This window comes from Lissotriton helveticus, chromosome 7, assembly GCF_964261635.1.
Source record: "Lissotriton helveticus chromosome 7, aLisHel1.1, whole genome shotgun sequence".
Lineage (NCBI taxonomy): Eukaryota > Metazoa > Chordata > Amphibia > Caudata > Salamandridae > Lissotriton > Lissotriton helveticus.
The window spans coordinates 1,073,872,182-1,074,794,609 of record NC_136068.1 but is presented as its reverse complement, the minus strand read 5'-3'; the positions used below and the strand labels follow the sequence as shown (position 1 = coordinate 1,074,794,609).

The following is a 922,428-nucleotide window of genomic DNA, read 5'->3' as shown; positions in this document are numbered from 1 at the left end:
GGTCTCCCGCTAACTAAGTCCTCTCTGGAGTAGCTGATGTGCACGGGGCTTTGTGGGGCAGGGGTTCTGGCCCTCGGCCCGGGCCAGGCGAGGACGGGTGCAGACGGGCTTGCCTTTAGAGCGCTGACCGCACCAGAAGTAATGTTTTCCACTCCAGGGGGCCCTCCGAACAAACGGCACACACCGCGTCGGACCGGGGTGGGGAGTACAACGGAATTGAGAACAGGTACAGTTATGTTTTGAGAAACAGCGAAAATAAAGCAAACTGTGAGGCACAAACATAAATGTAAACGTTTTAAAAATGACCGCACCGCAGCTAGCAGCGTCCCTGCTGTGACCGCTGCACGTGCGCATCTGAAAAGGGGGGGCCCTCGGCCCCCCCGCACGCATGGCGGCGCGGCGACCGTCGCCCCCCCCTTCCCCTTGTTGTCATTCGGCGGTGGGGGCGTGCCCTGGGGGCGCGGCCCACCGCCGATTTGCCGGCGGCCTTCTTGACCCGGATCCAAGGTAGTGGGTCCGGGTCAGGGGGGGCGGGCGATAGGAGGGGCCGCCCGGCCCCTCGGGAATAAGAGGTGGGGAGCGCCCAGGAGACCCCCTTGTCCCTGGACGCTCCCTCGCTGAACGTTGTGCCCCGCGCTCGGGGCCTCTTAGTTTTATTAATTTTCCCCTTTGTTTTGCAGGCGGGAAAACGGACCCCGAGATCAGCTGCGCGGAGCACCGTGGACGCGAGGCGACAGTGTGGCGATTTTAATTTGTTTTTTAGGGAGCCCGCGTGGAGGTACGAGCAGCCGCGTGGAGCTACGAGCAGCCGCGAGACTATCGGCCAAGCAGCGTCGCCGGGAAGACCAGCGTCGTTGGGCAGCCGCCGGGAAGATCAGCGTCTTAAAGGGACGCGAGCCGGCAGCAAAGGCGGCGGGAGTGGAGGCGTCTTTTTCCCAGGCTTGAGTTGTGGTGCGAGAGTGGCGCGCACGGCGACCGCTTAAGGTATTTGGGGGAACGAGGTTAGGGGAAAGACTGTCGCCCGACTGGGGCCCGTGTGCTCCCTGTATAATTAGCTCACGCGAAGGCTGCTGGAGCATTGTTGGTGTGTTTTCCTTTGTCAGCGAGCTAAGCAGGGTCGACCAGGGCAGCACCTGGATGGGAGACCCCATTTATGGAGTAATTTTTTCACGAATGTGGATGCATTTATAATAAGGCTCTGTTTTCTTTACAATCAGCACAAAAGTGTACGAATTTACAAGAAATAAGGGCGGGGGCGCACATAATTGTTTAACAATTATAAATGAAGGTGAATTAAGGTTTATATATCTTTTGACTGCTGCTTGATGTGTATTATTGGCACTGCTGTTAATTACAAGCCCCCAGGGCGCCTGGATGTGAGACCATTGCACAATCATTGAAAAGAGTACAATTTTCCACGGCTGCATTGTGTTTATTGAGTGATCTATTGTTTATATTGTTTATATCATTAAGCGAAATGTACAGTACAGGGCAGTTACAGGTGCAGTATTGGTGGGGTCTTTTTTAGGAGGGATATTGTGAATTGTGCTGATATTACTTGTTTTGTGGAGCACAGCAACAGGGAGGCTAACAGGGGTGTTCAATTGCATCTTTGTATTCAAACTTGGTTGCTCAAAATCTGCCCCTGTTTCAATCACGGCGAATTTCTAACAGAGGTGACCTAAGTGCATCCTGCACGCAAAGTGGTGGGGATCTGAGCCGCAGTCGGTTTTCTCAAAGACGTTTTCCTGCTTTATTACATGGTATTAATACCTGTTTTCAATTCCAGGCAACCTTAACTACATTATTGGCACGTTTTACTCGCAGACAGGGCACACGACGTGTTGAGGGCTGTGACCACGGATCATCACCGCCGGCGAGTGCACGGGACTGGTCGGTAAGAGGGGTACGGGGGGCTAGCACTCATAGCTCCAGGTGGCCGCCGGGTGGGTCTACATTAGGTTTACTCACCCCCTTACATAAGCGGACAAGCCGCTAGTGTTGCGGTCGCCTGTTGCATGGTGCTGAAAGCCCCCTGGTGACCCTCCAACAAAAAGGTACACATAGTTGACCGGTTGTGATATTAAGAGAGTAGGCTGCGGTTGTTTGGGGCGGTATCATGCCAGGTCCGCGGGGTGGAAAAAGGGGGTCTAACATGGAGGCTATGATGCGGGCCATGATGCGGGAGATGAGTGAAATTAAGCAACAGCTAGGGAAAGTTAATGAGCTCGAAGCACGGTTGAATGAGAGGGATGGCGATACCCCGGGCCCATCCGGTAGGCCGATCCGCAAGAGGGTGGCACCAGTGCCAAGGGGGGATTTTGTCACCCCACCCGGGAAATCTAGGTCCAAGAGACCCAGGGACGCTCCCCCCATCCCGGGGCCAGTAGAACCGGTACCTGCCGCGCCGCCGGCGGACGTCCCACCCCCGCATATACCTATGCCTACACCCCTTGCCCCCGTGGTGCCGGTGCCGACAGGGCAACCAGTAGACGCTGGGCCTGCTCCCATACCGGTGCCCACAATCCCGGGCACAGGCGTGCCACACCCGGCACCCGCCCTGCCAGCTGCGCCAGTACCACCGGGCATAACCCCAGTGGTACCTGTTGTCCCGGGGGTAATGTAGAGTCAATGCCCCCTGAATTGTTATCCCAGATAACGGCCTTGATGCCATGGCTCCAAAAAGGGGGAGCTTTCCCGAATTCTGCAGACCATGCAGCAGAGGCGGCGAAGTTTGTGGAAAAACTCAGATCGGCAGCGGTCGCCGACAGTGTTGCCTTGCCAATATCTTCTCCCCTTGCAGGTCCAAATGTTCCCCAGCTGGACGGAGTTAAAGGGCTGCCGCCCCCGGTGCCCGCACTTGGTAAGGAAGTGGCATTGCCGCTCTTGGGGGATGGTGTTCTACCTTCTAGGAGCGAGAACTTGGCTCAGCATGTGTCATTAGCTGTGAAAGAGATGATTTGGGCGGATAAATACGTGTACATTTATTCTTTGTTGTTAGATAATAGGGAAATGGAGCAGGCAAAAGCACTAAAAGAATGGATGCTTCCAAGCGAATGGAGGGCGCAGTGTACTAGATTTAGGGTTGAGGAAACTCTCAACAACTGGATGAAAGCATGGGCTGTATTCACTGCAATTAAAGCTGAGCGTCCTCCAGATTTACAGGCAGCATTGGCATGCTACTCGAGCAGGATTGTGGGGTGGAGTGAACAGTACTCTGGGGAAGCATGGAAGGGTTATGATGTCAATTTCAGGAAGGCATTGGAATTCAATAGATCATTGCCATGGGACACGGTAGATTCCATGGCTTGGCACAAACAGTTCTCTGATACTGCACCTCCCCCTCAGTTCGGTGCGGTCAAGGTGTTCACTAGACCGCAACAGCCCTTTCGGCCCCCCCAAACGAGTGAGGTACCTGGGAAGTTTAGGGCAGGTGGGCCAGAGAAAAAAGGGGTGTGCTGGGATTTTAATAGGCACACCTGCACAAGGGCCGCGTGTAAGTTTAGACATGCATGTTCCTCCTGTGGGCACCCCTCTCATCCAGAAACTACCTGTAGGTCCAAGCAAGGTAACACAGGTCAGAGGGGTAGGGGAAAGCCACTATAAGACAAACAGGTTAGGCCCCCCCACTCCAGTGGATGTGGTGGCAATGATTCCATGGTTGAACAGATACCCAGACCACACATCGGCCACCCTACTCCAAGAAGGTTTTTCTAAGGGCTTTAGGATCCCGGCCGGGGGATACACAGGCAGTGCGCACTGTAGAAATCAATTGTCAGTCAAGCACAATCCGGCTGTTGTGGCCGCCAAAATTGACAAGGAGCTATCATTAGGCAGGATAGCTGGCCCTTTTACTGAAGTGCCAGTACCCAATTTTGTGTGTTCCCCACTGGGAGTTGTCCCCAAAAAAGAGAAAGGGCAATTCAGATTGATCCATAACCTATCAGCACCTAGGGGGACGTCACTGAATGATGCCATTGACGAGGGTATCTGTAGTGTTAAGTACGCCTCTTTTGATCAGGCTGTTAACTTATTACAGGCCACGGGACCCGGGGCGCTGATGGCGAAATCAGACATAGAATCAGCCTTTCGCCTCCTCCCAGTCCACCCAGCGGATCAACATCTTTTAGGTTTCACCTTTGGGGATATGTTCTACATGGACAAATGCATGCCTATGGGTTGTTCTATATCTTGCGCTTACTTTGAGATGTTTAGCTCCTTTCTTGAATGGGCCATGAGACAAGTGACGGGCCATCAGCGGGTCATGCATTATTTAGATGATTTCCTCTTCCTGGGTACAGCGGGATCTCAGGAGTGTGCACTGGCATTGCAGGAATTTTGCGTGCTCATGCGGGCTTTTGGAGTCCCTCTTGCGCCCGGGAAGACTGTTGGCCCGACCACCTGCTTAGAATTCCTTGGCATTGAGATTGACTCAATGGAGGGATGTTTTAGATTACCGAGGGACAAGGTGGACAAATTCAAGACAGCGCTACAGTTATGCCTCCGGAAGGAGAAGGTCACTTTGCAGCAATTACAGGAGGTGGTAGGGCAATTGAACTTTGCACTGAGGATCATCCCCATGGCTCGCCCATTCTCTCGCTCTATTGCGCAGGCAATGAAGGGGCTGAGGGAGAAGCACCACCGCACTCGACTGTCGGTTGAAATTCGCCAGGATATGCTTATATGGATGGCATTCCTGGAGGATTTTAACGGCAGGGTAGTCTGGCCCGGCCCGCTGACAACATCAGCAGAGTTGGGCCTGTGGACGGATGCTGCCGGGAGTGTGGGCTTCGGCGCCATTCTAGGGAACAGATGGGTCGCTCAACAGTGGCCGGGAGTATGGGGGACATGGGGCCTGACCAGCAACATTGGATTCCTGGAACTCTTCCCAATATGGGTGGCACTGATGGTCTGGCCCGAACACCTATGTAATCAATCAGTGGTGTTTTGGTCAGACAACATGACGGTGGTGGAATGTATCAACCAGCAGGGGGCACGGTGTCCTTTCATACTTCGTCTGATCAAGGAAATTGTGTTGCAGTGCCTTAAATTGAATGTCAACTTTAAGGCCAAGCATGTCCCAGGTGTTCTGAACAATGCAGCTGACTCCCTCTCTCGCTTCAAAATGCAGGTTTTCAGGGAGCATCTTCCTACAGCAGACCCCTCGCCAGCGCACTTCCCAGCAGTACTTTGGCAGATTGGTGCCCCAGATTACAGGACCTCGTGGTCGCTAGCCTAGCCCCCAGGACCAAGACGGCTTACGAAGGGGCGTTTTTGTCTTATCGTTCTTTTTTGGGACAACAATGGGAAGTACTTTGGGCACAGGAGGATGGCTTTGCAGCCTATTTAGAATGGATGCATAAGGAAGGACGCTCGGTGGCAGCGGCAAACAGACATAGGGCAGCGGTGTCATTCTTCGCTCAGGCTAGGGGCTTCCGGGATCCCACTAACACCTTTATGATACGTAAGGCTTTGAGGGGATGGCGCCGTATACAGGGCCATCATAAGGATAAGAGAAAGCCCATAGGATTAGCCCGGCTGACAGCTCTACTGGCCACGCTGGACACTGTTTGTAGCTCGGAGTGGGAGGTGTTTCTTTTTAGGGCAGCATTCTCTTTGGCATTCTATGGGGCGCTGAGAATTAGCGAACTTGTGGCAGGCTCTAAGTCAGACCTACTGGGCGGCTTGCAAAGGGCTAGTGTGACGATAAGGGAGGACACCATGTGGGTAACTATTCCAAAGTCAAAGACCGACCAGGAGTCTAGGGGCCACACCATAGTTCTCCAACGGGCCCCCGCCAACCCTTGCTGCCCAGTAAGACACGTGGAATTATTGCACGGACTGCTGGTGGGCTCAGCGGGCAGGGCATTGCTCTGTCACGCCGATGGGAGCCCCCTGACCAGATATCAATTCAGGAAGGTATTAGAGATGGGGGTTAGGAAAGCAGGTCTTGACCCTAAAGAGTTTGGCTCTCATTCCTTTAGGATTGGGGCAGCAACTGAGGCGGTGGCGGGGGGCCTCCCAGTGGAGAGAGTGAAGACAATTGGGAGATGGTCCTCAGAATGCTACAAACGTTATGTACGGATTGACATGCTATGATTACATGTCGCTCACGCTTGGTTTGTTTCCGCTCTCTTACAGTTTCTCAGACCTGTTACGCAGGGGAGGAATTTGTCGCCGGGCACCAGCAACATACATCAGCACGGAGCGGCACCCAGGAAACGATGAAGACCAGTGTTTGGATTGTGGGTCACTCATATGTAAAACGAGCAGAATGTGTCTTTATGTCAGGTGACAGGAGGAAAAGGGCGGCACAACTAGGGTTGGACATCATGTTCTTTGGCAGAGGGGGGTTGTGTCTGCACGAGTTTAAGGGATTCTTCCAGGGGCTTTTAGCACGCCGGCAATCTCCACCGTCAGTGGTGATACTTCACCTTGGGGAGAATGATTTGGCAACACTGGGTAGGCGCATTCTGATTGAGGAGATTATTTCAACAGCGGGTTGGATGGCTAGGACCTGCCCCGGTTGCACACTAGTATGGTCACAACTCATACCTCGACTACAGTGGCGGGGGGGACATTCGGTCAGGGCGTTGAATCACTCGGTAAAGAGGATCAACACACGGTTGGATAGGTTGTTTCGAGCCCCCTTGTTACAGTCAATACCTCATGGGTGCATCTGGGGCGACAAGTATTACTTGAAGGACGGAGTTCATTTAACAGAGGAGGGTAATGTCCTATGGTCTGACAATATCTGGGCCTGGCTAGAGGGTTTTGAAAGTAGGAGGGTGTCCTTAGGTAGGGGCTAGAGGGGGGAGGCCAGATCGTCGGTTAACAATGCTGGCCTGTGGCGGTAAGGTCATTATCGGTGAGCACATATTTGAGGTCTGAGGGGGCGGGCATCATCCTATGGAGGTTCCCGCCCAGGGGGAGGGGCCTGCGGGCCACTCCCAGAACTCCAGGGGCAAGGTAATAGGCAAAGGAGCGCGGGTAGGAGTAGTTCACGCTTTCCTTAGGCTGGTAGCCACCCCGCGCGCGTGGACTCATGACGCCACCGGCGCAGAGTAAGGGCCCTCCTTTAGTGGGTAAATGGAGTTTAGGGCGTAGACCGGGCAATTCCCGGGGTAACACTGCGCATGCGCACATCTATGGGGGAGGCGCAGCTTGTAGGACCTGACACCGGTAGTGACCCTGCCATATGGCCAGAAATGTACAAAAATCAAGATTAGGATGTTTAGTCTAAGTTAGGAAACAACATGTATTAGAGTTTTGTTAAGGTCAGGCTCTCAAACTTGTTGATAAGAATTGTGTAACTACATGTCCTGCTGATTTTTGTATTCATTGTTGATTATGCAATTAAAACCTTTTTTAATTTCATACTTTAATAAATACGGCCGGGCGACTAGCGCCCGCCTTCCAAAAAGTAAAGACGTCTCGTGTCCACGTTCCTGGGTGTTGGGTGCCGGATTGGGGGGGAGGCGGCAGCTAGTCGCTGACCATGTGAAAAGGGGGGCCCTCGGCCCCCCCGCACGCATGGCGGCGCGGCGACCGTCGCCCCCCCCTTCCCCTTGTTGTCATTCGGCGGTGGGGGCGTGCCCTGGGGGCGCGGTCCACCGCCGATTGGCCGGCGGCCTTCTTGACCCGGATCCAAGGTAGTGGGTCCGGGTCAGGGGGGGCGGGCGATAGGAGGGGCCGCCCGGCCCCTCGGGAATAAGAGGTGGGGAGCGCCCAGGAGACCCCCTTGTCCCTGGACGCTCCCTCGCTGAACGTTGTGCCCCGCGCTCGGGGCCTCTTAGTTTTCCCACCCACCATCCCTTGGAACAAAAGTCTTGAAACAGTTTTTATGTCTGGTTGAATGGTAAGTTTTGAAGGTACGGTCCACAGGTCTCACAGGGTAGTAGAGATGGATCTGTGGGTATATTTTGTGATGCGTTTGTTTAGGAATTTGTTCCCCTTTTTAGCAAAACATGTGTGAAGTGAATTGTATTTGATGCCATGTGTCTTTAGGCCTTTTTTCCCTTTGTAGCTATACGTTGATACTGTTATTTATTAGCCAGTGTAGCTGTCCTTTAGAATTTTTTCCCATAGGTCGTCGTATTTATTAGGTATGGGGCATGCGGTAAGGTCATTATCGGTGAGCACATATTTGAGGTCTGAGGGGGCGGGCATCATCCTATGGAGGTTCCCGCCCAGGGGGAGGGGCCTGCGGGCCACTCCCAGAACTCCAGGGGCAAGGTAATAGGCAAAGGAGCGCGGGTAGGAGTAGTTCACGCTTTCCTTAGGCTGGTAGCCACCCCGCGCGCGTGGACTCATGACGCCACCGGCGCAGAGTAAGGGCCCTCCTTTAGTGGGTAAATGGAGTTTAGGGCGTAGACCGGGCAATTCCCGGGGTAACACTGCGCATGCGCACATCTATGGGGGAGGCGCAGCTTGTAGGACCTGACACCGGTAGTGACCCTGCCATATGGCCAGAAATGTACAAAAATCAAGATTAGGATGTTTAGTCTAAGTTAGGAAACAACATGTATTAGAGTTTTGTTAAGGTCAGGCTCTCAAACTTGTTGATAAGAATTGTGTAACTACATGTCCTGCTGATTTTTGTATTCATTGTTGATTATGCAATTAAAACCTTTTTTAATTTCATACTTTAATAAATACGGCCGGGCGACTAGCGCCCGCCTTCCAAAAAGTAAAGACGTCTCGTGTCCACGTTCCTGGGTGTTGGGTGCCGGATTGGGGGGGAGGCGGCAGCTAGTCGCTGACCATGCGATTGTGCCTAAATACTGGTGGGTGCGCCAAAGCTAGAGCGCTGACCACACCGGAAGTAGTGTTTTCCACTCTAGGGGGCCCTTCAAACAAACAGCACACGCCGCGTCGGACCGGGCCGGGAAGTACACCGGAATTGAGTGTCCGCTGCGCGTGCGCATCCGATTGTGCCTAAATACTGGATGACATGATATATGTAGACGGGGGTTTTCTGAAAGATGGGAGGAAAAAACCCAGCATCTGTGACTTATCGAGTGAAAATATACACATTAAAGTGGTGTGAAATAAAAAACAGGAGGGATTGCGACACTCTGAAGACCGATACCCCTTCCACAGTCTTAGTAGTTTTCAATTCACAGTTTAACATACCGTGAATTTCAATATTTTTAGTTCTATTTATACACAACACAATCTTTGTTGCTACTTGTGAATCTGATACTTCTAACAAGCATTAGCAAAGTCAATAGGAGACTGGCTTGTTTTAGGCATATGTTTATTGCTCTGCAATGTCTGGATATAGGAGCAGAACATTCAGTCACTGAAATACTGGTTATTACTTTGATTTACTACAGAGGAAGTGTTGCTCGAAGTGTCATACATTTGGCATTAGAGTGTCACTCATATCCACATTGAAACTATGGAAATGTCACACATCAGGAATCTGACAGCTTAGCCACAGAGTGTTAGAAAGAGGCCCAAAGGATGATGTTGGGCCTCAGACAGACTCTTCCCTTGCTACTAATGCTCCGAATCCTACAATCCCCGCAGCATCTCACATCCCAACTGCCATCAGACCCTGTAACAAACTCAGATAAATACCAAACTGTCAGTATTCACACCTACATAAAAACGCTAAGGGGAACTACACGATTTCTTTAAAAATCTGGGGGCAGATTTATGAAGGCCTTAGGCGCCGGTGCGTCACTTTTTCCCATGTTAAAAATGACGCACCGGCGGCGCAAGGCCTTCATAAATCTGCCCCCTGTAATTTACTCTAGATCGGATTCTGTAACAGCTCCTGCTAATTTCTTTTATTAGGGGCTCAAACTAGATACCATGTATGCGTGCCTCTTCTTATTTTAGTCTGGATTCGCTGCTGAGGAGCACTGCTGCTTTCTTTCTCAGCCACATGTTCATTTTTAATCACGAGTGTTAGCAAAATAGAAATCCAGGACTATTGAAATCGAGGGAACCTATGGCTTGGCCGGGGGCAAACATGGATGACGTGCCCCTGGAGAGTGACCACTAATGGAAGCAGCTCAGTCTGGCGCATTGACTCTCATGAGGCACTGGCAGGCGTGATTGCCCGATGTGACTTTAACAAAGGCAACCAGCTTTGGAGAAATGGTCTTGGAGCTTTACTGCCGCTCGAATTTTTGGCGAAAATGCTGTATGATTGGTATCAGGCAAGGCAACATGGGAAGTGAGACACACTGGTAAGGCCGAGGGGGCTTCTGTAGGATGAACAGATTTCCAAATCTGAAAACCACGGACAGGCAGCAACATAGAAAAGGAACTTCAGTTCTGTCACACTGCAGCGGCAGTCCTGACAGTAGGACTGCAGTTTGACAGCAAAAGAGAATACAACAACGTGCCAGCAGTCAGGACTGTAATTTGGCTGTCAACATGGAAGTACATTTTGTGGCAATTCAATCATTAGCATGTTAGTTTTATTTGAAAGCCCTTTAAATTTAATGGTTAAATACAGACCTGCAAAATTACGGTTACTTTGTGAAAAGGGGGCAGAGCCTCAAAGGGGTGGGGTCTGGTATGGAGAGAAGGGTTTGAGCCCATTGTAAAGGGCTGTGATGGGCCCTAGGCCCTCATGCTGGCAAGCACTCACACACTGACGCAGGACACACTGGAAGTATGGTGCAACTGGCCCAGAGCACGTGGGCTCGGCCTCTTTTATTACTGCTGTGTCACCTGACCAGTGACATCAGTGGTGGGTGGGTGTTCAGTGTAGTTACAGGCTCAGCACTAGAATGCTGACTTGTGCTGGGCATTACACCCATCATCACTGGCCAACAATGGAGCAGGGCCAGAGAGAGGGGAGGGAGCAGGGCGTGAATCCCTGCACTGTCCAAGGAGACACCTTACCTCCCTCACCCCCCTCACCCCCCAAAAATAATAATTACAGAGACTTACAAGTCTGTCCAATGCCCTGGGGAGATTGAAAAACCAGTGATGGATGCGGACTGTGCAAGCCTCCACACAATGACTGTTATACAGGCTCTAGTCACGTCGCGTCTAGACTATTGTAACATCTTGTACCTAGGGGTGACCCAAAAAAAATCTGTACATACTGCAGAATGTGCAGAATGGTGCGGCCCGCCTAATTTTGAACATTCCTAGACGGGCCTCGGTAGGAGAGGCTCTGAGGAAATTACACTGGCTCCCCATACAAGCCAGAGTTATCTTTAAGGCCTTATGTTTCACTCACCAGATTTTCAATAGGAAAGGTCCTGGCTTTTTGCTCCCCCTTCTTCTTTTTTTTTTTTGTGTGCAGAGTTTTATATAGCGCGAACTAGACCCGAACCAAATCAGGTATCAGAGCGCTTTACATATCACCAGTTACGTTACATGAGGACACAGACCGGCATGCTGCCTAAGGTCCTTGGGCATGGCTAAGTTGATTGTGCCTAAGGTGCGGAAGGCAAGGGCGGGTGGGAGTTCCTTCGGCTTCCTTGCAGCGAAAGCCTGGAATTACCTCCCTGCTGACCTAAGGATGTGCCAGTCGGAGACTGTGTTTCGGAAAAAACTTAAGACATGGCTATTCCGTTTTCCCCTGGATGGCGGGAAATAGGCCCTATGTAGCTGTTCTTTAGTGGGTTCTGGTTCCAGGGCGCGGGGGGGGGCATGGCTCAGGTGCTGGGTTTTAATCTGGTGTTCTAGCGCGGGGACACTCCGTTGGAGTAACCAGGTTCTCTATAAGCTGTATAATAATAATAAACCTGCTGTCAGCAGGGGTTTCCAGCTCAGTATGTGCACGCTGTTAACTCGATTCTTCATCTTCACAGGGAGATCAGCAGAAGTGACACACTGTGCCGCAGGTCTGTATAAATACCAAACAGTGCATAAAGTGGATGTCAACATGGTACCGTTTATAGGTTTTGAGGAACACTCATGCAGCCAGTAAGCTGCTTCAGAGCATCAATAAACATTTGCGATAAAAAGGACGAGTCATGTATACCGTGCACTGCGGTGGGCAGGTAGCACACTCTAAGACCCCGGAAAGGCAGGACTGTCATACTCGCAGCTCTTAACTTGTCTGCCTTTAGAAGTGGACACACACCCGTGGGTTGATGGAGGTGTGTCTCACAGCGGTCCACCTGCTTTGTTGGTTTCCAGGATAGCTCACTTCAGGACGCATATTATCAGCAAGTTTCCTGTGGTAAAGTTACCCCTTCCCTGCCCCCTTTCTAGAGCACATTCTTTCCGTCAGCAGGTTTCCTGTAGTGAAATTCTTTCTGTCAGCAAGCTTGCTCCAGTGCTGAAGATGCCACTTTCCTAGTCCCATTTCCCTCTCTACTTGCCATATTCTGTTTTTCTTTGAGCCAGCCTTCCTCAGAAACTTTTTGCCTGTTCCTGGAAGGCCAGCTGCTTCTCTGACATTTTCAACAGCTGAGCATAATGTGGAAATGGATCCTTCTGGACAGCACAGCGCTTTTTTTTGTTTTTCTTGGTTTCTGGGGGATTTCCTGGTGCCCCTTTTTTTTAATTTTGGTGGCGGGGGCCTTCCCCCACCAATTCCACCCCACCAATTTGTCTTATTTAATTCCCCAATCGCGTCACCTGTGTTCATTCATGCTGCATGGACGTACTGCCCTATACTATCACACTTCAATCTACTATAGCACACATATTTCAAACTATTGTAATGATAAATTAGACAAACCACTTATGCTAAATAAGAAGTACCTTTCCAGCCCATAGTAAGTGTGAAATGTATGCTTTACATATTTTATAAATGCCTCTAAACATAGGGACAGCCCCTAAACAAAAATGCCTATTTATATTCTAAGTATATGTACTTTTACTATTTTTTTACAATGACTTTACCATGCTCCTCGTTACACAAGATACATGTGTCCTTCTTCTTTCCAACTCCTAAGATTAGGATGTATTTGTGACTTCTTGCTCACAGCTTCTTCTTTAGAATTACATCTTAACCCCATAGAACCTACATGTATACAATTCTGATTTTGATTGTTATATCTTCTTTACAAAACAATGCTAAACAATGCTACACTTTAGTTTACACTCACCTATCTGTAGAAAAAAATATTCTTCATGCTAGTATCTTTTATATTGACACTGTGAAAATTTAGAGTAGCTGACAACCCCAATTCCTCCAAGGTTTGCCATGGCAAATAACTCATTTATTGGAACATAAGCATCTGTACAAACATCCTCTGAAATATCTTTATTTTATTTATTTATATTCTTTTGTTTTATGCAAAAAACAGTAAAACAAGAAAGTAAATGGCAACGTATGCCAATGACAGCAAAATACAAATTGCAGGGGCACAGATTAATTTCCTCTAAAATATTCTTATTTGTTGTTTTTTAGTAATATATACTGAGACCAAGACCGAGTAAAGGACAAATGTAATTGTATGTAAGTTATGCCTTGAAACAGTGGTGGCTGGCGAATTTAGAAAGTGGTAGGTGTAATCAAACGTTTTGATTTTGACTGAGCAAGACAGCAAAGAGAATTAGATAAATTGCTAGGCCATATATAGGGTGGGCATTACAACAGACTCCCCTTTAAGTTCACTAATTGCATTGACGTCTGATGTGGAGGGTGAATGTTGAAGGCGATGTTGCTGGCTTTAAGTTTGAAAGCTTTATTGGCATATAAGGTGAACAAATGACAGAACTTGAAAGCAAAAGTAGGGAAATATGCACAAATAGATCAACCAGTAACATTCACGATCTCTCTATAGTTCTTTACAGTACTATATAAGAATTTTCTAAATAATCATTCTCATGTTTATTTCTAGTATATAAGCCATCATGTTTAGAAATATTCTCATTAGTAGTGTTTGAGAACTATCCTACATCAAGAAATGCGTATACTAGTAGCCCAGTAGGAACAGCCAAAAGTAAAATTACTAAACTAATTAGGAAGCCTATGGATTTTTTCTCTTTCAATTTAACTTTCAAAAACAAAGGGGCATATTTCTAAGGGCATTGTGCCACCGGAAGTCACTTTTTTGGGCCTTCTGGTGGCACAATGCACTGCTCCATTATTACAAAGCAGCATTAATCCAATTTGCGTGGCTTAGTGCTACTGTATAAATATCGTCCCCTTCCACACAGGTATTTGCATGAAAGGGGTGTGCATTGGGTGTTACTGTGGGCGTTTCACTACAACCCCCATTGCTTTTTTATGTGCCCCAGATTTACAAGCATCTGCAAATCTGAGGCAGCACCAAAAACTATTGTCACTAAGTAGCAGGTGTTAGATTGTCCGCAACGAGGGTAAATACATTTATTTCTCCTTGTTTGTGCTCTTTCTATGTGTGGTGCATTTTACAGCACACATCGAAAGAGCAAATCGCCTTTAAAGATTGTTAATGTGCAGGAAGGTGTCCCTTCCTGGATGTAAACAATCATCCCTGCAACAGGGGCGGCTCCTCCACTAGGGGGGAGGAGCATCCCCCCACTGCTTTCTCGCAGTGCAAGAAGCAGAAACATAAAATGGTAATAACTTACCGTTATTACCATTTTATGTTTGGTTGCAGGCGGGCGGGTGGGCGGGGCTGCTCTGCGAGCAGGCCAGGGGCGGAGTGGTGTGCTTGCCCACTCCAGAGTGCGCAAAGACTGTTTGGTCCGCCCCCTGGGGCCGCCCAAACCAGTCATGAGCACTCTGCCCTTCTCCATGCAGGCTGCAATACAGCCTGCATGGAGAACATGACCTCCTCATAAACCTCTGGCTGGGCGGCGTGCCGACCAATTATTGGCTTAGGGGAGGGAGCCTGGCTGCCTACTTCTGCTTCCTGTTCCTGCCGGAGGCAGGAGAGCAGGAGCAGAGAGGACACGGGACCCGGTCGGCAGAAAGGTAAGTTTAAATAATTTTTTATTATTATTTAATTAACACCCCCCCCACACACGACCCCCCCACACCCAGGAGCCTTGATGGCCGCGACTGCACTGCAACACAGACACCCTTGCACCATGGCACAAGGGTGTCTGTGTTGGGGCTAAGCAGCATATTTTAGTGCCAGCGCAAGGGAAAACACAAGGGTGCACCATAATCTTGTAAATACGGCACATCCCTGCAATTTGTAAATGAAACACCATAGTGCTGCTAAAAATAGCGTGCAGTGCTGTGCTGTGCCATTTACTTGTAATTATACCCCCAAGTGTTTTTGAAATGTTTAAACAACAAATGTCTTCAAAAATCTGTGTACGGTAGGTGAAGGCACAATACAGAGACAATTCTGGTGCCCTATATACTGAAGTGATGTTTTATTCAGACAGGATTACAACATGCTGTCACTCAGATCCATTCTAGCATTCAACTGACCAACTTCTACACATAAACATAATTTTTCGAGCTACAGTCTGTATTCTATATTCCAAGTCTTAACCCCTTCCATGCTCATGACGGAACGGTTCCGTCATCAGCGTCGGTGCTCCGGTGCTGATGACGGAACATTTCCATCATGAGCCAATATGATTTATTACCCTTCTGCACTGCAGCGAAATTCGCGCAGCACTGAAGAGGTTAAAGAGAACATACATTATAAACTAACCATTTACATAACATCACATCTTTCCTCTTTTGTTTTTAAAGAAAATAAATAAATAAATAAAATCGAATAATAATGCACAGAACAGTTCAGTTAGCACTGCTCAATTAGTCTTTGAGACTTCTTGATGTATCTTGTTGACATTCTGATAATATCATTAACAATATTGTTATTTTGTACATTAAAGTGTGAAGATGACTCAAAATTGGTATCTGCATTTAGATCATTTAAATCAGAATTAACCTCACAAGTTCTCCTTCTATTATCTTCAGAATCCATACAGTATTCCCAACACACAGCCACCGACAGGAACACTGAATACCTCCGCCCTTAATGGAACATCCTTACCACACAAGAAACCATCTCCTTCATGAACTCCGCACACTTGGGAGCACCAACAAACCGCTGCCCCACCACGGCTTCAACCTGGGAGGCAAGACAATCAGTGACAAACTCAGGAAAGTCCTGAACACCTCCATCACATTGGCCTCCTTCCTCAAGGACTGGTAGCATGTAGAGGTTATGAACCTCCTGAAAAAATCATCCCTCGACCCAGACAAACTGAAGAACTACCGGCCCATCTCTCTGCTCCCCTTTCCAGCAAAAGTCCATGAGAAAGCGATCAACCGGCAGCTCACCTACCACCTGGAGCACCACAACCTCCCAGACCCCTCCCAATCTGAATTTCGAACCAACCACAGCCCTGAGATAGCCGACATTGCAGCAACCGACGACATCAGGGCCCTCCTGGACCACGGAGACCCGGTAATCCTCATCCTCCTTGACCTGCCTCACCGTTTGACACATCTCACATCACATCCTGATCAACAAACTCCACCACATCAGAATCCAGGAACACGCCCTCAAATGGACCACAACATTCCTCTCCGGAAGAATCCTGAGGATCAGTCTCCCACCATTCACATCAAGCCCAAGAATAACATCTGTGGAGTTCCCCAGAGATCATCCCTCAACCCACCCCTTCAACACCTACATGACTCCCCTAGCACAAATGGTCAGATCATATGGACTCAACATCATCTCCTACGACAACCACACCCAGGTCCTCATCTTGTTGACCAAATATCCCACCACGACCAGAGCCAACTTCCACACTTGCATGCTGAACATCGCAGAATGCATGAAAGACAACTGCCTCAAACTTAACACAGACAAGATAGAAGTCCTCATCTTCTGGAGCAACACCTCGCCCTGGAACTACCATGGTGGTCTGTGGAATTCGACCCACCCCTGACAGACCATGCCGCCAACCTCGGCATCATCCAGGACAGCAAGCTTCCAATGAAAAATCAGGTCAACGTCGCCTCACCCGCCTGCTACCACACCCTTTGCATTCTCTGCACTATCTTCAGATGACTCCCAGTCAACACCAGAAGGTACATCATGCAGGCCCTCATCACAAGCAGACTGGATTACGGAAACACATCCTACGTAGGAATCACTGCACGCTTCTTGAAGAGACTTCAGACAATACAAAACACAGCAGCAACATTCATCCTCAACCTCTACAGAAGGATCCACATCAAACCCCATCTCAGGAAACTACGCTGGCTCCCGATACAGAAGAGATGCCAGTTCAAGATGCTGACGCACGCTTACAAAGCCTTACACAATGAAGGACCAGCATACCTCACCAACCAGACACCGCCGATCTGCATCCCTCTTCATCACAGACGCCCCCAGGATACTCCAAACCAATGGTGGAGGATGCTCTTTTTTGCACCTGGCAGCCAGGACATTGAAAAATCTTCACCTGCACCTCAGGACCGCCACATCACTCCAGCAATTCAGGAAAGAACTCAGGACCTGGATTTTCGATTGAAGACAACCATGCAGCAGCCAACTACCCCAGCGCTTAGAGACACTCACGGGTGATTTGCTGTGCTGTTTAAATATTTCATTTCTTAATTGAGTTTTCATCCGCTATTGGTTGTTTGAAACACTTAAAGTGGAAGTCATTTCTGTTTGTACTTCTTTCTTTACTTTGCACACAAATCATTGACCTTTTCATCTTGGTCCCAATTGTATTGTATTGTATTGTAATTGCATTTATATAGCACTTACTACCCCTGATGAGTCGTCGAAGCGCTTTTTCGGCGAGTAGCACGCTACTCCGGGACCCATAGAGGATTAGTGTTGAATTAGTATAGTGAAACATGCAAGTACATTTTAAGTGGTGGATAGGTTAGTCAGTTATTTGGATTTGGAATGATAGCAAAAAGATAGAGGAGGACAAAGGTTTGTATTTATATAGCGCTTGTTGACGCACGCTATTCAGGAAGCCTATAAAGGATTAATGGTGAATTAATATGGTGAAATATGAAGTAATTTCAGTGGTGGATATTAGTCTGTTACTTGGAGTGAGAAGGATAGCAGAGGGATAAAAGGGAAAGAAAGATTTGCATTTTTATAGCACTTGTTACCCCTGATGGGTGTTGAAGCGCTTTTCTGGCGAGTAGCACGCCACTCCGGAACCCATAAAGGATTAGTATTGAAAAATATTATAGTATAAATATGAAGTAATTTGAGTAGTAGATATGTTATTCAGTTATTTGGGTAGTATATTAGTATAACATGTTAATAGTCACAAAAGAGCAACAGAGGGCAGAATGAAGACCTAGTCGCCCTCCACTCATCAAACATCAATATCAAAAAGACTAGGGGGCAGATTTATGAGTTCTGGCGCATCTCTGCAAATCAGCAGGGATGCGCCAGAACTGATGCGTCACGCAATTCCCTCCTTGCGGCACCATGGTGCAAGGAAGGGCAGATGCGTGACGCATCTTGTGGTGTACGGGCGGCGCATTGCTGGAGTAGCGTCGCAAGTGCGACGCAACTCCTGCAATGTACAGAGGCCACCCATACATAACGTGGTGCGTCACTCCTTACGCCTGCTTCAAGCAGGCGTAAGGATTTGACCCAGCAGCGTCGTAAAACTGACTCAGTGAAATCTTGTAGATTTCACTGCGTCAGTTTTACGGGGCTTTCCTACAAGGGAACGCCCACCCTGCGACAGAACGCCCACATGAAACCTGACGCAGGTTTCATGTAGCGCAGGGCTTTACAACGTGACACATCTGCCTAGATGTTGTTGTAAATAGGTCGCAGGGATGCGCCACATTTCCGTGCCGTTGCGTGATGCAACGGCAGCGTAAACATGGCGCAAGTCCGACATAAATCTGCCCCCAGGTATCCAAGGCTAATTTCAATTTTTAGTTCACGTGTGTGAATATCGGCCTTTAGCTGAGTTATACTACCCTTATTCGTTATTATTCTTAAAGGGAGTCACATCACGTACCCTTGCATTTCTTTATTTACAAAACCTTTTTGCAGCAAACGATCTTCCACACATAACAACAGTAGTGTTTCTCCAAATGACTTAGTGTAAAGCCCACAGTGACAACTAATGTGAAAAAATGTGAAAAAGACAAAATGACCCCTCACGTGTGCACCACCAATGGAACAGCTGGTTGGTACTCACCAGTTGTGCCCACTTTTATCATCATTGGTGATCATTTTGTCAAAAGAAAAAATGTGTCCAAACAAAAATTATTATGTACTGTGGGGTTTACACTAAGTCATTTAGAGAAACCCTTCTGTTGTTATATGTGGAGGATTGTTTGTTGCAAAAAGGTTTTGTAAATAAAGAAAGGCAAGGGTACGTGATGTGACTCCCTTTAATAATAATAAAGAATAAGGGCCAGATGTAGGTAGCCAAATACCGGTCGGTAACGGACGAATTCGGCCGTTACCGACCGGTATTTGGCTTTTGAGATGTAGGTGCCTGAAAACAGGCCATTTCGGTAATTTTACCGAATCTGTAAATATACCGGTCGGTAAATTTACCGACCGGTATTTTTACAGAATCGGTAAAATCGAGATGTAGGTGGGACTCTTCTGAGTCCCACAAGCCCTACAAAATCGGTATTTTACCATCAAATACAAGTTGATGGTAAAATACCGATTCAGGTGTGCATGCACATGTGTGCATGCACACCTGTGCCATATGACAGGCAGACCTGCCCTTAGGGCAGGTATGCCTGCCACATGGCACCTGAACCCGTTTTGGGGGTGCTAGAGGGTGTCAAAGTGACACCCCCTGCACCCTTGTGAAATTCGGTATTATACCGACCGGTAAATGCCCAATCATTCCTATGGGCTTCAAAGCCCATAGGAATGAATGGGCATTTACCGGTCGGTATTTACCGAATCGGTAAATACCGAATTTTACCGATTCGGTAAATGCACACCTGTATTTACCTACATCTCGGTACTTATATTTTACCACTTCTTAAATACCGAATCGGTATGATTCGGTATTTAAGAGGTGGTAAAATAATTTTACCTACATCTGGCCCTAAGGGTAGTATAACTCAGCTAAAGGCCGATATTCACACACGTTAACTAAAAATTGAAATTAGCCTTGGATATCTAGTCTTTTTGATATTGATAAGTGAACATGTTAGGCTGTTAATTTTGATTGAAAAGGATAGTGGAGGGATAAAAGAGTGAAGGACTTTTTAATTTTTTTAAATTCTTTTTAGGTCTTAGCAGTAGAGGAGGCTTTTGGATGAGTAAAAAGGAGTTTTGGAGGGGAAGAGTCAGAGGGAAGAGTTTAGAAAAGTTTGTTTTAGGGGATAGGTATAGTAAAACGAGGTGTCAGATGATGCAAGGAGGGGTAGAGTAGGAGAGAGTCTAGAAAGGGTTATTTTGGCGATCATTGTAGTGGTATGGGGTTTGGGATAAATGAGAGAGTGGATGTAGAGGATATATCGATAGATCTATAGGATGAGGGATAGGGCAGTGCATTGGAAGGAGTAGTAGAAAGAAGTTTGAGATGAGTCAGAAGGTTGGGCTAGAAGATATATTGAGCGAAGTATAGGCTGAGAAATAGGATAGTGCATTGGAAATGCTAAATTAGAAGAAAGTGATAAATATATAGACCCATAAGTACATTGAAAGTATATAGATACATAAAGGAAGTAAGTATATGTGATTAAAGATATTGATAGAGGCACAGGATGAGAAATAGGGTAGTGCTTTGGATATGCTTTTTCAGGAGAAAAGTAACAGACACACAGATCCAAGTACATGGAAGGTACATAGATGCACAATGGAAGTATGCACATGTACACCAAAGATGATTTTGATTTATTTATTATTATTATTTTTTTCTCTTAACAACATAATTATTTTACACGTTTATACAAAGTAATACTCAAAAAGATAGGTACATATCTATAGTGAAAACAAATGCTGATATACAGAGGGATATGCTTTAAATTTCTGTTTGCATATGGTGCTTATGTGGGGAAGGGCAAAATCTTGAGTAGTTTTCTGAAGATAAGGTGGTTGTCGGTGGACCTTATGTTGGGGGGTAAAGAGTTCCATAGTTTGGCTGCTTGAACAGAGAAGGATATGCCACCCATGGTTTTTTTCTTGTATGGTGGGATTTTGAGGCAAGATGCTCCTTTAGAGCGGAGGTTCCTTTGTTGAATGTGTTTGGTGAATTTTTCCTGATGAAGAGTGGTCCTATTCCATGTTTTGCTTTGTGGGTGATACAAAGCAGCTTGAACAAGGCAACCGGTAACCAATGCATGGCTTTCAAGGCAGGTGAGATGTGGTCTCGCGGTAGAAGTTTGAAGTAATCACATTTTTTTTTTTTGCAGTTTTTATATAGCGCGAACTAGAACCGAACCGAATCAGTTATCAGAGCGCTTTACATAGCACCAGTTACGTTACATGAGGACACACTTTCATTTTTTTTAGGCACGGGGAGATTAAGTGATTTGCCCAGAAACAAGGGGGTTTTTGGCGTCGTTACCGAGACTCAAACCCAGATCCCCAGGTCCGAGGTCGAGCGCCTTAGCCGTTAGGCCAACCCCTCTCCCCTATTGCACCAGAGATAGGAGGAAACTCTAGGTTTATTGACTGTATGTCTTCACAGCTTCCAGGAACTGTCTTGGTTTCACAGAGATTCAAACAGTACCATTCTATCACTATGACAATGACATCATAAGGAGGAATAGCTCAAAGTAAGACTGCAGAGTTAACACATAGAGTACTACAACATCTCCTATCCTTAAAAGAAAACTTCAACAACTAAAGAAAGAAACAAATGAACCAGAAATGGAAACAAAAAGAACTGAAAAGAACCTAAAGACACAGAGAAGCAGGAACGAAAAATAGAGCTACAAGAACAAGTGAGAAGAAAACACAGAAGAAAACAATGCGGAAGATTACTGAAATTACAAATTTAAACGATTAGGCGGAGCACAATTCCTTGCAGATCTATGTGGAAGAACATATTTCATGGGATTCTTAATATGTTCAGTACTTGAAGACTGTGGACTCTTTAGAATACCCTCTGAATTGAGTCCTAATTGCAACACGACTTTAGGAGGAATCTTGTACACTCTAGAAAGATTCCACCAATTCTTGCCATTGATTCTAATAGCAAAACGTGATGAGGCATCAACCTTTACAGGCGGGCCATATTTTGAAAGACCTTTGGGGACATTAAGAGGAGACTTAATCATGACCCAGTCCCCCACTTTCATTTTATGATCAGAACAATCTAACTCCTTGTTCTTTACCTGAGAAAAATCAGAAAAGAAACGGGAGTTCGCAGTCTCCTTGATCTCACATAAACCCGAAACCATCCCCCACTTCTTCATCCATGCTGGACACATGTGGAAAGACGCTTCCCTTCCTCTTAGTAACACAAAAGGACTAGAACCAGTGACAGAACTGGGCGTGGTGCGATGGGCCCACAGCATACTTTGTACAGCCTCCTTAATGTCAACATTAGCTGACACTGCCCATTGAATACACTCAACTAAAATGCGGTTATTGCGTTCAATAAAACCATTTGCCTGTGGGTGATACAACGCTACACGCCGGTGTAAAATTCCAGATTGACACAAAAACTCATTCATTTACTTTGATGTGAACTGCACACCATTGTCAGACACAATTTCTTTAGGAAAACCTTCCCTTCCAAATAAACTTTGCAAAAACTTGATGACTTCCAGCAAATTTGGATCTGACATAAAGTGAACCTCCCACCATTTTGAGAAATAATCCGCCACCACCAAAGCAAATTTGAATTTTCTGGGCAACACGTTGAAGGGTCCCACTAAATCAATGGCTAACTTTAACCACGGACCTTGAGGAGGATCAATGCACTGAACAGGAGGTGAAGTTACTTTTATCACTTTATCACTGGTGCAACACGTGACACACCCCTCAACAACATCATTAATCTGACAGTCCATTGCAGGCCACCAATAAACTCCACGTATCTTTTTTTTGTATTGGTTTGTCTAAGGTGCCCTTCATGACCAAAACGAATGATTTGATATCTAAGAGATGCAGGAGGAATAAAGCGATCTCCACGCATGATCATACCAACACCCTCCAGGGTAAGTTCCTCAGCAACTTTAGCAAAAGGATGAAGATCAGCATCCAAATGTTTCTCCTTAGGCCACCCTGACACTATGAACTCTTTGACTTTCTTGAGCAAACTATCAGATTCCATACCACTTAACCAATCAGACTCAGAAAAACACCCACAATGACACGCATCAACAGCTGCAATCAAACACTCATCTTCAACTTCATTAAGACAATCGCCCTTTTCAGTAGGTAAAGGCAATCTAGACAAATAATCAGCCCTTGTATTTTTCCCTCCAGGAATATGAGCAACTTGAAAATTGTATTGTAGCAGTTTTGAGCTAAATCTCGCAATCCTGGGAGTGTGATCTTTAACAATTTTGCCTTCCAAAATAGGAATTAAAGGCTTATGGTCAGTGAAAATCTTAAAAAACTTACCCCACAAAAAACATTTAAAACGTTCAAGGCCCATGGCTGTTGAATGCGCTTCCGTTAGGCTGCTTCCTCCTCCGATGGCACGCAGAGCCCTGAGAGCTCACACGAACGTCGCGTGAAGCTGCGCGGTGACGCTGACTCCTCTCCACTGAATCCTATTGAGGATTCCAAGACGTCATCAGATGGGAACGGAGAGCGCAGAGGAAACATCCATCCCACCAACAGAATTAACTGCCACTGTACCAAACGACAGAACGTACTCGGCAAAAAGACAATAAAAATGTGCAGAAAGAAAAGGTAAACACCAAACGGTTCCACAACCTCTCAAACGGCATCAACTCAAGAAGAGAGGTAAACTTTCCCACGTTTTAATTTTAAATGCGAGTCTTTAACTTGAGTGCGATTAAAATGTCACTGTGCCAAATAAAAAAGACTGAATGTACTTATTAATTAACAAGCACAAGACAATCCAGCACATACAACTCCGGGTAGGATGCACCACGAACAGTCTGCACAAGTAATTCTCCACTGTGCACCCGTTTCTTCAGGGTTTCCTTTACACGACACTTTGTCACACTCCTGATTAAAAAGACTCTTCCACCACGCAAGATAGAGATGGCTCACCTAGATCCATACTTGAACGCGACAAACAAGCTTTATCTTGAATATCTTCAAAGATTGTAGATGAACTCTTGTCTCAATCTTCATTCAGCTTGTTGACACGTGGGGAACACACCATATATGTACGCATGGGTGGAGACAGGGACAGTCCTCGTCGCCAATTTGAAGTAATCACATTACACCAGAGATAGGAGGAAACTCTAGGTTTATTGACTGTATGTCTCCACAGCTTCCAGGAACTGCCTTGGTTTCACAGAGATTCAAACAGTACCATTCTATCACTATGACAATGACATCATAAGGAGGAATAGCTCCAAGTAAGACTGCAGAGTTAACACATAGAGTACTACAAAGACTTTGTCTCATTTGCCCAAACATTAGTTCTGAAGGGTACTTTCCAGTAGACCCACTAGTAGTGTTTCTGTAATCTCTCAGCACTTGGCACAGTACTTTACTTAATGTCACATGCATTAATTTAACTCTCTGAACTGTCCTCTTTGTAGCACTTGCAAATTGCTCTATCATTCCATTGGCATGTGGCCAATATGGAGCTATTTTTCGATGACTCTCAATTTTCTTAAGCCTTTTGCCATTGTCAGTTTTTAATACACTCGGGGGATATGTACAAGGACTTAAAGCCGCTGTAGTGCACATTTTTTTATGTTAAGGTGGCTATTTTTTATTGCCTTATTTACAAGTTGCCGCTAACTGGAGTTAGCAGCCCTTTTCCGGCGAAAACGTGAATTTTAAAGATCGCTACTTCTGTTAGCGAGAATTAACGAAAATGAGATGCAAGGTGGGCATTCACATGCAAAACCTGCTGCTAACCCCACTTCACGATAATTACAAGAAATTCCTTGTAAGGTGAAAAAACCCCCAAAAATGCCTCTAAGTTCAAGAAGAGGCAGTTTTTAAGACCAGAAAATATCTGATCTTAAAATTAGTGCAAACACTTGGGGCCTCATTTCAGAGGATTTGGTGCTGGTCTGCGCAGAACAGAATATTGCTGCGCTGCCCTGCACCAAAACAAAAGCTCAGGAATGTGCTCCACAATAAGATAGGGTGCAGTCCTGGGCCTCTTTCATGAAAAGTGTTGCATCTCTGCGACAAAACAGCGTTGCAACACTTTTTACTGCGCCCTCCTTGCAACACCATGGATGCTCCATTTTGCAAGGATTTCAAGATATGTCAGTATTCCTGACGTATCTGTTGGTGCTAAAGTCATGCATTTCTGCAATTTTGTCGCAAGCATAATGCAACTCCAGCATTGCATGGGGCAGGCCTATCCCTATGGCACTGCGTTACCCTTATGCCCGCCATGAGGCAGGTGTAAGGTTTTGACACAGTGGCGGCCTAGAATTTTTGCTGTGAAATCTCATAGATTTCACTGCGCCACTCCTATGAGGCTTTGTTGCATGGGAACACTCACCCTGCATACATCTTACCTGATGCAGGTATAATGTGGCATACGGGTTCACAAGGTCACGCTTATGCATAAATGAGTCCCTTTGTACTGAGTGTAGTTTGTCATCCAGGGTGTCTGTTGTCACCTTTCCCGGTGGCCTGCAACCCGCAGATGCTCGGTCCACTGACACTGAGGAGCTGCCAGGGTGTCGGTGCAGTTGGAGCTCCATCGGTGGAGTAAGCGTTGGCACAGCGGTGGTGCTAAGGGAGTTGCAGAAAATGTCTTTGATGGCATTGATCCAGCTCCGGCTGGGGGGAGGGGGCATACTAGTGGTACCCCTGCTGCACATGGCCGCACATGGGCCGCCATTAAGTAGTGCTGCAGAGGGGACTGGACTGCTGGGAGGCGGGAAACACGGGAAAGGACACTGGAGGGGGCAGGATGCAGGGGGAACGGGGGTTGAAATATATTTATTAAAAATTCTTACCTCGAAGTCGGGTCCTGTGTCTTCTGTGCTCCTGCTCTCCTGAGTCTACTTCCAGGAACAGGATGCAGGCATCCAGGCTCCCTCCCCTAAACCAATCATGATGCTGCAATGCAGTGTAGTGATTGTTCTTGAGCACCGTGACAAGGCGCTCAGCCAGGGGCTGTAGGGGTGGGCATGTTCTCCATGCAGGCTGTAATGCAGCCTTCATTGCGAAAAGGGAAGTGCGCATGACTACTTTGGGCAGCCTGAGAGGGCCGACCAAACAGTTACTGCACACTTGAGTGGGCATACCACTCCGTCCCTGCCCTGCTCCGTGAGTAGAGCAGCCCGATCCACCCTCCCACCCGTAAAGGAAACAAAGCATGAGAATATCAGAGTTATCATCATGTTATGTTTCCTCTTCTTGCACTGCTGGAAAGTAGTGGGGCGACGTTGTCCTCCGTAGCAGAGGAGTCGCCACTGGGGTTGAGTCACCCACAGGCGCTAGGCCTGGGCCCGACTGGACTCCTCCGCTATGCATCCCACCTTCTTCTCACCTGGACATTGATACTGTGGCGCAATCCGCTGCACTCTCTCCAAATCTGTGACTCAGCCAAGTGGGATTTCACAAGCCTGGGTACTGCAGTCGCCACCAAGTCCGCTGGGGAACCTCGTGATGCAGGTGATGCAGCAGGGCCCGCTTATGCATGAAGCTGCAGCGCTCCCGCCACACAAGGTCAGCTCAGCTCAGGTGTCTCACCCTCCACAGCATCCGACCAGCTCAACATCCTCCGGCCTGTGATGCAGAGATGCACGGCCCACCATTGGTAAATCTCCTCCCTGCACCCGGTGTAGTGGTTGCACGTGGTATGCAATGCAGACCTTCCTACGTTGGTGCCCAGAAGTGCCTCTACTATTCACAGCTCCAAGGGGCACCAGGCAGTCTTCTCACACAGGTCAGCAATATGTCTTCATGTGACCTGGCAGACTTCACCACTAGGTAAGGTAAATTGCCGACAACTTAATGTCTACCACCACGGCCCAGCAACTCCATAGCACCGCTCCATCCCACTCCGGGTCCCAGACGCAGACACAGCGAGGCCTACGGGCCCCAGGGACTTTCCGAGCTTTCAAGGTTTTGGCTGCCATGATGTTGCAAGGATAAAGCTATGAAAAGTGATGCATCACAGGTTTTCCCCAGCGATGCGCCTCTTTTCATATATGTAGCCCTGTTTCTGCATTTCCTCTTCCCCTGGGACTCTGGCTGGTCATCCTGGCTGTTGGGGGGCTTTGCGGAGGTTGTTAATCCGCACTGTACTTGTCCCTGCCTGCTCCATTCTGCATTCAATTGTTTTTCTTTTCTTTTTTTAATTGGAGGTGAACTTATTGGCTATTTTTGCCTCTAGAGGCAAAAAAGGTGAAATTCAGCTGACTAACGTGAGTTTTTTTGCCTGCAAATTGGCCTTTCGTCAGTTTTCGCTCGCTAACATCAGAATTTGTATCGCCTTTGCGCTAGTGTTAGCGGCAGTTTTCACCGTGGCTACCTGAAACTATCGCTATGTAGCGACATATTATAAATACATCGCTAACAGGGCAATAGTTTTTATGATAGACCGATTTAAGGAACCTGCCGCTAACTAACGCTAACTCTAGTTAGCAGCAGTTCTTGTACATATACCCCTTGCTATTCCCCAGGAGGAAAATATGCCATCGAGAATTGAAAGTACAGATGATGCCAAAGTCAATGTTATGTGTGTTACCAAGGGAAATCTCAAATACCTATCTATGACAACAGATAGGTATTCTTCTGAATTCATGGACCCATAGAAGTCTGCTGCAAATGTTCTCCAAACTGCATCTGATAATCCAGACATTTTGAGATCTTCTTGAAATGTTTTCTTTGCAGTGCACTGGCACCGGTGACGAATTTGAACAATTTCTTCGACAAGGCTTTCTAGCCCAGGAAACCATACTTTGCATGAAAACATTTATTTGTTGCAGTTATCCCTCTATGGCTTTCAAGCGAGTTTTCAATTACACTCCTTTTGCAGCTCACGTGGCATTACTATTTTTGTTTCTCATAAAAGGAAGCCAGCCAAAGCAACTGCGAGTTCATTGTGTACATTTTAAAAAGCAACAATACTTTTCTTGTCAACTCCTGAAGGGCATTTGTAATGATATGTACATGTCTCCATCTATTCTTATTTTAGCTTTATTAACTTCCTGAATTCTCCGATCCGCTGTTGAAGATTCTATTAGTTACTTCTCAGAAATTCTGTCTGGGGTCGCAGTTTTAATTAAGAAACAACTGTATGATTATGCTAAGAATATTCATTTTGATAATCTGAAACAGGATGCCTAGACTAGTAGTCTGCCTGATTTATGTGGAGAGTGGAGAAGTGGAGAAGTGTGGCTCACTGGTTAGAGGAGGCAGACCTGGAAGCAGAGGTCAGCCCGGGACCAGGGTTCAATTCCCGGCTCGGCGGGGTCTTGAGTCCTAAAAATGTCCATGGACTCGACAATTCTCGCTCCGGTGCCTACTCGATTCACGGGTTCACACTCTGCGACTCTGGGCAATAGCTTGCTTAATCTCCACAATGGCCCCTCGCGGTGGGATGCCTGGCTTTCACCTTGCGGGCAGGGTTATCTCACAGGGGAATACCAGGACGGGTTCCCTAAGCAAGCGCTTAGAAACCGCTTGGTGATTTGCGCTATATAAATTCCTGTACATTTACATTTACATTTATGTTTTTTCCTGCTACATGCACAATTTTAAAATTGTAGTCCATGATCCTTATACCTCATCTTTCAGTTTGAGGTGGCCTTTCTGCCTTTGTGTTTCCAATTAAGGTGAACGAAGCTTGGTGAATAGTAATTATTACAAATGGTTTTCCATATAGAGAGGTTTGGTAAAGTTCATATGGCTGTGAAATTTCCCTCTTCTGGTTGAGAATATTTTTTTTCAATTCCAGACAAACTTCCATTAGCACGAGGTATGTTGGACATTATGGGCCAGATGTAGGAAAAGCGTATTTACCGATTCATAAATACCGAATTTTACAGATTCGGTATTTATGAATCGGTAAATATGAAGGAGGGAGATTTAGGAAGATTCGGTAATTGAATTACCGAATCTGTAAAAATCGGTATTTACCGAATCGGTAAATACCGATTCGGTATTGCCCATTAATTCCTATGGGCCTTGAAGCCCATAGGAATCAATGAGCAATACCGAATCGGTTTGTTAAATTCCGATTTTTGCAAGGGTGCCGGGGGTTGTCACTTTGATACCCTCTAGCACCCCGAATACAGGCATGTGTGCCATGTGGCACACAGACATGCCCTAAGGGCATGTCTGTCTGTCACATGGCATAGGTGTGCATGAACACATGTGCATGCACACCTGGATTCGGTATTTTACCACCCAATTGGATTGGGTGGTAAAATACCGAATCTGTAAGGCCTGTGGGACTCAGAAGAGTCCATCCTACATCTTGCAGTTACCGAATCGGTAAAAATACCGATTCGGTATTTTACCGATTCGGTAAATTTACCGATTCGGTAAATTTACCGAATGGTTAAAATAGGGCCCCTACATGCCAATTCTTAAATTCTTAAATACCGGTCGGTAACGGCCGAAATCGGACGTTACCGACAGGTATTTTGGCTCCTACATCTGGGCCTATATTACTTTACTCTAACAGGTGTGTGCTGTACACGCATGGCATCTGGTCCTACTGGATTTGCATTCGCTAGAAATTATGTGTAAATTGTGGGGTCAAAATATGCCCAATGCCCTGCAGAAGAAATGTCATTTTTAATTGCCATAAATTATATTTCAGTTTCATTCCAATCAAACTTCTTTCCTTTCTTTGTTAGTTTGTGCAGTGGTGCACTTATAGTAGTGACGTATTTAATATATTGTCAACAGTAGCGAGCCATACTTAGAAATAAATGGAGTTCTGATAATTCTTGTGGATAAGGCGCGCTTACAAAAGATGAGCTTTTAATTGAATCTGGACGTATTCCTTCGTTTGAAAAGATATGACCATAGAATGTTAATTCTGGTTTAGCTACCTGACGAACAAGTTACTTACCTTCGGTAAAGCTTTTTCTGGTAGATACAATATCTGCCTGTGGATTCCTCACCTTGTGATTCCTCACCTTGCGGATATCCCCCGAGTCAGCAGCATTCGGAAATTCTTTTTGTAGCTTCGCGCCGATGTGGAATGACGTCACAAAGGCACGGCATCGCGCGCGACTCCGCTGACGTCACCGACACCATATTAGGCCCACGCCGGCGTGATGACATCAGTTCCGCCCTTTTTTCCCTGCCTTCGAGGCACACGGACGGACCGATGACAGCAGATATATACACAGTATACACAGTACACAAATGTCAAGATGACACACACAGTGTGAAGCAAATGCAGTAATGCGATTGAAATATAACATCTCTTTGACAATAAAAACATTAACAGTACAATAAACTCAGGTATAAAAGAGTGGACAACGGGGAGGCGTGTGGGTCAGTGAGGAATCCACAGGCAGATATTGTATCTACCAGAAAAAGCGTTACGGAAGGTAAGTAACTTGTTCTTCTGATAGATACATCTGCCAGTGGATTCCTCACCTTGTGAATAGAGTCCCACAGCAGTCCCCACTCCCGGAGGAGGGTGTCAACTCTCCTATACCAGAAAATCCTGGAGGACAGCGAGCGTAAAGTGGTCCTCCCTCCTCACTTCGGTATCCAAGCAGTAATGCTTCGTGAAAGTGTGGAGGGAGGCCCAAGTCGCCGCCCTACAAATATCCTCAACAGGAACACCCCTAGACAAAGCAGAAGTTGATGACTTTGCTCTAGTAGAGTGAGCTCTTATACCCTCTGGAGGGTCCTTACCCGCCAGGGCGTAGCAAATCTTAATGCAGAGGATAATCCACCTCGAGAGCGTGCGCTTGTGCACCGCCTTCCCCTTCTTGCAGCCAGCAAAACCAACAAACAGCTGGTCATCCAATCTGAACTCTCGTGTCCTGTCCAGGTAAAAGCTCACCGCCCTCTTAGGGTCCAAGCGGTGAAGTCTCTCCTCCTCCTTGGAAGGGTGAGGGGGAGGATAAAAGGTAGGGAGGGTAACGGACTGCCCCAGATGGAAAGGAGTTACCACTTTAGGCAGAAAAGAAGCCCTGGTCCTGAGAACCATTCTTTCAGCATGAATGGATAAAAATGGGGGCTTGGAACTAAGAGCTTGAAGCTCACTTACCCTCCTTGCCGAGGTAATTGCCACCAGAAAAATAATCTTGAAAGACAAAAGTCTCAAGGGACAAGTGTGTAAAGGTTCAAAAGGAGAACCCATCAAGAACGTAAGAACAAGGTTCAAGTCCCATTGAGGTACAATAAAAGGTGTAGGAGGGAATTTATTGGTAAGGCCCTTAATGAAACGTAAAACAATAGGAGACTTAAAAAAACAGGGCTGGTCTGGCAAACAAAGGAAAGCCGACAAGGCCGACAAATAACCTTTGATAGTTGCCACAGCAAAACCCTGCTGGGCCAAGGAAAGAGAAAATTGCAATATATTGGACAAACGAGCCCTTAAAGGGTCAACGGACTTCTCCCCGCACCAAGCAACAAACTTAGACCATCTATCTCAATCTCCAGGCATGAAGGTGTAAGGTCTGGAGGTGGGGGTGTAGAACCTGCCCCTCCATCTGGGAGAGGAGATCTGCCCTGTGAGGGAGACGGAGCGGAGGGCACGAGGAGAGGTGGAGAAGATCCGTATACCACACCCTTCTTGGCCAATCCGGGGCGATCAATATGACTTGGGCCCGGTCTTGGCGAACCTTCCTCAGAACCCGAGGAATCAAGGGTATGGGAGGAAAAGCGTAAAGGAGTTGCGTGTCCCAACTCAACTGAAACGCGTCCCCCAAGGCTCCCTGCATCGGAAACTGGAGGCTGCAGAATGACGGGCAGTGAGCATTCTCGCGAGTGGCGAACAGGTCCACCTGAGGAGTCCCCCACGTCCGAAAGACGTGACGAACTACCTCTGGATGAAGCCTCCACTCGTGGTCGGCTGAGAACTGCCGACTGAGACTGTCTGCACGCACGTTCAGAACTCCGGCCAGATGATTTGCCATCAGACAAATCTGGTGATCCTGAACCCAGGACCAGAGACGCAGAGCCTCTCTGCAGAGACACTGCGACCCTACTCCTCCCTGCTTGTTGACATACCACATCGCGGTGGTGTTGTCCATCAGGACCTGAACCGACCGACCGCGAAGGGAAGGGAGGAAGGCCTTGAGCGCCAGCCGTATCGCCCGCAATTCCAGAAGGTTGATGTGAAGCAACCTTTCCTCTGGAGACCAAAGACCCTTGACCTCCAGATCCCCCAGATGAGCACCCCACCCTAGAGCAGATGCATCCGCTATCGCTGTGGCCACCGATGGAGGTAGCTGGAAAGGCTCTCCTTGAGACAGATTGCCTTCCACGCTCCACCAAGACAGATCCTCTGCAGTTTCTCTCGAGATCCTCACTGACTCCCTGAGATCTCCGTTGTGCAGATACCACTGCCTGCGGAGGCACCACTGGAGTGCCCTCATGTGCCAGCGTGCATGGTTGACCAACAGAATGCAAGAAGCCATCAGACCGAGCAGGCGATGGACCTTCAGGACTGGAACGACCGCTCCATTGTAAAATAAAGGAATCATTTCCTGTATGACGCGAATCCTTTGAGGAGGAGGGAATGCGCGACACACAGTAGTGCCCAGTACCGCACCTATGAACAGGTTGCGCTGGGAGGGCACCAGGTGAGATTTGGGTACATTCATCGAAAAACCCAACCTGTGCAACAACTGAGTTGTCTCTTGCAAATGATGGAGCACTATCCCTGGAGATTCCGCTTTGATCAGCCAATCGTCCAGATACGGGAATACAAGTATCCCCGATCTTCTGAGATGTGCTGCCACCAGAGCCATCACCTTGGTGAAGACTCGAGGCGCAGTAGTAAGTCCAAGCGGAAGGACCGCAAACTGGTAGTGCTGCGATCCAACCGTGAAACGGAGATACTTTCTGTGCACCTTCAGGATTGGGATATGAAAATACGCATCCTGCAAGTCGATCGACACCATCCAGTCTTCTTCCAGCAGCGCTTGAAGAACCTGCGCAAGAGTGAGCATCTTGAACTTCTCCTGCTTCAGATAAAAGTTCAAGATCCTGAGATCCAGGATTGGACGGAGCCTGCCATCTTTCTTCGGGATCAGAAAATACCGGGAGTAGCATCCCTTACCCCTTTCCTGCTCTGGAACCACCTCTATCGCACCCTTTCTGAACAGAGCCAGGACTTCTTCCTGCAGGAGCAACAGATGGTCCTCCGAACAATAACCCTGGCACGGAGACTTCTTAGAACAGGCAGCCTGCACAACCAGACTTTCAGGCAGAGGGTGAGTTGATAAAAAGTCCGGGTCATCAGGTGCAACCCTGTACCTCCTCGCAACAGCCCCTGAAACCGCAGGAGCTGTCAAAGGCTTCTTCCAAACTTCATAGATGAGTTCAGCTAATGCATCATTAAATGGCAGCATCGGCTCAATAACTGAAGAAGGCGAGTGAAGGACTTCAGTAAGAATATTAGATTTGTACTCAGCAGTGGGCAGAGTAATGTTCAACAAGCCCGCCGCCTTGTTAATCACAACGTGATATGGCACCACATCTTTGGAAGGCACATCTGACACAGAAGCCAAATCCCACTCAGGAGAAAGTTCAAGTCCACTGGCCTCTCGTAGGTCATCAAAAAGATCATCAGATTCCTGTAACTCTCCTTCCTCCACGTCAGCATACTGATACTGTTCTTCCTCCAGAAGTCTCTGGGCTTCACGCCGTGACCTCACTTTCAGAAACGAAGTCGACGGATACGGATACGGAACCGACTCCACCAGGGTCGGAGCCGGCGTCGAACCCAAAGTCGGGCGAGGAATTTTCACCCGAGGTCGAACAGGATCCTGCATCGAAGACGTGGGCACCGGCGTCGATGGAATCGGCGTCGATGGAGTCGGTGTCGAAGGCTTCGGCGTCAAATGCCACTGCGGTGCTAAAGCCGGCATGAAAGGCATGAAGGGCGCAGGAGCATAAGCCTGGGGAACACCCAAGTTATATGCCATAGGACCCGTGGGACCAACAGGTGCACCAGAGGTGTACATTGCCCTGGAGTAAACCCCAAACATAGCATTCAGGAACTGGGATGGATCCTGACCTGGAGCCGGAAAGGCTTGATACGGGCCCCCAGGTTGCTCTCAAGGAGGCGGAGTCGTCACGACGTCGATCTCCTCCTCGTGCTGCGGTACCGGGGTCCACGAACCCGCAGGCACCGGAACCTCGACTTCACCAACCTCCTCCACCTCACCTTCATCCTCCTGACCAGAAGGATTAAATGGATCCAGAGAAGGGTTCGCCTGCTGCTTCGGAGATCCTGGCGAATTCGCACGCGAAGCCTCACCATCAGAGTCCTGCACCTCCGACACCAAAGCCTCCACTTCCTTATGAAGAAGCCTCACTCAACCGTTAGCGTCGACGACGCGGAAAAAAGGGAACTGATGTCATCACGCCGGCGTGGGCCTAATATGGTGTCGGTGAAATCAGCAGTCGCGCACGATGCCGTGCCTTTGTGACGTCGTTCCACGTCGGCGCGAAGCTACAAAAAGAATTTCTGAATGCTACTGACGCAGGGGGATATTCACAAGGTGAGGAATCACAAGGTGAGGAATCCACTGGCAGATGTATCTATCAGAAATTTCTTAGAATCTAATGTGAGACCAGCTTCACTTGAATATTGACACATTTTAATCAACGAATATTCAGATTATGCATGACTTTTTAACAAATCAAAATATCTTCATTGTTGTTCATGAACTTTTTTGAAGGTCTGATAATATTCTTTATCGTTTCTTTAAATATTTCCGCAGCTGAACAAATTCCAAAATGTAACCTTTTATATCTGAACAAATCTAGATGATTAGAAAATGTTGTTATGAATCTCAACTGTTCATCAAATTCCAATTGATGATAGCCCTTACATAGATGTAATTGTGAAAATACTTCAGCGAGATAACTTTTTATTCCTAAAGTTATCTTTATTGTGTTGTAACAGTTTTCTCATACAGGATATTATCACTCCAACATTTCGACATATGCTGTACCCAATAACGCATGGAATAATTTGCAAACCTTACAATGATAAATGAACACCCTTGACTCACCCGGGCCTCCCTGTACAGCTTAGCTTCCATGTAGTGAAAAAACCCCATTCCTTATACAATATAGGAATGTCACAGATTAAGAGAATGAGGATGATGGTCAATCAGCATTATTATTAGACTGGGGCACTCTGTGATCTATCTACCTCCTTCCGCATACTTTCACTTTGTGTGTTATGTACTTGTTCTGTCTCAGGCTGTGAGTGTGCAGCAGGGTCCATCAGGTCATTCAGCATTTCTCCCCAAGAGATCAACACTTCAGGCAATTTGTCATTCTTCCTTGTCCTTTTCATATGTTCCTCTACTACACTTGCCCATTCCTTCAAGTCCCCTTGCCACATCTTTCTAGTCGGGGATTTACAGCTCGTCCAATGAATCGATATATGTCATTTTTGCCACTGTAAGTCCCAGCACTGTAAATATTCTGCTGAGCTTTAGTTTAGAATCCCTAGGCAATTCCTAGAAAAAATCTGAACTGTAGAACAAGAAAAGATATTAAATTCACATGAGGATGCACTCACTCTTCTTTCACAATTACTAAAACATTGAGGCATGGAAGGTCCAAACCTCGAGTAGCGTTCCTCCTACACAAAAAAACAGAAGGGGAATTGCTTGCGAGGGGGAGATGTTTGGACTGTATATTTGAAAACTACATCTAGCCGCCAATGAATGACTAGGGAGTTTCAAGTCTACGTTCAGTATGGAGAGGGGTCTATAAGAACCTGTCTCGTTCAGATCTCTATCAGGTTTGGGAACAACAACTATTAGTGCCTTCCACATTGACTGCAGAATTCCTGCTTTTTCAAGGCTTCCGTAAAAACCAATATCAGCCTCTCTGACAGGATGTTTCGGAACTGTGGATAAAATTCAGTCAGAAAGCCATCTGCTCCAGACAATCTGGCAGATTATAAAGCCGTTATCGCACCAAACAATTCCTGCTTACTCATCAGGGTGCCCAGAACCTCAGGGTCTTCCAAGGTAAGACATGGGAGAGAAAGGCCCTACAGATAGTTTGTTATTTACTGGACTTTCACTTCACTCCGCGGTTCAGTATAAACTCCCCTCAAATGATCCATAAATGCGGGGTTAATAGCCTGTTGTGTGTGCATCATATTACCTCCTCTGTCCCACACCACCAAGACAGTTTGAATTCAGAGTCTCAAACCTCATCAGGTGTGCCAGTAGGGACCCTGATTTATCTCCTTCCAAGTACCAGCACTTCTGGCCAGTGTTCCTGGCATACTTACGAGTCTGTCCCACAACTCCCCAAACATTTGCAGCTGAGCGCTCCAGTCCTTTATGACTCCCTGATCTATGGGAAGTGTCTTTTCCAGTGTTGATAATTCACGCTCCTGCCTTGACAAATCATCTTCCAATGTAGGCCGTATACTAACTGCAGTTGACGAGTATACTCCCCTAAGGCGCACCTTCATGGCATCCCTATCTGCAGCCCTACTGTCTGTGGATTCCTAGTTTAGTTCAAAATATTGTGTCAACTCTAGTGGGGAATGATCTGATAGATAAAGGGCCATGTACTGGGCATCTGTGACTCTGTGTATCACTATCATGTGTATAAAAAATCATCTAATCAGCTGCATGTATCGGTCACCGGAGTATGGCAGGAATATGTATGTGTGGTCGGAATTCGCTGAAACCAAATATCTATCAGCCCAAGACTACTCTGCGCCTGATGTATTGTAGCTACAGCTTTCGGTTTGATATCTGTGTGAGGTGGAGGTGTATCCATATTACCATTTAAAGCACAATTAGTCCACTGAGCCCAAGATGCAGGGCCGCCATCCTGCCCGTGGGGCCGCGGAGGGCAGTCAGCACACTGGGAGTCTCCTGCCAGCCCTCGACAATAGTTCAAGACTCCCGGCGACCCCCCTACTCACAGGCCTGCTCCCCCTCTCTTCGCTGGCCCGTGCAGGGCAGGCCCCCCAGCTTGAGTTTCCTTTTTCCCCTCAGTCTGTCACCGCTGGAGGCAGGCCGATTCTTCTGTCTCCCCTTCTGTGGACGGATCGTCTTACAGGGGATCAACAAACTATCACACCGTGTGTAGCAAGCACCCCCATTGCATTCACAACCAAGTGAGCCACTGGTCTCGTCAGGATACTGTAGGATTCATTCATTGGGGCAGGAGCTCAGCCGGAGCACCTCTACGCAGCCATTTTGCCAGGCTACCCCCCCCCCCATCTCCACTGAGATTACTTATCATATTTTCCAGGTGTGATCCCAGGTGTTTGTCTCTTTCAATTGCTGTATTGGGAGTTTTCATGTCAGCACATATTCTGATTTTATCTGTGTTCTTCTTTTGCACCACAACTGTTTCTCCAACAGTTGTGGTGCAAAAGAAGAACACAGATAAAAAGTGGTGGGCCAGTCTCTGGATTAATGATGTCTTTTACCAAAAAGTTTATTTTCTCCTTCACTTTGCTTGGCAAATGTACTGGAACCCATCTTTGTACTTGTGCAACCACGTTAATTGATTCGTTTATATGTAATCAATTTTCCTTTCAATTTACCTGGATTTTGGACCAGCTTTGGTAACTTTCCTAGAATTGGATGTTGCATTGTAATATGGAAAGTCATTGCTTTCAAATCCATCAGTTGTGCAGTTGCATTGCTTCTTAAACAAGGACCGAGAACTTCTCCTTGCATGACATGAATTTCTTCTTTACTCAACATGTTTCCATAGGTAGGCGTTTCTTAATTATTTTTTAACCATTTACTACACACTCCACAACATGCTTCCTAGTTTCATCACAGGATATAGCAGTTTCTCATTCATACCTGTTAAGAGCAGGTTCTTTAACTCATAGCACCGGTGCATCTACCTCAGGAGGCATCACCAAATCTTTATCTAGTGGCATCCTGTACAGGTAATCAATAGGAACATTACATTTCCCAGGTAGATATTCTACTATAAAGTTATTTTACTACAAAGTTGTACTACATCAACCATTCCACCCACCGCTTGATCCTGGGAGTAGTGTTCTCTGAGTGCCTACAAGCAAACATGTGGACCAATGGCCGGTGATCTGATTTCACAGTAAAAGGCAAACCCCACAGGAAAAAAGTAAAATGACTAATGGCTCACATGAAAGCTAATACCTCACGTTCAATTACAGAGCTTCTCCCCGCTCTTGAGTGAACATGAGGCAAAGGCTATAACTTTCTCTTCACCATCAACCAACTAGGAAAGAACCGCTCCCAGGCCATTGATACTGGCATCTGTGGTAAGTATAGTATTTTTTGTACTATCAAAATGTCCTAACATCGGCATACAGGCTATTTCCTCCTTTACTCTGTTGACAGCCTCATCACATTCAACAGACCAACAAAATTCAGTACCCTTTTTGAGTAAAAGTCTCAATGGTTGTACCACAATTTAGAGCAGTACTCTGACAATCCTAAAAATGATCTGACCTGGTCTTTATCACATGTGCAGGTGCCTGAGATATGCTTCAGCCAGCTCTACTTTGGGGCTGATACCATCCCCAGAAATCGTGTGTGCTAAGTAAGACAACGTGTCCACTCTAAATCTCTAGTTTACCCTTTGAAGAGTTAATCTCCTTTCTTTCAGCCTGGTAAGGACTGAGTACCACATCATGACTAGATTTGTCCTTTTCATATACCAGGAGATCATCTTGGAAGCATAAAACTGAATCAATTCCCCCTAAAACCTCTTTCATCGACCTCTGGAAGCATGCAGCTGCAGAGGCTTAACCAAAAGGCATTCTTAAGAACCTGAATGCCACAAGAGGAGTGATGAAAGAGGTTAAAGCCCTAGAGTCTTCATGCAATATTATCTGGTGGTAAGCAACCAAAAAGGTCCATCACACTGAAAACCTTCGCACCTCCAACGTTGCTAAAGCCTCACCAGTGTTAGGTAGGGGATGACGATCTACACAAATACATTGATTTAGACCCCACAAGTCAACACACATTCAGATTTTACGACCTTTGGGAGTTAAAACAGCTGAGGAGAGCCCTTTAAACGATTTGATCTCCTCTATTACTCTCAGATGTAATAAACTACCCAGCTCCTTACGAAGTGGTATAAGCATGAGGTTGGAAACTCTTCTCACTTTGTGAACTACAGGCTTAGAGCTAGACACGAGAATAATTTTTTGTTTGAAACCAGTCAATAAGCCCAACCCCTCTCTAAACAGGGAATTCTTGCACAATGCCAGCGTCCTCATGTTGTTTCAGGTCGCGTGAGGAGCAATAGAGCAGGATTCACTCAGTAAGCGTGCTTGCTATGGTACCTGAATAAGGGATGCAAATTTGGAGATATATTGCAGCTACCGCGACCTCCCACATATTGGAATTTTGTTACAGGAATTTTCCGAGTTACTAAAGATAATAAGGAATCTCGTTACACAGTAGAACAGGAATTTTGTTTGATGATAGTAGACGCAACAATTTAAAGTCAGCTGGGAGGGAAGTAGAACCAGCAGAGAGAAATCTGACATTGAACTTGCTATCCTGACAGCCCTGAAGAAGTCGAAGGGTACTTCCCTACGCCGAAACACGTGTTGGCTGGGCATTTTCAGATTTAAGAACAGTAGAACACTAAGGACTTGGATTACTCAATTTTTTTTAATATATTTTGTCCATTGAATGTGTACTAAATCTTCTGAATGTTTACTGTAATTGGAAATGAAAGGAGCGTGTGCATAGGCTTGCTGTACATATTATCAGCATCCTCACTGACATGAGTCACCAACATGACTTGTTCCCTTGCATTTGGATTGAGTGTGATGCCTAGGTCCCTTTGATGTCACCATCCTAGTAAATTGTCACCCCGCTTAGCCACATTTACTTTGCCAATAGTTTCCCTGTCTTTCAATTTAATGGTCATCACTGCATAGCCCAAAGGGTCTATCTTTTGACCACCATAGCCTATGGGGCTTATGTAGGGGTTGGTTCAACACAATGGCCTTCCCACCAGACATTCTCTCCCAATTCTCGTCGCTAATCAGGGTAAACGGTGACCCCAAACGTGCTAAAACCGGTACACTCTTGCCCCCAATGGTGACATCACATTTCGGAATTGCCACTTCATCATTGTCTACAAGCTCCTAATTATGAGTTACACTGATATTCACAGATACCTGTAAAATGGCATGTTGGGTAAAATCAGAGTCCACAGAAATACAATTTTTTTTTATATTTACACACCCGTGCATAACGCCCCTTTTCCCACAGTTTCGACATGTGATTTTTCTGGCATAGCAATTATCATAATTTGATGTATGATTTGGACTTCCATACTTGAAACATTTGAATGTATTATTAACTCTGGGAGGTGAACTGGGCTCTCTTTGCAGAGTTTCTGGAGTTTTCTGGACTCTGTGCTTCGCGGAGCACACAGAGTTTCCCAAAACTCCGCTGCGAAGAGCAGAATTGTTTTCCTTGCTCGCACTCGTCAATGTCAAGTTGGCGAGCGCAAGCAAGGAAAATCCATCTCCCGATGAGATTTTTCCTTGTTCGCGCTCACCAAGGTCTAGTTGGCGAGCGAGGAAAATCAGCCTCCTGGCGAGATTTCTCAACGCGGGTGGTCAGATTTCTCAATGCGAGTGGTCGTGGTAGGTTGTGACCATTCACGTTGAGAAACCTTCCATTCGCGTTGAGAAAGCTGCCGCTCGAGTAGAAAATCTACTTGAGCAGCAGAACGGAAGCTTCGCCCTCTTGCATTGAGCATGGTGCCGTTTGCGATGATTTTACAGCGCAGGGAAAACACCTCGCACTCAAAATCATTGCAAACCGCATGACCCTTATCTTATCTTATCCAGAATTTGTACAGCGCACGTACACCCGAGGGTTTCATGGCGCTAACCAACAGTGCTAGGGAACTAGACCCATGGGGAAGAGAGGGGGGTTACGCCAGCGTCTGCACAAAGAGCCATGTCTTAAGTTGCTGCCTAAACTGGAGAAGAGTGGTACCTAATGCACTCTTCCGCTCGAGGAACTCTGCGTAGCACGGCTGAGTTTTTGTGTCACTTCGAGGAGTTCCTCGTAGCAGAACTCCGCGAACTCTGGCCAGGCTTATTTATTATCTTTTGTTCCTCCATGGCTAATCTTCAGTTTGTCCATCTTGGTAGCTAATTTTTGTACTGTCCCCAAGTATGTTTCAGAGTTACCATGTTCCACACAGCCTCAATTTACCTCTGCCACTTTAGATGATGACATCTCAGCAGTACCAGTTGTGTTTTGCATTTCCTTCACCCAGCAAGAAGTGTGCTTCATGCTTTCCACAATGTCAATCGCCTCCTTAAGGGAAGGATTTTTTGCCAACAGCTTCTCCTGTACTTTAGGCTGATTCATGCAACGCGCTTGTTGATCACGAATAAGGGAATCAGTGAGTTCAGCAAATTCGCACGGTTGGGCTAAGGTTTTCAAAGCCCCCACATAATTGTCAACTTTATCTCCTGTGGCCTGAAGCCTCATAAAAAGTTCAGACAGAGTGTACCTTCATTCTTGGTGCTCCCTCCATTTTCTTCAAGTTTTGATGTCTGGATTCCAGTGAAGCCCAATTGCGGCAGGTCTCGGAGGTTGATTGCACAGGACTTTTACTTAGTGTATATTGGGATTGAGGTGCTGAACCTTAGGTCAGCCGCAGTTAGGAGTAATTTTGTGCAAATAAAACAATGAGTTAACACAACAAGCTAACACCAACTAAAATAATGAGCCAATATAATAAACTAAAATAATTAAAGGGGTCTCTTTATGGTCATGGCTGTGTAACCAAGTTCTCGAGAAAGAACAAAAGGTTGCTGAAAATGCCATTGCTAAGAATTAGCAAACAATTGCAGAAAGGAAGAAAACTTCCTCAAAAATTAAAAAACATTTAATTTGTGCATCACCAATGCAATTTATTTCTCTCAGGCTTCCAGTTGGCAATCTCTAAATCTTCTGTTACCGCTGATAGCACCAGCTGGCTATTGTCACACTGAGGGCTTTCTTTAATTTTTTATTTTTTTTATACAGATTTATATAGCGTGAACTCAACCCAAAGGTATTGGAGCGCTTTACATGAGCACCGGTTACGTTACACAAGGACACATTCAGGCACGGGGATGTGGACACGACCCCGAGGCTCAAACCTTGGTTTCCAGCACCAAAGTCAGCAGTCTAGCCGACGGACCACATCTTCTCCCCAAGAGAAGATTAATGGTCCGGGCGCACATGTACACTTCCTGTCGCAGTTAGCAGAGCACGGGACGTGCACCAGCTTCTCACAGTGATATAAGACGCTGTGTGTACACCTCATCTTCACAAATAGCAGAGGACGGGACGCGCACCAGCCTCTCACTATGATGTAAGACACAGTGTCAAGCTCCCATTGTGCCCCACTAAAGCCCACAAAATGGCGGGTGGACGTTATGTACAGCGATGCACCACAGGAGCTCTAGATTCTATGGCAGGACCGGAGGCTTCAGATTATGCTTTCTCAATTTCTTTACTGACTCACAGCAGCCAATAAGAATACAATAACTTTTGTAAAAAACTTCGTTTCCCAAATGGCTTTGAACCATGCCTCCTCAAACAACCAATAGTAACACAATACAGTATACAAAACAGTGAGGCACCAACTTAGCTTCCGCTTTCTTTGCTGCTCCGCAGTCAAGATAAGTGCCTCACTATTTTGTGCTTTATATCCCGTGTACTTCTTATAATGCTTTATGAATATTTAATGCCTCGTGATGCCATAAATGCATGCTTTATGTTTTAAAGGAGTTAGCGATTTCCGCTGCACGCAAACTCACCCCTTTGTGCAGTTTATTCTCAGCGCTTGTTGTGCTGTATCAGCCCGTCTTTTTAGTATTTTCCCTTTAGTGTTCCCGACCGCTAGTCTGTCTGTACCTTATTAGCCTTCGGCGTGCAGCCGGGGTATTGCCCCCCCCTTGGGAGCGAGACGTACGCCGGATCCCGATTGGGAATCCTGCGTGCGTCTCGGGAGCCTGCACACGTTAGTGCACGCGTGCGGCCCTGATCATGTGAGCTGGGTCTGACGCCTCTCCCGGGCTGAACCAGGGAACACCACGCAGCAGGCAGAAGGTGGAGCCGTTGCCGGGCCCTGTTAAAGGCAGCGTTTTGGTGATTACACTCGTATGCTTGAGTATTAACCATGCAAGCCCAGATTTGGCTATTTCTAATTTTTGGAAACCCTGAGACCGATTAGGCAGTCAGGGTTTTACACCCTCCATTAGTCCTATGGGCCAGAGGTATAATTGGCACCTGTGTGGCCCACTCTGCCCCAGCTTTGCTCCCGACCGACGCCCGAGTGCTTGAGAGCTTCTGGGCTGTATAATTGAGCTTCTCTCTAGAGATGTACAACTTTATATATTTATATATATAAATTTGCTGATATGTCGGACTGCGAAGTCTAAGAGGAAGAGGTGGTTGTGATGTCTCTGATGAAGAGGGGTATTATTATGAGGAATCTATGGAGGACATTATTGACAAGAAGTTAGATGCCAAACTTGACAACGTTCTCTCATCTGCCCTTTTACCTATTTCTCAACGCTTAGAACAATTAGTGGCAGGTTATCCTACTCCTTCTGGTATTCCTACTCCTGCCCCCCTCCCTACCCCTGAACCAGCTGGACTTCCTTGGCCTCATGTTAAAGTTTACTCCTCTTTGTGCAAGGCTGAAGACCAAGCTCACAATGACTTCTCTGCCCCTTCTCCTGCCCATACAAGCCCTATCCCGGTCACTACCACTGACGCAGACACCGACTCTTCCCAAGAGTCCAGGCCACGGAAACGCACCAAGAAGCGCAAACACTCTGCCTCCCCGTACAACCTTCCCTATTTTCTTTTGACCCTTCAGACAAAGTTCATCCTTCCTCCCTCGATTGGGCCCCCTCCCCGGCAGTAGCAGAGTATATGCAGAATCATCTTAGGAAGTTAGGCCCCGACTGAAATCGGAATATCCCCGCCCGGACTTGGCACATAAAGTGGATGTTACCCCGGATATTGATTCCTAGATAAACACCTTTTTGAAAAAAATACAACAAAGACTCGAAAAAGGGCATAGATCGTGCCCCTAGGGCGTGTCAAGATAAGGTGTTGGATGTTGCAGGCCCTCTAGCCAAAATCCTTGAATTAGCTCTGCAGGCACAAGAGACTGGAGCTGCTATTCATCCAGAGGTCCTAGCTGGGTGGACCCAGAGAGCCATTTGCCTCCTTGGCAATGCCAACTGTGCCCTTTCTTCACAGCGATGCAAATCCGTCCTTTTGAGAATCGACCCCCAACTTGTGGAATTGGCAGCAGCCGAACCAGGCCCTCTGACACAGGGGCAATTATTTGGCGAACACTTCGTCAAGGACATTGCTAAATTTGTCAGCACCTTTGCTTCTCTAGACAAGTCCCAATCTTCGCTAAAGAGAGTCTTCCACCAGGTCTCTGGTAGGGCAGTCATGGCAGGGGATGATCGAACGGCTGCTACGTCAACACCAGTCCTCAACTAGGTTTCGCCCCTCGGCGCAGGGGGTATACCCAAGAGCCAGATCAAGGTCCCGCGGCTTCCGTGGCCGATTCAACAGAGGCATCAACAGGGGTTACAAAAACTTCGATGTCCAGTCATCTGGTAAGTCCCCTTCTGTTTCCAATGATCCCCCTCGGGGCAGATTGTTACATTTTGTAGTGAACTGGACACGTCTAACTACGGAAGCGTGGATTTTTCACACGGTCAAGGGGTATCAACTAGAGCTCTTAGACTCCCCATGTCAGATGGCCCCTCCTTGCCCTCTCCTTTTTTCCCTACAAGAGCGAACTTTATAGATTTAGAGTTGAAAGAGCTTTTGACCAAGCAAGCTATTGCCGTAGGGCCAGTCATTCCCGAATGGTTTTGCAGCAACGTTTTCCTGGTACAAAAGAAAGGAGGAGGCCAGAGATTAGTTCTAAATCTCAGGGAATTCAATCCTTTTGTAATGTACAGGTATTTCAAGATGGAGGGGATCCATCTATTGAGAGATCTTGTGTTAGAACAAGACTGGATGGTCCGCCTGGACCTAAGGGATGCCTATCTCACGGTCCCCATCTGCCCTTCTCATCAGAAATTCCTTCAGTTCTACTGGGAAGGGCAATGGTACCGATACAGCTCACTACCATTCGGCCTGTCCTCAGCGCCCTTGGTGTTCACCAAACAGTTAAAACCAGTGGTAACTCGCTTGCGAGAAATCGGAGTGTGCCCGATTGTCTATCTTGACGACATGCTGCTTCTGGCACAAGATCGGCACCTTCTCCTCACTCAATTGGAGTGGACGATGTCACTGTTACAGGAGTTAGGCTTTGTGATAAATATAAAAAACATCTATGATCATCCCAAATCAGCAGATAGAGTTCCTGGGGTTTCAGATAAATTCAATCTCCGCCCAGTTACTTCTGCCCATGACCAAAATCAGATCCATCAAGAGAGAGATCAAATCCACCCTGTCCAAACAGATGATCTCGTTGAGAGTCTGAGCGAGGATTGTGGGCCTTCTGGCGTCCTCCATCCAGGCCATCTTTCCAGGCCCACTCCACTACAGGGCCTTACAACGCCTTAAGATTTATTATCTACAAAAAAGATTTTCCTACGACCATCTGATTCCTCTGTCCCCAGATGCTCGAGAAGAGCTTCTGTGGTGGTTGGAGCACATGGCGGCTTGGAACGGAAAAGCTATTTTTGGCGCCTCCCCGGACATCATAATAGAGTCCGATGCCAGCCTATGGGGTTGGGGCGCTCGATGAGGAGACTTTGCCACCAGTGGACGTTGGTCCACCAACAAGTTAAAGTTGCACATCAATTGCCTGGAACTGCTAGCAGGCTCTTTTGCCATTAAGTCGATATCTCTGCTGAAGAGCAATTTTTGCATCCTCCTCAGGATGGACAATGTGTCTGCAGTCAGGTACATCTATCGTCTAGGGGGGACGAGATCTCGGATGCTGGCCAACATTGTGAAGGAATTGGACCACAAGATCAGTGTGGCAGCGGAATACCTGCCGGGCAAACTCAATCAAGTAACAGATTGGAACTCCAGGTTCCTGAGGGACTATAGCGACTGGAAGCTTCATCCTTCCTTGTTTGTAGAGATCATGAATATGCGAGGTCCCTGCCTGATAGACCTCTTCGCCTCTCGCTTCAATGCACATCTCCCTCTTTTCTTCAGTTGGGGGACGCAGAGGAACTATGCTTTTCCTCCCTTTGCTCTGATCCCGAGGGTGGCAGCCCAGATCCGTCAACAGGTGGCATCAGTAGTGTTGGTCCCACCCTTGTGGAAGACTCAGTCTTGGTTTCCGACACTATTGGAGTTATCAGTGGACTTACTCTTTCAGCTTCTGGTTTTCCCATTCTTCTCCAGCACCCGGTGGGGGGTCCACACCCGCTGGTCCTGCAGAACCAGTAGACCCTCATGGTCTGGAAGGTCTCAGGAGACATGAGCAAATTGAGGGCCTTTTAACGGCGGCTGCCAAATTTATACATTAAGCTTGGGCTCCATTCACCCGCACACGGTATTCAGCTTCATGGAAACGATGAATGAGTTGGTGCCTTCAACGGCAAGTGGATCCCGTGGGATCAGATGTAAAGGAAGTATTACATTTCTTGTCAGAATGTGCTGAATCTGGTCTTTCATATAGACCTGTTAATAATTTTAGGTCGGCGCTTTTGGCTGGACACAATATCATTGATGGTAAGCCAGTGGGTATGCATACCCTGGTGTGTATATTGCTCAAAGGCATTAGAGTGGCTAAGCCGCCACGACCCAGGTATACTACGTTGTGGGACAGGATCACGGACAGAATATCGAGGAGCAAAATATCGACCTGCCAAAATATTGTGGAGAAAATATAGAATGCCAGAATATCGACTTCCTATCTACAAACAGGTAAGTACAAAAATATCGACTCCAAAATATCGATTGTAAAAAATATACAGTCAAAATATCGAATTTTTTAAATGTCTTAAAAGTAATTTAAAATTAATATAATAATAAATATAATTAATTTAAACATAAAAAAATACTTAAATAAACTTAAAATTAATAAATAATTAATGTAACTTAAAAAATAAAAATTATAATTTTAATACATATATATATAGTTATATATATATATATATACATATTATTAACAAAACATATCCAATATTTTTACTGTAGGATAGCGAGAGGGTTAAATTTACTATTACCACTCCAGTGAGTGCAACAGTAGGGAAAGCGTTGGATAGCGTAGGGGTAAAAATTACTATTCCCACTCCAGAGAGTGCAACAGTAGGGAAAGCGTTGGATAGCTTAGGGGTAAAAATTACTATTCCCACTCCAGAGAGTGCAACAGTAGGGAAAGCATTGGATAGCGTAGAGGTAAAAATTACTATTTCCACTCTAGTGAGTGCAACAGTAGGGAAAACGTTGGATAGCGTAGGGGTTTAAATTACTATTCCCACTCCAGTGAGTGCAACAGTAGGGAAAGCGTTGGATAGCGTAGGGGTAAAAATTACTATTCCCACTCCAGAGAGTGCAACAGTAGGGAAAGCGTTGGATAGTGGGAGGGTAAAAATTACTATTCCCACTCCAGTGAGTGCAACACTAGGGAAAGCGTTGGATAGCGTAGGGGTAAAAATTACTATTCCCACTCCAGAGAGTGCAACAGTAGGGAAAGCGTTGGATAGCGTAGGGGTAAAAATTACTATTCCCACTCCAGTGAGTGCAACAGTAGTGAAAGCGTTGGATAGCGTAGGGTTAAAAATTACTATTCCCACTCCAGAGAGTGCAACAGTAGGGAAAGCGTTGGATAGCGTAGGGGTAAAAATTACTATTCCCACTCCAGTGAGTGCAACAGTAGGGAAAGCGTTTGATAGCGTAGGGGTAAGAATTACTATTCCCACTCCAGAGAGTGCAACAGTAGGGAAAGCTTTGGATAGCGTAGGGGTAAAAATTACTATTCCCACTCCAGAGAGTGCAACAGTAGGGAAAGCGTAGGATAGCGTAGGGGTAGAAATTACTATTTCCACTCCAGTGAGTGCCATAGTAGGGAAAGCGTTGGATAGCATAGGGGTTTAAATTACTATTCCCACTCCAGTGAGTGCAACAGTAGGGAAAGCGTTGGATAGCGTAGGGGTAAAAATTACTATTCCCACTCCAGAGAGTGCAACAGTAGGGAATGCGTTGGATAGAGGGAGGGTAAAAATTACTATTCCCACTCCAGTGAGTGCGACAGTAGGGAAAGTAAATACTTCATATATAAATAAAAATAACATAAATATTAATACCAACTACAAATGAATTTAAAAACTTAACATTTTTATATATTATATTAATTAATCAATTATAAATACAAATACAAATTAATTTTTATTAATAATTACCTACTAATACAAATTATTTACCAATTAACAATAAATTATTTAACAAATTAAAAATAATTAAAAATTAGATCAAAAAATAAAAATGTAAAAAATGTAATTACTTACAATTAAATTACTTCCCACCCTATTCCCCTATAAACCCACAACCCACTACAGAAAATAAATAAATTAAATTAACATAATTATCAATTAATAATTAATTAACAATTAATTCAAAATAAATACCAATAAATAAATTACCATATTTAACTAATTACAATTAAATTGCTTCCCACCCTATGCCCCTATAAACCCACAACAGAAAATAAATTCATTAAATTAACATAATTATCAATTAATCAATTATTTAAAATTAATTAACAATGATATTTTAATTAATTACCAATTAATAATTAACAATTAATTATAATTAAATTACTTCCCACCCTATTCCCTTCTAAACCCACAACCTGCTGCAGAAAATAAATTACAAAAAATAACATTTATCAATTAATCAATTAAAATTAATTACCAATTATATTTTAATTAATTAACAATTAATTAACAATAATTCAAAATATATACCAATAAATAAATTAACATATTTAATTAATTATATTTAAATTACTTCCCACCCTATTCCCCTATAGACCCACAACCAGCTACAGAATTATATTACACAAAAATTAAAAATAATATTAACTTACTTACCTAAAATTCGATATTTTTGTTGTCTATATTCTGTTCATTCGATATTTTGTCCATTCTATATTTTTGAACCGATATTAATGCTATTCTATTCGATATTAATGCTATTCTATTCGATATTTTGGTAGTCTATATTCTGTCTAGTCGATATTATGTCTATTCTATATTTTTTACTCGATATTATTGCTACTCGATATTAAAAATTCGATATTTTGACTGTACACCGTGGGACATTTATTTATTTTTTATTTTTTTATTAAACCTTTTTTATTAACATAGTGCATCACATAGTCATGACAGTAACAGCATCAATTATCCTGTACAGTATCGATCATGGTACATTCAGCGGACAACCATCATCTACAACGGGCAAGGGACAACATAGATGAATTCCAACAATGTTCCGGAGTCAGAAGCCACTGTGCCTGTAACCCTCCCCCCGCCATCTTAGCTGTGCAAATAGCAAAGGGGGGGACCCCCCCCCACCCTCGTAGTCAGGCATCCCCCCGACAAGGAAAAACAGGAGTTCGTAATGTCATCAGTCCGCAGTCTCCCTGTCGTCGCCCAGTGAGACAACCCCGGCGCCCGGTGTATCAATATGTTATGTGTGTGCCCAGTGGATAGGGAGCCGCTTCGCGCCCCAGGGAGCCAACCATGGGAGGAATATGAGAGGTGGAGCCCTGCTGGTCAAGGGCCAATCTATCGGGCGGTATGCATTGCGGTGAGTGCAGTGTAATGTGCATTTTTACGTTCATGGGCCAGGTATCGGCTCGTCTTCACCAGAGGAGTCGCTGCCGGCAGCTTGGGACAGCCAGTAAACCTGCAAGGGGGACCAAAAGTCACTGGGTCTACAGCGGGCAGGCATCAGGTCCGCATAAACGCCATGTTGGTCCTGGCAGTACCTGAGGTCGTCTAGCCACTCCTTAAACTTAGGTGCCCTCCCTCTTCCCCATCTGCATGCAATCCTCCGTTTAGCAAGAAGGAGCGCGAGATCGACAAACTTGCGATCCGATTTGGGAACGTGTTTGGTATAACCCAGCAGCATCACCACTGGCTCAAGGTCAAGAGGGCCATCGATCATCACCTGCAACGCAGCATGAACCTGCTCCCAGTATTCCCGAATTACTCCACATTCCCAGGCCAGATGGAGGAAACCTGCGCCCTCTGCACGGCACCGCGCACATCTGTCGTCATCCGACAGTCGAAATCGCAGTTTCCGAACTGGGGTATAGTAATACCGTTGCACAAATTTATAGTGGATAATTTTCAGTCTACAACTAGAGGAGACTCTTGCGGTAACCGAGCAGCAGTATCTCCACTGTTCATCAGTGAGTGCAGCGGGTAGGTCAGCGTCCCAGGCAGTACGTGCCTTGGACGGAACAGGGGGCCGTTGCTCTCGAATGGCCGAATATAGCTTCGACACCAAATGTCTGCCGTCCGAAACAAGCATGACGTGCAGCGGCAGGACCAAGCCCGGTTCCTCCGGGTAGCCAGGAATTATCTCCTTCATACCCTGACGGAGCCTGATGTAATAAAAGACCTCCAATGGCGTCGGGGGAGTAGCACAAAAGAACTGCTCCTTAGTGCGGAACTGCTTCTCATGAAATAAGTCCCCCCAGGTATGAAGTTGGATGCGGTTGCACATGGAATGAAATCCATTTTCCGTCAGGAGCGATAACTGCGGATGATATGAAAGGGGCAGCGCCGGTGAGTAGAGCATGGGGGCTTCCAGTAATCTAGTCACCCTTCGCCAAGCGTCCATGGTACAAGTTACAGTGGTGGCAGGCGTCTCAACGTCCCCGATCAGGCCCAGCAGCATGCCCTTAAGCGGCAGCGGGTGAACTATCCAGTCCTCAGCTGCCACCTGAGGCATAAAGGGGGTGGGGTTAATCCAATAATAAGCATGCTGAGCCTGCGCACTGAGGTAATATACCTCCAAGTCAGGCACGTCGAATCCACCCCTGTCATACGGTTGTGTCAATACTTTCCAGCTGAGGCGCGGCTGTTTCCCGCCCCAAAATAGGCAAAGCAGTTCAGACCGAAGCCTTTTGAAGAAGTAGGCTCCCGGGTAATAGGGTATATTTTGAAAGAGGTATAGGAAGCGTGGGAGGATGACCATTTTTATCAGGGAGGCTCTTCCCGCCATCGACAGTGGGAGGGCCAACCAGCGAGACACAGTATCGGCTAATTTGGAGATGGCCACCCCGTAGTTCAGTCGGACCGTGTCCTCCTTAGCGAGTGACACAACAATTCCCAGGTATTTCAAATCCGTATTACACCACTCCAGCGGGTAATCAAGCGGGAAAGGGGCCACCGAAGGCGTGAGGGGGAAGAACTGCGACTTCTTCCAATTGATGTGTACGCCGGAGACGCCACCAAATAACACGAATTCTCTCAATAGGGGGTTGAGGTGTTCTTGCGGGCGCCGCACATACAAGGTAACGTCATCCGCATAGAGGGATATGCCTATCTGTCTCTGGTTGCAATTAAAGGCGCTGTCCTTATGCAACTGCCGGATCTTGCAAGCCAGGGGTTCGATAGCTAGGGCAAAGAGCAGGGGCGACAATGGGCAGCCCTGTCGAGTCCCTCTCGTGATTGGCATCTGCGTCGACAACACTCCGTTGATGATGACCCTAGCAACTGGAGAGGTGTAAAGCAATGACACCCAGGCAATGAAGATCCGGGGGAAGCCCATCCTGCCTAATATGGCCAGGAGATAGCCCCATTCCACCGAGTCAAACGCCTTGGTGGCGTCCAGAAATACAGCAGCGACCGGCAGGTCCGGCGAGATGGTAGGTATGAGGGAGAACAGGGTGCGGAGGTTATGGGACGTAGCTCTACCCGGGACAAATCCAGATTGATCCGGCAGCACCAGGGTAGTCATAAGTAGGGATAATCTAGTCGCGAGCACTTTCGCTAGAATCTTTGCGTCGCAATTTAGCAGCGATAAGGGCCTATAGGCATCGGTATCCTTCGGGTCTTTCCCCGGCTTAAGCAGCGAAGTGATTGCCACCTCCCTCATAGAGCCCGGTAGTATCCCCTCCTCCAGCGACTCCTCAAACACCTCCTTCAGCACTGGTGCCATTATGTCTATGTAACATTTATAAAATTCGGCTGGTAGGCCGTCCAGTCCCGCGGCTTTACCGTTACTTAAGGACATGATCGCTTCTCGGATTTCATCAATCTCGAAAGGACACCCCAGGAAAGCCCTATCACTATCACTCAGCCAACACAGTGCAATGTCATCGAGGAACCCACTGAGGTCAACCTCTCCAGTCTGCTGCGTGGTATACAGCTGTTTATAATGCTGCAGGAAGGTGTCCTGTATCCCCCTAGTGTCCTGACAAGTTCTGCCTTCGCCATCAGTGATTTCCAGTATGTGCGTGGCAAATCGCTGGTGTCTAGTGAGCGCTGCTAAAACTTTTCCCGGCCTATCTCCTTCGCAATAGCGTCGAGCCGTCCAGTACTTACCACGGAATTTGGCTTCCCTGGCTGCCTCCTCCTCAAATTCGGATAACTTGGCTCTGAATGCTATCGCTAGGTCAGGGCAAGGGTTTCCAACCATCTCCGCCTCTAACGCTTTAAGTTCCGATTCAATACCCGTCAACGTGCGCACTATGTCCCTCAACACGCCACAGCTTTTAGAGATTGTGACTCCGCGCACTGTGACCTTAAAAGCCTCCCAAATCGTCTCAACCCTAGCAACAGACCCCTTGTTCCTAGGGAAGAAGGCCTCGATTTCCTCTCCGAGTTCTTGTTTGAATACCGGGTCAAGGAGGGCCGAGGGGAATAGCCGCCACGGTGGGCGTATTCTCGCATAACCAGGCAATTCCAGGACGGTCAGCACAGGGCAGTGATCCGAATATGTTCGAGGTAGGTGCCGCACCTTGGCGACGCCACCAGCCAGACCACGTGAGATGAAGCAGTAATCAATCCTGGCCCACGAGCGTGCATGCGTGGTGAAGTGGGTGCCCTCCCTAGCCCCCGGATGTAAGTGCCTCCAGCTGTCCAACAATCCCGCTTCCGCCAGTATGCCCCGCAACGCCTCCCCGGCTTTCGTATTGTACTGTCCGCTACCGTCTGACCTGTCCGCCCCCGGGTACAAGGAGAGATTAAAGTCCCCCCCCCAGATTACATGTGTGGCCTCGACCTCAAGTGCATGTCCCCATAGTGACAAGAAGAACCCAGGCGTGTCAATGTTGGGTGCGTAACAGTTTATGAGCATAACAACATCAGTGCCCAGTCTCCCCCAGAGGATCACGTATCTCCCCTCACTATCCGTTCGAACACCCAGTTTTTGGAACGCTAGTCGTTTATTGATCAGAATGGCAGTGCCCCTGGAATAGGTGGAATAGGAGGAGAACTCCCGCACGGTCGCCCATCTGTCTGCAAAGCGGGGGATGCAACGTGGATTAAGGTGAGTCTCCTGGAGTAGAGCTATTTGCACCTGGTGTCTATCTAAGTATCCCAGCACATTCCTACATTTCCGCGGATTATTAAGGCCTCTGACATTCCAGGATATTACAGACACAGTATTCAAAGTATGATCACCCGTGCTCATCATCACATCCCTGTACCCAATGAGTGCAAAGAGTCCCAGCACCCTGTGGTGCCGCATCCTGTACCAAAAACCACAGCGCACAGTATCGTCGGGTGTCCTGGTCAGACACACTGCCACAACCCGCACGTCCAGTCCCAACACACATGCCATGACTACCATCCGCACAGTCATTCATTCTCCCAACATTCCCCCCCCAACAAGTGAACATTCCTCCTCACTCCGTTCACAGTAACAGAAACCCCACTCCCCAAGCCCTCCCCCAACCCACTGAAGCAACCCAAACTTGCCAGTATTACGATCCCTCCCCCCCTCCCAAACCCCGTACTCAATAACCATAGTAAAACCATGTGGGGAATCCCCTCCTGGGGGCATCAGAGGTACACGTCTACTCACCCCAACACTCCCCTCCCCTCCCGCATATACCATATGGGGAAGACAGAGAAGAAGGGGTGGTGCCTGGCCTAAAGTAGTCCTGTAGATGTAAGTCTCAACGAAAAACCATCAGTATCGGACCCACAGCCCTCCAATTGTAGAAAACAACAATAACTTCATTGACCCCGTCTCATTCCCAACTGCCACCCGCACAGTCACCTGTGTCTGTATCAGTGCGTGCGATCCAGGTGCTAGTCAAGCAAAGGAGTAGTGCGCACCAGCTGGGCCAGTAGTCTGCTGGGGGTCCATGGCGCAGTAAGGTAGGTACCAAAAGCAAACGATGAAGGAGCATGCCTCCTCGGAGCAACCAGGGCGGGGACACCAATGTCACCGCCAGCAGCTCCCAGCCCCTACTCCAGCAGTGCGACAGGGTGCGAGTGGCAGAAACTTCATGAGGGCGCCGTTATGAGTCATTCATCTTGTGCAGCAGGATTCCCTCCCGCTTCATCCTCACCCTCGTTACGTCTGTCTCTCCTTTTAGTGCGAAGCCGTTTAACATAATCCTCAGCGTGCTGCGGGTTCGTGAAGAAGTGCTGTTTGCCCTGATGGGTCATCCGGAGCCGGGCCGGGTACAGAAGGGCGTAGTCGATCTGCATATCCCTCAATTTCTTTTTCACTTCCAGGAACTTTTTCCGTTGGTCCTGTACCATGGGCGTGAAGTCCGGGTAGAGTGAAAACTGTACACCATCACAGGACAAATTCCGATGCGTGCGGGCAGCTCGAAGGGCAACGTCCCTGTCACGGTAGTTAAGTAACCGGGCGATGATAGGCCGCGGTGGTGTTCCCGGCTTGGGGACCGGGCCCAGGGAGCGGTGCGCTCTCTCAACTATGAATTGGCTCGAGAAGGCCTCCTTGCCCACAGCCGTTTGCAGTATGCGTTCAACATAGTCCTCCATGCGTCCAGTGTTGGTGGACTCCGGAACCCCCGTGACGCGGATGTTATTGCGTCTACTTCTCGCCTCCAATTCCTCATTCTTCGCCGCTATCACTCTGAGGATGTTGTCCATGCGGGTAAGGCGTGTGTCGTGCGTCGCGGCAGTGTCTTCGGCCGTGGAAATGCGTCGCTCCGCCTCAGAGAGCCGTTCCTCATGCACCTCCACTTTTTGTACCACGCCGTCCATCCTGGAAGATAGTCGATCCACCTTGTCCACAACCGTGGCGAAGCCCTGGCGCATCTCCTCTATGATCAGGCGCAATTCAGGTGTTATGACCGCAGGAGGGGTCCCGGCGCTTGGCTGTCCCGTGGAGCTCCCTGCGCCACGTGTTGGTTTCTTCGAAGCTGCAGGTTCGAAGGACAGTTTGGGTTGCTTGGCATCGTTCTTGCCCATGGTGACCAAACTGTTGGCACCCAGTGGTTGGAATGAGTGGTTGGCCCGCCAGGCCCCACAAGCAGAGCCCACGCGCAGGTCGTTCCAAATATAGTACCCCAGAGGCAACCGTGGCAGCGGCTTGTCAATGGAGTATATGCAGCCCCCACCAGACCTGGGAGCCGGCTCAGCCCCCAGCACAGCAGCCCCCGACAGCAGTAGGAGCGCCTCGGGCAGAAAAGAGCAGTGGAAGGTGAGTTCAGAGTGCCTACGCCCCAGCCGTAGCTGCCGGCGGGACCCCGCACTTAGTGGCTCGAAATCGCCGGCGGCACCCGCTGCCGCCTTGCGTGAGCGCAGTGATAGTCCCTACTGGGCCCGGAGGGAGTCCTCAATGATGAAGGTTTGCGCCCTCGGGGGTGTCCGCCGCAGCCTCCGCCGGGATCAGGGGTGCAGCCAACCGCCGTGTGTAGGTGCAGCGATATTCCCTACTGGGTCCGGGTGAAGTCCTCCAGGCGGAGGGTTGCGCCCTCGGGGATGGCCGCTGCGGCCTCCGCCGGGTTCAGGGTGCAGACACCCGTCCGTCCGCCGCCGCTGCAGGGGAGGTGGCGCGGTGATCAGCCCTACCCCCCAGTGCAGCGTTCTCAGGGGGGGGGGGGGGCGAGACTCACCTCCGCCAGTCCACGGCACTCGTCCAGCAGGCTCCCCGCAGGTCCGGCCGGGTTACGCGATGTCAAGGCCTAGCCGCCTCGTGTGAAGCCACGGCCTCAAGTGGCCCAGCTCCCGGTTCCGGCCAGCGGTCCTCCGCAGCAGCGCACCTCGGGGCACTTTCAAGGCGCCATAACTCAGGCTCTGGGCTTCGGATCTCCTCCAGATTTGGACCGGCGCCGCAGATCGGGTGTAGCCAGCAGCGGTGCAATCTTCAGGCATCCATCTGCAGGGGAAGCGGATGAAAGCAGGATAATGCTGGCCAGGCAGCCAGAGCCTCACAGAGGTGCGGCCATTAGCTAGTGCGCCCTCTAGCGCCCCCCCACCGTGGGACATTTCTAAAGTGTTTTCTTAACGATGGATTAGGGCCAGATCTCTGTACTGGGGTGAATGTATGACATTGCTCTGCATTCTGTCCATCAACTTGTTTTTGCATTTGACACCCAGAGTGGGAAGGTTATGCCCAGACGTGGATCCCGTGCTCTCCATGCCACTGGAATCAAGCTATCCTGGCTGAAGAGGGGTGAAACCCCGAAACCGGTCTGAGGATGCTTGTTTCCAGGCCAGGGAGGACCTGGCTTGGCAGTTTGGGCTGGACTGTTCCCAAGAGGCACAGAGTTAAGACTGATTTGCATATGGCTGGGTTCAAACTGGAACGGCATGGTGAGCAAAAAAACTATGGATTTAGGCCCAGATCTCTGTACTGCGGTGAATGTATGAAATTGTTCTGCATTATGACCATCAACTGTTGTTTTTGCATTTGTCACCCCGAGTGGGAAGGGTATGCCCAGACGTGGGTCCCTTGCTCTCCATGCCACTGGAATCAAGCTATCCCGGCTGAAGAGGGGTGGCACCCCGAAACAGGTCCTAAGATGCTTGTTTCCAGTCCAGGGAGGACCTGGCTTGGCAGTTTGGGCTGGACTGTTCCCATGAGGCACAGGGTCAAGACTGATTTGCATATGGCTGGGTTCAAATTGGAACAGTATGGTGAGCAAAAAAACGATGAATTTAGACCCAGATCTCTGTACTGGGCTGAATGTATGACATTGTTCTGCATTCAACTGTTGTTTTTGCATTTGTCACCCTGAGTGGGAAGGGTATGCCCAGACGTGGGTTCCGTGCTCTCCGTGCCACTGGAATCAAGCTATCCTGGCTGAAGAGGGGTGAAACGCCAAAACCAGTCCTAGGATGCTTGTTTCCAGTCCAGGGAGGACTTGGCTTGGCAGTTCGGGCTGGACTGTTCCCATGAGGCACAGGGTCAAGACTGATTTGCATATGGCTGGGTTCAAACTGGAAAGGCATGGTGAGCAAAAAAACGATGGATTTAGGCCCAGATCTCTGTACTGGGGTAAATGTATGACATTGTTATGCATTCTGTCCATCAACTGTTGTTTTTGCATTTATTGGAATCTTGGCCAGATAACACAGATTTATCATTAAAACAATTACCGGCCAAACTTACAATGCTATTGTGCTTGATCTCCTGTCGCAGAGTTTCTGATGTGCGCGCTTTAGACTTAGCAGGAAGGATGTTCTCTCCATAGGGCGTCTCTTTCATCATCTCCAGACGGACCAAAACTATGTCACGTTCAGTTGAGTATCCTGCGTTTCCACACAATGATAAGTTATGTGTTTTGCAATGTTTGAAAGTTTATGAAGAACGTACATAAGCGCATAGAACTGAACCCTTGGGTCAACTGTTGTTAGCAATCCAAAAACCCTTCCGACCAGTTTCAGCAGCCACTTTGGTGCGTTGGGTCAGATAGATTATGTCGAAATCTGGGATTGACATTTCTGTATAAGGTGCTCATTCTGCCAGAGGTGCTATGGCCTCTATAGCATATATGTTGGATTCTAGATTAGAGGACATCTTGAAAGCTGCAGATTGGACTTCAGATTCAATGTTTAAAATGTTTTATTATAAACTTATTACGCATGTTCCATCTGTTGTTGTTAGTGAGCTTTGAACCAGCATAATCTGAAGCCTCCGGTCCTGCCATAGAATACAAAATGTTCCAGCTGGCGCAAAATGAATTTTAGATTCTCTTAAGGACACGAAGACGAGGATTATCCCAACCGTTGGGACAGGTATGAAGTCAACTGTCATGTTGTAAGATATGTATTTAAGCACTGTAATTCCCACCCTGAGATATAGAACCTTCTAGGTTTCCCTATTTTCAAACTTGTTTCTATTTTCAGAAACCGATTCTAAATAGAATTAGTGCTCTGCTGTTCCCTGGCACGGATCGCCTCGTTGTTGGAGCATGAATCTTATACCCAGGATTCTTGGATCGTGTTCTCCGTTGAGAACTGGACCTGCTGTTATTACTCTCAATTGAGAGTCGGAACTGTTACTTGTTTTTTGTACACTTACGGACTGGTTTACAAAGAAAGAGGAAGCCAAGATGGTGTCTCATTGTTTTGTATCCTGTATTACGTTACTATTGGTTGTTTGAGGAGGCTCCGTGTCCTTAATAGAATCTAAAATTCTTGTCGCCATAGCTGGAAAATGTTGTATTATGCCCGCAATTTCAATCTGCCGCATCAACGTCACAGGCAGCTCGTCACATGAATTCTCCGGTACAGGCAACTCGTTACTCATGGAATCTCCAGCACGCACCAGCACTCGTGCCTGCCAGCATCATTCAAAACAGGCAAAAGATTAACATCTAAAGGTTAGCATCATTCAAAACAGGCAAAAGGTTAACATCACGTTAGCTTTCGTGCTTCAAACTAAACTGCAATGTCAGGTCTGTCTATTCTGGATCACACTCAATTATCAGAGCGCTGCACTGCACATGTCAGTGTATGACAATTTAGTTGGCAAGATTTTAGGGTGAAGGCTCTGCGCAAAGACAACTCTGGAGCTCTTTGCAATATATCTTGAAGTGACACTTTATTCAGACAGCATTACAACACTTTGTTACTCAGCTGCATCCCAAGAAATGCGTTACTTACCTGTAACTGCAGTTATCCAGTATTGGTGTCTTTCATAGATTCACATGCCTGAATCATTCCCAGTCGTCGAGATCGGAGTCCCCGGTAAATAAATAAAGTAATGTCCTATTAGACATATAGAGAAATAGGCCTAAGGGCCTCACATTAGTAACATATCCATGTCCTTTTGTAGAAAGGACCACACTCTAGAGAAGAGCCAATCAGCTATCACCTCCCTCTAGAACCCTCCTGGAAGGAGCTCCTAAGTGAGTGCACTACTGAGAGAATTAGATGAGTCCTTCCAGGGGAGGCGGGAGGGTTGCATGTGAATCCATGAAAGACACCAATACTGGATAACTGCAGTTACAGGTAAGTAACGCATTTCTTATCCAGTATTAGGGGTGTCTTTCATAGATTCACATGCCTGAATCAGAATAGCAAGCAATGATAAGCACATTTCAGATGGTATAGAATATACACGTCATTAGGTAATAACATATCAAGTGACAAATAGAAACGTTCAGTTGTAAGCAAAAATACCATCAAACAATACAATAGAGAAATGTGCGTTCATGAGAAGGATGGTGGGATGAAAAGAAGGCTCACCTCTACCGAAACAGATGACGAAGTACTGCTTGTCCCACCGCAGCATCTTTCATGAGTTCTGTATCCAGGCAGTAATGCCTGGTGAAGGTATGTGGCGACTTCCATGTTGCCGCTCTGCAAATGTCTATGATAGGCACACCAGCGAAAAGCGCCATGGATGTAGACATGCACTAGTAGAGGGGGCTCATATTTTAGATTGCAGGGGTTGTCCTGCCTGTTCATGACAGAATGAAATAGATGCAGGAATCCAGCGAGAAATACTTTGTTTGGTGAGTGAAAGGCCCTTCCTGGGTCTACTGTAAGCCACAAAGAGCTGGTTTGATTTACGGAAGGATTTTGTTTTCTCAATGTAAAATTTCAGGCAGCGTTTGAGATCCAGAGAATGTAATGTTCTTTCCGCTGTAGCATGGGGATCTGGAAAGAAAGAGCGCAAGACCACAGGCTCGTTGAGATGGAAGTCCGACGGGACCTTTGGCTACAAATTTTGGATTTGTTAGTAATATTACCCTGTCCTGTTTGAATTGCAGAAAGGGCTCCTGAATGGAGAAGGCTTGGAGTTCACCCACACGCCTTACAGAAGTAAGTGTGAGAAGGAGCGCAGTCTTCCAAGAGAGGTATTTGAGATCAGCCCTGTGTACCGGCTCAAAGGGACGCTTCATTAGCTGATTAAGGGCTGTGTTAAGTTGCCAGGAAGGCGGTAGAGTTTTCACAGGTGGAAAAGTCATGAAAAGGCCTTTTAGAAACTGTATGATCAATCTGTGAGACCAGAGAGAAGGACCAGTAGGAGATCTTCTGTAATAGGAGATCGCCGCCAAGTGGACTCTGACGGAAGCATGAGCAAGGCCTGAGTTTGCCAAATGTAGAAGGTAAGGCAATATTTGCTCTGGAGAAGAAGAAAAAGGATGTATCTTCTGAGTCTTACACCAAATGCGAAACCTCTTCCATTTTAAAGAGTAAGTTTTGTTGGTACTTTCTGCTCGTGCTCGAGCCAGGATGGCCCTACAATCTGGTGGAATATTTAAATTCTGAAATTCTTTGAACTCAGGAGCCAAGCGGCTAATTTGAGGGATGCCAGATTCGGATGCTGGACTTGCTGGTTGTTCATCGTGATAAGGGATGGAAACTGTTTCAGCCGTATTGGCGGTTCCAGAGAAAGAAGGTGGAGTTCTGTGAACCAATGCCAGCGAGGCCAAGTTGGGGCTATGAGAATGAGCATACAAGGCTCCGCTTTCAATTTCCTGAGGACTCTGGGAATCATTGGAAATGGTGGAAAGGCGTACGCAAAGACGTTGCACCATGTGATCGAAAATGCATTCCCTAGAGACCTTTTCTGGGGATGCCAACTTGCGAAGTAGCAGCATTTGGCGATTAATCTTGTGGCGAACAGATCGATAAGAGGAGTGCCTCATTGTGAGAAGATTTGTTTGAGGATCCCCTGATCTAGTTCCCACTCGTGAGGCGTTGTCTTCTGTCTGCTTAGTGAGTCGGCTAGTACATTGTCCATGCTCGGAGCGTACTTTGCCCGAAGGGATATATTGTGTCGGATCAACCAGTTCCTGATTTTCTGCGACTCGTGAGAGAGTGAAAGAGAACGAGTCCCTCCCTGTTTGTTGAGATAGTGCATCTTCGTGGTATTGTCTGTACGAACGAGCACTAGGGAATTCTTGATTCTTGGGAGAAAAGCTTGAAGGGCGAGGAAGACCGTCCGCAGCTCGAGATTTATATGAAGCCCTTTTTTGAAGGGGGACCACTTTCCGCTTATCTGTAGTTCTTGGAGGAAAGTTCCCCAGCCTTCTAATGAGGCGTCTGTTGTGATGATATGCGGTGAAGCTGGCCGCAAGAAGGGAGAGCCTTGAGAAAGTTTCCGAAGATACATCCACCATTGTAGAGTTTTGACTATCTAAGGAGTCATTTTTATGAGATAGTCGAATGACCCTGTGCACTGGACCCATTGTGCTGAGAGCGCCTCCTGGGGAGGGCGCATCCGCAGAAGGCAGTGAGGAACTAGTAGGATACATGATGACATCATTCCAAGTAGGGTCTTGAAGAGGCGAACCTTCAAGGTCCTCTTTGAAGCCACGAGAACAGCCAGTGACAAAAGCTTGTTCTTTCTCTCCTGAGATGGAAAAGCCTTCTTCAGTTTTGTGTCGAGAGTAGCGGCTAGGAAGTTTATACGCTGAGAAGGTAGAAGGACTGATTTCTCCCGATTGAGAGTGAGTCCTAAGCGATTGAAAAGTTGCAGACAAAGGTTGGAAGACCTGGACGCGTCTTCTAAGGATGGAGCCTTGATCAGCCAGTCGTCCAGATATGGAAAGACTTGATGGTGCTGTTGTCTGAGATATGCAGCCACTAGAGAGGGGGCGTGGCTTAACCAAAATGGCCGGCTAGACGTATTTCAGCCCAGCTCCTGCCCTAACGAAATAAATCCTTTACTATCCTGGAACATTTAGCGAAAAACACGGTGCTCCCGAGGTAAGGAGCCCCCCCGGACCTGAAACAATGCAATTTGAGACTCGCCGTTTCACCGGAGGAGGCAGGAGACCCGATGGCCTGCCGCGGACCTGCTTGCGCTGACGGCAAATGGCGGCCGTCACGTCCTGAGGTCATCGGAGCCGGGAGTTCCACTGACGCGGCTCGACATCCCCCGTGAAGGGTGGAGGTGCAGTGGGGGTGCCCAAACGAAACCTGAAGTAGCCAGGGCGTCACGGTGCTCCTGAGGTGAGGAGCCCCCCGGGCCCGGGCCGCCACAACCAGTCCCGGGATCCAAGAAACCTGCCGGTGCGGCTGGGCGTCCCTCGCTGGGGCTTGTGGTGGGGCGCGTGGCCCAAGCAGACAGCACAATCGCCGGAGCACCCCAGAGGCCTGCGGCGCGGCAGTGTGTGGTGCCGCCGCGGACCCAGCAGCGTAATCCCCCACATGCGGAGCACTCCTCGGCCCCAGGTACCATCGGAATGGCTGGGGAGGGACCTACAGACCCTTGGGGGTGTTTCTCTTCCCCCCCCAGGTCCGGCGGCGAATCTGAACGGGGGGCACTGGTGAGGCGAACGGGCCTACCAGGAACGGCCTGGGCCTCCTGGAGGTTCTGTGTGGACTGCCGCGATCTTCCTGATCCCAGGGGGAAACAAAAAGAGCAAAAAACAATAATAAAAAAGAAAAACAACAAAAGCGGAGCGAAACGGGCGGCGGAGGCCGCGCAGTGACCCCGGCGAGGGACCTACAAGTAAGAGCGGCCGAGGCCCCCATACCAGCCGGAAGGCCCTGCGGTCTGTCGTCTTGGGGTGCTTGTGGAGTCTGGGCTCCCTGGGGGTGTTTTCTCCCCCTCTCTCCCACATCCTGATTGAGGCCCATGAACTTGGTTGGTGCACCTACAGTGAAAATGGACCGGGCGGAGGGTGGATTCCGTACAGTGACGCCGGCGAGGGAACGCGAGGAGAGGGTGGCCGCGGCGGTGAGGCCCCCATAACGATCGCCGGGCCCTGCACCACTGAGGAGACGGCCGCCGGAGGGGGTGATTGCAGAGATCGAGAGGCCACCTCGGGGCAAACCTGATTTTTCCTCCCCCGCCCCTGTCCTGATCGGGTCCGAGAGTGCTGCTGATGCTCCAGCGGTGGAGAGGACCGGGCGGCACCCCCCAGGGAGAAGCCCGACGGACTACCCTCGGAGTACACAGTATTATGGGGAAGGACCGACCGACAACGAGGGGTGCGCAGGCTAACAAGATCGTCCAGTATACAGTCCCGGGGCCCACTGCGGCGGAACGCCCTGGAATAGATCGGGGGATGGAGGCCCACACAGCGGCGGCGGCAAGAGACAAGGCAGATATCCTGGCGGCGATCCGCGACTCCAGGGTAGTACTAGAGACCAAGATGGACGGAATGGCTATGGACATCAAACACCTGTGCCTGGACCTTGGAAAGGTGGCGGACAGGGTCACCACAACAGAGGGAGACCTAACGGTACTCCAAACAGAGGTCCAACAGATGAAGGTCACGATCGCAGCCCTCCAGGACCATACGGCCCGGTTAGAGGAACGGGCGGAGGATGCAGAAGGGCGGTCCCGAAGGAACAATCTCAGTTTTTTGGGTTTCCCGGAGCGGGCAGAACACCCGGCGGCAGACCTGTTTCTTGAGGACTGGATAGGCAAAGTCTTCCCGAACCTGCGCTTATCCAAGCTATTTGCAATTGAGAGGGCCCATAGAACCCTGGGACCGCCCCCGAAACCGGGCTCTCCACCTAGGGCCCTAATAGCCCGGTTCTTTAATTTCAGGGACCGTGATCTGATTCTTCAACACATCCGCAGGACTGGCCCACCCAGGTTCGAAAACCATGACATTCACATCTTCCCAGACTATACTAGAAAGGTACAGGACCTCCGAAATGACTTCTTGCAGGTCAAAAGGCGAATGCAAGCCCACAACGTCAAATACAGTCTGCTTTTCCCAGCCCGAGTGCAACACGACGATAGGACACACTTCTTCGACCACCCTTCGGACGCGGAGGGGTGGATGGACGCACTGGGACTGGCGGGCCACAACCACACACAGGGGTGGCAGGAAACAGCGGCGACGGGGTGCACGACGGCGGAGCCGGCGACGCGGTGAGAGCAATCAGCCCCCGAGGGAGCAAGCCATCGAGGAAAGTGGACGCATCACAGTGGGACCGGATGGCACCCTTCAGACGGAACTACCGGCGGTCCCGACCCAGAACCAATTTTCCCCATTATGCCAGGTACAGGAAACCCAGTCCGACTCAGGGGGAGCAACGAGTCCAGCAGTTGCACATGCGCAGAACGATTGACTGATACATCAGGTGATCCAACTGTAAGACGGGGGGTCTTGGACACTGTAAGTACTTTCCTATCTTACTCTGGAGGGGACGCTGCAGTCTGACAGAGCGGCGCGGAGGCGCTTTTAAGAAGTGATGGGAGAGGAAGGCTGGGGGGACGAGGGCGATTAACCTGTTCCTATACAACGACTTTACTATTGTGCCAACTTCCACTTACGTGGCCGATTGTAGTGTGCCACAATGACCAGCTAGGCCTCGGCGGGCAGGGCTGCGTGGTACCAGGCAGTCGGCTGAAGATCCAACTACAAGGGGAAGGGACACTTCAGGATTACTAAGTACTTAATTGTTGTGATAACCTTGTTTAATTCAATCATTTCAAATTGAAGGGGGGGTTCTGAGGGGGGTATTTCTTTGGGGCGGGATTCGAGGTCTCCCGACCAGTTCCGGATTGGGAGATGCGATGCTACCGCCTGAGAGTGGGTAAAACTTGCAGCCTTCTTTATCACCACATGATAAGGTGTCACATCCTTTGAGGGTTCATTAGAAACTGAAACAATGTCCCATTCAGGTGACAGTTCTAGGCCACTAGCTACAGACAGGTCCTCAAAAGGGTCCTCAGAATCCTGTAGCTCGCCCTCCTCCAGATTCTCCCCTCTATATCTTTCTTCCTCCATCAATCTTTGGGCTTCACGCCTAGATCTTAGCTTCACATTCGAAGCCGTCGGATCCGCAATCGACTCCGACTGAGTCGGAGCCGGCGTCGAACTCGACGTCGGACGAGGGAGAGATTCACGACGTTGCTCAGGGTTCGGCATCAAAGTTGATGGAACTGGTGTAGAAGGAATCGGAGTCATCGATCTCGGCGTCGATGGCTTCGGAGTCGAAGGCCTCGCCGGAGTCGGATAATGCCAATGCGGCGTCGGAGCCGGCATAGAGGGCATAAAGGGCGCAGGTGCATAGGATTGAGGAACACCCAGACCATATGCCATCGGACCCATGGGACCAGTAGGAGCCCCAGAGGGATACATAGCCCTTGAATAGATTCCGAACATCGCATTCAGGAAATGCGTAGGGTCCTGACCTGGAGCCGGGAAGGCTGGGTATGAACCCCCAGGTTGCTCTTGAGGGCGTGGAGTCGAAACGACGTTGATCTCTTCTTCGGGCTGGTGCACCGGAGTCGTACGACCTTCGGGCAGCTGAGCCCCTCCCTCACCAACCTCCTCCTCCTCACCTTCATCCTCCCGACCTGAAGGATGGGATGGGTCCGGAGATGGAACAGCCTTCTGTTTCGGTGAACTCGGCGAGTTCGCATGCGACACCTCAACCTCGGCATCCTGTTCATCCGAAGCCGAAGAAATTACCTTCTCGACCAGTTTCACCTGCGACTTCGGCTTGGAACCCGACTCCTTCCTCGATCGATGTCGGGATTCATGGGTTCTCTTTTTATGCTTCTTTCTAGAAGATCTTGAAGCATGGGCTGAGGACGAATCCGATCGCGACCTCGATCGAGACCTTGACTTCGAGCGTCGAGTTTGCAATTTTGATTTCTTCTTCTCTTTTCCTTCTTTAAACTTGGCAACAAGAAGTTTTGCTTCTCTTTCCCGGAGGGCCTTTGGTGTCATCTTCCTGCAGGATTGGCAGTCCTCGACGTCGTGGTCGGAGCTCAGACACCACAAACAGCATTCATGTGGGTCTGTAATGGACATTATTTTGTTACATTCTCCGCAGGCTTTAAACCCGGTCTTCTTCGAGGTCATGTTGAAATAGAGAAGACAAAGAGACTAGAAAAATAGCAAGTAACAAAGTTACAGTAAAGGCTATCAGAAGAAGGGTCGACTGCTCTGGAATGCCTAAAAGGTCCAACTATTATGGGGTCATGTCGTACTGTGGTAGGGGCCAAGAGGACCTCCCGCTGGGGGTCGTTCTGTCAAATACGCATGTAAATATAAGCTCATCACGTGGAATGTCAGAGAGCTCAATAACACGATCAAGCGAATTAGGGTGGCCACCTATCTTCGCCGTTATAGTGTCAGTATTGCTTTCCTTCAGGAAACGCACCTCTGGGGGGACTGCCTTAAATATGTCCAGCGTAGGTGGAGGGGCCAGTTCTTTGCTACTTCTTACTCAGGGTTCGCCAGGGGGGCCCTTATTTGGGTAGCTCCAGGGGTCCCTTTTAAAGCTGTTCGCTCAAAGATGGATCCAGAGGGCAGATTTGTTATAGTGATGGGCACTCTGGATGGCCGTGATGTATGCCTGGTGAATGTGTACGCCCCGAATGTGGATGATGGTGAGTTCTTAGGTCGAGTGTTGGGACAGCTGGATATCGACCCTGACATGGAGCTCCTTATAGCTGGGGATTTTAATTGTGCACTGGATGGTGATTTAGATAGGTGCCCCCCCAAATTAGACGCAAAGCCTAAAATGAGAGAAGCACTGACCCAGATGCTCCGTAGCTATGACCTGTTAGATGTTTGGAGGCATCGTAACCCGGTTAGTCGGGTATACTCGTGCTACACGCCTGCTGCCAACACCCACAGTAGACTGGACTATTTCTTCCTCCAGGGCACGGTCACCGGTCGGGTGGAGGACATTCACTATTTGGCACGCTACCTATCGGACCACTCTCCGCTTTTGCTTACATACCTGGTGGGTGGACCCCGGCCCAAGGTCCCGCTCTGGAGTCTTAATATTGAGGCTTTAGCTGATCCTGTATACAGGGAGGCTATCTCGCAAGGACTCGAGCCGTATTTAGATGTGAACTGGGGGTCGGCCAGTACCAGGGCGATTGAATGGGACGCCATGAAGGTGGTTGTCCGGGGTATTTGCCTCTCCACAGAAGTAGGGGTCAAGCGGGTATTAGAAAGGGAGCTTAGGCGAGATGAGGACTGTCTGGCAGAACTAGAGAGAAACTTCCCCACTGATAAGGAGCAAAGGCCGGAATGGACTGCCGCGTGACAGCACCTAGGAGACACTTGGGCCTCCCTTGGCAAATTTAAAAAGACTGCCAGTAGGAAACGTTGGTACACAGAGGGCGACAAGGCTGGGAGATTATTGGCACGTTTGATTCGAGCAGAAACTCAACCTCACCTGATTTTGGCATTGAGAGATGACCTGGGCCAGCTGGTATACACTCAGCAGGCGATCAATGAGGTGTTCCGATCCCATCTATCTAGAACCTACTCGGAATCACAACCCCTGGCGGGCATAGAGGACATGGAACTGTATCTGGAGGGGATACAACTACCAGGTATCGATGCTGAGAGTCAAGAGGACTTAGGTGGGCCACTCAGAGTGGAGGAAATACATGCAGTGATAGCCCATCTACAGACGGCTAAATCCCCAGGGTTGGACGGCCTCGCGGCTGAACTCTATAAACATTTCAATAACGTTTTGGTCCCGAAGCTCCTGGAAGTGGCATCGGAGGCATACAATCGGGGCTTGCTCCCGGACTCCATTCGAGCAGCAACGATAGTTATGATACCCAAACCGGGGAAGGATCCCCTCCTCCCAGGATCCTATAGACTCATATCCATGTTAAATGTGGATTTAAAAATAATCAGTCAGGTCCTCGCCTCTAGACTCCTTCCATATCTTCGACGCCTGGTCAATGATGACCAATCTGGGTTTATTCCGGGCCGAAACACCTTGCGGAATATGCGCCGCTTGGCCCATGTTATGCAGACCTTGGAGGGTCAGGCTGGGCAGAATACACTGGTTTTCCTGGACATCGAACAAGCCTTCGATTCGGTTCGTTGGCCCTATTTATGGAAGGTGCTTTTAAAACTGGGTTTGGGAGAAGGATTCGTAAGATGGGTTCAACTGCTATATACCAGACCGGTGGCCAGAGTCCGCACGGGCAGATGTGTCTCAGATGAGATACCCATTTTGAGGGGTACTCGCCAGGGGTGCCCTCTCTCCCCCCTACTCTTTGCCCTGGCAATGGAGCCGCTGGCATGTCACCTCCGCTCGGTACTTAGAGACCAGGGCATACGAATAGGGGCGACGGAACACGTGTTGTCCCTATATGCGGATGACGCATTGATCTACCTACGTCAGCCGACGCACTCACTGCCGATCCTGATGGCCTCACTAACACAGTTTGCAGCCGCCTCCGGCTTAGCAGTCAACAAAGCAAAATCCCAGTTGTATGCGATTGAGGAGCAGGCAGAATGGGAGGGGGTTCAGCGCCCAGAAATGGGACTCCCGTGGGTGGATGGCACACTTCGCTACCTGGGGGTATGGATAAGCCGAAATCCAGCCACTTTTTTCCAACATAACATGGGACGGATAATCCGAGGTCTAAAGGTAAGCAACGCCTTCTGGAACACCCTTAAGCTCTCCCTGATGGGAAAGATAGCCCTAATTAAAATGGTGATCCTCCGACGATATCTATACACTATGCAGGGGTCCTTTTATGAGATACCACATCGGGTTTTTCGAGAGCTGGACTCTCTCCTCGTCCTACTATTATGGAATGGGAAGAGATGCAGGGTGAGTTTGGAGGTCCTAAAACGCAGATGGGGAGCTGGTGGTTTAGAATTTCCCGACCTGGAGATGTATTATTTTGACTCACAAATACAACACGCGATCGCATGGCTGGATACGGACACCTCGTGGGAACGTTCCTAACTGGAGGGGACGTATGGGAATGAGCAACTGGGGATGATGCTTTGGCGGTTGGGGGGACAGCGGGATCATGCCCCCCCACTGGCGCGGTTGATGGCTGCAGTCTGGGATCGGGTGACTCGACGCCTCCTTCACAGCAAACCCTTCACCCCAGACTTAGATCTGTGGTTATTGCCACCCTTTGCCCGGATTGCGCGGGTCATGTCCATAGATAAATGGACAGGGGGAGGGTGCCTGATGCTAGCGGACCTGTATCCGAATGACTAATTTATAACCTATCAGGAGGCGGTCACCTCCTTTGAACTTGGCCCGGGACAATTCCTCCAATACACAAAAATAGCAGCGACCGCGCGGCACCTCTGGCCAACATTCCCGGAGGCCCCGGCGCACACTCGTATACTGGTCACAATGTTGGCGATGGCAGGGGGTCGGAAGTTGGTAACTCACCTTTATAGGGCCTTAAGGGAGGATAAAACATTGCGGCCCTTGACAATAGAGGATAGGTGGCAGCAGGCGTGTTCACAAGAGATCACTTCCCGTGATTGGGAAAAAATTCATGAAAGTGTGAGGAAGGTGTCAGTTAGCAACTGATTCAAATTAATCCAGTACAATATTATACACATGACCTACCTTTCTCCTAGGCGCCTCCAGACCATAGACAACACCAGGGATGCGCACTGCCCGAGATGCCGCAGCCCAATGGCAGACTTTGTGCATATGGTATGGGTGTGTCCGGTTCTCCAAACATACTGGGTGTCAGTCCTGGAGGTTTTGGTGAAGGTGTCGGGATGGGTAGTAGAGTTCGACCCCCGCCCCTGCCTCCTGGGCTTAATCCCTCGGGACCCCAAACAAAAGGTGAGCAGACGTTTTTTTGTTTTGGGCCTGGTTACGGCTCGACGCCGCATTGCAATACACTGGTTGTCCCCACAGGGTCCGATGCTGCAGAAATGGAAGACTGACTTGAGGGAATGGGCGCTAGCAGAAGAAGACCATATAAGACGCACAAGGAGGGATGGGAAGCTGCCTGAGGTTCTCCAGGCTTGGGTGGTCATGATCCAAGAGCTGGTGGGATTGGATACCCCTCTGACGCAAAATAGCCCGGAACTGGTAGATTTGAGCTGCGAAGAGATTCGACCTCAAGACATCACGACACCAGGTGACCCACTATGAAGAACTAGTTGCAGTGACCCGATGTTAAAGTTTTAAAAAGTTTTTAAGTATTCCTGTTGAATCAAAAGTAAGGAACACAGACCACACAGGGGAGGGTTTAAATCTCGGCAGGGGGGGATAGGGACAGGGTGAAGTTGAGGGTTTGGGTGGGGGGATAGGAGGGGGGGTTCAGGGAGTTTAATGGAGTTCAATACAGCCTATGCGGCAGGCAACGACACAGTGACCACACCAGGGACCACTGGAGACTACATTACCCTCATAACTATTATGCAACTGACTGCTTGATAATATTGCAGTGATGTTTTTTTTCTTTCTTTTTTTCTCTTTATGACGAGAGCACTTACAATGCAAGATTGTACCTGGTTGGATTTACTGTGCTGGAGATGTAACCTGTAAAACTTGATAAATAAAGTTTAAAAAAAAAAAAAAAAAAAAAAATCCAGCCACTAGAGAGAGGCACTTTGTAAAGATGCGAGGTGCAGACTTGAGCCCGAAGGGCAGGACGCGAAATTGAAGGTGCCTGCCCGCTACTGCAAACCTTAAGAATTTTTTGTGATTTCTGTGAATCAGGATGTGAAAGAAGGCGTCCTAAGGTCCAGAGACACCATGTAATCCTCTCCATCTAGGAGTTGCAAGACCTCCTGGATTGTTACCATACGAAACGACTGCTTCTTTAGGAATTTGTTGAGGGCTCTGAGGTCTAAAATTGGCCTCCACTTCTTCTCTTTTTTCTGAATTAGAAAGAAGCAGGAAAAAAATCCCCTCCCTCGTTGAGACAGAGGGACTTTCTCTATCGCCCCCTTCTGGAGCATAAGAGAAACCTCCCGGAGAAGCAGGCGTAGATTTTTGTGAAGCATGGGTCGGGGAGGGGTTTGGGGAGGTATGTGCACAAATTCCAGTGAATGGCCGAATTGAACCAACGGTCCGTGGTAATTTGCTTCCAATTTTTTAGGAATTGGGAAATCTTTCCTCCAATTTTTGAGGATGGAGATGAATTGGAGACTGGCTGAAGTGAAAGGTCATTGTCTACGAGCGTTGCCTTTTAGCTGGCCTTCACCACGAAAGGAGGATTTACCATAAGAGGATTGTTGGATCTGCTGCTGTTGATACTGGGGCCGATGCTGACCAGAAGAGTATGATGACTGGTATTGATAATCTCCTTTAAAAGAGGACTGACCTCTCCCTCTTGATCCACGAAAGGAGGGACTTTTGTATTGGAGAGTACCCAATGCTCTGGCAGTGTCCGTGTCCTTTTTTATACTCTGTAGCGCCTCATCAATCTGCGGGCCGAAGAGAAATTGGCCATCATAAGGCATAGCCAAGATTTTTGTCTGTTTCTCAAGACGAAAGTAAGTTGCCTTTAACCAACCTTGTCGTCCCAATACTGCTGCCCTGGCAAGCTGTCGAAAACCTGTTGTTGCGATATCCATCACACAGTCTATTATCTGACGCTGAGGGTTCATCTTCTAGTAATATTTTCTTTGCCTCTTCCTTAGATTCTTCAGGTAAGGCCGCTAGATATGGGGCTTTGCCCGCCCATAATTGTCTATTGTAACGCCCCAAAAGCCCTAAGGCATTGGCCTCTTTCACTGTCAATGCAGACATCGATGAAAAACGTTTTCCGATGTTGTCTAATCTTCGGCCTTCTTTATCCAGCGGAGCTGACAACGGGGCAGAAGGATTTTTGGACGTTTTCTGAGCCACCTATGTAATTACCGAGTCTGGCTTGGGATGTCCTATTAAACAAGCCGGCACAGAATCAGGTGCTCTATACTTCTTGTCCAAGCGAGGTAACACCGGAGGTACTGATGAGGGGTTTCGCATAATTTTAACCCCTTGTCCCCACAAGTATTCTATTATGGGTATCGATTTCACTGATTTTTTAAAAGGTTCTTTAAAATCATATAAGAAGCAGTCCTGCTGGAGAGAAACCATGGGAATTTGAAAACGTTGAGCTGCCCTCTCAATGACATGATGGAACTCTCCGATGTTTCCGGGTGGCGAGTCTGCTTGAGCAGGGACTGGAGAAGCAAGGCAAGGAATAAGATAGTCATCCCATTCATCGTGGTTAGATTGAGTGTCCTGAAGCTCTCCCTCTTCATGTTGGTCTTCTTCCTCGTCCTCATCAGGAGACGGAGGGTGTGACTCATCGACCGGATCCGGCTGCACATTCAAAGGTGGAGGCCGTGGTCTTGGCGAGAGAGATACTGCCTAGGGTTGAGGTGTAGGTGACTTTGGAAACCTCTGCTTGTAATGGGTTATGAGGTACTGCAAGTCCGAGACTAAAGAGGCTGGAAGGCAAACCATTGGAGGAGGAGGTGGATGATATTCCTCATGTTCTTCCTCTTCATCCGAACTCTCCTGATATTTTTCATTAAGCTCAGCGGGGCTTGTGGCAGTTTGGAACATATCCCCTTCATCTGAGTCCTCCTCTTCAAAAAAACATGCTGGAGGCAGTGGTTGGACTCTGCTTGGCGATGTTAAGGCCGGCGTCAGTGTCTGTAATTTTCAGATGTACATATGTGCTTTTTAGATCTGAATCCATCGTCGTCGACGAGCTCGTCGACGGAATGGTCGTCGACGGTGGAACGCCGACGGGTGTCGTAGCCGGTGGAGTTATCGTCGATAGTGGTGTCATCACTTGAGATCTTGTCGACGGCATCTTCGTTGACGTCGTCTTCGTCGACGGTGGTGTCGACGTCGATGATGTTGTCTTCGTCATCGACGACTCAGTCTTCGATGAGCGCAGCGTCGACGATGTCTTTGACGTCAACGGTGTCTTCTTGATGTGTATCGTCGACGACACAGTCTTACCTGCCGTCGACGATGGGGTCGTAGTCGTGGACGAGGTCAATGACGACACTGCCATCGACGTGGAAACAGTAGTCGTCGACGTAGTTATATGCAATGCCGTAGACACAGCTCTCCTCGACGATGAAGTCGAAGGTGGGGACTTCCTGAGAGGACACCTTCGATGAAAGAGCCTTGGAGTGCACCTCTGAAGACTTTTTTAGCGTCTTCTTTTGAGGAGGCAGTACCGAAGGGCCAGGAGACGCCACCCTTGGTCTTTTCTGTGAAGACTTGGAAGAGACTGAAGAGCCTTCACTTTCCTCAGAAGATTCCAGCTGGTCCCTGTCTTTCAGCCTCTGAAGCCAAATTAAGAGGCGTCCCTCATGATCTCTGAGGGTTTTAGCGGAGAAGGTACGACATACCTTACAATCCTTGGAAGAATGGTCTGGATACAGGCAATATAGACAGTTTTGATGTTGGTCATCTATATGTAGCCTTTTCTTCCCACAGGAACCACAGGGCCTAAAAAGACCCTTTTTTGGTGTCTCAGCCATGAAGATATCAGGAACTTCAGTCTAGAATGAAATAATATCACCAGAGAACACTGGAAACCCAGTTGACAAGAAATCTGAGCAGAGCTCAGAAAAGACTCCCTTAGCACAACGTGCGGTTGAAAATCTGAGGGACAGGAGCTCCTTCCAGGAGGGTTCTAGAGGGAGGTGAAGGCTGATTGGCTCTTCTCTAGAGTTTGGTCCTTTCTACAAAAGGACATGGATATGTTACTAATGTGAGGGCATTGGGCCTATTTCTCTATATGTCTAATAGGACATTACTTTTTTTATGTACCGGGACTCCCATCTCAACGACGGGGAATGATTCAGGCATGTGAATCTATGAAAGACACCCCTAATACTGGATAACTTTCAACTTATCAACTCACAAACATAAAAATTCTTATTGTAGTCACAGTCTGTATTCTATATTCCTAAGACGAGCCAAAGACCAGCCCGTCTGCGCCCGTCCGCGACAGGACGGGGCTAGGGGCAGGAGGATATGGCGCCCCTCCCTGGCGGCGGGATGGAGGCGCTTAGTATTAAGCGGATAACATATACATCTCAGGCTTTATCAGCTGTACGTAAGCATCTACCAGCTGTCTGTGCCGGTAAGATAAAGCATCATCTAGAAGGACCTTTTGCTTGTCTTACGTGTAGAACGCAGTTCTGCCACAATACAGAGGGAACTGCTCAACAGCAAAACATCGACGCTAGGTTCACCACAGCGTCTAATACTGTTCACCGAACTCATAGGAAGCACAATTCCCTCTTGGGGAGTAAAAATCTGTTATGTAACGCACGATCATTAGTAAAACATGTCATACAGATTTGGGACATGATAGCCACTGAGCTACCAGACATCTGTTTCATAACAGAAACCTGGCTCAAGCCCCACCTAGTCCCCGCTATTACGCTGAGCATCCCATTAGGATACAAAATAATCAGAATGGATCGTCTCAGCAAAGTAGGAGGGGGTGTAGCAATAGTGCACAAGGAGGAACTAAAAATTACCATTCTGGAGGAAATCAGTACCCCACAGATGGAACTTTTAATTTTTAAACTCAGTTCCACTCCTAGGGAACAGAGAAAGGGCGCTCTGGTATATCGCCCCCCCAGGCCCGAGCGGCAATTTCTCTATCTCCCTTATAGAAGCCCTAGTACCTTTCGTAGAGGAAAACCAGAACTTCCTGCTTATAGGGGACTTTAATATGCATGGAGAGTTGGAAGACTGCTTGGAAGTTAGAACTCTTCTAACGGACCTTGAGACCTTAGGTCTCAAAAAGATTAACTATGGACCTACACATGAGGCAGGCCATACTCTGGACCTAGTGTTTTCCAACTCACCTCGAACAACATGTGCAGTACCCACCCAGGTAGAATGGACTGACCATTTTATTTTGAAATTCTACACTGACGCCATGAATAAACCATGCATACAGACCGCCCTTGCCACTAAAAGAAGACCCTGGCATAAACTAACTGTGGATACCTTTAGAGAGGTGTACAAAGCCCCTTTGCCTACGGACTACTCAGCGAAAATGACCACTGAGCTCCAGCGGTTCGAGCAGTCTGTTAGTGAAGCTATAAACTCCACCATCCCATTGAAAATATATAAAGCTCGCAAGGCAAAAAGACAAGAAATCTGGTTTTCCGAAGACCTGAGACTGCTCAAACAAAAAAACAGGAAGCTGGAAAAGGCATGGAGACAGTCTCGTAGGTTGGAGGATAAGGAACTCCATAAAACCTCGCTAAGGACATATCACAAGGCTATTAGGACAGCCCGGAAAAGCTATATAGCAACTCAACTAGCAGAGGCTGGGAAAGACTCCGGGTGTTGTATAAAATTTTACAAACATTTACCAAACCGGCAGCATGTGAGACCACAGAGAGTGCCTCTCAGGCACTATGTGGTGAGATTGCACTACTTTTCACGAAGAAAATTGATGCAATATACGAAAAGATAGTAGCCTCCAAGTTAAGTGAGACAGCTGTCACAAATCTCCCTCACAATAATGCACATCTGAAATCAATTCCAGACAGTCTTAAAAGCTTTCCTCCTATCTCACTAGAAGAGGTCACGGCACTAACCACTCAGATCAAGAGTGGTAGTCCCCTTGATATCATTCCAGCCCGCATTATGCCCATGCTGTCTGAAGTCCTTGGCCCAGAAATTCAAAAATTAATTAACATATCTCTGAGTACTGGAGAAGTTCCGAGAGACTGGAAATGGGCCTTAGTGAGACCTCTGAGGAAAAACTCCGCCATTCCCTGGACCGACTTTGCCAATCTACGACCTATTTCTCTTCTCCCCTTTATGGGAAAGATTGTGAAGAAATACGTCAACCGAGATTTGTCTAAATTCATCGAAGAGACAAATGGATTGGACCCCTCCCAGTCGGGTTTTAGGCCAGGACACAGCACCGAGACCACCTTGCTGTCAGTCGCAGACGACCTACACAGGTTCCAGGATAAGGGTTACTCTGTTATCCTGGTCCTGTTGGATTTGTCTGCGGCGTTTGACACTGTGCCATATGACATCATGACCACCAGGCTTGTTAACATCGGCCTGGAAGACAAGGCTCTGTTATGGCTGAGGAGTTTCTTGACAGATCGCACCCAAACAGTCACCTTAGGTGCCTATCGGTCAGAGGAGTTGGGAATCTCGAAGGGGGTGCCACAGGGCTCCTGTCTGAGCCCTACCCTTTTTAATATCTATGTGGCCCCCCTGGCTAACATCATGAGATCCCATGGGTTTATCCCTGTGTCATACGCGGATGATACCCAACTCCTCTTCCCCTTTAAATCCCTTACGGATGAGATCAAGAACTCCTTTTCCCAGGGGATGAAGGCAGTGGCCCACTGGATGGCATCTAACCTCCTGCAATGTAATGTTGCAAAGACGGAGGTGATGCTGTTCGGGGAGGCCAAAATCCTTTGGTCCCCTGACTGGTGGCCGCAGGACCTTGGCCCAGTTCCTGAGCCTAAACAGGCGGTTAAGGATCTCGGTGTTCGCTTAGACCAGGACCTCTCCTTCAAACTACATACCGCCCAAGTGGTGGGGTCCTGCTTCCACATTATCGGGATGTTGCGGAAAGTATTCCCGCTGCTTCCAGATTCAACCAGGAAGACCTTGGTACAGGCCCTAGTATTGAGTCGTTTGGACTACTGCAATGGGTTGCTTCTCTCAGCAAATGAGGGGGTAATCTCTAGATTGCAGGTAGTCCAAAATACGGCTGCTCGTCTTGTTCTTAATCAGCCCCCCCGAACACCCTCCAAACCCCTTTTGACCACTTTGCACTGGCTCTCTGTGAAACAGAGGGTGAAGTTTAAGGTTTGCTGTATTATGCACAAGTGTCTCCTGAGGAAAGGCCCTTTGTACCTCCTTAATAAATTCTCCCTTTATGTACCCTCACGATCCTTGAGATCTAGCGAACAGGCTTTGCTGCAGGTACCTAGAGCAAAAAAGGTGAGACAAGGGGACAGAGCTCTTCCATTGCTGGCCCTATGCTGTGGAACACCCTCCCACTCTCCTTGAGACTCTGCAAGGAGCATCTCCCCTTTAGGAGACAGCTAAAAACCTTTCTATTCTAAAACCATCAAGTTACAGTGACAGGATTGTTTATTTGCAATAAGGCTGCCAAAGGCGCGGAGATACTCCTTCGGGAGGTGATCCTAGCGCGTTACAAACTCGCAAATAAATAAATAAATAAATAAATCTTAAAGAGAATGCACTCTATAAACTATGCTTTTACACAATATCACATCCAACTCAAGGAATCAAAGGTTTTCAACAGTAATTAATTTTTTCGGGAAAAACATCTTCCAACAAAAATTGAAGACCTTTCAGGGTATTGTCTTCTCTTTCAGTTCTCCCAAGTGCATCCATTTAGAAGATGTGTATTTCCATTTGGCTTTCTCGGTCTCCTTGAGTTATGTGTTTCACATCCCTATGAAAATTCTTTAACGCTCAATTTAGACTGTACAGTAGCACCAGAGGGATTTCATTCAGCTCTAAACAGTCTCGGGAGATGGGAAAGGGCTTCCCCAGCTCCTGAGGCTGAGGGAAATGACGAGCAGCGAGCATGTCGCGCTGACATCATTTCTCTGAACCATAAACTGAAACGAGCCAGTAGGCTCATTTCAGTTTCCCTTTCCACGTGCTCGTGAGGCTATATCAGCCCCCGAGCACGTAGAAAGACAGGAGAGGAATGATTAGAAAGGGGAGAATCACCCCTTTTCAATGGTTACCCCTCCTTGGTGGATCCCTGCTTGGCGATTGCCTCAGGAGGGCGATGTCCAACCAGGGATTCACCCACTGGACATCAGGGAGGGTGCAGCGGTCCCTTCAACACAGGCTTATCGAATGATGTTAAAGGGCTATTGGCAGCAGCGTGGGCAGATGGCACCAGCAAATAATATAGATCGGGATGGTCCAGATGGGTTAGTTGGTGTGTATGGAACAACCAGGATCCCAAGGGTTGTGAAGTGGTTGCCATAATTAACTTCTTGGCCTCTCTGGCATCTTAGGGCCTCGCATATCATACCATCAATTCCTATAGGTCAGCTATTTCGGGTGGGCATGTGCCGATTCAAGAGGCCCTTGTGGGTGAGCATCAGTTGGTCTGTAAGTTAATGAGGGGGATTCATATGAAGCTTCCTCTGGAGCCTAGATTCACTTCCTTATGGGACGTGAATAAGGGCCTGCTTTTATTCCACTTTTAGCAGCCTAACATGTATTTGTCTTAAAAGGAGTTGTCTGTGAAACTAGCCATGTTGCTGTGCCTAGTGTCATGTCGAAGGGTGCCTGACTTATGAGCACTGGATATTTCGGGAAGAATCTTTACTCTGCAAGGAGTAACCTTCCATATTGTTCATAGGACCAAATCCAGAGTGGTGTCCTATCTGGCCTTTAAAAGTTTCCTAAGTTGTGTGTGGTTCGTTGTCTTAAAGAATACCAGATCATGACAGAGGAGTTCCGCCCTTTAGGAGAACGTCAGTTGTTGATCTTTTTTCAGAAAACTCTCAAAGCGGTTTCTCCTTCTACCATTGCCTGCTAGATAAGGTGGGTCATGCAGGATGCGGACATTGATGTCTCGCAATTCGGTGTCCATTCGGTTAGGGAAGCGATGGCTTTTAAAGCTTTGATCCTTGGTGCTTCTCTGGAGGACATTATAAACGCAGCAGACTGGTCCTCAGACTCAATGTTCAAAAGGTTTTATTTAAAACATATTGAATATATAGCATATTTGGTGGCGGACAAGCTTTAAACAAGCATAATCCTCGCCTCCGGTCCTGACATAGAAAGAAAACTTTCCTAGTAATGATAAAGGAAAGTATCAATTCTATTAAGGACACGTAGGCGAGGTTTAGCCCAAGGTTCCGAAGATCCTTGTAGATTGAAAGCTCTACTTTGCTTCAGTCAGTCATATGGTATAAGTATTTTCTTGCTTTTTAGAGTAAGATCTGTGATGACAGCTATGCATGTTCGTTTGTAGCTGCAGAGGCGGATCCTCCATGGGGGCGTTTGGGCGCCGCCTCACTGCTTTCTCGCCGTGCAAGAAGGCAGAAACAAATTGTAGAGAACTACCATTTGTTTCTGCCTTCTCGCACAGCGAGAAAGATGAAGTTCCTTCTGGTTGCGAGAGTGGGAGGGGTTACTCGAGGGCAGGGGGGAGTGGCTTTCCCACTGTTGTAAATACTGTCTGTTTGGGCAGCCTCACAGAGGCTGTCCAAACAGACAGTATTAACTGTATTAAGAAAGCCGCTCCCCCCTGCCCTCGAGTAACCCCTCCCACTCTTCCTGCTCTCTGTATGCTGCAGCATACAGAGAAATCACGTAGTGTTGGGGCAGCCGGCCGAACCAATCACAGCGTTGTGCTGTGGTGGAGGCAGGCTGCCTGCAGCCTTCCTGCGTGACGACGAGGAATTCGAAAGTAAGAACTGGACGGCGTCGGCGGGAATCTGGTGGAGTCTCGGAGTCGGTGAAGGCGGGAAGAAGGTAAGTTTGACTTTTAAATTGTATTTATTTTATTTATCCCGCTTCCCCACCACCCGTAATGCCGGCCGTGCCCTCATGTCTTGTGTAATGTTTTGGTGATGTTTGGGGGCTGCAGGGCAGTCTCCTCGAGGGAGTAAATAGATTGATATATTCGCTAGGTATTTAAATGACATGCAATAAGCACATTATGAATTGCAGCTCTGTTGCCAAAAGATATGTAATCAGTCCGTTTTATCTTCTCGCCTTATCTATTTCTGCCTTATTTATGTTGTATGATTAAGAACGTATGCGAGTGAATCTCTAACCAGCTGCTGTGCTCTATTGCACCCTATTCCTTTTGATCACATCCTTCCTCTCCCTTCTAGTTCCCCCTTTTTTGTGCTGTGAAGCTAGACTTTTCTAGTATTTGTTACATAATAAATAAATCCATTCAAATACAAACACAAATTGTGGAAATATAGGTAATGTTGCAAGGGCATGACAGTGGGTATCTGTTAGAGTTGGCAAGTGAAAGTGTGTTTGCTGGTCTCGGAAGGATGAATGAAGTATTATCTTTCTGCTTGGAAGAGCAGGTGACGGTGTTCATTGCCCTGATAGACTACACTCAATCATGCTTGAGGCTGTTGGATAAAGCAGTCTGGCAGCACCAAATGTATACGCTGTATTTCTGATTGTAAATATATTCTATCAGCCTCATTGCCTTTGTCTTAATATTACTACTTTTCGCATGGTTTAGAATTCTGAGGCTGTGCTTTAAATAAACGCAAGGAGAGACCTCCGTTTGTTTAATATTATTAACTTGTCTGCGCTTTCCTTTATGATGGTGGTTTAACAGCAGCACTGACCATATGTCCACTCGATTTTCATTTTTTCAGGGGGGGGGGGGTTCGGGCACGTGCGCTACGCCCTGCCACTTTCAAATGTCACCAGCCGCCACTGTGTAGCTGTACTGGCTTAGGAGGTTAAAGAGTCATGGACACATTAATAATTGTCTACTTATGCATTTCTAGTTGCATTGAGTTGGTGAGTACAGATTCATTCGCTCTTCTTCTGGCTTCTTTCAGGTTCCAATTCTTCCGAATCAGAGTAATGGAAAGTAGTGGATTGTCTGGTCGCAGTCAAGAAAGAGGAAGTCAGGAGCTTCGCGCGATTCCAATATGGACGCGTGAGCTAAGGGCTCCCGAGACCCCTTCCACCTCCCGCGACTATCCTGTGAATGATCCTGATTATGACGACGGGTACTTTTTATTGATGCCCTGCTGATGCCAGCGTTCCTTTCAATAATCGATTTGGCCGTTGGATACTGGACTTACTGCACCCTGAACTTTGAGGCCTACATCGTATGCCAGCAGGGGGCTTGAGTCCCCGAGGTACCCAGGTGGCAATCGAACAACAACGGCTGATAAGCCACACCCTCTGCCCCTGGTGTACTTTCGGTTTCGTTTCAGTTCCTTGGTGTAAACGCCCAATTCCAGATCGGAGTTCCGATTCTGCTCTCGCTGCCAGCCTGTTGCTAGCGCTGTGTCCCTATCCACTCGCAGTTCCGAGCCTGCCACGACGAAGATCGCTTTGCCTGGATTCTACTATTCCCGTTGGGGCTCCTTCCACGTCATGACGGGCAGAACAGTCGTTGAGAGAGGCGGCGCTAGAGGTTCGTCCCGAGGGGGGGGTCGCCCAATCTCAGACCATTGATCGATTTACTCGACCAAGGGGCTACCCGGGCGGATCGAGTGGTGCCCTGGAGGAAGCTGGGGACGGTGCTCCTGATGACGAGGAGCCAACATTGAAAGACGTTATGGGCGCTATTGCGAGTGTTCAATCTGCCATGGGCCAGCAATATGAAACTCTGGCGGCTAAGATAGACACGGTGGCGATTGATGTCACCCTCATCAGAGCAGACCGTGGGAAAACAAACGAGCGTGTCAAATCTCTCGACCTCAAGAGTGCTAGCTTGACCACGGATGTCTCGGAACTCCAGACCACGGTCCGCCATCTTCGGACTACTTGTGACCTGTTTGCCAATCGGTTGGAAGATTTTGAGGGCCGGGCCAGACGCAATAACGTCCGCATTGTTGGTGTCCCGGAGAATTCTGCCGACACGCCTGTTGATATCCTGGTGGAGGACCTCGTGCTGAAGCATTTGGTACCGAAAGGCCTAAGTAAATTCTTCGCTGTGGAACGGGCTCACCGTGTCCCGGGTGGCAAGCCAAAGTCGGGGGCCGCTCCGCGGCCCATAATTGCTAGACTCTTCAATTTTCGTGATAGAGACGCTATCCTGCAAGCTTCGCGAACCAACGGGCCCACTAAATTTGAGAACGTCTCAATTAGTTTTTACCCGGACTTCGCTCAGGCAGTACAGAAACAAAGGATGGGTTTTACGGGTGTGAAAAGGCGCCTCAGAGACCTGGGACTGAAATATGCTATGCTTTTCCCGGCCCGCCTGAGAGTCGAGCATGCCGATCGTGTGTTCTTCTTTGACCGCCCTGAGGTGGTTAGTGACTGGTTGGACACTTTGCCGATGCGTCATGAGGGCCCGGAGGACTCGAGAGGCGCTGAGGGAGGCGTGGAGGGCCAGGAGCAGTGAGTCTACATCGGCGAGCCAGAATCCGTTGCAGTGGCTTAGAGACTATGTTTTATGCATGGTGTGAATGCCCGGGGGTGGGGGGGGTTCAGGGGATCTTCCTCCTCTGGGGACTTTTCTCTCTTTCTGTAGGTTAGTTCAATGGGGCGACAGGCACACTGCAAGTTGGGGTGGCTCTTAGGTCTACCGCAGGGGTGCATGGAGGGGGGTTTGCATTTGATGGGTTCACTGGGGGTGGTGGGGGGGTTCTTTTCTTTTTGTTTGTTCCGAGGCTGTGCTTTGCTTTACATTTGCTTTCATGTGACTGTTTCGAGATGGGGAGGGCGGTCAGTCTCTTTCCGGGATGGGGGGTAGGGGACTTAGGGTGTTGAGCTGGAATGTTAACGGTCTTGGGGACAGGATAAAACGTGGTATTGTGCTACAATACTTGAAGAGATGTTCCCCGGATGTGGTCTTGCTCCAGGAGACCCACTTGGTGGGCAATACATGTCATGCATTGAACAGAAGAGGTTATCGTTTGGTGGCACACTCCGGCTTTACCTCGGGATCGAGAGGGGCTGGTATCCTGGTCAGGAATTCCCTTCCTCTGGAGTTAGATAACACAGTGTTGGATGACAGAGGCCGCTATGCTGGCATTACGGGGAGATGGGAGGGGAAATTGATTTCCATACTGTCTATTTATGTTCTGCCTGGGCTGCAATCTACCACATTTGCTGACTTGGGTGAGGTCCTTTTGGGTTTGCCTGAAGGCTTGCTGGTGTTGGGTGGAGACTTTAACTCTGTGGTGAATGGAGAGAGTGATTGTAGCCCCCCCAGGCTCCTCCCTACATCGCAGTTATGGTTGGGGAAATTCTTGGACGCCTTTGGGTTGGCCGACTGTTGGAGACAACTGCACCCTGGCCGGCTTCAGTACACTTTCCACTCGGGAGCCCATGGAAGTCTCTCGAGACTTGACTATATCCTCGTGCCGATGGTGCAGTTGATCTCCGTACGTTTTTTTTTTTTTTTTTTTTAAAGAAAGAGGAAGTCTTCCAGGGGGCCCCGCCTTTTGTGGATGTCCCGGACTGTTTTTGGGGGACCGTGTTTAACCCTTTTAATTTGCATCATGGGAAAGATAATTTGTTTTATTGTTTGTTGAAACTGCTGAAGAGGAAATAAAAGAAAGATAAAGCGTAATCCTAGCTTCCGTGTCCTTAATAGAATTGAAACTTTCCTTCACGATTGCTTGGAAATTTTTCATTACTCGTATTCCTATTTGCGCTCGTTCCATTATTTATGATTCATCATCCTGCCATGTTTAAAGGCCTTTGTTTTGGCTTAGTATATTCAATCAATCATTAAGGAAATCATTCATGAAACAGAGTTTAGAAGGTGGCTGGCTCCACTTGTCTCCGAGGTCTGCACTTACCTTTAACCTCAATACAATGTATTATTTTAATATGTGAGCAACTACAACTGCCAAGCCTGCTGCTGAAAGCATACACCTTTGGGATTAAGACCCTTCTCTAACATGGAAACATGATGAAAATTAGTATTTAATTGTAGGTCACAAAAAGTATTCTGTGAAATGAAAAGCTGCTATTTAAGGACAAAAAGTGTTGTTTTTTTCATGAGGATGATAAACATTTGTTTGGCGTATTTGAGGTCGTTTCCAAAATGAAAAGAGTGAATTTCATAACAAAATGTGCCACGTTGATGTTTGGGGACAAAATGACTGCATTTCCAAATACATCTTCAAAGCAGATATTTGACTGATGAATTCTACCACCGTCTAAAGATCTAATATTTAGGATTTAGATTAATGTGAACTGCCTGTTGGCCAAACGTATAAGCTCTCCATAAACTGAGAGACAGCACTGCTTTATGTGCTTGTAAAATCTATCTGGCTCTTCTGTACTGCCTGCGACTGTGAGGTTTGTGTAATGTGTTATAATTTTTCCACACTATCCTTTCCAAAGAGAGTCTTAGGCAACATATGATTCAGAATCTACTTGGAAAGGACAGGAAGAAAAAATTAAAGGAAGAGAAGTCAGTAGTGCAGTTCAATGCTATGACGCATTAAATTCCTTGCAAATTACAATTTTCTAAACTGTGTCACCAACGGTATTTAGATTAATTTTTTTAGGGAAATTATGTGGAAAAATGAACCATTTTACACAACTTTCTCACAATTATTTTATACAGGTGTACTGTCAACATTTCAAGCAAGGTTTGCTTTGGTTTGCACAATGTTAAAAGAACTGAAACATTTTACAAATACCCTTTCACCATCCTTGCTTTTTATCAAATTTACATGAATGCTGTACTGTATTTTTCAAAATGTTCTCAAGTAGAGAACTTTTTGAGAATGTTGGGCTAACCCACTTGACTTGCTCGCTCCAATTTAAACCACAAATGGTACTAGGCTTTGGATGCTTATCTTGAAGTTTGCAGGTGACGCCAGTAGTAAAAGTGGGCGGCACCAGTGGTGTAAATGGGAGGAAGCCTCTTAATTAAAAGTTTGAGCACCTGCATTTTTTTTTATAACAAATAAACCACTGAATGGAAGGCATTTTGATAAACCAAATCACCCGGGGTGTTTGGAATTCAGGTATAAAGTGACCTTATTGCTAGAACACCTAACTTTGGAAATAAAGAAGCTGGTTCGAATCCTGGCATTCGTTCAACACCCTGTGAATCTGGACAATTCACTTGGGGCCTTATTACGAGTTTGGCAGTCCGACCGCCGTAGGAGAGTCCCTCCCCACTAGCAGTCCACGTCACTGGCGGTCCAAAGACTACTGTATTACGAGTTGACCACGGGGCCGGCGGTTTGAAGGCAGGGATCTTGCGGCAGTGGTGAGTAGTTTTCACAAATATATCAATGCCTGTATGTGCATTTCGGCTGCAGATGTGTCGGATTTACACATAAGCATGATATATGTGGAAAAATACCATATACCCATTACCGGAGTTCAGCCCATATATGGGAAGTCCTGGCCATGGGTATATGGTTTGAAAAGGACTCACTTGAAGAATGCCGCAAACAAGGTCGTAATCCTCCAGATGAAGACCCAGCTGTGAAGAAGGTACCTCAAGAACGGTTTCCATGTCAGAATCTGCATTGAAGAAGAAGAAAGGGGTGAGGACGCACCACAAATCCTTTATCACCACCACCTTGAAGCAGGAGGTCAGACCGCTGTGGTCCGCTGGTGGAATAGGCAACTTGTAATAAGGACGGCAGTGCAGCTCCACTGTACCGCCCTATGGCGGCCGCCTGTTCCCAACCGCAAACCCATCGGTCTGTAGTCTGCTGGAGGTCCCAGTAGTCCAGTGGTGGTCTTCGTAAAGCTGATCTATCCAACCTGTAATACAGCAGTCGGACCTACGAGCTCACCATGCTCACACCGCCACCGCCGATACGGTGGTTGACTGGACCGCCAAACTCATAACAAGTCCCTTTAGCTCCCTGTGCCTGAAAAATGCGAAATATATTCTGGTGCTGATTTAAAGAGCTCTAATGCCCTCTGGCCAGCTTCACATACGTGCCAACACACGAGACCCAATTCATGCGGAAGACTCTCCATTTTTAAAGACAAAGATGGCTTTATTTTCACAGACTCCCACTTAATATTGCCTTTGGCTTAATGTTTGCCCCTCTTTCCTGTTTCGAAATGTTGGCGTGTATGGGTTCACACCGTAAAAGACTGGAAACACTAAAATACTTTTTGGAAAGATTAAACGTGTTTCAAATGCTTTCCGTTTGTAGGCTGATGAAGGCTGATAGCCAGAAACCGGTCCTTGGATGCTTGATTCCGGTCTGGGAAAGACAAGGCTTGGTAGTTCGGACTGGACTGTTCCCATGAGGCACAGGGTCAGAGCTGATTTGCATATAGCCAGTGTCTAACCCAGGGTGGTGTGGAGTGCAAAAAAACGATAGTTTTAGGCCCAGATCCTTGTACTGGGGTGAATGTATGACATTGTTCTACATTCTGTCCATCAACTGTGTTTTTTGCAATTTCACCCCGAGTGGGATGGGGATGCTCAGACGTGAGTCCCAGGCTCTCCACACCACTGGAGTCATGCTATCCAGGCTGATGAAGGCTGATAGCCAGAAACCGGTCCTTGGATGCTTGATTCCCGTCTGGGAAAGACATGGCTTGGTAGTTCGGACTGGACTGTTCCCATGAGGCACAGGGTCAGAGCTGATTTGCATATAGCCAGTGTCTAACCCAGGGTGGTGTGGAGTGAAAAAAAACGATGGATTTAGGCCCAGATCCTTGTACTGGGGTGAATGTATGACATTGTTCTACATTCTGTCCATCAACTGTGTTTTTTGCAATTTCACCCCGAGTGGGCTGGGGATGCTCAGACGTGAGTCCCAGGCTCTCCACACCACTGGAGTCATGCTATCCAGGCTGATGAAGGCTGATAGCCAGAAACCGGTCCTTGGATGCTTGATTCCGGTCTGGGAAAGACATGGCTTGGTAGTTCGGACTGGACTGTTCCCATGAGGCACAGGGTCAGAGCTGATTTGCATATAGCCAGTGTCTAACCCAGGGTGGTGTGGAGTGCAAAAAAACGATGGATTTAGGCCCAGATCCTTGTACTGGGGTGAATGTATGACATTGTTCTACATTCTGTCCATCAACTGTGTTTTTTGCAATTTCACCCTGAGTGGGCTGGGGATGCTCAGACGTGAGTCCCAGGCTCTCCACACCACTGGAGTCATGCTATCCAGGCTGATGAAGGCTGATAGCCAGAAACCGGTCCTTGGATGCTTGATTCCGGTCTGGGAAAGACATGGCTTGGTAGTTCGGACTGGACTGTTCCCATGAGGCACAGGGTCAGAGCTGATTTGCATATAGCCAGTGTCTAACCCAGGGTGGTGTGGAGTGCAAAAAAACGATGGATTTAGGCCCAGATCCTTGTACTGGGGTGAATGTATGACATTGTTCTACATTCTGTCCATCAACTGTGTTTTTTGCAATTCCGTTTGTAGAAGGCATCTAGGTTTATCATAAAATATGTTTGCTTCTGGGGCATGCAGTCTCCTCCATTTTCTTTCCACGTGACGGTCTCTAACTCAGTGAGTTTGTTGAGAACCATAGATTGCTCTTGCTCTTAGATCTTAGAGATAGTTCTCGGTTTGGTGATGGAAATCCCTGATCCAAAACTTCAATCAGGTGTGCATTAAAAATATCCAGAATTCTCTCAGGATTTCTGTGCTCTTAAATTGAAATACACGTCCTCGATTGTCGGAAGGGGCCAGAAGGGTTACTGCCACAAAATTAAACGGTCTTCAAATTAACTCTGACCTTTTATACCGCGAGGTTGACTATTGGGGACTACCAAAGGGAAGGGTTCCTGGATGGTAATCTATAGATTTAAAGCATGTGGAATGTGCCAGCAGTTTTAAATCGTACACTGCAAAGTTACCCACAACTTTCTGAGCTGCCTCACAGCCTTCTAGCCACAAATTCATAGTGCCCCAGAGGGTAAGTGAGTTCTTCTCCAGCATATGTTGGGAGAAAATCTGCATTTAAATATATTGCCTGAACTAACATTTTTGCATAATTTTAGACCACCCTTTTAGGTTGCTGGAGAGGTGAAATGAGCAAGACTTGATTCAATCAGTGACAGTCTGAGGTTAAACTAGTGGCGTCGCTTGATGGGGGTCTTGGTAGGGCCGGTGAACCATCTATAAATGTCCTGGTCCCACTTTGTACCCGACCACTGGCAACAGCTGCAGCCAGCAAAAACAGGTACTGCCCTCTCAGCCAGTTAATAGCAGTGTTGTTCTGTCTTTAAATTTAATTTTTAGGTCACGCCTAGGCAGCGCATGCGCCGTCTGTAAGACCTGAAGTAAGCAGTATAGCGAGTGTAACCTCATCTGCTGCTTGCCATTGGTTAACTCCTGAGCTACTCTTAGTGCCTGGCTCCTTATTGGTTGGTGCTCCAGATACATCACTTCCATTTTATCGGAAGCACCACTGACCAACTACAGTTTTATAATGCTCTAAGCTTTCATTTGTTATGTTTAGGGACTACTTGGTGCCACCATGGAGCCTAGCACGAGACCCGGTTTCATATTTATTTTTAACTATAATTATGGCGTTCGCTTCAAGGGCCGCCTTACACATAAGTTAAATTGCACGGGCACCACGCTTTATACTCTAGAACGGCACCCCCTTTCATAATTTTTTTTTAATTAATGAGCTTGAGTGCCACGCTGCTTAGCACGGCGCCCGGTTTTATGTTTTTTTTAATGTTTCCGTATCCTCGGACCCTTCCGCACCCTTAGATCTCCCGGGAAACCACATGACACACGTTGTTCTTCTGCAAACCCCCTCTCCGGACAGCTAGCTGCAGATGAGCAGGCGGGTCTTTTTTTCCCCTCGGAGTAAGTTTGTCCCCTCCTGCGCACGTTTTTTAATTTATATATGCAGTGGTCGAGTGGGACATGCTTTTGTTTGCCTCACTCCCTTCTCGAACACACTTCCCGAAGCTCTTCTTATCGGCTTCCCTCCTTTGATGTGACACTAGTCGGTATCATTTATAGGAGTAGGAAATAATTGTAAACCCAGCAGTCACACTCCTGTCCTGCAGGACGCTGCAGCATAACTGAACAAACTATCAAGGGAAAAATTGACTGTAAACAGAAACAGCACGGTTGTTCGTCTGCAGTTCTTGATAATTTTAGTGTAAGAAGTTTCTGAGCAAAGTTTTGTTATTCATCACCAATGGCGTTGCCACGTGACAATACCCCGTTATACAATAAATGTGAAGTCTCTGTTCTGAATCGCCATTATAAAAGGCCTCCAGGAATTAGTTGCTAGAGCAGTTACTATACCATAGTTCATAGTACCTTGAGGCAAACGTGTATATATCATGATTACCTAAAATAAATGACTCCACACTGATTTTCTTTCTATACTCCATTCATGTTTTTTACTTCGTTATTAAAGTGCTGGGTTCATTTACGGTATTTCCAGGAAGACCAAGATGACCTAAAATGATTTGCCCATCTTATTTGATACTATCTCCAGATATTGTTTAGAATCTGGTGTTGTCTTTTGAAGGTTCACTTTGCACCCTAATGCCATGGTCCAGGAAAAACTTGCTTCCATACAGAAAGGTGTACTGTGCAGTTGAGGATTTTCCATAGGACAGCGGTGCACCCCTTTCATCTTGAGGCCAGAAAGCACAAAGAAGTTGTCCTCTACGATACTGCTGCCTGTTAATGACAGTAAGCCAAGCACCCCACCCTTGCTGTCACAGGAAGTGATGCTGCTACGGGGATGCCAATGCCCAGGCTCCCCCTGCATTCTAATCTAATATCCCCCATGATATGAGCAGTGTAATATAGGCATGAGGCTGCCTACTGTGGCATAAGACGCAACATTAACTTACTGTCCCCTTTAATGCCGTCCCTACTTATCACATGGACAGCTTATTTATTTATTTATTTATTTATTTATTTATTTTTAACATTTATTAAGCGCGAACAAATGCCCGCAGGCGTCTTGGCGCTGTACTTTTAATACTCTCCTATGTGATCTTTAGTTTTGTGATCTGACAATTTTCAGAGGTCGAATAACCATGTCTTCAGTTTCTTCCTGAAGAGCATGAGATTTGGGCTAGATCTTATGGTTTGCGGGAGTGTATTCCATAGCTTTGGGGCGGCAACTAGGAAACGTCTGTCTCCCCAGTTGACCAGCCTAGTCCGTGGCACTACCAGATCATTCTGTCTTGCTGATCGTAGCGTCCGAGTAGGAATGTATGGGGTAAGATGGTCACACAAAAATTGAGGGGCTTGCTGATGTAATGACTTATAGACGAGGCACAGTGTTTTAAATTTGATTCTATTCCTTACCGGAAGCCAATGAAGATTTCTCAATGTCTCAGCTATTGGTTTGAATTTAGGGATGTTAAGGAGAAGTCTGGCTGCCGCATTCTGGATTGTCTGCATTTTCTTGATAATCCGGACTTGAGCGTTGGCAAGCAAGCCGTTGCAGTAATCCAATGCTGATAGGACAAGGGCGCTGACCAATGTTTTGCCAACATTTTTAGGGAGAAAAGGAAGAATCTTCCTAACCAGTCGTAATTTATAGAAGGCTGTGGAGGCCATTTGATTGGCATGTGCCATGAAATTTAAATTGTCATCGAAGATGACACCCAAATTTCTCACCTTCGTGGTTGGTTTGGGGACAGCTCCAAAAGAAGATGGCCACCAGATTGAAGACCAGCTGGGACTGAGGTGGCCAAAAGTGACCACCTCAGTTTTCTCGGAATTTAATTTCAAACAGTTTGCAGACATCCATTGTCCAATGGCCAGCATACCTGTTTTGAAATTCTCCGCCACTGTTTCCCCATCATTTCTGACAGCCAGTATCAGCTGTGTATCATCTGCATATGAGGTAAGGTTCATCCCGTGCGCTTTGATGGTTTTTGCGAGGTCCGACACATATATATTAAATAGTGTCGGACTAAGGGATGAACCTTGAGGTACCCCACATGGCAGTGATAACTCAGCAGATGTGAACTGGCCCATTGTAACGGCCTGAGATCTCCCTGTCAGAAAGGATGCCAATAGTTTTTTTGCTAGACCTTGCACGCCTATTTTTTCGACACGGTTGACTAAGATCTTATGGTCAACCGTGTCGAAGGCGGCCGACAGATCTAAGAGAACCAGTAGTGCGGTGCCACCCTGGTCTCTGATTAGTCGAATATCATCCGCCGCCTTAATGAGCGCAGTCTCCGTTCCATGAGACTTGCGGAATCCAAATTGTGTTTCATCGAGCAGATGATATTGCTCGATGTATTCCGCAAGTTGGACATTCATGGCTTTCTCAACTATCTTAGCAACGAATGGAAGGTTTGCTATAGGCCTATAATTTTTCAATTCAGTTTTATCTAAACCAGGCTTCTTCAAGAGCGGTTTTAATAAGGTCTTTTTTAGATAGTTAGGGAAGACACCTGTACGGAACATTAGGTTACATATCTGGGTAATGACTGGGATCATAGTGTCCATTAGCAGACGAAGGGTGTTCAAAGGACAGGGGTCCAGGGCCGATCCAGATTTGATTGTTTTAACAATGTTCTGGATTTGATCCTCCGTTACCTCTGCAAAACAAGAGAGGTTATTGCTTAATGAAGGTGTATTTACTTTTTCATTGCCATGGTTAACTCCAAGATTGAATACTGAAAAGATGTCATTCACCTTGGTAAAAAAGAAAGCTGCCAAAGAGTCACAGAAAGTTTGTGAACAAGGGGGATTAAGGTCTGGGGCACATCCCGCCAGATGTTTAGTTATTTCAAAGAGCTTTTTATTTGAATTTTTTGCATTTTCAATTTGCTCTGTGTAATACCTTTTTTTTGTTTCTGTGATCAGAAGTTTATATTGGGATAAAGATTCCCAAGCTTCTGTGGTACTTGGTGTGTACTTGTTTAGTAATAGCTACAATCCTTCAAAAACATCTGAGAAGAAGCATTAGGTCATGTGTTCACTTTTTAAGACTGGTAAAGCTGTGCCACTAGCAGGCGGTGGTGTTTTGCATGACTATGTAAGCTTATGTGCAATCATTTTGTGTGTCTGGTATTCTTGGCATTACACACCGTGAGTGTTCAAACATTCGTCATGACTTGGGGGCCGATTCTCAGAACTAATCTGAGACACAATCCTAAACTTACTACTTTTGGTATTCACAGAAGGCATTTAGTAGTAGTAAAGTTAGGATTTTGTCTTAAATTAGGATTTTGTTTTAAGACCAAAACTTAAGACAAACTTAAGTTTAACTTAGGACAAGATCCTAACTTAAGACAAAATCCTTACTTTACTACTACTAAATGCCTTCTGTGAATACCAAAAGTAGTAAATTTAGAATTTTGTCTCAGATTAGTTCTGTGAATCGGCCCCTCAGTGACTAATGTATCTCATTTATTTTCTGATATCGGTCACTATTATTAGAAGTAGTTTAGTAAAAAAAGCAAGTAATTTATTTAAAACAAATCCTGCTTCTGTACGAAGTGTCACTTACATTTTAGAAAATGAATACGAGGGAAACTTTTAGAAGGCTAATAGGTATTTATTTATTTATGAAACTTTTATAGCGCACAACTACCCGGAGGTGTCTCGGCGCTGTAAGACAAAGGAACGCAAGATTGTAGAGCGTACTCACTGATTGAACAGCCAGGTTTTTGCCGACTTCCTGAATGTCATGAGGGATGGGCTGGCCTTAATGTGAACAGGGAGGGTATTTCACAGTCTGGTGGTAGCGACTATGAATGCTCTGTCTCCCCATGATGATTTATTTGTGCGTGGGATGGCCAGGCAGCATGCTGAGGATGAACGAAGAGTTCTAGCGGGAGTGTATAGACAAAGAGCCTTTTTCAGAAACTCTGGTCCAAAGTTGTTAATAGCTTTGTATGTTATACATAGAGCCTTAAATTATGTTCAGCTTCTGATTGGTAGCCAATGTAATTGGCGGATAACTGGGGATATGGATTTACATTTTGGCGTACCAGAGAGCAGTCTTGCTGCTGCGTTTTGCACTAATTGTAATTTGTTTACGACTCTCTCCTGAGCATTCAGAAAGAGGCCATTACAATAGTCGATCTTTGCCAAGACCAGCGGCACATGAGGGTTTTTCCCGCACTAGGGGGAAGGAAGGGGAGCAGCTTCTTTACCATTCTAAGAATGTTAAAGGATGCGGATACAACTGCATTCGCATGATGAATGAATGAAAGTTTGTCATCGAACAACACCCCGAGGTTTCTAACTTTTTTTACCGGTTGCGGCAGTGATCCCAAATCGGTTGGCCACCACGTGGGGGACCAGCTAGGTGATAAACTACCAAATGTCATTGCCTCCGTTTTGTCGGAGTTTAGCTTTAGACTATTTCGTGCCATCCAGGAACTGATGGTTAACATTCCCTCCTGGAAGCTGGCTGACACTTGCATTCCATCGTTGTGTACTGCCAGCACCAGTTGGGTGTCGTCGGCATATGACGTAATTCTCATCCCTAGTTTTTTAATGGTCATGGCCAAGTCCGATACATAAATATTGAATAAGGTCGGACTAATGGAGGATCCTTGTGGTACTCCACATGGAAGGGAAAACATTGGTGAATAGAATTCTCACAATTTCACCGATTGAGTGCGGTTGGCGAGAGAAGAGGTGAGTAGCATTTTAGCTTTAAGTCCTATGCCCATGGCTGAGACACGGTCGATAAGAATGAATTGATCGACCGTGTCAAAAGCCGCGGACAAATCCAATAGGACAAGAATCGCCGCTCCACCTTGATCTAGGATCATCCTAATTTCATCCGCCGCCTTGATCAGGGCTCCGTCCCATGGCTCTTCCTGAACCCAAATTGAGTCGAGTCCAAGAGATTATTATGATCAATATATTGAGATAATTGAATATTCATTATCTTTTCAACAATCTTTGAGGGGAAAGGGAGGCATGCTATAGGCCTATAGTTTTTGGGTTCTGTGGGATCCAAGGTGTTTTTTTTAGAAGAGGTTTAATGATGGTCTTCTTCCAAATCAAAGGATATAATCCAGTATTAAACATTGAGTTAAAAATGTTAGTAAGTGTAGGGGCTATGTGTTCCGAAATAAGTTTTACCATTGGGGGGGGGGGGGGGGCAGGAGTCTTTGTGAAGAGAATAAGCTCTTTTACTTGTTGAGATGAGATTTGGTTAAATTCTGAAAAACCCGTAATAAGGTTATCAGGCAAACTGTCGCTAACTACGGGGTCTGTCTTAACTTGCGTAGCAAAATTTGAATGAATCTGCAGCACGTTGTCTTCAAAGAAATCTGCAAGGGAGTTGCAGAGATCAGGTGACGCCTCTGTGACTGTGCTTGTGGGAGGATTGGATAATTTGGTTACCACCTGAAATAGCTGCTTAGTGGAGTTTTGGGCCAGATCTATTTGTGTTTGATAGTATTTGCTTTTTTCGGCTAGGATAAGGTGTTTGTATTTAGTAAGTGAGTCCTTGTATAGATCTTTTGCATTGTTGTCATAATTTTTGCGCCATTGTTTTTCCAATCTTAAAGCCTCTGAGAACCAGGGGGCTGACGGGGCATTCCGGTTAGTAGAGACATTCTTAACCAGGACTGTTATGCTAAAAGCCTTATCTAGCCAGGAAGAGTAGTCACTGGCCGCTGTATCGGGATCTGCTGTAATTTCCTGTTGGGTAGAGGACAGCCTTTTATGCAGGAGACTAATATCAGTATTTTTCCATGCTCGGACTTGTTTAGGGGTATGCGATATAGTATGTTTTGCCTTAGCTTTTGTGGCTTGTAGAGTACAAATTATTGCAGAGTGGTCGGACCACGTGAGAGGTAGGACCGAGGATATTGAGATATTAGCATTATTCGTAAATAGTCCATCCAGGATGTGACCTGCCGTATGAGTAGGTGTAATGACCAATTGTTGTAGGCCTGCTGACAACAGGTCTGTTATAAGGGAGGAGGATTCCTTATCCTGTACGGATTCAGGATGGAAGTTGAAATCCCCCAATATAGTGTAATCGGGAGTTCCTGCCATTGACTCCATAAGATTGTGTACATTTTTTAGAAAGCCCGCTCGAGGACCTGGAGGACGATAGATCAAAATTCCTCTGGACGATTGTGTGTTAGGAAAGGTGATAGAAAAATGAATTGCTTCACAAACCAATAACATAATAGGTTCTATTTTTATAGCAAATGTGTTTCGGTGAATAATCGCCAACGCCCCGCCCTTCTTTAAAGGTCTATCGTGTCTAGAAACACAATAGCCTTCTGGGGTAGCCGCACAGAAGACAGGGCCTGGCGAAGGGTCACCCCACGTTTCCATTATAAAAGCAAGATCTAACTTATAACTAGTTAGTAAATCCTGTATTTCTATCTTATGTTTGGGGAGAGAGCGCACATTAATAAGTACAAAATTAATGGGATTAGAATTAGCATGAATAGAGTGATCACTAGGAGGTGGTGCGAGTGCTGTTGGGGTCACCTTAAGCGAGCAGTTAGGGCATCTTGAAGGTGTTTTGTTAATAAAGCTGTCTAGGCTGTAGCGGATACAAGCATGACTATTGATGGAGATACTCAAGTCCATAAGTTGTGATTTAGTATAGGTAATGGTCCTCGTATTCGATGTTGGTATATGGGGTTCAAATAGTCTAGGGGGACCGGCCCTGTGCCCGGTCGAGGCGCGGACGGGCGCAGACGGGCTTACCTTTGGCGCGCCTAGAGTTATAGTGCCTGGATCTGGTTGGGAGCGGAGCTGCTAGACCGCTAACCCAACCAAGATGGCGCTTCTTACTGGCCCAACCTGGAAGTGAGTCACTTTGCAATAAGGCTGTCCCCCGGAGTCTCCCTCCACAACAAACAGTCCGCTAATGACTGGCGGTGGACCGAGGAGACTGCAGGGTGCCAAGTGCACTCGTGGATTTCAGCACTAGGTATGTTTAAAAAATGCGCAAAATAAATTGGAATCGTCGCTTTAAAATTTGTTTTTTCGGCGCAAATAAATGTCTTAAAAAGTTGATGGTTTTTACCGCTGAGGCTGCGCTGATATCGGAGATACAGAGAGCGTGCAACCTGCACTCTCGTCCTTGTCCTAATCAATTAGGACAATATCTGTAACGCCTGGATAAAAAACTCATTTAATGCAGCAAGAGATTATTTTCAAAGCTATGTTCAACTTTATTCCTACCTTTAAAAATGTAGCTTAGCCAGCAGCCCTAATAGCCCGTTGGGAATCTGAGAATACCACTTGGTTCCATTTCATTCACTTCAAATACTTAATTTACATTTGCTTTACTGTGCAACAATTGTGGCAAATAAACAGAGAGTCGATTCCTGCACGTCTCCGATGCAATGATACAGTGGGTGATTTCCTCCACGCTCTTTCATTTCGGTATGCGTGGCTCAACAGACTCTTTTTTTTTTACATTTATATTTAATTTTTAAACAGTGTGGCATACCATTTTTATCTTGCGTGGCGGCAGTTTGGGTGGTGCTACACGGAGAGGGCGGGAAGAGGGAGCACAGCAAGGAACAGCAATGTGGGCAGGTTCTTCAGGACAACGCAGCTGCCAGCAGACACTCTGCACCAGGTGAGTGCGTGCTTCTGGCCACCATGATGCATCCACAGCATTTTGTTTTGCATTCCAATATTATATTTTTAAAGTATAACAACACAGGGTGATGACAAAATATATTCAGTAGCTTTGGCAGCAGCTTCACCCTGACTATGCATTTTACAAGTATCCCCTGCCACCAGCATGTAACTCTACCTTTCTCTAACTCACTTTCAGTCTATCTCATTCTCTCTGTCTTCACTCTACGTTACCATTATACACACACGTAACTCTAACTATCTCTATATACCATCTTGCTCTACCTTGCTATCATTTTCGCACTTGCACTGTCTCTCACATTGGTAAAACACATTTCCATTACAACGCCAATAGCTCTAACTCGGAAAAAATGCAAAACCTATTGCATTGCAAATGCTTGTTTACTTACTCTTGCATTCCCGAAGAATATTTGATTTTTCTGGGACGGTGTGTTTCTGTAGTTTTTTCATGCAACTCATTATTCATGTACAGTGTGTAGTGTGAAAACAGCTGTGGAGTTCAGGCCAAACACAGCACAAATTTCTTGCAGTGCCTGTCAGAGATTCACACAAGCATTGGAAATACAATAGGTCTCGGATTTATTTGAGTTAGAGCTAATGGCATTGTAAATGGCAATGTCTTTTAGCCATGTGTTATGGAGTGTATGCATGTGGTGTCTGGTGGAATTATGTGGGTTGGATTGGAATTGTAGCAATGGTGGCATGTTGCGCTTTAGATGAATATGTTTAAAAGTAAAGTGCACCATACAGCGATTGCTACAATACTTAATTGTGGATGTGTTAACAATTTATGTGTGCACTAATGGCTGGTAGTGTGTGGGCCTGTAGAAATTGTGCAATGATGGCTGGTGGTGTGTGTGCCTGGTGGAAGCGTGCACTGCCGGCTGGAGGTGTGTGTGCCTGGTGGAAGCGTGCACTGACGGCCAGTGGTGTGTGTGCCTGGTAAAAGCGTGCACAGACGGCTCGTGGTGTGTGTGCCTGGTGAAAGCGTGCACTGACGACTGGTGGTGTGTGTGCCTGGTGAAAGCATGCACTGACGGCTGGTGTTGTGTGTGCCTGGTGAAAGTGTGCACTGATGGCTGGTGGTGTGTGTGTGTTTGGTGAAAGCGTGCACTGATGTCTGGTGGTGTGTGCCTGGTGGAAGCCTGCACTGATGGCTGGTGGTGTTTGTGCCAGGTGAAAGCGTGCACTGATGGCTGGTGGTGTTTGTGCCAGGTGAAAGCGTGCACTGATGGCTGGTGGTGTTTATGCCCGGTGAAAGCGTGCACTGACGGCTGGTGGTGTTTGTGCCCGGTGAAAGCATGCACGGACGGCTGGTTGTGTGTGTGTGGTTGTGTGTGTGGCTGCGTGTGTGGTGGTGAGTGTGTGGTGGTGAGTGTGGTGGTGAGTGTGTGTGTGTGTGTGGTGTGTGGTCTTATGTGTGTGTGTGTGGTGGACTTAGTTCGAGTTTTCGTACCCTGCACACTCACACACTGCCCCTACACACTCACACACTGCTCACCCTACACACTCACACAATGTTCACCCTGCACACACACACACACACTGCTCACCTTGCACACTCACACACTGTTCACCCTGCACACTCACACTGTTCGCCCTGCACACTCACACACTGTTCACCCTGCACACTCACACACTGCTCACCGTGCACACTCACACACTGCTCACCCTACACACACACACACACACACTGCTCACCCTCCTCACTCACACACTGTTCACCCTGCACACTCACACACTGCTCACCCTGCACGCTCACACATTGTTAACCCTGCATGCTCACACACTGCTCACCCTGCACATTTACAAACTGCTCACCCTGCACGCTCACACACTGCTCACCCTGCACACGCACACACTGCTCACCTTAAACACTCACACACTGCTCACCCTACGTAATGCGAAAAGACCTAGCTCTGCCCTTTGGCCTATGTTGTAATCGTACAGTAGGTTGTGAGTAGTTGCGCTTGCTTGGTTGGGGCATCCCCTCCTTGCTGCTCCCCTCACAGAGGGCCGGCTGCCTCCATGAAGCTCCCAAGACACGTGTTCAGCTGTTCTTTGTTTTAGCTCCTGTGTGTGTCAGTGCACAAGCATACCCTGCTCTCTCTGGAACACTCACACCGATGAGTCTCTCTCACTCTGCAGTCACTCTCACTCTGCAGTCACTCATGCTGTCACTATCACTCTGCAGTCACTCTCACTCTGCAGTTACTCTCACTCTGCAGTCACTCTCACTCTGCAGTCACTCTCACTCTGCAGTCACTCTCACTCTACAGTCACTCTCACTCTACAGTCACTCTGCAGTCACTCTCACTCTGCAGTCACTCTAACTCTGCAGTCACTCACTGCATTCACTCACTCTGCAGTCACTCTCACTCTGCAGTCACTCTTACTGTCACTCTCACTCTGCAGTCACTCATGCTGTCGCTCTCACTCTGCAGTCACTCATGCTGTCACTCTCACTCTGCAGTCACTCCCACTCTGCCCTCACTCTGCAGTCACTCTCATGGAGTCACTCTCACTCTGCAGTCACTCTCATGCGGTCAATCTCACTCTGCAGTCACTCTCTCTCTGCAGTCACTCTCACTCTACTCTCACTCTGCAGTCACTCACTCTACTCTCACTCTGCAGTCACTCTCACTCTGCAGTCACTCTCATGCGGTCACTCTCACTCTGCAGTCACTCTCATGCGGTCACTCTCACTCTGCAGTCCCTCTCATGCAGTCACTCTCACTCTGCAGTCACTCTCGTGCGGTCACTCTCACTCTGCAGTCACTCTCATGCGGTCACTCTCACTCTGCAGTCACTCTCACTCTGCAGTCACTCTCACTCTGCAGTCACTCTCACTCTGCAGTCACTCATGCTGTCACTCTCACTCTGCAGTCACTCTCACTCTGCAGCCAGTCTCACTCTGCAGCCAGTCTCACTCTGCAGCCAGTCTCACTCTGCAGCCACTCTCACTCTGCAGCCACTCTCACTCTGCAGCCACTCTCACTCTGCAGACACTCTCACTCTGCAGCCACTCTCACTCTGCAGTCACTCTCACTCTGCAGTCACTCTCACTCTGTAGTCACTCACTCTGCAGTCACTCATGCTGTCACTCTCACTCTGCAGACACTCTCTCTGCAGTCACTCTCACTCTGCAGTCACTCATGCTGTCACTCTCACTCTGCAGTCACACTCACTCTGCTGTCACTCATGCTGTCACTCTCACTCTGCTGTCACTCATGCTCACTCTCACTCTGCAGTCACTCACTCTGCACTCACTCACTCTGCAGCCACTCTCACTCTGCAGTCACTCTCATGCGGTCACTCTCACTCTACAGTCACTCTCATGCGGTCACTCTAACTCTGCAGAAACTCTCATGCGGTCACTCTCACTCTGCAGTCACTCTCATGTGGTCACTCTCACTCTGCAGGGACTCTCACTCTGCAGTCACTCTCACTCTGCAGCCACTCTCACTCTGCAGTCACTCTCACTCTGCAGTCACTCTCACTCTGCAGTCACTCTCTCCGCAGTCACTCTCTCCGCAGTCACTCTCTCCGCAGTCACTCTCTCTGCAGTCACTCTCACTCTGCAGTAACTCTCACTCTGCAGTCACTCATGCAGACACTCTCACTCTGCAGTCACTCTCACTCTGCAGTCACTCTCACTCTGCAGTCACTCATGCTGTCACTCTCACTCTGCTGTCACTCATGCTGTCACTCTCACTCTGCTCTCTCTCATGCTGTCACTCATGCAGTCACTCTCACTCTGCAGTCACTCATGCTGTCACTCTCACTCTGCAATCACTCTCACTCTGCAGTCACTCTCACTCTGCAGTCACTCTCACTCTGCAGTCACTCTCACCCTGTTTGGAGCCCGGGACGCCTGTTTTTTTGGCCGCCATCATTAGAGGAGATTGTGAATCCTTAATCGCTCTCTGGATACCTGGACACGCTGTGTATGACAATTTTGTTTTTTATGATTTGTCGCATTCTCCCTCGATTCTAACCTAGTTTGGTTTCTGTTATCATCTTGGAGACGTGGTTACGCTCCATTATTATCATTTGGCAGGAGACACCTGTGTCCCTTGCTAGCGAGGGTGGTGCTTCTTTTCTGTTTATCCCGATAGTCCCTACCTATATCTGTGTCTCGGGGTCCCTTTTTCTCTGGCATTGTTTGTTGAATCTTTTTCAGTAATGTGGCACAAGGACCCAAACTAGCATACCAGTGCAAACGGGGAACTAACCCCTCGCTGGTAATCTGGGGCCCAGTCCTGCACTTGTAGGCGTTTTATCTGTTACAAAAGATGTATTCGCAATAATGCTAACATTTAACACAGTGCTGTTGGGTCGTCTTTAAGTTCTGGTGTCGCCAGAAATCACTCCACGTTCCCTGTCCCAATTCCTTGACGGTCTATTATAATAGCACGGTTATTCACGTCTGTCAATCTATAACGCTAAACTCTGATCCCCACCGTAGCAAAGGCAGCAAAATCATAGGTGTGCGCCCCCTGCCCCCACCCACCCCCGCATAAGCTGCACTCCGCTCCGAGACATAACAGCACATAATTGTCGTGTCCTGCTTACATATTTGGAGAAGGGCTATCTGACAACAAGGTTCTCCAGTTGGGAGGGGTGAAAGATCACACCTGCTATCATTAAATATTGTGCTTAAAAAAGCATGCACATAAATGCGGGCCTACCAAAGGAATGCCGGCGCGGTAACCAACACCGCGCAGCTGGTAGAACGAGGGCTTCATTATTCTGCCTAATGGGCAACGCTATCCCCCTGAAAACGGCTCCCAAAAATCCGTTTGTTCTGCCCCTTGTGAAGCGCATCGAAGCCCGCCGGCTCTTCCCAGGCTCCCTCGCCTGCCTTCAGTGCGGGATTCTTTACTGCAAACAGTATTTACCTGCTATGCCACTTAACTTTCAAGGAGCGGTTACAAGGAAAATACTCATCAATTCCCCCTTCGCGGGGCTGTAATTTCAGCATTGCCCCTTCCCTCGGCTCGAGTGCACATATATTAGTCACACCAGCCCACTCGACGGTGGGCGCGCAGGGGCATTCCATGTCTGCGGCTGCTAAAACATTCAGCACTTCAAAGACTAAAGGTGGGGGTGATTTATTGGAGCAGTGATGGTAAAACATTTACCGGCTTACACCCCGTGGACAGTAAGATTTATTCTGCTATAATGAAATTGAAAACATTAAGACCGACGCTCGTGGCGGTGTGTTCTACGGACTACAGCGCCTCGTTTTTTGCCTCTTAAGCCTGACGTGAACGTAGTCACTGCCCAGCAAAACTAGAAACAGGGTGGAAAAAAACGTCGAGGGGTGCACGTACGCGCGCCACTGCCAGCATATGCCTTCAATTACCGCGGTCCTGACGGCCGTGATAATTGAAGATATATGGCCTTTGGTGTGCGTAACAGACACCAATAGGCCATGGGCGGAGCTATGCGATCGCCCATGGCCTAGTGCGTGTTCTGTTTCAAAAGCACACGCACGCAAAGGCCTATGAAAATGGACCTTGGAAATCAACACGCACAGCTATGTGGAATTTCAAGGTCCATTTTCAAAACGCCCGGAATAGGACTCTAGTAGCTGCGCGACACTGCTGCGCAGTGTACGCAGAGCCCGAAGCCCGAGCCCTCAAAAGGGTTCAAAATACATTTTCATCAGTCCTTGGCCTCTCTGCAAAGTGCACAAAGCAGTGGCCAGATGGGTGAATTGCAATTGTGATTGTATGCAAAAGTGTGTGAAGGAGGTACCCAGCTATCAAAATATTGAAAGGACAAAACATTAGGAGAATGCAGTGCGTAAAGGTGAAAGGGTGCATAGTGTGTGTGTGTGTATGTGTGTGCGCGCGTGCTTGCGTGTATGTGTGTGCGTGTCGGGGAGATTGGTGAAGTGAAGGAGATGAAAGTGAGTATGTGCAGGAGAGAGTGAAAAGAGGGTACTAAAGGGGAAAGAGGTGAGGTGTGAGATATGCAGATTGAGAGTTTCAAAAAGACATGTGGAGAAAAAGAGTTAAAATGTCTAAGATCCACAGTGGGGATTAGCATCAGGGAGGCTAACATTCAAATCCTGTACAAAGGCCAGTCAGGTTGAGTCGATTTAACAAGTATTCGAGTAATGCTGGTGGGAAAGGGGCGGGGAGTAAACATTGATTCATCTCCGGTGGTTATGTCCACAATGTGGAAAATTTTGGAAGGAGGTTTGGAGGATCCACAATCACGGGAACTATGTTTAAGCCCCCTGCCCCTTAGCTCTTTGGGGTTATGCACTGGTGGATAAATGAGGGAAGGGAACTAAAAGTATGGTGTTAATACTTATGTCATCAACGAGGCAGACGCTCTTAGGTATATGGGGTCGTACAGCACCTCCATGGACTGCAGAGTGTGTGCCACAGGATATGGTGTAAGTTATGCATGGAGAAGACTGAGCAGAAACTGATTGGTGAGGGCTTCACCTTTGCTGGTAATCGAGTGTGGGGATAGAGGGGACGGTGCTGTCATTCTTAGCGTAGGAGGCCATATCATTGACCTGTCCCACGATTCTGAAAACCATTGCAGCGGGCTACTTACATGCTGCTCATGTAATAACGGAGACCTCCGGCAGTAAAAGAACAAAGAATATTTCACAGAACATGAACTCTAAGCGCCATATTTACTAATCATTCAGACAATGCAGGGCAGCAAGCAGATTTGTTGCACTGTAGTGCGTGAAAGGGAGAGAGCCGAAATGCTCCATATTTACAAAGATATAGAACATGAATATGACTTTCTTGGTTTTACCCATAAAACCGAATAAAGTTTGTTGATGATGATGATGATATAGAACATTTCTCTTCTCTCTTTGCGCTGGTGCACTGTGTGCAGCCTAGCGCCAATATAGGCAGCCTTGTTTTTGTGCAAGAGGAGATACCTTCTTGCACAAAAACCATCCTTAGAGGCATTTTCCTTTTCTATGTGTGCTGCAGAGGAATTATGAGGAGAAATAAAGATATTTCTCCTCCTTATGCCTCACTTGGGATGGCGCAGCATTTTGACATATTCCCAGATTTAAAATCTATGGGTGGATGCATGGGAAAGCCCATGCTGCACCCATGTATGCCTCCCAAATTGAAATGTAAAGTATTGCAGCAAAAGCAGCTGCCTTACTTTACATGTATTTACAAAGCCAGGCAAAGCCATGCAAATCAGGCCTTGCGTGGCTTCGAAAATATTATTGAAGCCTCTTAGTTGTCCTTACTTTACCTTGCATGACGCAATGACAACGCAAATGCTTCATAAATTTGGGTCTAAGTGAATTAGCTAGGGCCCATAAGAAGGGCAGGGGCAAGGAAAGGATTCTAGGGGACTAAGGGAATATATGGAATGAATTAATTTTTGTATTGTATTCCAAAATGATAAAAAATTGATGAAAAACTAATGTCTAAAAATTCATGAGTTAAGGCAGTGGTACCCAATAAAAGGCCCGCGGACCACTGGCAGACCTTTCCTTGCAGCCTGCAGATTTCCCTCTGGGACCCCTGGTTGCAGCAGCAAAAGCTGCTCAAGCTCCATTTTTTGGTTAATTCTGCTATCAAAGCAGCATAATTTTGTGATTTTTGGCCTTTGTTTCTAAAGTTAGCTCACCTTGTTTTAGAAGCAAGGCTACCCTGATCATAGAAGAAGCTGAAATGACTCTAGAAACAAAGCCTAGAAATGGAGAAGCTATAAAAGCAATGTTGTGAAGGAATGTTGTTCATGTTTTTCTGGTTTGGGGCTTTGTTTCAACAGCAAGTTCAATTTGTACTTTCAGCAAGGCATCCCTGGCTTAGCTGAGAGGACAGCGGAGGTGCATAATAAAAGGTAAGGAAACTGTGATCACGAGTACAGTGGGCCAGGGTCAGTGAGTGTGGGTAGGGGGGCAGGCAATTAACAAAATATTCTGTACCTATTTCTGGTCTTGTAACCTGCAGGTAACAGAATGTAGAATGTACAAAAAAGATTTGAAAATAATCATTTTCTAGAAATCTTTGGAAAAGTGTGTTTTTTCCCATCCCCATAGTCCCCCAACCTACTCTGTCTCCTTGGAACGGCATGACTTCGTTGTGGCTCTCGGGCACATACCAGACTGTACGGTGTGGCCTTCAAGTAAATATTTGTGAGTTCCCATGAGTTAAGGTGTTGCCCTTCTTGCCACTATGCTAACTCGGCCTTAACTCACACCCGAGAACTCTACAATACAAAATACACAACATCATCAATCACATCATATGCTAACAAACCCACCATCATAGGTTCATACAGCCAACATTAAAAATAAAAAACACCATAATATAACACACTGCCATTATGTAGCACTTTCAGCAAGCATCATACGGCCATTTTTTTCACAACAGCATATATGTCCACATAAAACCAGTTTACGTCCACACACCTCTGATCAAACAACCACACAGCCACATTAATATGTGCACACCCATCAAGATACATTCATAAATGCATGATTAAATACCCACACCCCCACCCTCATAAATCTACACAACTGCCATCTTACTTCAACAGACAGTCATTTTCCTTACACCCACCATTTACTTATGCTCTACACTGTTTGTACCAAAATAATAACGATAATACGTCAATCTAGACAACATCATACATTAGTACACACCGACCAATATGTGAGCATAGAATTACCAGGATATGCACACAGAACCCCCAATGACACAACCACATAGCCTAATTCATACACACAATTATACCCAACATAAATTCAGGCACATCAAATGCTTATACACCCACCAAGATAAATCCACACAGCCATGACCAAACATGCACCCACACACCCACCATTTAGAAAGTTTAGCCAGTATCTACGAAACACCAAGCTTCATGCGGGTGTTAGGTAATTGTATATCACCACTCACCAACCATAATACATCCAAATATTCAGCATTTACCGGTGATCAACATTGTTAATCAAAAAACTCAGTGGCACTATCATAGGTCCTAAAGCTCATGTACATAATCAATGACTCTCTCAAATACATTTCATTTGTAACTCTATCAAGCACTAACATGGGTGGGAGTTAGTCAACCTTAACCAAAACAAACAAGGTTATAGGTTACATGGGTGTTATATTTAGGCTCAGATTTCACTCATTCAAAACCATCGAAATTCAGCAGTTATAGTTATGTGAGCTAACTATACCTTACCCCCCCGCAATGCACTGCTTATGACCTCACATATGACATGGTCAGTGACATCACTTATAACATATCAAATTAAATCACTGATGACATCATCCACAGAAGCACTCACACTTATACTCCCATACAACCTCTCATATAGCCACTCACACATTGCGTAACAAAGGCTCCCACAGCACCCGTGATGAGGGATGTGAGGGGCCCTCAGCACAGTACCCTATCCTGAGAGCTCCTGACTGAGTCTGGAGGTGGGCCCCTCCATGTAGTCTGCAAGGTGGCCCCCTCAAGTTTTGTAACACTAATGCACTCACACATCCATGCAACCACTCATCTACACATTCACAAGCCCATACAACTACTCACAAACCCAATCTCTCATCCATAGAGCCACTCACACAGCCACCACTCTCCCATACTGCTACTCACACAACCATTCACTCACTCATAGAGCCACTCACACAGCCACGCATACACTGATACAGTCACACAGCCACTAACTCACCCATGCAACTACTCACACACCCACTCACTCGCTCATAAAGTCACTATTTCACCAATATAGCCACTGACACAGCCGCTCTCCCTTACAGCTACTCACACAATAACTCACTCACCCAAACAGCCAGTCACACACCCACTCACACACTCATACTGCCACTTACACACCCACTCACTCACTGATAGAGCCAATCGCACACCTACTTACTCTCCTAAACAGTTACTCACGCATTCTCTCACCCATCCATACAGCCACTCACTCACTCATAGAGCCATTCACACACACACTCACTCACCAATACAGCCACCTACAAAGTAAGTCACTCACCCATACAGCTACTCACGCACCCGCTCACTCACCCATACAGTCACTCACACACCCACTTACACACCTATACACCCACTCAGACACACACTCACACACAGATACAGTCACACAGCTACTCACATAATATATGTTAGAAATAGTATCACTCATTAGTAGTACACAAAGTATGCTAATTTAACTTTTGGAGTAACTTAGTATATATGTTTAACACTCAAACTATTCGTAAGACTCAAAATCACTGGATGATATCATAAGTGATGTCACTGACCATGTCATGAGTGATGTAATATGTGAGGTCATGAGCAGTGCATTGCGGGGGCATAAGTTATCGTTAGCTCAGGTAACTATAACTGCTGAATTTCGATGGTTTTGTACGAATGAAATCTGAGCCTAACTATAACGTCCATATAACCTTTGGTTTTTTTCAGTGAATATATATATATATATATATATGAATCCGACTGTGATCCAAAGTTCAAGCATCCGGGTGCTCTTCAGCGGTGCACGCAAGGCGCGGCAGGACCCAGCCGCGTACGTATTTCTTTTGCGGTTTCTCCCGAAGGGGAGTGTGGTTCCTTGTGCACTCCCAAGCTTAACAATAACTTTCTTTACCACGTCTTGGTTCATGAATTCTTTAATTATCACAGCAAGCCAGCAACACCTTACGCGTTTCGGTCTCTACGGAGACCTTGCTCACAGGAAATCATCACCATGTTTTTTTGTGTTTAAATAAAGTATTAAAAAAACAATTCAATTCATTGCATCACTTCCTGTTAAGTTCACAGGGATTTCTGGGTTACGTAGTTTTTCATTCAATTATACACAATTGTATTTTTATATTACTATCTTGGGCCGAGATAGGGCATATATTTTTTGATTTCATACGCGCATAGTCTTTGTCACTTTTCAATCTAACATTTGGCAAACAAAATACATTTTTTATAACAACCAAAGAATTAATCAGCCCTCTAGTGGGCAGCGCGTTTATCAATCATGACATTCTCTGTAATGTTTTACAATCTATTGCAATATTACCCTCCGGTGGGTATAATCCCTGTTTTCACTATTATGCCCATGAGGCGACCCTGAGGTGAACCTCCTCAATTTATATCACATACACTAAATTTGTTGTATGAAATTATAACTGATATACCTGATGCACTAAAAGGCTAGTACAAAAAATTAAATTTAACTGAAAATGATTAAAAGTTAGTTTCAGGGAAATATTGTTCGTGCATGCATATTTTTCATATGTATATAGTTCCAGGCAGTTTACAGGTGGCAATGTAATTCTTCATCCTGATTTAACCCATACGGGCTCATTGTCCTGAAGTTAATAATATGTTTTGACTCTCTTTGTCTCATCCTTAGTTCACGATCTCCTCCTCTACAGTGTAGATCAATGCTCTCAATACCATAGAATTTCAACTCTTTCCAATTGCTACAATGTTCCTTTTCCATGTGTTTTGCCACCGCGTTGCTTCTGTCTTTGTTAGTTGTTATATATATATATATATATATATATATATATATAATATCATAAATTATAAATATAGATAATATATAGATAAGTATAGGTCTGGTGCTGTTTGACAAATCTTCACAAAACATTTGTAAAATAAATTTAGCCCCATATGCTACTTCTTGGAAGGTTTTTGGGAAGTCCATCAAACGGGTGCGGAAAAAAGGTGGGGGACTCAAAACATCCCTTTCTGATGTTAATTCCTGTAGAACATTTTGGGAACTAATACAGAAAAAACGGCTGAATGGAATTGCACCAAATTTGGCGGAAAGCTAGAAATTTACTCAGCAAGTGTGCTTTTTGATCAACTCCCTGACATGAAATGATAAAGGCTGAGCGATGGCGGGTTGGCCACAAATTAGGGGTTGGCTCTGTGTGGGGTGTAGGGCATTGGTTCCAGCCACTAGCCATGCCCTGCAACCAAACAAATACTATAACCCTAGCTTACTATAGTAGTGTGTAAGATTTCATGTAACAAAATACCCGTCTACAGCCAGTGACACAGAGTGACAATAATCCACCATTAAAGGCATATTGTCTTTTACAAATGTTTTTCATAATAAATAAGCCAAGCTGTCTCCATTTGTCATAATGTTTTAGCAAAAAAAAAGAGGGAACGGACCTATGGCTTTAGGCATATTATTTACCAGTGACCCAAATAGGCCTAAAGCTTATCACCATGACCAACTCAGGCCTACTGTATTGAGCATAAGCTTTCCGACACTACAATGATCAGATATACAGACACAAATTTAGAAATGTACACACATTCAAGCTCGCAAAGCAAAATACTGGCTCTTCTGAGATGTCCTAACAAGGATTAGCACTGTGCAAATTTACTAGCTCCATGGTTTGTCAGAAGGGGTAACCAACAATCAACCCTTGCTTACTATGGTAAATTGTGAGATTCAAAAACACAAGAGGGTGCTATTGGTCTACATGGACTGGAAAGTGTCTAGTTTCCTCTAAACTGTGTGTGTATATATAGAAAGACTAACAAGTAGTGAGAGAAGAAAACCCATCAGCCCACCCATTGGCGGAACTTCATCATCTGGGATGTAGAAATTGCAGACTGGTATCCACTGGTAAACTCACTTTCAGTATTGTGAGTGTTTACTAGTACTGGATCCACCAGTGATGAAAAGAAGTCAAAAGAATAGAAGCTGTGGGCAGGGTTGTTGCAGTGCTCAAAAAGTGTGTGCTGGTGAAAAGGTAGGTGTGTTGTTAAAATTGGCTACCATGGTGCCCTAAGTGTAACTTTTATTCTGGCGGTCACCATGATGACAAAGGTTAAAAAGCAGAGTGTGGATAGAATTCCAGCAAATACTGCTATCCTGATGGTAAGTTAACTGATCTTAACTGGTCGACATGTTTCAGCCGTGAATGGCTTTCTTCAGGACCTATGGTAACAACACTACTGCAACTATTACTCAAAAAATGTAAAGTGAAAGTTACATACCATGCAAGGATGACCTACCGACTCAGGTGTTGTTGAGTGGTGGCTCCACGTGTCATGGATATCAAAGCACCTCTCCCAAAATCTGCTTGGGTGTGGCCTCACCTCGCCTGGCACTCGCTCAGGTAGTGAGGCCCCGCTCTGTCCGTCGGTACCTCTAAGCTCAGTTGAGCTTAGAGGTACCGACGGACAGAGTCGGTACCGACGGACAGAGTCGGTAGGTCAGCTTCTATTCTTTTGACTTCTTTTCATCACTGGTGGATCCAGTACTAGTAAACACTCACAATACTGAAAGTGAGTTTACCAGTGGATACCAGTCCGCAATTTCTACATCCCAGATGATGAAGTTCCGCCAATGGGTGGGCTGATGGGTTTTCTTCTCTCACTACTTGTTAGTCTTTCTATATATACACACACAGTTTAGAGGAAACTAGACACTTTCCAGTCCATGTAGACCAATAGCACCCTCTTGTGTTTTTGTACTAGTTAGATTTGGGGATATGGTGTGTTTTGGTCGATAATCCTGTTTCCCCTACAGACCCCCCTCCATTTTTGTGTTTTTGTTAAATTGTGAGATTCCACATAACAAAATATCTCTCTACAGATGTTAAAAACGCAATAACAATCCAGACTCAAATATCTATTGACATTAATATATCCTTTCCCAATAAATAAGTCAGGCCTACTGGATTTATTGTAACTTTTCATAATAAATAGACCGATCTAGCTTACAGCCTTGGTCATTGTTTTGCCACCATAAACAACAAAGCTGTGCTGTATTTAGCCTAAGCTTTCACACAAGGCAACCAGAGAAGAAGAAACATCATGCTTATTTAATTATCTAGGAGAAGATGTTTATTAGGGCATTTGTGTGTCCTTAAGGGGCAGGCTTCGTACATTAGTGGCATGTGTGTGACTGAAAGGTCAAACAAAGCAGCTTTGCTTGATAAGGAGCCTGGCTCAAGCAGCTAGACAAACAAATGATCACAACTGCTTGGATGATAAGCACTATTTCTGTGAAAGCACACAGCTTTTGACAGATCAAAAGTTGAACGCAGATGAACCAACATCTGGGCGGAGCGACAGTCCCTCTCTGTAGCGTTCCTGAATGCTCTTGGGGAGTTTGTTTTGGCACAATGGTAAAGGTACCACCCGTCAAACCTTTTTCTACATTGACAGGAACTACCATGACAGTGTTTCCTGTCAATGTCAAGAAATGTCCATGGGGCCAGCGGACATCTCTAAAATTGGCGGGGGGGAGGTCTCTTGCGACTGTGAAGGCAATGTCCTCCACGATCCCGAGTGAATATACTCTGTCTGCCAAACTCTAAATCAGGCCCTAAGATTCCTTTGCTTTTAGAAAATGAACAGTTGGAAACAGGTCTGCCTCACAACTTCTACTATCCTTATCTGGCAGATGCTGGTGCAGAGGGATAACAATTAACATGGTGAACATTTATCTCTGAGTGGCTGAGTTTCCACATACCTAGAGTCAGAAAATGTCTTTGCACATTCTGTTGATTAATACATTAGGCATTTATTTCGTCCTTGTATTTTATATAACATTCGTGTTTTTGTAACCAGAACTCTGTGAAATAAAAGATGAAACTACATTTTCATCGAAGGTTCCCTGGGCCTCTTCTCCAAGGACCATCTCTCAGCAAACGTCATCTGCATAACGCCTACTGTGTTCTCTCAGTGTCCAGTGGGGCCCCAAGTCTGGCCTCCAGAGCCAGGCTCACCTTCCGCAGGGCTCCTTGAAACTGTGGGTACTCCTGCTGGATTTGGTGCACAATGGTGCTGATGTTGTGCATACGGCTCTCCTGCTTCTGCTGCTCACAGTCCAGGCTTTGCTCGCTGCGGCACAGAGGTGTGTATTTACCATCCTTCACCGCCTGCAGGTGCTTCTGGCGGGTCTGGTGCGCGATTATCTCCAGGAGGTTCTGATGGGTGATAGACAAAGGGGAGCAGTTACCAGGTAAGCCAGCAGCATAACAAAACCAGCAAAAAAGAGACCCAAGTTGGAGCGTCTTTTAACATCTACTCTGATTTTGTCCATTTTTTTTGCATTAAATCACATTACTAAGTTACAATTTAAATCAGGCAGGTATCTGTCTAAGGTGTGAAAGGAGGGCAATAATAAGCAGAAGAACTATAGAAACATAATTCTTTATTTACATGCACATGATAATTAGGCTGCTATATAACAAAGGGCCAGATGTACGTCGGTAGTCGTTTGCGATGACAAAATAGCGAATATTTACGACTTGCTATTTGTTAATTGCAAACACCAATGTACAAAAGTGTCTGACACATTCTGCGATTCCCAGTGGGTAGCAAATATACCTCCTTCATCAATATTAATGAGGTAGGTTTCAGGTTGCAACCCATTGGGAATCGCAAAAATCACAGGGATGGTGGCCTGCTGGTGCTACCAGATCACCATCTCTGTGATTGCTTCTAAATAAAGCAATCTTTTTTTTTTTTTTAAAGCAGCCCGTTTTCCTTAAAGGAAAATGGGAAGCTTTTTTATTTTTTTAAATGAAAAGTTTTCTTTTCATTTTTTTAAGAGTAGGCAGTAAGTTTTCTTTTCTTTTTTTTACAGTAGGGAGAGGTCCATGGGACCACTGCCTGCTCTTAAATGTTTTTTTACAAACATTCACAAAGGTGAAGGGATCCCCTGTGAACCTATTTCCGTTTGTGAATAGGTTACCACCAAGTTGATGATAAAAGAAGACAGCACAACTTGTCATGGAGAGTACACAAAAAGAGACAGTACAATTTGTCATATACAAACGCACATCAGTGTTAAAGACAAGTAAAGACTGGAACTCGATAAGCTGTGCCTAATTTAGTATCTGTAGTTCCAGCCACTTTACGGATTGTGTAACCAAGCGTCGCCGCGTTTTGATGGTAAATTTCAATTAGACCATCTTTTTCAAGACCCAAATATGACTCCCACAACACCTGTATGTTGCCAGTATTAGGTCAAATACCTCTTATTCTGTGCTAAGATGTTGAACTGCTACCTGTGGCCGTTAGACTAATAAGGGTTGTCTTCTTTTTTTGTGTATTTTCCTTGTTTTTATTATCTGTTATCTTGATGAGTTGCCCATAGATGTATTGATTTTGCTTTTTCAGTCACGATTTAGGAAAGTTTTGTCAAATCCTCTATGAACTTGAAATTCACGTAATTTTTATGTGCAATTCTTTTAATCTTGTTTTTAATGAGTAATTGACTTTGAGATGTTTTGCATGTTTTTAATAATAAAAAATAGATATATTTTCTATTTCTTGTGTTTTGGTCTTGGGTCTGCAACTAGACTCCCCTGTGTGAGTTGATGTGAGTATAAGTGGATGAGCATCTGTTTGCGAGTGGTATATGCAATTTAGCAATCCAAGGGAAGCCTTGTTTTTCAATAGTTTTTAACACGTCACCTGGATTATAGTATTATCTAGAGAAGATAAGTAATATCTAAGAACTCCCTCAGGTTAGCCCCAGCCTGAGGTCAAGTCTGCCCTGGTAGTACCACCTAACCAGGGTGGGGAGAGGTGGAAAATGATGAAGAATGTCACATTACGTGAGTGAGCCATCCTCATCCAATTCTTGGAATTGCCAATAAACGGGGAGTGAAGTAGGTAGTGGAAGCAGGGATGTCAACACATCCCGTCCTCAGGTTTTGCTAAATAGCGAACTGGGGTTAAACATTGGGGTGTCACGCCACTCTTTGTGTTTTGATGAGTGACTAAGGGCAGGCGTGGGCCCTCTAATGCCTTGTACCTCTCCTCTTGTGTGATATAAAAGTTTAATCTGTTAAGACATGTATACCAACAACAGACGTATATAGTTTTAGGTGAGGATGCCAAGATGACATCAACAACCTCCGGAGAATGTCAATGGTGTTCAGTTGTCATTGCTCAATCTCTAGAGATGAAGGAGGAGATTATGAATCTCTGGGTCTATAACCCTGATCTGCTGCAGTGACAGTAGGCCCTTACCAAAAGGGCACCTGATCGGAGGACAGATGCTCAAGCTCAGGAGTTCTGGATACTATACTCTCGTCCAGAATGGCTCTGATGAAGAGAGCATCTGAGAAGAGGACAGGAGTGACTTGGGCATGTTGATAGTGAACCATAGAGATGACAATAAGTTCGCCACTGTCTGAAGGTGGTTGATGACTGCCTGGGATGAGCCTGTCTTCAACAGTCAGCCGTTGAGGTAGGGGTAGACGGACATCCCTGAGCTCCGAAAATGTGCTGCCACCACCGCCATCACTCTTGCAAACACTTGAGGGACACTAGTGAGACCAAAGGGGAGCACATCAAACTGAAAATGCTCCTGTCCCACCATAAACTGTAGGTAACGCCAGTGGGCTGGCAACATGGGTATATGGAAATAAGCATCCTGTGGGCCAAGGCTACCACCCAATCTCTAGAGTCAAGAGTAGGCAAGACCTGTGCCTGTGTGAGCATTTTTAATTTTTCCTTCCGGAAGAAGGCATTGAGACGGTGCATGTCTAAAATAGGCCTTCGTCATTTTTCAGCACCAGGTTGTAGTGGGAGTAACAACCATGTCCTACTTCTGGCACAGGCACCCACTCAATAGGGCTTGCACTTCCTGACGCAAAACGGAAAGATGGTCCTTTGTCAGTCGTTGGGGGGTTGGTGGAAGGTGCGGCAGTTCAGAAAGAGGTAGGGGAGGGCATAGCCTTTCAGAACAATTTGCAGGACCCACCTGTCTGATGTTATGATGTTATGGCCTGCGAACTCAGCAAGAACCACTGGCTCTTCCCTCAATGATAATTGTCGGATTCACCTTAGTGCTACCTCAAGCCGCGCCGGGAGACCCCATGTGGGTAGCTGAGCACCTTATAAATGTAATTACAAATACAAATTACAAATACAAATAATTACAAACCAATCGGATCCTGCCTCCCATTGGGTGGCCGTGCTCCACTAAAGGCAAGCTAAAGGGGTTTTGCAGGAAGGGAGGTAGAGGACTGGGCGGCTCGTTGACCTTGGCTGCATGGGCAGTGGGCATGACAGCCGCAACCACAAAACTGTTGGGTGCCATGCTGGGGTTGGCTGGCAGTATGGGGTATCTCGGCCAAAACCATAAAAGGAGCGGTAGGGCTGATGTGGCTGACAAGGTGGAATAGATAAGCACAAAAAGGCATGCCAAGCCCCTGCTCTCCTTGAACTACTCAATAGCAGAGTCTGCTTTGCCCACCAAGCAGGCGAGTCCTGCCAAACGTTATGTCCATGAGAGACAGCTGGACATTGCCTGCAAAAACCAGTAAACCGCAGCCAGGCATGCGGTGAATGGCAACACTGGTTCCGATGACCTGCCCGATGGAATCAGTGGTGTCCAAGCCACAATGAATCATGAACTTAGCAGCATCTTGCCCATCATGAAAGGTCTGGGCAAGGGCAGATCGAAGATCTGTCAGGAATTGAGCCACTAAGTCTCAAAGGGCATGGCAATAGTGCCCCTGCATGTAGCTGGAATTCAGTGACTTTAGCGCATAGCTGGTGGACGAAAATACTTATTTGCCAAAGGTTTCAACATGCTTGACACTCTATTAGAGGAGTAGTTGGGAACAACTGGGGTTAGTTTTGCTTGACGACTATTGCACTACCAAGCATTCGGGGAACAGGTGCCAAGATAAAAATGCGGGATCACCTGGAGAAGGGCAATGGTGCACCGCAATATGTCGGTTGACTGGTGGACCAGAGCAAGGTTTGGACCATGCCCCCAATAAGGAGTCTTTAAGGGCCTCATTAAATGGCAGAAGGGGCTCAGAAGATATTTGCAGTGGCTGGATAACTTCTGTCAATACATTAGTCTTTTCCTCCCAGGTGGGGAGCTGGAGGTCTAGGACTTTAGCCTATGTACGCATTACCATGGTGTCGGAAGCGGATTTCTCTGTCGATGGCCCAGAGGGTGACATCATCTGTTTCAGGGGAGGTAACAAGACCACTAGCCTCCTGAAAGTCACCATATCAATTGTTGTCTTGATTGGGCTGAGCGAACTCATCACCTGCGTCATAATCATTATATAAGTCAATACCAAAAAGTGAATGTAGGGTGTGTTGTCTTCCCTGCGGAGGCGGCACAACAAGCGGAGGAAAAGGTGCCTCAACTGTCATCAAGTGCAGTTATGTGAAGTCAGACTGATGCAGAGTCAGACAGTACTATGGGAAGTTCGTCATCCGGTGTGGATTTGGTGCCAGGGTCGAAGTCCCAGGTACTGGCTTGGATCATGGTGCCAGAGGTGTCAGTACAGGCTTGGATGGTCTAACTGGCACCGAGGGCAAACTTGCCTGTGGTACTCCAGGTGAAGGCCTCTCAGCTTCTTGGGGCATGAAGGGGCGCCAGAGGGAGTCAGCAGGAATCCAAATAGCTGGAGCTCCTTGATCTGTTGTGGAGAGCCAGACGACCTCGTAAACTAGGGCTGTGCGGGAAGAGGTTGCAGGATCAGCTCTGAAGTCAGCTGACTCGGGGAGGGAGAACAAGATCTATGGCGTGCCTGCTCAGGTGAATACAAGTGGCGAGAAGGTGCAGAGTCACGCTTTGATTTCTTATACTTATTTTTAGTTTTACATGAAAATGTGGATTGAGACGAAAACAGGCCTCAGGAATGGCTTGACAACTCCTGGAGCACGAACTGGAACGTGACTTAGAGCGGTCTCGGCGATAAGTCATTTTCTGCTTGCCATGTAAATTTTCGCCTTATGGTCCTTTGGATTGATTGGCCCACAGAGGATGTGGGCCCTGAAGTCATGACCCGACCCCACATCAGAGACACACCTGATGGAGATCAGTCACAGACATATGCTTGCAAGTGTCCGTATGCGGCTTAAAACCTGTTGTTTTAGGGATTGATATCCATTGCACCCTGCGAAAATTTGCTGCAATACTGAAGTAAAGTGTCTTAGGGAAGAGAGAGAGCTCCGGATCTGCAGCTGGTGGTGTGAAAAGAATTCAACTGACCAACGCGCGGGAGTGGTGCCTATATAAGCTCTGCATATCATTACAGAGCGGAACAAAGTCGGTGCAGAGCTGCACAATGCCAACTACCTGTGCATAGTTTCTGAATCAAGTCTAACGCCTGCGGAATATTCAAAAAGTGAGGAATCTGCAGCTATAGCCTCTATCAGAAATAGTTAACTATCACATACTTAAACCACTAAATATTACCACATTTATATCAGTCTTTTTCATAGTGTTCAAGATAAGTGATATTTAATGTGACCTGCAATGTCACTTATGATATTTCTAAGTGCATCTGCAACCTTAAGGATGAGGTCATGAGCATTGAATGTGGTGTGCAAGTTATTGTTTGCATAGCTGTTGTGCGAGGTATGGCTTCACCGGTTCCATTAGGGTACACAGACTGTTTACAAAAAGATTCCCGTTTGGGAATGCAAACGCAGGAATGGCCGTCTGATGTTCTCTACAAGCCACCATCTAAGGATTTGTAGCCTATCACCGGGCCAGAAACAGCGAGTTGCCTAATTAATTTCCATTAGGCAGGTAGTCCTCCCCTTCGCGTACACCGAATACCAGCTACAAAAAGTTGGTGCGCAATTTGCAACCACTTTTTGCAACCAGTCTTTTAGTACATCTGCCCCAAATTCCTTGCAAACGTTTTGCATTTGCTTAATGCTATTATGAGCCTTTGTTCTTTAAAACCATTTCCATTTTAGCTAATGTTGTCAGCTTTGTTAGCCCCTTTCGTCTTAGATTTTATCAGTACCGAGTTGATGATTTGGCCAGTGCACCACGTAGAAAGGTGAACTAGGAATTCAGGCAGAGTGTGAACATGACTTTCAAGTTAGTTATTTGCATACTTTATTACAAAGGCAATGATGCATGCTGGTCTTAGTAGTTCACAACTTTCTTTGTGTTGTACGTTGATTTTCTCTTTGGGTTCATGCTACCATCGCAATTTTATGCAACTTCAAGACACATAACAGCAAATGCACAATTTAGCCCTAAATGAACACCTAGGCGCTGATTACGAGCCAAGTCGCGTGGAATTACCGTATGTAGTTCTCTGCCTCATCACTGGACTTGATTTTACCAGGCAAAAATTCTGGCCAGAAAATGTGAATAAGGCATTGGCTGCAAGAGCAGCAGCAGCAACACCCTATCTCCCGGTCCCTGACAAACGATTTATTTGCCAAATGTACTCATCCCTTTCCTTCTCCTATCCTCTCATCCCTATCTTCCTCCACTCCCACATTTTATTTTGAAGGCGTTTACAGGAGCAGATTGGAATAAAGTTGCCTTACTATTTATACTAAGGTGATATATGGAATCCTTTTTGAAATCTTGTTCTTTTCCTACATATTAAAAAGAAAATTAGAAGTAGAACCGCTAAAAAGGATATTACAGGAACTATCTCGCCCTGAAGAAGTCCGTAAGGATGAAACACGTTGGCTACTCAATGTCGTAAATTTTAAAGAAAAGAATACAGAATAAAGAAGTTACATCACCACCTGCTTATTTCTTTTTCTAAACATGTATTTGTCATAAGAATTGATACCACTTGTTGGAGTGCTGGATTATTTTGTGTATCTAATTGTGTTTTATGGAATCTTCCATAGGGGATGTAAGGGTATTGCATCTCTGATCCTTGGCACCCAAACTCATAACTATAACCTGATTAGGGGATAGTTGAAGTCATCTATTACCCCATACCCTTTGTGCTCGTATTAATATTTCACCATATTACTTCACCACTAATCCTTTATAGGCTTCCTGAATAGCGTGTGTCAACAAACGCTATATAAATACAAACCTTTGTTCTCCTCTATCCTTCTGCTATCATTCCAAATCTAAATAACTAACTAACCTATCCACCACTTAAAATGTACTTGCATGTTTCACTATACTAATTCAACACTAATCCTCTATGGGTCCCGGAGTAGTGTGCTACTAGCCGAAAAAGCGCTTTGACGCCTCGTCCGGGGTAGTAAGCGCTGTATAAATGCAATTACAATACAATACAATACAATAAGCATTATCTCTAGAAAGCGGTCTCAGAGGAATCCTGGGACAGCGGTACCCAGGTGCGCATGCGTACACAGCGGTACACCCCAGGTGCGCCTGCGTACACGAAGGGCTCACCCTCTCACCTCACCCACCCACCCTTCACAGCAGGCTGTGACGCTGTACCTGTCGCTTCTTCTCCTGCAGCCTCTCGCACTCTGCGTCCAGAGCATCGCTGTTGGACTGAAGGCTGGCACTGCGGAGCTGCTTCTCCTGGAGGGCGTCGCTGAGGGATTTCTGGCAGTCCTGCAGCTCATGGATGGTCCCGTCACAATCTTCGGCATTCTAAGACCAGCAGAGGGAGACAGTGTGAACCTTTCATGGCTTGAGAAGCGAACAACCCTCGTGGTTCTCGGACCTTTCATTCTATCCCAAGCGATAGTGTACTGGGGGGTCACAGGCCTCACACCCAGTGTCATCTTAAGGATTTTGGGATCTCTTTGCATTTTCTAACACATTTTAACTAATTCAAGCCCTATGCTGCCTACAAATATTGAATTATAAGTTAAAGTTGAGATGGACAAATGTACACTACAGCTACAAAGAAAGTTCACTTTACCAGGGGTCACCTTCCCTGGGCAATTGCTCACCTTGGCCATGCCTTAAAACGTCTCTGCTCACACATTTTAGGATGCTACTTTACAATTAGTTAAGTCTATTTCAAAGTAGGAAATCCTGACTGACCTGGAAGGCTGGGGGATGGGGAGAGATAGGCATGATTATATATACTCTACGGGTGGTCGGCTAAATTCGTTTGATTTCAGTTTATAACATGTTGCTCCATTAACCTTGGTTATTTATTTTTTTACATTTTGGAGTACTGACGCATGTGTCACTAGGGAAACTGTTTTATAATTGTGGATTTTCTGGGAACTCCTTAAAGCTCAGGGTTCTTTCGCACCACCCACTGTAAGGATTCCTCATTAAGTCTAGTCCTTTCACCCCTTTAACCTTTAACAACAGACTGTATATCTCTGGATCTTTCAGCATCCGCCCTATGCCCGGAAGCCTATGCTGTGTCTATAAACAGGACGGGCCGCCATTATATTTTCAGGTAAACCTGCAGTTACGTCACCTGCATATTAGCACCTGTCAGGGTGACAACCCTGCACAATCGAATATGTCACAGTAGGCAGCAAAAGGCAGCTGGTTCTAAGTACCACGCAGGGTGCAGGCATGCGAAATCTCTGTAGAATAAAATTCCGTCCAAGCGGGAAGCAATGCTCAAAGGGTTCAGCACCTGCTGCATAGATCGGTTGTACACTGCGGTTTACGGATCGAAATCAGTCTATGGGGTAGGGTTATGTTGTACTGAACAGGTCGGTTTCATACAGAGCAGCTCTGTGTTATGCTGGGCAGGCAGTACCGTGGCATTTAGCACACCGCTGTGTATTAATACAATATAGTGCTGCTGTGTTGTACAGGGAAACACCGTAATTCCGGTCAACACCATCATGCCTGGAAGGGGAAACGGCCATTACAACGAAGCCGTTTCCACGAAATCGTTAACCACGCATGCAGTACAACGCATGCGTGGTTACCACGAAAGCCTTTACCACGCATACCTTTACTACGAGGTTTGTAGTAAAGGTATATGTGGTAAAGGTAAAAAGTAAAAAAAGGGGGGTTTGGGGGGTCTCCCCCCCCCAAAAAAACTCACCTGAAGTCACGTCGGGTTATGTATTTAATCAGCGGCGTTTAAGAGAAAACGGAAAATAAACTTCCGCTTTCTCTTAACGACGTATGACGTCACCACGCAAGCCATCGAGGTAAATGTTATGCGTGGTAAACGAATTCCGTTGTAACGCATGCATGGTAAAGGCATGCGTTGCAACGGAATTCGTTGTAACGTCATACATTCGCCTGGAAGTGCCCTGTCACACTTTACAAAACAGCGTAATAATAGATTGCATCGCGTTGAGCAGCACTTACGTTACATACGGTATAACGTAAGCCAGCGCTGTTATGTTGGTGGAAGCTGTCACCCTCCGCAGCGCTGTGTCATGTTCTACTGGACTCCATCATATCTGACAACGGCCCTCAGTACGAGTGAGACTTGATAATACCAGTTATCAGCCCCACTGACATTAACCAGCACAGCATTGAGCCTTACTGTGCTGTGACATATTGGGCAGCACTGTGTACTATAAATCAGCAGCACTGTTAGGTTGCACAGCACTGAGCCCGACTGTGCAATGCTGTGACATACTGGGCAGCACTGTGTACTATAAATCAGCAGCACTGTTAAGTTGCACAGCAATAAGCCATACTGTGCAATACTGTGACATACTGAGCAGCACTGTGTACTATAGACCAACAGCACTGTTAGTATACACAGTGCTGAGCCCTACTGTGCAATGCTGTGACATACTGGACAGCACTGTGTACTATAGATCAGCAGCACAGTTAGGGTGCACAGCACTGAGTCATAATGTGCAATTCTGTGACATACTGTGTACCATAGACCAGCAGCACTGTTAGGTTACACAGTGCTGAGTCATATTGTGACATACTGGGTAGCACTGTGTACTATAGACCAGCAGCACTGTTAGGTTACAGAGTGCTGAGTCATACTGTGACATACTGTGTACTATAGACCTGCAGCACTGTTAGGTTACACAGTGCTGAGTCATACTGTGACATACTGGGTAGCACTGTGTACTATAGACCAGCAGCACTGTTAGGTTACAGAGTGCTGAGTCATACTGTCACATACTGGGTAGCACTGAGTACTATATGCCAGCAGTACTGTTAGGTTACAGAGTGCTGAGTCATACTGGGTAGCACTGTGTACTATAGGCCAGCAGCACTGTTAGGTTACAGAGTGCTGAGTCATACTGTGACATATTGGGTAGCACTGTGTACTATAGGCCAGCAGTACTGTTAGGTTACAGAGTGCTGAGTCATACTGGGTAGCTCTGTGTACTGTAGGCCAGCAGCACTGTTAGGTTACAGAGTGCTGAGTCATACTGTGACATACTGGGTAGCACTGTGTACTATAGACCAGTAGCACTGTTAGGTTACAGAGTGCTGAGTCATACTGTGACATACTGGGAAGTACTGTGTATTATAGACCAGCAGCACTGTTAGGTTACAGAGTGCCGAGTCATACTGTGACATAATGGGTAGCACTGTGTACTATAGACCAGCAGCACTGTTAGGTTACAGAGTGCTGAGTCATACTGTGACATACTGGGCAGCACTGCGTATTGCAGATCAGCAGCACTGTTAGGTTACAGAGTGCTGAGTCATACTGTGACATAATGGGTAGCACTGTGTACTATAGACCAGCAGCACTGTTAGGTTACAGAGTGCTGAGTCATACTGTGACATACTGGGCAGCACTGCGTATTGCAGATCAGCAGCACTGTGCTATGTTATATTCCGACCTAGCATTTGATGCAGCGATTCTATTACCATATTATTTACAGAATGCTGATGGCCTGTTCACTGACACAGGTACTGTGAGGAGAACGAGGTGCATACTAATGGGCACATTCGTTACTAATGGGTGCCTACATTTCTAATGGATGCCTACATTTATAATATGTGCCTACATTTCTAATGGGTGCAAACACTCCTAATGGGTGATACATTTCTAATGGGCGCCTACATTACTAATGGGCGCATACATTTCTAATGGGCACCTACATTTCTAATGGGCACCTACATTTCTAAAGGGCGCATACATTTCTAATGGGCACCTACATTTCTAATGGGCGCCTACATTCCCAATGGGCGCCTACATTTCTAATGGGCGCAGACATTTCTAATGGGCGCATATATTTTTAATGGGCGCATACCTCCAATAAAAAATTATGACACAAATGGGCGCATACATTTCTAATGGGCGCATACATTTCTAATGGGTGCATATATTTTTAATGGGTGCATACATTTCTAATGGGCGCATATATTTCAAATGGGCTCATACATTGCTAATGGGCTCATACATTGCTAATGGGCACAAACATTTCTAATGGCCGCCTACATTTCTAAGGGACGCATACATTTCTAATTGGCCCATACATTTCTAATGGGCGCCTGCATTTCTAATGGGCGCATGCATTTCTAATGTGGGCATACATTTCTAATGAGCGCATACATTTTTAATGGCCGCATACATTGCTAATGGGCGCATGCATTTCTAATGGGCGCATACATTTCGAACAGGCGCATACATTTCTAACAGGCGCATACATTGCTAACGGCCGCATACATTTCTAAATGGCGCAAACATTTCTAATGGGCACAAACATTTCTAATGGGTGCATACTTTTCTTGATCAATGCAACACTGCTTCTGGATATAGAGGAGCACCTTAAGGTATTGGATTATTTAATGATTTATCCCCTGAAGATGTCTCTGGAGCCCTTCAATTTCAGACATTGTATTTAAAGAACTAGTTTGAAATATGCCATTGATTCTTAATGGCTGCATTCAAAAGTAGATGTTTGTGAAAAATATATTGTGTGCCTAAAGTTCTGCAAAGTTAACAAACTTTGCTAAGGCTTCAAAGTTGGTTGTCTTTGCCTTTAGGTGAAAATTAAGTCTGGTCATTTTTTAAAGATGTATTCTCCAGCAGAACATTTCTGCTAGGAGTGGGGTCCCTCAAATGTATTTTTATTCTTTTTACATTTTTGTATTGAAGTGAAAGACCTATACTCAGAAAACTGGTCTAAAATGTATATATATAGATATACTTATGATATGCGGAACACTGACTGAATAGAACTGATATATAAATATGTTCATTATTAAGTTCTACATTTGAGATATAGGAGTTCAATAAAGAAAAATACAGTTAATTAACAACATACCAACTTAAATAATTAGATATTCTCATTTTCTAAATATTTATATATTTTTAAATATTAGCAGGGTTGATAAAGTTTCAAAGCTTTGATAAAAAAAAAATCAAGTTTGTGGTTTGAAAGCTTTGCAACATTGCACACCCCTCCTTAAAACATCCCTAGGTTGACAGTATTTTTTGCTATACCTGTTTGCTTTATGAGTTAGGCATAGATTCATCAAGCGAAATTGCGATCGCAATAGCTGCGAAACTGCGATTGCGAGTGCAATTTCCGCTCCCGCAATTCATCAAGTACAAAAGCAGCAAATAGCAAATTCGCAAACAAAGAATCGCAAAACCATTTGGTAACCCCCATTGCGATTCCTTAACTGCGATTACCCACATTTTCTGCGAAATAATTTGCGAATTCGCAAATTTATTGCGAAATCGCGAATTAATCGCTATTCGTATTCATCATAAATCGCAAATAGCGAAAATACCACAAATCCCTAAAAATGAGTCGCAATTTAAGGAGAAGCAAAACCAGGTGGTAACCATGAAGTCCAATTGGTGAAATTTTTTTGGGGGGTAAACAGGAAACCGGTGTTGGGGAAATCAAACTCACTTAAGGAGACTCAGTAGGAGCATGAGGAAAGTCACAATGCCAGGACTCTACATCGTGGCAAGGCGGCTGAGGCTCCAGGCTGCAGCCCAGAACCGATGCCGGATCCAGGAGCGCATCTTCTGGCTGCGGGTTACACTCCTGGGCCACACTGAAGAGGAGATATACTCCAAATACAGGCTAAATGGGGCTATGATAAAGAAGCTCATCAGAGACCTTGACCCCCTGATGTAGCACCCAACACGGAGGACCAATGCCGTGCCCACCCATGTCCAGGTCCTGTGCTGCCTGCACCTCCTGGCCTCTGGCAGCTTCCAGGGGATGGTCGCAGTTGCAGGGGGAATATCACAGAGCACAATGTCACGCTGCCTACAGACTTTCCTGGACGCCATGCTGAGCCGGATACACCACTATATCACCTTCCCAACAACCCAACAGGACTTAATGCAAACAAAACTGGACTTTTATCACTCTGCCCATTTCCCCCATGTAATTGGCTGCAACGACTGCACCCACAATCACATCTGTCCACCTGCAGAGACCGAATACATGTACCGGAACCGCAAGTCATACCACTCCCTCAACATCCAGATGGTCTGCAATGCGAAGTCCATCATCACAGACATTGTGGCACAATACCCGGGGAGCACGCATGATTCGTTCATCTTCCGGCACAGCGGCATACACAACCGCTTGGCTAGGGGTGAATTTGGCGAAGGACATCTCCTAGGTAAGTACACATGCCCACATACAGTTTGTCAAGACCATGTTGCTGCGCATAACAGGCACTGACCCTCTGCTCCTACCTTCAGGTGACAGCGCCTCCGGCCTCCGTGAATACCTCCTCACCCCATACCTCAAGCCTGCTACACCACAGGAACGGCGGTACAATGCTGCGCACATACACACCAGAAATGTGATAAAGCGGACATTTGGCATGTTAAAGAGTCGATTCCGCATCCTCCACAAGACTGGCGGGGCCCTCAAATACCGGCCTGAGGTCTGCTGCCGCATCGTGGCCGTGTGTGCCATACTCCACAATATTGCCACCAAGCGGGGGATACCTGTGGAGGTGTCTGGTAGTGAGTCGGAGGGGGAAAACCTGCCACCTGCACATGTGCATCATGCACGCGGGGAGAATCCTGCTGAAGGACACAGGCGCCGCAACAACATCACACTGAACTATTTCTAGTGCACCCATACCCCTCACACAACACTGCACTCATGCATGCCACATGAATTAATGACATGAGAAAGATTTGTGTTCAAAATAAATTCTTATTTTTGTGGTTAAATATCTCTCGATGTGCTTTAAATCAGCAAATATTTGGCCTAGTGTATTGAGTCATACAGGCTCTTGCATCCAGAGCAGGCGTGCGTGGTTACCTCACCATGGCACTGCCGTTAATGTACATTCAGTCACTCGCGCCTCCTGCAGGACGCACCCTGACGCCTCTCCACCTCGATGTTGGGAGTGTCCTGCCGTGATGCAGCATTGGGCTGGGAACTGCTGCCCCTCTCAGGTAGCACTGGCACATACAGGCTGCTCAGGCTAGCTGTACCCTCGCTGGCATCATCACCTCCCCCCTTGCATGGCCATGGCCGAACGCCTGTTGGTTCTCCACAGTGGTGGTGACTTGCCCCAGGGAACTTGCAGCATCTTGGCAGCATTGTACCATCTGTATCTGCATGGCCAGTGACCTGCGCGACAACTGGGAAGTGGCGCTCCCGATGAGGTGGTTTGAGCGGGTATAGGCAGAAAGCTGTGTCAGCAGCTGGCGATGGCGTCGGCGTGTGATGTCCTGCTGCACCACCATCAGTTGGTTGCTCTCTTTGACAGCTGCGGTTAGCTCCTGCACACTCTCAGTTAGTTGGTTTATGTTGCGTGCAGTTTTGTACAGCTGCAGCTGCATAGCTGCCATGTGTTGTGCCTGCTTGCGGTGCACAGCAAGCATCCGAGTTTCTATTCCAAGGCCTAGATTATGTGCATGTTGCTCCATGTCTGCTGGTGTGGCCACAGAGTGCTGCTGCCTCAACCTGTCGCTTGCCTGGGACCGCACAGTGGCTGTGCGGCGTGTCTGCCTCCTGGGTGGTGGTGGGGTCTGCTCCACTGCCATACGTGGCGACTGGTGAGGTTGAGATCCTCTTATGGCTGCAGGGGTGGCCTTGTCCGTTTGGGAAGGTGCTTGTCCAGGTGCTGGTGCAGGTGCAGGTGATGGTGATGGTGCAGGTGCAGGTGCATGTGATGGTCCAGGTGCTGGTGCTGGTTGGCTCTCTCCCTCCGTCTCATCAGGAGTCTCCACAATGTGGAGTGTCTCGCTATCAGACGTCTCAGCATCTGCAGCACCTGTGATGTGAATGAGTGCATGATTAATGATATGATTCATGCACCTGGGATGTTGCAACATGCATGCAGGCTAGCATTCCCTGACTGGCTTTAGGGGTATGTTTCACTTGACTATTCTGGCTGTGTGTGGCTATCAGGGCACATTATCACACTACAGGTCTCACAATGCAATTGGGCGTTTGGGATGGGCAGGGGCTGCATTACTGGGGTTACCAATATGGCTTGCTCTGGGGGCATGGGCATTGTTACGGGACGGGGTCGCAGTTGCATGGCTCTTACCTTGTGATTGGTGTGTGTCACGGGAGGTGTCCAGCTGAGTGACCCCCATGCAGGCTGCAGGGTTGATGGTGTCCTCCACCAAGTCCTCCAGTGGTGTGTTCGCAGGAACTGTGGAGTCTCCTCCTCCTGTGGCCAGTCTCTCCCCCAGTCTCTCCGCAATGCGCTTCTTGGCACGGCCTCTGAGGTCGTACCACCTCTTTTTGAGGTCATCGATTGACCGGTGTGTCACTCCAACGGCGTTGACCTTGGCCCTGATGCGCAGCCAGATGCGCCTTTTGGTAGCCTCGGGGACCTTCCGGGACAGCTTCTCAAATAGCTGGTCCCTGCTGAATCCCTCTATCAAGTACTCCAGCTCTTGTTCAGAGAACTTGATTTTGCGCTTTATGGCTGTTTCACTGGATCCTGCTGCTTCCTGGGACATTCTGGATTCAATGTGTGTCCTGTCTTGGCACTGCAGGGTGTGTCTCTTGGAGCTCAGTGCTGTGCCTCATCCTCTATCCAGCTCTGTGATCCAAATGATGCATGGAGCAGCCTACTTCCTGGTTGTGATGTCATCATTGTGCTCAAAATGCGACTTCCTGTTTTTGCGATCTCGCAATCTGCAAAATCGCTATTCGCGATTTCGGTATTTGCGAATTCGCAATTTGGGGTTGGGAAACAGCAGATTCTGCGATTTTATAGCGATTTTGGGAAATTCGCATATGGCGATTGCTGCCGGTTGCGAATCGCAGTTATTTAGCGATTTTGATGATGCATCCCATTCTGCGAATTCTGGATAGCGATTCGGTATTTTTTGCTATTTAGTATTCTCAGAGTTGGTGCTTGATGCATCTGGGGGCTAGTCTGTTTAAAACACTTAGGGCCAGATGTATGACCCGTATTTGCATGCGTGTACGGGTTTGCGAATCCGTTTGCGCATGCAAAAACATCATGGGCCATGTACAAAGCCTACTTAGCGAGCCACAATTTATTTGCTACTCGCTAAATAGGTTTTGCGACTCGCTATTTGGAAGGGGCGTTCCCTTCCAAATAGCGAGTCTCAAAACCATGTACTAATATTTTGTGACGGCAATTGCGGTTGCAAAACACTCGCAATTACCACCTACTTTAATTTAAGTAGGTAGTAATCCATTCGCAAATGGGAAGGGGTCCCCAGGGGACCTATTTCCCTTTGCAAATGCATGCAAAAATATTTTTTAAGGGCAGGCAGTCGTCCCAGGGGCCACTGCCTGCCCTCAAAAAATGAAACGAAAACGTTTCATTATGATTTTTTTTTTTTTTTAAATGCATCCGTTTTCCTTTAAGGAAAACTGGCTGCATTAACAAAAAAAAAAACAGCTTTATTTCAAAGCAGTCCCAGATATGGTGGTCTGCTGAACCCAGCAGACCACCATCCCTTGGGGCCTGTCATTCCCAATGGGCTCGCAAATTGTGAGAGGCTCATTAATATTATTGAGCCTTGCAATTTGCGACCCCATTGGGAATCGCAAATAGTGTTAAACACACTGTTGTACATTTTATTTTGCGCCTCGCAATTTGTGACTTGCAATTAGTCGCAAATTGTGAGACGCAAAATAAAATGGTTGTACATCTGGCCCAAAATTCCCTTCTTTACAGGTTTAAAACGTTAGATTCATGGAGTTAACGTGTTTTGATCTTCCTTTCCCGAGTTTAATACGATTTGTTGTACTCTTGGACTGAGGTCAAACACTGACATTTTGGGCCTGATGTAAAAGGCCTGGTCTTGTAAAACAGTCGCTCTGTCTGCATAGCGACTGACTTGCAAACTGAAGCTTACTTTGTGCTGCGAAGGATGCACTGACCTTTTGTAGCGCAAAGTGGTCTTTCTGTAGGATTCACAGGCTTGTGGCATTAATATTAAGGAGGCGCCTCTTAACAACAGGGCTGAGGACATGGATGGAGACCTGCGAGATCCTGCATTCCAAATCGCCATCTTACTCGAGTCTCGAATCCCTAACGGATTACAATCAGAAACAAACTGACACGATGCAAAGGACAGTAGGCAGGGTTGGATTGAGATGCAAAATAGGCCTGGGCACCCTAAAAAAAGTGAACCATATTTGCGGATTGCAATTTTTCGCAGAACACTGCTTCATGTTCTAAGTATTATAAAAATAAGATTGGGAGGGGCGTTGTCTAAAAAGAGATTAACTTCACTGGGGAAAAAAATGCAAATGCTGCCAGCACTCTTTGTGCACAGTTTAGTTCACACTGGCGAACCACACCTGAATATAAGTGAGGCTACTTATGCTCAGGCTCAATCTCCATACATTAGTGGGCCGGCCCAGCAAGAGTCTGGGAATGACACCTCCGCCCCCTTGGTAAAAGGGAGGTAACAGAGGCCCATCTGCACATGAAAGGCTGCTCAGGCAACCACTGGCCGCTGGCGGCATCTGAACAGAACAGCCACAACCCAAATCGACCTCTATGACAGCAGCGGCTCCTCCGCTAGCACTCTCAAAAATATGAAAAATTAAATTATATAATAAAACAGGTTAAAAAGTTGTTTTTTTACCGTATTATATTTCTTGTGACAAGTCTTGGGGACGGGGCCAAGTTGATGACAAGCTGGAGGGGGAGTGGTGAGCTCTGCCTTCACTGTGCATGTGGGTTTGGCCGGCTGTCTTAAACCGGCCAATCTCATATGCACAGTGAAGCTCTCTCCAACCGCAGCTGCATTGCCGGGTTGGAGAGAGCAGTCACAGGCTTCCAGTCTGGGAGCGTAAATCAACGGCGCTCAGGTAAATCCTGAAGCTGCTCTCACCCATGAGAGCAGCTTCAGGATTGGCCCCAGAGCAATCTGGGATCCGAGCAGAAGAGCACGCCCCCTGGAGGGCGTTAGGTAAGTTGTTTTTTTTATTTATTTTTTGTATCCGTCCTCCCCCAAACCCCTTCCAGGCAACACCTCTTTTCCCTGATATAAGCCGCTCCTGCTCCACACTGCCCTGAAAAGCAGCCCACAGTTGCAACTCAGATACCGGCCCATTGTCTGAGTGCCCTCCTTACCAATCCAACCCTGACAGTAGGGGGTCATGCAGCTATGTGTTCTGCCCAACACCCACAACTCATATTGATCTCACTCCCTTTCGATTGTCTGCGTCCAATCAGTGGTGTGCAAGCAGTTGCAAACCATTGTTACACGCCACATAGACACAGATCGACTGGAAGGAAGGACGCTCACTTCTCAAAGAATCACAGGTTTGCAAAGTGTACAACGTGACTCATACAAACAGCTGCAAATCTCGATCTGCCTTGGATATACTGACTTTGAACCTTACAGTTTAAAGTCTGTAATTCTGCAAATTGCAGGATATACTGCCACAAAACCCTGTAGCAACTGACCCCCTTGTGTAGAATTTCGATACGAAAAAAAACCTTTGTGTTTCTGCAGTCGCTGTCCATATTTAGACTGACACGTGACCATTCGAGTACTTCAAAAAGGGTGTGTTGCCCTTTTGAACCTCTAAGGGTGGGTATCAGTGGTCGAAAGTGGGGTTTTCAATTTAATAGAATCCGTTTCCCTACTTTTTTATTAAAAAAATGTGTCCCAGGACGACAGAAATAACCAAGGCTATAGAGATGTCTCAGCCCTTCCTGGCATTTCTGGGACGGGTGGGGTGGGCAGAGAAGGAAAAGGATTTGGGGCCAGATGTAGGTAGCCCAATACCGGTCGGTAACGGACGAAATTACCTAATTTCGGCTGTTACCGACCGGTATTAGGCTATTGAGATGTAGGTGGCTACATTTCAGATTCAGTAATTTACCGAATCGGTAATTTAAGGAATCTGTAAATTACTGATTCCTTAAAATACCGAATCGGTAAATTACCGAATCTGAAATGTAGGGAGCACTCAAATGAGTGCATTGCATGGTTAAGGATTCGGTATTTACCACCAAATAGAAGTTGGTGGTAAATATCGAAAACCTTTGAAAAAGCAAATTTGTGCTTTTTCAAAAGTGCCAGGTGGCAGACATACATGCCCTAAGGGCCTGTATGTGTGCCACATGTGCACCTATGCACTATTCAGGGGTGCAACAGGGTGTCAATGTGACACCCTGCAACCCTTGAATGTGTTCCCCCCATTACCAAATCGGTAATTACCGATTCGGTAATTCCCATTCATTCCTATGGACCTCCAGGCCCATAGGAATGAATGGGAATTACGATTTGGTATTTACAGAATCGGTAATTACCGAATATTACAGATTCGGTAAACTTTACCGAATACTTACCTACATACCATTTACAGATTCTGAAATGCCGAATCGGTAAAATTCTGTATTTTAGAATCGGTAAATGGAACTTACCTACATCTGGCCCTAAGTCTCTTTCCTCTTACCCAGAGAAGACAAGGACCGTGTCCACTTCTCCTGCTCTGCTGCTGTCAGCTGTCCCCCGTCTTTCTTCCTCTTCTTCCCTCTCTTTCTGTCTCTGTCTCGCCCCTCCTCACTTGGCTGAATGAAAACATTGACTTCAAGAAACTGCTCTTAACCTCTCTTTCCTCTCCTTTCCTTCATTCCTTTCTGCTGTGAAATGGATCCAAAAAAGAAAGACACACTTTTGTTTCCTCTTTTTCTAACATTTTTCTATTTCAAAGTGTAGCTTTGGGACAGGAAGAAAAAAAGTTCAAAATACAAAAAATAATTTTAATAAAGTATGACAGAGTGGTCGCAAAGTGGCCAGATTCTTTTTATAAAACCCAAACACTTTACAGAGTTTGCCAGTAATGCGCTACTTTCATTTTCTCATCTTTCTTTGAACAGCATTGTTTTCCCCGGGTGGGGAAGTGCACCATTCCTGGAAGTACTGCAATACCTGGTTTAGGCACGGAGTGGAAAACGTTTAATGTCATCCTAATCAGCTTTTTCCTCTTATTTCAGTTTATAAAATGTGTACCTTGGCTCTGTGTTCAGGAATGTGGTCTTTTGAAACCATACTGCTTACATTTAGTAAGGATATAAGCAATGGAAATTGAAATGGGTCCCTTCCGGGCCATGCAGTCGTGTACTTAACTTTTCAAGCAAAAACACTAATTAATTTCTGAATAATGAGTGTAAAAGTGTTAAGGTAACCATGTTGTTCGTTCTTACATTTCACATGCTTTACTTTGTCTTCTAGTCCCTATAGGTGTTTGCATTTTATAGTGTGTTGTTACTTTTTTTTTTCAGGCAGCATATTATTCTTGTCTAGTGCATAATTTGAATTGCGTCGCATCCAGGTGTTTATAGCGGGCACAATTGGGCTGTAGCTGAAGGCAGTGCAAGTTTCTATCAGTGGGGCAGTATGGTGTTCAGTGGGGAGAGGATGCGGCACTATGGCCAGAACTGCCAAATTTGGAACTGGGGAGCCAGGTTCAGCCTTCATGACTAGTCCACCAGGCTACACTCCTGAGGGAGCACGTTCACATGCTTGTCCTTAGAAGGCCCTGCTAGACCTTAGAAGCCCTGGTATCTACACCAGCAGGTGGACCCTAGCACTAGCAACCTTGAAGGCCTGTCCACCACATTCGATACTGAAGTTCACCTCCGGTCTTGCAGGCAGGCCTATGGAGCAGCACACCCTAGAGCAAGAGTGACTTTGTCACTGAGGTCACAGGGCCCTTAAGGCCAGTCCGCCTCACCCATTGGTACCTCCCTCCATTGGCCTTGTTTCAGCAGTAGTAGTGCAAGTCACCATGGATCAGCAATGTAAGATTTGCACACACACCAAACTAAGTTCACAAACTTCACAGTCTCTCAAATTCACGTACAAGCACTATTAACATGTGCTGCCTGCTACGGGGCCACTTGAATTATGCAGCAATTGAGGACAAAATTATGTCGCAGTGTTGACTAAATTATGCAGCAAAAAAAGGCGGCAGCGTAATGCAGTACATTTTCTGATACTTTATTATTTTTACATTTTTACACATACTAACAGTCTCTGCAAAGATTGTGCAAATGCAGCAGTAAGAAAGGTGACCGGTCGACCTTTGCAAAGGACCCTCCACTTTGCAGCAACACAAGTCAAATTTATTAGTAACTTTTAATCCATTTAAGCTACAAACATTTTTCTGTTAAAATCATCTGGTATGCAGCAGATGATTATGTGACAAATACTGCAGAGCCATAATTATGTGGAAACATTTGCAAACTAGGATATTTTGCCATTCATGTTTGAACTGCTCTTGTGGAAAAAGGGAGAAGTGCTAATGACAGAAACTGCATGGTTCAGAGGCAAATGGATTGTGATTAAACTTTTAAGCATATATGGGACATTCTGTGATTGGAAACATGCCGCTTTGTGAATGTATTTTAATGTCAAAACCCATATTATCCCTTATATAAACATGTATCCATTGGTTGAATTAAATAATGCAATAAGCTGTAACTGGTCAGTGAGATGCCAGATACTAAAAACTGGGATGTTGTGCTCTTTCTGGTCACACCTGGCTCCATCCAGGGACCCAATCCTCAGGCTATTCCTGCCCTCTGATTCTCCGTCCACAGTTCCCTACTTTTTCCCCCCACTTCGACCACTGGTGGGTATGTATCTGTTATAGCACTGTAGAGGGGTGGGCTGTTAAGTCTTAACATTCATTTAGCTCTCTATATCCCCAAAGCATTTTAGCTACACACAGCATTATCAGTAAAACTTATTTTCATATTTTGAAAGAACAACAAAGGTTAACAAGGGAAAATAACTCATAATGCAGTATATTTCCACTTTGCCTGAGGGTTAGTGTGGCTGTTCTGATGTGCATTCCCTTTAGGGCTGAGATGACTATGGTAAAGGTTGGGCCCGCAGGAGCAAGTTAAGAATTGTGGGTTTGGCTGAAAACCTGGTTTAAGAGCTTTATGCCGCCTCACAAACTGACACCATTTTCTTTATTGAATGTGCCCACAGAGTACCTACACGGTGACCTCTCCAGAATGCAGTCCCTCTTCCGATGGTGGCCAAGATGCTCCATTTCAAAGAATGAGATGAAATACAAGAATCCCGCTGACTCGACTGACTGGCAATAGGCAATAACCGCATCACGTTATTTCCAGATTATATTATCATGGTGCAGGGCCGTTGTAAAGAGTAAACTGTGAGAGATGGGTTGAAATACTCACTCTTTTTCCCTGGAAAAACGACAGCCCCCCTGCCTCCGCCCCCCAGCCCCTCCAACAACAGGGATTTTTCTACATGAGAGGGTGCTTCTGTGAGCTGTTTAAACTGTGTTTTACTAGGGCCTGTGCACTTCGTTTTTTGGCCAGCAGGGGGAGTAAAGTTTTATTCAAACAGTATTGTTAGATTTCAAGCTAGTGAGGCCCTTACCTGCTAAAGTCCAAATTGTGGATTGAGCCCGTCTGTCTCCTAGGAGATTCTGAACAGGAGAAGCAGCTGCCCAGCCCCCACCCCCAGGCCAGCATACCATTGGCTATTCAGCTACCAGGCACGTCTGAGCCCTCCTCTCACACCTGCCCAGGCCCCTTATGGCCTTGCAAATCATTCTCCTCCATCTTGTGAGTTGCAGCCTACCTGTGCCCCAGATTGCAGTGAGCAGAGTCCAGGAAGTGGTAAGGAGACTGACTAGTGTTGTCTCTTCCCAAGACAAACAGTTGTTTAAAAAACGATTTTCACTTTCTGTATTTACTGTCTATGCCTGTGGTTGTTACAGTTAAACATTGTCGTTTTAGCCTGCCTGTAATTGCATATTTTATCACCTGTGTTGTGTTTTAAATTTGTAGTTTTCCCTACCCATGATTGCCTCCATTTAGTGTGTTGAATTGTGGGATTTGCAGTCCAACCTCTGTAGTTTGTCCCTCTCATTCCTTGGTGACAATTCTGTTTTCCCTCCAAATTTCTCCTTTGCTCTGTGCTAAGACCTGTATGTTAAAACAGTGCACTCCCAGCCACCATTCTGTGTTCACAAGCCAGTGAAACCAGCCCCCCTGCCTCCCCCACCCCAGCAAAAAGGATTTTTCTACATCAGAGGGTGCTTCTGTGAGCTGTTTAAACTGTGTTTTACTAGGGCCTGTGCACTTCGTTTTTTGGCCAGCAGGGGGAGTACAGTTTTATTCAAACAGTATTGTTAGATTTCAAGCTAGTGAGGCCCTTACCTGCTGAAGTCCAAAGTGTGGATTGAGCCTGTCTGTCTCCTAGGAGACTCTGAACAGGAGAAGCAGCTTCCAACTCCCTGGCCAGCAAACCTTGTCTGAGGTCGCTGGGACCTTATATGGTCTGCTAGTGGTTGGTACATGTCTACAGTGGTTGGTGGTTGTATCTGGTGTTTCTATTGGATTAGGGTTAATGTCCTCATTGGTTGGGTATTTGAGGGTTCAATCATTGTAGGGTTGGGACTAGGGCTAGGGTTAGGATTTCTATTGGAAGTAGGGACTAGGGCTTCCTATGTTATTGGTTGTTGGGAGTAGGGTGGGACTAGGGCTAGGGTTAGACCTTTAATTGGAAGTAGCGATTAGGGCTTCTGGTGTGATTGGTTGCTGGACTAGGTGTGGGACTTAGAGTAGGGTTAGGCTTTCTATTGGAAGCAGGGACTTGGGCTACCTGTGCCATTGGCTGCGTGGACTTTATTGGACATTGAGATCAGGGTTTTTGAACTGATAGGGTGCTTAGACTAGGGCTAAGATTGGCTGTAAGGTCCTAGTCTCCTATTGGTTCTATATTTTAGGACTAGTGTTGTGATTGGATAGTGTTAGGGCTGGGGTTCCCATTGGCTGAAGGGGTCACCTGATTACTAGGGCTATACAAAAAGGCCAGGCTTAGGGCGTCTCAGCCCGGGCGTCGAGGCTAAGGGCAAAGAGGATAAGGGCAGTTTCCTGTTTGAGCCTGTAGGGCAAAGAGGACAAGGGCAGTTTCCTGTTTGAGCCTGTAGGGCACATAGGACAAGGGTAGTTTCCTGTTTGAGCCTGGTTGGGACTAGGGCAAGAAATGCTGCCCTTTTTCTCATTTAGCAATCCCCAGCCCACACCATCCACATTCACCAACAGAGCAACACACTCACACCAAATGTACACCACGCACAACACTATGCACAGATTAATGTACCAGCCTGCACTACAAACCCAACCAAACCACATCTACACACCCTACTATCCCAACTACCACAAATATCCACCATCACCTACAAACAGTACACAACTCGACTCTATACCACTAACCAATACACTCATCACTAACACACTGCCAGCCAATCAACACCATACATAACTACATCCCATTCAGACACACACTGCCTGCTGTAATTACACCTAACAGACCACCTTTTATCACTAACAAATGTATAATCATCCTTCCATCAGTTGTCCAACAAACACACTCCTCTCCCTTCGACCATAATAACACTAACGCACAACACACACACTGCACACCACCACACTTTGTAATTCTTGCAACAAACCAGTCTAAGATAAACACTCTCACTTCTACTTCATTCCCTCCTACACACAGCATACACTCTACTCATAAACACATTACCACCCCCTCTACGCCACTTCCTCCTCACAAAAAATACTACACAACCAAATCCATTGCATAAAACATATACATCAGCACCCTTTTTCACTACTCCTCAAAAGCAAAACATATCACACACACCAGCACAACAAGATCTTCAAAGCGCAACACCTCATAATACTTACCATCACAAAATACAAACATATACCCACCTTTCAAACCACACAAAGGAACAAACTTCAATGCCAAGCTTTCACTCTTCCACCACACATAACACAGATCCAGCAATACAGCACCCCTCTTCTAACTGCCTCTCATCCATTGGACAATTTAGAACATTACTACATGACCCACATGCAGCACCACCTCCCCTGACTCATACGCCTTCCGCCTTAAACACACACAAAAATTATAAGCAACATGCCACACATCACAACTTTGCTTCTCCATGTCTACTTCACAACAATGTTACACCACAAAAGCAACACAGCACTCCAACTCACTCTCAAACACCATCTCCAAAACATACACATGCAGACCCATCAAAATGCCTTCTTAGCATGCTGGATGAGGAACACAATACAGAACAGCTACACGATTGCAGCTAATATCAGCACTAAAAACACACCTGCTACAAACCCACACAATACTGATCACTCTTCTACCAAACAAAGTCCCACTATCACCAAAGGCCACTCACTAAACTGTCTACTAATAAATGCTCGACCCCTCTCTAAAAACAAGCATCACAACTACGACCTTCTCACCGATGCAAAACCAGACATACTATTCATAACCGAATCATGGTTGGGAGAAGATATGGCTCCAGTCCTGCATGAAGCCATTCCTCTAGGCTATCAAATAATCACCCAAAATCATATAGCCAAAAAAGGAGGTGGTCTAGCTGTTGTATTCAGGCAAACAATACATATCACTAAAATTGACAACATCTCAATAAAGAATTGTGAGGCTCTTCTAACAAGATGCAATCCTACACTGGCTTCCTCCTGTAACTTCCTGCTCCTTTACAGACCTCCACCTAGCAAGGCAACATTCCCAGACGCACTTCTAGACACAGTTTCAAACCTGATAACAATACACTCCAACCTATGCGTTCTGGGTGACCTTAACATTTGGTTTGAGAAACACAATATGACCTATCCAAAAACTATAATCACCGGCCTAGACGCATTGAACCTGCATCAGATTGCCCACAATCCGACACACACCGCTGGACATATCCTAGATGTCATTTTTGCTAATATTGAACTAGTTACCTTTCAAACTATAACTCCAGTCACATGGTCAGACCACCACTTGCTTGCCTTCCAACATAAAACAACGCTAAGCGACTCACCTAAAACTACCTTACATCCATCCACCTATCGGCTGTGGAACAAACTCAATTTGGAACACTTGGAAACACAACTATCATCCAGTACAAATCTGGAAAACATAAATTCTGTTCAAAATCTATATGAGCTTTTTACATCCGGATACCACTCAAAACCACACAACAGAACAAAAGAAAAAAAGCGCCTTGAAGAAACATAGAAATAAAAGACATAAAACAACAAATTAGAAAGCTGCAACATACCTGGCTCAAAACAAACGCCAAACAAGACAAACTTCACCTATAGAAAATTAACAGATTATACAAGTCGGCTATCAAAAAAGCTAAGAAAAGGTACTATTCAGACAGAATTCAAAACGCTAAATGTGCAAATAAAGAATTCTATAAAATACTCAATGAATTTCGCAAACCAAATTGCCTAGAAGGAACTCATACTGTTTCTCAAGATTTCACAGACAAACTGGCAAATCATTACACGGACAAAGCAGACACATTGGAATCATACTTGAAACAGAAACAAAGCAATAGCACTAACCCTTGTACAAAACAACAATCCAAGAATGCTCTAATCAAGCCTCTCCGTTCCTTCCAACACATCTCACACGATGAATTGATGGACCTGGTCAAAGCAAGCAGGCCTGCCGGCAGCCCTTCTGACCCCTGGCCGCCACAAACCTTCAAGACAATTCTTTTAACAACCTCTGCTGCCACTCCAGTAAGAAGAATCATCAACGATTCCTTAACTACTGGAATATTTCCAGAAGAACTCAAAAAGTCATACATTCGCCCTTTACTTAAGAAAACGAACTTGGACCCGTTGAACCCTGAAAACTAAAGACCCATTACAAATGGACTGTTCCTGGGCAAACTGATAGAAAGAACAGCGTTAGCTCAGATGTCACAATTCATTGAAGAGAATGACATACTTTTAGACTTCCAAACAGGTTTGCGTCCGGGAAGAGACACTGAAGAACAAGTTACTTACCTTCGGTAACGCTTTTTCTGGTAGATACTATATCTGCCTGTGGATTCCTCACCTTGTGAATATCCCCTTGCGTCAGCAACATTCGGAAATTCTTTTTGTAGCTTCGCGCCGACGTGGATCCGGACGTCACAGAGGCACGGCATCGCACGCGACCTCGCTGACGTCACCGGCGCCTATAACAGGCCCACGCCGGCGTGATGACATCAGTTCCGCCCTTTTTTCCGTGCCATCGAGGCACACGGACGGACCGATGATAGTAGAAATATACACAGTATACGTAGTATAGAAACAAGGTAACACACACAGTGTGAAGCAAATGCAATAACAACATTTGAAATAAACATTTCCATGACAATAAAATAACACATCATAGAAACTCTGGCATAGAAGAGTGGACAACGGGGAGGCGGGTGGGTCAGTGAGGAATCCACAGGCAGATATAGTATCTACCAGAAAAAGCGTTACAGAAGGTAAGTAACTTGTTCTTCTGATAGATACATCTGCCGTGTGGATTCCTCACCTTGTGAATAGAGTCCCACAGCAGTCCCCACTCCCGGAGGAGGGTGTCCACTCTGCTATACCAAGAAATCTTGGAGGACAGAGCGAGCGAAATGGCCGTCCCTCCTCACCTCGGTATCCAAGCAGTAGTGCTTCGCGAAAGTGTGGAGGGAGGCCCAAGTCGCGGCTCTGCAAATGTCCTCAACAGGTACACCTCTAGACAAAGCAGATGATGCAGACTTTGCTCTAGTCGAATGTGCTCTAATACCCTCTGGAGGGTCCTTACCAGCCAAAGAGTAGCAGATCTTAATGCAGAGCACGATCCACCTCGACAGAGTCCTCTTATGGACCGCTCTTCCTTTCTTGCAGCCAGCAAAGCCAACGAAGAGCTGGTCGTCCACTCGACAGTCTTTTGTCCTGTCCAAGTAAAAAGACACCGCCCTCTTGGGGTCAAGACGGTGTAATCTCTCCTCCTCCTTGGAAGGGTGAGGGGGAGGATAAAAGGTAGGAAGGGTAATGGATTGACCAAGGTGAAAAGGAGTCACCACCTTAGGCAGAAAAGCAGCCCTGGTCCTAAGAACCATTTGTTCAGCATGAATGGTCAGGAATGGGGGCTTGGAACTAAGAGCTTGAAGCTCACTTACCCTCCTTGCTGAGGTTATTGCAACGAGAAAAACCGTTTTCAAAGTCAGAAGCCTCATGGGACACTTGTGAAGAGGCTCAAAGGGAGCACCCATCAAAAATGTCAAAACTAGGTTCAAATCCCACTGAGGCACAACAAAGGGTGTAGGAGGGAACCTATTAGTAAGGCCCTTCAGAAACCTTAAAACAATGGGAGACCTAAAAAGAGAAGGCTGGTCAGGCATACAGATAAATGCAGACAGCGCAGACAGATATGTTATGTTATGTTATGTTATTTGTACACTTCTATAGCGCACGGCCACTCCACTGGAGTATCCCGGCGCTTTGACGAAGACTCCCAACCGAAGATGGGGAGAAAAAAAAAAAACATAACACCAAAAGAGCATACAGACATAAAAACAGCCTCAAAGATTACGGGAAGAGCCAAGTCTTAAGGGCCTTGCGGAAAGACAGAAGACTGGAAGTCTGTCTTAAAGAGATTGGAAGATCATTCCATGCATGAGGGGCTAAGTGCCGAAAAGACCGTCCTCCTACTCTTGCCCGTTTGATAGTGGGAACACTCATTTTTGATAAGGACGAGGATCTAAGAGATCTGAGAGGGGTATACCAAGACAGTCGCTTGGAGATATATTTGGGGCCTATGCCATGCAGGGCCTTGAAAGTCGTGGTCAGTGTTTTAAATAAAATCCTTTTTGCAACTGGTAGCCAATGCAATGTGGCAAGAAGATCCGTAGCTCTGGCTTTCCTTGGAAGGCCAAAAATGGCTCGGGCTGCAGAATTCTGGGCGATTTGCAAACGCCTGACCAGATATTTGGGAAGTCCCAAAAACAGAATGTTTGCATAGTCCAGCCTGGAACAAATCAGTGCCTGGACAATAATTTGTCTGTGCTGGATAGAGACTAGGGGGAGAAATTTGCGAAGCATCCGCAGGATGCCGAAACATTTCCCAGTGAGAGATGAGATATGTGGTCCGAAAGATAGCTTGTTGTCAATCACCACTCCCAGATTTTTGGCTTTCGCAGACGAGCTAGTGGGAGGAGACATGTCTTTCGGCCACCAAGTTTTCCAGTCGGGTTCAGATGTACAGCCAAAGAAGAGCAACTCCGACTTGTCGGCGTTGCACTTCAGCCCATGGCATCCAAACCACTCAAAAATAGCACTCAAACATCCGTTGACCTGGACACCATCAAACTGACCATCCCTGTTACTTACAAAGAGGAGCTGGGTGTCATCAGCATAGCTGACAATCCGGGCGCCAAAAGACTCCGCCGTCACCGCCAGGGGGGCCATAAAGATGTTCACCGTGGCAACAGCAAGCCCCTGCTGGGCCAGGGAAAGGGCAAACTGGAGCACATCAGATAAATAGGACCTCAAAGGGTCTATAGACTTCTCCCTGCACCAAACAACAAATTTAGACCACCTATAAGAATAGATGGACTTAGTGGAGTCACGCCTGGCCGACAAAATGACATCCACCACATCGTGAGGGAGAGAAAAAGAAATCAGGTTGCCCCGCTCATTCTCCAGGCATGAAGGTGTAAGGTCTGGAGGTGGGGGTGTAGAACCTGCCCCTCCATCTGAGAGAGGAGATCTGCCCTGTAAGGGAGACGGAGCGGCGGGTGAGAGGAGAGGTGGAGAAGGTCTGAATACCACACCCTTCTTGGCCAATCCGGGGCGATCAATATGACTTGGGCCCGGTCTTGGCGAATCTTCCTCAGAACCCGAGGAATCAAGGGTATGGGAGGAAACGCGTAAAGGAGCTGCGAGTCCCAACTCAACTGAAACGCGTCCCCCAAGGCTCCTTGCATCGGATACTGGAGACTGCAGAATGACAGGCAGTGAGCATTCTCGTGAGTGGCGAACAGGTCCACCCGAGGTGTCCCCCACATCTGAAAGATGTCGTGAACCACCTCCGGGTGAAGCCTCCACTCGTGATCGGCAGAGAACTGCCGACTGAGACTGTCTGCACGAACGTTCAGAACCCCGGCCAGATGATTTGCCATCAGACAAATCTGATGGTCCTGAACCCAGGACCAGAGACGCAGAGCCTCTCTGCAGAGACACTGCGACCCCACTCCTCCCTGCTTGTTGATGTACCACATCGCGGTCGTGTTGTCCGTCAGGACCTGGACTGACTGACCGCGAAGGGAAGGGAGGAAGGCCTTGAGCGCCAAACGTATCGCCCGCAATTCTAGAAGGTTGATGTGAAGCAACCTTTCCTCTGGAGACCAAAGACCCTTGACCTCCAGGTCTCCCAGATGAGCACCCCACCCGAGAGTGGATGCATCCGTTATCACTGTGGCCACCGCTGGAGGAAGTAGGAAAGGCTTTCCTTGTGACAGATTGCCTTCCACGCTCCACCAAGACAGATCCGCTGCAGCTTCCCTGGAGATCCTCACTGACTCCCCGAGATCTCCGTTGTGCTGATACCACTGCCTGCGGAGGCACCACTGGAGTGCCCTCATGTGCCAGCGTGCATGGTTGACCAACAGAATGCATGAAGCCATCAGACCGAGTAGGCGAAGGACCTTCAGGACTGGAACGACCGCTCCATTGTAAAATAAAGGAATCATCTCCCGTATGTCGCGAATTCTTTGAGGGGGAGGGAATGCACGACATACGGTTGTGTCCAGTACCGCACCTATGAACAGGTTGCGCTGTGAGGGCACCAGGTGAGACTTGGGTACATTTATCGAAAAACCCAACCTGTGCAACAACTGAGTTGTCTCTTGCAGATGATGGAGCACCTTCTCTGGCGACTCCGCTTTGATCAGCCAGTCGTCTAGATACGGAAATACATGAATCCCCGTTCTCCTGAGATGAGCTGCCACCACTGCCATCACCTTGGTGAAGACTCGAGGTGCAGTAGTAAGGCCAAACGGAAGGACCACAAACTGGTAATGCTGTGACCCAACCGTGAAACGGAGATACTTTCTGTGAGACTTCAAGATGGGAATATGAAAATACGCATCTTGCAAGTCGATCGACACCATCCAGTCCTCTTCCAACAGCGCCTGAAGAACCTGTGCAAGAGTGAGCATTTTGAACTTTTCCTGCTTCAGGTAAAGGTTCAAAATCCTGAGGTCCAGGATTGGCCGAAGTCTGCCATCTTTCTTGGGGATCAGGAAATACCGGGAGTAGCACCCCTGACCCCTTTCCTGCTCTGGAACCACCTCTATTGCACCCTTTCGAAATAATGCCAGGACTTCTTCCTGCAAGAGAAGCAGGTGGTCTTCTGAACAATAACCCTGGCAAGGAGGGTAATTGGGAGGGAATTCCTGGAAAGGAAGAGCATACCCATTCTCTACAAGATTGAGAACCCAAAGATCCGATGTTATAAATTCCCAATCTTGTAGAAAATGAGTAAGCCGACCCCCTACTGGGCCCACATGATCCGGAATGGCGGATCTAGGGCTGCTTTGCTGCGTTGGCCGGGGGTTGGGAAGGAGGAGGAGGAGGAGGAGGAAGCTTGACGACCTCTAGGACGGGGTCTTTGTCTGCCTCTGTACGACTTGTACAGCGTGTTCTGCTGCTGCTGCTGAGGCTGCTGCTGCTGGAATGATCTGTAAGATCGAAAGGAAGATCGGCCAAATCCTCTGAAGCGTCTTCCGGTAGTACCTCTGGATTGAAGGCCTAAAGATTTTGCAGTGGCCCTACTGTCCTTAAAACGTTCCAAGGCAGTATCAGCTTTCTTTCCAAACAGACCTGAACCGTCAAAGGGTAAGTCCATTAAAGCAGACTGGACATCAGCAGAAAACTCTGAAGATTTGAGCCAAGCAGCTCTCCTAGTAGCCACAGAGGAACCCATGACTCTTGCCACCGAGTCTGCAGTGTCCAAACCACTCTGGATGACCTGTCTCGCAGCTGCTTGGGTGTCCGAGATTACTTCTTGAAAATCCTTCCTGTCATCCTCAGGAACCTTTGGAATGAGTTGTTTGACAGAGTCCATCAAAGCATGGATATATCTCCCCATCAAACACGTAGCATTGGTTGATTTCAATGCCATGCTGGCTGATGAAAAAACCTTTTTAGCATTTTGGTCCTGTTTCCTGGATTCCTTGTCTCCAGGAACCTGTGGAAATGCCCCAGCAGATTTTTTAGAACAGGCAGCCTGCACTACCAAACTCTCAGGAAGAGGATGCGTTGTTAAAAATGCAGGATCATCCGGTGCAGCTCTATACCTTCTCGCCACCGTTCTAGAAACCGCTGGAGCAGACAAGGGTTTCTTCCAGACCTCATAGACAGGTTCAAACAACGCCTCATTGAATGGTAACATAGGCTCGATCACAGATGAGGGTGAATGAAGTACCTCAGTTAAAATATTGGGTTTATAATCAGCTGTAGGCAGAGTTATGTTTAGTAAACTCGCTGCCTTCTTAATCACAGTGTGGTAAGGCACCACATCCTTAGATGGAGCATTCGATACAGAAGCCAACTCCCATTCAGGTGACAGTTCAAGACCACTGGCTTCACATAAGTCATCAAAAGGATCTTCAGAATCCTGTAATTCTCCTTCCTCAGTGTCAGAATACCCATATTTTTCCTCTTCTAAAAGTCTCTGGGCCTTTCTCCGAGACCTTTCTTTCACAATCGAAGTTAAAGGATTCGGAATCGACTCCGACGGGGTCGCTGCCGGCGTCGAACCCGACGTCGGACGAGGCTTCTCGACACGAGGTCGGACAGAATCCTGCCTCGGAGTCACGGGTATCGGCGTCGATGGGATCGGCGTCGATGGAGCCGGCGTCGTGCGCTTAGGCGTCGACGACACCGGTGGTGTCGGAAAATGCCAATGCGGCGGTAGAGCCGGCATAAAGGGCATGAAGGGTGCAGGGGCTGCGGAACCCCTAGGTTAAAGGCCATGGGACCCGTGGGACCAACAGGTGCACCAGACGGGAACATTGCCCTTGAATATACACCATACATGGCGTTCAGGAACTGGGAAGGATCCTGACCTGGAGTCGGAAACTCAGGATACGGACCTCTCGGATGTTCCCGGGGAGGCGGAGTCGATACGACGTCGACCTCTTCTTCAGGCGCCGGAACCGGAGTCGATGAACCATCGGGTGCCGGAACTTCGGCTCCACCAGCCCCCTGCTCCTCACCTTCATCCTCCTGACCAGAAGGATTCGATAGAATCGGAGATTGGACCTGTTCCTGAGGTTCGGGTGAAACCGGATGCACAGCCTCTTCATGTTCCGACTCCGAAACCTCCACTTCTTTACACACGAGCTTGATCTGGGACTTCGGTTTCGAGCTAGAGTCCTTCCCAGAGTGATGACGTGACTCATGGGACTTCCTTCTGTGTTTCTTCCTCGATGACTTCGAAGCGTGTGCTGACGATGACTCCGAGTGTGACCTCGAACGAGACCTCGACCTCGACCGACGAGATCGAGATTTTGACGACTTCTTAGCTTTTTTGCTCTTGAGTTTCGCCATAAGGAGCTTTGTCTCCCTCTCTCTTAAGGCTTTTGGAGTCATCTTCTTGCAGCAGGAACAGTCCTCGACATCATGGTCTGAGCTCAAACACCATACACAGCATTCGTGGGGGTCGGTGATTGACATGGTCTTGCCACATTCACCGCAGGCTTTAAATCCCGTCTTCTTCGACGACATCTCGAAGAGAATGTAAGAAAGACACAAATACGAAGAAATAGTAACAAAGTTACTGTAAGCTACTACACGATCCCTGAAAACCGTTAGCGTCGACGACGCGGAAAAAAGGGAACTGATGTCATCACGCCGGCGTGGGCCTGTTATAGGCGCCGGTGACGTCAGCGAGGTCGCGTGCGATGCCGTGCCTCTGTGACGTCCGGATCCACGTCGGCGCGAAGCTACAAAAAGAATTTCCGAATGTTGCTGACGCAAGGGGATATTCACAAGGTGAGGAATCCACACGGCAGATGTATCTATCAGAATCTGCCCTCCTTGCCATCGTGGATGACCTGAAGAATACAGTTGACCGCAACGGGGTTGCTGCGCTACTCCTCTTGGACCTCTCAGCTGCCTTTGACACAGTTGACCATGACACTCTGAAACAAAGACTCTATGAAGCCGGCATAGAGGGAACTGCTTTGGACTGGATAGCGTCCTACCTGCGAAACAGAACTAATGTCATCCATACCCCACCTTTCTCGTCCAAAACATACTCCAAAAAGGCAGGGGTCCCTCAAGGTTCTATCATCTCGCCCGTGGTTTTCAACATCTACATGAAGTCATTACCAGTACTGATCAATAAATTTCACCGCACGTGCTATAACTATGCAGATGACACGCACATACTCCTTCAACTGGAATGCCCCAAAGACATTGGAAAATCACCAATTTTCAGCTGTCTCAGAGCCGAGGTCAGTGGATGACCTGGAGCCATCTCAAATTGAATGCTTCAAAAACTGAAATACTCACGTGTCGCGATTGGAAACATTGCAACCCGCTTGCCGCATGGCCTGATGAACTGGGATCGCTGCCTAAAGTATCGAAGGAGTAAGAAACCTCGAATGACCATGGACTCCAAGCTATCGATGACTGCCCAAGTGGATAAACTAGCAAGATCAAGCTTTGCTACTATAAAAACACTGCGACAAATTTTCCCTCATTTGAGATTTCCACACAAGGTCCAAGCTACCATCTCCCTTGTTCTGTCCAAACTCTTTTATGCCAATAGCCTCCACCACGGATCACCTTTAACGACCATGAAAAGACTACAACGAATTCAGAACTCGCCTGCCAGACTACTCTTGCATATCAAACCGCGAGACCACATCTCCCCTGCCTTGAAAGCCCTGCATTGGTTACCGGTTGTCAGAAGAGCCACGTTCAAGCTGCTTTGTATCACCCACAAAGCAATACATGGAATGGGATCGCTCTTCATCAGGAATAAAATCACCAAACACATTCAACAAAGGAACCTCCGCTCTAAAGGAGCATCTCGCCTCAAAATCCCACCATATAAGAAAAAACCATGAGTGGCACATCCTTCTCTGTCCAAGCAGCCAAACTATGGAACTCTTTACCCTCCCAACATAAGGTCCACCGACAACCACCTTATCTTCAGAAAACTACTCAAGATTTGGCTCTTCCTCACATAAGCACCATACGCAAACAGAAATTTACAGCATATCCCTTTGTATACAAGCATTTTTTATCCACTATAGATATGTACCTATCTTTGTGTATTACTTTGTATAAACATGTAAAATAATTATGCTGTTGAGAGAAAAATAATAATAATAAATAAATAAAAATCATCTTTGGTCTACATGTACTTACTTCCATTGTGCATCTATGTACCTTCCATGTACTTGGAACTGTGTGTCTGTTTACTTTTCTCCTGAAAAAGCATATCCAATGCACTACCCTATTTCTCATCCTGTGCCTCTATCAATATCTTTAATCTACATAAACTTACCTCCTTTATGAATCTATATACTTGCAATGTAATTATGGATCTATATATTTATCACTTTCTTCTAATTTAGCATTTCCAATGCACTACCCTATTTCTCAGCCTCTACTTCGCTCAATATATCTTCTCGCCCAACCTTCTGACTCATCTCAAACTTCTTCTACTACTCCTTCCAATGCACTACCCTATCTCCCATCCTATACATCTATCAATATATCCTCAACATCCACTCTCTCATTTATCCCAAACCCCATACCACTACTATTTTATTTTATTTATTTATTTGCAAAGTTTTATATAGCGCTGGCTAGACCGGGAGGTATCAGAGCGCTTTACATGAGGATCAGCGAGTTACAGGATACATAGTTATATCATTTGATCGGCGAGTAACAGGTTACATAGTTACATCAATTTGAATCAAAGAATCACAGGGGGAGGAGGGAGGGAGACACTAACGGGGAGACGAGGAAAAACAATGTCAGATGACTGGCTGAGTAGGTGACGGCCAAGGGACCAGACTCCTCTATAGCTGTATAGGACAGCTCCACCGGGCATCGGCCAAGGTTGCTCGGGCTCCGCGGTAGGTAAAAACAGTTTTGGGATCCGCCCAGGGGGCGTTGTCATAGTTCCATCAAAGGGGGAGGGAAAGAGACACAGACGGGGAGACAAGGAAAAACAATGTCAGATGACCGGCTTGGTAGGCGACGGCCAAGGGGCAAGACTCCTCTACAACTGCATAGGACAGCTCCACCGGGCATCGGCCAAGCTAAACCAGGTTGCTCCATCGGGCATCAGACAAAATAGTTCAGTCTCAATACATTGAGAGAGGAGAGAAGGAGAGACATAAATAGAGGGAGGATGCGGGAAGAGACTCTAACCCTCCTTGCATCATCTGACACCTCTTTTACTATATCGATCCACTAAAACAAACCTTTCTAAACTCTTTCCTCTGAGTCCTCCCCTCCAAAACTCCTTTTTACTATCCAAAAGCCTCCTCCTATTGCTAAGACCTAAAAAAAAAGAAAATAAATATATTTTACTCTTTTATCCCTCCACTATCCTTTTCAATCGAAATTAACAGACTAACATGTTCACTTCTCAAATTCCATATTAAACTATACTAATATACTACCCAAATAACTGAATAACATCTCCACTACTCAAATTACTTCATATATTTTTTACTATACTAATTTTCAACCGTAATCCTTCATGGGTTACGGAGTGGCGTGCTACTCGCCAAAAAAGCGATTCAACACCCCTCAGGGGTAACAAGTGCTATATGAATGCAAATCTTTCTTCCCCTTTCATCCCTCCGCTATTCTTCTCACTCCAAGTAACAGACTAATATCCACCACTGAAATTACTTCATATTTCACTATATCAATTCACCACTAATCCTTTGTAGGCTTCCTGAATAGCGTGCGTCAACAAGCGCTATATAAATACAAACCTTTGTCCTCCTCTATCCTTCTGCTATCTTTCCAAATCCAAATAACTGACTAACCTATCCACCACATAAAATGTACTTGCATGTTTCACTATACTAATTCAACACTAATCCTCTATGGGTCCCGGAGTAGCGTGCTACTCGCCGAAAAAGCGCTTCAACGCCTCGTCAGGGGTAGTAAGCGCTATATAAATGCAATTACAATACAATACAATATCAAAATGATATGGATATGCAGGTAAGTAAATTATTTACGTTATTGAGCTTTTGGGTGAAGAATCTGTACCAGGTAAGGTTCAGGTTGGTGACTAAACTGCACCACAAGCGGCAGTAGGTCAGGCGGGTGCAGAGGTAAAATTCGGGACCTGGTGCCAATGTTATCCAATGGAGAAAGGGGGCAATCGAAATGGTACTACTTGCAGGTGAGTAGCACGGTTTTAGAACCCAGTCTCTGGGGGTTAGAGTAAGCATGCAGAGGCAAAAGGCAGCACCAAACTTACACCCTCAGCAGCACAGGAGCAGCCGGGTGCAGCGTGCCAACACAGCGTTGGGCACCCAATGCAAACAAAAGGGGAATTTCAAACTTGTAAAAAAAAAGCTGCAGGCTCAGGCAAAGAGGCTAATCGATGGAAACCTATAGCTGCACAGGTAAGTTGAGATGTGCAGGGGCATTGGACACTGTCGTTAGATCTCCCCAAGGCCCCGGGGCTCCAGGTACGGGGTGTCCTTTAGCGTCGGAAGTCAGCTTACCGGTGCAGGTTGCGTTTGGGGTTAGTCGTGCAGATGCTGCAGGCATCTACTTGGAGTCCGGCAGGGGTCAACCTACGAGGGACTTTTGCTCAGGATCACTGGGGAACCTTTTCTGGACTGGTGTGCCACTTGGACTCGGGCCGTGGGCGTCGGGTGCAGAGGTGGTTGGTTTTGCAGTTCCACAGGCAGAGCTTTGGTCTATAAACTTGGTTTTCTTTTGGACAGATGCGCTGTCCACAGGAGATCAGGAGTCTTTTCAGAAGGCAGGCAGTCCTCCAAGTGTTCTGGAGGACGCTGTGCTGCGGTATGAGTTGCTATTCTTCAGCAGGGTCTTTGAGGACTTCAGACAGGCTGGTAGGGCTGGGGCCAAGTCAGTTGGTGTCTTCCGTCTTCGCTGCTGCACAACTCTTCTTTGTCTTCTTCTTTGTAGGTCATCTGTAATCTGAGGGTTTAGGTGGTCAGGGGTGCCCCTAAATACTTATTTTAGGGGCATTACAGGGGTCAGAAGGTAGTAGCCAATGGGCATCTTACCTTCAGGGTGCCTACACCCTTTGTATGTCTACTTCCTCTGGGGAGGGAGCATAAGAAAACAAGTTACTTACCTGCAACTTCAGTGATCCAGTATTGGTATCTTTCATAGATTCACATGCCTGAATCATTCCCCGTCGCCGAGGCGGGAGTCCCATGGTATGTAAAAAAAGCAGTGCCAAAAGTAAATTACAGTAGTAGGCCCTATGAGAAGGCCTGAGGCCTAGATTGTAGTAGCCTATCTACCTTATTATGCTAAAAAGACCAAAGTCTTTGCTCCAACCAATCAGCTCAAAGCACCCTCTAGAACCCTCTCTGCAGAGCCAGTTCTCCTCAGATTTTCGTTAGCACAAGTGGGAATGAGTATCCCAAAATTAGAGAACTGACTCTCCGGGGAGGAGGGCGGGTGCATGTGAATCTATGAAAGATACCAATACTGGATAACTGAAGTTACAGGTAAGTAACTTGTTTTCTTATCCAGTATTGGGGTATCTTTCATAGATTCACATGCCTGAATCAGAATAGCAAGCAGTAAGCCAGGCAAAAGTCGGTTGCGGATGGTGGGAGACTTATCGTGGTACACCCCCACAAACTTATGTTTAACAACCAACAATTGCAAAGTAAATGATCTACTAATAAACAAACATGACTAAATTCCAAAGAGTAGTCATATAGTATTCCACAGGAAAGAAATATTTGCATAACATAAACAAGTAAACTGTAATACATGTATTTCTTTTATCTTTACAAAAATATTGAATAGTAAACACTCATTATAAAATGACCCAAACATTTTTACCTGAATATGTTCTTATGGAAACAGGTGAAGTAAAACCGCTTGACCAACTGCCGCATCCTCTTGATTTGCTGATTGCAGCCAGTAATGTCCTGTAAACGTGTGGACATTCTTCCATGTCGCAGCACGGCAAATGTTCTCTAGCGTCACTCCTGCAAACAATGCTGTAGACGCTGCCACAGCCCTTCTAGAGTGAGACCTTACAGGCCTTTGTAGTGGTCGGTTAGCCTTAACATGGCAGAAATGGATCGCAGAGGCTATCCATCTGGAAATTGTGGCTTTAGTGACCGCTTTTCCCAGTGTAGTTTGGCCATAAGCCACGATTAGCTGATCTGACTTCCTGAAGTTCTTTGTTCTTTGAAGATAAAACTTTAAACATCGTTTAATATCCAAAGAATGTAGTGTTCTTTTCCCCGGGGTTGTAGGATTTGGTAAGAAAACCCGCAATTTCCCTGGTTCATTCAGATGGAACTGAGAAGGCACTTTGGGTATGAAAGTTGGATTCGTTCGAAGAGTGACATACTCTTGAGAAAAATGTAAGAAAGGTTCTTTGATAGTGAAAGCCTGAATTTCTCCTATTCTCCTGGCAGAAGTTAGGGCTAAAAGTAGGGCGACCATCCATGTCAAGAATTTGAGGTCTGCTTTGTGGATCGGTTCAAACGGGTGCTTCATCAGCTGTGAGAGGACCGTGTTGAGTTCCCATTCCGGTGGTGAAGGTTTCTGGAGGATAAGTCCGGAAAAGACCCCTCATGAATTGTTTTATTAGCGATGAAGAGCATAGTGATGGAGTGTCAGCCACTTTCCTGATCCTGGATAAAGCCGCTAAATGGACCTTTATGGACGAGAAAGAAAGACCAGAGTGAGCCAAATGTAAAAGATAAGGCAGAATTATTTCCGTTTGAGCTTCGATAGGGTGTAAAGAGTTTGAAGTACACCAGGAGCAGAAACGCTTCCATTTGAGATGATAAGTCTTCAACGTGCTCTGGGCTCGTGCTTTCTTCAAGATGTCCCGGCAGTCTTGAGGAATTTGGAGGTGTTGAAATTCTAAGAAGTTAGGAGCCATGCGTGCAATTTCAGAGATTGAGGGTCTGGGTGAAGTATCTGACCCCCGTTACGTGACAGTAGTGTTGGAGCCGGTAGAAGTTTGATCGGAGGCTCCTGTGTCAGCAACATGAGCTCCTGAAACCAATATTGACGAGGCCATCTGGGAGCAATTAGAAGGAGTCGGCAGCTCTTCAATTTCATCTTGCGTAACACTCACGGATTCAGTGGGATCGGAGGAAAGGCATAAGCATAAATCCCTGACCATCGCATCCCTGACCTCTTTATCCCTGTTGAGGGTATCTGCTGGCGTAATACCGGCATTTCTTGTTCTGCTGGGTCGCAAATAAGTCCAACGTTGGTTTGCCCCAAGTCTGAAACACCTTGATCAATTGCGTGTTGTCCAGCTCCCACTCGTGGCAATCCGACAAGGATCTGCTTAGTTTGTCTGCCAGGGTATTGTGCAGACCCCAGACATGTCCCGCCTTGAGAGTTATGTTGTGAAGCGTCAGCCATTCCCATAACTCTTGAGCCTCTTTTGATAGTGTAGCTGACCTTGTCCCTCCCTGTTTGTTTACATAAAACATGCTGGTGGTATTGTCCGTTCGGACCAGGACTGAAGAACCCCGCGATTCTGGGGATGAACGCTTGTAGAGATAAAAAGATGGCTCTCAACTCTAGACTGTTGATGTGGCATTTCTTGTGTTTCTGAGACCATTTGCCTTGCACCTGCAAGTCTTGGAGATGGCCTCCCCAGCCCTCCATGGACGCATCCGTCGTCAGGACGAAGTCTGGAGGAGTTTGCAAAAATGTGAGTCCTTGTCTTAGATTGTGTAGTTGTGTCCATCATTGAAGAGCATCCACCATGCTCTTCGATAATGTCCTCGAAGGAGCCTGTCGCTTGTTGCCATTGAAGATGTAGCTTCTCCTGTAGAGGCCGCATTTTGAGACGTGCCAGCAGAATGAGATTTATGGCTGAAGAACACATTCCCAGAAGTGCAGCGAAGAGGCGAACAGAAAGTTACTTTCTTTTTGATAGCTTTATGGCCAATGCCTGTAGACGGAGCTGCCTTTCTTGAGACAAGAATGCCTTGCATTGTATCGTGTCCAGACAAGCTCCTAGGAAAAGCAGGATTCTTCTCAGGATCAATTGAGACTTGTTTTCGTTGACAGTGAGACCTAGGGATGCAAAGAGATTGCGGCACACTGTTATGTCGTTCTGCACCCTGCATTTTGATGGACCTTTGACTAGCCAGTCGTCCAAGTACGGGAAAACCTGGATCCCTGATGAGCGTAATGCTGCCGCTACCGGGGCCAGGCACTTTGTAAAAATCCTTGGAGCCGACTTGAGGCCAAATGGGAGTACTTTGAACTGATAATGGGCGCCAGCCACAGTGAAACGGAGATACTTTCGATGTTTTGGGTGAATTGGGATGTGGAAGTATGCGTCTTCCATGTCCAATGAAGCCATAAAATCTCCCTCGTTGAGGCAATTAAACATTTCCGAGATATTTGTTGAGATTACGCAGGTCTAGGATCGGTCGCCATTCCCCAGATTTCTTGTTTATGAGGAAAAAACGGGAATAGAAGCCTGTCCACCTCTGATGTACTGGAACTTTTTCTATAGCGTTCTTGAGGAGCATTGAATGAACTTCATTGAACAATAAGTGAAGACGAGGGGGAGGGGGACCCCTGGGCAGAGTTATTCGTGGTTTGGTGACAACCTCCAGGGTGTGACCATGTTGAACTAAGTCCAGTACCCACTGATCGGATGTAATCCGCTGCCACTGTTTTTGAAAGGCAGATATCTTCGCGCCCACAGGGAGGGAAGGAAATAAGGTTGGCGCCCGGCTGATCTCACTGTTTTCTGTGAGTGTCTTGCCCTTGATTGTTTGTGTGCTTTCGTCTGCCTTGGCGAGAGAAACTAGCTGTTCTGGACTGGCGATAAGAAGACTGATAATTTTGCCGGTACTGAGGCTGATATTGTCTACCTTGTTGGCAGTAGCTTCCTCTAGAGGAGTATCCACGTCCTCTAGCACCTCTAAAAGATCCTCTCTTATACTGTAATGAACCTAGGGATCTTGTGGTGTCAGTATCCGTCTTGATTGCCTGGAGAGCCTTGTCGATGTGTTTCCCTAATAGAGACTCTCCGTCATAAGCCATGTCCAGGATCTTTAGTTGGACTTCGGTCCTTAAGGTGGTAGCCGTTAGCCAGCCCTGTCGCCTGAGAACTGCAGCTCCTGCCAGCTGTCTAAAGTTTGTATTTGCAATATCCAAAGCGCAGTCAATGGTTTCTATAGCTGCACGTTCTCCCTCCATTAAGATCTTGCGTCCCTCCTGCCTTTTATCCTCTGGGATTAGATTAATCATACCAGCCATCTCGGACCACATTTGGCGATCATAGCGCCCTATAATCGCCAAAGAATTTGCAGCTCTGATCGAGGCAGCAGCCATGGTGGAATTTTTTTTACTGATAAGGTCCAAACGACGCCCCTCCTTGTCCGGTGGTGTAGTGATGGGGGTGGCTGGCTTTTTCGATCTTTGTTGCGCGGCCTGCGAGATGACCAAATCCGGCCACGGGTGTCCAATGAGGCATGCAGGACTATTGAGAGGAGCGCGATATTTTTTATCAGTTTTTGGTAACACGGCCGGCACAGAAGCAGGGTTTTCATCACTTTGATGCCTTCTTTCCAGATATAATCTATAATAGGAATGGCTCTTGACACCTTCCTAGTTTCTTCTTTAAAATCATGAAGAAAACATTCTGTCTGCTCCACTGTTACCGGCAACTGAAATCTAGTTGCAGCTCGCTGCATGAGATTATGGAATCCACCTATGTCTTCAGGCGGTGAGTCTGAAGGTTGTGGGGTTGGTGGAGACGGCATGGGAATAACATAGTCATCCCACAGATCCAACGGAGGATTATTAGGTAACTCTCCTTCCTCTACTTCTTCATCCAAAGAAGTGTCTGGGGTCTGTGTAGGCAAAGCAGGTTGTGGAGTTTCCGTGGCCGGAGACCTGGGCGGTGGAACCTCAGGTTGAGGAACAGGGACAGATGGTTGGGCTGGAAGAACGACCTGTTGAGGTGGAAAACGTTGTTTATAGTCTGCCAGCATAGCCTGTAAATCTTGGATGAGGCTTGGTGGTAAATGACTGGCCTCTGAAACCTGAGACCGCCTCTCGTATTCTGTATGATGAAGTACTACAATGTCCTCCTGATAATAATGCCCGGAATAAGTATCCTCTTCTTCATCATCCTCCTGGCATTTAATATTCAATTCTGAGGGATGGTGAGATATTCCGAAAGCTTCCTCATTGTCATCATCCTCAAAAACCTCCTCTTCGTCATCAGCATAAGTCTCTAGGAGATGAGAGGGCATAAGTGGCGAGATGTAAGATCCTTGCTGTAGCTGGTATGATACTAATTAAAAGGTCTTTGAAGAAAGTGGTGTAGAGAAAGCCTGTTTCGCAGTTAAAGGCTTAACTGAAGCAGTATCTATTGGTCTTGATGACACCGGTGATAATGGTGACTTTGATAGCTGTACTGTCACACTCGTCGACGACAGGTTTGTCGTCGACGACGAAGGATTCGCGAAGGATTCGCCGTCGATGGAATCGTCGTCGACGGACCGCCGTCGATGGTCTCGCTGTCGATGGACTCGACGTCGACGGGACAATCGTCGACGGGCTCGCCGTCGACGGACTCGTCGTCGATGGGCTCTTCGTCGATGGACCTTGCTTCTTCGTCAATGAGACAGTCGTCGACGGTACCGTAGATGATTTCGTCGACGGGGGCTTCTTTGTCGACGAGTGCTTCTTCGTCGACTAGAGTTCTTTTAGCCACAATGCAGATTCTAGTAGACAGGATAGGAGAGGTGATGGTTGTAGTAGAGATCATAGCCGTCGAAAAGAAGTAGAAGTTGAGATAGTAGTCACAGGTGAGGAGACAGAAGAGCTCTTACTTACGGTTTTCCTTGAAGATTCCTTGAGAGCTGAGGCTCCAGAGATAGAAGATGGAGATCTCTGTGAAGAGCCTGAAGTGAAGTGGGAGGTTTTAACATGTTTTCTCCCCTCACTTGGATAATCCTCTTGAGATTTCGCTTTCTTACTGGAGGTAGAGGCTCTGTCTTCATCGTCAGTAGAAGCGGATTTTAGCCATAAAAGGACTCTGGCCTCCCTATCCCTTAGAGTCTTAGAAGGGAAGGTGCGGCAGATCTTACAATTTTTTGCCTCATGTTTAGGATGAAGGCAATAAATGCAGTCCTTATGTTGGTCATCAACATGGACCCTTTTCTTCTCGCATGTTCTGGAAAGTCTAAACAAGCCTTCTTGTCAGACATCCTGAAGCTTAGAGAAAACTGAGTCAAGACTCAGGGAGACTCCCTTCCACACGACGTGCGGTGAAAATCTGAGGAGAACTGACTCTGCAGAGAGGGTTCTAGAGGGTGCTGTGAGCTGATTGGTTGGAGCAAAGACTTTGGTCTTTTTAGCATGATGAGGTAGATAGGCTACTACAATCTAGGCCACAGACCTTCTCATAGGGCCTACTACTGTAATTTACTTTTGGCACTGCTTTTTTATATACCGTGGGACTCACGCCTCGGCGACGGGGAATGATTCAGGCATGTGAATCTATGGAAGATACCCCAATACTGGATAACCCTAACACTATTGGCTAGAGTCCTCCAAAGAATATGTAGGATTTAGAAAGCAGGTGGTCATTTCAGCTTAGGGCACCTTAGGGGAGGCCCTGGCAGAGAGGGGACACCCCTCTCTTCCTTACTAAGTTTCCTGCTCACCTTGCCGCCAAAAATGGGGCTAGGTCAAGTGGGTGGACATCTCCACTAGCTGGAGAGACCCTGGTCAGTATAACCAAGGACGGGAAGCCTTTGAGGCTCACTGCCATTCTATGCTGTTCTTGCTTGGGGGTAGGTGTGAAGCACCTACACCCAGAGCAGGCTTTGTTTCTGACCCACAAGAGCAAAAGGCTCCCACCTCAGGGGGTCAGAAACATTTCTAGAGGTTGCGGGCTGGTGGGGACTAGTCAGGCACACACTAGCGAGTTAGTAGGATTTCAGGGGGCACCTCTGAGATGTCCTATGGGTGCATTTCTGAATAAATCCAACCCTGGCATCAGTGTGGGCTCATTAAAGTGAGATGTTTGGTACCAAACATCTTAGAATTCAGGGAAGCCATCATGAAGCTGCGGAACTCGTAGCAACAAGCTCCTAGCCCACTGTACTCAGAATGGCTTCACTGTGCACTTATAATGTCTAAAAATGGACTTTGGATTTAAAGGGGCATATCTGCTCAGGCAGTTGTGTCCTCAAATGAGGTATAGTGCACCCTGTCGTAGGGCTATAAGGCCTGCTGTATGGTGACTTCCCTATGCCTCTTGCAGTGCTGGTAGGCCTGGCACACAGGGATGTGTGCCAGGTCGACTCTTCACTTTTATCTGCACCAAAACATGCAGGCTGCAGTGGCAGTATGCTTGTGTTTGGTGAGGAGTCTCTTAGGGTGGCACAATACATGCTCCAGCCCTTAAAGACCCTCTCTGGTCACAAGGCAAAAAGTGGAGGGGTACTGCAATAGAAACCACTTTCCTACACTGAGTGCAAATCATATTTCTTCATGTACCCTACTGAAGCCTTGGACTGGGCCAAGCAGCAGTCATTTACTTGCCCATCGGTGATCGTTCATGACTGCTTGAAGGCGACATGGAAAAGAAGGCACAGATGGAGCATACATTCTCAACATCAGTGCCCAGAGGAATATCCCCATCAGGGTGCGAGGATGAGGGACACACATTTCATTACTGCAAGAATCTCACATTACAAACATAGAAGTAAAGTGTCTACAAAGAACTCCAGAGTGGGCAAGTATTTGCGACAGACTTTTCAATTTTACGCAAGGAGCAATTATTTTGATCAAAGCAGTTGTGCTGTAAACCACACAGATTGCGCTTCAAAACCAGCTGACACGTTTATAGGCACACAATTTATCTAATGATTTACTGATCAATATAAGCAAAACAAAAATTGTGGCTTTCGGATGCAAAGACCCTTAGTACCTGGTTTATCGGGCCCGATGGAATCCAGCAGGTGCCCAATTATTTATATCTGGGGATCAAAATTGATAGCAAGCCAAACTGGAAAGCCCATATGAAATACATATATCAGGAATTGGCGGTAGGATCCGGTTCTTAAAAAGGTTTGACGTAAAATTTGGCGGAAACGCCATCGGGTCTACTGTGACTGTTGCTAATGCCAAACTGGCTCCGGTCTGTACTTATGGAACAGTATGCTGATCTGCTGAAATTATAAAGAGACAAAATCAGCATTTATGGGTGAGAAAAGGAAAATCCGTAATCTATAGAAAGCGTCCTCCCCCAAATGTTAAATCACGATGGAATTGGGCCTGCTATCAACCACGGCTCAAATTAATATCAACTGCATTAATTACTGCATTGACTCATTGACTGTAAAGGGGCGTCCAAAAACACAATAAGATACATTATAAACAAATAGCTTACCAACCTAAAAAGTGATTTTCCACTGGCAGATTCCCGTGTTAAAGCTCTTCTGGTTAACTATAATATGTCTACTCCAAGTGAAATTGCCAAAATGATAAAAACTGTTCGGAAGCTACTGATAAAGCAAGAAATTAAAATGGCCAGCTGCCTTCTCGATGTAGAAAGAGCGTACCAATACAAAAATAGCATGTATACTATGAAATCATACACAATCGAAAGGCAATCATATTTAGACTTCAACCTGAATTACAAGCTTCTCTCCTCCTTTTACGTTTTAGACTTTCTACCTGCCATTTCTTCAGATCGATGGAAACAACCCCTACGCACTAACAGCATGTGCGGCCTTTGCAATGCAGAGCACCAGACGCTGGGCAATATCATATATTTAACTCCTAAATGAATGGATATTAGGAAGTAGCTGTTGGAGAATTCCTTCAGCACAGAACGGATAAGAACGATACATGACGCTATTCTTGTCTGTTTTCAGGGGTCAACATCCAAATTGGTTGGACAAGTAACGCCATTTTTATCTAAAGCAATTAAAAAATCGGAAGGAAAAATGCGAATCATTTAATTGCATAGAATGTTATAAGGGTTGCTGACAACTCTTATTGCAAGACTGTTAGGTTTTATATACTGCCTATGGTTTTATATAACTGAGTCAAATGAGAACATATTTATCACTATTACCAAGAAGAGGGTAAGGATAGCTGCAGCCTACTTCATTTTTTTTTCATTTGTAGAATAATATACGGTCTTCCTCTTTGTTCTTAACGTAAGATTGTATTGTTTTAATCTTTTTCTTTTTCATGCATATTTTGTATGGTCTTAAATAACTTGAACAATAAACATCTTACTTACTTATAGAGCAGGTGTGCTGTTTCAGGCTCATACTACTATCCTTGTTGCCGAAGGAAAGCATGTCCTCATAGAGGGCTGCCTAGATGGCAGCCAGTTAGCAATAGACGGCATTTACTCTCAAGACCGATCACGCTGCTTTTCTCAATAGACATTCAGGTACATGGGCACCATGGGCCGGCATCCCTTGGCTGCTTGGCGGAGACCTTAATTGCAGCTTAATGTGTCCCTAGATAGATAGTTTCAATCTAGTCCACTAGCACCCACATCACACAACGCCAGGCATATTGCACACTGGCTAAATCAATAGTCCTGAAGTCAATGCAATGCTAGAATAAGGATCTATTCCTTCTACTCTTCCCCACATGACCTCCATGTTAAGCTCGACAAGATAGTGCGCTTGTCTTTCTTATGCTCGGCAAACACCTGCACTGATTATTAGGTAGGGCCGTATCCAATCACAATTTACTATGGGCTGGCTTTAGCTGGGGAACTGTACACCCCCTCATACCAATATGGGGCTTACAACCTTCACTTCTCTAAGACCTGGTGTTCTAAATCACTGAGCGATAATATTGCTGCATATTTTGACTTCATTCAAAATATTGCATCTTGTGCTGAAGAATGGGAGGCCTTTAAAATCATGGTAGAGATCATTGCATGAACACAGTAGTGTGAGTGCCAGATGGACTTTAGACCTAGAAATCAAACCGTTGAGGAATCACTATTTCGTTTAGAAAATCAAGCTTTAAATTCCATGTTTTGCGCACTTTAGAGCCAGGTACCAAGTATACCTCATTGCTCAAACGGATCTGCGGTGTTAATTGTGCTGAATATGCGGTGAGACCCACACAGAGGCCAATGCATCTGGTGCTATGCTCGCCTGGCTAACTAAACAGGAAAATATACGCCACCTCCAACCTGCTTGCCTCAGATACCGTCGCATACACACAGATTGACATAAAGAAAGCTTTCTCCCAATATTATAAAACATTCTTCACCACTACCCATGACTGATCTCACACTCACTTTGTGGAATTTCGGGAAAACATCCAATTATCCAAGTTTACTTGAGAGCAGCACCTGGAGCTGGAAGCTCTTATAAGTGCTACTGAAATAAAGGAAGAAATAGGCTCCCTAGCCACAGGCATGACTCCTGGTGGGCTACCAATTGAAATTTTACCAAGCATACTCTTGTTGGTCCCACAAGTGGAAAAACTGTAGGTGTCAGCAGTGATCTGAACGTTCTGCCCTCTCTCAGAGAGGCCCTCTTCATTTCTATTTCTAAGCAGTGGTAGCCCCTGCACTAAGGCGAAGGAGCGTCACCACACTGCTATTCAGCAGTGCAAAAAAGAAAAAGAAAATGATAATAACAGGGCGTTATTAACATTGCACTTTTTTATGCGGGAGTCGGGAGGGGCGGGCTCTGCGCTAGAGCAGGAGAGGAGTGGTTGGCATGCATGTGATGGTTTGGCAAACCCTCCAGGGCCGGTCAAACCGTCATGCGCTCTTGGCATGTTCTCCATTGGGCTGTGTTGCACAACCCCATGGAGAACATGCGCAGTCTCCCAGGCACTGCCTGAGTGTCCAAACAGGATGCTCAAACCAGTCAAGGCGATGCTTCTTCAGCGTTGTGATTGGCTGGGAGAGTCCGGAAGCCTTGCTGCTTCTGGTGCGGCGGCGGGAGAGGCGACGCGGCGGAGAAGATACGTTTAAAAAAAAACATTTTATCCATCCACCTGACCCACCACCGTTCACAGGCAGCCACCAATGTTTCTATGCAAGGAAGGGATGCAAGTGACAGCACTTCCAATAGATCCTTAGCCATTTTTAATACTTATTATAAAATTATCAGCAAAATACTGGCTGCATGTTTGCTACAGTTGCTACCCACTCTGGTACACCTGGATCAGAGTGGTTAAATTCTAGGAAGGAGCACTTCGCTCAATATATATATATATATATATATATATATATATATATATATATATAAAGAATATTTAAGATGATGGTGTTCGCTCCCAGATCCTATCCCTGTTCAGCATGATCCTAGACCCTGAAAAAGCATTTGACCCTCTAGACTGGGACTATCTATTTACAATAATAGAGAGATTTGGCTTGGTAAATACATGAGACACATGATAAAGCTACTTTACACAGCTCCTAAGGCATGGGTCGGAACTGGGAGATATGTCTCTGACCCCAAAGTGCTTCTGAGAAGCACCAGAGAGAGCTGTGACTGGGGGTGAGTGTCTGAAAAGTTGCAGCACTCCATCCATCATCTCCTTCTGTTTGCTTTTTTACGCTAAGTTGCCAGGGTATGCCCGGACGGGGGTCCCTTGCTCACTTTGCCACTGGATTCAAGCTAGCCTGGTTGATGAGGGGTGTTACCCCGAAACCGGTCCCAGGATGCTTGTTTGCGGTCCAGGGAAGACCAGACTTGGCAGTTCGGGTTGGACGTTCCCTTGAGGCACAGGGTCAAGACTGATTTTCATATGGCTGGGTCTGAACTGGGGTGGGGAAGTGAGCTAAATAATGATGATAGATTGAACCCAGATCTGTGACTGGGGGCGAGTGTCTGAAAAGTTTAGGCACTCCATCCATAATCTCCTTGTGTTTGCTGCATTCCTATGGTGGACGGTAAACGACCTTTAGTGCGCGGCTGCTAGTGCGCATACCATTGCTTCGCAAGCGTTACTATGCTTGCGATGTTACAACCCGTACCATTAGTACGCAAGTTGTTACATCGCAAGCGTTGTTACAACGCATGCGTTGTAATGGTGTGCGCTATTCACATCGTTGTTTGGAAGGCGCTTCCGTTTCCAAACAACGACGTGCATATCTGACGTCGCTGGAAGCCGCTGAAAGCCGGAGAAGAGAGGAACAACGGAGGAGAGAGAGGTAAGTGTAGTTTTTTTGGGTCGTGCAAGGGTAGTCTTTTAGGTTGTAGGGTTGTGTTTGAGTAGTGTAGAGTAGTGTATTTGAGTTTAGGGTAGTGTTGGGGGTCGTGAAGGGCAGTGTTGAGGAGTAGTGATGTGGTGTTTGTCTAGTGTAGGGTAGTGTATTAGGGATTAGGGTAGAGTCGGGGTCGTGCAGGGTAGTGTTTCAGTGTAGGGACCAGACTGGGGGCAGGGTCCTGCTGGGGGTAGTGTTTTAGGGTTCAGGGTAGTGTTGTGGTGTTAGTGTAGTCTACGGTAGTGTTTTAGGGTAGTGTTGAGGTGTTGTGCAGGGTAGTGTTTGGGTGTAGGGACAGGACTGGGGGTCGGGGGAGGGTTGTGCAGGGGGCAGTGTTTTAGGGTTTAGGGTAGTGTTGTGGTGTGTGTGTAGTGTAGGGTAGTGTTTTAGGGTAGTGTTGGGGTGTCGTGCAGGGTAGTGCTGTAGTGTAGGGAGCGGACTGGGGGAAGGGTGAGGGTTATGCAGGGGGTAGTGTTTTAGGGTTGAGGATAGTGGTGTTTGTGTAGTGTAGGGTAGTGTTTTAAAGTTTAGGGTAGTGTTGGGGGGGGGGTCGGCAAGTGTAGTGTTAGAGTGTAGGGTCCAGGAAGGGGGAAGGTCGTCTAGGGGTAGTGTATTAGGGTTTAGGGTAGTGTAGTGGTGTTTAAGTAGTGTAAGGTAGTGTAGTGTAAGCATGATTTTAGTGCGATGTTTTAATTAGCATAAACCATAGCACATTAATAACCATTTGTGTTATACATGCATGCGCAGTTAAAACTTGCGAAGTAATGGTTTATGCTTAGTAAAAACTTTGCACTAAAATCATGCGTAGTAATGGTATGCGAAGTATCGACATACATTCATGGTGGACAGGATTGACCCTGTTCCCTGGGGCATTCCTGTGGTGTAGAGGATTCATATTGTCCCTCTATGCTGATTACTTCCTGTTTTACCGAAGGGATGGTACTGTGGTCCCAGACGACAGAGTTAAAACTATGCACCTTTCCTAGGGAGTCCAGTTTAAGGGTCAACTTGCAACAAACGTGCCTGCTCTCCCTTCTCGTAATGCTCCTGGATAAACGTGGGGAGCGCTCCACCGGCAAAATAGAAATTCACCACTGTGAACAAGACTTACTAGATGGCAATATCACCAAGGCAGTGACAGTGGTTTTCAGGCAAATCACCTTCTGGGAAGTTCTACAGCTTTCTTTGATGGTTCGTATTGCCCTTGCAAAAATGGGCATGCTTCCCAGGTTGTTATATTATTTCGCAAACCTCCACCTATTTTTATGGAAAACATTTTTCTTACCCTGGATGTCTACTGGGGGACCTTATCTGGCAAACTGAGCACCGTAGGGTAGCACTGGCCAAGCTGAGACTCCCTATAGAAATGAGTGGGCTGGGATTCCCGAATTGTGAACACTCTTGTAAAGGGTGTGTCGTTGGATGGCCGAGTGCCATCTTGATGACAAAAAAATCAATGGCAACTGGAGAAACTACTGCAGCTTTTTTGTCCATTACCACATGCATTCCCCCTAAACTCAGCTTACTACTTTCAGCATACCACTGCACCATATGTGCCAGTTATCCCTCTAATAGGTCCTCCAAGGAACAAAGATGCATTGATGCCTTTTGATCTAAAACATTGGCACTCTGTAGGCACATGACAATGGAACGATCTCGTTCTCAATGGGCTACTCTTCTCCTTTGATGAACTGGTGGAATAATTCAAAATTCTCAATGGACAATTCTTAATGTTTACGGCCCTAACACACTCCTTTTGCACTTACTGATACATCATGTTGACTGAACCACAAACCCGCTCAGTGATGCAATGCATTCACACTATGGGTATCAGTCATCATCTGATTAGCTGGTTGACTAAGGCTTTGGGTGAGCTTACACAGATATCTTTGACAGACTTTTGTGATAACTGGGGAACAGAGATAGAGAAAATGTTCCACAAAAAAAGGAATCAGAGAGAATACTGGCCTACCATCAGCAGTTTCTAGAAACACTAGATATAAAAATATACAGTTTAGCATAACTCACAGAGCTCACCTCGTCCCTACTAAAATTAATGAAAACTTTCTAGGGGCTAATGCTTGCTGTCTCAGCTAGCACCAATCTGCTCCATATTATATGGTCATACCCGTCCGTTTCCCACTTTTGGTCCGTAGTCACCTCACAGCTTGCACAGGGTAAGTGGTGTACCACCTTAAATAACTAGGAGACAGCTGGACTTGGGACATTTCAACACATTTAACCCCTTCGCAACGGCGGCAATTCCGCAGCAGCGCTAGGGGGGCCGCACGGCGCTCCCATGCTCGTGACGGAACCGCTCCGTCACGGGCGCGCTGTGCTTGTGACGGAGCGGTTCCGTCACGCCCCACCCGCTTAATAGAATGCGCAGGCGCGAAATCAGCGGCGCGCCGAGCGGGCCGTGACGGAACCGCTCCGTCACCAGCACAGCGCGACCGAGGCTGGTGACGGGGCGGTTCCGTCACCAGCATGGGAGGGGTTAAACAAGCATTTGCAATGCAATAGGTCTCTTATTTACGAGAGTTGGAGTTATTGGCATTGTAAATGACAATGCCTTTTATTTATGTGTTATTTTTAAAACAGATAAATAAAAGGTATTGTGTCATTTACAATACCATTAGCTTAAACTCTTGTAAATGTGAGACCTATTGCATTGCAAATGTGTTTGGCGCCCATGCAATAAACATTTTTAAAAAGCGTTAGGAGAGAGCGTGTCCTGCCTGCAACATCAAGCAGGACAAAGCTATTTGAGAAAATAGTGCTCAGAAGCTCTAATTAAAGCCTACCAAATAACAACACACGTAACAGGAGGTGTCGCCATGGGAAGTTACAAAATGAGAAAAGGTGGTACTAAGGAGGGACTACTAAACCTATTGACCAATGAACAGCCACAGTTTACAGTGGACAATGACACGAGCCAATGGAAAATATGGGCAAAGAGTGGGCGGAGCTTCAAGTCCCTCCTGAAAACAGCATGCCTCGCAGCGCATGTGCTGCCCAGGCTCGAGCTATAAACAATACGGCTAAGTTCCTTGACGTCACCTCACTACTTGCAAAGAGCTTCTATCATATGGAAATGGAAGGCTAACTCACCTTCATGAATATTGGCGAGGAGCCAGTCCGTGATAACTTGGGGTGAAGCAGAGAGCAAGGCTTTCAGAAGAGAAGAAGCTAGATGGCTTTGTAAGCGTCTACTGTCATACGGATGGGACACTTTAGTTTAATTTCCACTCCATAGGTAAAGAAGATATCCTTCTGCCTTAGACATGCTACTACCAATAGCTGGCATATCTTCACCATTGTTAGCTTTGCTATCTTCTAGGTCAAATCACCCATAAGTCTCCTCTCGGTTATACAACACAGCAGTACCATTGTTGCCACCGGTGGAAACTACCCCTTACCCTCATCTAATAGGGAAACCCTACCAATATATGGATACAAGGTGGAAATCAAAATCAGCGCCAAACAACTGAACAAGGAACGCAAACTTTTCCGCAAAAATGGCACAAGCCCAATGAAGAAACAATTACAACAGGCCAGAAAAAGTCACTCCAAGAAGGTTTGGATAGCAAAACGAGATTACTGCGAAGCACAATGGCTGAAAATCTTTGAATTGCTGAGCCCAGGAAAATCGCAGGAGTTTTGGCACTACTTAAGCACCCTGGGACGAGGCACAAACCACAGAGAAAACTCCCTCGAGGCTCCCATCCGGGCCGCTCACGTAAAAGCACTGTACATTGAAAACGGCCCCGTCATTAAGCAAAACGAAACATCTATCGCTGGAGCTGACTTAGACCCAACCACCGAGATGACAGCCCCGCCGGGAAAATTGTTAGTGTCCAAAATTCTAAAAAACATCAGACAAAACGGCGCCCCGGGTCCCAACGGCCTCCCTGGACACTTATCCAAGGTAAACATCGACTTCTGGTCCAAAAACCTGACCCACCTGTACACTGAATGCTGGCTCCTGGGGAATGTCCCAGATTCATGGAGAGGTTCGCTCCTACAGCCAATACACAAAAAGGGCCCTAAATCTGAACCATCAAATTACCGCCTGATCGCCCTTTTGGACATGGAGGGAAAAGCCTACGCTAGTGCCATCTTGAGGGTCCTTACAGACTGGACGAGCGCAGAAGGTCTCCTCCCATTCTGCCAAACCGGATTTAGACCTGGTTCCGCCACAGTCGATAACATCACTGCACTTTCTTATCTGGTCCACCATGCGCAGACACGCAAAAGCCCTCCCTTATTCGCCTGCTTTATTGACTATTCGGCGGCGTTCGACGGGGTAGATCGTGCAATCCTGTGGAGAAAGCTTGTCCAATGGAACATTAATCCATCCCTGTTAAGGGCGATCCAATCCCTGTACCACAAAACGTGGGTGAGAATCAAACTCTCGAGGGACCATGCATCGGCAAAGATCAACACAGACCGAGGTCTAAAACAAGGGTGCGTGTTAGCGCCATTGTTATTTAACCTATATACAGCGGACATGGAGAGAGCCTTGACTGGGGCAGCATTGGCCACGCCAAAGATCGGCGGGACAAAAATTAATTTCATGCAATACGCCGACGATCTGGTACTCTTGGACCACACGAGAATTGGGCTACAAAGGGCGCTGACGGCACTTGCCGTATATAACGACAAAAACAAGTTCGTAGCAAATCCATCCAAGTCCAAAGTTATCATCTTCGGACAGTATCCAAAGAAAAAATCATTAAAATGGAAGCTCGGCCACCTTTTGCTGGAAAGTACTCAGCGGTACACCTACTTGGCATTTGCTTCCAGGAGTCGGGGCTCTCAAGTGCGCACCTAAAGATCATCCAAGGCAAAGGCAAAACCATAACCTATGCCATTTGCAAGCTGCATGCCTCCTTATATAGCCCGTCCACAACGGCCATCCAAAGAGTACTCAAAGCCAAGCTAATGCCGGCCCTCAACTATGCTCTACAGGCATTTCCGGGCAAACTGAATATTGAACTAGAAAAAATCCATTGTAGAGCCTACAAGAGACTATTCCACCTACCGAGGTGCACCAGAAACACCCTTGTCCGCCTGGAGTTCTCACTCAACCTGCAATACTTGGAAGAGATGGCCGCCCTAAGTAAATACTACTTCCTAACAACGACGGCTCAGGAGAATACACTTAAGGCAGCCCTGAATTGCATCTTCAGAGAACCAGGGAACCCCTGGTCGGCCACTCTTAAGGCGGCTAAGGACCACCTCAACCTTGCCATCGAGTCTTGGAATCCCGAATATCTCAGCTACACCGCTATTAAACACTCCATCAAAAAACAAGTGCGCGCGCGGTCACGGGAACTGGACCTGGAGTCGCTGGCAAGAAAAGACCTTCACGAGTCCTTGTGCTTACCGCACATCCTGCACAATCCCAAACACCACCTTAAGCAGGCCGCGGGCCGCGCAGCCCTTCATAAGATCCTAGCCTACAGACTGCATCCGTTGCCCCTCAAAGAACTATACGTCTTCGGCACGGTTGGCTCAGGAGTCCGGGAATGTAGGCTTTGTAGGTACAAACGTGAGTCACTGGCCCATCTTCTATTTTGCTGCCCGGCCTTGCGCATGGTCCGCAGTCTTTATCTCAGGCCAATCCTAAGACAATCAGGATCCCGCAACGCAAAGGAGGCGATCATCCATCTTTACACTCTGACAACGGTAAAGCACATGGCCTCCTTCAGAAAGTTTATTCACCAGACACGATGATTGCTGATGGCCCCCGAGGGTCTGTTCATATAGAGACTTTGCTGACCCATGCCTCAACAAGAAACTCTACTCACTGTATCCCGAGCGCTCAGGGCGGCACAAACTCCCCTGGTTTTAATTTTTGTAATTTTCTAATTTTGTATTCTGTTTTTAATGTAATGGTTTTGAGTAACCAAACAATAAAGTATTCATTCATTCATTCATACATTCATTCATTCATTACCCCTTACCCTCCTGAAGCTGTATGCTGGGTCAACTGTCTTCTAACAACATTATGCTTCACTGTTCATTAAGCTGCACTGTGTACAAAATCTTTTTTTTAATGTAATTTACATTTTAGTCAAAAACAAAATCTTCAGAAAGGGTTGCCTACTTCTTTTCAGTGTCGTATTACCTAATGCCTGCAAAGTTCACTGTTTAATATTTCTGATTTGTTCGCATGGCACTTTTCCAAATGCAAGGAACTTCTTATAATGGCCTCTAATTATATTATGTAAACAAGCTACAAGAATATGCAGATGTAGGCCTCTGGCGGGCCATTACAGTAATTTTCTAGATTTTATGTTGCAATCCCTATTATGTTAAGTAATACACATGGTTAATTATAAAAACTAATAAAAAAGATGAGGAAAAAAGTGCAGCTGTTCTGACAAAATGAGGCAGGCTCCAAACACCATATAAAACAGTCCCACACATAACCTGTGCACAGTTGTGACAACAGGGGAATATATATAGCAAGGTACAATACTGGGTGCTGCCCGTAGACAGTTCAAGTTCGAGGAGGTGACTGGTTGCCACAGATACCATCTCAGCCTGGTCCCGACGTGTTTACTTTAATGAGTGTGGTGCACGCCTGCTCTAAGTACTACTAGATAGTAAAAGAGGAGAGCCAGGCCTTCCCCGGCCTAATGTCCTCATGCAGCACCCCGATCTGACCCTCCAGTGCTATGAGATTGGGCAGTACAGCATCTTTAGGGAAGCCTGTAACCCGGCACTATCTCTTCCTCCCGCCCAGACAGAGTGGTGCCACATGGCCCCCAGGTTCAAAACATGTGGCAATAAGTAGTACCCTGTTGTTGCTTCTCACTGCTACAGAAACCACATTTATTTAATTTGATTTACCCATGGGTGATGGTAGTGTATGGGTGTGTATTCAATGTTTTAGTCATCTGTAGTGCAGAAAAGGAAAATGTGGGCCATGGATGTGCTGTTTTGTAGGTCGAGCCTGGGCAGCGCATGCGCTGCTGCGAGGCATGCTGTACTGGAGTATGGCTGTGAAGCTCTGCCCATATTTTTAATTGGCTTGTGTCATTGTCCTTCGTAAACGCTGGCTTTCGATTCGTTATTAGGCTTGTTAGTCCCTCCTTGGTACAGCTTTGTCTGCATTTGATGCCTCCCATAACGACTGGACCTTTTACTTGTCTTATTACATGGTCTGCTTAATCTTGACTGGGAGCAGTATTTTGTTTAATGATTTGCCCCTATTCCACCCACTACGTCGCAGCACGCCGGCTGCTTTTATTGTATTTACTGATGGCGGTCTGCTTTAAGTACAGCAGCTGGGCCTACTTATTTTTTTTGTTTTGTTTGTGTAAGTGCCTCATGCAGTGCTTTTTTTTTTTTTACAATCATGGAGACTGCACCCCTTTTGTTTTAGACAAATCGCGTCTACAGAAAGGTGCGTGGCCACTATTAAAGTGAAAGCGCAGCATGTGTGCTTTTACAAAAAAAAAATCTCTTTGTCAACTTGACAAACAAATGCTTTTTTTTGTCAAAGCTCCCCATGCTGCGGTTTCACATTAATGCCGGCCATGCCCCTTTCTTCTTTAGACGCTGCTTCTCCAAAGAACGGGGCACAGCCTTCATGAATGTGAAAGCAAACAAATATTTGCAATGCAATAGGTTTCCTATTTGCAAGAGTTTAAGCTATTGCATTGCCATTAGTTCAAACCATTGTAATTGCGAACCCTATTGCATTGCAAATGCCGGTTATACCCTATGTTGTTGGCCAGTTCAGTTGGTGTCACAAAGCACTAGTTGACATCCTAGGAGATATGTGATGCCCCCTGGCACTGTGACAACGCTACTACAGTTTTTGTGGCCCACCCTCTCAGGCAAACTGTTACAAATCATACAATATTCTGCTGAGGCAATATTATACATTAGAAATAGATGCCCTAGAAGATTATGGAGCGCAGAATGTATCTTGTTCCAAAGGAAAAGCAGTTTAAGAGTAACAGTTTTAAACCTCCACCTTTTTGTAACTGGTACACTAGAAGCAGTTGTGGACTTGGAGTTAATAGCAGCCCTGGAAAATCTGTTCATACCAACTCTATAATGTAACATGGAAGTGTAACGAGTGAGGCCAACCATCTCCAGGAGGGTTTATGGAGGCCACCAGTTCCACAGGGATACTTTGTTGTGTAGGATACTCATAACATTTCTTACTGCTGAGTTATCTATTATTATCGTGATTATTCTAATATACATGTGAATAACACACAATAAGCACTACAACTTCTTATAAAAAATACAAAGGTGATTATGTACTGCTACAGGGGGCTTTGGGTAAGAAAACTCATTCATACCATGCAAGTGCTTATTTGGCAGGTCTGTACAAGGAAGGGGTTTGGCCCAGCAAAGTTAAGGAGGGAAGGTAGGGCCGATTAACAAGAGCAAACGAAGAAAATGTACCTCCACCACCAATATTTTGAAAAATTATTTAAACAGAATAAACGGAAATCAATACGTGTATCCTAGCCGTCTATTTAGGCTAATTAATTTTAATTATTCAACATATTTAAAAACAAGAGGGACATGTAGTCAACTCGACAGAGAATCCATTTTAGTGAAGTTACACTAGCAATACATACAGACAAAAATGATAATTACCACAAATTAATTGCACAAATACATGCAACTAATATTACAAAAAGTCACAAATCATTTTCAAAAAAATTGATCAAACATAAAATCACGATAATGTTGAAAATACAGTACACAGTGAGACAATTAGAATATGAAAAAATAGAATCAGTTTTGCATAATAATAAACAATTCGTCATTTAGCAAAAAAAGCAGCTATATACAATAGCAATTGCGAATCCTATATGTCAAGATTCAGGCTATACTCAATATTAATGGCCGACGCGTTTCAAGTCCCGGTTTTTTCAATTGCCGGACTCTCATCAGGGCGGGATAAGTCTTTACGTGATAAACCAACTGTTTAAGATAGAAAAACAAAAACTGATTCGAACTGGACTTCCTCAAAACGTCTTCATACAATAAAACGCATGCATTTAGGCAAAAGATGCTTTTTCCTACCTGGCCATTGACCAGCGGTAAACTGAGGGCCTTCTAATGTGCGTTCATGCGGTACTCGCCTAAAAATGACAAGGCAACAAGAGGCTAAGTCAGGTTGTTTTTAGCCTGGGGAATTCAGTCGGCCTTAGTGAAAGAAAAATGGTTTTTACCTACAAAGGGCTCCAATCGGGCGTGTGCTCTCAACTCTTATGATGCATGCAGATGAAGTCGTGGCATATTTAAAATCTAGCAAAGGGCAAAAAGGTAGCAATGAGGCATTTAATCGTCGAGTGTTAAATGAACACAAGTCGCGCTCACCAGAAATAAACTTACTTGAAAATATTGCTGGTTTATGCAGGGGTGCCACAGTTTGAAAATGCGCGGTTAAGCGCCGGTAGAAAAATCTGAAAAACGGAAGGTACGAACATGTTAACAGTCGGGACCCTGAGTGGTGCGGAATGAAAGGCTTCAACGCGCCGGCCTCTCGACCGGGATACAGGGACCCGCTTACCTTCTACTTCAGTTCCCAGAAAGAAATAATACACACACGGACAGCGTGAGGACGAGCCTGCAGGTTGTCGTCTCCATTGCCACATATAAACAAAATCACATGACCGTGGCAAAGGCGGAGCTCACCCCGCTATTCAGCAAAATGCATTCTGGGATTTGTATTTTTGTCCCATTACATGTTTATTAACCACTGTTTGTCAAGGCTTAGAAGAGCGAAAATTGACAGGTTAAGCTCTGGTGAGCTCACTCATGCAATTTAATCCTTTGTTTATGGTATCAAATTTCATAATCAAATATGATTCCTTGCGCAATAAGGCACTATCAACGCAAAGAGCACCATTTTTTGTATCAATTACTGCCAAAACAGTCCATTTGAATTGATTTTCACTGTGGCCCGAGGCCAAAAAATGTTCGACCATAGGTGCCGATTGAACCCTTTTCTTAATTCGAGATCTGTGCTGGGTTATTCTTATGTTTATTTGTTGACTCGTTTTACCGATGTAAACCTTGTCACATGGGCAGAGCACCGCATAAACAACATTTTTCGTTTTACAATTAGTAAACTTTGTATGTTTCCATGCAATTCCGTTATGGTCAAACACATCCCCCTCCAGAGTTGTGGGGCAGGCAACGCAATTCCCACATCTGTGGTGTCCAACAATCTGCGGCAAATTCCATTGCGTTAGTAGATCGCTTCTGGGTTTCGGAATTGTGAGAAGTTGGCCTGATGTGCAGTGCTCACTATTCTAGTGATCACTATATATCAGTCCAAACAACCCTTATTGATGATTGGTTGTAAGTCAACCTTATAGACCAGCTATCCTAGTAGCATGGATACGAGCAGTCTAAGGCTAAGACTCTAGAGGGCGTGTTAAGCCAGCTGTTTTACCATCACATTACCCCTTGAACACCCAGTGAAAGGACACCACACAAGTTGTTATGAAAATAAACAGTGTATTTATTTATAACAAGACTACCCTGGCTCTTTATGAGACAGGGAGCTAAGCACACAACAAAACTCTTACGAAAATACTTTTAAGTTAGCACGTTACACAAATGCCCGAGGGGCACGAAAAACCATATACGCTAAAAGTGGAATGCGAATTACTAGCAGGTAAGTAACAGTTCTAATAGGCTTTGGAATCGCTAGGACTGGACTAGGGAATCGTTAGATTACTACTAGGAGGCCTAGGGGACTCGGGTGCAGAGTGTGCACTCTCACGCGGGATGCGGGACAAAGTCTATGGAAGCTAGAATTCACAAAGTTAGTGTTCACGGGCGAACCCGACCTGGTAGGGAGAAAACGACAGTGGATCCTGACCCTTGGATAGTGAGGCTATGCTGGGACACCGGAGTGCCGAAGTTACCTAGCCCAGGGGCTGCAGCTGCATAGGTCTGAAAAGACGTCGGGGATCTCGTTGCCGGACCAGGAGCCTGGAAGGAAGAAGTTGCTGGCAGGCGACCAGTGAAGGAAAGTTCGATGGATCCAAGCCTGGATCAAGGAAGAAGAAAACCTGAAAGCAGAGGGGACCAAGTTCTTGAATCACTAGCCAGTGATTAAGTGGGCACCAGGATGGCACCGGGCGAAGTCACCGCAGTCAGGTGAGTGGGCACTGCTGGGCTCTGCAGTCTCTCGGACCAGGAGGCGTTGTCGGCGACCAGGATGGAGGTGCGAGCTGTCCCACGAAGGATGAAGTCGTTGGCGTCGAAGTTACCCAGGATTGGGCAACAAGCCTTGGCTAATTCAAGCCCACGCGGTGGACTCAAAATGGCGTCTTGAGTGGACCAGGAGGGTCCAGGGTGCTCCTCTTCTGGAAGGGAGCAAGGGCCAGTCTGGAGCAACCAGACCAGCAGCAGAAATGTCGTCGGGCGTCGTCAGGAAGGCCACAAGCCAACGGGCTAGTAGCCAAACAACGCGGTGAGCAGCGGAAAGCAGAAGGGCCCCACGCAGATCGTGGAGATGCTGGGGGGCTGCACTTCGGAGCTGGAGCTGCTCAGAGTCGGGGCTTCTCGGACCCCAAAGCACTCACCAGTAGATTACTCGGCGGGCTTGCTGAAAAGAAGTCGTGCAGTCTTGAAGATGGCCGGTCCCTCGAGGTCTCGTCACACCCACGAATCTCAGCGTGACTGATGATGCAGGTAGAGGTCAGAGGTGCCAGGGAAGCCGGTTCTCGTCGAGCTGGGCAGTCTTGATCCGGAGGAGAGACTTGCAGCAGACCGCAGTGTCCTTAGATGGTGCCTGCGGATGCAGGGTGACTACTCCTTAGTCACAAGGGAGAAATCTTAGGAAGAAGTCTTGAGTTCCTTTCGTGGAAAGTAGTTTCAGGATTCAAAGATGATCTGATTTGGAAGGGGGCCAGTCTCTACCTTTATCCTGTAAAAAGGGGCTGGCACGCGACTAAGTCCTGCCCTATGGGTGGGACTAGGAGGGGGGTGGTTACACCCACTTCCTTGGCGGGCTTTTCCCCAGCACAGGGTCTGGAGTGACCCTGGAACTGGTTCCAGCCAGCCTATGCACAGTGAGCACCGGGGTGCCACGTGCAGTCACCTTCCTCTAAAGCCCTGCCTACTTACAATACACAAAACCCTGTCTGGGACGGTGCTGGCACCGCCCCTGGCAGGAAACCCTTTGTCCTTATCTCCTGCTCTGGGAGGACTCCCAGCAGCAGGAGGGCAGACTTGTGTCTCGGTGGCAGCATCCATTTTGTGGATGCTAAGGCTCTGTCTGACTTTTAACCGGGTTATAGGTTACAGGCATGTCGTGTCCCTCTAGAAGGGTGGAATGCTAACCCCGTCGCCAGAATTGGCGAGGGGTTAGTATTCCAATTCGTATGACACCTTACTCGACATGTTTTGATAAAGCGATACCAGAGTTGGCACATAACCGCGAGGATTATAATGCACTTAAGAGTATATGGTATGCGATATCATGGAAACGGCTAAGGGATGGATCCCGAAAGCCGCAGACAGGCTCAGCTCATGCTAGAGCACCATCTCACACGATTCCAAGCACTCTGCCTTCAGGATGGTTAAGGCCTGCTATAGGAGTGACTGATAGGAGATCTGTGTGTCCATTTTTAGGGTTAGATATAGGTATACTATATCTAAAGCAAAGGGTGAGTACACCACCTTGCCCCAGCTGTCGTGCAGCCAGTTGTGTCAGTTTTAGTTAGTCAATCCAGGGGTGGCACAATACATGCTTCAGCCCCTGGGAGACTTCTGGGTGCACCTCAGCCCTGGGTACAGGGACTTGGAGAGGGCCCAGGGCCAATTCAGTACCTGAGTACAATTTGGATAGAGAGAACAGCTAGGCTGTGGGTCTGATTAGCAGGCCCACAGCCAGGGAAAGTCGTAAACCAGTGCAGCAAAAAGCAAAAATCTGGGTGATCATAGGATTGCAGACCCTACTCTCCTACATGACCCCCCCCCAAACTTTGGGACAATAAGCTAACCTTGACCAGGTGAGTCTTCTTGCTCTAAGTGGAAATACCTGGAGAGCCCATCAGCATTGCTGTGATCAGTCCCAGGTCTATGCTCCACTGTAAAATCCATCCCCTGTAGGGAAATGGACCACCTAAGCAGTTTGGGGTTTTCACCCTTCATCTTATTTAGCCACAAGAGGGGCTTATGGTCTGTCTGAATGGTGAAGTGAGTGCCAAACAAGTAGGCCCTCAGCTTCTTCAGGGCCCAGACCACAGCAAAGGCCTCCCTCTCAATAGCTGACCAATTTTTCTCTCTGGGTGTCAACCTCCTACTAATGAAAGCAATAGGCTGATCATTACCATCAAAATTCAGTTGAGACAGAACAGCTCCCACACCCAACTCAGAAGCATCTGTTTGGACAATGAATGGCTTGGAGTAATCTGGACTCTTGAGGATAGGTGCTGTGCACATGGCCTGCTTTAGGTCATTGAATGCTTTCTGACAGCTTGCTGTCCACTGAACTTTCTTTGGCATCTTTTTGCTTGTCAGGTCATTAAGGGGGGTCACTATGGACCCATAATTTCTGACAAACTTCCTATAGTACCCAGTCAGGCCCAAGAAAGCTCGAACCTGAGTCTGGGTGATTGGAGGAGTCCAGTCCTTGATGGCCTGTATCTTACTCTCCAGTGGCTGAACCTGGCCTCCACCTACAAGGTGGCCCAGGTATACAACCTGTGACTGCCCTATCTGGCACTTGGTGGCCTTGATAGTGAGGCCTGCCTTTTGCAGGGCCTCTAACACTTTCCTCAGGTGGACCAGGTGATCCTCCCAGGTGGAGCTAAAGACAGCAATATCGTCAAGATAAGCTGCACAGAAGTCATCCAGCCCAGTGAGGACTTGATTCACCAACCTTTGGAAGGTGGCAGGTGCATTTTTCAGTCCAAAGGGCATTACCACAAATTGATAATGCCCTCCAGGGGTAGAAAATGCTGTCTTGGGTTTGGCTTCCTCAGCTAACCTGATTTGCCAATACCCAGCTGTCAAATCAAATGTGCTTAAGAAGTTGGCAGAAGCCAATCTATCTATAAGCTCATCTGCTCTTGGTATTGGGTGGGCATCAGTCTTAGTGACTGCATTGAGGCCTCTGTAGTCTACGCAAAACCTCATCTCTCTCTTACCACCCTGGGTGTGAGGCTTTGGCACTAGAACTACTGGGCTAGCCCAAGGGCTATCTGAGGGCTCAATGACTCCCAGTTCCAACATTTTCTGCACTTCAGTTTTGATGCAGTCTCTAACATGATCAGGCTGCCTGTAGATTTTACTCTTGACAGGCAGACTGTCTCCAGTGTCAACATCATGGGTACACCAATCAGTTTGGCTGGGTGTCAGAGAGAACATATGTCGAAAGGATTGCAGAACTTGCCTGCAATCCTGTTGCTGATGTTCAGTGAGGCTGCCACAAAAGACAACACCATCAACTGACCCATCATCAGGATTCTGAGTGAGCAGGTCTGGGAGAGGGTCACTCTCTTCCTCCTGTCCCTCATCTGTGGCCATGAGCAAGCTCATGTCCTTCCTGTCAACATATGCCTTGAGCCTGTTAACATGGAGCACTCTGAGAGGGCTCCTGGGAGTTCCAAGGTCCACCAAGTAGGTAACCTCTCCCTTTTGCTCAATGATGGTGTGGGGCCCAGACCATTTGTCTTTCAGAGCTGCTGGGGCCACTGGCTCCAGCACCCACACCTTCTGTCCTGGCTGGTACACAGTCAGTACAGCCTTTTGGTCATGCCAAGCTTTTTGAAGTTCCTGGCTGGCCTCAAGGTTTTTAGATGCCTTCTCCATATACTCAGCCATCCTGGAGCGGAGACCAAGTACATAGTCCACTATGTTGGTTGCAGGCTTTTTGAGAGGTCTCTCCCATCCTTCCTTCACCAAACACAGGGGTCCTCTTACAGGATGCCCATACAGAAGCTCAAAAGGGCTGTAGCCAACCCCCTTCTGTGGGACCTCTCTGTAAGCAAACAAGAGGCAGGGGATCAGGACATCCCATCTTCTCCTAAGAGGTTCAGGTAGTCCATGAATCATCCCTTTCAGGGTCCTGTTGAATCTCTCAACCAGCCCATTGCATTGTGGATGATAGGGTGTGGTGAACTTGTAGTTCACACCACACTCTTTCCACATGGCAGTCAGATATCCTGACATGAAGTTTGTACCTCTGTCAGAAACGACCTCCTTAGGGAAACCCACTCTGGAGAACACTCCAACTAGGGCTCTTGCCACTACAGGGGCTGTAGTGGTCCTAAGGGGAATAGCCTCAGGATACCTGGTGGCATGGTCCACCACCACCAGTATAAACTTGTGTCCTGATGCTGTCTGGGGTTCCATTGGACCAACAATGTCAATCCCCACTCTTTCAAAGGGAACCCCCACCACAGGTAGTGGTATGAGGGGGGCCTTTGTTGTGCCACCTGACTTACCACTGGCTTGGCAAGTGACACATGAGCGACAAAACTCCTTGGTATTCTCATTCATATGGGGCCAGTGAAAGTGTGAGACAAGCCTGTCCCAAGTCTTTGTCTGACCTAAATGACCTGCAAGGGGAATCTCATGGGCCAAGGTGAGAAGGAAACCTCTCAGAGACAAGGGGATGACCAGCCTCCTGGTTGCACCAGGCTTGGGGTCTCTTGACTCAGAGTACAGGAGTCCATCTTCCCAGTATACCCTGTGGGCACCTGTGGCATTCCCTGCAGCCTCAGCAGCAGCCTGCTGTCTGAGGGGTTCAAGGGAAGGGCAGCTCAACTGTTCCTTCCCCAGGTCTGCTCTGGAGGGTCCCCCTGAGCCCAGAAACTCAACTTGATCAAGTTCAAGCTCTTTAGGCTCAGTTTCCCTCAGCTCTTCTAGATCAGCCTCCTCAGAGACTTGATCCTCAACCTGAGGCAAGGGGGAAGGCAAAGCCTTACCCTTACTGCTCTTCTTCTTGGAAGGTGTCTGGTCCATAATTTCAGGATCCAGCACCTGTTCAGTGGGGCATCTTCTGGCCTGTGACCTAGTCACAGCAAGCACATGTGCTGGCAAGCCTAACATCTCCATGTGAGTCCTCTGCTCCACTTCTGACCATTGTGATGACTCCAAATCATTGCCCAACAAACAATCAACTGGGAGGTCTGAACTGACTACAACTTTCTTTTGTCCCTTCACTCCACCCCAGGAGAAAGCTACAATTGCCACACTATGACTAGTAGTGACATTGCTGGCATTGGTCACCAGGAAATCAGTACCTGGCATGATCTGTCCAGGGTCCACAAAGTTAGGTGTCACCATGGTGACACTGGCACAAGTGTCCCTATAGGCCTGAGCCATCTTGCCATTAATCAAAGGTGTCTGCCTGTATTTGCCCAAAGCATTGGGACTTATTTCAGGGGACATATCCATATCCCCTGTACAGACAAGGACAGCCTGAGTGAGTGTGCCAACTAAGTTGTCAGACCCCTCAGTACCCAAGGTTAACCCAACTAATGCCTTGGGAGTGACACTACCACTACTGACTGTACTAGGGGGTGCAGTTGCTTTAGGAGCTGTAGTGGCAGGAGTTTGTCCTCCTCCTCTTTTGGTGCACTCACTAAACCAGTGAGATTTACTTTTGCAGTACTGGCACCACCTTTTTGACTGGCCTTCTTGAGTCTTCTTCTTCTGGGAAGCCTGACCCCCACCCTCTTTGGTTTGTTGGGGACCTGGTGAAGACTTCTGGTCATTTTGCTCATTCTTAACATTACCCTTCTGGTCTGCTTTCTTCTGACCACCCTGGTTCTGGTTCTGGTTCTGCTTGATCCTTGTCCTGACCCATTTGTCTGCCTTCTTTCCCAATTCTTGGGGAGAGGTCAGATCTGAATCAACAAGGTGCTGGTGCAGCAACTGGTTCTGACAATTGTTCAAAATTTGTTCTCTCATCATTAGATTATACAATCCTGTGTAATCTGTAACCTTGCTACCCAGCAACCAGCCCTCCAAAGCCTTAGTGGCACAATCCACAAAATCAGACCAGTCCTGAGACTGAGTTTTCTGGGTGTCTCTGAACAGCAACCTGTACTGCTCAGTGGTTAAACCAAACCCATCAACCAGTGTATTCTTCAGGACCTGGTAATTGTTAGCATCCTCCACTCTTGTAGTGAGGAGCTTATCTCTACCTTTACCATCAAAGGAGAGCCACAGTATAGCTGCCCACTGACTCTGGGGAATGTTCTGCACAGTGCAGGCCCTCTCCAGAGCAGCCATCCATTTCTGGATGTCATCCCCTTGCTTAAAGGGGGGCACTATTTTAGTCAGGTGTTTAGTATCTAAACCCTTCTCTCTATCTCTTGGGAGATTGCTGCCACCAGTGGGAGCTAGCCCACTCATCTGCTGCTCTCTTGCCAGGGCAAGCTTCTCTTTGGCCAGGGCAATTTCTTCCCTTTCAATCCTTAGTTCAGCTTGTCTCATCCTAGCCTCATGCTCCTTTCTCTGAGGGGAAGTAAATCTCCTCTGTGGAGGATTCCTTCTCCCCTGAGAAGAGGCATTAGAGTGCAGAGATCTATTGGAGTCCCTAGAAAGAGATCTATCTCTCCTAACTCCAAGGTTAGGCCCACTTCGGGTTAGTACTGGGGGGCCCCCAGATCCTAGCCCAAGTAAGTCTAAGTTGGTCCTAGTTAGCCTTCTGACTACCTCAAGACCCTTGTCTACCTCATCCCCAGAGAGTACCTCCTGATCCTCCTCCTCAACTGCTGAATCAGTGTTGTGGAGATCTGGATCCCCAGAGGTTCCCTCTAAGGCTGGCATGTTCTCATGTAACTGAGAAAGCTTTCTGGCATCATATGTCTCTAAGAGACCTATCAGAAAGGAAGTGGTGGGGTTAGACCCCTGCTTCAGTTTTCTAGAGACACAGATCTGTCTCATCTCATGAAAGCTGAGAGCTGCATATCTTGAAGTGACCTGTGGAGGGTCAACACTGACCAGGGGAGTCTCAGTAGAGTCCTCCTGCGTCGACATGCTTTTCTAGTGAGGTGTAAGTGGTGCACTTACCTACACTATATGTTTGCCTACTGATCCCTTGCTAGAGTTGTAGTTTAGGGTGTGCTAGGCCCTAGGAGCTACAACAGCTGGTTCAGTAGAACTCAGAGTATTCTAAGCTAAGTTATATGTACCTTTAGTACTTATGTGATCTTTCACAAGATATTCTTAGGATATGTGTGGTAAAACAACAGCAAGCTCAATCCCAACCGCTGCTCACCAATGTGAGAAGTTGGCCTGATGTGCAGTGCTCACTATTCTAGTGATCACTATATATCAGTCCAAACAACCCTTATTGATGATTGGTTGTAAGTCAACCTTATAGACCAGCTATCCTAGTAGCATGGATACGAGCAGTCTAAGGCTAAGACTCTAGAGGGCGTGTTAAGCCAGCTGTTTTACCATCACATTACCCCTTGAACACCCAGTGAAAGGACACCACACAAGTTGTTATGAAAATAAACAGTGTATTTATTTATAACAAGACTACCCTGGCTCTTTATGAGACAGGGAGCTAAGCACACAACAAAACTCTTACGAAAATACTTTTAAGTTAGCACGTTACACAAATGCCCGAGGGGCACGAAAAACCATATACGCTAAAAGTGGAATGCGAATTACTAGCAGGTAAGTAACAGTTCTAATAGGCTTTGGAATCGCTAGGACTGGACTAGGGAATCGTTAGATTACTACTAGGAGGCCTAGGGGACTCGGGTGCAGAGTGTGCACTCTCACGCGGGATGCGGGACAAAGTCTATGGAAGCTAGAATTCACAAAGTTAGTGTTCACGGGCGAACCCGACCTGGTAGGGAGAAAACGACAGTGGATCCTGACCCTTGGATAGTGAGGCTATGCTGGGACACCGGAGTGCCGAAGTTACCTAGCCCAGGGGCTGCAGCTGCATAGGTCTGAAAAGACGTCGGGGATCTCGTTGCCGGACCAGGAGCCTGGAAGGAAGAAGTTGCTGGCAGGCGACCAGTGAAGGAAAGTTCGATGGATCCAAGCCTGGATCAAGGAAGAAGAAAACCTGAAAGCAGAGGGGACCAAGTTCTTGAATCACTAGCCAGTGATTAAGTGGGCACCAGGATGGCACCGGGCGAAGTCACCGCAGTCAGGTGAGTGGGCACTGCTGGGCTCTGCAGTCTCTCGGACCAGGAGGCGTTGTCGGCGACCAGGATGGAGGTGCGAGCTGTCCCACGAAGGATGAAGTCGTTGGCGTCGAAGTTACCCAGGATTGGGCAACAAGCCTTGGCTAATTCAAGCCCACGCGGTGGACTCAAAATGGCGTCTTGAGTGGACCAGGAGGGTCCAGGGTGCTCCTCTTCTGGAAGGGAGCAAGGGCCAGTCTGGAGCAACCAGACCAGCAGCAGAAATGTCGTCGGGCGTCGTCAGGAAGGCCACAAGCCAACGGGCTAGTAGCCAAACAACGCGGTGAGCAGCGGAAAGCAGAAGGGCCCCACGCAGATCGTGGAGATGCTGGGGGGCTGCACTTCGGAGCTGGAGCTGCTCAGAGTCGGGGCTTCTCGGACCCCAAAGCACTCACCAGTAGATTACTCGGCGGGCTTGCTGAAAAGAAGTCGTGCAGTCTTGAAGATGGCCGGTCCCTCGAGGTCTCGTCACACCCACGAATCTCAGCGTGACTGATGATGCAGGTAGAGGTCAGAGGTGCCAGGGAAGCCGGTTCTCGTCGAGCTGGGCAGTCTTGATCCGGAGGAGAGACTTGCAGCAGACCGCAGTGTCCTTAGATGGTGCCTGCGGATGCAGGGTGACTACTCCTTAGTCACAAGGGAGAAATCTTAGGAAGAAGTCTTGAGTTCCTTTCGTGGAAAGTAGTTTCAGGATTCAAAGATGATCTGATTTGGAAGGGGGCCAGTCTCTACCTTTATCCTGTAAAAAGGGGCTGGCACGCGACTAAGTCCTGCCCTATGGGTGGGACTAGGAGGGGGGTGGTTACACCCACTTCCTTGGCGGGCTTTTCCCCAGCACAGGGTCTGGAGTGACCCTGGAACTGGTTCCAGCCAGCCTATGCACAGTGAGCACCGGGGTGCCACGTGCAGTCACCTTCCTCTAAAGCCCTGCCTACTTACAATACACAAAACCCTGTCTGGGACGGTGCTGGCACCGCCCCTGGCAGGAAACCCTTTGTCCTTATCTCCTGCTCTGGGAGGACTCCCAGCAGCAGGAGGGCAGACTTGTGTCTCGGTGGCAGCATCCATTTTGTGGATGCTAAGGCTCTGTCTGACTTTTAACCGGGTTATAGGTTACAGGCATGTCGTGTCCCTCTAGAAGGGTGGAATGCTAACCCCGTCGCCAGAATTGGCGAGGGGTTAGTATTCCAATTCGTATGACACCTTACTCGACATGTTTTGATAAAGCGATACCAGAGTTGGCACATAACCGCGAGGATTATAATGCACTTAAGAGTATATGGTATGCGATATCATGGAAACGGCTAAGGGATGGATCCCGAAAGCCGCAGACAGGCTCAGCTCATGCTAGAGCACCATCTCACACGATTCCAAGCACTCTGCCTTCAGGATGGTTAAGGCCTGCTATAGGAGTGACTGATAGGAGATCTGTGTGTCCATTTTTAGGGTTAGATATAGGTATACTATATCTAAAGCAAAGGGTGAGTACACCACCTTGCCCCAGCTGTCGTGCAGCCAGTTGTGTCAGTTTTAGTTAGTCAATCCAGGGGTGGCACAATACATGCTTCAGCCCCTGGGAGACTTCTGGGTGCACCTCAGCCCTGGGTACAGGGACTTGGAGAGGGCCCAGGGCCAATTCAGTACCTGAGTACAATTTGGATAGAGAGAACAGCTAGGCTGTGGGTCTGATTAGCAGGCCCACAGCCAGGGAAAGTCGTAAACCAGTGCAGCAAAAAGCAAAAATCTGGGTGATCATAGGATTGCAGACCCTACTCTCCTACAGGAATGTAACTGTCAGCACGTATCAACTGCTGACCGATACTCAAGTTTTTCTTCATAGCGAAGATAGGTTTGGACATAGGGCAGGTAAGATTCTCTAACAAATGCCAATTTTTTAGGACAATTTGTCGAAACTTATTGGTGTGGGCGCCAAAAGTAGTGACACAGACAAGTTTGTCCAAATCTGACTTGATCTTTTTCTCTAATAGAGTCTCTCTGGGCGTAAACCTTGCTCTTTATTTAGAGTGCTTCAATAATTTTTTGGGGTATCCCCTCCCTTCCATTTCTCTACAAAAAGACTCAGCATGCATATCAAAGTCCCTGAGCTCAGTGCAGTTCCTTCTGATTCTTAATAATTGCCCATAAGGCAGATTTTGTTTTAAACACTGGGGGTGTGAACTTTTGTAGTGCAAAATCGTGTTTCTATCTGTATCTTTTTTGTACAGGGATGTGGTAAGCTGTTCATCTTGGCAACTGACTAAGACATCTAAAAATGTCATTTCGCTGTTACTTGATTGTATTGAAAATTTGATGTCAGAATGCCGTGAGTTAACCCAATTGTGGAATAGGTCTAACTCGGTCTGGCTCCCCTGCCACAGGAGCCAGACGTCGTCTATGTATCTCCACCACTGCACAATTTTTTCGAGGAACGGATTATTATTGAAAATGAATTTCTCCTCGTATTGGGCCATATAAAGTACGGCCATTTCCGGCGCATAAGGACAGCCCATGGCTGTCCCTTTGACCTGTACAAAGAACTCATTTTCAAACTTAAAGTAATTCATACGGAGGGAAATTTCAGCCAATGAGATTATGAAAGATGTGGGCACCCTATGTGGTCTTTCTCTAGATTCAAGATATACTTCAATCACCTCAAGCGCCTCGCCCTGAGGGATCTGGGTATATAACGATGTTACGTCCATTGTGGCCATGATTTGGGTCTCTTTATTAAACTGTATGCCCTCTACCTTCGTGATAAATTCAGTTGTATCTCTGAGATAAGATGTTACATGGCATAGAAACGGTTTCAGGAAAAAATCGATATATTTAGACACTGGTTCCAATACTGAGTCACAGCCTGAGACTATAGGTCTTCCAGGGGGGTCTACGCTGTTCTTATGTATTTTAGGCAAAAAATACAAGACCGGTGTTCGCGGATGTTTATTATTAAGGAACTCAAATTCTTTGGGACCAAGATAGCCTTGTGCAAGAGCATCTTTAGTCAGTGTGTCTATTTTACTCCGAATCTCATGGACAGGATCTTCTTTGACTGGTCGGTACCATTCACGGTTCTTAACATGTGAATCACCAACAGTCAGGTACATAGGGCGGGGCCAGATGACTACTGCACCGCCCTTGTCAGCTTGTTTGATGACAATTGAATTATCTGCTTTGAGATTTTGAATAGCAGCTGATTGTCCCTTCGTAATGTTATTTTTAACATAACATTTAGCTTTTTCCAATTTCGTTATGGACGAAAGAACTGCCTGCTCAAAGGCGTAGATCTGTTTGGGTATATTCATAGTGGGAGTGAATTTCGACTTAACTCTTAAACCAGTTATTTCTAGGTTTTTAACCACTTCAGTGCCCAAAAAGTACGACTTAAGTCTAATCTTGCGGCAAAATTCAAGTGCCTCTAGCTTCATTTTAGTAAAATCTGTACGTCTATTAGGGACGAATTTAAGACCCAAAGTAAGGACGCTTCTTTCGTCCACAGACAGTTGCCTGTCCGAGAGATTGACTATTGTGGATTGCTCTAGTTGTTGTACTGCCTGTTTCTTGTTCGCATTTCCCAGGGTTGTTTGAAACGAACCCGGTTTTGTTGTCCCCTGCCTAAAAAAGGCTGATTGGAATTGCCTTGTTTGTTTTGTTGCCCAGGTCGCGAGTCTGGGGAAGAGTCAGAAGATGACGCATCAGAGAAACCAATAAATCGATTTCTTGAGCGTCCTTGAAAGGAAGTCAATGCTCTTCTAGAGTCAGTTGTTGTATAAAAGTCCTCTTTAAGGAATGGATATACCTGCTCTATTTTGAAAGCTTTAGAGTCTCTCTCAAACTGTGTGGTTTTTACATTAATTGTGTGATCTTTAAAGGTTGTGATCTCTTTTTCCACCTTCTCAATTAATGCTTTGGCGTCAGATATTGTGGGATTTTCAGAAATTGCTTTCAACAAATCCTCAATCTCCTTTTCCTCTTCACTACATAATCTTTGTGCCGTTTCTATGGTATGCACCATCAAATCTCTGCTACATTTCGTATTAATGTAGCTGAAACCTTTTTTATAAGCTGAATCTTCCGTGAAGGTCACAGGGATATTCTTTATCTGTAATCCCCAAGGGATAGTACCTGCCTGTAAATGCTGGAGGAGAAAGTACCCATGGAGTTCAGTCCTAATATGTTTTTTACGTAACCTTGTTAGTTTGTCTACCTCATTCTGTTGTTTAGCTGAGGTGCTTAGAGATAAAGACGAGAAAGGGGAAGATGCAATTAAATTCCGAATGTGATCCTCTGTAAAGGATAACGTGTCCTTCTCTGCCATATTACGCAGTGGACAAGTCCACTGCTGTCGATGTAATCGTGGAAAAGACACCTAGGTGTCCCGCTCCCACTCGAGTGAAAACTCGCTCTACAATTTGTACAAGGAAGGGGTTTGGCCCAGCAAAGTTAAGGAGGGAAGGTAGGGCCGATTAACAAGAGCAAACGAAGAAAATGTACCTCCACCACCAATATTTTGAAAAATTATTTTAACAGAATAAACGGAAATCAATACGTGTATCCTAGCCGTCTATTTAGGCTAATTAATTTTAATTATTCAACATATTTAAAAACAAGAGGGACATGTAGTCAACTCGACAGAGAATCCATTTTAGTGAAGTTACACTAGCAATACATACAGACAAAAATGATAATTACCACAAATTAATTGCACAAATACATCCAACTAATATTACAAAAAGTCACAAATCATTTTCAAAAAAATTGATCAAACATAAAATCACGATAATGTTGAAAATACAGTACACAGTGAGACAATTAGAATATGAAAAAATAGAATCAGTTTTGCATAATAATAAACAATTCGTCATTTAGCAAAAAAAGCAGCTATATACAATAGCAATTGCGAATCCTATATGTCAAGATTCAGGCTATACTCAATATTAATGGCCGACGCGTTTCAAGTCCCGGTTTTTTCAATTGCCGGACTCTCATCAGGGCGGGATAAGTCTTTACGTGATAAACCAACTGTTTAAGATAGAAAAACAAAAACTGATTCGAACTGGACTTCCTCAAAACGTCTTCATACAATAAAACGCATGCATTTAGGCAAAAGATGCTTTTTCCTACCTGGCCATTGACCAGCGGTAAACTGAGGGCCTTCTAATGTGCGTTCATGCGGTACTCGCCTAAAAATGACAAGGCAACAAGAGGCTAAGTCAGGTTGTTTTTAGCCTGGGGAATTCAGTCGGCCTTAGTGAAAGAAAAATGGTTTTTACCTATAAAGGGCTCCAATCGGGCGTGTGCTCTCAACTCTTATGATGCATGCAGATGCAGTCGTGGCATATTTAAAATCTAGCAAAGGGCAAAAAGGTAGCAATGAGGCATTTAATCGTCGAGTGTTAAATGAACACAAGTCGCGCTCACCAGAAATAAACTTACTTGAAAATATTGCTGGTTTATGCAGGGGTGCCACAGTTTGAAAATGCGCGGTTAAGCGCCGGTAGAAAAATCTGAAAAACGGAAGGTACGAACATGTTAACAGTCGGGACCCTGAGTGGTGCGGAATGAAAGGCTTCAACGCGCCGGCCTCTCGACCGGGATACAGGGACCCGCTTACCTTCTACTTCAGTTCCCAGAAAGAAATAATACACACACGGACAGCGTGAGGACGAGCCTGCAGGTTGTCGTCTCCATTGCCACATATAAATAAAATCACATGACCGTGGCAAAGGCGGAGCTCACCCCGCTATTCAGCAAAATGCATTCTGGGATTTGTATTTTTGTCCCATTACATGTTTATTAACCACTGTTTGTCAAGGCTTAGAAGAGCGAAAATTGACAGGTTAAGCTCTGGTGAGCTCACTCATGCAATTTAATCCTTTGTTTATGGTATCAAATTTCATAATCAAATATGATTCCTTGCGCAATAAGGCACTATCAACGCAAAGAGCACCATTTTTTGTATCAATTACTGCCAAAACAGTCCATTTGAATTGATTTTCACTGTGGCCCGAGGCCAAAAAATGTTCGACCATAGGTGCCGATTGAACCCTTTTCTTAATTCGAGATCTGTGCTGGGTTATTCTTATGTTTATTTGTTGACTCGTTTTACCGATGTAAACCTTGTCACATGGGCAGAGCACCGCATAAACAACATTTTTCGTTTTACAATTAGTAAACTTTGTATGTTTCCATGCAATTCCGTTATGGTCAAACACATCCCCCTCCAGAGTTGTGGGGCAGGCAACGCAATTCCCACATCTGTGGTGTCCAACAATCTGCGGCAAATTCCATTGCGTTAGTAGATCGCTTCTGGGTTTCGGAATGTAACTGTCAGCACGTATCAACTGCTGACCGATACTCAAGTTTTTCTTCATAGCGAAGATAGGTTTGGACATAGGGCAGGTAAGATTCTCTAACAAATGCCAATTTTTTAGGACAATTTGTCGAAACTTATTGGTGTGGGCGCCAAAAGTAGTGACACAGACAAGTTTGTCCAAATCTGACTTGATCTTTTTCTCTAATAGAGTCTCTCTGGGCGTAAACCTTGCTCTTTTTTTAGAGTGCTTCAATAATTTTTTGGGGTATCCTCTCCCTTCCATTTCTCTACAAAAAGACTCAGCATGCATATCAAAGTCCCTGAGCTCAGTGCAGTTCCTTCTGATTCTTAAAATTGGCATTTGTTAGAGAATCTTACCTGCCCTATGTCCAAACCTATCTTCGCTATGAAGAAAAACTTGAGTATCGGTCAGCAATTGATACGTGCTGACAGTTACATTCCGAAACCCAGAAGCGATCTACTAACGCAATGGAATTTGCCGCAGATTGTTGGACACCACAGATGTGGGAATTGCGTTGCCTGCCCCACAACTCTGGAGGGGGATGTGTTTGACCATAACGGAATTGCATGGAAACATACAAAGTTTACTAATTGTAAAACGAAAAATGTTGTTTATGCGGTGCTCTGCCCATGTGACAAGGTTTACATCGGTAAAACGAGTCAACAAATAAACATAAGAATAACCCAGCACAGATCTCGAATTAAGAAAAGGGTTCAATCGGCACATATGGTCGAAAATTTTTTGGCCTCGGGCCACAGTGAAAATCAATTCAAATGGACTGTTTTGGCAGTAATTGATACAAAAAATGGTGCTCTTTGCGTTGATAGTGCCTTATTGCGCAAGGAATCATATTTGATTATGAAATTTGATACCATAAACAAAGGATTAAATTGCATGAGTGAGCTCACCAGAGCTTAACCTGTCAATTTTCGCTCTTCTAAGCCTTGACAAACAGTGGTTAATAAACATGTAATGGGACAAAAATACAAATCCCAGAATGCATTTTGCTGAATAGCGGGGTGAGCTCCGCCTTTGCCACGGTCATGTGATTTTGTTTATATGTGGCAATGGAGACGACAACCTGCAGGCTCGTCCTCACGCTGTCCGTGTGTGTATTATTTCTTTCTGGGAACTGAAGTAGAAGGTAAGCGGGTCCCTGTATCCCGGTCGAGAGGCCGGCGCGTTGAAGCCTTTCATTCCGCACCACTCAGGGTCCCGACTGTTAACATGTTCGTACCTTCCGTTTTTCAGATTTTTCTACCGGCGCTTAACCGCGCATTTTCAAACTGTGGCACCCCTGCATAAACCAGCAATATTTTCAAGTAAGTTTATTTCTGGTGAGCGCGACTTGTGTTCATTTAACACTCGACGATTAAATGCCTCATTGCTACCTTTTTGCCCTTTGCTAGATTTTAAATATGCCACGACTGCATCTGCATGCATCATAAGAGTTGAGAGCACACGCCCGATTGGAGCCCTTTGTAGGTAAAAACCATTTTTCTTTCACTAAGGCCGACTGAATTCCCCAGGCTAAAAACAACCTGACTTAGCCTCTTGTTGCCTTGTCATTTTTAGGCGAGTACCGCATGAACGCACATTAGAAGGCCCTCAGTTTACCGCTGGTCAATGGCCAGGTAGGAAAAAGCATCTTTTGCCTAAATGCATGCGTTTTATTGTATGAAGACGTTTTGAGGAAGTCCAGTTCGAATCAGTTTTTGTTTTTCTATCTTAAACAGTTGGTTTATCACGTAAAGACTTATCCCGCCCTGATGAGAGTCCGGCAATTGAAAAAACCGGGACTTGAAACGCGTCGGCCATTAATATTGAGTATAGCCTGAATCTTGACATATAGGATTCGCAATTGCTATTGTATATAGCTGCTTTTTTTGCTAAATGACGAATTGTTTATTATTATGCAAAACTGATTCTATTTTTTCATATTCTAATTGTCTCACTGTGTACTGTATTTTCAACATTATCGTGATTTTATGTTTGATCAATTTTTTTGAAAATGATTTGTGACTTTTTGTAATATTAGTTGCATGTATTTGTGCAATTAATTTGTGGTAATTATCATTTTTGTCTGTATGTATTGCTAGTGTAACTTCACTAAAATGGATTCTCTGTCGAGTTGACTACATGTCCCTCTTGTTTTTAAATATGTTGAATAATTAAAATTAATTAGCCTAAATAGACGGCTAGGATACACGTATTGATTTCCGTTTATTCTGTTTAAATAATTTTTCAAAATATTGGTGGTGGAGGTACATTTTCTTCGTTTGCTCTTATTTGGCAGGTCTGTCATTTTCCCAACATCACCAAAATACCTAGTGGTATAGCCCATAGCAGTCCTTTTTTCTACTAAGAGACCAAGGTTATATATACATATGTCTCCTTTTCCACGCATGTCAATACCACGCCTGAGCCCTAAAAACTAGCCGCGCCCCTAAAACTACACCCCCACTCCCCCAAAACCCGGCCTCAGCCACATTTACCAGTCCACACCCTCTCCCAATACTTCCTCTTCCTGTGCCCGCACATCCGCGCATCTAGAATGTGCATTGCCTTAACTACGCATAAGCGTGGTTAAGGCATATGCATGGTTAAGGCATATTCATGGTTAAGGCAAGCGTGGCTGCGCTAGCGGGGAAACGGCACGTGTGGCTCTGCCCAAGTTGTAAAGGCAGTTTCCCAAAATGGTTGTGTGTTAAGGTTTATATGAGATGGGTTTCAAGCAAAGAATGCTCAGGTTATGCTACATCAATATGAGCTGGCTTCTTTTGGGGAACCACAATTGTACAAAGGGACACATTTGTGTGGAAGATTTTAGACACAGGGTTAGCTTACTGTCAAAGTTTCCCATCTAAACATATTGAGATCTATATTCTTCTAAAACGTGTAAAATATGTTACTGGACTGGTAGTTCATTTGAAGAGAGAGATGACAGGACAGCCTGAGTAAGGCGAAGCATCCAGGTAAGGATCCTAATATGAATAAAACACTGAAGTGGCAAAATATGGAAAGGTAGACTGCCACAACAAATCAAATACATTGGCAGTAAAAATTGACTAAAACATGGAATGCCTAAAGGCTCTTACTGACCCTATTATTTAGTGTAAGTAATAGGGTCTTTGGGTATTCCATATAGGACATGTACAGATAGAGACTTTGCATACCCCTTGTTCACTCCTGGTAATTGGCCATCTAGAAAAGAAATAAATCATCTTACTGACCATTCTGATACCCCTGTCATTTCTCTTAGTAGCTTGAACATGAGGTTATGAAGCCAGATCGCCCCATCTAAAAGGATGAATGATGGGCGATTAGTCCATCAGCCGGACCCCTGTAGGCCTACTGCATCTGCTGGACATCACGTCGCGATACTCGTAAACCAACATACTTAGTATAAATCAAGAAAAAAACAAAGTTATGTGCGTTAACACCCACAAAATAAAAATAACTGGTACTTGACATTGCGCAAGCTGGAGGCCGTACTAGAATACAAATATTTGGGGGTTATCATCGATAACAATCAAGGCAACTACAAGCCTCAATGCGAGACCTTAAAAAATAAGGAATAATTACAGCAGTGGCATTAAGGAATCTAAAAACAAGATCGCTGGCCCGAACTTCCTCCCTCTAACAAGGGTGATCAAGGCAAAATGAATACCATCTATCACCTATGGTAGTGAAGTTATGAGAGGGAGGGATGCCGGCACACTAGACAGCACTATAGAGAAAGCACTGCGAATGATCTTTGGCTTGCCGGGATCTACATCCCCTGCATAAATGAGGCCAGAATTCAGGCTACAAAGAGAGCTGGCACGCAATGGCACATTCATCAAAAGCTGGCACAAAATCAGAAGAGGAGAACCGGAAACGTTAAACGCCCTTCTGTGGAAAGGACTACAAGCCAATGAGGCTTACCCTGCCAGACTTTACTTGGAGGTCGCTCTTAACCAGCTGGGGCTATGGTAACTATGGCAACAACCAGGGACTCACGCAAGTTTTAAAAAAGCAATAAACAACATAGTCAAGAAAGAATCCCTCTTGCAAGACAAAGCCTCCTTGGCAGAACACGCACACGCCTGGCTCACCATACAATCCTACACCAAACCCTCGCACCAAGCATATCTTCACACCAGCTTCTCCCAAAAAAGAAAAGAGAAGTTCTTGAGATTTCGTCTAGCGCTGCTGTCCTCTGCAAACCACCTGCCGCCATGGCTACACCCCCCGATGCCAGCAATTTGTCGACTCTGTGGGGATGGAGAAGAGAATATAGTGCACCTTATCACCATATACCGGGAGCTATCATAGGAGCGCCGGACCTTCTTGATACCGCTATACAATAAGAAACATATACGGTCCTGCAGGCAAGCGGTGCTGGCAAGCTTAATCTGCGACGACGTCCAACTGAGCTGTCGTCTGGTAAAATGTTTAGCAGCCACGGAAGCCCACATCAATAAACGGAAAAAGGTCTAATTAGATAACTTTGTTCCAGATACAGTGTAGAACCTACCACCGTGCTCCTCACCGAGAAGGACTATGCCTGCACCCTCACCGTATCAAGAACTCCAGCACCGGCATCTTGCACACAACTTGCACCTTGAAAGGACTAAATAACCAGGAGGGGCTAGGGACCTGCTTGCAAGTCTGCCCCTACTGCTGAACTCAGATCAGGGACTTAAAGCCGCATCAGGAATGAACCTGCAAAAAAGCTAGTAGGGTTCAGCTGCCTCCCGGGCACCCTCGCCTTCGGTACAATCAGTTTGTGGTATCCTTCTAATGGTCTCTTGGAATGTATCTGTTCTACTGCTTTATCGTCTTACTGGTTTTAAACTACTTGCTGAATTGAAATGATGAAGAAGATAGTTCAAGAAAAATATCAATGAGGAATGGATCACTTGTACCTGTGTAACCAGGGTTAGTGGTTCTGTTTCGTCTTATTGTTTTATATAACAAACCCTCATTCACGTACCTAGGTCGATAGGCAGTATATCTTGGTTCTCCGCCTTACTTAAAAACGTGACAGCATCATCATCGGGTTCTCTTTGTATGCTTCCTCCACCTGGAGGGAACCACTGGTTGTTTCAGGTGTGATCCGTGACGAAAATGTGAAAGTGCTCAAGTGAGGTGAGTTTAAAATGAAGAAGACATCTTGCTACCAAAACTGTAATTTTATTCCGTTTGGAGCAGAGGAAATAATATAAAAACATTGTTGTGCATGTGTGGACAGGTTACTAGTCCTTCACACTCATTTGGTCAACATGTTTCAGCCCCTTCAAGTGCCCTAAAGGTCGGGGGGCCTTCTTCAGGACCTTGAACGGGTAAAAATGGGTGTTGTCCCAGTTGTAATTGGTCGTAGGTCAATAAGTACCTAGAGCTACATACAAAAAGAAATACCAAGAAAGAGATCACTGTGTTCATAGTGTTATAAGGCACTCATAGTGATGCAAGCTGATCCTACAATAAAATACCTATATGCTGTAAAATAATAGGAAAGCCATGCTGATTGCCTCACTTACTTGACCAAGCATTAAAAAACATACAGCGGCCTAAATGTTTGGATATTTATTCCCGCTGACTACACGCATCAGCTTTGTTCACACTTATTAAGGTCCCAACTGTGGCCAAATTTGTAACTTTATAAAAGCGAAAATAAGAACTACTGGGCACAAGAGAGAAAAAAGACCAGGCTGTCGTTAAGACTTTTACAACTTTGACTATGAATAGCCATTTTCAAGCAAAGTCGCATGATAATTGGTAAGAAGTATTGTCATTTTCTCATTTGCTTATTCCTGTTGATATGTTCAAGTTGAACCCAACATATTTCTTTTGAAAACAAAAGTTTTTAACAGAAGGTTTATTGTAGGATCAGCCTGCATCACCATGAGTGTCTTATAACACTATGAACACAGTGATATCTCTCTTTCTTGTTGTTTCTTCTTTTTGTATGTAGCTCCTTCTACCTCCCCCTCCATTGATTTTTTGAAGATAGTTCAAGGCCACTTGGCGGGCCAATCCCAGATGCCTCGTACCAATTAATTAAGCCGCTCTTGCACTCAGCACTTTTTCCGGTACACCCGCACATTGCTGCCGGCTGCTCGACCCAGACTGCTGCTAAGCACCAGATTAAGTGGCTGAATGGCCAGGCCATGCTGCTTATCATAGGCCTGCAAGAGCTGCCAGCCATTATCTTTAATTTAATCTTCGCTTAATCTACCGTGAACCTAGTATTGACAAAATATTTTGCACGCTAAGCACATCATGCACTTTACTGTATCAATTAAGTACGAATTTTAACCAGCGCCTGGACTCTATTGATGATAAATCTCAATGCATTTTTGCGCACACAGACCCCGCTACCTGCTCTTAAGGAGTGCACAGCAATGTATGCGCCTTACCGAGTACACAGGCTTTGATTAACAAAACAGCCGGCATAATGTTTTCCTGTCCTGCCCCTGGCCTCAAGTCATCCGCGCACATGGCACTTTTCTTGACACATGCCTGTATCCACTTTTCGTAGGTTAATGACGCCCTGCTGCGAATTTTGCACACTCAGACGTGAACCAGGTCTGTACTTACGGCTAATTTCACGCCCATAATTCATTAGCCGTATGTTTAAAGCTTTTTATCTTTTTTATCTAATAGGATTTCTTTTTTTTATTCCAGAACTGCCTCAAAGGTAGGGTGTCACATTATGTACTTTTATTATGAAAATGTGTAATTTGATGGACGTTTGTAATGGTTTTAATTAACTGTACAATAAACGTATTACTTACTTACTTACTTACTTACTGACCCTATTATTTAGTGTATGCCTTCAGCAAATTCCTGCACCTACTCCTTAGGATGGGTGTTGCATTTCATAACTACGCCAGTCATGTGCAAGTCATATTTCATCTGTCACGAGAACTGAGAAAATTGATAGTTAGTTCAGGAGAATCTCCAAAATATACAGGAATGTATGGACTACAATTGCCTCAGCCTCACACTACTACATTGAGTTCTTCTTAATGGGTTTGATGCAGCTCTGGAAGGAAAGAGTCAGATATTCAGGATTAAAGTAGTGGTTTTGAAATAACTCTCAAAGAACAAGTGAAAACATTGGGTGTCTAGTTCTATTCCCAGACGTCGATGGCCAGCCAACTTCCATCTTTAATTGCTTAAAAGAGCTTTCCCACTTTTAAATGAACAGGGCCAGGACTGCCAGAGCAATTGTAGATGCAAAAACATTTGTAATAGCCACTACATTCTGGCTCAAACAGGACTTTACTCAAGCCACAGGAGATCATATATTGCGCAGATAATGAGATTGCATAGTGCAAAGGATCAGCAAAATGCACACTGGGTGCCATTGCTAAAAATGTACACACCTACGTCAGTGAATGTGTCAGTCCCAGTATATCTTAAAAACAGAGAACAAATCTGGTGCCTAGAGAGCGCGCCTAGATCTACTGGAAAGAACTTTCCAACACACTAATAGGCTCAGAGCAGGTGGGCATGCTTCTTCAATCGTACTAGAAAATCTGACACCCATTTCAGAAGACTCATCTTCTCTAGATAGACCGGCAGTATATATTCTACTATAATGCTTGGTTGCTGTTTTTACAATTTTTAGTGCTCTCGAAATAATCAAATAGAAACAGACAAGTGTCTTTAATATTAGTCGATTTTTAACTCTTTCCTTGAGTGACTGCTGTTTTCCTTTTCCATTTCACTTATTGTTTCCCTTTCCTTGATTTTGCCTATTATCTAATTAAATGCGTGTTACTTATTTCTGCCTCTCAACACCCAGCAAAAAGAAACTATTTTATTTCAAGCTTTTTTTTAAATGTTCTATGCACATACCATTTACAAGCCAAATGCAATCTGACGGACATCTAGGACACCTAGTACATGTAACTTGTCTTGCTGTGCAACCTTTTGGAACACGCCAGCATGCGCCACTGTGTCATCATTATGTTATCAGAGGTGACTGCTTGGATGAAAAGACCTCATCCTCTATGGAACATAAAAAATGGCATTCATTCCATTATCGTTGTCACAAATCACTGCCTCATTCCCCATATGAATATGGATATCATGGATATCATAACTATTAGGCCTTGGTGCACACCTTTCAGCATTGCTTCTGATGCAACAGATGGAGACACTCACTCCAATTCGCCACAAAACGTCTCGACCACTGAGCTTGACAATGATAAAGAGGAGATGATGTCAACTACTCAGTGTTTAGGAGACCTGAAAGGCAGCCCATGTGGTATACTGGCTAAAAGGAGCAGCCCAGGACGTGTCGCAGTAACCAATATACTCAGTTAGTTAATAACTGTAAGTCAATTTTGGTCTTTTCTGTTTATAAATTAGGACCCTTTCATTGATGATATCAGGGAGCATGACCATCTACTTGCTTACCCTAACAGAGTTAAAAGGACTCTAATAATGGATCCAAGCAGCGAAAAAACAAACTAGCATTGGCATAGCTAATAGGTCTCGCCTTTGGGACCTTATAAGTGTTTAGCCATGTAACAGTTGATGTTGTTGCACCAAGGACATTGTGCTGCATAACTAAATACTTATACGGTCCCAAAAGCGAGACCTATTGGCTATGCCAATGCTTTGTGTAAAGTTGGAATTACAGGCATTTCAGGCTGCTTGCCATCTGGCCTCTGACCTTTCTCCTGGTACTGCCAGCAGGAGCAGGGCTAGGTTTCCACAGAGCCACCACAAATCCCTCAGGAGGATTTTAAAAAGGCTCCGTAGCCAGTACCTTTGGAATATAAAAGCATGTCCCTGGGCAATGCCTGTGAGCTCGCGAAGCTAGTCCTTCGGTGCCAAGCTTCTTTTGCCACATCTGCTAGGAAAGCTTCCTTACTCGATAACAGTAATAAGCCACCCTCATGCTTTGCCCATGGCTTCTCTGCCACCGGACGCTGGCTTGTCTGCAAGCGCACAGCTTGAGTTGCAACGGATCGATTTATTATGTTTGAGATAAATAAGTGAATAAGTGATTACTGAGCATATTTGTTTGCAATAGAAGGCGTAAAGACATGCAAACCGACAATAGCAAGAGAATGATCAAAATACTACTTTGGAGTGATGTCAGATCCCACAATTTCTATTCATAAACTTATTGGTCATAATAGGTCGGTTTGACAGAGAAAGAGATCTAGAGCCAGACCTTAAAAAAGTGTTGTGTATTCCATCAGTACTGCCATCCACGGCTGATACTTATTTAAGTCGCCAAGAGAAGCTGGGGCTTCCGAATGCATGCTAGCGAAACTGAGCTTTGCACTAAAGCTGCTGACAAGTAGCTAGGGGTTTCGAAATTCTGAAAAGTAGACACGGGCAACATACACTTTTTTTTTACCATAATTGTGTCGCCGACATGTTTAGAGGTAACAACACGATTGGATAATACAGAAAGAAGCAACCCTTGAAATGCTAACCAGTGTGTCTGACACTTTTATTGGTGACAAAATCTGCTGTGGCTACCAAATGCTTACGCGAGTAACTGACTTCGGATTTCGAGAAGTGAGGCGACACGGAGGAACAGGGAGGCCGACTTGAAGCAAAAAGACTCTGAATTCCATGGTTGCATATAAAGGCCCGGACAGGTGCGGAGAGTACCAATAGCCACAATCTGAACATCTACCCACATTCAATGGGACAAGAATAATGGGAAAAATTTCTTCAACAAATTATCGAACCAGTCCCTAAAGGGAGCCCCCTCTATCAACAACGGTGGTTCCTCCGTGTAAACTGACGATTGCCAGTCCTAATTATAAGACTTTTCACATGTACATGAAACCCTGTGAAGAAAACCTGGTGAGAACTAAGCACCAACAGAGATAGCAATTGACAAGCTTCTCCAATATAAGATAAAGATAAGAAGTCAAATGTATATGTCCTGAAGAAGGTGTCAAGATTGAGTAACACCGAAACGCCGCGTCGACTTGCTTACAACACTTTGACTGTGTATAATTTTAATATTGTCACCATCTTAGATGGTTATTTTATATTTTACATATTGTTTATATTTTAGACTGTAACCCAGTTGGGAGGCTCCAAATAAATTTTTGTACATCTTTATAATTATTCAGTAGCGTTTTTACTTTTACATGTTGTGTGAGTTCGCTTAGACTTAGTCCTGCATTTATGTCTGATGTGTCCATTTGACAATCCACTGAGTATTTGACTACCTTAATCTTCCCCATGCAGCTTTTTTCTCAGCGATCCTAGTCTGCCACTACTCTAACAGGGATTTGTTGATTGTGCATGACTGAATATTCCCCATCCCTGAAAAACTATACAGGGGATCCTCCACTCTTTTTTAACGTCAATTACAGCAGCCACGACTTCCAGGCACTTATGAGAGTTGCTGAGAGTTCTCCATGCTAAAGAGCGTAACTGTGGCTTCCAAGCATTACCAAGGGGCGACAGTGTTTCCGGCTGAATTGGGAGAAGCGGGCACTTCCAGAATTGCTAACAAAGGTGGCCCTGCTTTGCCAGTGCAGTGGATGTGCGGAGGGCTTCCAGCAGATATCGAAAGTCGTCTGGGCCCAGATGATTCTCGGTTTATTCGAGGCTGACGGCTTTCTTTTTATTCTTTTCTGATGAGGTTTTTGTTGCTGATGATTGCGATTGGGCTTTAGGCAGCATTTTTTTTTTTTGTAAGACATTTAATATGTGAACAGAGATAGAAGATTACACTGCGTCACGCCAACAACCCGGAGGTAGGCCGCTATGAAGTGTACACAACATCAAATTAAGTAAAGCAGTCAGTTATAGCATAACATTACGGAACTCCGAGCTCCCAGCAAGGTGTACAACATAGCAATGAACGGTACGTTAGCGATGTAACCTTAGCACGGTTAATGGCCTTACTTTTGTCAGTGCAGTAGACAGATGACCATAGCATGAGATGTGGAAGCTGTCCCGGGGCAATCAGCAGGCCCCAGCTCATGAAACATGGCTTTAGGCAGCATTTAAGTGTTTATAAAAAACATCCATTCAGCACTATTGTTTAGCAGCGGTATGGGAGTGATGAGACTCACGCCCCCAGCCCGTGCTGATACTGGGACTTTTTTTCGTTGTGCGTCAGCGCCAGCCTCAGCGAGTTACTGACGGATCTGATGCAACAACATTGGGAAACATTTAGGTGATGCGGCCCTGAATGTTCGCTTGACAGTAATGTATCTTCACGTATGACAAACAGAAATGCATACCTGCCAACCTCTTGACTCAACAAGCGCTGAAAGACAAGCACGGTCCCGCGGCCGCGAAAGTTAAAGCGGCGCGCAGCTTTTACCTTATGGGAGCGAGCAGCTGCGGGCACGATAATTGCAAAAAGATGGCGCCGCTGCTCGCTCCCGCAAGGTAAATGGCGTACATGCACGAGGGCTCATTGGAAACAGTGCAGTACATGCACAAGTTTCCAAAAAAAGTACGGAGTGATTCCAAAAGGTCACTCCAAAGCAGCGCTTGAGCGCTGCATAGGCAAGACCTAAAAACTGGTTTCTGTGTAGAAAATCACACACCATTTTGGGGCTTTATAACTGCTGTGATAATGACACCGTTAAAAATAGTGCTGTGCCCTGGCAGTAAACAGGGGTTCTCATAATAACTGAACTTGGGGAGCATACCCGTGATGAAGAACCAATCATCCTCTGTGCTACTTATTCAGTGTCCTGGACGCTAAGGACAGATGCACCCTCCCTGTTTCCACCCTCATGGCTGCCTAGGTGCTGGTGATAGGGATAGCCCTAGTTTCTTACCTAAAGTGTACCCCCATAGAGGGAACCAAACCTTCCTCTATTCCTCCAACAGTCAGTGTCTACCAGGAATGTTACGGGAGGTGCTCCTCTACTCTACTTATTATCGGAGGGTAGGTGCCATCACCAAGAAGATGTCAGCCCTTGACATCAGTAACCTTGTGGGATACAAAGGCACCAGCAGGGCCAGAGAAGGAAAAGCCCTTAGCATCACAATTCCCAGTCTAACGGAAGGCCCAATACGTGGTTCTGCTAGTCATGGGAAAGGAATGCCCTCACTGCCTTAACTTTACCCTCTATTAAGATAAATACATCCTCTGCTCCTTACCTTGTGAATTTCCTTGATCTTTTTTCGCAGCTCCTGCATCTTAAGGTGGAAGTTGCTGGCTGTGAGTTGCTTTTTATCCTTTTTGCCTTGGTTCTGGGCTCGGACTACAATGGTCTCTCTACGAGCAACGACAGCCTCCATGTCCCGGATCATCTTCTCCTGCTGCTTCAAAAGCTGACCATACCTGACCTGCAACACAGGGCAGGAATCAATGACAAAGGAGGCGAGGATCCAGATGAGAACGTGGATGTGGGAGAGACAGCACATGAGGGAGAAAAAATAAGTAGATCCATTTAGTTTGTAGTACTGTTTATCTATTGAGATATTTGGTTATTCTGTATCATGAATGTGGCTACTTTGAGTTGTGATACATAAGATATACTTCTTCAGGGTGGAAAGCCTCCATTTGTTTACAAGCTTTGAATATTCCATCTTTATCAAGAGAAGGGTTGACAATTACTTTATAAAGCTAGGTTTGGCTGATAGGCATGAATGGTAGGATCTATGACAGTGAGAGGTACATATCATAACAGAACGCCAGTTCTTACTACACAGGTTCTTACATCGGGAGTCATTACATCGTGGTCATTACATCAAGAGTGTCTTTATATCACATGGTTTTACATCTAAATGCCTGTATTCACATGCTTAGGAGGCATTATTTTTAACCCATTATGAATCTATCCATCTACCTATCTATCTATCTATTTAATAAATACATATATGTATGCATGTATATATGCCTATCTATATATGGGTATATATAAAAACGGTATTAACACAAGTATTATTGCAAAAATTAATACTTTCTAAATATTTCTTTATTTTCAAAAACTATTTCTAATAATGTAATTAATGTAATTAATTTAAATGTACTAATTTTAATTAATATTTATTAATTTTACATCACCCATCCCTATACATTCAAATTCCCTCATTACTCCTTTACAATAACCAACAGTGAATGCTAAAAATTGGTTACTACCCCTCCTTACTACCACAATACATGAACCTACCTTGAACCCTAAATACCTTTTCCTATCCCTTTCGCCCCAAAAACTCACCCCTAAAAACCAGTAGTACCCTTATAGTCTACACAACCGTCCTTACTACCCTATGCATTAATCACACAAAAAGGTAGCCTGCAGGCTACATTTCTTTTTTACTCTTTCCCGAGTTGAACCATCAGGTTCCATTGAGCTTTTCTAAGAGTACCTGATACATTACCCATTCATGTACCCCCAAAAACTCATTACTCCCCACGCACACTACCCATGCCGGAACCTTAAAAACTCCATAGTTCAACATAACAAAAAACTCAAAAGTATCCATATACACAACACATCTCTGAACCCTAAAATCTCCATACCACTCCTATATACTCCTACAGATTTAAAATAATAATATTAATTCCTACTTAATGAGATTTAATATTCCCTTTTTACTGAATATATTTATTGTGACACATTAGTTTGAATTAAAATATTACTTTTTTAACTAAAATGCATATATTACAGTATTTATTAAATAAAGAATTCATTTGAATGTAATTTTAAATGTAATCCTGGCCCCAAGGGGTACATGATGAGGGACATGAGGAGAGAGGTAATGGAGAGAGTTTGGAATTTTTCCATCCCATTTCCCAAACTCCTATAGAGTCTAATTCCAAGATAAGGTATCTGCGGCTAGATGTCTCTTTCAGATAGAGGACTATAGTGTGGTATAGTGGAGGGACGTAGACTGTTGTTGAGTGATGTATAGTGTTGTTGAGTGGAGCATAGTGGAGTGCCGTGGATTGGATTGGAGTTGGGTAGAGTAGAGTGGCATAGAATTGAGTAGCATAGAGTGGAGTGGCATAGAGTCAAACAGTGTACAGTGGAGTTTCGAATAGTCGAGTGGCATAGAGTGAAAGAGAATAGAGTGAAGTGGGGTAGAGTGGAGTTAAGAATAGTCGAATAACAGATTACAATGTCAGAGTGCTGTGGCGTACAGTAGAGAGCTGTTGACTGCAGTAGCGTAGAGTGTAGTGGCATGAAGTGAAGCATAGTAGAGTGCCGTGGATTGGATTGGAGTTGGGTAGAGTGGAGTGGCATAGAATTGAGTAGCATAGAGTGGAGTGGCATAGAGTCAAACAAAAAAGTTACTTCCCTTCGGTAACGCTTTTTCTGGTGGATACAGTATCTGCCTGTGGATTCCTCACCTTGTGAATATCCCCTTGCGTCAGCAACATTCGGAAATTCTTTTGTAGCTTAGTGCCGACGTGAACGACGTCACAGAGGCACGGCATCGCGTGTGACTCAGCTGACGTCACCGACTCCATAATAGGCCCACGCCGGCGTGATGACATCAGTTCCGCCCTTTTTTCCATGCCTTCGAGGCACACGGACGGACCGACAACAGTAGATATATACACAGTATACACAGTACACAAATGTCAAGATAACACACATAGTGTGAAACCAATGCAGAAAAGCAATTGAAATAAAACTTTTCCTTCAACAATAAAAATATTAACATTACAGTAACTCAGGTATAGAAGAGTGGACAACGTGGAGGCGGGTGGGTCAGTGAGGAATCCACAGGCAGATACTGTATCCACCAGAAAAAGTGTTACCGAAGGTAAGTAACTTGTTCTTCTGATGGATACATCTGCCAGTGGATTCCTCACCTTGTGAATAGAGTCCCACATCAGTCCCCACTCCCGGAGGAGGGTGTCCACTCTCCTATACCAGAAAATCTTGGAGGACAGAGCGCGCAAAATGGCTGTCCCTCCTCACCTCGGAATCCAAGCAGTAATGCTTCGCGAAAGTGTGGAGGGAGGCCCAAGTCGCCGCTCTACAAATGTCCTCTACAGGTAAGACCCTGGATAAAGCAGATGTAGAAGACTTTGCCCTAGTAGAGTGAGCTCTTATACCCTCTGGAGATTCATTACCCGCCAGGGCGTAGCAGATCTTAATCCACAGTATAATCCATCTCAATAGCGTGCGCTTGTGCACCGCCTTCCCCTTCTTGCAGCCAGCAAAACCAACAAAGAGCTGGTCATGCACACAATAGTCTTTAGTCCTATCGAGGTAGAAGCTCACCACCCTCTTCGGGTCCAAGCGGTGAAGTCTCTCCTCCTCCTTGGAAAGGTGAGGGGGAAGATAGAAGGTAGGGAGGGTAATGGACTGCTCTAGATGGAAAGGAGTTACCACCTTCGGTAGAAAAGCAGCCCTGGTCCTGAGTACCATTCGTTCAGCATGAATGGACAAGAATGGGGGCTTTGAACTAAGAGCTTGAAGCTCACTTACCCTCCTTGCCGAGGTAATTGCAACAAGAAAGACCGTTTTAAAAGACAACAGCCTCAAAGGACACTTGTGCAATGGTTTAAAAGGCGAACCCATTAAAAAAGTGAGCACAAGATTCAAATCCCATTGAGGAAAAAAAAAGGGAGTAGGAGGGAATTTATTCAAAAGGCCTTTTAGAAACCTCAAAACAATAGGAGATTTAAACAAATTCGGCAAACAGAGAAATGCCGATAATGCCGATAAATAACCCTTGATAGTAGCAACCGCAAACCCTTGCTGAGCCAAGGAAAGCGCAAACTTAAGTATATCAGATAAACGAGCCCTCAAAGGATCGATGAACTTCTCCCCACACCAAACAACAAATTTAGACCATCTATAAGAGTAAATCGACTTGGTGGAGTCACGCCTGGCCGATAAAATGACATCCACCACATCGTGCGGGAGAGAAAATGAATTCAGGTTGCCCCGTTCAATCTCCAGGCATGAAGGTGTAAGGTCTGTAGGTGGGCGTGTAGAACCTGCCCCTCCATCTGAGAGAGGAGGTCTGCCCTGAGAAGGAGACGGAGCGGCGGGCACGAGGAGAGGTGGAGAAGATCTGTATACCTCACCCTTCTTGGCCAATCCGGGGCGATCAATATGACTTGGGCCTGGTCTTGGCGAATCTTCCTCAGAACCTGAGAAATCAAGGGTATGGGAGGAAACGAGTAAAGGAGTTGTGAGTCCCAACTCAACTGAAACGCGTCTCCCAGTGCTCCCTGCATTGGAAACTGGAGACTGCAGAATAACGGGCAGTGCGCGTTTTCGTGAGTGGCGAACAGGTCCACCTGAGGAGTTCCCCACGTCCGAAAGACGTGACGAACCACCTCCGGATAGAGCCTCCACTCGTGATCGGCTGAAAATTGCAGACTGAGACTGTCCACAAGCACGTTCAGAACTCCGGCCAGATGATTTGCCATCAAACAAATCTGATGGTCCTGAACCCAGGACCAGAGACGCAGAGCCTCTCTGCAGAGACACCGCGACCGCACTCCTCCCTGCTTGTTGACATACCACATCGCGGTCGTGTTGTCCGTCAGGACCTGAACCGACCGACCGCGAAGGGAAGGGAGGAAGACCTTGAGCGCCAGACGAATCGCCCACAATTCCAGAAGGTTGATATGAAGCAACCTTTCCTCTGGAGACCAAAGACCCTTGATCTCCAGATCCCCCAGATGAGCACCCCACCCTAGAGTGGATGCATCCGTTATTACCGTGGCCACCGATGGAGGCAGTTGGAAAGGCTTTCCTTGAGACAGATTGCCCTCCACGCTCCACCATGACAGATCCGCTGCGGTTTCTCTGGAGATCCTGATAGACTCCCTGAGATCTCCGTTGTGTTGAAACTACTGCCTGCGGAGGCACCACTGGAGTGCCCTTATGTGCCAGCGTGCATGGTTGACCAGCAGAATGCAGGAAGCAATCAGACCAAGCAGACGGAGGACCTTCAGGACTAGAACGACCGCTCCATTGTGAAATAAAGCAATCATCTCCTGTATGTTGCGAATCCGCTGTGGAGGAGGGAATGCCCGACATACAGTTGTATCCAGTACCGCACCAATGAACAGGTTGCGCTGATAGGGCACCAGGTGAGATTTGGGTACATTTATCGAAAACCCCAACCTGTACAACAACTGAGTTGTGACTTGCAAATGATGGAGCACTTTCTCTAGAGATTCCGCCTTGTTTAGCCAATCGTCCAGATAAGGGAATACTGGAATCCCTGACCTTCGGAGATGTGCAGCCACCACAGCCATCACCTTGGTGAAGACTCGAGGCGCAGTAGTAAGACCAAACGGAAGGACCGCAAACTGGTAGTGTTGCGACCCCACCGGAAAACGGAGATACTTCCTGTGTGACTTCAGGATCGGGATATGAAAATACGCATCCTGCAAGTCGATAGACACCATCCAGTCTTCTTCCAGCAGCGCCTGAAGAACCTGTGCAAGGGTGAGCATCTTGAACTTTTCCTACTTCAGGTAAAGGTTCAAGACCCTGAGATCCAGGATTGGACGAACTCTGCCATCCTCCTTGGGAATCAGGAAATACCGGGAGTAGCATTCCCGACCCCTTTCCTGCTCCGGAACCACCTCTATTGCACCTTTTCTTAGCAACGCCAGGACTTCCTCCTGCAGGAGCAGCAGATGGTCCTCCGAGCAAAAACCTTGGCAAGGAGGGTAGTTGGGAGGGGATTCCTGAAAGGGAAGAGCATACCCATTCTCCACGAGATTGAGAACCCATAGGTCCGAAGTGGCCGATTCCCAATCCCGTAGAAAATAGGTAAGCCGGCCCCAACTGGACCTGCATGATCGTGAATGGCGGATCTAGGGCTGCTTTGCTGTGTTGGGAGGGGGTGGGTAGAGGGAGAGGAAGAAGAGGAGGAAGCTTGACGACCTCTAGGACGAGCTCTTTGCCTGCCCCTGTATGACTTGTACAGCAAAATTTGCTGCTGCTGCGGCTGCTGTTGCGATTGTTTGTAGGTCCGAAAGGAAGACCTGCCAAATCCTCTGAATCTTTTTCCCACAGTACCCCTGGACTGTAGGCCCAAAGATCTTGTCGTCGCTCTGCTGTCCTTAAACCTCTCTAAAGCGGCATCAGCCTTTTTCCCAAATAAACCGGACCCATCAAAGGGCAAATCCATCATGGCAGCCTGAACATCCGCAGAGAATTTGGAGGACTTCAGCCAAGCAGCTCTCCTGGTGGCCACTGAAGATCCCATCACTCTTGCCACTGAGTCAGCAGTGTCCAGCCCACTCTGAATGACCTGCCTAGCAGCAGCCTGAGTGTCAGCAATCACCTCTTGAAAATCCTTCCTATCCTCCTCAGGAAGCTTTGGAACCAGCTGTTTGACTGAATCCATCAATGCATGGATATAGCGTCCCATAAGACAAGTAGCATTAGTTGATTTGAGCGCCATACTTGCCGAGGAAAATACTTTTTTCGCAGCCTGGTCCTGCTTCTTCGATTCCTTATCCTCAGGAACCTGTGGAAAAGCACCCGCAGATTTTTTCGAGCAGGCAGCCTGCACAACCAAGCTCTCTAAGGGGTGCTTGAATAAAAAGTCTGGGTCACCAGGCGCCGCCCTGTACCTTCTCACAACAGCCCTCGAAACAGCAGGGGCTGTAAGCGGTCTTTTCCAAACTTCAGGTATAGGCTCCGCCAAAGCATCATTGAAAGGGATCATAGGCTCGACAACAGAGGTAGGTGAATGAAGGACCCCTGTTAGTATATTGGACTTATACTCTGCAGTAGGTAGTGTTATATTCAACAAATCTGCAGCCTTCCTTATAACTATGTGATAAGGTGTCACATCTTTAGAAGGGCGTCAGAAACAGAGGCCAATCCCCAATCAGGAGACAGCTCAAGGCCACTAGCCTCTCTTAGATCGTCAAAAAGATCCTCCGAATCCTGCAGCTCACCCTCTTCTATGTCTGCATCACGGAACCTCTACTCTTCCAGAAGCCTCTGGGCCTCACGCCTCGACCTCTCCTTCAGGAATGACGTCGACGGATCCGGAATCGACTCCGAAGCGGCAGGGCCAGACCGCTGAACACGAGGTCAGATTCGGCATCGGCGTCGAGGGTATCGGCGTCGAAGGTCTTGGCGTCGAAGGCTTCGGAGGCGCCGAGAAATGCCAAGGCGGCTTCGGAGCCGGCAAGAATGGCATGAAAGGCGCAGTAGCGTAAGTCTGGGGAATACCCAGATTGTATGCTAATGGACCCGTGGGACCAACCGGTGCACCAGAGGGGTACATAGCTCTGGAATACACTCCATACATAGCATTCAGGAACTGAGTAGGATCCTGACCTGGAGCCGGAAAAGCTGGATAAGAGCCCACAGGTTGCTCTCGAGGGAGCGGAGTCTTCTCGACTTCGACCCCTACCTCAGGTTGGTGCACCGGGGTCGACGAACCCGCAGGCAACGGAACCTCCTCTTCTCCTTCTTCTTCTTCTTCTTCCTCGCCCTCCTGGACAGGTGAATGAGATGGAGCCGGAGAAGGATTCGACAACGACTTAGGCAAATGAACAGGCGAATCCGCAGGCGAAGCCTCACCCTCGGAGTCTTGAACCTCTGGAGTCGGAGTCACCACATCCTTGCGAAGCAACTTCACCTGCGACTTCAGTCTCGAGCTCGAGTCCTTCCCAGAGTGATGAAGAGACTCATGACATCTCTACTTGTGCTTCTTCTTTGATGACCTTGAAGCATGCGCCGAAGACGACCTCAAGTGCGACTGCGAACGAGACCTCGAATGGCGAGTCCGTGACCTCGATCTCTTCTTGTCCTTCTTGCTCTTCAACTTGGCAACAAGGAGCTTTGCCTCCCTCTCACAAAGTGCCTTGGGATTCATCTTCCTACAAGAAGAGCATTCTTCGACGTCATGGTCCGAACTCAAACACCAAACGCAGCACTCATGTGGATCCGTAATCAACATCATCTTGCCGCATTCTCCGCACGGCTCGAATCCAGTCTTCTTCGTAGACATCTCGACTGGAGACAAAGAAGCAAGAAGACACCGAAAAGAACAAACAGTAACAAAGTTACTAAACAGCTACAGAGGATCCCTCGAAAACCATTAGCGTCGATGACGCGGAAAAAAGGGAACTGATGTCATCACGCCGGCGTGGGCCTATTATGGAGTCGGTGACGTCAGCGGAGTCGCGTGCGATGCCGTGCCTCTGTGACGTCGTCCACGTCGGCGCGAAGCTGCTAAAGAATTTGCAAATGTTGCTGACGCAAGGGGATATTCACAAGGTGAGGGATCCACTGGCAGATGTATCCATCAGAAAGTGTACAGTGGAGTTTCGAATAGTGGAGTGGCATAGAGTGAAAGAGAATAAAGTGATGTGGGGTAGAGTGGAGTTAAGTACAGTAGAATAACAGAGTACAGGGTCAGAGTGCTGTGGCGTACAATAGAGTGCTGTTGACTGCAGTAGCGTAGAATGTAGTGGCATGAAGTGAAATAGCGAACAGAATGCAGAACAGTTGGTAGCATCTAGGGGCATAGAATGTCATAGAGCAGAGTAGAGCGGAGTGGCATAGAGTAGAGTGGTGTAGAGTGGAGTGTCAGAGCGGAGTAGAGTATTGTGGAGTGGCATAGGGTACAGTGTGGCAGAGTGGAGTGACGCAGAGTGTCGTAGAGTTGAGTGGAGTGGTGCAGAGTGGAGTAGGGTATCAGAGTAGAGGACAGTAAAGTGCTGTGGAGTGGTATAGAGGGAGTTACATAGAGTGTCGTGCAGTGGAGAAGACTGTTGTAAAGTACTGTAGTGGTGGAGTAGCATAGAGCGGAGTAGAGTGTTGTGGAGTGGCATAGGATACAGTGTGGCAGAGTGGAGTGGCACAGAGTGTCGTAGAGTCGAGTGGAGTGGTGCAGAGTGGAGTAGGGTATCAAAGTAGAGTACAGTAAAGTGCTGTGTAGTGGCATAGAGGGAGTTGCATAGAGTGTCGTGCAGTGGAGAAGACTTGTAAAGTGGCATGAAGTACAGTAGAGTATCGCACAGCGGCATAAAGTAGAGTCTTGTAGACTGGAGTGCAGGGGCATTGAGTGGAGTAGTGTTGTAAAATGGAGTTCCATAGAGTGAAGTAGAATGTTGTAGAGTGGAGCGTTGTAGAGTGGCATGTCATATAGTGACGTGGAGTGGAATGAAGTGCCATACAGTGAAGTAGAGTCAAGCGAGTGGAGTGGTGTAGCACAGAGTGGAGTAAAGGGTCATATAGTGGACTGGCGAGTCGCAGAGTGGCGTGTTGTAGAATTGAGTAGAGTGGAGTAGAGTAGAGTGGTACAGTGAAGTGGCATAGAGAGTCGTAGAGTCTAGTAGCATAGAGCAGCATGAAGTAGAATAGAGTGAAATGAAGTGGAGTAGAGTAGTGTGTCAGAGTAGAATGGAGCAAAGTGGGGTGGAGTAGAGTGTCGTAGAGTAGAGTTGAGTGTCGTACAGTGGCACAAACTGAATTAGAGTGTTGTAGAGTAGAGTGGAGGGGCATAGAGAGTTGTAGAGTGGAGTAGAGTGTAATGTTGTAGAGTGTCATATCCTTAAGTATCATGGCATTCAGTGTCATGGCTAAGTGTCATGGCATACAGTGTAGCTACATAGAGTGTTGTGGCATGGAGTATAGTGGCGTAATGTGGAAAAGCGAAGAGCAAAGTGGCGTACAGTGGAGTGGTTTAGAGTGGAATATTGTAGAGTACAGTGGAGTGGAATAGAGTGCTGTGTTGTACAGTGGAATAGTGTGTCGTAAAATAGAGTGGAGTAGTGTATTGTGGAGTGGCATAGACTGGGGTCACATAGAGTAGTGTGTGGCAGAGTGGCATAGAGTGGAGTAGAGTATTCTCGAGTGTAGGAGTGCAGAGTACCATAGAATGGAGTGGCATAGAGTAGAGTGGCATAGAGCAGAGTGGACAGGTTTCTCGTAGAGTGTGGTCCAAAAAATATTGCTGTCTTTTAATTTTGCATGGGCTTTCATTACCCAATCATATAATGTTTTGTCTTCGACATTTACTGGGTTATACCGCGGCCCAAAATATCACTACGTTTGTGTGCCTTATAACTTAACACCTATTTTAACCAATATATGTCTACTACATAAAAGGATCCCTTTCCACTCCATAATCAATATTCCTGCCAATTTTCAGGAAAATCTGTCTGGCCATTTTGGCACTGCGTCTGTCTAAAACATTAATTGGTGGGACAACGTGTTTTGGGACCCTCCCTGGTTTCTGTGCACCCCCTTAAATAATTGCCATGAAACTTTGCATCATCAGCCAATGTACAAAAGGCAATAGGTCTGCAAAGTTTTGTGGAGATTCATCAAATGGTGACAAAGATATTCCCTTTCATAGGCAAAAATCAGAGGAATTCTTATCTCTTAGATTCCTACTTTAAAAAATAAAAAATATATATATCTATTACCTACTGGCTGTCGCCAGTAGGTAGATATAGATACAAGCTAGTTTCCATAGGAAGAGAGTCTTTTGTTTTGCCAATAACTTTGGCGTCGTTTGAAGAATCCTAACAAAATTTTCAAAACTAGTTTGACACTCACTTCAGATGCTGTCTTGAAAGTTTCGGGAATATCCATCAATCAGGGGCAAGGAGTTGGCCTAACGGCTAGGGTGGTTAAACTCGAATCTGGGGAACTGGGTTCGAGTCTCGGCAATGACGTTGAACATCCTGTGATTCTGGGCAAATCACTTAATCTCCCAGTGCCTAAAAAAATGAATATGTCCTCACGTAACGCAACTGGTGCTATGTAAAGCGCTCTGATACCCGATTCGGGCCAAGTTCGCGCTATACGAAACACTAAAAAAAAAAAAAAAAAAACTAAAAAAAAGCAGGTGCCAAGAAAAAGGGGGGCTCCCAAATCGCATTTTCCCAATGTTTATTTATTTATTTATTTATTTACTGACATTTATAAAGCGCTAACGAATACCCGTAGGCGTCTCGGCGCTAGACTACAGTAGTGTCCCTCCTCAAGGTGAAGTTCATGCTGGCTGATGTGCTATGTTATTGGTTGAATAGCCACGTCTTCAACTTTTTCCGAAATTGTAAAAGAGAGGGGCTAGTTTTTATGTGGTGTGGCAGAGTATTCCAGATTTTGGGGGCCGCAACTAGGAAGCGACGATCACCCCAGGAGACTGTTTTGCTACGTGGGACCACCAATTGGTTGAGTGATGTGGATCGGAGCTTTCTGATCGGGTTATAAGGTATTAATTGGTTTTTTAGAAAGCGAGGCCCTTGACCCTGCATCACTTTATAGACTATACACAGTGATTTAAATTTTATCCTGTTTGGGATAGTCAGCCAATGGTAGGTCTTCAAGGTATCTGAAATGGGTGCAAATTTAGGTTTTTTAGATAGCAGACGTGCGGCCGCATTTTGTACTGTCTGCAGCTTTTTGGTAACTCTAGTTTGTGCATTGAGGAAGAGTCCGTTGCAATAATCTAGAGATGTTAAAACCAATGAGGTGACCAGGGTTTTGGCGGCCGTATCCGGCAGAAAAGGAATGATTTTTCTTATCATCCTGAGTTTAAAATGGGCCGTAGACGCCACCTTATTGGCATGTGCCATGAAGTTGAGCTTATCGTCGAAGATAACTCCCAAATTTCTAACCTTGACGGTGGGGCAAGGTGGGGTGCCAAAGGCCGATGGCCACCAGGTTGCAGACCAGGTTGGCGAAAGAGTACCAAAGATGACCACCTCTGTTTTATTGGAATTGAGCTTCAGGCAGTTTCCCGCCATCCACTCACCAATAGCAGTCATTCCCTTTTGGAACCGTTCTGCCACCTCCTGCCCATCATCCCTAATGGCCAGCACCAATTGCGTGTCGTCTGCGTATGAGGTTAGGCTCATCCCGTGTGCTTTGATGACACTAGCAAGGTCCGACACATATATATTAAATAGTGTCGGAACTTAGGGATGAGCCTTGAGGAACCCCACACGGTAGCGACACATTGGCTGATTGAAATGGTTCTAATGTAACCGCCTGAGTTCTGTTGGCCAAGAAGGAAGCCAGCAGGTCTCTCGCAGAAGACTGAATGCCCATCTTTCCGACACGGTCGACTAGAGTCTTATGGTCGACCGTGTCGAAGGCGGCCGAGAGATCCAAGAGTACCAGCAGTGCTGTTCCTCCTTGGTCACGGATGAGTCTGATATCATCCGCTGCTTTGATTAGCGCGGTTTCTGTACCATGGTTTTTACGGAAACCAAACTGAGTATCATCAAGCAGGTTATTTCTTTCAATGTGCTCCGCTAGCTGCTGGTTCATGGCCTTTTCTATCAATTTAGCCAGAAATGGAAGATTTGCTATAGGCCTGTAGTTTTTCAGATCCTGTTTATCGAGATTTGGTTTTTTGAGCAGGGGTTTGATCAGTGTGTTTTTCAATGGGTCCGGATAAACCCCTGAACTCAGTATCGTGTTGCAGACCTGGGTGATAACTGGGATAATGGTGTCTGATAGCATGCCTAGCACCGAAGTAGGACAGGGGTCCAGGGCCGATCCTGATTTAATAGATCTCACTATGATCTTGGTTTGATCAGTCGTTAGGGGTTTAAAACTTGTCATGATGTCTTCCGATATGGTCGGGGGTGTAAAAATACTGCTAGTATTAGATTCTGAAGAAAAAGCTTGGTATATGTTGTTGACCTTCGAGAAGAAGAACTCAGACAAGGCATCGCAAAATAATTGCGATGGAGGTGGATTTAGGTCCGGTGCATTGCCAGATAGTGTTTTTGCAATATTGTACAATTGCTTGCTAGAGTTTTTTGCATTTTCTATGTGTAGCGAGAAAAAATTCTTTTTTGCTGCAATTATCATGGTTTTGTAGGTGGCGAGAGCTTCTTTGTATTTAATCTTGTTTTCGCTATCATAAGTTCGACGCCAGTGCCTTTCCCTATTCCTAGTTAATTGTTTTTGAGTTTTTAGTTCTTCTGTATACCATTTAGCTGTAGGCGTGCTCCTATTTTTTGAGTGAGATTTAGTAGGTACCAACTGGGTCATAGCATTGTCCAACCATTCATGGTATTGATGAGTTGCAATACTAGAATTATTAGAAAGGTCAGGACTGGTGTTGATCAGAAGTGTGTTAAGCTCTTTATAGTTTATATCCTTCCACGCTTTAAACGTGCCTGGTTTCGGGAAGGAGGACGTCATTCTTGATGATCCTTTGATAGTAAGGCTACAAAGTATAGCCGCATGATCTGTCCAGGTCATGGGGAGAATTTCGATTATATTTAAATCTTTAGCGTTGGTAAATATACCATCCAGCGTATGTCCTGCCTGGTGGGTGGGAGCTTTAACCAATTGCCTAAGGCCAACCATTTCTAGGTCTGATATAAGGGCGATGGTGTCTTTGTCATTAGTCTGTTCCAAATGAAAATTAAAATCGCCCATGATTGTAGTGGACTCTTCAGTGGCTATAGATTCTATTATGGTACTTAGGTTGGCGAGGAACGCTGCTCTAGTCCCAGGAGGTCGATAAAGCAGCACTCCCTTAAACCTGGAGAGAGGTGTAAGTTTTATGTTAAAAAGGGTTGCTTCGCATGATGTATCAGGGATAGGTGATATGCGGACCTCGAATTGGTCTCTGGCTATGATGGCCAATCCTCCGCCTCTCTTCCTGGCCCTGTCCTGCCGATAGGCGTTGTAGCCCGGTGGGAGTGCCGTAACAAAGTCAGGGGCGGATGCCTCATCCGTCCATGTTTCAGTGATGTATAGGACATCCAAATTATGATCGGTGATAAGGTCTGCTATCTCTTGGCAATGTTTGCCAAGGGATCGTGCGTTGATAAGGGCCATGGCGATTTGCTTTATACAGATGTCTTTTGGTTTTTTGGTAAGACTAGTCTCATTATACAAGGGAATTAAAACATCACAATGGGGACATTTTAAATTAGCGTCCAGGGTAGTGCACCACAAATCATGTTTTGTACAACGGGAATTGTGGGTTGGACGAAGCTCCAATAGAGTACTACGGTTGTATGGGAGAGTACAAACAGGGGTTGTGGCCCTGGGCCCGGTCCCGGCACGGACGGGCGCAGACGGGCTTGCCTTTGCGCGGGCGGTAATGCATCTCCTTATATCCGGAGTGAGGAGGGTGGGAAGCGTCCAGCATCTGCAGCGCTACCCCTCCCTCACCCAAGATGGCCGACCCCTTCTCTCCCGGCGCCACAGGTGAAAAATGCGCTTTGGGAGTGGTTCGAGGGGTCAGGGACCCGTGCAGTGGTTATTAATTCAACTATACTGCCAAGCGAGGTAATTTAAAATGATTTAGGAACAAGTGCGGCAAATTTTAAAATCATTAAACCAACACAGTAAAATATGACATTCAAAGTGCAGAGTGCAATAACAAATTAGCAGCACACAGCGCCCCCGGCTTCCGCCTCAGGGGAAAGACATCGGTTGAGTCAGCGAGGCAGCGCTGCTTACCGGTTTATGTACTATGGGAGGGCGGGAAGCGTCCAGCATCTGCAGCGCTACCCCTCCCTCACCCAAGATGGCCGACCTCTTCTCTCCCGGCGCCACAGGTTTATGTACTATGGGAGGGCGGGAAGCGTCCAGCATCTGCAGTGCTACCCCTCCCTCACCCAAGATGGCCGACCCCTTCTCTCCCGGCGCCACAGGTGAAAAATGCGCTTTGGGAGTGGTTCGAGGGGTCAGGGACCCGTGCAGTGGTTATTAATTCAACTATACTGCCAAGCGAGGTAATTTAAAATGATTTAGGAACAAGTGCAGCAAATTTTAAAATCATTAAACCAACACAGTAAAATATGACATTCAAAGTGCAGAGTGCAATAACAAATTAGCAGCACACAGCGCCCCCGGCTTCCGCCTCAGGGGAAAGACATCGGTTGAGTCAGCGAGGCAGCGCTGCTTACCGGTTTATGTACTATGGGAGGGCGGGAAGCGTCCAGCATCTGCAGCGCTACCCCTCCCTCACCCAAGATGGCCGACCCCTTCTCTCCCGGCGCCACAGGTGAAAAATGCGCTTTGGGAGTGGTTCGAGGGGTCAGGGACCCGTGCAGTGGTTATTAATTCAACTATACTGCCAAGCGAGGTAATTTAAAATGATTTAGGAACAAGTGCGGCAAATTTTAAAATCATTAAACCAACACAGTAAAATATGACATTCAAAGTGCAGAGTGCAATAACAAATTAGCAGCACACAGCGCCCCCGGCTTCCGCCTCAGGGGAAAGACATCGGTTGAGTCAGCGAGGCAGCGCTGCTTACCGGTTTATGTACTATGGGAGGGCGGGAAGCGTCCAGCATCTGCAGCGCTACCCCTCCCTCACCCAAGATGGCCGACCCCTTCTCTCCCGGCGCCACAGGTGAAAAATGCGCTTTGGGAGTGGTTCGAGGGGTCAGGGACCCGTGCAGTGGTTATTAATTCAACTATACTGCCAAGCGAGGTAATTTAAAATGATTTAGGAACAAGTGCGGCAAATTTTAAAATCATTAAACCAACACAGTAAAATATGACATTCAAAGTGCAGAGTGCAATAACAAATTAGCAGCACACAGCGCCCCCGGCTTCCGCCTCAGGGGAAAGACATCGGTTGAGTCAGCGAGGCAGCGCTGCTTACCGGTTTATGTACTATGGGAGGGCGGGAAGCGTCCAGCATCTGCAGCGCTACCCCTCCCTCACCCAAGATGGCCGACCCCTTCTCTCCCGGCGCCACAGGTGAAAAATGCGCTTTGGGAGTGGTTCGAGGGGTCAGGGACCCGTGCAGTGGTTATTAATTCAACTATACTGCCAAGCGAGGTAATTTAAAATGATTTAGGAACAAGTGCGGCAAATTTTAAAATCATTAAACCAACACAGTAAAATATGACATTCAAAGTGCAGAGTGCAATAACAAATTAGCAGCACACAGCGCCCCCGGCTTCCGCCTCAGGGGAAAGACATCGGTTGAGTCAGCGAGGCAGCGCTGCTTACCGGTTTATGTACTATGGGAGGGCGGGAAGCGTCCAGCATCTGCAGCGCTACCCCTCCCTCACCCAAGATGGCCGACCCCTTCTCTCCCGGCGCCACAGGTGAAAAATGCGCTTTGGGAGTGGTTCGAGGGGTCAGGGACCCGTGCAGTGGTTATTAATTCAACTATACTGCCAAGCGAGGTAATTTAAAATGATTTAGGAACAAGTGCGGCAAATTTTTAAATCATTAAACCAACACAGTAAAATATGACATTCAAAGTGCAGAGTGCAATAACAAATTAGCAGCACACAGCGCCCCCGGCTTCCGCCTCAGGGGAAAGACATCGGTTGAGTCAGCGAGGCAGTGCTGCTTACCGGTTTATGTACTATGGGAGGGCGGGAAGCGTCCAGCATCTGCAGCGCTACCCCTCCCTCACCCAAGATGGCCAACCCCTTCTCTCCCGGCGCCACAGGTGAAAAATGCACTTTGGGAGTGGTTCGAGGGGTCAGGGACCCGTGCAGTGGTTATTAATTCAACTATACTGCCAAGCGAGGTAATTTAAAATGATTTAGGAACAAGTGCGGCAAATTTTAAAATCATTAAACCAACACAGTAAAATATGACATTCAAAGTGCAGAGTGCAATAACAAATTAGCAGCACACAGCGCCCCCGGCTTCCGCCTCAGGGGAAAGACATCGGTTGAGTTTCCCACAGTAACTTTAGATACAGCTACATCCCTAACTGCCGAACGGAATTACACCTAATTTAGCAGAAAGGTAGATATTGGTCCAGGAAGTGCCTTTTTGTTATTTGGTGCAACTCAGTTCGGAAGATGCGGAGTAATTAAAAGAAATTAAAATCTGCAGATATAGGGACGGGGATCATCAGAGGATCGGAAGTCCCCGATCTCAAATCTGATTGGCTGCCAACACTTCAAACTGGGAAGTGTTAGGAGCCATCAAGGGGCTCCAGGTGCACTACTGGTTGGGGGATGACGTCCCCTTGGCTGCGGAGGGTCCTTAGAGGCCAAAAGCCCATCCTGTTAGCTCCAGTAAGTCCCACACAGCATGACTGCTGAGTGGTTATCCGAGGACAGACCCCTTTTTCCACCACTCTGCAAACGCGCCTCCTGGCGCACTACTAGTTGGGGATGAAGTCCCCTTAAATGCTGAGGGTCCTTGGGGACCAAGAATCCCTCCTGTTACCTCCAGTAACTCCCACATAGTGGAATTGCTGAGAGCTCGTGGGAGGCCCACCCCCGTTCTCCACCACTCTCCAAAGGGGCCTCCTGGCGCACAACTGGTTGACGGATGAAGTCCCCTTGGATGCTCTGTGTTCTTGGGGGCCAACAACCCCTCCTGTTACAGCCAGTAAGTCCCACACAGTTTGGTTAACTTAGTGGCTGAGGGAGTGGCTGTACTGGAGAGTGAGTGTATGTGTGAGTAGCTGTATGGGTGAGTGAGTGGTCCTCTGAATGCTTGTAAGGATGAGTGAATTGGTATGTAAGTGATTGTGAGAGTGTGTGAGTAGTTGTATGGATGTGAAAATGGGTCAGTTGAGATGCTGTATGGGTGAGTGACTGGCTGTCTGAGTTATTGTATGATTGAATAAGTAGGTTTGCAAGTAGATATATGGGTGATTGTAAGGCTGTGTAAATTGTTGTATGGGTAAGTGTTTGAATGAGTAGTTGTGTGAGTAAGTGAGTGGATGGGTGAACGAGTGGGTATGTGAGTGTTTGTATGGATGAGAATTGGTGTGTGACAAGTTGTATGTGAATAGTTATGTGAATGGTTCTGTGGTTGTGTGAGTGAGTATATGAGAGACTGTGTGGGGGTGAGTGGGTGTGCGAGTTATTCTGTGGATGATGTCATCAGTGAAATCATCAGTGATGTCAATAGTGATGTCACAGTCCATGTCATGAGTGATACATGTGAGGTCAAAAGCAGTGCATTGCCTGGGCGTAAGTTATAGCTAGCTCAGGTAACTATAACTGCTGAATTTACATGGTTTTACACAAGTGAAATCTGAGCCAAACTATTAAGTCCCAGTAAACTTTGTTTTATTCAGTGAAATAATATATATGGAGCCCTCACATGCTTTATTTTTTAATATAGCTGTGCGGCTCCCCTCCAACAAAAATTAAGGTGAGGGTCCTTGGGGCTGCAGGGGGCCAAGTGTTGGGCCCCCCATGCATTATTTTTTAAAATAGCCCTGTGGAAGTGACTTCCCCGGGGCAGCAGAGGGGCCAAATGCGCCCCCCGCGTTTCAGTGAATCAGCCCTGGGGTGGTGGCAATCCCTGGGGATGCAGATGCCCGCGCGTGACCCCCAAGCATTATTTTTAATTGCCCCAGGCCCTGGTCCACCTGAGGGCCTAAATTAAACGAAACACTAAAGCCTGTGCTTCATTTTGTAAAAACTTTTCAGCGGGATTCGCAGATCAACGGCGACTCCCATTGATTTTTTTTGTAGGGCTTTTTTGGGCCATGTGGTCCCCATGGGACCCATAAACAGGCCTAGGGGGTCAGGGTGTTACTACCCTGCACCATTTTCTTTTTTTAAAATATTTATTCTTGTGACTCGGGTCAACCAAGTCACAAGATGGCTGCCAACACTTCCTGGTTTGAAGTGTTGGGGGAGTGTCTGATAAGTCTCAGTGCTCCGTCCATCATCACCTTGTGTATGCTTTGAAGTGTTGGCAGCCAATCAGATCTTAGACACGAGATCAGGAGGGGTAACGAATCCACCGTGGCCTCAGTTGTGTATCTGAGAAATCTTTACATTTCTCCGAAACTACCTAACGGATGTACACCAATTAGCACAATTAGTGCTATCTGGACCAACAGCTACCTTTCTGCCAAATTCGGTGTAATTCCGTTCAGCAACTCAGGCTGTAGCTGTGTCTGAAGCCTCGTATGGAAATTAACATGGAGAAAAAGCATTTTGGGACCCCCCCGTTTTCTCAGTCCCTGCTTGACGAATCACCCTGAAAGTTTCAAGACAGCAGCTGAAGCCTGCACAGATAGTTTTGAAATGTTTGTGAAGATTCAGCAAATTATGCTAAAGTTATTGGCAAATCAAAAAACGGTTTTCCTATGGAAACTAGCTTCTAAATACAACTATCTACTGCCAGTATGTAATTGTAGAGGCAGAGGCACTCCCACATACTGGGACCACAAGACAACCTTTGACTACCATTGTTTTACTTGACTTTAGGTGTTTTCTTTAATGTACGACATCATGTTTCCTGCATGTGCACTTTAATCCTTTTGTGTCTCCTTGTAGCTGCAGAGGGGGAGTGTTTGCTTTTTACAGCCTTTCCAGGAACAAAATGTGTGGGATGAGCATTTGAAAGCATGAGAGAGAGGTGAAATGTACTCCTCTGTCTTGGATTGTAGTATTATAAACAGTGGTGCACAAATGTACATTATGTTGTAGATTGGGAGATGAACTGTGTAGTGCTATAGGCAGTGGTGCACAAATGTGCATTGTGTTGTACATTGGGAAGTGTTATGAAGTTCTTATTATTGACTTTGACATGCCCTTATGCCATCTTGAATTCAGACTCTGTCTAGCTTGAGCTTTGTGCACACAGGCAGGCCCCCAGATCACTCAATTTTCTTAGGCTATTCACGTTCAAGGTTGTTTTCTGTACTTGTGGAGAGTTCTTTAAGCTTCACTAAGATGATGTGTGGGATGCATGCGTGGTACCTTTCAGAGCAGAGGTTGTTGTTGCTAGAGAAATTTATGAGATGTACAGCTCTGTCTCAAGTCAAAATACAGTGGCCCAGCCAGCATCTGCCTTTACCCTGACACAGACTAGTATTGTCAGCTCAATATTTGTAACAGAAGAAAGGGTAAAGTGAGGTTTCTAGATATTTCCCCTCCGGTTGAGTAAAAGGTATTAAAGGCGAAAAATCTGGTGCCCAGACGGGAGCTCGCTGTGGAACAGGCGTGTTGCCACAGAGAACTTTTCAGGGTCCTGATCGAAGCTTCAGCCTGGCTGTCAACAGCTCCTCCAGCCGAGTTGGCAAGAATGCAGAGAGAAAGCGATCAGTGAGGTGTTTTCCCTCTGATTATTGACATTGTGATGTGTGAGTGTGTCTGTGTGCACATTCAAGTCTCCAGTGGTTATAATCATCTGAGGTGCTTTCTTTTGATTATTGGCATTGTGATAATTATCTGATGTATTTAGTGATCAATCAATCAATCAATCATAGCATTTATATAGCGCACTACTCACCCGGAGGGTCTCAAGGCGCTGGGGGGAGGGGGTCCGCTACTGCTCGAACAGCCAGGTCTTGAGCTGCTTCCTGAAGGCGAGGTGGTCTTGGGTCAGGCGGAGGTGGGTCGGAAGGGAGTTCCAAGTCTTGGCGGCCAGGTAGGAGAAGGACCTTCCTCCTGTGGTGGCTCTTCGGATGCGGGGGACGGCGGCGAGGGCGTGGCTGGTCGATCGAAGCTGGCGTTTGGGGGCGTAGAAGTTGAGGCGGCTGTTGAGGTATCCTGGGCCTTGGTTGTGTAGGGCTTTGTGTGCGTGGGTGAGGAGCCGGCAGGTGATTCTCTTGTTGACCGGGAGCCAGTGCAGGTCTCTCAGGTGTCCGGAGATGTGGCTGCGGCGGGGGATGTCCAGGATGAGTCGTGCTGAGGTGTTCTGGATCCGCTGGAGTCTCTTCTGGAGTTTGGCGGTGGTTCCGGCGTAGAGGGAGTTGCCGTAGACCAGACGGCTGGTGACGAGGGCCTGGTTCACCGTCTTCCTGGTCTCGGAGGGGATCCATCGGAAGATCTTGCGTAGCATGCGCAGGATGTTGAAGCATGACGAGGAGACGGCGTTGACTTGTCTGGTCATGGAGAGGGAGGAGTCCAGGATGAAGCCCAGGTTGCGTGCGTGGTCTGTTGGTTTGGGTGCGCTGCCCAGGGCGGGGGGCCACCAGGAATCGTCCCAGGCGGAGGGTGAGGATCCTAGGATGAGGACTTCCGTCTTGTCCGAGTTCAGTTTCAGGCGGCTGTTCCACATCCATTTGGCTACGTCTGTCATCCCTTCGTGCAGGTTGGCTCTGGCGGTGGTGGGGTCGTTGGTGAGGGAGAGGATCAGCTGGGTGTCGTCGGCGTAGGAGATGATGTTGAGGTTGTGCTGGCGTGCGATGGCTGCGAGGGGGCTCATGTAGACGTTGAAGAGTGTTGGGCTGAGCGAGGAGCCTTGAGGAACGCCGCAGATGACTTCGGTGGCCTCCGATCTGAACGGGGGGAGGCGGACTCTCTGTGTCCTTCCGGCGAGGAAGGAGATGATCCACTCCAGTGCCTTCTCCTGGATTCCGACGTTGCTGAGGCGCTGTACTAGGGTACGGTGGCAGACAGTGTCGAAGGCCGCGGAGAGGTCCAGGAGGATGAGGGCCGCTGTTTCTCCGTTGTCGAGCAGGGCTCGGATGTCATCGGTAGCTGCGATCAGGGCGGTCTCGGTGCTGTGGTTGGGCCGGAAGCCAGACTGCGAGAGGTCGAGGGAACCGTTCGTCTCGAGGAAGGCGGCCAGTTGCTTGTTGACGGTCTTCTCGATGACTTTTGCCGGAAACGGGAGCAGCGAGATGGGGCGGTAGTTCTTGAGGTCGGTGGGGTCGGCTGATGGTTTCTTGAGTAGAGCGCTGAGTTCGGCGTGCTTCCAGCTCTCCGGGAAGGTGGCGATGTCGAAGGAGGTGTTGATGATGTCCCGCAGGTGGGGTGCGATGACAGTGTCGGCCTTGTTGAAGACGTGGTGAGGGCAGGGGTCTGTCGGAGACCCGGAGTGGATGGAGTTCATCGTGCGGATGGTGTCTTCGGTGCTGATCGGGGTCCAGGCGCGGAGGGTGGTGGTGGGGGGCGGTGGTTCGGTCGTGGCGTGCGTCGGTTGAGTGCTGAAGCTGTTGTGGATGTCCGCGATCTTGTTGTGGAAGTAGGAGGCGAGGTAGTTGCAGAGGTCTTGCGAAGGGGTGATGTCGTTGTTTACGGCGTTGGGGTTGGAGAGCTCTTTCACGATGTTGAAGAGTTCCTTGCTGTTGTGTGCGTTGTTGTCCAGTCGTTCCTTGAATGCGGTTTTCTTGGTGGCGTGGATCAGTTGGTGGTGTTTTCGGGTGGCGAGCTTGAGGGCAGTCATGTTGTCCGGTGTTGGGTCTCTGCGCCAGGTTTTCTCGAGTGCTCTGCAGTTCTTCTTGGAGCTCTTGAGTTCGTCGTTAAACCATGGGGCTTTCTTGCTGCCGGGTCTGCTCGGCGGGGTATTCAGAGGGGCGAGGTCGTCTGCGCAGTCGCTGATCCATTTCGTGAGGTTGGTGGCCGCTTGGCTGGGGTTCGTTGTGCTGGTGGGAGGGTTCTTGCTCAGGGAAGTAGCGAGCTGGTCTGCAGTGATCTTGTTCCAGCTTCTGCGGGGAACCTGTTGCTGGTGATGGTGGAGCGTGGTCCTTCTGAAGCTGAAGTGGACGCAGCTGTGGTCCGTCCAGTGGAGTCCCGTGGCGTGGCTGAAGGCGATGTCCTTGCTGGAAGAGAAGACCGGGTCGAGTGTGTGTCCGGCGTAGTGTGGTGATGTATTTAGTGTACATATATCTTTATGATTTCTTGCAGTGGACGTCCAGTATTATTATCTGCTTGTATTTTATATCATGTATTTAACAGTTGCATTTGCTGAGTGTGTTATTATTGCTTGCACATATATATATGGATGAAATGCCACCTTCAAGAATGAAATAAAGTATGTTTACATACCTGCTGCTGTCGAGTGCTTCTTTGCTGCAGAGCACTTTGGAATACAAAATTTATGCGACTGTATTGGTCACGGAAGGAGCACCACCTAGTCAATGAGGAGGAAGCTGCTGAAGAATGAGGCCGTCACAACAGGAACTTTCCAAATTGCAAAGATGGCACAGCAGTGCTTAAAATATGAAGGGAAGCAGATCATACCGGGGCCCACTGGAGTGCCTTTTGCGTCACAGGGAATTCACTGATCACTGTGATCCCTTTTAAAATAATGGCAAGTTTGCGGAACCCACTGTGGGTTAAAATTGGCAGTTTAATAGCCACAAGTCCCATAATGCACAGTAATGAAATCGCGCTACCAAGCAGGCCGTGACTACTAAAGATACGATCATATGAGACTGTGAGGAAGCTGGAAATTAACTGCAAACAGCCATCACACCCAAGAGGAAGGAACTGACAGCTCTGAAATGCGTCGGTGAAAGGCTGTTAATTACGGATTAAATGCCACTTTCAAGAATGAAATAAAGTATGTTTACATACCTGCTGCTGTCGAATGTTTCTTTGCTGCAGAGCACTTTGGAATACAAAATTTACGCGACGGTATCGGTCGCGGAAGGAGCACCATCTGGTCAATGAGGATGGAGCCGCTGAAGAATGGGACCATCACAGCAGGAACTGTCCAAGTTGCAAAGACGGCACAGCAGTGCTTAAAATATGAAGGGAAGCAGATCATACCGGGGCATACTGGGGTGCCTTTTATGTCGCAGGGAATTCACTAATCACTGTGACCCCTTTTAAATAATGGCAAGTTTGCGGAACCCACTGTTTGGCAGTTTAATAACCTCAATACCCATAATGCACAGTAATGAAATTGCGCTACCAAGCGGGCCATGACTACTAAAGACACTTTCATATGAGACAATGAGGAAGCCGGAAATTTACTGCAAACAGTCATCACACCCAAGAGGAAGGAGCGGACAGCTCTGAAACGCGTCGGTGAAAGGCTGTTAATTACGGATGAAATGCCACCTTCAAGAATGAAATAAAGTATGTTTACATACCTGCTGCTGTCAAGTGCTTCTTTGCTGCAGAGCACTTTGGAATATTATATATATATTACCTACTGGCGGTCGTCTGTAGGTAGATATAGTTAGGACCTATTATGCATAGGAAATCCGCAACATTATATTTGGAATAACTTTGGCGCCGGTTGATGGATGTGCGTGAAATTTTCCAAACTTTTGGCCAGCTCAGTTCCGCTCCTTCTCTGAAAGTTTGGGGGTGATTCGTGAAGCGGGGATCGAGAAAAAAGGGGGTCCCAAAACATGTTTTCCCCTTGCAATTTCCCATAGGACCTTTAGCCATGGCTACAGCCCAAACAGCTCAACGGAATTACACCAAATTTGGCAAAGATGTAGTCCTTGGTTCAGACTCGTGCCTTTTGCTTATTTGGTGTAAATCCGTTCAGTAGTTCCTGAGAAAATTACAGTTAAAGTCATTTATATATCAATGGGCGTGGTGGATCCGCGTACCTTAAGCGCAGCCTACAAGCACCCTGCCGTGCACGAGCTGAATGCTAATTGGCTGACAACTGTCAAAATCAGGACGTGTTGGCAGCCATCTTCTGCCTGGGTAGAACCGAGGCACAGGAAACCAAAAACAAACGCCGCAAAACGCAAAAAGGGGGCAGGGTAGACACACCCTGACATTTTTTAATCGCCGAGATTCGCGGACCCATCATGAATTTTGGCAGAATTTTTTTTTTAAACGAAGCGCAGAAGTCCGCGCTTCGTTGCTATTTAGTCCCCGGGTGGGCCAAATCCTGGGGGCAATGTTTTAATTGTTATGGGGGACCCAAAGGGGCCCGAGCCCCGGGGCTTATTCAATGTGGGTGGGAGGGCTCTCAGGCCCCCCCAGCCCCGGGGACTGCCACCCCCTGGGGCTTATTCAATTTAGGTGGGGGGCTCTCAAGCCCCCCCTGCCCCGGGGACGCCACCCCCGGGGCTTATTCAATGTGGGTGGGGGGCTCTCAGGCCCCCCAGCCCCGGGGATAGCCACCCCCGGGGCTACAAAAAATTGGGTGTGGGAGTCTCTGAGGGCCCCCAGCCCCGAGGACCGCCACCCTCGGGGCTTCAAACAAATGTGGGAGGGGGGCCGCACGGCCCCCCTCCTGGAGCCTTGTACAGGCCCTGGGGACCGCCACCCCCTAGGGCTGGCTCCTGTAGTGTCCCGGGGTGCCCACCCCCGGAACACTGCTGTTTTAAATGGCAAGGCGGGAGCCTTGCGGCTCCCACCCTGCCACTGCAAACTGCTTTGCTCCATTGTATTTTACAGTGAGTGATGACAGGATATACTAGTGTATGATGAGGTGTATGTGATTGTCACGTGGATGATGTAATCAGTGATGTCATTTGAGATGTCACTGACCATGTCATGAATGATGTAATATGTGACATTATCAGCAGTGGATTGCGGGCGCGCGAGATATAGTGAGTACAACTAACTATATTGGAGGAATTTCAATGGTTTTGTACGAGTGAAATGTCCAGCTAACTATAACACCCCTAAAATCAAATTTTTTTTAATGAATTTCTAAGGTTTTATAAATGCTAATTCCTAACTATATCAGGCCTGAAACCTATTTTTTTTAGTGAATATATATATAGATAGATAGATATATACATAGATTGAGATATATATATTTAGCGCCGAGACGCCTGCGGGTATTCGTTCTCGCTTAATAAATGGCAAAAAGAAATAAATTTATATATATATATATATATATATATATATATATATATATATATATATATATATATATATATATATATATATATATATATATATATATATATATCCAAATCACCAACGCGAGCAACGCTCGCAGCGCCCCTTCCCAGCCGCTTTCACGAAAGCGGTCCGTTACGAGGCAGGCAGCCTCTCCATAACGCTCCAAAGCCGTGATTTTCCAACTTACACGGCAGAAACGGACACAGACCCGACTTGTTGCTGCAGCAGACAAAGATTTATTAGATCATGGTCTTACAAGCAAACATTCACCCGACGCGTTTCAGTGCCAAGGCACCTTAGTCATGAGTGTTGAATTCAATGCTGCATAGGCTTTTTAAATGACACGTGACAGAAAGTGAAAGTGAAAAAAGACTCAGCAACTTGCTGATACAAACTATCTACGTGAAACTGAAATGATAGAACACGCAAAAAATAAAAATGTGTGAACATACAAGAACCATATTGTCATTATGCTTACTGTTATTTACAATTATGTCGAACAGATCATAAGTCAAATTAACATATGAATGGAAACCAAAAGACCTTCGTGCTAAATTGTCAAAGGTTAGACTGTGGTTTGAACTTGGAATACCAATACATCAAAAAATGCCCAGTTGCTTCATGTCACTTGTGTGAGAGAATCACGAAAACATAGATCATAGCCCAAGTGGGCAAATAGCACAGTCCAATGCCTCTCTCAATACATAAATTGAACGGCAGTTCATAAATATTGCCCAAGTGGGCTTATGCACGAAAGTTCCTCTAAGGCCACAGTGGGACTAAAGTAGGTGCAGATTATGATACGTTCTGTACATGTCTTCAGCATAGAGCGGTTCACATCTAAAACAAAAATAATAACAACGTGTCATCTCTCAATACAAGATTCATCAAAAATAAATACAGCTAAATACATAAATATAAAAACATTTGCTCTGCGGTTCTAATTGCTGTTCTGGTATAACTACGGAAGGGAAGTAAATTTCGAACGCAGAATATAAGGATGCTACCCCAGATGAACTGCTAGTTCCTCATCATGGTTATGACCAAGCGGGGTAAGCGTCCTATACTGTATAATCAGCTTGGACTCCAGCCTACGTAATTCTCTCAATCTGTTTCCTCCTCTCACATCTGCCTTGACTGTATCTAAGACAGCAAAACTAAGAAGGTTGGTGTTCTGTTCATGGTGACTATGAAAATGGCGGGCTATGGGGTATGCTTTGTCTAAGTTCTTGATTGCACGTAAGTGCTCGAGGATCCGTATTTTGGCCTTGTGAATTGTACTGCCTATGTAGGCTAACCCACAGGGACAAAACAATGCGTATACCGCATACTCTGTGTTGCATGTGGTGTATTTCTTGATAATGTAAGGACTACTCACTGATGAGAGGACACATTCTTTCTTGTTCTTACTGTTTTTGCAGGCTTTGCAATTTCTGCAAATATAAAAACCTTGGACTCCTATCCCTGGTTTTCTGGTGGTTTCTACTGCTCTGCAGAGAGAGTCTCTTAAAGATTTAGCTCTCTTGTACGTCATCTGTGGGTTCTGACCTATACAATCAATCAGATCTTTGTCAGTTTTTAGCACTGGCCAAAATTTGATAAGGCATTTACGTACCTCATGAGTTTGTTTGCTGAATGTGGTTATAAAGCGTAAGCATTGATTGTCACTGTTTATGTTTTCATCACTTGCTGAGACCTTCTCTATCAGCAATGATTCTCTAGGACGTGATGCTACTTCTTGTAAGGCTTTATTGATGATTTTACTGTTATAACCGCGTTGTTTAAAACGCTCAGTCATAACTACACATTCCTGTTCAAATTTAACCATTGTGCTGCAGTTGCGCTTTGCTCTAAGGAGCTCACCCAGTGGAATACTCTGGATGAGTGCACTGGAGTGGCAACTGTCAGCACTCAGCAGACTGTTGCCTGCAGTGCTCTTCCTGAAAAGACTGCTCTCAATGCTGCCATTTTCAATAGATAGTTTGAGGTCCAAAAATTCAATAGTGGTTTTGGACCAATTATGGGTCAAGTGAAGATTGAAATCGTTCGTGTTCAATGTCTGCACAAACTCATTTGCTTCCTCTTCTGTCCCACTCCATAAACAGAAGATGTCATCAATATACCTGATGTACATCTGAACTTTTTCTTTAAAGGGTGTGAGATGGCTGACCACTTCCTCTTCCCAAAACCCCATATAGAGACCCGCAAACGATGGAGCAAAGCAGGTCCCCATAGAGGTCCCGAGGATTTGATGATAGATCTTATTATCGAAGAGGAAGTAGTTCTGTTTGAGACAGATAGCTATCATTTCAAGCAGCATTTCAGTGTGGGCGGTGTAGGTAGTTGACCTATTCTCCAAAAAATGTCTGCAAGCTCCTATTCCTTTGTCATGAGGTATACAAGTGTACAGGCTAGACACGTCCATAGTTAACAGGGAATATTCATCATTCCATACCATTTTCTCCAGTTTACGTAGAAAGTCCCCAGTGTCTTTCACATAAGAGGGGAGTTTTTGGACCCAGCCTTGAAGGAAAAAATCTACATATCTAGACATGTTTTCCAAAAAACTCCCTCTTGATGACACAATGGGTCTCCCTGGTGGTTTAAGTGGCTCTTTATGTATTTTGGGTAGTAGGTATAGTGCTGGGTTTCCATTCATATGTTAATTTGACTTATGATCTGTTCGACATAATTGTAAATAACAGTAAGCATAATGACAATATGGTTCTTGTATGTTCACACATTTTTATTTTTTGCGTGTTCTATCATTTCAGTTTCACGTAGATAGTTTGTATCAGCAAGTTGCTGAGTCTTTTTTCACTTTCACTTTCTGTCACGTGTCATTTAAAAAGCCTATGCAGCATTGAATTCAACACTCATGACTAAGGTGCCTTGGCACTGAAACGCGTCGGGTGAATGTTTGCTTGTAAGACCATGATCCAATAAATCTTTGTCTGCTGCAGCAACAAGTCGGGTCTGTGTCCGTTTCTGCCGTGTAAGTTGGAAAATCACGGCTTTGGAGCGATATATATATATATATATATATTTTTTTTTTTAGTTAGATATACATTTATATGTTGTTTTCATTTGACATCTGGGAAAGCCTTTTTGTTAGAGAGAGTTGCACAAATAAAACCCCATGCTTTATTCTGAAATCTGTCTTTTGATGTTTCCAGGTGTTTGTATTGCTTTGCTGTGTGCGTGCCTCCGTGCGGTACATTCTATTATTTAGAAGGGCGAAGCAATAGATATATATATATATATACATATATACATATATATCTATATACATATATACATCGCCAAAACAGTGACAAGACCTGAAAATGACTCAATGTATATCCAACTTAGGAAATATGAGAGGCTGGTAAAACAAGAAATCTCTCGCTGGTGGGAGGCGACATCTTTGCAGGACTATGTAGATAAGGCAATGGTGCCACGTGGTCTACGCATTTACATAACGCCTTCTCGGGAGTCATCTAACCCTCAAATGTTGGAAGACTGGGCAAACAACTCGGCTATGAGTAGCAAAAATATGCTATGTATTCTTATTAAAGATGCATGGGAGGAACATGAGACAATTTTGAAAGAACTTAAAGAACTAGATAAGGAGTTTCAAGGAAGCCCGGAACAAGAGACCATAACGAAATTTAAGGATGAACTAAAGGGGCGTTTGAAAAAATATGAGGATGATATCAAATATAGAAAACAGCGCAAACTCCACAGAGACTGTGGAGATTACGAAAGTGGACGCATTTTAACTTACAGTCCAAAATATGATCATCTTTACAATCAAACTGGTACAGCCAAACAACCAGGCACATCCAACATCCCCTATGTAGCAACTCCAACAGTAGAAGTAACTACAGATTCAGATACGGATGCATCAAGACAGACTACAAGCACATCATCAGAATTTGAAATAACCACAAGACCGGCTAATTTTTTAGACGAGTTCAGAGTACTACGAACAAGGCGAAAAGTGGTACCTGTGCAAACGCAAGTTCCCAAGAAGAACCCAACACGGGGCAGACCAAGGGGCAGAGGAAAAGGCAGGGGAGATCAGCAAAGAGACGACTCAAGCTCCAGCAGAGGAGAAGAAAAGAGCAACAAACCCGTGGGAAAAAAAGGAAAGGGTTACAAAAACAGAAAATAACCATGGATGCAGAAACGGTAAACAAAACTGTTATAAACTTATCGTCACGTACTCTAACTTTTAAAGAGCAAGAAACTCTTTGCTTTGGCCTTAGCTTCTGCCCTACTGAATTTTTCAACTATGCAAATACCAGGGTGGATATTTTCAAATTTGTTAGAAAGAACAAATTGAAAAAATGGCATTTCTTTAAGCAAGCAAGAAATAATTATATTGTCGATGATGTAGAGGAACTCTTTGATATGTACAATAATGAGAACTTGAACTTATCCAATACAGAAACATTTCCCATTAACCTGAACATAGAAGAGGATATCAATAATGAGGAAATGAGAACTGATAGGGCAGCGTGCACTCCCTTCAAACCTAAATCTGTGTTCTGTCCCATCATGCCCCACGACACCATAGATACATTTCATGAGGTTGTCACTAAAGAGCTTGCGAAATTAAAACACAGTAAAGAACTATGGTGTACAACAAACAGAAACCTCTCGGGTGAGCAAAGAAAATTTCTAACCGAACTTGCAGAAGATAATAACATTATACTCAGACCATCGGATAAGGGTAGTAATATTGTTCTGTGGGGCAAAGATCTATATGTGACTGAAGCTCTAAGACAGCCCAATACCTCTAATTTCTACTCTAAATGTACTATGATGAACTATAATGATAGCATACTAGAAACCTGGGAAAAATTACAGGATTGGCAAAATGAGGGTCTTTTGTCCTGGCAAGAGTTTTGCTTTCTCAAAAAAGATTATCGGAAGTTACCCATTTTTTACCTGTTGCCTAAAGTACACAAAGATGCTAGGGTCCCTCCAGGTAGGCCCACTGTATCATCGATAGGCAGTGTCAATGAATGTCTATCACAGTATGTTGATCACTTTTTAAGAGAATACGTATGTAGGTTACCCTCGTACATCAGGGATACCACCGATTTTCTGACTAGGGTCACCAACTTAGTGTGGGTGGAGGGGTCCTTTCTGATCACCATGGATGTCAGTGCCCTGTACACGATCATTGATCATGTGCAGGGCATGGAAGCCAGTCTCCACTATCTCAAGAACCGAGACAGCTGCTTTATGGAACATACCTGCATGCTCATCGAAATGATGAAGATATGCTTACGTAACAATATCTTTATGTTTGATGGTGTCATGTATAGGCAGATACGTGGAGTGGCTATGGGTTCGGCCTTTGCTCCTAGTTTTGCGAACCTCTTCCTGGGTAAGTGGGAGGAGGAAATAGGTAGCAACCCCAACTTTTCCGAAGATTTGACAAAGGTAACCACATGGATCAGATATATTGATGATCTTTTTCTTATTTGGATAGGGACAGAGGAAGAGGCAGTTCGATGTATAGAGAAACTCAACATCATTGAATATAATATCAAGTTGACATATAACATCAGCTCTAAGATAGTTGAGTTTCTTGACACAGAAATCAGTGTGAATGAAGGTAAACTGATCTCCAGACTCCACAGAAAAGACACGGCTGGCAACAGTTTACTTCACGCCCTCAGTGCTCACCTATATTCCCTTAAATGGAATATTCCCTACGGTGAGCTTCTGAGGGCGAGGAGAAACTGCAGCAGCGATGAGGGCTTTGCAAAGGAACAAGAGACCATGCTGGATAGATTCAGGAATAGGGGCTATCCAGAAGAGGTCCTAGAAAAAGCGGTTCAAAAAATCGCCCTGGTAAATAGAACAGAAACCCTAAAACCCAGAGACAAGAGTGATGACAGCAACAACAAGACTCGTGTCATAACTACCTTTAACAGTAAATCTAAAAAGGTACAGAAAATATTGGTTGATAACTGGAATATTTTGAAAGTGGATAATATTGTTGGTCCTCTTCTAGATGATAGACCCCAAATTACATATAGAAGAGGGAGAAATCTACGGGATATTCTGGTTAAAGCTGATATCACAGAAAAGAGAACTCAGGTGCAAGGCCTCAAGGGCTTTTACCCATGTGGCCATTGCAAAGCCTGTAGGGCTAGTACCATGGTCAAGACTGTTGATGTACCTGGGAGATAGGAACCTAGGGTAATTAAACAGTTCTTGACCTGTAACACTAATTTTGTAGTGTACGTTCTCGAGTGTCCATGCAAACTTCGGTATGTAGGGAGCACTACTTGTCTGGCTAAGAAACGGGTGCAAGAACATCTCAGAGCTATCACTCATGAAGATGTCAAATACCCCATTGCACAACACTTTCAAAAGTTCCATAAATCCAACAATTCCTTGTTACGTTACTTTGTGGTGGAACAAGTTAACATGGGAAAAAGGGGTGGGAATCGTGAGCTGGCCCTGAGAAAGAAGGAGTTAAAATGGATCATGGAACTCGAGACAAAGTTCCCCGGGGGACACAACCTCGATGAGGAACTTAGTACACACCTGTATGATGACTAAAGGTGGTAATTATGACAGAGTTTGCCCCAGTATAGAATATGCTCTCATGTGTTATGAAACTTTACATTGTAACCTCTTTTATAAGCAAGATTTTATGAAGAGATTTTAATTGTATGTTTATTTGTTTTTGTAGGATAGAATTGAGGCGAGAAGTTGGTTCCGTCACCTTCACTTCACGGTCCCTAGACCTCAATATTTCTTCACTGGAATGAAAGACACTTTCACTTGTATGCAAGATATGAATTAGTAGATGTGCACTCTAATCCTGGGACAAAATGGCTGGCTACAGCATATGTTTAGAATACGAGGAGAAGAATGAACTTACTGAGGGCCAGGTTGTACAAGTGTGTGGTTAAATTTGGGCACTAGACCGAATGAAAGTGATTCCACTGATATACTGCAGGTATGATTTTTATGTATATCTACATGTAGTATTAATAAGGCACCAATGCCTATGATGCATATAAAAAACTCTCACAGAATTCGTTTCCTACTTAGGAAGATGGACATATGTATAATTATGTATATAACCGCGCGAATATTCCATGGCCTTTGAATTAATCGGCTTTGGGGGAGAAGTGTTTGGTTTCCTGTCTTAGTAGTACACCACTACAAAATGGCACCCATGTTTACGCACCACTATGGTGAATTTACTTTGTTACCTCCTCTATGTTTACTTTACATTTTGTATGCTTATATCTGTCATCACTTCCGGGATAATTCACGTGTGATCAAGACACTCTTAGTGTCGAAACGCGTAGCGTGTGAAACTGTAAACAATACAAGCATTTACAATGCAATAGGTCTCGCAGCATTAAAGTTTGAGTTATTGGCATTGTGTATGACAATGCCAATAGTCATAACTTTCGCAAATGTGACACCTATTGCATTTGTACTGCAATATGTGTTGAGAGTGAGTGAGTCAGTGAGTGAGAATGAGTGGGCGAGTCAGTCAGTGGGCGAGTCAGTCAGTGAGTGAGTCAGTTAGTTAGTGAGTGAGAGAGAGTGGGTGAGTCGGTCAGTGAGAGTCTGGACAGTGAATGAGTGAGTTAGTGAGTGGGAGAGTCAGTCAGTGAGAGTCTGGTAGTGACAGTGAGTGAGTGAGAGAATGGGAGAGTCTGTCATGATAGTGAGAGAATCAGTGGGAGTGAGAGTCAGTGTGAGTGAGAGTCAGTGTGAGTGAGAGTCAGTGTGAGAGAGAGTTAGTGTGAGTGAGTCAGTGAGAGTGAGAGTTTGTGAGAGTGTGAGAGAGGGAGAGTCTGTGAGAGTGTGATAGTTAGTGCGAGTAGTGTGCTGGGTGCAGGAAGGCTGACACATCCCACTCCTTCCCCCAGTAGGCCCCCAGAAAACACTTCAACAGAAAAGCAACAGGGTCACAGGAAAGGGCAGGAAACACACACACACCAAGGGTGTCCACGAGAGCCATGAAAACTTCTGCGAAGGCAGAGCCCTACGTAGAAATGCAGCGGCACAGAGTGCTTTTAACACTCCTCACCTCTCCTTCTTTCACATCTACCCTTCTACTGGTTTACTGTTTTCTTTATTTTTTAAACATCCCAAAGCACCAACAAAATTGACCCTCGCCCCGTTCTGCTCTAGGAGTGCCGTCTGCCCTTTGTGTCTGGAGTTCGGAGGGAGCCATCTGTGCCCCAGAGGACGGTCTCGTGAAGGAACAGTGACTGGGGACTTCCACGCAAACAGTGACCATGGGGAGCAGCAAATTAAGACGAGCAGAAAGGCAAAATCTTATATCCCTTAAATACAGAAATAAATGTTTATAGAGACGCTTTATTGTGATCATATCTATGAGAGAAAAATATGGACACAGTCGGAGTGCAAGCCTAAAATTAGCAGTCTGTCCTTCGTTGCAATCGAACCCTTTTTGCTGCGACGGGGAAATGCGCTTGTTTATTATGGACACAAGACGGCACACGGGTTTTTGCTCAGTGAGTATAAAGCCACAGAATTTAAATTTTACAACAGGGCAGTGGATGAGCTGAGACTTTTTTTCAATTGGAAGTGTGTTTATCATTAGTCTGAAGAGCAATAACCCCAACCCCCACTGCCAGGCATAGTGGGTGGGTCTCCGCGTTGCCATGTGAGTTCTTAGGAAAGTATGCCGATGTTCGGAAACATCAAAACGTTACAAGAAAAAAGCACACGTTTTTGAAGGAGCAGTAGTAGGGCTGAGAGAAGAGGAGGGTTGGGAAGACTCATTTTTATTAGTCATATCGTGCTTTGGGGAAGGAGTGCAAGGGTGGGGGTGAGGGGGCCTGCCGGAGACCGAAAGAGCAAAGGACATAAAACAAGTAACAACAGACAGAGATACACACAGGTAAGAGCGGCACACAAGCGGGTAAACAGAGACGCACAGACAACAAGAGGAGGGAGAGAGAAGAGAAACGAAGATAAGTGAGAGGGAGAGCAGCAAAGAGGTAGTGGAGAAACGGGGAGTAAACTGGTTGTAAAAAGAATAGAGTGAGGAGACGGGCGTTGAAGTTGGGCGGTTGTGAAGAGAAGTGTCTGGAAAGAATGTTAGTGGAATGGAGAAATGGATTTAACAAGACGGAGGGAAGGGAGGGGAGGGGGGAGGGGGGAGGAGAAATGCGACACGCAGGCAGGATGACTCAGGGGAGGGGGCGGAGCAGGGCAGAGCGGCATGTGGGTGTGAAGAACCGGGCCTTTGAAGTGAAGCTAAGCTTCACTTCAAAGGTGTCGGAGGAATGCGGGCGGCTGTGCACGCGCTTTTAAGCTCAATGCACATGCGCATTGAGCTTAAAAGTCACGGGCACTGCAAGGAATCGCCACGATTCCTTGCAAGTTAGATAAAGTGTAGATGAGCCCCTATAGTCTCGCTTGCTCGATGCGCATGCGCATCGACAGGCGAGACCTAAAAAGAATGGAGTGCTATGCAACATGTATGTGAGGCCAACACTGTGGGCAGTCAATGAGCTAATCCATACAAGTCTCGTCTATCTAATCCACAAACCCATCCATCTGTCCTTGCTGCAATGTTCCCAGTTAGTAAATAGAATGTACTGAATAAAGTGCTGTGTTGCATAATGGAACCGGAAATTGAGCAGCATCATGGCAACCAGACTATTTAATGAGGGGCTGTTTCCCGGCTTTCATGCATCCACCCGTACCTCCATCTTTTCATCTATGCTACCATTTTCAAATAAAATGAGCAATAGAGTACTGAGCAGTATATTATTGTTACTGTTACTACTGCTAGTAGACTGTATAGCTTCCACTAGTTTATACATGTATCAATGCCTCAGCCCAGTCATAGCAAAGGAAAGCCCAATTTGTAAAATAAATAAGGGGGCAGTAGCATGGAATAAACATATCTCTCATCCATGCTCCTATGCCCAGGTTTCAAAATAAATAAGGTACAGAGTAACATGAATAACACAAGCTAGAGAAAGCAGATTGAATAATGAAACGCCCCCAAAAAAGACTAGGAAAAACTCCAACACAATTGTTCCTTATGATCTTTATTTTTCTCAAATTTGTGCATTTGGTATAATTCTTATACAACTTCGGGATGTGAATTCTTTACATCATTACATCAAATGCACCTATTTGAGAAAAATAAAGAATAAAAAACTCACAGCAAACAGCAAAATTATTCTAATTTATATCAACAATAACCAGCGGGGTAGAAAAAGTGGTGCTACGCCTTGGAGGAAAAGGTGTTTTGAAGTATTCACTTCGCATTCTAGACAGTGGCAACTCCTGCCTACTTATGCTGCTAGGTCTTTTGGGTGCTGCTGATACTCTCAACCACATCCCTTTGATTAACGTCATGAATGAAAGGATGGGCATCAATGGAGGAGTCCTAAACTGGTTCACCTCCTGTTTGTCTAATCGTTCTCAAATAGTTGAAATTGTGACCTCCTAATCCATCAAAGTCCAGTTTACGCACAACAAGGGATTCAGAAAGGCCCTATCCATAAATCTGTCCAATCTATACTTAAAATCACTCGAAGAGATTCTCAGTAACTCTGGGAATCTTTATCAACGGGAAACATCCTTTACAATGCAACTTTTACCACGCAGTGCCTTTACGACACAACTTTTACAACGCAAACCATTACAACGCATTGCGCTGGGGGGCGCTCTAGGATAGGGAATGTGTTTAATGTACTATCCAACACCTTCCCTACTATCCACGGGGACTGGAGTTGGAATAGTAAATTAAACAATTCACTATCCAGCGCCTAAAAGCACTATGCGTTGTAATGGTATGCGTTGTAAAAACAGCGTTGTAAAAGCATGCGATGTAAAAGCATGCGTTGTAATGTCATACATCCTTATCAACAGTATGTAAAAGAAACCCAAATCTATCCGAAGATTTCATCCTCAATGACATCCCCTTAAGCTCCAACGCCTTGGCCCAGCTCACCACCAACTCTGGCTTTTCTGGGGCTTCAGGCATTTATTTACAAAATAGGACTTAAAGTCTGTACTCCAGGCACTAGATGTCTGCGAGCAGGGCTATGGGAACTTCTCGGAACTCTTATTTGAAAGACAATTTGGCTAAGGTGGCGATCACTTTATCTAATTCCCATCCTTAAGATCTACTGCCTAATATCACATTGATTTGACCAGAGTGCCCTGCTTTGTGGCTTAACTGGTTGTTTATGATGGCCGTTTTTATTGTATTCCTGTTCTCTTGTATAGCGCCCAAATGCTCTTGCTCATTTGTTATTCTATATAAAACCGCAACTATAAATAAATGAATTAATCCCAACACCACACCTCGTGCATGCCTTGCTGCTTTGTCTCTCTTATGTTCGAGATCAGACTTCCATACACACCATGTACCCTGCAACTTAGCAGAACCGGCAGAGAAGGAGACCTTCCTGATGAATTTCTGATTACAAATCCAATAAATTCTTTTAAAGAATGAGAGAGGGAATGTGTGTACAAATTGTAGAGCAAAGTCTTAGGCAGAGGGTCATTCTTCGCTAGAGTAAGACTGCAATGTGTTAAAAAGAGCATACATACCATACTGAGGAGACCAGAAACGGGAATCAAGATGTTACTCATCGAGGACCCCCACATCCTGGATTCCAACGGGAGGACACCTGGCGATATAGTGAAAGCTTATTGCTAAATGTTTGCACTGCAAAACCGGTCTCTCCTGTTTTAATAAGCACTAGCAGTTCTGTGTTTTTTTTAAATAATTGTCACAAGTGACCAAAAAGGCCTGCTAAAATCAAATCAGCTAGGGAACACTGGGTAACGAAGTTGTACAGGTCCCGAGATGTAGTATATAGGCAGAGATTAAGTACTGAAAACTAATTTCAGTGTCTTGACCTCGGATGTAGGTAAGTTTGTTACAGTAAAACAGCTGTGTTTTACAATCTTTTTGAGCCAAGCGGGTTTTCCAATGTTTCTTTCACTTACTAACATTTGCTTGATGGCCTATAGAAGAAACCGTTTGCTTTATATAGATGGAGGCTTTTTCTCGTTCTGTTCCTCATCTGTTTTCTTGACTTAATGTAAAGGTAAACAAAGAGGCAAACTAATAACTGTTTAAAAATATATCCACGGCGCAGATCAACCCATGGGTCACATTTTTTCATCAAAAAATACAAGCCTTGATATCGTAGGATGTAAAGCTTTGAAAAGATATGGGTCATGGTTGAGTGGACATGGAATTTAATGGATCGCATAAGTCCGTTGAGTGGAAAAAATAAAAGGCCATTAAAATATTTATATGAAAACCAATACTTATGTTTACATTCAAATCATGAGTAGATCGCGTTTTACAACAGGCAAAAATAACCAGAAAAAAATATTGTGACACGATTTATGCCAGGCACTCTGGTGAACGATCAGTCCCAATCAATGACTCACAGCTGTAGTTACCATTGGACTTCAAAATTCTACAAGAAATGCAAAGCACGCTGTCATATCGAAGGATGTACTATTTAGTCGCACATCTAACAAACTTTTTTACGACAGTAATTATTCCATATGTCTTTCTAAAAGCCAGTAAAGAAAGGAAAAACGCTCGTAACAATCGCAACCTAATTTTCGAATCATGATGGTGCTGCGTTTACAACCGCAGTGAAAACCAAAAAGACAAAGAATTTTTAGGTGTGTCCAACACCTCCCAGAATGTACACCGGAGCACTAAGCTCCCTTCAGTGCAAGCCTTGACAGGTACCGAGTGCCTCAGGCATCTCAGAAATAACGCTCGTATCGGTGAAACTTAATCCCATAAAGTACGTTAACATGCTACAGACGCAACATAAACAAGCACGAGCACGGAATCGAAACCGGCCGACGCGGGAATAGAAACCAGTGGTGCGCGCGCACCAGAGGAGCGGGGGCAAGGCAGCGCGATGACAAGCCGAGACGAGGTAGGAGATTTGTGTGTGTAAGGGGGGGTTCTGTGTGTGTATGCGCACTGGCGGCGGCGAGGGGGGCTGTATGTGTGTGTGCGCGGCGGGGGGGGGGCTGTATGTGTGTGTGTGTGTGCGTGCGTGTCTGTGTGCTTCCAAGGAGCCATGGGAGACAGGAGGCGCGCGCGACCTGATCCCAGTTCCAAGGTTGCGCGTGCACCTCACTTGTCTGTCTCCCTTGACTCCTTGAAACCGAGAATGATCACAATAGAGTCTCGGAACGACAGATTGCTTCGCAATCTGTTCGCAGTTCCGAGACCTAAAAAACCATCTGGTAATACGGAATCCTGAGTGCGCAACTCTTTGCTTTGAAGCAACCTTGCAATTGAATATTGAATCGGCTTTTGTGGTCCGCCGATATTTTTGCGCCACCTGGCTTGGGAGAAAGGATCTCAGCAGGACCCTGTTTTGTTTCTTGGGATATATATATATATATATATATATATATATACATATATCCTAACACGCCTTTTCACCATCCGTCGCTCCTCTTAGCCTTGGGTGCCTCCTTCACGCACGGTGAGATGCGTGATATATGCCAACACACACGGTCCACATTCGCAGGTCCGTTCCACAATGAAGGGCACACTCAGCAATTACTCCGTCGTTTTAATGCCAAAGTTTATTATTTTTGGCGCTGCATAAACAAATCAACAAACGCGTTTCGGCGATCCCGCCTTCGTCAGTGTCGATCAGTGAGCGTTTTGAAACAGTTTAAATAAAGTTACATTGTAACACAATCACGTGATAAAAATAAACATAAAAGAAGGCACAGTGATTATTATCCATTACTGTGGGGGCCATCTTGGAGTGTCCAAGAAATGCTTGCTACGATCACAAACATCTATTCAAAAACATAAAGGAACAGATTATAGTTCCTATACTTTATAGGTATTATATATATATATATGAATTGCAATTACAAATCTATTGCATCAGTTATAGATTACGTGATATGGTGGCTTTACTTGTTAAATCACAAGATTGTTTTGAAAGCGCTATTTTTCACTTCAAGTGGCCCATATTTGTGCCAGCTAATCTCATATTTCTTAATCATATTAAGCCCTGAATGGGCGAAATTTTGAGATCTAAGTTGTTCTTTTAGCGAGAGAGGTGTCAAAACAGGTTCAGTCATATAGCATTGTCTCTCAGCCTATGTGAATCCACATTTCCTCCTCATTATTCAGACCTACCGGGGCCTTGGTCTGTAGCATGATAATGTATTTGGATTCTAGGATCCTGAGTTTCCTCACCCAGTCCCCCCCACGCTCTGACTTGGTTAGTTGGTCAAGGATGAAATAGGAGAGCAGATTACTATTACTGTGATGCATCTGCTCATAGTGGCGAGCTACTGGATAGCTCTGATCCTTGGTGGTGATCGCCCTCATGTGTTCCAGCACTCTTAACTTCGTCTGTTTAATTGTGCTGCCCACATATTTCCTGCCACATGGGCACACAAGGCAGTAAACTGTGAACTCTGAATGACAGTTCAAGAGTTTGGGGATGATCTTATTTGGTTTCCCTGGTACCTCGTATTCCTTCACCTTCCTTGAGTTTTTACAGGCCTTGCACTTCATGCAGGGGTAGAACCCCATAATCGGGGTCTTCCTTTTCTGTTTGGGGTCATGGTGGCTGCTCACTAATAGATCTTTCAGGGAATGTCCTTTCCTATATGTAACTAGAGGGTAGCTTGATATTAATTTACCCACTGTGATATCGGACTGTAATATATTCCAGTTCCGTTTTAGGATCTGAAATACTTCTGGTGACTTTTCAGTAAAGTTGGTTATCAGTCTCACCTTTGTATCTTTCGATTTCGCCCTGTCTATTAGTAGTTCATTCCTGGTTACAGTATTACTTCTCAGTTCTGCTTCTTTCAGCACACCTTTACAATAGCCCCTTTTAAGGAACCTCTGCCCTGATTCTGTTCTGGCTCTGGCAAATTCCTCCTCAGTGGAGCAGTTTCGCTTTATACGCAAAAATTCTCCCAGGGGAATATTATTGACTACACTTCTTGGGTGGTAGCTTCCGGCATGCAGGATGGAATTCCCTGCTGTCGGTTTTCTATACAGGGATGTCTCAATCTTATCTCCCTGGACATACACTTTTAAATCTAAATAATGCACCTCTTGCTTGCTTATATTGCTGGTGAATTTCAGATTAAGTTCATTGTCATTGAGAGTCTCGATGTACCGTTCTGCCTCAGTTTCAGTTCCACGCCATACTATGAACAAGTCATCAATGTAACGTGTCCATAAAACTATTTTTTCCACCCATTCTTTGTTGTCATCCGCCCAGGCCACGTGCTCCTCCCACCAGCCCACGAAAAGATTCGCGTAGCTGGGGGCGAAGCACGTTCCCATCGCGGTCCCCTGTTGTTGCAGGTATAGCTGTCCTAGAAACAGGAAAATGTTATTTTTCAAACAATATTCTGCAAGTTCAATTAGCATACAGTTATGTGACCTGTACTTCAGTGCCCTCCTATCAAGGAAGTATTTCATCGCTTTCAATCCATCCTCATGCTTAATTGAGGTATATAGGCTTGTTATGTCCAATGTTATTAGTACAAAGTCTGCTTCCCAGGCTATGTCCTGAATAAGTCTCAAAAAATCTTTTGTGTCTCTAAGATACGAACTCAAGTCTCGTACCAATGGGGCCAGGAAATTGTCGATGTACGTCGAGGTCTTTTCCAGAAGGCTTTCCTTAGCCGATACAATCGGGCGGCCAGGTGGCCAGATTCTGCTCTTGTGAACCTTAGGCAGGTGGTAAAAGGTTGCCAATTGCGGATATTCACATTTCAAATTTGTCCAGTCTTTGCTGTCCATTATCCCTTTCTCTTTCCATTTAGTAATCAGAGTATGAAAGTTTAAGATGCTTTCATTGAATCTTTCTCTTTTCACTGGGGAATAGTGTTCTAAATTCTTTAATTGCAATAGTGCCTCATCCTCATATTGTTGTTTATTGAGGATGACCACGTTACCACCCTTGTCACTTGGCTTTATCACAATATTTTGATCATCTTTCAGACCCTTGATTAGAGTCCAATCCGTTTTACTTAGGTTCCGCCGCATTCCATTGAATTTCTTTTTTTGTAGGTCCTTGATTTCCTCTATCACCACTTCTTGGAACGTATCAATGGCATCATGCGTGGCTTTGGGAATAAACTTTGATTTGATGTTCATCTTACTTTTGCATCCGAATTGTCTGATGCCCTCTTCTTCCAGCAATTGTGTCAATTCTGGTGTAGGTTCCTCTTGGGAGCTTGCCTTCAGCAGTCGGTGAATCTGCAGCTCTAGATGCACTGACAGGCAGGGATACTGCTGTCTTGCGCGTAGCACGAGAATTATCAGATGAGGCAAGCTCCCAAGAGGAACCTACACCAGAATTGACACAATTGCTGGAAGAAGAGGGCATCAGACAATTCGGATGCAAAAGTAAGATGAACATCAATTCAAAGTTTATTCCCAAAGCCACGCATGATGCCATTGATACGTTCCAAGAAGTGGTGATAGAGGAAATCAAGGACCTACAAAAAAAGAAATTCAATGGAATGCGGCGGAACCTAAGTAAAACGGATTGGACACTAATCAAGGGTCTGAAAGATGATCAAAATATTGTGATAAAGCCAAGTGACAAGGGTGGTAACGTGGTCATCCTCAATAAACAACAATATGAGGATGAGGCACTATTGCAATTAAAGAATTTAGAACACTATTCCCCAGTGAAAAGAGAAAGATTCAATGAAAGCATCTTAAACTTTCATACTCTGATTACTAAATGGAAAGAGAAAGGGATAATGGACAGCAAAGACTGGACAAATTTGAAATGTGAATATCCGCAATTGGCAACCTTTTACCACCTGCCTAAGGTTCACAAGAGCAGAATCTGGCCACCTGGCCGCCCGATTGTATCGGCTAAGGAAAGCCTTCTGGAAAAGACCTCGACGTACATTGACAATTTCCTGGCCCCATTGGTACGAGACTTGAGTTCGTATCTTAGAGACACAAAAGATTTTTTGAGACTTATTCAGGACATAGCCTGGGAAGCAGACTTTGTACTAATAACATTGGACATAACAAGCCTATATACCTCAATTAAGCATGAGGATGGATTGAAAGCGATGAAATACTTCCTTGATAGGAGGGCACTGAAGTACAGGTCACATAACTGTATGCTAATTGAACTTGCAGAATATTGTTTGAAAAATAACATTTTCCTGTTTCTAGGACAGCTATACCTGCAACAACAGGGGACCGCGATGGGAACGTGCTTCGCCCCCAGCTACGCGAATCTTTTCGTGGGCTGGTGGGAGGAGCACGTGGCCTGGGCGGATGACAACAAAGAATGGGTGGAAAAAATAGTTTTATGGACACCTTACATTGATGACTTGTTCATAGTATGGCGTGGAACTGAAACTGAGGCAGAACGGTACATCGAGACTCTCAATGACAATGAACTTAATCTGAAATTCACCAGCAATATAAGCAAGCAAGAGGTGCATTATTTAGATTTAAAAGTGTATGTCCAGGGAGATAAGATTGAGACATCCCTGTATAGAAAACCGACAGCAGGGAATTCCATCCTGCATGCCGGAAGCTACCACCCAAGAAGTGTAGTCAATAATATTCCCCTGGGAGAATTTTTGCGTATAAAGCGAAACTGCTCCACTGAGGAGGAATTTGCCAGAGCCAGAACAGAATCAGGGCAGAGGTTCCTTAAAAGGGGCTATTGTAAAGGTGTGCTGAAAGAAGCAGAACTGAGAAGTAATACTGTAACCAGGAATGAACTACTAATAGACAGGGCGAAATCGAAAGATACAAAGGTGAGACTGATAACCAACTTTACTGAAAAGTCACCAGAAGTATTTCAGATCCTAAAACGGAACTGGAATATATTACAGTCCGATATCACAGTGGGTAAATTAATATCAAGCTACCCTCTAGTTACATATAGGAAAGGACATTCCCTGAAAGATCTATTAGTGAGCAGCCACCATGACCCCAAACAGAAAAGGAAGACCCCGATTATGGGGTTCTACCCCTGCATGAAGTGCAAGGCCTGTAAAAACTCAAGGAAGGTGAAGGAATACGAGGTACCAGGGAAACCAAATAAGATCATCCCCAAACTCTTGAACTGTCATTCAGAGTTCACAGTTTACTGCCTTGTGTGCCCATGTGGCAGGAAATATGTGGGCAGCACAATTAAACAGACGAAGTTAAGAGTGCTGGAACACATGAGGGCGATCACCACCAAGGATCAGAGCTATCCAGTAGCTCGCCACTATGAGCAGATGCATCACAGTAATAGTAATCTGCTCTCCTATTTCATCCTTGACCAACTAACCAAGTCAGAGCGTGGGGGGGACTGGGTGAGGAAACTCAGGATCCTAGAATCCAAATACATTATCATGCTACAGACCAAGGCCCCGGTAGGTCTGAATAATGAGGAGGAAATGTGGATTCACATAGGCTGAGAGACAATGCTATATGACTGAACCTGTTTTGACACCTCTCTCGCTAAAAGAACAACTTAGATCTCAAAATTTCGCCCATTCAGGGCTTAATATGATTAAGAAATATGAGATTAGCTGGCACAAATATGGGCCACTTGAAGTGAAAAATAGCGCTTTCAAAACAATCTTGTGATTTAACAAGTAAAGCCACCATATCACGTAATCTATAACTGATGCAATAGATTTGTAATTGCAATTCATATATATATATAATACCTATAAAGTATAGGAACTATAATCTGTTCCTTTATGTTTTTGAATAGATGTTTGTGATCGTAGCAAGCATTTCTTGGACACTCCAAGATGGCCCCCACAGTAATGGATAATAATCACTGTGCCTTCTTTTATGTTTATTTTTATCACGTGATTGTGTTACAATGTAACTTTATTTAAACTGTTTCAAAACGCTCACTGATCGACACTGACGAAGGCGGGATCGCCGAAACGCGTTTGTTGATTTGTTTATGCAGCGCCAAAAATAATAAACTTTGGCATTAAAACGACGGAGTAATTGCTGAGTGTGCCCTTCATTGTGGAACGGACCTGCGAATGTGGACCGTGTGTGTTGGCATATATACATATATATATATATATATATATATATATATATTATATATATACACACACACGAAATCCCAGAAATGTCCCAGCAGCTACAGCAGCGGCGCAACACACGGGCACAGACTCCAAAGGCAAGGATGTAGGTTTGATGGTTTTATTCACACATCAACGTCCAAATGACGCGTTTCGGCAGTCAGACATTCGGCCTTGATCACACAACGTGTTGCTTGTGAATGGGTGCATTATATACAAGTGATAGAAGTAGTCGAGCTCTGCTTTACTGCTGGAAGTAAGCAAGTGCTTTACATAGTACTAGCCAAATGTCACAGACATAATGAACAGACTTCCAGTATGAAGACAGACAGCGCTAAGGCTTCATGTGCCAACATCGTGTGGATCCTGGACACAAAGTTAAACTCAAAAAACGGTATACAGACGTATCAGCGAAATACTTCCATATTGAAGTAGTGGTAAATTGCATGCAATTGCAGACAGGGACAGTGTTACATAACACCCGCACCAATAAGGGTTAGATTGACTGTGAAATTGACTGCTATTCGAGTTATCATTAATCGTGACCATTCAGACTCGGCACGTCTGTGCGTGAGTGTGTCTATGCGAAACGCCAATGTTTATAAAATGTAACCAATGTTAAAATTAGGAGGTACTTGTGTAAATGCGCGGACATCCGTCATGCGGTCTATGGAATTCACCATCAACTGTGGTTAAAAAATAGTGAGAGCTACTACTATGATAAATATATACTACGATAAATATATAATATATATATAAATTCCTACATGAATCACAAGTTACTTACCTTCGGTAAAGTATTTCCTAGTGGAGGCAATATCTAGCCGCAGATTCCTTACCTTTAAATTTCCCAGGCCTCAGACAGGTATTTTTATTGTTTTATTTTATTTATTATTTACTGTGTGAGTGCCTCTTTGTGGGGGTGCTGTATTTCCTATTATTTGGTAAGGCAAAGCAATACAGTAATATATATATCTATATATGCTGGTAAGACCTAAGGAGAACATGATGGAACATGAGGGGAACATGATGAATTGAAAGTGCTTATGGCCTACCATAAACTGCAGGTAGCACCAATGGTAGCAGGGCGGAATAGGAAAACAGGCGTCCTGCAAGTCCAATGTTATCATTCAGTCTCCTGGGTCCAGGGCAGACAATACCGAAGCCAAACTGAGCATCTTGAACATCTCCTTCTTGAGAGGGTTCTCATATCTGAAATAGGACGAAGCCCCTTGTTCTTTTTGGGAATCAGAAAATAGCGGGAATAGCAACCACTGCCTACTTTTGACCCCGAAACCCTCTCTATGGCTCCCTTGGCCAAGAAAGCCATGACTTCCTCGCAGGGCAAGGACTAATGATCCTCCATCAGCTGATCATGAGATGGAGGGAAAGGGGGAGGGGAGGATTCGATTGGAAGGGAGTAGCCCCTGTGAATAATCTGTAAAACCCACCTATCCAATGTCATGGACTGTCAGTGGTGGAGATGATAGCTAATTCTGCCACAAACTGGCCGCCCATGATCTTGTAGGACAAGATTAGGAGAGCTTAGATGCTGCGCTGCAGGGGGATTGGTGGTTGTGGCGGACCTCTGATTACCCGACCCACGGGATCGGTATGAACTGCATCCTCTTTCCCGCACAGACTGGGATGCTTGCATGGGGCGGTGGCTGGAGTAGGGTTGGCGCAGTTGAAAACCCTGTCCATAGCCATGAAAGGGGTGATTGGCAGACTGGGGTTGACGCAGGGAAACTGAGAGGCCCAAGGACTTGGCCGTAGTCCATGAGTCCTTGAAGCGCTCCAGTGCTGTGTCTGCCTTGTCTCCGAGATGGTTGCCATCAAAGGGCATGTCCATGAGAGAAGCTTGAACATCCCCTGGGAAGTCAGATGTTCTCAGCCAGGCGTGGCGACTAAACGCCAATGTCGTCAAAACCGTTCTGCCCAGCGAGTTAGTCGTATACAAACCACACCAAGTGATAAACTTTGCTGAATCTCTCCCATCCTTGATCACTTGGGAGAGCATGGCCAGGGCCTCCTCCGGCACTGTGGCAGCACTTGCGCAACCGTGTAACACAGAGTGTGGGAGGAGCAGCCCAATAAGCATGCGGTGTTGACTGACTGCAAGGCCAGTAAGAAAGCATCTACTTCCCCCAAGCTGTCCAGCCTCTTAGATTCCCTGTCTCTGTCTACAGCAGAGAATGTGTCATGAAACGTAGAGGCTTGAGCTACCAAACTCTCAGGAGTTGGGTTTTGACGAAGGAAGCTTGAGTCCCCAGCTGCTGGGCAGTGGCAGCAGGCAACTGTCCTGTTCATAGATGCCCCTGTGCTGGGTTCGGACCAGGTTGCCAGTAGAACATCCATACATAAGTGCTTTATTAAAAAGAGAGCAAGGGTTCAGAAGACGAAGCTCACGGCTGAAGCACTTCTGTGAAGATGTTAGTCTTGACTGCCACCGAGGGCAACTCGAAATCCAAGACCTCAGCTGCCCTCTTCACCACCATGGAATAAGATGCTCCTCCTTAGCCATGGTAGAGGAGATAGCATACCAGTATCTGGGGCTGTGTTTAGACCACTGGCATCCCTGAGACCTTCACACCAGTCCATTTCCTAGCCATCGAACTGGTATTCCAAAGGGTCCGGTGACCCCTCCCATTCTTCCCTAAAGCCTGGCCCTTCAAAATAGGGCTCAGGCACCGACCCATGGGCCCTGTCGGAACCGGTGTTGTTCAACGGCGTTCTGGCTCTGAAATCGGATTTGTGTATGTAAATGGAGCTGGCACCAGCGGTGTCGGCATCATTAGCATAGGGGCCGATGTTGGGTGACGTTGCTGTGGCATGACTGACCCCGGTTCGGATCCAGATCCACTGGGGTCCATCAGAGCTGAGGCCGGAGCCACTGGAGCAGAACGCGATGGGGCCCCCCTCTGAATCCTAAGGGCCCAAAGGTGCACTGAAGGGGTCGGTCTGCTCAAATACATGGCACATGACCTTGTAAAATTCTTTTATCTCAGCAGGGGTTGGGTCCAGTTCCCGGAAAAGGTGGGAGTCTCAGAGTCAACCCTGGCAACAATTCCTAGGAAAGCAAACACAAGAAGATGATGGACAGAACACTGAAACTTTTCATACACTCACTCCCAGCCACAGATCTGGGTTCAATCCATCATCATTCTTTAGCTCACTTTGCCACCTCAGTTCAGACCCAGCCATATGCAAATCTGTCTTGACACTGTGCCTCATGAGAACAGTCGTGCCCGAACTGCCAAGCAAGGTCTTCTCTGAACCGAAACAAGGATCCTGGGACCGGTTTCGGGGTAACACCCCTCATCAGCCAGGCTAGCTTGAATATAGTGGCAAAGTGAGCAAGGAACCCATGTCTGGGCACACACTGCCAACTTTAAGTTTCATCAGGATGGAACAGCCAAGTTCATATTCCTTCAGGCCCTTTATAAGGCATGCTGTGGTGTGTAGGATGCCCTTAAAGGGGACCAATACATAGTCTGTGAGGATGTGAAATGGGGTGCTGCCACCATCCAGATGCGAGAGTATGATTACTTCAATGGCTTTTTTTAAGTTACTTTCTGGAAGGAATGGTTCCAGGACATCTTTGTTCGGTTATGTGTTGCTTGCAGGTGCGCCTGCCCTCCTAGGGAACTGGAGCGTCGACCCCCTACATTTTTTATAGCCGCCATAAAGCTCTATAAAAACGAAATAAAAGCTACACAATCTCACTTCTACGAGTCAAAAATTAACCTGGCCGCTAACGCCCCGAAGGAAATATTTAAAATAGCGAAGTCTTTAATCTCTCCCTCCTCTGAGCGTCCATCACCAGACGGCGCACAAACCCGTTGTGACGATCTTGCCACTTTCTTCTCCCAGAAAATCCAGGCCATTTACTCTTCATTTACCATTGGTAATGATGCCACAGAACCCATCTTCACCACTGTTGCCAACCATCCCTGTCTGCTCAACAAATTTCCACTCCTCGACCTCTCCACATTAGACAGGTTGATCCCTAAGATCACCTCGGGATCCCCGAACGACCAAGCACCCCCTCTGACTCCTATTAGGGTCATGGACGTCATCCGTCCGGTCATTCTGGATGTCCATAATGCTTCCATCACCTCCAAATCCGTTCCACCTCCTTGGAAGTGCGCGATGGTTAGAGCTTTATTGAAAAAGCCTACACTGGACCAGAACAACTTGGCCAACTATCGCCCCATCTCCTTACTTCCTTGGATGAGCAAACTGCTTGAGAGGCACATTAACAACATCTTAGTGGACTATTTAGAATCCAATAGTCTGCTTCGTGCCTCTCAGACAGGGTTCCGTCCTCGGCACGGAACTGAAACTGCTCTTTTGGCAGTGACGGAAGAAGCCAGAGCCGTGCTAGACCAGGGAGGAAAGGCCGCCATCATACTACTTGACCTCAGCGGCGCATTCGACACGGTCAACCATGCCATACTATTACTACGATTGAGTGGTTTGGGCGTGTCGGGTGCGGCCCTGGAATGGCTTACCTCCTTCCTGGATGACAGATTCTTCCAGGTGTTTGAGGGCGAGACAGTTTCCCCTAAGCATCCACTTAGGTGTGGGGTTCCCCAGGGCTCCTCCCTGAGCCCCACTCTTTTTAATGCCTACATGGAACCTCTGGAAAGGATAGTCCATCCCTTTGGTGTGCGTATTGTTACCTACGCAGACGACACCCAACTGGTGGTCTCTCTTGACCACTCCGAGGGATCGTCTTCCACCTTAGGTCCCTGTCTAGAGGCTGTTGCCAGATGGATGCAATCTTCCTGTCTTAAGCTCAACGGGGAAAAATCAGATATTATGCTGTTGGGCAACCCCCCTCCATCTGCCCTTGCATCCATCTGGCCCCCATGTCTCGGCCTGCCCCCCCCCCCCAAAGTCTCAGATTAAGAGCCTTGGAATTTGGTTAGACAAGGCGCTTGATTTCTCAGCCCAAGCTACCAAAACTGCCTCCACCTGCATTGGGCTGATGAAAATGCTCCGCAAGGTGCTCCCTCTGCTCCCATTCCAGACTAGGAGAGTCATGGTCCAGGCCCTGATTCTCTCTCGCCTGGATTATGGGAACGCCCTTTATATAGGAGCCCCGGTAGCAGTTATCCACAGGCTTCAAGTTACACAAAACTGTGCCGCCCGGCTACTGTATAACATCCCCCGCTGGCAGTCAGCCAAGAAAGCTCTGAAAGAGCTTCACTGGCTCCCAGTGGCGGCCAGAGTACAGTTTAAGGCCATGTGCATAGTGCACAAATCATTCCATCGCACTGGCCCGGAAATTCTGCACCCTGTGATTACGCCTTACGCACCGTCCAGAGCCTTGCGCTCTAGTTCTCTTCAGCTTGTAACCACAACCAAAATTAACAAGGCCCGTTAGGGTGGTCGCTCCTTTTCCCATACCGCGGCCAAACTTTGGAATTCCCTCCCCCTCTCTCTTCGAGAGAACAATAATCAGATGTCCTTCAGAAAGGTTTTAAAAACGCACCTGTACGCAAAAACGTGCTGATCTACCCTGAGCCCGCCACAAACAATCAGTCTAAAGCGCTGCGAGGCCTCCGTGTAGTTACGCGCTATATAAGTGCAATTTTTCATTTCATTTCATTTCAATATCCCCTCGGTTCCAGTAGTAGTAAATCATTAACTTTATGGGTTTTTTTTTTACCTCCGGACGCCCGTGATATTTTCATTTCAAGGGGGGTGCCAATCCGAATGAGTGACAGCACAGGGCATGCAGGCTTGGGTGGGACTTCACAGCAGGCTTGGTTTGTAGTAAAGTGCGCATGTCTGGTTGGCTGGGTGCCTTTCTGCCTCCAACCCAACATGCACACTTGAGACTTCTCCTATGTCCAACAGTAGTAAGGGGTAAGGGCTGCAGCTGCAACCCCTCAGTCTCTTAAGGAGTGCTGCTTTTGCCCAATCGAGCCAATCCCAGGCACTGTTTCCATGCTGTTTGATAAAATGATTCCTGAAGAAGAATTCATTCACCGATGTTGTTACTGATGAAGCCCGTTTTGAGAGCACCCTTAGGAGTTTTAAAATTGAAGACAAAGATTGAATCAGTTGTTTGTTATCGTCTATTTCCGCCTTTCAACCCGGTTTCATGACGGAGGTCATAGTAAAGAAAACCACTCGCCACCTAATAGGAATATGAAGGCACACCGCAAGAGTATGAGTAATCGATCTGCAATGCAGGTTGTGCAGTGTCCAAGAAATCACCTTGAAAATGAACAACAGCCCTCCATTTATATAAAGAGCCTCAAACTCAAAGAATTCCAGTCATGGCCCTGAGGAGAAGTCCCTGACTTAAAGGGCTTCGAAACACGTTGGCACCTTGTTCACCAACAGGGGACTATGTGTTTGAATTAATACAGCAACTGAAGAAATTATTTTTAAAAAGGTAGCTTATAAAATATATCCCTGTTGGGTGGTTGCCCTGAACCATAGGCTTTGGGCAGCTGTTGTTGATCTCTGCATATGACTGGCAGCAGAGTATATTTGTATATATTTGTGATTACATGTCAATGTTGAAAGTCATTGTATGTTTTTTTCTGTGCAATGTGGATTTTTGTCTAAATTCATTTATGTCTAATTGTAGATGAAATATAATGTGCGGTTCGTATATGTTTTGTAAATAACGAGAAGTGTGCATTGTTGTTCCTTATCCAACACCAAAAAATCTTTTTGTGGACATAACAAAAATATTTAAATATTGATATGATTAAATCATTGGATCATTAATTTAATAGTTTGGTCTTGCTGTGTTTGATAGTGGTTGAATGTCCAGCTAGTTCTTTTCTCTTTTGTGAAGTTTGATGAAAGAAAGCAGCGTTAGGTTTGGCTCAGGTGGGCCGGCTCTAGGGCGGAGTGATCGGTGCCACCGCACCGGGCACTGACTTGGGGCGCCATGTTCATCGTTTTAAAAGCATCTGATGCCGCATACATTGTCCCAGCAATTTTCAAGCATCAAAAGAAATGACAACTCCGGTGATTAATGTTCTTCTTGGAGAGAGACCAGAGCTTTTTCTAGTGAAAGTTTTGACTCATTATAGCTCAGAGTGTTAATATGCCTGCTGCAAAGATCGTGTCCCATTCACATCACAGACTGCATATAATATAAATAGATCAATGGGTTAAAGCTTTTGTCAGAGATACTTTTGTTACATGCAGTTTATAAGTTAAAATCCTAATATAGAGCAGTGAGCTATTAACTGCCGTCCATTTGGGTAGAAATCAATTCTTATTATTAAAGAGAACCCCTAACAATGGTGTTACATTTTAAATTCTGAATTTGTTCTTTTTCAGTCCAAGGACTCTTAAACTATACTGCCTACCAGTATGGATGAAATGTGACACCTGCTCCTTGTAGGCCTCTGTCTTATGTAACATTTCCTATATACTGATTTACACACCAATGATTGACTCTGTGCAATGCGTGTGTGATGTAAAGTGTTCTGTGGCGCTATCAAACTAAATGAATCTAAGAGACAGTGGTTATGGAGACTTGTGGGGCACTGTCAAATGGTGGTAGAGAGTGAATCCGTGGCGGAGGTGGTCATTGGGAGCGCCAACAAACATTGTCGCACAGGGCGCCACCAGTGCTACAGCTGGCCCTGGGCTCAGGAGACATAAATTGGCCTCTCTGCTATCACAACCCGCCCCGCTTGACTTCAGCGGTGCCCGCTATTTTTTCCATCGTAATTGCAGAGGCTTGGATCCAGTAAGTAAATAAGTCATTTCTAGACCAATTATCAGCAAATTTTGCTAAGAGTAGAATGTTCAGTATTAAACTTCAGAAACAATGTTTTAGCAGACTGAGGCTCCATGTTATGCAAGGAGGTTTCAAACTGGGGAATATGTATTCCTGTATGTAAAGCTGCCAAGGATGATTTAGTGCTGGTCGAATATGGCTCACTTTGTTAGATTATGTTTTTGTAAGCGGTCGGGCCGTAGAAAATATTATTATACGATCTGAGGTGTTTCAATAATGCGTGAGGCCTAATTTCTTAAAAGACAGAACAACCAGGCCAACTCCATCGTCTACCTGGATACATCAGTGGCATACGGTCCACCCAGTGCTCTGTCGGTGCCCTCTGTCGGACTGTCTGCAACAGGCACCTCAGTTAGAATTGTCCAAGGGTGGCTGCTTGTTACCATGTCATTTTGGTGTCCTCCCTTCCTAATTCAATGATTTCGGTTGCTAACAGCAAGTGAGATGGATTGCTACTGCAGAAAGCATACTTTCAAGGTACATTAATGAATGTGCTCTTGCCTGCAGCCAGGTCAAGCTTGTGTTCGATCGGATTTTGATCAATACTTTTTCAGATAGAGGGCTATCAGCAGTCGCAAGAAATACAATTTTATAAAAAGAAACTATCAGTGCGATGGAGGTCATTGTGTTTTTGGAAAACTCTAATGGCCGGGATATTTAAAGTCCTTCGAAAAGCTTTCTGCTTCCCCCATGGCTTCTTCACCTACAGGCATCATAAAAGTCTCACTTTTAAGTAGTACTGCAGGTCCACAGATCTTTTTTTCTTTATTGAAGAGCTGCAGAACTCTAACCACTGGGTCAATACATTGTCTTATACCCCCTTTGTACTGAACCCCCTACAAGCTTGTGCTTTCCATGTGCAATGGCAAGCTGCCATTAGCCCAGAGGCCTGTCCGCTGCTGTGCCATATTATTGCTGAGCGCTCCATTTCCCCGCTGCCATTTAATTCTCACATATAATGCTGGCCACGTGGGTCAGAGGCAGAGCTGGGTTTATAGCGCTGCACAACATACATTTTTTTTCTTCCCCACCTCCCTCCTCACTGACACCCTGCCTGACCTGTATGGCTTCATCCTGCTTGTTCCCCCTGCCCGCTCTCCTCATTCACCGTTATGTCACTTAGCAACCATTTGTTCACATTGTAAGTTTCTGCAAAATCGTCTGTTTTCATTTTTACCATTGCCTTTTCATCTTTATCTGCTTTAATTATCAGTCCTTGGTCGTTAAGAGTGCTCCAGAACATATTTTAATGTGCTTTCCTCTTATAATTACTATCATTTGTTCTTGGCACTCAATATTTTCCACTCCATTCGTAAGCACATGCAGTTGAATTTCGATGATGGCATTACTTAAAACCCTGGACTGCTAATGTGTTGCATTGCCTTTTGCGAAGCCACTGCTGTATAGTCACATGCAGGGCCGCCTTTAGCTCTGGTGGCGCCTGGTGCGACAAGCATTATTTAGCGCCCCCACACACCATGACTGTCTCCTCAGATTCTCTCGCTACCACCGGGCTCAAGTGTCACTCATCTTTCCAATCATAAGTTATTACTAAACACAGCGCTCCCCCTGAATTCAGCACCCCCGCCACAGGTCAGCGCCCAGTGCTGCCGCACCAGTCGCACTGCCCTAATGCCGGCCCTGGTCACATGCTGTCATCTCATCAATTTAATACATTGTTTAGACCAGGACCTGACAAGTGACAATTGTAAGAAAGACGCTTTATCTCTTTAGTACCTGATCCTTTTTTCCCCTCTAATAAATAGAAGTTTTACCGAAGCAGTGCAATCCCAAAATGAAAGTGAACCCACCGTTATTATGAGCTGAAACAACTCTCACAGAACACAAGGCTCACGCTTGACATCTGTAAGAGTGTAGTATGCAACAGGTGGTCGTGCAGTTTGGAGCACACTGTCACAAATTATTACTAAAGGATGGTGGAGTAGCTCACGTCATTCACAGATTGCGCTTTTCCAATGAAATGAGCATTACATTTTCACAATCATGCAATTCTACTGATAATATTATGAAGTGATATTTTGCCCACTCTTTTTTTTCTTCTTTTAAAAGAAATCTCCCGAACCACCCCTTATGATAGTCGGGCTTCCTAGCTTCGCTCGCCATGTAACACTCATTCACGACTTTTACGCTCACCACTTTCAAATGTCACCAGTCGCCACTAGTTCATTGACAATAATGTCTGTGTCTAAGATGAATGCTTGTGAAAATGTCATTGGGTGAAAGTTGTGATTTGAATCAGTTCAACATCCTGTTGTTGCTTGTTGTTCTTGGCGAATAGTAGAAATTCTGTCTTGGTGAGATTGATATGGTAAGTAGGTGCTGGGTATTCTGGTATGAATGAGGTGATGGCAGTATTTGAGGTATGGGATGTCTGGAGCAGAAGAGGCCTTAAAGCACAGTTGGGTCATATCAATATACTGCTGACTTATACAGCTAGATTCATCAAGCTCAATTGCGCTAGCAAAGGGCCAGATTCTGAGAATCTGGCCCTTTGCGAGTGCAATTTTTGCATTTGGGATTCATCATCGCAAATGCAAAATTCGCTAATAAAGAATTCGCACATTTGCGAGGAAATGCATTTAAGGAATCTCTATTTGAGATTCCTTAAATGCAATTCATTAACCATTTCTACATTGCGAATTCGCAATTTTTGGTCGCTATTTACCACGAAGTCTGACTTTGTGGTAAATAGCGAAAAAATAAAAAAAAGCACTTTAGTGCATTTTTCTCAATTGCATGTTACACACACACATGTCCTTTGGACATGTGTGTGCGCAACACCTGTGTAAATTTACATTTCAGGGGTGCTACAGGGTGTCCTTTGGACACCCTGGCACCCTTGAAATCGCAATCTTATTTGCGATTAGCTAATTGCTAATCGCAAATAAGGAATTTAGGCCCATAGGAATGCATGGGGAGTTATTCCTTATTTGCAATTAGCAATTAGCTAATCTCAAATAAGGAATCAGTGGGAATCGCAATAAATATTGCGATTCCTACATGAATCCCGTTTTGCGAGTCTGTAATAGCGATTCCTTATGAATCGTATAGACTCGCAAAACAGGTCTTTCATGAATCTAGCTGATAATGCTGTGATTGGTTAATAGGTTACCATGGCGGTCCGTGTAACTAACGATGATTGTGGACAAAATTGGGCCCTACAGGGCTTTGAATGTGATAGGGATCTTCTGGGAATTGGATGAGCTCTTGTGAACAAACTTGAAAGGCAGGATTAGAACCAGGTGCCCAGGTGTCAATTGGATAGGTAGGAGAAGAATCAGATAAGGACTTCAATCAATCAATCAATCAGGGCATTTGTATAGCGCGCTACTCACCCGGAAGGGTCTCAAGGCGCTGGGGGGGAGGGGTACGTCACTGCTCGAACAGCCAGGTCTTGAGCTGCTTCCTGAAGGAATTCCCATTTGATACTTTGAAGGTGTAGATCAGGGAGGGATGATCTAATGTGTTGGAGGCAGCTGAGAGATCCAACAATTTAAGGAGAAAGCAGTCACCATTTCTGGCAACATAACTGACACAAAGGAAGAGCTTGTATAATAACGAATGAACTGAAGAGAGGAGCATGCACCCTACCAGGGCAACTTTTCTCCCGTCCATCCTGTTTCATCCTAACCACCACTTCCTTCAGTCTAGTCCGGCACCTGCCCTTCAGCTCTCATTTACCTCCTTCTCAGACAAGTGGTAAATGTAAGCAGCAATCCACTGTAACAGGGAAAATAATGTTGAATTCCTACCCACTAAAAATGGGTCTGGTCAGTTATTCCCCATTTGGATAAGAGGGTTAACTCTTAAATGCACCGTACTGGCGGGATGTTACTGCACAATAATGTTAATTGATGTGTGCAGTTTGGATTCTGTGCATGGCAACTCGTAATGAAAGCCTATATGAGTTGATATACATTCAAAATTGGAAATGAATGAAGAAACATATATAGACATAAGGTCTGGTAGTGATACCACAAACCATTCTTTGTGAGGAAATCCACTGGTGTTTGTAAGACAGTACAACTGAGTGGTGGAGTAAATGGTGGTCTGTGTTTTGGATATCGGGACGTTTGGTGCCATTATGAAAGGAGTCACACAGCAAACCTCTTACCTGCATGCGGTGGACCTCTCCCCTCATAGCCCGAATCTCCCCCTGGCCAGCTTCTGAGTCCACGGCGTACCGCATCTCCTTAGCCAGCTGGATCTTCTTCTCCCAAAGCATGATCTGATGTCTAGGAAGATTGGAACAAAAGACAGAGAGTAAAGCAGAGGTGGAGAGCAAGAGGAAAAGGGTGATAGAAAGGAGGAGGAATAGAGTGGAAAAGAGCGATGTACAGGGGGAGAGTTTGGGAATGTAGAGCATCGGCAGAGAAAGAGACAAGCAGGTGTAGAAAGTGAACAAAGGTTTTCTTGTTTAAATGAGGTCAACATTTCTTTGCAAAAAGGCCCCGGCCAACCAGCAAGTGAGTGTGCAGTGTGTGCTTGGGGACACTGTTCTCAAACCAATGTACTGAGAAAACGTTGCATGGGAATTCTGTACTCAAGGCATCGGTCTAGGGAGTAAGTGACAAGAGATCATGAGTTTTATCTTCAATACTGCCTGGTTTCGGCTACACACCATAAGCGTGTTCCTTTACCCCCTATGTATTGCAGTGGGGAGCAGAGGGGGGCTAATTTAAAAAAGTAACTTTGGAGCCTATGTTTGAGTGTAGACTTCACACGTTTCCAGGAGTACCCCTGGAAAACTGTGACAGTCAGTTTTCCAGGAATATGCCTGGAAAACGTTTAGTATATGTCATTTATGTTCATGGAAAGCTGTTTTCTCACAACTAAGTATATATAATATACAACTGCACATGCAACTTTGTTTGCATTAACACAATTTCACTAGGTAGTTTCATTTCTTTTCATTAGGGCCTTGTACCGTGAAGCAGGAGCCAGAGTGAGATACGGACTGAGGGGAGAGTGCTCGCCACGATTTAACATCAATAGAGGGGTTAGACAGGGGTGCATTCTGGCTCCCCTGCTTTTCTCCCTTTATATAAACGCGATCGGCGAGCATCTGAAAACCATCGAGTGCGACTTCCCTAAAATAGGAGGTCAACCGATTCCAATCCTGCTTTATGCAGATGACGCTGCGATTCTATCCCAGACCAGAATGGGCCTACAAAAGGCAGTATCAGCTTTCACGACTTTCATGAATGACAGGGGCCTCAAAGTGAACATAGCAAAATCGTACACCATGCTATGTAACAAAAGATTAAAAAAAAAACCATGCCCCATCTTTATTGAGGACCAAAGATTGGAGACAGTGGAGGCCTTTACATATTTGGGAATCTGTCTACACAGAAAGTTATCCTGGAAAGCGGCAATAGAGAAGAGGAAACTTGCTTTTAGGAGAGCGATTGGAGGTCTCCGGGATTTTGCAGGAAAGATAGGGGGCAGACCGGTTAAACAACTACTAACTATATATAAAGCTAAATGTGCATCTACCGCTATCTATGGGGCTGGCCTCTGGGGCGTAGACAAAAATATCTCACAGATACAAACTCTGGAAAATCAATTTTTAAGGTATCTTCTCGCCGCCTCAAAGGCAACCTCTGTATATAAAATGCACATCGAACTGGATCTCCCGTACATAACAGATACTATAAAAACTGAACCCCTCCTTCTCTGGCATAAAATTTGGACTACCCCTGAGACTGCTTTTAATAGAGAGGTGCTACAAGACATTTTTAATTTGGAAGGGGCTAAACATTTCAATCAATCTAACTGGCTGAATTATGTGAGAAATTTCTTTTTTGAGATTGGGCACAAAGAGTGGTTCATAGATCCCTCGTCACTAGAAAATATCTCGCGAAAACACCTGAGAAAGAATTTAATGGCCCATCTGGAAACAGTCAGATGGAACAAACAAAAACTTTCTGACACCATCCTGGCATATCAAAGGGTGACACCTCACAAGGGGCTCCAACCATATCTATCATCAGATTTTCCGTGCTACTCAAGGATGTTACTCACCAGATTTAGAATGGGCTCTTTTTATCGATACGTAACATTCCCAAAATGCAATGACTGGTCACGGATCACCTCTTTCTGTCCCTGTGACACTACCTCACAACAATCTAATATTCATACCATCCTCTTCTGTAAGTTTTACCGGATTTTGAGAAAAGCCCTATTATTACCCTTACTAAAGAGATGGAATATCAGGACATGTAAAACTGCTTTCGAGCGTCTACAGGAACTTGAAGATAAGGAGGTGACAACCAAAATGGAACAGTTCTTAAAATTAGTGATAAAATTTAGGAAAACTTTAGATTGAAATTGGAGATAGTGATTACTCCTATTTGTTTCTTATCTGTTTTTTACGTACACTTTTTAACTTTCTCTGAATCTTTGTATGAAATTTTTAATTGAAATATACTTGATCATTTGTTATATAAATGCATTTTTTTTAACTATATATATTAAGGTATGCTTATATGATATTTGTCTAAATATCGAATAAAGCTTATTTTGAACCTTTGAACCACTAGGTAGTTTGTTTTGCCCCTGCACCAAGATCAAGTGTATTGCTCTCCAGTTCCTATCATAGAAAGTGATTTACTGCTGTCCTACACAGAACTAACTGCCTTATTTAGAGTCTTGCAGAGAGAGTACTCGTTCACAAATGTGACGGAGTACCATGTCTGCCAAACTCTTGGTCGGCCTGCCCTATTTAGAGTTGGGCGGACAGTCAGCTTTCCATCGGCAATGCCCCCATTCTGTAAACTTCAGTTGACGGAAAGCTTATTCCGGCGGCCTGATTGCGTGTGCCGTTCTTGTAAGGGCATCACACTACCACCCTCTTTAGAGCTGATATCTGATGTGGTTTTTAGGTCTCGCTGAGCCAGCGCATGCGCTGCTCTGCGAGACATTTAGTAAGCAGCTTTTGAAAGTGCCACCACAGGCTTTTGGTGGCTTCAAGCTTGCATGGGCACGCGAGCGTGCACGTGCGCAATCAGCGTGCGATCGCGATCACTTTCACTGTGGCGACCTTTCACGGCCGCGCTGCTCTGCGAGACATTTAGTAAGCGGCTTTTGAAAGTGCCACCACACGCTTTTGATGGCCTCAAGCTTGCATGTATACGCGCAGCCGCCATACGATCGCGATCACTTTCACAGCCGTGTCACTTTCACGGCCGCGCGGCCAATGCTTGTTTCTCTTTCACTCATGCCTTTTCCTTCACCGGCTCGCTGCAGCAGTTTCCTCTCCGTGTGTACATTTCATCTCTTTTGCCTGTCTCTCTCCCCGCATAGTGCTCTCCTCGCTGGCTCTGTCCCCTAATAAGCTTAATAGCCCGGCTTTATTTAATTATCAGTGATCGCGCTCTTTTCAGGCTCATAAAACACCTTGCGTGTTGGCGAAACCCTAATCATATTGATCTGGCACCACAGGGAAATGTATCTCTCCTGCCCCACGGCCATAAATCCGCATGCCTGGCCTCTTGTGTCAGGGCAGGTGGAAGGGGCAAGGGGAGGGGTGCAGCCGGTGCTGTATATTGAGCCCTCACTGCGGATTTGCCGGGACAGCGCTCCATGTCCTCTCCACAGGACCCTCAATGGTCATGGAGCAGTACCTCTCAAGACATCGCTTCCGTTCCCATCCCCAGCAACCGCCCCCTCCGCAGGACCGATCTCCCCCTTGCCAACGCAGCCTCGGAGCGAAGGCATGCATGGCAGGAGTCAGTCAAGTGCTCAGCACTTCCTCTTTAATAGAGCCGGCCGTGCTCCTGGGGTGAGAGGAAGCCCCCCTGTGTCCCCATCATATTGTTACCAGCACCTCAGTTGTTGTGCCCCTCCCACTTCCTGCTCGGCTGGAGAACGGGAGGCCGCGTGGGACATTCCTTGCTGCTAGACCCCTTAATTGCCCCCTTGGACCATGGACATGCTTCCTCCCCACTTAAAGAAATGCTTACTTTGCGCCGTTCTCCTGATCGGTACCCACCCCTGGGAGTGCATAAAACCTTTCCCCTACATTTCTGGCTTCTTGTCTCTAAGAGCGTGCAGGAGGAACAGCTCTGAGTGACTTCAGTGAAGTCTGGAGGGAGCTCCTCGCCAGGGGGAAGGTGTGCATCCATAGTGGCCTGTCAGGACTTATTTATAAACTTGTGCAGGATATACAAATGCAGACCGATAGACAGACAAGCCTAAACCCCAACCCCCAATGCTGTTAAAGATCAGAACATTCCGAGTAGGGTTCGGTGTAGAGGCACAGGATGCATTTAAAGTCAATTTGCGAGAGAGTGAAATCCCAGTATGCTCTCTTCGTATGGACAGCAGATAATACAGGGCATGGGTGGTGGGGCTGCTTGCAGCTGGGGGGAATCTAGCTTAGGTCCAGGAGGGCTGCATCCATAGAAGCTTGTCTGGATTACTGCTTAAATATGTGCATACAACTAATCTCAGTTAACTCATTTGTATACTGATGGTTATAATGAAAAAATTAAATAGACCCGACCCAGAAAGGCATAGGTTGTGCCTTATTGTCTTATATCTTTGAAGGTATACACAGACCCATATTGAACAAATGCTCATTGAATGATCCAATCAGAAGATAGAAAACACACATGAGCTGCCGCTGCTCTCATCTGGAATGTCACGAGCCACAATAGGTAATGCAAGCATGCACACTACTTACTAGGTGGGGCACTTCTTAAACAACTATCAAAATAGCTTCTCATGATTAGGTGAGGAGGAATGGGGATTCCTCAGGGAAGCAGTCACGGATCCGGTTTACGTACATACCATCTCCCCCCGTTCTGAAGGAAGTCTACCTCTCCCTATTGTCTTATGCAGGGCCGGACTGGCTACCGGGCGGTTGTGTGTGCTGCCGAGCTTGGGGGCTGATTTCGTTGATTGGGACCTGCGTGTGCTGAACAAAATTTGTTTTGCTTTTTTTATTTCAAAACGCACGCAGGTCTCCATCAACGAAATTAGCCCCCAGCTCGGCACCAGACGCAAACGCCCGGTAGCCCTGGTCTTATGAAATACAACTTCTGACCGGGCCCACCTCCCTTGCTTTTTTCCTCCCCTACACAAACTATTTTCTTTCTCTAAATGAGTTAACATCTCCTACTATGCCACAGCTCCTTCCCTAACAACTTTACCTTCAGTTTCTTACCGTTTTTGTAATATTTGGTTGCTTAATTTGATGCCACCTGCATGCCATGTCATTGCTCTCCAATTCATGGATGGAGTTAGTAGCTTTCGTAGTTTTAAATTTAATACTGTGATAAAGTTATAATATATATCTTTTTCTGTGCTACAACTCTGCTGCCTTCTACTTTACATTCAATACACTAGAATTTAATTACCCATATTAAACCCTTATTTATGTCTTTGTTGTGCCAGCATCAGTTTTAGCTGTTTGTCTGATGCTTTGCATGGCGGATTAGCGTTTTTTCCACTTATCGTCCAGTCATACAGCTATTAGGCTCACTACATCAAGGGACTGTTGAGTATCATGTAACCTCGTTGCCCTTTCAGCTATTTATGACTAATTTGATTTTATGATGCCAATGTTGCAACCTATACCTATTTATTTTCACTTTACTCCTAAATGTATAGTGCTCGAATGCCCTTTCCTCTCATTGGCAATTAGACTCATTGTGACTGTGTGTTTCATGTTGCTCTTATGTTATGTATTTGCTGTTTAGTCCTACCCATTGGAAGCTTGTAGTTCTACAGTACTCTGAAACCCGTTTGAGAATAGTTTGCCTTAATGTTAAAAACCAGGTTACCAACAGATTATACCAAGACGTATCATAACGGAAGAAATATTTTGGTAGTGTAGAAGGCAGTTGTTGATTAGTGTTGCAGAAGGGAAACGTAAAGTTTCATTTATTAGAAATCACCAGTCATTCGTGGACAAAACATTCTTCAACTGGCCAGTTTATACAGTCCTATGGTCTTGGGGCTCCCAGGACAAAACAACTTTGAATTATCCAGTGGTAAAATACATCTCATGTTTGGAGTTTAACGTGGTCATCGGTGTTCGACCTTTAACCTGTCACTGAAGAGAAGCAGATGTCTCTGAGCACATTCGCTGCCCACATAGAGGGATCTCTCCATCAGAGCCAACCTCCAACCAAAACAGCGGTATATAGTGGGAACTGCCAAAGGATTTTCAGGCATATGCATCAATATTGCATTTTGCGATTCCTTAATTGTGAAAAATAAGGAATCGCAATTAAGGAATTGCAAAATGCAATGCATCAAGAAATCGCTAAATAAATTGCGATTTCTTAATATTCCTTAATTGCGACTCGCAAATTGCGAGTCGCAATTAAGGAATACCTCTCCATTCATTCCTATGGGCCTAGAGGCCCATAGGAATGAATGGGAAGACATTCTCAATTTGCGATAAGCAATTAGCGAATCGCAAATTGAGAATGCGAATTCAAGGGTGCAGGGGTGTCCAAAGGACACCCTGCTGCACCCCTGAAATCAATCTGTGCACATTTGTTGTACACACACATGCCCTTAGGGCATGTGTGTGCACAACATGAAACTTTGAAAAATGCACAAAAGTGCATTTTTCAAAGTTTTCGCAAATTACCATGAGGTTCAACCTCATGGTAATTTGCTCCCCTTAATTGCGAAATCGCAATTTTTTCAAGTTTCATGCCTTGCATTTAAGGAATTGCGAAATGCGATTCCTTAAATGCAATCGCAATTTGAGAATTCGCAAATATTTGCGAATTCTTAAATTGCGAGGGCCTTGACCCTTCATGCATTCCAAAAGCAGATTTTGCGATCGCAAACGGCCAATTTTGGCGATTCGCACCGTTTGCGATCGCAAAATCCTTTGATGCATGTGCCTGATAGTTCCTTGGAAAGTCTGCAAAGGGTTCTTCAAGCTTCTACAGCAACTAGACAGTCATCCAGGATCTCAAGACGAATTGTTCTCAGCTACAGGACCAAATACATTCTCACTTTAAAAGGTGAATAAGTTCTGCAAGTAAAGCCTGAAGTCAAAAGCTTTGTGTTGTATTGGGCCATGGGTTCAGTGCATACTCAGTGTTGATGGATCTAAACTAGGGTTCAGCTCCAGTCACGTGCTGTACTGTATCCAAAAGCTGGGTGACAAGCTGTTCAGAGGGACGGGTTACTTTGCGGGCTTTTTTTCTATGAAGACAGTGCAAACTGTTCTGAACAGGAAATGTACGACGATTCCAGCTTTCAAATCAGGCAGTAGGTAAGAGTGTTTCTTTTTTGAGGGGTGTGGGGGGAGGGATGTGTTCTTTATTGGGTTTTCCCAACATCCAAGGATAGTTCCATTGCAAATTGTTGCTGATTAACAGATATACATAAAGGTAACGTCATGCAACCAGCACTTAGGTGCTGGGCAAGATTCTGCGATAAGTGCCATAGCACTATATAACAACATAACAAGATATGAGGGTGACTATAACATCAGTTATCACTGCTTCAGGTGTTTCTTCATGATGCAGGATGTGTAAAGAGGACAGGTACACCAGTACCCCTCCCCTCAAACTCATGGCTACTCTGGTGAAACTTCAGGAGAGACACTGCGGGTGCGGACGGCCCTGCATTACAGAACACATTCACTGGCATCTACCACTGCCAGGCAGTGAATCTCAAACATGAGGAACTCCATTTGCCGGGTACATACCCACATGTTCTCTCTCTCTCCTCCCACAACTTTGGTCCCACTCTGGATTTTAAAGTTATGGGCAGGGGTGGAGGGGAAGGTGTCAGTAGCCTTTACCTCCGAATGTGAAGGGTTTTGTGCATTTTTAAAACTCAAATGAAGCCGAACAAATTATGATCATTCTCACCTTTAAGTACCCTTTAAAGGAAAACATCGGCATAATGATCCAATCTGTGCATTTTAAGATAATACATCTTCAGCTGTTGTTTTTTTACCGGCGCCAGATTTAATTTTTAGGTAAATTGACATAAAGAAAAGGAATGTAACGCCCATATCCTGTTGAAATTAGCTCAACACATTAAGGAACCGGTTGCTACCGATGCACAAGTTACTTACCTTCGGTAACGATATATCTGTAAGAAACATTAGTTAGTGTTAGATTCCTTACCTTAGAATATCCCCAGGCGTCAGACTGGATCTGGAAAGTTTTCGTCAGCAGTACCCCTGCGCGTCGCTAGGCGTCGTCTGCGGCTTCGTGTCCGTCGTCGGAGTACTTAGACGCCGCCCTGGCGCGCTGACGTCAGTTCTGTACATAGCTTTCCGTCTCAGGAACGCAGAGCTATGATAGAAACCGACACTGGTGCCATGAAACCAGAGCCCTGAAAGGGATGTCCTTAACCCTAGATATCGGTTCGCAGAACGGGGAGGATGGGTGAGGCGATAAGGAATCTAACACTAATTAATGTTACTTACAGATATATCGTTCCCGAAGGTAAGTAACTTGTGCATCTGAAAGAAACACGTTAGTGTTAGATTCCTTACCTTAGAATAGATACCCCAGCAATAACAACCCTGGTGGTGGGTCTGCGAACCAAGATCACACCAGAAAGTCCTGGAGAACTGAACGGCCGAAAAAGCCATCTCTCCGGACTTGGCAGTCCAGGCAGTAGTGCCTAGCAAATGTGTGCAGCGAGGTCCACGTAGCTGCCTGACAGATGTCCTGCAAGGGTACTCCCCGACCCAGGGCAGTAGTAGCCGCCGTGGCCCAGTGGAATGGGGGGCGCAGCCCAACAGGAGGCTCCTTTTTTGCCAAGGAGTAGCAAACCTTGATGCACAAGACGACCCACCGAGAGATGGTCCGCTTGTGCACCGCCCGTCCCTTCTTAGCGCCCACGTAACCCGGTCGACTTGAAAAGAGAAGGCTGATCAGGAAGCCTTAAGAAGGCTGTAATGGCCGAGAGGTAGCACTTGAGAGTGTCCAGAGCAGAGCCCTGCTGGGCAAGAGACAGAAGGAAGAGGAGAACCTCTGAAAGGGGGGGCAGAGAGTGGGTCCACAGCCTTTGCTGTGCACCATGCCACAAATTTGTTCCACCTGCAGGCGTATACCGTTTTTGTGGAGGGACGCCTGGCTGCCAGAATCACATCACAGACTTCAGGAGACAAGTCAAATGGCCTCAACTATCGCCGCTCAATCTCCACGCATGGAGGTGGAGACTGGACAGGTTTGGGTGGAGGACCGTCCCAAGCTGCTGCAACAGAAGGTCCTCCTGAAGAGGCAGACAAATCGGGGGATCGACTGACATGCTGAGTAGCTCGGGAAACCAGTATCTTCGTGCCCAGTCCGGATCCACAAGGATGACTTGGGCCCGGTCTCGCCTGATCTTCTTCAGCACTCTGGGAAGAAGTGGTATAGGCGGAAAGGCGTACAATAGACCGCAGCTCCACTCGCGACGAAAAGCGTCTCCGAGCGAGTGCCACCTTGGAAATTCCAATGCGCAGAACCTGCCGGGTGTTGAACCACCAGGGTGACGCCCTGTTGTTCCAGCCACGTCCAGAGGTGCAGAGCCTCCTGACAGAGGGTCCACGACCCCACCCTGCCCTGTTTGTTGCAGTACCATATGGCAGTGGTGTTGTCTGTGAACACCTGCACTACACTTCCCCGGACAGAGGGAAGGAATGCCTTCAGTGCAAGACGGAACAGCCGCAGCTCCAGGAGGTTGATATGGAGCCGGGACTCCGCCTGAGACCAGAGGCCTCTGATCTCCCTCTCTCACATGTGGCCCCCCATCCCAGGAGGGACGCATCTTTCCCCACTACGTGCAGCGGTTGGGGAAGGGAGAGAGATCTGCATCTGACCCAATCGCGATTCGGGAGCCACCACTGCAACTGGCTCGCAGTGCCCTCCGAGATCAGGACGTGGTCAGACAGGTTGCCCTGATGCTGTGCCCACTGAAACTTCAGGTCCCACTGCAGAGCCCGCATCCGCCACCTGGCGTGATGCACCAGAAGGGTGCAGGAGGCCATCAGCCCCAGGAGCCGCAGCATCAACCTGACCGAGACTCGGGATAAAGGCTGAAAGATCGGAATCAGAGCTTGAATATCCCGAACCTGCTGTTCGGGGGGATAAACCCGAAACTGCGCTGAGTCCAGAACCGCTCCGATGAAAAGGAGCTTCTGAGAGGGGCACAGGTGTGACTTCGGCACGTTGATGGAGAACCCCAGCGAGTGCAGGAGGTCGGCCCTAGTCTGGAGGTGGGAGACGACTGTTTGGGGCAAGACCGGCTTCAACAACCAATTGTCGAGATAGAGGAAGAGTGAAACCCCTAATCTGCGCAGATGAGCTGCGACCACCGCCATCACTTTCGTGAACACCCATGGAGCACTGGTAAGGCCGAAGGGGAGAACGGTAAACTGAAAGTGCTCGTGGCCTACAGTGAACCGGAGGTAACGCGGTGGGCCGGCAGGACGGGGATGTGGAAATACACGTCCTGCAAGTCCAACGCTACCATCCAGTCTTCTGGGTCGAGGGCAGCTAGGACCTGAGCCAAAGTCAGCATCTTGAACTTCTCCTTCCGGAGGAAGACGTTGACCCTCCGGAGGAAGCCGTTGATGCTCCGTAGGACCAAGATAGGGCGTAGGCCTCATTTGCCCTTCTTGGGTACCAGAAAGTAGCGGGGATAGCAACCACGCCCTACTTCTGGCCCAGGAACGCGCTCGATGACCCCCTTGGCCAAGAGAGTCGTAACTTCCTCCTGCAGAAGTTGCAAGTGATCCCCCGACATGTGGTGGTACTGCGGTGGAATGGCTGGAGGGGTCGCTTCGAAGGGGTGGGAGTAAGCCCTTCGGACGATTTGCAGCACCCACCTGTCCGACGTGATGCTACGCCAGTGGGGGAGGTGATAGCAGACCCTGCCTTCAACTGGCGACGAATGGGCCTGAAATGCCGGACTAGGAAGGTTTAGAGGCAGATTCTGCAGGGGCGGGTGTGGACTGACCCTGCCCGTGGCCCCGGTACCACCACGGCGGTAACTACGTCCGCGACCACGTTGAGCCTGGGTCTGCGGTCTGTGGCTAAATGGACGTGTGGGGGCGCCCCTTCCTTGGCCAAAAAAAGGAGCGAAAAGCGGATGTTTGCTGGCGTTGGCCTAGGCCCAAGGACTTGGCCGTAGTCCTGGAGTCCTTGAAACGCTCCAGCGCACTATCCGCCTTGTCGCCAAAGAGGCGATAGCCATCAAATGGCATGTCCATTAGGGTGGCCTGGACATCCCCCGAAAAGTTGGCGGACCCCAGCCAGGCGTGGCAGTGAACCGCCACCGTCGTTGGAATCGCCCTAACCAGCGAGTCCGTTGTGTCGAGTCCACACTGTATTGAGTAGTGTGCTGCATCCCGCCCTTCCGCCAGGGCTTGGGCGAGCTTTGCCCTGGCCTCCTCCGGGCACTGTGGCAGCACCTCCGCAACTGTATCCCACAGAGAGTGGGTGTAATGGCCCAAAAGGCAGGCAGTGTTGACAGACCACAGCCCCAAACTCAAGGAGGAGAACAGTTTCTTCCCAACTGATCGTACCTATTGCATTCCCGATCCAGAGGAGCGGTCGGGAATGCGGTCTGGGAGGTAGAGGCCTGGATCACCAGGCTCTCTGGGGTGGGGTGAACGGACAGGAAGCTAGGGTCGCCCGGAGCCGGGCGGTGGCGTCGGGCCACGTTCCGATCCACAGGGAGGCCTGTGGAGGGCTTGGACCAGGTGCCCAACAGAACGTCGGTGAGTGCTTGGTTGAACGGCAGCAGAGGCTCCGAGGAGTTTACCTGCGGTTTGAGCACCTCAGTGAGATTAGTCCTCACGGCCGCGACAGGGAGCTCAAGAGCCAAGGCCTTGGCCGCCCTGTTCAACACCACGCTGTAAGCAGCCCCCTTCTCCATTGCCACGGAGGGAGGAGAGATGAATCAAGTGTCGGGCGAAGTACCCAGACTACTGGCCTCCCCTAGCTCATCTGCCCAGTCCTGGCTCAACTGGCACTGCAGTGCCAGAGGGTCCTCCGACCCCTCCCAGTCCCCCTCGTCATCCATCTCCTGATAGTCAGGGAAAAATGATGGAGCCGGGTCGTAGGTGAAGTGCTCACCCATCGGCGTCGGAGACGGAGCCGGGCGGCGCCGGTCTGACGCCGGACCCGGGCTGGGATTAGGGACGACATCATCCAGGGACGGCATCGTGGACAACACCCTCCGGGTCAGCGCCAGCGGAGGAGTCGTAAGGTCGACTGGCGACGACCCAGATCCAGGCCTGGATCCTGCGGGGCCCTGTGGCTTCGGGACTGGCACTGGGGCCGAAGCTGCCGACCCGCTAGGTCTCCCAGATGGACCCGCGGGGCCCAAAGGCGCCTCGACAGGGTCCGTCGGAGGGAAGTGAGTCCTCATGGCCACGAGGAAGTCACGTATCTCCTCCGGGGTCGCGTGAAGCCCAGGGACCGGCGGGTGTGGAGCTGGCTGCGTCACTTGCGGCTCCGGCGGAGCCGTGTGGGCGGTGTCGCCCAAACCCCCGGCCATGTCGCGCGTGCGTCGGGGGGAGTCAGAAGAGCGATGACGCCTCTTCGACTTCTTTTTCGAGTGCCTCGACTTACCTGAGGACTTGGAGCCCGACGAGTGGTGGTGACTCGTCGAGCGGCAATGACTGCGGCTCCGCGACCGGTCCCTCGACTTCCTCCTAGATCGGGACCTCGAGCGGCGCGGTGCCGACTGCCGGAGCTCGAGCCGCTTACGGGACCGCTCCCGTCTAGCCTTCGAGGTCAAGGCCCATCAGTCGGGGCACGACTTGTCATCGTGGTCGGGTGGGGGTCGGTAACCAACATCAAGCGGTGACAGTCCTCGCAAGGTTTAAACCCAGGCATCCCTACCGGCACCGCGAGTCGAAGGTCGACTCGAGAAGTGATCAAAAATTATCAAAAAAGTTAGTAGAAAAATGACTAAGAGTACTGCTCTTCCCGGATCTGCGCTTGCTGGCGCGGAAAAAAGAAGAACTGACGGCAGCACGTGAGAGCGGCATCTAAGTACTCGGACGACGTCATCCCGGCGACTACGACGACAGACGCGGAGTCGCAGACGATGCCTAGCGACGAGCAGGGGTATTGCTGACGAAAACTTTTCGGATCCTGTCTGACGCCTGGGGATATTCTAAGGTAAGGAATCTAACACTAACGTCTTTCTTTCAGATTTTCCATTCATCATGCATCCTGCAGTATGTGAATATAAATTAATCTCACCTTTGTATTTGTGCCCCCTCCTTTCATTTGAAGTTTCTTACATTTGAAAAGCAGTGGGTGCGCCCTCGACCAACTAGGGTATTTTCTTATTCAAGAAGTTGCTGTGGTGTTCTTATCCTCTCTGCTCCTATGTGCAGCAGCATGTTACTCGGCAGCAGATTCTGGATTGTAAGGCGCCATCAATGAAGGCTGCCTAGCTATGTTTTGCATGTTTGACAGTTGCCTTGTGATTGCTGCTGGATGGGGTCTCAACTAATGTCTGTTCTTGAATAAACCACGACTGAAGAGTTCTTTGTGTCAACGACGCATTATTGAAGAGCATACACTTCTACATTTTGGCGACGATCGACCTACGTGTCAAGAGACATAAGAGACCTCAACAGCGAAATATTTGAACACCAGATTATGTCTCACTCACCGGAACGGATGCTCCGTGAGAGATCAAAGCATGTTCGTACTCTTCATCAAAACAGGTGCTCTATGCACAGGTGAACATCTTTGACATAAATAATCATCGGAAGACGGTAGGAAGATTTTTACCTTGCTCCTCCACAGTTTCCGAATTATTAATCACGGACATCCGGGGGTGGGTTTCCTTAGCTTCCGCAAAAAGTTTCTTCTAGGATTTATTTTTATTTTTATTGAACTTACTTCGGAAACAATCCCTAATTCTGCGCAAGCTTGAAGGCCGGTTTAGTGTCTGGAAAGCAATGCTGGAACACAGCAGACATTTTATGGCATCGCTGTGTCGGCCATCGTGAGAGAATACGTTCCATCTGCGCATGCTCAACTACAACGTTACACTGATGTACTCTATTTGTATTTAACATTTACGGAAGGTATTCATGCTTTCACTACAGTGGATTGCAAAAGGGTTATGCGCCACGCATACTTTGTTGGCTGTTCACATTCATTAAATAACTTCAGATTCCCAGTTATTTCTGATGTGCTCATCTTCAGACCGAGTCTCACAGCGCAGATGCGCATTGCTGACTTGCTCATCTTCACGCTGATTCTCACAGCGCTGATGCGCACAGCTTCTTCATCGAAGTGTTCACACATACATCCTCTAACTGACAGTGCACTGCTTCCATTCAGACACCTACTCAGTCAGATTATGGAACGCTAATGCACACCGCTTGTCTAAATGTACACGGTTAATTTAGAAGTCTATAGTAATTATTTTACGCTGATGCGCACAGCTGATGTGCACAGTTTTCAGTTTCGGAATGCTGATGCACACAGCTTGTCAAGATTCACAGTATTCTTGTAGAAGTGTACAGTGACTTTTTTAACGCTGATGCACACAGCACTAGTGCACAGTCTTCTGTCTCTTCACTCACTGATTCACACAGCTTACTGTGTTTGAATATTGCTCAAATAGATTTTTTTCTTTTTTGTTGAACTTGCATATATATTATACTGCTGTTTTATTCCTAGTGTTACTTATTTTGCTGTTCTCTTTCTTTACACTCACTTTCATTTCTGGATGCAGAATGTCACGGCACCACCATTGTTTCTAACTAGTCTAGGTGATCCCCCACTTTCTTGGCAGAAATGGAAAAAAAGTTTTTGTTCATTATGCCCAAGTCTGTGGTATGTCATTGAGTGCAGAGACAAAACCATCTCTACTCATGCACTGTTTAGGCTCCGAAGGGCAAGAGGTGTTCGAACATCTTCCAGATTTAACTGATAGTGACGCAGCTTCGCTTAATGAGTATGAGTTATGTATAAAAAAGCTTGATCTACATTTTCTTCCAAAAATAAGTACTGTTCTTGAACGGTACCACTTCGGGAGGAGAATGCAGAGAGAAGATGAGTCCGTCCAACAATACATAACAATGCTACGGAAATTAGCATCAACTTGCAATTTTGGTGCCACCTCGGAAGAACGTTTGAGGGATCAGTTTATGTTGGGCTGTGCTCAGGACAAAACCAGAGATGCTTTGTGGCAAAAAGTCAATCCTACTCTATCAGAGGTCATAACAATAGCAAAGAGCCATGAGCACTCGAAAGCTTGTGTTGATGTTATAAAAAAAAAAAAGACTCAGTTGACAAGAAAGAAGCTTCTGAGGTAAAGGTGGTTGTGGATAAGTCAGAAGACAAAACTGTTAAACCAAAACTCAAAAACAGTTTTTTGCAGAAAACTATATCTCAAAAAGTTTTTCAGGTAAAGTGTTTTAGGTGTGGCGATTCTGGCCATTTAGCTCATTTCAAAGACTGCCCTGGATGGAAAACTATTTGTAAGGTTTGTAAAAAGAGGGGTCATGTGTCGAAATGCTGTAGATCAGAGTAAGGTCAAAAGAAAGTTAGTGAAGTGGATCTCTTGAAAGAAGATGATGATGAAGAAGAGATTGTGGTTTCCCAAATCATAGGAGAGTCTTCAGATGGCCCGTATGAGGTTGTACTAGTCAATGATGCACCTGTTAAAATGCTTTTTGATTTGGGCGCAAAAATAAATTTAATACCGAAAACATTTTATGACAAAAGTCTATTGGGCAAGGTGTCTCTTGGGAAACCTGATATGAGACCTATAGGGTATGGTGATGTTGCAATAGATTTACTAGGTTATTTTTGGGGAACCATTGATTTCTAAGGAAGAATCATTCCTGGGAAAAGGTATGTTTCCATGAAGGGTGATTCACTGATTAGTTGGTTTCACCAGAGAGACCTACAAATCTATCTTGATCCAAATGTAAAACCATCTGTTTCTCTGAAAGAATTACCTCCTGTGAGTGTAGTTGATGTTTCCAATCATGATTGGATCAAATCCTTTCCCGCTGCTTTTAAAAGTGAGTTAGGATGTCTAAAAAAATATGTGCATCATATTTTAATGAAGAAATGTGTTCAACCAAAAGTTGCAAAAGTAAGAAATGTGCCTCTTCTAGTCAGGGACAGTATGAAATGTGAGTTGGACAAACTTTCAAAGAAGGGTATAATTCAAGAAGTTGAGGCAACAGAGTGGGTTTTTCCTGTGATGATGGCTCGAAAGTCCAATGGAGAGGCTCGGCTATGTTTTGACTTGAAGGAGCTCAATACGGCAGTGATTGTAGATCACTATCCTTAACCAAATATTGCTGAAATGTTGTGCTCTCTCGAAGGAACAAGATACTTTTCTTCATTGGACCTAACCTCGGCTTATCACCAGGTTAAACTCCACTCTTCTTACAAGACCTTACTACCTTTGTAACTCCCTTTGGAACTTTAAAATACTTAAGAATGCCTTTCAGACTAGTCTCTGCAGCCTCTGTCTTTCAGAGAGTCATGGAGGGCATATTGGGAGGTCTCGAAGGGGTTAAGGTGTATCAGGATGACGTACTCGTTTTTGGGTCAGATCAGAGTCAACATTATATGAGATTGAGGTCTGTGCTAAGCTTATTGCAAGATGCTGGTTTAACTCTTCATGCTGAAAAGTGTAAATTTAATGTTTCAGAATTAGAATACCATGGTCATGTTGTCTCTGCGGAATGCATCAGACCAAAAAGTGCCTTAGTTGATTCCATTCTTAATTTGCGTTCACCATCAACCAAAGAGGAGTTAGTGAAATTGTTGGGGATGGCTGAATTTTACCACAAATGTATTCAGAATTTTGCTGCAAAGACTGAATCCTTGAGGTGTCTTTTGAAGAAAGGTTGTGAATTTGTCTGGTCACAAAGTTGTGAGGAAGAATTTGTTGGCATAAAAAGGGATCTTAGTGACGCCCCGTCTCTTTGTTGCTTTAATCTCACAATAATTTCGTACCTCATGACTGTTGAAATTTCAACTGGTCTAGGAGCTGTCTTATTACAAAAAAGTTGATGGGGAAGAAAGAACAATTTTGTTTATCTCCAGACCTTTAATGGGTGCTGAATGTCATTATTCCGTTGTTGAGAAAGAGGCTCTTGGTGTGTTTTGGGCCATTCGTAAGTTGAGAACGTTTTTGTGGGGCAAGGAATTTAAAGTTTTGTCTGATCATAAACCTCTGAAAGAAGTTTTTACTAAGAAAAGCATTGACTTTGTCTCTCATCGGATTCGCAAGTGGGTGGTAGCACTTCAGGAATTTGTGTTTGATGTGTCCTACTTACCTGGTGCAAACAATGTCATCGCTGACTGTCTTTCAAGACTTGGGTCTGCAAGCAGTGATGATGTTGATGATGTAGAATGGTTTGGTGGTGAGTGTTTTGTGGAAGAATTTTACAGAAAGTTATCACCATGGTAAAAAATGGTTGATGTGAAACAAGGGATTGTTGTGAAGACTTAAAAGGTTTTTGGAATGTGAAAGAAGAATTGGCTTTAGTGGATGATCTTCTTTTACAAGGGAGCAAGCTTGTTCCTCCTACTTTACTGAAAAGTAAGCTTGTCAATAACGCTCATGCTTCTCATATGGGCATTGCCAAAACAAAGGAAAGAATTAGAGAAACGTACTGGTGGCCAGCCATGGATGTTTTTGGGGAAAGGATTGTTCGGGATTGTGTGGAATGTATGAATTGTGACAAACTACTCAAATGCAGAACTCAACCCATGGTCGTTAGGGAGCAAGTGGTCAGTTCTTGGTCAGACATCTCAATAGATATCTTGGGACCTGTGAAGTTTAGTTCTCAGGAAAAGTATGTCATTGTCTGCATGGACCTTTTTATCGGCCAACGATAAAAGTGGTGAACTCAGTTGAGGCAAATGATGTAATTGAATTCCTAGACGAGATTTTTGAAAGTGAGGGTTTCCACGAACGCTTTTGTCAGATAATGGAGTACAATTTACTTAAAAAAAGATGCAAGAATTTTTATCTTTGAGAGGAATTAAGCACAAAAAGTCCCCTCCTTGTATCACCCACAATGCAATGGTGTTGTAGAAAGGTTTATTAAGGTTCTAAAAGAGTCCATGCACAAGCAAGATCTTGCGGTGAAGATTGGGAGATGGCATTAAAAAAAAAAGGTCAGGGAATATAGGTTCACTCCTCATTCATCCACAGGTGTAGCTACTTTCCGCTTATTTAGAGGAAGGATTGCCAATACTGAAGCTGTCCCATTGTGGGTGTGTGACAAGAGATCTTTGGTTTGTGATGATGTGGGTAGCACGGATGGTTGGAGAAAAAAGGAAAAAAAATGAATGAATAAACGTAAAGTTCGGTATGATAAGAGGAAAGCTATGAAGAGTACAATTGTTAGTCTTGGAGATTGGGTCAAAATCAAGTCTCCTAGGAAAACTGGTGGTGTCTCCAAGTTTAGTGAGCCTTTTCAGGTTATCAAAGTATTTAAAAATGCTATAAAGACAAGTGATCACAAGATTTGGAACCTAAGCAGGGTCGTGAAGTTAAACCCTGCCAGATCCTTCAATGGAACTGTGGTATCCCCTACAAATGATGTTATCCCAGAGTCTGATACTAGTGAAAGAAGATCCAGACCTCTTCGTGTGAAGCGTGTTCCTCTGAGGTTACAAGATTGTCTTACTTGATTGCTTTTTATTCTTTTATTGTTATATATATAATTTTGTTTATAGGTTATTGTTTAATGAAAGAGGGGAGGTGATGTGGTGTTCTTAACCTCTCTGCTCCTATGTGCAGCAGCATGTTACTCGGCAGCAGGTTCTGGAATGTGAGGCGTCATCAATGAAAGCTGCCTAGCTATGTTTTGAATGTTTGACAGTTGCCTTGTGATTGCTGCTGGATGGGGTCTCAACTAATGTCCGTTCTTGAATAAACCATAACTGAACAGTTCTTCGTGTTAATGACGCATTATTGAAGAGCATACACTTATACAGTTGCCTCTTTCCTTTATGCCGAAATGGGTGTGTTTGGAGGTCAATTAGCTGGGAAAACAGGAGAGAGCTCTGGCGCCGGTTAGCACTTAGCCTTATCTCTAGGGCAAGCATGATTGCATCATAGTCGGGGCTGGAATCCAAAGTAGGTTAGAACAAGCATTGGCATAGCCAATAGGTCTCGCCTTTGGGACCTCATAAGTATTTAGTTATGCAGCACAATATCCTTGGTGCAACAACATCAACTGTTGCATGGGTAAACACTTATAAGGTCCCAAAGGCGAGACCTATTGGCTATGCCAATGCTTGTATTGTATGTCTCCGCCAGGGAAGGCCTGGCAGTGATGAACAGAAAAATACAAATAATGATCCACATACCCAGGGAAATAATTCCTTCGGGATTGGGGTCAAAAGCAAACTCCCACTCTAGAAGTTTAATATCGAAAAACAAAATGTTTGATGGACATGTTCAGAGGAATTGTTGTAGCAGTGGTTTCTCTGAAGGTACAGAGACCACCAATCGCTAGGCTGTGATCTCTTAATTTTGGCAAGTGGTAGTCCATCTGGGTGGCGGACAAATTGCAAACGTTTCCTAGTGAGCTGCTTCAACCCCTGCAAGCATGCTGGTAGGCTCTTGGTTGTGTCTGTGTGACCCATGGGGGCATCACAGACCACACACACCAATATTCAATGTTTTAGCACGGCGTAAGGGCGTATGGGGCAATCCCCTGCCACATAGATGTATATCTACTGAGCAGCTTTGCCGCCATAGGTGGTTCCGTTTCTGTTGATGCACAAGTGTCCTGTTGCTGCCTTTTGCAATTTTTTATGGATGTCCCACTTCCATCCTGGGCACTCGCTTTCCACTGTGGTGGGGGCAACACAGGGAACCCACTATCAATGCTGCCCATATCGCACCCTGCCGGGTCAACACCACCTTGGGTGCTGTCACACAAATTTTCCTACCTGCACCCTTGCAGGTGGGAAGCAGGTAGAAAAGTGTGTAGCCTGCTCCCTCTCCCGTCACATGAACAGGTAACATGGGCCGCATGCCACCATGCAAGGAGGGAGTTTGGAGAGTGTGCAGTGAGGCGCCCCTCTCTTCCTCGTCTTCTGTCCTGGGGATATGGGGTTCCCTGGGACTCTTTGCTTGAATAGGGCCCGGAGGGGGTGGGGGTGGGATGAGGTCTCTGAGGCCAAAATAGCCTCAACATAAAGGGCCCCACGCATGCCTCCTCCACATTAAAAAAGCATGGGTGGGTTTTCAGAAACTCCCAGGGACTTTGCCCTCCATGGGAGAATTTCCAAAGGTTGCCACAAAGTGCCACTAGGTGTGCTCTCTGCTTCGACCCCGCCCCCTCCCTATAGGACCAAGTTTTTAAATATGTTATCTTGGACCCCATAGACCCAATTTCAAAGAAGGAGTTGCTCGTTTGGTTCTGATGGTGAGCTCTAGCCACCAGGATCATCCTCTTCAGGCCTTCTCGCCTCAAAAGGATTTCTTTTTGTGGCTATTAGATTTTCTGTGCTCCAATCTTCCTTCTGCCAGTCTCCTAGTGCTCTCTCCTGCTGGAGGGTGCCCCCTGTGCAGCCCCAAGCCAGCAAAATACCTTCCTTGCCGCACCCCTAGGTCCAAGTGGCTCCTGACATCTTGAAGGGCATTGGGTGGCAATGGAGTCCAAGTCCTTCCCCCCCAACTGGTACTCAGGAGACATAAGGGGGACAGTGTCACCGGCCCTGGAGAGACTCATCCTAGTCCTGGGGGGTCAGCCAAAGTCAAAGTCCTTAGTTCATCCATGCAAGGCATCAGTGAGTTCCTCTTCTAGCTAGGTAGCCTTTAAATGTTTATCCAGGGTCTTCTCAACTGGCTCACCTTTGTGGCAGGGTTTTTAAGCAGGGGTGGAAAGTTCTAGAAGCCAGGCACCCGTGGCCACTCCTAGGATTCCACATCATCCCTCCACTCCTGTCCCAACCCTCCTGCAGAGCATTCTGGGACAATACAAAAGTTCATTCTGTGACAGGCTACCTGTACGCAAATACTGGGCTGTGCATGACAGTAGTCTCACACATGGAGCTTGCACGTGCATGCTCACGTGTAACCAGCCCAATGCCTCTTAAACGAGCTGTGCAGCAGTGGACCAATCTTAAATAGGTTACACTGGCGGTTAACATGCTCAGTCCAAAACCTATGAATTTACTGAGAGTGGGACGCAGGTAGTGAGACTAACTCATGGTAAAAGTCCACAGGCCGTGTAGTAGCAATTTGGAAAAAATGCTAGCGGACTAAATGGGCAGAATGTATTTGCTATATTGGTCCTTAACCCCTTAACCGCGTGGGGTAATTCCCCTCCTGTGCGGGGGTAGGGGGGGAGCGCGCGGCGCTGCGGTGCTCATGACGAGCCCAGCTCGTCATGAGCACCTTTACTAACGCATTATATGGTAGACACTCTATCTAGCTGCAGATTCTTCACTTTGAATTTCCCAGGAGTCAGGCTGAATCAGGAAACTTTTTGCTGAGCACTACCCCTTGCGCGCGCCCTCGGGTGGCTCCATTCGGCTCCGCGTGACATCACCGGCATCAGCAGCGTCAGTTATGACATCGTGGTACCAATATAGGAGCCACCCAGGCGTGCGGATGTCAGTACTTTTGTGTTTTTTCACGCCAGAAGCACAGAGACACGAAGTAACAGACATAGTTGTGTGCAAAACTAGGACCCTGAAAGGGGGAGTAACCCTAGCTCTACAATATAAGTCCACAAAGCGAGGAGGCATGTGTGGGGCTGTAAGGAATCTTCAGCTAGATGGAGTCTCTACCAGATAATGTGTTACCAAAGGTAAGTAACTTGTTCATCTGATAGACACTTCTAGATGCAGATTCCTTACCTTTGAATTAGATATCCAAGCCATACCATCCGGCGGTGGGCTGCAGACCAATACCTTAAACTAGAAAGTCCTGCAGGATCTACAGGGCAAAAGGCTCGTCTTTGCAGACCTGACCGTCCAGGCAGTAGTATTTTGCAATTGTGTGCAAAGATTCCCACATTGCTGCCTGACAGATGCCCAGGACTTGGACACCCCAACCCAACGCCATAGTCACAGCCTTTCCCCTGGTGGAATGGGCCCTTAATCCCTCAGGGGCTGCTTCTTTGCATTACAGATTACAGATCTAAATGCAGCCAATGACCAGTGAGAGATGGTCCTTTTCTGCACTTTCCTTCCCTTCTTCGTTCCCACGTACCTCACAAAGAGTTGGTCGTCCACCTGGAACTCTTTTATGCGGTCAAGGTAGGACGTCAATGCTCTTTTTGGGTCCAGTCGGTGGAGGTACTCCTCCTTCTGAGAGGGATGCAGGGGAACAAAGAAGGTGGGCAATGTGGGCAATGTGACCCAGATGAAATGGGGTCCCGACATTTGGTAAAAAGGAAGCCCGGGTGCAAAGCTCCACTTTGTCTGGAAAAGACATTAGATAGGGAGGCAAGCAAGATACCGCCTGCAACTCACTCACCCTCCGGGTAGATGTAATCGTCACTAAGAAGGCTGTTTGATGGTAAACAGCCAGAGGGGACAGTTATGTAAAGACTTGAAGGGAGCACACATTAAGAAGGTGAGGACCAAACTAAGGTCCCACTGTAACAAAGGGCGTGGGTGAAAATAAGGGAACCCGCCCTTTTAGAAATCTATGTACAATAGGAGACTTAAAGAGAGAAGGCTGGTGTGCCAGCTGCAAAAAAGCAGACAGGGTAGAAAGATAACCCTTGAGAGTTCCTAAGGCAGAGCCCTGCTGGGCAAGGATCAGAATGAATAAAAGAACAGTGGAAAGAGAAGCAGAAAGAGGGTAGAACTCTCTGTACAGTCAGACCCACCCAGGATATTGCGGCATGGATTAGCAAATTTAGTGGCACAAATATGGAAATTTAGCGCCACTAATATGGAAATTTAGCGACATTTTTGCGGCACTTTATTTTACTCATAATCATTCATTTTCTGTCTGAAATCAATGGAAACAGTTTCAGCAGAATATTCCACTTTGCCATAGGCATGCTTTAAGGGTCTGCAGCTCTACGAAGCACAGCTCCAATCCTAACCTCGCGGGAAGGAGCTGGATTTCTCCCTGGGATGTTCTAGTACCCAGGGAGAGAGCGGTGCCCTGCCGGGGCACCGCTGCCTCACGGATCTGTGAGGCAGGACACCTCTTCCTCAGGCACCCTAGGGCACAGGATCATAGTGGCTGATCTAAATAAGTGAGACAGACTGCATAGGGTGGTCACCTCCTGCTTACTAGTTATTTCACCAATTTGTGTAAATGTACATTATCAGGTGCAATCTTCACCTTTAAAAAATGGTAGAGCATATTAATACCTTCTTCACAGGCTCCATCAATTGCTTAATGTCCATGGAAACCACCACTCCACTCATGGACTCAACTGCACTTTAATCTACAAATCTCCTAAAATGTAACCCTAAATTGAACACTTGTCTACCGACCACCCGGACCTCGAGCTACCTTCACCAGCCTTATCACAGACTTCATTGCTCCCGCTTACAATCGACTCCAGAGCCTTCACACTCCTCAGCGACCTCAACTTTCACCTAGAAGATAGAACCGACCCCTGTTTCACAACACTCCTTGAAAGCCTCAACAACATTGGACTAGCCCAACTAGTAACCAAACCAATACACATTGCAGGACACATACTGGACCCCATCTTCACCACAAATGACAGCATCAAGTATTACTCCACATCACCATTCATATGGTATGATCACTGCATCATCCACTTCCAAATCAACACCCCAAAAGTCAACATGACCACCAATGCCAGCCTTAGAAGCAGATTGGCTAATATCCTCAGCTCAGGTCAACCAAAACCCCACAGATTACCTCAAAGATATCACCAACTTCAATAACTGGGTCAAACACAGTGGAGACTTCCATTGCACCCATCAAACACAACAGAAGAACTAAAAAGCACGCCAGCTTTTACACAGCGGACCTTTGAGACTCCAAAAGACCCTGCAAACAGCTAGTAAGGTAATGGAGAGCCACCCACAAAACGACCGACACAACCACCTACAAAGCTGCACTACAACACTACTACCATCAATTGAGAGATACCAAAAAAAGAGTACGCATCGAAAGGAGCACCAACAGCTGCAAGGAGATCTTCTCCATCATCAAGGACTTCCCCACACAATCGGCCTGCGTCAACAACATCACACCCTCCCAAGAACTCTGCAACAACCTATCAAACTTGTTCAACCACAAAATCACAACATACAGCAAATTCACACACCAACTAAGCTCTAGCAATCTCATCACCAGCCTGCCCATCACCAACCAAGACAACCACATGGGGAAACTCTCACCAGAGAAGACACCGTGACAATCATGAAATCCATCCATTCAGGAGCAACACTCAATCAGGATTCAGGAAAAACCACAGCACCAAAACAGCCCTCATCACAGCCACTGACATCCGGAGCATCCTGGGCCAATGGGAGCCAGCAGCTCTCATCATACTCAACCTCTCAGTGGTATTTGATACAGTCTTCTAGAACATACTCATCAGAAGACTTCATGAGATCCGTATCCAAGGACCTACACTCAAATGGATTTGCTCCTTCCTCACAGAAAGAACCCAAAGAGTGAAACCAGTGTGGTACTAAAGGTCAAGGTACTCTTTTAATTCTAACTATTTGGTAGAACGCACATATCCATCCTTGCTTGCATACACTTGTGTAGCATGGAAGCCATAAGACCTGGTGCAAGCAAAGGCAACAGCTCCTTTAACTGTTGTTGGAATAGTAAAATGCAGCATTGTCAAGACTCAGTGGGCCCTCAGAGCTTTGGGGCCCAGTGCGACAGCACCTTTAGCCCTAATGCTAGCCACGCTCATGTTGGCACACATAAAAGAAACTTGGAACAGAAACCACGCTCTGAGCCTACAATACATGGATTTATTGTCTCAAAAATTAACAGAAAAATGCAGAGAAATATTAAAATATGCAGATATCGGTGAACCTCAGTTTGCTTTTTCCATGAGCTGGGTAAATTATGAACAGAGTGGCTGTCAGAATATATATTTTTTACTCGAGCCTACTCTTTTTTATTGTTTTATTTTTCTCTGTTAATTTGAAGTGCATAGATTTATTACAGCCATTCCAATAAACACATGGTTAGACATAAAAGGCTATTTTGTTTTTATCTCTCCCTGTTTAAATTATTCCTGTGCATTTATTAGGAGATAAACAGAGCTGCTGCCAACCTGCTGGCACCAGTTTCACGTTTAGCAAGCCCTGTGTTTTTTGTTATTAACCTACACCCCTCTGCGCGCTGGAACACCTACCCCCATACTCAAAACGGAAGTAGAATTTCAGATTTGGGGAGGATTCTAAAACAGTCTTTGGTAGTCTCAGTCTTGACACAACAGGTAAGTGGGTAGAGCCAAAAAGGCAAAGCGATATAAACTTGTGGGGGGAGGGGGCCGTGCCGCAGTTTCTCATTCATCTCCTACAGTGCTCACCATGCCGCACCACCTCCTAATTTCCCTCACCACTATCTAAAGGAATCGTCCGGTACCACTTGTATTGTGCTGAGACCAACACTTTCAGAGTGTTGGCACTGAGAGGAGGGGTGGACGCACTGTGGCACCCTCAGAGGTGATCAGCTGAGAGCACTCAATTGCCATCAACATCAGTTGCATTGGATGAGATGCATGAAGTCAGACATAACAAGTCACTGTCCAAATGAGGTTAAGCAATGAACATCTTGTTACTGCAAGGCCAGAATCAATGCCCCATATGGAAAAACTATTGTTGCCACAGCTGTGTATCGTGGTATCATCCAGTTATTGCCTTGGGGTAAAGTGGAAATAAATGGCCTTCAGGTATTCGTAATAGAGTGGCCAACATCTTCGTGGCCAAGCTGTGCCTCAAAACAGGTGGTAGGTATCTGATGGCAGAACCTCAGCTTGCTTTGCTGTTAGAAAGCTTTGGCTGGTGGCAAATTCACTATGGAGTGGCTTTCTAAGAATATTTGAAAGCCTTTTCTATTTAAGTAGAACCTTCTGACATTTTAGGCGTGGGAATGGCGAGCAAAGCTGGGCGGCCACAGGGTGAAAAGTAATCAATAGGTTCCACTTGCCGGGAGGAAACACTCTGATTTTGTTGTTCTCTGGACCCCCCACTTGCAGGTTTTGTTTTGCTGAACCAAAAATAAGCTGCGTGTGACACAACAACAAGTCAGTCAGCCTAGTATTAGATTTTTGATGAAAGTGCTCCCATCGAGTCAGCAGATGCACGTTCATTACACATTTCCTTTAAAAGAAAAGTGCTGATACAGGAGGTTGGCTGCTGGAGGGTGGAGTGGAGGTGGGGCCGTCACCACCCTAGTTGAAGACCGAGAAGATTTGTAAAAGTTAGCAATTGAATTCAGCCCGTTAGGAAGCAGCTATTTTACAGCTGCACGGCGAGACCTAGTGACGTGTGCACCACGCGCAACCAGTAAGAAGCCATCATTAGTACCTTTCTTCAGGAGACCCTTTTTAGCAGCCAAATCAGCAAATATCGCAGTCATTGCGCTAATCTGCCGATTTCGTGATTTTTTGGTGAATCGTGAAATGCTGGAGGGTCTGTACAGCATAATACAAATTTCTGCCAACGGCAGGTGTATACCGTCTTAGTGGAGGGCCGTCTGGCCACCAAAATATCATTAAAAACTTTGGGAGGAAGGTCAGAAGCTTTCAACTGCTGCCGCTCAATCTCCACGCATAGAGGCGCAGAGTGGCAGGTTTGGGTGGAGGACCGTCCCTTGCTGCTGCAACAGAAGATCCTCTTGAAGGGGCAGCTTCATCAGAGGATCGATGCTCATTTTCAGAAGCTCTGGATACCAGACTCTCCTCGCCCAGTCAATAGCCGCAAGAATGACTTGGGCCTGGTCGCTCCTGATCTTCTTCAGACCTCTGGGCAGGAGTGGTATGGGCATAAAGGCATACAGCAGACCTGAGCTCCACTCGCGATGAAAGGCGGTGCGGTGTAATAGCGCCTTGGAAACTCCAGGGCGCAGTATGGCTGACACTGCACATTTTCTTCGTAGGTGAACACATCTAACCATGGTTCTCTCCACTGATGAAAGAGACCTTGCACCTTCCCCGACTGGTGACGCCATTCATGATCCGCTAGGCATAGACAGCTGAGTGTGTCCGCCCTGGCGGTCAGAGAACCTGCCAATTGCTGAATCACCAGGGTTTTGCCCTGCTGTTCCAGCCATGTCCAGAGACGTAGGGCCTCTCGACAAAGGAACATGACCGCATCCCACCCTGCTTGTTGTAGTACCACATGGCGGTGGTGTTGTCCATGAACACCTGCACCAGCTTCCCCTTGACAGAGGGAAGGAATGCTTTCAATGCCAATCGAATTGCTCAGAGCTCCAACAGATTTATGTGGAGCCTCGACTCTTACTATGCCAGCCAACTCCAGTGGCTAGCACATTGGGTAGCAGGCAAGAACCTACACGAGAATGACTTCACGGCAGACCGGCTGGCACGGGGAGAACTACATTCCCAGTTGTTACCCAGAAGCAAGCTCACTTCGGATTGCCACCCTCTTCTGCGCACGGCCCTACTATGCTGGAAGAAGGCACTAGCATATACCTCAGAGACAGTACCCTACGCAGAGAAAATTCCCCTGCTTGGTATCCCGACACCGCAGGGTAGACTCACACAGCATAAACTGCGTCCCTGGGCGGAAGCTGGGGTAGACGAGGTGGGCGCCTTTTTCGGGGACGATACCTTGATGGATCATGATTCATTTTTACAGGTCACGGGTGCCCCCCAGAGGTTATACTTGTTGCACGCCACAGTGTCCCATTATATAAGACATACCGGGGCTTCACAATGACTTAGACCCATGCAACACAAATTGGTTCACTTGCTCTATTATATGGGAGCGGGAGGCCATTTGGTGCGATGGCTATACACGGGGATCAGGGAACATGCAGCCCTTCCACTCACGGGCGAGGTACTGTCTGATAAGGCATGGCAGATCGTCCTTGAGCATCCCAAGAGGGTGTTGAGGAATGTTAAATTTAAATTCATACAGGTAATGGTACTTCACAGGGCGTACTTAACTCCCCAGAGGTTACACAGAATGTTCCCGGACTCCCCCCACTGTTGCCCACGCTGTAGGGAGGATGAGGCTGGATTTCTCCACATGTTATGGGCCTGTCCACACTTGCTGAGTTATTGGGCGGAGATCTGTCAGGTACTGCGTAACGTTACTAACCTGCCGGTGCCGGAGGAAGCTTTGTACTGCCTAGTGGGGTCCCGTAAACGCTCTAAAACACTAAAAGCTAAACTGAAGTTTCTGGATTTGGCCCTGTTATTAGCAGTCAGGGCTTTGACGATGAGATGGAAGTCCCCCAGGCCACCCAGAACATCTTTGTGGCAGGCTGACCTAGTGAGGTGGGGCAGAGCAGAGGGTGCAGCGCTTCGACGGGAGGTGGAGAGAGGCCAGCGGAAGTATCCCATAGCACAGGACTGGGAGATCATGCTGATGGAATTGGAAGAGATGGCATTGGTACTATCACAGGCGGATAGGCCGTAAAAAAGAATACATTGTGTGCCTGGATGTGTAGTTGGGAGGAGCAGGAGCCCACAAGTGCGCAGGCTATTCATAACCCTTGCATTGTAATGTGATAGTTCGACATCACTGTTGAGGAGTGACACATACTGGGCTTTTATCACGACCAGGAGACGGGTAGGGCAGGGGTGGGAGCTGTGGGGAGGGAGGGAGTGAGGGAAGGTGGTTACTGTTTTTGCTTTGGCTCTTAAATGACATAATGTAATAGATGAAGATGCTCCTGCATGTGGTATCACGGTGTAGCATATTAGAGAAATGTCTTGGGTATTGTGAGAAGTTGGCCTGATATATGATGCTCACTAGTTCTAGTGATCACCTTGTATCACAGTCCAAACAACTCTTATGGTGATTGGTTGTAAGTCAACCTTATAGACCAGCTATCCTAATGGTAGCATGGACAAAGCAGTCTTAGGCTAAACTCTTTTGGCATGTGAAGCCAGCTGTTTTACCACAATATAACCCCTTGAATACCAGATGAAAGGACACCACACAGGTTGTTATGAAAATAAACAGTATATTTATTAATAACAACACCTCTGAACTCTTTATGAGGTCAGAGGGCTAAGCACATGACAATCTCTTACGAAAAATACAACAAGTTGCACAGAATTACAATGGTGCCCTAGGGGCACGACAAACCATATACTAAGTAAGTGGAATGTGAAAGTCGATAAAAGGAATGGAGCTGTCCAGAGGCTGTAGGATCGATGGAACCACGCTACACTAACTCTAGGTAAGTAATAGGAGTCCCACGGAACGCGTGTGCAGAGTGTGAACTCACACGCGAGATGCGTAACACGTCTATGGACAGTACAGTTCAAGTTAAAGGTAAGTACGGACAATCCTGACTAGTTAGGACCACAGCGACTGTGGAATTGGACACTAGGACAGTTAGACAACCCTTGAGAACCGAAATGCTCTCGTTACCTCACCCACGGGCTGCGGTTGCATAGGTGCCAAAGTGTGTCGGGTTCTCGCGTTGAAGTCAATGGAGCCTGAAAGAAAAGATGCTGCAGGCGACCAGGAGGAAGATGTCCGGTGCGATCCAAGGGTGGATCGGTGAAGAAGAGGACCTGAAAGCAGAGGGAACAGTGTTCAAAGTCACTAGCCAGTGACCGGTGTGGAACCAGGAAGGAACCAGATGCTGTCGTCGCGATCAGGTGAAGAGTGGACGCTTGACTCTGCAGCCACGTGGACCAGGAGGTGTCTTCGACAACCAGGATGGAGGCACGAGCTGTCCCACGCAGGCTCTCGCTGTCGGCGGTGTTGGATCCGGAGTTGGAGTCAACAGGCCTTGGCAAAGGCAACCCACGCGGTGAAGGGAAAAGACGTCTGGTGCGGACTAGGAGAGTCCGGGGTGCCCCTCTTTTGGAAGGGAGCAAGGGCCAGTCTGGAGCAACCAGACCAGCAGCAAAGTTTCAAAGGTTCGTCGTCTAGGAGGTCACTAGCCAGCCAGCAAGTGACCAGACAACGCGTCGAGCAGCAAACAAGCAGAAGGGCCCCACGCAGATCTCGTGGATACTGGAGGGCTGATCATCGGTGCAGGGGCTGCTCGGGGCTGGGGCTTCTCCATCCCCAAAGCACTTGGCCGAGTTTACCCCGGGAGTCGTGCTGGAAGCGAATTGCAGGTTCGTTCAAGATGGCCGGTCCCACATGTCTCGTCGCACCCACGGGTCTCAGCTGTGCTGTAGATGTGAGTTGAGGTCGGAGAGGTTTGGGAATCCGGGTCTCGTCGGGCTCTGAAGTCTGGATCCTCGAGGGAAGACGACAAAGTGAAGCCACTGGACGCTTGATGGTGCCTGCAGTTGCAGGGTGGACACTCCTTGTCCACAAGGGAGATTCTTCAGTCTTCTGTGGAGCAGAACGTCGAAGTCCGGAGTTTCTTCTTGTAGAATTGTTCAGGATAATCTAATTTGGAATGGGACCAGCTCCTACATTTATTCTCCTAAAGGGGGCTGCACTACTGACTAGGTCCCTCCCCTGGGTGGGACCAGGAAGGGGGTTGGCTACACCCCCTATCCTTTGTCCGGTTTCCCGCCAGAGCTGGGGCAGGGATTCCCCAGCAACTGGTTTGAACCGGTGTATGCACAGGGCACCTTGTGTGCCCCAGGCATGTCTCATTCCTTTCAGGCCTGTCCTACCCAATACACAAAATCCTGTCTGGGGTGGTGCTAGCACCTCCCAAGGCAGGAAACCCTTTGTCCAAGCCACCCTCGCTGGAAGGACTCCCAGCAGCAGGAGGTCAGACTTGTGTCTGTGGTGGCAGCATCCATTTTGTGATGCCAAGGCTCGAGTTAACTTTAACCGGGGTTTACAGCTACATACATGTCGTGCCCCTCTAGAGGGGTGGAATGCTACCCCCGTCACCAGAATTGGCGAGGGGGTAGTATTCCAATTCGTATGACACCTTACTCGACATGTTTTGATAATGTTATACCAAAGTTAGCATTTAACTGCGAGGTTGATAATGCACTTAAGAGTATATGGTATAGCGTTATCATGGAACAGCTATTAGGACTTGGTTCCGCAAGCTGCAAACGGGCTCAGCTCATGCCAGAGCACCATCTCACATAATTCCAAGCACTCTGCCTTCAGGATTGATAAGGCCTTCCATAGGAGTGACTGATAGGAATATATGTGTCCATTTTAAGGTTAGATATAGGTATACTATATCTATAGCAAAGGGTGATTACACCACCTTGCCCCAGCTGTCATGCAGCCAGTTGTGTCAGTTTTAGATGGCCAGCCAGGGGTGGCATAATACATGCTTCAGCCCCTGGTAGGCCCTGGGTACACCTATGCCCTGGATACCTAAGGTACACTGTACAGGGACTGATAAGGTGGCCCAGTACCAATTGGTAAATGCACCTAAAGTACATGGTTTTCAATTTAGAGAGAGAACAGCTAGGCTGTGGGTCTGATTAGCAGGCCCACAGCCAGGGAAAGTCGTAAACCAGTGAAGCAAAAAAGCAAAAATCTGGGGTGATCATAGGATTGCAGACCCCTCTCCTACACAACCCCCTCAAACTTAGGGACATTAAACTAACCTTGACCAGGTGAGTTTTCCTGTTCTAAGTGGAAATACCTGGAGAGACCATCTGCATTGCCATGGGCAGTCCCTGGTCTGTGATCCACTGTAAAGTCCATCCCCTGTAGGGAAATGGACCACCTAAGAAGTTTGGGGTTTTCACCCTTCATCTGATTTAGCCATAAGAGGGACTTATGGTCGGTCTGAATCTTGAAGTGAGTTCCAAACAAGTATGATCTCAACTTCTTCAGGGCCCAAACCACAGCAAAGGCCTCCCTCTCAATAGCTGACCAACGTTTCTCTCTAGGGGTCAGTCTTCTGCTTATAAAAGCAATGGGCTGGTCATGACCATCAATATTCAGTTGAGATAGAACAGCTCCCACACCCAAGTCAGATGCATCTGTTTGGACAATGAAGGTTTTGGAGTAGTCAGGACTCTTGAGAATAGGTGCAGTACACATGGCCTGCTTTAGGTCATTAAATGCCTTCTGACAGCTAACTGTCCACTGAACGTTCTTTGGCATTTTCTTGCTTGTCAAGTCATTAAGTGGTGTCACAATGGACCCATAATTTTTGACAAACTTCCTATAGTAACCAGACAGGCCCAAGAAAGCTCTGACCTGTGTCTGGGTGGTTGGAGGAGCCCAGTCCTTTATGGCCTGTATCTTGCTCTCCAATGGGTGAACCTGGCCTCCACCCACAAGGTGGCCCATGTACACAACCTGACTCTGCCCTATCTGGCACTTGGTGGCCTTGATAGTGAGGCCTGCCTTTTGCAGGGCCTCCAAAACTTTCCTCAGGTGGATCAGGTGATCCTCCCAGGTGGAGCTAAAGACAGCAATATCATATAGATATGCTGCACAGAAGTCATCCAACCCAGTGAGAACTTGGTTCACCAACCTTTGAAAAGTGGCAGGTGCATTTTTCAAACCAAAGGGCATCACTACAAATTGGTAATGACCTCCTGGGGTAGAAAATGCTGTTTTGGCCTTGGCATCCTCAGCTAACCTGATCTGCCAATAACCAGCTGTTAGGTCAAATGTACTTAAGAAAGTTGCAGAAGCCAACTTGTCTATCAGTTCATCTGCTCTAGGTATTGGATGGGCATCTGTCTTAGTGACAGCATTGAGACCCCTGTAGTCTACACAAAACCTCATCTCTCTCTTACCATCCTGGGTGTGAGGTTTTGGCACTAGAACTACAGGACTAGCCCAAGGGCTCTCTGAGGGTTCAATGACTCCCAATTCCAACATCTTTTGGACTTCTTTCTTTATGCAGTCCCTGACGTGGTCAGGTTGCCTGTAGATTTTACTCTTGACAGGCAGACTGTCACCAGTGTCCACCTCATGGGTGCACCAGTTTGTCTGACTGGGGTCAGTGAGAACATTTGCCTGAAGGATTGAAGAACCTGTTTACAATCCTCTTGTTGATGTTCAGAGAGGCTGTCTGAAAAGACTACACCATCTACTGACCCATCATCAGGGTTCTGAGTGAGCAGGTCTGGGAGAGTGTCACTCTCTTCTTCCTGTCCCTCATATGTGGCCATGAGCAAGCCCATGTCCTCCCTGTTGACATATGCCTTGAGCCTATTCACATGAAGCACCCTGTGGGGGCTCCTGGGAGTTCCCATGTCCACCAAGTAGGTGACGTCTCCCTTTTGCTCAATGATGGTATGAGGTCCAGACCATTTGTCTTGGAGAGCTGCTGGGGCCACTGGCTCCAACACCCACACCTTCTGTCCTGCATGATACACAGTTAGGACAGCCTTTTGGTCATGCCAAGCTTTTTGGAGTTCTTGGCTGGCCTCAAGGTTTTTGGATGCCTTCTCCATGTACTCTGCCATCCTGGAGCGGAGACCAAGTACATAGTCCACTATGTCAAGCTTAGGCTTTTTGAGAGGTAACTCCCATCCTTCCTTCACAAGACATAGGGGTCCTCTTACAGGATGCCCAAACAGAAACTCAAAAGGGCTGTAACCAACCCCCTTCTGTGGGACCTCTCTGTAAGCAAACAGGAGGCAGGGTAAAAGGATGTCCCATCTTCGCCTGATCTTTTCAGGTAACCCTTTTATCATCCCTTTGAGGGTCTTGTTGAATCTCTCAACAAGCCCATTGCACTGTGGGTGATAGGGTGTGGTAAATTTGTAATTTACTCCACACTCCTTCCACATAGCAGTCAAGTATCCTGACATGAAGTTTGCACCTCTGTCAGAGACAACCTCCTTAGGAAACCCCACTCTGGAGAAAACTCCAAGTAGGGCCCTGGCCACAACAGGAGCTGTAGTGGTCCTATGGGGAATAGCTTCTGGATACCTGGTGGCATGATCCACTACCACCAGTATAAATCTGTGCCCAGATGCTGTTGGGGGGTCCATTGGTCCAACAATGTCTATCCCCACTCTTTCAAAGGGTACCCCCACCACAGGTAGTGGTATAAGGGGGGCCTTTGTTGTGCCACCTGATTTGCCACTGGCTTGACAGGTGACACATGAGCGACACAACTCTTTAGTGTCTTCAGACATATGAGGCCAGTGAAAGTGTGGGGCAAGCCTGTGTCAAGTCTTGTTCTGGCCTAAGTGACCTGCAAGGGGAATCTCATGGGCTAAGGTGAGAAGGAACCCTCTAAGAGACAAGGGGATGACCAGCCTCCTGGTAGCACCAGGCTTGGGGTCTCTTGCCTCAGAGTATAGGAGTCCATCTTCCCAATATACCTTATGGGCACCTGTAGCATTCCCTGCAGCCTCAGCAGCAGCCTGCTGTCTGAGGGGTTCAAGAGAGGAACAGTCTAATTGGGCCTGCCTCACAAGTCTGCCCTGGAAGGTCCCCCTGTCCCAAGAAACTCAACCTGATCAGGCTCAAGCTCTTCTAGGACAGTTCCTTCTGGGGTCTCTGGGCCAGCCTCCTGAGAGGGCTGATCCTCAACCTGAGGCAGAGGGGAAGGCTCTGCCTTAACCCTACCATTCCTTCTCTTGGGTAGTGTCTGGTCCATTCTTCCAGGATCCAGCACTTGTTCAGCTGGGCATTTCTTGGCCTGTGACCTAGTCACAGCAAGGACATGTGAGGAGAGACCTAGCATTTCTACATGAGTCCTGTACTCCACATCTGACCACAGTGAGGATTCCAAATCATTGCCCAAAAGACAATCTACTGGGAGGTCTGAACTAACTACAACCCTTTTGAGGCCAGTTACCCCTCCCCAGGAGAAATTAACAACTGCCATACTGTGATTGGTAGTGACATTGCTAGCATTGATCACTAGGTAGTCTGAACCTAGTATGATCTGGTCAGGGTCCACAAATGTTGGTGTCACCATGGTGACACTGGAACATGTGTCCCTATAGGCCTGAGCCATCTTTCCATTAATTAAAGGCGTTTGTCTGTATTTGCCCAGAGTACTAGGACTTACAGTAGGGGTCATATCCATGTCCCCAGTACAAACAAGAACTGCCTGAGTAGGAATTCTGACTAAGTCAGAACCCACCTCAGTTCCCAGGGTTAACCCAACTATAGCCTTGGGAGGTACACTACCACTACTAACTGTACTAGGGGGTGCAGGTGTCTTAGGGACAGTAGTGGTAGGAGTTTGGCCTTTCTTGGTGCATTCACTAAACCAGTGAGTCTTACTTTTACAGTATTGGCACCATGGTTTCTTAGGACCATCATTCTTCTTCTTTTGGGAAGTTTGGGACCCACCCTCCTTAGGTTGGTGGGGCCCTGTTGAAACCTTCTGGTCATGTTGCTTATTCTCATTACCCTTCTGGTCTGCTTTCTTCTGGCCACCACCCTGGTTCTGGTTCTGCTGCTTGACCCTTGTCCTGACCCATCTGTCTGCCTTCTTTCCCAATTCTTGGGGAGAGGTCAGATCTGAGTCAATCAAGTACTGATGCAACAACTGGTTCTGACAATTATTTAAGATTTGCTCTCTCATAATTATATTATACAATCCTGTGTAATCAGTAACTTTACTTCCCAGTAACCAGCCTTCCAAAGCCTTAGTGGCACAATCCACAAAGTCAGTCCAATCTTGAGCCTGAGTTTTCTGGGTATCCCTGAACATCAACCTGTACTGTTCAGTGGTTAAGCCAAACCCATCAATCAGTGCAGTTTTCAAGACTTGGTTATCATTAGCATCCTCATCTCTAACAGTGAGGAGCTTGTCTCTACCTTTACCTTCAAAGGAGAGCCACAATATAGCTTCCCACTGACTCTGGGGTACCTGCTGTACTTTGCAGGCTCTCTCCAAAGCAGTTATCCACTTGTGGATATCATCTCCTGTCTTATAGGAGGGCACTATTTTACTCAGGTGTCTATTATCAAAACTCCTGTCTCTATCCCTAGGGATATTGCTGCCACCAGTGGGGACCACCCCACTCAACTGTTGCTCTCTAGCAAAGGCAAGCTTCTCTTTGGCAAGGGCAAGTTCTTCCCTTTGGATCCTCAGATTAGCTTCCTTTATCTTTGCCTCATGCTCTCTCCTCTGAGGGGAAGCCATCCTCCTCTGAGCAGATGCATGAGAGGCACGAGAGTGCACAGATCTAATGGAGTCCCTAGAATGAGACCTATCTCTTCTAACTCCATGGTTAGGCCTGCTTAGGTTCAGCACTGGGGGTCCCCCAGTTCCTTCCCTATGTAGGTCTAAGTTGGCCCTTGTGAGTCTGCTGACTATCACAGAACCTTTGTCTGCCTCATCCTCAGATGGTTCTTCTTCTTCCTCCTCCTCCTCTACATTCTCTGTTTCAGGGAGGTCTGGATCTCCAGGAGTACCTTCTAAGGGGGGCATGCTCCTATCTGGATTAGAGGGGTCTGTGTTGGCAGCCCTTCTGGCATCATATGTCTCTAAGAGACCTAACAGAAAAGGAGTGGTAGGGTTAGAACCCTGTTTCAATTTCCTGGAGGTACACAATTGTCTCATCTCCTGGAAACTGAGAGCTGCATATCTGGAAAGGACCTGTGGAGGGTCACTAACCACTAGGGGAGTCTCTGAAGTCTCTCCATGGGTAGACATGCTTTCTAGTGAGGTGTAAGTGATGCACCTACCTACACTATGGGTTTTCCTACTGATCCCTTACTAAGAGTTGTAGTCAGGGTGTGCTAGGCCCTTTCTACTACAACAGCTGGTTCAGTAGAACTCAGAGTATTTCTAAGCTTGTTATATGCACCTAGGTACCTTATGTGATCTTTCAAATGATATTTCAAGATTATATGTGGTAAAAACAACAGCAAGCTCAAATCCCAACCGCTGCACACCAATGTGAGAAGTTGGCCTGATATATGATGCTCACTAGTTCTAGTGATCACCTTGTATTTATTTATTTATTTTCAAAGTTTTATATAGCGCGAACAAGATCTTTGCAGATATCAGAGCGCTTTACAGAAACATGGGTAAGGGAAACAAGGGAATGAATAAACAGACTTTTGGGTACAAAATAGTAGTAGGTAGTATGTGAGTTGCAAAGTAGGATAGCAGTCAGATAAAACAAAAAGTACAGTTAGACAATCAGATAAACAAAAAAAACAAGGTTGGTGCAATGTACTCAATATATCCAAAAAAAGAGTTCAAGTGAATTTAGCCATAAGGATGGCTTTCACTTCTTCCTTAACAAATGCAGAGGAGGAGATAAGTCTTGTTTCGGGAGGGAGTGCATTCCAGATCCTGGGTGCCATTCCAGAGAAGGATCATTTATATGTTTTTTCCTTCCGGAATCTTCGCGGTTTCAGGAGGAGATTTTTTGTGCTTCTGGTGGATCTCGAGCCCCCTGATATAGTCAGCTTTTGTGTGAGGTAGTTGGGTGACTTGTGGTGTACAGCCATATGAGTCATACAGGCGATTTTTAGCTGTATCCTGGCTTCAAAAGGCAGCCAGTTCAGGGATTTTAAATCAGGGGAAATATGCGAATGTTTTTTTGATCCAGTGATAAGTCTCGCTGCAGCGTTCAAGGAGGCTCTTGGGGGTGCAGTTGTTGATAGAAGGAGTCCGCTGAGAGCGACGATTCCGTAGTCTATGCGTGGGATGACTAAGGCTTGTACTGCAGTTTGGAAGTCCTTAGCTGGGAGGAAGGGTGTATCAGTCCAAACAACTCTTATGGTGATTGGTTGTAAGTCAACCTTATAGACCAGCTATCCTAATGGTAGCATGGACAAAGCAGTCTTAGGCTAAATTCTTTTGGCATGTGAAGCCAGCTGTTTTACCACAATATAACCCCTTGAATACCAGATGAAAGGACACCACACAGGTTGTTATGAAAATAAACAGTATATTTATTAATAACAACACCTCTGAACTCTTTATGAGGTCAGAGGGCTAAGCACATGACAATCTCTTACGAAAAATACGACAAGTTGCACAGAATTACAATGGTGCCCTAGGGGCACGACAAACCATATACGTGGAATGTGAAAATCGATAAAAGGAATGGAGCTGTCCAGAGGCTGTAGGATCGATGGGACCACGCTACACTAACTCTAGGTAAGTAATAGGAGGCCCATGGAACGCGTGTGCAGAGTGTGAACTCACACGCGAGATGCCTAACAATGTCTATGGACAGTACAGTTCAAGTTAAAGGTAAGTACGGACAATCCTGACTAGTTAGGACAACAACGACTGTGGAATGTGACACTAGGACAGTTAGACTACCCTTGAGCACCGAAATGCTCTCGTTACCTCACCCACGGGCTGCGGGTGCATAGGTGCCAAAGTGTGTCGGGTTCTCGCATTGAAGTCAATGGAGCCTGAAAGAAAAGGTGCTGCAGGCGACCAGGAGGAAGATGTCCGGTGCGATCCAAGGGTGGATCGGTGAAGAAGAGGACCTGAAAGCAGAGGGGACAGTGTTCAAAGTCACTAGCCAGTGACCGGTGTGGAACCAGGAAGGAACCAGAAGCTGTCATCGCGATCAGGTGAAGAGTGGACGCTTGACTCTGCAGCCACGTGGACCAGGAGGTGTCTTTGACGACCAGGATGGAGGCACGAGCTGTCCCACGCAGGCTCTCGCTGTCGGCGGTGTTGGATCCGGAGTTGGAGTCAACAGGCCTTGGCCAAGGCAACCCACGCGGTGAAGGGAAAAGACGTCTGGTGCGGACTAGGAGAGTCCGGGGTGCCCCTCTTTTGGAAGGGAGCAAGGGCCAGTCTGGAGCAACCAGACCAGCAGCAAAGTTTCAAAGGTTCATCGTCTAGGAGGTCACTAGCCAGCCGGCAAGTGACCAGACAACGCGTCGAGCAGCAAACAAGCAGAAGGGCCCCACGCAGATCTCGTGGATGCTGGAGGGCTGATCTTCGGTGCAGGGGCTGCTTGGGGCTGGGGCTTCTCAATCCCCGAAGCACTTGGTCGAGTTTACCTCGGGAGTCGTGCTGGAAGCGAAGTGCAGGTTCGTTCAAGATGGCCGGTCCCACGTGTCTCGTCGCACCCACGGGTCTCAGCTTTGCTGTAGATGTGAGTTGAGGTCGGAGAGGTCTGGGAATCCGGGTCTCGTCGGGCTCTGAAGTCTGGATCCTCGAGGGAAGACGACAAAGTGAAGCCGCTGGACGCTTGATGGTGCCTGCAGTTGCAGGGTGGACACTCCTTGTCCACAAGGGAGATTCTTCAGTCTTCTGTGGAGCAGAACATCAAAGTCCGGAGTTTCTTCTTGTAGAATTGTTCAGGATAATCTCATTTGGAATGAGACCAGCTCCTACCTTTATTCTCCTAAAGGGGGCTGCACTACTGACTAGGTCCCTCCCCTGGGTGGGACCAGGAAGGGGGGTGGCTACACCCCCTATCCTTTGTCCGGTTTCCCGCAAGAGCTGGGGTAGGGATGCCCCAGCAACTGGTTTGAACCGGTGTATGCACAGGGCACCTTGTGTGCCCCAGGCATGTCTCATTCCTTTCAGGCCTGTCCTACCCAATACACAAAATCCTGTCTGGGGTGGTGCTAGCACCTCCCAAGGCAGGAAACCCTTTGTCCAAGCCACCCTCGCTGGAAGGACTCCCAGCAGCAGGAGGTCAGACTTGTGTCTGTGGTGGCAGCATCCATTTTGTGATGCCAAGGCTCGAGTTAACTTTAACCGGGGTTTACAGCTACATACATGTCGTGCCCCTCTAGAAGGGTGGAATGCTACCCCCGTCGCCAGAATTGGCGAGGGGGTAGTATTCCAATTCGTATGACACCTTACTCGACATGTTTTGATAATGTTATACCAAAGTTAGCATTTAACCGCGAGGTTGATAATGCACTTAAGAGTATATGGTATAGCGTTATCATGGAACAGCTATTAGGACTTAGTTCCGCAAGCTGCAAACGGGCTCAGCTCATGCCAGAGCACCATCTCACATAATTCCAAGCACTCTGCCTTCAGGATTGATAAGGCCTTCCATAGGAGTGACAGATAGGAATATGTGTGTCCATTTTAGGGTTAGATATAGGTATACTATATCTATAGCAAAGGGTGATTACACCACCTTGCCCCAGCTGTCATGCAGCCAGTTGTGTCAGTTTTAGATGGCCAGCCAGGGGTGGCATATACATGCATCAGCACCTGGTAGGCCCTGGGTACACCTATGCCCTGGATACCTAAGGTACACTGTACAGGGACTGATAAGGTGGTCCAGTACCAATTGGTAAATGCACCTAAAGTACATGGTTATCAATTTTGAGAGAGAAGAGCTAGGCTGTGGGTCTGATTAGCAGGCCCACAGCCAGGGAAAGTCGTAAACCAGTGAAGCAAAAAAGCAAAAATCTGGGGTGATCATAGGATTGCAGACCCCACTCTCCTACAGGTATTATAGCACTTTTTGGCTACATGACGTGCCATGATGTTTATGCAAATGGTCAATATGTTCAGTTGGGGAGAAAAGGAGAAAATGACTGATGTATAGAAAGTAAGTCTGACTTGATGTAATTATCACTGTGCAGTCGAGAATAAAGAGTTAAAAAAAAATTTACAAATAAAAATGTGGAGCCTCGACTCCACCGGAGACCAGTGTCCCCTGATATCCGCCTCTCCCAGATGGCTGCCACACCCCAGAAGTGACGCATCTGTCACAACTGAGTCCTGGTTGGGGAAGGGAGAGGGGTCTGCTGTTGACCCAATTGCAGTTTGTCAACCACCACTGCAGATCTCTTGCAGTTACTTCCGAGATCTGGACCATGTCGATGAGATTTCCTTGATGATGTGCCCACTGAAACTTCAGGTCCCACTGCACAGCCCAAATATGCCACCTGGCATGCTTTACCAACAGGATGCAGGAGGACATGAGGCCCAACAGCTTCATAGTCAGTCTCACCGAAACCCAGGATAGAGGCTGAAACATCGGAATCATAACCTGAATATCTTGGACTTGCAACTCAGGAGGATAGGCCCGAAACTGCACTGTGTCCAGAACAGCTCCGATGAAAGGGAGCGTCTGAGAAAGAGTCAGGTGTGACTTTGGTATGTTTACACAGAACCCCAGCGAATGCAGGAGGTCCACCATAGTCTGAAGGTGGGAGACGACAGGCTGCGCCTTCAACATCCAGCCGTTGAGGTAGGGGACGACTGAGACCCATAACCTGCGCAGATAAGCTGCGACCACCGCCATCACCTTGGTAAACAACCGTGGGGCACTGGTAAGACCAATGGGGAGCACGGTAAACTGAATGTGCTTGTGGCCCTACCTTGAACCGCAGGTAACGCCTGTGGCCTGGCAGGATGCGGATGTGAAAATATGCATCCTGCAGTTCCTACGCTACCATCCAGTCTTCTAGGTACAGGGCAGACAAGATCTGAACTAGAGTGAGCATCTTGAATCTCTCCTTCATAAGGAAGAGATTGAAGGTCTGAAGATCTAAAATGGGCCACAACCCTTTTTTCTTCTTCATAATCAGAAAGTAGCGGGAATAACAACCACTGCCTACTTCTAAAACCCGGGACCCTTTCTATATTTCCCTCCACCAAGAGAGCTGTAAATTCCTCCTGGAGCAATTTCAGATGATCTTCCGTCAGTCTTTCCTGACTTGGCAGAATTGGAGGAGGAACAGAAAGGTGAGGCAAAGAATAACCCTCCTGAATGATCTGCAAGATCCACTTGTCCGATGTTATGGATATCCAGTGGGGGAGATGATGACGGATTCTCCCTGCAACTAGAGTAGTGTGGTCTTGCAGATTCAGACTAGGAGTACTTGGAGGCTGCCGCTGCTGGAGGCAGGATGGTCAACAACGTCTGACCTCCATTCCTGGGTCGGAATGTACCACTTCCATGTCCCCGCATGGCTTGGGAAGACTGCACAGGACGGTGGCTGGGATAGGGCTCACACAGCTGGAAACCCCTTCTGTTTCCATGAAAGGGATGAAAGGTAGACTAGCCACGAGGAGTATAGGAGAGGCCCAAGGATCTGGCCGTAGTGTGGTAAATAAAATATTACCCTGGCAGAATTTCTAGGCATTAACAAAGTATCATGCATCAAATGAGAGACAGGATCCGTGGTGTCCAAGTTAAAATGGGCTTTATTCCAATAACTCGAGTCAAAGGGAGAATATGTTCCATCACCACTGAGGTTCAGGAAGAGTAATCTAACATTTAATAACAATGAACAGAATATATACATTTTACTCCTTGTACATAGGGAGGAGCGCTCCAGGCAGAGCAAGAAAGAAAGAGATAAGAGCATGTGGGCGTGTATGAGGGTGTACACTTGATGAGTCATAGGTAGGTGATAGGTAGGTGTCATAGGTGGGTGGGTACTTAGAGGAGGAGTATGCATGACCAGCTGGAACTCTGCCCTAATTGTGCAACTTGAGTATGACGTGTAATTGACGTGTATTGGGAGGAGAGCTGACTTTCGGCCTAGCAGAGAAATCTCTTGTGTCAGGGCGACTTGAGCACGTCTGGTACAGCTGATATCTAGAGTCAGGGGATGTTTTATCTGAAACAAAGGTTGTTCATCACTAGAAATAAAGAAAAAGCATATATTTCTCCGTTCATTGCATGGGGGCTGAGACAGAGAGTTAGGCCCTATCTGTCGCGGACGGGTTCTGTTTACTTTTCCTCACCGGGCAGGGATGCCACTCTGTACTGAAAACAGATAACTGTTATTCATAACACTGTCTTGGCAGGCTTCTTGCTGACGTGACTGCAGTTTTCAGTGTGCCAGGAGTCATGAAAACAATATTTCAGAAAGTGGTTTCAGGCTCAACCACAAAAAAAAGGTTCAGTACGATATTTATTTAAAAGTGCACAATGCAAAATGCAAAAACATGGGCCTTCATGTTAGCTTAATGTTTGGGAGACTTGATGACTTGCAGGACATGTTTGCAGAGGCCTAGTGATTCAGGCCACTACGAGAAATATGCATGGGTGACATGCACATGTATGTAACATAGGGTGTATGTAGTGGACATTTTGGTCAGGCAAAATATCATTTTCCTCATTCCCCCCTTGTCTCCTACATAACCCTTTAGGATACATCTATATTCATGAGACCGTATAGTTGATCATACAGAATCATTTCTTCATCTTTATCCTTTGTACGTGTGGATGGGGAACGCAAGCAGTTGCACACAGGCCGCAAATCGCCAGGCCACACTGCAGACAGAGATAGTATCATGGCAGACTGCTCCTGGGTCAAGTTCGCCAGGGCAGATGCAGTCACATTCACTACTGCTTCAAGGGTTCTTGCTAACTTGCGTATTAGTTTACTGTTTTGGACGGGGCCAACAAAGAAAAAGAAACCTTTGTTGAAATCTGTATATTGCTCCCACGCTGTTTCAGTCTGCTATATAACAAGTCCCACCCCAGTCTAAGGGTAGATGTACATAGGCTGTCTGACCGCAAATGAAATAGGTATGGCGTGATGTTTTGAAGAGGAAAGTCCGTCTGAGAGTGAAGTTCCTTGTAAATAGCTCCTCGTACATATGGTTTATGAAGAGCATGTCATTATTATAACTTGTTGAGTTTCTTGTAAATATGGCTTGTGAATAGCGCCATGTGGATATGGTTTGTGCAGAGTATGTTGACATTACGTTAGGCAGGGGAGAGCTGGATCTCTTTCAAGTGTTTGGAGAAAACGTTTTGAAGATGTGCGTACGTGTTATGTGATAACGTAGAGAGACGAGTTCATGACTTTCCCATGTACTGCAGTCATTGGGGAAAGATTGTGCTTCAGCTGCCTAAGAGTTAATATCTTGTATTGAGAAGGCAGTATTTGTTTTAACATGCTGTTTAACAAGGTGTTGAGGGATTTTGGCGTTGTTTGGTGTTTGCGGGGGGGCGTGTTTTTGAGCGGAAATTCGTACCCGTTCCAGTGGAGGGATTTGGTTGCTTTTTGGTGAGGATGTAGGGCATCGCTTGGACTACTGTGATGCCAAATTTGAAAAGGATCTGAGCTGTGGAAGTGGTGGAATAAGCATGTTTTGTGCGGAGGTGCGATTTGCCATGTTATCCAATGGGCGTTTTTTTCCGAAAATTTGAGAAAGTATTTCGGCAGAACTCCCTTTGTTTTCTGATAAGGGGGTAGTTGGCCACATACCCAGCAATCAGTTGCATTGCTGGTCTGGTGAGAATGGTGTAACATTTGAATAAAAGTATTGTTACGCAAGGCAAGTCGATATGACAATTCATGAGGTGGCAATACACTAAATGTATGCTCTATGGTACTGTTACTGGAAGAGTATATATGTGAGGAAATGGGAAAGAAAACATGTAGCAATAAACTGACACAGATTATAACAATGCACAGAATAAAAAGAATGATCAAGGTAACAATACATCTACTGCGTAATGTCTTGCAGTATTTTTCCTTTTTATCTCTCTTCTTGCTATTCTCATATGTGATCTTATACATGTCAGAAATCTTAGTCTAACCGATTCACCACCGGGTGGGCTTAAACAATCAAACTACGTCTGACTTACTAGATCTTAGCTTGGACCTATACTCTTGCTGAGGGGTCTTTTCAAGCAAAGGCGGCACAAAGTCTGTATTGTCATTAAAGTCAATGTTCTTTGCAAATGTTCCACATTGTCCGAAATACCGCTTAACGTGATGGGCATGGATCCAGCCCTTGCGTCCCTCCACTTTCAGCGCGGTCCTCGTGGTAAGAAGCACCAATTTCGGGGTCTTCCAGCGCGGCTCGAGGGGGCTGGAACGATCAAAATTCCGGATGCACACAAAGTCCCCTGGGACTATGGCGTGTTCCTTGACCTGTGTGTTGTCAGGGAAGGCGGCAGCAACCTGTGAACGACAAGAGAGTAGTGCAGACATCAAGGAAGCCAGGTAATCTGTCAGCATGTTACTGTCAACATCAGTTATCTTTCTGGGCATAGGCGTACCCCACATATTTGGCGGTCTACCGAAGACCACTTCATACGGAGATAGGCCTGTTCTGGAATGAGCTACCATACGCATGTAAAAGAGAGCAACCGGCAAGGCTACCATCCAATCCACGCCTTTTTCTGCACAGATCTTGGCAATTTTTGTCTTGAGGGTCTGATTATGTCTTTCTACAAGGCCTGCTGCTTCTGGGTGTCTGACACAATGGAACTTCCATGTATAACCTAACAGAAGGGACACTTGTTTCATTAATTCAGAGGAGAATGGCTGGCCGTTATCTGAAGAGATCACCCGAGGTAATCCATACCTGGGGAAGTACTCGCGCACTAATTGTCTGGCTGTTGTCACAGCAGTATAATCTGGAACTGGATATGCTTCTGTCCATCTAGACAGTGCACATACAACTACCAAGACGTACTTGTAACCTCTACATCTGTCCATTTGGATATAATCCATCTGGAGAACCTCAAAAGGGTGGTCAGGAGGATGAAATCCGCCTTGTTCCACCGGGATGCCTTTACCTGGATTGAACTGACAACAGATCATACATGTTCGTACTTTCTGCTTCGCTGCTGCACGCATGTGCTTGTTAAACCAGATGTTCTGTAAGCTGTCTAACATTGCTTTTTCTCCTAAGTGTGCTGGACTATGGGCTGTATTTATGATTACTTGTACCATAGAATCTGGGAGAAACCATGAGCTTTTTCCCTTAGTCATCCAGCCTTGGTCAGTCTGGACCCCTCCTTGTTCAGTCCATTTCTTTATCTCATCTGTGGTGGCATGTGTCTGTATGTCAAGTACATCTTGTGTGGGATCCCTGACTGTCATACTTGTTGTCAGTAATGGTACCTCTGTCCTTGTCGTGTCTGTTGGTGTCTGGGCTGTCTGGGCTGTATGTTTAGCTGTCCGGTCTGCCAGGTCATTACCCTGGGAAATGGTGTCTGTAACTTTGGTGTGAGCTTTGCACTTCAGGATAGAAATGGCTGTAGGCAAATGTATGGCTTCTAACAGGGCCTGAATAAGCTGGCCATGCTGAATCTTGGTTCCATGAGAGGTCAGGAAACCTCTCTCCCTCCATAAGACCCCGAAATCATGAACAACGCCAAAGGCATATTGTGAATCAGTATAAATGTTTACTTTCAAGTGCTTAGCTCTTATGCAGGCTTGTGTCAGAGCGATGAGCTCTGCTGCTTGTGCTGACAGTGTGTCTATTTTCTGTGTCTCTATGACTTCTGTAGCAGTGGTCACAGCATAGGCTGCTACTAACTCTCCTGCACTCGTTCTCATGCATGATCCATCTACATAGAACATTAAGTCTGGTTCTGAAAGTGCAATATCTGTCAGGTCTTGTCTTGGTTTCGTCACTATATTCATTAGTTCCACACAGTCATGTGGTGGTGCATTTACTGTACTTGAGGGCAAAAGTGTTGCAGGATTCAGAATGTTACAACGTCTGATCTCTATGTGTGGCTGGAATAATGTCAGTTCATATCCTGTCGGTCTTGCTACAGTCAAGTGTTGTGTCTGTGTCCTGTTTAAGAGAACCTCCACTGCATGTAGAAGCTGTACTGTCAGAGGGTGACCCAGCACTATGGAGTCACTTTGTCTTATGGCTAGGGCTGTTGCTGCAACTGATTTCAGGCATGCAGGCAGAGCCTGGGCCACTGGATCTAGGGTACTAGAAAAATAAGCGCAAGGCTTGTGTTTTCCTGCTTGATCTTGTGTGAGAACAGATAACGCTGTTCCTTCTCTTTCAGTTACAAAAAGCATAAAAGGTTTGCTGTAACATGGAGTCGCTAAAACTGGCGCTTGACATAAAGCTCTTTTTAATTCCTCAAATGCCAAGGTGTGTTCTTGTGTCCAAGGGAGGACAGTCCCCCCTGCCTCCTGTGTAGTTAACTGTATGAGTGGTTTGGCTAGAAAGGCATACTGGGGAATCCATTGCCTACAGTATGAAGTGAGGCCAATAAAGGCACGTACTTCCTTTTGTGTCTTGGGCTGTGAAAGGTTAGCAATGAGCTGTATACGTGCTTGTGTTAGCTGTCTCCCCTCTTTGGAAAGCAAGTGTCCAAGATACACCACTTGCTTCTCACAGAATTTCAACTTCGAAGGCGACACCTTGTGCCCCTTGTCTGCCAGAAAATGTAAAACTGTCAATGAAGCATTTTCGCATTCTTTTCCTGAACGTGCTGTAATTAGGATGTCATCTACGTACTGGAGTAGGGCAGTGTTAGTAGGCATGTGAACACTGTCTAGCCGTCTTTTTAATGCCCGACTGTAAATACTAGGGCTTTCTGTAAAACCTTGAGGAGCTCTTGTAAAGACAAAGCTACGACCTTTTAATGAAAATCCGAACAGGTACTGGCTGTCGGGATGAATGGGAACACTAAAGAAAGCGTTCTTTAAGTCTATGACAGTGAAGAACGTGGCCTCAGAATCAATGGCAGTCAGTAATGAAGAAATGTCTGGAACCACTGGATATTGTGGTACTACACATTTGTTAAATTCTCGTAGGTCAATAATTAGTCGGTACACCGGCAGTACACTAGGGTCAGATCGTTTAAGGATAGGAATGACAGGCGAGTTACATACATTCGAGTCTGTCTCTACCACTACTCCTCGTGCAATAAGTTTGTCAACTAATTTCAATAAGGCTGTTTCGGCGTCAGGTGTAAACTTGTATTGTCTAATACGTGGAAGTACCACTCCTGCTTTGAGTGTGACATGGTGCGGCGTTATGTCCATGTAACCTACGTCAGTCGGTCCTTGTGCCCATAGTGTCTGTGGCACATTCTTGAGTCTGTGGTCAAAATCAGTCAGTACATAATGTCCCTTAAAATCACGTAAGAACAGGCGTACTCCCTCTGGAGAGCAGCAGATAACTGCCCCTAGGTCTTTTAATGTCTTCATACCAAGTAAGTTTTCTGGACATGACTTAGTAAGTAGCAAGTCAGTGGTACGTGACAGTGGACCAACCCCTAGGGAAACTGGTTTTGATACTTCATTAACAATAGGCTTTCCTGAAAATCCCAGGGAAACATTCTGTGAGCCTGAGAGAGGTGCCCCTGGAACCTCGTCATGACTGATGGTAGTCCTGCTCGCCCCTGTGTCAATCAGAAACTTTCGATCCTGACCTAGAACACGACTATGTACATACGGACCCTCTTGATCTACAGGAACCTCAATAAGGGGCAAGCCTACTTCCCTCTCGAGGCTGTTTCATGAGAACTGTTGATATTCTGGATAGTCAGACTGTGTGTAATGATACATTTGTGGTGTGGCATGAACAGGCGGTGGTGGAGGAAAATTCGCTACTGTCTGTTGTGTGTTCTGTTGCGTGTTATTCTGTCTAGGAGTGTACTGTCGCTCTTTTGTCTTGCCTGTAGCAATGTTGTGTTTCAGAACAGTGCAGTCCTTTACAAAGTGACCTGGCTGTTTGCAATAATTACAGTTCCCTTTGACAGGTGTCGTGTTATGTTTGTTTGAAGTCGCCGGTACCGTCTGGGCAACCAGCACCTTCATTTTTGTCTCTTTCATGCGTCTCTTTTCATGATCCTGCTCTTCTCTAATCCTATTCTGATGATACTGTAGCATCTGTAACATTTGTGAAGGGCTGTTTGCTTGCCAAGTACTCTCAACCTTCAGTACTCTATTCTTGATCTGGGGTAAGGAATTCTCTACTAATTTGCTCACAAAAAGATGTGGAAATGACTCGCTACCAGGCTTAAGGCCACTATTAATAGTAAAACATTTCTCAAATCTAGAATAGAAATCACTTGTGTCCTCGTCTTGCTTTTGTTTACATGCTGAAATAGCATCCCAATCTTCCTTTTTAGTAATCAATAATCTTGGCAAAACTTGTATCAGGAATTCAGGTAGTTCTCTAGCTCTATCTCCAAGACCAACTCCTGGGAGCCTGCCCTTCTCTTCTGTTTCCAATGCATCCCAACTTAACTTTTTCTCACCCACTTCCCAGTCTTTTTCCTTAAGCTTTTCATAAATCCCTGCAGGTAACAGTACTTTTAATAGCTTCAGAATGTCAGCGTATGTATAATCTCCTATGCGGAGGATGTCTTTTAATTCACGGTGAAATCCCCCTGGGTCTTTATCATGACAAGGCAACATCTTTTTCATTTCAAGAATCTCTAATTTCGTTAAGGGGGTGTAAACATACACCCGTTGTAACTCATTGGCCGCATTCTTGACGGGATGAACCTCTCGTAGGGGGTTCTGTCTGTCTATGTGTACGTTATGTCTACCGTGGTGTGAGATTGGAGGCATGCATGTAGTCAGAGAATCTATGTACTTATGTCGTTGATCCAGGATAACATTAATTAATTCAGTACCTAAACCTGTCCATCTATCTAGTAAAATGTCGTCTAGTAATTTATGCAAGTGACCAGGATCAGAATGCTGACTTTCATACAACGTTATCAAGTGTTGGACCATGTAAATACCAGCCAAACGCTGTTCGTTCGGTGGAAGGCTTAAGAAGGTCTGAGCCACTATATCACTACTATATATATTGGCATTGGACACCCACTGGGTGGCTGACCGGGCCAACTCTATTTCGTGTTGTGTGGGAGGTCGCTCACTCCCTATCCATTGTTTCAGTGCTTTTTCAGTAGCCTGGAATAATGCTTCAAGGGAATACCTTTCTTTTATAGCTGGCCCTTGTTTACGGTAATCAAGGCACTTGGGTCTGTCAAACTGTCGCGCTTTTCCTACATAATTAATCTTGCCTTTCGGATCCTGACGATCCTCTACCTCTTCGGATGATGACTCGCCCTTCTCGTCAGACTCTTTTCTGTGCCTTTCTATTATTTCCTTTCGTATTTTCTTGTACATGGCATCTATCTGTCCCTGTTTCTCATGTCTACCGGCATCTATGTGATCACTCCATTCTATCAAACCTGGCTTTACATCTCCGTCTCCTTCGTCTTGTTCCCTGATCAGGCAGTTAATAATAAAACGTAAGATATGATTCTTAACCCCTACCTTTCTTTGTGCCATGGCTTGTGCTATACTATCTGGTCCCTCCCCCGTTCTAATAAAACGATACATGCTATCTAGGTGATCTTTCATGTCTGGTAATGTCTCTAGATATGCAACAGCTTGTCTTAGTCTACGTGAAATCACGACCATTGAACCCTTTCCTGGTTCTGGATCATATACACAAAATGGAATGGCTGCATCTACAGTAGGCGCCCCTCCCACTGCCCCCGGACCTACGTCATCTTTTACGGGCTGCTGCTGAAGTTGCTGGAGCTGATCTGCTGGTGGGGGCGGAGGAAAACCTGCATTAACGTAGTCTGGAAGGGAATCGTCTAGATACGAGGAAATGAACGCATCTGATGCTGTCGGCTTTATTCTATGTACTCTATATGGTACAGGTGGTGGCGTTCGCGGCCTACTGGATCTTTCTGAGGTGGTCACTTTAGCTAGTTCTTCTGACAGAACGGGATAAATACCATTAACAACGGCATTTCTTTCCCTATCAGTCTGTTCTGTTTTGACACGTTCCCCCTCCTCCCGCAGTTCTTTTTCTCTGGCTTTTTCCCCAGCTTGTCTAGTTCTATCTGCTTTATTCAATTCTTTCTCTGTTCTCCTATGTGACTCTTTGCGCCACAATTCGATGGCATCTTTCTGAGAGGGTCTTGACTTCCTTTTCCATAGCGCTTCCTCCACCCTCATAATACATTCAGGATCCCATGTTCCCGAGATTGGCCATCTATACTTTTCCTCCAGGTCCTTTGTATAGTTTACCCATAAATCTAAAAACAAAATGGCGTCTAATCCATGCTTATTATACATATAATGACCAGGTGTGTCTCTAGGCGGGATGTTAACTGATTCTTCTAGTATACCTTTTCTGGTCCCTATCTGACGTAACTTTGAAAACAGTGGCATGTTTGAAACCAATATTCACAAAAATAGACTGAAACAATCAACAATCATTCACACACAAACAAAAATTAAACACTAAAACAGTTACAACCTAAACTGATACAGAGAGCTAAACATGTACTTGAAAAACTTTATGCACTGAAATACAGTACAACCATACCGGTCTCAAAAATGAGACACGTCTTTACCGTTCCCACGTTTACCATGGGCCCGTCTTGACCGTTCCCACCTTTTACAGTGGACCCGTCTTGAAACTTGATGCATTCCCCATAGTGGTACTCACCGGGAAGCAGAATCTTGAAACTTGAAGGCCTCGGACTTCTACGCATGCGCCTTGGAACAGGTGGACCTCTGGAGACCTCGGACCTTGCTCTCTCACGGGCTGGGCTCTGGTTTGAGACGATCCGCGTTCCTCACCGCCTCACATGGATGCCTGGTCGCAGTCCGTCCTCCTCCTGGGCCTGAGGGAGTAGCGGGAAATCACAATGGCGTGTACACTTTAAAGTCCGTCACGGCTGTGGAAGGGGGCAAAGACTAGACCAACAACTCCGGCGAGTGGGGAAAGGGACATGTTCCTATTCGGGCGCCAATTAATGTGGTAAATAAAATATTACCCTGGCAGAATTTCTAGGCATTAACAAAGTATCATGCATCAAATGAGAGACAGGATCCGTGGTGTCCAAGTTAAAATGGGCTTTATTCCAATAACTCGAGTCAAAGGGAGAATATGTTCCATCACCACTGAGGTTCAGGAAGAGTAATCTAACATTTAATAACAATGAACAGAATATATACATTTTACTCCTTGTACATAGGGAGGAGCGCTCCAGGCAGGGCAAGAAAGAAAGAGATAAGAGCATGTGGGCGTGTATGAGGGTGTACACTTGATGAGTCATAGGTAGGTGATAGGTAGGTGTCATAGGTGGGTGGGTACTTAGAGGAGGAGTATGCATGACCAGCTGGAACTCTGCCCTAATTGTGCAACTTGAGTATGACGTGTAATTGACGTGTATTGGGAGGAGAGCTGACTTTCGGCCTAGCAGAGAAATCTCTTGTGTCAGGGCGACTTGAGCACGTCTGGTACAGCTGATATCTAGAGTCAGGGGATGTTTTATCTGAAACAAAGGTTGCTCATCACTAGAAATAAAGAAAAAGCATATATTTCTCCGTTCATTGCATGGGGGCTGAGACAGAGAGTTAGGCCCTATCTGTCGCGGACGGGTTCTGTTTACTTTTCCTCACCGGGCAGGGATGCCACTCTGTACTGAAAACAGATAACTGTTATTCATAACACTGTCTTGGCAGGCTTCTTGCTGACGTGACTGCAGTTTTCAGTGTGCCAGGAGTCATGAAAACAATATTTCAGAAAGTGGTTTCAGGCTCAACCACAAAAAAAAGGTTCAGTACGATATTTATTTAAAAGTGCACAATGCAAAATGCAAAAACATGGGCCTTCATGTTAGCTTAATGTTTGGGAGACTTGATGACTTGCAGGACATGTTTGCAGAGGCCTAGTGATTCAGGCCACTACGAGAAATATGCATGGGTGACATGCACATGTATGTAACATAGGGTGTATTTAGTGGACATTTTGGTCAGGCAAAATATCATTTTCCTCAGTAGCTCGAGAGTCCTTGAACCTGACCACAGCTGAATCTGTCTTTTCCCCAAAAAGACGGGTTCCATCAAAGTGCATGTCCATCAGATTGGCCTGGACATCGCTGAGAAGCCAGTTGTCCTAAGCAAGGCATGGCACCTTAAGGCCACTGTCGTTGAAATCGACCTGCCCAGTGAATCTGTCGGATCTAGGCCACACCTTATGGTGGATTTTGCTGCATTTCTCCCGTCCTTGACTACCTGGGAGAACACAGCCCGGGCCTCTTCCGGGACCTGTGGCAACACTTACGCAACTGTATCCCAAAGTTAGTAGGAGCACGGCCCAATAAGCATGTAGTATTCACCGACCACAATGCCAGGCTGGAGGAAGAAAATAACTTCTTCCCAAATGAATCCAACCTCTTGGATTCCCTATCCGGAAGGGCGGAAGAGAATATGCCCTGGGAAGTAGAGGCCTGCACCACCAAACTTTCAGGGGGGGGGGGCAATGTTAGCTGAGGAACTAAGGGTCACCTGGTGCTGGGGGATGGTGGAGTGCAATCGTCCTATCCACAAGAGCCTCTGTGCTAGGTTTGGACAACTTGCCTAGAAGGACGTCAGTAAGTGCTTCATTAATGGGCAAAAGGGGTTCAGAATGGGGGCCCCAGGTTGAAGCACTTCAGTCAGGAGATTAGTCCTGACCTGCATGGAGGGCAGTTGTTTTGTAGTTCTCTTAAATTTGCTCTGTCGTCCTTGCAGTCTGCAATGGATCTGAAACATATAATACAGTACTAAGATCTGGCATCTGTCACAGTTATTATTAATAAAGTGCTACCAATATTACCCTGACTAAAGCATTTTCTCTACTTGTTTCGTTAATTCTAGTCCTAGGACCTCAGCTGCCCTTTTTACCACCATAGGATGCCTCTCCTCCGTAGTCACTGTTACCGGATAGAGCATGCCAGGATCTGGAGAAGTGTCCAGCCCACTGGGTTAAGCAAGTTCCCCATACCAGTCCAAATGCTCTGCAGAATCATCCTGGTGTTCCAGAGGGTCCAAAGACCTCTCCCATTCCTCTCCCGAGCCAAGTACATCCTCAAAGTGCTCAGGCGACAGCATAGAAACCCTGGGTTCAATCGGCGTTGAGCAATGTTGTTCCAACTCCATGTCGTCGGGGATTAGGATGGGGCCCACCGGCGGCACCGACTTTGGGTCTGATGCCGGAGGAGGTCGCATTGGCACGACCGGCCTCGACCCGGATCCGGGATCGGATCCATGAGGCCCCACCAGTGCCGTGGCCAGAGCTATTGGCCTTGAACCTGATGGGGCCCCTTCCGACCCCACGGGGCCCGAGGGCTCACCAGCAGGGTCAGCCCTAAAATTATTTTATTTGAGCGGGGGTCGCTCTGGCTCCTGGAAAAGTAGGGTGGCACAAAGTCGACCTTGGCTCTGGCTCCATAGAACCGTGCCTAGAGCGTCGGTGCTTCTTACCTCTCTCAATGACGGATGACAGCCGAGGTGAAGATGTAGCCTGCTTGGACTTCTTCTCCTTGGGCCTCTTCCCTGAGTGTCCCAAAGACGTCGAGTGGGATAAAGAGGACTTTGGGCTACAGGAGTGGTCCCCCAACCTCCTCTTCTTTAATCGGGACTGGGATCTCCACGGAGTCTCGCTGGACTGTGTCGACTGCCGGGTTCAAGGAGCTTCATCTCCCGCTCCAGCAATACCTTCGGAGCTATGGCCCAATAGTCCGAGCAGGACTTTGAATCGTGGTCGCGGTCAAGACACCAAAGTCAGAAGAGGAGGGGGGTCGGTAACCAACATCATGCGGTGGCAGGCAATGCATGGCTGGAGTCAAAAAGAAATCCCCCTCTGGCAACTTAATTCACCAAAACATATACATTCATACACATAACTCTATCACCAGAACATAACACACCACCATCAAAGGCCAAGTATTTTATTAAAATTTCATTAGACATGTGGTCACACATAAAGAAAAGTTAAAAAGCTTAAAAAACACTATTTGGCAATTGTTGCAAGCAAGAATTAAAAAACAAACATATTAATACAACACTGGGAGAACCTGCAAGAAACATTGTTTCTAATCATCTATACAGGCAAATACATCAGGCCAAATTCATTCTTATGACATTTGATTTTCATGCAATAAATTTAACAATAATAACAAATGTCTTCACAGTCTATAGCACGGGTACTCATAGTAAGGCCCGCGGGCCACCAGCGGCCAGGCAAGCCTTCCTTGGCGGCCCGCAGACCTTGCAGACATCGTATGAGTGTTCTTTTTTTTATTTTTTAAAGAGTGTAAGCAAACACAGACCCTGCTCTGTGGGGGCCGGGCAATTCTAGCCATAGTCACAGTGGAGCTGCAGGGGCGCTGAGAAGAGGTGAAATACAACAACACAGCCTTGTTAACAAGTACATGGTCTTTTAAAGACCCGTGAAGTACTGGGATGCAGCTGTGTGTGTGCCTGGAAAGTTGCCTGAGCCTCGGCTGCCCACACAGCAGGGTAAGGTGATGGAGGGTGACCGAGGACAGCAGGGTGTGAGAGCTGGGACGGGGCAGACAGACAGAGAGGGAGACAGAGGGAGGGTGACAGGGACAGACACAGACAGATAGAGACAGAGACAGAGAGGCAGAGAGATGGAGAGGGAGACGGAGACGGAGGGAGACAAAGGGAGAGAGAGGTAGGCAAACGGAGGAAGAGGGAGGGAGACAGAGAGAGAGGGAGACAGAGGGAGACCGAGGGAGGGAGTCAGGGGGAGGGAGACATATATAGGGAGACAAACAGAGGGAGAGAGAGGGAGGGAGATAGAGAGAGGAAGACAGAGGGAGGGAGACAAAGGGAGGGAGACAGACGGAGGGAGAGAGAGGAAGGGAGAGAGAGGGAGGGAGACAGAGAGAGGGAGGGAGACAGAGAGAGGGAGGGAGACAGAGAGAGAGAGAGAGACAGAGGGAGGGAGAAAGAGGGTGGCAGAGGGAGACCGAGGGAGGCAGTCAGGGGGAGACAGAAAGAGGGAGAGGCTGAGGGAGACATACATAGAGAGACAGACAGAGGGAGAGAAAGGGAGGGAGAGAGAGGGAGGGAGAGAGAGGGAGGGAGATAAAGAGAGGGAGACAGAGGGAGGGAGACAGAGGGAGGGAGACAGAGGGAGGGAGACAGAGGGAGACAAAGGGAGGGAGTCAGGGGAGACAGAGGGAGGGAGACAGAGGGAGTCAGGGGGAGACAGAGGGAGGGAGAGGGAGACAGACAGAGGGAGACAGACAGAGAGAGGGAGGGAGAGAGAGGGAGAGAGGGAGACAGACAGAGAGAGGGAGGGAGACAGAGAGAGAGAGAGAGACAGAGACAGAGGGAGGGAGACAGAGGGTGGCAGAGGGAGACCGAGGGAGGGAGTCAGGGGGAGACAGAGAGAGGGAGAGGGTGAGGGAGACATACATAGAGAGAGAGACAGGCAGAGGGAGAAAGAGGGAGGGAGAGGGAGAGGGAGAGAGAGAGAGGGAGAGAGAGGGAGGGAGAGGGAGGGAGACAGAGGGAGGGAGACAGAGGGAGGGAGACAGAGGGAGGGAGACAGAGGGAGGGAGACAGAGAGAGGGAGACAGAGAGAGGGAAACAGAGAGAGGGAAACAGAGAGAGGAAGGGAGACAGAGAGAGAGAGAGACAGAGGGAGAGAGACAGCGGGAGGGAGACAGAGGGAGACAAAGGGAGGGAGTCAGGGGAGACTGAAGGAGGGAGACAGAGGGAGTCAGGGGAGACAGAGGGAGGGAGAGGGAGACAGACAGAGGGAGACAGACAGAGGGAGAGAGAGGGAGACAGAGAGAGAGGGAGACAGAGAGAGAGGGAGGGAGACAGAGAGAGAGGGACAGAGAGAGGGAGGAGAGAGAGAGAGAGAGAGAGAGAGAGAGAGAGAGAGAGAGAGAGAGAGAGAGAGAGAGAGAGACAAACAGACAGAGGGAGGGATATATATTTGTGTGCATGCATGCATGCCAGGTCTGGTGGCTCAGTGGACGAAGGTGTCTGCTGCAGGTGCCTGTGTTCAAACTCATGGTCACAGTTTTCTTTTTTTGCAATAGCCCCGCCCCCTCCCCCACTGACTCCGCCCCCACCGGTGCGGCCCTCGGCCACAAACCACACTGTAAATTTGGCCCCCGAGAGAAATTTTGTGAGTACCCATGGTCTATAGTATGCCTGTTAATAGTAAGCATTGACGTGTTTTGGTGGGTATTACTGGTTAAACACCACTTTAGGGAAACATTACCTCCAACCCTTGTGTTTCTTGCACCTAATGGTTACAGGATGATAGGGTCGATAAATACCATTGAGTGAGGGTGTAAACCAGGTAGCCGTAATGGGCTTAAGCTGTTTAGATTTCTTGATGGCACTCGTACTTGTTTCTAGATAGGGTGGTGTAAACCAGGTAGGCGTAATTGGATTTTGATCATAATGCTGGTTTCTCTACCGAGCACACTATGAGCAGTAATAATTAGTATTATAGCGTACTGGTCGATAATATTTGTGGTGAAAAATTAACGAAACTAGTAGAGAACATGCTTTAGTTAGGGTAATATAGGTAGCACTTTATTAATAATAACTGTGACAGATGCCAGATCTTCGTACTGTATTATATGTTTCCGATCCATTGCGGACTGCAAGGACGACAGAGTAAATTTAAGGGAACTACAAAACAGTTTGATAACCCACATATAGTAATACAGGAAGGGGTCTGAGAATTGAGTCCTTCAATTCATCTAAAAGGTAAATAGAACCTCATAAGGAATAACAGCATTTTGCTGTCTACATAAGCTATAAGTACATTATATATTTCTTTATTTATTATTACAGAGGTATATATCAACCCTATCATCTTCTAACCATTAGGTGCAAGAAACACAGGGTTGGAGGTAAAGTTTCCCTAAGCCATCGTAAAGTAGATAGTATCCTGGTTTGGAGTTATGGTTGGGTATTTATATAAAAAGGTTATTTTTATTTACCTTACAGAAAATTCCACCAAAATAGTAGGGGTGACCAATTGAGTGTGAGGTTTATCAACCCTCATATAAGCGAAAGCAAGGGTATACCTGCAGTTGATATTGGACAGATACCTTGGATTCAGAACAGGTATTTACGAGTAACTCTTGTATGCATGATTGACAAGGCAGTGACTCCTTTAGTAGTTACGGGGTGTGACTGGTACATTTTAAGGGTAAGTAGGGAGGTGCCCCCCACCTTTTAAACTTTTTTGTGTTGTTTGGATGAAAGGGATGTTTGGTGTTAATGTATCACCAGGATATAAACACTGCTTAAATGTACGCTTAACAATGGTTAACTCTTTTTTATGTTTTTGTTTGGATAATTATGTACAGATCCGTATTGTGCTTTGAGAGATATTGTCTTTTGCCCTGAAGAAGGTGGAGTTTAAGCAGTAATACCCACGAAACGCTTTGATGCTTACTACTAACAGGCATACTATAGACTGTGAAGGCATTTGTTTATTGCACGAAAATCAAATGTCATAAGAATGAATTTGGTCTGATGTATTTGCCTGTATAGACGATTAGAAACCATTTTTCTTGCAGGTTCTCCCAGAGTTGTATTAATATGTTTGGTTTTTAATTCTTGCTTGGAACAATTGCTAAATAGTGTTTTTTAAGCTTTTTAACTTTTCTTAGAAAATATTTTCTTTATGTGTGACCACATATCTAAATAAATTTGAATAAAATACTTATATTTTTTACAACACTTGACCTTTGATGGTGGTGGTGGTATGTTATGGTGATATTGTTATGTGTATGAATGTATATGTTTTGGTGAATTAAGTTGCCCAAGGGATATTTTTTTTACTGAGGTCTATTGGGTTCCCTACTCCTTTGGCGGTAAAGGGGCCCCTCTAATTTTTTTTGAGAAATGCATGGCTTGAAACCGGTCTTTCTCGAAGACATCCCTCGCACATAAAGTAGGAAAAAATTTAGAATTCAACAAAAAATCGTAAAAAAGTGACAGAGAGATCTGCACTTAACTGGCACGGAAAGAAAAGAAACAGACTTCGGCGCGCATGGGTGGCACCTATACAGGTACCACAACGTCATAACCAACGCCAACAATGTCACGCGGAGCCGAACTGAGCCACCCGATGGGGCACAAGGGGTATTGCTCAGCAAAATGTTTCTGGATCCAGTGTGATGCCTGGGAAATTCAAAGGTAAGCACTCTGCAGCTAAAAGTCTCTATCAGATTATAATAAATTATAGAAATGGGTCCCGCTCATTTTGAAGGCACATGCTGGAAGTCACCCTTGGCACTCCCTCTCAGTAGTGTAATTGAGTCTCTTCACCTAGAACTGGGCTTTCAGCCTCAAAACATTTATGTTTAAGCTGCATTTGAGAGATGTGTATTAAAGATAGAGAAATCCCCAGAATGAAACCGCAGAATTATGTTGGTTGAATTCATGAACGACAGCCCTGGATTGGGGTGAGGAGATTCACTGTTCTATTAGAAATGTATGGAACACACTGTGACTAGACAACAACAATTGCACTGCCATGCAGATGGAAACTAAACATTAACATTTCAAAAATTAAATAAAACTATTTTTTTAAAGGGATTTGACGAAAAATAGAGATAACTAAGGATATCTTCAAATAGCAAGAAATTGCCTAGTCAGTGCTTATACAATGCGAATTATTAACTACACGTGCGATATTTTTAAAAAAATATTAGGAAAGTTACCTCAGACGATACATCGACAATATTCTGCTACCATACCGGAATACTTCTGAAACCAACGCAAGTTGTATTGTCCCCTAAAACCTGTTCCCACCGTGGCAGTATACAACCTGTAGATGGTTTTTCAATTTGTTTAAGGCATTTTTTTTTATAATGTCCTGTATAATGGTTGTTTTATGTTTGATGAACAGATGTTTGTATATATATATATATATATATATCAGTAAATGTAGAGGTCCGTGAGGTTGGGAGCGGCCAAATCAACACACTTATGATTAAATACGCCTCATACAATGGCACCTCCTCCTAAAACCGACCACTAAATTAAGACATTTGTTCAAAGGAGCAATCATTATTACATCAGTAGAGCCTGCACGAAGAGCCAAGTTTGTTCATGGGACGTTAGTTAAATGAACGTTGAGTAGTGAGACATCTTTTCAGTACACAATCAAAGAGGCAGCGCCATCTACTGTTACCACGCCAAATTACAGACAAGAAGAACACCCCAACCTTGAGCACATGAGACATTTGTTTACCATTGCTTTGATTGCATGACTTCCTCTGCTCAGATTAGGGGACTACTTTTTCTTTTACTTTTAGCACTCCGTCTGAATGCATGCATTTCAATGCTTTCTTCGTCGTGCACTGGCTCTCCCTAAAATCCTCATTCTACTACCACGCTCTAAAAGTGAGCTCACTTACTCCACCTTCTTAATTTTTTTCCAGGCTGAAGTTCCTCCTTTGGTCTCTTGCCACCTCCCTATCTCCCGTTGCTCCCGAACACATCCTGCTCCAGCTGCAACCGCCCACTCCCCATATGCTTCTAAGTTGCTCTTACGCATCGCGCTGTTTAGTACCTTTTTATGAGGATCGTCGGAGGACTGACAGTGGGGGCAGACTGCATTGTGCATTTTGTGACTATGTGACGGCGAGAGCACAGCCCCACGCAGGCCCGGGTTCAGCAAAATTGTTATGAACTCGTGAATTGGTTCCCTCACAAAAATTCTGGAGAGGTCCAAGGGTAGGACACATTACCCACATTCAAATAAACAGAGGTAATAAACACCCAACACGGGAAAGAATTAAAAAGTGGGGACCAACACCCTGGTGAACGTTAGTGCTACCCATGTGGGGGTCTAATATTGGCAGAAACATGTTGGTAATAGCAGTGGGGCTATAGAAACCGTTACCTTCCCTCTATACACCGATATATATATTTTAATCCTTCCAGGGGTCCACAGTCAGAATAAAATTAATTTTGTTGACCCCTAGGTTGTTTTAATATTCTAATGCTGCACAGTTTTGGTCCCGGTGTAGAAGGGATTAGACTCCCCTTCTCTTTTGCTTTCTTTTTTTGTTACGTCACGTTGTCTAGGTGTTATATGTGTATTATCACATTCTTTCTTTCTCTCGACCCTTACCACTGTTCTTCGTCTTTTAAAAAACACTGCGCTCCATCCAGTGTGTTGGTCTGCACGTGGATGTATGATGCGGCCCAATGATGAATTATGACACTGCAAAGTGTGTGAGGGCAGTATTAAGACATGTGTTGTCTTCCCATTCTTTGTCCTAGGTCCGGGTAGATAATGTATGTTACTGTTCCTGTACAGATCATTCTATGATCTTGGGATGAGAGCGTACCCTACAGCACTTCTCTGTTGTGTGAGTTTAACCTTTTTATGAGGGCCTAAAATCTACAATGGACAGCAAGAGCAGTCGTGCATGCAGACCAAGGCTTAGGCGATGCACAGCTGCCACAGCAACACACAGAATGACACAGGGCCTGCAGAGCATGGTTACGGCATTCACGGCTGACACAGGAATGCAGAGCGTGATTAAGGACGTGCTGAGCATGGCAGAGCATGGCACAGGACCTGCAGACCATGGTTGAGGCTGTCTGGAGCATGACACAGGGCTTGTAGACGAAGGTTTAGGCGGTGCACAACCATGACGTATTAGCATCCTCCCGACCCACACAAAGCTCAGATTGAACTAGACTTTAATCAAACATAAAAGAAGGACTTCTGCTGTATTCCACAGTAATAACAAGATAATTGCAAAATACGTACATATACCATTGCGTATTGTTAAAAGAGGAGGTGGACGCCCTGTAGGACACGAGAGATATGTTTTTCAGTTTAGATACAAAGCATATGTCAGAGGTATTTACACTTCCCAAAAAGCCTTGACCCTCTGTAAAACAAGTGATCTGAAAATTAGCCACTTTCTGTTATGTTGCGTAAGAGCTGGGAACTCACAACTGTGGTGTCCGTAGAAGTGACCAATCCTGTAAAACACGTTTCCTGTTTCAATATGTTGAAGCTGGAAAAAAACTGGGGGTGCAGGCACACACCTTCACCCTATTTTTCACACAGCACTGTTGGAAAATTATGCTAGAACAGAAGGCAGCGAGGCTGGCTCCTCCTCCGCAAAGTTGCAAGAAAGGTGTTTCTTTTACACGTGCAAGGAAGGAAACAGGAAGGGCCAGGCTATCAAGCTCTCCGCCACCTGTTTCGGCCTGATGAGGTTGTTGAGAAAAATGTTGCCGCTCCTCCTTTTTTAGGCCCGAAGGATTATGGTGCAGGCTCTGATCTTGTCCCGCCTGGACTACGGGAACGCCCTGTACTTGGGTGCCCCGTTGACCACCACTAAAAAACTTCAGGTAACCCAGAACTGCGCAGCATGGTTACTTCTGAAGCTGTCTCGGAGTCACTCAGGGTCAGCTGATCTGAAAAACTCCACTGGCTGCCTATTCAGGCCAGGATTCGATTTAAGGCCATGTGTATAGCCCACAAAGCTATGTGTCTTGCTGGCCCTGCTATGATTTGCTCATTAGTAACCCCCTACCACCCATCGAGAAATCTGCGTTCCAACACATCCTTTTTTGCAGTCTCACGGAAAGTGCAACGAGCTAGATGGGGAGGTCGCTCCTTCTCCTGGAATGCTGCCTCCTCTTGGAACTCCCTGCCCCCCACCATACGCAGCGAACCTGATCTACAAAAGTTCCGTAAACTTTTGAAAACATTTCTTTTCTACTAATCTGCGTAGCCTGACTGCTGTCTTTGCCCACCTGTCCGAAGCACTACGAGGCCTCAGGGTACAAGCGCGCTTTATAAAACTGATTTTCATTTCATTCAGGTGACTGCTGGTGAAAGATAGTGCACGGCAGCACCACACCTAGTTCAGTCGGCACAGCCCAAGCCTGCAGCTGGGTAGGGAGAGCAGGGTGTGAAGAGCTCCAGGGGAGTTTGAGGCACAGGATTAAGCATCTTTTCGGGCTATTTTCAGAAGTCTGACCCTGCTCGCCCTCCTGGTTTGATTTGGTTCCTGGGGCAGCGAGAGTCCGCTAGGTAGGATGAACTCGACGGGGATGTGGGCGATCCTCCTGCTGCTGGAGGCTTGCCCCTTGCTGGGCTCCTGACGGACGCCTCCAATGAAATGCAAATGAATTCATTCTTGCCCAATACGTGCGTTAAGAGTGTTTCAGTGCTACGCCGCTACTCAAGACTATTGGGTTTTAGGAGAGGGCCATTACGTCTCCATCTAGGTGTATGTGCATCGGACGGGCGGAAGCAGCAGTGGTTAAAAAAAAAAGTTCTGTAAAGCAGTAAAGCAAGCGATGAGGAAACTAAGCGTAAGGAGACCGTGCTTGGTTGGTGCTCCTTAGCTTTGACCGGAAGTCTTGTATCGCTGTGATAATGACTTAGGACGCAGGAAAGAAGAGCGACTGAGGAGGGAGCCAATGGTAAGTAGCAGGCAGGAAGAACGTGTTTTTTTTTTACTACCACAGGTCTTGCAGACAGCGCATGCGCGCTGATGCTCGACCTAAAAATGGCAGGCGCGTAATGACATATTGATGCTTATATCACGCTAGGCTGCTATAGCGTCATTATACATACTTGTGCACATGTGATGACTTGTGCACACAGATATATCATCACACTTTTAACATTTCTTGTGTTTTTTGCCAATGCGGAACAGCACTGTGAACTGTCCCAAAGTTTACAGTTCCAACCTGAAATGCCACACTCTTTGAATTGACCACAGTTATTTAGCTTGTGGTGAGTTGGCTCACTTCCACTGGCTAGGGCAAGGGCTGTGGAGCTCCTGTGGGTGTATGACCTTATAAGTGCCACAAAGACTGGTCGTATTGACGTGGCACCAGTATGGCCAATACAGCTGCTGTCTCAGGTACCTCATCTTTGTGTAGAGGTGGGACACTGCCCACACAGGTAAGAAGTAAACCTAGCTACACTGGTGCTGCTCGGGAGCAAGGCAACCTTCGCTTAAAATGCAGCTTCAATGCATACCTCTAGAATTATGGTCCCTAGTTGCTGGGATGTGCTGAGGTGCCCCCCATGAATGGCTTTGAATTTGACTGATTAGCTAAGGACTAGTAATTATGACCTGTATGCTGCCACTTTGGGATTTGACATTTCTAGTAAGCCCATTGATATGGTGCAGATAGCTCACCTTAAAGAGATAGAGAATTCTAAATCTCCAGTCGTTATTGGGTTCCATTATTATGCTCTATTTTTATGTGCTTACTAGGAATTAATTAACGATCTCCCTAATAAATATGAGGGCTAAAATATTAGTGAAAATAAGTCTATTGTGCTGTCAGGAAATACTAGATGAAAAAAGATAATTACCCCTTTACATACAGGATTTCAGGAATTGGTTGGCAATCTCAACTAAAACCTTTAGGTAGATACCTATGTTAAATATGTCACGGATAAGAAAGCACACATATTTTTAGGCTCTGCACATTTGAAAGCCGCCTTTGACTCTGTCAACTGATTTCTCCTTCCGGTGCAACCCAGTAAGACTGGAATGGGAATGGGTTAGAACCCTGCACGCAGGCAATTACTCTAGAGTCAAATTTGGTCAGAATGGTAATCAATTCAAGCCATTCAACACTGAAGCAAGAGTGCCCCAAGGGAAATCCCCTGTCCCAGATTCCCATTCAATATATTTTTTAAGTATCTCCTTGATATGCTGGGTGTGATATTCCCACATGTTCCAACAGTTGGAATGTTGCCTAGGAGAAGTGTGGCTCAATGGGTAGAGCGGCAGACCCGATGCAGAGGTCTAGCCCGGGACCAGGGTTCAATTCCCCGCCTCGGCGGGTCTTGGGCTAAAAAATTCCACGGACCTGATAATTCTCGCCTCGGTGCCTATTCCAATCATGGAGTGCAACTCTGGGCAATAGCTTGCTTAATCTCCACAACGGCCCCCACAACGCTAAGGATGCCTGGCCTCCACCTTGGGGGTGCCCAGGAGTGGACACCTCACAGGGAAAGCCAGGATGGGTTCCACAGCGGTATTCGTACAAGCGCCTTGAGACCCTTGCGGGTGAGTAGTGCGCTATACAAGTATCAATTTACAATTTATTTTACTTTCCAGTCAAAGCAATGATTTTGGCACACACAAAGTGAGTTCCATTCCTTAGAAGCATTTTCACATTGCTGTAATGAGAAAATACTTGTCATCAATTAATCAAAAAGAAACTCATGATTATGAGCTCAACATATATTCCTTGAAATCCTTTTAGAATAGAAAGTCAGAAAGTATTACCTCCTTTGACTTTAGATTTTAGAGTCTTCTACCGCGGGCTCGTGGAATCCCCAGATGGTAAAATGTGAGCTGTCTCTCACACGGACCAGCTTGGGGCAATCTGAAGTACAATTTATGATTTGGGAAGTATTATGATTTTATTGAGGGTAGTTTATCAAGCTAAAGCGTCAGCTTTCACTAATCTAGTTTGAATACGGCATCCCATCTGTCCTGATAAAAAACAAAATTTGCCTTCTGTGAGATTAAATGGGGAGGGTGGGTCTGTCAAGCCCCCTTTGTTTTGGGCCCAGCTATGGTCTAACCCTCAAGACCTAAGCCTAATTGTTTCATCTGACGTTCCTTGGATGAGAAATACTGATTCTAACTGGAGACCTCAGTATACGCCATTCGTGGCAGCAAAGAGTATTATCAAGAGAGACCTTCAAGTATTTGACCTACTGGGAAAGGCTTCATCTCAACTGTTTTGAGAGAGCACCCTACACTAATGTGGGGTGTAATAATTTATTGGATTACAAGGTGGGAACGTTAAATGCAATCCATCCTTTGTCCTTAAGGAGGCTGTTTTAATGCTTAGGCTGGAGGGATCTCTCACTTGATCCTTAACAGCATGTTGGAATGCCAAAGGGCAGTTACAATTACCTGTAACCTGCAGGTGCGATGGTCCATCTCCTGAAGCAACTTTACATTTTTATCTATTTTGTCTGTAATACACCAAGTTGAGACGACAATGGCTGAGACCAGTCGAAGTGAAGTATGAAATAAGGACGGCCAGGGAAGTTCTGGTCTTGCTCTATAGCACACAAAGAGAAGACTGTACTCACTGTCACAAAGTTTACATGGAAGACATGGAAAGTTAGGATCAAGCAAGCATGATGCACCTCAAAATTTGTCATTTTTAGAGCTGGAAGAGGCTGTTAAAATACTATGGGACCATGTTAATTTTTTCCTATTAGTAGGCCTAATTAATTGTGTGGTGTTGGTTTGTAAAACTATGCATTTTATTCATGATGATTTTCTGTTGTCAGTATTTTAATATAAATAACCCAGTACAGCACTCTGCAGCCATCCACTACCCAGGAAACCGTCATGTCTGGAAATTCGTCTGAGTATCTAAACCTGAACTATTAGGTCATGTGCTTGCATATGGTCCACTGTCACCAAATCCTTGAGTCCCACACAGTCAGAACTCCGTTCAGCAGCTTCCACGTCCAACTTAGAGGGAAACCAGATGACATAGTGATTACCAGACGGCCACTACCCGTTCGTCTAAATAACACCGCAATGTGGACCCTCCATCTGCGTGTCCTGCCAGTCTGAATACATGACCTGATAGTTTCGGGTTTAGGTACTCAGACGAATTCCCAGACATGACTGTTTCCTGAGTAGTGGATGGATATCCCCTGCCCTGGTAATAAGTCGGACGACTATTGTCCTGAAGAGACCCCGAGATTTGATAGGGATCGAAACGTCGATATAAGTTTTCATCTGGTCATTTTGACCAATGATTGCAGCACATGCTGTATTAGGATATTCACATGTAGTCTCTTTGTAAAATACACAAACCAGTAAATCTGTATATATTGTTTCTTATGTGTATAGTTTTTGATCTATGTTTGTCACACTTGAGCAACGCGTCGTCTGCACTTATGTGATCTATTTTATTTATTACTTGTATATAAAAAAAATCTATGGGTGAATGAAAGTATATAAGAAAATAGATATATTACTACAGAAACCTTGTGTCAGTCTGTATATAGATTGATCTAATATTGGTTGTATCCATGTTCATATAATACAACAACAGAGTGTGTAGGTACCATCTGTTTGGGTTTGAGTAGGAATATTGAATGGTGGGCTTCCCCGGATTGATACTATAGGGTTGCCAGCACGTCTTTTGAAAAAGAGTCCCACAGTGGACACTGTCTTGAATATAAAGTACATTGACCCCAGTCCACATGGGCGGAGAAGGGGTTGTCCTTGTGAGAATATGTATATTGAAAAAGTCTGGAGCGAGCAGTTATCCTTCCTTCTGTTCCCTAGCTACCATCTCAGCCCTCAACTCTCCCTCTGGAGGAGTAGAACATGGACTCACTCTGCCTCCACAAGGCTGTTCAATATTCTCTCCTTTTCCTCCCGCAGGCTGTCCAGCTTCTCCTGCATCTGGATGGATTCCTTTTCGGCATCCTGTGCATAAGAAACAAGGAATACAGTGAGTTCCAGCTAACCTGACTGATGGAGTCAAGACTGGGAAAGTGCACAATCAGGTCTGGTACACAGCCAAAGTATATAATCCGCAATGAACAAAACATAAGAGCTAATCAACAGAATTCTTTCCACTCCTGGAGATAGGGCTGGGAGATAACAGGGGAAGGAGACTATGTGTACCAAAACTGCATGTAATAGCACTAAGATGTAAATGGAATAAGTGACTCCCTTTTTGAGATATCTTTTATGGTATTTGTCTCAAAACCCCTCAGTTCACAATACTTGGGAAAATACCAAACTACTTGGTAAAACCAGAACTTTTTATGAAGGAACTTAACAGTAAGATGGCAATGGCCGCACTCAACAAGGATCAACAAACACACCTTGATGGGGTGTTGAACAAAAAAGAGTGTCTGCTTCGATACTGGTTCATGCAACTGTCATGTGAGATACCAAATATTGCAAACTTCAGATTACTCTCAATACAAAAGAATATCCACGGGTCTAATGAGTCTAAAAAAGACCCTAGCATCAGCAAAGACCTAAGAACCTATGATCTATTTAGAAAAGAAAATCCTTAAAAAAGGACGGATTCCCATCACTCACCGAAGTGACATGCTTCATCATCTGGGAGCTCCTCCTGGTTGCAACTCTGTTATTACATCTTTGCAGTTATTATATCAAAACTGCACTTGCACTGTTTTTAATTTGGATATCAAGAGATAATGAATAAATCTTTTTCTCTTGCTACCCAATTTTATTTTCACTTTACACACTTACGCACTGCGCCCATCACTCACATTCATAATATTTCATCACATTTGTCGGATCTTAGGAAATCCTGGTAATACTAAAATTTTTTTGAAAACATCCGTGAGCTCCCCTCCTTTAATGAGAGTGTTGTAGCCCTTGGTTACACCTGGTTGCAACCAGGAGGAGATCCTAGATGATGAAGCATTTCACTTCGGTGAGTGATGGGAATCCATACTTTTTTAAGGATTTTCTTTTCTAAATAGATCATAGGTTCTTAGGTCTTTGCTCATGCTCGGGTCTGTTCAGACTCATTAGACCCGTGGATATTCTTTTGTATTGAGAGTTACTATTGGGGAATATATCCATGCTTGGTCTCTAAACGTTCCCTTAGACCCCCTATTACTTGTTGGTTGTTTTTGCCCTTCAGATTACATCACAGCGTACAGTTAAAGGGACTTGTATGACTTCCAGAATGGAGGCAAGCAGATTTAAAAGCACTTTGAACTGCCTGAAAATACAGTATGGGTAACAAGTGCCTTGATGATCTTCCTGAAGCATTCTTTGGATGACAAATATCCTGGGCAAATCCCAAGTATTCCTTGCATATATTAAACATAGAAACCCACTAACATCCAAGTCACGTAAGTGTATATTTTTGGACCATTAGGGATAGGACCTAGAAGGAGTGGAGCTTTAATGGCTAACATGGAAGTGAGACCATACTTGGGAAATATACAATGAATGACTTGTCAAGGCTCCAGTTCTGCACAAATTAAATCCCGTTTCTCGGATGCTGAGTGAATGCATGCACCTCACTCTCTAGTGGAGCCAAAGTTATAGAAACTATTAAAAAAAATCTTCCAGATCACTGTTTATTAATGCTGGTTTCATGTGATTCAATTTGGTGGGTCATGATTAAATCAAGATGGCAATGCCAACTAGAACAATCAAATCTTGCATCAGGCCCAGAAACTGGAAGGTTTGAGAGAGCAACTAGGTTGGAAAAAAATGAGTTCCATTACTCTGTGGCAACATTCAAGGATAAGTAGCTTTCAAATATGGGGTGTAGAATTATTTTGTCTAATTCGCGACACAGATGTTTGAAGCTTTGAAGCTGTAGGATCCCTGGTGCCATAAAGTACTGAAGCACAAATCATTACAAAGTATGAGGATATTACAGTCCCCGGAATTCACAGGCAACCAGCGCACATAACGCCCTTCCAGCAAGAAATACTAGTGAGTATCTGAATAGCAGTGTATTGCACTAAAAATAGGGCCCGCAATAGATTCAGGTGGGGGGGCCACCGGCCATCAGGGTGGCAGAGATCATCTCATCCACAACTCCATTCAAACTGCTGCCCACAAATTACAAGATTGCTGCCGGCCCAGCAGTGATCCCTGTCTTCTAAGGAGCCACCAACATGGTAGCTCTTGTGAATGTACTGTTTTGTTTTTCAGAAACATACTACCAAAGCAGAAGTCTGTTTCTGAAAAACAAAAAACAAAAAATTCTCTGTTCATGACAAGGTAAAGCCTGGCAGTAGCATTAAGAAAAGAAATGATAACTGACAGTCCACTCTAAATAAGGTCGCACTCTGATATCCTTCCTCTGACGGCATACGTTTTCCTACAGTGGAGGCAGCAGTGGGGCCACTGTCGTAAAATTGATTATCTGCTTGACTCAAAATAGAAAGGGTGGACTGAGGACTTTGCGGACAGGGTACTCCATCACTTCTTTGATGATGTACCATGTCTTCCAAACTAAATATGGCTCTTGGACTCCTTATAGTTGAAAAATGGGCATAAAGATGTGGATATCCAACAAGAGAAGAGCTATCCACTTTAGCAGTATGTTCAGACATCAAGAGTGAAAGAAAATACCAAGGTTTTTGCACCCAGGTCACGAGGAATGGACACACACAGCTGTTTAGTAGCAGCTCTCAGATAACATCAGAATTAGGAAACCCCCAATAATCAGTTTTTCTTGTATGAATTTGACTTCACCTCATTTTTCTCTATACAAGATGCCACGACAGCCAAGAAACCTGTTAGGGACTAGAAAACGTTTTCTTGGATTCTTCTGAACTAGACATGGATCTGGGTTTCACCAGTTTGCTAATACTATTGAAGGTAATGTCTCTGGATCAATATCTCCACACCGCCTAGCAAAAGTATTCTGAAAAAGGAGCAACAGTAATGACCTTGCTTGACTCCACGCATGACAGGACCCGCACCAGGCAGTATTTTCGATGCCATTGTTTCTGTTGTGTGCTGGATCAGCTTGAACAGCAATAATTAACAAGTATGAACAGAGCAGTCAAAAGGGCTTAATCTTGAGAAGTTAACAAATCTGCCCAGGAAAGCATGCTACTACATTGAACACTGTTGATTTGGCATGTTGTGAATGGCCAGGAATAGTGCCTGTCAACGCTGAAAAGAGGAGACATAAGAACTCCAAGAACGCAACACAAGTCATCTGTAAAGCCATGACTGCTGGAATGACCCCTGTGCAATCTGAGTTGTAATGGCAGCGGAGGAAAAGAGAGCCATAACTGACACCAGAGAAACCCTGGAGCACACAATTAACACACAGGCCATTCACCTGTACCCCTTAAGGGATCATGGCAATCTAAGAAACTCACAGAAGGGCCCCATTTGGTGATAATACCAGCTTAGGTAGCCACGGGAAGAGAAGGGTTGTTAGCCAGGGGAAGGGAAAGGTCATTAGCCAGTGGAAGGTAGGGGTCCGGGATACCAATGTAGAGACCCCCTAAATTTCAGTCATAATGTTATAATATTTTCTACCTATTGACAAATATCCTGAAAAGCTAGAAACTATCTCGCCTGTTTTTAATATTAACTGCTATTCTTATTTTGTGCACAACAATATGTTTTTGATTTTAATAAAACCTAAAAATGCATTCCTTGTGTGAATTCTTGAGTGTGCCTATTCATATGGAAAGAGGGTTTCAGGTCCATTAATTATTTCTGTGAGTCACACAGGACTGATCACTAACTACAGAGAGTCTAGAGAACCCTCTTTCAGGCCGTGTTCTGGAGAGAATCCCAGAAAACGTATCAGAGGTGAGAACCCACTACATTTCGGTACTTAGGGGTGTGGATCTATCACTCTGAGTTTGACATGCTAGAAGGGAAAATAATGATTGTGTCAATTGCAATGAGGGGTAATGTGTATTTTTGGAGGAAACTGTTGTTGCCCGTGATGGAAAAGATAGCCATGTTGAAAATGGTAGCCACTCTGAGATACTGTATTATTTCACATCCCTCAATCAAAAGGGGATGGAAGGGGAAGAAAGGCTATCTAGGGCAGCCCCCCACTCAACAATTCTGAAACAAAAAGCCCTATTCAGCCTGCATGCTATAAATCTCAGACTACGTAACTCAAGGGGCCATACCTCATATTGGCTCACCCAGCGGCTAGATTAAGCCAGTGCTTTGTTACAGGTCCGGGCACGCCTTAAGATAAACAAAAAGAGATGTGCACAGGATACATCACATAAAGAAAATATGTGTGAGAGCAAGGAAAGTACCTCACGGACGTGACACCCGAGGGGGTTCCCGGTATACAAATGACCGGTCTACCCACTTCTCATCATCGGTTACTTTCCTTGCTGGGAGGATGAAAAAAGTGCAAAAAGAATGTGCACAAAACAGAATAGAGAGACAGAGAGGTAGTGTACAAATACACTACCTGGTAGGACAGAGAAAAGTGTTCAAGAAAAAGTTAACAAGTACCTACACCCAACACCGACAAACATAAAATATATAATGGTGAGGTTTGGCTGGCTGAATCGATTTTTATTCTGATGCTGCCAAACTTCACCTTCTAAAAAATGGTTAAATTGATACCATTCATCGTTATCACTGGACCGACATGTTTCATTGCCTTGTCATTGGCAATTTCATCAGGGCAAATGGTTGGGTCTCTATTCTTAATCCTCCATTTTTCATATGGGAACCTTATGCTCGCAATTGCTGGATGTACCGTTGAGCATCAGAAGGACGGTGTGTCAAAAGATCACGAATCCGTCTTGGGGACTCCTAGATGTGAGTCACCGCTGCCGAGTCCCTCCGGCGCTTCCGACGTCTCACTGTTTTGTGCACATTCTTTTTGCACTTTTTTCATCCTCCCAGCAAGGAAAGTAACCGATGATGAGAAGTGGGTAGACCGGTCATTTGTATACCGGGAACCCCCTCGGGTGTCACGTCCGTGAGGTACTTTCCTTGCTCTCAAACATATTTTCTTTATGTGATGTATCCTGTGCACATCTCTTTTTGTATATCTTAAGGCGTGCCCGGACCTGTAACACAGCACTGGCTTAATCTAGCCGCTTGGTGAGCCAATATGAGGTATGGCCCCTTGAGTTACGTAGTCTGAGATTTATAGCATGCAGGCTGAATAGGGCTTTTTATTTCACATCCCTGCCAATTAATATCCCGCAGGGGTTCTTTTGAAAACCGAATGTCATGTTACTAGAATTGATATGGGCTTCAGAACAGGGCTGAATAAACACTAATTGCCATCTGGACAAGTTGGCCGCCAGGTGAGGAACTTCGGTCGGGAGCTCCCTGGCCAGGGATTTCCTTTTTAGCCCTGGTCCTCTGGAATCTACTCCCTTTGGACCTTTTTTTGCTGACTTGAGGTTCTTATGGACTGCAGCCATTCAGCTATCCAGTTCCCGCGACCCAGTTTGAGATCTTCCGATGAACCTTAAGTAGTGTGCTGACCGGGGAGCCTCGATCAACATGGCTGATGCCCAGTGGAGCTCTTTAGGCAGCTATTGAGGAGATTGGCTCTGGCTCTCCCCCCAGCCGTCACCTACCCAGCCAGACATTGGACATGGTTTGTCCTCATCTCTCTGCTGTGTTTTCCTCTCCTCCCCCACCTTCCGACGAGTTGCGAGGATCTGCGGGTGGCGGTGCCATTTCAGCGGCCGATAACCAGTGGGGTATGCCTGAGTGCCTCAGGAAGGGATCGGCTGGGGATCTCCTGTCCCGGCCGTCCCCCACCCTCCAGGTTTTGCTGCAGTTGCCTGTCCTCTTGCATGGCCTACCTAGCGACGACGGAGATGCATGAGTCTTGCTACTCCCGGCAGGGGTTCAGTGGCAGTGAGTACTGCGGCACTGCTGACCAGTGCCCCCGAGCTCGTTATGCTTCTTGAGTTTTGGAGAGACACGCCCTCCTGGTCCCCGCTGCTGCCTCCACCTCTCTGGGGCTGTTGCCTGGAGCCCGAATCTGACTTTCCCCTGTCTATGCGGCATTCTGAATGGTGATGCTGCTGCCCCTGGATCCCCGGGTGTGTGTACATCGACGATCCTTTTGTGATCGGCGGTGTCCTGTCCTCCTCCCTCATGTGGCTGCCTCCCCCATCCGACCCTGTGTGAAGCCTTTGAGTCTGCTGCGTTGTGGTTTTCGTGTTGGATTTTTGTGTGATCCGCCATTTTAGGTTGATGCTGTCAGTTCCCATGGCCTGGGTCCTCCATCTTGGCGGTTTACACCTATCCTCATTGTTGCTGGACTGCTCCTTGTTCGCCTGTCTTTTCTTTTCCTCAAGTCCCCCCCCCCCCCTTTGGTCTGCTACTCTCCTCCTATCTTATACTATCACCGATTCACTGGATGTTTATGATTGTTGGTCCCCAGCCGGTTTGTATGTCTTTTACTGTGACTATTTTGTAAGTACTTTCCCTCTTGCCAGTCTGCCTGACCCGATTATGCATTTCTTACCCCTTTTTACCATTCATAACTAACTTCCATGCCCCATTTGACGTGTGTCTTGGCTATGATATACGCTAATAACCCATGTTATTGTCTATTCACTGTTTCTCTCCTATGTTATACTTGGCTCCTGTAACTGATGTAATTTTTTAACTTGTAGCTCGCTGCTCCTCATGTAAAGCACTCTGATACCTCCGGGTCTAGCCAGCGCTATATAAAACGATGCAAATAAATAAATAAATAAAGTAAATAAAAATCAATGAGGGGGGCGTGGCCAGCAGCCGATGGAGAAGGACGCAGCCTAGCGAGGCTCCCGTCCCTCCGCCCGGCTATCCGTAAAATAATCCTGCCCAAGACTTGGGATCCCCGCTCCACCTGGGTGGATCCCGAGTACCACGTCTACACCTGCTCCGCTGGGACGGTCAGGCCGGTGGAACTGCTGCGGAGGCTGCCGCGGGCTGCGGGAGGACCGAGCCGCCGACGGCCAAGATGGCGGCTCCTGAGTAGCCGAGCGCCTCGGGACCTTGGAGGCCTCCTCGCTGGCGACCACCAGCACTGTGAGCGGCCGGCAGGCCCCGGCTAGACGGACCGGCGCGTCCTAGGGGTCGGCCGACCCCCGCCTGCGGAGCGGACTGGGGCGAGTGACGGGCCACGATGAAATCCGGCGAAACCCCCGCCCCCCCGCCCGGTGACGCCGAAATCCAAGCCTCGGCTTTGGGGCCTGTGGATCCACCGGAGGTAACCCCTCCGGGCGGGTGAGGAGACCCTGCAGTGCCTGTGACGGCGGGCGACGGAGGGACGAGGGGGACGCGTCGGCTCGGCTGCAGAGCCTGAGGGCGGGCGACGGAGCTCCGCCCCGGCGGGGAGCAAAACTCGAGGACCCGGCTGCGGGGCCTTTTCTGCAGATCTTGGCGGCGCCGCCCCCATTGCGGACCGTACCCTTGGGCTGAGTTACTGGGACCCGGCATGGAGTGAGGAGCCTGGCCGGAGCTCTGTCCGACCGCCGCGCCTACTGTGGTGCCCTAGGGGACGGCAGCCCAGCGGCGACCTCACCCTGCTGACCAGCTGCGACCGGGCTCCCCTGCCTACTCCGGGGAGCGGCGGGGACCTTGGCTACCTTACTGGGAGGTCGTTCTCCCCATCACCTGACCCTAGCTGGGAGGCACAACTCCCCCGAGTGCTGCGCCGAACACTGGGAGTCAGCCAACGACTACCTCCTACACTGGATCCTGGGCTTCCCCAGGGGTGGTCGCCGAGGCATTGCTTTTGGTGGGGGCCTACGACGATCGTCTCTGCAGGGCCCAGGGGCCCGCCTGACCTGCTGCCTGGACTACCGCGGCCACCCCGGAAAGAGTAAGTTTATCCTGGGAGAGCCCTGTTTCCTGCCCACCAGGGACCGGCCTTCTGTGGGGAACTTGATCGTGCCCTCTGCTGGGGCACTGACGTCGCAGTTGGAGGCCCGAGGGGACCACTTTCTCGACCCCAGACTGGGACGCGGGGGCCAATCCGAGATGGCAGAACCTCGCCCTCGCTGCCTGCCCCCTGGGATTTGGCTCAGCGACGCGGGTGCGACATGGGCAAGCCCAGAGGCCCTAAGGGGGATGGACCCCCGACTACGGACACGCCCGAGGACCCCGTGCAACCTGCGACGGACCTACAGCAAATGCAGGACAGGATCCTGGAGGCCATAGCCGCCACGAAAGACGCCCTGCACCACGATATAGCGCAAGTGTCGGAGGACTGGGACTCCTGCGAGCTGACCACGCGAAGCTGTCGGACAGGGTCAAGGAGGCAGAGACCACCCTGAAGGACCTGGTGCCGGCGCAGAAGTCGATGGATGGGAAACTCGCGGACGCGCTCGACCGGATTCAAGCACTGGAGAGGAGGGCTGAGGATGCTGAGAATCGCAGCCGGCGGAACAACGTGCGCCTCGTGGGCCTTCCGAAAAAAACAGAAGGGACGGACATGGTGAGCTACCTACAGGAATGGCTGCAATCCGTGGTGGCCCCGGAGGGACTATCCCCTTTCTTCACACTAGAGAGGGCGCACCGGGTGCTGTCGAGACCCCCGAAGCCGGGACTCCCAGCGCGCCAAGTGGTCATAAAACTGCTCCACTACAAAGACAGGGACTTGCTGTTGCAGCGGGCGAGGGAGATGGGCCCATTCCAGGTCGACAACAGCAAGGTGACACTGTTCCCGGACTACACATTCGAAACCCAAAGACAGCGCGCCTCTTTCCTTTCTCTGAAAAAGGAGCTCAGAGCGGAAGGTATACAGTACTCGCTGCTATTCCCGGCCAGACTCCGAGTAGTGGTGGACGAGAACACCCTGTTCTTCCCGACGTCTTCGGAGGCTTGGGCCTGGTGGGACACCTACAAAGCTGGCACGGATGGGGCCCGGTTTCGGGCCGAGGAGGAGCGCCAAGGACAATCACTTCGACGTTCTAGACGCCACAGAGGGCGCGGACGGGGCTTGAAGGGGCCGATGAATTTTCAAACGGCGGATGAACGTAAAGCGGCGCTGCAAGCGGTGAAAGAAGTATCGGGAACGGCGATGACCCACTCGGAGAAAGGAACGGGCTCGGAGGACCAGGGCACGGGCTCGGACTCTGATCTGTCTGAACTGGGAGGAGCCAGAGGCCCGAAGGTCACGCCACAGACATCGGGGGAAATCGTAGAGGGCTGAACCCCTTGACAAGGTACCGTGGGGCAGAGGGGGCTTGCTGCGATTTCTAACGCCCTTGGAGCAGAAGTTTATGGGACTGAAATGATATGGGACTTGCTGTGTGTGAATGGGCGGGGGGTCAGGAAACAGCACTTGGGCGACCCGGAAGCTTGTTTGCGCACCCCGAGGCCCATAAGGCCAACGTAGTGTTGACTGCGTATTAGCTGCTAAGTGAGCACGTTGCTCAACTGTTTGGATGGGAACGACTCTTTTGAAGTTAGATCCTATTCTGGGGGAGGGTGGGCCTGGAGAGGTTGGGGTGACTCTGGGGACGCTTTGGGGATGGGAAGTTAGGGGCTTCTTGGGGAGGGGTGGGGGCGGGGTCGAGTCAGTGATCAGGATGCTACACACCAGAGATTTTCTTTTTCTCCAACGGGACAATGGCTAATGTGGGGATGTTGAAATGTGTGTCCTGGAATGTGCGGGGATTACACACAATGGCGAAGAGACACAAGGTCCATTCATACCTGGTTCGTAGAGGGGTGCACATAGCGTTCCTACAGGAGACCCATTTAACCAAAAAAGAGGGTGTTGCGCTCCAGCGCAGGTGGAGAGGTCATTTGTTCTACACTGTGTATTCTGCGTTTGCTAGGGGAGTGCTCATTTGGGTTAGGGCGGGAATCCCCCTTCAGGTGACTAGGCATACGGTGGACCCAAATGGGAGATATGTGGCTGTTGAAGGGCTACTGAGAGGCCGACACATAGTGCTCTGTAGCATTTACGCACCGAACACGGAACAAGTGACATTCTTTACAGGTCTCTCCAGGGGGCTTGCCAGCTATTTTACAGGTCCGGTGCTGATGGGAGGGGACTACAATACTGTAGAGGATGTTACACTAGATAGATCGCACCCGCCACTCCACACCTCCCCTGAACACCGCCTGGCGAGATGCAGAACTGACTGGCAGAGCACATGGGCCCTGACTGACTGTTGGCGCTCACAGCACCCCACTGAGCGAGATTACTCATTCTAGTATACACGACCTCCACGTGCGCCTCGATTCCTTCCTATGCTCCCCCCCGGTGCTCGCCGCAGTGGCCCGAATGGAATATCTGGCACGTACATTATCCGACCACAACCCACTCCTCCTGACGCTGGACTGGGTGACTGAACCTCCTAAAGTCCCGACATGGCAGTTGCGGCCCGACACGCTGGATGATCCGCCATTCCGAGCTAAACTAGAGGAGCGGATTGCCCAGTATTTTGCGGAGAACGAGGGCACGGCTTCCTCCAGGGCTGTAGAGTGGGATGCATTTAAGATAGTGGTGAGGGGACACTGCATCGGGAAATATGCGAGAGTGCGCAAAACGCTGGTAGATGACTTAAACACGACTGAGCGCACTCTTCGAGAAGTAGAACTAAATTGACCGAATCATCCTGATTTGCAGGAGAAAATGAGTGGAGCGCGGGAAGCGGCAGCAGTGGAGATGGAACGCCTCCGTAGTTTCGATTATAAGGCATACCTGACGAGGACCCTAGCTGACGGGGACAAAACAGGGACACTCCTGGCCTGCTTGGCGAACCCCAATAGGAGCAACCAGCCGGTCTTGGCCTTGCGGGGCAGTGGGGCTCGCACCCTTACGGCACAATCAGAAATACTGGACTGTTTCAGGTCATACTATGAGAATTTATATAGAGCGGGGCTGAGTGATCATACTGAAGCATTGGACGCTTTTCTGAGCGACCTGCAGCTACCGCGCCTAGAGCAGGAACAAGCAGATGCTCTAGGGGGCCCAATCGCCCTGACTGAAATAAGGGGGGCAGTGAAACGAATGGCGCGTAATAAAACACCGGGGATTGACGGGTTGCCCATCGAGTTCTACGGGAGATACTTAGATCACCTAGCCCCGAGACTCCAAACGATATATAACGAGGCCAAGGAAGTAGGCAGACTCCCCCGATCGATGAGCGAAGCCATAATGGTCCCCTTGTTAAAGCCTCGTAGGGAGAGCACAGACCCGGCGTCCTACAGACCACTGTCTATGCTTACTACTGACTACAAAATACTGAGCACAGTGCTGGCCACCAGGCTACTCACTCATATGCAAGATCTGATCCACAAAGACCAATCTGGTTTTATTCCCACGAGGAACACTACACACAACATTCGCAGGCTGCTTAGATTGGTGGACGCTCCGCCATCTGAGGCGCGATCCCCCCTGGTATTGGCGATCGACATTGAAAAGGCCTTTGACAGCCTTGAATGGCGCTATCTGTACACGGTAATGCACAACTTCGGTCTAGGGGAGGGATACATACAATGGACGAAGGTGCTCTACTCCTCGGCGAGAGCGAGAGTAAGAGTAGGATCATTGGTGTCAGACCAATACGAGATACATCGAGGTACCAGACAGGGGTGTGCATTGTCCCCACTGCTGTTTGCGCTCGCGATGGAACCGCTTGCGGCTCAGGCTCGGAAGGGGACATGTTACGCCGGGCTGGCTCACGGGGGTGAACTCCATTTTATCTCCTTATACGCAGACGACCTCCTCCTCTTTCTGGACAACGCCGAAGAGGCGGTAGAGGGCACTGAGAGTCTACTGGAGCATTTCGGCAATATGTCGGGTCTGCGGGTGAACTGGTCGAAAACCTGTCTCTTCCCACTACGGAGGGGGGAGGAATGCCCTCCACTCCGCCAGAATCTGCGTGGGGAACCCCAATGCCTGAGCTACCTCGGAGTGCACATCTACCATGACCCGAAGGACCTCCTCGACGGTAACATAGGCCGCTGTATCCGCTCCCTGAGGAGTTGTATGTCCTTCTGGGCCACTCTGCCGCTCTCAACAGCAGGCCGAGTTGCTCTTTTGAAAATGGTCGCTCTGCCGCGTCTCCTATATTTCTTCCGATCCCTCCCGGTATGGATACCCGGCGCGGTTTTCAAACAGTTGAGGTCAGCGGGGTGTCCTTCTTATGGGGAGCGGGCAGGCGCAGAGTGGCTTTAACGACGTTGACCCGTCCTAAGGACGAGGGGGGCCTCGCGGTTCCGGACTTTGAGCTCTATTATTTAGCAGCTCAGTTACAATTCTTCACGCAGGAAGTAGCGAGAGTGTACCGCGGCCCGGAGCAGGGGAGGGAGTTCGGCACACCCCGTCATGTCCTAGCATATATCACTCTCCAGCAGAAACTGCTTCTGCGAGAGCTCTCCCTGGAGGAGCGGACCCTTCGCCAGTGCTGGAACAGATCGCAGAGGCGAATCGGAACTGGGCACCCGTATGCTCCGGAAATTCCACTGGGCATGGTGACGGCAATCCCGCATGGCGGCGATTGGTCGAGACTGCACCTTTGGGAAGAGGCGGGATTACAGATGGTAGGTGACCTCTACGAGGATGGGGAGCTGTCCCCATACCAGACTCTGCAAGAACGGTACGATCTCCCGAGGGGGGACTACTTACTGCATGCAGCGGTGGTGAGAGCCATACAGGCGCACTGGGGTGGGGGCCTGATAGAACCTGCTACATCACTAGCGTGCCAGTACACAATGATGGCGGCGGGAACGTATAAAGCTGTTACGTGCCTTTATCGCAGAATGCACACGGACGCCCTACTACCGCTCACGTCACTTAAAAACAAATGGGAAGGGGGGCGTGGCCAAGATGGCGTCGGAGTAAGACGCTTTTTCAGGTCCCTCCGGCGCCGATCCTAACATAGCGGCTTACTGCAGGGTCTCACTGGCGCAGATTGGCCCCAGACCAAGAGCGGAGGTCAGCGAAGTGACGCGGTGTGGTCCGGTTCCATCGGCGGAGCGCTGAGCCGCTCGTGGCTGTTGCTGGCACGGGGTGTCTGAGAGGCCTGGGGATCCCCGGGCTCGGGTGATCGGAGGGCCGGCCGGAAGCTCGGTGAGGAGCGGTGGAGGAGAGTGGCTCGTCCGGACCCACCCGAGGTCCGTTCCATACGCCGACTGCCTGAGACGGGGTCTGTGATCAGCGGAGGGCGGCGCAGCCTGTCGGGCTCCGGTGAGATTGGCTCTCCCTGCAGGAGGTGTGGAGAGGCCTGCGAGCAGCGGAGACGTGGATCCCGTAGTACCAGCCCGGAGGGGTGTTGACAGATCCGGACGCTGCAAGCTTCTGCGACGCGCTGTGTGGCCCGGACGCGATTGATGGTGATGCACCCTGCATTGGAGGGGGGAGTGGGAGTTAGCAGTGCCTACAGCCCGAGCTTGGTGCTGCACCCTGCATTGAGGAAGGAGTGAGGGTGAGAGGCGCCCGCAGCCCGGCTGGGTGGTCGCGGTTGGAACAGTCCTGGCCCCCTGCGGAGCCTGGAGTGCAGCGGTCCGCGCGGGCCCGGGGAGACTGAGCGACAGATTACTGTGCGTGGGCATCTGGAGGGCCTTGTGGGCCACGCGCCCCTACCGTGAGCCTAGATAGTGCGGGCCCCGACCACTGGTGGAGATCTGGAGCGGGGCTAGAGGAGAGGCTGGGAGTGCACGCCTGGTGGTTTGGAGGTGATCGGGACGAGGGCGGGACGACGCCATTTTGTCTGGCTTTCTTGGCCGTTTTGAACGCTTCGCGCCAGCACCTGGATAGCTGGTATCAGTGTTGCCCCACTGCACCCTTCCCTCTGGGACTTGCCATTGGAGGCTGGGGGACCCAACTTGCCTTTGAGTGTGGCTTGTGAGTGCTGCCCGGCATCATGTCTAACCAAGCTCGCAAGGGACGTGTGGTGAAGGACGGAGCGTCTAAATCTTCGCAGCAGCCGGCCTCCCCGGGTCCCAGTGGCTCGCCAAGAGTGTCTGATGATGAAGCCCCGGCTACCAAGGCTTTTATGTCCGAACTTTTTGCTTCTATCAAAGAAGATATCTCTGAGCTGCGGGCGCAGCTAGCATCTGACCTCCGGGAAGTACGGCGGGATGTCGACGGGATTGGCGAGAGAGTCGCGACTCTGGAGGACCATGACTTAAGCACGGCCAATGATGTCCATTTGCTCCAACAGGATGTTCTCCGCCTCACGGAACAAAATTTGGACTTGCAGGCGCACGCGGAAGACCTTGAAAACCGTTCCCGCCGGAACAACATCCGCATTAAGGCGGTGCCGTGGGATGGCGAGGCGGGAGACCTGCGAGGCTACGTACAGGGACTGTTCCTGCAGGTCCTGGACGAAGAGGAAGTGAAGGACGTCCAAATGGATAGAGTCCATCGTGTTGGTTTGCCCAGGAGAGGGGGGGGGGGCGCCCCCGGACATCCTTGTCTGTGTCCATGATTTCCAGGTAAAGGAGCGCATCCTTCGTAAAGCCAGAGCTATCACATCCTTGCAGTTTAGGGGCCATCACCCTCAGCTCTTCCAGGACTTGGCGGCCTCTACGCTTCAGAAAAGGCGGGATTTTCGCCCGGTGACTGCCTTTCTGAGGGAAAGTAACATTGCATATTCTTGGGGTCACCCCTTCAGGATCATCTTCCGGTGGCAGAATCGACTGGTGCAGCTGCGCTCCCTTCAGGAGGCGAAGGATCTCTTGGGTCTGCCTGACACTACACCGTCCCAGGGGGCGGCTGCATCCACATCTCGGCGGCGCCGCCGCTCATCATCCTGGCACAGAGTGGGGTCCTCCCCAGATCGGGGACGTCCGGACCGCAATTCCAGTCTGCTAGAAAGGGGGAATGCAGTGGCCTCGGTTGCCTCAGCGACGCAGCCGGACTCGCAGGCCAGCTCGGGTGCGGCGTGACAGTGCATTGTGTGAGGAGGATCGGCGCTGGAGGGGGCGTTGGCCCCCTGGTCTGGGAGAATGGAGGTACTTTTGGTGGAGACTCCCCGGATCGTGACCTTGGGAGAAACCGAGTTGGTCTCCCTATTCTGTCCCTGGAGCGGTCGGATCTCCGTGAACTTTGGACTGATGAGTATTATCATTCTTCTTGTTCTGGGTTTTTGGTATTCTTGTATGTTGTTATTCCCTTGTGTGGGGGGGAGTTGGGGTGGGGTGGATTGGTGGTGGGGTATGCCTGATGGGTGCGTGACATGTTACCTCCTCTTGCAGAGTTACTCCTTGGCTTCTGAGCTGTTGCCTCCTCTTGGGCTCGGCGGAGGTTCTGGTTCTGTATTTACTGTGGGGTTCCTTGGCGTGGATCCCTTGGAGCTGAAGGGGGGGTTGAGGGATGGTTTGCAGGGGGGGTTGTCGATTTGGCCCTTGAAGATGCTGTTTCTGCTCAATTGCCTCTGTCATGATGTGTTTGTTCGCTGGTGGAGGGTGGGCCCAGGTTCGTCAGTCGCCTTCCAATGGGATTTCATGGGCGGACCCTCGGCTGGGCCTCTATCCTGGGGGGGTTCTGGGTGTGGGTGGAGCTCCGGGCACGATGGTTTCAGAGGGCTTGGGGGTTCCTTTTTACAATGCCTGTTAGTATAGGAACTTGGAACGTTAAGGGTCTCAACTCGCCCCAGAAGCGGCAGAAAGTGTGGAAGTATGTGCTGGATCACCAGCTGGATGTTGTGGGGCTTCAGGAGACGCATTTGGCACGCAGGGACGAGCTGCGCCTCAAGCATAAGGCGTATCCCCTTATATATAGGTCCTCTGCATCAACGAAACATAGGGGGGTGGCCCTTCTCTTTCGAGCTGCATTGCACTTCCAGCCCATGGAGGTGCGTACTGATAGGGATGGCCGGTGGCTGATGGTGAAAGGGCTTGTTCAAGGGCAGCTATGTTCATTTGTAGTGGTGTACCTTCCAAATGCCGGTCAGAATAAGTTTCTCCAAGAATTGTTGCAGAAGGTGGGGGACTTCGCTGATGGCCACTTGTTCCTCCTGGGGGACTTCAACTTGGTGTGGGACAAGACGGTGGATAGCTCGGGCCTCATAGGACTGGAGCGGGGGTCTTCTCAGACTCTTCGCGGCAGACGGTGGGGGAGCTGGGACTGATTGATGGCTGGCGCTTTTATCACCCCTCTGCCAGGGATTACACTTACTTCTCTCACGTACATCACTCCTACTCACGCCTGGACCACATTTTTCTTAGTCAGGCCCTTAGGGGAGATGTCCTAGACTCCGCCATCCTTCCGCTTTCGGTGTCGGACCACAGCTTGTTGGTGCTTAGCCTCCGTTGGTCATCGGCTGGGGGTGGGCAGAGAAAATGGTACTTCCCGGCTTCGGTGATCCGGGATGATGCTTCCAACAAAGCCCTGCGGATAGCCATTAGGGAATTTTTTGAGCTTAATCCTGCATCTGACACATCGGTCGCTAACACTTGGGATGCCTTTAAGGCCTCCATTCGGGGCACGTGCTTGGGCCTCAATGCACGTCTAAATAAGGAGCGGCGTAAGGACCGGGAGGCTCTGGAAGAGGAGGTGTCCCGCCTCGAACGGGCTCACAAGCTTAATCCCTCGAGGATAACCCTCCGACCGTTGACTGCGGTGCGAGGGAAGCTGCGAGCTCATTATAATAACAGGGCTGAGCTGACAATGCTGAGACTGGGGCGGCAATCTTACTCCGGTGGGAATAAGGTTGGGCGGCACTTGGCACGTCAACTTCGAGATAAGAGGGAGCGCGAGTATATTGGGGGAATACGGGATGAGGCGGGGGTGGTGCAACACAAGGACGAGGTGAAGGCGTCTATCTTTGGACGCTTCTATGCGGGCCTGTATAAGGGAGACAGCCTAGCCGTGGAAGAACAGAGGGAGTACCTGGGGCGATTGCCCCTTCCGCGAGTCTCCACCGAGTGGAATGAGCTGCTGGACGCACCGATTGCCAGGGAGGAGGTCCTCGAGGCCATCAAGGGCCTGAAGTTGCACAAAGCGCCGGGGCCGGATGGCTACACGGCGGTCTTCTATAAGTCTTACGCCTCGGAATTGTGCGACTTCCTCACTTCTCTTTTTAATGATATGGTCGTATCCGGCTCCTCGGTCGGCTCCTTGGCGGAGGCGGTTATCACGGTCTTGCCGAAACCCGGGAAAGATCTTGCCCAGTGTGCGTCGTTCCGCCCCATAGCGCTGCTTAATGTTGACGCTAAATTGTATTCCGCGATCCTGGCGCATAGACTGCAGGATCTGTTACCGGCACTCATACATCCGGATCAATCCGGTTTCATTAAGGGGCGTCAGACCCACGATAATACTCGCAGAGTGGTTCACTTGATAGAAAAGGCCGACAGGTTCCGCATTCCAGCGGTGCTAGTGGGGTTGGACGCCGAAAAGGCTTTCGACAGAGTTGATTGGGGTTTCCTCTTTAACACACTGACTGCCTTTGGGTTTTCTGACAAATTCCTCACTATGGTCCAGGCCAACTTTAGCGGCCCGAGGTCTAGAGTAACAGTGAACGGGCATGTGTCGGAGTTTTTCCCGCACTCCAGGGGCACCAGACAAGGGTGCCCCCTTTCCCCGCTCCTGTTCGCGCTCAGTATTGAACCTCTGGCGTTGGCGGTGCGAGAGCATGAGGGGATTCGGGGTATTCCTTTCACAGGAGAGCAACACAAAATCACGCTCTTCGCGGATGATATTTTATTATCAATAACGGAGCCGGAGCGCTCCCTGCCGTGCCTTCGGGAGGCCCTGCTGGCCTATGAGGCGGTAGCGGTTTTCAAAGTTAATTATGGCAAGTCCCATGTCCTGAATCTAACTCTTTCTCAGGAGGAGGTGGAACGAGTGAAGCTCTTGACCCCTTTGGCTTGGGCGGATGGCTCACTGGTCTACTTGGGGGTTCACCTAACCCCGACGATCGGGGGGCTGTTTTCGGCTAATTTTCCGCCGCTGTTTGCAAAGACTCGGATTGAGTTGGAGAAGTGGAAACCCAAATTTATATCTTGGCTGGGCAGAATACATGCTGTTAAGATGGTTCTCCTCCCCAAATACTTATATTTATTTCAAGCTCTACCCATCCCTCTTCATACCGACTTTTTTCGGCGTCTTCGGACCCAGATACTGCGCTTTGTGTGGCAGGGAGGCCGGGCGCGCTTTGCATTTACGGTGCTGCGGCAGCCCAAATCCGAGGGGGGACTGGGACTTCCTGATTTGCAGCTTTACTATAAAGCGGCGCAATTGAGAGTGCTGGTGGAGTGGTCGCAGCAATCGTCCGAGAAACATTGGCTGCATATGGACCGGAGTGTGGCAGGCAGATCGGTCTGGGACCTGGCGTGGAAGCCCCGGAAGGACCGTCCGCTGAACGCCTACATTAGTACTCCTACGGGTACCACATTGAAGGTCTGGGACTCCTTGGCTGCAGATGAGAGATGGACTACCTTCCCATCGCCATTTACGCCCATACACTTCAATCCAGCTTTCCCGACGGCACTTCGGGAAGGGGTCTTTGATGCTTGGAGGGAGGGAGGTTGCCGGGCGCTGACCCATCTGTTTCATGGGCGGGTTCCCCTTACCTTTGCTAACTGTATGAGGGATTACGGGCTTACCAACGCTGAACGGTTCCATCACTTACAATTGCATCACTGGGCCACCACGCCTGGGGTGATGGAGGCGGCGACGCGGCCTCCGTCTCCTTTCGAGGCGTTCCTATTGCGATCGACTGTCATGAGGGGTGCCATCTCCTTCCTATACCAGCTCCTACTTAAATCGGCGGTGACGCCTAGGCATCGCTACATGGGCCTATGGGAGGATTTGTTGGGGAGAGACGTCTCAGATACGGAATGGTCGGCCTTGTGGCGGGACGTGTCGAAGTTTAATCATTCGCTCCACTTGCGGGAGGCTCATCTTAAGACACTTACCCAATGGTATATGTGCCCGGCCCGGCTTCACCGCATTTATCCGTCAACGTCTGACCTGTGCTGGAGGGGATGCGGGCTACTTGGGGACTTCCGCCACATCTGGTGGGACTGCCCGGTGATCAGGCCGTTTTGGGAGGAGATTCTTTCGCATATCAGGGACATCCTTCATTATCCTGTAGAGGATGATATTGCCTTTGTTCTGCTGGGACTGCGTGAACCTGGCCTGGAGCATCAGACCCGGGCCGACAAGAAGATTCTGTGGCTATGCCTGGGCGCTGCCAAGCTTATGCTGGCGGCTGCCTGGAAGCGGAGGGAGGCACCGGCAATATCTCTGTGGCATGCCCGACTATGGAAGCTTCTAAGTATGGAAAGGATGGCGGACATCTTCCTAGGTAAATTCGAGAATTTCCAGTTCCAATGGGGCCCGTTGGTTGACTTCCTATCCAAAGGTCTGCCCTCAGCTGTGTGTCCGGCTTCCTTGAGGTCGCTGCATCTCTTTCAGGTATAGGTTGGGGGAGGAGAGTGTCTGTATGTCTGTTTGGGCCACCACCATGGGGGGGGTGGGGGGAAGGGGGGGGGACTTGTTATTTTCTTGTTCTGGTCATTCTGGGAGTTTACTGCTTATTGCTGGGTCCATAGCTGTATGGATGTGCTGTACAGAGCATTGGATTGGGGATTTCTCCCCTTGGCACCCGCCTCGAACGATGTTGCTGCTGGCTTCGCTGGACTGTTGGTGCTGTGGCTATGTTCACGAGGCACGGACTTATTATGCCATCAGTGGAGGTCCTGCTCATGATTTAGTGCCCTTGCAAGGCGGACTATGTAATGCAGAGGTGACCTTTATTTGTGTTCTTGGTTGTACTTAAACTGCAAAATAAAAACTTTTACAAAAAAAAAACAAATGGGAAGCTGACCTGCTATTAGATATCCCAGACACTACATGGACACAATTAGTACGGAGAGTCAAGAAAGGCACTAGGAATGCACGCTTCCAATTGATACACCTATATGTTCTCCATCGCGCGTACCTCACACCATGCAAAATCGCAGAGTACTTTCATGTAGCAGATGCAGCATGCCCCAGATGTAATCTTGTGGGGGCTGACCTGGTCCACATGTTACGGGGTTGCCCGGGGTTGCAGGTTTATTGGACGGAAATTGAAGAGACCCTGAACACAGTCACTGACAGAAACTTACGATATGATAGTGCAGTGTCCATCTTACATTGGTTCCCCCACACGAAGAAGAACAAGCTGACGAGTAAATTTATAGATATGGGACTACTCATAGCGAAGAGGGAGCTGACAAGGGGGTGGAAATCGAAAGTAGCGCCGACACATAGAAGATGGATAAATGAATTCCTGAAGTGGGCGACTGCGGAGAGCACGATACGTTACCAGATGGCCCGCCCCAGTTCAAATGACAAGGCGCAGGAGGCTGCAATGTTGTGGGAAACGCTGGTGCAGGCACTGAGAGACAGTTTGGTAGAGGGGGATGAGGAAGAAGAGACACTAGGCGAGACACCTCGAACAGGGTCGATCACGCCCACGGCAATTTCACCAGATGCACACAGACAATGAGAAGCATTGACTCCGTTTTTCCCACGATTTGGGCCTTATGATTGCACCGATCACTGACGCAGACACAGGGAGGGGTGGATAGGGGGAGGGGGCGGGGGGTCTTTGTTCAGGGTTCCCGGGGTGGGTTACGCACATCACGATCAAACCAGTAGTGCGATAACACTTTACACGCATAAAAGCAGAGTAAGGAGTTCCTGCAGAGCTAACAGTAAGATCGGGCTCGGCCCGCAGAGTGTACAATACAGCGAATTGACGCCGCCCTGCCTCCGGGATGTGGGCTAAATGGCTGTGTCTAATATAACTGGGAAAAGAATGTTGAACTGTAACACCGCACTGTATGATGCTCACTATGTCATGGTATGTTTTATCTATCCCTGCAATAAAAATTGTTTTACAAAAAAAAAAAATCAATGAGGTGGGACTTAGTGTCCAGTCTATGAGTTATATTACCTGGCTGCTCAGGTGAAATGGCCATCCAGAAGACTGGGTGCATCTGAGAAAAGAGATTTAAGGGAAGGCGCCTACACCCCTACAGTGAGGGACCATAACACAACAGATGAATGTCCTTAAATACTGTTGGTCTTGGTGCCTTCGATACACACGTACATTGATATTTTATGCATGTGGGATACCATTTTGGGGCATACCCGCAACTTATGCTAAGGGTAGTGTGAGGTGCCTCCAAATGTACAGTGTTAGATGACTAACTCTAGTTGAACATCTATATAAAGGCGAACCCTAAGACGCTTACAAGAATAAGCACAGGACCATGATCTTCCTGTGTGCCAGTCTCTAACTGTAACAGTAAAACATATACAGGGAAAGAGAAGCTGAACCACCCACTCACAAGGCACTATAACTGACCCATGCACTCCTTGAAGTGGACAAAGGCTGTGTCACTGCTGTATAGAGTGCTTCTCGACCACTCTAAGAGCACTGTACACAACCTAAGGAGCAAGTGGGCAATTGACATTGGTAACCTGACAAAGGAAGATTACTGGGGAAGGATACTCTGTGTCATCCCTAAAGCTTCCATGAATGCTTGTTGTACACTAATACAATTAATAGTGTGCAGATCATGCCCCATAAAATGAACAAGTTCTGCATGGGTGCAGAAGCACTGTGCACTAGGTGTGGCCGGCAAAATCACACTAGAGATAACGCAGAGTGCATATGTATTATGTCCCAGTAGGCAAACAGCATTCAGAGACCTCAGGGCTAAGCTAGCGGAAGACAAGACCTCTTTCTGAATGCAATCATACATATCTGATGGTGTAGCAGGGAATGCGTTATGCTTCACCTTGCTAGGTTGGGTGCTAAGTCAAAAAGCCTGGATCTCTAGCGACAAGCCTATTACGCCTTGCCACTGGGTGACTGACTAGGGGAGCTGAACACGGCTCAGACCAGGGTGCCATTAAGGTTTCCATCAGTCTAGTAGAAAGTTAATGTCAACATCAGCATTCAGGCCTATCATGTCATTAGCAGCAGAAGAGCCCCAACTACCATAGCTGGCAGCACCAACGCCAGCCATTTTCAGAACCAGCAGATCGTACCCGCTTATCTTGCAGTTTTTGACTGCAATGTAAGTTTTCTCCTCATAGTAATAGTTGAATCCATTTTTATATTTGAGTCATCTCCAGATGTTTCAATTGTACCCGCTGATGCACTCTTGTCTCACAGACCTGCAGCAGCTGCTACCTCTTCTTCTCTTTCGCATTATGCCTGCTGTCCCAATGCCCTCCTAAAACTTATACTTCCTGTCCTGGGTCTCTTCTTTTACAGTTATTAAAGCTGATTGAGGGTTTGCTGGTCTCCAGCATCTGCTGCATATGTCTCTGCCCAGTCTCTGAGAGGTTGATGAAAAATCATGTTGTTGTCGGCGACCATCACCTTCAATATAGTGCATATTTTACATTCAGCTCCCTGAGCTGCCGCTTCATTTCAAGAAGCAACGTTATTTGCTGTACATAATGGTACGCTGGGAAAATCTAAACTTTGTGGTTTTTCAGCTCCTATTTGTGATTGCAGGTTCGTTCTCTTCTTAGTATACCATCACAGATATTTTCAGTTTCAGGCACATGCCCTGCTGAACTGGCCACAATGAATTTCATGGTCCACTGCCACAAGTGCTGAGCCTCCATTGAAAAAAGAAAACATGGTTCCTTTCTGTCTGAGGATGCAATAAATGCCTGTGGCATTGTCTGTGTGGACCAGAGACCAGAGACCTGAGGGCTAGTCTGACAGTCTTAATGTCCAACAGACTGATGGACAAGTTACTTACCTTTGATAACGCTGTATCTGGTAGAGATATGATCTAGCTGCAAATTCCTTACCTGTGAACGTCTAGGCGTCTGGCTAGATCCAGAAGATTTTTCTTAGCAGTATCCCTGTGTGCCAGTAGGTGGCATCGGTCGACTCCACGTGAAGTCGTATGGCATCAAGTTCATCGTCATTACATCCGCATCGTCTATATAGACGCCACGGCGGGGCACTGACATAAATAGTTGGATGGTTTTCAACGCCAGAAGTGAGGAGCCATGAAGGTGACTGACAGTGGTGTTTTTAAACAACTAGGGCCCTGACATGAAGAACTGATCTGCTGTGTGGGGAGGATGGGAGTGTCAGTAGGGCATCTGCGGCTAGATCATGTCTCTACAAAATAAGGAGTTACCAAAGGTAAGCAACTTGTCAATGTGATAGAGACATCTAGCCGCAGATTCCTTACCTGTGAACAGATACCCAAGCAATACCATCCCTGGAGGAGGGGTTTTGGAAAGGTTTAAACTAGAAAGTCCTATAGGACCAAAAGGCAAAAGAGGCCCTCCCTACGGACCCGATAGTTCAGGCAATAATGCTTAGCAAACCTGTGCTAGGACGCCCATGTAGCCGCTTGGCAAATGTCAAGAACCAGAACACCACGCTGGAGAGCCGTGGTGGCTGCCCTAGCCCTGGTGGAATGAGCTCTGAGGCCTTCAGGAGGCTATTTCTTTGCCAAAGCATAACAGATCTTAATGTAGAGGATAGCTCATCATGAGATGGTCCTCTTCTATGCAGCACCCTCCTTCTTTGCTCCAACGTACCCCACAAAAAGTTGGTCGTCCACCCGGAACTCTTTAGTACGGTCAAGGTAGAACGATAATGCTATTTTGTGGTCCAGACGGTGGGAATGTTCCTCTTCCTTAGAAGGATACGGAAGAGCATAGAAGTTGGGCAAGGTGACATATTGACCTAGGTGGAAAGGTGTCACTAATTTAGGCAAAAAAGAAGCACTAGTGCGGAGCACTACCTTATTTTGGAAAGACGTCAGGTAAAGAGGCTGGTAGGAGAGCGCCTGCAGCATGGGCACCCTCCTGGCAGAAGTTATTACCACTAAAAAGGCTGTCTTGATGGTGAGCAGTCGGAAGAACACTTGTGCAGTGGCTCGAATGGTGAACACATTAGATAAGCGAGGACCAAGTTAAGGTCCCAATGGGGCATGATGAAAGGAGAACAATTTTGTAAGCTCCTTCAGAAATCTATGTATAATAGGGGACTTTAATAGTGACGGTTATGTCTGGCAACCATAAAAAAGCAGAAAGGGCCGAAAGGTAGCCCTTCAGAGTGCACTTGCAGAGCCCTGCTGGGCAAGAGACAGGATGAAAAAAGGAGAATGTCAGCAAGGGAGGTAAACAAAGGGTCAATAGACCGTTATGTACAATATTTACAACACTTTTGCCATTGGCAGGCATATATCGACTTAGTGGATGGACACCTGGCTGCCAGGCTAACATCGCAAACTTCAGGAGGAAGGTCGAATGACAGAAGGTCAACAACCCCACCCGCCCTATTTATTGCAGTACCACATAGCGGTGGTGTTATCCATGAACACCTGAACGCACCTTCCCTTGAGGGATGGTAAGAAGGCTTTCAGTGCCAATCAGATCGCACGGAGCTCCAACAGGTTGATGTGGAGCCCGGCTTCTGCTGCAGATCAGAGTTCTCCGATATCCACCTCCCCCATATGGCCGCCCCATCCCAGAAGCTGTGCCTCTCTCACCACTGTGAGTTCTGGTTGAGGAAGGGACAGGGGTATGCCTCTGACCCAATCATGGTTCATCAACCACCACTACAGATCTTTCGCAGTTCCCTCTGAAATCTGGACCAGGTCGGTGAGATTTTGCTGAAGCTGCGCACACTGGAACTTCAGGTCCCATTGCAGAGCCCGCATGTGCCATCTGGCATGATTCACCAACAGGCTGCAGGAGCCATGAGGCCCAGCAGCCTCAGAGTCAGTTTCATCCGAAATCCAGGATAGAGGCTGAAACATCGGTATCATAGTCTGAATATCCTGGACTCGCTGCTCTGGAGAATAGGCCCGAAACTGCACCATTTTGAGAAAGGCTCAGATGAAAGGGAGCATCTGAGAGGGAGTCAGGTGTGACTTTGGCACGCTGATAGTGAACCCCAGTGAAAGCAGGAGTTTCGCCTTAGCCTGGAGGTGGGAGATGACTGCCTTCAACAACCAGTCGTCGAGATAAGGGAAGACTGGAACCCCCGATTTGCACAGGTGAGCTGCGACCACCACTATCACCCTGGTGAACACTCAAGGGGCACTGGTGAGGCCAAAGGGGAGCCCAGTAAACTGAAAGTGCTCTTGGCCCACCATAAATCGCAGTTAGTGGTGATGGGCAGGCAGAATAGGGATATGGAAATACGCATCCTGAAAGTCCAATGCTACCATCCAGTCTCCCGGTTCCAGGGTAAACAGTACCTGAGCAAGAGTGAGCATCTTGAACTTTTCTTTTCTGAGGAAGTATTTGAGGGCTATGAGGTTGTGAATAGGACGAAGGCCTCTGTCCATTTTGGGGACTAGAAATAGCGGGAATAGCAACCACAATCTATTTCTGACCTGAGAACCCTCTCTATAGCTCCCTTGGCTGGTAGAGTCATGATATCCTCTCAAAGCAAAGTAAGGTGATCCCCCATCAGCCGATCATGTGTTGGAGGCACACAGGTAGGGGCAGTCACGTAGGGGAGGGAGTAACCCCTTCTGAGTATTTGCAAACCCCATTTATACAAGGCCATGACCTGTCAGTGGTGGAGGTGATGGTGTATTCTGCCACCAACTGGACACTCATGATCTTGGTGGATCTGACAAGGTAGATTTGGAGGCGGAGGAGGAAGAGGAGATGTGGCCTGACCTGACTTCTGGCCACCAGACCCACGGGGTCAGGGCGAAGTGCCCCAACAGCAACCGAGAGGTTGTGGAACTTTCACAGCCTTCTGGCTAGGGTAGGGCTGGCACAGTTGGAAACCCCTTCCGAAGCCACGAAAGGTGAACACATGACAGGATGATACAGAGAGGCCCAACGACTTGGCCATAGCGTGCAACTCCTTGAAGCACTCTAGCTCTGTGTCCGCCCTGTCTCTGAAGAGACAAGAGCCATCATAGAGCATGTCCTCCAGGTTTGCTTGGACATCCCCCGATGAAGCCAGACGTTCTCAGCCAGGTGTGGTGCCTATCTGCCACTGTTGAGGAAATCGCTCTACCCAGTGAGTCTGTCATGTAAAAGCCACAGAATATAGTAAACTTTGCTGCATCTCTCCTGTCTACAACAGCTTGGGAGAGGACAGTCCAGGCCTTCTGCAGGACTTTTGGCAGCTCTGGCGCAACCATCTCCCAAAACGAATGGGACTAATGGCCCAAAAGTCATGCAATATTTACTGACCGCAATGCTAGAGGAGCCCCTGTGCTGGGTTTGGACGAGGTCCCCAGAAGAACATTGGTCAAGGCCTCATTAAATGGCAGCAAGTGTTCCGTGGTGGAGACACCAGGCTGCAGAACCTCTGTCAAGACATTGGTCTGGACTGCCACAGTAGGAAGCTGCAGGTCCAAGACCTCTGCAACCCCACGAACCACCATGGAGAAGGAAGCTCCCTCCTCTGTAGCCAGGTTAGGAAGGGAAAGCATGCCAGGCTCTGGAGAGGTATCCAAAACCACTGCATCACCCAGTTCCTCATACCAGTCCATTTCTTTTGTGTAAAGGGGGACTTCTAAGGGGTCCTGCGTCCCCTCCCAATCCTCCTCCAATTCTAGTCCTTCCAAATAAGGCTCAGGATACGACATAGAGCCCAAAGGCTCTATCGGCACCGGTCTCAACATCGGTGGATGCCTGATAGGCTCTGTGCAGTCGGGGATAAGAATGGGGCTGGCACTGCTGGTGGGCGACATCGAGGGTCTCGGTGTCCGACGCGGCAGTGGGGAAGGTCAAATCGGTGTCCCTAGCACCAGTCCAGATACGGCAACTGATCCACGAAGAGCCTTGGGCACGGGGGCCGGGGTTGTCAGCAAGGAACACAGAGGAGCTCCTTCAGCTGAGCCTGTAGGGCCCAAAGGCACGCTTGCCGGGTCAGGCCACCCAAATATGGCGTACATGGCATCATAGAACTCTTTTAACTGCACGAGGGTTGCTCCCGGCCCCGGAAAGGGAAGGAAACATTGGGCTGACCGTGGAGCGGTGCCTCGAACGTCGAGACTCCTCTGTCTCGTCAGGTGACGATGGGGTAAAGTCGAAGCATGCTTCGACTTCCTGAGTTTCTTAGGGTGCTTCTTACCTCACCCCTTCAAAGATATACAATGTAAGGAAGAAGACTTGGATCCCCCAGGGTGGTGCTCGGACCTTCCTCTGGACCGAGACCGGGAGCAGGAACAATATCCCCGAGGAGATCTCCGAGGGGCAGGGCGTGGGGCCGCAAGCAGCTTTCGGGGACCGCTCCCTCAGAGCGTTTGGTGCCATGGCAGTCGGAGCACGACTTCGGGTCATGGTCGCGCTCCAGGCACAAAAGGCACACGAGGTGGGGGTCTGTAACTGACATGGCACGGTGTCAGAAACCACACAGTTTGAACCCTGAGGTCTTTTTGGACATCCTACACACCCAAAAAAAAGTTGACAAAAAGTTGAAAAAGTCTGTCATAAAATGGGAGGGGGTAGCTCTCTTCGACAAATCTGCGGTGACTGGCACAGAAAGAAAAGAACTGATGTCAGAGCGCCTAGGTGGCACCTATATAGACGCCATGGACGGCATGATGGCAAACTCAATGCCATACAATGTCACGCAGTGTTGACCAATAGCACCTACCAGCGCACAGGAGTACTGATAAGAACATCTATCAGATCCAGCCTGACGCCTGGAAGTTCACAGGTATGGAATCTGTGGCTAGATATCTCTATCAGATACTCAGCCTGGCCTCTGCCTGAACCACAGACCCCTGACATGAAAGTCCTGCAAGTGATCCCTCATTGTACTACGGAGGAATCCATTGTAAGCATGACTTGAGGACTGGAAGGTCATATATCTTGCCTGAATTTTATTTGCCATTGTTAATCATTGCAGCAGTTTATTTTGTTAATGGATCACAACAACGCTGTCCCAGTCCCCATCAACTTGTTGTAACTCCAAGTTCAGTTGTTCTTGCAATGGCCTCATGCTGAAGTGGCGCTGTGGCAGAAGAAGGATGCAGGAAGACTGACAGCCCTGGATTCCCTGAGCTATTTGAGTTCTGTTTTCAGAGAGTGAATATGAAATGAGAAGCCCAGGAACAATATCTTCTGTCCTCACTCTGCCCAAGAAAAAAACTTTCCACCTTAAGTAGTAACCCTGGCCTCCAAAGTGGAACGTCTAGAAGGATAGAGGTCAGACTTTATGGTGTTGAGAGGGAGACTCAAGATTGATAGAATACAAAAGGTGGATTGAACAAGTGGGCATGCTAGACTGAGAGATGAACATTGTGTGCCAATCAATGATGTCGGATTAGCACTTCAGACCTCCCCGCCACAGGAAAGCTGCAATCGTACCCATGCACTTGCTGAAAAGATGAAGAGTGGGTTTGAACACCAATGAACTGGCATTGCTGTCTATGTAAAAAGGAACACAAGTACATTTTCTGATGCAGATGAATTATGATACTGAATTATGCATCCTCTATATAAAGTCACTTTGTAGATGAAGGGGAGCATTTCTAGAAGAATGACCATGCAAAAACTCTGGTTCGTGAAATATTTGTTGAGCTTTCATACATCAATATCCAGCACCATTCTCCAGAATCTTTGAGCACAAGGAAGAATCTGGAGCCCTCTGAGATTTGAGTACAACTTCAATGGTACTTGCCAAGAGAAACTTGAGGATGTCAGGTTTTAATTCACACAAGTTCTTGCTACTCTCTTTTCTTTACCGGCACAGAAGAGGCCGCTATATGAATTGCACAGTAAGCCTCTGCTAAATTATATCTTACACTGTCTTTTACCATGTTATATCCTGCCAAGATTGTAAGAAAAGTTGTATCCTGCCACTCCCCCAACGGGTCAAGCAGGAAGCAGAGACACCAACGGAGTCAGACTCATTTGTTCTGATCATGGAAACAAGAGAAAATCTCCCTCTGCAGTCTCCCCAGATTGGTTCAACAGGCCTCTCTGCTGTTTTGTACCTAATTGTAGGGTGGCTGAAATCTGTAACTTTCATACAGGCTGTATGAATTAATATTTTGGCGCAGATACTACCCTTTCCTAGTTTTGTTACCTGTAACTGAAGTATAGCTGGCACCTCAGATGGGTACAGCAGTCTATCTTTGTTGATGGCTTATAAGGTGTAATCAACATTGTTCCTAAATATATTTTCACCCTCAAAAGGTTTGGCCATGGTTTAAAGCAGGTGATCTTCAGCTATTAGTAACATTGTAGTAGTAGCCTTACCCATCTGTCATAAATGGACTTTGGAGAAGTTCAGTGAAGTGTCAATGAGCGTTGTTGACATCATGTTATCTTTCTTTAAAATGACCTCTGCTTGAACTTTACCATCCCACACCAGTTTTCTAATAAACTGGGAGATGTCAGGCCACATGCCCCTATGGTAACTTGATTTAATGACCGAGGAAATCGCAATCTTGATCAAAGTAGCAGCCAATGTGTGACCTTCTTTACATGGTGGGAGAATACTTGAGGACATGGGTTTTCTTGGCTGAAGCTGAAATTGCTTATTTTAATCTGATTCAAAAGATAGGCAGATATATGAAGCTCTGTATTTCCTATCCAAACTAGAGAGATGCACTGAGGTGGAGGCTGGAGTTCTCATCTGCTTCAGACCTTTTTTCCCTAAATGGTACACAATCGAGATTGCTTTAATGCCCCTTAATAATTCTTCTAAAAAATGAAACAGCAAGCATGATTTTTGAGTAGATGAGAACGAAACACTACATTTCTGCGATGCTCTCTCAAGAAGAATATGAAGCTGACAAAGGTAATGTGGGGAAAACTCCTTAAGTGCCAGTCTTATACTGGCATAATTCAGAGTGATTATTAGAAAGAAGGGGACCCCTATATACTTTTCTTTCACTTGCTATACATAGGGAAAAGGTATGTTAGGAACAGTCTATAGCTAAGTGACAAAAACAAGCAACAGTTATGTGGTTACATATAATTAATAGTAACCCTCTATCTAATATCATCCATCTGTATAAACTTCAAACACCAATAGATACTTCAAATATAATTTTATTTGTCTTAAATGTACGTATCCATTATATTTTTATATAAACCAATGCAAATATATCCTTTTTTTTTTTTTTTTTTTGCTTTCAAATATTTTGATAATTTTTTTATAGGAATATTTTTATTTTATTTCCAACCATATAAAAAAATCGTACTAAAAAAACAGACAATAAACAGGTATCACAATGTACAAATGTTGAAGGCAAAGCGGTAGATAACACTACGCGCGTTTCGGCTCTTAAGCCTTCTTCAGGTGACCGTCTATCGCTCTATAGTAGTAAAAAAGAGAAAGTACAGATATAAAACAAATACAAGACAAACTTTATATATACAGTGGACTAGGACAAACATTATAAATATATACAGTTTTTTTAACTATAAATTTCATTTGAGCAACATACTTCATTCAGAGCAACACAATTGACGTATTGTATTCTGTCTTATAACTTTAGTATATTAAGGTATCATCTGAAGAATGAATTAATTTATCTATGTTTCAAAATGACATTTGTTCAAAAATAGTTTTCACAGTTTCAAAGTATAATGAGCATCGATCAACCAGACTATAGTCAAAATAGGCTATTCTGGCAGGTAGAGGAACTTTTCAACATATTGCACAAAAACACGTTTGCAAATAATAGGAACATCGCAGGATGTACTTTGTAGTTGGCATTTTAATTAGACCTGTTAGCAATAAATTAATTACTGAAATAGGGGGGGTCAAAATTATTAGACCGAAAACCAAAAAAGTAATAACAACGATAAACGTTCTGGGGTGAACCGCAATAAGTGCAGAATCCACTTTGTGTGGAAATGAAAACAGGATATACTTACAGAATAGTGTATGTATCCAAGTCGTAAATAAATAATGTAAGTATGAAGGGGCAGTCATAAAAATGAACGGATAGTGGTATCTGTAGATGATGGAGAATAAAAAGAAAGAAAAATATATGCACATATATATATATATATATACTCATCTATATTTCGAAATTGGCAATGCAATATATCCTGGCGATGGTAGCTCTAATAGGGGGGTGTGTTACTACTAAGTAGATTAGGAGTCTATATTAGTTCCATCCATACTGGCATGGATATATAGATCTAGGTCTCAAAAATGATGCCTTTCAGTCGCAAGATGGTGGAAAAGTATGGAAGAAATAACACTGCCAGCCGTATATAAAATGAGATCCTATCTGTATCAGTACCATCCATATTGGCATAGATATATACATGTATGTCTAAATATAATACCTTTCAGTTGCAAGATGGTAAAGAGGTATTGCAGAAATAGCACTTCCAGCCGTATATGCAGTGGGAGCCTGTCAGATGTTAAACCAAATATTACCAATCAAATATATAAATAAGATCTAAGATTTTAATTTATAACAACCACAAAAAGTTACCTAAAGATAAATCATCAGGGTCCCGTCAGAGTTGTTACAAGTGATTGGCAATAGAAATGACGCGGATCTCTGGTGATCTTAATTTGAAATATATAATGATTCCTATCAAGCAAAAAGAGAAGAAAATAATAATAAACTTCCATTTTTGATATACATGAACGTCATTGGTTAATTCATATATATTTTATTACCTAGGAGGAACAAATCCTACTTCACAGAAATGTGAGGAAGATGAAAAGGGCGATCAAAGTAGAAAGGCCTTCTGAAATCTGAAAACACAATGTATGTATATGTATATAATCAATATTTGAAGTTATAAATACAGATATCTATGTAATAGTAGTGGTAAATGGAATTTACCTAAAATAAAGCTGAATAGATCTTTCCGAGAGTGAGGGTCTAGGCTGCAACTGATGATTGCATATCCATGTCTGCAAATAAGACAGACATATGCTCATTAATGATAATATTAAATGTAAAAAAGTTACATGTGCATACTAGCAGTATATGCAGATGCCGATTAGAGTATTACTAAGTAGGTGCCTTTTAAGTTGCCTTAAAAGATGGAGAAACCAGCAGCATACCGATAGTTTAAAAAGATTTAAAAGAAAAGACCAGGCATGTTTGTATAGACAGTTACAGGAAAAAACAGAAAACAATGCCTGTATTGGTGCAGTGCCCTGCCTATGGGTATCGGTAATTAGTCTAAAAAAATTCTACAAAACCAGTATAGATAATATATAATGTATCTAGGTGTTCAATCTGCATCTAGCATAATATTTACACATCTCGATGTAATTGTATGGTAGAGATTAGATTGCCGATACAATCTATCAGTGTCTAAAACCAGACTCGAGCATGAGCAGACTGCTCATAGAGAGAATGGAAAACGGGTCGTGTTAGGCATCTTACCTGCCGTGTCGATAGCGTGCATATTCCTCCCGGTATCTTTATTTTATAACAAACGGCTGCGTGCGATAACGTGGAGCCCTGATATAAACAGCCGCATAGTGGTACTAACCCGCTATATATAGTCAAAAAAACACAAGCCATTTGGATGGAAGGTCACAATAGAAAGCGGACTAACATCAGAATTTCTGGGATGTAGATAGTGTGAAACAGAAGAAAGACTTATGATCGGAATGCAATTGCTGCCGAGCCGGATAGAGAGAACGGACCAGGGGAATATAGTGCATATGAAAGGAGTAATGGAAGTAGAAAATGGTTCAATACCGAGCAAATTAGATATGCTAGTTAACAATTAAGAAGGACACATTGTGCATTAAAGGGTCAAAAAATAATAAAAAAATAAAAATAAAATAAATATAATATGCAGCAAGTCGGTCTGCTACATGTATCCTACGATGTTCCTGTACAATAGATACCCTTTATTTAGCAGGATATGTTTTTTTCCGAACTTACTTACATTTTGCTACATTGATCTATATCTTGTTATTCTATTGAGGGTTAATGTCTTTAGGTTCATAATTGTACAACATAGCCTATTAGTTGTAATAATTTGCAGCAAGGTTATCAGAAAGTATCCAGCATATCTCTACATTAATCACAGTTGTCTGGACCAATGTTAGATTACAGGTTTTCAAAATAATACAAAGATATGTCTATAGTATATACTACATGATAGCTTGGTCCCAGGGGAGTTCAGAATGTAGTCCATTATTAACAGTATCCAACATAAAAATGTGGTATACTTCTCGTTTTTTTCTTACTTTATCACAGCAGAGCCCTGCTGTAGGTAGGATTTTTTCTAATATGTACCACCGTATGTCATCTGGTGAGTGTTGTTGCTCTATGAAGTGAGATACCAGTGGAGCTGCCATTTTTTGTGTGCGAATTGCTGATCTATGCTCAGTCAGTCTCGTGAAGAAAAGGATATATTTGCATTGGTTTATATAAAAATATAATGGATACGTACATTTAAGACAAATAAAATTATATTTGAAGTATCTATTGGTGTTTGAAGTTTATACAGATGGATGATATTAGATAGAGGGTTACTATTAATTATATGTAACCACATAACTGTTGCTTGTTTTTGTCACTTAGCTATAGACTGTTCCTAACGTACCTTTTCCCTATGTATAGCAAGTGAAAGAAAAGTATACAGGGGTCCCCTTCTTTCTAATAATTGTTAAACTCATAGCCTGTTCTATGAGGGGATGTGCTAGTCTGTTCATCATTTTAGTTTTAAACTTTCCTATCTTTTCCCTCTCTTGTGTTTATATTTGTGTATTGGTGTTTTAGTAATGTAAGACAAAAAGCCTGGGCAGCACACGTATGTATTGTATTCACTAAACCTGGAAGTCATATATTGAAACTTTATTGTGTATTGTCAATTCAGTTTCACAGTATCTTCGAATTGTTAGGCTATTGCAGGTTATTGAGAGCTTTGAAAACGTATTGTGCCTCTGAGTATTTAATACTATTTTCAGTCATTGCATTGGCTTTTTGCTTACACTACTCTAGCTATGGCAACCCTTAAAACGTTTGGGTTTAGTGAAGCTGACTTTATGTCAATGGTAGGTTCATCTGCCTCCTTTGATAATAGAACTACAAATGACATGGGAGAAAATGCTGAACTAATAAAGCTTTTAGCTTTAAAGAAAAAAACGAAACGTATAGAACTTCATGGGGAATACATGTTGAACTATCTCAAAGCCGGCATCATCCCGCAAGGTCTCCAAGTTAAAAACATACCTGGGCTCTTTGCCCATGTTAAAGAGTTTCTGGAGAAATGGTCTCTTATTGCGAACCGTTGCTCAAGGGATCTTATGATGCTGATTGTTGAAACAGCAAAACAACTCATATTAGAGCTATTTAGAGAAATAGAAGAGCTGGAATCAAAAATTAAATCATCCCCATCTTTAACTGATGCCAAGAAAGCCCTAGACGATATTGAAAAAGAGCTTAGTTCATATAGTGACTACTTAATCAAACGCAAAGCTGACAAATTACAAAAGGACATTCGCTATTTTAGCAGAGAACGGGTGTATCCCTACCTTGCTGATGGCTTTTACACACAAATAGATGAGAACAATGATGCTATTCCAAACCAAACTAATCCACCACATAATAGGAAATTTACAACTTTTTCAAACTCATCAGACTCTGGTAGTGATGGTGGATCATTTACCTCAGATCTCAGAGGTTATGGATACACACCAAGACAAAATAGACTACCTTTTTTAGGGAGGCGCAACAATTACAGAAACAATTGGAGGCCCAGATATCAGGGATACAATCAACAACAGCACCAACAGCAACAGTTTCAACAACCTATGCAATATCAGCCACAAGTCCCATATCCCCAGCAATACCAGGGACCTCAAGGGAACTCCAACCAATACCTGGAAACGAGGAATGCCAGATATTGGAGGCAGTAGACACCATTCCAATATTTAATTTGAGTAAAACCAGTCTGGACCAATCAACTATGTCCTTACTGTCGAAAGGATTGTCATTTGTCCCCCATGCAGGCATCAATAAATTTGAACTATTTTTTGATCTTATGACATTTTTGCGAAAGGTCAGACTAAAGTTCTTTTTTCAAGATAATCAAATAAGTGGCGATGAAACCAATAAATCAGGATTAGCTCCCAAATCGATGTTCACACCTACTCTTGATCAGGTACCACCAGAGGTTGGCATATTTGAAAAGGTAGTATATAACAATCTTTTACAGGCCACCAAATATGTCCCAAGAACACCATTTAACATCTCTCATGATGAATATCAAGCTATAGACTCTTTGAAAAACAACACTAAAGTTACTGTGAAGTGTTGTGACAAAGGTGGAGGGATAGCTATCCTTGACACTGATAATTACATTGAAAAAATTGAAGGCATGCTTAATGACACTAGATTTTATTCTAAAATCACTAGAAATACTACTGGCATAATCAAATCAAAAATTGGACGTCTAACCGCTCAAGCATATAATGATGACATTATCTGTCGTAAAGAATTTGAATACCTGAATGTGGAATCACCTAAATTAGCATGCATCTATGGTACTCCAAAAGTCCACAAAGATGCTTGTAATCCACCCTTAAGACCTATTGTCAACACCATTGGCTCTATTACAGAGCCCATATCGAAATATTTGGACGCTATACTTCGTCCTTATATACAATTAATACCAGGCTACATAAAAGACACTAGCCAAGTGATTAACCTTTTTGAAGGTATTCCTTACAATGCAGAGACACAGTTGCTAGTCACTCTCGACGTGGAGAGCCTTTACTCCAATATACCATACGAAAGAGCTCTCCAGGCGGTTGCCTGGTTTATTGATACTTACCAAGTCGACTGTGACAGCAAATTTATCACTGACTGTTTATCTATTGTCCTAAAGGAAAACATCTTCGAATTTCAGGGGACACTGTATAAACAAACTAAAGGTGTCAGCATGGGAGCATCATGTGCTCCCACTATTGCGAATATTTATGTTGCTTTTTTTGAACATCAGCACATATTCCAAGAAGAGGCCCCCTTTTTTGAAACAGTCCAATACTGGTCACGGTACATAGATGATATCATCTTTATATGGAACGATGACCTACAAGTACTGTCAGAATTCACTCAGTGGTTAAATCTCTGTGATGTCAATCTCCGCTTTACATTCCATCAAAGTAATGTTGAGATTGAGTTCTTAGATATTATGGTTAAACATGAAGACAAGCAGCTATACATAGATCTATACGTAAAACCTACCGCACGCAACACCATCCTTCACCACACTAGTTTCCATCCACTAATCCAAAAAAATGCAATTCCATTTGGTCAATTTCTGCGACTACGTCGTAATTGTACAAAGCTTACAGATTATGATCGCAGAGCAGAAGAGATGAAGGCCAAATTCAAAAATCGTGGCTATCCCCATCGAATCATTCGCCATGCATGTAAGCGAGCTCGATTCTACGATAGGCAACATCTGTTATCTAATAACTCCAAATCAACAGACCCAAATTTGGTATTTGTCACAAGACACTCCATCCTCAACGAAAGGATTAGGCAGATAATATGCTCTAACTGGCACTTACTAAACATAAACAAGTCATCCACAGAGACCATACAGAAACCTATGTTTGCCTACCGAAAGAACAGAAATCTTAAGGACTTAATAGTCAGGTCACGTATGCCGCAAATTAAACAACCTGTACAACTCAGCATTACTGACCTGCAACCGGTTCATGGAAACTATAGATGTGGAATGTGTAAATCTTGTCCACTGGCTATAGAAGGCACGTCGTTCTGCTATAATGGAATAATTAATTAAAAGAAGGGCATGACTAATTGTAAAACCAAAAACTTGATATATGTACTTCTATGCCCTTGTCAAAAAGCGTATGTCGGGGAAACTTCACGATCAATGAACACGAGACTGACTGAGCATAGATCAGCAATTCGCACACAAAAAATGGCAGCTCCACTGGTATCTCACTTCATAGAGCAACAACACTCACCAGATGACATACGGTGGTACATATTAGAAAAAATCCTACCTACAGCAGGGCTCTGCTGTGATAAAGTAAGAAAAAAACGAGAAGTATACCACATTTTTATGTTGGATACTGTTAATAATGGACTAAATTCTGAACTCCCCTGGGACCAAGCTATCATGTAGTATATACTATAGACATATCTTTGTATTATTTTGAAAACCTGTAATCTAACATTGGTCCAGACAACTGTGATTAATGTAGAGATATGCTGGATACTTTCTGATAACCTTGCTGCAAATTATTACAACTAATAGGCTATGTTGTACAATTATGAACCTAAAGACATTAACCCTCAATAGAATAACAAGATATAGATCAATGTAGCAAAATGTAAGTAAGTTCGGAAAAAATCATATCCTGCTAAATAAAGGGTATCTATTGTACAGGAACATCGTAGGATACATGTAGCAGACCGACTTGCTGTATATTATATTTATTTTTATTTTTTTATTATTTTTTGACCCTTTAATGCACAATGTGTCCTTCTTAATTGTTAACTAGCATATCTAATTTGCTCGGTATTGAACCATTTTCTACTTCCATTACTCCTTTCATATGCACTATATTCCCCTGGTCCGTTCTCTCTATCCGGCTCGGCAGCAATTGCATTCCGATCATGATAAGTCTTTCTTCTGTTTCACACTATCTACATCCCGGAAATTCTGATGTTAGTCCGTTTTCTATTGTGACCTTCCATCCAAATGGCTTGTGTTTTTTTGACTATATATAGCGGGTTAGTACCACTATGCGGCTGTTTATATCAGGGCTCCACGTTATCGCACGCAGCCGTTTGTTATAAAATAAAGATACCGGGAGGAATATGCACGCTATCGACACGGCAGGTAAGATGCCTAACACGACCCGTTTTCCATTCTCTCTATGAGCAGTCTGCTCATGCTCGAGTCTGTTTTTAGACACTGATAGATTGTATCGGCAATCTAATCTCTACCATACAATTACATCGAGATGTGTAAATATTATGCTAGATGCAGATTGAACACCTAGATACATTATATATTATCTATACTGGTTTTGTAGAATTTTTTGAGACTAATTACCGATACTCATAGGCAGGGCACTGCACCAATACAGGCATTGTTTTCTGTTTTTTCCTGTAACTGTCTATACAAACATGCCTGGTCTTTTCTTTTAAATCTTTTTAAACTATCGGTATGCTGCTGGTTTCACCATCTTTTAAGGCAACTTAAAAGGCACCTACTTAGTAATACTCTAATCGGCATCTGCATATACTGCTAGTATGCACATGTAACTTTTTTACATTTAATATTATCATTAATGAGCATATGTCTGTCTTATTTGCAGACATGGATATGCAATCAGCAGTTGCAGCCTAGACCCTCACTCTCGGAAAGATCTATTCAGCTTTATTTTAGGTAAATTCCATTTACCACTACTATTACATAGATATCTGTATTTATAACTTCAAATATTGATTATATACATATGCATACATTGTGTTTTCAGATTTCAGAAGGCCTTTCTACTTTGATCGCCCTTTTCATCTTCCTCACATTTCTGTGAAGTAGGATTTGTTCCTCCTAGGTAATAAAATATATATGAATTAACCAATGACGTTCATGTATATCAAAAATGGAAGTTTATTATTAATTTCTTCTCTTTTTGCTTGATAGGAATCATTATATATTTCAAATTAAGATCACCAGAGATCCGCGTCATTTCTATTGCCAATCACTTGTAACAACTCTGACGGGACCCTGATGATTTATCTTTAGGTAACTTTTTGTGGTTGTTATAAATTAAAATCTTAGATCTTATTTATATATTTGATTGGTAATATTTGGTTTAACATCTGACAGGCTCCCACTGCATATACGGCTGGAAGTGCTATTTCTGCAATACCTCTTTACCATCTTGCAACTGAAAGGTATTATATTTAGACATACATGTATATATCTATGCCAATATGGATGGTACTGATACAGATAGGATCTCATTTTATATACGGCTGGCAGTGTTATTTCTTCCATACTTTTCCACCATCTTGCGACTGAAAGGCATCATTTTTGAGACATAGATCTATATATCCATGCCAGTATGGATGGAACTAATATAGACTCCTAATCTACTTAGTAGTAACACACCCCCCTATTAGAGCTACCATCGCCAGGATATATTGCATTGCCAATTTCGAAATATAGATGAGTATATATATATATATATATATATATATATATATATATATATATATATATATATATATATATATATATATATATATATATATATATATATATATATATATATATATATATATATATATATATATATATATATATATATATATATATATATATGTGCATATATTTTTCTTTCTTTTTATTCTCCATCATCTACAGATACCACTATCCGTTCGTTTTTATGACCGCCCCTTCATACCTACATTATTTATTTACGACTTGGATACATACACTATTCTGTAAGTATATCCTGTTTTCATTTCCACACAAAGTGGATTCTGCACTTATTGCGGTTCACCCCAGAACGTTTATCGTTGTTATTACTTTTTTGGTTTTCTGTCTAATAATTTTGACCCCCCCCTATTTCAGTAATTAATTTATTGCTAACAGGTCTAACTAAAATGCCAACTACAAAGTACATCCTGCGATGTTCCTAATATTTGCAAACGTGTTTTTGTGCAATATGTTGAAAAGTTCCTCTACCTGCCAGAATAGCCTATTTTGACTATAGTCTGGTTGATCGATGCTGATTATACTTTGAAACTGTGAAAACTATTTTTGAACAAATGTCATTTTGAAACATAGATAAATTAATTCATTCTTCAGATGATACCTTAATATACTAAAGTTATAAGACAGAATACAATACGTCAATTGTGTTGCTCTGAATGAAGTATGTTGCTCAAATGAAATTTATAGTTAAAAAAACTGTATATATTTATAATGTTTGTCCTAGTCCACTGTATATATAAAGTTTGTCTTGTATTTGTTTTATATCTGTACTTTCTCTTTTTTACTACTATAGAGCGATAGACGGTCACCTGAAGAAGGCTTAAGAGCCAAAACGCGCGTAGTGTTATCTACCGCTTTGCCTTCAACATTTGTACATTGTGATACCTGTTTATTGTCTGTTTTTTTAGTACGATTTTTTTATATGGTTGGAAAGAAAATAAAAATTATCCTATAAAAAAATTATCAAAATATTTGAAAGCAAAAAAAAAAAAAAGAAAAGGATATATTTGCATTGGTTTATATAAAAATATAATGGATACGTATATTTAAGACAAATAAAATTATATTTGAAGTATCTATTGGTGTTTGAAGTTTATACAGATGGATGATATTAGATAGAGGGTTACTATTAATTATATGTAACCACATAACGGTTGCTTGTTTTTGTCACTTAGCTATAGACTGTTCCTAACGTATAATTCAGAGTGACACATTCTCACTCAGCGTTCTTGCAGATAGAGGTTTCTGCATGATCATCAAGCCAATCCTAAGCATCCTTCCATGTGTTTTCAGCTTTATCGTCAGAACCATCATCATATTCATTATTCTTCTCTCTGTCCTCATTTGTGTTGTCCAGCTTTTGGTGTGGAGCTGAAGAGGTGGAGGTAGAGGCAGGCCTGGAGGAAGTACAGAGTGAGGCTCTGACTGCACAACTGAAGGTAGTGACATGCTGCAGAATAGAATCTTATGGTGTTGGTGCTTGTGATGTGTCTTGAGAGAAAGGCGAAGACAGATATTTCTTGTAACCATCCTGAATCACAGCCTGAGGAGACGTCAGATGTACAATTGCAACCCCTCCCCATATTCAACCAGGTAAACTATTAAGGAACTGAGATCTTGAGCCGACAAAGGCGCAGTCAGCTTTGCTGAAGGTAGCTGACAGGAACAAGCAGCTGGTGAAACCACGATTGATGGCTTTGCAGTTAGTTTTGCAGCTAACTAAGCGGCTGGCACAGTTTATATATGTTTTCTGACAGGAATTTCAAAAGAGGTTGATGCCACTGACTTTTTTAAGGTAGATTTATAAGTGTGTTTCGGTAGCACAGAGATGTCACAGCAATGGATGGGAAAATAGGCACCTTCATAGATTTAGTGTCCGAAATGAGTAGCTGACATCAAGTCTGAGCCTTCAGGGCAGACACAGGGGGTTCTTTGGCAGCCATGGTAGTCCAAATGCTAAACATTGTTTAAGTGCTTTCCACAATCAGACTTTTCCTTCGAAACGCATAGTGGAAAACATATTGCAGAGTACTTCAAAGTCTTGGCTGAAAAGGTGACACATATGTAAAATTATGTGACCATGTTGAAGGTGACAAATGCACAATGAATGCAGTGCGTCAACAAAAATGTTATGCTTTTTTCACAGGGGTCACATGCTTTAAAAATAAAACGATTTGAAGAAGAGTCAGTCATGGATAAAAAATATCCTTTAATCAGTTGCTCTTCAACAGAAAGGAAAACAAGTTCTACTAGAATGCCCCCTTCGTGCCTGTGAGGTTGAAAAAATCCAAGAAAAAATGTAAACCCACAGCTTTTGGTTGCAGAGGTCCAAAGGATTCCCTCACTCATGAAGTAAAAAAGTGGACAGCTGGAGCCTCTGAAAGAGTTGAGCCCTGTATAACTCTTCTTCCTGGGCCAGAGTTCAGTCATACAAGGAGGTGGAAATACTATAAGTAGTGACAATGTCTGTTTTCTTTTTTAACTGAGTATACATGACAAGGCTATAAAGAAAAATGACTACAGAGCATTCTTTGCCTGACCTTGTGCAAAAATCCATGCATGTGAATCCATAAAAGATTAAAATGCTGGGCAAGAAATGTTTCTTTTATGCACAGACTAAGGTCTGATCCTGAGGTAGAGCAATAACAAGTTTACCATGAACAGTTTATTTTCTTCAGAGTAAAGTTCCTATGAATAGGATAAGACTATGCTATTTACCTAAAACGACAATTCTTTAACATTGATATCTTTCATAAATTCCCATGCTTTGGTTTATTCCCCAATGTCAGCCTGGGAACCTTTGGTAATCCACCTAACTCAGCAATACCCTGATGTAACAATAACACGGAAGACGAACATAGATAACTTGTAGCCAATCCAACTAATTAAGTGATTGAACTCTAGCCAGTAAGGTTAAGGTTCAACCCTCCTCAAAATAACCAACTATCACATATCCGTAGCTCTTCTAAAGTAACTACTGGTAGGCTTATGAATGGGGGAGAAGGCGGACACATTAGAATCTATGAAAGATGCCAATGCTGAAGAACAGAACTGTAGCTACAGGTAAGTAACCTTTTCTTTTCCAACATTGTATGTTTCATAGAGTCATAGGCTTGGATTACGATTTCCAAAGCAGCAAGAAATTAGGTACTTACTTGTAACTCCAATATTGGTATCTTTCAGATATTCACATGCTTGAATCATTCCCCGTCGTCAGGCTGGATATCCCTGGTAACCCTGAACACTAGTAAACAGTGTTAAAATGGCCATAGGCCTCAACAACAGTGTTTCTTTAGGAACACACCCACATCATTCAAATTAATCAGAAATTCAGCCAATGAGGTGGCAGTGCAGGCTCTCCGACCAGAGGCAAATATAGCTCAAATTTCATTGCACAAGTGAGAGAACAGTATTTAAAAAAGGAGTCTCAGATCGGGGAAGAGGGAAGCATGCCTGTGAATGTATGAAATATACACTGGAAAGTTGAAGGTATATGGAAGCACCACATTTTTCTCAAACAATGGATTGTTTATATACTCACATGCTTGAAGCAGATTAGCAAACAGTATATAACAATCATAATAAATGCAATCAATCAATCAGGGATTTGTGAAGCGCCCTACTCAATCGTGAGGGTCTCAAAGCGTGGGGGGAGGTCGTGCAACTCATATTCAGCTGAAGAGCCAAGTCTTGAGGCTCTTTCCAAAGGTATGCAGAGTGGAGGAATGTCTGATGTTGAGCGGGAGCTCGTTCCAGGTCTTTGCCGCGATGTAGGAATATGCTCTTCCACCCACTCTGCGGATGCGCGGGGTTCCGGTAGGTGCGAGGTCGGGGGAGAGGAGGTTTCTCTTGGGTGCCTGTATGGAGATTCTTTCGTTGAGGTATTGGGTTCCGGTGTTGTGGAGGGATTTGTAGGCGTGAGTGAGTAGCTTGAAGGTTCCTCTGTTCTCAACGGGGAGCCAGTGGAAGTCTTGTAGCTGCTGGGTGATGTGGTCATGTCGTGGGATGCAGAGGATGAGTCTGGCAGCAGTGTTTTGAATGGTCGGGAGTTTTTGGAGCAGGGATTTGTTGATTACGGCCTAGAGGGCGTTTCCGTAGTCCAGTCTCCTTGTTATGAGTGCGTGGGTGACGGTTTTTCTGGATTCAGGGGGACACGTTTGAAGGTCTTGCGGAGGAGAAGACAGCATTGATTTGTTGGGTCATGGTTAGGGAGGAGTCGAGTACGATGCCGAGGTTACGGGCGTGGTCCGTAGGTGTGGGGGGATTGCTGAGCGAGGTGGGCCACCAGGTGTTCTTCCATGCGGAGGGGTGAGTCCAAGGACTAGGACTTCTGTATTCTATTAGTTGAGCTTAAGACAGCTGCTGCTCATCCAGGATGCGACGTCTTTCATTCATTCCTGGAAGCTGAGGCTGGTGGTGTCGGGTTCCTTTGTGAGGGAAAGGATCATCTGGGTGTCGTCTGCGTAGGATACTATGCTGAGTCTATGCTATCTGACGATGGCGGCAAGGGGGGGCCATGTAGATGTTGGAGAGTGTGGAGCTGAGCGATGATCCTTGGGGTACTCTGCAGCTGATCAAAGTGGGTTCGGAGAGGAAAGGCAGGAGTCTGATTCTTTGGGTTCGGCCAGTGAGGAAAGAGCGGATCCAGTCGAGGGCGGTTCCCTGTATGCCAGCGTTGTGGACTCTGGCGGTGAGTGTGCGGTGGAAGACAGTGTCGAAGGCTGGAGAGAGGTCTGTGGGGTGAGGAGGGCGGCCACAATAAGAAAGGCAAACAGGCTCACCTTTACTGAAACAGGTTACGAAAAAAAAGCGGGTCCCACTCCCGAGTCGGCTTCTCCGTTGATATCAAGGCAGTGGTGCTTTGTGAACATGTGTTTGCTCTTCCAGGTGGCTGCAGGCATATGTATCCAAAAGGCACACAAGCTTAGAGCGCTGAAGTCCAAGCCATGCTCCTTGTGGAATGTGCTCTCACTCATGGTGTGGACGCTTGGCTTTGTTGTGGCAGAAGTTTATGCAGGCTGCCAACCAACGTGCTACTTCCTGCTTGCCTATTCTTGGAAAGCCAAAGGACACAAACAGTCGGTCATTAGAGAGAATGTCTTTCATTCTGTCAATGTAAAACTTAATGTTCTTGCGTACATCAAGTTAGTGCAAAAACCTCTCCACTGATGTTGTGGGATTTGGCAAAAAGTATCGCAAAATACTGTGCTTTTTGAGATGAAGTCAGTAGGGACTTTGGCAACAAACTTGGGATTGGTCTATAAGATAACTTTGTGATTAGTAAAAAAAGAAGGTAGGGTTCTTTCACTGTAAATTCATGTATTTATCCTACTCTTCTCCAACAGGCAGCATGATCCTGCCGCATGATCCCACAATGCCTCGAGACCCTCACGGGTGAAGCAGTATCGCTCTACAACTCCTGATTAATTGATTGATTCTCTTCGCGCTGATGTAAGCACCAAGAGAAGCAATATTTTCCGGGAAAGGGACTTCAAATGTCTTTTATGAATAGGTTCGAACAGAGGAAACAGGAGTTGGCTCAGGGCAGTATTTAGTTCCTAGGTACTGGTGGGAATCTTATCAGGGGTAAGTTTCTGAAAAGTCCCCTTATATAAATTGCTTTATGATTCTTAGTGAGAATTACGTGGTCATGTTGTCGCCTGTTTTCTGGAACCAAGAGATTGGTTGCCAAATGAACTATTATTGAGGACTATCTTAGCCCATCTTTTGCCAGGTTCAGCAAATAAGTAAGTATTTGAGGAGGAATCCTTTGGCCTTGCACCAGACACAATTATTTTCCCATTTTGTATTGTTGGTTCTTGTGGTTCAGGCTTGCGCAAGGTTGTTTAAACATTCTGCCAAGTGATCAAGATGACCATACTCTAATAGTCAGGTACCATGCTGTCAGGCTCAATGACTGAATGTTATGGTGCAGACTGTCTATGTTGTACCTGGAAAGTAGCTTGCGGTTCTTTGTCAATGGTTTTGAAGGGTGTGCGGAGAGATTCAAGAGTTCCATGAAATAGTACTGGTGAGGCCAGGATGGGGCCATGAGATTCAAGGTACAATGGCCAGTCTTCATTTTCCTCAGGACCCTGAGGATCAAAGGGAACTGTGGAATGGCAGGAGCAAAGCTGCTGGACCATCTGATCAAAAACGGTACAAAAGGGGGTGGGGATGGACGGAGTATCTGAATCAATCAAACACTCACACCCAGTCAAAAGATCTGGGTTTAATCCATCACTGTTCTTTAGCCCACTCTGCCACCCCAGTTCAGACATGGCTATATGCAAATCAGTCTGACCCTGTGCCTCATGGGAACAGTCCAGCCCGAACTGCCAAGCCATGTCTTCCCTGGACCGGAAACAAGCTTCCGAGGACCGGTTTCTGGCATTCCAGCCATCTTCAGCCCTGCTTGCTTGAATCCAGTGGCAAAGTGAGCAAGGAACTCACGTCTGAGCATACCCTGCCACACTTATGGCGGCCAAAAGCGGTACAAAAGGGGGTGGTGATGGACGGAGCATCTGAATCAATCAAACACTCACACCCAGTCAAAAGATCTGGGTTTAATCCATCACCCTTCTTTAGCCCACTCTGCCACCCCAGTTCAGACATGGCTATATGCAAATCAGTCTGACCCTGTGCCTCATGGGAACAGTCCAGCTCGAACTGACAAGCCACGTCTTCCCTGGACCGGAAACAAGCTTCCGAGGACCGGTTTCTGGCATTCCAGTCGTCTTCAGCCCGGCTTGCTTGAATCCAGTGGCAAAGTGAGCAAGGGACTCACGTCTGAGCATACCCTGCCACACTTATGGCGGACAAAAGCGGTACAAAAGGGGGTGGTGATGGACGGAGCATCTGAATCAATCAAACACTCACACCCAGTCAAAAGATCTGGGTTTAATCCATCACCGTTCTTTAGTCCACTCTGCCACCCCAGTTCAGACATGGCTATATGCAAATCAGTCTGACCCTGTGCCTCATGGGAACAGTCCAGCCCGAACTGCCAAGCAATGTCTTCCCTGGACCGGAAACAAGCTTCCGAGGACCGGTTTCTGGCATTCCAGCCGTCTTCAGCCCGGCTTTCTTGAATCCAGTGGCAAAGTGAGCAAGGGACTCACGTCTGAGCATACCCTGCCACACTTATGGCGGCCAAAAGCGGTACAAAAGGGGGTGGTGATGGACGGAGCATCTGAATCAATCAAACATTCACACCCAGTCAAAAGATCTGGGTTTAATCCATCACCGTTCTTTAGCCCACTCTGCCACCCCAGTTCAGACATGGCTATATGCAAATCAGTCTGACCCTGTGCCTCATGGTAACAGTCCAGCCCGAACTGCCAAGCCATGTCTTCCCTGGACCGGAAACAAGCTTCCGAGGACCGGTTTCTGGCATTCCAGCCGTCTTCAGCCCGGCTTGCTTGAATCCAGTGGCAAAGTGAGCAAGGGACTCACGTCTGAGCATACCCTGCCACACTTATGACATTGTTCTACATTCTGTCCATCAACTGTGTTGTTTGCAATTTTCACCCCGAGTGGGCTGGGTATGCTCAGACGTGAGCCCCAGGCTCTCCACACCACTGGAGTCAAGCTATCCAGGCTGATGAAGGCTGATAGGCAGAAACTGGTCCTTGGATGCTTGATTCCGGTCTGGGAAATACATGGCTTGGTAGTTCGGACTGGACTGTTCCCATGAGGCACAGGGTCAGAGCTGATTTGCATATAGCCAGTGTCTAACCCAGGGTGGTGTGGAGTGCAAAAAAACGATGGATTTAGGCCCAGATCCTTGTACTGGGGCGAATGTATGACATTGTTCTACATTCTGTCCATCAACTGTGTTTTTTGCAATTTTCACCCCGAGTGGGCTGGGTATGCTCAGACGTGAGTCCCAGGCTCTCCACACCACTGGAGTCAAGCTATCCAGGCTGATGAAGGCTGATAGCCAGAAACCGGTCCTTGGATGCTTGATTCCGGTCTGGGAAATACATGGCTTGGTAGTTCGGACTGGACTGTTCCCATGAGGCACAGGGTCAGAGCTGATTTGCATATAGCCAGTGTCTAACCCAGGGTGGTGTGGAGTGCAAAAAAACGATGGATTTAGGCCCAGATCCTTGTACTGGGGCGAATGTATGACATTGTTCTACATTCTGTCCATCAACTGTGTTTTTTGCAATTTTCACCCCGAGTGGGCTGGGTATGCTCAGACGTGAGTCCCAGGCTCTCCACACCACTGGAGTCAAGCTATCCAGGCTGATGAAGGCTGATAGCCAGAAACCGGTCCTTGGATGCTTGATTCCGGTCTGGGAAATACATGGCTTGGTAGTTCGGACTGGACTGTTCCCATGAGGCACAGGGTCAGAGCTGATTTGCATATAGCCAGTGTCTAACCCAGGGTGGTGTGGAGTGCAAAAAAATGATGGATTTAGGCCCAGATCCTTGTACTGGGGTGAATGTATGACATTGTTCTACATTCTGTCCATCAACTGTGTTTTTTGCATCTGATCTAAAAGGCATTGCCCTTGGATTCTGGTTGCAAAAACCTGCTGGCATAAAACTGCAATGTTTTTGTTGTTTCTGGTGGCAAACAAATCCAGCGTGGGCTGTCCCCATTGGTGGAAGGTGTAATCCACTTAGTCTTGGTGGAGCTCCCATTTGTGACAATACGATAATGTTTGACTGAGTGTGTCAGCCTGATCATTCTGGCATCCAGTAATATGTTCCATGGAAATATCCAGGTGATGGAAGATGGCCCGGTCCCACAGTGACTGTGCCTCTTCTGTCAAAGTCCAGGATCTTGTCCTACCTTGTTTCGTGATGTACAACATCAATGTTGTTTTGTCTTTTCTTATAAGAACGGCTTGACCTGCCAGCCTTGTAAGAAATGCCTGGAGACCTGGGGCCATATGTATCATCATCACCATTTGCGATTTCTAAATAGCGATTTTTAAGGAATCGCTATTTAGAAATCGCAAAATGGTATGTATGTAGAAAATCGCTACATTTTAGCGATTTCCAATTATTCCTTATTTGCGAATTCGCAATTTGCGAATTTGCAAATAAGGAATAATTACCCATTCCTTCCTATGGGCCAGGAGGCCCATAGGAATGCATGTGAAATGCATTTCATTTTGCGAATCGCAATTTGTGAATTCGCAGAATGAGATTGATTTCAATGGTGATTTCAATGGTGCAGGGGTGTCTCAATGACACCCTGCTGCACCCCTGAAATCAGCATGTGTGTGCATATGGCACACATACATGCCCTATGGGCATGTATGTGTGTCACAAGCCACATTTAAAAATGTCAATTTGTGCATTTTTATGAGAAATCGCTATTTACCACCAATTGAAAGTTGGTGGTAAATTGCGATTTCTTAAGCTAAAATCGCTATTGAAAATTGCATCATACATAGCATTTAAGGAATCGCAAATTTGCGATTCCTTAAATGCTATAGCAAAATAAGGAATCGTACATTTTTGCGATTCCTTATGATGCGATTTTTACATACATAGCAAAAAATGCTAAACAGCCTTTTGCGATTCGCAAAGGCCGGAATTCGGTGAATTCCGGCCTTTGCGAATCCAAAAAGGCTTGATACATATGGCCCCTAGTCAATTGGCCTAGAGCTCCAGGATGTATTTTTTATTTGGGGGGGGGGGGGGGGTTATATAGCTCAAATTTGACATGAAGGTATCCGGTATCAGAGCGCTTTACATGAGCACCAGTTACGTTACACGAGGAGACATTCATTTTTGTTAGGCACAGGGAGATTAAGTGATTTGCCCAGAATCACAGGATGTTGAGCATCATTGCCGAGACTCAATCCAGGTTCCCCAGATTTGAGATCGACCGCCCAATCCCGTTGGGCCACATCCTCTCCCCAATATTGATGTGGAGCTTCTGTCCCTCTTCTGACCACAATCCTCTGGTCTATAATTCCTGTATGTGAGCTCCCCAGCCTTCTATGGAGGCATCTGCTGCAAGGGTTATTATGTCCAGTGTAGGATGGAAGAAATCCCTGCACTGAGATTCGTAAGGATCTGCCACCATACCAGTGCTTGCTTCAGATGCTTAATGACTGGGATTACTTCCTTTGAGCCATTAATTTGTTTTCACTGGCTCTCCAGTTTTTGTTGAATGGGTCTCATCCAGAACCTGCAATAGGGTATAATACCTTTGCATGAAGACACCAGACCCAGTGGAGATTTGAATTGCTTTACTGTGACAGAGTATTGGGCAGAGATTGTCCTTGCCACAGAATGGGGCTTTCTTGATATTTCTGCAGAGGGCAAAGCTTTTCATAACTGTGTGTCCAGTATTGTGCCTAAGAACTGTAGTTTTGTTGGAAGTTCTGTAGATGACTTGTCGATGTTCAGTGTCAATCCCAGTTAGAGATTGATGTAGGCAATCATCAAATTCTTTGCTGACTTTGATCAGCCAGTTGTCCAAGTAGGGATATGTAGCATCCGTCCCAGCTCTGGAGCACGCAAATTACTATGCCACATACGGAGCTCTATAATACATGTCTTTATTCTTCGACATGCAAAAGTTATCTGAACGTACTGCGTCACAGACTTTATTGGCCACACCCAGACACATCCAAATACCTCCCAACTGATTACGTAACTCTGTAAGGAATCTGCTTGGGACCACAAGGGTCCTACTGAACAAGTTACTTATCTTCAGTAATGTATTATCAGGTAGAGACACAGTCTAGCTGCAGATTCCTTAACTTGTGAATTCTCCCCAGGAGTCAGACTGGATCTGGAAAGTTTTTAGCAGTACCTCTGGGCGCTGGAGGATGGCACCATATACCCTACAACTCTGTGATGACCACGACTCCGGTTGTGACATCAGTGGAGTCATGTAACTCCCCTCTGGCACACGAAATAAGCTTCTTAACACATTCTACTTAATAGTCAATACTTAATTTCTTTTCAACTGGTCAATCCAAGCCAAAAAGCCAAAAAATTAATTAAACGAATAAACAAATCCAAACCATGTCGGGTATCTCAGGTTATTTTATATGAATTACTTGCATTCACAAATACCCTTCTTTGCATTGAAAAAAACAGTTCCAATACTTTGAACGGCGCATCAGTTGTGAGAACAGTGAAGTTCAAGTGCTCAGTGATATATCATGCAGTGATAGAATCGTGACTTATATACAGTGTGAAAGGGAGGGGATGTTTTGGTCAGACAAATCTTCATTCATTAATATGGACTGTGGGCCACATCCGTTAGCTGTTCCACAGAGTCTCTATGGTTGATCCAAATATTTTTCGTCGACGTTTCAACCCAGTTATGGCCCTATTTGTGGCTCACGGCGGATCTTCATCAGGACTGTGGGGCAGGGAATTTGGGGTCTGCTGGGCTGCTTCTGGGTGACCCTAGTGGGTCTTCTCAGGGCGTAGACCAGTTCCCTCATCTTGTAAGGAGGTCAGGGGTATGATTTCCTCAAGATTGTGGTTCTGCTGTCGCAATGTTGGTACAGCAAGCTTCAAATTCAAAATGATTTGGTTGATTCAATCTATGTTGATTGAGTTGGAAGGGAGAGGGGCGTCGGGTATTCCTTAACTGTACGTCTCTGCCAGGTCTCCTTGTGAAAGTGAGACCTGGCAGAGACGTACGGTTAAGGAATACCCAACGCCCCTCTCCCTTCCAACTCGATCAACATAGATACCCCTGACCTCCTTACAAGACGAGGGAACTGGTCTACGCCCTGAGAGGACGTCGACGAAAAATATTTGGATTAGCCATAGAGCCTCTGTGGCTTGGATTGACCCGTTGAAAAGATATGAAGTATTAACTATTGAGTAGAATGTGTTAAGAAGCTTATTTCAAACCCGACAGGACCATTGTTGTTATACCTTAACATTGCCCAGGTTCTGAGGGATACTGGGTTACCCCATTGTAACTTACTACCCTCTGACACACGGGCATTGATTTCTTCCGTAAAAACATCTGCGTCAGAACGCATCGCCACTATAGAAACTGGCTGTGGAAACAGTGTGCCAAAAAAGATCACAATATCTTTAAAAACATGAAGAGAAAATGGAAATAAATGGTATGACAATACAAAGACCAGGTCCATAAGGAAAGACCAAAAGGAATGACAAAGCAACCATCAACAAAAGGTATGGCAATACCAAGACAAGATAAAGGAGAAAGATCCAATGGTCCGTTGAATCACATAATTATGTGAAACAGTGATCACTGGTATATAAAACCAGTATTGAAAAGTGATGTAACTATTTTACTACAGATCGCTCAGAGAGTGGGGAGGATGGGCGGGGTGTTAAGGAATCTGCGGCTAGACTGTGTCTCTACCAGATAATACGTTACCGAAGGTAAGTAACTTGTTCATCTGATAGAGACACCTAGCAGCAAATTCCTTAACTTGTGAATTAAATAACATAGCTATACCCACCGGGAGGAGGGCCTGCAAACTAATCCTACAAAAGTTCTCAGAAAGAATTAGCCGGTTCAAATCAAACATAGACCAGACATAGGTAGAAATTAGGTGAAAAAGAGCATGAACTCCTTATAAAAACTGCAGCAAGAACCAGAGGCAATGTAAATAAAAAACAACTCTACAGGCACCGAAAACCATGCCCCAAGGACAGTCAGAAGAAAACAGTCAACAGTAGTACAGAACCCCAAAAGGGTGAAATGAGCCTATGGACTAGAAGGCAAAAGGCAATAACGAATATTCTGTAAATTACAGGTCCCTACACCAGTAAGGAAGTCTTCTAAAGAACCTGTCCTAAGAAATCCAGAAAAGTGAGCTTTCAGGACAATAGCTTTTAAGCCCCAAAAGGTAAGTCAGTCCTTGAACTAGAATGGCCAGGGCCAAGCGAGTGCCATGTAACCCGCATTCTCTACATAAGGAAAGAAATAGGGGAAGGAAACCTAACCTAATAACTCTAGAAAGGAAGGCTTCTAGACCATTTCCAGTATTAAGGTAGATGAATATCATAGTCCATCCTTGAAACAGGAACGTGCTTTAGCCAAATTGAACACCCGAAGGTTCACATAATGTATAGTACCCGTAGAAACAGAAAGAGGGCAATTAACAAATATGACTCTGTCATAAAAATTGAACAATTACGTCCAGATCTATATCACTGCGTTCCACAGATAAGAGAGATGCAAATCACATAGAATGGATATACTTTTTATTAATTATAGCAGAATCATAACTCAGCATGTGTAAACTCATATGCCACACCCATATATATATATATATACTCTGTATACACACTTGGATAAAAGGAACTGAAAAACCAGCCCTCCAGGGTACCATACAGTATAGTTTCAAGAGAGATATTGCAACCTCAATGAAACACCTTGGGTAACTTAGCATCAAGATAATGTTGCCTGCCAAAATTCTCCTAACAGGCTGGTATTACGTAATGAAAACCTACAAGTAAATGACACCTTGCTATTAGCAAGCGCTTATGACAGCACTTGGCCTAGAAGGTCAAGATGAATAAAATAAGCCAAGTCCCTGAACATTACAAAAAAAAGGGAACGTAGTTGAAATAATTGTCCACAAGACATATGAGCCAAAATCTAATCTGACCGTAAGGCAGACAAGGGCCCATATAGACATATTTAGTTCTCAAAGACCAATGAAGCACCACATCCTAATCCACACTATGATCCCTGAAAATGCTGTACGGTACATAAATTAACAACAGCCCAGCAGAGAAAGCGAATTGTCCCCAAGGGGACAGAGAACATCCAACGTCCAGACATGAAATGTTTGATTAGAAAAGATATGAAAAAATCCAGAGGGTCCTTAAAGCGAAGAAGGATCAAAAACAAACCTTGCCCTTTGAAAAAACAGAAATGTTTCCAACCATGTAAGGCATGGCTGTAAACAACCGTAAGGTAACTATTCAGACACTGCATCTCAGATAATCCCAGAAGTAGAGCGTATGTGACAACCCTGATGCAAAAGTGAACATAAGAATGAATATCACCTCAAAAATGGAGAAAACAAAGACTATAAGTATTCAGAAGAATACATATGAGACACCATGAGCCTGCCAGATGTAAGTCCTCTAGAAAAAGGAGCACTTACATAGAACAAATTCCCTTGTGCACATAAAGAACTCAACACCTATCATAACTTGCATGCTCCCTTCGCCAGGAATAATAACCTCAAAATTATCCAATGCAAAAGCAATGTGTGCACCACCTGAAATCTATGAAAAGTGCACTCCGCTAAAGTAGCAATAAGGTCTGTGTTGGCCAAATCAGAGGCCAAAATTACACTGAAGTGGAAATTCAGAATATTCTCAAACAACTTCATATACAAGGTCTTACATTTGGCATAAGTAATATGTCTCTATATGAAATAAAAGTCACTCACCAACCTAGTTGGTGACATGCTTCATCATTGGGTTCCTACCAGAGAGGCCAAGTGCCTCCCTGATGTGCTACAACGCCTGTTTACAGCGGAGCATTTTTTTTTTTTGTAAAATTTGTATTTTTCGGTTTTCAGAATACAAAGTGGGAAAAAAAGGAAGAAAAACAATACAACGAGCGACACCCCTGCAATACAGACTACATATGGGCAGAGCACTTTAGAAGGAATAGTCTCGATGGCAGTGTAGCATAAACAACCCAAAGTCTAAGTCTTAATTTCTGCCACGGAGGGCAGCCGGAGCAGAAGCAAGCAATCTCTTGTATAATTCGCTGAACCCTTCTAAAGGTGCTAGGGGTGTCGCATATCAGGACCAACCAACAAGACCCCCCCCCTCCCTCCCATCCCACCCCCCCGTGGTGATGACAGCCATTCATACATACATACATACTTCCTCACAAATAAAGTTGAACCAAGTGGAGCGCGCGCACTGAGGAAGGGCAGACTGCTGAAGGCAATCCACGTGAAAGGAATCGGACTAGAGGGCCCCAGCGGAAGATGAAGTTCTTAAAGTTGCCCAGAAAGATGTCCGCCACTCGTTCCACACTCAGGAGTCTCCAGAGTCGCGTGTGCCAGAGGGAGATCGCTGGAGCAGCTGGCGTCTTCCACGCTGCCGCAAGGGTGAGTTTAGCCGCTCCCAGGCAGAGCCAAAGAATCTGCTTGTCGGCTCTCGTCTGATGTTCGAGATCCGGGTCCCGAAGCCCAAGTAGGACATGTTCCAGCGAGTCAGATATTGGATAGCCAAGTATGTCCTTGAGGTGGGACAAAATCTCCTCCCAGTAAGGGCGAATGATCGGGCAGTCCCACCAGATGTGGCGGAAATCCTCCAGGAAACCACAACCTCTCCAGCAGCGGTCCGACGAGGACGGAAAGATGCGGTGCAGTTTGGATGGGTATAAGTACCAGTCCATCAGTGTTTTGATATGGGCTTCTCGCAGCGCCACAGAACGGTTGTGCGCCGTGATATCCCGCCAGAGGCCCGCCCATTCTGCATCTGCGATGTCTCTTCCGAGCAGTTCCTCCCAGTGTCCCATATAGCGTGGGCGGGGCGACGCCGCCGTAGTGAGAAGCAACTTATAAAGAAAGGAGATGGCTCCCTTCATGGTGGAAGTGCGCAGGAGGAAGGCCTCGAAGGCGGACGGCGGTCTCGTAGCCGCATCGCCCACCCCGGCGGAGGTAGCCCAGTGGAGGAGCTGGAGATGGTGGTACCTTTCAGACGGGGGAACCCCATAGTCTCTCATGCAATTAGCGAAGGTAAGCGGGACGGTACCGTGGAAAAGACGAGTAAGTGCTCTACAGCCTCCCTCGCGCCACAATCGGAAGGGAACTTCCTGCAACGCTGGAGGGAAGGCCGGGTTGAAATGAATGGGGGTGAAGGGCGACGGGAACGTCGTCCAACGATCATCGCCCGAGACTGTGTCCCATACTTTCAGCACCGTGCTGGTGGGGGTACTGATGTAGGCATTCCTGGGCCTATCCCCCCTGGGCTTTCAAGCCAGATCCCATATGGACCGACCTGCGACACTCCTGTCCATATGCAGCCAGTGTGAGGTATACCGAGACGGGGGAGGAAGATGGCGGCCGGCTGAGACGCTCGGTCGTGAGCTCCGGATGAACCAGAAACTGTATTGCTGATAAGCACTTCCCAAGGCAGAAATGGGATAATCTCAACTGGCTAAAGACGCTGCAAAAAGAAAGAGCCCCCAAAGAAAATCTCTTATAACTCCCACAGAAAAGCTTAACTGGGCAAGTTGAAAGGATCGCTTACCTTTGTGGTGAGGCCGGCAGCAGTAGCAGCGGCATTCTGTATTTGCATTGATCGCTCTGCCTTTTTCACCTTCTTTTCGCCCTCTAACGCGACCCAGCCGGCATACCAGCCGGCATACCGGATTCAAGCCGCTTGCGAAAACAGCGAAATTGGGAAACTTGTATGACGGGGTGGAGCAGAGACGTGACGCGGCAGAATTGTGAGGCCGCGGTCCACCTCACGCCCGTTACCGGGTTATGGGCGAGAGCGCGAGACGCTGCCCAGAGCTGCCGAAAGACGCTTGGCGGGGTCACCTTCCTCTTCCGGGGAAGGAGCGGCAGAGTCAGCAGTGCAACTGAGCATACGGCAAGCTTGAATCACCGACGGTGCAGCGCCGAGACGTCCAAACCGGGCTTCTCAGGAGTGGCTGCGAACTCAAACCCCCACGTTCGTCAAGTGAAACCTCTAGATGAGCAAAACAATAACTCACTAATTTTGGCAGATTCATGCTGGATGAGTGAAAAAGGTAGCCAACCCCCTAACTCAGTGGGAGCGCCTGGAGGAGAAGAGTTGCCACACAACAAATTGCCATACAGTACAGAAGGGGAGGAAAATCAAATAAAAAAACAAAGTAAGAAAGACCTCTCAACACATACTTTTGTTGAAACTGGCTACAACTATACAGCCCCACCTTTGGAACAGGACAGTAACTGCAGAAACAGAAGGGTAGAGGGCCCCCCCCAATTTGTCTATGCAACAAGATCAAGATCAAGGAAACCACTAGTAGAAACGGCCCCTCTGTCAGTGCTAGGGAGAGCTGAACAGGGGGCTGGAAGGTCTTCATACTGCCTCAGGAATCAAAACCCGTCTAACCAAAACTTACTGCCAACGCTAAGAAAGTGCATGACCCCGAGGAGCACAAAGAAAAATCTAAAGCACCCTTCACGATTAGAGGAACTATCTGAAAGTATAAAAATCAGATCTTCTAAAGCGAAAATTAAGGGACAAAAAATTAAGATAACACCGTCTTTAAGATCATACTTTAAGGTGCAACAAGTAGTGCAAATAAGAGGAGGAGGTCAATCCCCAGCGGCTAATACGGCAGATACTGTTCCCTCATCCGTTTTAGACCCTGATAGGCGGTATCTTAGCCCTACTTCTGAAGAAGAAGAAGAGGAAATCGCAGAAGAGGGGGCAGAAGAAGGAGTAACTATGCAGTCAACTTTGACACAACCAATACAGTCAACACAACCATTTCAACCCTCACAAGCAGATAAGAGTACCCCGGTGGTGCAGCAAGCTGAAACAGAGGCAGACACAGAGCCACAAGAGGATGTATCGGGGCAGCATGACACGGACCAGACGGGTGCAAGTAAGACAGGAAGAATGATGGAGATGTGTATGGACAAAATGATGGACAAAATACTGGGGGAAATGAGAGAAAAATTTTCAATATCAGAAGGAAATCAAAACAAAATCCAAGAGGTGGTTGAAAACTTAGATCAGAAATTAAATGAATTAGGGGTGAGAGTTACAGCTGTTGAGAACAAACTTGGATCTTTAAGTAAAAAGGTAGATGTAAATCAAAGCGAAATACGACATTTAAAAGATAGCGAGAGAGCTATCAAGAGAAACTTGAATCTTTGGAGAACCAGGGAAGAAGAAATAATCTTAGAGTGTTGAATGTTCCCGAAAATTTGGAAGGGTCAGATATTAAGGCGTATGTCGTATCTCTCTTAGAGGAGTTTTTCCCTTGGACAAAAGACTGTGATTTGACGGTAGACATTCAACGAGTCCATAGGGATCCATTTAGGAAAAGCAAGGAGAGAAAAGCCCCGAGGAAAATCTTAGTAAACTTCAGAACTTACTCCTTGAAAGAAAAAATCCTAAGTGAGGGACTGAAAAGTGGAACCCTTAACAAAGACAACTGGTCTTTTCGAGTCCGATCAAACATATGCAAAGCCACACAGGACAGACAATGGGAACTGGGGCAATTCATGCAGGAGCTAAAAGCACTGGGAGCGAACGTGCAATTGAAATTCCCAGGGGCTTTGAGAATAATGTGGCGAAATAAAATGCACAACATAAGGGAGCCAAAAGAGGTAGAAAACCTCATTCAACATATAAAAGACCAAATCGAAATTGAAAAAGCCAGTAAGGAGTAATGCAGGTAGGAACTCTTACCTATGTAAAGACTATAAGAAGGACCTGGAAAACCATATGAAAAAAACAGTTGTAGCGGGAAATGAAACACAATATAAACATCTATCTATTAAATATAAAGTAAATACTGGGAAAAAAAAAATGGGAAGTGCTTGCATAACAAAGAATAAAACAACTGGTGAAACGGAGCACGAAAACGGGTGGAAATACCACCTGAAAGAAGAAAAAGGGAGGCTTCCTCAGGGTGGGGATCCCGAATTACACTGTATTATAAATATGCAAACTTTAATTACACAGGGGTGGGGAGAAAATAGGGAAAAAAATGAAAAAATATCCTCAAAATTGGTAAATAAAAGGATTAGTACGGGAGTCAGACGGTTGTCTCAATCCCAACCCCAAAGCAAGACAATAACAAATACGAAATGGCAAGAGAAAAAATTGTAAAGATTCTTTCATGGAATGTTAATGGGCTTAGAACTCCCAAAAGAAGAAGAAGAATTTTGGAATACTTAAAAGAGATAGAAAGTGAGATCATTATTCTCCAAGAAACCCATCTTGTAAGGCCCGAATGGACTCAAATGGTAAAAAATCTCCACTGGATCGGTACAAGCATACACACCTCACAAGACTGCAATATAAAAGGGGGGGCAATCATTATAAAAAAATCCTTCAATGCTAAATTGGAATCTGAAGTAGTTGACAGCAAAGGAAGATGGGCGGTGGCTAAAATCAGGATTGAGGGCTGTATATTCACGATTGCGGGATACTACGGTCCGAATATGGACGATCCAGCGCCTCTTCAAAAATTATATTCAGAACTTTTGACATCCTCAGCTCCGATTATTGTAGGAGGAGATTATAATATTATAGCCGATCCTAAAATAGATAGATTGCCCCCAACAAAACAAATTAATTTACCAAAAATGAGGGAATGGCTAGGGATCTATAAAAAAGATTTAAACCTGGAAGACATGTGGAAGTTAAAAGGAGAAAAAAATTACCTGTATACCTTTCACAATAAGAAATTAGGCCATAAATCCAGAATAGATTTCTTCCTATTGAACAATTCTCTCCGGGACAATGTTAAATGTATCGAACATTTACCAGCACATTTATCAGACCACTCGGCAGTACAGTTAACTCTCTTATTACCACAAACACTCATGCCTCCCAGGTGGACTGTTGATCGATCGATTCTTAAGGATGAACAAAGTGTGGACCAGCTTAAAACAACCTCCCTTCACTATTTTGCAGATAATGCTGTTGGAACGCCCAAAGCAATAACGTGGGATGCCTATAAAGCGGTAATAAGAGGTAAATTACTTAGCTTGGGAGCATACAAAAATAAGTTAAAAAAATTGGATATCAAAAAGATGGAAACAGAAATTAAAGAAGTTGAAGTACAACTAGGGAGTGGCACATCTCTAGAATTAAGAGAAAGATTAGAAGAGAAGAGTCGCAAACTGAAAGAGAATTTGGCGGACTATCTGGAGAATATAGTTCAAGAGAAATGGGAGAATAGCAAATTAGCAAACTATGAGTACGGGGAAGGTTGCGGAAAGATGTTAGCCTGGAAAATGAAAACGGACCAAACTAGAAATACTATATTAAGTATCCACACTCAGGATCAATCATCAACTTGTTCAGACGATGTCTCAATAAGGCAAGAATTCTCAAACTTTTTTACCACGATATATAGAGAAGATATAAATCCATCAGATGAGGATATCAAGAAATACCTTGAGAGTGTACCCCTTCCAAGCTTGACGGAAAAAGAAGTGGATTCCCTGAATAGTGAAATCACACCAGAGGAAGTAAGAACTGCTATAAGTAATCTAAAGAAAGGAAAAGCCGCGGGACCTGATGCGCTTCCTAATGAATTTTACATAGCATTAAAAGAACAGCTAATCGAGTATCTAACAGAAGTAATGAATAAGACCTATATGGATCACGATAAGATACCCGATTCATGGAATGACGCAACGATTAGTATTATATTAAAACCAGGGAAAAACCCAAAACTATGCGAGTCTTATAGGCCAATATCACTACTCAATTGTGATTACAAGTTGTTCATGAATGTAATAGCTAAAAGATTATCGAAAGTAATGCCGAAATTGATTAACCTGGATCAGAAGGGGTTCATAAAGGGCAGACAAATTCAGGAAATTACACACGAGCTAATGGCAGCAATCGATGTTGCTATCTGTGAAAAACTACCCCTTACGGTCATTACGTTCGATGCAGCTAAAGCTTTTGATCGCGTTAATTGGGCTTTTCTAAATAATATCATAGGAAAAAACAACTTAGGGAGAAATTTTGGCCATATGGTGAAGGAAATTTACACGAACCCAAGAGCGAGAATAGCAGTGAATGGGAATCTCACCAGTAACATCGAGATTCAGAGGGGTACTAGGCAAGGTTGCCCCTTGTCTCCGCTGCTTTTTAACCTATATATCGAACCCCTGGCCTGCTCTATCAGAAATCACCCACTTATAACACCCTATAAATATCAAAACTGGTCAAAGAAAGTGGCATTATACGCAGACGACCTGATGGTGTTCACTGATAATTACAACCTCTCAAAATCAGCAATTGAAGATACAATGAACAGCTTTGGCAAGGTTTCAGGATACTCGATTAACAACAGTAAGACAGAGGCAATGAGCTGGAACCCTAACCTAAATTCATCTTTCACAAAGGACAAAATAAAATATTTAGGAATCACTGTAACAAAAGAGTTGGAAAGAATTCCACAACTAAACCTAAATATAGTGGCTAAAGAAATGAGAAGACTTCTCAAAACCTGGTCAGGTCTACCGTTAAGCTTTCTGGGCAAATCCAATGCAATAAAAATGACAATCATTTCCAAATTCACATATCTCTTCAACACCATTCCGTTAGAGTTTAAAAAAGAAGCCTTTAAAAAAATACAATGAGAAATATCTAGTTTTATCTGGTCAGCAAAAAGCACAAGAATATCATGGACAAACTTAGGAGAAGAAAGGAACAAGGTGGAATAGCAAGCCCTGATGTACATGAGTATTACAGATCTTTTCAATTTAAAAACTATAGAGTCATGCTAAGGGAACATCACGCTTACCCAAATTTTCTACAACATTTAACGAAAGGAGAAGACCATTGCCTCTTCAAATTTGGTCATCCAAAATTTTTCAAAAAAGTAAAACTGAAGATCTTAAACAACGCTGTTAAACTTTGGAGCCAGATAAGAAATGTAGTAAAGATACCATATTATAGCAATATGGCCCCAATATGGGACTCTCCTGGCACACCGGAATGTTTAAAAGACTCATTATCTAGGCCACTTAGACAATCGGGAATTGAAAAATGGGGACAACTTCTGGTTGAAAATGCCTTAATATCTTGGGAACACCTGCATACAATCACAGAAGGAAAAGTATCAAAGTTCAAATATTATCAATTGAGTAGTTGGGCCAACACCATCCCAAAAGGGGCAATAGACATGGACAATTTCGAAGAAGAAATGATAAAAGAAACCCCAATAAAAAAAGGAAGTATCGAAGTGGTACTGGGCTCTAATTGAATCTGGAGAAGAGGATTTAATAATACCGGAAAAATTATGGAGAAAAGACCTACCAAACGAAGTCATGGATCTAAAGCTATTTTGGAAAAAATCAGTAGAAAAATGCTGGTCATGTGTAAAGCCGGCAGCTCTAAAAAGAAATCATCTTTTTTCTATTCATAGAGCATACTGGACCCCAAAAAGATTGTCAAAATTTAAAGGCGCGCCGGTAAAATCATGCTGTAAGTGCGGAGAAGAGAAGGTGAATGATATTCACATGTTCTACTGCTGTCCAGCACTCGCGCCTTATTGGCAAGAGATTGGTAAGACACTAACAGCGGTAATGGCAACACCTATAACTGTAAGTACGCTTTTAATTATTTTTGGGATCCACTCTACTATCCAACCGGGCACGATAAGGCTAAGTAAACACCAAGAAAGTTTAATATTTGTTCTGATTTTGTTAGCACGAAGAGAAATTTGTATTAATTGGCTAAAACCGGCACCACCAACCCATGAAAACTGGCTAAATTCTTTAATAAAAACCTGCAGACTAGATAGAATATGGAAACACTCTAAAAGATCGTTATATTGGGAGATTTGGGAAAACTATATCACTTCTAGATGACAACCTAAAACTTTTCCTTTTTTTTTTCTTTTTGGATATATTCCAATGATTAAAGCGGAGACAATAATTCCAGGCAGGATTTGAACTCTGCCGAGTAGCCTTATAGGCTAGCTCTTCCGAGGAACAACGGAATTATTGTGTATGATAAAGGTAAACAGGAGTAAATTGACTGGTCATAATTAATATTTCAGGAAACTCCCCTTGGACCTTCGATAGACACTTTGGGGCAGTGAAGGCACAGCTTTCGCAAAAAAAACGTCAAACTCCCAAACACCTTCCTATCTACATATTCGCAATATGAGGAAAAAGAAAAAAACATATGCAGCCAGTGTTTTTCTGAGAGTCGCTGGGACCACTCCACAAGGACTCGTAGTTGTGCCGCCTTATAGTACAGGTGCATATCAGGAAGACCCACTCCCCCCTCTGATCGTAATCGGCGCAGTGTAAAAAAGGAGAAACGGGCTCGCCCGTCTTGCCAGATGAAGCGGAGCATCAAGGTTTTAAGGCGCCTAAAAAAGTCTAGATCCAGCGGAATCAGAAGGGCCTGAAAAAGGTAAAGGAACTTGGGGAGGAGAACCATCTTAACGGTGTGTATTCTGCCGAGCCACGAGATGTATTTGGGCCTCCAGTGGGCTAAGTCAGCCCCTATGGACGTCAGCAGCGGAGGGAAATTTGCAGAGAATAGGCCACCTATGGTAGGTGTCAAATGGACCCCCAAATACAAGAGGGAGCCGGTCGCCCAGGACAGGGGGGTCAAAAGCCGTACACGCTCTATTTCAGTCGGCGATAATGTGAGGTTAAGGATATACGACTTCCCAAAGTTAACCTTAAATCCGGCTACCTCCTCAAACTCGGACAGGACCCTCTGGATGTGTGGGAGTGAGCGAGCTGGCTCCCCAACGGACAGTAGAACGTCATCCACGAAGAGTGAAATCTTGTGTTGTTCCTCAGTGAAGGGGAGGTCTCGAATCCCCTCATGCTCCCTCACCACCAACGCCAGTGGCTCTATGCTCAGCGCAAAGAGCAGAGGGGAAAGGGGACAGCCCTGTCTGGTTCCGCGGGAGTGGGAGAAAGAAGGGGACAAGTGGCCATTAACTGACACCCTGGAACGGGGAGTACTGTAGTTTGCTCGGATCATTGTGATAAATTTATCTGAGAATCCAAAGGCCGCTAGAGTACGGAACAAAAACCCCTAGTCCACCCGATCGAAAGCCTTCTCCGCATCCAATCCCACTAGTACCGCAGGGATGCGGAATCTATTGGCTTTTTCAATCAAATGAATCACCCGACGCAAGTTATCGTGAGTCTGTCGTCCCGCGATAAACCCCGACTGATCCGGGTGGATGAGGATCGGCATTAGATCCTGGAGGCGTCGTGCAATAATAGTTGAATACAGTTTTGCATCGATATTTAAAAGGGCAATCAGTCGATAGGAGGAGCAAAGAGAGGGGTCCTTCCCGGGTTTAGGAATGACAGAGATCACCGCCTCGGCCATAGAGCCAGAGATGCCTCCAGTCTCGGCCATCGCGTTGAAGAGGTCAACCAGGTAATCACAGATCTCGGTGGAGAAGGTCTGATAAAAAAGGGCGGTGTACCCATCCGGCCCCGGCGCCTTGTGAGGTTTCAGGGCTTTGATGGCGTCTAGAATTTCCTCTCGGGAGAAGGGGGCCGTTAAGAGTTTGTTTCGGTCAGCCGAGACTTGAGGCAGTGATAAGTCTGCCAGATATCGCCCTTGTGCTTCAGGATCGAGGTCGTCGCTTCTATAGAGGTCAGCATAAAAACGGCCAAACAAGGCCGCCTTTTCCTCGTCTCGGTGGAGTGGGTCCCCCGCTCCGTCCCGCATGCTCCCAATATATTCTCTTTCTCTTTTGTCTCGAAGCTGACGGGCCAAATGTCTCCCTGCCTTGTCTCCCTGCGCGTATGAAGTGTGTCGCAGCCGTAGTAGAGTAAATTTCGCCCTGTTGTTGTAGTGGGCCCTCAGTTTCCCCCGTACCGCCGTAAGGGGGTGAAGGGTGAGTCGGGAGGGGTTCAATTTATGCGCTGATTCCAGGGAGGCAAGCTCCGCCTCTAGCTTCTCCTGTTCCGCCCTTCGCAATTTGTTAAGATTAGCGTTTAAAGCGAGGCATGTGCCCCTCAAGGAAGCCTTGCAGGCATCCCAAGTATTGAAGACAGAGGTGTCCGAGACAGGGTTTAGAGCCCGGAAATCCCGGATGGCCGCCCGCAATGCCTTACAAGAAGAGTCATCTCGGATTAAGGCAGCCGGGAAATACCATTTGCGCAACCCGTCTCCCTTCGCCGACCAGCGCAACCCAAGGACCAGCAGGCTGTGATCTGAGACAGAGTGGAAATATGATAGAATCGCGGACATCGCCCCGAAGGGCCTGGCTTAGAAAGATATGGTCTAGACGGGAATAGGAGCGATGGACAGCAGAGAAGAAGGTCTAGTCTCGGGATTGGGGGTGCAGCGCGCGCCAGCTATCAATCAGGCCCATTTCACCCATCCTACGGTGCGTGGCTGTAGAGAACGAGCCAGCATCGGCTCTAAGAGTGCCCGAACTATCCAGGGTTTTGTACCACACTAAGTTAAAATCTCCGAGGAAAATTAAATGACCCTCAACAAAGTTTTCAATTCTACGCAGCAGATCCTGGAGAAAACTATTTTGCCCTGAATTAGGAGCATACACCACCACAAACGTACAGAGCCTTTCGTGCAGTAACCCGTTGACCATCAGCCAGCGTCCCTCCCTGTCACCCTGCATCCCCATCGGTTGAAAATGAAGGGCCGCACGAAACAGAAGGGCCACCCCTCTATGTTTGGTGGAGGCCGAGGACCTATAAATAAGGGGAAAGTGCCTATGCCTAAGACGAAGCTCATCTTTACGCGCCAAATGGGTTTCCTGGAGGCCCACCACATCCAGCTGATGATCAGTCAGGTATTTCCAAATTTTCTGGCGCATTTGTGGAGAATTCAGGCCCTTCACATTCCAAGTAGCAATATTAAGTGGCATTGAAATAGAGCAGATTCACCCGCAGTGCATTCATCCCGTCTACTCGCCTCCCTGCACCAGCCAGCACACCCGCCCAAGTCCCCCAGCCTCTCCAAGTCTCAGCGTCCCTCTCATCGACATTCCCCACCACCTCTTCCCGCAGCCTCCAGCTCCTCCCCTCCACGCCCCCGGGGCTCCCCGAAAGCCTCCCACAATCAGGGCCAGCAGAATCAAGAGATGATCTATAACCTCCGCAGACCCCCAATTTCTCGGGACTAGGGAAGAGCTCCCCAGCAGATTCAGCACGCACAACCATCCAAGCATTCCTGTCATCACCACCCCCTCGAACAACCCACCCGACCATCCCCACCCCCAACCCCACCTTCCCCCCAGCCACCCCTCCCGCATTCAACTCTCCCCAACCCCCAAAAATCCTCAAAAGTGGAGAAACAATCCCGGTTCCCAACAGCCCCCCTCCCCAGTTGCCCTCCAAGTCTCTCCCATCCCCCCCCTCCCCAACCCCAAACCAAAACCAAAACAGTGTACTTAGCAGTCCCATCGGAGAACAGTTCGTAGCGGTCCTCCTGGGTCGGGGATGTGGCATCCAAGGTGGGACCCCACAGGCCATGGTACAGGGTGTCTTCTCCAAAAGTACAATGAAACCCACGGTACCTGTCAGCACGTGCCCCTCCGGCACCAACCAGCTGGCGGCTCAAAGATCAAGCGGCACCGGAGCTCTGCTGGGACGATGCCAATGTCGCCGAGGCCACCGAAGCCACTGCATTCCCTCTCTCTTGTAGGCTAGCCGCACGATCAGGCCGCCCACGATCCGTGACCGGGCCCACTCTCTGCCAGGAGGAAGAACGCCTGCGTCTTCGCGGCGGCGATCTGCCAGACGCCTGTGAGGAAGTCTCATCATCCAGCCCCAACAGCTCCTTTGCCACTTGGAGAGATCGAATCTGCGCAAGTCTGTTCTCCCACCGAAAGATGATGCGGAAGGGATGACCCCACGAGTAGGAGATGTTGCGTTCCCGAAGGAAAGTGGTCACTGGGCGGAACTCCCGCCGCTTCTGGAGGGTCGATGCCGCTAAGTCCTGATACAGCTGTGGATGATGCTCTCTGAATTGCAAGGAAGGGATGGACCGTGCCTTCCGTAAGATCCGCTCCTTCAGCTGGAAATCGTGTACACAGGCTAGGATGTCCGGGGGTGGGCCCACGCCCCTTCTAGGGAGACCGACCCTGTGCACTCTGTCCATCCTGATTTCCTGAACATCAGCGTCGTCCAGAACCTGTAAGAAAAGAGCTTGGACATAATCCCGCAGGTCACCTGCTTCTCCGTCCCACGGCACCGCCCGAATGCGGATGTTGTTCCGGCGGGAACGGTTCTTCAGATCCTCCGTATGGGACTGGAGATCCAAGTTCTGCTCTGTGAGCCTGATTATGTCTTGCTGCAGCTGATGGACATTGTTTGCCACGTTTAAGTCGTGGTCCTCTAACGTGGCCACTCTCTCCCGAGGCCGTCCACGTCTCTCCGCACCTCACGGAGGTCCGACGCTAATTGGGCGCGGAGTTCAGAGATGTCCTCCTTAATGGAGGCAAAGAGTTCCGTCATAAAGGCCTTGGTTGCTGGGGCCGCATCGTCCGAATTCTTGGGCGATCCGCTGGGTCCGGGGGACGGCGGTTGTTGAGAATTCTTCGCTGCGCCATCTTTCCCAGGCTTCCCCTTGCGCAGCGTGGAAGACATCGCGGCACCTCCGGGTAGGGCAGAAGACTCCTCTTCGGTATTCACAAGGTCTCCTCGGTACCAGTGCCGGTAAAGCAGATCTTGCACCGGTCCTCTCGCGGCCGGTTTTCTCCAAAAGGCAGGTCCCAGCACGTATTTCAGGCGTCCACCGCTGGCCCTCCGCTTCGGGGGGTTGCGCCGCGGATGCCACTGCTACTGTCCCAAGGTCGTGGAACCCCCCGGACTCACGGCCCAGGCATACGTCCGGCCCTGCCGCTGCTAGTCGTCGCTGCACAGCGCACGCTTCTCACTACACCGAACTGCCGCGCTCTCCAGCCAGGCTCCCAAGGAAGGTCACGTCCGCGACGGACTAGCACCGCAGGTGCACAGGTGTTGCACAGGCAGGGGGGCGTCGGGTCCCCTCCGGGGGTCCCCCCCCAGGCGCTCGAGTCTCAGGGGGCTACTCCCCAGCAGGGCCTTCCCAACTTCCTGGTCACCTCAGGGACGTAGTGGGGGAGAGACAGCGCTGTTGCTGGGGCCCCGATTGGCTGCTAATCGTCCCCTGCGGCCTCCACGCTTCAGCCACGGTGCGCTGCCACCCTCTTCTGGCACACGGAGCAACTCTCCAGGTCGTCGGGGGGTAGGCGCTAGCCCAAGGATCAGGAGTCCCCTCCGTCGCTGTCCCACCTCAGTGTTTCCTACCCCCTCTTGCTGTGCCTGGAGCCCGAGGCCGCCAAGCTCCCAGGGCCGTGGATCATGAGACCCGAGCTGCGAGGGCTCTGGAGCCCTCCTCCAGGCCGCCTCTAGACTAGAGCGGTCCTCCGGCATCCACCACTCCGCTGCAGGGCTCACCCCAGGGGCAGACGCAGGCGGGGAGATCGCGGCCGGGCCGCACTGCCAGGTCCGCCAGAGCGGGGCCGGGGGGCGGGGAAGCAGCGAGGCCACCGCACTCACTGGGTCCCGCCAATCCTCCTCTCCAACGCTCTCCCGCCGGTCGCCGCTCCGGGTGGGCCGCAGGGGTATTGCGCCGTGTAGCGAGGGCCAGGAGCGTCGCCTTCGTCCCGCCTCCAGCAGCGTCCGCTCCGCTCCGCTCAGCCGCGGACCGGAAGTTCGGCCCCTCCCTCTATGCCAGGCCGGGGATTGCAAGGCCACAGTCCGTCGACGCGGCTAGGTCCACTCTCAGGCCTCCGCCGCTCAGACTTGAGACTCCGGACCGCGCCCCTCAGTACCAGGGGTCACTGCAGGTCCCGATCGGTCGAGGAGCAGGCCGCCTCCGATGCTGGAACAAAGCTTAGCTGGGCTTGGCGCTGGAGGGACTCGAAAGGACGTCTCACTCCGTCGCCATCTTGGCCACGCCCCCGGAGCATTTTTTTTCAGTGATGTGAGTGCGCCAAAAGTGCGTGCAGAGAAGTGATGTAAAAGATGCCTTGGTTTTATCCAAAGAACTTTATTGGAGGAAAACCAGGCATCAATAAAAGCAGTTGTGGAGGATAATTAACTGGCTAATTTTGTCAGATATATCCTTAAGTGAAAAGTAAAAGAGGTTCAACATGTTTCTGCCTCTGTATGCTCTTTTTTTTAAAAACTTTATTTATTATTTTCCAAAAGAAATACAAAAATAAAGGTAAGCATACATGTCTTAAATATACTGATGAGTCGTAGGGTGTCACTCTAGTCACAAATACATAGTACATAATAGTCCGAACATACGCAAATGTCATTTTTGAGACAGGGTTAAAGGCCCGCAGTGGAACAACACACCAATAGCAATCCCCTAAGACCCCAACAGGATATGTACAGTACTAAACTCCCCAAGCCATTGGAAAACATGGACAGAGGAACAGGGGCACCACACCATGTGTTATATAAATCAAATGTCTAAGATCGGGACTCCTCACCATCCTTCAACCAATTCCCTCGGGGACCACCACATGAGTAGGAGTGGGTTGGCCTCCCTCAATGGCGCCAGCGATATATGTGCGGTACGGGCCCCAAATGTCGACGGGTCTGGATGTAGAGGGGACCATGGTGGAGTATTCAGTACTATTAGCATTGCAGTGCGCCATGCTCCGGAGCCAGGAGCTGTGTAGCGGGGGGGCGTCGGTCACACCACCGTAGTACCACCTCGCGTTTAGCTAGTAAAAAACTCAGCGCTGCCAGTCTGCGCACTGCCCTCGGAAATTCAGCCATATATCCCAGGAGGGCAATCTCAGGGATGGGAACCAGAGTTAAGTGTAGCATGTCACTGAGTGTGCTGTGTACTCGGGACCAATAATCATGTAACTCAGGGCAGGACCACGAAAGGTGTGCAAAGTCCGCGAATGGACCGCCGCAGTTGGGACACGCGTGGAATCTTGATGGGTCTATCCTATGCAGTCGCGCTGGGGTGAAGTACAGTCTACGTAAAAATTTAAAGTGTAGAAGTTTATGTTTACTATTGAGAGAGATGTCTTTCGTCTCTTTACAGCACCACTGCCACTGGTCATCTGTAATGGGGTATCCCAAATCCGCCTCCCATGCAGCACGCACTACCTGATCCCGAGAGGGGAGAAGGTCGCAGCACATCTGATATAACTTAGAGACTAAATGGGTGCCTGATGGGTGTTGTATAATAAAAGTGAGGGGAGCCATCTCCTCGGGAGGGAGGGGGAACGAAGAGAACGATGCGCGCAATAAAGAGCGCAGTCTGGTTAGAACAAATGAGTCCATGAACGCTCTCTCCGTAAAGCGGTGATCCTCTGTAAGCGAGAATGCATGTCCGTCAGGGAACAAATCCACGATGGTGGCAATGTGGAACTTGGACAACGTTTGTCGTACCACAGATTGCCCAGTTATTGGGAGCCAAGTGGGATTGGGCAACGGAAGGGTCGGGGAATATAGCTGTGTAAGGCCGACAAGGCGGCCCAGCCTTCCCCACGCCCAGCAGGTCGATGAAACAGTTTGAATGTCTCGTGGATCTCTAGGAAAGCGCGATGGTAGAGTGGTGGACAACGATCCCGGCAAAACCAAGTCGGCTTCCGGTTTCAGGTAAGGGATCCGGGCGTCAGGGTGGAACCATGGATATGCATAGGAGCACTGTGCCACCAAAAAGTAAAGGTAAAAATCCGGGGAACCAAGTCCACCTCGCTCATACGGGAGCGTCAACACGTGCCAAGATACCCGTGGAGTCTTGTAACCCCACACCAGCCTCAATAATAGAGAGCGTAGCTGTGTGAAAAAGATTTTTGTGAGGGGTACAGTTATATTATTGAACAAGTATAGAAACCGTGGTAATACTATCATTTTGATGATAGCGACACGTCCAGCCATGGATAATGGAAGTCTATTCCATCGTTCAACCTGTCCCTCTAGGGCAGTCAGCGCAGTTCCATAATTTAATCTAATAATGGAATCTGTTTCTAAATGTACATGGATGCCCAAATATTTCACAGAGTCTCGGCTCCACGCGAGAGGGAAAGGGTTGGGCCATTCGACAGTACTGGGCGTGAGTGGGAAGACAACAGACTTATGCCAATTTATAGGGAGGCCCGAGAACTTGCCAAACCGGGTTATTTCCAAGAGTAATGGTTTGAGGTTGGTCTGGGGCTGCCGGACATAGAGGATGGTGTCATCCGCATAAAGCGAAATCAAGAGTGGGCCTGTGCGGAATTGGAGGCCTCGGTGTAAATGCCTCTCCTGAAAATGTCGGACCAATGGGTCCATTGCTAAAATGTACAATAGCGGTGACAGGGGGCAACCCTGTCGCGTACCTCGCGCCAGGCGGAACTGGGCAGTGATTGTACCATTCAGGCGCAGTCGGACCACGGGAAGAGTATACAATAACTCCACTGTATTTACTAAGCATTCAGGTATCCCCATACGGCGCATCACAGACATAAGGAAAGGCCACTCTAAAGAGTCAAACGCCTTTTCAGCATCTAGCAGTATCGCTGCCGCCGGGGTAGCAGGGTCAACACGGTGCAGAATGGAGATAAGGGTGCGGAGGTTGAGGGAGGTGGAGCGATGTGGGACAAAGCCAGATTGGGCAGGAGAAATTATGGATTCCATTAGGAGCGAAAGGCGGATGGCAATGACTTTCGCTAGGATCTTGTAATCTAGGTTCAGTAAAGACAGAGGACGATAAGATTCACAGAGAGTAGCATCTTTACCCGGCTTGGGTAACAGCACAATGACCGCCTCCCTAAGAGTAGGGGGCAGACAACCCGATTCAAGGGCCTCGGCATACACTTCCACCAAGCGGGGAACAAACAGATCTTTATAGGCCTTGTAAAAATCGGCCGAAAACCCATCCAGCCCAGGGGCCGAAGATCCTTCATGGAGTCTATGACCTTCACTACACTGTCAGGCGTTATGGGATCAGCCAAAAAGTCTATCATCCATTTATCTAAGTACACCATTGCGATCTCATTGAGGTAATTCCCTCGGTCAGTGGCGTCGTCTGTTAACGTAGATGTATACAAAGAAGTGTAGTAAGACAAAAAGGCATCACAGATCTCAGGCGTGGTGCGTAGCAAGTCTCCTGTCTGCCCTCTAAGTTCTGTGATGTAGGAAGAGGTGTACGGGGGGTGGAGTAAGTGTGCCAACAACTTGCCTGGCCGTTCGCCCTCTCCATGCTGCCTAGCCGTGTATGATCTAGCCAGAAATCTGAGCTCTCTCTCAGCCTCCTCCCTAAATTCCACCATCAATTTTAAGCGCCTAAGTTCCCTCTCCTCTGTATGGTGTCAAAGTTGTTCCGCATCTAGTGCCGCTATGTCACGCTCTATCCGAGAGAGGGTAGCCCGTACATCACGTAGTACTACAGTATGTTTAGCGGTGCACACTCCCCTGATGGTCGCCTTAAATCCCTCCCAGAGGACAGCCCAGGTGTCAACCGTGCCCGTGTTCAGGTCAAAATATTCTTCAATGGCCCCTCTGATTTCTTCCGTGAAAACTGGATCTGATAAAGCTTTCCCAGGGAAGCGCCACCTTCTTTCATAACCACCCGCCCGGGGGACCTGCAACCTCAGTACTATAGGTGAGTGGTCCGACAGGGTGCGTGGGAGCGTAAGGAGGTCTTCTACCCACCCAACCACTTCCGGGGAGATCAGCCAATAGTCGAACCTGGTGCATGTGTCATGAAACCCGGAGTAGTGCGAGTAAGCCGGTGTAGAGGTGTGCAACTGCGCCTCGATGTCTATGAGGGAAAAGTGTGAGCATATGTCTCGCAGGACTGAGCGTGAGTGGGGTCTGGTGTCTGGGGTAGCCGCGGTGCTGTCCCTTGACGGGTTAAGTAGCAGATTAAAATCACCACCGATTAGTAACAAGCCAGGTCCGAGTTCAGCAAGTGTATCTGCAAACCATTGAAAAAAGTAGGGGTTTCAGTGTTAGGGGCATATACTCCGACGAGCGTGACCTTGTGGCTCATGAGGGTCCCCGTGATGATTACATATCTGCCCTCTTTGTCAATGACAGTGTGAGTTAGCACCAAGGGTATCCGCTTGTGAATACAAATAGCCACCCCCCTGGAATATCTGTTATAGTGGGAGAAGAAGCGGTGCGTACCCCAACTTCTGGCAACTTGTGAAGCGGCATCTGTAGTCAAATGAGTTTCTTGCAGAAAGACTATGTCTATCCTATGCCTAGCAATATAATTACAAATCAATGTGGGGGAAGGGAGGAATACGTGATCCGTTCAGTTCCCTGTAATCATATATTTTCTAATCAAAAGAGAAGGATCACTTGTCCTGCATAACATAGGGTATGCGGGAACGGTTCGGTCAGGTCCCAATAAAAAACCCTCATGCACGTGTTGGCTGATGGCAACGTTTAGCGGTATATCTTTGTTCTCCGCTTTCCCTCACACGTGTCTGCATAATCGTAGGGGTTAGTGGTTATGCAACCTCCACCAGGAGGTAATACCCTTTGTTAAAACAGTAGTGACCAGTAATGGTGCTCGTGATGTGATATAGTGAAGGTATGTTAAAAGTCTCTAGGTTCCAGACACAATTCTTTTATTTATTCTGGTTTCGAGAGGCAATAAAAATAATGTAGGTGACTTGGAGTTATTATGACTCATTCACACTAGAGATGTGATATAGGTCAACATGTTTCAGCCCTTCATCGCCAGAAGGTCGGGTGGGCTTTCTTCAGGACCAGGGGGTGAGGTGTGTAAAAATGTGAAGTGTACTCCTAAGAATTGCTTAGTGTATCAGTATTTAAGGAACATCATTCAATGTAGTTCCTGAAGGTCCTAAGGTACCTACGAAGATAAAAATATAAACAGAGTAGACAAAGGGAAGGGGTTCTTTGGGTTTACACAAGACTAACAAATTGGTATAATTATACCAGGGACATATAAATCACACATTGGTGTAGCAACTAAAAAAAGGGGAATACTTCTAACTGGTCTCCCTATTTCCTGGGCAGGGTCAACTCTCATGAAAACCGTTATTGAAGGTATATGAAATGCGCCTTCATGAGTCTGAATTTGACGATCTAAATGCATAAAACTGACCTAGAACTATTGCATGTGAACCGCTTTTGAAGGTATATGAAATGCGCCTTCTTAAGTCTGAGCCCCACGATTGAAATAATTGAGCTTCAACGAGTGCATGAACATCGCTATTGAAGGTATATGAGATGCGCCTTCATGAGTCTGAGTGTGACGATCTAAATGCATGAAACTGAGCGAGAACAATATGGATGACAGGGAAACGAGTGCCTTATGTACTTCTTTACGTTTGCCTTTATCGCAATTACATTACCATCCCTTGCATATAATGAAATAGAGGAGAAATAGCCCTGATCCTAGCACTTAATTTTAACGAAGTTACGTTGAACTAATTTGCCAAATATGAGAGAGTTGACCCTGCCCAGGAAATAGGGAGACTGAGCACCATTACTGGTCACTACTGTTTTAACAAAGGGTATTACCTCCTGGTGGAGGTTGCATAACCACTAAACCCTATGATTATGCAGACACGTGTGAGGGAAAGCGGAGAACAAAGATATACCGCTAAACGTTGCCATCAGCCAACACGTGCATGAGGGTTTTTTATTGGGACCTGACAGAACCGTTCCCGCATACCCTATGTTATGCAGGACAAGTGATCCTTCTCTTTTGATTAGCAATATAATTAAACACCTGCTTACACTTCCTGGCGTTGTTCAGTCACCTAACATTCCAGGACATCAATGATAGTTCCGAGGGGCCCGACTGTAACCCTAATCTGGCCATGAGAACAGGGTGAGGGTAAATGACCTATGACATGAGCAGTTCAGCACAAAAAATGTAATTGCGAAGACTTCGTGACACATTCTAAAATAACAAAACCAAACAAACCCCCATTCCCACCCCCCACCCAACCTGTCACAAACCCCAAAGAGGAATACCCAACCCAATGCGGCGGTAAAATGGAATATTATGAGCAGTAAAAGTGCAATCGGAACTGAGACCACCGCAATAAAGAAAGCAACAAATTCCCCAAGTAGAAAGGCGTTCGCCATAGGGGGTAGCGACGCCTCGTCATCCGGGCTAACCAAGTCCACATCTGCGTAGCAACCAATCTAGGGGGTCCCTAGTCGGTTCACCAATTGTCCAAGCCACAAGAGTAGATTCATGAGAAAGAGTCCAATCGTCAGCCATGTCCTGAGCCCGTGAACAGTTCCACGCTGTGTTGAGAGTCTCCCTGAGACAGTGACGGCGCCCTAGAGTTGCCCGCAGTCTGGGTATCTCTGGATTTATAGGAATGACAAAACTCCTGTACCTCCGTCGGGGTGTCAAAGATGCGAGCCCTGCCGGCTACCTCCACCCTAAGTCGCGCAGGGTAAAGCATACCATATTTAAGATCTAAATTGCGTAGAGCAGCCTTAACCCCAGTGTATTTCCGGCGCGCTTCTTGAACCATGATGGTGAAGTCCGGGTATAATGACAGTGAGTCGCCCTGCCACCGTATTTCCCCCTTCTCCCGAGTCGCACGGAGGGCTGCATCTCGGTCCCTGAAGTTCATGATTTTGGCTATGATGGGACGTGGCGGCAGTCCCGGTTTTGGTCGAGGACCCAGAGACCGGTGGGCCCGCTCCACCACAAATCCTGTAGTAAACTGATCCCTGCCGAACAGATCTATGAGAAGCTTTTCCACGAAGACGTCCATCCGGCCAGTTTGGGTCGACTGCGCCACACCCAAAATGCGAACGTTATTGCGCCGTCCGCGTGCCTCTGAGTCCTCATTTTTTATGGCCACCTCCTTTAAGATCTTTTCAACTCGTTCAAGACGTTTCAGCGGTTTGGCGTCTGCGTCTTCAATATCCGAAATGCAAGATTTGGCAACATCCAGTCGGCGATCATGTGCTTGTACTTTAGAGCCCATGTCAGCAAGTTTTTGTTCCAATGTGTCAAATCTGTTGTCCAGTGACTTGAACCCAGCCCTCATTTCGGACTTCATGGCCGTGACCAGTGTAGTGGTACTGTCTTGAGGAGGAGGAGGCATCGCTTCCGATGAGGAGCCAGTGGCAGTGTCTGCATTTAGCATGGAGGCCTTGTCAAAACTAAGCTTACGTTGGTTAGGGTCTCTTTTCCCCATGTTGGCCGGCGCTCCATCTGTTGTGGGCGGCAGATAGCAATCCAGGTGTGGGGTGGGCTCTGTGGTCGTGAGCGGGCGCTCCAGGAGGGGAGTGTAGCGTCACAATGTCCCTGCAATTTCCACGACGTAGAGGGGTCTCGCGGTGTGCAGGCCGTCTCAGGCAATGGAGTGGCGGCCAGTCAATCCGGGGCTTAGTGGTATCAAGGGCAGCTAGCGCACAAGGACTGATTCCCCCGCCACACCGCTACTGGCAAAGCAAATGCGCCATGCTTCCCCCGACACTCCGTTATTGGCAAAGCAAATGCGCTGCATCCAGGCGCCAGAACACCCAGGGCGACTCGGGCTGGACTCTCCGACAAGATGGCGGACCAGGGCTGCAGGTATGGTACCTCTGTATGCTCTTAGCGAGGCATTCGTTAGGATCAACCCACAACGGTGGTATGCGCATGCTAAGGCGCACCCTAAACTGTGTTGTTGTGGTCGTCGGGCTCCTTGGTGAGGGAACGTGTAGGACTCACATGGGCGGATGGCTTTAATGAATGTGTGACTACAAGCCACCGCCCCCCTCTGGGACCAATGGAGTGAGGCCATTATATGCTTTACAAATATACGATTTTCAGAAATCCTGAAGACGTTACAAAAACCGGTTCAGTTCTCCACCACAGGAAAGGGTGCTGTGAGAAGTTGGCCTGATGTATGATGTTCACTATTCTAGTGAGCACCTTGTATCAGTCCAAACAACCCTTATGGTGGTGGTTGTAAAGTCAACCTTATAGACAAGCTATCCTAGGGGTAGCATAGGCCTAAGCAATCTTAGGCTTAAATCAAGAGGGCATGTGAAGCCAGCTGTTTTACCATATGCAATCCTGTAATATCAAATGAAAGGACACCACACAAGTTATATATTATAAAAATATATGTATTTATTACTAGAATAATCCTCTGTACTCTTTATGAGGGCAGAGGCACAAGCGTTTAAACAAAAGCACAGTTAAACATACAAAAGTTGCACAATTATGGATAGGCCCGGGGGCCACTCAAACCATATATTAAATAAGTGGTATAAGAACCGCTTTACGAACAGTGGTAAGGCCTAGGGTCTTGGGAATCGCTGGGACTACACTGGACTAACTGTGGTTAGGACGGGAGTAGCCCGCGGGATTCGGGTGCAGCGCTAAAAACACACACATGCACCAATGCAAAGTCAATGGCGCGTAAAAGTTATAAAGTTACTGCTTTGGAAGTCTTCCGACTGGACTAGAACTTAGCCACTTAAAACTAGGACACTAGAGGTGTAAACCACTACAGGAGCACCGGTGTTGTATCGTTACCTCACCCACAGGAAGCGGGTGCATGGGTGCCAAAGTGTGTCGGGTTTCGTCGTGGAGTTCTATGGAGCCTGGAGCTGAAGATGCAGGCGGCCAGGAGAGAAGAGTCCGGTTGGATCCAAGGGTGGATCGAAGATGTAGAGAACCTGAAAGCAGAGGGGACAGAGTCTGGGTCACTAGCCAGTGACCAGGATGGAACCAGGAAGGAACCAGGCGATGTCGGGCGCAATCAGGTGGTTGTCAAAAAGCTTGTCTCCGCTGCCACGTGGACTCTGGGGCATCGAGGATGACCAGGAGTGGATCACAAGCTGTCCCACGAAGGCTCTCGCTGTTGGCGGTGTCGGCTTCCGGATCGGAGTCAACAGGCCTTGGCAAATGCAACCCACGCAGGATTTGAAGATCGCTTCTTACTCGGACCAACAAGGTCAGAGAGATTGCTCCTTTTCAGGGGAGCGAGGGCCAGTCTGGAGCAACCAGACCAGCAGAGTAGTTTCAAAGATTCGTCGCCGTAGAGGCCACTAGCCAACGGGCAAGTGACCGGACAGACGCGTCGAGCAGGAAAATGCAAAAGGGCCCCACGCAGCACTCGGTGAGTGTGGAGGAGTGATCTTCGGTGCACAAGCTGCTCGGGGCTGGGGCTTCTCAAACCCCATTGCACAGCTTCGAGGGTGCATCGGGAGCTGCACGGTCAGCACTTTGCAGTCTTTTCAAGATGGCCGGTCCCACGTCTCACGTCGCCTCCACGGGTCTCAGCTTTGCTGTGGATCGGGCTGTTGGATGTCTGGGAATCCGGTTCTTGTCGATCTCTGTCGCTCGAGCTCCGGCGGGAGCTGCAACAAAGCAAACCGTTGGGCGCTGGATGGTGCCTGTTTGTACAGGGTGGTCACTCCTTGACCACAAGGGAGATTCTTCAGTCTTTCACGTCGAGTGGGATGTCGAAGGGTCTAGAGTTCTGTATCAAAGTTTCAGTCAGGATTATATACAGTCTATGGGCACAGCTCCTACCTTTATTCCAAATCAAGGGGCTGGATATCCTGCTAGGTCCCTCCTATGGGTGGGACCCAGGAAGGGGGTGGTTACACCCCTTTCCCTTTGTCCAGTTTCGCGCCAGAGCTGGGGCTGGAGTGCCCCAGCACCGGTTTGAACTGGGCTGTGCATGGGATACCTTGTGTGCCCCAGGCAGTGTCTAGTTTCACTCGCCCTGCCTGCCTCAATTCACTATCTCCGGTCTGGGGTGGTGTAACACCTCCCTGTGCCAGGAAACCTTCTGTCCAAGCCTCCCCTGCCAAGTTTCGGTCAGCGGTACAAAAGGGGGTGGTGATGGACGGAGCATCTGAATCAATCAAACACTCACACCCAGTCAAAAGATCTGGGTTTAATCCATCACCGTTCTTTAGCCCACTCTGCCACCCCAGTTCAGACATGGCTATATGCAAATCAGTCTGACCCTGTACCTCATGGGAACAGTCCAGCCCGAACTGCCAAGCCATGTCTTCCCTGGACCGGAAACAAGCTTCAGAGGACCGGTTTCTGGCATTCCAGCCGTCTTCAGCCCGGCTTGCTTGAATCCAGTGGCAAAGTGAGCAAGGGACTCACGTCTGAGCATTAGCAGGGTCCCAGGCCAACTAAGTCGAAATCCAGCTAAACACAAGGCAAACAATCTGGGGTAAGCATAGTCAGGTATCCACCCTCCTACATACCCCCCCCCCAAACAAAAGGAGATAAGGCTATCCTTGACCAGGTAAGCCTATATTGCCTGAGTGGCCATATAAGGAGGAACCTGCACTGGCATGGTTACCCCCTATCTCATGGTCCACTAAGCAATCCCTCACCCTAGGGGTATCAGAGGGTCTCCACCATAGGGAATTACTACCTGTAGTGTGTTTTGGCAGAGTAAACGGCTAGTGTTGAGAGGGAGTACTGAAGTGAGACTCCACTAATGTAGGGCTCAACTTCCTCCAATCACTATCCACCATGGATGCCTTTCTTTCCATGACTGAGTTGCACTGTGCTCTCAGAGTCAACCTCTGGCTGCCTACAGCTGGAGGCTGGGTCCCTTTGGTTGGCTTACTGGAGGGACAGGTCAGGTTTGGGGCCTTGGGGTCCCAGGTTTGGCTGTGCCCAACAGTGTCCATCTGGGGGAGGTCCCTAACTAGTTGTAAGGGGGATCCCTCAGGAGTTTTTGAATTTTTCACCTGGCTAGGGCTGCTAGCTTTGGTGCCCCTCATCTGCTGATGGGGGTGTTTTATTGGACAGGGGCCCTTTGGGGTCCACTGACCTCTTTGACCTCTGCAGCTCTGGGCTGGCTGAGGCAGGGTAGAGAGGGGCAGGTTACCTGCTCCAGACTGGGTCCCACCTTGGAAGGGTCCACTGACATCAGGGGCTCTGTCAGGCTAGGCCTGACTACCTCTGGGGCAGTTTCTTCCCAGGGGGTAAGATCAGTTCCCTGAGGAGGCTGATCCTTTCCTAAAGTCTGGTGGGAGGGAGAGTTCTCTTCCTCCTCAATGCTCTCTGTTTGTGTGGAGTGATGCATAGTTTCAGGCTTCACAACACATGAATCTGTTTGAGTTTGGGCTGTGGCCATCACAGCCCCACCAACCTTTTCAGGAAGGGACTCAGTTTGGGTATGGGATGTTACCATCACAGCCCTGCTAACCTGTTCAGGGAAGGAATCTGCTTGAGATGGGGCTGAGACTGGCACAGCCCTACCAACCTGTTCAGGAAGGACATCTTGCATTGGGGCTGTGGCCATCACAGCCCCACTAACCTTTCAATGGAGATTTACCATTTTAGAATGGGTTTCTTGTTCTACCTCAGCCCAGGCTGAGATTTCTAAATCATTCCCAAGCAGACAATCTACAGGCAAGTTTGTGGACACTGCCACTCTCTTTGGGCCAGTGACACCTCCCCAGCTGAGATTTACTACTGCCATGGGATGATTTGTCTGTACTCCATCAATATTAGTCACCTGGTATGTGGCACCAGGTAAAAGTTGCCTTGAGGGGACTAGGGGCCAGATGTAGGAGCCTAAATACCGGTCGGTAACGGCCGATTTCGGCCGTTACCGACCGGTATTTAAGAATTGGCATGTAGGGGCATTTATTTTACAGATTCTGTAAATTTACCGAATCGGTAAATTTACCGATTCTGTAAAATACCGAATCGGTATTTTTACCGATTCGGCAACGGCCAGATGTAGGTGGGACTCTTCAGAGTCCCTACAGCCTTACAGATTCGGTATTTTACCACCCAATCCAATTGGGTGGTAAAATACCGAATCCAGGTGTGCATGCACATGTGTGCATGCACACCTAGCCATGTAACAGACAGACATGCCCTTAGGGCATGTCTGTGTGCCACATGGCACACATGCCCATCTTTGGGGTGCTAGAGGGTGTCAAAGTGACACCCCCTGCACCCTTGCTGAAATCGGTATTTACCGAATCGGTAAATACCGATTCGGTATTGCCCATTGATTCCTATGGGCTTCAAGGCCGGTAGAAATCAATGGGCACTACCGAATCGGTATTTACAGAATCGGTAAATACCGAATCTTAACGATTCGGTATTTACCGATTCTGAAACACCTACATACCCCTCTATTTTACCACTTCTTAAATACCGAATCGGTAAAATTCGGTATTTAAGAAGTGGTAAAATAGAATTACCTACATCTAGCCCTAGATTCTCAGTCACCATAGTGATACTAGCCCCGGTGTCTCTATAGGCCTCAACTTTCTGACCATTGATGAGGGGCTCCTGTCTGTACTTGCTCAAAGTGTTTGGACAAGCAGTGAAGTTGGCAAACCCCATACCATTTTCACAGACAAGAGTAGCTGTAGTAGGGGACCTGGTTAAGCCAGAGTCCACATGAGTTCCAAAAGTAAACCCAGACAAATTCTTGGGGGTGCTCCCACCATCTGGGGGATTACTACTAACAGTAACAGGAGGTGTTGGAGCCTTATTTGGAGGAATATTTTCCTTATTGTTATTCTTTGGACAACTGCTATCAGTCTTCCAGTGGCCAGGCTGCTTACAGGCAGGGCAATAAGGTTTCTTTGGGTTAGAGGAAGTGTTTTGGGACCCTCCCCCATCCTTGGAGTTTTGGGGCCCTGTGGGAGACTTGTCTTTTCATTTATCCCCACCTTTCTCTTGAGTCTTGGAGGTATCCTTCTTTTGGTCACCACCCTGATTCTAAGGCCTAATCCTGGTTCTGACCCATTTGTCTGCCCTCTTACCCAATTCTTGTGGAGAGGCCAGATCTGAGTCCACCAGGTGCTGGTGCAAAATATGGTTTTGACAATTACTAAGGATCTGCTCCCTTATAATCAAATTATACAATCCTGTATAGTCATGTACTTTGCTGCCAAGTAACCAACCTTCCAGAGCCTTAGTAGCACAATCTACAAAATCAGTCCAGTCCTGAGCTTTTTGGGTATCTCTGAACAACAACCTGTATTGCTCAGTGGTTAAGCCAAACCCATCAAGAGCACTCTTCAGGACAGTGTAGTTTTTAGCATCCTCAGGTCTAACAGTGAGGAGCTTATCTCTCCCTTTCTCAGGAGAACCTGCTGTACCATGCAGGCCCTCTCCAGAGCAGTCATCCACTTGTGGATGTCATCCCCTTCTTTGTAGGGGGGCATAATCTTTGTCAGATTTCTATTGTCATAGGACCTGTCTTTATCTCTAGGGATATTGCTGCCACCAGTGGAATCTAATCCACTTAACCTCTTGGATGCTATGGGAATTCCCCTGCTGTGCTGGGATTTCGTGATCCTCATAGGTTCATGACGAGCTGGGCTCGTCATGAGCGTGCGAGGAGGCTACTGCATGACGAGCCCAGCTCGTCATGAGCGTGGAAGGGGTTAATTTTTGTTCCCTTGCTAAAGCAAGTTTAGCTTGGGTCAGGGCTATCTCTTCCCTCTCTATCTGGAGTTTGACAGCTCTCATCCTGGCCTTATGCTCTTTTCTCTGAGGGGAAGTCATTCCCCTTTGAGAAGCCCTTGAGGCATTAGAAAGGTTAGATTCCCTGGAAAGGGATCTCGCTCTTCTATTGCCAGGGAGTATTCTGCTATTGGATCTGGAAAGGTGGTTCACTTCTCCATTCCCATGTAGGCTCAAGTTAGCTTGGCTAAGCCTCCTAACTTGGACCTCTACATCCTCCTGATCTGAGTCTAGATCCTCATCTACCTCCTCATCTTCTACCTCTGGGGTGATGTTCTCATCTTCTGGGGGGTTTACTCCATCTCCTGAATTACCTGAGGGGCCTGCACTAGACTTCTCAAGATCATCCTTCTCTAGGACTCCTATCAGGATAGGAATGGTAGGGTTGTGACCCTTTTTCAGCCCCCTTGTAGTGCACAAGGCACTCAAGGCTCTGAAGCTGAGTTTGTCATAGCTGGAAGGTGCTTTGGCAAGGTCACCAGTCACAGGCAGAGCACTGGTTTGCTCACCTGTGCCAGACATGACTCTAGTGAGGTGTAAGTGAATTGATATGTGAATGTGAATTGATACTTGTATAGCGCACTACTCACCCGCAAGGGTCTCAAGGCGCTTGTACGAATACCGCTGTGGAACCCATCCTGGCTTTCCCTGAGAGGTGTCCACTCCTGGGCACCCCCAAGGTGGAGGCCAGGCATCCTTAGCGTTGTGGGGGTCGTTGTGGAGATTAAGCAAGCTATTGCTCTTAGAATCTGTGTTAAAACTTGTAATATTTGTGCTTATTCCTGTTGTAATTGATGTAGTTGTGCCTGTGCCCGTTCTGCCGCCTGCCCCGCTCTCCGTTTCCCGCCGCCGTCCTCGCGGCCACGCCCCCTTTTTTCATCTCCTCCCCGCTCCCTCCTCCCAGCTGCTCCTCCCTCCCACTTGTCCTTAAATGGCGACGGCGCGGCGCAGGTGAGTGTGACCTGTTCTCAGGACACCCCCGCGCCGCACGGCCGCCAGCTGTGTGTGTGCCCCCTCGTGTGCCCTAGCTGCTGCTCGCATCCTCGTTGTGACGTTCTGCCTGCCTCCCTAGCTGCCACCTCACTGCACTGTCCCCCAGCTGTGTCTCTTAGAATCTGTGTTAAAACTTGTAATATTTGTGCTTATTACTGTTGTAATTGATGTAGTTGTGCCTGTGCCCGTTCTGCCGCCTGCCCTGCTCTCCGTTTCCCGCCGCCGTCCTCGCGGCCACGCCCCATTTTTTCGTCTCCTCCCCGCTCCCGCCTCCCAGCTGCTCCTCCCTCCCACTTGTCCTTAAATGGCGACCGCACGGCGGAGGTGAGTGTGACCTGTTCTCAGGACACCCCCGCGCCGCACGGCCGCCAGCTGTGTGTGTGCCCCCTCGTGTGCCCTAGCTGCTGCTCGCATCCTCGTTGTGACATTCTGCCTGCCTCCCTAGCTGCCGCCTCACTGCACTGTCCCCCAGCTGTGTCTCTTAGAATCTGTGTTAAAACTTGTAATATTTGTGCTTATTCCTGTTGTAATTGATGTAGTTGTGCCTGTGCCCGTTCTGCCGCCTGCCCCGCTCTCCGTTTCCTGCCGCCGTCCTCGCGGCCACGCCCCCTTTTTTCGTCTCCTCCCAGCTGCTCCTCCCTCCCACTTAGCCTTAAATGGCGACCGCACGGACGCGCAGCGGTCACGCGCAGCGGGCGCGCCGATTGTGCGTCAAAGGCGCTCAAAAGGCAAGCCCGTCTGTGCCCGTCCTCCCGACCGGACAAGGCCGCTAAACAAATCCACAAAAAGGATGCCCCAGTTGAGGAGGCCACACGGAGAACCTTCTGAATAACGAGGGTTCCAGTCAGATCGGTTCACTCAGATCCCTTCAAAGATACTGCATGGCTTAACGCGTTTCGGGGATTAGCCCTTGTTCACGAGCCCCAAAGAAATGCACAGATGGCCGCCCATGGTTTTGAACACCTATTTTATTTCAATAAAGTCCCGCCCTTCTGGGCGTGTCCTTGCGCTTGTTCGCGACATATGCAGCTCATTGCATTCTGGTATTCGTTGTCAAAACCAGTTCGTATTACCTCAGTGGGTGGGTGCCAAACTTGCAATTTATAGTTCCAATAATACACCAGTGGGCGAAGGAAAATGGAAACTGGTCATCAGGATTATGCTCCCCTTCGTGTTGAATATCTCCGTTCCAAACCAGCACTGGGCTGTCCCAGTGCCTGGATCCGCTGAGATGCGGTGGGCCCCTTCTCGCGACCAGACGAACAAGTTACTTACCTTCGGTAACGCTTTTTCTGGTAGATACAATATCTGCCTGTGGATTCCTCACCTTGTGAATATTCCCCTTGCGTCAGCAACATTCGGAAATTCTTTTCGTAGCCTCGCGCCGACGTGGACTTGGACGTCATAGAGACACGGCATCGCACGCGACTCCGCTGGCGTCACCGACGCCTATATTAGGTCCACGCCGGCGTGATGACATCAGTTCCGCCCTTTTTTCCGTGCCTTCGAGGCACACGGACGGACCAATGACAGTAGATATATACAAAGTATACACAGTACACAATAGTCAAGGCAAAACACACAGTGTAAAGCAAATGCAGGAAAGCAATTGTAACATTTCCTTGACAACAAAATAAATATACATTACATTACAGTAACTCTGGCATAGAAGAGTGGACAACGGGGAGGCGGGTGGGTCAGTGAGGAATCCACAGGCAGATATTGTATTTACCAGAAAAAGCGTTACCGAAGGTAAGTAACTTGTTCTTCTGATAGATACATCTGCCGTGTGGCTTCCTCACCTTGTGAATAGAGTCCCACAGCAGTCCCCACTCCCGGAGGAGGGTGTCCACTCTTCTAAACCAGGAGTTCCTGAAGGACAGAGCGTGCAAAATGGCCGTCCCTCCTCACCTCGGAATACAAGCAGTAATGCTTCGCGAACGTGTGGAGGGAAGACCAAGTTGCCGCCCTACAAATGTCCTCAACAGGAACACCTCTAGCCAATGCTGAGGTTGAGGATTTAGCCCTAGTAGAATGAGCCCTTATACCCTCTGGAGGTTCCTTACCGGCCAAAGAGTAGCAGATCTTTATACATAGTACGATCCATCTTGACAAGGTTCTTTTATGGACCGCTCTTCCTCTTTTGCAGCCAGCAAAACCAACGAAGAGCTGGTCATCCAAACGACAGTCTTTAGTTCTGTCCAGGTAAAAAGACACCGCCCTCTTAGGGTCCAGACGGTGTAACCTCTCCTCCTCCTTGGAAGGATGTGGGGGAGGATAAAAGGTAGGGAGGGTAATGGAATGACCAAGGTGGAAAAGAGTAACCACCTTAGGAAGAAAAGCAGCCCTGTTCCTAAGAACCATTCGATCAGCATGAATGGTCAAGAAAGGGGGCTTGGAACTAAGAGCCTGAAGCTCACTTACCCTCCTTGCAGAGGTTATTGCAACGAGGAAGACTGCCTTAAAAGTCAAAAGCCTCATAGGACATTTGTGAAGAGGCTCAAAGGGAGCACCCATCAGAAAGGTCAAAACAAGATTCAAGTCCCACTGAGGCACAATAAAAGGAGTAGGAGGGAACTTATTTGTGAGGCCCTTCAAAAACCTTAAATCTACAGGAGACTTAAAAAGAGATGGCCGATCAGGCAAACAGAGAAATGCCGACAGCGCTGAAAGATTGCCCTTAACTGTGGCAATAGCAAGCCCCTGCTGCGCCAGAGAGAGGGCAAACTGGAGAACATCAGACAAATGGGCTCTCAAAGGGTCTATAGATTTCTCCCCACACCAAGCGACAAATTGTGACCACCTATAAGAATAGATGGGCTTAGTGGAGTCACGCCTGGCTGACAAGATGACATCCACCACGTCAGGCGGGAGAGAAAAGGAATTCAGGTTGCCCCGTTCAATCTCCAGGCATGAAGGTGCAATGTCTGGAGGTGGGGGTGTAGAACCTGCCCCTCCATCTGAGAGAGGAGGTCTGCCCTGAGAGGGAGACGGAGCGGCGGGCGAGAGGAGAGGTGGAGAAGATCTGTATACCACACCCTTCTTGGCCAGTCCGGGGCGACCAATATGACTTGGGCCCGGTCTTGGCGAATCTTCCTCAGAACCCGAGGAATCAACGGTATGGGAGGAAACGCGTAAAGGAGTTGTCTTCCCCAACTCAACTGAAACGCGTCCCCCAAGGCTCCTTGCAACGGATACTGGAGACTGCAGAATGACAGGCAGTGAGCATTCTCGCGAGTGGCGAACAGGTCCACCTGAGGAGTTCCCCACGTCCGAAAGACGTGACGAACCACCTCCGGGTGAAGCCTCCACTCGTGGTCGGCCGAGAACTGCCGACTGAGACTGTCTGCACGCACGTTCAGAACTCCGGCCAGATGATTCGCCATCAGACAAATCTGATGGTCCTGAACCCAGGACCAGAGACGCAGAGCCTCTCTGCAGAGACACTGCGACCCCACTCCTCCCTGCTTGTTGATGTACCACATCGCGGTCGTGTTGTCCGTCAGGACTTGGATCGACCGACCGCGAAGGGAAGGGAGGAAGGCCTTGAGCGCCAAACGTATCGCCCGCAATTCTAGAAGGTTGATATGAAGCAACCTTTCCTCTGGAGACCAAAGACCCTTGACCTCCAGATCCCCCAGATGAGCACCCCACCCTAGAGTGGATGCATCCGTTATTACTGTGGCCACCGGAGGAGGCAGCTGAAAAGGCTTGCCTTGAGACAGGTTGCCTTCCACGCTCCACCAAGACAGAACCGCTGCAGCTTCTCTGGAGATCCTCACCGACTCCCTGAGATCTCCGTTGTGCTGATACCACTGCCTGCGGAGGCACCACTGGAGCGCCCTCATGTGCCAGCGTGCATGGTTGACCAACAGAATGCATGAAGCCCTCAAACCGAGTAGGCGAAGGGCCTTCAGGACTGGAACGACCGCTCCATTGTAAAATAAAGGAATCATTTCCTGTATGTCGCGAATCCTTTGTGGAGGAGGGAATGCACAACATACAGTTGTGTCCAGTACAGCACCTATGAACAGGTTGCGCTGGGAGGGCACCAGGTGAGACTTGGGTACATTTATCGAAAAACCCAACCTGTACAACAACTGGGTTGTCTCTCGCAGATGATGGAGCACTCTCTCTGACGACTCCGCTTTGATCAGCCAGTCGTCTAATTAAGGGAATACTGGAATCCCTGATCTTCTGAGATGCGCCGCCACCACTGCCATCACCTTGGTGAAGACTCGAGGCGCAGTAGTAAGTCCAAACGGATGGACCGCAAACTGATAGTGCTGCGATCCCACCGTAAAACGGAGATACCTCCTGTGCGACTTCAGGATTGGGATGGGAAAGTACGCATCATGTAAGTCGAGTGACACCATCCAGTCTTCTTCTAGCAGCGCTTGAAGAACCTGAGCAAGGGTGAGCATCTTGAATTTCTCCTGTTTCAGAAAGATATTCAAGATCCTGAGATCCAGGATTGGACGAAGTCTGCCATCCTTCTTGGGAATCAGAAAATACCTGGAGTAGCATCCCTGACCCCTTTCCTGCTCTGGGACCACCTCTATCGCACCCTTTCTTAACAGAGTCTGCACTTCCTCCTGTAGAAGCAACAGATGTTCCTCGGTGCAAAAACCTTGGCAAGGCGGGTAATTGGGAGGGAATTCCCGAAAGGGAAGGGCATACCCATTTTCTACAAGATTGAGAACCCAAAGATCTGATGTAACCGATTCCCAATCCTGTAGAAAATGGGTAAGCAGACCCCCCACCGGACCCACATGATCCTGAATGGCGGATCTAGGACTGCTTTTCTGGGGCAGGAGGGTTGGAGGAAGTGGAGGAGGAAGAGGCTTGACGTCCACGAGGACGCGCTCTCTGTTTTCCCCTATGTGATCTGTACATGGAATGTTGTTGCTGCTGCTGCTGACCTTGTCGGTAATTCCGAAAGGAAGAGCGACCAAAACCCCTGAATCTCCTGTTGGTCGAAGAGCCTCTTATCTGAAAACCTAAAGACTTAGCAGTTGCCCTACTGTCCTTAAATCTCTCAAGGGCTGCATCAGCCTTCTTCCCAAAGAGGCCAGACCCATCAAAGGGAAGATCCAATAAAGTTGCTTGAACATCCGCCGAAAAGTCCGAGGATTTTAACCAAGCAGACCTTCTAATAGCGACAGCAGTGCCCATGATGCGCGCCACAGAGTCCGCAGTGTCCAGACCACTTTGTATAACTTGGCGAGCTGCTGCCTGTGCGTCTGAGATCACCTCCTCAAAGTCCTTCCTGTTGGCATCATGAACCTTAGGAGTAAGAACACGCAAAGAATCCATGAGGGCATGCACATATCTCCCCATCAAACAAGTGGCATTTGTTGACTTTAATGCCATACTTGCAGAGGAGAAGGTCTTTTTAGCAACCTGATCTTGTTTCTTTGCCTCCTTTTCACATGGAACCTGGGGAAAGGCACTTACATTCTTCTTAGAACATGCAGCTTGAATGACCAGGCTCTCCGGCGAAGGATGAGAGGTCAAAAAAGCAGGGTCCTCAGGAGCAACCCTGTACCTCCTGGCCACACTCTTAGAAACCGCAGGAGCTGACAATGGTTTCTTCCATACCTCCAAAATGGGTTCTGTCAAGGCATCATTAAATGGAAGTAAAGGTTCCACTACTGAATTTGGAGAATGTAAGACCTCAGTTAGAATATTGGATTTAAATTCCACAGTTGGCAAAGTCAATTGAAGGAGATCAGCAGCCTTCCTCATAACTAAATGATAAGGTTGAACATCCTTAGAAGGCGTACCAGAGCCTGAGGGCAACTCCCACCCTGGAGAGAAATCCAGACTTCCTGTGTCAGCCAACTCCTCAAAACAATCCTCATCCAAGTCACCTTCCTCCATATCAGAATGTGAATCCAAGTACCTCCTTTCTTCCAAAAGGCGTTGAGCCTCCCTTCTGGATCTCTCCTTCACACGTTTCAACCGGATCACCATCGGCTCCGACGGATTCGGGATCGACATCGGTATCGAACTCGATGGTTCAATGGGATGTACTTGAGGACGACTTGGAGCGGGCGACGTCGGAAACGGCGTCGATGGCCTCGGCGTCGGAGCCGGCATATAAGGCATAAACAGAGCCGGAGGATAGGAGTGAGGAACTACTAAATTGAAAGCCAGAGGACCCATGGGACCCGAAGGTGCACCAGAGGGGTACCACGCCCTTGAGAAGATGCCATACAAAGCATTCAGAAACGGCGATGGGTCCTGGCCTGGGGTTGGAAAGGGCGGCTGAAAACCTTCAGGCTGATCTTGAGGAGTGTTCGGATTCGGCTCTTCGACAGGCGCGGAATCCACATCCTCCTGAACCTCTTCCTCTTCTCGGGCCGGGGACAGCGCCGGAGACGGATTCGGAGCCGGAGTCGGAGACTGTACTCGCGACTCCGAAGGTGAGGCCTCACCTTCAAGTTCAGAGACATCAAGAGTAACCACCTTAGAACGTCCCTTCTTCGGTGATCTCGACCTCTACCCCGACTCCTTACCGGAACGACGTCGGGACTCATGTCTCCTCTTCTTATGCTTCTTCTTCGATTTCGAAGCATGATCTGAATTCCACTTCGAGGATGATCCTTCACGAGATCCAGACCTCGACTTCGTCCTCGACCTCGACCTCGCCCTTCAAGAACGAGATCTCGACGATTTCTCTTTCCCAGCTTTCAGCCTTGCCACCAGGAGTTTTGCTTCTCTCTCCCTCAGGGCCTTCGGATTCATCTTCCGACATGAAGAACAATCATCTACATCATGGTCAGAACTCAAACACCAGATGCAGTCATTGTGTGGGTCGGTAATAGACATCATTTTACCGCACTCCCTGCAGGGCTTGAAGCCGGTCTTCTTCGAAGACATCGTCGAAGAAATTGGATACAGAGAAGCAGACAAAGGCAACAAATAGGCAACAAAGTACCAGTTGGCTACTGAGATTCCCGATAACCGCTAGCGTCGACGATGCGGAAAAAAGGGAACTGATGTAATCACGCCGGCGTGGGCCTATTATAGGCGTCGGTGACGTCAGCGGAGTCGCGTGCGATGCCGTGTCTCTATGACGTCCAAGTCCACGTCGGCGCGAGGCTACGAAAAGAATTTCCGAATGTTGCTGACGCAAGGGGGATATTCACAAGGTGAGGAATCCACACGGCAGATGTATCTATCAGAAAAGGCCTCTAAACAAATCCACAAAAAGGTTGCCCCAGTTGAGGAGGCCACAAGGAGAACCTTCTGAAAACGAGGGTTCCAGTCAGATCATATATATATATATATATATATATATACACAGGAATATGAGGATAATTTTAAATATCTCTCTTACAATATGTAAATCATGGCCAGATACTCCAATGGAGTTTCGATTATCAAAATATCCCTGTAAGTGATACTACATTTCATTAATTTATTATATCTTAAAACAGATCAATCAATATTTGACAGAGTGGTAAGAAAACAAGTTATTTACCTGTAACTTTGGTTCCCCAGTATTGGTAACTTTCATAGATTCCCATGCTTTTGTATCATTCCCCATCGTCGGAATGGGAGTCTCGATAACAAAAATACCATAGCAGTAGGTACAAAAGAGAAAGAAAAAGGCCTAGGCCTCATTCCCTTTTGTAGCATATCACCCTCTTTTTGTAAAAGAGACCAAACCTAGGCATCAAAAGTGCCTCACCCCTTAGAACCCTCCTGAAGGAACCTCAGAGCCTCAGATTTTCGTAGCCGTTGTGTATCAGTCACCATATCTGTTGTAGGCTGAGCTTTCCTCGGGGAGGAGGGTGGGCGCATGGGAATCTATGAAAGTTACCAATACTGGGGAACCAAAGTTACAGGTAAGTAACTTGTTTTCTTGCCCCAGTATTGGAACTTTCATAGATTCCCATGCTTTTGTATCAGAGTAGCAAGCAATTAGCAATAAAAAAACACATTTTGTGTCATAAATACATTGCAATAGCCAACATGATACAAAGATACAAAATGTGTAAACAACGGAAGGTGGGATAGAAAGGAAAGCTCACCAATTATTGGAAGAAGTTCCTCAGGACAGCCTGGCCTACTGCCGAATCCTCTTGCTGTAAGGACTCCAAGCAGTAATGCTTAGTAAAGGTGTGAACGCTGCTCCAGGTAGCAGCTCTGAAAATGACTTTAATCTGTACCCCCGCAAAGAGGGCCGTTGAAGATGCCACTGATCTTGTGGAATGTGCACGAATCCTGCCAGTCAGAGGTTTCCCTGCCGCAGTGTGGCAATGCAGAATGACACTTGTGATCCATCTTGATATCCCCTGTTTGGACAGCGGGAGGCCTTTGCTTGGACCACCAAAGGCAACAAACAATTGAGAGGACTTCCGAAATCCCTTAGTGCGATCTAAGTAGAATTTTAAGCACCGTTGTACATCCAAAGGATGTAGTGTCTTTTCCGCTGGTGTAGCCGGTTGAGGAAAGAACGCTTTCAGAATAACCGGCTCGTTCAAGTGGAAGTCCGAGGGTACCTTAGGCATGAACCTTGGGTTATTTCTCAAGATTACAGTGGGTCTTTTAAATTGTAGGAAAGGCTCCTGGATAGTAAGGGCCTGCAACTCTCCAACACCTCTAGCCGATGTAAGAGCGAGGAGGAGAGCCAATTTCCATGAAAGGAACTTTATGTCACAACGATGAATTGGTTCGTATGGGCCTTTCATGAGCTGAGAAAGGACTAGATTTAGATGCCAAGTAGGAGGTGGATGCCTCACTGGTGGATAGACTCTGAACAAGCCCTTAAGAAATTGTTTGACAATCCTGGAAGACCAAAAGGAAGGTCCGGACCCAGACCTCCTGTATCTCGAAATGGCCGCCAAATGAACTTTAATTGACGAATGGGCTAGTCACGACTTAGCCAGGGACAGCAGATAAGGTAGGAGCTGATGAGGCTTGGAAGCAAAGGGGTCAATTTTTTCTCTCCTACACCAGATACAAAATCTTTTCCATTTAAGACAGTAAGTCCTGTTCGTTGAAGGAGCCCTTGTCTGGGAGAGGACCTCCTTAATTTCGCTTGAGATGGGGAGATTCATAACTCTCGCTGCTCAGGAGCCATGCTGTCAGGTGTAATGACTGTGGATCTGGGTGCCAAACCTGTCCTTCGGACATTGTGAGGAGATCTGGTATAGTCCTCAAAGGAAGAGGAGGAACTAACGACAACAGATGGAGTTCCGTGTACCAGAATTGTCTCGGCCAAGCAGGGGCTATCAAGATCATCCTGCACGGCTCCACTTTGATCTTCCTGATGAGCCGCGGGATCAGAGGGATGGGGGGGAAAGGCGTAGACAAATATCCTTGACCAGGCTATTGAAAGCGCATTCCCCAATGACCCTCGGTGGTGAAATCTGCTTGCGTAAGACTGGCATTTCTTGTTGGTCGGTGTGGCAAAGAGATCCACCTCCGGTCTGCCCCACTGGCTGAAGACCTCTTCCAGAATTCGCTGGTTCAACTCCCACTCGTGGCTGACTGAGGATGACCTGCTCAGTCTGTCGGCGTTCTCGTTTAGAACTCCTGGCAAGTGTTTAGCGATATTCCGTGAAGTATCGCCCATTCCCAGATCTGTTGAGCTTCCTGCGAAAACGGTCGAGATCTGGTTCCTCCTTCCTTGTTCACGTAGTGCATGGCCGTGATGTTGTCCTTCCTGATAAGCACTTGCGAACCTCCTAAGCGGGGAAGAAAAGCTTGCATTGCCAGTCTTGTTGCTCTTAGCTCCAAAAGGTTGATGTGGAGCTGTTGCTCCTGAGGAGACGAATGGCCGCTGACATGTAGGTCTTGCATCACTGCTCCCGAACCCTCCAATGACGCGTCCGTTGTCACTACTTGAGGAGACGGGTTGTTTACGAAGTATAGACCTTGGGACAAGTTGCCTTGATCTGTCCACCATCAGGCCGCTTCCTTCATCATTGGAGTGACGGTCACCTTGTCCTCGAACGATCCGTGAACCTGTTTCCATTGGTTGTCTAGTTGCTCCTGCAGAGGACGCATCCTCAGTGTGCAGTGAGGAATCAGGGGAATACATGATGAAATTACCCCCAGCAGAGATTTGTAGCGGCGTACTGAAAGACACCTTCTTTCCTGTAAGTCCCGAGCCAAGGTTTGTAGTTTCTCCCTCCTTTCCAGGGTCGGAAAGGCTTTCGAGAGCTTTGAATCTAGGATGGCTCCCAAGAAACGCGCTTTTCTGGACGGGACTAGGGAGGACTTTTCCTTGTTTAACGTGAGTCCCAGATTTTGAAACAAGTTTGTACAAGCCCGAACAGCGTCCCGCACTGCGTCCCTGGACGGGGCCTTCAGCAACCAGTCGTCCAGGTAGGGGAAGACTTGAAAATAGTTTCTTCGTAGGAATGCTGCTACAGGCGCCAGCACCTTTGTGAAAATCCTCGGGGCTGAGCGAAGACCAACGGGTAAAACCCTGACTTGAAAGTGGCTCTTGGCTACTGTGAATCGTAGAAACCTCCTGTGTGCTGGGTGAATCGGGACATGGAAGTACGCATCCTCGAGTTCGAGAGTGGCCATGAAATCCCCCGGGCTGATGAGCCGCAAGATGTCTTGGAGAGAGACCATCCGGAAGGACAGGGAGATGAAATAGGTGTTGAGCTCCCTGAGATCTAAAATGGGGCGCCATTTCTTCAGCGTCTTCTTTACCAGGAAGAACCTGGAATAGAATCCTTGTCCCTTTTGATTGGAGGGGACCAGCTCTATCGCTCCTTTCAGGAGCATCTGTTGGACTTCGAGCCGCAGGAGACGCAAGTGTTTCGATAGAATGGCTGCCGGGGGCTTGGGTGGAGGGACTTGCGTAAATTCCAAGGTATGTCCTTTCCAAAAGATGTTGAGCACCCAACAGTCCGATGTTATTTTGGACCAATTCTGAAGGTATTTGGTTACTCTGCCTCCAACTGATGACTTCTTGGAGGAGGGTCCGGTAGGAAGAGCCAGGAGGCCGCTATTGGCGCTTGGACGTATCCCGTCCCCGGCTAGCCTGTTTCCCCTTATTGTAAGGTCTGGAGTAGTTAGAAGATTGGCCTTGTCTCTGTTGATAAGGCTGGCGGTACTTCTGGGAACCTGAGCCATTGGATGAATAACGCTGCTGTTGATAGGATCCCCTGTAGTTATTACCTCTGCCTTTGGAACCCTTAAAAGGAGACTTGCGGTATTGAAGGGTACCCAAGGATCTGGCGTTTTCCGTGTCCTTTTTGATCTCCTGAAGAGTGTCATCGATTAGCTTCCCAAATAGTGCTTCCCCATCAAAGGGAAGATCCAGGACTTTGTTTTGAATCTCCGGCGAAACCAGGTAGCCTTCAGCCACCCCTGGTGACGGAGGACTGCAGCCCCAGCCAAAGAACGAAACGTTGTCGTTGCAATGTCCATGGCACAGTCAATGATCTCCATTGACGTCGCCTCTCCCTCCTGCAAGATCTTTTTTGCCTCTGATGTTGATTCTGGAGGTAGCTGGTCCAGGAACGGAGCAACATCACACCAAAGTTGGCGGTCGTATCTGCCCAATATCGCCAGGCATTGGCAGCTCGCACCAGAAGACTTGCCATCGACGAGAATCTTTTTCCAGCATTATCCAATCTCCGCCCTTCCTTGTCCGGAGGAGTTGTTAAGGGAGCAGAGGGGTTGTGGGATTTCCTCTGCGCTGCTTGCGAAATAACTGAGTCTGGTTTGGGATGGCCCGTTAAGGCCGCTGGCCCATCGTCAGGTGCTCTGTATTTCTTATGCAGACGCAGTAGCACAGGGACCACCGACGCTGGGTTCTTCATAGACTTAAGGCCTTCCTTCCACAGCTTATCTACTCTAGGTATGGACCTTGTTGTCTTCCGGTAGGGTTCCTTGAAGTCGTACAAGAAACAATCCGTGGCCACCGCAGGCATAGCCAATTTGAACCTGCCAGCTGCTCTTTCCATCAGCTGATGGAAACCTCCTACGTCCGCTGGCGGGGAATCTACTGGATCCGAAACTGGAGATGAAGGGTCCGGAATGATGTATTCATCCCATTCAGTCGTATGATCAGATCCATGATCCGAGGAATCATCATGGGCGTCTGCCGGCCTGGAAGGTTCTTGCGGAAAGGATGTCTGAGGCTGAGGGGACACCTGAGCAGTTAATCCAGGAGTAGGCGTTGAGGCAGGTATTTAATTGTACATTTTTGTATATGCACAAAAAAATGTTTTTGAGGAAAAAAAAGTTGAAAAATAAATTACGGACTAGTGGAACAAATAAATCAATAAACTAGTGACGTTATATTAAACAGACCGGTATGTTTTGTTCATATGGGTTGTAACAGACACGAGAGAGTAAAATGCAGTATTGGCATCTGTGTTGTTTATTTCAGATTTCTGGCTTAGCCTTGCTGTGGTAGGAGCCAAGACCCTGTTTTGTTAATCTACAAAAGGGAATGAGGCCTAGGCCTTTTTCTTTCTCTTTTGTACCTACTGCTATGGTATTTTTGTTACTGAGACTCCCATTCCGACGACGGGGAATGATACAAAAGCAGGGGAATCTATGAAAGTTCCAATACTGGGGCAACTCTAATCTTCCCAATGAGAGTCTTTACTTCACAAGCTGAGCGATCCCAGTTCAGCACGTTTATATATATGACTGCTTACCCAGCATACACAAGATGCTCTACAAAGAGCAAGGAACAAACGATAATGGTTATTAACCCTTGAGCATAAGCTCCTCTTCGGAGTAAATAAAAATATGCATGACCTTTGTATCAGACAGCAACCAAATAAGGATCACAAAATAAATACATATATGAAAAGCCGTCATCTACATACCATAAGTAGAAAGTCACCACTTCCACACCTAATACACACTGCAAGCCTTCAGAAGAAACGTCAAGATCTGGCTCTCCTGGTGACCTGGAGCTGCCCGACCGCCCCCCCCCCCCCCTCCAGCGCCTTGAGACCCTTATGGGTGAGTAGTGCGCTCTAAAAATCCTTGATTGATTGATTGATAATAATTAAGAAATTAAGAAAACATATCTTAGGCTAGTAGGTAACAACTTAATAACCATAAATCCCTGCAGTAAGCAGAAACACAACACTGGTGGCCACCAGCTCAAATGCATATTCCAACTCAATCATGTATAGACATTTCCTCCTGACAAGTCAGAAAGAAAGAATCCAACCAAAACATTCAAAGACATGTCTAGGTGGCTTTGTCATACCGACCAGACCAGAATCGCTATAAAGCCAAATCCGCATGTACACCAAACAAATGTAAACCATCAAACGGCATATCTTTCAAGCTATACTGAACTGCCTCTGAAAACCCAGATTGACGCAGCAATGTAAGTCTGAGCAGCGCAACTGACTGAGCCATAGCACTACCCACTGAATCATTGAAGTCCCTATTACATTTCATTGTGAATGTAGCCACTTCCAGGCCATCTAGCACCACTTGGAGACAACCTCTAGCTTCCTCTGGATGAAAAGACAGCAGATGCTCCACTGAGTCCCATAAAGAATGAGAAAATATTCCCTAAGCACATGCTGTGTTCAGAGATCTCAAGGCTGAACTAACAGAAGAGAATATATACCTCCCACAGGTTTCCAGCCATATGGACTCTATTTGGTGGAATCACGGGAAGGACACTAGGGTCTAGCAAAGCCACAGCAGCCTGTACCACCGGTGCTTTCATGGTGGGATGACGAAAGATACAGGGGTGGGTCAATGCCTGAAGCTCCCGTAACAGGTTTTGCCCCAGCTCCTAACAAAAGGTCATCTAGAGACTCATTATACAGGAGTAAAGGCTCCACTCCTGTCTCATCTTGGTGAAGAAACTCCACGGATCTGTGGATAATTCCAATGAGGGAAACTCGTAACCAAAGACCACAGCTGCTCTCCTCAATTCGTCCACATAAGAGGAAATCTTCTCTGTTGCCATAACAGCTGGAGAAAGTAAATCTGAAACTGGGGAGGAATCAAGTCCACCAACCTCACCCAGTTCAGTCAGTCAATTTTCCTCCAAAAGAGACTGGACAGGACTTCCCAAAGTATCCCCTTCACCTTCAAAAGGAAGTAGTTCAATAGGCAAAACATTCATAGAAGGTCATAGGGTAGATGGAGAAATGCCTAAAGCAGACGGCGCCATCAGCGCTGCATATGACGCCATCCTGCGCAGGTGTGGTGTCGTATCAACATCGGAAAGAGGTTCAGTATTGATCGGTGCTACAGACGTCAGTGGCTGATGCAACCCGAAGCTGAAGGTGGGAGCTCTAAAGGGCTGTACATTGGCGCCAGCTCGAATCCGAAAACGATTCAAAGGGCCCAAATATCACTGATGGTGAACCCGCCGGCAAAGATGCAGTCAGGGCACCTCTCCCCTCCTTGGGGCTAGAAGGCAGACCAGAGAGGGGCCCAAAGCCTTTATGTGGGGACTTGTAATACTCCCGCATTTGGGCTAGAGTTGTCCTGGCTCCAGGGAATTTAGGGAGGTGTGGGGAACACTTCTGTGAATGCTCTGCAACCGAAGGCCGGGAGAAAGCATTGAAGATGCACCTACGTTTTGACTGTTTATTCTTCAGAGTCTCTTTCAATGGAGATGGCCCCTCACGCGAACGGCTTCTCGATCAGTCTCTGGACTTCAACGAGGATTGACGATGCAGCGGCACCTCTGATAGTTACACGATCAGAGGTTTCTTATGACACGCCCTCAAAGACTTCTCCCGACGACACCAACAAGAACCACACCCCTCGGAGTCATGGTGTTCTCCAAGGCACACTGGTGAGTTTATGCTTGCTTATCTTAAATCAGGTGTTATTCCATTTGGATTACGAGTACGAAATATTCCGGGCTTATTTGTCCATTATAAAGCCTTTTTGGACAAATGGAGCATGATCGCGAGCAGATGTTCTCGCGATCTCATGATCCTAATTGTCGAAACAGCAAAAATCTTAGCGGCAGAAATTAAAACAGAAGTAGAAGAATTGGAAGATAAAATCAAAAAGATGGGTGATATAGATGAAGCAATGAAAAAGATTGAAGAATGTAATAAAGAATTGGAATCTTTTGCAAATTACTTAGATGAACGGAAAAATGATAAATTAGCAAAGGATAAAAGATTTGGGACAATAGAAAATACTTATCCATATTTAAGAGTAGATTTTTACAAGCAAAACCATTATACCGATGAGAACAAGACTCAGCAGCAAAGAGTTAATACGTTCTCTGAAACATCGGATTCAGATTGCGACCCCAATGATGCCTACTATGAGCCAGAAAATAATTTTAATTCTGCACAAGCTAAGCGTAATCAAGGGCAATCTTTTTTAGGCAACCGAGGGGGGAACAGGGGACGCCCAAGGGTTCGCTTCCAGGGCCAAAGCAGATGAGGATACAAGCCTCAACACCATTACCAGCAGGAGGAACCCCAATTCATCGGAGAGACGAGGAATCGTCAATATTGGAAACCGGGGATGTAATCCCTATTTTTAATCTTTCCAAAATTCAACTAGACAAATCAACTATTAGCCTCCTATCAAAAGGTCTCTCTTATGTTCCGCATTCCTCTGTCAATCTTTATGAATTACACTGTGACATAATTTCTTTCTTCTGCAAAGTTAGATTAAAAAGATTTTTTGACCAAAATAATGATACAGATTATGATAGGGCTAACACTAATACTCTTGCTCTTCCATCTACTTTTAGTCCATCATTGGAACAACTAGGACCTGAAGTTGCAGCCTTTGAGCTTGTAGTCCTTAAAAAATTAGACAAAGCCACACAATTTGTTCCTAAGCCAATATATAATTTAAATAGAGAAGAACACCTAGCTCTCCGATCTCTATTGCAAAATAAGACCCTTACAATAAAAAATTGCGATAAAGGTGGAGGCATAGCAGTCATGGATTCACAATTATATGAAACAAATATGCTTAGAATGCTAAACGACTCTTCATTTTATACCAATGTTAAAACATACCCTACCAACTCTCTTTCTAGAGAAGTACAACTATTGACCAAAGAAGCACTTGACAAAGGTGACATTTCTATTAAAGAATATGACTATTTGAATTGTAACCAAGGGAAAATTGCTTGTGTATACGGGCTGCCTAAGATTCATAAAAACCAAGAAAATCCCCCCTTTAGGCCAATTGTATCAACTATAGGTACCATCACGGAACCTCTTTCCAAATATGTTGATAACTTTCTTCGCCCCCATATTAATAAGATTAAATCTTATGTGAGGGACACAGGACATAGGATTACTAAAATAGAAAATTTGCCTTTTAATTCTTCACACGATCTACTTGTCACCTTAGACGTTGAGTCTCTATATAGCAATATTCCGTTAACGGCAGCACTGGAAACAACTAAATAGTTTATAGAAGATCAACAAATTCAGTGTCCTGCCAATTTTGTACTTGCATGTCTAGAAATAGTTCTTACTGAAAATTTCTTAACATTTGGTAATAATATATATCGCCAGATCAAGGGCGTGAGTATGGGGGCTTCGGTGGCACCATCGGTGGCCAACATATTCATGGCCTCTTTTGAGGAAAAATATATTGATAATGAAGTTGCCCCTTTCTATGAGTCTGTCTCCCATTGGTCCAGATATATTGACGACATCTTTTTTGTCTGGACTGATGGGAGAGAGACTCTGATGGAGTTTATCCACTAGATTAATGCCATAGACTCCAATCTAAAATTTACTTCACATATCAGTCCCGAAAAAGTGGAATTTTTGGACATAATGATCATTAATGATGGAGGTAACTTAAAAGTGGACCTTTTCACAAAGCCAACAGCAAGGAATACTTTGCTACATTACCGCAGCTTCCATCCCCGTAATCAAAAGCACAGTATTCCTTTCTCTCAATTCTTGAGAGTGAGACGAAACTGTTCAGACCTTGTGGACTTTGATAAACAAGCAAGCATTATGAGATCTAAATTTATCGACAGGGGGTACCCTCACAGACTTGTGAGGGACTCATACAAAAGAGCGCGTTATTATGATCGAGATTGCCTCTTAGAAACTAAACCGCCCAAAGAAACGAAACAAGTTATCTGTATAACTAAACATTCCACCTTAAATGCCAAAGTAAAACAAATCATTAATTCAAGTTGGCACATTTTAAACAGTAACTGTACAGAAGAGAATAAATTAATGAAACCCCTTTTTGCTCATCGTCGCAATCGAAACATTAAAGACCCTATTGTACATTCTCGCTTTAATGATTCTCATACTCAGTCTAAGTTAATACAGAAATCAATCGACACCAATCAACCAGTGAGAGGTACAAAACCTTGTTCCTCATGTAAATCTTGTGGATCGATTATTCTTGGTGAACATTTTACACATAATGGTTTCACTACCACTGCTAACCAACTATGGAATTGTAAAACCTCCAATGTAATATACTATATCCAATGCCCATGCAAACTTGGGTATGTAGGTGAAACATCCAGGAGTATTCAAGTCCGTTTAACTGAGCATCGCTCAGCTATTAAAACAAAAAAGTTGACGCCACCCATGGTTAAACATTTTTGGGAACATAACCATGGGCCAGATGATTTTAAATGGCGAATCCTGGAGAAAATTCTGACGCCTGATTCTAAAGTAGGTATGACAGTTAGGAAGAAACGTGAGGTCTATTGGATCTTTGTGTTAGATTCGTTTAGAAATGGTCTTAACAGTGACTGTCCTTGGGAGAATGCGATACACTGAAATCGACCTCTTTCTCCATCCCAAACTTCTGGTGAAATCCTTTGAAATAAGAACTGAACTTTCACAGAAGATCTCTTTTTATACTATCTGTTTATGACTGACAATATTGTATTCATTTACAGATTTATATATATATTTTTTTCATTTTGCAATTAGTACTGGATCATTGAACTTATTCGGACATATTTCTTAGGATAATCGTAATATTCACTACTTTCCACCGTTCTTTAATCTTTGGGTGAAACTTCCTGAAATAAGAACTGAACTCCTACAGAAGATCCTCTTACATACTATCAATTAAAGACTTATATTTTGATCTAGTAATTAGTACTGGATCATTGTACTTATTCGGATATATTTTATAGCATGGTTGTGAAATTTCATTACATTCAATCGCTTTTCCAACTGCGTATGTCATTGATAGCAACATATTCATTGGATCCGGTCGCGCTATCTTTGTGTATTATGTTTGGATATTCTTCGTTTCTGTAAAGTCACTAATACGCATAGAGGATTAAAATATCACTTGTGAAAACTAGGCTACAGACCTGTGAGCCTGTCTTTTCAAAGTCATCTGGTGGAAGTATAAAATGTCTTGCAAAGTGCATGACCGGTTGTCTAGTCCGTTATTTATTTTTAGTGCCTCTATGACTATACCGACAGACTTTATTAGTCCACTTTCTATCTCTGTGGTAGGTCATATGATCCAACTAGGCGTTTTGTCCGTCATCAAATAACGGTTTAAAAACGCCAGGTTACCGAGTAGCGAATGATATAAATCGAATATCCGAGGCTTGCACCGGTCGCGGCCCTTGGTCCACATACTTTCTTCCCTAATCTAAAGGTAAGCGCATGAAAATCCACGGGGTTTATCTGAACTCGACCCTCGGTTCCTTTTTGGGAGGGAAACAACCGTTAGAACTAGTTAATTCCATGAACTTACCATTCCATCGGGAATATATACATGGTTTATAGACCATTGACATTGAACTCGTCATTCATCAAATATGTTAAAGTGCTCTTATTTTTGGGAGTCTATATTCTGGATATTCTTAATCTAGGAGTTCAAAGTGCGGTTAATCGACTTGAAGTATTCTTTGTAATTTAATTTATCGCGGTGACCCGATTGTTACGCTAGAACTGACTACCCCATTTCAACTATATTTTATTTAACCACACAGAGAGAATATCCGAATTTCCACCATATCATGAGGACATCGGGCAAAACATATTATTAGACTGTCAAGTCGAGATAATCCTCAATATCTTCTTCCACGGACCAGGTGGCACTTTTAAATATCGCAAATTGAAGGTACTACTATAGCATTAGAAAGCAACCCAGAAGTTATAGCGTATATGTAAAAAAATTGCGTAGGAAATGAATGCCCCTATATCTGCAATTATTTGAATTGTATTTTCTTCATTTCCTCTTGTCTGAATCCATAGATTTTAGATCGTTTGAATTTTCTTGAGATTGACTGATTGGGAGCATCGTCGCTTGCGTTATTTATTTGAACCAGGTAAATCCGAAAAGTAAGGGTTACCTGAAAAAACTGATTCACTGAAAAAAACTCCTTCATTATTTTAAAACATGTTTTCTTTACGGTCTTCTATTTTCAGTTAACTTGTTTGGCACTCTCAATATCATGATGAGCTCCATATGTAGAACATAACGTCAGGACTGAACTGTTAATAATCATCAGAAAATTAAGGTAAAGACGAATAACACACTCCTTGTACGAAAAGAATAAAAGATTAGACATATAGGTACTATAATAATGATATCGTTTTTGATATTTATAAACCATCTTTAGATCAGTGAGGACTTGAATATTATCTACGCAAGTTAACAAGGATTTCATCAACTTACATCAGTGATTCTGAAGTTGATTGAAAGAATACGGTAAATATGTTTAAAATGAGGAAGGGAAATTAATTGAATTGAATGAATTTATCTGTTACCTAATAGGCATTCCTTTGTGTATCAAATCCGGTCACTATCTAGATGTACCTCTCTATGATTCTACACCCTATCCACCTTAAAACATCGTGAAATTATATTAAATGGAAAGTTATGGAGTTACTCCTTTTTGGCCCCATTCCCCACACTGCCCCCCCATCCCCTCTTTTCAGTATCAAAGATACTCTGAGCAATGAAATGTTCTAGAATGAAGCAAATTTGTTGTCTTTTCCTTGCTTGTATAATGAGAGTTTAAACACTAAATGGATTGCTTTTTGTTATAAATGAATCATTTATATCTTTTAATTTAGGTTTCTTCTTTTAGGAATTATATAACTTTTATGATAAGTTGTTGAATCATTTTTTGTTATATTTACAGATAAAACGTGGCTACTCTTGAGGAAGGCGCTGGTCGCCGAAACGCGCGTCGAGATAACAATTCTATGCCACCTACTTCTTCTTATATTAATTCTCTCTTTTTTGATATAATTGTATGAATTTGTGAATTTTATTGTCTATTGTACCTTATTTTTGTGAATAGGTTAACATTTTAATAATGTATAATCAGTTTTAATGTTTTAATTTGTTTTTCAAATCCACGGAACTAATAAAAAAGCAAGTATCTTTTATGTCATTTGGTTCTTTACCTCTCATTTTTTATTACTTACAAGCTCATTGTTAATGGCCTGGGTTGTTACTCTCACATGTTATATCCCTGACCTAGGAATTATCTAAAATCGGTCAATCAGGGGGTCCTTGTTGTTCTCATTCAGTTCTCCAAGGCACCGCCATCAGACGGTATAAGGATCTGTAGACGACATCTGTCAGCTACAAGATCCACAGGGCTTAAACCCTGAAGACATCATAAAAAAGCACACTGTTACCTCAACAAATGTCAAGACAGACCAAAAAAACGGCCCTCTAACAGCTTCAGATCCGCATTGCAAGTGCGGAAAAGTAGGAACAGACGTCGGCACAGGGGTTTTATGGACTCCGTCAAAGTCACATCAGGGGATGGCGTCGATACGGTGTCACGCTGCACCCTTTTCCGGATCCAGTCTCGCTTTTGGGGGAGAATTCTAAAGTAAGGAAAATGTGGCCAGATGTCTCCATCAGATCCAGCACTTAAGGCATCAAGAGATACATCTATTAGTGCAGATAATGTAATATTCCTCCTTTAAGGATAGTCTTTGCTAACTCATGACATTCTTCTGTCAGTTTCTCTATAAATGTGGTGCTGTAATGATATAATGGCATCTTCATGGAAGTTGCTGCTAACAATCGAGTTCTATTTTTTTATGGTGTCCAATCATCCACATTCACAGCACATGGAGCAGCTGAATTCCATTAAAGTCCCTGTGCTGCATCTGATGTGACTGGTCTGTCTTGAAATGGTGCTATCTCTAAGGCTTTTATATGAGTATATCAAAGTAGAAATTTAAGATACGTTCATCATGCATCTTCCTTAAGGTGGTATAGGATGCAAATGAATGTTATTGATCATCTAGTCATGTCCTTTAACAAACAAAATGTCTTCTCCCCAGTAGCTATTGGGAGATTTAATTTTTGTGATGCTCTGTCAATTAACATGTAGACAAAATAGAAGTTAGTGTGAGAGTTTTTGGGCGCCACCTCTGTACTCATGTCTTCAACATAGACATATGTATCCCATTCTGGACATCGTCCTGCTTGTCATCATCTGGTTGGTGGCTTGAATTATCACCATTACTATTATGAGCCCTAACCTGTCCCACGCCACAAGGAAACATCCAACAGTTGGTGTGGTAGGCCTTCGCTAAAACGTTTTGAGAAGATGTCATTGAAGGATAAGTTATCAGCATCTCTTCTGGTTGAAGTGGCCGAGGAGGCAGGTCCAATGCAGAAGCTGAGGATGCAGGTCCAATAGAGAAGCCGAGGAGGCAGGTCCACTGGAGAAGCTTGAGGGAAGCATGCCTCGATGAACTGGGGATAACATGTTACAGAAATCCTCCATTAGTTATTTCATGGAATTCAGCAATTTTATTTGCACTTTCATCATACATTCTCGTGGAAACCTAGGAAGGTCTATCTGAGTATGACATCTGTTACATTGCAGGGGTTGCTGGGAATTGAACCCTTCTTCTTCTGAATCTCCTTGTACATAATGGATATCTAAGCTGTGTGGACCTTCTGTTACGCTGCTGGCTGACTTGCGACCCGCGGCGCTACCCGTTTCCTCTTCGCCGGCTGTCGTGCAGCCCGCGGCGCCACTCCCTCCTCTTCGGGGGCGCTGCGGTACAGCATCGCGGCCCGCTGTGGCCATTTCAACGGTGTTACAGAAAGCACCCGCGATGCCTGTTGGTTTTCGGGCATGCAGCATACTTGCACAGCAGCCCATCTGCTTCCAGAGGCACCTTGGGACATTACACTCACCTGGTGTGGGCGTCTGCTGATCCCCCTTCCTGGGGGCCTATATTATTGAACTTCACTCTTTTCCCTATCCAAGATGGCGACACCTCTCCTTCCTGTTTCGTCACTTCCTATTCCTGTATGTCACTTCCTGTTTTTTCTGTATATAAGGGATCAGAATCTTTCCTTCCTTACGTTGCAACACTCCTTGTTCCTGCTGATGTGTCCTCCTCCTGTTAGTTCCTGCTGGTATGTCCTTGCTCCTGTTGGCCCCGTGGCTCTTAATTTGGTGATTTCTTCCTTCCGTTGGCGCTTTATTCCCCTTGTGCCTTCTGTTCCAGCTTGTCTTCCAGTCTTCTCCTCGTTACTTTTTGGGCTCCTGGTTTTCCAGTGTTTTCTGTCTCCATGTCTTCTCCTTCTTTCCTGGAGTCTCAACATCAACATCAGAAGTTTTTTATCTTCAGGGTTTTTCCTCTCCGGACTCCTTCTGGAGGGCACTGGCTGCTTAGGCTTTCATTGTCGGCAGCACTGTGGCTACTGGAAGGGGTCGCCCCTATCTCGGCCAAACCAGGACTTACAAGAACCAAAGCCAGGAACCGTCCCAACGCCTCGAGACTGGTAAGAAAGACCCCTAAATATGACACCTTCTGCTTGAGAGGCAGCTTCAGACGGTATGGTATCATCCAAATAGAACAAAATCTGATGTCAATTCCTTGACTGACATGATCATAGTATGAAGAAGAGGAATCATTTCAATGGCTCGCACATAATACTTATTGGTGAGGCTAGCAAAAACAGAGTTTTTGGTAATGCAAAACTCATGGTAGTTGTTGCTGTCATTGATGAGAGTAGTCAACGGAGTCTTTGCCATAAGGTACAGATGTTTGTCAACAGCATGATTTTTGTCAACAGAGTAGACTTCAGCAACGGTGTGGCCTTCATCAACAGGGAGGCTTCTGTCGATAACGTGAGCTACCTCAACTGGATGTATGTTGATGGATGAACCTCTTCACCTTGGGATATTCGTTGCTGTGGAGATTGCCTTTGTGAAAAAGAGGTCTTTGCTATTGGTACAGACGTCAACAATGATCCTTCGGCCAATTACTTCTTGCTTTTAAACACTAGTGGAGAAGATACTAATAGCAAAATGTGTTTTTGAAACTCAGGGAGATTAACTCTCCCCAAAGTTAGGCTTAGTGGTGGATTTCTCTGTTGAAGCACCAGCCTAAACTGAAGTCCACAACTTCATGGCAACTGCATAGTATATTTTAGTGGGGATTGCATAAGATTCTGCTGAGAAGCCTGTAACCAGATCCTTGAAACTGTCTAGCTCTACCTTGCATTTTGTAGGCCTTGATGATAAAGGGTGCAGAGTGGTGGTCTTCGCTGAAACTCACCCTGGGGGCCTATTCTCAAAGATCAAAATAGATTACCCTCTCTGTCATTGAGGATCTTGTGCTAAATGACCCATTATTGAAGCAGTATTTCGCAACATATCCTTACTTGTAGAGACATTGAATACATTTATTATGGGGATTTTTTAAGAAGACCTCTCTCACTCCACACACTATACATTGCTTGAGAGACATGTGTTATCTAAAGTCACATGGCTCAGCTTCCCAGTACAAAAGGACCGTCTGCAGCTGGGGATTGATAGACCTGACAGTCTTATGGCGGTCTTCCCCAAACATTTTGTCTGTTTGACTCACCTTTTTGCTGATTTCTTTTTGTTGGCCTTATGGCTCTGAACACTTTACCATTGCTAACCAGTGCTTAAGCGCAAGTGCTTCTCCCCTAAAATATGGTTTGAGTGACCTATCCAGAATTGGCATTTTTAATTTACCTATAAGTCCCTAGGAGAGTGCACTACACATGCCATGGGCCTGTAAGTTAAATGCTACTAATGGACCTGCAACACTGATTGTGCCACCCACTTAATTAGCACATTAAACATGTCTCAGGCCTGTCACTGCAGAGCCTGTGTGTGCGGTTTTACTGCCATGTTGACTTGGCATTTAAAACCCTTTGCCAAGCCTTAAACTCCCCCTTTTTACATATAAGTCACCCCTAAGGTAGGCCCTACGTAGGCTACAGGGCAGGATACTGTGTAATTAAAAAGAAGGACATGTACTTTTAGGTTTTACATGTCCTGGGAGTGAAGAATTCCCAAATGCATGTTTCACTACTGTGAGACCTACCCCGCTCATAGGTTAATATTGGGAATTCCTTATTACACTTATGAGCTGCAATTCCTGATTGAGTAGGAGTGCTTTGTCATGCTTCATATCAGTTGAATGGTAGTGATAAATCATTTCAACTGGTAAAGATGAGTTTATTGCTACTTTTTTAAACATACCACTTTTAGAAAGATTGCATTTTTCTGCTCTTAGGCATGTGTGCCTGCAGACTGTCTTCAATACATGTCTGGGGTGGGTGATAGCTGGACTTTGTGTATTCCCTCTAGATAGCCATACATAAAGGGAACTTAGGTGTAACTGCTGCAGAAGGACTGCCACCCTGCTGGACTGCTGATCTGGAAGAACTGCTTTTCTGATATGCCACCCTCCTGCCTGTTATCCTCTGCCCTGCTGAGGAAGCACTGCACCTATATCTATGAACCCAGAGTGACTCCAAGGTCATATTGGCTTGCCCCCTGTTCTAAAGTCACGGGACATCAAAGACTTCTTCTTCCACATGCAAGAGCAGCTTGACTTTGCTTGCTGCAAGTCTAGCCCCGCCTAGTGGTGCCAATCCAGTCCTTGGCCCTTCCAAGTGGCTTTAAAGTACGCAACAGCCACAATTCATGTATTGGTGTTGTTGTGCCGCTTGGAACCGGTGTATCTCCCTCAATGATGACTGTGAGAATTGAGGACATCGCTTCGCAGTCAGCACAGCGCATCATCTACTTCTGATGCATCCACAACTTTGCGTAGGTCAGAACCAACACATCACCTTCAGCTGGAAGCTCGACAACAGAGCATCATCCCTTTTGCTCTCGCATCTCGGATCCCTCTGTGATGCAATAAGGTACTTTGTGGCGGGACAAGTTTGGTCCCAGCAATCCGACCCACGCTCCATCGTAGACAGCCTGACCATTTGGATTTACCCCGGTCAAGCGCGATCAGATGTCCCCAGTTGCCGCTTTAAGCAATACATTTTCATTTATTCTTTGAAAATTCATAACTCCAGTTATACCTATTGGATTTTTGTAGTTTTGGTGTAATTTTGTTCATAAAAATAGAAACAATTCTTTATAAACTGGTGTGAAGTCTTTTTGTGGTGTCTTCACTATGTTACTGTTTATGGCACAAAAACTTTAGACACTGCCTCTCAATTTAAGCCTGCCTGCTCTGTGCTAGGCTACCAGAGGGTGAGCACAGGTAAATTTAAGTGTGTGTATCTGACATACCCTGACTTGGATTGTGGTTCCTGCTTGAACAGGGTGCATACCTCTGCCAACCAGAAACCCAGTTTCCGATAGGGATATGGAAAAAATTCCCTGGGAAAGATCATCCAAACAAGTTACATTTCTGAAGAAAATGAAAGGAGCTCATAGGATTCATTGTTTCCTGTAGACATGCTGTAGAAATTCTGACAGTTGGTGCCTCTGAGAAGAGCTGGACTGCTGAAACCCTCCAACCTTCTGGTTGGAGTTCAGATCACCTACTGAGGTAGATTGGCTACAAGTAGTCTATGTTTTATTTCAATCTTATTAGCTGCATTGGGTTACTGCTATGTTAACATTGACTACAGAAGGTCCCAGTTTAACATCGTGAAAAAATGTAAACATGTGAATCTACAAATATCCAATACTGCACAATATAATTCTCAAATTGAAACTTTGCTTACTCAAAATGCATTCTTACCCTGAGGGCTCGCATAAAATCGCTCTCCATCAGCAGGTTATTCTGTTCCAGCTGCTCCTTGGCACTAATGTTTTTGTTCAGCAGCATGTTGAGCTTCACAAGGTCATTGGACAGGTTCTTCATGTGATGTTCTATGTCTTTCTGTTCAATCTTCTCCTGCTGGATCTCATCTGCAGGAAAGCAAATTCAGAAAAAATGAAAAAAAGTGCAAAAATGATAATGAAAATAGTGAATGCAAGAACATCACATAAAGACTCATTGGGAGTAGAGAGACCTGAAATGTGTTTTACCTAGGATCAATGAATTTATAAGTGCCATTCCATGTAAACTTAGAACCACCTCAGCTCCTTTCCTGAAAGTTTTGGGGTGATCTATCAAGTGCAGGCAAGTAAAAAGGGGTAGGTGGTCCGAAAACACAAGTTTCCCATGCAATTTCCACAGAGCTCTACATTCCGAATGGCTAACCTGAATTACACACAATTTGGCAGAAAGTTAGATCTTGACCCAGACAGTGAATGCATTTTCGGATTTGGTGTAAATTAGTTCAGTAGTTTTAAAGAAATTACAGTTCAAAATATTTGTATATCTGGTCGGTTGGGTTCGCAGGACACTCGCATGAGTCCAGCAATAAAAAAACTTCAAATAATAGAGCAATCTGATCGGCCAAGAGGGCCTCTTTCCCCATTGGCCATCTGGCTCGTACGGTAATAAAATATTATTTTAGCCAAAAAAAAAATAGAAAATCACTGAAAAAACATAAGCTAAAGTGAAGTTATAGTTAGGTGGAAATGGCATGTAAAGTTTTAAACTAAAAAAAAAACTGAAATTCAACAGTTATCTAAAGTAACTATAACTTGAACCCTCACCATGCACTGCTTATGACTTCACATATGACAACACTCATAACATATTCTGTGATGAATGATGGCAATGGAACTGACATTACTAAAAAAGCAGGATGGCGTCTGGCTGACGGCGACGGAGATCGCTCCAGATGCCGATGGAATTATAAAGATAAAAAGGTGTGCCCAATAACTCAAACAGGACGGTATTATTAACAGAAAACTCACCCTGATGACAGACGGTTGCAGGGATGAACTCTTTGCAGAGGCGGAGAGGCTGATTTCGGCGATTCTGCTCTCGGTGTCAGCAGAGCTTGTGGAGCTACGGGAACACTGCGGGAGAGCCTGCGGAGTCTGCGGAGTCGGCGGAACTGGAGGTGGAGACAGTGACAGCCAGGGCAGTGGAGCCCAGAGCTTCGCTAACAGAGCGCTTCTAGTGATCCACTCGGCGCAGAGAGCTGCGGAAAGTGAATTTGCTGAAATTATTGAAGTCACTAGGATGGCACCGAAAAATACCAGTGGAGGACAGGGGAAGACTCTAGAACCAGATCAGGGGGGGATACCCCAAAAGATAGCAACACAAGCTAAAGACCCGGGAAAAATATCAGTGAAAGATGCTGAGAAAGAGATGGGAAAAAGCACCAGGAATACCCCAGGTGAGCGGGTTGATTCACGAAAGGGAAATGAAACGGGGGCATGGAGCAACACAAGGGGGAGAGGTCCAAAGCCAGGGGAAGGAAATATTGGAGGCCTAAAGAGCATAACTGGCTTTTTTTCTCTGGCTAATCAGATGGGCCCGGCAAAAAAAGGCTCACCGGTGCTAGGCAAAGATAGTATAACCCAAAAAGGGAAGAAAGATGTACAGGATGGCTCTCAAGATATTCGAACAGCTCCCACTGGGCCAGGACAGAAAGTAACTACCCGGGAAGCAGAGTGGGGAGAGATAGAAGTGGGCAATGTGACTATTGCAACTAATACGGATAAGGGAAGGGGGGGCGAAAAGACCGTTGTCGCTGCCCAATCTCCCGAACAAAATCAAGAATGGCCGGGTCAACAGGAGGCAATTGTGGAGCCAGGCTTAAACGCAGCTTCCGAAGATCCCGCAGGCAAGGAGCAAAGGATCACGAACACGCTAGTGCAGGAGGTTACCTCCAGTAGTGGACCCAGTGGGGCTGAGGACACTCAGGATTTTGGAGATAATTTCTTCTCCGTTACGGATGGATCAGCCACCCCCTCAGAAGCTGAAGCCGAGAATAGTGAAAGTGTATCACGGGCTAGCTCAACTCCCAGCTCAGAGGTGGGGACAGGGGCAGGATTAAAGGACAAGGATACGGTAGTAAGAAAAAAGAGACTGACAAGGAGACAAAGAGACTCTCTCTCCCAGGAAAAAATTGATAGTGAACAACCCCGGGCTAGCAGAGTTAACTCAGACGCAGCATTAAACTGGGACTATTCTGCCACTAGGAACGTGTACCCAGAGCACGTGGCACAGGTAGCAACAAGGACAGATGACGATGCCCCCTCTCTATGGAGAATATTGGAATCAATAAAGCAACTCCAGGAAGAGACAAGGACGGAGGGAAAAAAGAATAGGTTGGCAACTAAGAACCTACAAAGAGCCGTAAGGAAGGTGGCTAAAATCTGTACAGACACTAACACAAGACTAACCCAACTGGAAGAACGCACGAGTCTCTTGGAAGACTGTCAGGCTAAAGACTCAGCCAAACTAAGTTCCTACGATAAACAGTATTCGGACGTGCAATGGAAACTGGAAGACCTGGAAAATCGTCAGAGACGAAATAACCTCAGGGTCCTGGGAATCGAAGAAGGGGCAGAAGGGGACGGTATCAGGGCCTATGTCCTGAAATTAATGAAAGGAGCCTTTCCGGAATTAAGCCAATGGGAGTGGGAAAAGGAAATACAAAGAGCCCACCGATTTACACTGGCTCTCAAGAAGAATCATACTAGTGCTCAGGAAGGAGCACCAAGACCGAGAGCAATATTAGTATATTTCGGGAATTTTTTGCTAAGAGAGGAGGTGTATTCTAAAGCTCGCCCGAATGCCAAACGCTCCTACGACAACCAGTCATTTTTTACTACCCCTGACTTCTGCCATATCACAGTCGAGAGGCATTGGCGGCTGAGAGAACTGGTGGAAACATGCCGACAGATGGGCCTCCAGGCATACCTAATGAATCCTGCAAGGCTCAAGATCATCTATAAAAACACCACCAGGGTATTTTCATCCGAAATCCAAGCCAAAGCCTACATAGACACGTTAAAACCAGGAAATGGAAATGGAAATGCTGCATCCCAGTGAGATGGATGATAAATACGGACTATGTTCATTGACACTCCCATGAAATGATGCATGTAGATAAAGAGGAGGAGTAGAACAAGAGGGGGGAGGGGAAGTCTGCACAGCTAAACATTCAATGGGGAAATTCTTGGTTTAGAGGGTGATTTAGAGGTAAGCACACCACGAAGGAATATATTTAAAAGCACGGCAAATGGAGGTCGACCGCCAGTCTCCATCACAGAGACCTTAAGTCTGCTTGCTTTTGTTTGCGGGGGGAGGGAGGAGGGAGTGGAATGAGGGGGGAGGGAACACAGGAAAGGGGGGTCTGGGTTTGGGTGTAAAAAGAGAGATAAAACTATCATCATCAGTCAACAAAGCAAATCAAAGTGGGGTAGATAGGAAGAAAGAAGGGGGATTTTAAAAAACTTCATGCGGATAGTCACTATAAATATATGCGGCTTGAACGATGCAAGGAAACGTAGGGATGTGAAAGAGTATCTAAGAACAGTACGCGCTGATATATTATGCCTACAGGAAAAACATGTAGAGGCCTCCCGCAAGTTTCTATTGGAACAGCAGGGTTATCAACTTTTAACATGCACGACGCAAGGAACTAGGACACGGGGTGGCGATACTTGCACGGGCTAAGGTAGTAACAGTAAAAAAACAACTTGCAGATAGCTATGGTCGCTGGGCTATGGTGGAATGTCAAATACAGGGATGGAATTTTACTCTATGCTCCATATATGCCCCCACAGTAGACGATCCGGAAATACTAAACCAAGTTAATACTCAGATGGCCACCTGGTCTCTTCCAATAATAATGTGTGGAGCTCTGAATATTAATGGGCTTAATGGCCTATGGAAAGATTAACCAGACAGATTTACAGGTCGAAAGAGAAAAAGCCACAGAGCCTTGATCCAAATAATGAAGGATAATGGTCTCATAGATATGTGGGAACAACAAAACCCAGTTGGAGGAGGTAGCACATACTATTCTGCGCCACACGAGGCCATAGCACGTCTGGATTATTTTTTTATCTCACCAGTGTTAATTTCTATCTCTAAGATAAATAGGCTGCCACGGGTAATGTCGGATCACAATCCCCTAGTACTAGACATAGCAATTCCAAACAATCAGGCACAATTAACCAGCTGGTCATTCGAGAGAGTCTACAAGATCGGAATTATGTCACACATATGGAAAGTTGGCTTAAAGACTTTCTCGAAATAAATAGAGGGTCTGTGCAACCTGGGATAGTTTGGGATGCACTGAAAGCGGGTATCAGAGGGAAAACTATGAGTTATTCCATCAGGCGCAATAAGGCAGAAAAGGTGGGGATGGAGGAGAAGATGAGATTGATTATCACACTGGAAGAAGAACTTGTCAAGGCAATTAGTAGTAAATGTGACATCAAGGAGATAGCACAGAAATTGGCTTTAGCCAAGGCTGCGGTGGGGAAATTGATTGCCTCCAAAGCGGCTGGAAAATTCCTAGCCTGGAAACAGGAGCAATATGAGTACAGTGAGCAAGTAGGGCGTATACTAGCAATTAGAACCAGGCAAGCAGCTACTAGAGGGGATATATCAGAGCTAATATCAAACGCTGGGGTTACAGCTACTACACCTAAGGAGATCTGCGCGATATTTCAGGATTTTTATCAACAGCTATATAATGCAGATAGGGGGGTGGCTAGAGAGGAAATAGAATGGTATCTGGAGTCTGCATCAATTGAAAAATTTACAGTGGAGGACAAAGAGGCCATGGAGACCTGTTTCTCTCTTGAGGAAATACAGGGTGCGATCAATGATCTCCCCGCCGGTAAGGCGGTAGGGCCAGATCTCATCCCACTTGAATTTTACAAAAAATTCTTTCCTGTACTGCAAGAGGATTTTTCCAAACTCCTGATCCAAACTCAAAGGGGAGCAGCACCCCCATTGTCTTGGGGGGAGGCCACAATGGTGGTATTCTTAAAAAAAAATAAACCCCCGTCTCAACCAGGCTCTTACAGACCAATCAGCCTTAGGAATAGCAACACAAAAATCTATTCAAAGATTTTAGCAAGTCGGCAAAGTTTAATGATCGGGAAGATAATCTCGCCCACCCAAGCAGCATGGGTTCATCCCAGGGAGGGGTACGGCAGATCATATCAGGAGAGTGTGTACGCTATTCGACGGTGCAGCAGCCTCACGAGACCCTATGGCTCTCATTTTGTTAGATGCTGAGAAAGCTTTTGATAGGGTCTCGTGGGGGTTCCTATGGTCAGCATTGGAAAAGCCAAATGTTGGTAAAGGGTGTATAAGGGCTCTACAGGTACTGTATATAAATCCCAAGATCAGACTTAGAGTTATGGGCGAGGTGAGCGGGGCAATAAACATTGGACGTGGGACTCGACAGGGCTGCCCCTGCGCCCCGCTACTCTTTGCCTTCTATATCGACTCCTTCATAAGGAGAATAGAATTTAACAGAAACATCTTGCCAATAATATTAAATGGGCATGAGACAAAAATTCTAGGTTATGCAGATGACCTAGCGATTACATCACCAGAACCGGTGTCTGCTTTGGTGGAAATAGAAAGATAGGCGATATCTTTGGGGCACTATCTGGGTATGAATTAAATCAAGGCAAGACGCAAATCGTGGTTAACAATAAAATTATACTGGCAGACCAAAGAGTAACCGACTCAGCGGTATACCTAGGAATAACGTTAACGTCAGATTTATCGAAGCTAGTAGAGAAAAATCTTGCCCCTGAGATTCAAAAATTTTAAAAAGACTTAGACAACATGAACGACTTGCGCTTGACAATAATAGGCCGCTGCAATATAATAAAAATGCTATTCCTCCCCAAAATTCTATATCTCTTCAGGACAATCCCATTAAAATTTAATAGCAATTGGTTCAAAGAGATGGAGGGAGTCGCGAACCGCTTTATCTGGGCAAAAGGTAGAACACGAAGAGCCATCAAATTCATGTCTTTATCAAAAGAGCGGGGGGGCCTGACGGTACCAGATTTTAGGGTATATTATTGGGCAGCAGTCCTCCAATATGCTAGATGGCTAATGGGGGGCACCACTCAAGATAAGTGGAGGGGCAGCGAGAGCATTCCAGATACATGTGAACTCATAACACCGGAGGCTAGCGGATGGCTTTTAACATATAGTGAGGCAAATTACTATAAGAAAGTAAAGTTTAAGACATTGGGGGCCGCAATGTCAGTATGGACCTCGGTCCGGAAAAGGCTAGATCTTGGAAGAATGAACTATTATACCCCCCTATTTAATAACCCCTCATTGCCGGCGGTGTTTCGCGATAATGTAATGAAATGGTGGCATGCGCTTGTTATAAAAACTATAGGTGATTTCACAGACGCCACCGGCATAATCACCTTTGATAAGGCACAACATCTATATAATCTAGAGCGTAGAGATTTTTATAAATATCTGCAGATTAGATCAGCTCTATTAAAGAAGCAAGGGGGTAATATGGTATTTAAAAGAGAAGAAGTTATGGAGCAAGTACAGAGAAAGGAGGGATGCACAATTTCACATATATATATGGAGAACTGAGCCAGCATACTGAAGATGATCAGGGGAAAGTCTCAGAAAAATGGAGAATGAAACTGAATTTAGAAGGGAATGAGTTTGAAACGTTGCTCAAACTTGGAAATACATTGTTAAAGGTAGCAAACCTCCAGGCACAACACTATAAAACTATTTTCGAGCTTTATTATACACCGCATAGAATAGCTCGTTGGGGGGGAACAAGTGGCATAACCTGCCCACGATGGCAAAGTACAGAAGCTGACACAACCCATATGTTTGCCTCTTGTCCTAACCTAGATCCATTCAAAAACTTTTGGACAGAGCAATGGGGATATCTATTAACTTAACCAATGAAGTAGTGGTATTGGGCGTAGTGAAAGAAGGGGTCCCTGTAGCTCATCAAGAACTTATCTTTCTAGCAATGGCCATAAGCAGGATATGCATAGCCTCACTATGGAAAGACTCAATCCCTGCAACATTTAAACAATGGATGACACGGCTATTAGCAACATATAATTTTGAGAAGGCACTATATGAGAAAAAGGGCTGGAAGGCAAAATAATTAGGGAAACATATCTGGACCCCAGTTTTAGAATGGAAAAAGAGGATGGAGGGAAGCTAAGGGAAGTGCTAGTAGTACAAAATATATTTGGTGGCTAAGAGGCTGCATCTTGTTTTGAAATTTTGACATGATTTTGTAAATATTGCTCCTCTGTTTCCGGTTTTTCGTTTTCTTTTCCTTTTGTTTATTACGTTAACAAGAAATATATGACCTATGGTACCCACTCTGTGTAATAATGAAATGATGAAATTTTGCACTGATGATGATCAATAAATAAAAAAATAAAAAAGGAACTGACATTACTGTTGACACCATTGTGAATGTAAATTTGAGTTTGTTTGCTATTTAAAAAGTCACGTTTAAACTGACATTTACACCTAACTATAACATCACATTAACCTTAGTTTTTTCAGTGAAAATATATATTAATATAATATTATATATATTATATTATATTAATATAATATTTATATATGTATGTGGAGCTGCGTGATGGATGAGGACAGGAGTGATGTTTGGGGCTCATGGTAGGGCCTTTGGAACGAGCAGTAATTTGAAAGTGCATCCATCCAGGATATATGGACTACATCTCCCACAAGCACAATGTGTGTTTTCATATAGGGAGATGGTAGACGTCGTGCACTTTACTGCTGGCCCCTGATGAGGAAAATAAATTTCCAAAACGCGTCGGGCCTATTTCAAACACGCAACTGCCCATACCAACTAACGCTTTGGGGAAGGCGCACACAGGCTCGGGTGCTACCCGCTACTTGGACAACCCCATGGAGCGTAATATATATATTTATATATATATTTTATACAATGTGCCCTTGCGCAGCGGGAAGGCACACAACAGCGTTTCGTGTATCATGCGCCTGCTTCCTTATTCCACTGTTTATTAAAGTTGCCAACGCGTTTCAAGGTAAGGACCTCTTCATCTGGGGCAGCAAATTGGAAACAGCAACTCGCTTTCATTGTGGAAACTGCCATTTTAATTGGTGAATGTAGCCGCCCTCTCAGTGGGCGTCTGTTAATTGCAAGACGTTAATTGCATGCTGGGACATTGAGTCCTGAAGGCGAGAGTCATTTGAGAACTTAAAGTAAGTGCAGGTTACACTTTGCAATTCGTTAGTATTATTCCTTAGTAGGTCGCGGAAAAAGACGGGCAGGCTAGTTAGCATATGAACGCTGTGCAGATCCAGCGATGAAAAGTTCAAAGCGGCAGCCTCATCCAAGTGGTTGACTCGTTTTCTCCCACCTGGTGATGGTGCACTTCCCCACGGCCGGACCGCCGTGCAGTCAATTTTATCCAATGTGCCCTTGCGCTGCGGGAAGGCACACACAGCGTTCCGTGTATCATGCGCCTGCTTCCTTATTCCACTGTTTATTAAAGTTGCCCAACGCGTTTCAAGGTAAGGACCTCTTCATCTGGGGCAGCAAAGAGGAAACAGCAACTCGCTTTGCACACACTAACACGCCCAGGTACACATTTATGCATACACTGACACACCCAGGCACACACTGATACACCCAGACAAACACTTATGCATACACTAAACAACCATGCAAACACTGATGCATATAGTGACACGGTCACAGATTTACTAATGCATGCACTGACACCCCAAAGCACACACTGATGCATACACTAATGCACCCGGTCACACACTGATGAATACACTATGACACGCAGGCACACACTAACATATAGTAAGATACAGAGGCACACACTGATCCGTAAACTGACACACCTGAGAAGAAAGTGATGCATACGCTGACACACCTACTTAGGACACCCAGGCACACTTATATATACACATACACACCCAAAGAGACACTGTTGGATATAGAAACACACTCAGGAAACATTCATCTATACAGTAAGACATCTAATGACTCACTTATACATACAGATTGATGCATAGACTGGCACATTCAGTAGCACACTCATACAAACATTGACACACCTAGGTACTCACTCATGCTAACACTGACACAGCCAAGCAGACAGTGATGCATACATTGACACACCCAGGCAAAGACGGAAGCATATACTGACATAGCCAGACACACACTAACGCATACGTTAACACAGCCACACACACTGAAATATACACTGACACACCAAAGAACACTCATATTCATACACTAACACATGCATTTATAGGTCTATACTGAGAGGCTTATACAACCTTTTAGAAACTGAAATCACCACTTATGTAGTTAGTAGCTTGCTAATCGTAGCTAATTGAATACTATGTTCTGTAGAGGTAGATGTATTCTTTATTTGCTTTCCAGAAATCCACTTGAATTAAAAAAAGAGTTAGAATGCCTGACAAGAGACAAAGAAGAAAAAATCAGAGGAAACAATATTACCAACTTCAAGGTACCCGTACTAAGGAGTTTCTGAAAATAATATACCGGAAAATGCAGAATGATGGTAAAGTCTTATGTAGAAATGGAATTTTCTCTTCTACTGGAAAAACCAAGGAGTACATGTGTCCAAAAGTAGGAAGCAGGGAGTTTCTCAAGGAGACAGATACCGTTTAAGGAGTTACATGGTAAAATGTTTCGGACTACAGTAATACAGAATTTGCTACAAAGGATGAAGAAATATAAGAGGAGAAGTGCACATAGTGAGAGTGTTGTTGAGAAAGCGCTTGCCCTGAAGAGGAAACTAGGTATCCTAATATTGACTAAAATGTGGACACAAGACACAACAGTAATGTGCATGAAGAAAAAACCCCTTAGAAAGAGGCTTATGAATAGAAATCATTTTCACAAGAGTTTTAAGGTGAATGATGGAAGCATACCTCTAGTACAAAACCTTATTTTAATGAGGAAAGGTTTTTACAAGAGAACACACTATTGTATGGAGTTGATACAACAGGTCATTGTTCTGAGGTACAAGATGGTACTCCTATTGCAAAAGAGATGGTTCTTTTGAACGTAGAGGAAGTGATTGGTGAAGAGGTGCACGTTAGAAGTAGACAGGTCCCTGTATACAAATGGAATTCTAGCAGTATTTGCGGTGTTTGTCAGGGATCAATACATATATTGAGAACTTTCCTACGTGAATTTCCATGGAAAACTGGAATTTTGAAAGGCTTAGATCCATGCAAAGTGAGGAAATATACTAATTTACAGGGCATTCACTGACATGTCTATTCAAGAAAGTGTGCACAGGCAGTTTTCACCGCTTGAGGATGTTAGCTGTACATCAGTCTAAAATGTGAAATTTAGTTAGGAGGCTTTACTATGTAAAAACTCCTGCCTTATGTTTAGGAGAGATTAAGCGAGTTTTATTGCATGGTACACTAGCAGAGGTAGAAAACCAGGGACATCTTAAGGATTTGTGGGGCCCTGGGCCAAACGTATTTAGGGGGCTCCTGTTCAGAACAGCTCACCACTCTTGTGCCCTCTTTGGCCAGGACACTGACAGTGCAAAGGACACTGGTCCAAATTCTAAATGCGTTTACATCTAATATTGAGGGATAGTGGTGTGTATTTTCAATATTGTAATAGCAGCAGTTCACTAATATCACTGCAAATAATCTCTGTCACACCCTCTCATTTCTCATATGTCAGGCCCTGTTTTGATCTAAAGGAAAAAAAATTATGTATTTTATTTGAAACAAACACACTATTGCTCTGCGAAGGGGGCCTGGCTTGACGCCGATGTAGAGGGAAACGGACCTCGGAGCATTTTAATGAAAAATTACTAACATTGGAAAAACAAGAAATTTTGAAACTCATGGCTATTGACAAAATAAAACAACAGGGAATGACAATACAACTAACTACAAAACTGCAAACAAAATTGGATTCATTTGAGGAATCAATATCTAGGACTGTAAGGTTAGAGAAGTGTTTACGCCTGTGCAGAAACTGTAGAGTAATTTAGCAGTGTAATTTGAATGCTGAGGAAAGATTAGTAAATGGTGCGATTTCATTAATTTTCCAAATAGCAATCAGGTTGAATATGTAGGACCTGATTAAGAGTTTTGGAGATGTGGGTGGGCACCCAGCAGCACGCTCCCGCACCCCGAGACTCACTGCTGCCTGCTCGATTATGACTTAAAAGTGGTCTGGTGGGCGGGCAGTGTGGCGGTTCCGTGACGGTGCCTCATTCAAAGGTGGCGGTGTCTTTGAAAAAGGCACCACAATGGGAACGCCACACTATAACATCCATGCCGTGCAGAAACTGGGGTGCATGCACACAGGGGTTGTGACCCCCTGCATGCACCCCCGTGCAGAGACGCAACAGGGTGTTTTCTTTCCACCACGGTTTTCATGGAGGAGGAACCACCATGTAAACTGTGGCAGAGAGGAAACTCGTAATATGCTTGGTGGGGCTACAGTGATCCTGCTAAGCATCTTGCAGCCTGGGAACGATGGTTCCCTGGCGGTGGTCCCATGACGGTTGTATTAGGGCAGTCGGACCACCAATGGTGCAGTGGATGGACTGCCACTGCCGCGCCTCGGACTGCAAACTTGTAATTAGGCCCTTAGCCATAAAATTGATGACATGAAGCAGATTGTCCGATGTATTGTACTGTTTTGCTTCTAAAAGACTTGTATGTCCAGCAACAGCAGTTATCACTTTCTCTAACATATGCTGTAACTATCCAGAAATCACAAGGTATAAGTCTAGATTAGCTTTTATTAAAATTGGAAGTAGTGTATTCAAAGACGTTATGTCATATGTAGCATTATCCCGGGTTAGAAGATTGTCCGATTTGTTTTTAGTTGATTTTGATGATAACAAAGTTGTGCTGATGCACGACTGAGAGTACAATCGGTTAAGAAGTGTATATGCACCTCACGTAGGACATAATCTGTCCTAAGCAGAAGCTAACAAAAGAATTAATGGATGTTCCTCCAAAGAAGCAAAGAAAGGCAAGGAAGAATGTGTTAACAAGGAGAAACTAAAAATGAGGGAGTTATTGTAGGTTTCCAGTTGGAAAATAGTAATGGTGTTAACCGCTATGCTAATTTAGTTCTCAATGTACTCTTACATTTACCGCAATTCAACATAAAGCAGACAACACATTCTGCTCTCAACTGTGTCACTTGCTGGAACGCTTATGTAGTGATAGGACTGTAGTACATTCAGTTTCAAGCATTTGAGATCTACTAAACATATATAGTGGATCTGTACTATTTACTCTCAACAGACAACAAGATGCACAGGAATTTATTATGGTCACCCTTGGAGATTTAGAGAAAGAAGAAGTAAATATTGATGACTTATTTAGACTGAGTTAGACATGGAACCATGAGTGTGAGAATTGCTCTTTTAAATTTACCACTCAAAATCAATTCTGAACGATTACACTACATAACATTACCGGATTCCAAAAGTGTGCCTTTGACCGATTGATCAAAAAGGGAACCCAAAATCTCACCTGCTCAAATTGTAGATCAGATTGTATGTCTAAATTGCAGTTACACAGAAGTGGGAAATACATTATATTAATGCTACAATGATGCAGAGCAGATGGTTCTAAAATGGAAACTGAAATTACCATCTTCAAGGCAGGACAAAGTTCCATTTCTGGAAGAACGTACTCTACAGTTGCTATCATCTTTCATGAAGGATTTTGTATAACTTCAGGATCCTACCATATGTACATAAGAAATGTAAGTGGATGGACGGAATGTAATGACAACAAGCTTACACTGAAAAAAGAACTGCCTTTCAAACTTCCAAATTCATACCTCTTCTTTCTTCAACCAAAGTTCTACGGAGTATTACTGCTTAAAAACTGGTATACAGTGTTTGTCCTTCATGGATCATCAGTGTTTAAGACATAATTCGGCCAACGAGAGGTGATGTCAGACACCATGGGAGTCACTCATACATATACTAATAAACCCAAACACACTCATGCATTCATTGACTCACTCAGGCGCCCTACATGCACTCAGATAGCCCAGGAAACATTCATACATATACTGACACACCCCAACACATACTGATACATCTACTGACAAACTCAGAAACCCTAGGAGACTCTCATACATATACTGACACAAGCAAACAAATAAACTGATCCATTCACTGACTTACTCAGACACTCACTCATACATATAGGCAAACATTCGGGAACACAATCATACATACACTGGCACACCAAAGCACACAGAGTCACTCACACAATCACTCATACATACACTTAGACAACCCACGACACACCAATACATATACTGACACTCCCACGCACACAGATACATTCACTGACACACTCAGCCACTCACTCATACACACACTCTGACAGCCCAAGAAAACTCATACGTATACTGACACACCCAAGCCCACACTGCTGCATTCACTCACATATTCACTGATACATACACTCAGAGACCCGGGGACACACTGATACTTCCACTGGCACACTAAAGCACACACTGATGCATTCACTAACACATTCAGACAATCAGTCATACATACTCAGATACCCAGGGACACACTCATGCATACGCTGACAAACCAACGTACAAGTTACTTACATTTGGTAATGTAATATCTGTTAGAGACACAGTCTAGCTGCAGATTCCTTAACTTTTAAATTCTCTCCAGGCACCAGACCGATCCAGAACATTTTCAGCATTAACTCTGCACGCTGGGGGATGGCGTAATACGGCTCCTTGATGAGTCGACTCCGCTCATGATGTCAGTGGAGCCATATAAGTCCCCTACGGCTAGCGGCGTCAGTTTCTTTGGGAAACATTCCGTGCAAAAACGCGGAGCCACTAGAGAAACTGGTTGTGGAAATAGTGTTCCCAAAAGATCAAAATCTTTGAAACATTAAAAAAGAAGAAACATCAAATGGCATGTTAATACCAGATATGGATTTGAAGCAAACCCCAAAATAATCAAACAAGCACTGGGCTACGTGAAACCCTGCACTCTAGTGAATAACCAGCATGCAAGGAAAAAGCCTTACACTCTACAGACCATTCATCAATGGTAATGAATGGCATGGTAATAGCAAAACAAAACCTATAAAACAAACACCCAGTTGTTTGCTGAATCAGACCATTACATGACATAGTGACAATGCCAATACAAGGTATGATGATACTAGACAAAGACTTTCAAAGAAAGAACTAAATGAGTCAATACTGCTCACTGGTGTTTAATCCAGTGTGAAAGAGAAACTACCCTTCACTCTATCAATCACTCACCATTAGAAATGAATGGTATGGCAACATCTAAACAAGACCTATGTGGCAAGACCAAGTGGTTTGTTGAGTCCCAACATTAGTTGACACAGTGATCACCGGTATATAAAACCAGTACTGAAAAAGGGTATAACCCTTACCTTATAGGCCATTTGCAGAGCGGGAGGATGGGCAGGGCGTTAAGGAATCTGTGGCTAGACTGTGTCTCTACCAGATATTACGTTACCGAAGGTAAGTAACTTGTTCATCTGATAGAGACATGTAGCCACAGATTCCTTAACTTTGGAATTAAATACCATAGCTATACCCCCTTGAAGGAGGGTCTGCAAACTAATCCTATGAAAGTTCTCAAAGAGAACCAGCTGGTCATAACTAACAACCAACCAAATGCATGTAGGAACAGCAGAACAAGAGCTTGGCTCTTAAAAGAATCCATGATCACTGTCACAGAACATATAAATAATAAACAACCCTAGAGGCCTGAAAATATCAGGCCTTGAGGGAAAAGGGGTAAACCCCCTAAACAACCATATGACAGTTATCAGACATTATCCTCTATCCCCAAAGGGGAAAGATAACTCATTGACCAAAAGGGCCAAGTGCAAGACAAAAGCCATGTAATCTGCATTCTTCGCGACAATAAGGAAATATTCAAGAAAGAACAGTCCTGATGCCATCCAAAACGAAGGATTCTTAGAACTCATTCCCATTATACCAAGATGAATTGAACATCAACGCAAAAACTGGAGACATAATCCGTACAGCAAGAAAGATGAACAATAATACTACCATGGTATAAAGAGTTTTGTTTGAACCAAACGATCACTCAAAGATTGCACAATGCACTGCCAAGAAGCTAGAATTAAACCAAACAGATTTGAAACTCATATAAATATTCATCAATAATGCCAGTCATATAAAATGTTGCCACAAAGATGTATATATGGAGCTGACTGGAATCGGACCCTTTCGGAGGAAGCGGACTATTCGAGTGGAAACTCAGGTACGTGCATAGAGGCAGACAAGGGGTGAGAGGTGTGCTGGTCGGGGAATATAACTGAATATACAGTAACTATATCCCCGCGACCGCTAATATTTTTAATTTATCGATGCAATATCGGTTGACATAGTTCTGGAGAGGAAAGCCGCAGCATTAGAGATGTTTAATGACTGCAGGACAGTGACAAGTAAAGACACCAGCAGTGCCACAGTAACCAAGGAATTAAACGTAACAATGAAAGAAAAATTCAAAAAACGAGAGAAGAAAATGCGCTCTGAGAAGAAAATGGTGGGAGTCCCATTCACTGCAAAGGTACCCGGACGTGGACAGGGTCCCACGGGGACTAAGGATACTTCAAGCGCCAAGCTATGAAGCACCAAATCCACTAATGATGCGTGAATGGGCCGAGTGCAATTTGGAGTCCTCTAAAGGGCTAATGAGAATCCTGATAAAATATGGATCGGCCAGCATTATTTGAGGAGATAGCCAAAATCAATGAGGAATTGGATAAGATGGAACAAGATGAGGAAAGGATGAAACTGCGCCAGGAAATTACACTAAGATTAAGAAAAGAGGAAGACAAAATCAAGGAGCGCAAAATATCTTCAAAAGTACGAAAAGATTAAAACTTAAAAAATTCCATTTGATTAACAAAAAACGTGACATGACTGAGGAAGTGGGGACATCAGACCTGCAAGCATCTACTCAATCGGACACGTCATTTGTCCATGAAATGCAAGAATTATGGGATCATAGTTTGGAAATAAGCAACTGTGAAAATGAAATGTCTGAGGATGTCTCTAATGCATCAGGTCAATCGGCCAATCAGAGTGGTAGCACCCAGGCACGAGGGCCTTTAACTCATTTTAAACCAAAATCAACATTTAATCCAGTCATGATGCTGGATTCAATTGATAACTTCCATGAGCGGGTAAGAGAGCTGTTGAAAGAAATAAACACCAAGATATACAGAGGAAAATCCAAATATAACAAACAGAATCATAACTATAATGAATTGATGAAGAAACTCAAGGAAAACAACAAAATAGTCATTCGCGCCTCGGATAAAGGTGGGAACATAGTTTTCATGTCCAAAGAAAAATATTCCAAGGAAGCCTACAAACAATTGAAAGACAGGACCAGTTATACTAAGAGCAGGCAGTGGATCAGAATTGAAATCAATGTATGCGGTTTTTAACAAAAAGTTATCGACATGGAAAAATAATAACTTCTGTACAGGACAATTTTTGAAGAATAACCATCTAGTTGTACCTACGATTTATGTTCTGCCCAAGATCCCCAAAGACCCTTTAAATCCTCCTGGCAGACCAATAATATCAGAGAGGAATGGGCTTCTTGAACACACATCTCAATATGTGGATTATTTCCTTTAGAATCTGGTCAAGGTTTGGCATCATATGTGAGTGATACCAGCGACTGTCTGAGAGAACTCAAAGACTTTGAATGGAATCAAAGTTATTTGTTTATAGCACTCGATGTAAGCTCGCTTTACACTAGCATTCAACACACGGATGGACTACGAGCTTTGGATCATTTCTTAGAGATTACAATGGGCAATGTAGGAGATCACAAGAAAATGTTAATTGAAATGGTTGATTTTTGTCTGATTAATAACATTTTTATGTTTAATAACCTGCTGTATAGATAAACCAGAGGTGTGGCGATGGGGGCCAGCTTCTCTCCCAGCTATGCGTTTCTTCACATGGGCTGGTGGGAGGAGCTGGTCCTCCTGACTAAGCACCAGGAGACTATGACAACTAAGGTGAAGTTATGGCTGCGTTTCATCGATGATTTGTTCCTAATATGAGATGGCAATGTCAGTGAGACCCAAGAATTTGTGCAAGCCATGAATGTGAATGACCTAAATCTACATTTTACTGCGGACATTAGCACCACAACAGTTAGTTTCCTAGATACTCATGTCTACATAGAGGATAAAAAGATAGAAACGAAATTATTTCGTAAGGAAACTGCTGGAAACTCAACACTCCATGCTAGCAGTTCACATGTCAAACATTTAGTGACTAATATCGCTTATGGAGAAATGCTTCAGCTGAGGCGTATCCATAGCAAAGTAAGAGACCTATTAAAAGCTCAAGCAGATAGCAAATTGCTGGTTTCTAGAAAGGGGATACTCAGATCAGGTCATTGACAGTGCCATTTCCAAATCTATGCAGAAAGTAGACATGATTTAGTGACTGAAAAACCATCACAGATTGATGTAAACCTACTCAGAACAGAAATTTAGACTGGTGAAACTAAAAAAGAGTTTAGGATTATAATCCAATACAGCCAACAACACAAAAAGATCCAATCAATAATATCTCACAACTTGCCTATGGTTCTTAATGACCCAGTGATTGGCTAAAAACTACCTATGAGACTGTCCATAACGTACAGTAGGAGTCGTTCCATGAGGGATGACTTAGTCAAATGAAGTCCTTAAATCATAAAGGCAACTAATTGGCTACAAACTCATACAGGTTTTTTCAAATGCAAAACATGCAAGGCGTGCCAGCAAGGAGACAACAAAACAACTTATACTACTCCTTGCAGTGAGAGAACACACAACATATCTAAATTACTCACATGCAAGACAGAATTTGCAGTATATGTCTTAACATGCCCATACAACCTACCCACCCCCCAGGAACCCACAACTAGGTAGCACAAAGTTACAAGTACATAAAAGGATACTACAACACTTGAGGGCAATTAACAATCAAGACAATACTTACCTGTTGGCTCGCCATTTTAAAACCAAACATGAGTTAAGAAGTCAGGATCTCAGGTATTTTGTTATGGATTCTATACCACTAAGCAGAAGGGGCGGCAATAGAGAACACAGATTACGCCAGTTGGAGACTAGATATATATTGGAACTCAACACCCAACAATCTTCAGGTTTAAACATAACAGAGGATAATTTTACATGTCTTTAATTATTTAATCCATGACGATATATTGTTATGAGGATTTAGAAAGAATTCTGAAAAATCTTTTTATCAGCGTATCATGATTATGGATTTTACATATGTATTTATTGGATGTTTATTGACATTTTAGTGTTTTATTTATACATATTTATTGACGCATACATGAATATTTCAGCATCTATTATGGATTGTATTACATTGCTTATATGATATTTATTATAATGTGTATTTATTTATGTGTATGTATTCTAGAAAATGTCAATAGGCACTAAAGGCAATGCGACAAATTTCCATAATGCAATCATAATCATTAACATCGTACTGATTCACAATACTTGATAACTGATCAAACAGGGTATTCAAACAGATATTAACAAGCAAAAAGACTTTAAAATTTCAAACAGGATAGACCGTAATGGATGACTACCACGGCAGTATTTAAGCTCAGAGCTGGTACACTGGGGCTCCAGTACCATGCATGTAAAGTTACAAGTTAAACTGTGTGAAGATAGGGGGGGCGTGGCTACGCGGGCGACAATGGTGGACGCAGCTTGTTAGAGCTCCCACCGGCCCGACCGTTATCCGACGACTTATCCTGGCTTCTGGAGTTGCTTTGTCGCCCACACCACCAGCAAACGTAGCGGAGGGCAGGAGGTGTTGTCCGGTGCACTTTGCGGTGCTCCCGGACCTTGTGCAGTGCCGATCGCAGCAGCAGCAGATTGCGGCCTGGTCCCTGAGGGTGAGCCGGGACCTGGAGTTTGGCGCCTCCCGGTCGGAGGGTCTCCACGCCGGCCGACTGGGTCTCCACTTCTCCGGGGCTGGCGGGCCCCCACTTTCCGGCGGAACAGGGTACTGCCTGGCGGACACTCCGGTGGTGGTGGGTACATTGTCCCGGCCCACGGAGACGGCTAGAGGGCGTCGCGGCCTGCATCAGGGCCGGGAAGCCGGGTCCTCGATTTTCGTGGCTCCCAGCAGCACCCTCAGACGCAGTGTGGAGGCGGAGGAGCCGACTGGTGCAGCTGAAGAAACGGTGCCCGGGGGCTTGACGTGCTCCCCTTGCCTCGATCCTGAGTGGGCCTGGTGGTGGCGCCTGGCGGACAGTCTACTGGGTTGGTGATCCTTGCTGGAGGGGAGGTGCACCGGCGGCCGGCACAGGTGACACTGGTGAGTGCCCGAGACCATTGGCCTGCAGAACGGGGGGTTCCCCAACTAGACACTGGTGGTGACTTGCCTCGTGGCCCGGAGTGGCCCTGCGGGACCCCCCTACTTGTGGCTGGAGTGGAGGTGGGGCACAGCGGAGCGAAGCCTAGATCAGGCTGGACAGCAGTGGAGCACCATTGACCCGGGGACCGCCTCATGGTGCCCAGCCCCCCTGGCAGCAGACGGCGCTCGAGGACTTGTGTGCCCAGAGATCCTCCTGTGGGGTGCCCTTGCCTCAATTCGGGAGCATGGGGGTGGGATCCGAGTCCCGCAACAACTGTTCAGACTTTGGTTGGACCCAAGGGGCTGTGGACATGACTAGAGGCGGAGGTGGCAGCGGGTCCGCTAAGCAAGGGACCCTGGATAAGTTCACGGGGGCTGGTGGTGCGACGGGTGCCTCGGGTGGAGGAAGCGGGCCGGGCCCTGACAACGCAGCGCTGATGGCGGCGATCACCCAGTCCAGGGACATGCTGGATGCCAAGATCGGGGCGGTTGGCGCGGATGTGACCCTCCTGCGTCAGGACCTGCGGAACGCTGTGGTGCGCATTACTGAGGCCGAGTCCAGGATATCGGTGGTAGAGGACGACGTCGTGACCCTGAAGCGGAAAATGGCGGCGATGGAAAATGTTCAGAGAGGCCTTGCGCTCCGCGTGGAAGATGCGGAAGGGCGGGCGCGCAGAAACAACCTACGCTTCGTGGGATTTCCGGAAGGTTGCGAGAAGGGTAACATGGAACTGTTCTTGTCCCAATGGTTGGAGTCCTGGCTTCCCCCAGACGTGCTGTCACGATGCTTTGTGATAGAATGCGCGCATAGGGCCCTGACGCAGAAACCGCCGGCAGGGGAGCGGCCCAGGCCGGTGATTGCACGGATTCTAAATTTCCACGACAGGGACACTATCCTTCGGGAGGCGAGGACCAAGGACTCTCCTTTTTGAAAATCAGAAAATAATGATCTTTCCGGATTATACCAGGATCGTGCAGCAACAACGCCACTCGTTCATCGCAGCCAAGGCGAAGCTGAGGGGTCTGAAGATCCAGTACTCTCTCCTCTATCCGGCCCGCCTGCGGGTCATATACCAATCGCGTACCCATTTCTTCGACACCCCGGAGGACGTCTTTAAGTGGACTGATGAGACAGTCAGTGTCCGGCCGCATGCTCAGCCGGGTCTGAACCCGGGCCACTCGAGGGACCCATCGCCGGAGCGGGAAGGTTCAGTCGCCAAGAGCAGAAGGAACAGACGGTCAAGGTCGCGAAAACGCTCTCCTTCACGTGGTGGAAAGCGAGATGGAGCACCCGCAGACTCAGACCACTCCAGCAAGGATGGTGGTACATCAGGGGACTGAACTTGTTTGTACTGATTTCAGGCTACCGCTGGGAGAAGGTTTTCCTCAATTTCTTAGGACTGCGGCTTGCTGCTGAACCGTGTGTTTGCTGCTTACTTTACTTTATCAGTCTTGAGATGGTGTGGGGGATGGGGGGGGTTCAGATAGCTCTTCTATAAGGGCTTGCCTCCTACTTAAGTGGGAGACGCTAGGGGGGGAGTTTGTTAGCTGGGTGGGTAGTTGGGACTGTTGGGGGGAGGTTCGTGGGGATCCATTGGAGTGGGTGGCCGCTGACCTCCCGTTGGGGGTTAGGGCGCGCCTGCACCGCGACAGGTACTTCAATGTTGTTGAGGTATAGGGGAGGGGGGAGGTCGGTCTGTTGGGAGTTGGGTAGGGGTTGGGTCTGGGGTTTGGGGGAGGGGGGATACGGGATGTTTGGGTCCACAGGGGTAACATGTTCACGCACAATGGTTCGCCAGATTCGCCTTATGTCATATGTGCGACTGCGCTCTCCTATGCCCGGGCGTCTGCGCCCATTTGCTATTAATGGCGGTTAGGAGTCCTGCATTGGAGCCCCCCAGAGCTACCTTGAAAATAATGAGTTGGAACGTGAGGGGCATGCTCGATAAAATCAAATGAGGGGCTGTGTTGCGACAGGGGAAGAGGGAAAAGGCTGACATCCTCTTGTTGCAGGAAACGCATCTCCTGGGTACGAAGACTTTGAGTCTACAACGCTATGGGTATCACCAGGTCTACCATGCAGGTTTTGCCCGAGGGTCCCGGGGGGTGGCGGTCTTGGTCCACCGGAGGGTCTCCTATACCCATTCCTCGCAGTGGATAGATGCCCAGGGCAGGTATGTCTTCATCAAAGGGATGATAGGTGAGGAACAAGTGGTGTTTGGTAGTGTGTATGCTCCCCCCCCCTTGCAATGGTCTCTTGTGGAGAAGCTGTTTGCGATCTGGGCCGAGGTACCGGACGTCCTGTCTGTGATAGGTGGTGATTGGAATGACGTGATGGATGGATCCGCGGATCGCTTTAGGCCTGCTGGCACACAGCTGGTAGCTGCCCCCACGAAGCTGAGAGATATGGTAGAAGGTATGTTATGTTATGTTATGTTAATACTGCTTATATAGCGCATGGCTACCCCAGCAATGGGGCGTCCCAGCGCTGCGGACAAACCTAGAAGCAGTGCAACACAGCAGAGAGAGTGGAGCTAGATGGAAGAGAACAGCCAAGTTTTAATCTGTTTGCGGAACAGCAGGTGATTAGAAGTGGCCCGAGCCCCAAGTGGGATCGAATTCCACAGCTTCGGCGCCAGATGCCTAAAAGAGCGACCACCAGCTCGGCTCCTACGGATCTTAGTCGTGCGTGCCAGAGACAGGTCGGCTGAGCGAAGGGCGCGCGAGGGGGCATAGAAGGAACAGAGTCCCAGCAAGGTTTGGGGGGCGGTATTATACAGGATTTTATGAATTAAACAAAGGCTTTTGAACTGGATACGTTGTTTAACGGGAAGCCAATGTAACCGATGGAGGATAGGGGAGGTGTGGCATTTTTTTGGCAGAGCGAATAGAGTGCGCGCCGCGGCATTCTGAGCTCTCTGGAGCCTGTTTATCACCGTCAAGTTAGAGCCTAGCATCAGGACATTACAGTAGTCTAGATGGGATAAGACTAGGGCCTGGATTATAGTCTGGCGGATGCAAGGCTCAAAGAATCCGAGGATAGGTTTAAGAGAGCGCAGGCGACCATAACAGGTGCCTGCCACTCTCTTGGCATGAGTTTCCATGGAGAGTGAGTTGTCCAACATCACACCCAGGTTTTTAACAGCCTCTTTGGGGACAGGAGAGGGTCCCAGAGTGGGAGGCCACCAATGTGCGTCCCATTTCTCGGTATCCTTACCTACAATGAGTATCTCCGTCTTGGAAGAATTTAGCTGGAGATAGTTCTGTGACAGCCAGTTCGATATAGCCAGGATATCTTCCTGGACCTTAATTTGGTCAGCCCCACTGTTCTTAGAGAAGGAGAAGATGAGTTGTGTATCGTCCGCGTATGATGTTAATTTGATGTTACGATCCCTGGCCAGCATGGCCAGGGGGCGGACGTACACATTGAACAATGTGGGGCTGAGCGCAGAGCCCTGCGGGACTCCACAGTCCAGGGAATGTATGCTGGATGAGTACGGTGGGGCGTGCACTTGGAATGAACGGTCAGATAAAAACGACGTGAACCATCCCAAGGCACTCTCCCTGACTCCGATCTCCCACAGTCTCGCAAGCAGGATCCTGTGGGAGACCGTGTCGAAGGCCGCGCTCAAATCCAGCAGAACCAGGGCAGATGTCTCACCCTGGTCCAGCCCCTCCCTCAGATGTTCCGTAACGGCTAGCAGAGCAGATTCCGTGCTATGTTTAGCACGGAAGCCGTGCTGCGATTCGTCCAATATTCCATTCGACTCCAAGTGAGTGGTTAGAATGGAATTAACATGGGCCTCCATCACCTTGGCAAGGTATGGGATGGCTGGATGCCTGGCGCTGCCAACACCCACACAGTAGGGAATTCACTTACATATCGGCGGTCCATCGCTCCTTCTCGAGGCTGGACTATCTGTTTGTCCCGCGCGCCGTGATCGGGAGGGTGGCGTCGACCGCTATTCTGCCCAGGGGGCTCTCGGATCATACCCCCATCACAATAGATATTCTCCTTGACAAGCGGCGACAGCCGTTTCGGTGGCGCCTCTCTACCTGGCATCTGCAACGAGATGACTACCAGTCCCATATGCGTGAAGCCATAGCTCACTACTGGGAAGAGAATGTGGGACGGGGCTCGGATGCGGTGACCCTCTGGGAGGCCATGAAGCCAACGCTGAGGGGTGTGGACATAGCCTGGTGTGCGAGGGCCCGTAGAACTCGGAAGGAGGACCTGGAAAAGGCGGAAGATCGTGTCCGTACCTTGGAGGCGCAGTCTACGGAGACGGGGGCAGAGGAGGATGCGCGGCGGCTCCTGCAGGCGCAGACAGATGCTGCTTCTCTATTGCTTGAGGAGTCACGCCATATATGGCTGGCAACGCAGAGCAGAATTTACCAGTGGGGGGATAAATCCAGCTCTATGCTGTACAGGCTGTACCAGGGCGCGTTCCAGGCTCAGCCATTACCGGCGTTGATGGATGAGGCCGGGACCCCTATCACAGACCCTGGGACCATGGCTGCCAGCTTTACGCACTACTATGAGGCGCAATACGCCCCCAGAGACTCCCTTTTGGCGGCGGACGTAGACAAATTCCTGGCGGATCTCCCGCCGCGGGGGATCTCCGACGTGGAGCGTGATGATCTAGAGCTCCCTCTGTCCTCGGAGGAACTGGGTAAAGCATTGGGCGAGCTGAATGCCGGGAGGGCCCCTGGGCCGAACGGCTTCCCGTGCGAGTTCATTCGGAAATACCACCTTCAGTTAGGGCCCCATTTCAAGAAGGCGTTGGATGCTGCAAGGGAGCTGGGCCGGCTACCACCGGATTGGAGGCATGCCGAGATAGTGGTGTTCTGCAAGCCGGGGAGACCGCCGGATAAACACGAATCGTACCGCCCTATTTCTCTTCTGAATATAGAGGCGAAGATCCTGGCGAAGGCGCTGAACAATCGTCTCCTGCCTCACATTGCCACTCTGGTCCATCCGGACCAGGCGGGATTCAGGCCCCACAGGGCCACTAGGCACAACATCAGGCGGGCTCAAGTGGCTCTGGAAATGATGAAGGCTACTGGCACCCAGGCGGCGCTCCTACTGGCTGACATAGACAGGGCATTCGACTCGCTGAGCTGGACGTATCTACAGGCGCTTCTACCGCGCCTGAATCTTGGCCCTCACTTCCTCTCGTATGTGCGGCTGCTCTACACTGACCTGACGGCGTCCGTGCGGGTGGCGGGTGCGACTTCCGACGCCTTTCCCATCGGGCGGGGCACCTGGCAGGGTTGCCCGCTCTCGCCCTATCTATTTGCCCTCGCAATGGAACCCCTTGCGGCTTGGGTGCGCATTGATGCACAGATGAAAGGGTTTGAGTGGGAAGCTGGGCCGTCGGACCGCATCGCGCTGTACGCGGACGACGTGTTGTTCTTCATTACAGAGCTCGACAGGTCGGGTCCCAGAATCCTTGAGATTATGAGGGTGTTTGGTGAGGTGTCAGGGCTGCATCTCAATGTGAGGAAGTCAGTCTTGTGGACCCTGGGCAGCGGGGCAGTTCCTGGTGCCTGGGCGTCGGCTTTCCAAATAGCGACGGGAGGCCTTAAGTACCTAGGGGTATTCCTGACTGACATCCCTGGGGTCTCGTGGGAGCGTAATGTTGTTCCGGTTTGGGACAGAGTCCGATCGGACATGAAGACGTGGTCCCGTATGCCCTTGAATCTCTACGGCCGATCGGCCATCTTTAAGATGGTCGCCCTCCCGCGCCTGCTTTACCAACTGCAGAACCACCCGTACCCTATCTCGCCGCAATGGTTTCGCCAAGTCAACTCGGCACTGGGCCGCTTCCTGTGGGCTGGGGGGGCTGTGCGCGTGGCCCTTCGCACTTGCTTCCTGTCTACATACTGCGGTGGTCTGGCGTCTTCGGACATCCTCTCCTACTACCAGGCGTCCCATCTCTTGGTACTTAATGAATGGTGGTATGGGGACTGGGGTGACCCGGCGTATGCTCTGGAGAGGTACTTAATGGAACCCGACACCCTGCACACACTTCTCTACTCGGCTGGGAAACGGAAGAAGCTCCCGGTGGTTACGCAAACTGTCTTTCAGGTCTGGCGTAGGGCGCTTCATCGTATGGGGTGGTGGAATAGGCTGACTGGGGAGACCCCACTGTGGCAGAATGGCCGCCTGCCGGCCTTGTCAACCCTGAGGGGCTTTCGTGGCTGGGACTCGATAGGAATCTCGGCGCTGGGACACGTTATGAGGGGCACGGCCATTAAGTCCTTTCAGGAGTTGAGGGAAGAGTTTGAAATGCCGCACACACAGTTCTTCAAATATCTGCAGTTCCGCCATGCTCTTTCCCCTGCACTAGAGGGGTTGGACTCGCTACCGGAATTCAGTCCCATTGAGGCTAAACTGTTCATGGGTGAACTGACTGAGAAGAAGATCTCATGCATCTACCAATCCCTAGTCACACACTGTGCGTCCTCATTGGATGGTCTGCGGTCCAAATGGGAGAGAGATGTGGGGGAGATAGATGAGGAAGGGTGGAGGGAGGCTCTTGCGGCCCCGAGAGAGGCTGCTGTCCCGGGCGGCTGCGCTTCATCCAATTCAAATACTTACACAGAGCTTACTACACGAGGGAGAGGCTGTGGCGGGCTGGACTGATTGCTTCCCCTGACTGCCTGCGGTGTGGTAGGGAAATGGGCACGTTTTTACATACGATGTGGAGCTCTCGCCCGATTTTGGAAGCGTGTCTGGGATTGCCTGGATGAGGTCCTGGGCTGGCAGCTCCCGCGCACGTCGCAGCTGGGTCTTTTACATGTCCTGGAGCAGGTGGGTGGCAACATCTATAAGAGGCATCTCCTACTCTTGGGCCTTACAGTGGCTAAGCGGGATGTGGCCCGTGCCTGGAAGGATCCGGGGGCGCCCCCGATTGGGGTCTGGAAACGGGGCATGGACTACTGCATGGGACTGGAACGCCCCGTGTTTGAGGCCCGAGGCTGCCCTAGAAAACATTATAAAATCTGGAAGAGGTGGGCAGAGTATAGGGGGCTGTGGCTGGAGCCGCCGGCGCAGCAGGATACGCACGTAGATCACTTGTCATGAGTACCGGGGCGGGAGTGAGAGTGCATGGACATCTTAGTGCAGCTTACGTTGTGTTAGATTCTGGTGACCATCGTGAACGGGGTGGGGGTGGGAACCGGGTGGAGGGATGTTCGGGGGTTGGAGGGGGGATCCGGGAGGTTAATGTCATTTGTTTTATCCGCTTACATGTGTTGATTGCTGCAACTGTGATTCGCGATAATTTGCTTACGGTCTCTCCAGTGTCTGGAGTACTGTGAATGTTTCCGCAATCCATGTTTGAAATGCCAATAAAGATGGTTTTGAAAAAAAAAGCTGTGTGAAGATATATACATATGTTCAAAAACATTATGTTGAGCACTCATAACTGGAGGAGCTGTTAGAGGATTGTTCCACACTTCCATTATAGGCTCAGTTAGAGCTTCATTAAAAGGAAGCAATCGTTCCACAACTGAACTTGGAGAATGGAGGACCTCAGTCGAGAGATTTGACTTATACTCAACTGTAGGCAAGGTCAAGTTTAGAAGATCCGCAGCCTTCTTAATAACCATGTGGTAAGGCGTAACATCCTTTGAAGGGGCATCAGACACAGATGACAGTCCCATTCAGGGGAAAGCTCCAAACCACTGGCTTCCCACAAATCATCAAAACAGTCCTCCTGAAGCTCTCCTTCTTCCACTTCAGCCTCAGCCTCCTATCTATATCTTTGCTCCTCTATAAGACGCTGAGCATCCCTTCTGGACCTCTCCTTCAAGCGCCACGCCGTCGGATCCGTGAACGACTCAGACGGAGCCGGTGCCGTCGTCGGGATCGAATCGGGAGGCACAGGTCTCTTCTCTCGAGGTCGATTCGGAGCCAGCGACAATGGCATCGGCGTCGAAGGCTTCGGCGTCGACGACATCGTCGGCGCCGGGAAATGCCAAGCCGGAGTCGGCGCCGGCATGAAAGGCATAAAAGGAGCCGGAGCATAGGAGTGAGGAACTCCTAAATTAAAAGCTAGAGGAGCCATGGGACCCGAAGGCGCACCAGAGGGGTACATGGCTCTAGAGTAGACTCCATACATCGCATTTAAAAACGAAGTAGGGTCCTGACCTGGAGCTGGGAACGACCCCCAGACCGATCCCTTTGAGGTTCTGGATTCACCTCTTCCTCTACAGGTGGATGGGTCGAAGTCTTCGAACCCTGAGGCATTGGAGCCTCTTCTTCCTCTCGAGCCGGAGACGGCGCCAGAGATGAATTCGAAACCGGAGCCGGAGAATGAACCGGTGACTCTAAAGGTGAAGCCTCACCTAATGGATCCAACTCAGGAGATGGGGACAGTACATCCTTTCCATGTCTCCTCTTCGGTGACTTCGGTCTCGAGTCCGAATCCCTACCGGAGTGATGTCGAGAACCATGTCTTCGCTTTTTATGCTTCTTCTTTGACTTTCGAAGCATGATCAGAAGACGACCTCGAAGGTGACTCCGTGCAGGGTCTTGACCTCGACCTCGACCTCGCCTTTTTTGAATGCGATCTCGAAGTACTCTTCTCCTTTTTTTTCTTTTATCTTTGCCACCAGAAGTTTAGCTTCCCTCTCTCGAAGAGCCTTCGGGTTCATTTTCTTGCATGAAGAACAGCCTTTAACGTCATGGTCCGAACTAAGGCACCAAATACATTCTTCGTGTGGGTCCGTTATCAACATCATTTTGCCGCACTCCCCACAAGGCTTGAACCCGGTCTTCTTAGTCAACATCTTCGACGAGACAAAGAAGCAAAAGGAAAACAGTAACAAAGTTACCAATAGCTAAAGAGATTCCCCGAAACTGTTAGCGTCGATGACGCGGAAAAAAGGGAACTTATGTCATCACGCCGACGCAGGCCTAATAAGGAGTCAGTGCCGTGCTCATATGACGTCGTCCGTGGCGGCGTGCTACAAAAGAATTTTCCGAAGGTTGCTGATGCAGGGGGATATTCACAAGGTGAGGAATCCACTGGCAGATGTATCCATCAGAAATGTGGTTATACACTATACTCACGCAAGCACTTTAGCATACTTTGCACAGTCACATTTTGCACGAATATTTTATAATTTTGGCGTAATGTATTTTAGAACAATATTAATCTGACTTTTTAACCAGATTTAATTTTAGGACAAAATGTACCAAATCTCGTTTTTTAATTGTCATATGATTCGAGTGTTAATGCTGAGTAGGAAAGACATACGATGAACTGTGTAGTAGTCTTTCTTTCATGCACATCGCAACTGAATACCATGTACCAATCATTACGCGTGCACTAGTCACTTTATAAGCCAATGACAAATACCCCACTATGCGTGTAACAAGAGGGAGAGAGAGGACTAGATAGCTAGTCCGAGTCCCCGAGGGTTTATATGTGATTAATCAAAGAGGACAGGCTTAAGTTGACCAACGTGTTGCAGTACTCTAATTAGTTCTGTCACGGGCACCTTGTTGGTGTATTCATGAAGCCCTCACCCACCAACCTAGTTGGTGGCATGCTTCATCATCGGGCCCACCCAGTGACACCTAGTATGTCCCGGGTGTGCTACGACGCCTGATTACAGCGGAGCTGGTATATTGCTGAGAGTGCAGTGAGTGAGGTTGAGTGAGTTGTGATTTAAAACGGCTTGGTGGTGGTCCCAGTACCCGAGGGTAAATTAAATTTTAATAACTGGGCCGTCACCAGCGGTTAAAAGTAAGGCTACAGGACGCGTAAGGGTGGCGAGTTACTGCCCCCTGCGTCCTTCAGATGGTCGACATGTTTCAGCCAGTGCCTTAGAGTATTCTGGTTTTCCTCAGGACCGTTTTTTAAAAGGTGTGGTGAAATAAAACAGACTTAGTGTTGTGGTACAGACTATGTGATACACTCACTAAGGCGTTTTTCTATATGTGAGAGGGGGATTCCCTTCTCATGCATACCTGTACAAACAAACATTAAGGACAAGGACAAAACATTTATAGAGAGAGTCAGTAGTCAATTTAGACATATGGTCAACAATGCTTTGGTGGCCGGATCTATAGTGCAAGGTGAGAGGACTATAGTCGGCTAGGTGTGATGGTACTGGTGGTGCCATCAGAGTGAAAATACGCGACTAATTAGGAGCGTGGTGTGGCTAAAACACGAAAATCACACTGTAAGGAGTTGACTTAGTGTGGCAGGGCGCAAGAAAATTGTTCTTACGCTTTGGGTTATTAGCCAAGGCTTCCTGGAGGGAAGCGGTAAGGGGATGACCCTATGGGAGAAAAAGAGATAGGCTGCAGGGGTTAGGGACCTGTAAGGAAAGAAGCGCTTACCCAGTTTGTTGTTTGGAGGCTTGTCAGGTTTGTCATACTCACAGTCTTTCTGGTCAGTGCCTGCCTTGTACCTGTTGTCCCGCCGTCGTCCTCCGGTAGAATGGGCCTGTCGACGTGTGGGCTTTTTATACTATGGTTAACAAGGTAATGATGAGCACCTGTGGGAATAGTCAGGGTGGAAAGACTACCCCTTTGTGTTGTTGCTGCTCATGTTCGTAGTTTGCACACTAGTCTTTTGTGCATGCTCAGTATGATAGCGCGATTGTTATGTTACTGCTCATGCTCATGATTTGCACACTAGTCTCTCGCACATGCTCAGTATGATAGCGTGATTATAATGTTACTGCTCATGCTCATGATTTGCACACTAGCCTTTTGCGCATGCTCAGTATGATAGCGCGATAAAGTAATTAAGGTACATGTAGCAACTATTTAGCAGGTAATATATGCCGCCGTTGGTACGGGGAAAGTGGCAACACCCGTGTTAGGTGTGGCGTGGTCTATCTGCGCAGGCGCGAAGGGATCACCGTTGGCCACGTATGCGCTAATGTTGGGGAAACATGCCTGTGGGACGCACCGCGTCCCAGAGTGGTTCGGCCAGTTAATCACTGCGTAATGCACATGCGCTGCTGGGCGCTGCACGCTAAAGTTGACATGGCAATATTAAGGGGGTTTAAGCATGTGCCCATGATTATGGCAGCCTAGTGGTGCACATAAAGGGGGAGCATGATCTATGTCTATGTACAGAGGAACTATGGCACGGGGGACTCACCACTGTACAAAGGTGAAGTAACTGTGACTAGTGTAGGTCTAGGGTGTGACTGAGTTCCACGGTATGGCGTCGTTGAGGCCATTGGTTTGGGTGGATAGGCGATATATCCAGCGATGTTCCTTACTGAGTAATTTCTTCTCATTATCCACTGCCAGTTCCGGTAGTTGTTCGATGATGGTCCAGGTCAGGTCATTGGGGGTGTGTCCCTGGGTGATGAAATGACTGGTCAATTTGCTAATGTTCTTCTTGCACCTGATTGTGCTCCTGTGTTCTGTGACTCTAGTCCTTATTTTGCGGGCGGTCATACCGATGTATCGGAGGCCGCATCTGCAGGTAAGTAGGTAGATCACGTTACGTGAATTACAGTTTGTGTGGCTGCGTTGAGTCCACACTTTGTCTGGTTCTAGTATCAATGTTTTCGTATGGCTGGTAAGATGGCACACGCTACAGTCATTGCATGGATAATGTCCAGATATTTTAAGTAGGCCCCACGCATTCAGGATAGTGTTGGGTTCTCTATTGGTCAGGGGTCTGGGGCGGGTGCTCACGAGTTGGTCTTTCAGGTTGTTGCACCTTTTGTAGGCAAACCTAGGGGTTTCCCATTGCCGTTGTCCAGAGTTTAGGATCTTCCAGTTTCTGCGTATGAGCTTCGCCACCTCATTGGAGGCTGTGTTGAATGTGGTGACACACGTGATGGGTTGGTCACTCTTGTCCTTGGGTACAGTTTCCAGAAGGGCCTCCCTATTTTGGTTCCTGGCTCTTTTCTTGGTTTTGTTAATGATGGCCCGGGGGTAGCCTCGTTCCTCCAGTTTCTTAGACAGGTCTGCCGATTGATTTTTGTAGTCGGTTGCTTGAGTGCAGTTTCTGCGTATACGCAGAAACTGCCCAAATGGTAAGTTTTCCCTTAAAGGGCGGGGATGGAAACTTGTGTAGTGGAGGAGTGAGTTCCTTGAGGTAGGCTTATAATAGGTGGTAGTGATCAATTGGCCATCTTTGGCCCATATGTTCAGATCAAGTAACGCCAAATGGCTTGCACTTGAGGTGCTTGTGAATTTCAGGTATGGGTCTCTTTCATTGAGCCAAGTGAGGAAGAGTTGTAGAGTTATTTCTAATCCCTGCCAGATCATAAGGATGTCGTCAATATATCGACTCGGTTAGTGCGTTACATTAGAGTAAACGCATCCTTGAGGCTAGGCACACTTAAGGGGTTGGTCAATAGAAGACGAACTCCATTCAAATTCAACTGGAAATTATTTATTGTTCATATTTCCATAAAGTTCGATTACTTTTCAATAAATTTTTTCAAAAGAACTGTTCATAATTCATTTCAATGATAATTTCGATCCCAAGACGATAGTCCTTATTACATGTTTCTTACATCATGCTCCGATGCATTTCGGGTAACGCGTACCCTTTTTCTAGGAGCGCTAGAAGTGTAACAAAAAATGCTTTTATCAAAGGGTTCACAAACGATGAAACATGGTATACATGAAATAAGATGAGTTACGTGCATATCAATTGTAAACATATCATGCGGGAGTGCTCAGTGGGCGGGGTGGGTGTGACGGTGGGGGGTGGTTGTGTATCGGTCAATGAACAGGACAGTGCGTGGTGGATACACTTACGTGTCAGAGTACAAGAGGCTCAATGGGGTCCTGAAAAAAGATAACAGCGCATGAAGTTTGAAACTTTAAGATAGAGTCAGCGTTAAACATGGTTAACGTGTCTCTTAAGGTCAGAGCTCCGACTTACTTGGACACAGAAATCGTCAACTATCAGTCCTACCTCTGTGTTTATGAACCCATTTCCGCTTACTTTCCCCAACACACCAGACGGTTCACCAGTCTACCGGACCTCACCACGCTTGACAGTCCCGAACCTCCGCGTTTACCAAACTGCTCACTAATCCAAGTAAGTCGGAGCTCTGACCTTAAGAGACACGTTAACCATGTTTAACGCTGACTCTATCTTAAAGTTTCAAACTTCATGCGCTGTTATCTTTTTTCAGGACCCCATTGAGCCTCTTGTACTCTGACACGTAAGTGTATCCACCACGCACTGTCCTGTTCATTGACCGATACACAACCACCCCCCACCGTCACACCCACCCCGCCCACTGAGCACTCCCGCATGATATGTTTACAATTGATATGCACGTAACTCATCTTATTTCATGTATACCATGTTTCATCGTTTGTGAACCCTTTGATAAAAGCATTTTTTGTTACACTTCTAGCGCTCCTAGAAAAAGGGTACGCGTTACCCGAAATGCATCGGAGCATGATGTAAGAAACATGTAATAAGGACTATCGTCTTGGGATTGAAATGAATTATGAACAGTTCTTTTGAAAAAATTTATTGAAAAGTAATCGAACTTTATGGAAATATGAACAATAAATAATTTCCAGTTGAATTTGAATGGAGTTCGTCTTCTATTGACCAACCCCTTAAGTGTGCCTAGCCTCAAGGATGCGTTTACTCTAATGTAACGCACTAACCGAATTGATACTACGACGTGTACGGATGGTCACGCCACTTGTTGGAGCACCTAAAAACTTTATTTACAATCTTCAAATCAATACAAATCTATGTGAAAACTGTAGCAGTACGCCAGGCCACTTCATTAAATATTGGTCAATATATCGACGCATGTGAGGATATTCCAGGTATAGGGATTGGTGTTGTGGGTGATGTGGGTCTGCTCAAAGAGGTGGACATAGAGTCCTGCCACGCTGGGGGCGAAGACGCTGCCCATTGAAGTTCCGTTGGTTTGGAGGTACAGGCTTCCCTCATACTCGAAATAGTTTTCCTTTAGTGCTATTGTGGCACATTGGAGGATGAAGTCTCTGGGTGTGCGGTGTGGCCATGGGGACTCCATGAGTACCTGTCTCAGGACTTGGATGGTGGCGTCCTGGGGGATACTGGTATAAAGGCTTTCAATATCCAGGCCCACCAGGAGTTGGGTTTCTGGGTTGAATTCAGTGTTGTTGATGACTTGTAGTAAGTGTTTGGTGTCCTTGATGTAACTGGGTGTTTGCTGGACCAGTGGATTAAGAAAGAAATCGCAATAGCGAGAGAGGGGTTCCAGAAGGGAGTTGATGCCAGACACTATAGGTCTGCCGGGGGGGGGGGGGGGAGAATACCTTTATGTATTTTTGGTACTGTGCAAAAGTATGGTACTTTTATCTTTTGGGGGCAGAGGTACTCTGCTTCTTGTTTGGAGATGTGTTCCGCCTGATGGGCGGTCTTCACTAGTGCCTGGATAGTGCTTTGTAGTGAGTTGGTTGGGTCATGTTCCAGTTTTTTATAGTTTCTTTGGTCGCTTAGTAGTCGGCGACATTCGGTGTCATAGTCCTGTTTATCTAGGAGCACAATGCCTCCTCCCTTGTCGGCAGGTTTTATTATGATAGGGGGATTGTTTTTGAGTTCCTGGATGATTTCTCTGTCTTCCTTCGACAGGTTGTTGAAGTGGTTGGTTGGTTCTAGGTTCTCGACATCATTGTAAACAGCCAAATCAAAAGTGGTGATCTCTGGGAGCACTGTGGAGGGTGGCAGGGTGAAGGTGGATTTGGTCCTCAGGCCTGTGATATTAGGGTTTTCAGTGGGAGTTGAGTCGTCCCTCGAGGGTTTCTCGAAGAAGGCCTTGAGTTTTAGTTTCCTCATGAACTCCGCCAGTTCCACGTGCAGTTTAAATTTGTCCAATCTAGTCGTTGGCACGAAGGATAGTCCTTTTTCTAGTACTGAGACCTGTTTGGGTGTCAGTGAAATGTTAGAAAGGTTAAACACCATGGACTCATGGGTTGCTTGGTTTATGGTTTGCTGGTTCCCGGTTGGCTGGATGCCTTCTGGCGAGTGTTCGCGCTCACTGGGTTCCCGTCTTCGGCCCAGTGTACTTGTGGTTGCGGGTTGTGTCTTCTCCTTCCGCGTGTTCTTCTGCCCTGTCCTAAAAAAGGAGGCATGTGGGGTCCGTAGTTTCCTGGGAATAAGGGCATGGGGCCAGGTGTATACATTGGCTGGTATCCGAAGTAGGGGTTTTGCATTGGGCCAAAGTTCGTTGAGGGCCCGAAGTAATGTCCAGGTTGTCCTCCCTGCCAGGTGTTTGGCCAGCGTTTTCCGCAGCGGCCTCTGCCACCCCGTTTGTGTGAGCTGTTGCTAGAGTCACTGGATGCGGAACTGTCATCTGCTGAGGAGTCTGAGGCATTTGAGTTATTGGCTGGTGGGGTAAAGTCTTCTTCAGAGTATGGAAAGACTTTGGCATAGCTAAATTTTTTGAGGTCTTTCTCAAATTTCTTAATTTTAGCTTGGGTCAGGTACTCCTTGTACTCGTTAATTTCTTTATTTTGGTCATCTAATTTCTTTTTGTAGGCTGTCAGGGTTGTTTTGAAGTGGCTTTCTGTTAATTGGATTTCAATTACGATGGCTTCTGAAAGGCGTTTGGCAGTTTTTATAATTAGTATCATCCAGTCCCTGGTGCAGTGCCAGGCGATCTGGGCCCAGTCCTTCCTGAAGGTGGGGTCATCTAGGAAGATCCTGGGTGCGTTGGTGACAATCAGTCCTCATGGGGCCGTGTTGGTTTTGACAAATTGGGCTAGGATCACTCCATGGAGGATGGTGCGGATCCTATTTCTCTTTTTCTCAGTGAGGGTATCCCAGTCAGTTGTTTGGGCTATGGAATTAGCGATGTTGAAATCAACTTGAAAAGAGGGGTCTGCGAGAATATCGTTGACCTCCTCCTCCGTAAAGGTAAGGCCATGGTTCTCGGCCATGGTGATGTTGTCAGACTCTCGCAGCTGTGCACTGCCTATATATGCGTGTAACAAGAGGGAGAGAGAGGACTAGATAGCTAGTCCGAGTCCCCGAGGGTTTATATGTGATTAATCAAAGAGGACTAGCTTAAGTTGACCTACGTGTTGCAGTACTCTAATTAGTTCATCGATGATGAAGCATGCCACCAACTAGGTTGGTGGGTGAGGGCTTCATGAATACACCAACAAGGTGCCCGTGACAGAACTAATTAGAGTACTGCAACAGGTTGGTCAACTTAAGCTAGTCCTCTTTGATTAATCAAATACCCCACTATGTCATGTGATCAAGGTCCGTGGAGGGGCTGAAACGCGTCATGGCGACTTGCACAATGAAATAAATAATCTTGCACCTACTTTGCGGTCCGTATGTGTTTCTGTCAGAAGACGTGGGAGGAAAAACTGAATCTGTAGATAGATATATATATATATATATATCCAAAACAACAACTCCCAGACGAAAAGAGCAGAGGCCACATCGGGGAACAGAGAAAAACATCTTTATTTCAATAGTTTGACGAATGCATTTCTGCCTTGTCAGGCCTTCGTCAGCGCCATGATGTGTCAGGGGATTTCTAGCGCTGTGCAATTTAAATGTATCTTGCCGCACTGCAATTGGTGCATAGTCCTCTCCACCCATCAGAAGATGTACTCACTTTTCTTTCACAGGCCACAGATGGCTTGAGGACTGCGCTTCCCAGGATGCACAAGACAGATCCAAGGTAAGTGGTGCATGGAGTCGTGCTTAGAGTAGTCTGAATACTCAGCGGAAGGCAGGATACTCCGCATGGCGTTTGAAGTCCCCTGCTGATTAAAACTCAAGATGCCCCCTCGGGTCCCCTTTGACCGCTTCAGCCTTTTTGCACAGGTTTCCAATAGGCATGGGCAGATATGTCAGTGCATCCCACCCAGGCGGAGGTTGATACTCTGCACAGTCACATTTTGCACGAATCTTTTATAATTTTGGCGCAATGTATTTTAGAACAATATTAATTTGACGTTTTAACCGGATTTAATTTTAGGACAAAATGTACCAAATCTCGGTTTTTAATTGTCATATGATTCAAGTGTTAATGCTGAGTAGGAAAGACATACGATGAACTGTGTAGTAGTCTTTCTTTCATGCACATCGCAACTGAATACCATGTACCAATCACTACCCGTGCACCAGTGTCTTTATACGCCAATAACAAATACCCCACTATGGCATGTGATCAAGGACCGTGGAGGGGCTGAAAAGCGTCATGACGAGTTGCACAATCAAATAAATAATCTTGCACCTATTTTGAGGTCCGTATCCGTTTCTGTCAGAAGACGTGGGAGGAAAAAAGGAATATATATATATATATATATATATATATATATATATAAACCACGAACCTTCACCACTTCCGTAACACGGCGAAATGAAGACACGGACCCCAGGCTGTCGGCAAGGTAGATTTATTAACCTCTCAGGCGACGCGTTTCGAGCAATATATGTATATATATATATATATATATATATATATATATAATCCATACAAATCGTTTGTTTTAACGAAAAAAGACGGCACTCAAAAGTCTCTCATCCAAGTGCAAGTTTTATTTGGCAGACCCCCTGCCCCCTTGACAAACGCGTTTCACCACTCGGGCTTCGTCAGTGTCAACCAGATTAGAGTGAGAAACACCATTTTATCCCCACCTTCCCCTCAACATAAAAAGAGGACAAAAAGGTTATTTTGCCTTAGACAGCGACAATCTTACAATATATGACAATACATTGCATATTATTGATAAAAATCTCCCAGGGCGGGGAAAATGGTGTATATAAAGTGCTCGTGCAATTAAAAACATTTGAATGACTAAAATAGCAATTCAACAATTTGATTAATCGCATATGTACATTTCCTCGTGGGAACAACGGGAGGGAGAAATATGTATATGGTTGCCATATCCATCCCCTTTGAAATATAATCCTGTATATATTTTCGTATTTACATCTTATAACCATGTTTATGGAAAACAAAATGTCAGGCATATTATTTATCGATGTTCTGCATCATACCCGTTGCTTTGTCCCTCAATGTGTGCATATGGTTACGCGATTATGTTCTCTTGCCCTGTATGGGCACTGATATTTTTTACACTGATCCCTGTTTCGCTGTTTTGCCCTGTATGGGCAAGTATTTCCCTATAGCCATATTATTTACAATTTACATGTCTTTAGAAAAGAGAGAACATATAAAACGATGGTGGCCATATGGATGTGTATCGCCACATTTTATCATTCCCCCCTATCCTCCGGGTTTCTTTGTTTTACATTATCGGAGGTTTCTCGTGGCATCGGTCGCTCTCACTGGCCAAGCATCATTTTCTTTTTTCTGTCCATTATGGATAGACTTAATCCAAGTGCACCCATAGCTCTATTTACTGCACTCATTAGTGATGCTCTTGAGTACCCTCTATCTTGAAATCTGCACACAGCTTCATCCCTGGCCTGTGAGAAATCTTTCAAATAAGAAAAATTTCTCTTTAGGCGGAGTAATTCCCCAAAGGGGATGTTTCTTATCATACTCCTCGGATGATGGCTACCCGCATGCAATACGGTATTGCCCGCTGGGGGTTTCCGCTATAATTTCGTGTGTAAAGAGCTTCCTCTTACAAAGACCTCTAGGTCAAGATAATATACAGATGTGTCGCTGAGAGTACTAGTAAATCTCAAATTGAGATGATTGTCATTCAGCGCCGCAACGTACTCCTCAGCCGAGGATCTGTCGCCCCGCCAGACGACAAACAGGTCATCTATATATCTTGCCCAGATCATAATATGGTCCAGCCATTTTTCATTGGTCCCCCCCAGGCCACGTGCTTCTCCCACCAGCCCACGAGCAAGTTCACGTAGCTGGGGGCGAAGCACGTGCCCATGGCGGTCCCCCTGGTCTGTCTGTACATGTTTTCTGCAAATAAGATGTTATTGTTGAGGCAAAACTCCGCCATCTGCAAGAGCATACAGTTGTGTCGATGGTATTTGATATCCTTCATACCAAGGAACCATTTTATTGCAGAGACACCATCCTGATGGTCAATACATGTGTATAGATTGGCGACATCAAGGGTGATCATAAGCATACTTGACTCCCACTCGATGCCGTCAATCAATCTTATAAAATCTTGGGTGTCCCTTATGTAGGAAGGCAGGTCTCTCACAAAGGGGGCCAGGTAGGTGTCTATAAACCTAGAGGTGTTCTCCAGAAGACTTCCTATCGAGGAGACAATAGGTCTCCCCGGTGGATTTTTTATGTCTTTGTGCACCTTCGGCAGGTGGTAAAATGTGGGAATTATTGGATGTTCACAATGCAAATACTCATATTTGCTTTTATTCAGCATTCCCTCATCCCTCCACCCCTCCAGTAAGCTATGATAGTCAGTTGTGCACTTCACAAAGTCTTTTCTGTTAATGCTAATATAACAGTTCTTGTCCTGAAGTTGTCACAGGGCTTCTTGTTTGTATTTAGTCTTACTGAAGATCACAATATTCCCCCCTTTGTCTGAGGGTTTGATCTCAATTGACGTGTCCTCCTTTAATGATTTCACTGCTTCCCATTCCAGCCGAGAGATGTTAGAGTTCTTTTTATTAATTTCCAGATTTGTGTTGGTCATCTTTTCCAGGTCCTGGAGGATGGCATCATTGAAGACGTCTATTGCGTCGTGTGTCGCATGTGGTAAGAATCTAGATTTACGCTTCAGATTGCTAGGATCTCTGACTTGCACAATCTCCTCTCTTTGTAGTACCTCTATTGAGTCAGGAAGGTTCCCTGCTTCTGCCAATTTGTGTGTTGTTATGAGGAGTGATAAGTCATTGTGCCTGAAAGTGTTACTAGTGGCCCCAGTTGATTCAGGAGGCTTCTCCATTCCAGATGGGGTTTTCAAGGCAAATATTTTCTGTAATTTTAACTTTCTCACGAGCTTAAAAATGTCTATTCTCGTTTGCACTGGATCAAATTTCGCAGTAGGGCAAAAAGTTAATCCTCTTTTCAAGACATTCTCTTCGTGGGCAGTTAATTTTCTCTCAGAGAGGTTTACTATGGTTTGTTCGTCTTTTACCATCTTCCTCTCCCACCCTTTCTGCGAGTTACCATCCGTTGCGCCGCCCGCGTGTTTCCCCCTGCCCTTCCTGCCCCGCCTTGTTTTCCTCTTTTTTGTTGGGGTTTCTGTGGCGTTTGGGTTGTGGTGCGTTGTCGTGTCTCTTTCAAGACCTGATATCCGTCTAAAAAAGGGACCGCAGTCGGGGCAACTGGTCCTTTCTTTTTGCCTTTCTCGCTTCTTGAAGATTAGTCTTCCGACACAGAAGCTTCCGATTCAGAGGTTACAGTTTCTATTTTACTGGAGGTCCCCTGAGCAAGCCTCTTCCTTGTTGCGTCGAACTTCTTCGCAAAGGTTAGTATTCTGCCCGTCAGGTAATCCTGCTCGTCCCTTTGGAATTTAGTTTGTTTATGTTTCTTTATCCCACTCTCATAGTCCTTTAGTCTTTTCATCATTGCGTCACGTAGATCCTCAGCCATTTTAGTGTCTTCCTCCTTGCTGATCAAATCCTCCAGTCTCTGTATCTCGGCGAGGGCTTTATCTCTGTCGCTCCAGGCGTATTTAATTAGCATCAGTAGCATTCCTTTGCTCATACCTGCCATATATGCCGCCCAGTCTTTCAGGAGTTGCGGGTCGGGATTTTCATAGGAGGGTATAGTAAAAATTCTAAGCCCCCTTGGGACCCTGCTACACTCCACATAGCGTTGGACGAGGTGGCCTCCCACCATTTACGAACCTCCCGTTCTTGTGTTCTTTCAAGTTGCTGGAAAAGGACTTGCAGATTGTTTGCAGGTGCCTGTGATGATGCACCTTCTGTTCTTATCACAATTGTATTTATGCTCTTGAAAATGTCAGCAGCCTCTTTCTCTCTTTCTGCTGTTAGTGACATCCTCGCAAAGCAGGGAATTGCACACTCTCTTCGCGCTGTTATTGCAAGTATTGGTTTAGCGGGGCACAACAAACGTTCACGGGGGTCTGCCACGGACGACTTTCAAACGGGACAGAGGTTGTAAGATAATGCTCAATGCGCCGGGTACTTGTGCATGCAACACTTACCCTCGCCGGGGTCGCGCGTCAGCCGGTCAGCGTTCCGCGTCCTCACGGCTCCGGTAATGTGCGTGCAGGTTTCCTCCGTACGTAGTTGCTCCTTGGCTTCCGAAATCCGGATGCTTTGTTTTCAATCCACAGTCAACCTCGGGGCAAACGGCCAAATGAACTTCCGTAACCGCTCCGCCACCGCCGTCGCTCCACTGCTTCCCGGGTGCTCAGTCGTGCGGTGGTGAGCCGCAGTCAATAATCCATACAAATCGCCGGCACTCAAAAGTCTCTCATCCAAGTGCAAGTTTTATTTGGCAGACCCCCTGCCCCCTTGACAAACGCGTTTCACCACTCGGGCTTCATCAGTGTCAACCAGATTAGAGTGAGAAACACCATTTTATCCCCACCTTCCCCTCAACATAAAAAGAGGATTAAAAGGTTATTTTGCCTTAGACAGCGACCATCTTACAATATATGACAATACATTGCATATTATTGATAAAAATTTCCCAGGGCGGGGATAATGGCGTATATAAAGTGCTCGTGCAATTAAAACATTTGAATGACTAAAATAGCAATTCAACAATTTGATTAATCGCATATGTACATTTCCTCGTGGGACCAACGGGAGGGAGAAATATGTATATGGTTGCCATATCCATCCCCTTTGAAATATAATCCTGTATATATTTTCGTATTTACATCTTATAACCATTTTTATGGAAAACAAAATGTCAGGCATATTATTTATCGATGTTCTGCATCATACCCGTTGCTTTGTCCCTCAATGTGTGCATATGGTTATGCGATTATGCTCTTTTGCCCTGTATGGGCATTGATATGTTTTACACTGATCCCTGTTTCGCTGTGATGAGTGATGTAATACGTGACGTCATCAGCAGTGCATTGTGGGCACGCGAGTTATAGTTAGCTGAACTAACTATAACGGTGGAATTTCAATGGTTTTGTATGAGAGAAATGTCCAGCTAACTATAACATGGGTGAAACCTATGGTTTTTTCAGTGAATTTCTAAGGTTTTTTAACCCCTTCGGCGCTGATGACGAGCTGAGCTCGTCATCAGTTGCGCCGCTCGCACGCTGATGACGAGCTGAGCTCGTTATGTAACGCGGCTTTTAGAAAAAAGCCGCGTAGGGCGAAAATCGTCGCAGCGCGCATGCGGTTAAATGCTAATTCCTAACTATAACGTGGCTGAAACCTACGTTTTTTTCAGTGAATTTCTAAGGTTTTTTAAATGCTAATTCTTAACTATAACGTGCCTCAAACCTATGGTTTTTCAGTGAATATATATATATGCACTGGAAAACTAAACACCCACTTCCTTTACAAAGAAATGGAAAGTTGGCATCTCTGCAACCTCTCTAATTTTTCACCTTAGTCATCTTCCACTCAATGAACACAACAACCACAAATACACACACCTACTTGCTACCATTCTTGTCTAAGCTTATCAATTATTCTTCTTTAATTCAAATTCAAAGTGCAGGCCCTTTATTCAGCCTTCTTGGTAACTACTACCCGTGAATAGCAGTGGGTAATTTGCACACTTCTGTCCTTTCTTGCGTCTTTTCTACCACACACTGCGACAGGTTTACAAGCCCCCTTGCGCCATTTTTGCATCATTTTTTCCACGACCTTGTAAATTTGCCCAACTGTGTGTACTTTATGCACTAGCTTTCTTCCTTAGTTGTTGTACTAGTTTCTCTTGCTCCCGCTGCGGAATCCAACACCCTATCTGTGTAATGACCTGGAAATCCAAAGAGCCACTTCACTGACAATGCAGTGGGTAGTTTGCGTCTCTCCAACCTTTCTTATTTTTCACGTTTTTCATTTTCCACTCAATCTACACATCATCCACACATCTAATTGCTGCATTCCTTAGCTGTGATTATCAACTATTCTTCTATTTTATATTCATATTCAAAGTGCAAGCCCTTTGTCGAGCCTTTTTGTTGTAACTACTGTTTCAGGAATTCTGCTCATACATAGAACTGTGCATAAAGACTTAGGACCTCAGTGAATTACGGTGTTCCAAAACCCACCTTACTACACAAACCCTCTACCAAACAAGCAATCAGTGGCTCATTGGTTCTTCGCCCTAGAGCAAAAACACCAATGACTAGTCAACCCAGAACATGCAACTTAGATTACATGAAGTAAAGTGGATAACAAAAACACTCTTTCAATATAGTCTTACACCAGTCCAAAACAAGATGTAAATAAAGACATGTGCAACTTTGAAATGTTTATTTCTAACGCCATAATCTCATGCACAGTACCTTAGAAAATACAACCAAACATATTATCAGAAACAAGGTTGTCAGCATTGTTACTATTCTATGAAATACAAACGGAAAAAGCATCCTATAATGCTAAAGGTAAACAAATTTAAAATATACCTACATTTCACCCTCCCTAACTAGCAGATTAGTTTATAACTACAGAAAGTCTCATAGAATTACATGGGCAGACCCATACCTCTGGTACTCAGCAGTAGTGGATCACATTCAGTGCTCCACAAACTGTCAAGATACGAATGTTCTCCAACTGTGTGTAACTTTGCCTCCACAATGGATTATGAAACGCGCAAGTATCAGAGGTGGCCACAGCTCCATATGTATTATGGCTCGAACGTGCGAGGATCATTCTGAATAACAGACACAGTATTCAAGATAACCTTGATGTTCCATGCTATCACTATACACACAAAACTAGCGAGGCAGTTTACAAATCTAGCATACCAAATTATTGACATATAAAGCAAAATACTCAGCCTTCTCCAAACAATATCACAAGTACGTGTCGTGTGCAAAGCAGAGCAGGAAAGCAAAAATAGCGTATAAGCTTCTAATAAACTCATGCTAACTTAACAGGGTGCGAGTGCAACGCTCAGCCCCACAGCACCCTTTCTTTTTTTTTTTCTTAAAAACAATTTTTATTGGCTTTTTCATCAGTGTAACAGTACACGTAGAATTCGTTTTCTTACATGCAAAAACATACATTAGCGTCTTCATTTTACACAAGCAATACAACATTTGGTGATCGGTGAACGTCGACAATCATGTAACAGCACCCTTTCTTGATCAAAGCACGTGATATAAACGTGGGCGAATTAGAAACGCAGAGTCCAAGCCTAAAAAGCAGTCAAATTCACATTTCCCAAAAAAAGTTATTCGCTTTTTGATAGAAACCAGTAAATAAATAATAAAGAATACGTAGAAAAATCAAAGAGTCTTTTTAAAAAAAAAATCTTTTTATTGAAACAAAACAGCTCCATCAAAAGACACATCAGGTATTAGCGAAAAAGCAGTGGTCTTCATACATTAATTGTGTAGAGTACAACAGTCATTAATGGGTAGTACCACAGTCTACCCCCAGGTCTTGCCCCCACAGAACATAAGCTAGTCCACTAATCCGCCCCGTCCTCTCCCCCACCCCTCCCCTCCCTTGGCCAGAACCCGCCCCCCTACCTCCCTCCTCCCCCATCCCTCAGTGCTGTGATCAGACTCTACTACCAGTCGGTGCCCAGGGCCTCCCAAGGAGAGGTCGTGTCCAAGGTATGTAGTACGTGGTACCTCATGGGGGGAACTCCTAAGGTGATGCATCCGGGGTATCCATCCATTCTCCTCTATACCTCCTCCACGCCTGCCATATCTTTTCCCATTTTTTGGGGCATACCCTGCTGTCATAGATGACTTTCTCTGCCCTCTGGCACCAATCTACATCCCGTTCCCACTCCTCAATTGTCGGAACTAAGTCACTCAAAATCAAAGAGTCTTAATCCAACAGCGTCTAAGCACAGTATGTAGCAACAGCCTCCAACAGGAAGTCATTGTTCTCATCTGAAAACATTTCAGCCATCCAATTCAATAGTGGGAATGAACATACATGTTCCTCAACGACCGGAGCCTCTATCACCATCGGAGAAAAACTCGGGTCATCTTCAATGTAACTGCGTGCCAAGAACTCAAGCGCCGCTGCAAAAACATTCCAACGTCCCATTATTCCATGTGTCGCTGCTAAGGCCATAATCCCGCCACCAGAACAGAGCACGTCATGAACCAGTAAGGGGCTCATCAGCTGGTCATAATCCGCGTTGGGAGACACCGTACTGCAGAGACACAAATCCAGGGCCCAGTCGAAATCACAGCTCAGGCAATGGAAGACAGGTTGAACGCATGTGAAAAAGGAGAATCGAAACGATAATCCATAAACTGCACTCAACGTTGCAGGAGGCAGCGCTCCATAGTAACTAATCATTCGGTTGCGAAGCAGCAACAGCCGGAACATATTATCGTCTGCTGCAGGATGTGCATCCATATTTATGTAAACAAATTAATAAAAGCACGCCGGCAACTAATGCGAGTATTAAGCACAAACCACCAAAGATACTGGAAAAAATCAAATGAAAAAATCTCGAAAAGACACCAAATATACTTTCTACAGAAGTCACAATGCCACTGCTTCTAACTTTAAAAAAGTAAGGTAACCCCGTAGTCAAGGACACATTAAAGATACTCAAAATTAACTCCCCAAAATTCAAGAGCACGTCTGTATTTAATAAATCATGCACTTCTGTGCGGGTGTTTGCTACATGAAGGACAAATGTTTCTGTACCAGATATAAGAGCGACCTCTTTTTGAGATTATAGCGCTCTTATACCACTCATTTGGTTGACTCTGCTTTCAAGGTCAAAATCGACAGCCAGATGGAAACATCCAGATTCCCATGCAGAGGAGTTAACACAACTTTTTTTTAATCAAACCACACGCTCAGTTACCGTAATCATGTAAGCGATTCCTGCTAAATTTGCACAACAATCTCCATTATTTCAAAGTAAATAACTCCCGTTTCCAGTTAAGTGAACGTTGTTATGATAGCAGGTGTCGGACTACCTTTCAAAACTCAGTCCAAATTAGGTGCATCTTGTATACAAGAGCCATGCATTTGTATGTGTCTCCAAATTAAAGAGTGATCTGGTACTAATGTGCAATCCTCGCCATTCACATAGACTTCTTTTCCCTCCCTCAGACACCTATATGTAAATGGTAATAACCAAGCTTCATGCAGATAAGCGCTCCCTAAACATCCATATCTGCCTATAGCATAGTATTTCATGCAAACCTCAAACTTAACCAGGTTAAAAAATAACGTTATGATACTGTGGATAAGCCACACACCTGAATTGGATCTCCAATGAGAGACCACTTCTAACCATTCTCATAGCGTGCCCTGTGCTCTGATTTGACAGTGAGAGAGTGATCACACCATAGTTTGTACTGCTAATCATTCTCAGTACACGCTATGAATACCCTTTGACGTTACACGTCGCATCAAAGCTTCCGTGTGACGTCATGTACGGCGCCCCATACAAAAAAGACGCAAATGTTTTTAATTGTTTAAAAACATATATTCATGTATTTAATGAACATACTAACAGGAGACTTTAAATCTAGGATAATTATGGAATATTTTTTTTTAAGTTTTAAAAATCCTATATTATTTCTATATTGTATGAGTGCAGCTGCGTGCCCCTCCGCCTGGTACCCTAGACTCCACCACGCCCAGCCCCGGTTCATAAGCACGCGTGATCGTCACCACAAAACCATTAGCACGCGTACCGCTTTTCCACACATGCTTTTACAACTAGTATGCATTTACCACACATGAAAAATGCATAATCTTAATCATTTTTTTTTGTTGACCAACACGTGTTGTAATGCCTGTGCCTTACGTCCTTCAAATTAGTTTCTAGCTATACGTGTGACCAAGTCTGATAAGATCGGAGACCAAGGACAAACACCGTGGTATCTGTGGCACGAAATCTCATCGATCACAGAGAAAATATGAACAGGGGAAAATGAAAGTAATAGGTATAATAAAAATAACAGAGAAAAACTACTAAAATGGCGGTAGGACGGAGTATGTAATCAGCGTTTGGCGCCTCGACACTACATTTCAAATAAATATATATACAATATGTTTATTAATATATTACAAAAGTATAGCACCGGATGACACACATGACCCGGGAAAAGAAAGCGGCAAATTTAATACCTAAAATCAGGAGAGGTTTGCTTGTCGAACTTGAAGAAAAAGAAAAAAAGTGCACTTGCAAACAAGGCTGCGCATGCGTAGAGTGTACAACTGATGCAGGGAAAAAAACAGAAAATTTTACATACTGTCATAGAAATATAGCTCTAAAAATTGCCCCCGTAATTTGCCCCCCCACCCCAACCCCCCGGGACCTAATAAACAAAACGGACTTCTAGTTTTTTTTCACCTTTTCCATCGCGTACAAGTACTGCACGAGTACCCCGCAATTTTTTATTTTATTTGAAATAAAAATTGAGCCTAAAGATCCATGTACCATCACCCTGACCAACACTATAGGGTCAGAATGTTTCTACCCTGCCCCCTTTCCTTATTTCTCAACTTTTTTTTACTGCTTTCTTGTGACTCGGCTCTCGCGACAAACAGGATGGCTGCCAACATTTCCTGTTTTGGAGTATTGACAACCAATCAGCATGCAGCTCTTGCTCGTAATTGTATGTATTTCCATACGCGTATGCCGCGATTTTCCTTTAAAAAAATAGAGCCTAAACATCCATGTACGACCCCCCTGAGCAAGCCTAGAGGGTCAGAATGTTTGTAGCCTAACCCCTTCCCTTATTTCTCAACTTTGCTTTACTGTTTTCTTGTGACTCGGTTCTAGCGAGGCACAAGATGGCCGCCAACACTTCCTGGTTTTGAGTGTTGACAGACAGTTCACAGCCAATCAGCATGCAGCTCGCGCTTGTAATTGAACAGATTTCCGTACGCGTGCTGAAGAACAAGTTACTTACCTTCGGTAACGCTTTTTCTGGTAGATACAATATCTGCCTGTGGATTCCTCACCTTGTGAATATCCCCCTTGCGTCAGCAACATTCGGAAATTCTTTTTGTAGCTTCGCGCCGACGTGGTCCCAGACGTCATAGAGGCACGGCACCGCTCGCGACTCCGCTGACGTCACCGACGCCTATAGTAGGCCCACGCCAGCGTGATGACATCAGTTCCGCCCTTTTTTCCATGCCTTCGAGGCACACGGACGGACCGATGACAGTAGATATATACACAGCATACGCAGTACACATATCAGGGTAACACACACAGTGTGAAGCAAATGCAACAAAACATTTGAAATAAACAAATACATAATAGAAACTCCTGGCATAGAAGAGTGGACAACGGGGAGGCGGGTGGGTCAGTGAGGAATCCACAGGCAGATATTGTATCTACCAGAAAAAGCGTTACCGAAGGTAAGTAACTTGTTCTTCTGATAGATACATCTGCCGTGTGGATTCCTCACCTTGTGAATAGAGTCCCACAGCAGTCCCCACTCCCGGAGGAGGGTGTCCACTCTTCTAGACCAGGAAATCCTGAAGGACAGAGCGTGCAAAATGACCGTCCCTCCTCACCTCGGAATCCAAGCAGTAATGCTTCGCGAATGTGTGGAGGGAAGACCAATTTGCCGCTCTACAAATATCCTCAACAGGCACACCTCTAGCTAATGCTGAGGTTGATGATTTAGCTCTTGTAGAATGAGCCCTTATACCCTCTGGAGGTTCCTTACCGGCCAAAGAGTAGCAGATTTTAATACAGAGGACGATCCATCTTGATAAAGTCCTCTTATGGACCGCTCTTCCTTTCTTGCAGCCAGCAAAGCCAATAAAGAGCTGGTCATCAAAACGACAGTCTTTAGTCCTGTCCAGGTAAAAAGACACCGCCCTCTTGGGGTCAAGACGATGTAATCTCTCCTCCTCCTTGGAAGGGTGAGGGGGAGGATAAAAGGTAGGAAGGGTAATGGATTGACCAAGGTGGAAAGGAGTCACCACCTTTGGCAGAAAAGCAGCCCTGCTCCTAAGAACCATTCGATCAGCATGAATGGTCAAGAAAGGGGGCTTGTGACTAAGAGCTTGAAGCTCACTTACCCTCCTTGCCGAGGTTATTGCAACGAGGAAAACCGTCTTAAAAGTCAGAAGCCTCATAGGACATTTGTGAAGAGGCTCAAAAGGAGCACCCATTAAAAATGTCAATACAAGATTTAAGTCCCACTGAGGCACAATAAAAGGAGTAGGAGGGAACTTATTTGTGAGGCCCTTCAAAAACCTTAAAACTATAGGAGATTTAAAAAGAGAAGGCTGGTCAGGCAAACAGATAAAAGCAGACAGCGCAGAAAGATAACCCTTCACCGTGGCAACAGCAAGACCCTGCTGTGCCAGATAAAGGGCAAACTGGAGAACATCAGATAAATGGGCCCTCAAAGGGTCTAAAGACTTCTCCCTGCACCAAGTAACAAATTTCGACCACCTATAAGAATAGATGGACTTAGTGGAGTCACGCCTGGCAGACAAAATGAAATCCACTACATCAGGCGGGAGAGAAAAAGAACTCAGGTTGCCCCGTTCAATCTCCAGGCATGAAGGTGTAAGGTCTGGAGGTGGGGGGTGTAGAACCTGCCCCTCCATCTGAGAGAGGAGATCTGCCCTGTGAGGGAGACGGAGCGGCGGGTGAGAGGAGAGGTGGAGAAGGTCTGAGTACCACACCCTTTTTGGCCAATCCGGGGCGACCAATATGACTTGGGCCCGGTCTTGGCGAATTTTCCTCAGAGCCCGAGGAATCAAAGGTATGGGAGGAAACGCGTAAAGGAGTTGCGAGCACCAACTCAACTGAAACGCGTCCCCCAAGGCTCCTTGCATCGGATACTGGAGACTGCAGAATGACAGGCAGTGAGCATTCTCGCGAGTGGCAAACAGGTCCACCAGAGGAGTCCCCCACATCTGAAAGATGTCGTGAACTACCCCTGGATGGAGCCTCCACTCGTGATCGGCAGAGAACTGCCGACTGAGACTGTCTGCACGAACGTTCTGAACTCCGGCCAGATGATTTGCCATCAAACAAATTTGATGGTCCTGAACTCAGGACCAGAGACGCAGAGCCTCTCTGCAGGGACACTGCGACCCTACTCCTCCCTGCTTGTTGATGTACCACATCGCGGTCGTGTTGTCCGTCAGGACCTGAACCGACTGACCGCGAAGGGAAGGGAGGAAGGCCTTGAGCGCCAGACGTATCGCCCGCAATTCTAGAAGGTTGATGTGAAGCAACCTTTCCTCTGGAGACCAAAGACCCTTGACCTCCAGGTCCCCCAGATGAGCACCCCACCCGATAGTGGACGCATCCGATATCACTGTGGCAACCGATGGAGGAAGTTGGAAAGGCTTCCCTTGTGACAGATTGTCTTCCACGCTCCACCAAGACAGATCCGCTGCAGTTTCTCTGGAGATCTTCACTGACTCCCTGAGATCTCCGTTGTGCTGATACCACTGCCTGCGGAGGCACCACTGGAGTGCCCTCATGTGCCAGCGTGCATGGTTGACCAACAGAATACAAGAAGCCATCAGACCGAGCAGGCGAAGAACCTTCAGGACTGGAACGACCGCTCCATTGTAGAACAAAGGAATCATTTCCTGTATGTCGCGAATCCTTTGAGGAGGAGGGAATGCACGACACACAGTAGTGTCCAGTACCGCACCTATGAACAGGTTGCGCTGTGAGGGCACCAGGTGAGACTTGGGTACATTTATCGAAAAACCCAACCTGTGCAACAACTGAGTTGTCTCTTGCAGATGATGGAGCACCTTCTCCGGCGACTCCGCTTTGATCAGCCAGTCGTCTAGATACGGAAACACATATATCCCCGTTCTCCTGAGATGAGCTGCCACCACTGCCATCACCTTGGTGAAAACTCGAGGTGCAGTAGTAAGACCAAACGGAAGGACCACAAACTGGTAGTGTTGTGACCCAACCGTAAAACGGAGATACTTTCAGTGCGACTTCAAGATGGGAATATGAAAATACGCATCCTGCAAGTCGATCAACACCATCCAGTCTTCTTCCAACAGCGCTTGAAGAACCTGTGCAAGAGTGAGCATCTTGAACTTTTCCTGTTTCAGGTAAAGGTTCAAAATTCGGAGGTCCAGGATTGGCCGAAGCCTGCCATCTTTCTTGGGGATCAGGAAATACCGGGAGTAGCACCCCTGACCCCTTTCCTGCTCTGGAACCACCTTTATCGCACCTTTTCGGAACAATGCCAGGACTTCTTCCTGCAGGAGAAGCAGGTGGTCCTCCGAACAATAACCCTGGCAAGGAGGGTAATTGGGAGGGAACTCCTGGAAAGGAAGTGCATACCCATTCTCTACAAGATTGAGAACCCAAAGATCCGATGTTAATAATTCCCAATCTTGTAGAAAATGTGTAGGCCGACCCCCCACTGGGACCACATGATCCGGAATGGCGGATCTAGGGCTGCTTTGCTGCGTTGGCAGGGGGTTGGGAAGAGGAGGAGGAAGAGGAGGAGGAAGCTTGACGACCTCTAGGGCGGCATCTTTGCCTGCCCCTGTACGATTTGTACAGCGTATTCTGCTGCTGTTGTGGCTGTTGCTGAGATGTTCTGTAAGAACGAAAGGAAGATCTGCCAAACCCTCTGAAGCGTCTTCCAGTAGTACCCCTGGACTGGAGACCCAAAGATTTTGCAGTGGCTCTACTGTCTTTAAAACGTTCCAAGGCAGCATCAGCCTTCTTGCCAAACAATCCTGAGCCATCAAAAGGCAAGTCCATCAAAACAGACTCAACGTCTGCAGAGAACTCCGATGATTTAAGCCAGGCAGCCCTCCTAGTGGCCACGGAAGAGCCCATGACCCTCGCCACTGAATCAGCAGTGTCCAGACCACTCTGAATCACTTGCCTCGTAGCTGCCTGAGTGTCCGATATCACCTCCTGAAAATCTTTTTTCTCTTCCTCAGGGATTTTCGGAATCAACTGCTTGACAGAATCCATCAAGGCATGAATATACCTCCCCATCAGACAAGTTGCGTTAGTTGACTTAAGCGCCATACTGGCTGAGGAGAAGACTTTCTTAGCGGTTTGATCCTGCTTCCTGGATTCCTTATCCCCAGGAACCTGCGGAAAAGCCCCAGCAGACCTTTTCGAGCAGGCAGCCTGTACAACCAAACTCTCAGGCAGGGGGTGTGTTGACAAGAATTCAGGGTCACCTGGAGCAACTCTGTACCTCCTCGCCACTGTCCTAGAAACTGCAGGAGCAGACAAAGGCTTCTTCCAGACTTCATAGATGGGCTCAGATAAAGCATCATTGAAGGGTAACATTAGGTTCAATAACAGAGGAGAGTGAATGAAGAACCTCAGTTAAAATATTTGGCTTATAATCAGCAGTGGGCAGAGTAATGTTCAATAAACTTGCTGCTTTTTTAATAACGGTGTGATAAGGAACCACATCTTTCGACGGTACATTTGACACTGAAGCCAAATCCCACTCAGGAGACAGTTCAAGCCCACTGGCCTCACCCAAGTCCTCAAAAGGATCTTCAGAATCCTGTAGCTCTCCTTCCTCAGTATCTGTATACTGATATCTTTCTTCCTCCAGAAGTCTCTGAGCTTCTCTTCGTGACCTTTCCTTCACGATAGAAGTCGAAGGATTCGCAATCGACTCCGACGGGGTCGGGGCCGGCGTCGAGCCCGAAGTCGGATGAGGTTGTTTCACCCGAGGTCGAACAGAATCCTGCTTCGGAGTCGTAGGCATCGGCGTCGATGGAACCGGCGTCGACGGAGTCGGGGTCGTGCGCTTCGGCGTCGACGACACAGGAGGTGCTGGAAAATGCCAATGCGGAGGTATAGCCGGCATAAAAGGCATGAAGGGCGCAGGGGCATAAGCCTGGGGAACACCCAAGTTAAAAGCCATAGGACCCGTGGGACCAACAGGTGCACCAGACGGGAACATTGCCCTGGAATAAACTCCAAACATGGCGTTCAGGAACTGAGATGGATCCTGACCTGGAGCCGGAAAATCTGGATATGGACCTCTGGGTTGTTCCTGAGGAGGCGGAGTCGATACGACGTCGACCTCTTCATCGAGTCCAGGAACCGGGGTCGACGAACCCGCAGGCACCGGAACTTCGACTTCACCAGCCCCCTACTCCTCACCTTCATCCTCCTGAGCAGAAGGAATGGATGGAACTGGAGAATGGACCTGCTTCTGAGACTCGGGCGAATTCGGATGTGAAGCCTCACCAACAGAGTTATGATCTTCCGACTCCGAAACTTCCACTTCCTTACTTAGAAGCTTGACCTGGGACTTCGGTCTTGAACTAGAGTCTTTTTCTGAGTGATGACGTGACTCATGGCTCCTCTTCTTGTGCTTCTTCCACGAAGATTTCGAAGCATGAGCCGAAGACGACTCCGAGCGCGACCTCGATCGAGACCTCGACCTCGAACGTCGAGATCGAGACTTCGACGACTTCTTAACTCTCCTATTCTTTAGTTTTGCTACGAGGAGTTTCGTCTCCCTCTCTCGTAAAGCCTTCGGGGTCATCTTCTTGCAGCAAGGGCAATCCTCGATGTCATGGTCGGAACTCAGGCACCAGACACAGCATTCATGAGGGTCGGTAATAGACATAGTCTTGCCACATTCACCGCAAGCCTTAAAACCAGTCTTCTTCGACGACATCTCGAAGAAAATAGAGATAGACACAGTAATAGAATAATAGTAACAAAGTTACTGTGAAGCTACAGTACGATCCCAGAAAACCGTTAGCGTCGACGACGCGGAAAAAAGGGAACTGATGTCATCACGCCGGCGTGGGCCTATTATAGGCGTCGGTGACGTCAGCGGAGTCGCGAGCGGTGCCGTGCCTCTATGACGTCTGGGACCACGTCGGCGCGAAGCTACAAAAAGAATTTCCGAATGTTGCTGACGCAAGGGGGATATACACAAGGTGAGGAATCCACACGGCAGATGTATCTATCAGAACTCCGTCTCTAGATATCACTATGATTTTAATTGCAATTTTCTCAGAAACTACTGAACGGATTTAAACCATTTAACGAAAACACAATCTGCGAACAGAACTCTACCTCTCTGCCAAATTTCGTGTGATTCCGTTCAGCCGTTCGGGCTGTAGTCCTGGCTAAAGGTCCCTATGGAAAATTGCATGAGGAAAACACGTTTTGGGACCCCCCTTTTTTCTCTGCCCCCACTTGACGAATCACCCCAAAACTTTCAGGGAAGGAGCGGAACCAAGCAGGCCATTTTCTTGGAGAAATTCACAAAGATTCGTCCACCGGCGCCAAAATTATTCCAAATAGAATGTTGTGGGTTTCCTATGGAAACTAGGTCCTAACTATAACTACCTACTGGCGAACGCCATTAGGTAACATATATATATATAGCACCAGAGACTTCGAGTTGCACAAGAACTCACATCAAAACATCTTCATGTTCTCTTTTGTTTTTAAATATCGAATACCAATATGTGTAACACATTTGCACTTAGAAATGTATACTCTGTATACATAATAGCTGAACAGAAATACGAAATCAGTCCAAAATCACTTTACAATATTATTGCAAAAGGAATAACACCTATTGCTGCATAACCAAAATATATCAAAGAAAAATCAAAGCATTAAAAAGGGACCATACATAAAATGAATCCTTGCCGGCAACAAGCACATACGACCACACTTGAGATACAAATAATATATGATCATAAGTCTCACGAGGAATATATAGATATATATATCACTTACACTTCTTCAAGAAGCAACAGCCAAGATTTCTCAAGGACAGTTAAATACAGAGAAATTTAGATACATACCTAAAGAAGCCAGATATCTAATCTTCAGACAGAAATAACATATGCAAAAAACTTTGTAGGTGACTAACCATAAGGGCTTTCTATAAAGCCTAAAAACCTCCTACCCTGTAATGCACGACTGAAAACAGCCTTAACTGTTGTAGACACTGCCTACCAGCTAGCTTAAGATACACCATGTTCCAAATTTGAACAAAGGATTTACCTATACCCTACCACAAGGAGGAGGCCACTAACTCATTTTCCAAAGAATACAACCATAAACTCTGAATTTACCAGCACAACTCTTCTAAAATCGAAGCACTTATAATAAATATGCAATCCGCACAAGAAGAGAAAACAAACAGCACTGATTACCCTGGCTAGGAAAAAAAAACAGAGGGGCTTGTAAATGTAACAGAACCCCAAAATGGTTATCTTTTAGCTCACAACAATAGCTCTTAAAAGAGCATATAACGGAGTACAAGAAGCACTACGCTGTATAGCAGAGAGATGCAGAGACAAGACAGGGTACTCAGAGTAAACAATTAAATAGTAAATAAATAGGCTACGTAAGTAGTACACTTAAAAAGTGACAGAGTCATCTGGAGCAGGACGATGGGGAAGGGAAATGGCACGATCAACAGAGACTCCAGTCAATGGCCTCACACAAGTTCCCAAAAGAATATCATATAGACACTCTTCATAGGACAGTAAAGGTTCAACACCTGCCACACCCTGATGAAGCAGATCCAAGTAGGGATCAGATGACAAAGTCACCAAAGGAAGCTGCAATTTGAAGACATTTAGCAGCTCTCTTTATAACCTGTAAAGACCTTGGCCAACCTCCTGCTCCCCCCCCCGGGCTGCGTCGTATGTTGGGGCACTCATAGATGGTGGCCCCGCTAGAACCACCTCCCCATGAGAAATCAAGTCTCGTTTTACGGACTATTATTCACCACTTTACATCGCCGGCTCCCCTCCCTTGCGCAAGGCCGTTGAACAATATTTTGATACCTTTGCGTTAGATTGGCTGGAGGACTATCATCGTGAATATTTGGACAAGCCCTTTACTAAGGAAGAGATACTTGCTGCCATAAACAACCTACCCAGTGATAAGGCCCCCGGTCTCGACGGCCTCCAGCCTCGTTCTACAAAACTTTCGCTCCGCTCCTAGAGCCACATCTATAACGATTCCTTTGATAGTGGCCTTTTCCCGCAATCTCTCCGCGAGGCGATGACATCCCTAATCCTTAAGCCAGACAAACCAGCTGGCTGCTGCGATTCCTATCGCCCCCTCTCTCTCCTTAATATTGACAATAACATTTTTGCTAAGCTATTGGCCTCACGCCTTCTTACCCTTATGCCCCGCATTGCTCTCCCCGATCAGCCTGGTTTCAGCCCTGGTCGGGCCACCTCGCACAACCTTAGGACTATTTTTTCGGTTCTCCATCAAATCAATACCAGCCTTCCCGCTGAGGCTGCTCTACTTGACACCACCAAGGCGTTTCATACATTGGAGTGGCCTTTTTTACTTTTCCTGCTACCGCGTCTTGGATTTAGCAATATGTTAATACGCCAGATATCTCTCCTCTACACTCGCCCCTCCGCTTGTCTGCGAATCAATGGTCAGATATCCGACCCTATTCCAATCGAGCGTGACACTCAGCAGGGATGCCCGCTATCCCCCATGGTCTTCGCCATCGCAATGGAGGCTCTTGCGGCCAGACTCCGGCAACATCATACTCAGAAGGGAATAGGCTTCCCGGCCCGCTCCCTCCTGGTCTCCATGTATGCTGAAGATATTACATTGTATGTCCGCCATCACCAAGACAACCTCAGCCCACATGTGCGAGAGATAATACGATTTGGCGGACTGTCCGGCACACAAGTGAATTGGAGCAAATCGGTGTTGTTCCCTCTTACTGACGCCACCAAACCATTCACGCCGGATTTTCCCTTTATTTGAGCCTCTGGCCCCACCCGCTATCTAGGTATTTGGCTGAGCAGGGACCTGGATGACCTCTGGAGAGCCAACTTCGGGCGTGCGGTGGACTGGCTAGTTTCAAATACCTCATTGGGACCGACTTCCATTGTCCCTCGCTGGCCGTATAGCCATTGCCAAGATGGTGGTCCTGCCGAAATTCCTTTACCTTTTTTTAAAAATCCCCATTCTTCTCACTGCCCAATTCTTTCGTAAACTTCGTTCCTTGATCATTTCTCTCGTTTGTACTGGCAAACAGCCCAGGATTCTGTACAATATCCTCACTCTCCCCATGGTGGTAGGCGGCATGGGCCCTCCTAATTTTAAGCTTTATGCCTAAAGTGCTCAGGTCAGTTTTTTACATTTTTGGATTCACCCCTCTCCTTATCAGCCACATGTGGCGGTTGAGGCCGACATAGCAAAGCCCTGGCCGCTGACTACCGCTCTGTTCCCTCTGGCGAGCCGTCTGGGTGCTGAGGTAGACACGGTAGAGACCTTGCGCTAGGCCTTTTCCGGATTGCGCCATCTCTCCAATGCTCAGACGTCATCAGCTAACACCATGCCGATTATATGCCACCATGCTTTCCCTCCTCTCCAGCCAACTGGCATGTCTAAACATGCCACCCGCTTGGAGCTGATGACATTGGCAGGTCTTTACCCCGGTGACAAGTTCTATTCTACCCCTGCTTCCTCAGGTCTGATGGACACATTGCTCTTTTATCAGCTGCGAGCTATTTGCAAGGAGTTGCATTCGACGTTCCCCCAGCCTCCGCCTTTGATGTTTGCCCTTGACTTTATATATACTTAACCCAACCCTTGTAAGTTGGTGACTAAATTATATGCTCTTACGTTATTGTCCACCTCCATCTCTACTGACCGCGCTCGCTTGGCTTGGGACGAGGACTTGGGGCATGGATATTGCTCAGGCTGACTGGCTTTATTGCTGCAACCAGATAAAGAAATTATCACCTAATTATCGGCTTCGTCTTATACATTTTAAATATCTGCATAGGCTATACCGTACACCTGCTCAGCTCCATAAACTGGGACTCATACCTAACAATAGTTGTATGCGCTGCCCCTGCTGCCCCTGCTGCCCCTGCTGCGGATTTCATTCATCTAGCAGGGTTGTGCCCAAGAGTGTCGGAATTCTGGCTGGCGGTATGCGCCGCCATTTCTGAGATTATCACTGCACTGGTACAACCGGACCTGCCGTTCTGCCTGCTGGGATTTGATAAATTTTGTTCGGACTCATCTCGAAGCCTAATGGCAATGCTGCTCGTTCTGGCTAGGCGTAGGGTGGCCATGTGCTAGGGTCATAGACCGGCATCTCAGTTCCCTCACTGGCTTGAATACGCTTCAAGATGTCGACCTTATTGTCCGATTTTTGGGACTTACCGCCTGCGCGATCCTGTCTCATAGACATATGGGGCCCCCTAGTGACATACCTTCATTCTCGACCTCATCTGAGCCATGCTGCCTCCCCTGCGCTCCCCGCCGGCACTCCGCCTGCAGCGGCTGCCGGTGTTGGTCAGTGAATGCCTCCCTCCACATTCCTGCCTCCCCCTCTGACAGTGCCTGCCCCTACCTTTACAGTAGTGACGTCATCATCTCTAGCATTGGGTTGTTTATGGAGTCATAGTCATGTTGCTCTAATTAGGCTTGTGTATGATTGTATTATCATTATGTGTAGGATATTCTGTTAATTACCTGCTGCGCACAATGCTCTAATCTAATGCTAAAGTGTATTTTGTATATGCTGAATTTGTCAATAAAGGTTAATAAATAAATAAATAAATAATGAACATTTGTCTAGCACAGGTCTTGCACGACTTAAAACCCAAAGGCATAGGCACACTGTTCCCTGATGCAAAAAGGCGTGGAAGTAGGCCAAAAATACAAACGGTCCAAGGCACCACTTCTCCAGATCCGCATTGCACCACGGAAAAGAAGAAACTGACATTCGCACGCTGGAGGGGACTTATATGGCTCCACTGATGCCATAACTGAGTCAATGTCATCACAGAGCCGTACGACGTCGTCCCACGGCGCGCAGAGGTAGTGCTGTAAAGTTTTTAGATCAGTCTGGCGCCTGGGGAGAATTCAGAAGTTAAGGATTCTGTGGCTATATGTCTCTTATCAGATGCACACACTGATGTATTCACTGAGTCACTCACACTCACTGATACATACAGTCAGACAGCCTCTGACTCACTCATACATATATTGATACACCCAAACACACACTGACACATTTGCTGACATACTGAGACACTCAGGCATACATAAACTCTGACACCCCAGGGCACAGTCATACATATACTGAGACACCCGAGCACACACTGATTGTATGACTAACTCACTCATATAGTCACTCATACATACACTCAGGCACCCTAGGACATGTTCATACATCTATCAATATACAGACAAAAATACACAAGATTAATAAAGAGTCAGACTCAGCTCTTTGATTGAAATTTGTTTTCTTCATTAACAGATGGAGAAATAAATGAACTGGATGCAGGAACTTTGCATATTGAAATCACAATGGTGTTGTTGAACAGCAGTCCAAAAGTAGTTTTTAAAAAAAACTAACACCGGTGGTTGTTAACATGAACAAACAAATCAGAAACATTCTGCACTTTCACTGCCACAAGCTTGTGGCAGGTGGAACAGTGTGTTACCATGCCTCGTAAGTGTGTGGAGGTAGCTGGCACAGTAATTATCGCAGCACTGCTATTTCAAGATGAGGTTGCACCAGCTGCGCCATCTTCGGAACTTAACTTCCTCTCTCTCACCATCCGTAGATAGGACTGTTCATGTATGGTCTTCATGTGCTTCTAATGTTCCATGGCTGTAGATTTTGACAGTGCCACGCGATAACTCCTTGCCACAAATATTACATTTCACAAACTTGGCAGACACCTTTTTCTCTCCAGATGGTATGGTGAAAAACTGCCACATCACACTCTCCTTCCTAGTATAAGATGGAAGTTCTTCTACTTCTTCATCCATAATAACTTCAGGTTCTCCAGATGGAGGTAGAGTACTCCCTTCAGCCATTGGTACAAAAACTGCAAGATATTCAAAGCAATGCTTTTCCAGCACTTCTTGAAGAATAATTGTATTATGGAGTGGTCCAAATCGAAACGAGGTGTGGTTTTACAGCAACCAATCGGATAGCAGAATTTCCTTCTCATATTGAGCGAGCCTGCAGTTCCAAGTCAGAGATTTGCGGGTTCACCGAAACCATAAAAGCATGTAACATAAAAAAATATATACTGGGGCGCTAGAGGGCGCACTGCGGGATGGCTGGCTGAAGTGTCAGCTCCGCCGGACGGACGCAACCGGGGACCTCCTTTCGCCTCGTGAACCCGCCACTGAGGTGACCAAATGACATATACGGACATCGGAGCATGAGGCTGACACTTCTACGGCATTAATGTAACAGACCAAGGGCCGATAAACGAATAATCAGCAGAATCCCCGGGACCTGCCTGAGCGCAACGAAATGGCCGCGCTCTGCCCAGATGAATATCGGCGCTTTAAGTGAACTGGCGACTACCCTGGACGACCTCATACCGGTAAATGAGCTTTTGCATGGTGCCTGTTTGACGGAGATGCAGCGACGTGGAGGTGTTTGCCCTAACCAGCGGTAAACGGAATATTTTGCTGTGCGTTCCGGCTGGGGTAAGATGGCGGCGGTGCTGGAACGCAAGTGATTTACAGCGCCGACCCACTACGGAGCATGCACAACGGGACTCCGCGTTACAACAGGCGGCACTGGCAGCAAGCGTAAGGTGAGCGAGCCTTGCTGCACACGCTGCGGGGGGGGCCCACAGATCCGTATATTGAGCGCCAACCACGCTGAATGCCCAGGGGGGGTGGAAGCTGGATCCCAGGGCGCGGAAGCGCTTAGACTCTACAGAAGCGCCGCGGGGCTCAGGAGAGCACTCAGGTGCAGACCCAAAACACGTGGCAACACCCAGCCTCATCTAAAAACTGCTTACGCCGGCCACAGCGAATGTAGAGATCCTGGCGGCCCACGGCTACTCCCACCACTGCGCCATTGACGACGCTCCTTGAGGCCACAAGGGCAAATGAATAGACGTACCCCGAGGTGGGGCACCAAGACACCGATACCCCACAATACCCTCGCGACTAACAGGGCACCAACGAGCAGCCCGAAGGCGACCACATCTACGACGCCCCCGTCGCAGTGGAGCATGGGAAGGCCGGAGAAACAACAGACCAAGCTCCCATTCGAGACGAAAAAAAAGCAGAAAGCCACAGCTCCCCCCCCGGAATTGGAAGGCGAGGGAGAAATGGCGGAAGGATCGGGCATGGAGACGGTGCTGCGAGCAATTCAGCAGAGCCTGCAGGAGATGAATGGTAAACTAGATAGTGTGGTGCAAAGAGTGGACAACATGGCAGCCAAGATAGAAAAGCACGACGAGCGTATTGTAGAGGCGGAACAGAGGATTTCCAAAGTGGAAGATGAGCACAACACCACCTCGAAGATCTGTGGGGGCTTGGAGAAGACGGTAGAGACCCTGCGCGCTAAGGTGGAGGACCAGGAAGCCAGGTCCAGGCGGAACAACCTTCGAATATCGGGCCTACCGGAATCCACCAACACTGGGAGACTGGAAACTTATATCGAACTGCTCCTGAAAGACATATTCGGCGCTGACAAACTATCTCCGATGTTTCTGATCGAACGTGCTCACCGCTCACTGGCACCTGTGCCGAAATCAGGGGCCGCGCCACGAATGATAATTGCCCGAGTGCTCAATTACAGAGACAGAGACACTGTGCTACGGCTTGCTAGGGACATGGGCAAAGTCACGCATCAGGGTAACACTCTGGAGTTCTATCCTGATCACACCATGGCGGTACAACTGGCGCGAAAGGAGTTTGCCCCGGTAAAGAAGAAGTTAAGGGATCTAGGTCTTGAATACGCTATGTTATACCCAGCGAAACTCAAAATCACGAACGTGGGCAAGCCTATAATTCTGCTGACGGTGCAGGCCGCACATGAATTCATCAAGCAACATGTGAAACGTCGTAAAGCGCAGGAACGAGCAGAACCAACGAGCGATGTAGACTGACGAGATGAGCTGCGATATCTACGTGTTGTCCCTGGTAATGCTGCGAGGCCGAACTGATCATTCTATCCTTGAAACGAAATAAGCAGCTGTGTCAGGTCGACCTCGGTTGGCGCCAGACTCACTTTGGACATTGTGGACACCTGCGGAGCCACGCCGCTCGACCTGTTGACTGCAGCGGTACACCATGTGATGAACTTCCACACAGTGAGTACTTGTACGACCGGACATTTCCGGAGGGCACAGGGCAGACCACGGAGTTCGGGGTATGGAACACACCAATAGCTGATGGACTAGTATCAGGAAGTACCACGGTGTGGGCCCTCGGGTCGATCCCTTTAATGGGCAAAGGTTCAAAATGTCGCTGGACTACAGTCCTGGGCTGTGCTAAAATTTGTTGCTCTGATAATGATTTATAATTGTACGTGTTTCTTGCTGGCGGGGGGAGAGAGAAAGGTGAATTGTTATGCAAATTACGTTAAAGACGTTATATGCGTCCGTCCACGTCCACTTTGTGGATGGAGTTGTGTGACCCTGGTGACACCCCCAGGCGGGTGCGCCCCAACCTAAGTTTTGAATCAATGTTACAGTTCATTAAGGGATGGCTTTGGCAAAGTTTGGGTGCTAAAGTGGGAGGTGGGGGGGGGGGGGAAATCTGAGACTACTGAGCTACGAAGGCTGTATCTGAGAAGCATGGCGACCTCCTTGGCCGTACATAGCCGGGCAGGTTTTAAATGCCGTCACTCTGCACTATTATGGATTTGGCAAAGTACACTCAACCACGCAGTAACTGCGATGCACTTAGTAAGGTTGCGGTTCTTGAAAATTGATATCATCATCGAGAGTTATGGCGGACCATAGTACGTTGAAATTCCTCACTTGGAATGTGCGAGGTCTGGGCAACCCGAAAAAGATTAGGCGATTGTTTGCATATTTTGATCGGATGAATGTTAACGTTGTCTTCTTACAGGAAACGCACTTGGCTCGGGATGGCACAACCACATTGGGCTCTAAATGGGCGGAATCAGTCACCAATTCGAGCTACTCATCTTACTCTAGGGGGGTGAGCATATTGATAAAGAAGGGTACGAACTTTGAGATCACTCACATACATAGGGACACTGATGGCAGGAGCGTTGTTATGGCGGGCACACTTAGGCGGCAAAAGGTACTCTTAGTTAATGTGTATGGCCCTAATGTAGATGACCCGGGATTCTTCAGTACTGTGTGGCACACTATGGCTGACCTCCAGATAGATCACATGTTATGGGGGGGAGATTTCAATGTTACCCTTCAGGACACGACGGACAGGGCAGCGCATACAGCTGAACAACATGGGAAGGCCAGGTTGATGCTGCAGGACGCGATGGCGGACCTTCATATGGTAGATATGTGGAGGACGCGTCACCCAGGTGCGACAATGGCGACACACATTAATGCGGCTAACAACAGTTGGTCCAGGCTGGACTACTGGCTAGGCACACAAGAAGTACTGACGTGGGTTTCAGATATCAAACATTTACCACGCACGCTGTCGGACCACAACCCTGTGCTGCTGGAAATAGCCATCCCACACTATGACCCACCTCCCTTTACATGGCGTTTCAATGCCGCAGCATTACGAGACCCGATCTATAGTGACACAATACATAAGGCAATAGTGGAATACTTTGACATAAACGGCCCATCAACTGAGGACCCGGGATTACTCTGGGAGGCTTTTAAGGCTACGATTAGGGGAGTCTGTATCAGTACGTCCTCAGGTATCCTCAAAGACATTCGACAACAATTACACACGCGAGAACGCTCCATACAAAATCTGGAACAGACATACACACAAACTGGCAACACGAAGATATTGGGGGACATTCAAGCACTCCTGACGGAACATAACAAATACGCACTGGATGAGCTTCAATATGTGTCGCGACGGGCAACTGCTAGGAGATATGGCGAGGGGGGCAGACCGGGCAGGGAACTGGCCGCTAAAATTTGCTCAGGTAAACCTCCACAAAATATTAAGTCCATTTGTACGGATTCAGGGGAGGTGATCACTGATGTGAAGGGAATACTGGCAGAGTTCATGCACACATACGGCACTTTATACGAGGCGCGCCCGTCGCCCTCTCAGGCCGACTTACTGACATATATGGACGATATTGAACTGGCATGGCTAGCGAATGGACATAGGCAATACTTAGAACGTCCGATAACAGTGGAGGACGTCACAGACACCATCCGACGCTTACCCAATAACAAGGCACCTGGCCCAGATGGCTTTGTGACGGAATTTTATAAAACATATGTTGACTTACTCGCCCCACATTTGGTACGACTATACGGGGCAGCCCATGAAGCCCAGACACTGCCAGCGTCACTGAGAGAGGCTTTACTCGTCACACTGCTGAAGCCGGGCAAAAAAGAAGACAAATGTGATTCATACCGTCCTCTTTCGTTATTAAACGTAGATACGAAAATAATAGCCAGTCTGCTAGCGGATAGATTAAAACCGCTTATGCCCCTGTTAATAAGACCCGACCAGTCCGGATTTATTCCTGATAGAGCCACCACACACAACACCCGCACATTGTTTGCACTAGCTCACTACCTGGCTCCCGAAACGAAGGCTGTGGCGGTGTTGCTTGACGCCGCTAAGGCGTTTGACACCATCGGCTGGCCCTTTATTCAGGCGGTGTTGGTACGTATGGGGTTCCCTATGATTTTTTTGGGATGGATATCTATGTTGTACACCGACTTAACTGCACGCATCAGAGTAAACAAGTACATTTCGGAACCAATCCGCATAGGCAGGGGCACCCGGCAGGGTTGCCCACTCTCACCGATGTTGTTCGCATTGATCCTGGAGCCGCTGGCTTGTAAAATCCGACAACATCATCACTACTCGGCACTTCAAATGCCCTCCCGTCCAATACATATCTCGCTTTATGCAGACGACATGGTGCTCTATGTAAAAAACCCTGCACAACATTTGAATCCGCTATTGCGGGAATACATAAAATTTGGCCAACAGTCCGGTCTGCAGATAAATTGGGATAAATCCCTTATCCTATCGCTGACGGACAGCACCAGCCCAACACAATTGGACTACCCACTGGAATGGCAGGGAGAACCGACGAAATATTTGGGTATATGGTTCCATAGAGACCCAGAATTGGTTGTACGGACGAATTACGGACGTACTATAGCGGCCCGTGAAGATAAAGTTAAGAGATGGAACAGACTTCCCTTGTCCTTGGCAGACAGAGCCGCGATTGTCAAAATGGTACTTCTACCGAAGTTCCTGTACTTGTTTAACAATATTCCGATCAAACCCCCTGCTGCGGTATTCCGTAGTATCAACACGTTGGTACTTAGTCTGCTTTGGGCGGGCAAACAAGCGAGGATGGAGATGCGCACCATGACCCTGCCATATGCTAGGGGGGGCTTCAGGGTCCCAGACTTCTACCTATACTACTTATGCGCTCAGGCGCAATTCGCACATTACTGGCACCACAGTGTACCCTTTATGACGCATGTGGCGGTGGAGGCGGGAGATGCGGATCCGATCCCTCTGTCTAGCATACTAACACATCAACGCCCTAGGATGCACGAGCGCGACATTAACCCGGTGAATGTGACCACGGAGGCTTGGCGATTGATGGGCAAGGCAGCACACACCCTACCACTATATGCACCACGGCTTCCACTAGCGCATCACCCGGCACTTTCGGTCACACAGGAACAGATAGGTATGGATTTGCTTAAGAGGGCTGGCTTAGACACACTAGGGGATCTGTACATGAATGGTGAATTCCAGACCCTGGACAAATTACAATACATCAGCAACCCATCCCCACTCTTCAGCTTTAATTATTATCGACTACAGAGAGCGCTTCGGGAACATTACCCCTCACATCCAGGAGAACCACAGACACTGGAACCCCTGCAATTGCTCCTGACCACACCCGCAGCGTCTCACCTAGTATCTAAATTATACACGAGCATACAGGGAGCTATAGGGGGTAACTCAGACAAGGCTAAGGATAGATGGGACTCTGGGCTGGTGGAACCTCTAACAAACGATGAATGGGAATCCGCATGTTTGCTTACAGGCATGTTAACACCTAATGGTAACCTGAAAATCATCCATTACAAATATCTACATCAGGTATATCATACACCTCAGCGACTGTATAAATATGGATTGAGGGCCGACTCCAAATGCTGCCGATGTAACCAGGATGACGCAGACTTCATGCATCTGGCCTGGCACTGTCGCAGAGTAGCAGGATACTGGGAACAGGTCATGCAGGTCTTAAGTGAAATGCTCGGAGTGTCTGTGATGTGTGACGTTAAAATCTGTCTGTTGGGTATAGTTCCGCAGCTCAGGGCTTTAAAACGCAAATTCTGTGTAGTTGCATTACTGTTAGCCAAAAGACGAGTGTCGTTAGATTGGAACAGCGGGAGAATCCCGGAGGTGAAGCACTGGATTGAAGATTTGGTGTATTGTCATGACACTCTCAATACATACGAGGAGGAGCTGCCGATCGGGTCAAGACCTAAGGACTATTGGGGCTTTTTGCGCACATATCTGCTAACTCATGGCGCGTCAGACTCGGAAGCGGACACTGAGTGATATATTCGTCAGAAGGTGCACGTAGAGTGTGCTGCGGTTTAATATTGGTACTGAGGAGGAAGGATGCTGTGATACAGAGTATTAGTGGCAAGAGGAAATCAGATGTTGGGTAATGTGTTGTTAATTTACAGGTTGTTAAGTTTTTTTTTTTTTTTTTAAACAAAAAATGGTGAAAATGTAAGAATATTATCGAACAAATAGGCGAGTATGACACTGTTGACAGCATATGGTTTATCTGATAATACGCCGCCGGTCCGTTGGATGTCGGCTGATGGGCTGTGTCCAACTACGACTGGCTGTCCCTGCAGTGAATGCATGTAGCCGGCCCGCTAGGGTTGTAGGCGACTTCTATGTATTTCTATATATGTGATGGACAGTGCAATTAACTTTCTTACGACAATAAATAAATAAAAAATAAAAAATAAAAAAAAACATATACTACATTAAAAAAAATATACATACTGCATGTAATATGTGCTTTCAAATATGTTCAGCCTTATGGTAGATGTGGAAATAGAAGCTCCTATATGCTTGAAACATTTTTTATTTTTAAATGTGTCGCATCCAAGCGGAGAGGTGGAGGGGGGGGGCGTGGGTTCATTGCGATCACGAGACTGGAGCATAAACCATAGAGTATTGTCCATCTGTATTTGCAGAATTTTTAAAAAACCTTACAAATTCACTGAAAAAAAACAAAGGTGTCTGGGACGTTATAGTTAAGAAATTCAAGAAAAAAACTTAGAATGGTTGTGTGAGTGGCTGTATGTGTGTGTGAATGGGTGAGTGTCTCTATGGATGAGTGAATGGTTGTGAGAATGCTTGTATAGGTCTGTGAATGGGTATGCGACTGGTTGTGTAGGTGTGTGAATAGGTGTATGAGAGGTTGTATGGGGTGTGAGTGGGTGCATGAGTGATATTGTGGATGATGTAATCAATTAGGTCATCATTGATGACAGTTGAGATGTCATGAGTGATGTCACTGAGTAATGTAATATGTGAGACCATAAGCAGTGTATTGCAGGGGCGTAAGTTATAGTTAGCTCAGCTAACTATAACTTCTGAATTTCACTGGTTTTGTATGAGTGAAATCTGTGCCTAACTATAAGTTTAATGTAACCTTTGTATTTTTCTGTGAAAATATGTGTATATATATATATATATAATATATACATTCAAACACGCACATACATACATATATATATACACACACACACACATATAATATATATACACACACACACCCACATATATACATTCAGTGAAAAAAACAAAGCTTACACGGACATTATAGTTATGCTGATATTTCACTCGTACAAAAGTAGAGAAATTCAGCAGTTCTAGTTAGCTGAGCCCCTGCAATGCACTGCTTATGACCTCACATATTAAATCACTCATGACATGGTCAGTGACATCACTGATGACATATCAAATGACATCACTGATGACATCATCCAGTGACTGTGGGTGTTTTTAAAATGTTTATGAGTGCTAAATATATATATATATATAACAAGGTGTACTGATGAATCAGTGACTGAATGAGTGCCTGTATGGATGATTCAGTGGGTACATGACTGACTATATAAGTGAGTGATTAGGTATCTCAGTGAATGTATGGGTGAGTGACTAGGTTTTCAGAATGTCAGTATCAGTCTGTCAGATGGTGTCTAAGTGGCTGCATGGGTTGCTGAGGGTAAACAACGTTTACCACAAAACTTTTTCCCCGCAGGGAATTACAACACGGTTGTTACAATGACGGCGTTGTTATTCCGCATATCACTACTCCGCAAGTTGGAACAACGACTTGCGGAGGGAGGAGAAGGTGTTGGATTTAAAATCCATCACCTTCCCTACTGTCCGCACAGACTGGAGTTAGAATAGTAAATTATACTATTCCAACATCCAGCGCCCCCCCCCCCCCTCTGCAAGTCGTTGTTACGACTTGCAGGCTAATGGTATGTGGAATTACAACGTGGCGGACGCGACTTGCTAGAGCTCCGTCCACAGGGCCCCTACATTTCTACATTTATCCTGTATAACTGCCTATACTTAGTGGAGCTGGTGTGGAGACGAACGGGAGAGCTGCCGGGACGAGGCACAGCACGAATTGCAGCGGCGGCGGAGGCGTAGTGACCAAGCCGCGGCGGCGCTGTGCGGCTGGTAAAGGCGCGAAGCCCGCCCGCGATCTTGGCGCCCTTGGGAGACTCCCACGGCGCAGCGGAGGGCAGAGCGGGGAGCGTCAGGACTCGTCTTGGGCCCGAACCTTTGAGGCGGCGTGAGGTGAGCCGCGGCGGATCCGGAGGACACCAGCGAGTGGTGGATGGCGCCTGGAGGGGTCGGACAGGGCCCCGCGCCTGAGACAGGAGGTACGGCGGAAGCGGAGGCGGCGGACCCCGGGGCACTTGGGACCGCGGGCGGAAGACTGCTGAGGCCCCCAGTGGCTCTGTGTGTGCCACTCTGAATTGCGGTGAGGCTGCACCCCAACCCCCCCCCACGCGCCTTCAGGACTGCTGCCTTGTGAGAAGGGCGGCGGGGGCAAGGATCCTGCGCGGACGGCAACAAGGGGAAGGGTTGGGACCAGGCCCGCAGCCCACACGCACTGACAATGACGAGAGGCCGGGGGACCCACTGATAGCCCAGGCGGGAAGCGCCAGCCTAACGGGACCCCCACGGGGCACTACGAGAGGCCCATCATTGTGATTGCAAGGTGGGAGGAGGGGCCTTACTTTAGGCGTGGGCACAGCAGTAGACAGCTCGGACACTTAACAACCATCGCGGGGAGCTGCCGTGTGGAGCCGCTGGCGCTGCTTGCCACCTGAAGGAAGGCTGCGTTGGGGGGAATAAGCTGGGAGCCGCCCTATATATTGGGTCACATCACATCTGAAAGGACACTGGCCATTGCCGGGCGATTCAGTAGGAGGCACGAGAAGGCAGTGGAGGCCGCAGAACTTGGCTGGGTGGCGAAGACAGCAAGGCAAGGCAGAGCGCACTATCAATGTGCATAACTCGACGGAGGCTGGACGCAGCTGGGCCTGGGCGCCATTTTGTTGCAGGCGCCATTTTGGACATTGCTGCATCGGGCGGCCTCTCTACCCCTTGGACATCTTGGACACTGCGCCCCCTTTGCTGTTGCTGCTGGGATCTGGGGCCGTGCCGGCTGCGTTAGGCCGGGTCTTCTGCACTGCCGGAGCTACTGCGTTCCGCGGTACGGGTCACTGCTGGAGTCTACACACACTCCGGGGGGCGCAGGTACAAGCGTTTTAGGTCTGGCCTGGGCGACGGACTGCCCTAGAGCTCACTGGTGACGACCTCTGACGGTGGCGACCCGGCCCAGTCGGCTCCCTCCTGCACCACGCGCACCGTTGCTTGATTAGGTGGGGGTTCCCCTTCCATTAATCGCTGGACCCCCGGCGTGGCGCGTTGATGCCCACAGCGCAGCAGCTCGTGATGGGCAGGCTTCGGGACAAATCTCAATCGAAGCAACAGGTGACGAGCGACCCAGGCCCCACGTAGGAGCACAGGTGGGAAGACATGGAGCCAGTGGCCACCCTGGCGGCTAAGATGGACACCATTTTGGCGGCAGTGGAGCGCATTGGAGCCACCCCGGCACAAACGAAGACTTCTCTGGGAGCCCGGATAGACAAAATCACATCTGACTTCACGCTACTGCACGCGGACCACCGTAAATTGTCGGAGTCAGTTGCCACACAGCGTCAGTCGGTCCAAGAAGTGCAACCTGTAGTGCAAAACCATGCCTCAGCATTACACGACTTGATTGACAGGGTTCACGCTTTGGAAGACAGAGCGGAGGACGCGGAAGGGCGCTCCCGGCGCACCAACGTCCGGGTAGTCGGCCTGCCGGAGGGAGAAGAGGGGAAGGACCCTGAGCAGTACATGGAGGCATGGCTGTGGACGCCTGTGCTGCCTGGGACGCTGTCCCCGCACTTTGTGGTGGAGAGGGCACATAGGGTGCCGGCACAGGCTCAGCGGCCCAGGACTCGGCCTCACCCGTTTCTCTTCAAACTCCACAACTACCGTGACCGGGATATGGTACTCCGCGAAACCAGGAAAATGAGTGACCTTAAAGTGGGTAACAGCCACGTGATGTTCTTTCCGGACTACACAGCGACAGTGCAGAGGAGAAGAGGCTTGTACCTGGCAGTAAAGAAACAGCTGCGGGAACTGGAGTTACCTTACTCCCTGCTGTTCCCCTCTCGCCTGCGGGTGGTTTCTAAGGAGGGCACACGCTTCTTTGAGGCCCCATCGGAAGTCTGGGACTGGCTGGAAGAGACGGGGCAGTGGTCGGGGACGAGATCTGCGGGCCCGGAAGAGGGCGGATGCCAGGAGCAGCGCTCCAGGAGGCGGAGGAGGAAGAGGGGGACTCGACAAGGAGTGGGTCTGGGCCAGGTCGCACTCAGCCCGGAGAAGATGCTGCAGGAGCGGCAAGAAGCGCTTGAGGCGGTTGCGACACTGGGGGCGGTGACTGCTACCGGCTGCTCGGACTGCCGGCAACAGAGCGAACTGGACGCGAGTGGCTCGTCCTCATCATCCACTGTGATGTCAGATGACATTGGCCTGCCCGTGGTGACGCCTCAGACAGCCGACTTCATTATGTGACTGGATGCAGGACTGTGATGGACAGATTGCCGACTCTGTGTTCAATACCCTGTTTACTGTATCCTTTAAGTGCCTGCTGCAACGCGCTGCCACAATATGTTACTGGCTCCATTAGCTGGCGCAGTCTTGGGTTGCAAATCGCTAGTACAATGCAGGCGCGCTCCCAAGCTTTAGATTAGGGGATGTTCGGCGTCCGGCGCGCAAGGTGGCCACCGTGGGTGGCACACGCCAGCTCTGCGCGATATCCAGATTAGTTCTTCCCAAAGACTTCTCAGAAGCCCAGGGGCCCTAGGAAAGGGAGCACTCTGATTGAACTGTTGGCTGCGTGCTTCACCGCATACACTTTACATTGAGGGGACGTCACATTAAGAGGTAGATCCATTACCTGGTTTGGACGTATGCCCCGTTGGGAACTCGCCCACTCTCTTGCACTGTTAGTTCTGGTTTATACGTTTCAGAAGCGGCACTCAGAGTTTCCCCCCGAGAGTCTGTCCCCTGGCTCCGCGTGGAGCCCCCCAGCCCCCCTCCCCCTGGCCCCCCGGGCAGCTGCATTGCGACCCCGTGTATGGCATGCACTAACATCATGACCTGGAACATCCGCGGCATGCACACCCCATCGCGCCGCTACTCTGTCTTCTCTTATTTGCAGCGCCAAAAGGTGGGGATCGCGCTCCTGCAGGAGACACAGATGTCCCGGGTAGAACTGGACCGCCTCCGTAGGCGCTGGAGAGGGCAGGTCTTTGGTACAACATACTCAGCGCATGCGCGCAGCACGTTGATTTGGGTGAAGGCCAGTGTCCCTTTTACATGTGAAGACAATCAGGTGGACCCGGAGGGGAGATACTCCCTCGCAGGGGGAGGCTAAACGGACAGGAGGTCCTGCTGGGATCCATATATGCCCCTAATACGGATCAGCCCTCTTTCCTGGCGAATTTAAATCACATCCTACACCAGCATATGGGCCTCCCTTGGCTGCTCGGCGGGGACTTTAATATGGTTCTTGACACACACTTAGATCGCTCCTTCCCACCCCTTAGCGCGGCGGCAGCAGCAACAACATCGACGGCGCAGGCTTTACGGGACTGGCTATTGCATTGGGGAATACACAATCTTTGGCGCGTGCAGCACCCTACGGACAAAATGAACAAGTTACTTACCTTCGGTAACGCTTTTTCTGGTAGATACTATATCTGCCTGTGGATTCCTCACCTTGGGAATACCCCTTGCGTCAGCAACATTCGGAAATTCTTTTTTCGTAGCCTAGCGCCGACGTGGACTCCTGACGTCATAGAGACACGACCTCGCTCGCGACTCCGCTGACGTCACCGACGCCTATAATAGGCCCACGCCGGCGTGATGACATCAGTTCCGCCCTTTTTTCCGTGCCATCGAGGCACACGGACGGACCAATGACAGTAGAAATATACAAGTATACATAGTACACAATAATCAAGGCAAAACACACAGTGTTAAGCAAAAGCAGGAAAGAAATTGGAACATTTCCTTGACAACAAAATATATATACATTACATTACAGTAACTCTGGTAAAGTAGAGTGGACAACGGGGAGGCGGGTGGGTCAGTGAGGAATCCACAGGCAGATATAGTATCTACCAGAAAAAGCGTTACCGAAGGTAAGTAACTTGTTCTTCTGATAGATACATCTGCCGTGTGGATTCCTCACCTTGTGAATAGAGTCCCACAGCAGTCCCCACTCCCGGAGGAGGGTGTCCACTCTTCTAGACCAGGAAATCCTGAAGGACAGAGCGTGCAAAATGACCGTCCCTCCTCACCTCGGAATCCAAGCAGTAATGCTTCGCGAAAGTGTGGAGGGAAGACCAAGTTGCCGCTCTACAAATATCTTCAACAGGCACACCTCTAGCCAATGCTGAGGTCGAAGACTTAGCTGTAGTTGAATGAGCCCTTATACCCTCTGGTGGTTCCTTACCGGCCAAAGAGTAGCAGATCTTTATGCAGAGGACAATCCATCTCGATAAAGTTCTCTTATGGACCGCCCTTCCTTTCTTGCAGCCAGCAAATCCAACGAAGAGCTGGTCTTCCAAACGAAAGTCCTTGGATCTGTCCAAGTAAAAGGACACCGCCCTCTTAGGGTCCAGACGGTGCAGTCTCTCTTCCTCCTTAGAAGGGTGAGGGGGAGGACAGAAGGAAGGTAAAGTAATGGACTTCCCTAGGTGGAAGGGAGTTACCACCTTAGGCAGAAAAGCAGCCCTGGTCCTGAGAACCATTCGATCAGCATGTATGGACAAGAAAGGGGGCTTGTGACAAAGAGCTTGAAGCTCACTTACCCTCCTTGCCGAGGTTATTGCAACGAGGAAGACTGTTTTAAGGGTAAGAAGCCTCAAGGGACATTTGTGGAGAGGCTCAAAAGGAGCACCCATCAAAAAGGTCAAGACCAGATTCAAGTCCCACTGAGGCACAATAAAAGGGACAGGAGGAAACTTATTAATAAGGCCCTTTAAAAACCTTAAAACCACAGGTGACTTAAAAAGAGAAGGCTGGTCAGGCAAACAGAGAAAAGCTGACAGCGCAGAAAGATAACCTTTCACCGTGGCAACAGCAAGACCCTGCTGAGCCAGAGAAAGGGCAAACTGGAGAACGTGAGACAAATGGGCCTTCAAAGGATCAATAGACCTTTCCCCACACCACGAGACAAATTTCACCCATCTATAAGAATAGATGGACTTAGTGGAGTCACGCCTGGCTGACAAGATGACATCCACAACGTCAGGCGGGAGGGAAAAGGAAATCAGGTTGCCCCGCTCAATCTCCAGGCATGAAGGTGCAATGTCTGGAGGTGGGGGTGTAGAACCTGCCCCTCCATCTGAGAGAGGAGGTCTGCCCTGTGAGGGAGACGGAGCGGCGGGTGAGAGGAGAGGTGGAGAAGATCTGTATACCACACCCTTCTTGGCCAATCCGGGGCGACCAATATGACTTGGGCCCGGTCTAGGCGAATCTTCCTCAGAACCCGAGGAATCAAGGGTATGGGGGGAAACGCGTAAAGGAGTTGACCTCTCCAACTCAACTGAAACACGTCCCCCAAGGCTCCTTGCATCGGATACTGGAGACTGCAGAAAGACAGGCAGTGCGCATTCTCGTGAGTGGCGAACAGGTCCACCCGAGGAGTCCCCCACATCCGAAAGATGTCGTGAACCACCTCCGGGTGAAGCCTCCACTCGTGGTCGGCAGAGAACTGCCGACTGAGACTGTCTGCACGAACGTTCAGAACCCCGGCCAGATGATTTGCCATCAGACAAATCTGATGGTCCTGATCCCAGGACCAGAGACGCAGAGCCTCTCTGCAGAGACACTGCGACCCCACTCCTCCCTGTTTGTTGATGTACCACATCGCGGTCGTGTTGTCCGTTAGGACCTGAACAGACTGACCGCGAAGGGAAGGGAGGAAGGCCTTGAGCGCCAAACGTATCGCCCGCAATTCTAGAAGGTTGATGTGAAGCAACCTTTCCTCTGGAGACCAAAGGCCCTTGACCTCCAGATCCCCCAGATGAGCACCCCACCCGAGAGTGGATGCATCCGTTATCACCGTGGCCACCGATGGGGGAAGTTGAAAAGGCTTTCCTTGGGACAGATTGCCTTCCACGCCCCACCAAGACAGATCCGCTGCAGCTTCTCTGGAGATCCTCACTGACTCCCTGAGATCTCCGTTGTGCTGATACCACTGCTTGCGGAGGCACCACTGGAGCGCCCTCATGCGCCAGCGTGCATGGTTGACCAACAGAATGCATGAAGCCATCAGACCGAGCAGGCGAAGGACCTTCAGGACTGGAACGACCGCTCCATTGTAAAATAATGGAATCATCTCCCGTATGTCGCGAATCCTTTGAGGGGGAGGGAATGCACGACATACGGTTGTGTCCAGTACTGCACCTATGAACAGGTTGCGCTGGGAGGGCACCAGGTGAGACTTGGGTACATTTATTGAAAAACCCAACCTGTACAACAACTGGGTTGTCTCCTGCAGATGATGAAGCACAATCCCTGACGACTCCGCTTTGATCAGCCAATCGTCTAGATACGGGAATACCGGAATCCCCGATCTTCTGAGATGCGCCGCCACCACTGCCATCACCTTGGTGAAGACCCGAGGTGCAGTAGTAAGTCCAAACGGAAGGACCGCAAACTGGTAGTGTTGTGACCCAACCGTAAAACGGAGATACCTCCTGTGCGACTTCAGGATTGGGATGTGAAAGTACGCATCCTGCAAGTCGAGTGACACCATCCAGTCTTCTTCCAGCAGAGCCTGAAGAACCTGAGCAAGGGTGAGCATCTTGAATTTCTCCTGCTTCAGATAAAAATTCAAGATCCTGAGATCCAGGATCGGACGAAGCCTGCCATCCTTCTTGGGAATCAGGAAATACCGGGAGTAGCATCCCTGACCCCTTTCCTGCTCCGGAACCACCTCTATCGCACCTTTTCTCAAAAGTGTTTGGACTTCCTCCTGTAGGAGTAACAGATGTTCCTCTGAGCAATATCCCTGGCAAGGAGGGTAATTGGGAGGGAATTCCAGAAAGGGAAGGGCATACCCATTTTCTACGAGATTGAGAACCCAAAGATCTGATGTAACCGATTCCCAATCTCGTAGAAAGTAGGTAAGCCGACCCCCCACTGGACCCACATGATCCTGAATGGCGGATCTAGGGCTGCTTTTCTGTGGCTGGGGGGTTGGAGGAGGTGGAGGAGGTGGAGGAGGAAGAGACCTGACGACCTCGAGGACGTGTTCTCTGCTTCCCTCTGTAAGACCTATACAAGGTATTCTGCTGCTGCTGTTGTTGCTGCTGCTGCTGAGCAGGTCTATACGACCGAAAGGAAGAGCGACCAAACCCTCTAAACTTTCTGGTCGTAGAACCCCTGACCTGAAGGCCAAGAGATCTAGCAGTTGCCCTGCTGTCCTTGAATCTCTCCAAGGCCGCGTCTGCCTTCTTCCCAAAAAGCCCCTCGCCATCGAAAGGCAAATCCAATAATGCAGACTGCACATCCGCTGAAAAGTCAGATGACTTCAACCAGGCTGAACGCCTCGTGGCAACCGCCGTGCCCATGATCCTTGCCACAGAATCTGTTGTATCAAGTCCACTTTGGATGACCTGACGAGCCGCTGCCTGAGTGTCAGATAAAGCCTCTTCAAAGTCCTTTCTACTAGCCTCAGGAATCTTAGGGACCAAAGAACTTATAGAGTCCATAGGAGCATGGATGTATCTTCCCATGAGGCAAGTGGCGTTAGAAGACTTCAAAGCCATGCTAGACGAAGAAAAAATCTTCTTCGCGACCTGATCTTGTTTCTTGGCCTCTTTGTCGCCAGGTACCTGCGGAAAAGCTCCAACAGACTTCTTAGAGCAAGCGGCCTGAATTACCAAACTTTCAGGGGAAGGATGCGAAGATAAGAAAGCAGGATCCTCAGGAGCCACTCTATACCTCCTAGCCACACTTTTTGCAACTGCAGGAGCAGAAAAAGGCTTTTTCCAAACTTCCATTATAGGATCCTTTAAGGCATCGTTAAATGGGAGCAAAGGTTCTACTGACGAACTAGGAGAATGGAGGACCTCTGTCAACAAATTCGATTTAAACTCGACAGAGGGTAAAGTCAGACCTAAAATTCCTGCTGCCTTCTTCATGACAACATGATAAGGTTGAACATCCCTGGAGGGGGCATCAGGTCCAGAAGGCAAATACCACTCCGGAGAAAACTCAAGACCACTAGCATCCGCCAGGTCTTCGAAACAATCCCCTTCCAGTTCACCTTCCTCCACCTCAGAAGATGAATCATTAACTCTCTGCTCCTCCAGAAGTCGTTGAGCCTCTCTACGAGATCTCATTTTGACTCGAAGTGCAGTCGAATCCAACGCCGAATTCGACGGCGTCGGAGCCGACTTCGGAATCGAATCCGAGGGCTTGGAAGGCTGCCCCATAGAATCCAAGGGAGTCGGTGACGCCGGAACCGGGGTCGTCGACTTCGGCCGAGCCGGCGTCGATATCGGCGTCGACCTTGATGGAACCTGATATTGCCACAGCGGAGTCGGAGCCGGCATATATGGCATGAAGGGTGCTGGAGCATAAGAGTGAGGAACACCCAAATTGAAAGCCATAGGACCCATGGGACCCGAAGGCGCTCCAGAGGGGTACCACGACCTCGAGAAAACACCATACATCGCGTTTAAAAACGCAGAAGGGTCCTGACCTGGAGTCGGGAATGGTGGATGCTCAGGCTGACCTCGAGGCACATTAGAATCTGTTTCCTCAACAGGATTCGAAGCCCCTTCCTCAACAGGAACTCCATCGGTGTCTTCCGGAGCCGGAGATGGAGCCGGAGACGGAGCCGGAGTCGGAGTCGGATCCGGAACTGGAGTCGGAGAATGGACCATCGACTCCGAAGGCGAAGCCTCACCTTCCGACACATGAGGAGGAATCACTTTCGACTTCATCCTTTTGGGAGACTTCGATCTGGAATGATGACGGGATCCGCGTCTCCTCTTCTTATGCTTCTTGTGGGAACTGGAAGCATGACCGGATGATGACTTCGAGGCCGACGCCTCTCGAGACCTTGACCTGGATCTCGACCTCGACTTCTTCGGATGCTTCGAGGATCTTTTAACCTTACTTGCTTTAAGTTTGGCAACAAGAAGTTTAGATTCCCTCTCACGAAGAGCCTTCGGATTCATCTTTTGACATGATGAACAACCATCGACGTCATGATCCGAGCTTAAACACCAGATACAGTCTTGGTGAGGGTCCGTAACGGACATCATCTTCCCGCATTCTCTGCAAGGCTTAAAACCGGTCTTCTTTGTCGACATGATAGTTAGAATAGAAATAACTGAGAATGGAGAATCGAAGAAACGAAGTAACAATGTACTAAGGCTACAGAGTATCCCGAAACCGTTAGCGTCGACGACGCGGAAAAAAGGGAACTGATGTCATCACGCCGGCGTGGGCCTATTATAGGCGTCGGTGACGTCAGCGGAGTCGCGAGCGAGGTCGTGTCTCTATGACGTCAGGAGTCCACGTCGGCGCGAGGCTACGAAAAAAGAATTTCCGAATGTTGCTGACGCAAGGGGTATTCACAAGGTGAGGAATCCACACGGCAGATGTATCTATCAGAAATACTCATACTACTCACCAGTCCATGACCTCCATGTCCGCTTGGACCGCATAATAAGCTCCCAGTCCCTGCTCCCGCTCCTGGCTAGATCAGAATACCTGGGTAGGACACACTCAGATCACAACCCCTTATGGTTCCAAGTTAGCTGGGAAGCGGATCGACCCCCGGTGCCCATGTGGCGGCTACAGCCAGCCGCGCTGGAGGACGCCGAGTTTAGATCCTTGCTGGGCACGGCCATCCTAGCCTATTTTGAGGAGAATGCGGAGACGGCAAGCGACCCCATGGTGGAATGGAATGCACATAAAGCGACTATACGCGGGCATTGCATAGGTGCCACATGGAACATCCGTGCAACAGTGTCAGCCTCCCTGACTCGAATAGAGACCGAGCTCCTGCGCTACGAGAGGGAGGGTGAGGGGACTGGTAGGCACTCGACCAAGCTAAATGACCTCCGAGGAGAACATGCTGTGTTTATTGAAAGGCTGAGATGTCACAATTATGTGGCGCATACGGCCAGGACGCACGCCAAGGCAGATAGAGCGGGCCGCCTATTGGCCTGGCTGGTGCAAAAAACGGGCCACGGCACCCCGATCTGTGCCATTCGCACAGGGGGAGATGTGGTGGTATATACGCAATGCGAAATACATCAGGCGCTGACTGACCACTACCGGGAACTTTATAAGGCCCGAGGTACTGGCCATGGACATATACTGGCTGAGTTCCTGGATTCAGTTACGCTGCCCACAGCCACTGAGAACCAGAAAGCCGTGCTCAACGCCCCGATTACTCTAGAGGAAGTGGGAGATGCGATACAGGCACTAGCAACCGGGAAATCCCCGGGGCCTGACGGCCTGCCAGCCGAATACTACAAAGCGAACAGGGAAATCCTAGTGCCCCAGCTCCTTCAACTGTACAAGGCGGCGATAGACGCAGGTCGGTTCCCACCGTCTTTGCGGGAGGCGTTTCTAGTGTCCCTACCTAAGCCTGACAGAGACCCCACGGCCTTAGGCTCCTACCGCCCGCTGGCAATGCTTAACACCGACTACAAAATCCTCGCCAAAATCCTTGCAGAGCGCCTGGCGCCTGCGTTCTCACACTTAGTCCACCCGGATCAAAACGGGTTTGTACCAGCGCGGTCTACATCCCTGAACCTCAGGAGATATTTCAGGGTAGCGGCGGAGGCAACGAGGGTCTGGCCTAGAGCGGACTGCCTGGTGTTGGACCTGGAAAAGGCCTTTGACTGCCTCAAGTGGGGTTACCGGTCGTCGGTACTAGACCGATATGAGCTGGACGTAAACCTCCTGCAGATGGTGGACCTCTTGTACCGGAACCCTGTGGTTCGCGTCCGGCTGGGGCCATATGTCTCGGAGGCAGTGGCGGTGGGCAGGGGCACCCGACAAGGGTGCCCTCTGTCCCCACTGCTCTTCGCGCTGGCCAAGGAGCCCCTGGCTGAGGCCATGAGACAGACCCTGGATGATGGCATCCCCCTGGGCGACGGTATTCACCAGGTGTCACTATACGCTGACGACCTGTTGGTATTCGTCAGGGATGTGGGCCGCATACCGGAGCGGCTGGCCCACCTGCTGAGCCGCTTCGCTGGTCTCTCGGGGCACCGAGTAAACGCAGGCAAGTCCTGCCTCTATGCATTCAGCAGTGAAGTAGACGATCCAGAATACCACCTTCATGGCACGCGAGTCCAATGGAAAGCAGACACGTTTAAGTACTTGGGGATCCAGATCTACAGTCATCCGGCCGACCTCTTTGACGGGAACTTGGGACGAGCGGTAACGGCGCTCAAGACACAGACCGGCTTCTGGTCCACGCTCCCTCCGACGCCCACAGGCAGAGTGGCCCTTGCCAAAATGGTCATGCTCCCTCGCCTTCTGTACCATTTTGCTAATCTGCCCTTATTTATACCTGCCTCCTTTTTTTCCATGCTTAACAAGGTCCTGCGTGACTTCATTTGGGGCGCGTCCCGGCACCGTCTGGCGCTTGGGAAACTGTTCCTACCCACGGACAGAAGTGGATTAGCTGCTCCCTGCTCTGAGCATTATTATCGGGCGGCGCAGCTCCAATGGATTGCCCACTGGTTAGCGGATAGGGGGAGAGAGGACACTGCCACGAGCGAGCCACCTTACACCTTGGAGCGGATCACCGCGCTCTTCCATGCCCTAGCGGCACCGGCGCGTCCCACCCCGTTGCTGTTGGCAGTGGCATTCAAATGCTTAAGTAGGGCACTGCTACTCACGAGAACGGTGCTCCCCTACGCACCTGCGGTGCCGCTGGAAGGCTTGCCGGGAGGTGAGGGGGTTCTCACGCGCCACATGTTGGAGCAATGGCATGAAGCGGACGTCCAGACATTGGGCGACTTATATAGAGATGGAACTCTGCTATCATACGAGACACTGGTCGCTGAAGATGGACTTCCCCCCGGGGGGGTTCCTGATGCACTGCTCCCCCACGGCACGGCATGACGGCTAAGTGGGGAGATATTGCAGCGGAGCCTACACAACACCTGACTGGGCAATATCTTCATGTCATGGGTAGGGGCAGGCACCTAGTTGAGTGGTTCGCTGCATCCCTGAGGGCGCACACGGAACTGGATCTGGCCCCACTACGCGGTAAATGGGAGCGGGACCTAGGGCGAGCACTCGCAGATAAGGAGTGGGAGAAAATCCTCAAAAGTCCGGTACATATCCCCAGAAATATGCGCTTCCGCCAAATCCAAGTCTACATAGTTCACAGGGCCTATCTAACTCCTGACTAAATAAATACTTTCACAGAACTGACGCGTCCTGTCCCAGATGCGGTGAGGTGGATGCAGATCTCCTCCATCTTTTGTGGCATTGTCCAGGCCTGGGCGCTTACTGGAGGGACATCAGCAAGCTACTCACGCAGTGCACCGGCCGCACCATTCCCTGTAACAGGCCTGAATATCTCTTGCATCATTTTAAGCGGTCACCCAAAGACAAGGTATTGTCCCGTTTCCTGGACCTGGGGATGGTAGTGCCAACACGCCTCCTCACGAGGAGGTGGAAGGCGAGCGACCCGCCTAGCGTGCAGGCATGGATTCTGTCCCTCCAGGCATGGGCTCGGGCGGAATGGACTGCCATACGGCGGGAGGAAACAGTAGGGCTCCGCAGAGAGCCTATTGCAGAGCACTGGGAACGCATGCTTAACGCCCTACAAACAGCTGGAAGCACTGTGGGCGAGGGGGTGGCAGGGGACTAGACGTGCATACTGGGCGATGGGGGGGTGCAAGGCGGGCAACACACCTGACGTTTAGGTTTGTGCACAACACAACGCTGCGGCGCAGGAGCAGTGGAGGTTGGAGGCATGCGCGCTTGGGGGAGAGAGCAGGGGGGGCCGGGATGGGGAGGGGGTCGGAATGTACTGTATATCTGTGACTATGCCGCAGGTTGTTGTTTCTGATTTGTTGCAAAATATTTTTTGCAGTTTTTATATATAAAAGTTCATTTCTGTACACGGGGCTGGAGCGCATAGACTCCCTTACGCTATGGAGAATGTGCCCAGGCGCCTACACTAAACTTTGTGTTATCTATGTGTAATGTTGCAGCGCCTCACGGACATGTTCATCTGCTCGTGCGCCGAAAACTCGCCATAGTCGAACAGATGCAACGTTTGCAGCGCCACACTTGCTGTAATGTCTAAATAAATAAATGCCAATAAACAGATTTGACAAAAAAAATGAGTGGCTGTATGTCTGAATATCTGTATGGGTACATGAGTGTCTGTGTGGCTAGGTGAGAGGGTGTGTGACTGCCTACATGAATGAGTGAGTGGGTGAGTCAGTGGTTGTATAGGTTAGTGAGTGTGTAAGTGAGGGCAGTATAGGTAACTGAGTATGTGTATGGGTGTGTCGGTGAGTGAATGAATGTGTCAGTGGTATATGGGTGAGTAACTGGATATGTGAAAGGCAGTATAGGTGAGTGGTGGAGTATAAGAGTGACTGTATGTATGAGTGAGGGATTGTGATAGTGGCTGTATGGGTGATTGTGTGCTTGCGTCTGTGACTGTATAGGTGAATGAGTATGTGTTAGTATCTGTATGAATAAGTGAGTGAGTGTGTATAACTGTAGAGGTGAGTAAATAGATGTATGGGTGACTCTCTAGGTGAGGGAGTAGGTGTGTGAGTAGCTCTATGAGTGACTGACACTGTGTGAGATGCTTCTGGGTGGATGAGTGGATTTATCATTGGCTTTATTAGTGAGCGAATTGGTGTATGAGTGGCTGTATGGGTGACTGAGTAGATCGGTGTGTAGATCTGTCGATCAGTGAGTGAGTGTGTGTGTAAGTACTGGTATGGGTGTGTCAATGGTTTTGAAAAAGGTAGTGTGGAAGTTGGAGTGGGTGTATGAAAGTTTACATGGGGGTGTGAGTGGGCGTTTCAGAGATTCCGTGGATGATGTCATCAGTGATGTCACTATGTCATGAGTGATGTAATATGTGAGGTCATAAGCAGTGCATGCATTCTGGGGGTGTAAGTTATAGTTAGCTCAGATAACTATAACTTGAATTTCTACGGGTTTGTACTAGTGAAATCTGAGCCTAACTATAACGTCCCCTAAGTTATTTTAAATCTATTTCCTACCTATAACGTCCCTGTAGCCTTTGATTTTTTATAAGTGTATACATATATATATATATATATATATATATATAAATTGCACGATCCTGGCCTACCACTGTCACACAATAGGACCATCCAGGTATGGACCACAATACGCCGAGACTTTAGAGTTGCTTGTTCTAAAGTGCTTTAATTTGTTCCATAGACCTCAGTGTTAAAACAGCCAAATGTCTGCCATGACGCGTTTCGATCGCTGGGACGCGATCTTGATCACATGACACGCGGCTGTCAATTGACCATTAAATAGTGTACATGCCCTATCAGTTTCAAAAACTCACAGGCAATGTTAATAGATAAAGACGCAAGACTACCAAAAATATCGTAATACATCGTAATTCAAAATATCTGCCTCATACATTATATGTGAATACGATATATAAAACTGTAATGGAAAAATAAACATATTGCTGCTGATATACAAACTGATATTAATTCAAAGAATATTCACAGTACAGGAATTATAAAATGTAATACCTTCATTAATAACCTTAATACCATCAAATATGATTTCGGACGTCTACTCCTCAGTGTAATCTGATATTAAAGTGCTAGTGCGTATATAAGTGCTGATAGTCATGACAGTACACAGAAAATACATCCTCTTCGGAATGTATATTTCATGAAAAAATGTAATGTACAACAGTTTTTCATTGATAACAGAAACATCATCCTGCCTGCTACTATGACATGTCTAATTTCCATATACTTTTTATCAAGATAGTCCGTTCGTCTATAAAGTACAGTGCTTCAATAATACCTAACCTAATGTGCAAATCCAGTGTTCTAAAACCCAAACACCATGATTTAAAAAAAATACTCAATTAATGAGGCTACCCAGAGGCGATACTAGATGCCTGGACATAAATGGAATTAAAGTGCAAGTGCTAGAGCAACTATAGGACAAGAATATAAGTTGATTAGTACCTATATGTGGGGACATAATACTGATGTCGGTCAGTGCCCATTCAACAAAGTACCCACATAACTGATGCAAAATGTGGTTAAAAATTTCAAAATTCAGATGACCTCTGTAGAGAAATGTACCAGGGCATGCTATATCAATTGAACAAAAACCTTATGCTCTGGAGTTTGACAACCGAGAAGGATTAAGACCAATGTTGACAGACATAAAGATTGAGTTCATGAATACTGATTACTGAACACACCAAAATCTAGAGGAAATTGTGTAGGTCCTCACTTGTATTCAGGCCGTTAAGCATCTTGGTGTCTAAAGCAAGGATGAAATGTGATTCGAGTTGGCATAGTTTTCTTTCTCTATTACCTCCCCGTCTAGATACAGAGACAGCCCCTATTACAGAATATTTTAACCCGTTCACATTGTTCTGGTTCACCAGTTTGATATGTCGGCCTACGGGGTAGTTGGGATCTGAATTAACAATGGCCCTCAGATGTTTCAGGATTCTGTTGAATACTGGGAGCTTGGTGCTGTCTACATATTTCAGCCCGAATGTACATTCTAGGAAGTATACAGTATAATCAGTACGGCACGCACAATGCTCTTTTATGGGAATGGGTGCCAAAATAAATGCAGGCTTGTATTCAGTTATATTGGCGCCAAATTTACAGGCAGGACAAGACCTCCACTTTAAAAAGCCCGGTTTGGATAGCCACGTTTGTGTCAATGAGACTGAAGTGCTAGTTTTCACAAGGGCATCCCACTTAGAGGGAGCTCTCCTAAAAGTGATAGAGGGTAATGCTGGCAGAATAAGTTTCAGAGTTATGTCAGTTAGGACAATGGGCCACTGAGAATAGATAATATTACAGATCTTTTTTTCTTGTTTACTAAAAGTAGTATCTCATTGACTGCGCGTTGTTCTTGTTCAACTCTACTCGAGATGTTTGATCTACAATTCTATCACTTTTAGGTACTAGGCATGCCTCTCTAGACTCTGAGTTTGCTTTGACAAGGGCTTTTTGTAAATCAGATCGTTTGTACCCTCTAACAAGGAATCGATCTAGTGCTTCCTGAATGTATCAGATCGTCATCCAAGCTACAAATTCGCCATAAGGTATACTGTGTATCAAATGTCGAGGGTGCAAGATTGTAGAGTGGAGGATCGAGTTCCCAGAAGTATTCTTGCAATGTAATTTAGTCTGAATCTTCCCTGCACTGATAATTACTCAGTAACACTGGGTAGTTTTAAGACGATTTTTTAGTTTGCTAATAACTGTGGCACAATTTAATTAACCTTAAATAAACTTTCCAGAACAAAGTCTCATCCACTTCAGCTCCTTTCTGGAAAGTTTCGGGGTGATCCATCAAGTGGAGGCTAAGAAAAAAAGGATGGGGCAAAATGTGTTTGCACTGCTAAATCTCACATATCACATCACTTGTGACATGTTAAATGACCTCAATAATAAAATCGCTGCAGCATCTGAAATGACAACACTATGCCTGTCGTCAGAACGAGTTATAGTTACTTTAGGGCACAAGTTATAGTTATTCGAGATAACTTTAACTTGGGAATTTCAATGGTTTTGTTACTTTAAAATATATATTTTTTTTGTGCACCACCGAGAGTCATTGAGACATACAAAGACACAATACACTAATGGCATATTAAAACACACAGAGACATATACACAAAAAGTAAGAATCCACCTACTCTCAGTACGGATCTTTTTCTGCTCATGAATTGTTATCTCTTTCTTCATCATCTCCACAGAGGCCTCCTGCTCCTCACGGTCCTGGGTCAGCTTCACCAGTTCATTCTGCAGCCGCAGCCAGTACTGGCGCAGTGAAGCAATCTCCACACTGTACTCCTCAATTTGCTTAGTCAGTGCATTAATCTGGATTTCCAAAGGTCCAACTTCTTTACCCTAAGAAAAAATATCATATGAGAATGATAGGTGAGATGGAGAGAGAGCTCAGAGACAACATAACTACTACCTAGCAAGGTAGTCACTATACAAGAAAGCTAACTACCTAAGGCCCAATCTCATTATCACAAGATAGACTCACTGTGTGAGAAGGCACAATATACCATGTAAGGAACAAATAAATAAGTAATTTATTTGCATGATTAGTCAGTCAGTCAGTCAGAATACTTTATTTCGATAATTCAATATCATAACAAGACAACGGTACAATACAAAATCTGCCTTATTTACACAAAGAGTAAAAAATATATATAACCATTTAAAAAATTTCAAAGGATTTCCTAAAATTTCATAAAATTTCAAAGGATCACATAAAATCCCAACAGCCTGTTTAAATACCCTCAGTGTCAATTTTACATGGTAAACTAGCATCATTTCAGTTTACAAGATCCAAGTTCATTTAAGTACAGTTAATCCTTTTCCTGGTCCGAGCAGCACCCACTAAAAAACTAGCAACATGAAAAATGATACGATGGCTATTTAGTAGTTGTAAATACAACAGAGCGGGCTTAACTTGCAGGAATCCTGCCTCTTTAAGTATAGGAACCAGAAATGTCATCCCTAATTCCGTGTAATGTCCACAGAACATCAAGAAATGCATTGTGTTCTGAGTGGAGAAGTTGTCGCAGCTACAGGGCATAGCGTTTTCTGGGGTACTCCAATTAGGGAAGTAGCCTAGGTTCAGGTGGATCAAATTAAAACGGAAACGGGTTAAAAGGAACCTGTGATATGGACGATTCACCGTGTAAAGGTAAAGTTCGGGTCCTGGTGGGTTAGCTACAATAAGGTTAGCCCTTACAGTGGGTTTTTTAAGTTCTAGGTCCTCTCTCTCCAGTGCCAACATATACGACATAACACCCTTGATTTGGGTAATATCCTTAGGTGTTATTAACTCTGGTGAAGAGAAGAGCTCAGGTCTCCCTAGTTTATAAAAACTGTTTTTAATGTATGTCAACCACCGGATCTTATTGACATTTTCTAGTAGGAGACAGTCTTTCATGATGATGTGGTTCGAGGAGATTTCCTGGTTCAGCCAGGTCTTCATCCAGCATGTTAATGGAGCCACTTTTATCATGTCAGAAATAAATCCTGCCCCCAGCTCAGAATGGATGGTATATGAGGGAGTGGACTGTGGCACTGTAAGGACAGATCTCATAAATTTATTTTCAGTCACCTGTAAACAATCAGGGGGACTGTATCCCCATATTGAGCTACCATATGTGGCAACTGCAAGGCACTTAGCTTTATATATCTTCATTATTGCTTCTATAGGCCTTGCCCCCAGTTTTTTTGTGAAGCCCTGAAGAGCAGAGGTTGTTCTTGCAAAGGCAATATTTCTATTTTTAAGTTGCGGGCCCCAACTCCCTCTCTCATCAAAGGTAATCCCCAGGTAAGGAAATATTGACACTCTACAGAGTTCTTCCTCACAGCAAAAAAAGGTTTTAACTAGTTTCTTCCTGGAAGTCCTCCCCATGATCATCACTTGTGACTTCTTCGCATTAATTTTAAGATCCAAGGACCTCATAAAGTTCCCAAAGGCATCAAGCAGCCGTTGTAACCCCACCCCCGTCCGTGAAAGAAGGACAGCGTCATCCGCGTAGAGGAGAACTGGGATACCAAGTTTCAAGAGTGACCTTCTTTCACGCCGGCTCTAAAGCGTTAATATATACTGTAAAAGGAAGGGGGCCAGGATACATCCTTGCCTGACCCCCCTCTCTGAATTAAAATGGCTAGAGCAGCGCCCCTCAGCAGTGACCCGAACTGAAGCCGATAGGCCAGAGTGTAAGCCTGCCAGAAGGTTGACCAAGGCCTGATCAAATCCCATATTAAGCAGGATTTGCCATAACTTTGTCCGATTTACAAGATCAAAAGCCGAGGAGAGGTCCATGAATCCCAGGTATATTGACCCCTCCTTAGCCTTAGTGTATTTGTCGATTAATAATTGTAGATTAAGGCATTGGTCTAACGTGCTCCTTTTGGATCTAAAGCCATATTGTACATTCGACAGTACCCCTCTATCGTCTAACCAATCCTTTATTTTATGCAGAATAACCCGACCCAGGATTTTAACCGATGAATCTATTAGGGAGATAGGCCAGTAACAGGAGGGGTCCTGCCTATCTCCCTTTTTAAAGACTGGGATGATGATGGATTTCTCCCATGACACCGGTATGTTATTCTGTTTCAGAGCACTAAAACACTACACAAGATCTTAGCCCAAAATGTTGGTGCGCATTTGAATATGTCTGCAGGAACCCCGTCAGGGCCTGGTGCCTTATTTTTTAGGGTCTGTTCAATTGCTCTTTCCACTTCTATAGCCTCGAATATCACAAGGGAACCCTCAGTTCTGGGAACAACGGTGTTCGTGTGATTCTCAGAATCTGGGGTAGAATATATTTTCCCAAAATGCGCTATCCAGCCCTCGTCTGGGATGTTGGACTCAAGGGGCGAGTTATCGTCACCCGAAAACAGCGGTTGATTTATAATTTTCCAAAACTGCCCACTGTTTTTTAAAACCTCAGGAGCAAGTAATTGTGTCCAGGCCTCTTCTTTCAACTCTGTTTTCCTATCCTGAATAGCTTTTTTGTAAGCAGTCCTTAAACTCGCTATTAGTGATCTATCTTTCGGGGTGGCCTTCAAAGCTTTAAGTAGAACTGCATGCGCCCTTGAGCATTTTTTATTGAACCATCTCTTGTCAAAATGACTAGTCTGTCTAGTTCCTACGAGTAAACTATGGTTGATTTGTCTGCAAATATTATCAAAACAATAACCACATTTCTACTTTGGGCTTGCCTCTCTAGGCATATGGCTACATCATCCTCAACCCTGTACAGTACTTCCTGCAAGAAGGTTTCGGGAACTATTTTTGACCATTTTAGCCTACGGCCTTTATCTTTAGCAATCACATTTAAGCCGCCCTTGTGTGTCACAGTTTTGAGGGTCAACAGATCCGCAGACAACATCTCTATTAAAACTGGATTGTGGTCACTAAAAACCGAGACCTCAGTCTTATAATATAAAACCTTCGACAAAATGAATGAAGACATAAAAATGTAATCAATAATTGTACCATCGTCTGTACACCTTTAAATGTGGGGGTCCTTGAACCACATTCCCCGCAACCTGACTCATAAAGATTCCATGTCGCCAAAATGTTTTCAAGGGCCTCCCCCCGTTTTGAATGTTCAAGATGTATGGGTAAAGAATATAGGGGGCCCTCTTCTTCTGAACTGGCACAAGGTTGGTTGCAGGGATGAATATTAAAGTCTCCCATAAATATTATTTCAAAGGCATTTACAGTAGTATTGTATACTGACAGAAATTTCTCCAGTAAATCCAGATTAAATTTAGTGCTCTCACTGGCACAAGAATTATAAAAATTAATGAATAGAATTTTGGAAGTATCAGGGGGGATAATTCAACAATTAAGCAGTTTTGACATCCTGAGTTACACTGGGTTAACCTACCCTTTAGATCGAGTTTAAATAAACTAAGTAGGCCTCCCTTGGCTCTTCCTGCCACACCATTAGTAGCTGGAATACAGAAATGTCTATAACCATCCAAAGAGAAACTGTTTATCGGGTCCCAAGTCTCTTGGAGGGCTATGATATCAAAAGTTTTTAATGAGTTGACCCAAGTTTCATTTCCTTATTTGGCCTTGATGCCAGCAATATTCCAGGTCATAATCCTACAAGTAGGGTGCAAAAGCTGGACTTCAGTCCTCGAATTTTGCGTTAGTCAGTCATTTTCCTCCATTGATGATAGAGGGGTATATCGATTGGCCAACGGCAAGGCTTGGTCAAATATTCTGTCAGGCCTGAGGATCCTACAGTATGGATCCGCGCTATTTAGAGTTTGAATTCTGTTTTGCAATGGTGTAGCAAGGTCAGGCCTAGGGAGAGATGAAAAAGTAGTGTACTGATTAATGTATGTGTGTGGTATATTACTAAGGTGGCTGTAAAAAAAAACAAGAGGACGTGCACATACAGTGTTATCGGCAATTGGTAAAGAAGCCGCTCTAAGCAGGACTGTGGCAACATGCTGCGGGTGCTTAAAATTAACAATAATACAGTCCCCCCTGCTATTCTTTCTAGAGTTACCTATCCAACTAACTCTTCGAGTAGATAATATGTCATTTGAAAAGGCAACTGGGAACCCACAATTTTTGTTCAACCATGATACTGCTTTATTTTTCAGGGAGTCATGGGTTTCTTGCCGAGACTCAGTAAGAAGGGAATCCACCCCAGGTACATTGGTTAGTACAACCACGTAAGGAGCGCAATCTGGGGGGAGATTAGCAGGACGTCTTCTCCTTACTTCATTCCACCCCTCCTTGTTCTCTACTACTGTGGTCAGTTGGTTGTTAACACTCACTGGGGGTGGTTGAGTAGCTGGAGCTGTTTGAATTGCCCTAATTCCCCCATTGGAAGGAGCAGCTGCCTCTATGTTTGCACTAGCGCCCACTTGTATAACCTTATTTGTTTTGGCCAGGGCAAAATGAGAGTTCAAGAGGCCACCCAGTCTAGTTACTTCTTTAGATACCTGATCTAATTTGGCCACTAGGGGTTTAATCATAAATTCCAGTTTAGTTTCAATAATACTGGCCAACAAGTCAAATTGGTCCGGGGACAAATTTATCAACTCGCCCTTATTTGGGGTCTCCGTAGCTCCCTTGGAACTTTTGGGTGGTGAACCAGCTCTTTTAGTTTTCCTGTTGCCCCCCCCCCCCGCTTAGTCAGTAGCTTCCTACAGGCTCTTACTACTCTGCGTACCGGGGAAGGGGCTGGGGAAGGGGCCGGGGAAGGGGCCGGCAAGGATGCCGGGGAAGGTTGTTGTAGAATATCCAAGGGGTCATCCAGCACCACCTGGCTACGCACTGCAGAACCAGATATTTCATTATTAGTTATTGTTTGACCACCTTCAATGCAGCTATGATCTAAAACAAGAGCTTCTATGGGAGCAGACAAGCTTGTAGGTGAAGCCGGAGGGCTTACCCGGCTTAATGAAAGGCGCCGGTCTTTGTTAATCTTACTTACTACTTTAACCAAGTAGTTATCCATCGTTATGGGCGCTGAGGAGGTTTTAGCAGATCTAAGTTTGGACATTGTTATAGAATAACTCGCATAAAAATACAAACTGCGATAACTGGGGATGTAAATATGATCATACAAATTACATTAATGCATAATGCGAAAAGTCTCACAGTGTTGGGGAATGTCTGATCCGCAAACAACCAGGGTCCGGGGCCCAGCCCAGCCTCGTCCTGCCCCGGACTGCCACAGACTGTCCCGCCCTTGTCCCGGGCTTCTCCCGGCACATGCCGCGCGCGTCCTCGCGGGACGAGCTAGCACGCAGGTCTTTATGCGCCTCCGGGCGCAGGATGATGACAGTGGCGGCGTCCTGGGTTGGGGCTGCTAGGAACCGTAGTCCTGGCCAGCGGAGCAAAGCCCGGCCAGACAGGAAAAGCAGAGGGGGTAGGTCGCTCGGCGGAGCGAAGCCCGGCCGCTACACCCAACAATCAAAGAAACGCCTCGAACGCCTCAGCGGAGCAAAGCCCGGCCGGCGTGAGACCCTCTTTGTGCAACACAAGGTCCTCGACAGCACGCAGGTCTTTATGCGCCTCCTGGCGCAGGATGATGACAGTGGCGGCGTCCTGGGTTGGGGCTGCTGGGAACCGTAGTCCTGGCCAGCGGAGCAAAGCCCGGCCAGACAGGAAAAGCAGAGGGGGTAGGTCGCTCAGCGGAGCGAAGCCCGGCCGCTACACCCAACAATCAAAGAAACGCCTCGAACGCCTCAGCGGAGCAAAGCCCGGTTGGCGTGAGACCCTCTTTGTGCAACACAAGGTCCTCAACAGCACGCAGGTCTTTATGCGCCTCCTGGCGCAGGATGATGACAGTGGCGGCGTCCTGGGTTGGGGCTGCTGGGAACCGTAGTCCTGGCCAGCGGAGCAAAGCCCGGCCAGACAGGAAAAGCAGAGGGGGTAGGTCGCTCGGCGGAGCGAAGCCTGGCCGCTACACCCAACAATCAAAGAAACGCCTCGAACGCCTCAGCGGAGCAAAGCCCGGCCGGCGTGAGACCATCTTTGTGCAACACAAGGTCCTCGACAGCACGCAGGTCTTTATGCGCCTCCTGGCGCAGGATGATGACAGTGGCGGCGTCCTGGGTTGGGGCTGCTGGGAACCGTAGTCCTGGCCAGCGGAGCAAAGCCCAGCCAGACAGGAAAAGCAGAGGGGGTAGGTCGCTCAGCGGAGCGAAGCCCAGCCGCTACACCCAACAATCAAAGATCGCCTCGAATGCCTCAGCGGAGCAAAGCCAGGCCGGCGTGAGACCCTCTTTGTGCAACACAAGGTCCTCGACAGCACGCAGGTCTTTATGCGCCTCCTGGCGCAGGATGATGACAGTGGCGGCGTCCTGGGTTGGGGCTGCTGGGAACCGTAGTCCTGGCCAGTGGAGCAAAGCCCGGCCAGACAGGAAAAGCAGAGGGGGTAGGTCGCTCAGCGGAGCGAAGCCCGGCCGCTACACCCAACAATCAAAGAAACACCTCGAACGCCTCAGCGGAGCAAAGCCCGGCCGGCGTGAGACCCTCTTTGTGCAACACAAGGTCCTCGACAGCACGCAGGTCTTTATGCGCCTCCTGGCGCAGGATGATGACAGTGGCGGCGGCCTGGGTTGGGGCTGCTGGGAACCGTAGTCCTAGCCAGCGGAGCAAAGCCCGGCCAGACAGGAAAAGCAGAGGGGGTAGGTCGCTCGGCGGAGCGAAGCCTGGCCGCTACACCCAACAATCAAAGAAACGCCTCAAACGCCTCAGCGGAGCAAAGCCCGGCCGGCGTGAGACCCTCTTTGTGCAACACAAGGTCCTCAACAGCACGCAGGTCTTTATGCGCCTCCTGGCGCAGGATGATGACAGTGGCGGCGTCCTGGGTTGGGGCTGCTGGGAACCGTAGTCCTGGCCAGCGGAGCAAAGCCCGGCCAGACAGGAAAAGCAGAGGGGGTAGGTCGCTCGGCGGAGCGAAGCCCGGCCGCTACACCCAACAATCAAAGAAACGCCTCGAACGCCTCAGCGGAGCAAAGCCCGGCCGGCGTGAGACCCTCTTTGTGCAAATTTGCATGATTAATTAAAACCGTTGCCACAATATTTACATTTTTTATAAAAAAAAAAGTGGTCAGGCACGTATGCTATGTTGACATCTATCCTTTGAAGCTTGAATTTCATCTCTTTCTAAACAAATTTAAAATCATGTCATGCCTTCAAGAAAGATGTGTATGATTAAAAAGGGAAATACATGAATATACACATACAAAACAACATGGAAGGAACATGAATAATGATATCCAAGCCATGATTTGCATATAGGCATCTTTATCTAGAGGCAGGAAGTACATTTATGAAGGTAATGAATTACTGAACGGTCTAAATAATTACATCAGGCTGGACTGATTCCTGACAAGGCACCAGACTTATCACAGTAATAATAAGTAGAAACAATGCTATGATTAGGAAAACATTTCGCTAATGTTCCACATGAGGAGGAAATCTAACTGTAGTCCACCTATCAAGGAACATGAACGAAATTGCAAGTGTGCTGCCTGATCCCAACACTATGGGATGATGGTCCACATAGAAAACATCAGCATTCTTATGAATCCTCTCATTTCTTAATCTGCAACAGTGTCACAAGAACTTGCATTGCCAAATATGAGTATTCTAGGCAACACCGAGATAGCCTTGTTAGTTTATAAATAAAGCCAGCCACCTCTGGATACAATCTCTCACTTCAGATTTTAAAAGAATGAGTTTAGATAATAAGCAGGAGAAGAAATAGTCAAATTCTTGTAAGACAAAAAACTGGAAATTCATAAAAATAACCTTGTTAGAACAATAGACCAACAGACCAATAATGCACAGATGACTAACACTGGAGGAAACTTCTGGATCCCAAAAAGGAATACAGGAGCATAAAAAAGGTCATGAGCGGGCATCAAGTCAACTATCTAAGTTGCGATGCATCGAATGCCAAATTCTGGCCTCTTTTCATAGTAAATACCCTGAAGAAAATTCAGAACAACAAAGAGGAAGGGAACACAACATCTTGCTTCTGAGTACATGATGGAGGACCAGGTTCCCAAAGTTAAAGAACTAACTTAAAAATCGTGGACTGAATTTTCCACTGGAGTAAGCTGAAGATCAAGGAATAAAGATGGCTGTGTCTGCGCATTACTCACACACCCACACACAGGCAGTGCTATGCTTATAGAAATTGCAATAGCATATGTTTGTATAAAATGTGTTGCTAGCAATATATAAGAATGTGTATGAGCAGAAACTGAGTTTCCCACATGCAGTTATAACGAGTGCTTTAAAAGTAAAGGTGCTGCCTTGTCGGGTGCCCAGAGTGGTAAACTACTGCATCAAATCTGGCTTGCTGTGTGAGATGGCAATACATGTGTACATTGGTTTTCGGAAACCACTGCATAACAGTGGTCTCATAGACTTGGTTGCCCGAACATCAAATGTCAGACAACCAGCTTCAAGGAAATGGGTGCCCAATACAGTTTTGAAGGTGCTGACTGAATTTTTTTTGTCAACTGTGTCTATGTGACAAAATCTTTATATTAACTGCACTCAAAAGCATCTTAGCTGACCAGGAAGATCGATTCTAGGTACCTAAACCTACCCTGAGGAGAAAAAGTATGCATATCAACAGTTGTTATGTTGCTGTATGATCCCCTTATGGCCCGCAAAAGACCCTCACAAAGCTCACAAAATACCTTTGCAGAGCAACCAAAAGAAGAAAAGTGAGGCTAGAATATTGGTTAAGAACACATAATTATTGTACAAATAGGAAAGAGTAACTTTGTACTTGTAGGAACTATTATACTATGGCTATAGCAGTTATCAGATTAAGCCCTTCTCTCCAAACATAATGCCTGAAATAGATGTTGGCGGACCTGGTCCTGCCGTGGCTTTTTGGACTGTTTTACCGCCTGCCTACTTGGCAGTCCGTCCGCATGATTCAGATATTAGAGGGTCCATGAACAATAGGCCGACTGAGTCCTTCTGACTACGCTAGCATATCCCTCCCGCCTTGACTGCGCCAGAGGAAGAAGTGGCTGTTCGAGGGAGTCCAGCCAGGACTGCCACCGACACAATCATGATGTTCCTTTTTGTCGGGGAAAATCTGGTGAGGAATCTTCCTACTTTGAGTTGGCGGAAATGGTGAACGAAGAAAAAGAGGTGAAAACGACGTACCTTTTTTTCGTGCTCCCGTTTCCGTCTTCAGGTCCTTCCTGTGCTGCTACCACAATGCTAAGTCACCCTGTTGTTGCCGGAATCTAAGGTAGGTTTCTGTGTCACTTGTCTCACTATGAATTGTGTGGTCACATTTGCTTTCGCCTCATGTATACTATATTGCTGTTGCATGCAATTTTTTAAAGTGCAAACGGTACCCAGTCTGTTAATGCCACGTCTAAATACAGCGGACAGAATGCCGTCAGCTTGCCGGACTACTTGTGAACACTGCCGCAGCGGGAGGATGGTAACACCACCAAGATCTAAATCAGGCCCATAGTCGAGAACAGTAATTGACTGTACTGTCTTTATTGGCACTTCTTAAAATCATACATAAAGCAATGCAGCTCTACTGCAGACACTGGTATGCCAAACTTCCTGGCCACACTTTTCAATCAAGCATAAAGCTGGGCTGTGTCATCTAGGGAGGAATCTAGCTGGGAGTTTTTTCCCCACTTCCTTGAATAAAATATAGTTACTTTAGTTTTCATCCTGGTGCTCACCCTCTGAGTACCTTTCTGGTCCTCCTAACCAATGTCCAATAGAGTGGGAAGCACAGGGCATGGCTTTGCAGGTGACCCAGATGGCGTCTGCAGTATGATCATGGTAGCTGAGGCAGTTGGGCAGTGGGCACAAGAGTTGGCTACTGAAATGGCAATGGAGGAGGTCCCTGTGGAGCGTTGAAATGTTGGTGCCTTGGAACAAGCTTGTGCAAAGTCTCTATTATTTTATCAAAATTTAAAAAAATGCCACAGAAACCTGCATCGTAGACAATTCCCTGCAAAGATATTGGGACTCCTAGTAAGGCTGATAGCTCTATCTGATGTCATCTGGAGGAGGATCTTGCAGAGCGTACTCTTCATATTCTTGTGAGCTGTGCAGGGGCTCCACAGCATTATTCCTACATGGTGACTTTTCATGCTCCTCCTCTTGATATTCTGAAATGTGGTACACCTTTAATTGAGCAGGGTTGTAGACCATGTCCAAGGTGTGCTTCTGGTCACTTAAGTACTCCTCTGTCTCTTAATCCAGATTCTGGACCGGTAAACGTTTTGTCACCTTTAATGGAGACTGCAAATAAGAGACTGGTAGCTCTAAATCAAGTTAAAAGGCAAATTCAGCAGTTGTCAATGGGATAATCAAGGGTACCAATGCTCATTCTGTGAGGAAATTTTTTAACTTAACTTGTAAGCACCTGTTCGTTTCCCCTCAGCAGCGGCCAGCTGGTGGATGTTGCAGAGGATTGGAAAAGTATATGTAATACAATTTAGTCAACATTAGCTATTTGCTGTGCTTTAAGGACAATTACTTACCTTCGGTAACGATGTATCTGTAAGAGACATACATTAGTTTCCTTACCTTATAATTATCCCCAGGTGTCAGACTGGACCCGGAGAATTTTTTCTGTAGCAGTACCCCTGTGCGTCAGTAGGTGGCGTCGGTCGACTCCGCGTCTGTCGTCGGCGTCGTGGTCGCCGGGATGACGTTGCGGTGTCTACTTAGACGCCGCCCCTGCACGCTGATGTCAGTTCTGACACGACGTTCCACGCCAGTAGAGCAGAGCCATGCAAGACACTGACCTCTGGTGCACAAAACTAAGGCCCTGGATGGGAGTCTCTATCCCTAGAAGTCAGTTCACAGAACGGGGAGGATGGATGGGGCTGTAAGGAATCTATAACTAATGTATGTCCCTTACAGACAGTTGAGGAGCTACAGCTTTTTCATAGCTGGTTGAATGAGAGGAATCGGTTTCTCAAATTTCCCATTGAGTTTGACAGACATCAACTGGCGTTTCTAGATCTGCTCATTACATCTACAGCAACGGGCCTACAATCTGAATTGTATCGAAAGCCCATGGCAAGAAACTCCCTATTAAACTACGGAAGCTGCCATCCCAAGGCTCTGAGGGACAATTTGCCCTATGGGCAATTTCTCCGAATACAGAGGAATTGTTCTACAAAGTCTGCTTTTGAGGTCCACTCTAGGACTCTAGCGGCAAATCTGGCAGAGAAAAACTATCCCAACAGTCTAATTCGGAGTGCAAAGAAAAGGGCCTCTAATAACAACAGAGAGAGTCTGCTGGAAATTTCGCCCCGAAGTTAAAACAAGAACGGATCACGTGTGTCAACACATTCTGTACACAATCTAATCAAATCCAGAAGATTGTGAGGAAACACTGGAGGATTTTGAATACTGGCACTGATACACTCCCGCCTCCTTTGTTTGCTTTCAAGAGAGGTCAGAGTCTGAGAGACCAACTAGTTCATACCAGATCTAAGAACACCATCCCCCGAGCTGTAGGGACGCTTTGGGACCTGCCAGCTGTTACTGGACACCACCTATGTGGCAACTGTGCAGCCTGCCCACAAACATCTAAGACGCATAACATCAATATTGGCACAGATCGTCCTTGGCAGCTGAGAAGGTTCACGAATTGTAACAGCACGAACCTCATATATCTGATCACTTGTCCCTGCAATAAAAAATATGTGGGGATGACGACCAGAAAGATCAAGGTGCGGATCTCTGAGCACAAGAGTTCGATCAGATGCTCCAAACAGGCCACCAAATTAACCAACCACTTTTTACAAGTAGGACATTCACCCACTGATCTACACTGGACAGTACTAGATCAACCACTTATTCCATCTGGGGTAACAGACATCTCTGCCTTTCTGTTCAGATGTGAACAAAAATGGGTGTTTAGGCTTAAATCAGACAAAATAGGGTTAAATGAAGACATACCCTGGATGTCGCTCTAAGTGAAGATTGTAAAAATCTATCCACAGTATTAGAGCTGGCTCCTGTATTTGTCAAGAAGGTTAACATAACATTACATACCATACATAAGCCCTCAGTCAAGTCTGGGTCTTTAATTTTAGAGAAAATCTGTTGTTTTGTGATACTTGGTCCTGCACAAGGTGTCTTACATTCGGCACAAGACTCGTGGACAATATCGACAGGGCATGAGCTATGCGATTTGTGATTTGCACTGCAAATGTCACGATGGGCTATGTGTGACACCCATAATAAACTGTTGTAGTCATTGTTCTGTGTTTGTTTATGATCAGGCTATCGGACTGACTAATGCAACAATAGCGCTTAGTTCGAATATTTAGATCGGCAAATAATGGCATGTGATGATAATTATGCCATTAGTATTACATTGCTCTTCTATTAGAGCGCAAATCTGCAAAAATTATATGGAATGAAGAGATTGCTGATAGAACTACATTTCCCTTCCACTCGCGTGTGGAACACTGTTGATGATGTCACACACGCGGGCGACGTTCCTATCGGAAAGAACTTGTGCAACAATAGCGCTTAGTTCTAACATCAAAATCGGCGAACAATGGCATGTAATGACAAGCATGCCAATAATATTACATTTCCCTTTTTATCAGAGCGCAAATCGGCAAAAATTACACCTAATGAAGAGAAGGCTGATAGAACTACATCTCCCTTGAACTCGTGAGTAACACTTTGATGACGTCATACATATGGGCGACGTTTCAATCGGAAAGAATGTATTGGCCATAACCTCACCGCGTCGGTACCTCCCCAAGAGACAGCCCAGAGGGACGTCCGGGGTACCGACGGAGAGGTGAGAGCGTGGCTGCTGTTATTACTTTCCTCCAAATAGAGAGCAGCGTAGGATATGGTCTAAGCATTCCGATGTGAAAGTGCAAGGGTTGCGAGTCTGTTACGGCCACGAGTGTGTGATTGATGGCGCGTTTTAATTAAATGGACTCTTAGACGCAGCGAGCACTCCTCTTTAACATGATCAAGCTTAGCACGAATTACGTGGCTGAGAGAGGGTACTCGCTACTTGGATTGTATTACAAGCAGTATGTACTGGCGAATACTTTCTTTGGGACTGACGGCATGGCCCGCATATTTAATACTCGCTATCTAAAGATAATGTTGGAGAGGCTCTTCAGAGCGTAGCGGGTCACTAGGGACTGGCTGACTACTGTTGTTTCTAGGATATTTTAAGCCCGCAGTGTAAATAGCACTTCTTTTATTCCCTTCGTTAGAGCGGTGCTCCAAGTACCTGAGCTGAAGCCAGGTGAGGTGGGGCTGTTCCTTCCTGCCACAAAGGTGAGTGAGCATGGAAATAAGAGGGCAGAATCAATTGGCCCTTTGCGGCTGGTTAAACATTAGCTGGCTAAAGAAATTGATTAATTAATCATCTGGGCACATGATAAATAGGAACTGACTGTGCTTTGTTTGTCTTTCTTTTTTATGTATCTGGTTTCTCCCCCATGGACTCTTGCATTATGAAGTCAGGAGGATGGTAACGTATCACGTCTTTAGGTGATTTTATTCTATTTTATCTTTAGCAGTAGCATTAATGGTCCTGGGGAAGCAGCAGGAGACCACCTGGCTCCGTTCGTCTGCAGAAACATGTCGACCTAAGATACTTACTAGTAGTTATTTGTTACACTACTACTTGCACTGTTTTTATTGATTTGGGATTGAAGGGGTACAGAGTAAAGTTTTTTTTCCCTGTCACTACCCAATCTTAACTTATTTTACTTCTCACTGATTCACTTTCACTTTATTTGGCACTGCTACTCAGTCGTCTACAGACACTTTTTCCATCCCTTTCCATCCATCAATGATGTTTTGTTATAGTTTAGGCTTATAACATCTGCCAATCTATTGTGGGTACTTTACCTTCAAAGTTTGAGGGTCCCCAGATGATGAAGGGCGGTCTCGTTAGATGACTGATGGGAACTCTTTCACATTGAGGGAGTTCCACAGGCAAGATTTCACTTTCTGATTTTACAGATACATAATTTAGTTAGCTTTTTGTGACCCACTGCTATTCTGTGTTGGTGTATTTATGTAGTTAGGGGCCATAGCAGATTTGGTCGTTAAATTTCCCCTATGACCCTCTACCCTTAGTGTTTTGTTGTACCTTACAGATACATCAAGGTAAGTAACTCACCCCCTAATAGACCTCCTTTTGTATCGACCTTTACTGACACCCCTCTCCTCCCCTGTAAATTCACAACCCGTGCTAAGCATAATGATTACCCCTTAAGCACCCCACCCAGCAACTGTAACACTTCCTCTCCGCCTCATCGTGATACTTGCAACTTAATCTTGGGAACCAACTCTCTTATTAACTCCCATGACTCCCCTTATCCATCCTCGCCTACCATCCCCTGCTCATCCACAATACCTGTTCTCTTAAACACGAATAGACTCCCCCCCGACATCCCCTAGACCCCCCCTAACTACTTAGATCTATCCCCCACTGCCGACCCTCCCCTCCTCTGGTCCCCTTTCCCCTTCGCTGCATGTTGATAAACTGTAGATCCGCCTCCTGCCACGCAACTAAGATTTCTGAAACCATTCTCAGTGAAAACATTGACATCGCCTTCCTTACTGAAACCTGGCTCACCACCCACTCCTATCCTCGACCTGCTTATCCCTCCAGGCTTTTCTATTATCAGGAAGGACAGAATCAAACAACCAGGAGGAGGCCTTGCCCTTATCTTTAAGGAGAAACTCGACATATCACCTGTCTTACTCCAAGACCCTTCGTCTTTTGAATACCGCTGCGCCGACCTCTCTTTTCTTGGCTTTCCAACCACACGGCTACACACCATCTACCACCCCCCAGGAAATTGCCTCCCCTTCCCTGAAGAGATGACTGATCTTATTATTCAAGCTTCAATCTCTCAACCCAAAAATCTCTTCCTGGGTGACTACAACATCCATTGGAACAAAAAAGATGACCCTGCATCCTCCCTTTTTAATGAAACCCTTGACATCACTAACCTGACCCAACTCTGCCTAGCCCCCACTCACATCAAAGGTGCCACCCTAGATGCTATCCTGATGAACAAGGATATGGCCTCTCTCTCGAATATAACACCTGTTGATTGGTCCGATCACCACCTCATCCTCTTCACCCTGAACTGCCCCCCCACTCCCCCGCCTCTATCAGCACTCTTCCCATGAAACCGACTCGTAACCTTCACCTCATCCCACCTGACGAACCGGAATCGGCAATTAAAACTCGCCTACTCCTCCCCCCCCACTCTCTTAGCACCAATGATCTCACTGATCATTATAACAATTCCATTCTTGACGCCCTTGACTTAATTGCCCCCATTAAATAAAAAAAACAAAAAAAATCCCTCCAAAGTCCTGGTTCAACGCTGATCTCAATAATGAAAGACGGACCCTCAGACAATCAGAACGCGCCTGGAGGAATCACCCCTCCTCTGAAAACCTTGCCCTACTGAGATTCAATCGAACACATTACAAAAAACATATCTTTAATGAAAAAGCCACCTTCCACCGGTCTCAACTTGACCAGGCCAGAAACCGTCCCAGAGAACTGTTTAACATTGTTAAAAAACAAACCTCCTCTGGCCCTCCTAAACTTGCAGCCTCTGTCGATAGATGCGAAGAAATTGCCAGTTTCTTTTCAAACCATGTCAACTCCATTGAACTATCCTTCTCTTCCCCTCCTCTCTCTCCCCAACCTCCCTCCACCCAACCCACCTTACCTAATATACCCAGTTCACCTCCTTCCCCCTCCCTCTCTCATCTCACCTATCAACCTCCCCCTTCCAACTCTCATTCCCCAGCTCTCCCTATTCACTTATTTCCTCCTCCCCCCCGCACCCTGACCCCACCCAACCCCTCCCTTCTCTCACCCTGCAGGATGCCTCCTCTACCCTTTCCCTTCCTAAAAATAATGCTTCATGAAGTGTATTTAATCCAACCTCTGAAACCACTATCATCAACATCATCTCCAAACTCAAACCATCCTCACATTCTAAAGACCCCTTCCCCGCCCACGTAGTTCAAGAAATCAAATACACCATTGCCCCAATCTGGACCGATATCATCAACTCCTCTCTTTCTTCTGGCTGCGTTCCTGCCTCCCTTCAGCTAGGTCAAATCTCCCCTATTCTAAAAAAAAACACTGCCGACTCTAATGATCTGAACAATCTACGCCCTATCTCCAACCTTCCCTTCCTCTCTAAAGCCCTTGAAAAATGTGTTCTGTCCCAGCTAGACAACCATATCTCCTCCTTCAACCTACTTGACATCTTCCAATCTGGGTTTAGAAAGGGATGCAGCACAGAAACAGCCATGCTCAATATTACTGATGACATTCATCGCTCTCTTGACAAGGGCGAATCCTTCCTACTAATCCTCCTGGATCTCTCGGCGGCATTTGATACGGTACACCATCCCACCCTGTTGAACACCCTAAAAGTTCGCTTTGGTTTAAAAGACATTGTACTCCAATGGTTCACCTACTTCCTCCATACCAGATCCCAACAAATTAAACTCAGTCACTGCCTTTCTAAACCTCAACCTGTCGCTCTCTGAGTCCCCCAAGGGTCTATCCTCTCTCCAACCCTTTTCAACCTCTTCATGGAACCCCTCACTCTCATTCTCAAACAAGCCAAAATCAGCTACCACCTATATGCCGATGATACCCAACTATACTACAAGATTAAAACTCACAATGACATCCTTCACCTCAATGACACTCTGTTGAAAGTCCAAGCCTGGTTCCACCTTAATCATCTCAAACTCAATCCTAAAAAAACCGAAATTATCCTTTTCACCCCTAAACTCAACTCCCTTCCCATTCAACTCTGGACTAAAGACATCACAGCCCTTAATTGCGCCCTCTCCACCTCCAATACGGTCAAATCCCTGGGTATCAGCATTGATCAGAACCAGCAAGAAGCGCTCTCTACACCCTACACCACCTCAAAAAATTAAACCTTTCATTCCAGCAGATGACTTCAAAATTGTCGTACAATCCCTTGTCCTATCCAGGATTGACTATGGGAAGGCCACTCTGGCAGGCACCCCCAAAGTCCACCTGGCACCAATCAAATCTGTCCTCAACATAGCCGCCAGACTTATTTCTGACTGTCGCAAATTCGACCACATTTCCCCTGTCCTCAAAAACCTGAACTGGCTCCCTATCGAAGGTCGCTCCACCTACAAGATTGCATGCATTACCCATAAAGCTCTTCACCAAGACACCCCCTCTTACCTGTCAAGCAAACTACAAAAAGCAGGGAGCACTAGATCACTGAGAAGTACAAACTCCCTTGTCCTTATCCCTCCCAACCTTAAATGCAAAAAGACCCGATCTCGTGCATTCTCTGGTAATGCACCCACTATCTGGAATGCACTACCCAAAGACCTTCGCTGCAACCCCTCCTATCCTCTCTTCAAAAAGAGACTCAAAGCTCTTCTCAATAAATACTGGGGTTCCTAATTTTTTTTTGATCTTGAACTCCCTCATCACCCTTCTATCACTCTCCATCTCCCAACACACTCCCCCCTTCATCTCACCCGCCCCCCTCCTCACCCTCTTCCTTAGCGTTATCTTCAACTCCCCTGCACCGCCTCTACTCTGTTCTACCGACCTCTTTCTCTAACCTACCACTTTGTACATTTTATTTTCTTTTTATTTCTTCTGCTCATTTCTAATTGTGTATATTACTCAATATGTCCTTGCTCTGTTCATGTTTCATCACTATGTAAAGCGCTCTGATACTCCCGGGTCCAGCAGCGCTATATAAAACTTTTTAAATAAATAAAATAAATAAAACTTGTTCATCTGAAAGAGACCATTAGTTATAGATTCCTTACCTTAGAATAGATACCACAGCAATGCCAACCATCAGAAAGTCCTGGAGAACAAACTGCCAAAAAAGCAGTCTCTCTGGACTTGGCTATCCAGGCAGTAATGTTTTGTGAACGTTTGCCGGGATGCCCATGTGGCTGCCTGGCAGATGTCAATCAGCAGAACACCACATCCCAAAGCAGTAGTGGTTGCCGTCGCCCTGGTAGAATGGGCACGCAGACCTACTAGAGGTTCCTTTTTGGACAAAGAATAGCAGATTGTAGTGCATAGGACAACCCATCGAGAGATGGTAGGCCCAACTTTTCTTGGCGCCCACATAATCCACGAAGAGTTGATCGTCCACCCGGAAATCTTTAGCGTGGTCAAGGTAGAAAGACAGCTCACATTTTGGGTCCAGACGGTGGAGTCTCTCCTCTTTGGAAGGGAGCGGAGAAGGGAAGAAGGTGGGCAATGTGATGAGCTGGCCTATATGGAAAGAGGTAACCACTTTGGGCAGAAAAGAGGGCTTAGTGCGAAGGACCATTTTGTCTGGATGAACTGCAAGAAAAGGAGGCTTGGAGGATAGAGCCTGAAGCTCACTCATCCTTATAGCAGAGGTGATGGTAAGCAGGAAAGCGGTCTTTGAAGTAAGAAAATGAAGAGGACAATTAAGTAGTGGCTCTAAGGGAGCACACATAAGATAAGTAAGGACAAGATTCAAGTCCCATTGGGGCATTACGAAAGGAGAAGGAGGAAAGGGATGAGTAATGCCTTTTAGAAATCTATTTACAATCGGGACTTGAAAAGAGAAGGCTGATCAGGAAGGCGAAGAAAGGCCGAGATGGCCGAAAGGTAGCCTTTAAGAGTGCCCAGAAAAGAGCCCTGCTGGGCCAAAGATAGAATGAAGAGGATAACCTCCGAAAGAGGGACAGAAAGGGGATCCACAGCCTTTGCTGTGCACCATGTCACAAATGTGTTCCATCTACAGGCGTATACTGTTTTAGTGGAGGGACGCCTGGCTGTAAAGATGACATTACGGACTTCGGGAGGAAGGTCGAAAGCTGTCAACTGTCACCGCTCAATTTCCACACAAGGAGGTGGAGGCTGGACAGGTTCGGGTGGAGGGCTGTCCCCTGCTGCTGCGACAGAAGATCCTCCCGAAGAGCCAGTCTGATCGGAGGATCGATGGCCATGCTCAAGAGCTCGGGGTACCAGCCTCTTCGCGCCTAGTCCGGGGCCACAAGAATGGCTTGGGCCCAGTCGCGCTTGATCTACTTCAGCACTCTGGGTAGAAGTGGTACAGGCGGAAAGGCGCACAAGAGGCTGCAATTCCACTTGTGACGAAAAGCCTCGCCGAACTAGTGCCGCCTTGGAAACTGCAGAGCGCAGAACAGCTGACACTGCGAGTTCTCTTTGGTGGCAAAAAGATCGAACCAAGGCTCTCCCCACTGCTGAAAGAGACCTTGCACCACCATAGTTGATCCATCATGCACCAGCGGCTGAGTTTGTCCGCCCTTGCGTTCAGGGTACCTGCCAGGTGTTGAACCACCAGGGGTATGCCCAGATGTTCCAGCCAGAGGAGAAGAGCCTCTTGACATAGGGTCCACGACCCCACTCTGCCCTGTTTGTTGCAGTACCACATGGCGGTGGTGTTGTCCGTGAACACCTGCACTGCTCTTCCTTTGACAGAAAGAAGGAATGCCTTCAGTGCAAGACGGATCGCCCAGAGTCCCAAAAGTTTGATGTGGAATCCGGACTCTGCCAGAGACCAGAGACCCTTGATATCCACCTCTCACATGTGACTGCCCCATCCCAGGAGTGACGCATCTGTCACCACTGTGAACTCTGGTTGGGGAAGGAAGAGGGATCGGTCGCTGACCCAATCCTGGTTCGTGAGTCTCTACTGCAAAAGACGTGCAGTCACCTCTGAGATCTGGACGACATCGGAAAGATTCCCCTGATGCTGAGCACACATGAACTTCAGGTCACACTGCAGAGCCCGCATATGCCATCTGGCATGATCCACCAGCAGGATGCAGGAAGCCATGAGGACCAGCAGCCTCAGGACCATTGTCACAGAAATCCAGGTTAGAGGCTGAAACATCGGTATCATAGCCTAAATCTCCCGGACTCGCTGCTCGTAAGGATAAGCCCAAAACTGCACTGTATCCAGAACTGTTCCGATGAAAAGGAGCTTCTGAGAGGCAATCAGGTGTGACTTTGGCACATTGATAGTGAACCCCAGCTAATGCAGGAGGTCTGCCGTAGTCTGGAGGTGGGAGACGACAGCCATCACTTTTGTGAACACCTGAGGGGCGCTGATAAGGCCAAAGGGGAGCACGGTAAACTGAAAATACTTGTGGCCCACCGTGAACTGTAAGTAACGCCTGTAGGCTGGCATGACGGGGATGTGGAAATAGGCATCTTGCAAGTCCAAGGCTACCATCCAGTCTCTGGGATCGAGGGCAGAGAGGACCTGAACCAATATGAGCATTTGGAACTTCTCCTTCCAGAGGAAGCGGTTGAGGGCCCTGAGGCCTAAGATAAGTTGCAGGCCTTTGCCTTTGTCCTTCTTGGGTACCAGAAAGTAGTGGGAATAGCAACCACGACCTACTTCTGGCACAGGGACCCTTTCGATAGCTCCCTTGGCCAAGAGAGGTGCAACTTCCTGGCGGAGAAGGGCCAAGTGATCCTCGGACATGCAATGGAGTACTGGTGGCATGGAGGGAGGGGTAGTCTCAAAGGGGAGAGAGTAGCCTCTTCGGACTATCTGTAAAACCTACCTGTCCGAAGTGATGTTTTGCCAGCGGGGGAGGTGATGGCGCATCCTGCTGCCCACTCGCCTCTGGTGGGTTTGGAGGCTGCTGCAGGGGGTATGGGTGGACTGGCCCTTTCCGCTGGTCCCCAGACCAGCATCGCTGGGACCCACGTCCGTGGCCACACTGAGGCTGGGTAGCTTGCTGTGGCCAGATGGGCTGGAACGTGGTGGAAAACCCATTCCGTAGCTATGAAAGGGGCAAAAGGCGGACTGCGTGGGGCGAGAGATTGTTGCGAGGCCCAAGGATCTCGCCGTAGCTCCAGGATCCTTGAAGTGCTCGAACGATGAGTTAGCCTTGTCAACAAACATGTGACGGCCATCAAAGGGCATGTCCAGAAGGGTGGATTGGACACTCTCAAAGAAATCAGACGTCCTCAACCAGGCGTAGTGCCTCAAGGCTACAGACGTGAAAAACGTTCTGCCCAGAGAGTCGGCGGTATCCAGCCAACACTGAATCGAGAACTTAGCTGCGTCTCGACCCTCTGCCACTGTGCGGGAAAGAACGGCCCGGGCCTCCGCCGGGCACTGTGGCAGCACCTGTGCAACCTTATCCCACACCGTATGGGTATAACGGCCTGAGAGGCATACGGTGTTCACCGACCACAGCACTAAGCTGGCAGAAGAAAACATCTTCTTCCCAAATTGGTCCAGCTTCTTGGATTTCATTACAAGACCGGAGGCTAACATTATGCATTCATTATTTTATTGCAACTCCTGAGCAGCTCCTTTAAAGAACTTAAACTACAACAATCCAGAATAGAACAACTCAAAATCCAATACATGTCTCCTGCACAGAATGTTCATCCTCTTTTAAATGCTGCTCCTGAACAGATAAGTGCTATTTTTAATATATAACTATTGTTTAAATATTGGTAGTGTTATCAAGAGAGGTTTTTTTTGAGAATGTTGATTAGCTTCTAATTTTCAGAAGCGGTATGGAATGAATGTGGTTAATAAGAGTACTAGTATCTAAAAGAATGTTTTATTTGTTTTAAAAGATCGTAAGTATAAAATTAGGTAAGGAGTACAGAAAGAATGTTTTTTAAAATTAACAGTTTATGTAATGTTTTATCGCGTTTATTGATTTAAAAGTAAATGTGTCTTGTGTAGATTTGGGCTTGTTAACTTGTTTGAGGCCATGAGGCATTGCGCGCATTCATTCAATTGACTAGGATGCATTGTGAGCTTACCGCGTGAAGGTTTCATCCGTGAGGATTCGTTAGAGCGTGTCGTGTTGGAGCGAGGAGATTTTTCGGAGCGCGTGTTGATTTGGTTGTTTAACGTTTAAGAGAAACAGATCTACAGTAAACACGCAAGAGCGTAAATGGATCAGAGGAGGATCATGAGATAATTGGCTGCCGAAATCTCGCTTGAGTTTGGCGGCCATTTTGGATTGGGAAGAAATATATGTTTTAGTTCGAAGGATGCGTATTTTTGTACGCGAGAAAAGGAAAAGGATTTCGGAGCGTTTGGAGTTAGCTGTTGAGATTTAGTGAGTTTGTTAGGTATTGGTGTTTGAGGTTTTTTTAGGAATTAAAAATGAATTCGGAAGAGTCTAGTGCATCTATGAATGTGGTCGAAGGGAGAGTGAGTGAAGAGAATCTCAGGAAGTTAATTCAGAGTGAGGTTAAAAGTTCTATGAGGGAGGTGATTCAGATTGTATTAGATAAGAAAAGGAAAGCTAATAGGTCTGATGAAGATTTTTGGTCATTCTCAGAAGAGGAAGATTATGTTAGTGAGAAGCAAAGTTATAAAAAAGTTAAGAAGAGTAAACATCTGAATAAGGATGGAAAGGATGGATTACATTCCAAAAGAAAGAGTGGTACACTTGGAGGTACGCAAGGGAAAGGTGTACTTCGCTGCACAAGAGAAGACTCTGAAGATGAGTATACAATGGATGTGGATGAAAGAGATGAGGAAAGAGATAATAAGGATAAGGATGAATTTATATTAGACGTGGATCATGATGATGATCTAAATGATGATATTAAGAATGACCATCCATCGACTTCTAAGGTTATTATAAAGGATCCACTAGGTGGAGAGATGTTTAATCCTTATGAAATAAGACATCCAAGAAGTGCGGACTGGTGGCCGCAAGAACATGTTGCCAAGTTCATTAAACATTGGATTAGAAGACCTCTGGATAGAGAGGTGAGGAGCGTTTTGAGAGCAGAATGCTCGAGACCGCAAATAGATTACAAGGTGTGCCAAACACCAAATATAGATCCTGATTTGATATTGTATCTTTTTTAAATTGGGAAAAGACCATAGGAAGGGATTGGAGTGTTCTTTAAAGATATGTCAGGATCGTTTACTGGACGTTTTGGGTCCTTTGGGAAAGATTTTAGACATGACGGAAGAGGCTTTTTTAAATGAAGAAAATGTGGATGTACAGTTATTGCGTGGTTGAACTCAGAGAGCAGATGTGTTGTTAGGGAATGCAAACTCAGGATTGTTGGCAGAGAGACGTTAGTAAGTGCTATTTAAGATAAGTCCAAAATTAGGTGATTTGGCTAACAATGAGCATTGTGAGGATGCAAAAGGATTATTGTTCGGAGATGGCTTTGTAAAGAGTTTAGGTAAGCATGTTGCTACTTTTAGTACACTAGATAGAGCACAGGCAAACATGAACACGGTGTTTGGTGTTTTTGGAAGGGCCGGTAGATGGGGACCGTATGCCGGCCGAGGAATGCAAAGGTCCTAGTTCTATTCTCAATACAACTATTCAAATAGAGGATCAGGAAGGGGCTACAAAGCATCCTCAAATTTTTTCCCTCAAGGAGGAAGATACCAAAGATATAGAGGGGGAAGAAGAAGAAGTCAGTCAAATCAAGGAACAAAGGTGAGTATGTGGACTATTTCTGGTTCTTTCCTCGGAAAAGTAGGAGGACGTTTGAGGTTTTTTGTAGAGGCATGGAAAAGGATTATGAAGGATCCTGGGGTTTTGAACGTGGTTCAGGGCTTCGAAATAGATTTTGTGGAAGAACCTTATCAAAGTAGAGAACCAAAAGAGTTAGTGTTTGCGAAGAAAACATGAAAATTGCAGATTTGGAAGTAAAGGAGATGTTGGAAAAGGGTGCAATATGTATGATAGAAGACGATTTGAGAGTTTACATGAGCACTCTATATTTGGTGGAAAACAAAGAGAAAGGTTGGAGACCTGTGATAAATGTAAGGAGTCTGAACCATTTCTTAGTTTACAGACATTTCAAAATGGAAGAGATTCACCTTCTGAAAGACATGTTGCCATCAGGGGATTGGTTGGTGAAATTGGATTTAAAGGATGCTTATTTTACCGTTGCGATGAAGGAGTGCAGCCAGAACTTTCTTCAATTCAGATGGAGAGGTCAATTGTACCAATTCCTTTGTCTTCCTTCGGTTTGTCTTTGGCCCCTTGGTGTTTTACTAAGTTAATGAGAGTAGTAGTGGCTTTTTTCAGGGAGAGAGGTTTCAGGTTAATCATTTATCTAGACGACATACTGTTGATGTCGCAGGATGCAGAGGAATTAAAGGTTCAGTTAGATTTTGTAGTGAACACGTTGGAGGATTTAGGTTTCTTGATAAACCAGAAGAAATCTGTTTTTTTGGCAGCTCAGAGTTTGGATTTTCTTGGTTTCACAATAGATTCACAGGAGGAAGTTTTGAGGTTGCAGATGAAGAAGGTACAGATGATAAAGGAAGAGGTGCTGAGGGCTAAGAAGAAAGAGAGCATGACTTTGAGAGATTTAGCGAGGATTCTAGGTTTGCTTTCTTCATCAATTCAAGCGATTTATCCAGGTCCCCTGCATTATCGAGCTTTACAGAGAGTGAAAGCGAATGCCTTGAGAAAGGGAGTGTGTTATGGGGACAAAGTAGTATTGGACGTAGAAGAGAAGGAAGAGCTGGAATGGTGGATGCACAATTTAGAAGGTTGGAATGGAAGGGGAATCTTTGGTTGTCTTACGGATGTTACTCTGGAAACGGATGTGAGTCTGTTAGGTTGGGGGGCTCGGTTGGGTCAATTGGAGACAGATGGTGCTTGGTCAAAGGAGGAGAGAACTATGCACATAAATTGTTTAGAATTGACTGCAGCTTTGTACGCATTGAAGAGTTTCATGGGAAGTTTGCAGGGTCAGACTGTGTTGTTGAAGATGGACAACATTTCGGCTGTAGCTTATATAAACTGGATGGGAGGTTGCAGGTCGAAGGATCTTTCGGATGTGGCAAAGCTGCTGTGGATATTTTGTCTGAAGAACAAGATAGCGTTGAGAGCAGAGTATCTTCCAGGTGTAAGAAATGTAGTGGCGGATAGGAATTCAAGACATGTGAGAGATTACAGCGATTGCATGTTGGGGAAAGGAATATTTCAGGAAAATTCAGAATGTTTTGGGGCCATAGGAAGTGGATTTGTTTGCGACGAGGTTAACTCGCCAGTAGGAGAAGTTTTTCAGTTGGATGCCCGATCCAGAAGCAGTGGCTACGAATGCTTTTCAGCAGAATTGGTTGAATCTGAAGGGTTATGCATTTCCCCCATTTGCAATGATACAGAGGGTATTGTTGAAAGTGAGGAGAGAAGGATGTCAAATAGTTTTGGTAACTCCCTTTTGGATTACTCGGGCATGGTGTCCGGCAGTGCTGGAGTTGGTGTGCATTGTTCGTTTTTTAATGGAAGCAAAAGAGGATTTGTTAATAAACGAGCAGGGAGAGATTCATCCTCTGTTTTTGAGTGGAGTGTTGGACCTTCTTGTCTGGAAAGTGTCAGGGGATCCAGTTGTGTCGAGGAACTTTCGAATGAGGCTTCAGAGTTGCTCGAAGATCTTGGGCTCCAGAGACAAGGAGAAGGTACAAGGGAGTATGGAGAATTTGGATGTGATGGTGCTTGGAGAGAAGTTTGGATCCCGTGGAGGACCCTGTTGTAGAGTTTGTACATTTTCTTGTGGAACATTTTAATAAAGGATTGAGTTATCAGACAATAAATTGTTATAGGTCAGCGGTTTCAGCAGGCCATGCTATGGTGGGAGGTAAGTCTATTGGGAGTAATATTTTGGTATGTGGAGTTTTGAAGAGCATGAGACCTCCAAGAGCTTGTTATGATGTTTTGTGGATTGTGAATTTGATTTTAAAGTTGTTCTGTGAATATTTGAGTAATAAGAATATTTCTATTAAATTGGTGACTCTGTTATGTTTGATTTCTTGTAAAAGAGTATCTGATGTGAAATGTCTAGAGTTAAATAATAGACATTTTATTCCAGACGGCGTGTATTTCGAATTTTTTAACTAAGAACTAAGACTATGTCGACATCTGTATTTTATCCTAAGTATGAGAAATGCAGAAAAGTATGTGTGGTTGACTGTTTGAGAGAATAAGAGTGTAGAGTTGCTGCGAACAGAAGGGAAGGTGAACCGCAATTGTTGATTTCTTTTGTCAAACCTTTTAGAGCAGTTAGTACTGCTACAATTTCAAGATGGGTGAGATGTGTTGAGATGTGTTATGAGTCAGTCTGTTGTAGATATTGAAAAATTCAAAGCACATTCTATTAGGGGTGCTATGGTGAGTATGTCTTGTTTGAAGGGTGGTAGTCTGGAGAGTATTATGAAGGCTGCTGATTGGTCAAATGCAGATACATTTGCAAGACATTATTTTAGGCCAATAGAGCATATGTCAAATGTTGTGTTGAGAGGCTTTCAACATGCATAATGTTAGCCTTCGGTCTTGTAATGAAATTACGATTCTCAGATTAACATGATAAGAGAATCAAGATTTCATTAAAGACACGGAGGCTAACATTATCCCACCCTCCTCAACCAAGTATGAGGAGAGTTGCATTTTTAGTATGTTTTGAGTTTAGGATTATGATAGTTTTAATGTTTAAAAAAACAAGAGGTTTTAAAAAATATATTGGTATACATTTTAGATAAAGGTTTATTTGAGATGTTTTTTCATTGGTTAATTTATATTAATAAGTATGAGTTTTTGTTTTATTTCAGAATAACGTTCATTTGGGAATCTTATTATCGAGGAATGTACTTAATGGAATTAAGAAGAAGAAGAAGGTTACTTTTCAAAGGATTGCATTTAAAAGAGGATGAACATTCTGTGCAGGAGAAATTTATTGGATTTTGAGTTGTTCTATTCTGGATTGTTGTAGTTTGAGTTCTTTAAAGGAGCTGCTCAGGAGTGGCAATAAAAGAATGAATGCATAATGTTAGCCTCCGTGTCTTTAATGAAATCCAGATTCTGTTATCATGTTAATCTGAGAATCGTCATTCTCTATCTGGCGGAGCAGTAGGGAATGCACCCTTAGAAGACGAGGCTTGGACCACCAAGCTGTCAGGGGGAGGGTGTTGGGAAAGGAAAAGTGGGTCACCCGGGGCCAGGCGGTGGCGTCAGGCAATCTTTCTGTCTACAGGAGCCCCTGTGCTGGCTTGGAGCAAGTGCCCAGAAGGACGTGAATGAGGGCTTCATTAAAAGGCAGCAGGGCCCCGAAGAGCCACTGCCAGTTGAAGTACCTCTGTCAGGATGTTAGTCCTGACTGCCACTGTAGGGAGCTCCAGGCCCAAGGCCTCAACAGCACTACGCAACACCACTGTGAACGAAGCTCCCTCCTCAGTATCCACGGTAGGGAGGAGAGCATGACAAGGTCTGGGGAGGTATCCAAACCACTGGCATCACCCAGTTCCGGCTCCTCAAGCTGGTCAGCTAAAGAGTCACCAGACCCCTCACAGCTCTGTCGTCTGGAATCCGCGCCGGGGAAGGTACCGTGAGGTCGACCGCACCGATCCGGATCCAGGCCTGGATCATCGGGGGCACTCTAGCACCGTAGCTGTAGCCGCCGGCATCTAAGAATGAGGACTCCCAGCCGAGTCCATGGGACCCGAAGGCACGCCTGCTCTGAAGCGCTTTGTAAAAAGCTCGAAGCTGGGCAGGGGACGCTTCGACTCAGGGATAGGGAGGGAAGTGCCGAGCTGTCCTAGAAGCAGGCTCCGAAGACAGAGCTGATGAGCGACGACGCTCCTGCCCCATGTCGGTCGACGGACGGGGAGAAAGCGAAGAGCGACAATGGTTCCTTGCCTTCTTCTTGTGCTTCAACTTACCCGAGGAGTACGGAGACTTTGATGACGAGTGGTGGTGGCTCCGCAACCTATCCCGAGACCTTCCCCTCGAACGACACGGAGCGGACTGCCGGAGCACAACTTCGGGTCCTGGTCGGGCTCGAGCCACCAGAGGTACACAAGGTGCGGATCATCAATTTGTGACAGGAGTCACAAGGCTTGAAGCTGGTCCAAAGATAGGACATCCCTTGTGCTACCAGGAGTCGAAGACTCAAAAAAAAATTACGTACACAAAAGTAAAAAAAAAGTTTCGTCAAACAATGACTAAGGGACAAGCTCTCTCCAGGTCTGTGCTGGCTGGCGCGGAAAAAGAAAGAACTGACGTCAGCTAGCAGGCGCAGCGTCTAAGTAGATACCGCAACGTCATCCTAGTGATGTCGACGACAGATGCGGAGTTCACCGTCGCCACCTACCGACGCTCAGGGGAACTGCTACCGAAAAAATTACCCAGATCCAGTATGACGCGTGGGGGTAATTCTAAGGTAAGGAATCTATAACTAATGGACTCTTTCAGACCATCCACACAGTAATGCTTGTGGAGTGAAGTGTGCAGAGTGGACCAGTGGCAGCTGCCACTGAGTAGCACGGGTGGGGCGGGGGCAGGGGCGGGAATAGAAAAATAAATAAAGGAAGCACACACAGGCTCCCCTAAGCCAATCACAATGCTGCAATGAAGTGTTGTGATTGGTCTGAGAGCCGTGGTTGGGCGCTCAGATGGGGACTATGAGCATGTGCATGTTCCTCATCAGGCTGTGTATTACAGCCTAGCAGGGAACATGCAAAATGTGCATGACTGTTTGGCCGGCCAAACCGTCATGCAGAATTAAGTGCCCCAACCACTCCTCCGCTGCTGGCTGTGACAACAGCCAAGCCCCGCCCCGTTAACCTGCCTGACAATGTAAAAATAAAATGATGCGTTATCATTTTATTTTTCATTTTTCCACTGCTCAAAACGAAGTGGGGAGGTGCTCCTCCGCCTTAGCGGAGGAGCTGCCACTGCAGTGGACCAAGTAACTGCCTTACATATGACAGCTACAGGAATGTTACCAAGGAAAGTTAGGGAGGCCCCCTTTTTGTGGGTAGATTGGGGCTTGGGTGGTGTCCGCAGTTGCCTTTTGGCTTTAACGCAAGTGTGAACGCATCTGGTTAGCCACCTCGCAGTGCCTGCATTGGAGAGAGCATGGTCTTTGTTTGGTTTTGTGAATGAGACAAAGAGTTTCTGTGTCTTGCGAAAGAGCTCTGTTCTATCAGTGTAATATATGAGAGCTTTTTGACTTCTAGTGTGTGAAGATCCCTTTCAGTCACAAAGTCTGGTCTGGGGAGAGCACCTGGAGTTCAATAGTTTGGTTAAAGTGGAAGGAAGATACTACCTTGGGGAGAAATTTTGGATTAGTCCTAAGAGCTACTCTATCATTGTGCACCTGAAAGAAGGGATCCTTGAGGGTATGAGATTGAAGCTCACTCACTTGCCTGAGAGATGTAAGTGCTACTAGGTAGGCCAAGTTTCAAGAGAGAAACGGTACAGAGCACAAATGAAGGGACTGAAAGGAGGTGAGGCTTGATGTCTCCAGCTGAAGCAGGTAGCAAACTACGGGCTGATTTAGATCTTGGTGGTTCTGGTACCGCAGTCACTTTTCCAATCGTTTCTCCACCTGCCTACTGAGTGGTCCACCCACTTAATTTAGATGCTAGCAGGTCGATTGACGACCGAGTCCCGCCATGTCTGCCAGAATGTTCCACCCACGTCAACAGTGTCATAGGCAAAAGCGTTTTTCTGAGGGAGTCCAGCCAATATTTCTGCCAGGCCAATTACGATGTGCCTTTCTGTCGAGGAAACTGTGGAGGGTAAACTTCTAAACCGGAGTTGGAGGTATCAAAGGGATACGAGGTAGAAACATACCTTTTTTGATGTTTTCCACTTCTGTTTCCATCATGAACCCGATTGTCCATGCCCTCCCTTTGCCTCTGAAACTTGATCATGAAGAAAATCAAATCTGTTGCCGCCAGAATCGAAGGTAAGCTTGTTTTTTACTTGTTTGCTTATGAATTGTCTGTTTACATTTGCCTGCGGAGGCGTGCATTTTTAAATTGCTCTTACATGTTTTTTTTTTATGTGTAATGCATATGTGATTATTTTTTCACTTAAGAAAGTACACCTATATTAACACTTAAAAAAAAAATCAACATTAACAATAAAAATATGCAATGATAATTGAGATAATTCTCTCATGTACTTTATTACAATTTTTAAAAAAATTACGGAAAAAGGAGTAAGGGTAGGAGGGATGGTAGAAGAGTGACTTTTGGAGGTAGAAGGAAGCCAGAGTGGGTGATGTGTTTGGTAGTTGCATGTGTGTCTGGTGTTTGTTGTGTAGGTTTGGATGTGTGTTTTCTGGCTGGTGTTTGATTATCTGTTGAGTGTGCGTGTTTGCTTTTGGCTGGTGTAGTTTTGACTATAGGTGTGCTTTTGTGGAATATGTGGGTTTTGATAAGTGTGTTGTGGGTGTGGTGTTGTGGGTGTAGTTTCAATAGTGTGTGTATGTTTGTGTTTATGTGTGTGTGTGTGTGATTGTGCTGATTGTATCTGTTGGAGTAGAAACCTGCAAAGAAGTGAGTGTGTTTGGGATTGGGGTAGGAGTTTGGAAGTAGGTCGAGGAAGGGCCGGTGTTGGGGTAGAAGGTTGGGCTGGTTGGGACCCTGGGGTGAGTGAGGCGGCTGCTATGCTATATATTACAAAAAATGCAAAATACATTAGCAACAGCTAATACAAAAACTGCATGTATGTTTAGTGACACATTCAAAAGTATTACTTACCAGTCTCCTCTCCACCAAGGATTCCTGTCTACTCCGAGGGATATAGTGATAAGGGGAGCTGTGAGAACCACCATCAGTCCTCTGGGCCTCCAGGTGACGCTTGAAGGTATGCAGGCCACAACAATTAGTGCAAACACACAGGTGTGTGATGTTAGCATCCATACAAAAGTCATAGCAATAGTATAATGTAGAGTGCGTCCCACGACGGACTCACTCAATCACAAATCCGCCACTAGAACAATGCCAGCACAACAGAAATCTAAATAGGCTTGGTGCAATCCAGCAGCCCTGACGTTGGAGTAATGTTAGCCAGCTGAAGTATCTGCCACATCGAAGGAGATGAGCCGCTTACACAAAGGAAAACAGTCTGTTGAAGCGGACAGCGGATCAGCCAGCCCACATCTAAACACGGCAGGTGGGAATCCGTCAGCTAGACAGAATACTTGTAGCCGCCACCATGGAGGGACGACAGGAGTTCAGCAAAGATCTAAATCAGGCCCTATGTCTTAAACCGCTGGTTTTAATGGGTCAATATGTTTAGGAAGGCAGTAATGGACAAAGCTTCTCTATTTTGGCTGCGTAGCAGGCCCTGGTGGTGGATCTGCGAACTTCATTAAGGATCTACATATACTCGTGAGGCACTCTGAGGTAGACACATTGTAAGACTTCTGGAGCCAAATAGTAAGACTGAGCTGCCTGGGGTTCAGGTACCTGACAGTGCCCTGGTTCTGGGTGAGAAAGTCTAGCTGGTTGGACAGCTTCTCATGGGGCACTAGAGGCAGAGCAAGAAGGGTGGTGAAGCAGGGTTGCCTGTTCCACGTAGAAGCTACCAGGATGAGAGTGAGGGATGTTTTCCAAAGATTCTGGCCCATGTATTTAAAGAGAGGTAGATAGCAAGAAAAGCGTAGGAAAATATCCCTGACCAGTTAATCCATGGTGCATTGCCAGTTGACTTTGGGTGTGGGAACCTAGAGGCGAAGCTTGGCCATTTGACGATTTCAGCAGTGGCAAAGAGGTGTACATTGGGGAACCCCCAAAGACGTAAGTACAGGAATAGGACTTGTAGGTGTAGTCTCTACTCGTGGACTTGTTGCCGGATTCTGATGAGCAGGTCTGCAGCATTGATGTCTATTCCCAGTAAGTACTCTGCCAGTAGATGGATATTGTCGTGGACTGCCCACCTCCAAATGCCCTGTGCTAACGCTGACAGCTGCTGTGAGTTTATGCCGCCTTATCACTGGAGGTAATACATGGTTGTCATGATGTTTGTTCAGATGAGGACTACTTTGTGTTGTACGTGGCAGAAGAAGGCTTTGAGAGCCAGCTGTATGGCCAGTAGCTGATGAGGTAGTTGATGTGGAAACACAGCTGGTGGGGTGCACACTTGCATTGAAAGATCAAGTCCTGTAATGTGTGCCCCCACCCCTTGAGCAAATCGTCTGCAGTGATGGTCACTTGATGGACTGGGTTGAGAAATGGTCAGCCCTGCAACAGTTTGGTGCTGTTCCACCACTGCAGAAAGTAATAGGTGCTGGCCCAAGTCAACACGAGATCTTCCCATTGTGGAAAGCCATTTGATGGGATGACCACATGCCCTGAACTGTCATGTCCTGTAAATGTGCACCCCACCCCATCAGTGAATCGTCCATTATGATGGATACTTGAGGATCTGAGCCGTGAAAGGCCCAGCCCTGAAACAGATTGTTGCTGTTCTACCAACACCAGATCTCCCCAGTGACTCTGCGCTTGTGACCATTGTGCTGCTAGGGACTCCTGTAGCAGACGTAAATATAATCTGGCATGGGAACTATGGCAATATAGGAGGCCATCATGCCAAAGAGGCGCACAACTGTCCTAACCATTAAGTAGTAATCTGGCTGAAAAAGAGGAAATAATGACCAGAAAACTTGGATCCGGGCTTGGCTGTGGTACGCTTTCCCTGTGACTGAGTTGGGAACTGCTCATAGGAAAAGCTGTAACTGACGAGGCTGAAGGTGGGACTTTACTGTGTTGATGGTGAACCCTAGATCATGCAAGAGGTCTATGGTGGTTTGGGTAAACCATGTTGTTCATTTGTTCTCTTGATGAGTCCGTCGCCCAAGAAAGGGAAGACATAGATGCCACCCCTCCTGAGATGAGTGGCTACCAAGGCAAGAAATTTTGTAAACACCCTGGGGGCCGTGGTAACCCAGAAGGGCAGCACTTTGAATTGGAAACTTAACTGCAGGTACTGGTGGCAGGCAAGGTGGATTGGAATGTAAATGGAGTCCTTCAGGTCGAATACTGCAGTAGAGGAATGACGTCTTGGAGGGTTATCATGTGGTCTGACAGGATGTATTTGCTGAGGGGGCCTGAGGTCAAGATTAGGCCAGTGTGTCTGATCGTTCTTGGGGATCAGGAAGCACAGGGAGAACACCCCTTTACTGTGCTGGTGAGGCAACATAGGCTTTTTTGCCCCTTGTAAATGAATGCCTCTTCTTCCTTCTGAAGGATATTCTGGTGTTCTGGGGAGAGTGTGTGATTGCAGGGGTGATGTTTTGTGTAATTTCAGTGAATTCTAAGCATTACCCCTGCCAAGTGATGGACAGAAATCTTTGATTGGCGGTGATTTCTTTCCACAGTGAAAGAAGCCCCTGTAGTCTTACCTCAATAGGTGTCGTGCGATTGGGGGGAAGGGAGAGCGAGTCATTGTTTGACAGGGATGGCTCCCTTAGCCACACTCCCTCTGCCCCTGCACAAGTTACCTTTATAGTCTACCCTGGAACAGCTATGTGTAAGTGCTGTTGTTGCTGCTGCCTCTGGAAAGGAGGCAAATGCTTCAGGGAAGGTTGTCTTGGTGCCCCCTCTGAACTGGGACCTACAAAAGGAAACCCAGGAAGAAGGTGTTTGGAGAGCCCCCATCACCTTGGCTGTGTAATTTTTAATTTTCTCCAGCATCTGATCAACCTGCGGTCTAAAGAGGTGCTCTTAATCGAAAGGGAGGTTGAGTAAATGCTTAAACCCAGAGATGCATAGCAAAGCATGGCACCTAATGAGGACATTTGAATATATATCCAGTGCTGCAGGGTTAGCTGCGTCTAGGGCACACTTAATAGTGGTGTTGGAAATGGCCTTACTTTCAGAAACGAGCTCATGGGCCACTTTCTTACACTGATCTTAATTCCTCCATCTTGCCCCAGTGGTCATACCTGGAGAACAGTCCGATGGAATTGGTGATTCTCCAGTGAGTTGCCGATTGGGCAGTGACTGCTTGCTAGCTGCATCACTCTTTCTGCTCTCCTTATCTGGAGGAGGTGCATCACCAGTGCCCTGGGCATTTGTGCGTTTGCACACTGTATAGACCACTAAAGAATCTGATGGAAGTTGGCCCTGGATGTAGTGAGGGTTGGAGGGTATATACATTTTTTTTTTAAATCGAACCTCGACCACCCTGGCCTCCACAGGCTCTTTGAAGGTATCAGGAACAGTTTTAAGCATGCCATTCAGCATGGGGTGCTACTTAACCAAACCCTGGGTTGAGGGCAGTGTTTTGGCAAGGAAGTCCTTATCTTTCTCGACCTTATGCAACTCTAACTTATGGAAAGTGGCAGCACTATAAATAACCTTGTGATAGGAAGTGCAATTGTCGCGGGGGAATGGTTTTGTGGAGTAGAGGTCAGTGTCCCTGGGGCGGTCGACGTCATAGTCATCACATGGGTCGCCATAGGCTTGGGGGCGAAAGAGGTCTCGCAGGGATGTACCGGGTACGAAGGGCTTCCCACCCCATAAGAAGAATGTGGAGAACCCTCTGGTTAATGAGGCGGAGGAGTCTCTGTGGTGGTGGTGAAGTGGGGAGAGGAAGGGGGAGGAGGAGAATGTGGTGGTGGAGGGCTGGGACAAAATGGCAGAGGACTAGTGACCCTGTTCTGGTGCCTATTGACCTTAGCAGGAGAGATAGGTTCACAGGCAAGCTCCCCCTCAAATGTGAGTTTCCTCTACTGAGGGACCGTGTCCTTGCCCTTTGGAGGAGGCTTGGTGACAATCCTGTTGGTCTGCGGGTGAATGAAGATCTACTTCTGCTATGAATGGACCTTCTCTTGGAGACACTGTAGGTTGGGCGTTTCTGGTTCCTCGCATCCAGCGGAGGAGGAGGCTTTGGGTGCCAGATGCTTTGTCACTGAAGGCGTCTTTTGGACAGCTGCTGCCAAACAAGCTTTCAGAGCTGAAGAGGGCTTTAAGGGTACAAATGGTGCAGGAATCGATAGAGCCAGAGTAAAAGGTGTGCTCGGAGTGGGGTCTTGTGTGGCAGTTGTGTCACCGGTGGCTGGTTCTAAGTCAGATTCGAGGCATTCTTATGTCAGTGTCACTGGCCTTCAGGCAGTGTTGGACGGGAAGCCTGAAGCTGGGCTTAGGGGCAAGATGCCCAACCCTTTTTGGGTGGTGTTTGGTCTGTGTTCGGTGTCAAGGAGGTGGTGGAGGGAGCGAGGGATGTTGTACTCCCAGTCATCATCTTACCTCATGGTTGAACCTCCTGGCTCTGTGGCTCCTCTGTTTTAGACACCGAGTGACAGCTTGGCTCAGGGCTGAAGTGGAGGGATTTCTCACATGAGGGCTTCAGCTCTGGCTCCCCCTTGACGCTGCAGAACCCAAAGAGGTTGGGAGTGCCGTCTTCCTGCCGCTGCACCATGATGCTTCGTGCAAGGTGCCTATCTGGACGGTACCACAAGGTCTTCTTGGAGCGGAAGAGAGGCAGGTGGAGCAGGATGCCTGATCGTGCTCCGGAAGAGGTTGCAGACATGCAGGTCTGTCCAGGAGTACTCTGCATGACATTGTGGACAGTACTGGAAGAGAGTCCTTTCCATTACAGAGTCCGCATTCTCGATGAGGAAGATGGAGTTGAAAGCCCCTGAAGGGGCATGTGCCCAGAGAGGGGCGTCAAGTAGAACCCAGTTGCCGAGCCCCACGAAGGTCACAGCAACAGGAAAAAGAACCAAAATCGATGATTGTGTCGACCTGGAGCTCAGTGGATACATGTCCAAACATGAAGGTGGAACAAAGGAATCTAACAATGGAGCTGATGCCCAGGCGTCACTGAAGAAGTCACCATACTTCGTGACTCAAAAGACTTCTTTAAAGAAAAACAAGTAGAATACTTTTGAGCTCAACACTAGATGGCAGGAGAATGCAGAGCGTACGTATCTACAGCTACATATAACACAAATAGAGTGTTTTTGTTACTGTTGAAGTCTTCATTAGCAGGGTCTTCTGTAATGGAACTGTCAACGGGGCTGACGGCGACCGGATGTTTTTGCTCAAAGATGGAACATCACCATTAGAGTCAGTGGTGGCGTGGTCAAGGCTCTCATTGAATGACGACAGCAAGGTCCTTATTGCTGGTGCCATCAACAACAGGGTCGGTAATTAGACTGTCAACGTTGGTTCAGATGGGAAAGTAGACAGGTTTTCTGTAGAACATGTATTTCATGCCATTTTAAATGCAGGAGGCTCAAGGGCTTTTGTAGGCCCTTTCTTTAGATTTCACTGTAGAAAAAGCTGAAGCAGGTGCTTCCTTAGAGATTTCCAATTCTGAAAGTGCCATATCTTCATTTTTTGAAAAGCATTTGAGGAAGTGCTAGGTAGGATACTTCTCACAAAATCTCTACTGATGAGGGAGGAAATTATTTTGCTTTCAAGGAAATATAAGGCCAGCCTCATTTCCCTGCCCTTCAGGGTTGTAGATGGGAATTTTGAGCAGAGGTTTATGTGAAGGATGAAGGCAATAAATGCACTGTAAGTGTGGATCCTCTATATAAATGATCCGCTGTCCACAAGTCAAACATGTTTTTAAGAGTGATCTTTTCTCCTTATCTGCCATATTGGCAGTTGAAAAGGCCTCCCAATGCCAGAGAACATCAGGAGGAAATCTCCAGAAACAATGCACGGTTCACACCAGCTGAAGCTGAGGATGGCTTTAATCCAGGGAAGGTAAAGTTGTAGGACACAATCTAGAAAGAAGAGTTGTGTAAGTAGCACAGAGCAAACATGTTTCCAGGAACTCCCTCATGCAAGAAGTGCAGCAGAAATCTGAGCTATGGTGGCCTGTAGAAGGTATAGTGAGCTCTGCACTTCCACGTCATTGGCTGAAGTATATGTTGTTTCAAATGAGGTAGATGTTCTACTAAACAAACACTGTTGTTGGACCTATAGTTATTTTAAAACTCTTTAGTGCTATTTTAAATGTACCGGGGATTCTCAGACTTACAAAGAGGAATGATTCAAGCATGTGAATCTCTGAAAGATCTAATGCAAGGCAATTAAGCTAGTGCAAAAGTAATGAGGTAATTACAAAGTTTACATAGTTACAACTTTTGTAAAGTGGCACACCTGGATAGTCATAGTGGGGTAGGCCTTTGTAAAGAGTGGTTGCGTTTTGGTGGGGAGGGTGATTAAATGGCAGCAATCTGAAGCTCAATAAAATGAGCACTTAAGTCCTGTTTGAAATGAGGGAAGCAACGCCTAGACTTGAGCTGATTCAAAACAGTGTTCCCGAAGAGGAGGACCACATAACAGAAAATATCCAATTTGTAATAGACACAGCTGTCTCAGGGTAAAGCTTTGTGATAGAGGTTGGCATATAGTAGTGGCTGAGTGGAAGTATGCCATGAAATTAGGTTAACAGGAGCAGTAATATCAGTATATCTGAAAATATGGGTAAGTAAATTGTAGCGGGCCCTACATTTGGCAGAATACCAACCTAGTAAAATGTGGTAAGTGACTATTGGAAAGGTTGTACATAGTTCTGTTGATGAAATTGATGATTTTGTGCAGAGATCTAAAGGGAGAGATCTGTAAAAGAGCTATAACAGAAATAAAGCTTACTGCCACTACATATTAATCAGGCTTTTTGCCATGGATAAGGGGAGATGTGAACATATGCTTCTTGTGTTGAGTAAATGAGGAAGAACCAGAGAGACATTGGAGGTGATACATTATTTGAGGTACATACTGGGGTTAAATAGTACTGGGATTCTTGTGGCAGGGCAGGGAGACAAGGTATCTGGACCACCTCCTTCCTCTCCGGCAGAACCCAGTGCGTCCGCCTCCCCCATTCCGTTCCAAAGCCTCCGAGATCATCTGCAGTGGACCCCAGGGATCCTCCCTCAGCCCGACGCTGTTCAACATTTACATGGCCCCGCTCACACACGTAGCCCAATAGCACGACCTCAATATAATCTCCTCCGCCGATGACACTCAGCTGATCCTCTCCCTCACCAAGGACCCCATCACCACCAAAGCCTACCTCCACGAATGAATGAAGGCCGTCGCCACCTGGATGAAGACTAGCCGTCTGAAGCTGAACTCGGACAACGCAGAGGTCCTCATCCTCGGCTTCAACCCCTCCATCTGGGATGACTCCTGGTGGCCGACTGCACTGGGGGCAGCCCCGACACCTACCGACCACGCACGCAACCTGGGGATCATCCTCGACTCAACGCTCTCAATGACCAAGCAATTCAACGCCGTCTCCTCCTCCTGCTTCAACACCCTCAGCATTGCTCCACAAGATCTACAGATGAATCCCGACAGATACAAGAAAGAAAGTCACCCAGGCCCTCATCAGCAGCAGACTCGACTACGGAAACGCCCTCTATGCCGGAGCCACAACCAAGCTCATCAAACGACTACAACGCATCCAAAATGCCTCGACACAACTGATCCTCGACATACCACGCCACGGCCACATCACCCCCCACCAGAGAAACCTACACTGGCTCCCCCTCAACAAGAGGATATCCTTCAAGATCCTCACCAACGCACACAAGGCACTTCACAAGACCGGCCCAGCATACCTCAACAGACGACTCTCCTTCTACATCCCCAACCGCCAGCTACGCTACGCTGACCTCTTACTCGCCACCGTCCCGCGCATCCGAAGAACAACCACCGGTGGGAGACCCTTCTCCCACCTTGCTGCCAAGACATGGAACACCCTCCCACTGAGCCTACGACAGACCCAAGACCTGCTGACCTTCAGGAGGATACTCAAGACCTGGCTGTTCGATCAGTAGCACACCTCTCACCTCCAGCGCCTTGAGACCCTTGCGGGTAAGTAGTGCGCTTTACAAATGATTGATTGATTGATTGATTCCCAGCAAAGAAAGAGGAGGAACAAGGCAGTGAAGAGGGACTAGAGGAGGATCCCGGACTGTGATTGGATGTTGTGGACTAGGGAGCACGTTGTCCCTTTTTTGTTTTGTTTGACCACTTTCTCCTGAGGGTGTTTGGGATAAGTGGTCCAAGTTTGAGTTTTAAAAGATGGCTGCTGTGCAATAAAGCATTGAAAGTGACAGCATAATCCTCGCCTCCGAGTCCTTAATGGAATTAAAACTTTCCGTTATGTTACCTAGGAAATTTTTCATTGACCGCAGGTGCTCCAGAGGATCTAAGAATTCCGAAGGTGCAGGTAACTTTTGTTATTTACTTTACACAACAATGGAAAACAAAAGTTAGTTCTCAACGTGAAGTGCTTACTTCCCCTCTGTTCCTCTGCCTAGTCTGTGGAGACTCGCGCAGTGCTGGAATGGCCGCTGGTGGTCTTGCCTGCCATCTTACCGCCTCTCCCAGGTCCCTACCAAACTGAGGGAGGCGTAAGCACATGGACAGTGGAATGCCTGTGCCAGCCACCAAAGTCCCTGTCAGTGTAGAACACTCATGGTTCACTCTGACAATGCATACTGCACTTACAAGTGCCGCTGTCATCACATCACAAACTCTGCTCTTGTGAGCAGGAAGGGAACGGCCTTGAGGCATGAAGGGAGGTCAAACAAGGTTGAGTGTAAGTGGCATGAGAACACGTATTGCAGTATTTTTCTTCAATTTGCAGCAGGTGGTTTATATGCACAGGGTGGTGGTGGCAGACTAGGGATTTTTTTTAATTGGTTGTCTGGAGTGAGTAGCAGGAGACAATCTATTTTGTTTTCCTATTTGGTTGGGGGAATAGAGGGATAATGCTGAGAGTGGTGTGCATGGGTGACAGAATGCCAAATGTTTGTTTTTAAATTTTGAGTGTCTAGAGAGGGTGTAGTGGTTAGTAACAGAACACCAGATTTATCGAAGGGTAGTGGGCTGGGGCAGGTGGAGCCTCCTTAATCATTTCTCACCCCCTGCATGGATACTGAAATCAAGAGCAGACGATCGGGGCAACATAAAATTGTAGAAACGTGAATAACGGGAATGGTTTCACCTCGGGGTTCTGTGAGACATAATTGACAAATCAAGCTTCCCTGTGTTGTCTTTTTTATGCCTCTCCAAAACCTTTGGTGAAAAATATCTCTTGTTAACTGCTAGTTATAGTTCTGTATATTTTTAAGTACTATATGTGACAACCTGTTCTAATGACGCCCAAAGCTCGGTCGCCATGTGAAGACTTTTGAGCCATACTGTCCTGCAAGAAACTCTAGGTCCTCTTCTGACTGCATCCTTACCATGCCTCAACAAGCCTTACAGGCAGTGGCGGTTTCACCATTTGGGCGGTGGGGCGTTGCCTCACTAATAAAATTGGGAAATTAATTGAGTGCGCCGCTGCAAATTAAAATACAAGTAATCCTGTTTATTAATTTAAAAAAGCTGTGCTCGATCGCCACATCATCGCATCACGTGACGTGACAACCAGCCTGGCTTGCAATGACTCACTCTCACCGTCGTTACTATGGGCTGCGCGGGGCTGGCCTGGAACAGTGAGTGCGCACTGCGCATGTGGGGTTTGACCGGCTGCCTTTCCTGTAGCTACTAACCCTATGGCATTTCAAAAGCAAGCATGTCTGAGTACGGGGTATGTCCGAAGCCACAGACCCCAGTGGTTCGAAAATGAGCGTAGCTTTTTTCTTGCACACTCCAATCCTGACGCTGCTCTCTTCAGAGAGCAGCTCTCCTCTGAAGAGAGCAGCGTCAGGATTGGCTGCTGCAGTGCTGCAGCATGTAGTGGTGTGCTGTTGCCAGTCTAGTCTTGCACCGCGGGGGTGGGAGCGAGCGTCAATGCCCAATCACTGTGACGACTGTAGGCTTAGTGTGTGTTAAGCCATTCAGTGATTGGATGGACTGGACATTCAATCCTCCTCTCTGCAGGAGAGCACGTGCAGTCCGAGGAGTCGACTCGAGTGATATCATGGTTCGAGAATCATCGATACTGTGACAGACAGTGAGTGACTGTGTGTGACACACATTGACTACTGACCTCTACGAGCGACGCAAGGTGTGTTCATATATATAAATTATTTCAATAAATCCCCCGTTGACATACGTTCGCTGTCTGGGCCTAGCTCCACGTGATATTTGCTACAGTGCGGCGCCAGGACTTCTTTCTTCTTATTATAGTCATTTAAAATTGGAAACTTGTGTCCGAGTGGCAATGATTATTGAAATGCGCAATATTTAAACATCTGTACCCACGTTATCTGTGTTAAATAAGCCAAAACTCAGGAGCCCCAAAAAAGTGCAAAATATGACGTAGCACAACTGCATTTCTCTTAGTAAAGCAAGGTGCTTTTTAGTCAGATCTATAGTGTTGGTGTGGGTGGTGGTACAGTGACAGACACAACGAAAATGAAAACGGACGTGCCGGTTATTGTTGTTCGCCTTTACAAACGGATCGGTTACAGGCCGAGGGACGCCTTTATATTGAGTCTGTTTAGTTGTAGGCAAACCTTCGAGCGAATTGAGCGCTACCTGCATTTCCGAGGGTGGGCTTGGCGTGACATGGAGGTAATCCGTCATCATGGGGCTCCCGTTATGCCCAATGCCAGTGAATATCTGTGAGAGTTAGGAGACTCCGGACAGACTCAATATAAAGGCGTCCCTCAGCCTGTAACCGATCCGTTTGTAAAGGCCGAGGGCCCGTCGTCACATTCTGCAAGGGCCCCGTGATTTTTGGTTGCGATACTCAGGATGAGGGGAACTGTACACCCTGCGGCCAGCTTCACATCCCGCCCTCTGCACTGTTAAAAGAAGAGCCAACGTGAGAATGTCTCTTCAAGGCTGCACGCCGCTTCACTTGTGGGCCTCATTCCAAGGCGGGTCATGCACACTGTACACGACAAGGCAGAGTCTAAGAAACCCTGAATAGCTAGCACTGTTCTGATGTGTGTACTAGACAGTATCCCACAACAAGAGAACACAACAATAACACACTCATCCCATAATGGGCAGTTGAACATGTTACTCAAACCTCGCTTACTGAGGCACCTTGAGTGGGCATCCGAGGAACAGACTGGTATTCTAGGCACGTAGGCCCATCGAGCATTCTGAGATGCACATGTGTTAATGTAATTACAAAGCTGCGGGTATACCAGGGTCCAAATTACATTTGGGGATTTTGATTGATGGGTGTCTCTCTCCATCGTTCACTGTCGGGATATTTATTACTGATTGCTTTCGATTTCATGCATGATTTGAAGTAAAGTGATTATTAATTTAAACAAAAGTGTTTGCAGATCAGACAAAAGTACACCGTACGAGCATGGAAAATATAATATCCATGTGCTGTTGCAGCTTAGATGAAAATGACTCTGTACTACAATTCAGTACATCCAAGACCGCGAACAGTTAAGATAAATATTTAGAGACATTATTTTTATACTTGGCAATGTCGACTGGTGTTTTGGCTTTAACACAGCACTGGATGAATTCCGTTTTTACCACTATTGCGGCCCCATATCACGTGATGGCTGAGACCAGCATGTGTGCATGGTTACAGAAACTGACCATAGCATACATGGTCCTCACGAGGCCTGTATGTAGTAGGAATTTGTTTGGGTCTGGTGGTAAACCTATGCCTAAGCCCTATATTAACAATAAGAATAATGACTTGATATTGTACAGTGCTTGATCCGTCTCTTCTACTGTATCTCAGCACTATAATTAAAACGTTACGAACACACACTTTTTTATATTCATTTTACCAACCTACGGGGTATGAAAGGTTGAGTGTGCTCTGCCTGTAGTCAAGCATTGACATTCTGCTGCCTTGAAAGAGCATTCTGCTTCTTGAACCATCGTGGCATTTATTCCCTGATGTCCCAGCCAGAGTCAAGGTGACATCACGGTTGGCACTTATGGGACAGCAGATCTGCCAAGTGAGGCACAAGCAACTCTCAAATCATAGATTTTTACAGTTATTGTTGAGGTCTCCGAGGTACATGTCATATCTGTAGTTAGTCTCATAAAAAAGTGTAAGCAATTATAGGCCTCCTGGCTGTTCACTGTGGTGTATTATGCTTCAGGAATTATGATGGGACAAAGTCAGCAACCTTAGCATGGGTTAAATGTCTCACTAAGGTGTTAGTTAGGATACCGCTTGTAATTTGTAATTAAACCCATGTTTAGTTAACAGATGTAAGTGAAAACTATTTTTTCAAGCTCATGTGTTTTTTTATATTTACCCCTGGTGTCATCCTGCTGCTTCCATTTTTATCTAAAGCCAATTTGTTTTTTGGTTGGAACATTGCATGCTGTAGACGGTTTCTTAAGGACACACTCATACTTCAATGTTCAAGTCATTGAGAAGTTTGCTTCCATTAAAAACAGACGTGATGATTTTAATTACAAAAAGTGAACACTATTTAAATGCTGCTAGTTTGCATCCTGTTTATTTGTTTGTTATTAAAATACATCTGTGAGGTACTCAGCAATGCATTGTGTTTCAAAGTCTGTTATGAAGCTCTGTGGTTATGCTGAATAAGCAGCTACCTATGTTATATGACACCACTTTATTAATGTAATAACTGCACTTTCACAATTGCTTTATTAACCTTCCTGCTTTCTCAAATTTGCTTGAAAATGCACCATTTGTCCACTCTTTTTTCAAAAATTTCTCGGGGGGAAATCCCCCCAAACCCTCCTTATGGGGTTCGGGCTCGCTCGCTAAGGTGCAGTATGATTACCACTTTCAAATGTCACCAGCCGCCACTGCTTACAGGGGTGGATATACTTCCTCATTACTCGAGCCTGAGCTTTGGAATCCACTTCCATTTGAAATCAGACCGAGAGGTGACGACCTTTATTTCTGGAGGAACCTTAAGACTTTTCTATTCTTTTCCACAGCTTCCCTTAACTAACTCGGTTTTCATGTCCACACGGAGCTCATGGCATTAGTGCCAGAACACTCAATTTCAAGGTAGCAGCTACACTTACTAAACAAATAAATGAGATTTCTTCTTAAAATTGTTGTATTTCTTCAAGTGGAGCAGGCTGTGAATGGAGCTGGTCTCTAAGGGGACTATTTTGTCTTCCACAAAAATTCAACAGGAGGGACCACACAAAGTAATTCAGCCTTTCATGTCATTGTTCACTTTATCCTCAATTCAAGAGCATCTATGGGGAAGGCAAAGAAGAGTGGTTTATTACAAGAAGACATGGCCTGAGCGTATGATCAAGTGAAAACATGGTGAACAAAAATGCAACCCTATATTCTTTCTTTTTAAAAGTAGAATTGCTAAGAAATTCAGAGGGTAAATAGCTTTCAAGATGGCTGGGAACATGGGAGGGCTTCGGTGAATGGGGGCCTGCTGTGCTGACTGAAAATTATATTTAGTCAGGGTCCTCTAGAAACAGCCGCAGCTTTGTACGGCCCTCAACAGATGGATAACTTATAACAGGCCGTCACCTGGCCCCAATATTCTCAGTCTTGTATCACTTTCTCTTCATGTCCTACCTACATGAACTTCATAAAATCCCGGAAATCCTTGGGTGAGTGCATTGTACAAATGCTTATGATATAATGAAGCAAAAAAAGCATGAAGGGACAAGATCTATAGAATGCAGAACCTACCCCAAAGTTGGAGATGGCTGTTTCAATCTGTTTACTGAACACATTGATGGCGGCTTGCTTGCGTTCGATCAAGAGGACCCTCTTGGCGATCTCATTCTGGCTGTGGGTGATCAGCCGGTTGATGTCCTGCATTTCCTTGTCAAGGTCGTCAAGTGTCTTCCTCAGCATGTTCAGCCGGGCATTGACTTGAGTCACCTCCAGGGCCATCTGTGCTGTTTCATTCTCAATTTTAGAAATATCTGCCTCCTGAAAAAAAGACATGAAATGCTAGGGTAAGAATGGACAGGATGAAGCGATATTTTAAATGTTACTACTTAATCACCACATGTGCTAACGTGTTCATAGGAAAAGGTATTTGAATCTACAATTCCTCATTTAGTTTCACAAATATACACCTGATTTTCCTTCTAAAAAGTCAGTAATTAAAAAAAAAAAAAGCTTAAAAGTTTGATTTCCTTACCTATCTTATACCACTTCGATCTTCTGCCCTAATCTACAATTCTGGTTTTATAATTACTAGCCTAGCACATGGGTTTAAAACGCCCTACAAATAGATTATTTATTTACACACCACAAACACTATCAAGATATCCTCTTATTATAATATAATATTTGAAATATATATGAATGCCTAACCAAGAAATAAAATATCTTCTGAAAATTACCTCTCCATAAATTAAGAAAGTTTCCTTTCTCCATCTTGTGCTTAAATAGACAAAACCCCGAACTTGATCACCAGAACCTTAGCATTATCCTATCTTAAAGTCTGTAATATGTTCAACACTTCTGACAACTAAACCTCAAATTTCCTCACTGTAAGTGGATAATTTTGCTAGCTATTTAAAGCACGCCCCCTTTAGGTCCCTTGGACATCCCTGATCCTTGTGAGAAACGCAGAGTGGAGGTTCAGGAAACATCTTCTCAAAACGGGCCATCTCCATAAACAGTACCTGACTTTCACTTTACTATTATATGGATTTTGCCAGGCCCTGTTCAGAGGGCCACAGGCAAGCAGGGGTTACTGGACTTGATGCCTTTTACTACTGATGTCCCTGGGCCCAATCTACTATGGCACCTGAGGAACTGGTTGATGCCATGTCTGGTAGCTTAATGGACTAATGGGTCCACTGTCGGGGCCAGTGTTTGACCTCATGGTCACAGGTACAAATCCTGGCTGGTCCACTCAGCCTTTCATCCTTCTGAGGTTGATAAAATGAGTACCACTGAGCTGGGTAACAATAAACATCTGTTATTCAGCGCTAAGATCGCCTTGCTGAATGTGCACTTTACAAATACACATGTTATTTGTTATGTTAAGTAACCACTCAGCACTTGACTTTCATTGGTAGTGAGGGTCGAGTAATCCAAGGCTTCTCTGGGGGAGGAGGTAGACAAGGGGGGTTAACACAGGCCCACAACTCAAAATACATGCAGCAGAAGCAACAAAAAATTATTGCGTTTATGAAACAAGGAATATATACAACCACAAAGTAAAATACAACATTCACAAAGTTCCTTAGAACTATCCCTAGGCATCAGACAGGAACCCGGAAGTTTTTCATGGGCAACAGCCCTGTGCGCCAGCAGTTGGCATCGTTTGCCTCCATGTGTCAGTTTCTTTTCGCGACTTTTCAAGCCAGGACGCGTAGCCACAAAGAACACTGACCACTGGGGTGGAAAACTAGGGCCCTGAAAGGGGAACAGCCCTGTCCCTAGAAATCCATTTGCTGAGCACGGAGAATGGGTGGGTCGGTAAGGAATCTGTGGCTAGATATAGTCTCAACCAGATAAGGCAAACTGAAAGAAAGTAACTTTTCATATAATTGAGACTACTATCCTCAGATTCCTTACCTTAGAATAGATACCCAAGCAATACCTCCCCGGTTGTAGGTCTGTGGAACTGTTTCACATGAGAAAGTCCTGTTGGACCTAACAAGCAAAGTGCTTGTGCCTACTGTCCAGGAAGTAATGCTTTGTGAACGTACGTGGAGAAGCCCATGTTGCTGCCTGGCAGATATCCGGGACTGAAACTCTGTGTGCTAAAGCAGTGGTTGCAGCCTTAGCTATGGTATAATGAGCATGCAAACCCTTAGGAGGTCGCTTCTTGGCCAATGTGTAGCAGGTCGCAATGCAGAGTACAATACATCGGGGGATGGTCTGTTTCTGCATGGCCTTCCCCTTCTCCACTCCAAAATACCGGCGCCGGTTCCTTACCAGAGTGACGCCTCGAAGAGTGCTTCTTTCTCTTATGTCTCTTTAACTTCGAATGTCCCGACGCCGACTTCGAACCCGATCTGGATTCGGAACGAGACCTCGACCTCGATCTTCTTTTACTCGCCTTCTTATTCTTCTTCATTTTGGCAATAAATAACTTCGCCTCCCTTTCCTGTAATGCCTTAGAGGTCATCTTCCTGCAACACGCACATCCATCGACGTCGTGATCGGTAGAAAAGCACCATACTCAATCCTCGTGCGGGTCAGTGATGAACACCTGCTTACCGCACTCCCTGCAGGGCTTGAAACCAGATTTTCTCCCAGACATCTTCGAAAGGAAACGAGAAGAACAGACAATAACAACTATAATAACAATGTTACTACGGAGAGTCCCAAGAAACCGTTGGCGTCGACGGCGCGGAAAAAAGGGAACTGACGTCATCACGCCGACGAGGCCCTATTATGGATCCAGTGACGTCAGCGGAGTCGCGAGCAGAGTCGTACCCTGTATGACGTCGTCCATGACCTCGCCGGCGTGGAGAGCGACAAAAGTTTCCGATTGGCTGCTGCGCAGGGGATATTATATTATATTATCAGAATACCGTTCTGGTGTTAACCTGGGCTCCTATCGTTATTCACAAGGGCATATTATCAAGCCCATTATGCTGCTTTATCGGCAGTTTCCTGCCAATAAAAGCGACGGTAATGTATCGCCTTTTGTTGATAATATGGCCCATTGCTCTTTTTTTTTACCAGTAAACTTAGGTGCATATTATCAAGGACCGGTGTTAAAATGATCGCCTTTTTATTGGCAGGAAACTGCCGATAAAACGGCGATAATGAGCTTCATAATACAGCCTTGTAATTTCCCATAGAAGCCCATGTTATCACCAGAACATAGGCTTCTATGGGAATTTACAAGGACGTATTATCAAGCCCACCCTCCCAACATTAATAAAAAACTCCAGACAATGCAGGTACCCGGAGCTGAAAGGTCATTTTACATATCACTGCCCCACAAATGTGGCGTTCCCCGCGACATGTACGGGGAGAGAGAGAGCTCAAAAAATTTTTTTTTAAAAGACCCGTGGGGTGCCGCTCACCGAGACTGCGGGGAGTACGACCGTAACCCCCCCCCCGCATACTTCAAAATAAAACCAGAGGAGTGCCGTTCCCCAATGCTCGGGGTACCTTACAAGCCCCCATAATGCAGAAAAATTGCCCCCGTAAACTTTTTTTTCACCTTTTCTACCGCGTACAAGTACTGCACGAGTACCCCGCCATTTTATATTTTTAAAAAAAATAAAAATTGAGCCTAAAGATCCATGTACCACCCCCTGACCAGTTCTATAGGCTCTGAATGTTTCTACCCTGCCCCGTTTCCTTATTTCTCAACTTTGTTTTACTGTTTTCTTGTGACTCTGCTCTCCCGACAAACAAGATGGCTGCCAACACTTCCTGGTTTGGAGTATTGACAGCCAATCAGCATGCAGCTCTTGCTCGCAATTGTACGTATTTCCATACGCGTACGCCGCGATTTTCCTTTAAAATAATAAAAATAAAAAATAGAGCCTAAACATCCATGTACGACCCCCTGAGCAAGCCTAGAGGGTCAGAATGTTTCTAGCCTGCTTCCTTCCCTTATTTCTCAACTTTGTTTTACTGTTTTCTTGTGACTCAGTTCTAGCGAGGCACAAGATGGCCGCCAACACTTCCTGGTTTTGAGTGTTGGCAGACAGTTCACAGCCAATCAGCATACAGCTCACGCTCGTAATTGAACAGATTTCAGTACGTGTGCTGAACTCCGTCTCTAGATATCGCTATGATTTTACTTGCAATTTTCTCAGAAACTACATTTAACGAAAAGCACAATCTGCGAACAAAACTCTACCTCTCTGCTAAATTTCGTGTAATTTTGTTCAGCCGTTTGGGCTGTAGCCCTGGCTAAAGGTCCCTATGGAAAATTGCATGGCGAAAACATGTTTTGGGACCCCCCTTTTTTCTCTGCCCCCACTTGACGAATCACCCCCAAACTTTCAGAGAAGGAGCGGAACCGAGCAGGCCATTTTCTTGGAGAAATTCACGAAGATTCATACACCGGCGCCAAAGTTATTCCAAATAGAATGTTGTGGATTTCCTATGGAAAGTAGGTCCTAACTATAACTACCTACTGGTGACCGGCAGTAGGTAACATATATATTATATATATATATATATACATATATATATATATATATTACCTACTATATATATATATATTACCTAATACATATATATATATAAGGCTTTCAGCCACGCCTACCATAGCGGGTTGTGCAAACCGAGTGCTCTTCTACCAAGCGCCTGCTGCTAACACTTGCCACCACGCCACTGATGAAGGGAGGTTATTCCTGAAACGCGTCTGGCGTTTTACTTTTTAACGAAGTTTCTCTGACTGAACCTGCTGGCAGGCTGTTGCATTCAATAAAGAGGGCAATCATCCTTACCTTCGTGAGGCTCCTGTTCCTATTGGGGTTCTGCTATGGTTGGATGTGTAGCGGCCGTCCCGGTCGCGGAAAGGAGCCTGTCGCCCCAGCGGATCCAGGGAAACATCAACTGGTGTTTCCACTTTGGAGCGAAGGCGGTACGAGGAGTCGTGCAGAGGATTCCAACTCCAAGCCCTATGCTACAGCACACAAAGCGGGGCAGGTATCCTCAGGTCTCTTCAATTGACTGGCAGTTACTTTGTTTTGGCGTGCAGGCGCGCCCACAGTGGTTTCAATATGAAGAGGACTACATCACCCATAAGGCTTTCAGCCACGCCTACCATAGCGGGGTTGTGCAAACCGAGTGCTCTTCTACCAAGCGCCTGCTGCTAACACTTGCCACCACGCCACTGAAGAAGGGAGGTTATTCCTGAAACGCGTCTGGCGTTTTACTTTTTAACGAAGTTTCTCTGACTGAACCTGCTGGCAGGCTGTTGCATTCAATAAAGAGGGCAATCATCCTTACCTTCGTGAGGCTCCTGTTCCTATTGGGGTTCTGCTATGGTTGGATGTGTAGCGGCCGTCCCGGTCGCGGAAAGGAGCCTGTCGCCCCAGCGGATCCAGGGAAACATCAACTGGTGTTTCCACTTTGGAGCGAAGGCGGTACGAGGAGTCGTGCAGAGGACTCCAACTCCAAGCCCTATGCTACAGCACACAAAGTGGGGCAGGTATCCTCAGGTCTCTTCAATTGACTGGCAGTTACTTTGTTTTGGCGTGCAGGCGCGCCCACAGTGGTTTCAATATGAAGAGGACTACATCACCCATAAGGCTTTCAGCCACGCCTACCATAGCGGGGTTGTGCAAACCGAGTGCTCTTCTACCAAGCGCCTGCTGCTAACACTTGCCACCACGCCACTGAAGAAGGGAGGTTATTCCTGAAACGCGTCTGGCGTTTTACTTTTTAACGAAGTTTCTCTGACTGAACCTGCTGGCAGGCTGTTGCATTCAATAAAGAGGGCAGTCATCCTTACCTTCGTGAGGCTCCTGTTCCTATTGGGGTTCTGCTATGGTTGGATGTGTAGCGGCCGTCCCGGTCGCGGAAAGGAGCCTGTCGCCCCAGCGGATCCAGGGAAACATCAACTGGTGTTTCCACTTTGGAGCGAAGGCGGTACGAGGAGTCGTGCAGAGGACTCCAACTCCAAGCCCTATGCTACAGCACACAAAGCGGGGCAGGTATCCTCAGGTCTCTTCAATTGACTGGCAGTTACTTTGTTTTGGCGTGCAGGCGCACCCACAGTGGTTTCAATATGAAGAGGACTACATCACCCATAAGGCTTTCAGCCACGCCTACCATAGCGGGGTTGTGCAAACCGAGTGCTCTTCTACCAAGCGCCTGCTGCTAACACTTGCCACCACGCCACTGAAGAAGGGAGGTTATTCCTGAAACGCGTCTGGCGTTTTACTTTTTAACGAAGTTTCTCTGACTGAACCTGCTGGCAGGCTGTTGCATTCAATAAAGAGGGCAATCATCCTTACCTTCGTGAGGCTCCTGTTCCTATTGGGGTTCTGCTATGGTTGGATGTGTAGCGGCCGTCCCGGTCGCGGAAAGGAGCCTGTCGCCCCAGCGGATCCAGGGAAACATCAACTGGTGTTTCCACTTTGGAGCGAAGGCGGTACGAGGAGTCGTGCAGAGGACTCCAACTCCAAGCCCTATGCTACAGCACACAAAGCGGGGCAGGTATCCTCAGGTCTCTTCAATTGACTGGCAGTTACTTTGTTTTGGCGTGCAGGCGCATCCACAGTGGTTTCAATATGAAGAGGACTACATCACCCATAAGGCTTTCAGCCACGCCTACCATAGCGGGGTTGTGCAAACCGAGTGCTCTTCTACCAAGCGCCTGCTGCTAACACTTGCCACCACGCCACTGAAGAAGGGAGGTTATTCCTGAAACGCGTCTGGCGTTTTACTTTTTAACGAAGTTTCTCTGACTGAACCTGCTGGCAGGCTGTTGCATTCAATAAAGAGGGCAATCATCCTTACCTTCGTGAGGCTCCTGTTCCTATTGGGGTTCTGCTATGGTTGGATGTGTAGCGGCCGTCCCGGTCGCGGAAAGGAGCCTGTCGCCCCAGCGGATCCAGGGAAACATCAACTGGTGTTTCCACTTTGGAGCGAAGGCGGTACGAGGAGTCGTGCAGAGGACTCCAACTCCAAGCCCTATGCTACAGCACACAAAGCGGGGCAGGTATCCTCAGGTCTCTTCAATTGACTGGCAGTTACTTTGTTTTGGCGTGCAGGCGCACCCACAGTGGTTTCAATATGAAGAGGACTACATCACCCATAAGGCTTTCAGCCACGCCTACCATAGCGGGGTTGTGCAAACCGAGTGCTCTTCTACCAAGCGCCTGCTGCTAACACTTGCCACCACGCCACTGAAGAAGGGAGGTTATTCCTGAAACGCGTCTGGCGTTTTACTTTTTAACGAAGTTTCTCTGACTGAACCTGCTGGCAGGCTGTTGCATTCAATAAAGAGGGCAATCATCCTTACCTTCGTGAGGCTCCTGTTCCTATTGGGGTTCTGCTATGGTTGGATATATATATATATATATATATATACATATACATATATATTACCTACTGGCGGTCGCCAGTAGGTATATATAGTTAGGATTTTTTCTCTATGGGTTTTTTGAAAATTCTATGTCTAATAACTTTGGCGTTTGTGGACGGAATTGGCTGAAATTTTCAGGAAAATGGCACATTTTGTTTCTGAGCAGCCCCTGAAAATTGGGGGGGGGTTCGTCCAGGGGGGGTCGAGAAAAAAGGGGGGTCCCAAAACGTGTTTTTAACATTGAGTTTTCCATAGGGCCTCACTTTTAGCCCGAACGGCTGAATGGATTTGCACGAAACTTGGCAAAATTGTAGGGACTGGTAGCCCGATGTGCCTTTTGTAGGTCTCAATATATGTGCTACAGTGGATTTTGAGAAATTAACGTTTAAAAAAAGATATATATCTGTAACAGCGGACCGGGCAGCGCTCCAGGACGCGTACTTTTCGCGCAACGGAGCTTTGTGAAGCGAAGCTGATTGGTTCTCCGGCGTCTGTCAACATTCCAAACAGTCCGTAGCGGCCGCCATCTTGTCTCTCGGTAGGATCGAGAGACAAGAGGAGGCCAAAGCGAAGGGGCAAATGACCATAAGGGGGAATAGTAGATCCTCGCTGACCCCCTAGGTTTGATGTGGAGGTTTTAAAAGGGCCCGCGGGGCAAAAAAAAAAAATAATAATAATAATCGAACGGCTGAATGGATTTGCACGAAACTTGGCAAAATTGTAGGGACTGGTAGCCCGATGTGCCTTTGCTAGGTCTCAATATATGTGCTTCAGTGGATTTTGAGAAATTAACGTTCAAAAAAAGATATATATCTGTAACAGCGCACCGCTTCGCGTACTTTTCGCGTTACGGAGCTTTGCGAAGCGAAGCTGATTGGCTCTCCGGTGTCTGTAAACATTCCAAACAGTACGTAGCGGCCGCCATCTTGTCTCTCGGTAGGATCGAGAGACAAGAGGAGGCCAAAGCGAAGGGGCAAATGACCATAAGGGGGCATAGTAGATCCTCGCTGACCCCCTAGGTTTGATGTGGAGGTTTTAAAAGGGCCCCGCGGGGCAAAAAAAAAAAATAATAATAATAATCGAACGGCTGAATGGATTTGCACGAAACTTGGTAAAATATTAGGGACTGGTAGCCCGATGTGCCTTTGCTAGGTCTCAATATATGTGCTTCAGTGCATTTTGAGAAATTAACGTTCAAAAACAAGATATATATCTGTAACAGCGCTCCGCTTCGCGGAGATAAAATTATATCTGTATTACCTAGCTGTTGCTAACACCAGTTAGCGACGGCTAGTAGGAGATAGCGACCATCTTGGGCCCCACTTTGCATGTGAGTGATATTTATCACTAATGACATGCAAAGTGGGCATGCCAAGATGTTAGCGACTGGAAACAGTCGCTAACATCGCTAACTCCTATTATCAACTTTTGGAAATATTCGAGATAAGCGCGAATATCTCCAAAAAGTAACAGCTGCCCTGAGCAGTTCTTAGCCATGTTATCCAATGGGAGGTGGATAACATGGCTAAGAGCATTAGCTCGGTAATGCATGAATATCGCTGAGTTTTCAGCGATATTAATGCATTGCGGTCGTTTTTTATCGTATTTGCGATAAACCTTGATAATAGCAAGGTTTATCTGCGATAATTTCTGACGGTAAAAAAATCTTTGCAATGCATCGTTAGGGATAAATATCGCTTAACTTTGGTAATATGCCCCAACGTCTGTTAACGTTCGATTCGAAGGAAATCAGGAAGTGTTGAAAAACATTGTCTGCGCCATCTTGTCTTTTTTCAAATGCCACACTTTTGTCGTGCACTGCAGCCATTTTAGATGCCTTGACCAGACCCACTCTGTGCACGCTGTCGATCCTTAGCATGGCTCCCCACCCTCGCAAGCATCTCACCCAGGCAGTGGTCACCCCCGCTCTCTGTCTTATGCATGGGTAATAAACCTCCCCCCATCTGCGCTGCTCTTCCCTGAGAATCACACCCTGTGCCCGCCCGACACCTCCCTTTCGCCCTATTCACTACCGCACCCTCTGACACTTCTTTTCCTCTGTGTCCGATTGTCCAGGCCGGTCCTAGGCTATCAGCTAGCCCTGCAGATGTAGTTTATGGCCACAGCTGTAAAGAATCACCCCTCTTCAAAGGAGTTATAGTAGATCAAGGCCCACACTCGATGAGATCCGTCACAGCAGAAGCGTTGCTATTATCTGAAAACCATCCTGTATTGTGATTGGGGAGGGGACCGAGCGTGAAGCGGAAGATTCCAGGGATGACTCTTTGTACATCAAAGTTTTTACAATTATGTGTCACATTAAAAATATATAGCACTCCGACAAAGTAGTAAGATTATAAAACTTTAATAATTTATAAATATATACAAGAAAACAAAAATAGTAATAACATATAAACATTTTTAGGGAAAAACAACGAAGTAGCGGTCGGCTGTGCGAATAGTCCCAACGCAGCACAACGTCCAGATTTCCGGCGTGGGGCGTCGCGGGGGGTGGGTCATCAGTAGCAAACTGTTGTGCGAATAGTTCCAAGGCAGCAGAACGCGCCGAAATCTAGATGACACGAAAGTGATGTCTAGTAAGTTGCCACCCAGCAAATAACGGCGTGGGGCGTCGCGGGGGTGGGTCATCAGTAGCAAACTGTTGTGCGAATAGTTCCAAGGCAGCAGAACGATGGCACCAAGGTGATGTCCAGTAAGTTGCCGCACTGGTTTTGGTATCCTACAATGCTGCTCCGAATAACGGCGTGGGGCGCCCCGGGGGAGGCGGCGTGAACGGGCCTCTCCAGGTGGAGTGTCATCTGTTGTAGTGGGGCGCCCCTTTACTGTTTCAGTTGCCATTCCGTCCGTTTTTGGTCCACTGTGTCAAAAGCCGCAATTCAGCTGAGTTGCGCCCACTCTTGCGGTGCAGCGATAGGCGGCTGTCACAGGACTCTCAAAATGGCGGCAGGCTCTTTCCTTTTTGGGCCTGGTCCACTGAAATGGCCCTGGGACACCTTGGAAATCGGACGCTTGTCTGCTAGGTCTTGGACCCCATTCTCGAAAGCGTCCCCTCCGCCTTGAGAATTCATCAAAAGTTTTGGGGGCCCCGACTCCTGCAGGCTTCTGGTGGGGAGCGGCTGCCATGATTGCTCGCGGAATGACCACGACGGAGCTACGAGATGGTGGTGCTCTCATGCTGACGCCAGTTTAGTCTGAAACATCCAGAAACAAGGTGGGGCTTTCATCGTTTGGGAAAAAAAAAAAAGTTTTCATCCAATGAAAAGTGTTGTTTTTAGGTCATATGATCAAGCCTTCCATCATTAGGAAACCAAAAGTAAAATGAACCAATGAAAAGTTTTATAAACAAGTCACATGACCTGTTATGCGGCATAGGGTATAAAATGCGTAGAAAATACGTTGGCACGTGAGGCGGCGTCAGTAGCGGACCGATGTGCGAATAGGCCGAAGGCAATACAACGCGCCAAGATCCGGATGGCACCGAGGTGGTGTCCAGCAAGTTGCAGCACTGGTGTGGCCATCCTACAATGCTGAAAGTCGGCGTGGGGCGCCCCGTTGGCCTGTGAGTTTGCGTCAGTAGCGGACCGATGTGCGAATAGGCCGAAGGCAGCACAACGCGCCAAGATCCGGATGGCACCGAGGTGGTGTCTAGTAAGTTGCCGCACTGGTGTGGCCATCCAACAATGCTGAAAGTCGGCGTGGGGCGCCCCGTTGGCCTGTGAGATGGCGTCAGTAGCGGACCGATGTGCGAATAGGCCGAAGGCAGCACAACGCGCCAAGATCCGGATGGCACCGAGGTGGTGTCTAGTAAGTTGTCGCACTTCTGTGGCCATCCTACAATGTTGAAAGTCGGCGTGGGGCGCCCCGTTGGCCTGTGAGATGGCGTCAGTAGCGGACCGATGTGCGAATGGGGCCAAAGGCAGCGCAACAATATTTTCTGACTGACACCACAAGGCGCTGAGATGCCAAGATCCGGATGGCACCGAGGTGATGTCTAAGCTGCGGACTGATGTGCGAATGGGGCCAAAGGCAGCGTAACAATATTTTTTGTATGGAAGATACCACTAGGCGTTGAGATGCCAAGATTCGGATGGCACCGAGGTGATGTCTAGCAAGTTGCTGTACTGGTGTGGTCATCCTACAATGCTGAAACTCGGCGTGGGTCGCCCCATTAGCCTGTGAGATGGCGTCAGTAGCGGACCGATGTGCGAATAGGCCGAAGGCAGCACAACGCGCCAAGATCCGGATGTCACCGTGGTGGTTTCATAGTTGAGAGGCACTTCATCTGCAGTGGGGCGCCGAGATCCGGATGGCACCGAGGTGATGTCTAGCAAGTTGCTGTACTGGTGTGGTCATTCTACAATGCTGAAAGTCGGCGTGGGGCGCCCCATTAGCCTGTGAGATGGCGTCAGTAGCGGACTGATGTGCGAATGGGGCCAAAGGCAGCGCAACAATATTTTCTGAAGAGAAGACACCAAAAGGTGCTGACATTCCAAGATCCGGATGGCACCGAGGTGGTGTCTAGCAAGCTATGCAGTTGAGTTGTGTGCGCACTTGCGGCGAATAGGTCGAAGGCAGCATAACAATGTTTTTTGAATAGAAGACACCACAAGGCGTTGAGATTCGGTTACCACCGAGGTGATGTCTAGCAAGTTGCTGCACTGGTGTGGCCATCCTACAATACTGCTCCGAATAACGGCGTGGGGTGCCCGAAGGGGGGGGGAGCCGGCGTGAATGGGCCTTCCTAGGTGGAGGCTCGTCTGCTGTAGTGGGGCGCCCCTTTACCGTTTCAGTTGCCATTCAGCTGAGTTTCGGCTGCTCTTGATGCTACAGCGACAGGCGGCTGCAAGAGGACTCTCAAAATGGCGGCCTGTTCTTTGGATTTGGGCCTGGTCCACTAAAATGGCCCTGGGACACCTTAGAACTCGGACGCTCGATTTTTTTTTCCTTTCCTGTACATGCAAAAAAAGGTAAATGCCCGGTACGTTACACGCTTCATCTGCCACGATGAACTCTCCAGAGGAACCGAAAAAAAATATAGTTGTGGTAACTATACCATGCATCGTCATATGGAGAGGTGGCACCAATTAATTATAGTGCTGCATAAAAGAGAGATTTGGAGGAGAACCCCTGACCTGCTAGTACATTCATCAAAGAAGTGGCACTGAGAGCTTCAGAGGCAAGGGAAACGGTCCCAAATATTTAGAAGAACTTTGGAAAGATTAAAATGACATGTTTAGATTGTGGCAAATTAATTTCATGTGGACAGATGAGTGTTACTCTAATAAATACAGCATATGAACATCATCATAGTCGATGGTTGGTAGAGACATTTTGACTATATCCTGGACCTGCCCGTCCTCGCCCAAAATGGCGCCGGAATAAATGGGACTCGTAACTCCTTGTTGTGTACTGGTTGCAGAACCTTGAAATCACGAGATACGTATGCAGTTTTGAAGCACATGGCGGGCGGGGACGAGAATTGATTGACTATTTCGACATCCCTATTGATATTAAGTTCTGATGTGTTATTGATTACTGTACTGTTGAAAGTTCGAATTAACGTCACCCATGGTACTTGCCCGCAAATGTATATCTAGATAATTTTATTGTAACTGGCCCTGTCGTATTTTAATTATAAAATGTACGTCCACCGATTCCGTAACTGTTAGACACCTTAGTTCTTGCAACCTAATGGCCCGCCCGTTACGTTCCTCTACAGTGTAAATGTCTATTCATCATATACGATTACAGTTTGCTCTGTGGCAGGCCCACGTGGTTATAGGCTCGTATTTGTATAATGACATTTTCACAATAAAGGTTTTTAAAAGAAAACATGGTAGTAGTATATACATTGGTAAAGTTTTTAATAATAGTGACTGTTTTAGAATCATTAAAAGGCAAGTGAAATAAAGCAGACCAATTACATGAAGGGTAAAAGGTATAATACGAAGGAACGCAGTAAAGATAAATGGTCAAGGGCTGTTGTGTTTTCTATTCCTGCAACATAAAGTGATCGATAAGAATCTCATATTCAGGCGTATCGGCGACTAAGACAGCAGGTCGACCCTCTTTTGCTCAACGGCTCCGTCATGGGACGAAGAAACGCTCTTTTTCTCGAAAAAAGAATATATTTTACTTGCAGGACAGTTGTAAAATTTCCGGGAAAGTACATTAGCCTGGAACATTATAACATATATTTAAGAAAAAATAATGTTCGGAAGTAATGAAAAGCGTAATTTTTAGGTCATATGACCAAGCCTTTCATCATTACAATAAGAAAAGTAAAATGAACCAATGAAAAGTTTTATTAACAAGTCACATGACTTGTTATGCTTACAGAGGGGCGTGGCTAGGGCGCCGATGTAGGTGGACGCGGGACTCCGGAGCTCCTCCGTGCCCGCCTCGCACCACCACACATCCTGCACCCCGACTCACTCCTTGACCCCCCAACAGTGCCCAGGTGGACACCGGGGGCACGCAGGGAGATTTTGGAGGACCGGGGGCCCCTGTAACTGCCCCCGCCGGACTTTTATCGGTGAGCGCGGCACACGGAGACGGGACGGCCCAAAATGGCGGCCGCCGTCCTGATGAGACGCGCCTGGTGACGGAGCCCGAGAGAAGGGGAGAAGCCCCCTGGAGCTGAGGTGGCGGGCCACTGGTGAGAAGAGACCTTCCGGGAGCGGGCAGAGGTGAGGGGTAAAGGCTGCCACCTTCGCGGGCGGATTTGGGGGTCCGGGGAAGATCGGCCTGCCTGACCCCAAAATGGCGCCGACAGAGACCCGGCGATCGCCTTAGCGGCCGGCTGGAGATCCACTGGACCCGCGTGGAACACTGAGACAGCGTGGGTCACCTGACCTGCCCCCCTGGTGGTGATCTGAGGGGAGAGCCTACGCCACGCGGGGTCTGAGGACACACGAGTGCGGCAGGCGGCGAGAAGAGCGGGGGACGAGGTACTGGCTACCCTCCCCCTCGCGCCTTTGACTTTGAAGGCGGGAAGAGGCACCTATCTGGCCTTGACGGTCGTTTGCTGGGCCGCGGTGGCCGTGTGGGGTGCTGGACCTGCGGAGAGCGCCTATCCTGCCCTCCTGGTGGTGGCAGTGCCAGGGAGACTGCGCCACAGGTGATCGGTGGCACATACGTGAAAAGGGCGACGGGGAGAGCAGGGGACGAGTTGCTGGAGTCCCGCCCTCATGGGGCGCTGAAATAGAGGTCGGAAGGAAGCGCCTAACTGGCCGGGGACGCCCGAATACAGGGGGCCACGCTGGGACTGGTGATCAGTGGCGCACACCCTGCCTGAGCCCTCCAGGTGCCCAGACCTGGGGCGCTGGTGCCCCACGACGCTGGTGGGACAGGACCTGGCCTCTGGACGACACCGCGGACTGGACCCCGCGAGGCGCGGGCCCAGAGATCTAAAGGGACGGCAGACCTGAGGAGGACGAGGAGCGGGAACATCGGCGGCGGCTGCGGAGGCATCGGACAGGCGCTGCCCGCAAGGATGACACGTGGCAACAGGAAGAAGGGCTTCGAGACCCTGAAGCTGGACGACCCGGGGCACCCTGACGACGACGTCCCGCCTGGGGGGGGAGCTGGGGGCTCGGCCCACCCGCGAGACCCCTCCCTGGGAGACATTATGCAGGCGATTGTGGCGTCGCGGGAGGCTCTTGAGAAGCGCATAGACACCATTGGGTCGGACCTGACCCTACTGAAGGACGACCACAAGAAGCTGAAGGAGCGAGTGGCGACCTCTGAGGTCACCCTGAAAAGTCTCCCAGGGGACGTACTGGAGCTGAAAAAGTCACTGGCGGACATGGCACAGAAAGTACGGGTGCTGGAGCTCCGAGCGGAGGACAGTGAAGGGCGCTCTCGGCGCAATAACCTCCGCCTCGTTGGGGTCCCCGAAAACACAGAGGGGCGGGACGCGGTCACCTACCTGGAGGGCTGGCTGCGATCCGAGGTGGCCCCGGAGGGGCTCTCGCCGTTCTTTGCCATTGAACGGGCACACAGGGTCCCTGCGCGACCCCCCAAACCGGGGGCGCCTCCGCGTCCGATTGTACTGCGCCTCCTGCACTTCAGGGACAGAGACCACATACTGCAGAAGGTGAGAGGTGTCCCGGACCTGAGAATCGACAACAGCAGGGTCATGATCTTTCCGGACTTCACCAGGGATGTGCAAAAACAGCGGGCCTCCTTCCTGGCGGTCAAGCGAAAATTGAGGTCTCTACAACTGCCCTATGCTATGCTGTTCCCGGCGCGACTGCGGGTGGTCGATAGAGAACGCACGCACTTTTTTACAACGCCACAGGAGGCCTGGAGCTGGTTGGATGAGAGGGGGGAGCCGAACTCGGGCCCCACACCACGGTCCCCTCCCAGGAGACACTCCACGGAAACGACACCAACACGACGATCTGGCTCCCCTTCGGGCTGGCAGCAGGAACGGGCCAAGGCGGTGCAGGCAGTGGTGGCCATCAGCCAGGGGGACGCCAGCCCCTCCAGCAGCGCGTCGGAGCAGTCGAAAGCCAGTGTTCCCAGCCCTGGCTCCAGCAGCGGACACGAGCTGTCAGAGACAGACATGCCGGTGGTGACTCCCCAGACGGCGGATGGTATCCTTGGCTGAGGAGGCTCGTGGGACACTGGCCACATAAGTAAGGTATTGGGGCGTGCAGGCGGGGGGGGGCCACTTCTGGACGCGATGCAGTAAGGTGCGAGTGCCCCCCGGGACTTCTTACTGAGACCTTGGGGACGGGGAGAGTCGGGAGTCATCTCCTGTTTGTTGTTAAGGGTGTGGGGCGGGGGCGGGGGGTTTCGGGCCTGTATGGGGCCGGCATCGCTGCCTCTCCAGCCCTATTTTGTAGTGACACGCTTTTTGATACTTGAGTTTGGATGGGGTTTCCACGTTGGTTGTCTGTCCGGGGGTGTGGGTGTTGGGGTAGTTTGACTATGCAAGTTGGGGGGGGGTTGAGGGAGGGACCTAGGCGTGCCGGGGGGGTTGCTGAGAGGGTGAATGGGGCTTGGTGGATTCTGGCATGGGATCCGACTTAGGCTACAAATGTCTCACATGGAACGTAAGGGGGATGCACTCGATGCATAGGCGCCATAAGATCCACTCCTATCTGGTCAGGCGGGGCATACACATAGCCTTCCTTCAGGAAACCAATCTGCTGGACAAAGAGGGGAAGGCGCTACAGAGGCGCTGGAGGGGACAGGTCTTTCACACGGGTTACTCTGCTTATGCTAGGGGGGTGGCCATCTGGATACGGGCGGGGATCCCCTTTCAATGCACACAACAGGTAATTGACCCGGAGGGGAGATATATAATGGTACGGGGCAAGCTGGACGGGAGGGACCTCAACCTGGGTTGCGTGTACGCCCCGAATGTGGACCAACCTGCATTCCTCTCCCTACTGTCCAATAAACTGGCCCAGTTCTTAGTGGAGCCCCTGCTGCTGGGCGGCGACTTTAACAGTGTGGCTGACACCGCCATGGATAGATCCCACCCCCCCCTTCCAAGTGCAGCAGCTGGCAGACTCGCACTCGCGCGCTCAGCCTGGCAACGCCAGTGGGGACTGGTCGACACCTGGAGGGCTGACCACCCGGCGGACAGAGACTACTCATTCTTCTCCGCCCTTCACGAGTTGCATGTCCGTATTGACGCATTCCTGTGCTCGCAGGACGTGCACGCGGAAGTGTGCCACAGTGAGTACCTCACGCGCTCGATCTCGGACCACAACCCGCTTCTCGTGCGGCTGCGCTGGTCGCAGATCCGCACGAGAATACCGGCTTGGAAGCTCCGCCCTGAGGCACTGGAGGATCAGCTCTTCCGCGCCGCGATCGCCTCGGGCATCGAGGAGTATTTCCAGGTGAACGCAGGCATGGCGGGTTCGGCCACGACGGAATGGGACGCCTTCAAATCCGTACTACGGGGCCAGTGCATTGCGACGTCATCGGGCGTGCGGAGAACACTACTGGCAGACATTGAGAAGGAGGACGAGACCCTCCGGAGGATGGAGAGAGAGAGACCTGAACGGCCGGACACTCACGAGGCTCTGCTGGGGGCGCGGGAGGCGGTGGCGGCGACGGCGGAACGCCTCCGATGCTTTGATTACAAGGCCTACCTAACGCGGGCGCACTCGGACCGCGACAAATCGGGGGCTCTTCTGGCCTGGTTGGCCAACCCGGCCCGCCGGAGCTCAGTCATCCTTGAACTCAGAGACCACGCGGGGGCGGCGAGGTTTGATCAGCAGGGGATCAACGCACTGTTTTTCGACTACTATACAGAGCTCTACTGCAGCAGGGTCCTCCCTTCGGTGGAGGAGGTCCAGTCCTTTATGGAGGGTCTTGACCTGCCGGAAATGGAAGAGGCGGACGCGAAACGACTCGGGGACAAGATCATGGAGAGAGAGGTGCGGGTCGCCATCAAGAGCATGGCGAGAAACAAGACACCGGGCACCGATGGATTCCCTACGGAATTCTATCTCACCTACGTGGATCTCCTGGCGCCCCGGCTGACGTGGCTCTACAACGAGTCGAGGCGGCTGGGCTGTCTCCCTGCGACCACGAGGGAGGCGTTGATTGTCCCCCTACTGAAGCCGGGTAAGCAGCCGTGGGACAGATCGGCGTACCGCCCCCTGTCCATGCTCAACCTGGATTACAAGATCCTGAGCAAGGTCTTGGCGACGCGTTTGCTCCCCCACATGCCCGCACTGGTGCATGCGGACCAATCGGGTTTCATCCCGGCACGCAATACGGCGCTCAATGTGCGACGACTCCTGCATATCCTAGAGGCTGACACATACGATGGCGACGAGGCGGTGGTGTTTGCTGTCGACATGGAGAAGGCCTTCGACAGCCTGGAATGGCCTTATCTCTTCCATGTGCTACGAACGCTGGGCCTTGGCGAGGGCTTCGTCGATTGGACGAGACTGCTCTATACGAACGCGACGGCGAGAGTCAGAACAGGGAGGGTTATCTCTGAGATGTGTGGGGTGGGCAGGGGCACCCGTCAGGGATGCCCTCTTTCCCCCTTGCTGTTTGCCCTGGCTGTCGAGCCTCTCGCGGCGCGGGCCCGGCTGGGCCGGGCTTATCGGGGCCTGGACGTCTATGGCCAAATACACCACATCGCATTGTACGCTGATGACCTACTGATGTTCCTGGCGGACTCGGCGGACTCCCTGCGCGGAGCTAAGACTCTCCTGTAATCGCTGAGTACGATATCTGGCCTCCGAGTGAACTGGGCGAAGTCCCACCTATTCCCGGCCCGCCCACGGAGAGAATGCCCGCAAATAACGGAAGGCGTGACTTGGGAAGAGAGGTGCCTGCGATATCTTGGCACCTCGATCTTTCATGACAATGCTGATGTCCTTGAGGGGAATATCGGTACGGCGATCAGGCACGCTAAGGGGAGCTTCGACTTTTGGGGCACGCTCCCATTGTCACTCATGGGGAGGGTGGCGCTTCTCAAGATGGTGACCCTGCCGCGGCTGCTTTACTTCTTCGGGACCCTACCGATCTGGATCCCAGCGAGCTACTTCCGACGGCTGCGGTCGATGGTCATCGGCTTTCTATGGGGAGCGGGCAGGCGTAGGGTGGCCCTTGCCACACTTCTCCGCCCTCGGGCAGACGGAGGTCTAGCTGTCCCAGACTATGAGCTCTACTACTTGGCGGCACAGCTGCAGTGGCTGACGCAGTGGGTGGCGCGGGCTAGGAGAGAGGCGGACGGGTCGGGGGAGCCGGCGGGTCCGGTCCAGGTATTATCCCGGATTGTCCTGGGGCTTCCGATGGGGGACTTCCATCTCACGCAGGAGTTTGCAACGGCCAGAAAATGCTGGAACAGATACCGCCGGAGGTGTGGTGTCACGGTCCCGTACGCACCTGAAATCCCACTTAGATTCTGCGAGACATTGCCGCACGGGGGCTCGTGGCACGGGCTGGACGGCTGGGATCAGCGGGGGCTCTCGTCCATGGGTGATCTGTATGAAAACGGGGCGATGTTGCCCTTCGACCTCCTGCAAGAGCGCTTTGAGTTGACGGGGGGGGACTTCCTCCTACATGCGGCTTTAACGGCGGCGATCCGCAGGCACTGGGGGGCGGGCATGTCGGAGCCGACGCTTTCGCTGGGCTGCCAGTACGTCGTGATGATGTCGGGGACGGTCAGGGCGGTCACGTGCCTATCTCGACGCATGGTCTCGGAATCCACCGCTCCACTGTTGGCCTTGAAGGCAAAATGGGAGGCTGATCTGGCGACTGAGATCCCCGAGGAGGCCTGGAATGGCATACTGGAAAGGGCCCGGAATGGCACGCGCAACGCGAGATTCCAGCTGGTGCACTTTTATGTCCTACATAGGGCTTACCTAACCCCTGACAAGCTACATAAATACTTCCCGGCCCACCCGGCATCCTGCCCGCGCTGCCCGGCGGACCCAGCGGACTTCCGGCACATGTTCTGGTCTTGTCCTGAGCTGGGGCCCTTTTGGGAGGAGGTAGTGGAGGTTCTGAGGGAGGTGACGGGGAGGGACCTGCAACTCACCATGGCACATTGCATGCTACACTGGTTCCCGCACACATCGAAGAACAAAGTCACTAGCAGGTTCCTGGACTTGGGGCTCCTCCTGGCGAAGCGGGCCATTACGTCCCAGTGGAAGGCATCCCGGGGTCCCGTGGTTGAGCGCTGGAGGGCTGAGCTGCTTAAATGGGCTAGATGTGAGGGTGAGCTTCGCCTGCGGGCCGCACTCAGGATAGACAATGACATGGCAATGGAGAGAGCCAGGGCGTGGGAGGGGCTGGTCCTCGATCTCATACGCCTGGACGAGGAAGAAGAGGACTCCCCGGTGCATAGTCCGGCTCGGGCGGGGCACCCGCCCGCCGAGAGGACGGCTTAGGCCCACCTTGCTGCTTCACTACCCTTGCGTTCCAATGTGATGAACTATGACTGTTCGCTGACAAATCCTGTTGCCATGTCTCGGATCTGGTCCTACGAGAGGAGATGAGAGCTCGGTTAGGTGACTATCTGGCACGCCTGGGGGGGTGGGGGGACCGGAAGGGGGCGGGGGGTGGTCGGGGGGGCTCTGGTCGAGGGGGGCGGGGTAGTTGGGGACGGGGATGTTACGGGGGGAGGGAGGGGGTTTTGTTAGCGGGGGTGTACGTTGACTCCTGATTCCACTGGGCTTGAGACATGAGAGAGGGTGTGTTAGGACTAAAAAGCAGCTCTGCCATCTCCCATCCAACTGGTGGCTTTAGTTATACACGGATTGTACCAGCGCAATTCCTTTTGCCCGTGACTTTGCCGCTCGACCTCAGGGGTGTGAGCTGAATGGCTGTGTGACACAGGAGTAAGGGGACGGCGCTTCAACTGAACCTCAATTGGAATGGTTTGATTATACTGTATGTCTCTCTGACTTTGCTGCAATAAAAAAATATTCACAAAAAAAAAAAAAAAAAAAAAAAAAAATGACTTGTTATGCTTACGTTACGCGCTGCGCGCCCCGGATGACTTCCGGATGCGCTAACGCGGCGCGTCATATGACGCATTACGCGACAACGCAGGTACAGAATATAGTCAAAATGTCTCCACCAACCAGCGGTCGGAACACAACCCCTTTCAGCAGGCTAAATAGTTCTGTTAAATGGCAACAGAAGGGACAGGCAACAAGAACCATCAGTCAAAGAGGGGAGGGCTAGTTCTTCTCTACCGGGTTACATTGGGGCGCTACCGGAACTGATCGAATTGGTAGTCTACAGTGTTTCTGGATGTTTCAGACTGAAGCTGGGGTTAGCATGAGAGCAGCACCATTTCGTAGCTCCGTCGTGGTCATTCCGCAACCAATCATGGCAGCCGTTCTTTATCGTTATTTTGGGCGGGGTGGGTGGCGGAGCCGAGCTGTTTTGCAGCCATCATTGTGTGGAGTTCAGTTCATCTCACTAGTTTTGTATTTGTCATGAGGGGTTGTTCCTAATGTTTCTATTTTAGCGAGGTCAAAAAGAGATCCCATTAGTGGCCTACTGATTTTGCTCGATTCCTTTTCTTTTTTTCTACACGATTTTTCGTTATCTGGAAAGACTAAACAGAGTATTGCGACTCTGTGTTTGTTTGTAAATAGAGAATGAACCAAAGAGAACTAATTCTAAAACAGTAAATACTTGGATAACAATCAATCAAATGGAGAGAGAAGCAGGCACGACGGATTACAACGGGGGCAAACGCCTGCGTTAACTACCTTTCACTATCTGCAAAGAGAGAGTACTCCTAATAGAAATGAGGGGGGGGGGCACCATTCAAAGCAGATCAGTGTGCATAAACACGAAAATGTTTTCACTTACCACGTACTTGACATTCGACAGCTTATGATATTTGCTATTAAAAAACCATTGAAATTCACTGAAAAAACCATAGGTTATAGACCATATATAGTTAGGAATTAGCATTTACAAAACCTTGAAAATTCACTGAAAAAACCATAGGTTATAGACCATATATAGTTAGGAATTAGCATTTAAAAAACCTTATTTTACTCACACAAAACCATTGAAATTCCATATATAGTTAGTTGCACTAACTATATATCGCGCACCCGCAATCCACTGCTGATCATGTCACATATTACATCATTCATGACATGGTCAGTGACATCACTGATGACATCACTGATGACATCTCAAATGACATCACTGATGACATCACTGATGACATCTCATTTGACATCATTCTTGTGCTAATACGATAAACCTCTTCAGACTCTAATATAACCTTAGATACACTCAGTGTATACAGACACTCACACACTGCCACTCATTCATGGAGTTACTCACACACCCAGTCAGTCATGCAAAGAAACAATCTCACCTCCATTTCTTCAACTATACAGTTAAACACACCTTACTTATTGAAACATATACTAACACATATTTACTCTCTTATACAATCCCTGATACAAGTTCACAATGATCGATACAACCACTCACTCATTCAGTGGCTCTCATGCACAGTTATTTATATATGCCAACTCTCACATGTACTGTGTTTTACATATGTACTTACTATGACATGTAGCATTGAGATATCCATTCACTCATCAATACACTCATGCACACAGTCAACTGCCCATGTAGCTGTTTCCACATGCACTCTTGAACTCATACACCTAGTGAATAAACTGCTCACACATCTATGCATAGAGTCACACACCTTCCAGCCACCCCCACACAAACTCAATCTCCCATAGAAATACTTGGGCAACCAATTAATAACACATATAGCCTCTCGTATAGCTAATGATCAACACATGCAGCAGTTTACAGAACAACAGACATAATGATGCACAAATTAAGACAGTTTAGTCACTAACCCATGCATTCAGTGAGACACATTTAATCACTCACTCATACAGTCAGTCACGCACCTACTAAATCCTTCATCCAGACACTTATACATCCACTCATTCTTCAATATGTAAGACATATTTTAACTTTACAGAAACATACAGTCACTGGATGTTGTCATCAGTGATGTCATCAGTGATGTAATTTGAGATGTCATCAGTGATGTCATCAGTGATGTCACTGACCATGTCATGAATGATGTAATATGTGACATGATCAGCAGTGGATTGCGGGTGCGCGATATATAGTTAGTGCAACTAACTATATATGGAATTTCAATGGTTTTGTGTGAGTAAAATAAGGTTTTTTAAATGCTAATTCCTAACTATATATGGTCTATAACCTATGGTTTTTTCAGTGAATATATATATATATATATATATATATATATTATATTATATATTACCTACTATATTACCTACTGGCGGTCGCCAGTAGGTATATATAGTTAGGACCTAGTTACCATAGGAAATGGCGAACATTCTATTGGGAATAACTTTGGTACCGATTGAGGGATCTGCCTGTAGTCCCAAAACGTGTTTTCCCCATGTTAATTTCCATAGGGACATTCTGACAAGGCTAGAGGTCGAACGGCTGAACGGAATTAAACAAAACTTGGCAAAATGGTAGAGCCTGGTATGGAGCAGTGCCTTTTGTATGTTTGGTTTAATTCGTTCAGTAGTTTTTGAGAAAATTGAATGTGAAATTGAGTCCTATGCAATTTTGCATTGGACCTTTAGACACAGCTACAGCCCGAACGGCTGAATGGAATTACTGCAAACTTGGTAAAATTGTAAAGACTGATATGCAATAATTTATTTTGTATATTTGGTAAAAATCCCTCCAGTAATTATTGAGAAAATCGACTTTTTTCAAATTATATATCTATAGGCGGGACACGGTGCACACCCGTGCACGCACCGTGCTTGCACGTGCGCGGACCTTAGCGTGCGCGCGCGGAATTCTGATTGGCTGTTGGACGTCTGTCAACATTCCAAAACAGAAATTGTTGGCAGCCATCTTGTGCCTCGGTAGACTGAGGCACAGGAAAGCAGAAAAACAAACATGTAGAACTCAAAAAGGGGGCAGGGTAGAAGCACCCTGACCCCCTAGGCCTGCTCAGGGGGTCCCACAAGGACCCCACGGGCCCCACTTTTAATTTTTTTTTAAATCGCGGGGTACACGCATCGTGCGCGCACCGTGCGAGCACCCCGTGATTAAAACAGTAAATTAGGGTGCATATTTTTTTTTTTTTTTTAAAGATGCAATTCTAATGGTTCAGAAAAGATCATTGAAAGGAACATTTTACATGAATAGCTGTTATATAGAAAGCTCTAACAAGCTTCCTGGGTTTATTTGCAACTTAGTTTGATGAACTTTTCAACTCTGTTCTTAGGTGGGAGTTTCCATGGTAACAGGTTCAGTGAGCAGTAGGGGGATGGGTGACTTTTATGTGAGTTTGAAAGTGTGGGAGTGTAGAACCAATTGGAATGTTAGTTTAGTTTTGAAATAGTGTATGAAGTAAGTTGATTGGTTAAGAGCAGAGATATCTGTGAAGAACAGTGGGAAACTGCCATTTCTGCTTCCAGTCTCTGAGGTGCAGATTAGGCATTCTCTTTAAGAAAAGCTGCTGTGTTTTTTGTCACTGTTCTCTTTTTTAAAAAGCGATTTTCAAGATGAGTACTGGTAGCAGTATTGGGAAGCATAAGAAACATATTGGGCTTTATTAGTGTTGGTTTTAAAAAATAAGTGAGGTTTGTGTGTTTTTCGAATTTTTGGTGTGGTGTTGGGGCCTGGCCATGTTGCTGGGGGTCAAGGTTACATTTTGAATCCAGGCAGTGTGCTCAGGCCTGCACCCAGTAATGTAGTGCATATTGAAATGGGCTGTGTTCTGTTTGAAAAATGATTTACCATGTTTAATGATTTTTGGAGAAATGTGTGGTTATAATATTTTTGAAAAGGGTCACATTTTGCGCAATGTTTAACATGGGTTTGTAAATATGCCCCTCTTTTTTTCTGAAATACATCTCTCTTTTTCTAGATTGTTTCTTGTGCTTTGCTCAAATGTTGGTATATCGTGTTTTTATTAAAGGTGACAGAAAGGGATTGTAAATATGCCCCAATTTTTTGTCCCTGCCTGGACCAGGCCTCAAAATCTTGAATTAAAACATTATTGAGGGCAGGGATGTCAATGGATTGTGCTGATTTTTGTGTGTTTTCTGAATTTTTGGTGTGGTGTTGGGGCCTGGCCATGTTGCTGGGGATTAAGTGTATATTTTGAATCCGGGCAGTGTGCTCAGGCCTGTACCCAGTTTGCCTTGCTTAGATATATTATGCCCAGGGGTAGTGAGTGGTGCATATTAAAGAGGAGCATATTTACAAGCCCCTTGGTATCAATTGAGATAGAATATAGAAAAAAAGGGTATATTTACAAGCCTCTTCTGTACCACTCACTACCCCTGGGCATAATGGGTGTAAGCAAGGCAAACTGGATGCCAGCCTGAGCACATTGCCTGGATTCAAAATGGATCCTTGACCACTCACTACTCCTGGGCATAATGGGCGAAAGCAAGGTTAACTGATTGTAGGCCTCAGCACATTGCTTGGATTTAAAATGGACCCTGGGCCTTCACCCCCAGCAACATGGGTAGTCCCTGCCTGGACCAGGCCTCAAAATCTTGAATTAAAACATTAGTGAGGGCAGGGATGTCAGTGGATTGTGCTGATTTTTGTGTGTTTTCTGAATTTTTGGTGTGGTGTTGGGGCCTGGCTATGTTGCTGGGGTCAAGGTTACATTTTGAATCCAGGCAGTGTGCTCAGGCCTGCACCCAGTAATGTAGTGCATATTGAAATGGGCTATGTTCTGTTTGAAAAACTGATTTATCATGCTGTATGATTTTTGGAGAAATGTGTGGTTATAGTATTTTTTAAAAGGGTCACATTTTGTGCAATGTTTAACATGGGCTTGTAAATATGCCCCTCTTTTTTCTGATATATATCTCTTTTTTCTAGATTGTTTTTAATGCTTTGCTCAAATGTTGGTATATCGTCTTTTTATTAAATGTGACAGAAAGGGCTTGTAAATATGCTCCAATTTTTGTTAAAGGTGATGCAAGGGGCTTTAATGTTTAACATTAATGCTGGTATAGAGATTCTGTAATGGTTTCATTAGATATATTATGCCCAGGGGTAGTGAGTGGTGCATATTAAAGAGGAGCATATTTACAAGCCCCTTGGTATCAATTGAGATAGAATATAGGAAAAAAGGGTATATTTACAAGCCTCTTCTGCACCACTCACTACCCCTGGGCATAATGGGTGTAAGCAAGGCAAACTGGATGCAAGCCTGAGCACATTGCCTGGATTCAAAATGGATCCTTGACCCCCAGCAACATGGTCAGGCCAGGGTTTGTAAATATGCTCCAATTTTTGTTAAAGGAGATGCAAGGGGCTTTAATGTTTAACATTAATGCTGGTATAGAGATTGTGTAATTGTTTCATTGGCATATTTACAAGACATGAATGAAACTTTTACAGTATTTTTGGGGGTGTTGTTGGAGCCTGGCAATGTGGGTGGAGGCCATTTTGAGGTCTGGTCCAGGCAGGGCCTGGCCATGTTGCTGGGGGAGACGGCCCAGAGTCCAGGTTTTTGGTGTGGAATTGGGGAGTACTATGTGGGTGTGGAACAATTCCAGGCCTAGTCCAGGCAGGGCTTGTAAATATGCTAATTAAACCATTACATGATCTCTATACCAGCATTAGTATTTAACATTGAAGCCCCTTGCAGCACGTTTGTATCACCTAGTCTGCATGCATAATATGATTGCTATGTGCTATGTTAGTAGTGATCTATAATATGTCATATTTCTCTTTTCAACAGATTGTAAATATCTACAGAGTCATACTAGATTATGGATACCAAGAACTGGCGAAATTATTTCAAAAAAAGGAAGCCTCAATTAGAGGATATAAAGAAAAGACAACTATGGACTCTCTCTGGACTCTCTCTGTTTTGAATGGTCAGGTTCCTCTAACCATTGATGCTTATATTAGTGGTGCTGTTGTTTTAGAGGAAGTGCTGGGAGTAGAGCCCTGATCCTCTGATGCTCTTTTTATTGCAGTTTTATTCCAGTTGTTGGGATGTAAATTTCGGACATGGCGTTCCATGCTAAAAGATCCAAAGCTGTATTTTTTCTTTGCATTCCCTCTGGAAAGTACTGTGCCACAGATTTTGCATGTTACAAAAGGCGCATTGAACTTTTTCTGTCCTTCTGGGAATTCAAAAAACTACCAATCTATGGATTCTTTTGTTGATCTAGGAGTTTCTTCAACAAAACCCATCTGGTGATGAACTAGAATAATCTTCAGGTTCCTGCTGTACAAACAATGAAAAGAATCTATGCAAAGAATCTTCATCTTGAGAATGCTCAGCTTCCTCATGTTCTGAATGTACAGGTTCTTGCTGTTGAGACATTTCAAAAGATTTTCCAAGAGCAAAGTGCAAATGAAAAAAGGTGTTGCTTCCTTGAAAGCCAAAGAAGAATGATGAAGAAGATGGGAGGGGTCTTTCAATAATTGGAGTAGGAAGTATTATAAACCAATAAAATGTTTTGTTATGAGGTCACATTGTTTGACGTAATCTTATGGTATGAGTTGCTGGGAGCAGAGCACATTTCTTTTTTTCTCTCTCTCTGGGTATTTAAAAAAATTCTGTTCTATGGATTCTCTCTTTGTTCTATGGGTTTCTCAGGTTCTCTCTCTCTGGGTATTTAAAAAAATCTGTTCTATGGATTCTCTCTTTGTTCTATGGGTTTCTCAGGTTCTCTCTCTCTGGGTATTTAAAAAAGTTCTGTTCTATGGATTCTCTCTTTGTTCTACGGGTTTCTCAGGTTCTCTCTCTCTCTGGGTATTTAAAAAAATTATGTTCTATGGATTCTCTCTGTTTTCTATGGGTTTTTCAGGTTCTCTCTCTCTGGGTTTTAAAAAACCATAGGTTTCTATACAAACAGAAAATTAGTTCTTTTTTAGCTAGTAGAGGTAGTTCTAAAAAGAACAGGTTTTTTTGTCTTTGTTTTGCTGTTGATTTAAAAGAAGTGCTGGGAGCAGAGCACATTTCTCTTTCTCTCTCTCTGGGTATTTCTCTTTCTCTGGGTATTTCTCTCTCTCTGGGTATTTCTCTCTCTCTGGGTATTTCTCTCTCTCTGGGTATTTTTCTCTTTCTGGGTAAAGTTATATGTGTTGTTTTATACTTGTTTTAATAAAGTTACAAATGTTGTTTTAAAGTTGCTTATTTAAAGTTATATATAATGTTTAAAAGTTTTAAGTAAATAGTGAGTGGTACATGTTCTATGGATTCTCTCTGTGTTCTATGGGTATGTCAGTTTTATGGGTTCTATGGGTTTCAAGAGAAAAGTGTTTTATTAAAGTTATATATGTTGTAAGTAATATATGTTGTTCAAAAGTTGTTTAAATAAAGTTACATATGTTATTTAAAAGTTTAAAATAAACATGTTCATTATTATCCAAAATAATGTGTACTTTTATATTGTACAATGGATACTTGTATATAATGATGGACAACTTTTGAGGGTTACATATTTCTTAAAAAATTTGTGGTATGTGGCACATATACATGCCCTAAAACCATGTAAATACAGACTCGGTTAAAATACCAAATCTGTCAATTCTAATGTAGGTAGCACTGTTGACAGTGCTAGAGGCCTGTAAGAATTCGTTATTTTCGACTCAATACAATTGGGTTGTAAATAAGGAATTCCTGTGTACATGCACATCTGTGCTTGTTCAGCTGTGCCATGTGGCACACATACATGTATGTGTGCCACATGGCACACAAGCCAAAAACAGGGGTGCTACAGGGTGTCAAAGTGACACCCTGTTCCCCCTGGCAGGTTTCGGTATTTACTGATTCAGTAATTACCGAATTGGTATTTGCCATTGATTCCTATGGGCTTGAAGGCCCATAGGAATCAATGGCAAATATAGATTCGGTAATTACTGAATCGGTAATTACCGAATTTTACCGAATTGGTAATTAATTCGGTAAAAATACCTACATCCTCATTGCCACTTCTAAAATACCAAATCGGTATGATTCGGTATTTAAGAAGTGGTAATGTGGGATTACCTACATCGGGCCCTCTGTATTTTTGAGTAGGTAAATTGAGATTATGTACATCTGGCCCATTGATTTGTAACATATTTATATACATATGTTACATTTCAGTGCTTTGGAATTAGTACAGTATACTATAAGTAAACACCTTATAGGTTTATACTGTACCACATCCTTGCAGTTAATCTTCTTTGCTCTCTGTTTCTACCACTCCTCCTCTTTACCTCAGTCAGTTTCCCTCTTTCTTTATTTTGTTAGGTTTGATCTTATTCTCCTTCCTTTACTCTGTTATCCATTTCTTTCCTGTTAGTAAACCTTCATTTATTGGCACTGCACTTCCTCCAGTGCACTTCCTTCTCTCTGTTTCTCACACCTCTTCCCTTTTGTGTTCACTTTTGTTTATTTATTTATTTATTTTTTGCAGAGTTTTATATAGCGCGAACTAGACCCGAACCGAATAAGGTATCAGAGCGCTTTACATAGCACCAGTTACGTTACATGAGGACGTACACATAAATCTTTAGGCACGGGGAGATTAAGTGATTTGCCCAGAATCACAGGAGGTTTTGGCGTCGTTACCGAGACTCGAACCCAGATCCCCAGGTCCGAGGTCGAGCGCCCTAGCCGTTAGGCCAACTCCTCTCCCTCTCTTTACACCTCTTTGTTTAAAAACAGTGCCACAGGCCCTTAAATATTTGTTAGTTACCACCGAATACTATACGGCCTCAAGGCCCATAGGAATCAATGGCAATTACCGAATCGGTAAATACCGATTCGGTAAAAGGACTGAATTATACAGATTCTGTAATTTCAAAAGACAAATTACATACATCCCATTTACCTACTCTTAAATATTGAAGTGGTATGATTTGGGACGCGATGTAGGTAGGCATTTACTGGTCGGTAACGGCTGAATTTGGCCGTTACTGACCGGTAAATGCCTTTTTCTATGTAGGAGGCATTTATTTACAGATTTGGTATTTTTACCGATTCTGCATTTACCGAATCGGTAAAATTACCGAATCGGTAAATACAGACTCGGTAAAAATACCAAATCTGTCAATTCTAATGTAGGTAGCACTGTTGATAGTGCTAGAGGCATCTAAGAATTCGTTATTTACCACTCAATACAATTGCGTGGTAAATAAGGAATTCCAGTGTACATGTACATCTGTGCATGTACACCTGTGCCATGTGGCACACATACATTCATTCCCTAAGGGCATGTATGTGTGTCACATTGCACACAAGTCAAAAACAGGGGTGCTACAGGGTGTCAAAGTGACACCCTGTTCCCCCTGGCAGGATTCGGTATTTACCGATTCGGTAATTACCGAATCGGTATTTGCAATTGATTCCTATGGGCTTCAAGGCCCATAGGAATCAATGGCAAACACAGATTCGGTAATTATCGAATCGGTAATTACCGAATTTTACCGAATCGGTAATTAATTCGGTAAAAATACCTACATCCCCATTGCCAGTTCTTAAATACCGAATCGGTATGATTCGGTATTTAAGAAGTGGTAATCTGGGATTACCTACATTGGGCCCTCGGTATTTATGAGTAGGTAAATCGAGATTACGTACATCTGGCCCATTGAGTTGTAACATATTTATATACATATATTACATTTCAGTGCTTTGGAAGTAGTACAGTATACTATAGGTAAACACCTTATAGGTTTATGCTGTACCACATTCTTATAGTTTTGCACTTTGACATTCACTATGACAAACTTTTACATACAAACGAACAAGTTACTTACCTTCGGTAACGCTTTTTCTGGTAGATACTATATCTGCCTGTGGATTCCTCACCTTGTGAATACCCCCTTGCGTCAGCAACATTCGGAAATTCTTTTTTTTCGTAGCCTCGCGCCGACGTGGACTCCTGACGTCATAGAGACACGACCTCGCTCGCGACTCCGCTGACGTCACCGACGCCTATAATAGGCCCACGCCGGCGTGATGACATCAGTTCCGCCCTTTTTTCCGTGCCATCGAGGCACACGGACGGACCAATGACAGTAGAAATATACAAGTATACACAGTACACAGTACTCAAGGCAAAACACACAGTGTTAAGCAAAAGCAGGAAAGCAACTGAAACATTTCCTTGACAATAAAATATATATATATATTACACTACAGTAACTCTGGCATAGAAGAGTGGACAACGGGGAGGCGGGTGGGTCGGTGAGGAATCCACAGGCAGATATAGTATCTACCAGAAAAAGCGTTACCGAAGGTAAGTAACTTGTTCTTCTGATAGATACATCTGCCGTGTGGATTCCTCACCTTGTGAATAGAGTCCCACAGCAGTCCCCACTCCCGGAGGAGGGTGTCCACTCTTCTAAACCAGGAAATCCTGAAGGACAGAGCGCGCAAAATGGCCGTCCCTCCTCACTTCGGAATCCAAGCAGTAATGCTTCGCGAAAGTGTGGAGGGAAGACCAAGTCGCCGCCCTACAAATATCCTCCACAGGCACACCTCTAGCCAATGCTGAGGTTGAAGACTTAGCTCTAGTTGAATGAGCCCTTATACCCTCTGGTGGTTCCTTACCGGCCAAAGAGTAGCAGATCTTTATGCAGAGGACGATCCATCTCGATAAAGTCCTTTTATGGACCGCCCTTCCTTTCTTGCAGCCAGCAAATCCGACGAAGAGCTGGTCCTCCAAGCGAAAGTCCTTGGATCTGTCCAAGTAAAAGGACACCGCCCTCTTAGGGTCCAGACGGTGCAGTCTCTCCTCCTCCTTGGAAGGGTGAGGGGGAGGATAGAAGGTAGGTAGGGTAATGGACTGTCCTAGATGGAAGGGAGTTACCACCTTAGGCAGAAAAGCAGCCCTGGTCCTAAGAACCATTCTATCAACATGAATGGTCAGGAATGGGGGCTTGGAGCTAAGAGCTTGAAGCTCACTAACCCTCCTTGCCGAGGTTATTGCCACCAGGAAGACTGTCTTAAGGGTAAGAAGCCTCATGGGACATTTGTGGAGAGGCTCAAAGGGAGCCCCCATCAAAAAGGTCAATACAAGATTTAAATCCCACTGAGGCACAATGAAAGGTGAAGGAGGGAACATATTAGTAAGACCCTTCAAAAACCTTAAGACCACAGGAGACTTAAAAAGAGAGGGCTGGTCAGGCAAACAGAGAAAAGCCGACAGCGCCGACAGGTAACCCTTTACCGTGGCAACCGCCAGACCCTGCCGCGCCAAAGAAAGAGCAAATTGTAGAACATTAGACAAATGGGCCCTCAAAGGATCAACAGACCTTTCCCCACACCACGTGACAAATTTCGCCCATCTATAAGAATAGATGGACTTAGTGGAGTCACGCCTGGCTGACAAGATGACATCCACAACGTCAGGCGGGAGGGAAAAGGAATTCAGGTTGCCCCGCTCAATCTCCAGGCATGAAGGTGCAATGTCTGGAGGTGGGGGTGTAAAACCTGCCCCTCCATCAGAGAGAGGAGGTCTGCCCTGAGAGGGAGACGGAGCGGCGGGTGAGAGGAGAGGTGGAGTAGATCTGTATACCACACCCTTCTTGGCCAATCCGGAGCGACCAATATGACTTGGGCCCGGTCTTGGCGAATCTTCCTCAGAACCCGAGGAATCAAGGGTATGGGGGGAAACGCGTAAAGGAGTTGATCTTTCCAACTCAACTGAAACGCGTCCCCCAAGGCTCCTTGCATCGGATACTGGAGACTGCAGAACGACAGGCAGTGCGCATTCTCGCGAGTGGCAAACAGGTCCACCCGAGGAGTCCCCCACATCTGAAAGATGTCGTGAACCACCTCCGGGTGCAGCCTCCACTCGTGGTCGGCAGAGAACTGCCGACTGAGACTGTCTGCACGAACGTTCAGAACACCGGCCAGATGATTTGCCATCAGGCAAATCTGATGGTCCTGAACCCAGGACCAGAGACGCAGAGCCTCTCTGCAGAGACACTGCGACCCTACTCCTCCCTGCTTGTTGATGTACCACATCGCAGTCGTGTTGTCCGTCAGGACTTGAACAGACTGACTGCGAAGGGAAGGGAGGAAGGCCTTGAGCGCCAAACGTATCGCCCGCAATTCTAGAAGGTTGATGTGAAGCAACCTTTCCTCTGGAGACCAAAGGCCTTTGACCTCCAGATCCCCCAGATGAGCACCCCACCCGAGAGTGGATGCATCCGTTATCACCGTGGCCACCGATGGGGGAAGTTGAAAAGGCTTTCCTTGGGACAGATTGCCTTCCACGCCCCACCAAGACAGATCCGCTGCAGCTTCTCTGGAGATCCTCACTGACTCCCTGAGGTCTCCGCTGTGCTGATACCACTGCCTGCGGAGACACCACTGGAGCGCCCTCATGTGCCAGCGTGCATGGTTGACCAACAGAATGCATGAAGCCATCAGACCGAGCAGGCGAAGGACCTTCAGGACTGGAACGACCGCTCCATTGTAAAACAAAGGAATCATCTCCCGTATGTCGCGAATCCTTTGAGGGGGAGGGAATGCACGACATACGGTTGTGTCCAGTACCGCACCTATGAACAGGTTGCGCTGGGAGGGCACCAGGTGAGACTTGGGTACATTTATTGAAAAACCCAACCTGTACAACAACTGGGTTGTCTCCCGCAAATGATGGAGCACTCTCTCTGACGACTCCGCTTTGATCAGCCAGTCGTCTAAATAAGGGAATACCGGAATCCCTGACCTTCTGAGATGTGCCGCCACCACTGCCATCACCTTGGTGAAGACTCGAGGCGCAGTAGTAAGTCCAAACGGAAGGACCGCAAACTGGTAGTGCTGCGATCCCACCGTAAAACGGAGATACCTCCTGTGCGACTTCAGGATTGGGATGTGAAAGTAAGCATCCTGCAAGTCGAGTGACACCATCCAGTCTTCTTCTTGCAGCGCTTGAAGAACCTGAGCAAGGGTGAGCATCTTGAATTTCTCCTGTTTCAGATAGAGATTCAAGATCCTGAGATCCAGGATTGGACGAAGCCTGCCATCCTTCTTCGGAATCAGGAAATACCGGGAGTAGCATCCCTGACCCCTTTCCTGCTCTGGGACCACCTCTATCGCACCCTTTCTTATCAGAGTTAAAACTTCCTCTTGCAGAAGAGACAGATGCTCCTCGGAGCAATACCCTTGGCAAGGAGGGAAATTGGGAGGGAATTCCCGAAAGGGAAGGGCATACCCATTTTCTACAAGATTGAGAACCCAAAGATCTGACGTAACCGATTCCCAATCCTGTAGAAAATGGGTAAGCCGGCCCCCAACCGGACCCACATGATCCTGAATGTCGGATCTAGGGCTGCTTCTCAGGGGCAGGAGGGTTGGAGGAAGTGGAGGAGGAAGAGATCTGACGTCCACGAGGACGCACTCTTTGCTTTCCCCTGTAGGACCTGTATAAGGAGTTTTGCTGCTGCTGTTGTTGCTGCTGCTGCTGCTGGCCTTGCCGGGAATTCCGAAAGGCAGGACGTCCAAAACCTCTGAATCTCCTGCCAGTAGAAGAACCTCTCATTTGGAGACCCAGGGATTTAGCAGTCGCCTTGCAATCTTTAAACCTCTCAAGGGCCGCATCAGCCTTCTTCCCAAAAAGGCCTGAACCATCGAAAGGAAGATCTAATAATGTCGCCTGAACATCAGCCGAAAAGTCAGAGGATTTCAACCAGGCAGACCTCCTAGTAGCGACAGCAGTGCCCATAATGCGCGCCACAGAGTCTACAGTATCCAAACCGCTCTGAATGACCTGGCGAGCAGCTGCCTGAGCGTCAGAGATGACTTCCTCAAAATCCTTCCTGCTGTCATCAGGAACTTTTGGAGCCAGAACATGTAAAGAGTCCATCAGAGCGTGTAAATATCTCCCCATCAAGCAAGTGGCATTTGATGACTTCAATGCCATACTGGCAGAGGAGAAGGACTTCTTTGCCACCTGATCCTGCTTCTTTGCTTCCTTCTCAAAAGGAACCTGAGGGAAAGCACTAATGTTCTTTTTGGAGCATGCAGCCTGAATGATCAAACTCTCCGGTGAAGGGTGAGAGGTTAAAAAGGCAGGATCATCAGGGGCAACCCTGTATCTTCTGGCTACACTTTTAGAGACAGCTGGAGCAGACAAAGGCTTTTTCCACACCTCCAGAATGGGCTCTGTTAGAGCCTCATTGAAAGGAAGAAGAGGTTCCACCACTGAACTCGGAGAATGGAGTACTTCAGTCAGAATATTAGATTTGAATTCTGCTGTAGGCAAAGTCAACTTAAGCAGACTGGCAGCCTTTCTCATAATCAAATGGTAGGGTTGAATGTCCTTAGAAGGAGTACTAGAACCTGATGGTAACTCCCACTCTGGAGAGAAATCCAGGCTTCCTGCTTCTGCCAAATCTTCAAAAGTATCTTCATCCAACTCACCCTCCTCGAGATCAGATTGTGAGTCCAAAAACCTCCTTTCCTCCAGAAGGCGCTGAGCCTCTCTTCTGGATCTCATCTTGACCCGTTTTGCCATCGGATCCATCATCGGCTCCGACGGATTCGGAATCGACGTCGGGATCGAATCCGCAGGCTCAGCGGGATGTGTTCTAGGTCGACCCGGAGCTGGCGAAGCCGGAACCGGCGTCGACGGCTTCGGTGGAGCCGGAAAATGCCACGGTGGCGTCGGAGCCGGCATGTAAGGCATAAACGGAGCCGGAGGGTAGGAGTGAGGGACTCCTAAGTTAAACGCCAAAGGACCCATGGGACCCGAAGGTGCACCAGAGGGGTACCATGACCTCGAAAAGACTCCATACATCGCGTTGAGAAACGCAGAAGGGTCCTGGCCTGGGGCAGGAAATGGTGGATGAAAACCTTCAGGCCTGTCTCGAGGAGCGTTCGGATTCGGCTCGCTTAAGGGCTCGGAACCCTCATCCTCATGAGGTTCCTCCTCATCTCGGACCGGGGACGGCGCCGGAGATGGATTCGGAGCCGGATTCGGAGTCGGAGACGGAGCCGGAGACGGCGCCCGTGACTCAGAAGGGGAAGCCTCACCTTCAGGTTCTGGATCCGAAACTTCAATGGTCACCACCTTCGAACGAACCTTCGGTGACCTCGACCTCGACCCCGACTCCTTACCAGAACGACGTCGGGACTCATGTCTCCTCTTTTTATGTTTCCTCTTCTTCGAAACATGGTCCGAAGCCGACTTCGAAGACGACCTTCCTCTAGATCCAGACCTGGACCTCGATCTCGACTTCGACCTCGCCCTTCGAGAACGAGACTTCGACGATTTTCCTTTTCCAGCTTTCATTTTAGCCACCAGGAGCTTCGCCTCTCTCTCTCTCAGGGCCTTCGGGTTCATCTTCTTACACGAAGAGCAGTCCTCCACATCATGGTCCGAGCTCAAGCACCAGATGCAGTCGCTGTGTGGGTCGGTAATGGACATCATTTTGCCGCATTCTCTGCAGGGCTTGAAGCCGGTCTTTTTTGAAGACATTGTCGAAGAGACAGGATACAGAGATGCAGAAAATGTTAATAACAAAGACAACAAAGTATCTGTTGGCTACAGAGATTCCCGATAACCGTTAGCGTCGACGACGCGGAAAAAAGGGAACTGATGTCATCACGCCGGCGTGGGCCTATTATAGGCGTCGGTGACGTCAGCGGAGTCGCGAGCGAGGTCGTGTCTCTATGACGTCAGGAGTCCACGTCGGCGCGAGGCTACGAAAAAAAAGAATTTCCGAATGTTGCTGACGCAAGGGGGTATTCACAAGGTGAGGAATCCACACGGCAGATGTATCTATCAGAAATAGAAATGTAGTTTTTTTTTTTTTTTTTTTTTTGCAGAGTTTTATATAGCGCAAACTAGAACCGAACCGAATCAGTTATCAGAGCGCTTTACATAGCACCAGTTACGTTACATGAGGACACACTTTCATTTTAGGCACAGGGAGATTAAGTGATTTGCCCAGAATCACAGGCGGTTTTTGGCGTCGTTACCGAGACTCGAACCCAGATCCCCAGGTCCGAGGACGAGCGCCTTAGCCGTTAGGCCAACCCCTCTCCCCAGTTCTTTCATTAACCAGTAGAGGTAGTTCTAAAAAGAACTTTTTTGGGGGGGGTTTGTTTTGCTTGAAAAACGTAGAAAAATGAACTTTTTACACAAAATAATTGTTCAACAGGAACAAACTATGAAATTGAAAGAAAAAATGTATTTCTTGCATCTGTGGTTCATGTTTTTCTGTAAAATTACTTCAATGGACTGTTGTCCGAAGGCTACTAATTTACTGCAATTTATGCATTGCATCATTAGATTTTTCAGTTCTGGCTGAATGTTCGCCACCGTTGAAGGTGGCATTGGTGGTACTCCGGTTCTTGCTGTAGATGTACTAGGAGAAGAGTCCTCCTTCTGAGATCTTTGCACCACAGCTCTGCTCCAATTATTGGGGTGCATATTTTTTACATGGCGTTCCATGGTGTGGGTTCCAAATGAATATTTCTTATTTGGATTTCCTCTTGATAACACTGTGTCACAGATCTTGCTGGTGACCAGTGGTGCATTTACTTTCTTTTGATGTTCTGGAAAACTGAAAAATTTCCAGACTATGGACTCCTTCTTCTTACTTGGGTGAGGGTCCTCTTCAACAAACTCTTCATTAGAGGAATGGTCAGACTCTGGATGTTCAGCCATTTGGAAGTATTTTTCTGTAGCTAGGAGCTGTAGAAAAAAGGTGTTGCTTCTCTGAAAGCCAAAGAAGAATGATGAACATGGGAGGGGTTTTCAACAATTGGAGTAGGAAGTATTATAAACCAATTAAATCTTTTGGTTTAAGGTCACATGGTTGGACGTAAGCTTACGGAGCGCTTACGTTGCGTTTACGGGGCGCTTACGTAAGCTTACAATGCGTTTACGGGGCGCTTACGTCATCTTACGGAGCGTTTACGTAGTACGCATCCTCGCGAGATTTATAATTGCTTAAATAAAGTTATATATGGTCTTTAAAAGTTTAAATTAACATGTTCTTTATTATTCCAGATAATGTGTACCTTTACATTGTGCAATGAATACGTAGATATAACGATTTAAAGTTTATAAAACGTTCGGGGGTAAGAGCTCGGAGCTTTTACGGTGCGCGGACGGAGCTCTTACGTTGCGTGCACGTGCGACGCACCCTCGCGAGATTTGTTACTATTTTAAAAAGTAATATACTGTTGTTAAAAGTTTGAAAAAACCATTTTCTACATTAAAGCAAATATTGTCTACCTTTAAAATCAACGTTAAAAACGTAGATATTATGTTTTAGAAATGTAAAAAAATTTGTCGGGGTAAGAGCTCGGAGCGTTTACGGTGTGCTTTCGGAGCGCTCACGGTGTGCGGACCCTGTAATCATATAAAAAAAACTTGAAAATAAAAATATATATATTCACTGAAAAAACTATAGGTTTGAATCCTTACATAGTTAGGTAGTAGCAATTAAAAAACCTTGCAAATTCACTGGAAAATCCATAGGTTTCAGGTCCTATATAGTTAGGGATTAGCATTTAAAAAACCTTGGAAATTCACTGAAAGAACCATAGGTTTCAGGTCATATATAGTTAGGAATTAGCATTTAAAAAACCGTGCAAATTCACTGAAAAAACCATAGGTTTCAGGTCATAAATAGATTGAATACATTTTTGATACAGCACATATTGAGTCTGTTCATGCCCACTTGGGCGATATCATGGTTTTTGTCTAAATATAGCACTATAAGGCGGTATGGATTCAGCTTTGCTAACCAAGCAGCTTAATGAAATGCCCACTTGGGCGGTAATTCGTGGCTTCTAATTATGAACACATGATAATGTAGACTTTATATTTCCATGCTGTATCCAATGACTGCATCTAAGCTATTGTGTACTATTTTCGGTTATTCTGTGTTATACATTGTATTTACAAAAATGACTAGGTCAAAATGGCGGAATCACCGTATAGTTATTTTCACTATGGTTGAGTCCTTCTTTTATGTTTACTAATGACGTATATTTAAGTGTGTGTACTGTTATGCTTCTCTAGCGTGATCAAGCCGAAAGGTGAAACGCGTTGCGGTGCAGTCTGACATTTGAATAAACTACCTGCAATCCATGCAAGGTGTCCGTGTTTTCTTTCCTGGAGTCGGGGAGTGCTGATTAATATATATATATATATGTGTGTATGTATGTACGTATATATATATATATATATATATATATATATATATATATATATATATATATCCTATCGGCAGTCGCCAGCAGGTAGTTGTAGTTAGGACCTAGTTTCCATTGAAAGAATGTTTTTTGTTTTGCCAATAACTTTGGTGCCGCTTGCCGAATCTTCACAAAATTTTCAAAATGTTTACTTTAGTCGGTTAAGCTGCTGTGTTGAAAGTTGCGGGGGGATCCATCAATCAGGGGCTGACAAAAATGGGGAGTCCCAAAAAGAGTTTCCGCCATGCACTTTCCCATTGGGATTTTGAACATGACTAAACCGAGAACCGCTGAACAAAATTACACAAATTTTGGCAAAAAGCTAAATGTTGGTCAAGAAAGATTGCTTTTTGTGATTTGGTGTAAATTCGTTCAGTAGTTTTAGATATTAAAGGGCAAAAAGTATAGATATATATATGGACACGGATCCTTACAATGGACTCGCGGATCCACGTGCCAAAGTAAGATTGTGACTGGCTGGAAGCAACCTCACAGAAAAGTTGCAGCCACCATTTTGTTTGTTGCATCGGCTGGGGAGTGGGAAAATGAGAGCGCAAAAACACATAAGAGGTTGGAATATAGGTATTCTGACCTCATAGGACACATAGAGGAGTCTAATAGGGACCCTTCATGGGCAACAAATTGCCCAATAATTTTTGTCCAATTCGCGTACCCACCCGTAGTCTGAGCACGGCCCCCTGTGTAAATTCTCAGATCCAGAAAAAAGATATTTTTCTTTAAAACACCCACTGCACCCAACCTCATGCTGCGCCATAGCAGACAGCAGTGTGTCTTCTCAAGGCCTGTCCCAAGAAGAGCTGGCAGACAGGAAGGCAAAGAGGAAGTTTAAGCTGCAGATGGCCTAGTTGAAAATGGAGGAAAAGAGAGTGGCAATGGAGGCAGAGGAACAAATTTCTTAGAAGAGGTCGGTTCATGAGTGGTGCTTTAATGAGCTGGACCTCAAGGCCAGACAGGAAGAGTCCAGAACTGATGGTAGCAGCATATCTGCAATGCCCCCTGGAGCCAAACGGGTACATAGTCCTAAGAGTCTGGTGCCTGACTTTCTTGAGGGGGATGACATTGACAAGTGATTTGAAGCTTACGAGGTAGCTTTACAGCTGCACAGGATCCTCTGGAAGCATATTGCTGGTGAGGGGAGGGACACCCTAATCCCACTAAAGAAGGATGACAGGAGGATGACAGGAGGAGGTCCTGCCACACCCCCATGAAGGAAACTCTTGTCAGGAAATATGGCCTCACCCCTTAAAGCACATGCAGAAGTTGAGGAACAGCCAGAAGCTGGCTCATCAGTCCTGGGTGGATTGTGTGGATTCGTTTTGCAATGCCCTGGATGGTTGGGAGAAGGGCAGTGAAGTAAAGAGTTACAGTTTGATTGTAAGAGAGAACATGTTCAGCCTTTGTTTTGCAGATCTGCGCTAGCACCTTATTGATGATAAGCTCACTGACCCAAAGGAGCTTGCTAAAGGCGAAATGCTGGCTTTGCATCAGGATCAAGGGTCCACAAGAAGGTAGCTGGTGGGGGAAGGGGGGTTACCAGAAGGGTGGACAGGGTCAGGGTCGGACTGGGAAGCGAAACCAGCCCTGGTAAACTGGTGGTCCGGCACCCTGGAGGTGGGGAGGGGGGTTGCGGCAGAGCTGTTTATTAGGGCTGGGTTTGGCCAATTTTGTTACAGGGGGCCGATATTACCGGCCCTCAGTAACAAAAGCAGCGCCCCAGGGGCCCAAAACCGGGCTCCACCCTGGCGGCACCGGGGAAACGCCCAGTGCCCGCTACAGCCAGTCCAGCCCTGGTCAGTATTGGGGAGACAAACATAAAAAGAAGGCATTCTCCAAATGTCCCCAAACCAGTTCAATGGGTTAAGCCTCCTAATCCCCACCTAAACAAAAGAAGTGGTTCCCTGACCATAAGCCATCAGGGAAAGCATACTACCGCTAAGTGCTATGACTGCCAACAGGTTGAGTACTACAAGGGGGATGCCAAGTGTCCCAAGTGGACAGAGCCCCCACTGGTAGGCAGACACCAGGGCTGGCTAGTGTAGTGCTTATGGAGGAGATTGCCCTAGATAGTATGGGGGATAGTATAGAGGTTATCCTAGTGTCCCTGGGTGACAGAGAGATGATGCCAAGGGCTCAAATGCCTGGTAATTCTAAGAAATATAGGTAGTGGGTCACTAATGGGCAGGGGGTCTATAAGACAATGGAGTCAGCATGACAACTGTCACATTTCACCTGGTGACCTCAGAGCAGGTAGCTGACAACCATGAAAGTCACAATCCTATGGATCTGGTTCCCTTTCAGTGGGGAGAGAGGGTTCAGGTTCCTTAAGGGTACCTGTGAGTACATCCATGCCCGTCAATTGTCTGCTTGAAAATGACCTCGAACACACCATCTGGAAAGAGGTGGAGCTCAGGTCACACCTGGAGATGTTAGGATTGCCTGAGTTGGTGTTCCTGACCACACAGTCAATGGTCTCCCAGAAGGGTGTTCAGGAGGACCTGGAGCCTGGGAGAATAGCCCAGATGCCTGTCAAACAGAGGAAGGGAAACTCGCTCCTGAAACTCCCATGGTCAGGGAGGAAGCTGAGCCTGAGGGCAACGCCCTAAACCTACAGGTGAAGACATTGCCACCCTGCGGAACCTACCTGAACTGATCAACTGTCAGAAGGAAGGGGATCCCACCAGGAAGGAGTTCTGTAAGGCCCAGATGAAGCACCCTATTATGGATGTCCTACGGGGCAGACCAAGGCTCTGGCGGCTGGCAAACCCTTGGGTGATCCCCTGATCTATTGGCAGAACGGTCTCCTGTATTGAAAGCCTAAGGTTCCTGTGCCTTGTGCAACCCATGTGTTGGTGGTCCCCCAGTGCTACCAGGTCTTACTCCTGGAGCTGGCGTATGATGTTTCCCAGGCATGTCATCTAGGGAAGGACAAGACCTTTGAAATGCTTGTCACCCATTTTTATTTGCCCCAGATGAGGATGGCCTCAGATGCCTACTGCTGGGCCTGCCCCACCTGCCAGGCCAGGGGCAAGTTTGGAGGGAAGAGCAAGGCTCCTCTGTAGCCATTCCTTGCGATTGGTACTTCTTTTGAGAGGATTGGCATCAACATTGTTGGGCTTCTGGACCCAAAGACAGACCTGAGCAACAGGTACATCCTGGTCTCAGTGGACCATGCCACACAATACCCAGAGACTATACATTTGGGAACACCGACTGCACCCGTGGTGGCCAGAGCACTGAAAAGGATATTTATCCGTGTCGGGTTCCCCAAAGAAGCAGCATCTGGCCGTGGTACCAACTTCATGTCTTCATACATGAACTACATGTGGAAGGAGTGTAGAGTAACATATAAGGTCTCTACACCCTACCATCCCCAAACTAATGGGCTTGTTGAAAGGTTAAAAAAACCCTTGAAGGGCATGACCAGGGGCCTATCAGATCCCCTAAGGTGGAAGTGGGATATCCTCTTGCAATGCCTGTTGTTTGCATACAGGAAGATACCACAGAAGAGGGTTGGATTCAGCCCGTTTAAGCTTGGTATGGCCACCCTGTGCAAGGGACCCTCAGTCTGGTGAAAGAGGGTTTGGGAGTAGCTGCCTGGAAATCCCCCCAGGATGTGGTTAGCAACAAGCTGGCACTCCACACCCAGATGAAATGCTTCTGGAAGAAGGCTAAAGAGACCCTACAAACCAGCGAGGAGGTCTTGCAATGGTGGTATGACCAGAAGGCCACACTGGTCTAGTTTCAACCTGGTCAAAAAGTGTGGGTGATGGAGCCTGTGTAGCCCAGGGCCCTGCAAGACCGCTGGTCGGAACCCTAGGAGGTGAAAGAGCGCAAAAGCGAGGTTACCTACCTAGTTCACCTCAACACTCCCCGGAACCCTTTAAGGGTTTTGCATGTCAAGCTCCTCAAGCCCCACTTTGAGAGGTCCGAGGTAACCATACCCCTGTTCATGGATGGATGATGGAGCGTAGGAGGAGTGTGGACCTCTCCCCGACATTGGTGACCCCTCCTGTCCCTTTCTGATTTCCTTCTTCTGATTTCCTCCATCTGCACTAACACATCTGAGCTGGGATTGCTAAGACATGATTATCCAAGCAAAAAAGGCCATGTAAAAGAACTAATATATGCCTCGGCATCAAGCTGCCCTACTTTTTGTGCGGTTAGTTTAGCGTTAGGAAAACATAAGGTGGCTCACTTACTCCTCTCAGTTGTGTTTGGTGCCTCTCTTTTCTCCCTTACCCCAGGACTCCCTACATGGTTTCCACTTAATCTTGATACTGTGGAGAGTATCCCTATGAAGTGCCAAAATCTCCTGCTTTCTCCAAAATTCAGGAGCTAAGGGTTATTGAGCCTTCAAACATTCCTTGGTCTAATCTAGTGGTGTAGGTCCCCAAGGGGCACAATGCCGTCACCAAGACTGACGCACATCCCATTCACTGAGCTGAGGAGCTCATAGGTTGGTTCGAAGCTGCAAAGTTCGTCAGCATGTTTGATGTAATGCCTGGGTACTGGCAGATAGCGTTGACCGGGGGAATGGCAGAGAGAGGTCCGCATTCTCTAGCCCAGAAGGACACTTCCAGTTCTAGGTAATACCCTTTGGTCTATCTAGACGACAATGCGGCCTTCAGTTCTAGCTGGAAGGACCACCTGTGCTACCTCAGGGCAGTGCACCAGGCTCTGCAGAGAGCAGGCCTGACTAACAAGGCCAGTAAGTGCAACATAGAGCAGAGTTCTGTGGCCTACTTGGGACATCAAGTGGGAGGAGGCACGGTGCAGCCCCTTAGGTCCAAAATCCAAACCATTCAGGCTTGGGAAACTCCCCCCTCCAAGACCCTGACAGAGGTAGGAGCCTTCCTAGGCTGATCAGATACTACAGGAGATTCGTCAAGGGACATGGCACCACTGTTGATCCCTTGACAGAGCTCACTTCCAAGAAGCGGTCCGGACAGGTGATCTGGATTGAGGCGTACCAGAAAGCTTGACACCCTAAAGAAGGCCATGTGCACAACACCCAGGTCTTCTCTAGAGAATTAATTATGCAGACAGATTGCTCCCCCCCCCCCTTTTGTACCGCTTTGGCCGCCATAAGTGCGGCAGGGTATGCTCAGACGTGAGTCCCTTGCTCACTTTGCCACTGGATTCAAGCAAGCCGGGCTGAAGACGGCTGGAATGCCAGAAACCGGTCCTCGGAAGCGTGTTTCCGGTCCAGGGAAGGCATGGCTTGGCAGTTCGGGCAGGACTGTTCCCATGAGGCACAGGGTAAGACTGATTTGCATATAGCCATGTCTGAACTGGGGTGGCAGAGTGGGCTAAAGAACGGTGATGGATCAAACCCAGATCTTTTGACTGGGTGTGAGTGTTGGATTGGTTCAGATGCTCCGTCCATCACCACCCCCTTTTGTACCGCTTTGGCCGCCATAAGTGTGGCAGGGTATGCTCAGACGTGAGTCCCTTGCTCACTTTGCCACTGGATTCAAGCAAGCCGGCTGAAGACGGCTGGAATGCCAGAAACCGGTCCTCGGAAGCTTGTTTCCGGTCCAGGGAAGGCATGGCTTGGCAGTTCGGGCTGGACTGTTCCCATGAGGCACAGGGTCATACTGATTTGCATATAGCCATGTCTGAACTGGGGTGGCAGAGTGGGCTAAAGAACGGTGATGGATCAAACCCAGATCTTTTGACTGGGTGTGAGTGTTTGATTGGTTCAGATGCTCCGTCCATCACCACCCCCTTTTGTACCGACAGATTGCTCAGAGCATGGCAGAGCATGGCATAGGGGCTGTGATCTGACAGCTAAACAAAGAGGGCCTGGATCAACCTGAATAATTCATTAATAACAGGGAACAAAGGTGGAGTGCAATACAAATGAAACTTTTACAGTGGTCTGAGCACTAAAGAAATTGAGACCATACCTGCTTGATGCTCACTTCCAGGTTCAGATTAGACCTCTCAGATGTCTAATGCAGGGTGAGAATCAAACTTCTGAGGTGGTCCATGTCACTACAGGGAAAGGACTTTATGATGGAACACCGTCCTGGAATGGACCACACCAATGCTGATGGTCTCTTTAGGTTTTTCCGCCTTAGTGATGAGAACTTGCAAGTGGTTGGGTAATTCTCCCCACTTCCAGCTGGGGATCATGTGTTAGCCTTGGCATCCTTGGCGTAGTTCTCCTCTAACGTTTTTGCCTTCCATCCGTCTGTTTTGCTGATCTCATTTTGTTGGTTTTAGGACTCTGCACACCTTGCCACTACTAACCAGTGCTAACGTGCTTGTGCTGTCTCCTTAATACATGGTAGAAATGGCTTACACCCAATTAGAATATTTAATATACTTATAATTTCCTAGTAAACTGGTACTACATGTACCGGGGGCCTGTATATTAAATGCTACTAGTGAGCCTGCAGCACTAATTGTACCACCCAAAAAAAGTAGCCTTTTCAAACATGTTTGAGGTCTGCCATTGCAGCATGTATATGCATTTTTAAACTGCAATTTCAATCTGCCATTATAAACCTTTTGCCAGGCCCAAACCTTCCTTTTTAATACATGTAAGTCACCCTTAGGGTGTGCCCTGGACAGCCCAGAGGGCAGAGTGCAGTGTATTTAAAACATAGGACATGTACTTTTAAGTTTTACATGGCAGTGAAAAACTCTTAAATTCGTTTTTTTATTACTTCAAAGCCTACCTCTTTGATTGGATAACATTGGAATTCCCTTATTACGTTTAATAACTGATAGTTTTCAAACGGGAGCAGGGGATCAGATCATGTTTGTTGTCTTTGGGATTTTCATTAAAAATCCTATCTCCTGGAGAAATTGGATTTTTATTACAATTTTGAAAATGCCACTTTTAGTAAGTTAGCATTTTCCTGCCTTAGCCATTTAGTGCCTGCAGTGTGTCACTGAGTCACATGACTGGGTGTTGCTGACAGTTGGGATTTCTGTTTTCCTCCTAGACAGACACACAATAGAAAGATTATGTGTGCCTTTATGGTCCATCACTGGCAGGATAGTAGGCCGGAGCTTGGCACAGCCCTACTCACATTTGAATAGGCTGTCTCCTGCCTCCACACAAAGGGCTGCATACTCCCTTTAGTTACTCTGGAGCCAGGGCAGGGGAGGCAGGAAACCTGTGCATTTCAAAGGGAAACATCTAGAAGCTTCTCACATTTCAAAGGAGGCACCTGGAATACGTATTGGACCTCTGAAACCAAATCTTTAGAACACTTCTGGACCTGTGGAGATTCTGCTAGAAAGGAAGGACTGCTGTGCAGCTGAAAGGACTGCCACTCTACTTGACTGCTGCCCTGCTTGACTACTTCTTTGCTGGATTGCTGCCCTGCTGGACTACTGCCTTGATGAATTGCTGCCCTGCTATCCTGCTGCCCTTCTGCCAGAGTCGGAAGGATTTGGACCTGAACCCAGGACTCCTAGAGTCACTCCAAGTACTAGTCTGTTGGCATCCTGTTCATAGCCTCAACAGGCTCCCAACCACCTGCACCAGCACCCAGATCCTATAGGAGCAAGCCCCTGACACCTAAGTGGTACCCCTCAGGTCCTGGATCCTTGGTGTGGCCTCAGAGAGGCTGAGTTGAAATGTTTGGGCTCTTCATAACTGCGAAAGGGCCTGTTGGTGCCAAAATCTTACCACCTACCCAGCCTGTTAATGCAAAGTTCCGTCAGCCTGACCCTTAGTGCTACAACTTCGACAGCTTGAGGGGAGCGCCAATACAAAGCTTAAGACCACCTGCATGTGAAGACAACAGGGTATTTGCTCTAAAGCGATGACCGCCTACAACACTAGGCCTGCTTTTCGCGCTACATCGATGACCACCCATACTGGTTCTCTGCTCCTCGTGGCCCCCTTGACTGCGAATGGGACTCTTTGCTCTGAAGAGAAGACGAGACATTTCAGTGGGCCTAACCTGGTGCCTGTATCCGCGGTGGCCTGTACTTGTGACTTTCTCCTGGTCTTGCAAGACCAGATAGCCACATGTCGCGCTTTGGGATTTTTGGACCTATTTTTCTGATAATTAACTTTATTGAATTTCGGGCTGGCGAAGCCAGACAAGGTGAAGACATGGCACGCACTATATACACCATGCATGGCGTAAACCTCTCGTAATTATAGGATACTACACATGAAGGATGACCACAAGTACAGATCTATAGGCAATTAGACAAGCTGACCCAGCCACTTTCCTCACACCTGCCCATGCTTCTGGAGGCAGCCACGGGCTTCTAAAACCACTTGTTCTTGCTGCGCACACCAGTCAACACACCGTCTCCACTTCAACAGGAAACAACCATTCGTGCTGTGATATCTCATTTCACCACCAGGAGGGCCGTGCCCAGGAATGCCCTTTCCACCCTTGTACCCCCAGAGCCCTCGAATACCCCCAAGCGAATCTGCATGGGTGGAGGGGGAATAACCATCTCAACACACCCAACAGTTCATGGGTCACCTTGGTCCAATACTGAAGTAACACTGCACAAGACAATATCATGTGGTAGAAATCTGCTGGGTCGTGCCATATGCTTGCATGCAGAGGTGGGGGGCAGGCCTGCTCAGCATAGGCAAATTGGGGAGAGGTAGGCAAAGTAAAGGTAATAGGATTGATCAAGTTGCAGCCTACAGGAGGTTGTAAGTTTCCGGGGCAATCAGGGCGTCCAGCCAGTCTTCATCCTCTACAGGACCCATCCAGCTCTCCCAACGAGTAGTTCTGTGGTGGTCAAGTGACCCAGGGGAATTAATTACAAGTGTGCAATAGATCTGGGTTACTCTGCCCAGGTTGCCCAGGAGTAGCTTGGCTTCTCAAGGACTAGATTCTGGGATTGTGTTGGTTGGGTTGTAGAATTGGTTAGGTTTAAGGCTGTAGTGTCTTCAAAGGTCTTGGAAGGAGGGCATGTGAGTTCCTGACCATACATCACCAAGCTGTGTGATACCAATAAGGTCCCAGGAGTCTAAGCCAGAGAGCGAGGCAACTTCTTTCAACCAGGTGTTGTGCCAGAGAGCTGTTCGTTTCGGTGCTGGCGGAGTGGAAGGAGGTCAACATTGAAGCGTCAAGAGCAGTTCTCTGCATCGTCGGCATGTCTGTAAAGGTCTGCCGTTCAAGTGAGCAAGGTGGAGACCTGTTTTTTGAGAGTCGAGACGTAATCTTCGGCAGAGGAGATCGGGGCGTGGCTTTACAAAGATCTTGGCGCAGCAGAGTAACCTCCATTCTACCTTCTCAGATCTTGGTCTCCACAGCTATCTGTGAAGTCTGGATGGCTTGCAGTATCACCGTAAGATCAATAGTCGGGGAAGCTGACCTGTCGCCATCATATGAACCAGTCATATACTGGTCTATTTTCCTCTGGGTGGGAGCATTGTGGGTTGTTCTATCCTTCCCCATCATGGGAAGGCGGCAGCAGTTGAGGAAGAAGGTACAGAGGGATGGTGACCAGTCTCAGGCAGGCAATCGCCGGGATGGGCTGCAGGGTGCTAATGGAGTGCTCAGCCAGTACAGAGGGGTGCCAGCAACAGGAGAACCACCTCTTGATCAGGGGTGGCGAGCAGTCTTGGTGGGGATCTGATAGAGACACCACCCTTGTGGATAGTGGTAGTCGCAAGCTCCGCCCGGGAGGAGGACCAGGAGGGGCCAGGCAGCAGTCAGCAATTTCGGTGAACGAGGACGGGGCAGCACGAAGAGGAACAGATCAGACCAGGCTCTCCCATGGTCCCAGCCAGGCTTGCGGGGTGCACGGCATAGGTCATGTGGTGGGGCCATACGCCACACTGGGTCCAGGCTTTGCCAGGGTGCTGGGCAGCAGACCCAAATCGCCGCAGAGAAGGAGTCGGGAGGCCCACCACAGGAAATCCTAACCCCCGGGGGGGTGGACAGGGTGGGGGGCGGGGGGGGGTTAAGCAAGGCACTCAGGGAGGCCGCAGCTGTGGAGTCCGCCTCTGCCCGGTGCTGCTTAACTAAGGCCGAGCTCCCGCCTGCTGAGTTACAGGTGGTAGTTGGGTTACCAGTAAGGGGCGAGAGGCCAGGTCAAGGATTCATGCAGATACACAGGGCGCTATACTTGCCAGTCTCTGAGCCCACGTAGGGTACCGCCCAACAACGTTCAGGTCGATGCGCCAGACCTCAGGTGCCAGGCCTCCAACAAGGAGGTCTCTCTCACTCTCAGAGAGCGCAGGCAGGAGGCGGCGTAGCAGGTCCCCTGCAACTGTGGTCCATGCCAGTGCAAGGCTGATTGCTATGAGTATCTCTCAGCAGCACCTCGAGTAGGCATGCCCTCCTCTGCAGCAGGTCTCTTCAGATGGTACTGAGGCGGTGTAGATTCAGGGGAGTCGGCAGTGTACCACTCCTGTAGCAGTGCAGGCACAGGGCACCCTACCGGACCCAGGATCAACACGGGGCCCACGCCTCTGCAGTCCAGTAGACTTACTGACGCCCAGTTTCACGGCTGCAGATGGGTAACTCCCCCATGCTTGTGCAGACGTCAAGCTGGCAGCAGTGTGGCAAGGCCCTCACCTCTTTGCACCGGCGCCCAGCTGAGTCAGCCGGGGATGCGTTGGCAGACTTCATGTCCCTTCTGCTCCAGGTGCTCCTCCCTGGCTACCCTGAGAGTAGGCCACTGCCAAACCCGCTGGCCACAGAAGTGGGTGCCCCCCGATGTGGTGCGGAGTCAAGCGAAGTCTGGGGAGCACGCACACCGCAGCGCCTCGTTCTCTGATGCAGGGTTGGCTGCTTTAGGTAGTGTGGCCCCACCAGTTGCCCTAAATCATAAGCGAGGCCACAGGAAGCAGGATATATATAAATATAGTATGAACCAGAAAGAGCATTACCAAAGGTAAGTAACTTGTTCTTTTGATGGATGCTTCTAACCACAGATTCTTCACTTTTAGAATAGATACCACAATGCTACCGCCCCCGGTGGTGGATATCTGGAATGACTCAGACCAAAAAGGCTTGCAGGCCTGGAGGTCCAAAATGCCTTTCTCTTAGGCAGGGCTGGACTGGCCGTAGCGGACACCGGGTATTTCCATGGTGGGCCAGAGGGGTAGGGCCGGTTTTCTGGATGCGGGGTCCCGTTTTGTTACTGGCGGATGGTTTTGCAGCAGTGTTGCAATATCAGACCCCTGTAACAAAAGCAGGATCGGTGCTCCCAGGGCCGGTCGAGTAGCAATCAGCCAGGGCTGGTTGCTGTTCCCAGTCCGGCCCTGCTCGTCGGACATGGTTGTCAAGGCAGTAGTGCTTTGTAAACATGTTCACTGAAGCTCATGTTGCGGCCTGACAGATATTCAGGACAGTTACTCTGCGTGCTAAGATATTCAGGACAGTTACTCTGCGTGCTAAGGCAATGGTAGCACCCTTGGCCCCAGTGGAATGGGCCATCAACTATTAAGGAGGTTGCTTCTTGGCTATCACATAGTAGTTCAAATACAGAAGACTATTCATCTGTAAAAAGTCAGTTACTGTACCGCTTTGCCTTTCCTTGCCCCAGAGAATGTTTCAAAAGAAGTACACATAAGCAGAGTAAGAAGCAAATTAAGGTTGATTGCGGCATCACAAAATGTTAAGAGGGAAACATGTGGACCACGCCTCTCAGGAAATGCATCACAACAGGTGATTTAGATGAACAAGAGTCGTTGGCCCAGTAGGTGCAAAAAGGTAAACAAGCATTTACAATGCAATGGTTTTGCCTTTGTTAAAGTTAGAGCTATTGGCATTGCTCTTGACATTATTTTTATTTATGTTTTTTTTAACATAAATAAATGGCATTGTCATTTACAATGCCACTAGCTTTATCTCTCGCAAATGACACACACAAACACACAGAGCCCCCCCCACTCACACACACAGAGCCCCACACACACACAGACAGCTTCCCACATACTATCACTATAAATGCAACACTAGCCGCACACTTTCACAACAAATGCAACACTCTGCTAACAACTACCTCCTCAACCGGGTACTGTCCGAAAATACTCCTCAGCGCCCCACAACTACGTATAAAGGGCTCTATAAATACTTCAAAAGGACTAAATTAATAGCGGTTACTGTGCTACTCTCAAATACAAGCAGGGTGAATATCACCACAAGAACATGGTCGGAGAGTATGGCGAAGCCGAAGCATACTTGCTCTTGCAATGATGCAGTGCTGTTCTACATGACGCCGCATATTAACACACATTACGTGCAGTAGCAATGATGGCAAAGTGTCATGTTTGAGAGCGAGGCAGCGGTAGGGGGGCGGGAACTGGGAGCCGAGGCAGCGGTAGGGGGGCGGGAACGGGGCCGGGGAGACACGGGGAGCGAGGCAGCGGTAGGGGGGTGGGAACTGGGAGCCGAGGCAGCGGTAGGGGGGCGGGAACTGGGTCCGGAGACACGGAGAGCGGGAGAGGGGGTGGAACCGGGCAACTATGTCAGTCGGCGGAGCTCCGGTGTACTGCCCTCCGTCTTGAAGAGCCACACCCTACACTAACCTTAATCGTACACGCCATAAAGATATTTCTCTCTGGGGTGCCGTGTTTGTACAGCCTTTAAGCTCGCTGGCCTTCCTGTGCGCTCTGGGTCCCCTCCCTAGCTCTACAGATCCCGCCTGTATCTCACCATCTTGACTCTGTTGCAGTGTGTTGCCTCTTCCTGGAATGCAGCGCTTTTCTGGCTGCGCGAGACCTTTCTACGGGTGCCGACGTCACAGTGCTACACCAGGCAACAAAGCAAACGAGAGAAGGCGTGCAGCGGACAGCCCCTTCTGCCTAAAGCTGCCATCGGGCGCTGCGAGGTGAGGCGGACCTGGTCCCAGGACTCGTGGAGGGGGCGCCGAGTGCCGTCAATGGCGGACCAGATTCGGGGGCGTTCTCGGCTTTTGGCTGACGTAGCGTGACGTTGCCAAAAGCCAAAAATTCTCGGGAACGCCCCCGAATCTGGTCCGAGATTGACGGACAGAGCCCTCTCCCAATGGCTAGCCTCCATTTATGGAGCTAGCCAATGGGAGGAGGGGGAGTATACCCGACTGCACACACAACTCATAAGGTTTTTTGGCGCATGCGCACTGCGTACGCATCGCCAGTCAAAACCTAAAAAAAAAAAAAAAAAAAAGAGAGAAGGAAGAAAAGCCTAGGCGTGCATGGAAACCTGCCACCATGAGGCCAAACTAGAGATCCAGCTCATTATGAAAATTCACATAAGAACCAACCTCTTCATCTTGACGTTTCTTAATACAATCAATGCGCTCCCTCTTTGAACTAAAAACATATATGATGCGCTACATATGGCTGTATTAGGTTTATCAAATAAATGATAGTCTGGCCTTAAACAATGAAAATACATACTTTAGAGTTTGAAACACCGTACCAGGCCTGTGAGAAGGGAAGTAGAGGGTGCCATTTAAACTAGACAACGACTAGAAACATAATATAAACATTACATACAGGTGCTTTGTAGAACAAAAAAACACAGGCGAGCTCAATATATATTTGATTTTCATACAGAACTAGTGGTACAGTTATGGGCTCAGTATGCCAAATTTTCCTTCATTAGGCAATTAATTGACTTAATAGATTAGGAACATAGATGCTAATTTAAGTGGAAAACATGCACGGGGATGTGTAGGAGTAGTTGAGACGGATAAGAAAATCAGCTCTAGAGATGGATGAGGGAAAATTAGATCAAAGCAATGATTATGTTAAAGCAATCATTGTTGAAAGAGTCAGGTCCTTAGTAACTTGTAGTATGTGAACATCCTGGGCGATGTTCCGGTTTGAACACTGAAACAGTGACTTTCACAAGCTTTGAGATTTCTTGTAAAATTATAGGGGCAGATTTACAAGCCCCTTGCGCCTCTTTTACGCCGCCGCTGCGTCACTTTTGTGACGCAGCAGCGGCGCGAAGGATGCACCATGGTGCGGGGTATTTACAACGTGACGCATCTGGGAGATGCGTCACGTTGTAAAGCCATGCGGCAGAAGGAGGCGTTCCGGCGCAGGGGGGAGGAGGGGTGGCGTTCCTGCACAGGAACACCTCCTAAAAGTGGCTGAGTGAAATCTACAAGATTTCACTCAGTCACTTTTAGGCCAATGCTGCGTCAAAACCCTGCGCCTGCTTGAAGCAGGCGTAAGGCTTGACAGTATTGGACAGATAGAGCCCCCGAGAGCATTGCTGGAGCTGCGCTGTGCTTGCGACGCAACTCCAGCAATGCGCCGCCTTTACGACACAGATGCGTGACGTATCCGTGACGTTTTTGCCCCATGGTGCGCCGCATTATAAATGCGGCGCACCATGGGTGGCGGAGCTGCGGCGCACAATAACTGGCGTATCCCTGGGGATGCGCCAGTTATTGTAAATCTGCTCCATAGTATTCAGAACAGGCCCTGCTGTTTTGTTTGCATGTACAGATGGCCAATAAGACATACACATACATTAGCAGGTAGCCAATAAACGTGATATACACGCCCTCTTCGGCCAAAAGTATCAACATTTGAGAACATGAGGAGAATGGATGTAAATATCTGGGCCACTCCACTTTAGAGGAAAAGCAAATAGAAACGAATCCTAACATTTTAAGGGAAAATTACCCCACCAGCCATTATATTAAATCCAAAATTGGAGGTTCTCCGTTCATCAAAGTTCAAATCATATTGAAAAGCTGGCCCAACTTGAACTTTTGACTGAAATACAGTTAAGTGACCTTTATTACTGTCTTCGAGAATACAGGTGGAAACGTTTACTTTTTCTTTAATATAAAAATGCATGTCACTTGACATCTAAGCAAGTATCCCAGCAAGACGACAACAAACGGCCTGTGAGCAGCTGAAGTACGTGCATATTTGTCAAACAGGGATATAACCTAAAATTGCATATTAAAAAGGTCTTCCCCTCTAAACTGATTTTTACACACCCGACCTTAACAATTCGGGTATCACATTAAGTCTATGCACTGGGGTGACAGGTTCAAACCCTGGGCCTTCATCAAAGATTGCCCTGAAGACGTTTCAGCCGAAGTTCAGATGGGCCAAGGTGTAAATACAAATACACACACAGATACAACGGAACAATAAAATATCTCCTAAAATAAATATGCTACCCATGGTCAGTCCTGAATACATAAATTAAATATGTTCTTCTCAATTTGATTGCATCTATATGTTATTATCAGAAACACATTATGTTCCAAATACGCTTTAAGTTACAGCCCCGGTCACGGGAGCAGGCGCCTGCTGCTGCTGCGGAGGGGGAGCGTCCTGCGCTGGATCCGCCATGACGTTCAGAACGCTTCGGGTTATAACACAGAGAGAGAAAAGAAATCTACTTTTACAATAAGTCACATATAGAAATAACCACGCGATTGCGACAATTGAGCTTGCACTAGGCTTTGACCGGAAATCCCTACATTGTCAGCGGAAACTCCCTATGGCGCAAGAGCTTGCAGGGCACAGATGTGGCTTTCGGGTACCTAGGGTGAAGAGCTGTGCATCCGTTTACACACACCTGCTTACAACCGGGTCTAGTAACGGAGCCTCTCAGCTTCTGGCACCTTTTCGCTTAAAAGACAAGGAACAGCCCACACACACACGTCTCCGACACGTTCAATAAACTGGGGGTCCAAGGGGTACTTAGGGCGCAGTACAATTCCCCAGGAACTCTCAGACCGGGCCTCCTCTAGCTCAGCAGAAGGAGGGGTAGACACAGAAAAAGGACTTGAAAGGGCAAAAGACTGCATCAAAATCATCCACGGCCCGCCCCTAAGCCCTGCTTATACATGCGAATGAAGCGGCCATTTTGAAACGGAGAAATAAAGGCATTTAAATTTAGTGGAAAGGACGGGTCGTTCAAAAAGTATTTATATATATATTTATTTACATATAAAGCAATTATTTTATTGAACGGCTTTTACTGTCACCGAATAGATATCATTAGACTCTAAACGTTATAAGTATAATGATAGAGTTTAATTAAGTGCAAATATATATGTATGTATATGTTAATCAACTTTTACACAAATAGTGATGTAACATGCATAAAAATTGCGTTTTTAATTAAAACAACAAAAAGGAAGCATGCGATTCATCAAATTTACTTTCAGTTATAGAACAAGTCAGGTCCCGGCCCGGGCCGCGCTGTGATTGGCTGACATCACGGGGGTGTCCCGGGCCGGCAGCCAATCACAGCGCGGCCCGGGAATGACGTCACGGGGGTGTCCCGGGCCGGCAGCCAATCGCAGCGCGGCCCGGGACAAAGGGGCGGGGCTTAAAAAAAGCACCAGAAACGCCCCCGAATCGCGTTTTCGGGAGAAAGCGCGATTGACAGCCTCTGTCTCCCAATGGCTAGCCTCCATTTATGGAGCTAGCCAATGAGAGGCAGAGGCGGGTCATCGATCATATATAGAACTCAATAGGTTTTTTAGCGAATGCTCACTACGTGAGCATTTGCAGGCAAAACCTAAAAAGGCAGACAAATAACCTTAAAAAGTAGCCACTGCAAATTCTTGCAGGGCCAGAGAGAGAACAAACAATAATACATGTTACAGACATGACAACAAATCATAAACTTGTCCCAGCATCTGAGTAAACAGATTTTGTGGAAAGACAACAGGCCAGCACAATGCCATCCAGTACTTCAAGATGTAGATCGAATGCAGTGAATTGGTGCTGCTCACTTTCCAGGCATGGAGGTGTAGATTGTGTAGGCCGAGTGAGGAACCCAGCCCTGCTACTGCAACAGAAGTCCCTCCTAAAGCACCATCCAGATCAGAGGACAAATGCCATGCCCAAAAGGTCTGGGTACCATACCCTCCTGGCCCAGTCTGGAGACACTAGGGTAGCTTGGGTCCAAATGTTTTTGAGCTTCTTCAGAACCCAGGAGAGGTAGCAGCAGAAAAGCATGTGGGAGTCTTGTGCTCTACATTAGGCAGAATGTTTCTCTGAACTAATTTTTGGGGAAAATCTAATTCTCAAAGTATTCACCCTGCACGTCCTCGTGGTGACAGAGTGATCAATCAACCAAGTAGTATTTGTATAGCACAGCTAATCACCATACCCAGGCACTGTGCTGCAGGTATCAAAGGAAGAGCTAGGTCTTGAGATCCGTCCTGAAGTTATTCAGCAAGGGTGAAGTGCGGAGGGGGAGGGTATTCACGGCGTTAGCAGTAAGGTGGGTGAAGGAGTGTCCTCTGGCGTGGCTACGGCGGATTCATGGTATCTGAGCAAGGGCGAGGTTTCCGGAGTGGAGGTTTCTGGTCGACAGATGGAAGATCATGCAGTGGTTCATATAGTCTAGTCCTTGGTTGTGGAGGGCTTTGTAAGGTGGGTCAGGAGCTTGAACTGGCATCTCTTCTGGATGGGGAGCCAGTGAAGGTCTTTCAGGTGATGGGTGTCATGTGTCATGTGTCATCTTGGGTAGGTTGAGGAACAGTCTGGCTGCTGCATTCTAGATTGTCTGGAGTCTTTGCATGAGTTGAGTGGTGGTGCTAGTGTGTTGCTGTAGTCAAGCCAGCTGGTGATGGGAGCCTGCGTCACAGTTTTACTTGTTCTGATGGGGAGCCATCTGAAGATTTTGATGAGCGTGCGGATCGTGTAGAAGTAGGCTGAGGCCACTGCATTGACCTGTTATTTCATGGAGAGTTTGTTGTCCAGTATGATGCCGAGGTTGCACACATGGTCTTTCGGCGTGGGGGTAGGTCTGAGCTCTGCTGGCAACAGGAGTCATTCCAAAGGGTGGCGTGTCTGCCGAAGATCAGAACATCGATTTTGCCCGTGTTGAGTTTGAGAGAGTTCTGTTTCATCCATGTGGGGACGTTCTTCATGCAGTTGTGAAAGTTGGTCTTTATTAAGGAGGGGAAAGAGATGATGTGTCGAGCGATCTCACAATGTCTGCGAGTGGTGTCATGTAGATGATGAAGAGAGTAGAGCTGAGGGGTAAGCCTTAGGGTGCTCTGCAGATGGTGTGATTGGGTTGCGATGAGAAGGGGGGGAGGCGGACTCTCTGGGTGCGTCCCATGAGTAAGGTTTCATACATCTGCGTGCATCATCTGTAATGCCAATCTGGCATAGTCGATCCATGAGTGTGTGGTGGGCGATGGTGTCAAAGGCGGCGGAGAGATCAAAGAGGATGAAGGTGGCTAATTCTCCTCTGTCTAGTAGGGCTCGATGTCATCTGTTGCTGTGATCAGAGCTCTCCTGGTGCTGTGGCTAGCTTGGAAACCTGATTTGGATGGGTCCAATAGTTTGTTTATTTACAGATGATCTGTGAGTTGAAGGTTGGCCTTCTCCGTGACTTTAGCAGGGAACAGGAGGAGAGAGATGGGACAGTAATTCTGGTGCTCTCTGGGGTCTGCCGAAGGTTCCGCGTGTTTCCATGCGCCGAGAAAGGGGGCTGTAGTTATGGAGGCATTGAGGATTGTGGTGAGCTGGTGGCTGATCTCGTTGCTTTCAAGGTTGAAGTTTCAATGGGTCGGGGTGCTTCGGAGTAGATGGAGTTCATCAGGGTGGTAGTTGTCGTTGTGCTCAGTTGTTGCCATGCAGTGAGCGGGTGCTTGGTAGTTATGGTTGTTGGGTAGCAGTAGAGGTCAGAGGGCTGGGGATCAAAGTTTCTGTAGATAGTTGCTATCTTGCTGTGAAAGTGGTCAGCGAGGGAGTTGTAGAGTTCTTGTGAGGGAGGGATCAAGTTTTCTGTGGCCGAAGGGCTGGTAAACTCTCTGATGATGGTGAAGAGTTCCTTGGTTTGGTTGGTGCTGGTTTAGATATGGCCTCCTTTTTTGCGGTGTTGAACTGGTGGTGGTAGTCGTTAAGAGCAGATTTGTAGGCAGCTCTGTCAGTGTCATTCTTGCTTGTTTGTCATCTTCTTTCCAGTTGTTTACACCTGCATTTTGATGTGCTGAGTTCTGGTGTGTACCAGCTGGCTCGCTTGGTGGCTCTGTGTGTTTTAGCTGGTTTGGTGGGGGCAACTTGGTTGGCCGTGCCGGAGATCCAGGTGTTAAAATTCTCTACTGTCTGGTTGGTGGTGATGTTTGGCTGGGCGGTGCTGAGGACGTCGGTCCATTGCTGCTGGGTTACCGTGGTATAGCTGCGGTAGGAATCACTGTGTTAGTTGGGGGAGTTGTGTGGCCAACCGGTAAGGGTGAAGTGTACAATGGAGTGATCCATGCAGGTGATTTCAAAGGTGTGGCTGTATCTGATTCTGTTGGTGGATGTAAAGATGGGGTCTAGCGTGTGTCCTGCTCTGTTTATGGGTGCACAGCGCAGCGGGCACGCCAACGACAAGCCCGTCTGTGCCCGTCTGCGACCCGGCCGTGACCAGTGCCAGGACCCATGGTCTGCCACCCACCAGAGCTACAGTACCTCATCTCTCCACAAACTCAACACAGGCAAGAACTTCAACTGCAAGCTCTCCTCACCTCTCGACACCCACGGACCCTTCACCTGCCGTCACTGCCAGCACTCCTTCACCTTCACCGAGACCCTCCACTGCCCTCCAGCAACAACTCCATCGCACCACAAATCCTGAGATGCATCCTCCTCAATGTCCTCTCCCTCCACAGATATGCACTCAGCTGGACACACACTCGATCTTGTGTTCACAGCAGGGAACTCCATCACCTTCCGCCACACCTCCGAACTCCCATGGACGGACCACCGCTGTGTCCACTTCACCTTTAAATCCAACATCCTCCGTAGATGCCTGCATCAGCTCCAACGCAGGAATTGGAACAAAATCTCCGACGACCATCTCGCCACCACCCACAGCAGCTCCGCTCCCACTGCCACAAAAGATGATCCCACCACCGCCGCCCGCATTTTACACAACTAGATCACCGACTGCGTCAACACCATCGCCAAGAAAGCCAGCTGGTTTTCTACCGATCTCCGAGACTCCAGATGCACCTGCAGATGACTAGAAAAACTGTGGAGAAGCTCCAAAACCCCGACTGACCTTGACAACTTCAAAACAGCTAGCACAGCCCACCACAAGCTCATCAGACTCTCCAGGAATAAAGCTCTACAGGACAGAATCTCCACCAACGCTCACAACAGCAAGGAACACTTCGACATCATCAAAGAGTTAGCCCAACCCAACAGCAAGTCCCCGAACATCACTCTCTCCCAGGACCTCTGCGACAGACTCAACCCTTTCTTCCATCACAAAATCCAGACCATCTACGACAACTTCGACGACAACACCCCCCACAAGAAACCTACCCCCCACCGCCCCCAGCAACACTGGACAACTGGAACTCCTTCAGCATCGAAGACACCCTGAGGATAATGACGACAACCTACTCCGGGGCTCCCACGGATCCCTCCCCCACCACATTTATAACAAAGTTGCAGACATCGCCAACATTTCATCAACTGCTCCTTTGAGATCGCCTTCTTCCCGAGGACTGGAAATATGCCAAGATCAACCCTCTCCTGAAGAAACCTTCAGCTGACCCCACCAACCTCAATAATTTCAGACCAATCTCTTGTCTCCCCTATGCGGCCAAAGTCATGGAGAAAGCAGCCAACAGCCAACTGGCCACCTTTATCGAAGAGAACAACATCCTCGACTCATCCCAATCAGGATTCAGGAAGAACCACAGCACTGAAACCACATTCTTCGCAGCAACAGACGACATCCGCACCCTCCTTGACAGAGGAGAGACTGTGGCCCTCATCTCCCTGACCTCTCTGCGGCCTTCGACAAGGTCTCTAACTGCACCCTAGCCCGCAGACTCCACGAAGGGGGAATCGGGACAAATGCCCTCGACTGCATCCTCTCTCTCCTCTCCGGCAGAACGCAACATATCAGACTCCCCCCATTCATCTCAGAACCAACTCCAACCACCTGAGGAGTCCCACAAGGATGGATATCAGCCCTACCCTCTTCAACATTTACATGGCCCCACTCGCATCCATCGTCAGACCACACAGACTCAACATCACATCGTATGCAGACGACACTGAACTCATCCTCTCCCTATCCAACAAACCCAACATCACCAAACGTAACTTTCAAGACGGAATGGAAGCCGTCGCCAGATGGATGAAGAACAGCTGCCACCAAATCAATACGGACAAAACCGAGATACTCATTATGAGCCCACACCCGAGGCCTGGAACAGCACCTGGTGGCCCCCTGCCCTCGGGGATCCCCCCGCCCCCACGGACCACGCATGCAACCTCAGAATCATTCTGGACTCTGAACTCAAAATGGACTGCCAGGTCAACGCCATCACCTCCTCCTGCTACCACACCCTATGCCTTCTCTGCAAGACCTTCAAGTGGATCTCCTCCGAACATAGGAAAAGACACACGCCCTCATCAGTAGCAGACTTGAGGGGCGTGGCTTGGCCAGCAGCAATGGTGGTCACGTGAGCTGAGAGCTCTGCCTCCCCCTCGAGTTTATCCTGAGCCCACAGAAGTCTGGGTCTGAATCCCATGATACCGGAGTCCTCTGTGGGGGACTGTGACCTAGTGGGAAGGATCAGAAGGAGCGGAGGGGGCCAGCTGCCTGAGATACAGCGGTGGCCGAGCGATAGCCCTAAGACGGAGGGCGATTAAAAAATGGCAGCGGAGATGAAGCGGCGACCCCGGGGCTCGGAGCATGGTTTGACGGAGCGGGAGGCCCTGTGGATGCGCAGGGTCCGGAGTGCTGTTGGAGGTCTCGCCGTGTGAGGGACTGCAGGGAAAGCGGAGTGCGGCTGCGGCCCGGCTCGCCTCCCCTGGCGTGACGAGGAGGTCCCCCTAAAGGCTGGGGGCATTGCGGCACAGATTGCAGACGGCGGCGGGAGAAGTGATTGCCCGCAATGGTGGAGACTTGCACGGCGAGAGCCTCCTGTACTCCTGCCCTGATGAGCTGATGGTGCAGGGTGAGCAGACGGCTCGCTGCAGGTACACAGGACGGGGAGGCATGTGGGTTGGACTGGGACCCCCTGCCCTGGTCCTGAGTGACAGTTGAAATCTCCGGTCTGGCTCTGGAGGACGGACTGAACAGATCAGAAGACTGGACTTCCCTGCTTTAATGCCCAGGATTCGATCACTGTATACTGTTCCCTAGTTAGTTCCATCCAGGACAATTCGTAATTTTAGAACCTATCCAACTGTTTGCCAATTTTAATTGACACATTTTATTGCTTGTTTATTGCCTCTCCGCTGCATTTATTGTTCAAGAATACTGTTTGCTTAATGGTTATCTGAATTATTGGACACTTAAATCTCTCCGACGCTTCACCTAGATCATCACCCCCTCACCCCCCACGCCGGCCTTTCACAACCTCCCCAATTCACCCTTCCAAGATGGCGCTTATACAATCGGCCCCTTGCCGATTACACTCCTTCGGCGGTTTCCATTACCCTTACGGTGAACGCCGCTATAAGCCTATTGACGGCCGAGCCTCCTAGTCGGCAGCCACTGTGCACCGCGGACGGAGATTGAAACACCGTGATCCTATTGAGGTAAGCACGCTCGTCCTCCAGTACGCCCTGCGTTCTCCTGAGAGCCGAGCCACCGCTTGACATCAGACTCACTCCTGGAAATATACTTTATCTTTTCCTAGGATCTGTGTTAAACGGACTGCGCACCGCTGCAGCCGCCGCTCTCCCAACCCACTCCAGGCTCACATCTGGAGCTGGCCCCCATTCCAATTCGTACAGGTAATTTCTCCTCACTGCATGCCGTCTCTTTTAATGTCAATTCAGGACTCAATCCCTCACGACCTGCCTTGACTCCACAGGCTACCAATACCTGAACAAAGAACGCCGACTTAATTTCTCTAAAGAAGCCTCCTCCGGCTCCACGTTCACCCCTCAAGGTATTGTTCTGCTCACCTTCCGGTCTCAAGTGACCCCCTCGCCTCTACCTATTACGCTAACCAGACTCCCTTTACTCACAGGTGACGCGCATCACCTCCGAGGTACTACATCTAGTTGCCTCGCTCACCAACTCGAATCGCGATCTGGTCAGTATTAGACTTTATTGCACACCTTGCACATCGGCACCATCTTTCACCCAGTGTCACGACGATAGTGATCGAATCCACACAGCCTTCGGCAATTGCTGTTTGACACCCCTGTCCTCCCAACGGGCCAACATAAGACCAAGTCGCCATCAGGCCCCCGGACATTCGAACTCACCGGCATGGCCGACTCACATCTCAGGCCCCCACCTCGGCAACACCTAGTCTGCACAGCCCGAGCTTCACCACGTTAAGCACTCGCTGCCAGCATCGTGCGAACAACGTGCTGCGGCCACATGCGACACAGACCTACTCACAGCACTCAGCCAACCCACCCGACCTTGCACGGACCTATCGCAGCCGCCACCTTAAGTTGCGGACAGTCCTCACTGTCCTAGACTGCACCTAAGCACCATGATTTTCATCAAAGCACGCAGAATGGATGACATGCTGAAACTTTCAATTGTAAATACAAATCGTCTAATAGTATATTGTTCCCCCTCCTGTTTATTCCCACGGGCTTTTAACGACCCAGGCAATAGCACATTAACTAGTCCTGAAGATGATCCCAGTTAAAATTTTGGAGCTAGGGATCGAAACGTCACGTCGACTGTGTTAACAGTACTGCATCTTTCAATTGTATATATTATTGCAGTAACTGTTGGGTTGTGCTTACACAAGATTGCATTGTATTGTTAGCCGCCTTTTGCTCCTTTTCCTTTGCCTGTCAAACCCCTTTTTTCTTATTTTTCCCTGTATTGTTCCCTCTCCTTCACTTGGTACAGGCTTGTGCCCAGTGTCTTGATTCATGTCGTGTTTCACGCATCCTTAAATTTGTGTTCAATTCTGAAAATAAATAATTCCTTGTCCGGCTGGACATTGGAAAAAAGAGCCATAGTTCTTATTTAAGTCTATGTTCGCCATTAATGAAATTATTTGATAAGCTTAGGACCTTTGTTCTTGATAAAAATACTAATCACCCGAGGTCCGCAGCTACCTAGACGGGTTCCCTTGTTGACTATACCACAGGTAGTGAAGCAGCAGCACTGACGGAGAGGAGGGGAGCACTACTACAGACTCTGCAGGGGACTCATACAACGCGAAGGGGGACGGCAGGAGCGGGAGGAGTCCTTGCCACTATGGGCAAGGCTAGAGGTCGCCAGGCTGGGGTGCCCCAAGACCAGGAGGAAAACTCACAGGGACCAACGGGCGGAACCTCGGATGACCCAGTGCAGAGGCAGCTACAGCAGATCCTGGCGGCCATAGCAGACACAAAGGCGACCGTGCAAAAGGACATTAGCACGGTTGCAGTAGGGTTTGACCTTTTGAGGGACGAGCACAAGAAACTTTCTGAGAGGGTCAAGAAAACCGAATACGACATTGCGGACATGGCATGGCGCCGGCGCACCAAGATGTGGCGCAGCAAGTGAAAGTTTTAATGGACAGGGTATCAACACTGGAACGCAGGGATGAAGACGCAGAAGGGCGTAATTGGAGGAACAACGTGAGGGTCGTAGGATTGCCGGAACGATCAGAAGGGGGCGATATGGTGTCATTCCTGGAAGCTTGGTTCAGAAGTGTGGTCGCTCCGGAAGGACTCACAGCCTTTTATATGCTTGAGAGTGCCCACAGAGTGCCGGCCCGGCCATTGGCCCCGGGGAGGCCCCCGAGGCCGGCCCGTCTGCTTCACTCCAGGGATAGGGACCTACTCTTGCAAAAGGCAAGAGCAGATGATCCCTTTACAGTGGACAATGCCAAAGACGCGCCATTTCCAGGTTATATGATGGAGGTGCAAAAGAGGCACGCCTGTTACTTAGCGGTCAAGAAGGTTCTGCGGGATGAGGTCCTCCAGTGCTCCCTGATGTTTCCGACCCAGCTGCGTATTATTCTGGATGGGACTACTCACTATGTTGACTCTCCCCAGAACGCTTGGGACTGGCTAGAGAACTATAGGAAGGAAATGCCGAGAGGCAGGGACCTGGGAGAGGAGTGAGACCGGGGACCCAATAGACCTGCAGAGCTGCGTTGGCGCGCACGAAACAGAACTCAGAAGAAGCCCACGCTCACACAAATGGCTAGTGAGCGAGCTGCGGCACTGCAAGCAGTGGTGAAACTGTCGCAAGCCCGAGCATCTACATCAGAGGAAGAGAAGGGCAATATCACTGACGGATCTGTTGGGCCGGAATCAGACTCCTCTTTTACGGGCGAAGAGCTGATGCCAGTGGTGACACCGCAGACGGTGGATGGCATAGTCTGAAGCTGATGATAGCTGGAAACCTGTGGACTGGTACTGCTAGTGTGGAACAGGTGAAGACCCGGACTGGTGTAGACTGATTGAGGCTGATGTGTATTCGTTGGGATTTCTTTGTGCCAACTGCAATCCCCTGCGCCTCTAAATCCGTCAGAGGACATTTGAGTGTGTTGTTTTCATGGTTTGGATGGATACCAGTGTTGTAGTAGCTGTCCCGGGGTGGGGGAGTTGGGATTGTTTTTTAGTATTAGGGGTTAACAGAGTCAGACATGTCACTAGCCTGGCTCACAGGGTTGCCTTCCAGATGCAGTTGCGATGGGTTCTACAAATGATCTGAAGTGTATATCCTGGAATTTGGGGCATACTATGTAGCGGCGACAAAAGCTTCATGCATATCTAGTGCGGAGAGGAGTTCATATTGCGTTGTTGCAGGAAACTCATTTGCAGGCGAAGGAGGGGGTGGCGTTGCAGCGGCGCTGGCGGGGTCAGTTATACTATACAACCTATTCTGCCTTTGCCGGGGGAGTGTTGATTTGGATAAGAGCAGGGTGCCTTTTCAATGCAGAGAAACACTCATTGACCCATAGGCCAGGTTTGTCATAGTTCTTGGGAAGCTAGATGGGCGTGACATTGCTTTAGGTAGTGTCTATGCTCCCAATACAGAGCAGCCTGCCTTTTTTGTACAATTGTCCACAAAATTGGCACCATATCTTACTGGTTCGGTGTTGTTGGGTGGGGATTTTAATTGCATAACGGATGTGACTTTGGATCGCTCCCACCCCCCGCTCCCTAATGCTCCCACTCATAGGACTGCGGAAGCCAGGCGGAACTGGCAGGCTCAATGGGGCCTGGTGGATACCTGGAGGCCCAACATCCTGATGACCGGGATTATTCCTATTTCTCGGCGTTGCACGACCTTCCCGTGCACCTGGACGCATTATTATGTACTCCGGACGTACATGCTGGTGTGCAAAATAGTGAATATCTTGCTAGAATGGTATCGGAACACAATCCTGTATTTCTTCGGTTGCGCTGGTCGCAGACCTGGGCCCGGATGCCTACCTGGCGGCTCCGCCCGGAGGTATTGGAGGACCAAGTGTTTAGGGATGTGATGGGAACGTCCATTACCTAATATTTCGTGGATAATGAGGGGACTGCCTCTACGCTGTTAGTGGAATGGGACGTCTTTAAAACGGTGCTCAGAGGGCGCTGCATATCTGAAGCGGTGGGAGTGTGCAAAGTGCTGTTGGAGGAGGTAGATGACGCTGAAAAACACTTGCGAGATGTCGAGAAAATATGTCCCGAAAGACCTGATAGACAGCGGGAATTGGTAGAGGCGAGAGAGGCAGTGGCAGGACAGGTGGAGCGCCTACGATGCTTTTATCATAAGGCGTATATTGCACGCACCCATGTCGAGGGGGATAAGTCGGGAGCCTTGCTGGACGGGTTTGCCAACCCGTCCAGAGGGATGCCGATTTTAGAGATCCGTGACAGCCAGGGAGGCACCTGCTTCACTCAGGAAGAAATAAACAAATTATTTCATGACTTCTATAAGGAGTTGTACAAGAGGAAGTTGGACAAGACCAGGGATGATTTAGAGGGATTTACGAGTGATCTCCAGCTCCCATAACTGGAGGCTGATCAAGCTGAGGCGGTCGGCGGGGATATTGAATTAAGAGAAGTGCGGGCAGACATCAGACACATGGCGCGAAACAAAACGCCGGGATCAGATGGGATCCCAATCGAGTTTTATACTACCTACTCTGAGCAATTGGCGCCGTGGTTGGTGACTTTATATAATGGGGCGAGACACCTGGGCCATCTCCCTGTGTCCACGAGAGAGGCAGCTATTATCCTGCTTCTGAAACCTGGTAAGCCATCATGGGACAGAACGGCGTATCGTGCGTTATCCATGCTCAACACGGACTATAAGATATTGAGCCATATCTTTGCCACCCGTCTGTTGCCCTACATGTCAACTATAATCCATTGCGACCAAGCTGCTTTATTCCTACTCGGAATTCAGCCCTAAACGTCTGGAGGCTGTTGCAAATACTCGAAAGGACACTTACCCCAAGGCCACCGCTGCAATATTTGCTTTTGATATAGAGAAATCTTTTGACAGTTTGGAATGACCTTATCTCTTTCACGTCATGGCCCGATTTGGGAAGGGGGGAAATTTCATAGCATGGACGGCGTTGCTATATAAGTCCGTTATAGCGTGGGTCCGGACAGGTGGGGTGATATCTGAAGCTTGCGGAGTGACTAGGGGCACAAGACAGGGATGCCCCCTTTCCTCTCTGCTGTTCGCTTTGGCTCCATGCGGTTTCCTGGCGGGAGTTGAATGACTGGACTGAGAGGGGATATCTACGATTGGGGATTTATATGAGGATGGGATCGTGCTGTCCTTTTGTATACTACAGGAGCGATTTGATCTAAGGGGGGATTTCTTGTTCCACGAAGTGCTCACTGCGGCTATTCGAGCGCACTGGAAAGAGGGCTAGGCGGAATCCAAGAGTTTATTAGGGTGTCAGTATATAGTGACAGCAGCGGAATGACCTTATCTCTTTCACGTCATGGCCCGATTTGGGAAGGGGGGAAATTTCATAGCATGGACGGCGTTGCTATATAAGTCCGTTATAGCGTGGGTCCGGACAGGTGGGGTGATATCTGAAGCTTGCGGAGTGACTAGGGGCACAAGACAGGGATGCCCCCTTTCCTCTCTGCTGTTCGCTTTGGCTCCATGCGGTTTCCTGGCGGGAGTTGAATGACTGGACTGAGAGGGGATATCTACGATTGGGGATTTATATGAGGATGGGATCGTGCTGTCCTTTTGTATACTGCAGGAGCGATTTGATCTAAGGGGGGATTTCTTGTTCCACGAAGTGCTCACTGCGGCTATTCGAGCGCACTGGAAAGAGGGCTAGGCGGAATCCAAGAGTTTATTAGGGTGTCAGTATATAGTGACAGCAGCGGAGAAATTCAAGGCGATCACATGTCTGTATAAGCGTATGACTCTTGAGAAGCTCCCCCTTTGGACGCACTTAAGCGAAAGTGGGAAGCAGATGAGCGAGGAGAGATACCGGACAGGGCTTGGGTTGGAGTGGTGGAGCGAGCATGGAAAGGCACCAGAAGAACAAGTTACTTACCTTCGGTAACGCTTTTTCTGGTAGATACAATATCTGCCTGTGGATTCCTCACTTTGTGAATATCCCCTTGCGTCAGCAACATTCGGAAATTCTTTTTTTCGTAGCCTAGCGCCGACGTGGAACATGGACTTCATAGAGGCACGGCATCGCACGCGACTCCGCTGACGTCACCGACGTCTATAACAGGCCCACGCCGGCGTGATGACATCAGTTCCGCCCTTTTTTCCGTGCCTTCGAGGCACACGGACGGACCAATGACAGTAGACATATACACAGTATACGCAGTACAAATATCAAGGTAACACACACAGTGTGAAGCAAATGCAATAAAACATTTGAAATAAACAACTCCTTGACAATAAAATAAATACATCATAGAAACTCTGGTATAGAAGAGCGGACAACGGGGAGGCGGGTGGGTCAGTGAGGAATCCACAGGCAGATATTGTATCTTCCAGAAAAAGCGTTACCGAAGGTAAGTAACTTGTTCTTCTGATGGATACATCTGCCGTGTGGATTCCTCACCTTGTGAATAGAGTCCCACAGCAGTCCCCACTCCCGGAGGAGGGTGTCCACTCCTCTAAACCAGGAAATCCTTAAGGACAGAGCGCGCAAAGTGGCCATCCCTCCTCACTTCGGAATCCAAGCAGTAATGCTTCGCGAAAGTGTGGAGGGAAGACCAAGTTGCCGCCCTACAAATATCCTCTACAGGAACGCCTCTAGCCAATGCTGAGGTTGAAGATTTAGCTCTTGTAGAATGAGCCCTTATGACCTCTGGAGGTTCCTTACCGGCCAAAGAGTAGCAGATCTTTATAAATAGGACGATCCATCTTGACAAGGTTCTCTTATGGACCGCTCTTCCTCTTTTGCAGCCAGCAAAACCAACGAAGAGCTGGTCATCCAAACGACAGTCTTTAGATCTGTCCAAGTAAAAAGACACCGCCCTCTTGGGGTCCAGATGGTGCAATCTCTCCTCCTCCTTGGAAGGGTGCGGGGGCGGATAAAAGGTAGGGAGGGTAATGGATTCACCAAGGTGGAAAGGAGTCACCACCTTTGGGAGAAAAGCAGCACTGGTCCTAAGAACCATTCGATCAGCATGAATGGTCAAGAAAGGGGGCTTGGAACTAAGAGCTTGAAGCTCACTTACCCTCCTTGCTGAGGTTATTGCAACGAGGAAGACGGTCTTAAGAGTCAAAAGCCTCATAGGACATTTGTGAAGAGGCTCAAAAGGAGCACCCATCAAAAAGGTCAAGACAAGATTTAAGTCCCACTGAGGCACAATAAAAGGAGTAGGAGGGAACTTATTTGTGAGGCCCTTCAAAAACCTTAAAACTACAGGAGATTTAAAAAGAGATGGCTGGTCAGGCAAGCAGAGAAATGCCGACAGCGCAGAAAGATAGCCCTTAACTGTGGCAACAGCAAGCCCTTGCTGCGCCAGAGAGAGGGCAAACTGAAGAACATCAGACAAATGGGCTCTCAAAAGGTCAATAGGGGCCAGATGTAGGAGAGCAAATACCGGTCGGTAACGGCCGAATTCGGCCGTTACCGACCGGTATTTGGGTTTTCAGATGAAGGGGCCATTATTTTACAGAATCGGTAAATTTACCGATTCAGTACATTTACCGATTCTGTAAAATACTGAATCGGTAATTTTACAGAATCCAAATGTAGGTGACACTCCTGAGAGTGTCACAGGCCCTTAAGAGTCGGTATTTTACCACACAATCCTATTGTGTAGTAAAATACCGAATCCAGGTGTGCATGCACATCTGTGCATGCACACTGTGCAATGTGACACACAGACATGCCCTTAGGGCATGTATGTGTGCCACATGTGACACATGCCTTTACTTCGGGTGCTAGAGGGTGTCAAAGTGACACTCCCTGCACCCTTGCAACTTTCGGTATTTACCGATTCGGTAAATACCGATTCGGTATTTCCCATTGATTCCTATGGGCTTCACAGCCCATAGGAATCAATAGGAAATACCGATTCGGTATTTACCGAATCGGTAAATACCGAATGTTACCGATTCGGTAATTCTAATTTAAAAATTAGCTACCCTCCCTCCTTCATATTTTCCGATTCATAAATACCGAATCGGTAACATTCGGTATTTATGAGTCGGTAAATGTCCCTCACCTACATCTGGCCCTAGATTTCTCCCCACACCACGTGACACATTTTGACCATCTATATGAATAGATGGACTTAGTGGAGTCACTCCTGGCAGACAAGATGACATCCACCACGTCAGGCGGGCGAGAAAAGGAATTCAGGTTGCCCCGTTCAATCTCCAGGCATGAAGGTGCAATGTCTGGAGGTGGGGGTGTAGAACCTGCCCCTCCATCTGAGAGAGGAGGTCTGCCCTGAGAGGGAGACGGAGCGGCGGGTGAGAGGAGAGGTGAAGAAGATCTGTATACCACACCCTTCTTGGCCAGTCCAGGGCGACCAATATGACTTGGGCCCGGTCTTGACGAATCTTCCTCAGAACCCGAAGAATCAAAGGTATGGGAGGAAATGCGTAAAGGAGCTTACTTCCCCAACTCAACTGAAACGTGTCGCCCAGTGCTCCTTGCATCGGATACTGGAGACTGCAGAATGACAGGCAGTGAGCATTCTCACGAGTGGCGAACAGTTCCACCTGAGGAGTCCCCCACGTCCGAAAGACGTGACGAACCACCTCCGGGTGAAGCCTCCACTCGTGGTCGGCCGAGAACTGCCGACTGAGACTGTCTGCACGCACGTTCAGAACTCCGGCCAGATGATTCGCAATCAGACAAATCAGATGGTCCTTAACCCAGGACCAGAGACGCAGAGCCTCTCTGCAGAGACACTGCGACCGCCACTCCTCCCTGCTTGTTGATGTACCACGTCGCGGTCGTGTTGTCCGTCAGGACCTGGACCGACCGACTGCGAAGGGAAGGGAGGAAGGCCTTGAGCGCCAAACGTATCGCCCGCAATTCTAGAAGGTTGATATGAAGCAACCTTTCCTCTGGAGACCAAAGACCCTTGATCTCCAGATCCCCCAGATGAGCACCCCACCCTAGAGTGGATGCATCCGTTATTACTGTGGCCACTAGAGGAGGCAGATGAAAAGGCTTCCCCTGAGACAGGTTGCCTTCCACGCCCCACCAAGACAGATCCGCCGCAGCTTCTCTGGAGATCCTCACTGACTCCCTGAGATCTCCGTTGTGTTGATACCACTGCCTGCGGAGGCACCACTGGAGTGCCCTCATGTGCCAGCGTGCATGGTTGACCAACAGAATGCAAGAAGCCATGAGACCGAGCAGACGAAGGACCTTCAGGATTGGAACGACTGCTCCATTGTGAAATAAAGGAATCATTTCATGTATGTCGCGAATCCTTTGAGGAGGAGGGAATGCGGGACATACAGTTGTGTCCAGTACAGCACCTATGAACAGGTTGCGCTGGGAGGGCACCAGGTGAGACTTGGCTACATTTATCAAAAAACCCAACCTGTACAACAACTGGGTTGTCTCCTGCAGATGATGGAGCACTCTCTCTGACGACTCTGCTTTGATCAGCCAGTCGTCCAAATAGGGGAATACTGGAATCCCCGACCTTCTGAGATGCGCTGCCACCTCTGCCATCACCTTGGTGAAGACTCGAGGCGCAGTAGTAAGTCCAAAAGGAAGGACCGCAAACTGATAGTGCTGCGATCCCACCGTAAAAAGGAGGTACTTCCTGTGCGACTTCAGGATTGGGATGTGAAAGTACGCATCCTGCAAGTCGAGCGACAGCATCCAGTCTTCTTCTAGCAGCGCTTGAAGAACCTGAGCAAGGGTGAGCATCTTGAATTTCTCTTGTTTCAGATAGAGGTTCAAGATCCTGAGATCCAGGATTGGACGAAGTCTGCCATCCTTCTTGGGAATCAGTAAATACCGGGAGTAGCATCCCTGACCACTTTCCTGCTCTGGGACCACCTCTATCGCACCCTTTCTTAACAGAGTCAGAACTTCCTCCTGTAGAAGCAACAGATGCTCCTCCGTGCAATAACCTTGGCAAGGAGGGTAATTGGGAGGGAATTCCCGAAAGGGAAGGGCATACCCATTTTCTACAAGATTGAGAACCCAAAGATCTGATGTAACCAAATCCCAATCCTGTAGAAAATGGGTAAGCCGACCCCCCACCGGACCCACATGATCCTGAATGGCGGATCTAGGACTGCTTTTCTGAGGCTGTAGGGTTCGAGGAAGTGGAGGAGGAAGAGGCTTGACGTCCACGAGGACGCGCTCTTTGCTTTCCCCTGTAAGATCTATACATGGAATTTTGCTGCTGCTGTTGTTGTTGCTGCTGCTGCTGACCTTGTCGGTAATTCCGAAAGGAAGAGCGACCAAAACCCCTGAATCTCCTGTTGGTCGAAGAGCCTCTGATCTGGAGACCTAAAGATTTAGCAGTCGCCCTACTGTCTTTAAATCTCTCCAGGGCCGTATCAGCTTTCTTCCCAAAGAGACCAGATCCATTAAAAGGCAGGTCCAGCAAAGTCGCTTGAACATCCGCCGAAAAGTCTGAGGATTTTAGCCAAGCTGATCTTCTAGTGGCGACAGCAGTGCCCATGATACGTGCCACCGAGTCCGCAGTGTCCAGACCACTCTGTATCACTTGGCGAGCCGCTGCCTGTGCATCCGAAATCACCTCCTCAAAATCCTTCCTGTTAGCATCAGGAATCTTAGGAGCTACAGTACGTAAAGTATCCATAAGGGCATGCACATACCTCCCCATCAGACAAGTGGCATTAGTGGACTATAACGCCATGCTTGCAGAAGAGAAGGTCTTTTTAGCCACTTGATCCTGTTTCTTTGCCTCTTTTTCATAGGGGACCTGGGGAAAGGCACTCACATTCTTTTTGGAGCAGGCTGCTTGAATGACTAAACTCTCAGGTGATGGATGAGATGTCAAAAAAGCAGGGTCTTCAGGTGCAACCCTGTACCTTCTTGCCACACTCTTAGATACTGCAGGAGCTGACAGTGGCTTCTTCCACACCTCCAAAATGGGTTCCGATAAGGCGTCATTAAACGGAAGCAATGGTTCTACCACAGAACTAAGTGAATGTAAAACCTCTGTGAGAAGTTGGATTTAAACTCCACTGTAGGCAAAGTCAATTGCAGAAGTTCTGCAGCCTTCCTCATCACCATATGATAAGGCTGCACATCCTTAGAAGGTGTATCTAAGCCTGAAGGTAACTCCCACTCTGGAGAGAAATCCAGGCTACCAGCATCAGCCAGTTCTTCAAAACAGTCCTCCTATTCACCTTCCTCCATTTCAGGATGTGACTCTATATACCTTCGTTCTTCCAAAAGGCGTTGAGCCTCCCTTCTGGATCTCTCCTTCGCACGCCTCGCAGCCGGATCCACCAACGGCTCCGACGGAGTCGGGATCGACGTCGGTTTGGAATCCGATGGCCCAGCGGGATGTTCTCGAGGCCGTTCTGGAGCCGGCGACGCCGGAACCGGCGTCGATGGCTTCGGCGGAGCCGGAAATTGCCATGGCGGCGTCAGAGCCGGCATATAGGGCATGAATGGAGCAGGAGGATAGGAATGAGGGACTCCTAGATTGAAAGCTAGAGGACCCATGGGACCCGAAGGTGCGCCAGAGGGGTACCACGCCCTTGAAAAGACACCATACATAGCGTTCAGAAACGCCGATGTGTCCTGGTCTGGTGTTGGAAAGGGTGGCTGTAAACCCTCAGGTTGGTCTTGTGGAGGGTTCAGATTCGGCTCTTCAACAGGCGCAGAATCCACATCCACCTGAACCTCTTCTTCTTCTCAGGCCGGAGACGGATTCGAAGCCGGAGTCGGTGACTGCACTCGCGACTCCGAAGGTGAGGCCTCACCTTCAGGTTCTGAGACATCCATCGTAACCACCTTAGAACGTACCTTCTTCGGTGACCTCGACCTCGAGCCAGACTCCTTACCGGAACGACGTCGGGACTCATGTCTCCTCTTCTTATGTTTCTTCTTCGACTTCGAAGCATGGTCTGAAGCGGACCTCGAAGACGACCCCTCTCGAGATCCGGATCTTGATTTCGACCTCGACTTCGACCTCGCTCTTCGAGAACGAGACCTCGAAGATTTTCCTTTTCCAGCCTTCAGCTTCGCTACCAGGAGCTTGGTCTCTCTTTCTCTCAGGGCCTTTGGGTTCATCTTCCGACAAGATGAACATCCATCCACATCATGGTCAGAGCTCAAACACCAAAGGCAGACCTCGTGCGGGTCAGTTATGGACATCATCTTTCCGCACTCCCTGCAGGGCTTGAACCCGGTCTTCTTAGTCGACATCGTCGAAGAGACAAGAAACCAAGAAGCACAAAGTGGTAATAGAAAGGCAACAAAGTAACAGTTGGCTACTGAGATTCCCGAAACCGTTAGCGTCGACGACGCGGAAAAAAGGGAACTGATGTCATCACGCCGGCGTGGGCCAGTTATAGGCGTCGGTGATGTCAGCGGAGTGCGTTCGATGCCGTGTCTCTATGACGTCCATGTTCCACATCGTCGCAAGGCTACGAAAAAAGAATTTCCGAATGTTGCTGACGCAAGGGGATATTCACAAGGTGAGGAATCCACATGGCAGATGTATCTATCAGAAATGCCCGCTTTCGGTTGCTTCATTTCTATGTTCTGCACCGGGCCTACCTCACGCCGGTGAAAATCAAAACATATTTCAACACTGATTCAGACGAATGTCCGTGATCTCGATGAGAATGAGCGGACTTCCCCCACATGATCGGTGGGTGTCCGCTGCTAGCTGGATATTGGAATGAGGTCATTAAATTATTAAAGGCGGTGACGGACAGAGAACTGGAGTTGGCATTGGGGACTTGTATATTGCACTGGTTCCACCAAACACCTAAGACCAAGATCACCAGTAAGTTTGTAGATATGGGTTTGGTGTTGGCTAAGAGGGAAATTACGATGCATTGGAAAGCGAGTGGGGCCCGAGCTGAGAACGCTGGAAGAGAGAGTTTATTAAGTGGGCAGAGTGGGATAGAATAATTAGACTAGAACTAGCAAAACGAATGGGCGGGGAGAGAACGCTTGAGGCGGCTAGGGCGTGGGAACACTTGGTGGGGTTATTGAGGAACCCTGAGGCTGACAGCGAGGAGGACACTGATGCGGGAGCGCCGGAAAAAGAGTAAACCCCATGCATTGAGTAGCTGTAAGTATGCAACCGCTGAGCGAGTCAATAGTGGTGGACCGTACAAGCCTGTACTGTTTGAATATTGAAGACCACCGACTGCGTACTGCTTGTAGTTCTTGATCAGTGTAGAGTAGCATGGGATGTGACATGTCTGGAGGGAGGGGGGGTAGTTAGATTTAGAATTGTCAGGGTTAATGACCCACCTTATACGGATATTTTGGTAAGAGATTAATCCCTTTATTATATGGCCTTTATACACATGGGTCGCAGAAGGGAAATGCTATGCTAATGTGCCATAGAACCTATTTTCATATGATTGTACGCTTCAACAGGGAGGGAAACAATAATACGATTGTAGAATGTAAATGTCATAATTGCTAAACCTAATAAAGTTTGTGTAAAAAAAAAATCAGTAGCAGACTTCATTACGGCAATCACTCTCTAGGCCAGGATTAGCAAGAACCTCACCAGCCAACTCCAGAACGTCCAGAATGTCGCCGCCAGACTAGTCCTCAACCTACAGCGCCACTGCCACATCAGCCAGCACCTACAGATGCCACACTAGCTCCCCGTCAAGAAGAGATCCCCCTTCAAGCTTCTCAACCACACATACAAGGCCCTCCACAACACCAGGCCTGCCATACTGAACCACTGCCTTGTGTTCCATGCACCCAGCGCGCTCTCCGCTCGGCCCGGCGCTCCCTCGCTGCAGTTCCTCGGATCAAGAAATGCAGAACAGGAGGGCGCTCCTTCTCCCTCCTTGCAGCCAAAGCTCCCTCTACACCTCCGACAGATTGCATCATTCCCCAAGTTCCTAAAGGACCAATACATGGCTCTTCGATGGAACTCAGCAAACCTCCAGGATCTGCGGACCCCCGCCCCCATTTTCCCTCAGCACCTTGAGACCCATTCTGGGTGAGTAGCAAGCACTCTACAAACCCCTGACTGATTGACAATCTGCTTGAAGCCGATGTAGTCTAGTCTTTCCGGTAGTGTTGGTGTCAGTGGAGTCATCCAGGTAGAAGTTGATGTCTGCCAGGAAGATGTAGTGTTCGGATTCAACGGCGAGTGGGGTGATGAATTCAGCTATGGCGTCGCTGAGGCTGGTTTATGGTCCTGGTCGTCTGTATGAAAGGGTCTCTTTCATGGTAGTTTTGGCATCAGCGTGGAGCTGGAAATTCATGTGTTCCATAGTCAGCATGGTGTTGGTGATGGTGCAGGAGACTGATTCCTTGTATACAATTGCGATGCCCCCACTGTGTCTGTTAGGGCAGTCTCATGTTTCATCTTGTAGCTGTTGGAGGTTGCTGTGGCAATATCTGGGGCAGATGTGGGGGTAAGCCAGGTCTCTGTGATGAAGGCCATGTCGGAGGTGATGGTGCCCCAGATTTCAGTGGCATGCTTGAAGAGTGATCTGCCGTTGATCAGGAGGCAGTTGAGTTGATCAGGTGGGGTGTCGGCAACTGGGATTGGCGTGGCATTGTTCGATGAGGTTGTGACTTGTGATGGGGTGGCAGTGAAACAACAGTGGATGCAGATGAAAGGTCCTGCTGTACAGCGTGGTGATATGTGGCAGCAGGTGTTGTTGTGTGCGGGGTCCAGGGAACGAAGCTCTGTGCCAGAGTAGCTGTGAGAGTGCAATGGGCCAGGGTTCCTGGCGATGGGTGCGGTCCAGCCACGGATATGGGCAGATGGGCTTGCCTTTGGTGCAGCCATGCTGTGGTCTTCATTAAATAGCCATGGGAGGGCTGTCCAGAAGGCGGGAGGGACTAGGGCAGCGGGAAAAGACAGGGAGAACTGGAGTGAGCCGGCTGGGATAGAGCAGAAGACAGCTGCAGAAAGAAAACGGGGAAACACACAAACAATATGGAATGACAATGTCAGACAGTATAAGACGGTACAAAAGGGGGTGGTGATGGACGGAGCATCTGAACCAATCAAACACTCACACCCAGTCAAAAGATCTGGGTTTGATCAATCACCGTTCTTTAGCCCACTCTGCCACCCCAGTTCAGACATGGCTATATGCAAATCAGTCTGAACCTGTGCCTCATGGATACAGTCCAGCCCGAACTGCCAAGCCATGCCTTCCCTGGACCGGAAACAAGCTTCCGAGGACCGGTTTCTGGCATTCCAGCCGTCTTCAGCCCGGCTTACTTGAATCCAGTGGCAAAGTGAGCAAGGGACTCATGTCTGAGCATACCCTGCCACACTTATAGCAGCCAAAGCGGTACAAAAGAACAAGTTACTTACCTTCGGTAACGCTTTTTCTGGTAGATACTATATCTGCCTGTGGATTCCTCACCTTGTGAATATCCCCTTGCGTCAGCAACATTCGGAAATTCTTTTTGTAGCTTCGCGCCGACGTGGATCCGGACGTCACAGAGGCACGGCATCACACGCGACCCCGCTGACGTCACCGACGCCTATAATAGGCCCACGCCGGCGTGATGACATCAGTTCCGCCCTTTTTTCCGTGCCTTCGAGGCACACAGACGGACCGATGACAGTAGACATATACACAGTATACGCAGTATAGAAATCAAGGTAACACACACAGTGTGAAGCAAATGCAATAAAACATTTGAAATAAACAAATCCTTGACCATAAAATAATACATTATATAAACCTCTGGCATAGAAGAGTGGACAACGGGGAGGCGGGTGGGTCAGTGAGGAATCCACAGGCAGATATAGTATCTACCAGAAAAAGCGTTACCGAAGGTAAGTAACTTGTTCTTCTGATAGATACATCTGCCGTGTGGATTCCTCACCTTGTGACTAGAGTCCCACAGCAGTCCCCACTCCCGGAGGAGGGTGTCCACTCTTCTAGACCAGGAAATCCTGAAGGACAGAGCGTGCAAAATGACCGTCCCTCCTCACTTCGGAATCCAAGCAGTAATGCTTCGCGAAAGTGTGGAGGGAAGACCAAGTTGCCGCTCTACAAATATCCTCTACAGGCACACCTCTAGCCAATGCCGAGGTCGAAGACTTAGCTCTAGTAGAATGAGCCCTTATACCCTCTGGTGGTTCCTTACCGGCCAAAGAGTAGCAGATCTTAATGCAGAGGACGATCCATCTCGACAAAGTCCTCTTATGGACCGCTCTTACTTTCTTGCAGCAGCAAAGCCAATGAAGAGCTGGTCGTCCACTCGACAGTCTTTAGTCCTGTCCAAGTAAAAAGACACCGCCCTCTTGGGGTCAAGACGGTGTAATCTCTCCTCCTCCTTGGAAGGGTGTGGGGGAGGATAAAAGGTAGGAAGGGTAATGGATTGACCAAGGTGGAAAGGAGTCACCACCTTTGGCAGAAAAGCAGCCCTGGTCCTAAGAACCATTCGTTCAGCATGAATGGTCAGGAATGGGGGCTTGGAACTAAGAGCTTGAAGCTCACTTACCCTCCTTGCCGAGGTTATTGCAACGAGGAAAACCGTTTTGAAAGTCAGAAGCCTCATGTGACATTTGTGAAGAGGGTCAAAAGGAGCACCCATTAAAAATGTCAAAACTAGATTCAAATCCCACTGAGGCACAATAAAAGGGGTAGGAGGGAACTTATTAGTAAGGCCCTTTAAAAACCTTAAAACAATAGGAGATTTAAAAAGAGAAGGCTGGTCAGGCAAACAGATAAAAGCAGACAGCGCAGAAAGATAGCCCTTCACCGTGGCAACAGCAAGCCCCTGCTGAGCCAGAGAAAGAGCAAACTGGAGCACATCAGATAAATGGGCCCTCAAAGGGTCTATAGACTTCTCCCTGCACCAAGCAACAAATTTAGACCACCTATAAGAATAGATGGACTTAGTGGATTCACGCCTGGCTGACAAAATGACATCCACCACTTAGTGAGGGAGAGAAAAAGAAATCAGATTGCCCCGTTCAATCTCCAGGCATGAAGGTGTAAGGTCTGGAGGTGGGGGTGTAGAACCTGCCCCTCCATCTGAGAGAGGAGGTCTGCCCTGTGAGGGAGACGGAGCGGCGGGTGAGAGGAGAGGTGGAGAAGGTCTGAGTACCATACCCTTCTTGGCCAATCCGGGGCGATCAATATGACTTGGGCCCGGTCTTGGCGAATTTTCCTCAGAACCCGAGGAATCAAAGGTATGGGAGGAAACGCGTAAAGGAATTGCGAGTTCCAACTCAACTGAAACGCGTCCCCCAAGGCTCCTTGCATCGGATACTGGAGACTGCAGAATGACAGGCAGTGAGCATTCCCGTGAGTGGCGAACAGGTCCACCCGAGGAGCCCCCCACATCCGAAAGATGTCGCGAACTACCTCTGGATGGAGCCTCCACTCGTGATCGGCAGAGAACTGCCGACTGAGACTGTCTGCACGAACGTTCTGAACCCCGGCCAGATGATTTGCCACCAGACAAATCTGATGGTCCTGAACCCAGGACCAGAGACGCAGAGCCTCTCTGCAGAGACACTGCGACCCTACCCCTCCCTGCTTGTTGATGTACCACATCGCGGTCGTGTTGTCCGTCAGGACCTGAACAGACCGACCGCAAAGGGAAGGGAGGAAGGCCTTGAGCGCCAGACGTATCGCCCGCAATTCTAGAAGGTTGATGTGAAGCAACCTTTCCTCTGGAGACCAAAGACCCTTGACCTCCAGGTCCCCCAGATGAGCACCCCACCCGAGAGTGGACGCATCCGATATCACTGTGGCAACCGATGGAGGAAACTGAAAAGGCTTCCCTTGTGACAGATTGCCTTCCACGCTCCACCAAGACAGATCCGCTGCAGTTTCTCTGGAGATCTTCACTGACTCCCTGAGATCTCCGTTGTGCTGATACCACTGCCTGCGGAGGCACCACTGGAGCGCCCTCATGTGCCAGCGTGCATGGTTGACCAACAGAATGCATGAAGCCATCAGACCGAGCAGGCGAAGAACCTTCAGGACTGGAACGACCGCTCCATTGAAAAACAAAGGAATCATCTCCTGTATGTCGCGAATCCTTTGGGGAGGAGGGAATGCACGACACACAGTAGTGTCCAGTACCGCACCTATGAACAGGTTGCGCTGTGAGGGCACCAGGTGAGACTTGGGTACATTTATCGAAAAACCCAACCTGTGCAACAACTGAGTTGTCTCCTGCAGATGATGGAGCACCTTCTCCGACGACTCCGCTTTGATCAGCCAGTCGTCTAGATACGGAAACACATGTACCCCCGTTCTCCTGAGATGAGCTGCCACCACTGCCATCACCTTGGTGAAGACTCGAGGCGCAGTAGTAAGACCAAACGGAAGGACCACAAACTGGTAGTGTTGTGACCCAACCGTAAAACGGAGATACTTTCTGTGCGACTTCAAGATGGCAATATGAAAATACGCATCCTGCAAGTCGATCGACACAATCCAGTCTTCTTCTAACAGCGCTTGAAGAACCTGCGCAAGAGTGAGCATCTTAAACTTTTCCTGTTTCAGGTAAAGGTTCAAGATCCTGAGGTCCAGAATTGGCCGAAGCCTGCCATCTTTCTTGGGGATTAGGAAATACCGGCAGTAGCACCCCTGACCCCTTTCCTGCTCTGGAACCACCTCTATCGCACCTTTTCGGAACAGAGCCAGGACTTCTTCCTGCAGGAGAAGCAGGTGGTCCTCCGAACAATAACCCTGGCAAGGAGGGTAATTGGGAGGGAATTCCTGGAAAGGAAGTGCATACCCATTCTCTACAAGATTGAGAACCCAAAGATCCGATGTTATTAATTCCCAATCTTGTAGAAAATGTGTAAGCCGACCCCCCACTGGGCCCACATGATCCGGAATGGCGGATCTAGGGCTGCTTTGCTGCGTTGGCAGGGGGTTGGGAAGGAGAGGAGGAGGAGGAAGCTTGACGACCTCTAGGGCGGGATCTTTGTCTGCCCCTGTACGACTTGTACAGTGTATTCTGCTGCTGCTGAGGCTGCTGCTGGGATGGTCTGTAAGAACGAAAGGAAGACCTTCCAAACCCCTTGAAGCGTCTTCCAGTAGTACCTCTGGACTGAAGACCCAAAGATTTTGCAGTGGCCCTACTGTCCTTAAAACGTTCCAAGGCAGTATCAGCCTTCTTGCCAAACAACCCTGATCCATCAAAAGGCAAGTCCATCAAAACAGACTGGACGTCTGCAGAGAACTCTGATGATTTAAGCCAGGCAGCCCTCCTAGTGGCCACGGAGGAGCCCATGACCCTTGCCACTGAATCAGCAGTGTCCAAACCACTCTGAATGACCTGTCTCGCAGCTGCTTGAGTGTCCGATACCACTTCCTGAAAATCCTTCCTGTCATCTTCAGGAATCTTCGGAATCAACTGCTTGACAGAATCCATCAAAGCATGGATATACCTTCCCATCAGACACGTAGCGTTGGTTGACTTTAATGCCATACTGGCTGATGAGAAAACCTTCTTGGCACTTTGGTCCTGCTTTCTGGATTCTTTATCTCCAGGAACCTGTGGAAAAGCACCAGCAGATTTCTTTGAGCAGGCAGCCTGCACCACCAAACTCTCAGGTAGAGGATGTGTTGATAAAAATGCAGGGTCCTCAGGTGCAACTCTATATCTCCTCGCCACTGTTCTAGAAACTGCAGGAGCAGATAAAGGTTTCTTCCAAACCTCATAGATGGGCTCAGACAAGGCCTCGTTGAAGGGTAACATAGGTTCAATAATAGATGAGGGTGAATGAAGCACCTCAGTCAAAATATTAGGCTTATAATCAGCAGTGGGTAGAGTAATATTCAATAAGCTCGCTGCTTTTTTAATGACAGTGTGATAAGGCACCACGGGCCCGATGTAGGTCGGTCGGTAACGGCCGAAAATCGGTATTTTCGGCCGTTACCGACCGGTATTCAGTAAACGGTATGTAGGGCCACATATTTCACAGAATCGGTAAATTTACCGATCGGTAAATTTACCGATTCTGTAAAATACCGAATCGGTATTTATACCTAATCGGTAATTTTGAAATGTAGGTGGGACTCTTCTGAGTCCCACAACCCTTACCGAATCTGTATTTTACCATCAAATATATTTGATGGTAAAATACCGATTCCGGTGTGCATGCAAATATGTGCATGCACACCTGTGCCATATGACAGGCAGACCTGCCCTTAGGGCAGGTATGCCTGCCACATTGTCCCCAAATCTTTTTTGGGGGTGCTAGAGGGTGTCAAAGTGACACCCCCTGCACCCTTGTCAAAATCTGTATTTACCGATTTGGTAAATACCGACCGGTAATGCCCCATTCATTCCTATGGGCTTCAAAGCCCATAGGAATGAATGGGGCATTACCGGTCGGTATTTACCGAATCGGTAAATACAGATATTTACCGATTCGGTAAAAGGAACATCTGGATGTTCCTACATATCCACCCCTTAGATTTACCGATTTTTAATTACCGAATCGGTAAAATTCGGTAATTAAAAATCGGTAAATCTATTTTACCTACATCTGGGCCCACATCCTTTGATGGAACATTTGACACCGAAGCCAATTCCCATTCAGGCGATAGTTCAAGCCCACTGGCCTCACACAAGTCTTCAAAAGGATCCTCAGAATCCTGCAATTATCCTTCTTCAGTATCCGAATACCGATATCTTTCTTCTTCCAGAAGTCTCTGGGCCTTTCTCCGAGATCTTTCCTTCATAACCGAAGCCAATGGATTCGGAATCGACTCCGACGGGGTCGGAGCCGGCGTCGAACCCGAAGTCGGACGAGGTCTTTCAATACGAGGTCGGGCAGAATCCTGCCTCGGAGTCGTAGTCATCGGCGTCGATGGGATCGGCGTCGACGGAACCGGCGTCGTGCGCTTCGGCGTTGACGACACCGGTGGTGTCGGAAAATGCCAATGCGGTGGTACAGCCGGCATAAAGGGCATGAAGGGTGCAGGGGCGTAAGCCTGAGGAACACCTAAGTTAAGGGCCATAGGACCCGTGGGACCAACAGGTGCACCAGACGGGAACATTGCCCTGGAATAGACACCAAACATGTCGTTCAGGAACTGAGAAGGATCCTGACCTGGAGTCGGAAATTCAGGATATGGACCTTTTGGTTGTTCCTGAGGAGGCGGAGTCGATACGACGTCGACCTCTTCATCGAGTCTAGGAACCGGGGTCGACGAACCCGCAGGTACCGGAAACTCGACTTCACCAGCCCCCTGCTCCTCACCTTCATCCTCCTGATCAGAAGGATTGGATGGAATCGGAGAATGGACCTGTTTCTGAGATTCGGGTGAATACGGATGTGAAGCCTCATCATGTTCCGACTCTGAAATCTCCACTTCCTTACTCAGAAGCTTGACCTGGGACTTCGGTCTTGAACTAGAGTCCTTCCCAGAGTGATGACGTGACTCATGGCTCCTCTTCTTGTGTTTCTTTCTCGAAGACTTCGAAGCGTGAGCTGAAGACGACTCCGAGTGTGACCTCGAACGAGACCTCGACCGACGAGATCGGGACTTCGAAGATTTCTTAACCTTCTTATTTTTAAGTTTTGCCACGAGGAGTTTCGTCTCTCTCTCCCTTAAAGCCTTCGGAGTCATTTTCTTGCAGCAAGGACAGTCCTCGACATCATGGTCGGAGCTTAAACAGCAGACACAGCATTCGTGAGGATCGGTGATAGACATAGTCTTGCCACATTCGCCGCAAGCTTTAAATCCAATCTTCTTCGACGACATTTCGAAGAGTATAAAGATAGACACAATAGTATGAAAATAGTAACAAAGTTACTGTAAGCTACAGTACGATCGCTGAAAACCGTTAGCGTCGACGACGCGGAAAAAAGGGAACTGATGTCATCACACCGGCGTGGGCCTATTATAGGCGTCGGTGACGTCAGCGGGTCGCGTGCGATGCCGTGCCTCTGTGTTGTCCGGATCCACGTCGGCGCGAAGCTACAAAAAGAATTTCCGAATGTTGCTGACGCAAGGGGATATTCACAAGGTGAGGAATCCACACGGCAGATGTATCTATCAGAAGGGGGTGGTGATGGACGGAGCATCTGAACCAATCAAACACTCACACCCAGTCAAAAGATCTGGGTTTGATCAATCACCGTTCTTTAGCCCACTCTGCCACCCCAGTTCAGACATGGCTATATGCAAATCAGTCTGACCCTGTGCCTCATGGGAACAGTCCAGCCCGAACTGCCAAGCCATGCCTTCCCTGGACCGGAAACAAGCTTCCGAGGACCGGTTTCTGGCATTCCAGCCGTCTTCAGCCCGGCTTACTTGAATCCAGTGGCAAAGTGAGCAAGGGACTCACGTCTGAGCATACCCTGCCACACTTATGGCAGCCAAAGCGGTACAAAAGGGGGTGGTGATGGACGGAGCATCTGAACCAATCAAACACTCACACCCAGTCAAAAGATCTGGGTTTGATCAATCACCGTTCTTTAGCCCACTCTGCCACCCCAGTTCAGACATGGCTATATGCAAATCAGTCAGACCCTGTGCCTCATGGGAACAGTCCAGCCCGAACTGCCAAGCCATGCCTTCCCTGGACCGGAAACAAGCTTCCGAGGACCGGTTTCTGGCATTCCAGCCGTCTTCTGCCCGGCTTACTTGAATCCAGTGGCAAAGAGAGCAAGGGACTCACGTCTGAGCATACCCTGCCACACTTATGGCAGCCAAAGCGGTACAAACAGTATAAGACAGCAACAGAAAAAACTGTACAGTAAAGCGCATTGAGGCTAAACCAAGGGAGGACCGGGGCTTGGACTGCTTTAGAGCATAGCACGAGGGCCGGGAATGGTGCCTCTGTGCTACGGGAACTACAGCAGGGAGCAGCAAACAAGACCAGGAGGTCGAGGGCTCCCCCATTGCTGGAAGACACCCTGTGCCACCTCTGTGTGTTGTTCCCATTCATTACTTGCTAGTTGAGGTTGTCTGTGCTGGCCTTTAAAGAGTCTGTCAGGTGGTAAACGATTTGGGTGATGCACTGACAACTCAGCCAGGTTAAGAGGCATAGAGCCTCTTGGCACAGAGTTCAGGACCCCACCCAGCCATGCTTGTTACAATACCACATGGCAGTGGTGATGTCCATGATGACCTGAACCAGCCTCCCCTTGATGGACAGCAGAAAGGTCGTCAACGTAAAAGGAATGGCCCTCAACTCTAGCAGATCAAAGTGGAGGCAGGTCTCCGCTGTTGCCTCGCGGTGACGAGCCTGTAATGAGTCTGCCTTCAACAGCCAGTCAGTAAGGTAAGGAAAGACTGGTACCCCTAACCTCAATCGGTATGGTGGGACCACCCATATCATCCTCGTGAGCACTAGGGGACACTGGTGTGGCTGAAAGTGGGCCCAGCAAACTGAAAATGCTTGTGACCCACCTTGAACTGAAAGTAGTGCCTGGGACTGCAGGATGGGGATATGGAAATGCACATCCTGCAGGTCCAGGGCAGATAAATTGAGGGGTTGAAGAACAAAAATAAGGAAAAGGCCGCTGTCTTTTTCAGCACTGGGAAATACCAGAAATTAAGCCCAGTTTTTATCTCTGAGGCTGGGACTCTCTCTCTTTGGTTCCTTTCTCAAAAAGATTCTGATGTACCCGCAGCAAAATGGGCAAATGGTGGAGGACAAACGGAATGGCAGGGTATAACCCCACTGTGCTATATGTAGGATCCACTTGTTGGATGTTAAGGCTTGCCTTCCTTCCAAGTGTGCTGCTAAGGATAAACTAAAGCAGCTTGGATGCTGGTGTTGGATGGGCTGGTGACCCGGAAGTTCACCATCCCTGCTGGCCTGGATGTTGTCTGCTGGATCCCCTATCCTGACAACAAAAAGGACTGGAGTGCCTGTGGTTAGGGTGGTGGGCCTTGATGCTGTCTAAAGTCAAAACCCCTAGTTATGCCCAAAAGAGACAAAACTAATGGGGATACTGCCTGCAGGTGTGGAAAGACCGAAGGAGCGCATAGTATCTCTGCTCTCCTTCTAAATTCTGAACATTTTTATTGAGTATAGTTACAAACAAATACATAATGTAACAAGCAATATTATGAGTCCAGCAAATAATATACTTAGGGCCAGATGTACGACCTGCCAAATAGCGACTCGCAAATTGAGTCACTTTTGCGACTCGCAATTAGTGACTCGCTATTCGGCATGTACAACAGTGTCTTCAACACTGTTTGCGATTCCCAATGGGGTCGTAAAATGCGAGGCTCATGAATATTAATGAGCCACTCGCATTTTGCAACCCCATTTGAAATGGCTGGCCCTACCAGGGATGGTGGCCTGCTGGGATCAGCAGACCACCATGTCTGGGACTGGTTTTAAATAAAGCAGCTTTTTTATTTTTTGTTTAATGCAGAATGTTTTCCTTAAACGAAAATGGGATGTATTAAAAAAGAAAATAATAAACTATTTTGTTTCATTTTTTAAGGGCAGGCAGTGGTCCATTGGACCACTGCCTGCCCTTAAAAAATAATTTTACATGCCTTTGCAAAGGGGAAGAGGTCCCCTGGAGCCCCTTCCCATTTGCGAATGCATTACCACCTACTTAAAGTAGGTGGTATTTTGCGAGTGTTTTGCGACTGCAATTGTGGTCACATAGCATTCCTACATGGCTATGGAGTCGCTATTTGGAAGGGAACGCCCCTTCCATATACCAAGTCTCAAAACAGTATTTTGCAAGTCGCAATTTATTTGCGACTCGCAAAATACTGTTTGTGCATGGGCCCATGGTTTTTAGCGTGCGCACACCCTAAAAAACCGTAGTACATCTGGCCCTTAGTCTTGTTCTTAAGGAGAAATCATAAACTTATGCAAAATGAATGTATATATTCACGTTTTCCACAGAAGAGGACAATCATTGAATTTTATGTTCGGTTAAGGAGAGGAAAGGTTTATGATGTGGTGCACAAAATAGAGGAATCAGATTGAATATGAGGAGCCCTGTCTAAATGCTATAAGGGGGGCGTGGCCAAGATGGCGGCTGTTTAGGACGTGAATTACAGTCCCTCCGGCGCCGCCTGACACAAAGCTTTGTTTTTCGCCCTATCTGGTGCCCATCCATGCTGCCAACGGGGTGCAAGGGGGATTCCTGGCTGTCCTGCCTCCAGTGGTGCCACTATTTGGGTGTGGGCTGACAGCGACCCGCCTTCTTGCAGCGACGCGGCCTCGGGGTCCCCGGAGCCTGGTCAGCCACGTAGGGAGCGCAGCGGAGGTCCCCTGCAGAGGAGTGGCGCATCCCAGGCTGTGAGCAGCCGGCTCCGGGGCAGACGAGCTGTGTTGGTGGCATCAGGGAAACCTGAGGAGGTCCGGGACACTGCCGGTGTGCTCCCGCTGTATCAGTGGCGGTTGAGCGGCCCAGGCGGTAGTAGCCGGTGCCCGCTGTGAGGTGTGGGGGGGCGGCGGCCTAACAGCCTGTGAATCGGTCCATGGCTCGTCAGACGTAGCGAGGCCTACGCCTGTTCCTGCAGAGGTGGGCAGTAAGCGCAGGACCCTACCCCCTGCGGTGGCGGCCGACAGAGCTTAGTAACGACCCGCGGATCGGCGGGCGGCGCCTTGGGCCCTCGATGTGATCCTGCCCTTCCTCCACCTGTTGTCGCTGCGGCCTGGGATGGGCCCCTGCGATTGCTGACAGAGGCGGGCCCCAGCTACAGCGAAGAGAGCGACCCCCCTCCAGGTCTGGACTGCCGTGGACGGTACTCAGCGCCCGGACCTCGGGGACACTTGGTCTCGACCCGCAGGTCGACGGGCAGGAGGGGCGCCGGGACACAGAGGCACTTGTGAGGCCCCATTCCTCTGCTACTGTGACACTTCAGAGGGTTTCGCAGCGGAGCCAGTGCGAAGGCTCGTCATCGACATGCACCTCGGCGGGCAGCGGTTCTGCACAGTACTGAGGTGAGGAGAGCGGGGGCGGCCCCAAGAGAGACCCGGCGGCTCGGTCCGTGCTCCGGCAGACGGTGCAGGTGCGGCCTAGCAGCGGGAGAGGAGGGCTCCAGGACCTGAGGTCGGGCCTGAGACGCTGAAGCTCAGCCCCTCTGCCTGAGATAGGGGTGCGATTCCCTGCCTTCCCCCCTCCATTGCTGATCTGGTCATTGTGGTAGGGCCGAAGCCCGAGATAGGGGCAGTTGCCTTGTGGCGCTGGTGGGCGGTGGAGCGTGGAGAGTAGTGATCTTTGGCCTCCGCATCAGGGAGAACCCTCCCCCTGGGGCATACTGCTGCGTGGCTCCTTTCAGCCCGCGTTTCGGCGGGGGGCTGGGATCGGGACGCGGGCGGCGGCCGGGCAGCGCTGGCGGGCTCCGGAGCGGCCCCTACGGCAGCAGTGAACGCCGGACCCCGCAATAACGAAGGCTCTGCCCTTGGTCATCGGATATAGCCTCACTGGCCTTCAGCGAGGGGCTCATTCCCCGGTGGGTGCTGCTCTGCAAGGATTGCTTGGTCTAGGTAGCGGGGCCCACGAGAGGCATTGGTACCCTCGCTCACACGGCGCGCCACCGCCCTTAGGCCTATCGGCTCCTTTTGGCATAGCTGGCTGGGGCCAAACATCGTGGGTCGACGGTGGGAAGCTGAGCAGTGTAGAATACGTGGAGCAAGATTTGTGCCCGCATAGACCTGACTGTATTTCTGTTGACTGCGGCTGGGGCACGATGGCGACGAACAGGAACAGGAGGGATAAACCCCCGAAAGACACGCCTGTGTCGCTGGTGGGGCAAGCCGCCCCAAAAACTGTTGAGAAGTCGCCGCGGCCTGAGGATGGCGACGCGCCAGCCACCAAGGCCTTCATGGTTGAGTTGTTTTCAGCCATCAAGGAAAACATTTCGGAGGTACGCTCCCAGTTGGCCTGTGACTTGCGGGAAGTGCGGCGCGATGTAGATGCGATAGGGGAGAGAGTGGCTACACTTGAGGAGCATGACTTGGAAATGGCGGGTGACATACATCGCCTCCAGCAGGATGTGATTAGGATGACTGAGAAGAATTTAGATCTCCAGGTGCAAGCTGAGGATCTGGAGAACAGATCACGTAGAAATAACATCCGGATTCGGGCGGTGCCTTGGAAAGGTGAGGGATCCGACCTTTGGGAGTATGTGGGAGCCCTTTTCAGACAGATACTGGATGAGGAGGTCCTGCAGGACATTCAATTGAACAGAGCTCACCGGGTGGGCCTACTGAGGGGGCCCAAGGCACCCCCTCCTGATATCTTGGTGTGCGTTCACGATTTTCAGCTTAAGGAGCGGATTCTGCGAATGGCTCGAGATCATAGCCCCTTCCAATACCAGGAGCACCACCCACTGCTCTTCCAGGACCTGGCGGCATCCACATTGATCAATCATAGGGAGTTCAAGCCTGTCACTACTTATCTGAAGGAGTAAGCCATCCCCTACTCTCGTGGGGGCACCCGTTCAGGCTAATCTTCAAGCTTAACGGAAAGCTGATTCAGGTTCGCTCCCTGACGTCGGCCCTCAACCTTTTGGGCCTGGAGCGGTCCACCCCCTCACCAGGTGATGCGGGGTCTCCCACCAGATGACGCAGGCGATTGATGGAATGGCAACCGGTCAGCAAACCAGCACCTACTGCAAAATCCTACTTGTCCATGAGCCGGCTTGAGAGGGGTGCAGCGGTCGCGTCAGTGGCACTGGTGACAGATGTGTCTGGGGGCTCCCGGGGAGAGAAACCTATGACTGGCACTGACGGGGCTAGTAGATGGCGCCAGAGGAGACTGTCCACTGGAAGCTGCTGTTGATCTTCTTATGTCCTCAACAAGAGTTGAGTCCTGCATCAGGAACTGGTTACTTGGACGGTTGGTGCCATGTCCCCCAGCTCTTGGGGCCTGTTTGACGAACTGTCGTTTGTTTTCCAATCCTGAAGTTGGTCTGGTTGGGGGTTGTGTGAGTGAGGGGGGGGGACTGGAGTTTGGGAGGTTGGGGGTTCTGGGGGGACTCCGCGTCAGCTGGGGGGGGAGGAATGGGAAGGGGTCCGGGGGGGGGGGGGTTAGGGCAGGGAGGCCCTTTAGGAATCACAGCGCTGGAAGGTGCTCAGCGAGTTTACTCTACCTACCCGTATGCAGCGGAGGGAACTGAAAATAGTAAGCCTGAATGTCCGTGGCCTAAACAGTCCGATAAAACGTGCTGCCATGTTATCCCTGTTAGAGAGCTCGAAGGGAGCTATTTGTCTGTTGCAGGAGACCCATCTCCTTTCCAAAGATACGTGGCGCATGACGGATAAGCGCTTCCCGCTGCAGCTTTGGTCTTCAGGGCCTACTAAGAAGAATGGGGGGGCGATTCTCTTTATCGCACATGCGCAGTGCAAAATTATCTCCCAGGTAGTAGAGATTAAAGGAAGACTCCTAGCTGTGCGAGTGCAATGGGGAGACACGCAGTTCACTGTAGGGACCATTTATGCGCCGAACACTAGCCAAGAGTCCTTCCTGCAGTCGGCGCTTGCGCAGGTTTTAGCTACTCCGGATGCCCAGATCCTGGTGGGAGGTGATTTAAACATTGTGATGGAGGCAGAGACTGATAGGTCAGGACAGCGGCTGTAGCAAACAGGGGCCGTGTCACAGGGAGGGAAACAGTGGTTGGTAGAAGGAGGATTGCGTGATGTGTGGCGCGTTCACCATCCCTAGCATCGTCATTATACCTACTATTCGGCGGCCCACAAGACCTATGCGCGCTTAGACCACTTTCTAGCCTCGACTTCCATCTTGCCTCACTTGGCAGAGTCAGACATTATGCCGCGTTCCTTTTCAGACCACGCACTTATCTCAGTAACTTTCACTTCTAGTGGGGCCCGGACGCCGTCGGCGGGATGGCGCCTTAGAGACTCCCTGCTTCACTCCTAGTCGGTGATCACGAAGGTCAGAGAGATGATAGTCCATTATCTGGCCGAGAACGAGGTGGAGGGCACTCCCCTGGTGGCGGTATGGGAGGCCCTAAAGTTAGTGACACGAGGCGAATTTATTGCCCTGGTTGCGACGTACTCCCGCCTGCGTAAGGAAAAAAGAACGGAATTAGAAAGGGACATTAGTGGACTCGAGGCGATCCATAAGCGGACTGGGGCGCCAAGGATTTGGCGAGAACTGGAGTCGAAGAGGCACATGTTGAAGCATTTAGATACGGACAGAGCTATGAATGCCCTCCTGCGTCTGCGGCACAAGTTCTATCTCTGTGGAGATAAGGCAGAACGGATGTTGGCTCACAGGCTGCGTGCACGTTCCCAACTGAACACTATACAGGCAGTTCGGGCCCGGGCGCGACAGAACACACCACAGACTCCGACATTGTTGACTTCCGGCGGTTCCATCAGGACCTGTACCACAAAGAGGGCGCGCCTTCCACCGGGATAGCAGAGTATCTGGAGTCCTGTGGCGTTACACCCCTCCTACAGAGCTCCTCGGAGGATCTCGACATGCCCATTCGCATCGAAGTAGTCATCTCGGCTATTTCGAAGCTGAAAGTGGCCAAATCGCCGGGTCCGGATGGCTTCTCGGCACTTTTTTATAAAACTTTCTGCAGGGAGTTAGCCCCACTCCTGACTCGCCTTTTTAATTCTTTTTTGGACACCGGGGTTGTGGCGCCGTCCATGTCAGAGGCGGCCATAACTGTTATTCTCAAGGCCGGGAAGGATCCCAAGGAGTGCGGATCATATAGATCCTCAACATCGATGCCAAGTTGTTTGCAGGGGTGCTCGCGGCTAGACTCAGTCCCTTGATGGACGGACTCATTGAGCCCGATCAAGCGGGATTCATTCCTATGCGGCAAGGAGGAGGCAACATCAAAAGATTGCTCCACCTCATGGACTTGGTACATCGCTCTCGGTCGCAGGCTTGCCTGCTCTCTATAGATGCGGAGAAGGCCTTTGACCGCGTAGATTGGGACTACTTGTTTGCCGTGTTACAGAGGTTCGGACTGGGGAATAACTACATCCAATGGATTTGGTGCCTTTATGCAGCCCCAAAAGCGGCGGTGCGGGTCAATGGCTGCAAGTCAGCTCTCTTCCCAATCGCAAGAGGAATGCTGCAGGGTTGCCCCTTGTCCCCGTTACTCTGCGCGCTTTATATGGAGCCTTTCGCCCAGAGGGTCCCGTCCATTGTCAACAACTCTGGGATCAAGTTTGGGGCAGACACGCACAAGATTAGTCTGTATGCGGACAATGTCATCCTCTCACTTACTCACCCCCACTCTTCCTTGCGGAACCTTTCAAGAAAATTGGCGGAGTTCCAGAAAGTGGCAGGATTCAAGGTCAATTTCACCAAATCGCATATCCTCAACCTGTCTATACCGGAAGAGGATGTCCTGGATCTGAAGCAGGACTTCGAATTCCAGTGGGCGCAATCCGATATCCAGTATCTGGGAATTCGCCTAGCGCCTTCAATTTCTAAAACTGTGTCCCTGAACTACAAGATCTTGGTTGAGCAGGTCACTAAGGTCCTCTCTGACTGGTCCCGCCTCAAGCTGGCCTGGTTTGGGAGATTGGCAGCCCTGAAGATGACTGTTCTCCCCCGCATACTGTACCTGTTTCAAATGATGCCACTGACCCCACCACCGGGCACTCTCCGGAAATTGCAGGGGTCCCTTAACAAATTCCTATGGGACAATAAAAGGCCGCGACAGGCACTGTCCGTGGCGGTTGCTCCGAAGGCGGCTGGGGGATTAGGTTTTCCCTGCTGTCTGCCTATTTTCAGGCGTACATTCTGAGATACATAGTGGAATGGAACAGACCCATGTCCAGTAAGCACTAGAACTTCATGGACCAGACGGTGGCGGGCTGCAACATTTGGCGGGAGCTTTGGTTGCCTCGCAAGCATAGAGCATGGGGCCTATACTCGTCCCCGATGACGGCGCCGACCCTTAAGGCATGGGATCAGCTGGCGTCCCGAAAGGGATGGACTACGTTCACCTCACCGATGACACCCATTGTCGACAATCCAGACTTCCCTCCGGGCCGCGCGTCCCCGGTGTTCCATCGCTGGCGAGAGGAAGGCTGTAAGAGAGTGGGTTCCCTCTTCGACCTGGATGGATTGATTCCATTTCCCAGGCTGCAAACTGAGTTCTTCCGGTTGCCGCCGGCAGATGCCTTCTCCTACACGCAGGTGGCACACTGGATTACCCAACCCACTAAGGTGGCTGATATGTCTCGACCGCTGACGAAGTTCGAAAAATGGCTGGTCTGTAAGAAAGACGACCGGCGGCTCATCTCGGTGTATGCTATGATTCTCAGTCACCCCAAGAAGCAACGCACCCCGCGCAGGTCCGATGGGAGACGGAGTTGGGACACCCGCTCTCGAGAAAAGAGTGGGAACATGTGTTTTACCGTGCGCAGCACATGGCCTCCAATACTGCAGGGGCCGAATCATCATATAAAGTGGCGGCCTATTGGTATTACACCCCGGCGCGAGTCCGAGCCTGGGACGTCACTAAATCTGGTCTCTGCTGGAGGGAATGTGGGCTAACAAGGACCCTGTCACACTTGTTGTGGCACTGCCCAAAACTGGGGAGGTACTGGCCCACGATTTTGGACGAGCTAGATGAGGCGTTTCAGATTACATTACCCCGATTGCCAGAGCATACTTTATTGGGGCTTCCCCATTCCAAGTTCTTCCCTCTGCGCTCGCTGAAGGGTAGACAGATTGCGCTGGCGCTGTTGGCTGCAAGACAGGTGCTACTGGCCAACTGGGGCTCGCAGACGGTACCTGATCCCCGGGACTGTTTCAGAGGCTGTGGCATATTTTGGCAATGGAAAGGCTCTCGATGGGAATAGATGGGAAAGGCACGGAGTATGCTAAATTGTGGGGCCCGTTTTTGCATCTTCTGTCCAAAGACCTGCGAGAAGTAACTTGCCCGAAATACCTGCAGATCCTACAACTCATCCCCTTAGAATCGGATAGAGCTGACCCTGTGGTTTGAACCTTCCCTTCGAGCTATGATAGTTTATGTGATAATCCCGCAGTAAGCTGACGCAGAGTGGGGTGGGTTGGGGAGGGGGTTGGGTAGGGGTGTGTGTGTGTATGTGGAGAGGCGGGGAGGGTGGGAGGGGGAGAGGGTGTTTGTTGTTGTTTCCTTTGTTCAGTTTTGAAAAGGCGGTGGCCACTGCACAGGCGGGGCAACACTCTCCGGCCTATAGCACTTTGCGGGGCCGACCTCCGGGTTGTAGGCCCAGACGCTGTGTTGATGCACTGTGTTTACGCCCTGCCGGCAAGTTGATGTAGGCAGCTGGGCTGTGTACAGAATTTCTTCCCGCATAATAAAAATGATTGACTCTAAACGCTATAAGGCAATCTCTTCAAAGCGCTCAAGGGCGAAGTCAGCCTTCTCACCAAAGAGGCGAGACCTGTCAAAAGGTATATCTGTGAGTTGTACTTGAGCATCACCTGAGAAGCCTGTGGGTCTCATTGACACATGATGCCAGAGCACCATGCTAGTGCTCACCCCTCTGCCTAAGCAGTCTGTTAAGTCCAGACCTGACCGGATGATGTACTGGATTGCATACTGGCCTTCTCAAATGGTCTGCACCTAATTGGTGTAGAATTCTTCTGAAACTGCTGATATGATCTAAGAAACCAAGTCCCACAGTGCATGGAAGTTCCTGCACAGCAAACAGCAGTCGCTGTCTGTCATGAGGCCGAGGCTAGTGGAATAAAATATCCTCTTCCCAAATGCCTGAAATCTTTTTGACACTCTGTCCACAGGTGTAGTGAAAAAAGAACTGAGTGTAACCCTACTAGTGGAAAACAGCCAGGCTCTCTTGAATTGGGTGCTGCATTGAGAAGGCGAGTCATAGGGAACAGGTCTGTGATAACATGTCAACTGTCTACAGGTGGTCAAGAACAGGGTTTTGTCCAAGTACCCATAAGGGCATCACTCAGGGCCTACTTAAATGGCAGTAAGGGTTCAGGTGAAGATGTCTGGGTTGCAACACTTCCATGAGAATGTTGTTTTTTACCTCAACATTAGGCGATTGTAAACCCAAAACTTTGTCCGTCCGTTAATGACCATGGCGAATGAAGCAGACTCTTCCTAGATAAAATGTTTTTATTCTAATGAGGATTCATCCTGTATCCCAAGGAGGGATTCCTAGTATTTCACAAGTGCATGTCTTGCCTGAAGATATCTTTAATGCTGGAACTCACTTAGCATCTCAATAGATTTAATACCATCAGCCCCAATACGTAGCCGATTAGTGGTACCCTCTTATATTCTTCTGATTATGTCAACAGTGGCGTCTCCAGGATGAGTATTCCCTCCATCCCATCGCACGAGTACTGATCTTTCAGTCCTGGATTACAGTTTTGATATGGTTGGGCAATCTGGTGGCTATCCGTCCCCAATACTGCCATAAAAAGAGGGTTCCAGTTGCAGGACAAAGGTCCAGCGATTCAACATGGTTAAGGGAGCATTGAAAGCAAATTAGATCTGATAAGCTGTGCTCCACCCTTTTGAGGTAAAGCCCATCATCATCAATGATAAAGTGCATTTCTTACAAGCCCTTAGACTGCACCTGCGTTTGTAGAGGGGAATGGATGTCAAGGTGTTGACACCAAAAATGGAACTCTTTGCCGTTCTATCTTCTCTCCCAAGGTTCTTTGATTATTCTTTGATTACGTTCAAAAGATATTAAAAGGGTTTTATTCAAAACTGTTCACAACCATTCACAATAGGTCCCAATGTTATGCTGGTTACTTCTGCCTACGGACTAGAAGCTTTGATGGTCGAGCACTCTAGAAATAAAAATAACGTAACACGTGTAAAAACGGAAAAACTGGCACTATTAACTAGTTGGATCATATCCACTTCAAACGAACAGCATATCTTACTCGCCATAGAACTATTGTTGCAGACCATTCGAGTGGTGATGGACAAGACAAGGGAAAAAAGACTAAGGGAGATGGATTTGGTGATCTTGGTGTACGAAAATGACATACTTCTGTAAGTATTTCTTATTGTGGATCAGTTTTACAAGATCTCTAGTCTCTGTATAAACTGATAGAAGTAAAAAATGTTCACAATTTTGAGCCGGGTCATATTTACTCTTTCTTGATCCTGTTATTCCATTAAATAACTTGCGATTCACTGACCCTGAAATGAAGAAGATATGTTGCAGCACAAATTCTATGATTTCATGGATACCAATGCCATGCTGATTCTATTACTTTGAGCAAATGTGAGGCTCTCCACTTCAAGCTCACTTTAAACCCCAATTTTACTATTACTGGACTTTTAATGTATTGTCCCCCTGGCACTACTAATTCCTGGTACACTCAATTCCTGGATTATATGGCTTCTGTGCTCGTATCTTCCAGTAACTTTTTTGTCATTGGGGATTTAAACTTGCATTTGGACAACCCCAATGATAAGGCTGCTGATAGCTGCATTACTGATCTTGCTGCTATGAATTTAACTCTACATAACACGGGCCCCACCCACAGGGATGGTCATCTTTTGGATCCTATTTTTTCAAACTCCTCTTTTATAACAAGTTTTCCTGCCTTACCTGTCCCTTGGTCAGATCATTATCTAGTTAAATTCACGGTAGTTTCCAATAAGATTCAGGCCACATCCAATTCCTCTTTTAATCTTAAAAGGAGAATCTGGAAGAATTTGGATATTACAGCGCTCAACGTAAAACTGCTTGATCTTTTGCCTAAATATCAACTCAACTTAGATAACATAAACTTAGCTGCTAATTCAGTGAATTCTTGGCTCTCTGATGCTATAAATATTTGTCTTCCTCTCACAGACAAGAAAAATGTTGTCCATAATTCTCCCGCCCCATGGTTTAATGAAATTCTTCGCCTTCACAAAGCCCAATGTAAGAGACTAGAACGGGCTTGGAGGAAAGATTACTCTATTGCTGCTGGGCTTACGTATAAAGCCGAATTGAAGTTATACCACAAGGCCTGTGCTCACACCAGAGCCACCTATGCCACAAATTTGATTACTGAAGCCATGAACAAATCGAATGTTTTGTTTAAAGTGGTAAAAGACCTTGCTGGCTCTCAGACAGTCGCTATACCCCCTCCTCTTTCGAGTAAGAAATGCGACGAACTTGCTCAGTATTTTACATCTAAAATTGACATAATCTATAGAGATATTAAATCTCTTGAGGAATCTACTGACTGCCCTGGGCCATCCCCTGTTAGCACTGTTCCTCCCCTGGCCTCTCTGCAGACCTGGCCTGATCTTGTACCTGCCACTCTCTTAGAAATTCTAAACAACATCAAATCTGGCTCACCCATGGATCCCGTACCTATTTCGGTTCTACGCCAGCTCGAATCCTCCCAACTTGAAGTGATCTGCTCTTTGATTAATGCTTCCCTTGCTTCTGCCACGGTCCCCCATTGCTGGAAGCATGCAATGGTTACTCCGCTCCTCAAGAAACCCACTGCAGATCCTAATGTCGCTGCCAATTTCCGGCCTATTTCATTGTTGCCAGCTTTTTCTAAAATTTTGGAAAAACACATTCATCTACATCTCTCACGTTTTGTCACTTCTAACAATCTTCTTCACTCTTCCCAATCTGGCTTTCGCCAAGGCTTCTCTACAGAAACCACCCTATTAGGCGTTACTGAGAACATTCGCCAATTATTGGATCAGGGTCAAACAGCTGCACTGATTCTGCTTGATCTCAGTGCAGCTTTCGATACTGTCTCCCACAATATCCTCCTCGATAGCCTTGCCTCCTTTGGCATTTGTGACAAAGCCTTACTCTGGTTTTCGTCCTTTCTTTCCGATAGGACTTTTCAAATCTTTTCAAATACTTCCACTTCGAACATCCACTATTCCCCTCACGGTGTCCCCCAGGGTTCTATTCTTAGCCCTCTCCTCTTTAATCTGTATGTTGTTCCGTTAGCCCATGTTGCACAGCTTTCTGGTCTTAATCTTTTCACTTATGCTGATGATTCTCAGATTGTTTTTTCTTTATCTCAAGCTGATCCTTCTTCACCTTCTTCTCTGCAATCCGGTCTCAGCGACATTTCCCGCTGGATGAGCCGTAATTTTCTAAAACTTAACAGTGAAAAGACGGAGGTGCTTGTCTTCGGTAACAAGCCTGACCTTTGGAGTCCGAGACACTGGCCATCAACCATGGGCGTTCTACCTACTCCTTCTGAACGTGCTAGGAACCTCGGGGTTCTCATTGACAGAGATCTGTCGATGAAAGACCAAGTTAATAAAGTCTCAGCCACCTGTTTTACTATTCTTAGATGGCTGAGAAAGATCTTCTGGATTCTGCCATCTGACACCCGGAGATCTGTTGTGACGGCCTTGGTGACCTCTAGATTGGACTACAGTAATGTACTCTATCTGGGGGTTACCAAGGCGGTCTTGCGTCATCTCCAATTGGTCCAGAATGCTGCTGCCCGACTCCTGTGTGGATGTCGGAAATATGATCCTATCACGAAACGAATTAAGCAACTTCATTGGCTTAATATCGAAAATCGTGTAAAATTTAAGGCACTATGCTTTATGCATAAGATTAAAACTGATGTTGCTCCTACTTATCTTCGAGCTCTCGTCAAGCCTTATTTACCCATCCGCTCACTCCGTTCTTCTTCCCAACATTTGTTCTGTGTACCTAGATTCAGACTTTCTAGAATGGGAGGCCATTCCTTTGCTGTACTGGGACCCAAATTGTGGAACTCTCTTCCTATGGACTTACGAATGGAGCAGTGCCATCTCCGTTTTCGAAGAGCCTTAAAGACCTGGCTATTTGCCCAATAATTCTTCTCCTCAGGATCAACTATGTGCTTACTGTTAATCAGCGCCGGGAAACCCTTATGGGTAGCTGTCGCGCTCTATAAGACTAATTAATAAATAAATGGAAGATTTCATTGGATTGAGAACCCCATTTCAATAGCTGGTATGACTTCAAACATTAAAATTATAATACTCATATTTTTATACATGTTCAGCAAGATATACCATATTTCAAATACATTTTTCAGAGGATGCAGATCCTTGATCAGAAAAATGTGGTGGGTAAATTAACATGCAACAGTCATACTCAATGCAATTAGACCTGTTAAGAAAGGATGTCTTGGCATATAATACCTATACCTATATTTTTGCAGCACAGTTAAAGTTTACTTTGACTTGCAGAGAGCCTACACAGAATAAAATGCCACAATAGAGAGGCTTTGGTATATGTATTTTGACAGTGGAACATATCTGCATTGTCCAGACATGTGGAAACCGATCATGGAGGTAATGGTGGATTATACACTTGAAGTATGGTGCAGGATTCAAACACTGGCGGAGTTCTCAAATCAGTCCCATTTCCAATTTATGGTACCCATTGCTAGCTCCTGGGGCTTTTAAACCATATAACATTTTGTGATTGAGAATGAGTGGGGCTTTCAACTACAAAGATATATTTCCATATGGCATATTTAAACCTAGAGAGGCCAAACTGAAAAACTGGTGAGCCATTCATTGATGACTGTTTAGTTATGATCAAGTTCTGGTCGTGCTGCCTGTCAAAGCCTCTCAGATAATGCAGAACGTGCTAATCTACTACAAATAGGGGGTTGTCATCGTTAGATAACACAGCAAATTGTTTTTCAGCAGGAGTTAAGATTCCATGGGGCTCGGACTGGTTGGGGTCCAGTGAGTGAAACATCTTGTAAGAAAGGTAACTGATAAATAATGGGAGGTGGCATTTTCTGGGTGAAGGAAGGGTAGTTAACCACAAGGTACAGATTGAATCACTGGTGTTAATGGAAACCTATAGCACCCTGCTTCTGTTATACAAGATGAATGCAGTTATTGAGCTCAAGTGTGTGGTGTGGAGGTTTTAACATGCTACATTTTCCATTTTAGGAATGTCCTGACTCATAAGGTGTATCATTTTTGGAAAATGGTGCTGAGTGAAACTAGTAATATCCTAGGGAGAACACTCTGCTACAATGGTACTGCTGATCTTATGGCCCAAGCTTCCTCCCTCACAGCATACGTTACTTATGTTAACTTGACGAAGAAGTTACTTACATTTGGTAATGCTCTCTCTGGTACAGACTCTATCCAGCCAGAGATGTCCTTCCTTTTTTAATATCCCCCAGGCATCAGACTGGATCTGAAAACTTTTTCATGGTACCTCTGCGTGCCGGAAGGTGTCACCGTGCGCTCCGCACAGACACCATTCTGCTTCAGAAGTGACGTGTTGGGCCTATAAAGGAGCCACTCCAGTGCCCTGAAGTCAGTTGCTTTCAAAAATGTGTGCACTTCCAGTGTGGAGCCCAAAAGTAAATTTATGTACCAGTGTGCAGATTCCTAGACTTGGTATCTTATTAAAAAGTAGAGTCCAATCACAGATCGAGGTGGATGGGAGGGTCCGTGAGGAATCTGCAACTAGATAGAGTCTCTACCAGAAAGAGCGTTACCAAAGGTAAGAACATTCGATTGCCCAAGTTCTCTAACTACGTCCTAGAAATTCGAGAAAATAACGGCATGTGTCATAGGGACAGTCTAGATATACTAAAAGTTTCTACCAAATTTTATACTGATTTATATAGCACCCATAGAACCGCGCCGCCAGACTTCTCAACATACCTAAAACACATAACTCTCAGTTGGCTGGGGGATGCGCAGAGAGAGTTTCTGGCCGCACCTCTTGTAAATGATGAGATAGGTGAGGCAATTATGCAAATTAAGTCCAGGAAGGCCCTACTCAGATGGCCTCCCTATCGATTTTCATAAAACATACCTTGATCAGCTGCTCCCCATTCTCAGACAGGCATTTGGTGAGGCACAAGAGCTAGGGACTCTTCCTCCTTCGTTGAGGGAAGCCCTTATTTCTTCACTCCTCAAACCCAGCAAGTCTGCGGATAGCTGCGACTCCTACCGCCCCCTCTCCCTGATCAATACGGATGCAAAAATCCTCACCAAAATATTAGCTAACAGGCTCAGCTTGCTCATGGAGAAACTGGTTCTCCCGGACCAGGCTGGGTTTATCCCTGGCCGGGGAACATCACATAACTTGCGCACACTCTTCTTGATTTTACAGTCAGTTGACCCTCAGTTGGCCTTGGTGTCAGGTTTTTTTAGACGCCACAAAGGCCTTTGACTCCGTTAAATGGGATTATTTATTTGTTATCCTTCAAAACATGGGGTTACCTAAAAGGTTCTTGGCATGTATAAGTCTTTTATACACTGGTCCGGAGGCTAGGGTTTTAATCAATGGTCACTCTTCTCCCCCCTTTCCCATCACTCGGAGCACTCAGCAGGGCTGCGTGCTCTCCCCCCTACTCTTCACTCTGGCTATTGAGCCCCTTGCGGTCAGAGTTAGACAATATCCTCATGACAAGACGCTCCGTTGCTTTCTCCGGCCAATACTCATTTCCCTCTATGCTGACGACATCACTCTATATGTCCAAGAACCACACCTCAATCTTAATCCACTACTTCGTGAATTTGTTCGCTTTGGAGGGCTCTCTGGTATTCACATCAACTGGGGGAAGTCCCAGATCTTCCCCCTCACCTCGTCTGTTACAAAGATTACACCGGACTTCCCAATTGAGTGGTGTGCTGATGAGGTGAAATACTTGGGGGTGTACATCACCACTGATCGGAAGAGCTGATGTGGCTCAACTATGGCCAGACACTGGAAGACATCAAAAACCACGTCACGAGATGGACTGCTCTCACTCTCTCTCTCTCGCAGGGCGCCCTTGCCTCATAAAAATGGTTGTCCTTTCCAAGCTACTCTACCTTTTTTTTAAAATATTCTGTTTGACCCAGGCAGACATTTCTTCTCTGCACTCCATTCAGAAATGATACGACTGACCTGGGGAGGCATACAACCTCGACTACAATGAGACACAATCACTAGGCCCTATTCCCAGGGAGGGTTCGATACACCTAACTTCGAGCTATACGACATATGCAGGCAAGCTCACTATGCCCATTTTTGGTTTCACCCCCCAAATACATGCTTCAGGTGGCAGTTAAGCACTGGTTATCTGACCCCATACCGCTTGAGGGCGCCATATTGACCGCCACGAGCAGTAGACCCATCACCGATTGTTTGCACGGTGAAAGCAAGGCAAGGCATCGCCAGGCATTCCCAGGCCCCCATGTTGTACTCACCACTACTCCCTCTGGTTTATCACCCGCAGATGCCGGTCCTACAGGAAGGTGTCTTCAAAAAAACTAAAGCTAAATACGGGATCACATGTCAGGGGGATCTCAATCTCAATGGTAAGTTTGGCACATTACAACAATTGTTTTCCAAACAGCTGCTCTCTCCCATGGACATTTTTTTCTATGTTCGTGTGAGACAGGGCATCAAAGAGCACACGCCTGCATACCTGCTAGAGCCCCCGGAGTTTGCCCCACTGAGCATTGTACTACGCAACAACGCTGAATCGCATTTAGTCTCCACACTATATCATAGCCTATACACTGACTTGGGCCCAACACATTGCGCTGCCGGATATAAACGGGCTGCTGAGGAGGGACATGACATCACAGATAGGCAATGGACATATTGTTGCAGCCAGACAGAACAAAGCTCATCCAGTAGCCGACTACGCATCATCCATTATAAATTCTTACATTGCACTTACTGTGCCCCAGCCAAAATGCATAGATAAATTGCGCGATGGTGACAATTGTGATCGCTGTGGTGTTGCGGGGGCAGATTTCCTGCATCTTGCCTGGGATTGTGGCGCTGAAAAAGCCTACTGGCATCAAGTCCTTACATCACCTGAACAGTTGACTTCACTGCAGCTCCCGTTTTCCCCTCTGCTTGCCTTGTTGGGTTACTCTGAATATGTGGCTGTGGCACATCGGAAATTTGTGTCCTTTAGCCTTCTCTTGGCTAAAAGAAGAATAGCATGTAGGTGGGGTGGGGGTAGGGCACCCAAATTCAAGGATTGGTATTCTGACAGGAACAAACATTCATGTTCGCAGAACTCCTCCCCCTCACCTCACGCCCTTGTTACATCTGGGACCCCTTAAAGGCATAAAAGCTCACACACCCGATTGATTTCACAAGCATTACTCAGGCCTCCAGTGCTAGAGCATGTTGACAGATTCCTGTCCATTCATATGTGTCGCCTGCACACTACAAGTAGCGATTGTAGATTCCACCTATACAGTTATGTCCCCTGGTGGTAGTAGTGAACCTCTCATATATGAACCTAGGTACAATGATCACTGCTCTGACTGTTACTAAGCACAAAGCTCTGTAATTTTCCGCTATTGTGATAATCTTGATTTCCTCTTTTTTCTGGCAATCATATCTCTACCTGTGGATTGTACATGCTGTATTGGTTATATGTTTTATAAAATCTAAATAAACAAACAAAAAAAAAACACCTTTAGAGGAAAGTCGAAGGTGTTTAGCTGTTGGTGCTTAATACACGCACATAAAGGTGGAGGTTGCGGAGGCTGGGATAGAGAACCTGACCAGTCAGCTGCAACAGCAGATCCTACCGAACAGGGAGCCTGAACGGTGGGTGGATGCTCAAGAACTGGAGTTCTTGATACCATACTCGCCGCACCCAGTCTGAAGCCACTAGGATGACTTGGGCCGGGTCTGTCCTGATCTTCTTGAGAACTTAGGCCAGGTGTGGCATCGGCATCAGCAGAAAAGCATACCGGAGTCCCGACTTCCACTTGGGGTGGAAGCTGAGCAAGAGATGCCTTGGAAAGTCCAATGCGCAGAAGGATTGACATTGCACGTTCTTGTTGGTGGTTAATAGATCGAGCCAAGGTTCTCCCCATCAGTGGAGAGACCTCGTGCCACCTCCAGGTGTAGCTGCCATTCGTGTTCCACTATGCGCAGACAGCTAACTTAATCCACCCTGGCATTCAATGATCCTGCCATGTGATTAGCCACATGGAAAGTTTCTTGGCAGTCCAGCCATTTCCAGAAATGCAAAGCCTTCTGTCAAAGGGTTGTTGGCCCCATCCCGCAGTACCACATGGGGATGGTGCTGTCCATGAGCACCTATACCAGCTTCTCCTTGATGGATGGCAGGAAGGAAGTGATTTAAGTATCTAAAATAGATATGGGACTTTAAGCTGGGAGGTGACTTGGATACATTTTCCCTTGGACCTCCTCATCTCACGCTATGCTGAATTCGCTTTTTGCCATTTGTACTTAGATTGATTCCAGGGTTCGAAAAATCCACTCACCCGCTCGCTATGGTGTTCCAGATTTAATCCGGACGAGCTATTTTTAGGGCCTACTCACCCTTCCAGGCGAGTAGGAAGTCAAATTGAATTTTGACCTAAGATAATATTTAAAGGCATTTTTATTGCCCACAAATTGAATTAGAAGTAAAGATGCCTTTAAATCTTGTTATCTTGTCACATTTGCTCAGCTTTCAGAGACGGACGTCAAGCACATTACAGTTAGGTTGAGTAGATTTTTCAAGTTTCTAGACCTAGAAACATTTTTATGATTTTTTGAGCCCTGGATTCATATGTGAGACTCATTGAGTTCTCTTCTGAGAGGGGATCAGTATTGACAAAAAATTGATGGTTGCTTTCTACGTTTGGTTATGTCCTGATGATGACCTGATAAGTAGCAAGGTCGAACCGCCGTCAACGCCTTCCTTGGAAAGAAGAGCGAAGCATATATTGTGTGTTGTTTTTGTCACCTAACTCGTTTTTGTATTAATTTTTTCTCTGCCATTGCTCTTTCGTTTACACTTATGTTTGTATTTTCCCAATTGTATATGTCTGTGTAACCTTGTGAGCATCAGTGAATTATTGTTTATTTGTGTATTTTGTACTCGTTTATTAACAAATGTCTTTTCTGATAAACGATTGTGGGTACCTCATTATTTTCTAATTTTGCCAAATGGTCCTTTATTTGTTGGGTCATTATGTGTTATAATTGTTTTTCTTTTCAATCATTCTCTAAACGATTGTTCCTTTCATATGGATGAGAGAATTGGCAATATGCGATGACAGGTAGGGATATTTATACGTATGGCAGATGTCAGGCTCCCATTGGGCTGAGTTAGGGTTAAACATTGTTAAACATTGACCAAAAGCAGAAAAAATTTGGGGCTCGTTACTAGAGGTATGCTGAGTGGTAGTTATGTAAGATATGTTAGTTGGATGGGCTGTGTCTACAGATTGTCCAGCTGGTTAGGCTAGAGGCAACTGGAGTATTGGGGTTAGTGAGAGGAATGAAGATGTTAACTTGACATTAAACAGTTCTGTGTGGAAAACAACAAATGAAGAAACAGTCCTAAAATTCTTACCATCAGAGCCTTTCTGCTCTGGGCTTTGTCCATAAGTTGCATGGAGTATTTTGCTGCTTTGCTTAGGGTAATTTTCTCCTGTAGCTTTGCAAAGATCTGCTTTTCAATCCCCAACTTGATCTGTGACTCTTTCTCAATCTGTTTGCGAACAGCAGCTAGCTCACCCATGCGTCCAGCACGTTCCTGTCAGAGAATAAAACAAGAAAGGAAAGGGCTAAGAGAAAGATTAAAAAATAACAAAAGATGACACACTCCCTAAGATAGACCATAGCTGCAGGGGCTAAACGATAGACTGGCATGAAGGTGAAGTTAATGTTAGCTACTAGGAATTCTTGTTCTTCTGAATCTCTCATATTTGAGCTTGACCAGCTGTATTGTGCTCCCACGTATAAGACTGGGCACATTGTGGATCTGATTTATTTTCTCTCTCCTATAATAACAGTCTATTTTTTTCTCCAACTTTTTATTTGATCTGTACAGACCAGTATGCCATTACTTTACAATTAAGGTTCACACTCATTCCTCTTAAAGCAGGGATTAAGGGCACACTGACTGTATCACAAATGTGGTCCAAAGTCATTCAAATCGTTTTTAGCTAGTCTATTTCCAAGTCATCTTCTGCTGTGAGCAATCAGGATATGGAATCCAATGATAATAGCTTTAGTGCATGGAATATATATGCCTTAGACACTATTTCTCTTTGTAAGAGCAAACATCAATGCAGAACCACTACTTGTTTCCTTTTTACACAAAAGTACTAAAAATTCAAAATGGCATAGCAAAACTCTTGACGGTATAAGGAGGAAATGCAACAGGCTATCTTCTTAAAACATCTACCTACCAGCTATCAAAATATATTACAAGCACTGGCAAAGTCATAAGTCTCAGTTCAGCCTGAGCTATTAGCTTTGCCAATGTTTTTTCCCCTGCTGCAAACATCGATATTCATCAAGATTAATGCATGTGCAGAGCTGGCAATCTTGTAAAGGGTTTTATATGAAAAAAAAATCCATTCCAAGATGTCCCACCGATGCGCACACAGTCGACATGATGCAGGCAAACCTTTTTAACTTACTGTTCTAAAATGGCAGATGGCCAATGTTTTAATGTAAAGTAAAATGTAAAAAAAATATTAATAAAAATAAGTGTGCGCGAGGTGTGAAAACAAATACGGACAGCCTGGCAACAATTTGCAGCAGCCAGGCCATCTTAACAAAAAAATCATTCCTTAAAGGAAGCGGGTTGGAGAGCCAGACACAAATAAGAAGAAGGAAGCATCAGGGAGAGGGCAAAGGGGGAATTAAAAGAGCAGGGGGGGGAACAAAGAGGAGGAACAAGAAAAAGAAAAGCCATGCATTTTGATGCGGTCTTGAAAATTAAAAGGAAAAAAGAGTCCCCTCATGTAAGTATTGGAAGGACTCAGCTCATCAAATCAGAACAATGTGAGTCCAAAATGCTACTGGGTGAGACAACTTCTCCTAAAAAATGTGTTATTCTGTCTCCAGTTTTCTTGATGAGAAAATTGATAAGATCTCTCTCTCTCATTTGATTTGCTTACTACTCAAATTGCTGCCCCATTAGCATCTCTGGGCAATGTTATCATACCCACTGCTGTACACCATTTTTGAGGAACTTTACTCCTTTGACTATTACTTCTACTATTGCTCTCACTTCTTCCATAAAGTCAGGCTTGTCATCTGACTGATTTTCTGCCCACACCTTGAATAGAGTGGCGAAAGCCATTGCTCCATGCTTACTGAACTATGCAATATATCTTTATACACTGCATAACTTCATCACTCCTAGAAAGAAGTCATGATTGAGTCTCTTCTTAAAAAGTCTTCGGCCAACCCTAAGGGTTTTAGTAAATATCATCCTGTATCATTTACTCCCTTCTTGTTCAGAACAGGAAGAAAGATTTCAATTGCCAACTGTCCTCTTTCATTGTTAAAAACAATCTATTAACTGTAGTCCCATCTGGATTCCATCCATTACATAGAATGGAAGCCGCTCTTCTAGCAGTATCTGATGATCATAGACTGCTAGAACTAGAACAGTAGTTCAGCTCTGCTCCTTTTAGATCTCTAAGTGGCTTCCAAAAGCAAGCTAATTAAAAAGGATGCATTGAATTGGGATACAGGATATGGCGATTGTCCCAGGTTATCTTTATTCGTGTCTAACATAACACTGTGTAGCCTTCTTCCTCTCATTTCAAAATGCTTTCCTGTGATGTTCAGCATGCTCATTCCACTCCTTCTTCTGAACTGTCACCAGTCTGTGGTCCAGGCCACTATCTTATCTTATCCTCATTATGGCAAGTCACTTTATCTTGGTGCTTCTGGTTAAATATTTCGCAGCTTGCAAATTATTCAGAATGCAGTAGCTAGGGCCTTCCAACTTGAACAACTAAATCTTCTTAACTCAAACCATTCAATTGTTTGCCGGTATACAAACAATCTATTTTCAAATCTCTGCATCTATCAACGTGCTCTTCACTTTCTGGGTCATGACTTCCTTCGGAGACACATCTTTTGCTGGGCTTTGCTTTCCTCTACTGCTCATCTCCTCAAAATTCTAATTACCAAAGATGTCTGTATTGGCGGTCGATCTTTCTCCTATTTGACTGCTAAACAATGGAAGCTGCTGTCTTGGGAGGTCTCACTAATCAGTGAAACTGAAAGCTTGGCTTTTAAACTAATTTCAGCTTCCTTTGGTAATACAATGCCCCTTGGGTAGCAGTGGGCTTTCTAACAAAAAACAAAAACAAAAAAAAGATCAGTTTATTCACTCGTTAAATATAGGCTTCTCCCTCATGACAGGGACCCTGCCTCTGTATGGCATCATGTTACTCCAGTGTCCAATAGAGCTTTGGGGATTAAGCCAGAGGAATAATCATAGGGGTCATTTAAAGATTGTTGGTAAAGGAAAATCTGTCAGAAATTGACTAATGTCCCATCTGCCCTACCTTTTGGTTTCCTGATTTCAGCTAGAGGTGAGAGAACCGCTGAAATTCCGCTAGTGAAGCTGCAAACAGTTCCACTCTCAGAAACACCCTCACAACCAGGTATATTCCATACTGGGACCTGTAAACCAGCATATCCAGGGCACTCTGACACACAATATCAGCATGTACCCCACCCCCCACCCCGACCTAGAGCATAGCGGTCTTGTGCAGGAAAAAGCGTTTAATGTCCCCTGCAGCTGGGTTAAAATGCCCAATGCTTCAAAGAGATCGGCATTTCATTTTCACTAACACATCTTCACTTAGGGCATTTACACTAAAAATGTTTTAAAAATGAGGCTCCACCATGCCACCAAGTCAGGGTTGGAAGGCTCGTATTGTGTGTTTTCATCAAAAGCATTGCTGCATTGTTGGTCTGAGCACTTTCAGCAAAAATCCCTGCCACCCTGTATGGAAACACAGAATATGACGGGGGCTGCAGCTGGATAGGAGAAGGTTGTGCATCTGCTGCACAAGTCACTTGGTGGCACACCTGCCATACTACGAATGAGGTTCAAAATCTGTAACCTACCAAGCATGATCCTGGTCTACTGGAGGACGGCAGAACCTACGATTAAGAAGTAGTATGGAAAGGTTACTTTCTTCTGCATCGTTCGGATCCTCACTGAAGTCAGAAACGTAGAACATTCGCACCAATGTGAGGGACCCCGGAACCGTTCTTTTCTACAGCATGGCAGAAAAAAACTTCATTCCCTTTAATTACAGGCACAAACTGATCAATTCAAATCTGTCCACCGTTTATACCGGGCTTTGAAGCATTTAGCCAAATTCTTGAAAGAAATTATTGTCCATTGTAAAAAATGCAGGGCGAGATGAAGGTCATGCCCCACTGTGCTAGAATTTTGCAGAAAGGTATTTGATTCTTCATCTAAAATCATTGAGATGGCAGCCGCTCCCCCCTCTGTGTTGGCCCTTTTGGGTTCCACTGAGAACGTTCTCAAAAGCGCGGAAATGTGTGGCCATCATCATTTTTCTGGCTAAGAAGTGTGTGGAGATGTACAGGATGAGTGCTAAATCGCCTAAACTCACTGCTTGGCTTCAGGATATGATATATTGTAAAGAATATATACCGACACTGCCCTCATCGGCCAGAAGAGACTGGACTGGGCTAGTAATCCTGACCAAATTTTTTTCGAGCAGTACATATTTGCCATTTGACTGTCTGTACGCCACCAAAGGGTGGGTAGCTTGAATAGATCTTGCTTACATTATTGTATTCATTGAGCAGGGTTTTTTTGTTCTACAAGGGCGGGTACATCTATTTAAGACAGTTACCTCAAGAGATACCTTATAATCAGCATGGAGATGCGTGAGACAAGAAGCAGGGCAGTAGCGGGGAGGAAGAAATTAACAGGCACTCTAGACGATTTTATCGTAAGAACAAATACACTGTTAGACGAGGGGATCTCTTTGGTTGAAAGAAGGGTATCGCAGGACTTGGCTTCTGCAAAACGGTCTTCTATGGGCCATTTTGCCAATGTACGGAGCCCTAACAGACCAGAGAGTGATATATTACTTATGGATGTGATTAGTACAGCTGTTTCTCAAATCCCTAACTCTACCCAGACTCCCCTTGTTCATACCTACCATCCCCCCCAGCCATCTACTAGTGTCTTGATACATACAGCAGCCTCACCCAAAGATACAAATGTCGTGTTACAGGGGGTAAAGGAGGGGGCAATTCCTAAAAAGAAAGTGAACCAAATTATGCCTATTCAACCCCGTGGTAAAGATTTATCCAAAGATACAAGTAATGCACTTATTGCTACTGCTACTGATACTGATATACACGGAGAAGACGGCCTGCCCCCCAACATACTGCCCTTAGCTATTTTAGATGACACCATATTGGACGACTCAATGGCTGATTTAATCTCCAATAGCCCTAGAAATAGTACCCCAAAGGGAAGTGTTAATACTAGCAGGGGACAAGAGAATACAATGTTATATATGCTAGAGACTGTAATGAAAAATCTATTAACCCCACTGACAAAAATTCTCCAGGAGATTGAGAAACAAATTCAAGAATTGAAGAGAGACACTCATATGCAGTATGATACTCTGGCCAAACGGATAGCCAATTTAAGTGCGGCCAAGGCCAAAGCCATAGCAACTACATCTAATAATTCTGGCCCTATATGGGCAAAGGGCGCCCCAAATAGTATCTCATCAAGTACAACTAATCCTGAAAAAGGTAATCTCTCTAGTAAACAGCTATTAAAAACCCAATCATTACCTAAAAGCTCTGCCCCACCTGCTAAGAAAGTATCAGCTCCACAAACCCCTGTCCAATTACCTGATAAAGGCCAACCAGCTAAAACTGATGTGCGTAGAAGTATAAATCTACCTCCAAGAGCATCACCATATGTTGTGGTTTTAACTGGGGTCCCGGAACTGGGAGCACAATCCACTGAAACCAATGGGGCACTCTTAAATAAGGTTTTCCATTGGCTTAACAATAATTACCCTCTCCCGCCAGCTACTAGCAGCAATATTTTGATGGTAGAAAGGGTACCGTGGATTGGGTATAATAGAAAAAGGGCACAGGGTGATTGTGTGGTGATAACTTTTGAAAATCCCCGCACTGTGGAATACATCACAACGAGGGCCCCTAGAAACTATGACTTGTCCATCGTGGCTAGGGCACTACCCTATTTCTACTCTCAAGCGGAACAAGCGGATAGCAGATGGAGCTGGACCAGGGACAGCCGTTATCCAAGGGGTGGAAATGGTGTAGATAGGAATCATTACAATACACAAAGGGGATGGGTGAATGAAGATGGGTGGACTGTGGTGAAACGTAGGGAGAGGATTCCTCATTTTTTCCTGCAAAGGCAGGACCCAGGATGGCTTGGACATCAGCAATTTCCTCCCCCACTTATCCCATGCCATAATCGTTTTGATTGTCTTGAAATGGTGGATTGACTCCCAGAGGCGGAAGAGGTATCTAAGCCACCTATTCCTGCAAGTCGGGGGGAGATTAACTCATCAGGGCGTGATGCGTTATGCGAAATTCGAGTGGAGCCTACGATAACACAAGGGAGGCTGGGTGGCCAAGTAGGGGATGTAGTAGAGGTGTTGTCTAAAGAAGATTTTTGTAAGGTGGTCTTTTGGAATGTGGCAGGCATTAAACAAAAAGTCCTTAATCCATCTTGGGATGATGTGATTACTGGTGTAGCCATTTTAGCCCTACAAGAAACTTGGGTCATTACACCGATACATCTAAATGGCTACAAAACCTTTTTTACTCCTGCGGTGGGGGGTTCATATGGAAGACCTAAGGGAGGACTGATAACGTATATATCAAACTTGTTAGTATATGATAGGATTTCTTTCTCCCCTGGATCCAGTTATTACCAAAAGATAGGCACAAGGAAGGGTCTTAGGATTGTCTTTTTAAATTTCTATAATAACCTCCCAAGTAGCATGATTAAGGAAGTACTAGCAATGTTAACTGAAGATATACAATCTGAAATTGATAAAAAAAGGGGTGAAGTAATGATATTATGGGGGGGGGGGACTTTAACTGCTCATTGTGCAAAAAGGGTCAAAAGGGTATATGCGGCCTGATGTTGGAACAGGATATTAATTTAACGCATTTCGAACATACCCTATTTGGAGATTTAGTGAACGAGATGATTTTTAACTATGATTTGGGGTTTACGAATGAGATAGCCCACCACCCAGCGTCATTTGTTCCAACTTTTGTGGGTAGGGGGGCCTCGACTATCATTGATTTTAGTCTTTGTTCAAACAGCTCTGCTGGAAGATTGACTAGCTATAGCTTAATAGACTTAGCATTAAGTGATCACTTCCCACAGGCAGTAGAAATGGAGAACCTATTTGTCTCATCCCAAAATGCACCAAGCTCTAAGTATATGGCGCAGGATGTGAAGTTAGGTACCCAAAATGGTTATACTCTTAAATGGAGTAAAGTGGTCCCGGATGATTTTTTGTCTAAAGTGGTGAATAAGTGTATGAATAGCTTTTTGATCCGCCTGGATGAACATGCAGAGAGTAATGATATTTTAGCTCATTTTAAAATTATTGCTACTACAATTAAAGAGGTTTTGTGGGTTACACGTAAACATTGCCTAAAGACTAATAAGAAATGGTTTGATAAGAAGTGTACTAAAGCCTTAACCAATCTTAAACATGCAATTCACCAGAGACCTCGGGATGTAACTCTAATCAGAGAATTGAGGAAGAACTACAACGCAGTACTGAAAGACAGGAAGGATCTGATAAAAAGGGAGGCATGGGATGAACTTTGTTCGGCATCACAATCAAGGGATCAGGCTGCGTTCTGGAGGGTTATAAATACTCCGCTTCTTTATGATAATAAAGCGCGCATGGAAATTGCCATTACAGAAGATGAGTGGGTGACTCATTTTTCCTCCCTCTATATGACTGCTGAACTAGTGCCCGATACAGGTTCTGATTCCATGCTGGTAAATATGGATCTACCAAAAGATTTGGTTGTAACTCTTCCCGAAGTCCTTGCGAGCCTGAAGGCAACTAAGGGGGGTAAGGCGGCTGGACCCGATGGCATACCTGCTGACCTTTATAAGGCTAATACTGATTTATGGGGGCCAATGCTGGTCCAGCTTTTTAATGTTGCTTTGGCAAAAGGCCTAATCCCTACCTGGTTTACGTCAATCATTGTCCCGATTTTTAAGAAAGGAGACAGGCAGAATTGCACATGTTACAGGCCAATATCTTTATTTAGATTCCTCCATAAAAATTCTTCGTAGAGTGGTTTTAGTTAAGCTGCAAAGCTGGGCAGAAGAAAATGGGGTGATAAGCGATTTCCAATACGGATTGCAAAGGGGTTTAGGGACCATAGAGCAGGGGTTAAACTTATTTATTTTACAACAGAAGTATATAAGGGTTAGAAAACAACGTCTATACCTAACTTTTGTCGACTTATCGTCGGCCTTTGATTGTGTGTCCCATAATAAGCTGTGGGAAATAATGGCTGAATTGGGGGTAGATAAGGCTATTATATGCTTTCTGAGAGATTTATATTCTGGGGCCACTGCAACGGTCCGGTACGGGAAGGAGGGTGAATGTAGTAGACACTTCGGGATTGGTCATGGTGTACGCCAAGGGTGCGTTTTAGCACCCTTTTTGTTTTTAGTATATATAAATGGTCTGGAGCTTCGCCTTGTGCAGGAGGGCAGGGATATGCCTATGGTGGGAAGGAGACCTGTCCCTGCACTACTGTATGCGGACGACGCAGTTCTGATGGCACGCACCCCAAACTTTGGTTACATCTTTTAATAGTTTCATGCTTAGCTTGGATCTGAAAATTTATTGCTCCAAGACATTTTCTATGTACTGTGGGACAAGAACAAGCAGGCATTTGAAGCCTATTTTTATAAACTCCAATCCCTTAGAGAAGACCTCTATTTTCCCGTATCTGGGCATCTTGTTTCATGAAAGTGGCTCATGGACTAGTGCAATTAACGCTAGAACTCTGTTGTTTTCTAAAACTGTTATAGCCCTAAAGTGTTTTATAAAAAAGTTGGGGAAAAAACCCATAAGGGAAATTTTAACCATTTACAATGCCACTTGTATAGCGGTAGCTATATACGGTTCTGGATTATGGGGTTATTCTAATGTTAGTACGATTCAAACCGTGGAAAATAAATTTTTACGGCACATCTTGTCCATTCCAGAAAGTATTGCAACTTTTATATGCCATGCTGAACTGGGTTTGGTGTACATTACTTACATAATTAAGATCCAGCCGATTCTCCTTTGGCACAGGGTTTGGACAAGTGATTAATGTGTGGTCAACCGGGCTATTTTAAAGGACGTTCTAGTACTTGATAATATTAATCAATTTAAATGGATATGTTATGTTAGAAATTTTCTTGAAGAACTGGGCTTTGTTCAATATTTTGAGGACCCATTATCTATGGTACAAATTTCAAGAAGTGGGCTAAAAAACTTGTGTATCCACCACCTCATGGAAAAACGACGGTTAGAGGAGGTGAAAAAAAAAGACTGTCTTTGCCCACCAGGCGATCATAAGTGGAGAGAAACTACAGCCCTATTTATCCCTATACATGACTAACCATGAACGTTTCCTTTTAACCCGGTTCAGACTCAACATTGTTTTAGGTTATTATCTTTCCCTGAGATGAATTGTTGGCTGAAAGATCTGTGTCCCTGTCCATGTGATAATGTGTCCCCGCAATCCGACATTCACATTTTTTTTTGTTGTAAATTTTATATTTATTATCGTAGAAAACTTATCATCCCAATTCTTAAAGATTTAAATGTATATAGATGCCGCCTTGCGTTTTTAGAGCTTCAAAAAATGGAAACTGTTTTTATGGTAGCGTCACTCTCCGAATTTCTTAAATTGGTTTTTAATTGTCGTAAAACCCTTTGTATTAATTAATTTCTATGATGTATTTATGTCTTTTAAATGTCTTTTAAATGTCTTTTTGCTGTGATTTTAAATAATGGTCACTCTACCCATTGTAAATAGTATTTTACATGCTACTTTCATGGTTATTCTCTGTTTTTTTAACCGAATAAAGTACTTTTGAACCTTGAACCTTATACCGACACTGTACATTCTAAGGGACAGCCAAAAGACTTCTGGGGTGATTCAATCCTTTTTACAGCAACGCGAGATGGACCCTGACTCCTATACCTGCAATAAACTGCATGGCACAATGTGCACACTGTATGCAGTACTTAAAGTAACTCAACTACATTACTCTGTTACAGCTATGTATGCCAATGTGCTATAGTTGCTTTAACAAAAATTATGCACGATGTTGACCTCAACTTGGTGTCGCCCTGCTTGTTCAAATGATACACGGTGATAGCATTGTTAGCAGGGGAGGCTCCTACACAATGGTGGAGGAGCGTTGCCCCACTGGCTGAGAGCCAGCAGCTGAAAAATAAAACAATATTTTATCATTGTTTTTATTTTTCTGCTGCTGGCTGAGAGCCAGGGCTGTAGGGAGGGGTAGGCGCGAGGCCATGGGAGGAGTGGTTGGTGCGCTTGTAAGTGCACATGAGTGTTTGGCCGACAGTCTTCAGCCGGCCAAACACACATGTGCACTTGGTTTCTCCAACCCGGCTGCATTGCACAGAGAAATAGCACAGACTCCTGTGCATGAGCAGAGCGTCAAACCAGCCCGCTCAGGCCAATCCCTGCGCTGAATGACAGCAGCACCGGATTGCACAGAGAGTCTGTGATGCTGTCCCATGGGCTGCTGGGACCAGGAAGACCAAGGAGCGGCGCAGTAGGCAGCCAGGAGCTTCAGGTAAGTCTCTTTTTAGGTCGAGTCTCATGGTCTGCTGGCTCTGCGAGGCATGCTGTATTGGGGTATGCACTGGAAGCCCCTCCCACTCTCCACCCATATTTGTCATTGGCTTGTGTCATTGTCCTTTGTGAATGCTGGTTTCTGATTTGCAAGTAGGCTGCAGCGCCAAGAAACCGCTTGGTAGTAGAGCGCTATACAAAACTCTTTCAACTTCAACTCTTTCAAATTGTTAGTCCCTCCTTGGTACCGCCTTGTCTGCATTTGTTACCTCACATTACGACTGTACCTTTTACTTGGCTTGTTACACTGTCTGCATTATAAGTGGGTGAGCTCTATTTTGTTTATTCACTAATGGGGACAATGGCAGCTGCTTTTTCTTGTATCTGCAGCTTGCCCACACAGGACAATGGCAGACGCTTTTCGTATAGAGAGCTATGCTGCTCTAACTTTAAAAGTGACTGGCCCCAACACCACAGCTTTCACGGCACAATGGCTATGTTGTTTCACCTTTTATTTTTTCATAAATTTGCATGCTGAGTGCGGCGCCTACTTTAGGGACGCCGTGCTCAGTTTCATTATTTTTTTTAAAGTAAATGTGTAACGCAGTACCCGCTTCACGGACACCGTGCTCTACAATATGTGAGAGTGTGGGAACGAGCAATCAGTTTCATGAAGTCCTGGCCCTTGCCGTCAGCATTTGCAGTGAAGTGCGTAAACAGATTTTCATTGTGGGCTGTTTCTCTTTTGATGATAAAAAAGACGTCAAGTTGTTTTTGTGTACTATGTTTCTTAAATTCTGTAATATTTTATCTTTTCTTTCCCATTAGATTTAGTTTGTGTGGGGAGAGGAGGTGGCCTAACGGCTAGGGCACTCGACCTCGGACCTGGGGATCTGGGTTCGAGTCTCGGTAACGACGCCAAAAACCTCCTGTGATTCTGGGCAAATCACATACAGCTAGATTCATGAAGCCAAATTGCGCTCGCAATAGCTGCGAATTCGCAATTGCGAGCGCAATTTGACGGAAAGCAATTCAAGAAACAGAAAATACCAAAATTGCGTATTCGCAAAATAAAAATTGCACGTTCGCAATTAAATTCGCAGAATCCTGGAAGAAGGGCAATTGCGAATCTGAAATAGCGAAAATCCATGGATTCTGCGAATTCAATTGCGAACTCGCAAATTAGTCGCAATCGGCATTCATGAAAAATCGGTAATAGCGAAAAACGATAAAGTCGCTAATAGCGACGCGCAAATTAAGAAGAACTCAAATCAGGTGGTAACCAGTAGCGAAAAAAAAATATTTTTGAAAAACAGTTAGGTTAGTGCCAACAGGTGCAGGGCTGACCAAACACATTTAAGGACATGCAGCTGGAGCCTGGGGATTCCCACAATGCCTGGACTCTACATGCTGGTGAGGCGGCGTAGGCTGCAGCGAGCTGCACGCAACAGACGGAGGATACAGGACCGGATTTTCCGGCAGCGGGTCACCCTTCTGGGCCAAACCAGGGAGCAAATCTATGCCAAGTACCGCCTGAGTGGGGCTATGATTATCAAGCTCATCCGGGACCTAGACCCCCTGATGCAGCACCCTACAAGGAGGACCAATGCTGTGGCCACACATGTGCAGGTATTGTGCTGCCTGCACCTCCTGGCCTCCGGTAGCTTCCAGGGGATGGTCGCGGTTGCAGGGGGGATATCCCAGCCCACCATGTCCCGCTGCCTCAGTAGTTTCCTGGAGGCAATGCTGACCCGGCTACACCACTATATATCATTCCCCACCAGCCAACAGGACCTCAATGAGACCAAGCTGCAATTTAACAATGTAGCGCAATTCCCACACGTCATTGGATGTATTGACTGTACACACATCCATATTTGCCCACCTGCTGAAACTGAGTACATGTACCGCAACCGTAAAAGCTACAACTCCCTCAACATTCAGATGGTGTGCAATGCAAAAACAATCATCACGGACATTGTGGCACAGTACCCGGGGAGCACACATGACTCCATCTTCAGGCACAGCGGCATCCACACACGACTGGCCAGGGGAGACTTTGGGGAAAGACACCTACTAGGTAAGTTCACATGCCCTACAATTGTACACTGTGATCATGTAGCTGCGCAGAACAGGCACTCACCCTCTGCTCCTTTCATTCAGGTGACAGCGGCTATGCACTCCGTGAGTACCTCCTCACCCTATACCTCAACCCTGCAACACCACAGCAACGGCGATTTAATGCATCACACATACGCACACGGAATTGTATTGAGAGGACATTTGGGCTGTTGAAAAGCAGGTTCCGCATACTGCACAAGACAGGTGGGGCCATGAAATACAGTCCTGAGGTCTGCTGCCGCATCGTGGCCGTGTGTGCAATACTTCACAACATTGCTACCAAGCGCAGGATCCCTGTTGACATCTCTGGCAGTGAGTCTGAAGGGGACCAATGCCCACCTGCACATGCGCGTCATGCACGCGGGGAAAATCCTGCGGAGGGACACAGACGGCGCAACCAAATCACTATGAACTGTTTCTAGTGCACACACCCCCCTCACCCAACACTTCACTCATGCATGACACTGTAAATAATGACATGAGTCTGATGTATTATCATAGAATAAATATTATTGTTGGTTGCACAATAATATGGCATTTGTTCTAACTGTAACATTAGAGGAGTATTGCTGCATACTACTCGACATTTTGGAGGGGGCATGCTTATGACAGCAGCATGTCCCTGCCCTATGGATATCAATGTCATTGGCGCCTCCGGCGCGCGGCTCCCAGGCGCCTCTCGGGCTCTTCCTCCGACTGAGCACGTGATGCCGCAGTGGGCCTGCTGCTGCGGCATGGAACACTACCATGTGACGAAGACAGGCTGCTGTGAGTAGATGTCCCCTCACTTGTGTCATCCCCTCCTGCATGGCCATGGCCATTTGGCTGCAGAGCCTGGACAGCAGTGGTTACCTGCTCCAGTGCCCGTGCCACGTCCTGATTGCATTGGACCATCTGGAGTTGCATGGTCAGAGACCTACGGGCCAGCTGGGAAGTGGCGTTCCCAATAACATAATTGGAGCGCGTGTACGCCGTGAGGCGTGTGAGGAGCTGGCGGTGGCGGCGGCAGCAGAGGTTTCGCTGCCTAACCATGGCCGCAGTGTTTCCCTCCATAGCAGTGGTCATCAGGTCCATCCGGTCGGACAGATGGGCAATATTCCTGCCTGTATTGTGCAGCTGCAGGTGTATAGCTGCAAGGAGTCGTGCCTGTAATTGGTGCACGCGCAGCATTCGGTACTCTATTGAGAGCCCTGGCACACGCACAGTCATCCCCCTCCTGGCGGTGCGTGCTGTATTTTGGCGCCGCTCCCTGACCTGCCTGCTGGGCTGGGTGGGCACAGTAGGTGTGCGTTGTGTCGCTGGTCTTGCAGCTGCTGGGATTGCCGATGCCACTGGCATGGGTCTCACTGCTGATGATGGTGGTGGTGCGCCTGTTGTAGCTGGCCTTGCAGGTGGTGGTACGCCTGCTGGCACTGGTGCTTGGGCAGATGGAGCTGGTTGTGTGGATGTTTCTTCCTCACCCTCAGGATCCTCTTGTGTGTCGTCAATTTGCAGCCCCTCACTTTCGCTGCTGGTGTTATCAGCGCCACCTGTGATGGAAAGTGGACGTTGATTAATTACATGTATCTTTGACATGTGAGGTTGCTACATGCATGCTGGCTACAATTCCCTGACTGGCTGTTGCATTGAGTACATTAGGACATGTCTGGCTGCATGGGAATTTAGGACATTGTAGTCAGACTACATGTCCCACAATGCTATAGGGATATTCTGGTGTGCATGGGCTGCATGACTGGGGTTTATTATGAGTAGCTATAGGGTCATGGCCATTGTTAGGGGACAGGGTCGCAGTCGCTTGGCACTTACCTTGGCTGTCTTGGGTGGGTCGGGATGAGTCCAGGCGGGTTACCCCCACGCATGCCTCAGGTTGTAATGTGTCCTCGACACGATCCTCCAATGGGGTGTTGGGAGGGACTGTAGGCTCTCCCCCTCCTGTTGCAAGGTGCTCACCTAGCCTCTCAGCCCCCCTCTCCTTGGCACGACCTCGGAGGTCGTACCACCTCTTTTTGAGTTCATCTATTGATCTCTGTGTTACTCCAACAGAGTTCACTTTCGCGCGTATGCGCAACCACAGTCGGCGTTTCTCGGCCTCTGGCACCCTCCTGGAGTCCGTGCCAAAAAGTTTGTTATGGTCTTTACAGACTCCATCGATTAGATATTCCAGCTCCTGTTCGGAGAATTTCAATTTACGCTTTCTCCCTGTGTCACTGGTCCCTGGTGCTTCCTGTGACATAGATGGAGCCTGCAGGATCCAAAAGCAAAAACTGGAGGTGGTTGGAGTGGAGGTGTGAGCTGTGCTGCTTCCAATTGTAAATGTAAATGTAAATGTGCTGGATTTGTAAAGCGCACGGCGCTTGCTTAGGGAACCCGTCCTGGTATTCCCCTGTGAGAAACCCCGGCAGGGTGTCCACAAGGTGAAAGCCAGGCATCCCGCCGCGAGGGGCCGTAGTGGAGATTAAGCAAGCTATTGCCCAGAGTCGCAGAGTGTGACCCCGTGAGTTGAGTAGGCACCGGAGCGAGAATTGTCGAGTCCGTGGAATTTTTGAGCCCGAGACCCGCCGAGGCCGGGAATCAAACCCTGGTCCACGGTCGATCTCAGCTTCCGGGTCTGCCGCCTCTAACCACTGAGCCACGCTTCTCCTCAGTATTCAGAATGAGGGAGGGAACAGCCTGCTTCCTGGTTGTGATGTCATCACTGTGCTCGAAATGCGACTTCCCGTTTTTGCGATCTCGCTATTAGCGAGATCGCAATTTGCGATCTCGCTAAAAGCGAGATCGCAATTTCAACACGGAATTTGACAGTTTTTGCGAATTTTCTGCGATTTAAGGGAAATCGCTATCGGCTTTTGCGGCCGAATGCGATTCGCTATATTTAGTCGCAGATTTACATGAATCTCATTATGCGAATTCTAAATTGCGATTCGGTATTAATCGCAATTTAGAATTCGCAGAATAGGGTTTTCATGAATCTGGCAGTTAATCTCTCCGTGCCTAAAATGAATGTGTGTCCGTCCTCATGTAACGTAACTGGTGCTATGTAAAGCGCTCTGATACCTGATTCGGTTTGGGTTTAGTTCGCGCTATATAAAACTCTGCAAAGAAAAAAGAAAAAGTTTAAAGAACAGACTTAAATTTAACCATGTTTAAGTCTTAATCATAGCTCTGCAAAATGAATTTTCCTTCATGTTCAAATCTACGCAATAAACCTCACAGTTAAGTCTGCTTTTTTGTTACACACAAAGACTGTATGAGTAAAAGTCACCTTTTCAGATCTGTTTGGTTCTAAAAATCTGTTTTCTAGTTAGAAGTTACCTTACCAAGTAGGTGGATATAGGCAGGTAATTGTTTGTGAATATACTTTTTGAATACCCTGGTTGAAGAGAATGTGCACCAGACCAATGCCTCCAGTGTTACAAAACATAGTATGCCCTCCTCCTGCCATGAGGGAGCCATTCTCTGTTTTCAAATGATGATTGTGTTCGCGTGTTAGAATGATAACTCTTGGAGCCCTCCACTACCCTGCACTAAATAGTTCCTTTAACTCGCCTGTTACTACTAGAGTTCTTTGAGGCCCATGGACTACAAGCTGACATTTGAAGCCCAGCAATATCCTTGCGCCAACTACTCATACATGAACTAGCAAGATCCATTGCTCGAGAACATTTATAACAGATAACACACGGTTTTGAATTCCATCCATGGGAACCTTCGAGTATTGTTTCAGCAATTTTATCGCATAATTGAAACTCTTGTGGGAGAGGTGTGGCGCCGCGGCCAGGGCGACTGACGCTGGAATCTGGGGATCAGGGTTCGATCCCCGGCTCCGGCGGCAGGTTAGCCCAGCACCATGCGACTCTGGGCAATAGCTTGCTTAATCTTCCCGACGGCCCCCTAGCGCCTAGAGACCCTAACGGGTGATTGTGCGCTATACAAATGTGGATTATTATTATTATTGTGGTAGGATGTAATTGGGTTTCTGGGGTTCATATGAACCATGTTCTCTTTTGCTTCTGACAGAACCATTATGTTGCACTTTTTTCAAAATGATTGGGGAGTGTCCTCTTATTTATAGAAATATGCTGAATAATTTCATGTCTCTTGCCTCGCCAGCTCCACTTTTTAGGTCAAGATTAGCGGCAGCGCGCATTCACTGCTCACTCTTCGAGGCATGCTGTATTAGGGTATGCACTAGCAGCCCCGCCCACTCTCCTCTCATGTTTGTTATTGGATTTGTGTCTTTGTCTTACACAAAGGCTAGCTTCCGATTCATTATCAGGCTTGTTAGTCCCTCCTTAGCACCGCCTTGTCTCCATTTGTTACCGCCCATAAGGACTGGACATTTTACTTGGCTTGTTACACGGTCGGCCTTATCCACTGGGTGAGCACTATTTTAATAAGGGACACTGATGGGGACAATGGCGGCTGTGTTTTTCTTTTGTATATGCATGCTGAGCGCAGCACCCGCTTTAGGGACGCCATGCTCAGTTTAAATGTGTTTTTTTTTTAAAGCTTTGATATTGAGTACGATACCCGTTTCAGGGACACCGCGTTCTGCAATGTAGTAGGTGTTGCATTTGCGAAGGTTTGAGCTGTTGGTATTGCAAATAATAATGCCTTTTAATTTTTTATAAAAAGGCATTGCCATTTACATGATTGTGAGACCTATTGCATTGTAAATGCTTGCTCTGCTTTCCTCCTGGTGCTTCCGTCATTGCCTGGTGGCAGAGCACCAGAAGGTTGATATTTCAGCATGACGTAACATCACAGTACATGTTTTTGCTGAAAAAGGGGGTAGGTAGTATTTATCCATTACTGGGAATTATTGTTTTTTGGGAAGAACTGCTTTTAGCGTTTTACATTCATTGTACGGGACAACAGCACTTAAGCTTTTGGATCCGTTATATTTTATTATTTTACATTTTTTGAGTTTCATTTGTGCTTCAAATCTCCTGTGTTTTGTGGTATATAATGTTACTTCTGGATGTGCCTTGCAGAACTGTGCCATTTCAAATTGAAAGAAGTACTTCTAGTCGCTTACAAGAAGCAAGGCTGGCAGTAACTGCGCCCCCTTTTACTGCAAACCTCATAAGCAAGGACTATGGGTACAAAGTGTGTGTTTACGCACCGCTTGTAGGTTTTCAAAACACATAAATAAAAGGTATTGTCATTTACAATGCCAATAGCTCAAAAGTTTGCAAATGCGAGACCTATTGCATTGCAAATGCTTGTTTATTATTATTATTATTATTAAATTTCCCCCGTGGTCCCTCTTCAGTGCTCGCCCTGCGCCCCCTCCACCTGCTGAGTAGAGAAGAGAATGATAGACATCCTGCTGGCAAGCCAAAAAAGATGCATTAGAAGAACATCTTGATGATGATGTAGGATTTTTCAACAACGAGAGTAGAAGTTTTGACTGCGATTTCAAGATGACGATGATTTTGACACCAGCACAGTCCTCTCTGTTAATGAACAGTGTTAGCTGCTCTTTGGCGGCAAACATTGGTGCCAAAGCTTGCTTTGATGTGGATGGATGCTCCTGTGACTTTCTGGAGTATCTGAAATGTCAGCTCTTTTCTTCCGCCCCTCCCGAGAAGACTTTTTTGTAAAATGCATAGGTTTAGAAGAGTAGTTTCTCTCTCTGACCTCCCTCATGTGTCTCCCGCTCACATGTTCAGCCTTCAGATACTCCAACTGCCCTCTCAGGCGTATTCTTTACCTGACTTTAAGAGTTATTTTTGACATCTTCTGACAGAAACCGCAAGAATGTAACAAATGTGTGGCACACTGGACAGGCCTGTGGTAGCCTTCTGCTTCCCACAGAAAAAGCACTTCAAAAGAAGTGAAGGCATTGTGGGTGAAAATTACCTCACAAGTGTGGGAAAAACAGATGGATTAGCTGACGGGACTGGAAAGACATTGAATGAAGTAAAAAATAAATGACCCTGGACTAAAATCCTCAATAGCTTGGGAAAAAATCTCCTTGATGCAATCTATGATCCAGTCAGTACGAACCAGAAAAAAAAATTGTGCTGTGTGGCAAACTGCCAGTCCAGTGCATAATGGGAGAGGGAAGCTGTTGAGCCCCTAAAGTAGCATTATTCTCTTTTTGACCAAGCACACTTTAATTTAGCAGGCAACAGCGACATCATCAGCTGTACCAACACTACGGACACTATTACATGGATCACCTCACCTTCAAGTTACATATCACTGCCAGCTTTATCTTGTGCGGTACCCACTTTTACAGACCACTAGGACCCAGAGCCATCTTTGCCAGTGATATCAAAGACTTTATTGCACCCCCAATTATCAACTCCAGCAACTTCATCCTATTAGGAGACCGGAACTTCTTGAAGACCCAGCTTCATCGCCCTTCTTGAAAATTTGAAGACTCTGTGCCTCGTCCGCCACATCACATTTTTCCATCCACGATGCTGGACAACTCCTAGACCCAATTTCCTCCTCCTTCAACAAGTGCACGGTTGACAAACAATCACCTATAACCTGTACAGAGCATGCCCTCATCAATTTACATATCCCCATTCTGAACCGCAGAAGACCCACTACCAGTGGACATGCCCACTGCTGCAGGAAAAACATCCCAGACTGAGCTTCTGCCCTCTTCTCTCCTCACACCAACCCAAACCCACCAGCAGTCCGATGGAAGACATCAAGAACTTCAACGACTGGATCACTGCTTGTGCCAACACCCTGGCCCCCATCAAGCATGGCAAAACAGCAAGAACAAGAACACAAGCCAGCTGATACACAGACGAATTCAGGCTGACAAAACAGCACTGCTAAGAAACTGGAGGGCAAGTAGTGAATGAGCCAAGACTCTGTGGACAAATCCGCCTTCCGATGTTACCACCAACAAATCCGGATGACTAATTGCACAGACCTCTCAGACTGCATTGATACCGGCACCATCTCAGACTGCATCAATACGAGCACCAGCAAGGAAATCTTCACTATCATCAAAGATTTTACCATGTATGTAGTCACTGCCAACATCGCCCCCTCTCACAACCTCAGCAACAATTTCTCAGAATTCTTCTGCAACAAGATTGTTAGACCAGTAAGTCTTCCCCCAATCCTTTTGCTTTTTTCCTCAACGTTTTGCTGAATCTTTTTGTTAGGACTCTGAGCACTTTACCACTGCTAAACAGTGCTAAAGTGCATGCCCTTCTTTCCTAAACGTGTGGAGTTGGTGTATACCTGATTGACATTTAATTTACTTGTAAGTCCCTTGTAAGGCGGTACCGATGTACCCAGTGCCTATAAGTTAAATGCTACTAGTGGGCTGCAGCACTGACTGTACCACCCGCAGAAGTAGCCTTTCAAACCTGTCTCAACCTACCACTCCAGTGCCTGTGAGTGCAGTTTACTGCTACTTCGACTTGGCATTTAATATTACTTGCCAAGCCTTAAACTCCCCTTTTATTACATATACGTCACCCCTAAGTTAGGCCCTAGGCAGCCCTAAAGGCAGGGTGCCTTGTAATTAAACGGTAGGACTTTTACGTATGTTTTGCGTGTCCTGGTAGTAACAAACAGCATATTTTGTTTTTCACTTCTTGATGAGTAGAAGATAAGAGAATGGCACGGATATCGATGAGGTAGGAAGTAGCCTTTATTCCAAGTACATATGATGCGACCAGCAGGGCAGCAGGGAAGCCAGTAACTGCCACCAACTGTAACCATAGACACAGTACAGAACTAGAATGATCATTCCACATTCCAATGATCATTCTAGTTCTCTCCGCAACTTAAGGACCCGACACATCTTCCTCCTTTCCCCTTTTCACTTTTTTTTAATTAAATCAATACTCAATGAAAGAATACAAGATTTGAACCCAAAAACATGACAAAACTAAATACAGTAAGAACGAACAATAACAGCAAAAATCTATTCAGAAAAGATTGAATATCACTATGACACATAATCACGTAACCATTGCGGTCGCGTCTTAACCCTGCAGGACCTAATAAGTCCTTGTTTGGAAGACGGAGGATCTCTAGTCACAAAATCATTACCACTGCTGTCTAACTTCTTTTGCACAGCCAACTTCTCCTTATTCCACCATTTGCCATCATCCAATTTAACCACACATCTCTTAACGCACACAACCCTTTTGGGCTCTGAGAATTTCGAATGACCTTTAACAATAATCCCAGGTAATCACACACGCACCACATCTCCAATTTTGACATTCAAAAATCTACTGCACTCTTTGGAGACATATTTACTTTGAGCACATTCTCTTTTGGTAATTACCTCTGGCAACTTCCCACGCCCATCCATGTTATCACACATCCAGGGACGAACCAACCTATTGGCAGCCGCCCTCCCTTTTAACACAACAAAGGGAGACAAACCAGTGGAAACACACGGAGTAGTGCGTAATGCCCAAATGAGATCTTCCATTTCTTTATGCCACTCCAAACCACTGACAAGGGACAATTGTATGTTATCCTTGATAACATGGTTACACCTTTCCACTAGGCCATTCCTTCTGGGATGATAGAGAGAAGTGGTAACATGTACTAAACCCCACTTCCTCATGAATTTGCTAAATTCATCAGATTTAAATTGAACCCCATTATCTGTGATAATGTCCATGGGGGCTCCTTCACGTATGAATAACTCATGTAAGAACTTGATCACTTCAGCAGTGTTAGCATTTCGCACAAATTTCACCTCAGGCCAACGCGAACAATAGTCCACTAGGATAATACCATATCTCTGACCCTCACTCAACATCATTCATGGGACCAATGATATCCATGGTCAGCTTGACCCAAGGCTTCTCAGGAATAGGAACAGCCTCAACGGGACTTGTCACTGAGAGCACAAGCAAACCACTCTCTCACCCAATGTTCCACATACCTATCTAAGGCAGGCCACCAAAACATATCCCTAATCCTCCTTTTCATGGCCCTCATACCCACATGACCCTCGTGGGCTAACTCCAAAATGTTGTTGTGAATGGCTTTGGGAACCAGACAAGACCGAATTGGTCCTGACCGGAGGTGGCTGCAGTCCCTGGTCTCCTTCTTTCTGGCCCTCTTCCCTTGGTGTCCCTCCACTCCCGGTTCCTAAAGTGAAGACCCTGGGTATCTTTCTAAATCCCCAGCTTACAGTTCTTCCGCAAGTAAATTCTGTGGTCTCTTCATCTTTCTTCTCCCTCAGAGTAATTAGGAAAGTTTCCCGTTTTTTTTCCCCTCCAGCTTTAAAAATCATTTTGATGGCCATGGTACTGTCCCGTATAGACTATGGCAACATAGTCTATAACGGGGCCCCTGCATACATGGTTCATCGTCTACAGCTTGTGCAGAATCAGGCGGCCCGTCTGATCCATGGCCTTCCCAGATATCATCGGGTTACCCCTTTACTTAAGACCTTGCACTGGCTCCCTATAAGGGAGCGGGCCCTGTTTAAACTCGGCTGCCTTACCTATCAAGCCAGAGCAGGTACTGCTCCCAAGTTTATTTGTTCACTCATCAAACCATACTGCCCAGGCAGAGAACTCCGCTCGGCCCATCTAGCCCTCCTTACCATCCCTCGCTTTAAAAAGCAGAGGGCGGGCCGAGTGAGATTCGCTGTCCTGGCTCCAACGTTCTGGAACTCCCTCCCGATTGCTCTGCGCACCTCACTTTCCTACCCCCTTTTTCGGAAATCTCTTAAAACTTTTTTGTTCACCCAAGCTTACCCCTAAAACTCCTTTCTGCTGCCCCCACTGATCATCACTAGCGCCATGAAACCGTTGGGTATGCGAGCGCTGTACAAATGTTTTTAAATTCAAATTCAAATTTAATACATTTGTTCTCCTCACGATGCCTTCAGACACGCTCAACTCCTCAAAAATGTCTTTATATGCCTTGCAAGCATCTTTCAAGTTACCCTTTGGCCGTCCTACAACCATGTAGGATATTAACTCCTGGAATACGTCGTCATGTTTGACAGTTTCTTTCCATTCTTCTTCATCAATACAGCACTCTTTATCATCAGTCATACTACAAGCTACAATCTTCCAATCATCCTCTTGATCACATTTCTCATCAGTCGCAACAGGAAAACGGGACAAACAGTCTGCAAAAATATTTTTAACACCTGCAACATATTCAAGCTTAAATTGAAAATCTTGCATGCGATAATACCATTTGGCAATCCTTGGGGTGGTTTTGCCAGCACCCTTCATAGTAAACAAGTTGAGTAACAGCTTGTGATACATGCGCAGAGTAAATTCCATACCCCACAAGTACTGTCTAAAATGGTCTATACCCCACCAACATGCCAGCGCCTCTTGTTCAATAACAGAGTAAGTACTCTCAGCTCCACGCCAGGCGCGTGAAGCAAAAGCCACAATCTCATCTTACCCATTTCTGGTTTGCATGAGCACTGCCCCTAAGCTGTGTTGACTGGCATCGGTAACAACTACACAGGGGTCACGAATATCAAATGTTTTAAGAGGTATAGCACTTGCAACAGCACACTTCATTTCTTCAAATTCTTTGCTCACTTCATCAGACCACACAAATTTGACATTATTTTTAAGAAGTAATCTCAAATTTTTGTCTCTCTCAGCACACTGGGGTACAAAGTGAGCATACATTTCTAACATGCCAAAAAATAACCTTAACTGCTCTTTACTCTTGGGAGTTGGGAAATTTTCAATGGCTTTGACTAGGGACTCCTTGGGTTCAACACCCCTGGCAGATAACTTGTGCCCTAAATAATTCACACTGGAGACACCAAACTTGCATTTGGAAGACTTAAGGGTAGCCCCTTTTTCTTTGAGGATAGTTAATACATGTGCTAATGTTTCATCATGTAGTCTTTTATTTGCACCATAGACCAAGATGTCATCCTAAAAACATCTGACATTCTCTACACCTTGAAACATAGACTCAATGACTCGTTGAAACACAGACGAGTTTGAATATAAGCCAAATGGCATGTGTTTAAACCTGTAAGCTCAACAAGGTGTAACAAATGACGTCAAATGGCGTGAATCCTTATGCAAAGATATTTGATGATATGCCGAAGACATATCCAGAGTAGAAAATATTTTTGCATCCTTAACCATCGATAGAATCTCAGTAATATTTGGCAAGGGATGCTGGTCTACCCAAATTCTCTCGTTCAAGTCTCTCAGATCAATGCACATTCTTAGAGATCCGTTAGGCTTCCTACCTAAAACAATAGGCGAAAGCCATTCTGAGCTCTCAATTGGCTCGATTATGTCCTCAGAACACAGTTTCTCTAACTCCTTTTTAAGTTCATCTATCATGGAAATAGGTACATGCCTCACCTTATGAACATCTGGTTTAACTCCTGCTTTCAATTGTATTTGGTGGGTAAATCCTTTGATTTTCCAAAGTCTGTCTTCAAATACCTCAGGAAACATTTTAGTCCACATGCAATTTTCAACAGACATGACGTGTGCTACGTCTTTGCGTAGGAGGCCCTGTTCATGACTGTTGGGGTCGAGCACAATTGTCAAATTGCCCTGATCCTACCACCCCAGAAGGTTAGATCCATTGATTGCCACATACACGGTACTATTGGTCATATTCCCTTTTAATTCAATAGAAACTTCAAACTCACCTAACACTTCAATGGGTTTACCACCATATGCTACTGGCTTGACTTTTGATTTCTTTAACTCTACACTGTTCAATTTCCTCCATTCCTCTACGCCTATTAGGGTGAAGAGGGAACCTGAATCTGCCATCATATTGATCGCAGTACCAGTAACAAAAATAATACAATGTGGTTTCTTGATGAGAGATTCAGAGATTGAGGTAACTTCACGGTCTACCTTAAATTTTGAAGTATCATCATTACGATTTGAATCACCCAACATGCATATGATACTCCCTTCATCAGAATCAGAATGCTGTGTTTCAACACATTCTTGAATTGTGTTCACAAACTTAAAAGTTTTAGCACCTTTAGTGAACTTTGCTTTACATACTTTCATAAAATGTCATTTTTTTCTGCAATTACCACACCATTTGTCTAAAGCAGGACATGAGGGAGAATTTCCTAAGTGATATTTACTACCACATGCGTCTTGCCTTTTATAAAACTTGTGACGTTCCATAATGACATTTCTTTTCTTTTTAAAACGTAGATCCAAAACTTTAATAGCTAATGCATATTCATCAATAACGTACCCTTCTGCTAAAACAGGTGCAGCTGACAAATGTTTTAAAATTTTCCTACCCTCAGTGCCGAGGAAATGATGTAAAATGTCGTACTTTTTCTTTTGGGTAAAAATTTCACCTTCAATGCCTTCAAGGTAAGCCTCAAAACCCTCTTTCCATTGTTCCCAGTCAACTAAGGGTGATCAGGGAGATGCTAAAAATGGAGCAGGAGGATTTAAAGATTGTTGCATTGTCATGTATACAATGAAAGAAAATGAAAGAAAATTACAAGAATGAAGATAGTACTAATGACCAAATTAATAAGAATTTCAATACATGCAGACAAGAAAGCTATCTTCATTAATTGACATAAAATGCATTGTAGATTGATGTACATCAAAAATATGAAAATTAGAGAAAATAGTTGTTATAAAGCTTGCCTATCGCTGAAATAATTGCAATACTGATAGGCAATTAAAGTTGAAAGCGTTCCTATCGCTGTAATTGAAGATGCACAAGCTGTAATCCAATGTGTGCAATTTGCCAAGAATACGATGTATGCCAAGAGTGTAAACGCTTTTAATTAGTGCGTTCTTATCACTGAGGCATCTGCAAGGAAACAACAGACGTGTAAAAGGGGCGTACCTATCGCCGCAATGAAGGATAGGCTGAAAGCGTGCCTATCGCCGAGATAAATAGCATAATAATGCAGAGCACAATAAGGAAACAGTTAATTTTAAAATGGCGATCCTACATTGTGTGCGCATGCACAGAACGTACGTTCCAGGAAGAGACGATGAGCATCAAAGTTGAATGCAAAATTTCCCTGAATTGGCACTCGCCACGACATAGGGCGCAGGGTGCACCCGGAACCAGGAGCAGCAAACCTGGAGCTAGGAATATGCAGCGCTGGGCAGTGGACAACTGTAATTGCCAAAGGTGCCGAAGGCGTAGTCCCACTTTAACGGGACACCCTGCTGGTGAAGAAAAGACTCATAGGGTCCGTTTCCGATCGTTGCCAATGATGAGTTGAAGATAAGAGAATGGCACGGAGATCAATGAGGTAGGAAGTAGCCTTTATTCCAAGTACATATGATGCGACCAGCAAGGCAGCAGGGAAGCCAATAACTGCCACCAACTGTAACCATAGACACAGTAAAGAACTAGAATGATCATTCCATATTCCAATGATCATTCTAGTTCTCTCCGCAACTTAAAGACCCAACACTACTGTGAGACCTACTCCTCTCAGAGGTTAGTATTGGGAATTTCTTAACGCACTTTTAAGGCGCAAATCCTGGTCAGCGAGACGAGTAGCTGTAGGAAATTAGGATCTGCTTTCATGGTTACCCCCACGTTTTGCAGGTGTCATTCTGTTTTCTAACTAGTCTGATTGGGATCCTGCTACTCGGGACCCCAGTCACTGTGCTCTCTATTTTAATTGGACTATGGCAAGTACTTTGGTACCTTCCTAATTGGCTACTGGTGTACTCTTCTAAGTCCCTAGGGTATGGTACTAAGGTACTCAGGGCGTAGGTAAACCAGGGGTCTCCCATGGGCTGCAACATGTCTTATTCCATCCATGGGAGACCACTCAAACTGTGACTACAGGCAACCTGTGTGAGCTGGTGCTAGCACCAATCACAACAGATATAAGTTTCCTTATATCTGAGTTCACTGCACTTAAACCCTATATCATTCCTAAGGAGGACAGCTTGGTGAGATTGACGCATCCCCTTGACTGCGAGGCAGAATCTGGCACGTTGCTTAACGCATCTCGACTCCTGCATCCATCTTCAGAGCTGACGGATCATCTTCACTCAGTGGAGATCAGTGCATCTTGCTGTTTGCACTCAGCAATGATACTTTGTTCATCGCGTCCTGCATGGTTGCTGTAGCCAGCCAGTGCTACCACAAGGTCAGCCCGAACTTTGACTTTGCCTGATCTAGTATGACCTAAAGTAACCTTATAATATAATAATGCGTGTGTGGTTTTTTTAACAAATGTTTTACACATTGCCTCGTCAGATAAGCCTGACTGTTCCATGCCAAGCTACCAGAGGATGAGCACAGGTTTACCTTTTAGTGTGTATCTAGCTTACCCTGTCTATAATTGTGGGTTCTGATTGGACAGGGTGAATATCTTTGCAAATCAGAAACACAATTTCTAACATTGGTGATCAGCCGTGAGAATAAGACATGTGTTTGTGCAATACCATATAGTAATTCATTGTTCACTACAACTCTATCTTGTTTTTATTTCAATTCTCCCTGATTGGCCTTTTGATTTTTCTAGCTAAGTATGTCTCAATCTGGAGAAGCTACACCGGCAACTACAACTGTACCTGAAGTTTTGGAGTTTGATCTGGTGAGGTTAGAGTCCTACATTGTGGCTCAGATGAAGATTTTTTGCAAAGATTTTCAGGTTTCCATGAGAGGCTTCACCTGGAAGGTGGAGCAGCAGAATGCCTTGAGGGCCCGAGAAGAGTACCAGGTTGCAGGGGATGATAATCTAGGTGAGAAGCAGGAAATTCTAGAGAAGGACAATCCGTTTATTATGGATCCTGCAGTGGCTCTGGACCTGCCTGTAGAGTGGGCCTACAAGTTGCCAGAAGCAGTGGTGGGTTCCAGAGCAGGGAGCAAAGTTTCCTCCAAGAACCTTTCCCCAGAGGAGCTGGCAGGCAGGAGGGAGGAGAGACTGTTTAAGCTAGAGCTTGCCAAGCTAAAGCTAGAGAAAGAGCAATCTCTGAAGAAGAGGAGGATGGCTCTAGAGGAGAGAAAACTTACTCATGAGCTCAACCTCGGAGAGCTGGATTTCAGATCCCTGCAAGAAGGGTCTAGCAACAGTAATGGTGGCACCTTACCTGCAGTGTCTTCACATGAGTTAAGGGTAAGAATACTCAATGATTTGGTGCCTAGCTATGTGGTGGGGGATGATGTGGACAAGTGGTTTGCAGCCTATGCAGTGGCTTTAAGAGTGCACAAGGTCCCGGAGGAGTTCTGGGGTGGTAGTGAGAAAATTCAGTTGCGACTCCATTTTGTATTTCATCGCCATTTTGTGTTGCCCTCACTCAGGCAGCCTGGCGAACCGAGCACTCTTGCCCTTTGTACTGCCTGCTACGTGTCAAGTAACCCCCCTTATCCTGGTGGTGAAGTCGATTCCAGGAACCAGTCCGACTAACTAATCCTTGTCTCAACTATCTGTTGGCCTTCAGTATTCTTTCCCCGACTGACTAATCCTTATCTCAACTATCTGTTGGCCTTTATTGTTCTTTCCCCGCCTCGTCCTATGTTGCAAGTTGTCCTTTGTAGTACACAAACACGTCCTGCCATTATTGATTGACTCAGGGTGCTGTTATTGATTGACTTGTGGGGTTGGGCAAGAACATGACCCAAGGAAAGGACGATTTGATTACGTGGTGCCTTGTTTTGACCAAAAGAATGTTTTTCTATTGGCTTATATTTTGCGCATTGGGAGTGTTCTTATGTGGGTGTATGTGGTTATAAAAGACTGTGAGCCACGGAATGAAGTGGCAGTCTCCTGAGAACCTACCATTGATGTACTTCTAGGATAACTGTGCATAGCTGCAGCTAATAAATTCAGTTTTCTATGCTAACAGAGTGTTCCGTGTCTCTGTACAACAAGGCAGGTGAACTCGGAGATCTCAGGCGTGCCCTGCGCCGCCAGGCCCTTAAAGGCCTGGTTCTTCAACTGGCCCCCATCGTGGGGCGGCTTCAGAGGTCGCGGTCAAGCCCGAGGGTCGTGAGGAGCCCCGCGAGGAAATTCCGGAGGAAGCGCACCACGTGATCGACCCCTGCATGTCGAAAGTGGAACGAAGGTCTTTGCAGCGCGGCTTCTCCTTTCCAACGGCTGCTGCCCTGACTGCCGCCCTGCCTTGGCCCCCTTTGGTAATGACTGGCATTGCGAGACGTTAGACGGACCTCTGTTGGCATGAGAGAACATTTGGTTAAGTAAAAGTTGGTAGCTCCCACTCTTTTTGTTGTGTTTGATTTTTCTTTGATTCGGCTTTTGCTAAAGCCGAAGCCGAGGGGTGAGTACATTTTGTGCTGAGTTGATTGATTAACCCCTTGATGTTTGTAAGGAGGCCAGTGAAATAACGATGCCTGGTTTCAGTAAGTTCAAAAGATGGTGTTGTTTTTGTTGTGATAGGGATTCCCGACTGGAGGACTGTTGTCCAGTACCTCCGGTTGGAACTCCCACCTATGAACTCTATTCTAAACATGGTGTCGGCCCCATCACCTTTAATGAGGCGTGGGTCCGCTACACGAGAAAAGATGGTGTTTTGAAGTGGCCACAGAATGGTAGTTTTGAGCCTGATATATTAGATAATTTGGAAACTATATTGTTCAAGAGAAAAGCCCGGCCGGCTATGTTTGACTCCTTACGCCTTTGGCGCAAGGAAGCCAAACAGAAAGAAATTAAATAAGCAAAAAGGGATATGAAGGAAAAGGGAATGTCTGTTATACAGGCTGCCCAGCAGTTCAAAGACACTGAGACCGATCATGCGCGTGAGGTTTTGGATAGACAACATCGTATGGCGGTGGATAAGTGTTATCCGGCGCTGCCAACTTCCCCTGCCGACAAGGATGATGACCCCGAAAAGGATCCTTTAATTTCCCGCCTTTTGAGATTACCCCCGCCCTATGCACCGGGTGCCAATGCACCCCTACTATTGCCACCCGCTCAGCCACCTGTTGTTCCCCAACCGGTCCCTGCACCTCCGCCACAGCCCCTTTTGGTAATGCCAATCCCGCCACCTCTTTTGCCTCAGACTCCCTTTATACCCGTTACCCCCTCTTCTGCCCCGCCTAATACTCTGTCCCCTGTCCTTATGACGAATTCCCCCTCAGTTCGTAAGCGGATGGTTGACGCTGTCTTTGGGTCGTTAAACATGACTCCTGTTCTTCCTCGTAGGCAGATCCGTAGTCAGCGTCCAGGTCCCGAAGAACGAGACACGCTAGACCTCCTTGCCCGCAGGTGGATTACGAATGGCCCCCAGTATGGTGTACAAGACATCATGGGCACTTTTCAGCAGTGGGATCCGCCAACGCAAAGACATGTTTTTAATGCCATGTGTGTCATTCTTGTTCAAGAGTGGGAGGATACGAGATGAGGACCAGCCCCTCAGGGTCTGCTAGACGTTCAGGTTGAATTTGGCAAAGGGCCAATTGTGGGCGCTGATGTTGAGGATGCTGTAAGGACGCTTGTTACCTTTAGAACAATGTTCACTTGCCAGTCTCTGCCTGAACACGATTCTTCTGTTCGAAGGAAACTAAAACACTATCCTATGAGAGAGGTTCCCCCGGTGTGGAGAGATGCGGTTTGCAGCCCAGGGCGTTAATCCTGGTATCCCCGCTCACTTTCAATGTGTATGGGTACATGTTCCTTGGAAGAGATCTGAGGTTCTGGCACTGAAACAATCCTTACAAGACCCCCGTAAAAATCCTGCTGGTTATTATAAAGAGTTGTCCCAGACTGTTGATGCATGCATTATGAATTTGGCCGATATAGACATGCTAATGGGAAAGGTGGTCCCACAACCATTGTGGGCTAAGATTCGGAAATAGGACCGTGCCCAAGAATTGGGAGGTGATTGGGCTGCTATACTTGCCGCAGATGGACTCCTAGTGGGTGGTGCTAAACCTGATGCTTTAATTGCAGATCTTCCCGTTAGGATCATTGCCTTAATGAAAACTATGATGCCCCCTCTGCGAGTTAACTGGGATAAGCTAGCTGCTTGTAAGCAGAAGAAAGACTTTTTTACTCGATTTGAGGAGACGTTTCTTGATCACAGTGGTCAAGATATGAGCACGGAAGGAGGGCAATGATTGTTTGTAGATAAATTTGTGTTTAATTTGCTCCCTGAACTTTGCAATAAATTGAAGGATTCCGAAAGTTTGTGGGCCGTTTCCTCTTCTGCCCAGATATTGGCTACTGCTCAGTATTATGAAAAAAGGGATAAAGAGGAAAAGGACAAACTTGATAAAAAGACTAAGGACTTAAAAACAAAAGTTCTTTTGCAACAGGCTTATCCCCCTCGCCCTGCTCAGTGCCAGTTCCAGCCGCTTCCCCAATTCCAGAAGCTGTTGCAGAAACCTGAGCCCTTTGTTCTGGGCCTCCACTGGGTCCAAATCAATGCGCTTATTGTAAGGAGGAAGGTCACTTCAAGAATAATTGCCCGATTTTGTTGCAGCGTGCTGGTGATATGCCTGGGTTGTGAGGCCGAGGTGGCTACCAGTGAACCCCCAGGGGTAGGGGCCGAGGTAAATCATCTCATGACCAGCGCTCTTTTCCCCCTCAAACCTCCATGAACTATTTCGATCAGCAAAATGCCCAGTCTGCCCATTATTACAATGATGATTATTATACCGAGGATGAGAGTCAAGATTTTCATACTAGTTAGGACAGCCATAGACAAAGTAAGGGAGTCATATCAGTTCCAGTGGACCAGAACGGGCCTTATGTTGAAGTAGTTGCACTAGGTGTTTCAGAGCCATTTCTATTGGACACTGGTGCAACGAAGAGTTCTATCATCCACTCTAAACTCCCTGGGGTACCTTTGTCTGGCTTAACAAATGTTTCCGTAGGATTTTCTGGCGCCCCAGTTCATAACTCAGTTTCTTGCCCTCTACCCATCTCAATTGGTCCTTATGATTTGGAGGCTCCACTTATTTTAACTGGTTGTGGTGAAAATCTGTTAGGTTTGGATTTATTAAAAAGACTGTACGCAACGCTGCATTGTTCCCCTTCTGGTGTACACCTCACTTTAGGTAAGAAATTGATTTCCCCGGCATATTTGTCTAAAGACCAACTGTCGCCTGAATTGCGCTCCCTTCCTGCCACCCTCTGGGCTACAGGCCCCAATGATGTTGGCCTCCTGCAGATCCCGCCCTACATCGTCACCCTCAAATCCAATGTTAAGTTACCCCGCATTCCCCAGTACAAGATTTCCAGTGATAGTGAAAGAGCTCTCTTGGCTATTATTCATAATTTGGTTCAGAAAGGCGTGGTTGAAGAGACAAGGGGAAATGTATGCAATAGTCCCGTTTTACCTGTTCTTAAACGTACTGACCCTTCCCAGCCACCCGTTTATCGCTTTGTGATTGACCTCCGGGAGGTCAACAAGCTTGTTGTACCCCAATTCTTTGTCGTCCCAGATATCACTGCCTTATTGACGATGATACCTGCTTCGGCCGCTTGGTTTTCTGTTATCGACCTTAAAAACGCTTTCTTTAGCATTCCCATTGCTGAGGAAAGTAGGGATATTTTTGGCTTCTCTTTAGGAGGCCGAAGCTTCCGGTTCAAGCGTGCTCCTCAAGGCTATTGCTAAAGTCCCTCCTTTTACAGTCAAGCCTTGAAAATGCAGCTCAATACTCTCTCCTTGCCCCCAGGTGCCACACTCATTCAATACATAGATGACCTGTTGGTTGCTGCTGATTCTGAGGACATTTGTAAACAGGCTACTATTTCATTGTTACGTCATTTGTCTGACCTTCTTCATATGGTTTCACCCTCTAAATTGCAATATTGTTGCCAAGAGGTTACCTATTTAGGTCATCTCTTGTCGAAGAAGGGACGGCGATTGACCCCAGAACGTATTCAAGCAATTGCTCAAATGTCTATACCATGTGCACAAAGGGAGGTGCGTGCCTTTTTGGGCATTACCTCTTATTGTAGACAGTGGATTCCAAATTTTTCTCTGCTAGCGAAACCTCTGTTGGCACCCACTCTCAAAGATACACCCCAACCTCTCCCTTGGACTGCGGAATGTCAGAAAAGTTTCACTGATTTACGTACTTCCTTGTGTTCTGCTCCTGTGTTAGGTACTCCTGATTACAGTAAGCCTTTCACACTAAACGAGAGAGTAGGTTGCGCATTATCAGTTTTAACACAACAATTTGGGGACAAGCAGGGCCCATGTGCCTATTTTTCGGCCACATTAGACTCAGTGGCCAAGGCGTTACCCAGCTGTCTGAAAGCCACAGCAGCAGCAGCAGTTTCCATTCGCCAGTCCGCTGGATTGGTATTGGATAATACTCTTATTGTCATGGTGCCACATGCAGTAGATACCCTCCTAAATAGAACAAAGACTCAGCACCTTACGAGCGCCCGCTTGTCAGGGTATGAGCTGACGCTCTTGGCCCGCCATGTACATATCAAACGGTGCAATACCCTAAACCCAGCCACACTGTTACCAATTCCAGTAGAAACAGGTACTCAGGAGCAGTATGATTGTTTACTCCGCACAGAGGAGGAGTCAAAAGGTAGAGTCGATCTAAAAGATACTCCACTCTTGAACCCGGATGGGATCTTATGGGTGGATGGTTCCCCGTTTTAAGCTCCCCAATGGTGAGACGACCTCGGCCTATGCAGTTACTACTTTGTACACAATTGTGGAAACATCACGCATTAGGCACAATTCAGCCCAGGCAGCCGAATTGATAGCTCTGACTAGAGCTTGTGTGTTGGCTGAAGGGAAACGTGTGAATATGTACACTGATAGCCAGTATTCGTTTGGAGTGGCCCACAGTTTTGGCCGCCTGTGGAGGGAAAGAGGGTTTCTCACCTCCCACGGCACTAAGATACAGCATGGCCAGTTGATAAATGACCTTCTCGAATCACTTACCTTGCCCACTTAGATAGCAATTGTCAAGTGTAGTGCGCATAAGAGGATCACCGATGATGTGGGTCGAGGAAAAGCTTTTGCAGATCAGACAGCGAAAGAGACAGCCAGAGACATTACAAGCCGCATGTATGTTGCGGGCCCTGCTAGATGGGTCAGACAAGGAGGGATGTGTGAGGACACAGAAGAAAGTGTAAAAATGATCCAGGTAGAGGCTACAGAGAAAGAACTGAGTAAGTGGAGAGAGGGTACAGGAATGTTGGACGCGAGAGGGTGTGGGACAGAATTGTCGGAACATCAGCGCTGGCTGTTACCAGACGCCTATGTGCTTGCAGTAGTTACCATAATGTTATACAGAACAAGGGGAACCCAAAGTAGCAATAGGCCTGGGACCTTGGGAGTATACAATATTTCAAAAAACAAGGGTCCCAAACAACAATTCAGATATCAGGGGAATAAATATAGACCAAGATTGGAATCTATATTGAATGTCCAGCCGGACAATTTTAATAATTAATACAATCAAATGTAGCAAGGAATATCAAACAATTTCCAAGTGGGACACAAGCCTGTGTCCAACTACCACATACATACAAACATAGAAAAACAAACAAATACAAGGCAAGAAACAAGTCTGTAAGTAAATTACAGTTAAAACAGACAATTCATACTTAAATACACTTTTTTGTGATTTCACAATAAAAACACCTTTATTGTTATTGTTATTGAATTGTTGTTTGGGACCCTTGTTTGAAATCCAGTAGTTACCATGGCGCATGGTCCAGCCCACATTAGCGCTAAAGGGATATGTAAACTTCTGGCCCCTGTGTGGCAGAATGCGGGAATCCCTAAATGCGCGGATAATGTGGTTAAGCATTGTATTGTTTGCCTGATGCACAGTCCAGGAAAGGGAACACCAACCCCAGCAGGCCATTTTGCTCCTCCAACGTACTCTTTTGAGGTGTTGCAAATAGATTACATTCACATGGAGCGATGTAACAATCTGAAGTATGTCCTTGTGGTGGTGTGTGCATTTTCTAGGTGGATAGAGGCCTACCCCCTAAAGGACAATACAGCTCTATCTACGGCTAAAATACTTCTGAAGGAGTTTTTCCCGAGGTTTGGCTTGCCTCGAATTCTCTGGAGTGACAACGGAAATTAATTTGTGGGTCAGATAATGCAGAAAGTGTGTGCAGGTCTTGGTATCAGACAGAAATTTCATGCGGCAAACCACCCTCAGTCAGCAGGTTTGGTGGAATGCTATAATGGTACTCTTAAGCTCAAGCTTGCGAAGATACAGGCCAGCACGGGTCTTGCCTGGCCCGATGCTTTACCCTTGGCCCTTTTGTCTACTCGAACAACTGTCCATTCCCGTATGGGACTCAGTCCCTACGAGGTTGTGTGTGGACGCCCAGCAAATGTCTGGGGAGTCCCAAGGCCAAAGAAGTATTCCGAGATAGAGCATCCATTGTTGATTGATTATTTACATGACCTCACCACTAAATTGCGTGTTCTTCACCAACAGGTACAAGACGCCTTGCCTCAGGCTTCCACTGATCCTGGTCATACCATACACCCCGGCGATTGGGTGTGCGTGAAGAATTTCCAGAGAACGAAGAACTTGGAGCCTCGCTGGAGAGAGCCCCGTCAAGTACTGTTGACAACACGCACGGCTGTGAAGGTGGTCAGCAAGAAGAATTGGATCCACGGTGTGCATTGTAAAAAGGTACCCTTACCCTTGCCTTACGACCAGTGGGTCCGTGAAGGTATTGGCGATTTTGAAGGTGAAAGGGTCCCCCAATTTGTACCTTTCAGTGATGCACACCTAAATTGGACTCAATCTGAGAAAGAGGATGATGACGTTCTGCAGGAAGCTGTACCACCACATCTCAAGTTGAACACGACCAATCCAGAGACACTTTTTCAGGATCAGACTGTGCCGAATAAAACTAGATACAACTTGATATCTAGAGTGGCTAGAGACAATTGAGAAGTTTTCTTTTGGTTGCGCTTTTCAGTGACACTGACCATCCAATTAGGTTGCAGGGTCGTGGTAAGAGCCTTAGTTTGTGACCCGAGTCGTGGCAATAGGCCTGCGGGACTTGCAGTGTCATAGGACGGCTGATAATCACAGCTGAGTGAAGAAGGAAGACTGCCACGAGCAACATTTAGAGGATGGATTCTGCTATACTAAAGGAAAATGATAAAAAGAATAAAACGAAGAAGAAATATTGCAAATTATTATATAATAGATGTGGTATAACATTGTGTATTTTGATCTTTTTATGTATTATATTAGCTTGTGTGGGTTGGATTATTCATACTGTGCAGCAGACATCTACACCTACCTCCAAGCATTTACCCATGCCTTTTCGCACCACTGCTTCCCCGCACCAGTTACATACGTTACCAGAACATGAGCAAAGTAGGAGAATGGAGTATTTCAATAATTCATTCATTCAATTGTTGCATCAGCATCAATTGGTGATCAATACCACCAATTGTTGGGTTTGCGGGCTCTTGCCCCATACTACGGATAAAGGGATGCCATATCTAGTCTTACCCTTTTCCCTAAAGGGGTCCGCTTGGGCTTATACATCTATGTTCTCTAATGCTTACGAGAACCAACCTCGGCATCCTGTTGGTCCATATGGGGGTGGGGTTGACGTTAGTCATGACCCTCTGGCGAAGGGAATGATATCTATGTCTAAGCATTATAGTAAAATCAATGAGTTCCCCGCCGACGAACGACGGGCATACATTGGCTGGAACGTGACCCATTACATTACTAGCCTTACAGATAGGGCCAGACGAAAGAGATCCCCACCCATATGGACTGTACTCCACCAAGGCCACCTATGTCTCAGAGGAAATGGTCAGAATGTTAAGGCCCAATTGGGAACGAGCTCTTGTGCGAGCACATATACCTATGCATCCCAGACTTGTCCACCGTTATTGGCATCTCAGGGAACGTATTTCGTTTGCCATGACAGGGCCTATACATGGTTACCAGCCAATTTTTCAGGGACATGTTACGTGGCTTTTCTCCTCCCTCCGACATATACCGCCCCTTCAGGACATCACAGAAATAGGTACAGGAGAGGCGTCATTGATCTAGAAGATACAGCAGGACAAGAGGTAGGCGACTTTTTAATAGGGTTCCTCCCATTCTGGGGTCCTATGGCCAATAGCAGGAACATAAGGCATCTTGTTCGAGTTGTTGAGGCAGCGATAGATGAAACTGTAGGGGCACTGAGTAACATGACAGCCGAGCTTCAGGCGGACCGCCTTATGACATTACAAAACAGGATGGTGTTAGACATCATTTTTGCAGACCATGGTGGAGTTTGTAAATTGATTGGATCCAGCTGTTGCATTTACATACCTGACAACGCACCCACAGTGTACCAGGCCATCTCTAAATTGCACACAATCACTGAGTCCATCCACCAGGACGAAGGAAGCTGGTCTTTGACGGGATGGTTTTGGGGATTACTGTCCACATGGGGATGGAAGGTACTGACTTTCATTGGAGTGACTTTGGCCATTATCTTTTCATGTTGCCTCTGTCTACAATGTGGTCCCGCTATCTGTGGCCTTTGTGCCACCATGTGTGTCCCAAGCCCTGTCTCTCAGAAAGCAGAAAAAAAAAATGATGTTGCAGCAACAGCTTGAAGACCTTATGGCTATTGAAATTGACTCAGATTGACGTGAGTCTGTATGTTTTGCCTGCGTAATGGCAAAAGGAGGGTCTGAGGAAATTCAGTTGCGACTCCATTTTGTATTTCATCGCCATTTTGTGTTGCCCTCACTCAGGCAGCCTGGCGAACCGAGCACTCTTGCCCTTTGTACTGCCTGCTACGTGTCAAATAACCCCCCTTATCCTTGTGGTGAAGTCGATTCCAGGAACCAGTCCGACTAACTAATCCTTGTCTCAACTATCTGTTGGCCTTCAGTATTCTTTCCCCGACTGACTAATCCTTATCTCAACTATCTGTTGGCCTTTATTGTTCTTTCCCCACCTCGTCCTATGTTGCAAGGTGTCCTTTGTAGTACACAAACACGTCCTGCCATTGTTGATTGACTCAGGGTGCTGTTATTGATTGCCTTGTGGGGTTGGGCAAGAACATGACCCAAGGGAAGGACGATTTGATGATGTGGTGCCTTGTTTTGACCAAAAGAATGTTTTTCTATTGGCTTATATTTTGCGCATTGGGAGTGTTCTTATGTGGGTGTATGTGGTTATAAAAGACTGTGAGCCATGGAATGAAGTGGCAGTCTCCTGAGAACCTACCATTGATGTACTTCTAGGATAACTGTGCATAGCTGCAGCTAATAAATTCAGTTTTCTACGCTAACAGAGTGTTCCATGTCTCTGTACAACGAGGCAGGTGAACTCGGAGATCTCAGGCGTGCCCTGCGCCGCCAGGCCCTTAAAGGCCTGGTTCTTCAGTAGTCTATGGAGGAACATACTCACTGTGGGGAGGGACACTCTTCTTACACTGGAGATGGGGGACCAAACATACTACACTGCTTTGAAGGGCATCTTGACCTATACGTTTGGTCTGACACCTTAGAAATACTAACAGAGGTTCAGGGAAAGTCACAAGATATCCACACAAAGCTGGGTTGACTGCTTAGACTATGCTGGTAAGGCTCTGAAGGGCTGGGTGAGGGGCAGAAAAGTAGATGATTCTTTAGTGCTATACAACTTTATTTCAAATGAGCATATGCTTGATATTTGTTTTACAGAGCTGCGCCAACACCTAGTGGATAGTAAGCTTACTGATTCCAGGAAGCTTGCTGATGAGGAGGTCATCGGAGTCAGCACTAGAGTGTCCAAGAAATCATCTAGGGGGAGACTCCCAAAAGGGTGGTCAGGGTTTCCACCAGAAGGAGTGGGGAGATAAAAAGAAGGAGTTCTCTTCAGGCCCCCAAAACAACTCGCAAGGGAAATGGTTTTGTTCGCATTTCCATTCTGGCCACCAGAAGAAAAACTACCCTGACAAAAGTCAGCAGCCCAAGCCCGTTTAGTGTTATGAGTCCTATGAATATGGACACTAAAAGGGGGACCCCCAAGTGTCCAAAAAGAGCACTAATTCCCACAGGAGGAACGCTTCCAGGGGTGGGGAGTGTAGTTTTGGGGGAGGAGTTTGTCCCAGTCAATGTGGGGAAGTTTTGTGAGGTTACCCTAGTGACCCTGGTTGACGGTGAGATGGTTACTAGGATTCACTTGCTCTCTAATACTGCAAAGTCTAGGCAATGGGCAAGGTGTGGAGGCTCTGAAGGATACAGGAGCCAGTATGACTATGGTAAGGAGTTAGCTGGTTCCCCAGAGCAGGTCATTCCAAATTCATTCCACCAGGTTGTTGTGGCTGACAACAGAGAGGGTCACTATCCTGTGGCCTTGGTATCATTTAAGGTCTTCTGATAGTTTCTGTGAGCTCAGCCATGCCTGTGGACTGTTTGTTAGTGTGAGAAGTTGGCCTGATAGGTGATGTTTCCAATTCTGGAACCACCTATTATCAGACCAAACAATCCCTTATGGTGTCAGGTTGTAAGTCAACCTTGTTAGACAAGCTATCCTAGGGGTAGCATGGACTAAGCAGCCTAAAGGCTTAACTTAAGAGGTCGTGTTAAGCGAGCTGTTTTACCACATACAATCCTGTAATATCAAATGAAAGGACACCACACAAGTATATATTATAAAAATATATGTGTTTATTACTAAAAACAATCCCCAGTATTCTTTATGAATAAAGGGGCACAAGCGTTAAATCAAAAGCACAGTTTCAACATACAAAGTTGCACAATTATGGATGAGGGCGGGTGGCCACTCAAACCATATACTAAACAAGTGGTATAAGAGATACCAATCGAACAGTGGTTAGGCCTAGGGCCTAGGGAATCGCTGGGAGCAGTCAGGACAAGCAGTGCTGAAGTCGGGAGAGGCCCACGGGATTCGGGAGCAGTGCGGAAAGCGCACGCATGCACCAATGTTAACCAATGGTGCGTAAAAATGACAAAGTTAGAGTTTAAGGACACTTCCGCTGAACCTAGAGGAACAAAACTTAAGACACAGACCCTAGAGGTGTGCACCAGTGTGGGAACACCGGCGGAGCAAAGTTACCTCACCCACAGGAAGCGGGTGCACAGGGTCGAAGTTGAGTCGGGTTTCGTCACGCAGGCTCTTGGTGCTTGGAGCTGAAAGGGCTGCAGGCGGGGTGAAAGAGAAGTGTCCGGTGGAGTCCAAGGGTGGACTCGAGTCGAAAAGTACCTGAAAGCAGAGGGGACAGAGTCTGGGTCACTCAGCAGTGACCAGGGTGGAACCAGGACGGAACCAGGCAATGTCGGGCGCAATCAGGTCGCTGTCGCGGTGCTTCTCTCCGCTGTCACGTGGGCTCTGGGGCATCTACGACGTCCAGGAGCAGGTCACGATCTGTCCCACGCAGGCTCTCACCGTCGGCGCTGTCGGCTTCAAGATTGGAGCAAACAACACTTGGCAAAAGCAATCCACGCGGAACCGGGAGATTGCTTCTCACTCGAACCAGGAAGGTCAGAGTGGGGGCTCCTTTTCAGGGGAGCTGGTGTAGATCTGGAGCAACCAGATTCACAAGTCGGTTTCAAGTTTTCGTCGGCACAGGGGCCACTAGCCGGCTGGCAAGTGACCGGGCCAACGCGTTGAGCCAAAAGTAGCAGAAGGGCCCCACGCAGCACTCGATGAGTGTAGAGGGGTGAGCTTCGGTGCAAGAGTGGCTCAGGGTTGGGGCTTCTCAAACCCCGGTGCACAGCTTCGAGGGTCACTCGTGGGCTGCACGGTCAGCGTCTCGTGGTCAATTCAAGATGGCGTGCCCCACGCTTCCGGTCGCCTCCACGGGTCTCAGCTCTGCAGGGACTGTGGATCGGGCTGTTGGAAGGCAGGCAAGCTTGATCTCGTCGATCTCTGTCGCTCGAGTTCCGGCGGGAACTGCAACAAAGTAGACGCCGAGGACTGGATGGTGCCTGCTGGTGCAGGGTGGTCACTCCTTGACCACAAGGGAGATTCTTCGGGCTTCCACGTTGAGTAGGATGTCGAAGGGTCCAGAATTTCGTTTTTTATGTTTCTTCCAGGAAATCTGATGTGCATTGGCACTGCTCCCACTCTTATTCGAATCTGGGGGGCGTGATTACCTGCTAGGTCCCCCCCTATGGGTGGGACCCAGGAAGTGGGTGGATACACCCCCTTCCTTTGATCCAGGCCGCCCCGGCACGAGGGCTGGAGTGCCCCAGAACCGGTTTGGCCGGATTATGGAAGGGGCAGCCTTGTGCGCCCCAGGCAGTGTCTGGTTTCTTTCAGACCTCCCTGCTACAATCCACTATCTCCTGTCTGGAGGGTGGTAACACCCTCCTGCGACAGGAAACCCTTTGTCCAGGCCCCATTTGGCTGAGTTTCGGTCAGCTGTAGGGGTCCAGACTCTTGTCTGTGGCAGAGGCATCCATTTTGTGGATCTAAGGTCCTTTTAGAAATTAACCGCATTTTAGTAAAGCAACATGTCTTACCCCTCTAGAGGGGTGGAATGCTATCCCCGTCGCCAGAACTGGCGAGGGGATAGTATTCCAAATCGTATGACACCTTACACGACATGTTTTGATAAAGCCAAACCAGAGTTGCTATATAACCGCGAGGATTATAAGGCACTTAAGAGTATATGGTATGGCATTATCCTGAAACAGCTTAGGGAGTTGTTCCCGACAGCTGCAGACAGGCTCAGCTCGTGCTAGAGCTCCATCTCACATTAAACCACGCACTCTACCTCCAGGATTGATGAGGCCTTCCATAGGAGTGACTCACAGGTTTATATGTGTCCAGATATAGGTTTAGATATAGGTATACTATATCTAAGTAAGGGGTGATTACACCACCTTACCCCAGCTGAGTGATCAGCCAGTTGTGTCAATTTAAGAACCAGCCAGGGGTGGCAAAAGATATGCTGCAGCCCCTGGTAGGCCTTGGTGGCCCCTATGCCCTGGGCACCTATAGTGCATTATACAGGGGCTGACAAGGAGTCCATTTCCAATTGTGGTATGTACCTAGGGTACATGGAATCCATTTTACAGAGAGAGCAGATGGCCTGGGGCCCTGATTAGCAGGGAACCAGGTCAACTAAGTCAAAAAACCAGCTAAACACAGGCAAAAAATCTGGGGTAACCATAGTCAGGTAGCCACCTTCCTACAGTTAGGTAATGACCTTGAGTACACTACCTGGAAGGAAGTGGAGCTCAAGGATCATGTGGAGATGTTAGGATTGCCTGATTGGAGCTGTGTTACGACAAGATCCATGGCTGTTCAGGATGGGAGTCAAAAAGGGCAGGAGCCTGGAAAAACAACCCAGCCAGCTACTAATAAAAGGAAAGGCAAGAAGCGTGGGAAACCAGCCAGAGTGTAATACCATTGAGGTAGATAGGGCACCTGTGGTGGCCGCCGTAGAGCTTACTGAGGAGGGCAGTGCTCACCTTGCTGGCCTGCCTGTCATTGCTGTATGGTATGTAGAAGGAGGGCCCACCAAAGATGAGTTTTGTGGGGCACAGAGAGTGTCCAGTCCTTGAGAGACTGAGGTCACAGGCTGAAGTCCAAGCAGCAAGTGATGCAACTGTTAGTCACCATATTTACTGGGAGGCAGCCTCCTTTACAGTGAGCCTAAGGTTCCTGTGCATGGGACAACAAGGGTCCTGTTGGTCCCCCAATGCTACAGGGCCTTCCTACTGGAGCTGACTCGTGAAATCCCTCTGGCAGGCCACCAGGGCCAAGACAAGACCTTTACAAGGTTTGCCACACACTTTTATTGGTCCAGGATCAAGACTTCCTCAGATAAGTTGTGTAGGACTTGTGTGTCAGGGCCAGGCTATTGAGAAGAAAGGGCAAAGGCTTAAACCCCCCATAAACCCCTGCCAGTCATTTTCACACACTTTGAGAGGGTGGGCATCAGCATTGTAGGGCCTATGGATCCCCAGACTGCTTCAGGCAATAGGTTCATCCTGGTTCTGGTGGATCATGCCACTAGGTATGCAGAGGCAATCCTTCTGAGAACAACAACTGCACCTGCAGTGGCAAAGGCCCTGATGGGATTTTTACCCGAGTGGGTTTCCCAAAGGAAGTTATGTTTGACAGGGGCACAAACGTCATGTCTGTATATATGCAGTTGATGTGGAAGGAGTGTGGGGGACTTACAAATTCTCCACCCCATACCATCCGCGAACCAATGGGTTTGTTGAGAGGTTCTACAAGACCCTTCAAGATGATTTGACGCCTACCTGAGCAAAAAGTGGGATATCCTCTTGCCATGTCTTTTCTTTGACTACAGGGAGGAACCACAGACCGGAGTGGGATTTAGCCCAATTTAACTTCTGTTAGGGCACTCTTTAGAGGACTCCTGACTTTAGTCAAGGAGGCTGGGAGCAATCTCACAGGAACTCTACCCAGGATGTAGTGTTATGTTAACAGTTTTTTGTAAAGCGCGCGGACACCCAGGGGCTTCATGGCGCTGACCAACAGAACAGAACATCCTGATGGAAAAGTGGAGGGCTTAAGCTGATGAAAGTGTGAGCTACAGGCTGGCCTTGCCGTCAGGGTGCCAAATGGCAAGTTGTGAAAATTAGCTTCCAACAACCTAGAAGCCAGCCAAGCTGCACTGAAGGAGTAGTATGATAAAAATTCTACCACTCTGGATTTGCAGCCTGGTCAGAAGGTGTGGGTAATAGAGCCAAAGCTCTCCAGGACCGCTCGACTGGCCCATATGGTGTAATTGAGAGAAAGGGGGAACCACCTATATTATTGATCTCAAGACCCTTAGGCAATTGCCTCAAGCCCCACTTTGAGAGGGCTGAGGTCACCATGCTGTTGGTGACAGATGGTGAGGAAGAAGAGGAGTGAACCTCTCCCTATCCTCTTAGCCAGCAAGGAGAAAGATGGGTCTGTAGAAGGAGTAATCATTTTCCCCACTCTAACTCCTGAACAACAGAGACTGCCACCAAGTACGCTTCTCTATTCTCCCTTATCCCTAGAACTACAAACCGGTGTACCCATAATGTGGACACAGAGGACAACCTCCCTGTCAAGAATAAGGGCCTGATTACGATCTTGGTGAATGGGATACTCCGACACAAAAGCAACGGATATCCCATCCACCAAATTAGAATTTCCATAGGATATACTGGAGTTGGTATTTAGCTGACCAGATATCCGTCACGTTTGTGACGGAGTAACCCTGTCTGCTATGATTGTAATCAGGCACAAAGTCTTACAGGATGTCAGATAAGGTGAGGTCCAGGAACTGACATTTTTCAATGTGGTGCTAAAATACAGCCATCTATCTGCTGTAAGAAAGTGCCCTCTTTTTGAATGGTTGCCCCCAATTTTTTGCTGAATTGCTGATGTACTTTGACTGAGTGTGCCCTGGGTTCCTGCCAAACAGGTGCCCAGGCCTATGTTCTTTCCCTAAACTGCATTAAAACAAAACCCAATTGGCACTCTTTGGCCACAGGGCAGTCCCTTGTAATTGGTACCAGAGGCACTTTGATCAGGGAAGATCTCCAAGGGCTGCAGCACTTACTGTGCCAGCCTAGGAGGCCCTGTACCTTTACACACACACACTGTAAAGAGTCGACATGGCACTCATCCCTGTGTGTCATGCTACAATCCACTGCCCTGGCATAGATCAGCCACCCCTCTAGCTGGGTGCACTATACCAGTGGCGAGGGTACATGTGCATGAGCCCTGTACCCCTACAGTGTCTAAGCCAATTCTTAGACATTTAAAGGGCAGTACTGCCATTAAGAGTATATGGTGCTGGGAGTTTGTCATTATGAACTCCACCACACCATGATGGCTTTACTGAAAACTGGAAAGTTTGGTATCAAACTTCTTAGCACATTAAACCCACACTGATGCCAGTGTGGGATTTAATGAAAGATGCACTCAGAGAGCATCTTAGAGATGCCCCCTGAAAAACGACCTAGCACTAGTGTCCAGGCTGAGTAGCTGCTCATCAGCTGCCACCACCAGACATGTTTCTGGACCCGTGGGTCAAGAGCCTGCTGCTGTTGGGGGTCTCAAACAATACACATCTTGGGACGAGGTGCCAAGCCTCCTCCCCCAGGATGGGCAGGGTCCACAAAGGAGAAGCTTCAAAGGCTTGCTGCCTTTGTGAGCTTCTCCAGGCCTTTTGCTGCTTCCAGCAACTGGCCCCTACCAGTTCTGACCCCCACTTTGGGTGGGAGAATCAGCAGGAAAACCAAGTGAGGAAGGGAGGTGTGCCCACCTTAGTCAACCCCACCATTCAGGGGGAAGGAGAGGTGAAGCACAACTCTCAGTCCCCGCCATCTTACAGATTGGGGGACCCAGCCAACCAGAGTGAGGCATATGCCGCCCTCCCACTGGAGGGTGGCATAATAGGGACTGTACCCATCCCAAGGAAGGGACCCATAGGTCCCAACAACTACCTACTTGTAAACGTCCCTAAATCTAGTATCTAGGGGCAACCCTGAACCTTGCCTCCTCAGACAAGAACCGACCAAGAAGAAGAGAAGAAGAAAAACCAAAGAGCCGTGCTGAAACTAAGAAGAGGAGGACGCCCACTGACTTGGCCCCAGCCCTGCTGGCCTGTCCCCACCTGCTCCAGCTAAATCCCAGTATCTCCTTCAGCCAGCAACCTCAAGAACCCCAAGGACCTGCCCTGCCTTCCACAAGAAAGACTTTGTCTCCCGTGAGCACCGGATTTGCTCACCAACAAAGTCAGACTCCATCCAAAACCGTGAATCTGCTCCCGATGCCCACAGCCCGAGTTTGTGTGGCCCATCCCACGAGGAGGTCTCCCCGGCGATCCTGTCCTGAGATCTGGTGAACTCTGACCTGCCTCGACTCTCCAGACGACACCTGCAGTCTCTCTCTGGAGGACCACTACGACCGCTACCGGAGCTGGTAAGACAACCCTATGTCTAAAGACACCCCTGCACCCAAAGTCCCATGACCTTGGGTGGCCCAACCAATGGTGTCCCAGCATCCCCAGGCATCCCACCTTACCTGTCCAATCAGTGGTCACCTCCAGATGATCTTCGTCCCTGAGCCTACAGTCTTTGTTGAAACCGGAGAATCCCCTTTGAAAACAACAGGGCACCCAATGCCAAACCAGCACCCTGCACCTAGCCGCCCCTGCGGGTGTACTTTGGGTACTAACTCGGATCACCCTTTGCCCTGAACCTAACACCGGGAGCTTTGCTGCCACAACCTTGTGGCCTGCTCGTGAGCAGCCACCAACCGGAGGCCCCCTATCCCCCATTAGATAACATTGGGCCTCAGCACTCTGTACCCGGCTGCCCTAGTGCCGCTGAGGGTGGTTTGAGAATGCATCCCTGACCCTGGGGGTACCCTGGTTCTAACCCCAGAATGCCAACTCCCACAAACTTGTACTTACCTGCAAACCGATAACTTCATTTTTCTTCATAGGAATACATTGACTGTTTTTCCTTGAAAATTGTTCTGTGTGGAGTTGGTTTGTATGGAACATTCAAAAGCTGTATGTACTAAAAGTGAATTACTAACCTTTTGTCTAGGAAATGTCTCAGTGTGATATCTAGGCATATCACACTGCTTAGCAAAAGTTATCTGAAAAGTAATCTAAAAAGTAACATACATAGTAATCTGAAAAGTAACTGAAAAGTAATTTCGAAACAGTGACTTACCTGTAATTCATTCAACTGCATTTGAACCTGCATTCAATTGTAAAACATTGCATAAGATTTTGCAAAGCATTTATTTAACTTACCTGCACCAGTCATGGCTTGGATCTCGAACTATAATAACTAATTTATACAAACAAATTGAGTTCAGTCTTTGACTGTGTGACATCATTTGTCGCCTGAGTGTGTACAACAAATGCTTAACAAAACCCTCTGATAAAGCCTTACTGCTCGCCCACACTACCACAAAAAGAGAGTAAGGTGCTATCTACTTTTACCTCTGCCTATCTTTGGGGTACCGCTGAACTCTGTGCACACTATACCTCATTTTGGTATAGTATATACAGAGCCAGCTTCCTACAGCTGCTCCCTAAATTGGCTATTCAGTGAGAAAACCTCAATGAAAGACTTCCTATGTAACTCAATGAATGTGATACATAAATGACTTCATTTGAAATGTATACCTCCAATAAAGATTTTTTTTCTATTATACTATGGAAAAGAAGTGTACCAGGGTCCCTGCACATTGGCTGGAACATTCTACTCGTATGACAATTAATGAGGCACCAATGATACAGAACCTTTACGTTTCCACCATGGGTTCTTCCCTACAACTTGCACAAAGAAAGCGTTGAAATCTCCTTATTGGTGTCTTATTGGATACATCTGATTTCCAAAGCTATAGTATGTTTTCAAATCACCCGTTTTATGTGGTAGATTCAGTAGTGGGATTTATGCTTTAAGAATGTTCTGCTCAGTGGAATACAAGCCAGTAGAATAAATCATTCAGTGAAAACGCACAAGCCTTAGAATTACGAGGTTAGGAACCCCTAGTGAATGCCAAAGAAAACCGACCTACACAAGTGATCTAAAAGTGGGTGTAGCCATTCTCCGAAAGACCCAACTTGTTCCTTCTTCAGAAATCGCTGAACTGGGAGGCGGGCAATTATACAATTCTGAAAACTGATAAAAATATTGATTGTAAAACACTTGCCCGGCCCCTACAAGTGTTTATTAGCGCTGATATACAAAAAGGGAAAATTGGTAACGGTCAAGAATTCCATTGTGAGGAGTGAAACATTGATTATGAGGTTTTTATACTGTAGGGGAGCATCCACAATTTTCTAAGGCAATTCTTTGTGTGGAAGGTGAGCACGTGACTCTCAATACCATCAGGGGAAGTGACTTCTATGTTGCAGTAAACTAAAGACACTATAGAGTCAGGAGGGATGTGCAGCACAAGCACTAAGACACCTTATTAGTTGATTTGATATACTTGATGGAGGGTGCAAATGGATATTCCAAAGCAGCAATTAAACTCCCTCCACCCCCTAATATAAGTTAGCCTAGGCTAGACTAAACATTTGGAATGTGTCTTGAAACAATGTCTTATACTCCTTGCCACTATTTGTGACCATGCTCCGATCCTGCAGTCCTTTGAATACGAAAAAACCTTTCCATCCAACTCCACTTTGTGCCTTAATTTAACAACCTTTACCAAATCGGGCTAAAAATAATGGGATTTGAATTTGACTTTGAGCTATCTACTGATTTGTGGCGATCGGTACCTAAAAGCCTGTAGCCAAGGGGCTCAGCATGACATTCTAGCAGGCTAAAGTTAATTATTTTATGGAAGAAGAACAAACACTCGCTGGGCCAGGGGTGACCTCAAAATGTGTCATAAGAATGAGGGGAGTGACAATTCTAAGAAGTGTAACAGATACCCCTACCAAAGCTTTCATTGTAGCAGCCAATGGTTCTTTGGGGAAAGACATGAATGTTCCTGTCTCTAAGTTTATTTACCTAAATGCAGACAAGGTGGCAATTCCACCAAAGGATATGCCTGTAAGAATCATCCCCTCTGTCATAAATGCTAGATTTTAGAAGTTCTACAGAGACTTCTATGCGGAACTCCCTTTTGCTTAATGCACTCAAAAACGTCTCCAAAAAAGGCAAACTGAAGGCACTGAAGTGCTCCTTACAGATTTTTATTTTCAGCTGCTGCATATAATCTGGGACTGGTTATACATGAGGCTGAAGTGACTGGAATCTCCTTCTTTCTTAGGGTTCTGCATGGGGTCTGGCTTGAATGCGAGGAGTGGGCTATTTGATGTAGGTACTTTGCAAATATTTTATTGGGACATCTTTTGGAGAAGATATGATGGTGCAGGCATTTCTATCAACTGTAAAGATAACCACATGATCATTATTTTCGATAGTAGAGATGCCAGCAATCCAAGTAGAACCAGGCGGGGTTGAGACTGGAACCTGATGAAGGCTGTGTTTGGAGATTTCCGGAACCTTGTTTAAACCTTATTGCACAGCAACACTGCCTACACCAGCAAAAGGGTTGCTTTGGAACCCAGGCAACACCAATGGAATGCCTGCATTACAGAAAAAGACAAGCAAGGAATCAACATGCAAGCAATGCAACCATACATCAAGCCCGTGGCCTGAATCAAAGAGGTGAGAGCAGAGTCAACTGCAAAGTCAGCCCTGACGAGACTTGGGAGAAGGACAATAATGGTGCAGAGAAAGGTGTGAATCCAGAACATCAGGAGGACCCCTGGAATCACATTCCCACAAGACCTCGCTGTCAATCTTTGGGACGGGGACCTCCTGCAAGAGTTCTAGCTCAGTCACGTTAGGCTTCCATCGTGGGTGTGAGTGGCCATTTAGGCAGCACACTTAACATAGCACATGCAGCCCAATAGATCCATGACAGAACAAACACAGATCAATCTGCTTCTGCTTCACTGGTATTAAAGACAAAACCTGAACAAAAGAATGACATAAGCTGTATGCCTGAGCAGGACTCAACACATATCAACATTCAGCTGTGCGCTTTTCCTTCTGAGGTCACAATGTACAGACCTCTTTGATATTAGCACAAAACACTTAAATCTTGATAAACAGCACATATACCGGTCCTCCACATAGTATGCACACTTCTCAGGACACCACCATGAAATCTGTTGGACAACTGCCCAGGGAAGCTTCTGTGATCCTAACAGGAGCCTCACCATGCACTGAAAGATATATGAACACCCTCAGTTGAGCACATCCTTCTTTGATACTTAACAGGAGCACCGCTCTGCACTGTAGCGACATACTTGACACCACCTAGGCCTTTTCCCTGTGACAAGAAATGGAGGATGCACTTGTCAGTTAAGGTTGCACTTGTCAACAAGACACCGAGTCCACGTTTACTTAAGAGATACTATTCCACAGGTAGGTGCTAGGAATGTGGCTGATGAAAGCGAGCAGGAATGCAAAGTCAGTGAAATTCTGATCTCTCCAACACGTATCATTTGCAGTTGTTATTAAAGTGGAGCAGAAAAAACGTTAGCCTGGGGAAAATGGGATGAAGCAATAGATATGTACTGAAGAAAGGTACGTTGGGTAGACTAGGGGAAATAGTAGGTGTAAATTGACCAACTCTGGTTGTTGTTATTCTTTTTTTGGTCATGTTCCAGTCACATGCAACAACTCCCTCATAGAGCAGATAAGGATACTGAGGTGATAACAAACTACAACAGAAGGCCATGCTGGATGTGAGGTGATAACACACCATGATAGAGGGTCGCACTTCATATTGCAGTCAAAACTGTCCTGTTCTCCTTTCCCCTTCTGGCTTTCACCACATTCCTTAAAAGAGGAATAAGGAGAAAAGGCATGCAGGGTTCTGGATACGAGAACACAAAGACGTGGTATTTCAGGATATCTGCAGTGATGAATTAAAATCTATTTACAGTGTTCCAATCAGGTTAAAGACATTGGTAAAGGTATGTTTTTTTTAAACTCACCGGTATGCCTCCATTCTAAACAAGCTTCCTTTACATTTTCGTTCCTTCGGGTTTTGATTTTCCATATCTAAAATATACTGAAGTGCTTGACAGTGAGAATATAAAAATATGCATTTTGATGATCTCTTTCACACGTGTAGCCATCTTATTATAGCTGTGGAAATCAACTGTGCATGGCTAACATTTTGTGCGCCAATATTCTCTTTTTAGACTCTGCTATATGGAAAGATTGTGTAAGAGGTTTTGGCCAACTGAGGTGATTTAATCTGCAGACAATGGAGCAAAGTCATTTGCTGCTATTACAAGGGCTATCCCCTGTGTTCTTGGGATCTTATTTCCCCATCTAACATTGATCTGAAGTTTTAGCCTCTGCTGGAAATAAGGCTTTGGTTGTTGTTTCTTGAGCATGATATTGGGAGAAGCTTCTCCAAACGTCTTGTATCAAATCTTTAGAAATTACTTATTTCTAAGCTTACTGTTCTAAGAGTTTAGCTTCAGGCTTCATCTTTTGTATTTCATTTGCATGGGGATCAAAAAGTGAGGTGCCTGAAGAACAAGTTACTTACTTTCGGTAATGCTCTTTCTGGTTGAGACTCTTTCTAATATCAGATACCTCACCTTTTGAATATTCCCAAGGCATTAGACTAGATCCCTAATATTTTTATAAGTACCTTTGCAAGCCAGTAGATGGTGCTGTACAGCTCCGCTCTAATGTTGTGCTGCTCAGAAAATGAAGTGCGGAGCCTATACAAGTGCCACTCCTGCGCTTTGACGTCAGTTACTTTCAGGACTGTCCGCAGCCCCAGACACAGAGCCCCAAATGCAAAGTGGTTGAGCAGTGTCCAATTCCTATACTTGGGATCTTATTAATAGATAGAGTCCAATGACGGAACGGGGAGCATGGGAGGTCAGTGAGGAATCTGCGGTTAGACGGAGTCTCTACCACTAAGAACGTAAGTAACTTGTTTTTCTGATAAACACTTCTAGCCGCAAATCTCTCACCATTTGAATAGATACCAAAGCCATACCCATATGGATGGACTCAAACCAGAAAGTCCTGCAGGACCAAGCAGGCAAAATGCCCCTTTAGGTGAGTCTGACAATCCAGAAAATAGTGCTTCACGGACGGATGAAGGGACACTCGTTTAGCCGCCTGTATACCATTTAGCCGTCAGTAGGTCTTTAATGTGCTAAAACATGGTAACAACATTTATGCATGCCTGCATTGGCATGTGTATCCCATTAAAGACAGATGTATTTGCTTTGCCATAGCTTTCTGCGTGAAAACAATGAAGGAAGAACAGTGGATAAGGGACAGATGAAAACAGTAACAGAAAAAGTATACCAGGAAAAAACAAATGGAAACTAAAATAAATTGAACATCAAAAGGAAAGGCAGTGGAGAGAACAATGCGAACATGGGAAAAAGGAAAACAGACACACAAGTCCTGACTAAAACATTAAAAAAAAAGCTTGCTGCAGTGAAAAACAATTAGGTTTCAAAAAAACATTGCCCAGTGTCTATAATGCATGTTTCAGATAACGAATATGCAAAATATGTAATATATGATATGTAAAAATCCGGTGTACTTTTGAGATTTAAAATAGTTCCTTTTGTATTGCAATGCAAGTATGTCATAGTAGGGGGCATGATGCACCATGACGCATCCAAACACTGAGGTGAGAGGTAAAAGCACCTCTGGGAAAAGACAAAGCCTATTCTATGTATATTTTAATGAATGTGTTACAATAGGCCTTGCATGTAGATGCTCTGCCGAGTCAGACCTAAAACCCGATTTTTTTAAGGGGTTTATTACCTCTATTTTATTTGTAATTGGGTGTATGTTAGAAAAAGGTCAAATCTGTTGCCTTTAAGAAAGGCATTTGTTTTAAAATATAATGTGTAAGAGACATTTCTCTTTGAATAAAATGTACAGGAAGGCCACACATGAACAGAACTATTCAATGTGTAGAATATCCCTTGATGGAAAGTTGGGCGATTTTTTTCTGATAACTGCTGCCTCTGACAAGCAACCAACTCTGAAGGTTACCCTGTTGGTGTCCCTGTTGGCACCTTGAAGGTGCCAACTAGTCTTACGTATCTGGCCCAGCCTTGGTAGTGCTAAGAACAGGCTGACATATCTTAAAGAGAGAGGTCCCAAAGTACAATTTAAAGCCACCTCCATCTACAAGTAGAAACGCACCTTGTAATATTACTCTTTCCAAAATCTTTGCTCACAGTTCACTACTAATGATTCTGCCTGTGCTAGTATTCACCCCAATCGTCCTGTTTAAGACTTCTCACAGACATCACTTTCTCTCCACATGTTGCTTGACCATTCAACTACCATGCTTAAAGTTTGGCTACACTCATAATACGTACATTTTCACCTTGGACATCCATGTCTAGGGTCTACTTGTGTTGCTGCGCAAGGCATCACTTTTGATGTCTTGGTATACAATTTACTCTCATCCATGCTGCATGAAGACTTACCTTCAACATTATGATCCACAGTTCACTATAGATCAAACTACACGCAGGACTTCTCAAACATCACTATCAATGGATTGATACATCATGATGTATGAGAACTCATATCAGATATCGCTCTACGGGGTTTACCCTCCTAATAATGCATGAGGACGCACCTCAGATATTTCTGTCAAGGCTCGCTCCCAGTTTAAGTGCGAAAGGACTTACCACCATCACCCTGTTGAAGGCCTGCTCAATTTCATGCAAAGTGCGGGTGTAGGTGCTATATTCCACATTCAGGGCCTCCTGTTTGGACTGGCTTTGGGAAATCAGCTTCTTAGTCATAGCGGCATCATTCTCAGCACGGTTTAAGATCATGGTTAGCTGTTCATGTTTCTCCTCCTCCTTCATGGCCGACCTCTTGTAGCCTTCAATCTCCGTCTCATAGGACTTAAGCTGATGTTCAGCCTGACTAAGAGAGAAAGAGATGAAAGCAGCATAAGAAAGTGGCATTGAAAAACTTTTGGACTACGTTCACCTGCTCACTAGGGGGCAGAAGAGATAATAATATGGGCCTATGGGAGCCAAGAATAGAGTCTAATAGTACGGTCTACTGAGGGAAACAGGAAACAGGAAAGACAACTGAGGGCCTGCGAGAGGCTTGTAAAAGACATCGAATTAAGGGAAACAGAAAACCATATATTTGATCGAGGGAGTAAAGAACTATGGCCTCGTCTGTAGGTAGGAGACAGTACATGGATAAATGGGTGCCTTAAATACAGCCTCAAGCAAATGGCATTTTGTGATTGTGGAAGGTGCAATGGGCTATTTATTTATTGACATTTGTTGAGCGCGGCGAATACCCGTAGGCGTCTCGACGCTGACTTAGGGGATGGATCAGTATTTAGAATTCCTTACAAGAGTAGGACTATTGGTCAAATAACCAAGTCTTGAGTTGTTTACGAAATATAAAGAGGGAAGGGCTAGTCCTAATGTGAAGAGGAAGGGTGTTCCAGAGTTTGGGGGCGGCAACCAGAAATCGCCTGTCACCCCAAGTGATTGTTCTAGTACGAGGCACAACTAGGTGATTGTGATGAGAGGAACGAAGGGAACGGGTTGGGATATAGTGATAAAGATTGTGTTTAAGAAAGTGAGGGCCTTGGTTATTGAGAGCTTTGTAAAGAATGCACAATGATTTAAATTTGATGCGGCTGCGTATCGGCAGCCAGTGGAGTTCCCTGATAGTGTTTGAAACCGATGCGAACTTGGGAAGTCCCGCCAGCATCCAGGCGGCAGCATTTTGAATTGACTGCTACAGCCACCTGCTGAGGGGACCAGAAAATAATTTGAAGCAGAGAGAATCTTATTGGGGTATCCCGCTAAGAGGAGCAGGGCAAAATATGCAGTTAAGGCAGGCCTGGTCTTCAGGCAAAGAGCACAGAATAATATTACCATGAATGGAGTCATGAACTGCAGGTTCCCGTTGAGGGCAGAAGATAAAATTAAGCTTTAAGAGGGTGCTGGATGCAGCCTCCAACTAAGTGAAGCAGAGATTAACAGGAACCCGAGGGTACCATGGAAAACAATCTTCTGCTGAAGACACTCAGTAAAGAATAACATGAAACCAAGGTATCTATGGTTACAGCATCCTTCTGAGGGAGCAAAGCAGCATTTAAACTCGAAGGAATTATGTCAAAGGAAGTCCGGAATAATATTATCCGAGGAAACCATAAATAACATCTGGCTGAGTGCATAAAATATAAAATGACCCCCAGGGAGCCTTGGAGATAGCCTTCTGCTGGAGGGAGCGGAAATAGCGGAAACCAGAAAGAGTCTAAAACTACAATCTCATGTTGAGGGTAGAAGACATATAAACCTTTGGAAGCCTTGAATGTGGTCTTCTAAAGGAGAGCAATTAGAGAATATGGTCCCAAGCGAGCACTGGGTAATGTTTTCCAGAAGGTGCTGGTGCATTCTGAGGCCTGGCCTGTTGTCATTGCCTATACATTTAATGGTGACCTCAGTAATAAAGTCTGAGCTCGGGAAGTAGTGATGTAGCTCAACAGATGTCTGTTCACTCTCAACCATACAGCTATGCTGCAGAAGTAGATCTGTAAATGGGTATCCTGTAGATATGATTGTACAATCAGAAGTGTGGCTCGCACATGACATGGATGGCATGCAGATTTTAGGGCAATACCAGTAGTATAATCTAGGTGCCTATCCTGATTAGGCACTCTCGGGGCATAGCTCCTGATGTAGTTCAACAAATGTAAGGGCAGTCAGCAGCGAGGCCTAGGCTCCTGGTCAAGCTCTGTACACGTTCAGGTACACTTAGCAGTGATAACTAGGCTGCTGTATGCCTCTACAGATGATACAGCACTCTTGGTAGGAAGACCAAGCTCATAGCAGTGAAGTGTGATGTCTAACATAGTTCACAGATGTAAGGTCACTCTCAATAAGAAGAGCATCAGAGGATATGCACAACAAAATACAGACACCAAACTATAGCTGTTGCACTAGCAGTGAGTTTTGCTGGGCAATTTCAAAGGGCTAGGTCTTCCCACATTAAGCCCCCTGGGTCTGACGTCTAAGGAGTTATCGTTGTTCATGTATCTGAAGAGGCACATAGCACACAAGTGCTCAGAACCTAACCCTGAGGACTAAGCCAAAAGTCTAGCAGGGTTACCGCATTAAAACCGAGAGCTTACTGCTAACCCCGCGTTTCCATATATGGAAAGCTTCGAATTCAGCTCTAAGGCACATACAGCCAGAGAAGGAAGAAGCTGGAGGGGTGACAGCAAACAGCAGATCAAGCCCAGACAAGAAGATGGCACACGGTGAGGAGGAAGGGATAGAGGAATAAAGTGGCAAAGGGAACTGGAGTTGTTTATAGTACCATGGGAGCACTGAAGAGTGAAATAGAAACAAAAGAATGAACAGCAGCTAGCCAGCGCGTCCGATGTTTGCATTCTGCAAACTATTTCTTAGATAGACCCTCTCCTTGGGTATTCAGACTAGGGATCCACCTATGTTTCGTTGCTTTTACCTGGAACCTTGTATGATCAAGTTCACCCAAAAGCCTATCCAAAAACTAAATACAGTTCATAATAAACTTACTGTGCCATAATTAGGCCAGAGGTAATGACATTGTTCACCTAAAAGCACACGTAGCACAAAAACCCTCTACCACAGACATCTTTGAATCTGAAATGTGAGTAATATCCCAGTATATTTGCCTGGAATAAGTTTCATGTGACGGAAAAGAAAAACACATGAACAATGGTTCTTAACATAATAATCTCAAGCAAACTATAATAAAAATCAAAAAGGTAATTTAATGTACAAATAAAATGCAAAAGAAGCAAAAATATAACAAATGGCAGAGAGGGTGCTGGTGACAAACGTGCGTGGTACTCTTTGAAGTGTGACACACCACGTGCAATAAAGGGGATCAAAGTGCATATCAAAACAGTAAAGAACAGCAAGACCCAGGGATTACAATCACAATGGAATGGGGCTGCGTGTACGTGGAAATCACTGTGTAACACTAACCTAATATACCCTAGCTCCCTAGTGACTCTAGGGTTTCCCTGTATGCTTGTAACTAACCTCACAAGAAAACTCATCATGAAAAGGGCCCATTATCGTCCATGTCTGCCCAACCTGATCGAGAACAGACTAAAACACTAAAGGAGAAGGAGAAAAGGTGTGTGTTTTGAAAGCTGAAATAAAGAATGTTCTAAAACCAAGCATACAGGAGGTGACTAACCTCTTACCATGAAGGGGCAAATAGCAAGTGCTCAGAAATGTTTTTGAGGGAAGCACACAAAGTAGAAATCCATAAGAAACTCAACAATCCCCTACTCCCTGCAAAAATTATTGTTAATAACTAATGGAACCAAGCCATGTACACACCACAAGTCATTTCTCAATCCTCAGATTGAAGAGATCAGGAAAAGATACACCAAAGTGGGGTAATAAGCCAGGAAAATTGACACTAGGACACTGAGGTAACATATTCCTTGGAACCAATTCCCTCAAAACATTTTTAAAAGAAGCCAGAGATGGTTGAATGCTAAAAGTAAGCAGACATGACAAGAAAGGTTGGTAAGAAAATTCAGTCCAATCTACAATCATCCCTTAGAGGCATTCGCCCTAACAATACCTCTAAGCGCTCATTAAGCACCAATGGCTCTATCTTGCAACTGGGTATTTTCAGTTGTGAAGCCTATAACCTAATGGTTATAGCAAGGTCCTGACAATATCCAGTTGGGCCCTATAAATAACAAGACACAGTCCATACTAAAGATATGGATTCTGAGGTTTGGAAAATGTTACATTTCTAAACACTGTGTACAGTGATCGCACACATGGACAAATAAATTGTGTCTTTTATGAATATCAGAGAGGATCCCCTGGTTAAGAAGTATTATTTTCATGGCTTACAGTGGAGGTAAGCTATTTTGTCTAGACTTTTGCCTTGGCTTTTGTGTTGCCAACTCTCTGTGCCACTTGAGGCTTTTTTACATCACTCCTCATTAGCGCGGCATGCAGGGCTGTCTTCATGGCTTCAAACTCCATGTTAAATCATAGGCTCAATTTTTCTTGAAAGAACCCTTATGTGACATCCAGCCTTGGTTTTGTCGACCGCTGCATTATAACTTGGAAATACTGCCTAACTGCTGTATCTGGATCTATGACTAGGATCATACTTTATCATGCTGATGGCTAATAAGTAAAGATTGCAATTGTCAGCTATGATGATCTTAGCTGGTACTGTTTCACAATTATAACTTCAGAATATTTGGAGAAAAGCTCCTCTTTTAATCCCCATATGAGTGACAAGATCAAAGGGTTTACGTCGTTTTTCACATGCTGTTTGATACTCATGCCCTCCAATGAGTTCCAATGCTTCAGTTGGAGTAAATGTAGTTAATTCGCAAGGCTCCTGAAGAATAAGATTGGGCCACTGGAGCATCAGACGCTCAATCTTTCGGGGCCTATGTCAAGTGTAAGTCATCTTTTAAAACCTGGGAGATTGTGTCACTAAAATGCAACCATTACAGCAAAAGAAGATTGCAAACGCTGCAGAGGGCAGGCGGGGATTGGAACAGGATGCTTTCTTGTGAAGAAAATATTTTATTTTGCAATCCTAGATTTAAACTATTTAATTCAACATCCTACGTAGCACATGTACAAGACTCTTGCCCTCCTCCATGTGATGAATCTTGCTAGAAGAGATGCTTGCCTATAGTATGCCTCCAACAGGGTAAGTGTTTTCCCATTTGCTATGCCAAAACTATGGGTATGTCACAAAGGTTTGGCATGTCTGGTTCAGGTCTGACTGGCTTCGGCAGCCAGAAGTCATGTATTTTGTGGCTAATTCCTAAGACTGAAAGGGGTAAGATTGAACATTTCTCTAAAATAAATGGCCCTTTTATCACCAGCAGCACATTTGCTTTCATTTTAGTTAGTTGTTTCGTAAAGATTCACGTGTGGAGCGACAGCAGTCAAAAGTAGTTCCCAAGACTAAGTATAGAAGTCCTCATTTAAAAAAGGCTCAATAAAAGAGCGCTGATATACATACCACTGCAGTAACCTGAAGCCCTACATGAGAAATTCAATCCAATTTCTTTTATAAAAGCAGCGCATATCTGTTTTTTTTGTGGTTTGCATACATTTATATAAGGTATACTTATCATTTTGAGAGTCCTAATTTTAAACACTGTCATAAATTCCAAAGTTGGGTTTATGTGATATAAGGACTGCCATATGAATCCAAAACCTTCTAAATTTTAAAGTGCAGAGCTGATTGAAACTGTTTTTTAAGAATTTGTATTCTATTTGTCAATCCTCACTAATTAAATTTCTTTCAGGATTTATTGTGATTGAGACAAGAGAGGCCTTAACAGGAACAAAAGCTTTACATATCTATTTTCAAGACTTTAACTCAGTAGTTTGTTTAATACCAGATGGCAAATTCTTCGGAAGGTAAAGCTTACGCAATATCGTATCTTAGAATACAACTATTGGTTGGTCCAATTAAAAGTACCAAAATACCTCTGGCTTGTGAAATGACAATCAGACATACAACCACACACAACATGGACAAACAAGCGCACACACAGAAAGACGGTTGTGCTACAGATATATTTGAAAGGATTCGTGGTTCTCCCCCGCTTTAGGATGAGCCTCACCGGAGAGCCTCTTGAATGGCTGCGAAAGCCTCATCACGCCGACCCATCCCAATCAAACTGCTGGTCCACTGTTGCAGCAGCTGCCGTTTCTCCATTATGATGGTCTCTATCTCCATACATGCCTGAAAAGAGAGAACAATCATGGTCTGAAAAGGTAACATCATCCTGGGGAACGGACACTAAGGAGTTGGGAAGGCAGGCAGGCACAGCCTACAGAGAGGGGCGGTCACAGCCTAATGGGTCTTGGCAGAGCAACAAGGGCCTACAGGAAAAGTGGGAAAGGTCTGGATAGAGTGCTTTGCTTGACCTGAGGAAAGGGGATTATTGAAAAGGCAGTGAAGGATGATAGAGTGGGGAGAGAAGCAAGGAAGGAGGTACCAGGAAAAAGGGTTGTTAGAGATTGCAATGAGGCTTGGGTAGATAAAGCAGCCCGAGCCTGGTGAGAGGGAGCCGGTCTGGAGAGAGAGGGCAACCTGGTTCTCGAGGGAAAGGGCAGCTAGATTCTGTCAACAGAAACCAGCTAGGGCCAAGTGAGAGAGAAAGAGAGAAAACGAGCTAGAGAGTGACTGACCTGCCTGAGTTAAGAAAAATAAAGTGTGGCCTTTGCCTTGGGATGAAGGAAAGACACTCCAATTGAGAGGAAGGGCAAATCAACCTTGTAAAGATAAAGCAGACAGGGCCTTCAAAGAAAACAATTATTTACCTGCAACTACAGCTCTGATATCATTCATAGATTAAAATTCTTGAATTAATCCCCGCTGCTTGGCTCGGAACCCTCAGTAGTCCATGTTTACATAGCAGTGTATATAAACACTCAATAACACTGAAAATAGCTGTAGACTACATAGTCTTTCCAAATCATTCTGTGACCCAACCTCCAAGAAATGTAGAGAAAAAAACCAGAACTCAACTTCATCCTGAGATTTCCAACTGTCGGGTTTTCAGAACTTTTTAAACAATGTAAATTTAATGTAGCCCTATGAAGAGTGGCTCACAAGTGAAACTCTGAAAGATAGTAGTGCTGGTGAAGTGTAGTTACAGACAAGTAGGAAAAAATGTCCCTACTTGTAACTTTTTTATGATCCTTCATAGATTCATATGCTCAAAATAAGAATAATAAAGCTGTATCAAAACTGAAGCAACATTGGAGCGGCTATCCTTCAAGGAGATGCCCAGTGCCTCCACTGGGCCACGGAGAGCTGCTGGACCAAGACGAGGCAAACGGATCAGCCCTTACATCTCCAGGCAAGGGCTCACTCTCCAGGGATGACTGCGCCCTTCACTGGCCTACATTGTGGCCCAGGAAATTGGCCGGCACCCCCAGGAACAGCTGCATGAGCGAGGGGTACATGCCAGCAGCTGCACCTCCCCCAGGACCCGAGGTGCACCCTCAAGATGCTGGATGGCCCTGTGCGTCACACCGTGGTGACTTCCACTCCGCCGCTGGGCCCCTGGGGTGCTTCTAGGGGCAAGCAGCATCAACAGTGACTGGGGCCTACCTGCGCCCGAATGGAGCTCGGTGACCTGATCGGAGTGCGATCACTGCCTTCGCCCGCGACAGAAGCCACAACACCAGCATTTTTACCACAGAACCCAGCGCACTGAAGGAATCCGGCTCCCAGCCCTGAGTTGTGGGGCTGTGGACCGGTGGTCCCTACCTCTGGTCTGATTCCCACTCCCGCTTTCCCCACTGTCGGCGGCAGTGGAGACCCCCACCTATCACATCCAGTCCCCCACATATTCCGAGGAACTATCGACACCCACTCCATCCGTATAGCGTGCTGGGCTTGCTGGCGCCCACCGTACCACCCTGAGGAGCTGAGCTGTAGTGAGCAGAGGCCACAGGACATTTACCTGCAGCATGCAGATCCCACATGGGCGTACAAACTTGGGCCCAGGGAAATGGTGCAATCCAGTTGGTTGGGGGCCCCGCTCAGCAGAGTTTCAAGTTAATGCTGCACTCTGGGGTCCACTGGAGGAGACGCCTTACACAACAGTAATCTTACTGCTCATATCAGGGCATGGTGCGGGGGCAGTCAGGCTACCTGGTAGACAGCCCCATTTTGAATTTCCTCCACACCAGGTCCCCGCTGTGGGGGTGGGTGGACAGCACTGGCTGCACCTCCTTGATGGTCCCTGTCTGGCAGAGCATGGGGTGTCTGCACGCTGGCTTCGCACCTGCACAGGCGGAGGGTCCTGCGCTGGCTCCCCGATCCCTGCAGCTCCTTAGGGGTTGGAGTGGCCCCCACTTTCTACCTCGTGCACCTGCCCGACGACGGGGGCTTATCACACCTCTCTATATGAGAGCTCCTCCAAGTGTACCCCCCAAAACTCCTGCGCCATTTTGGATTTATAGCTTGGGACACTGGAAAAAGCTCATCTGAGTGCAGCTGCTCCTTTGAAGACTAACACTAAGATTCAAGATCTATTATCTCCCAGGAGCTCTTTACCCTTTGTCCTCCCACTTTCAATACGACACCCATGGGGAAGACAGACGCTTCTAGGGGCCTGGAGCTGCTGAGCGCCTGGAAGCTAACCCCCTACCTCGAAGCCATCTACGGCATCAACTCCTTTCTCTACTCCCATTCTCTATCACCTCGATCCACATCAGCTGCATTGGCCCACATCGGATATCCCTTGCTTGGGACCCCAACACTGCCACCCAGAGGCAGAGAGTGATCTTCCCTCTGTAATATCAAAAATGGGCCGCCAGTAGACCAACATGCTGGCATCCAAGCCAGTGCTGCCTGAACCTCCCCTTCTACTATACTGGACACTCATCAGCTGGAAATCAGGTTCAGCCACTCTGACATCTCCTCCCCTCGGGATAAGCTGGATCAAGTAGCGGCAGCCATCAAAAGTGCACAAAAATGCATGGAAAACGATTTGGGGTCCCTGGTTTTGGAACTAAGCTTCCTCAGAGACGACTATCGGAAATTCACAGAACAAGGGACTGAAGGGGAGAAGACCCTAGCTGAATTGCAACCCTATACAAAGGACAACCAAAGTGCCATTCCAGAACCTCCAGAAACAGGTCCAGACTCTGGAGGAATAGGCAGATGATACAGAGAGTCGCTCCCGCAGAAGCAACATTCAAATCTTGGGCCTACCAGAGGGTTTAGAGGGCAAAGACCCCCGTACATTCCTAGAAACCTGGCTCAAATCCTTTGTGCCCTCCTCGGACCTCACATTCTTCTTCTCCCTGGTGAGAGCGCACCCCTCACCAAGGGCCCCACCCCATGTTTGCCAAATTCTTCCACTTCCAGGATTGGGACGACATCCTATAAGAGTCCTGAATAGCAGGTCCCCTCCACCTTGAGGACAAACTCATTATGCTCTTCCCAGACTTCATGACTGCAGTACAGCTGCAATGTGCTAGCTTTGTGGGGGCCAAACGCTGACTCCGCAAATGGGGGCCCAGTAGTTTCTGCTCTTCCCGGCGCACCTCAAAATATTGGATCAAGGCATCTCAAACTTCTTCACTGACTCCAAAGACGTTTGGAATTGGACAGATCAACACTCGGACACCTCCCTGCCTAAAATCACAGATGGGTTCTCCTGAATCCCCAGACCCAGCCAGAAATACCGCAGTTACTCGTGCAAGGACTCTTCTCCAAAATCCTAATATTTACGGTCCCTGGCACTTGAACAAATTATAGCGGACTGTCGGCAGGACCTCAGGGCCACATAGAGAGGACCGCCGGCATAACCTCAGGGGCGCAGCCAAACTAGGGACTGAGCATGACCGATCAAACATGTGCATTGGTCCAGATATATTCTCCTCTGATGGCGCCTCAGACTCTTCTCCAGCTTCAACATTAACTTCATCTCTTCTCTCACTGGTGATGCCTGAGATGGCAGAGGACATCATCTGAACGAACTGTACAGTTTGGAACATGTTGAGTGTGTCACACCCTACTTCCCCTCTTCCCCTCTATCCCTGTGCCTTCCTCCCGTGGTGCAACTCTTCAACTAGTTGAGACCAATGCCGACGCTAGCGGGTGCGTAACAGACACACCATACCTCATGCCATTCGTCATGGGCATCTTCCCTCGTTTGACCAACCACAAGTGGGCCCCATCCCCTGCTCAGCAACCCCCAAGGCATCTCACCCAAATCACCAAGCGGGCCACCTCTGGCAGGATAGCACCCCACCTTATGGTGACCTCATTGCTGGGCCAATATCAGCAACACTGATGGTAGAAGTGGTGGGTTGTGAGTGACCTTACCCACTCCTTTAACTGGCACCCCCCACATAATTTTGTTGACAACTTCTACCATCCAGGTTGGGCGTACCGCCGGTTGTGGTAGGCTATGCGAGTTTCTCTTTACACACCACCCACCCCCACCACCCATGTTTTCATTCACCAGCATCAGGAAGTCAGACATGCACAGACACATACTCGAGATACAGGAAACTAGGCAAGGTTTCAGGGGGTGGGGGGGGGGGCCCTGGCACATGCAAGAGTTATACATCTCACTCCAGTACAACATGGCTCCACAATCCATCACTAGGTTTCTGATACTTCATGTAAGGGGGATGTACACAGCACATAAGCGTTAATACATCTATGCTTACCTCAAGAGGCACTAGACGCAAGTCATTTTCCTTCAAGAGACACATACTACCACAGCAAAATGACTGCACCTCCAGAAACGTTGGTGAGGATTGATACACCTTACTACCTATTCCACCTTTGCTAGAGGTGCCATGACATGGATATGCCGGGAACCCCCTTCCGACAATACCAACTGCCCCAATTTCTACCAAGACGCATTCTGGTCTGGGCTCTACAGTATTGGCCCAGAAGACATATGTACCGTGGATCCTAGGGGGCGATTACAACTGTGTTCTAGATTTCATTTAGCTTGTTCCCACCTATCCCCCCTCCTTCTGTTCAAGCCGAATGCTTTGCCAACTGGGTAACATGTTGGGCTCTGATAAATGCCTGGAGAGCCATACATCCTAATCTACTCCTTGTACTCAGCACCGCATGACCTATATGTGCACCTCGATCAGATTCTGTGCTCCCTCACTCTGCTGCCCTTGGTCCGAGCCACGGAGTATATGGTCTGTATTATCTCACACCACAATGCGCACACACTAGATCTGCAATGGGGTGCCAAGCACCCTCAGACCTCCACATGGGGTCTACCCCGGGACTGCTCGGAGGACCCTGCATTTTGGGAAACCCAAGACACTCAAATACGTCACTACTTTAAAGAGAATACATTTTTTAAACAATAAGGGGGTTGAGCCTATACTACAGCCCAAGCTAGGCCACAATAATAGTTTACAACAGAGGGTTGTTTGGGCGTAGCCAACCTCCAACCAACTTTGGAATAGGGAACTGATCCCGCCACTAACTGATGTGCAATGGTCCTTCTGCTGTAAACAGCTTTTGGCACTCTCCCCTAACTATAAACTACGCCTTATACATTTTAAATTCTTACATAGATACTACCGCACCCCTATTAGCCTCCACCGCATGCATCTGAGAGAAGATGCTAAATGCTGGAGATGTGGCTTTGACGAGGCTACCTTCTTGCATGTGGCCTGGAATTGTCCCCGGCTCACTGGTTATTGGCATGACATATTTGATGCGGTTAATCAAATAGTTGGGAGGTCTGATGATCCATCCCCTCACCTGGGTCTCCTGGGACTGGTGAATGACACTGAACCATCAAGACGAAATTGCATGCACTTCTATTATTATATGCTAGACAACAGATTGCTGTCAGATGGGGCCGTCAGAAATTGCCTACATTTGCGGGTTGGTTGTCTGATGTTACCTATGGACACACACAACTCGGTATTTATTGGGAGTTGATGCCTTCTGCGTCTAGACCCCGAGACATCTGGGAGCCGTTTATGCAATGGGCACGAGGGAGGGCGGACTCCCCTACATCTGACCACTCAGAGACTGGGGCTGAAAAACAAGTGAAACCTAGTGGTTCGCAGAATACACGACCTAAGTGAGAAAGTGGTGTACCTAGACTGTATTTTCACCAATATGTCAAGTAAACTGAATACTTGTACTAGACATATAACCTTGTATCTTGAAATGCCAAGTACTTCTATATTCCCTGCATGAAGCTCCCTCTATATGACGACTTGCAAACGATTATTCTTTGTATTGTTACTTCCATGTTGATGACTATGTAATCAGACACTTTGGAATGGGGACGGTTTAAATGCCTAGATTACTCTAATCTCATAACTGCACTGACCGATATCTGTTTGATTTGCACGATATCTAGGATTAGTTAATTTCGTATATATCACACTGTCATATGTTGATTGATGCTGTAACAACAGTTGCTATGCTCCATTAGGAGCATAGCATATGCATTGTGTTTACTTTGAAAATGCTAATAAACAAAGTTTTAAAATGTTGCTCTTGCCACACAATTTGTAGAATTTGTTTAGAAATTTTAGCCTGGGTGTTCTTCAAGAACACAAAAATGTTATTGGTCTACTCAGATAATTAAAAATAATTCAGCAGAAGTCCACCAAATCACACAGAATGCTAAAATAGCAAGAACATGGTGGGATATTAAGAATACTATTTCTTTAGAGTCTGTGGGCAGAGATTCAGAGGATTCCCTAACGCTAGTCGTACACTAGAAAGTCTAGATGTTGAAAGCCTCTTAAAGGGTTAGAGCTCTTTGCTTCTTCACATCATTGGCCAGAGTTTGGGTCACATAATGAGGTAGTCTATATCTGCTTTCAATGTTATTGAGTGTCTATATACATTGCCTTGATAACATTGATTACCAAAGTTTCCCAGTATGATGACGGGGAATAATTACAACATGTGAATCTATGACGGAAGAGAAGGCAGGCTAGACGGGGCCATGCAGGGACTCTAAAGCGAGAAGACAGTTTTGGGCCAGAGAAGAAAGGTATGGTCTGAAGTTGAAGACAGTGAGGGCCTAATGAGCTATAACAGTGAGGTCCTGGAAAAACTGGGTAAATAAAGTCTGTAGAGAAAGAGCAGAAAGGGTTTGGGTATGGGCGTCAGAACAGTAAGGAAAACAAGGAACAAAGGTTTAGAATGAGAAGGGCATAAAAAGAAAGTTGGGCGAGAACAGATGGCAAGAGGGCAGTAGCAAATCAGCAATATCCTGGAGGTTGAAAACAACAAGTGGCTAAGAAGGAGAGGACAGCATCAGCCCACGGAGTTAGAATAGAAAGAGCCTAAGGGATAGAAGGAAGCACTGGTGTAGGAAAAGAGAATAGTGTCAACCTTGGGAGAGAGAATAATGTAGGCCTGGTCAACGAGTGCAGGAGCAAAGAAGGACATTAAGGTCTGAGTGGAGCTCCTGGTAAAATAAAGAAACAAAAGACTTGACACAGATGGTATTTAAGACATGAGAAGAGAGAGTGTTAAGGTCCTGAGGATGAAAGGGCAATGAGTACTTAAAGAAAGAGGGAAGTAAATGGACTAAAGACAGAGGACGTTGTGGGTTGAGGGGGCATTGATGGCCCTTAGAGGAATGCAAAGGTCTAGGAGCAATGAGAAGCTGGAGGGGGAAGGCAGTGAGTAGCTATTCAAATATTGCATACAGATTCAGCATAAGTATCTGTTTGTTTGTAGGAGAGTCAGGGAACTGGATGCCAGGGGTGCGCCAGATCAAGAGATTTGTGTGTGTTCCCAGACATGGAATAGCAGGGGATGTGGCAGATGTTTATTAAGGCACACTGTCAGAAATGTAAGACAGTCTCAGTACTGGATTCATAGGGAGTTTGGCAGGGCTCAGGACTAGACTAATAGGGAGTTTGGTAGGTCAGGATTTAGATGCATTGGCAGAGATGTGTGTGTGAGCTTGATTATTGGAAAAACAGAGAACGTATCACATCTGGACAATGGGACACAGGCAGAGCTGTGTGCTAGCCACACTAAGGAAATAGCAGCAGGGCAGGTGTAGGTAAAGAGATAGTAAGCAGGTGAAGTGACATTAGCCTTCACTGACCATGAACACAAAAAAGATTCTAGAATATATTTAAGTCATATCAAGTAGCAGACACTGACCTCTGAAACAGTTTCCCGAGCTGCTTTGGTGTCATTAGTCTGTGCTTCTAGTTGAGCTTCATACAATGCGATCTGTTCACGCAGACGGTCAGCTTCCCTCGTCAGACGGTCCACAAATAAATCCTGGATGAAGAGAATGGAGAAAAGATAATATGAACATTGTGGAGGAGCACAACAGGACTTTTTCTCTTATAAAAGGTGATGATGGCAGAGGATTTACCAGCACCCAGAAAATACCAAGAACTTTAGTCTAGAATCCATAACTTTTGTCTGCACCATACCTATAAGGTTTCATGTGCAGCCTGAATCAAGATATTTGTTTTTCTAGCTAAGTGCATTGCGGCTTAAGGTAACCTTTGCTGCAAACTACATTGCCATAGTCTTAGGAGGTTTGGTAAGTATGCATTACCTCAGACTATGTGATGGAGTGGTAGAGTTCCAACAACCTTTGCCAGCTACAGGGTAAAAGCGAATTATGCTTCGAAACTTTGTTCTCATAATTTAATTTTAAACATAACTTATGTATGAGTTAGTGGCTCTAGAGTGTTACAGCTTTGAAAACAATCTGTTTGCGCATACTAGGTGTTTGCCTTTGATCATTTTAGAGCAAAATCACAAAAGTAAATTGTGATTGTTCTTTCATATGAATCATCCAATTCTGGTTATTAAAATCAAAGTTATGAACGACTTACTCTTCAAGTGTTTGAAGTGTATTTAGGCAAATAAGTCTCTGCAGCTGTCTTTTAAAAAGGTTTTAAAATTTTTATGAATCAGTCTCGTAGCTGTAAATTCCACCTCAATAAATTATATGTTTTCTGCTCTTTACTGAACAGATGCCATGCTAAGTAGCTTCACGAACATAGAGAGAAAAATGGTGGCAGGGTAAATTTGACACACTCACGCTCAGTGTGAAATGTGGCAATGATGAATGGTACATATAATACAAAGCAAAATGATAGGGTGCGCAAGGGTGAAGAAAGAAACACCAAAAATATTCTTCAAGAAGACAATAGTCATACACAAAGAAGTCAATCCCGAGCACTCCTACAAAAATCATAATCCACTGCTCTGTAAACAGTCTTTTTGTGTTCTTTATTCGTGAACCAAAATTAGCATATCATTGTCACAGTTTCTGCCACAAAGTAGCCAGCATGTGTTTCGTCTCTGAATAATTTTATTCCAGTTGACCTCATCTATGCTAAAACAGTAATTCACATAAAACATGACAAACCAATCTCTCAGCCAAGCAATAAACAAAAATCCTCCACCATATCCTGTGTGATCGAAACAATAATTCAAAGAGGAGTGTGAAATGAAAAAGACAGAATAGGGACAGAAAAATATCACAGACATAAAATGAGTAAGTAAACAGTCCATATTAATGACACAATTATCAAAATGAAGATTGTAAGAAAAATAGAATGCCCAAGTATATTACACTATTGTGTTTCCTAGTGTGACACCACATAGCACTTGACACGCACAAGACAAGTCTTGAAAGGATAACATAGGAAAATATAAAATAATATATGAGGACCCTAAAAAAATCAACCAAGGTGTGATAAAAGAGTAGCATAAGTCCAGACTCAGAGCTCGCCTGATAACAAGTGAATATTCAAATCACAGGGATCGTGTACACACAGAAAGTAGTTAAAGAATTTCCAATACTGCATACCTCAGATGTATTGATTGTAAATTTATCTGATAACATTCTGGCAAATTACATGATTAAAGTACTTAAGAAAGGCATGAGTTTTTGTCCGGCTTCTAATTTGGATCATTATCAAGTGAAGATTGCCATTATAAAATGTATATGTAAATTACAACTTAAGAAGTATTTTAGTGTGAATCCATCACGTGATAAACAAACAAAAGGTCACTCTGATTAGAGTACCATATCGATTCAAGATGTACTAGAAACATCTATCCTATTGCCAATTACATAACGTGAAAGTGATCTAGATGCTGTCATCACACTTTCATCTGCTTTAGGCATCAATACAGACTTGAGCATTGACAGTGGTCTGTGATGAAAATCTAAAAGGACTCCACAACTTTTGGGTCGTAATAATTTTAATTTATTTTTCACGAATTTTGGTATCGATTATGTCAAAAGAAAATCTACTTGTAGATCTAGCAAGAATAATTTGTCATATTCTGAACATTAGCTTTTAAACATCTTCAAGAAGACAAAGATTTGATTGATAGAGAAGCAGATAAGGGTGGCAACATAGTAATTATGATTATGAATAAGAATGACTATGATAATGAAGTACTCAGACAGTTGAGTAATGCCTTCTGTTATGTTTGATTGGAAAATAATCTTATTCCAGGTATTACTCCCCTTCTTAATAATGAACATAAGATTTGGCATGAGAAGGAATTATTGCTAGATGCTTGTATTTGAAAACCAGTAAACCCAGCTACCCTGCTTTGTTTAATTTTCCAAAGATACATATAGAGGGTCACTTTCTCCCGTGAAGGCCTATTATTTTCGGTATAGGTGACCCAACAGAGAGGATTTCACAACGTGTCAACATATTTTACGACCATATGTATTTAACCATCTTTCATTAGGGACACACGTCCTCAACCTTCTATCACTTGAGAAAAAGGAACGTTATTGGTGACTTTGAATGTTGTTTCTCTATATACTAACATGCTTCATGACTTTAGTTTACTAGCAGTGGAACATTTCCTTAACAGGAGCCCTACTGAACTACTGTCACACACACACAAATGATTTTACACATGATTAGTTTGATTCTTGAAAATTATGTGTTTACACATGTGGACAGTGATGGGCTCAAGATTTGCCCCTTCTTACGCGTACCTATTTACGGGTTGGTCTGGGCCCTGGTGGTGCGAAATGGGTAGAATACATATACTGCTGGGGATGATTTGTAGACGACATCTTGATTATTTGGACTGGATTTCTTGAAGTTTTGTTTGAGTTTGTGGCATATTTGAACTCCACCTCCTATAATATGAGTTTCACGTTAAACTATAGTTATGAGAGTATTCACTTTTTGGATGCGGAGTTGTATGTTAGTAATATGACACTTCAACGTCGGATGTACAGAAAGAAGACTCCTTGTAATTCAGCGTTGCATGTATCTAGTGAACATCCGAGAAACCAACTAGTAGCTTTTCCATTTTGACAAATGGTGCGAGCTAGAATAAAATTGCAGCTTGGACAGTTAATTCATACATGTTCATGATATTGCACAGAAGTTTCAAGCAAGTGGTTATGATATACAAACAGTGATGGATGCAAGTGCTAAAGCTATACAGTGATATAGGAGTCCCACATTAAGAGACACAAATAAGAGGATTTTCAGTGCCAAGGATACAGTAAAGCTTAATAAATCTTATGATTGGGTACTCAGTAAGATTCTAATTAAACATTGGTATCTTTTAAGAGAAGATACCATTACTAGTAAGCATATTAGCTCTCAACCCAGCATTAGCTTTTGTAAAGGGCATACATTAAGAAATATTATTAGCCCTAGTTGTCCTTGCTCCACAAATATTATGCCTTGGTGGTCATCAGTAACAAATGGCTTTTATAAATGCGGTCATTGCACTGTTTGCAGACTAGAAAATAATAAGGTGGCATATTTTTGTTATAATAATGGTCAAACTTTTAAGAATAGTAATAAAATATACTATGGCACAAATTTTGTAATATATCTTTAGTATAGATGTCACAACATATATGTTGGTAGCACTATTACACCTTTGTGTGAGAGAATTTCAGAACATTTTAGAGCAGTTAAACAGGGAGACTCAAAATATCCTTTTGCAATACATACACATGAATGTAAATCACAAGACGTTCATTGTAACTTTCCCTTTCATGGCCTAGAAGAAATGCGTTACTTACCTGTAACTCCAGTTATCCAGTATTGGTATCTTTCATAGATTCACATGCCTGAATCATTCCCCGTCGTCGGGGTGGGAGTCCCCGGTATATAAAAAGAGTAATGTCCTAAAGACATATACATAGCAATAGGCCTGAGGCCTCTCATTAGTAACATATCCATGTCCTTTTGTAAAAAGGACCAAACTTTGGCCAAGAGCCAATCAGATATCACCACCCTCTAGAACCTTCCTGGAAGGAGCCCTAGTCCCTCAGATTTTCGTAAGCACCGTGCTAAGTAGTACTTACTGAGAGAACCAAGGTGAGCCCTTCCAGGGGAGGTGGGTGGGTTGCATGTGAATCTATGAAAGATACCAATACTGGATAACTGCAGTTACAGGTAAGTAACGCATTTCTTATCCAGTATTATGGGTATCTTTCATAGATTCACATGCCTGAATCAGAGTAGCAAGCAATCACCAGCACATTTCGTATGGTACAACATGTAAAATCACACGATATAAGAATACCCTTTGTGACATAACAAGTACCAAAAACAATATAATAGAGAAATGTGCAAGTAGATAGTAGGAAGGTGGGATGAAGAAAGAAGGCTCACCTCTAGTGAAATAGATGACGGAGCACAGCTTGTCCCACTGCTGCATCTTTCATCAGTTCAGTATCCAAGCAGTAGTGCCTGGTGAACGTATGTGGTGTCTTCCACGTCGCCGCTCTGCATATGTCGATAATGGGCACTCCTGCAAAGAGCGCCATTGAAGTGGAGACAGCTCTGGTTGAATGAGCTCGAACTTTAGAATGCAGAGGATGACCTGCCTGTTGATGGCTGAAAGTAATGGCTGCAGAGATCCAACGAGAAATGCTCTGTTTAGTAAAAGGAAGACCCTTTCTGGGCCTGCTGAAGGCGGCAAAAGGCTGGTTGGATTTCCGAAACTGTTCTGTTCGGTGAATGTAGAATTTCAGACAACGTTTGAGGTCTAAAGAGTGGAGAGACCTCTCTGCTGCGGAAAGTGGATTTGGGAAGAAAGTCCGCAAGACTATAGGTTCATTCAGATGAAAATTAGATGGAACCTTTGGGATGAATTTAGGGTTGGCCCGTAGGATAACTCTGTCCTGTTTGAATTGCAAGAAAGGATCCTGAATAGAGAAGGCTTGCAGCTCACTTACTCGCCTTGCTGATGTGAGCGCTAGCAAGAGAGCGGTTTTCCAAGACAGGTATTTGATGTCGGCTCTGTGTATTGGCTCAAAGGGATGTTTCATCAGTTGAGCGAGTACAATGTTTAGTTGCCAGGTGGGTGGTAAAGCTCTCACCGGAGGGAAGCAGACCCTTTAACAATTGCTTAACCAGTCTATCGGACCAGAGGGAAGTACCAGATGACGAACGCCTGAAGCGAAATATGGCCGCCAGGTGGACTTTAATAGAAGCATGGGCCAATCCTGAGTGCGCCAAATGGAGCAGGTAAGGTAGAATTTGTGCAGGTGTTGATGAAAAGGGGAGTATCTTGTTTGCTTTACACCATACACAGAACCTTTTCCACTTTAGAGAATACGTCTTGTTGGTACTGTCAGCCCGAGCCCGGGCTAAGACTGCCCTGCATTCTTGAGAAATGTCTAGGTTTTGAAACTCTCTGAACTCAGGAGCCAAGCCGACAATCTGAGAGATGCTGGATCCGGATGCTGGACTTGCCCCTGGTTCATTGTAAGGAGAGTCGGGCAAGGCTTGAATAGAATTGGTGGTTCCAGCGACAGGAGATGAAGCTCTGTAAACCAGTGTTGGCGCGCCCAAGCTGGTGCTATTAAGATCAGGGTGGAATGCTCTGCCTTCAGTTCACGGAGGACCCTGGGAATCAGGGGAAATGGAGGAAATGCGTACGCAAAGATGTTGCACCATCCGATCGAAAATGCATTCCCCAGTGATCCCTTCTGGGGATGCCAGCTTGCGTAATGTTGGCATTTTGCGTTGTGCTGTGTCGCAAACAGATCCAGGTGAGGCCTGCACCATCGGGCGAATACAGAGCTGAGAAGTTGATGATCCAGCTCCCACTCGTGGCACACGGAACGTTGCCTGCTCAGAGAGTCCGCCAGGACATTGTCCGTCCCTGGGACGTACACCGCCCGAAGGGAAATGTTGTACTGAAGAAGCCATTTCCAAATTTTTTGAGATTCTTGAGACAACGACAGAGAGCGAGTTCCCCCTTGTTTGTTTAGATAGTGCATTGTGGTGGTGTTGTCTGTTCTCACAAGCACTGGGGAATCTTTGATTCTGGGCAGGAACGCTTTTAATGCCAGGTAAACTGCCCGCAACTCGAGGAGATTTATGTGCAGTTGCTTCTCTGCAAGGGACCACTGCCCGTTGATTTGGAGGTCCCGAAGGAACGCCCCCCAACTTTCCAAAGACGCATCTGTAGTTATCACATGTGGCGAGACTGGAAGTATGAACGAAAGGCCCTGCCGTAGACTTTGTGGATGAAGCCACCAGTTCAGAGCCTGAACAATGGTAGGAGTTATCCGGATGACGTCGTCGAAGGATCCCCTGCATTGAATCCACTGAGCTGATAGCGCCTCCTGAAGTGGACGCATACGAAGGTGGCAGTGTGGAACCAACAGGATGTTCGAGGACACCATCCCTAACAAGGACTTGTACAGGCGCACCGTGATGGACTTTTTGGATTGAATCCGGGCGGCCAAGGTCCTTAATTTCACTTGACGTTCCTGTGAAGGGAAAGCCTTTCTCTGAGTAGTATCTAGGACAGCTCCGAGGAAAGTGAGACACTTGGATGGCTGAAGGACGGATTTCTCTTCGTTGAGAGTAAGTCCCAGACCGCTGAAGAGACGAAGACAGGCGTTGGAGGACTTGGTCACGCCTGCGAAAGTAGGTGCCTTGACAAGCCAGCTGTCTAAGTACGGGAAGACCTGGTGATGTTGTTGGCGGAGGTACGCTGCTACTGGAGATAGACATTTGGTAAAAATGCGTGGTGCCGACTTTAGGCCGAAAGGCAATACCCGAAACTGGTAGTGCTTGCCCGCCACCTCAAACCTGAGAAATTGTTTGTGGTTCCTGTGGATTGGTATATGAAAATATGCATCTTGAAGGTCTAAAGACACCATAAAGTCGTTCGCATTGAGGAGTTGCAGCACCTCCTGGATGGACATCATACGGAATGACTGTTTTTTGAGGTATTGGTTGAGGTCTCTCAAGTCCAATATAGGTCTCCATTTTTTCTCCTTCTTTCGAATTAGAAAGAAATGGGAGTAGAATCCCTTGCCTTTCTGATTCCGGGGGACTCTTTCTATCGCTCCTTTTTTGAGCATGAGGGAGAGTTCCAATTGCAGCAGTTACAGATTTTTGTGCCGCATTGGGATTGGCGGCTTTTGAGGGGGAGTTTCCACAAACTCCAGAGAGTGTCCGAATTGAACAAGTTGGAGGACCCACCGATCCGTTGTAATTTGTTGCCAATTTTGAAGGAAGGACGAAATTCTCCCGCCAACTTTGCAAGGTGGAAAGAAACTGGAGACCTGTGGCAGAGAGAAGTCATTGCCTTCTGCCTGCGTCCTTCTTCCCTCCTCGTCCGCGAAAGGAAGACTTGCTGTAGGACGGCTGGTTTTGCTGCTGTCTTTGCTGGTACTGGGGTTTGTATTGCTGATTTGAGCCGTATGAGCATTTGTACCCCTGATAGGCGCCTCTAGAGGACTGACCTCTTCCTCTGGAGCCCCGAAAGGAAGGATTCTTGTATTGGAGAGTTCCTAGAGCTTTTGCGGTATCAGTATCTTTTTTGATACCCTGTAGCATCTGATCAATGTGTTGTCCAAACAGAAGCTGACCATCATACGGCATGTCCAATACCTTGGTCTGAATTTAAGGCCGGAAAGATGTTGCCTTAAGCCAGCCTTGGCGCCTCAGGACTGCAGCTCCTGCCAGCTGCCGGAACCCCGTGGATGAGATATCCATCGCCGCATCAATCATCTCTGAAGCGGAACGCTCGCCTTCAAGGAGAATCTTCTTCGCCTCTTCTTTCTGCTCATCTTGAGGCGAATCCAAGTATGGAGCGGTATCTGCCCACATTTGACGGTTGTAGCGTCCCAACAGTGCTAAAGAGTTTGCTGCACGCACCGTTAAAGCTGACATGGACGAAAACCTCTTCCCTATGTTGTCTAACTTTCGACCCTCCTTATCAAGCGGTGCAGCCAATGCAGCCGATGGATTTTTTGACCTGCGTTGCGCTGCCTGCGTAATCACAGAGTCTTGCTTTGGATGGCCAATAAGGCAAGCTGGGGCTGTGTCAGGAGCTTTATACTTTTTGTCCAGTCTGGGCAGCACTGGAACCAGAGATGAAGGGTTTTGCATTATTTTCTCCCCTTGTTCCCAGATGTAATCAATGATGGGAATGGACCGTACAGCCTTTTGGAATGGTTCCTTAAAATCATAAAGGAAGCAATCTTGTGGCATTGCCGTTACTTTGAAATTGAAGCGCAACGCTGCCCTCTCTAAGATGTTGTGGAATCCCCCAATGTCTTCCGGGGGTGAATCCGCTTGTGCCTGTACAGGGGATGCTGGACCTGGAATCACATAGTCATCCCATTCGTCTTGTGTGTGCTGGAGCTCCCCTTCCTCTCGTTGTTGGTCCTCTTCTTCGTCTTCCTCATCAGAGGATGGCAGAGGACGCGAGGTAGCAGGATCTGGTTGAAGGACTAAAGGAGTAGGCCGAGGTCTAGGTGGCGGAGTCACCACTGGTGGTGTCACAACTGGCGGTGCCACCACTGGCGGAGGCGGAGCAGTGGACGGAAACCTCTGTTTGTAGTCCGCAATGAGAAACTGCAGATCTGTCACTATGGATGCTGGGAGACACACCATAGGCTGTTGAGGAGGCGGAGGAGGCTGGAATTCCACCAACTCATCCTGTCCTTGTTCCTCATAATCTGAGCTTTTGTGAAGTTTTACGCGTAGTTCAGATGGGCTTGTCGCTTGTTGGAACATAGAGCCCTCATCCGAGTCCTCATTATCCAGAAGATGAGCAGGAGGGAATGGCTGCACCATGCTAGGAGAGGTCAACTCCGGCGTAAGAGTACGAGTAGTCATCCTGAAGTGCGTGTAGGTACACTTCAATGGAGGTGACTCTATCGTCGTCAAACTCGTTGACGGATCGGTCATCGACCGAGGAACGTCGACAGTTAACCCAGATTCCGTCATCGACGGTGTCTTCTTCGATGACGACGTCATTGACGGCAGCGTCGTCGACGATGGTTGCTTCGTCGACGGCTTCGTCGACGCAGGTGTCACCGTCGACGGCTTTGTCGACGCTTGTGTCGCCATCGATGGACCCGTCGGCGGTCTCGTCGACGCTGGTGTCGACGACGATGACTTAATCGACGATGAACTTGTCGTCGACGATGGGGCCTTTATCGCCGATGACGATTTCGTCGACGATGATGAGGCTTTCGTCGACGTCGATGGCGCTGGCGCTTTTGTCGACGCTGACGATTTAGACTTCGTCGACGACGAGGCACTAGTTGACGGTGGCGCCGTCGACAACTTTTTAATAACAATTAGAGATGGAACAGACCTACCCGTCGACGACGAGAAGGTAGTAGTCGTCGACGTTGAAGTTAAAGATGACGCCATCGACGTGGAGATAGTGGCTGTCGACATTGTCACAGGCAGAGCTGAAAATGTCACCAAAGGTTTCTTGAAGGCAGGATCTTGTGGAGAAACCTTCACAGCAACAGCCTTAGAACAACCCTCTGAAGACTTGGGCGTCTTCTTTTGAAGTGGCTGCAAAGATGGTCCTGGGGATGACGTTCTAGGCCTTTTGGGAGAAGAGTGTATACTCCTAATAGAACACTCACTCTCACCTGAAGAGACTGGCTGGTCCTTGTCCTTGAGTCTCTGAAGCCATATCAGCAGGCGGCCCTCTTTATCCTTGAGAGTTTTGGCTGAAAAAATGCGGCAGACTTTGCTGAATGGTCAGGGTATAGACAGTAAAGGCAGTCTTCATGCCTGTCATCCACATGAAGCCTCTTTTTGCCACAAGGTCTGAAAAGTCCTTTCTTTGGAGTATCAGCCATAGCTAAAAGGAAGATCCTTCACAGAATGATAATTCTGAGACAAATATGTGGAAAAAATCCAGAAATACAAAGAAACTGAGCAGAGCTCAGAGGAGACTCCCTTAGCACGACGTGCGGTAGAAAATCTGTGGGACTAAGGCTCCTTCCAGGAAGGTTCTAGAAGGTGGTGATATCTGATTGGCTCTTGGCCAAAGTTTGGTCCTTTTTACAAAAGGACATGGATATGTTACTAATGAGAGACCTCTGGCCTATTGCTATGTATATGTCTTTAGGACATTACTCTTTTTATATACCGGGGACTCCCACCCCGACGACGGGGAATGATTCAGGCATGTGAATCTATGAAAGATACCCATAATACTGGATAAACAGTACTGGTGGATGTCAGAGGAGGTAATAGAGAGTTGAAATTAAGAAGAAAGGAACCACTTTGGATCATGAAATTGACAGCAGTGGAAGAGGGCTTTGATATTGATAATGAACTGCACTACTTTCTTGGCAATCCATAGAGTGACAATAATTGGTATTGTTAGTTTGAGATATGTGGCAACTTAAGTTACACTTATCAACATCAATGTTTTAATATCTTGCTGATTTATAGGGTGATTGCTAATTTGAAGTCATATATTAATTTAATTACTATTTATTGATTTGGGTGATTTATTGAGTTACTGTAAGTGACATTGCCATGCCTTGGCACCAACAACTCATGATTAATTTAATGAATTGTCTTTCACTTGCCTTCTGCATTGATATTTGTAAAAGATAGTTATTTACTCATCTAGATTTCTCATGACATGTTGATTGATAGTAACAGTCCATGCCACGGAAGAAACTAATTTCACTTTGTTAGGAGATTATAATATGCACTTTGTTTTGAAACATTCTCCAGGATTTAGGTTGTATGATTCTCACGCAAAGGGTGGAAGGACCTATTCATGTTAAATACCACCTCTTAGATCCAGTTTTCAGCAATGAGCCTAATCTTAAAATTAAGAGTCATTGCACAATGGCCTGGACCGATCACGCCCTTATCTCAATCATTCGGGGGGTCCCGTCCCACTGGCAGATGCCAAACTCCCTATAAGCCAAGGTCGTAGATGGTCAAAACTTAGGAAAGATACCTGGCTATCCACACTTGTTAATACCAGACCAGTGATAGGGACTGATCCTTGGGTAGCTAACGCCACCTTGAATGGGTGGATTAAGATCTCCCTTGATGATATAATCCATCTCTACTTTAAAAAAGGGAAGCAAAGAAACATCTGCACCTTGATTCAACAAGTCTTTAATCCCCCTGAAAAAGGGGTACAAAAACTGGAGAGAAAGTGGGGACATAAATACGATCATATTGTAAAAGTTGCTTATCGAGCAGCCACCCAGCATTATCATCAAGAGATAAAAGGGTGCAAGCCGCTTTTTATGCAGCCTACTGGGCAAGGCTGACAAGGCTCCACTGGAGCTATTTCGTATTGTAAAATCTCTTACTGCTCCTATGGTGGAAATTCACTGCCTAGTCCTTCAGAAAGTCACTGCAATGAATTGGATGTTTACTACCAAAACAAAGTGTCCAACATTTATAGTGAATTACAAAAGAGTTGGGAAGTTTTGTACACTGGTCCAGAAACACTGATTTTGGCTGCAAAGACTCATTGTCTTCATAATTTTCCTCTAATCATGGAAGAAGAACTCCCAGTTCTGTTCGTGAAAGTGAAATCGCGATCTCCATTAGATTTGGCCCCTCTCCACATTCTCTCACACAGAAGCCAGGAAATCTTTCTGATCTTTCAGCAATTACTAAATCTTTTAATTTCCAAAGGTCAAGTTCCCCAAGAACGGAAACATGCGGTGGTCAAGCCTCTGCTAAAAAAGCTGAACCTTGCCCAGCCTGTCCAAGGAACTTTAGACCGATATCTCTGTTTCCTGTGTACTGGAAAGTCCTGCATCAACCAGCATTTTCCTGGGCATCTAGAAGATAATTTTCTTCTTGCTGATACCCAGGACGCCTTTTATCTGAAACATGGTACGAAGTCACAGTTACTGGTGGTAACTGAGGAGGTAAAATAAATCCTTGATGAAGGAGGAGAGGCAGCCATTATTCTCTTCGACCTAAGTGCAGCATTTGACAGTTGACCACAAGACCTTGGAACTCAGATTGAGTGAAATTGGTGTAAGGACTACTGCTCTAAAATGGCTCTTGTCATTTCTAAAAGAAAGATCATTCCAGATTTTGGAAACTCCTTGTAAATCAGAAGCAGTCTCTTCAAAATGTGGGGTCCCTCAGGATTCAGCATTAAGCCCTACTTAATTTAATATCTATGTCCAACTACTGACATCCATTGTCAAGGAATTTGGAGTGTCTATTGTCTCCTATGCAGAGGATATGCACCGTGTCATCACCGTCACTCCAAATTAGGGTTCTCAACACCAACTACGTCCATACCTTGAGAAAGTGGATCACTGGATGGCAAGCTGCTTATTGAAATTAAATGGAGACAAGGCCGAACTTAAGGTATTGGGAAACAATCCACCTCCAGTGGCACTGCTATGTTGGCCAGAGTGTTTAGTGACTACACCTGTTTCGTAGTCTCCTATAAAAGCTTAGGAATGTGGCTTGATAATTTTCTTTTAATGGCAACCCAAGCTAAAAAAGTTGACCAGCTCCTGCTTCACCGCGCTGAGGACCTTGAGGAACATTCTGGACCTACTACCTATTCCTTTCAGAAGAGTGGTTGTCCATACACTGATTTAATCACGCCTGTACTACGGGAACTCTTTATATCTGGGTTCAGTAAATCAGTTAAAAAAAGGCTCCAAGGGTTGCAAAATGCTGCAACCAGAACCATCTACAACATACACAAAGGTTCTTAAATCAAGAAAGCCCGGATCTCTTTGCACTGGCATCCTGTGGAGAAGAGAATTAAATTCAAAGCACTGTGTCTGGCTCAAAGGGCAATTAATCAGCAAGGTCCCCGTATGATTAGAGGCATATTGACCTCCTACATTCCAAGCAGGGCTTTAAGATCTTCCAACACGGGCCTCTTAACGATCACACAAATTCAGAAGGCCAGATCTGGGGCAAGATCTGTCTGTTGCCTGTCCCCAACCCTTGGAATACAATGCCAATTAGTTTCAAAACAGAGTCTAACAAGGCCAAATTCAAAAAACGTCTCAAAACATGGCTAAACTCTACCTAATTCGCTGGCCCAACTGTACTGCAGTTTTCAAGGTGCATGTTTTGACTCGCAGTGCGCTGGGAAGCCTTAGGGTAGCTACGCGAGATAAGATTGATGTGTTTTCAAAATTTCAAGGTACTTTCAAGATGGCTGTCAGTCACTTTATTAAGTGACTGTGACACTGCCAAACCTTGACACCAATAACTCAAGGTTATTTTAATGCCTTAAATACTCAACTATTTCATTGCCTTCTGAATTGATATTTCTAGATAGCTTTTACCCATTTATTTGTTTCTTTACGAGTTGTTTGTTGTGTTTTCGTACTGCTACGGTATCGTGTGATAGTGTTCTCAAGATGGCTGTGTGTGGTCCTCTTTCTATAGATATACCTAAACTGTATCATGATTAGGGCTCCAGGTTTTATGATTTTTTAATTTTTTTTACATGAATTTTATCCATATTTATTTTTTGGCCATTTTATTGGCATTTATCCATATTTCTTTTGTATTTTGTGAATGAAAGGACTCATAAAATGCTATATTTCCACATTTATTTAACTGTTAAACATGCAACCATACTTTGCTGTCTGTCAAGTTTTGGCAAATTAGACAGTCAAATATAGCAAAACATTACACCCAATGGTAAATATCACAATTAAAATACAAATATATGTTAATATATGCAAGTTTATCAGGAAACCTGTTTTTTAACTTCCCATGCTTTCAATCTCCTAAACTGTTTTGAAGATCACGATAGACAGCATGGACAGTCAGTCACCCACAAGAAGCACAACTTTCCATATTTTTTCGCTTTTAAAAATAAATACGGACAGGAAACATTGTTTTCTGTTTGTAATTAGCTGTAAAAATCAGTGAAAGTGGAAAACTGGGAGTCTTAATCATGATGGCGACGTTTTAGAAGAAAGCCACCATAACGGGAGCCAAGGAATTGCAAAGATACTCACTCCTACAATATAGTATGCTTGTTTTTGGCTTTGGAAATCTGTCACATGTTTTTGATTACATTTTTTCAGTTTTGTCTAGAGCGGTAAACTTGCTAGCACATTTTAGTACATATGGGTTTCAGGATGGTTGGAAGGCTTGGAACAGAATAGTTCTCTTTCTTTGTATCCAGGTATTTAAGCTGCACCAACATGGCGCCGTTACAGAATGCCACTGCACTTGGGGAACTACGGTGGTGCGGAGTACTCACCCACATCGGTAAGGTGTATGCCACAGTATTCTGTGATTTGTTATTTACACTTTATATTATTTTGAGTAGTGAGCGGTAAATGTACATGTTCGCTCTAATGTGATACAATTTAAAGTTGGAATAGCTTTCATGTTTCCTAAAACTGGTTATTAGTACAGTTGATTTATTTATATTTAATATTTAGTTGTCTCTAAGGAGCATATTTTTTTCTTTTACGCTTTTACCTTTGTAATATTTGTTAACTACGAACCCTGGCATTGTGTTTTGTTCGTTTACATAATCGGGGCCTGGTTTGTTGGAGATTTATACATTTTATGTTATTTTCCGGCACATTACATAATATAATTGACAGACTGCTTTCCACGTCGGATATGTAAAATGAACCCTAATAGTTTGCTTTGGTGTTAAGTGGCTTTGTTATTTATTTTGCGACATGCAAGAGTTATTATTTAGTTACTTGGTATGAGTAGGTAGGGTGTGTGTGCGTGCGTGTGCGTGCGTGTGTGCGCGTGTGTGTCCGCGCGCCTTGGTGTTGAGGGGCTTTCCTGGCTATTTGTTCTATGAACATTGCATGTCGATACTTTGAGATTATTTATTTTAGATGGCTTTACTGTTAATTTGTAGTGTATACACAGCTGAGTACCTTTGAAACTAGAGTTGGTGATTTGAATATTCGCGTGTTATCATGTGAGTAACGAGTCTGGATTTACGCTATTCTTCCATCACAACTTATGTTTATTTATTTAGGGTAGTTATATATTCTTTTATAGTTTCCTACTTATCCTTTCAAGATTTGTCTTGTGGGTGTCAATTGCCATGGTGTGCCACACTAGGAAACACTATTTGTGCTGTAATATACTTGGGCTTCTTGTTTTTCGTACAATCTTTATTTGGATAATTTTGTCATTAATATGGACTGTTTACTTATTCGTTTAATTTTTGTGGGATTTTCCTGTCTGTCTGTTTCATTTCACATTTCTCTGTGTATTATTATTTCAGTCAGAGGAAATACGGTGGAGGATTTTTGTGTATTTCTTGGTTGAGAAATTGGTTTGTAATTGTTATGTCAATTACTTTAGTCCTGAAGAAGTCAACAGGAATACAATTTTCCATAGACGAAACGTGTTGGATAACTCGTTTTGGAAATTGCAGCAAATCTATGCTGATTTTGATTCACGAATAAAGGACATAAGAAGACTGTTTACAGAGGAGTGTTGTTTGATTTGTGTCAGAGTGCTCTGGATTGATTTCCTTCAGCTTCACGAACATGTTGCTATCGTCTTAAGCATTTCCTGGCTTCTTACAACTTCATCCTGTCTCTTCACCGTGTACTCTTGCTGTCAGCTGGCCACGCCCACCTGGCTGTCTTGCAGCACTTTGGCTTCTGGTTTATTCATCCCCTTATTTCAGTAACTGAATAGCAATCTCTGTGTTCTTCTACATTGTTTACACCTCTCTTACTTTCAAGTGTCTAGCTAGCTGTCCCTGAAATCCTTCTATGCTATGGTGTCCAAACACTATGCTGTGCTCTGTTGGCAGTAAATTAAGTTGTTACTCCCTCAACTCTGGCCAGACAGATTCCTTCTATGTTATGATTTCCTAAGTCTGTGCTGAGTTCTCTTGGCAGTAAAATCAGGGCATCAGTCAATGCAGAGTGAAAATATGAGTTAACAGTCTTTTTCCCTCAACCCTAGCAGAACAGATTCCCTTTATGCTGTGTCTGTAACATGCTCTGTTGGAAATAAATTCAGGGTTGCAATCAGTCACGAGTTAACAGTCTTCCACCCTCCCCATGGCCAAAAACCTTCCCCTCTATGCTATGTAGTCCTCAGTCTGTGCTGTACTCAACAAATTCAGTGCTGCAATATGTGTTGAATAAAAAGGCTTTCCCTTACCCCAGCTAGGACAGATGCCTTTTATGCAATGGAGTCTCAAGTCTGTGCTGTGTTGATAGTGAATTTCAGACTGCAGCTGTGTTAACAGTGTTTTTCCCTCGCCCCTAGCTGGACAGGTTCTGTACGTAAAGCTCCCAAATGTTTGCCCATTATCTGTCATGTATAACCTGCTGTTGCACCTACAGTTTTCACCATTGGCCTACAGAGGCCAACAAATTCGAGATTTTCAGAAGAATCATTGTCTATTTTAATAATTCCCATCTATAATCACTGCATGAGCATGCACCCCATGAAGTTAGGCTGAACATCTTCCATGGATCTGAACTTCGTGGACAAAGTTGAACAACTCTAGCTGACTGCATCAAATGTAGTCTTTGAATTATTAGTAAAAGAGGAGAGGTTAAACTGTCCTCCTTCAAGAAAAGATTGTCTCCATCTCCCCATGGTCCATAACAGTTTCTTCTCTTCCCTTCAGTTTCTATAACTGTTCTCTAATCTTTTATTTTCTTGTCTTACTTGAAGCCCAGTAAGTGAGATTACCATGTTGACAGGATCAACTGTCCAAAGCAAACAGCACAATCTACTACCGCTCAACCTGGCCTCCTAGTTCATTCTGTACCTCCATTCATTTGAAAAAGATACAGTTAGCACCAGTACAAAAGGTATGATCCTGAGATCATAAAGGGAGATTGGCTCAACATACATGTGACAGAATTTGGATAAAGTCTATTAATAATGAAGAACTTGAGTTCATACCCTGCATGATATCAGAGTATGTGTGTCCTGTTTGGATTTGTAACAAAGCAGGAGATAGCATTTGCAGCCCTATAACATTTTTAAGTGTGAAAAGGTGATTCAAGTGTTTTCACACTCACAGATACTAGAAGGTGCCCACCAGAGATAGCACTAAGCCCCAAATCACCTAACCTATGTGTCAAAGCTTCCATAGTACAACAAAGTCAAAGGTATACTTTACTGCTGGGATATTCATCATCACCAAGAAAAAGTTTCTAAGGACACTTAACTGAATGCCAGAACATGTATTTGAGGAAGTTTTGAGTTAGTCAAAACATGAAAAAGGGCCTTGTGTGTTTCATTTGCCAAATACTCACTGCATTGTTGGGAGGTATTCATCAAATGCTAATTGGAATATAGAGGCAATGTAACCATTTTTTTTTTAATTGTAGAAAACATTTGAAAAGTGCTCTTTAGGGAAGGGGCGACGATAAAGAAGTAAATGACTTTGGTGAAGCACTGAGGCAGACACATTCTGGGACTCCGCTGAAACTTTATGTGGAATCTTTCTCTTTGGGAAAGACTTTCTTAGTCCTGCCTATCAATTAGGAAAGTAGGTAATTCTTAATGATCTGGGAAGGAGGAAGAGAAGAAAAACAGAATAGTTCCAAAGTAGCATTACCTGCTTCTGCTTCTGCACTTCCGCCTGCAGGCGCTCCGTCTCAGCCTTCTGCACTGCACGTTTCATCACCACAATGTCTCCATGCACATCTTGAGTTGTGTTCTGCATATAAAAGAGCCTCAGTGCTAAGTTCTCCACTTCTGTCTGCATCGCTGACACTAAAGAAAAGTAAGATAGACACTGCTCAGGAACCTAAATCTAGGAAACTATGTAGATCACAGGTTGTGTAAGAAACGGCATGTTAGGACACATGAAGAAAGGGGATGATTTTTTCACAGCAACAAGGTTTCTTCGCCAATAGTATATTTCACTCACTCAGTGTGACATTATCTACTTTCATGGCTTTAGTAAACATGTTTTAAGCCTGGAATACGGCCAGGGTGCTGAATTCTTGTCAATGACGAAATGCAGTGAGCAAGAAGTCATAGATGTGAATCCCAACAAGATCCACTTTGATTTCATTAGGTCGGTAAAGTGAGTATAATATAGTGGGAAATGATACCTTTTGTTATGAACAGTCCTTAGAAGCATTGTGGTGTTTAGCAATATTTAAAACAGAAGTTATTATTGATACTATTACAAGAATACAACACTTCTTAGATTCTGTAAATTAAAGTTTTTATTTCTATTAGGGACATGAAGGTGAGGATTGTGCTTTTCTTTCTTGACTGTTTTACTACAGCAGCCTTTCAAAATAATCCCAGCAACATCTGAAACCATAAAAAACTTCAACTCCCATGATGTATGAAAAAACAGAAATAAATTGGCACAATTCAACCATCTAACCAAGGGTGAACATGTCAATATACTCCATCTTCTTTCTGCCCTACTATTTCTTAACAGTGAAATGGGGAGGGGTATACAACGTCTGCAATGTTATTATTCTTTCTGCCCATTTCCGAGAAGAAAACCAGAAAAATCTATTCAAGACCAAAATTAAAATTTATCATGAAAATAAAACTTGGAACAGGTGGCAGCTCCTCCTAAATGGCAGAGAGCGTCACCTCACCTGCTGTGAGAGCAGCAGGCAAACATTAATAAACAAAATGGCATAATAATGCCATTTTATTTATTTCCCACTAGCTTGCGCTGTGTACGAGGCTGGCGGCGGGGCTGAATCCTGTTTTTAGGTCAAGCGACCTATCTCAATGCGCATGCGCATTGAGCGGGAGCTCGATATATAGGGGCTTATCGAGAGTTTACCTAACTGGCGATTCCACTGGCGATTTGTTGCAGTGCATGTGCTTTTTAGGTCATTGCGCAAGCGCAAGCCCTAAAAAGCGCGTGCACAATGCCACCAGCCGCCTGCCTGCCTGCCTCGCATTACCACATCAAAGGCGGCGCGTCTCAGGCCCCTGCTGCTTCACACCCTCATGCCGCTCTCCCCGCTCAGCCCCCTCCCCTGCCCACCGTGTCGCATTTCTCCTCCCCCCTCCCCACAGCAATGCCCTCCGTCTTGTTTTGTTTGTATTCTCCCACTGGGAAAGGTAACATTAGCTGTGTGCTTCGAAATTTTATTATCTCTTTCCTTCACCGTATCCTGACATCTCTTTTTAATCCCCCGTCCACATCTTTTCACATCATACTATTTCTCAGGTTTGCCTCACCCCTCAATCGTTTTCATTCGCCATTCTTTTCACTTCATTGTCCCCTCGTTGATTCCTCAATTTCTCCCATTATCCGCTACTCTCCCTTTCACCCCTTTCTGTCTTTCATTCGCTTGTCTCTTTCTCCCACTCTTGCCTTCACACTCTATTGATCCCTCTTCACCACCAACTTGTTCCTTCCCTCCCAGTGACCAATTATCTTTCTCTCTCTTCCCTTTACCCTCTCGCCATCTTTGTCACCCCGTCTCGTCCATTTTGTCTTTTTCTCTTTCGGGCTCCTACACTCCCTCTTTCTTTCTTTCTCATTTCCTGGGCCTCATATCGGACTCCTGCTTGTAGCTCCCTTTCGCGCTGTTTGTCAAATTTTCACCTTCCGGCTCTCTAAGTTCCTTTCATCTTTTCTCTCATTTGTTATTCACAACCTTCCCCTGGTCTCCTTTTCACGCTGTACCAGCCTTTGCACCCCTCTCTCCTTCGCTTCCATTCCACACTCCCTCCCAGTAGTTCCGATCATATTATTTCCCTCCCTGCTTCCTTTTCAACTTCTTTCCATCTCTTATTTCAGACGGCTGTGCCCCGTCCCCTTTTTCAGCGTCCATCATGCCCTCCTCACTCTTTGACATGTGATCTTCGCCCATCCTGTTTCTCACCCGTGTGCCCTCGCTCCTCTCCCTGATTCTGTATTGGTCCTCTCATCTATGCTTCCAGTTCTCCCTTTTTGTCCCCCTCCCCACCAGCTGCACTCTCCTGATCCCTGTCTGCCTGACCTCATGACTATGCATACTTTAGGGGAAGAGAGGGGTAAAGAACTGGCAAACATGCGCCTTGACCTCATCGGACAGAGTCAGCTTTCATCGCAAAAAATATGCCTTCTAATCCTACACATTTTTTCCACACTCCCAGACTTGTGCGCAGGGCCAGGCACGCTAATGACCAAAGCACAGCTTCTTCCCTCACACGAAAAATCATCGCCACCAGCAATTTTCAAAATATGTTTTCCTTTTCTCCACATATGCGGGTCTTTGATTATCAAGAGAGCCTTTCAGTGTACTTGCAGTTTCCATCCACAATTCATCCGCTCTCAAGATCTGGATTCACTTCGACTGTAACCCCTTCATTCCACTCTCATATCTAACGTGTGTACAATAACATGCTGATTCCCCTGCACCACCCTGCCCCTCAATGCATCAAGAGTCACCCACAGCTTTGTATCCGGCCACGCTTGATCCAGATCCCCATTCTGCACTTTCGACCCTGCCACTGAAAGCCGATACTTATGATATTGACTTCTTCAAATCAAGGTGCTCCTATGCTATGCTATGCGCACGTGCGTAAGAAAAACTTGAGGGGGAATCGCCTCCGGATTTAAGCCGGAGCTCTTTGGCCGGAGTATTGTGCTGAATGGGCTCCCTTCAGCTCACCCCCACGCCCCCCCCCACTCCCCCCATGTGTGGCTATATGCAGCTGCTGTGTTCTATTTAAAGCATTACATTGAGATGAATTACTTCATGATTTAATTAAACTTTCCAGCTTGGGGAAAATAATGCTAACTCAAACAAACAGGAATGTTCGAGCATCTGGGAGAAAATATGAATGTTATAGTTGCTGCCCTGGTTACAGCTCTCATGAACTCCGGAGCATTCAACATTCCCAGCATTAATTAGTCTGATATACAAGTGAACATACATGTTAACTGGAGGGTAAGTGTAGGGTAGCATAGGGTGTTCAGTAGTTGGGTGTAATTCTCAAAGGATATGCCGGATTCTTTTTCTACCCTCTTTGCTTAACCTGTTCCGCGCAGTCAGGTGGGCATCTATAGTAATGTTGCAAATCGCAGTAAACCGTATAAGGAACATTTCTGTTGATTGTTTTCCCTTGGAAATTTGATATTCTGACAATTGCCACCTTCAGCTGCGAGACTTTTTTCTTGAGCCTCTACCTGGATTTTGGACCACGAAGGGATGGAATCAACTACTTTCAGTATATACGGGCATGAAGAAGGAGACACCTGTCATTGAAAGAAATAGCTTTTCAGGCACTGCACTCCAAGAGGCTTACAAAATATCTTATGCCTCCTCCCTCACCATCTTCATAAAGGAGGATTTTGTTTGCCTTGAAAAATACCTGGTCATCAGGGAATGAGTCTTTAAGGAATACTCCTGTCTATCTATCCACCATCACCACCACATCCACCACCACATCCACCATCACCTCCACATCCACCATGACATCCACCGCCACATCCACCGCCACATCCACCGCCACATCCACCACCACATCCACCACACCCACCTCCACCACCACATCCACCACCACATCCACCACCACATCCACCACCACATCCACCACATCCACCACACCCACATCCACCACATCCACCACCACATCCACCACCACATCCACCACCACCGCATCCACCACCACCACCGCATCCACCACCACATCCACCACATCCACCATCACCTCCACATGCACCATGACATCCACCACCACATCCACCACATCCACCACCACATCCACCGCATCCACCACCACCACCGCATCCACCACCACATCCACCATCACCTCCACATCCACCATGACATCCACCGCCACATCCACCACCACATCCACCACCACCGCATCCACCACATGCACCACCACCGCACCCACCACCACATCCACCACCACATCCACCACACCCACCACCACCACATCCACCACACCCACCACCACCACATCCACCACCACATCCACCGCATCCACCACATGCACCACCACCGCACCCACCACCACATCCACCACCACATCCACCACACCCACCACCACCACATCCACCACACCCACCACCACCACATCCACCACCACATCCACCGCATCCACCACCACCACATCCACCACCACCACATCCACCACCACCGCATCCACCACCACCACTGCATCCACCACCACCGCATCCACCACCACCACATCCACCACCGCATCCACCACCACCATCACTTACACCACCATCACTTCCACCACCACATCCACCACCACTTTCACCACATCCACCACCACCACACCCACCACCACCTCCACCTCCACCACCACATCCACCACCACATCCACCACCACATCCACCCCCACATCCACCCCCACATCCACCCCCACATCCACCCCCACATCCACCACCATCACCACCACATCCACCACCACCACATCCACCACCACCATATCCCCCAGATCCACCACCACCACATCTATGTGTGTGTGTGTGTGTGTGTGTGTGGCTGTGTGTGTGTGTAGGTGCAAATGCAATGTTCTTGGATTTTCGTCACAATAAAATACACTGAACATAATCTTCACAAAAGTTATTTACAAACGTTTAAGCTATTGCCATTATAAATTACAATAAATTTTATTTAAGTATTAATTATTTACAAAATTAAAAGCCATTGTTATTTGCAATATAAATACATCTAAGTCACGTAAATACAACACACATTGCATTACAAATGCTATAGGTGTCACATTTGCGAAAGTTAAAACTATTGACATTGTAACTGACAAAGCTATTACTTTTGCTATTTTCAAAACCAACACAGAAATAAAAAACTATCATTTACAATACCAATTGCTCAAACTTTCCTAATGCGAGACCTATTGCATTTCCAATGCTTGTTGTAGAATTACTGCTGCCTCTTTCAGTGCGCACGTCGGGCTGGCCGGCTGGCTACCTACGGCCAGCCCGACATGCACACTGCACACCTAGCAATCCCCAGGCTGTGAAACAGCTGGGAGATTGCTGGCACAGGCCTCCAGCCTCAAAATGAGTGCTGGGTTAGCCTGCTCCCACCGATCCTGGAGCAGCTCTCATGCTGACAGCATCTCCAGGATTGGTAAGGAGTCGCATTTACTGGGCAGGAAGGGAAGTCCTTCCCTTTCCTGCTCATGGTAAGACCACCATAACCGGGAGTGCCACACCAGGCGGGAGCATCATTATGGCACGTTGGGCACATGACGCCCTTGTATATTTTTGTATTGCCAGCCGCCGCTGCTTGGCACATCAAATCAACACTGGCTCAGGAAACCTAATTATATATCAGAAACACAATCATTGGCATACATTTAGGTCAATTTCAAACTCAGGTGAGATAATCCTTACATCTAGATCCTAGAAGAATTTGAACGTTTTAAGCTTTTAAAAAACACAAAACCAAGTTTACATTCCACATATTGGAATGTTTTTGTTCTGGAGGAGCCAAAAACAGATTCCTTTTCATAACATGCAAATTGAAGGATGCTCACCAAGAAGGAAATGTACTACCATGTCTTTCATTAGAAACTTCCCAGTGAATATTTCTGCCAAAGCAGGCCACCTTCCAGGCATCTTGTGTGCAAGTGAAGCTCTTCATACAATCACTTTGAGACAATTCACTACAGGCAAACTACCGCATCAGACGCCACAACCAAGTCTGCTAGCATCCAACTTCATTACTAGGCCTGGAGAGAACTCCAAGCTCATTCTTTTAATGGTTGCTAGATTACATGGAAGTCCAACCAGCATATTGAATCTGTGTAAAAGAGAAAACTGCATTGATGCGAAATCTTTAGTTACTGGAGAGCTTAGTAAGGGGTCCAAAAAATTGCCTGAATGGAGGTATCAAGATCTTTCTCAACATCTTCTTGGTTGACTTCAGAGTAACTCTTGTTGAATCAATCTTGACCCCTAGACACTCCATCTACCTCTTGTGGAAAATGTCTGATCATGGCTTCCTAACAAAGCCATGGGCATAGCTTCGGGGGTGTTTGGGGTGTTACACCCCCCCAATGCACAAGTTACTTACCTTCCGTAACAATATATCTGTAAGAAACATTAGTAGTGATAGATTCCTTACCTTAGAATTACCCCCAGGCGTCATAAGTTTTCGTCAGCTGTACTGCGTGTCGGTAGGTGTCGTCGTGCAGCTCAGCGTGCGTCGTTGGCGTAGTTGGCGCCAGGATGACGTTGCTGTAGCTACTCAGATGCGCCCAAGCACGCTGACATCAGTTCTGTATATGAATTTCCACGCCATGAATGCAGAGCCATGCAAGAAACTGACCACTGGTGCACTAAAACTAGGGCCCTGAAAGGGATGACCTTAACCCTAGAAATCAGTTCGCAGAAGGGGGAGGATGGGTGGGATGGGTAAGGAATCTATCACTAATAATGTTTCTTACAGATATATTGTTACCGAAGGTAAGTACCTTGTGCATCTGAAAGAAACACGTAGTGATAGATTCCTTACCTTAGAAGAGATACCCCAGCAATACCAACCCCGGTGGTGGGTCTGCGAACTGAGATCACACCAAAAGTCTTGGAGAACAGAACGGCCAAAGAAGCTGTCTCTCCTGACTTGGCTGTCCAGGCAGTAATGCTTGGTAAATGTGTGCAGCGAGGCCCACATAGCTGCCTGACAGTTGTCATGCAAGGGGACTCCCCGTCCCAAAGCAGTAGTGACTGCCGTCGCCCTAGTATAATGGGCGAGTAGCCCCGCCGGAGGCTCCTTTTTTTGCCAAAGAATAACAAGCCTTAATGCATAGAACGACCCATCGAGAGATGGTCCACTTGTGCACGGGCCAACCTTTCTTGGAGCCCACTTAGCCAACAAAGAGCTGGTCATCCATCCGGAACTGTTGTGTGAGGTCAAGGTAGAAAGAGAGCGCATGTTTTGGGTCCAGATGGTGGAGCCTCTCTTCCTCTTTAGAAGGATGCGGAGGCAGAAAGAAGGATGGTCTGCCCGATGTGAAAAGCAGTTACAACCTTTGGCAGAAATGATGGACGAGTCCATAGAACAACTTTGTCCGGATGGACAGAAAGAAAAGGAGGTTTAAAAGAAAGAGCCTGGAGCTCACTCACTCTTCTGGCAGAGGTGAAGACAACCAGGAAAGCAGTCTTTAGAGTGAGCAGACGAAGGGGACAGTTGTGAAGTGGCTCAAAAGGACCACTAATCAGATAAGTCAGAACTAGGTTTAAGTCCCAATGAGGCATCACGATAGGGACAGGAGGGAACATGTGCATAAAGCCTTTTAAGAATCTATTTCCTACAGGGGACTAAATGGGAAAGAGATAGCCCTTGATAGTGCCCAGAGCAGAGCCCTGCTGGTCCAAAGAGAGGAGAAATAGAAGGACCTTTGAAAGAGGGGCAGAAATGAGATCCACAGCCTTTGCTGTGCACCATGCCACAAATGTATTCCACCTGCAGGCATATACTGTTTTAGCGGAGGGATGCCTGGCTGCCACGATAACCTCACAGACTTCGGGAGGCCGGTCGAAAGACATCAACTGCCGCCGCTCAATCCCCATGCAAGGAGGTGGAGGCTGGTCAGGTTTGTGTGGAGAACACTCCCCTGCTGCTGTGACAGAAGATCCTCGCGAAGAGGCAGGCGGAGCAGGGGACCGGTCACGCTTGATCTTCTTCAGCACTCTGGGTAGAAGTGGTATAGGCGGAAAGGCGTATAGTAGACCGCAACTCCACTTGCGACGAAAAGCATCGCCTAGCAAGTGTCGCCTTGGAAATTCCAACGCGCAGAACTGAGGACATTCCGCGTTTTCTTTGGTGGCGAATAGATCTAACAAAGGCTTTCCCCACTGCTGAAAGAGAACTTGCACCAACCTTGCACAACGTCCGAGTGCAGACGCCATTCGTGATCCATCATGCACTGATGGCTGAGTTCGTCCGCCCTGGCGTTCAGAGAACCTGCCAGGTGTTGAACCACCAGGGACATGCCCTGATGTTACAGCCATATCCAGAGGCGCAGAGCCTCCTGACATAGGGTCGACGACCCCACCCACCCTGTTTGTTGCAGTACCACATGACGGTGGTGTTGTCTGTGAACACCTGCACTACCCTCCCCACGACAGAGGGGAGGAATGCCTTCAGTGCAAGTTGGATCGCCCGTAACTCCAGAAGGCTGATATGGAGCCAGGCCTCCGCCGGAGATCAGAGGCCTCTGATCTCCACCTCTCCCATGTGACTGCCCCACCCCAGAAAGGACGCATCCATCACCACTGTGCGCTCCGGTTGGGGAAGGGAGAGGGATCGGCCAATGACCCAATCGCGATTCGTGAGCCACCACTGCAATTGACGTGCAGTGCCCTCTGAGATCTGGACGTGATCGGACAGGTTGCCCCGATGCTGTGCCCACTGGGACTTCAGGTCCCACTGCAGAATCCGCATATGCCATCTGGCATGATCCACTAACAGGATGCAGGAGGCCATCAGGCCCAGTAGCCGAAGGGTCATCCTAACCGAAACCCGGGATAGAGGCTGAAAGATCGGAATCATAGCCTGAATATCCCCGACTTGCTGTTCGGGAGGATAAACCCGAAACTGCGCCATGTCCATAACTGCTCCGATGAAGAGGAGCTTCTGTGAGGGAATCAGGTGCGACTTCGGCACATTGATGGAAAACCCCAGCAAATGCAGGATGTCGGCCGTAGTCTGGAGGTGGGAGACGACTGACTGGGGCGAGCCAGCCTTCTACAACCAGTCCCGAGATAGGGGAAGACTGAAACCCCCGACCCCCGCAGATGAGCTGCAACCACCGCCATCACCTTCGTGAACACCCGAGGGGAGCTGGTAAGGCCAAAGGGGAGCACGGTGAACTGAAAGTGCTCGTAGCCTATCAATCAATCAATCAATCAATCAATCAATGTACTTGTAAAGCTCGCTACTTACCCGTGAGGGTCCCAAGGAGCTGAAGGGAGGGGGGAGTGTGCTGCTATAGCTTGAAGAGCCAGGTCTTGAGGAGTCTTCTGAAGGTGAGTAGGTCTTGGGTCTGCCGTAAGTGGGTGGGGAGGGTGTTCCAGGTCTTGGCGGTGAGGTAGGAGAAGGTCATTTGTTGGATGCGGGGGACAGTGGCGAGGGTGTGGCTGGCGGAGCGGAGCTGGCGGGTGGTGGTGTGAAAGCTGAGTCTGCTGTTCAGGTAGGCTGGTCCGGTGTTGTGAAGTGCTTTGTGTGCGTGGGTGAGGAGCTTGAAGGTGATCCTCTTGTCGACGGGGAGCCAGTGTAGGTTTTTCAGGTGGGGGGTGATGTGGCTGGGGCGGGGGATGTTGACGATCAGTCGGGCGGAGGCGTTTTGGATGCGTTGTAGTCGTCATAGGTGTTTGGCTGGGATTCCTGCGTAGAGTGCGTTTCCGTAGTACAGTCTGCTGCTGACTAGGGCCTGTGTCACCGTTCTTCTTGTAGATCCTGCAGAGCATGCAGAGGGTGTTGTAGCAGGAGGAGGAGACGGCGTTGACCTGCTTAGACATGGAGAGGGAGGAGTCGAGGATGAATCCTAGATTTCGTGTGTGGTCGGTGGAAGTTGGTGCTGTTCCCAGTGTGGTCGGCCACCAGGAGTTGTCCCAGGCTGAAGGGGTGGATCTGAGGATGAGGACGTCCGTCTTGTCCGAGTTCAGCTTCAGACGGCTGCTCCTCATCCAGTCGGCGACTGCCTTCATTCCTTCGTGGAGGTTGGTTTTGGCAGTGTGTGGGTCCTTGGTGAGGGAGAGGATGAGCTGGGTGTTGTCGGCATAGGAGATGATGTTGAGGTCGTGATGGCGGGGCACTAGTGCGAGGGGGGCCATGTAGACGTTGAACAGCGTCGGGCTGAGGGATGAGCCCTGGGGGACGCCGCAGATGATGTCGGTAGCTTCAGATCGGAAGGGTGGGAGGCAGACGCTCTGGGTTCTGCCGGTGAGGAAGGACGAGGTCCAGTCAAGGGCCTTCTCTTGGATTCCGGGTTCTTGGAGGCGTGTCTTTAGAGTGCGATGGCAGACCGTGTTGAAGGCGGCTGACAGTTCCAGGAGGATGAGGGCTGATGTTTCGCCGTTGTCTAGTTGGCGCCTGATATCGCCTGTAGCAGCAATGAGGGCTGTCTCGGTGCTCTGGTTTCGTCTGAATCCGGACTGGGACGGGTCCAGGATGTTGTTGTCTTCCAAGTGGCGGGTCAGTTGCATGTTGATGATTTTCTCGATGACTTTGGTCGGGAATGGGAGCAGGGAGATGGGCCGGAAGTTCTTGAGTTCCTTGGGGTCTGCTTTGGGCTTCTTGAGGAGGGCGTTGATTTTGGCGTGTTTCCAGCTTTCCGGGGATGTCGCTGTTTCGAAGGAGATGTAGAATCCCTTCCATAGTTGGGGTGCGATGGCTGCGTCTGCTTTGTTGAATACATGGTATGGGCATGGATGGAGATCCTGAGTGAATGAAGTTCATGACCTTGCCTGTCTCGTCATCGTGGACGTTGGACCAGGAGGTCAGGCGGTTGGCGCTGGTGGTGTTCACAGGGGAGGTGGAGTCTGGCGTAGTCAGGCGGTCGTGGTGTTGACGCTGTCGTGATGTCAGCGATCTTGCGGTGGAAGAAGATGGCCAGTGAGTCGCACAGTTCTTGTGAGGGCGGGATGTCGTTGGCGCTGGGGTCGGAACCGTGAACCGCAGGTAACGCCGGTGGGCCGGCAAGACGGGGATGTGGAAAAAAGCGTCCTGCAAGTCCAGTTTTGCGGGTCTAGGGCAGACAAGACCAGAGCAAGTGTGAGCATCTTGAGCTTCTCCTTCCGGAGGAAGCGATTGACGTTCCGAAGTTCTAAGATAGGAAGCAGGTCCTTGTCCTTCTTTGGAACCAGAAAGTAGTGGGAATAACAACCACGACCTACTTCTGGCATAGGAATGCGCTCGATGGCCCCCTTGGCCAAGAGGGCCACAACTTCCTGCTGGAGAAGTGCCAAGTGATCCCCGACATGCGGTGGTACTGCGGTGGCATTGCCGGAGGAGTTGTCTCGAAGGGGAGGGAGTAACCCCTTCGGACAATTTGCAGCACCCACTTGTCCGATGTGATGTTGTGCTAGACGGGGGAAACGATGGCGAACTCTGCCACCCACTGGCGTTTGGTGGGCCTGAAAGACCAGACTAGGAAGGCTTTGCAGTGGATGCTGCGGGGGTGGAGGTGGACTCCACCCCTGCCTGCTGGCCCCCTGAATCACCTCGAGGGTTCTCAAGTCTGCGGCCACGCTGAAGTTGTTGCTGCGGTGGCCTGTGGCTCTGCGAACGTGGTGAAGCACCCCTTCCGTGGCCACGAAAGGAGTGAAAAGCAGAAGGCAGAGGAGGCCGAGTGGCCGACAGGCCCAATGACTTGGCCGTAGCCCGGGAGTCCTTAAAGCGATCCAACGCACTGTCCGCTTTATTGCCAAAGAGGCGAATGTCGGGGCGTGGCTAGCGGCCGACGAAAATGCCTGCAGCCTGAGGGAGCTCCGGTGAGACGGCAGCCTTCCGCATCAATCCGGGCATGAATCCGCTCATTCCAAACGCCCCGAGGCCTCGACCTGCAGCCTAGAGCCAAGCGGCAGCTGCGCAAGAAACTCAGACGTTAATCCGAAGCCGGGTTCGTGCGCGGCAGGAGCTGACTGAGTGAGGCCTTCAGACCGAGCAGAAGCCGGGGACTCCATTACAGCCGGCACCCGAATTATATTGCGACGGCGGAGGCGGGCGGGAGGACACCGGGACGGGGCTGAGGGCGCCTCAGGTCGTGGCGCGCCCTTACGACCACCGCCGATTCTGGGACCTGTGGTGAGGTCCCTGGAAGAACTATCACAAAGGTGGGGCCTGTGATCAGTGGGGCGACCGGGGACTAGAGTTCCTGGGTTCCCCAGGGCCCCACCAATACCAAGGAGCGGCGGCTCGTGCCCCGGCGGGGGTTGGGAGTGGCGACATCAATACCTCTAAGGGGACCGGCGGTGCGGCGCCCCCACCCCTCACGGGCTGTGGGGATGAACACCGGCGTACATAGGGGGAAAAGGCCCTGGGACCGGGGGTAACTGGCCCGAACATCGACACAACCCCCCCACCTCCTAGTGGCAACACCTGATCCGAGAGACGCCCTCGCCCTCCGCAGAGGCCCTGAGTAGCTGATCGAGTAGCGGGGGCCAACTATCCTGAAGGCCAACACAGCGTGTCGCGACGGAGTGCCCCGCCACATGCTTAAGGCGCCATGACGGGCAGGGGCCCACGTAACCAAAATGCACAAGCGCGACTAGACAAATATGCGCACAGCAAGGACTTTCCGCACCTGCCGGAGAAGAATGATTTCTCAGGAAAAGTCCCCGGGGGAGATGGCTCCACCAAAGTTACCTTGGAGGACATTATGGCAGCTCTTACAAGTGTTCAGTCCACGGTGGGCACAATATCCACGGACGTCTCCCTCTTGCGAGCAGACTTCCAGAAAATGTCTGCCCACGTCACAGACGTTGAGCAGGTCACCAAAACCCTCACGTCTGACACGGCCTCTCTGCGAAAGACAGTGTCCCGGCTTGAAACGGAGAACAAATTATTGGCGGAAAGACTGGATGACCAAGAAGGACGCTCACGAAGAAACAACGTACGCATCCTCGGAATTCCAGAAAGTGAAGGGAAGCAGGCCATGGATCTCTATGTGGAAGACCTTATTAAGACTCGGCTACAACCCAAAGGTCTCTCTGCCTTCTTCTCGGTGGAAAGGGCCCACCGGGTGCCAGGGGGACGACCCAGGCCGGGAGCACCCCCCAGACCAGTGCTTGCCCGCCTATTTAAGTTTCGCGATCGAGACGCCATCTTGCAGACGGCCAGAGTGGACCCACCGATCCGCGTCCAGAATTCAACAGTGTCCTTTTTTCCTGATTATACGACGGCAGTTTCCAAACGTCGCCGCAGCTTTCTAGAAGTTAAGAAAGTGCTACGAGCCAAAGGTCTTCCCTATGCAATGCTGTTCCCAGCCAAACTTAGAGTGGTGGCGCAGGACAAAACATGGTTTTTCGAGACACCGAAGGAGGCGTCAGACTGGCTGGAGGGCTGGCGCCACGCGGAGGGACCACGACGCGGGACTGAAAGCCAACAACGCCGCAGAGAGAGTGCAGACGTGAGCGGGCAGGAACAGCAGCGGCCAGACGATGACGTCCTGCAGCACACCCTGGACGAAGGCCTCGGTCACGGATAGTGTCGGCAGCTCGAGGACAACCTGTAACATAGAGCACGAACCTGGACTAAACTGCAGCTCAACCGCTTCCGAGTACTGGGCTGGGGCAGTCCAAGGGGGAAAGGGAAGGACTGCGCTTCTCACTGGACCTCTTACCCCCCTCACATAAGTACACTGTTTGGGGTTGGGATTGAGCACTCTGCTATGTTGGGTGGCGGGCAGTTCGAAGTCCGTTGGGCAGGGAGGGGGGGACACAAGGGTGGAGGGTTGGGGTTTTAAACTGTTTTCTATATGTTATGGCAATGACTCACGCACTTTGCGACAGACGACGGATGGACGTCTGCAATACATAACTAATGCAACGTACACGCACCCTGCTTACAGCATCCATGGCGACACGAACACTAGTTGACCGCACCCTAGAGATGACCCCTACAACACAGATTGCCCCACTGACACTGCTCACGTGGAACGTGCATGGCTTGGGTGATAAAATCAAGCGGGGCCTGGTAATGCAGGCTCTCAAACGTCAAGCACCAACGCTAGCACTCCTACTGGAGACACACCTCGAAGGCATGGTGTGTAAAGCACTAGACAGGTGGGGATATAAAATGGCAGTGCACTCCGAGTTCTCCTCCGGCTCTAAAGGAGTAGGCATACTGATATGGAAGTCTTCCTCCTTCATACCACTACAGACAAAAAAGGATGACCAGGGGAGATTTGCAGCGGTACGGGGTCAGTGGGAGGTGAGGACTATTAATGTAGTATCGGTATACATTCCTCCGGCACTGCATGCAGTAGCGCTTCCAGCCCTTAGTAAGTTTATACTTAAGTTGCCGGAGGGCGACCTGATTATTGGGTGGGACTTTAACGCCACAATGAACGCTGACTTGGACAGGCGCCCGGTTAGAACACAGACACCTGGCATCTCTCGTCTCCAGAGTTTTGCGGATGCTCTTGGACTGATCGACATATGGAGACACCAACACTGCACGACACGACAATTCACATTTCATTCAAATGCCCATAACTGTCTGTCTAGGATAGACTATTTTCTGACTTCCACCGATAGCCTACACAACATAGTAGATGTTACGATAAAGCCTAGAGGCATCTCTGACCACTCCCCAGTAGTGCTGACGTTCTCATCACATCACATGGCTCGCAAGCGGACATACCCCATTTACCCCGGCTATCTGCAGGTTCCGAAAATACGCAAGGAAATCAAAAAAGCCACAAACTATTTCTTTGCAGAGAACACTATGTCCGCCTGCTCCCCATCGATTCTGTGGGAAGCCTTTAAAACAGTCATTAGAGGACAGGCCATAGCATCCATCACTGGATATAAGCGCGACAAGCAGGCAGTTACTTGACTTGGAGCTGGAGCTGCACTCGGCCGAGGCGCAGCACTCAGCAGATCCCTCCCCGTCCTCAGCGCATGCACTACACCTTAAACAACAACAGTACAGAGACTACCTACGGAAAGAGACCGTGTCCAATCTTACCGCCACTAGACATAGAATATATGACGTTGGCGACAAGGCTGGAAAGCTCTTGGCATGGCTCGATAGGCGGGAGCACAGTGTTAGAGGTATAGCGCAACTGCGGACGACTGAGGGACGACTGACCTCAGACCCGCGGGAGATAGTGGACATTCTGGCACGCCACTTCCGCGATGTTTACTCGTCAACGTCACCTGTGTCAGAGGAGGAATCAGCGGCCTCCATCGGCGACATTGCAATGCCCAAGCTCATTCCGGAGGCCTCCGCAGAATCGGAGGCAGACCTTGGTGAGGAAGAGTTGCGCACTGCAATAAGTTTGTTGCAGTCGGGAAAGGCACTAGGGCCCAATGGGGTCCCAATAGAACTATATAAACAGTTTTTGGCTGTTCTCACCCCCCATTTACTAAACATGTATAACGACAGCCTAGAAAAAGGTGCGTTGCCGCAGGATCAACATTTGGCTACTATAGTGGCTATCCCGAAACCTGGAAAGTCCTTGACCGACTGCACCTCATACCGTCCCATCTCCTTGATAAATGCAGAGGCCAAAATCCTGGCCAAAACCTTGGCTAACAGACTCGTGGCACACCTCCCGTACTTGATCCACCCTGATCAATCGGGTTTCATGCCTAACAGAAACACTGCGCTAAATCTCCGGCGCCTCCACGGGGTACTGGCCAAAGCACAGACCCTGACAGAACCGCCGGTGGTCCTGTCTTTGGATGCGAGGATGGCTTTTGATATGGTGGAGTGGAGTTTTCTCTTTGCAGTCCTCGGCCACCTAGGATTCGGCCCCAAATTCTGCACCTGGGTCCGCCTCTTGCATCATAACCCACAAGCACATATGACGGCCAATGGGCACATATCGGACAGCATACCCCTGTCGAGGGGGACGCGCAAGGGGTGCCCCCTGTCACCACTACTTTTTGCGCTGGCACTGGAGCCCCTGGCTGCACGAATCAGAGGCGACCCCTTCCTGAAAGGTATCCGGTGGATGGAAGGCTGGGCGGACCGTCTGTCCCTCTATGCCGATGACATCTTGGTATACTTGTCGGACCCTGAACACTCCCTGCCAGTGCTCCTTGAGATCTGCGACAACTATGGGAAGGTTTCGGGCTACACTATTAATTGGGCAAATCGGTCCTCTACGTGCTACGGGGGCCCTCGCCGCGTCTCCCTGACGACTGTCCGCTTCTGGTTTCTCATGATACCTTTAAGTACCTGGGTATCCATAACACAACAGGACCTGCAGATTTCTTCACTAAAAATTTGGCGCCCCCACTGGAGCGTTTAAGGCGGGATGTGGTACACTGGGCACAGCTTCCGCTGACACTATTGGGGAAAGCAGCCTTGTTTAAAATGATGGCCTAACCCCGTTTTTTTATATGTCCTGGAGAACACACCGTACCCTGTGCCCTTAAAGTATTTCAAGCAAATAGCAACACAGGTCTCCACACTCCTGTGGGGCAATAAGCCGGCTCGTATAGCGCAGGCTAAACTGCATCGTAGTTGGTATGACGGCGGAATAGCACTCCCAAACGTCCAATTATATTATTGGGCATCTCACCTCAAAATTGTTAATCAATGGATACATGCCCGCAGGACGACCCAGCCTATAGGGCAGAGAGGGCCCAGTTGGGCATGGGAGCTATGCTTTCGGTGCTCTACAACAAAGACCAGGTTCCGAAATTAATAGGACCGACGAGGCACACGTCCACACTCTGGCATGCAGCGCAGACGCGACTCGGGTGGAAGTGGACCCTGACCCGGCTTACCCCGCTATGGGATACCAGAACATTGGGACGCCTGGGCAACAGCAAGGGATTTGACCAATGGGACAACATAGGCATCTCCACAATAGGCGACCTATGGGATAAGGGTGATGTGATACCGTTTACCAAGCTCCGACAACAATACGACCTTGCCCCCTCTGAGGTCTTCCGTTATACACAGATTAGGCACGTACTGTTGGCGGCACTGCCGCAGGGTACGGAGGTCCCTGAGGCTTCCCCACTGGAAGACTGGCTGCTTACAGACTTTTTACAGAAACGCGCCACATCGTTCACTTACCGTAAAATAATCAATAACCTACCGGACCCTACAACGCCATTGAGAGAAAAATGGGTGGACGAGGTGGGGGACAGGGATGAGTCAGAATGGCAGGAAGCACTAGCCTCTCCCAGAGAGGTGGGGATACCAGCACGGCTACGGCTAGTCAAATTAAAAATCCTGCACCGCAAATACCACACTCCGAGCGCCCTGCACAAAATGGGCCGAATTCAACATTCATACTGCCTCTGGGGTTGTGGGGAGGTGGGATCCCTTTATCATACACTATGGGACTGCCCCCAGATAGCTGACTTCTGGAGGAGGGTGCTGAGAACACTGTCACAAGTCACGGGGGTGTCACTGGTCCCGGAGCCCCGGAAATGTCTACTAAACGTATGGGAGCCCAATGATCTCTCACGCATAATGCAAACATAGGTTACGCTGGGATTCCTGGTGGCCAAACGCAATATAGTGCAGAAATGGGGAGCCGGAGACTTACCCACCTTAGCGGCCTGTAGTAAGGATATTGACTTAGCCATGATGGCCAAAAGGACTGTCTACATTAAACGGGGCTGTCCTCAAAAATGGACCAAAATATGGACAGCATGGAACACACACCGGGGGAACATTTGTGAGCCTATACCTAATCATGATGAAGAAAGTTCTGATGAAGATCTATGAGAAATGTGGGGGGGGAGGTGTACGACTCACTATCTACAGTCTTATCTGCGGCCGGCCGGGCTGCTGCGCGAAGTCTTGCTGAATTTCCAAAACTAATGTATATGATGATTGTCATAACTGATGTTATATGCTTTGCTTTATATGCCACTGTGTTGAATGCAAATAATAAAAACAGATCTTTAAAAAAAAAAGAGGCGAATATCATCAAAAGGCATGTCCATCAGAGTGTTCTGGACATCCCCTGAGAAGTCAGTTGTTCTCAGCCAGGCGTGGCGCCTAAGTGCCACCGTAGTGGAAATCGATCTGCCCAGCGAGTCAGCGGTGTCCAGCCCACAACGTATGGTGAACTTAGCTGCGTCTCTCCCAGCAGCAATAGCCTGGGAGAGGACTGCCTGGGCCTCCTCCAGGCAGTTAGGCAGCACCTGCGCAACCGTGTCCCACAAAGAGTGGGAATAACGGCCCAAGAGGCATGTGGTGTTCACCGACCACAGCCCTAAGCTGGCAGATGAAAACAGCTTCTTGCCAAGCTACTCTAGCTTTTTGGATTCCCTATCCAGAGGGGCGTAAGGGAACGCACTCTGGGAAGTGGAGGCTTGGACAACAAAGCTCTCAGGGGTGGGATGTTGGGAGAGAAAGAGGGGATCGCCCAAAGCCGGGCGATGGCGTCAGGCCGGGTTCCTGTCCACAGGAGCCCCAGTGTTGGGCCTGGACTAGGTGCCCAAAAGAACGTCAGACAGTGCTTCAATAAAGGGCAGCAAGGGCTCCAAAGAGGTTGCCGCCGGCTGGAGCACTTCTGTCAGGAGGTTAGTCCTGATGTCCACTGTAAGGAGTACGAGGTGGAGGGCCTCGGCTGCCCTACGCAACACCACTGCGTAACTGGCTCCCTCCTCCATAGCCATGGTAGGAGGAGACAGCATGCCAAGGTCAGGTGAGGTGTCAAGACCACTGGCTTCCCCCAAATCCTCTACTCAGTCCGGATCATAAGCACACTCCTGTGCTAGAGGGTCCTCAGACCCCACCCAGTCCTCCCCTTCCGCCGAAGTCTGTGGAACAGGCTGAAAATAAGGAGGAGGGACATGGGGCAAAAAGGGCCCCATCGGCGTGGCAATCTGCGCCTGGCAGCGCCAATCCGGCACCCTGTCCGGGTCAGGACTGAACCTGGGGACAACGTTGTACCGAGGAGCAGGCAATGTCCGTGGTTGTGCCGGGGAGGACGGCACCGGTGGAAGTGTTATTAGGTCTTCCTGCACATCCACTGATATGGCAGATTGTATGGTGCGGGCTCATGGCATGATCTACAACTGCATTGCAACCATTTCCTCCCGCTGGCTAATCCGATATGTGGTTTGGATGATAATGCTTATTATGGTATATTTAAACACCTGGAACATCAAGGGCTTGAACAACTGGCATAGCGCAGGTAACACTAAATTGAAGTCCACGAGACGCTGCGTCAATATCATATTGTTGCAAGGCACAGGTTCAAGCAGCTCTGGCATAGAAATGGCTAGGAGAGGGCTCTCAGATGATTTTCTTTGTTCACTACTAGCTCTACAATCAGCACCATCAAGGCACATAAGATAAAGGTTTCTTTAGCGAGGATCAGATGATAAATGTCAATCAATGCATGCTGCAGAGGGAGTTGGAAAAGGCAGAATTCTCTCTATTGATATTCACGTATACAAACTGAAGTGGGATTCTACCAACTATTTTTGAAACAGCACCCATTGCACAAATCAGTCTCGTGGACACGGGAGTTATTTCGGGAGGTGACTACAATACGCCATTAGACAGATCTGGCTGCACTTCCCGCTCTCTTTCCCTACAGTGGGAATAGCGATTTAGATTAGGGAACTCTATAGCTGGAACAGTGATAGTTAATAAGTATTCTCAGTCGACGATGCGGGTATTCTTTGCGCATTCGAACTCACTTAAGACAAAAAGTGTGTAGAAAAGCCTGCCGTGTACTACTACCCCACACGAAACAAGGGAACGATAACTCCCAAAGTATCCAAAATGGGGCAAGATAAAATAAATGTGGCAGGCCCAATGTATTTTCGTGTTACAGCATCAGGCAAGTAAAACGCACCGACACTGGCTGACATGAAAGCAACCTACGCATGCCTCTGAAATGTAACAAATCCCTTATATCCATTTAAAGGGAAGCATGTCATATGTATCGTTCTGAATGGATCTTCATAATTAGCTATCCTTCAAATCCTGGGGGTGGGGGTACAGCAAAACAGACAGTACACGCAAGGAATACGGATCGGGGTTACTACCTTTGAGCTATATGGGTAAGATACGTGTCAGACCGCTGACTTCAAGGCCAGTGTGGCCTTTTGAGAGAGTGCGGTATTCGGCATCGGTGGTGTTCACTGCCTCAGTTTACATTGGGGTTTACTCGTCATCGTATGAGGCTATAACTAAACTTTAAATCAGACGTTTCTTTGCTCCCTGGGAATAGCGACGCGCACCAAGGCCTCTAGTCTTGACTGTGAGAGGTGGCATAGGATACTCACAGGGTCTTGGGCAGCTCATCGTCCATCATGGCGGGGTGGCTGAGGGGAACTGCCCGGGCGTGAGGTGAGGAGTCGGTAGCGTGTCCCCGAAACTCCCACAAGCCTTGAGTTCGGCCCCAGTGGCGTTGAGGTGAAGCGGCGGCAGTGGCAGATTCTGTAGGCAGCTGCGCTTCTCCAAAACAATGAGCGGCGCTCGCGCTCCCCTCACACACACACAGGTGAGACACAGAGGAAAGGGAGGGTGGGGGGCAACCATCACAAGATGGCGGGCAGGGGAGGAAGGAGACCACACGTGTGAGCTGTGGGTCGTGGGTCGGAAACAGGCATTCAAGAGCGTCACATCACGGGCTGCGCAGAACACCTTATAATTGCGTCTCTGCTAGCGCCATCATGGAGTTAGGCAAAACGTAATATCTTAATTGAGATGGCTCTTCCGCTCTGGGAAGGTGACAAAATAAGAATCCCTGAATTTCTTTGCATGTGACACGTTCGATGTTGCAGCTATACTTTTGCCTATCTTCTATGCAGCGTAGAAGGAACTCCAGTTCTGACCGTGTGTGCTACTGAAAGTTAGTTGTGGCCACAAGAAATCAAGGCGGCAGGCTGAGGGACGTGGCGCCCTGCACACGCCAGCTTAATACGCGGATCGCCTTGCAAATTAAAACAAGCATTGGCCGCACAGCCGTAAGAGTAAGGCCTCGTGGCCGCAGCTGACGAGGAGGGAGGGGGAGACGGGAGGGGGTGGGGGAGGGCATTCACGCACGTGATCAAAGAAACTAAATGGCAGCTGTGCACGTTGCGTGCACTCTTGTGCGCATAATAGCAAGCTGGTGGCCGACATGGTAGCACTTTCAAAAGCAGCTACTAAATGTCTCGGCCAGACTAGCGCATGCACTGGATCAGACGAGACCTAAAAACCCAAGGCAAGTCAAGATATTGCCTCTGAGTGTAGAGGTGAAGATAAAAGGAGATCACATCAGTGGTGCATAGTGAAGCTATCAAACTCTAGTTTTGCCACCAGATGAACAAAACAATTGGGGGTTCAAAGTGACGCTTGGGAAGGGGTTTATGTAAGAAATGTAAAAAAACGGGTATCCACTGGACACTCTGCTTTTGGACTGTAGTGGTAGGAAGAAGAAGTGAGAATAGGCAAGTCTGGAAATGCTGCCACCTGTTTCCATGTTGTTGGAAGCAGCACAAACCTCAAATGTTGTTGTCTGTTGCAGGTAAGGCCTTGACAGAATTTTAAGTCAGCTAGCAAACGGGTTTGGAAATATGACCCTTGCTGCTTTCAGTATTTTTATGTTTTATGTGTTTATTTACTGTTTGTGTATGGTGTTAAGATATTCTAAACACATTTGTTTAGCAGGCATTCTGCCACTGGAATGTCCTTGCAGTGCTAACAAAAGCAGTGGAGCTTCCCAAATGTACTTGAGCATTCCATAGTAGACCTTAATCCAAATTACTGCTAAAGTAACCGAATGGTTGGTTCAGAATACCCATGGTGGAGAGACAGGGCTATGCAGCTCAACATTACACTGTTTCATGTCTGAACTCTTGGAGAAAAAGGGGGTGATTAAATGGTTGTGATTTATGATACTTTTGAAACTCTGCCTTAAGGACAAGGTAAGACATTCCAAAGCAGAAAACAGAGAGCTAGTGAAGTGACATCAGTGCAAGTGAGATGTGATCTGTTCTTACGCCAAGAGACAGCTGTTGGCATTTGCATTCTTTGCCGCTTGCTCATTGGGTTGGCGGGGACACCCACTCTCCATAATCCCAATATTTGAAGAAGGTGAAAAGGCCTCTGCAAGAATGAGAGTCAGCTGTTGGTGAGAAAGCAGTAGCAAAAGGGTCCCACAAAGGTAATAAAAAGTGAAATGGCACACTATTAGTGACACCGCTTTTTTGCACAAATAATGACAACTCTGAGTCGAAGATGGGCCCTAGATTAAAAAAAACAACAACAAAAAAACTTGAAGGTGACTAGAGGAACTCCTGGCACGTAGCAGTTAAACCAAGGAACCGAATGCCGATCTCTTGTGAAAGGATTATGCTCCACTGCTGTCCAAGTACTGGAAACCTACCAATATAAAGCTGATGTATAAGGTGCCTGGAGAGGCTGAGCTGGGGACCTCATGTTTTTTTTTTTATTCCATTGATGCCGTCACAAAAGCATCACCTGTAACGGGTCCGGAGATATTATCATAAGATGACTGCTCTGATGGGACTGAAACCGATGGCGTCAGAGTCGCAATGAGAGCCACCATTGATACTGATGCACTTCTTGAATCATTCAACAATATCCAAAGATTAATCCATTCGATCCAGCACATTGTTTGACACCGGGAAATAATTAATTTCAGCGCAAACATCAATGACCTTAGCCTTAGGGGTAATTCTTCCAAACCTTGAGTGTGGAAAAAAACTAGCATTGAGCTAAACAGCTTAGTTTTCACCCCGACAGCTCCTTTTTTATTTTTATCAAAAGCAGAAAATAACATTGGAATGCTGAGGCCTGTATAAACCCCAACCATCATTCACAGTAACAATGACAGGAGCCGTACCACTTCCTAGCTTACATTTTATCTTTTCGATTTCACTAATAGTGTGGTCTATCTGCTAACATTGAGCCTTCATTCTCTTTCTTTTTCCTTTAAAAAAATGTTTGTGAAAGATTTATTCTAGTCACTTTTGTTAACAGAGGCAATAATAAGAGGCCTGGAGGAGCTAGGGACTAATCCCCTGGGCCCTGACTATAGGAATACTAGAGGCCCCGGATGAGACAACTGTACTCTAACCGCCCTTCACAGTGTGCCGCAGCTGAGGGTACACCCGGAGGTTACATTTGAGGAAGAACTGCGCTGTACTGGGTGACGGCCTCATGGCGCTGGGGGAGTCCTGACTCCACAATGTCTGACTTTAAAATGGCGGATGCGCTGCGAGGAGATCGGCCACACCGCCGTTCAACCCTGCTGCCAGTGTGGCAGATGCAGATGATTCGCTGCAAATCTTGCTGCATTGCTACTCCTTGCACAGCCACAGAAAAAACTCTGCAGGTACGACAGTGGGGGAGGGGAGATCACCTTGAACCTGGGTCGGAGTCTGTTTTCACTTCGCGCCGAGAATGATCGAGCAGCTGGGGAGAGAAGAGTGCCGGGAGGTGAGAGAGTTCAGAGGCCCGGTGTTGGACTTGGCCCTTCTGGCAGGTTCACCCCTAAACTTTTTGCTTTTGATATATGACTTAGTGTTAGTGATTTTTGGTTTCTGCGCACTTTACCACTGTGTCCCAGGGTAAAGTGCGTGCGTGTGGTAAGGTTGGCCTGCCCTCCCATAGGTAGTTCCTGATGCGTGGGGAGTGCAGGGGCGAGTTTGGTATGTGCGAACTCGAGAGAGTGAATGCTGCGCGATGATGTGTGCGGCGTTATTGTGCCTAGTGTGGAAGTGCCACTACTAGAAGTTGGCATGCCTGTGTAATTTATGTGAATTGGCTGTCTGGCTTGTGATTGGCTGGAGCTGGCTGGTGAGCCTGGCTCCAGGAGTCAGGATGGGTCTGCCCCGGTGGTGAGGGGAGAGATCTGCATGATTGATGTGAGGGAGGAGTGCACCTGGGACCTGAATAGGGCTGGGCTTTCCGCACACAATGCTGGCTCCGCCCCCTGTAGTGCGACTGATGACCCTAGCCTGGCCAGTGAATGGGGAGAGGGGCTGAGCAACAGAGTGCTCCAAAACCAGCTGCGTCTGTTTTTTCCCCCACCCTGCACCCTAGAGACAAAGGGATTTGGTGTATAAAAAGAGGCTGTGACCTCCTGTAAAATGTTCTGGTTTCCTGACTTGAATCTACCAGGGGCATGCTGCTGCTGGGGCCCAGGGGAAGGCTTGCCTCCCTGCGCCCTGCCCAGACCCTAGATGCCCTGGATGCTGGAGGACCCTTCTACTTCCTGAATCCTGACAGAGTGGGGCTTGCTGCTAGTGGGGCCCAGGAGGTACCGCCATGGGGGCTGTCTCCTTGCTGGAGTGCCCTGTGTGCTGGCCCCTTGGCCCTACATGCCCCCCCTGACCTCCAGGACCTTTTTCTTTGCTGTTGCCTTTGCCCCAGGAATTGATGCTGCCTGTGGGCGCCCTGGGAGCGCTGGGCTCCTTTCCCCTGTGGCCCCGCAGAGCCATTGCGCTCCAACGAAGGGGACATATGTTTAGAGCCTGAGAGCTCCTCCAACAAGGCCCCAGTTATTGCTAGAGCCTAGAGGGCTCCAACCATTTGGGGGCATATTTCATTTTAGCGCGCTCCATGAGGGGCTAGTGAGAGCCCATGCGCACAGTTATTCCTAGAGCCGGAGGGCTCCAATGGACATGTTTACTTCAGAGCCAGGTGGCTGCAGCATTTGGGTGCAGGCTTTGTCCCAGAGGGCTAGTGAGAGCCCCTGTCGCAGTTTTGTCCTCAGCTGCCCAGCAAGTAGTGGGCAGCTGCACCGTTTACGTTTTTCTTTCTAGGGAATTGCTCTTCGGACTCAGGAGTGAGTCGCACTCCTTCATCCCTACTTTGGCCTTCCACAGCTGTGCAGCACTTAGTGCCAGCTGCAGCGTTTAGGCCCTGTTCTTGTCCCTCAGCTGCCCAGCAAGTAGTGGGCAGCTGCTACAATTAGGTTTTGGCGCAGTGGCACAACCTGGACCCTAATGTGATTTATGTGCTGTTATGATTCATGGGCTATTGCTTTTTGGGTGTTAGGAAATTTACTGTGTGTAGTATGTTTTGCGCACCCTGTAGTCTGACACCTCTGAATGTGTCTTCATGCATCATGTGGCTTACTTACACCTCTGAATGTGTCTTCATGCATCATGTGTCTTACCTACACCTCTGAATGTGTCTTCATGCATCATGTGTCTTACCTACACCGCTGAATGTGTCTTCATGCATCATGTGTCTTACCTACACCGCTGAATGTGTTTCCATGCATCATGTGTCTTACCTACACCGCTGAATGTGTCTTCATGCATCATGCGTAAAGCTTCTGGCCTATACCCCTAAATGTATTTTTATGCTTAGGTGGTTGTTTTTCCTAGTATAGTTATGCTAATGAGTTCATGGTTCCCTGCGTGATATTTTCCTAAGGTGGTTAGGGTTGCGTAGGTTGTACTTACCTTTTACCAGTGGTTACTGGTTGTGTGCTACATTTGTTATTTGGTGCTACAGTTATTATATGAGCTATGTGCTAAGTGTTATTCCTACAAAGTGCTAATTCTACCAAGTGCTAGTTCTAAAAGTGCATATTCCTGACAGTGGCCCACGTGGCCCTGTCCCATGTATATAATCCCCTGTAAATTCTACCCGTGCCTATGACACAATGTACATCCTGTGATTACGATTATGATGTGTTCTGATAATACAAAGGCTATTTTTATGTAACCTTGTGTGGAGTTCCTTTTGTGGGGGGCCTTGGATGTTGTTGCTGGTGGGTGCATGCGCAAATACTTAACTTACATTGCCTCCGGGATAAGCCTTACTGCTCGTGTCACGTTACCTAGAGGGTGAGCAGGGGTTATCTTTGGCGTGTAACTCCCTTGCCCTGACTAGAGTGGTGGTTTCCGCTTGGCTTTGGCGCAAGCCTTAGCCAACCGGAAATCCCATTTCTAACACCCGGGGTGAGCGGGGAGGGGACTTGGGTCGGACCATGGCCGGGGTCTAGCTGGTGGCGGAGAGTTCCCCTGCTTGGATCTGATGAACTACAATGGCGCGCTCTGCCCTCCTGAGGGCGAGCTGGAGGGTGAGGCGGACGGCGCTTTCTCAGTAACACGGGGACTGGTGCTGCTGATGGAAATATGACGATTCCCCCCGAGTGGAAACCATAAATGTTGTACTTACCGTGGAGCCTGAGCAACATGGCCGATGCCCGGTGGAGCAGTTTAGGCAGCTACAGAGGAGCTGGCTCTGGTTCACCCCCCTTGACCGTCACCAACCCAGCCGGACATTGGACATATTTCCTCATTGTCTCCCCGTTATGTTTTTTCTTCCCTACCCCGCCTCCTTCCTCTGTGCTCATATGGCTGCCTCCCTTTTCTAGCCATGCGCTGAGCCGTTGATTCAGCTACCTTTATGGTTTTTGGATTGACTTTTGTATCTCCCGCCATTTTGTGATAATGCTTTCAGCTCCCGTGGGTCCTCCATCTTGGCGGTTTCGTCTGATCCTCATTGCTGCTGGACTACTCCATGTTGCCTGAATTTACCTTTTCCTCTGGTCTCCCACACCCCTCTCTTCGTATACTTTCACTTTTACCCGGGTTGTCTTGGACCGTTGGTCCCCAGCCGGTGTGTCTGTCTCTCACTTGACTGCTTTGTCCCCCTCAAGCACTTTCCCGTTGCCAGTCTGCCTGACACTTTCTGCATTCCTTTCCCATTTTTCCATTCCCCCTCTACCTTCCATTCCCCATGAGACATGTGTCCTGGCTATGCTGTGCGCTAATAACTCTTGTTATTGTGTTATCACTGTTTTTCTCTTATGTTTATACTTGGCTCCGTGTAACTGATGTAACTTTGTAAACTGTAACTCGCTGATCCTCATGAAAAGCCCTCTTCATCAGGAATAAAATCACCAAACACATTCAACAAAGGAACCTCCGCTCTAAAGGAGCATCTTGCCTCAAAATCCCACCATGTAAGAAAAAAACCATGAGTGGCACATCCTTCTCTGTTCAAGCAGCCAAACTATGGAACTCTTTACCCCCCAACATAAGATCCACCGACAACCACCTTATCTTCAGAAAACTACTCAAGATTTGGCTCTTCCCCACATAAGGACCATACGCAAACAGAAATTTACAGCATATCCCTCTGTATATAAGCATTTGTTTTCACTATAGATATGTACCTATCTTTGTGTATTACTTTGTATAAACATGTAAAATAATTATGTTACTAAGAGAGAAAAAATAATAATAATAATAAAAAAATAAAAATCATCTTTGGTCTACATGTACATACTTCCATTGTGCATCTATGTACCTTCCATGTACTTGGATCTGTGTGTCTGTTACTTTTCTCCTGAAAAAGCATATCCAATGCACTACCCTATTTCTCATCCTGTGCCTCTATCAATATATTTAATCTACATATACTTACTTCCTTTATGTATCTATATACTTTCAATGTACTTTTGGATCTATATATTTAACACTTTCTTCTAATTTAGCATTTCCAATGCACTACCCTATTTCTCAGCCTATACTTCTCTCAATATATCTTCTAGCCCAACCTTCTGACTCATCTTAAACTTCTTTCTACTACTCTTTCCAATGCACTACCCTATCTCTCATCCCATACATCTATCAATATCCTCTACATCCATGCTCTCATTTATCCCAAACCCCATACCACTACTATGATCGCCAAAATAACCCTTTCTAGACTCTCTCCTACTCTACCCCTCCTTTCATCATCTGACACCTCTTTTTACTATACCAATCCCCTAAAACAAACCTTTCTAAACTCTTCCCTCTGACTCCTCTCCTCCAAAACTCCTTTTTACTCATCCAAAAGCCTCCTCCTACTGCTAAGACCTAAAAAAAATAAAAAATTCTTCACTCTTTTATCCCTCCACTATCCTTTTCAATCAATATTAACAGACTAACATGTTCACTTCTCAAATTCCATATTCAACTATACTAATATACTACCCAAATAACTGAATAACATATCTACTACTCAAAATACTTCATATTTATACTATACTCATTTTCAACACTAATCCTTTATGGGTTCCGGAGTGGCGTGCTACTCGCCAGAAAAGCGCTTCAACACCCATCAGGGGTAACAAGTGCTATATGAATGCAAATCTTCTTCCCCTTGTATCCCTCCGCTATCCTTCTCACTCCAAGTAACAGACTAATATCCGCCACGGAAATTACTTCATATTTCATCATATTAATTCACCACTAATCCTTTATAGGCTTCCTGAATAGCGTGCGTCAACAAGCGGTAAATAAATACAAACCTTTGTCCTCTATCCTTCTGCTATTATTCCAAATCCAAATAACTAACTAACCTATCCACCACTTAAAATGTACTTGCATGTTTCACTGTACTAATTCAACACTAATCCTCTATAGGTCCCGGAGTAGCGTGCTACTCGCCGAAAAAGCGCTTCAACGCCTCGTCAGGGGTAGTAAGTCCTATATAAATGCAATTACAATACAATACAATACTATTTAGCTTAAATAGATGCTTTATTTAAATGAAAAATAAATGACATTTGGTCCTTTTTAGCCTTTAATAGGCTGCAAAGACAGTTGGCTTTTTTCTATTCAAGTGTACTTTTCTACAAAAAGCACTTGCACATGTGTACATTTTTATGCATAATTTTAGTAAAGTGCTCCGGCATATTGCACGTGGGCGGGTCACTTCAGTGCTAATGGCTTTTGAGGAGGGTACACAGGAGTAGAAATTAGGCAGCAGATTATTAGACCTCGCACTGGCGTTTTGCCAAAAGATTAACAGCAATGGCATGAAAGCCAGTTAGAGCCCCAGCTATGAAATAGTTACCATGGGAAGTCACATTCTGTGGTACAGTAGAAGCGGTGCATTGGTCCGAAGAATATAAAGGGAAAGGCATTGAGGACACCACCATGGCCTGGGAGGAACTGATAGTCATTCACAAGCGCAACTGATGACAGGCCACGAGAACCCACTTCATAAAGGACCGAGGCACTACACAGATGCCCCAGCACAGAACTAAAGACATGAACAGAGTACAACTTTACTATTGAACATAGACCACCCCAATAAACCCACTCTTAGGTCTCACTACCTGCCCGAAGAGACTTCACAGATCCAAGCCATGATGTAACACAATACACAACTCTACCAGCAGACAGAAACACACACAGCTTAAATGGCATCACTCACCCTCAAAAGTTGAAATGTTTATGACTGTTCTGGCAAATCGTTTCTTTCTCACTATAAGTAGTCACAACGTATAAAGCAAAGGGCTCGAATTGAGGTCTATATCAGTCTTGTATGTTTCAATGAACTTAACTTACTATGCATCCCATGAGTGTATGTATATATTGGAGCTTGTATTCTTATTTCGTCTGGAAACAATACGTATATCTTTGAAAAAATATGAATGCCACCTTATTGTGATTCTTGAAGCCACAAGTCTGTCTCTTCAGCCTTCGAATGCCAATGCTATTCTCATTGACTAGAAAGATGAAGTTAAAATTCTATCCCTGAATTGATCTCTTGCCTTTTCTCATTTGTCCTCCAGTTTGCCTCCGTTTTCTCTTTAATACCTTGCAAAGACGGCTGCAATAGTTGCTGCATTAATAAGCAAAACTGTCACTGACTAAACCTATCAGCTCATTAGAACAAACGTCGGATTCTTCGGATCAGGTTCTACAGACGTTGTTATTCAGCGTATGACTACTATTTCCAGTATTGATGACAGTGAACAAGTACAGGGCGCATGACATCTTAGCAAAACCGGTGTTCAGTTAACCAACTTGTAATTTGTTCTCAGGTCTCTGAGGCTAGAAGCAAAATAGTTGCGGATCTGAACACTAGTAAAAAACCTAACTCCATTCTCTTCTGTAGGATTAGAATATGAAATCATATAATAGAAGGCTTGAATTTGTAGTTAAAAAATCATGTCCTATTCTGCGCCTGCTTCTACAGAATGCTAACTTCCCCAGCTGCCTTTTGAATAAACCCAGCTACTCTCATATTCAGGTTTGCGTTGTCGATGCATGCTCTGGTCAGCGGCTCGCGGTGTATGTGAGGGGGTGGTTAGTGGCGCACAATGACAGGTATATATCGCCAGAGAAGCTCAATTCTGGCAGAGCTGGAATCTCCTTTGCTGACCACCCAAACCCCCCAACTCCCCCTCCCCACCAGCACAGCCTGTCATCTAGCCTGTTATTACACTGCTCCGCTGCCACTATCTGATCAGTTTCCTTCTGCCCTGGCCTCATTGCTCACCTGCTGCTCTTCTGGTTGCCGACCCTCGCCTCACCCAAAGCACCGGGATAATGAGTCTCATCGCTCCCCTCTGTGCTCTTGTCCTTACCCTCGTTCTCCGTGTCATATCCGGTGGGATCCTAAGGCTTTGAGAGTAACGTATTGTCTGACTCCACTACCCCCACACACTGCCCCTCCCCTGCCACGCCTCACCACCCAGCAGCACTCCCTCTGCGAGCCGCCACTGAGTGCCTTGTTGTGTTAGGTGCTGCAGGCCAGGGTGGATGCCTTGAGTGCGGAGGCACCCGGGCTAGGTCCTGGTGCAGCTTGTGTTCTTTGGCACCCCCGAAACCTCATTCATAGTCCGTTCATCCTCTGCAGGTCATCTTTGCACTTCTGTATCGTGCTCACATTACTGCCTCGGAGAGGATTGAGAAGGATAGAGAAGTGGAGTGCAGATCATGGATGAAGTGGAGGGGAGCAGGGTTGGTTGAGTGTCACCAATAGCTGCAGATGGCAGGCGCATACCATGAGGAGTGGAGTTGACGGGCAAGAAAGCAGCACCCTAGAGGTGCGGAGCAGTTACCTCAGCTCGCCTACATCATAACACCGGGGAGCATCTGGGGTGTATACTGAATGTTGTGAGGAAAGCTGTTAAAGTACCCTTCTCCTAGGATTGCCCCGGAATAACGTAGGAGGACTTAAATGCGATCTGGAAAAGTTGGATCAACACCGCTAACAGGTAATAACCGTAGAAGATCACTTAATAAGGTGACAAGTTTAAAAAGGTTGCTCTGCCGCAGAGTGCATATGTAAAGGAATCTAATCTAACGACATGTCAGTTGGGAATTTCTCTACTTCATCTCCGAGTACACTAAGAATTTCCATATTTTTCAAACCACAGTCCCCTCACACACCACCTCTTAGAAACGAAAATCATATGAATAAGTCAATGCATCGAAACCTCTCAACAGTCCTGAGAAAGGTGTCAAGATTAAGTGATCAGCAAAAAGAGATCCCACCGACTAAACAAGAAATAGCTCAAATAAGCCATTTTGCCCAGCCTGCCGGCAGTACATCTACAACTAAGCAGTTATCATCAGACCAGATAGCGCAGTACCCCGAATTGACTCCTCCTAATTTGAGTCCAACATACCAGAGAGAGATAAAAGGTGAAATCAAAGAACAACATCATGCTCCTGTACCCCCATATTTAGGAGCTTGGATCACTCAAGCGCCATCTTGAGGAACTCGCCGCATATGACTGATGATGTCTTGGCTGCTCGCATAAAGTCACACACTCTACAACAGATAAAGCACATTCTGAGTCAAGTGTTTCTCAAGAAGGGGACAAGACCCCAGCACATACCACAAAGGCATGTATGAGTTTTAGCTGGCAAGCTCTCAGACAGCATGCAGGGCACAGTGGAGCAATAAATTACCACTCTGATAAACTGGACATCCAAGTTAATCTACTCAACACATTGGCCAATTATGTGACAGGGATAGGTCAACTTAATTTTCTTATCATGAAAGCCCTTGCAGAGGCCAGTCAAAATCAAGGAGCCCCCTGCTCTTGTATGCCCATTCTGGATAAATTAACAAATTTACCAATGATCGTAAATGGGATCTTGAGAAAGTAGAATTATGCAGGTCTTAACCTTTGGGAGCAGCAATTGATGCAATTAGAGAATGTGAAAATTCTCATGTCATAAACACGAGTGAAAATCCTACATGTCCAGACACATCTTCAGTAGCAAAAACACGATCATGCAGAAGCTCACGAGGCAAGGACTCAAGCAGAAGCAAAAACATCTAATGTTGTGGCAAGCAAAAATGTCAGTAAAAGCAAAACGTTACTGGTTGAGGGTGAGTTTACTGTTACAAGCCCATTAAGAAGTAAACAGGACAGGACCATATATAATAAGGAAGAAGTTGAGGAAGTTACGGATTGCACAATGAATTATCAAATTACTAACTGGGAATCCACTCATAGAACCAATAAGGGACCATGCCCAAACGCCACAAGCATGCCTACTGAAGAAGTCCCCCTACGACTGAGTAAGCAAGAAAGGAAGACACAAAGCAAGAGTAGTAAACGAGTCAAAATCAACTACTGGAAATAATATGGGGAAATGGTATCCCCTATTCAACAAAGAAAACCTCAATGGTTCGATCGCTAAGAAAGAGGGGCGTCGGGGGGCGTGGCTAGCAGCCAAACATGGCGGCAGCATAGCGTGAGAGCTCCTGAGGGCACTGCGGCCTAATCTTTAAATCCGACGCATTAATCCGCTACATTCCCACCCGAAGCGGCAGTGATCGGGTCCGGGTTCGGAGCGGCATCGCCAGACTAACTTTTGGCGGAAACCGAGGACCGGAGCCCGACCAACCGCGCTCTGGCGCACTGAGGCCTGTGACCAGAAAGACAGCACCGACCTCAAGTGATCCTCCGGCCCGGCGGAAGTGGGTCCGGGCCGGCTTGACTGAAGAGACTCTCCCCGGCGCCCTGCTTGGAGCGCAAAACTGCCCACATCAGAAACCGGGACAGTGGAGACGTCCTCTGAGACGCTACCGAAGGCGGCATACGGCGTGTACAACTTCCAGCGTCTACACACGGCCGGAAAAGGGAGACGGCAGACTCGAAAGCGAGAGAAGAACGGAACGGCTGACGGCGCGCTGCAAGACGGTGAGCACCCCAAGGGAACAAGCGCTCAGCCCAGAACATCCGTGCCTACACACCGGCGGCCACTGCAGGTGCGACAAGCCTCATTCAACCTCAGGGACAGTGCGGCCGAATACACTGAAACTAAGCCGAGTGCGGTGAATGCGGGTGCCCCCGGGGGACGGAGGGATACGGTGCTAGCGCTCACAACAACACGAGGGAAAGCCAGCAGCGCCCACCCTAACGTGACGACAGTGGCGAGCCAGACCCACTAGAGAGGGAACGGACCTCAAAGCAGGAATAACAAACACCCCGGCGGGGCCTCAACCAGACCAGTGGTGATAGCACCGTAGGGGACACATCGGTGACGTTGTGCGCACCTGACAAGGAATTCTGCCTGGCGGCGTGGCGGCTGGGCTGATCCAGCCCACTAGATCCAACAAACGTACCGCTGACGCCGTACCTGCTCAAGAAGCAACCACAGGCAGAAAGCGACACAGTGCGCTGGACACTAACAGTAGAGGAACAGGGCACCACATTTATCGCGGCCACTGCAGCGGCCTGCCGGATGATAACAGCACGACGATCCACAAGTACGGGCCTGAAGCACGACTGAAAAAGAGGTCGGGGCAGTGGAAGTGAGTGGATGAGAGGAAAGTCCGTCCAAACGCTCGAAATACAGGAGTACACACCGACCCATTGTCCCTCTGACCTACACGCAAGAGACAAAGACGATCACCCGAAGCTGACCACGGCGCAAAGAAGGACGGCCCCAGACCCCGCAGGTGTCGACGGAATGACGGGCAGAGGTACTAGGAGTGGCGCCACACAGGCCAAGTTGGATAAGTTTGCGTACACCCACCACGGACAACCGCAAAGCAATGGGCGCAACTCCATGGGTGCTGCCCCAGAAACAGAAGGGACAAAAAAGGTAACATTGGAAGACATTATGAAAACCCTTTCAGAAGTGAAAGCCACGGTGGGCTCCATCTCCTCTGAAGTCACGCTGTTGCGAGCGGACTTCCAAAAAATGACTGAAAGAGTATCCCAGGTAGAGGTGGTCACGAAGTCTCTTGTAGAAGACACGTCAGAACTACAAATAGCCATGGAATGCATGGAGAAAGTCACAAAACTCCTACAGGATAAGCTGGACGACCAGGAACGGCGTTCCCGAAGGAATAATGTACGCATCCTTGGACTTCCCAAAACTATGGGGAAGGGGGCAATGGACCTCTACATCGAAGATCTCATACAGACCAAACTGCAACCCAAAGGCCTATCCCACTTCTTTTCGGTGGAAAGAGCACACAGGGTTCCGGGCGGAACACCTAAGCCGGGAGCGGCGCCACGACCTGTGCTGGCCCAGCTCTTCAACTTTAGAGACAGGGATGCAATCCTACAAGCAGCGAGGGTCTCCCCACCTGTTAAGATTCAGAACGCAACCTTGTCCTTCTTCCCGGACTACATGGCGGAGGTGGCCAGACGGCGCAAATCATTCACGGAGGTGAAAAAAGCACTACGGGACAGAGAATTGCCGTACTCCATGCTATTTCCTGCCAAATTACGGATAGTAGCCGATGGTAAAGGGTGGTTCTTCGACACACCTGAGGTAGCCCAAGACTGGCTGGATGGTTGGAGACAAGTGGGACAACGTCAACGTCCGCACAGGGATCGGCCTAATCACTGTAATGGCAAGCAAACGGGCAGCCAGACCAGCCACTCGACCCATCAGGATGACACGGCAGCAACAGAGTCTGACACTTCACAAGTCCCGCTGGACTCTGGACAACCGGCTCCGGTCTAAGAATTGACTAGATATGGAAAAAACTGAGCGTGCCGCAATGGACCTTGGACCTGTTGCAGCTGAGTAAGGTGGGCGCAGTTAGTGCCTGTAAGGGACTCACCAACCCCACGAGCAAGTAAGATAGTTGGGGAGGGACTAAAGCACCCTGCATTGTTGGGGAAGCGGGCGGGGTTTTGTCCATGGAGCAGGGATGGGGGTATAGTTTTATTGTTCAAGTTTCTATTCATGGTCATCACACAATCCACACGTCATACTACCACTCTACAAATCGGCGGACTCCTACACCTCATCGCGAGAGGCAGCGGCTGCGCGGAACCTAACGACACACTCCACACGACATTATCCCAACTATTACATGGCCCAACCACTTCAGGCTACACCCACTGAGGGTGCCCCGGTGACAGTAGGGGTCCCCCCATTGCACATGCTAACTTGGAACGTCAGAGGCCTAGGGGACAAAATTAAAAGGGGCCTGGTCCTACAAGCCATTAAACGTCAGTGCCCGGACGTAGTTCTACTTCAAGAAACACACCTGGCAGGGACGACATGCAAAGCGCTTGATAGGCGCGGTTACACAATGGCAGTACGTGCAGAATTTACTTCTGGGTCCAGGGGGACAGGGATCCTACTGAAAAAAACGTCGCCCTTTATAATTACGCATCGAGCGACGGATGACCAGGGACGCTTCGCAGCTATACATGGCCAATGGGAGGGCAAACCGCTTAATGTAGTATCAGTATACATCCCCCCGGCGCTCCACTCCGTAGCATTACCTGCCCTGGGCAAATTCCTCCTAGATCTCCCTGAGGGGGACACAATCATAGGGGGTGACCTGAATGCAATAATAGACCCTGCAATGGACGCCTTTCCCGTTAGAGCCCGCCCAAGAGGGAATGCATCGCTCCCTGACTTTTTAGAAGCACTGGGCATTGTAGACATATGGCGACATCTACACCCCGCAGCGTCCCAATACACTTTTTACTCCGCCGTACATAATAGCCTATCTCGTATAGACTACTTTTTGTTCCTGGGGGTGGGACTGGGATCGGTGGACAAAATAGATATCCTGCCCAGAGGTATATCTGACCATTCCCCAATCGTTGTAACTCTTACCACCAGAGAAAAGAAATGCGCTAGAATCTACCCAGTTTACCCAAATTATTTGAAAGTCCCTAAAATTTGGAGGAAACTTAAACTAGCGACGACACATTACTTTGCTGAAAACAGGGGAACGGTAGCTTCACCGTCACTCCTGTGGGAGGCTTATAAAACCGTCTTTCGAGGTGCTGCAATAGCAGCCATTACGGGACACAAACGGGATTCCCGGCGAGAACTAACAGAAATAGAGCTAGCACTCCACGATGCAAACACTGAGCATATGACGAACCCCTCTCCAGCTACGACACACACACTGCTGTTACGGCAACAGCAATACCAGGCCCACCTCAAAACGACAGTGCAAGGCTACACCACGAACACTGTACATAGAATATATGACGTGGGCGACAAAGCAGGGAAAATGCTGGCATGGTTGGATAAGAGAGGGGGAGGCGCAAGAGGTATTCAGAAACTGTGTACAAAAGACGGCCGAGAACTGACACATCCGGAAGACATTGTGCGCACGCTGGCAAAACATTTTCAGAACATATACACCCCAGACCGCATTGTCACTGCACACACGGCGGCAATGTCAATAGCGGACATTGTCATCCCCACAATAACACCAGAAAATGTGCACGACTTAGAGGCAGACCCAACAGAGGATGAAATTCAAATGGCGATTCAATCACTACAATCAGGCAAAGCACTGGGTCCCAATGGACTGCCAGTGGAATGGTATAAGTCAATGGCCTCAGTGCTCAGTAGACCCCTACTGGACATGTATATGGAGAGTAGGGAAAAGGCAGAATTGCCGCTGGATCAACGCCCGGCCACAATAGTGGCCATACCAAAGCCAGGAAAACCTTCAACCGAAAGCACCTCATATCGCCCGATATCATTACTCAATGTGGAGGTCAAGGTGCTAGCAAAACTTCTAGCCAACCGTCTGCTGCCACACCTGCGCACCCTGATCCACCCCGACCAATCGGGCTTTATGCCCATAGAAGTACAGCGCTGAATCACCAGAGGGTGCATGGAGTGTTGGCCCGTTCGCACCACCTCTCAGAGAAGGCTGTAATTCTCTCCCTAGACGCCAAAATGGCTTTTGACCTAGTAGAATGGGAATATCTCTTTGAAGTACTTGCACGTATGGGCTTTGGGCCGAAATATATAGCCTGGATAAGACTGCTCTACACGAAACCGGTGGCGCAGGTAGTGGCTAATGGCCACATCTCGCCGGCGTTCCCGTTGGGTAGAGGGACCAGACAGGGATGCCCCTTGTCGCCCTTACTCTTTGCGTTGGTGCTCGAACCCTTGGCAATCCTGATTAGAACAACGCCCCTATTTAAGGGCATTAAATGGGAGGAGGGATGGGAGGATAAAATCTCCCTATATGCGGACGACATGCTCATTTATATGGTTGAACCTGACGACGGGATCCCTGCCCTGCTGGAACTTTGCAACACACACGGGGAATCATCGGGCTATACCCTGAACTGGTCTAAATCGGTGATATATACACTCAGGGGCCCGGCACCGAGACTACAGGAGGACTGCCCCCTGGCGGCACCGACGACCTCCTTTAAATACCTGGGCATGGTCATCACACATTCTGAAGCAGAGTTCTTTGCTGCCAACCTCAAACCACCTTTGGAGCGCTTACGAGCGGACGTTAAGCACTGGGCGACCTTGCCCCTTACCCTTCTGGGAAGGGCAGCATTGTATAAGATGATGGCACTCCCCAGGTTCCTATACATATTGGAAAACACCCCACACCCTATCCCGCCGCGATATTTCAAACAGATCGCTGCGTTGGTCTCCAACCTACTCTGGAACAATGGCCCAGCACGCATACCCTATGACAAATTGGTGAAAAGTTGGTATGAGGGAGGGATTGCGCTTCCCAATATTCAGCTGTATTACTGGGCAGCCCAACTTAAAGTAATTAACCACTGGATCCACACCCCGAGAGACGACCCAGCGTACCGGGCAGACTGGTCACAGCTGGGGACGGATTGTATGCTCTCGGTACTGTATAATAAACCGCAACTCAAACATCTGCACGGTCCAACACAACACACGGCAGCCCTCTGGCATATAGCACAGGCACGACTGGGATGGAAAGGAAAAATCACCAAAATGACACCATTATGGGACACGAGGTCACTGGGGAACCTTAGAACATGTAAAGGATTTGGCGGTGGGACTCTATAGGTATCTCCACGGGGGGGGACCTCTGGGACAAAGACACGGTAATAGCGTTCCCACGCCTCCAGCAGCAGTATGGCCTCAGACCCACTGAAACATTTAGGTACGTACAAATTAGGCACGCACTACTCCAGGCGATCCCTACGGGCACTTGACAGAATATATGCAACAGAGCGCAACTTCCCTCACATACAAAAAACTGATCAATAACTTAGAAGACCCCACGTTGAAACTTAAAGAAAAATGGGAGGGAGAAATAGGCGAGGCAGACGAATCGGAATGGAACGAAGCCTTGGCCTCCCCGAGAGAGGTGGGCATATCGGCAAAGTTTAGACTGGTACAACTAAAAATTTTACACCGCATCTATTACACCAGGACGCTACTCCATAAAATAAATAGAGCACCCCATCCCTTTTGCTTGAGAGGTTGCGGGGAGGAGGGAACACTATTTCATACACTATGGGAATGCCCGCGCATACAGGAATTCTGGAGGCAAATACTGCGCACAATCTCACAGACACTCAAGATTTCCATTTTACCAGAACCACGTAAATGCCTCTTGAACATCTGGGACCCCAACGACCTAGATAGATATGGGATACTTTGGGCTACACTGGCCATGACGGGGGCTAAGCGTGATATTGCACAGAAGTGGGGGGCTCCGGACCTACCCACGGCGACCAGATGGGCTAAAAACATGGATATCCTGATGGTCACGGAGAGAACGGTATATGTCCTTCGAGCTTCCCCCCGCAAATGGAACAAGTTATGGGCAGCATGGAATGTTTATAGGGGTGAGATTTGTGAACCCTTACCGGACGGAGACGACCTGGACTCTGAGGGGGAGGATGAGTAGCGGATGGAGTTGGGGATGATTGCCTAAACGAACCAAATGCAGCAACGTATTACAATAACTCACCTGTGTGATGTCAAAGGGGCACGGAGAATTGCTGATGGGAGGGGGAGTGTGGAAACATAATCAAAAAGTGATGACTGGAGTTTGGGGGGGGCTTTCTCTTGTAGTTATAGGATAGCTGCACATGTTAGATAACACATAGCGGGAGGAAATAGACGAACTATGATAACTCATATACAGTTATACGGAAGAGCAGATGCAGATTTTAGACAGGTAGACTGAGACACAAATGCAGAATGGATAATGCAAATTAATACTTCCAGAAATGTATCAAACAAATACGATTCTAACAGCTTGAACGTACCATAATACCTGTATACTTTGCCTTCATGTTAATAAAGATTTAAAAAAAAAAAAAAAAAAGAAAGATGGGCGTCAAGTCTCTTAATCTAACATCAAAGACAGAGCAAATGGGCTGTTATTGGCTGTTGCATGATCATAAAAGGTCGATTATTGAAGAAAACAAAAACAGCCTCACAAAACGTTTTTTTAAATAATTTGATCACCATACCGGTATCAACAGAAATTCAATCAGAGCTGACAACTACACTAGTAACCACAGAATTCAAACGAAATGGCCTGCTCAGGAGGTCTATATACCAACTGTAGATGCATGGGCACATGAGCATAAGCCAGTAATTCCAAACTGTACAGGACTTAATGATTTTAAGCCCCACAATACATTTCAGCGAGGTCCCTAAGCTCCAGGGTATGAAAAACGAATATGCGAACAGAAGTTGAGCAGTGATCCGTCCACACTAATTAAGCAAAATAAAATATTATGGTACCCAGATTAGAAAATAAGGGGCAACCGGGACATGCTAAATCGCACCAACATTTTAAGGCTCTTGCAGATATCCTGGGGCTGGCAGGTATTAGATATTGCGATATAGTGATCACAGAATTCATAACACTTCATGGAATGCAGCAAACCAAGGCTACCATTGTTACTTTCCTGTCATGCCAGCATGTCGCACAAGTGTACATGCATAAACCCACTTTTAGAAATTGGGGCATCAAGATCATCTGGTTCTTGGGAAGTGTATACCTGTCACCATTAGAAAACCAGGATCATGCTTTGTGGGGCAGAAGAAATACAACCTAAATTATGAAAGGTGCGATGGGAGTAATTTCAACTGTACAGTCCTCAGAATTAGTTCACAAAGTGCCTGATCAAGTGAGATCATGTGATGAAGAAAAAGGATATAAAGGCAGACAGGTAAACATTCACTAGCAAGACTGGACCTGGCTCTCAATTACCCTGTCTAATAAACCCCAGTAACAAGTGGATGGGAACAGGAACGTGCCAGTCACAGATATAAAGGTACTAAAGAGCAGCTAATGGAACATTGGAGGCTTAATTATTAAAATTGACCACTTCGATCTTATAACCTATCAGCAGAAATTTCATATCATAGCTCTTCAAAAAACGTGGTCTCAATCAGTGGTATAATTAATAGGTTAAATGGAATATGTCATCCCGGCTGATAAGGCAACACATTTCTGCTGCCCTAAAGGAGGTCTCTTTGTATATTTAAGCCAGGCTCGAAAGATAAAAACCCCTGTCTTTGCATTATCGGAATCTGACCTCCTGGCAGTATTTTTAGAAGGGTGAAATGGCATAGGACAGTCTAGCCTCATTTTTTAAACACCTATTTAAATGCCCATAATAATGAAAAAAGAATTGGGGTAGAACAGCTGTGTTGAGTCTGAATGATGTTGAAGAACGCTTATCCTGATATAATCAGAACAAGAAATTTTAACCTAAAGTTATTTCATACTCAAGAAGATGATGTGGACCTGCAGGAACTGGGCGCTGGACCAGCACAAACTCTACTACAGATAAAAAGCTATGACAATCTCAGCAAAAAGCTCTTTGATTACTCTACCTCAGTAGGGCTGATGATCCTTAATGGCAGGTTTCCTAGTGATAGTCCCCTAGCGTGGATCCGGATAACAGAAAGCTGTGTCTCACGTTTGGATTATAATCAGGCTCTTTAGGTACATCCAAGAGTTTCATATCAACCCACGCTAAGAAAGCAATCGTGTACTGCAAATGATTACCCTATTAACAAATATCCAAAGCTATTGCAAGTCAAAAGCTTTGTTGTATGATGAACTTGCTGCGAGTGTGGAGAGAAGTAGATGGGATGAGGCTATAGCCCCTAAAATACTGGATACCTGGGCTATGTTTCTGCATAATATTGCAGAACGGGGGAACCCTATTAGTAGCTGGTTGGAATTTATAAAATTCATCTTAATGAGAAAACCCAGGAAAACCTGCAACAAACTCACCCTTTATGGGTACCGGCAAGACGACGGCTGCCTCCAGAAGTGAGACACTAGAAGAAGCTCATTAACAGGCTGCTACGACAACTAAGATTCACTCCACAATGCCGAACTTTAAAAATGGAAATAAAAAAAGTAAGGGGTAAAATTTTAAAAAGAGTTTTGAGAGTTTAAGAAATTAAAATATGATGACGTCTGGGCGAAGCGTAATGATGCCAGTAAGAATAAGGAGACAGCGAACGTTTGGCGAATGATTAATGTGAAAGAGCACAGACAGAGAATATCCAACGATGCAAATATCAGAGAAGAGACCTGGGCAAGGTATTTAACAAATCATTTTTCAGCACTTGAAGATAAACCAAGTAACACACATCATAAAAAAATACCAACAGTCACATAACCATTCAAAATTAAACGGATGCTGATGTATTTCTTCAAAATTTAACTATGCCTAAAGGCAGTATGGATGCCTGGTTGGAATGAAGTGAGATGGACAATGACCCATCAGGCTTCTTTAGTAAAAGATATTAAGAAAATTATCGAAAAATCACGCACTGATTGTGCGCCAGGCCCAAATGAGCTACGCCAAACACTATTTAAAAAAGACCTGATGTTTTGGGCTGACAGGCTCAATGTACTTCACAGACATATTTTTACAGACACAAGAAATTCCTGAAATTGAAGGGGCTTGATAATCCAGCCAGTCTATATGGGCAGGGATACAACAAAAACTAATAATCAACTTCTGATTGCACTGATTGATGCTGAAGCTCAATATTTCGCAAACCAGTTGCCAACTAACCTCTAAACCTGGGCAAATGAACAAATAATTAACCCGCTGAATAAAAAAGGATTCCATTTGGAATCAGGGCTGTGAACCAAATCTGTTGGCCATCTCCAAGCTAATGGCAAATTCAGCCCTGGGGCATTGCCTCTGTATGTGTGTTTCATTGATTTCAAGGTGGCATTTGATGAATTTTAACAAAATACCTCTGGGGAAAGTTAAGGACCTGGAACGTTCGCCGAGCCTTTTACGAGCGATAGAGCTACTGTATTCTGAAACCTGGCTGCGTATGAAACTAGGAGATGGCACCACTCTCTCAAGGAAGAGATTAACTAGGGAAGACCTTAAAGAGGGAAGTGTCCTGCCCCCTGCTTTTTAGTCTGTTCATTTCCAATCTTACAGGGGAGCTCGACACAGTTAATTCACAATCCCCAAAATTTGAAAATAAAGGCCTGTCTAACCTGCTTTACATGGATGACGTGGTGCTGTTCATCATACGTGGGGTTTTGGGGGGGTCTACAGAGGTTTATTAGTGCCCTTTTTAAATACACAAAGCTACATAAGCAGGAGTTGAATTGACAAAAGACTAAAATTATTATCTTTGGGAAAAGGTTGAAAAAGCCAGGCTCATGGCACCTGGGAGGGGTGAGCATTGAGAAAGTATCAGAATGTAAATATCAAGGGAGTCTAGATGGATGAAAGTGGTTCTTTTCAATAGCAAAATGGATCCATTAAGAAGAAGGCACTTGTCTTCCATTCCACCCTATAAACCCTAGGAAAGAAACTGTGGGGCTCTAAAATGAATCCAGTCTTACAAAAATGCAGGCAAAGTCTCATCTGTTCTCTCTTACGGAAGTGACATCGTGCTTTGAAATGACGCCAAATTGATAGATGCTTCCACAATAAAAAAATGTAAGCACATTCTCCAGCTTCAAAAGTCGGTGTCTTCTGCACAGGATCGACTAGAGTTTAGCCTCCTTTGGCAGGCCATAGCTAGGCAAAGTTCATTCATTAAGCTATGTCATAGGATTACATCAGCAGTGCCGGCCATGTTTGACAGTTTAATATGGACCGAATTAAGATCTGGCAACTGAAAACGTGCTAATGCACATTATGTGGATTCATGTTTATCTGATTTACAAGGCCGGGAGATATGGGCATAGGCCAAAATGAGTTTTTAGAAATGACGAATGTAAATGCCAGGGCCTGAGCAGACAAGCTGATCGAGACGTTCTATCACAGAGATCCCATGCGTACATGCTATCAACACATAACACCACAGGGAAACAAGCTCACCTATCGGCGAATTTTCAAAGGTGCATGAAAAATAGATTCCTGGCACTCCGTTTTGGTGTTTTACCAACACAGGACCATCTATAGAGGTGGCAACACTGACCACCCAGGGAGTAATGTAGCCTCTGTAGTGAGAAGCGAGATTTTTTTTTACATGTTTTATGCCTGTGCCCTGCATTGTTAGAACCTCACAGATGTTTGTTGTGCCAACAGTTTAACCTCCTGCTTGTACGGTCTTGCAGGCAAGTCGTCATAGAAGCCCAGGACCCACTAAACAAAGTTTTGAATATCAGGTTGGTTAATTTATGTCGGGATTTTCACATTTGCTAAAAAAACATGAAAATGGCAAATGAGGCAAATACAATTTATGCCTAAATTCTTGCTAATAAGAAAGAAGAGTTTTTAATTGTTGCTAAAAATTCCTATGTATTTGCTTTACCTGGCGACTTGAATATTAGGTCATGTTCATTCCCAAACCTAGTTATCCAGGCACAACAGCACTTTGCAGACTATATTGCACCTTGGTTATGTTTTAAAATGAGATGATAATGAACTTTTTATTGGAATATTTATTCTTCGTGTTGTTTTATGAATTGCCAAATAAATATTTGATAGGATTTTATTATGAGACTTTTTTTCATCTAAATCAGGCACTAAGGGCCTGATATTTCGATGTCAGTCGAAGTTGCCTCCGACCGACACCGTTTCGTTGTGTGAACCACCCGACAATAGGTCGGCGGTTTCATACCTCATTACGGTGCAGTCACAAACTCTCATTTCTCTATGGGAGCTTGTGCGGCGGGCAGAAACCGCCTGCAGCACAAGCTCCCACTAAGAAATGGGAGTTTGTGAAAATCCCTGCACCGTGTGGCAGGCACCTCACAGTGCCTGTCACACAATGCAGGGATTTTCAGGGGGGCACCATAGGTGCCCCCGAGGGCCCTAAGCAGAGGGCCAGCGGGGAAGGGTGGAAGGGGGCCCAGCTAGGGGCCCCCAATGTCGCTCTCCGACAGCCTTTCCATGTCGGACAGACCGACATGGAAAGGCTGTCAGAAACCGGCATTGTAATCGTGACAGCGGGGCCGAGCCTGGCTCTGTGGTCATTAAAGGTATTACTATTACGCTCCGGTTCTGAAGGGCTTACAGAGCCCGTCGGAAAAGGAGCGGACTCCCCTTGCGGTTTTTCCCTCCGACCCCCATAATCAAAATACGGCAGTCGAAGGGAAAGCTCAGGATGTCGGTCGGAGGCTCTCTGCCCGACATCCAAATCGGGCCCTAAATTGTTTGTTTTATACTAATCTGATTGATTGCAAAGGTTTTTTTTTATTAATCATGCAATTTTTCTACTTCTACTCTCATATTAAAAAATGGAATAACTTTGATAACTATCTTGGGATGCTAATGAGCTTTTTTTCATTCCAATGGAATTGTGCATCTTTCAAAACAAATCCCTGACCTTGACAAGGACTGATGCATATACTTGGCAATAGACCCTGTCTTAGTTATAATGATTTCCATGATGCTAGGTGTGACTTTGGTCTTTGATACAGATTAGCATTCCATTTTGATGCACTTTATATTTTTGGCAGTAAAAATCCTAACCATTCCCCTCAAATGATTTAGGTTTGTTTATCAGGTAATGAGAACAAAATTGAAAATGGGGTACTTTGTATTTTCTTTAGATAAAGTGAACCTTGGAGTTCTCCATATTGTTGCCCTTTTCCATCACTTTTAAACATTTGATTAAACAGGTGGCCTAGTTTAAAAGGAAATGTATTTTCTTCAAAATACTATTGTCTCCTATTCCTTTACAATTATACATGTCGTGTTAATAAAGAATCATCAATGTCATTACTTCCTGGTTATTTTAGTCTCTATTTTAACCAGTAATGGAAATTAGCTTCCTTGTTTAGACCACGCTTAATAGTTGCCAATCTAATTAGCCATGAGCTCTCTCTTTACCAAAGTCTTAATTCACAATTAATGCCATTGACCAGTTTCGGTATATGAGTAGTTACACACATTTCGAAGGTTTTACTAAATTCATGTTGATCAGTGAAGGCCTAGGTAAAGGGACTTTCAGACCTTCCTTGCTGATAATACTATAATGCTCCTGTATTCTCAGCATAGCCTGGCAACATGAAGACCATATAAGTGATAAACCTTAACAAAAATGAAGGCATTTAACAACAGTGTATTTTAAATTTATGTTTAGGAGTTATATTTTTAACATAGATTGGGATTCTGGAAACTATGCAAGCCATACAAGACAATAATCTTTTGAAGAAAATAAGCTTTCTTTTATTCTGTTACCCATTTATACTTATGTTCATCTTAAAGTGGTATTGGTACATACGATTTGGGCATGCATAGGCCTGTAATTCCCCGACTACCTTATTGGGGATACATTGCGAACAGGATTATGTACCAAAGCCCCTCACTGCCTGTGTATCCGCTATTTAACATACATTTGAGTACACTATTTGATGTATTTATTTGAATATATAAAGTGATTTTATTCAAAGCACTGGTACAAAAGCGAAATTGTACAACATACATCATCAAAAAGATGAAAACTACTCAAACTGATATGGAAAAGCAATGACTTGGAAACTCGCATAGGAGAAAATCATTCCCCAACTTTGGGAGATTAACCTAAGATAATGGGACAAAGGAGTAACTTTATGAATGCTGTATGAGTACTGTACATTTGGAAGCTGCAACTACGAGCAATTAAAAGAATCAAATTTTCTAAGGTTAGAGTAGAATCAATAGTAATTCCTAGATTTTGGGCAAAAGAAGATTGTGCTAATGGAAAGGTGGAAATGAAAATGAGGGAAGAAATGAGGAATCAGAAGTAGGATACAATAACATTTCCAATTATGATGGAGAAAATTCGAAGCCATCCATTTCTTATTGGCACAGAGACAACCCAACAAACAAGCATGGAGACAGTAAAGTCTGGAAAAGAAAAGTAGATATAGACATTAGCTGCATTGAAATGAGCGAGAAGCCCATATGAGTGATCTCTGTAAAGAAAATAATACAAGATAGCAGGGCAGTTTATAGAGTAAATCGCAAAAGACCAAAGAATGAGACATACCAAAGACAGAACCTTGGGACATACCGTGGCTGAGAGGAACTGAACAACATAGAACCTTTCCAAGAAACTCAAAAAGTAGAATATAACAGACTCACAAATACCTCGGAATGTAAAGAACAGTTGCATCCTCCATTTCCTGGAACTGTTATTTAATTTGTACGCTGATGACACACATTTAGCTCACAGCGAGTGGTGCCCAAGATATTCTCCATTGAAGAGACAGAAAAATGGGCGAAAATGCATTGAAGGTCAATGAGTAAAGACAGAGCTTCTATAGCCTGCCGGCATCGAGCTGTTCACTCTCTTATAATAAGAAAGACAGGATGTGGAAGTACTTTAGTAACACAGTCCAAGTATGAGTGTCCTGCTAGTGTCTGTTGTTAAGTTGGCTTTCTTTAAAGTTTCTCCTTGCCACGTACCACAAATTAATAGCTGAAGCTTCAGTCAACACAAAACTGTATTTTAATAACGCCCTCTTTACCTTAGTCACAAATTATGAGGAAAATAGTGTCTGCAGTAGTGTAGAACACAAGTGTTTCCCTCGTGTGGGCTGAAGTAATAGAGGGACTTTTCTCACCCTCTACTGAAGGAGCTAAACTGTCTTGCATTGTGAAATCAGAATGAATTCAAGGTCAACTATCTGACACTCAAATGCTTGTGTAGCTTGATCCAGAGTATCTATCCGAAAAGTTGATCTACTGAACCCTTGCCTATCGCCTCGTTGCTCTCCACCCAGGAAGCTTGGACTTTCGATAATCTCAAAAACTATGTTATAAAAGCAGTGGGGGATAAGAAACTTTATACACAACACCTAAAACTTTGGAACGAAACTAAAACAAATATTACCTCTAGCCCAATTTTTTACCAAATCGGTAAATCTCTCAAAACGTTTCTATTCCACCAGCTGAAACCTAGCAAAACGGTTCAATTCCACTAGTTGAATGCTTTCTAAGAAATGCAGCTGTTTATTTCATTGGCAGATTTGATGTACCTTGAGATGATTAGGTTTACTTTATGCACAGGATACATTCAATAAAGCGTCTGACTCCCTTTACTTGAGCATTTGAAATGTTCATTTTTCTACTCATCAGTATTTTGGCTCATGGTTTATACAAGAAATGTAGAAGAGAGAGCCACTGGTTGACAGCAAAAGTCGTGTTTGTTTACTGACACCTTCTTTTCAGAATCTTGGCATGTCAAAAACCGATCTCTTCACCTATAAACTTGATTCCATCGCAAAGTTAAAGACTTCTTAAATAAAGTATTGCCAGCACGTGCTTTTGATGCTACCAAGTGACCAATTACAGTATTGGGCAATGCTGCCTTTGAAGTCCATCACAGATATTGAGAGATAAAGGCACATTTTAATGTTGGACAAACTGACAGAGGGGAGATGGCCTAGCACTGGCCGGGCTGGACCTTCCCTTAGCAGTATGGCTTAGACTGATACACATATGGGCTGTTCCTGCCTGTAGTAGCTCAGATAGCTGAAGAAACTCATACTGTAAGCCAAAAAAACTCTGAAATGAGGCCCAAAGCACATACTCACAGTTCACACTCTGTTAACCTTTTCGTTCATATTTTTTGCATTTCACAGGTAGAAAAGCTGGGTTTTGGAAGTGTATCAATGTGCAACAATTTCTTCATAGGTGAAAACCAACTCTGTGGAAATGTAAGCAGAAAAAGCCCAAAGGGAACACGTGTAGGAGAAGTAATATTAATCTGGTAAACTTGAATATCACAAAAGGTGGAGTGGCCATTCACCTGTTTCTGTAAGGGGTTTATGCTCCTCTATGTCAGTTCTTCAGATGTTTGTGACTGGTGTGCATGAATATCCCTGCCCTCTCACCAACCCCGGCCAAACAAACCTTTTTTGCGCTCTTCAGAAGTGATGTTCTGGGTATTCTTGTAGAGATTCCGGATATTCTGGAGCTCTTCCTCCATCTGTCTCCGCAGCGTGGCCATCTGCGCATGCCGATCATGGTACTTCTCTAGATCCATCTGTAGACGGGCCAGCTCCTGCTGCATGCCGTACAGCATTACACCAAGGTCCTCACGCTGTGTCTTACTCTTCTTCGTTTGCACTGTCTGAAGGCAGAGTCCAGAGGACATTATCAGAACAGAGCAAATCCCCCAAACTAATTACCAACAAAGGAAAGAGCCCAGAATAGGTAACCAAGCAGGACACAGCTGACAACACATCATCATCTCACACTCGGGATAGAGCTTGGAAGAGGCCATCAGACAAGGACAGTCGTGTCGCTGCTAGCATGAGAAGTAGTATTAGCAGCAAGCAGCACCCACTGAGAAGCCTGCAGCTCTAGAGTGACAAAAGAGCACAGGCTCGGCACCGGTGAAGTGACACAAGACCAGATCCATAGCTGTGTCCGTGTCTGGAGAATACTGGATCACATGTGTGCGTCCAACAGGAGTGAAGCGACAGGAGACCCTCACAAGCAGAAGTGTACCGATACTGGAGTATGGCGGCCTAGCCGCACAGGCGTGTAAAGGAAGGGTCCGCAGATGGACACCAGAGCATTGAGGATGTATGTTTGTGCGTTCAAGTGTGTAAGGGAAGGAGCCCAGGTTGGAGAATTCTGACTTCATAATCACTGCACCTTCTCAGTTCCTATGTGTGTTAGAGATGCTCATTAAATCCACGTGGCCCTGTCTGCCTCTCAAGTCAATCTTTGAACATGAAAAACGACGGGAACTTGCCTGTTCCATCAAGCAAGGACTGCAACAGCACAGATCAGCAGCCTAGAGCACGCATTTGTGTTGCATTTTTCTGAACTAACTTAAAAAAAAGCCAATTAGACGAGTACATAATTTGTCAAATATAAGCTGACTATTTTAACTCTGAATCCAAAGGTGGAGACTAACAAAAGAGGACAATTCTCTTCGTAGTCCATAGGATGTGCGTGATGATTAACTGAGTTATTGTTTCTCTCTGCCCCGTGCTGTGCTGAATATACACACGGCTCATTTCTGTGACACTAAAGAATCACTCCAACGACTGTTCTTTCTATCCTTGACTTGTCACTTCTTGTGCTTTTTCTCCACGCTTACTTTTGTCCCACGCAATCGCAGGAACTCTCGACCTGTTGTTTTTAGTATCGGAAACCGAGGTTACCCAATGGATTTCTATATCCTAAAAATACATCGTAATTGCTGAATTAAATGAAAATCGTGACAATAGTGTTCTCTCCCTTCGAATCACGCCTGTGTCCCTTGGTCTGAGTTTGGTCTGGTAGTTGAACAATTCTACGCTGAATTCGGCCTTCGTAGTGAGGTCAGAGGTCTGCCCTGCAAAATACTAAGAAGTGGTTTTGATAGCGCCAAGATGCCTGTTAGGTGAACGGTGTGCTTTACAAATTGATAATAATAATAGTAAGTAGCATTGTTCAGTAGTGAGAGGGATCAACTTTCAGGTTGACACGAACTCAGAGATCCCACATCATTCAGTTTTTGCCCTAGGAAATTTTGCTCTTGTTGAAATCGAAAAATTCTTGTTCCTCATCCTAGGATAACGCCTGATCTAGAAACCAGTTGTATGACTGTGTGGAGACTCAGGCCCGTGTTGCAAGAGGGTACCTAAGACGGATTTGGGAGGAAACAGGAGTTTCTGCTGAAATCGGTGATGTGAGACTTGTGATCAGGCCCGGTTCTAGCGGGTGGGCCAGGCCCACCCACACTTAAGCCTTGGCCCTAGCAGCGACGGCTTAAAGGCCAATAAAAAATGGGCACTTTAATTAACGTTCGTTTCCTTCCTGTTCTCGGAGTCGAGTGCTCTTTCTCCCAGGCACCCCCAATCACACATCTCCTTTTAGAAAGGTGGGCTGTGTGGTGCAGGTACAGTGGGGCATGGTGAAGGGGACACATTTTTTCTTTAGCACCAGCAGCATCATGTATATTTCCTTTTCTATTCAGTGCTTGAGAAAATACGTTTGTTTCTTCTGATTCACGTTTCCTGACCCCTGCAGCTGGGCTGTGAGGCCGAGTTCTATGAACCAAGTAGGAAAGGAACTGTGGGACTTATTTGTTATTATTTTCAAAATCTGCACAGGCCCAGCAACTTTTATTCTTTGTATATGCTTCATTTAAATAATTTGAATCATTATCATGGCCGTTGATGCAAGAAAACAATAAAAAAATTCAGATAACTGGTGAATAATGAGAGAGCAATCCTTTGTGTGTTGGTAGTTTAGAAATGCAGATAAACTGCATTTTATGTGGATAGCTCAGTGGGTTACTGCCGTTGTCACAGAGATTCTTGTGTTACTTGCAGCTCAGAAGTTAAAATACTATCATAGTCCAGTGACCTATGAACTGGCATCAAAGAGCTGCATACAAACCTGAATGGTATAGTTAGAGATGCACTTTTTTGTTTTTTTGTATTGTGATATAGTCAGAACTTCCCCGGTCTTTCATTATTCTAATGTTTCTAAAAAGAGTTTGGGCAGATATACTTTTTTTAACAGCAAAGCCAACCACCCAACCATTGGGGTATGCTTTAACCCCTTGCATGCTGACGCGATTCTGCGCCTGTGCGGCAAAATCGCGAGTGGGCAGGTTTATGATGGCCCCCAGCCGTCATCAGCACACGAGCGCCGTAGTGCATGACGGATGGGGCCGTCATCAGCATGCAAGGGGTTAAATCCAGACCACACCCCTTAAAATATACCGCCCTGTCATGGCCTTTCTGTTTTGTTTATTTACTTAGCAATCAGGTCATTAGGGTAACTGTGCAACATATTTTAAAGAGTGTGCTAATTATATTTACTGCTATATTCAATGTTTTAAGTTTTAAGGGGATTTTACTAATGTTTTGGACCAGGAATAATTAAAGGGGAGCTGGATGGGGCCTGATATGGGGCTGGGGCCCAAGGTCAACTGTGAGATAAGGTCCACAGGAGAGGGATGGTAGATCAGGCCTGGAAGTACTTGTGCTGAATCCTGGCTTGCTGGAATTTGAGGGTTTCAACTTAGGTCCAGACATTGCTCTTACTTTGAAATAACTCTCCACATGCTCTATATATATATATACCCAGAATCGACCTGTTGTATCATGGTGACTGTTTGCAAGTAGATATACTGTAATCTAAGGCTTGTAGGCTACCTCTAGGAGTGACAAATTAGGCCCACAGTGGTTCACCCAAATGCACCATTGTCCCACCCAAATAAAAATTGCTGGAGCCGGGCCGGCTTGTGATAATACTGCAAGTTATATTACGCCATGCATAATAATCGGGGACAATGTATGTGGTATTTGTATAAGCGAATGTAGATGAAAGGCAGCAAAACGCTGTACTGGATCCAAATTGAAGGGATTTGTCAGGACGAACAGATATGGAATTAATTACAGGTTAACATGCAGAAAACAGAGGAGTAACACCGATTTCTGCAGTTATTCCCTTTTCCATAAGAGATCTTTAGGGGTTGCTTATAATGCTTTGATAATTCTGCATCCCGATTTTACCAATAACAGAGATCCAGAGCTTTACTCGTGCTTCATGTTATTGCGTCACTATTATGTGTTTTTTAATATATGTGTAGCTATAGAAGTGAAACAGACTGATAGTTCACATGAATGGCTTGGACAATGCTAGAGTGACCTGGGCGTGCATGCACTCCCACACCAGCACTGCTGAAACACTAAATCCCCTGCAAGGCCATGTGACACAGCGATGCTACACAAACTAAAGCGGGATGTGCCAGTACTGCAAAGAAACGGAATTACATGCATGGCTGGGACTGTACTGCTGGGAAACCTAAACACGAGCACTGCTGTGACAAAGCTGCATGTACAGGTTCACATGCACAAAGATGTCCGCACTACCGTGATACTGGGTGACATGGATAACTGGGCCAGCCCTTCAGTGATACTTATTGGATCACATGCACAGTGGTATCTTCAATGCAGATGAGCTGATTTACATGCACCGCTGGGCCAGTGCTGTTGTGGAAGCGTTCCACATGCACAGCGTTCTCTCTAATGCAGATTAAGCTGATTTACATGCACCGCTGGGCCAGTGCTGCTGTGGCAGCGGATCACATTCACAGCTTTCTCTCTAATGCAGATAAGCTGATTTACATGCACAAGTGGGCTAGTGCATCTGTGGCAGCATTCCTCGTGCACAGCAGTCTCTCTAATGCAGATAAGCTGATTTACATGCACCGCTGGGCCATTGCTGCTGTGACAGCGGATCGGTTGCACAGCGGTCTCTCTAATGCAGATACGCTGATTTACATGCACCAGTGGCCAGTGCTGCTGTGGCAGCGTTCCACATGCACAGCAGTCTCTCTAATGTAGATAAGCTGATTTACATGCGCCGCTAGGCCAGTGCTGCTGTGGCAGCGGATCGCATGCACAGCTGTCTCTCTAATGCAGATAAGCCGATTTTAAATGCACCACTGGACCAGTGTTGCTGTTGCAGCGGATCGCATGCACAGTGGTCTCTCTAATGCAGATAAGCTGATTTACATGCCCCACTAGGCCAGTGCTGCTGTGGCAGCATTCCGCATGCACAGCAGTCTCTCTAATGCAGATAAGCTGATTTACATGCACCAGTGGGCCAGTGCTGCTGTGGCAGCGGATTGCATACACAGCGGTCTCTCTAATGCAGATAAGCGGACATAAAATGCACTGCTGGGCCAGTGATGCTGTGGTAGCGGATCACATGCACAGCGGTCTCTCTAATGCAGATAAGCTGATTTACATGCACCGCTGGGCCAGTGGTGCAGTGGCAGCAGATGACATGCACAGCGGTATCTTCAATGCAGATGAGCTGTTTTACATGCACCGCTGGGCCAGTGGTGCTGTGGCAGCAGATGACATGCACAGCAGTCTCTCTAATGAAGATAAGCTGATTTAAAATGCGCCGCTGGGCCAGTGCTGCTGTGGCGGTGGATCACATGCACAGCGGGCTCTCTAGTGCAGATAAGCGGATTTAAAATGCACCGCTGGGCCAGTACTGCAGTGGCAGCAGATCACAGGCACAGCGTTCTCTTTAATGCAGATAAGCTGATTTACATGCACCGCTAGGCCAGAGCTGCTGTGGCAACGGATCACATGCACAGAGGTCTCTCTAATGCAGATAAGCTGATTTATATGCACCACTGGGCCAGTGCTGCTAAGAGCGGATCACATGCATGCTTGTGTCTGTGTTGATGCTGCACTGGATCATATGCACTACTGTGCCAATGCCGTAATTAAACTGGTTCAGATGCTCGGCTACGTCTGCAGTAGTGACACTTGCGAGTATGTATGTCAGTGATGATATCTATATAGCATACACCTACTTGGAGAATAAAACACCACAGTACAACACTGGTTCACAGACATTGCGGAGTCAATACTGGAGTGATGCTGGACCAAATGCATGGCCGTGTCTATACTACGGTGACAGTTGACCACATGCGTTGTTATGCCAATGCTTCTGGGACACTGGATCACTTGCTTTGCTACGCCGGTGCTGAAGTGACGTTGGACCAGCTAAATCCCTTGTTACACTGCTTCACTCCTATGGCTAATTCTGTTTGAGGCTGCAAACCATCATGCACCAACGACCAGGTAAAAACACAACAAATACGTACCAATTCGCGCAGCTCCAGGCTCACAGTATCCATTCGCTTGATAAGGTAGCTCTTCAGGGCGGACTGAAATCTCGTCATCAGGGGCTATGACACAGATAAAAATGAATTATTGGTCAAATGCATCATCACAACCTTTCAGCCTCTGGACTGAGACATAGAAGCCTCCGGCTAAGAAGACCTCTTGCTGTAAAGGAACTGCTCCATTGCTGGATCTTCCAGCAATGACTGGGTTTGGACTGGTAGGGGTCACTCTCAAAAGGGCCTTCTTGAACACGTTTAGTATTCTTCAAAGTGTATCTCTTGGTGGGCTGCATGGTGTTTACAGGTCAAAGGAAGACTCCATACTGTAGCAGAGCTTTCCGACACTCTCCCCTTGTTAGCTATTTGCAAGACAGGGTGTCTAAATGTCTCTTGAGAGAACTTCACTTTATACATAACTGTTCATCTAAAACATTTATTTCTATATTGTGTTAGCCTATCATAATGTAGTCAAGCAACAAAAACAACAGCATATGCAGGTCTCTCCAGGGAATGCTCAGAGATAGTGCACACCCTGCAACATTTTTAACATTTTGTTGTGCTAGTGTCTCAGAGTTTCAGCCTAAATTAGGACTGTTTCCAAGGTACTATTCCAACTCTGCATTTATTATGAAAACAATATATACTAATGATACAAAGCTGAAATATCACAATTCGCTAAGTCTTCACTCACTGAGTCAATATTTGCTGGAAGTAACCTCCACAGTTATTAACCGGCAACAAACTTCAATTAGTGCCGTACATTTTCAGGCTCTGATTAGGCGTTTTTGGTATCTAGCCGCTCTAAAGTAGCTTTAGCTTTGCGATTAGGGCCTTTTTACTGCTGAAAGGTCACAGTTTAACTTTTCTTGCAGAGGTCAACAGGTACTCCACAAGAGCGCTTCAGAAACTGTCTTGTGTATTCTCTTGTATCCTGACAAGTGTCCCAGTTCCTGCTGATGAGAAATATCCCCATAAAATGATGTTGCCACAGCCAGGTTTCACAGCAGGGATGAAGTATTGTGGGTAATGTGCTGTGTTAAGTTTGGGCCAAACATCATCCTTTAAGTTTAGGCAGGAAAGAGCACAGATAGCTGACACAGGATACACATGGAGACCCATTAGACAGGTGCAACCAAAGCTCTGATGATGGAAGACAGCCCCCATTTCAAGTCTTAGACAAGTGACAGAAGAAGGAGTTTGTTACCTAATAACTGTAGCGAGAAGTGTTGTGAGTAATCCTTCACATTGTGTTGACAAATTCTGAAACTCTGGTTTGCTAATGCCCAAATGCCAAAGAAGAGGCAACTTCCCACTGAGGGCTACTAAAATTGTTGGCAAATAAAGAAATATAAACAAGGTAAAATGTACCTGTGGGCAAGCTGGATGAAATAGAGAGGTTCATTTCCCGACAAAAGAACACAATAGTGAAGGTTTTTCGTTTTCAGACATGTTATTTATTTATGGATGCAAATCAACAATTCAAGACACAGACTTTGTATGAATTCCAGTCTTCGATTGTTTGTTGTTGTCTTTTGGTTTCCGTTTACCAGAGACTATAAAAGAGTAATCATTCATGGTTTCTATTTTCTGTAATTCGAAATAAGATGCAAAGATATGCGTTGTGTGCTAGTTATCAGAATACAAGGTTATTTTACTCACAATGTGAGCAAAAGAGATGGGCGTACTAAGAATCCCTGTCTATCCCCGGCGCGATCTCAGATTGTGCAGAGACTAACCCCTAGAAAACCAAGCATTGAAAATGCAATAGGTCTCGCCTTCGATTAAGTTAAAGCCATTTGCTTTGCTAATGGTATTGTATAACAACGCAAATGGCTTTAACTTAATGAAAGGCGAGACCTATTGCATTTTTAATGCTTGTTTATTCTGTTCCTCCTTGATCACAGTGCCATGACGCCTTTTGTTTGGGTAGCAACGTGCTTATAAGCTGAATTAACAAAATATAACTAATAGAGTGTGCAATTGCCTGAAGAAAAATTGTCGATCAGCCCCAGAGAGTTACCGCACCATTCATCCAAAGAGAGCAGCAAAACCCTTCCGGCATTGTACTCCCGCACAAACGAATCCACACTCGTGCACTATCTAGACCTGCTTTCCTTGAAGCTTTCATTTTGGGGGCTGAAGGACTAGGAATGGTGGAGCGACGGACGGGACATATATTCCAAGTGCATTCATATAGCACTTACTTCCCCTGACTAGGTGTTGTAGCATAAATGCACGTCCACATGAGTCGGTAGAACATACATGTAGCATAGCTGCCAAGGTTTCAAATTGTTTATGTGTGACATTTTTATAATTTCAGGGTAATTATGAGTGACATTTTACGACTATGAGTGACATTTTCTTGCATTCAAAATCAAGCAACGAAGACGAGGGACAGAAATACGTGTAATCAGAAATTACACCTATTTGAGCAACTAGTAACTCAAAGAAGATCTTAAAGTCCAAGTACTAAACCTGCCAGTCTCTAGTCAGGAGAGGAGATCTGAGTGGCTGTTATGAGAGTCCTGTCCTGGCTTTTAAAGAAAAGTACTACCTAGCTCTTTTGTACTCCAAGCACCTGAAGTCAGACACGTGTTGAAGTTCTGTGTTGCCAGGTGGATGCAACAATTCCGGGGACCCGAGCTGGGGTACACAGAACATTGTGCCAAAGACTCGGACACCGGTTGCCGGGTGGGCCAACTGAAAAACAATTAATTCTGCCACTGCCTTAACCAGCCAGCCTACACCCACTGGGCTCCCAGCTCTTCCCTGGCAATCAACCAAATAATGCTGAGGAGCATTCCATGTGGACCCGGGCGAAACAGGATTTGACAGGCCCCAACACGGATAAGTCTCAGGAGAGTGAGCCTCTTAAGGTGGGGGCACAGATAGGTCACAGCCAGGCAGGCTGTATTTATTTAAAAATGAAATAAGCTCTCCTGGGGCTGGGCACATTGTTATAGTCCAGCGCACTGCCGTGCCCGTGGTCCTAAAGCCAGGCAAATTGCCACGTGGATGGTCACACAACCCAACCCCCCCTTAAAACGACTCAAGCTACATCATAGTGCGCCAACGCTGCTGACAACTGTGCACAACAGAGACAGACTGCGTGACTGCTCAGTTCTCAGTACAGAATGAAGTACATTTTATTTACTATAGCAACTAGAGCAAGCTAGCAAGTACATATACCGGGCTCTGAGTCAGCGCACTTACTTCTTTCAGGTGCGAGCCGGGCCGTGGCTGCTGGTGGACCCCGTGGCAATTCTGGGGTCGGTCCGGTTAAGGTGGGATATGGTCGGGCCTGCGAGCAGCGGTCAGCTCTGGCTGCCAATACCTTAATAATAAATGCCATAGTGTGTCACCAGGTGGTTTACAATGTGACGCTGGTGGGGTTATGTTTGTCTCTGGATGATTCCAGCCGCTTGTGGTGCGAGCTATGCAGCCATTTGCAACTTTATGAACACGGCCTTCCCGCTCGCAACGCATGAGGCAGACAGTGTGAGCGAAGGGACCGCCTATTAATTAGTGTGACTCCCACCTGTCCTTTCCTGTTGTCAATGTGATTACTAATACTGCATGCAGGTGTAGTTAATGTCAATGCTGTTAGCCCGCGCATCCTCTAGTGTTTATAACATGCACTTCACCGTCTCTTCATCAGAGTGCGCGAGCGCACCACTGAATAAACCTCGCCGATTTCTGTCCCATCTTTCACAAAGAAGAATGTTCTGTTTTAAGATCATTGTGCAGACATGCCTCAGAGGTGGGTAAAGAGGCAAAACGTAACACCTAATTGAGCTTAGTGACAAAACTGTCTCCTTACAAGAGTACAGGGCTCTTTCGCCATTACATTTTACAACAAGCGCGCCCCGTCATGGGAGGGACAGAAGATGTGCACGTGGGGACTGCCGTTACTGTCGGTGAAAAAAAAGTCCCCAGTGTATCACGCCGCCAGTAAAGCATCCAATCCCGCGTGCCCATCTTCTGTTTCGTTTGTCTACCCGCGTGCATGCTGGAATCGTATCGATTCCAAAAGTCCTCTGCATGGCAGAGCAGCGCATGTGCTGCTTTCGCCAGGCCGAGACCTAAAAACACAAAATGGGCTGAAATCAAGGCTACAGCACAGAGGCCCTGAATACGGTTATTTGTGTGTTGCAATGTTTCCCTCGTGTAAAAATCAAATCTGTATTGCTAAACATTTCGTTGTCTTACAGAAGACAGAGAATGCAGACTTGACGTTTTGATGGATTAGCTTCTAAATTATCAAACTAATTTAGCAAAAAAAAACAGACAATAGACAAGAAAACGATAACTCTGTAAACCCCATGTGTTTGACTTTTGTGGAACTTAAAGATGCTACAACTATGACTAAGTTCAGGATGTAGAAATAGATAAAGAAAAAATGGGTCCATAAAATTGTCAAATCAGACACCACTAGAGTGACCCAGCACCTTGCAACCACTCTTGATTCCTGCATTCAGGACACTATCAACAACTCTATGGAAGAAGCAGCTGTGCGTAATACTTAAACCAAGCATTGGCTGTTTCCCTCTTACAAAGTCTAGCCTCGTATGGATGGCCCTGCAAGTTTCTACTCAATACTGAACCGACATTTGAGGGCAATATTTTAGGAAGCACTGCAAACTCTCAACTACCAACTTAAAACCTAATAAACCCCTATCAGCAAGGATTCTGCCAAGCACGCACTAACAAGTCAGCGGCGCTGGAAGTAAGGAAATGTCATCCAGAATATAGATCAAATTATGGCGTTGGTATTCCTAGATCTGCGCATCACAATTAGTGCCGAAACACACCATAAGATATACATTCAACAAGAGTGTGAGATTAAAAATATTTTCATGAAATGGTGAGATAATGATCACATTGTTGTACACTTGAAATACTTTGCTAGTGCTGCATCAGGGAACCATCATTTAAAGCGCTAAGAAAAATTCTGGAGGGCCAGAATGAAGCATCAGCTTGGCCTGCTTCTGTGGACTTCCATTGAAATGGTGAATTACCCACTACTGGTGGAGTGTTTGTAAAGCACGATGGAGATCACAGCAAAAGAAACACCTAGATGCACTCCTTTCATGAAGTTCAGATGCAACAGATACTAATCAAAGACGCCTACTCCATGGTTAGCCCTGTTCACTGTGGGTGTCTCTCGGTTCTATCCTATCCTGCTTCCCTACTCAATGTGTATATGTGTCTGCTAGTCCGCGCATCATTACGGTATATCAAGGTGAATTTTTAAATGTGTGAGGATAACACTCAGATTTGAGGCCAGTGGGTAGATGCATTTCATGACTGCGTGGAGGCATGAAAGTAAATTAGATCCATCATGGAACAAAATGTATGGTAGGACACACCTCCCCTGAATATAAATGGTAAGGCTTCATTCAGCATGATAACTAGAATGAAAGAGATTATCATTTCTGGAAGTCAGTTAGATTATATTAAAACTTTCTTTCAAATATTTAGGTGTTCAAGGTAATCAAGAAGGAAAAGTTACATACATGTCATTCTAATTTTACGGTTTCTTAATTACATTCTAAATACTACCTTTCTGCACCATCTCTGAACACTTTCTGCAAAGAGAAATAGTTATTTCCAAAACCATACCACAGACCATGGGAGGACTTGACTCATTTGTTCAAAAACTCCACACAGATATCACTCACATCTATTCAGATCTAATCTATCAGAATCGTCTATTATTTAATCATGTTGTTACTTTCTTTCTCAAGGAAGCGAAAAAGACAAGTACTTTATTTTTTGCTCAGATTTCTGCCAGGCTGGCTATCATCCGTTCTTGAGATGATAATGAACTGCTTAGCTTGGTGAATGTTGGTCTGATGTGCTGCTCACACGTTTTCAGCAAGAGGAAAAGTTAGCGTATGGTTTAGTTTAGTATTTCAGCGCTATCCGGCAGGGTACGTTTCCTCGCCCACTGTATATGCTCATTTTGTTTTTACACCTAGGATTAGTCATTGTCTTATTCCCAGTCATAGAGATGAAATGACATTTACCTCTAGTATTTGTGTTACTTTTTATATTTCTCTCGCCCCAAAAACTCCTGCTTTAAAAGAAAACTAAACTAAACAGACAGTCTGGCATCCTTAGGCAGAGAAACAGGTCTCTGACACTGTAAGGCATTCAGGCTTTTCCAGGTTCCCCCAGTGCTGTCGAGTGAGAGACAGCCTCTGTTCATGTTTAGAGCTAACTAGGAGTGCAACTCACTCTCTATCTCTTCATCTCCTCTCAAGGATCCCAAGGGAATGGAGGAAGGACTAATGTTTATGAATTGAACAAAGATATCGATGATGGACACCATTTCACTCATTCAGATGGAAACTTCACCAGACTAGACCAGCACGCCCATCCCACTATTAAAGCAGGCGACATGGATGGGGCAAAAGAGGGGGAGAAAAAACTACTAAACAAACAAATTCTACTGAAAGATCTAACTGCTCTGGAATTACTCTAGACATTCGAGTCGGCAAAAGGTAATAACTTACACAGATAGAGGTGTCCCTCACATGTGCCTAGTGGGAACATTTTACAGAGCGGCAGCAGTAGATGATTTAACTCTCAGTGAATGGCCTTCATGCCTTGCCAGGAGGAAGACTGGATCCCTTCTGATAACATGGGGCTGCAGGATGACTCAGTCAGCTGAACACGCCCCACTGACAAATGCACTCATCTGAAGTCACCAGTCTGAATCCCAGCTAGTAAGAGTTAGCCTTCCTTCCTTCTCAATAGATTGAGGACCATGAACTGGGTAATGGTAATATCTGTCACTTACACTGGTTAGAAACCGAAGTAGAGCAGTATGAATCGGTGTATAAAATCAAGCCATTATTAAAGCGATGCATCACTCTACACATGCATGCAAATATCTAGGTATGTACAACTGTATGTGGGATTTATACTGCAGTTGTGACCAGAACCACAGCGGAAGGTGAACTTGCCAGCCAGATGGGAGGAGGTGGGTGCAGGTCATGGTGGTTTATCTAAGATGCAGCTGGCTGTGGGCTGATGGTGTGGGCGGCAAGGGACGGCAGTGGAGTTCCATCATGGTGGGCCTGATGTGCTTTAACATGTAAGATGTAGGGGCCATAGTGGGGCATTCGGGAATCAATGGAGCAGGGAGTTACCTCAATCCCGATGCAAAAGTAAAAGGGCTTGAAGAACTATCTTGTTGGCAAGGGATTGGTTGTTAGACCTAAAGAATTGTAAGTCAGGTCTGGCTAGTGCCATCTCTTATTCGAGTGCTTTGGGATCACTATTCTTTTTCAGACACAGACAGAAATGTTAGCATTTACATGCATCACAAAATCATTCTGCAAGTCTGTTGGCCTAAAACAGAGGGTTCATACAGATTGGAGTTTGTGTCTGTACAGCAGGTACTGGTGAGCCATGCAATCAGGCGCAGCGCTGGCAGATTGTGATGGGGAGGCAATGTTTGCGCATGGATAGGAAATCCGCTTAGCAGGGCCATTGGATAGATGTTGGAACACTGGGAATTGCCATTTGCGTTGCTGTACCCGATTATCAGCTTCATCCTTGTTATCCCTCAACAGGAATTTATGTTTGATGGAAAACCAAAAAGAAATTGAGGAAAAACACCACCAGACCTGTTGATCAAAACTGCAATTTTTCATAAAAGATTAAAAAACCTGCGCAAGCTTCTATTTTCACATTGTCATACACCGGGGGATGCGATACATATAGCCTAGGAGAGGTGTGATTGCTAGATCTCTTGATTTTACCTTAAGTGGGTCCTACATCTCGTTACATCATGTTTCTGAAAGTATCTGGAGCTTTTTAGGTCTCACCTGAGCTAGAGGATGCGCTGCTCTGCGAGACATTTAGTTAGTGGCTTTTCAAAGTGCTACCACAAGTTTTGGCTGGCCTAGCGCTTGCAGTTACGCCCGTGTGCACACGTGCGGCCACCAGCTTTCAGCACCCGATCAGGTGCCATCTGGCTTTCCTCTCACTTGATTGCTTTCTCAACGCTCCTCCGCCCCTCCCCCACCGTGCCTCGTGTTAATTGCAAACATATGTGCAAACGCCCTGCTTTCACTTTCGCTCGCGCACCACTTTTGAAGCCGGGCGTGTCTTGTTCCATTATGTGCCCAAAATTCCACGGATTTGAAACTTGACCGTGTAATTAATAGTTCAATTTTAGGTCATTGTATGTGACGTGTATTTGTTTATATCTAACCTTTTCGTTTTGTTTATGGTTTGGTTCTTAAACCTGGATATCTCCTGGAAATAAACCCGGTTACTCTGAAAGCGAGTTCTGTTGAGACCTCTTTGTGATTATCAGACCGTCAGGTCTTCTGCCCCAACAGAGTGTAGTGGAAACTCTCCAAAACCACTAAAAGAGCATTTCTTTTTCAGTGGTGTCTGTGCGAGCTGGGTTTCTCTTTGTGGCTGGTGCTAGGATTGTAGCCAGTATGCACCACTCAACCTAGTATTGCAAATGGGGACATCAGGGGCTTTATGAGTCTGTTGTTGCCCACTGATAACTTTGTTATTTTATGTTAACAGAGATCTGTATAGCGCTGCATTGCCGTTAGTATGGCCATGTAGCACTTTCAGGCTCGGGTAACTTCTCCCTCAGGTTTTGAGAATTCATCACACACTATAGTCTGTTTCCTGTGTCAGCACAAACACTGGCAGTTTAGGCATGCTTTATACTAAGTGTTTATATTGGATTATAGCGTGGGTAGCCAGAGATCTTACTCAGTTTCAGGTATGAGCCACCTAAGGATTGAGACGTGTATTGCTGAGCATGAGGTATGTACAGGAGGAAACTGAGACTATGTTGTCACCCCACTTATTTTACCGGGTGGACACCGTGCCCCTGTGATCTCCCAAGTACAGGGCTGGCCGTCACCCCTCTCTGCTCTGGGGACAGCCAGCTGGGAAGTGCGTTGTCGGCGCTCTATTAGGAGCATCATCTCAAGCTAAAAGTTACCTGTGTGAAAGGCAACCTGCTTGGTCTTCTTCGGATTGGTGCTTAAATTACATGAAAATAAGCGGTCTGCTGTCCCTTTGCCCCATAACCTCCATTTTCTCAGACCCATTGACTCTATTTGGGGATCTCGCTCTGTATCGCCAGCGGAAAATGTACATTCGGGTTGTGGATGCGGCTGGGGAGTTAATGCTGAGTAAAGCTCCTGCGCTGAGTATAAATGTGAAGCGAATTCCCAGAGAGGTGCACCGTTCTCACCTCTCAAAGCAACGTCACCTCTCTCTCCTCCAGCCATTCATCCCCAAGGTGAGTCAGTCTTCGACCTCCTGAGCTGAGTGACGTCACTTCCGGTGACACCACCTAACTTGGAGCCTCCCCTCACTTCTTCTTTTAGGACTTGTGCCCTGGTCAACAGTATCCCTTTTAGTCTGGTTAGCTATTAGGTGTTGGTGTAGGCCTGTAGGGTTTTATTCATTGTTTTCAAACAGCGTTGGATATATGTGCATTGTTCAGACTAATGTGTTCCATTGGCCAACTATTGGGAATATCGGAGTGTGTGGTACATATACTGAGTGTTCCGTCCAGCGTGTTCTGTTGCATTCTCCAAGTTTTCTAATGCAGCTTCTAAGTACTATTTGAATCCACACAGCTCTGTACATCCAAGTGCATCTCTCTGTAGCATGCAAGCATGGCTACTTGTGTTATTTATTATAATGTGTGATGTTACTAGTGCATTGATCCCAAACTATATGAAATATGGAATGACACAGTCCCGGTTTTCCACCAACTGACCAGGCAGATTTTGGCAATTTTGGCTCAGATCCCGGTTTTCACTGAGGGTCGACTGAAAACATTGGAGGCACATTTTCATGTGTTGTAGAGCAGTACTCAGTAGCAGCTCTTATTAAAAACAAAGTTAAATAACTTACGATACTGGGTTTAAAAACGGACCTGTTAGTTATTGCCTTAGTGCTTGGCCTGTGTTTCTATATTGATGAGCGCTATCAATCTGTGTCCCTCAGATACTGTTGAATCGAGTCTTTCTTCTATTTTTGCGAAATGTCGCTGTTTTTGGCTTTTAAAATCCGGTCACTCTAGACTAGAACCATTCATGTGTGCATGCATTTGGCATCCCGCCAACTTGAACAACAAGCATTGGAATAGCCAATAGGTCTCGCCTTTGGGACCTTATAAGTGTTTAGCCATGCAACAGTTGATGTTGTTGCACCAAGGATATTGTGCTGCATAACTAAATACTTATAAAGTCCCAGAATCGAGACCTATTGGCTATGCCAATGCTTGTTTCTCTTGGCGCCAATACTGTATACAGTGTTTATGAGGGAAAAATAGACATGAGAGCTCCTTGGACCACTATCAGCTCCGTCATATGCGCGTGACAAGTCTTTTCATTTTCTAACCAGTTTCCTTAATTAACCAAATGGTTCATGCCTAGTTCTTTCCATCGCTTGTTGAAATATCCATAGCAGGGGATTGAAGAGGAAATTGTTTTTGGAAAAAAACATTCCCTCCAGAATATTCTTATTTAGGTATCACCAAGGTAAGAATCAAACAACAGCAACACGCTCTGATTTATTAAATCATTGTGAGGGGAGATTTGGACAGAGAATTAAAGTGTTTTTTTACAGCGGTATAAAACTAGCTGCCTCGCAAACTTGTTTTAACAGTGAGCAATGGTGGCAGTCTTTCGGGAAAGTTAGCACTTTGTCGGCCTAAACAGAGAGCTTTGTTGCCATCTAGTGATGAATCTTGAGATTGCGGCTGGACTATTGGAAGTTTGGTGTTGATTACTGCCAATATGATTGAACGAGTCCCTTCACAGGAAGGAATGCTGTGATAAAGGCAGAAATAACCTAGTGTTTAAGGACGTTACTAAATATTCCATGAAGGAAAATTGTAAGCCACATACCTAGCAAGAATCTTCACTCTTTATTTGCAGCTCATATTTGCTTATCACTGCTCATTTTCTTCAGGTCCAAATAAACGAATGCTATCTTTTCTGTGCACCTCAAGGCCGCGCATCTACACTGTGTGCCACTGTGTATTTCAGCTAATGTACCGCATTTGCTGTTTGTTGTTTTTGAATTTAAATAACAATGTTAACATAGGTAGCACACCCAAACACCAGAGCATTCAGACTGAAGATTAGGCTTCAGTTTTACGAATAATGTTCAGGTCTCGGGCGAGTCTCCCTGTTGCGATGAGCACCGAGTTGAGAGTGCCGTGACTAACTCACAAGGACTTTTGGAAGAAAACTCTTTTTACATCTATCAAACATCTCATCTAGATAACAAACAGTATGGAGATTATAACGGGACAGGGTATCATTTCATCTGTGAAAGTTCGCTAGAAACCATTATGCACACCTTGTGCAAAAGCAGTTTTAAATGGCGCTCAAGATCGACCTGTAATTTATTCCTGATAAAGTGCCCATTGTAAAAAATACAACCGCTTCGAAATAAAAGAGGCATCAAAGGTGTGACTTTGAAGGATAGTGCGAGAACAGACAAGGGGAAATCCAAAGGTAAGAGCTGTAGCCCACTGTGGTGAAAATGACAGGAGGGCTTTTACACTTCATAATATCATAAATTAAATCTACACCTGAACCTGCTGATGTGCATGACCCCACACCATGATATGGAGAAGACATGCCAAAGAAAGACGGGGCCTGAGGAAGCGAGTGTTATGGATTGAAATGTGTTCGTAGATGCATGAAGGTTGGACAACAATACCACTGAAGCAAGGCCTGTGACAAAAAGCTTTTCTCTCCCTTCTGATAACGGCGGCGTTAGCAACGTGGATTGGGCAGTATGAACTAGGTGCCACAGCCTACTTCTTTTTATTATAATGCTACCAAAATATCCAGATTAGAACACCAACCCAGGGAATACCTGAACCTGACAATTAGGTGGATGATGTGTGGGTACAACAGAAAAGCTGGTACATTAGAAGCCAGCTTAAGTATCCAACCTAAGCCAATGATGATGGCTATCACAAAACGAGGTGCTTCAATCCATCAAATTCTTGCTCGGTTGGATCTGTGGTGACGCAAAATCAGTTTCAGGGCTTTGCCCCCCACCAGGAGGGATAATTATTGTAAAAGGAAACAAAACATCTCTTATGGGAATCGATACAACCCATCTGATTCAGAAACCTCTTTTTTTTTATCTATTTGAGGGTTTTTATATAGCGCAGACAATAACCCAGCAAGGGGTGTCAGAGTGCTTCACAGATATAACAAAGAATGTGAGGAAGGGGTGTAGTTGGTGGAACTGGGTAAACAATAGCCAACAAAATGGACAGTAGAAGAACAAAACAAAAGTTCATTCTTTAAAGTTTTTGGAGAAATATTGAAATATGATCCACAAATATACTGTTCCAGTGAACGTGAAGTGACTTAAGAGGGGACAATTTGGGCGTTAATGGCCTAGTTCCAGAGAGGGAATACAGATTTATGTATGCATGCGTATGCCCAATCATATAAAAGATAGTCTTGCATGATAGCCCTGGCCAGAGAAAGATATGTAGACTGAGGCCTCCATGTCGCAGCTTTCGATTGCCATAATTATGGAATTTCTAGGATGAAACAGGATGCAGCAAAGAAAGGGCATTTTGCTTTTGAGAACAATAAACATAATACAGTGTACTTTAGATATCTTTGATAGCCTCTCTACAGACAAATCAAACCCAATGCTTAACATGATGTTAACCCTATCTTCTAACTAATACGCCCTATGCAGGAAGATAGATTATCTTGTTAAACTGACGTGGGGTGAAAGCCCTGTCAATAAAAACAATCCCCAGCCTATTGACATGTTGAGGATAGTGCTTGGCCTTAAAGATACGTGACGATAAATGTTCACAACTAAATCAAAATTCCATTATACTAGCAGAACATACTAGAGCTGGGTGCATATACATATTACTAACAAAAGAATTAAGATTTAAGGATTCGCATTTTGCCCAACATTACAAATTCCTTTATATATGAGAAATTGAGGCCTGGCATTCCTCCCACGAGTAAACGGTTTAGGGATTTACTTCTCATAGATTTAGTGATTTGTAAGGTGCTCAAAGGGTGAATGATGGATCATTTTAAATAGAAATACAAATAGAAATACAGGTTTGACTTGTTCCAATGCAGTAAAGGATTGCTTCCAGGACACCATCGGGGCATGCAAACGAAATAATGGGAACATACCCCTGAGAATTTCAATACAAAGTTAATCTAGCTAGAGGGCACTGAAGCTTCACAGAAGGAAGCACAAAACATTATGGGACATATGTAGGTAATCTACATTTACCGATTCTAAAATACAGAATTTTACAGATTCGGTATTTTAGAATCGGTAAATGCTATGTAGGAAAAAATGTGGTAAATTTTACCGAATCGGTAAAATTCGGTAATTACCGATTCGGTATTTACCGATTCGGTAATTCCCATTCATTCATAGGAATGAATGAGAATTACCGATTCGGTAAATACCGAATCGGTAATAGGGGGAAGACTTACAAGGGTGGCAGGGTGTCACATTGACACCCTGTTGCACCCCTGAATAGTGCATGGGTGCACATGTGCCACATGGCACTGTTAAAAATTGCAAAAAATTGCTTTTTTAACGATTTTCGATATTTACCACCAACTTGTAGTTAGTGGTAAATAACGAATCCTGAAATGAGAAAAGCACTCATTTGAGTGCTCCCTACATTAAGGATTCAGAAATTTACCGATTCAGTATTTTAAGAATTTGGTAATTTACCGATTCCTTAAATTACCGATTCGGTAAATTACTGAATCCTTCCATTGGCCTCCTACCTCTGAAAAGCCTAATACCGGTCGGTAACGGCCGAAATTCGGTAATTTCGGCCGTTACCGACCGGTATTAGGCTACCTACATCTGGCCCTATATGTTCATTCTTTTTAAGAAACAGGCAGCTTGCTTCGAGAAACTAAACAGAAAGTATACGAGGAGAGTGAGAAGGCCAGTCACTTGCTGACATGGCAGCCTAAGGCTAGAGAAAAGAAAATAAGATTAGAACTGGGTTGAAAGTAAAATATCAGGCAGCAATTAGTGCCCAGTTTAATGGATTTCACATATACCTTTACCATCAAGAGCAAACAGGCAAGATTAATGGATCAAAATTACTTGAGTTCACAAAAACTGAAGCACTTTCTGCCCTTAATCAAAATTAAGAGATAGAAGCTGTCATTTGGTCAGTACTAGGAAGGAAAACTCCTGATTCCGAGGACATCAGAATCACACTCTGGAAGAATGTAGTGCCGAGCTGATTCACTCTTTGGGGGAAAGTTTATAATACAATACCTGTAGATGGCAAATCTCCCCAGAAACTTTTAATTGAAGGATTTTAATTACGATTTCTAAAATAATGATTAATTTTGATGTACATCTTACTGCCCAATCATGTTCATGAACACCAACTTCTTTGAAACGAATCTTTTCAAACTATTGACAACTTGCCTAGAGAACGTCATTTATTTGATAGTCCTATCAGATCAGACTATATTTATACATGGGCAGCAACTTCTGGCAAATATACACATTTTTGGTGGAAAAGAAAATATACACCATAACAAGTTTCCTATCAATGTTAATTCTGTTATTAAATGCAGAAAAAACTCTTGACCTGGAGGGCTGTGGCCTCAACTAAGAAGCATTAGACGAAGTGGAAATGTCACCCCAAGTCACTGGAAAAACCTAAATTCAGCACCTTCGCCCTACATGAAAACTGATAATTACCAAAGTGTAGAACAAATAAGGAATGAAGGGAAACTTGACAGTCCCCATTGATATTGCCCTCTGTATAGAACCCTTTTGCTCCAGTGATTTGCAATAACCCTCAAACATATGCTTGTGTAACCAGTTCTGAATAGAAAATGTGGATACATGCTGACAACATAGCTTGAACACCTTCAGCTAGCACCGAAATGCCAACTGCAGCATTGAAACCAAGGTTCGAGCCTCAGGGTCGAATCCACATCCTGTGATTCTGGGGAAATCATGTAATCTCCCCGTGCCTACCAAAAAACAAACATAATAATGTGTCCTTGTGAAACGTAGCTGGTGCTCATGTAAAATGCTCCAATACCTTCTGATCAAGTTCGCGCTATATAAAACTGCAACAAATAAAATTGACCAGTATCCAGACTTTCTCAAAGTGAATCAGCTATAAACAAAAGTGTCCACAACAGAATAACAATCCATTCCACCATGAAGGTATACGTCTTGAAAAGAGAGGCATATATTGGCATTTCCAAAGCAAAATGTGGGGGGGTTTGAGTTTCAGGCGATTGCACTTTTTTGGTATGCCTTGAATTATTAGCCATTATAGACCGGAATGCAACAGCAGCACAGAGTATGACAAAAACTTCCTCTGAAACAGTTATCAAGCTATATGGACTCTTGTAAAAAATGTTTTACTACTATTCCATGCTATCTAAATCTAACATTGGTATAAAAGACAGTTAACATTAATTCACATATAAAGTTAAAGAGGGCTTCTATAAATTGAAAGCAGCTCTTAGGAGAGCTTGAGATGCAAGTTGGACCCTGTCTAACTTTCAGAAATATTATGACACCACTGTTTCAGAACTTTTTTTTTACTACAGCCTATGGCAAGGTTTTTATTTAAGCTCCAAAACCTAAAATTCTTCAAGAAACTCTATTTAAAATACACTTTAAATTAATCGTAGTCATGTGCGGTGTATGGAGCGGGGTTTTGGTCTACAGTACAGACTAAAAACAATATTACTAGTCTTAGATATGTCTTTATATTACATTCTGCCGCTTTAAGAACTGGAGAACAGAGTTAATATATCTCAGAAGGAATGTTTATTTAAATACTTTCAACTGAAGAGTTTGATAGAAGCTATAAAAAAAGTAGATTGCAGACCTCAAATGGCATCTTAAAATCTTGTTTGGGTCATAGAGACTGTGAAACTCGCAGATCTACTACAGTTCATTAAGCAAACTGGCGAAAGAAGCACATACACTCTGATAATCAACAGGCTCACAGGTGCATTATGAAGATGTTGGTGAGACATACACAACGATTCAGGTGGGCATGGTGGCAGTCCAGGAATAGATTGGCAAACAGTAGCCCATCCATTCCATATACCAATAGTTTGTGGCAGTGCAGACTTATGGATCCACTCTTCGTGGTCAAAAGCCTTATCAGAGTCCTGCACAGCTGTTCCCTTTGTGCAGAGCCTTAACTTCAAATTCAGTGCAGACCTCAGAAATCTTGGTAGGCACTGTGCCTTGCTCCTGTCAGAAGAAATGGAGGCAGAAATGTTTGCCTCCATGTTTCGGGACAGACCTGCTATTGCTGCTCTTGTAAGCCCCAGACTTGATTTTGGAAACTGTACTTAGGTCTTCTAAACTAAATAAGTAAATACTTGACTCACCTCCAAAGTAATTCAAAATAGGGCACCCTGCCTTTTGTTGAGTACTACAAACTTTGGGCCATATGTATATAAAAAAGAGTCTTTTAGAGAAGCGAAAAATACAATGTATGTAGGATTTGCTAAAAATTTTGTGAATCCTACATATTCCTTATTTGCAAATTGCAAAGTGAGATTCGCAAATAAGGAATACCTTCCCATTCATTCCTATGGGCTAGGAGGCCCATAGGAATGAATGGGAAGACATTCTCAATTTGCGATTACCAATTAGAGAATCGCAAATTGAGAACCTAATTTTAAGGTTTCATGGGTGCCAAAAGGTCACCCTGTTGCACCCCTGAAATATGCATGTGTGCACATTTTGCGCACGTACATGCTCTAAGGACATGTATGTGTGACATATGGTACTTTAAAAAAATCAAAAAAGTGTTTTTTTAAAGAAAATCGCAAATTACCACCAACTTGAAGTTGGTGGTAATTTGCAATTTCTTAAGGCCAAATAGCAAATTTCTGGTGCTTCCAGAATTGCATTTAAGGAATCACAATTTGAAATTCCTTAATTGCATTTGCAAAATAGAGAATCGCAAATTTTGCAATTCTCTATTTTGCGATGGCCTTTTGGGATGGTACATCCCAAAAGGCTTTTTCCAATTTGCAAACAAGCCAATTCTGAGAATGCATCCGTTTGCAAATGGGAAAACGACTTGATACATATGACCCATTGACCTAGGCACTTGTATGCTTTCAGGCACTTCCAATTTTGACCATGTACACTTTCAAATTGGCAGGAATGGAGGCGAGGATTATGACTTCACTTTCTTAATTTAACAGCAGCCATTTCATTATGCTTTAACCACAACTACAATTCACATGAACCACTGAGAATTTAGTGAAAATTAACAATAGATAACATTGCAGGTACAGTGCATCGGTATCCAATCACGAGCCAGTATTCCTATGAAGTCCGTCCTCCTGTTACCTCGCAGACCCTTTCTTCACTGCTCTCAGCCAAAACAAAGTTGCTTTTGCTCATATTGCTTGTGCTTAGGCCTTACTTGCTGAGATTATCTTGTTGGCTTTGTACTTCGCTGTTTTTTAATGTGCAATTGATTTGTATGTACGTGTGAGGTATCCACCGTGGGAATGCTTTGCGCTTCTCCGCAGCAGTGATTCAAACTGGTGCGGCTTATTCAGCGGTGTGGTTCTCCACCCTATAGGGGGCTCTGTGACACAGTGCAACTCTATGATAACGGTGCGTGACTTCAAATCTCCTCAGTAATGAGTTGAGAGTCGAACGTCATCTTCCCCTGTGTTGCCACCTCCGAACCTTGCCCTCGTGTAGAGAGATGCTCCGAGATTCGGAGTCTGTGCAGGCTGCGGCCTGCTTTCCAAATCATCAGATGCTCTATAAGGGTCTGTAGCATGCATGCCTGTTAATCACCCCATGGGATTTGTATTAAGATTTAGGCTGTGAGAGCCTGGTTTCAAGGGAAGCGCTCCCAGACAGGGATCCCCATCAACATTTTTGCATCAGGGGGTGTGTGTCCCTGGGCTATGTCCCTCACGATTCTGTCGCTTTGCTCACCCCTCTCCAAAGCTGAAACCCAGCCTTAAAATAAAGACTGCAGAGCTTCTGCCCCGCTTGTACCCATCATAAAGCGTCAAGATAGCGCTCACTTGGGGTTTATAGGCCCCCTGCAGCAACTACTGCTCTTTGCTTGGCATATTCTCCCCCTGGCTTGCCATGGAGCTGTCAGAAGAGATGTTGGGTGAAGGAGACCCATTGAGTGCCCTTCCGAGGGATGACGAACTTTATACGGCAGTAGAGGCTTCTATATATAGGGCTGTGGAGGAAGACATGGCACCCATGGGGCAGCACTGGCCCCAACAGCACGCACATGAACAAAGCTGACTGCCACCCCTTCAACTCAGTCAGGATCCAGACCCGATTTCAGATAAGCGCCCTCGTGAAACGAGGGTGGATTATGATGCGTTCAAGCATCTTAGAGAGGCCTTCTTTGCATAAAACCCACCTCCTACATCTAATTTGGGTGCAACTGCCCTAGGTACCCCCCCTCCACAGGCCTCTCCTGACCCACGTGATGATGATGCTGATAATGCTGCGGGCAACTCAAGGCCCTGGCGCCCCTCCTCACAACCCCGAATCCCGACCACGATACCCATCTGCGACTAATGACTACTGATTTGCTCAATCCTGAGGAGAAATTGCATCCTCGCTCCTCTGAGTGGGCTCCCACCTTGAAAGTCACCAAATATGTGGCGGCAAAAATCAGGGCCCCTATGGGCAAACAGGTGCTTAATCACCTAAGGGCCGAGTATCGTGATCCCTCTTTATATCAAAAGGCAGCTCTTACCCCCGGAGATTGACCCAATGATGGCCATCTTCTTCACCAAGTTTATGAAGGACCCTAAGAAGGGGATTGATAGATCTTGGTGAGCAAATCGGCCTGCGCAAAGGTTTTATTTATTTATTTAATTTTACCTATCCCGTCGTCTGTTGACTTCCCCTCCATCTCGCTCTGCCCCGTCCCACCGACCCTCTGCTCTTACCTGTGCCAGCCACGCCTACCAACGCTCATGACGTTTACAGAACTCCATCTAAGGCAAAACTGTCCAACATCATGATATACACAATACCAAATTGTTAGGTGGCACCAGCCGTCTTTTATGGAATAGATGTAGCTCATCCAGCTAAAACAAACAATTGTGATGCATGTTGTATTCGATCAGCGGCTATGACAAATAAACCTTTAAAATGTGCATGACACTCCCTCAGAGGCTACAACACACACATTCTCAAAAGATATATGAAACTCCTTAAGGTGGCTACAACAATTCAACCATGAATACAGCACGAGATTCCATCAGAAGCTACAACACCCAGCTCCCATGAAACACATGAGACTCCATTACAGGCTACAGGACCTGAAGCCTCAAGGGGGACATAAAACGTAATCGACTGCTATAGCTATATTCTACCAGATGTGCATGGACCTCGTTTTGAAGCCACATGGCCTAACCCTCATGACATGCAGCAGCATTAAAGACGACCCTACAAAAATTAGCACTACTATGTTATCACAAAATGCTCAGATAAAAATGTTGAAACTTAATCACTTTCACTGCAAATGCTTGAAAGAATCATTTACATCACATCCTAACCATACAAGAATACATCTGTGAAAAAGTAAAAAAAAGTTACAAATACCATGAGCAACCACTTATGGGTATGGATGGTAGGGCCTGGAAAAACAAGATAACTGCACTCAATCTCTTGTCTGTTCTCCCTCTGCTGTGACAGATCAGGATAAACGAGGTAGTCCGCCATTCATGTTTTTGCTGCCGTGGGGCCATACTATTGATGATTCAAGGAAAAGGTGATGCAGAGGAACTGGCGTGGGTGAGTTCAATCGTACGAGGTCCAGAGTTTGTGAACAAGGCACTGTATTGAGGCACAGATTAAAATAGGGCAGAGGGAAAACTGGGTTGTAATACAAAAATACGTTTTTTAAAAAGCAGCTACGGTTGTAACAGAGACGAAAACAAGTTACTTACCTGTAACTTTTGTTCCCCAGTATTGGTAACTTTCATAGATTCCCAGTCGTCGGAATGGGAGTCTCGGTAACAAAAATAACATAGCAGTAGGTACAAAAGAGGAACAAGCATTGGCATAGCCAATAGGTCTCGCCTTTGGGACCTTAGAAGTGTTTAGCCATGCAACAGTTGATGCTGTTGCACCAAGGATATTGTGCTGCATAACGAAATACTTATAAGGTCCCAAAAGCGAGACCTATTGGCTATGCCGATGCTTTTTTTAACATGGAACAGACAGAAAGGTTCGCTGTGTTTTTATAAATATGAAGCAGCTTTCGACAGATTTTTAACTACAACTTTTGTATTGCTGTCGCTATCTGGTGTCCAGTTTGGGTCTCACTTGCCTTTTGCCAAGAACTGCTTATGGGGGAAAGGTGACCTTTTGAGCATGAGTGAATTATTGTATTTATCCTGTGTTAGTGTGAGAACACCTGAAGTTTTATCACCTTAAAAGCGCAAAGGTGCTGTAAGGTATGTCAGATAGTGTGTGTGTGGGGAGGGAGGGAGGGAGATCCGGAGGCCTCCCGTTGCTAATCCACCTGACGGGATTAAGGGTAGAATAAAAGAGAGGTTTATAATAACAATGATTTTTTTTTCCAAATATAAACTGCTGTGCTTTTATGGTATGTTCAAAATTTAATAAACTCTAATTGGCAGAGGGCTAATAAAAATGTGATTTAATTATGACGCCTGATTGTTCCGGTCAGAGTTTGTATAGTTACAGGAGATGGGTGGGGGGATTCTCTCATCTACAACCTGATTGATTGGAATTTTGGGGATAGCGTTGTGCGAAGCTCCCATTTGTGCCTTACGAGTCGATATTACGTATTTCAGTTGTGAAGCTGGACACTGTAAACACTCCACATGTGTAACTCTTTTGACATCTCACTTGGGTATCTGTGCGTGGAACACAAGAGCTAACCAGTGAGACACTCTCTGCGCTGTTTGTTTGCATGATTTAAAAAAAATACACTTGTGTTCACAAAACACATTGGGCCGTATTTATGAAGGCCTTGCGCCGCCGGTGCGTCACTTTTAAAATGGGAAAAAGTGACGCACCGGCGGCGCAAGGCCTTAATAAATAAGGCCCATTGATTCCAGCAGAGACCAACTAGTTTCCCTGGAAGAGTTTCTTAAAAGGATGTGTAAGCACATTAATTGACAGTGAAAAAAATATAAATTCATAAAGTGAGAAGATATGCAACAGAAACCTTGGCCAGTTGAACATGTTTAACCAACAAAATAAAGTCACGCTACTGTCCACACTTAATAAAATCTCAAAGGATGCTTAATCCCCATAGTAGCTCAGAAAAATGTAAAATTATTCCTTCATGTCATGGTTCTTACATGCATTTAGGTAATTACAATGGTGTATATTATATCTGTATGATGTATTTTAGCAATTTTGGCAACATAAAGGCAATAAATGTTAACATTAATACAAATAAAAGTGTGAGTGATTAATATCAACGAGGGTGTGACTGCTGGATTGAAAACTTTAGAGCGGGGTGGGAGGGTAGCACAGAGGAAGAGAAATAGATTTGGTATTTTGCGGCTGTGCTGGGGGAGATCAAAAATACATGCAAAAGTGTTACTGTTTGGCTACTGTTTCAAATGTGCATCCGCATGCGCAGATGCGAAGGGGGAGATCATACCGAAGGGAAGATCAAAACGACGGAACACCGGAATGCTAGCGCTGAAGGGGCTAAAGTCTCCGCTGGGCGCCGGAACCCTGAATCCATAGTCCATCATGTTCAGGACGGGCTTGTCCGATCCGTACATGGGGGCGGCCGGGGAAGCCGCGCAGCGGCTGGGGCTGAGGGAGCCTGTGCAGAGCGAGGCGCAGCGCGTGCAGCTGCTGCTGGCAGCCGGGGGCGGGGCGGCGCGTGCTCCTTCCTCTCGCGGAGCTGCCTCCGCCGCTCGGGGCAGGGCGAGCCCGAAGACTGGAACTCAAACAGCTGCTGCGCCACCGCACTTCGCAACACCAACAGTTGCTGTACTTCACTTCATAACGTTAACTGCTGCCTCGTGACGACACAACTGCCGCGAGACGTCATTCCAGAGAGGCAGTCGCGTGGAGTCACTTCATAAGTCTTAAACTGCCACCTGACGCACGATTATGCTACGTGAAGCAAACCAAGAAACTCCTTCTGGAGCGCTCAGCAGTCCGCGGGGCGGGGTCTAATTACAACACCGCTGGCCAACTGCTGAGAGCAGCACTCGGGGAGAACCGACCCCCACTGCTGGAAATGCCAGGACAGCCCTCGATCCGCTCACAGGCTGCAGGACGAGGTTTCATCACTCACCTACCAAACCGCAAGCAGCCCGGGCTGAGCGTGAGAGGGCGGAGTGTGGCATCTGAAGTCCCGGGTCCCAGGAGGGGGCCCGGGTGAAGACCAGCGCTGGCCTGCAGAGGGAGATCGAGGATCGAGAATGCACTAAAAGAGCCCGGTGAGTTGGGGGGAGGGGGATGTGTGTGCGTGCGTCTGTCTGTGTGTGTGTGTGTGTTGTGTGTGCCTGCGTGTGTGCCTGCCTGTGCCTGCGTGTGTGCCTGCCTGTGTGTGTGTGTCCCTGCCTGTGCCTGCGTGTGCATGTGTGCATGTGTTGTGAACAGCCGGCCGGGATCGGAGCGCGTGACCTGATCCGATCCCGGCCGGCTGCGTGCTCGTGACAGTCTGTTGTCTCTGCCTAGTCCTTGAACGGGAAAATGGCTGAAATGATTGCAATAGATCGCTTTGCGACAGCAGGGGCTTTTGCCCCTGCAATCGCAGGCGCGACCTAACAAAAAAGGCCTAGGCCTCATTCCCTTTTGTAGCATTTCCGCCTCTTTTTGTAAAAGAGACCAAACTAAGCATCAGCCAATCAGAAGAGATTCACCCCATAGAACCCTCCTGAAGGAACCTCAGAACCTCAGATTTTCGTAGCCGTTGTGTAACAGTAACCACATCTGCTGAAGGCTGAGCTTCCCCGGGGAGGAGGGTGGGCGCATGGGAATGTATGAAAGTTACCAATACTGGGGAACCAAAGTTACAGGTAAGTAACTTGTTTTCTTGCCCCAGTATTGGAACTTTCATATATTCCCATTGCTTGTATCAGAGTAGCTAGCAGTAAGCAATAAAGCATATTTTGTGGCATAAATATAGAGACATGTAAGTATCCGTACTCTCGTAGGAGAAGAAATAAACCATAGATAGATTCACAATCTGTACTAATAGTAAATACAAAATGTGCAAAAATAGGAAGGAGGGATAGTAGGGAAAGCTCACCCATTAGTGGAAGAGGTTCCTCAGGACTGCCTGGCCCACAGCCGTGTCTTCCTGTGTCAAGGATTCCAGGCAGTAATGCTTCGTAAAGGCGTGCACGCTGCTCCAAGTTGCAGCTCTGCAAATGTCTCTGATGTGTACTCCTGCGAAGAGAGCTGTAGATGAAGCCAAGGATCTTGTGGAGTGTGCTCTAATCCTGCCGTCCAGCGGCTTACCCGCTGTTAAGTGGCAGTATAGAATGTCACTGGAGATTCATCTTGCAATACTCTGCTTTGATAGTGGAAGGCCCTTACGAGGACCACCAAAAGCGATGAATAATTGAGAAGATTTGCGAAACCCTTTGGTGCGATCCAAATAAAATTTCAAGGACCGCTGCACATCCAGAGAATGGAGTGACCTCTCCGCTGGTGTGGAAGGGTGAGGAAAGAAAGATTTGAGAATCACAGGTTCATTTAGGTGAAAGTCTGAAGGCACTTTTGGAATGAACCTCGGATTAGTTCTTAAAATCACAGTATTTCTTTTGAACGGGAGAAAAGGTTCCTGTATTATGAGAGCCTGCAATTCCCCAATGCGTCTTGCCGATGTGAGGGCAAGAAGAAGAGCCAATTTCCAAGAAATACATTTCATGTCTGCCCGATGAATCGGTTCGAAGGGATTTTTCATGAGCTGTGCGAGAACCAAATTCAAATGCCAAGTGGGAGGCGGAGGCCTCACCGGGGAGAAGACTCAGAATAAGCCCTTGAGAAACTGTTTAACCCGTTCGGTGCTGATGACGGCTCCCGGCCGTCATGAGTTACGGTGGGCGTGTGCTGATGACGGCCGGGAGCCATCATGACCACGCCCGCGATTGGAATGTGCCGCACAGGCGCAGAATTCCGGCCGCAGCCAGGGGGTTAATTATCCTGGATGACCAGAGAAACGGTCCAGATGCAATGCGTCTGTAGCGAGAGATCGCTGCCAAGTGAACTTTTATGGATGAATGAGCCAATCCTGTCTTAGCCAAGGACAAGAGATAAGGTAGAAGTTGATGGGGCTGAGAAGAGAAAGGGTCAACACTTTCCTTCCTGCACCAAATGCAAAATCTTTTCCCTTTCAAACGGTAAGTTTTGTTAGTGGAAGGGGCTCTAGCTTGAGACAGAACTTCTCTTACTCCATTCAAGATGGGAAGGTTTATGAATTCTCGCTGCTCAGGAGCTATGCAGTCAGGTGTAATGAATCCGGATCCGGATGCCAAATCTGCCCGTGGGACATCGTGAGAAGATCCGGAATCACCCGTAAAGGAAGTGGAGGAACCAGAGACAGAAGGTGAAGCTCCGTGAACCAGAACTGTCTCGGCCAAGCAGGAGCTATTAAGATCATCTTGCACGTTCCACTTTGATCTTCTTGAGAAGCCTCGGGATCACCGGTATGGGGGGAAAGGCGTACACAAATGCTCCTGACCAAGCTATCGAAAGCGCATTCCCTAATGATCCTCGATGGTGAAGCCTGCTTGCGTAAAACCGGCATTTCTTGTTGATCGGGGTGGCAAATAGACCTATTGAGGGTTTGCCCCACCATTGAAAAATCTCCTCCAAGACCGTCTGGTTCAGTTCCCATTCGTGGCTGACTGACGACAGCCTGCTGAGTCTGTCCGCCTTTTCGTTTAGAACTCCTGGTAGATGTTCTGCCTGCAGCGATATTCTGTGAAGAATAGCCCATTCCCAAATCTTCTGGGCCTCTTGAGATAACGGAAGAGATCTGGTACCCCCTTCCTTGTTTATGTAGTGCATGGCCGTGGTGTTGTCCGTGCAGACGAGAACCGCTGATCCCTGCAGTCACGGGAGAAACACCTGTAGTGCCAGCCTGATAGCCCCGAGTTCTAGGAGGTTGATGTGAAAAAGATGGTGCTAGGGCAACCAATGCCCGCTGACATGAAGATCCTGAAGCACCGCACCCCAGCCGTTCAGTGAAGCATCCGTTGTCACCACTTGAGGAGCCGGATTGCTTACGAAGGAAAGACCTTGGGAAAGGTTTTCTAGCTTCGTCCACCACAAAGCTGCTCTTTTCACTGCCACAGTAATCATCACCTTGTCGTCGAATGAGCCGTGAACTTGCCTCCATTGATTGTCTAGCTGTTCCTGAAGAGATCGCATTCGCAATCTACAATGAGGTATCAGAGGAATGCATGAAGAGATCACTCCCAGAAGGGATTTGTAACGGCGTACTGAAAGACACTTTCTTTTTCTCAATAACAGCGCCATGGATTGCAGTTTTTCCTGCCTTTCTAGGGATGAAAAGGCCTTGTTGAGAGTTGTGTCCAAGATGGCCCCCAGGAAACGCTCCGTCCTGGACGGAATCAGAGATGATTTCGCTTTGTTGAGACTAAGACCCAAATTCTGGAATAGATTCGTACATGCGTTGACTGCTTCCCTCGCAGCCTCCCTGGACGGGGCCTTCAGCAACCAGTCGTCCAGGTATGGGAAGACCTGAAAATGATGTTTCCATAGGAAAGCTGCCACCGGTGCCAGCACCTTGGTAAAGATCCTTGGGGCAGAGCGAAGTCCGAAGGGCAGAACCCTGAATTGAAAGTGGCTCTTGGCTACTGTAAACCGAATAAACCTCCTGTGCGCTGGGTGAAAGGGTATGTGAAAATACGCATCTTCGAGATCGAGAGTGGCCATGAAATCCCCATGATTGATGAGACGCAAGATATCCTGAAGTGAAACCATCCGAAAGGATTGGGAAATGAGATAGATGTTTAGCTCCCTGAGATCTAAAATAGGGCGCCATTTCTCCAGCATCTTTTTTATCAGGAAGAACCTGTAATAGAATCCTTCCCCTCTTTGAGATAAGGGGAGTAGCTCCACAGCTCCTTTGAGGAGCATCTGATGAACTTCGAGCTGCAAGAGATGCAGATGTCTTTAAGGAATGGCAGCAGGGGGCTGGGAAGGTGGAATTTGTGTAAATTCCAAAGTATGGCCCTTTCGAATGATGTTGAGCACCCAAAGGTCTGATGTTATCTGTGTCCAGTTGTGGAGGTATTGAGATACCCTGCCTCCCACAGATGTTGTCGTGGAGGGGGGTACAGCAGGCAGAGCCAGAAAGCCGTTATTGCCTCTTGGACGTATCACGTCCCTGGCGGTTCAGCTTCCCTCTCGCATTCGATCTAGAGAAAGACGAGGCTTGACCTTGCTTATGGTGATGGGGCTGACGGTACGTTTGCGACGTTGATCCGTATGAAGAGTATCTTTGCTGCTGGTATGAGCCTCTGTATGATGGAGTACTCCTTCCTCTGGCACCCCCGAAAGGAGCTTTCTGGTATTGAAGTGTGCCAAGAGACCTAGCAGTCTCTGTATCCTTCTTTATTTCTTGGAGGGCATCATCAATGTGTTTTCCGAATAATGCCGCTCCTTCAAATGGGAGGTCCAAGATCCTATTCTGGACCTCCAGCCTAAACCACGTCGCTCTGAGCCATCCTTGGCGACGAAGAACTGCTGCCCCAGCCAATGAACGAAAAGCCGTAGTGGCAATGTCCATGGCACAATCTATCACCTCAGCCGATGTCTCTTCCCCTTCTTGTAGTATCTTCTTGGCTTCACCTCTGGCCTCCTGGGGACGTTGTTCCAAATAAGGTGATAGGTAACACCATAATTGGCGATCATACCTGCCCAGTATCGCCAAAGCATTTGCCACTCGCACCAGGAGACTAGCCATTGAAGAGAACCTTTTTCCTGCATTATCAAGTCGCCTGCCCTCCTTATCAGGAGGAGTTGGAAGGGGTGCCGAAGGGTTGCGGGACTTCCTCTGTGCCACCTGCGATATCACAGAGTCCGGTTTTGGCTGCCCAGTCAAGGACGCTGGACCATCTTCAGGGGCTTTATATTTCTTTTCCAGGCGCGGTAGGACCGGAATAACCGTAGCCGGGTTTTTCATCGCCTTTAGACCCTCATCACACACATGCTCCACAATGGGTATAGATCGGGTCACCTTCCTATAGGGCTCTTTAAAGTCATAGATGAAACACTCCGTCTGTACAGAAGGCATAGGTAGCTTGAACCTACTAGATGCTCTCTCCATCAGCTTATGGAAACCCCCGGTATCCGCTGGGGGAGAATCCACTGGGTCTGGACTAGGCGACGCTGGATCCGGGATCAAATACTCATCCCACTCTAAGCCTTGATTAGGCCTGTTATCAATATTTTGATCCTCATCCGAGGAATCATCCTGAACGTCCGGTAGTGCTGGAGGTATATTTGGAGCAGGTGTTTGTGGCTGAGAGAACACCTGGGTTTTTGCAACTCTGGAGAAACCATCATTGGAGTCGTGGGGGCAGGTATAGATTGAATTGCCAAGACAGAGGCAGCCCGAGTCGTAACCTGAGAGAACCTGGTCTTATAGTCCTGCAGCATGCTATGGAGATCCGCCAAGAGTGAGGAAGGAACAGACACCATCTCCTGTCTTGAGGTCTCCTGATGTTGATAAGAGCATTGGTAAGAACATTCATGAAGAAACCCGCCTTCAGAATCTGTTTCCTGACATTTTACCAGCAGTTGAGAGGGACTGTGAGCATACCCAAAGGAGTCCTGATCATCCTCATCAGAATACTCTTCCTCCTCTTCCAGTAACAAAGCAGGAGGCAAGGGGGTAACCGTCCTTGGAGACGGCATGTCCGGAGTTATCCTTTTCAAGGAAATAGTAATTTTCTCTCTCGACGACTGCATCGTCGACGCTACCGTTGTCTATGGAGTAGGTAAACTCGTCGTCGATGTCGTCAACGGAAGAGTTACCGTCGACGAGCGGACTGCCGACAACGAGATGGGCGTCATCGACACTGCTGTCGATGAGACCGCCGACAAACCTGCCATCTTCACGGTTGTCATCGTCGACGACATTGTCGTCGTCACCATCGTCGACGAAATCCTCGTCGTCGCTGCCGTCGTCGATAGTCCCGTCGACATCCTCGTCGATGTCGCTGTCACCGTCGTCGATGATCCTGTCGACGCCGACTGTACTGTCGATGAGCCAGTCGACGGTATAACTTTCGTCACCTTAGATTTAGACGCCTTAGTCGACGGAGCCTTCTGCTGCGTCGTCGACGACTTGGAGCTTTTCTCTGACTTCTCAGATGACAGAGAAGTTGGTTTCTTAAAAGTTGTACCAGTCTCCACTACTGCTGAAGGCGTAGATGGTCCTTCCCTCTCCTTTACACCGTGGTGAGGAGATTTAACAGGACTTTGGCCCTCAGACTCACAGGGGGTCTTTTTTGAGGCCTTAACTGGACGCTCCACAGAAGGTGAAGGGGAAGCCCTACCCCTTTTGACTGACCTTCTGGATGATGTTGCAGAAGAAGAGTCCTCACTATCGCTTGACACCGTGTCTTTTCTGGACTTCAATTTCTGGAGCCAAGTGAGGAGGCGACCCTCACGGTCCCGGAGGGTCTTTGAAGAGAATGTGCGGCAGATCTTGCAGTCCGCAGAATTATGATCTGGATACAGGCAATATATACAGTCCTTATGCCTGTCCTCCACATACAGCCTCTTCTTGCCGCAGGTGGAACATGACTTGAAAAGGGCTTTCCTCTCCTTGTCAGACATTTCAGAAGAAATACCTAACAATCCTGAAGAAAAAGTTTAAGAAATCCTCAAATAGAGTAGAAAATGAGCAGAGCTCAAAGGAGACTCCCTAAGCAGAACAAGCTGTAGAAAATCTGAGGCTCTGAGGTTCCTTCAGGAGGGTTCTATGAGGTGAGGCTCTTCGATTGGCTGATGCTTAGTTTGGTCTCTTTTACAAAAAGAGGTGGATATGCTACAAAAGGGAATGGGGCCTAGGCCTTTTTTCTTCCTCTTTTGCACCTACTGCTATGTTATTTTTGTTACCGAGACTCCCATTCCGACGACGGGGAATAATACAAGCTATGGGAATCTATGAAAGTTTCAATACTGGGGCAAAGTCATAGATACGCTGCATTTTTCACAAGAGCCATTCTGCTACTACATTTCCAATTTTCCTGTTGACCTGTTCTCATGTTTGAGGCAGATCAGACTGCAGGAGAGATACACATATTCGAATATCAAAAAAGTGACGTATTCTTACATGATCAGGGTCCAGGACCACGAGCTGTGTTTCTTCCTCTTCATCGGTGCTGGCCCCCTCTGCTTGACCTTCTTCATGCTGCAGATTGGCACCGCCCTCTTCTTCACACTCCTCATCACTACCCAAGCCACCTAGTTGTGAACTGAACTGCTGAAGAGCAGAGTTGGGGTATGGAGACGATGTAGCAACACCTGTGTCACCTGAAATCAGAGAAGCTAATGAAAAGGAGTTTGAAGGAAACATGAAATTAAGCAAATGCTAAAGTAGAGAGGTCAAAGAGGTACATAAGATCAGACAAAAGTGATTTAATTAGGATAGACATTATAAAACTGTAGTGTAGTTCCTATATTCCCAATAGGCTCTGCGCATTGGAATAATATAAACAGCAGTGTAGACGTAGGACTGAGGTCATCTAGGTCTCTACTGACTATATTAGACTTAATTAGTTTTGACAGCTAGCTCAGAGGTCACTAGAAACTTTCTTGAATGTTCAGGAAAGAGTTAACTCTCCTGATTTAGACAAGAAGGGATTAGTTTCTGACAACCGCATAAACATGACAACTTTGCTCCCTCAGAATAAAGAGTATATCTCTAGAGTTGTGTGAAAACAATAGACAACTATTTCACTCAGTCAATCGTGCATGCTTAGTCTCACCAGAGTGCAGAGAAATGGAGAGACGGGCGTTTTCAATAAAAGGTGTTATTTATTGAGCAGTCTTCTTTCTCATGCAAGAGAAATGAATTGCCACAGTTGCAATACTTATCATGAAGTAAACTGTGTACAGTAAAAGGAGTATTATGAAATAATACTGTAAAAGCATTGATATGGTTTCTTAGCCATATGATACTTTAAAACGGATAAAATATATACATACATAAAAACATTGACTAACATACTCAACTGGTGCTTCTAATATACGCCTACCCCGGTGTACCTGACCTAAGCCTAATACGTGGGAAGGAGTAAGTAAGTTGCAGTTTAAGTTAAGTTGGTTTTTGCCAAGAATCTGAATCAAGAATTCTCTCAAGGGTTTAGTCAGCTCCGTACCTTGGTAATAGAATGAAGGAGGTCTTGTATCTCGTGTCTCAGGACTCGATCTCCCAGCAACCCGCAAGGGTGCCTGGAAACACCAGTGCTGGATTTCTCGGCAGGAGAAAAGACAGCGTCTCTCTCAGTTCGTCAATGGGAGGGTCGGCTTCCTTCGGCTCTCGCATCAGCTGGGCATCGGGCAAGTAGATAGCCGCTCTGCTCCAAACCACTGTGTGTTTGGTTAAGGCAACGTTGGTATATTTATACCTGAAAGGTGCCGTGTTTGACGTAAGGATGGACATAAGACGTCACTAAGAACTAACAGTTCTTTCTGGACTCCAGGAGTTCTTGTGCAAATCAAAACAAAAGCAGGGGGAATTCCCGGGCTGCTGGAGGCTTGGTTTGTTTAAAGAACGCGTTGTACTTTCTAGGAGTCTATGGGAGTAGCCTTGCCATATTTGGACTGCATGGGCTATGACTAGATATGGACATGATTCCTATGCCTTTATTAGGATATCTTTTGTAATAACCACATAAGGGCATGAATCAGGGATATCTAATTAGGGTCCTAGATAGATTCACAACACCCACTCCACGTATTATGTCAATCATTACTAAATACTAAGCAATACTAAACATATAACGATGCATGTGTTTTCCAACCCACCCCAAAATACATGAATTGCATTTGAAATGGTGTATGGTATATACACGCAAATGAGTATTGGTACTGCACGTTTTTTAAGCAGTAGTATCATTCAGTTAAATGCATATATAAATGGCTGAATGATTTGCGAAAATTACACATGAAATGGCTCTAAATATAGAAAAGAAGGTCAAGACCATTTCATCACATATTTATACAATACTGTACATGTGCTAGAGGCTGAGGTAAAATATTGTCTCTAGTATCTCTAAAAATAGAAGCTCTGTTCTCTAAGAATAGTTCTACTTTAAGCAGAGTACCATGTGCCCAAAAAAAAGTAAATATTTTGAAAAAGGAAAAATAATAATTTCTCTTTCAGGGAAAAAGTAGTTCCAAATGTTTTCAGTAGTTTTGTTTATCAAAATTGAAGGCCGAATTCAGAGTTCAGGGAACGCTGTGTGCTCGTTGCTTTAAAAGTTATTCTTTTTGTTCAGGGGAGAACATCATATCAGACAGGCTTGCGAAAAATTGGTCTACAACATCAGGTGAAAGTTCGACCAAGTTCGAAAATGCTGAAATTGCGCATATGTGAGAATGATTGCTATCATCGATGTCGGGATCAGCAATGCTCACAGAAGGTTGTACCTGTTTGGTGCTGCTTTCCTCTCGTACTTCACCGCCACCTACTCGTAATGGTGAAGTCTCAACGAATGCCGTCATCAGAATAGGTAGCCGCTGGGGACAACACGTTGCATGAGTCGTTACCGGACCTAGCAAAGTATCGATATCCATTGGTACTGCTGATGGTAGTGTAAGACAGACGTCTAACACGCATTCTTCTTCGCATAGCAGACATCGAAGCACAGGTAAGATGCAATCTTGCCAGATTGGTCTGAATGAAAGAAACCAGGTTGCACTCAGATCTCTTAGCCGGGCTAATCCGAGGACTCTAGTGATTCGGTCTCGGTAGCGTATTGCTAGGATAGTTTCTTCCATTGTAGCTGGAGTTTTGTCTGTGGCTTCGCTTGCCATATCAGAGCAGAAGGATCAAAAATAAAATTCCTGCTACGAGTCCCAAAAGAAGAGGCAAGCCGCCGAAAAACGAATGGACAAAATTCTGGAAAATGCCCAGAACTGTTCCAAAGGGTGCTAACAGTCCCGAAAAAATTGTCTTAAATACATGTGCGATGCCACTGGTATCAGTCATGTTTAAAATTTGACCTAACATTTCTACGAAATGCACGGGGCAATTTGTTGATAAAAGGGAATGTATCTCTGCCGCTGTCCTTGCAACTTGCAGATCATACGTCTCTTTGGACGAGGTTAAAGGCACATTTGTCTGTAAAAGAAAAGACTTCATTCTGCTTAAAGTATCAATTCGAATAGAAGAGATATTCAAAAAAGGCCATATTGCCGCCTCCATGTCTGGATTGCTGTTTGGATACAATACTTGCATACAGCAAGTGACCATGGAACCAACGCTCACGAGATAGGCTTTTCCTGGCACCATGCCACAACAGCTGTGGTCACTTATTAGAACATAACTGCCATTGGAAAGCTGTCTGAAAAAAGGCTATATCTGTGTTGCAGGAGTGCCATGCAGGTGACATGAAAGGTTATTTGATGAACCTTCGCAGGCTCCATGCAAGTTAATACCTTGACACAGAAGTGTACCGCTTAGTGATTTTTTACAATTGTTACCACTAAGGAATACCTCTTTTTTCCCTTCACTATAACATTTGTGTGTATAAGGTAAATTCCATGTTGACTTGATGTATCCTTTACCCAACCTTTCATACAGGCCTGCTGGTATATATTTTTGGCAATACTTAAACTGGAAAGTTGTTATTGGGATTGTAATCGTTCCATGTATTATCCATTCAATGACAGGTCTCTCTGACATTGTCAATGGTAATCTCTCAAGTTTTTCAATGCTCAGAATCGTATAGTCTGCTCCTTTTTGTGCCAAACTGATTTGTTTATCAGTAAGGTTAAAGATAGAAAATAATGACGTTGTGTTGATTAAACGCCATGGCACGTAGCCTGAACGCAGGTTTTGCAACGTCCAGCCAAGTTGTACAATAGAACGTAATTAGGACTGACCATGTTGTAGCATTAGCAAGTCCTGCTCTATTATATCAATAGCAGATGATACAATGCTGTCCAGTGAATATATTCTGGAGGACAGAGTCTTTAACCCATTGTCCACTACAGAAAGGGATTTTTCCAAATTTATACGATCAATTTCTCGTATTTTTTCTGCTGTTTCAATTTGCGTTACTTTCCAAGCTTCGTTGTAAGCAGCGTATATACCGGCGTATATGAAACATTTTTGACGCTGTTTGCGTGGTCCCAGTATGAAATCACGCAAGTCAGCACCGTCTTTAAGTAAAGTCAAGTGTTGCTTAATTTCAGCCAGTGTGGATTTCTGTAGCCATTCGAGGCATAGTTTCCCTACACTGTATGTTGTAACTATCCCTGGATGTTGTCTCTGGGAATATCTTGGGTCTGGCCTGGTCTGTTTAAACCCTGTGTTTTGTTCAGGAATCTATCTTGACAGTTATTTGTGTCTGTGGGCCAGATCAACCATTTTTTCCAATCAGGATTTGTTCTGTTTTGGTGTAAAATATGGGATACGTCTATCTCCACATCTGTAGTGCTATTACTATCAGGTATGGGCTTCGGAATAGACGGTTTGTTTAAGTCTTTTATCTTGGCTAAACCAAGACAGGTTGTTTGTTGAATGGTGTCATTCAAAAATATTATTTGTTCTGGGATCATGCAGGCTCTAAATAATGCTTCTAGACCTTGTACCTGCCAGTCTTTTGAACCCCAGATGGTTTTTGTTTCAATGTTGTCTTTCCCAAAATTCTAAACCAAATGTAGATATTTTATCATAACATTTATCAGAATAAATCAATTTAGTATTTGTCAACATTGTTTTCATTCCTGTCTTATTTAACATTTTAAAATAAAACGTTTCTGCATCACTTGTGTTAAACCCTGAGAAGTATGGGAATTTCTCATAAAATATTTTCGAGCTGCCTTTTGGCGGTGTTGTACAATGTTCCCATTGATTATAATTAAAAACATTTCTAGGTTGAGCAGATTTATGCAAATAGTGATGACCATAATGATTATAACAGTACATTTCTTCATAATTTGATGAACCCTGCAAATAATCATGTTCTGTGAATTTAGCTGACGTTACTAAATCTGACATCATATTATTAATATTTTCAAAGTCCCAATCATCAGAGAAAGTACTTGGTGTCACAAAGTCACTTAAGGAAACCTTAAATAGATGTGGATATGTCAAGAGTTCAATTGAGCCATAGATTTCATAATCCGTTTTGTCCCATGCTACCCCACCGGGTATTGGATTGGCTGTGATGTTCACTGATGACAGTTCTCTTTTCTTGAGGTGAGAGGATGTGTGAGGCTTTAGGACCAAGTTGATGTTCTGACTTGCTATGTCCATTGTACTATATTTTCCATCAATAAATCTACCCAAACATAAAACCATGATGAGCCAAAGCAGGAGGAAAAGTACACCTAACACAATCCAAAATTCAATCCATGGTGAAATCAGATATGTTTCTTCTAGTTGATGAAAGAGTTTAGTTACTTTGTCTTTGAAAGTTTTTGTTGCTGGCGTTTCTTCATGTTCACTTGGATCATCAGAAAAGTCTTCGAAATTGATGACGTAGCCAGATGCAGTTCTGTCAATTGTTGGAATTGCTTCCGGATTTTCATTAGTCTTTGCATTTTTCTTTGTTTCATTAGCATAGTCTGAGGCTACATCGTTGTAGACAGGTGTTTCCTGACGAACTGTTGCAATTTGGGTTTCAAGAGGCACAAGTTCCATGGCTTTGTTGCATAGTCCTTTTTTATTCACTGCAGGTTTATCAAATGTGATTAGTCTCTCAGTTTGAACCTTTTGGATTGTAGCAAGATTTGGTCTTCTGCTATTTCTTGGGAGTCCACTGGGCCTACTACTTATTATTGGCCACATGATTGTGGTTTTACCAGGTCGATGGATACAACTCTGTTCTCCTTTTTACCAGCAAGGGACGGTAGTACTACTGATCTTGTTCTGCTGACAGCTAAGACAGGTACTGCTTTTCTGTAAGAAAGCCCAAATTCCTTCTTCACCGCGATCTTTTCTCTGACTAGATCCCCAATCATTGGAATCCAGACAGGTCTTGCTGGGACAGGTGGTTTCTCTTCAGTGGCTGTTGGCTTTAACTTTATATTACTAAGACTTCTTCTTGTTTCATTTAAGTCCTGTAAAACAGCCAAACGATCTTTGATATCAAAGGCTTTTTCTTCTACCACTGAAGTCTGATAATCTAAGTCCTGAATGTGCATTCTAGTGCCGACCAATAGTTCGGAAGGAGTGATACCTTTTAGAGAATTTCTTGGCAGATTGTTAAGACTACGTTGGACACTTGTTAAATGTTTGACCCACCCATCACCCGAACCTAATACCCTCGCCGTTATAGATTGCTTTATGTCACGGTTTTTTCTTTCCACTACAGCATTTCCCTCAGGATGGAAGGGAGAAGAGTACCGCAATGCAATGCCCATGCTGGTCATGGCCTCTTTGTAAGCTCGAGAGCTAAACGCAGGACCCTGGTCAGAATGTAGCATGCAAATTGCGTATGTGCCGATAAAGACTCGCAAATCTTTTATAACAGTTCTGGCGTCAGCCGAGCGCTGGGGCCTACATTTTAAGTGAATCTAGTCTTAATAATTATGGGATCGCCTTTTTCCTTCTGGATTTTTGCATATAGATAGCCTGATGCTTTCTAATAAGGGTATCTGGGCTGGTGTCTCGTCTGGTTCACCACTGCAATCTCTATTGCAGCTCAGACAACTAGTTGCAAAGTTGTAAATTTGCACGTTCATCCCCGGCCACCAGTATTGTGATTGTAATTCTATTACAGATTTCAAGATCTCTTGGTGCCTCAGACCCTATCCCATGTGTGCTTCTTGAATCAAGTAAGCCCTCCGGTTCGTGTTTGGAATTACTCTATCCCCCACTGCAGGGATTTGAGCAAAAGGAACGGAGTTTGCATCAATTATGTATTTATTTCCGAATGGATAATTCAGAGGTAACGCCGCATAGTCGCGTTTCATAGAGGCTTTTACTGCTGGTAGCGTTTCTCCGTCCATGTGTTTTTTAGAACGCTTTTTTGTGGCTACGGAAGACGGTTGAACCGCTTCCGCTGTGGCTCTATTAGCCAATGAATTCCCTGCAACCTGAACGCCATCACATTGATGACTCAGTGTATGATCACGTGAGTCTTTTGTAGTTCTTTTTGTAAAAGAACTACTTGTTCCCAAAGCGTTTTATGCTTGCTTGTACCACCTTTTGCATCTTTGAAGCCGTTTTGAACCCAGTTCTGCAAGTATTCATTGTAAGACTGAACGCAGTAATATGAATCGCACACTATTAGTGTGGGGAATTCGCGATCGGTATTTTCAAGCGCCATCTTAAAAGCCAGTAGTTCAGCTTGCTGAGCTGTACAATCTCCTAGAGATTGAGTTTTAGTGACCAGTGGTCTAAATTTTCCTTCGTGCCAACGACCTTTAACAATCGCGCATGCAGCACTGTATGCTTGTTTACCCCCAACTGCGGGTTATGCTGAACCGTCTGTATATATTACACAGCCGTAATTTCGGTCGGCAGAGGACATTCATATTCATATTGGAGAAATTCCTGTGTTTTTAAGTTAGGATCGAATTCGTATACTACGTCTGATGCAGCAAGAGAATTAACCCATTGTATCCATCTCGGATGTAAAGCTTTAGCATTCGGAATGCTTGCTCTTGTTACCGCTTCTAGGGCAGGTACTGGTGTAACGATTATTATTTGTTTACCTTGTACGAGGGCTCTTTCTTTTGCTACAGCAGTTTGAACCGCAGTTAGAATTTTTTCAGCAGAACTGAATTTCATTTCAGCTTGTGTGTACAAGTGTGATTTGTAAGCTATTGGTACCGTTTCTCCCTCATTAGAGGTCAGGTACGTGAATCCGCATCTTCCTGGGATGACTCGGATTACAAGGTTGCGTTCATTTGCGCGTGTTTGCAGTTTTGTTTTAGTTAACATGTCTGCTTGTAATGATCTTAAAATTTCTGTGTGTTTCTGAGTCCAATTAATTGGTTTGAAATCAGGTTTTATTAATTCATAGAGAGGTTTAACCTTCTCTGCATAATTTAGAATGTATGTTCTTCCGAAATTCAGGAAACCTAGTATTGATTGTAAGTTCTTCAGCGTTTTTGGAGCTTGGTGTACTGCACACTTCACTAAGAAGTTGTCTGCTAGGCTTTTGCCTCCACTTGATAATTCATATCCTAAAAACAGGACAGTTAGATGGGCAATTCGTGACTTTTTAAAGTTGAATTTGTACCCTTCAGCTGCGAACCCAAGTATTATGGTGTTCACTCTTTTCAAGTGTGTCTCCAGGTCGTCGTCTGTAAAATAGATGTCATCGACATATGATAATGCCTCATCATTACATACATTTGTAGTAACTCTGTTACCCTTGCTGAGAATAATCCTGGGCTATTCTTGAATCCCTGTGGGAGTCGACAGAATTGTTTTTGCGACCCCATTGTTGAGAAAGCAGTCAAATACCTACTTTCAGGTGCAATGTTTTGACAAAAGAAGCCATTTGAGATATCTAATGTCGTTTTATATTTTTTGCGCACGATGTTATTCATTAGTTTTGTACTGCAAATTTTTTGCAGCAGGAGTTTAGGTGTCTGTAGTCCAAAACTAGACGATATGAATCGTCTGGCTTGGAGACAGGAAACAAAGGATTGTTCATTTGTGAGGTGTATGTTTCAATCACCCCCTGATATTCAAGTTCATCTAAAATCTCCCTGACTTGTTTTTTAGCTTCTTGCTTAACAGGATACTGCCTTTGGGCAGGAGGTTGATTTTTTAACTGGATTTTATGGTGAGGAGAATCCTCTTCCCATCCTACATGATTTTTATATAATGCAAGAGCTTGGGCCACTGCCCATTTTCAAGCAAATGTGTATTTTTTATGAATTGGAATGTGATTTGAGAAGGCAGGCATAATCATTTCTTCGCCATGAGGGCACTCCCTGACAAACTCTGGTGGCCAGTCTTTCTCAGCTAACAGGATGTCATAGCCTTTCGAAAGGTTATCCCAAAAGAGACCCCTTACTTTCCTAGTCTTGTCCCCCTCTATACGTAATGTTATTTCATATAATTTATGGGGTTTGCTAACTCTGGTGTCTGCAGTTTCCACTTGAATGTATTCATTCGTGTCCACTGTCTCCAGAAGATTCATCAGGATCTTGCAAGCTATGGTTACTTCTGCTGCGCTGTCTAGCATTGTCTGGGCCCACTCTCCGTTTTTCAGTTGTGTCCTCAAAATCCTCGGCATGTTTTATTTTAATACTAGCTACCTTCTTTTTTGGAAATTGTAATTTTTTACTTTGATGAGCAGGTTCCTTGTCTTTGGACTTGACGTGCTCTTCTTTGTGTTCTGACCGTTCTCTTCTTTCCGATTTCTGTGAGGAAGTCTGAAAAGATCGAGAGGGACGTGTATCAATATCTTGATATCTGTCAGGTTTTCTCAATTTATCCCTATCTCTAAGGTTTTATCTTTTCTCAGAGGGCTCTCTCTGGGGAGACTTGCCTCCTTGTTCTGGAGATCTATTTCTCCGTTGAGGAGACCTTCCTCTGGACTGAAACCGTTTTTCTCTGGGAGTGGATTGTTTATTACCCTCCCAACTCTTTTTTGGAGTGTTGAGATTATTTTTAATAAAGATTTTTTCAGGATTTTCAAGTAGTTGGGGTTTTACTGGTTTCCCACCCAAACTATCTCTACCTAGTTCTTCATAGGATTTTTCTATGATTCTGGCAAGTTCAAAAGGTTGTTCTGCTATATCTGTTTCTTTCAATTTCTGGAGGTATGTTATATCGTCCATTGCCAATTGAACTAATTCTCTGAATGCCTTTGTTAATTCTTTTAGTTTAACTAAAAGTTCTTCTCTTGACATCTTTTCAATGTCAGGATGTGGTGTGTAGCTGGCTAGAACCGGCCACGCGGCTCCTGGCCTACCTAGTGGACCTAGCCTGGTGATGTGATTTTGATGTTTTAGGGCGCCATTAAACCAGAGCAGGTGCTCTTGGTAAGTTAGTGGGATTTAAACATCCTCGAAAGGAGCGTATTCATCCGGAGGTTCCTCTATTTTGTAATAGTTGAATTCGTGTGTCACAGCGTGTGCTGCTGGAAAATGTATCCATGAATAGAATACCTCTGTCTGCCGATATTCATGTGCCTCTACCACGAATATGACTGTACCACCTTGTGATGATACTCCATTTTCTATAAGTTTTTTAGTTATAGTTTTCTTACATTTACCGGAATGATTATAGCATTCCGGTCATTTTCTTGGAGACTTGTGTCATCCGCTAGGAGTTGAGCTGCTAATCTAGCTTCCTCCCTTTCGTCTTCACTTTCCGTAATTTTTACTAACAGAAAGTTTTTGTTTGCAGAACAAGTTTTCAGGGAAACAAAGATTAGGTGCACAATATTTTGGAACACTGTATCCTTCAACGTTCACTACACCAAAAACTAATACACAGGAATCTCTTCCTACTAAGTTTCAGCGGATATTAACCTTTTACCCACTCTAGACGTCTTTTGGAGTATTTACGGGAAAAAGGGATCTGTTTGAAAAGCACGACTGAGTTACTTTAGCGTCTTGCGTTAGATTATCGCCTTACCAAACGTTGGGCGCCATGTAGTGTAGTTCCTATATTCTCAATAGGCTCTGCGCATTGGAATAATATAAACAGCAGTGTAGACGTAGGACTGAGGTCATCTAGGTCTCTACTGACTGTATTAGACTTAATTAGTTTTGCCAGCTAGCTCAGAGGTCACTAGAAACTTTCTCGAATGTTCAGGAAAGAGTTAACTCTCCTGATTTAGACAATAAGGGATTTGTTTCTGACAACCGCATAAACATGTCAACTTTGCTCGCTCAGAATAAAGAGTACATCTCTAGAGTCGTGTGAAAACAATAGACAACTATTTCACTCAGTCAATCGTGCATGCTTAGTCTCACCAGAGTGCAGAGAAATAGAGAGACGGGCGTTTTCAATAAAAGGTGTTATTTATTGAGCAGTCTTCTTTCTCATGCAAGAGAAATGAATTGCCACTGTTGCAATACTTATCATGAAGTAAAGTGCGTACAGTAAAAGGAGTATTGTGAAATAATACTGTAAAAGCATTGATATGGTTTCTTAGCCATATGATACTTCAAAACGGATAAAATATATACATACATAAAAACATTGACTAACGTACTCAACTGGTGCTTCTAATATATGCCTACCCCGGTGTACCTGACCTAAGCCTAATACGTGGGAAGGAGTAAGTAAGTTGCAGTTTAAGTTAAGTTGGTTTTTGCCAAGAATCTGAATCAAGAATTCTCTCAAGGGTTTAGTCAGCTCCGTACCTTGGTAATAGAATGAAGGAGGTCTTGTATCTCGTATCTCAGGACTCGATCTCCCAGCAACCCGCAAGGGTGCCTGGAAACACCAGAGCTGGATTTCTCGGCAGGAGAAAAGACAGCGTCTCTCTCAGTGCGTCAATGGGAGGGTCGGCTTCCTTCGGCTCTCGCATCAGCTGGGCGTCGGGCAAGTAGATAGCCGCTCTGCTCCAAACCACCGTGTGTTTGCTTAAGGCAACGTTGGTATATTTATACCTGAAAGGTGCCGTGTTTGACGTAAGGTTGGACATAAGACGTCACTAAGAACTAACAGTTCTTTCTGGACTCCAGGAGTTCTTGTGCAAATCAAAACAAAAGCAGGGGGAATTCCCGGGCTGCTGGAGGCTTGGTTTGTTTAAAGAACGCGTTGTACTTTCTAGGAGTCTATGGGAGTAGCCTTGCCGTATTTGGACTGCATGGGCTATGACTAGATATGGACATGATTCCTATGCCTTTATTAGGATATCTTTTGTTATAACCACATAATGGCATGAATCAGGGATATCTAATTAGGGTCCTAGATAGATTCACAACAAAACTAAACAAGGGTGATTTGACAATCAAATGAGCACGGGCACCAATGAGCTGCAGAGGGTTGAATACATATTTAAAATGAGACAGCTGCCCGGGGCTCAAGGAAGTGGCAACGGAGAGGGGCAGGAGCCAGGGAGCTACACAAGGCTTACAGAAATGTCAAACGGGCACAGACAGCAAGCACCTGCATGAGACTGAAGGAATCATAGGAGGGGACTAATGACAAGGCACTGCACAGCAATGAAGGGCCTTTCCCAATTGGAGCAAACCCCAAGGAGCTGAAGAAGGCCAAAGGAGCCATTCAATATGTAAAGGCACTCAGGAGCTGCACAGGGCTGGAAGAACCATCCGCTGGAGTATGGAAATCAAGAGGTGAAGGAAAATGGTGAGTGGGCATACATCAAGGTAGAGCTTATTGCTAAAGTAACTATCAGAAGGAGTTGCAAAGGTATGAATAAGACATACCATGTGGGCACACATCAAAGACAAATGCACTGAGTACAGACACAAGAGAAGGTTGAAGAGAAAATCAAGAACGAAGACCCAGGAGTTCCAAACAGCTGAAGGAACCATTGCATGGGAAATAGCAATAGCAGCATTTAAATGAATAAGACATCCGATTTGATCAAATAATAAGTAGCTTCATGAGGCTGAATGAACCATCCAATTGTGTTAGGCACTAAGGAGCCGCGCAAGGCTGAAATAACACAGTGGAGGAGACAGACAAATATGAGCTGCACAGGGCTATCACAACCATTCAATGGGGACAGACAGCAGGGATCAGCACAGAGTTTAAAGAACCTTTGAAAGAGGGGCAGGAAACAGGAAGCCAAAATAAACAATGGACTTTCCAATTGGAAAAGAGTAACAGAGGTGATATTAAACATCCAATGGGGATAGGCACCATGGAGCTGCCTTTGCCTTAAGATACAATCTGAAGTATGCAGGTAGTAGAGAGCTGTACATGGCTGAAAGAAGCATCTAATGGGGCTATACACCAAGGAGTCTTGCATACATGAAAGCAAGCAAAACAGGAGCCTGGCGTTGGCCACATATCTGGCTATGGCTCATCTCTTGTCCTTTGTGGAATGGGAAACTAAAATAGAGTTAGGGCAAGCACCCCAGCCACTGACCCCCTCTCTCCATAGTGCAGGTTTGTTTAGCATCTATTACTTTCAATGAATGTCATTCAATATAGCCATGTCTTCTACGGCATTAAATTGAAACATACGTTGACAAAATAACATTTTCTTTATTGTAAAGAGACTTTATCCTATTTTTACGTGACCTTTGTTCAGGATTTACATATCAAATGTTTTCATTGATCTGCACATGCTTTCGCTATTTGGGCCAAGCCAGACTTCTGGCTCTATCAATTTACAGGCATTCCCAATTCTAGGTATGACGAAAGTATGCAATAGGGATAGAGACCAGAAACCTGCATTAGGCTGAAAAAAACTTCCAAATAAAACAGACACGAAAAAGCTGCACAGTGTCAAGGAACAATTCAATTGAACCGAGAAACAAGAAATAGCACAGAGATGAAGAGACAAGTCAATATGGACAGGAGATATGGGAGGTGGGAAGGATATAAGGGATCATCCAGGAAGCAAAACCATCAAGAAGGTGCAGAGGAACTTCCAAAGGGGACACACACTAAAGGCATGCACAATGAGGAAGAACATATTCCGCCGACAGATATCTGGCAGTGTGCCCATGCCACGAAATGAGGCCATCTCTTTTACCTGACTCAACATGGTTCTGTGCCCGTGTGGACAAAGCTGAGCGCTGACTGCTGGCTCCCGAAGAGGTGCGCGAAGCACTCCGGCTGCTGGTGATTATTGACTGGTCTTGAGTTTTGAGAGGTGGTGTGCCACCATCTGCTTTATCAGAGGTGATCTCAGTCGAACTCAGCCGCTTTATACAGGAAACAAAAATATTTACATTAATTACATCAGTTAACACTATCTGCTAATAGTAAATATTGTGCAGCTAGTGCTTTTATTCAAGTTGCTTTTATGAGATATTTTTGGATGCTATAATAATTACCCAGATGAAATGAAGCCCAATTTATAACCACTTTAAATAAAACGTAGGTTCAGCCACACAGATTAAAATCAGCGAAATGTTAGTCTAAACATACCCCAGGAAAGATAGTGTTAACTTCTTTTTCTAGGTAGTTACCTATCTGGCAGTGTAACATCTATTAATCACTCTTTATCCCACAACCCAGTAGCAGTGGTTTATAAACCTTTACACAAATGACTGTGTGTCAGTGCAGCATACAGATGAAAGCAATTAACTGTGTGGCTTCCTACTGGCCTACTGTAAGTGCTGTTAATTATCTCCAGCTATAAGAAAGTTCAGTGGTTCATGAAATAGTGATAGTACATGTCTGCTGGTGATGGTTTAAGAGGCCTGTGGTTCTGAAATTCTGGACCCTACTGTTGTCCCGGTATCGAGGTCCAATACCCGTGTCCCGAAACATCAACGTACCATGACGAATTTGGTGTCGACGAACCGATAATGATTGGGACATCATTCCTATGCATTTGCGTCCTGATCGAGGTATGCTAACACCCCTGAATCGTAGTTTCCGTCCCGACCCCTCAGACTCCATTTTGTAAACGGTATCCATCTTGTGTCTTGCCCTCATGATAAGTCAATTAAAGGTCGAGCTTGATCTAAAAGGACACGTCCACCTTCCCTGACTCCCCCCTGACCTGTCCCAACTGACTCCCTTGCCTCCAGCCAAACCTGTTTGGGCAGCTCCTCGCCCAGTGACCAAATACGATAGCATCAATGCACAACATACCACAAACCATTCACCGCGTACAGATCATGTTTTCTACACACACACACACCTGTCCTGTTCCCTGTTTATGGCCAGTTTTATGACTAGGAGGTGCCTTCCTTTATTGGGGTTTCATCGATATCTGATGGGAGTTCCGGGCTTGGCTGGGTAATCTATCACGAATTGGACGTCTAAAATACGGGCTTGCCTACATGACTTCGCTCTTTTGTATTATTGTAGAAATATGTGTATAGCCATATCATAAACTCAAGAATTCTTGCTTGCAGCTATTATTTTTGTATATAATGAGAAGGCTGGTTCTGTAAAAACGAACAGTCTCCTGAGAACACATGACCCGTGTTTGTCGTGCTTCTAGGACACCTGTTACTTGGTAGCTGCCAATAAACTTGATCTCTGACTGCGACTAGAAGACTTAGTGTTTCTGTGGTCCGGTACAAGGGGGAACTCAGAGGTCTTCGGGTGTTATCCCCTGGCACCACCGGGTTCTTAAAAACCCGGCACCTCAGTTGGCGCCCAACTCGGGGCGGTATCAAGCGGCGACGGTCCAAGCCAGATGTTCGTGAGGAGCTTCGTGTGAAAATTCCAGAGGACGGCCAGCCACTTCAGCGACCCCTGTATGTCGACGTGGTTCCGAAGGTCTTTGCTGCGAGGTTCCCCGCGTCCCGACGGCTACGAAGGACTGCTGCCCTGACTATCGCCTTGTTTTGGACCCAGTGATCCTTGGTAGAGCGAAACGATAGACGAGTCTTCTAGCGACGTCACCGATCTTCAAATACTTCAGTTAAGTATAAGTGGAGCGTCTCCCAGTCCTTAGTTTGTCCTTAGTTTTTGGTATCCTTGAGATACGCTTTGATTTGGTACTTGCAAGCCCCAAAGCCGAAGGACTTGTGTATTCACGAGAAATATCGTAACAGATAATCCTTTGAAGTTTGAAGCTAGACTAGTGAGCAAAGATGCCTGGTTTTAGCAGACTTGGAAACTTGTTTTATCTTGGTTATAGAAAGGACTCCCGATTAGAGGATTCTTGTCCGGTTCCTCCGATTGGAACTCCAACATATGAGCTCTATGTAAAGCACGGCGTAGGTCCCATCACATATAATGAAGTGTGGATAAAATACACCCGCAAGGATGGTGTTTTAAAATGGCCCCAATATGGTAGTTTCGACTCAGAAATATTAGATAACCTAGAAGTCAAATTGTTTAAGAGAAAAGCCCGGCCGGCGATGTTTGACTCTTTCCGCTTATGGCGCAAAGAAGCCAAACAGAAAGAAATAAAATTAGCAAAAAGGAATAAAAGAGGTATGTCAATGGTGCAAGCTGCCGTTGCATACAGGGATAACGAGGAAGAGCAAGAAAGCGAACCAATACTTAGGAGCAAGAAACTAGCAGTAGATAAATGCTACCCGATGTTACCAAATAAGGGACAAGGTCATGAGGAGAGATCCGAGAAAGATCCATTAATGTCCCACTTATTAAGCTCACCTCCACCGTATGCGTTAGACGCTACCGCACCTCCAAAGCATTTTACTATACCGCGCCCCGGCGCACGTAACCCAGCTCTTGCACGAACGCCAGCTCCTCTTCAGCTGGTTTCTACTTCTCCGGCGCAGCCTTCTCAAGGGCCGCCATCTTTGCTACATACTCCATCTACTTCTACCACTTTGCCTACAGCTCCAACTGTTCCCTATGATACTACGTCTGCCACTGTTTCAACTTCCTCTGCTATGGCCTCGATTTCTTCTTCGCCTCAGCCTGTCTTTTCTGATGCATTTGCCCCTCCGCAAGCTTCTCCTTCTATTAGACAAAGAGTGACAGGTACCGTCACTGGTCTGCTTTCACCTTTCTTCGGGTCGCCTAAAACCACCCCTAAAACAGAAGATAGACAGTTACGTAGTCAACAGCCTGATTACGAGGAAAGAAAAGTGCTGAATGAACTAGCACGCCAATGGATTACGGATACTGCTAGATATGATGTTCAGTCTGTTATGGAAGTTTATCGTCAATGGAATGCACCCACTCAGAGATACGTATTCGAAGAGATGTGTGTATATCTGGGCGAAGATTTGGAGACGAACGATCCCAAATACACAATGAACGAACTATGGCGTACACGCTTTAAGTTCTATGAAGGTATGATTATAGGTGCAGATATTGAGAAAGCGATAGAGTTATTGCTCTCTTATAGGAGTAAGGGAAACGTCTCTAGATCATGTCACGAAGACGATGCACCAGGTGGGAAAAGAGCGAGACAGTACCCCATGAGAGAGGTTCCTCCGGTTTGGAGGGAAGGCAATGCGAATGTAGTACCGCCAATTCTGCCTCATTTCCAGCGTGTATGGGTACATGTCCCCTGGAAACGATCCGAAGTCTTAGCACTCAAACAAACACTGCCTGATCCTCGTAAAAACCCGACTGGGTATTATAAGGAGTTATCGCAAACTGCAAGCTCATGTATAATGAATTTAGCGGATATAGACATGTTGTTTGGGAACGTTGTTCCACATCCTTTATGGAGCAAAATCCGTCATACGAACCATGACCAAGAACTAGGTAACTCATGGACGAACATTACCGCTATAGATGCTAGACAAATTGGTGGTTCTAAACCTGAGCCGTTAATAGCCGAACTTCCCGGTAGAATTATCGCGTACATGAAAACAATAATGCCTGAAGTACGCGTAAACTGGGACAAGCTATCTGCGTGCAAGCAGAAGAAAGATGAGAATGTGTCTGACTATTTCACAAGATTTGAGGAAACTTTCACCGATCATAGTGGTCAAGATATGGCTACCGAGGGTGGCCAAAGATTGTTTGTAGACAAATTCGTACATAATTTAATCCCTGAACTGTGTAATAAACTGAAAGATTCAGAGAGTGCTTGGGCTGTCTCTACGTCAGCGCAAATTTTAGCTACAGCCCAGTACTATGAAAATAGGCGCAAAGACGAGCTAGATAAAGTAGACAAAAAGACAAAAGATTTAAAAACTAAAGTTCTTCTCCAGCAAGCCTATCCGCCTCGCACGGTTAGTCAGCCCAATTATCAACCACAACAGCAGTATTCGAGAAACGCGCAAGGAAACGAGTTTTCCCATCTGCGTATTGCTTATGGCCCGAATCAATGTGCGTATTGCAAGGAAGAGGGTCACTTTAAAGGTAATTGTCCGGCTCTTGCGCGACGTTTGAGCGGTGCTTCAGGTGTAAGGGGAAGAGGTGTTCAACATGCCCCTAGAGGTAGGGGCCGTGGAAGTTTCACCCAGAATACAACTTCTTTTCCGCCTCAGAATTCGATGAACAGCTTTGACCAACAGAATAATGCATCGTCTAGGTCAGCTCAGTACTATGCTGACGACTATTACACCGAACACGAAAATGAGGGTAATGATTGCTAGGACAGCCATGGACAAAGAGAGGGAGTTGTTTCAGTTCCAGTAGATCAGAATGGACCCTATGTCGAGGTGATTGCCTCAGGAGTGTCAGAGCCATTTCTGCTGGATACTGGTGCTACGAAAAGTTCTATTATGCACTCAAAACTTCCTGGCGCACCTTTGTCTGGCGAAATGAATGTCTCAGTAGGTTTCTCTGGCGCCCCTGTTAGAAACCCGATCTCTAGTCCCATGTCCCTTTCTGTTGGCCCATGCGAATTAGAAGCACCCCTCATTCTTACAACAGGTTGCGGTGAAAATGTGTTAGGTTTGGATTTACTAAAGAGGTTGTATGCGACTTTGTACTGTTCTCCCTTGGGAGTACAGCTTACTTTAGGTAAGAAAGTCGTTTCTCCAATGTATGTGTCAAAAGAAAATATTGCAACTGAATTGTCGTGTCTTCCTGATGTACTCTGGGCTAATGGGTCTAATGATGTAGGTCGTTTGGAGATAGCACCGTATGTCATAACGTTGAAAGCCAACGTTAGGTTACCACGTATTGCCCAATATAAAATATCCAGCGAATGTGAAAGGGCGTTATTGACGATTGTTTATGACCTGATTGATAAAGACGTCATCGAAGAAACAACAGGAAATGTTTGTAACAGTCCAGTCTTACCGGTTTTAAAGCGTACCGATCCTTCACAGCCACCTGTGTACAGGTTCGTGATCGACCTCAGAGAAGTGAACAAGATAGTTATCCCACAGTTTCCAGTTGTCCCCGACATTACTGCTTTATTGACGATGGTTCCAGCTTCAGCAAATTGGTTCTCGGTGATCGACCTGAAGAACGCTTTCTTTAGCATCCCGATTGCTGAGGAGAGTAGAGATATTTTTGGATTCAATTTAGGAGGACGAAGCTTCCGCTTCAAATGCGCTCCTCAAGGCTACTGCGAAAGCCCATCAATATTCAGTCAGGCCCTGAAAACACAACTAGACACGATTATTCTACCGAATGGTTCAACTCTGATTCAGTACGTAGACGATCTGCTGATCGCTGCAGACACTGAAGAAATTTGCAAACAAGCTACGCTGTCATTATTGCATCACTTATGTGACATGAAGCACAAAGTCTCTCTCTCCAAACTACAATTTTGTCGACAAGAAGTTACCTACCTAGGTCACATCTTGTCGAAGGAGGGAAGGAGACTGACACCAGAAAGAATACAGGCAATAGCAGAGCTGAGTGCCCCAAGGACAGAGAGAGGTTCGAGCCTTCTTGGGCATTACATCGTACTGTAGACAGTGGATACCGAATTTCTCACTACTAGCCAAACCCTTGCTGGCACTACTCTGTAAAGACACGCCAAATCCTATGCCCTGGTCTGAAGATTGTCAGACGAGTTTCCACGAGTTGCGTGATGCATTGTGTTCGGCTCCTGTGTTGGGAAACCCCAACTACAGTAAGCCTTTTACATTATATGTCCATGAGAAGGAAGGTTGTGCATTATCAGTTTTAACACAACATTTTGGGGACAGACAGCGCCCATGCGCGTATTTTTCGGCAACTCTAGACCCTGTCGCTAAGGCACTACCAAGTTGTCTGAGAGCTACCGCCGCAGCAGCTGTCTGCATTCGACAGTCCGCTGGATTAGTCATGAATAATACTCTGATCGTTATGGTCCCGCATGCAGTAGACATTTTACTAAACAGGACGAAGACACAACACCTTACTAGCGCTCGACTATCCAGTTACGAACTTACACTGCTAGCAAGTCACATCCACATAAAGAGGTGTGATACACTGAACCCCGCAACGTTATTACCTATTCCGACAGAAACAGACGAGATTGATAAACATGACTGCTGTTTTAGGACAGAAGAAGAGACAAAAGGGAGAGTAGACTTACAGGACACTCCCTTTCCTGAATGCAACGATACTTTATGGGTTGATGGTTCATGTTTCAAGTTGCCGAATGGTGATACGACTGCAGCATATGCCGTAACGACGTTACACACCATTATAGAGACCGCGTGCATTTCCCATAATTCTGCACAAGCTGCAGAGCTAATTGCGCTTACAAGAGCATGTGTGTTAGCGAAAGGAAAACGAGTGAATGTGTACACTGACAGTCAATACGCCTTTGGCGTGGCTCACAGTTTTGGGAGATTGTGGCGTGAACGTGGGTTTCTTACGTCACATGGTGCAAAGATACAGCATGGTCAGTTAGTTAATGAACTCCTCGAGTCATTGACCCTGCCACTACAAGTTGCCATTGTGAAATGCAGTGCCCACAAAAAGATTCAGGATGATGTTGGCCGCGGGAATGCATTTGCAGACGAGGTTGCGAAAGAGACTGCAAGGAACACGATGAGTCGGATGTATGTTGTAGGTCCCGCTAGATGGATTACTGATGTGGGAATGTGTGAGGACACCATCGAAAGCGTGAAATCTATACAAGCCGAGGCAACTGAGAAAGAGGTGAATGAATGGAGAGAAAGTAAGGGTAGGTTAGATGCGAATGGTTGTTGGGTCGAATTATCAGAACACCAGCGATGGCTATTACCTAACGCCTATGTACTTGCAGTAGTAACAATGGCTCATGGATTTGCGCACATCAGTTCGAAAGGAATATGTAAGCTATTGGCCCCAGTATGGCAGAATAGCAATATCCCGAAATATGCAGAGAATGTGGTGAGAAACTGTATGGTGTGTTTGAAGTACAATCCTGGTAGGGGAACCCCAACTCCAGCTGGTCATTTTGCGCCTCCAACGTATCCGTTCGAGGTTTTACAGCTCGATTTCATTCACATGGAGAGGTGCAACAATTTGAAGTATGTGCTCGTTGTTGTTTGCGCTTTCTCCAGGTGGGTGGAAGCATACCCCCTTAAGGACAATACCGCCTTGTCAACTGCCAAAACCCTTGTCAAAGAATTCTTCCCGAGATTCGGCATGCCTAGAATGATCTGGAGTGATAATGGAAGTGAATTCGTAGGACGCGTGATGAAGAGAGTGTGTGAGTGTTTAGGCATACAACAAAAGTTTCACTCTGCGAATCACCCCCAATCAGCTGGATTAGTAGAGTGCTACAATGGCACTTTAAAGCTCAAATTAGCCAAGATCCAAGCCTGTACAGGTCTTAAATGGCCTGACGCCTTGCCCCTAGCACTCTTGTCAACCAGAATGACCATCCATTCCAGGTTAGGACTTAGCCCCCATGAGATAGTGTTTGGCCGCCCAGCCAACGTCTGGGGCGTGCCAAGGCCAAAGAAACTCAGCGAAATAGAGCACCCCGTACTGCTTGACTATTTGTGCGATATTGACAACTAAATTGCGTGTTTTACACCAACAGGTTCACAGTTCCTCTCCACCAGCCTCTGACGATCCAGGTCACTCCATCGAACCCGGCACGTGGGTCTTGGTGCGGAATTTCCAGCGCACAAACAACGGACAGCCGAGGTGGACCGGACCGTACCTGGTACTTCTTTCCACGAGATCAGCTGTTGGGGTGGAAGGCAAAAAGAACTGGGTGCACGGGACCCATTGTAAACGGGTCCCTCTGCCCCTTCCATACGACCGGTGGGTCAACGAAGGAATTGCCGACTCCGAGACAGAATCCATACCTCGCTTCATCCCTTTCAGCGATGCACGTTTAAAAGAAACTGGTACCGAAAAGGAGAGTGATCATATTTTACAAGGACTTGTGCCACCGTCAATGCAGTTGGACACTTCAGAACCTAAGACATTGTTTGAAGACCACACCGTACCTGGGAAACAACAATATAATCTAAGGTCAAGACAAAGAGAATAATAAAAAAGCAAATTAATGTGATTTCCCTTCCCCCAAGAACTATTTTTGATTTTTCAGCTCTCTCACTCTCAGGAAACTTGCTCATTTTTGATTTTCGAACCGCCATCCGGTTCTGCTGCTAGGGTCGCGGTTGAAGTCTGGGGAGTGCAGCTGGGGACGTTTAGGTCAACGGTTCTGGTTGGTCCAAGGGAGTTACCCCGGACTGAACAGAGCGCACTCCCTGGCAGAATCAACCTACCACCGCGGGCAGCAACTAGAGGATGGAGTTTCCTAGGGTAAAGAGACCTACCAGATTCACGAACACTGAAAGACAACTATGCACTGTACTGGCCAAAAGAAGGTTTTTGATAACATGTATTTTAATGTTGTGTAGCATAACAATGTTTTTGACTGGTTATACTATATTCGTATTCCAAGTTACTTTTTCAAATGACACCCGACCACCACCTCCTCCTACTACCTCTCCACACTACTTTCACCCTCTACCTGAACACGAGTCTGCCAGAAGACTCGAATTTGTAAACAACTCATTTATTCAACTCCTACACCAACACCAGTCCATAATGAACACATCGAACTGTTGGATATGTGGACTCATGCCACACACAACGGATAAGCGTATCCCATACTTCATCCTGCCATTCAGTTATTATGGTTCTCTGTGGGCTTTTCAGACCATGTTCCTGTTCGCCCTAGAACCATACCCAACACGTTGCGTTGAAAGCGATTCCAACAACAAGGCACTAGTGGCAGGGATAAGAAATATGAGTAGGGAGTTCGACACATATCTAACGGTTCCCAAAGATGAACTCACCCCGTACACTCGTTGGAACGTAACTAAATATGGGGTTTACCTGAGTAAGAGCCAGACAGCAAAGAAATCCCGCCCAGTTTGGATAGTACCCAACCGAGGTCACTTATGTTTACAAGGTATCGGTAGGGATCCCAAAGCACAATTAGGAAAGAGTATATGCGCGGAAACATATGTGTTCGCTTCACGAACTTCCCCTATATTCTTAGCAGCCAAAGGCACGTATTTCGTCTGCCATGACCAAGCCTACACCTGGTTGCCCCCTGACTTCTCAGGTACATGCTTTATCTCGTTTCTGCTGCCTCCCACCTACACGGCCAGAGCAGATTACCATCGGACAAGGACAGCTAGAGGTGTCGTGAGTAAAGACGACACCGCGGGTCAGGAATTCGCTGACTTCGCAAAGGGTTTTCTGCCATTTTGGGGGCCTATGGTGAACAGCAGGAATATTCGCCAGTTATCGAGGATAGTTGAATCCGCCGTGATTACAACGGCCGGAGCCCTTGGCAATTTGACGACCGAGCTTCAGTCGGATCGACTTATGACCCTTCAGAACCGAGTTGCCCTAGATATCATACTCGCCGATCGTGGTGGTGTGTGTAGAGTGATCCAATCTAGTTGTTGCATTTTTATCCCTGATAACGCACCGACAGTGTACCAGGCCATCTCTAAGCTACACGAGATATCTGGTTCCCTTCACGTAGAAAAAGGGGACTGGTCCTTACTAGGGTGGTTCTGGGAACTGATCGCTACCTGGGGATGGAAAACACTGATCTTCATTGGGATGATCTTAGCACTTCTGTTTATGTTCTGCCTGTGTGTACAGTGCGCTCCTGCACTATGTGGCCTCTGTGCTACCTCATGTGTACGGAAGCCTGTGTCAAGGGACGAACTGAGCAACAGAATGATGCTACAGCAGCATCTCCACGAATTCCTTCATACAGATTTAGACTCGGATTAACATGAATTATTGCCTTATATGAGGGCAAAAGGAGGGTCTGTGGTTCTGAAATTCTGGACCCTACTGTTGTCCCGGTATCGAGGTCCAATACCCGTGTCCCGAAACATCAACGTACCATGACGAATTTGGTGTCGACGAACCGATAATGATTGGGACATCATTCCTATGCATTTGCGTCCTGATCGAGGTATGCTAACACCCCTGAATCGTAGTTTCCGTCCCGACCCCTCAGACTCCATTTTGTAAACGGTATCCATCTTGAGTCTTGCCCTCATGATAAGTCAATTAAAGGTCGAGCTTGATCTAAAAGGACACGTCCACCTTCCCTGACTCCCCCCTGACCTGTCCCAACTGACTCCCTTGCCTCCAGCCAAACCTGTTTGGGCAGCTCCTCGCCCAGTGGCCAAATACGATAGCATCAATGCACAACATACCACAAACCATTCACCGCGTACAGATCATGTTTTCTACACACACACACACCTGTCCTGTTCCCTGTTTATGGCCAGTTTTATGACTAGGAGGTGCCTTCCTTTATTGGGGTTTCATCGATATCTGATGGGAGTTCCGGGCTTGGCTGGGTAATCTATCACGAATTGGACGTCTAAAATACGGGCTTGCCTACATGACTTCGCTCTTTTGTATTATTGTAGAAATATGTGTATAGCCATATCATAAACTCAAGAATTCTTGCTTGCAGCTATTATTTTTGTATATAAGGAGAAGGCTGGTTCTGTAAAAACGAACAGTCTCCTGAGAACACATGACCCGTGTTTGTCGTGCTTCTAGGACACCTGTTACTTGGTAGCTGCCAATAAACTTGATCTCTGACTGCGACTAGAAGACTCAGTGTTTCTGTGGTCCGGAACAAGGGGGAACTCAGAGGTCTTCGGGTGTTATCCCCTGGCACCACCGGGTTCTTAAAAACCCGGCACCTCAGGCCGGTGGTGAAGACTTAGCCTTTGATCTTTCTGAGGCTCTCAATATGAGTACCAAGTATAAAAGTAGACATTTCACTAACTTTGCTTAGTGTTTGGACTCCATACCGATTTTTTTCAACTGTAGTAGCACATAGAATCATGCTATTCACTTAAAGAAATTATGCTAGTCTCCACCAATTCTATCGATTTAAAAATAAAACCTGGTATGAAAATGTCATACTGAAAATCTTTGAACCACAAGTTTCATTTTCCTCACAAACGCGTCTTAAGCTTGTATTTTTCCAAAAGTGGACATTTGCTAGTTTTTAAAATCTCGAAGTTCACCATGGTTTTCGTTTCTGGTGAAGTATGTGGTATTTCTGCATATTTCTTACATAATTTGCTAATGTTGCACAACAGGATGCTAAAGTTAACTAATTCTACAAACTGGCAAGTCATAGATTGATTTGTGGGGACTTGCAAATAATGTGAAACATTTCCATAATCTACTAGTTCTTCAATATTGACTGCAATGACCTAATCCTGTATAGCTGTGATAGACAGTTTGATGATTCTTCGATGCTTTGAATTTTATAAATCAGCAGCTATTTGTCCCATATTGTGCTGATTCAGCAAGATTCTGTTCTTACAGTTCTACAAAATTCTGCTTACTATTGTGCAGACAGATGGTTAGAGGCATACACCATCTGATAACCTATAATATGTAATAGAGGCCAATACTTGTCTAGTGATAATACATCCATACACGAATTCTGAACATATTTGTATTTTGCCTGCCATATTTTAAGAAGCATTCTTAAGAAACTATTAAGTGCTATCTTTTTCCATTCACCCCAACTCAACAGGAAAATAAAGCTTGCGTGAAACTCACTTGAATAGGAGATTCACATTATTCCTGGCAATGTCATTATAGTGAAACAGGTGGCTAAAAACTCATTAACAAAACTAAACTACTACTTAAACAATCTCTTGCAATTATTTTTTTTTAAAAGAGGTAACATTCATAGGAGAATACTAGAGTTTTTATAAAAAGGTAGGGATTAGGATACAGTTAGAGTTAGGGGCTGAATTATTATTGGAGTATAATTCACCCCGTCAGCTTTCTTCGTTTCAACATAAATCCACATTTTACACATCAGTCCAGACAGGAACAACCATCAGCTTGCTAATAAACTGAAGTGACAGTGCCATTATCCTTATAGGGAGCAGGCAGACAGTTGGCTTCAAAGCCTGCAGGTGCGGGCTTCCCTCTACTCCTGATTTCAGGTTAAAAGGAGAGAAAACAAAATGCATAGAGAACTCCGGTTAACAACCACATACATCTTTCACCTTGGATTTCGGAGGAGGTACACAGTGAAGTTCAGAATGAATCAAACTTGCTCTTTCAGAGCTAAGTGACGTCACACTGAGGTAAAAGTGGGACTAGGTTGGCTCAGGGAGAGCTAAAGATCAATACAGATGTTATCCTTTACAGTGCTAAGGTAGGACCCACTCATTACAGGGCCTTCCTGATCCTGGGACCCAGCAATCGAACACATCCCTTCTCCCTAGCACTGGAGACCTGGAAGCTATTCCGATTGCTCTTCAAACCATGTCTTGCTGAGGCAGAGTCCCAATCAGACTGCATTATTCCTGTTATCACACAGGCATACACTGCAGCAGACATTCCCGGCCATTTTACAAACACAGAGCACTGCCCCAATCTGAGCGGAGGCAAACCTTTGAGTGGGTTAGTCCAGGGCAGGAAGTGTCAATGCCCCTATTACAGTGAATGCCCGGTTCCCAGCACAGCCGTGAACTCACACCTGCATTACTGAAAGATGGGCCAGCTGTTTGTAGCTGGTGGTCCGTCTTTCTCTCTGCATTTCAGAGGGACAGAGATGCCAATGTAGGCCGGTACAGTGAGTGACTATACATGCCTGCAGGGGGATGTCTGTGCCCCTTTCCAAGGGGTGCCCTTGAGATCATACAGACTGTGCATCTGCAGGCACACAGATTATGTGTATCTGTCTGTCACACAATCTGTGTGCCTTCAGACAGCTTCTTTGAGACAAAGTGTTGGTTCATTTGCATGGATTCCGACCTTCATGAAATGAAGGAACGTCCCAACATGATCATGCTGGCACAACATGTGGCCCGTTGAGTGTCATATTTAGAAGGGGCCGCGGAAAACTCTGCAGGCCCCTTCTATACCACCAAAGTGCCATGGGGTGCACGACTTGTGCCTGGGGCACTTACTGTAAAATGGCCCTTGGCTGCTTGTCCTCAGCCCTATGTCTGACTGCATACATAAGCAGTGAGCGGTTATTGATTGAAGCACTCTGCCTACTATGCAGGAGTCATAGGCCACACAACCTCAACTGCTGATGTCAAGTAAATAATATTCTAGGGAAGCTGGATCAACAGAAACCTGGGTGAAATGCGTGCATCGATCTGGATATGCAAAATGCTCTCTACTAAGAGCTTCCTGTCCAAGTTTGTGTTAAAGAGAAAGTCCTGCATGTCTTTCTAAAGAAAAATAATCAAAGCAAAGACATCAGCATCATGTTAAGTATCGCCTTCAAGGATCAGCTTCGCAGGCCTGAAGCCTCATGCTGACAGCCACTGGTATGAATACCAGATCATACATCTGGTTATTCACTGCTTTGACATAGCAACAATGGGAAACAAAAGTTCTCATAAATGAAGTCCAGGCTGCTCTGACAGGAGTGAAAACAGCAGGAGGCCAGGTATTATTTACATTTGGGTCAGGGAGAGGAGGCGATGTTATGAATGGCTCCCCCATTACTCCTTACCGGTACGCTATGCTTCTGAATGCTCAAATCCAATGCTTGGACCAAGGAGCCACTGCCAGGCGCTTTGTAGCGCTACGCAGCACTGGCAATCTTACAGAAGTATAAAGGGAAAGCAGAGGATTTGCCTTTTAATCTGTGTGATGTGCTTATGGGCAAAGATGAAGTAACCTCCACGCATAGGCAGAGAAGCTAGGTAGTATTATCTATTGTGACAATCTAGTTTAGGAGACACAAGGGGTGTTACTCCCTGTCGCACCATTTAAACCAGAAGGGTGCTTTACTGGTTACTGCTTCGAGAGCACTTCCTGATGAACCTCACCTGAGGTGCTGCTCTCGCTTTTCAACTTAGTGGAGACACCTCGGTTTCAGGACTATGTAGACTACTAGGGGCCTTACTACTTACCCCCTCCCTTGAGATGCGCCTTGTTGAGGCTGGTCTTGTAGGGGTACCCCCCTCAGGCACATTTTCTGGCTCCCAGGTGCCTGGTGGTTGCAAAGTATCCTGCTCCTCGTCTTCCTCCTGCTACTCAACCAAGATAAATATACAAGTTAGACTATATGTGCACTCTGCATGTTGTTATTCCAAATCCAGGTTTGGTTTTCTTGATGGATGATACACGGCAGTGGGGCCCTATATAATTGAATGAATGAATGAATGAATGTTGGATTTATAGAGCGCGTGGTTACCCTGGAGCGTTCCAGCGCTGTACCACTGACATAACTACAATAACTGACTGTGTGAAGAAATATCCACCGCACGTCCAAGACATTAAATCACTCGCAACCATGCAAAGCACGAAAATGCTGATGGCATGTTGGAACTCATCATCATCATTTGTTTTTGCAGAGGAAGATTTGTCATTGCAGCATAACTACAGTAATATTAGGTACATTAAAATACAAACAGATAAACATCACACAGCTTCCTCTAGTAGTAAGAATCACAACGTCGATCAGTATAAAAGCTAGAATGAAAACGCCTGAATTGATATGTTGAGTTAAGAAATAAAATGAGCCACAGTCTCAGACATATGGGATGAACAGTGACAATCGCACTCATATCTTGGGTCTCTGACCACTTGTGCTTCAGTGGTACAGCTCACAAGTACATTTGTAAAAACATCTTCTCTTTTGGCAGGATCCTAAAAGAAGGATACTTTCCACATTCATTTCATTTCAAAATATTTACCAACCATACAGATGCTAAAACCCGTTTACATAGCATCCTCTTTACGTAATGTTGATATGCAGATTGTATTGTATTGTATTGTAATTGCATTTATATAGTGCTTACTACCCCTGACAAGGTGTCAAAGCGCTTTTTCGGCGAGTAGCACACTACTCCGGGACCCATAGAGGTTTAGTGTTGAATTAGTATAGTGAAACATGCAAGTACATTTTAAGTGGTGGATAGGTTAGTCAGTTATTTGTATTTGGAATGATAGCAGAAGGATAGAGGAGGACAAAGGTTTGTATTTATATCGCGCTTGTTGACGCACGCTATTCAGGAAGCCCACAAAGGATTAGAGGTGAATTAATATGGTGAAATATAAAGTAATTTCAGTGGTGGATATTACTCAGTTACTTTGAGTGCGAAGGATAGCGGAGGGATAAAAGGGGAAGAAAGATTTGCATTCATATAGCACTTGTTACCCCTGATGGGTGTTGAATCGCTTTTCTCGCGAGTAGCACGCCAGGCGATAGTTTCCCAGGTGGCATCTGCCTCCCCTGGTCCAGACACCTTCCCATCCCGCACCGGGCATCCTCTTACCCGCAGCAAACCCCCACTTCTATTTACTACTAGCTTAAAGCAGAAAGGCCTGCTTTGATTTACACAGAATCAAGACCCACATGCAGCATTTTACCCAGTAAAACGAGGTTCACATTTTATTCTCCATTACAGGTGGCATAACTTGTAACTGAACAATGCACAAGAGGAGTTACTGGATGGACTGGGTAATTCCAGCACCCCGCTCCACCTAAGGCAAATTATAGCCACGAGTCTTAAGATCAAACCAGACAGCTGGGCTCTAAACTCTTCTTTGAATCAAATTCTGATCGAGAGAGTACAAGGGGGACAAGTGCAATACACACTTCGATCCCCTCACTGCTTTGAATGGAATTAATAGTGTTGCCTTGCAGGCACCAGAAGTGTCTTAAGAATGTGTTTTCTCGATAACTATTGGCCTAACAGCTGAACCCCACAACTTGGCAATAAAGGTATAATTGCTGGAGTTACTTTTTCATAATATTCTTTTTTAGAGGCATCCATGTTTGCTTTGCCAAAGTTTTCACTGAATTTCACAGTAGAAGAAGAAGGTTGTGTTAGAGTCAAGTTGAGTTTTATTATCGGAGACCCCATAAAGGTTTTCTGACAGGCAGATGAGTACCTAGGTAAAAAACAACTTCTTGAACCATTAGACGATATGGCCATAGCCAAAAAGACACGCTTTAATGGCAGATGTTTCTCAAAAATCGTGCAACATTTATTGCTAATCATTTTATGGACTATTAATCAAGGAAAGACTGCACTAGTGTATGTAAAGCATTCTTATGCGTATACCAGTAACTCAGTCATCTGCAAAGCAAAGAACAGGGTTACCACAAAAACACATCAGCACTCTCCTTTCAAGATATTAGGTTCTAAATCATTAATCAACCAACAAAAACAGCATCAGTAGGCCGTCATGTCTCACTCCCTGCTTGACAGAAAATGTATCTGACAGATCTCCTGTAGCCTCACATCGCACCCTGGTGCTGTCACTTTTTGTGCCATTGTATCAAAAATTCCACTAAAGCAGGCTTAAGGCCTTAACGAAGCAAATAACTTCTCAGGAGTTGTTGTGGTATAGATTCAAATTAATGTTTCCAGTCCACTCTACAAATTCACATATTTGGTGTTAATCGGATTTATTGTAGATTATTCAACTATTTGTGCCCTCTCCTTAGATCACATGTGTATGCAATTTAGTAGTTTTCTAAACAATTTAAACAGAGTTTAAAACAGAAATTGACCAGTAACTTCCTGCGGCATTAATTAAAAATGGAAAAAATCAGGCTGGGTGTAAATGGTGCCATGCCCCACACATTCTAACTTCATCCACATGGCATGGTTCTGTCCGTGCCCTGTGCCCTTCTGGGAAGCAGCGACACCGGAGATTACTGCGACTGCGATCCTGGGTCATAACATTGAATTGGGTCCACAGGCATTGTTGGGACTATTGGAGGGAATTGGTGAATCCCGTGCTGAAAGGAGATTCGTTGGGTTGGTGTCCCTGGTGGCCACAAGAGAGATTGCACGCTGCTGGAGGGGCCCGTCAAAAACACGAAAATATATGGGGAAGGTGGTGCACCCATTATGGACTGCTTTTGTAAAGATACGTTGTGGCTAGGGGACTGCTGGCACCCCTGCATCGAATCTTGTGAAATGTTAATTAATATTAGTGTTTATATGTGAATGCAGTGGGGTATTACGAAAATTAATACAATTTGGTTATTTTTTTTTTTTTAAATGGAAATAACATACTATATAATCCATGTCTCATGGAATACACTGGCTCTAAGAAAAGTATTGAAGATTTGGCAGAAATACAATGCCCAAGGAATCAAGTAAAACTTGTAAAAAAACAAAAGTCACGCTTGCCTCATCTAAAATGTTTGGTCCTATGGACAGCTCATCATTTTCATTTGAGTGGAAGGGGAGAACACACACTGATCATTGCATCCTGAGAGATGATCTTAAAGTGCTAAATACAGAAGACTTCTGAAATGTTAATTGTATAAATGTTAAAACTGGATACCAGGTCTAGTGAAACCAGCCTCCAAAATTAGTCTGAATCCTTGTACCCTAAGTTACCCTTTAGTTGAACTAGGCTTGTTCTACCTTTCTGCTTCTAACTAGTTCCCTATACTATTTTTGACTTCAGCCTCCCTCTTCTGCAGATGTCCCTGATCTACCCCAGAGTCTGCTTGTTGAATGGCTTCTTAGATCTGGGACCTCCCCTACATGGGACATCCCTTACAGGCACTGTGCCTGTAGGGGATGTAACCAATGATTCATTGGCCACACGTTTAGTTATTGATAAAGGACGCCACGGACGGAGCGCGTCACCCGACAGTAGCACCTTAACTCAACGAATTACAACAAAGCTAATTCACAAATTGAAGCTGTGCATCAATCCCATTTTTTGAAGTAACCTTTGCAGTGATACCAGTCGTGTCAGCTGCTTTTGCAAAAGTTAAAAGTAGCCAAGGTAGGGCAAAGAATATTCATAACAGCCTTAAGAGTCACATTCTGATGCGGGGGAGTCATGTCCAACAGGGTTGTTTCTAAAATGGGTAAAATTATTTTATACCTGCAGGCATAATTTCTGTAAACCTAATGGGATTCCAATGCAGCAAACGGCATAAGCTCGACATGTCAGCTGTTTAACTGGAGTATGGTATTACATTATGATGGTCAAAACGGCAAAAAAAGGTAGCAAGGAGTTCTGGTCACCCAATACGCATAGTTAAAGAAATAAAGTCAGCAGCTTTATACCATTCTCCCAATCTAACAGTCATATCATCAATTCTGCTGAACTTACCACAGCCCTGAATGTAGCACAGGCAGAAAATCTTAGGGTACCGCCCATTTAAAAGGCAGAGACCATAAGAACTCATTAAGGTGGTTTAGTGGTCTCTTACTTAGTACTGATTTGCTACAGCAGGGATAGTTATCTGTATTTCCAAAACCAACTGCAATATATCAGGTTCCTCACTATCAAAGAAGTTATCATTTAGATGGGTATTAAAATCTCCCATAAGTATTCAATAAATCCATCTTGGTCCCTGTCAGTACCAATACCTGGTAAGAGGAATGCATCTATGGAATGAACTAGACTCAACACCTCATCTGTTTTCAGGGGCAAGATATACATGCTCAAGGAGAGGAGTTGGCCTAATGGCTGGGGCGGTCGACCTCGAATCTGGGGAACTGGATTCGAGTCCCGGCAACGATGCTGAACATCCTGTGATTCTAGGCAAATCGCTTAATCTCCCCGTGCCTAACAAAAATGAATGTGTCCTCATGTAACGCAACTGGTGCTATGTAAAGTGCTCTGATACCCGATACCTTTGGGTCAAGTTTGAGCAATATAAAACTCCGTTAAAAAAAAAAGTGTTACTGACAGAAGCCTAGTATCTCACGTAGTCTAGTGCACTGGATATTACTGTAGCTAAAGGAGATTCTGTGTTCAATAACTGAATACGTCATTCAATCCAAATGTGTAAGAGACCTTTGGGCCTTCTTATTAGGCTCTTCCCAGTCAGAATTAGGACTGGTGTTGCATCACCAAAACATCCCACTAGATACTAGTAAATAATCTATGGACCATGTCAATATGCATCATTTATTCGAAGAATGACCCTGTATATGTGTCCCTTATGTTAGTATAGCCTGGCAATAGCCATTGGAACTGCTGGGTTGATTTCTATATACCACAAAGTGATCCTGTCCGGATACGTTGACAATAGGTTCACCTCTTTCATTTTAGCATATGCAACAGTAGTTTATTAGTTATGGGATTTTTCCAATACAACAGTTACACTCAAACATTGACATTACAGCTGATCAGGGTTATTATGTTTCCAGTCCATAGATTTTGCAGACTACATAGCTATACACTCACATTGGTATATCCACCTTCAGGAGAATTCCAGTGTCCACCCCCCTAACCATGCACAGAGAATACATTCTAACAATGCTCTACCTTTGTCCATCCTCCTAATGTCATAGTTGCAGACACCATAATATCATAGAAAAACCACTTGCTTTACTTATTCTTGCTCTGAGAGTGTCTTGTGCTGGGATCATGTGCATCCTTCCCATAAATGCCACGTCCATTTATTGCTCGCTAAGTTCACCAGTCAATGCCAACATTTCACTGGAGAATTTGACCAGTGTGTTACTGTACAGGTCTCCAAATGTAAACAACATTTCAACTTTCTGCTTGCTTGATCTTTAAAGATAGTTTTGAAGAGGCCCCATACATTTTCGTCCTTGAAATTATTGGATGTGTAGTAGCAAAAATATCAGACATATCATTTCAGTGCACCAGGTCAGCCACCCAACCTTTGATTCTGGGTACAGACCTCCTTGACAGGTCATAGCCACCCTACATTTTGCCAATACACAGGCCAGCGCTGTGAATCTGCTGATCACCCTAAGCACTCCTCTGACATATCCCAGTAGGGTCATCAGGGGTGCTGGGGGCAATTCAATGCCCACCATTGTATTAAGTAGTTTGAAAACTTGACTCCAGTACTTCGCCAAGGGAGGACAAAGCCATGCGACATGTATATAGTCAGCTCTATTGTGACAGCAGCAAGATCATCTCTGGTCAACTTCTAAACCCATCAAATTATGGCCAGATGGATTGTGGTAAAGTCCGTGGAGATATCTTTGTGAGCATATGCCTGTCCTTCAGGGATATTTCCTCTGTTTGAGAGCAGCAACCAGATTTTTGTCGGATATCTTATCTCCCATGTCATTCTCCCATCCATTCCTTGCCTTAAGAATGGAGTGTGTTCTAGTGTCTAAGATTATTTTGGGTACTCTGGATGTAATTCCCCACAAGGCCGCATTAATAATGAATTGTTTTACTGCCATTAACGCAGGTCACTCTGCAAAGGAGAAAGACCTCTCTCAAATGAAGTGCCGGAGCATAAAATATATATTTTTTAAAGTCCAGTGGCGATGTACCCCCTTTCCCCATTTCCTTAAATTGGTCCAATGTAATTTACATGCATGTGTTTCTCTGATTATACAGGTCAGGGGTTTCATTACAAGTGCAAACAATATTAGTGATAGCAGACACCCCTGTATAGTGCATCTAGTGATTTGGAATCTTGTGGACAGGTTACAATTTATTCTAATTTTGACTACTGGGTGAGTATGGAGAAAAGCAACCAAACCAATGCTATCTCCCATGACCATTCTCCTCAGTACAACTAGCATAGAAGGTCATTCAAGGAAGTCAAAAACTTTTTCTGCGGTCAACAATAATGCTGCAACTGAGACATCAGGGTCTAATTGATTTGTTAACAGAAAAAAGTGGGCAATTTTGCCGAGGTTGTGCGACTCAGGGGAAAGTCCGACTCCTCTGGCAACACTAGTCCTTTCATATAAGGCTACAATGGATTTGCAGTTACTTTTGCAAGGATTCTGTTGTCTGTGTTTATTAATGAGAAAGGTCTATAAGATGCAAAATGATTTGAGGGCTTTCCTGGTTTTAATTGCACCGTAATTATGGCCACTCATAGTGTCGGCAGGTGCTCTGTCTCTCAGGCCTCTCTGTAAACGTCTAATAGATATGGAGCCAATATGTAAGCATACTCCATATAGAATTCCGAGGTCAGCCCATCCACACCTGGGGTTTTGCAGTTAAGTAAGTGTTTTGTTATGCTGACTATCCCTTCTGTAGAGAAGATATGGTTAAGCGTGTTCCCGTTTATGGGATTCCAGCCAGGCCAAAGTGGCTTTGGAAAGATATTCAACAATACGGTCTTTGGGAAGGTCTATTAGATCCACATAGTATTCAGAAAAAAATCTCCAGTATTTTAGGAGTAGTCGTGTAGTGTCTACCATCAGGGCTACTGATTTTTAATATGCCCACCTGGGTTGAAATAGCCTAGCTAATATGTGTCTGGGATGCTTGCCCTGCTTGTCAGAGCTTATTTGCCAAAGTATTTAATGTTGTGCTTTATCTCCTCTCTGAATTATAGAAGTGCTTTGTGCATCCTCCGCTATCTCTAGGATTTAATGATATAGTATTGTTATATTCCAGGATGTTAAGCTAACTCTATTGTTCCCAGTCTAGTACGTATGGATCTGAGAATACCAGTCTTCTTAGAGATAAAGAGACCTCTGATCTTAGCTTTAGTGGCTTCACAAAGTATTGCTTTAACTAGTCACCGAACCTTAATTTAATGAGAAATACCACTCAAAGCCCCATCTAATCTGCTCCCGAAACACTATGGTGTCCTGAAAGAGAAAACGTGTGGATGGTGGGAACCAATGTGAGCTAGGAGTGTCAATTGCGGTAGTACCAGGGAGTGGTCAGATAGGGTGTGAAGTAGGATTTCAGTTTCCACTATTCATGTGCAAATGTTTCTGGGTACCAATAGTGTATGTTAGAAGTAGTATCATGCATTGAGGAATAGTATGCATAGCCAACAGTGTCAGAGTGTTAAAGTTGCCACACATCAGCTAGGGTGTGACTGATTAATAAGAAGTGGAGTGCAACAGAAGCTAAAGATAGAGGTCTGTTACTTTTCTATGATCTGTCCATATGGAGGTCCAGTATTACATTGAAATCGGCTCCTCAAAGGACTGGTCGTAGGTCAAGCTTATTTTAGGTAGCAATTAGGTCGCGGAAGAAGGCCAGAGAGTTTATATTCAGACCATAGGAAATAATGAGGGTCATATGTTCATTATTTAAAGTACTCAGAATTTTAAGATCTCTACCCTCGGTGTTAGTGCAAGTGTGTTTATGACTCTGGGGCCGATTGCAATCTCGTTCGGAAAGCATTCTGACCGAAACGGTTCCGTAATGCTTTCCGACCAACTCGGATCGGGGGAGTCCGACCGAGCGATTTCAATGCATACGGAAGTTTGTGGATACGATTCGATCAGACTCCCATTGACTTCAATGGGAGCCTGTGTTCCGAACAAAAACAAAGCCTCCCATTGAAGAAAGGGGTGGCTAGGAAAATGTGTGCATCCTACGACAGGCACCCCATGGTGCCTACCACACTGTGCATGGTTGGGAATAGGGGACCCATGGGTACCCCAATGGACCCGATTTGGAGTGCCCCGGGTGAAGGGGGGATGGCTACGGGCCCCCAAAGACCGATTCCAACAGCTGTTTCGTTCCGGGCAAACCGCATCGGAACGTCTGTCCAAATCGTTTATCGTAAAGGCTCGTTTAGAAACCGAGTCTATAGAGCTGTATGATTCGCCCCCGAAAGATCGACCTGTCCCAATGCCTTTTGGAACTGATTCAGACAGCCCTTACGGTTTTCGGCCATCGTAATCTACCGTTTGGAACTGGGTACGATTCGGTCGGAAACAAAGCTTCCGAATCGGAATCAGCAAGTCCGAATCCCATTCGGAGCCCTTCCAAACGAAATCGTAACCGGCCCCTAAATTGGAGCCCCTTCCCGACTAGGATCACCCCACCCATGGAACAGGAAAAGACATTTCTAGCTTTTTTGGGGCTTTTAAGACCTAAAATTTCGGGTGAATAATTTTATAGCTGGTAAATTAGAATTAGACATACCTCCAAATCATGGATGTGTCTGCATAAATGGCGAGCCACATCATAATGTATATGATATCATGGCCCTCACAGACCAGCACTGGTGTGAGTGCAACGTATTTAGTGACTATATTATGCTGTCCATGGACTATCTTGAGTAATGCAGCCAGGTAACAACCAAAAAAAGAACCCACTGTTCCATAACCCCCATCCCGCACAGAAAAGCCCAAATGTCATTGATGTCACCCCCCACAACAGACTTATAATGATACCATTCCATGAGAATATAATATCTTCAGCGGAGTACAGAATTATTGTATTGTATGAGTCATTGTTATCTACTGAGCTAAATGCAGATTCTCCACATGAAGTACAGTCCGCTGAGGGAGAGCAAGCAAGTTCAGACTTCAGAAAATGTGAAGCTCATTGCCGCTCAGTGAAGAAAAACAGTTTGCAATTGAATTTCATCTTAAAGTTTGCTACATAAAGCATTGCATATTTAAGATTCAATTTGTGTTCCTTTACCAGTATGAAGGCCCTGTGCGCTTCTTGTGCCTCTATTGTGTAGTCAGATTATGTGGAAACGTTGTAGCCATCATATTTCAACTCTTCCTGATCTCTGTCTAATCATAATTTCAAATCTCTGTCTCTATAGTTCAAAAGGCTTGTTATTATCGTGCTGGCAAGGATAGATACGCTCTTTCCACTATGTATAATAAAGAAAAAGCGTTGACCCCAAAAAGTCTTTTAAGCAATTTCTCTTTAAACAATTCCATCTTTCCTGGTTTCTGGAATCCCTAAAATTCAAAGATTGTTGTGCCACGAGCAGGCCTCAAAATACTCATTTATGGCTCAAATGATTTTCCGAGTTTTTTTAATCTGTTTTCAATGTCAGAGATGCACCCTCCACCCTCCAACATGTCCATTCTTTCTGCAATCTTATCAAGCTGGTACTTCATGTGGTCAGAGGGGCAGTTAAATGGTCAATTTTGACATCAATTGTGCACAAACTGTTTTTCATACCAAATAATAGTGGCTTGACTCGCTCTTACTCCACATCACTAGTATATGTCTGTCTCCCCAAGGTCATGTTAGCAGCATTTTTAGGCTAATTTTAGGCTGTGATGCCCATTAAATTACAGCTTCTGCTGCCCAGTCTCTATGTTGCCCATAGTGTTTAAAGAGGGTGTGTCGGTGTATGCTGAGCAACACAAGTTCTCCTACCTGTATATCGATCCAAAGAGCTCTCTACACAGTGCTTTTATGTTTCTTATCCACATTCAGGGAAGCAGCCAATCTGTTGTCTGGCTCACTGCCACTGTCTCAGCCAGATGCAACAAGACAATTTGTGTATTCAATTATGACTTTGGACAGTCACATATCTGTACTTACATGTCCGGTTGTCAATCAAGGGAGAAGATGTGGCCTAATGGCTAGAGCCGTCGAATTCAAAGCTGGAGAACCGGATTTGAGTCTCGGCAGGGACGCTCACCATCCTGTGATTCTGGGCAAATCACTTAATCTCCCTGTGCCTAACAAAAAATTAATGTGTCTGTCTGTAACGTGCTCATGTAAAGGGCTCTGATACCTTCTAATCGAGTTTGCGCAATTTAACACTAAAAAAAAAACTTTTACAAAAAAGCCATGTATCCTGCCTCATATGCACAGGGCTGCCCTTTGTAATGTGCAGTTATCTTCCGAGTAAGGGGAAGGACGCAATGCTAGCTGTCTTGCTTCAGATGGCCTGTATACCCAGTGCCATCCAGGCTACATCCGCCCCATTTTTTCTAGGTGTCTATGGCGCACTGTCCATGTCACACAAGTTTGCATACAACCACAGGGATCCAGATCCTGCTGATCGCATCCACCAGAGAAAGAACCTGGCATGTGCTCCCAGGTCTCAGGCAATCACGGGGCCAGTAGCTCCCCACTGACAAAGAGAGCAGATGCTGTGTGCAGGCACAGCCTACTTGAAAGACAGATGATTCTGCCAGATATGCTGACCGGGTGTGTGGAGCCGCAGTCGCACTACTACACTGCCATCTTGGCTGGTGGCACTATGGTACCACAACCCCCCCCATTCCCCCCCAACATTTGCTGTGTGGTTGCTGATAGAGGTAGGGGAGCAAAGAGCGAGGACCTTACGGTCTTCATAGTTGGGAGTGCCATGAAGAGACCTCAGAGAAAGAAGACACGTCAGCCTTACCACATCTGTTCCTTAATATTTTAGATACATTGTGAGTTGCAAAACAAAGTATGACTTCTTAAAATGTAAATGTAAATGTACAGGAATTTATATAGCGCAAATCACCGAGCGGTTTCTAAGCGCTTGCTTAGGGAACCCGTCCTGGTATTCCCCTGTGAGATAACCCCGGCAGGGTATCCGCAAGGTGAAAGCCAGGCATCCCGCCGCGAGGGGCCGTTGTGGAGATTAAGCAAGCTATTGCCCAGAGTCGCAGAGTGTGAACCCGTGAATCGAGTAGGCACCGGAGCGAGAATTGTCGAGTCCATGGACATTTTAGGACTCAAGACCGAGCCGGGAATTGAACCCTGGTCCCGAGCTGACCTCTGCTTCCAGGTCTGCCTCCTCTAACCAGTGAGCCACACTTCTCCATTCTCTAAAGAGAATGTACTTTCCCTAGAAGGTAATGTTCTCTAACAACATCGGTTTTGCTAATCTAATTTTTGTGGCCTAGCTAATCTTATTACTATGGCCTCAGAAGGAACCTCCAGATGGTGCACTAGAAACTCTAAGGAGGTATAATTTGGTTATGGCAAACAACTTAAATCTTCCCACAAACACGTCTAGCATTTTCCCACATCATGCATTTATTATACTGCACCCTCTTGTATGCCAGATCCATTAACTAATCTTGATGATCAAAATTATTTGGCATTTCAACTTTCCTTGACTTTTCACCCTGCAGGGCAGCAGTGTTTGTCATATTTTGGCTATTCTTTTCTGTGTATTTGCCCTAGCACTTTCTTGATCAATTTTTAGGCTCCTTATTCCCTTATTAGCTTCAACATTTCTAGTACCTAAAAAAGATTTCGCCTATCTCAAGAGGATCTGGATAGAATTATTTCCTGCGGAAAACAACTACAGGAAATACATGGGGGTAAATATTCATTTTTTAAGATTTAGGCCACACTGATGCTTTGCGTTTTACTGCTGCATACGAATTGTGAAGCGAAAACTGCAGCCCCTTTTCTACTTAGTAAGCACACCTCATTTCTAGGTCAATATAGAGTACCGGAGACCATAAACACTCACCCCCTCTCGAGAGGTATGATCTGCTGTAGATGGACTTGCTGTGGTACCTTCTCCAGGGGCACCAGGCAAGTCATCTTCTGCCTCCCCGGCACCTGGTAGGTGCAATGTTTCCTCCTCCTCCTCTTCCTGTAACTCAATCAAAAGAAATAGACATACATCTTAAGTTACCCTCGGACTCTACAAGTAGCTTCTGTTTCTTGTTGTTAGATGACACAAGACAGGAGTCACCAATGGGGCCTCACATTCCCACAACTTAAAGGAAACTACCAATGTTCTGTATGGAAATTTAGAAAAAATAACCCATTAAATATCCAAGATACAAATTTTCTAAACAAAATGCAGAACTTACAAGCTAAATAAATACTGTTGGAAGCTGCAACTAAAAAACAGAGTCTAGTATATTCAGGTGGGTCAGTATTTGTACCCGTAGAAATGTGACTTGTACCAAATACGAATCACATTTCTACAGGTACGAATAATGTAACCAGCTTAAGTGGGATGCTTAGTTTTTATCATACTCATCACTCAAAACTGTAAAACTTTATGGGACTGAGTGGGTGTGCAAATGTGTTAGGAGTGGAAAAGTGACATTTATAATAATCCACCATCCATGTTGGGTCCCTAAACATTAACAAGAGTCATGTTGTTATTGGCTATACGCCCATGCACTATGACATGCCTTCCGTGTGGGCAGGTCACCACTTTGCCCAAACAGAAACCCATACTGCTTTGTATTAGTGGTATAACCATAAGTGAGTGTGAAGAAAAGATGAGAAACACCTGTGGCATCCATAATCTCTACCAAAAGCTGAGTGCTCCATAAGGGGCAGAAGTCCCTCCTGCAGCATGGCAATGTTCACGTTGTGCCAATCGAGATACACCATTTACGCCCTGACTTTCCGTTTTCAAAAGCCATGAGAGGGCGTTGCGCACCAGAGCGGACCACAGGCTACGATACACAGTGCTGGATTTGGAGGTAGTGTGACCTTTCCAATTCAGGTAGCGCCAAGTCAGTGCAAAGCTGGTCAAAGGGCAAGGGGCCTTCGTCATCAACTAAGTGGCCTACAGATAGGCAGCCTTCTCACTGTCAGTGTTGAAGCTCTATCTGGTTCAGCCCTGGGGTGAAATCCACATTACCAACAATCGGTGTTAGTGAGGATGGAAACAATGTCAGGCCTCTCTGTTCACTCACTCGGTCCCAAACATCTATAGCAGATTTACTAATCGGCGATGAATAGAGGCTTCACGGTCAGGCATGCCTTTATAGGAAGTGCATTCTCCACAAGTGTTGTCCCCCGACCGCTCTTTCAATGAAAAGCAAGTGCTTTTCCTAGTCCTACCGAGACCATTCACGTAGGATCCGGAGCTGTGGCACTTGAAATTAGTGCATGAGGTTAGGAACACCAAAACCCCCTACCCTGGGGTCTATAGCTCTGCTTCTTCCGCATTCAGGAGCGACCATCAGCCCATAGAAAGCGATGCATGTCTTGATGCAGAGCTTGAATAGTCCTGGCCGTTAGTTCAACCGGCAAGGCCTGAAATAGGAACCAGTTCTTAGGCAGGATTGACATTTTCAGGGCAGCTGCACGACCTAGCCAGGAGAGGTGGTATGGCCTACATCCAGACATATCTGCTTTAATCTGTTGGTGTAGGGCCATATAAGTGAGTGATACAGTCGCTTTAGTCATACGGGAAAGTTGAGTACCCAAGAAGGGGATGGAGGTGGTCATCCATTAAACCGCCTGGTGTCTGTGCGCTGTACAAATAATTTTAACATAACATAACATAACATCCACTGTAAAGGATAGCTGCCAGAAAGGGTTGTCTCAGTGCATGCAGAGAGTGAGAAATTCATGGCCAGTGATTTGTGAACGTTGACCTGGAATTCCACTGCTTGCCGGAAGGCCTCCAATTCCTCATAAAAAGCCTGGAGAGAGGTATGCGGCTCCTCCAGGGCTACCAGTACATCATCAGCATAGAGACTGATAGTATGCTCTTCCCCTCTGAAGGAGATCTCTTTAATGCTGGGGTTGTGCCGAACTCGCTGGGCTAAAGGCTCCATGTAGAGTGCAAAAGGCTGGGGCGAGAGGGGTCACTCCTGACGTGTGCCTCTACAGATGGGGAACAAGGCTGAGGTCTGCCCATTCACCCGAAAAGTCATGTGGGATGGCCGCAGTTGCTGAGAATCCATTAACAGAATCTCCCCAAGTGTCCAAAGTGTTGGAGTGTGGTTTTTAGTTAAGGCCAATGAAACCAATCAAAATCTTTCTCAGCACCGATGGCCATGAGGATCCGCTCCCGAGCTGAATGTTGGGCTATGACAATTAGATGCAAGACAAATTTCTTATTATCACTGAAACCTGTTTGGTCCAGGATGAAGTGACCTTGTAGGAGGTGGCCTAAGCGTGCCACCAGTATGCCAGTGAAAAGCTTTATATCCACATTGAGGACGGATATTGGGCGATAGGGGGCACATTGACTCTTATGCTTGCCGGGTTTTGGGATAACAACAAAGGAGGCCTCTAGCATGGAAGGTGGGATCAAGACTGGGCCTTCAATGGAATTGAACAGTCGGGTAAGGAAAGGAGCAAGAGTCGAGCAGAATGTTTTGTAAAATGACACAGGGAATCCATCTGGACCTGGGGATTTTAAGAGTTTCTGATGGGCAATGACTGAAATAACCTCCTGTAACGGAATTGGGCAGTGCAGGTAAGTTAGCAGTTCTGGCATCAGCCTCAAGGTACGGGCATTCTGGAGGTAGAGGTCTGGGTTCTCCACAGGGAAAGTTTGCTCCGCATAGAGCTCCTTATAGAAATTTCGAGAAGTGGAATCAATGGAGGTGTTGCCAGTGAGTTTAGAGCCATCAGCCATTAACCGCATGCGCGCTAGCGGTTTTCCCGCTGCGCGCTGCGGTTTTTCAAAAGCAGCGTTACATGACGAGCTCAGCTCGTCATGAGCGTACGAGCGTCGTAACTCATGACGAGCTGAGCTCGTCATGAGCGCGGAAGGGGTTAAGATAGAATGTACTCCTGTTGTTTGTCTCTGCGCCCTCAGTCTATTGGCCGGAAGGCACCCACAACTGTCTCCCCAATATAAAAGGAGTGTTGAATCCTAAGAGCAGCGTACTCCCCTCTTTTAAGATTGGTGCCTTCTAGCTGTGGCCGAGCGGCCTCCAGCAGGTGCCAGACTCTGGGGGCACCAATATGCTTGTGAATGAATTCAAGTTCCTGTAACTGCCGAGTGAGCTGTTCTCTCTTGTCTTGGCGAAGCTTATTGTCCACCGCTGATATGGCAATCAATTCCCCTCTAATCACAGTCGTCAAAGTTTCCCACAGTGTAGCAATAGAAACATCTACAGTGTTGTTTATTGTTAAGAAATACGTGAGTGCCTTGTTAGTTTGCTAGACCACTGCAGGTCTATGAAGGAGGTTTTCCTGCACACGCCAGGTTTTGGATGATGACGGTAATGATGGAAATGTTAAAGAGAGGGACACCGCTGCATGGTTAGACAGCGAGAGAAGTTCTATCTCTTAACTTGTGACCACAGGCTGAAGATCGTCCGCACCCAAAAAGTGATTTATGCGAGCATATGTCTTGTGAGAGTGTGAGTAGAATGTATAGTCGCGTGTATACAGGTGTATTGTGCGCCATATATTCCCCAGGCCATCTCGTGCAGCCAAAGTGCCCCTACTCTGGAGAGGGCCCCAGTCTCACCTTGGCGCTGATCTATCCAGATCATTATTAAACACTAGGTTGAGATCCCCTCCCACTAACACCACACGGCCTCTTGAGGACATCACCTCAGCCACAGTGAAATGCAGGAAATGTTCTTGTCCCTCGTTAGGAGTGTAGATGATCCCAAACGAGAAGGTGTAGTCACCCAGGGTCACCGAGTAAACTAGTTACCTCCCCCTGATTTCAGCCTGCTTGGCACCTATCTTGCCCTGGAAGGAACGGGATACTAAAATCGCGACTTCAACGGTCCTTGAGGGGTTGGAGAAGAAGAGTTGTTGCGTGAAAGCTGCAAGTGCATCCAATGCCAATCGCTAGAAACCAGATGTGTTTCCTGGAGAATTCAAATATGCTAGGTAGGACAAGACAGCCAGGGGTTTAACTGGGTTATAAAGCCCTTCACGTTAAGGGTGAGAATTGTAGATTATGGTGCATTGTAAAAGGGGAACAAGTAAGCTGTAAGGTTGCATGAAACAAGGGTATATGTCTGTGCTAGGTGCGCAGGACCGAAGTCTTAGATAATCAAGATCATAACATATTGGTGTGGCAAAGAGGGGCTGATATCTACAATTCCCCCAGAAACAACTTTAAAAGAAAAAGATAAATAACAATTGAGACATAGTCCAATAGAGTCAATCTTCACGGTCAGAATCCAGTTGGGATGAAGTGGTTGGGAGTGTGTGGTGGACTGAAAAGTCTGTCTCTTCCCCCCCACCCAATCCACCTGCCTCAAAGCATGGAAGGATAACATCACAGCCAGGCTCATGTCTCATCGATTACATCGGTGTCACTGGAGAGCATCTCTAGTATTGCCTGCCTCTCTTTGGCAATGGTCGCCGGGTCAGGATGGAGTCTCTCAGGGGAAATTCTGGTTTTCCGCCCCCTCTGGCCACTGTGAGGGGCTCCCCTATTGCCGACTGGACTGGGATTCATTGTAAGAGGTGTCAATAATGCTAAGTGACTAACAAGTCTCCTCTAAAGACAATATCTATTTAGGTGAAAGATGATCCAGAATGGGTGCCCCCATGAGTTAGGTATGTCTTTACTCTGAAGGTGGGCCGTGACCAGGCGAAACTCCCTGCGTTTCTTGAGTGTAGAGGCTGCTATATCCTGGTCAAGCATTGGCGTGTGACTCTAAAACTGTATTGGGTTCTGGTCTCTGGCCGCGCAGAGGATATGTTCCTTTAATACAAAATCATGGACACAAACAAGTATATCTGCTAGTAGCGCCAAGTTGGGTTGTTTGGGGCCTACTCTGTGTGCTCTATCCACCTTGATATCATGCTCCAGTGATCTGAAGAGGTCTGCGATGAACAGAGCTATGTCAGTTCCTTCAGCTCCAGTCGATATGCCTTTGATGCGTATATTATTGAGTCTGAACCTATTTTCTAAGTCCTCAGCATGTACTTGCAAGTCGAGCTGTTCATCTTTTAGGCTGATAACGTCCTGTTGTAACTACTCAATCTCTTCCTCACGGCTTACGTCATGGTGTTCCAAGGAGGAAACTCTGTCTCCCAGGCTCTCCAGTTCTCGGCGGATCACCCTGATATCCCTGGAGAGATACTTCTTGAAGGTTTGGAGATCCTCCCTGAGGGAAGCAAAAAGGACTTCAAAAAGGAGCGAGTTACTGGGGTGTCCACGCCATCACTGTCGGGCATGGCTTCAGTTTCTAAGGATGATAGAGGATCTCTGCATGGTGGCCCAATGGGTTTAGTGAGCATGTCCATTAGTGAGTGATCCTTTTCCCCCCTTCCAGTAGCCATTACTCCTGGTGACGGTGAGGAATAGGCCGATGCAAGGGAGGACTAGTTTCCTTGTGTTTCCCAACTAAAGGGTTGAAAACTGGCTGAGGCTGGAGGGAAGTAGTGTATTGATTAATGGCCCAGCCTTTATAAAGCGCAGTCTCAATATGGTGATGTTTTTAAGTTCAATAGCTGATGAAGAGTGGCATTATTCCCTTGTGAGAAGGGGCAGGTTGGTGGTGGAAGAGCCCATTCCAGGAAGAAGCTGTGTCTCAGCAGTAAGGTGTCCATGTTGTAGCCTGTATCGTCCTACAGGAAGATGTGCGACCGCACAAGGAAATCGGTGCTCTGAACCCTGGAGGCTTCTGATAATGCAGTTGGAAACGGTAGGGTCAGTCCTCAGCAGACACCCAGGGTGTGGCCTTTATGCCTCAGAAGATCGCTGCAGTTGCACTTCTAGTCGCAAAGATGAGGGCCGCCTCCCCACTGCTACCTAGAAAGCCGCCAAAACATGGAACACCCTCCCACTGAGCCAACGACAGTCCCAAGACCTGCTGACCTTCAGGAGGATATTCAAGTCCTGGCTGTTCGATCAGTAGCTACCCCCCCCCCCCGAAACCCCCCCCCAGCGCCTTGAGACCCTCGCAGGTATGTTGTGCAATTTACAAATGATTGATTGATTGATTGATTGATTGATTGAAAGCCCCTCAAGCTGCAAAGCTCGGGACAGTTCGGGTTAGTTGAAGTGTGACTCCTGTAGATGTAAGGCAGGTTCTTTTACCAGGCAGGGCCCAGGTCAGGCAGACCTTTCCAATGTCCGGCTCTGAGCAGAGGAAGGCCTGGCCACCAGACTCACTCCTGGCCAGACAATGCTAAAATGGGGCCTCTCAGGAGTGCTGTGTCAGGCGGGGGCCCTCAAGTCAGGTCACTGGGAGTTGCAGATGAGGGCCACTCCACTGATGGTCTGTGCCTCTCGTCTATTCGAGGCCTAAACTCGCATGTGGCACTGGCATCTCCACCCAGTAGAAGGCCACAGCTAGTGAAATGGCATGGGTTCTGGTTCCTGTGAACAGTCTAACCAGGAACCTCGAGTGAAGGGGCATTGGGGCTCGGAGGAGGCCTTCAGAAGTGCACAGGAGGAGGTCAAGAGGATGCTCCATGCCAGTTGGGCCATAGAGGCCACAAGGACTAGGCAGAGCAGGAGGGCATGCTGGACGGGGGTTGCCGTGCACAGCAGCACTAACCGCCCTCTGGGAGTGCCTCCAACAGATCAGGGCAGCTCTCCATTCGCCTCGGTAGCACCATCTCTCAGGAGCGAGGCCAGGCACATAGGGATTCTGCCCCACAGGTGTATGGTCACATTATCGGCAGCTCGTCTCCAGGGCATTCTCTGCGATGTCCACGGGCAGGGCTTGGGTTTCTTCGCCTTGGCCCCTAGGAGGTATGTCAGTGGTTCACCTTATGTCTTTCGGCCTGAGAAGGCAGTGAGAGCTAGACAGGGAGGGCAGGATGTTCGGGGTTGTCGGGATGTTGTACACACACACCGCTCCCTAGTGTGTGTTCAGTGGAGCAAGGACTCCCTCAGTTCACTTTGGCGAAACAGCCAGGGTCTGAGAGGGCCTCTATCTGCGGGCTCACTTGTGTAGCTGTGCCATCGTGAACAGGCCGTGCCACTCTCCTCACACTCCCAGCAGCAGTGTCACAACCGTCCATCCCAAAAATTGTCTCAGGGATGCACCATTACTGCCCTGGCTGGAACACACCAGGTGGGTACAACGAAGCGCAGTGTCAGCTGTGAAAACTATTAGCAGCGGAGGACGGAGAGACAAGGAAACACATCTCACTCATGTGCCATCTGGGTCTCGTCCCCATTCCCCCCTTTTGACACCTTAGACAGTGGACAGGCAAGCTTCTAGGCAGGCTCTCAACTCTCCAGCAGAAAGTGCAAAATTTAGCTGATGTCCGTCACCTCTGGGAGACTGCCTGTCTGACAGATACCACTCCTGGTCACACAGCAGTCCTGTGACTACCCATATGCTAGATAGAAGATGTTGATCTACTGTCCAAGATTTCAGAACTGGTTTGGGTTGGTTCGCTTTCAAATGCCATTTTCAAGCTGTTATCCTGAGAGCCTTTGTGCAAAGTGATGGCTCACAAAGTGGAACTGTCTCCAAGCAGGAGTATCCAAAACATGAAGTGTGAGTTCTCTGCACTTAGTAGCCACCACTTTCTTTATGGAGTAAAAAGGAGCACACAAAAGAGTAGGCCCTACGTAGAAATGTCCTCACCTTGAACAACAATAACTACACTTCTACCCCTTGCCCTACTATAAATCAAATGACCGTGCTCAAGAAGAATGAATCCGCTGTTGTTTACCAACAAGGACCTAATTGAATTTCTAAATGGAGCCCTGTCTCCATTCCCCTCTCTTTAGTCTGGCTCTCCACCCTCCAGTCACAAGAAAATCAGACAATATACTTCAACTGTCTGTGGGAAGCTCATCTCATCCTCCATCTTGTCCCATGCTAAACCAGGAGCATCCAAAATGGATCCCACTGGCCTTAGTACTCAGACTCACATACCTGACATAAACAGGGAATGCCAGTGCATGATCCAGGGTGTCACACAGCAGTGCAACTGTATACTCAAGGGATCAGGTGACCACACTCTCACTGACGCAGAGAAAAGGTCTGGCAACACCAGTAATTCACAAAACACTGTAAACTGCCACCAATGCTTAATGTGATACACTCACACTTTGGTGCCCAATGTCAAGGACAGGACTATACCTTTGTGCACACACCAAGGCTGAAATAAAAATCAGGATTCCAGTTTCACTTGCAATCATGCACTCAGGGTAGGAGCACATTCCTGTTCACCAAGTAAAGGGCGTACCCATCCTAACACAGCTGTCAGGGTCCTCAAGTTTAGCGTGTATCTGCAACATCAGAGATTACAAATTGTTGGCTGCACCTGCAGTTGTTGGCTCTACATCCTCTGAGTCCAGATAGCCATTTTTTAGGTTCTCCAATCCTACCCCCCTGTTTATCAAATTGGGTCTAAAAATGTTTAACCTTGCAAGTAAGAGCATCTATTTTGGAGCTAGTACCTTAAATGCTGGATTTTAGGTCAGACGTATCTTGTGGTTGACTTTCTCGACCTAGATTAATTAATGTTTGCCCAATGTTCCCATAGTTGGTTAAATGCCTGTATTTCAAGGAGGAGTTCCTGAAAACCACGAATCCCCAAATAATGCAGGTAAAACAACTTTGAGCTGCTCAGCTGTCAGATGTTCTCAAGTAACCAGGTTTCGGGGTGTACTTGTCTCAGCAGCTCCACCACATAAAAGCTCGCCTTAAAGGCAGCAGTTGAAAATCCGTTGGAAAAGATGAAGATAAACAATTGCAGTCTGTGTCTTCAAAATATGATCCAGCATCAAGCCAGTTCTCTAACTCAGGGGAACATGCAATGCTGTTATGGCCAAAAGAGCTGTAGTCCAGGACATAGCATTGGAAATGGCTACCTCAGCAAAATCAAGTCACCCAATAACTGTAAGCCAACCTGAGCAAGAGGCCGGCCTACTGAGTACTCCAACCTATGTTGGCCTCAGCAAAGAATTCTCCAGCAGCTGCCAAAAGCCACCTCATGCCCCTTCATTCAAGATTTCAGGACCCCATCAGACCACCATTGGTGCCTCCATCAGATAATCTCTAGCCAGCCAACAAGTTTGCCCAAACTATGGGAAGGGGCCACAACCGCAGGTCTGTCGAGTGCACACAGGCCTGCTCCTCCCATTGTAATTTGGATGTCACCAAAGTGGGGCTAGAAGTTTTGAAGATACTTGGTACTGCACCTTTAAGGTACTGCCAAAGGTTCCAGGGAAAGGCACCCCACAGACTAGGTACATCAGAATCTCCTCAGAGGGGGCTGGTTATCACATGAGTGGCAGACAGCACAGCTCTACAGAGCACTTCAGAAATTATGAGATAGCATGGGGAAAGATGGTTTAGTAGGATTCATGCAGAATATTTAATGGAATGCGTAATTGTGTCATGAAGCTCATAGAGGAACAGCACTTTTGGCTTGTAGCACACTAGCATCCCTTTGTGAGTCACTCTTACACAGAAGATCCAAAATGCATTCCTAGGTCATTGTAGTCACACACAGTCCCCACACTCTTCCACACAATCACAGAGGAAACATACATACGCCACCCATGTTTTATATGGAAAAAGCAAACAATGTAGTTGAAATGGACTATCTGAACCTTCTTAAACAGGCTAGGTACGTAGGTGACTCATCTCATGCACGTAACAGGAAAAAGCCGGTTCCTACATAGATAATTAGACTCTGCCAGCATTTCTCAAAGTGCCCCTCTACAACAGTCTGGGTCTTAATCCATGCAAAATGCCCTCATGGTACATGCATGATTCTCATGTTCAGAGGCATTGTATTATATTTTAATTGCATTTATATATCGCTTACTACCCCTGATGAGGCACCAAAACACTTTTTTGGTGAGTAGCATGCTACTTTGGAACACAAAAGGATTAGTGGTGAATTAGAATAGTGAAATATGAAATTAATCTGAACAGTGGATATGTTCATATGTTGTTTGGATTTAGAAGGGTAGTGGAGGGATAGAAGAGGGAAAGGTTAGCATTTATATAGCACTTGCTACCCCTGATGAGGTGTTGAAGCACTTTTCGGCAAGTAGCACGCTACTCCAGAACCAAAAAAGGATTAGTGGTAAATTAGTCTTGAAAAATATGAAATTAATTTGAGCAGAGGACATGTTAGTCTGTTATTTGGATTGTAAAGAAATAGTGGAGGGCTAGAAGAGGGAATGGTTTGCAATTATATAGCGCTTGCTACCCCTGATGAGGTGTTGCAGTGTTTTTTGGCGGGTAGCACGCTACTCTGGAACCCAGACAGGATTAGTGGTGAATCAGTTTAGAGAAATATTAAATTAATTTAAGCTATGAACAGGTCAGTCTGTTATTTGGATTGAAGAGGTGAAAAAAGGCTCAGAACCTTGACATAGGGAATATAGTACAGGAGCGCACATGACACTGAACCATGCAGGGGACATTTCCTTCCCAACAATAATTAAAACCAATGCACCTTAGAACTATGGTACATGCTACCAAAGAAGATTTTATATGTATTTATTGGGTCAGATAAGCAGTATCTACGTTAACATGATTATGTGTTATGAAATATTTAAAGAACTTGCTAACAACATTGAGCAATATCTGGGTAAACTTTAAATATGAAGGCTGGAAAATTATACATTGCACAATTGCTTTTATTCAAATCCTTTTCCCAAATGCAGTATTTTGAATGGAAATAAAAACAGAACCTAAACGCAAAAATTTGCTTGGCACAACTTCCAGAGAGCACTAGGATCACCTCAACTGTCAGGACTGGGACACTGTAAACAAGACTTGCATTCTTCTTGAACATCTGTGTAGACGCATGCAAAGGTTGGAAAGCTAAAGACCAAGGGGAACGTAAAGTTTCCAGTGCAATTTCATCGTATATATTTACCCCTATAGTTTTGCTTGCTGTATCGATGATATTTGATAAGTGATCTTCCATAGAGATATCTACATTACCTCATTATCTGTCACCAGCAGCTCTGCCTCTTCTTCATCAGTGACATGGCTCCCTGCAGACTTGGGACTTTGAGGAAAAACAGACAAAGGATTAATGAAATGCAGGCACGGCCGTTTATGTCTAAATTCCTATTTGAAATCAAGACTAACTAATAATGATATCTGCTGTATACAATAAGCTTCCCAGGCAAACATTTGCCTTGGTCCTGACTACCTGTAGTCTATGGTAGGAATGCCATGTTGTCCTTTCAACAGTAAACCTCCCTACGGACTATCTCAACTGTACTCTAATACTGCCAACTGACAGCGAATGCCCCTCAAAGTCTGTAGTCCATCAATGCCACTTGTTGCCTAGCCCTGTGCTCAAAGCACACCAAAGGCACAAGCAAACAACCCATGTAGACTATCTAAACAGTACAATTACTCTCTAGAATACATCATCATTATTGGCCCTAATCATGAACACCCCCTGTTTACTATCTGTGTCTCAACAAGAGAACAACCAGCCCTCATATGTTCCCAGCAACACATTAAGGCGCTCTGCAGACTATCACAGAAGTGCACAATTAATACACCTCATGTGATCCTTCACTGTAGAGTATCAGAATTCTACTATAATGCCCTAGCGCCCTTTAGCATCCCTTGTACACTATCCTAGCATCTGCCAGGATCAAGGTACTGCACCTCAGCAAGGTCCACCCTCTTCTGATAAGGCCTTCGGTTCAAGCAAGCCAACCTGCCTACAGAACGTGAGTAATCATTATATTTGAGGCTGGGGGAATAATCGGCTTTGTTCCAGATAATTGGAGGGAACCTGTGCATAGATCACCCACTGAAATATGATGTGCACGGTTTACATGATGATTTGAATCCTGCTTTTATTTAGCATTACATGCTCACAGTTTCACTTTGCATTCTAAGGTGGCCATAAAACTGCATGTTAGCACTATATAATTCTAAATGAATTAACATTTCAAAGTGATGGAAGAAGAAGTATTCAAAAGAGACATCATATTTATGAGGGAGGACAGGAGGTTCACCTTCGAGTGCATATTAGTCTCCTCCTAAACAAGTTCCGTACTACAAGGTCACCACATTAAGATGAAAGGGGTTAAATAAATGCTCTAATGTGATGGCCATGTACTGTTTTCCCTCCAAAGTTCCGCCTGGGCTCATTATAAAGTGTTGCGAACCCACAATCAATACTGGCGAAGTTGGAGGAGCCTAGCTCGCGACCGAGATGGCCGCGCTTTAGCTCGGCTCCGTTCGCCCGCCTGTGTTTTTCACATTTATCCTGCATTTATCCTGCCCCGGGAAGCCCTCCTTGCTGTGTGGTACTACTACGACGCACTGCAGGCACTTACCACTTGTTCCGGTTGTCCTGGCTGCTGTGGGTCCGGTGCAGTGTCCCCGACCGTTCCCGGGATTCGAGAGCGGACTGGCCTGGTTCTTCGTCCCGGCTCCTGGGCCGGATGCAGCCTGCGGGCTTGCCCTTCGGGGCACGCTGGAGGTGATTGGAGGGCCGCTGTTCGTGTGAGCCGGAGGTTCCTGGCTGAGAGACTCCTGTGTGGCAGCAGCCTTGGATGGTGACGCTGCCCTTCATTATTGGGGTTCCTCGTGTGTTCGGCTTCCTCCCCCTTTGTTCTCCGGTCCGGCCATTTTGTTCTTTGCCGCCCGGACTCGGAGACTCGGAGATCGGGACTGGCGACATTGGGGGGCCGACGAATCCCCTTCTTCTGGTGGCCCCCCTTCCTGTCCGGGGTGTTCTTCTGCCTGTCGGCGGGACTTCATCTGCTTTACTGCCGCCCCGGCGGAGGTTGTTGGCCGCGCGGCCTGTTCGGGCTCTCAAGATGGCGACCAGCCCCATTTGTTTGGGCCGGGCCCAGACGAGCACTGGGGGCCCGCCACAAGGCCCGGGTGTCGGATACTGTGAATGTTTTCCTGCACTTAAGGGGATCCTGAACATCCTGCTATCCTGGCGGCTGTCGGTGGCCGCGCCACTCCTGGCTCTCGAGACGGTTCCTCACTGCGGGCCTCCCGGGCCCCCGCGACCGGATGAGGCATTGATATCGCGGGGTGTGGCTGGTACTCTCCTGGCGGACTCGGCCCCGGCTGCCGCCCCGGAGGCGCGCAACCTGCTGGCGCCTTCTCCTCCTGTGCTGCCTCCTCTGCCCTTGGCCCGGGAGCCGGATTTTGTTTTGCCGGACTTTCATGATTCTCCTGGTCCCTCTCAATCACCACTGCCCGATGACGTCTCCTGTGCCGGCCCGGATGGGTCGGCTTTTATGGATATATCCTTGGAACTGTGCCTGCATCGTTTGCTACATTCTGTGTATTTCCTGGATCTTCCGTGCTTTTCTTCCTGTGACTTTTTTGGACTGCCGTTGGACTCTCCTGCTGCCTGCCTTCTGTTCTTTCTGGCAGGGTCCTCGTTGGATCGGACCCTTACTGCTTTGGATAAAAAGGGTCAGGGCTGATGAAAACTGGCTCCTATATGCGGTGGTTCATGAACGGTTTGGATGATCTCTGTGTCCTGATATGGTTCTGTGTAACTGGTTAGTGCTCCTGGACTTTGGCCTGATACTCTTTGGCTTCCCGAGGACTTGGACCCTTAACCCGGGCGGGTGGATGGGTGCATTTACTCCTGTCTTTGGCCCTCCCCCATGTGTATGTTTGTATGTCTTTACTCCCTTCAATTCCTTCCCTCCCTTTCCCTCCCCCCCCTTTTTTGTCTTTTAATTCCAACTTTTCTTGCTCTACTAAATTTCGGGTTCAACTTAGGGCGACAGGCACGCTGCGGGGGGGTAGGCCGTAGCCTTCTGCAGGGGTGCAGGGTGGGCTTAGGGGTGGGTGGGGGGGGTCTGTTTGTGTTGGGGGATCTTTTTCCCCCCTTATTTTCCCTTTTTGTTCTATGGCTCTTGTGTATTCACTTTTTCGGGACTCTGTCACCTTGTATCTCCCCCGGGGGTTTTCTGTCCTTCTTCCGGTGTGTGGCTGATTGGGGTTTGCTGCCTATTCTGGTATTATGTTTCTGTTACATCGCATGCCGGTTTTATTGTCCTGTTTTTCCCCCTGAGGATGCATGGCCTGGCGGGTGTTCCTTCTGTTGTCTTTCTTCCCTCTTTCCCTTCCTCCTTTATGGAGGTGCCTTTTTCCGTTGGGGTGCGTATTGCATAGTCTTTGTGATGGGGCTTTTTGACCACGTCTGCTTTGTTCGGGTGGGGGCGGAGGTGAGTGAGCGCGATTGATTGTTGCCACTGTCGCTATTTGATGGTCTGATTCTGTTTTGTCCTTTGCTCGATTTGATTGTATGGCTTCATTTTCTTACGTTGTGTTTATAAAATGGCGGCTTGCCGCGGTCCCTCCCTTGTATTCTCATATACGGCCCGTTATTCTTTTGGTCCCCTCCCCGTGCTAGAAAACTTAACCTTTATTATCCTGCTCTTGCTGAACGCTCGATGGTTTTTCTTGTTTCACCAGTGCTCCTGATGTTATATCCTGTGCAGATCTTCCTTTTGTATGCTGGTTCTTTGACCATTCTGTTTCTGGCCAGCCCGTGGGGTTGTAGGCCAGTATTTGTGAGCTTTCATTGTCAATAAAGGTTTTCAAAAAAAAAAAAAAATAAAAAAAAAAAAAAATACTGGCGAAGTTCACTTCTGATAATGATAACTCACCTTTAGAATTCTTCTGAGTCAGGTAAGTATGCACCCTGGATCGTCTGACAGACTAAGGGAGGGTGGCACATTCCAAGAGAGGGTTATGCCATTTGGAGTGTTTCCATTCAGACACATCAATAAATAAAGCCACTATTGTGGGCTCACAAGGAGCCTGGGAGAAGAATACTTTCCAATGCATCAGCCATAGTCAAAAGGAATAGAGAAGAATCCAGGTGACTAGGTCTCATCCTTGGTTTGTTACACTTAGTTCGGAATGAATAAACAGATGTCTACCCTTGTCTGTATGCCCCAGGGTCACTCAATAAACTAACCAAATTGACAGCCAATTGGTACCAATGATTGCTCTTTTCTGAACCAAGATTTTAGTTGGGCATTTCTGTATGCTTACACCACCTCAGAGTTCTCTTAACTGCCCTTGGTGTGCCACATTAATGCTATACATGAATTCGTCTCAATGGTACTCTTAATTCTGGAAACTATATTAACAATTCACTGAAGCCTTCCTACCATGCCCCCCACCACCAGCACCTGAGAATCCTCATCAACAATTTAAATTAAAATCTTAGCCATTATTACAAAATGTTATATGCCTTAGTAGCCATGGTAAGGGCATGTCTTACAGAGACAGGTGTTCAAGAAGTTTGTTTGTTTCTAGAAAAGCCAAGAATTGGTATTATTGCTGGGTAAAGCACCGCTGTGCTTCAGCAATGTACAGCCCACTCTACAGAATGTTTAAGTCAATAATGAACAATTTCGGGTTTTTGATTCCGTTAATAAACTGTCAAATTCGATACCGAAATATGAACAGCACAGTGTTTCAACAAAGAGTTCAACAATTTATCATGTTTGTGATCTGTAAAAGACAATAGGTTAGGTATCAAAAAAGTATCAGGGAGGGGGCGTGGCTAGCAGCATGGTGGAGTAGGACGTGCCTCGGCTCGGCTCCCGGCTTACTGCACGAATCAGTCGTTAAAACAGCCCTAAAAACTTCCAAAACCCCATGAAACTGAAGCCAGTGAGACTCCACCGATCTGGCAGCCTGATCGGAGGTGTCCTGCCGAAATACGAGGCCATTCGGCGCTGGCAGGGGAAAGCGAGAGGCGGCGACGAACCCGCGACAAGATGGCGACCGGACCCGCTCTGTCATCCTGAGCGGAGCACTGCCCGGCTTTGGGGTCGCGCAGCCGGCGGCCCCTCTTTCTCGGCGGATCCGGTGATTCGACTTGGTTGGAGGTGAGGCAGACGGCGGGTCCGCCTACGAGCGGAGGCTGCGGAGAGGCGATCAGAGCTGGAGGGTCCCTGCCGGGCCAGAGCGAGAACTGGTCGGAGGCTCGCCAAGAGCCCAGGGCCCGGGGCCGCGACGAACGGCGGCAGAGAAGAGCGCCGAGGCGGAGGGACCGCGGAAGACGGAGATCCGGGTAAGGAGGGGGGTCGCCGTGCCCTGGGGCCCGTGAATCTTGGTGCTCCCCCCCCCCTCTCCCGCCTACACCCTGAGACTGGGCCGTTAATTGTGGAGAATCCGACGTGGCTGGATGGTCGGACCTGCAGCCGCCCTCTGCCCTCCCGCCTGGCCTACTGAAGCAACTGTGAGCCGGGGGTGGCCTCAAACATTGCTGACGAAGGCCTGGGACCTGTGTTGCCGCCGTGTGAGGGAGAGCTGAGACGCGCGGGGGAGCGCCGCGACCGGGCTCTGGTCGGGCCGACGCCGTCCCTCCCGCGACAGCGGACCACATGGAGACCCCCCTACGTGAGGCGAGGGTGTGTGCACTGTGGGCGCCCACTGCAAGTGTCGCTCATTGGAGGGATATGTCGGGGGAGCTGCCTCTTTTCAACACTCAATAGTGGGGGACCCCGATACAGCCGGAGACACTACATGTCAGGGGAAGCGATACCCGCCTCAACAGACAACCGTGGGTGAGACCCTGGGAGGCTCCCTTCTCGCATCCCCCATCCACTACTGCCCACTCCAGCCGGTCGGTCCGTGGTGAACGGATCCTACTGAACCGGGGTGCACGGACTTGGGTGTGATTACTCCCCCCCCCCCCCTTGCCACATACACCGACCCTCGGGCAGCGGGGAGGGGATACTGCTCAGGCCCGGGGCCCGACATGGGGGAAAAGGGACCCTGCCCAGAGGTCAGCCAGACAGGAAACCATTGACAGCTACGCTACGGCACGATCTCAGAGGGAGATGGCCCCGGCACCGCCTGGCACAAGTACAGACACGTCCATCATTATGGAGGCAATACAGGCCTCAAGGGAAGATATCCAGAACTCTAGAATGGCACTGGAGACAAAAATAGGCGAGGTGGGTTCTGAGGTCCTCGTGTGACGCCAGGACTTAAGGAATCTAACGGAGAGAGTGACTGCCACTGAGACCAGAATCAGCGAGACGGAAGATCTCCCTAATTGCACTAAAGAAAGATATGGCTGAGCTACCGGCTTCCCACAAGCAGCTGCTGTGGAGAGTCGATGATGCTGAAAATAGAGCGAGACGAAACAACCTTCGCTTCGTGGGTTTTAGAGAAGGTATTGAGAAGACCGACGCTGCAGCGTTTCTCCGAGACTGGTTAACAGCGACATTCCCACAGGCCAACTTCTCGAACTGCTTTATCATAGAAAGGGCACACAGGGTCCTGCTGATGAAACCCCCAGAGGGAGCGAGGCCTCGGTCGATCATTGCCCGTTTCCTCAACTTTGCTGATAGAGACCTCATCCTGAAAGAGGCAAGGAAAAAAGGGGAACTTAGTCTGGAAAATGCAAACATCATGATCTTCCCGGATTATAGCCAGGACGTGCAGAAACAGCGCCGTTCATTTGACTCAGTTAAAGCAAAACTGCGGGAAATGCACATATCCTACATGTTACTCTTTCCGGCGAAGCTAAAGGTCCTATATAAATGCCGGTCACTTTTCTTCAGTCGTCCGGAAGAGGCCTGGGAGTGGTTGGAGGAAAGACCGATGCTCCGAAGAGCGGAGGATGAGGGCCGTAGGGTCAGATTCGAAATGGCGGCAGCCAACTTCCGGAGAAGGCCGCCCACGACACAACGGTCCCACATCCCTAGGATGAAACGCCATACACTCTCCCCACTGAATTTGGAACGCATGGCATCGGCCAGAGGAGAACGAGACCGAACCGGAACCACGGAGGTGAACACGACGCTGGGTAACAGATTCAACGGACTGGACAACCGCATTGACGACGAGATGGCCGTTGTGGCTAGTGCACGTTCGTCAGATTTTGAGGACTTAACAGATAACTCCCTGCACCCCCTGGTCGAGGCGATCCGAGAGATGGAACATGGGGCTGCTGGAGGAGTGGAGAACGGCGGTCTGGACTCCCAAGATTCACACTCGTGAGGAAGTTTAGTCTTTGTATCCGGAACTGCAGTAAGCCACTGCCGGAGACACGCAAGCTACAATCACCACTTTTTGAATTTTGTTTGACACTATTGATCTCAGCCTGACTAGGGGCTGCCTCTAGCGGCCTACGAGACGGTAGTACTCGTCCAGTCACTAGTTGGACAATTAAACTGGTGGCGGCCTAGCCTGGGGCCCTAGTGTCCTTCAAGTTGGGGTGGTTGGTGGAAGGGCGATAGACCTTTACCGCCCAAAAGTCTCGTGCTTTCTTGGTTACAAGTATGGGATGGCTGGGGGGAGAAGGTGGGGAGGTGGGGGATGGGAAAGTTTGGACACTTTGTTGGGGGGGACGCGGGGGGGAAGTGAGGGGGAAGCAGTTGATTGTTTACAGTCGTGTTAATTGTTGCAACATTCTCCGCTCATACACCAGGGAACACCCACGTTATCACGTTAACACATCAGTATGGCAGGTACATTAGATATACAAACGAATGACGTTTCCAAACTTAGCGCACTGTCCTGGAATATGAATAGTCTTGGTAACAAGATTAAGAGGGGACTAGTGAACGCATACATTAAAAGAATAGGACCAGATGTAATTTTCTTACAAGAAACGCACCTCAAGGGGTCCAATTGCTCATTCATTGCTAGGGGACGATACAAAGTGTTGGCCCACGCGGGATACACTACTGATTCCAGGGGGGTGGCTATCATCCTGAAGACCGCGTCCCCGTTGTGCATCACACGCACATGGGTGGACCCACAGGGAACGTGCGTTGGAGTACAAGGGAAATGGCGTAGACGCACATACACACTAGTGTCAGTATATGCCCCCCCTAAACTACAGGCGAATGCACTCAAGACGTTAGCAAACATACTCCTAGAATCGGCTGACACCATTCAATTAGTAGGCGGGGACTTCAACGACGTCATGGATAAGATGCTGGATCGCTCAGGGTCGCCGCCCGCTAAGATTGCCCAGACACCCCTGGCCCAGATGATCTCCACAATTGGTTTAACTGATGTTTGGCGGTGGCTACACCCGGGGAAACTTACGTACTCCTTTTACTCGGCCCCCAATAAGGTTTTCTCGCGTCTGGACTATATATTTATGTCCAGGCAAGACTTGACCACGGACTCGACCGCAGATTATAGGGCTAGAGGTGTCTCAGACCACTCGCCTCTACTAGTTACTGTAGGTCACAGACGCAACAGTGCGGGGGCTAGCTGGCGCTTGGATGCCTGGGAACTCAAAAACCCAATGATACTGAAGGGGGTATGGGCGGATGCGCGAGTTTTTCTGGCTGAAAACGAAGGAACGGTTGCCTCAGGAGTAACCCTATGGGAAGCTCTGAAACCGGTCATGAGGGACAGGATAATGAGTAGAATTGGTGAAGAGAGGGAAGAACTTCAGGAAGAGGTGGCAGGGACGGAACTAACTTTTATAGACCTGGAGAGAGAATACCTATGTGACAAATCCCCTAACACCCTGAGAAAACTAGTAGATGCACAACGCCACTACAGGGACCTAGTGACGGACGAAGCTAAGACGCAGAACCTGGCCACCCTTCATCGCCTGTATGACGTTGGGGATAAATCGGGCAGACTCCTAGCACGGCTTAGTAGGAAGGAGAGGGCAGCGCGATGGGTAGAACAAGTTACGGGTGTAGACGGTAGCCTTGCCTGCACAGACGCACACATCGCTGGGGCCTTCGCTGACCACTATGAGAGTTTTTATACTGCCAGGGACCTAGGCTCGACTAATGATGCCCTCCGATATATGAGCCAGATTGAAGTACCGTCCCTAGACCCTGACGCAGTTAAGGCCCTTGAAGCCGACATCTCGATAGAGGATGTTTCTTTAGCGATTAGCAGACTGAGGCCGGGAAAAGCCCCGGGACCCAATGGTTTCCTGGCGGAATTCTTTAAATGTACGACAGACATCCTGGCTCCATACTTGCGGAACCTTTTTCTAGGTGCCTACCAAGAGGAGAGGCTCCCCGCTGACCTCTCCGCGACAATAATTGTTCCAATTTACAAAGAGGGTAAACCACGAGAGGACTGCTCATCATATAGACCTATATCCCTCCTGAATACCGAGGTGAAACTCCTTGCGACAGTCCTGTCGACCCGGCTACGGTCGGTAATACCGGACCTGATACACCTTGACCAAACCGGTTTCCTCCCAGACAGAGCCACAAAATTCAATCTCAGACGTACGCACAATTGGCTACATGAGGTACGTGACAGGGAGGCACCGCACTGGTTCCTCTCCCTGGATGCAGAAAAGGCCTTTGATGCGGTCCACTGGCCATTTCTGCAAGGGGTGCTAGAAAAATTTGGCTTTGGCACCAAATTCCGAGCCTGAGTGCACCTCCTTTACACTGCACCACGAGCCAGGGTAAGAGTGAACGGGAGTCTATCCCGGGAATTTCCGATTCAGAGGGGGACCCGACAGGGATGCCCTCTATCGCCCCTTCTCTTCACACTTACCATTGAAATCATGGCGGCCAGGGTCAGACAAAACTCGACTATTAGTGGATTCAGAATAACAGAAGTAGATACGGTACAGGAGAAGCTGTCCCTGTATGCGGACGACGTCCTTATATACATCACTGACCCAGAGACGACCATCCCGGAGCTCTTCAGGGAGCTGGAAAAATATGGTGCCCTTTCCGGTTACACAATTAACTGGCATAAATCGATCCTGTATGACCCGGGGGGAGGGGATCGTTGGACGACGCTACCCCAACAATTAATAACTACTACAGAGGGCTTCCAATACCTAGTGATCTACCTTACCCTGGATAAGGCACTCTCCCTTCAGAAAAATGTAGATATGGTCTCAATCAACTCAACCGCGGACATGGAAAGATGGCGACGCCTGCCACTCACACTCCTAGGGCGAGCAGCTTTATATAAAATGATTATCCTTCCCAAATACTTGTACGCCCTACAAAATGAATATTGTTCCCTCCCAGACACAGTGATACACAGGATCCATTCGGATCTTCGGGCATTTCTTTGGCTAGGCAAACAACCTAGGATAGCGCTATCCACGCTTCAGAGGCACCAGTATAGTGGCGGAATCTCCCTCCCAAATATAGAGGCCTATTATTGGGCGGAACACCTGATCCCGATTAATGAGTGGCTACACCTCCCGGCCGATCATCCCACCTATGCCCTAGAAAAACATACACTATCCACACACAACCTGTTACACTACTTATATGGAGGGTCTGCACGACACAAACTGCTACCGGCTACCCTTACGACATTACACGCCTGGAATGAAGCCATGAAGCGCACGGGTTGGGACAAGACCCCCACTCACCAGACACCACTTTGGCATTGTACATGGCTGCCTGAGCTACACAAACTACAAGGTTTCAAACGATGGGATGATATTGGTATCTCCACCATCGGGGATGTTATAGCTAAGGGTGAATTGAAGTCCTTCCAGAACATGAGAACTGAATATGGGCTGCAAAACTCACAGATATTCAAGTACACCCAGTTCCGCCATGCATGGAAAGCGCAACAACTGCAACTGGTAGGGATGTCGGAGTATGCTCCACTGGAGGGGCGGCTTCTGCAAGAGCAAATTCAGGGGAAAGCAGTCTCGCTTACATACAAAACACTAACCAACAATATGCTGGGGGACCTTGCGAAGCTCAGGGCTACATGGGAGAATGAAGTAGGAACGCTGGAAGATCTAGACTGGGAGTTGGTGTTAATGCACCCCCGTGAAGTAGCGATAAAATCAAGGCTGCGCCTTATTCAATATAATATACTACATAGGACATACTATGACAGAGTACGGCTACATAAAATGGGGAAAATCGAGAGGGACAGGTGTCTTAGATGCCACGAGGCTGAGGGTGGTTTTTATCATACACTATGGACCTGCACAGTGATCCAACTATACTGGTCAAATGTTTTCTCAGAATTGCGGGAGATCCTGGAAGCCCCACTGACGCAAGAGCCAAAGCTGGCTTTACTGGGAATGTCCAATGATGTAGATTTGGCACGCCCACTTATAATTTTCCTGGTGCTAGCCCTGGTAGTGGCCAAAAGGGACATTGCGAGAAGGTGGGGGTCCCCGACTCCTCCCGATCTAGAGGAATGGAGGCGAGGTCTAGACCTCTACATGGCGGCTAAGAGGGTAACTTACAAATCCAGGGGGTGCCCTAGGAAGTTTCGAAAAATCTGGTCTAAGTGGAGACATTATCATGGACTGGATGGAGGACTGGGGAAGGGTTGAGCATACCGGAGTGTTACTGGTTCATATGGGGGAGGGCGGGCGGAGATGGGAGAGGGAATGGAGAGGTGGAATCTTGATGTACGGTCCGCTTTTACGAATCTGTGATGTGCTGCTTATCAACAGAATGGTTTTCAGGGGGTGGATGTGGACCTAGAGGGAGAAATCATGCTGAATACATGACTGTAATGTTTAGTTGTATACAAAAAGCAAATAGAAATGTTTTTTAAAAAAGTATCAGGGAGGGTTTGACTGACGAGTTAAAAAAAAATTAAACGGCCTTGCATGGGAAAACGGGGAAAGTCCGTTTTTTGAAAAAAAGAATTTATTCGCAACAGTCAATTGTGGTGAATAGTTATAAGTAAAACAGGTCCTTTAAAAAATATGAGATGTTAAGGCGTGCAGTGAAAAAATAAACACAAGAAAATAAAAGCTTCCAATAACGAATAGGTCCAACTATCAAATGAGACAAAATCGATGCCAGATTTAATCAGCAGCACAAATCAAAAGATTTGGCAACAATGATGGGTACCAAAGAACTGCAACGGCGGAGTGAGACAGGAAGCCAATGCAAACTAGTTACATTAATATTAAAAAATGAAATGTAGAGGAAAAAGATAAAGAAGTTAAAAGAAAAAATTGTAAAGAACAAGAGATTTATGAAATCTCTACAAAGGTATACATTTAAGCAATAAATATATTATATATGATTTCTGGAGATATGGTTTGATAACAACAAGAAAAGAGATATTAAGGGTGACACTACGGAAGGCACGGAATACTGTTCAATTGATATTCGAGCGGTAAGAATAATTATTCTAACAGAGAGTGCAGGCATGGGTCCCTTAATTGCTATGGCTGCTCAGATGAAGAAATACTAGCTGGATCTCATCAGTCTGTAGAAAATCTCGTTTTAGCGTCTAAACTTACTCCCTACAGCAATAGTCCTGTCAAAGTATACCAGTATTATACTGAACTCAACCTAGTAGATGTATAAGGATTCTGCTGAACGCCTCTGAAAGTTTTGTTACTGTCTGTACTGAAAGTGTGCTTTGTACAAGAACATTTTAACAACGGGATTGGATATATTTCGTCCCAATTTATTAACAAAACATAACCCAATGATAATGAATATTTAGATATAGAAGAAGTATATAAGGGGGAAAAAATCAACAACTTTATGCAGTGTATATATACTTCGCCAAAGCTTTGACAACTACTAAAAGCTGCTGCGGAAGCAACAGAATTGGGGAAACCCTTACTCTTCTCTCATTGAGCCACATGTTAACACTTGGGTGCAGGTACTTTCCGCTTCTCATGTTGGCCTCACAAAAACAAATGAATACCGAAAACCACTTCAGAGAAAGGAGTCCCTTCATCCCTCTATTTTTTCATCAATCCTCAATCATATGAGGATTGTAAACACGATTTACATGTTGAGGAACGCAAAAGAATTAATTACACACTAGGTATTGCAACCGGGTCTTAAAGAAGTTGCTATCTGCGACCTCGCAGCCCCATGAGACGTTTGTAAAGCAGACGACAGCATCAAAACACAGTCTTTTAGATGTACGTTCTCCTTTTGAAAGCCATGCCATACCAAAAAGGAAGGTCTTCAGTGAAAAACCTGGAAGGCCATGTGTGGAGTCCCCATCACTGAGAAACAATGGCTGGAAGTTTGGAGAGGCTTACATCGGAGCATCCTGAGTGTGGCACACAGGAAAGCACAGTATAAACTACTACTTAACTGGTACAGACATCTAGCTAAATTGCATAGTTACTACCCAAAGGTTGATACGAAATGATGGAGGGGGTGTGACACGCTCAGGAATGAAAGACACATTTGGTGGAAATATCCTTGTAATAGGCTATTATGGTCCGAAGCACTTAAGAAAATATTGGCCGATCCGTTACCCCGAGATATTGCAATAGACGAGACCACCTTCTCTGAGCTACCAAAATAGCGCAGATAAGGCTATACTTTGAAACTACCTAGGAGCGGGAAAACAACAATCACATTTCTTTGAGGAAAAGGCTGACACTACGCCCCCCCCTTAATGCCCCCCTTTCTATACACATTGGTATGCTAGATTGTGGAAACTCCTATCAATTGAAAAATGGATTGGACGTAGGTGGAACATGTGTGAAATCCAGTTGTCTCCTATTTGTCAAAGGAAACTGTGTCTCTTACATACACACCTAAACTGAAAAACTTAAAATTACAGTTTGAACATGACTGAATATGATACATCATTGGGCGATGCTCCTCGTTGGGCCGGAGCTGCAGTGCCCAACGGGTCCCCTGAAGGGTAGCTTTGGCAGAGATTTTTTTTGAGGCTGCCTTACAAATGAATGCAAGTGAGGAGGGTTGTGACGTGGGGTGTAATGTGCAAGGTTAAAACTGGTAAGGGAGTTTCCTAGCGCAAAGCTTTATTGACATGATTACACTTCCAGAGATAAAAGAGTAGCCAACAAGTGTGAGGACAGATAAGGTGGTCACCCCTCAGTAAATATGGCACATTTACTGAGTGGTGACCACCATTAGGTCTGACTAATGAGACAGTAAGCGTAGTTCTCTGATCTCCGCCAAAGCGACACTTTTTTTTAAAACTTTATTTTCCATTTTCGTCGTACAAAGGAAATACATATATATGTTCGTACATCATTTCGTGGTCATAGATTGTCGCATCATTCCAAGATAGCATCTTGTTCTTTACACAAATATATTCAACCAGTTACCAAGTAATAGGGATCAATTGCAATACTAACAGTACATCTTGTAAGGGTCCCTCTGAGTCTACCTCCCCCACATTTATAATAACAAAAATCAACAACAAAAGCACTCCTCTTCCCAGAAATCAACACGTATCACAGCGAGATTCACTGACTTTTATTCATAGAAACCTGACACATGTGGATGTGGGATCACCCCACTCCCTCAGGAGTTATGCAACGCTCTAGTTGGGTGTCAGATTCCTGTCGAAGTTTCTCGACATATGACTTGTAAGGTCCCCAGATGTCTTTGGGGCGAGATGTACTGGGCATCAGACAGGCTTAGAGCTCACTGTTTACATTGCAATAGGCAAGACTGTGTAACCAACCCTGAACATTTGGGGCAGTTTCCGCCAGAGCGACCCTTAGGGGGACCCGGTGGGCATTGCAGCGCCGGGCCAACAAGGAGCATCACCCAATGATGAAGCATGACATCCTCAAGGTTGTGTGTGAGGGCAACATAAACCAATCAATCAATCAATCAATCATATCATTTGTAAAGCCCACTACTCACCCGTGAGGGTCTCAAGGTGCTGGGGTGGGGAATGCTGCTACTGCTCGAAAAGATAGGTCTTGAGAAGTTTTCTGAAGGTCATTATGTCTTGGGTCTGCCGTAGGTGGATAGGGAGGGTGTTCCAGGTCTTGGCGGCGAGGTGGGAGAACGATCTGCCACCGAATGTCACTCTTCCGAAGCGGGGGACTGTGGCCGGCGGAGCGGAGCTGGCGGGTGGAGGTGTAGAAGCTGAGTCGTCTGTTGAGGTACGTTGGTCCGGTGTTGTTGAGTGCCTTGTGGGCGTGGATGAGGAGCTCGAAGGTTATCCTCTTGTTGACCGGGAGCCAGTGCAGGTCTCTCAGGTGGGGTGGGATGTGGCTGCGGTGAGGGATTACGAGGACCAGGCGTGCAGAGGCGTTCTGGATGCGTGGGAGCCGTCTCAGGAGTTTGGCCGAGGCTCCTGCGTAGAGGGCGTGTCCGTAGTCCAACCTACTGCTGACGAGGGCCTGGGTGACCGTTCTTCTCGTTTCAGTGGGGATCCACTTGTAAACGGTCTTATTGACTGCCCTCTCCCAATAGCCAAACAGAGGCACCCTCTGCACTTTGGGAACCCATGCCTCACTTCCTCTCTAGTTTTACCAAGGAACACTAGCCCTACTATTGAACTTTGCCATTTCTTCTAGGAGCATGGGCTTCTGGACCTCTTGAACCAGCTCCCTGATCCCCTTGAACCTTTTTCCTCTCTGTAGGGGTTTTCATTTGAAACGTAGGATACAAGACCACCAGATATGGGGGCCTTGTGCCACCTAGAAAAAGAACGATTGCTGATTAGAAGGACCCTACCTGTTCGCTGCTTTGTAAGCAGAATCTTTGGGATAACTGTGGCTGTGAAAACAATGGCATTCAAAGGTGCATAATGGGTTGGGTGGAAGGAGGGCAGGAAACCAGAGAAAGTAAAAGACGAACTATGGAAAAGACTTCTAACAATTTAATGAAGTGTCTCCTATCAAGCATTGTGGCTGGAGTCACACTTATGATATGAATGGTAGCAAGCATAGCGTCAGTTCAGAAGAATGTGCTTTACAATGACACAAGAATATCCTTTACAAGCAATGTTGGGCATGTAAATTTGTTACAGTGAGAACATTGTGTATGCCCTTAAAACAAACATAGCTGCAGCCCTTTCAAGATAGAGCCTGACTCAGTAAAAGGCTAGAAAAATCGGTTGGCTAAATGTGGGCCTGTGGATAATAAGGTAGAGGTAAGTTGTCACCAGATTCTCCGAGCCTACAAAACCTAAATGAATAGGGTAGCAGCCGCTCTTGGTTGGGGGAGATTGTTGTTCTCAGAGGGAGTGGATGAGGTAGATGTGAGAAGTGTAGAAAGAGAGCATGTTGTGTCTAGGTGAACAAGGAACAAGAGTTTTGTTAAAAGGGAAAATTTGGAATGAGACAAAACGGTGTCTTAGAAAGTAATGGCTTCAGAGGTTGAAGAGTCGTTTTGAGCTAAAAATAAAATGAAAAGAACATTGAAATCTTGGTCAATAGGTGGAAATGGTATGATTGCAAACAAGAAGAGAAATGTGGTAATGGTTTTTACGCAAAACTAAAGCAAGCATTTATTTTTAGGAATGCATAGAGGTGCAAAAATGAAAAGTTGCCTGGGCAAACATAACTGGCAATAAGAAGCTCAATATGTAAATGCAGCCCAACTTTGAGTGGCTACCACAATTTGAAAATCTTGTAGATCAAAGGTACTATGCACATTTAAAGACCAATTTAGCCACAGCATGATTGGGGTGGTTAAAATAGTGGGTTGGGTACGAGCCAAGATTAATCAGTTACTATTTGTGAATTATAGATAACCCTAGGTCATTAGGTGAATTAGAATTGGGACAGGCTTTTATTCAATGCTCCTCTCAATGGAAAAAAAAGACTCACACCAAGAAGTAGGAAATAATCACAGGGCTCCACAAACCTATTCAAGGACTACAGGCAAAGCATAATTTAGTAGACAATTGGCATGATCAGGGCCTACAGGTAGCTGCATTTACATATACACATAGAATAAGCAAGAACAGACTATGTTTGCACTACTAAAAGCCTGAAGTGCACCTTTTCTGATATACTTTCGGCTGTAATTTCAGATGACCACCCAATCATAATGAAATGCATTATATAAACACACAATCTCTATGGACCACCTCCTAAGGCCTGGCATCTGAATAATACAATTCTGGTGGATGAAGTACAGCAACTGGAACTCAGACAAAATACCAATGAGAATTTCAAGTAAATATAAAGACACGTTTATAAGAAGTTGTTTTGGATGCTGGTAAAGCATGCCTTAGGGGGTGGGTAACCTCCTATGCGATCAGGTCTAAACAACAAAAGGGTTCTGAAAAACATTGGAGCTGGAGAATGTGCCTGCTAAATTGCCAGATGAAGGCTTATCCAGAATGTAGAGACTGAATTTGGAAAAAAGGATATAGTCTAATAGGATCTATCCCAAAAATATGAGAAAATAGTAAAATTGTGAAACTTAGCTTAGCAAATGCTTAGAAAAAGTTAACAAAGTAGGATATTTGAGGAAGTTCATCCCCATACTGAGGAATGATACACAGAACCCAAATCTACAGCAGAAGTGTATTACTAAGGCGTTTATGAAGTTCGAACAAAAACTATTGTTAGAGCCTACACTATCTGATATCGAGGAAGCAATATTATCTTTCCTGAGCAGGTAAACATTTGGAGAAGATGTGATATCAAAGAGGTACCTATATTTAGTCAGAGTAAACCACATATAGTGGAGCTATTTAATCAAATCCTGGAGGACTTTCATTAAATACTAGGAGAGTCATGCCTTTCATCTTATTATTGTCTTTAAAAAATAAAGAAAGGTCAGGAGTACATTGCATCCTAAATTTAGACTATAACATTGTTCAGTAGGAATAATAAAATCCTCATGAACATTACGGTAACGAGAACGTATGTGGTTAGATTAAAAAAAGACATATCCCAAGAAAAGCCACAAGAGTGCTAGCAGCTTAGACACAATGCCTTTTGGAATCAATAGACTTTTAGAGCTCACAATACTAGTTTTGTTTTTAGGTACAGAACAGACATTCGACATGATGAATCGGGATTGTCTTTATCAAACTTTGAGCAGCGTGGAATTTCCCACATAGTTCAGGAGACTGATTACAGAGATCTGTCGAGTAGTCACTGTAAACTTTTTATGGAATGATTAGCACAATCAATTTCAATGAAGAATCAGATAGATGGCATGCTTGGATTGGATGATGCCCCAACATATATTGTATGTGGGTGATGATGTCCCATTCCTCAAAACATAGGGAGGGAAAATATGCACAATCATGACTATGACAGATGATCTATAAACAGCTATAAAATCAACATCTCAAAAAACAAGATTTTATTTTAACGTGCAAAGATCTAAGTGCTGTAACAGGCAGAATAGGTACAGTACTTCCCCACAATAAAAGATGAAGTCAAAACGTCAGTGGAAAAAAAACATCATTTTAGGAACTCCTACATAAAACCTTTGTTGGGAAAAATGCAGACCTGATTTTCATAGGCCATATCAATGGGATAAAAACTATGAATTTTCTACAATACTTATTTCTTTTCGTAGAACTTCCATGTGCATTGCAAAAATATAATCTTAAATAAAACTTCATATGATTTTGTTATTATTTGGGCAGTGATGAGTTCTGCTTTAAATTATTTTGTGGAGGCAGACCCTAATTTTGAGAAATATTTAATTTCACTGGCAATATGATATTTATGGAAATTGGTTTCACCTATTGAGGAGGACAGATTCAGAAACGTGATGGTTAATGGCTATCCATGGAAAGCCAGGTCCCAAATGGATTTCTATATACATTTAGATAGACTGAAGAAAGTGCTTCAGTTTCATATTCAGTTTAGATATTACATTTGGAGAGAGGGTTCGTGGATTTCAAAGTGATGGTGGACCCTCAAGAAGACTCCTGTTTCCAAAATAGTAACTTTGCACATGTAAATTAGGCCACATGCCCGGAGTTCACTGGGTTCAAACATGTAAGCCTACTATTTGTAGTAAATTTACACTTGTAAATGATGATAACCTAAAAGAGTAAAATTACTACAAAGTGGAAGAGTTAATTTACATGTGTAGATTTACTCACCTGTAAGATTACCTTTGTGAATAGCCCCCAAATTATGTATGTCTGGCAGGGCTTTCATCATCTCCTTTGAATCCCACTTTATCCATTTCCTATTTTTGGACACCATTAGATTAATTCCAATGTTGGGCACCTTTTTAGCATATAAAAAGCACTCTCTTCAAAATACTATCTGACTCATCTCAAACCTCTTTGTTCTACTCTTTCCAATGCACTGCCCTATTTCTCACCCTATACCTCTATCAATATATCCATTAACTCCACTCTCATCCATCTCAAACCCCATAACACTACTATGATCCCAAAAATAACCGTTTCGAGACTCTTCCCTACTACACCCCTTCTTGCATCAACTCATACCTCTTTTTTACTATTCAGGTCTGCCAAAACAAGCCTTTCTAGACTCTCCCTCTGACTCTTCCCCCTCCACCTCCCATTACTCATCCCAAGCCTCTTCCTACTACTATGAGCTCCAAAACAAACAAACAAAATATAAAAAATTTAAAAAAAATCTAAATCCTTCCCTTCTATCCCTTGACTATAATTTTCGAACCAAATAACAGATTAACATATCCACCACTTAAATCAATTTCATATTTCACAATACTAATCCTTTATGGGTTAAGGAGTAGCATGCTACTCACCGAAAACGCACTTCAAGACCTCATCAGGGGTAGCAAGACCTATTTAAATGCAAACCTTTTTACCTCTTCTACCCTTTCAATATCCATCTCAATCCAAATAACTGACTAACATATCCACCACTCAAATTAATTTCATATTTCACTAAACTAATCCACCACTATCACTGTATGAGTTGTAGAGTAGCTAGCTACTCGCCGAAAAAGCACTTAAACACCCCATCATGGGTAGCAAGCGCTATATAAATGTAAACATTTTTCCCTTCTCTATCCCTCCACTATCCTTCTCAATCCAAATAACTGACTAAGATATCCACCACTCAAATTACTTTCATGTTTTCACTATACTAATTCACCACTAATCCTTTTGGGTTCCAAAGTAGCGTGCTACTCACCGAAAAAGCGATTCACGCCCCATCAAGGATATCAAGCGCTATATAAATGCAAATCATTTACCCTCTTCTATCCCTCCACTATCCGTCTCAATCAACATAACTGACTAACATATCCAACGCTCAAATTACTTTCATATTTTTACTATACTAATTTACCACTAATCCTTTGTAGGCTCCAGAGTAGCGTACTACTTGCCGAAAAAGAGCTTCAACGCCTCATCAGGGGTAGTAGGCGCTATATAAATGCAATTACAATACAATACAAAATATCTAATATATTGATAAACCATATCTACTCCCAAAGAAACTTTGATAGAAAACAAATGCCTTCAACATTCAATAAGCAATCTATGGTATTATAATATTTCGAAAGAATCAAAAAGTCAATACATATAGAAAAGGTATTTTTGGGAAATATAAGCAAACAAATTCCATAACTACATTTTTTGTTTCAATTACTAGGTGAACACATAGCATTTAACTTACAAATTTGAAATGATAAACAATGATGGTGGGACTGTAGTTCTAAATGAACTTGTTAGAAAGCTGTGTATTATATTTATTTAGGGGAAAGGCACTGTTTTATTTTTCCAAAACTACTATGTCCCGAATCCTTCACAGATAAAGAAGCAATGAAGTCATTACGGACCCGGCGGATTTGGCGGTTAGTTTTGCTCGTTACTACGCAGAGCAATATGCGCCGCAGGAATGCCTCCCGGCTGATGCGGTTGATAAATTTATTGTCGACCTCCCCCCTCGGATGATCTCCGTTGAGACGCGAGCGGCATTAGACCTCCCCCTTACGGCGGAGGAGTTGGGGGACGCGCTGGGGCAGCTCAATGCAGGGAAGGCGCCCGGGCCGAGTGGCTTCCCGTGTGAGTTCTATAAGAAGTTCCATCTCCAACTAGGGTCCCACTACAGAACTGTGCTGGAGGCAGCGCGGGGGCAGGGACAGCTGCCAGCGGACTGGCGCCATGCGGAGGTAGTGGTTTTTCAGAAGCCGGGCAGGCCCCCCGACCGACATGACTCATATCGTCCTATCTCATTGCTCAATGTTGAGGCCAAGCTGCTGGCTAAGGCACTGGCGAACCGTCTCCTCCCCCACGTGGCCGATCTGGTGCACCCAGATCAGGCTGGCTTTATGCCGCGGAGGTCGACACGGCACTATATACGACGAGCACAGACGGCTATAGATGCAATGGGGGCCACTGGAGAGCGGGCGGCCCTGCTCTTAGCAGGCCTTTGAGTCGGTGAGTTGGACATATCTGTTCGCGCTCCTACCCCATCTCAATTTAGGTCCGGTGTTTATTTCATATGTCCGGTTACTGTATACTGACATTACGGCGTCTGTGCGTGTCTCGGGTGCGGTGTCAGAGAGATTTCCCATCAGCAGGGGGACCCGTCAGGGATTCCCACTGTCTCCATATTTATTTGCACTGGATATGGAGCCCCTGGCCTCCTGGGTGCGCATCGACGCTCAACTACGAGGCTTCGTGTGGAATGCGGGACTTACTGATAGGATCGCGCTCTACGCGGGCGACGTCCTCTTTTTTCTTACGAATTTAGATAGATCAGGCCCCAGAGTGTTGGAAATCATGCGTGTCTTTGGTGAGGTGTCGGGCCTCTATCTTAACCCGCATAAGTCCACTCTATGGGTGCTAGGGGATGGGTCGAGCGCGGGCTCGTGGGCGTCGGACTTGCGAATAGGGGGTATAACGTATCTTGGAGTGTTCATGTCCGAGTCCGCAGTGACCTCGTGGGAGCGGAATGTGCTGCCGGTTTGGGAGAGGGTCCAAACGGATATTAAAACGTGGTCTCGGATGCCTCTTACCATCTATGGACGGTCTACGATTTTTAAAATGGTCGCACTTCCGCGCCTGCTCTATCAGTTACAGAACCATCCGCACCCGATAGCACCTCAGTGGTTCCGGCAGGTCAATTCTATCCTAGGCCGCTTCTTGTGGGCCGGGGGTGCTGCCAGAGTAGCGCTGCGTACGTGCTTCATATCCACATATTGTGGTGGTCTTGCTACGTCAGATTTGCTATCTTATTATCAGGCCTCCCACTTGCTAGTGTTAAATGAGTGGTGGTACGGGGATGGAGGGGACCCGGCGTATGCTTTGGAGCGCTCGCTCATGGGAGACAACACGGTACACACCATCTTGTACTCGGCTGGACTCCGGAGGCGGTTACCGTGTGCCACGCGAGTGGTTTTTACGGTTTGGAGGCAGGTGCTGCGTCGCATTTGCTGGTGGGGTCGGTTGACGGCGGAGACCTCGTTGTGGCATAACGGACGACTCCCCGCGCTGGCCTCGCTGCCGGGCTTTAGCGGATGGGATTCAATCGGGATCTCATCGCTTGGAGACGTTATGTCCGGTGTAACCCTTAAATCATTCCAGGAGTTGAGAGACGAGTTCCACATGCCCAAGACCCAATTTTTTAGGTATCTACAGTTCTGTCACGCGCTCGCCCCTAGCATCGGCGGCTTGGAGACGCTGCCGGAGTCCAGCCCTGTAGAAGCGAAGATATTCATGGGGGACCTCGGAGATAAAAAGGTGTCCCGTATCTATCAAATGCTAGTGACTCACTGCTCCTCCTCCCTGCTATCGTTAAAGGGTGCCTGGGAAGGGGATGTCGGTCCCCTGGATGAGGACGATTGGAGAGAAGCACTGGAGTCCCCGCGTGGGACCGCTATTGCGGTACGACTCCGACTGATCCAATTCAAATACTTACATAGAGTTTACTATACACGGGAGCGACTGTGGAGGGCGGGTCTGATTGGGTCCCCGCAGTTCCTACGCTGTGGAGCCGAGAGAGGTATCCTGCTGCATATTGTTTGGTCGTGTGCTGCTCTGACTAGGTTCTGGAATGGTGTGTGGAGCTGTCTGTCGGAGGTGCTTGGCTGGTATCTTCCCCGTATCCCTCGCTTGGGCCTTCTACACGTGTTGGAGGGTGTGGGCGGTAATGCTTACAAGCGTCACCTTTTGTTCTTGGGCTTGGTGGTGGCCAAACGGGACCTGGCACGGGCATGGAAGAATGAACGCGCTCCCCCCCTGAATGCGTGGAAGGCTGGACTGGACTATTTTATGGGGTTGGAGCGCCCGGTGTTTGAGGCCAGAGGATGCCCTCGGAAACATTACAGAATCTGGAAGCGTTGGGCTGAGTATAGGGGGCTGACTCTGGAGCCTCCAGTTGATCCTGATGACGATCCTACTCTAGATGAAGGACTCCAGGCCTAGAGAGATGCATGGCGCCGGGCTTAGTTTTGATACCTACAGGAGGCTTGTTGTGATCACGTGCAATGGGTTAGGGAGGGATAAAGGGTGGGTAGTGGGGTTGTTGGGTGGTTGTGGGTGGTTTGTTTTATTGCTTGGGCTTTCAAGATATTGAAACGTGTATTGCTACTGAGCAGTGATCTCCTGACTGTGGAACGCTGCATTTATGCCTCTGCCTGATCAATGAATAATACAATTTGTTGTGAAAAAAAAAGAAGCAATGAAGTCCACATGGAGCAGCACAGATAAAGATCTAAGTGCTCTACTACTTTATTACCTTTTTGATCAGGAATGAATTTGAAAATAGGAGAGACCTACAAAAGGTAATTTAGACACTTTTATTCTGAAAGGCGGACCTTTTTATAAGAGGTAGAAGGATTGACTGTTATTAAACAATATCTTGAAGTCTGTTTGCTGTTGCAAAGGAAGCCAATCAACATGCTCTCTGTTCAATTCCAAACACGATTTGTTGCTGCATTTTGAAATCTCTTTAAACAAACAGCCAGAAACAGGAGCAGAGCTACACTTGAAGTAGATTCCATGAGGTTCAATCAAGACATGAAGAGATCAGGGCTACACCTACACTGACCCTCTGAGGGTAACAAGCTAATAATTGACAAAGTGCTCGCAAATGGAAATGTCCTAACTTGACTACAATGTCCAGCTGCGATTGCGCTGATAATGTCGAATTATAAAGGACTCCAGCGTTACGAACCTGGAATGCCTGAATGGAAAAAATACCAAGTCAGCCATCCACAGCACTGAGTGCCAGAAATAAGGTTGAGGAGTGACCATAATCTCTGTCTTTGTAGAATTATGTTTGCCACTTCCCTCCCATGCAATAGTTGATTGCATTCATGCATTTATTCCAATAGAGATTTCATTAAGAGAGATCATTAGAAAAAGATGTAAGATGTATTAATATTTGTACCAAGTTTTCAATTAGAGAAAATAATAGTCCCATGTATGTATTGAAGAACATTGGTGAGAGCATTGATCTTTATGGGGTTCCATACTGAAAAGTGCCAACTTTGGACTCAAAAGTGGCACAGCCAAACTGCTGAAAATCGGGCTGATAGGCAAAGTCAGCACCAATTCAAAGAAACACCCGGGATTCCCCACCACACCCTCTTCCCCCCACCAATTCAAGAGAGATATGCCATTTGTATCAAATGCAGCAGACAATTCAAAAAGGCTCAGGTCTGTTGATTTGTCTGATCATTGTAATTCTCTCAGATCAAATGCTTCTCTGAAATGGGACTCACTAGCTCAAATCACAGCCAGGTTATTAGACCCGTTGACCAGCCCTCTGCGGTTTTATCAATGAAGCAGCCCATCCTCACCAGCTGAGCTGACAGGAATATTGGCAGAAGTGGCAGTCATGCACCTGTCAGTGTGAGGCCTTGCAAAACATATGTGCCTCCATTTACACCTAACAGGGCGTCTCCAAATATATGCATATTGAGATTTATGGTAAACTGGTATAGGATTGAAAGTTATGTTTTCGTGTGACACTGTCTGAAAATCCAGAATTCTGCCAGTGAAATTGGTGCCATTGGAGGCTATTATAACAGCCACTTGAAAACACATGGTTTCATATTCATGGACCCCAGGTACCAAATCATAAAGAATCTTTGATGATTCAGAAGGAGGATGGGGCTGGAACTTCGGCTCCTGTGCTCGCTTTTAGTCGCTGGCCTTGCAAACTCGAGCAGCTTGAAAGTCCACTGCTATAGCATACGCTGGTTTCCATGGCTCCTCATCCCCATGTGGCTCATGGAAGAACATTTTGTAGCAATGTCCTTAAAGGGCCTAAATAGGGACAATCTTGCTTTTAAATGCTGGACAAAATCAGAAATGGTGGTAACGGACATTCTGTCCCATCAAAATTGCACATTGCAGTGCATTAGCCATGCAGAAAGCAGGAATGCAGAAGTGGCCACCTGCAGCTCGTGTTGCATCTCCTAGGAATGAGGGATGTAGAGACATAAGAGTCCATTGAATCCGCAGAACATATTTTTATGCTGAGATGAACTCCGGGTGCTTTGTGCTAAACAATACCAAGCAGGGCATTTTACCCATGCGCATATGCATCTTTTTCCCACCAGAAACGATTTATCGAATCGGTTGATAAGAGTAGTTGACAGTAACCTACTTGTTACAGAACCTCTGTTGGTCGCATTCGGATGCCCCTGCTGATCAATATTCCACTAGCAGTTTACCATAGTGGTTCACTGCTGCACTGTACCTCACTGAAAAGCCCATGGATGGCTTGAGCTAAATGTCAGGCTCTAGCAAATGCAATGACCTATTGGATACCTGGCAAGTACGACACATATGGCTATAACTAAAATCTAATCAGCATTTTCTACTTGAACCTCTTCGTTGAGATGGCAGCTCAAATAAATACAAGCAAGTATAAGTATGTCTGAAGTCTGAAGCCAAGCTGTGCTTTACAAATAAATGTTTGGAAGCACGCAACCTGAGAAAGTCCTGGAATCTCCTTTCTGTGATTTTTACTGGGATTGGTGTGAGGGGCTTAGCATGAGATTCTTGTATTTGTTAGGTTGGGGAGGCCAATGATGTAACATAAAAAAAGAGTGCACCAGCTTTTCACGTTGTACTACATAAAACAGCACAGATGCATTGTAAACCATATAATTTGCTAGATTGTCTTTTCAGTAAATATGTATTGTATTTTGTGCTTAGACTATTTTGGAAGTAAACTATACTAATGTTTTAGTAGAAACATTTCTTATAAAAGCGACAGATTGACCTAGCCTGTGATATGTGATCAGCACACCTTCTCAAAACAATCATGACCCTGTGCCCTCTATCTGATTTGATTTGTGGTTTATAGAGCTTGATAAATGCCCGTAGGCCATTACGTCACCGGATCAAGAATTTACATCATTAAAAAATATAATAATGAAATACTTTCATATTCACAATGTCCCATCCTATCTGTGCACAATGATTTAGGGGCATTAGTGTGAAAGAGCAGGCCCTGAATTGTTTCTTTTTTTAAATGCATTTTTAACATTTTGACAGAGGGTACAATATGTTTAAGAGTCATATACAAAAAGAGAGATATGAGAGATAAAAAAAGAAATAATCATAACAAGTACTATGACCTAACGATTTTAATTTTATTGAAAATGTAGGTTATGATGCTATAGACTATAGCATCATAACCTACATTTTCAATAAAATTAAAATCGTTAGGTCCTGAAACACAAATAATAATTCAAAAATGTCTATAATTAGACATAAATCATAATAACCGCCATTTTTACTCAAAGAATTGCCATATTCAACCACATTTTTGCAAGGCACATATAGATCTTGTTTTGGCTCGTGCTTGTTCTATTTCATAAATATATTTCATAAATGCCAGCCAATCAAAGAAAGTAGGAGGATTCGGCGAGATCCACTCTCTCGCAATGCACAAACGAGCAGCTACTAACACAATAGATAAAAAACTCCTGATAGCAAGATTATCATACACCTTTAACCCCAACATTATCTCTTTCGTAGTAAAGGATACGCTAAATCCTACACATTGACCAACATATTGTGTGACCTTTTCGCAAAAGTCCCGTAACATAGAGCAGATATAAAACATATGAAGAATATCAGCACCCCTTTGACCACACTTAGGACAGCATGTCTTATCAACCCCACCTCAGAGAGATCCCTGCGCTGGTAGTTGCCATTTACAGATCTTCTCAGGAGTATAATATAGCATACAGATAGTGCGGAATTGCTGCAACTTTATATTGTCAGAATGTATGGAATTATTTAAAGTCTCAAAAGCCAGCAAAAACTCAGAAGCATCCGTAGCCATACCAAGTAGCCGACTCCATTTATTCGCTACATAGCCAGTATCCGTACTTCTCAAATGACAAAAATGTAGATACGTAATGCTTATTCTAGCTTTATGTGAGGGTTTTAGAAGGTACATTATAAATGCATGAGAATGTGGTAGTTGTGACAGTTGCTGTTTCAAAAAGTAGTCTCTAATTTGCAGATATTTTAAAACGCCCTGATGCGGAAGACCAAAAGAATATCGTAAAAATGCAGAAGAAGAGAAACCTGTATGGTCATACAGCTGGCCTAATCTCTCAATTCAAATCCTTCCCATCTACCAACAGCCAAGTCATGAAATATAATCGGAAGAGATGGATTGTTCCATAGCTTAAGATGGTCTTGTTTTATCAAATTTTCATGAATAAGGGAAAAGTAATCAAGGATTTCACCGCCTGAATTGTTTCATCTCTTTTTTATCGGAGCGTTATCGAGCTCTTTCCCAGGTGCTTTTTATGTAGAAATGTTCACAAGTTAGTGAAATGTACACAAATTGGAGCAAGAGAAAATCAGGTCAAGAGTGAGGTTTTTAACATGTGCAGGGCCATTTACTAACTGTTTGAATCCCCATTCACTAAATGTGAAAGTCCCATAGCATTACAGAACTCTACTCGATCCTGAGTTTTTTTTACTGAAGGGTCATTGATTCAAACAATAAAATCTCCAACTAAAAGTGTTTTGTTAGAAATCAGAGTTAAGGGCGTAATACTGTGTTGGGATCTAGTTCCTATGAGCTAGGAATCTGAGTGCATGAACGTTCCCTGCGTGGAACATTGTTGTGAGATGTGTTCCTACTTCGGCAGTTGCTGCCGGGGAGTTCCTGTGACCGGTCTGATTAAAGCATCCTTCTACTCACCTTGTGTGGAGCCTTACTTCTCTTTATTGGCGACGTTGATGCCGGTTCCAGCCTCCCCACCATCGGATTGAAGTGCCGCGACCAGCTGTCGTTCGATCGATTTTCTGAAGACTTCCTATGACCACCGTTCGCACCCTTTTGTGATCCTAGACTGTCAGTCGTATGTGGTGGTAGTAGTCTCCTTTGTTCCTGGTTATTTGGAAGTCTGCGTGGTCAATATTTCAGGTACTTTTCTTCAATTTGCTCCTTACACGCGATTGAGCCGTTCCTGCTCTCGCATCACCGCATTACCTGACCTTGCCCTGCACGTTCTGCCTGACGCTGACGCTGCGTGCGGCCATTTTAGGTTACCATTGTCATAGCAACCTCGCACAGCTTCAATTCCGCGCATTCAGTGGCTTAATTAGCAATATAACAACTTCACTGATGCGCACAGTTTCAATTCAGCGTGTTCATCAGTTTAGTTTGTGACATTAACTTTGGCATTGCGTTTCTGTTTCACTGATGCACACTGTTTTACTTGCTACATGTACAGTTGGGTCCATAACAACCTCGTTGATGCACACAGTAGCACCGGCTTTGCGCTACATTTTCACTGATGTGCACAGTTACACTTGTTACATGTACAATTGGTCTGTTATTGATTAATTTGTTACATTCATTGTTATAAGATTGTTTTTCATTGTTTGTGTGGGGCAGCAACTCAACCACGTGCCAATATGGATCACGTTATAGCACCTCCGCCCTTTTTACAATCTGCAGGTACGCCTCCTGTAAAATGGGATAATTGGAAAGACACATTTGAGGCTTACTTGGAGGCAATCGACGGAGAGACTTTTACTTCTAAAAAAAGAAGGCCTTATTGATTTATAATCTTGGGGCTGAAGGCAGAAGTGTCTTAAAAACTCTACCCATGGAAACTGTGAGCACTTTAGTGACTGGTGGGGACAGTGGTGATTCCTTGTTGGTGGATGAGTATGCCACAGTCGTCAAAACCCTGGACAAACATTTTAGTCCAAAAAGGAACATTGTTCTTGAATGACACAAATTTCTTCAGCGAGCGTAAATTCCTGGTGAATCGATTGATGATTTTGTGGCTGCGCTCAGAATTCTTGCGGTCAATTGTAATTACAGGGAATTTAGGTATGAAATCATCCGGGATCATTTGATTGAGAAGACCTCCAACAAAAAATTCAGGGGAAGCTGCTATCGTCTGATGATCCTGACTTAGAAACTGCGCTAACTCTTGCCAGATCTATTGAACATTCTCAGTTTTGCGTGAAAGAGATGAGCAATCCTTCCTCTTCCGCCAAGGTTAAACTTTTGAAATCCACTTCCAAACCCACCAAGCTGCCGTCTGTTATTAAGCCTGCTTCTGGAGTTCCACGTTCCTCTGTTGTGACTTCTAACCAATCCAAGGCTATACCTAAGGATGTAATATGTTTCCGTTGTGGTAGTACTACTCATCTTGGCAATGCTAAGTTTTGTTTTGCACTAAATCAGACTTGTTATAACTGTGGAAAGAAGGGCCATTATTCTAGGATGTGCAAAGTCGCCTCCACCAAGAGAAATCAGGATCAAATTGTGAAAACCATTACTGATGACTCTGACGAAGAGTGCTATGAATTGCTTATGCTGTCCTCCTCTGCATTTCTTGGAGATGGTGTGGTAGAATTAGCTGCTTTGGGGGGTGTTCACAAAAGAAAATTACCTTCCTGTAAAGTTTCTGTGATGATACCTGTCTGACCTTTCTAGCTGATTCTGGTTCTCCTTTTACCTTAATTAATGCTACGGATTATGACATGTTAAGTAATGTGCAACTTGGGGAATCTTGTATAAAAATCTTTGCGTATGGTGGCAAACGGGTTGAAGTTTTAGGGAAATTTGTTGCTAATCTCAAATTTCATTCTGAGCTTGCTTCTGGTACTATATTTGTGGTCAAAGAGGGAGCCAATCTTTTAGGGTGGGATGATCAGGGTAATTTAAACATTGTGCTGGATCCCAATCATCCTGATATGGTGATTTCCCGAAGCGAATTTTATAATTCTGTTCCTGTTTCTTCTTTTCATATCGTGACCCAACTGTCTGGTGTCAAGTGGGAATGTATGTTTCCTGAAGTTTTCGACGGGAAGCTTGAAAAACTTATAGGTTTCCAACACCAGATTGTTCTCAGGAACGATGCTGAGGCTGTTGCGCATAAGGTTCGCAAGGTACCTTTGAGTCTTCGTCCTGAACTTAAGAAAGAACTGGAACGGTTGTGTGCGGCCGGGGTAATTGAGCCCATCGAGGGTTCTGAGTGGCTCGCACCAATTGTTTTGGCACGGAAATCAGACAATTGTCTGAGAATGTGTGTTGATTTACGTGACCTTACGCTAACATCTGGGTCGACCGTCAACCCCTCCCTAATATCAATGAATTGTTGACCACTTTAGACAGTGCCAGATTCTTTACTTCCCTCAATATTTCTTCTGCGTACCATCAGATTGAGCTTAGCAAAGAGTCTAGGCATTTGACCTCTTTTGTTACTCCTGAAGGCGCTTACCGTTACATTTGTATGCCCTTCGGCCTTGCCTCAGCTTCGGCTGTTTTTCAACGATTGAGGAAAAACTTATTTAAGGATATTCCTGGAGTTGTGTTCTTTCAGGATGATATTCTCATACATGGGAAAACTGAACTTGAGCATGATGAGAGGGTTAAACATGTTTTGAGTATCATTAAGGCTAGTGGTTTAACATGGAGTGCTGACAAATGTAAGTTTTTGCAAGATGGTGTTGATTATTTAGGTCACCACATTTCTCACAAAGGTATCGAAGCTAAATTTAAGATTATGGATGCGATTCAAAATGCACCCATGCCCACGAATAGGGATCAGCTTTGTTCATATTTGGGGCTAGTAGAATATTATTCTAAATTTGTCAACAACTTTTCCACCAAAACTGCTTCTATGCACAATTTGCTTTAAAAAAAATGTCAAATTTGTAAGGGATGAGGATTGTCAGAATAATTTTGTGTCAATCAAGAATGAGAAAACAAGCAAGTCCACTTAAATTGTTCAATATTAATGACTTATGCATTATTTCAACTGATGCTAGCAATGTGGGTCTAGGTGCTGTTCTTCTTCAAAAAAGAAGTGATGGTCGTGAAGAAACAATTGCTTTCGCTTCTAGAACACTGAGGGGTGCAGAAGGCACTTATTCAACTATTGAGAAGGAAGCCTTGGGTCTGTGGTGGGGTGTGCAGCACTTCAAAAACTTTTTATGGGGAAATGAATTCATTTTGAGGACCGACCACAAACCTTTAGTTGACTTATTCACTACAAAGGGGGGTGGTAGGGCTACATCACGAGTTGCTAAATGGCAGTTCAGGTTGCAAGAGTTCTGTTAACGCCTTGAGTACGTGCCCGGTGTTAAAAATCATGTTGCTGATTGTTTGTCTAGATTGCCCCTTTGTTCTGAGAATGATATTCTTGAGTGTGATGATTTGGAAATGGTGTGTGGTGTGTTTTCTTCATATGACACTGTTGGTTATGCTCTTTCTTTGCGAGAATGGTTGGATGGAGTAACTGAAGATAACGTGGTTTTGAAGGTAATTGACTGTTTATCTGGTGTGTGGCCGTGTGATAAGGATTATCCTTCTGAATTGGTTCCTTTTAAAAGAGTCAAAGACGAATTGTCTGTCGTGGATGGCATATTACATAGGGGTGGTTTACTTGTGGTTCCTTTTTCCATTCGGAACAGAATTCTTGATTTGGCTCACGAAGGCCATCCTGGCATTCGTGCTATGAAGCGTAGGGTTAGACAAGATTTTTCGTGGCCAGCACTGGATAAAGATGTGGAACATTTTGTGCGTGATTGTTGTACATGTGTCACTAGTGACAAGTCTCAAGTGACAAGACCTTCTCCTGTTGAACCTATCGTGGTATAGAATTAACCTTGGTCAAAACTGGCTTTTGATATTGCTGGTCCTTTTGGTCTCTTTGGTTGTTCTCCCAAGTATGCCCTTGTTCTCATTGATTACATGTCTAAATGGCCTGAGGTAAGATTTGTTGATAATGCCAACTCGTCATCCATCATTGGTTTCTTTCTTGATGTTTTTCTTAGGGAGGGTTTATTCCGGAAGAGCTGGTCTCTGATAACGGCACTCGGTTAACCTCTTTTGAAATGCAGGGATTTTTTAAGGACGCGGGTATTAAGCATGTTTGTACATCACTTTATCACCCACGTAGTAATGGTTTAGTTGAACGCTTCAACCGGGTTGTCAAGGAACAGGTGCAACTTGCTTTGGTGAATGGGTTGCATTGGCGCAAAGCTCTTTGTGACATGTTGTGGGCTGTGAGAACTACTCCTCATATTAGCACTGGTGTTGCCCCGTTCACTTTGCTTCGGGGAAGGGTTGCAGGTTCCAAACTGAATAAAGAGTGGATGTCTAGGAGAATGGTCGATTCCTGTAAATTGTCTGGGATGACTGATGTCAGAGCAGCTGTTCAGTTGAAGTATGATACTAGGCCTGCTGTGCGTCGATCCCTGAATGTTAAGGTGGGTGATTGGGTAAGATTAAAAAAACCCGGTTTTCTCCGAAAAGGCGAGTCTCGTTTTTCGTCTCCAAAAAGGGTGTCTGCTGTGAAGGAACTAGTGGTGGTGTTGATGGATGGTAGGGTGTGGAATAAATCTTGCATTTCCATTGTTCCTAAATCTATGGTTGATGAGGTCAACAGAAGAATGGGCACTTGTTTTCCTTCCGTGTCCTCTGATGTTATTGATAGAGGTGAAATTGTTCTTCCAAGTTGTACTCCTCCCAAGAGAGTGTCATCCAGGACAAAACGCTTACCGGTCAAGTTTCATGATTATAATATGCAGTAAATTAATCATATTTTGTTTGGTTCTTGTTTATAATATGCTGATGTCTGAGGTCTTTATATTTCTGTCTTTGTTTTTCTTTATCTTCTTTTCTGTTCTTTTCTTTCTCTGTCTTTTTATTGAAGGAGGGGAGGTGTGTTGGGATCTAGTTCCTATGAGCTAGGAATCTGAGTGCATGAACGTTCCCTGTGTGGAACATTGTTGTGAGATGTGTTCCTACTTCGGCAGTTGCTGCTGGGGAGTTCCTGTGACCGGTCTGATTAAAGCATCCTTCTACTCACCTTGTGTGGAGCCTTACTTCTCTTTATACTGTCTCTCAGATAATCAACAAAAGACTTTATAGGCTCAGGAGCTCAGTAAATCAATATGACTTTGAAGGTGTCAGTGACATTGAACATTGATATATAACTCCGGAGCTTTATCAGTGGGTGTTCAAATGTTTGCAACTAATTAATCTACATGGCAGACTTTATATTCTCCAGTGCCTCTCTCTATTTCTGCACTAGAACTATATTTTGCAAGTCATCTCTATTGAATAATGTACTAACTGAAGTCCTTAATGATATTTAATCACAGTGTGTTATTCTCGGGTTATGAACTAACTAGAGAGAGAAGGAGATGTTGTCCAGCGGCTGAATTGCAGACTGTGAAAGCTGAGCTGAAATCCTAGTTTCCCTCTTGAGAAAACTGTGTAATTCGCGGCATGGAACTATATTACACAGTGGCTCATTTTCTTTGATGTCAAACTTAGAACCACCTTTTAGTAATAGTTTTATGAGCGTTCTACAGGACAAAAATGTATTTGTATATGGTTCAGTAAAGTATATGTTTGACCCACGTACAATATTAGCTATAATTAACATTAAAAACTGAATGTTCTCTTTCCTGCCTCATAACGTTGTCAGGTCATTTGGGTTTTATATTCAGAAACTATTCATGGAGGACTTTAAGTGGGCCTGGTCACTCCAGGTCTCAGAGCTGGTAATAATTTAAAAACAGACAATAAAAAGGGTCCCTATTGGGCTCTACATTTAATTCCTTAACTTTATGGGAAAAGCCTGATTAATTCCTGAACCACAAATGCAAAAAAAAATAAGGTAACACATGTCAGACATTTAGTTCCTGTTTATATTTCGCATGTTTTGCTTAATCTAGCGTTCCCAAAGAGTGTTACCTATTTCCAGGATGTTGTGCTTCTACATTTTTTTACTTGTAGCATATTACTCATTGAATACTGCATACGTTGGACTGAGTCGCCAACAGGTGTTTATAACAGGCCACAATTGAGTGCTCTGGAGTTGAGGCTGATGGCAGCTCGAGTTTCTCACAGTGACTGTCAGGGGACAAAAAAGGTGTACAGAATACATGCACATCTAATCAATGGCCTTTCTGCAATGATCACCTATTCCAGTTGCAATTGTCATTCTGTGTAAATCTGTGTGATGGACGAACATGGTTGTCAAAGTACTGATGAAGAGAAAGTAAAAGAAAATGCATTGCTTGAAAGTGATAAAGTTTCTCTTGTGTTTGTGGGGCGATGAAGTGAAGGAGCTGCAAGGAAGTACATGCAGGAGAGGATGAAAAGAGGGCCATGGAGAGGAAATGGATGAGGTGTAAGATGTACAGATGGACAAGATGCGGCTAGATAAAGGATGTAGGTGTCGAACAGAGTGAAAGTAACAGGAGTGATGGAGACCACAATTTCAGTATGGAAAAATGTCCAATATTATTCACAAAAAATCGTTGCTTCTTGCTTATCTTTAACAACTAACAACCATTGATAAAGCTGATAAACCTGGCTAGTGTTAGGTATATGTCAGTAGGTGTGTTATTTATCTGGATGCAATAACAAAAAGCTCAGAGAGGGTGATACTTAGGTAATGCGGTTAAGCCACGCCCTTAATTGCACAAACCACGCCCCTTTTAGAGACCCCTCACCAAAATGTTCAATCCGTGTATTCATATTGCTAAAAATTAGATATCCAACCGTTAGTACTAAAATGAAACACTAAGGCTCTTTGCATGCTAAAGGGCATTCTCTTACTTTCGCGACGGCTCGCCTAGGCTCATTTTGATTCTAACGTTCAAACCAGATTTCTGCTTCGACGTTTGCTCTGCTATCCCTATGCATTTTTTGAGAGTCCGTTTTGCTCGCGTCTGCCCATAAAACTGTCTGGTAGGCCAGCCCTCCCTACAGTCCCCGATATCTACTACCTTCCCTTAGCAATGCTCCCGATGAATGTTCCCATACCTAGTAATACGGTTACCAACAGCATTGGTTCTCTCAGAGAGGCCTTCTACCCCTGCCAAAAACGTAAGAATCCCCCCAAACACGATTTTCAGTTTTCGTTGCCCCTCTGCGCCCCACCACCTAAAAAAAAAAGCCTTCAAGCCCCTCTATCACATATATTCGGTCTCCGCAAGTTCGCTCCAGCTCTCACCTCTCAGACATCTTTGCGTTGCTAGGTTACGCTATCAACTTCCGGGAGTCGCGCATACGCAGACCGTACCAACTCTGCGAGAAAGGGGGGCGTAGAGGTGAACGTACTGTGAAACATGTCCTGCAAGGGGTTGTGTGTGCTAAAAATGGCTTTTTGTGCCGAAAGTCAAAACGGCGCCTTGTTTACAGATAGGTACAATCCTAGCTTCAGCCAGAAGAGTCTTTAAACCAGTGAAGGTTTATTCGAAGAAATAAAAGCCGGTCTAACTTAACGGTATGAAAGCGAAGAAAGGAGAAAGGGAAGAAAGTAGAGGATGTGGCGTAACGACCAGAGCTATTGACTTTGCAGCTAGTGAACCAGGTGCGAGCCTCGGCATCACTCAATTTTCTGTGATTCTAGGAAAATCACTTAATCTCCCTGTGCCTACCAAAAATGAATGTGTCTTTATGTAGAAACTGGTGCGCATGTAAAGCGCTTCAACACCTTCTGAGTTCGCGCTCTATAAAACTGCAAACAAAAACAAGCATTTGCCAAGCAATAGGTCTCGCATTTGCGAGAGTTTACGTTTTGGCATTGTAAATGACAATGCCTTTTATTTATTATTATTATTATTGGGGTTTGTAAAGCGCCTGGTGACGCCTCCCGGCATGTCCCCGCGCTGTGGAGAGAGAGTTTTGCAATGTGGATCCAGAGACAGATAATTAAAGAGTAAAAAGATAGGTTTTTTTTCACAACAATTTTATTGATAAAGATGAGCATATGAATCAGAGTGGCATCCCACATTCAGGACGACACCACCAGGCATTGTAATTACAATCACAATATAAATCTGAGCGTTGAAACAAGGAATCAATGGAATCAAGGATACACGAAAATATTAACCCCACCTTCATCTTTTCAATAATCTACCCACCCAACTCCCTGAACCCTCCCTCAACCCTCCCTAACCCCATGCATGCGTGTGTGAACCATGATGACGGAAGCTTTTGACGTGTCAAGTGTGTGTGCGGGAATGGGTTTCGCAGGAGCTTATAGGGCTACAGGTCCTCCACTGGGTCCGCCGGGGGGTCCAGTGTCAACCCTCTGTAGTCCGCCCACCTCTTCCATATTTTGAAGTGTTTACGAGGGCATCCTCGTGCCTCAAAGATTGGCCTCTCCAGGCCCATACAAAAGTCTAAGCCTGCCTTCCATGCAGTCAGGGGGGGGGGGGGGGCCTCACGTCCTTCCATGCTCGGGCCATGTCTCTTTTGGCTACCATCAGCCCCAGGAGGAGCAGGTGTCGCTTATAGATATTACCACCAACCCCTTCCAGGATGTATAAAAGACCCAGGCGGTGGGTACGGGGAAGGGTCCAACCCAGCACCTCCGACAGACAGCCCCATACACCCCTCCAGAAGCCAACCAGTTTGGAGCACGACCACACTGTGTGGAGCAACGTACCCACCTCCGCCCCACATCTCAGACATTCCGGGGACCCAATCAGGCCCGCCCTCCACAGACGCTCTCGGGTATAGTAGGCCCTGTGTAGAATTTTGAACTGTATGAGGCGAAACCGTATCGCTATAGCCGCCCCCCTCGGGGATTCTAATGCCTCTCGCCAATCATCCTCATCTGTAAAAAGATAGGTTTTTAACATTTTTCTGAAGGATGCCTCATCGTTCTCTTGTCTAATGTGCATGGGAAGGGTGTTCCATTTTTTTGCTGCCAGAGTGCGAAAGGATCTGCCACCCATTCTAGCTTTTTTAGGGAGCGTTGTATTAAGCAGGCCTGTGCCCGTTGACCGTAAGGATCTATTAGGTACGTAAAGTGTAGCTAGATCAGACATGTAGAGAGGGGCCTTCAAATGAATAATCCTGTGGCACCAGAGGAGCGCTTTGAATAGTATCCTCTTGCCAATAGGCAGCCAATGAAGGGCAGCCAGGGAGGGTCTAGAGGGAGCTCTACGGGGGAGTCTTAGCACAAGACGTGCAGCTGAATTTTGCAGGACTTGTAATTTCCTCATGTTTTTTTCTGAAGTGCCCAGCAGCAGCACATTCCCGTAATCTATACGGGAAGTAATAAGTGCCTGAGTCATGGTACGCCTGGAACTTATCGGTAAGAGATCCGGGGTACGGTTGAGAGTTTTCATGAATCCAAAGCACTTCCCTACTGTTTTTTTGACATGGCTGTCATAGGATAGCTTATTGTCTATCCAGACACCCAAATTCTTGGCTTCCTGACTGGGAGTAGGTACGGGTCCCAAACAAGTGGGCCACCAGTTGTTGGTCCATTTTGTGTTGTTCCCACCTATTATGAGCACCTCGGTTTTTGTTCCATTTAATTTGAGGCAGTGCTCATTCATCCATGCAGCAAGCTTGCACATGCATGATTTAAAGTTGTCAGCCGCGGAGGAGGGAGCTTGTGACAGGGAGATCAGAAGTTGAGTATCGTTGGTGTAAGAGACAAGCTCTACGCCGAACGATTGGACTACCTCTGCCAGTGGAGCCATATATAAATTGAACAGGGTGGGACTCAGGGCAGAGCCCTGAGGCACCCCCTGTTCTAAAGACATGCTGTCCGAAAGAAAGCTTCCCCTTTGGACCTGAAAGCTCCTGTTGGTAAGGAAAGCTTTCAGCCAACCCAGTGCCTCTTTGGTGACCCCCGCTCTGTTTAGACACTGTAGCAGAATGGAATGTGCTACAGTGTCAAACGGGCACTCAGGTCCAGCATGATCAAAGCCATGGTCTTGCCCTCGTCTGCTCCTTCCCGCAGAGTTTCAGTAGCTCTCAAGAGTGCTGTCTCTGTGGAGAAGCCAGACCTAAAGCCCGATTGTGAGGTGTGGAAGGCGTTTTGGGCTTCAAGATGGGCCGTGAGTTGGGCATTAGCTACTTTCTCTGCTAGTTTAGCAAGATAGGGCAGCAGGGAGATCGGTCGTAGGTTCTCCATTATGTCCTGACTCATGTTGGGTTTTTTTTGATGGGAAACACTATGGCTTTTTTCCAGTCTGCCGGTAGACAGGCCGTAGAGAAAGACATTTGAAGCAAGTGTCTAAAGTGGGGCTCTAGGACCGAGAGACTCGCAGTTAAAATTTTAGGTGGCGCAGGATCTCGCGGAGAACCAGATTTGATACTTTTACACATTTTTATCAGAGTTACAGCGGGAGGTACAGAAAACGCACATAGGCAAGGTTCAGTGCGTGTGTGGTCTACATTCTCTACAAAATCAATGCCAGGTTTTATATTATTGGAGAAGTTCACATAGATGTTTGTAATTTTAACCGAAAAATACTTAGCAATTTTATTGCAGGTTTCCACTGAGTCATTGTGGGAGGTGGGATTAGCATCCACTATAGAGATTTCTTTGTAAATCTGGAAGAGCTCCTTCGAGGAGTTTTCAGCTTCCAGAATTCGGTTATTGTAATAAGATGCTTTGGATAGGCGTACCTTTTTGTAATATTCTTTTTGTGCTTTTTTATATCGGGCCTTGATTTCAGGGCAGAAATCCGTGCGCCAATCTCTTTCGAGCTTCTTACAAGCTGTTTTCGCAGACTGGAGCTCCTGACTAAACCACGGGGCCGTTTTTTTTGTTCTCGTGGCAGTAGTTATAGTGCGAATAGGCGCAGTAGTGTCCAGTGCTTTCGTGATACAGTCTTGTAGGTGAGCATATGATGTCTCACAATCAGAACCTTTAGGAGGGCCTGCATCAAGGATGATTTTTTTCAAAGGAATCAATAGAGAAGTTTTTCCATCTCCTGCGTTTGAAACGCTGTGAGTTTTGTATATGCTGTTCAGTCTTTTCTAGTTGAAGTACTATAGGAATTATGAAGTGATCAGACCAGGGTATTGGCTGAGGAGGAAAAGTCTGAACTCCCTTCCAGTTTCCAAATACTGGGTCTAGTAAGTGACCTTGCTGATGTGTTGGGTCAATGTTTTTTAGCTCTAAATTTAGAGAGAATAACTCTGATTTAATGTCAGCCGCCTCTTTATCGAGGGGGTCGTTGAAATGGACATTTAGGTCGCCTAGCATTACAATTCGTGTTTTTCTGAGTGCAAGATGGGTTAGGGCTTCCATAAGAGTAGGAGTAAAATCATAGAGCCTTCCCGGGGGGCGGTACACCAGAATGCCTGAAAAAGAGTGATTCGGGCCA

At 46.5% G+C, this 922,428-nt stretch overlaps 1 protein-coding gene across 2 annotated transcripts; it reads right to left on the bottom strand.

The window, feature by feature from the left end:
• Positions 1 to 109,756: 109,756 nt before the first annotated feature.
• Positions 109,757 to 918,328, bottom strand: CCDC40 (coiled-coil domain 40 molecular ruler complex subunit). 2 transcript variants are annotated; one of them, XM_078654053.1, is made up of 21 exons: positions 918,303 to 918,328; positions 883,225 to 883,291; positions 872,133 to 872,258; positions 859,963 to 860,082; positions 845,808 to 845,979; positions 832,313 to 832,512; positions 802,918 to 803,001; positions 797,190 to 797,409; positions 748,930 to 749,087; positions 731,287 to 731,409; positions 723,251 to 723,372; positions 717,279 to 717,522; positions 664,827 to 665,009; positions 560,208 to 560,453; positions 515,488 to 515,701; positions 430,394 to 430,563; positions 322,185 to 322,276; positions 255,515 to 255,635; positions 199,266 to 199,454; positions 118,495 to 118,653; positions 109,757 to 111,253 (listed from the first exon to the last, which is right to left on the bottom strand). In XM_078654053.1, exons 1-21 carry the CDS (start codon positions 918,311 to 918,313, stop codon positions 110,993 to 110,995), a joined length of 3,282 nt encoding a protein of 1,093 aa, XP_078510179.1. In that variant the 5' UTR covers positions 918,314 to 918,328; the 3' UTR covers positions 109,757 to 110,992. The 2 variants fall into 2 exon arrangements, with proteins under 2 accessions (XP_078510179.1, XP_078510180.1); XM_078654054.1 differs by lacking the exon at positions 859,963 to 860,082.
• Positions 918,329 to 922,428: the final 4,100 nt, after the last annotated feature.

What these genes read in the sequence shown, in the direction of transcription:
- CCDC40 (XM_078654053.1), bottom strand. An exon ending in GCCTGGAGCTGCGCGAATTG is followed by an intron (nt 797,410 to 802,917) that starts GTACGTATTTGT and finishes CTCTGCCTTCAG; the next exon opens with ACAGTGCAAACGAAGAAGAG. An exon ending in CTCGGGAAACTGTTTCAGAG is followed by an intron (nt 723,373 to 731,286) that starts GTCAGTGTCTGC and finishes CTCTCTTTTCAG; the next exon opens with GCATGTATGGAGATAGAGAC.